Source organism: Molothrus aeneus, chromosome 3, assembly GCF_037042795.1.
Source record: "Molothrus aeneus isolate 106 chromosome 3, BPBGC_Maene_1.0, whole genome shotgun sequence".
Classification (NCBI taxonomy): domain Eukaryota; kingdom Metazoa; phylum Chordata; class Aves; order Passeriformes; family Icteridae; genus Molothrus; species Molothrus aeneus.
The window spans coordinates 97,403,172-98,556,604 of NC_089648.1; the positions used below are offsets into that span (position 1 = coordinate 97,403,172).

The 1,153,433-nt window shown below is 36.0% G+C and overlaps 5 protein-coding genes across 9 annotated transcripts; 2 read left to right on the forward strand and 3 right to left on the reverse strand.

Annotated features, from left to right (window-relative positions):
• The first annotated feature begins 95,350 nt into the window (after positions 1 to 95,350).
• On the forward strand, positions 95,351 to 818,853 carry EYS (eyes shut homolog). Its single transcript, XM_066547467.1, is given in 49 exon segments — positions 95,351 to 95,422; positions 117,263 to 118,120; positions 120,267 to 120,380; positions 162,788 to 162,981; positions 164,811 to 164,938; positions 169,785 to 169,899; positions 183,124 to 183,283; positions 195,939 to 196,043; positions 196,306 to 196,445; positions 203,037 to 203,203; positions 210,936 to 211,189; positions 222,273 to 222,377; positions 295,504 to 295,617; positions 297,866 to 297,988; positions 310,366 to 310,470; positions 326,297 to 326,419; positions 327,585 to 327,698; positions 328,864 to 328,977; positions 329,431 to 329,544; positions 344,854 to 345,051; positions 347,417 to 347,538; positions 374,310 to 374,431; positions 393,208 to 393,467; positions 400,999 to 401,095; positions 402,231 to 402,338; positions 402,906 to 403,051; positions 411,440 to 411,611; positions 412,135 to 412,213; positions 424,038 to 424,237; positions 480,981 to 481,105; positions 484,728 to 484,840; positions 488,106 to 488,358; positions 558,159 to 558,349; positions 560,085 to 560,176; positions 575,798 to 575,948; positions 605,399 to 605,511; positions 629,565 to 629,794; positions 674,362 to 674,526; positions 681,796 to 681,949; positions 713,127 to 713,235; positions 716,077 to 716,297; positions 767,419 to 767,591; positions 776,944 to 777,126; positions 782,227 to 782,393; positions 782,584 to 782,728; positions 789,148 to 789,322; positions 796,841 to 797,013; positions 806,981 to 807,142; positions 817,088 to 818,853. Coding segments are annotated over 48 exon segments (8,844 nt in total). The 5' UTR covers positions 95,351 to 95,422; positions 117,263 to 117,363; the 3' UTR covers positions 818,287 to 818,853.
• A 1,308-nt stretch (positions 818,854 to 820,161) lies between these two features.
• On the reverse strand, positions 820,162 to 871,959 carry PHF3 (PHD finger protein 3). 3 transcript variants are annotated; one of them, XM_066547463.1, is made up of 15 exons: positions 871,912 to 871,959; positions 851,391 to 851,552; positions 848,480 to 850,298; positions 837,603 to 837,927; positions 836,398 to 836,575; positions 834,724 to 834,874; positions 834,441 to 834,597; positions 833,298 to 833,414; positions 831,143 to 831,274; positions 830,590 to 830,722; positions 829,902 to 830,094; positions 828,155 to 828,302; positions 826,951 to 827,040; positions 825,590 to 825,785; positions 820,162 to 824,469 (listed from the first exon to the last, which is right to left on the reverse strand). In XM_066547463.1, the coding sequence occupies exons 2-15, from the start codon at positions 851,530 to 851,532 to the stop codon at positions 822,299 to 822,301; spliced, it is 5,952 nt and encodes a 1,983-aa protein (XP_066403560.1). In that variant the 5' UTR covers positions 851,533 to 851,552; positions 871,912 to 871,959; the 3' UTR covers positions 820,162 to 822,298. The 3 variants fall into 3 exon arrangements, with proteins under 3 accessions (XP_066403560.1, XP_066403563.1, XP_066403562.1); XM_066547466.1 differs by lacking the exon at positions 871,912 to 871,959 and adding an exon at positions 860,835 to 861,078; XM_066547465.1 differs by lacking the exon at positions 871,912 to 871,959 and adding an exon at positions 851,812 to 851,829.
• Positions 871,960 to 880,158: 8,199 nt separating this feature from the next.
• PTP4A1 (protein tyrosine phosphatase 4A1) lies at positions 880,159 to 886,813 on the reverse strand. The gene is made up of 5 exons (XM_066547468.1): positions 886,695 to 886,813; positions 885,029 to 885,121; positions 884,525 to 884,655; positions 882,845 to 882,919; positions 880,159 to 881,765 (listed from the first exon to the last, which is right to left on the reverse strand). The coding sequence occupies exons 1-5, from the start codon at positions 886,797 to 886,799 to the stop codon at positions 881,648 to 881,650; spliced, it is 522 nt and encodes a 173-aa protein (XP_066403565.1). The 5' UTR covers positions 886,800 to 886,813; the 3' UTR covers positions 880,159 to 881,647.
• On the reverse strand, positions 886,766 to 894,051 carry LOC136555006 (uncharacterized). The gene is made up of 2 exons (XM_066547469.1): positions 893,828 to 894,051; positions 886,766 to 887,244 (listed from the first exon to the last, which is right to left on the reverse strand). The coding sequence occupies exons 1-2, from the start codon at positions 893,864 to 893,866 to the stop codon at positions 887,149 to 887,151; spliced, it is 135 nt and encodes a 44-aa protein (XP_066403566.1). The 5' UTR covers positions 893,867 to 894,051; the 3' UTR covers positions 886,766 to 887,148.
• A 32,562-nt stretch (positions 894,052 to 926,613) lies between these two features.
• Positions 926,614 to 988,474, forward strand: LGSN (lengsin, lens protein with glutamine synthetase domain). Of its 3 annotated transcripts, XM_066545916.1 has the most exons (5): positions 965,945 to 965,974; positions 971,747 to 971,806; positions 972,884 to 973,880; positions 984,031 to 984,209; positions 985,825 to 988,474. In XM_066545916.1, the coding sequence occupies exons 1-5, from the start codon at positions 965,945 to 965,947 to the stop codon at positions 987,022 to 987,024; spliced, it is 2,466 nt and encodes an 821-aa protein (XP_066402013.1). In that variant the 3' UTR covers positions 987,025 to 988,474. The 3 variants fall into 3 exon arrangements, with proteins under 3 accessions (XP_066402012.1, XP_066402015.1, XP_066402013.1); XM_066545915.1 differs by lacking the exons at positions 965,945 to 965,974; positions 971,747 to 971,806 and adding an exon at positions 926,614 to 926,727; XM_066545918.1 differs by lacking the exon at positions 971,747 to 971,806 and having other exon boundaries at positions 965,862 to 965,974.
• Positions 988,475 to 1,153,433: the final 164,959 nt, after the last annotated feature.

Genomic DNA, 1,153,433 nt, shown 5'->3' on the forward strand with positions numbered 1-1,153,433 from the left:
GAGGAATAGGGGAATTCTAAAGGGGTGGTACAGTCTGGGATTGATCCAAGGAAGGATTGACAGGGATAGTTTGAGAACAAAAGGTGGGTTACAATGACAGGCAGGGAAGGTGCTGGAAAAAAGGCTGGGGGAATCAATGAAGGATGACTCGGCGTGGATACAACTTAGGGGCAAACCAACTTTAGGAGATACCTAGGGTGAGGAGGAACAGTGGACCATACCATTCAACAGCAACATAATAAAATAAACATGAACTGCAGCACTAGATGATGAACAAGAAAAGCTTTAGTACTCCAGCTATTACAAGGCTAAGCTTTGATTATTATGTGTAGCTTTAAGGCCTGAGGCTCTTCTCCTCCTTTGGAAGGGGAAGACAAGATACAGAACTCAAAAGTCTGTTGCAATTTCATGTTATTGTTTTCCTTCATATTTTCTTTTATAGCATTAGAATCAATGATAAGCCATTGTTTATCCCTGACATTTTGTTCATCCCTGACAAGCATTTCTTCTTATCAAAGTCATTTACTATGACCAAATAACTTATGATTTCACAATGGCTCTCAAAATATTACTACTAGTGGTTCTGAATATAAAAGACCACTTGCAGCTTCCTGATTAAAACCATTTTTGAGTTAAATCCTTGCAGCTACGCACAAGGTTTTTTTAATCCACATTGAACAAAATCAATTCTATTAAAAAAAAAAATCTTCATTGTGCATTAGAAAATGAGTCAGATTAGTTGTTTTTAACTTGTTCTAAAGAATGGAAGATAACTAGTTGCTATCAAAAACTCTGAAAAAAATCTTACTATATTCACAGGGGTATATTGGAAGAAAGATTGTACAGTGATTAAAAAATTGTTAATAAGTCAAAAAAATGTTTCAGTCTTTGTTTTCTGCAGGTTTATGAAAATTAAGAGAAAGATTCAGTTTTTCTTTCAGAGATAAAAATAATCAAGTGTTACTGTAATTTTAAAGTGTTATTAACATTCTTCTGTGTAACCTTTCTATGTACAGTTTGCAAGTTATGTATAATACTGAGGACTTAAAAGTTCTAACAGAGTCTAACCGGAAACTCCACTTATAGTTCTTTATATCCCACTTTATATTGAAATCTCATCATTCTTTAATGCAGGAATTAATGTAGCAAATTTCTTGATCTTTAATAGTTTGTTTTTCCCGGTGAAGTAGTTTTGTAGAAAAAAAACTGGCTTTTTTTATTTTTTCTTCCCCTGCCTACCCAAGTCCGGATGATAAAAGGTGGCATTGTTCTCTGTTTCTTAACATGTTTTCTTACTATGTTTGTCCCAAATTGATGGAAATCTCTTATCAGAGTCTGTTATGCTCTGCCAATCAATACCTTCAGTGAGGTGATGGGTAGCACAGGAAGTTGGACTCTGGACCTGGTTGTATCCTTCTTCTGTTAAATCCTTCCTACTTACTTTCCTCCTGGTGAGTTTATCCTGGCTAGGAGTGGGTGCCCACCAAATCTGCTCCATCACTCCCCTGCTCAGCTGGAAAGGGAAGGAAAAATTATAAAAGAAATCATAGATTGAGGTAAGGACATAGAAAGATCACTTAAGTTAATCTCATGGGCAAAATAGGCTTGCTTTGGGGAAAAATTAATTTAATTTGTTACAAATCAAACCAGAGTAAGATAATGAGAAATAAAATTTAAATCTTAAAACCCTTTCTCCCACCCGTCCTTCTTTCTCGGCTCACCCTCACCCCCAAATTCTCTACCCCTGCCCCTACAGAAGTGCAGCAGGATGGAGGTTATGGTCAGTTCATCCCATACATGTTATGTCTGAAATTCCTCACATTCATACCCTTCATGCTTTGGTTTGGAGTCTTCAGTGATCTGCAGGTAGATCTCTGCTCCACTGTGGCTGCACAGGAACAATCTGCATGCCCACAGGCTGCCAGGTAATCTCTGCTTCACATTCTGGAGCACATATTGCCCCTTCTTCTTCATTGCATTGGCCTTGGTGCCTGCAAGAGCCCTTGATTTCACATATTTGCTCTCCTCTCTCACTGCTGTTGTTTGTGCCACAGGGTTTGTTTTTTTTTTTTTTTTTCCCTATCTTAAATACATTAGCCCAGAGGTACTACTACTGTCTCCTCTGGGCTTGACCTTACCCAGTGGCAGGTCCACCTTGGAGCTGGCTGCCATTGGGTCTGCTGGACATGGAGGGAACTTCTTGCAGCCTCTCACAGAAGCCACTCCTGTGGTCTCCCCTCACTACCAAATCTTTACCACTCAAAACCAGTACATGTCTACAGTTCCTTGCTTTCTGTGGCTCCTCTGTACTGGTATGGGTTACTTTATGTGCTGTAGCCCCCTCAGGGGTGTCCCTGCTCTGGCATGGGTAATCCATTACTCCAGTCCTCTCAGAAGAATTTGTCCTCATAGCATGGAACTCCTTCCAAGACTGTGCATCCAGCTGTAAGCCCAGCAGCATCCTTTTTGTGTGTGTGTGTCCACTATATCTCTCTGCTTCCTCCTTCATTTTCTCCAAAACTCTGCCTCCTCACAGTTTTCCTCTGGTGTTCTCTTTGGTGCTTCTACCTGTGTCCCTCTCACAGCTTTCCTTGCTGTGTCTCCTCGCTTCTTTCAGCTTGTTTCTCCTTTCCTGTGTTCCCCCATATGAGTCCACATGAGTCTTCATATCTCCTCACAGCTTCCACCCTATCTTATTTACATCTGATGAGTGGTGCTATCTGCTCCCCTCACCAGCTGCAGCTGTGGTACACAGCAGATTTTCAACCACTGCAGAGCCAAGAGCTCATGTTCTTCTCCTCTCCCTCCTCCTAATCTGAGGGGCAAGAAATCATGGTCTCACTTCTGAGAAGGATTAACAGGCAGAAATGTGACAGGAAGGAGCACTGCTCCTGTCCATTCAAAACTCAGGAAGCACAGGAATATAGAGATGGAAAATGCTGAGATCCAAATGCAGCAATGTGTGAGAGCAGCACAGCCTGAGATTTCCCAGACCTGCATGACATCTTCCAATTATTATTGCTTATGAGAAAAAACAGATACAGATAAACAGATAGTACTTGATTTGATTTTATGAAAGGAAGAGTATGAAAATAGATGCCATTAAGATCATAAATCACATTATGTAGCAGATACACATAAAGAAGTTATACACACTGTGTAATGAAAACCATTTGTTAAAGCATGAAATGCTTATATTTTACAGAGAAATTGCAACACGTAATTTAAAATGCATGCTATAATGCATCTTTTTATAATATAATAGATCCACCATGTGGACAATTTTCGAGGAAAATATTGTCTTGGACTCAAAGTATGTTATATTAATAAGTGAGAGAAATATATCTCTTTCTATATTTTCATATAAAACCTGGCAATACCAGAAGTTAGAAAATTCATTAAATTTCAATGCTTAGCCTTAGCCTTCTTGCATCTATCATGACCTCACTCATGGGTCACCAGTTCATGTTTTGTTATGGCCATTAGAGCTGTTTGATCATGACTTGTTAATAATTGCACACTGTTACTTCTGCTTCATCTCATGTAGAAGATGTGCTACAGTTCTGCTGGGAGATAGTTTGCATTTTGGAGGAAAATAGTTTAATAGTTATTAAAACAATATAAATTGGTAAGGAAGATATATAAAGTGAAATACTGCTAAGTAACAGCTCTTTTATTTAACTTTACAGGGAAAAAAGAAATTAGACATTTTAGACTGTCTAGGTTTAATACATGCAAATGTGCCTTTGAAACAGAGGGCTTATATATGTTATTTCCTCAATTGGGTCTCCATATTGTCTAGGAAAGTGTTGTTTGGCCTGAAGCAAAGCCATGACAGAGATTATGTTAACAAAGAAAGGGATAGTCATGGCCAAGAGCTCAATCTCTTGCTTCTGTTTATTAACTTGTATTGATGTAGCAATAGAATTTATGGCCAAAAGCCCTGTTATGATAATTCACTCTGTCATTTTGCCTAATGCTGGCCTTTAGGCAGCAAGCAGCTAATTTTTTATTCATTCTTTTTACTACTAATCTATTACATATTTCTTAAAAAAGCATTCAGACCTGCAAAAAATTATCAAGTGAATTTTGATTCAGGTTTTTTTCCCATACTGGCAGTGCCATAAAGCCTCGACTGTTGAGTTCTTTATTCATAGAATCATAGAATAATAGATTTATGGAATCATGGAATCATAGCATAATGGAGTCATAGATAGGCTTGGGTTGGAAGGAACTTTAAAGACCTAGTTTCAGGACCTTGCAACTTGGTCATGTTAAACCACATGAGATTCCCGTGGGCCACTTCTTGAGCTTATACAGGTCCCTCTGGATGACATCCAGTTCTTTAGGTGTATCAATCACTTAATTCATTGTCATCTAAAAATTTGCTGAGAGTGCCCTCAATCCCTTCGTCCATGCCATTAATGAAGTTGTTAAATTACACTGGTCCCAATACAAACTCCTGAGGGAAACCACTTGTCACTCATCTTCATGGGGGTTCTGAGCTGTTGACCATTACCCTCTGGATGTGACCATTCAATCATTTTCTTATCCATGTAATGCTCCACCCATTGAATCCATCTCTCCAATTCACAAACAAGGACTTGCCCTTGGTTAAGTTGTGATGGTTGTCTTGAATCTCTTCTTTGTTTTCCATGTGCCTCAGCAGATTCCAGGAGGATCTGTTCCATGATCTTTCCATGCACGGAGGTGAGGCTGACAGGTCCATAGTTCCAAGGGTCTTCCTTTCTACAGTTTTCAAAGATGGGTACAATGTTTCCCTTTTTCCAGTAACTGTGTCTTCACCTGGCTGCCCTAACTTTTCAAATGTCATGAAGAGTGGCTTGGCAACTGCATCTACCAGTTCCCTCAGGACTCTGGGATTCGTCTCATCAGGTCCCACAGAGTTATGTATATTCAAGCTCTTCAGGTGGTGATGAACCTGATCTTCATTCACAAGAGAAGACCTTTGCTCCCTCAATCTCCATCCACTCGAGAGTTTAGGTAAGAAAGTTGGCCACATTGAAGCTAAAAAGACTGAGGCCAAAAAGTTGTTGAGTACCTCAGTCTTTTCCTCATCCATGGTTAGCAGTTTTCCAGCATTGTTTCATCAGGGCTACACCTTCTTTGACCTTTCTGTTCTGGTTAACATACCTGCAGAAGCTTGTTGTTTGCATCCCTTGCCAGGTTTAGTTCCAGCTTCTCACCTCCTCCTTACACAACTGAATTTCACTTCTATATTCCTCCCAGGTTACTTGTTCTACTGCCAGTGCATTTACTCTTGGGGATAGCTAGCTTTTTCACTCTATGGAAGACTTCCTTAAAGATTTGTCAGATCTATTCCACTCCCTTATCCCTGGAAGTCTCCCCAGGGACCCTATTGCCTATCTCCTAGAAGAGGTGGAAGTTTGGTTTCCTAAAGTTGAGGGGCCTAACTTTACACCTTAGTTGACTCATATTCCTCAGGATAGCAAACCCAACCAATGTATGATCACTGAAGCCCAAGCCGCCTCCAATCTCGATGTCCCCTCTTAGCTTTCTTCTATTGATCACCATCAGATCCACTATCACTCCTATCTGGCTCAAGAGTTATTGTTTTGGCTCTTATAATGTGTCTAATTTCAAGCTTTATTTTTGTCTAAATTAATTTTTCATACTTTGCTTTATACTTGTCTTGCTATTGCTCATATATTCTGCATTGAGAAATCTTCTCACAGATGCATCCTCCTCTATGTGTTTTTAGATAGGTTATGATTTTTTTGTCTTCTCTCCTGAATGCCCATGCAAACAGGGAGTGAAATCCAGATCTAGAACTCAGACATTTATACCCAGATATCTGTTATGTAGGTATCTGCATGTAGATTTGATAGATGTCTAAGTTTTTGTCACAGTCTGTAGAGGTTTAATCAACACAAATGCTCCTAATGAAGTCTTCATATAGGTGTGTCTATTTTAGAATGAACTAAAAGTCTCTCTGTGTGCATCAATTATATTGATCAAAGCCCCAGACCATTTGTACAATTATAAGTATTTCATGCTATTTTATACACCTTAAGGCATCTAAGATACCCATGCGGGAATGGCAGATGTTACACAAGACATGCAGGAGAGACACAACCACCTAGAGTGATACCTACAGGGCAATACACACAGATAATTCAGTCATTCCTAAAATACATACTGAATATAAAGTAAGCTTAATCATTTAGTTCACTTGTAGAAATCTTCATTACAGACACATCAATTGTACATGAATGTATCCAATGCAACCCAACTTGCAAGGGCTAAATCCAAACTTTTGTGAAAATGTATTTTAGTTCTTTTATCACTTTTGCAAATTGTTCTAAAACACATTCAGTTCTTAAAATTAATTTCTGACTGTGAAATTCTAACAGGGATCTTATCAATGCTGAGTACACATGTAACATCTCTTTTTTTTTCCTACTTAAAAATTCATACTTCTATGGAGGATCCCTTCATTCTTTAACTGTTGATGCTGCCTTGTGTAGTTGTTCTTCCATAATGATTTTTTTAAATCCTTTTCCAGAATAATGTATTTTCACTGTCTGTTTGACTACATTGAAATGAAAAGCATTTGCAGAAGATCAACTTGATATTTTTTCCCTGAAGTGTTGTGACACTCTTCTTCAGATACCAAAAGCAAGAATCTCCAAAAAACAAGGAATTAAAGCTAGTGTAGTGTTTAAAGTCTAAAGACACTCCTTCCAAGAGCTTTACTAGCTGGGATAATCTGCATAACGAATCCACGGAATCAGACTGTATCATTAGGTTGGAAGAGACCTTCAAATCATTGGGTCCAATCCATGCCCTAACACCTCAATTAAACCATGGCACCAAGTGCCACATCCAGTCTTTTTTTAAACACATCCAGGGATGGTGACTCCATCAACTCCCCGGGCAGACAATTACAATACTTTATCACTCTTTCCATTAAAAAAAATTTTCCTAATATCCAACCTATATTTTCCTTGGAGCAGGTTAAGTCTGTGTCCTCTGGTTCTGTCATTTGCTGCCTGGAGAAAGAGACCAGCCCCCACCAGACTACAGCCGCCTTTCAGGAGAGACTGATAAAGTCACCTCTGAGTCTCCTTTTCTCCAGGCTAAACACCCCCAGCTCCCTCAGTCATTCCTCACAGGGTTTGTGTTCCAAGCCCCTCACCAGCCTCATTGCCCTCCTCTGGACACGCTGAAGCATCCCAACATCCTTCCCAAACTGAGGGGACAGAACTGGACACAGCACTCAATGTGTGGCCTCACCAGTGCCAAGTACAGGGGAAGAATGACCTCCCTGCTCCTACTGGCCACACTATTCCTGATAGAGGCCAGGATGCCCTTGGCCTTCTTGGCCACCAGGGCACACTGCTGGCTCATGTTCAGTCAGCTGTCAGCAGTACCCCCAGGTCCCTTTCTGCCTGGGCACTGTCCAGCCACACCATACCCAGCCTATAATGCTGCAGGGGGCTATTGTGGCCAAAATGCAGGACTCAGCACTTGGATTTATTAAACTTCATCCTATTGGACTCTACCCATCCATCCAATCATTCCAAGTCTCTCTGCAGAGCCCTCCTACCTTCCAACAGATCAACACACGCTCCCAGCTTAGTGTCATCTGCAAATTTACTAATGAAAGACTCAATACCCTCATCCATGTCATCAATAAAAATATTGAACAGAACTGGCCCCAGCACAGACCCTCGAGGGATGCCACTGGTGATGACTGGCTGGCAGCTGGATGCAGCACCATTCACCAGCACTCTCTGGGCCTGGCCATGCAGCCAGTTCCTAACCCAGCAAAGAGTGCTCCTGTCCAAGTCACGGGCTTCCAGCTTTTCCAGGAGTGTGCTGTGGGAGACAGTGTCAAAGGCCTTGATGAAGTCCAGGTATACAACATCAACAGCCTTTCCTGCATCCACCAGGCATGTCACTTGGTCATAAAAGGAGACCAGGTTGATCAAACATAGCCTACACCCCCTAAACCCATGCTGGCTGTGTCTGATACTCTGGTAATCCTGTAAGTGCTGTGTGATGACATTCAATAAAAACTGTTCCATTAACTTACTGGGTACTGAGGTCAGGCTAACTGGTTTATAAGTGCCATGATCCCCCTTCCCATCCTTTTTATGAATGGGCATCACATTGGCCAGCTTTCAGTCATCTGGAATCTCACCAGTGAGCCAGGACTGCTGGTAAATGATGGAGAGTGGCTTTTCAAGCTCATCTGCCTGCTCCCTCATCACCCTGGGCTGGATCCCATCTGGTCCTATAGATTTATGAATATCCAAGTAGCTCAGCAGTTCTCTGACTGCCTCCTCTTGGATAACAGGGGGACCATTCTGCTCCCCGACACCATCTACCAGCCCAGGAGGACAGTTCTGAGGGCAAGCTGTCTTCCTATTAAAGACTGAGGCAAATAAGGTGTTAATGCACTTCCACCTTCTCCTCATCTGCAATTACTAAGTTCCCTCCTACATGCAGTAGAGAACAAATGTTTGTCTTACCCTTCCTTTTGCCGTTAATATATTTGTAAAACCATTTTTTAATGTTCTTTACAAAAGTTGCCAAATTGAGTTTGAATTGAGCTTTGGCCTCCCTATTTTTTTTTTCCTACATGCCTTAGGAACCCCCTTAAATACTTCCCGAGAGACCTGACCCTCCTTCCAAAGGTGATACATCCTCTTTTTATCCCTAAGTTCCTTCAAAACCTCATTGCCCATTCAAGCTGGATGCACATAGCATTTGACCAACTCTTTCTTTTAGAAACTTTCTTCAAAACATGTTTACCACTAGAGATTTTTGCACCAAAAATAAACCTATAAGAAGACTAAGAGAACATCACAGCCTCAAAGGAAGCAGAGACAGAGGTTTTGTTGCCCAGGGTTAAACAGGTTTATATACCCTAAAGGTAGTTAAATTCCTCCAGAAAATATTTCTACCACACAAGAACATGCTAACAGATTTTTTTTTTGAGCTTAAGGGTAAGTCCCACTGTTTCAGTAGACCTCAACAGAGGGGCAAGTTATTTATATGGGGAACAAGACAGTCAATAACATACGTCTGCAAAGCATCTTGAAAGAAATGAGGATAATTTAAAAATCAATATATTATCCAGCTTCCAATGAATAGAAATGTTCTTTTTTCATTGGTGCCTTTGTAGAACTCTTGCCATAAATAAAAATGTTATAAATGTAACATGCAAAAAACCCTTTCTGCTAATTAGTCTTTGCCTTTTGTTACAACTATTTTGTGTCAAAGTACAGCAGTCTAGAAAGACCATAAGACTATCAGCTACCTTGATGACTGGAGATGTATGTCCTTAGTAGAACATGAAACAAAAATTTCAGCTAGCATTACTGATCTTTAGTCTGGGTTGAGCAAATTCTGATGGCTTCAGTTTTGCTGTTTGAGGGTTAAAAATACCATAACAGACAAAAAAGAAAGGTAACTACTATATGTGCATAACTAATATGCAGCCTACAACTGTAAAGCAAATGCCTGCCTCTCCAACAGCACTGATTAGAAGCATATCAGGAGGGATGTGATGCTTCTGGTCAGTTGCCAGATTTTGAGAACTAGAATTCTCTCTGAATGTACCAAAGTATTTTTCAATAAGGTTTAAAAAAAAAAAAAAAAAGGACTTTATTCTAGCATAATTACATTTTAGGGGAAAAAAATATGATAGAGTACTTAAATTGCTGGTTCATTACATTTTAGCCTTTAACTGCAGGGGTTGTAGATCACCACTTTTCAGACAGTGCCAGTGAGGTTTTATGTATCACGTAATCCCATTTAAATTCTGCAGTGAGAAGCTAATTGAGACTTAGGTGATGTGTCATCCCTGTGCAGGCCATCTGCACAGGCTGAATTGCATTCGGAGTCAGCCTGTGAGAAACTACAGAGTACCCAATTGCTGCTTGTTGGGAAAATAAGTTACAAATTTATCTCCATCTAAAATAATGTGGTAAAATGAATTACAGGCAGTTATAAAATAGTCCAGGCTTCTGTACTTCTATATTGGCTGATCAGCTTTAGCTCAAAACCTGTTTTCACTCTCTCCAAAGAAGCTGTCATTTAGCTGATTTTTTGTTTCCTTTTTTTTTTTAATTCATGGCACTGTAAGTAACCCAACAACTGATCCAGAGTCCTTATCCTCTGCATTTTGTATAGACGGAAACATAAAGAAATGTTCCTTGAGGTTTTCAATGTATTACATAATAAACCCTCATCCTCCCAACCCTCTCTCACTCTCAAATATATTTTTCTAAAGCTACTATAGTCACAATAAGAGTGAAATAGCAAAGAAGCAAAGAAGGAGAGGGGAAATCAACTCACAAAAGTCACGTATGTGGAGCTCGGAAAGGCTTCTGGTTTAGGAAGAGCTTTGCTTTGATTGTTGCTTTTGAAGGTCATTTTAGTGTATTACCTTCACCTCACAGCAAAAGTGCAAGAGGATCAAGTAAGGGCTGATTGCTGAGAAGCTGTATAAGAATAACAAACTCTAAATTCTCTATATTGGCTGGAGATATTTTGTGTCCCACTAAGCTAAATGCCTGTGTGATAAAAAGGGAATGAGGGATGGAGAAGATAAGCCATCCTTTGAAAGCAAATACAGAGTTTTATAGAATTATAGAATGGACCAGGTTGGAAGGAGCCTTGAAGATTTTCTAGTTTCAACCCCACTGCCATGGGCAGGAACACCTTACATTAGACCATGTTGCTCAATGCCCCATCCAACCTGGCCATGGAGTTTAGCAGCTTCATCTTCATCTCTGTTTGTTACTGGACGTATAAAAGGGGTAGATTGTTGAACAATTCGAGTAGTTTTCACATTCCTTCTTTACAGATAATAATACTTCTTGAAAAGAAGAAACAAACAAATAAACAAACAAAACCACAAACCCAAAAACAAACAAAAACCCACCAAAAAACCCCCAAAACAAACAAACAAAAAAACCCCAAAAAACACACACACACACAAACCCCTAAAACCCAAAGAAACCAAATAAAAAAAATGAAACAAATGAAATAAACAACATGACAGCTTTTAACTTGCCCAAAAACTTTTTTTTATTTGGCTGTAGATATTGCATCTTTCTTAGCTCTGTAGAAAGGTGATTTCATTTGACTTACATGGGCAGTGAATCAGATAATTTTAAATAACAGTTCTAGAAACACTTCCATCAACAAAAGGCATATACAAATAGGGTTCAAATGTGTTTTTGATAGTGTAAAGGAATAGTGGGAAATAAACTGTGTGGAGGAAGGCTACAATAAACTTCTGCACTAAAATAAAGCAAATTTCATACTGAAAAATGAAACTTCCCTCTCTTAAATCTAGTTGATAATAGGCTAACAACTAGACTGGAGGGTCTCATCCATGGAGGAGAATGACAGTCTGAGGCACTGAGTATAGAATTCTCCTAAGGTTTGACATCAATAGTATCACATAAATATTTAGGAGCTGTAGACAAAAATACTTCTTTCTTGGCTTTCATTTTTCTTGTTCCTGAAATGAAAGGGTTTTTTCTTTTTTTTATGGAATACTTAATCAATAACTCCAATTTCTATAAACACACACACTGTCCCCCACTTCTGAGGAAACATTTTCAAGATGTATAATTCTTTTTCCTGTAAAAAAATAGTTAATCTGGTAAAATGCATGGAAGAGCTTCTTGAGGTTTTGAAGTCTTGAAGTTTAACAGAATTTATAGAGGAATACACCGGTGAGTTGTTCCTCATTATTCCAGATACACCCACAGAAAAAATGCAAATTACATTTGCTGCCAACAAATAGACTCTACTCAGCTGATGCTTTAAAAGAAAAAGGGAGAAATAAAGCTTCATTACAAACTAGACATTTATATTCAGTGCTTTCATAGTGATCAAAGCCAGACATGAAGATAATGAAGAATTGGCTCCAGAAAATGTGCATTAGAATCATGGCATGACCAAGTTTGCTTATTTAGATTTCTCTGTCATAGCCATTTCTGCTTCATCTGTCACTAAAACCACAACTTTTCAAGTTTTGTTTAGCAATGTATTCATGTTCCCTACTGAATATTAATAACCACAGCAAATATAATACTTCAGGGTCTGGGGTCTTTTTCTACCAGACTTTCTAAATTCAACTGAAATCTGAGCTCTCTTTTTCAGGAGCTATGTGTGCATATCTAAGAACATGCAGGCAGAAGAGACGGGAAGTGGCTTCCACTATCTAGAAGATACCTTAGAAAAAACATGCCAGTCTTGTGACAGTTATATGGATGTCTAAAATCATTATGTAGTACTAGTTCACTTAAATTTAAAATGAAAGGTTCATCAACCAGACATTTGTGTGCTGTGAATTTACAGAGATATATTCTAGAAAGTGAAATAAAAGATTTAGCTTATATTCTCTTCTTGTTGCAGAGGTGCATTTACTATTAAAATTAATGGGACCAATGTCTATATATAAAAGGACTCTTCATTTACAGGATCTGATATGAAAGCAGAAGAATTATGAACTATTGGAAGAAGGATCATGTTAAATGAGATACAAGCCTCATATAGTGTTGCAGTGTGATTTCCTGTTTCACCTATCCCAACCCCTCAGGTGTGCCAACCTTTCCCCTCTCCCTTTGCCCTCCTGCCTAAGAGCTGTCCATCAATCTTAACATTCCAGCAAGGGCATCGTGTGGTTGGCAGAAGTTCAAAAGATGCCCCTCGGGTCCGGGCTCATTGGCCTGTCCAAGTGTCTGTACCCCTTGAGCCTTCCCCTCCTCACACCTGGTTGGCCCTCACCTGTCCCTTCCCCTCCCCCTGTCCCCGGGGCTTAAAAGGAGACGAGACCATGCGGCTGGTTCTATTGGGAGCTGTTACCACGTTCAGAGGTCTGTCATCCTGAAATAAAACTCTGGATTAAGACTCTACGATAGAATCCTCACCTTTCTCTCCACCGTCGCCTGAACCTTTTCCACAAAAGGTAAACTGAGTTCCTACTTTGCCTGGATTTGTTCCGAGTGCCCAGCTGCAGCATCCAGCTGGCCAAAGGGATCTCTGAGGTGAAACACCACAGCTGCAGCCTTTGGCCCAGCAGCAAGGGCCAGACGGGGCCAGGCACATCCCACCTGGAAATATTGGGATTAATATTCCATAATATAGTTCCTACTGCATTTAAAAATATTAAAACTAGTTAGAGAAGAATTGAAGGAGCAACTTAACAAAATATCTTATGATTCTGAACTTTAAAAATCACAGACCATTGTTTTCATAAGTGCTTTTTTTAAATAGCAAAAATTAAAGTACAGATAGGAATAACATGTCAAGAAAAAATTTAAATAGTACATTTTGTATAATTGGTTGTATGAAAAAGCACATATAAAATTTCTTATCTGTTTGGGATTTTTTAGCGTTTTACTAACAAATTTGAAGTTAATGGAATAAAAAGAAATCTGATGTTGTTGTCTATAATGACATAATCTCTTTACAAATAAATATCCTTGAGACCGTATACTCTCTCCTCTGTCTTAAAAGCTAAATTAAAAACTCTATTTGTACTAGTGCATGAGCTGTATATTTGCTTTTCTAAGCTTTGAATATGCCTGAATTTTTTTGGACACTTTATCATATTTCAGCATTCTTTGCAGGTAGCTTAATACCATTGGCCAGAATAATAGTTCCAAGAGGCAAAACTGAAAAAAAGAGAAAATGAGGCAGAAATATACCTGTCCTTCCAAAACAGTGGGGTACTCTTTAAGGTTGAATCATTAATGGCAGTCACTCAAGTCTCCTCACAGCTGGAATGGTGTCCAAAGGTTTGATTTGAAAAGAGAGAATAATCTCCTAGATATCAGGGTCAGTCTTTTTAAGTGCTATATATATATAAAGAGTTCTATTACATTTTTACTCACACATTTTCAAGTTGTTATTCAAGCATATATTGCAAGAAATTGGATTGCTAAAATAGTACTCAATGAATGTTAATAATCACATTGTACAATTTATTGTATTTTACATCTTTCTTTCATCTAGTAAATAGAGCATTTGCATTTTTTCTTTTATTTTCTAAAAAACCAGGGTTTTTTATTTTCTTAACAGGTAAAATATAACTCTAACTGGAGTAAGTTCTATTACAAAAAAGACTGTAAACACATATGACACAGCTGTGTTTTATACTGTAGAACTAGAGGAAGTGCAAAACAACAATGAAGCCTCTCAGAAAATAATATTTTCTCTTCTCTTTTGAAATTACTGGAGCTGAACAGGTAATTGTCTGAATTCATCCCAAATGAAACTGAGCTTAGATGAAAGATTGTGACAAATGAATGTATATTTTAAGTTCAGCCTGCATTCATTCTATTGTGAACTTGCCCAATGACATTGGATAAGGTACAAAATCTTATCTGGATGTCACCTCCCAGCTCCGGAAGACTTTCAGTCCCTTCTCGTGCTAAAAGTTTAGAATAAAAGTAAAGAATAAGCTGGTTTTATTCATTACCTGGAACATATAACCACTTGTTCTTTCTCAAAAAGAAAGAGGAGCAGTTCCTAAAATTCCTACCTGATGAGGGCATTCTCCTAAATAAAAAGAGATTTGAAGACAGCATTTTCAAGTCTCTTAAACATGTTGTTAAAGTAAATACTTGAGAAAAATATCTGCTCTGTACAGATAAATAATCTAGCTACAGCACATTCTACAGTGCTAGAAAAAGTAAAAAAGGAAACAGTATTTTTCTGATGTCATGCCATAATATAAAATTGTTAAATTATCACTAATCAACAGAACAAATAATTATGATATGTAATACAAGTTGTCAGAAGGATAATTTTTTTTGTCCAAATAATTATAATATGTAATACAAGTTTTCAGAAAGATTTTTTTTTGTCTGAGAGTAGTTCAAATTTCAGTAAAAATTCTGGGAGCTGAAATGAGATTGGAGACAGTGGTTTCATATTTTAGAACTGAACTCCTGGCTCATCAGGGAAGATCTTGTAGATAGGATTAGTAGGAAAAATCTTATTTGGTAAAATATGTTGGACCTTAGGTGCAAAAAGGGCACAAACAGGTGACTGGTGTTTCTCATATAGGTAGTTTTGACTTCTAGCAGAGGAAACAGAAGGGGCATAGAGAACAAAAACATAAGTCTTCAGAGTTAAATTGATGGTATCCACACTTTTAGGTGTGCCTTTTATGCTCAGTGCTACACCTTAAAAATATTCTAAATCTATTTCAGGATAAAAGCTAGATATGCATCACCCCAGTGTGCAACCTTGTTTCCTTGGAAGGGAGGAAATAATAGTGTAGTTCAAACAATCCCCTGTTCTGGAGACTGAGACTGCCTAAGATTCAGTATCCTGCAGTTCAAACCTGTCACTTAACGCACCCAGGAGTCTAGGCCTAGGTTCTTTTTATTTTTAATATTCTTTCTTTTTGTGATATTATTTGGAAAATGTGCACTGGAATCCCACAGGGGAAGACAAACTATTCTGAGTGCTTGTAGATGGAATAGGAAAAGAGACTAAACCTACTTCCTTTCATTAGAAAAAAAGTTTTAAATTCTTTGATTGAAACACACCAAAGAAAAAGTATAAATCTCTTCCATTTAGAAAAGAACATATTTGCTAAAAGGCATCTGTAACTGAAAAAAAATCCAACCTGATAAAATTACTACAGGAATACAGTGTTCCTTTATTTTTCCAGCATTAAGCAAGGAGTTTTGGAAAAACAAATTAGCATATATTTTCATACCTTGACATAGAATTCTTGATCCCTTATTATCAAGGACTTAACTGCTTATTATTCAGAAGAAATAAGCCAATATGAATAAACCTATCCATGCTGTGGAGAAATGGTTCAGATATTTTACTAAAAAAAAATTAAGTCTACATATTTATTTTAATAACAATCTTAAAAATGTTATTAATTAATAGCTGTAGTACTCCACTTTCTAGAAAGCCACAAGATGACATCAGAGCGATCATCTACTTATCTTTGAGTAAGTAACACCAAAAGTTTCTTTTATTTTAACAAACCAAGCAATGGCACATCCTGTTATCTTTTTCTGAGGTAGCACATCCACATATGGCCACATATGTAAATTAAAATATCTTGGCCTATTAAACCAGAATCCGAACTGGATATTGGAAAATGTAAGCATAACTCTTATGTAAGGAACTAAATGTGGAGAAAACCTGCTTTAGGGAAAATCTATAAACTCCACATATTTTGAGATGAGATTTCTGACTCAATTTCTCTAGCTCTCTGTGGTGTAGCCAAGTAGAGATGTAAGAAATAACAACAATAAACCCAGTTCTGTGTCAATCTGTCTGGAAAATAAACAATTTCTTTCATGCTTACACTAGTACTACAAACTGAGATTGGAACAAAATGCCCTATGCTTCCATTTCTCTAAATTCTCAAAGTCTCTCTGCAGGAAATGGAAACAAAAGTAAAATTTAAATGATACAGGGGTTTTTATAAAAAACCCAACCCAAAGCAAATTGCAATCCAGGGATGAAAAATCATGCCCAGCAACAAAATATTCAATATTTTCTTACAGGCTTTACATAAAAAGGTGCAACTCTATTTACTGTAAGATAACTAAACTCATAGTTGTCAGATCTTCAACTTATTACTAAACAGAGTACAAAAATGCTAATCACTATGCCACATATATAAAATACTAGAGCACTATGATGTATATCTATTACACAATGTCTGAGTTATAGGCATGACAATATGGGATATGACAACATGAACCAAGGTTCCTTGAAGTGCTTATTTTATTTATTATACTTTGTATGTAAGTATGTATACTGAAGGACAGAGATGAGATGAGGTGAAGTAATATGTATATAGATAAAGAGCTGTCTGCTCTAAGTTACTACAAATGATAAATCTAAAGATTGTTCACTGATGTCTGTTTCTACTCTGCTTCCAATAATGTTTTCTTGAAATCTTGCCAGATTTAAGTTTTGGTAAAAGAGTGTTCTGAATTGCTTTCTATTGTTCATTATTTAACATTTTTATGTAGCTTCAAATATATGCATGTAGCAGTGGAGTGAGATAATATATAGTACTTGCCTGAAAGAGACCAGCTTTTACAAAGAATCAGAAAGAAATGATGCATAATAAAGTGAGAATAGAATTACTTATAGATAGTCCAGGTGTGGGGCACTGTGGTAGGCTAGGGACAGGCGTTCGGAAGATTTCGGGCTGTGACGGAAAATTACAGGAATCCTTCTGCCCCCCTCCCCATAGATAAGGATCACCCTTGGAATGTAGCCAAACGTGTAGCCCCCCTAACCTATGCATGCCAGTAACTTTCCACTCCATACTAACCCTAGAAAGTATAGCCAAACCCCTGTCTGACGTAGAGAAGCCCCTTAGTCCATAAATACCCTCGAGACCCCTCAATAAATGCCTTTAACCGTCCATCACATTGGTGTCAGCGTCCGTTATTGGCCCCGAGGGATCCCAAGGAGGGGATCGCCGTGCTGGACTCCGAAACCAGGTCATCGCGGCCTTCACAAGAAGGCAACATAGTGTTGCCGAAACCTGGGAACGGGAACGAGTCCGGGCGTCGGGAGTACTCCTGGCCAGGGGACAGCACTCAACGCCGGAACGGCTATAGCGAAGAAGGGGGACGCCCCGGGACCCGCGATTCGTATGGAAGCGATAGCGAATGTCGTAAGTTTGATACATATGCAATGGGGAATCAAATGTGAGCTCAAGAATTTTAACCTCGCTTTGACGAGACTCTTAGAGCTTGGGGTCGTTAATCGACCCATAGATATATTGCACTCTGAAGTGTGGCAGAAATGTACTGTCGCGCTAGCAGAGGACACAAAAGCCACAGGCAGCAGCAAAAGCCTGAAAGCGTGGGGGAAGGCAGAAGCTGCCCTACGCAAAGCATTACAAGAATGGGAGACGTGGAACGCTGCGCGTTCCTGTCTGTTAATCACGCCACAGCTGGGGGAGGGGGCGATGACGCGAACCCCTCCTGGTGGCGACCCGATTGAAAACGGGGAAACGCGGGGGCCGGGCGCATCCCATCCCTCCCCGAGCCCAGAGCCCCCGGAGCCCCCGGGGGACCCGCGGACCCCTTCGGGGGACCCGCCGGGGCCCAGACCACCTCTGGAGCCCCCCGGGGTGCCCGCGGACCCCTCGCCCATCCCTTCCCCGCCGATAGCCGACTTAGCGCAAGAAGCGGAGGGACTCGCACGGTCCTTTTGGGAGGGATTGGCGGCAGAAGCCCGAAATATCGAGAGGGCTGGCGCGCGGGCGAACAGCGGAGGGGATCCGCTGCCCTACCCGTTTGAATATGGCGCGGGTGGCCGGGAGGAGGGGTGGAGCCCGCCGGCCCGCGGCGGGAAGAACCCAGAAATGCGGCCAGCCGCTAACATGCATGCGCGGGAAACCAGCGCTAAGCCCATGCCCAGCCGGGAGCTGTGGATCCCAGCAGACGCGCATGTGTGGGGGTGCGGCAGAGGGCGGGCACTCACTCGGGAGCCGCGCTCACTGATGCCACCATATATGGGAGAGATCCTTCCCTGCGGGAGGCAGGGCGAGCCCAGGGGGCGGGAGCGGCACCGGCACCGCCCCCGAGGGGAGGAGTGGGGCTGAAGCCGAACAAAACGGCAGCAGAGACCGGAAGTTCATTGGCAGCCGACTTCTGACTCTGAAGGGAGCCACAGCTCCCCAGATCGCTCTGCGGAGCCCACCGAGTCCAGCAGCGACTCGGAAGCAGAGAAAACAGAATCAATGCGGTTTCGGACGAAACCAAATGAAACTTTTAACACAATCGAGAACCAGCCCCAATACGAACTCACCGGCTGCGGTAAAATCAAAATCGAATGCACGGGATGGGCGCCCGCAGCATCGGTGCATGCCTTCCTGGTGAGAACTACAGGACCCCAGGGGAACCAGCAAAGAACGTATACTCCCGTTAATTCCAAAGACGTTCAAACTATTTCAGAAAAAGGAATTAACTCAGGGGTGGTTTCCACTCTCGTAGACAGTCTTTTTAGCAATGATGATTTACTCCCTTTTGATATAGTGCAAATAAGCCGTATGCTTTCTGAGAGGGAGGGGACATGCGGGATTCAGCCCCCTCCCGCTACAGATGCGAGACGGCCCATCTATGCCAACCCACAGTGGGGCAGGAGACCTTCATACCCTATGCTCCCACAGGAGGCAGTCAGTATCACACCCCCGCCAGTGATACAATGGCAGAGCTATGCAGTACCACCAACCGTGCCCTCACACCCCCCATCATCACAAGCCAAGCAAGCGCTACAGGACCAGCAGGGGACGCCCCAAACCGGGACCCCTGGGTGGCCCTGGCCATGAAAATAGGAAAGGAACCCCCGAGGGTGTGGGGGACATGCCACCTCTATGGCAGTCGGGACCCCCACATCGTAGGACTTCAGTTTTGGCTAGACACGGGATCAGACTGCACGATTCTCCCCCAATCGCATTGGCCCAGACATTGGCAGTTTAAGGAAGTCCCTCCAGTGAACGGGGTGGGGGGACAAACCCGGGCGTGGAAAAGCACCCAGCTGGTGGCTATAACACTTCACACGAACAAGGGACCAGAACAGACAGTAGCAATTTACCCCTACATTTTGCAAAACTCTCCGCCACTAATAGGAAGGGACGTCCTTGCTATGCTAGGAGTCAAGATTACAAATTTATCATAAGGGCCAATGCTGTACACCCTCAGCTGCCAATCAAATTGACTTGGAAATCGTCAGATCCTATTTGGAGGGAGCAGTGGCCTTTGTCAGAGCCTCGAGTGGCAGCTTTGCTGGAACTGGTCAACCGCGAACTGCAAAAGGGTCACATAGAACCCTCCACCAGTCCGTGGAACACCCCTGTGTTTGTAATCCCCAAAAGGTCCGGAGAGGCTTATTATCTCATCCACGACCTGAGAGAAGTGAACAAGATGATTCGACCCATGGGCCCAGTCCAGACACTGCTACCCATGAATTCAGCTATCCCTGAGGGACAGCCGTGCGCAGTGCTGGACATCAAAGACTGTTTCTTCTCGATGCCCCTACATCCGGACGACAGAGAACGCTTTGCCTTTTCCATTGCGTTTCCAAACGGCAATCGGCCTAACCTCCGTTTCCAGTGGAGGGTGCTTCCACAGGGCCTAGTGGACAGTCCTGTTATCTGCCAGATCACCGTGGACAGAGCACTGATGCCAGTCCGACATTCCTACCCTGCTGCAACCATCATTCAATACATGGACGACATCCTAGTCGCTGCACCATCGACGAGCCAGGTGGACCACCTGGTGTCTACAATCACAGAAACCCTCCGGGCCAACGGCTTCGAGATCGCAAGCGCAAAGGTCAAGAGAGGACCCTGCGTGACCTTCCTGGGAGTAGGAATCACAAGTTCCTACGTGACTCCTCCCAAGGTAAAGATCAACCGGGATATCAAGACACTTCACGATGTGCAATGCCTGGTGGGATTGCACAGTGGGTCCTCAACGTCGTCCTGATCCCCCCCGAGGTCATGGACCCTTTATATGACCTCCTGAAGGGACAACACCCCTGGGAACCCAAGGAACTGACACCACAAGCGGCGAGCTCCCTCGATTTCATCGACCAGCAGATGTCCACTAGCACGCTAGCCAGGTGGAACCCGGCCATGCCCCTGGACTTATACGTTCACTTCACACCAAAGGGCGGAGTGGGAGCACTAGCACAAGGACCTTCCGAAAAATCCTGACCGATCCAATGGGTAGTCCTCGGGAGACCTGCTCGTGCATTCTCCCCAGGAATCGAATGCGTCGCCAACCTCATCAGGAAAGGCAGGAAACTCGCCTTGAGACACCTAGGAACTGAGCCAACGAGAATACACCTTCCCTTTCGCAAGCAACCGTCTGCGGAGTCACCCGCAATTTCAGAGCACCTAGCCCTTGCTCTCACCGGCTTCGGAGGAGAAATCTCCTACTCTGCAAAACCACCCTGGACTCGGCTGCTGACCATCGTCGAAATAGACATACCACTAAAGGTCAAGGACCGACCGCAGCCAGGACCAACGGTCTTCACGGACGCTTCCTCCACGACCTCTACTGCGACAGCAGTGTGGCAGGCAGGGGAACAATGGCATTGCATTAAAGCATGTGACCCCACACTGTCAGTGCAGCAACTGGAAGCGACAGCAGTGGTCTTAGCATGCGGACTTTTCAAAGATGAACACCTCAATATAGTAACGGACTCTATATTCATGGCGAGGCTTTGCCTAACCATGGCAGGACCAGGTGTGTCAACATCTACAGCAGCCCTAATGCTGGAAGAAGTGCTCTCCTCACGACAGGGCACCGTGTCCATCATTCACGCCAACAGCCACGACCCAATCAATGGTTACTTCCAGACAGGCAACGACAAGGCGGACGCCGCAGCAAAAGGCATATGGACGTTGCAGGAAGCTCGTCAGCTGCATGAATCACTCCATATCGGGGCCAAGGCCCTGGCGAAGAGATGCGGGATTTCTACAGCAGACGCAAGACATGTGGTGGCGACCTGTCCTTACTGCCAGAAGTCACCCCTGTGGACCAGTGGAGTTAACCCGAGAGGTCTCAAGCCTTCACAAATCTGGCAGTCAGACTTCACCCTGTGTCAACTGCTGAAGCCCCGAGCCTGGCTTGCTGTGACGGTGGACACTTTCAGCAGAATGATTGTGGCCACACAGCACCCCAAAACTAACTCTAAAGCCACAATTCAGCACTGGCTAACAGCCATGGCGTGGCTTGGCATCCCCAAGCAGATCAAAACCGACAACGGTTCTAATTTCACCTCCAAACCAGTACAAGAATTCGCCTTGAAATGGGGCATCACATTAGTACAGGGTATCCCGTACAACAGTACCGGGCAGGCTATAGTCGAGCAGGCAAATCAAACCCTGAAAACCAGGCTGGAGGTGTTGGCAAAAGCAGAGGGTTTTGCCAGTTCTATTCCCCCGGGAGATCAGGCATGCATACTAGCAACCGCCTTGCTAGCACTGAATCAATTTCCTAGGGGGGATGAAACAAACAGCCCTGTCCAGAAACACTGGGCCACCAAGGCGCTAGAGGAAGGCCCACAGGTTGCAATTAGAAAGAGCTAGGCGAATGGGAGCAGGGCTGGAGGTTGATGCTCACGGGACGAGGGTACGCGGCTGTCAAAAAGGACGGCGAAATTAGGTGGTGTCCGCTTAGGTCGATCAAGCCCGACCTTCACACTGGGCGGGACAAGACTGATGAGAATTGTGAGTTTCTATTTACAGGACATGCTTATGGGTCGTCCCCGGAATGCGTACGTTCCCCTTCCAGAGGAAAGTGACAGTCCACCGAGCCGCCGGACAGCGCCCGAGAGACCCGCACGGGCGAGACCCAAGCAACAACGGTGTTTCTGTGTGATTATGCTATTGGGGCTTGTTGCCAGAGGACAAGCCAGCCCAGACCACTACCCTCACCAGCCCTTCAGGTGGGTCATGCAACATCTTGATGGTGACAAGATGCTCAGAGACATCACCACGCCAAACGCCCCGTCCTTCGGGCTTCGCGTCACCGACCTGTTTCCGGAACAGCCAAAGGTAGACCCCTATTCCTCACACGCCACACACATGTACCTATCTTACTGGTGCCCAGCCTCAAACCCAGGAAAAAGTTATTGCAATCGCCCAGGGTGGGGATACTGTGGGCACTGGGGCTGCGAAACAATAGTTACAGACGCCAGGCCGTCAGGACCTGGGTGGGACCCACAAGAGCCCGACAGATTCCTACAGTTCACCTGGGCACCCGCAGGGTGCAAAACACCCGTCTTCCTTCAGGGAAGTTTCTATCGAAACCACCATAAAGTCCCCAAATTCCGGAAATGCACTCACTATAACATGACAGTCTTGCAACTGAATCATCCTAGCTGGGCCGTGGGCAAAACGTGGACAGTAGTCCTTCAAGGGTCAGGAAAGTGGGTGAATGTGCGAATTACCAGACTCCAACCGTCAGCACCCAGAGCAGTTGGGCCCAACAAAGTAATCAAAAGCACACAGAAAGGGAGAAACATGACCTACCCCAAACCCTTGCCCACAAGGGTCATCGACATCCTGACTGGCGATGAGGAAGCCTTCCAGATAGGCCACTCAGCCAGGTCGGACCCGGACCTAATCCTTCGCATGTTAGAAGCTACCTTTCTATCCCTGAATGAATCTAACCCTAACCTAACCGACTCCTGCTGGCTTTGTTACGATGTTAAACCCCCCTTTTACGAAGGAATCGCTTTAGATACCCCCTTCAGCTATTCCACAGCCGATGCCCCTCGCCAGTGCAGATGGGACACACCCTGCAAAGGAATTACCCTGAGTCAAGTCACAGGTCAGGGCAGATGCTTTGGCAATGCAACCCTAGCTAAGCGGAAAGGCGACGTCTGCACCGAAGTAGTTGAGCCCGACAGGAAGAATAATAAGTGGGTAGTCCCATCCGCATCTGGGATGTGGGTTTGCCAGAGATCTGGAGTGAGTCCCTGCGTGTCTCTTGCCAAATTCGATAACTCTAACGACTTTTGTGTTCAAGTTCTGATCATCCCTAGGATCCTGTACCACTCAGACGAAGATGTGTACCACCTTTTCGAAGAAAACAGCCGGCTCCACAAGAGAGAAATACTAACAGGTATAACTATCGCAATGCTGCTCGGCCTAGGAGCGGCTGGAACAGCAACAGGTGTCTCAGCCCTAGCAACTCAACACCAAGGACTGTCCCAGCTGCAGATGACCATCGATGAGGACCTGCAGAGGATCGAGAAATCCATTTCCTTTCTAGAAAAGTCAGTCTCCTCGCTCTCAGAAGTGGTCCTGCAGAACAGGCGAGGACTGGATCTCCTGTTCATGCAGCAAGGGGGCCTGTGTGCCGCCTTGAAAGAAGAATGTTGTTTCTACGCTGACCACACAGGAGTCGTTAGAGACTCCATGGCAGAACTCCGAAACAGACTGGCTCAGAGACAGAAAGACAGGGAAGCCCAACAGGGCTGGTTCGAATCCTGGTTCAATCGATCACCATGGCTAACCACCCTAATTTCTACCCTAATAGGTCCATTGGCAATGCTGCTTTTAGCTATTACCTTCGGGCCATGCCTGCTGAACAAGCTAGTCTCATTCGTTCAGGCCCGCCTAGAATGGGCTAACATCCTGTTCGTGGGACAGCAACAATTACTGTGAATTCAACAGAGAACACTGCCAGTCACGAGAGACTTGCCTGGCAGAAACTTACTCAGGTTTCCCAAGACCCTTTTCCCTAGTCAGATCTCAACCTCCTACCTCATTTCAGTGCCTATGTATAAGACTACCTCGTTCATTTGTGAAAGAGGGGGGGAAGTGTGGTAGGCTAGGGACAGGCGTTCGGAAGATTTCGGGCTGTGACAGAAAATTACAGGAATCCTTCTGCCCCCCTCCCCATAGATAAGGATCACCCTTGGAATGTAGCCAAACGTGTAGCCCCCCTAACCTATGCATGCCAGTAACTTTCCACTCCATACTAACCCTAGAAAGTATAGCCAAACCCCTGTCTGACGTAGAGAAGCCCCTTAGTCCATAAATACCCTCAAGACCCCTCAATAAACGCCTTTAACCGTCCACCACATTGGTGTCAGCGTCTGTTATTGGCCCCGAGGGATCCCAAGGAGGGGATCGACGTGCTGGACTCCGAAACCAGGTCATCGCGGCCTTCACAAGAAGGCAACAGGGCACTTAAAGAGAGAGTATGAAAGAAGTAATGTCTGTTGCAAATTGCAGGACTGACAATATGGGTTGCAATATGGATGGGCAGAGAGAATTTTTCTTCATATGATAATTGCATTGATAAACTTCTTGTTGATCTGTAAAAGCTGAGCCCCAGAACAAAAGAATGTTGGAGTTTTTTGTTGTTTTGGGTTTTTTTTCTGTTTTTTGTTTGTTTGTTTGGTTGGTTGGTTTTTTTTAAAATTTGAATTAATACAGGCTAATATATTCAGAAATGTGACTTAACCAGGATGGGAGATCATTGTAGTATATTTGTATATTATATGAGTATATTAGTTTGTAAACTATGTTGAACTGGGTGTTTCTGTCTTGTTGAAATATGCAGCATTTCTGTGGGAAGCTGAAACAATGGTTTTTCATTGCTTACAGTTGCTGTGTGGTCATCAGTGGTAGACCTGAGCACACTGGTCATTCGATGATTCCTGTGAGAGCCATGGTTTCCTTTGGTGTATAAACAAACTGCAGGTCTCATTGGCACTAGAGTGACTCAAGCCTCAGACAATTTGCACACCTCTATGGAAAAAAAAAGGCAAAATTTGCATATCACACTTAATTAGGACCCAGTGCAGGAGACAACCAAGGGTAGGACTATTCATGACAGAAAGTTGGGAAGCACCAAATCTATCTATCTATCTATCTATCTATCTATCTATCTATCTATCTATCTATCTATCTATCTATCTATCTATCTTTTTTTAAAATAAAGAGGTAGACTTCAGAAAAATGGTTATGCATGTGAGAATATTTAGATGTTAAATATCTCCCCATTTTACCCACAAGGCACAGTACTCAACCAAAAGAATTTAATGTTCCCTTAATATATCTATTAATTTGACATAGGTACTATAACTGTACATTGATAAAGATTTTTTTTGTAATTCTGTTGTATAAATAGCAATATATTTTACCAGTTTTCTGACCAAAAGTAAGTAGTATGTATACACAGACACACATGTAATTTACTATCTATTTTAGTGTCTATAGTGTCTATAACAGTAGAAATTGAATAATAGATATAGCACATGAATAATAGATATAGCACTGGCTGTGAGTTTCAGTACTGGAAAACTACAGTCTTCTATACTGCATTTGATATATTTGGCTGTGCTCATGGAGCTGAAACACATAAACCAAAATCAAGTTAAAGTTCTAGATCAGAAGATTTGTCTTATTCACAAACTGCTGATCATCTGCCGCTATATATTCAAAACTTGAAGTATCTGAATTATCTTGCTTATCCTGGGAGTTTGATGATACCTCTATGACTTTCATTTTTCACATTAATCTATGGCTAGTATAACTGTGCTGTAGTAGTTCTGAACTCCCCAAAGTTTCTAAATCAGAAATGATTCAGTTAATCAAAAGTTTTTGAATTATAGTAATTCATAATATGATACACATAGGAATTAATAGCGAAGCAATTTCCTAAGAGGACAACATACAGCTTGGAAAGCTATCTTGGTAAATTGAGCCAAATATATGATCATAGAACCATAGAGTGGTTTGGGTTGGAAGGGACCTTAGAAATCCTCTAGTTCCAACCCTTCTACTCTAGTTCCAGATTCTAGAAATCCTCTAGTTCCAACACTAGACCAGATTGCTCAGAGGTCCAGCCAACCTGGCCTTGAACACTTTTAGGGATGGGACATCACAACTTTTCTGAGAAACCTGTTCCAGTGTCTCACCATCCTCACAGTAAAGAATTTCTCCCCAATATCTAACCTCAATCTATTGTGTCTTAGTTTTAAGCCTTCCCCCCTGTCCTTACATACTTTGGTAAATAGTCTCTCTCCATCTTACAGGCTTTTTAAGGTACTATAAAGCTGCAATTAGGTTGCCACAAATCCTCTTTTCAAGATTGAACAATCCCAACTGTCTCAGCCTTTCCTCATTGGAGAAGTGCTCCATCCCTCCAGTAAGCTTGGTGGTTTTCCTCTGGATTTGCATCAGAGAATTTGATACAATTCTGGTTTTCCCTTATATGATTAAATTACATTTAAAGATGTTTAACATAGCTTTTCAGTTTAGTTTTTTTACATATTTTTACAAAGTACAATACTTTTAAAAGAGAACAATTCTGTTATACTGTGTTCCATTTCATCCTTTTCAATATTAATTTAGTGATACTTGAGATTTTTAATATTTCTCACAATGATCTTTCATCTAAAATAAACAATAGTAATTTTTTCAAAGCAGCACAATTTACATTTCGGCCATGATATCTAGCCATAATAGTAACAATAAGAATCAAAATGTTTTAGTGTGCTTTATTGTCATACCCTTTCCAACATATTTTTTAATGTCATATTTCTCACCATCCCACTACAATTATGTATGGCATCTTTAGAGTGGAAGCAAGAATGCAGTGATTAACTTAGATTCAGAAAAGCATTATGGGACCCATTGCTGGCAAAATTCTAAAGACCAGGATCTGAATTTCACCTAACAGTTACTTCAGGATCCTTCAGGCTTTGAAGTTCAAGACTGAAAACATAGATGCGTTTATCTTTCCTTTAGAAAGAAATTGAGAAATGTTTTTTATGGAATTTAGAAATTCCATAAAAAACAACAACAACAACAGCAACAACAACACAACAGCAAACATCTATCACCTAAAAAGAGCAAAACTTTATTCAAAGGTCTCCGATGCTGTGAATATTCTGAATAAAAACAAACTCAAAGAGACAAAGAGAATAGAAATGGTAAGTATTTATAAGCAGCTCTGCCCCTTCTTGTGCATATCATCATTAAGAATTTCTCTTTCCTAAGATTAATTTCAACTGCTCAGTGACTTTTTGAGTTCTAGTGACATTTGCATGATTTTCCCTTGGCCTGCTTGTGGCCTAGGAGGCCTTTATGTTTCTCAGTCTTCTCAGAAGTTTTTCAGACTCCACTTAAAATTCATCCCTCCACTGTCTCACTCTGACTCTTTCATGTTCTTTTTTTGCAGAGTCCTGTGGTCTCTGGGACATTGTCTAAGTATACCTGGTTGCTTTCAAGAAGTGAGTTCCCTTGGTCTTCACAGAGGTGATAAAGCCCTTCTAACACTTCTTATGACACATGCACTCTGAAAATCAGAAGGAAGAAAACAAAAGATACCAAGACACCACAGGTCACAAAGATTAAAACCACAAATTATTATAAAATAACTTCAGCCTCTCTGTGATTTATGTTTTGAACATGATGAACTAAAAGAGATTTCAAAAACCAGATGCACGCTTTTTAGAGAAATTACTCTAAAAATATTTCTTTTACATTTTAACATAGTCTTAAATGTTGTCATGTCATTTTTTTTTCATTTGTTTTTCTTGGTAACTTCCATTAATAATTTCCCCTAGTTCAAAAATATTTAGAATAATTTTCTTTAATGTTTTCCTGCACCCTTCTCTTGAAGCCTCTTCAAAGCTCTTCTTTCAAACTTTAAGATGAAAAAGGTGAATGTGCATGCAGTATTTTATGTTCAAATACCATATATTCCTTTAAATATTATATCCTGTAGTGGGAATTTTTTTGCTAGGAGGTCTTCAAAGCTATTTCACAATGTACACTGTATGGGATATTTTATTGGCTTTGACAAGTATTACATATGCCCAAAAAGGAACTGGGAAAAGTTTCAATCTAAACCAAAAAAACTCAGCTAGAAATTGGTGAGCAGCTTGGACTAGAATATAGGGAAATTTTCCAAAAAGTTAGAAAGTAGTTCCTTGGTGAAATGTTAACACATTTTGTTTTGATTATTCAAAAAGAAATTTTTCTCTATTCAAAACACTTTATTTAAAAAGAATCCAATATGTTTATACTGATTGTTTTTGGATGTTTTTCAAAAGGCATTAGTGCATTTAAGCCAAGATTACCTATATTGACTCCAAATTATTATTATTCTGTTGGTTTTTCTTTTTTCTTTTTTATTGACAATAACCCTACTCTTTATCTTAAACTTCCTAAATCTTGCTCAAAACCAATAGAGAAAAAACATCAGCAATGAAGTTTTAATTTGACTATGGGTAAACAATGAATAGTTTTTTTCCCCCAGAATTATTTTGGATCCAAAGAGAAAATATTATGGGGAAATTCAAAATAAGGAAATTCATAGGCTTCTCCTTGCTCTGACCAGTTTGTTTGGTGAGAGACTTTTTTGATTGTCAGTTTGTTTTTTAGTGTAGTTTTGTTTTGTTGGGGTTTTTGGGGGATAGTAGGTAGAGGGAATGCTTGGAACTACTATTGACATAATCAGAAATTCCCTTTGATGCTAATGGAGAAGTCTGTTAATGGGGTTATCTTCATGTTTAAAATACCTAAGGCTCCAGGAGATACAGTCTAAAACCCCAGTAGGACTGAATCAATGTTTAACCTTCAAAGCCATATTGATCAAATGGTCTTGTGTGATGTTTGGTTTAGACCTTTGAAATGGCAGTCCTTTCTGCTCTATTTGGAGAGCAAAGTTGCAGTGGCCTTATCTTTGAAGGAAAGTAGCTGGTTTGGTGAGTACTATCAACAGACTTTCCAATATTATGTAGTGGGAAATGTGTTTGCAAAATTCCTTGGAACAGAAGACCCTTAATTTAATATAAAAGTATTATTTCTGTGTATTTATATAAGCTGTGCAATGGACTAATATCCTGGAGCTCAGATGGACTACCAGAAAAACAGACACATTTGATAGAAGAATCATGGGTTTTGTTTTCAGAGACTATTTCTCTTATATTTGTTAATCTACAAACAGTCAGCTAACCACAGACATACATGAAGTTCAAAAAGATTTGTGAAGTAGAAAGAGACTTTATAGAAGAGCATGTTGACCAGATAAATACATGCATTTTGACTGGTATTTATATATGACAGTAAAGAATATACTGTTCATACTGCCTGTGTTCAGAAATACTGTTTCTGAGTTGTAATAGTATTTTTAAAGTTTTATCACAAAATAAAAGTATTTACAAAACTAAATTACTGAATGTGAAGCAAACCTGTGAAATGTAATAGTTCCAGGCCCCTGTGAATCTGGAATTTGCTGGAAAATTTTCCTCTTTCTATTTTTACAGTAATTAATGATCTTGAAATGCTAAAAAAACCTAAAATGTTTTCATTTTTATAAGTTGTCAGTTTAAAAAAAATTATTTCAGGAATCATATATGTATATGAGTTAAATATTTATCAGACTAAAATACAGTATTAATTTTATAAACTTTACATTTTTACATATTGAATAAGGGTTTAGGAAGATTAGTTACCTGCATTGAGAGCTTCCAGACAGATTATGTTTCAAATTTTTTTTTTAACATTAATATAAATTCTTTGTATCTGCTATCAAATTAATATATTTGAAGCAATGAAAGGATTCCTCTGATAAAGCAAATTGAAAACATTTGGAATCCATTCCTATTTCTTATCAGCAGCATGCTGTCTAGTCCCTCAAGCAGACAATCTCTAGTACAATACCATCTGATGCTGTCATTAAATCCTCAGCGTCAGGTTTCCGTAGCAACAGCAGAGCTCTCTCTGCTTCACTGTCTGCATGTGAAACCCAACCTGGAACAAAAACAGTTAATTATATGTTGTTTTTCTACGTTTATTTGACAGCTGAAATCAGAGAGCTTCTGTAGCTGGAAATAAGTGGTAAGTAGCTGTTAAAGTTTGTGATTATTAAATTGTGGGGCTGTATTGTAGTTGTTGATGTACACGCACACCAGATGGTGGCCTGCTGTATTCATCACCAGATTAGAAAGATAAAGTCTGGGCTATATGTAGGCCCACACACAGCTTAAGAGTTTATTTTGTAATGCATAATAGCTTTTAGTACTTATTTAAAATAGCAAATCTTGGAAAGCTTTACTATGATTTTGTTATAGATGTGACAGGATGAATATATTCCCAAGGTGTTTAAAGTTAGTTTTGATGTTACTCTGTTATCCCTCTCCAGGCCAATGATAGCAAACCATATACAGGTTATATCAAGTTTGCTTGGTTTAGGAGTTAGTGATCACAGAACAGACCACTATCCTTGACTAAAAATAAGCAATGATAATTAAAAACTGTGACTAGAAATAATGCATGGCTTTCTTACAAAAAAAAAAAGAAAAATGTTTCTGAAAGGAATTTAGAAATTGAATGTTTGTACTTATCAGCATATTCTAAATAAAAGCTTTCCTATGTTCACTAAAGCCAAAGAAAGTATCTTTTTCATTTCTAAGGCAGACAAATCTACTGAAAGCCATTAGAAGCCCAACCAACTAGCATGGAGAGTTCCCATATCAGAGGAGTTTTGGGTTTCGTTTTACTAATTATCTGTTCTTTCCCATTATATTTTTATAATATTGTTGCAATGTTGGATTTCAAAATATGCATGATTGTTTTATGGAATTTTACTTAGATACAGTATCCATTTTATGAAAGCAATATCAACTCAAAATGTAGTTGATACTTTTTTAAAAACATTGTCATAAATAGGCATGAACTGCTGTAGTTTTTGGTGAACAAAATTTGATCATGGTAAGTACAAAAGCTGTGGCATAGGTTGAATCAAACAGCTGCTACTGTGCCTATATTGCTCAAGTTAAACCAAGACATTGTGCCTTTATACTTCTGAAGATTTAAAGAAAAAAAGGCAACACAGGTATAGTACACATTTTTGTTTATGCACATATGAGAATATGTTTAGGTATATTTTATTTAGAAGGGACATATCTGAGATGAAGAGATACTGTAGCAAATATCAAGAACTTTCACGGAATTGATAATTTTAACTTTTTTGAGGCATCTCCAGACATAAATTATTTCTATATTTGTTTTTGTACTAAAATAATACCATTATGCATTAGACTAATCTTTATACAACTGTGAATGCCATTTAAAATAGAACTATAGTTTCATGTTTAATTTTTAAGTATTTTGCTAAATAATTCTGCTGACTAGTAAGAAGCCTTTGAGAAGTTTCACTAACAGACAATATTCATCCAGTTCAGGGTTAAACCTCTTTTCTGAAGAAATCAGGACCATCATGGTAATTTTCCAGGGGCCTTTTCCAATTAATTTAAGTGGTAGCTGACTTTTGCTATAGAATGACATGATACAAGAGAGAAGATAATCACATGAAAAGCACGTAAATAATTATTAATAATTTTGCCCACAGAAACACAGTTGAGTATTTGAGGCTAGATGGAAACATCTTTTTATCATTACTATACATCTTTTTATCATTACTATACTGCTTGGTCTGGATTGATCTTAATCTTGATTATTTAGTATTTTTTTTTTTTTTTAGATTATAAACAACTAGAAAAGAATTATGAGCAAATTTTAAGAAATTATGAATGCGTTTGCCAAAGTTGGGATAATTTCCTTCCTGTATGCACTTATGTTGCAGAAAATGTGTGGCTGTTTGCACACAGGTCCATCCATTTTTATGCATATTCTTAAATAATATCAGTGAGCTTTTGCAAGAATAGGGAAGAAATAGGCAGACTGTAATATTTACCTCTTTTAAAAATACATCGTCTTTGTGAAAATGCTGTGTAATGAATGTTAAAAATTACATAGTATGATATTCAACAAAAATAAACCTAGACATTTCATGTTCCCAAAACCATTTGGGAGAGCTGATTTTAATTTCTAGTGTCATATGTTGTCTTGATTTGTGGTTTCTGATTTTTTTTTTCATAAACATTTGGTATATAAAGAGAAGATCTAGAAGAAAATTAGATTTATTATAGAAGGAGCATGCTGACAGACACTGACTTTGATACATGCTGTAATATGAGGATTTCATGTCCATACTGCTGCATTTTATCTCCCTGTCCTGTCAGTCTTGCTTCCCTTTTCTTGTGCCAGTCAGGTTAATCACATTTGAACCCCAAATTCCAGAGGTTTATTTAGCTGTAGAGAGTTGATAGAGAAAGAAAAATAATGCCATTGGTTTCACAAACCAAAGTAATTTCTCTGGAAAACAAATTTATGATGAAATAAAATATAAAATAACAGCATTTCTATAGAGAGTTGCAAGCTTTTAGTCATTTTGTAAAATAACACATTTTTATGAAGTTAACAAATCAAATGGACAGATGATCAATGTCAAATCTACTGGAAAACTGCTTGTGCAAATGGAATGCCAGATTAGATAATAATCTGTCACTCAAAGTTCTGATGACCATGTGTATATTGCAAAGCATGCCTCAGACAAGAACTGTAGTAAAAGTCACCTTCATCCTAAAATGAATGTAGCATAAATTTTTTTGCTAAAATGCGAAAGATATTTAAGGTTTATAAAGATTTCCAAGGTACAGAATGAAGAAGCTGATATTAGCTATAAATATATCTTCAACATTGACTTTCTGGATTGGTCCAATCATTGGAACAATTATAAATGGTAATAAATATTTATTAAAAGAGACAAGGATTTTTTTTTTTGTGTGAACAATATTTATTGATCAAGGTTGTAAAATATCTTGGCATATTTTACATTGCCAAGACACTGCTGTGCTCATAGGACCCTTCTGAGCCCCCAAACTCTTACTAGTTTTCCTGCTTTTGTATGACTCCCAGGAGTGTGTTCTTTTGGAAATCTTCCTTTGGAAGATGCTAGCTGCTTTCATTTTATGTCTCAATACAACAGGACTTGAACAGGGTAATTACACTATGGAGCCTGAAAGCAGTGGTTGTGGAAAGCTGCTCACGCACGTAAGTGGCTGCAAGGTAGGAAATATAGGGCCCCTTTTTTCATTCATTAAATACCAGTTGCTCACAGACTGAGTGGATGCTTCTTGCATGTCTAGCAGCATACAGATGGATCGCTGCCACAGCATATCATCAATCCAAGGAAAAGGAATCAAGTGGGCACTATTAAAAAAAAATAGAAAAAGATATTAGGTGTGAAACAAGAGTTATGCATCTTGGCCTTCATCAGAAGGGGGAATTTAAGAGGCCTGGAAGATTTTAAAGTGACAAATTAAAGAAGTGATAATAGGTTCTTCAAAGATAGGCAGTAATTTTGAAACTGTGGAGCTGTTTCTCTTTTATAGTTAAGAAATTAATATGGCAGGAGTCTTCTGCTTTCTACAAGGTCTAAGCTTCTTCTTGAATTTTCTTCAGGAAGGTCTTAGCCTTTAATTTATGCAGTTATGCTTTTCTCTTCTTGCTCCCTGAAAAGAGCATATGTATTTTATGAAATTAGCTTCAACAAAATACCCAGAAAAACTCAAATCCTGGTATTTAAAAAATTTTACAAGGACGCAGAAAATTTAGCAAACACCTGAGCTACTTAGGTTAAAAGGCTACATTTCTTCTTTCATGAAATAGCATTTACCCTGCAAATTTTGAAGTAGAAATTACATACTCTGTCTTAAAATGGACAAAATTATGGCTTCCTGTAGCAGCAGCTCTCTGGCCACAGAGAGAAACAAACAACTTTCCCAGGCATCATTCTGGGAAAAGCTGTAAGACAACCAGAGAAAAGAATTATAAACAATTCTTATCTTAATTTGCTGCACCTGGCATTGTGAACATGTAGGATTTGTTATAGAGATGTGTTACCCAAAGGGTGGTTTCTTAATTAGCCAATGGTGATGGTGTTTTGATTGGAGGGCCAGTTAGGTCCACCTGTAGTGAACTAGGGTATAAAAGTATCGGTTTCTTAATAGAGATATTATCAGTCTTCTGTAAATGCATAGAGTCTGTGTAAAATATTGCCTGGTCCTAGCCTGTTGAGCTGACAGATTTCTCTTGGGGGAAAACAAAAATGTTACCATATGCATAAATAAGGAAATCTAAATAAAAGGTCAGTGATTTATTTCCTTCTAGTTTATACAAAATGATTTCTCCACTTCTTTTAGACCTGTATTAAGCCAGTTGGACAAATGCTCTTTTATTCTTATGTAACTACATATTTTACCAGGAAACTTAAATTTTTCTTTAATACAATGTTTGTGAAATGCTTAAATCAAGAAGTTGTTTTTTTTTTTGCAGATTGTCAATGAAATTCATTTTGGTACTTAGATATCTATCATTTGCAACATTCTATTGCCAAATAATACTGGACAGAAGTGTAAACTTGACATCAATGCTTGTACTACCAAATTATTACATATTTAATTTTTATATTTTTGCAGTATTATCTTTGAAAGTGCTTGTGATTGTTTTATAGCATGTCTAAATAAATGTGATCATCATATAAATGCCATAGAAAAAATGGGATACTTAAAAGTAAAAAAATCTTATTCAAAATTAGTTTTTTCAGTGTTGAATTTAAAAATAATTAGATGGCACCTTACTTAACAATAAATAGGTTGGAAGGGTGAGTATTCTCACTGGTAAGAGCAATGATATAATTTCATTTATGCTGAACATTAGAAAGGGAGTTGATGATAATGGCAAAAATCTTGAACATAACTGTATGTGACAGAATTTGTGAATGTAACTTTTCAAATTAAAGACTATAAGGTTGCCTTAAAATATATTTAATAGAAATATTTCACTATTTCACATATTTTAAATATTTTTCAAATAATATAGAACATTGTTATTAGTGGATAACATAGAAAGTGATATATTTCTATGAATATAAAGCTAGAATATGGAAAATTGGAAAAAAGAAATGGAAGCAATGGAGTTTCCAGTACTTGATGCCCACCACAGGACTGGACTTTTTTTTCTACAAAGCATGACTTTGGCAACTCTAAGTACACACCGAAATGTAAAGTAAAGCAACATTAACAGGAAATCAGCTAAGATTATCTGCTTTCCTAAAAAAACCACATTTGCACAAAGAGCAAGAATGGTTTCTGTGAGTGGAAAAAGGAAAGAATGAATTATATTTTCTTAATATCTTCAGAATTTTTTATATTTTTGACAATTTTAATATGAAAACATTACTTTAGCCCACTATGTAAGGTAATTTTCAGTGTAAACTGATAACAATTCAAAGAGGAAAATGTTTACATAGTTTCATACTTTAGAATTACTGCTCAGTCACAAAAAAGGAATATTCATAGGAGAAGTGCTACTAATAGAGCTTGTCAGATGAAAATAGAAATTAAATAGAGTTCTGAATGTCTCAACTCAAATTCTGTCTGGTCTTACTCTCAGCTCTTTAATGGGAAACATAAATTTGAGAGAAATATTTGTTTTTCAGATGAAAACAACAGTTGTTCAAAAGAAATTTGGGAGAGTGTGCTGGGAATTGTGTGCAAATGTCAGACATTCTGCCTTTTTGTGTCTCTGGTAGCATTGTTCAGCAAGCTTCAGTACAACACAGAAAGCTTTGAAATGGTTCTTGGCAACAAAAACAATCCATGTGGAAGACTTGGTATTCATATTATGCAGTTCAGGATTTTTTATTTTGGATTAACTCTAGTTTCTACCTGGAGATTGAATGCCTGTTAGCATTTGGATTTATTAGTTACACACTGGGAGTGCATGTTCTGGTTTAATTTCATTTGAAAGGAATCCTATTCATGTGCTATGTGATGTGATCTGAAGCCCTGTAAGGAGGAACAATTAGGATATTCACTTAAAAACCACATTCCTCATCCAACAGTAAAGACTATGTAGCACAGCTCCTCCTTTAGCTATAGTTTTAGCCCTGCACTTTCCCATTGCTTTATACACTACTGTGTTTGAAATCATGTTCAGAAAACCAAAATGAAGAGCTGAGCAGTCTTTCTACTGAGTAGTGCACCTTTCTGTTTGATCTACGTTCTTTTTGTAAAATTTCATTTGCAGAGCTGCAGAGAGATATTCTGGAGCCTATTAGTTGTTACCATGCTCCCTCTTTGCCATGAACTTGTGGCTAGTTAACAGCTATGGACATCAGAAGTCACATACTTGCCCTTGTTTTTACTACATCCTTCTCCCCCTGTATTTGCTGCAGCTTTGTCTATGGGGATACAGTTTTGGGAAAACTGTAAAAAAAAGAAAAAATAAAGGGGGCATGAAAATTAGGAAGTGTAAAAACACTACCAATTACCTTTGTAATTTTCCTCTTTTGTCATTTCATCCTTTTCAGTTGTGTCTATTCAATGCAGCGTTCTTGGGAAAGATTATGAAACATATAGGAATCAGGGGTCTGAAAATCTTTACAAATTTTGGGGACAATACTTTCTAGAAGTTTTCCTAGAAAAATATCTTTTTTTAAAGCAAAGAGCTTGTCATTGTATAGGAACATCAGCTTTTCCTTTTATGATGATCTCTATATTCATCAGATTAACTTCAACTTGTTATTTGTTGTCCATGAAAGGGACATTAAACTTGGTGTATACACAGATATTCACTGCTCTTCTCATGATCTCTCTGTGTCGCCAGTTTTACCCTATGTACACTTTAGGTGAAAACCTCATTGGACACTCCTGACATTTTGCAAGCTATAAAGTAGCTCTGATGCAATGTTATTGATCAGAATTTCTTTTCTGTCCTTGCTGCTTTACAGCACATTTTTTTCCCCCTTTAAAAATAAATTATTCATTGCTGGAAGAACAGTAGTTTTTTATACTCATGTACATGTGTGAAGACACCTTTAGGTTAACTAATATTTAAAAAGTGAATGTCCTTATCATTGTACAACTACATGGATGAATCACTTTCTGTTACAAATATGTCCATATTTTCCTCACTTGTCATCCAGGAAATAATTTATTCTCATCCATTGTCAGCTTTTGCATCTGTACAGGCTGAATCTATGTTGTGAAAATTAAATAGTGATTTATAATCTAAAGGAGAAAATTATTAGGACATTATGACCTTGTCAGAGTCTTGAATGGCTCTCTTGCTTTAAAATTAGATGATAATATTGCTATTTAGTCTGAGACAACTGATTTTTTTTGGAATTGGACTCTGAAACTCTTGAGTTGCTTATTGTGCCTCATTTACGCCAATAGTCTTAAAATATATGTTTAAAAAAGCTATAAAACTCTATAGTCTTCTTTTGCTCTTAAATGTCATCTCCCCTTCTATAACCACAAGTGCAATATAGCAACAATATAGTCTTGAACACACTGACTTTCATATAAAGTACTATGAATTGCATTTAAAAACCATTAGCTATTGTAAACATGAAAAACCTACCTGCTGCTTACCTAAAGGTTGTGATGTACAGAAAAAGCAGTCTTGCTTTCCATATTCCTGTGAGATGTGCATTTGTTATAAAAAAAGAAAGAAAGGATATTCCGTTTCCATTTTTGAAACAATACTTGAATGATTATTTAAATAATGGTGTATTTAGTCAAGTTCTTCTTCAATTCTTCGTTTCAGTTTCCTCATTTCAAGCTAATGTCAGGCTAACTCAGTTGTGAACCACCTCTATCAACTTTTGTAAATTTAGCCCATTGGCATTAATGCATTCTAATCAATCAGTACAGCAATGTGACTAAATTAGTTAAGTTATGCTCACTGACAAATACTACAGAGCCTAAAAGCCCATGACTACAACATAGAGGATGCTTTCTGTGCCATGAAATTTCTCTTAATTGCAGAACTTTTATCTTCTAGTTTGGCAAAAGACTAAGGTATATTATTCACGCTATGTTAGTAACTGGAATAATTTAATATATTCTTTATCTTGAGGAAATGTTGTCTCTTACACAAATTGCCAATATATTTCATTCAAACAAACAAAAAACTATTCTCCATCTACCTTTGTAACATAGTACAGGTAGCAGCCTTAATTGCAAGTGAGAGAAGAGGGTGAAAAGCAGCTACATGTTGGAAAATCTTTTTTAGAATTAAGACTGGTAGGATGAATTAAGCATCTTTAATTTTGATCTACTACACAATTTTCAACCCAATATCAAAGAAGAGGAATTTTTACCAAACATGTCAATTTGACCAAAGTTTAATTGGTCATCCCTACTCCCCTTCTTGTTTAGCTAACCTAAAAGACTTAATTTCTTGCCTCTTTGTTAATTTGCATAATAGAAGCCTTTATCACTTACTTGTCATCTGTGAATGATGGTTCTCTCTGTTGAAGGAAACAGAGGCCTGGTGGTTTTTTGTTTGTTTGTTTTTTTGTTTGTGTGGCTTTTGTGACTGATAATGTCCAAGAAGTCACCTCCCTTACGGCATTTGAATCAGACAGCAGAAGACAATTTTAAGATTAAGTGGGTGGGATTAATTTTTGGCCCTGTCAAATCCTTGCAGTAATCTTTATTGCAAGAAAAGATTATGTGCAATTTTCTTTTCTCATTGCAATGATTGCATGAAAATAAGAGTATGGAATTGATTAGATTACAATAATTGTCAAGAATAAGAATTAATCATAAGATTTAGTATGGAGTTGATCAAAGACTACCAAATCACTGTATAAACTTTACCAGTATTTTCTGAAACTGTCATTAATCTGCCCCTTTCTAAAAGCAGAGGCTGTGACTGATTAGCAGATGAAACTATACACTGTTGAAATGATTAAAATAACACTTTTGTCTATGTCCCACAACAAACCCCCAAAGTCATGATGTGCAACTGAAAGTGGTCAATGTTCTTAGCCTCCTGCCAAGAACAAATCAGTCTGACCAAGTGTTGGCCCACAGCTGGAGGGCTGCCTGAAGTAACAAAACAACCATGCCATACTAAGGTGCCTTGCACATTAATCAGAAACTGTGTGATACAAGGATTGCCCACAAAAAGTACTTTATTAAAGACACAAGGAAATCCTGTACTTAAGGCAGGACACTGAATTATTTTCTTTTATTGGATTTTATTTTATATAGAAAGTCCATTACACTGTGTTTTAAGCCATCTATATGCTGTGTTACTGGCAGCATCTCATGTTGAAACAAAAATTGATAAAATATGTCAGTGTTAATCTATTTCTGTGTCAGATGAAAATTGAACACAGTGAACTAATGGTGTTAGTGCAACCACTTGGTATAGTCTTCTTTTTTTGTTTTCTTGCTTTTATGAAATCTGGTTTGTTTTTTTTGTTGTGTACATATATCATGAGACTATTCAAAGAGGATATGTGTACTTCTGGACTTATAAGAATGGTAGTACTTGAGACCAAGGTGTAAACTGTTTATACCCATCACATCAGCAGGATGGGAATTATTTTGTATACTTGTGGAAACCATATTCTTACAGAGACTAATTTAGACCCTGTATTGTATAAAAGCTGCAGAACAAGGCTGTTTTTCAGCATCAGAAGGTCTGTTTTGTTTCTAACACTATTGCAGCTAAGGGTAAACCAATTGTGAGATTCAGTAATGAAAACCAGGACAGAGAGCAACTAAAGTCTGAGATCTTGTCACCAGTGTACCAGGACATAATTTGCCTGCCACTTTTAAGAACAGTCCTCTCAGTTGCTGTTAAACAGACATAAAGCATAGTTCTTACCTGTGTCAGACACAGTCTGAAACAGTAATCTACAGTATTCCCAAATTAAAAGAATTACAGAAATTTTGCTGTAGCAAAACACATTCGTTGCTATTTTTCTTGTTACCTTTGAATGTTGCTTTAAGCTTTTGGTGCTATAGTGCAGCAGTATTATGTAGACAGTTTTGCAGTGGATTTTCTGACATATCTATGTCAGACATATATCTATGTATATATGTACACTCATAGCCAATTCAAAAAACTTACAGAGCTACTAAAATAGTCAAGTATATATGTATATCACTCCTCTTCCTTTGCATTCAGAGGTATTTACACTGCTACAGAATTCAAGGTGAACAGAAACCTGGCTCTTTGGATTCCCTTTGAGCGATACCTTTTTTAAACCTTTGACCAATTCCCATCGCTTTCAACAAGAATGACAGTGGAAAGTTGCTTTTGCTCAAAAGCAGCAAGTCCTTTTTCTTCAGTTCTTGTATTTCTGACACTCTTACATGTGTTTATTATAAACACAAAGCTACTCATTTCTCTTTCTTACAGACCAGTGGCTTTGCCTGTTGTACCTGTTCCACTGGGACAAAGCCTATGCAGCATGATTCAGTCATACAAAACCAGCAGTTTGGAAAAACAGGTGATCTAAGAAAACATGGATGATGTGAGGAAAGGAAAACAACAAAAAGAACTCATTACATCAGAAATAATTAATCAAATGCACATGAGCACATGTTAACTTCCCAAATTGTAAAAACAGAAAAAAAAAAATTGATACGGAATTTAGTTTTTTCATATCTGCTAAAGAAGCATTGCTGTAAGAGGTTATTAGTATAGCCTGTAATTCCTTTTCAGTGAAATGCCTTTCCTATTCTATACAGAATACTATTTTCCTAATGAGGATTAAGGGAGTATATGTTTGAAAATTAATGTTCATCTCATTTCTAGTTTGATTGGAATCTTATATATATATATATATATATACATATGTGCATATATAAGCATATTTTTTGCTCTTTTTTGTTCATTTGGCTCTTGTTTTAGGATTAGGTTTTTATTTAGTATCAGACCTAAGTCCATCTATTACTAAATGCTTTAGATTTAATAACAGAATCATTTCTAAGTTTCTCTTTCAATCATATCATCCCAACTCTTGTAAGATTGTATGTTTCCTGTGAATTTAGCCAGGAGCCATCATGTCTCCTGGCTACCAGCTGAGTGTTAAAATATACAGTGGAAATAGAAGAATGGTTCTTTGTCAAGTATTATTCACAGCACCCTTGTGAAGGGCACTACAACTTAATATAGCATCTGTCCTTGGAAAAATCACTGAACCTACACAAAGAAGTTCAGTTAGAGATACTGGGTGTTCAGGACCAATTTTCAGATGGTCCAGACCAGTCAGCTTTTGCTTGGTTCAAGTAGTTCTATTTTAACTACGTTGAGATTTGAGTGCTGTTATTCCCTGCTGTCTACACTGGCACAGCTCTCTTCAAAAACTGCCCTAGATATGATTTTCAAGAAATGTTATATGCAATTTTATAGCACTAACTCTTCATGAGAGCCTGAATCACCTTGAAGACAGTGTCTGATGTCACTGCCTGCAGAGATCATTTTGTTCATTAGGGGAACTGTATCAGCTAGTTCCTGTGAGGCAGCACCCTGACATCTTTAAGCAGATAGATACCTAGACATGACACAAAGACTCCATGGGTAAAAAAAGAGACAAAGGCCAACATAGCTAATATTTCAAGGTGTTTTTGAATAAAAGTTTGAAATGGGCATTATATAGTGTATTAGAATTTTACTCTCCCTTGGTAAGTCCCGGCAATTGAATGTGTAAACTACTTTTCAAGTGAAGATGGAACAACTTTCTTTTGAAAAATAGATAAATCCTCAGATGATATGAAGTACTGAGCAGAACTATTGCTTAATACCATCCAGAATCAATATACTTTATCTGCTTTCTTTTACTTTAAAACTTAGAAAAACTGCAAGGATGAAAAAAGAAGAGTAACCATGATTACACTTTGAAGATAATGGGTCAGTTCTGAATATTATTAGGATTTCAGAATAAAAAGTCAGATTTAATGTTGTAGGGTAAGGTGTATGGTAGAAGGCAAGACAATAAGATTAATTCAAAATTGCACTATGTTAATCATTCTTGGGTTGTTTTTACTCTTATTATGTATTTGAGAAATGAGTAGATTAATTAGCTAGGTTTTATTCTTATTAGGTGCTTTGTCATGAGAACTCTGAAGAATTGCATAGCCAATAAATTATGTGAAATCACTTTAAAAGTTGTGCATTTTTCCTGGTTTTCCATATATTGTTTTGATGCAAATGTACCACTGCTTTCAACTGCAGAGAAGGCAAACAGCGCTCAGGCTAATAAAAAGTCTGACTGATACAATGATCCATAGCTCACAGAAACTATCATAAAGAAAAAAAATTAAATTCAGACACGCAAAAAGACGTGGATATATAGTGCAAAGATTTATACTGTTGTTTCCTTTTAAGAACAAAACTTGCATAAATTATTTTTATAAAAAGGGAAGCAGATGTTAGAAGAGCATATGCATCCAGACTGCAACTGCAGTAAATAATTTTTTTTTTATTAAATTGTATTCTAAAACTTTAAGGTGTTTGTTTTCACAAGCTCAATGCATGATGGAAAAACCTTCCACAGAGGTCTTTCACTAACCTCTATTGTCCTACTTTTTAAGTTGATTTCATGTTGGTCAGTTTGCATTCAACAGGCCAGACAGAAAGGAGATGCAGGAGATGGCCAGGTTGAGATAGACCTACCTCATTTTCATGTCACATGGTCTCAGGCAGGCTTGTGATACGCTACCATGGCAGAAAGTTGTTGTTATCACTTTATCAAGAGCTTCTGGTCACCAGCTTTCTTGATGTTATGGGGAGAACTGTGAAAAGAGAGTATCATAGGTCTCTATTCTGTCTTTGGAAGGCTCTTTTTAGCCATAATCACAAAAAGGATTTTATTTGCTGAAGCAATTTGATAGTCAGGCACTTTGCTCTCTCTATTTACAAAATGACAGAGTCCTGGATTTTTTTGAAAATCCTGGATTTTTCATTTGCAGAGATTGTCCTGCAGTGATAGAATGCGAAAACTTAGAGACCATGGACACAAAGGAAGCTCATTCAAAAAGCCAAAAACTGGAATGTCAAGCTGGAATGCTTAAATTAGCTGTGCATCTGTTAGACTACTAAGTTTTTTCTGTTGAAACACTGGGCTGTATTTACAGACTACAGTCTATCCTATTCTTGGACTGTCAGGTTCTATGGTGCTTGGAAATTTGAAGCAGAGAGAGTTGTTTAAGCTTTGCCAAAAAGCATGAAAAGTGTAAAGCTAAAAATATGTTGGATGTGATTATATTAAAGAGTGGAGCATATGTACAAATTGATATTTTTCTTTTATAAATAATAACTACATGATTATTATCTTCACATTCTTAAATCAAATGCTGACGTAATTTTGAGTAAAACTATTGATACAGCTGAAGCAGTCTTACTATACAAAATGAGCTGGTGGAAAAAAAATAGAGTTAATAAGTAGGATAGTTAAAATCAGAATGTGTTTCTTTGGAGCTTTATTTTGAGTGATCTTTCTGAATTTTAAATTGTATATATTTTTTATAAATGGTATAAATTTCTCTGTGTTAATATACAAAAACTTAATAATAGGCTTATTGTTAGCAATGCCATTTATTGACTTGTTTCTTCCTAATTCACACCCAGCAAAGTTTAATATTACAGAAATGAGAAAATATTTCTATGCTTACTCAGAAAAAATCTAAAGAAACTAAAAATAATTCCATGTTAATGAACTTGGAAATTTGATTTTAACTTGTAACAAAATTCTTTTAAATTTTATGGAATCCAAACAGTACACTTTTTTTTTTTTAAAGGAAAACCAGTTTGAGCTAAGAATTTCCAGTCCTATACTCTGCTTTTTCTTTTTTACATAAATATATTAGAAATATGGGGGTTTCTGCATTTTCACAGATCGGGTCATGAAATGCCACTTTCTTCAGAGCTCCATGACTGCTTCCTATGAACTGTGTTTAAGGTTCATTAATAAATATTCTGTCATGTTTAGATAACTAAAACTGATCTAAAATCTTTTTAAAGCAAGTATTCAAACTATAGAGTGAAATGGTACATAATGGCAAGAAGATTTTCATCAAAGATATTAAAAATGTGGTTAAAATATAGATCTCTTCAGTCAGCCCACTAGCTGAGAGCTACAAGATTGCAATCATAACAGAGTAATGAAAATGGATTTAGCTGATGCCATTTCTCATTTTCATTACCATCATTTTCATGAAAATGAATTAATATTGTACTATTTTGTACTCTCATGGCAATTTTTGTCACAAAATGGATTCATGCCAAGCCATCTTCTGTTCCTGTTAATCTTTGTCAAAAAGGAAGTGCATCAAATTTTTCATGTCCTATTGAGTTCACAGAAGTATGTAAAACTTTTACAACCCTGCAGGCTTCAAGACGTTTTTGGTGGTTGTGATAGTTTGACCCTAGGTAATGCTTACTAATGCACTAACAGAAAAGCACAGAAAGCACAAGAAAATGACAAAATATGAAGATTTTTTTTCTTGCTGTCATTTGTAGTGGGAACAGTCAAAAGTACACAAGTGTAATACCAGTGGACATTAGGGAATAGTTGAAAAGTGACATAGGTTAATATCTAGTTTTACCTATGCAAGCAAATGTAGGGATATATAGCCAAACCCTCATACCCATAGCATAGATAATTGTGTTAAACACTGACATTTTTAAAATAATAATAATGTATTGATAACAACCAAAATTAAAATCCAGTAGGTTTTCATTGTAATGAAATACAGGGTGTACTGGCAAAGACAGTACTTCAAGAAAAATACAATTATTAATGTATGTATAGAAAATTATTCATTGATGTGATAAATCATTACACTATTCTACTATAATTTTGAACTAGCATGTTAATTTATTTTTCTCTTAATAATGTAGTTATGTTCCATATTAGATATATAGATGACATATTTAGTAATGATTTTTTTACAAGATAGCTACATTGAAATTACATATCTTACAACCTGAATGTATTTTCACTTTGCAAATTATGTCCTGAAAGAAGAAAGAAAATAACATGGTAATTTAACTAGAGCAGTGGAAATGTATGAAACTCTTTGTCCATGTAAAGGAATGTCCTCATTCTTTTACTAAGACTGAACATGACCATTAAATAAAATGATGTACTGGGTATCCATAGCAAGTTGCTGAAACTGCCACAGGTGAAATGCTTTTACCAGAACCTGAATATGGAAAAAATCTGTTGAATTCTATAGACATTTAGCAGCCAAATTATTTTGAGAGACATAGTAGCTATTTTGTTCAGAAACAAAAATGCCCTTAAAAGTCATCTGAACGCTTTACTTTTTCCTATACCTTTATCCCTACTACAGTATCTTCTGGTAAATTAGTTTAAAAAGTTAAATTAGTTAAAAAAGATTAAAAAGTTAGATGGTAGCACAAGCAATAATCAGAAAAGGGAATTTTCCCTTTATCAGTAATTTTCTCAATTCATGTCTAATCAGCTGATGAACTAGAGTTCTAATAAGCTGATCAAACACATTATACTGATTAGAACTTCTCCTAAATACTAAGTTATAGATACTTAGTAAGTTTTCCATCTTCCTAATTTCTCCTTGAATGTTAGATATTAGATATTTTGATATTAGATTTTACTGAATATATAGAAAATTATACAAAAGACTTGTTAGGTCTCTAATTTTGCAAACTAAATCATAAAAATCAGCTGAAGTCACAAGACTGGCTAACCATAAGCCATTAACAGAGCAACTGTACAAAAAGACTAGTTCATATTCTTTCCCAGTAAAATGCAGTACTAAATCCGTGCAGGATTATCATTGTCCATAAGATCAAGAGGTAACTTCTCATCTGAAATACATGGAACACACTTTTAAAGTAGTGTATTTCAGACAGAGATAAATCTGGTAAAGCATTCTGTAGGGCTTTTCTTTTGAAAAGAAAAAAGATTTCTTTTTATAATAGAAACAAATATCTGTTTGTATTTTAATAAACAACTTTTTTAGATGGCATTAGATATATTTAATATAATATTTAATATGTTTAACGTATCACATTATAGGTCTACTTATGACTTTTTATTAGAATTGAATATGACTTAAATGAAAAATCCAGTAATATTAAGACATCTGATGTGTCACATAAAAAATCTAGGAAATAGCTGAAAAGCTTCCAAAGCCCCTGAGGAGAGAGGATGTTGTCACAGGCAAATAAGCTACAAATACCTTATTCACTGTATATTTGAGAGTGATCTCAATGTTTTCATAGACATTATGAAATTATTATCTATTTTTTCCAGTTAGTTGTGTGGCTTTCTTGTATAAAATACTGTATAGAAAAAGCAATGCAAAATCTTAATTTACCAAAGCTATATCTGAAGGGGGTTTATGTACAGAATACCTATTTGCATATTAGATAAATTATCAAATAGAAAGCTTTCACCTGGGTGTAAATGGGTTTTAATTAACAAACATTTGCAAAGTAGATGGAGATGCTAAGATTAGTCCTATCAACAGTCTGTTGTTTTAGACTTCTTTAAGGGTGAATGTATTTGTTTTTGTGCATAAGGTATTATTATCTATTTTAAAAATAAATGCATAAAATTGAAGCTATCAGCGTCTCAGCTAGATGCCAATGAATTACATAATCCACTTGTTAAAGCCAGATTGATTGAATAGAATCAGAATGTCTACCATAGATTTTAGCACTCAGTGTCTGTAGATGTTACTCATCTTTCAACTTTTGTTTCATTGAAGCTCCTGTGTATTTGCAACCTTCTTGATGTTCTTACCCTCTTGTCTAGCTCTTTCACCTTGACTTCATATCCCAAAATACTAAGGATCAACACAAATCACATTTGTAAAAGTGTGAGAAATGTCTTCTTTTCTGGAACTTGTGAAGCACATTCAGCAAAAAGGATCTGACCTTAGAGTCCACTGTAAAAAAATCCTTTCTTACAGCCTGTTCAAATTTCCTCTTTACTGTGTAATCTGAGTCAAAGGAAACAGACTGTGTCAGGTGATGAAAAGAACGGAGAAAACATTTCTGTGTCAACCTGAAAGGCATCTTCCAAATTTTTTTTGTCTTCCTTTTAAATGAGTAGATATTGTAGGTGAAAAGAGTTTTGTTCAAGTTAGGCCTTTGTTCATCTTCGTGGTTCGTTCAAATGATCCCTCAGTCACGAGCTTTTTGTGGAAATGCCTACCCGTCTGTTCACTTTTTTCCCTTTTGGCTGGTTTCTTGGGATTGTGGTTAATGACTGGAAGCTTCAAGACACTATCATGACACAAATACCAAGAAAAAATTTGGAATTGTGGACTTGTTCCATCAGACAGGATGACTGTAATATCTCAGAAAATATAAAGGGGCAAAATGTTGATTGTGTGACCACTGCTTAGGAATTGAAGTGTTACCATGGATGACAATTACAGTTGGTGCCACATCCATAAACTGGAAGAACAGAGGCATTTCATGCTCACTTATGCAAGGAGTGGCTGCCTCATTCTGTTTTGACCTGTCTAGGATCAGGTTGATTTGAAAAGAAGGTTCAGTGGTTGCTTCTATAACATTGAGGATATTCTTCTCTCAAGGACTAGAGAGGTGCAGCTGTTCTCAAGATAAATTGCTGTATGGAAAAGAATGATTCTATTTCAGATGGTAGAATTTACTTTTCATATGAGATGAATTGATTCTCTAGAAACTACATCTGTTAATGTATTGTATTCATAATGTCTGTTAATTAAAAAGCATTCCATACACATAAAAATAGAAATGGAAAAGAAGCCTAATGATATCTCATTTAGAGTAAAATATAGCTTTGTACATTTTTTTTCCTTTTCTCTTGCATATTGGAGTACCATTGTCCGTGGTCATCTGCTTAATTTCTTTTTCATTTTTTGCACACCCCTGGATTCTTAATAAGAAATTGTTATTTATTCATTACACAAATGCTTAGAAATGCAGGCTTAGTGTTTAATTGTCAATTAGCATAGTACAGAAGAAAACTGATGACAACTTTTCCTTTATTAATTTTTTCACGGATTTTAATTCATATAGTGACTGATTGGTAAGTTTTTTACTATAGTGGCTTTTATTTTCACAAAGATTTAACTTCTAAGCAGGTAAGAATGACTCTGATGTTACATGCTCAAGTGGGTGATTTTATTGTAAAGGATAATTGTTTCAAAAAAGATTCAATCACTTTCTTTGAAAATCAGCTGTTAGACTATTCAGTAATCTCTCATCTTCCTAAATTTAAATTCACTGAAGACTAAAAGCATAGGCATGTTTTGCTTATTAATACCATATTGATACTACTAAAGAGCCATTTATTTGTAAAATGTTAAACTCCCAGCTGTCAAATAAGGTTGTTTGCATTACACATGTGACTATTCAGTATAACATTCATGTGTTGTCAGAGCATAATATAAGAGATGGTTTTGTAGTAAAAGTGTCTGTATTAAAAAAAAAAAATAGGAATAGCTTCACATTCCAAGGCAGTGCTTGAAGAAAATATTCTATATTATGCACATTTTGATGCTATGTGCTGAAAAACTCCAAAATAAACACAAGATGCAGGGCTTTCCCCTTTAATAACCTTCACTGACATTCCTACTCTTTTCATGAAACAGTGTTACTATATCACATGAGAGAATGCAAATTATGATAGTTTTCAATCATCTGCAAAGCCAGGGTTTTACTAATTTTGAGTATGTCCAATGAGTAGTCCAAACAATTGCCTTTCTAACAGATTATTTTTAGATAAAAAAATCCAATATACACAAGTTTTTTATATTACTGATGCAAAACAACTGGTGATATTTTTAGAACTCAGATTTCAAAGAGCTTTTGCAAAGAAGGTCATCATCACTATGTTTTTTCCTGCAAATAGTGATGAAACTTGGAAACTGTCCATTTTTATGACACTGGAATAATATGATTCAAGGGCTTAAAAGTAGGTAAGACAATATGAAAGTAGACAATACACAAAATAAATCTAATGCCTACAGCGTATTAGAACTGACAGAGAAATAAACAGTCACTCTGCAAATAATCTAGGGACTTCTTAAAAAAGTTTAGCGCATAAAATGACATTTTCTACTGCTTCTGCATGGGTAAACAGATTTGCTGTAGACTTCCAATAGCATTTGCATTTATCTAAAGTACCCCCAACCAAAGCTTTAGCTGTTTCAGAAAAATTCTAAATTCTTATATTTCTTAACCATTGTCAGAAATATTGCATGTACAATTCCCTACCGTCTTTCATACTCATGTACATTTGAATTATCCAGTGTGAATATAATGTTCAGAAGTTTTCAGTATTTCTGATAAATAAGCAAATGTTAGTGTGTAATTTAATTGTTAATTTAATGCTAATGATTAGCAAGATGACATTAAAAAACTTGGGCAATTTAATGATGTTTTTACATTAATAGATATAGATAGAGTCACATGTTAAGTAGGGTAGTGGGTTTTTCGAGGGGACTGGTTTTGCCACTTGTTTTTGTTGGGGTTTAGTGGTTTGGTTTGAAGAAAATTTGCCTTCTAGTCTAAAAGATATAAACCAGAAAACAGTAGTAATAGTAGTAGTAGAATTATTACAATAATAATAAAAATAATACCAGCAGAAATAAGAATAATAATACCATGACTCGTGGACGACTGTGTTCTGCAAAATCAAATCCATTTGTTTCAACGTTTCCATATAATCAAACTATACCAATAACTTTGCCTGATGAGCTTTAATCATGATTACAGAATTTACTTCAGGTTATTGAAAGTAATTATGTAAGTGCACAAATGATTGTACCAATTTTTATTGCAAATGTATTACTCATAAAATATTTAATCCAATAAACCTGTTTGCTAAAATTATGGAACATACACTGTAATCATGGCAACATAATAAATACCTGATTAAGGTCTCATTATGAGCAAAGAATTTTTGACAAAAGTGAAGTTTGCTCTGAAATTATAGTGGTTGTGTTTTATTTTTCATTGCGTCTACCAAAGGTATAACCTTTCCATCCCTTTTATGGATCATAATCATTCTGTGCTGATGTAAAATATGAAATAATATTACCAGAGAGATTGCATACTATAGAAACTAGTGTTCATTTAAGTACAAAATCTGTAATATTTAAGTATCTTCAAATAATGGAATTTCTTGCATTTTTCAGTTCTTAATGTTTCATCTACAAATATAAACATTGTAATGAGGTCTATGGCCTACTAGACATTATTTGTACTCATAAATGAGATAAAGATCTTATTCAAATCTTTTATTTCTCGAAGGTGAGACCTCTTTGTGGGTATTCAGTGTCATTCCTAGCCTGATTTAAAACAATTTAAGATTTGTGGAAAAACAATGTGTAAGAAAAAAGGGTTCTACTCAAAATGAATACAAATACAAAAGCATTTATTGTCTGACACAATACAGTTTCACCTTTGAGTTGAGTTTTAGCCTTTCACGTTTTCTCCGTGCATATATGAGCCACAGCTCTGTAATATTCTTTCTTCCTTCATTTATTAGTATCCTTGATAATTAAGTTATAATAAACCTGTTAATGCAACCAAAATGTTATCTATGTAAGCCCTTAGAGGTAGGAACTTCTAATAGTATTAAAATTTCAAATAAGATATTTTATCAAAATTATTTTTTTATTGCAGGGTAATTCTTTTAAAAAACCAAACCTGTAATGTATTCCAAATAACAATATTAGAAAAAAAATCTGAAAAATAATTTATTCTTATTTTAATTTTCTATCTGTTAGAACTTGTTATAGAAAACACATATACTTGTTAGTAATCGTACCATAGAGATTTTGTACTTTTTTAATATGATGCAGGGAGGTACATATAAATTTATGGAAAACAAAGGGGATTTTTGACTGTCTTTTTTTAAAAAAGTAATGTGGGGAAATCATGGTTAACTATTGTATTAGAAAAGCACCACAAGTAGCATAGGCTTTTATATTTCTGTCCAAAGGAATTATATATGGTAGTTTTAAAGACACAACTAAATATTTTAGATTCAGTTCTCAAAGTCATGAGATATAATAGATACTGTCTTTGAGGAAATTAAAAATTATACATATGCTTATTATATATAATATAATAAACATATGTTGTAAAATGCTGTATTTATAAAAAAGAGGAGCTGGGCCCTCCAGTAATCTAATTAAGTTTCTCAGACAGCTTTTATAAGAGCTTTTATAACTAGAGGACTTTTATTTCTCCTGCAGTTTATGTCATCTGAGTCTGCTTCAGTCATGTTCTTTTTCCTTCTGAATAACTCATTTCTATACTTCTAAACTCAGACAGCTCTTCATTGTCTTTAGGCTCTGGATTCCCACTACTGGCCATATAGGTCCTGCTACCCTTTGTCAGTACTTTCTAAAAGTACTCAGTAGTTTGTACAGAGTTCTTTGTATGTAATGTATTTTTTTTTCCTCTTTGTTAGAGTTTCTCCTGTTCAAAGTAGTTTAGATGTACTTTCTGTATAAATATTTCTCCCAGTAGATGAAAATGCCACTTTACCCCTGCAAGGAGAGGTAAGTTGAGCATGTTCAATAGGTACCAAAGAACTATTTAAAAAAAAGGTCTTGGACAATAAAGTACTTTTTTGATCCCATACCATAGGAACATATTCCTTAACAATTTTCAGTACATAGGAATTAGTGACTTAGAGGACATGAAAAAATGCACAACTTCTAGATGAAATTGCAAATGTAACTGTATTTGTAAGTTTTTTTAAAAGATGTGTTTACAAGACTCTAGACTGACATGTATTTATATGCTATTATACGAGATACATAAGTAACATCATCTTTTAGGGTTATTAAAAATATTTGAATTAAAAAGTTACCATGTGGCATAAATGATGAATCTATTCCTGAGGAACCATGAGGAAACATCTTTTTTTTGGTCTAACTATATTTCAATAAACCCAAATCCCTTTTTAAAACAATTTTAAAGTATATTTCCTGATTCTTAACGAGAGACAAGTCTTAAATTACTTTTACTACAGTTCAAAAGTAACTTACTTGTTTAAAAGTGTGATAATTTAGCTTATTTATTCATTAATTAAGAACTATTTCTACAGTGACTAGAAAAATGAATTCTATTACATACTTCATAAGTTATGCTGATTCTCTGATAAAGTGGATATACCATAATTTCTAATAATTTAATATCTTAATATTCACAGATTTTTCATTTTTGTATTGATGGTCTGTTCAGTGTCCTATCAAAAACTCAAGTATTCTGTAAAACAATGATTGTTTTCTGACTGAACAGCAAAAATTAAATTCCTTTAGTGTACATACAACACTGAGGAAAAGACCAGTGGAAATCTGTATATTTTTATCCTTTACTTTTCACTTTTCATTACAAAATATAGAATATAAAACATATACTGTATCTGTTCCTTTTTTGCACACTTTTAAAAAAAAGTTTTAATTTCTATACTTGTGTACCTTTAACAAAAAACACATTCAGATTTTTTTCTTACTGATATAGTCACATAAGAGATTACTATATAAATCTGTGATTTTGCATACCCTAGTAGATTTCTGGCTTTGATTTGTACCCAGATTCGCTAAGCAATATTTGCTTATGGTACAGCAGTTAAATATATGTATCAAACATTTTATATTATGCTTCTAAGCAGAAGCAGAAAAAAATATACTTTTAAAGTGCAAAATCGCTATTGTTCTCCAAAATTTTTCCACAAATATCAGTTTTTCCTTAAAATCAGCATGGATATTAGAAAATTTTAAAGAAACTTTTAATTTGAAAGAATAAGATTCTGGTAATTTCCTGAAGATGCCATTCATCTGCTGCACAAAGACATTCAAATGGAAGAGAACTAATCTTCATGAGAAAGGTGTCAGGTGACAGCATTTATAGATAGAAAATTAAGCTATTTCTTGCAAATAACAGCACATGGTTTTTTGATGAAAAAGTCTTTAACATCTCTGCAACATAGTTCTTGATTTTCTGTTGGAAATTAGGGCAAGAACTGTGAGTATCAAGTAGCTTTCCACTGTGTATCAGGTGCTTTTCTTTCCTTTAACTGTTAAAACTAAATCCAGATGATGAAAACCAATCTAGAATAAAGAAATTTCTGTTCTAACGACTTCTACATTAACTTTACTGCTGTTATTGTTGCTATTAAGACTGATGAGTACACATTTTATACATAAATCTCAGAGGTTTCATGCTGTAAATGTACTCAAGTAAGTCTATAAGTTAGACCAGGTTCTTAGTATGCAATGATTGATTTTGTAAATAAAGATTTTAAGATAGTGTGAATGCTGTAGCAAGAGGTTTAACGAGGTTTGCCTTCTTAATTAACAAACTGCTACCCATTCACTTCAAGACTTTTTTTAAACAATTCCCAGGGTAGTTCAAATAGCTCTCTAATCTAAGAAATCAATATGGAGTTTAATAGAGACAACACCAATTGACTGAGGTATTAGATTCCTTAGTAGTTAGAAGACCAAGGCTTTTAGTTATAAGGCTTATTTTTAATCTAGTGCAACTTGTGTCCCTATAATCTAATGCAGTACACAAAGCATTATCCTCACAGGACATTTGTGATTTACCAGCCAAAACAATTTCCAAGCAGCAACTACATGAAAAACAGAAAAAGAAAAAGAACAGAGATTACAGTGAAAAACTTTGTATTCTATCTCTGTTTTTAAGGTCGTGCTCTATTCTCCAAGATCATAAAATGCTAAAAAATACCTTTTGCAACCCCATATTCAGCATGAAAATATAACTATAATCACGTCAGTGTGCATACACAAGTTGATAGGTTAATAATTATTCTTTCAAGTTAAATTCTTCTCATCTCCATCAAAGCACTCAGTCTCTCAGCTTTGTGGGTGAAAAAAGGTGGAGCTTTCTGGTTTTCATCTACATCTCTTTGGTTCTTTTCTCTGAGAAAAAATTAAAAAAAAATCAAAAATATGCACTCACATACAATACTGCCACAAATTAATTTGTAGATAAGAAATAGTGGGGCCAGACTTCTGTACAAATTAAGAAAATCAGTATGTTTCATCTATACCTGGGGACCAAATAGAGCTTGCAGGCATGTAAAAAACTGCTAAGGGATAGTGTCCCATTTCAGGGAAGAATTGCATTACTGTGTAATTGGGATTCTATTTTTCCTTCAGTCAGTAATTCTCTGTAGCACAGTTCATCGTAATTCTGGAGAGGAGAGGTGAGAAAGCCAGGAAAACCAGTGTGGAGCCCATAGCTTTTCCTGACTCGACCACCTGAACTTAAAACTAGAATGACAAACAGAGTAGAAATGCCTCTGGTTATGCAAAAAACTCCCAAAAGGAATATTTTCAAATAATGGAAGTCTTTTAACACCCACAATTAAATACCATCAGTTTCTGAAATCTGTAACTGCAGGTTTTCCTGCAGTAGCAGTGAAGAGATACAGTCTTTTTTTTCAGAAATTGTGGCCGCTAAATAACCAGGGATTACATAACATACTCTAATACAAAACAAGAAATGAACTTTTACCTGTATATATATACATGTAAATTTTAATTAGTTAATGCAATAATGGATTAACTTTTGTATTACACATGCACACATTCTATTTTTATATGTGAGCAAGCTCAGGAGAATAGGTAGTTTTCTTCATTTTCTTTCTCTGTTACTTAATTGGACTTTCAGATCAATTCCATCTTCAATTACCTCTCAAGGCATTAGGTTAGAGTTCACAACCTTTAACACCTGAAACAGATTAGAAATACCTCTTCTTTTTAGAGATTCAGTTTTAACAGAAGGTTATATCTACTTGAGTAAAACTCAAAGACTAAATTAAGACCAAGTAGGTAAAAGAATTGAGTTTAAGAAAATTTGCTCACCACAGGTTTTTTTTCCCCCAAAACCAGAATGAAGCTCAGAAGTTTCAGGCACATTTCTGCCTGCCAGCTACTTAAACTTTAAGAATTGAAGCGGCCGTTCATAACAGCTATGCTATGATCTCTGTTTCAGCAAGTTCATGACTGCAGAGAAGTGGGAATTAGGGGATTATTGTGAAGATGCGTTGCCATATGCTTCCTTTTTTTTTTTTTTTTTTTTTTAATGATCTTTCCTGGGTCTAGTTCTGCCCACTGCTGGAAATGATTCAACAGTTTTGTGTTCTTAACACTGATTAATAAATAACTGGTTATTTAAAAAAGACAGTCAAATATTAAAAATTCAATTTTAGCTAAATATCAGGGTTTTTTTTTATTGTTGCTAACTAAGCTATTTGCTGTCAAAGGAGGATTTTTTAACATAAAACCTTTATTACATAAATGTTTAAATAATTGTTCATAATTTCTGTAGCTATAATTACAGGCATTTTAATTTTTAATAAGGAAAAATAAATTTCAGATAGATTTGGATTAAAACTCTCAGACTTCATAACTAAAGGAAAGAATAGGTATTTTCTCTGAGGGACTGGAAATACATTCACCAGTTGCCAGTGCACCTTTTGTTTAGATTGGTCATAAATAAAATCTAAATTTATGGAGATTTACTAAAAGACTAAGAACTTTGTTTTAGTTTTGAAAGAAGAGATAATGCTTATTAGGTGGGAAAATTTTGTTAGAACAAAGATTAACATCTGTAGTAGCAAAGAAAATATATCTACCATGCTAGGGAAGCATTAAATAAAAGCAGGTTATTGTTGTATAGCTCTCTAAATTCAGCAGCATATCTCTGAACATTAAATTTCGAGGGACTTTTGTACTACATGAAGGAAATAAGTAGAATTACATTTATTTCCCATGTTCTTAACACTATGGTAAATATTTCTTTCAAGTAATCTTTGATATTTTTAAGTCAATGAAATGTGACTTCTAGAGCAGGACTGGCTAACTTTTCACACTAATTTCTGATAACTACTTCTTTATCATAGCCTGTTGTTCTATCAATTCCTGCTGAGAAATTGTGTATTGGCCAGACTGTTGTATGATGGATTGCTGGATTGTATGAGGAGACAGCCTGTAGAGCAAATGTACAGGCTGAATGCCCCACACTTTTAATCTATAAATAAAGTATTTGAAAAGCTGTTTAGCTGCATAAAGCTACTATGACATATGCAGCTTTGGGGACTTTCCCTTTAGCAAATGTCTCTTTCAAGTCTTTGTTTGCCTTCTAGGCGCATGCATCACAACTCTTCAAACTGTACTCACACTTTTTCCTGTCCTCTTTATCTTCACTTAGATTACTGGTGCAAGAGACTTGCTTTATTTTACTTTTTATTTATTTTGGATAGTATTCTTTTCATTCAAATTTTGAGAAGCAGGAAAGGAAAAGTCAGATCAGTTCTGATTATGTGATATCTTCACAACTTTTTATTTTAATCTTTTTTTTTTCCTATGGCAGTGCCTTTTTCTAAATATAGCTTCACTCTTCCATGAGTAATGTTTTCATTTCTTTTCTCTGTCTGAAATAGGGAAGAGCAGACCTATTTTAAGAGACATCCAATTTGCATTGGCTTAATTATGCCAGAGGATCTTTGTAGTAAGCCTGGTTTCATCTCCATCATATGTGCCTTAGCATTTTCATTATAGTGCAGAAAGCCACTTTCCAAATCCCAGGGACTTGAAGGCATTTCTGTGTAAGGAGCCTGGCATCTGGTTTTGAAAAAATGCCTGTAGACCAAACACTCATACTTAAAGGAAAAACTGCTTCCAGTATTGCTGATATCCTCACTGCAACAACTGACCGTAATCCTCACTGAGCACGAAGCCTCACTAAGTCAGTGATGATGGTACCTACTGCCTATTTCTCTTCTTCAGCAATAAAAAATTTATCTCAAATCTGGGACTGTCAATATTCTTTTAAAGTCAGACATTTACAAGAACAAACAAACAAACAAGCTAAACAAAGAACTACCACCTATTCCTGTGAATCCTGAGAAATTTGTCCTCCTGGAATATCTGAGATCTTACATTTTTGTACTTCTAGAAATTCTACAACATTATGTCTTCTCTAACCTAAAGAATTCAGCTTCAAAATTGCCTTCATCTCTTTATGAGTCTTATGTAATCTTAATTTTAGAACCCTTCTGGTTTCCAGAAATCCACAAGTATTGTAACATAATTGTTCAGAATCTTCTGGCTATATGTTCTGCTTTGCTAGGGCAGGTGTAATTTTAGACATCCAGGGTTCAAAATTCTTCTAAGAAATTATGTTTTACTATTTAGAGATTTTTCTTTCTCTGAACTTTAAAATGACTGGTTAACATATCCATGCTGTGCGTGATGTGAACCATTAACTACAAAAAACATTTAAAAACCTTTGATTAATAATTCAAAGTTTCTTCCTACTAAACTGAAGAATTTCAGGATGTGTTTTCAAAATGCACAACCCCTTTCTGACCTCCTTTCTGCTTTTAGAGGTCTCTCTGAAATACCAAGAGCACTGAGAGGAGCTGACAAGCAGAGAGACACGCTGCAACATCATAAGTACGCAGTACCTTATGAGCATATTCCATGGACATCCTAATGTAGATGTCCATCTTAGGTGCTTGCAAAGCATGCTGCAAATTGATGTGTAAACAATCAAATAATTTCTAGAAACCACAACTGCCATATACCTATTACTCTATAATGATTGCTAATTAATTACATTTTATTGTCCCAAAACTTTGAGTATAGAGAATTAGTTTTTGTCTTGACCAGATGTATTGGGTTTGCATGGCCAGGTTTTGGTAATTGGGGGCCTGCAGCAGTGGCTTCTAGAGCAGGGAAAGGGTGTGAGGGTTCCTTTGCCTAAGGAGAAAGGTTGGGCAAGAGACAATGTGCAATGAACTGACACCAATGACTATTCCTGTTCCCCTATGCTGCTTATGGGGAGGAGGTAGGGAATTCAGGGATGATGTTAAGCCCGGGAAGAAAGCAGTGGTGAGTGGAAGGTGTTTTATCAGATTTAGTTTTCTGTTTCTCATTATCCTACTTTGATTTTATTGTTAATAAATTCAATAATTTCCCCCCACATTTGGTCTAGTTTGCCTGTGGCAGTAATTGGTGAGTGGGCTCTCCCTGTCCTTACCTTGATCCATGAGCCTTTTGTTGCATTCTTTCCCCTGTGCACCTGAGGAGGACTGACAGAGCAGCTTTGGTAGGCACCTGGCACCCACTTGGGGTCAAGCCAGCATACTGGATTGCATAATTTTGTTAAGCAACTCCTTGATTTATAAAGAAAATAAAGAAGTAACCCAATCATATCAAAGCTTAATTAGCCTACCTTAAAAAGTATTCACTGTACTATTCACATTTCAATATATAGACTCTGACATCCACTTTAAGTCTATTTTGTCCTGCATCCAATACCAAAATTTGCGACCTTTCTCCTTGTCTTCCAGTATCCCTGGCTTCCTCAAAAATCTATGTACCTTGATTTATTACTAATTTACAATAAATAATTAATCTGGATTCCTGTTTTAAAAGCAAGAAATATTCTCACACACTGTTCAATAGCTTAAGCTCATTTAATGGCAAAGGTCTACCTTAGCATCATCAGCGGGATCAAGTGCCTCCTCAGCAAGTTTGCAGACAACACAAAGCTCTGTGGCATGTTGGAGGGAAGAGCCAATGTGAACCTCATGAAGGTCAATGAGGTCAAGTGTAAGGTTTTGCACATGGGTCAGGGCAACCCCAAGCACAAGTACAGGCTGGGCAGAGAATGGGCTGAGAGCAGCCCTGAGGAGAAAGACTTGAAAGGTTTTAAAGGATGACAAGATAAACATGACTCATCAATGAGTAATTGCAGTCCAGAAAGCAAATAATATTCTGGGCTGCATTAAAAAGAAGTGTGGCCAGTGGGTTAAAGCAGGTGAAATCTCCTCCTCTGCTCTCCTAAGAACTCACCTGGACTACTGAGTTAGCTCTGGAGTTTCAAACATAGGAGGATGTGGAAAAAGTCCAGATGAGGGCCAAAATGATGGTTAGAGGGCTAGAGCACATCTCCTGTGCAGACTGAGAGCTGGGGCTCTTCATCCTGGAGAAGAAAGGGCTCCAGCAAAATCTTATAGTGGCCTTCCAGTGCCTAAAGGGGCCCTAAATGAAAGCTGGATGGGGACTTTTTCCAGGGGCATGTAGTGATAGGACAAGGGGTATTGGCTTCAAACTGAAAGAATGTAGATTTCTATTAGGTATAAGGAAGAAATTGTTTATTATGAGGATGCTGAGGCACTGGAACAATTTACCTAGAAAAGTGCTGGATACTTCACCTCTGGAAGTGTTCCAGGAAATATTGGATGGATTCCTGAGCAAACTCATCTAATGGAAGGTGTCCCTGCCCATTGCAGTGGAGTGGGAACCAGATTATCTTAAAGGTTCCTTTTTACCTTCACCACTATGATTCTATGAGAGTCAGATGTTAGAATCCTGTATCTCAAATTTGGAAATGAATGCTTTTATACCTAAGGCTCTGACATGGACAAAAGCAACTGTGTGCTGGTGGTTTAACAAGCTATTGACCACCAGCTGAGCTACTGCAAATGTGCATATGCATTCTATTAGCACAGCCTAATTAGCTGAAAACCCCTGCCACTACAGTTAGTTCTGGGAAGTTTATAGGAAAGGTCTCATTATATTGCACTATTTGTAAAATGAGGTTTTTGTTTATAGACTGAACACCCACAGTTGTAGGCAGTGAATATAGAAAAAGTATCATTAATAAATATAAATGATAGAAGACTCATATTGTTTTCTTCTTTTCTTCTGAAATTTTCTTAAATTTCTCTGAGGCCATAATTGGGAGCTGTCTTGCAAAATGGGACATAATACTTACCATCAATGTTTTTAAGGCTGTATAATGAAATACTACGTAACAGGTTAATATGTTATTCATACTTATTCGGGTTTTTCTTCCTAAACTCAGCCTCTACATTTCATTGTTATTATTTAATTTCAAATGTTCACTGTTTCTTATTCATTTTTCCTTCCTAAACCAGCAAATATTTCCATATTGTTACTGGGACAAAGAAATTGTCCCAGTAAAACTCACCTTTTTTTGGATTTTAATGCTTGAATTTATCTTGTCTATAAAGAAGTCCTATTTATTATTTCACTTTGTATATATATATGTATATAGTTAGACATGACTTTAAATCTGTGGCTGGCTTAAAACAGAGGCATAGTTCTGTTGGATTACACTTTAAGGCAAGGCATTGCTTAACTCTTTTAATGAAACTTGAGGACTGGAAAAAAACTATCCATCTATACTTTTAAATAGTACTACAATTTTTAATTTTTTTTTTTCACCAAGCAAGATTTATTTGCCTTTTAGTAGCACAACACAGAAAGGACAAGGGCAAGCTCTTTCAAATCAGAGACATTGCCTTTTGGTTGGTTTGGTTTTTTCCTAATTAACCATGAAGATAATAGTTTTAGAATCTAAGAGCTTTAGATTTTTTTTACTGCCTTGGCAGCAATATGATAAACATTTCTGTACTTCTGGTAGATACTTTAATATGCACACACAGTACACGTAAAACAGTGTCATAAGACTGCTAGGTTAAGCACTGTAGGATTCAAGATCAGGAAGAGGATATGGCTTTCTACAGGCAGATTGAAGCAGCCTCACTGTCACAGGCACTGGTTCATGTGGAGGATTTTAACTACCCTGACATCCTCTGGGGAAGCCACACAGGAAAGCACAAACAGTCCAGGAGGTTCCTGGAGAGACTGATGACAATTTTCTGACAGTTAGTGGAGGATCTCACAAGGATTGGTGCGCTGCTTGACCTCATACAAACAAACAGGGAAGGCTGCCTTGGAGATGTGAATGTTGGGGGCAGGCTTGGCTGCAGTGACAGTGAGATTATGGAATTCAGTGTCAGGTGAGGAGGAGGCAGGGCAGCAAGAGAGAATGCAGCCATGGGCTACAAAAGAGTTAAATTTTTCCGCTTCAGAGATGTTCTTGGAAGAAACCCATTGGAACAGCTCTTGCAGGAACAAGAGGTCCAGGAGACTTGGTTGATATTCAAGAATCACTTTCACCAGGCTCAAGAATGATACATCCCAATAAGCAGAGAAATTAGGCAAAAGGGGTAAGATGAATAAAAACTCCTGTCATTACTGAAGCCTAAGCAGTAAATATGCAGGAGATGGACACAGGTTAGGCCATTTGGAATAGAGAGATCAGAATAAGTAAAAGTGAGACAAGGAGGGCTAAGGTCCATTTGTAATTATATCTGGTTGAGGATGTCGAGGACAACAAGAAATTCCTCTTCATATACATCAATAACCAAAGGAAAACTAAGGAACACCTGTAAGGAAACTCATTACTAAATAGAAGGAGGATCCTGGAAAAGAAGTTGCAGAAAAGGAAGAAGTACTAAACACCTTGCTTGCATTAGTCTTCACTGACAAGACCAGCCCTCAGAAATTTCTGACCCAGGAGACCAGGGTAAAGGAACATTAGAAGGAACACCACAGAACTCAACTTGATGAATCTCTTAAGAGGTCTTGTGTTCTTCTTTTTATGTACCCTGAGTTAGATGCAAGGGAGAAATACTGACAAGATATTATTAAATACATAATGTCAAAACAACAAAAGCTTTGCTGGCAAACTTCAGAAAATCAGAGAGCTTTGACAAAAGTTTAGAACAACATTCAATCAACATAAAGCTTTTCAGGAATTATTAACTTTATCCATTCAACTTAACATACCTCAAACTCATCTGATTTTAAGTTACTTGAAACTCTGAGAAAAACGATTTAGAAGAAAAATAGAGAGAAAGAAAAGATTTAAAAAATAACTATAGAACAAAAAATAACAACAAAAAGAACAACAGCTACCATCCTGATTCCAGTGGTGTTCAGCTGACCTAAAATCCAAGAAGCGGTAGGATCAAGACCTGTGTGTGCCTCGTGCTCTGGCCTAAGTACCCTTTGGCTTTCCTGGGCCCTGCCCCCAGATGGGACTTCCATTCAGTTGGCCACTCAAGATCTGGGTTAAGGGCTTCAGGGTCAGGGTGTGGAGCGTTGCCTCCCAGGGACTGGTGGCCACTGGGGGACAGATACAGGCTTTACAGGGGGTGGGCTGTGTAGAGCAGGGCATTTCCTCACCAGGGCAAGGCTCAACTTGCCTGTTTTCCACACACATGCAGCTGAAATGCCAGCAATCTCTTCCAATCTCTCACACCACACTTCTTGAGGGACAGCTGTTTTACATGCATTGTCCTTTTCTGAGTCTGCCTATGGAAAAATAATTTTCAGGAAACATCTTGTTTTTGATTGAGAAAGGGTAACAACTGACGTGTTTGTTGTTCTTTTCTTTTAAAAGCTGTTTTGCATGCCAGCATGAATTAATATTATCTTTTTATAGCTATAATGTCAAGTGTTATGGTTTTATCTACCAGTTCATGCTATTCAGCACTGTTCTTGGAAGAATAAGGATGTGGGAGCAAAAGGAAAAATTCATAACATTAAGAGAACAGATCTCATTTCAGGAGACTCAATTGTTCAATATCAGTGCCATAGAACATGATGTTTTCAAGCAAAAGATAAACACCTTGATATTCTATATGATATGTAAAAAAATGAGGTGATTTCAATCATCTTATATTCTTATCTGAGAAATGTACCATAAATTTAAAGCAGTTTACTAAGCAATAGGAAGATTACCTCAACATTTATTCAAAATAAAAATGTCCATTAACAAATGACTACATGTAAAATATGTAAATTGGAAAATAATTTATTTCCATAGTGTTTTAAAATATTCCAAATCATGGTTTCATTTTGATTGAAAAAAAGTAGGTGAGCAGTCACTGTCATACATTACTATTTTATACTGTTACAGGCAAGAAAAGAACTAAACTGAATCTTTTAAATACAATTATTAAAACAAAATATTTTGAGCAATTTATGTAGTTTACAGCATGTCAAGAAGCCATATTCTGGAGTACAAAAGAATTCAAGTATCTGTGCAGAGTTCATGTTAGGTGGTTCAGTACACCTGTCTTTCATAAACAACAGAACTCTCATTGCCCCAAATTCCAAGGATATAGGAAGAGACCACTGTCACCCACAAAAAGACACAAAAAATGAGACAGTTTTAATTAGAGTAGCTTGCAGCACTTGTAACAAAGTAGCTTGTCAAGTATTTTTAGATGACCCAGAAAAATGTCTCCTTCGGAATAAGAAAGATAACAATGTTGAATATAACATACTTTATAATTTTTTTTTCCTTTTCTGAGGAAAAAGTTGGGCTGTTTTTCTTCAGAAACTTCCATTTGTTGACCAACAGATGTAATGTTGTTGACTATACTGCAGACCTGGATATGTAACCTGTAAAAAGAATAAAACCACCAAATTAAGGATATATGAATATAAGATCTACCACAGCTATGACAGGAACTAGAAACATCTTCCTTAATTCCTTGTCAAGAAATAACACTACTTAATTATGTAGACATTTTTCCCAAGGGACTTTTTTCTAGTGAGGAATTTATTGTGCCTGAATTACAAGCCCATACAATAACACAATAATTTATTATCCAAACATTAAAAATACTGATGGTTTCTTTTGGAAAGTAGATTATTTTGAAATTATTGTAATATCCAAACCTTATTGGTGTTGTTTCCAAGATAAAGTGCCTTATAGTTTAGTCTTTTGTATTTTAAAGCTAAAATAAACACGCTTTCTAATGACATTTATAAATATTGCTATCATACAAAAAATGATGGCTTAAAGTATTTCAGTAAGACCAAAAAAATTATGCATTTAAAAATTTTCTTTATACTTGAGGTGGAATGAAGCAGAAGGATCTTCAAATACAGTTTACAGGAATGTATACATCCATAAAAAAAATTTTTACTCTTTTACTTATAAATTGCAGTGAATTAAATAAGATATTCTGAGAAAGCTTTTGCTTAGATTTTCAAAAGAGTAAAGTATTGGGCATCCTTTGTTAATTCAGTATCTGTAATTTGTTCAGTATCTTCAGATATTTCAGATTTTCTGTTCAGCTGAATATTATTTTTTCCTGGATTTTTTTTATTTATTCTGTGAAATAATTAATAATGAGAAAAACAAACAAACCCCACAAGAATTACCATGCATATTAGACTTTCTTCAGTACTTTCATTTTCTCTGGTTATTTGCAGAATCTCTTGCTATGCATAACTCAAGAAATATTAACAGCTTTATTTTAACACCACAAGTATCTTAGACAAGGAAATTTTTGCATTTTCTGCCTTTACAGTATATTTCAAGGTTTTTACTCACTTATGTAGCTGTTAGGAGTTAATTAAAAATTATAAAAGGATAATAGTAAATTATCTGGGTTTTTTTCCGTCAAATTCTATTTTCTTGGGTTTTTTTCAAATCAAAATAGAATATAAGATGATGGATAGAAAAAAAAAGGGGCATCTGTGTATCTGTGTTTCAGACAGACCACAACTCTTCTCTCATCAAAAACTTATTTATTTCAATATGTCTATATCTGGAACAATCTGCATATTATAATATTGTTGTTCATGAATTTATTGCTTTTAGCAATATTATTATTTCTATTAGCAATATTAGCAAATTATTCCAGCTATATATAGATTGCATAAATTCCAGGTCATTTTCATTATGAATCTGCTACGTGCTTTTTGCATCACTTTACAACTATATCACTTTACATTTACATTACCTTGAGGTCTTAAAGCAGGTTTTGTATGACTATCTTTACTTGTATTATGCAACCCTTATTGACTTTATGGCACAGAGATCTTTTTAGTCTAGTCTTTCAACAACTAGATTGACACCCATATGTACATTTTGAACTTAAGTTTGTCTATTTCACAGCATCCTTCTTCCCAGATGCTTGAAAGGTGATCTTGCACCTTTTCCTGATACTGTTCCTACCCATTACCTTTTTGCAAAAGGTTTTTTTCTGAAATTCAATCATAAACTTCTGCTTTATAATGATGGCCTTGCCCTGGCCATGGTTGTTGTACTAAATGACTTCTTCAGATTGTCCTTCAACCTAAATTATTTTATGATTCCATGGATTTGTCAAATAGTTAATTAAGAAGGAAGAAGAATATCTCTGCAAATTACTGAATATTTGACCTAATGTGCAAATTGTACTTACCAAGTAATAGAACATTAAAGTCTTGGCTAGACAAAGACCAAGGAAAATAGCATATCAAAGCCTTACAGAAATGAAAAAATATTAGGAAAAAGAAAAAAAAACCCCACAAACAAAGAACCAACAAGCAAACCAACCTAAAAAAACCCCAAAACAACCCCAATATCTAGCAACTAGTAAGATGAATGTGTTTTTACAATTGCCTGTAGTAATGTAAGACTTTGGTGCAGAATGTTTACTGATCAACAGACATTCCAGCCCTAAATATGTTCTAGAGCAAAGAGGAGAAGTTGAGCTGATGCACTGAATCTGAGGATCCTTGCATGAGAAATCCTATCCTATACCACATTGGCACCAGTGATCCTCCCTAGGAGGATTTCCTCCAACCCCTGGACTCTCAGATTCAAGCAGAGATCAGAACTCATGAATACCAACAGGACCCATCTAGGTGCATCTCCACGAATCCACTGGTGAGCCTTGAAAAGCCAGCATAGGCCCCACTCTTCATTCATCAGCAGGCTACTGAGATTACTACAAAGCAAATTCTTTAAGATACTAAAAGATCATTCACGCTTTTTTTCTGTCAAAATTTCATGCTGACAGAAGGAAAAAATATTTTTCCTTCAGAAATTTTGGGGCCAGCTCTAGTCTGGTAATTTAGACTGACTTAGATATTGCAGGACTATAGCAAACTCTTAGGCAGCATTTAGTATTTCTATGGCATTGACCACATGTCAGATGTTACCAAACAGAAATGTAAGCCCCTCTGAGTTCAGCTTTGAACTAAGTTGTTTCTCTCTAGCAGTAAAATGCACCTGCAGCCTAGTGAAAAACAATAAAGAATCTCAGCCATTTTTTTAATGTAAAAAATGAAAATATTTAATGGCTTAGGCATGCATTGTTGCATTTTCACCCATGCCTGTGCAGAATTTAGTTGTAAAAAATTGTTTTGTAGAATTCAGAGAGGAGGAAAGATTATCAAGAGCAAATAATTTGTACTATCTAGAACACATATCTTGAGGTCTGACTCTTAGCCATTCTCTCATTTTCTTACAGGCTTAGTAAATTATGTTCAATTTCTTTTTCAAAATCTATTAGTTACTGTCTTCTTTTCCAAAAAAGTGTTATCTCCTAAGTAAATCTTTTATATCATCAGAAAATTTTGGATTTCACTTTCTCAAATATATCCCTAACTATCAATATATAAGTGGTAGTAACTATTCTGCTGGCACAGACTTAAACTTTAAGGTCATAATTATTTTTGTTTTTAAAAACCTGTGTTTTATAGCATGTACATAAAATGCTAATCAATAATTTTGTTCTACGAAATAGAATATCAAGAAAACCTGGAAAGTGTTGATCTGAAGAAATTTTTTAATGGACTTTGATTATTTTGAAATATCATCTCAAGAATTTTGAATTTAAATTACAGTACAAAAAAAATCACCCAAAATCAAAAACCCCACTTTAAAACCCCGGAAATTGTGGCAAAGATTATTTCAGAAATGTTATCTCACTCTTTTCCCCCAAAGGAGATCATCATCGAAGCTGGTAACTGACAGATTGAAATCCTAACAGGATTGGATGTTCTGGGCTACAGCTCTCAAAAGCACTTCAGCAAGTAAAACATTTGATCTGTTTGGGCTACATTCTGTTCTGCTGCCTGAAGTTCTATTTTCAAGTGACTAAATGTGATTAGATATAACATATTTCAAACTTATTTTTTCAGAATCAGGCAATTAGAATTTTTTAACAGCAATTCTTTTTCATAAAATTTCTGATTAATGCTATGCATAAGCGGAGTTGGGTTCAAATACACATTTTACTTTTATAACATGTGTGACTTGTAACTATAGTTATGATAGAGTTTAAAACACAAGACAAGGAGGCTTGTTAAGTACTTGTAGTTCAGGTTATGTATAGAGTACACTAAATATCAGCTGTGCAGAATTAATTTGAAATGAATGATGAAATAGCTTATATTTCATTCTTCATTTAAATTAATAATTCAGCTGTTTATTTAGATAGAAGCATAATATATCTTTTCATTTCACTGATACTTTAGGCCCGTTTGTATCCTTTATGGTTTTTCTTACATTATATAGTCAAATTGGTTATATGTACTGAGAATAATATAATTCTAAAGTCTTCTCGTTAAATTGCATCCAAATAACTGAGTTCCTGTTTTGCCTTCACTTAAATTAACAGTTTTATATCTTTACTGACTATTATAATAAGGAACTTTTCAGGAAACTTGCAGATTTGGTCAAGTCAAAAATTACAGAATGTAAATGGTTACAGTGATACTTTTACACATATTTGCTTTGAGTAGGTTTTTGAGATTACATTTTAGCAATACTTGGATTATTCAGCTAATAGTATTTTAATTGGAAAGTAACATGAATCTGAAGTTGCATCTGCTAAAGAGTATATATTTCCACAAAGGTTAGCCATTTTTAGTAATGCTAGCTGGTTTTGCTAACAGACATAAATAGCAGCTATACAAAATAAGGCTGATGAGGTAAACAATTATTATCCTATTGTGTATTCTGGTGGATGTGATGGGCTAAGGTTCAATGAGGAACTCTTGGGGCTTAGCTTTCTAGTGACTGGTATTAGAGCATGGCCAGTTTCTAATGTAGCTGGATTTGGGGCTTGGGTTGGGGTTTGGTGAGAGTTATGTAATATATGTAGCAAATTGAAACAGAAACCTTGCAAACATCAGACCTTTTCTTAACATCTGAATCAGAAACTAATCAGATAAGATGACTCAATCACAAGTTGTAATATGGAGACAGTATTAGAGATGGTTGTAATGAACAGTGTTGTATTTTTGTAAATCTTTGAATTTGGAGAAATTAAAATGTTGTAAAAAGTGACTGATCCATGGACAGCAGATGAAATTCAATAGTTTTATTGCTTATTTTGCAGCTATCTCACCTCTCTTTCTTCTTTACAACGCCTTTACATAATGATCACTTTCTTACCTATGACTAAAAAGCTAATGTAAGAGTAAAAAATTAGTTCTCAACAGTTACTTGACATGAATTACAGCAATTGACAATTAAGAAATTATAATATGTTACACTTTTTAATTCATAAATCCAGGTGTTTGCTGCACTGTCTTAGCAAAGAGTTTGTGCACTGAGAACGTCCCTTAAACTATCTGGAGAGGTGTTGTATAGCTTTCATTAATAAGACTCTTTCTTTCTTTTCTTGTCCACAATTGTTCTCATTTTTTTGTCTTCGTAAGTAGTTGAACTGTAGAAGATTGCTCCTAAAAAGATTGAGAATTCATTTGCACCACACAATCAAAGTACAAGAGTAACACAGCATAATTAAAAAATTATTTGGTTTAGGGTTTTTCTTCAAGAAAAGAGAAGCCCTGAGACAGCAAGGTAGCTTTTCCAGCACACATTTAGAAACAATTCTCCAAAGGAGCTCCTGGGCTTCAGAACTAAAGCCTGTGTGATTACAGCGTTCACACCTCCCAGATATAAAATTGTTGGGTTTTCCTTTATATTGATTTTCCCCTTCTTTCTTCTTGTTGCTAACCCTATTTGTATTAGAGCACTGCTTAGACATATTTAATAACTAGTAGACATTTTTCTAATTTGTCATTCAAATGTTTCCACAGCCAACATATAATCTCTACTACTGTGTTGGTATTGATTTCTGGCTTAAACAGTATTTTTTTATTTGCTGATGCTTCTAACCTTGATATGTTTTTAAAGAGTTATCATACTCCTCTGTCTTTTTTGCTAGATTGTTTCTGATACAAAGAACTTCACTGCCTAGCTTCTAGCAAAATAGTAGTTCCTTGGCTAATGTAAATATTTATGGGAAGTCCACACATTTCATATCTACAGGAAGCTGCTTCTAACACTGGAATTCTGAGTCCCAGAAGTATATTAGAAATACTATGCTAGACTGAGCAAGCCATGTTTTTCCATTTCCTCTTCTAAGATTAGCTCTGTACTCACTTTATCATTGTCATTGCTTTTGTCAGCAGCTTTTGTAGTTTGATGCTATCAGTCTTGAGCATGAGGAAAGAGAATCATATTCAGCATTTTGGAATATAATGGAAGCTGAATCACTGGGGTATTTTATGGAGGAAGTTTTAGCTGAAGTACCTTGGAATTTATTTTGCATCCACTGATCCACAGTGATAGGTCATTATAATTCCATGATCAGTTTGTATATCAGACTTTTGTCCTCAGCTGCTTATAGTCAGTAAGCTTGTGGAAAAGTTGTATAGCTAGGAGACACCTCTAGTCAGCAGTTCATTCTGATGTAAATATCCAAAATAAAAGTTAGCACCTTCTTGAAGTGGATATTCATTTATTTATTTACAATAATGGTGGAGATCCGTCAGGACTAGCTTTACCTGGGAAGCTAATTTTTAGATAACTTAAGTGAAATGCAGTGAGAAAACATAATCTTGTATTTTTCTAAATGTAAACACTTGCATAATAGATATGTATTTTCCATCTACATAATACCTTTTAAATTTTCCAAATTTGAAAAAAGGTCTGGTTTCTCAATGTATGTATATACATATATCAAAGTATATAGAAAATGCAAGAATATCTTGAAAGAGACATCAAAAAATTGTTACTTTTCTGAGGTTTGTGCTTTCAAGAATTTATTTATTTTAAGAATACTCATAAAATTTATAAACTATCTGACATCTTCAAATCACTAAATCATGAGTAAAATTCTTAGTTTTCACTTTAGTTAATTGGTGCATTGAACATAAAAAGAATATTTCTCACAAATCTATAGAATAAAATGAATTTACTATATAAGAATGCTATATACTGCTGCCATAGATTAATGTGAATATACTACATATAAGTTCCTCTAAATAGCTAGCCAGCATTTTAAAATAAATTACATCACTATTCAAGAATTTTACTGACACTCAATGCTGAAAGGAAGAGTTGAAGTCTAGTGTGTCAGCATTTCTTTGAAGCCTGTTAGACAATTTCTTGGTTATTGTCACATTATCTAGAAACAACTGCAATCCTTATGACTTCGATAATGACTTAGACATTAACCTTTTACCCACAGAATATAAGCTATTTATGTTTCTATTGCATTTTAATATCAAGTTTAAGTTCCCTGACAGTACTTACCTTTCAGTCAGTGATGTAGATTTCTTGACTTAGCAGATTTCCTTCCCAAATACCTTGATGGTATCAGAAACAGTGTGGCCAGAGGACTAGGGTGTCCTAGTCTTTGTTGGCACTAGTGAGGCCACATCTCGAGTGCTGTGATCAGTTCTGGGCCCCTCACTGCAAGAAGGACATTGAGGTGCTGGAATGAGTCCGGAGAAGGGCAAAGAGGCTGGTGAAGATTCTGGAGAACAAGTCCTCTGAGGAGCAGCTGAGGGAGCTGGGGGTGTTTAGCCTGGAGAAAAGGAGGCTTGAGAGACCTTATCCCTCTACAACTCCTTGAAAGGAGGCAATAGCCAGGTAGGGGGTCGGTCTCTTCTCCCCGGCAAACAGTGACAGGACAAGAGGACACAGTCTTAAACTGCACCAGGAGAGGTTTAGGCTGGATATTCATTTGGAAGAATTTCTTCACAGAAGGGGTAATCAGACATGGAATGGACTGCCCAGGGAGGTGGTAGAGTCACTGTCCCTAGAGGTGTTATGGAAAGACTGGATGTGGCACTTAGTGCCATGGTATTATAGACATGAAGGTGTTCAGTCATGGATTGAATGGATGATCTCAGAGGTCTTTTCCAAACTAAATGATTCTCTGATTCACTGACTGTCTTTTAATAGATATTATAAATGATCAGTAATTTAGCCACTATTTTAATCTCTCTTTTCCTATTAAATTAATTTATATGTTATAAGTAGATTCTTACCTCTGGGACTCTAACTTATATTGCTCAATCCCATATCTGTTTTCTAGTCTGTACTAAACTACTGCTTTTTAAACATCTGTCACATGAATCTTAATTTTGTTTTCCATGACAGCTGGATACTTGCTACAACAAGAATTGACATAATAATTTTAGGTAAAAATGGGAATTAACTTTGTCATGTCATACTATTAAAAAGGACCGCACATATATAAAATGAAAAAACACAGAACTTTGATTACAACATTTTAAAATAAATGACAAAGCAATAATGTAACAAGAGAGTGTCTGGAGGTACATGACAGTGTAGTTCAAAGTTCCCATCTCTCTTTCTATGGAAAATATTACCTGAAACATTTCAGTTTTTCTTTTATTTATTTTATTTTACTCTATTCAATAGAGAACAGGTAGCTTGACAAGTACACTCTCAGTTTCATTATTTCAAATTCCTTTCTCCAAACCCAATTATTTAGGCAGACATATTGTTTTAATGATGTGGGCACACAGGGACTAAGACAAGCTCAAGTAATAGAATTTAATTTGTGAACTGATGAGGATATGAGAATTTGAATTTAAGCCTCCAGTGACTAAAGTGTGTATTTCTGGCACCCCCCATTAATCTTTATGTTGGATAGCAGTATATCATAATCAACATGTTCCTATGTGATACTGTGATCCAGGTAGTATTTGAAGTGCTGACCATTATATATATATATATATATATATATATATATATATATATATATATATATATATATATAAATATAAAAAATATATATTTCTGGAAAGATGAGAGTTTAAGTTCCTAGTTTCCTAGTTGCTGGAAAATTATTAATGTAATAAATGGATTTTTTTTACACTTGTATAAGGCTAAATATGTTCAGGTTTTTTTACTGGGACAAACATGCTTTGGGTAATTTTTATATGAAAAGTGGATAGAATAATTTCTTCTTTAATAAAGGATCAATTAGACATTGGATATGTTTTCTTCAGTAAAGATATCTGAATTTAGTTAAAGTAATTAATTCTTTTTGTGTCTTTCTCTAAACCTAGTAAGCCCTTTATAATTTGTTTGGTTTTATTTGGTTTTCCTGCTGAAATGAATTGAAAAACTATTATTAATTTGGATCTTTTTTCTTATTGGAGTAGTTGAATTCATTTAATTCATTTGTGATATATGTTTTCTTTCTTGCTTTTATATGTTTTTTTTTCTTCTACTTCCAGTCTTTCCTGAATTTTTTATGTGAAAAATGTAGTCATAAAAGAGTTAATGAAAACTTAAAAATGGAAAATCATTTCACTCTCTGTTCATATTTTTTGTATAAAATTATTCTGGTTTTTTTCTGTATTCTGACTTGACTTCCAAAGTCAATTCATTTTATGAATGCAATATTTATAAATATCAGCTTCATTTCTTGTTTTGAAGTATACTTATTTGATTTAGTTTTCTGTTTAATTGGCACCAGCTAATCACGTTGTAGACACTTCAAAATGTATCTATCTTTCTAGTTCTTTTAAATACCAATAGCTTTTATGTGATGTAAACATTTTACCCTTGGTTGTTAATTAAATACACTGAATTTGCATAGTATAGGCTGTTTATAGCATCATTTACCTATTTTACCAGCTTACTCACTGAAAATCTTAAATTATGTAAGAATTACATTTTGTGAGGAAATATAACACACTTTCTGGTTCCACACGTAACTGAAACCCATCTTGGAGAAAAACAAAGGGAAAATGTGGAAAAACATTCAATCTCCATAGGCAGAAACTTATTGTTGCATGTATTTATTCCAGTGCTTTTGAGAAGTGGAAAATACATGGCATGAAACACAGTAACATGCTATTAAAAATTTCCCAGAGGTCAATATCTTAATTCCTGCATGCTGTTATCTAGTTTAACAGAAGCTTCATCTTCCACATTGGCATGTCACCATTCAATGTTTATTAGCAGAATTTTCCATTGCATTTGAAGTCAGTCTATGAAGCATTACCATTTAAAATATTTGTATGGATGCAACTTTTTAGTTAATGGGCTGTATAGAGAGTATTCTAAATATACTCCACAGAGACTAAAAACTCACTTTATTCTGAAATATGCACATACCAGCAAAAGTGGAACCATCCTCACTGTACTGTATAAAACAGGCTTGATGTCATCTGGAAAGGAGGAAAATTGAATGTCATTCATCAACAAAGCTCAGCAGGGAGGCAGAAGCAGAAAACACTTTCCCCTTTTCTTAAACAAGTAACACTGTCATAGTGGAAAGATTTTAGTTTGGGCAGAAATTAATGAATGTGATTGCACTGATAGGTGTGTTAATTTAAATTATTGTTCTATCTAACTCTAATGGGTTTCAGAAAAGTTGAAAATAAAAAAATATTTTGTTGTGGAAGTAGAGTCCAGAGGCTAGGATTTTCTCTTCATGGACAAGGTTTATCAATCCTGATGGTGTGACAGTGGGTCAGGATAAGGAACTAATAGTTTATTGATTTTGCATTGTACAAATTCTATCTATTTTCTCAGATGTTTAAGGAGACATGTATAGGTCACTGATGGGAGCATAGGCTGATGTTATTAATCTTGTATAGAGTTGTGTGGTTGAGGTTTGTGTTTATGTGAGTTTATTAGTATTGTTTTTAAACTGCTGTGTTCTCTTTGTAAAGACTAAAGGTTGTAGCACTTCAGACATTGAGCTGTCATTTTGTAATGGCAAACAAATAGAAAAAAAGCTAGGAATTATCTTCAGATAATTCCTTGGGTGTTTTCTTTTCCTTTAGATAATTTTTAGTTGAAGATCGATTAAAAATTATCTAAGCCGTAACTACATTTGGTTAGTTCAATAATTCAGTTGATATGGGTATGAAAAATTAAAGATATAGTGTTTTATTTTATTGCATTGCATGGAGTTTGTGCTAGGAGTTATTTTTTCTATAGATGTATTTTGGAATTAGTTTACAGTATCAGTTAAGTTTCCACATAGACTAAGGAATGTTATGATACTGAAAAATACTAGTAATCTAAACAAACATATAGAGGTAATTCCAACTTGTCAAGCCATTATAAAAATATTAATATATCTATGTCACTTCCAATGACAAGATAAAAGCTTGATGTTCTCCAAAATGCTTCAGATTGCAGTAAAATGGAAGTTTTAATAAAAACAATGTTCCCTGAAATTTCTTTGACAATGAGCTTCTTTTTTTTTTTATGATTCATAATGAAATGAAAAAATACTTATTTCCCATAAGTGTGAACATACATTACATCATTAAAAAAAGCTTCAAATTAAATTAATCTTCTGTAGTGGGTTGACCTTGGCTGGATACCACATGCCTGACAAGGCCACTCTATCACTTCCCCTTCTTAGGTGGTCAAGGGAAAGAAAATAAAGTAGAAAACAACTTGTGCGTTGAGACAAGGCAGTTTAATAAAGCATAAGAGAAAGATGTTCTGCTACTTCCCAAAGAGCAGGGCTTCAGCATGAGTAGCAGTTCCTCTGGAAGGCAAAACTTATAAATAATGAATGCCCCCCTTTAATTCTCCTTTTCTTTGATTTTTAATGTCAGCAGACATCATATGGTGTGGAATACCCCTTTGGTCAGCTTGGGTCAGCTGTCCAAGTCCTGTCCTCTCCCAAGATCTTGCCCACTGACAGCCCACTGATGGTGATGGAATGATGGAGAGACAGCACTGATGCTGTGCCAGGGCTGCTCAGCTGTGCCCAGAACACCAACCAAAGGTGTGTTACCAGCACCTTTCTAGCCACCAGTGCAGAGCACTGCACTGTGAGGGCTGCTGGGGCAAAAATGAACTCCTTCTCAGCCAGACCCAATACATCTCCAAATTAAATTCTATTGGTAGTATTTGAGTATTTTAACTGAATACATAAAACTTTTTTTTTCAAGTCTGGCATATTAGACGCATAAGTTCTGAAAGACTCTTAATATTCACATTTATTTATTTATTTGTAAATTCGGTATTTTTAAATATATTTCCTTTCACATTGATTTAAGTTTTGGCTCCACTTGGGTGGTTATCATAGCTCAAACTTCAATATTCTACTTTTTTATTCAAGAAGTTGCCTATCTAATCTAAATAAAGAACATTTTATCCAATTCTTATAACTACTATTTTAGTGATGATAAAAATGTTAAATGAGCCTTCAAACATTTAATTCTTTAGTTGTACTTTACTACACATGTAGAATTCAGTACATTTTGGTTGGTTTTTTCTTTTCAAGATAAAACATAAAGATATTTGATGTCCTTATTTTTGCAAGTAATGAGCAATTAATTTCTGGTCACTCTTTAATTACTCTGTACTAAACCCATGTAATCTAAAGATCATTGATGTCCTCTAAACTTTTAGGAATCCAGCTAGTACATTGTTTTTAGAGGTGCCAATGATTTAAATTTTATAGAAGACAAAACCTAAACTTTACAGTGCAAAGAAGATACTAACACATTGGAAGGGATTAGGAAAACAGCAATTATGAATTTTGTATCCTTATTCATTTATCAATCTATACGATGGATTCTGCTTTATTATTTGAAAACAACATACCTCCTTATTTAGCAAGGTGTGATAAAAGATTAAAGTTATAAAATGTTATGCATCTGTACATAGTGCTGGCTACACAGAATATAATTGCAGTTAAATATACATATATGTAGCTGTAGAATGTAGTTGCTTTTGACAAAAACCCCCTAAGTCGCACGTCTAAGACATTAAAATAATATATCAATATAGACCTGAAAATTACAGCAGAAAATCATGGATTTTAAAATAACTTTCATTGGCACAAAAAGGGCAGATATTTTATTATTAATCATATCCTTTCCCATGAACATAGACTTTAATTACTTAATTCCCTAAGTTTCCATTTTAAGATGATTTTATGTTCTTCCTTTAAATGTATTGTGACAATAACAAGAGATAATTCACACAACTTGTTAGGATTCCCTTGTGTCATATTGTCTTACCATCACAAGCCTCATCGAAAGGTATTTTAATGAAAATTTATTGAAATATTAATTCCTTACTATATAGCCTACAGTTCAAAGTTACTTGTCTGGGAAGTATATTCCAGTGGAAAAAAAAATTCCAATAAACATTCTCCAGAGCACACTTCTTTTATACAATAGATATATTTTTCAACCATAAACTGGATACAGTAAAATAAATCTATGCTTCTCATCTTTGAAGTCATGTTTCATTGTAATCAAATAGAAAGAACTTCTAATATTTCTTTTCTAGGTATCATGTTTGGTTACATGAGAAAAAAAACCCCTTTAAAAAACCCTTCTTGTTTTTATAAAAGTAATGGGATTTCAGAACTACTGAGGCTATGAGACTCCTGACTTCTTCTAATTCATGCATTCTCCTAGCACTGTATTTTGGGTTTTGAAGCATCTTCAAACTGACTTGAAGAAGTCAGTCCAAACATATGTCAGTCTCTGAATTTTGTCATTTAAAAATATTTTATTCACTCCTCTTTGAAATTGTGATTATTCTGTAAATACTCTAAAAGTATATACAGTCATAATTTTATGTATTTGTTAACCTGCTCAGCTATGTTTCAGATAACCTTTGAAATTAAATTAAATTTAGTAAGACATTCAGACATTCTTAACCCTACTAGTTACAGGCATCTTTAATTTTCTTCCTGCAAAATTACTGCTTATCCTTTATATTATATATAAAATTAATATAAGTTATGTCTTTTAGACTAGAAGTACATACTTCCCATGCCACCAAAGGGAAGAATAGTTATGAATAGTTTCAGGCTGACTGTAATCTCTAACATTACAGTAGGCATCTCAGACCCACACAGCTGCTTGCTTACTAGCCCCAGGGTGATGGTGAAGAGGCTGGAAAGGGGAAGAGACTGGAAAGAGTAAAAGTGAGCAAATTCCTGGGTTAAAATGAAGGCAGTTTTATAGGGAAAGCAAAAGCAATGCACACAAGTGAAGCTAAGGAAGGGATTAATCACCACTTCCAGGTGGCAGGCAGGTGTTCAGTTGTCCCCACAGAAGCAGGGCTCCAGCGCTTCTAACAGTGAGTTAGGAAGACAAACATCATCAGTGCAAATATCTCCTTGTCACCATGATATTTTTCTGAAAAATCCCTCTGCCAGGATTTTTCTCCTGAGAAGCTGACAAGCCTCAGAAAAGAAATGTAAACAATATTATCTGATCACTTCTCCCTTTATTTTGCTGCTTTGGAATGTGGCAGGTGCATCTTTGATTGGTTCCATGTGAACTGTTTTTAGTTAATGACCAATCCCAGTCCAGCTGTGTCAGACTCTCTGATCAGTCACAGGTTTTTATTATTCATTCTTGTCTAGCTTTCTGATGTATCCTTTCTCTTTCTTTAGTATATAATTTCTTTTAATATAATATCATATCATAATATAATAAATCAGCCTTCTGAGAATCTGGAGTCAAATTCTCAACTCTCAGCTCATCCTGGGGACCCTCACAACACCACAACATCTCTTCTTCCTCTTTCTCCCCCTCTTGCCCCACCCCCACATGACATTTCTGTTCTTTCAGAAATTTGCACTTGTCTTAAAAGAGCTAATGTGAATACCAGACAGGAAATGGAGGTTTTCACTGAACGGCTGACACTTTCCTTTTAAAATACTTATTAATTCTAAGTGACAATTAGTTTCAAAAAATGCAGTTATCTATACAGAGAAGATCCAAACTTAATGGAAATAAAATGACTCCACCTGAAGCAAAAGGTTGAATTGGACCTGCTACAGGGTATTTTAGTTTAGGGATGGACAAAACTTACTTTACCTCTCTAAAACATCATTAGAGCTCATGGCAGTTGCACCGTCTTTCAAAACCTCCTGGCAGCTTGATTTTTTTTCCCTGAATCTTTAAATGATATATTATTGATTGATTTAGGTTGAGGACAGTTTAGCACATTACAATTGCTCTTAAGATATTTTTTAGTATTTTTAGTGTATCTGCAATGCAGTCCTGCATTGTATATTTTCCTTTCTCAGGCTATCCTTGTTCCTTGGTTCCTTGGTTGTTTTTTTGTTTTGATTTGGTTGATTTTTGGTTTGTGGCTTTTTTTTTTTTTTTTTTGGTTATTGTTTTTTTGTCATGGGTTTGGTACTGTGCATAGTTTCAAAGTTCATGGTCAATATGAAACTCAGAAAAGATTCACCTAGTTAATAGATTTTAAAATAGATTTTTGGATGAATATATAGAAAGAAATGCTACTGAACTATAAAGAACACAATAGGTTCAATAACTGCACATAGAAAACTGGCAAAATTTCTGCTTCCTTTTAGAATCTAATCTAAAGTTTTAATGTTGAAATTATTAGAAATCTTTCCCTAGTTTGGTGGATTGACATATTTCCCAGCGAATACTTAGCAAAATCTATATTTACAGGAAATACCAATTCAAACTGTCAAATACAAGAGACTGGTTAAGATTCCTTCAAAACTTCTTAAAAAAAATGATGCATTATTAATACCTGAATATGATAGAATTTTTATCTTTAAAAAGAAGTATAAACAAAGTGACCTAAAAGACCATGTTGAGAGCACTCTGTACATATCAGAATTTGAGGACTAAAGACAAGAACATACTGTTTACTCTTCTTATACCTCTGATACAGCTCCAGCATTACTGAGAAGTTGTATAAGATGTAATGATGGTTTCCCAATGGAACTTAAAGTGGGATAGCAATACTGAGAAATGTAAAACCAGGAGAAACCTTATCAAGCTGCATGCTGCTGCATGCTTCTTCTAATCTAAAAAAGATGTCAGCTCTATGCTGAGTTTCATCTTTTCAATAAACCTGTTGAGTTTTCTTCTGATGTGCTGTTAAGGCTGTCCCTTCAATTTTCTTTTTTTAAATTTTGCTTTATTATTTTTACAGTACATGTATATCTATTTCCAACATTAGATTTATCTTGCCTAATATTTATCTTCATGCCTATAAAACATCTATAATATCCCTTTCAGCTTTTATTTACCTAAGTTAAAACTAACAAACTAGCCTCTGTTTTCCATTCATGCTTCAATTTTCCATGTCCTTGATCACATCTGTGAATTCTATGTTAACTTTTCCTGACTTATTTCTTCATTCATGAGGAAAAATGCCAGCTGAGGTCTTGCACAATGACATTATTACTTATCCATTTCTTCTGGAAATGCTACTCTGCACATCCAAAACTTAGAAGTTTTATTTTTTTTCCTTCATATTGTGTAGTTGGCTCTTAAACATCCTATGACACACAAATCTAGCTATTTTGTCTTTTTCTTCTGACATTTTAAGAACCCCCAGTTTATAATAGAAATTCATAGTAACAAATTCTTACTAAATCCCAAAGTTACTTGGTGCAATAGAATTTATGAAACATAAGATACCTATGATAGAATTGAGAGAACAAACATCTGCAGTTAACCTACAGGACAAAATAAGACCTTAAAATATTAAGTGCTAATATTTTTTCTATCTTTTGTGGGATTTTGTGATAGATAGATACATACATACATACATACTTTTCTCCTTTCTTCATTCCAAGTTTTTGAAATACTTTGATATTAAAGAAAACAGGTTACCTCTGTAATTTGACCACTGAGAACCCTAGTGACAAAGGGTGAATCGCCATTGTAGGATTTCACAAAAAGTTTTAATTGCATCATTTCTTGGAATATAGAAATTGCTTCAGGGAGGAGGAGAAGAAGGATGGACAGGAGGGAATGCAGGAATGTCTTGGTTCCAATCCATTTTCTAGTCTCGATAAAAACGTTGGGAGCAGAATAATGGTTCACAGAAATTTAATCCCTTTAAAAATAGAAACCAGGGCCTAAAGTGTGAAGATATGGACTATGAAAATAAAATTTGAGGTCACTAAGCCATAAACCTAAGTAAAATTGAACAACACAGAGTTCATCATCCTAAAAGCCTTAATAAAACCTCCACAATGAGAAGGAACTACAGTCTTCAGGATTATGAATTTTTCAGCAAATATTTCAGATAGTGGATTAACCTGTTTGCCCATATCTTAAATAGCTTTTTATAAGATATTGGTTCTTTTTTTGTGTGTCTACTGTTACTATTTGTAACAATGTCTAAATGTAATCTGTAGGATAAAGCAAGTTTTTCACCCTTAGAAAAATAACAAATGTATTGACCTGTCTGCATTAAGGATTAATGGTGAGTATAGGGCCAGAGAATCCTTTGTGCTTCAGATAAACTAGAAATACAGTTAGCACTGCTATTGGAAGCCTATTATTGTGCAGTTCAGCCTATTTAAACATGGGGAAAAATTACTTGTCTTTGAGACTTGATTTATTCTGGCATAAAAAAACTTAATCTGGTTACTGGTGGGTTTTATTTTAACTTTTTTAATCAGGAGTCCCTGATCTGAATGACATTGTTGCTTAACTCCATTGCCATTATATTTGCCTTAACATCAACATTAGAACTACTGATAGAGATTACTTTTGTAACTCATTTCTTCTATCAGTTTGACTTATTCTATAAGCTGCCGTGTATTCTTATTTTTCACTTCTATCCACATTTTAAGTAGAAATTAGTAAAAAGTTCATTATCTGAGCATAAATAAAACAGTGTCAGAACATTTTGGGTATGTGGCTTTTTTTTTCCATTCTGTATTGGCTGATGTACAAGGAAAGCAGAAATTTTATGAAGTTCAGAGGACTAAGCTGTGAGATTTTTGGAGATGGAAAGATAAAGTCTTGTATTTCTGCTTCAGAAACTTTTGCTGTTGTCTAATGCCTACAAAGTTAATATATTTTCTTTTGGGAAGTAAGAATTTTAGACTTTGCAGACATCAGACACTAGAATTGCAATACACTCTTTCCAATTCAGTACTACCTGTGCTGAAGTAACAAATCTTACTCCCCTCATTAAAATCATACAGTATTCAATCACCTTAAAATATTTGAGCAGGAGTTGGAAAAAAAATGTGTTCAAAGGCTCTACATGAATCTATTCTACAGAAATCTTAGCTGAAAATTCCTGTTGTCTTCTGTCATTTATGCCTCCCCTTTTCTCCTACCAATAATTCCCTCTGATCTTCATCCAGGAGATATAATGATTTTGCTGTATCTTGTCAAGAACAAGCAAGCTGTTACAACAAAAGGAAGTTGAGGAAGCTGTCTCCACATGCTCAACTACCTTTCTAAATTCACCTTCAGGACAGTAAGGGAAGTAGGCAATCAACTGGTCAGTGATTCTTAAAACTAATGTGCAGTATTTTAAAATATCACAACTATCAAGTTACTACTGTATAACTCTGGATGATTGCCATGGTGCAATGCAATGTTAAAAGAAAAAAAAGTACATCTTAGCAATATCTACATGTGTAAAACATTCTGCAGAGTGGGAGATGGTGAACCTTTCAAGTAGATGCAAAACATTTCATAGAAATTTTTAATAGAATCTGGAACCCTGTCAGAAAAATCTTGTGAAAATGCAAAGATATTTATGTCAATATAGATTTTCTTCTTTTTGAAGGCATAAACTTCCACCATTACCAAGAAAGACAGGTTTGTTTTTACTCATCAAACTCCTAATCTGAATGCATAAAGAACCCCAAACGACAAAACAAACCAACCAACAAACAAAACTCCCAGAAAATAATCACATAGCAATGATAGTGGAATGATTGATACTACCTGGCAGACAATGTTAACACAGTTAAATGCTCCAACTAAATGCAGAAGAAGAAATTTGTCTATAAGTGTTCTGGGTTTCCAAGATTTTCCTTACCGCTTGTTATTTTGTGTCTCTGAATAACAGCACTGCCTCTACCACTTACCTATTTTTTGCATTGTGCATTTGAATACACATTGCAGAGGAAATAGCTTTTGAAGTTTCATAAATAATTCTCTTTGCAGTGACATTCTGCATCTTTCGCACCATAAAATAGATAAGCTTAGCTCGTTCTAAAACAGATTAAGTAAGGTAAGGGAAGGGAAGGCAAGGTAAGCTAAGGTATAGGATGTAAAGCTAAAAAGCTGAATTTTGACAAGGTTGCAGTCATAATACTATTTTAAAACACTGAAATGAAAAAAAAAAGTAATTGAAGTCTCAAACACTCCACATTTTATGTTTAGGAGGAAAAAATAAACAGACAATCTTATTGAAATTAAGTATTCTTAAAAGGCAAAGCCTAAATCTTGTATGTTTAAATACTGATTGAGGTAGAGGTTATTTCATACCTCTTTTAAACTCCTTCACTGATAAAGATGGGCTTCAAAATGATACTTTTTCTAAAGGTGTCACTGTATACATAGAAGCCATCTAGGAGGTTCATGTTATCCACCTTGCTGAAGAATGCATTGTTGTTAGACTCAAAAGATTCACAAGAGTCTAATTATCATTTCTCAAACTGTGGTCAGCAATAAGCAACTGTGTCATTTCCTGCCTTTCCCATAAAAAACATATAAAATCTGAATTGTAGCAAGCAATTGGTGCTGAAAGGTCAGTTAGGAACTATAAAAATTTGGAGTGCTGACAGCAATTTATTGATTGACAGACTCAGTTTTATAACCACTACGGACCTTGTCTTTAGTACCTAGACTAAGGAGCAGAAATTAACAGTAAATACATGAAAATACTAATCTATTTAGCTTTAACTAACACATCTTCTGTAAAAGAAAGGAAATCTATTAGGATAAGTAGATGACCATTCACATCCTAAAATAGATTCAAAGTACAAAGTCATAAAATCTACATGACACTTGCATCAAAGGTCTAGGTGACTTTTGTTGCATCTATAAAAAAAACAAAACAAAACCAAAATTAGCAACTGAGCCTATCTTTTCTACTAAAAGATAGAAAGTCTTTAAAATCTTAGCAATATATGTTCATTTTAAGTTTTCTAAACTTTATATTTTAACTGAGTAGTTAAATATACATAACCTTGGGACTTACACATTTCATAATTAAGGGAGTTTGAATATGATGTAAAGTCTGGAGATGCAGATGTCATAAGTGCGTTGTCAGTGAAGAAGCTAAAATACAAAAAAATTAAGCTTTAATATGTGCAACTATAAAAACATCTATCAAACAAGTGCACTTGACATGAGAGAACAATACCCTTCCTCAAAAACAAAGTGCTTGGGAAAATACGTATGTCAAAGGACTTTGAATAATTTCTCTATAGATAATCTTATAATTGAGCAGCATATATCAGCATCATCTACTTTTACTGTATACAGCAACTATATTTTCTCATTGTCATGAGTTCCAGGTTTTTTGTGCATTTCCATTATTCGTGGTCTAAGGATGAGAAGTAAGGAGTTCTTTGTAGGCACGCAATATCATAAAAAAAAGAGTTCACGTGTGAAATCCATTAAAAAAAAAAACAACAACAAAACCAATACCAAAAACAAATGAAAAAAACCACAGAAAAATTCTGTCAAAAAAATTAAAACTAAAACCAAAGCAACTAAAGAAATTTCTGATGTGGGAGGGTTTGTGTTAGCTTCAGCATGATAATGATCCCAGTACAGATTAAGCATATAGTCCTTTCATTCTGTTTAAATAGACAAGAAAGACAACAAGCCACATTTTTTTTCAGCAAAATTAGGTTTTCAAATGAATTATCTGAGTTTTATACTTCGTACAAGGAATATGTACAGATAAAAAATGTCCCAGGTTCTTTGTGGACACTTAGTTTGATTATTAGATTTGATGTATCTGGATGAAAAGACTGAGATTTTAATTTTAATAAAACAAAATTTAAAAATTCTAAAATTTAATTAAGAATAAATTTTTCACTATAGAGCTAGCTCTAGGCTCACTCCAAAGTATTTTTTACAGTTCTATGATACAACATGCAGGAGGCATATAAAAATGAGAGCGCTATTAACTCACAGCGAATACTCCCCTCAAAATCTTGGACTCAGAAAACCTTTTATTTGAAATCTCTCCCGATTTACTGGCCCTCAAATAGGATGACTAATGGAACAGATAAAGACAAAATATGTCCCAAAAGCCAAACTCTAAATTCCTTTTTCTCTACTTAAAATGTTAAAGGCCATAAATTTGGATTTTAGATCAGCATACTTAAAAATAAAAATACAATGTACAAGGCCAGAAGTGTTTGGAAACATTTAAATGAAATGTTTGCACTTCAGTGTTTAAAGTCATTGCAAAGACATTTTCATTTAAATTATTTAAGCAGAATGGGAATAAAGAAACTGAAGAGATTGCAAATGTTGGCAAGTTCTTTAAGTAGCTGAGATAGATGCTGACATCTCCTACAACTACTGGTAGATTGGTTTGATACAGGAGTGTTAATAACTCTGCTTTGATATCTTTGCACAAATTGAATACAGTTTTAAAATTTTGAATGTAAATTTCAAGCTGTGTGTTTACAGTCAAAGGCAATATGACTAAAATGTAAACTGTGCTTCAAAATACATAAATGAAAAAAAATCTTGCTTTTACTTTATTGGTTGTCTTGAAGCGCCATATATAAAATCCATCAAATACAAGTTCTCTTTTTTTCCTTTCGTTACTGATCATGATAAAACAAGACTTTCTCAAAGTTTTGAAGTTTTAATCCTATATCCAATGCTAGAAACCAAAAAATGTTCAACATTTCATTCTCTTGTGACTCACTTATTACTGCAATCTTTTAAACAGAGGTTTTTTGAAATATCTGTCCTGTGTGGGTGGCTTGCTCAGGAGCTACTCAGGCAAAATATGTCTGTGATTGTGTGAATTTTGATGGGCCATCAAAGATCTGCATCATCCTCAAACGATCCACATCTGCTTTGACAGGTTTGTTAAACCAATTAACATCAAGTTTCTACAAACTTTCAGTCTTCTGACTCTACTCCATGCAGTTTACTGTTGTATTCACATCAGAATTTGTGTTTTACTGTTACAAAAAGAATTTTTTTAAAAATAATTAACAAGAAAAAAAATTGAATACCTTTTTTTTTTCTATATTCTCCTGCCTTGTATCCATTCAGATAATTATATATATATATATAAAAATGGTAATTATTTATGCAGTTCTAATATACATTCTATTGGAAATAATGTTTAAAAACTAGGATTGACTGGTTTTTTTTTTTTAAAGAGGACTGTTGAGCATTCTATAGAGAATTCCAAGAGAACATTATACCCCTAGCCATCAATTAGTAGTTTTGAGAAATGTGGGAAGAAGTCAGGTGAAAACTTTCATTTTCCCCTGCAGAAAGGAAAATACAACATGCTTTTATCTAGATGATTCTTCCTTTGTTTGGCTGACAGTTTGAAATTATTTTATTTGTGAAAATCTTTCTCTTATATTCTTTGTGTGGTGTAAGCATATGTCACAATGTGCTTGGTCACATACAGAGGGTAGAAGCTGTGGTAATTTAACTGACTTTTGCCTTTTCAAGGCATTATCCTTATTTGAAAACTGATTTTATATGGCATAAAAAAAAACCACCAAGAACAATATAACTACATTACTATCAAAAATTTTGTATTTATAGAGTAATTTATATTTTTAGGTTCAAAAGCTGTTTTCTAATGCTGACATTAAATTTAACAGATTTTACTGGATTATAAAAAGTAAAAAGGCCTTTGATCCTTATTTTTTCTACATTGTTTTTGACCACATTCCCGGTCACTTGTCATTTTTTGAGGTGTTTACTTCATGCTCCAGCTATGCTTGCTTTCTTTGCTGATTCCTTGCTGAAGTGTTAATGTTTTACAGGTATTATTTTGCATTTGTTATCAGTAATTTCTGATGCTTCTCTTCTCACATTACATCTCCCTCAGCATCCTCAGGGATTAAATACTCCAATAATATAAACAAATTAACAATTGGTGAATCCAGTAAGAAATAAAAATCCCCTTCAGGTTCACTATAATGGAATCCTTTTACAACTTCAATGCCTTTCCCTTGAGAATGCTGGGATGTATGAGATACTGTCTTTTCCTTCCCCTAGTAACAAAAGCAGAGTATACTCTATAATTATGCAGATGAGAAAAAAGGTTTGTCTGGATCTTTAATTCATCGAATATTTACACAGTACAAGCAAGATCTTCAGCCTTATTGTCTTTCTTTACTGAACGTCACTTGCCATCTGCTGGCTGACTTGCAATTAAAGTGCTTTTGAATGAAATTTCATTTCTATTGTTTATCTTCCTAACTTTAGTGTAATGTAATTTTAAAAAAAATCAGCATATCTTGTCATTACCTGCTTCTTTATATGCATTTTGAGGAACCATGTGGACTTTGACTATTAAATGCAATAATAATTAAAGAAACAAGCAACGTTTCATGCATTCCAGATATTATCAACCTTGTCTTCTGATATTAAGAATTGTCATAAATTTAGTAGGTTTTGGATCTTCAAAACAAAACAAAACACAGTATATCAGAAATGAGGAAATGAAATTAAACAATATCTGTATGAACTGTGGAGGAAAATAGGAAGTTTATGAAGTTGTAATGGAGTCAATTAGTGTAAAAAATTGATTAAAGCAAAATAAAATATTGGAAAAAATTCAAATACTTGTTAAAAAAGAAGACATCTGACAGACAGCATGTAAGGAAATGGGAAACTAAATTGTCAAGTAAAAGAACATTTAAATGGAAACAATTAAATAAGGAGGAGTAGCCTATGGTTATTTGCATATTTGTAAAATTGTGGGTTCCTCTGTTGTTCTTTGACTAACCTATCCCTTATCATAGTGTGCAGGTATTTACCAGCTGTAATGGATTTGTTCACACAGTACCATTAAAATACATTAAAATACATTAAAATACATTAAAAGCCTGAGGTTATTTCACAGAAGAAGAGAAAAGTGGTTCTCTCATCATTTACAAAAGAGCAGGAGACTAAAGAGAAATCTCCTTGTCCTCATGCGTTTTTCTAAATTCCTTCTTACTGAGGTCGACAACCTGTATTCAATTGAAATCAAGGTGATTGAGGAGGACACAAAGTAGCACAATCTTAGTCCTTAAGGTGAATGCAGATACATCTTAAACTGGAGCTCAGGAAAGAAATGTTGGTCAGTTTAAGGCCAGTTGAATTCACTCATGAGATATTAAGTCTAAAATACTGTTAAACATAAAATTTTGTATTTACAAATACAAATAAACAGTAGAAAAGTAGGTTACAACACTCTGCAGTTTATGTACAGATTGATAATCTTTGCCATAGGATAATTAACAGCACATTACTGATGAATGAATATAACCAGTGACAGTATAATAAATTCAATGAATAGTACTTATTCTTCCTAACTGAATCTTTTAGCATAAGAAACTGTACATATAATTTGATAGTCAACCCTTTTACAAATGGTAGTGGGACAGGACCGAATGGTATAATTACAAATGAAGAATACAGAATTTGAGATTAAATTTATGACTTTTAAGAATTCATGCTTGTGAAAACAGTTCACTTTGTCATAAAAATGTAACTCCTACTTATTTTAGGGTACACAGAAATCTCCCAACAACAACTACAAAAAATTGATATATGTGCTTCTAACACATGACCAATCTATGACTCCCTGAAAGAGCTACAAATAAAGAAGGAGTGAAAGCCAAGTAAAGTTCAAATCTGCACATGTAATTGATCCTTTTTGATTAAATCAGATGAGGCAGAAACAGTATTTGGTTTTTGGTTTTTAATAGAAATGAAAATATAATTTTTTTTAGAGGACTCAATTGGCTAAGGACTGTTATCTTGCCCAAAAGAAACACAGGCAAATTGAGACTAGATTTGAAAATCTGTTAGTGATTGCTCTGCCATTAAATGATATATGTCTAAGTACTCACTAAGAAAGTAGACCTTTTATTTTAAATTACCTTCCTTGGAAAGGAAGGTAATTTGTACACCCATTTTGGATTACATGGGGGAACAAAGGCTGGTGGGTATAATTGCATATAAACATTTAAACATTTACTGAACCCCGTGAAATAGAGATTCATTCAAAACCCTAATTTATTTTCTGAGAGTTATCTGAGAATTATCTGTATAGCAGATCAGCTGCTCAAGGTCAACAACCCCAATAAACACACGAACACACAAAGACCAAGTTGAATAGTTGATAAGCTCCATAGAATAGTGAAATAGTAAAATAATATTGAACTACAGAGCTGCACAATGTTGTCAAGCAGTTCAAGCACAACTCCTGTGCTGGAGCAATGTGTAAGCAGCAGTGAAGCTTCCTTTGGCAGGGGGTTGTTAGACTGTCTGAGTACTTAGTCATGAAAAACAGCAAATTAGCAGGGACTGCTGAGGCTGATACAGCTTTGTTGCAGCAGGACTGAGCAGTACACCCACTCTGGCTGATATTTGGTGTCTGAAAACTATTCTTGCTTCTCTTTTTTCCATATTTCTCCAGGATGCATTGTTTCTAGCTATACAAAGATTTATACCTGGTTTCAGAGAAAGCTAAGGCATGTAAAATAGGATCAAAAAGTATGTTCTACTTTCCTAGAATTTTTTTATGTTGCATCCCTTGACTTTCATGACTGAAGTAATACTAATACTGATATAACTAATGCCTCCTTAATAGTAGCACATGACTGATGAATGTTGCTAATATGGGGAAACACAGTCATAAAGCTATTTCATATGTTTATTTTATATACTTTGCAGTTTTAAAATTATGCATAATTGCATCATTATAATATAAGATCTGTAACCTGTCAATGTTTAATTTCACTTTGATTTCTTCTAGAGTCTCCTAAGCACACATTTCCTAGAGTAGTGTATGTAAAAGAAATCTATTTTCTTTAAAAGTACCTTCAGTGTTTTTTCTGAATAGCTGAGGTTTGCAGCCTTTTTTGGCAGTTCAAACTATCAAGCACCATCATGATTATCTGGTACAAACTGTATTTCTCATAACACCTTGAAAAAATAGAAGAAAGCAATTTCAGAATGAGAAAATAAATTATTTATGATGTAGTAAGAACATTGATTGGCATGCTAAGCTGGGACCTTTTTTTTTTTTTAAATAGATCTGTGTTTTGACTGAAAGAATGGGGCTATTTATGTCAACAGGTAGTAGTGATTAACTCCCAGCATCTGTAAAGGTAAATTAAAACTATGATTTTTCATGAAGATTCTCCTGATTACTGTTTTAATAAGACAATTAAGTAATAGTAATAACTAAAAATAATAATAAAAAATAACTACTGCTCTTACATATCTCAACCCTTTATTAGCTGAAAATATTTTTTTCATTTCACCTCCTTGGAATGACAAAGGGTATTGTGGAAATTTATATATGACTAGAAAAAAAAATCAGCCTTTGGCAAATTCTTTTATCTTGAAAGATATATATGATTATATATATATATATATATATATATATGTATATGATTATAAGAATCATATTAGCTAAAACTATGTCATGAACTTAAAAGAGACAATTCTTCCCTACTCTTACCAAAATAAATGTGAAAATCCTTCAGTGTCTTATGGGTTAAGTCTCTCTTATTCTGGAAGGAGTTGTGCATTTCTATATGTTACTGAACCCAGTCCCCTGATAATGTTAGCAACCATATTGTAAATTGATTCACCTTTCTAATAAAATTAGCAATATATTTTTGTCCCACTTAGTCTACTGACTTACTACTCTCCACCATTGGCAGATTGAATGTTAAACATATCTGGTTTTCTCCTAAATTTATTTCTGCTGCATTTATATCAGTTTGTTCTTGTGCCAACTTTGCACTTTAGCTCTGTAATGTATTTATGAGAAATTAAAAACCTGAATAACCTTCATTTCACTAGGATGAGTAAGTAAATCTGGTTCATTATTTTGACTAAATTAAGCTATTTCTATGATAATTCCTTTTCTGCATCTGATTAAATCTGTTCAAAACAATGACCCATACTATATACAGCAAATATTGCCCATATTATATATTTAAGGAATATAAGATAGTTTCCTCATGTGATAAAACTGTAAAACAGGCCATTTAGAATCAGAATTCAGAGTACTGTTGACAAAGTCTGGAGCTTATTTCTTTCTGTTAATTGCATAGGCTTACTTTTCTTATAATAATGATGTTCAAAATGGAAACATAAAATTAGGTCATAACAATTCTTCCTAATATTTCAGGTGAAATTTCCCTTGTGTTTTGGCCCAGCTCCTCACCTATTGCAAGTGCATGGTCTGATCAGCCCTACAAAACTCAATGACTTTTTCATGTCTCCATTATACTGCTAGCTGCTGAATTAATGCAGGATTTTGTCCTCCTTTGCCATTTCCAACTCAGAATCTCCGTGCATAAAAACTTTCACTATGAGCAATCATGCACTTTATACTAATATAGTTCATTTTCCATTTCCATTTATGCTCCCTCAGAGTTAGTTCTTCCTGTTCTGATTCTTTCTATGAATGATGCTTTCCATATTTTGAGCTAGGGAAGTGTTATTAATACTTTGCTATATTTTTGTTCTTATTAGTGAGATCCCTAGGATAAGAACTTACTTTTATCCTGGTGGCTTCCTTTTGAATACTATTATTCTCAGTCTGGAGCAAAACTCCTTACAACTGTAGCCCTCATTCTCCAGCTTCAGAATACTTAGCTGTGTGGCTCTGTGTTGACTGCTTTGCATCACATCTCTACAGTTAAAAAAAAAATAACCAGTGCCTTACAACTTTTCTGGGAAAAGCAACATCAGAGGAATGAGCACATTGAGAAGTAGGGTGAGCGCTTAATTTTTGACAATAGTATAAGTCATTTATGTGAAATAGTTTCAACAATGCCATCTGATATGTATATGCAAGTTTATTCCTTGAATTTGGAATTTTTCTTTTTCTGTGAGCATGAATTGCCATGTTCCATATAGTAATTTATTTCTTAATCTCAATTTCATATAAATAGGATTAACTAAATGTCGTTCTTCATTAAATGTGATTTCTTGAGAAATAAGTGCAGACAAGGAATTTTTAAGGCTTCAATACAATCTCCCAAATACAGAGTAACTAAATTATGTTTCGTATGCTTTTTGCATCTGAGATATATAATTCATGAATTGTTCATACAAAGAATACACTATAACCCATTTGTTACTTTTATGACCTGATCCACACTAATCTCACTGCAAGAACAGTTAATCCAGTTACTTGTCTATTGAGGATTTTAAAATGCAAGAGCGTGTTGCGTCTTACTTAATTTAGGACATGGTAAAAGTTCTCATCCATATGAGAAAAGCTGCTGCTTTTATATTATTGACTCTGAGGATATTATATAATTGAAAGAGGTTTAAAAACCAGTGTCTCAATTATGGAGCAGTGCCAGTTTTCCTGAGCTGCATATAGTGTTCAGTGTGATAGTCTGTTAACTGGAACAATCTGTGAGTGACAGTTCTTCAGTAAGTGTAGGTTAAATTAATTTTCAAAAAGAAAAAAGAAAAGAAAATTCTTTCTTGCTGTTTCTGATTTAATTGTCCTATAGTTTTAATTTTACATTTTTAGTTTGAATGTGTTTTCCTTATAGTATTTCTTATTTACATCTCTTATAATAGGAAATATTTTAAGTTATATTAAAAATCTGAAGAATTATAAGAATTTGGCTTTAATTTTTAACTCCCAAAGTCCTATTATCAAGGAAATCTAGGCTGGTTTATTCATAAATGTACAGCCAGTATGTTTTTGGTAGAACTTTTAACAATGTGATATAATTTTGAGGGGTAGCAAAACTAGCTCCGAGAGCAGATTTTACATGCTCTATTCAATAGAGATCTTTTTTCTCTTTTTTCCCAGTAGATGCAGATTATTTTTTTTTTTGGAAGGGAGAGAACACAATATGTAACCACTTGCAAGAATGTTGCTTCCATGCAAAGATTAAGTGTATAATATGAATTCCAAATCCAAAGCAAGAGAGGAGAAAAATGTTTTAAAGAAAAAAAGAAAAGTGTTTTAAAGATTTGAAGATCAGACTTCTGAAGATTCAAGAAAGTGTTTTTTCTACTCTTGCTAATAGTACATCTCGGATAAAGTTCCTAGCACCCTTTTTCAGAATATCCTGGGCAATAATTGGCAAAATACTTCTGTAGACATTTTGATATTGTTTAGTAGTATATTTGCAATTCTGAACAGACCACAGACCTCACTTTTGAGGTTAAAAGTGCTACATTTTTTATTATATAGAACTGTAGCATAGAAGCATAACTAATCCCCCTTAGAGATGTTTTAGCAGTGGCAGCACAGGGACTTTTTTTTTTTTAGTGGAAATTGAAAACGTTCAGTTTCAATCTCTTCAAGGATCATATGGAGTCAACTCAAATCATGGAGTTGACCTGTCCCTCAATCACCTCCTGAGTAAATGTGAGATTTTCAAAGGGGATTACACTATGTAATTAATCCTGTGTCATCAATCCTATGTTATCCTAAATAAACCTGCTCCAGAATCCTCATTCTATAATAGGACCAACCTCAATAGGTTGACACATGCCTACAACCTAAGTAGTATCATCTGGGAAGTTAACAGCTGGCTCCAAGTTCTGGGTGTTGTGTTCCTTACAGCCTTAAACCATATTGCAACAGCCTTCTGATTTCTGAGATCAATACATTGGGAAAAGATGACACTTTAAATAGTGAAATACTCATCTCTTTGGGTGAAATGGACTAACTTTAAATCTAAAAATAATTTTCCTCTTATGGAATCCAGCTTTCTTGCTCTCCAAGAAAGCTTTTAGTGATTAAGAGGCTCTATATGCTAAAATGTGCAGTTATTTACTCCCGTGAAAACTTCTTCCTTTTCATAATTTCTGAGACTTAGCTTTGAATTTCTTACCAGCTATATATCCTTGTCCTTTCTATTGCAGGTGCTCCTCTTGAACACATTGTCCCATTTATAGAAGCTTTTCCAAAACTGAGCACTCTCCAATGATCTCAATCTAATCTACTACCTGGAAGGTTTTCATGCAGGATGTGAAGGTCTGGGCCAGACAAGTGGACAGTCTACTTTCCTGTCTTCAGTCACACTTTCTTTAACTGAAGACTATCTATCTGTTGTGCATCTCATTTTCAGATTTAAATTCAGAGTTGATTTCTTATGCAGTACAAAAACTTACATGCTTACTTATTTAGAATGGAGTTTAAAATGCAGTATATAAAGCCTGTAGAGAGTATAGAAGAAAATGAAATATTTATATTTTGTTATTTCTTCAGGAGATGCTCTATCTTTATTTCAGGCATATGAATTCCATGACTGTTACTAGGTATCTAAAGGTGTGGATTTTCTGATTGTATTTGTGCTTTGGTCAATAAAGAGCTTTATTTTCAAAGCTCTTTATATTGGGAGGCAAATGTTCTGACCCCCAAAAAACACTAGTTGATTGACACATTGATATTCTTCTTTCTGATGTTTTCCTGAGAGTTTTAATAGCTTCATTTGAAAATTTAAATAGCTCCATTTTAAACTGTACAGAAAACACAGAGGAGTATTATAAAATTAGTTTCATATATATATATATATATATATATATATATATTTCTATCTTTTTAGGAAGACTTTGAAGACTTAAAAAATTGCTTTCATAAATCAAGAAATTTCTTGAAAGCTGTGAGATGCAAAGTTTATCATTATTGTCTCAGGCTGGTCCTTGGCTGCATGTTTCTGAAACAAAAAGAGCCCTGTTAATGGGCAGTTTCCTAGGTATTTACTATTGGCTTCTACTAAAGTCAAGAAACAATTTACATAGATCTGCCCAAGGGCTGGTGAGTACTACTCTGCTCTGAATAAAATAACCTTATAGCCAATGAGGTGTAATAAAAATGAAGTTATCATTCATAATCCACCAGTGTTTTTATTTGATTATCACAATTGGCTTGTGATTGGTGTCATCTTTGTTCAGCTTTGCTTACTCCAAGATTTAAATCAGGTTGACATTCTTTGTTAAGAACACACAATTATTCATTATCATATTAAGGTCACTGCTCACATAAAAGGCAGAACACCTTGCTGACAAGATGATATCAAATATTTAAAATTATATATATCAAATATCTGATGTCTATGATATCTTTATCAAGAGTCAGTTTATAGTTAATCTGAAAAATATGATAATCTTGGCCTAATTATCAACTGAGTAAATTTTATTTTCTCAATACAAAGACTGATAGCAGATGCCAGAGAGTGATGATCATATCCCAGTTAATCAATTTTTTTGTGTACACTGTGGAAAAAGGACAACAACCTACAAATTTAGTGGGCCTGGTTACTATGACGTTGTCTTCCAAAGCCCATGAAATCCAATGTGGAAGGATCATCGTCAACAAACACTGAAGCTGGATTATTCCCTGGCACTTGCTTCCTGGATCACTTTTATGAATTAGCATAGAACAGGAAAACAGCTGGAGTGTTTTCAAGGAAAAAGTTCAAATCAACAGATGTGTTTCATGAAGGCAAACAAATAAAACTTAACTTCAAATATATAAGCAGAGCTAGGTAAATACATTTCATTTATATTGTGTAACTGTGATATTCAGACCATGGAATATATTTGATTTGCTTTTCTGATTAAAAACATGGATATTTAAACTCTTCCTAGTGCAGATTTACTTTGCAAAGTTTGTAAAGACATTATTAGTTTTAACAAAGCACACTGAATCATAGAGTCATAGCATGCTAAGGGTTGGATGGTCCTAAAAGACCACCTGGTCCCAGGAGCCCCTGCCATGGGCAAGGGACACCTACTGGATCAGGTTGCTGAAGGCCTTATCAGCCCAGCCTACAACACAGCCAGAGCTAGGGCATCCACAGCCTCCCTGGGGAGCATGTTCCAATATCTTACCAGCCTTACAGTAAAGAATTTTTCCCTAAAATCTAGCATAAATTTTCCCTCTTTCAATTTGTATCCATTACTCATTGTCCTATCACTGCAGTTTCTGACAAAGAGTCCCTCTCAAGCTTCCCTGTAGCCCCCTCTGGGAAGATTACTATCAGGTCTCCATACAACCTTCTCTTCTCCAGACTTAACAGCCCCAATCTTCTCAGTCTGTCTTCATAGGGAATGTGCTGTAGTCCTCTCAACTTCTTGGCCCTCCTGTCGACTTGTTCCAACAGTTCCATGTCCTTCTTTTGTAGGGGACACCAGAACTGTACACTGTATTCCAGGAGGGGTCTCACCTGGAGGGGAAGAGTGGACGGGGAGAATCACCTCCTTTGACCTGCTGGCCATGCTCCTTTTGACACAGCCCAGGATATGTTTGGCTTTCTAGGTACGCAGTGCTGGCTCATGTTGAGTTTTTCATCAGCCATCACATCCAAGTCTTTCTCTGATGGCTGCTTCCAACCACCTGTCTGCCCAACCCATGGGTGTGTTTGGGATTACCGTGACCCAGGTACAGGACCTTGCACTTCATTTTGTTGAACTTCATGAGGTTTGCATTGGTCCATCTCTCAAATATGTCAAAGTCCCTCTAGATGGCATCCCTTCCCTTCACCTTGTCAACTGCACCGCACAGCCTGGTATTGTCAGTGAACTTGTTGAGGGTGCCCTTGATCACACTGTCCATGTTGCCAACAAAGATGTTGGAGAGTATCAGCCCCATTAGTGACCCCCTGGACACCATTCACTACTGCTCTCTGTGCAGACAATGAGCTGTTGGCCACAACCCTTTTCATGCAACCATCCAGTGAATTCTTTACTCTTTGTCTTTATGGACAAAATGGTCCATCCATCCATGTCTTTCCAATTCAGCAACAAGGATGTTGAGGGGAACAGCGTCAAATGCTTTGCATAAATCCAGGTAGACAATGGGTGTTTCTCTGCCCTTATTCACCAATACTGTAGATCTTTCACAGAAGGGCATCAAATTTATCAGGCATGATTTCTTTGTAAAACCATGTTGGCTATTAACATTCACCTCTTTTTTTTCATGTGTCTCAGCATAAGCTTTCCAGGAAAATCTCCATGATCTTGCCTGGCACAGAGGTGAAATTGACTGGTCTGAATTCCCTGTCTTACACTTTTTCCTTTTTAAAGTAGAGCTCATGTTTCCCTTTTCCAGTCTTTGGAAACTTAACCTGACTGTCATGATTTTTCAAAAATTATGGATAATGGCTTAGCAACTTCATCTGCCAGCTCCCTCAGTACCCTCAGATAAATCTCAACAGGTACCAGAGGATGACATTGTCATTTCAAGACTGCTGATCAAATGTAGTAGGATAGGCTTTTCACAGAACTATAGATAATAGTATATTATAGTAAGTTTGATAAGTTTACTCCTAATACTTCAGTGAACATAAATGAGTCCTTGGTGTAAACAGACATATACTTATTGTACAGTGAAAAGCTGGATCTGGACAAGGGAAAATGATATAATTTCCTTTAAATGTTATAATTGACTAAGGTACACTATAAAATGACACAAAAATGCTCAGAATTTCATGTTCATTTTTTGCAGGCTTTGTTGATCACACTTCAGTGACAGTTTTGGTTATATGTCATGGACTGTTTAGGATCATACATTTTTCTGTAATCAAATTTCTCCTAGGGAAACTACTGTCCTTGAACAGCTGCTCTACCTGTCACACTGAGCAGAGAAAATGTCTATTTTGAGATGCAGAAGCAGCTGGTTTTCCTTAGTAGGTGCTAAAGTGAAAGTCAGTGTCTAAATAGCTTACACTAAGTTCTGGTCCCTAGTGTCATTCCTATTTAAACAATTCCTTTTCCAGTTACAATATTTTTCAAAGTCAGCATTATTAAAATATAAATTTCAAATATTTAATATGTTTTAACTATCCCTGTGGAAAAGTTGTAATTTTCACTGCTGGCTTTAGGGAATGTTCTATATAGACTTCTGGTTTTGTTGGGGTTTCACCCCAGCCAGCAACCAAGCCACATGCAGTCACTCTCCCCAGTCAATGGGATCAGAAGGTGAATCAGAAAGGTAAAAACTAGGAAACTGGTGGGTTGAGATAAAGTCAGTTTCATAGGGAAAACAAAAGTCTTGGACACAAGCAGAGCAAAACAGGGAATTCATTCAGCACTGCCCATGGGCAGGCAGGTGTTCGGCTGTCTCCAGGAGAGCAGGGCCCCATCACAGGTAACAGCTACATGAGAAGACTAACACCATCAGTCAAAATTACCACTTTCTTCCTTTTTCCCCCTCTTTACATACTGAGTTTGATGTCATGTGGTATGGAATATCCCTTCGGTCAGTTTGGGTCACCTGTCCTGGCCGTGTCTCCTCCCAAACTCCCATGCACCCCCAACTTCCTCATCAGGATGGCCCTATGAAAAGCAAAAAAGCCTTTGGCTTTGTGTAAGCTCTGCTCAATAGTAACAAAAATATCTCTCTATTATCAATCCTGTGTTCTGCATGGTTCTAAAACACAGAACCATGCTAGCCACTATGAAAACAATTTATTCTACCCCAGCCTAAATGAGCTGGAGAGGAATTCCTGTCAAATACTTTTATGAGGGAATGCCTTTTTACTTGCATAAAAAAAGAGAATCCCAAAGTAACAGTATGTTCCAGGCCTGTGTGTATGAGGCTTACCAGTCAAATAATTTGTTAGATAATATGATGTTGAAAAGAAAAATTTTCAAGCCTTTGTTCTTAGATCCAAACACTAAACGAAATCTGTTACAAGCTTGCAAAAGCAAATAACTAAAATTTTCTTACTATTATTATTATTCAAAGCAGAATCAAGGATTACAAGTTTATTCTCATATATGTAATACATGTTTAGATTGTTTCAAATTATTATTCGATGGCATGCATTCTTTAAAATTGTGGGGTTTTTTCTGAAGAAGCTAATAAAGAAAATAAAATTAGCATAGCCAAGTATTAGCAAATCAGAGAAATAATACCACTACTAATAAATTAACACTAATTCTTGTTCCAGTCTGGTTCAAGTAGTTTAAAGCTATGAAAAACCAAAGTTACTCACAGTTTTCCTCAATATTTATTTAATTAGATAACTTTTCATGACAATGTTGTTTATGAAAAAATGTATAAAAACTTCTAGATTCTGTCAGTTTATTTATGTTTGTTTCATTGTAAAGTTTATTCCTGCTCAGCCATGTGTAAAGAGCTCCCATCTTGATTGTCACCCTTGGCTGCCTGTTTGTCAGCTCCTCACAGAATCTCCCCATGCTTTCACTCACTCAGCTCCTTATGCATTGCATCTGATCCTGTGGCCTGTTGTGCAAGGCCCCTACACTGATCGTGTTGCAGGCCTTCTAAGGAGACATTTCTTTCATTCTGTAAGCTTGAAGGCACACAGTCTAGTGAACTTATGTTTCTTTTTGATCCTGTTTGAGAATTCTAGCCTGTAATTTCCCCCAAAATTTCTCCATCTCTATCATTAGAATATAAATGCCTTCATGGTAGGGACCATCTTACAAGTGCAGAAATGTCTTGTACACTGAGAACACAACTATAAGCAATGTTTTTGCTATAGAGTATGGATATGAACAGAATATGCAACATTTGGGGCATGCTGCATCTTTTCATTTTGAAGCAACTTATGATTACATTAGGCAACCAGTTACCCTGTAAAAATGAGAAATTTAGAAGTAGCCTCTAGAAAAAATATAACTTAACTGAATGACATTCACTGATAGACAGGAACTTCAGCTTAACATAGTAGGAAAAAGGAAGGTGGATTTGTCCAGAAACACAGGAAATCACTTAAAAAACAAACAACAAAAAAAAAGGTGCTGTGTCTCTCAAGTTTGAGCTTCTTTGTACATAATCAAGCCTGGGATAGAATTGTTACTTGCCATCCTGCTTTGACTAATTAGGCCATTTTCCTTTCCACATATAGACTTAAAGAACTCTCTTTTGATAGACAATCTCTTTTGTCTGCCAAAAATCCTTATCTTCTTGTTAGTTTGTTAAGAAAACTTTCAAGCACACCCTCTTTTTAACACTGGACTTTCAGGAGCTCCATGGTTATAGGAATCAGAAACCTTGTGCCTGAAAGATATTAAAAAGTTTGTTTAAAATCCTCTTTATTCAGTTTAGGTCCATAAACACAAGTATAAATGAACAGGTTTTAAAATCTGTGAAATTTTTGAGCAGCCACAAAGGTCTTATCATTGAGTCTGGATTACTCAAGAATTCAGAATTATGCTGAAATCATGGTACATTAAAACCTGTACTCTACTAACAGAAATAATTAAACTCCTGCAAAGATTTTTTGCTTGGATGGGAAAAGATTACAGAGTAATATAAATGATCTGACTTAAAAGGACCCACAAGGATCAATGAGTCCAACATTGAAATGAGGGGATTGAACACATGACCTTGACATTATAAGCAGACACATATTTTTAAGACAAGAAATTATAAAACCTCAGTTTTTTTTTCTTTTTAAATTTTTTGTAATAAGTTTTTGTATTTATCATACAGCAACATATATGAACCCTTCTGATAATTAGTATAATTGAATTTCCTTTTGCCATGCCTTATCACAATTGCTCTGCAAATAAGTATTTATTACCGCCCAGCCACTAGGAGCTTGTCTCAGGAGAGTTAACACCTTTTTTCAAGTTCATTAACTGTTCTCATGATCATCATCTGAAATGCTTGAATGATCAAATCTCATTTTCCCAAAGCCTATAACTTACCTCTGTAAGCCCATCTTTTACAGTGATCTCCTGTATGTGTGAGATATCATTAGCACTCCTTCAGACATTCATGAGAAAGTGAGTTCTGTAAAGATTATGCTTGCTACACCAGAAGTTTACTCAGTTAAAGCCTGGAATAGACAGTTTTGAAACAGAGCATAAATCTTTTTCTCTCTCTCTGTCTTTCTCTTTTTCCATTTAAGTGCTGAGCTGTTGACAGACCGAGACTGGTGCTACTAGATTTGTCAATGGGGAGACCTGACCAGCAAACACAGAGTCCTAAATATTGCACACTACAAAATGCATTTACCTGGGCAAGATTTTTCTTAAAGAACATCTTTTTCTTCCTATTAGTTTTATATGTATTTTACATCTAAGTTTACAGCTTTTTTCCTCTCCAGACAAAAATCTCCTATGTTGCAAATCTCCATGTTTACTTTGAGAGAGTTTTATTCACACAGGCTTTGCTTGCTTCCCTCTTTAGCAAATGTAGGAAAAACTAACACTGATATATTCCTGAAGAAATTTACTAGCTGTACACCAAGTTCCTAATTCTAGGAATTTCTCTCTAAGAACAGGAAGGATAGGGATTCTATATGGTAACAAATGCCTCTAAGTAGCTATTGTGATTGCTCTTACGCAGTGCCTGCTCCATGCCACAAATAAATTAATCAGAATTTTAAAATAGGTGGTAAGTTTATGTTTGACTATTTCAGTCAAGAAAGATGTATAGCAAAATAGAATATAATATACTGGCCTTTCCTGTGATAAAAATTACTGTCAAACCAATAAGTCTAAATAATTAGATGTTTAATTGAACTACCTTATGAGGAAATATGACTATTTTGAAGTACTTTATCCTGACAGTCAGCTAGTAGCAGATTTTGTGTAATATTCTTTTGTTTTTTCCTGTGATATTTTTGATGGTCCGTTGATTGCCAACTATGATTGTAAAATTATTTATGCAGAAAAATAGAAATTTCTGGGTTTTTTTTCCCCCTACTATCACTGAAGAATGTGCTGTCTACATTACTTTAGAAACTTAAACTTTTAGAAAAATCCATGGAATTTCAATACTAGGAAAAAATAAGATTGTATATGTGTCATCAAAATATGAACTGCCACAAATATTTCTACACTATTATTACTGTTATTAGTCAAGTTAAAACTTCTTTCTGGCATGACAATGCAGTATTACATCTGTTCAGTAAGCCTAAATGAAAAAGCTACAGGGTTATTTGAGTGCATTAAATGTTCAGTCTAAGATAATGAGCATCAGTTTAAGACTGTTTCCAAATGTAACATATGCCTACATATAATTCTACTATAAAGCTTTATTTTAGAGAAACTGCCTGGCTTAGTTAATGTGCTTCATAGATACCAAGCTCTATGCCTCATATTGGAATGAGACATAGGTCTTGAAATAGAAACAGGAAATAATAATATAAATAGAAAATAACACAAAACTGAATATAAGAATAGTATGTCTTTTTAAAAATACCTATTGCAAAAATTTGTTATAGAGCCACAAAAGACTTCTCACAAGCCTATTTATTTTTGAAATGGAGGGAGGATGAAAAAGACAACACGAAAAGGGAATATGTAATAATTTATACAGAAGTCAGCAAGATGTTATGTTTTAGATTTAGGACATTAATTTCTTTACTATGCTACTAAATTGAATTATTAAATTGGACTGTTTGGTTGGGGTTTTTTGTTTTGTTTTGGGGGTTTTTGGTTGTTTGGTTTGGTTGGCTGGTTTGCTTTGTGTGTCATTTGAATATTAAATAAACTTATATGTCTTTCAAAGTAAGGGTAGCTCATTTACTTCTGAAACAGTTACCTGTTTTCTAATGTGCAGAGATAGTGCGTTGTGGCAAGGCAAAGTACAGTAAGCTCTGGCAAAAATAAAATGAGAAGTCATGTGAATTGTTTCTCTACTCAAATATTCAAAAAGCAAAAAACTAAGGAAATTTCGTCATATAATGAAAAAAAATGGTTAAAATTCTAAACCAAAAAATTGATAAATGCATTAAGTGTTGCAAAGAAAAATGTAGAAGTACATAATTTCTCAATTAATTCAACTTCACACTGATTGTGTGGGGGTGAGATAATGGTTAGAACCCAAAGACAGTTTTGGGAATGAGCTGGCAGAAAACATATCCATGCATTGTACTGACAGAAATATGTAATGCTCTGTAATTAATAAAAAAAAAGTAAATTTTGGGTGGTTATTTCATTAAGAGATGAAAATAAAATATATAGAAAACAAAAAAGATTTTATTTTTTTCATATTCTTTTCTCCCCTTTTAAATGGAAAAGAAGACAAAGGGGCAAAAAATGCAAAAAAAACCAAAAATGAAACAACTATTTAAAAAGGAAAATACTATGAAATGGTATCTTTTAATATCCTTTTTTTTACATTTTTTTCCCAAGTTTTCCTCTTTTATGCAAAGAAACCTAGCAAGTTAACAAAATTTATTGAAGAAAATTCTCCTGCAAATGTCTAAAGAAATTGAATATTTTTGGGTCAACTCTGCTAATAAATCAGGTGTATTTATGGTGCTAATAATGACTTACCAGAATTTTTGGACTTCTTTTTTAAAAAGTCCACTTATTTCCATTTCACTCTGGAGTGTATCAGTACTGCTATAAATATTCTATTTGCAGTCAACCTATGAAAAAAAATTGAGGTGGCTCTGTAATAAATCAGGTGGTTTCTCTTGTTTCTCTTATCCCGTATATCTACATAATTTCACTATAAATATGAAAGAATTTAATTTAATGTACTTCTACTGCTTAAAGGATTAAAATAATTTTCTATTTCGACTACAAGTATGATCATGGAAAAAGGAACTATTTAAGAGGATTACTTGTGTGATGGGATTTATACTAAGATGCCAGTGTCAGGCCAGAGTTTCAGCCTTAATTCTGTCAGGTCTTGGTTTCACGGTTTTAAGAGTCAAACCATCAAGAGTTTTAAATGTGTCCCTTTGTAATGGCAAAGTGTTTCCACAAAGGAAGTTGAAAGGTACATCCCCAAGGCAAGGCCTAAGAATAGAGTAATATCAAATGTGCAACTCAAAAAACAGCTGGGGAAATTAGTAAATGGGGGAAAGTAGTAAGACGTAGTAAGGAAATTAGGAGGCTTTCAACCACTATATGGTGAGAATACTGAAATCTTTCAAGAATAATATGTCCCACATGAAAAAATATGAAGAAATAATATTGGGGGAGAGAAAAGGGGGATGACACCGAATGCCTGCAGGTAGATACATTTTTAATGACTTTCTAGAAAAGTCAGTAACTGTCTGACTCAGCTATAAATATTTTCTGCAACATTTTTTAATTTACAGACTGAGCTTAAGATAGATAGATATTTTTTGGCAATAGATATTTTTTCTTCATTTGTACAAGTCAATGGGCTAAAATCTCATTATATCATCATCTATAGCAATAATATGCCTCATAACTAAGGAGTAGAGATTAATAAAAGTAATGACACAGAGAAAACACATATTAAGTTAGAAAAACAAAAGAAAACACTTTTCTTACTGTGAGTGTGGTCAAATACTTGGGACACTTGCCCAGGGAGGCTGTGAAAATCTCCCCCATGTGTATGCATATTCAAAACGTGACTGTCCTGCTTGAGCAGGAGTTTTGAACAGAATGATCTCAGGGGGTCCTCAAAACCATTCTGAGATTCTGTGAAAGCCAAATATAGAATTGTAAATTCAAATTACATTTCTGTCATTAGAACTGGAAATTCTATTACCAACAACTTACAGCTGTAGGTTGACATAAGTATCACCTCCTTGACTGTAATACTTCAACTTTGATTTTTGATTCCCTCTCTTAGGTGTCATTTTTATAGCTGGTCTTTTCCACAGGAGCCAAGCCCAGGGGCTACAGATCTTAATTTGCAATGAAATAACTTATCTATTCTAGCACTTCAGTCTTCCAGATGACCTAGGAGCCAATAGAAATCCAGCTATCATTCCACAAAATAAAATTGGCTAAATATTCTCAGGAATATTCAGTACTAATTAAAAATCCAAGTTTCCTTCAGAATTTTTCTGTCTGTACTTACACATGACGCATGACAATAGACTATGCAAAGAAGAATTAATAAAATAATAGGCAACTCCTAGACTAGGTGTTCTGAAATGTGATATATTCTATATTTGAGAAATATATATGCTGGCGTTATTTGTATAATGCAGAAAATTGGCTTTATTTTATTTAAAATAACTTGCAAACCCAGTACTTTTTTGAGAGACCAAATAAGAAATATTGTTCAGATATGCAGTTTTTAAGAGACAGTGATGCTTAATTCTGATAAAAGACTATAAGAAGTGAAAACAATTTGGGAAAATTGAATTTCACAGATGGAAAAGTAGAGTAATGCTATTGAAAAATGCAAGATCATGAATTAAATCATACATAAACTAAAAGTAATTGCAAATGCCTCAAACGGATATTCAAATTTCCAAGAATAGCTCACGAATTGCAGTATAATGGAATTCAATAGACAAAATGTTTTAAACAGATCCTGCCTTTTGAATAAGAATGCTTATGCACAAAACAAGCTGACAAAATACCAGAAAACTTACAAGACACAGAAGTGAGAATAAAACATAATTAGATTGTAAATCCCAAATATGTGAGGTGAAGTTCCTGATGAGTTAGTCAATGCATATTATACTAATACCTTTTTCATTACATAATTGTAGAAAAGCAATTAATGTGACTTACATATATGTCATAGCTTCTAGAATGTTGATTAAACATTTTGAAAAACTTTGGATAACACTTGAACTACTGTAAATTGAATTAATTTTAGATATTATTTGCAGAATTGTTAATACAATATTCCAAATTTTATGGAATTTATGTTAAACATTGATTTTATGTTAAACTCTCTATGTTAAACATTGATTTTAAGTCTTCTTAAAAACTCTCTATGCTAAAGGCAACACCACGACTGATGCTATTACTAACTCCGGCTAAAAAACTTTGGGAAAAGAAATTCCACTCTTTTCATTACAAATGTTGTATAACATTTTTAATGCCAAAAAAAGCATTATAAAACTTAAAAACCCAGAAACTTTTCCCTTAGTACTTAAATTATACAGTTTAGATTAAATAGATTTTTTTACTCTTATCGAGAGGGGGACAATACATCATCTGGTTTCTTTTTGGATTTACAAACTTCTCAGCTTGACCAATCGATTTTATAAGTTTCTACTTCTGTTTCCCTCAGCTTCTGGAAGATTATGCAAATTTTAGTTTTTTCCCTGTGTTTTGTTGTTTTGTTTTTTTCAAGATATACAAAACTAAGTGTGGCTGGGCAGCAGAGAATAGAGTTATATGCATTTCCTGCCTCAACAGATGGATATAGATATCTCTATGGAAAGAGGAAAAGATGCTGCTTTGTTCAATGGCATTTCTGAGCTTTGAAGATGCTCTTACAATGCAGGTGGTGAGCAAGAACCTCAGTATCAAGGACTGCCAAGCATGAATAGAGCCAGGGAGGTCTTGAAAAGAGGAGGTTTCAGTGACTACAGAAAATACGGACTGATTTTTTTAGCTTATCTAGAGACAATAGTGTAGTTTTTCAATCCAAAATACCTCTGAAAATTGCTGGATCACAGAAAAGAGTACACCATTCAGTTACATGTGGGTATTAGTGTTGCTTCTTAAAAATACTTCTTGTCTGATTAAATCTTAACTTCTACATATCTTGTTCTAGCAATCCTAGAAATTCAAAACCATCTCACTCCTAAAAAAAAACCTGAAAAGGTGGTGTACCTATTTCAAAGCTGCAAGTGGATTGGGGTCAGGAGCCATTTATCAGTTTTTGGTTTCACAATTTATGGAAAAATTGTTTTCATCTTTGTCAGGTGTTCTGAGAGTTGTGGGGGGTTTTGTCTGTTTGTTTGTGTTTTGTTGTTTGTTTTGGTTTGGTTTGGTTTTGCTTGTTTGTTTTGTTGTTTTTGTTTTTGTAGTTTGGTTTGGTTTGGTTTGATTTCTACCCGTGAGCTCTGCTGAGTTTTGCCAAAGCCTACTGGGAAAATGAAGTGCTTTTAGCAGGAAGCATTGAACCACTTTCTGATGTGCTCTGAAAATTGCAGTCTGCATGCTTCCCTCAGAGTTAAAAGCCCTCCACCTTTTTCACGAATAATCAGGACAACAGCAAGGAATCTCTCACAGTTGTGTGAGAAATTAATTTTCTGAGATTATTATGAGATTCTGAGTAAAATTAATGTATTTTATTGATCCAAAATCTACTGTTGGAGCAGTGCTGCTCTAAGAAAACCTCCCTCAAATTTCAGATACCAATGAAAATAAATTTTGATGCATCAGTATCCTATTACCTCTGAGCCAAGAAGTATTTCAGCTTTGACTGCTAATGCAAGTGCAGTTGAATAAAATCATCACTTGAATGAAGGCAGTATGAGGTCCAAACCAGATCTTTCCAGGCAATTAAATACAAGCATAACCTCATCAGTTTCATAAAACTTTCTGTGCTGTATTGCTTTTCTGCAACTGAAACAGGTGACGATACTTGCTTCCTCCCAAGTAAAAAGTCTGAATACTCTTTCAGGAGCACTAAGACATTTATTGCAGCAAAATATAGCACATTGTGTTCATTATTTCTGATGAGAATCTGGAGAATTATGTTGATACAATTATTTTTTCCTATACACAGTTTGCTTTTTTCCCACCATCAGCTAAAATCCTCTTTTGAGGGTTATTGTAGAGTCTTGGTAACTCCCCAGAGACATTTTTGCTGATGTTTTAGGAGAATTGCATGTTCATTTCTGTATTATACTTGTTAGCTTTTTCATTTTGACATCAAGACTGAAATTCTCTTATACAAGCCACATGACACCTTCTTCAAAATTTAGATTAAAATTCTATTAATCTCACCTTGACTAATAGAAGGGTTGGCTTTAGGTTTTGCTTTGCTTTTCTCTGCCATATGTGAAAAAGATTTTCCCCATATACCTGCTGCAGCTTAACTCAGATGGCTAGAACTCAGGTTACTGTCAAGGCTTGCCTGATATTCATTGCTAATACTGATTTCCAAAGATCTAGAAGGATTGACTCATCTGCCTATTTACTCATATTTTTCAAAATACAATTGGTGAAAATTGTGAGCTTTCTGATTTTTCATTATCCCTGAAAAATAGTTGCCCCAATTCTTTATTTAGTGAATTCCTATAAGAGTTATGGTGGAGGTAACTAAAACCACAGAAAATTATCTATAACTCTAATACGAAGCATTAAGTACCTCTTTTTCTTTTTTCTTTTTTCAATTCTTTTAAGAATACAGCTAAGTTAAGTAAAAAGCCTTAGCTAAATTCTCTATAAGTAGTGACAATCCCTCCAAGTCACTGGAAGTGAAAAAGTAGTTGGAGGAGCGGTGATGATTTAATTCTTGCAAAGTACTAACTTGCAAAATCCTAGCAACAATAAACCAGTTATTCAATTTCTCTTGTTGCCTAGATATACTGTTGTATATTTAATTTAAAATATATTAAATTGTGGAATGACTTTATTAATTCTATCATTAAGCAGAAGCTTCTGTCAAATATATTAGTGTATTTCAAGAGGCCTATTAGGAACATAGATTGTAAATATTGTCATTTATAGTGAGTATGTATTCCTTGTGTTCACTCAGTGTTGGTCTTTACACTATTAGGTTTATGGCTGGATTTGATGATCTTAAAGGTCTTTTCCAACCTAAATGATTCTATGATTCTACAACTCTGTTTACACATGGTGTTAAGAATGGCCATTGTATCAGACAAGGCCATATGTAGATACATCACCTGGGCTTCGTAGGGATGCCCTTTTACACCTAAGTCTTCCCTGCCCTAGGGCTGAGTTTATCTCTTTCTATTCAAATTCATTATCATGCTGGGTTTAGAGGGTTTTTGGTGGTCTTGAGGTCCCTACTGGGTGTTTCTTTGGTCAACCATCCATGCCTACTTCTCAACCCACGGCCTCTGCTGTGCTCTTCTCCAGGAGCCAATACAAGGAATTTGTCCCAGAAAAGTGCTGGCCTGCCTCTGTATGGGCTCCTTCTCCAGGCACATCTGGTCCTTTCTCACAGCATGTTCTTGCCAGCAATCCCTGTTTGTCTCCATAGTTATTTGACTGTTGGTTTGGAGACATGCATGTTAGCCCCTTGTCTTCAGAGCTTCTACAGAGGACATGGTAAGGAGACTAGAGTAGCTCTCCTGCGATGGTAGGCTGATAAGGTTGGGGCTGTTCAGCCTGAAGAAGAGAGGGATGCATGGACACCTCATAATATCCTTCCAGTATCTGAAGGGGGCCTATAAGGAAAATAGAGAGGGGTCCTTCATCAGGAACTGTAGTGATATGACAAAGAGTAATGGATTCTAAGAGAAGAAGGTTTAGATTAGATGTTAGAAAGAAAGTCTGTACTTTGAGGGTGATGAGGCACTGGAACAGATTGTCAACAATTGTGGGTGCCTCAACCCTGGCAGGGTTCAATGCCAGGTTGGATGGGGCTTTGAGCAACCTGGTCAAGTGCAAGGTGTCTCTGCCCACAGCAGGGAGGTTGGAACTAGATGATCCTTAAGATGCCTTCCAATTAAAGGCATTCTTTCATTCTATGCCATCTAGGAGTCTCCAATTATCTTATTCTTCCTTTCTATCTAGCCTCAACTGAAGTTGGACACAATGGACTGTAATAGTCAAGACATCCTTAAATAATATGGCTCCTTAAGCATGAAAAAGTCAAGTTAATACTTTCTGTAACAGAGTATTGAATGGAATTCACTTAGCCTGTATTATCTGGAGTTGATAAAAATTAATTTTCCTTTCAAGATTTGTGTTATTTTTCAGGGATATTGGTCTTAATTCCTTTGCTCTAATTAAGGATCAATTATTTTGAATACAATAGAATTTAACTTCTTGAATACATTAAGAAACTAGTTCTCTTTTAGTTCACATTCAGTTCACAGATTTACCTATGTTTTCAAGCAGTATGGAGAGATAAGAGAGGACTTTAGCAGTGAAGCCAGGAAGCTGTGAAGCTACCTGATACCACTAAATTATATTCATGCTATTGTTCATTTAGGGGTTTTCCTGCTAACTAGCCTTACACATATGGATCAACCATCCATACTCACTGGGGTGTATCAGGTACATTCTTCAAGCATTTTTTTCAGCTTTGTTCCATTTGAAGATTCACTTATTTTGAGATTGCTGCCTTAAGTAGACTAAAGCGTGCTATGTGGTGGTAATTTTAAGTTAGCTTAAGAAGCGTATTTTTGATCATAACAAAAAGTTTACTGTAAATGCACCTCTGAAATACCTGCTGTAGGAACTCCAAAACCTCAAAGAAATGGAAACAAAGTGATAATCCAGTTTAAATATACATATTGCTTTTATAGACAAGAAAATGCAGTAAACTTTTCTATTGCATTTAGAACCCTTTTGCAGTTTTACTTTGCCCATCATAATTTTCATGCCTTCTCCTTGAAAATCCTGTTTTTACTTTAAAGATGAGTGTACATGCTTTACTGGCATGACTAAATACTTTCAAACTTTAAAAACCAAATGAAAGGCAGCATGATGATGGACATGAGAAATGTGTATCCTGTTCTATCTGTTTTGACTTCATTGTTTATACAACACTAGTCAGACAAACTGTTTGAAGGAATTTAAGTGAAGTAAATACTCCATACATATTTCAATGAATGTCAATGCTCTTTATCATAATCCTTGGTGGTCACTTCCAGGACCTTGTTCTGTGATTGGGCTATAACTAATAAAGGCTCAAGGTTTCTTGTCCATGGTTACGGACCTTGTGTTGTCAAATACAGCAGTGTTAAATGACAAAACATGTTTAAAACTACTTCTGCCTTCTCTCTTCTAATACAGCTGTAGTGCAATAAACTAAATATGACCTATATAAATTAGTATGTAGATTAAGAAATAGTAGAAAGGAATTTCACCTCAAGAACACAGTATTTTCCTTAACAATTTCCATTGTTAATATTTCTAGCTTTTGTTTTTATCCCTAGGCACCATAAGCACCATGAGTGAATACAACAAAGTTGTGAAATTCAGCAGAGTGATCAGTGGGACAAGAGAGAATGTAATTTTGAGTAGCATGGGATATTGTTTCTTTCTTCTCTAATTTGTACTGCAACCACTGAGGGTCAAAATGATCTAGTATGAAACCGTATCATAACTGAACAATAAGTTCATCATAAGAATGTTTGTTGGTTATGGAGAGTCTCTATTGGAATTTCTATTACTGCTGTCTTTTTAGAGATTTGTTGTTGATTTTAATGCTATTACTTGCTCTTGGAATATTTTTCCCCTCTAGTGTTTGCATATGAATCTCTTTTTGCATTAAACCTGTAAAGTTCTGTGATGCTTTTATTTAGTTTATTTAAATGAAATTTCAGATTGTAAGGTCTGCTTCTTGCTTTCCTTACCACACTCTTAGATATACCAGCTCCTTTTTATCTATTTTTAAGCCCTGACCAATTTTTAAATTTATTTCTAATACAGTATCCTTATATAATTTCTGTTTTTCCCCTGAGCACTTAATAGCATTGCCCAATTTTAAGCGTTCTTTTAACAAATTAACTCATTAATTGTTTATCTTTTAGAAACTGAGGACAACTGTTGACCTTTTTTCAATTTAATTCTTTCTGCAGGCATTTTGAATTCAAGTACATGATGGCCACTGCTAAAGAGACACAGTTAACTAGAATCACATCAAAAGTTGCTTTGCCTTTTGTGTTCTTCAACCTACTGCTCCATGAAACAGTAATAGATTCTACATAGAAATTTAATCTTTATTTAAACTGTGTCATGGTGTTTGTCTAATGTACATCGTAGCTGCAATCTCCCATTAGAGATAATTTTCTTTACTCACTCTTTGACCTCTGCAGGTCACACTTGTGGTCACATAGGGGCTTCATCATGGTCTTAGAAAGAAAACTACAATAAAGAAAACAGGTTAAAAGAGTGTGTATTTATAGATTTATTTAGGGGAAGTCATGCCACTTGAAACACTTTTTCTAGGATCTGTTTTTCTTCTATAATTTCTTCAACTGCTTTTCTGGGCAGATTTTTAGTCCTTATACTGTTTTGTTGGGCATGCAAAACTGTGAGTGAAGTAAATGAGAGCCATGTGGGGTATAACAGGCATTGGGGACTGGTTTTGATTGGGGGGGTTCTTGTGAAATGAGGCCACCAACTACCTTCTGCTCCTCACAGATGCTTCCTGAAGTCTCTAGGTGGGGAAACCCATCTGTGCAAAGCTGTCATCAAGCTGGAGGAACTCCTGGCCCTTTTCAGGCATACTTATGGAAGGCACTGGCAGCTCATAGGGGCTGGAGAGGTTTGTGCAAAGACATGACATGGGGGTACGGATATCCTCAGAGACTTCAGCCAAGAGACTTAATGTCCTAGGAGTGTAGAAACAAGTATCACAAATACTAAACCCAGGGCAGCAGAAAAAGTTGTGTTACATACTATACCAAAACTTCCTCCGTGTATCCTGGAAGAACTGGGACAGACTCCAGACATTTGAGTGTAGGCACAAAGATTGCTTATGTAGGGTGTTGCTTCCGTGATCATTTTTCTCACTATCAGAACTTCTAAACAGAATTTTAGGCTGGCTGGTAAACTGGTTTTGTCTCGATTGGAGTTTATTTTCTTCATAGGAGTCAGTATGGAGCTGTGCTTTTGATTTGTGATGAAAACAGTGTTGATAAACAGTGCCTATACAGAGCCAATGTCTTTTCTGCTCCTCACCTCACAATGAGGAGTCTGAGTGTACACAAGGAGTTGGGAGGGATCTCAGCTAGGACAGCTGACCCCAAGTGACCAAAGGGATATTCCATACCATTCCATACACAATGTAGGATGTTGTGCTCAGCAGATAAAGCTGGGGGAAAAAGGACAACAGGGGGCATATTTAGTGTTACAGTGTTAGTCTTCCCAAGTCACTGCTATGTGTGATGGTGCTCTGCTGTCCTGGAGATGGCTGGACACCTCCTTGCCTGTGAGAAGGTGTGAATTCCTTGCTTTGCTTTGCTTGTATGCACAGTCTCTGCTTTACCTACTACACTGTTTTTATCACAACTCACAAGTTTTCTCATTTTTACCCTTCTGACTCTGTCTCTCATCACAATAGGGGGAAATAAGCAGGCAGCTGTGTTGGGCTTAGTTGTCAGACAGAGTTAAACCATGGCAGCTAACAGTAAACTAGAGTAAAGTAGGATTCCCTGGCTTAATACTGTTATGCCTGCCATTAAAGACTAGCTACTAGAAACCCTGATAAGCAAGTTCAACCCTCTCTGCATCACTACTCTGTCTATATTTACAGTACAACTCTAAGGTAGAAATAACGGTTCTGTGTTTTGAGGTGTTGGCAAATTCACCATCTAGCCTGTTCAATATTGTTTAAACAAATGCCATATGTTTTAAATGTTGTCTAGTAAACAAGGAATCATTTGCAAGTAATTAGGATTGGCATAAATAATGCAGAATTTGCTAAGATTTATTAATTTTGTGATGAAAAATAAAAAGGTACAAAGGACCACTTGGTATATCATTTAGAATATTAGTGCATATTGCAAAGACAGAGAGTGGAAGTAAAATTTTGCAGGCATTGTAATTTATGGCTTTTCCTTTATTATATATACTTATTACATCATGCTTAAATTTGATGTTTTTAAATACACACCAGAAATAAAAAAAAAAAAAATCACAGTACTGGGGAGCAGAAAACATGGGTTGCCATGCAAGGGTGGAGTGCTGGGAAAGTAACATCAGTGACATCAGTGACAAGAGGTACCATCCCATAGCATCCATATGGGAAAGAGTGTGTCTGGGAAGGGTGCTCAGAGGCAGCCAACAGTCCAGTGTTACCCAGACACATAAACAGCAAGGAGACAGGCACTGAAGAGAGTAAGTCAAATATTTAGGGCAGAGTCAAGGCCCAAGTAATCAAGGTATAAGGCCAAGTACCTGCTCACTTGCAGCATAGCCCAGATGAGTATCAAAGATCAGAACTTGAGCCTAAATGCAACTCTTGAGGAAGGTAGGGGGGCACCCAGAAAGCATCCCCTGCCTCCCCAACAGCACCCTCTCAGTTACTTCATATCTCTTTGATCCAAGGTTGCAGTCCATCCTACCAAAGCTGCTCAAGCACAGGAAGGAATTTAACAAAGGGGTCATGTAACATGTGGGAAGGTGGAAAGAGGAGGTTCATTCCTGGCCAAAACATGGTGGCATGATATTATTAAACATTTCCTGGTTATTCTCTTTTTTGACAGATTTTCTTTTCCTGAGAAGTTGTTAAAGTCAAATATCATCTGTGGGTGTTTCTCCAATCTCACTTATAATGCACTGTATTTTTTGTTATTAGTATGTAATACCAGTTATTAATGGAAAGAACACATAAGCCTTAAAATGCTAGACAGGAATGCAGATCATTTGGGATTAATTTTTGTTGAAATTTTGTATAAATCTACCTGCTTTATTCTCCTCTAGTGCAAAATAGAGCATTGTGCTGCTTTTCACCCAGCCTTATATAAGTTTAAGAGTTAGATTTTCTTCCAGTATCTCTGTGTCAATACAAATCCCAGTCTTGAAATTTTCTTAGTCTTCATCAATTACATGGAGCCAGCTCGGCTTATAAATAGGAGGATTTTATCCTTGCCAAAAGCAGGTGTAAGGTATAACAGTTGTCATAATCCCTTTCAAATTTCATCACATGACATCATTTTATCTCATGAGATGGCATCAGCATTTTGCAGTTATTTAATTTCTTTGCTGATTTTCTATATTATAACTGTATTTCATACAGAGCTTTTTACTTTTTATATTCTTCACTCCATAATTTTGTTGCCTTCATGATTTTATTGCTAAAAATCAATCTCTTGTTATTTATTTTCTATATTCCTTCAGGGTTTTTTTCATTGCTTTTACAAGATGTTTTTATTTATTATTATTAGTTATAGGGCTCCCTTAATAATTTTTTATTGAAATATTTTTTGTTTTCTTATACATGAAGACTAATAATGATTTTGTGAAGATTAAAACCTGTTAAAATGCTACCAACCACTTATTTTTAAATAGTTCAGATTTATCCCATATAAATATTGTAATGAAGCACATTTTCATTACCAGTAAAAATGAAATTTGTATATGACACCAGAATGATGCATAATTACATGAATGAAGGACAAAATGTAAGTGGGCAAGAACTCTTCTGCATTAGACATGCAACAGCTTTCCTTTTGAAGTGTCTAAAAGGAAAAATAACCTTTTGTAAAGGCCTATTTTAGTAACACCTGAGAAAATCTCATTATGAAATAGGTATGAAAAGATGGGCTGCTGAATGTAGGATTTATAAATCTATGCAATAATACAGACCATAGACTTCTATACCTGATAACAGTAACAGATGTAATAGCAGTTATAATGAACATAATAGTTCAAGACTGCTACCTTAAAAGAAAAAAAAAAAGCTAAATTACCCTAACAACACATTTGATACCCCTTTCTGTAATGGTATCTTTGAACATCATGAGATTATGAAGATAATCGAGTGGTCTCCAAATAGAAAGATTATGAGTATTCAGCAGCAAGAATGGTAGTTTTGTTGCAGATCTGTGTCCTTTCTTTCTTTCTATGGGGAGTTAATTCCCAGGGGTTAAAATATAGAGGCAGAGAGAGGAAATTAATATTAACATACTTGCCTAACTTTGGAGCTATGTGGCTAGAGTACTGAAACCCTTTGAAAGCAAAATTTGGATTCAGTCATTAAATTAAAATGAAAACTATTCTGCGAGAAGGGTCAAAATATAGTTTGTACCCCTTCTGTGTTTAATATTTTAAACTCCAATCTCCAAGTTAGTTAGAGTCCACACATTTCTGATATCTTAAACAGTGCTGGCCACTCTGCTGCACAAAGGTCACTGGGACAGGTTCACATGTTCAGCATATTATTAATAGGACATAGCTACATTTTAGATGTTTTCATCCCAATTTAGGACTGAATATGACCCTTTAATGTTATCCTATAATTGCCATCAGATCATTAAGTTTTTAAAAATTCTTCAACTAAAGGTTTCAGTATCTTTACTTTGTCCTTTGAAAGTCCTTTGATCTTTCAGCCTAGTCCAGAGTATGGACCAAAGTACACTTGAAGATCTTTGGGGAAAGTGAGGACATTTGAGGAAATCATGCACTGTTGCATCATAATCCACATGTCCTTTTGTGATAAACCAGTGTAGTGTGTTGACCCTGGGTAGGTGCCAGGCACCCACCAAAAACATTCCATCACTTTCCTCCACACTGGACAGAGGAGAGAAAATATAATGAAGGGTTTGTGACTTGAGATAAAGACAGAGAATGATCACTTACCAGATACAGTCATGGACAAAACAGATTTGAATTAGAGATATTAATTGAATTTATTACTAAAAACTCAGAGCAGAATAATGAGAAATAAAATAAGACCTTAAAAATACCTTCCCCCCACCCCTCCATCTTCCCCAGCACTACCTCCTACCCCAGTGGCACAGGGAGAGAGGGAATGAGGATTATGGTCAGTTCACCACAGGTTGATTCTGCCGCTGCTCCAGAAGAGGAGTCCTTCCCCTGCTCCAGCAGGGGGAGTTTCCAAGGAAGACAGTTCCCCACAAATTTCTCTAATGTGAGTCCATCCAACAGGCAACAGTTCTCTAAAAAATGCTGCAGTGAGGGATACTTTTCCATTACTTTCCATCCTTCAGGAATAGGCTGCTGCAGCGTGAGTTCCTCCCAAGGTCTCAAGTTCTACCAGGAAACCTGCTCCAGCATGGATGTCCTGGATGTCCTACAAGTTCAGAGCCTCCTCTCAGGTATCCACCTACTCCAGTGTGGATCTCCTCCAAGGGCTGCAGGTGGATTTCTGCATCCCCATGGCCCTCCATGGGCTGCAGGGGCACAGCTGCCTCACCAGGGGCTGCACCAGGGGCAGCAGGGGAATCTCAGCTCTGGCACCTGAAGCACCTCCTGCCCCTCCTTCTGCACTGACCTTGGTGTCTGCAGAGCTGTTCCTCTCAGATATTCACACTCTGCTCTTCTCTGGCTTCGGTTGCAACAGCACAATAACCTTTTCTTCTTCTTCTTAAAACTTTTATCTCAAAGATCTTACCACCATTTCTGTGATTGGTCCAGTATTGACCAGCATCACTTCCATCTTGGAGCTGGCTGGCATTGGCTCTGCTGGACATTGAGAAAGCCACCCCTCTAACCATCCCCCTACCAAAACCAGGCCATGCAAACCCAATAAAACTACATGTGTGTAGGTGTAGAAAAATATGCATCCACATTATTTTTACACATGCTGTGCAAAAATGAAAGCAATGGGAACAAATTTCAAACTGCAAATGCTATTGTTTATTTACATTGAATGGCTCCTCTTGTAAGATAAGTTTTCTTTAAAATAACTTCCTCATTTGTAAATATCAGTTTAGCAGCCACTATCTTAAAGGGGAATATAAATATCTGAGAATGTCAGATAAGGATACTGAAGGGAAAAAAGACTAAAAGAGAGAAAAAGCTTTGTATTTAAGACAAATTAAGGTATTACTAATGTAAAGCTATTGAAAATTTCAAAGGTAATGAACATAATATTGGGTTTTCATCATTTTCATTATGACTCCAAGCAGAAGCTTCATAATCTTATTTTGGTTTTCTTTGTGTAATCACTCATCTCAATGCAATAAAAATTGCTAGATATATTCAAGGGATAGAAAAGGCTAGTCTATAAATTAAATAGTCCTGGAGGACTCTGTAATCTGTCATCTTTGACAGTAATGAGTAAAAGTCTCAAGCATATGATTAAGGACATTTCCTTTTCAAATATATTCTTTGAAAAGTAAGGATTTAATGAAGGGTTTTGTTAAATGTATAAGAACAGAAAAGAGTTGAGCAGTGATTGCATGCTTTCTTTAAAAAGCAAAAATTCTCAGGCCTACATCTTTGGAATATCTACTTTTATAATAAACTGTTAAATGATTATTAGAAAAATATTTATGGTTAAAGTTTATGACTAGAACTTAGATGTTCTTGTTTAGTTCCTTGTTTTGCTGCAGATGCCCTATCTTAACTTTATTACCATTAATTTTATCATCAGAGGGAGAGAACATGAAAAGTATGCCTTCAATTTCTTGTGTACACAAGTACAATGAAATGCACTAAATAAATATCAATTTTTAGCAGGAATAAAAATAGGAAAAAACTGTCTTTTTTTACAGTGTTGGAGTTCTGATTGGTTCATTTGACTTATTCCAGTTTCCCATTACTTGCTAGATGTTGCCCGTGATTTGTTGTACATTTTCTGTTTTGTAATGTGGTTTTAATATTCAACTGTATTTGGTATGAAAACAGAAATATTTTCCTCTGTTTGAATTCCTAGGGTGCCGTGGAAAATACACATGAACATTCAGGAGCAAGTGTTCTGAAGTTATCCTCAGTAATGCAGCATATGTGAAAGGAAACTTCCGTTGGTCAGGTGAAATGATGACTATGAAATCAGCATATTGCATGGTAGTGTGCTTTCTTCAACTTTGCATTGTCAATGGGCAGGGAAGATGTGAGAGACAAATGATTACTGAATGGAGAACAGAACCAAAACCTACTGTAATAAAATGGACACCAAGGGAAAATGTCTGTTCAGACTTTTACACTGAATGCTGGAATATGAATAAAAGTATTATTGGTGAAATCTCTGAAGAGCGTAATCTCAGTATCCCTCAGATATGCCCTTTACAGCTTCAATTAGGTGATAGTCTCTTCATCTCCTCTGAGCCGTCCTTTCAGTCTTACGGAATGAATCTGGTAAATGTCTCCAAGGAAGAATTTATTAACTGCCCTAAAGCTGGTTTTCTTCAAGAGCAGCTGATTTTTGTTTGCCAGATAAGAGGACTGCACCAAGTGGACCCTAACTGGCTTGATGTTGGAACTCACTACTTTGCAGAACTTCACAAGAGAGGTCCACCATTGTGCAACATGGGCCTTCGTCTGAACGTTACCGTGAAGCAGCAGCTCTGCCAACAGTCTCTGGGTGCACCACTGTGCTCTGGGCATGGAAAATGTCTAAGCCACGTTTGGGAGAAAACATATAATTGCCACTGTTTCTCACAGTATTCGGGAACATTCTGCCAGAAGTTTGATATATGCTCCACTAAACCTTGCCACAACAATGCCTCCTGCACTGAGAAATCAGAACTTTCAGGAGATTCTTATGAATGCACGTGTCCTCCAAAATTTTCAGGTATTTCTTTTCTCCTCTAGGGGTAAGCATTATATAGATCTTACACTTTACTTAACAGGTGATAAAACAATAGGAACAACACTAGCAAGACTTTTGTATCATTTGATTGCCCATGGCTGCTACCATACCTGCAAGATCTCTTTTACATGGTGTCACTTATGGGAGACTGTGCAGGCATTTGAAGACAGTTTGTAGTTGCAGACATTCATAAATACATTGTAGAGAAAAACAAAATAAGTTCTTATTGTGCTTCTTTCCTACTTAAGCATGAGACATAAATAAATGCTACTTGACTTACAGAAGTAACTGTTTTACTTTTTTTGTTCTGCAGTTCAGATTGTGAGACCAAACAACATAAATCATTTGGAGTAAGGTCCCCCGAAAATAGCTGGTTAATCAAACTGGTAGAAAAGAGTGATTTCGTTGAAATGAATAATGATTTCATTCAACCAGTCAGATCTCCCCTCCATTTTCATTTAAAGACCTTTCAGATTACATTACTGATTTTTTTTATATCAAAATTTAGTTTAACTGAAAGGTCAAACCTTAACTTAGAAGAACAAGAAAAATAAAATACTTAGCACTTTCTTCCAGATTGTTCTGTCCCCTAAAGTTGTTTTCAAAGGCAATTTGTTAAACATACTTTTATTATCAAATAAATATGTCACAAATGAAAAAACAAAAATCAAGTAATCCTCCTAGGAAATATTGCAGCACTTACCCAAAACTCATCAGAACAAACTGAATTTGGGTTTGGATTACCATACCAGAGAATACAACATAACTGGGTAAACTCTTATCTAACCATTACTTTTATTTCATGGAGGAAAAAAATGGATTAAGGAAATTATGGGGATGTTGTTCCTGCATTCAGACCAATAGAGTTTGGGTATGTTATAGAAAGTATCAGAAATATTCATTCTCATAAAAAAAGAATAATTGTAGCTCTTTTTGTACTTGTGGAGCAGAATTCCTGAAATGTTCCTCTGTTGACTGAATTTCTATGATCTCACAATAGTGATGCTATGCTATGAAGCACAGCAGATGGCTTAGGAATGAGTGAGGTTCATAGAATACACTTCATAGAAATGAAGCTTATGTTGCATAAAGATTGCTGTAATTTATTTTTAATTGCTTTTCAAAGTGCATAATAATTTGGTTACTAATGCATTTGCCAATGGAAGATTATGCAGGTATGAATAAGTCAATGTTGTGAGAAATTTTTTTTTATAATTATGAACAGTGTAATAAGATAGTGGAAAACATTGATGGTATGCAGTATGTTTTACATTTCCTTTATCGTTACTGGAGGCTGAGTAAAATGCTTTGAAAATAACAGTACCAAAAGCATCTGGTACTAATTGAACTCAAATTAATGAAAAAAATTTGGAAGAAATTCGTTAAAAGCAAACATCATGTTTAATGCTATCAACAAGCAATGCTTAAAATATTTTTTTTAGCCTATATGAGAAAATTTTAGGTAATGTCATCAGCTCACAATACTGGTCTCATAAATAAGCTGCAAACAAGAAGAATTAGGAGACTAAATCACCATATATTATGGGCAGGGCTACACAAGAGTAAAGGAGGAAAAAGTTCCTCCCATAACATAAAGTCTATTAGAAATTTGAACACTTTTTGAAGTGTGAATAATGTCATGGTAATAATTCAAGAGGCAAGCATAATTAAATGGTATTTAGACTTGCATGCTATCATAGCGTAAATGACTTATAACTGGAATTGTAATTCCCAGAAAGCTGCATATTATAAAATAATCTCACATATCCACTCCACATAAGGACATCTTTTGTTCTCAATGCTGAAAGAAACTGTAAGTTAGATTTATGTTAAAAAGAAATAAATACTACAGTTCTAGTAGCTCTTCGGCCTTTTAAGGTATATGTGAATTTGTCATTATATGTTAGATGAGGTTAAGCACAGTATGTGAGCATTAGATTAGTGTCTTTCTGCCTTTCCTTAGAAGTTCAGTAAGTTTGGTGCAAGCTAATGAACAATGTTGGCACAAATACCTTTCTATCCATTTGCCTATCTATATTGTAGCTATAAATTTGACATTTATAAAATGTTCACCAAACTCCCTAAATATTTACTAAACTCCAGTGTTCCTATTATTCCTTTGACACAGGTAAAAATTGCACAGAAATAGTTGGACAATGCCAGCCATCCACATGTTTCAATGGTAACTGCATCAATGTTACTCCAAACACTTTTCTTTGTGAGTGTGACAAGGACTTTACAGGTAGGAAACACCTTTTTTTCCTGTCTTAAAATAACAATTTTATCTGTTATGGTAATGGTATGAACTTTTGCTTTAATAAAACAGTTATTTTTGATGATTATTGCACAGATTGACATATCCTTAGATTTTGTAAAAATAGGCCTTGTAAAATATAAAAATCAGACTTCCAAATTACTCATGTACTGAAGTAAAAACATAAATGATAGAAGCTTTTCATAATCAGATGCCATCCACAAGTACCATTCTTCTATTGTCAGTATAACAGAGGAAGACTCTTAATCACTGACTCCCTGGTTCTCAAATACAGAGTTATCAAGATTCAGAACTCTTCCTGGATGGATGAATTTGAATACATTTGTATTCCTAATTTCATTATCCTCTTATAGGTACTAGAAATATAAGATGGAAATAATCTAAAGAGTAAATAATGTAATGATTAAGGGGTGCAACTTGATTAAAAAGGAAGAAGATAAGTGGTTTATTTACTATATATGGGACAAATAAGATGTTTTCATAAGAAAAGCTGAATGAAAAAATGTATCTAAAACCATCCTCTTGTAAACACTTTTTTGGGGGATTAGGATAGCAGTGAAAAACTGTTTATTCTTGTGCTTCACAACAGACGTTCACTGTATGGATGTGAGAAAAGTAGTAACACTCAGAAGAACATTCTTTAAGAAGAAGCTAAGTACAAAGCTAGCTCTTGAATATCCAAAGACAGTACATTTTTCAAAATGTATCTTTCTTGGAAGCATCACTTATCTTGTCAATTATAGAATATAAAGAAATCATTACATTGAAATGAAGAGTTAAAAAAAACCAAAAACAAACATAACGGAGTTAGAGGGATCAAAGAGCCAATCTTTATTTTCATAGTGAAAGACTGAAGATCCTTGTTGATATTTTAATTAAGTCTGTATAGAAATACATTTTTAAAAAATGGGATAGACCTGCTGAATTCTAAATTCCTAGTAAATCTGTTTGCTATTCTCCCTTTCTTCCCTTTCTTTCACAATGGAAGCATCATGGTCAGCATAATTCTGAGAAAACGCAAAAAAACCTCACTGTTTTAAAAAAAAAATCCATTAGTAAAGTTTTCTAGAACTGGTTTTCCAGCCCACCATGGTCGGTCCATATCTTTTTGGAACACTTACCTTTGTCCTTTCACACAAATTGTGTAGAAACATCACTTTTGAAATTTCCCCTACAAAAATCTTTTTTATCCTTGCAATTTTGGCATAGTGACGGATGGGAGAAATGAGACAGGAGGAACATCCCTCCAGATGCAGTAAATACATATCCATAATGATATGAAAATGGTTTAATATTCTGAACTACTGGAGGGCAAGATACACTGCAACCTACTTTCTAATAGCTGGTAAGGATTGAGAAGGAACAAAAGGAGTCTATGAGTGTAACTAACTGCCTTTTTATTCTCCACTTAGCCAAAAGAAAATGGAGAATCCTTTCTTGTTTCTAAGAATAAGTGTCTTAGGAGGAGAAGGACTTTAACAATTTTTTTGTGGTTCTGTAGTATAAATGCAAATGAACAGTGTGGAGCAGCAATTTTGAGCCTTCCTCTAGAACCACCCCCTACACTAAAAGAGATGCTTCTAGTCTGTAACAGGAAAGTGCCTCTGATGAGTGTGGCTGAAGACACCAGACCAAGGCTGCTGCCAAGACCACCTCAGCGTGTCGCCGTTGCCAGCCCTGCGCCCATTCCCTCAGCACAGCAGTACCCTGGGCAGCAGCGACGACCAGCAATGGTTGACCCCACAAAGCCATGCCTGCTTTGCAATAACCTTGGGCACTGGAGTAGCCAGTGCCCCCTAAAAAGGTAATTTGATGAATTTAGAAATGGCAGGGGAGGAGAACTGCAAGCACTCCCCGGGGGTCAACAACAACAAAAAAACTGAAAAGGGAGCGCCGGCCTGCCAGGCAAGCAGACACAAAAAGAGCGGGGCAAGGGAATAAGGGAACCAAAACAAACCAAACGCGTGGTAATGTTACTATTTCTGTAAGTGAGGCAGATGTTTCAAAGAACACGTTTGCTGGTCCATTGTTGAAAGTGAAACAAAGTAACCTTTGTTATGATTTAGGTAAACCTATGTTAACCACGTCTTCTGTCAATGAGCCTTACAGGTTGCAGCTGACAGAATCACTCCACCTGAAAGACACTGACTGGCATTTTGTCTCTGTCAATCCAGAACAGAAGGGTATTTGGCACCGAATTCTTTGGAAGTACATCGTCACTGGGGGCACCAAACACACACCACAAGAGATCGAAATTGCTCCAGCAATGACAACATCAGGTCCTGAGCAATTCGTTTTCGGGCTGCACTGTTTCCACCCACCCCTGTTTCTTCCCAAAGGACAAATAGTTGCACAAGCTAACCCTGTGCCGTTTTTACCTGAAGGCACCAAAAAACAAGGGCCCACAGTCACCTGGGTCCAAGTTATTGGGAAAGACAAACCCAAATTATGGTGTAATGTCAGTGGGGGTGGGGAGTCAAAACGCATTGAGATGCTTGTAGACACAGGTGCAGACTGCACAGTGATCCCAGTACAAGACTGGCCTGCACATTGGCCTTTGCAAAATGTTGCTGGTCACGTTCGAGGTGTAGGGGACCTGCAATTGGCAAGACAATCCATGAGCATCATACAAATCAAGGGACCAAACGGACAATTGGCAAATATCCGTCCATTTCTGTTAGATTATTTGGAACCTTTGTTAGGGAGAGATTTAATGGCCCAGTGGGGTGTCACAATTGATATTCCAGACTCTCCACAGCATTTTTGTACAGCGGCTATTGAACAACAGCGCTACACCCAAAAACTGAAGTGGAAAACAGACAGACCAGTTGAGGTGAAATAGTGGCCGCTCAGTAAACAAAAAATAAAGGCACTCGAGGACCTAGTGGAAGAGCAACTGAAAAAGGGTCACATTGTGGAGACCACATCCCCGTGGAACTCTCCAGTGTTTGTCATTCAGAAAGCTGACAAAAAGAGATGGCGGCTCCTCCACGACCTCCGACAAATTAATAATGTCATTGAAGATATGGGCTCTCCCCAGCCTGGTATGCCATCCCCAACAATGCTTCCCCAGGATTGGAAATTGGCTGTTATTGATACAAAAGATTGTTTTTTCCAAATTCCCCTACACCCTGACGATGCACTGCATTTTGCATTCTCAGTCCCCACCATCAACATGGAAGCCCCTATGAAAAGGTACCATTGGACAGTTCTCCCTCAGGGCCTTAAGGTCTCGCCAGCGATCTGCCAGTGGTATGTCTCTTCCCTGCTTTCCCCAGTGCGTGCAGCCGCAGAAAAGGCCATCATCTATCATTATATGGATGATACCCTTGTGTGTGCCCCCAATGATGATTTACTCACACATGCGCTTGACCTAATGATCAATGCATTGATTGTTGCAGGGTTCCAGCTCCAGGAAAAGAAAATTCAAAAGATGCCACCTTGGAAATATTTGGGCTTAGAAATTGGAAATAGGACCATTATTCCTCAAAAACTAGAAATCAGTCCAAAGATCAAGACCCTTGCAGATGTCCACAAGTTGTGTGGGTCTTTAAATTGGGTAAGGCCTTGGCTCAGTCTGACTAATGAAGACCTTGCCCCTCTTTTCAATTTATTGAAAGGGGGAGAGGATCTGGGTGCTCCTAGGTCTATTACCCCAGAGGCACGGAAAGCTCTAGAAAAGGTTCAGATTGCAATGTCCACAAGACAGGCCAGCTGATGCCGGCCTGACCTGCCATTCAAATTTATCATCTTAGGTAAGTTGCCACACCTCCATGGAATCATTTTCCAGTGGGAGGAAAAACAAACACCTAAGGCAAAGGAAACACCTAAAAAAGGCCAGGACCAGAAGGACCCTCTCTTGATTGCAGAATGGGTTTTCCTCAGTCACAAAAGGTCCAAGAGAATGACAAAGCCTCAAGAGCCGGTAGCAGAACTGATCCAGAAAGCAAGGACCCGGATCAGGGAGTTAGCAGGATGTGACTTTAAGTGCATTCACATTCCAATTGAGTTAAAATCGGGTCAAAATATTATACAAATATTGGAACAATTGTTTCAAGAAAATGAAGTGTTGCAGTTTGCTCTGGATTCCTACTCAGGACAAATTTCTGTCCACCGGCCTGCCCACAAAATGTTTGAACAAGATGTTCAATTTACTCTCAAATTGAGAAGTGCTCAAAGTAGGAGACCTTTAAATAAGGTTCTGACTGTCTTTACAGATGCGTCTGGGAGGTCCCACAAGTCTGTTATGACTTAGAAGGATCCTCAAACCCAGTAGTGGGAGACAGACATTGCTGAGGTGGAAGGTTCACCCCAGGTTGCTGAATTGGCTGCAGTTGTTAGAACTTTTGAAAGGTTCTCAGAACCATTCAATCTGATAACGGATTCTGCATATGTGGCAGGAGTAGTATCCAGGGCAGATCAAGCAATACTGCAAGAAGTGTCTAACATCTCACTTTTGGAATTGCTCTCAAAACTTGTAAAGTTAGTCACCCGCCGAGAGCAACCATTTTATGTGATGCACGTCAGGTCACACACCGACTTGCCAGGGTTTATCGCTGAAGGCAACAGAAGGGCAGATGCTCTTGCTGCACCTGCAGTGATGGCCACTCTCCCAAATGTTTTTGAACAGGCAAAAATCAGCCACCAGCTTCTCCAAGTCAAGACACTAACTAGTTTGCATGATCTGAAAAAAATATTAAATATACGTGTTAGTCTATATTGATGGGAAATAAATAAAATTATAATAAAGTAAAAATGCTCTGAAAGCATTTATTCAAAATAAGTAAATAAGTAAAGGTTGCTGAGTCGAAGTTGTTATGTTCACAAGGATAGAATGGGTCTATTAGACAAGCAGTGTAAATTCTCATTTCAATTATATATTTTTCTTTTTTATTAACTGATTCATTCATTCACTGAGCTCTCAAACTCTCTTTACTCTTTACTGAAGGAAGATTTTTAACATAACAGGAAACAGCTAGCATTAGGCTGTCAGTATTCTTATGATTGAATACTCCGATTCATACCAGAATTTGCATCTTTAGACTTATTAAGAAACATTTAAAGGAAGGGAATATGGGTAAAACAAAGATGAGGTGGGTGCAAAGAGGAAGGCTGGTAGTGTGTAAGCAGTTGCTGCTCAGTACTCTTGTCTGCCTGAGACCTGCACCAAATCACTGTAGTCTACCTATTCTTGTTATTAAATCTTTTCTTTACTCTCTTTCCATATAATCTCACTCTCTCCCCATCTATGTGTTCTAAGGTTCCAATGCCAGAACTGGAGAGAAAAAGTGCCTGAATTTGGTGTCTGCAATTTGAGTTAGACCACTGGTGGTAGTGGTCCTAATAACTCTGGTGCCAGCATTTGGAGTAAATGAGGGTCTCAGCATCAGCAAGCTGAAGGAAGACCACAGATTGTAGGGGTGTGTGTCTGAACATAGTCAATTTTGTGCCAGCAAAGGGCATCAGACTCTGGGCAATGGTGGCTCACATGCCTAGTGCCAATTGAGCAGGTGAGAGGTCCAGCATCAGCAAATGAAGAGGGGAGCAAGGGTGCCAGGGCCTGTGTGCACTGGCAGGAGCCACTTGGAAGATAAAATGTTTATATTTTCCTCTAAGCCAGTCTGAGTGTGTGTGCAGATCTGCATGTGCACATGTGTCTATACATGTGCAATTCATTAGCACCCTTCAAGCAGGACTGTCTGTTAAGTGGAGGCAGAGGATCTGGGCATCAATATGAGATGAGCTAAGGTCCCACACTGCTATTGAAAGGGTTCACAAAAATGTTGGTCTTTCTGAAACAGAGGATAAGGGACTGTGTATTTAAGGGGTTCACAAATGTGTCAATGCTTTTGAAATAAAGGGTAAGGGGCTGTGTATCTTTACTAGCAAACTTCCATCCTTATCAGTAAGAGAAGAGGACTAAAATTTGGCTGTTTGTACATATGTTTTATGTGAGTTCTGGGTGGGTGCTGGCAAAGGCAATGCCTTATCTGTGGGTAGTCTATGTAGCTGGCTGCATTAGTGTCCTCTGCCTATGCGCATCTCTGGCATACATGTTCATCTTGGCTGCTGGCTGAGCCTGCAAACAGGAAAGCAGCAGCTGCAGTCATTGGATGGATGGGACTCCCAGGTCTTTGGGTTCGCTGAGCTGGGATTTTGCAGCTGGGAAGGAAGTTCTCCAGGCTCCAGAGCAAGAGGATATCTCAACAATTTTGATGGATGTTATGGTTCTGTTCTGAAGATGTACAGAAAATTAATGTGACTCATTCATAAACTGCAGGAAATAACAATATCTTAGCTACTTCTGTAATGGTACTGCTCAGTCTGCTTACCCTAGCTAACACTAAGTGCATTAAGAGAAGGAGTTTTTCATCTGAATATGGTTTGTTGAATCTTTGTGGCATTTTGCTCCTTAGGTTTGGAAGATGGGACTGATTAAAAAACAACCCTTTGTGGAGCACCTGAGATTATTTGAGTTTTTTTCACACATTCCTGTAAGAGAGACTTGAATTTCCTGCCTTCCCCAATGGTCCAATTGACCTCTTTGCAGACAATAATGAGTTCCATCCTCACTTGGGGGACAGGAGATACTATGAGAATGAAGTGGCTTTGCTTGGAGCCACTATGCTAAAGCTTCTATCATCCAGGTGTTTTAGTTTAAAACAGTCTGTTTGCTTAATTGGTGAATTACACACAGACTCTTTTGAAAAAGGTCACTAATGGAAAGATACTTTTACACATATATAAAAGAAGAAGAAAATTTATTGTTTGCACAATTACTGTTTTAACAGCCTCATAGTTAAATTTGTCTAATACTAACACTCATTGCCCAAATTAATACCCAAAGGATTCTTAATAGTACCCCTAAAAACATTAGGTAAAAAGCTTTTCTACTGTCTACGTTTTACTTTGGTATTAAGCTCAGCTGTCCAGTGCATATATTGGTCAAATCCATCCATTTCCCTCAATAAGAGGGCACTACAATTGCAGCAAGACATCAGCATTTTTTGGCATTCATTGACAGGAGTTTTTCATTCAGACTGGAAGTTTCTCACCTATCAATCAAGGGATTATCTTAGTCTACTTGTATATGTTTTCACTTCAGTCCTAGATAAGTCTGCTACTAGTATTTAGTCTTCCAGACATGATGCAGATCAATTCATCTTAGCTAGTGACAAAGGTATACATGAAAGGATTTTGTCAAAACTGCACCAATGATGTGAATTAGGTTGTCTGACCTAAATCGATTTAAGTTTACTCTCCTGGCATGATTTCATTACACACTTCCGTAGTCTATATTTGAAAACTTCATATTAGTTTTGATAGCCTTTCCATCACAATCTTTTCTTCCCTTATATTAATGGATTTACTTTGAATTATAAGTAATTGTCATGTTTATTGAGTATATCAACTCAACAGTGTAATGACTGAATATTCCATAGCACCTTAAAACTGATGAGTATAATTACTCTGGGAAAACACCAGGTATGCATGATTCTTGTAGTTTACTTTTCTGCATATGAATAAATTTCTGAAATTTTTTTTTTCAGGGAAGGAATTTTTTCACAGCAAGATTATTAATATCATACTTTGCAATGAAATTATAACTGAATAACTTCTTTGGAATTAATTCTATTAAATTAATTTTATTTTTTAAAATAAGTTATTGTGCTATTTTAGTATGGAGAAGCAATGTAATTCTTGCCAATCTTAACTACATTAAATCATTAGAGTAATCACAAATGAATGAATTTTGTGAAGTTACAGCGTCTCGACTATATTGAGTTCTAATATTCTAACCCATGAGAGATTTAAGAATATAGGATTGTATTATCAAGCTGCAAATCAGACTGATAAACTTTCCCATCTCCTTACAGACAGAAAGTCTTGGCAGTTTTTGGGTATCTGTCCTTTCCTAGAGTTGTTCACTAGTTATTCTTAATTTTTTATTACATTAATTTTTTTATAGTTCTTTAACAAAAACAAAGTAATGCTTTTGCATGATCTTTCAAAAGACAGTGAGAAAAGATGTATTATATTTACAGATGCTGTCAGCTAATAAATACTGATAATACTGAACACAAGTAGAAATAATCTGTAGAAGATATTAAAGAGACTGAAACTCTGAGGTATGATGGTAGTGAAATACCCAAATAATTGTATCCCCCTGAGTTTCCTGTTTTTCTCCACACTCCTTCTGCCAGCTAAAAAAACACAAACATATTTCCACTTGATTAGTTATCTGCTAGTATTAAGCTTATCTGAAAAAACAGAACTCAGCAAGTGTAACTAGTTGTAAGAAAGAAAATAACAACTCCTTGCTGTTGGAGTTGTAATTAGTTCTTCTAACACATTTCTGGTGTTTTTTGATTGAATGAGGTATTCATCCTCTAATAAATAATGACATCTAATAACTCTTGTGAGAAGACACTTGGGACATGATACTGAGCAGCTCAAGGCTCTGAAGTAAAGTCCTGATGTGTGTTTCCTGTTCACAGGACACCAAATGCTTTAGTCTTGCTTAAGTAGGGATGCAGGACTTTATCATGGTGTTCTTAGGCCCTAAATGAGCAAAAGTCAGCCTGTTCAAAGATACTAGTCCATCATCATTAACAAACACTTTGAGCAGAATGGCTAAGCCTGTAAACCCATATTGTGGTTTCCCATGAAAAAAGTTGTCAGAAATATCATGTTTGAACTTGCAAGGCTCTGCAGATTCATCTCATTTAGCGCCAGTCTGTTTCTCAGCTAGATATCCAAAGAAATTAAATGTGACACTGATGTTATAAAAGGCACCAACATATAACTTGTTTTATAGACTTTGGTTCTTTGAGCTAAAGGAAGGAAGGAAGGAAGGAAGGAAGGAAGGAAGGAAGGAAGGAAGGAAGGAAGGAAGGAAGGAAGGAAGGAAGGAAGGAAGGAAGGAAGGAAGGAAGGAAGGAAGGGAAAAGAAAAGAAAGAAAAAGAAAGAAAGAAAGAAAGAAAGAAAGAAAGAAAGAAAGAAAGAAAGAAAGAAAGAAAGAAAGAAAGAAAGAAAGAAAGAAAGAAAGAAAGAAAGAAAGAAAGAAAGAAAGAAAGAAAGAAAGAAAGAAAGAAAGAAAGAAAGAAAGAAAGAAAGAAAGAAAGAAAGAAAGAAAGAAAGAAAGAAAGAAAGAAAGAAAGAAAGAAAGAAAGAAAGAAAGAAAGTTGGGAAGATTAGGCGATGTCTCAGAGGCCTCACTATGGCATCAAAGCTGATTGCAAGCTAATGGTACCCATCTGTTCATCAGATCATTACATTGTTCATTTTGTCATCCTGTAACAAGACTTGTATACAAGATTTGTATAATGAAGTACCTTTTGCAATCCTCGATGTTGCTGGGAAGAAGTCCTATTTCTAAAAAACACAGTTCCAGTTGTACAAGTGGCTGAAGAATCTCAGCACAAATATCAACTGGTGATGACTACAGTATCATAGTTTCATTAATTATGACTTTGCAGAGTTATACATCTGAACAGTTAATATCCCATCTTTAAATTTAATTTGCAAATTACTCCATAGCAAGTGCATTCAAGTATGCAAAAGGTCTATTTTTTAATGAAAGAAATAAAATAGATTTAGTATACATAATAAGGTCAGGCCCATTTACTCTTTTATATTTTAAATACTCTAAAAATCTCATGTTGTTTTTCTTGTGTCTTCTTTTACATTCCAATAATTTAGGCATCTTTTTCTTTTCCAACTTAGAAAATAAATCAGGTATGCTGAAAGAATTATTTCACTTGACATTGATGATGTACTTTGGACTAAAATACATATTTAAATTATATTTTTTGCATAAGTGATTTTAAATAGTTTCACTCATGAATTAAAAGAGATGCTTGTTGATAAAGGCCTTACTATATAAAATATTACTGTGAGTCCTCAAAAGCATGAATTAGAAGAATGTGGTTAATATCTTAACACTCTTTATGACTATACAACCAACAGTTATACAAAGGTTTTCTGGAAAACAGACCTTCCTGAAGAAACCTTACATTATGTTTACACTAAATTTAGACTTTGGAAAATACCAGGACCTGTGAAGTGCTAAAATACATAGCAGTATGTAAAAAGAGCACAAAACTGGTGGATATTTCAGACGTAGGCATAATTAACTTTTTTATTACTGTTATTAATCTGATCAGAATCAGATTCCATGTATGATAGAAAACAGGAAATCAACATTATTAAACCTTATAAAGCAAGAGGAGTGGGAATAATGGTGCTGCAGGTGATGCAACTACAGCTTTCAGTGCAGATGAATACAAAAAGCTGTCCAAAGGAGGGCCATGAGGATGGTAAGGAGCCTTTAGGGGAAGCAGGGTTGAGGTCACTTGGTCTGCTCAGCCTGGAGAAGAGGAGACTGAGGGGACACCTCATTGCAGTCTACAATTTCCTTATGAGTAAAAGAGGAGGGGAAGTATCTCTTCTCTCTTGTGCCCAGTGGCAGGTCTTGAGGAAGTGGCCTGAACCTGAGACAGGGGACATTTAGGTTGGATATCAGGAAAAGGTCCTTCACACAGAGGTTGGGTATTGGAAAAGGCTCCCTAGAGACATGGTCAAGCACCAAGCATAACAGAACTAAGAAATATTTGTACCTCACTCTCAGGTACATGGTGGGATTCCTGGGCTGTCCTTTGCAGGGTCAGGAATTGAACTCAGTGATCCAAATGGGTCCATCTCAGCATATTCTCTGATTATATTATTCTAAGAATCTCATTTGACCAGGATAAAAGGAAACACCATCTTTACAAAGAGTTTTCATATGTGCAAAAGAGGCTGTTATTTGATACCATTATTATTTAAGAGGATGTAAAATTAAAAAAAAAAAAAAAAAGAGGATAGGCTATCCAAAAGTAATCTAGACTCCATCCCCTTTTTTCAGGTTGCTTAGCCATATTTATCATCATATAGAGTGCCTAATTCAAGCTGCAGTTCAAGCCAGCTCCAACCCACCACTGTAAGTCATGGCTAAGCCCACATCAGGAGTAGGGCCACCTTGGGTGAACGGTACTTGAGAAAGGGCAAAATGCTGCACATGTATAGAGGAATAAAGTAAAAAAGTGGAGAACAGCTCAATTAATGTAAAGACCAGTAAAGGAAGGGGGAGGAGGTACTGCAGGCACCAGACCAGATATTCCCTTGCAGTTGATGGTGAAAGCTGTTGTGGAGCAGGTATTTCCCTGCAGGGTGTGTAGCAGTCTGGAGTGGAATAAAGTGAGGCCTAAGAAAGGGAAGAGGAAAGGTGTACTCAGAATGGCACTGAGTGCAGGTGTATTATTATTTTTGGTATATCAAGAAAAGACAATGACAGATGAAAAAACCCCAAGACACTTATATTTTTTTTTCTTTTTTGAGGAAGGTAAAATTAGCTACATGATTTTGAGTCTACTTATATAAAATATTATGTATATTTTAAACAGGCATTAAAAATGGGTAACAAGACCAATGAGTTAGAAAAGTACTAAATAAAGGTTTTTTTAAGGACAATAGAACAATATTTAGGTACGTAGTAATACGTTGTTGGATACCAGAGTGATCAGTCTGCTTATACAGTTGTGAAGCACAACACCTGCAGAATCAATTCTTTTTTATATGTACTGTATATATATGTACTGTAGACACTTCCAGACATGCTGTAAGTTATGGACAGCTCCATGAGCTTGTTACACAATTTTATATCGTTAATTGGCCAATTGTGTGCATCACACTCCAGTCAGATATGTTTATTTATTTTCAAAGCCTCTGCTTTGAACTGTCCAGTACCCCTCCCAAAGTCTTCTGCTTATTCAATTTTACATACCTGTCTAGTCTACAATAGCTAACAATGAAAAGCACTGATGTTTAAAAGCTTATCACTGCATATGTAACACTTTCTCAACTGATTATATTTAGCATCTGAGTCACTATTGAAATTTTTGCTATGTTTTCAACAGTGGTTTTTTTTTCAAATTTTAGCAAAATCATAATATGAAGTCAGTAGAGACATTAATTTTGATCTTGCTTGGTCTGCTCTAGAATTGTGTATCTCTCCACTGACAACAAAGATATCGCAGTAAGCAAGATAGTAATTTGCATGTTTCAGCTAAATGACTAAAATATGATGGAGAAATTCTGCAAGTTTCATTTCATTAGCACATAAAAGGGGATTAACCAAATGGTGTAAATAAATGGGGAAATAGGGAATGAGAAAATGTTTAGACATAGATGCTAGCTAATTGTTAATTTTAGTTTATTGTTTATTGTATTGTAAATTTAGTTTATTGTTTCAACATCTGCTAGGTGCTTCATGAAGGGGAATATCACCAATAGTATTTATTAATGAAGTAGACAGTTCTGTAAAAGAACTTTTGGGAAAGAATGCTGCTTCTCTTACAACTTTAAAACACACCAGTGTAATAATCTTATAATCTTTATTTAATTGTATATATATATATATATATATATATATATGAAATATTACAAGCAGTAGGAAGCAGCTAGAGCATTTCCATATGACCAGAAGCACACATGTATTTTCTTTTCTTAATAGACCTTTACAGATACATTATCCAGACTGTTTCATGTAACTCTAATCAGTGTAGAACTCAAAGCATTTAAAGCCAAGCTTTAATGATAACTTTTTGTATAATTTAAGAATATAGGATGAGACCACAAAAGAGGACATAGTGGAGGAGTGGCAAAAAAAGAAAAAAATAGGGAAAAGAGATTTGTTTCTCTAAAACTGAGTTGAGTGTTTGTGATACTTCACAGAAGATAGGCTCAGAAGGTGGTATCAGTTAATAAACGGAATAGAAATGAGGATTTAGAGAAAGACATTTTAAGTTTCCTGATTACTATTCAAAGAGAAAAAAAAATCCCTAAAAACAAAAGAAGAGATAAAATAATGAAAAATAAGAGGAATGGAAGTGGTTGAAATAAAACCAGAAATGCTCTTTGGAAACAGGCAAAAGTGAGTGTTCTCAATACTGCTTATGATTGGGAATCTAGGGTAGTCAATGAGGCTGATGAATGAAAGCTGATGAAATACGGCATTCTTTGTTGACCATAAACCACAGCAAATACCAAGCACAAAAGAGCTCTACCTCAGCACAATGCTGCCTGAAATGGGAGACATGCCAAAGGCTCCATTAAGTCCATAAAATATATCACTATTCATTTTTATGGAAGTGATTGGGTAGTGGGGTGATGGATGAATAGACAGGTAGGTAGATAATACAACAGAGATTGCTCATGGTTTAAAAGTCGTTATTCATATTTAGCAATCACAATTGTATTGGTGAAGACAAAGCATACAATGCAATATATTGGGTTAATATTGATGAAAAAATAGAGATGTAATATTTCTTTTTGTTTCTGCCTGTGCTGCCATTTCACTTACAGAGTTATAAATTACTCTTACTAAGAGGAAAAAATAAAACCCACAAGGTGATATGAAAGCTTAGAGAGCATACTGATATCTCACAAACTCTGACAAAGCAAATATTAAAAATAATAGTCATTCTAGAAAGAAGACAAATTCTGCAGGAAATAATGAAATTGACATAGGCAATAAAGTTACTGCCACTTTGAACAGGAGACTGTTTAAAATTCTCAGCATTAAGCAAGTGACAAATTTCTAAAAGAAAAAAGTTTGAAATCAAATCCCTAGTTTATGAGCAAAAATAAAAGTTTACTGTTACTCTTTTACAGTGGGTTGACAATAATAGCTTATGAAATTCAAACAGAGAAGGAAAAAACCAGAATAAGATAGAATACTGTGAAATTGAAAAAAAATAGAAGATATCACCCTTACATTAATTCTAGCTGCAACTCCAGTCATTGTTGTATGTCACTGTGCAAGCAAAAATATATATTCTTCAAAGATTTTATGACTGAAATAATGTCAACTGAATTCCAGGAAATCATAACTGAACCTCCTAAGTCACTCATCAGGACATCATAGGAGACAAGAATACAGCTCAGGTGTTGACACAAATTCCTGCTTATTCACTGGAAAACTGTACCTCACTGGAATTTTGTGTGCATAAATGAGTTGTGTGATAGACATCACATTGATGTATCATATCATATTATAATATGTAGGACATAGTGACAAAAAATAATCAGACTCAGATTTCATGAAAAGGAATTTATTGATTGGACCTACAGTAGCAAAAATGTTATGCACAACAATAGAAATCATAGTACCTTACTGCTTATGTTTTTGTAAAAATTTGTGTTACAATGTTCAACTATTCTATATCCCCAGAGTTTACTGCATCTTTTCAGAGGAAAATATATAAGCTTCACCTTGCGTAATATTAAGAACTTCTGGTGGAAACCCTGTAGCAATCAAATAACATATTTATCTATAAATGTTCCAAATATTGTGATTTATAGGTCTGTATCAGACACCCACATAAGAAGGTGATTGCACTTGGAAATTAACACCTACTGGTGAAGACTGGTTGTTAAGAAAGTGAGATGTGCAAACATGCATGAGAGATGATCAACAGTGACAACAACAATGGTTGCAACTTGAGTAAAGAAGTTAAAGCTGTAGTAATGAAATTTTCTAAGTTTACCAGTTAGAATGTTCCTTCAAGAAAAAGGAGAATTAGATACATTTTACAGGAAGAGTTGGGTGATCTGGAAGACTAAAGAAATAAATGTGTTAAATGTTATACTTGTAATGAGTTAAAAAAAAAAACAACAGAATCTCTTAAAACCACAAACTGTTTGAAAGACTGCCTGCCTTCAACCTTCACATCCCCAGTTAGCCAATCGTTGTTTTTGAGTATGAAGTCAACCAGAACATCTCATTGCCCATCTACAACTTGGGTCAGGAGGTTGCCATTAACACTCCTTAAGGACCTCTTGGATTGCTAAAGCCCTGCTAGACTGTTCCTTGAGCAGATATCAGTGTAGTTGAAGTTCCCTGGGAAGTCAAAGTCCTGTGAACACAAGACTGCTTCTGTCCTTCCAAAGAAGGCATCACCCACTTGTTCTTCCTGGTCTGCCAGTCTATAGCAGCCACACACTTGTCACTCTACTGCTCTGCTTTTTCATCCTCACACATAAGCTTTCAGTCAGCTTGTCATCCATATCCAGCTGGAGCTCCACATTTCTGCTTTTTAGTCACATAGAGAGCAACTTCTCATCCTTTTCTGTCCTGCTGATCCTGAAGAACCTGTTTCATTGAAGCATTAATGAAACAAGCCATCTAACCAAGTCTCTGTGATACCAACTAGATTATAGTCTTACAATAGCACAAAGACCTCCCGTTTCTCATGTTATTTTTGTGTGTGGAGGTACCTGAAATAAAACACGTTGGTATGCTAATTTCCAAAAACAATCTCTTTTTTTTCCATAATAGTGTTTTGTAGGCACTTCCTTACTTTCATGCAAATGCTGGAGGTAGTCTTGCTTAAGCCATGTTTATTGGTTTTGTGTTCCCTTTCTTTCACATCACTTCAGACTCTAGTCAACCTTGTCTGTCACTCCTTTACAGGCTGCTGGTAACCCTCTCTCTCCTCTGTTGGTTTCTAATTTAAAATCCAAATCAATCATCATTCTGGAAATAACAACTTTGTAACAACTTTGCCCTGACTGTTTAAAAGGATCCCATGTCTTCCAAAATGTAGCTTGTTTATTTTTATGAAAGTGAATATACAACACAGTATTTTCAAGAATTTATGGGGCTCTGCAGTTCAAGCCTTTTAGCTCATGTATTGCTTTTAAGTTCATGTATTCCTGTGGAGAAAATTTAATCTGTTTGTATCAATAGAAGGCTGTTACATTCCTGCATAAGTAGCAACTAAACAACCAGAAAATAATTACTCATTCTGGCTTCATTTATTTACTTTAGGATCACCAATGCAAATTTTTGCCAACAAGTAGCATTATATTTTCAGGATCATAGAATCATAAAATATTCTGAGTTGAAAGTTATCCATCAGGATCACCATGTCCAACTCTTGACCCTGCAGAGGACACACCAAGAATTACACCGTGTGTCTCAGAGCATTGTCCAAACACTGCTTGACTCCGTCAGGCTTGGTGCTCTGACCACTTCTTTGGGGAACCTATTCCAGTGCCCAACCACCCTCTGGGTGAGGAACCTTTCCTTGATGTTCAACCTACACCTGCCCTGGCACAACTTCGTTTCATTTCCTCAAGTCCTTCCACTGGTCACAAGAATGAAGAGATCAGTGCCTACCCCTCCACTTCCCCACATGAGGATGAATAATCACAATGAGGATGGATAATCACAATGAAGATCACAATGAGGTCTCCCCTGAGTCTCCTCCAGGCTGAACTATATGCTTTATATAGTATAATGTGCTCCTGCTAATACCATATAATATTTGCAATTCAGCTCACTCAATAGCAGTCTCAAGGCAGACTAAATGGAAAAATGAGATATGAAACAGAAGTGTTAATTGCAGCTAAAATGATTGGAAAGAAAGAAATACTGTAAAAGAAGACTAAATTATACAACTTAAGAAAACTGTAATAGAGTGCTGTAGAGGAAACCAAGAATTTTCTAAGAACTTGTTGATTCTTAAGAATAAATTAAGAATTATTTAAGAAGTTAATAATTTTTAATGAAGAAGCATAAAATGAATTTATGTCCCTAGGTAAAACATAAAATAAAGAAATGAATAATAACAGAAGGTTAGCATGGTAATATACTTGCTAAGGTAACCATAAGACGTAAAAGGCAATGGTGTCACTGCTGACTTGTCCGCAGCAGTAAAATCAATAAATTAGTATTTCCTGGCAGGAGAGTCTCTGTATCATATTCATAAGTTGCAATGAAGTAAGTTATACAGTTAAAGGCCTTTACACCAAATTACCTATCATCTATGTGAGATTAAACAGCTGAGCAGCAGATGATTACAAGGTAAATATTTTCTTAATGTAAACATGTGTTATTTCACTTGGCTTCATCCCCAGAAATTAATATTGTGCTGGCTGTCTTCACATAATAGGTCAAACTTAAAAAAAAAACTTTAAATCACATCATCGACATCCAAATGGAAATGGTAGTAGTTATATTTGCTTAGCTAAATTATTTGTAGCCTATATGTTACTACGCCTTTCCAGAAGAATATTTTTAAAATATATCTCTAAAATAAAAATGGAACTAGTGCACAAACACTTTGTTCCACAAAAAATTGGGACAGTTTTGTCTACACATCACTACCACCACAACTCCTATAAATCTGTAAGTCTTACTCATTCTTTCTCAGCTCTCCCTCACTCCAGAGCTCTGTAGTGCCAGATTTCCTTCAGAATAGTCTAAATCAGAATAGTCTAAACTGTTTCCTGTGTTTCCAGTCATGTTTTTACAGAGCCATTACTAATTAAATATGGGAAAATTCAGTTTTATGTCTTCTTTATAAAAAATTAATCTCGTTTTTTGAAGGCATCATAATTTGCAGCCACTGTAAATTATCATGCTATTTTCTAGCCAATTAGTAAAAGAAATGCCATAAAAATATTTTGAACTTTTCTCTGTAGTCTCTTTTTTCAATCAATTTTTTGCTTGAAGGCCTTAGAAAGATCAACGTAGGTTCTCTGACACAACACATTACTCTTAGCCTTTAGGTTTATACATTGGGGTGGTACTGTTGCCATTCCACTGCAGATTCATCTTCGGCATGTCCATGCAATGCTTCATTGGCCTTCTTTTCAGCCATGTATGTATATATTATCTGGTCAGTGAAAATAGGTTGCAGCAGTCTATTACCTGACACAGAGACACCTGGATAAGTGTATTTGTGAAAAAAACATCCATCTGTGTTGTATTTCTCAGTAGTCATAATTATATTCTGTCACTTTATATTAGCAAAATAATTTATACAGACTCATATGGAAAACACTGAGATGCTTATTATGATGACTGCAAGCTTCTTAACTTCCATACATTACATAAAACTGTTTTTGAAAAATGAGTAGAACATACTTGAATTCAAAATAATGAATGATGAGTTTTTAATGTTCAAAAACAGAGCTCAAATTCATCTCTTTGTTATCCATGTATATTTTATCAGTTATATTGTCAGCCTAGCTGAATTCTCACACAGATTTCTGTTATTCAGTAGCAATGCACAGATCTAAGTGACTTTTCAGCATCTTCTAGCTCTTCAGTACTGTGAAGATGGATGAGGTCCTTAATTTCCTCAATTTTGATGTGAAGACTTAATCACTTCTTGTTTTGATCAAAAGAGTTGATGATATATTGCATATATCCTAATATGTACATAATGATTGGCAAAGAACAGTCTATAACCCAGCAATTATATAAATTTTGATTTAACAGAAAGACTCTTATGTATGCTGACAAATAGAAATTCCTTTCTGCTGACAAATACAGATTCCTAAGTACAATGTACAGGTTTTACTATCAAACAAGTTATTTCATTGTAAATTTTATCCCTGAAAGACGTAAAGTATATGCTAAACAAGGATGCGTCTCACCCTTATTGAATTAAAAAATATATTTGTAAACTTGCCTGTATAATGGGTTTTTTCTGAAGCATTCAGGGAATCTGATAGCTGATAGTACTGAGTGGTTTGTATTGATGCATATTGTTTTAAAATTTCCTTTGTTGCAAAAATCATAGCATCTTTGATCAGGGTTATAGTTTAACCCCAGTAGGCAGGAAGGCCCTACCCAGCCTCACTCTCTCCCCACCAGTGAGAAGGGGGAGAGAATCAAATGGGTAAAGATGAGAAAACTCATGGGTTGAGATAAAAAACAATTTAATAGCTAAAGGTAAACCAGTCCACACATGAACAGCAAATTAAGGAAGACATTCACCACTTCCTGCGGGCAGGTTCAGCCATCACGAGGAAAGTAGGGCTCCATCTCATGTAATTGTTACTTGGGAAGACAAATATCATCATTCCATATATCCTCCTTTTCTTCCTTCTTTTCCCAGCCTTTTGTTGCTAAGCATGGTGCAATCTGGTGTGGAATATCACTTTGGTCTGTTGTGGTCACCTATCCTGGCCATGTTCCTTCCCACTTCCTTTTGCACCCCCAGCTTGAACATTGTTAGAGTGGGGCAAGGAGCAGAAAAGGCCCCTGATGCTGTGTGTAAGCACTGATCAGCAATAACTAAAACATGCCAGAACAGTTTTTATCACAAATCTAAAACACATCACCATACTACTATGAATAAAATTGGCTTGATCCCAGCCAAAACCAATAAAATCAGAAACTGAACAGAGTAGCTAGAAATTTATTAGGATCAGCACTGTCAAGCATAATTCTCCCAATAATATTTTTATCACTGGGAGAATTAGTATGGTCATTATCATGCCTGAGGAGTCATTTTTCTATTTGAAGAGGTGAACATTATCTTTCAAGTGAAAAAACGTTCTTTATATGAACTTTGTCAGAAGCACAGTCTTTCTGAGCCAGTAATGTCTCCTATATATCTGTATTTTGGTGGGAACACTGCAAGTTTCTGCTGAATTACTCTGTTGCAGCTGTTAAGTAGTTTTAATCATATCACAAAGGTGATACTGCTGCTATCTGCTTCTTGATGAGTAGCGTAAGTTTCATTTAGCGTTTTGTCAGAAATGATAGATGAATGATTTAATGGTCCTGAATTGTTTGCCTTGCACCAGGATTTAGGATTTCTTTCCATCAGTTGACAGAATTTGATCGTCTCCATTAAATTGTTGTGCAATAGCACCATCACAGGGATATATATAATTTGAAGCCACTGAAAGATGTTTGATGTGATACCATTTTGCATTTTGTTGACATTTATACTTTCCTTTATTAGCATTTTAAAACATTTTAGCATTTATGATAAGCAGCTTGTTTATTTGCCAGTTTTTACATTTTACTCTAGCTCTGTTTTACATTTATACTTTAAAAGTGTTCTGATTAAATTATTTTTGAAGAATTCAAACACATCTCACATTTGCCTTTGACAAAGCAAAGAGCATCCTCTGAGGTAGTGTATGCTGCCTGACTTCTATGCTGACTGAAAAAATAATCAATGAAATGAAATATTAAATTAATACCAGTGTTATCTACTTCATCCCTCTTCTCCACTGCTGGATACCCATAACATTCCATATAAGAAAAAAATACTTTCTTTTATTAGGCTGCAACAAGACAACCAGCATGTGATTTCTAGTCATTGTCCTTCACTTTTTTGGTAGCACATCCTAGCATGAAAGTATTTGCTAGTAGGTGCTAGTCTGTTAGGACCCCAAGAAGAATGGCACTCAGGCTCTGTAAAGCCTTATGCTAAATGATAATTTTAAATTATATCTATAACGGCTAGCAAAATTATAATGTTAGTAAAAAAATTAAAATAATATGCACAATCTTATCTGTATAGATTCTGGTAATTCCAAATTATGTAGTATTGAACAGTCCTCAAAACATCATGCAGACTGCCATGCTGACTCAGTCAATGGATTGGATTACTCTATTTTGGTCATTCATGCTATCACAGGATTTTCTTGGAGGGAAAATCATGAAATCTTTCTTGTGTTTGGAAGCTGCCATCACATTATTCCAAGATTTTCTTTTCTTTATATTGAACTCAAATTTATTCAAATTGTCTTTGTGAAACCTGCTCATTTAAATTTTGATGCTGCTTCTTCTTTTAAGCAGGAGTTCCTATAATGACTCCCTTTCTATTTTACATTGTTTTTTCAAGTGAACAAGTAATGTGAGACAGAACTAGGATACGTTTTATTCAACTATTTATGAAAAGCAACGCCAAATGGTATATTACAATAAATGTGATATAAATGTCATTAACATACTTGTTGTTTTCCATATACATAGACTGGTTTGACAAGATTTGTAGCTTACAACTTGTGTTGTCTATTTTTGCCATTTTATGGTATCTTTATTGTCTTCTAGGTATTTGCAAATAACTTGATTACTTGACATTTTCCATTTGATCTTTTTAAAAGCTAAACATTAAGAATAGCTTCCATTAATTTCTTATTCTCTGTTCTTCTGATTAATTGACTGAACCCTTTAATGTGTTATGATTGGTATTTAAACCATAATTGTCAGGCATCCTGTGACATGTAGAAACCTATAGGTTGATATGTGCACTCAAACTTCATGTTACATAGGTAATTCTGACACCTGCAACATCTACACTACCTCTCAATGATCTAGCTAGAAAACTGCTATGCCTAGACTATGTATGAAGGTATATTTTTTCCTTCTCAGCTGATTAAAGTACTACAGTAATGATGACCAGTGTTCTGAAACTCAGTAGTATACTATTTTTGTTTTCTGTCCCAGAGCTATGCTTATCTTGGTCCTTTCTTTAAATAAGAACTCAAGGTTTGCCATATCATGCCATCAACTTTGTGACCCTATACAGCTTTCTGACCTCCTTGTTTCTTTCCTCATAGTCAGTATATTACCCTTAATAGGAGTAAAATAACCACCTGCCTCTCTGTACCCTGTAGCTGGCCTACCAGTTCCTTAGGTACAAAAAGGATTTGTCAGTAATCATGTACTGTTTGTTTTCTTCCTCCAGTTTGGCAACCTAAAGCCTTCCAGTTAAGGTGGCCAAATACTTTAAACTCTACCTACAGCATTAGCATGTTACTTTTTCTACTTTTCTTCACTGCTTGACTTAATATAGTCAAGAACAAAAGGAAGAGTGAAGAAAATATATGGAAAATTTTGCGATCATAGTAAGAACCAATTGCATATTCCCATTTCAGTTTTCCTATCTGTGGCTTTTACTTATCTATTCAGGTGGTAGGTGCTAGATGGGAGAAACATTCAAGGCCAGGTTGGACAGGGCTCTGAACAACCTGATCTCATTTAAAGTGTCCCAGCTCTTTGCAGGGGTGGTTTGACAAGAGGACATTTAAAAGTCCCTTCCAACCCAGATCAGTCTATGATTTGATGGCCTCAAATTAGTATCTATGCCTAAAGAAAAAAAAGTAGAGGAGAATGCATTTCACAAGTTACAGAAAATATATATATTTTTATTTATAAGGAAAGTATTTTGATTTAAACTTTTTTTTTGAATGACAAAAAATTACTGATTCACTTTTTTGATTGTTAAGCTCTAAATGCATAGAACTAATTTCCAAATACTGTTTTTTCAGTTATTGCATAGATGATTATATGAGTATTCTTATCTAATTGTACTCTGCACATTTCACTGGATTACATCCTATTTTTCTGTAGTATTTTGAAACCCATCCACAGCAAAAGCTGTCCCCAACAAATTTCAATAATTTGTAATTACAGGCTCTCATTTTCCAGTGTGACCAACATAATTTTATGGATTTAGTTCAGTGATCACTTACAAAAAATTAAAAACCTCAAGTCAAACAGCATTCTGTAAATGAATACATATTTTGAAACACAAGAAATGAGTTTTGAATGTACTGAATTGCAACTCCAAGATAACCATGGATTTATTGGACAAGAGGAGCAAAAGGCTTAAGCATTTATGTAATTTTATGAATAAAACCAAAAATAGTCAAACCACATCTACTCACTGTGTACTCATGCTTTCAATGTAGTTTCTTTTTTCCTTTGTGATTCATTATTTTGCACAAATTAAACTGGATTTAATTATACACATTTATTAATCATTGTCCTTTTAAAACAATTGAATTCCTCACTGATGTGTCAAATCTACCAATAGTATTAGATCACTCTGTGTTTCTAAATAAAGATATCTCTGAATACATAGGTTTTAACAAGGCAAAATGTCATGACCTAAGATACATGCATTGTGCAGTAAGTTTTTGTGAAATTAATATGATCTTCCCCACAATAAGTGGGCATAGCTCTATTTTGATAAAATTAATTATGATTTCCCAAAACTGTTGTTTTTCATGGAGTGAATTCTTTCTGGCTGATGATATGCATGACTTTCCCTCATCATTTATAGCCTGTCAAACTTCTGGGGTAGTATAGAGAGCCTCCTATTTCTTGTAACTTCTCTGAGTTTGGGTATGTATCATGTGTGTATGTAGTGTGTCAAAAAATAAATAAGCTGATGTCCCTAGAGTTTTAATTAGAAGTGAATAAATATCATTTAACTCCATTATCTCAGTTACTTCACTGGAGACAGGCAGCAAACACATCAAACTGGGTAGACTTGAGCCTAAATATGTCAACTGTATGTTAGATAATTATAGAATATCAAAATAATTATAGAGTGTGGGTGCCTTGATGATTAGGTGGTATTTGTTCTGAGGGTATTTTATCACAATTTGGATAGATATAACTTATTTTCCAAAGTTCTGTCACCAATCTAGAAGCTTTCATGAGCTCTAGGGTGCAGTGCCTGCTTCCTTTCCGTACTCACAGTCTTCCCTGCTTAGATTTGTCACTGCCATGACCTGCATGTGAAAGACCTGATCATTTGCACCCTTAGGTGTTCCATGACTGCAAGTTGATGTAGAACACAGGCATGCACTCTTCACTTGATTTGTCCAAAAGAAATCTATTTCACTGCAGGAATAAAGAGCTTAATAAGTGTTCAGTACAAAAAGCTGCAGTTTCACAGTTTCTTACTGTTATTATTGCCCTTTAAAGCCAGCAGGTAGCCTTTACTCAATTAATTTCATAGAATATCACTTAGTAGGCATCATTTTATCAACACTTGACAACTAAAGCATGTTTTGCTTATATCAGTGGGTTTTTTGTTGCTATTGTTTTATAAAAAGAAAACATAACCAGAATTGTTCCTGAAACCACTTTTATTCAAAACACAGAAAGCCTTTATAACTGTGTTAAACTATTTTATAATACAGAAACTTCAGAGGGTGCCTATTAGCACAAGAATTCATACATGGAGTTCATACTACAGTTCATTCCTGTAGAGAAATTATATGCTGTATGGATTTTTTTTTTTAATTATGGAGATCATTGCAAATACAAAGGAGTTAGAAATGTAAAGCAAATGTCATACAATTCCTCTTGAGATTAATTTATTCTAAATATTTTCCTTTTCTTCAATGGATATCCTTGCAAAAGGCAAATTTATAATAGTTGTAAGGCAGTACATTGAGTAGACTGAAGAACTCTAGAGTCTGAAGAAAAAGAAATTATGGACATCTGTTGATTTAAATTATATTGTATGCTTGCAATTCTATTTGATACAGTCTAGGTTTCTTTTTGTAATTATGTTAGTGGGAAAAATTACTAAATAAAATTTTTTCCTATATTTGAACATTTCTTGTTGGTTTTATGAACTCACTCTAGAGAATAATTTCTTTGGTTTGCTGCTGGAAACTGTTATTTTTCTCTTACTTAAGCACTTACTGCTTATTGATCAAATTGTGGTAGTTTGTTTGAATTAAAAGCCAGATTGAACATGAGAAGTAATTTGAATTTCCTTTTGGCACTAAGTATGGCTACAAGAGCATATCAATCTATAGTCAAGAGAACCACATTCCTTCATCTCATTTTATTACTATGACTTATTTCTTCCCTCTGGCTTTACAGCTTTCTCCCAAGCTAATGGGTTCTCAGCTCTGAGATACCTGATAACTTGTCTTGTCATTAATCACTCTGAAGTTAACAGATAGTACACCTTTCAGCACTATCTTTTCTTTAACTTTGTCCATATAGTAATGAATCAAGGTCATGAAAATATAGAATTGTGCCTTTTGAAAGCAAAGTCACTTATCTTTTTATATCAGGCAGTCTGTCATAAAAAAATCTTTTTATATCCTTTCAAAAGAACAGAAGACTGGTTGAAGTTTATGTGTTCAAAAAGCTAATTGCATATACAACTAGAAAGACCAGCATTTCTGCAAATGAAAGGAACTACATTTATTTTTTCTAGAAATATATGATGTTAAGAAACATTATGTAATTAAAGACTGTAATACATTTGGGTCTTTTACCATGCTATTTCAATTTAGAATTGAATGCTTTGGCAATTAATATGTTGACAAATTATTGGTCTACGTATTCATGATTATACATTTTATTTCTGTACAGTAGTTTATGTCAGGAGCTCCAAATAAAGAATATTTGATAGTTTGCAAATGGCTTTTAACCCATGGTTCATTTGGAATCCATGCTGGACACTGATGGTCTTGCCTGCAAAACAGACAAAGTTCAAAGCAGGGCAGATAATGATCATTGATTGATTATTTAGTTTATGCTTCAAAAGAATTCCACTAGTTCTGAACAAGCCATTAATACAGATCTTTTATCACTCTTCAGGGAGAAAAAGACCCTAGAAATTTTGACACATTTCCAAGAATTCAGTTCTTGTTTTAATTTTTCTTCATAATGATTTATACACATAATAGGACAGTGTTCTGAGCATATAAATCCCTTGAAAGCCTTCCAGCACACTGATCATGATCACAAAAAAGCAACTGTAACTTTGAACCTTGAGCGCAAAACCCAAAACCTATCACATGTATTAACATTCTAAATGTTTCACGATGTTGTCTACCTAGTCAAAAGAATCACAATTTATTCAATGTTCATAAGTAGAAGCCCATAATCAATACCTGTAAATGCATAAATAGTTTTCACTGTTTTTATATTCGATTGTGGTACTGCATCAATAACTACAGCACTTTTGCACCTTTGCTTAAGAGAATCTCCTAAAATCAGCCTCTACACAAGTTCCCACACACCTCTCTTCTGAGAATAAGAGATTTAGAGAGATAAGGAGAACATTCTTTAAAAAACATCTTCCATGTGTTTATTTATAGAAATAATATTAATTGTAAATATATCTCATGTTTAGAGAAATGCAAGATCAGCAGTAGCTTCTTAATTTTTTGTAGCACTCAAAGTATTCAAATATTCAAATTTTTTAAATGACACTATGCAACAGGGCAGTCACAGGCCAGGCTGGAGAGCAGACTATAAGTGAGTCAGAGTTATCGACACCAGCAGCATCATTTTAAAATAATAAAATGAGTACTATGTAATAGTGGCACCCATCCACCAGGACACTTAAAAAATGTGGGTAACAAATAATTACTCTTGTTTTTCAATCTCAGTTAACATGCCCTTTTATCAAAAAATAAGACTAAAGATTATTTCTTCCAGAGTCAAAACTGTGCAGACATGGGGTAGAAGCCTTAACATGGCAGTGTAGGAAAGAGGAGAAAAAAGCAATATACAGCAGCTTATGAAAAAGACTACTGGAGAGGAGTAAGCATCAGATAGACATGAGTCAGTGGTGTTGGAGGGAACTTTCTAGGAGCTAGGATGACTGAACTGTTTGCCAAAAAATCAAACCCAGAAACAGGGCATCCAAGTGGAAAGGAGGGAAAGAATTGAAAGGGTAAAAGTGAAAAATCTCATGGGATGAGATAGAGACAGTTCAGTAGGAAAAGAAAAAAGCCATGCACACAGGAAAAGCAAAACAAGTAATTCATTCAATAGTGGCCATCAGGGGACAGATGTTCTGCTGTTTTGAGGAAAGCAGGGCTCCATTATATGTTAGTTACTTGGGACAAAAAATGCAGAAAGTTGAAATGTCCCTCCACTAGTGCCTTCTTCCCCTTACTTCTTCTTGCTGAGTACAGTGTCAGATGGTCTGGGATAACCCTTGGGTGGCTTGGGGTCAGCTGTCCCCTCCGTGTCCCCTCCCAACTTCTCATGCACATCCAGCCTCTTAACTGGTGCGGGATGGTAGCAGCTCTCAGGCCACAGAGAGAAACACACAACTTTCCCAGGCATTATCCTGGGGAAAAGCTGTGAGAAGATCAGAAAAAAGAACAAGAAACAATTACATAAGGGTGATTTCTTAATTGGCCAATGATGATGGTGTTTAGATTGAAGGACCAATTGGGTCGACCTGTATTGTAACTGTTGGTAAGTGCAATGGGTTTCTTAGTGTAATGAAGTGATAGATCAGCCTTCTGAGAATCATGAAGTCAATGCTAATTATTACGCCTTCAGGGACACCTATTTACAGCAGTGGGGCACTGTGTGAAGCATAGAATCATAAGAGACTAGAGAGATCATCTAGTTCCAACCCTCCTGCCATGAGCAGGGAAAACTCCCACTAGACCAGGTTGCTCAAAACCCCATCCAGCCTGGCTTTGAACACTTCCAGGAATGGGATAGCCACAATTTCTCTGCACAGCGTGAAAAGGCCTTGACACTTTGAGCACTGCTTAGCTATAACTATAACCCTCATGTGTTATCAACACTGTTTTTAGCACAATGCTTAACACATATATACAATTATGAAGAAAAATAACTCTATCCTATAAAAAGTAAGAATCAAAAATAAACAGAATATATTTATAAATGAGCAAAAAGCAAGGACATGAAGACAGAACAAATGACAAATTTGAAAATATGTCAGAATGATGCCCCCAGCTTTTTGGCTTATTGGATCATGTGGGCTTTGAGGATGGATGAAACTTTCAAGTCTTTATCTTGTAAATCAGTGTTCTGCATAAAATGAAAACTGAACATTTTTCCATAGCAGAATGAATAAAATCAAGAAGATACAGTTTTGGATAACAAGACAATAGGTTGATGGATAATCTGAAGTGCTTTCTAAAGAGGATAACATAAATTCTTCAGTGTATTTACACCAGATTGCCTTTTTGTCTTGCCAGGTAGAGGGTAAATACACTACTGATTAGCTGGCTGGCAGCTTCTTCCACCTGTGAGACACTGTAAGGCTTGTGTAGTGCAGTGAATATGTGATTTTTGCCCTTCAGGTTCTGTACTGGCCCAGCAGTGCAGACTCACCTTGATCTGAGCTAAGTTTCATAACTGCTGCCTCCCCTGCCCCAGCTACATCTCTGGAGATGGCCCCTGAGGAGGAGGGCACACTTCCATCCTTCAGTCTTTGCCAGGCAAACAATAACTCTTCATGCCTGAGGGATAAGGCTTCAGCTGGCAGTCTGGGAAAAGAAAGTAGTCTGTGATTAGAAAAATGTATTTAAAATAAAAATAATAATGTAAAATAAAAATAAACCAAACCAGCAACAACAACAAAATATACACACAAGTAAACTCTAGACTTGAGACATAGGAGGAAGAAATGCCTTCTATAAACATCACAGCTGTAATCCAGAAGTCTACATCATATGGACCTTTGAGTTCCCTATGCCATTTTGTTACTTTCTTTAGTTCTTTGTTTTATATACAAACTACTTTTATCACTTGATATCCCAGGTCATCCACAGCCTAAACACCAAGGAAAAGATAACATTAGTTGTAAAATAGCAAGTGAGACAATAAGCAGTATTTAGAAACTTTCCTTCTTTTTGGTTCCATTTTCAAGAGCAGTGTCTTTGGAGATGTAGCTCTAGTCCTGTGGCATGAGATAAAGTGATACTATCATGCAGCGCCTAAATAGCTCAAAAATTCATCTAGCTAATTTTTATGGTTCTCAGTTAATTTCCAAAAACTCATGCAATGAAAAATAGCATAGCAGCTCCAATAGATCTGGCCTGACAATACTACATGTTGAGTAAGGTTGAACTCACTAATTCAGATTGTATTTGGGTTTTTTCAGTCTGAATCATAGAGTTGCAGAATGGTTTGTGTTGGAAGGGACTTGAAAGATCATCTATTTCCAAGCCCTGTGCCATGTGCAGGGACACAGTCCTCTAGATGAGGTTTTTCAAAGCCCCATCCAACCTGGGGCTTTGAAAAAAATTCCAGGGATGGAGCATCATGACTATTCTGGGCAACCCATACCAGTGTCTCACCATCTTCCCAGTAAGGAATTTCATCCTAATATCTAATCGTAACCTCTAGTCTGAAATGTGAGTAGTTTTAAAATCAGATAATCAGCTATAAGCAAAGTACTTGGGAAGAAACGTCCATTCCCTAGTGCTACCAGATTTTTGCAGTTATTTTTCTAAATTCTTAAATATTTAATTCTGCTGTTTTTTAAAGGTTTTTGTGCCCAAAAAAAAAAAGAAAAAAAGAAGTTAAAAATTAAGACAGATGGCATTCATTTATACTGCTCACTCACATACTTTAAAAAATATTTTAATATATATTAGCTTATACTGACATTTTATACCTAGTGACAAAATGATCTAACAAGTACTTAACCTTTTCACTTGGAACTCTCTTCACCTGTCATACAAACTTCCTTTAAGAATTAAAGTGAAGTTCTTTGCATAATGACATGTCACCAGAAGTTTGTGCTTTGGGAAATATTTCTAGGCACAAAGTCACAAGACTGATAACACCACTATTGAGTATACCGATCTTTCTCTCCAGGGTAGTGATTAATTACCATTGATGGAGAAAGGATATTAGAATTCATTGCACAGATTTCTTTACTCTTCAGGGTTGGCACAGAAAGATGTTTAAAATCTCAAAATATAGGGTTTAGTACAAGATATTAAGTAATATAAATAAAAAACAAATAACCTTATTTAATGTTAGACTTGCAGTTCCACATCACATCTGGACTTACCATTAGCATTTACAAATTACTCAATATTTCTTGCAGTTTTATCTTTGAAATGTAACACTTCAGAGTCCTGGCTCAAAATCTTATCCTATGGCAGGGCCTATTAGCTCCTCTTTCTGCATAAAGGCAGATGTACCAATTTTGGCTGGGGTGGAGTTCATTTCATTCACAGTGGCTGGTATGTGGATTTGTTTTGGATTTGTGCTGGAAACAGTGCTGATAACACAGAGGGTTTTCTGTTTCTGCTGAGCGGGGCTTGCACAGCATCAAGTCCTTTTCTGCTTCAAACACCACCCTACCAGCAAGGAGGCTGGGAGTGCCCAAGGAAGTCGGGAAGGAAACAATGGGATATCCTACACTGGAACAGGTTTCCCAGAGAGATTACAGTCTTCCTTTTAAGTGACTTAGAAGACTAGGATAGATAAACCCATGACTAACCTGGTCTGACTTCATAATTCATTTTGCTTCAAGCACGAGGTTGGACTAAAGTCTTCCTAGTGCCCCTGTGCTTACACTCTATGTCTGTGGTGAAATTATCTTAAAATAAGTGTGAATAACAATATTACAAACCATTTTTAGTTTCTAGATAGAAATAAACCCAAAAGTTAAACACATGGCAAATCTGTGTCATTAAGAGCAATCTACAGTTGTTTAACATGAGATTTGTACAACGATGCTTTGCAATGTCTTCATTTTTCATGGAAATTATTAGTACAGAGGAAAAGAGATATGTTTGATTCTGGACTCTGGACAAAAGGACAAGATCCTTATCTTTATCTGTGAAAGGAACAAGAATCTTAACAACATCATGCATTTCAGAGCTGCTATATAAGTTCTCTAAACACTAGAAAACAAAGCCATATTTACTGATGTCTTATCCACTTATCCACTTTCTTGCTTAGTAAATATGGAAATAGTTAACTTATACTTTTGGAACACAGTTTAAAAGGCAGCACAGGAAACACTTGCAGATTTAGTTAATAATAGCAGACACTGAATATATAGTGGACCTTTTACATTTACAAATTATGGCATTTCACAGTGAGGACTTTAGAAAATGCAGCTTGTTCACTATAGTGAGCAGTGGTCCTGAAACCTTAGGGTCGTTGTGCTGCAGGATCTGTGATGCCACAGTGCACTCCAAGCAAGTCAACCTTTGTCCTCATATCAAAGATCACTTTCCCAAGACCAGACCTCACTTGGCTTGTCTTCCCACTCTAAATAGTATCTCAACTTCAAATTCCTCTTCGATACTTCAGAATGCCCTCAGATCCATACCTACCCAGAGGCAACATCCATAACAATGTACCCTTTCCTGACTGTTATCATAGCTGCAGTCTTCTGTTCCTTGATGTGAATGAGCACAAAGAAAGCAAGTAGCTCTAGCATCCATATGCAAGAAGGTAAGCAAAGAGCTTTCTAAAAATATTTAATAAAAATTTTTGAAGGAAGAAAATCTCCATGGCAGGCAATCACTTCAAAATTATGTGAGTACGGTGGTCACTATAATATTTTTAATAATTAATTAAAATACAAAGGACCATAGGGCTTACAGTCTATAATAGCATCATATGATTTATTTCAAGTTCTGGAAATTGATGGTTTCACACAATGTGTCTTCAAAGTAGCTGAATGTTTATTTGACATCCTACCATGGGTCAACAGAACACAACACATAATCCACTTAATTCATGAATTAAATTCAAACACTAGAAAACATCAGAGATTGCATGCAGTTCTTTTTTTTTCACTTTGAAAAGCTGATGACTATACACATTTCAAATTTAGTAAAACTCATTTACTTATTTTATGGAATTAGCAACAAAACAGAGTTTTACAAACAATATCACTATCTCCAGGAGGGATAAAGCCCAGTGTATAGAATCAATATTGCTTCAAACATATAAGTAAAATAATGTCTGTCTTCATTTAAAAGGAATTCCATGCTGTGTATCCATGATTTCTAGACTACTAACTAGACAAAAGCCAAATTTATCTTACAAGGAGATAATGACCACCAGTGAATTATGACAGAGTCACTATTTCAAAAGATTTTCAAATCTTAGAGAAATCTTTGAAGATTCCTTTGTTTTTTCTTGCTGATAGATTTAAAGCCCTTTATTTTAAAAAAATAAAACTTATTTGCCGCACTGTTCAAACTTCATATAAATAAAAGCAAAAACTTAGATAATTTAAATCTAGGGCATTTTTCAAAATGAATCAAAATTATAGATGCAGATAAAAATACCATATATGAAAATGGAAGCTTGCATAATCATTGCCCATTTTAATTTATTACTAAGTATATGTGTGAATGAAATCCCTAAATAGATAGGAATACCTCATATTTGTATTTGCTTTTCTTCCAAGATATGTGACCTTTTTCCAAACAGAAGCCAATCACTTCAAAATACATTACTTTGGCAGTAAAAGTGAGAGACTCAAGAAACCCATTTTTATCAAATAGCCTTCAGAGATTGCTAGAATGGGAATGCTTTTGAAGATGAATCTGTTGTAAAAGTCTATTATCTTATGAGCTTGAATCCATTTGTTTAGCAAACTTTGACTGACTGAATATTATGAAACATCAGATGTCTAGAGTTTAGTATCTAACCTGAAATACTCATTTAGTTTGCCATGTTTAGTTAGAAGAAAAGCAAGCATCCCTGATGAACAATCAGTCCTAGATATGTTTTTTTTGGATGGAATGAGGCATCTTTTAAAGGTGTCCAGTTTAAACTGTTGGTTCTAACAGGGGTTAGAGTGTACCTCTAGTTTTTAAATTTCTGAGTTAGGTCATGTGAGCTTGCTTTTTTATATATTACTGAGCAGAAATCTCCAAAATGGGGAGAGAAACACAGTCTTCTGTAGAATTTTCACTTACTGCTGAACGGGTCCTCTCATTAATCCAGCAAGTGTCTTCTACATTAATTTTTTTTTTTTTCACTTTCTGTCAGATTTGTGTTTGTTATATTGCTGCCATTATCTTGCTACACATCATTATGTGTCACTATGTATTGACATTTAAAGGCAGGATTTTGGAGAAAATGCTATAAATATAAAGCCATATCCCACACTTTATCCATTTGACCAGCCTGCATTTTAGACATTAACCCAATGGAACTCTTGAGACTTTTTGACAATTGATTTGTTTAAAATTTTGTAGCTAGGATAAAAAAAGTCAGCAGTATCAAAATACTCAAGATAAAACACCAACAGTTTATTTTCCTCACCAGCAACATACAGGTTATAAACTATTTTTATTTAAACATGTACCCTCCACATTTTTTTCTCTCCCTCCTAGGATACAAAAGGTATCAAAACAGGTCTATTGGTAATTACTCAGCCCATCCTACTACTGCTGTGATGTGCTTCTCTAATCCTGAGATTCAAGCCTTTTTTTTGGTCTCACTTTCTATATCACATGGTGTGTCCTGCTTCTCTTCAAAATATTCAATCCCTGTGCTGTCCCAGACTTCCCTTATTTAGCACACATCCCTGTACTCTGCAGTTGCCCAAGGGCACACCTTCCCAGAATATGTTCCTATAATTTACATTTCTTTTCAACCCTTACTTTGGTTATTGAATTTCAAGTGGCTATATCTCCTGAAGACCCATTTCCCAGGTCTTTAGTAGCTGTCTCAAGCCTACAGTCATGTTTCTGAATACTGTTAAGCAATTTAGTAGGAATTCATCTCAGCCAAAATCCTCTTTCACTGTAACAGAAGTATCTTGTCATTTAGACTTGTGATTTCTGAGGATAAAACAAAAGTAAATGTATATATCTTGAAGAGACTCCTTTGTCAAAGACTTGAAAAATCAATTATCTTTTGATAAGACTAATTCCCTATGTCAATTTTTTTCTTCTTGAGTAATTGTATACTGCTTCGACACTACTACAGATTATAAAAAGAAGATATATAATTTTTAACAATAATTAGCTGTGAAACTATGGAGACAAATGAATCACAGGCTTCAGTTATTCACATCTATCAAGCTGATTATGAAAAGAATTTTGTTAAGGGAATAAGAATTCATACAAATTAGTGAATTCCAAAGGTTCGAGCTGTTTGAGGAAATTAAAGGGTTTAAACAACTGTATATTCTCATCTGAAAATTTGAAAGTAGTGAAAGTTTTTCAATATTTTTAAATTCAGTATTTGCAGCTGTGTATAATATGCTATTGCTGTGAGCTGCATTTGTCCATAGCTGTATATTGTTTATTTAGAGGTGATACATGGCTTGGCACATGTTTATACAAGCTTTTTTTGTCTTCTCACACAGTTTTGACTGCAAACAAGAGAAAAGACCAAGCCACAAATCATATAATTTGTTATGGAGGAAAGTGTTTGGGTATTCTCATGAAACTACATGATTTTTCAGCCCATACATCTTTTTCCATCATTCAGCTCGTAACACTGAGGAGAGAAGAGAAAGTTAATCACCTGTCATCTGTTCTAAAAAGTATATTAGCAGAGAAATAAAAGAATACCAACTTTCTGGTGGCTGATTTATTTAATTCTCTTCTTCCTGGATTCACATAACTAACTGAACTGCCCACTGTCATTATGTAAATTATTGCATCTTTAATTTATTCTAGTGTCAGAGGAATTCTTGAAAATATTACTGCCAATAGGATGGATAATAGCAATTATCACCATCATTGTCAACAGCAAAAAAGCCTCCAACTAGTCTTAGAATTCTTAAAGGTTTACATTTATTATGACATAATCATGATTGCAGAATATTGATGTCTATAGTACAGACATTTACAGCCAAATTTTAAAAGCTTTTTATGGAACTTTCAATTGCAGGTCAGTTCCTTTATTTGTCTCTCAATAGGTATTAGCCTAAAGTTATGGTGTCCAAATATCTAAATTTTACTCTTCATCTGCTGACTTCCCCTCTTAAAGAAAGAAAGGAAGGAATTTGATAAATATGCCTAATGTATATGTTGATGTCATGTGTCTAGATCCATCCAACATGTTTTATAGGATTTTTTCTGATTTACACTAGATTATCAGAGGTTCCATTGAGATAAATCATAAATAATTACAATTATGACTGCCCAAAAATATGAGAGGCATGTAATTTTGCCTAACTGAATTAAGAATAATGCAACAAATATAATCTATATCACTTTGCCAAAGAAAAGTGTGGCAAGAAGGCACTCAGAATAAATTATTATGCAAAGTAAACGTGTTAGCACAGATTTAACTATAATTTTTTAAAAAATATCTGGTTGACTTGTGTATCCTACTTTCTAAAATTTTTATTTATTGACCTAGTTTAGTTTGGAATCACATATACTTTTCAATTTTAATGAAGAAAAAGGCTGTCCTGCTTAGCATATTTACTTGCTCTGTTTTCATTTAGGATTTTAATCAGAAGTGTGTTTCCCATTCATAGTTTTAGAAACCATGTTGAGAAACCTCATGCACAATGCAAGTCTATGAATCCCAGGTGATCTCATCTCTAAGAGGTGTAATTTCTCAGAATTCAAAAAAACTGAGCTTCTCACAGAAGTATGTGAGCCATCAGGAACAGTATAGACAAGGAGTATAGACAAGAACTTATCACTTGATGAGCAGTTGAGGAATTGAATTAATTCTTTCTGTAGAAAATTGCCTCAGAGAAAACACTACTGTTTAATCACTACATTTTTGAAACCACCTTTCCAAAAAATGTTTGGAAAGATATCATATCATTTTTACTGTAGTAAAACCCATGAAGTGAATTCATTGCTAATGGGCACACTCAGATATTCTTCTGTGTGGTGAACACCCTCAGCTGGCTGCAAAGAGAAAGACCATTTTAAATCTGGGCATTTAGTGATTGGGCAGCATTGGTGTTCTTGACAAAAGTCAAAACTATCAATCTGAACATTATAGCTCTTATCCTGATGCCTCTAGCAACATTTTGAACAACCCTTTCTGCAACAGACGGAGGCACTAGGAAGTGATTTTAAGTGAGGAATGGTATATGATCTCTTACACCTAGGGTGATGCCCTGCTCTTGCCCAGGGAATAACAGTCCTCCAGAAGCAAGGACAGCCTATGCACACTGCCTTAGCAGCAGCCAGGATGGCATCTGCTCAGGATCAGACCAGTTTTATTAGCTCACACTATCTTTGGAACAGTGTGGTTAGCCAAGATAAGAGGTAAAACTGAAAGTTTTTAAGGACTCTTGATGAGTTTTTCCAGCAGTACTATAATTTTTTCTCTAATAGGCTTCCCTCTGATGGAAGCTAATGTTCTTCTCATTCATTTACTTCTAAAATGTCCATTTTCATATATGCTGATTGGAGCTTTTCTATAAAGAACATCAGTGAACTTTGCTGTTTCCTTTTTGGTCTAAAATTAGGATTATAGCTCTTATAATCTTTCAGAGATTTTTACTCCATGAAAGACCTACTGAAACTTCATCTACATGAAAAACAAGGTATCATTCATCAGTTTTGATTAGAAATGCATATGAAGATGCAAATACTGTATTTAAAAGAATTTAAAGATTAATTATTTTAGCACAGTAATAGAAGTATTGATATATTTCAGGGTCCAGATATATAGGACAAGAACTTGTGATTCAATGATACTTTTAAATAGAAAAAAATAGAATCATTCTACAGAGAAAAATTTTAAAAACACTTTTCTGTGACCATATTCACAGGGGTTTTCAGGATGAGGGAAGAGACGAGAATGTTGACTCCATGATCAGAAGGCTTGATTTATTATTTTATAATATATATATAACATTATAACTATACTAAAAAGAAATAGGAAAGGAAAAGGTTTCCTCAGAAGCTAGCTAACTAAGAATAGAAAAAGAAAGAATGGTAACAAAAGCAGCTCTCTCGGACTCTGTCCAAGATAGGTCGGTCCTTGATTGGCCATTAATTATAAATATCGAAGATGGGCCAATCACAGGTGGACCTGTTGCATTCCACAGCAGCAGATAAGCATTGTTTACATTCTGTCTCTGAGGCCTCTTAGCTTCTCAGAAGGAAAAGTCCTAAAGAAAGGATTTTTAGTGAAAAGATGTCTGCGACACTTTTCAGTTTTACATTTAAAATGAAGGATATCTGATGAAGCTCATGAAGGTGAAAACAAGAAGTGGACTGGACTAAACTAATTTTAATAATTTTTTTAATGAAACTAAAAAGATCGGAATTATTTAATAGTAGAAATCTTTTCACAACTGAATAAATTGAAATCTGATGGTCATCAGATTAAAAGAGTTGTTTACTAATTAGTTGTTCATTTGCATAATACACATCAGTGGCATGTGTAAGGACATTGTGCAGGTTTCTATAATTCTAGATAGAAGCTGAACATATAAAAATAATAATGGTAGTTTTTAAAAATTAGATTTTTATACTTGTCTTCATACTCAGCCTTTATTCAGTCTACTGCCTATTGTGTATCATTGATTGCATCAAGTGGCAGTCACTTGCTTCAATTATACTGAAAATAAATCTCTCTTCCAAATAAATCTCTCTCCCACTACATACTTAATTTTTTATCTTAACCCTGAAATAGTATTGCTCTATTCTGAGACAAGTACAAATAATTGACAATAACATATGCTGTTTCCTGAACCAGTCTACTCTGCCTTTTGCATAACTGCTCTAGAAAATATTGACTTTTCATTAGAGGAACAACAAAATGAGAGCACTTATATCATAATAAAGTGTAGTATGCTACTATGATTCTTAACATATTTTACTGCTTGGAAAGAAAAATGTTTCCATAAATGTGAAGTCCAGAAATACTGCAATTGAAATAGAAACTACTTATTTTAATCAGTAAATGCAGATATTTATGTAAGTATCACTATGTGATATCTTAACAAATTGAGTGACGTTTATCAATGACATCAGGAATGTCCTTTGTCTTTAAATGGGTTATCACTATAACATGGCAGTGAAACCATAGAAAGGAAGGCTAGGTTGGATACAGTCAAATTGAACAAGGACAAGCTGGGGTTTGTGGTGGTGTTTGAAGGGGTCCCAGGACGAGGGAAGAGACCAGAATCTTGACTCCATGTTTCAGAAGGCTGATTTATTATTTTATGATATACATTATATTAAAAGAAAATGATTTATTAAAACTATACTAAAAGAATAGAAGAAAGGATTTCATCAGAAGGCTAGCAAGGAATAGAAAGGAATGATAATAAAACCTTGTGACTGACCAGAGAGTCCAATACAGCTGGACTGTGATTGGCCATTAATTAAAAACAATTGCATGAGACCAATCAAAGATGCACCTGTTGCATTCCACAGCAGCAGATAATTATTGTTTACCTTTCATTTCTGAGGCCTCTCAGCTTCTCAGGAGAAAAAATCCTAATAAAAGGATTTTTCATAAAATATGTCTGTGACAGGGGTTCTTCTGTCATTAGTTTTGTTTTGGTGAAAGGTTTTATTCTTTTCATGTGTAAAAACAACCGAGGATGCGGGAAATAAGGTTCAGTTCCTTAAACTAAAATTCATTAACATTTTGGTCTATCAGATAATCTTTGCTCATTTGTTCCTGCTTTTTAATCTTCCACAATTTTTATTTTATTGAAGTAAAGCAAACAGGAATTCATTATATTTAAGACAAAGGTGAACTGATCCTACTGATGATACTTTTAATTTCTTGGAAATTCCTCTTTAATCAGGGTATTCAATCAAGCTGACAACTATTTTTTTTCCACTCTGAAGTTTCAGGAATCAACCAACTGCCATTAGAACATGGTTTCTGCATTTATCTTCCTGAGAATTTGAATAAGCTTTGAGTAGCTGATCATTCATCAGCAAGTACTAATGGGACTTCAGTATTTTAAGCAAATGTCTCTTTTTGGATCTCACTGAGGGAAAAATTACTTCTGTTGAAATTGTTGGTAACAGAAATGCACAGCATCTAGGGCACATACTATGCCTATACCATGTTTTTATTGATATCAAAGTAAAATTGAAGGTTATATATCAAATCTGTGCAGTTAAGACAATTTGTCTTGCCTTTCTTTTTTTTTTTTCAATTTTAGTCTCAGGTCTTCAGAAGATGTACAAAAATTTCAAATATGCATACACTAGTTGGACTGATTTGTTGATCCTAGCTGCATTGTTTAAATATTGTCCTTTTTCTGGGGCTTGCATTAGACATCAGATTATAAAGATCTATTTTTGTCCTATTTCCCCTTTACCATGCTTCTAACCACAACATTCAAGAAGTCAGTAAGTGTTAACATGGATATGAATTTCAGTATTTATTTAAACATATTGCAACAAGAGCCACTGATAATGACAAAACGTGTACATTTTAGTAAAAGAATTCAGAAATAATTTCTGATTTTCACAACTTTTGAAAGGGTTTGTATACATCTTGATTCAAAGTAGATAAACAGATTTGCAAGTTTAGAGGACCAGTCATTCATCTTTTCTGACCAAAGCTTATTATATTACATATGTCTTCTTCTATGCAGTTGTCTTGTATGAAGTTAAAGAAGTATTTTTTGAAACACATTGATGTGAAGACAACAAATCTAGAATTCAATTCTTTCATGGCAGTCAGGTAAAGAGATCTCTGGTAAAAATGTGTGAGGTTTTTCTCACATCATATCATTCTGCTTCTCTTTTCAGTCATTTGCTTTTCTTACACTCTGAATTAATGGTCCCTTTAGTGCTTAATATTTCCCTATCCAAGAGCTGTACTCAAGTCACCTTTTAATCTTATTTAGCAAATAGATTGAGTGTGACATCAGGTTTGGGAATGATAGAATAAAAATCTCAAACCACTCATTCTTCAGAATTACATTTATTGACTTGATTTGTCAAACTCATCAGGAATGGGTGTTCAGGTGAAAGAAAGTTGCTCTTGTTTTTCACATAAGATGCTGAACACAGGAAATTATAAAGTAGATGAATATGAAAGATATAATTACTTTCAATGAGTAAGGAAAAATTCTAGCTCAAGACTGAATTCTTTGTAAAAAACATTGGTAGATGTGACTTGTGTTTTAGACCACAAGTTAATATCTTCATTTAAATTTAAATCCCTTCATCTAGTTAGATAATTGGCTACCAATTTCCGTTAAATGCACTGTTCTTTCTCAAAATAAAAAAAAAATGCTCACTTTGCAAGGAAATGCCAAGGACAAAAGAGTAATAAGCTAAATATCTTTTCCTTTCTTTTGCCATCCTTGAAACCTGCAGTTTTCCTTTATATAGTTCTCATGGAGTGATTGACAGTGTTTCTCTATCCACTCTCAGGCTTTTCTTTCTTCCTCTTCTAGCTACTTTAGTCTACTCTTAAAAGAATGTTGCACTATCACTTTTTTTTTTTTTTAGCAGAGTAATACTGTTTTCCTAGTTTGCTGTAGATAACCATAACATTACCAAAGGCATCTCTTTCATCTGGTTTTCCCCACTGGTCTTCATTGTTCCATCCTGTTTTGTTCCTTTAGTCTTTCTTTGTTCTAATAATCCCATTAAGAGCCATTTTTTAACAGGAGGCTAAGAAATGCTTGGTAATGGTGGCACAAAAAACCATGGAGGAGTGAATGGATTCAGGGGTAGAAACAATGGCAGGAAAACCTCATTATTCCATTCACCTAGTGAGATTTCACTTTCTGGCTTTCCTTTGGGTAGAGCAAATGGGGTCATTGTTTTGCTCATTTTCCTTCTTCTGATTGTTACTGTGGATGGGACAGGAGCACCCATTATTGTCAAATGCGGCTAATAATGGAGAAAAAATAAGGTGAGCCTTGATATATACCCTCATCTATGAGTACTGCTGGGGTACAGTGTTGCACTGAAGTAGAACAGGACAGCTAGACAGTAAATTGAATAATAAGAGAGAATTCACCAATCCCCCTCACGTCATGTTGCAAATATTGTCTTATATATATGCACTAATAGCAATTAATGACCTTTTTCTGAGGAATAGCCTCCTTAGCTTGCTCTATTAGCAAGCCCTAACATCTGGAATTTGCAATGTACTGTAATTTGGTTACTATGGTGATGAGAGATAGCAAAAATTTTTGAAAGATGCTTGAGTGTCCTCTGATGCTAAAGGCAAGTGAATAATCTGTCATAAAAGATAGATCCAATTCATTTTGCCTTATTGGAATAACTATTTCTACTGAACTGAATTAAAAAAGGAAATGTTTTGACCCTGTCATATCAGCAGTTCTGGTATATAATGGAGACAGAGTGTTATATTTCACTCCTCTGGTAAATGTTGCTCCACATATTTTCAGTTGCTTTAGATAGCTATTCTATTCATAATTCAATTATTGGAGGTTCATATACTTATCTATTAAGTGGTTTGTAATTAATTGGTTATGTTTATCCTGTAGTTTACTATTTGAGTAAAAGTATTTTGTTTACCATTTAGAAATTATACATCTTGTTGTAAAGTATAATTTATTCTTTTATGAATATCTATTTTTAAGTCAGTGGATTCAAATTACTAACAAAATATTGAATCAATACATATTACTGCTTCACAAGGAACTTATTACAAAGCTGCATTATTACTACAGCAAATTGCTAAAAATTTCTTCTGATGTAATTTGTAAGTATGTATTAGGGAGGTGGTTTGAATCAGAGCATCAAAGTAAAATGTATTCAAAAAGCACATTTGATACATAATTTTCCAGAAGTAAATGGAAATAAATTCTTAGATGCTATAATTCTGCTTTATCTTGGATGTCACAGGATTAAAAAGAGCTAATTGTCAAAAATACTTAGGCAGTTCATAAATGTTAAGATATGCAGAAAGATCAGGTAAATCCTGCCTAGGGTTACAAGAATTTAGGAGAACATGGGAAGCTACTGGACATAACATGAGAAACTGCTGAGTTCAACAAGTAACAGGATAAGTGGCTCACAAATGTTGCACAGACCACCATGAGCAAGCACTGAATTTCACAGACATTTAAGGGAGAATTTTGTGAGAGACATGGAAATTTCAAATGATTAAAGAAGGTGAGTTGGGGAAATTTTACAGATTCTTTTCTTGCAAGGCCAACAGAGACTGAGTAACGATCTTTCTTTACTACTTCTGTGTTAACGCCTCTCATAGTGGGGAGTGATAGATATTTGAACTAGACTAGCCAGAAACTAGAATGGCATCTAGATCTGGAACAACTCAAGCTCTGAGCCAGCAAATCAGCAAGAGGTTCAGGATCTGGATATGGAAATCAGACAGACTTAAAATCTATGCTGATTCTTGAGGCATCAACTAATGAGGCTTTATCTTTATAACATTTAGAAAATGAAGGGGTGTGTATGTTGATTGCTGAACTTCAATTCTAAGTAGTCAGAGATAAGGAAAAAGTTGGAGCCATCATTGGTGCTTATGCTCATTTGTCTGCTGTTCATGTTTATCTAAGGAAAAAGACACTGTTGATGATGATTCACATGGCCTGCAGATTTGTACTGTGTATATGTGTGTGATTGTGTGTTTGCTTACTGAAAGCACATTCAGGTTCAGTACTGGCTGGAACTGTAAACAAGAATGAGAAGAAACCTCCTCGTCTGGGAATCCACTGGATTCAGCTTCCATTAATAATAACTGCTGTGAGATGTTCAGTGACTATTCAGCATCTCATGGGACCACGGCTCCAGTCACATCCTTCCTTTGCTACAGATGGGATTAGTTGCTCCCAGAGATTCCTACCACATTAATTAACCAAAACAAACAAAGCATTTGGGACTGTGTTAAATTCTTTGCTTTTTAGATGGTGGATAGCTCACAGATGTCCCCGGCAGTAATTGGAGCTTCACAGTGTAAAAGAATTTAGAGAAACACAATAAAAGATTCTCAATCCCTCAACAACAACAACAACAACAACAACAACAGCAACAAAGAGAAATAACATGGAAACGCGACATATTAAAGAAGTAATGTCAAAGAGCATGCCAAGCATCACTCCAACACTCTGTATTTTTTTATGTTTATTTATTTTAGGTCCATTTTGTGAGGAATCTGGTGATCCTTGTGCCTCTCAGCCATGCCTGAATGGAGGTATATGCCAGTATAACCAGTCTGGATATGTTTGCAATTGCCCTTCAGGTTTTTTTGGTCACAACTGTGAAATTGGCATCAATGAATGTTCTTCAAGGCCATGTCAGAACAGAGGCACATGTATCAATTTGCCAAATGTAAGTATAAGTGTTAGAGATTCCTATTTGAACAGAGAATCATAGAATTGCAGCATTGCATCATAGAATGATTTGGGCTGGAAGGAACATTTAAATATGGTCTATTTCCAACATCTTTGCAGTGGGCAGAGACTTACTCTAGATCAGGATGCTGGAAGTTGCATCCAACCTGACCTGGAGCACTTCAAGGGATGGGGCATTTACAACTTTCCTCCCATCTCACTAATTTAGCAAAAATGATGATGTGTGGGGTGAGATCAGAGGTCTCACAGAAGTCAAGGTAAATGGTATCAGTTGCTCTTCCCTTACCCATCAATGCAGTTACTAGATCATTGAAAGACACCATTAATCAGACATAATTTACCTTTTGTGAAGACATATTGCCTGTTTCTAATCACCTTGCTGTCATCCAAATGCTTTGACATACCTTACAGGAGGATCTGTTCCATGAAAGTGTCAAAACAATTCCAATGTGAATTTTCAAACTAGCTTTGCATGCTTCATGAAGAAACATACCATTTTCTCAATGTGTCCTGTTTATAGTATTTTTATGATAAAAACTCCCAAACTCCCCGTTTCACATCAGTTGCATGGTGATCACTTAATGAACTACCCATGTTATTTTTGTTTCCTTCTCCCTAATAAAATTATCTGACACAAACATGAAGCATCATGTGACCTTTATTTTATTTTCTTGTTCTTGCTTTTCATGCAGCATAAATTTTTAAATTCTTTTTTTTCTTTCCCTTTTCTTTTCATAAAATAGAATAAATTCATGCAAAACTCATGGAGTTTTAATGCTAAAGTCATACCTGGTAGTATGTCAAAATAAACTGTTGATGTCCTTTCACTAGCATGTCTATTGCAAATAGAAGGGATTGTATAGAATCAAAACAGTGAAAGAAGAGTTCAAAAGCTTAGTTATCATATAGCAGTGATACATATTCATACAGAGAGAAAAAGAGACATCTAAATTACTAAATAAATGGATAGATTTCTGAGTTATGCTACCTGTCTAAATATTTTGTCTACTAGGTATACTAGCACAAACTATTTTGTGCAATAGGCAAACAATTGTAGTAGTTTATTTCACATGTATAGAAATGTCTCAGTGGGAGTTGAAGTTTCCTGATTATATCTTTAAGACCAGTTTTAAAGAAGGACCTAAGCACTTCCAATTTCATTAGAGGAACAAACCCCTTTACTTTTTCCTTTACTTTCAGACTTCAAAAGGCCTAAGAAGAGCATAGGAAAATATGGGTGTCTGTCAGCCCTAAGAAATATTTCGTTTTGTAAAATAACTTACTTTTCTTACTGTTCAAATTACAGATTGCAGGAACTGACAGTCTTTAACTGTTAAAGAGAAGCATAGACTGTGCTTTATATAGAAGGAAAAAATGGATATCCATAATTTTCTTTCCTCCTCTAGTTAGTGATGGTTTGGTTATTGATGTACTTTGTGTACTGTTAGTGTCTAATTGATGCAAACATTGCCTTGAAACAAAACCAGAAATGAGGAAAAAACCCCAAATTAGTTATAAAACTCCTTCTTGATTCAGTTATGAGAAGCTGTAATTTTGAAGCTGGTATATTTCCATCTAGCAAACTCAAGTATGGTATAATCTGTGCTGGAAGGCCTGTTCTTCTTGTCCTAAATTCATTTTGTAACCTGAGACTAGAACTATTGTGTCTTTGTAGACTGCTTTGTACAATGAAAAGTTGTCTTAGTTAGGGTCTCTCTAGTAATGGATGTAAACACCATAAACACTAAATTTTGTACTGCCTTGGGTACAACTAATAATTATTTCTAATTTCCCTTTCTTTTATAGGATGTGGCATGTATCTGTATGCCAATATTTACTGGCAAGTTCTGTGAGAGAATACAGAATCCATGTGAATTATTGCCTTGCCTAAATAATGGAACTTGTGTAGCTCAACAGCAAAACTATAACTGCCGGTAAGATTGGATATTCCTTTATTTCAATCCTTTGTTGGTTCACTTGATGATATCACACACATTGCAGAAAGAAAAGACATCATCATTTACAGAGAGCACAGAAAACTATAAACTTATGTTTTAAAAGTATATATATTTATCTTTTGTGCTTTACTCTGTTAGGCTTCTTGTTAACTCTGGGAGCAGTGCAAAAAGATTTAAAGCATTTAAGGGCTATAATTTTTTTCATTATTAATACTATTAAAAAATATATAAATTTTAAAATGCTGATGACAATTGAGGTAGTTATGCAACATGTGCCACTCCCTTTTAGGGTACATGAAGTTTATGTTGTTTCTGAAAAGATAAGGGAACCTATTTAATTTATAGTTCACAGACACACATTAGTAGACTTTAAATTGATCCTTCAAGCAGCATATGAAAAACTGTTTAATTCGGAAAGATCACACTAAAAATTATCCATTTGAAAATACCAGAATTTAATTTCATTTTAAAATAGATTTTTAGAATTTTTTTCTATGTCAGTAAGGAGTACAATTTATCCTGTTCCCCTTTGTTTGGCTTTTCTCTTGCTGCCTGAGTAAATTCTGATAAGCATTACTGAAGTAAACATTTTTCAAATTTTAAGATATTCATAAAAGCAGAAAATTGAAAGCTGTGATACAAAAAAGCCTGACAACATATTATGAATGAACTTAGAAACTTCATAAAAGTATAAAAGTATAGAACACAGAGTTACAGTGCATCAGCAGAGATTCAATTTAGAAGACTTAAAATAAAAATATAAGTAGAACTGTTTACACTTTTCCCAAAAAAGAAAATCCAAACAATTTCATTCTTATTCACTCCTAAATACAGATATACATGCAAACACACATATGCAAGCTCATATACAGTTAGATCTTCCCATATAGATATGTAAAGTACTGAACAGCGATCATTAATTTTCCAATTCTTTAAACTGGGATATAAGCTAACCATTTATTATTATATAGCCAGTCTTCCCACAATATGTGTATATTAGTATGAAATGTGTTGAAGTTTACATTTAAAAATATGCATAACATGAAAAATTAATATCCAGATGTACATTACCTTTATTAAGAGAAACCAAACCAAAAAAGAAGTCATAAAATATTATCCTGGCCCTGTTATTCATATTGAATATTTTATAATTCCACAAAGTATTTGTAGAAATGGTCTGTACCAGGAACCTCATTGTACCATAGGAATTGTTTAATAAAAATGTCTATGGGAAAACATTGTGGTTGACCTTTGATAATCTCATGTGAGAATAAGCATGGAAGTCATTATTTAGATCAATATAACAGAACATGAAAATGGGCAATTAAGAACCCATTTTACATTGTGGGGGTTATAAGCTCATTAACACTAAGAATGTTCTAAAAGGGGGACTGACAACCTAGAAAAGAACACTGTGAATAGTGTTCAATCCACATAGTCAACCCTAGCAATCAATTTGCCCACCAGATATTCTTGGTGAAGGAGGAGAACTCCAGAAAGTGACTCATATCTTCCACAGAGAAATATCCAGAACAGGTGACTTGACACATCTTACACAAGTTTGCAGTTTTCTTTGTCCAAAGATAGAGGGCTACAATACAATAACAGAATATTAGAACACAATAAACATACAATACTCTCAGAGACTCAGAACGGCCAAGATACCAGAAGTATTTTCTGGTCCAACCTTTCATGGGAAAGGGAATTTAGATGAGATTCTCTGTTACACTGTGCAATTGCTTGTTGAAAATCTCCAGTGTTCTGCCTTAGTTTTGCTATTCAGTCCCGAAAGGCTTCAATTATTGATTACAATAATTTTTATTATTATTTTTTAATAAATTAAAAATATTGTTCTCATTTTTTTGGGTGAAATTAAAATTAGTTTTAATTACCACTTAACCAGAAATAGTTAATAGAAGTATTTATGCCTCTGTACTAAAAAGGAGGCATTTAGGTGAGAGAAAGCATTATTAAGTAGTATGAATTGCATATTTTATGCAAGGAGATCACATCCAGTAGTTTTTTTTTGTGAGAGCTGCAATCTTGCCAGCGTGCTGAAATGCAAAGGAGGTGTTGACAGATAGAGAAGTCCAACAGTCAGCAGGCTTCACTGTTTTAAGAATTCAAAATTTTCTTTTTAAAACCATATTCTGCATTAGCTACTTGGCTAACAGAGTAGGCAGTGGTTAAACAGTTTCAGTTTTCTAAACTCACAGGCTTGGACACTTTCTGCTTGTGATTCATGTTTTAATTCACTTCACCCAAAGGAACTCTAACATTAATTACATTGCTTTATTTGAGGGATTTGTAGCTGCTCATCAACATTTTAAATGAAGATTTGATTCATTTTTGGTAATCATTGTCAAATACTGCATGTTATATCTCTGTCTAGCCACTCCACAGTAAACTGCATGTGTTTCATACTACATTTGGGGTAATACTACATGTCACACTGCAACATGATCCACTTCTATAGCATTTTAACATCATAAATAAATGTAATGGTGTTTAGGTCAGATGCACATACAAGTTAAAATAGTAGCAGAATTGAACTTTTTACTTCATTACTTTCTATTTTGCTTCCCCCTACGCTATGTTGTTCTCCTTATGCCCAAACTACATTCTTATATCCTACACAATCCCAGCTTCTTCTCAACATATCCTTCCTTCTTTGGAAAAGCAGTTGTTTTCCATTCTAAACATAAAATGAAACAGGAACAATTTAATTTTCCCCACTTCAGTTATGATGTATGAATATCTTGTATTCTAATTCCATCCTTTCAGTCTTGATATCACACACAACTTTGTGCTAAGAATCTAATAGTCACATATTTTCCTAAATGTCAAAATTTAAGGTGAATTCAAATAGGCAGTGAACAAGCATATCCATCAAAATAAACTATGATTGTTTGCTTTCTATCTTCTTCAATTATCCATGTACTTTATGATAATAAAAAGTCACAAAAAATGTGAAAGGGTGTTCTGAGAAAATATGTTCTATTGGTGCTGTCTTTAGAACTTTACTGTCAACTTTTTTTCCAGTTAGCTTACATTTCCCTTTCCTTACATTAGTATGTTTATTGCAAAACAACCAAAAAATCCCCAAAACCAGAAAAAATGAGCAAGTATAAAAATTAGAAGAAGCCACTCCTAAAATTGTCTTTCTAGATTATCTAGTTAATGAAATAATCATAGATTAAAGCAAAAAATCTAGGAACTCTCTCACTTCAGCTCATCGGTAAAAACAAATCAGTAAAACAAACATTGTAATTGAGTTGCTCTGACTTGGTTTTAGATGTTATTAAAAATTATAAGGAAATATACAAAATATTTTTATTATTATTTACATTCCTTCATATTTAATTTTTCTTACTAAAAACTCCTTTTAACTGCAATACATGTACTAGAACTATATTAAGAATAGAGTTTGCAAGAATTTTGAAGTGAAGTACTTGAAATAGCAGAAATATGATCACATGTAGCATCTTTTTTAAGAAGAAGGTGAGGATTATGTGGTTCATTGCAACTTTCTTAGAGTGTTCTTATGTGGTTGTGTCTATACCAGCCTCAAAGCATATATCCATTTACAGAAGGTTTTTCCATATTCATTTACCTCTGCCCACATGGTCCTATGCATGAATTCTGGTTGGTTTCCAGAGGTGTCTGATTAAATCCAAGCAGTTTAACACTTCACTAAGGTTAATACATTACTTAAGCCTCTGGACATACTTAATGTGTCTGTCCATTCCTTAGACTCAGAGCCACAGATAGACATCTTGAACTGATTTAGAAAGTCTGGCTAATTCAGTTGCTTTCTATTGAATGTTGCTGCCCAAGAAGTTCCTGTGGAAAATATATCTCTAACTTTAGTATATTGCATCATTGTGAGAAGCTCCATGAATTTTGAAACCAGGAATTGGATAGGTTTTTTTCTAAATGAAAAAACATAAGCAAGATGTCATATCTCTTAGGAGCAAGAACTTAGGAAAACCAGAAGCAATTCTGTATAATCTTCATAATTTCCAGCTTCTGGACTGAATAATTTGAAAAAAACTTCTTCTTAGAAAGAGCTAAAGAAATTTCCATCTATTACTTTTGGATTCTTTCACAAACACAAGTTTTCAGCTAACTGGCCATTTCCTTTGTCTTCTTAAATCTTTTTTTTCCATTATACCAGAAATGGCCTTTAGACAGGGGAGCATGCTGTGTCTGTAAGAACATAGTGAGAGTGTTTACAAGGATTATCTGTCAAGATATAAGCATTCAAATATTTTTCTACATTGTTCCATTATTATTATTATTATTAACTACTTTTATGCAAACACCTAAACAACTATGCATTGTTGTGTCTAGATTGTTATTTACATAATTAAGCATGTCATTATTTACTATTTATACCACTCTTTATTCATTAGCAATTATTGGTGTTTATTCCTCACTTATCACATTTTTATTTTTATATTAAAGCATCTCTCTGATGCTTAAATTGACCTTCCTCTCTAACTGTTTTCCAAAATCTTGTTACCTTGTCAACAGTTTATTAAATATTACCTCATTATATTTTTTTTTTCTGGAAGATTATATGAAAAATTGGTGTGAAAATATTTTAATCAATTAAAGAAATTATTTATTAAAAAGCAAAATTATTCAGAATCATGCAAGGGATTTTTAATTTCTTGAAAACATATTCTGTTTATTTTAAATAGCATAAGAGATTTGTTTTGTTGCTGCAAGAACATAATTTAATAGAATTATGGAACATAATTAAATACAATTAACTTTTAAAATGCAAGTTCTCTAAAATACACTGGTGTATTTGCAGCTGCATGCCAGGATTCACTGGGAAGAACTGTGAGGAAGTAATTGACTACTGCAGGCTGCTCAGCGTCAACTGTCTGAATGAAGGATTGTGTCTTAATGTAATTGGAGGATTCACTGTAAGTAATTTAATACATGTTAAACTAATTCAGTGTTCCAAAGTATAAAAGCTTCAGACAAGCAAACTTGAAATGCATTCATTACTCTAAGAGACAAGAGGCGCACAATATTATAGGTTTTATTTACTTTAATTGATAACACAAGGGCAATTCTCTTGGGTAATATGGATTTTTTTATTACTTTTTTACTGAGATCATGTTTAGTACTATATCAAGTAAGATAACTGAGGGGTACTTTTATAGTAAAAGGAATATATTACTAATTGTGGTCCAGTGTCATTTCATTTCCCACCAAGATGATAATCACAGCTGTGTTGCAGCCTTTAAAAATACATTGCTTGAATTAAGAGCATCTGTTGCCATCATTTTAACCAGAATCAAATTACTTGTCTACACATGAACAGGTTTAGAATGAATACTAGTTTAAAACTTTGATGATGAAACTGTAGTGTAGTGACATTCATTCCAACTGAGAGTTTGGGAAAAAAAATATCAGGTCGGCTTGTTTTAACTCTCTAAATTGCTCCTGAAAATGTTAAGCAAGGTGCAGAATCTGGCCCTTGTCCTTGTTAAACTCCGTATGGTTGGCGATTGCCTGGCCCTCTCATTTGTCAAGGTCTCTCTGTAGGGCCTCTCTGTCCTTGAGAGAGTTTAAAGCTCCTCCCAGTTTAGTGTCACCAGCAAACTTATATTGTATTCCTTCATGCTCTTTGTCCAAGTCATTTATAGAGATGCTGAAGAGCACTGGACTGGGGATGGAGCCCTGTGGAACCCCACTAGTGACAGGTCACCAGACTGGTGTCACGCCATTCAATATGACCCTTTATGCCTGACCTGTGAGCCAGTTGCCCACCCATCTTGTAACCTGGTTATTAGTATTTTGTCCAGGAGGGTCCTGTGACAGGCAGTATTGAAAGCATTGCTGAAAAGATTGCACTCACTCACTTTCCTAGATAAACTAAGTGGGTTTCCATTCATAGAAGGAAATAAGGTTTGACAGGCAGGAAGCTTGTGCTGGCTGTTACCTATGACTGAGACACTCCAGGTGCTTTTGGATACTTCTCAGAATAATATTTTCCATGGTTTTACAAGCACTGAAGATAGTCTGGCAGGCCTGTAGTTTCTGGGGTCTCCTTCTCCTGTGTATGCAGATGACCACAGAAAATGGTAGAGTAGTAAATAATACACAAATGTGGTAAGTATTTACAGGTGGACTGCACTACTTTAGGAAATTGTGTGTTCTATGAGAGGCAAATTCAATGCTGTATGCATAGAAAAAAGAATATGAATTATCCAGTACTGAGTGTTCCTGATAGTCCGTGACAAAGAAGGCAACTTTTAGCTCAAAGTGAATTTTAAAATGTGACACCACACAGTTGATGAAGACAGACAATCCCTGTAGTCAAAAATAAGCACTTGTATTTTCCAAAGTTGCCATGAACAGTGAAAACATAAATCCCCCCATTTTATTTGGGCTCTGAAGAAGATCAAAGATATGATATTCACCTTGTTGGTTTCTAAAGCACAAAAAGACAACACTGCAGCTTTGACTCAGTTTGAGAAATATGGTTGTCATTTGGACATATAATTTTAACAGGTGACAAACACAATTCTTGAACATGAACAGATCTTCCTCTCTCAAAAAGTACTGATATTAAAAATTCTATTACTTACTATTGATTTATCAATTATTGCAAGAAGTCTGCAATTGAATTTCTCCTGATTTGCAGCTGCAATGTTGCAACTGCTTGTAAGAATAAATATAGTAATTGTTAAAAGTTCTAAAGAAAATATAATATAGGACTTTTTTTTTATATCCATACCATAGGAAAATTTTTAATTAATGGACTGGTTTGTCAATTTTATAATAAATAACTCCACCTACTTAGAAGACAGGGGCCACTGTTTTAAGAAAAGAAATAAATTAAAACAGTTTGAGCATAAATCATACTTACACAATTACTGATGTGTGAACCAATTTCAGAGTTCAGCAGATTTTTATGCAATAAAACTACATAACTACATTATTTTGACAATACAATAACCTTCTTCTTAAAAATATTTTTAAACATCTGCCCACAGATACACTTTTCAATAGATTTTTCTGTTCTCATCACAGCTTTTCTTTTTCTTAAATGGATTTCATAAGTGAGAAGTCAGTGTTCTTGTTTTGCAGCTGATAGTATTTTCTCATTGCTTTTAATCTGATTGTCTTAAACAATTTATGGCTGTAGGTATCTGTTTTCCTTATCTTGACCTGAAGACAGGGAAAATATGAGCAATGCCCAAAAGGCAAGTGGTAGAGAAAAAAGAGCTGTTGTTTGTTTCATGCTAACCATACTGCTGCCAGATGCTAACCACCTCAGGGTATGGAGTGGCTTGAGTAGGGTTCACCCAGTGATTTAGAATGGCTCCAATAGAGCCTCTGGCACACAACTGGGCAGTGAAAGCTGATAAAGAGAGTACACAAACAAGAAATCACCTGTGGATGTAAAGCTTTCCTCTAGGTCCCAAGGGTGAATTGAGTACCTTACTATCTATTTATTCACAGCAAGTAGTTTAGATCATGGCAACAAGTATTATCCCTCCTTAAGATCCCCTGTTTCCTCCTGAATCATTAGTATTAAACTGAAACAAACCTCAAGACCAACCAAACAAAGTAAACATACTGAAAAAATATATTAAATTAATCCAGTGCAAATTTGGATGATAATGGAACTCTATTTTACTGGAGTTTACAAGCCTGGAAAGGAACACAGTTTTGAAAACATGGTAGTGAGTTGAGGTATGAAAATTGTCAAGTCTTTGGCATACTAGCTGTCTTTACTTTCCAGGGAGAAACCATTGAATTGCATTAAAATGACAGAATTTACAGGTCAGTTATGGTTACCTACAGAAGTGCATTTGATGCACAAGAAAGTGCAGCTCTACAGTGGTTGCTACACACTCTCCCATTGGTGATCTGCCATACACTTCCTGTGGAAGGGCAGGCAAATTAAAAATGCTTTCCATTTCTTGTAGTGTGCAAAAATACTCATTCATGATTTTTTTTTTCCCCTAACAGCTCCTTACTATGCTACTAGCAAGTATCTTTCAACTTATATGGTCTGCATACTGTATCCAAGTCTATTTTGTCAATATGCCTTTCTCCTATCATCCTGGCAAATTCTTGTAAGGCTGTGTGCTTACAGCCAGCAAAGAAATTGAGTAATGTAGACACAAAAACTGAAGCTGAAAGATGAAGAAGCAATGTTATTGTAAGGTCTACTTCCATTAGCCAGCACTACACTTGAGACAAGGTCTAAACAAATTATATATATTGCCTGAACAGCAGAGCTGTGTTGGCAAACAAATCCACACAGCATTAAAGAAAGAGAGAACAATCTCTGTTATCATTTTGGTTTCACCATTGGCCATTCAAAGAAAATGTTTGAAATTTCTCTGAGAAGCTGTACTGACACTTGCATGTGGAGTTTTGTGTTGGAAAAATTGCCAGTGGGTGTCCTGGTACCTTCAGAAAGAGCAACAGGAAATGCTTTTGATTTCTAAATAGTGTTCCTACAGTGCAGTGGAAGCAGATTGTGCTTTTAAGGAAGAGTGAAGCTAAGCAAAAAGGAGTAATGGTTTTAACTTCTACAAGTAATTTGCCTGGAGAACACTGATTAATGATAACAGATGCATTTCTGTCAATTCCCTTCAGAAAATTTTCCCCAGTCACCAGAATTTTGCTTTCTTATATGGATGTACATTTAATAATGTTTATCTAATAGTATGATTCACCATAAGAGGATACAAAAATTAATATAATAGAAAAGATTGGTATCTAAAATCTTACCCTGCAGATGGCTCTGTGGTTGTTCATGTTATACTCTTGATCTTTTTCTCACATCCATATAATGGAGCCATAGCTTTTATATTTGAAGCTTTATGGTGAATTTGAGATATTTCAACAACAAACTGCACTAAGAGGATATATGGTTGACAAAGTAAAATTATGACTATACATTAATAGTCAGTAACACCATGGGTCACACTGTTGTAGTTGACAATAAAAACCCCAGAAAATATGTTCTGCCCAAAGACTACCATGTTCTCTGGGTAAGCAGGAGACTGTATACTAACACAGAAAACAGTCTTTACTGAAGCTAATATGTTCCTTCTGAGGCAATGTAGGAAGGAGTATAGAGGAGGGAACATTTCTTTCTCCTGTGATTTTTTCCCCCATGTCAAGCTGATGTGTGGCCCTCATTCAGCAGAACCGGTACAGAAATTACACTCAGGCAGACAGAGGTCCAGGTTTCATCCCTTCCAGATGAGGTTTTTCTTTGTGGGTGCAGAATCAGGCTCATCAGCCAGCTGTCAGGCTGGGGATCAAATTGCTTCTTTGCAGAAGAGCAGTTCCAAGCCCCACAGACTTACCTGAAAAGCCTTTGTGGAAAGTCTGCTACTCAGGTCTTCTTAGTAAGCTCTTCCCTGAGAAGCCAATCTCAGCCCTAATGCTTTTTGATAATGCTTTATCCCTAAAGCCCAGCTGAATTTATAGCACAGAAACAAAGCACCTCTATGCAAAATCAGCAATAATCAGCAAAATGGAGCTATGTCATACTGCTTAGATCTCACAGCCCTAAGGCCTCTGTAGGCACACAGTTTGTGGTAATTGGGAGTGGGGCTGTGGCTGAGCCTCATCTCCAATGGGCTACAGCTGTGAGCAGCAGGTGAGCAGCACTGACAGCAATGAGACAGGGAGTGCCCGGGGGCACTGACCAACACCAAAGGGAACAGAGGGCACTCAGGTGCAATGCATGAACAATCAGAGGTATAAAAGGTTGGGCTAAAGAACAAAAGGAGCAGATGCTTGCAGTCTTCTGAGGTGATATGGTGTTGGTCTGGATGGGTGGATGCCTGAGGTCTTCTGATATGGTATGGTGTTACTCTATATGGGTAAATGCTTAAAACCTTCTGGAATTGTATAGTGCTATTCTGTGCATCATGGCTGCCTTGACTGTGGCATAAGTGGTGACAGGCCTCCAGCTTATTCTTAGAGAAGCTATTTGTATTTATTGCATGAGAGGAGAAATAATTTCTACATCACATATCCAGAACTAAAAGGCAGTAAAGATGAGAGAAAGCATTACCTTGTTTGAAAAAACTCAGTTCTTTAAGAAAAATGCGCTAGGGCTTTTTAAAGCCCTCTGCACTGCATCTATCACTGTTTGTTTTTTGAGTATAAAAAAGCTACAAGGAAACAAAAATTTAATGTATTGGGCATTTTATATATTAAAACAGTTGGTTAGCATGATAAACCATTATGAATATTTATAAGAGATCTGCAACCAATGCTAGAAGCAATGAAAATTGGCACTGCAAAGTCTACTGCTCTCAGATGGGATTTTTATACTTATGTACAACATATCAAATAGGTTATTGTCATTTTCCTTTTAAGAAAAATCTACAGTCTCTCCTACTGTTTCTCCTCATGGACCATATGAGAACATTATAATTTCATCTCTGTGAATCCATTTTGTCACCATCATTAATTCTATTGATGTCTCTCCTGTGTTTGTCCTTCCAGCTGAGTGTTCAAAACAGCAGTAGTTCAAAGTCAGATACTTCCATTAGGGGCTAGTTTTACACAAGTTAATTAGTCAATTTTCTTTCACACAGTAGCAGTAATTCTACAGAAGTGTTCACATAAATTTTAACATGTTCTAAACAGTTTTTTCCTTCTTTAGTGTTTAATTTGGACTTTATCAAAATTAATTTTCCTGCTTTTCTTATTCTATTGAAATACACACCATCAAAGCACCCCAGGTATATTTCATGTGTGCTGCTAATTATCTCTGAGCTGTATAGAAGTTAATAAACAGTAGAAATCTTCATGTAATAAACTAAATGTCCTTATTTTCAAGAGAAAATTTAAATGAAAAATATTTAAACTGTGATCATCTAATCATTTCATATATCTTTGTACAATGGATCTGAAGTTATATAGTAGAAGAGTATATAATTAAATATAAATGGACAGCAGAACATGCTAGATATAGCCAACAGAAATATTCTGGTTTATTTTTAAATGCAACCTCTGAGAAGTTAAAATCAAGCCTGTGCTCAAGTTCAAACCATTTTTCAAAGGCACAGAAATTCCCCAAATTTCTTCTTTGTGACTTCCCTATCTAATAAGGAGCTGGCCCCCTGAGATAAGGAAAATGTCTGTAGAAAGAGTCCATAAAATTTCACTCAGCCAACTCAGCACTATAGATTTCTGAAGCACATAACTTATAATCATTTTTTGCCTGTTTATTAATGCCAGTAAGATCAGACACACGTTCTCCATGTGGTGTATGAACTTTGTGGTGTCTTTGGCAGTTGTTTCTAACATTGTACAGTAAGTTTCTAGTTTGAGATTCTTAATGTTTATTTTTCATTGTTCAGTATTTGCCCTTTTGTCATCTACTACCAAAAACTCAAAAATGCACATTCTTAATTTCCCTTTTTAAGTTATAATTAAATACTAATAAAATTTCATTTTATAATGAAATCATATGTAAAGAGAGATGGCACTTTCTGAAACTACACAAAAGATAGATAACTTAATCTTCCCACCTTCCCTATGAGATGTACCTGGATAGAATTCTAGTTTCTGTTTTACCCATATATTCACTTGAGAAATGAAAGAATATATTTTTATTAAAATTATTTAATTCAAGTTATGAAATATTTCTGTGGAGACTTCTAATTGTTTTACCTAGAATCAGGGTTTCATATGAAGGAGCATGTCATAGCAGTAATCATAGTATCGTAGAATGGTTTGAGTTTGAACTGACCTTCAAAGGTCATTTACTCCAAATCCCCATCAATGAGCAGGGACATCTTTCACTACATCAGATCATTCAGAGTCCCATTCAACCTGGCCTTCAATATTTCCAGAGACGAGGCACCTACCACATCTCAGGCTAACTTATTCCAGCTCATTCCTCCTATCTAAACTGAATCTACCCTCTTTTACTTTACAAACATTATCCCTTATAGTTCTATATAACCTGCTAAAAGTTTGTCCCCCTCCTTCTTATAAGCCCTTGCTGTGTGAAAAGGGGAGATTTCCTCGACCCTTAGTGTGGGGAGATTACTTGGCCCTCAGTATTTAATTTGTCTGTCAGCACCCCAGGAAAGCCAAGACTCTTGTGTCCAGCCTGTCCGTCAATGCCCCATTATGGGAATCCTTCACTGAGCAGTCCTGCTAGATCAGAGAATGGCTTGATGACTCATTCAGGGGCACACACCAACAGCATGAGAGAGATCCTTTGGCAGATCTTCCCACCTTGTGATTCCCCCACTGGGTCTTCCACTGCACTGAATATGTTGCCTTTTGCTGTGACTGCCTGTGAAAGACTCACACCAAGAGTTCACAGAACAGCATTCTTCATTAATATAAAATTGTGATAGGTTAAGTTTCAAGCATTGTCAGTGGTAGTATTGGACTGCAAAAACATGTTCAAAGCAATACACAGAAAAGGTAAGATCCCCAGTAAAAACATTCAGCATGGAGAAAGTACAGTTCTTACCCAGTAAGCGACCCTATGGGGTGTGGTGCTGTTCACAGGGGTCCCTGGAAGAGGGAAGAGATGAGGATCTGACTCCATGTTTCAGAAGGCTAATTATTATTCAGAAGGCTTATTTTATGATATATATTATATTAAAGCTGTAGTAAAGAATAGAAGAAAGGATTTCATCAGAAGGCTTGCAAGCAAAGGAGAAACAATGGAATGATGGCAAAATCCTGTGACTGACCAAGACAGTCTGGACAGCTGGGCTTTGATTGGCCATTAATTAAAAACAATTGCATGAGACCAATCAAAGATCCACCTGTTGCATTCCACAGAAGCAGATAATTATAGTTTGCATTTTGTTCCAGAGTCCTCTCAGCTTCTCAGGAGAAAAATCCTAAGGAAAGGATTTTTCACAAAACATGTCTGTGACAATGAGGGAGAAGATAGGTTAAGCCCATCAACAGATCTCAGCAGTTATGGTAGAGTCTTCCCTAACTTTTTTCCCATTCTCTACTTACTTTTATACTATCTTGTTATGTTTAGGTGGACCTTGAGTAATTCTAGTCATACATACCTTTGTTACTGATTGGCGTAAAATTCTCTCACTTCACTTTTAAAGATAGAGTAAAAAAAATAGAGAGCACACACCTTGTGGGGTGGGGTCATATGCTGGAGGGGGATAACTTTGGGATGCAGGTGTGGATTAATCTTACAATTAGGCTGTAATGAACCAAGCTCATCTGAGGAATGTGATTTTCCCAGAGTTGTTGGCTCAGCAGCAGGATATCTCCCCTGGCTGACAGTTACTGTGCAGTTTCTCAGCTGCAAAGCGTCACCGAGTTCCCCTCCCTGCAAAGGTTTCAGCAGTACCTGGCTGTGGTGTCTCCACTCTGCTCCACCCTCCATTCCACCCCCCTTAGCAGGTGCCTATAGTTCCAGATCATGTGAACTGGGAATTATCATAGAAGAGGCTTTGAGCATGCCAACTGCATTCCACCCAGGACGTAACGATTGTGTTTTATCCTATAATTTCCATACCTAACTTCTGTTGGGATGTGGATATAACTTCTCAGTTTCCTCTAATTTTACAGACAGCCATCTCTCCACAGTCCTCCTTAATGAAAGGTCACAGGAAGATCTCCCCAGAATTATTTTTGCTTCATAACCCAAAGTCTCTCAGCCTGTCTTAGGAAAGCTGCTCCAGGCCTCTGTGGCCCATCTGGTGACCCACTCTACAGGTCAATGGTTTTTCAGGATCCCAGAGTTGGATGCAGCACTCCAGGTGGGATCTCATCAGAGCATAGTAGAGGAACAGAATCACCTCCCTTGACATGCTGGTCATGCTGCTTCTTATGCAGCCCAGGCTACAGCTGGCTTTCTGGGCTGCAAGCACACATTGCTAGCTCATGTCTGGCTTTTCATCCACCATCATCTCCAACCCTCTCTACTAAGATGTTGTCAATCCCTTTCCCCTCAGCCCAAGCTGGTACCAGGGGTGTCCCCAACCAATGTGCAGGACCTTGCATTTGGCCTTGTTGAACTTGTTGTGAGTTCCCATGGACCCACATCTCAAGCTTGTTCAGGACCCTGGATGATGTCCCATACTTCAGCTGTGTCACCTGCAATGCTCAGCTTAGTGTCCTCTGAAAATTTGACAGATATAGTAAGTTAGAACCAATTAATTTTCTGTTTTAAGGTTTAAAGTCACTTACGTGCCCTGGTGTATTGTAGGTTAATGATCAATATTATAAAGTTTTAAAATCTATCAGTTCAAATAAGGAAGTGAGTAAAACATTCTCCCCAAATAAATCCCCACTAAGCTACACTTTTGTTGGTTACGAGCTAAATTTCTATATATTTCTTGAAGTTATTTTTTCCAGTGTGAGTGACTTCTAGAATTTCAGTTAGGAACAAACTTTGAATACAAAAAATGAAAGCAGATTTTTTTAAAATTAAATTAAGGATTTTTTTTCTTCATTTAAACAATTTTCAGAGCTCCATCAATGCAGAAAAATAAAAAATACTATTTATTTTTAAGCATTTAGCCTAACAGCATGTTTGGAGTTCTTGAAGGCTTTTTGTCACAAACCAGTCACTCCAGTTCCTAATGTCAAAACTACCTATAGAAAAATTTGAAAATAGAAACACTTCTAAGGATGTACACATAACTCAGATTATATTTGTGGAATGGAAGGTAGCAGGGAGGGGTAGGCAAAGAAGAAAATCTGAACATAGGAATAAACCACATAACAGAATAATGTAAGTTAAATCAAAAATTGAAAGCACTCATACCCAGTTTAATGCCTAAATTTTGAGTTGAGTTGGAATTTTCTCCATGTACTTTAAAAGAGGCAAAGAAATCTAGCACATGAACATCATTTTGCAAGCTGTTTTGCCAGGCAATTGAAAACTGTGGAGGAAAAAAAGAAAGGTTATGGTACCAGTATACCATGGAGGTGATTTCAATTAAGCTTAAAAAAATTGCTTAATGTTTGTGGAAAGTGCTGGCTTAAGCATCCCTAAGACTTGTCCTTCAATTATCCTCAAAATGATTCAGGCATAGTCTGGAAATAGCCATTCAGATTCTGAATGATATCTTGACAGCAATACCTTTCACTGCAGGTGCAGAAAAGTCACTTTTCTAGAGGAAAAGAAAATGTAGTTTTCACAGCTACTGTCACAATTCCATCTCTGAGAACATATTTAAGTTATTGTTTATCCACTAGAAATAGGGTTAGACTTCAGTGAACTTATTTGAAATTCTTTCTTGCAGAATGGACTTAAGATGTGTAAAGAAAGGAAATACAATAAATAGTAATGTTTAGTGACTGGGTAGGTAAAAGGTTGAGTCTAGTCAAGGAGAATTTCCAAATGGATCCTCATGAAAAATACTCATAAAGGAGAAACTATCTTATAAATTTGTTTAGGTACAGTGGCAGAAAAAATGAGATCAAGGGAAATGAATGCCCACTGCTGATTGAGGTGGATGATATTCAGTAACTTTGCTTTGGTTTTCACTTACAATATGTGCCTTTAAATTTCCTAAGTCCAGTGCCAGGTGGCAAGATTTAGAGGAATGAAGTACCATTAGTTGAAGAGAAATGCCGAACCAGGACCATAGGCAATGAGGGTATTTATAAATGTTCAAAGGGCTTGACAAGTTACATCCATGGAAGATGAAGGAGTGGGCCAATGTAACCAAATTATGATAGAGTGTAGGTTGCTTCATATAATACTGGCTTGCATTAGTAAAAGCATAGAGAGCAGGTCAAGTTATGTCATCAGTCCCTTCTGCTCAGCTACCTGTGGAGTACTCTGAGGCGTAGAACTTCAATGTACAAAAAATAAGACTGAAAAAATTGTAACAAATGTAAGAGAGAGCCATCAACATTGTGAAAACTTTGCAGTATATGAGGAAAGGCTGAAGGTTCTGTCTTAAGCCTCGAAAACAGAGAGCTGAATGGGGACATAATTTTTTTCTTTAGCTCCTTATTGGGTGATCATAAACAAGATGAAGACATTTTTTTCTCAGAAGTACTGGTATGAGAGGCAACTGGCAGAAGTTGCAACAAAGGAAATTATGGCTAGGTAGTAAGAAGAAATTTTTCATAACTGTAGTGTGTGTGCACTTAAGTGCTGCAACAAGTTGCCCATAAAGGCTGTGGAATTGTCATCCTTGAAGATATTCAAACCTCAAGTAGAAAAGATCCTGAGCAACCAACTTGTATTTGAAGTTTGACCTGCTCTGATCAAGGAGTAGGACTCTATGACCTTCAAAGGCCTCTCTCAACCTAAATAATTCTGGAGTCCTATGAATGTAAAATATATTGACATAGAGGATAAATCATATTTCTATGGGTTTGCCTGGGATAAGCTTCGAGAACTCATTAATAAACACAGACAAACCCATAGATTCAGTTACCTAAAACATGCCATCTTGTTTTTACCTCTCATTACCTTTCACATAGCAGTGTCGTATTTAATCAAATATAACATCAAGGACAAGGACAGTACATAGCAGTGGAAAGTGTTCCTCGAGATGGAGGGGAAGACAATCAGGAAATGTCAGGGATGTGTATGGGCATTGTCACAACACAGTGATGCAGGAATAAAAATGCAGAAAATACAAAGGAATATACTGCTGGAGAACATTCTGTTCTTCCAGGCCTTGGAAGGTAAGTCACACTTATTCCATAGGCTATCATGCTCCTTTGGAGATGGCAATCTGCTTTAGTTATTTGCTGTTTCAATCATTGAATGCAGAGATTCACAGTAAGGGATTCCCATCAGTGCAGTTCCCTTAAAGCCTTCACTTGACCACCTAAGTAGTGTTCATTTTTACAAAGTATATATGTCAGGTAGGGAATCAGAGATCACTGTAAAGGGAATGTTTAAAAGACTGAGAGGTAGGGCCTGTTTTAAACTTTAAACAAACTTGAATGAATTAATTCACAAACAGCATATTTAATGCTAGTAGTTTTCAAGATTGTTAGACATTTTTAGTACCCCTATGTACTGTTACTCTGTAACATTTACATTCTAAATTCTCTGTGATCACACAATGCTGTGGAGTTGATGCTGAAGAATTAGTGCTGACAGCTGTGGTCCCTGTTGGTACTTAACAACAAAGGTCAAGGTAATCTCTCTCATGAGCTCTTTGATGAGAGAAGTCATTACTGAATTGAGCTTGTCTTCTGTCTCCATCCTTCTTCTATAGATTTGCAATATGGTTTGCAATATTTTATCTCCCCCCAAGCACTCTCCCACCCTTCAAAAAATGATGGTCTCCTCCTGGTACTACTCGCCTTTGGGTCTTTTTACAGTAATTTTTTTCTGTAGTCAGCAATATATTCTGCCTATTTTCTGTGCCTTAAGCTAATCTTGTTCTTTGGCAACTTTCTTTTTACTTGTATGAATCACTATAACACATCTATTTGTCTTTGGTGGTCACAAGTACACTTACTCATGTAAAATGTTTATATATTGTGAATCTGGTATACCATTCCAGTGTTCTGAAATACTCACATACTACTGTTGGCTATAGTCTTTTATTGCCCTTGGAATGGGATTCAAGGCAAGCTATATTGATTATATTTGATCAGAGCACTTGTATGACTTTCACAGGACTCTTTTGAGAAGCTAATATAAGCTTCAGATCTCCCCCTTTCCTCTGAATAAGCAATTTTAGTTTATTTTATTTAACAGGTAGAGTGTGCATGTATAAAAGAAATCCTGTAGTATGTTTTCTGATTACTGGTCTGTGACAATATTTGTCTTGCAAGCTTTGTTATCATTCACTATCCAATTTCTCCCTCATGTCTATACCTCTAAAATCCTTTTTGGACATTCAGTTCTTCTGTTCCTAATGGTATTTTTATCCCTTACAGACAGTAATTATCTCACCATTTCCCCCAACTCATGCATCCTTTTTTTTCCCCAGTTTTTCAACAGACATGGTAGATGAGTTTTGCCTCTCTTAACTGTTTTATCATCCGCAAGTACAGGCATGAGGAATAGTCTCAGCTGGGTTCTACCACACTGCATTCTACCACACTTTTACTCAGTAGTAAAATGCAAGACCCAAAGAAAATTCTACGAACGTTCACTTCGCATTTTCATTTTGGGTTTTCTGTGTTTGTTTTTTTTTGTTTGTTTGTTATGTGTTTGTTATGTCTAGTGCCTCTGTGCACCTGGATGGACAGGAGAATTTTGCCAATTTGCTGAAAATGCATGTTTAATTTACCCAAATAATTGTTCTGATGGAGCAACTTGCATTGATGTGAGTCAACTGAGAGAACAACCTTCGTTTCAGTGTTTGTGTCCTCGTGATTTTACAGGTAAGGCATATACAAATTATGTAGATACAAATAATTTGGTTTCATTTCCTTTTAAATACTCAAATGTATGTATGCTGTATTTAAAAAAAAAAGGATAAAGAAGTAAAGAAGTATTTGGAGAGTAATCACACCTCTCTGCATTTTCTGCCCTCTGCTGCGATGCCTATAAAATCTGAATGGAATTTACAGGTTACTTTTGAATCTTCCAATTAAGGTTGCAATAATAATATTCTTAGAATAAGCTTTAGCTTCAGTTTAAGAGACCAAGTGTATGTCTACATATAAAAGTTTTGCATGTGAGGTACATGTCTGATGTCTAATTATAGTTCCTGGATATCTAATTAATGAGAGAAATGGGATTCAGGAAGTTTGTTATTTTTTATCAGTCTGTATTTACTCAGATAACTTTATTCAGCTTTTGAGAGCTGAATTCCACCTTCTATTTAAATACCTTAGTGAACCACCAGTGATTTATGAAGTTTAATTTGGTGTGGGATTAACTAATTCATTTTACTTAACTAAAGGCTAGTCTTCGAGGTTCTCTGTATTGTCAGTAAGTCAGTTTTTTAGAGGGGATTATAACCACTGTGTCAGATATTTGTTAGTGATTGACACAATTTCTTCAGCAGTATTTCTCTTTTAATTAGATACAAGAGAAGCCAAAAAAGTAGCTTATATTAAACACACTGGTGTTTTGTTTTTTTTAAGAGGCAAAGAAAATAATTTCTGATTTTTTTCCTCCAGCCTTATCCTTTAAAAAGAAGCTCATTGAAGTTGGATTCTAAAATCCTTCACTAATCTTTGTCTAGAGAAGGAACTGAAAGAGAAGATTCAGATGTGATTCACTGTAGGTTTAGGTAATATTATGGAGAGAGACATTAACAACATTTACATCACTTTAAAGATAAGTGCCAGAAATATTAAGAGAACTTTAAAAATAACAATATGAAATATAGGAACAATGTTTATTACCGAAAGAATGAAAATTAATCTAAAGAACTGATGTCAATACACAGAGAAAACAGACTTTAAATCTACTACCATTAAAAAAGAAATAACAGTTGAATAACCCAGAGTTTATTTATCAACGTTTCTTTTCACTTCTCCATTATTCCCTTTAGGGTTTTAGTTTTTCAATCTATGCTTGACTTTTTAAAATTGGTGTGATGCCTATAATTATGAATTTGTGAATAAAAGTAATGTTTCACCACGATACTTCAAATCTTTTGAGATTTTTAAAGTTTCTAGTGTACAATATGATCATGAATCAAAAGTTCAACAGGTTACAATAAATGCCAATAAATATATGCAATTAATAGAATTAAACATTGACAAACGCTGAGTCATGGCTGAATTCAAGTGGAAACAACTTTGTTGTTCGAGGATATTCTATGAGGCCAAGATTCTATTTTTGTAAATTATTATTGGTAAGGGGTTCTATATATTGCAATTGATTTTTTTTCCACTTTTTCTGCTTTTTCATAGCCAGTAACTTCTTCAATCTTGATCCATAAAAAAAATTAATTTATACCTGTTTATTGTTTCATTTATGTATTTAGAAAGAGAAGGGAAATGTAGTAGCAATTTTGGTACATCTACTTGACTCTGAATTAAATAAGTTTCTGCAACCAGAAAAGCTATTGTAGTTTCACATCTATTGGTTCTTAATTGTGTTTTTAAATTATAAACACTACAGCTGCAGCTTTTGCATTAACATTGTAATCATATTTGGAACAAACATCTTAGGGAACACAAAATATGACATGATGTAATATTCTCAGCTGTGAAAAGTAGAATTTTGATTTAAAAAGTAATAAACCCACTTCAGTTTGGTTCCATACTCTTTAAAAAAACCTTGTAGAAACTTGATGTATACATATGAAATTTTAAACTATAGATTTTATTTCTGTTTATATTTTAAAAGAATTGAGTCATTTACTCAGAAAATAAATGTTAAGTTTAAATGCTCATAGAATAAAAGGTTATAATATATAGTTATTTTTGTTGAATAGGTGTCTTTACTTTGGTGTTTTCAATTTGCTTCTACTGTTAGTTTATTATTTTCATTTTATTTTTTCTCTTCTCTGAAAGTGGATAAAAACCTTTGACTCTACAACAGTGCTTGTAAGTAATATGTCTTAGGGCATTGAAACAATCCATATCAGCAATTTCTCAGGTCCTGCACAGTAGACTAATTGTCCTTGAATAAAATTCCTCTAATTTATTGCTCTTTCCTTGTGAGTAGAGCAATCATATTGGCAGGAATTGATTTGGCATGTTAGACACTTCATTTTCACTTCACATAAAAGTCCTTTAATTTAAATAATCTTACTACTGCTAAAATAATCTGAATCCCAAGAAAACTCGCCAACCAGAGTTTAAAGTACTACTTCAATTGCTTACTTTTTCCTTATCTTAAAACTTTTTATAACACTCATTAAGATTGTTCCTAGATTTATCCACAATTTTTTTTCTCTTCCATTGTTTTATTGAGACAGATCTTCTAATTTCTACAGGTATATGGGAAATATATATAAGCATGCTTTGATGAAGATTGCCCTATTGAACTGTGTTGGATACTTGAAACAATATTCTGTAGAAGATATCTCTGGTGCCAGAATAACTCATGTCCCAGAGAACGAGCTATGGGATATAAAAGTTCCTACGTCTTTCAAAGCCTTGATAAGGCAACATTTATTTTAATCCTTCTCTCTGGCCAATGCACCTTTTTAAATTTTTTTGTTCTCAAGGATACAGTGCTGACATATTTTAACCCTGGTGGGCAGTAAAGTATCGTACATCTGGTTGTTCACTCTTCCCCAGTGAGGTGTCGGAAAGAATCAGAAGCACAAAAGTAAGAAAAGTTGAGATAAAGATAAATCGTTAGGTCAAGCAGAAGCTGTTCTCATAGGGGAAGCAAAATAAGGAATTCATTCAATACTTACTGCTAGCAGGCAAGAGTTCTGCCATTTCTAGAATATTTGGGGAAGATCTCTATTTCATGTCAAAGTACAGTGGTAATCTCCTACGTCTTAAAACTCAAATAGATAAAAAGAGTAGTACTTTTTTCCCACAGCTCTAATCCCTATAGTAAAGGTGAGCAAATAAAGGAATTTTTGAATCATCATGGGAGGTAGCTATATCACAGGAGCATACTGGAATTACACATCAGTATCTGTCTCAGCAACAAATGCTGCCACTTTAAGCTTTGTTCATTGCACTTTATATGTTATTGTGATTGTCACTTCTGAAAGAGAAATGGTTAGGGCACATAGATCCCAAACATCAATGACCATGTAGTGAAATAATGGAATAAAAGAAGTCACTTGTTAAGGAGTGCTATAGGAATTCACTCAGAATACTTACATTCATAGTTGAATAAAAAGGGAACAGCTTGTTGCTTTTCAAAAGACAGTTTTTTATTAAAGAAGAAATTTCAGAGATAACTGACAGAAAGCAATATGAACAACCAAAGTACTTCTCATTCTAATCCTCTTCAGCAGATGCCCAGAAACCTTACCTGCTTTTTAAAATGCCTTTTAGGAGGTGTGTCCATATAGCATTAGTTAGGGTGAAAGGAATATTATTTTAGCTTGTCTGTTCCTTCAAATTTGCTCGCAATGCAGGTCTCTCCAAAAGCCAATAAAAGTCCAAGAAAAAACATGAGTTACACTGACTGTATACATCAGAAGGATAACATGTACTGAATTGGAAGGGACCCACAAAGATCACCATGCCCAAGTCCTGGCTCTGCACAGGACCACACCAAAATCACACCACATGCCTGAGAACATTTTAGAAATACTTCTTGAGTGCTGTCAGGCTTGGCACTGTAACCAGTTCCCTGGAGAGCATGTTGAACTGCCCAGCCACCCTTTGGGGGAAGAACCTTCTCCTGATATTCAATCTAAACCTTCCTCAACTCTATTTCATGTCATTTGCTTGAGTCCTGTCACTGGTCACCACAGAGAAGAAATTGGTACCTGCCCTTGTCTTCCCTGTGTGAGGATGCTGCAAATCACATGGAGGTCTCCCCTCAGTGTCTCCTGAACAGACCAAGTGATTTCAGCTCCTTTTCATAGGGTTTCCCTTCTAAGTCCTTTCACATTATTGTGGCCCTTCTTTGGATGCTCTCCAATAGCTTTGTATCCATCTCATATTGTGGCACCCAAAGCAAAAACTGCACCCAGGACTCAAGGTGATGCCTCACCAGAAAGTGTGTTGTAAGGACACTGATCTGTACTAAGAACTCTCACCTAAGATGATAGCAAGATGAATTAAATGAAAACACAACAGTTTCAGTCCATCCAGGGCATACAACAGTACTAATTGCAATGAAAGGATAGTGAAGTAAACAATGAAAAAATAAAAAGGACACATTATCCATACTGGCATAATATTTAAAATGAAGCAGATAAACTCCTGGACAATAAATGAGGGCTAGGGCTAATGTCTGATGTTGTAGCACACTTGTAATTACTCCAAGCAGACTCTGATCTACAGCAGTTCAAGTCAACACTTTTTTCTCAGGTCCTAATTTCCACACAAAATACTAAAGGTATTGAAATTTTGTGCTGGAAATGCTTCTAATATTTTGGCATGCAGCAATAGCATGAAAAGCCAAAAGACTATAAAAACATTCTACATAAAAATTCAAGGAGAAATATAATATCAGTATTTAAGTTCTGCCTGCTTTTAAAATGGAACAAAATGTTCCCAGTGCAGGCAGATATTTATGAGTATGTTCATATTTCCTAATAGTTTAGTTTCTGGAATAATTTGCTGTGCACAGTATATTTTGCCCATTTGAGTAAGTAGGAATTTTAATGGAATTTTTGTTCATTAAGAATAGCTATGGTTAACTTAAAGATGCTGTTGTATTTTTAAGAAACCTGGCTGTATCAAGGTCTGGATTTCTATTATTTCATATAATTAGTAAAGTTCTCAACTAAAAGACATGCTTTAAAATACACCCTTAAACTTGGCATATGGAATTTTTCAGAGAGCTACATCTGTTCATGAACTCCAAAAATTACTTTCACCCATCTTTATCAACCTTGTATTTTTTAAGAGAAGTACAAGCTGACTTGTACTTGACTTTCTGGGACTATTAGCCCAGAACTCAAACTAAAGAAGAAATTTACACAACTGACTGAATATTTTAAAAGTAGCAAAGTTTCGGGGACATAGCAGGAGTGTTTCCTGTTCACAATGTATTCCTGTGAAAGTGTGACCTCAAGTCCAGGTGCATGTTACACAGCCTACCATTTTATTCTCCTGCTTCCCCGTTCCTACCAACCTACCATGCCTCATTTTTCTAAGGCATACAACTCAAAGATTTACCTGTCAAGGAGTTAGAACTGTGCTGATTTCCTTTAGTTTGTCTGGCTCTTCTGGGTTTACAGCTATTGATGTCTATATTTTCCCTTTTTTATTCATTCAGAGTAAAAATTTAAAGGCTGTTTTTTTGGTTTTTTATTTTTCTTTGTGGATAGTTTGTAAGTCTCTTATTGAGAACATCACTGCATAATTCATTCATATTCCCAAATATATAAATCTGCCGTTAGTGACAAGGGAAACTGTAGCTTTCCCCAAACATTCAGAGAGGTAGCTGGATAGATAGTGAACATTGAAATAGCTATATATCACCCTGGAAAAACCATCACATCATCAATAGGAAACATGAGTGATGTAGGCCTTTTATGCAAAATCAGAAAAAAAGTCTTCTGAACAAGTTGAAGTGCTTAAAAAAGCTGATTTACTGTAATAACCATAGAGACATTATTTTCTGCTTCTCAGATGAACCTGTGTTTACTCAGCCCAGTACACAATTTCAGATATTGCCAAGGTACAAAAACTGTCAACAGCATTACAAATCACCTATCACACTAATGGGTTTAAAACATGACAAGGCAGGCAGTGTAGATATAATTATAGCATGTTTAAAATATATAATGCATTGGAAAGATAAATAATGCTATAATGTAGATGTAGTGACTGTTTTCATTTCAAAGCTGATCTCTGTAGCTCTATTTTAGTTCTTTAAAAGACATCAGACTTACATCTTTTAGCTTTGAATATCAAATATCCTCTTTAAAGTATGGATAACCAGGCAAATCCTATACTACTTCCTTTCTTTCAGACACAATGGTCAACATCATTAGCTGGCATAGCCTACTGTATCTCCACTGAAGTTGGAATAATGTTAATCTATGAACTAAATAATCTAGACTTTCTTATGCTATATTTCAACCTTTGTGCTCAATAGTTGTTCTTCCTATTAAAAAAAAAAAAACAAAAAAATGAAAAACAACCCAAGTACATTCTGTTGAAATATGATATACAATACCACTTTGCTAAAGACTTAAAGCATGACTTCAGCTGTGTTAGTGATGTATCTTATAATGTATATTTCTCTTGTCAAATAAACAGACTTCTTGGGCACTTCAAGAACTATCTTTTCTATTGGTCTTGTTTATTTGGGTTTTTTAACCTGAATCACATCAGAAACTTACATTCAGCAACAACTTATGTACTTTTGTTCTCACTCTGGGACTCTGAATTGCTCAAGTTTTCTTTCCCTGCAATATACTTGCCTCCATTTCTATTTACTGAGATATCTCACTTTGCACATGTGTTCCTTCAAAATATTTGACTTTAGATTTGTTTTCATGATGCCTTTCTCCTCAGCATTTGCCACCAATTTAGTATAAACTCTGTATAGGAGGTTTAATTTACATTTCAGATCAGAACAATTCAGATAAGGACATTAAATAATATTGAATTTACATCAGAGTACTGCATCTGGTCCTATAGTCCTCAGCACAGGAAGGACACAGAGCCAGTATGGAGGACTGGAACAATTCTCCTGTGAGGAAAGGCTAAGAGGGTTGGGGTTGTTCAGCTTGGAGAAAAGAATCTCTAAACACTTTATTAAGGCATTTCAATATGGCAGCTTACCAAAAACAAAACAAAAAAAAACTGGAGAGGAGCATTTTACAAGGGTCTGTAGCAATGAGAAGGGGTAATGGCTTTAAATTGAAAGACAATATATTTACACTACATATAAGGAAGGAATTTTTCAGAATGAAAGTTGTGAAATGGATGAGGTTGCCCAGAGATGTGATAGATGTCCTATCTCTGGAAGTATTCAAGGCCAAATCGGAGCAATCTGAGTTAAAGATGTCCCTGCTCATTGCAGGAGGCTTTGACTAAATGATCTTTAAAGGTCTCTTCCAACCCAATCTATTCTATTATCCCACGATGAATCTTTATGTCACCCACCCAAATTTGGACTGTTGCCTCAGTGCACTATTTATCTTTACTCCGGGCTCATAAACTATTATCTTATTCTCAATCCAGAGTCCTTGTATCTAAATATTTAGACCCAATTTGCCAAGGAATATTTTCCAAAACTTAAAAAAGCTCCACCTCCTCTCTGGAACCTAAGAGCGATGTCCAAGTGTCTTACAGAGAGCAGAGGGACCTGCAAGTATGGTGCTTTTTTATCCAGGCTAGGTAGGAATTCTCTTTCTGTAATCTGCCCTCTCTCAGTGGGTATCTCTGTGAATGACTGTTCTGTGTTATTTCATATTTCACTTAGGATGAGTGAAAAAGGATCAAGCTAGATGAAAATTCTGTGTTCCAGGTGTGAAAATTGTTTTGCATATTCTCCTAGTAACCTGTTGTAGTTTTTATATGAACCAGATTTTAATGAGACATATAAAGGGCACTTTGACCAACAACAAAACAAAGAAACAAACAAAACCTTCACAAAAGAATAAGCAAATCTTTGAAAGAAAGGTCTGCAAAAGACTTTGCCAAGAGATGAATCTTTATGGCCAGATTTCCATCTAAATCCTGAATGCAGCTAAGAGAAAGGACAGATAATCTATTAAATGGTCAAAAGTCTAATTACATGTTCCAGAATAATGAGTTCATTTAGGAGCCAAGGTTATTAAAATACGTCTCAAACAAATTTAAAGACATTCTGTAAAAAGCAACTCAGCTAAAGACTGTGCTTAACCAACAGCTGCAGAAGGACTTTCAGAAAGGACTATTCCTAAGTGCCCTTAAATGATTAGTTGCATTCTAAACCAGGAGAAGGTAAAATTTTAACTGCATATTTTTCATTTGACTGTATAATTCATGCAGTAGTAGACAACTGCACTAAGCCATAAGCTGATTGTGGTCAGTGAAAGTCTTTTCGATCTTTTCAAAAAGCTTTAAATTCAGCTCCATGTAAATAAATTATGATAGCTGGTAAATTTTGAGAATAAGCATAATAATGTTTACTTGAGCTGGAAAATGTTCCTATTATAGTTTGTATCCCCTTAGTCTATGAAGCTTGGACAGTACCTAATGAACCTAGGTGTTTTACTTTGGCTGCTTTACCTATTGGACATGTATGTCTTTATGTTGAAAAGGTTATGTTGCTTTCCCAAAAAAGGAAATAGTTTACTAGAACGTTGGCCCATGATACTGTGTAAATATGCCTAACCACTTACACCTAATCAAAATCTAATCAGTACATGATGAGTTCCAGTCTTGGAATTGTTATCTCCAACCCCAATAAATTCTTGTTTTTCATGAGATAATGGAAACTATCTCCTTTATATGTTAATTAGCAAAGCTGTGTCATTACAATATTCTTCGGTTTCCCTTATTCAATTTTTTTCTCTCAGAAGAATAACTCTTCTTCACAGGGATTTGTGAAACACCATCCTAAAATGAAATACAAAGGAATTTTAGTAGTAAAACAACAGAAAAAATATAATTAAACCTACAAATTTCAACAAAATAAATATTTTTAGATTATTTTTCAAATCCACTGTAGATAAATATGTTCCTTTTGATGCCAGCTGCATCTCCAGGATCCACTTGGGGTCATTTCTATTTGTCCACTTACACAATTTTTTTTCACTGGACTGCAGTTCTATTTTAGATCTTAATTTACATTTTATGGTGGGTCTAAAGTATATTAAATAAAATTTCTTTGTGCTTTTTGTTAGCCTTCAGACCAGTTTTGTCCAGCTAGAGGTCTTCATTCTTTAACTGGGCACTGGTGAGTTGCCTGTTGTTATGGGGTCTCCCATCTCTGATCACTGCAGTGTTCCTCACATCACATCCTGTGTCTCTATTCTTAAGGTCTCTTGTTATGGTACCAGCCCTCTATTTGTATACAGCACTGCATTAGGCTAGTAAATGCAATCATAGTTATAACATAGTTATATAGCTATAACTTGTTGTTTTTTTTTTTATTTAAAGCTATGGTTATTCCATGTAAAGATAAAAAAAATAAAGCAAATCAGAAGAAAAAAACTATTGTCAAAATTAGGCCAAGTAAAACATCACTGCAGAAAAGTCTGATGATCCTCAGTTCTTGCAAATTAAGTGCAAAGCTTATGGTCTATTGCTAGAAAAGGCAGAGTTGTTCTGCAGGGCTATGGGGAAAAATCCCCCAGCTTACTTTTAGAATTTATATTGAATTTGCCACCTTTCTTTCTTCTGGTCCCACAGTGCATTTAAAAGATTCCTCACTCTACTGATGTTTTTTCAACAATGTCACATTTTAGTCTTTTTAGAATTCTTTGGTGAATTTTACCTGAATTAGGTTATTTGTGGTTATGTATTTAAATATACATATACAATATAAGTATACAAGTTTATTATCAGGTATAGACATAAGTACACTAATTTATCTGTTTTGTAGCTGGCTGGTATGAACCCCAGAGCTATGCAGTTGTTTTAGCTAATCATGGATTCTAAGCTAACAAATACACAAATGAGAAGCAAGGTATATTCTTTTAGGGTTAGTGTGTTAATGCAATTAAATGTCTCATTCCACCATACACAGACAGTGGAAGTTGGAAGCTGCATAAAAGGAACATGGAGAAATTACATGTGTGTGTATGGATGGAGTTAGAAAAGCAAAAGATAAGATGGAAATTAAAAGAGCAAGAACCAAGGAGGAAAAGAAAGTTTCCTCTAAATATATTGGTAGTAAAAGAAAATTAAGGAAAATAATAAAAGAATTTAACTTTTAAGAACACATCCTTAGATAAATAATGTATAAGGTCGTTTACAAAAATAAACAGTGCAACAGTAGTTAATAAGTAGTCTTGAATCCAATTTTTTCCCTCCTCCTAATGTTGTAAAATTTCTTTATTTTCCCCTTTGTTCCTTGGGCCTACTGAACCTATTCCTGACAGAAGAATAACATGCTTAACTGTGCACAAAAATCTTGAGTTCTCTAAGTACTGCATTTCTCAATTACTCAGCCCTTACTCACTATGAAGTGATAATTAGGCATTAAAAGCTAAGTGGATTACTGTGGAGATCTCTCCTGATATCCATTTATCACTTAATCAGACTTTAATACCATAAATTATGCATTTCTCAGCAGTATTCAGATTCCAATAAATTCTATAACAGTTTGAATTTACTAGGTTTTCTTGACCTCATTGTGGCAGGGAAAAGTCATAAAGTTTGCTTAAAGGATACAGCCACTATAAGAATTTCAGATTTATAGCAAAATAATTCTTCAACCCTGTTGGGTTGCACTAATATTTATTCATAAGGGTTTCATGGACAAGACAATTCCATCCTCATGAATAAACATGAAAAAAATTGATCCAAAATACATATTGAGTTGAAGTTTTTTTCTCAGTTTTTTTTCCTCCTGATTTTGCCTTCCAAACCTCATTAAGAAAAACAAAACAAATGAAACCCCACAATTCCTACGAGATTGCAATTTCCTTAGCACATCCAGTTGCTTTTGGAATGAAAATATCTATTTATGTGTTAGCCTGCCTCTTTGCTGGCCACTATTACAGGAAAAGCGGCTTTGTAAAATATTCATCGTGATGAAATCTCCCAAGAAATGCAGATGCTTTGAGTTACCATTAGAGTCAATATGAACAGAGCAAATGAGAATCTTGAATATGGAAGGTCAGGTTGCCCATAGTTTTCCATGTAATATTACATATTATAATAATAATAAATAGCAGGAAATATCTAATTTCCGATTTTCCTATTGTCTCTATTATTACATATTATTGACAACATTTTTAACTCAGTAAACTTTATAATTATAATAAATTATAATCTTGGCTATTAAAATATAGATAGATGTTATTAGTGGATGATTTTTAACTGAGAACTGAAAGGATAGAGTAATAGTTAAAAATCCTTAAAAGCATTCTGGTCAACCTTTATGTATAAACATGAAACTGCACTTGTGGTTTAGCACCTGTTGCCCAAAATAGAGATTTTTGGCCAACAAATCACAACATATTCTTGTTTGAATTTACAGAAGTCCATGAGAAGCATTCTTTAGGTCGTAATTTGAGACTCATTCCAGCATAATAAAAGTGAATGAAATTGGCAGAAAATATTGAAGAAGAGACAGTATTTTCTTACCAAATTTTATCCTATTAAGTTGTGTTTTCCTGATGTCTCTAGCTTTAGATCAAAAGGATAGATATTAAAAATTTTAAAACAATTTCATTATTTGAAGTAACTTTATTCCCTTTTTTTTTGACATATGAAGAATTTCAAATAAAATACTAATTTCTGACTTGAAATTTTACAGGATATATTATCTGATTTAAGAAATTATCCACATTTCTTGTATATTCCTTCCAAACATTTTTCTCCTGTACAGCTCTTCTACGTTTTCTGCTTAAGCCATAAACTAACACTGATTACAAACAAGTTGGTGGTAAAAGCATCAGTAATTTACACTTATTGCATTTTCTGAAGTTTTCCTCTTCAAAATATCTCAAAACTCCTGAACCTTCTTCTACCTTTCGCAGCAGTAGAGATTTTTCCTCTTTTCCCTATTCTTTATCTTTTCTAAATTTGGAAATTGGCTCCTCTCCCCCTCTCCCCCCTCCCCACTCCAAATTCCTGCTGTAAAAATAGTAAATAAAAAAAATAATCAAGGAAAGCACACCAATAACAAGGAAAAAATCAAGAATGTATATACAGAATTCATGAAATTGTTTTCAATACCAAAAAGAACAAGAATAAAAAGTGAAAGTGCTTTGTTTTTGTCAAATCTAGGTGTCTTTCAAGTCTAATGGTAAACCTGATGGTCTTCCTTATTGATTCATATCACATTCCATGAGATCTACATCTCTTCAGTACATTTTTTTTAGAACTGTCCAGTTACAAGTTTAATTATTCTTCCTGCTGGGCTAAAAGCAGTTTTCAGCTAAATGAGAAAGTTGTTCAGTGAATCACACTAAAGGTTACCTCAAATAAATGTGATAAATTTTTCCTAGCCAAAACAGAGCTCAGAAAATGCATAGTGAAATATAAATAATAGGGCATTACCTCAATTTCAGCTAATTATTTCCAGGGAAAATCCCCCCTCTTCTGCTCTGTATCTCCTTCTGGATACATCCTAAATTGTTTCAAATGCTGAAAAAGTATTTTTGGTTTGACCTTTTGGAACACTGAAATCTATTTTTTATATGTATAAGTGGAGCAAAAAAAAAATTGTGCAAACATACACAAAATCTTTAACCAATATCTCAGAGATCTTACTTAAAGGAAGTTATTCTATCAATATTACTAATATGACTTACAGTGTTTCCTTAAGAAAGTGATATTAATTCCTAATAATTTCAGGACTTTTTTCTTATTTCAGGAGAATTCTGTGAGGTGCAAATTGACAGCTGTGGTTCCAATTCATGTGAAAATGGAGGAACATGTATTGCCTATGAAGATCATTTTAAGTGCACTTGCCCTATAGGTGAGCCATTGGTAATTTTTTCTAACAAAACAAATAAAATGTCATCCAAATATTTCTGTTAAGAAATAGCACCATAAAAATAGCACTGTATGTCAACAAATGCAGTGAACATTTTTTATGAAGAAAAACACTTTTTCTCTTTGTTCACAAAATAAAACTGCCAAATAACTCTACTAGAGTGGTGTTAACTGCTAACACCCTGAACAGACATAATGTCAATATTCTGAATGAACTGTGATTAAACATTCTCTTTGTGGTGCAGGTTTTGAAGGTGAAAGATGTGAACTCGATATTGATGCCTGCTTATTCAACAATATAAGCTGTGCCCCAGGAGCAGTGTGTATGGATAAATCTCATGGATTTAATTACACATGTTTATCACCATGTATTGGAAACACAGAGGTAGGATAAAGTGATATATTCCCCCCAGCATTTTTTTGGAAAATCAAACAACTTATTTTAATAGCAGTGAGCTGATGAAGCCTCATTTTGCACTGGTTTCCTAAACACAGTACTCAGTCTTGAAATATTCTCATGCTAATTTTCCTTTTCCTGTGAAACATATGCATTTAAAAGTGCATGATCTGACTAGTCTGGTCACTGTCCAACAAACCATGTAATGTCTGAGCTCTGCCTTTCTTGTTCTTTATAGGTTTTGTCACTGATGTCTCCTTCTGTCCCCTACTTGCTTCTGCTGTATTCTGAAACTTGAAGAACTTTAGGCAAAATCTCTTTGAATTCTTTCATATGTTTAAAAGTTACCAGATAGAGGGCTGATGGTACAGCAATGCACAGAAAGAATTATAGAAGTTTCATTTTCATTACAAACAAAAAATAACAAATTATATTCAACAACAAAAAGGCATGACTAATTACACTGCAATGGGAGATGAAAAGGCTGTTAGAAAAATCCAAATTTGCCCTGCAAGTTACTCTTCAATGCTCACATCATAGGGAAATGAAAACTACTTTTACACTTTCAAAGTTTTGTAGAAGAAATGTATTTGTTGTATCCTTCTCACAATCCTTTATGACCTTTTAAATTGCATTTGGGAAGGATTCATTCGTATTAGGGTGGACTGTGAGATTTCGGTATAGGTTAAACTTAAATACTGTTGCACTTTTTATTATGATAGCTATTTTAAAAGCTCTGTACATAATGCTATTTAGCCTTCCAAACCAGTACACAAACATGATAATAAGTGTTTTACAGGCTTTATCAATTCTTTTATTGAAATATATGCACCATAAAAATATACTATGATTAGTAAGTAACATATTTACAAAGAACAATCAATATTTATGTCACCCTCAAGTCCATGAGTGGATACTTATTAGTGAACATGAAATATAGCACTGAAAAACTCACCGGCTCAAAGGTTTATACTTAAATTGTTCAACATCTGGTAAATTTTAACATTTTTATGATTTAAAGTGTCATACTGAGTGCAAATATATTGGCAGGTACACGGCATAGCATCATAATGGTGCATTCATCATTATGGCTAGTCAGCATGGAAGTGATGGTGTGCCAAGGATGCTGACAGGAGCTAGTAAAACGTTTTACTGTAATATTCATTTAAAATCCCGCAGACATATTTAATTTATTCATACAAACATTTCAAAGACTATAATAAATGTCATATGGGAAAAAAGTAATTATATATATACATGTGAATATATGTATGTACCAATATACACTTACCATATGAGATGCTTGATTTGGGCATAATGTGAATAATTAGTAGATTTTCTAATGGGAAAAAGAATAGAAAATAAAATAATGGATTTATATACTTGAGTTTACCTGTTTTCTTAGCTTACACATCATTAAAATTATATAATTTCCTTCTTGGAAAAAACAAAAGGCTGTATTCAAACAAATATTTTAGTGCATTTCTGAAATAGTGTAAACAATAATTTGAAATTAAAGATTAGTATTAGTCAATAAATTTAATAATTCAGCATTTAATTCTTAATTTATTTTTTGTGGATAGAAAATAAGTATACATTTTTGCATCCTTTCATTTATTTACATATTCAGTGGTATCTCTGTTATGCTGAACTGTTTTAGCTCTGTATTCAGAAAAATAGATTGAAAAGCATGCTACTATTTGTAATATTTTCTTATTGAACAGAAAATAGATGTAATTAAGTGGGGCTCTTCTATCTCTGTATAAATAGATAATGATATTAATGCATTAGGGTTTGGTTTTTTCCTTCCCAGCCCAACAAGTAGTGCACTACTTGTTGTGTTGTGTTGTATTTAATTTCTTTTTTTTCAAACAAATATTAAAAAAATTGAGTTGAACAGATTAAGAGGGGATATCTTCCTTTAAAGTTTAAAATTGAATCTTAACTTTGTAATTAGGATAATGTAATTGATAACGCCTGCTTGTTCTGGACCAAGAATTATGAAAGAACTCTAAATAAATAAAAATTTTTTCATCTTTAAATTAGTGACTTCTATCAGGACCAAATTTAGCCATTTTGTGGTATAACACCTTTTCTTCTGTAATATACTCAGGTAGACATGAAGAGGAATTAAAAAAAAAAAATTCATTTTTTCCATTTGAATACTCAATGCATGCTACAAATTTTAGTGTTTTTTATTAACAGGATCTCATAGAGAATTGATAAGACCACTCATAATAACAAATAACTGTAGTGCAACATGATAAGCCTAAGTAACAGAATCATAGAACCGTAAAACAGCCCAGGTAGGAAGGAATCTCATAAGACCATCTAGTCCAACATTTCATGGAAAAGAAAGCCTTGGTTAGATTATAAATCACATTTTAAAAACCTCCAGTGATGGAGGCACCGCATCCCTGAATAGTTTTACATACCTGTTTATATATACAGGAAAGTCCACCTGTGACCCAAACAATCACAAATGAAGAGGCATCCTAAGAGGTTCTGGGCCCCTCACTTCATTAAAAATATTGAGGTGTCAGAGGGTGTCCAGAAAAAGGCAACAAAGCTGGTGAAGGGTCTGAAAATAAGTCTTATGTGAGGCAGCTCAGGGAAGTGAGGCTGTTTAGGCTGGAAAAAGAGTCTCAGGGGAGACCTTCTCACTCTTTACAACTACATGAAAGGAGGTTGTAGCCATGTGGGGGTCAGCTTCTTCTCCCAGGAAACCAGTGACAGGACAAGAGGACACAGCCTCAAGCTGTGCCAGAGGAGGTTAAGGCTGGATACCAGGGAGAATTTTTCCACAGAAAGGACTGTTAAACTTTGGGCTCCACCACCTCCCTCTGCCCAGGGAGGTGGTGGAGCCACCATCCCTGGAGGTGCTCAAAAAACAAGTGGATGTGAGACTTAATGTTACAGTTTAGCTGACATAGTGGTGTTTGATCAAGTTTCGGATTCAATGATCCTGAACATATTTTTCAGCCTTAATTCTATGATTCTGTGTGTGATTATTTTTAGTGAGTACAGCTACATCTTAAGAATTTTATTGCTTCCCTTAAAACACTTATTTTTCAAGATTCTGTCAACAATCTTAAAAAATCATTGTTTTCTTTAGCTCTTACTATGAAAAATTCTAAAGTGCAGCCATAAACTATGGGAACTGCAAGATATTGACCAATAGTTATTGTTTTTAAAAGGAAATAAGGAATAGGAATTAAAAACTACTTTACAATTATTTTTCATTCTCTTTTCAGTTTTAAGATGTAAACAGACTTGCTTAGCAGACATCAACTTGGTTTGTCAAAAATAATTCCCATATGAGTTAGGAACTAAACCAAATGTGAAAGTTCTTCTCAGAGTCTATCTACACCTTTATAATACTGAAATTTATGGAGCCCCATTTGCATATTTTACTTGAAAATTTTCTCTTTTTATGAGCCATGATCCCATGTTGCATTTGCAGTCAAGACCATAGTTCCAACTTTTTCAATGGAAATATGCATATGCTTAGTACATATTTAGTGTTTAGAGGAGCTGCCACTTCCATGTTTGTTCTGGTCCTTATATACAACTTTACAAAGTTTCCTCATCTGTAAAAGTAAGGCCGTTTCTGTTTTCAATATTTTTAAGACAAACATTTTATCTACTTGCTTAGCGTACCACCAGTCTAGGAAAGAATATAGGTCAGATTAAATAAAATTGCACATCTGGAAAAATTTGAATACTCAGGGACAATTGACTGTTCAATAATAAAACCTGAAGACTATAGTAAAATTGTACGCTTGGGGGAAAATACACATATGTGTCTGGTTATTTATCTATGTAAACTGCAGTTTCCTTCAAACTGAAGAGAATTCCATGAAATTTAAGATGAAAGAGGGATTGGAAATAATGATTACTGCCTTATTTTGAGCATTTGACAACATGTGATACTTAGAGAAGAGACGGACATACAGTTATATCCCTCAATTCCTGCAAAGGAAAGATAGGAGAAGAATAAAATCCTCTAAGGTCTAATTATATTTCCTAGCTGAAATAAAGTCTGCTGGTTGATTTTGGAAGAAAGTGATTCTTACTTTTTATCACAACTACATAAAAAGGCAGATTTTTGTTAAAGTACTTGCCGTAGACAGAAGTATGATGGTCAGACTGACAAGAATAGACCTGTTTATGGTCTGTTGAAACATAAGATTTGTATTTAAATACATTCCATAGCTTTCATTTCAATTTAAATCCTTAGATTACACTAACCCCTTAAAGGGTGGCACCTTTCTTCACAGTATAAAGTATCAAAATGACATAAGAATAAATTAAACATAACGTGGCAATATTGAAATATTTGTCTTAATTGCCTAAGATTTTTCTGGGTGATTTTCTTGAGTATGAGCTTCTTTGACCTATTTGAGCTTTGAGAAAATAGTAAGCATCAGGATAAAATCCAGCAAAAACATAAACACAAAAGTAAGAAAACACATAAAAAGAATAAATAATAACAATTCCCATACCATAGAAGGGGTTAAGTTGAATGCATTTACGTTGAAGTGCATTTTCCTTCAATATGTTGTTATAATGAATAAGTATCCCAGGGTAAATCTAAAATTCAGTACAGGGAGCATAACAAAAATCTCTCCATTTTAAGGTCAATTTAAAACTTAATCAAAGACAAATGAATATTTAAATATTTCTGCCAAGGACTGTTATTATTACAAATCTTAATGACATTTTAAAGAGATTCAGACTCAATCAAACTGAAGTACTAGTGCATTAAGTCATATTCTAGACACCATTTTCTTTAAAAACCAATTGATTAGAAGGAGGGGTCTTAATTGCTTTGGAATGAGTATGTAGTTATCTGTCTTCATACTGGCAAAATTTTCATGGAAATGGAAATGAAAATGAAGCCTAAAAAGTAAAATGAGGAAAGGAGCATTAATTCAGACTTATAATTTTCTGTAATTTTTGAAGAATACAGGAAATACTGATTTAGTAAGTAATATTAGCAATTAAAAGCAAAAAGGAAAAAAGCTGTTCCAGTCTAAATTTATCAATCTTTCAGTATCTGCAAATTGAAAATAAAGCAGCTTCTGATTTTCCCACAGCATAGATGTAATTTATAAACATATGAAGATTCAAGGACAGATTGAATCAGCATTATAATTAAAATGAAAGAAAAAAATCAGTATTTTCCTGATAGACATGTGTTAAGCTAAATTATACAACATAGGAACAATTGCTTTACTCTCTCAATGAAAAAAAACCAGTCTAGTTCATTATTGTCCCTCCTAAAACAAGCACATTTTAAGGGCAGTTGTAAAAATGTTACTGTTAAATTAAAACACAAATGCATTTTGGCGACTAAACAATAAATTGATATATTGATTTAATAACATTCAGTATTTTAGGTCCTTGGAGATGTATCTTTTTAGTATTACAACATAAAAAGAATAAATAACCGTATCTATTACCAATGGCTTATTCCATTAAACTCTTTGGGGGAAAAAAAAAATCCAATAGGTAAAGAAAAACTCTTTATATATGTGGCAGGTTGACCCAGGCTAGATGCCAGGTGCTCATTGAAACCATTCCATCAGTGCCCTCTGCAACTGAACAGGGGAGAGAAAATTGCTTATAAGTTGATATAAGGATAGGGACAGATCACTTAATGATTACTATCACATGCAGAAGAGATTTCACTTATGGAAAATAGTTGAATTTATTCCTAACAAAATCAGAGCAGGATAATTAGAAGGAAAACAAAAGCACCTTCCAGCCTTCTGTTCTCCTTCCTGGCTTTAATGTTATTCCCATTTTTTACCTCCTCCTCCCTGCAGCGGTGCAGGGATATGAGGAATGGGAGTTATGGTCAGTTCATCACACTTCAGCTTTGCCCCCACTTCCTCCTCAGGGAGAGGAGTCCTTCCCCTTCCACAGTAGGTTCCTTCCCATGGGAGACAGTCCTCCACAAACTTTTCCAGTGTGAGCCCTTCACAAGGGCTATAGTTCTTCCTGATCTGTTACAGTGTGGGTCTCTTCCACAGAATGCAATCCTTCAAGAACAGGCTGATCCATCATGTGTCTCCCATAGGGTTACAACCTTCTTTTGGGCATCTACCTGCTCTCATGTAGATCTCCTCCAAGGGCTGCAGGTGGATCTCTGCATCCCCATAGCCCTCCATGGGCTGCAGGGGCACAGCTGCCTCACCATGGGCTGCACCAGGGGCTGCAGGGGAATCTCAGCTCTGGCACCTGGAGCACCTCCTGCCCCTCCTTCTGCACTGACCTTGGTGTCTGCAGAGCTGTTCCTCTCATGTATTCTCTCTCTGCTCGCTCTTCTCTGGCTGCACTTCTGTGAAATAAGCGTTTTCCTTCTTCTTAATCTGTTACCCCAAGGCTCTACCACCATCATTGAGGGGCTTGACCTCGGCCAGCAGTATGTCCATCCTGGAGCTGGCTGGCATCTGTCAGGCATGGGAGCAGCTTCTGGCAGCTTTTCAGAGAAAACAGCTCAATAGCACTCCCTCCACTACCAGAACTTGACCATAAAACCCAACACAGCATATTTGTAATTCCTATCTTCAGGTATGTGAAAATGGAGGTAGTTGCTTCTACGATGAAGAAAATCAGAGATCTCACTGTATCTGTGCCCTTGGATGGACTGGAAACACATGCCTTGAGAATATTAATGACTGTGAGATAAACCAGTGCCAACATGGAGCCACATGTGAAGATGGAATTAATAAATACAGGTACTAAAATGTTGCTATCTGTGCAAGCCTTCATAAATTGTTTTATGCCATATGAAGATATTTTGACTTTCAGAAAGAATTACAAAAGGTGTTGTTGGTGCACTAATATAATTTTCATGTTAAAAAATGCCATGGAATACAAATTTCCATAAAGAATGCACATAAAGGTGCATTCGGTAAAACTGTGTATTCTGAAGCGTTGTAGGAAGGAATCACAAATATTCCTCTTTGCTGGTCAAAGAAGTTAAACCAGCTATGCAGAATCTCACATGAACAAATAATCTAATTTTTTTAAGTGGCAAACACTTTTTGAGCCTGGACTCTGTCACAAAGTGTCTTACAAAAATTTGAATGATAATTTATTATCATTTCAGTTATTAAAAGAAACATAAATTATGTGTTCTCCTTAGTGAACTGTAACATGCTGAAGTTATTTAAAATGAGATTTTATAAAATATGTTGAAAAAATAAATAGGAAAGGTTTTCTTCAACAAACAGAATTCAACTATCTGACTTGAATTATTTATTTTTCCTCTACAAAATCCAGAATAAATAAAACTTCTCCATAATATCTGTAAATGTATTTTGAAAGACATTATTCTATGCTGTGCCATGCTCTATTTAGAAGCACTGTAATTAGTATGCTTTAATGTTTCTACTTAGAAAAGATTGCAATTGTGCACAAGATAGAAATAGAAGCAATTAAATATGTCTTCAATTTCAGTTCTGTTTTCAAAGTATCTTTTGTAAAATTAACTGAAATCACTAAACAGGCACACAAATGGTGAAAAATGATTGATTCTCAGTATATCAGAGTTAAAGGAGTTTTTGTCAAAGAATCCTTACAAAGTAAACATCCTTCCTTTTTCCACTTTGCAGGCAACTCTTGTATCAAATTATACTGGACCATATATTGCACCTTATTTAACTGTTAAATCTGTGGCTTTCTTTTCTTTATCAGGAAAAGAATTCTGATAGAAGTACAAAGCTATGTTTATGTTACAAAATCCGCTAGCATTTACTGAGAAATTAGTAGTTCTGAAGACATCTGGTAATAAAGAACTTTTGATTTTACTTGTTAATCCAGACTCAGTTTACTCACAGCAAGCACTTAATTCTTACTTTTTCAGTCATTGAAAGACAAATTATATTGACGGATCAGTCTGTTTATCTAAGGAACGGAAAAATACACCATTAAGATCTGAATCTCAGACAGTCAGTTTTCTTAGCAGAGAACTTGACCCCAAAAAAACACAACTGGCTATTTTGTCACGACAAAGTGTAACATGTTTACTCTATAATATCTGCTCTGTTGAGAGAGCGTGGTTGCTTCTCAATGACAGTGAAGCATTTTTTAAAATACCTAAATTATGCCTGCCCTAAAAAGAATGATATTTGCCAAGTTATTGTTAGCAAATGAGACAAAACCAATTTCTCCTTTCCAATACATGATTAAAAAACAAAATACAAGAGAAAATGCTGCATGTAAGTGCCCACACCTTTTCTGAAGAGTTTAATTGCATTTCTGTCCTAAAATGAGTATATTTTTTAATCAAAGTATTTATCAGAAGCTGTATTTGATGCAAATTAGTTTCAGGAAGACATAAGAGAACTGTCAGCAGAATATATGGAGAATCAAATTTATAAGTGCCATTAAGAACTCTACAGAGATCCATTTTTATAACTATTACAGCCATTCAAAATCTCTCCTAATGAGTGCAGAAGATAAAGATATGCCAAAATTTTATATATATTAGATTTTATTTACATAAAATTACTATAAAACTCTAGACCTTTCTCCTAGTTAAGAAATCTTAAATTTTAGATTATTAAATTTTGGTCATAATGTATTTTTCTAGTGGTAGCTTGATATATAAAGCTTACACTAGGAAATCATAGAAAATACCCACCTTTGATTCAGGAGCATCCCCCTCCTGTAAGATCTTATTTTGCAAGCCATCATTTTTTTATTTTTCCAGATGGGAAATAAGCTGTCAACTGAAGGAAATGTTTCTAGCTTTTTGTCTCCTTACCATGGCATGTTCTTTTTCTTTTCCCATTTTGAAAAACTGTTCCAGACTGTAGTGTCACCTAGAGGTATATTTATCTATATGCAAAGTATTTCCTTTGAGTTCAGATTGGGGAATTGCTCTAAATGAAGGAGGGGGAGTTTTAAACTTTCATACAGTGTAATTCTCAGCAAGGCTGCATACTAAGATCCTCATAATTACAGTAAGTCTTAAGAGTTTTACTCCTTTGGTTTAGTGAGCCTTTTCTTACAACTAAAGTGGCCCCAATCACAGTGACACAAAACCTGTAATTAATTCAAATTAATTGTTGCACTGCCAGCTGGGTCTGTGCTGTTTGCGATACCATGAAGTAAGTCAATCAGCATGTGTTTAAAATGATAACTTCAAAGAATTGCTGCTCTTGCCACTGGGTTGATGGTGCAGCTGTCAATATGAATCTGGCAGATACCATGCAATAGAGTAATTGCATCCACATGCCAAAAGAATCTCTTGACCTTTGGTTACATATATGTGAGAGAAAAAACAACAGATAAGATTCATTACCTCAGTAAACAGAAAATGTTTCTAGATTACAAAGAAAAGAATAATAATTTTTCTCTTCTAAAGAACCTGCATTGTTTGATTGTGTTCTGCATAGGAGAAGAGAGAGAACTGATTTAATATGCCTCAATGAGAAGCAGTTAATGAATAATTAAAATGAGAGAGATCTTTGAGGAGTATAACCTCCTGTTTTGAAATCCAAGCAGAAATTTATTACTCTGATTTTCTCACCCTTGTAAATTTTTTCTTATCAATTTTGGACAACCAAGATCCTAACTGAAATAAGACAATAACAGTAGATACTTTACTATTGTCTATTCAGTGGAAAGGAACAACAGAGTGAAAACACCCAATTTAAAACTCGGTGTAGTTTCCATTACCTGTCCTGTTTCCCATTTCTTCAGTCCAGCGTGTTCAGATGAAGTGTTACATTTATCACAACCCAGAAAAGTCCAGCAAGAAGGACTGAGAATGTTGAAACTATATTGCAGTATTTACCACTGTTTAAAAAGTAATGATGAACTAATATATTTCAAAAATGTATTTTAGTCAATAACTATAGCTCTGACATCAACATTTCATTAGTTTTTATGCAGGAAAATGTCTCATTAAGAAATTAAGTTTGGTGTATGGTAAAACTTGAATTGCCAATACATTCTTCAGTGTTCAGTATTCAAATTTCAGTGCACACAATTAAATAATTAACTAATCTCCATAAAAAAGAGTAAAGTGATACATTGTAGAGTAAAATGCTTTAGAATATGAAACACTTTTTTGCATGATGCCAGCAAGATTGTGAAAAGTAAATATAATTTAGGTAATTGCTGAGAATCACAAAATTTAAAGTTCCTATTATTTTATTCATCCTTGACTTTTTCCATTTTTCTCCAGCTGGGTAAATGAAGCTGTTTGATTAGAATATTTTTTTAATCTAATTTTCTTTTTACAAGTTTATTCATACTATACTATATATACAATTTGACTGGAGGACCTAGTTGACAGTGCCATATAAAGTTAGTACTGTGATATACACAGTTTTCTGCAGCAATAATAGGCTTCTTCCACTAGAGAAAGAGGATAAATACTTTTCCTCACTTGTACAACTCCAGAAGATGGGTGAATATATGTCACAAATTCTTAGGGAATACCTATGCAATGAGTTATACAACAGCTTTTCTGTAGAGAATATAGATGCACATAAAAAGTCAAAGTGAAACTAAATAACCTTTTCAACCACTTATGTGTGTGCAGTTCACATTTCAATGGCAAAAAGGGATAATTAATACTGAATAATTGCAGCTAATACACTTGGACAAATACTAATAAACATATATATATATATATATATATATGTATATATATAAAAGAATGATAAATATTAAGAAAATAAAGTAGAGGGATTCCAGGCTTCAGTGCTCCTATATGCCTCTTGTATCAATACAGAAAATAGCAAGGTCATCTCCCAGCACAGGTTACCATAGACATGTCTTCAGTCTGGTCTTTCGCTTTTTGCAGTCATTTTAAAGATTCATTCAATGTACATGATTATTTACTCAATAACGCAAGTCACACTACATCTTTAGTGCAGGCAGCCTGTGGTGATAGCTTGACAGCTTCACTGCCTGGACAAACCAGCACCAGCCAATTTGCCCACATATCTGCTGTTTGAGACCTTTAGTGATAAAAAGTTGGTAGAAATGCATTGCATCTCTGCCATAACCATTCTCATTTTAGCAACACATTCCTTCCTAGACTAAATTCCATGCCTGTCTTAGCATCTCCACTAAACATTTATTTCACAAGTATATCAAATTACCTTGTGACATTAACAATGTTCAGGCTCTGGAGTAGTAACATACAATCATCTGCAGCATGATATATGTGGGAGCACAGTGATCCTCAAATGACTTGTGTTTGCTACTCACTACTAAAATCCATGTTTGCAGCAAAAGCACTGAGGTATTTGTTTTCTCTTTAAGTAACTCTTACCCTCAAAATCTTGCTGTGGATGAAAGGACATATGTGAAGCTAAGAAAGTATTGTTATTCCCATTAATAATAACACAAAACTTTTTTATATGCTGTTCTCTGGTGCCATGCTTCTGCTTTCACTCTTCTCCATTCTGTAAGGCTGACATTTTAGTTCCCCTTAAGAAAGAAGCTGGAGACGTGTCATTAGCATTTCCTGGTCTCTGCTGGGAGATCTCACACACACACACCCACACCCCCCAGACAGGCCATCCCAGAGCTGAAGCTGGAGCAGGAGAGGGAGGAGTTACTGACTCCTGCACAAGGAATGACACCCAGACAGACCATGGAGAGACTGAGCCTCTCTGCTGAGGTCATCCCTCTGATAAGGACAAAATGCAAGTTCCCTGAGCTAGAAATATACTTACAAATGGAAATTCTGGTATTGTATATATCTGTATACAATTTTTTTCTTTTATTTATCATAGAGAAATATTCATGCTTTAAAGCAAATAAGACTGAAAATCAATCCATGTCTCAAAACTTCTGATATCATGCTCAGTATTTTAGTACTGCTGAAGATAATAAAAAGAAATTGAATTGTAATAAAAATATAGTAGTAGTAGTAATAGTAGTAATGATAATAATAATGATAATAATAATAACAACAACAACACAGCACTTAAGTACACTGTTGTAGGAGATGACCTGTACTAAATTAAAAGACATCTAGGTATAATTTTGCTAGGAAAAACAAAGTGCATTTCATTCTTAGCTGTTATTGATTTCTTCAGACACCAAAGCACTGAAAAATATATTGACATCTGAAAAATTCATGACATCATTGCTTGTAGTATGGAATCAGAAGTATGAAACCTAAACGAGAAGATTCTACATCACATCTGTTTCTGTGTAGCTCTTCTGTGGTCTCTGAAGATAAGCTATACAACTAGTAATAGTCAGGAAAGGACAGAAAATTCTTCATCCTCAAGTTTTTCTTAAGGAGAGCTCTAAGTTAAATTTTCCGTTCAATGCTAATGATAATAGCCATATTTTCAAAGAATGATCGAATAGTTACATTTTTACAGTGCACACACTAATTGTTACCGTAAAAAAAAAAAGACAATAAAGTGATTAACTGCACCAGAAAGATTAATATGTCTGGTTGTTTACCATATTATTGGAGATAGATTCAGAAAATGTGCAACTAAAGGTAGCTAAAAGCACACCTGCTTTTAATGTTTATGCATAATGAAATTTTATGCAAGTCAAAATTTATATTTAGTTATAAATATAATTGTCTAACACCATCTGCAGCCAAGCCCAATGCAGTCACTCACTCACTCCTGCACCAGCAGGATGGAGAAGAGAATTGGAAGGGTAAAAGTTAGAAAACTCATGGGTTGAGAATAAGACAGTTTAATTGGAAATGCAAAAGCCATGCACACAAGCAAAGCAAAACAAGGAATGAATTCACTGCTTCCCATGGGCATGCAGGTGTTCAGCCATCTCTTGGAGGGTAGGGGCTCATCACACATAACATCTACTTCAGAAGACAAATGCCATGAGTCAAAATGTCCCTCACTTTTTCCTCCTTCCCTGTACTTGATATACTGAGCATGATGTCCCATGGTCAGGAATATCCCTTAGGTCAGTTTGTGTCACCTGTCCAGGCTATGTCTCCTCCCAACCTCCCATGCAGCCCCAACTTCCTCACCAGTGTGGAAGTGCAAAAAGTAGAAAAGGCCTTGGCTCTGTGTCAGCCCTGCTCAGCAATAATGAAAACATCTCTATATTAACAACTCTGTTTCCAGCATAAATCCAAAACAGTGTATTAAGTCCAAGAGAATATGAGTACTAGCCACTGTGAAGATTAACTCTACACCATCCAAAATCAGCACAGTAAAATTGGTATGATATTTTTGTGTACTGCATTCCCTTAAAAATGAGAAACAGAATCAACTTGTGTGAGAAGCTCTCAAGAGAAGGTAGAGATTTCTCATGTACTAAATGACTGAGGCTGGAAGACAGAATACAACAGATATTTATACTTGAGTCATTACTGCAGTAGCAATGGATCTGTAGAGCAAAAATGGTAGTGATGAAGGACTCATAACCACACTGAATGAGTAATGGAGGGCTTACTTCAAGCAAGCTCTATTTTGGTCCATGGACTAAAAGCCCATCAGCAGTTGGTGTCCATTAGCTGTACTCCAAGGCACACAGCTCCTGATTTAGTTTCCATATGTCTACCATAAAAAATGCAGGCACTGTAAACAAGGACAGAAGCAAAGAGCTACATGGGCATTCACTTGTGTTAAAAATAAAGGAGAAAATACTCTTTCTGCCAGATGGATCAGTAGAGAAAATTACTATAATCAAGGCTTCTTTAACTTGCTAGTTCTTTCCATCTTCTGGATGTATTATAGTAAAATTACCTCATGTGTGAGGACACCTCTGGACAGGGGAGGGGAGGGGAGACTCAATCTAAGAATATATTGCCAAGTACAAGGGATTTTCTAATTTTATGAGATGGGGGTCAGCTATGAGATAATTCAGATTTGTTTTCATTCATACAGAAAAAGAAAACAAAAAGGTAGAAAGGGTAGCCATGAAAAAGTCATCTCCAGCCTTACATGATTTAGACGTCTGTCTAAATTTTGGAAAAAAATACTCTGAAAAATTTCTATAAAAATATACTGAAAAATATCTATAGCATTTTATAGATACTTTTTCTTTTGTTAGACAGAAATTATAACTTTTGTTGCCAAGAATAAAGCACTTTTGTACTGATTTTATATCCAAATAGGTTGTAATATTTCTTATTCCTAGAGATACTGTAGCAGCTAACAATTTTTTTCATAAAAAACAATTAAAATGCATAATACTCATATTTATAAGAGTTTTATCTTTCAGTATTTTCATTTGAAGCTTAATATGAATATAGCTCCTAGTTTTTCCAATGTAAATAGCTAAGATTTTAATTTAATTATTGCTAGCAGTGCATGTGAAATGAAGTTACTTAGTGACTAATTAAAGGTAAGGAAAGAAGATGGAAAAAAAAATTGTGATTCATTTGTGGGTAATTTAAAGGCAGAGTATTGTTAATGTTATTAGTGATAATTGACCTATATATTCCAGGCTAGTGATTTAGCTGGATTTTTCCCCTCTCCTCTCCTCTCATTTCAATAACAGGTGCATATGTCCCCTTGGTTACACTGGCACATTTTGTGAACTTGATATAGACAACTGCATTGGAAACCAGTGCTCTCAATATGGATTCTGCCAGGACCACTTGCATAATTACAGCTGTTCCTGTGTGCCTGGATATGAAGGACTCTTCTGTGAAGTTGAAGTTAATGAATGCTCAAGTTCACCTTGCAAAAATGGAGCTACTTGTACAGATTTAAGTGGCCACTTTTCTTGTCATTGTGCTCCTGGGTTCACAGGTAAGTTTTGTTCTTTTGAAGTGCCTTGTATTATAGATGTGTTTGTCCCACTCTATGTAAGCAATGTTTATGTGACTGTTTAATTACAATTATATATAAATATTCATACATTTCTGATTGTATGTTTGACTAGAGCTTTAACTTAATTAGCATTGAAATTCTTATGTTGTCCCTCCTAACAGTTCCCCATCTGACCTTATCTCCACTAAATGCACAATTCTGAGTATTAGCTTTGATTCTGTTGGGAAAAAAAAATCAATGAAGTTCCAAAATACAATTTTAATTGCATTTTTTAAATTTCACAGTTATGCAGTCTTAGATGTTATGGCTTCGGTCATACACAGGCTGAAAACAACAAATGTTTTGGTACAGAACAGGAAAATGTGAGCTTGAGGAGGAATGAGATCAGCAGTACCATCTCTTTGCATGTACAGAATATAATCAGCTATATTTGACTGAGTTGTTCAGACTCCCCTTCTATAAACTGGAGGGAGATAGGGCATCTGTCTGTCCTGGCCATCTTTTTTAGGAAGAGGTGGGCTTTATATTTCTGCATTGCATTAGATAAGTCCTACACAATGTGATGCTATGATTTCTTTTTGTACTAATTTCTGTTTTGCATGAATAATAGTAATATTCAGACTAAATGTGGGAGACAGAAAATAATTTTGAATACAGTAATACCAAAGAGTTGCATTTCCAGCCTTTAGTCTATATAATCAAGAACAGGCAATTAATGCTCCAAATACTTCTCTATCGACAATCTGTGGTATCACTAACAAAGGCAAAAATAAATAGCATAGTATGGTGTCATTTGTACTAACTAGACATTAACTTACAGCTTCTTCTTTCAAGCTGCTGAAGGCTTTTGCTTTAGTCCAGAGAGTGTGTGTAGTACTAGATTTTTAAATCCTATTTAAACCACTGAATACTAAGTATTAATAATTTCAATACTATTTTTTTCATTATATGAAAAAATTCATTATATTCATTATATTTTCATTATATTATATTCTGGCTAGCTACATATGTCACAGACATCTTTTCAGTAAAATCCTTTCATTAGGATTTTTCCTGCTGAGAAGCTGAGAAGCTACAGCAACAAAATGTAAACAATGGTTATCTGCTGCTGTGGAATGCATCAGGTGGATTTTTGATTGGCCCATCTTGAATGTTTACAATTAATGGCCAACCACAGACCAGTTAGCTTGGACTCTCTGTCCGAGCCACAGATCTTTGTTATTCATTCCATTCTATTCTTAGCTAGCCTTCTGAGTGGAAACCTTTCCTTCTATTCTTTTTAATATAGTTATAATGCAATATATATATATCATAAAGCAATAAATCAAGCCTTCTGAACATGGATTTAACATTCTCATCTCTTCCCTCACCTGAAGACCCCTGTGACCACTGCCACATACATATACTTTTAACATTTAAGCACTAACACTTTTAATGTCAAATATGTTTATGTTCATTTATATATTTCATTTACATATATTCATTTACACGTTTATGTACATGATGTACACTTGCAGATTTTTGTCCTCAATTTTAGTTGATTATATAATCTCTTGGTCATTTTCTTGCACATTTAATAAAAGATGTTACTTCCTGTTCATGCTTATTTATTAATAATTGTGCAATAAACCAGAGAATTGTCCCTGAAGTGACTTAAATTCCATTATGATAGCAGAACTGTATGTCTGAACAGAAGTGAAGAACACAGTACTTGGCTCACCTGTGCAAAATCTGACACAATGTATTTCCATCTTGCTGCTTAAACTTCAAGCCTTATTTTGTACTTTGCTGGACTTCATGGGGAACTTCAACCACTCTGATATCTTCTACAGGGACAATACTGTGAAGTGTAAGATCTGCTTGGAAGAGGCCCATAGGATAAAACCCTTGAGGGAAGTGCCTAAGAAAATCTATCATAACTTCTAAGCTCAAGAGCTATTTGTCTCAAAGAGCGGACAAAAATACCAGGAGGCCTGTATGGATGATCAAAGAACTCCTGGCCAAATTCAACCAAAAAAAAAAGTATACTGACAGAGGGTGGAAACAGGGTCAGGTAACCTGGCAGGAAATAGAGATACACTATCTGAGCATGCAGCAATAAGATTAGGAATGTCAAAGATTGAGTTGAATATGACATGAAATGTGAAAGACATCAAAAAGGGTTTCTATGAGTATGTAGGTGACAAAGGGAAGTGAAAGGAAAATGTTGTCCCATTTTTTAATGAGACTGGACATGGAAAAGTTTGAGGTCATAAATACTGCCTTTGTCTCAGTCTGTACTGGAAAAATTGTCCTTCAAAAATCCACCATCCTGGAGACCAGAGAAAAGGTCTGAAGCAAGTAAGGTACACCCTTGATGGGTGAGACAGTTGTCAGGAAATACTTGGGCAAGCTGGATATATGTATGCCCATGGGCCCTGTTGGGATGCACCCACAAATCATAGCATCATAGAATTTTATAGTCATTAAAGTTAAAAGTCCAAATGTTAAGATAGCACCACCATGTTCACTGCTCAACCATATCCCCATGTGCCCATCCACACACCTTATGAACAGTTCCAGGTGTGGCAATTTCAGCTCTCCCTTGGGCAACCTCTTCCAATGCATGACCACCCTTTTAGTGAAGACTTTTTTTCCTAATATCTCTTCTTAACTTCCCCTGGGACAACTTGCATCCATTTCCTCTCATCCTGTCACTTGTAATTTGGTAAAAGAGACTGATGCCCACCTTGTTACAACCTCCTTTCAAGCAGCTGAAGAGGGTAATACAGTACCCCTTTATTCTTCTTTTCTCCAGCCCAACAACCCCAGCTCCCTCAGCTGCTCCTCATATAACTTGTGGTCCAGAGCCCTCATCAGTTTTGTTGCCTTTCTTTAAATATGTAATTCTGTGAGAGCTGGCATATGTCATTGCAAAGTCACTGTCATTTAACATTAATAGATCATATTGATTAGCAGAAGCACCCAAAGAATGGAGGAAAGAAAATGTCACTTTTCAAGAAGGGCAAAAATGAAGTCCTGGAAAACTTCAAGCAGCTCACCATTTCCTTGATCCTTATTAAGGAAATGGAGCAGTTAATCCTGGAAATCATGAACACAAGAAAATTATCTGAAGTAATCAGCATGGTTTCACGAAGGGTTAGTCATGCTTGACCAACTTGATAAACTTCCAAAGTGAAATGACTGACTTGTAGATGAGGGGTGAGCAGTGTGTATTGTCTGCCTTGACATTAACAAAGCTTTCTGTGTGATCTTCCACAAGATCCTCATGAAAAAGCTGATGAAGTATAGGCTGGATGAGAGTGAGGTGAACTGAAAACTGGAGGAGTGGCCAAGCCCAGAGGAAATGTTTGTTATGGAGTCAACCTTTCCAGAAGTAACCAGTGGTATCTTCCAGGAGTCAATGGAGGATCATGTCCTTTTAAACTTCTATGAGGAAAGGCTGAGGAAGCTGAAACTCTTCAGAATGAAGAAGAAAGGCTCAGAGAGGGATCATATCAATGTATGTAAATACCTCAAGGGAGGATGTACAGAAGATGGAGCCAGGCTCTTTTCAGTAGTGCTCAGAACCAGAGACAATGGGCACAAAGGGAAACACAGATGCTGCTAGTATTATTCCTGAACATCAGGAAATACTTTATTACTGTGAGGGCGACTGAGCACTGCCACAGATTGAGTCTCCATTCTTGGAAATATTCAAAAGCCATCTGTACATGGTTCCATGAAACTGGCTCAGGGTGTTCCAGCTTGAACAGGGGGATTGAACAAAATGACCTTCAGAGGTCATTTCCAACCTCAACCATTCTGTAACTGTTACTGTGAGGACTTGCTTATATAAATGACATAATTATATATTGCTGGAAAACTTTTTAAAAGAATCTTTATTTTATCATGCAGCGAGATATTATATAATGGCATTTCCATAGAAGCAAATCTAAAGAGAAATGTCACAGTATTACCCATTGGGTGTAAGTCATTATCACATGTACTGAATATATTTTCTAAACCACAAACAATTAATAAAAGGCTGTTTAAGCTTATAAAAATGTTATCACCACCCTGGCAATTACATTTTCATAATCTCTGAGGGTTTATGATCTTGGGATATTTTCCCGTACAAAACAGATTTTAAGTTCAGTCATAACTCCATGTTATGAATCAGTGATTTGTATCTCTGTGTACAACTAAAAACCCCACATTTATTCTTATCTTGTTTTTGCATGTTTGTTATTTCTCTGTAATTTAGCTTTTTAACAAATCCAGATGTACTCCATTTTTCTTCATAAATAGTAAATTCACTTTTAGATTAAATATCAAAGTACCCTCCTCTGCCTGTAAGAAAACTTCACACATTTCAAACTTGGAAGTTTGCAGTATGATTTTAAAATTAAATTAATAACTTTTCAATCTTTTTTTAACGTTTGGTCATGTGGTGGCCCTCTATATTGCCATCTTCTGGTTCAGTCGGTCTAATGTAGCATAAGGCTTCAGAGAAATTCCCAGTTCACATTCAGATTAATTCCTAGTCTGTCCTTTCTCACATATCTTTGTGTTAACTATATCTTGATACATCAATGTTCAGCATCAAATAATTCCAGCTTTCATGATTACTAGTATGTCTAATAAATAGCACTCTCTTTACTTCTGGTTTAAAGGAAGCCCTTCTTGGAATTATTTGGAAAAAATTCCCCCCCCCCCCAAAAATTTATCTAAACATGTCCTTCATTAAAACTCTTCTGTTTAGATGCCCAAAAAAATGTGAAGGCATTAACTCTAAACAGATAGGCAATGATGCCTCGCTGGTTTCTCTTGAGGGTTTGCATCTATATAATATTGATTGTGGAGTTAAGATTTGGGAAATCTCTTCATTCTGAATATATACTGTACTCCACATAACAAAATACAGTCTGTCATTGCTTCACCTGTGTGTAATTAATAAATAACAGTATTAAAACTCATTATTAATGTAGGCCTCACAGTGACTTTTTGAGTTTGACATTCATATATTCTACATTCTCTTGATCATTCTTCTTTCTGTCCAAGAAGAGAAACATGGCATGTGGGCTTTCTAAAATCATTCTATGACTTTAAATTTCTGGGCTTTGATTTTCTTTTTTATTTCACAAATACACAGGAGAAGTCCATGTGATATCTGCAGTCTGAAGAAATATTGTGTTTGTATTTTCAGTACATTATTAATTGGTTTTGCATTTGTTGGATGTTTTAAAATAATTTCCCCCTTCTGTAAAAGGTGTGGATGCTGCCATGTAAAACAAATCTTGAAGGAAAGTACTTGAAGTTATGTGAAAGCCAATCCTTTTTTACACAAGTTTAAGGCTGAATCCCTCATACAAATCAAGTCTAGAACAGGTGATGGACACCCTAACACATTATGAAGATTGAACCTGTTTACAGGGAGCAGCAAGATCAAGGCTGCTCCATGAGAGGAATCACAAACTAGAATCCAAGTTTACCCTCAGTGCAATGTTGCCATCACTAAGAAAAGAACAGTTCTGCAGCATCTACAGAGAGAAGTCAGAACCAGTGTCTGGTTACAGGGTCCCTGACAAGCCCCAGACAGCACAAGCAATGTATCAAATCCAGGATCCAGCTAGGAAAGCAAGTTAGAAGCAGTAGGAGACAGAACCAGAGACAAATCTGTAATATACATACAAGGGATCCATCAAAAAATAAAAAAAAACTAAAAAAACCCTTTCAAGATCACTCTTGAGACAGGGAGGGAAGCAGGATTGGAAATTAAAACATCTGCAGAGTAGTTCAGGGCAGATCAAAGTACCCACAGCTGAACTCATCAACAATGGGCAGGGTCTGTAGGAAGCACCTCGGTGGGGCTGCTGCAGACAATTTGGGTATGTTAGTGCTCTCAGGGCTCTGATAGCTGCTTTATAGGAATTGCCTGAAGTAGGGTCATCTGGAAAGCATGAAATCATTCATTTTGCTGACAAAGAAAGGCAATCAGGTTCATTTTTTTTCTCACATCCATTCTGCATTTGAAACACCTGCTTCAATTTCCATTCATACAGTTCATATCGTGATAGGACTAGACCATCCCAGAAGCACAGGTCGTATCTGCTCCCACAGTTCCACCCCATTCAAGGCTGGGCTGGGTTTCCAGCTCAGGGCGTTGGGTAGTACAACCTTTTCAGGGGCTCTGGCTGGCTTTTCTGCTACGGAAGATTGATTATTGCTGGCACAATGTGCCAGAGCAGACTGTCAAATGTACAGTGTAATCCCATGGACATAAATGAGCTGGGCTCAGGGCAGTTTACATTTGAAGAGTCACAGACTTTCTCTGAGTTAAAACTCTTTCATGGAAGCTAAGAGGATGGAGCGGTTTGACACATCATATAAATTTTCAATCTGTAATAGGCGTTCACAGAAAGGATTACTCTGTATGAGGTAAATAAAAATTAGATTTGTTTTGGATTTTTAACTATTACAATATTTTACACAGAAAAGACCTCAAAGTAAATTTAAAAATGAGCAAGTGTGTAGAACAACAAAGTTGAGAAAAGGAAATGTCTGACAAGTTCAGTAAAGCCTCACCTGGACCGTCTGTCTTTCTTTTTCATAACTGCATTTTCTGCAAAGTCAGCCAAAGCATTACTCAGTTTGATGCATCTCTTATCTAACAGAATAGCTTATATTGCTTAGCAAGCAACAAAATTTCACAATTCCTTATCAGGTACATGTCTGGAATGCTTTGCAATTATATACATTTTATAAAATGGTGGACAGTAAGACAGGGGTGTTGTGAAAACAATCCTCAAATACACTATTAGTATTTTGGCTACTTCTTGAATTTTAAAACACTTTTGTGTTTTGCTTTTTTTTTTTTTAATAGTACTTCATTAAGATTACATTAAACAAAATGTTAAATCATTTGCTTTTCATCTGATCTCAGAATAGAAAGATGAATTTTGTGTCTTTAATATCTCAAGTAAAGAGTTTTACTTAAAAAAAAATATTCTTACACATCCTTTCCTTCATTGTGGTCATTTTGTGTGCCTTTCCATGGTCAAACTTTATATTTCATTTTGCCTATAAAACAAAAGTTGGTATAAACAGTATTTAAAAGAAACTTCATATTTTGATCTTTTTGCATGTGTTTTGAGATTCTGACAGAAATGTTATAGTGGTGGTGGTGCTCAATAAGAGATACTTTAAATATAATGTGTATTACCTTAAGAAAAGAACCTCTCAAATTATTTCAGTTCTATTCTAACTTCTGAATGAATTTCGGATATTTATTCTAATCTCTCAATATTATATTAGAGAACAGTTTGAAATTGAAGCTATTTTGATATCAAAAAACCCCTCAATTTTGTGGATATTCTACAAAATCTTACAAAAATTTGATAAGTTCAGATAAAGTGCAAAGTTCATGTCTTCAAGTTAAGCAGAAAAAAGACATCCAAATTTTGAAAAGTTCAAACTTTCAATCTAGTGATCTTACGGAACTGCACTTCTGAATGTAAGGAATATTCAATGAGAGTTCATCCATTAGACTTATGAAACTTAATTTTTTTGTTGTCTTTCGTCTGTAGTTATATTTACCTGAGAACTTCAGAGTCCCTCCATTTGCTAAAATAGCATGATTGTTTTAAAGAGAGTAAGTGATATTAGTAGCACTGAGGATGATGAAACATCTTTGATAATTTTTTAGTATTCACTTTCTCAGCTCCCTATGTTCTTCTCAACACCTTTGTGCTCCTGCAGAATAACGTCTTATGTATCATTAATGTGCCAGTAGAAACTGTTGCTGTTAAAGATCAGGCAATGCAATTTGCAAGTGACAGATTTTCCTGTAATTATCTGTTATATATTTGAGAACACTGTAATTTTAAACAGCATAAAATATTCTATAGCATTAATAGAAATATAGTTGGCTCACAGTCATTTTTAACATTCTCTTTTTACTTCAGATTGGTAATATGATGCCTTTAAAATGTATAGGATCTCAGACCTAAAGCTATGATTTATTAAATAGCTAATTAAATATTATGTTTTACTAGTAATTATGTTTGGAATGTGTTGTATTAATTTTAACCTTAAAAGCATAAACCAAAAAAAAATTTTATATTAACATACTTTGATGCTGAAAGTAATTTGTAGCCAATTAACAATTTTTATCTGACTTTCAAAAAAGGTTCTTATCATACATTTCAAATGCGTAGTTGAGAGGAGCTGCATACTGAAAACAAAAAAGGCTTCTCTGTATCTGTCCAGCTTTTTTCATGTCTCAAATACTCAGAAAATATGGTCTCACAGTAGCTTCATAGATTCTTTGATTCTCTCTGAAATATGTTTAAATATTGCCCACATATTACCTTTGTACTCTGAGAAGATGAATTCCTAAATTCCCCCTTTCAAGTTATCTTAGATATCATCAGTATATCATGATGCTCTCATTCTATTATTTCCCCTCGAAACTGCATTTGCTTTAACCTTTAACAATTCAAGGAAGGTGAAAGAATCTGTTTCAAGTTTTTTCTAGTACATGTTTCAGCTTGCCCATGGCTTGTGGCCAGAAAATTTATTTCTGCAGGAAACTCTGTTTGTGGTATTTGTGCTACTCTCCACCTTCCTATCCAGAGGAACAGATGCCAATGCATTTTTATTTATCTCCCTCAAAAGAGATAAATAATAATCCCACCATAATCAGGGACCTGAACTGGAAAGAAAAAGGAATGCAAAATACCAGAATTAGATCAGCAAGGTTGCATATAGTGCCATTACCTTATCAGAACTTCAAAGAAAATTCTTTAAAAAATTGAAGAACTTAGAAATTAATTTATATGTTGGCCAGTCCTTCTGTAATGCTCACTGGTGCCATGACATATGTTAGAGAGCGTTCAGCAGCTGCTCTTAGCAGAAAGCTTTGTAGTTTACTGAGTTACCTGAACTCTGCCTGGATTTTGCTTTTTGTCCCCCTTTTCATACATATATCTTCAAATCTTATAGAAAATGCAGAGCATGTTTAGAGGCAGAAAAAAAACCTAGTAGGTGCCCTTTTATCACAAGCTTATGTGTGGAAGAGAATCTTGGTTCGTCATTTCTCGAAAGAAGACCATTTATACCTAGTAGATACAGATTTTGAGAGCCAAGAGTCCTGGTTCATATGTTCTATGAGAGGGCATGCAGGTGTGCTGCAGAGAAGAGACCAAATTATTTTCACCATGGAAAGAATTCAGAGGAATATCAGCATTTGGTTTCTTTTTATCTTCTGCTGTAAGATACACAGAAAGCCCAGCATGCTGTCCATACTGCTGACTTGTTATAATCACTGAACGTGATTCACCTCCATATTCCTATGGCTGGATATAGGGGGTAAACCCTGCCTGGACACCAGGCACCCACCAAATCCTCTCTGTCACTCCCCTCTGCAACTGGACAGGGGAGGGAAGATATAACAAAGGGTTCATGGGTTGAGACAAGGAGAGATCACTCACCAAATACCATCACAGGCAAAACAGACTAGAATTAGAGCTATTAATTGAATTTATAAAATCAGAGCAGGATAATGAGAAGTAAAATAAGACCTTTAAAATCACCTTCCCCCACCCATCCCTCCTGCCCACCTCTACCTCATCCCTGCCAACAACACAGAGAGACAGGGAATGGGGGTTATGGTCAGTTCATCATCTGTGGTTTCTCCTGCTGCTCAGGAAGAGGAGTCTTTTCCCTGCTCCATCATGGGATCCTTCCAACAGGAAATAGTTCTCCATGATTTTTTCCAACATGAGTCCATTGCACAGGAAATCGGTTCCACAAACTACTTCAACATGGGTCATTCTTCCATGGTGGGCAGTCCTTCAAGGACAGGCTGCTCCAGCGTGGTCCCCCACATGGCAACAAGTCATACCAGGAACCCTGCTCCTCCTCTGTCCACAGGTCTGCAGGTCCCTGCCAGGAACCTGTTCAAGCATGGACCTCTCACAGCTTCACAGCTTCCTTTCAGGCACCACCTGCTCTGGCATGGATCTCCTCCACGGGCTGCAGGGGCACAGCTGCCTCACCATGGGCTGCACCGCAGGCTGCAGGGGAATCTCAGCTCTTGTGCCCAGAGTACCTCCTGCCTCTCCTACGCTGACCCTGGTGTCTGCAGAGTTGTCCCCCTCACATATTCTCACTCAGCTGTTCTCTGGCTGCAGTTTCACCTGTGCAAGAACTTTTTTTCCTTCTTCTTAAATGTCTTATCATAGAGGTGTTACCACCATCTCTGATTGGCCCAGCCAGCTTTAGCCAGCAGCACGTCCATCTTGGATGTGGTTGGTGTTGGCTTTCTTGGACATGGAGGAAGCTTCTGGCACCTTCTCACAGAAGCCACCCCTGTGCTCCTCCTTCTACCAAAATCTGGCCACAAAAACCCAATACAATGGAAATAGCTTTTCCTGTTACACATCAAAGCAATCGCTTTTATAGATTACAAATCTACATTTCAATATACTTCCTAGATTTGCACTTAGTTATTTAATCCCCTTTTATCTGCATTTTGTCTCATTAAATGTTCTTTAGTGATTTGGTCTTACTCCTCCTTTGTCCAATATTACAGTACTGACCACTTGCTGTAGAACATAGGCTGAACTCTTCTATGACACATAAATGTCTGTAAATTAGTGTTGGTCTGATTTGCACAGTCAATGATACTTCACAATTCTGTTTCAAAGGTGTCAGAGAGCAAAATGAAAGAAAATTATTGACAAAACTGGACAAGAATTTCTTGAATGCTGTAGATTTGTATACGGAAAAAACAAAAGTGTTAGGATTATGTATAACCTCACTAAGAAAGCTTTCTATTTTCCTGATTGTAATGCTTCCAACTTTGCCTTTCAAAATGGACTGCCCTGTAACCAATGAAGCAGAAAAATTCATGACACACAGTGAATCTATCAGTAGTCCTGTGTACATGGTGTACCATGGCCAGTGGGGTCACCATGTAGACTGTGACAATCCCATTGACTTTTTCATTGCAAATGTATCTCTATGATTTCAACGTCAGCATAATTGTCCTTTTTTTATTTTTAATTGAAATTTTCAGGAGAAACATGTTCTGTTTGCATCAATGAGTGTGAAGACAGACCCTGTTGGAATGGAGGAACCCGTGAAGACAACATAAGTGGCTTCAAATGCAATTGCCCCTTTGGTAAGCATTTATCCCTTTTATATAATTCCTATGTTGGCACAATATGACACAGTACTTGCTACTCAACTGCTATAAAATCTTGTATAGTGCAAGCATTCTGCTTGCATTTTGAAATGTACAGAGTTAGTTTTTTAGACTAATAGAAAGATTTTTTTTTTCTAATTTGTCATAAGAAAATCTTATAAATTATAGATTACTTCGATAAAAAAGTACTTGCAGTACTGGAACATATTGGGAAAGAAATATGACAGAACTGAAGTTTTTAAATTATTTAGTATATATACGTATAGACGCCTTACAGCAATACATTCTTTCAAAAAATGTAGGGTTTAGGCAGCAAAATGTTGAAATTTAGCAAACATAAAAACCCTAATCTTTCAAATCTCATTCCACTAGCCAAATTACTAATTCCCAAAGGAACTGAACATTGCTCTAAAGTTTGTATGATCTGGTTGCCTGATCTTTGTGGTATCTCAAATGTCCTGAAGTATCCAAGGTATTGTATAAGGCTGGAAGATATGCTAGAGGATATAAGGGACATCCAAGATGCATCAGGCCAGGTAGCAAATGAACTAAGAACAACACAAAAAGACCAATCAAAATTAGGGAGAAAGATATATGATACTGAAAGTTTTGCTTTGCTAATTTTATATATATTGTTTAATTTGAGATTTTACATGTTATTTTGTGTTGACTAAGAAAACGTAGAAAAAGGTGGGTTAGAAACTCCGAACCTTAGAAATTGATTTGACCAAAGGAGCCTGGGGTACTGATTTTGCAACTTGTAAGTTCATTCATAAATATGGATGATAAATTACTGATAAATTCAAAAATGGGTTTTGTTTTTACATGTGCATTTATAAGCTCATTGTTTCTATGGAAAATAAGGTCAAGAAAACAAATTTTATATGGTTATGGACCAAGAAGTACATATGATACTGTGGTGTTTTGAAGATAAACTTATAGTGATCAGTAAAGCCTGGAAATGTCAGAGTACTGAAACACAGGTCTCCAATGAACCCTCTCAAAATGAACAACTTTTTAAAAGAGAACTTTAATGTATTTAATAATATAAGATCCTTAAATGCCTTAAGGTCGGTATCTGCTGAGTTGGGAATTGAAGACAATACTGAGTTATATCTTCAAAGATAAAGTAATGCTTTCAAGTTTGTTGCTTCACTGAGACAAAAGTAAGCCTGCCAGGTGTTTCACTGAATAAAGGCTGTAGCAAAACATTAACACAAACATTATCTCCTTTGTTCTTCTGAGATAGAGATTATCACATTCAACGCACCACTTTGCTATCATGTGTTTGACTCTTGTTGGTGTTCACCAAAACTTTTATCTATAGTGGATTTTACACAGAAGCATGCTGCACCTCTTTCTTTGCACAGATCTAAAAGGAGAACCCTTTCATACAGCAGAATGCATGTCAGTGACAGGAAACAAAATTGTTGCGGCACTGTATTAGTGATTGTCCATGTCTCTTTCTTCAAAGAAAAGCCAGTCACTTTGTAAAGGTTTCCTTACCCAATTAATTTCTGTAATAATTCCCAGTGTGCGTGAGATCTGGAAAATGAGTTTCATTCTAGTGACTCTAAAGAAATGCTGTATATAGCAGTGGTTCTTCATCATCATCAGTCAAATGATCAAAAAAACCTCATAGTGAACCAGGGGTCGTGTGTAGAAATGATCGGTTATTTCTGAAAAGAGTTAGGACTTGCTGTAATTTGCAGCTACATTATTAATATGATAGTAAACTGAATTGGAGAAGGGAAAAATTGTGTACTGATGTGAATACCTAACAATGAGCTAAAAAGAGGAGAATTTTAATCTAAATGTGATACATATTCTATTTGTGCCCTTGGCCAAATTAATTAATATCCCTGTTCATATTCTCTAGGTGAAAGTGCAGATAAACAAATGTAACCATTTCAAATATATTGCTGTGATTAAATAATATCTGTAAATTGCCTGAAATCACAAGAAGCGCTATTACTGGATGCTTTTACTGCTAGCTCAGTTCTAACAAGAGTGTCACTTCAAAAGATAACACAGCTGACTTGAGTTAATCTTTAAGTGAAAAAAGACAATTTTTCCCCCATACTCTCATTGACAGCCAGTGTGCTACTGGATTTCTGGAAAAAATAAGTTTTGCTTCTCAGAGGAATGGTAGTTGTTGGCTTTTTATCAACTAAATAATAGTGAGTAAATAAAAAATAAAAATATTTAATAAATCACATGTATTTAATAGCAATAGACAAGGGAACACAAAGAATTTGGATACTCCCTAATGATTAAGTTCTTGTAAATGAAAAAATTTGTATCTATAACTGTCTGACTAGACCAATAACATTTTTATTCATTAGCTGCTGTCTTTGCACTTTTCTGCTTTGCCTCTGTTGTCTAAAGCAGTATCTGCACCTTATTTTAAATGTATAATGATATCTTTTCAAATTTGAACTTTCGATATCAAATATGTTACAAAAAATGAACATAAAAATCTTTGTCTTCAGTGGAGGTTCTGTTTCTAATTTTATTTAGATTATTATTTTATGAGTAATAGTAACTGTTTTACCAGATACATCTTAAAATAAATTAGTTGGGCAAGAAATATGCCAACATTTCTGCCCTGTCAAAAGTGAGCAGCACTGTTTTTTACCTTTTACTAAATATTCAGGGGTAACCACAGTTAGAAGTTACATACATTAAAAGGGTAATCACAGTTAGTAGTTGTATACATTAAAATTCATTGAATAGTTTTTTCTTCAAATTATGACATAACAATATTGTTATTTATTTAAATATAAAAAAGCATAAGTCATCTTAAAGTACAATTTAGAAGGAAAGGATTAATTTCTTTTTAGTTTTTCTTTCATAAACATTAATGCTAAGCTAAGACAGATGTGGGGCTTTGCATTAGCAATGATTGCAGACAGTTTAATGATCTTGACATGGCTTCATAATGAAGAGATGCTGTATAATAGTAAACACAGAGTAAAGATATGTTTTGAAAGGAAAATAGAGATTTTTTTATCCTTTATCTTATAGAATTTCCATGCAAAGTGAATGTAAGACTAGCACTTTTTATTATAAAGATACATATTTTTCCAAAAGCTCATCTGGTTACCCATGGTATGCAGTGTTGCATCTGGAAAATGCATACCTGGCCCAGTGAGAACATGGATGATGCTCTCACATCATACACATGATACATGAAAATGTAAGGCTGAATTCTTCACCATACTGTGTGCTGTAGATAATTAGTTGTATCTGAAGACAGTAAGAAGATTAGCCTGATTAACAAACAAGGTTCATTAACTCAACAAGAATGTTATGGTAATACTTAGGCTGCTTCTGATAATAAGTAGGATCTTTCAGATCCTGTGTCTTTATAAAGTAGAATGATTAAGAAATGCACAGAAACTAGCATATTGCCATTGGGGGGAGTTAAGGAAATTAAATTGTCAGAGAAGATTCATAATCTGATAAAACTGCTTGCTTTTGATTGAGACTTGTGGTCCTCCAGTTTTATTTTATTTAGAGCTTAAAGTGGAAAAAACACACAGAATGTGCAAATTGACCTATGCTATATTAAGGCAATAATCAATCAAATATATTTATGTCTGTATTAACTTTCCAAGACAGTTTTTTCTTCTAGAGAGTTACCCAGATCTACCCCAAATGCTTCCGCAGCCTACACAGTCCATTAAAATGACCCAAAATTTGCAATTTTTTAAAGTTTTCGAATTTGCATATAGAGTTCATCCATCCTTGAGAAGCACAATTGTTTTTCTTTGTCAATAAATCAGAACTTTATATATTTAACAAATCTAAAAAAATGCATTTAATAGTATGACCTCATTTTATGAAAATATATCTTATGCTTTATTAATTACTTTCAAGTAGTTCAATTTCTTCATGTGTGGTCAATTTTAATACTCAAACTGTTATTTTTATATGACAAATCCCCTTTCAGCAGCTTTAAAAATAATCCGTTAAAATTCTCTGTAATACAGCTGGGACCTTTCTTAGAAATTATTCCAGTAGTCCATCCTGCTGTTGATAAGATATTGTCACTAAATAGGATGAAATGAGGTCATTTAATCATACAGATCATTAATTCACATAAATGTATCTCAGCTTTGCTGGAAACCTGAAATAACTAGAGTCAAATTTTAAAAGTAGATAACTAGATAAAATAATTTCCTTGTAAGCAATTTGGGTTGATGTTGAGGTTTTTGGTTTTGGGGTTTTTTAGGGGGGGAGGATTTTTTGTTGTTTTTGTTTGGTTAGTTTGGTTTTTTTTTTCCTTTTGGTTTAGTTTTTCTCATTTCCCTGTACAATATTCTAATTTTATTAACACAACATAGGAAGCCCATGCATCAAAAGGTATAGGTTACTTTCAGTAATGGACTCTTCAGGGTCTAGTTTTGCAGATTTTTGTGACAGAACATGATCTTTATTTTTGCACCTCAAGATAAGAGGGAGTAATATACAGATAGATCAAATAGAATGAGACAATATCTTCAGATAGTGCATGAAATCATTACCTAAGTCCTTTTCTCTCTTAGTAAAAGACATTCATGGCTTTCAGGTGTACATCTTTTGAAACTGTTTTTCAGGAAAGTAATTGTATAATTATATAGCTTGGGTGACGGGTTACTGCTATATACTGATGACCTTGTATAGGAGATTTTGCAGGCATTATTTCTGAACTTTAGGTAGGTCAGGTCAAGCGTAATATGTTTTTGCTTTGTTCCTCACTATCCTACTCTAGGTTTAATTTGCAATAAATTAGATCAATTTTCTCCAAGTTGAGTTTGTTTTTCCCATAATTCTCTCTAGCAAGTGATTTCACTGTCTTTATCTCAACCAATGAGGTATTTCATCTAATTTTCTCTCCCCGTACTGCTGACAAGAGGCAGTAAGAAAGCAGAGAGCTGGGTAGAGGTCTGGAAGCCATCCAAGGTGAATCCACCACACACCCAAAGCATCAATGCTGTAAATCAGCAGATTTAGGAAAAGGAAAGTAAAAATAGGAACCTTCATTATTTTAGCATCCTCTAGTCTCTCGTGCAACAAAGGATGAAGTTTGCAGGAAGAAAATTCTAAAATATTTAAATTCATTTATTCATTGATACAAATAACATAAGATAATTTTTATGAGATTCATGAAACTGTAACAATAAGTCCTATAAGCAGGATGGAAAGACCCTAAATACACCTTCTGCTCAGTACTGTGATAGAGCCAAGTGCTGCACTTATAGCAGCTCTGTCTGGAAGATGACACTGGAAAACCAAGGTATTCCAAGGAGTCTGAAACCTGTGTTCTAACCCAGCAAGGCATCTTGTGTTGTTAAATAGTATCATCTGATGTTTTTCATCATTTTTATTGGAAGAAACTCCAGCCTCTTTCCTTGGAGCAGAGAAAACCTCCAATCAGTACCAAACATACTGAGGAAAATGGTAGGCACTGTCTCTTGCCATCACTTGCTGTCCCCATGTGATCTTTATGATTAGAAACATAAGGACTGATCAGTATTGATTAATAGTATTCTGAATTCAGTGTAATAAAAGTGTAACCTAATACCATCTTCAGTGATGGAGGCAATGGCCAAGGAAATTTAAGTGATGATATGTATGCAGCTACTATTTGATACTTGATTTAATATGTGATGTTGGAACTAATATGGTGTTGGCTCAATATAGAGTGAATGTAATTCTCCACACAATCTATCAAAAAATTGAAGGGAAGATAACTGATGAGAAAGTCCTAAAGGACCTGTGCTGTGCTCCAACCTTTGTTAAGATTAATGTATCCAGTAAACTTTTAACCTATCAGTGAACCAGCGTGTTTAGCAAGGAAAAAATATCCATGGAGATTCTTAGATCAGCTCTTTTTCCAAGAAATGTACATTTTCAAAGCCATGGTTTCATTCCCTGTATGTTTTATTGCCTTGGAGTTTATTTGTACGTTCTTCTTCTTTCATGTTGCTCAGTCTTCAGATTGTTTTTATTAGTCCCTGATGGGTTTTTTCATTTTGGCTATTTATACTGCTTATTGAAACACTATTAATTCTTTGGGTTTGCTTTCAAATTTGTTTTATATTGCATCTTCAGATTGCTTTATGAAGATGTGCCACTTGTTACCCTTTCCATTCTGCTTCCATTGGTATTTCACCTTTTTTTTCTCTATGAAAACAAATATTTAGAAACTTGTATTTGTTGCAGGTATGCTCATAAAGACTAATTAAATTCCTGTTTCTTGCAGACAGGCTAGTTAGCAAGAATTTTTTCTTTTTTGTCACTGAGTACGTGTGTTGTTTTTCTGGTTAACCTGCTACTGGTTTATTTTACTTATTTTAAACTTCTTTTGTTTTTAAATTACTTTTATACATGAGTTCTGTTAGTTGAACTTTTCAGTCCACCTCTTTTATTCATATAGGTAAATATTTTAAGGTTTTCAAATTTGGTGAAATTGTTTTTACAGGTTTACTTCTTCTTTTAGTTCACTTGAAGCAAAATATTGTGTAGAGTGTAATGATAGCCTTTTATGGAGGGAATGATTCACTCTTTTAGTCACCTTTCCTTTTAGTCTTTCAGCTAGATGAGAGTAAGAGTAAACTGAAAATTTTCCTTTTTATGTGTTTCAGTGCACATGAATATGCCATTAGTCTTTTCCTTACATCTGTAAAGTTCTTAACCTAACACCTTATTCTGAAAAATTAAAATCATTGATGACTTCAGGAAGATTAATCTATTAAAATAACACAAAAAATAAGCATCAGCAGCTGAATAAAATTGTAGCAACAAAAAGATTTCTAACCCAGCTGTTTCCATGACAACCTCCCTTCTTAGGTTTCAAAAACATTTCTGCATTACTCATGTGCTACTCATCATGTTTGTTGTATGTTATTTAAATTGATAAATGTTTCCATGTATTCATGTATATATTGGATGAAACACGTGACAGAAAGTATTGTTCTATTTGTATTACAATAGTGTCATGATGCCTGATTTATATTAGGAGCACTTCTATGACATGCTTTCTTTATGATGTTTTCATTTTCAGTGTTAATATGATTCAGGAATTTCAATGGGTTTTGGTTTGTTTGTTTGTTTGTTTGAAGGGCAATCCTCATTGTTGCAAACAAAATAGGAAATAGTTGGATATACCACGGTTTACTTTCATTATTTTATAGTTGCATATAAAGCATTCATACAGATGAGATGAACATTTTGCTAGACATACCAGTCTTTTGTATCAGAGTTTAAACTGGGAGACCTTGCAATCAGAAAACTAAGTTTTAGCCAGCAGAAGATAGATGAGATGAGATGAGATGAGATGAGATGAATGCCAGCTGATGCGACTTACTCTGTGACTAAAGACACTGCAGTAAAAGTGGACAGAGGTCTCCTTAGCATTATTCTGATGACATTTTTCATCTTTACAAATTAATTTTGGAGGTTTTTTTAAATTTGCATAGTTTTCTTCCATATTTTTCTCATTATACCTTTAATATTCTTTAAAAAGTTCCTCTATTTTAATAAAGTGGAATGCTATGCTTTAATGCGCTGTCTGGACCTAAAAAGGACAAGTGGAAAACATGTATATATTATAACTAAATGTGAATCATCAAAAAAACCCAGGAAGGATGATATGTGTAACAGGATGATAAGGACAGGATTGCAGTCTGTACAAACAGTGAAAATTAGCTGTAATAAGGCACAATTAAAAAGTTCAATAAAATGAAACCTCACAAAAGCTACCACACAATTTTATTATGTTCAACATAATTGGCAGTCCTTTTTAGAGGATTACTCAGGACTGAAAATAGTGAAGCTGCTGCCCAAATTGAAGCACACAGTTTGAGACAAATGGCACCCTCTCTGCACATATTATGACTTCAGCAATTAAAAATAAAATTTTAAATGAATTAATAGCATTAATACTCCAGCCACCTTGTCTGGAGTAGTCTAGGCTGCCCACAATATTAATCTGTTGTTGCATCCAACCTCCATAGGCAGTCCTCAAATCAAGTACTCAGTCCAAACAGAACCAGAAAGTTCTGAGACCAGATTCACAGTTCACTTTAAAAACAATAAAGAAAAGCTGATGTAATTAGCAATAACATAAAGGGTCACCAATGGTCAATTTTGCATAACTGTTTCTTAATAAAGGAACACCTGCACAACTCAGTGGAGTTTACTACAGCATTATGTATCAAATGTAGGGACAGTTTTACCCATGATCCTAATTAAGATCAAATTTAATGATGATCTACATGGTTAAGTCAAGGTTCTTTTCCAAGGTTCATTGATTCTTCAATTTTTATTTTCTCTAATTCTAGAATATTATGTATTATGTCAAATACTCTTCTGTATGTCTTTTCTTACATATGGCCTGTACACTTGAGACAACCTGGTCATCTATGCACCTTGTGACTGGGTATGTTTTTTCTTTGGTGTAGATATTTTTATAAACCTAGTATCTGCACCTAGATCCTAGAATCATAGAATGTTCTGGATTGGAAGAGACCTTAAAGATCCTCTAGTTCCAGCACTCCTGCAGAGACACCTTCCACTGGACCAGATTTTTTAACTCAACCTGGCCTTGAACACTTCCAGGGATGAGGTACTCACAACTTCTCCGGAAAACCTCCTCCAGTGCCTCACCACCCTTACAGTAAAGAATTTTTCCCTAATATCCAAATTAAATCTGCCCTCTTTCAGTTTGAAACCATTGCCCCTTGTCTTTGTCACTATCTCCTCATAGAAAAAGTCCCTCTTTCATAAGCGCTCCTTTAAGTACTAGAATCCATCCCCATCTTGTCCTCTCACTACACACCCTCGTACCCCAAAGTCCTTTTCTGTCCTTTCTGTCCTGTTCTTGCAAACCTTGCCAAACCTCTGCCAAACTTTTGTCCAGCTTGTATTTGTGTTTGGGATTGCCCTGTCCCAGTCATGGAATCTTGCATTTTACAACTACTTCTCAAACCTGTCAAAGTCCCTCTGGACATCATCCCTACCCTGCAGCATCTCAACTGCACCACACAGATTGGTGTAGTCAGCAAAGCTGCCCGAGGTTGCACTAAATTCCATTGTCCTAGTGCCAAAAAAGATGTTAAACAATGCTGGTCCAAATATTGACCCCTGAGAAATGCCATTTGTCACTGATCTCAACTTTGACACTGAGCCATTGAATGCATCTTACTGACATTTTTTGTTAAATAAGTTCATTATAAACTTTCTTGGTTACATGTGTAGTTTCATCTTATGATACCTAGAAATTCAATTTACATATCAATGATAAAACCACATTTGGATAAAAAAACCTCATAATAATACCACTTAAAATATACATAATAATATCTCTCTAGATGCCTATTATTAATATATATTTATGACTGTTCATGTAAGTAATCAAAATTTCTTGTGGAAATTTATTTGATTAAACAAAAAAAATTATAGATGGATGGAAAAGGTTTGTATGCAATTTCTCAGGGAAATATTTCAATAGAAAGTTCTCTGACTTTTAATCCTTTCTATATGTGATGAATTTTTCTCATCAAGAAAATTTATGAAAGGTTTCTTTAGCTAAATTCCACATAAACTTACTTATTTACCTTGTGCATAATTTTCTTTTGTCTTCCTTATTTTTTTAGTTGAATGAGAAAGATATTCTTATTTGCCTGAATGTGGTTAAACCATGCTGTACTTTGTGGGAATACGTTATCACTCTTTATCATTTCTATGCCTTCTTTTAGTACCATGTATTTTACTTCTACATGTTAGTGCAGCCCTGCCAGATGTGTTTTACTTCTTTACTGTTCATGAATTGATATTGATATTGATATTGGTATTGATATTGATATTGATATTGATAAAAGGGCTGAGAAAAGACACTTATCCTTGTAGAAAAAGGATATCCTTGCAGACCAACTGAATGACAAATTTATTACTGATGATCACTGTCACACAATGAAGTAATAATCCATTGTGGTTAGCAGTGCAGAAGACCTGTATGAAGTTCTAGTCTGCCTTCATAACTAGGCATGGTTATTCTCTCCAGTCTATTTTGCATAAACTGTGGTTAGACAGGAAACTGAATATCTGGTTACTCTTTCTACTTACTACACAGGACTCGAGCCCAAAACCAATCTGTGAGTACTCCCTGAGAGGATTCAGCAGCTTTCTTCCTTAAGCTTGTAACTCAGACTGTGCCAACTGTGTCAGCTGGACTTTCAGAGTATGAAAAGCATGATTTGACAGCTGGATAGGGAGTCTGTACATCAACCAGGAGAGAAATAGAGCATAGTACAGATTGCACATAATTCCAAGAGAATTATTCAGCTTTGCTAACTGGGATTTAGTTAAACTTTAGTTGAACTTCTTGGTCAAATTCAAGTTTCCTTTTTTCAAGCAAGTTCATTTAGCTTCCTTTTCATGAAATTAACTTCCTTGTCATCCAAAAAAACCTTTACTTTTTAAAAAATTTCTATTGATTTTGGTTGGAATGGAGTTAATGTTCCTCATATCACCTCATATAATGCATTGTTTTGGATTTGTGACAAAATAAGTGTTGATATCATACTAATGTTTCTTGCTAAGTAGTGTTTGCACAGCAAGGACTTTTCTGTTTCTCACTGCCCTGCTGGCAAGTAGGCTGGGGATGCACAAGGAGTTGGGAGAGGCTATAGCTGGACTGCTGAGCCCAAACAATAACAGGGACATCCCATTCCGTATGACATCATTCTCAGCACATAAAAATGAGGGAAGAAGGATGTGAGGGATGTTTGTCTTCCTAAGTCACCGTTGGGCATGATGGAGCTCTGCTTTCCTAGAGATGGCTGAGCAACTGACTGCTGGTGTGAAGCAGTGAATAAATTCCTTGTTTTTCTTTGCTTGCATGCACAGCTTTTCTTTCCCTATTAAACTGTCTGTTTCCAAACCCATGAGTTTTTCTTACTTTTGTTCTTCCAATTCTCTCTCTCTCATCCCACTGCGGAGCACTGAGTGAGCAGCTGTGTTGGGTTCAACTGCCCACCAGCATTAACTAATCACATTGCCATATTTTTCCTCCTTGTTTTCATTCCATAAAATAAGATGCAATTATAGTCTAAAGATAATTAAAGGCATTAATATATCAAAATTTTAGTGAAATAGATTTGTTGCATATTCTGGTAGGCTTTGAGATAAATTTAGCTCTGCTATTGCAGAGCTGCAGTAGCATTCCAGTAGCACAACAAATAGTTAATCCCACCAGTAATTTTCTTTCTTCAGGTATATAGGAAATTATCAGTGAGTAATCCTTTTGTCCGCGCACCTACATCTTTCTAATCTTATTTTCTTTTTTCCTTTTTTACTTCAAATATACAGTCCTTCAACACAAATTATCTTCTCAAGCTGTATATCAACAACTTCTCTGATGTCAAGTTACAGGCAGTAGAATGGTGTGTTTGGGTGATTCTATACCACATGAGCTGTATAGAATGACAACTGCCTTCATCCTCTATGACTTGTTATCTTTGTTGAATTGCACTTTTCTGTCATATTACACTGCAAACCCATATCTAATTTGCCACCCATGGCCACCCACATACTATACTACAAGAGAGAGGCCATTTCTCTCTTGAAGTTTCTCCACTTTATGAGATTGAATACTCATTTCATTCCTGTGGACTTTTGCTGTAATAAAAGAATTCTAAGTATTCTTCAAAGTGCAAAGAGGATTACCTTTATCCACTGCTGTGGTAAATGTATATAGCCATAGCTATGAACTGAACACTGGGAGTTTAGCATCACTAGTTACACTTACCTTTTTCTTGAACCTTTTTTCTCCACTTATTCTAATGTAACTGAGTAAACTGAACACAGCATCATAAACTTATAGTTTTAGCATTGTTTTAATGCAGCACAGTTTGGGTTGGAAGGGATTGTAAAGATCATCTAGTTCAAAACCCCACTGCCACAGGCAGGGACACCTCTCATTAGACCAGCTTGCTCAACTCCTTATCAAGTCTGGAACTGAATACTCCCAGGGATGGGACATACCACAGCCTCTCTGAATAAACTGTTCCAGTTCTTTACCACTCTTGCAGTGGAGAATTTCCTCCCAATGTCTAATCTAAACCTGCCTGTTTCAGTTTAGAACCATTGCCCCTTGTCCTGTAACTATTTTCCTGTATAAAAAATCCTTCTCTGTCCTTTTAATAAGCCCCTTTATGGTACTGGAAGGTCACAATGATGTGTCCCCAGAGCCTTCTCCAGTCTGAACAACCCCAAGTGTTTCAGCCTGTCTTCATAGGAGAGGTGCTCTGATCATTTTCATGGCTGTTTTCTGGGCCCATTCTAACAAGTCTTTCCAGTCTTGAGCACCCCAGACTTGGATGCAGTAATGCAAGTGTGAGCCTCAAGAGGGAAGAGTAGTGGTGGAGAATACCCTTCCTTGGCCTACTGTCCATTCCTATTTTGAATCAGCTTTTGGGGTCTGTTACAGGGTTTATGGGCTTTTTTTATGGTTGGCCTTCTGGACTCTGAATGCACTCTCTTGTACAGATTTTCATCCACAAGGGTCCAAAGGAGGCCTAGATCAACTATATGATATAAATGTGTGCTGTAAATGGTAATGGTTGATAATGCAAATGACATTTGTGTAACATAGGCTGTTACTTATCCAAGTTTTCTTTTCCTCCCTCATATCTCTGAGTTAGTAGTTTTTGGTTTTTTTTGGTTTTTTGGGATTTCTTCAAGAACATATGTTGAAAAGGTGTATTTTAGGAATAGTTTTCCCTCTCCCCTTTTTTGCTTGGGACAGAGAAGTTATCACTGAGAGCTGAAGGACTGACAGTGGTAATTGCATATTTAGATATTGTCATTTCCTTATCATAGATTCAATTTTTCTACATTTGAGGTAACATGTTCAATTTTAGCCTCCTTAAGACAAAAATCTATTGGGAATTCTCCACTGTGATAGAAAAGGAGAGCTAATGACAGAGCTTTTCAGTCATTAGAAGCATCAGAACACAACTTTACCATCCGTGGAGTAGATAGAAATAAAACTTTTAGACCTGTGACTTTTTTGAATTTGAAATTATTCACTGAATTTAATGAGCTTTAGCATGCAAAAAGTTTCTTAAGTTTATTACATAAACTTAAATTCACAGAGTTTATTTTTAAAGGTATTAGGATAAATATAATAAACTGTTTAAATGCTTAAAGTACCATTTCTTAGTCTCCATTTTCTAATTTTAATTATATGACAAATTTATAACAAGGACAGAACTTTTTAACAAGTTAAAAATAATAGATTTTTGCATACATTTTAGCATATGAAATATTATCTGGCTTTAGAATGAGAAATTAATAGTCAAGAGTTTCAAGAAATAATGAGGCAATATTTCATTGAAAGTTTTATTAGAATTTAGAGAAAAAAATTGAAAAATCATACATTTCAGGAAGATTTATACCTGTTATAAAAGATAGGCTATCATTACTTGTATTAAGTTGAATACACCAGTTATCTTGCTGCCTTTTATAGAGGTAGATGATTTTGAGAGCATCTCAAGGAATATCAGCAAATGTGCCAATGATCTATAACGTCACTATCATTTATGAAAGTGTATTGATCAGATAATTGCACTTGCTAGCTGTGCATATGATGAATTAAATAATTATTTATCCTACTTAATGAAATCCTGAAAAATAATTAGTTACACTAAATGTCTTCTAATTATTCATTTCTACAAAAGAATTAATGTATTTCAGATCACCCAAAGAACAGTCATTACCAACCAAACCTGATTACTCAGTAAAATGCATGTGAGAGTCCTACTTTTAAGGTAGGAATCAAGTAAAAGTAGTGAAAAGAATAACAGTGAGTTTTAGATTTCTACTGATGTTTAGAGTTTTTTATTCTTTATATCTACAGTACTATGAGGTTTAGGAGATTTTCAAATTAGTATCACAAATGTCAAAAGGTCCAAACAGCTTTTCACTTCTATACTCTGAGACACTCAAAACCTATTTAAAAGTCTGCTTTTCTAAAGAATTGCACAAAAAGAATAGTCCACAGGAAATAATGTCGATCATAACTACTCTGCAATATGCGCTTACTTCCTACTTCCTGTCCTCCTTCCCCCCCCCAAAAAAAAACCCCAACAATCCCTAGTAATATTAGAAGGGAATTTCTTGCTGACAGAAGACCAAATAACACAGTCATGCTCCCAAGTCCTGGGATTTTTTTTTGTATTGTAGCTAGTTGCTTTTATTGAAATACTTTTTTTGGAAAAATACAGTGACTGTTCAGCAATTAGGTGTAGCTACCAAGTGGCATCTTACTAGAAATGCCTCAGAAAGACTAGTTGAAATCTTGACTCTGGTGAAACATTATGGATTTTACTGGTTATTTACAGTGAATCATGCATTTTTCAAGATTAATGTAGCTTTGAAAAAGAGAATACTTTATAAAGTGCTAGCTTTAGAATCACTGGAAAAATATCAGTGTGTTTAATGTCTTGGCTGTCAAGCTGTGTTCAGTTCATCTGTATTTTCCTGAGAAGCAAAAGAAGAAGAATGTTCTAATAGAAAAGATTGTTTTGGAAGAAAAATGCTATATAACCAAAACTAAAACAAACAAACAAACAAACAACAGCAACAAAAAAATGGTGTTGCCATGGCGCTTCATTTTATTTCTTTCATAACTTACTATCTCTGATTGTATTTCAATGCTAAATTAAAATGTTCATGTTTTGTGAGATACATGTTGCATCTTCTGAGTCTCACAGCAACATCTCACAGTCATCTGAAGTCAAACTTTCTCAACAAATTAGGCTGTTTTGCTGAAACGATTGAGTGTCAAAATTGAAATGCTAGCCCCAACAAAATGACAGCAGCAAATGAGAACTGTGTATTGTCAAAATGTGAGTGAGCAATTGGCTGGACAAACAGTGCAGAACAAGGGAGAGGTCTGAGGAAAGCAACAAGAATGTGAATAATACATGTGAAGCCTGGGGTATGGATCTGGCTGAAGTAGTGTTAAGTTTCCTCAAAAAACCACAGAGAGCTGAGCTAGAGAATGGATAGAAGTGTACAGCCATCAGCAGATAGAGGTAGCCAGGCTAAAGCATGCTAACACTGAAAATAAATTCAACTGGGAAAAGTGCTAGACCTAGGCAGCCAAAACAATTACTTTCCTCAAGAGGAGGAAAGAACATGAGAGGAAAGTAATAGTAAAAATAGAGTGCAAAATATTTTTATTTAAAATTTTAAGACTATGAGCCAGACAGTGTTGCGCTAAGGTTTCTCTGCAGTAAAGGGAAGGTAGCATGCTTGGTGGGTGACTACACTGACTAGATGCAGGTCAAAATTTCTGTGTATTAACAGGAAAGATAACTTATAATATTTGAAATCAGTCAAATCTTACATAGTTTGCATCTGCAGATAGAACTATTTCTATTTCCGTAGTCTTATTGCTTCAAAATACCCATTCCAATTCGCACTAAATGATCTGTCTCTTCATTCAGTTTTACTGATAGATGCTCTTTTTGTCTAAATGGCAGACAGAAGAGTCTGACAAGAAAAAGCTTTATTGTCGTTCACGTAACTGTTCTTCATATATATATATCTATCTAAATATATATCAATCGCACATAGTGTTTTTAATAAATATAGCTTATAAACTAAAAAAATATATTACAATAAATTATAACAGAGGTGCATGATCTGTGCAAAATAGAAATAAATAGAAATACGGTGAAGAAAACCATGAAATTCCTCCAAATATTTCTGGTTTTAGTTGTATATTTTGGTACCTATTCTTATTAAGATGACTTGAAAATCAATTTATTTCACATCTGCTTTATGGTGTCATGCATATTAACAGGTGGATCAAGCTGTTAACTAGCCATGATGAAAACGCTAAAATACCATACCGCTCCAGTATTTCCTTACAATTGGGTGATACACACATTTTTGAAAGGACAGTTTATGTATTCATAATGCTAAGAATATTAATCAAAATATATTTTATGCTATTAGGGAATGTTGTCCTTTTAGCTGAATTTCAATGATTACTTAATCACAGTGTATAATTGCCACAATGTTTAGTAGTCCATCACTCATGAATTATATTAATATTCACAGAAATCAACTGCTATTTGAAAATATGGAATGTAAATTAAAGAGTTGGTTGCCAGGCACACAGGGACTGTAGGATCAAGAGTCTGACCCTTATATATTAAGTTACCTCAATTTGAACATAATTATATTTGAACACAATTAAAGATATAAGGACATATGCATCAGAACAAAGAGATTAATTCCCAAAGAACATGCTGGCCTGGACATGGAGTGATATAGAAATGGTCTAAAATATAGTTATGTCCTAAAATGATATGCAAAACATTTCATAATGTTGCTTTATTACTTACTTTTTAACTAAGTGAATCCTCTTTACTGTCTTTAGGGTTTTTTTAAGTTTATAGTAACTTTTACAATTTAATTAATACTAAATTCTGATCATAGTGTTCAATAGAAATATTTGTAAAGTAATGTTAAAGCCTTAATTCCTGCCTCAGGAATTGAGGGTTAATATTATAAGAGAAGAAACTTTTCAAGAACCCCAATAAAATTCTCAGAGATATGAGAGATATTGAGGTGCAGAATAAAGCTAAATTATTTCCCCATCCACTTCAGTGAAAGTGAAAAACTGTAATTTAGATTTTAAAAAGTCATATGATATATATGATTAAATGGTGTTTTGAAAGAATCCTTGAGGCCACCACCATCACTTTAATAATATTTGTTGTACACAGAGACTGAGAACCACAGCCTTTTACCCTGCTGGAAGCATCACTGCTGTTTGTAGACAGGCTGACTACTGAGCAGTGTGGGTTTACATTCTTATGTGGCAGATTTGTTGGCAAAAGCCAACACGGATTTAACAAAGGTAAATTGAGTTTAACCAACCTGATTGCTTTCAGTGATGAAACAGTTTGTTCACTGGATTATAAGAGAGCTGTGAATTTACTTCTTTAACTTTAGTAAATCACTTTGGCACAGCCTCCCACAATATCCCTTCTGACAATTTGGTGAAGAAATGGACTGCAAAGATAGACCAATATTGGAGCAAAATGGCCTTTACTGTTAAGCACAAGGAGGATAGATAAAATTGAACTGGCACCCACTCATGACTGGGTTTGTTTAGGGCTCAATATTATTCAATATTTTTCTAGACTATATGGATGATATGACTGAATGCATCATCACCAAGTTTGTGCATGACAATAAACTGGGTGAAGTGATTTAGTTGGAAGGAAGAGCACCCCTAAAGACAGATTTTGACAGGCGTGAAAAGCTGGGTCAGCAAGATTCACAAAAGTTCAATAGGCCTGAATACAAAGTCCAGTAACTGGAATTATCCCGAAGAGCAGCATGAGCTGGGGTCCTTACCCCTGCAAGCAGATGGGAATATTTCTCTGCTGGGAAGGCACTGGGACCAGAGTGCGTCGCAAGCTGCACTTGAGTCTGTGGGAAATACTTCAGCATATGCTTCATTTGCTTTCCTACTTCAGAAATGGACATCCTGAGCCAGAAACCACATCCTGGACTGCAACATCTAGCAGATGGTGAGCAGATCAAGAGAGGTGATTTCTCAGCTCTCCTTATTAACTAAAACATTTATTTATATAAAACAAAATTCCAATCATTACACCTAGCCAAACAGTATGAAAAAATTTTTTTAAAAAATCTAAAACAAGGTATAATTTCTTACAGAATACCCTGTATGCCGTATTTTTAAAAATCAATTTTATTAAAGTTCATTGATTTTTTAATAGTGAGCATGTTAAAGACTGTACAAATGTTATACACTAATTCAATAATACAGATAAAAAATGGAGGAGGAGTACTGGGCATAAAGGATAAACATCATCAATGTGAATTATTATTTGGTGCATTCTACATCAAGCCATTTCCTAGAGAGGATCTGATAATCTGACAGTTCATTCTAGATAATGCATGTAAGTACACAAATTTCACGGAAATATGAATGAAGAAATCTATCCAATAAATAGGCTAATATAGTAACAATATTTTCCATTACATTAGCCAGGAAATACATCCTACATGGAAAGAAATGGTTGAATTGCACATTTTTCTCTTTAATCTTCCACCAGGAGAGACATTTTTCCCCCTTCCCTGTGCCTCCATCTTCCTTTTCCGTAGGGCTAATAAAGGAAGGACCCAACATAACTCCTCAATTGAAAAGGCAAAGCAAATTAGGTGCAATAGTTATGCTGATGTTGGTTTGTTTTTGTTTTTGTTTTTTTTTTCTTTTAATGATAAACAAAGGAAAACAGAAGGCAATGCTACAACTGACCTGGAAAAATATCAGGTACAGTGAGTTTTTATTCTATGTACAAGATCAGCTCTTATAGTGGTCTACCAGACAGGTCACATGTGTTATCACTATTTATACTGCAGTCTTTGCCCTAGGGCTCAGCAAGAAGGCATCGTGCACTAGGAATTCTCTGTACAAGTAAGTTCTGGTATAGCCAGGCCAGTATCTGCTCCCAGTTCCCTCTGCACAGTGCTTCTCATACCAACATCTCAACTTGTAGCATTGCCTAGACCATGAACAGGGACTTTTCAGCCCTCACAGGAAACAGAAAATCAGCCAAAGAACACAAATTGAACCAAACTTCTCTCCTAGTCACAAATGTGGAAAAACCTCCCAAAACATTTGCAACAAGGGATTTTTTGAGATCAGGCTTGGAAGGTGGGATGCATTTTGTGCATCTGTGTTTGGGTTTTTTTTTTGCATTGAATCTTGCACTCCTAAGCTTTTCTTTCCGTAGACTCTAGTCTTGGGAGTTGTAAAAAAAGCAAAATAGAAACCAGCGCATCCAAACTTGTGCACTATCATCAACAAAAGTAGAGTTTTATCATAATAATATATGGCTTCCTTAATCTTGCAAGACAAATAAAGATTTGTGCATAAACCTGTGAATGTTTGAGCTCTTGCTCCTAATTTCATTGGTAACTAACCAAGGCAATTCAGAGGAAAATCAGAATACATGAGCTCCTTCCTGAAAATTTCATTCTCAGGCAATATAAGTTTAAAATAATTTTTGTTTTGAGCTGGAGAAGGATACTTTGATCTTTCAAGTACTATGATGAAAAAAAAAAGTTATCAAGTACTTGACTGCGTCATGTTAACATCAATCTAGTAAATGTGTGAGATATTAATAACTTCAGTCTTTTTACATTATATAAAATAGGGCAGGATTTTTTAACATTAGGAGTTAAAAGATTTTCAGTTTTCCTTAATCAGATTCTGGGCAAGCATGTGTTTAAGCCAATGTGAATACAAGTATAAAGATCCATGGAATCCTTTTTATCTTACAGTGTACTAGAAACAAAGTTGTTTGTATTCCATATTCTCTCAAGAAGAAACAGATGTTTTAGCTGCTGCTGGATTTCCTTGAAATGGTAATGATAATAGTACAGACATCTTCAGTAAGATAAGGCTTTCATCCTGGTGGAATATTCCAAAGAACACCAGACCTCGTAGATAACATCAAAAGCTGGAAGCACATGGAGAGTCTCTCACATGGAGAGTCTCTAATAACAATCTTGTTAGTACCTATTATGGGTTCCTTAGCTAGAGATGGTATTAATTTAATTTATCTTGAGCTACCTTCCTCTGAAATAGTCATGGATAAATTACATAGCTGTGTAGTAAGCAGGGAAAAAAGAGATATTTTTAGAGAATGATTCATTTAATAATTTTTACATGTCTATTTTTTATTAAATCAATCCCAGTTGAAAACTTCATGAACAGCTTCTTCTCAGAAAATGTAGATGTCTGGAAGAAAATAATTTTATCTGCTTCTGTCTATCTGAACTTTCTCCTAAGGCATCCTGTGTGTTTGTGTGGGTGTGCTAGATATGAAATTATAATTCAGCTTGGACTGCCCTGGGTTTCCATTGCTCTGGAACAGGACTGCAAAGATAAGAGAGTGTGCAATTTAGCCAATTAATTCAGATATTGAGAATGTCTCAATCTCTGAGCCACTGAGAACATTTCAAAGAATATCCTTTGAGCTATAAGGACCCTTCCTTCATGAATAAAACCATAACTCTAACACCTCTGAATAGTGAAAAAGGAACAAGAAGTTATACAAATGCCTTTGGGTATGATTTTTAACTGTAAAGGAAATTTTGAATTGGAAAGGCTTTTTCATGATGAGAATACACAGAGAGGCTTAAAAACTTCTGGTATACCACTGGCAGTTACTCCCAGTACATGTTAATCTTTAGGATCATCTTAAGAAGATATTGAAGAATGAAAGCCTCCTGACAGCATCATGTAAATAACATAATTTGTTTTACATCACTGCCATGTGATGGAATTCATGTAACATTTGAAATAGCTGGCCTTTCTAAAATGATTATGGAGTCTTGCTTCTTCTATCTTCCTGTTATAAAACACACTTTTTCTCCCAGGGATTTGCCAAGTCTTATCTCTTTGAAATCAATTTTATAGAAACAAAAGCTACCAGACATGTAATGAAAACATTGCCAAAATTGGATTATTATTTTTGTAAATAGTTAATTATTCCTTCTGTAACTAGAGAACTGATACAACTTTATAAAATTGAGAAAAAGTAGGCTTTGTGCTGTATTTTCTGTTTCTACCAATAATTAAGGTTGTGGGAGGCCCTCAAGAGGTGATCTATGTCAGAATAACATTTAACTTGAAAGTTAAATCAATTTGCTGAGGGGATTTTCCAGTAAAGAGCTGAAAACCTTCAGTTTTGGCAGAGATGTCACAGCCTCTCTGAGAGGCCTGTTCCAGTAATTCAGAAACCCACATCTGACTTCCTCAGCAGGTTCATGGATGACCACAAATTGGGATAAAGAGCTGGTATATTGAAGAGGTTTTGCTAGTCGTGGTAGCTAATAAAGATGTAGAAATGAGACAATAGAGCCTCTGGAAGTTCAACAAAGACAACAAAGTTCAGCCACTGATAAAGGACCCCCAGCATCAGTGCTGAGGCTGATGAGCTGGGAAGAGGGCTGCAGAAAAGGTCCTCGGTGTGTGTCTTGAACCAATTAGCATGAGCCAGGACTGCTCTCTTGTGGTGATGAAGGCTAAACGCAGACAAGGCTGCTGTGGTAGGGGGACCTCAGCTGGTAAGTTCCCCCATGTGTGCACACTGGCTGCTCTGAAAGGGGATGAGGGAGAAAATCAAAAGGGAAAAAGTGAGTAAAGCTTGCTCTGTGCAGGCAAGGCAAAATAAGAAATGAGTTCACCATGTCCCATCACAGGCAGATGTTTATCTACTTCCAGGAAAGCAGGGCCTCAGCACAAATAAGTTGGGAAGACAAACACCATAAAAAACACCACAAGTGCTTTGGCCCCACTTCTACCTTCTTTTTCTGATTTTTTACTTCTGAGCACAATATAATGTGGCAGGAAATATCTCTTTGCTCTGTTGGGGTCAGCTGTGCTGACCGTGTCCTCTCCCAGCTTTGTGTGCACCTCCAGCCTCCTCTCTGAGCAGGCAGACTGGGAAGAAGAAAAGGTCTTGACACTGAAAGCACTGCTCAGCTGTGCCAGTATGTTAACACTGGCTTGGTGAGAAAATCAAAACAGCACCATAGGAGATGTTATGAATGGGATCACATCCATGGCAGGCAGAGCCAGCACAGCTGTATTAGTGAGATCATTGCCAGCTGGCTGAGGGGAGCTGTTACTGAACAGAGGAGGCCACAGCTGAAGTAATATGTCTCCTTCTGGGTCCCAGGGAAAGAAATATGTTCATAAAGGAAAGAAAATCCATCCAAAGATCAGAAAGGCAGTTAGACAGGTGAAATACATAACCTGAGAGGAGACAAGAGGCTTTGTTTGTTTAGCTCAGGGAAGAGAAGTCAAGCAGTCAAGGCTTTAATTCCAGTCCAATAGAGAAGGTGGAGCAGACTTTTCACTGACATGTACCACAGAAGGGCAGGGGCTGTTAGCCAGAAATTGTAGCAAAGCTTCCCCAGAGATTGCAGAATTGACATCCTTTGAGTTTCTCAAATACAACTTGACACAGTCCTAAGCACCTTTAGCTGCCTTTGAAGGTAAACCTGCTTTAAGCAGGAGGCTTATATTAGACAACCCCTCTCCTTCTAACTTAAATTACTTCACAATTCAACTGACTGGCTATTTCTTCTCCCTATTACCCACTAAACCAGTTTGGAAGAAAATCCATGATTTATTTCTGTCTCTGATCCTTTTGTCTTCTTAACTTTAAAGAGCTTCTTACCTGAATTATTTAGAATATGACTGTAAACACATGAGCTCAGAGCCTCTTGTGAAGCTTTCTGAACTGTTTCAGATGCTATTCCCATAATGGATCTGCTTCTTACAATTAGCACAAAACCCAGCCATTTCATGCAGTTTCTCAGACAGAGTTAACAAGCAGTTCCTTTGTATGTATTTAATGCAGAATTAATTTACGTGTACTGATATCTCTTCAGGGAACATGTTTATGTTAGTACTTTTCTGCTGTAGCATTTGAAGATACTATTTTTTAAAATGAGAAAAAAGAAAAGTTTTTTTAAGGTCCTTGAAAGGGAGCTAAGAAAATAAAAGAACACTCCTTGTCCTTTTATGTTTGAAGTGAAACCTTTGTGTAAGTAAATATGAGTCATTCGGATTTGCTACCTGCTGAGGTAAAGTACTTGTTTGCTGTAACACTGCAGATATAAATTTTTTGAAATACAATTTCTGTAAAATTGAGTTTCCATAAAGGTTTGAACTAGTGAGAGGAAGTGAATATGTTTTTTTCTGAGACACCTTCTAAATTATGACAAATAGTGATAGGATGAAGCCTTTATTGGATGGTACTTCAAGGGTATGAAGCTGTACTTCAGGGATACTGAGAAAGCGTAATGAAAAATCATTATGAATTTTAAAAGAGAATATGAATTTTCTTTTATATATCAAGAAGTCATTATGTACTATCCCTGTGTTCAAGTGTCTTTCCATGATTTCATTATTAACCTTAATTTCCAAGAACTTTATAACTCAGTCATTTTAAATCATATTAAAGATGCACCTTATATGTCAAAAAGCATGCATGTTAATTTTGTTTAAAAAACTTTGAATATACTTAGTCTAAATATATTGACATTATTGGCTGAGGGTCAGAAACCTAGAAACCTGAAAAGATACTGTTCTTCAAAGATCATGTGCTGAAGTGGTGATGTTAAGGTCAAATTTGAACAAAGCTTAATTTAAAATAATGGGTTGGACTTGCCTGTCAGCCAACTCAGTCTGTGGAATAACCAGTAGTTATAAAAACAACCTAGACAGAGAGACAGTGAGAAGAAAATGTCTGGGGAAAAAAAGTGAAATGTCAAGGCATGAAAATGCAGAGAAAGGTAGCTGTGAGCTCTGCAAGTATCCCAGAGACTGAAGTAAATTACGACTTCACTTAAAATGGTGCTGAGTAATTCAGATCACTGATTAAGTTTAAACTGGACTACCCATGAGCTGTATCATTATGTCTAGAAGCCTATTTTTGAAAATTAATCTATTTTTCACAATCATACTTGAAACCTTTTTATTTTTTTCTAAACACAACATGAAATTGGAAATTCCTATCATTGCCTCCATTTTCACATTTTGTGAGTTAATTGTGAGTTCCAGCATAGGGTCTCTCTTATGACTTCTCCAAAGTGAGTCCCCACCATGGGCTACAGTTCTTCATGAACTGCTCCAGCATAAGTCTGTTTCAGGGGGTGTAGTTTGTCAGGAACAGGCTGCTCCAGCATGGATCCCCCACAGGAGGACAGGGGGTCACACAGCTCCTGCCAGCAAACTCGGTCCTGAAGGGGTTCCCAGCCATTTTTGGACATTCAGCAGCTCCCATGTGGGATCCTCCATGGGCTGCAGGGACACAGCTGCTGCACCATGGGCCGCAGGGGAATCTCTGTTTTGACACCTGGAGCACCTTCTCCCCTTCACTGATCCTGGTATCTACAGAATTGTTGCTCTCACATACTCCTCTCTTCTGTTGCCATTGTGAAGCAGGTTTTGTGCACCCCTCTTAATCAGAGGCACTTTTCCCAGAGGCACTACCACCGCTGATGATGGGCTCAGCCTTGGCCAGGGGCTGATCCCTCTCGGAGCTGAATGTCATGGGCTCTGTTGGACGTGGAGTAAGCTTCTGGCACCTTCTCACAGAAGCCACCCCTGTAGCCCCCCTGCTACCAAAACCTGGTCATGCCCCAGTACATCAATGAAATTACATTTAAAAGCATGAAAATTCAATCACTCTTATGGCTTACAACCTTATTTCTTTTTCAATCACAACCAGTTTGTACCACTTTATTTGTCTACCAATACTGTTCTTTTAACGGAAATATGTTTTGTGATCCAAATGAATAGATAGATGCTCCTACCTCTTGTTTAAAAAAAATCCAAAACTTTTTATGTCCTGTTATAGTGAACAACATAACTTTTAATATATATATATGAGAAAAGATTTGTATATGTGATTCATCTATATGAAAAAAATGATGCCTTTAAGTACAAAAGGAAAAGGTACATATATATGTGATTTGTGTGACTCACAAGGCATCATATGAAGAGGAGAATTGTTTGTTAAATGAATGTGACTGAAGATTTGGTAATTAATAGATGATAAAGTGGTAAGAAGTGTATTGATTTAGGCTTCTTGAAAACCCCCCCATCTGTAGATGACCAGTTTCACCTGCCAGTACCAGATTAATCCATTCTGGATTTCACTAGGCAACTTTCATTTTTCTAAAATCTAACTACTGTAAGTGAATTTGAATTCCTCTGAATTTTTGTCTAAGCATCAACTAGGTATGCTTTTCAGATGTTAATATGCTGATTACCTCTTTATGCACTGTAAAATTCAATATCTTACCAAATTCTTGGAGGTAAATAAGTGTTTTAATTCATAAAGCTCCTGTTTTGTTTATTTGTCATAAAATACTCAACTTCTGGCTTTTCCAAGAAAAATAGACTTTTAGAAAAACTTCTGAAATTCATTTTACAGCTGTATTTTTCCATACAGTGCTACCATTTATATACTTCATAAATATGTTATTTTGTATCTGATAAACTTCACTGAGTTGTACTTTAAAACACTCAGCACATATTTGTTTTGCTGTATGTCAGAATAACTGCATATTGGGTGCTTCAACATCTCTTCTACAGTTTCCACTGGTTTTGCATTTCAGCATGGCATTTACTGTTGCCAGGTTTATCAACATATTCTGAAATGAAAATTTCACTTTCTAGTCAAAAGAATAAAGTGGTATCTTGTAATGTATGTTACATTGAAATATATTCCTATATTTATGAAAATGCATTTTATCATCTTTTTGCACCTGTCTGTTTTGATAAATTTTGCACAAATGATTATTTGTTCTTGTAATCAATTCCAAGGACAATGTAAATATTCATGAATTCATCATACCAATATTAATTTACTGGGATTTTATTCATGTAATAGGGACTCTCTGAAGCATCTATTATAATCTCACATACCTTTTCAATCTGACAGTGGTAAATTAAATTCAGGAAACACATGCTTTTTCCCTTCACAGAATTTAGAGAGTGATAATAAATTATTGCCATCAGTCACAGTAAGTGTAGAACCATATAGGAGAAAAGAATCCATACAGGAGGGAGTAACAAGTATATCCCTCTTTGATTAATCTTTTTAGTGTGTTCAGAATAAGTACATTAAAGGATCTGTGTGTACAGTTCTGCATGGTTGAGAATTCTGACAATCTTAGTATTATTTGTTTAATTTTAAATATGGTGTATGTACTCATTTATAATAAAGCTTGAAGTTGGATATTTAAGAAGAGTAACTGAATGGGAGGGAATGGCTGGGGAAGAAAAAGGGAGGGAAAGGGAAGAAGAGGGGAGAGGAAGAGGAAAGGAGGGAAGTAGAGGGGAGGGGAAAGGAGGGCAAGGGTAGGAAGGATTGTTCATCCTAAAGAAAGTCTGTACAAGTCTGTACAGAAAATGTTCCTTTGGAAACACTGTGTATATCTGTACTGCCTGTCCATGGCAGATTGTTATTATAATCTAGAGATGGATTAGTTTGCTAGAATTCTATTTTATTTCACTAGAGTTATTCTAAAAAACATGCCGATAGAAGGCTTAGTAAAATTGGCAGAAAACTCCAATATCTATGCTCTGAAGCAAATGGATATCCCACTTAAAAATTTCCCAAACCTTTTTTCTTACCAAAGTCACAGGGATATCAGGCTTATAAAATAAACATTGAACAAAGCCCAGTACAGACTCACAGAGTTCTCATTTTAAGTTTGTTTTTCAAGAATAGTGGCTTTATTTATTCTTACAAGGTGCCTATAACCAGTAACTGTACACAAAATTTAATGGTAGGCTCTTCTTTCCTTTGAAGTTGCTGTAATATTATCAGCATAATTTTTATTAAAAGTGTCGTAGACACAACAGGTGTCACTTTTCTTTATTGGCATCCAAGCACTGGAGAAATATCTCTCCATTGTCATTTGCACATTTTTTTAACGTTCAAAATCCAGAATTTTGGTGAAGGGGGTGCACAGACTTGTCATTACAAGATAATGAGTTGCTCAGCCAGCATTAGGCAATCAAATCAACAGTTTTTTTAGTGGCAACCAGAGTTCTACATGGCTGTTGTTTCAATCAGTATAGAGCTCCCAGTGGTCTTAATACATTTTCATTTTGTCCATGCATGACTGAACCCAGAAAGCATCTCTGTAAAAAATAAACCCAAAAGGGGGAAATAGAAAATGAAATAGGGATATGCATGAAATTAGGTAAAAGAAAGAAGTGCTGTGTGGTGATCTAACACTTTTTCTTCATTTGGCACAGTAGTATAGTACTGTTTCACAGACACACAGAGCCAAGGAGGCTTGGATTCATTTCCTAGATACTCTCCCTAGACCCAGAACAGAGATGGCTGGAGCTAATGAATGTGAGTGTGTGGGGGCTGGCTTGAGCTAAGCACAGCCTGCCTGCTCCCTGGAGTGCTAGAATGAAATGCAGTAGTACTCCTGTGCAAATGCTTCACTGTGCTGAAACATGAATTGCAAATATGTTATTGCATTTTTTAACATGTTCCTATATTCTTTATTCAGAGTTGTTTTGATTTCTATTTGGGTGTGCTGAAGAAAGCAAACACTGTGTATGCTTTAATCTGGCTGTATACAAGACTGGATATTAGTGCTGGATATTAGATTGCAGCAGGAGGGGATTGTCTGTGCTATGGCAGACCTATGAATCCACATATGTACCCATGTAAATTTAGACAAGATAAATGTATTAAGGCCATATGCAGATGCTACCTCACAGAATACCCCTTCCAGTAGAAAATAGTTAATAGAGCTTTTATTTCAACTGTCATTTGGCAGAAGAGCAGTAAGATGAAGGAATGTTTATTCTCATAGTTTCTATTCTGCATACAGATTATTTCTTAGGGTGGATATTTAGGGAATGTGTCTCCCCTGTTTTCCCTCTTCAAAAGGCATTCATTCCCAGGCACAGAATGGGGCAAGTGGCTCTGCCATCACATAGTGCCTTCAACTGACGTTTGGTTCAGCCATATGGTACCCAGTTGATATCTTAAAACTTACATAAAGGTAACCATAGTATTGCAGGCTTTTTCTAGTAGTGAGTTCGTTAATTTGTTTTTTACAGTCTCGAATATCTCAACCCGTAGGTCCTAAATGAAAGTACCATTATGTAACAGTCTTTGCTTTAAAAACTCAGTATATCAAACTAGGTCAGGACACATTCATAAATGCTGAATCCTGTAATGAGAAGTGCAGTCATTTTATGAGCAGCATCCATGAACCTATCAGTAATTTTCTTTACATTCCAATTGCAAACAATTATATTATCATCTCTCTAGGCTCCCTGTAGAGAACTGTTTCAAATCAGATTTGTGAGGGGTGTCAGAAGAGAACAATGTACATATAAAGATATTTTCCTTCTGTGTGTCTGGTGATAAGGAACCAAACTATATAGCTTGTCATTTGCTGGATATAATTAAGACATAGTTAGGAAACAGAAACTGAAAATGCACAACTAGAATAATTATTTCAATTTGACACATTCTGTAGTAGAAAAGTAGCATATAGTACCTCAGATGAAGTAGAAGTAGTTTCTCTCTGGTGCAAAGCATCTCTGAAAGGAATGTGACACATAGACTCAAAGTTTATAAACAAAGGCAAAAAGAATGAAGAAACTTCAACTGCTGCCAAATTTGAAATATGGTACATCTAGTGATTTATTGAGTGAATCACTGCACTCTATTTCTCAGTATTTACTGTAAAAAACCAAAGTCATCAGTGCTGTAAATTCATTCCTTTTGTCATTTTTATGTGTTTGTGTATTTGTTATTGGTTGCCAGTAGATGCAGAAATTAATGGCAAGAAATAAATTAATAAAAAAAATCAAATTGACAAAAACATTCTTGTATAATTTTTGTCATATTAGGCAGATATAAGTACCTCCAAAGACTCTTGTTCCTATCAGAAAGACTAAGCAAGATTTCAAACAAGTCCCTGCTTAACATTTCAGCTGCTTTAATGTTTAGACAGTAACATTGGGAAAGTGCACAGATAGGATATAGGTTTGATGGATGAGGACTGAAAAAATTCATCAATCAAAGAAAAATTACATCTTTTTTGATTTTGTTTAATAATAAATAGAGCAAAAAAAATGTTTTTTTTGTTTTGTTTGGTGTTTTTGTTTTTCTGTAATATCACTATTTACTAAAGCAACCATCCATTCATCCAGAAAAAAAGGACGCAAGGTTTCAGTTCCCTTCTCAGCCTACATCTCCCACTACTGAGAACAATGCCAAGCCTTACTTATTGGACTAGCATATGAGTTGGATAAGAGGTATAAACGCCTTCTGTATCAACCATACTCCTGCACAGTGAGGGATTCAGGGTTCACAAGTGTGAGAAAAGCATGCAAGAGAGTTTGTGCTAATTCTCAGCAGCCTAGTGCTGATGTGTTCCTGCTGAGACTATGTGTTCAGCTGTGTTCAGCTCTTGTTCAGAAGAATGTTTCTGTACTCCAATTGAAACAGGTCTGACCTAGAATAGGTATAATAAAAGCCGTGTGTGAACCATCAGACACAGGCTTATATTTTCAATTTTTATTTCACAAATATTGCATTTGTTGCTGCTCATTCCCAGCATGAAGCTGAGCAGAGGAATCTCGGAGTAACCCTGCTGTACAGCCTTGCTACTGCAAGCATCATCTCTTGTCAATTAAACATGTTTAAGTCAAGCTTAAGCATGTTTCATTGACAAAAGACATGATGCTTTCTCCCCATGAATGCTCTCTTACAAAACTATATAATGCATATACATGGTATATGCTTCCTATTAATGGAGCCCTCGTCCTTTGGGACTGAAGAGTCTTGTTCCTTTAACTTCAGCCCTCGTCGTGCTCATTCTGGTATGCATATCTCAGTTCAACACAGGAACTTTCATATCTGAAGGGAAATCACTTATTTCCTATTGACTCCTTGTCATAACTTGCTGTCTGGAACTCTGAGAGCTACAGATTGTTCAATTCCTGCTTACAGGGTAACAAACTGCTTTGAGCAGTGGGTTCTATTGTGTGACTGAGGAAGTTCAGATATTCAAAGACCCAACCTAGCAAAACTCAAGAATAACATAATGTTGTTGTTGTACCTGTGGGGAAAAAGCAAACCTAGCAAAACTCAAGAATAACATAATGTTGTTGTTGTACCTGTGGGGAAAAAGCAAACAAACAAACAAGCCACAACTGAAAAACACTCCCTTGAGACATAATGAATGAACATCATTTGAAGAAAACAGAGCACAGAGATAAATGGCATTCAGTCCACATGTGCAGGCTTACTTATGTGAAATTTATAACTGTGGTTATAACTGTGGTTATTGAGAGCTATGAAGATAATGAATACTGAAATTAATTAACTATGCTTAGTATAAAGTACACATATTTGTCACCATGAGCAAGAAGAACATAATTTGAGTAACCTTCAATGATGTCTTCTCAAATTATGTAAGTGCACATAATGGTGTGAGAGGGAGAAAAGGCCCATTGATTTGGTTTAAAACAATGCTGCTTCATTGGAACAGCATAATTTTTAAACTTTGATCCCAGAATGTATAATAAAATTTATCAGAAAAAGATATTGAAGACATAGGAATTGAAAGCTTGATGGAAAGATCTTTTTGTTGTTATATTTCATAAGGACTGTAGAGTTTATATGACCTTTTCAATTCTGGCATCACTAATACAGGATTATAAATGTCTCAATCATCTGTATCTCATAAAATTTCTGCCTTTGTTGTAAATTAAAATATATGTAAAGCAAATGAGAAAAGTGAGAGACAGTCCTAAAAATTTGAATGTATGGGTCTTCCCACTACTGTCTCTTCTTCAAACCTTATGTAGTCTCTTTTGTAAATTAGTTTCATAGCTTTTCTGATATATTGATTTTTGCAAGATGTACCTCATGACACTGTGGCACTCTTCCTCTCTTCCTCACCAAAAATAATAACACAGTGGGAGGAAAAACTTGCAGGAAACTGACACTACAGATAGCAACAATGTGTCAGTATAGCAACAAATTTAGTTTGATTGGACTTCCCATGCAGTCTGTATAGAAAATTATGTATCTAATTTTGTTTCAAAATGGCTTGTATTATACCATGCAATATTCAATGTAGCTTGAAATTATGTCCTTACCACTGCATCTTAGGTGGATGATTTGCTAGCTGATGTTGCTTAGAGCTAATGTCTGTGTTAGGTGATTTTTATTCCACCCTTCTCTATCTGCAGATATTAATATTGCGTGATTTATAATTTCACAGGGGATTTTTTGAGAAAAGGAGCATTTTCTCCATGAGCCTTTAATATTTCCCATGCATTAGAGAAAGATTGCACCTATAGGGATGTATATGCATGAATAGCAGATACAGATGTATTTTGCTCTGGAGTACCTCATGCTTATCAGCCCATCCGTAACCACTAACACACCAGTAACCACTAACACATTTGCTACTATGAAACAAATGCATTATAAAATTGATGCTCTTTCTCCCTCTCACTCTTTCTGTCTGTAATGTACATATTTTCAACTTTCTGTGTGTTTATTGATATGGAGTTTTCAGACCACTATAGTTCTCATATAAGTGCACAGAAAACAATTTAATACAGTAGTAAGAGCCTCCATTTTCAATATAAAAATGACTTGATACTCTAAACTGTTTTGAACTTGTTTTATCATATGTAATGGCTGACCTGATAGAAGAGGTGGTAATTTACACTGCATATTAATATGTTTTTATTAACCTCTTACACTGAAGTACACTGTGATATGTAGTATCTGGGATGCTTGTTGTAGATACAAACTAGTTAAGAGGCTAACCTGGAAGACTTCAGATGCCTTTAGGGAAGTGAGAACCTTTAGGCTTGGTCTTAAAATTGCTCCACCTTGAGTATTCAGTTAACATGTAAAACAGCTACTGCTTTTATTACAATTCCATTCTTATATTGCTTAAATTTCATTGTATCACTGGAATATAGGTGCCAAGTATGGCTGGGGAATTGGAACTGGATCTGATTTCACGTCCCTTCGCACCCAAACCTTTCTGTGATCCTGTAATACAAGGAAATGGCTCTAGGTTTAAATTCTGCAACAATCTTAAAGCAAGACTTAATCAAAATAGGTGCACATCAGCCACAACATAGGGTTTCAAAGAGATTGCATAACCTGAGAACCAAAGTGGACTACTTTTGTAGCCTTTTGGTTGGATGACTCACACCAGCAAGGTGTTTTTCATAGATTTCCTGAAAAACATGAGTTTTGTCAAAACCATTAGAGCTCTCTCTCTCTTAATAATTTTTTAATCATTAGGCTAAAAATCCATTCATTTTTGTCTCTATCTCCACATTTCCTTACTTAATTTTGTGTACTCTTTCTTCACTGAGGAAGAAAAAAAGTGAAATGAAGTGAAAGTTGCATCTTTCACAAGATATCTGATGACCTTGAGACTGAGACACTCTCCTGGTCATAGATTATGTCAGTGCAAATAACTTCAGCATCTGAAACTCTGTAAATTATGTTCTTTAATGTAATTGGCGATGATTCAAATTATAAAGCTATAAAGGAAGTGGAACATTTTCAGAGAGCAGCACAGACAGTGCTACACAATTTGGGGCTGACAACTGTGGTCAGTGCAAGGGACTGGTAGCAGAGGGCAATCCAGAGTGAGCAATGAACCAGGTCTGGAATTCTCTGACAAAGTTCAGCCAGAAGCAAACAGGGACAGTGGAAAGACTGCAGACAGGGCTGCAGAGTAGGCTGTGGGGTGAACCTACCTATGTTGTAGGGCTGAAGTCCATCCTAGAAACAGCACAGAGACGCCACTGACATGGTGTCTCCTATGGCATGACCACAACAAGGTACTGGGATTAAATGGGGTTCATGGAGCCATGTCAAAGCACAAGAGGAAGCAGCAAAGAGGATGAGCAGGGTCACAAAAATCTATTCACGCCCACAATGCTCTGCCAGTGAACCTCCTGTGTCTTACCACTTAAAACACTGAAAGATGAGTAGAGGTATTGATGAATCTCCTGTGTCTTACCACTTAAAACACTGAAAGATGAGTAGAGGTATTGATTCTTTAGAGACTCTACTCTTGAAGAGGGTAGAGGCAGATATTAGGGATGAAAGGGGTTCAAGGCATGGCCTTCTGAAGATACTTCTTATTATCCAGTTCCAGGTGATTTCCCATTTGGCATATGATTACTGCCTATTCACAGTACCAGTGTCATCCCAAATCCTGGTATGAGAACTCTCATATTTCACTTTGGGAGTTTAACATCGAGGGCATTTATCAGACTGTGTAACAGATGACTTTCTGAAGACACTTTAAGATGGAAAGCATGAGCATTTTGAAGATACACACAAATTGTCACACTGCATCAAGAACAGAATAAGGCAGTTGAAGTACCCCTTTTTCAGTTACCTTTCATTACAGTAGAGAACATGACTTTTAAAAGCTATGAACTCAATAATAAAATATTCTAAATTAAAATGGGGTGAAAAATATCTGTCTTCTGATTTTGTTTGACTTTTTAACTTCCAATAAGCCATACTCTATTAATAGAGCTCTTTTGCATTGAGTACTTATCACTTCAAGAGGAATGTGGTATCTTGCAAAATTTAGAATTATGACCATTTTCCTCCCCAAACATTTACTCCATTCTAAAATAATTGTAAGGCATTTTCCTAGTTTTAAATGGTAAAAAGAAAAAAAAAACCCAGAAAATAAGTAAGACTAAAGTTTCCATTCACTTAAAAAATACAGTGTCACTTTAATTGACTAAGAGTAAAATACTAGTGGCAACAACAAACTTCTCATTTAATTCTGCATACTTTGCAATTACTTTGAATTGTAAATACTGCACAATTTTTTTAAAGTTAAGCATATAAAGCATATTTTTAAATGCATAACTTATATTTCAAATGCATTAACTTACAAGAGTTACGTAACAGTCTTTGTGCCAGAATTCAGACTTATTTTCTTTTTAATTAGTAAGCTCATCTGACTGCATATAGATTATGAAGGAATTGAGTCATGAGCTAAAATGATAGATCATAAAATGTTTCTTAATTGCTACTGCCTCAAACTTAGAAATTTAGATTTTTCTTCAAATTCTATACTAACACAAATTTATTAAATACATATTGGATTTAGTTCTGTTTCATGCCTATGCAGTCAAGAAGAGATGTCTACCAAAGAGAAGGCTGTGGTCAGACAAAATGTCAGTGTTATGTGAAAAAGGACAAAGTCTGCTTGGGATTAAAACCTATGAAGTTTTTATAAATGTCAAATGCTCTTTTCTGTGTAATCTCTGTTTGCAATACTTCTTTGTCCCTTTGCTCTCACTGCTCAGTAGACGTTTTTTTCTTTTTAATATAAACCCATTATGTGGTTGTCATTATTAATCTTGCTTATGAGCTACCTCTATAATTAGCTTTTTTGGTCTTAGCAGAATATTTTATATAGTCAAGAATTTTTTGAGTGTGAGTAGAGTCATTAATAACACCCCTTGAGATTTTTGCCTATAAAGGTAATTTTTAGTAATTTTTAGTAACTTTCATTCTGTTTGCTCACATTATCTCACAGCATCTTTATATATTAAGATAAAGATATTTGGAACAGGGGCAAATATCTCATACTAAAAGTGATAAAATTACTGCAGTTCTGCCAAATATCAGTTAATACCCAAGGGGCTATATCAACCTTATACAGAAATGAGGGAAATTCTTCCAAGATTTATAACAGACTGCATTATCTATCTCTAAACTTTTTCATCTCCTGTGGTGCCAAATCTATATACTAGATTTCAGCTTGCTATATAATTTCCTGGAAAGTACCTTAAGTCTCTAAGCCGCTGTTCAATCATGACAGGGAGCTGAAATTGAGTACAATGACCTCTATTATTTTGATTGTTACTAAATGAAATGGAATTTAGCTTGCCTTCCTTTTGTTCTAAAGCAAGGGCTGTTTTCAGAAGGGTTTAGATCAAACCATAATTCATTTTAAAATAAGAAGAAAAGATTGTTCCACTGTATTGCAAACAATGATAAAGAAGAATGGTAAATTATATTACCTTTTACTTCTTATTCTATTCATATCATCATTAGACAAAAAACCAGATTGTTCAAGGTCAGCAGCAAGCTAGGTTGAACCCCTAGACCTCAATAACATTCTATTTTAAAAGTAATGCAAATATTCAATATTTTCAAAAATTCAATATATTTTCAATATACAACATTTGTAATTGAAAACTAAGAATAAATATATCTGAAGTTATATGTACTGATATATGAGGCTGACCTTCCTGTCACAGCAGCCTTTTCTTCTATTTTTTCCTACAGTGTCAAAACTCATTTAAAAGAAAGGACTGGATGGGGTTTGTTGTTTGTTTGTTTGTTTGTTTGTTTTTATTGTAGAAGCAATGTAGCTTCGTTCTTATACAGTTTAGCAATGTTGTCATAGAAAGAAAAATAAGAAGCAGGGGAGCAAAGAGAATTATTAAGGAACCTTGATCTCATTCGCTGGTAATCTCAGAACTTGTATAGGTGATGGTTAGAGTTGGGAGTCTGGGCTTATCTATAAGAACACATAATAAGCAAAAAAATATATATACAATTTAAAGTATTTATGATAATTAGTAAGCAGGATAATCTAAAGTACAGAAAGCTGCACATTTATGGCTTCATTATTCTAATTTTATTTTAAGTATTGTAGTTTACTTAAGTTATATCATTCACTTGTTCTGTCAAAAACTATGTAGCAGAGATGTAAAATGTCTTTTTTTACTCAATATTTTGAGGCTTCATGAAGGATATATTTTGTCATTTTTGTGTTTCTTCTTACAGGAATCTTTGGTAAGTTCCCCTGTTTTAAAGGCTTCAAGACTGAGCTTAATGGAAAAGATGTAAAAAAAAAAAAAAGCTTCATCATATTAAAAATATGTATAGTCTAGTTTCAGTCAGCAAAGGGTGTCTAGAATTTCATATGGGACTATATAATAATTTAGTCCTTGGAGTATGATTGAGTATGACTGAAATAAAAAGGTTCTCCATCTGCCAAATGTTCCTACTCCTTACCTGCACAACAATTTTAACCTGTCCCTGAGGAAAATTGAAAAAATAAACCCACATTAAAGAAAGAAAAGAGAAGAAAATAATTGACTGGCCATTTTAAAATTTGGCACCTGAAAATATTTTTTTATACTTTTAGGAGAGCTTTTGGTTTATTTATGAAGTCTCTGAATTTTAATTTTGGATTAATTTCATTACTCTATTATTTTCCTTTGTTACCTGTCTTAACTTATTCTTAGTACTTTGGGAGAAACACTAACATTAAACTTTGACACTCTTAAAAGAAGTACTGGAAAAAACCCTCACAATATAAACCTGGTATATCCGTTTGCTTTATTAGGTGCTTCAAATTCTTCAAAACAAATGATATTTCTCATTTCCTGTATTCCTATATTAATTCTTTTCTAGGGTGGGGAGACTAGTATTTGTGTAGTTATGGCCTAAACACTTGGGCAAACAGCAATTTTAAGAGAGCAGTCTATCACAGGGAAACTTCTCTTTCACCATGAATAATTCATAAGCAGATTAATCTCAAGGTGTTTAAAAAGGCAATTGTCAAATGCACTTATGCAATTTAGAAGCTACAGTTTTAACCAGGAAAATATATTTTAGAAATCTAACTTTAGGATAGAACTTTTTAATGTGTGATCTAATGCTCTATTTGGTCTCATTTTTTTGAAAGAAGCAATAACTCTTGCTATTGTTAAAAGTCTTTGTTCATCGGCTTCAAAACTAAGTTTAAAAGAATGGCAACTTCTTTTCCCTTATTCTCTATAATGAAGGAGGACAGGCTAAAAATATACGTCATATAAAAACTTAAATAATGCCAGTAGCCAGTGCTAAAGATGGAGTAAGCATGGCTAAAGGAAGTTATTTGCATTGTGCCTCCATTGCATAGCCATGTTGTAATGTAGTTCTCCAGTCTACTAGAAGTATGATTATTAGTCTGGACAAGATAGACAAACTAAAGCCTGTTTAGTATGGACATTCAGTTTCCCTTACACTTGAGACATTGTCAGGGCAGCACACTGTCTGCTCATTTTCAAAAGTCTGATGAAAAATTGGAGTGGACAGTGCTGAATGTGTAAAATTGATTAGGCAGTTTATAGATGACGATGTAAGGGTTCAGTTTATCAGGAAGAAATAATGGAGCATTGTGTCATAGCTTGTAAGTAAACTTCTCTGTTGTAGAAAACAGGCAGCAGTAGTTTCTTTAGTGATGAAGATGCAAGAAATTCCTCTGTATTCTCTATCTTCATATCTGTAAAGAGGGCTATATGTCTTCCTAGAAGGATCAAGTGAACTGTACTGCTCTTCTGTCCACAAAGAGACAGATAGGTTGAAGTCCCTTCTATCAATAAACTCTAATCATTGTATGCTTTATTTATTATTATCCTTATAAATTTACTAAAAAAAAAAAGAACAATAATCAAACTGTTCAGTGGACATAGGCAGTTTTATATGGGTAGTAAGTGGGTAAATGGAAGGTCTAAAAAATTTGTCTGCTATAATGCTAAAAAAGTTAAAAGGATAAAAAAGAAAAATTCTAAGCCTAAATAAATAATTTAAATTGTAAGAATTTCCTGGGATTTGTGTGGCAAGGTTTTTGTAGCAGGGGAGGCTACAAGGCTGGCATCTCTGAGAAGCTGCAGAAGCTTCTTCTCTGTCCATCAGAGCCAAAACCAGCTAGCTCCAAGTCAGATCTGCCGCTGGCCAAGGCTGAATCCATCAGTGAGAGGGGTAGTGCCTCCAGGAGAACAGATTTAACAAGAAGGAAAAGTTATTGTGCAGGGCCAATTGCAGCAAGAGAGAGGAGTGAGAATAAGTGAGAGGAACAGCTCTGCAGACACCAAGGTCAGTGCAGAGGGAGGGGCAGGAGGTGCCCCAGGTGCTGGAACAGAGAAGCCCCTGCAGCCCCTGGTGCAGCCCATGGTGAGACAGCTGTGCCCCTGCAGCCCCAGGGAACAGAGACCCACTGCAGCCTGTGGAGGGAGAGCAGAGCCCATGCTGGAGCAGGTGGATGTGCCCCAAGGAGGCTGTAACCCCACAGGAAATCTATGATTTATTCTCTCCTTGGAGTGAAAATCATGATAGGATATTTCTTTACTCTTGTGTAGCTGGTAAATGGCTAGCATAGATGAATTTTTATCAAAAATTTTATGTAGTTCAGAGTTCAATATCTGAGGTGTATAATTGATTATAAACAAATCACGAAACAATTTGGTTTGAAGAAATCTTTAGGGGATAATTTTCCCACTTCTGATCAAAAGAGAACTACATGCAAGTTGTTCAGAATTTTGTGCAGTAAATTTCTGAAAATCTCTAAGAATAGAACATCTCAAACTTCTCTGGGCAACCCTTTCTCTGTCATTGCCTTCTTAAAAAGTCCTTCCAAAGTACTATTTAAAGCTGTTAAACTAATTTAAATGAAGGCCTATCTACTTTTTAGGAGAACAGTTTTAATCACTTTTTTACTTGTTTCTGCTATTTCTTAAGGGGCAAAATTGTGGCATTACTTTCTAACTCATGTGGCAATATGGGTTAATATTGCTACAGCACTTCCATGTTTTTTTCCTAAATTAATACCTCTGTAAAGTATCTATAATAAAGCACTTTCTCCCTTCACAAGGGTGTTGTAAGGTTTAATGGAATAATAATGTGCAGAATTCAAAATCTTCAGATGATAGGTCACATATAAGTGCAAAGCATTACTTATTATTATTTCTGTCCCTCAGAGCATATTTAAAATGCAAAAACCGTCCACATGAGGATATTTAGATAATTTTTTACCAACACTGGTTTTCTGTTACTTTTACTAAGCTATGGGCTTTTACTATGGGCTTCATCTCACCTATATTTGTCTAGTTTTCTGGAGTTCATATTTCCCAAATCCATGGCTCATAAAAAGTTAGAAAAAATAAAATAAGTATATAAAATAAATATAAATAATATAATAAATAATATAAATAAAATAATAAATAATATAATTTTATATACTTATTTATATACTTATATAAATAAGTATATAAAATATACTTATTATAAATTTAGCACATGTAAGCAAAATAACTTGTTTAGGAGGTAGGAGAATTTCCATTCAATAAAAATTGAAAAATTATTAAATGCGTTGGGATTTATGCAGATAAAGGGTCTATGAAAACAAATTTATCTTTATTAATTTGATGTTTTGCCACCATAACAAAAGATCAGTGCCAGAACACAGGTTGTAGCCCTGTAAATATGATTATAGCCCCCATCAGGGGGTGCAGTGCAGGGGCTCAGCCTGGCCATGGCCTGAGCTGAATGTCTTTGACTTGACCCCAACCAGTGACTGCTGCCTCACCTGATCCAGTGTCAGCCTTGGGGCTGTTGTGTACACCACACACTTGTGTCCACCCTGGGTGGGGCTAGATCCATGTGAAAATAGACAGGCTTCTTCCACAGAACTTGATTATATTTTCTCAAGGTACATGTATAGGACATATTTTCCAGTTCAAAGTGTCTAAAAGCTGCACTTTAACCAGACAAAATATTGTGGCACAATCACTTGAAATTAGAAATATATATTACATAACTTAGAATAAAATATGAATACATGAGGCCACATTTGAGAGCAGAGTATTATGTTGTTTTTACAGAGGATTATGTAGGGCTGAAAGAGCCCAAACAGGTTCAGTTCTATTAGTTTTTCTTTTTGGGAGCGGTTCCTGAAATTAATTGCTCCAACAATTAAACCTGAGTATTGATTAGAGAGACTCTGCTGGAGACAGCCAGGCAACAAACCAAGAACCTGCAGGCACTGAATTCTAGACATCTGTAACCCTCTCCTGTTTCCCAAGGGCATGTCCTAGCCTCTGGAGGAACTGGAATGGGAAACTTGGCTGCCTCAGCTGACACTGAGAAAAAGATTTTAAGTAAAGAGAGTAGATGAGAATGAGGTGGATGAGAATATGAAGATTAGAACACCATGAAGATGAAAACATTTAATAGATATTTTGGGGTTTGTGCCACTGTTTCTCTTTAGGTGTTTATTAGGTGAAAAGAAAAGAAGCAAAAAGCATAGCAATTAAAAAACATCAGTAAAAACAATAAAGTTCATCAGAGTAACACTCAAAGGTGTGTGGACTTTGAAGGCTGCTAAAAGCCTTCAGTGTCTTTTCAGTTTCTATTCTGCCAAAAGCTTCATGCAATTTACTTCTGGAAGAAGACAGAAAGGATTCAGGAATATTCTGGAAGGCAAGTAGCTCAGAAAATAGCAGTGGTTTTACGTTAAAGTGTTCTGAGTCAGAAGAGTCAGATGGTATCCTGGTCCCAAGGCAGGCCATAGTCAGGGCAGGAGGAAAGGCATTTTTATTCACCTTGTTGTGACTCAGCTTGTAGGACATCAATTGTAAAAATGGGAACAGTTAAATTATATTGATTTGTTGTTTGGTTTTTTTTTTTTTCCCTTAATTACTTTTTATCTTGTCTTTATCTCTTCTCCTCATTGTGTTGTTTTTGAAATTCATATTGAATTTTATTTTTAAAAGAGTACTAAATTCTCTGCTACCTATTACTGAATGAATTAAGTACCTGGAACTAAATATAAAGCCATTATAAAGAAACATTTTGCTGTCAAAATGTCCTTATTATTGTTACACATTGTAGCTATTAAGAACACTGCTCTTGTGTAGATTGCTTTCACTGTCTCTCCAACCCTTGTCTCTCTAGCTCTTGTCAGACAATTTGTTAATTATCCTGTATGACTTACAGGGTGCTGTTGTCAAATACAACTGAAGAATTGGTACTTAAAACAATTCCATCTTTTAAAAATATTATTTGTTCCATTAAGAAATTTGCCTATTATCAAGCCCCAGTATTTCATTTCTGGAAAAGTTACTTACAAAATATTTTTATATTCAATCATACTCAACACACTTAATATATGCAAACTAATTCTAACTGTTAAGAAATATATACCAGTGTGCAGCAATGCATAATATTTATGATCAGATCTTGTAGAAGCACTAATCTCATGGGATTTATGTTCACTCTTCCTTTTTTTTTTCTTAGAGTTGCTTAAAGGAGTTTTTTGTAATTAAACAGTGAAAAGTATTTCCATCATTTTCATTATTTGTCATATCATCAAAGCAAAACAAGAGACATTTAGAAAATGGACCTTCTGAAGCAAAGAAAATTACAGAATATTATACAGACCAAAAAGGACATTTACACAGTTTAAGCACAAGCACATTTGAAGACTCATTCACATGTTCACAGCATGAACAAGTCATGATAACAAAGGCAGTTAATGATCCTTCCCTTTTTCTCAGAATTTATAGCTTAAATACATTTTTACAACAAACTTTTGAGCTCTTCTCCTGAATTGCCTGTTAACATTGCAATTAGAATAAAAGAAACTCATCAACTATTATCAAGTGTATGTGTCACAAAAACATATGTATTTTTACACATATTGTTGCATATATTTTGTACTAAAATGCTAAATTTCCAAACCCTCTGAGGTCTACTGTTGTCAAACTCTACACAAGAATTTCTGCTTTCTCTCTATCTGGGTTTCCTAAGGCTTTGTATAACAAAAAAGCCCAACCAAAACCAATAAAAATGCCACAACCTGCCCCCCTGCCCCGCCCCCCCCCAAAAAAAACCCAAACCAAATAGACAAAAAAAACCCCCAACCAAACAAAACAAAATCCACTCCAAAACAAAACCCCAAAAACAAACAAACAAAAAGCAAGACCACATAGCAAAAAAAAAAAAAAAAAAAAAAAAAAAAACAAACCCAAAACTCAAAACACACAACAAAGACACAAAGTTGGGGCTCTCAGCCTTGTCCTGTTTGTCCCTCCAAGCACTTCAGAAAGGCCTAAATAATTTCACATATTGCCACACAGCCCAGATTTATGCACTCCTTCAGTGAGATGCTGCCTTCATTTTTAGGTACAGGGGTGACAGGGATGGATGAGCATTTTACCAGTACTTTCTGTAGCCAACTGAGCCAGTCAAACTGGACTCATGATGAGAAAGAAACATTACTCTCATGGATGAAGGTCTTTAATTTGTACCTCGATCCTACCTACAGCTAAACTAAAAGGCTGACAAATTAGCACTGTAAGAAATAAATGGATTTTGCATGAAGAGAGAGAGGACTGTTCTCTATCTTTGTCATATCCTAATCACATATAAAACTGGGGGGGGTCCTTTATTTTTATGACAAAAACAACTGTAAGTCAGTATGAGCAAATGGATTTCTCGGCTTTAAACTTAAATCTTGTGCAGCTGGTTTTAGCTACCAATAATGTTTCCTATTGTGTTTTTTACATTCAGATTCAATGAATCTCAACTGAATTGACTTTATAACTGCACCCCACAGGTAGACTAAGTGTGCTTTGGGCTATTAAAGTGCCTGTTGCCCTGGAACTTTCTTGAAGTGGATATTAAGTCCAAAGAGCAGCTGGAAGACACACAGTGAAACTTACTTTGAAAAAAAAAAAGATAGCTGCTGCTTCTCAAAATTTCTGGCCATATTTACAGTAGAATGTGATTGGTAGAGCCAAGAATATGATGAAATTGTTCATAGTTCCCAAGTAGCCTTTCTCTTATTCTCTTGGCTATATATTAGAAAAACGTGTCTCAATTATAGGAGCCTCATCCTTTTCTGCAGAGATGAAACTCAGTTAAGATGCTCTCTGGACTTTCTGGAGGGTTTGCAGCTCTCTTGGCTTTCCATATCTATCAAATTATCTACTCTAAGCTACTACAGAAATATGTAATGAAAGGCATTTCAGTGTAATGCATTGCACACAAATATAGGAATAACTGTATCTGACCTGATAAAAATCAGAGGCAACTTCTACTTTGCCTGAAATTGCAGACATAGTGAGCTACATTCTGCTGCTCTTGTAAAAATATTACTGTATTTTCTGCAGCACCCCCTGAATTTCATGTGACATTTGAAATATTTATTTTAGGTGTAATGAAGCTTGTAAGATGTGAGTAAAAATGTAATCACTTTTTCTCTTTTTTAAATATTTTTTAAAAAAGCTTGTAGGGCTACTTTGTGAAGTCTTTTCCAGATAATGAATCTCACATGCTAATGCTTCAAATATTTCACTGGATGAGCAAACACTAATGCCTTTCAAAGTAAAGCCATAGATTTGTAAAGGTATTATCTGATACTTATTTTTGTATCTGATACCCTGTGGTATCTAACTACTGTCCTCTGATTTTGAAAAGTGGCTGTGATTCAACATTCTTTGGTAAGCAGTGAGAGCTTTGAATATGTATCTGTTTTTCTCTTATGAAGGAATGACTGTCACATTAATCTTTGGCAAAAAAAAGGAACCTCATTAAAAGAAATCAGTCTTGAGTGATTTAATATCATCCTAAGTTGATGTATATTTATGTGCTTGTGCCATTGCACAAGAGAAAATAATTTAGTTTTGATTTTGGTTTTGTGTTTGTTTGGACAAGATGCATTTAAATGACTCTTCATGTCAGTGATACAATTTCTAAAATTTTCATATTGACTTAGAAAATTTTTCTGCTTGTAATTCAATTCCTACTTTGCTGTAGTTTTAATGTTTGAAGACAATCTTACCAAATCAGATCTATGCTGTGTCTTAGTCTGTGCTGTCTCCCACAGAATAAACTTAGGGATAAATTCTGACCTAAAACAGATTTCAGTAAAGAAAATGTAACTAATAATCTGATGAAGGCATAATAATAAATTTCAGAAACTTACACTCTGTTTTTTAGATCTCAGTTGGCAAATAGTCAAGATGAGACCATTAGAATCTTTATCTGAATTTTGATGTGAGAAATACTGGCAGTTGGGTCTTCTCCATAAAGTTTATTAAAGCATTAAAACAAAAAGGCTAATTTCAAGAGAAATTTGCAGTGTATGATGACGAGGATTACTTCTTACTGTATGAGTGTTCAGAATGACGCATCTTGAAAAGTTGATTTTTTTTTTTACAACACTTTTGCAGCAAACCCAAGGGTAATTTGAAAGAAAAAACATTTAACACAAAAACATGGAGTTGTGATTATAAGAATTAATGTTTATTTCTACTAGATAGACTTTATATGGAACCATATTTAAGGAATGGTGAACCTTTAACATTTCTTTCAATTTCAGTCTAGACATTGGAATTAGATACTGAAATGCTCTCAACTTATGAGACTAATCACCATAAGAATTAGCTGGAAATTACCTGGTAAAGGTCTGTTTAAGTATTCTATTCAGGTTTGTAGAAGCCAAACATTTAATAGAAATATCTTTATTAAAAAACTTCTGTCTAACTGTGAAATTTTCCTGGAGTTCTATTCTTCTGGAATAGGAATGTTTCAAAGTCTGTGGTTTGAACTGAATTTCCAGGGGTTCCAGAAGCCCTAAAAAAGATCCCAAAGTCAGAAAGATCCGATGACCATGGAAAATTCCACCTCTCATCCAATTTCACTGATTATCCAGGTTCCTTTGCCCTTGCAGTTGAGTGGAAAGCTGTATCATCTAATAATTTTAACTGATTGGAATAGAAAAAAAAAAATATTTGAAAACATTCACAAAAGTGTATAGACATCATGAGCAGTTTTTTCCCAAATTTTTTTTTTCAGGTTTCTATTCCAAAGGTTCTAAAATTGATTTATCTTCCAAGACCATCTATAATCTAGTGTGACCTAACTCATCAGCTGTCAACCTGCTCCCTGCTTAAGCCTGCTGTCTGCCCTACCAGATGTTGCCTAGAGTTTGAGCTTCTTTTCCAGAGCACAAAAGTTTTGCACAGGCAAATTGCACCCTTTTTTTTTCCTAGCATATAAATGATATCTGTGGCTGTTATTGTGCCCTTAAATAAGTTTTCCTTCTGGCTAGAATCCTCAAGTGTATTTGGGAACCACTGATTTACATGTGAAGGAAAACAAATAAAAAGGGACTGAGAAAAAAATTGAGAAGGGTTTTTCCAAGTCACACAACAACTCAGAGGCAGTACCTGTGCAGGAATTAGCCTTGCTCTGTGGCCCCTCCTAGACTCGTGTGGCTGTGCTTTCAGTATTTCACCTTCTCGTATGAAACTCCAGATTCATAGCTCAGAATTTTTAATTCTGAACTAGAAATTGGAGGCAAAATTAGCTCATCTACAGATGTCAGGGAATGCACCAGAATATTACATCCAGTTTGGACTTTTCAGTGCTCCCTGATTTTCACAGCTAGCCCTAACTTGACAAGCCTTGTGGCTGTAACTATTGAAGTTGACAGCTGACATTTGTTCTCAGCATGAATGAGAAACAGCCTTTTTCTTGTGTCTTGTTGGCAAATTGTTCTCTTGATCTTTTTGTCCTTTTGGATGCCTTGAGCAAATTGAGATTACTCAGTACTTACTAGAAAAATCAAAATGAGTTAGTGCATAATAATTAAAAGGAACAAAAAAACCCCAAACCCTCAAACCTGCCACAGCAGTGATACAGTTAATGTTCTAGCTTAATGGGATTGATTAATTTTAATGAAAAAAAGTATGTTATCTCATCATCTTGTCATGACATTTGTTCTGTGTTTTAGTGTTTTATTTTGTTTAAAATTTTTCAGGTTCTTTTACTGATATCATTATAGCTATAGCCAATAGTTTCACATATATCAAAAAGCAATAAGGGTATTGTGTTTACTTTTACCGAACCCAAAATTTTCATTGTGGAAGCAGTTGTAAAAGTATCAATACCATTAATTTTTTACAATTAGCATAGATGGTAATTTTAAATAAAGCTACAAAATAAGATGATGTTAAAGAATATCAGTATTTTTATCCATTCTGGTATCCTTTGTTGCTTTCTCTTTCATCTTCTGGTCTGATACAAAATTACTTCCCTATGGATGCTTTGGCCTATATTCTTTTCTTAGCTAGACTGAATATTTTATTAAAATTATAAGATTGTATGTCAAAATTCAAAATTATTTTGCTTGAAGGAATTATTTTTAACTTAAATTTAAAACAAACTATTTCAGTGAATGCTGAAATACAGCTTGTTCAAGGTCAAGTATCTACAAGTAAAAATATTTTTCAAATATGTGGATTTCCCTAGAGACATAAGTTATTGTCTTCAATCTATATTGGTACAGTGTGGATAACAAATGGATTGAGAGCAGCCTTGCAGGGAAGGAATTGAGGCTAATCATGGATGAATAAATGGGAGTGTTGTAGAAACTTGCATCTCAGAAAGATAACTGTATCCTTTTTGGTAATGAGACATTAGAAAAGGTTGTCCAGGGAGCTGGCAGATGCCCCATCCCTGGAGACAGTCAAGGTCAGGTTGGACAGAGCCCTGAGCAATCTGACCTAGTTGAAAATAGCCCTGTTCATTGCAGAGATGTTGGAATTTATAGGTCTTTCCCAACTCAAACTATTCTATGATTCTATGACCCTAGATTGCATAACAAGAAGAGTGGTCCCCAGGCCAAAGCAGGTGATTCTGTCACCCTACTCTGCTCTTGTGAGACCCCACCTGGAATACTCTCCTGGAACATCACAGAATCATAGAATCAGTGTCATAGAATAAGCCAGGTTGGATGGGACCCATAAGGAGTACTCCCAGCTCTGGGGACCCCGACACAAGGCAGACAAAGACCTGGTAAAACAGGCTGGGAGCTGGCCAGGAGTATCATCGGGGGGATGAAATACCTCTCTTGTAAAGACAGGCTGAGACAGATAGCATTATTGAGACTGGAAGAAAAAAGGCTCCAGGGAAACCTTACTGGGCCCTTTCAATACTTAAAGAAGGTTTATAAAAAACGTACAGAGATATTTTTGTCATGGGCTTGTAGCAATATGACAAGTGAGAATTTTAAACTGAAAACTGCCAGTTTAGATGAGTTAAAAGGAAGAAATCTTTTATTGCAAAGATGGTGAGACATTAGAAAGGACTGGCCAGAGAAACTGAGGATGCCCCATCCCTATAAGTGCTCAAAACCAGGTTGGATGGGGCTTTGAGCAATCCAGTCTAGTGAAAGGTAACAGTGTTCACAGTAGAGGGCTTGGACTAGATGATCTTTTAAGGTCCTTTTCGAGCTAAATAATTCTATGATTCTATGATACTAGCAGTACTTAAGTAGTGTGTTAATAATTTATTGTTATCAATTATTAGATTTTTTTTTCTTCCATTCAACCTTTTTTTTTCTTATTCCAATTACATTTCAGTTTTTAATGTTTAGTGCTTAGACACAAATTTTCTACTGTCTGTACTAAACATATTTTATCTGTGGCACAATCTATTCCCTGTGTGAATTTATTCCCTGTAAAACTATGAAAAATAATTCAGGACATCATACACACTATGCAGAAGTAGAAATGACTCTACAAGCTTTTAAGTAATAGATAATCAAGTTCACTTTGTGTTGAATAACATTTTGAATGCAGAGACCTTGCCAAGGGGCACTCAAGCTTTGTAAGAGGAAAAAGGAAGGTCGTTCATAATAGTAATTGCTACATATCCTGGTATCTGTAGCAGCAAACAAGTTTTCAAGGCTCTGAATTCAGGACAAAGAGGTGAGAAATAAAGATTAAACCTTATTGAAATGAAAAACAAATCTGATGAAGACAAATTTAATGTTTCTAAAGAGTATTTATGTAAATAACGTGCAAAAATAGCAGAATATGAATGAAGGTAATTCTATTTGTCTTTACAAGATAAATTATCACAGGGACAGGTAACAGAATGAAGACCCCATAACCCAAGCAGAAACAGTCAGTAACCTGCTACACTACTTAGATACACAAAATTCCATGGATCTGGATTGCATCCATCCAAAGGTACTGACAGAGCTGCTGGGAGAGCTCACCAAGCCACTTTCAATCATTTACCAGCAGACCTAGCTAACCAGGAAGACCACAGATGACTGGAGATGAGAAAATGTGAGGCCAATCTACAAGAATGCCCAGAAGGAGGGAATTACAGGGAAATACAGGCCTGTCAGTCTGATCTTGGTGCTGGGAAAGGTTATGAAGCAGATTGTCTAGAGTGACATCAAATGGCTCTTGTAGGGGATTAGTCTTGGATGGATTGCATTTAGGAAAAATTTCATAACTGAAAGGGTAGTCAAGCATGGAGACAGGCTGCATAGGGAAGTGGTAGAATAACAATCTCTGGAAATGTTCAAAAAATGTCTAGATGTGGTACGTGGGGACATGTTTAATGGTGAAGATGGCAGTGTCAGGTTAATGGTTGGATTTGATCTTTGAGGTCCTTTCCAACCTTACCAATCCTATGATTTATAGGCAGATTATCAATTTTAAATTTTGGCATCTCTACTTTAGATGACCTTTAAAGTTGTAAAACAAAAATTTTCCTCTCCAAATCTTTGGTAGCAGACAGTTGAGGCACAAAAGATGTGTATCAGATACATTAAAAAAACCCCAAAACCAAAAACAAAACAGAACAAAACCAAAAAAAAAACCCCAAAACCCCAAAACTACCAACAAATCTAACAACTAAACAAACAACAATAACAAAAAACCACCAAAAACAAAAACAAAAACAAACAAACAAAAAACAACAAGAAAAGAAGAAGAAAAAGACAACAAATATTACAGGAATAGCCAAAGATATGTCTAGAATGACTCAAAATGTTAAATTTAGCTTCAAGTAGGAGTCTGGAAGTTGTGCACAAGGACACTTACATGAGAGCTATTTAAATGAGAATAAGCTTATCCAGAACAGATAATAAGCATAAGTCAAGTGGGAGTGATGATCTAGGAGTTTTGTTTCTGTCAAATATTCCTGATGATCTATTTTATTTATTGTATAAGAAAGTGGCGAAGAAGGAATGTTATACAGAGTTTTATGCCAGAAGGTATAATAAAAATATCTATTTCCACTTTCATATCAAAAGCTCTCATCTTCCTCCAACATCTTGATATTAATCAGTAAGATTTAACACCACAGTCCTCTGGTACAGTTGTAGGGGACTGTTTTTAGAAAGGAAATGTATAGATAAAACAGTCTTAAGCTCTTAAAAGGATGTAACATGTTAAAAGGAATATATTGATTTGGTGTCATTAAAAAAAAAAGCTAATGTAAAAGACAATTGACAAATTTTGACATCCCTGGCAATGTAGAGTAGAGAAAAATTTGTTCTCAAATACAAATCCAATGATCAACCTGACCACTAGCATGTATACAGGATTTTCTTGGTGGGTACAGCAATAAAGGATTTTGGTGCTCCCTGTTTCATGTTCTGTAAATAAATATATGCATATAAATTTCTGCCCATGTTTTGATGAGAGATGAGGAACAGGAGAGTATAGACAGCCTCTGGACGTCATCAGGAAATTAGTGGATTTGTCTGGATGGGTATTTCGATGACACCCTTCTTCCCTCGAGCTTGCAGAGCAATCTATATCAGCTAGGATGGCTGGCACCTCTTCCCAAAACAAAGTCTGTAGAAAACAGAATTATCACAGCAGCTCGCCTGTCTCACTAAGCAAACACTTAAACATTTCAGTAAAGGAGCAACAGGGCAGTCAGATAAGAAGATCCTTCTGAAAACAAGAATGGAGCTTGGTGACGGGTTTCACTGTTAAAATATCACTCAGATTTTTACATGGAGTTAAGATTATGTGGCAGGAAGATTTAGCCTTAGTTCTGTTGCTGTGTCTTCCTGAAGGCCTGGGTCACTCACATCCCAGCAGTAAAGCAGACTCTATTACTTCAAAAGACAGCGACTGCTATTTCTTACTTCTGTAACAAACCCACAGGAAAGACTCAGAAAACATCTTCTGTGATTCTTAGGGTGTCCTGTGCAGGGCTAGGAGTAGGAACTGATGATTCTCATGGGTTCCTTCCAACACTTCCTATTTTATGATTCTATGATTCTATGCCTATTCAAGGCTTTCCATCAAGCTAAAATTCTGAGAACATAAAGAAAATTTGATACTAGTTGATCATTTAAACCACTTATTCTGTGTCAATTATTTCTTTATTCTTTCTATAATTTCCTCACCCAGTTTATATTTAGCCTGAATCTGACTACAGAATACCTAATATTTTGGAATGAGTGAAAGTATGTACCCAGAGAATAAAATGGTAGGAATGGTCTCAAACAGTCTTTAACAAAGGCTGATTTTATACATTGAGAATAATGTCTTTCAATATCGTTTACATGGAAGAATGATATATAAATAGCTTTTGGTGGTACTCTGGATTGCATGGTTTCAATGAGTTTGGCATGGCTAGACTCCAGCAACCTGGACATTTGGTTTTTCTGCTTTAAATTTTTAAAAATATTATGAAGTGGGTTTCTACTGTAAATCTATGTAATGTAACCAAGAATGACTTACATTGCCTTGAGCACAGTACCCACAGATATATGGAAAATTCAGTAAACTTATGGAGTAATGGACTGTATATATTTTCTCTCTTTTCAAAGTAATCTAACTCTACTGAAATATTTCTATAAATGGGGTTTGTCTATCAGAATATGCTTTGAGAGAAGATTGATTCACAAATAATATCCTCAGCAGAACAGTTTTCACTGACTGGGGTGACAACTTCAATATTTTTCCTTAATATATTTTAAACCAGTGGCTCTGTAAAGAAAGACGTCCTGAGGTTCCCTTAGTCCTTGCTCCTGATTATGTTCAGTCTGCCCCTGCTTTGAAGCATTCAAAAAAACCAACCAGATGCTGGCTTCAAGGCACCAGCTGTTCTTCCTTGGGTTTATATTCAAGACTCCTGACACTGTGTCCAATAATATTGTGGGTCTTTTGTGATGACATGGGAGACTTTCTGCTCAGCTCTGTAGACAAAAGCAGTTTGTGCAGTGCTGAAGCATGAACAACTCCTGTGAAAAAGAGCCTAATTTAGAAATTATAGAAATGTGCTCTATTAGTTTCATAGTAAACAGGGTTCACTTTACAATTCAGATAAAAATGAAAATTCAGTCTTTATTGAATAAATATACATAAGAGATTTGATGTATCTCCTACTTTATGTGATGATATCATATGGTTTTTAGATTTCCTTACTTCTTTATTATAATAATTTGGGCAAGGTCAAACAAAAATATGTGCAAATAATCCATATTACTTTTCTTTATATATCCCAATTCCACAACTGTTATGGGTCTGACATTATTGATGTCCAGCCCAAACCTCCCTTCTTCCTCCCATACTTCCAGAGCAGATTCTCTTCATAGTCACAATCTTCAGTGACTATGAAGCATCTTGTGTGACTCATTTGAACCTTTTCAGCTTTCTTAGTATAATCCCTACCAATATAAAATCTTGTCCATCATACCAACAATCCTTAAAAAAAACCATCTTCCATATCTATGAGGAAGGATCCTTGCTGCCTCAGTCAGTATTGCATTAAGGTGGTCTTAAGAGACTACCCATAATATTTTCTTTATGCAAGTTTTTCCTCACTCTGTTCAGTTCACCTTCTAGTACGATGTAGAAAAGCAGGGGAGAAAGTTCAGATAGCCCTGTTTAGTCAGATTGGGCTGCTGAACACAGATGGTCTCAGCCCAAGCTATCACTTTTGGTGTGATCTGACCCCAACAGCTGGAATGGAACTGACTTAAACAGAAGAGTTTAGAGGAGGGCTGAATTTTTGCATAGTTCCTCTTTTATTTTCATCATTTTCCCCTTTATTACAGCAAAAGGAGGGGAAAAGAATATGGGGGTCCTGTCTTTTCTTTCCCCAACCTAACAGGTCTTGGTGACAATATGGTATGTTTTCTACTAGCCCTTTGTTATGATCAGTAAGGTAGAACTGATTTCTATCTTATACATATTTTCTTTATGTAGCAGCATACAGATCTGGACAATCTGCAGAGGCATAACCCGTACAGAGTGAGACTTATATTTCTCATTCAGAATTGTAGGTTGATATTAGTGAAATTCCAGATAATTTATACCAGTGTGAGTGAGCACAGACAGGTTTTTTCAGCCCATCATGTTTGAAGCCATCTCTCCCAGTTAGATGCTGACGTGTTAATGGCCATTGTAACTCATCTAGATGCATTGTGTAGGGAAAGTGTATCCAACAGGAGCAAAGACAGGTTCCCATCCTGAGACCTAGGCACAAATTGATGTCAGCAGGGCAGGGATAAAGGGTCACCACGCCAGTCTAAATTGCTGAGCATGACTAATAAATCTAACTTGCATAGTTTGTAATTTGTCAAATTAATTTACACCACAGCAAATACTTGTCATAATTTTGACAAAGGTGCAATTATATTGCTTCCTGACAGCAGCAGATTAGTTCCTGTTTACACCATGATGACCTTTACACCTGTTTACACCTTTGACAGCCCTTTGCCCCAGAAGAGCCCTCCTAAATTAGTGATGCTTCTCACACATGCTCATGGGATTTGTTCATGGCTGATCTCTGTTGTTAAATTCTATTCTGTTGCAGAGCCTACCCAGATGTTCAGAGACATTCAGCATTATACAAAAGCCCCCAGGTGACTTTAAATTCAGATCAGGTCTGTCACTCAAATGTAGATTTTTCCCATTCACATTGGTGGAAGACATATACACCTATTTTATAGTTTCTAGTTATAATAACAGCATCAAGATAAAATACATGTTGATAATTAGCGCAATGCTAAGAATTTGATTAATACAATGTAAAAACTTAAATGGAATTAGAATTAAAAACAAATCAAAAGACATCTGTTTGAAAAAGGCAGAAGAACCTTATCCAAAAAGATCCATTGACTTTCAGCAGTGAATTTTCTAGAATACTTATCTTTTATTAATTGATAATAATGTTTGGTTCTATTGCCCATTAAATAAATATTACTAGTCCTAAACATTAAAAGTTTGAAAGCCTTGTATCTTATGTGCTAAATAATTACAGTAGAGAAGTCATTAGTCATATGGTTTACATAATTAGTCACACAAATTTTTAAATGCAGCATACCAGAAACATTTAGTGTATTATAACACCTGATTTACTGTCAGATCAAGAAAATTCATAAATAGAGTTTCAGTGCATTTATTATATGTATTTGGCTTGAAGCAAATCTGACAGCCTGCATATCCATAGTGCAATCATCTATTATCTTTCCTCATACAAACAATTAAATAAAGACACATCCTCCTTGTACCCACTGAAGATAGTCATAGATTTTTCTTTTCATTGTTTTCTTTCCTTTTATCTTAAATGCACATACATTTTACTCCTACTTGGAACTGGAACAGCCTGCTTTGCAGTTAATTTGCTGGATATTTTTGATTTTCTAATATAAAACTCTTCACAAAATGCTTTCCACCCTTGATTAAGCACATTTAATATAGAAATAAAATTAAATGAGGAAAAAAGAATTCCTGGCAAAGTATTTAATTAACTGTTTTTACTGTCATCACACAATGGGGACCTAAATAGACTGGAATGTGAACAGGGAATACAGAACAATGCCTTAAAAGACAAAAGCTGTGATTATTCTAGATACTTACCTGCTACTGAGCTGTCAGGAGGAATTAAGATGAATTTCTGTTGATACCCATAGAGAAGAGACTAAAATACTTGAGCTACTGAAACTGAAGAAAATATTTGTTTAAACATAAAATATCTATAAGGTATATCAGATAAGAGCATTTAAATGCAACCACAAATAATGATCCTTCCAGCAAGTTTTATGAATAAAGAATAGACCAGTTCTTTCTATAACAAATCCTTTTATTCTGATGTCATTATTAATTGAATTGCTAACTTCCCTATATCTTATTTCATTTTCACTAGATTCTGCCGAATGAGTTAGGACGAGTTATCACAGAAATTGTCATAAATATGAAAATGTGTGGAAAATGTTAAAAGCTTAGCAGTTGTGGTTGGACAAGTCATCTTCTAACATTTAATTATGGAAATATCTGATAGTGAGACAGATGACTTTATGCACAGTTATAGCTATTTTAATATAATGTGGATAAATTTGAGAACAGTCCTTATTATCCAAAGCTTAACAAATACCTCACAATGAAGTACTGTGTCATCTTGCTGAGCTTTGGCTATCTGTTAGACTAGCAAGTGAAATCTTCACTATGGAGACCCTGGCTTGGGGAAGTTAAGGTGTGAGCCAAAGCCAATTTAAAACAAAAGAGAAAATCCTATTGGCTTCAGTGGGATCAAGTCCTTGGAGAGCAGCCTAAAGGACACCAATTCCAGCCAGTTTACCCACAGCATTCACTTCTGTCCAGGCTGGAGCTGCTGTTTTCCTGAAGAACCATCTAGCTGGCACTCACAAGCCAGTTGGCACTGGAATTGTCAGACAGGGTAATTTTGTCAGTTTTCTTGCACAGACAATAAAAAAAAATATTTCAAAAACCTGCTGGATTGCTTCCTTGTTTTATATGCTTCAGGTTAGAAACTCTTTTCAGTTATCTTAACTCTTCAGATGGTTGGACCTTACTGCTTTTTGTCTTTGTTTGATAGATTTCTTCTGGGCATCTCCAACTGCTTATTGCTCAGACACAATAAAAGACTAAAATGACTTATCAGCATAACTGGAAAGATCTATGCTAGTGACATGTAGTAAGAGACTGTTTATTTGTGGATATTCATGGAATCAGACTAAGATTAATATATCTGTCTTAAAATATGTTTTTATATCTTCATAAAATGTGTTACCAAATAGCAATAATCCTAATTTTATAGCTTTTCTGATACGATTGAGGACTCTCTTCCCTAAATCCAACATTACAATCCATCATGTGGTTCAACTATGATTCAGACTCTGTAATGCTTACATGCTGTAAAAGCTTTAAAAAATCTGTCCCTATAGAGAATTAATTCCTTGTTTAATAGCATATAGCCACAGCAATATATGACCTATGCTTCATTTTTCTCCAAATAAAAACCAATTGTTGTACATTATGCAGCTAGGTGTTTTACCTATTGATAAATACTGATTTTTGCTGGGCACTGTTTATATTGGTACTTGCGTAAAGCTGTAAGCCACCTCTAGTCCAGAATCTAGCTGCAAATGGCTAGGTATTGAATACTGCCCTTCTGAAGACTCTGACATGAAGAACAATATTTGAACTATTTCTCATTCATCTTCAGGTTACAGAAATTGCAAACTGCCTTTTCTTCCCCTGTTATGTTTATGCATCTTGCACAGATATTCAGCTGCAACATTTGCATCAGTGTTTAATGAGCTGCAGGGTAACCTACTGGCTTTCAGATTCTTCTTTTCTCTCTGAAGCCATTGTACTGCATTTCTCATTTCATTTCTCATTTGTAAAAAAAAAAGAACCAACACCGTCAAAACTATGAATAATGTAGGTTTGAAGTTGGATTGACTTTTCAAATCTTCTCAAGATATGAGAAATTAGGTTTGTTTTTTTGTGTGCCTGTTTCCATTTCTCTCTTTTTTCTGTCTTGTCTGTGTGAGTTCTAAGATACTAGTACTGCCATATTTGTGGGGGCCATCTGTACATACAGAACCATAGAATCATAGAATGACTTGGGTTAGAAGGAGTCTTAAAGACCATTTAATTTCAATCCCCTGTCATGGGCAGGGACACCTTCCACTAGACCAGGTTTCTCAATGCCCCATCCAACCTGGCCTTGAACTCTGCCAGGTATGGGGCATACACAACTTCTCTGGGCAAACTCTTCCAGTGCCCCAACACCCTTACAGTAATTTCTTACTATTTCTTACTAATATATCACTTTCATTTAGGGAAATTAATTTAAACATCTGAACAAACTGGAATTAGCATCGTGATTAACTACTAATGTGAGACAAATATTGTAAGAGAGAGAAAGCTTAAATATGCAAAAAACATAAAAATCTCTCATCAACAAGATTGTTTCTTTGGATGTGAAAACTGCATGGAAGAATTTTCAAAATACTTCCTCAGTTTTGGCAGTTATAAAAAAAACAACAGAAATACAAGTAATGGTGCAAAACTGAAAAAAAAAAGGAAGAGTGAATGGATTGTAGTCAATCCTTGAGTGATAATGTATTTTAAGTAGAACTTCGTGAAAAGTGTTTCAGATAATCATTCTAACACCAAAATACTAAATAAAAAGATCCAAAAATTAAGGCATGAAATGGCTAAATTCCAAAAGTAAGTATAGATATTTATGTTAAGTTCTAGACCAGTTCTTAATCACATTAAGAAAAATGCATATAGACTAGATGAGAGTAAATAGAGTCTAGCGCCAGTGTAGTTATTTCTGCAATCTAGCACTAAAGTTGTGTCAAATAACAGTTTAAAGAAGTAGTGTGGATCAATTTTCTCATATAATGAATTCTGTAATCATGTAAATTAGTGATAATGACAAGAATCAAAAATATCAGAACAATTTAATTACTGAATTGTAAAGCATGTTTTAACTTTAAATGAGTCTGCTGTAGCAAACTGCTTCAGCAATTATTTGACTTCATAAAGCATTCTGCAAGTGTTTCTATAAACAGAAAATAAAAAGGTAGAGGGATTTGAGGTTGAATCAGATTGGGTAAAATCCCAATAATCTAGATTTTCTGGTAATCTCAGAGAGAAGCTTGTTGGGTAAATTCTACAGATGTATACTGAAGAACTATAAGGCATGTACTAAAATGCTATAGCATTCTAAATTAATGCCACTAATAATGTTTGTATAAATCTTTTGATCTTTTTAATGCAGAGATGTAGAGGCCTCAAACACAGGCATCTCTCACCTCTTTTCAGTAATGTCAAATGACAGCAAATTACTACAATGCCTGTGCTATATCTTTATGCCCCACTTTGAACCAGAATGATTATTAGATTAGGAGAAATGGTGAATTGATTATGGTGTCCAACATGAGGATGGAGCAAACCCCACACAGTGTGAGCAAGGTTTGAACAACCAGCTCCTGCCCCAGACCACTCTGCTGCTAATCCTTTGTCTTGTTCTTATGCACAGTCTTACAGGACAACCTCCCTTTCAGTCTTTAAGGATCCATATATGGATTTCTGGCCCCATTTTTGAGTAACATGCTCTGTCTCTTTAGTAGAAATCTGAGGCACTGTGCTGCTGCCTCACAGAATCTGAGAAGCCTCATGAGCACCTTCCTGAGGGCACCAATATCTGCATTTCTAGTGTGCAACCAACACACTCACCCACTGACTGAACACAGCATACAAAGTCTCCCACTTTCAAATGTAATAAATCAGTTTCCTGTACTCTTCAGCATCTTCTGAAAGATCATTGGTGTAGACTATTCTTTGGTTTACCCTGGGAGTGGCCTGTGGGGGGAGTCATTTGGGTTATTTTAAACAAAAACAGATACTATTCAGCCACATCCCTCTTCGTCCATGTGACTTATTTTACAGCTGGTCTGGTGTTCTCTCTCCAGAAATGAAAAATTTGAGTTTAAGCTCACAATGGAGCCCTTATTTTGAAATATTTATGAGATTTTTTTTTATTCTGTTGCCTATGAATTTCTGCATAAAGGTGATTTCTATGCCTTGTCATTGGGCTCCAAGTCCAGTAGAATTTTTAATCACTCAAGTAACTCTAATTATATAAGTCCCTCCTCTAAAATCAATGCCATTCCTCACACACCTAAATTATACTCCTACTTAAGTGCTTTCTTGGATTCAGGCCTAAAATACTGTCATTAGAAAATGTGTCTCTTTATATTTCAGAGAAATGTAGCAATAAAGGTATATTTCTGTAAACCGTTCACATCTCAGATGCATGATCTTTTTATAAGGTCAGGTTGAGTCAATGGATCACATTAATAAAAATTATAAACAAACAAAGTATAATTCAATATGTCTATTGATTTCCTTTAAATAATTTGAGAAACCTGTTTTCATTAAAAATGTGGACATATTTAATTAATATTTGTTTCTACATTGTCCTTCATATTTCCATGAATTATGATTAATTATGATGTGAAATTTAAACTTGAAGAAAATTATACAGCTTACTGTTACTGCCACTTTTTTGAGTTCTAGCAAGAATTGCTGCTTGGCTGGAAGGCAGAACTACAAATTTACATCTTAGAAATAAACAGCGAAAAGTAAACAGAATCAGTAACAATCAAAAGCTATTCCGACTACTGGAATGGGCAAAAAGTATACATGATAAGAAGTTTGCTGCTAGAGGCTGTCTTTTTCATCTTTGCTTTGAATGCAATATTTTAAACTGTTCAGATTAGATTGACTGTGGAGCTTAAGATTGTCTTTGCAGGAAAAAATTCAGAAGACTCAAAGCCTTCCCAAATAATTTTAAAAATACCAACTGGAGCACTGGGTTAGAGGATTGCTATAATTGTCTCACTAGTACCTTCCCTTTCACATTTAACCTCTCTCTTCATACATTGACATCCTACATACAACATGTCATTTCTTTATACTTAAGCTCTTTGTAGGTATCTCTGAACTATGTTTTAAACCTTACCTGAAAGTGTGGCCTACTTTCTTAGTTTAAGCATTTGATTTTGGAACTGTTTGTTCAGACACTCATCTTACAAATCCATGGAATTTTATGACCTGTACATCTACATCAATAACTATTCTCTTCCAGCCTACTTCCAAGTGCAAATTCAGCTAATAACTATTTATTTTTTATTATTAAAATACATAATATCTTCAGACCAAGAAAAAACTTCTTCCATATCTGACTAAAAGATTTCTGCTGTGGAGAAGTTGTGCAGTCAAAATCACTTGTGTCTCAGTAAGCTAATTTTAATTTCAGTAAATCTTGAGACTCCATACTCGGGATGGCATTGAAGTGTTTTCCAGAATATTTTATGATTCTCAAGGTTAAAAAAAAAACAACAAAACAAACAAAAAATACAGGAAAATTCCCTGTCCATTACAGAGATGTTGGAACTAAGGTCCCTTGCAATACCGATCATTTATAATTCTATGGTGGTTTTGTGTCATCATGCCTTCTCTTAACTGTACTTGTGATGATGCCATAAATGCCAATTTTATTTGATATTGCTTATTTTCCTAAAAATAGTGATAGTTTCTTTCAATTATATCGTTGTCCTTCAATTTGTCTCTAAGTTGTCTCCAAATCTTGCTCTAATTGTTTTCTGGAAATACTGCCAAGGTAACAAATATCAATTTCTCTAGAGCCCCCTTATTGGGACAGTAAAATGTATGTCTCTTCCCTTCAAAGTCGTAAAGATTTTGTGTTATTCTAAATTTTATTATAATTAGTATTAATTATCAGGGATGACTAAGGTAATTAATTTCATAACCTTAAATGAGGATTCCATGTCTTCCTGGACTATAAAAGGTAGCAAATTGAATACTTGTAATTTAATTTTATATGTAAGGCTAAGGAAATAGTCAATATTTCATGATTACTGTATAAATAGAACTAATTCCTAAGTTAAAAGTAAAAATTGGTCTTGCCTCTTGAGTTTCACATTATTTTTAACAAATGCTTTACAAAGTATAGGGTAAAATAAGTTTGCATGCATTTAAGATCATTTTGTATCATGTCCATATCAAAAACATTTTCCTTTTCAGTATTTTATTATTTTCACTAAGTTATTATCATATTATTAATTTAATATTAATCTTAGTTTTAGGTCTTTGTAATTTAATTTAGATGAATTAAAAGTGATCTATTAGTCAATTCTAAAGTAATAGATTTTTAAGGTTATTACTTGCATTTGTAGTGTCACAAGTAATACTGTTTTGCTTATGCTCTCAAGACATGACACTATGTGGAAGAATGACCTTCAGTACTTCTAGTAAGTTGAGGTGGGCTCTGCTATAAACATCTGATGAGGAAAGATTATGCTGAGATTTTACCAGACTGACAACATCTTATCTTATAGCTGCACACATGCTTCTTGAAAGCAGGAAAGGCAATTTACCCTCCACTGTGACTATTTATTAGCATTTTAATTGTCTTGGACTACTTCTGTACAAGAAACCATTAAATCATTGAAGAAAACAAAGAATGTGCACAGTGGGTGAGAGCATCTGTGTTGATAATTTCTAAGTAAATAAATATTGCCTATTCAAACACAATTTTGAACACCTGTTCAAGAGCAATATAAGCTATTATTATATTCTTGGTCAGTTACTGTGTAAGCACTTGTTGATGGAATGGATTACTGAGAAGGACAAAACAGCAATTTCTAATCCCAACTACTCTCAAGTTTGTGGTAGGAATACTGAGAAATGGGCATCTAAATTTGATTCCCTAGAAATAAATTTTGTCTTTGAATAAAAAAATACAGCTTTTGAGAAAAAAAAAATGTTCCCTAAAAATTGTAGGGTCTCCTGTTTTGTTTCAGTAGGTGCAAAAACCCCTTCATAAAAAACCTGACAGTGTCACACATGGAGTGGCTTCATTCATAAAAGAGAAGCAAAAATATGCTTATTGATGTAAAATAGCAATTTGACCAAGTTTGATAGTAAAAACGACAGTGGTTTAACAAGATTAAATGGCAAAGGTATGCTGAATTATTTATTATATAGAAAATAAAGTCAGACTAATTTATCAGGGAGATATCCCCTTTGATTCAGAAAGGACACCCTTTAATTCTACAATTCTTCTCAAAGTGGAATTTGGGTGCAAATGATCCTCTACTAGTCTGAAACTTGTTCAATGTTTAAATCTAAAGGTTTATACGTGCACAATCTATCAATTATATCAGTTCAAATTTCAAATTTCAGTATGCAATAAATCACTTACTAAGGATCTGTTGCAGCAAGGAGTGTCTCAAACTTGTGGAATAACCTTGAGAGGTGCCCTTATTAAGGGGAACATCCTGCTGTGCAGTTGACTCATGCAAGAGAGCGCAAATGTTTATAGAGGAAGATAATTGCATAGCAACAATACCTTCACGCTGCCCACAGAAGTTAATTTCTATCACACTTGGCTTGAGCCAGATCTTGACCAGTGTTATTTTTGGGCAGCGAGAGGGGCCTCAGATTGGCTCTTGGCTATTGTGCTGTTATCTGTCTCCCTCACATACATTATGAGTGTGGTGCAATCATCACAATTGCTACTGGTGGTTATCACTTGAGCAGAGTTATGGGAAATAAAGGTCAGGTAGCAGGGCAGCGCTTCGTCACCCACAAGAAAAGGTTATTGAAATATATACATAACCTACTGAAAAGTAGGTTAAAGTACACCCTCTTTGAATAAAAAAAATAGGAATCAGAAAGATAAGCTTTATTCCTGAACCAATGCTCATGGAAATCAGCAAAAGGGATGTAGGGGTTTGGTTTAAGTCCTTGTAAAACAAAGCTCAATTCTTACATCCTGTTAGACTATGGAAGTACAAAGGAACTGAAGCAGATCTCAAGATCTCATACAGTGCTTTTCTACTTTATTTGTATAACACACTGACTCTTCTCACACTGCAGTTAAGAAGATCAGTGATAGGAAGTGAACATGAATATGGACAAAACCCTGTGCAAATGATTCAATAAATAAATGATCTGCTGGCAGATCTCTTGCGCTTCCTTTTGGATGGGACTAGTCAAGGTCTGACATGACCTCAGATTTTATTTGCTTTATGAGTGTTTCATTTATCTTAAAATACACCATAGTGATAATTCTCAAAATAATTTTTTTTAAAAGCATGTGGGTAATAAACACTAGGTCCTCGGTAGCTAATCCTTGCTTTTTTTTTCTGTGGTCTTAATGCTACATCTAACCATGTGAATTTACTTTATCAAAAATACTTCAATGAAATCTTCTCATTTTTCTGTCTTCAAGTTGAAAATTCCCAAAACACCTTAAGGTCATAAGGTGTCATAAAGGCCTGATTTCCTCTCACTGATAATTGCAGTTAAACAGTGATTTCCCCCGCTCAAAGTAGGTTGGGGAGAACTACCAAATTTTACTGAAAGTAACACCACAGATCACATATTTAGGTACTTCAATTTATTAACTGTATTGAAGATTTCTTCTGTGTCAGGTTCTTATATAAAAATTAAATACTTTTAATCTTTATCTGTAACACACACCATTTTATCTAATAAATCGTCTGCTGTTGCTCTACCTAAGATTTTAGCCAGCCTATTGACCTTTAAATTCTGCTGTCCTCCCTTCTCCCTGCAATTGATTTTTTTGTCACAGGTGCTAATTTTATGACAGTGTACTGGAAATATTTCTGAGGGAAATATAAAGAAAATGTTAACTCTTCCAAAGGAAGCATTTCTTTCACAGTCAGAAGCTTTCAGGAGTGAGAAAAGAGGTGGTGACTGATTCAAGGACTTCAGTAGCTCCTGACAGCTATGTGTTTCTGTGACTTACAGTGTTCTGAAATTAGCTGATTCCCACAATGTTTCCATGAAGAAATGCATACTGTCTTTCTAACGTCTGTTATGAGCTCCAACCTACTTTTAATTTTTAAATTGAAGCATATTATTAGTGTGATCATATTCAAACCTTGTGTAGGATATGGTCAGAAATCTTCAAGCAACTTATAGAAATCCATGTTCAGTTTGTTTAGGCCAAAACTGGTTACAATTCGAAGATCTTTTTGTCTGCATTATGGACTCTCTATATTTTTTTACAAATTCACTTAAAATGCTAAACTTAAAGTTAGTTGTAGGATGTGTGTGGACAACAATATGCGAAGTTTCATCCATCACATCCCAAATCTACATTAATATTCAAGACATTCTTTTCTCTCTGGTACTCTACCAGAGAGCTATTAATTTTTCTTTCCTTCTTAATTTACTATGTCATTCTTTCCCACTAGGTAGTTTAAATAATAAAATATAACATGTATTGGAAAATGAAATTAAATTTAACTTTCAAAGCAGGTCCCTCCAAAGGCTGAACAAGTCACATTGTTTAGGATTCCTGAGGGATATCATTGTACTTAAGTGCTTTTATTTTAGACAATGTTTGTTTGATGTTTTTACTAGCATTAGGGTCATTTTTTAAATGAAAAATTTCTAACTACCTAGCTAAGAAAACTCAGAAGTATTGGCTTTTCAAACTCCATTGCTTTCTGCCATATTCTCATCCTTACTGCAGAAACAAGAATCCTTGCGGACAATGTCAGGAAGTTACTTTGTTACCTGGCACAAGAGATATGAAACAATGGTAAATGGGGTCTTCATGCTGTGTAAATTTATCTTTAACAGACAGACGTCTTACCATTTTCTTCATTTTTGTAAATAAGGAAATTCAGGCTAGTATTTCACTAAAGAGAAGACAGTAGAAAAAAAAACTGACCAAATATGAATTATGCAAAGAGGTGAAATTTAGTATGAACTCTAGAAAAATGGAAAAGGACAGAAGAGTGATAAAGAAAATTCACAATTTAGAAGTAGCATGAAGCACAGTTTTTAATTGAAAGTCCTAGAAAAATATGTTTATTAATAAATTAATTACCTATAATGCCTGATGTTGACTAAACATCAAGCATTTATGAGAAAAAAGAAAATAGTCTTTGAGTAAGGAATTAATGGTTCTTTAAAGAAAATCACTGATGACAAAGGGCACATAATCAGATATTAGAAAATATATGCATAAACAGATATATTAGTATACCTGAAAGAGCAAGCTTAAAATTATTTTATTTAACAAACTCCAAGTTGGAAATGTGTAAGAATAATTGGATTGGAGAAAGGAAATGGAAATTTAAGTAAATGAGGGGAATATACTCTATTTTTTTAGATTACGGGGACAGAAATAATTGATTTCTAGTTATGTGGGTCTGTTTACGTACTTTATCTGTACAAGGTGAATTTCTGTAGTGGATAAATTTGCAAAGAAACATCTAAGTTCAGCTTAAAAACAGAATTTTTACACTTAGTAGAGATTAATTGAAAGTAATTCTAATAATTTATTTTATATCCAGTTCTCTTACACTACATGTAAATAAAAACTTTGGAGTTAAGTAGTTTTATTCAGTATACAGTGAAAAAAAGGCTTGAATTTCAGTTGCTATATATCATTAACTTGTGCTGGAGCATCACTGTCATGTAGTACAAATTTGAATGACTTTTTTTTTCCTCATCATAATTTCACACTGTAGTGCCAGAATGATAGACTCATAATGGGCTCCCTATAGACACATACAGAAATCATTTTGTCATGGTTATCTCACCTTGTAACAGCACCGAAAGCAGTTGGTCTCCATGGTCTTGCATTAAACTGTCACATCACTGTTAAAATCCTCTGTTTCAGGAAATGGTGACAGTACATCTTGAGTGCTGTGAAAAATAACGTCTTCATTGCCCATACTCAGTGGCTCTGTAAAATCAGATTGCTCATTTATTTATATGGGAGGAGAAAACATTTTTCAATAGTAAGTGATCATAGCAATTAAACATTTTCTTTGCTTGTTTAGCTTTCTCAAATTGATCATACCAACATTTTACAACTCCATGACTGAATTTTGAAGCAATTTTTTTTTATTGTACTTTAGCTTGCCCTGACTTTTAAGCCCTTTTAAATATACTCTAAACATGAATTTTTTACTCATGATTATTAAATTTCTCATTTTAAATACAGCTCAGGTACTCCCCTCATAGGACAATTACTTAATTTTTTAAAATTTTTTGGATATTCTTTTTTCAATGGCTTTTTTCCCCTCTTTTTTTTTTCTTGACCATAGTTGCACACCAGTTCACTGAAATCCTAGATGGAAGAGAAATTTTTTATCCTGCTTCTGTAAGAGAAAAAATTGCACTGATTCAAATTCTTTGGCTCTAAGGTCAAATCGGTTTTTTTTGTTTAATAAAACTACCATTTTAATTATGCAACTAGAAAGCAGCATCTTTCTGTACCAGAAAGGTATGATAATGAGCTGGACTAACTTTGAGTACTTAGCAAGCAAAATATATTTGATGTATTAATGACACATATAAGAGTGCTAAAGATAAGTGTATTATGAGAATGTTATAGAATATCTAGTATGCTCCTTTTTCATTGTAAGCAAAGCAACATTCTCTGTCAAGGAAAGCCAAATTTTTGGAGCCTATTCAAAATTACCTGTTTGGTGCCAATCAAGCCATGGTCATGGGCAACAATGCAAATGACTGTCCACAATGGATCTGGAAAATGGGATTTTCTTAAGAACAATCCAGATAAGAGCTCTTACTGTAGTTGGTTATCCCGCTTATAGCCACCCTTTCAGTGCTTTGTCTGCATTGGTTTGATTTTGTGGGAAGCTCAGGCAGAAGTACATGCTGCTTCATGCTGAGATGCTGCTCAAAGTTATCAGTCTTGAGCATTACCAAGCACAGTCCTCGTGCATACCCTGGCTTTTTTTTTCCTCCCTCACTCATCTCTCTGATCTTCAGGCTCCTGCCACACTTCCAGGATCTTTCTTCCAGTCAAGATCTTCAACTTCTTTCTCACCACCCCTTTTCTCTTCAACACCATGTCTTGTTTGCAGGAGCTACTGTTGTTCAGCACCAACTAACTCTCTCTGAAACTTTGGACTGCTCTCCCTTCTCCAGTTCTCTCAGTCTCAACATATGATTAAATGGATGATGCTCTCATGGCATCTTTACTGGATTCAAAGCATGCAATCTTTATTTGGTCAAGGTATTATCAAAGTTTACAATAAGGCCACACGATAAGATAAAAAGTTGCAGACTTTTGCTTGAGATGTTTACCTACACCCAAATCACCAATTATCTACTGTCTGCTAGCATTTATGATTTAAGCTTTTTTTTTTTTTTTCCCTCTGATAGTCACACTAAGGATTTCTATTTTGAGGAATGATTTCCCCATTTCAGGGATGTCAATCCAACCAGTTTCACTGGGATTCATACTCAGCAACTTTGTCTCTATAAATTATGGAAAATTAGGGAGCTTCCATTATTTCTTTACATGGTAGAATTTATGCAGAATTTGCCAGCAAGAGGCAAAAATTAACATTCAACTTAGTTCAATGCTAAATGCTATGATCTATTTATCATTTAGATTTAAGGTTAATCTTCAGCTTATTTGTAAACTTCTGTTTGGGTTTTTACTAGTGTAAAATTCTGTCCTTATTAATTTGCTCATAATGACAGCAAATTTAAATAGACTTAGGAATCTAAGGATATGTGAATTCATTAATGGACTGCTGAATTATTTAAAAGAAATTAACAATGCTCCATGTCCTCTGAGATACTTACCTGGGAGAAAATGACATCCATGTTGTGCATCTGCTGGGAAATGACAATGTCACAGTTTCTTGCATGAGAATTTTAGCCTCTTTGACAGAAATCCAAATGTACTATTATTATTTCTAATACCATGTTTCCATTCTATTTCTTTTACAATGAATTGATCAAGAATATTTATAGTGATGTCAGTTTAAAATCTGTTAGAAAAATAGAGTAAGATACATCTACTAAAAAAGTAAAACAACCCCAATGAGAAAGAAAAGCAGAAACCCACACGAAAGAATGACAAGTAAAAACATCTCCACAAATCCTTTTATATTGCCTCTAATGCATTTTTCACTAAGGCAAATTTTGACTGTAAAAAATGTGTTGTACTTTCTTACAACTGCTTCCACAAATTAATAATTTTTTCCTTATATTTACACTATAGATCTTGCTATTCTTCTTACCTGAGCTGTAAGTCCTGAAAATCACGAATGTAAGCAGAGATTCCTCAGGCCTTGAGATATAAATGAAACAATAGCTGTCCCGTGCTTCCTGTGGTGACAGCTATGTTTAACAAAATTCTTGGAATACAGCTCTTTGTCCTGTCATGGCAGCTTTTTATCTGTAGGAGGTATCCAGATACTGTTCCTTTGCCCTTGGTTTTGATGTGGCTTTGCAAATTTGTCTGCCCTAATGACATCCTCTCAAAAAGACAGATACTAATTGTAAAAGAAAAAAAAAAAGGGGGGGGGGGGGAAATGAGGAAAGTTTTTTTGTAGGAATGGAAGAAACCAAAACGCTTTTCATCGTTAAACAAATATTTCATGGAGCATTGGAAAATTAGAATAGATTGAAAGAAAACCTTGGGAGATCTCCTGCTGCAGCATAAGTAAAATCAGCAAGCTTCAGCTTGCACAGTTTATTATAAAATCATCCTGTCAGAGGACATGGTTTTCTATTCAGACCCACTGTATGTTTTGTGTGACTAGCATCTCCCACCTGCAAGTCTGTCTTAATTTTTCTCTGCAAGGACAAATCATACAGGTGTGTTGTTTTGTTTTGTTTTGTTTTTTGTTTTGTTTTGTTTTGTTTTTTTAAATAATGGAACACCTGTACTGTCTGCTATATGTTTGTTCTTAATTCCTATTGAAATTTGTTCAGCAGTCTTCAACTGGCTGTCAAGAAAGCTTTATCTCCTGTACAAATAATTCTGACACTTGTACAAGATAACTTTAATGTGGCTGTTCTCTCCTTATTCTGAAATTTTCTGTGGTTTTTTATGTTAGGTTCAGGCAACTGAAGGCTCAAAAAATAAAACTATTAGATGAAACCCTATTATAGATGCAGGGTGGTTTACAGAAGACAAGGTAACTAAATTATGGATATCCCCCTTCTCTTCTTCACCCCATAGAGACAGTAATGGCTTAACCTTGAATGGCCAGATGTAAAACAAATCATCTATATGCAGATTTAGAACACTGAAACATCTGGTAGATGAGATTCGTTCTTTAACTCTGCTAGATTAATCTAGGTCAGTGGAATTTCATAGAAGCATAACAGTTTGCTATATTGTATCTCTTGCATGACTTTATTATTTCTTTCTTAATACTTGAATGCACCTACTATGCATATACCCAAAAACCATATTAAAAGAGTGATTAACATTTTAATATGTGGAAAAGCCAGAATTAATGTTGCCAGTGTGATTTCCTGTACCATCTCTGTTCCTCTCTGTGTAAATGCATTATAATCTGAAGTTGAACAATTTGCTTACATTATGTTGTCTCTATACATGTACTCCAATATTCCTACATGTCAGTTAAATTCCAGAATACTGGGTGTGTCTTCTGCTTAGAAGATTATTTAAGATTTTAGATTAAGTGGTAATAACTCCTTTCTCTGCTTTTTGCTGGATTATGTGAGTTGAGGAGACTTTTTTATTAATAATAATATTGGATGCAGTGATAGTTCAATTATAAATGTAATCTTGATTTTTTGAGAATTTTTTTAGTCAAATTCAGGCTACTAATATGTGTTCTTAATACAAAGTTGGCATGTTATCTTATGAAAATTGTTGTGCAAGGAATTTTATATCCACTCCTTAATTTTAAATGCTATCACAATTCATATATGCAAATTTAACAAGCTCATGAGAATGATGAGTACTTCTATAACAACCTCTAATGAATGTATAGAATCTCTTTGTTGATAAGGTTTTCTACTATGTAATTTAAATTTGTTTGTGATAATGTCACTTTTTACCTGTGACACTTATTCTTTAACTTAAGTTGCTGTTCACATTTTTTGGCGATTTTTCTCATTGACAAAGTTAACAGAAACACTCCTATCTCCTTTCAGCCTATATATTGCTACACCAGACAAACTAGAATTTCTGAGTCCTCTGTTCTGTGACAGGCTTTCTATTTCTCTGGTCATTCTACCAGCCTGTTTTACAGGCTTTGGATTTTGTAATAGAACCATAGAAGAATTCAGTAGGAAAGGGACCTTAGAAGATCCCTTTTGATTAGACAGGGAGCCTAGGTAAGAGGTTCTAGCACCCTGTCCAATTGTCTCTTGCAAACCTCCAGTGACGGTGAACGTACCATGTCCCTTGGGAGGATGTTCCAGAAGGTTCTCACTGTAAGACATGTCTTCTTTACATCTTCTTGAAAAAGCAGTGCTTTTCTCTAACGAGACCCTTCCTTTTGCTTTGCCAATATGCATTTCAAATAGAAAATACTGTGACATTTGTCTGCCTAAAATTCAACCAGCTCTGGGGTCTGAGATGCTGTTTAACCTCAGAGAAGGTTTTTAATAAAGTAATGACCTTCCTTTGGAACAAAGACATAAAAAAATGTGATCTCAACAAGCAGAGTTCACACATCATTACCTGAGGTTTAGACAGTTCGGTTTCCCAATGCAACTTATTTTTCAATGCATAACCTGTGTGCAAGAGATTCACATATAATCTACTCTAGTAACTGGCTTAACTTGACATTTTAAGAGTTGATACTTTAAAGACTGCAACATAAAATATTTTTCAGTTTTATGCTTTCATCCTTGAAAAATATCTAGGAGTCTTACCGCTATGTAAAATTATGACTTTGAAGTAAAGTGTCTGCATTCAAACCCCTAGATGATCCTAGACCACATTTGTATTGGTAAAATTTAGTAGAAGCTAGTAGAGCCATACAAAAGCTAGACATATGTTGTTTCATTTTTACAAACACATGTATTATTAAAAATAAAACTTAATAGTAAATATTTCTTGCCAGTAGTGAGTAAGGATTAGATATAGTAGATTTAAGCATCCAGAGAGGATGTGTCCCACTTTTATGACATATTGATAATGCAGATTCCCTTTTCTTTCATTGAGGATGTCCTGCTAAGAATGAGAATGTGGAATTATAATTCTCATCTAACAAATATTAGAAACATATTTATTTAATATTTTTATTGAAACAAATTATTTTTTTAGATTTGACCTAGCGTTTCTAGAATTATTTATGACACACAGAAAATATTTTTCCTTATATGTGATTTATTCTTCAATATTAGGCTACAGGAAAGAAAATAACATTGAGGCTTTTACATAGAAGTATGTTTATGAGTCATAACTGCTTACATATTTTAAGATAATATCTACAACTCTATGCAAATTACTCTATTTTTGAAACAACTTCATATATGTAAAAGAGTCCTGAAAACAATGTTGCTTTCACATAATTAATTTGCAGTAAATCTTATTATTTTTCTTGACTGTTTATGTTTTGTCTAGCATTTACATTAGATAGGGAAACTATGACAGGTGCCAATGGAAATAAAGATCTCATCCTCACCTGAGGAGGAAGTCCAAATAAAGAGCTATAAAGCTTGAGAGCTGAAAATATTTACTGCAGTGTAAGTGTGTGTTGACAAAAAAAAATAATGAAATCATATCCTTAGTAAATAATTGTGATATCTTTTTCCAGTTCTGACCCCAGAAAATCTGAGTTATGAATTCCTTCCTTGCAATAATTGAAACAAGATAATTTAATACTTCTAATTCATCTTTCAGGTGTGCTTTGCCCTTGCATTTTCAGTGTAGAGAAAGTTGTGTAACAGCTGCATCATCTATTATATTCTCTGATGATAGCTATTTGCCACTCTGTGCAATAACAAAACATTTTTGGAGAACATAATTTGTTCACCTACTTTTTGTACTAATATAAAACCACTATTACTTATTATAAACTTCAACTTACTTTTGATTGATGTGATATGATAAAAAAAATACTGTACTATTCTGTGCGGTACTGTACTATTCTATACATGTCTATGTATATTATATAATTTTATATTATTTTTAAGGGGTGCTCTAGATTTTTACATGAAAGATTCCCATAAATGTTTTCTCAACTGTCTGAAAGGATTTATATATGGGACACACTTCTTTTCATTTGACTGCATGGAAATATTTATTCAGGAGTATATCAGGTTATTCAGGATATCCCTTATCATTGGCTGATGGAGAGAGGAGCTGGATGGGTGAAGGAATGGAATTTTTCTCCTGGTTCATAGAGCACTCTATTGGCTCTGCCAAAGTCATCTTATGAGATCAGAGGGTAGAGCACAATGGTTTGGAGCACTCATACAGAGAAATTTATTTTCATATTTTCAAATGTATGGAACTGATTAACTAGTATTATATCAAAAATGCGTAAATATTTGTATTTTAATTGACTAATTTCTTCTATTTTGTTGTTTACATTAATGTTGTTATATCACAAGTAATTAAGTAAGAGTACATGGATTATAATGTAACTAAAAGCATTCCTCAATTCATTCTTGATTTAAAAATACAAATGAAGCTTATTTTCCCTCATGTTCTTTCAGCCCATTACATGAGTTATTTAATGTTTGTGAAAGAATTGTCATTTTTTGGTATGCTGATCAGCAAGAAATAAACATCATCAAAGTATATTACATTATATTATATTATATTATATTATATTATATTATATTATATTATATTATATTATATTATATTATATTATATTATATTATATTATATTATATTATATTATATTATATTATATTATATTATACTATATTTTAATAATTCTACATCAGCAGAAACAATTTAAGAAAGATACAAACTGCATTTAAATTGTTTTCTGTTTGCAGGACATATTCAGTTAAAAATATGACAAGAAGAAATAAAATTCTATCTATATGCTTTCCTTTCAGCTCTTTCAGAGTGGATAATTCACACCATATGCACCAAATCCTATTAAAGACAGATTCTAGTTATGCCTTTAATTTTTTCTGTTCCAATCCATAAGTTCATAAAACAGCAATGAAGTAAACTAAGTAAATGAAAAACTTTATAAATTAGTTTCTACTACCTGCAGCTCTGTGTTTGCCCCTGTGATATTTCCACTTGCCTGCTAGTCCTGTTGTAAATCCCCAGAATGTCAGGTGCAGCTGCTGGGTATTTCCCCCGCTCCCAAGAAAGGGTGACCTGGTCACAGCTCATCACAGGGAGTTCTTGCAACATCACTGCCAGACCTGCTGAGAGCTGGGAGCTCTTGAGTCACTTCTCAGATTTCATACTGTTTCACATGGTAGGATCTAAATGTGGGCATTTTTCTGATCCTGAAGTGGGAGCAGTGGTTCCTAAAACATTTTAACACTATCAGCAAGACCTATAACAATTCTAAGTATTTATTTCTAAAATGACCTAATATGCTTCCCAGTAGCTCCTTTAAGAAGCTTTCTACCAGGTATTGTTTTCAAAAAATAATTTATGAATAGGCATAAAGGCTAAAAAAAAAAAAAATAACAGCTTGAAAAAGTATTTTCTTTCCATTTTTAAGGATGAGGGTGCTGTTCTCTGTCTTTCTGTACTTGTTAATTTTCTGTCTTTATAATGAAAACAAAAACCAACAAACTTATTAGGCCAGATTTCAGATAGTTAAGTTTCCAATCTCAATTAATTTTCATCTAGGTAGCTGGTTCTCAGTTACAGGTGTTAGAAGCTAACATTTTCAAAAGAACATAACTTCTAGAAAACAATTCTAGCTTGTTAAAACTTAAAAAAATAATCTGTAAGAGCTAAATCAAAGTAGGTTGTAAGCATACCTAACCATTTTTGTTCTCATAAAGGTCATAATGCTCTGAAACAGTGGCAGAAGGAATATTTCCTGCAGTTTTTTAATACACTCACATACATTTTAAGTGTATAAAGTACGAGCTCATTTCATTGGTGTCAGTAATTTTCTAACCTCCCCCTGCAAAGCTGCTTTGATATTGAATATCATCAAAACAAATTAAAATATATAGGTCTCGATTCACATTATATGCCCTTTAGAATAATTCTTCATTTTACTTCAGATTAAATCTTTCACCTTTAGTTGCTATTTATGAAAATACCAATTCATCTTGTCTTCGTGTAGCACATATAACTTAGGGGCAAGTGGGTATCTCTGCCCTGTTTCTCTACAATGAAAGCTAATTCAATATTTTTTTGCTTTGTAGATCAACTAAACAATTTCTATCCTTGTGTTCTTCTCCTGACAGGACCCCCTTGCAGGCCCCATTGCTGGCGCTGCAGCACTTGTGTCTCAAAGTACCTGTAAGAAATGAAAAAAAACTGAGACACTCTTTCTTTATGCAAGTTTAATTAGTCTTCAGATTTTTGTTTTAAGGATGTACACCTTCTGTCTTTTAGTAACAAACCCAACAGCCTTATGTACCATAACTGAGCTGCGCATTTTACGTGTCCTGAGGCCTGACTTGCACAGCACATCTTTGCTATGCCTCAGTATATTTGTACTCTGTATTTTGTTACTCTCCACATCAATAAGGACAACACAGTGGATAGAATATAATTGATATACTATTTCTCATATTAATGTGGCAAAATTAAAAAAAAATATATTGGGTGACCTGGTTTAGTGGAAAGTGTCCCTGCCCCTGGCAGAGGGCTTGGAACTAGTTAATCTTTAAGGTCAGTCCAACCCAAAATATTCTGGAATTATATCACAAAAATACTAAAATTACTTTAATACAAGAATAGCACTTGAAAATTGCTGCCCTGTTTTCTTACAGCTATGAGTATCTTGCATTCTGGAAGCATTCCCTACTTCATTTATTGCTTTATTCCATCAATAAAGATGTATTTGTAACATTGAATAAGAAATTAATAAAATTTAACTCTTTGTAAATAAAATATTGAAACTCTGACCTAAATTTTCCTTTTCCAGTGGAATATGGATCGTAAGATCTCTGGGTTTTAGTTAAAGAACACCATTTGAAATACATGTTTCATGCTAAAAGCATACATAATGACAAAGAAAATCAAAGCTTATCTTACTTCATTTGCAGGGTTTTCAGGTCAGTACTGTGAAACAGAAATGAATGAGTGTGATTCAGCTCCCTGCTTGAATGGTGCTGTTTGTCAGAATGATGTCAACAACTATGATTGCTTTTGCCCTGAAGGTAAGTTGTTCAAAATAATTTATTTTTATTATCTTCGACGATTTTCAAAACTGCCTGCAGTTTGCAAAACATCTTCTTGACAGGCATCAAATCATCATTAAAACTTCCTTTCTATGAAAGTCATTCATTCCTTTCCAAAGTCTTCTTGGCATCTTTGTCCACCAAGTCAATGTGCCTACCAAAACAACCATGATCATTAAGATTGGAGACAAATTAAGAATGGAGGCAGATATCCTCCTAAATTCTACCTTTTTTCAGACAGAACGTAATTATTTTAGCAAAGTTCAAAGCAGTGGAGAAAACATAAATGAGCAGTACATGAATTCCATGGAAAATATCATCAATAAGCTTAAAAAAGTATTTTTACCTTCATTAATAACATACATATTTCTCACTGATCATGGCAAACGACAATGGTCACAATGACTTTAATAGACCATCACTAAAAAAACCTATTAGAATTTTAACAGAGAAAAATAATATGATTTTCAGCACCTGTGGTCTGTTTCTTTAAAAATGCACTCTCCTCTTTGTTATCAGTACTGTATGAAAAAATAGCAATTGCAGTAAAAATTAGTCAAAGAAAGCTAAAATGTTTTAAAGCACCTAAAATTGCAGTTTTTTTCTGAAATGCTTTGACAAATGGGTTCCTTACAAATATTTTTAAATGCATTTTTAGTTAAAAATAAAGCCAAGGTTGTAAATTATAACCTGATACATTCTATGTTTCATTTTTTTTATTTTAATCTTCAAATTCTACTACTTTCTAAATATAGACTCATGATAGTTGATTTCATAGCTGACAATATTTCAGGCATTTATGTATTAATACAGGCATTCCAGTGGTGATAACTTCAAAAACTCATCACAAGAGATGAAATTGCCACAAATAATTCTCATAAGTACAGTCTCTGTCATTAGTTAGCTTAAATTAGAAGCCAAAACAGATATTGGAAGGTAGCTGGAAATTAACCTTGGAAAAGATCATTTTGCTGTTTAAACTGCCTGACCAGTGTATACAAAAATAAATCTTGCCATCCACATTGCTAATTTTGTGGCTTACATGTTACCTGTGAGACATGGGTCTGATTAAACTTTAAATGCAAATAAGAGCTGTTATTTTATACATTATTAATGAATTAAGGGTAATTCTAAAGTTTTATTACTTAAGGATCAGTGGAAATTGGTTCCATGGTCAGTTTGAGAAATTATAGGAATATAGCTTGCATTGAGGATACCGATAGCTTAGCATTAGTCATGGTCTTCCTGCAGCCATGGCCTGTGACAGCACTAATGGCACTCATTTTGTAGCATGACCATGAATTAGAATACATTTACAAGAGCATGAGAAGTCAGATATTGGGGAGGAGATTTTCTAGCAATTTCAACTACAATAAAACATTGTTGGACCTCTGAGTTTGCTAAAAGTCATTCTGACAGAAGAAACTGGGGTGGTTTAGTCTGGAGGAGAGGAGGCTCAGGGGAACCTCACTGCTCTCTACACCTGCCTGACAGGAGGTTTTATTGAGTGGGGGGATCAGTCTCTCCTGCCATATCTCTAGTGAAAGAATAAGAGGAAATGGCCCTAAACTGTGTCAGGGGAGGTTCAGATTAGATATTATTAGCTAAGAAAAAATCACTGCAAGAGTGGTTAGACACTAGAATAATTTCCCAGGGAGGCAGTGAAGTCACCATCTCTGGAAGAGAGAGAGAGGTGTCTGGATATGTCACTTGGGGAGATGGTTCAGGGGGACTTGGGGTGATGCTGGGTTGTCAGTTGGACTGGATGATCTGGAAAGCCTCTTGCAACCTTGATAATTCTGGGGTTCTGTAAAACAAACAAAGAAAAAAGTAGAAAAGCAACTATTTGAGAATTGATTTTAGGAGAGATTTTAAGAGTTGATTTTTATTTTGACAGCAGATATCCAAATCCCAGCTTCACTTCATCTGTAATGTTGTCAAAATCAGCAGATACATAATTCATAAGTTCTTAAGTCTTAATGAACATACTGAATCCTAAATTTGTGCTTTCATTTATTGACTCCTTTTAAAGTATATCTGACAGGAAAAAAATGCATTTTCCTATTAATGACAGTGGAGACAAAACTTTTAGAATGAGAATCCATAAGGATTCAAGATCATTTTTTACAAGAGTAAATTGAAAACAAGGGACCTAAAGACATTGCTTTAGAAAAATAAGACACTGATATAGCTGAATAATGCATAGCTCTTTGGTTTTATTTCCAAGGATTTGAAGGCCTGAACTGTGAAATCAACTTTGATGAGTGCACTTATGGTTTCTGTAAGAGCAATTCAACTTGTTTAGACCTGGTTGCAGACTACAGCTGTGCTTGCCCTCCAGGATTCACTGGTAAGATTTCTTTTAACTTGGAAAAGAAGTTAAATAGTTAAACTATTAATTTTCTTTCCTGAAATTAATTGTACTTTGTTCAGTGTTTTGGCATTAATAAAAATAAAATCAACTTAGGGTTCTGTGTGATTGATAATGTTTTAATTTCCCTCCTAATATGATAAAAAATGAAAGCAGTGTGTGTATGGAAAGAAAAACTGTATTTTGCATAGAAGAAAAGAATTGCTTAAAACCACCTAGTCTAAGAAACACAGGTGAACAGGTAGCACCAGCTATTTTTCTCAGATTTTATCACAGCCATACTTGATTGAGATGGTAACAAGAACACAATTTTAGAAAGATTACACTTTGTTCTCTTTAACAAAGGTGCCATCAGATCCTTATGATAAATTCTCGTAAGTTGCACAATTATTTGCATGTCTAAAAGGTTTGAGAAAATAGCTCTTGCATCCTGGAGAATCTTCAAGGCTCTATTTTCTGCCAGAAGCAGCTAACAGGAAATCAATAAAACTGTCTCCAAATATATGCCATCTAAAAAAACAATGTCAGGCACTGAACACTGACTTTCAGCTGCTGATTTCAGAGAGGCAAATGGAGCAGCATTATTTATAAGTAGTAACAGGAAAACAAGTAGTGGCAGTCTAAGAAATCATGCAATTAGTGGATCTTGTAATAAAAAGCCGAACAAGTTTGTCCAAAGAGCTCAAAATGAGTGGGGACCAGTGGAGAGGAGAGGAGAGGAAAAAAAATGAAAGAGCTCTATTAAGGAGAAATGAAAAGTTAAAGAAGTAAGTAGAACAGTGAAGGATGAGGAGGCAAAATTAATTTAGTTGTAGAGCATTTCAGGTCCTTAGTAACACCAGTGACATTTAGTTTAGAAATTCTTCATTCATATTTTGTCAATGGTTAAATGTAGGAAGACAGGACAAAAGGAATCTAAGACAATATACAGACATTTTAAATCTGTGGAAGTAATAGTAGTTGCAATTGCCACCAACTTCTGTGAGTTTTCATGCAAACATATTCTTATATTTTTCAGCATTACAAAACCAAGATGTGATATATTTTCTGCAACATCTTATTCTCCTTTTTACTTCAGTAACTGGCTTTGCTTTCATGAGTTTGCATACTATGTCTATTTTGCATCACTTTTGAAAATAACAGAGGTGATTACAAAGTATTTGTTACTATAGATAGAAGAAGTTTAGTGCAAAAATTTTAAAATAAGAAATTTTTAAGAATTTCTCCTGTACTGCTAGAATCCAAATGGAAAATGTCTAAATTTTCTGTAGTAGGTTGACAACAGTTAGTTTAAACTGGGTAATGTGGGGAAAGCTATTCATTTGAAAATACAGCAACACTATTTTGGGATGTGATGGAGTCCACATTATAGAGCCAGAACTACAAATTAATGTGTGAGTGTCACTAAGGAAACCTGGGACAGAGTATGTATTCCTTAGCAGGGACTCTTTATCCTATATTCTGGATATATATGCATCATACTGATGCAAACAGTTTGCCAGTAACATCCTTGTTCATTCCAAGACAAGCAGGATTCAGCATCTGTCAATAGTAAAACAGTTACAAGTGAGTTATAAGTAGATTTTATTGAATACCTTGAGACCTATATTGAAGTCATAGAAGTTCACATGACTGCATAATAGGCTAATTTGAAAAAAGCTCAATTTTCTCCTGCATTTCCTATGTGAGAGACTTTCCATCAAGAATGTTCTATTGATCTCACTTCATATTGTTGGGTTTTTTTGTGAGACAGGACAACTCCCACAAGAAAAAAAGTAAACCAGCCTACTGACTGGAATTAGGAGTAGGGATAAGGATCCTCCTGATTGCACTGAATATTTTTGTTTGTGCTCATGCTTTTTGTACAATTAATTCACAGTCAGTCACTGTGGATCTCATTAGTTCTGCTCTCTCCAAGCCTTCCAAAAACTGCTTAAACCTCTCTAGAATGAGTGAGCGATGCAAAATACTGAATATTTGGGCTTCCATCTTATACAAAAGGCAAAAATCAGCAAAAGAGTGTTCCATGTTCTTCTGAGTTTTAAGATTTATATAAATGGTACTCATAGATATTGCTATAGTAGCAGTGATACACTCAAAAGATATTTAAGGGCTAAAGGAAACATAGTGTACATATATATACAATTTTATCCACTTAATATTTAAACAATGTAGAAAATGCATAATTAATTTAGAAAAACATCATAAACAGAGCAGTTAGCTGATAACAATTAGCTCTGATGAAGGCATATGTTAAAAAGTTCAACAACAGATCTGCTAACATCCTGCCAATCACATTTTGTAGTCTTCTGATGAGACTTGCTCAAGCAAGTAACATTTGAAAAAGTCCACTAAGTGTATAAGACTGACTTTTACCTTTTATTTTCTTTTAAGCACACTTTTGTTTTCCTATCATATTAAAAGCAATTTCAGAAAAAGTTTACCTTTAGCATCTTAGTTGGTCAGGTACAAAATTGTCTTAGGCTGGTTGTTTGCCTCTTTTCCTGTTTATTATCTGTGTGAAGTGGCATCAATTCTGACTGGGATCACATGCCTCGTGCACGAAAGCTGTGATGGAAGGGCAGCATTGGACAGGAGGGCCTCCATGAATGGCCTTGGATGAATCCCCCTTGAACCAGGCTGTGGTGCTCCACAGGTGCTGGATCTTTGTCCTTCCCTGAGAACAGAGGTGGGGAGAGGCAGTGCAACATGTGCAACAGGGAGCAGGGCTGGATGGTGGAAACAACTCTCTCCTGCTGAGGAAAGACAGCAGGACAGGAACATCCAAATCATCTGAGGGTGGTAAGAACAGCAGGCAGCCCTTTTGCAGCTTCTGCTGCCAGCTGAATTGTTTGTTGCTGAAAGGGTGAGCACCAGAATTCTGGCAGCCTTTGGAGCTTGCTGCATAGAATTTTCTTTACTCTGTCCAAGATGGGCAGTTCCTGATAAGGACCAGGAAAATACTTTCTCTACAATAAAAGATTGAGTGCTCTCAAATGCCTTCCCATAGTAATCTGCATACACAGGATTACAGTAATTATCCCATAGTAAAGAGCTACTGGACAAATGGACAAATAGCAAAACTGCTACTTCCTTCCCTCACAGTGTTTTATTTGATTTTGCCAATTAGAGGGGTTTTGAGAACATCTGAAGTTGAGATAGGTAAAGGCAGTCCAAGTCTGTTAAACTGGCTAGCCTCAAAAATTAGAAAACATCTTGTTCAACACATACAAACCACTTGTTCAACACATAAAAGCACATACTTCAGATGGGTGAAGTAGGGAATTTTAATATTGAACAGTGGGACACCTTCAGTCCATTGGGTAGTAAGACACTTCAAATTAAAACATCAATGGGAGGGTGTTGAATTCATCAATGATAGAGAAGGAAGAGGCAGTTCTATGAGGTGCGACTGCTGACCATTTTCATTATTTGAGTGGATTTTCTCTGGTAATATAAGTAATTGGAACTAAAGAGCTCTGTAATTCAGTGGTTTTGGATGAGAAAGCATGGGTTTTTAATAAATTATGGGATTATATTGTTCCATCGTAAACATTTTTCCTTTTTTAATTGTTGGAAGAGATGAATTAAATTATTTATTTATTTAATAATTAATTAAAAGGATTTCAAAGCTATTCATGTATATGGATAAGCCCTATGATAGTAATATTACACCAGTGAATACTGGGTAGAAAAAAACTTGATTTCAAAGTGATTTTTATTTCATCATTTAGCACCGAATTTTGCAGTTGTAGTTTATATGCATGAGATTCTTAATCTGACTTCCTCACTTATATCAAGGTCCTTATGAATCCTCTATGTGTAAAATGATCCTTCCTCTAAGTTTTGCCCATGTCTCATTAATGTTTACCATTATAACAGGACAGTATGAATCAACCGTCAGAATCTACCATCAGTCACACATTGACTTAAATTTACACAAGAGACTAAAAAAATATGCAAGCCTTTTAATATGCTTTCTGAAGATCAAGTCTATATAGTTTCCTCTGTCACATCTCATACTATTGGGCTTTAGGAATCCTGTAGTAGATATTGTGGCTAAGCAAGTGGACCCTGCAACACCGAAAATTTGAAAACCAAAATTATACGAAGATGAGCAAGGTCTTGCAGCTCAGCTCAAGCCATCACAAGACATAAGATAATATCTTTCTCTGGGCTTTCAAAAATCTTTCCTGTGTATTCTTTTCCGGTGTCATTCTAAATTTTGTTTTCAGTAAGTCTGCAAAAGCTGATCTATTTTAGACACATTTTACTTGACATAAATGCTTTTAGTTACTTTCAGAACAACTGCACAGTACAAAATTATTGAGTCACTATGTTCTCTTTTTCTTGTTAATTATGAAAAGTACTTTCCCCAACAGTTCAAAGGAAAAAAGTGGCCTGAGAGATCTACCTCTACCCAAAAGGAAGGGTGGGGGTTGACCTGTCCTCCCAGACAGCTGGTGACAGACAAGAGGACACAGCTGCATCAGGGAAGGTTCAGGTTGGACATTGGGAAAAATTTCTTAATGGAAAGGGGTGTCAAGCATTGGAATGGGCTGACAGGGAAGTGGTGGAGTCAAGAACAATGGAGATATTCAGGTAATGACTGGACATGGCCCTTATTGCTATGGTTTAAGTTACACGATGGTGATTGGTCAAAGGCTAGACTCAATGATCTTGGAGGTCTATTCCAGCCTAATTGATCCCGTGATCTATGGATCTTCAGTCATCCTTAGAGTCAGCCACAGAAATTCAGTCCTGCCTGCATCTCGTGCATCAGATAATTGTTCCACATCAGTCAGCCCTTATGGCCATCACAGAAGCAGCCCAAAAGCCAGGTCTTTTCTGTGATGTCCCCTAATGACCGAGTTCATTTAAACAACATTCCTCTGTCTGAGCGTTAGTCAAAGCACTGAGATTTTTCAAACCAAAACAAAACCTGGAAGCTGACAACCAGAGAGAGGGATGGCTCCCCAGGCTCCTGGCCAGCAGAGCTCTGGCTCATAGCAGGCCATGGAGGAGTGAAGGGCTGACTTCCTTTCCCCTGCTCAGCTGGAGCAGCGCAGATGGGCTGCTGGTTGCCACAAACTGTAAATGGCAGGCTGCTGAGGGCAGGCTTCCCACAGTGGGGTGTGCAAACTTAACATGCTGGAAAATAAACAAAATTTATGCATACATGAAAATGTATTCACTATGTACTTCTGAGTCATTAGAGAATATTTATTGTCATGTCATGTGTAAGTGTACCTGCTTTGCTTGGAAGGAATTCAGGTTAGGACATTTGGGAAAAAAGAAATCAGTGGAGTGCAGAAAAATCTGTTTAAGTTTCATCATGCTGCAAATTTCATTACATAAAATTTTTGATAAAATAATACATAAAAGTTAATGAATTGCATGAAAGAAAAGCAAATCAGTTGGTTTTTTCCAGTCATTTTAAATATAAGCAAAGTTGCTCATTTTTTTAATGTGAAAAATCAAATGGAACATTCTCCGATAGTATTCCATCTGCAAATACTAAGCATGATTGGTTTAAATTAAGGGGTGAATAATAATAGTTGGGACCACATGACAAAAGATAACTTAATTCTTCAATCAAAACTTTAATTAGCTTGTATGGAATTTACTTTATCTTTGCTCTTCTGAAGGAAGATTATTATGAGATTTTTTTGGTATTCCAGTCTATCCCCATTAGTTCAGGTATAATGGTAGGGTTTTTTAGTAGTGATTCCAACTGTCATGCGTAACATAACGTATGTAGAACACCCGTTAATATCTTTCTGGGCATGACTATGTACTTAATTACTTTAATATAAATTGGAAAATAATAATTTTATAAGAATAGGCTTGATTTTCAATTTAAGACTGTTGTCAGTTGCAAGGAGGCTCTTATCAAATAAAAAATGGAAAAACAATCATTTCGAGAAAAGCTCATACAGAGAAGACACTGGAACATGTGGCTGAAATTTTTAGTCTTCCTGAGTTACTGTGGAAAATCAACCTAATTTTTCCTTAACTCCAACCTAATTTTTCCTATGTTAATGTCATTGATGACACCATACAATGAACAGTAATATGCCAGCAAAGTGAGGACCACTTTTACTTTTCACATCTAAGTGCACCTGAAAAATAACATATAGCTATCAAGACACAATTTCAATCAAAATTTTTGTTACAACTGCCTCAAGAAACCTCTTAGGAATTAATTTCCTGTAAAAACCTAAGCAATCAGTGAATGAACCCTGACATACAAAAATCAACCTCCAAGAAACTTCCCCAGTGCACATTTTTCATCCCTTACAGACATTTTGTAATTGAATTTGAGAAACAAAAGTGGCATCTTAGATAAGAATGGTTATATTTAGGGTGTGCTTAGTTTTTTCCTGGTATATACTTCCTCTTCTCAAAAAAATCCACCAAATCATTGATTTTGGAAAAGGCCTGTTGTTCAACACTTGCCTCTGCAATACCGCCTAGCATAATACTGGAGTTTTTGATACTAAATTGTATTTACCAGTATATACTGGGTTGCTGTTTTAGACAGTGAAACAATGGTTTTTTGCCATCCTTTGCTTTGATAGAGCCATACTATAAAGAGTATGACACTGACAGTTTTAGTATGACCACACTAAATAGAATCTTATTTGGTACCATCTTGTTGACTCATTTTTGTTCTTTACTCTTTGGCTTTCTTCTTTGTCATGATTTTATTTTATTTATTTTCTGTTGATACCCCATCTTTAGCAGTGTTCAGGATGAGTTTGGATGGGGCATTATGCAACTTGGTCTCATGGAAAGTGTCCCTGCCCGTGACAGTGGGTTGGCACTAGGTGATCTGTAAGGTCATTTCCAAAACAAACCACACCATGATTCTATGGATCTATCATCAACCTGGCCACTAGACAAGTCCTGAGGCCCTTGCTCCTAGCTTGGTACCTGGCCAGTGGCTAGCACTGCCAGTGCCACGTGTACTGGGCCTCAGGGATGCAGCGGTGATAGTGGGAACATTACACCACAACTTGACTCTCTTCACTTAAGTAGTGAGTTGACCAGAGATTACTGAGGAGCCTTGAGGCAGGAGGGGAAATGTGTTAAATGCAGAATAATGATTTTTAAAGCTGTTTACACAACTATCATAAAAAGATTTTTTTTTTCCCCTTAGCACATTAGTAGCCAGGCAAGAAATAGAATAGCATTGGCTGTTTGCTCTGGTAACAATGAGTAACACCTTGCTCCTAGTTTTCCTAGTGATTTCCAAAACCTCCAGTTACAGGACATATACATTTCATGTGAATGACAGTGATGCTACAGAGCCCGAGTGCCTTAGGGTGGGCTATTACTATCACAGAAATATACCTATCTCACTAAATTGTTGTGATGTTTTCCCAGGAAAGACACAGAGAGGGCTACAGGATGAATTTATATGTTCTGTAAGTCTTCTAACAATCCACAGATTGCTGGTTGTATGCTCTATATTAGGTCTGTGTACCAGAAGGAAGTTAATGTTGGCCATTAACCACCTTGTATTGAACCTAATTACTCTAGTTTTGATTAAAGCACACAATGAATCCAAAAGCATTCAATCCTGATTTGAATGAATGAAAAGAAGCCAGAATTTCACTGGCATTTTTTCTAGTAGTAATCACCATCAGATTTAGAAGTTTATATTAAATATTTTATTTAAATTTTTGTCTTCAACTTTGATCTATTGCATCTCATTGCCTTTTCTACACAAAATGAAAAAGCTCTTGCTACTCAAGTATTTTCTCTTTGTAAAGATACTTGCACACTGTAATCAAGTCACTTTTTGGTTTTGTTTCTTCTAAATGAAACAGATGGAGCTCTTTAAGTCTTTGCCAACAGCATGCTTTCTTCAGTCGTTGAATAAATTGTGTAGTTTTTCTTGCATCCTTCCCATTTATTTTTAAATATGGAACATTCTAATCAATGTTTTATACAGAGGTATTTTACACATCAATGTTCGCTTTTTGTTTTATTTAAATACGTCTGAGATTTTTTTTCTCGCAGCACTGCAATAGTGCTCATATGCTGAGGTCTTAGCAGTCCTTTTCAAATTGCTTTTGTTGTTTCCCCACATACAGCTCGGCAACAGCTCAGTAGCTATAATCTGCGTGTTTTTTTCTGTGCTTGTATCTGCAAACTACAAGTGACCAGAAGTGACCTGCAGTACATTTAAAAATGTACTGTTTAGCTAAACAAAAGTTATCCCAAGATTCCATTTGGTGCATAGGCTTGGTCCCCTGTGGAAAGGAGATATAGAAAAAGAAGTGAGAGTGGAAATGAAGTATCTGTTTAAAAGTCAGTGTTGAAATAGTAGACTAAGGACTTTTCACATTTGCCTACAGAAAAGGAGATTCGTGGAAGTATAAAATGCCTCATTTGCTTCATTATGGTTTTTTCATGAGAAAGATTTGAGGGGTGAACTCAGATTGAATGTGCCAAAAGCTGTACTGCTTTCTTGGAAGAGTAGGCCTTAGTACCTGTCACTCTGTAATTTCAACCATGTGCATTTATGGTGTGCAGGAAGAATGTGGTTTTCTCTTCCTGCTAGTGTTAGCACTTTTATCCTACTTCTCTTGTCTGCTGAAAGCCTGGTCTTACCTCTCTTTTATACCACTAATGTGGAAACATGTTTTGATGGAAAAATAGAGTAGAGACACAGATTTGGATAGGAGCCCTAGGAGCCCTTCCAAAATCAGAGCACAGTTATCACACACCAAGTAACTTAAGACCTTTACCATAAGACAAAGCAAGTTTCCAGACAATCCAACTCATTACACAAACAAAAGTCTTTGGACATCCTTCAGTGTGATAATCAGAATTTATACCCTGTAAATTATATAATCACAACACTACAATAATATACTAACTATAAACTGTTTCATTCTTATCCCAGCAGAAAACATATAATATACTATGTTGCTTTCTTGCCTATGTATCTTGTTAAAGAAATCCAATAATTCCTTATTTTCTTGGTGGAATCTTCCCAGTGTGATGTTTTACTAACCACTAAAAGGATTTCCTTATTGTCTAATTTTTCACTGCAGTTTAAATGCATTACTTCTCACCCTGTCTACTATGAACACAGCAAACTGATGAATTTTGTGAGAATACTGTCTTATTTTATGATTGCCATCACATTTCTATTCAAATTTTCCTTATTTAGGCTTTATAGGCCCATTTATTTTGTTCATCCTACAAGGTCATGCTTTTGAGCTGGTTTTCATTCCTAACATGCTCATATGGACTCTCAAAATTTTCTTACATGCACCTCACTGCACAATGCAAAGCACTCCAAAAAAGCTTTACTCAAGTAAAACTTCTAACTGGATATCTTCTTTTTTATGTATGCCAGCAAAGTATTTATTTTAAAACAAAATTCTGGTGTTTTTTCCTATTTGTGATTTTCTGTATCGTATCTTCTCTTCTGATTATATCAAACTCTCTCTTCAATTGATTGAAATTCTTGAAGATTTCTAATCCTGTTCTTCAATGTACCTTTTTGTGTTGCCATCACTGAGCTTACTTTGCTACCTGTCATCTAGGTTGTTGAAAAAAAAATAGTGGAATTGAATGGGCAGTGGATTTCTTTCAAAACCTCTGCAATTCATTTACCCAGTCTGGTAGCAAAACCACTGATAACTAATGCATGAATATGGCTTTCCATAAAGTTTTACTCATTTGATAATATGCTCTTATAGTTTCTGTGTAGACCCATTACTGGCATTTCACAAAAAATAGCAGTAGTGAACAAAAGGAGCATGACATTTGCTACTGGGTTTTGTTATCCACAAAATGTGTAAATTTAATGTAGAGGGAAATAAATTTGCTTATATAAGGCCCATTTTTTAATGAATTGTTTTTTATTTATAGGTTCTTGCAAGTAAACACTTTAAAGCTTTTCCCAATATTTCTTCCAGGATCAGGAATTTCACAAATGGATTTATAATTTCATGTCTTTGCCTTTTATTCTTTTTCTGAAGGCTGATTTTAGTGGGTCTTCAGGTACTTTACCTATTTTTCAAACGTTCACAAAGAAAACTATTGAGTTTTTGTCACTAGCACCCAAGGGTACAAGCTCATCAGACCAGCCTATCTGACTATTTAACTCCTCTGATAATTCTACAGCTTTTCTTCTCTATTCAACACTGAAGTTTTGCCCTTTAATCATAAGTATTAATTATGATACTGACCTGCTTTACAGCTGGTCTTTTTACTGATGATTGAGGCAGAAGAAGCATTGAACAATTTTGTGTGATTACCATTATCAGTAGCCGTCCTTCTTCACTGGATGGCAAACTGCATCTCTCCTCCATCTTCGATATGAAGTACATACAGCACAATTTCTTGTTACCCTGACCATGCCATAATAGCTACATGCTTTTGCTGGTCCAATTTCATGTCTGCATATTTCTGTTGTACTTTTTACTTTATCCATAGTAACTTGACATGCTTTTTTGTAAGTTGAGCTTTTTTCATGCTTTGAAAACCCGGAAGTGCCGTGTTGGTCCCCTAATATCCAATGTCTTTCTCCGACAAAAAGAAAGTTTGCCATTGTGTACTTATAGCAATCAGCAGCTCTCTTAATTGCCTTTTTAAGGTAAAATGTTCACTCTTTAGCAGGTTTCAAATCAGAACTTCTCTACATTCCATGCAGTTCTTCTGAATTCCTTTTTATTATGTTGCTCACCCTCCTCTCTCTCCTTTTCCATAGATTTTGACTGCTCTCAGCCAAGTTTTTCACATTTCTTTCCTTATAGTCAGAGAGTACTTTTCCCTTTAACTTTGAATCAAGTAACTTGCAGTTACCTTTTTCACTATGGCATGAAAAATTACCAATACTACACTCAAATATCTTTGAATTTTTGAATGATGATCCCTTTCAAAATTATGGGTTTGCAATTAAATACTCTATGGGTCCAAGTCCTGTGTTGTTAAGGATTCTTCTAGTTCTTTTAGCTATTTAAAAACAACAACAAAACAAAACAGCAACAGAAAAGCCCACAAGCTATAAAAAATTTAAGGTTCCTTTAAACTGATTCTACTGGATTTTTGATCTGTATTTAATCATTAAGTACAGCATATTGTATGTGGCTGTGCAGTATTTTCCACAAAATGTCAAAGTCTTACCTGGTTTCTATAATTATCCTTGTCTATGACCTTCTGCTACCATCCCCTTAAACCTTTTTCTTAATGTTGTGTTGTTTTTTTCTTCCTTTGTCTGTCTTCTCCTCACTTTTTCCACTTCCCATTTAGTTCGATTTTTGCATATGTTCTATTTTTACATGTTAGCTGAAAGTATGTCTTACAGTTAAGGAAGACAAAACTCCCTCTGCCATCCATGCATTTATTGTTGTAGTGAATCTATAGTTGTCCAAGCTTTGTTTGTCCAAGAGGGACCCCAGAAACCCCACAGGATCCTTTAATTCAGCTCCTTTGACTGAGGCCCCTGGGATTCATGACCTGTCTGGTATATCTGATTTGAGTGATACAAGGAACCTTCCATAATTTCTACACAGAACAAAAACAAAAGTTCTGCTTGTTCACATCAGTGATAGTTACAGCTTTCCTTCTCTATAATTGGCTTAACTTCTGGTATTCATGTCAGCTCTTAGTCCAAATATTTGTCCCATCTATTTTTGATCAATTTTTGATCAGAAAGGCCTCAGTATTATTTATAATAGCCTAGGTAGGGATTGCCCTAAATTAATGTAGTGCACAACAGAGAAACAGGAGGCTGGATTTTATTTGGTATGTCCAATGACTTTACTGTTTTCATAAGCCACCATTCCATTGCCTTCTAAATTTTCCCCTCTATGTATCTTCTGCATATTCGCGTATATTTTTATTGTTTCAGATTTGAATGAATCTGAATTACAGCTCAATTAAATCTTTTTAAAAGCAGAATAATTAAGAAATACCAGAGTGAACTTGTGGGTTTTTGTTTGGATCTGAGAAATGTCTTCATTCTTCTGGAAATATGAATGCAACCTCAAGAAATATTTTTTTTGGTAATGTTACTAAGGTTATTAAATCTTTAAAACAATTTTTTTCAAAGTAGCATATAGCTCTAGTAATTAAGGTATTGAGTTGTGTTGCTGGAATATACAAAGGGCATTTTTGCAAATGCTGTTCATATTTATTACTTTAAAATATTTAATTTCTTGACTACCAGCTATATCTATGAATATCTCTAGTTTTAAAACTGTCAAGCAGAAATAGTGTTTCCAACCTGGAAAAGTTAAACTATGCAGTTGTCACTTGCACTGTGAAGCAGCTTTTCTACTTTCCCAGCATGATTTATAGTTTTAATGTTTAATTTTCTTTTCTGTCAGACAAAAACTGTTCCACGGATATTGATGAATGTTCCTCCAAGCCCTGTAAAAATGGAGGACATTGCCATGATTTGATTGGTGAATTTTACTGTAGCTGTTTGCCAGGTAAGTCACATTTAGTTGAGAAATGTTCTGTGGTATTTAAAAAAGAAAAGGAGTTTTTTTCATAAGCACACAACTAAGCAGTAATTTATTATGCTTGAAAAGAGAGAAGGATGAACTGGTATTCTTTAAGCATATGCTACAATTGTTATGCAGGTGGTGTCAGCAGAATTTGTTTACAGAATATAACTTGTATTCTGGAAGTCTTGCCTTCCAAACTTATGAATAGAGTGCCTTTAAAATCAACCAACTCTGCCAGTTGCATGATTTTGTTTCCATCTTGTCTACTAGTAAAATTATTTTTAAAATTTCTGATTGAAAATGTGGACAAGCTACACAGTAGTTGTCATAAGGGTTGCTGCGGTGGGTTGACCCTGGCTGGGAGCTGGGTGCAGTCAGTTAATCACACATCATTTTTGTTGCTCCTTCTTCCTCAGAGGGAGGACTCCTCATGCTCTTCCCTTGCTCCAGTGTGGGCTGCCTCCCAAGGGAGAGAGTCCTCCAAGAACTTCTCTAATATGAGTTCCTTTCCATGGCCTGCAGTTCTTTACAAGCTACTCCAGCATGGTTCCCTTCCACTGAGTGCAGTCCTTCAGGACCTGCCTGCTCCAGTGTGGGTCCCCCACAGGGTCACAGCTCCTGCGAGAAAACCTCATCCAGCATGGGCTTCTCTCTCCATGAGGCCACAGACACTGCCAGAAGCTTTTTCTAGCTCAGGCTTACCACTGGAAGGATCCCAGCTTGCTTTGGACATCCACCTGTTTTGTCATGAGGTTGTCTGTGAGCTGCAGGTGGATCTCTGATCCACCATGGACCTCCATGGGCTGCAGGTGCACAGCTGCCTCACCACAGGCTGCAGGGGAATCTTGCTCTGGTGCCTGCACCACCTCCACCCTCCCTGGTACTGATTTTGGCATCTACAGAGCTGTTTCTCTTGCTATCATCACACTTTTTTCTATCTGGAGTTGCCCAGTTTGTTTTTTTTCCCCCTCACGTTGACTGCTATCCCAGAGGCATTACCACTGTCACTGATGGGCTCAGCCTTGGCCAGCAGCAGATCATCCAAGAGCTGGCTGGCATTGACCCCATCAGACCAGGGGGAAGTTTCTGGCAGCTTCTCAGAGAAGCCACCCCTGTACCTGCCCCCAATATAACATTGCTGTGCAAACCCAGTTCAGTTTCTTGCAGTGATGAGAGGCACCAGCAATATCTGAATTTGTCAAAAAAGAGTAGATCAACTTTTCTATCTTTATGTGACATACACATACATAATTTTACTCACAGAATCACAGAATCAGGGTGGAAAACCCCTCTGAGACCATAGAGTCCAACAAATAAACAGTATCTTACTGAGATGTGAACATATATGCTTCAGTGTGGCTTTTCATCATGGATTGGTGCTATGGGCAAGAATTTACACATTGAAATGTAGCCTCTTTTAATATAACAGCTAATTTAATATGTGACGCTTGCATAACATGACTAATTTTTTTATCCCCTGCTGTCTTTTTTGTGGGCTGACTGGTTGTCAGCCAATTGGAAAGTAGTGAGCAAAACATGAAGCAAAAGCACCGTTTCACTTGCAGTTTTTTAATACTCTTAAGTCAGTTACATTGCATTAAACCTTATTCTACAATGTCAAGTTAATGATGTAACGATAAAATGATCAAGCTTGTATTTAGACTGAAATATTTACTTAAAGTGGATAGGCAAAATAAGTGGTTTAACATTTTTATGTCCCTATAAGAGGACATATAGGTTTTTTAAATGTATACAAGCTATTTCAAGCCTTATGTACAAATACCTTGAAAGTTATTGATGTGTAGAATACAGGAACTCACAACCAGCACTGCCACTAAGTAATAGTATAAGGGCATGAATAGAATTTGAATGTATGTATAAATATTTGTGGATATTATTATATATAGAAGTATGTGTATCTGTGTATTATACATGTGCATACATATACATACTCATACTATCTTACAATAGACTTTTAAGATGCAGAAAATTAAAGGTTTATTGTTACTGCTATTATTATTATTATTATTATTATTATTATTATTATTATTATTATTATTATTATTATTATTATTTATTTTGGTTAATTTTTTAACGCTGAATTCTTATATGGTGCTGTAATAAGATAAATTTACTTTTTCAGTTGCAAAGACTGTGACTATATTTCATCATTCCTTCCACTGTGGATAAACCAAATGTCATATCTCATTTTGTCAGTGTAGCTTGCTCTGTGAAAACACAAACACAACAATAAGTATGAAAACATCTTCCTGTTATACTTAAAAAGTGAGATCATATGCATGAAATGAATACTGAAATGCTGTAAGAAGTACACATACGAAATATCAGACTAAAAATTTTCTATTACCATTTTGAACACTTGTTAGATACAGTCTTTGTGAAGAATTTACCCATCTGCAAAATGCAGGATGAAAAGCAATGGTTTAGACAGTATTTAGGACAGCAGAAAAGCAATATAGCACCTGAAGGACAGCACAAAGGAATTTCAGCTAATAAATTGGCTTTATCAGGAACTCAATTTAAATGGCTCTCTGCAAATGCATGCAGCATGGGGAATATACAGGAGGAGTTGAGATGGATGCATGCCTGCATGGCTATGATACTATTGGCATCACAGGGACACAACAGAATGACTCCTATGACTGAAGTGTTGCAATGGAAGGATAAAGGCTTTTTAGGAAGGGCAGACAAGGCAGATGAGGTGGCAGTGTTTGTACTCTATGCCAATGTCCAGCTGGAATGCATGGAGCTTTGCCTGGTGATGGATGAGGAGTCAACTAAGAGCTTATGAGTCAGGATTAAAGAAAAGACAGGGACAAGTGACATTTCACTGAGAGTCTGGTATAGGCTCTTCCACCAGGGAGTCCAAGTGATTGAGGCCCTCTGTAGAGAGAAGGGAGGAGCCCCACATTCACAGACCCTAGTCCTCATAGAGGACTTCAACCATTCTGGTTTTGTGTAGCCAGAATTTGGGAGCTGAGGAGCTACAGAGACAACAGATGAAAGACCTTAATCAGGATTACTTACTACTTAGTATAAAACTAATGAACTACTAGTAGATTACAGCATAATATAAAACAGCGCACTATATCAAGGGACTAACATTAAAGCTAGAGAAAGAAATACAATTACAAGTCGAATGTGACTTACTGAAATTACAATAATGTGCACAGTTTCCTTCACTTCATCCCTGGGGAGTAATGGTGAAGCATCCCTACTCGTGGGAGAAACTCCACATAGTTCCAGGAAAATGTACAGGTTTCTGCTTTGTGAAAGTCTGGAGTTGCTTTTATAGTCATAAAAGGGGGTATCAAAAGGTCAGTCAAAAATCTGATTTATTGTCCCAGATCTCACTTAAATATTAAGATATTCATTGGCAGCTGGGAGATGCCAGACCAGTGTTAACCCCACGGCACCAAAATAACTCACTACAAGGCAGCTTGTCCTACTGAGTTACCTGACTGGTTAACAACCTGATAAACGCTTGTGGAGAGTGAGAAGCCCTGCTACAGACTTGTGGAACTGCATCTGAATTACTGTATCTAAGTTTTGCATTCTCTGCTAAAAGAAGGACATTTCCTTACTGAGGCAAGTCTAGCAAGGGCCCGTGAAAATGGAGAACATGATATACAGAGAGACGCTGAAGTAATCGGACCTGCTCACCCTGAAGAAAAGGCTGAGAGAATTTATTGGAGTTTACTACTACCTCCTGGAAAGATACAGGGAGGACAGAACAAAGTTTTTCTTACAGCTCAAAATTGTCTCAGGACAAGAGTTAATGGACACAAGTCAGAATGCAGGAAAATTCAACATTAAGGCAAAAAAAACCCAAAACCAACAGCACTATGGAAGTAGTTAACGTCCATATGGAATATACTTTCTGAAAAGCTTGTGATATCCCCATCTATGGAATCACATTTGAAAACTGACAGGACAGTTCCCTTAGCTACCTGATCAAGCTGGGATTACTATGAATGAGTATTAGACTAGATGGCCTCAAGACATCATTTCCAACTCAAGTTTTCCTATGATTCTATTACTAAATAAGGGATCTTAGCCCAGTTTTACTTTATAAATATAATACTTTAAGGTGAATTTGAATTGAACTACCAGTACCTACACAAAGTCTTTAAGGCTGTAAGCATTTTGACCAGATCTAAAAAAGTTCTGCATATTCTTAATTATAAAGTTACATTTTATCAAGTTTGTGGCTGAAAAGAATAAAACTGTTTGTTTATGTGAAATGTTTTTCCAAAACCCGATTTTTTATGAGCATTCAAGAATTTATAAACTATCACTTTTTTCATTAATATTAATTTTTTATTCCACTAGAAAATGGATACCTATGTATATTGAATTTAGAAAAGGGGGGAAACAGAGTTAAAAACAAGGTCTATTTTATGACATTTTATGACAACAGTAATCTGTCATCTGGAAACCATGCCTTGAAATGGTCAAGTAGAGAAACACAGTTTGAGAAAGAAGTGAGTAACCTCTTTCTAAAATTTATAAGGTGTTTACGGGCAATATTTTTGTGATATTTAAAGAAATTTTAATTTACAAGATACTGGATTTTTTACAATATATTCAAAAAGGCATCAAAAGTGTTCAGTGGAATATAGCAAGTTCCTTATGGAAAAGTGAAGTCCTTTTAAGTTTATAGACGACAAGCATGAGGGAATCTTAGAAACATAAAAAAACTTTTAATAGTTGGGATTGCATTTCTCTATTTGTTACCACAGAATGGGATGTAACTAGAGGATTTATTTGGAAGTTTTGATAAAGGATTAGACAAGTTCACAACCAAAATATCTGTAAGTCAATACTAAAGAATCCTTTGACTTTTAAAACACTGCAATGTTTGAAGGTTTCAGAAGGAACAGACAACTAGAATTTGCTAAACTAATAATCTCTCCCTAAACAGTCTCCCTTTTTCTGCTCTCAGACAGTTGTAGGCAGGATGCACAATTTTTCTCTTTTAGAAAACATTACATCCACTACACAATTTCTTTCCCATCCCTATTTTTGCCTCAGTGATGTATATCCCTGCTATACATAACTTAATACATTTATTTTTTTAATGAGATTACTGGATGATTAGCATGATTGCTAAAGGAGACTGATTTTGAAGCAGAAAATCCTATCAGTTGATGGATTCGAACTAAAATCAATTTTTGTTCAACTTAATACACTGAATCAAAGGAGCAGTACTTCTGATTAAGAGTAAACATGCACACAGAGAAATTGTAAATCAAATTCTTCCTTTTTGGAAGGTATTGCTGTTATTAAAGTTTAGTGTACCATGAAATAAGACTTTACTTTCTTTCAAACCTTTCTGGCAACCCTTGTTATGAAGTAGACGCTTATACATGAAAGTTTTTATGCCAGGAAGAGACCTTAGAAAAACTATTGCATGCTGTGACTCAAAAAATAAAGTGAATCATCAAGATTACAAATGAAAAAAGTTTACAAAATCATTCAATTCTTCACATTGCTGCTGCACAATGATCCTTAACATAGAATTTGTAATGATATTTTTAGCTTTGATTTCAAAGTTGCTTGATCAGAAAGTGCAGCATTTTTCACATGAAGCTGTTGCTCTGCTTGCCAAAAAGACTGCCTGATGCATAGCTTAAAATTCCAATTCTCTATTTCTTGCTCCAAGTCACAATTCACTTATGCAATTTTAAATCATGTTTTTCTTCTACCTAACATCCTAATTTGTACTGGGATAGAATTCTTTCTGAACAAGTCCACCTAATCACCTGTAGAAAGGTTGTTCAGCAGACTGACACAGAAGATACTTTGAGCATTCATATAGCAAATAGTACAGAATTGCTTGTAGCAGTAGTTAGTGGGCTCAATATTATAGGGAAACCGAGGTCAATATATTTGTATTATGTTGTCTCTTTTGCAAAATCTTAATACTGAGACTTCTGTAGGCAGTCACATCCATGACATTTGTGTTGGCTCTTAATCCAGGATGAAGGCTGAGGCCATCTAAAGTCAGAGGTGTTGGAGGAGCAGAGGTTATGCAGATGGGTCTCCAGGACCTGACATTGTTACTGCCCCTTGCAAAAGCAGTGTCTGGAAACAGTGAGTGACAGGGAACATTATTAGGGGTCCTTCACAAGAGTTTTTACTTACATTTGTAGCTCATCCATAAACTAGTAGTTTTTTCTCTTATAGTTGTGAAATGTTAAATATATTTTAATACCCCAGTGAGTCTTCTGTGGTTTTAAGACTCTTAGTGTATTAAGATATTTCTCTAATAAAGATAATCTCAAGCATATCTAGTCATTTTTTACCACTGAAGGTAGGATTGTTTACTTAATTTTTTCGTGGAGCCCTTTACAGTATTAGTTAAACTTCAAGTGTTTTTTTACATTACGTGTAGCAATTTATTCATAAATTACCTAGCTGAAAAAGGCAGCAATTCTAAAGTTGACACAAGTTGGGAGCTTCCTTTTATAAAGAAAAAGAATTCCAAAGTATTTTACAGTATTTTCAACATTAGGAAGAAGAAAAAAACCATTGAAGGCCATTCTTTGCTTTTTCAATCTGGAAAAAAGCCCCTGATCTTATTATTATCCGAAGAGAAAGACTGGATAATACACAAGAAAATAAATGTTTAATGGGTATTTCCCCCAAAATAAGAATTGATTGGATCAATGTACAGGGTCTGGTTGAGATAGAAATAATCCTCTTCATAGAAGTTACAGTGCTGTGGTTTAGATTTGTGACCAAAGCCATGTTGCTAACTCAGGAAAGTTTTGGCTGTTGTTGAGCAGCGCTTGCACAGCATCATGGCCATCTCTGTTTCTCATTTTCCCCTGACAGTGAGTAGGCTGGAGTGGAAAAACACCTTGGAGTGTACAGAGCTGGGACAGCTGCCCCCAAAGGACCAAGGAGATATTCTATTCCATATGCAATTATATAGTCAGCCATAAAATCCTGGAAAGAGTTTTCTAAAGTAGCTGTTGCTAGAGACCATATGGCCATTGGCAGGAGGTGAAGAGTGCCTTTGTATTACTTGGTGTATTTTTTTTTTTTTGTAATCCACTAATTTGTCCTTATCATGACTCAGCAGTTTTCTATCATCTTCCTTTCCAATTCTCTATGTATATCAAATTTCAAGAGATACATACCATTTTCTACTTTCATGATTTTCTCTAGAAAAGCAAGAGAACAGTGCAGAAAAGTTTTAAGTTTCCTCATTTGTAATTATCATACTTTTGGATTAACTTGCCATGCATGTTTGAAGTTGTAATGCTAACTTTAATATACATGCAGACAAAAGTCTTTGAGATTTATGTAAATAAAAATGCTGCTGGAAAAGTGCATAATAGCTCATTCCTCTAGTGGACATGTAATTGCTCAGACATTGTGTATTCAAGCTGTGCACCATGATGTAATACTGACTGTGCATTCTGTAATGCACTGGCATCTATACCTTCTGTTTGTTCAAAATGCTCCCAGAAGCACAGTAAGATTTAAAATTTTAAACCTAATCTTTATTATCTGTTAGAAATTGGACGTAAATGTATTAGGAGAAAATAAAGCTCTGCAATTTCTACTTCAGTGAGATTTCATTATATTATTCTTATAGAAATAAGCATTTAGTGAGTTTTGCACTGAAAGACTCAAATATATAAAAGATTGGTAAATTAAGAAGATGTAAAACAAGATACAATGATTTTTTAAAAAATCTTGAAATAGATACACATTTTAATTACAGTTTTTAAATTAAAATAATTAAATGAAGAAGGAAGAAGAAAATTCACACAATGACACTGAAAATCATTCATTATACATCAACACATACTATGTATATATACTTGTCCCCAAGTGCAGGAGAACGAAAAGGTGGAATCCAAAAGTATCCTCCAAAAATAGGAAGGAAGAAAGGACAAATGAGAAGAGCAACAAACTTTGAAAATCTCATTAAAAAGTCTCTTATAAGATTTTGCTGTTAAGGCAGCCTGTGATGAAGAAAGAGAAAGCAATCATGGTGAAGGGACTACATGGAAAATTTCTAGATATTGTAAAAAGATACTTTATTATGTGCAATAGCTTCATAAAGAAAGATTCTTTTTTTAGAATTCCAATTTTCTACCTGTTTTCCAATTTTTCAGTATAGTGCTTCATGTCAGTGGTAAAAGAAATTTTCCTGCAATAGAACAAGAAAAAATTGTCAACTTCCTCTCCTTTTTAAAAAAATGTGCTGTCATTTATAAGGCTAAAAATACAGGGAAGAAAACTGATTAATAGCTCATTTGTAATGCCAATTCAATCCACCAACCCTAGCAGATGACTTAAAAATTTGACATTTTTCTAATAAAAACAACACTGTTTATTTCAAAGTGTCTAATAAGACATTGAGTTACTGCTACCAAAAGTAGACACAAAAGAGTGATGTCTTAAGGAACACTGTAATAACCCATTACAAATCCCCCAGGTCAGGAAATATCTCTGTGACAGCCTTTAGCTTGAGTCTATTCATTTCTAAAAGTACTGTAATGGCAGTAACAGGATGGAAAGGAATGATTATGATACTAACCAGTTATTTTAAAGACTTGTTAAAACCAACATAGCTGTATTTCAAAATTCACCAGTGTTACATTCTTTATAAAGGATTTAATTTGCCAATTGTGACCAATTTTAATTTTATGCTTCTTATTTTTCATATCTCTATATTTTTCTTTTTTTCTGATGCATTATTGGAATGTGTTCCCATGGTTAAGTGCCTCTTGGTTATAGAATGAGCCCATTCACTTCACTTTTAATAGGAAAATTAATAAGATTTACAATGATGTAATCTCTGGCTCTTCTCTACCTTTTTCCATTTCTGACATGAGAACTTAATGTGGAGAACTTAATGTGATAATCAAACTATTGTCTTTTTCTGATGTTAGTATGCTACGCCTACTAAACATAATTTTTTCTATGTTTAATTTATATGTTTAAAATTTGTTTATTCCAAAACTTCTTTTTCTGAAAAGTAGATAATTAATAGGTTATTTGTCCACCACATGTCTAAATACATTCAAATTTCTAATAAAGGTTTTCAAATTATGGTCTGCTATGTTGTTTGGCCACCTCTGATTAAAAAAAAAAAAAATTCCAAAAATGTATTTTTATAGCCAAAACTGAAACACTCTTTATTCTACTGCCATTTCTAAAGAAATATTAACAGTCTTTATTTTGGATATGCTTTATTCTTTTTCTTTGAAATTTCCACTCATTTAATTTTTTATCTACATTTTTGTTCTGTCTTCATGCTTTTCTACCCTTCTTTAAAATAACTTCCTTCTTTGACAACTCACTTTCCAAGTAATCTTCTGGTCCTACAGTGTACTGAAAAATAATTAGTATTTGTTCAGTTTTCATAATCTATGTCTCTACTTGCATAATAAGGAGTAAAAATATTATATAGACAATTCTCAACAAGTAAGAGAATTGTCTTACCAGACCTTCAGCAAAGTCCACTGCTGTTGCTTTATGTGGTTTAATCACGTTTTTTTTCCTTTACTTACCTGTTACTAAAATCAATCCCTTTTTTATCCCCCCAGGTTTCTAGTACCATATGGTGTTCTAATCAGATGAGAAATGAAGGATCATATTTGGATTTCATATTATCTTTAAAATTTACAAAAGAGAGACTAGAAAATATATGATTGATGACAGGGAATGTCTATGTACTCTGCCTCTGTCCAACAGATTGCTTATCAGCAAATTCTAAGGAGTAGTTCAACCCAAAAATTTTGCTTGCTACTGCCTGCCAATCTTAATTCTATGAATGACATGAATAGCAAGCCAATGTATGTCTGTTTTTATTTTCATATTTGTCTTCCTAAATTTTACTTAAAAATCTTTTACAGTCCTGAGCAAATACATACCTGAATTTGTGTGGCACTTGAAGTCATTCTCTTTTTAATAAAGTCATTGAACTTACTTTCTGTAACAAATTAGTTTAACTCTAAAATAAGAATATTGAACTGAAGAGCTCTTTATTTAATCCACTGTCATATTACGCAATGGGGGATCAGCTCGTCCTCTCATCTCCTTATTCTTGACACACAAAGTCTGAAAGCATGCAATACCTCCAGATGTAACTGAGGAAGAATAGCAACATTGCCCACTGCTTGGGCTGATTTTATTGGGAGCTTTGTATTTCACTGATCTTTTTTTCAGAGATGTTAAGCTGAAAATCTGTGTAATTCATAAGTTAGGTAATTCATATTAATGATTCCTATTGTTCTTTATACTTTTGTCATTGGTTTTGTTTGTTGGGTTTTTTTCCCTTCTGATCTGCTAGCAGCAATGCTTTTACCCCAATTCTAAGTGGCATAAACTATTTCAATTAAGCAATTTCTTACTCTCATTTTTCATTATCCATAAGAGAATTGTAAATACCACAGGATTTGCATATTAATTACAGGAAGATGTTATATAGGAAAGGGTAATAAATTACCCATGCCTAATAACAATCAAATTATGTTATATAATACGTATCACCTTCTCAACAGCTCTTGACATCATCTCAAAAGAATCAGCAAACATTGACAATTTCACAGTCCTCATGGGAAAATGAAAATTGATAAGAGATATTATTTCATAAATTTTTCATATTTTTTCCTACTCTTGCAGTTATTTTATTCTGCAAGAGTAAAGCATCATTAGTTGTTGTTTTAACGCATCATACCAAAAAATTATAAGATAGCCTGACACATTTCAAGACAGCAATCACAGTCAGAGTAAAAACTTATTCTGTGTTTTCTTAGTGTAAATAAGAGAGATTCTGAAGATGCCTGCTGTGATTACTGTGGTACAGTAATCAAACTTCTTCTGTAATAGCTGTAAGTCTTCCGGTGAATTAGTGTAAAATGTATAGAGTATGTCTCTGTTTTTCCTTAATCCTTTTTCTCTAGTTCTAATCTATCTTTTAGTGGAACTGAAAAAATATTCTTAGAGTATTGGAAGATGTATCTAGCCATTGTTGCCCTCTGCATAGGCTAAAGGGCTTTTTTTTTTAAGAAAAACACTGTAGAGCAACAGTTCTCTTACATCTTCTCATTTAAGTGTATGGCTTAAGATTCAGCTTGTCCAGAAAGCAGTAGAAATGGTCATTGAAGTCAAGTAGCTAAAAGAGACATGGTGCACTCACTAGCCCTCATTGGGAGAAAGAAATTCTAGATGGGGAAGAATGGAGAGAGAAAAAGTTACAGAAAGGTCAGATTTACTCCTTTTGAAAGAACCTTGATCAGAACTTCTGTTCTGCTGATTTGTGCTATATTCAAAAATAGATGAAGAACCTCTGAAAAGCAATGGTCTGAACAGATCAAGTGACCTCAGCCACGCCTCATAATGGCTTCTCTTCAAGACCCTTCACCATCTTTGTTCCCCTCATTGGACACTCTTAAATGTCTTTCTTATATTGTGTCACCCAAAACTGCACATGGAACTGGAGGTGAGCCTGCCCCAGCGCAGGACAGAGCGGGACAATCCCCTCCTTTTCCCAGCTGCCCATGCTGTGCCTGATGGGCAACAGTCCAACCCTCAGGACAGGGTTGGTTCTCCTGGCTGCCACAGCACTGCTGGCTCATGTTCTGTGAGTGCTGCTTCCAGTGCTGCTTCCAGTGCCTCATTCCCCATCTGTACATTCATCTAGGGTTTCTCTGACACAGATGCAGAACCCACCACTTTTCCTGGCTGAATTTCATGTGACTGGTGTTTGCCCAGTACCCTAATTTTTCTTTCTCTCTGCAGAGACTCTCTGCCTTTGAGGGAGTCAACAGTTCCTCCCAGTTTAGTATTATTGGCAGACTTAGTATTCCTTAAATTCCTGTGTCCAAGTAATTTATGAAGACGTTGAAGAGCACAGGGCCGAGGATGGAGCCCTGTGGAACTCCACCAGTGACAGGTCACCAGTCTGATGTCACCCCATTCACTATAACCTTTTGCATCCAACCCTTGAGCCAGTGGCTCACCCACCACATGATGTGTTTACCCAGCTGTGTGCTGGACATTTTGTCCAGAAGGACTCTGTGAGAAACAGTATCAAAAGCTTTGCAGAAAGCCAGAAATATTACATCAATTGACTTCCCTTGATCAACAGTAGGTTAACTTGTCCTAAAAGGAAATGATGTTTGATAAAGAGGACTTTCCCCTCATTAAGCCATGACCAATACTGTACTGTTTTTCAGGTGTTTTTCTATAACTCCCAGAATAATCTTCTTCATTATTTTATCAGTTGCAGAAGAACCTAGAGTGTTCAAATGAAAATGCATACTCTAAAATCTGTTTGTTTGGCTACAGCTTCAACTGTGGTATTTAGAAAGGATTCAGAGCAATTTCAGAGCTGTAGCTTGTGGTTAGGCCCAAGTTACAGAAAAGTAGAAAGGAGCAGAAGTGAAGTATAGAACTGTCAGGTCTAACTTGAGGTATTGCAAAAAAAATCTGAAGAAAATGGGAAGTTGAACTATTTAAAAGCATCGGAAGCAAACAAAAATCTGACAGTGCCTAGGTAACATGATCCACCATGGACCTCCATGGGCTGCAGGGGCACAGCTGCCTCACCATGGGCTACACCAGGGGCTGCAGGGGAATCTCAGCTCTGGGGCCTGGAGCACCTCCTGCCCCTCCTTCTGCACTGACCTTGGAATCTGCAGAGCTGATCCTCTCATTCTTACCCCGTTTTTCCCTGGCCAAAATAACCTCTGTGCAATTAGTTTTTTCCTCCTTAAATATGATCACAGAAGGATTACTGCCATTTGCTGATGGTTTTGGCCTTGGCCAGCCGGGGGTTTGTCCTGGAGGCAGCTGCCATTGGCTCTGTCAGACATGGGGGAAGCTTTTGGCAACTTCTCAGAGAAGCCAACCCTGTGAACCCCCACCCTGCTACCAAAACCTGGCCAAGCAAACCCAATTCACATGCCAAGGTGATGATTTTCCCTCCTTATTACTCCTTATTTTGTTCAACACAGCTATTATTAATTGCATATTTCTTAAATTTTTCACATTTTGTGTAATTCTTTCAGTAAGTGCAATTTTTATATTTGAAATTCCAGAGGACCCAAGCACAAGCAGAATTTCACTATGATAGGTGTTGAATGACAAACAACCACTCTATCCCAAAATCAAATGAATGAAATGGTTTTATATATACTTATTATCACATTCAGTACATATAAGGATAAATTGGCAAACCATTATGTATGAATCCTAATGACAATGAAAATATTGTCCAGGTTTTACATGAATTTATTAAATTCTGACATTTGTCTTTTTCTTTCTTCTTTCTTTTTCTTTCTTTCTTTCTTTCTTTCTTTCTTTCTTTCTTTCTTTCTTTCTTTCTTTCTTTCTTTCTTTCTTTCTTTCTTTCTTTCTTTCTTTCTTTCTTTCTTTCTTTCTTTCTTTCTTTTGTTTAAGCTTTTCTTAGATCTAATTTTAACAGGAACCATAAAACTTTTTCCCCAGAAGTACTATTTGTTCAATAAGAGTGAATGAATGCACATCAAATCCTGCTGGCTCTGACAATAACCCTTAATGTGAGGTTCCAGTTAATAGTTTCAGATGTACCTGCCATCCAGAATATAAGGAGCCATGTAGTGAAATTGCCATAAATCACTGTGTGGCTGGACTATGTCAGAATGGATCACAATTCAGTGATCTCCCTGGAGAATTTAAGTGTCACAGCCTGACTAGTAAAAATCACTTTTGTCATGAGGCATTTGGGTTTGTCAAAAAGAAATGTCTCAAGAAAGCAAATGTGGCATTTAAAAAAAATTAAATATTCTGTTGTGAAATTTTCATTATCTAAACTATGAAGTATCTTTTGTATATCTGTAAGAAAAAAAAGAAATCAAAATGTTGTCATTTCTTTTTGTAGGAAATGTTAAGTATTGTTAAGCAATCCGACTGAATCTGTTTTGAAGTGAAACCTTATACATAACCAGATGTATAATATTAAAATTGACCCCTGAAACCACTACCCTTTGTTCTTCAACTTAGTATAGTGACTTTTTAAAGTAGATCAGATTGCTCAAAGCCCAATAATCCATGCTGTAATACTTCAACAATTAATTCAAAACATAGAAATAAAAACACACATAGGTTAAGACCTTTATTTCAAATCTATAAAGTTATGAATAATAATTTTATTTCATCAAGGAAAAAATACCTGTTGGCTTTTCTATATTCATTATCTCTATTTTGATGAAAGTTAAACATGCAACAACTATAGCTATATCTGTGCATAGCTGATACCATCATTGATCAACATTTTCATTTTATTTCTTTATACTAATATTTTATATTAGGTTTATGTAGTATTTCATTATGCAGATGTTAAGAGCTATTTACAAAGGCAAAATGAGAGACTTAAATTTTTAATGGCACTCAACAAGAAGGAAAACTTCAGCTGTGCAAGAATGTTGCATGGCTGGTGTTTAGGATGGAATTGAAACACAGCTTAAAGTCACCTTTCTGCATCTACTGATTTAGAAACGAAAATGACTGCATGTGTAGGGCAGTTTTAATAAGCATTGCCTTGTATTTATGCCTCAAGGGGCTGTTCAACAAGCCAGAATTTGTAAAGTGCAGCATGTTCCAGTAATTTACCCTGATGGTCAGAAGCTGCTGTCTTCCCTCATGTAACAAGATGTTCTAAAGTTAAAAATTCTTCCAGATCAGAAGGTCTTCAGTCATGCCTTAAGAACACAGTTTCCATTTCCTCTAGTTTAAAGACTAGGTCCATGCAGTACTGAACTTATGAAATTTTGTAATTATTTATTATAGTCAACTGCACTTAATAAACACTATTAAAACTAGGTTATGTTTAGTTTTGAAAGCTATCAGAGCATACAGTAGGAATGCAGATTTATTTGAACATCTTTGACCAAAGAGTCTTCCTCTTTGTCTAAAAATTTGACTAACACAATGTCAGATATGAGGAACCTCAATGGTACACTGGAATCTGTCATGGCAATACCTACGCTGCTGAAGCATGGCATTTCTTTATAAATATATTTTTAAATTAAATGTGAAGTTCAGATCTTCAGCCAGACTTAGTATCTAAGTTTGTAAGACACTGGAATTCATTATGTTTAACTCACTTAACCAAATCTCTGGTTTAAGTCTTTAGTGGCTTTCCATGCTGCACTTGTTAAATTATAATAAATTGGTCTAGTCTGTTTTGATCTTTGTTGCACTAAAAATATTTAGAAAATTTTAAGTGCTCAGCTAATAGGAGACCAGAAAACTGTACTTCTTATGCTTTAGCTCACTAAGTTTTTATGACCAAACCAAAACGTCTAAAATTTGAAACTTTTTGTTTATATTCAGCATTTGGATACTAACTCCACACATATGGATTGATTTTTCAACTGCTTTATATCACATAGTTAAATATATTAATGTGGTTTGAAAAAGAATCAGTCTAACAAAGAATATTTTCTTGCAACTATTTATTGTGTATGTTCAAAAACAAAAGTTCTATCATCAATGAAAATTATTATTTCCTTGATGCCCATTGTATTTTGAAGGGTTTTTATTATAATTTGAAGTATAGCTTTATCATTGACTTTATAACTATGACTTTGTTCCGTTTAGAGTTGTTTGGTATATGAAACTGAAACTTTCAAGGAAATTTGAATATTTTACGCTATTCTAAATAAGATTTTAAAACATAGGAACAGTACACATTTAATTGGCCTGTCACTTGTCTGTTTTCTCAGATTAAATTTAATAAACTTCCTAAGTCTTCTGTTACTCTATTTTTCAACAGGTTTTACTGGTGAGTTGTGTGAAGCTAGTGTTGCTGCCTGCCTATCACAACCATGTGGGGTCTCCAGCATCTGTAAAGACACTGTGGGTGGCTATCTCTGTTTCTGTGCACCTGGCTTTATAGGTAAGTTCATACAAGTGCTGTTTAACATGTTTCAGTCAGTCCTAAACCAGAGAATAGAAGTTTGTTCAAAAGTAGCAACAGATAATTTAGCACTGTGCCTCTGATTCAGGCAGAAACAGCTTTTGTTTCCCGACACACAAAAGTACTTGGCTGAGTAAAAGTATTCAGCTGTAAAAATACTGACTACAAGGGACTATTTCCACTCCAATTACTCTTTATACTATTTTAGACACGGTGTCTGTCTTACACTGATGTGATTTAAACTCCCAGCCATATGCAAGTTGGCCTTAATTTAACTCCTTTGTTAATAGTAAGGCTGAACTAAGAGGGTCTCAACTCCAAATATACATCCAAGATCTTGGGCAGGTTTAACTACTCATGTTTGCATCTACCCTGCAGGCCATTGTCATTTACACTGACTAGATTAAAATTATTTTGGCTATGTCAGCATACTGACATAGTATTTTCAGACGCCAGTGTAAAAGAAAAAAAAATCTTTCTAGATACATATACAGATATTTTTGATCAACTATATGGTGAAATAATCAAGGGCAGTAGGAATTCCCTGAGTGGCAGATCAGCTGTGCTACCCAGATCCATCCTGTCTAACTCCACAGACGTTGAGAGGGCTCCAAAAGCAGGAATAAGATGACACTTATATCTCCCTCAAGGGAGGACACAGACAACCAGAGGAATTGAGTCCTCCTGTGTCAAGGAGGACAGAGACAACCAGAGGAATTGAGATCTTGAGAAGACTGCATATCTCTTAACTTGCTGTTCTGATCTTTAAAACAAAGCCACAAATTAATAAATTAATGAAAAAAAAATAGAGAAAGAGCATATTATTTTATTTTTTTTCCCTTGGAAACCATATTTACATTTGCAATGTTTTATGAAAACTCAAGGCTTTCTTGCCCTTAAAATATGAAAATATGCAAGTTTTTGATTACATCTGTAAGGACTCTATAAAATCTTTGTTCAACATTGTATTCATTTTGCTTTTGTCCTTTAATCAAAAAGAAATAAATTCCCCAAAGACAATTTATGGTTCATTGTTAAAAGCTCCCTGTACCTAAACTCAGTTATTTCATTTTGTTGTTGCTGCTTGTGCTGATGATTCACCAGTGGCGTGTTCTAATGAAATTAATCCTCCACTTGTTTCCAGGTCATAACTGTGAGATTGAAGTCGATGAGTGTCTTAGTGACCCTTGTCACAATGGAGCTACTTGTGTTGATCATCTGGATGCCTTCAGTTGCATCTGTCAGGATGGATTTGAAGGTAAAAAAAAATCCACAGCATGATAACTTTGTAAAACTACTCAGAGTTTTACACCATTTTTTTAAGCATCAGATGAAACGCATGTATTCACACATGGGTGTCATATGAAGTCATAAACATGTCAGTTAGAAAAAGCATATCTTGACTAAATTGCCCATTTTGTTTTCATGATAGCATGGAACTAGGTGTTTTCTGCTAACTGGTGTCTTGGCTGTTGAAAATGGGTCTGTGAGGTTCAGTGAATTCTGAAAATTGGGGATACTTTTTCTGCAAGCTTTTAAAATATTTCAAAGCTTTAATATCCTCGAATTGAGAAAAAATCCAACTGTGTGGTAAAGGTTTTGTCTTTGTCATATTTGTAGAATTTATATGAAAAATTTATTAGCTTTTATAAGTGGGTGCATTAATAGCTGCAGCTATCCTTTCAACTTGGATCAGGAATTTAAAGTGTATCCATTTTCTTTTTAAAGCTTCATTTTTTAAACATCATGGATATTTAATCATTAAAATACAAATCAATCCATAATTCAAATGTCCCAGTGCAAAATAGTAATTTCTACCACTCATCTATTCAGAAGAATTATCACTTGCATTTTTATTTCTTTAAATGCTTTTAACTTCCCAAATCATGCAATTGATGCAATTTTTCAATTATTCTTCAAATGATAAAGAATTTGGTTCACTGACAAATATTAGCAATGAAGTATTTTTATACTTTGAGTAGTTATGGGGGTTTTTTATAGTCTACATTGGAATAAATTTTCTTGTTTTCTATAACAGATTTCTTTTTCATAGTTTTTTGGGAGTACATCTTTTGCCTTATCATGAACATAAGAAGCATTTCCTCTAATACCACTGCAATGCTGTCTATTATACTTACTGTAATACGGTTTCTGTTCTTCTATATTTATATAATAAGAAAATTTTCTGCTTTAAGCCTTAGTTAACTGTTTGATTACTGTACTTTTAACATTTTTGAAAAATTAGTGAACAAATTAAGCATTCAGAAGATTAACATCTGTCATAAACACCCAGATCTGAATATTAAAAGGGTGTCAAATAGATTCTGATATGTGAGTTATATTCAGTTAAAATAAATGTTGGTCCTTACCTAAAGGTGACATGGAATAACTTCTTTCCCCTTTCCTTGATTCTATATTTATAGGTACAACTTGTGAAGCAAATATAAATGAATGTCAGTCTTCTCCATGTCTTCATAATGCATCATGTGCAGACCTTATTGGTGGCTATAAATGCGTCTGTCTACCTGGTTTTACTGGTGAGTTGTTTTTATAGCAAACCTTTTTTTTTTTTACACAGCCAGGTAGTGCACAAAGCATCCATTAAGACATTATTGACTAATTTGTTGTGTTTTATTGTCATTTCTCTTTATCTGCCCTGGTCCAATGTTTAATTTGCATTCCAACTAACAGGAACACTGACTGCATCTGTAAACCTCATAGCACAAGATAAATTAGTCTGCATTTAAAAAGGCCTTCAATGCTTGGACACATAAGGAAGACTAGTTACCATTTAGTAACTCAGAAATGAGTTGGTATGTATTTGTGGTTATAAAAACAAAATGGATATTGAAATTAGTAGTGTGGCTGTTTGTTTGGCTGATGTATGTTAGCTTATCTTCACAAGTTGCTAGAGATTTTTATGGTGCAACTTAATTAGAAATTGGCACCTGATTTTTTAGTAAGTGTTGAAAATTTTCATCTTTTCAAAGGTGCAAGATGTGAAACAGATATAGATGAGTGTGCTTCATTTCCCTGCAAGAATGGAGCCACCTGCATTGACCAGCCTGGTAATTATTTCTGCCAATGTGTGGCTCCGTTTAAAGGTAATGAACACCAAGGGAGAGGGGAAAGCAAACATAATTAACTTTATAAGGCATTTCTATCACTTGTTTAAATGCATTTCAGTGTTCCTACAACATTAATAGTCCTTCACTTCCCCAAACAAAGTTCTCAAAGTGACCAGCCATATATATGCCTTCAGCTGCAACTAAGGTGAAGGGATCATTATTTATACATCTGCTAGGTGTGTTTCTTTATTAAACAAAATTGATACTTTAAAATCAGTTTGTTAACAGAATAAAATTACTTACATAGGTAATAGGAGGTATGTACCCATTAAGCTGCCCTCACAAAGATTGGTTGATTTTCTACGCAGTTTTCTCTCTAATTCTATTGGCATTCGCTACATTATTTTATCATTTTTAGAAAGCAATTTATAGCTATCCTGGAATCCACAAACTGTGTGATTATTTCTTATGATGCTTTTAAAAGAAATACACTTAAATTGCAAAGTTATTGTGACAGTTTTCATATAAATTTTTCATATAAATAAAATTTTCAGCTAAATTTAAACTCTTACTGCTAAAATAATTTAAAGAAACAAATTGTGTGGTGTTCTTGAGCAAATATAGTTCAAGTGATAGTCTCAATTAAAAGCACCTATTGATTTGTAAATTAAATATAAACACATTTTTCCTCCAGCAGTTCAATATAATGATACTTACTTAGGATTCCAGAACAATCATTAAAAGACAATTATCCTGGTATGTTGAGACAGCAGGACTTTTCCCCTATAGGGAAGATGGTTGAATAAAATTCATTTTTCATGAGCTCATGAACAAGCACTCATGTTTGTTCTTATTATTTTAATTAATGGTCAAAATTTAGTTTGTCATTTTTGTTAGTTTTTATTTATGTTCTACTGAATAAAATCCAGTACAGTAAAAAGTAAATGAATACTGCATTATCAGAATTGCGTCTGTGCAGGAAGATGTAAAATAATTTTCAGTACATGGTTAGAAATACTGGTCTTTTGAGTACATCTTGCAAAAGGAACCGGATTTCCAGCAGATTTTGGTATTCATTTAGCTATTTAAGTAAGTAATTAAAAATTCAGAAAGTCAACCTTTCTGTAGTCATCCTTCAACAGACTAGCAGTGTCTCATATGCTTTATGGAAAAGGTAAGTCCTGCTGGCAGGACTCATAAAATGTAACTGAGATCCTCTGAGAACATTATAGGAGGAAGTAGTTAATGGCCTGCTGTGCCACTGAGACACTCACAAGTCTATAAGGCCAGATGGGATCCACCTGAGGGTACTGAGGAACTGCCAGAAGAGCTCAGCAAGACACTGTCCATCATTTGTCATCAGTTCTGGCTAACTGGGAAGGTCAAAAATGACTGGAGGTTGACCACTGTGATGCTTATTCTCAGGATGGGTTGGAAGGAGGGTTTGGGGAACTACACTTGTCAGCCTGGCCTTGGTATCTGGCAAGGTCATGGAACAGATTATCTTGAGTGTGATCACATGACACATACAGGACAACCAGGGGTTCAGGCCCAGACACGTGGGCTTAAGATAGACAGGTCCTGCTTGACCAACCTGATCTTTTTTAACCAGATGACCCACCTGGTGAGTGACATCAGGGCTGTGGATGTTTTCTACCTGTACCTCATCAAAGCCTTTGATACTGTCTCCAAGAGCATACTTGTGGAGAAGCTGGTAATCCATGGCTAAGACAGGGGCACTCTTCACTGGGTTAAAAACTGGCTGGATGGCCAGGCTCAGAGAATGGTGGTGTATGGAGTCACATCTGTGTGATGGCCAGTCACTAGTGGGGCTGCCCAGGACTCAATATTGGGTCCAGTCCTGTTTAGTATCTTTGTCAATGATCTTTGTGAAGGGCCCAAGGGCACCCTCAATCACTTTGCAGATGACACCAAATTGGGTGGGATTGTTGATCTGTTGGAAGTTAGAAAGGCTAACTTCCAGAGGGATCAGGACAAGCTGGTTCAGTATGCCAAGGTCAGTGTTATGAAGTTCAATAAGACAAAGTGAAGGGTCCTACACAGAAACCCTATTCATCCCTACAAGCTGTGGGCAGAGTGGCTGGAAAGCTGCCTAGCAGAAAAGAACCTGGGGTAGACAGAGTTTGAACATGTCTGCCCAGGTGGCTAAGAAGGGCAGGGAAATCCTGGCCTGTATCAGCGATAATGTGGTCAGCAGGACCAGGACAGGGATTGTCCCTCTGTACTTGGCACTGGCAGGGCCACACCTCAAATCCCATATCCAGTTCTGGGCCCCTCACTGCAAGAAAGGCATTGAGGGGCTGGAGTGTGTACACATGAGGGCAATAGAGCAGGTGAAGGTTCTGGAGTGTAAGTCTCACCAGGAGAAGGAAGATGGGGCTGCTTAGCTTGTAGAGGAGGAGGCTCAGGGATGATCATATCACTCTCTACAACTTCCTGAAAGGAGATTGTACCAAGGTGGCGGTTGACCTCTTCTCCCAAGCAGGCATCAACAGGACAAGAGATGAACCAGGGAAGGTTCAAGTATAATACCAGGAGAATTTCTTCACTGAAAGGGTGATTAAGCATTGGATAGGCTGTTCAGGGAAGTACCAATATTGCCATCCCAGGACGTGATCAAGAAAAGACTGGAAATGGCACTTGGTGCTGTGGTTTAATTGACAAGGTGATGATTGCTCAGAGGTTGGTCTCAATGACCTTGGAGGTCATTTAGGTCAAACCTAAATGATTCTATGACTCCATTCTATGATAATATTTTCGGTACTGCATGTCTGAGGCTGTTTACTTTTTTACAGCTTTAGTCAACACCTTCCAATATCAAATTCTTATACTGATTTTGTCTGGATTTATATGGGTATAAATAAAAGTATATTAGGTTTATATGAAAATGCTACCTCTGTCGCACACCATCTGTTTATTTAGTGTTAAACTGCTGTAAATGTATCCTTTAACAGATTCACAGTAAGCCAACATAATGTCTAGTTAAACTATGCTTTTTAATTGTCTGGATATATTCAGGGCATTTTAATGAACAGCTTTGTGTGCACTAATTACAGATTACAGATTCACTTAGTTAAGAAAGTACATGCATAATGTTAATGGCAAAAATTATATAGGAGCACCTGTTTTGGTTTTGAGTATTTTCACAGATTTTCTTGCTTCAGATATTCTTAGCGGAAAACAATAAATGCTGTATTATGAATGCTGTCATTTACCTGGAAAGCAATCTGAAGATATATTTCCATAGAATATTGCAATGATTTGATTGCCCCATCACAAAATCTGACTTGAAGGGCATGCACTATTATTAGGAACATAAATCAGGAACATGTACCAGTTGATCAGAAGATGTACAGCATATGCCCACTATATAGAACATGGAAATAAGGAATGATGATTCAGAGCATGATTTGGGCATTCAGGTGCATTCATACAAAAGATAGTCTGTCAGATTAAGCTAGAAATTGATTCTATATATAGAAACTGGTTTACATACATTTATCTTGCTTTTGGTTTTATTTCCTTGACTATTTTTATTTCTTTATTTTAACAAGGAGACTAAGGAAGATTATGACCAGAAAGCTTTGATTTTTTTCTTTTTTCTTCTCCTTCATCTCCTCATGATTTTTAAGCAAATTTTTGCTTTCTTCCCATTTCAAGTCTTCTGAGAGCAAGATACCTGCTATTCATTTTTTACATTTGGCAAACTTTATAATATCCTGAATTGATACTTTTATATTTTAAAAACTTTTATAAAAATTTTATATAAATATGAAAATTCATCAGAAATTTAATTAAGGTATTACTGTGTACTCATAGTTTCTTGTATTTCTCTTGGGAGGAGCAGTGGGTTTCTTTGTTTCATTTTTTCAAAGCACAGATTTGTCTACTTAGAAAAAAATGTTTTAACTCATTCCATTGGGTTGCATAGAATAATGGAAGTCATCAATGGCTTCTAAGAAAATTGATACTTGGGCAATGAAATATAGCTAAATTTTTCTTCAAATGTCTGTAGTCCAGGTTGTGAGACTTAACTGTAAAAGTCTGATATGTGAATAAAGTTCTACTTCTCCTGTGGGCACCAACTCTTTTTTTAGAAAATCCAACTTTCATAATGTGAATAGAGAGCACTGGAGAATTATATCTTCTGATGCTGCTGGTGTAACCCTAACAAAACTAATGCATTCCTCTCTACCAGTGTTCCCCTGAGAGTAGATTTCCTCCCATGCAGTGTAGATCATGGTCTTTCTATAAATTCTAGTATTTCATTGGAATTTTTGCCACTGAAATTACTACCTTTGACTTTCCAAATGTTCAGACTAACAGCTTGAAGGTACTAGCAGTCCACCTATGCGTAATTCAAGGGAAAACTGAATGAACCTATAAGACTTTCAGATATGAAATAACAACCTTGTCAACATCTAATGTTCTAATTACTAAGTATGATAGCTGAAGTATTTTCATCCTATTTCAGCCAAGTTCCTTATCCTTGTGGAGTTGAAAATTGATTTTCTGTTTTCCAAAATTATTAAGTTTTACCTGTAGTCCTGATATGGTGCAAAATAATGAACTTAATATCCCTGTACTTTTACATCATAATTCTTTTGACCTTGATTTGGAGAAGCTCAAGATTTGATTAACAGAAGAAAATCTATACCGTATTATGTTATTAATCTGGTAAGAGAAAGAGATTCCTGTGTAATACCACAGAAATCCTAAAAGTTACTGAGCCTCTCTGAGCCTGTGCCGTGACTAAGGTAAACAGAGAAAAAAATATAGCATCTAGGTCTGTATAATATGCTTTTGCCATTTGTAATAGCTATCTATGGCAGAAGTACTGTATGTGTTTGTGAATATGTTTTAATTAATCAAACATGACAATACACTTATAAAAGTCCAGCTCTTTGCTTCTGTTGGCTTTCAGTGGTGTACTGCCACTAAGCTGTTTAGCACAAGTCATTATCACACCTCATGCTTTAAAGCTGAAATGGCTGTGCTGCCACTTACATTCACTGCAGTGTGATGTTCTTTATATATAAGATTTATCCTTAATATGTCTGGTACAGTTGCTTCTGCTTGGTTGTAATATATTAGTACCTGAAAATACACATTTCATAAATGACTCCACTTCCACCTGTTTTGTATCATAAATGAGGTACAACAGTGATAGTTGTGTATATCAGAAATTCTGTATCAGTGGACATTTTGAAGTTCTTCAGAAACAGAGGAGAGAGAAGCTGTTGCATTTGCTGCTGACAAGCAACTGGAACTGGGAGAAGGAAGGAAGATAAACTTGATTTGGATGCTAGAAAAATAAAATATTTTAATATTCTTAATATTATTAAGAGTTTGATTCCATTAGACTGTCCTAGCTGAGAAGCTATTATACTAACTTTTCTACTATGATATTGATTCTAAAATTGAAGTCTTTCTATAAAAGCATCACAGTTATTAGAGAATTGGTGTTAAGTCCTTGGGCAGAGATCAGAAGGAGTGAGAAACATGATGAGGCTGTATCTCATTTAGGGGTCCTAACAACTTCACAGAAGGTAGAATGAAAGTTCCCATAGCTCTGTCAGAAAACACTGAGCTGTCCCATTAAAAATTCAAACATATCCAAAACCACTGCAATTAATAAAGCTATAGCTTTGTCTATATTCCTATCCATGCTGGTTTTTATTGGTGGTTTTAGTGTTTTGTAAGAACATTGAGGATACTCAAATATTCTTTTAACTGTCAAGTTCATAGTGATTTATGGAACCTCATTGTTCAGAGCTTTGAAATGCCAACATTTTTAAGGCACATCAATGAAGTTACTCACAACTATTAGACAACAGTCCTTGCTGAGAATGTAGCAGAGCAAGTTTGCCACTGTATCAGGCAAGCTGCTTTTCAGCATTCTTATCATGCACAAGGTGAATGATCTCACTACAGTTTCTAGACCAGCTCATTTTTACAGAAGATAAAGTAAGACTTAAAAGGCTGTTTTCTTCTTCTTTGGTATTATTGAACTCTAAGAGCAGATCTTGCAGTCCCACACCAGGACTGCAAATTTTCCCCATTTTCTACACCTGTATTTAAAGCAAAGGCGAAACTAACAGCATTTCTAACATAACAGCTCAGTTCAGTAACACATGGACTGAGCCAGTAATCTGCTCTTCCCAAAGAAAGCTCAGGAAGGAAGAAAGCATTAAAATTCTAGTTTCAATTAGAGACTGTATATTGAATATGTGATAGTCCTATGAGAGTTGGCATGATATTTTGTCTTTAAAAAAAAAGAGAAAAACCAGCAGTTGTTTAGTAGCTTGTTTTTAATAAATGGAGCAAAGATTTTTGTTGTTTGATCCAAATTATTTACATGACTCATTTCAAAAACTGCACTGTATGTATTTTGTCTGGTTCCTAATAGGTATGACCTTTTAAACCAAATATACGCAATTGTAGAGGAAAATTGAAATTCAGTTCTGAGGAAATGTCTACTTACTTCTTGCAGCCTTAATGACACGTCTCTAAATGTGTTCCAATTAAGATCAAAGCAAAAATGGTAATTGACCATCAAACATGTTGCAAAAGAAAGTAAACTAGTAAGAAAGGCAACTCAGCAGAAAAAAAAAGCTTAAGTCTATCAAAAAACAAGAGTAATAATGAAGATTTCATCACAGGACACTCTATTATGAGAACAGCTAATTACAAAACAGATAATAAGTAAGAAATGTAAGTGCTCATGAAGGCAAAAAGCTGGAGTAGAGATAATGGAGCAATTACTTTTCCAGTGTTCATAGGCCAAACCTCAGTCTTTCCTGTGCCAAGCCCTATGCAAACAGGCAGGTTTGCAAGACCTCTGGCTCTTTCTAGCATAACAGTGTGTTAGACCATAAACCACTATACTCTGTTCAACATCAAGTTTTATCTTGTTTTGCCACTCTCTTGACACTGAGCAGCCAAATAAAATTTTATTAGGGGGAAAAAATGAAACTGATGCATAGATATATGAAGGGCAGTCTGCATCACATAGGAGCTTTTTGAGGGAAGAGAAGCAGGGTGTCCATATTTGGGCTATATTACCAAAAAAACATGTATTGCCTTTGAACAATAAAGGATATGTAATGCCTGAATGGAAATCAGTATGAGCTGGGACTTGCTTTTGGCTCATTTATGAAGTCACTGCAGGATTTTGGATTTTTTTTCGGATATTTCTATTCCATTTTATATTGTTCCTAAAAGCTGCCATCTAAATGAATACTCTCATCTGCTTCTGTCTCCAAAATGAAACAATTCAGAGAGAAAGCCTTTTTCCTAGCCATTTCTAGTATCTATTTAGGGGCTTTTGGGTATGTTAGATATCCACAAGGGTCTGGCAGTTATGCCAAGGTTTGTAGGAGAGCTGTGGCCTTTCAGAATAGCCCTGAGAACACAAAGGCATCTCTAAAAACTGTCCTTGCTTAACTCTGTCCATACAGATTCAGCGAGATAAGTGCTGCAGTTTCAACTCTGTGTTTAGTTTGCACCTTGGGACACATCTTGATCCACAAGAAAAATTCTCTAAACCTTTACAGCCATGAGTAATCTAAGAATACTTCATGTGTAAATCCGGTCACCTACAGCCGATAAGGGGTTTGAATTTCATCATGCATTCTGTGAGAATGGTGTTCAAGATCTCTATTTGGAAAGCAGATTTAAGTTATGGAGATGATACAAGTTCAATTCATTGCAAATGGAAACCTGGCCCTTATTTTTCCAGAAAGTATGTGCAAACCACCATTTTTAAAGACTTAAAACATGGTTACCTTTTCCAGGGCTGCCCTGCAAATTATGAAGGAATTGCTGCTTCTCAAAGATCAGTTTACCAAATTTCAGAGGGGTTTTTTTGACTATTGATGCAAATGTTTTTAGCTTCATTTTTCTACATAGTGAGCCTATTTATGGCATAGGGTCATCTGCCAATACAAAAACTAAAAGGAATAAAATTATAATCTTGGTATCAGATGCTATTAATAATATCTGTCTAATCACTCAAATTATAAGAAAATGAAAGTGTGATCTTGGAACAAAGAAGAATTTGACCACCAGAACTAAAGGCAGCCATTATTGCAATTCATTATTGACATCCACAAGTCCTCAGCCATAAGGAAAACATAAGTTTGATACAAGTTTTCCACACCTAATATGAATTTCAGTTGAATGCTGTTGCAGATAAAATAAAGAATGAAAAGAAAAGCATTCCCATGTATTTCAGTATGAAATAGATTTTTATTAATGGTTTTCCGTTGTGGAATTCTTCTTTTGGTTTCTGAGAAAGAGTGAAGCATGTTTTTATACGAAATGTGAAATTCACAAATGTGGATACAGATATATCTTCATTGTTTATACCTTATAAACTTGCATATTTTGAAGAAAAAAACTGTTTCTAAATAATATATTCAATTTCTGCTTTCTTCTATTTTTACAGAAATTTATACAGGTATGGAGCAATAATATATACACCTCTGTGTGATCTTCCTTCTAAAATTTGTGATGTGGGTCTTTCTCATACTCTCTTTAAGCACTGTTGCATGCTCTGCATTATCATATATAATTAAGAAAATGTATTTTTACTTGAAAAGTGCTAAGTATTTTTTTCAAATATTCTTCCATTAAAAATAAAAAAGTATATGATTTTCAATTAGTATGGATTTCAGAGAAAATGTCTTTTCATTCTTTATACACAGAATCTCAAAGCAATTCCGTTAATGGAAAGTAGAATTTGGATTCCAAAGAAAAGAATGGATTTCCTATAAACTTGAAGTATAAGAAAACACTTGTTAAGTTTTTAAAATATTACAGTACTCAGCTTAATTTCAAGTAACATAAAAATATGCATGCTTCACCTATTTTTTCTATTTCCTACCCATTTTCAGGGTACTTTTGGGGGTTTTTTATTTACTTTTACTAGTCTTTAATCATCTCAGTTGTGGAAATGTTTTCTTATGTTGCAGATCAAGGCAAGCAGGCAGCTTTTAAAATAATGGCAAGCTTAGAGGTACATCTAAGCTTCTCAAAGTTTTGAACTTTTAGTAGAGACAATTTTATCTTTAACATTAAGACATTTAATATTTACAGTTGCAAGGAACTCGGATTTTAGATATCAAACTTCTTGCTCATTAGTGTTCCTGGGATTTTATGGAAAGTCTATGAAAGCCTTAGGGAGCAAGAGCTACTGAGCTGTGTAAAGGTGATGAAAACAAAACCACATATTTCCCTGAAGTGATCAAATAACTTTTGAATTAAAGTTTTTGTATCCACTCATTTCAAAAGAATAATCTTGGGAAAACCAGTAAGTTTCATATAGATTGGGGGCAGGGATTGGGGGGGTGGGCAGGAATGTCATTATGTAACTTTATAGCGCCTTTGAACACTGGGTTATTTCCCATAACTAAATCTATTTTTATTTTTATTGTAAAGAACTCAATTGTCTAATTTATCTTGGAAAAGAGTAGTGTTTAATTTCAGTGTTAGAAGAGTCTTTCAACTCTGTTGTTAAAAGATAAGTTTAAAAGGACTGAAACAATGCCATTGCAGTGATGTTATGATCACAAAACCACGGTGCTGGTGTTGCTACCTGCTTGCTAGTTCTTGAAAGTTTCTTGTCCTCATGAATGTGTGTTTAACACCATTGCCAGACTTTTGTTATAATTTAGGAAACTGCCATCCAAATGACACACTTGTTTTTCTGGTAGATGTTTTATTTTCACTATATTGTCATAATTTTACCATCAGTCTGAAATGAGATGCATTTTGCAGGCCATACTTTTACAGCAAAATGCTGAATTTGAAAAACTGTTGTCAGATTTCATTCCATAAAATGTTAGTAGAAAATGTTTTATTTATTAGAATATTTTCCTAAAAAATGACAACATTGAAGAGATGTCACTTTTGATTATAGGAAACTTCAATATTGCACATCAAAATATTTCATGTACACATTTATGCTGAGCAAATAAAACAAATAAATATCAATAGTTTCACATGAAGAAATAGAAATTTATATCAGGCAATTTATTTTCTATGTAATTTTTATAAATTAGGCTTTTGACTTTTAGCAAGAGCCTTAAAAGGACAGTCTATTTCAGCAAAATAAAATCTTTTTTCAGCATCCATTTATGGTATTTAGAAATTCTACCCTAGAAGTATTATAAGCAAATACAGTAGAAAAGGAAACTTATTATCAGCTGAATGAAATTTCTAAACATGTAATATGATTCTCACTTCTAAACAAAAAGAAGATAATATTTTCCAAATAAACTATTCATTTTTTGATATATAGTATGCTCATAGAGAACCATACTATATGCTATTAGTATATGCTTAAATGTAGATAAATACATATAATACTTACTGCAATATATTGTGCAACTGTAAAGGAAATTATCCTTCAGCTGGCTGTTTAATTTCATTATTTGTGCATATACTTTTTGAGGTTTGTTCAGGTTTATTCTAATAGAGAGGCCTTTAGTTGCCCATAAAAGACGATCTATTATTGCAATCAATAAAATGTAGCCAAGAATTAAACAAGCAAAAAGGTTAAATCCGTCTAAAGGAAATAAGCACAGTTGTGAAGATGACCTGAACTTATTAATTAATTAATAAACTTCTGTGATGAATTCTTTCACATTTCATCTGTTGGACAGTCTCTTTTTGTCATTTAACTGTTTAGTGAACATTACCTCTTTACTCTGAATTTAAAAATTCTGATATGTCAGGGAGAGAAGACAGTTTATGAACTGTTTTCCGGGCACAGCATTCCTTTCTCACAGACCCGCTGTTTCAGAAACTTTTCAGATCAAGTGAGAAGTTTCATGTTTAGAGCAAAATAGATGTATTGAAATTAATCAGCTACAGTAAAACATTTGTACAAAAATATTTGTACAGAAATTCTTTCACAAATATTTGGAAGTGAGAGAAAAAGGTGAAAACATAAAAACTGCTTTATGATTAAGCTATTTTTACTAAAAAATTTAACTTGCAACCTGTTTGCTCTTTGATTTATCCTTAATCATACTTCTTTTTTACAGCTCTGTAAAAAAATTCTGGTATGAGAGCAACAGCAGCAAGTGAACTTGTTTTTCAAGTGTGCAATCACCACTGCCTACTCCTATCCACCCTTAATTTTTGTGTGAATATGCATTTAAAAAAATAATTGTACATTAATTCATCCAATTTTATTTTATTGATTTCTTACTTGTTGTATTGATTAGCATTAATAAGTAATTTCTTAACAAAAATGTATTAAGATAATATCAACAGTTGTGATTCTCTGAGTAAGGGAATAGTCTTTTTACTTATTAATCTCAACACTGACAGTCAAAAATCAATTGATTCAGGGAAAAGAACTGAATGAAATGGAGAGTCTTATTATGTTATTATATTTTTGTTTTACCAGTCTTCCAGTTAGAATAGAAATAAAACCTTTGCCATTTCTGACAGTAGCAGACAAAAAGATTTTTCATGCAATGCTATGCACGAAAGCTGGGTGGGAGAAAAAGGATATTGACTATCTAATTAAAGAGTGGTGAATATTGTTTGAAACAAGGCACTAAAAAGATTATAATATTAATAGCAACTAACATCATTCCATGTGGCTTAACCTGATTTGGTAAACTTCTTTATGGCCATATTTTCATTTACCATTCTTTATAAATTTCAGGTTAATTTAATTTTTTTCACTCTATTTTAGTTAGAATGAAAGAAGCAATTTGTTTTCCCTAAATCCTTAAAAAGGGGGAAATATATTTTTTGTCAGGAAATAGTTTTGATGTAATTTCAAATCTCACTGAAATTCATACCCTTCTGGGGAGCTACCTTGAGATAGAGTCATGCTCCTATTTGCAGAACACCATGGGAGGAAGGAGGAGAGTGAGTTCCTTTCCATGCATCCTGGTTTAATTTCCATGCATCCTGATTTAGTTTCCATATGGCCAGGGGAAGGACCTGGTGAATAAGAATAGGCTACACAGGAGCAGTGTTACAAAATCAAAGGTGAATAAGTTTTTCTTAGGCTCCCTGAAGGGAGAAAGCCTGATATCCACATCAGCAGATGGGAAGAGAAGATCAGGGTAGGCAGAGGATACACTCAGGCATGGGGAAAAAGAGACTCTGCAGCTGTGAAGGCTGGAAGAGGATTCCTTCTGATTACTTGGATAAGGGGTTTTATCTGGAAGGCCAAGTAAGCTGTCTGAGTCTGACACATGCATCCTCATCACTACCACTGAAACAAAGCAAAGGTTGACAGATAACACACTTCTCTGAGGGAGAGTGGTACCAGGTGACCAGACCTGATCTTGGATAAGGTTTATTTCCATGTCAGAGATCTTAGTGTGGGGAAGATATTACCAGAGTTTGACTGATTACCAGAGCTTGCTTGCTTTTGCTGCTTGTCCATGACAGCACCAATGACAATTCCAGCAGATACCCAGAGCATATCAAAGGTGACTAGGGGACTCCAGCAGCAGGGGCAAAAACAGTGGGGGCCCAGATAAAGTTTTCCCAGCACTGCTGATAGGAAGATAAGCATCTGATTAATGTCACAGGCAAAACTTCATTGATACATCATTCAAGTAGATCAGGAAGAGTGGAATGGCAACCATTTAAAGAAATATTGTGGTGGATGTCTTCTACAGATAGCTTGATCAAGAAAAGTTTATGAAGTCATCTTTAAGAAATGGGACAAAAGACTTAGGAACATTAGTTCTCCTTGGGATATTACCACACTGACTTCTGCAGAAAAGACAACATGGAAAGACACAAATAATTGATAATATTGACAATTTTTTTAAGCAATTGCAGGGTGAGAAAACTGTACTCTGTATTTGTGAATAAGCAAGAGGAAGCTTAGGATGTAGAGGTAGGAAACTAATAGCAATAATGGCAATGAGATGATAGAGTTCATAATCTTGAGAGAAATGCAAAATTCAAGTACCACAATAATGATTCCAGACTTCAGTGAGCTGGTTTTCATTAGCTCAGAAATCTGTTTTGCATGCTCCCATTAGAGATTGCACTGAAGGGAAAAAGGATTTGTCTTGAGCCCACTGATTTATCTTAAAAGACCATTTCCTCAAAGCACAGTTCTTTCCAATGTGCAGGAACTCAAGCAAGTGTGGCTGAAAAACAGATAAATGGGTTCTTGAATGAGTGTAAAGAGAAAAGGAAGTGCACAGAAGGTAGATGCAAAGGTAAAGCTGCCTCTCCAGGTAAAGAAAATTAAGTACTGCATTACTGGATCATCTGTCAGTTCCATTTAGGATTGCGAGCCATGTGTAAGCTTATTTGTGTTATTCCACTTTAGGAATCAGCAGGGTTTTCACTCATGTCAAGCTGTTGTGATATAAATATGGAAACTTGAGGGCAAAATCTCAATGAGCCATATGGCTTCTTTTGCTGTGCAATTTTATGAATTCCAGATCTGAAAGTGCTGGCTGTCTTTAGCAGGATCATCCTGCATCAGAGAGATCATAAGCATAAAGACAGGGAACAACTTGTGTTGTTTTTTCCTCTTTTGTCAGCGTCAAAGGGTTGTTGGATTTTTTTTTAACCTCAGTTCTGTTCCTACTTGTTGTACTTGTTATTAAAAGCATTTAGAATTCAGCCCTTAAATGACCATCTTACAGTAAGCAGTCAGCTCACCTACAATCCTGCTGACATTTTGGACAGTCTTTGTTTCATTATTATGAAGGCTTCTGGCAGGAGCTGTGGCCTGTGGGGGGTCTGCACTGACACAGACAGAGGTGTCAGGGTCAAAGAGCTGTCAATGGACTAGCCACAGCTCCCATTCCCCATCCCCCTATGCTATTCATGGGTAAGGAGGAGGTAGAGGAGTCTGAAATGAAGGAGTGAGGTTGAGTCTGGGAAGAAAAGAGGGGTGGAGAAAGGTGGTTTTATCTTTGTGTTTGCTTTTTACAATCCTGTGCTATTTTTAATTGGCAGTTAATTCAATCAGTTTTCCTCAAGTTGTTTCTATTTTGTCCATGACACTGCCCATCACTGGATTAAGGTTACAGCCTGTCTGAGGAGCACAGAGGTTTTTGGGACAGGGAGAAACAGCTGCAGAAAGGAATGGCTGGACAACCATAGTGGAGGCAAGGGCACTGGTGAAGTGCAGAAGGCTCGGAGCACAGCAAACCCTTAGAAGCTCCACCAGAAAGCATGGGATAGACACAGCTTTAGTAGTTATGGAAAGGCTTCAAAGGGATTCAGAGGGGCTTGTGTACAGTTTGTTACAGCCCTGAGAGTCACTAAGCACTGTTGGAAAGTAAGCCTGAAAGAACAGACTTGCCTCCAGCAGCACTGACTGAAAATGCAGGCAGATTTACAAACCTAAACCCATTTGATAACAGTTGTCTCTGCCACCCTCATTTCCATTATCAGTATTGGAAAACATGAAACAGTTTTTAAGTTCTAACAAATTAAGGCTCGATTTATAGGACCTTTAAATCTCTTTTTATCTAATTATTGCAAATTAAAAATTTTGATAAGGGAATTTGTGACCCAAGATCCACAATCACACAGTTCCTTGGGTAGGCCAGATAAATGTACATAATCTGCTATACAAGAGTGTTAGTAAGGAAAGAGTACAATGAGACTGTGCAAGATTTTCTATTGTATGGAATTTTTATAAATAAAGGAGGCATTCACTCATGATTAAATAAGTACATATTTTCAGTAAAATAAATTGTGTTCAGTCATGGATGGTAAGCAGAACTATTATACAATATTACATATATTTAATTCATGTTCACTATTGTAGGTTAATGTATGAACAATTCACGTGACAGTTGTGATAACAGGTTATCAAGACAAAATAGCAGCAAGATTCAATCAAAATTCATTTATTGTTTTTAAACACATTCTAAAAAATTTCATTTTTGAGCTGTTCAAACCACAAGGGTTAAGAAAAAAGATGGAAGATATACCTATCTATTAAAACCTGTGAGATAGCTATTAGATTTTAAAATGTCTTGTATTATAAATTACTATTAATAATTATTAATTATTATTAATTATCAATATATAAATATTAATAGTAATATAAATATTACTATTATTAATTATTAATAATTATTATAATATTACTTATAAAGTAATATGAACAAAATATAAATTGTATTTTTTTTTAATGATACCAAGAAAATAGGTGTTTCTGCATAGTCATATACATATATGTACCTCTGAGACTCTCCTACTCGATTTTAACCAGAGTTATAAAGAAAATAAAGCTCATAATAGGTGGCAGTTGCAGGGATATATTCATTAGTTTAACACTGACAGCTTTGCCGTTTTCTTTTTCAGGTTTGAACTGTGAGTTTAGGCCTTGTGAGGCCAGCAATCCCTGTGAGAATGGAGCTGTGTGCATAGAAGAAATGAATTTGGACGTTTTTCCCCTTGGATTCCACTGCCAGTGTGTGAAGGGCTTTGCAGGTCCACGCTGTGAGATCAATGTCGATGAGTGCAGCTCTAACCCTTGCCTCCACGGATACTGCTATGACAGTCAGTTCAGTCTGGTTACTCACTTTAATGTAGGGTAGTCTTTCTCTTGAAGTGTCTGTAGCTGCTGAGCTGCTCTGGGGAGATCAGTGGATAATTTACTGAAATTTAGCTTGTCTGAGGCTTCACAGCCTGTACCAGAAGGATTATTTTTGTCAAAATGCCTCAACTCCCAGCACTGGGGTTTTGTGTTCAGGGGGTCGGAATTGTAGCTAATGAGAAATTTTAATGAGATTTGTGCTGTCTCCTTTGATACCTAAATTAACCAAAAACATTATATTGCGCATTTCATGAGAGAATGTTCAGGTGCTGAAAAAGAGCTCATGGAGCACTTAGGCATTATATGTCATAATTCTAATAAGTGAAAAAATTCTGTTTAATTTTAAACTAATGTAAAAGGATGTACCTGTTTACCTTCTGCATGTAACTGTGTAACTTACTCTTTCATTGCAAGATGTACTAAAAGGTTTTAAAAGCAACTTGATTACCCTACTATATTCTGTCTGTATTGGCAGGCCAAGTTTAGTATGGAGTACTTATGTGAAAGTTTTATAGGGCTCTTGATATCCAACTGACACTTTCTATACTTGTTAAAAAAAAAAAAAAAAAAACCTAAAAAAAATAGTAGTGATCTTCAGAGGATCTTAAAATGCTGACTGGAAAGCTGAAAAACATCTGAAGGTCATGTAGTCAACCCTGCACTAAGCTAGACTATTTAACAATGAGAGAACAGGTCAGTCAGGGATTTTTCTAGCTGAGCTTTGAAAGCCTTCAAAGAGGGACAGAAATTTCACAAACTCTTTGGGACAGCATATTCCACCAATTACCTACTCTGGCAATTCTCACACTCTTCCAGTCCCATCCAAATCTCCTGAGCTGCAACTTTTGGCCATTGCCTCATAATACCTTCTAGCACTACTAAGGGATTTCAGTTCTGTCACTTGTGCAAGTATCCTTCAAGCTATTGTTAAATAGCCCTCTCACTATGAACATTTCCTCAAAGGTCTAATACTAAGCAAGCCTGCTCAACTTTTCCTCATAGGGTCCACACTTTAAGCACTGAGTAACCATGTTTGTCTGCTTCTACATCTCTCTCTTTTTTCCTCACGCCCTTTTTCAAAAATAATAATGATTTAAGAACTTCCATGAAATGTATAATTTTTTAGAAAAATCTGCAGAAGACCTAATCAGCCTACTGGTTTCAGATGAGATCTTAAAGAACTGAGCCCAAATTACTAAATTCATCATTGTCTAAAACTCTTCTGGTTAAAATAAAAATATAAATCAGTTTCAATAAAATATCTTAAAAAGTCTGTCTTTCCTTATCTGGGAATAAGGTGAGTGACTTCATCTTCTATCTAGCAAAGACTATTTCCTATTACATTTACAGATGTTTTCTATGTGGTCTACATTGGTTTAGAGATATTTTTGAACTGTAATTCAGATAAGCTATATTAAAGTTCTTCATGCTGACAAAGTGCAAACTTTTAGGGGAACAGATTGTCCTTGTGTCCTCTGGCTTGGGTTTTGTCATGCGGACATTTGAGTTCCTCTACCCTATGTGCACTGGCTGCAGAAATCTGGAATCCTAAGGAAGTTGGGAAGCTTTTAGCATGTGAATAATGCTCCTGTGCTGAAGGACTAAAAGCATTTAATGAATACAGTAGCAGCTGTGTGTGCAGACACGATGGTAGAATAGATTCTGTGGTAAATCTCAGAGATAATGAAGAACCCAGGGACCACTTTGAGGTTAAAATAAATGCAGGCCTGCAAGAAATGTGATTTCTTCTGTCATGAACTCCGTATATGGATGGAGCACTCTAAAGATTCTTCACCATTTGGATTAATAATGATGAAAAAGAGACAGATTTCTTATGATTATCTTGTTATTCTTAACAAGAATCACAGAAAAGTTCAACTCAAGTATGTTTTCTCTTTATATAGCGGTATAATATGAGGCATTCCTTACAATAGCAATGACTACATTAAAAGCAGCCAATAAACCAAACATTGTTTACCTGCCATATCTTATTTTGATATAATTTTAAAGATAGAATGTTATGCATTTTGTGATTGTTTTGTGATAGAAAATTACTCATTACTTATAACATCACTTTTTAGCTCATTGATTTACAACTTCTGAATCAAAATATTTCCATTGTGTAAATATTTCAGTACATGAATCTGCTTCCATATTTAAAAGGTATTTTGAGATGACATTTTATTTATTCCAATTTTTTTAACATGTCCACACCATTTAAGTAAACCTGGTCTTAATCTTTTCCAGATACTATTTAACTGGAACTTAGTAAATTTACTACATTCAGTTGTTATGACTCTCAGTACTAAAGTTTGATCTCTGTTGCAGTTGTCGATGGCTTCTATTGTTTGTGCAACCCAGGATATGCAGGATTGAAATGTGACCAAGACATTGATGACTGCATAGTCAACGCTTGTGAACACAATTCTACATGTGTTGATCTACATCTGGTGAGTAGCAATTTAGCAATTTTTTTAATTATAATGATTTTTACGCTATCATTCTAAAACCTAAAGCAACATTTTTCTGAGTTCTAAATGTCCTCTTGATCCATACATCCACATATCAAGGGCTTTATAATCTTACTTTCCAGACACTGGTATTTTTGTTTATTTGTAATTTTATAGGCAGTGGGAAAGAGAAATGTTTTTATAATTTAAAAGCAGTTACTAGGTCAATGTGGTTATATAGGGAATTCAAAAGGCACAGAAAATTTTCTGCTAGGTGTATTTGTGACCTCATTTTAAGTGACAGGAATACTCATTTACACCAATTGCACTGGCTTCAAAGGGACTTAAAAAGTATCTTCCCCAAGAAAACTGATTTACTTCAAGTACTTCGGCATTTATTTTCAAAATTACACAGATATGTTTGTTTCAGAGATATGAAGTGTGTTAAAAATAACATGTCTTAGAAATAAAATCATTCTATCACCTGATTCCTCCATGAGAGGAAAGATGACAGAGATTCACATGGTGTAAACTTCAACACCAGAGGTGGCCCATGTTCTCTGTCACTCGTTCCAGGAATCTGTCAAGAAGCAATTTGTTTTCATTGTACTCAACAGAGACACTAAGATCATACAGCAAGAATATTTTCCTTAAGAAGCATTCAGGCTGTCAGAGAAATTACCAGTTAAAAAAAATCAAAAAAAGTGGAAGAAAGTTTAGCTTTTTTCTTTCTTATTCTAGTTTCTACCACCACATTTGTGAGAATACTAAACTGATAAATGTAGAATTCAAATTATATTATGAAGCTTAAATGTAGGTGACTGTATATGGAATGAACTAAACAACTAATCACCAGTCAAATATCACTGAGGAGATAGGCAGCACAATCCACAGTTCAGCTTCCCACTATTTGAATCTTCACTTTGGGTGACCTGAACAACCCTGTAGGTACCACTGACTGCTACACTATTGCTGAAAGTGTTTGCAATTCCAGGAACCCTGAAGTGTATGAGAGGTGTTGGTTTTGGGGGTTTTCCTTGCTTGGTTTCTTTGGTTGATTTGCTTTTTTTGTGGTTGGTTGTTTGTTTTTGCTTGCTTGCTTGTCTTAGTACATGCATAAAGAAACTGCATTTTTTTTCTGACAAATCCTGAGGGTAATCAGCAATTGTCACTATTTCCTAAACTTGAACCAAACTTATCTGTTTCAAAAGAATTTTCTCGAATTCTCTAATTTCCACAGATTTTTCTTACTGTACAATATTTTGGACGGGGCTTTTTAACATGTTTCAAGGACTAGTCAACACCTTGGACAAAATCCAGTGCTTGATATGGAGACCACAGTTTGTGGTGCTTTTGTTATTGTCTTCGGATACTATTGTAAATGCATATTTTTCTACCACTAGACTGCAGATAACACTTCAAGATCTCAAACTGGACACATATTGCCATCTTAAAGTCAGGCTAGAGAGCATTCCACAAAATAAATGTTATGCCTCCCATTCATGTGTTGTCTTATTCTGTAGGAGAGTGTGTTGCAAATGTTGACATTACAGGTATTATTCCTAACTGCAGCTGATCTTTTAATTGAGACTGACAAAATGGAGTTTTGTATGCAGTTTAAACAACATTCTTCCCAAAAAATAAGGGGCTGGAAATGGAGAAAAATACAGATTTTTAATAAAGTTAATCTATTTTACCCCTTGAGAATTTTGGCTATGCTTCACCAAATGAGTTGAAATATTGAGCCAGGAAAATTTAATCATTTGGGCAAAATTTAGCATGACAAAGGATAGTAGCTCACTGCAATTTCAAACACTGTTTTAATTTTTTCTTCACATGTCTTTCATCCATTGTTTTTCCTTGACTTATTTGTGTTTATTTTTGTTCTGTAGTTCCTATATATTTCTCACCTTGTTTGTCACAGGCCTATGCAATTTTGCTTTAAATGGAACCCAGCACAGCAAATCAGTGAGATCCATTCAAACTACTGTTTCTGAGAAAGCATGACATTCAAAACATCAATGTGGATACAGTTAGTATCTACAGAAAATAAATGCTGCAGAAACTTAACAGCAAGGTGTCATATTAAACTCTGTGTTTGATCCTTTTCAGGCTTTTTCAAAAGTTTTCACCTATGTTGTCAATATTACAGCAACCATTTATGTGAAAGGATTCATTTTGATGTTGGCTATTACACATTCAAAATTTTCAGTATTTTTTTTTCATTACAAGATTGTTCTTTGGCATTTTTAAGAACAGCAAAATTTCACTCTTAAACCCCCCCTCCCCCAGCCAGAATGGGTTTTGCTAATTAGAAAAGTAAGTTATTTTGAAAATAAATTGTTAATTTATGGTATTATTTTGCTATAGTAATAATAATTGATTTCTATTCAATATTTAAATTTCTCCTTCTCTATTCTTCTCCAGAGTATACTTACTTAAACTAACATTTATTATATACATTTTTGAAATAACTTTCATGTGGATCATCTTTTAAGTTGAATCTAGAAAGGGACCTAAAACACTTGTTCACTAAATGATTGCATTATTCAGTTACATGTCACTATATTATTTCACATACTATGTCCTTCTTATTGTATTCATGATCAAAGTGTACCAAAATTTTTCCAAATAATATTATCTGTTTATACATCAAGTTTCCTCAGTGATCAACAGGAAGAGGATTAATAAATTAACACATATTCATAAAAATGGAAGAGGACTTATCCCTTCTTTTTCAGCAGCTATAAAATAACAGATAATGGATTAACAATCCTCTAGAAAATTAATTTTTAACAACACAGGCTCTCTTTACCCTCTAAAAGGTAAAAAACTGGATGATAGGAAGTAAGTGAAGCATAATAAAGGAAGATTTAAAAACAGATGGAGATCTCAGGAGTTTCATAATTTCTGCATCAAATACCATTTTCTTTCAAAGTTATATTACAGCAGCCTTATTATACAAGTCAAAGACCAAAGATCTGAATGTGAGAAAGGACTGCAATATGTCCTCTAATTGCAACATATATTTCACAGACTTTACCTTGGCTTTTTGTGGGGGGGGGGGGGGGGGGGGGCGGGTGGCATTAAACAACTGGACTGTGGGATGAATCACAGAATAATTTACTTTGAAAAAGATCTTCAACTGTAAGCCTAACACTGCCAAGTTCATCTCTCAGCCATGTCCCCGAATTCCACATGTACACACCTGGTTAATAACTTGAGGCATGGTGACTGAATCTCTTCCCTAGGCAGCCTGTTCTAATGCTGGACACCATTGACATTTTTCCTAATATCCAGTCTAAACCTTCTCTGGTGGGAGATCAGGATAGGTGAAATACAGAGTTTAATCACACAACTACATCAGCATTAGGAGATTCTGATTTTCTACTGCATCTGAATATTCCAGTTCTCCAAGAGTTATATACCAGCAAGTTATTATATGACAGAACAAGCCACTGTCAGTGGCTTGTTCTGTCATAATATAGAGCATATTAGACCCTCTGGTGGCTTGGGAATAATTAATCAGCTACCCTTATAGAAGCTTCATTCTACAGTCAAGCAGCTCAAATACCTTTGATGCATTTTTTCAAGGTAAGGATGAATTACCATTGTCAGAATGACACTTGCAATATGTATCCTTCATTTTTGGTGTTGGTAATGTGTTATAATACAGAGCCTTGAAATTAGATAGCAATGTTATACTAGCAATGCCTCAGAAAGAGCAGGCACAAGAAATGACACTCCTGAGGGCTTGATCCAGCTGCCAGCTAAGGACCACACAGCCACTAACTCACCCTGTTCTTTCTATGGGATGGTGAAGACAATAGAAAAAGAGCAAACAGAAGAAAAATAGTGGGTTGAGATAGTTTAAAAAGCAAAGGAGAGAGGAGGAAAAAAGAATAAAACAAATGCTGTGATTCAAAGGCAATGGCTCAGAACTTCCATGTGATCACTGCTGCCCAGCCAGCATCTGAATAATGGCTACCTTATGGTAGAGTTTCACCAGAGTAATTTTCAAATTCCTCTTTAAAAAGTTAAAATAATTAAATCAAGGTATTGTTGGGGGACAAAAAGATATGTTGTCCCTAATGATTTATGTAAGATCAGATCGTGTATACAGTCTATATAACACAAAACATTATTTTGGGGTATTTGCATTTAAAAAAAAAAGAAAAGAAAATAGTATCTTAACAATAGCTCGGAATTTAGTTTTTGCTTGTGTTGTTCTGTATGTCAAATTATAATGCAAATCCTGTCACTTTATTGTATGTGGAGACTCATGCAGAAAATTATAATAGATGTTTCTTTTAGAGCTTTGTTTCTGGAAGCTAGTATTTCTCTGTACTTACCACATAGTAAAGTAAAGAAAATAAACTGTAGGTAAAGTTATAGTTATATGATAATGCTTGCACTGCAGTCCCATGTCCTTCTTGTCATTAACTCTCTATCCTTTTGAATTTAAAGGCAATTATTTCCCTTTCAATAATATTTAATGTTATGGAAATGAGCTTTCCAATAAAACAATGGACAATAATGCTAATTTGAACTGGAAGAAGAAATATTTTCTTGATTGGCTTCTGTTTTTAAACTGATAAGGGAGAAAAAAAAGTACATATAACAAAGTGAAATCATGTAATTCAGGTCTTTTAGGAACCTATGTTCTGGGTTGCATGGAAAGCTTGTGTGAAGGGTGGAGAGAGATTTTTTTTTTAATAACAAAAACAAATAGAGTTGACAGTTTAAATTTCAAGAACAAGTAGATTAGCTTATTGCATAAATTGTGAAAAAGATTTGGAAAGAGCTCTGGCATTGAGGAATAAAGTACATGGTAGCTAACTGTTAACAGCTTAAGTTACCCAAAAAGAAATTAGTCAGGTCTTTGGACTAACTTAAAACAATTTCTTAAATTGGTACACTACACTTAATTTCCTTGTAAAACTGAATTTTTTGTGCTTTATGCTAAACAGAGAAAAGAACAATAATGATCTCTAAAGCCTATAACTTATTTTAAAACATCGAGAAGCACTCAAAGTGCTTCAGGAGGATCATCTTCCTAGGTGATGAGAGCAGGTGATCTGACATTTGGAAGGAAATAAAAGGTCTGCAGATAGGTCTGCATCAATGAAGTTTCTAGATTTCTGTGGGAGTGGAAATTATCTAAGCTTTAAACAAAGCAAACAAGCACTGCCACAGAAGTTGGTCTGAAACCTCAACTTAACTAAAAGACCACTTACCATGAATGGCATCCAGTGTACATAACAAATGACAAGCTCTTAATGGTTCCCAGGCCAAATAAATAAATTCAAGCTGACTTCTCTGTGACTTAAAGTTATGCACTGACCTCATTGAGAGTACCCATGTGGTGAAACTGTGAATGCAGGACAAATAAGTTTCATATTGCCAATTATACACCCTAGAGAAGAGCTGTACAGCAGCTGTAATTCACCCAAAAACTAGCAACTGCAGCAGTTCTTCTGCTAAGTTTTGCTGCTGATACAACTCACTGTGTTGCCCTAAAGATTTGATTCTCTATCCCTGAAATATTTAATCTCCCATGTATATTTAGCTAAAAAAAAAAAAAAGGAACAGTCTCTTCATAGTCCTTCAATAAAAGGTTTTTTCAAGACTATTGAAATGCCTCCCTCCTCTTCCTTGTACTATAGTGAATATAACAGTAAAAAGACTGAAAACTTAGTCATTATTTGGTGTACTCCTTTATGTTCTAATAAGTCCAGTTGAGTCAGAGACATTGGACTACACAAAATTAACTATTGATTTACTAACTTAGGATAATGTCCTTGGTATTGATCTGTGGTATTATACATTACCTGGATAGAGTGATTATGATATTTATGCTTTACTCGTCTAATTGAAAGATGATTTTGGCAAACAAGTATCATATTTCCATTTATTTGTTTTATTTATGACATTATTTTAACATGTTTTAATTTCATATTTTTGAAAGAAGATGCAGATATATATAAAAATTTGCAACTTCAACCAACAATACCACTAAATACCACAGGAGTGAAAGCCTTCTATTATCTTTTTCATAAACTGAATTTTAAATACTCTACAGAATGAATAAAACTGTCACAGAGTGGAGGAAATGGAGATTAAGAGGAAGTTAAAGATTGGCTTTCCAATGAGACTTGTGAACAGAAGGCAAATCAATGTGGTAAAGATACAGGAAGGTAGTCCCAGATGGTGTGCTTTAAGTTTTGCCCACAGTGAGGAGGCTGGACACACAAAATCAGTGACAGCAGGGAAAGTGAAGAACTTCACAACATAAAGAAGAAGCTGGAGAATTGTGGCCTACTTGTGGAAAGCATAACCCTAAATTTGATTTGTGCACTCTATGGAGACTAATGCTACGCTTGAGGTGGGAAATTAAGGGTTTGTACCTTTGAAGGCATTAAAAGACTGGCAGTGGTATTACAGAGACTTGAAACTACAAAATGTCATTGATTCATAAGGAAGGGAATTCTGAAAAAGGACACTTACTGGCAGAGAATTATGTGATGGCATGTACTTAGCAGACTTAGAGAGCAAAAGGTCATGGAAAGGTACAGGTCCACAAGGGAATGATTCTGAAACAAGTTAAATGGTGAAATCCATAGGTGCTCAGCCACTCTCTGAAAGCTTCCCACGTATTTGTCCTTGCAACACAACACACAATAATTAACTGGAAGAATTAATTAAATATGAAATAAATTCTCCATATAGCAGCAAGGGTGTTTTCTTCTGCTTAAAATATATTAAATAGCTTTGCACCTGTTTACTTTTCTAGAGAAAATGTGAATGTTACTCCCACTCCATCAATTATGAATTACAGTATGGTATCTCTTCCACAACAAAATAAGTTCTGCAGGAGTAAAGAACAGTCTCTTATTTCTGTTTGTATTAAAAAAAAAGTGAAATAATTCGCATAAAACATGTACAACTGACAAGTTATGTATTAATGTTTTTCATCCAAAGAGTAGGAGGTCATTTTCTAGTTTAATTAGGTCTCTTTAGCTGCTCTTCAGGCTTGGGAAAATTATGTAGCACTTGGAAAAGAAAATAGCCCAGAGAAAGACTTGTTATCCCATTTCTTTTAGTTATTTTAGAGTTCTCCAATATGTCCTCCTTTAGATTTTAATATTCTGTTCCAAGGATTGAGACTAAAAAATTTTACTGTGAGTGTGATGAGTCACAGGAACAGGTTGCTCAGAGAAGCAATGGATGCCCCATCCCTGGAAACAAACTGATCTAGTGGAAGGTGACCCTAACCAGGGACCATATCTTGCAGTATTATTTGTTTGTTTGTTTGTTTGTTTGTTTGTTTGTTATCATTTGACCCCTTTCCTTTTTTGCTTATGACAATTGAAAAGAAGGAGCTGAAGAACGCCTGTGACAATTTACTAGGTCTTATACTACTAGGCACTGAGTTACTTGTTGTAAGAGTCAATTGCTCTTGTTTCTGTTGCTTAGCTAACCTTTTTCAGAGAAAAAAAAAAAGCTAAATTATATTAAAGGTATACCGTGTTTGTATAGAATCTGTTTTTTTGCATAACAAAATTCTGAAATATGCTGAGATGTTTCCAAAAGAAAGCAATTTTCAAGATTATTCTAATAGCTTATTCTTTTACAGGAGAATTGACTCTGAAAGCACTGGGAAAACATTTCATTCATTAAGTGAGCAATCATATAAATTGATTTCTGCAGGTCTGTTAGGAATTGTGAAAATGCAAGATTATGTCATATGTGGTTGGACTGAAATCAAAACTCTTGACCAAAATTTCCTTTCAAAATAATCATTTTAGACTTTGAATATTTCCTCATTACTCTTCCACAGTACTTCTCGTAAGGGCTATTGAAACCCTAAGTAGGGACACCCCTGCACATACACCTATCAGAACTACTGGTTAACCAGAAGCTTTCTGAAGCACTAATTACATATGCATTTTCTTCTTTGAGACATGATGCCAAGGCTCTCAAATAGTTAAGCATCTTCATCAACTTAGGATCTGTTGTAAAAAAAGAAAGCTTATTTAGGGTTCTCTAGTAATATTTTTAATAATTCATGAATCTTTTATGCTAAGGCAAAGACTTGATATATTGCATAAATGCTTTACTATGTTTGTTTCAGTACAGCTTTAATACCAGCCAGCACACCCTGGATGTCTCAATAAAATGTATTTCTATCCAGATTAATTCTGTTCTAATCAGACACTGTATTTCTCATATTTCAATCTAGTACTGGTTTTGAGCTTAATTTGTACAGAAATATGTTTCTTTTTATACGTAAAGCAGATTATTTTAAACAAAAGCTTCACCACATTAATGTAGACTCGCTTTCTTAACAAATGTCTATAATGTAGTCTGAAGTACAAATACCTCTGCAATTTCCCTGGGAAAATTTCTGAATTTCATGTTTGGTTTTCACTCATTCACACATGCTCAGTGGAACGAACCATTAAGTGTCTGGAGAACAAGAAAGACTGAGGTACAGAGGTGACGTGTAGTAATTCCTTGCATTCCACCTATGTTTTGTCCCCTTTTTTTTCCTTTTTTTTTTTTTCTAACTGAGGAAATTCCAATTATTGCCACAATTTTTGTTCAGGAATTGCTAGACCTTCTGTAGTGAGAATAATGAAAAAGCAAACAAACAACCAAACCCAAGAACAAACCAAGAAAGAAAATATAAGAGAATTTCATCAGAACTCCCCCTGAGGTGAAACTAAGAAGCAACAAAACATGAAAAGAATTTATGAATTTCATTATGTATTTTTATTTAATGAGTATGTGGAACAGGTTCACTGTCCTTGCAGCAGATGAGGGACTGGGAGTTATGCCAAAAAAGTGTCCAAACCAGCTGAGCCTGAAGCATTCAGCAGCACAACAGAGAACAGCAAGTGGCAGTATGGGGGGACTCCATGCTGGGGATGAAGGCCCCCATCTGCCAATGCTACCTGCTGTTTAAGTAGGATTGATGCTTTCCAAGGGCTTGGATTTGGGTTGCCGTGGTGAGACTAACTAGGCTTGTCCAGCCCTGGGATTTTCATCTCTTGCTGCTCTTCCATGTAGGTACTAATGATATGGCCAGAGCAGACCTGGAGCACACCATAGGTGACTCCAGGTCTCCAGAAGCATGATAAAGGTTGCTCCAATGTTTTTTCTCTACAATCCTGATAATGAGAGGAAGTGCCTGAGAGAGTATGGATAAATCCTGCTGGTCAACAACTGCTTACATAACTGGTATTGATAACAGAGTTTAATCTTTCAGGACCATGGGACTTTCCCACAGGACTGAGGCTAGGAAGATGTGGGATTGAGTTGTTTAAAAGGGACAGAAGTATCTTTCACAACAGATTGGCCAACCAAAATCAAGTGAAGAAGTGACAGACTCAGTTGTCAAGCAAAGGGTGCTAGTGATTTAGAGAGACCTTCTGATAAAGGTTAGGACTGTAGAGGGCCCACTTCTCTCAATGAACAAAAAAAAAGGAGGTGCCAAGGGGACAGAGTCATGAAGAAAACTATCACACTTTTTCTGAGAAATTAGTCTGACTGTGTGCCCATCTGAGGTGCCAATACATTAACCCCTGCAGTACCCCAGCAAGTAAAGAAGACAGAGCCAGACTTTTCTCAGTCCACAGTGGTCCTCAGTCAAATAGGCAAAGGCCACAAACTGAAATAATTCCGGGTCTATTAAAATGTAAAGAAAATTTTTTTTACTATAAAGGTAACTCTGAAATAGTTTGCCTCAAAGTGAGGTATCCATCCTTGAATTTATCAGAAACTCAACTGGATGAGGTTCTGAGCAGGCTGTTATAGTTGACCCTGCTGTAAACAGGGTAATGGAACAGGGGAACTGGACAATCTCTAGAGGTCCCTTCCAGTGTCTACTTATGTATGATTTTTCAGTTCAGAAACTTGATACATGTATCTCATCAAAACACCTACAGTTTAATAAATACCTTTCACAACAGTGATATAAATCTTTATGGGAATGGTTTACAGCTATAGAAAAAACCAAAAATAGAGTCCTAGAATTGCATTGCTGAAATATTTTACATTGAGAATTGATAGAAAGGTGGTTCACACTTGTTGCAATCACTTAGGTGGAGAAAATTATGTCATCAGAAAGTGGCACTAAAATATTTCCATTAGAAAATGCAGCAGTAGTTTATTTAACAACTGTTCAACTTGAGTGCAAATGAGGATATTCCTACAAGGATAGGAAGCTCAAGTGCTTTTGATACAATCTTAGAGTAAAACATTTGAGATTGACTTGTGTGAGGATAGAATCAGACTTTTAGTTACTAGTCACTAGATTATATGTGACTTAAGGTCACATTTCTATGTTTTTCTTACTTAAACAAAAAGTGTTCTGTAAATGGATCTGTAAATTTAGTTATGTAGGTACTTCACTGAAAGCGTGAAGTAGTCACAGTGGAGACATTCTGTGTAAACATAGTATGTGTTGGTCAGAGAACAAGGCATCATAAATCCAAACCCATTTCAGATTCCAAAACTTAAAAGGAAAAATTCTGTCTTTTTCACTCATATTTTATAGTATACCTGAATTAAGGGTATTACTGAATTAAGGATATTACCTGAATTAAGTGTAATACTACATTAGCAAGAAACATAGATAACCCCAGAGTGAAAAAATGAGTATTGAGAGCTGACTGCAAATTATATACTTGTTTGGAGGGAGAAGCTTGCTATTGTTTGGACTTTTGAAGAGCATTAGGTGGGCACATTTTCTGTTTCAGTTTCTTTCAAAGTGATTGGATTTGTGTACACTGAGACCACTGTATGACAAAGCACATTTAATTGAGGACCAATGAGAAATTCATGTCCAAAGCTTAGTCCTTGGGTAAACTAAAACACTAATGAGTCACAACCATAAGAACTGTGACAACGAGAAGCATATGAACACATGGTCGATTTTAAATTTTTTTGGCCAACAGATTCATAAAGGACAAGTCTTTTGAAACAGCAGTTTGTGATCTCAGTATGGACAACAGCTTGGAAATCTCTGGCTTTAAGTCTGCCCCTCATTAGTCAGCTGAGATACTCAAATTAAGTGTAAATGTACTGATTGCCTATAAATGTTGTCCATATGTTTGTCTGGTTTTGTGCCCACTGGAAAATCAGTGATCCATTTAACACAGCCAGACAAAATGTGCCAAGTGATTGAAAGAGTTTAACTCTTGCTGGTCTTTAACAGTGCATGTCATACCACTTCAATGAAACCCAGGTTTTGTGCTTTGAATAAATTCTGCATATTGTCCCAAGCCCTAAAAGATGTCAGAAACTCGATTTAGGCTGTTCTTACTGACAATCTGCCTGTTGGCAGAGGTATAGTATTGAACTGAACTGAACCATGAAGGAACCAGCTAGCTGTTAGCACTGCACTGACAGATACCATAGAAAGTACCATTTTCTCTGAGAGGTGAGTGCCTAGAGGCTTTAGGTAGTTTCACCATATGATAAACTTGACATATATCTTAGTGTAACATCTGTCTTGTTGCAGTTTAGTTAGAGATATGAAATACAAGCCTAGTAAAGAGTTATTAGTTCCTTAATTCTGAGTACTACAAAGATATTTTGTTTCTTGATACGTGTTCCTTGAGGTGCTGAGTAGTGTTCAAGAACCTTGCCCAAATGCAATCACTGAGATATAGAAACAATGAAGATAAAAGAAAAAGATCACAGGTGGAGGATTGCAAAAGTTTACAAACTGGTCTGGCTTCTTTCAGTTTATGAGTGCGTAAGCTATATCTGAAATGTCCTCCAAAACAAGTATCTGCACCTCACAGATTTTGTAGAACTATTTTAGAGTCCACAAAACTGTTAGAAATTTCTCATGCAAGATTAATATTATCAGATAATTTCTGATTTTAACGTTTGCAAACTCTAATAAAATATATGCATTATTTTTAAAAATAAGCTCAGAAATATCAAACTTCATCTTAAAATTAGCTTAGTCTGAAAATACAAATATAGTGTAAGAGACTGAGTTTCATTTATTGAGCTGATTTGGGGGTGGGGGAGTGGGGGATGGTGGATTTTTTTTGTTTAGGTTTTTGGGGTTTTTTTTTGTGTCTTTTGTTAGGAAAAACAATGTATTTTGTACAGCAGAGAAAAACATAATACACTTTCTGATTTACTCTGTTGCCACTTGCTGCTTAGTTATACATCTGAGATGACTGTCACTAAATGATTTCTGAATACGTCCAAAACTGAAAAGCATCTGCAAGCAAAAGTCCCAGTGCTATCAAGAACAAAAATGCACATTCTGCATGTGTATCCACATGGGAAAGACACAAAAGGCATATCAAAGAGTCTGGCATTTTCATTTTATTACCTAGGCAGCATTCCCAGTTTCCTCTGGCTGTGGACATATGCTTTTTAGTCAGGTTGTGATACTTGTTTCATGCTTGAGGAATGAACAATAATTGAGACAGTGTTTTTTACATGCTTTAAATATGTCAACTTTATTAGTAACTGTAATTATGAACAGTAGGCCAAGTACACCTTCTCACAGTACCTGCTGCCATGTAGAAACTCAGATCTTTCTCCTCAGCCTTCATTATGTACATCTGTAGCTTCCAAGTTCCCAGCTCTATATTACTTCTGTTGGTTTTGGCTGTGTTCCCAGTTTGTTTTCCTACCTTCCAGGCTCTCAGTTTTTCTCCACTAAACCTTTGTCAATAGAAAAATCTATACTATTTCTATTAGTAACTGTGTGCCTTTCATTAAGAGAGATTAAAAGAATCTTAGGTTTGTTCTATGTAATGCTGAATTGTAACTGACCAAAGGGAGAGAAAGGAACTGCACAAAAGAAGCAAGTTTTTCAAGTTTTTAGTGTGATTTTTAGCAATAAAAACATCCCTTTGAAAAAAAAAAAAAAGAAAAGAAAAGAAAAAAAGAAAAAAAAAAAAGACTGGGGAGAAATTGTAATACTAATCATGGCTTTCAGCATTAGAAGAATGAATCAAGAGGTGCACCAAGACCCCACCAATTTAGGTGGAGTTTCTGGAGTCTCCATCTCCACTCCCACCTACTTAGCATGATAGAAATTTAGACTAAATTTGGGTTTAGACAAAAAAAAAAACTCAAATAAATGCATATCAGGAAAAAAATATTCAGAAATTGATTTTAAAACTGGGTAATTAATACACAATAGTTGTTTGATATAAAACCAATTTTGATCCAGTTAAAGTGTCTTGAATGTCATGGATGCTAAGAAAATCCAGACTTTTACAGTCTTAGGCTTTTCTCCCCTGTCTTTACTGAATATATCTCCTCCTTACAATAGTTGTCTAAATTTTTAATTTTTTTGAATTGCCCCAATTATTTCATTGCTACTGTCAGATGTATAATTTTTTTCTTATGATGCTGTTGATTCTCAACCCCAAAATTTCCTTTAGTTTCTAAACTGTCAGATAAGCAGAACACATCAAACACAGCCTTTATTTAACAAGGGTATATCACAATGTCTTTGTTATCTCTTTTTGTCTCTAACATGTAGCTGAGAGGAAAATGCACTGCAGATTTAATTTCTATGTCAAGGTTTAACCCCAGAGAGCAATTAAGCACGAGAGAGCTGCTTGCTCACTCCACATCTTGGTGGGGCAGGGGAGAGAATTTGAGGGATAAAAGAATGAAAACTTGGGGGCTGAGAAAAGTTTAATGATTGAAGTTAAATCATTAAGAGAGAAAGAGATGTTAAATCCAACGAAGATAAGTGATGCAAATGAAACCAGTTGCTCAGCACCAACAAACTGATGCCCTGTGGCCTGCACTACTACCCAAGCAGTAGACCCCTGGCCAGTTTTTCACCATTTTTGTATGTTGTGCATGGCATCACAGCTGCCCTTTGGTCAATCAGGGTCAGCTGTGTCCTCTTACAGCCTTGTGCCTGCCAGCCTACTCAGTAGCAGGAGAGCATGAGAAGCTGAAAAGTTCTTGACTTAATGTCAGCTCTGCTCAGCAACAACTAAAATGCCATGCATGTTATTCTCATCCTGAATCCAAAACACAGCACTCTACCAGTTACTAGGAAGAAAATTAGCTATCTCATCCAAACTAAGACACTAAGGAAACATCATTCTCCAGAAATGTAAAAGTCACAGCAATGATTACCTGGTTACAGCTGAGAAATTGTATTTTGGGATGTCTCCAGGCCATGGTTAGAGTCATAGAATCAGCTATGGTAGAAACCTCCAACTTCAAGTCCAACTCTTAATCCAGCTGTGCCAAGTCCTCTACCATGACCCTCAGTGCCACATCTACACAACTTTTAAATACCTCCAGGGATGGTGACTCAGCTACTCCCCAGACAGCCTATTCCCCTGCTTGATAACCTTTTCCATGATTTTTTTTCCCCCTAAAATCCCATCAAAAGCTTCCCTTATGCTACCTGAGGCCATTTCCTCATTTCCTGTCACATGTAACTTAGGAGAAGACACCCATTCCCACATTGTTAACTGTGCTTTCAGGTAGTGCCAGGGGGTGATAAGGTCCCCCCTGAGTCTTTATGTCTTCAGTATAAACAACCAGTCCTCATGAGAATTTTGCTCCAGACCCTTCACCAGCTTCATTACTTAAGTACTTTTTATTATGCTGACATTTCTTTCTAATGGAATGGTCATTCCAAACATTTTCCTACCTTTTCCTTTTAACATAAAAGTCCCAGTTGGCTTCTCATCTTCATGCTTTAGATGGACGATTCATTATGAATTAAGGGTTTGTATTCTCAATAAGTACCATCCTGTTTGTCTTAGAAAATTGAAACCTCCTTCTTCATCTATTATTGAGTACAATTGTGGCAGCTAATCCAGAAGACTGCTTGTACTGTTTTTTTCCATATATATTAGTAAACAAATATTCTTTATTCCTGGTCAGAGTATGCATGCTTAATGAAATACCAAAACAGCAAGATGATCTGGTGCACTTCTTATCAATCACCTCATGATTTCTAGATGTACAGAATTTTAGAGAGCTCTGCTGTGTTTTCTTCAGCTGTATTACCTTTCCATCATGCACATATTATGTGAGTGAAAAAAGAGCAGGGACAATGCTTGAAATAATTTTTATTTTTAAAGTAACTTCTAATGTTCAGTTTTTTAAAGCAGTAATATTTTCTACATTTTCATACACTTTTCAGAAACAACCATTTAATCAGAGACAAATAACTTATTTACATTAGTATTTTAACAATTATACTACCATGCACTTCCTTCGTAAATCAACTGGTTCTAAGAAACTGGTTCAATTTTTTCCCACTAAGTTAACCTTGATATTACACTTTAAAAAATATTAGACTAAAGCTTTCTGTTAAAGTTAAGAAAAAGAAAAATAAAAAAAAAACCACCTATACCCAGAATAGTATTGATTTAATATCAAAAATTGAATTTTTTGCTGTCGCTTCAACTCAGGGCTTTATGGCCAAATCTTAGAGTTTTATGGGCTTATGGTCAAAGTGAAATAGTTGAACCTATAATTTAGTGAGATATATAAAAAGTAAAAAGAATTTTAAATGTTTATTTAGAAGACAGGTAAATCTTTGCTTTTTTGTATCTTAATATCTTTAATAAAATATTTTAAGAAAAGTTATGCTGTACATGCAGAAAGGTCCCCTCTGTCTCATTCTTTCTCTGATTCTGATGTCTGATTTCCCACCAGAAACTGATGCCTTGTGAAGGCTGACCTAGAACAGAGGCTAGATGGAGTTAAAAAATAAAGAAGATATTTATTAAAAGGCCTTAATGGATACACCTTGGGCAGCACAAGAGCCCAGCCAGGGCTACACCCAAGATGAACCCAAAATGGTCACAAAATGGAAGATTGGTCATGAGGTCTCACATTTTTATAAGTCTTGGTCTATTAGCATATTGGAGTTAATTGTTCAAGTATAGCTTTAGCCCATGAAGTCCCATCCCTCTTGTTCATCTTTCTTCAATCCACCATTTTTTATGCTCTTGGACCTGAAATTTGGATTGGTTGTCCTTGGTACCCAGCTAGAGAAGGAATTAATTTGTCTCCCTACTCTGTGACTCTTCAGAGAGCTTACCATCCCTTAATATGAAGCTCAGAATACACACTAAAGCAGCACAGAATCTGCAAAATATAAAAGCTAAAACTTAAGGCATTATTTCAAAACATTATTTTGAAACCATATAGTTACAAACAAGTGGAATGAGTTTCAACAAGCACTTTATACGAAAGTTTTGTAAAAAGAGGACACTGGCATTGGTTATTATGTTTGCAAATGGTGAAAAACGTTGAGGAATTCCTGAAAAATAAGTAATTTGTGAGAATAACATTTATTGGCAATGTATTCTTTGGATAACTTTTATTTGAGACTGCACTGGGAGAATTAATTTCCTTCTTTTTAGACCGCATTGAGGTGTAAATTACAGAATCACAGAACATGCTGAGTTGAAAGGGCTCCACAAGGACCATCAAGTCCAGCTCCTGGCATTGCAGAGCACTGTCCCAAAGAGTCACACCCTGTGCTCAAGAGCATTATCCAAACACTTCTTCAACTCTGTCAGACTTAGTGCTGTCTCTGCTTCCCTGGGGAGCCAGTTCCAGCCTCCCCACTGTCTGGGAAAAGAGTCTTTTTCTAATGTCCAACCCAAACCTTCCCTGACAGTACTTCAGGCCATTCCCTCAGGTCTTGTCACTGTCACCACAGAGAAGGGATCAGTGTCTGCCCCTCCTCTTCCCCTCATGAAGAAGTTGTAACTGTGATGATGTCTCCCTTCAGTCTCCTCTTCTCCAGGCTGAAAAACCAGGTGACCTCAGACACGCCTCGTGAGGCTTCCCCTCAAGGTCCTTCACCATCTTCCTTGCCCTCCTTTGGACGCTCTCTAATATTTAAATGCATGTATGTGTTTTGATTTTTCAGATATTAGCATTTTAATATTATTTCACATAGAATTGTTGTACCTCAGGACAAAAAAAAAAAAGAAATTACACTGTAGATGACAAAAGAAGAGTAGGGATCTTGCATATAAGTCTTGACAAACCATGGTCATATATTTATCTGCCTGAGATGGCTGGTAGAAAATACCCTGTGGTGATCTACATCCAGTTCTCACAGTGCTCTTGCAGTCCTTTTCTCTCAGCCTGCAGGAAACACATTTATCCACAGCATTCCTCAATTCTTACTTTAACCCATTAACAGAAGATGATCAAAATCAGATTTGATTAAGATCTAAAAAGGCTAATAAAGATTGTTTAGTCAGAGTTTACATCCCTTCATGCTCTTGCTGCTCTGAATCTTCAATTTCCTATCTGTCTTGCCTATCTTATTTTTTTAATACTTTCCCCTATTTAAATCTCTCTGATTCAGTTTATCCCTCCGGTATCTACCACTGTCTCCTCACATTTCCATTAAGTTTGCACTTCAAAATTGGGGTTTGTTTTTCAGTTTTCTTTGTTTTGTTTTGTTTTTTGTTTTTTTTTTAAATCCTGTTGGTTTATAATATCCTTCGGAATCATCCCCTTAGCTGCAATGGCTGCACAAATCCCACCCTTCATCCAGTTCCTGCCAGGACCTGGGTGGAATTCCATGAATAGAAGAACATGCTACATTTTTAGGGGTGCAGAGAAGGAGGGAGAAAGAGAGAAGAGAGAAGAGAGAGGGGAGAAAAAGAAAGAGAGGGTCAGTGTCTAATAATGACAAAATTGCAATCACACTAATAGGAAAAGAAAAATAATATATCACATTTGTATAAAAATGTCAGTCACAAATTAGCTTTTTGTGCGGCTTATTGATGAGTTGCTGATCCCATCAGTATGCTGCTGAAATCCAAAGCATGAAGAAAAGCTCTGACTTTGCACCACCATCATAAATTGTAATAGATTTAATAAATAAGGCTAGTGGGTACAGTGTTCGCAATACCATTAAAAAAGTGTGGGCTTCCTGATGTCTTGTAGGCAAGCACCTTCAATATCCAGAAATAGAACTTCATTAAAGTAATAAGAGGGAAACTCCAGGAAGACCAGAAAAATGCAAATTGCTAAAGATTGCCCTTAATAAGATCAAGCTCTCCCAGGGAGTGGAAATGAGACAGAAAAAGTTATAGCTAAGATTAAATATTTTTACAGCCTTACAAGATTAGAATAAAAGTCTTTCAATTTCTTACTATCAGAGAGAAAAAGTCTTTTTTTCTCTCACATGAAATATGAGCTAACAGGTAAAGAGTGGTTAACCTCTACCATACCAAATACAGATTGAACCATAAAATCCAAAGTAATAATTTCTTAAAGTATTACTTCCCTAAGCTCACAGTATAGTCAAATTACTGCACAAATGATTGATATTTTATTGCCTCATCCAAAATAATACTAAAATTAATTTTAACTCTGTATTAAGAAAATAGAGAAAGAGGAGAAAACACCTCTTAACATTTGAGTGTGAAGTATTAAGTTAGGATTTTATTCTAAGAATACTATTCCCTTTTATCCTATCTGTACAAATGTTTCATAATGGAAGTCTCTTCTTAACAGTCCTTTAGTATGCTGAAAAATCTATAATTAACCTGTAATTTTCAGGAAAAGGAGAGACACATTACTAAAATTTTGAGCTGGTGCTGTTAAAATCATGTTCTGATTTTCAAGACAAAGTACAACAAAGACATTCTAAAGCAGAGAGGGAAAACCTGAGACTGGTATAGTTTTAGAAAAATGAGGAGGGCTGGTAATGCTCTTATCCCTCAGTTTATCTAGTTTGTTTCTATTTTTACAGTTCCCTTTTCTCTCTCTCTCTCTTTTTCTTGTAGGAAACGGCATGTTTAAAATGGTGGCAACCCTTGAGAAAATATAATGCATCTCTTTTACTTCTTGTCCGACAACCTATTTCTAAATTTTTTAAGTGAAGTATAGTTTTAAGAAAAAACCTTAAAAGTCGACTCTCATTGATTTTTCAATTAAATAATTTGGATTTCAAAAGAGTGCTTGTACTTGACTTTTGGTGACTTATTTCTAAATTGTGTTATGCAACAACTAAATTAGACTGTTGGACACAATTTGTGCTTTTCCCAGAAAGTATTGATTCTTATAACAAGCCATTCTGAGATCATAAGTATTACAGAAATTCCCTTGCAATCAGAAGCTGCTATGAATTTTCCATTTGTGGATGCAGCTATCAGTAGGTAACACTGATAAACAGACTGATCCAAGTTTTTAGTGTATGAACCAAGAGCGCTGAGATTTAGTTTCCAATACAGAGAACATGTATCAAACATCTGAAACACTATTTTTCCATTTTATCTTGGAGTAAATTCTAGAAAACTGGGCTGTGTCTAGTGCCTCAGAATCTGGAGACACTGGAATTTCTGTTTTGAGAAACCCAACCTGTCTGGTTCCAGGTACCCAATGTCCTTCCAGGAGCTGTGACACTGGGCTCAGAATGGCAAAACTCTTGATAGAAAAGATGCTGAACTTTCTCACAAAAGAGAAAGTGCAAGTCTCACAAAGACATGCACATTACCTGGGCATTAGCAAATGTCTAGAAGTATGAGGTAAATACATGGGAAAGTTTTCACTACATTTTAAATTTCTCTGCTTACTGCTCTAATTTAAAAAGTAAAGATTGATGGCATATCTCTGAAAACAAGCACAGCCAAGCCACAAGAGTTGCAAATTCAGGTGAGTGGGGATACACGTTCTCATTCTTCCAAATTACTTTCCTGTAATGTATTATAACGAAATGTTCTATAAATTTAAAGTAGGGATGAGTGAAATTTCAAAAGAGGAGACTTGACATCAAATAATGTTTTGAATCTCTGGGTGCTTCTAAGGATATTTAGTTTGAAGTATTTTTGGAGCACTCTGTTTCTTCAACTTTCCCCTACTTTTGAGCCAGAGGTTGGCAAAAATGGCACTTTGTGGTGACTGAAGTGTACTGATGTGATACTGGTTGCACACTTAAGATCTGAATTTGAATGAGCTGGTATGTTAAGGGAGGAGATAGCTTTGTTTTATGGAAACCGGTAGTTGATCTTCTGCATTTTCTTACTTTATTTAAAAAGTTACGAGCTGCAACACCAGGTTTGTAATTCAAAAGCAAGATGTTATTTCTGTTGTTCAGTACTTGGACTGTTCCTTTGGAATATCACAGTTAATTCCCACAGCTCTCCTGTTACCTGAGATCTAACAGCAAACTGAAAGCTTTGGACAAGCTTTTAGGGGGGCCAAGTTCCTGTCAGTACTTTGGTTTAAGAGGAATGTGTTCATGACCTTTCTCTAGTCATTGAACAATTGAGCTAAACGTCAACCCAGATACATTGACCAAAGGCTGATACTCAAATGTCTGTCACTAGCTGGATTAGTTATTTGGTTTATTTTGCACAAACAACCTAAGGCTGTTGCTTTCCATTAGTTTTCCTGTACTGTTCAGCACCTGTCATGTTGATGATGATTTGATTGGCACATTTCCTAGTAAGCTCTCTAGGAGAGAAACAAAAGAAAGGTGTAAAGAGAATAAATGGCAGCAGTCAGGAAGCAAAGACAAAAAAAAGACTTATCACCTATTATTAATTAGGTCTCCAACTGACTTTGGTTTGTTGTCATAAAATTATTGATGGATACGACCAGTACCAAATCTTATTTTTTCCCTAAAATCCTTCATCTTTCCTTAGAAAAATCTTTCCTTATTCATATCAACAGCTTTTAAAACACTTCGACTGTAACATTTTTTTTATTAATGATAGTTCTTAAATACCTTTTATGGTTTTCTATGTCCATATTTCTTGTAGCATCTCATAAAATAACATTTTGAATTTACTAAAAGCATAAATTCACAGAGATTTGGATTTATTATTAAGTATTTTTCCTTTTTTTTCCTCCAAAAATAATCCATACATAATGTTTTACATTGTCTATACTCAAATGGAATATCTGTGTCAATACTAGTAAAAGCCATGTTGCATGTTTGCATGCCTCAGCATGTTATGGGTGAATCTCCACACAGAAAACCAACCCCAACAAGATTTACGCTGGACTTTGAGAACTGTCTATCTTGTTTGAGCAGTGATGGAAATAATTGATTAAATTTTAAATGTATAGGCCAGAATTTATTTGCATGTTAAATGTAACGTGAAATCTAAAATAATTTTAAGAGAGGCCAGTTACTAGCATTAGCTGTGGTTAAATTTGGAGAGAACAAAAGTTTCACGAAAATATACATTTACAAAAAGTGTCATTTTAAAATTATCAGTATCCAATACAGCAATAATTATGGTTTTTTTAACAAAGCACCATTCTATAAAATGGTTGTGTATAGAGACCTGCAGTGCAAATAATAAGTGTTCCCATTTAAGATAATTTTCTTTGTGGTTACAAATTACGGTGAAGTTCATTTAGAGTTATAAATACACAGCATGTCTAGATGCCAGCCATATTTTAAGCCAGAAGTTGCACTGAATGAAAATGCAAGATTCTCTTTTCTAATGGTGTGCTATTCAAATATGATGAAAATCTTACTTTTTTGCATAAACTTATTAAATGTTTTTAATATAAAAATAATTATTATAATGTAAAGCAAAAACTCATTACAACTTACTTAATTTTACCTGTACCAGCTGTTTTAAATATGCTTTCTTGTTCATTTAACTTATTCATTATTTAAAATCATAGAGAGATGAGCAAATTAAAAATGTTCCTTGTTTCTCCTGTAAGCCTTGCTTGAAATTTGAATTAAAGAAAACCTGGTTTTTCCTTTATATCAGATGTTATCTAATTTACAGTAACTTAGGTTACAAAAGATATAAGTGGTTTGGAAGAACAAATAAATATACTGGTCAGCATCTTTATGATATAACTGTATAGGAAAAGATATATAAATAAAAATTGAGAATTTAGAAGTCTTTAAAAATACCTAGCATTACCTAATGCTACCTCAACTTCTGCCGATAGCTAGTACTTAATATTAAGTTATTTACCCTACTATTTCACAATGTTAAGTGCTTAATACAAAACACCACATAGGCTTTGTAACTTACATAGCTAGAGTAAAATAAAGTCTTATTTTTTAATAAAGTAATAGATAAAAATACATCAGTTAGTGATTCTAATAATAAGATTCAGTAAAAAATTTTGGTGATTTTTAAATAGTAGTCTTATCAGAACCTATCACTTGCATTACTGTTTAGAAATTATATTTTTAATTGTAATTTTTCATTACTTCTGAATCCACGCTTCACACTTTTTCCCACCTTATTCTTTTGTATCACCTATTATAGTCGTTCTTCCAATTAACATCAGTATTAATAACCATATAGCAAACCTCATGACACTCAGCCCCAGAGGTGTTTCTTTGTTGTGAGTTAAACAATCTGATTATTACAGCGCTATTAACTAATATTAGAGCAAGCCATGTATGTCTTTTAGAGCAGCAACAACAGAGCTAATTGCAGATTTTCTTTGTGTCAGAAGTCAAATTTCCTTAATTTGTGGAGCAGCACGGTTAATACATTCACTCTTCCCACAACCTGTGAAGAAAAGGTAAATAATTCATTATCAGAAAAGTAGTGTATTTGCTGGGACTTCACTTGGCATAGGTCTGGTTTTAGCTCAGACTTCTACAGTAAAAATAAAAGTAAGTGTTAAACCAAATGAAGATGAACAGATACCTTGGTTTTCTTTTTGTTCTATTTTGTTTTTAAACAAGCTTGCTTATTTAGGAAATAAATGCAAATAGACTAGCACAATGAAAACAATGCCATAATGACAAATAGCAATCTAATTTTGTCAGTTAATATGTATGATTACATAAATAGTTAAATCAATAATAACTTAAAAGTAAAGCCCTTTACTACTACAACTCAGAAAAGACCCTTAAATTAAAAAAGGCTGCATAAATATGGTAAGGACCTCAATATGGTTTAGAGCAATTGCAAATATGATTTCACAGATGCTTACATTTTTATGTTCACATTTATTTCACAAGGTTAAATGAACTGCTGTTAGCACAAACAAAATGAAGTGTCATGAAGGTTTTCTGTAGGAAAAAAAGCCCTGATTCCGACAGACAAGAGTTTTGTGATGAGTTTTCCATAGAGGCTGGAGTACATCTCCAATTTTGTGTCAATGATGAGTAGTCATACAATAGGTTTATCTTGTTTGGCCTTAATGGATAAAGGGTTGCATCCCAAGAAATGGTCTGGCAGAATAATTTGGAACACAGAACAAATGGATGTTTCTATGTTTCCTTTTGTGTGTTTCTGTCTCCAGGTGAGGTATTTTTTGTTCTTTCTGTGAATTAAAACTTTAAAATCCTCCCAAAAATTCTCCAACTCCATGGGTATCTTTAAAAATTAAATTAATTCAGTTTTATTCTCTAGACATGGAAAACATATCTGGAGTATATTCTGTATGATAAAAATATCTATCAACCTAGATATACACAGGACAGGCTTGACTTGTTCATAATTTAGATCTTTGTTGTGTGTAATGAACATTTTTCATTGCAGTTTCTGTTTACCAGATGTTCAGCTGCCATTTCCTAGTGAAGTAACATTGACTAGGGCTTAAGAAAATGATTATTTCTTCATTTACAGTTTTGGGAAGGGGAAATATGCAATTGCTCTTAAATGGCGCTTTCTTACAGCACACTGTAAATTGCATTAAGACATGCTCACATGCATATGTGGTTCTAGATATGTGTGCAAGGGATCAGAAATTTTTTTACCCTAGCTGGTAAAATCCACTCTTCTTTAGCAAACGGTGGTACATATTGTACAAGGAATAACTATAGTGTTATTGTTGCATGTATTGTGTTCTTTAGAGGACAAACAAAAGACAACTTGCAGGAACTTAAAGGAGCCATTTATTTTAATCTGTCTCCAATGGATAGTAATACATAGTTACAGTAAATAAAGGGGAACAACATATAAAGAGGTATCAAATCCTATTCCTTCAGTCTCTTGCTTGATCCCCCATATGCTTTCTATTATGCAGCTTCTTGTCGTTTTATGTTGTTGGTGTGAGCTGTGCCCTGACTGCCATCCCAGCTCTCTCAGCCTTTTCTCATCTGAGAGATGTGTAACCTCTTAGAAATGTTACTGGCTGGACTCTTTGCAGTAGCTCCGTATCTCTCTTGTGCTGCGCAGGCACAACTGACACGGCACTTAAGGTGGGGCCTCACCAGGACTGAGTAGAGGGAAGGATCACCTCTCTCAACCTGCTGACAGCATTCCTCCCAATGCAGCCCAGGATGCTCTTGTTCTTTTTGGCCACCAGGGCATACTGCTGACTCTTGTCCAACTGGGTGTCCACCAGACCTCTCAGATCCTTCTCTGTAAAGACTTGTATCTGTAAAAAACCTTTTTATCTGCTTACATATTTTTTATTGTAACACTACACTTTCAACTACTGAACAACTACTGAGAGATGAAATATTGTGTAAGAATTTTTAGTTTTTTCTGCACATATGCATGATATACATAAATGTGAGTGAGGTTTTGTGCCTGATGTGACAATCCTCATGTAATGAGAAATCTGCAAAGAACAGAATTTCAGCATCTGATTGACAGATAATTTTAGTGGGACTAGAAAAAATATTGCTGCTTTCTAAACAAAACTGTTGGCAAGCCTCCTTTCACTTCTCATTTTGTAATCCATTTCTTGAAGATTTTTTTGGAAACAAGTTGTTATCTCACATTCCTAGTGAAAACCTAACCTGACAATAGAACAATTTTTAAGTGTTTGATGGTTACTCATGGGTATGGATTAGTAGTGCCCATTTTTTTCCCATTTGACACAGATAAATATGCAGAGAACTGAGATATTTGGGTATGGCTATTATCACAGATCACAGAATATTCTGAGTTGAAAGGGGCATACAACGATCATCAAATCCAACTCCAAAGCTAATATCCCATATGGGAATAGAACCTTGGTGTTATTAGCACCAAGGTTCTATTCCCTTATGGGAATCCATGTTGTAAACAACTGAGCTAATCTCGGGGTCAATATGTGATAGGAAACACCAGCCTGTGGACTAGTAATGTAAATTGTCTCAAATGTATGGTTTTTTCTTTCTTTAGCACAAGTCTCCTTTAGTCTCCTATCATAAAGTTATTAATATTGGAAAAACTCTAAGATCACCAAGTCCAACTGTCAATGTAGCACCGCCATGTTCACCACCAAACCATGTCCCCAAGTGCCACATCCACATGTTTTTTTGAACACTTACAAGATGGTAACTCAACCACTTCCCAAAGCACTCTGTTCCAAAGCTTGACTATTCTTTCAGTGAATAAATTTTTCCTAGTATACAACCTAAACCTCCCCTGGTGCAACTTCAGGCCATTTCTTCTTGTTTTGTCACTTCTTACCAGGGAGAAGAGACTGATCCCCATCTTGCTACAACCTCCTTTCAGATGGTAGTAGAGATGCATGAGGTCTCCCCTTAGCCTCCTTTCCTGCAGACCAAACAACCCCTGCTCCTTCATCCAGTCCCTCTAGGACTCATTTTCCAGACCCTTCACCAGCTTTGTTGTCCCTCTCTGGAATCAGTCTAGCACCTCAATATTCTTCATGTAGTGAGGGACCCAGAACTGGATACAGCACTCCAGGTGTGGCCTCACCACTGCTGAGTACAGAGTGACAATCCCTGTCCTGGTCCTGCTGGCCACACTATTGTTGATACAGGCCAGGATGCCTTCTTGGCCACCTGGGCACACTGGTAATGTTCAGTTGCTGTCAACCACCCCCCACAGGTCCTTTTCCATAGGGCAGCTTTCCAGTCACTCTTACCCCAGCCCATGGCACTGCCTGGGCCCAAGGGCAGGAACCAACACTTGGCCTTGTTGAACCTCACACTGTTGAACTGGTCTTGGCCCATTGATCCAACCTGTCCAGATCCCTCTGAAAAGCCTTCCTTATCCTTCAGCAGACCAACATTCCCACAAAACTTGGTTTTATCTGCCCATGTTCCATGCCCTATCTTAACACACAAAGATACTCTTTCATTGTATTTCCTGACTTTTAGAGTTTTTCTCAGTGAATTTAGAACATCCATGTCACGGAAATCATGCGTGTGTCCCAAACAAACATAGCAGCAATGTTCATCAACGTTAGCACAAAACAAGCAGAATGCAGCTTGAGAAAATATAAATCACAAATATACTACATACAAGTTGGTTGGTGCAAAAATTGATTTGAACAGATATGATAGAATATACATATAAATAACTTCATTTGAAGTACTGGTATCAGTGGAGCTGTTCCACACTCCAGGACAATCATACTGAGTGTAACTTTAAATTGTTATTTTCTTTCTTTTTTTGTTATCTTTGCTCCAATAAAATATTTCAGGCTTTTAATTGGTCAGGAGAGTGTGTAAGAGTATCATTACAGAAAGATCTGAGTCAACTGTTCAATCTGGACTCCTTTCAGAGTTCTGACCCTTAATTTATTATATTTTTTAAAGTATATTATTAAATAAATCCCCTTTGCTTTTTGTATGAAGATCATAGTCCATATATCTTTGAAACGTAATTGTCTCTGTTTCCAAATTTCAATAATAAAAAATCTAGTTATTTGCAGTCTCTAAACACCTGTAGATGCCACAATGCTCGTATATTACACATTTCACCCTCATGCTGTGGCAATTTATTTATGTACTCAGGTTTTAAAAAACTCCAAAAGTTGTTTTGCTGTCTGTTAATGTCTTCCAACAACTAGTAATAATACTTTTGTAATTGCATTAAAATACAAAGAGTAACAGATTGTTTATTTTACTAAATGTATTACAGAGATACCAGTGTGATTGCTTGCCTGGATGGGAAGGAAGATTTTGTGAAAAAGAATCAAATGAATGCAATTCAGAGCCTTGTAGGAACAATGGCACCTGCATGGACCTTTTCAACAGCTATCGGTAAGTGTTGCACTTCCTCACTATATGATTGTGTTCCAGGAAGGACAGGCTTCTGTATCCAGCCATTATTTTGTTTCCCAGATTGGGAAGGAAAAGTTATTACACAAATGGGCAAAGGACTTGTGTCATGGACATAGTGCTTCACTGTTCTTTCATGCGAAGCCAGCAGATATACTAAATGGTATATGTAAAATTAAAAATAAAAAAAGGAAAAGAAAAAAGTATTACTTAAAAAATATTTATTAACTAAGTTTGGAAATTAATTTTGTCAAAGAAAATATAGTTTCTCTTTCTGTCATATTTGCCGTATAAACAAAAGAGATGATTTAAAGAGTAAAAGCAGTGGTAGTGGGCAGTTGGATGAGGAGGTTGTATCATTGCTGCCACCTTGTGGCTTAAAATACCAACAAAAGAGTAATTTAACTAAAATTTATATCCCCTCAGACAAAGAATGAGGATGTGATGCTAACCCTATTTTTTTAATTTAAACCCTAATCTTTATTTCATGCATGCATTTATGGTTCAAAAATTATTTTATTTCAGTAGCATGAGGATTAAGATCCCATAAACAATCCAGTAATCAGTTTCTGCTCCATGAAGCCAGGGTTTGTCTATATTATGATGTCAATACTACAAGAGTCCTGTAAATTCTTAATGGACACTGATGAGGCTGCATATACAGCTGAGTGTAATAACTGTCCGTGGTACACAGTCTAGCTGTTGTACAGGGATTATATTCCTGGTAATACAGACAATAATCAGAAAGGAAACTAACCACAGCTGACAATGGAGAAATGATTTCCCAAATAGCTAATTATAACTAAGTCAAATAACATTGTGTGTATATATATATATATATATATATATTTAAGTATTTTTTGTTCAGAACTTAACCAAAATTATTTGTGATATCTTAGAGTTATATTTTTATGTGGTATAAAATTTCTTAGTTTGGTAAAATATTTTTATTCTAATAACAGAAAGTATAGCAATGTTAAGAAAACCTGTTAAAATCTCTTTAATTGCTATTTTTCCACTTTTTAAAGCCTGATGGAATTTAAAAAAAAATGTGAAATATTTTAACTGTTGTGGTTCTTATTTTTCTGATATTTTTAGTTCTTTGTAGTCTACCACCTTCAAGAACAATTCTAGGTGAATGGATCTTTTGCAGCCATGAATCCTTACCTGTCCTTTCATTTTCCCAATTTTTCCAGCCAGAAAGCATTATATGTATCGCGGAAGGTAACAGGGCTTCTTCTGATTTTACTCCTAGCTGGGTCAACTACTTAGGCACAAATCCAAGGACTTCCTATTTTTTATTGAGAATAAATATGCTCAAGAAGTACTTTTCTGGATTTTGCAAATACAGAACTGTTACAGAAAATATTGACAAGAAAATTGGTTCGAAGTGTAAGCACCAGGCATATTTTTTCTCAGAGCTATTTGTCCTAGTTGACATAACAGAACAGGAAAATTACACATACCATTGAATCATCATATAAAAGGGGCAGGTTACACCAAACAAAACGACATCCTCAAAGATACCTGGAGTTGAAAATGACTCTGAGACTTGGCAATACCAAGGACAATCAGTATAGCTCAATGTTTTATTTTTATACTATAAAGCAATTTCATTTCAATCATTAGAGCTGTCCTTGTTTGTATTCAGAGATGTTAAAAGATCATGATTACTCTTAATTTTAAAAGTGTGTTGTTTTTTTGTTTTTTCTTTTTGCCTTTACTAATACTTTTCTCTTAAAAGCTACAACAACAAGGCAAAGTGTTTCTGTTATGGAAGGTAAGCATTGGCAGTAACTGGTACCTGAACCTGAGGAAATCCAGTCATGCCTTTAAACTTAAATGTAGTTTTTAAAATAGGATAACTGGATTATAGTTGCCTAACAGAAAAGATCATCGCAGTTCTTGATTTGTGCCCAGGCATTGTTTTGGACAGGCATTAGTCTGGATCAAAGTCAGGCCAGCAAGTGATCTGAGAATACATCAGTGATAGGCAATGAAGTTTTCTTGCCTCTGGCCATGTTTTGGCACTGTTTATTTTCCTGCTGTAAGTTGAGCTGCTGACAGCAATACTCAGAATATTCTGAATTTCTCTGAAATTTGCCACACCATGACTGGTACTGGATACCCCTTACAACTTAAATTAATGTAAGGGATAATAAATTTAGCTTCCTTTTATGCCTTGATAATCTTCATTAGTTTACTTTTCCGTAAATATTTGCAAGTCCAGCTGAGAACATCAGTTACTTAAAAACTAAGTAATTTATTGTGCAACAGCTTAAAAATATTTTTTGTATACAAAGAAAGTTAATATAATGAAAAACGACACATTTTCCTACCAAATTCAAATGTGTGATAAAAAAATAATTATTCAAAACATAATTACTAATTTAAAACTTCACTTTGGAGTTGATTTTCTTTATCTGGGGCTATTCATTGTTAAATCTTGAAATGAAAACCATCTGGCAAAACTGAAGTATCAACAAATCTGTCACAAAAGTATCTTTCTTTATGGATTCCATCACAGAAAAGTAAATCACATCCCAATAGGAAAAAAAAGGAAAATAAGGCCTTCTCAGATGCATATTTTCATTTTTAAAAAATCAGATAAGAAAGATTCTGAACCAGTAGTCAAGCTTGAATTGTTGGATGTGAATAGCTTTTAATATGTCCCCTTTCACTTGACTTAATTTATGTTCAGATGATAAAATGAGAAATATCTTTTTTTCCTTCTCAGTTTTCAGTTTGGCTCATGACACATGGCAAATAAATTAATTTAGTAAAAATTCATACATATATTTCATGCATATATTTCCAGAGCCATGTGATTTTAATTCTCATGATAACATGAAATCTCAAACTATGTCTCTGAACATTTATGGACAGATTCATCTAGTATCAGCTGAATTCCTTATTTCTCCTCTATTGTATTGATAATTCTGAGGTTTAGCCCTAATTAAAGCTCCTGTGTCTCCTTTGCTGTTACCAACTTTTGAGTGAAAATCTTTTCAACTCTCTTGCTAAATAACAGGCAACATAATTTTATGAATGACCTGGAGTTTCTAATAATTTAGAATAGTTTGTAACTTGGCTATAATAATTATGATATTAGAACTTGGAGAATGAATCAAGTGTCTTTCCAAAGTACTCAGTTCTTTCTGTATATTCACATTAGAATCCACAAATTCATTTTGTCAATTCTTGTTGTTAAGTTTTTTATAAAGAATAAAATGGTGCCTTGCTGCTGTTTTTCTGTTTATGACATGCAAATATACTTCTCCAGACTAAACAGGAAATTAGACCTACCTAAGTATATTTTCTTATGTAATTTATCTATCTTTTGTGTTTTATGAAAGATTCAGTGTTTGCTTCAGTTGAGTACAGAAATGTTATCCTTGTCAGCACTTGAATCCATCCACTCAGACACCTTTTTATTATCTCAGTGTAAACTGAAGTCAATTCTTCATGCTATCTTATCCATTCTTGATATTTTATTTTTGCAATCAAGACCCCTTGCTATTTTGTTTGGTTTTTTGTTTGTTTGTTTTGATTTGGAAATAGACATTTTTCCTGCCCGTTCATTCTTATCCTTGATATTTTCCTTGTTGCATGTTTTCTTACATCCTGTTTGTGCAATAGGATGTAAGAAAACATGCAATAAGGAAAATACTACAGGCCTCCATTTACCCCTTCACAGTTATGGATATCATAAACCTGGCTGTATTATAAAATACTGAAAGCTCTCCTTCCCAATAAATTCTTCAAGGACAAAAGTTTGTAACTGCCAACGTCACCTTAAAATTTGAGGCTTAAGTTCCTTAAGCACTTCTGAGAAATTACTGCTAATGTGTGCAAAAACAATTGTCTGTATTTAAATTCTCTCCATTTAAACTCTTCTGTACTTTATCCTGTCCTGTAGGAGGCCATAGTTTTCCTATCTTCCTTTGGATTCCAGCTGAAAGAATAATTTGTGCTCATAGAAGAGGCTATTTTGCATGATTTCAGAACTCATCTCAAACTGTGCTAGTCTTCTTTAGCAATGCTTCTTCAATTAGTAACCATACCATGATCATCCTTCTTTGTCTTTACTTAGATAATGATTTATGCCAGCTGACAATTTGGATAACCATGCTGTCAACCAGAGTTAGACTTATCCTGCCTCCTTGTTACTTTCTCAGTACATTTCCAAGTACAACATCTTGCCCTATTGCTTCCCTCTTTACTACTTAACATTTTAAGCCACATCTTTTCAGAATAATAACATCGTTTTCCGTTAGTGTAACCTGTGCTAAGCTCTCAAAAAAAAATACCAGTTTTAAGTCATTAGGATTTATTCAGTCTCATGCATACTTAAATTACAATACTGTTACAGAAAATTAGCATACTGTTTTGCTTCTTTTTCCACTTCTGGAAAGAATTTATTTTGGGTTGTGGAAGCAGGTGATTCCTAAGTTTGGGATGTGTAAATATCTGAAAGATCTATAAGTAAAAGCATGCCTATTTACACAGTGCATTTTAAAGATATGTTCATCTCTAAATGAATGAGTTTTAAACTATCATGGAATTCTAAAGGAAGTCATGATATGATTATAATTTTAATGCTGTGTTCAGTGTGCCTTCTGTTTTTACTCACATTCCTTTGAACTACTGCTATACACTTCCTAAATTTTTTTGCCCCCAAAAGCAAGAAGCAGCTTTTCCCATAGATGGGTATCACCTTGTTATTCAATGATCCCAGATGCCAAATGCTTAAGTATCTTATTGCAAGCAGCAGCTCTTATGTGTCATTTCTTCAGGGTTCTTTGGCCAACTCCTCCTCTCTTGCTATAGAGACATTTACCAAAACATTTGTCTGTTGCACTTCTGACTTATCTTTCATTCAGATTTGTAGGGCTTTTCCCATCATCCTAGTGCCAAGTTATGTACATATTTCTTACTCGAAATCATCTTTAAAAGATTTATATGGACAATCAGGAAATTTACTAATGAATTCACTAAAGAAATGTGTGAAAGCATAAACAAGTGTTTCCTCTACAGATAGCAAGTGTTTTATAGCTCTTCTCTGGTAATACTGCTAACAACTCGAAATGTGTAGTGTGCTTCTTGTTATACTGCAGTGAAATGAGCTTTAGGGTTTCTATTGCCTTTAGCAAAAAAAGAAAATATTGCTGTGCCACCTCAGCATTATCTAACAGTCATTGACATTCTGCACTCCTTAGGGCATATTTTAGCCATAATTCAACAATCTTCTCAAAGAACAAGAACATTTTTGTTCAAAATCCCTATGAAACATTAAAATTTGAAACAAAACACAGTGAGTACCTGGAAAATATCTCTCCCCCTCCAAAATTAGCTTATCAACTTTTTCTTCCTGAACAGTAGCATTGTTCCACCTCGTATATTTAATCATTAGGTGATAGATTTTGAATAATTTTTAATGTATTTTGTTTACAAACACCCAGAGACACAAAATGATCATTCGATGAACTCACAGGTTAAATGGAGGTAGTTTAAACCAGCTTCTAAAATAATAAGGTACCTCAAGCAAAGCTTTGAGAGTATATGAAATGCACTATAAGTTACTCAAATTTATCATTGCTGTAGGGCAGTTAAACACTTCCATTGCAAATAATGTACTAATAATACATGAGCAGAGCTAAAAATAAAGCAGTTTGCACAGTAGTTTATGGGCTCTAGCTTGTGATGTGCTAAGCTTCCTGGGAACCCCTGGGGTCATCAGAGGACTACTGTGAAACTTTGAAGAGCTTCAGGGTGCCTGGTGCTCCCCAGAAGGGATAGCTACAGAAGGCTGTGACTGCTAACAAGCTGCAGCAGTGTCCCACAAGCTTTGTTGCCAACTTTCCTTGATTTATGGGGACTTGAAGCTCTTTGTTTCCAGCTGACTCCACATTAAGGACAGCCAAGCATGCTTTCAGCAAATGCTAGAAAAAGTGTATGTGACTGCCAAGCCCAGAGCACAGCCAACAGTGTAAAAGAGGCCAGAATTTCCACTGAGGACACTGTGTACTTAGGTAGTGAGGTGCTGCAGGGCACTGTCACTGACCATCCACAGGAGTAACTAGATCAGCCCAACAGAGACTTCAAACCAGTCTGAGCTCCTCAGGGAGGATGCAGTTCTGTAGGTCTGGAGCTGCAGAAATATCTGGAACCTCTTCTTGAGGCTGGGAATCAGAAGATAGTGTCTTGCCTTGTCCAGCATACAAGGGAGGAAGCCCTTGTATGCTGGAGGAGGATCTGTGTTGCCAAGTAAAGAAGCTTCAGGAGGCAGAGAGCGCTCTGTAAAGCTGAGATGTGGACAATATCATACTCTCCAAGACCCTACAATTCCAAGAACCTGAACTCCCTGACATAGTGAAGGAGAACCAGGAAGAGCCTTTGCATATGATTTTGGAAATGGAGGCTTCATTTACAATGAAGGCTAGGAGCTTGTAACCTTGACAGCAGGATGAGGGTTCCTGTCATATCTGAGCTCTGCCACTACAGAGTAGGCTCAGTGACGTAGTACCAGAGCATGAACTAGAAGCTCTGTCCAGTGAAGCATCTCAATCGGCTTAACCTGAGTCACAAGGCAGCACCAGAAGGAAGGATGAGTGATGGCAAACGCTGGGAGACTCTCAGCTGCAGGCTCCTGATAGGAGATATCCTGAGTCTTGAGGGTAATGGCTCAAGACCTTGTGAGGCCACTCTTGATTATCTCTAAAGAATCTTGGTGACAAGGTTTTTAAGGATCGGAAGGAAGGTTATGGAAATATGTCAGAGAATGGAATGGAAAAAGGAAGAAAAAAAGAAGGCTAGGAATGGAAAAAATTACTTACTTTCAAGAAAGGCAAGAAGGAGAATCTGGGCAACTGTGGACAAGTTAACCTTACCCCAGTCCCTGGAAAGATGATGGAGCAAATAACCCTTGAAATTGTTTCCATACACATGATGGAAAAGAAGGTGCTAAGGGCAATGTTTGCACAAAGGGGAAAGCTGTCCTGATGATAGCATTCAATGAGATGGCTGGCTTGACAGATAATGAGAGGACTGTTTCACTTGACCTTAGCAAGACTTCAGACACTACCATAACACCCTCATAGACAAAACATGATGAATTTCTGGACGCAAAGACCATATTCAACATAATTCATCCTCTCATCACATTATGTAGCAATGACACTAAAACTGAAATTCAATGGCTTGTCTTTTGTAGCTACAGTTCTGGTCAACAACAAAAATGCTGCCACCACATAGTAATCCTGGATGAGATGTTGTGGGATGTGATGATGTGTGAGATAGTGAGAATTAAAAATAGAATGGATAGAAATAAGATAGGCAATGCACAAAAAGAATGTCTGAAAAAAGTTTTCAAGACAGATTTCACTACCTCATTATTTCTAATCCTAATATTATAATGCTTCTGTTGCACATGATTCATAATAGACTCATTCCTGCTTGTTCTTTTGCCCTTCATTTAACTGCTCCCATAAAGAACATGCACGTTTTTAATTTCTGAAAACCTTAATAAAATAGGAATTTTAAACAAGCAAATAAACAAAAAATGCTGCTGACACTTTAAAAATGGCTCATTAGAAACAAATGGAAAAATACCATCTGTCTTTGTTAGCTACAGATTAGATATTTCATGCATCAGCAATGTCTAATACATGTACAAAGGAACAAAATTTTTCAAGGATTATGGGCATTGCTGCTGGCATTATATCCTTTTGAACCATGGAGAATCAGTAATAAACAGTTCCACATAAAAGGACAGGGTGTAGATCCCATTCTCATTACTATACAAACTGTACTTTTTCCTTTGACTTGAGAGGTCATTAGTAAAATCTATGCTTCACTTCTTGGAAGATTTTTCATTGGTTTCATAGGCATTGTTCCTTTTTCCTATGTTCTTAAAGCAATTCTAAAGTGGTCAAGGGTCAAAATTTTTGTAAATTAAATGTGTCAGTTTTAATGTCAAGCCATTACATGTATTTATTTTGTCTTGAAATGACTTCACAGCCAAAAGAATACCAAGGTTTCATCTTCAATTATGAGGCATTTTCTTTTGAAGTAGAGAATTATTTTCAGTGCATAAAAGTCACAATATCTTAAAAAATATTAGAATGGGATGGGAACTAAAAAATTGGTTTTGGAAAAGAGCATTATTTTATATTTAGAAAAAAAAATTTGAAAAATTATGAGTTGGATAAAACAGTTGCATTTTAGAAATAATTGCTTGAATATGGCAATATAATATGAAACACATGTACACGTGTAAAAATTATAAATTAAATAGTTCTAGTATAAGTAAACTATACAAAACACAATTAGAAAATCAACTTTGGCTTCCCCACCACTAACTTCTATAGGTAATAAAATTTTAGTTAATTGTCTTTTTGCATTTGTCTGGGATTTACACTGTGTGTGCTCTGTTAGATCAATAGAAGCATTATAGGAGTTTATTTAGACTGCAATTACAGATTGTACACTGTTAGAGGTCCTCTATAAACCAGTGCTCACTCTTCAGCAATAGCAAGCAGACTAATTCGGGACCAGTAACCATCATATTTTCTTCTACTAAATGCCAGTTTGGATATATGAAAAAAATCTATCAGAGTTATAGAAGTGAGCCTTTATCTTTGAAGGTCACAGGTGGAGAAAAGGGACTATGAATACAAAAAATCACAGCTCTCTATGAGCATCCATAAGCATTGTTATATGTAGGTCTCTTGGACTTGTTCATTCCCTGTCAGGAAGGGACAGTCATAAAATTTTCATAGGTTTGCCCTATTGAAATAACTCAGTGAGACACCCGTAGGAGAAAGTTGGATTGTTTATATAACAGTAGATATCAAAGGTAGATAAAGATATAACTGACTGTTGGAGACAAACTGAAAATAATATTTGTTGTTTGCTTTTATAGTTTATATCAAAACAATAATCTTTATAAGGACAAAGCTATTTTTTAAAATGCTATTTGCCAGGACACGACAAGTCAAATTTGGGTTTTTTAACAGAATCTGGAGTAGAAAAATATTTACCTCATGTGTTACTGCAGTATTCGAGCAGTGCAGATATATTTGTTTGTTTGCTTGTCTGTTTTTTATAACTTTGAGAAGTACTGCCTTGCTTGAAGAGGCTTAATTTTTTTCTTTTTATTTTTTTTTGTTACTATTTATATGCTTCGAAATTGTAGCACTCCTTGAAAAAATTTTTCAAGCGTTTGCTACCATAAATATTCTTTGGCTAAACTAATCAAGATCTGTGTTCAGTGATTTTTGGTAAATTTAGTCTTGAAAGATGAAATGTTATTGCCTCTGGTATTTTTTGAGGTTACAATCCTCTTGCACTGTTAGGTGAATGGTAAAAGGTTATAATTTGGCATATTAATGAAGGGCAGTTTGTGCAAATCCTTTTTTCTTTTCTTTCTCTTATTCTAATAACAAATATGAAAACAGAGACATCTCTGCTTCTTAATCTATTTATAAAGTATTTTCTAGACTGCCAGTATTAATTATGACACTCTCTAGCCTTTCCTAGTTTTATTTTCTACAGGCTCTTTTGAAAATCTGAGTTATAATGTTGAAGTTAGCATGACTGCTGCTGAGTGTTGAAAATGTTTCAATAGTTCTCTTCAAATATATAAGTATAGATACTATATGGTTAAGTGATGTCATGATGATCTAATATATTCTACCATAATAAATACTATATCTATCCTTGGTCATCAGTTTTTATAGGCATCTAATTGGTTCTAGGCATAAAGTATTCAATGTCTTCTATGTTTTGAATAAATCAAAAGAAAAAAGGGAAAAAAAGAGAAATAATATATTAGTCCATTTGTTCAAATAAATATTTTCTTATACTCTTGCTTCTTTTCTTGGATCAGATAGTGCTTTGTGTCAGACTGAGCCATAGAAATATTTTCTTCTATGATTCTCTTCCTTGGAACTTGACCCTAAGTAAACATCATTTAACAATTCTGAGCAATTTTCCGTAGATTATTGGAAGAAGTTGCTCCTCCCTCCTCCCCCAAACTGATAGAGATGTCTTGCTTAAATGACTTGCAGATTTAAAAAACTCCAATATGAAGGAGATAAACATTTCTTTGCTCATCCATTCAAATAATTATGCTAGGTCATTTGCACAGACTTTTGGATTGGTGTGCATTTTGTTCAATTTTTTCTCATGTCCAATTCTCCAAATGTCAAGGTAATCTATCTTCACAGTTAGATTTGTATTGTTCATGCTTCATAAAATTGCAGAGTTGGACCATGTTACCTAGCACTTCATGTTGCCATGCTAATTGTTGCTAATAAAGATTGCAATTGTAATCACCTTTATTTGCCCTTTTTTGATTGCCTGTGTTGGAAGGAACAGACCAGAAAGGCTCTCCTTTACTCCCCCTGAGCCAAAATCCCTTCCACTGTGAGCACTCTACCCAGAGAGTTCATTTTTTCTTTTCTGCAATCAGTGTAATCTCTGTATAAAGGGTGAAGAGCTTTGAGGTCAATTGACAGAACTACAGCTGCATTGCTAAACTTCCGAAATTTAACAAATGTTTCTCCTGGAGGAGCTGTTACCTGCAGTCAGGTGATAGCTCCTACTTTTTCAGTGCAGCAATTTTCTTCTTTTCAGATTTCTCAGGTCAAAGAGGACTTGTCTCAAAATCAATACTAAAATACTGTAAGAGTTACCTGTAACTCTCAGAGAATATCAGAGCAATAAAAACTGAGGAAAGGCATTGAGCTTCTTTCCATAACAACTAGGCTCTTTGCACAGCAATCTTGAGTAGAGGAAGAGATTTCCAAGGGAAAATAGTGCTAAGATACCAGTTTCCACAGGTGCAGCAATAAACCCAGTTGTCATCAAAGACCAGCATTAAATTAAGAGAGAGGAGCACAAGCAAACAGGCAACTGGGGAGAAGGAAGCCTTTTATTCAAAATCCTTGAAAGATGGAGTGTCATCCTGATAGCTGATTTATTCAACATCCGAATCTAACAGATTATCTTGCTGTAACTTGGAAGCCACATGACAACTGATTCCCTCTGATTCTTGAAAGAATGAAATAATACTCTTTTTTTCTCTACCAAAGTGAATCAGTACCACCCAAGATATTGCAGGCAGATCATTTACTTACTGTTTATAGTAGCATTGATTTACTGATGCTCACTTTTCACAAATTTAGGGTTTTCTCCTTGTCACATCTTTGTAGGGGTGCTGCCTGTTAAAAAGGCTGCAAATTACATATTTTCTCTCAGACTGTATGGTGAAATCTTGAATTACCTTGTTGCTGCTGTACTGATTGTTGTTCCAGTGATGAAAGGTACACAGGCAAAGAATGCAGCTCTTGGTGTTAGTGACCAGAGATGGTAAGACAAAAAGGCATTTATGTCCTTTTCCCTTTGCATTTTGTCAGGAACAAAAGGAAGTCTAATGTGGGTTTAGTTAATAGAGAATGTTACTCAAAGAGCAGTTTCACATGCCAAAATGCATAAACATTCTCTGTGGGGGTCTGCAGTAATTCAAGAAATTAATACTGCTACTCAGAAAATTGTTTGACACACAGGACACAAATTTAAACAGACCTTTCTTTCTCTTCATCCTGTGTTGTGTGATAACTTGCTAAACTACATTCCAAAATTATCATATTACTATGATATCCTTTTTGTACATCATGGTAAGTTTGGGACATGGAAGTTCCTAAATTTTAAGGGATGATTCAGTATTCAAAGACATTATTATAATTTATTTTAAAAAACTTGAAGATGGCAAACAGTTTTACTAACACCTTAGATAATAAACAAAACTATAAAGCAAGAGTAAAAAATGCACCCAAACATTGAAGGTAATTTTTTTTTATTTTAAAATTAATTTCTATAGCTTCTAAAATAGGAATTTAAGTAGGCAAGACTGATGGGAAGGAACTTCAACAATGGTTTTCCCCATGGTAATGGTATATGAAATAGACTGTTGATACCAAACATGTTTTATTTTCTGGTTCAGGGCCATATGACCCAAGTGATCCTCCCACATGACAGAAATAATCTTCAGTTTTGCTTATTATAGTTTTTACTTGTTTTATTGTCTTTCTTAATTAAAAGTATTCAAAGTATTCAGCACTTGTGCTTTTAAAGCACAAATACTCATTCAAATGAGACCGTTTGATTAGAGATTTTTAAATATTTTAATGTTTACTGGCTGAAACGGATAACAATGTAAATTTATCTGGTCTTGTAGACAGGATGAATTGCTGTTATTGGGATAAATAAGGAAAGAGTTTGATAGAAAAAGAAAATGAGTGTGTACCTCATCTCTGGGGTCCAGTAGTCTGAAAGTTGCATCCAGCCTGATATAAGATGTATCTTATATTCTGCTTCAGGAAAATGGAAAAAATAAAGCAACAGCATGAAAAAAAAAGAGTTGAAAGTATAAATACCCTTTGTAGCATGTTAAATTCTGTTTCCTGAAACATAAATGTGTGCATTGCAGCTCAAACAGAGCTTAAAGCAGAAGCTGAAATATAGCTTGCTGTCTCATAGAGCTGAATGTTACCTTGTGATTATGTGAACTCATAGCTTCAAATAGAGAATTAAGGAAGAAATATATGGAAAACAAACAAATACAACTTTCTCTATCTGTTCCTATAAAATATGTTTGTTTGGGGTTTTTTTGTAATGTAATGTTCCTGAATACACAGAATATCAGGAATAAATTTTAGTTACTGTTACCAAATGGAAGAACATGAGCAGAGAATTATGGGAGGAAAACATACAGAACAAATAGAGTATATCTTTAAAATTAAAAAAAAAGAGCAATAAAAGTCTGAAGCAATTGAAGAGCAATGATAAAATTAAAAAAAAGAGCAATAAAAGTCTGAAGCAATTGAACTGGAAGGGAATGAAAACATAAGCCTTTTGAAGGCTTTCTGTATGCATCAAACATGCAAAAGACACCCTTAGACAATATTAATAGAGTAACAGAAACTTAATCTTTTTATCTCTCTTCCCAACAATATACCTCACAATTAATTTTTCTCCAGTTTGGGGTCAATATCCATTTATGTCTGTTATTACCTGGTACCATTCCCCAAGTACTTAATTTATGTTTTCTTAGCCACCACTTCAGATTCAATTTGTAGACTGCAGGTGATGTATATAGTTCTCATAAGCCAGTATCTACATCTCAGTTAAATTAAAAATGGTATGTATGTGTATGACAAAGATAACAATGTTTTTCTTCCTCTAATTTTAGCTTCATGTCCTTATCCAAACAGCAGATAAAGGCAGGTGGACTTTCTTTAATGTATAATTTTTTCAATTTATGTTCATCTATCAATTTACTCTGTGATGGACAAATTGGTCATTGGTTACTTACTGATTAATCCTTTGGAGACAGCTACATCAGCCAGTTCCCTCAGGCCCCTGGGATGCGTCTCATGGAGTTCCATGCACTTAGGTATATTCAGATTCCTCAGACCTGACCTTCTCCCAGGATGGGAAGGACTTCAGTCCCTCAGTACCTGGCATGAGCTTCAGAGAGGTGGGATGTGAGATTAACAGTAAAAACTGAGGCAAAAAAAAATGTTGACTATCTCAGTCTTCTCTCTGTTGGTTGTCGCCTGTTCTCCTGTCTTATTTATTGCAGCGGTATGTTTTCTTTAACCTTACTTTTGTGGCAAACATACCTGTAAATCCTTTCTTATTCTTTGCAGCTCTTGCCAAATTAAGCTCTAAATGGGCCTTAGCTTTCCTAATACCACTACTACATATCCAGATGACATCCCATAATCTCATATGTCATCCCATATACCATAATAAGGGTATATATCCCTTATTCCTTGCCTCTGTATTTCCTTCTAGTACTTCAGTTTACCCAGGAGATACTTACTAAGGCATGCTAGTCTTCTGCCTTCTTTACCTGATTTCTTACATGGGGAAATCAAGAAGCATGCTCTAAAAAAAAAAGTCCTTAAAGATCTGCCAGCTTTGTTCAGATCCCTTTTCCCTGAAGGCAGTTTCCTAGGGGATCCCATGGACCCAAATACTGAAATTTAATCTAAACTGCTAATCAACTGAAAGTTTCCTTTCCTAAAATTCAGGGTCCTGACTACTCCACTGCTGCCCTATATCCTTCAAGATTGTTAATTCCATCAAAGCATAAGCACTGCAGCCCAAGTTAATGTTTTCTCTAATCAGTTAATCAGATTGATTGGTTACAAACATTTGATTGGTTACAAATGGAGAGCTCAAGGAATAAAGTACAGAATGAATTATGGTAATGATTGTAAAGGCAGGCTCAAATGAATTTAGGGGAGAGGAGGAGAGACATAGGTGAAAATTTGAGATCATCTCAGGGTGGCATATGACAGTAAAGAACTTACAGTATTTTAGTATTTAGGAGCACAAGAACTTCAGAGATAAACTCGTGACAGCTTTTTCAGGTTGAAGCTGGTGAAAGAGGTCTGGTAGCTCTCTGTGGAAAAAAGAACATAATAAACTTTCAGAGTATGAAAGAAAAAACATGCTTGTAGAAGGAAAGAAGAGATAGAAACACGAGTGTTTGAAGCCTTTGTAGTGACTGGAAGTGTATGTTCTTGGAGTTTTGTGGTGTGTGTTGGTGCCCTAAATTTCCAGCTGTGTGTGTATAGAAAGCAAGCTCTTATTTCTCTACTTCAGATGGTCCAATAGCCTCTAGACTACAAGGAATAAATTTGTCACTAAGCACTGTGGTTTCTCAGGCTCTTAGTTGATTTGATTGAATGCACCAAACAGCATAAATCTTACTGTAGAATGGCCCATTGTTGCATGCATTGTATGGCTAACAGACTGACCTAAACTTCACTGAATGTCTTGCCATTTCTCATCAAGAATCTGTCAAAGAGGCAGTTGAATGATGGGCACACTGTAGCTGAGGGTTCAGTTTAGGATTCCTGTTCCTTTGACTGAACCACTGAGGAAAAAGCAGTTCTGATTCTTCTTAAATATTGTAATTTTTTCTGTAAAACCTTTATCTGTGGCAAAGGTAAGTGCTCTGACTGATATTTTCTAGAATGCTTTCTACACAGAAGACTAAAAAAACCAGTTTCTTGTATTTTTATGCTATAAAGAAAGATATTTAAAGGAAAAAAATAGCTTCTTCTGAAATTTGTTCTACTCTGGAATATTCATGTATATGAATATTACTGTCACTGTTTATCACAGTAGATGCTGAGTTGGAAGAGATCAACAAAGATCATTGTGTCCTGCTCCTGCCCCTACACAGGACCATCCCCAAGAGTCAACCCCGTGCTTTTGTTAAGCTTTGGCATTTTCCAGAGCTTCTAGCTGAGCTAATTTGGAATAAACCCCCCAATATGATTTTCTAATTGACAGATGGCCACTTTAGAACTCTTAAGATTCAGGAGAGACTGCCTCTGCAGCTAGAATGTTGTTGGCCCACAGAAGCTCCTGAAAATATGTAAAATTGATAAAAAAGAGCAATAAAAAAGGAGGCAGACTCTTCTCAGGGGTATCCAGTGTCAGGAAAATATGCAGTGGGCAGAAGGCAAACTACCTGAAATTCCATATGAAGATAAAAAAAATGCTCCTTTTTTGTGATGTGAGGGTGGTCAGGTGCTGGAATAGATTTCCCAGAGAGGCTGTGGAGTCTCCATCTTTTAGATACTCAAAACCAGGCTGAACACAGACCTAAGAAAATTCTAGTTGTACCAATTTTGAGTAGGGGAGTCTGGATGAACCTCAGAAACTTTTTTTCCAAAATCAACAATTCAGGTATTCTTAAAACCTTTCCCTGTTTTTTAATTCCTCAATACCTTTAATGTAGGATATAAGACAGGTGACACCTATATTTCACTGGAATATGAGAAGTAGAAAGGGGATTTTCAAGCAGCTAAGAACCAAATTTAATACTTAACTCATCATATGGAGACAGAGGAACTTACTACTTTAACACTACTTCTCTGGATACAATTCATGACTAGATTTTGCAGTTTTTAATTCTGACTTTAATGTTAATACAGGTGGTAAAATATAAAACCATAAATATAATTTGTGTATATTCACTGCCCCCTCCTTTTGGTTGTTTTTCTATAGAAAGCTTTTCAATTTATAGAGAGATGTATGGAAAGTAAAGAGATAATACCTAGGAAAGCTGATTCATATGTGTTGGAGGAATTCTACACGTCACAATCTAAGCAGTTAATGGGGCTTATTAAAACTAATATTTTACACAAAACAGTCACGATTTGGTTTTCCAATATCAATGGGTGTATTTGGATTTGGTTATTGGAAAGAAAAATACTGATATTGGCAAGTTGGTAAAAAAATAGAAAGGAATTCAGCTTTGACTATCTTTATATGGACTCTTAAAAGCATATATCAGCCTTTTTTTCCCCCTGAGAATTCTAGAAATCATCTTGATTTTTGTAATGAAGTGAAAAAAAATTAGTCATTTTGAGAAAGTGCTTGGATTTTTTGCCTTTTGATCAGTTTGTTTCCAAGAATAACAGCTATAATAGCTTAATTTATAATTCAATTTTAATAGTCCTAACACCTCCTTACCTTTTTTTAAATAACAATTCTCATTAACACAAAATTTTGTCTTGATTCTTAAAACTGGGCCTCAGGATAGATGCTTCTATGTATTTTTTTTTTCTTCACATTTAATGAGGCTTCCAGTAACTCTTTTTAATAATCCAAAAAGGAGTACAAAAAGCTCTGTTATTAATTGTCTCCTTTGCATTAATATTGACTGTTGCACTCAGCTGGGAGCTGGCATGAAGCCAGGGTAGGACTGGCTAGTTGTGCAGTGTAGATAACTGCTGTGTTTCAGTGACCTAGTGTTCCCTGTAGTCATACAGAACAGTTTTGATAACTCAAAGGCAGTTATGAAACTCATTAGGGGGAAAAAGGTAATGAAATGTGTTTAATGTTTGCTCCTCTGCACCTCAGTTATATCCATAAAGCTGGACCAGGTCAGAACTGAACCATGTTCTCCTAATACAAAGTGAAAGGCTCTCCACTTAATGAGCTTTTTAAGCTAAAAATGGAGCATAGCCAAGTGCTACATACCAATTTGTAGTACTGCATCAGTAGTAATTTATTCACAACTTCATAAAAGAAGTCAACAAAAAAAAGAGCAGCTGCTAAACAATTAACATCTGTTGGGTCACTGTTCTCCTATGTTCACTATGAGACATTTGGAGATGCCTAATTTGTAAGAGTCTGATGCTTTTATATATTGACTACTTAAGAGAAAATTCAGTAAAGCACTAATTGGGCATGCAGTGTTATTCAGTGGATGTTGCTGCTAGATAATAAATGCATTCTGGCATGTGTATCAAAAGCAGGTATGTTTGTTATGCATAAGCAGAGAATAAAAAGAAATTGTTTTTAACCATATTTCCAAAAGTATGTCTTAAGTATTTTAAATTATGAGTTCTGAAATGTGATTTTTGTCAGTTATTTTAAGAATGTCTGAATGATTTTTTTATAGCAATGGGTATTAGTTTTTAACATGAGAAAAATACAGTAACCTGATTTTTAAATCCTTAATGCTAAAATACTCAGGCCTTTAAAAGTATAAATAAAATTCCTTTGTAATATCCATTTCTTTTTATGTGACATAGTGATTGTATCCCACAACTAAATAACACAGAACACAAAAAAATCTGAAAGAAAAGACTGGATTTTTTTAAGGGGTGAAATTTGCCTTTCATGTGTCAAGAAATACCTGTGCCTTACAGAACAGAACTACACAACAGATTCTCCATTAAACGACCTGTTTGTTATTTAAGAACAATTTTTCTTATCAAATTATAACGATGAAGATATATTTGAATGATTTAATACCTGAAATCAATATTGATCAAAGTAGACAAGATCTCGAATAGTTCATCTTTCATATTGTATCTTGTCCTGCCAAATATCTGCAACAAATAAAATTAAATTCAATTTTATTTACAGTGAAAGTAACAGGAATGTATGACTTTTAAAGTACATAGAGGCCTCTTTTATTGCAGCTAGTGAAGAAATTTGGCTCTGCAAGCTTTGAAACATTAGCAAATTGTTTCCTTTGAATTTACAGAACCACATCTTATGTATATTGTGAAAAACAAAAGATATTTATCTCATTCATGTAGATATGTTACTTACATTCAGATGTAATTTAGATTTTGGTTGAAGTTTTTTCTCCTGTATTATAATTACCAGATCTTCACAAAAGCATTCAAAAAAGAGAAAGAATACAATGAAATTAGGATCCCTCATGATTCCTACTTTCTTAAATGTACTGGATATGCTACCTGATGCATTTCACCCCAAACATTGGAGTACTTATTAGTTTCATACATACGAAAAAATGTCCTTTTAATCCTTAACATTTAGAAAATTTACTTTTCATGTTTGATAATTTGTGTTCTTGTTTCATCTTAAAAATGGTCTAAACATGATTCTATCTGCATTTCCTAAACCAGATGGTTCTCCAAGTGATACTGTGACTTAGAATAAGTCCTTTTGCTTTTATTTATTTATCCTCAGATAAATTCTGGGATAATAACCTGAATATAACTTTTATTCATAATGCATTCTGATACAATTTCCAGGAAAAGAAAAACTAGTCACAGTATTATTGATATTGTTTTAAATTTTTTGTTATTTTTAAAATAGAAAGGGTTGGAAGTGATTGGGCCAAGCTGTTAATTTTTATTCTGCCATGTCAATGCTCTTTTTCTTTTTTTTTTTTTTCACCCCTGCAGATGCACATGTATAGCAGGGTGGACAGGGCCAGATTGCAGTGAAGATATAAATGAATGTGAATCTGAACCATGCTTGAATGGAGCCACCTGTTTCGAATCTGTGAAGCCGGGGCAGTTTGTATGCATTTGTCCTCCATTTTATACTGGTGACTTCTGCCACCAGCGCTTCAGTCCCTGCGAGCTGCCTTACAATCCATGTATAAACAATTCAACCTGCTTGGCACAAGTAGATGGAAATCCAATGTGCATTTGCAGAACAGGTGAGAACTGGAATAGTTAATTTCTTCCATTTTCTGTTGTGCTCTGGAAAATTGCAAATATATATTGAATTTGTCACTATCTTTAGTGTAAGTGGCAAAGAATATGTTTCAAAGAACATAAAACCATTATGAATTGCAGCAGGTTTATCAGTTGTGTTAAAAGACTGGGAAGATAGCTGTCAGTTTACTTATTATTAATTTCTTATTTTACAATACTTATTAAATCTATGGTGGCTTAAATTCAGCACTCAGAATCAGTATTTCTCAGTCAATTGTTACAATGACATAGAGATAGACATGCACCTGGCCAGCAAAGACAAACTAAATTGACAAAACAGACAGGCAGATTTAGAAAAAATGTATGCAAATTGGTGGAAGTACAAAAATTGGAGCAAGTTGGAAATTGTTTCTTTTCCTGCTGAGCTGTCAGGAAGGCCTGGCACATCAGGGAAGTAATCTTCCCTTGCTTAATGGATATAGTGGGTTTCTCCCTGTATGCACAAGGAACCAAATCACAGCAGGTGCTGACAGCTTCCCTGGGCCATGGCTTAAAAGATACAATCGCACCCTCAATGTACAAGAACTGCTAAGGTGAAACAGAGCAACAGTTTAACTGTGCAGAACATTGCTATACACGTCCATGTAGGAATTGAAGAATAAATTAACTAATTAACAACTGTACTGAAAAGTTAGAAAAGTTAGCAAAGCGGGGGAGTACAATTACTGTGACTGGAATTGGAGCAGGATTTTGAAGTTTTCACTGTTATGCCTATAAACATAGGGGCCTCTTAGGGACAAAGGCTAGCAGATAACTGCAGTGTTACATGAAAATACTATTATTTGTCATTTATTAAGCGACAAAGATATGGATATAATATCTAGGAATGAGGAGCATATAAAACCTTAGGTTTTTTTACTATTACAGTAAATGTTACCGCAAGCTGCTGAGGAAAAAACCCAAACATCACTGGGGAGGTATGCAAGTTGCATGCTTCTTAGTGAAGCATCTTTAGAAAAGCTGGTTTTCAAAAATATAGGTAGATTACTTGATTTAGTAGTAAATGGCATGTGGATTAAACTTGCCAGTAGCTAACAGTCCAGTCATTAGAAAGGTTGAGTCTGGTATAACAGGAATCACAAAATGTAGCAGTGCTTACCAAATTTTAACTATCTGAGAACACCATATCATTGAACACTATATCTGAGATGGGTACAACAGGACCATAAATTATACCACTGCCAGTGGTACATATTTAGAAGAAAAAGAGGATTTGTGTTGGCTAGGTCAGAGAAGATAAAAGCTGATAGAGTATGAATTGGGCAGAGTAAAAGTTGATGTAAGATGTTAGCTTAGGACAGAATTACCACAGGAAATTGGTAGGAAGGTGATTAAGTCATGATTAGCTGTAGTATAAAACAAAGTTGCATCTTTGTTCCCGTATGTACATTGGGGAACTATAGCTGATTTTGCTATAAAGAGCTCTAAAATTCTATAAATACTGTTAATGTAAAACTTCCTCTTGAGCTGTTTGCCCTAGATACAGAGGTTTTCTTCCTTCAAAGAGATAGATTATAATATTTGTGTAACAAAACTGGGCTCTCATCTCATAGATCATGGAACAGTGTTAGACCATGACTTTAAGTCAAATTGTCCACAGAAGCAGGTTAAACAGTTTAAAAAGTTATGATCTCTACAATTGCACAATGGTATATTCAAGGTTGCAAAAATGTTGAAGGGAGGGCCATTATTGCAAAAGCTTAAGAATCACTGCTGTAGAACAAGTTTCCCAAGAGGTGTAGAGAAAACCCCTCTCAAATACTTTGCCAGTAATTGATAAGCAAGGGTTTGATCAAGACAATTGTGGGGACATAAGGGTTTGAGCTGTTAATCATATAGCCAGTACTGGATCTCCTTAAATAATACAGACTAAATGCAAAGAAAACAGAAGGAATGGAAAACTTAGGGCAAATAGCAGAATTTTTATTGCTTAATTTATCAACATGTCTTTCCAGTATTAGAAAACTCCATTCTTAGAATTAATCTTAATAATAGAACTGAAAATTTAGCGTAACAGAAAATCTAGGCAGAAGATGTAAGCAAGACTATATAATTTAAATAATGTTGAAATATTTGTAGATGAGTCTTGGTCACTATTCGTAAATTCCCCAAAAGGTCTACATGAGAAAGATCCAAAGAGCAATTCAACTGCATATATAAGTAAAATAGAAAGAGTCTAGGCATTAGACCATGTTCTTCTAGATAATGGCAAGCACAAAACTGTTAGTGCTTTAGAGGCAACCCAAAAGAGAGATAGGACATTTTGGTAAAAATAGTGATACTTGCTAAGAATTATGTTCCAAGAAAAAAAAAAAAAAGAAATGTATTCAGAATCAAGGAAAACTATGAGAAGGCATACAACTACTGAGTGCAAAATCAGCTCTCTGCTGGAGCTGATGAACAAGTTTGATTAATGATGAAATGGAGATAAAAGACAACAGTTTTAAGAAAGTGTGAAACCTGTGTAATTATAAGCGCATAAATATTGCAGAGAATAACAAGATAAAAAGTAATTTGCAACCATAAACTACAGGCCAGAAAATATCCAGTGTTTTCTAATAAGACTTTTTTAAACTGTGATTTATTCTTTTATGAGAACTATTAGTAGTTATTAGTATAGTAACTATATAGTAGCAAGGCAAGCTAGTAGGAAAGGCAGCTAGAGTTGTTGCTGACATAAAGAGAGGAAGAGAAGACCAAGATTGCTGAATTAAAGTGGTTCCTAGAATTCCTGCTTCTTAGAAGGTAGAAAATAATCTCTCATTAAAATTAGATGTAGAACTTCCTTCATTAGTCCAAGTAATACAAATAGGATAACCTCAGGATGTTCATGCATCCTCCTTATTACAATGGAAACAATTTTCCATAAACGTTCTCTGATAGAAAAATTACCAGAAAATGCTACATATTCTACATTAAGTATTGCATACATATAGAGAGAGTTCATATTAAAGCTTTACCTACTCTTTTCAGAAATATGGATTATTTGGACAGCCAGCATTTGTGTTAACTCAGTAACATCTTAATTAGTTATAAGGGAGTAATTAGTAGAAGGGAGATTGGACCAATATAATAATGTATGTATTATTGAAAGAAGTAAACTGGAAATGTCTGGATTGTGGATGTCCACAGTATTACATTAAGGACGTATTCTTTTCTAATGTACTTCATTTCACACAAAAGTAGACATATAAAGTGAAATGGCTAATGCTGTAGAAATGCTTATGTCGCTCTGCCAACTATTTAGGCAGCTTAGGAAAAATCTTTCAGGTTATAGGCAGGCTGAATTCTTGACCAGTTGCCTCATGTGGTTTTGCTGTAAAGTTGGGGGTTTTTGGGTTTGTTTGTTTGGTTTTTTGGGTTTTTTTTGGGTTTTTTGTGGTTTTTTGTTTGTTTGTTTTTGTTTTTGTTTTTTTTTTAATTTCATAGAAGCACACCATTTTAGAGAGGAGTAAAAAGAGCAGGGGGTAGCAACATTTGTCATTACAGCACACAAGTACACAAAAGCTTTGTCATCTTATTTATCTTCATTGCAGCTTTAAAAATAGAAAGCTAGAAACTGAGAAGTTGAAAAACTGGTTTATGCATGGGGCTTAAGGTTAAAGCCATCAGTTTTAGGGTGTAATGAAATTATGTGTATTGTTCCAGGGAAATCTATAAAAAGGACTCATCTCTAAGGAGAAACAATAGCAACAGTTTTTACTGGAATTATGCATTTTATTTTTTCTTTGTCGTTTCTAAAAGCAATACATTCTTTATGCTTCAAGGTAATTTTTGAAGTCCTTGTTTTAAACAGATTTTCCCTGGACTTTTTCACCTCTTTTATCAGTCTCCTGTCAATAGCTTTCCCATGACACCTACTCTTTGTTCTAGATGTTAGTGATCATTTTTATTTGGTCTATAGGACCTTATAGCTAGAAATTTGAACCAAGGCAAAATATTTTTCAGCCAATGCCTGAAACAAGGCTAAGTCAAAATTATCATAATGTAGAAAATTTATAATACCAAGCAGAAATAATAAACGGATGATGAAAAACAAGTTGTTCAAATTGGAGTTTGCCATTGTCAAATTTCTGAGTCCTTCAGTGCTAGTTTCTTTTTCAGACATACGCATACATCATTTACAGAGGGAAATAGCCTTTTTACAGTGCCTAATATTTTACACACCTCTGATTTTGATTCATGTACCTACTTATGGTATGCTGAACAACCTAAGTACCTGAACTAATGATTATGGGACTGCTATTATATCTCTGCTGTTTGCAAACATTGGTTCATAAATAGTTCATGGTAAGGAGAGAAACATCTATGGTACTGTTCTGATGAGTGAAACAGTAGAGAGATTAGGGCAAAAGAATCCCATTAGAATCCTGTTACCTGCAGAGGTCAATTTTGTAATATTTCTCTGCAATGGAATAAGGAGATGGAAATGACCATAACTGTGACAGCAGATATTTAGCTTCTATATTCTGCATATTCCATCACTTTGCAATCCCCAGAAGCCCCATAGATAGAGTTGACAAATGCAGGATCTCCTATATTTCAGAGAAACAGAAGTAAAATCAGCATCTGTCTCATCTTAAGTAACAGCTTTCCAGATGTTCCTATACCTCATATTATTAAAGTAACTTTCACGCCGCCTGAACAATTAAAAATAGAGAGAAATAAGATTTTATTTTGTAACACTGTAATAAGGAACTGTAATAATTTTCAGTTGTTTTTAATCTCTGTTAATTTCTGAAAGTATTGAATATTTTATGTTACTACAAAAATTAACCTTACTGAGATACTTCCTCAAATATATCTATACATATTCAATACGTTCACAAATGTTTTAAACTAATTGCAATAGATAGCATTATAAAGCTAAAATATATCTATATTTGTGAGTTATTTATAATGTTTCATTGGTTTACCTTCAGTGTGTCCTTTTCAGTAAAGTTCCATTTTCCCTGCCCATTGACAGCCTTCCACTCAGTAATCAAATTTAGTTCTAGAAATTTCAAACATTACAAATAAAAGAGAAATTACAGATGAGGAAGCTGACTACAAATAGTCCTATGAGTCCTAGTGTCTTATATTCACTAATGCCCTCCAATTTCTTAATTAAACCAGAGTTAGAGAAATGTGCTGTCAACTTTTCTGCTCTTACTCAGTGGCACTGAATGGCATGTATCAAACACCTACTGAATATTTGGTGTGTCAGTGACTTCTGCCTACTCACACAACCAGGCCTAGTACCTAACTTGGTGTGTGGTGTACTAGTTTATAGTTCTTTTATCTTTCTTTTTTCCTTAATCAAAATACAGGCAGGAATGGATGAAGGTTCAGGAGCATTAAGATGCAGATTACACGTGCCACAGATCAGATAAGAGAAGTATTTGGATGGTTCGCTCTGGTTCAGGCTCATTTGCACATAATAAACTAAACCATTCAGAATACAATTTTTTCTGTGCTGAGGGATATATTTCAAAACAATATATTGAGACAGATTTTTTTTTTTTTGCTATTATGACCATTCTTTTACAGTTTTTTGGGGGAGATTAGTGGGGTTTTTTTGCTGGTTTGTTTTGGACTTTTTTGTTTTGATTTGGTTTTGGTTTTATTGTTGGGTTTTAATTTTGTGAAACATACAAACAAACTAAACGAGGGTATCCTTTCATGCTCAAGAAATTTCTGAAAAAAAATAACATCATAACAGCATAAATTACTATAATTGAAAGGCTAGTTTGAGAAATGTTCCAGGCTTTATTTTCCCAGCTTTATAGTAACATTGCTGTGAAACCTTCAGCAAATATTAAGAGCTCATTTCAGTCAGGCCCAAAAGTTATTGAACAGAAATAATCCTGATAAGAAGAAAATAACAACTGCTTTGATGTGGGCTCATGTTTAGATCATATGCTGGAGTACCAGCAGAGATTTCTTTCTACAGCTTTCTTTGGAACTCTGACCAAGACACTTATTTCTTCCAGTCAAGATTTTCTCTAGATAAAAATAAGCCATACTATTCTAACAGTGGTCTTTCATGATTTCCTCACTTTCATTAAGTACTTGAAAACCACAAATACAAAACATAACAAAAAAAATTATTCTTATTCAGGTATCTAAAAAAGTAAAGTTGACAAGTTTTGCTTATTGTTTTAATTAAGAGTCCAGTAGAACCTTTGCCATATTTATAACAACATATACTGAATTTCAATAGCTAAATTTAAAGTTGTTTCAATTTAATTTTTCTATATCAGTGATGTTCAAAATCAGTTGGATGAACTCTATTTATGGTCTTTAGGCAACCTGCAATCAGCACTCGCATATAAGTCATACAATGCAAATAGTTTGCTCATTGCAATGGTTTCATTTCTCCATCAATTGAAAACAAATATATTCAATTTGTGAAATTCAACTGAGTAGCTATAGTTTCTCCACGGTCTGTATAGAATTTCACCACAAGTATACATTTAGGAGGACACCTATTTATGCAAATGTTATAAGATGCAGTATGCTGTCTAAGAGCAAAAATAGGGTTCATGTATCACTGAAAAGTATCTTATTTCATTTTAGTACATATTCTGGAACACTTAGACAGGCAAATGGAATGTATTATGCAAGTGACGTACTGTGCAGATAAGACCTTAGCCACATTTTGTCTTCATTTAAATATAAAACCCAGTTGGGTTTTTTTCACAGCTACTGACTGCTTTGAATAAATGTGGTCCTCTAACTTCCACTACTCTCTAATATATTAATTACTGACTTAGCTTTTAGTTTCTGATTTTGTCCCACACTCTCCAAGGAAGTTTTTCTGTCCTTTAAAATGGCTTGCATTTCCCCAGTATATTTATCCAGATGCTCTACCCAAATCTGTTCTCTCTGGTTCATTAAAGTATGTTGAGACTTCATATACTGTCTGGAAATCAACTAGCTGAAGCTGAGGAACAAAAAGAGTTGGAGAAAGTTCTTTCAGGGTTACTTCTACTTGTAGTTCTGATCTTAGGGTCAGTGAGCAGTAAGGGCTGGCTCCTTCAGAAGCAGCAGTCAGCCACAAGTCTGACAGTATGTGAATGAGGCACGGCAGGGCTGCACCAGTGGCTGTGTCCAGGAAAGCAGAGGGGGCCAGTCAAGGCTACAGGGGATGGGGCAGCTCCAAGGCCAAGCCAGGGAGCCTGTCTGTAGGCCAAAGTCAGCATACTGCACAGCTAGGCATTGGCCATGGCTGCAACACAGCTCAGTCAGATACCAGGGACAAAGAGCTGCAGGTTAAACACCCCAAAGAGAAGAGGTAGCCATTGCTGATGCTTCTCTCAGGCTTTTCTTAAACAGCTTTGAGTGCAGCTGAGGTTTTCTAGGCCAGCCACTTTCATTGTCTGAGTTAGTCCTGGGCTCAGATAGCCAAATGCCCACAAGAATCTGTTACCTTTTAATTTACATGAAGTAGTTGAGTTCATTCATTCACCATTAATAAAATCTGTGTTTCAGGATTTGAGGGCACTTACTGTGAAGTTAACAGTGATGAGTGCATCTCCCACCCATGCCAGAATGGAGGTCTCTGTGTGGATGGGGTCAACCGCTACAGGTCAGGAAAATTACTTGAATGACAGATATGATACATGGCTTTTTATCATCTAGCTTTTCCTTTTGTACTCTGAATGTCTAATGTTTGCTGACCTTCAGTGAAGGGGGGGCAGGGTTTGTAATGTGTTTGACAGTTACATTATAGTCTAAATCTTCTTGTGTGCAAAAAGTAATACATATACACCATAAGTATGATGCCAAGAATTTTTTGTAGGACTAATTAAAATCACAAGGATCCAATTTAAAAAAGCAGAGTTGTTGTTAGTCCACTTACAGTAGTACAAACAATATGAGTTGAAATCAATAGAAAAAACTTAATGAAGAATATAGTTATAGCTGTTATATAAGAAATCTTGCAATTCTGTCTCTTTGATTATCCTTAAAAAGTCTGTGTGCATCCTGTGATCAGTGATCTTGTTCTTCTTCGAGAACTGGCAGTCTTATTGCAGGTCACTGGCCTCTGGAAGTCTTTGTCAGGAGAACTATGATGTTCACAGTTGGTTTTTTCACATCTTCAGTCTCAAGCCTTCTTGGGGCCTCACTCACCAGCACCCTCAAGTCCTTCTCAGCAGGGCTACTCTCAATCTGCTCATCCCCCAGACTGTGTGGATATCAGGGTTGCTTTGACCCAGTTGCAGCTTGCACTTGGTCTCGTTAAATCTCATGTAATTCCTAAGGGCCCACCTCTCAAGGTTTGCTTCATCCCTCTGGATGTCATCCCATCCTTCAGGAGTGGAACACAAAAGGCTATTATTTGTAACACCATGGTAATCTCAGTGTCTCACACCCTCACTACGGATGCTATTCCAGAGCTGCAACTATAGCATGAGAGGCATCAGTCAGCTGGCTGCAGGGCAAGTGTCAAATAAGTGAAATGCAGCTCAGGCCAAGGCAAATTCTAAGTAAGCCCTTGCACAGTGGGGTCAGCACAAAGCCTGTGGCCTTTAGCAAATGGTAACAAAAGGCTTCAGACACTCTACTTGTTGGTGCTTGTTAAAGTACTGCCCTCTGCAATTACCAGTAAAAAGAAAACATGATTTTGGTACCATTTAATTAATACCTCTCAACATCTGCCATATTTTTCCTGAATTTTTGTAATGACCTAAAAAATAATATAGTGACATCCTTTTTGCTAGGTGCTCCTGCCAACATGGCTTTACTGGGACCCTATGTGAAGTGGAGATTAATGAATGCTTATCAAGACCGTGCAAGAACAATGGAACTTGCCTGGATCTTATAAACAGGTTAGTCACTACTAAATGACAAGTTTCCCTGATTTCTTTATGTTAATTATGGATTTGGATGGAACCTTCACCATAAATGAACTAGCCAAATGCTAGTGCTCACTTTTTTGATTCCTATGTGACCTTAAAGAAAGATAGAAGGGAAAATGTCTTCTGCACAACTTGTGCAGAACTTTTCCTCCTTACTTTTTTGTTTGTTTGTTTTTAATTTGGAAAAAGACTGAAATAGAAGAAAATTGATCTTGTTAGATTGGTACAAACCCTGTGTTTGCTCAACAGCACTTCACAAGTTATTCAGAGATTTGTGCCAGAAGATCAGTAGCCCTTAAGTCATTTCTTATATCTTCAGTTAAAATTACTGTGCCAAATTATTCTATTAATTTAACAAAAAGTAAATCACCCTCTTTGCTTCAGAAACGTGGAAATGAGAAAACTCTGTTCATTATTTTAATATGGATGAGGATTAGGGACACCAGCTTGGCATAAGGAGATTCATATGGCTTTAAAGTATTGCAATAGATCCCATTGTTACTTCCATTGACATACCTGATTTTTCTTTTTCTAAAGATTCATTTGTAACTGTGCACCTGGATACTATGGGTCTCTCTGTGAGATGGACGTAAATGAGTGTGAAACTTTGCCTTGTTTACATGGAGGAAGCTGCATCAACAGGCTTGGCGGCTATCGGTGTTTCTGTCTACCTGGATTTACAGGTATGATTATGGATTTACTCTTTCAGCCAAGAACCTTATTTCATAGGTTTTGCATTGTAGCAAGAAAAAAATTAATCTCCCTATTGGAGGATAAATCAATACTAACTTAAAAATAGTTTTATCTAATTCTCCTGAAGTAGCTCAAAATTATTGATATTAAGACTTGAATTATAATTTCTTTAATCACCCATACATTCAGTTGAAATGAGTTATTGTATAGTATAAAGAAAATTAATGTGTATTCTTTTTAATTCAGCCAGGAAAAAAACTATTACCATAGATACAGAGAAAATTTTGCAAACGAGAATATGCTACCTTGTCATTTGAATTTGTACAGAACTATAGAAACACCTTGACTTTTGACCCGTTTGATTGACACCGCTGCCTTTAGTGCTAATCTGCACATTTTTACAGAGTCATGAAAAAATATTTAATGGGTAGAGATGCAGTAAAATTTCCCTAAAATGATGTTGACTTTTATTTAAATGTTCAGTGTGCTGCTGAGCTAGCTCATACACAATGTTTTGATAGATCCATCTTAAGCAACATGAAAACACACGGGATCATATGACTGCAGAAATATTTACAGTTGTTTCCTCAAATTGAATAATTTCTGCATTTTTTATGCATAAAATTGTTTTTCCTATCTATCCCAGCCTGTGATGAATGCCACATAAAGTACAAGATAAAAAAGGATGCAATTTGCATGCACTGAACTGAGAGGAATGTAATTCTCCACAGAACAAAGAACAAGTACAGTAATGGGAATTTCTATATAGCTGTATATCCTTTTTCCATTCACCACAAATCTAAGTCCACATATCACTTGTGCACTGTTGTTCAAAATTATCCTTTAAATTTCAGCAAAAAATGGAAAAATCTATATAATTTTCCTGCCTAAATCTTTTAAAGCCTCCCCCTGCAATATATTCTTCAGATGGCCTGTGTTCTAAGTAGTACTTCTTGGATGTCACAGAAACTTCTGTTAATTAGGCAGCGGTGCTGCAGATGTAATTTCTAATAAATGTTAAAACAGTTGTATTAAACTTTATGTACATGTTTCTGTAAGAATTCCCTGTTATGTTTATAAAAGACAAGACATCTGCACATGAGCACTTAGGAGATTCTAATTTGAAAAGGAACAAGCAATCCACAGGTGTGCTTTTGTCTTGATTTTTCATTATTGACAAAGCAGTTTGACTTTAGTGTTTCCCTAACATATTTAGCCAAAAAGGATAAGATGTTGGGTTTTGTTCTGGGTTTTTTTGTAATTATTTTTTTCCAATTAGCTGTAATTTAGGAAGAACTTTTCTTTCAAAGACCAGCCCCCTTTAAAGACAGATGACAGCATGAATTGTTTCCAATGATCAGTTAAATTAAAAAAAATGTTTTAATATACTGACAACTTTAATCATCAACTATTAAAATATTATGACACCAAGCTGTGTGGCTCAGCTGATTTACTTGGAGGGAAGGAATGCCATCCAGAGGGCCCTTGCCACACTGGAGAGATGGACCTGTGAGAACCTCATGAAGCTCAACAACGCCAAGTGCAAGGTCTTGCATGTGGGTCTGAGCAATCCCAAACTGGAACTGTTGTTTGACAAGGAAGTCAGGTCAGCATGGCACTTGCAGCCCAGAGAGCCACCCATATTGTGGACTGCAGCAAAAACAATATGGCCAGCAGGTTGAGGGAGGTGATTTTCCCTCTCTGCTTTGCTCCTGTGAACACCCACCTGTGTCTAGCTCAGGTGTCCCAGCATAAGAACAACACAGACCCTTTGGAATAAGTCCAGAGGAGGGTCATAAAAAATGATGAGTGGATTGGAACACCTCTCCTGTGGAGACAGGCCAAAAAGTTTGGGCTGTTAAGCCTGGAGAAGAGAAGGGAACCTTATAGCAGCCTTAGAGTGTGTACAGGGGGGCTGTGAGAAACCTACAGAGGGACTGTTTAAATGTCACATAATGATAGAACAAATGGGAATGGTTATAAGCTAAAAGAGGAAACTGTGTCTGTCATGAGGCAATTCTTGGTCTCTTCCCACAGAACGTGCCTTGCAGCTCCTCCATCAACACTTTCTCACCTTCAGTCATTATTAAAAATAAGATTTCAGTGGCTAAAATAGAATGTGTGTTAAGTGAGCTATACGAATTCAAAATCCTTGTTCAAATGGCCAATTACTGGCTATCATCCAAAAGATGCCAAAAAATGACTAAGTACCATGAAGTCACTGATTTCAGTCATTTCTGCAGAGCAGTAATTATTCCTTAGCTTTAAATAGTTATTCTATTAAGCACAGATCTCTCTTTCTTATCTTCCCTATGAGTACAAACTGACATTTGGAAGTGACTGTGTACTTAAGTTATATGTTAAATGAAGTCAAAATCTTGGCTTAAATAACTCAGCTTGTATTTTATCTTTTATGTCAGTTTTGAGGCCCAGTCTTCCTTATCATCAGCCTCAGACCCTGCTGTTCATCTTATCTATGTGACAATGGAAAGTGCTCCACTTTTCATAAAATAGGTTCACCCAACAAAAAAGTCCCACAAAATCTAATCAGTTAAAAGGGAGAGAAGTTTACTTTGTCTTTTTGACCTTCCCAGATGCTTTTACAGCTTTGTACTGCCAGTCAGCTGTGGTAGTGATTGCATCTGTACTCCTCAAGCCTCGTGGCATTTCTTGCTATTCATATCCAGTGGAAGAAGAGTAACTACACTTCTAACTGAAGTAACCACTTATTTAGTCAGCTAGGAGGAATCTAATGGCATGCTCCTTGAGATATTAAAGCAAGAGACAGCTGACATATAAAGACATCAAAACTGACTGGCACACTGAGAACAAATTCAACATGCAGACTGATAAATCTTCATTTCTGTACTTAATGTAGAGTTTGCGGTGTCTGTCTTTTATTTTTAATATTAGAGTATACACATAAGTTTGGGGAACTTTAGAAAAACTTTAGGTTTGGTAAACGCACCATAAGAACGGCACAAATTTGCATTATGCATTTTTCTGAGAAGTGCTTTAATGTCTGTGCTGTATTCTGATTTGTGAGGAAAGGAGGGGACACTTTTGCTGGACTTGTTGAGCTTGAACACTATTTAGCAAAGATTTCATAGGCCAGAAAGAAGCTAGAACAGTAAGGTGTAATCTCATTGAGTATTTGGCTTGAAGTGACAAATCAGGATTGCTAGCTGTCTCTCCTGGGAGCCAAGGTCAGGATACAAACATTCTTTTTCCTCTGAAGTGACTTATGGCCTACTAAGCAGAGCCTTAAGACATACTTTAAACAGTTAAGTCTTCATCTGGTGGCAGCTTTGCTTCATTGCTGCTCCTCCTTGTTCATGGAAGAGAGTGTTGAAGAAGGTATGGCCAACAGGATGAATAGGAAACACCTGACTGAGCTCAGATGCAGAGAAGAAGCACACATGCAGTGAAAGGAGCAAGCATGGGCTTAGGAGGAATATTAAGTCATTGCCCAAGTGTGTAGAATTGAAATTAGGAAAGGAAAAGCTAAACTAGAGCTGAGAATAGAGAACATGTGCAGAGCTGTAGGAAAGCCTTTTATATACCTTTATTGGCCTTCCTTCTGCTCCCAAAATATATCTATTTTGGGAGCAAAAGGAAGGCCAAATAAAAAAATGGACCTATTTCTCAGTGGGGTGGGGGGCCTTGTGAGAAAAGGCATGGAAGAATCTGTGGAATGCAGTTTTCTTCTGCTTTTATGACTAAAGATCAGGCTTAAGCCTTCCAGTGTTCTAAGCCTTGTGGTAGAATTGAGGATATTCCTTTATTAACAGACCTCCTGATAGAATATGATCAATTCACCACAACCAACCTTTTACCAATCTAGTTGTCCACCCTTCCAGCCTATAAAGTCCTAGCTTGTGTACAGGAGTATTGTGGGAGACAGTGTCAAAGCCATGCTAAAATCATGATAAGTGGCATACACTCCTAGGAGCTCCAGAGCTGTTAGAGTTGTTCCCTAACTATTACTGCTAACTAGGAGAGTCTTTGTACTTTTCGTCCAATGTAACTTTGGAGGGATTTTTGAATGTATTAAACTATGTTACTGTGCATGCTTTAAAGGAGTCCCTATTTTGTAAGTTACCAAACTCTTGGATTGAAATCTCAATTTCCACACAAATTGCTCTGCTACAAATACTGAGACAAAGGAACATTTAAGCAGCTCTAATGTGAGAACACCACAAAGGAACACTACATATCATAATGCCAGTGTATTCTTCTGTGACTCCATGATATTTCTTTGAGCTTTGTGAAAGTTGTAAATGTAGTTAATATCTTTCATCTTAAATTATTGTAGTATTTAGAAAATAAAATATTTTAAATTATATAAGAATATTTCAATAACTATTTCTCATGCTGAATTTTGTTTTACTGTGGACTGAAAAATTCTTTACTGGTTTTAGCCAGGACAGGGTAAAATTTTGTAGTAGCTAGAAAGGGGTATGACGAAGGCTGGGATGCTATTCTATACCGCTTCAGGTCATTGTTGGGAGCAGGAGGAAAGAGAGTCTCTCTTCTGGGGAGAGGGGGTCCTTCCAGTCAAGAAAACCTGGTAGGGAAAACGTCCAGTATTTGTTTATTTTCATGGGCTTTCCATGTAAATTGTTTCCTTTTTTTATTGGTGTTGTTGTTGTTATTGTTAATTTCCTTATCTCATTGCTGTTTCCAGTAAATTTTTCTTGTCTCAACTCCTGCTCTTTGCCTTTTTTGCCTCCAGTTGGAGGGGGGCAGAGGAAGAGGAAGTGTGGTTCTACTGGCAGCACTGAACTGGGGAATATGGTTCCTAACCCACAACAACTGGGGGTAGAAAGAAAGAAACAAATTAATCAGATATAACTAGTAAGATAGAAACAAGCAATTATTCACTTAAGAACCTGTGGATGTTTCAATCACTCACAGCAATAAATACCTAAAGCAATGAATGCTGACAGATGGTTTCACTTTGCAGAACACAACATGCTATATGTTAAAACAGTTCCTATAAAGATGAGCTTCTTACTCCCAGAAAATATAGCCATGATAGCATCTTTTTGGATTATATGGGAGAGGTTGAATTTGACCAGATTTTTATTAAAAAGTGTAAGAAAATTACAAGGGTATAATAAAATACATTCTAGTATTCTAGAATGTATTCTATTCTACACTCTAGAAATTTTTCATATACCATCATCACATTCTTATTGCATTTTCATCTGCTTCCTTGTACCCATGTCATACTTCTGATCCTATGCATTTTGTCATTGACTAGGTTACTGGATCAAGCTGTAAAGGGAAAATTTCATTCTTGAATCAGAATAAATCAAGTTGGAAGGGTCCTTCTGAGGTCTCTAGTCCAATTGCTTGCTGAAATCAGTTTTAGCTATGGGGTCAGACCAGGATGCTCAAGTCTTTGTCCAGTTGGGTCTGGAAAACCTCCAAGCACAGAACAGTTCTCATATCTGATAGAATATTTAAACTCTAATGCGGATAATACATTGCTTTACTCATAGTAAATAGGATTTCTTGTGTACCAAGAAGAGAAAGAGAAGTTGAATTTTTAGCTGAACAGCAAACTTTGTCTTTTATTGTCATTTGACTCTGAAAAATGCGTAAAACTGCTTCTGTTTTAAATAAGACCATTAAATACAACATAAAACGGGCCTAATGGAGAAGAAAATCAGAACTACTACTATTACTACTACTAATGATAATAGTAATAATAATAATAGGTTTATAATTTTAATATTAGTGTATCCTGGAGGCATTCATGTTATAGAGTGATTTGGAATTAAATATGAATATTTTTTTTACACAAAGCTATGCTTACATTGCTTTAGAGTGGTGACAGAACATTTTTTTCTTTATGCCTTTAACACACAGTACAGCTCTTCAAATTTGCCTTATTTCAATTTTATTTTACATGTCATTTTATATCACAATGTTAAAATAATAAACAATGACTATACTGGATAAAACATATTTTTATCTGTAAGATATGTGAGTGTGCTTACATTAATATAGGAAATACAGGAAATTTATCCATATTATATTTAGTGCAACATACCAATACAATTCTTTTCTCCATATTGAACTGCATTAGTTCAAATGAGATATGCATTGTTTCTTAGAAATTCGTTTTTCACTTACAAGTTTTCATTTATCTTTCAGTTTTAAAAGTTTTCCTCAATTTTAACAAAGTCATTGATCACACTAAATCCTATGTTCTTAAAGTCAAAATTAAGAAATCACAGATATTGAATTGATATTTGCAGCTTGCCTGGCTATAGTGTAACAATGTGACACTGCCTCCTCTGGAAATATTGACAGCTATGTTAATTTTCTTATGATGTTTCCTATATTCAGACATTAATTAATAGACTTACTTGCATGGTTTCAGGTTTATCTTGTTCTATATCCCTTTTTGTAAGTTTATTCAACTGCCAGCTATATCTTAATTCTTGACTACTATATCTTTAGGTGTGGCTTGATTTCTTCATTTTGAATTTCAGTAAATACTTTTGCCTTGAGCAGGGGGATGCCCCAGCTGTGCACTGATCCAGCAGTGCAAAGGCTCAGCCTTGCCATGGCCTATCAAGTCGCTGGTTTAACCTCTGTGCTGGGGCCAGTGGCTGCTCTGTGCTAGGGTGTCTGGGCACCACTCCCAGGCTAATGCTGGCAGCCTGGGAGCAGCAAAAGTATAAAGGGAAATTCAAGCAGAGCCCAAGACTAGGGGAATAAGAAAGTATCAGTATCATATTCCTTCAAACAAAGAGAAGGAAGAAATCATGCTCCAGTCTAAAGTTCAAAAATCTAAATAACAGTACAAGCTACAGGTGATATTTTTATATTCTATCCCTCTGGTTCTTGTATTCACTTTTCAATTAAATGGGAAAATACAGTTCTCAAGAGCCATGCATATGTATCCAAGGTCCCTAATTGATATTTAATGAAAACAAAGGTTGTCAAAGTTTCAAACTGAGGAAATTAAGGTTTTTAATTGTTTTAATTATTTTGTTTCCTGTGGTCTAATCTTATCTTGTAAAGTTCTCTGTAGTGGAAATCAAACCTTGTCTAAACAAAGAAAAAGATACTTCAAAATAGGTGGCAACCTTTCAAATTTACTGCAGTCCAATCAGCACCAATTGAATTTGACTTGATATATGTGAAATAATTGCCTGAAATAAGTCTATTACTGACACAAAGTACAACAGAAATAGAAAATCTAAATCTCTGGTATTAGTCACTAAGTTATAATAAATCTTACTTAAGATGAAATCAACAAAAACAAGCTCAGTGACCTTTTCAGCCCTAGTTTTCCGTGCACAACTCATAGAAAGTTTTCTTAATAGATTATTTATTCATAACAGACTGAATGAGACAATGCTGAAATGATGTTGAAAGGATGTTATGCCTTTCACAAGATTAATGTCAATGTGACAAAATGAGTACTTGTTCTTTGCAGTCAGTTACTATTTTTAAGTATGTTTTTAGATTTGTAAGAAATTATTTAACAAATTATTTTCTTTCTGTAAGTGGAATATGCTCTGCAATATATTTTTTAGTATTTCTACTCATGTTTATTTGTTAATTTTAATTTTTTAGACTTATGCTATAGATTTTTTGTTAATATACATAATTGGCTTCATTATTGGTTATTCAAATGATAAACCTATTAATTGATCTTTTGATTCACATCTGTCTATCCTAAAATCTCATTAAATGGTCACAAGTAGTTGTCAATAGTCTTTTAATATTTGATACCAAAATTGACTTGAACAAGGGAACTACGTGCTGCTGAGCAATTCGAAAAGGAAATCTCACCTTTTCTCTTAGTTCTTTCTATTTTCAAAAAGATATAAAATTTTCAGTTACTGGCAAAAGACCAACTTTCTTTTTTTGTATCATGTGTAAATTAGTATAGCATGCTAATTTATTATTCTTTTCCATTTTTGAGTATGCTCTCAGCAATCAATTGCTTTTTTATCATGCATTTGTTTTTCTTTGACAGGTAGAAAATATTTAACTTTATTGCTGCATAAAATTCTGTGTTCTTCCTTTTTGTCTTTTCAAACTATTCAATTCTCATAATCTGGTATCTTTAATTTTTAATCTTCTCAAGCAGCACTAAAATATCAAATATCAATCAGATGTCATCACTTTATATTTGTCATTTTTCATTACGTATGTCAATATAACCATCCTTTTGGTATTTACACTATAGGAAATTCGAGATGGATATTTTTTATTGATTAATATCATGAACTATATGAACAATCTATGTAACTAAAAGAAATTATGTGGAAATGTTGATATTAATAAATATAGTGTTGGTTTGAGTTTAGAATTTAAAACTTAGTTGCATTTTCTGGATTTTTAAACAGGTGATAGGTGTGAAGTAAATATAGATGAATGTATGTCTTCTCCTTGCCTCAACAATGGAAGTTGCATTGATGGCATCAGTTCCTACAAGTGTCACTGTAAGAGAGGTTTCATCGGAACAATCTGTGAGATAAATGTTAATGAATGCTTGCCAAATCCTTGTCTTCACGGAAGGTGCCTATTCTTATTTAACTATTATTATCTCCATGATAATGTACCTAACTAACAATATTCAAGACTTAATGATATGGGATGTTTGATAAATATACTTTTAATAATGTTCTTCCATAAAGCAAGAGTACAAGCACACTTAAAGATGACAGATGTTGCCTGCTTAATCTAATGTAATATAGTGACATTATCTCAATTTCTCCTGCATTTTTGTTCATTACCACAACTAGTATTCAGTAAGTGGGGATTAATTAATGTTTAATATACTTAAGAAAAAATCTTTAGCTGTTACATGCCAGCAGTTGAAATGAGAAGATGTGTCCTAATGTGACAATCAAAATCCTTACAAAATGCCTCAGCACCCACAGTAGGCACATTTGAAATCCATTATAAAACTCTTGAAAAGTACCATGTATTACAGTAGGTTACATCAGACTACTATTTTGAAATGTATGGAATGATACTACTAGTGCTGTATATGGAACTAAATAAGTAAAGAGCTAAATAACACTCTTTTGTATTTCAGATGCATAGATCTCATTGATGGGTATCAATGCTCTTGTGAACCTGGATGGACCAGCTCAAGATGTGAGATAAATATTAATGTATGTTTTCAAAATGTTTTTTTAATTATAGGGGAAAGGGTAATATGTTGTTGAAACTCATTTTTATTTAGTTAACCTCTGAAGTCAGTACATCGAAAATGTATGACAGAAATTCAGTTGTTTAAAATCCATTCTGCAAAGTGCATTACTTTTTGCTTACATGACAGTGCATTAGAAAAGACCATTAAAAAAATGTCGAAAGAAGTTTAAAGGTGAAGTGTGAATGATAAATCTGGAAAGCCACAACAAGCTAAGGCAACATTACCTGAATATCATTTGTCCCTCAGTTTGGGATGAATAGTATAATTACCTAATTTGTGTATTTGAATCTCATTTGCTGTAGTTTAGCTGCACATTTGAATAGTAAACCTCAAGGTACAATGTTCTACACTGAAAGTTGCCATGGCTTGTCTTTAAATTTCAAAAACCATGAAATAATAGAATTCTATGGTATAAAACCATGGAGTACTAAATATACTGCCCACTTAATCCTCTGAAGGTCATTAATAGTTTTATGTTCTCATGGGGAATGGCTGTGGTCAAGAAGTGATCCATATATATAAGTCTGTGCTGTGGAGATTCCCATGGTCAGCAAATCAATTTGTAGAAAGTGACTATATCTGGCAGAAAAAATGAACAGACTTTTCAATACTAACTACCCTTTGCAGAAAGTATTGGATTGATTTAGACTTTTTGAAGTTTTCTGCCAAACGGAGTTTAATATGATCTTGGGATATGAACCTTTCAAATGCATTTGATCTCATGAGAAAATCTGGCGTGAGAAAGTTTGGCGTGGACCTTCCTTCAGGCTATGTGGGTTCTAATATTGCGCTACTGAATTGTCAAAAAACATTCCAAAATGTTACAAAAACTTCTTTTTAACTTATGTATTAATGCAGGGACTTTTCATAATTTTTATTTACAGCTTAAAGTACTAAATAACTAAAAATGTGTCATATTACATAAAGGAAGTATGGTCCATAATTTTTTTGTTGAAAATCCAAGTCTCACATGAGGTGTAATTCTAGCTGGTATATTAGATTCCAAACTCTTTTACAGAAAGTAAAAGCCAGAAAATAAGTAATCCAGCTCTAAAGAATGCCCAACATGATACAATAAGTTATGATATTGCAAATCTGAATGTTTATCAGCTGTTACAAATGCTAATACAGAATACCCTTGGGTAATATTTTCTCCTGAACATCCATGATTTACACTTTTCTCCATTTGAAGAGAACAAGAGATTAAATGTCCTGTAGACATCATAAAATTATATTCAAAAGATAATTATATTTCATAGCGAGATGTTTGAAAATGCATAGATAGAAACTCATAGGAAGAAACAATATACATATACCTTTAACAGATAAGTCTGTCAGAGTAGCAACTTCATTTTCTGATAGTCTTTCGATTTGCATGCAGTATGATTCCCAGATTATACTATGCTGCAAATGTCATATTTTAAACGTTCTATCATTGCATTCATCCTGCTCAGACATATATCATACCTATGCAACTCTTACAGTGATCAGCTAGGCTTTCTGACTATGTTGGGGTATGCATATCACAATAGTTGTAGTAGGCTTATGCTCTCTATTTGTTTTTTTCTAGAGTAGCTTCAGCCACTTCTTCATTTTATAAAATAATCATTATTTAATCTGATAAATATATATTTTTTTTTCTTTTGTAATTTGAAGGTACATTTCTTTGTATTAAGGGCTATGCAATTTCATTTGGTGCAGGAGCCAAGATTCTGTTTAGAAGGGGATCTACAGGAGTGGCTTTTGTGAGAACAGACAGACCAGGGACTGTACCATGGTGGAAACAACCCATTTTAGTCAGCTCCAACCAAGCAACTGCAGGGAAGAGTTGAGCCTCTCACTTAAGATGATGGCACCTTTGTAGAAACGTATTTAAGAAAGAGCAGAAAACACTGTTCAGCAGAAAAAGGAGGGAGGGGGGAAAGAATTGTGAGGAACAATCAGGCAGAGTCCGAGGTCATTGAAGAAGGAGAGGGCAGAGGAGCTCAAAATGCTGCAGCAGAGATTGTCAGAGCTGTAGCCCATGAAGGGAATCACGGTGGAGCAAGTATTTGCCAGTGGTTCATGGAGAGAACCATGCCAGAGGAGACATCTGCACTGCAGCCCACATAAGACCCCATGCTGCAATATGTGAATATGGCCTGAGAGTGTTGCAGCCCATGGAGTGCCCCAACAGGAGCAGGCTGTAGGCAAGAACTGTGATGCATGGAGAGAAGCCCATGCAGGAGCAGTTTCATCCTGCAGCACATAAAGAGGCCCCACACTGAAGCAGGGGAAAAGTGGGAGAAAAGGAGCTGCAGAGAGGAGCTGGTGTGAACTAAGATCCCTCTCTCCTTACCCCATCTAAACTTTTCTGGGTGAAACGAGGAAGTAGAACACTTTAAAACAGAGGAGTGAAGATGAGCCTGGGAAGAAGTGGAGTGTGGATTTATGTTTTCTTTCTGTTTCTCACTGGTCTGTTTGTAGTTGAACGTAAATTATTTTACCAATGTCAAGTCTGATTTGTTACAGTAAATGGTAAGTGATCTCTCTGTCCTTATCAATCTAGGAGCTTTGTCATCTTCTTTTCTTTCCTTGTCATGTAGGAGGAGGGAGAGTGAGAGAATGGCTGAGTGGTCATAACAAGGTCAGCAACTAAGATGATTCAAATAACCAGCTTAAAAATAATATTTATGTGTGTATATGTATTTCCCTAGGCATACTTGGATCTTCTTTCTTTACTTTTTTATCTTGAATTTTTTTCTTTTTTACCCTGGATTTTTTCATCCTTGCCTATGTGGCTGTAGAGTTTCAAGAAAATACACTTCAAAACTTTCTCTGATTGTCTAATACTTTTAGGTACAAAATAAGCACTATATATCTTTTTAGTTATAGCCTATAACTTTTGCATATCAATTGTGGAGTGTGTATATTGGAACTTCCCTATCTACTACAGTTTTCATTGCTTTTTCATTTATGGAATTCACTCAAAAACAAGTAACAGTAAAAATATATGCACTAAATGAATCAATTTCAATACACACAATTCCCTTTGACATTTGCATATTTTTGAAATTATAAAATGAATGTACATAATGGAAAATTGATCTTTCCTCTCTGATAAACATAGAATAATAATATGTGCAGTAATAGCAATTATGGTTAGTAATAGACATTGCTTCTTACTTTTTTTTGGCTTTTTGTTTCTTTGCTATGATGGATGAGACATGATTGACAGATGTGCTTCTTCCATGCTCAGTTAAGATGGCTCATCCTGTCAAAAAAGAAGCAAAAAAATGTTTTGAGTCTTTACACAGGAGAATATTCAGTTTGTTGTTATTTTGGCTTGTATCTGGTAGAAAGCTGTGATCAGACTACATCCTAGATTTGTTTTATCTGGTTTTACTGATCTTTTATCTCTATTTTCATAAAAGATAGAAACAAGTGTAAATCAGGAAAATCGGCTAATTTTCCATATTAAAAGCCCCACAGCTTATGCACATGCAGAGGCTACTTCAAGTAAATAAATATTTATTCATCAGGACCAGCCAGATTGCACAAAAGACATGGGCATGGCCAACATTGGTGGATGTACAAAGACCTCAGATAAGGTGGATGCTTTTCATGTCTCTCTGAGACTTTTTCACACTCCTGGGTATTTTTACCTATTGCTAACTAGTTTAAAAAGCATTTGGTAAAGTAAGTAATTTCTTGAAATAAGCTAAACTAAGATTAACTTCACAAAAAAAACCAAAAAAACATGGTTTATGCACAAGATACAGATAGGTAAATCTAAGAGTAAGAAGAAAGGGAGATACACACTTTATTCTGTAAAACACACTATCTGTAACTACAGACCCACAGGACAATTTCAGTGTGTGTAATACTTCAGAGACATCTGGCCATGACATAAGAAGTTTATTTTAAGTCAGAGAGACTGAATTAGAGTGTCTTTTAAACAGAAAGTAATAGGAAAAATAGATCATATAGATTGGTGAAACAAAAAAAATGGGTGAGACCTACAAAAATGTTGAAGAGGAGTTTCACCCCCAAAGTGCTAAACCCTATGAGGGCATTCAACTGACAGGCATTTTTATAATCTATGACATGAGAAAATCCTATCAACTGATATCATAGTATGATCTTGCATCACAGATACTCTAGCAACAGCGTATATCCTAAACCCCAGGAATATTAAATTATTATATTCAGTTTCAGGAAAATAAACTTTGTAATAGTGAGGCCCACAAGCATATTAACAGCTATTAAACAAATAATGTTAAAAGCCCAGGTAAAATGTGTGCTATAGCTGAAGAACACAAAGTGGTTCAAAACCCTGACTGGCTTAAGAAGGAAACTTTAGACTGTCACAAGGAAGAAAACGGCATTTTAATAAATGGAGAGTTTGCCTATATAGAAAAAATAGAAAAGTTTTCAAAACATATTAATTCAAATGTTGGCAGGAACTTCAAAAACCTAAATAAAAAATTTGAAAGTGTCTTTTAAAGAGCACTCTAACCTATAAAAATTTATTTAAACCTATCAAAGTCTGGAAGCAGAAAATTGGTGGGATTGCTTGATGGTGAAAGTGCAAAATGTGCACTCAAACAGGGTTTGAGAGAAGCTTAGTGAATTCTTGGTATTTGACAAATGCCAGAAGGACCTCACAGAATGGAAAGAGGGAAAAGGTGGCAGATAAGCTTCAGTGTAAAGTAATACTCTAGGGAGAAACAGCCTCATACAACTGAATTCAACCATCAGTTACAATTCAGGAAAGAAGATTTGGAACAATTATTGACAGTTCTCTGAAGTCATTGTCTCAATCTACAGTCACAGCAAAGCATAGCAAAAAAATCTTTCTGGGCATGATCAGGAAAAGTATGAGGAACAAGACAGGGGACATGATTTCCCTGCTACATAAAACCAGGTGGGCTCATACATTGGTTATTGTGCACAGTTTTGGACCTTGTACCTTAAGGAGAGTTAGAGAAGCTACAGAGAGTAACAAATATTATGTGAATTGCCTAGCCTACATATAAGGAGATATTTAAAGGCCTGAAATTGTTCCCTTTAAAGAGGGGAAATTGGAAGGAAATGTAATTAAGATTTAGAAAACTGCTGCAGAGGAAGATAAATAGAAAATCACTTCCCCAAATTCTGTAGTAAGGAACAGACACTTGGGGGAACATGATAAAAATAAACAGAGAAATATCTGGAGGAAACCAAACTACTTTCTTTCAGAGAAAGCAGAGAACACCTAGAACTTCCTGCCCCAAAGGCTAGGGAGTCAGATCATCTCTTAGTAGGTTAAGAAGAATTAGGCATGTCACAGACACCAGGTTCATAAGTGAATGATAAATGAATCAGTCAGGGAAATACAGTTTATCATGTCTGATTAGACAGTTCTGCTTGCTGAAGGGAGGAAGCATGGGATGTAGATTTTGCTAAAGTGGCTTTCCCTCCATCACTACTATAGACAGAATACTGGGGCAGACAGGGTGCTGGTCTGATCCAGTATGACCCTGCTTTCTATTATTGTCTCAAAATTAGATTTATTTTTATTATTTTTTTCTCTTCTCCTTGTGCTCATAACAAAAAAAAAAAAAAAACATTCAAGGCAAAAAAACCCCATTTGTATCATTTTGAACTCCTTTTGAATTACTTTGGATAAAACCAACTTTCTGAAAGGTGAACCCAAGTTTTCTCTGTTCAGTCCTCAAGATATTGTATATATATTCAATCTACCAAAACAAAAGTTAAAAAGTTTTGGGAAGTAAATAATTAAACAAAATGGATGGATGATTATATTAACTGCAAAAAATAGTGTAATAATTTTACTTAATAGAAAAATACAATTTATGTATAGTTTTGTTAAGCATCAAATAGAAATATATCTAGACCAGTCATCTAAAGGTCTCAATATAAATCTCATACTTTTCTATGGCATCAATATATTGAGATTTAACCCAATATATAGACACTGTAAAATTAGATTATTTTTTTAAAATCTGGATTAAGCATGCATTAAGACCATATGCATATTATATTCTGTATGTAAAAAACTTTGTTTTAAAACATTAATTAGCTTCTAAAGCATTTATTTACAACCTTTTTTACTCTCTCCATGCTTTATTTTTTTATTTCATTCTAAACCCTTAGCCACGTGGATCTTGCTTATTAAAAAACCTTCAATTTTGACCTGAGAATAGTGTTGTCCTATCATTAAGTGAATGGAAGCATGCCTCTTGAAAGCATCTTTCTTTGGTGGTGCAATATTTATCTTTAAATTCCTTTCTTATCCCTTTCTTTTCTCCCCTTACCACCCCCTGCAATCACCATAGTGGATTTGAATTAGTTCTCAAAAGAATTATTCCACTTTATAATTACCTTTTTGATACACAGTAAAACTTCACTTAAGTAAAAATAAGTCTACATTTTACAATTTTTTGCATTGAAGCTCTTTTATAGAAATAGATTTGAAAGATTAGTTAGAAATAATTTTGTATTTCTAATCAGCATTTCCAGGCAGAGTAATGGAAAATAGTCCTTTCTGCTGGAAAATTTAAAAAAAAATCCTAGCTTCCAAAATGCACTACTAGATTTTTTTTCTTTTAAGAAACAGTGTTGAACAGACATATTATTTTGAAAAATAGTAGATTTTTACTATTTTTATTAGTTTGCCAAAATGTGTTCCCTTAGAAATTTTTCAAGCTATGGATTGTGAATTTGGAAATAATATAATGAAATATGTAGAAAGTTGGGCTTTCTTAGACAGAATAACTTCACTTCCAAAGGCAGATGTCAGTATGGACCCACAGATTTGGACATGGAAGTAGTATGCCTTGAGCACAGTGCCTTTCTAGGTCACTTGTTAAGAGTCCAGATTTCAGAACAATTCCCTGCCAGAAGAACCAGTGAACTGTGCCATGCCAAGGTGGACTCTCTTAAGGGACAGTAATTTTCTTCCTAGTACAAACAAGATTTACTATACCATGACATTCAGAGAACAGGAAACACCGAGAAGAAATAATAAATTATTGCACTCTAATAAATGTAGTGGATCTTGTATGACATTGTTTGAACTAAGAATTCTTAATAAAATCCAGCCTTAAAAGAGCTGCATCACTAGATATCTCAGTAGTCTTTCACTTTTTTGCCTTGATTTTTAAATTGCCTTGCTATGCTAGAAAAATCAATAAGGACTTATATTTACTGTAAACATAGTTTAGTTAAAATAAATCCAGAAAAATCACCATTCTGTGCTCCTGTTAGAAGTATGTATTTTCCATTCACTTACATTTCCATGGAAATTAATACTTGTATTTAGCTTTTATTTGTCTGGAGTATGTTTTAGAGATGCCTCAAGCCTTTATTTTAAAACATAATGAGGTGGAAGATCAACATTTAGCAGTTTTATAGTGACTGATTATCAGTAGTCAAGTTGAACCTTTTCTCTTGCTGGATATATCTGGATTTGGGGAATTCTGGTGGTTATTTTTGTACTAACTATCTCTGGGAGTTAAATACTCAATTTATAATAGTTCTTGTGAAAATAACTGTGCACTGCCATTATCTCTCTCTCAATTTTTTTGTTGACTATGTAAACCTGAGAACACTCATAGAGCCATCAAGAATTCTGGAACTTCTTACAGCAAAGAACTCACATTGATTATTGTTTTTAATAGCTAGAAACAGATCTATAATCCATAAATTTGTCTAATAATTTTTAACCCTTATATACTATGTTTTCAGCATAATCATGTGAAAATTATGTATATGATGTAATAATTGTTTTGAAAAAAATTCTATCCTAAAAATTCTGTTAAGTGTTATTTTTTCTTAGATTTAACTTACTGTGAAGTGTTTTAGCTAGTACTTAAGTCATGTTATAGTTTACATTTTTTGACACACTTTGTAGTAAACAGATTCTAGAACTTGACACAATGTCTCAGTTTCCACTAACCATAAATAGAGAAATAATAATCTGTCTTGGTAAGTCATAGTGTTAGTCACAGTTCCGTCTCTGAACGCTTAAGGTTAGAATTAGCAATTTTTTCCAAAGCATTCCCATGAAAGTTCATATTGGTAGCTTGTCCATTATAATTTTTAAATCTTCTCCAAGTTCATTGCCTGTTAACAACATATAAACTCAAAGGATTCCATGTGAGGTCAAAGTAGAGAAAGTCCATGCTTCACAGAAAAAACCAACAAACTCAGAAAGGTACCCCTCCTTCTTTACTCCTAGGAGGTCAGATGTAAGAAAATTCAAAAGATATTTGGATGAGAATAAAGTGTGTCAGACTAGTGAAGAGTTGATAAAAACTCTATACAAATAATTACAATTGCATAATTTTTTATTTTATTAATAATTTATTTTCTTTGCATTGAAGCTTATGAAAGCCATCCCTGTTTTGAAAGATGAGCTGGGCAGGGGAGCATTGGTATGCTGGAAAGTGTTAGTACTGGGCATCCATTATGCATGTGAGGAAGGTTTGGCAATAAGCAGAGCACCTCAACTGAAGTCAATAAGTGTGGGGCATTTTGGGATATTTTGGTAACAGTGCAAGCAGCAAAACCCTTCAGAACAAGAAGATGAGAAGGTAGGGCCTTAGGAGCAGTTTTCTGTCCTGGTTTCCTTGTCTGTGTGTGGCTGTAGCCCTGGTTTGACTGAAGCTGTCCTTGAATGGAACAAACAAAACAGAAAGGGAAAAAGAAAAAAGGCAATGATGGCCACAGGAAAGCTAGGAATCACAGCTCCGTTTGGACAGGTTACTTGCTCTGATAAGATAGAAAAAAGAGTTTTACAGCTTATGAATACCCAGGTGTGGTGAGTTCCCTTTGTCTTGCTGCCACCCAGCCACTCCTGCACTCCTCCACCTAATCAAAAGAGAGAGAGGAAATAAAAAGAGAAGCTTGTGGGTCAAGATTAGGACTGGGAGATCGGTCATGGTCACCAATTATTGTCACTCAGCCTAGGAAAGAATAATTTAAATTACTGTTAATGAAAAACTAAAAGACTTTCTTTCCAACCTGCCAGAAATCATGTTTCTGCAGTCTCCTCTCAGGGGGCTGCAGCTCCTGCCAGGAGCATGGTCAAGCATGGGCTCTCCCACAGGCTGCAATCTCCTTCAGGGCACATCTACCTGCCGTGGTGTGACGGTCACACATGTGGCAGTGTGGATACTGCTCCTATGTGGTCCTTGGTGGGCTAGAAGAGGCCAAACTGTTTCCCAATGTTCTTCTTGAGGATCTTCCCAGGCTTATTTTTGGTTGGTTGGTTGGTTTTCTGGGTTTTGGGTGGTTTTTGTGTGTGTGTGGCTTTCTTTCTTTTTTTTTTTTTTTGTTCCTAAATATTTATTGCCAGCAAATTGTTGGTAGAAGTTGGACAAATTCTTAAGAGGTTTGCTGTCAGATCAAGATTTTGTCTCTGAAGCTTAAAAATTATGCATTTTTAAATTCCTATTCAAATTAAAGTTCCAAATTTAGTAAAGATTGAAAAGACCCCATGAAAATAAGAAGCTAAAAATTTAAATATAAATAAGTCAGTAATTGTGACACTCCTATATATCAACAAATTTGTGTTTTGGAAAAGCTAAAATGACCCATCTTTGTGAAAGTTATTTTTGTAGTTTTCATTTTTCTTAGTTATTCAGAGGCAATTTTCCTTATCTGATCACTTCCAAGCAAGGAAAGGTTAAAATTTGATATTATTAGGTTGGGAACTGGGCAGCTGAGGTGACCAAGAAAGTATTTTTCTCCTACTGTACTGAAGAAGAGAGGCAATGGGACTATAGGACTGTGAGTCCCTATTGTTTCTCTGATTTGGCAGCTGTCTGGTTAGGGGTCATAGTTAAGATTCAATCTCCTATTATATAAAGGAAGACAAAATGAAAATAGCATTGGTGTTTCAATGAAGTTGTCTTCAGATAATCAGGGTAGCTGGGAATGTTCTGCAGAGCCAGCTATTCTATGGTGCCAGCTGTAAAATCAGCCTCTGGTGGGATCCAAGATGGGCAAAACTTGGTAACAGTTGTCTTACAACTTCAGTTTGTCATCTAGTGTTCTTGTTCTTTGGACTAAAATCTACAGCATTTAGTGGTAGTGTGGTAGCTCATCAACTTTGGAATAAAGTTATTTGTGGCATTTTTAACATAGTTCTGCCTTTATGCTGACAGAATTTTCTTGCATGAGTTAAGAGCAGTGCAGACTATCGTGTCTCTAGTAATAGTGCACTCTGGTTTTTTGCAAGTCTAATGACAAACTTTTAACAGCAGCACATCAGAATGTACTGGAAAGTGATAGGTGTGATTTCTTTCCTACAAACTTTCTGACATTTATCTTATTGTAAAATTTTTAAAGAACAATACATTTTACAGGAGAAAATAAAAGGGTTTTGTGTTGTTCAAAACTTGGTACAACTGTGATAGTGTAATGAACCAAAGCTGTGAACTTTAGGCTGAGCTTTGAATTTATCCTTAGTTACTTTGATGATTTCAGTATTTTTTTGAATTTAACTTTTGAATCATAATTAAGTAAAAATTTGATCCATTAATTAGTGTAGATTTAATTTATTCTGCTAATGAGAATAAGTAAATTTCGGGTTTGTAGTTTGGTATACAAGTGAATACAAATTAGGAAGATTGGAAAAGTTAATGGAATAGAAAAAAAATCAGAGAGTTGGAACTGAAAATTGAGATTTTTTTTTAAACAAAATAGAACACTACTGTCTGCCAATAAGAAAAAAGCAATTAATATAGCAAAAAATTACTTCTAGAACCTAGACACAAATTTTGGCAGTCTGTAGGGTTATCTCCATCTTCCTGTGGGATATATAATTCAATTATCTTATGTAATGCTCACTAATAAATCATCCTATATATACCCAGCTGGAGAGCTTATAGGAAAATAAGTTGTTTTCTCACAATTCCCCATGGACATCTGCATTTACATTCTGTCAAAGCTACAGTATTACCTGCAGGAAATGTGAGTGCCCTTGGATATCCTTAAAGAATTAAACCTTCTAAAGTTACAGGAGTGTGAAAATAAATTTAAAATAGTGGATTTAGCCAGACTATTTGGGTTGCAGCTGCAAAATACAACTCCTTTGGGATATAGGTAAAACCTACATTTCTGCGATCAAGGGTAAACACATATTTCTTGCACTGTCTGTTGCACCAACTAAACTCTCTCGTAATTCTGGAGAAATATTAACTTGCTGCTAATTTGTGTGGTTTAATTTTGATGATTTTTACATTAGCCTTATCAGAGGAAATTGTTATTATGTGAACACATAAACATGTTTCTATTTGCAGTGTTAGGCATAAATTGATAATGAGAAAACATTTATCAGGAAATACTAATAAAGGGCTTGTGTGCATTCATTTATATAAGTAATTCTTTATTCTGTCCATAATTGCCTTTCTAATGTGTTTCTTTTACAGCAGTAGGCCCTAATGTAAAAATATTAGAAGGAATAATTGTAAGACTGTGGCTCAAAAACATGCTTTAAAATTTAATCCTGATTGGGATTGCATACTTTGGTTGTAAGACTGCTTATATAAAGCTATATTTGCATCTTCACAAGATTAATGAGTAGGAGCAAGTATAGTGAGTGTGAGCTGTAATCAAAGGATCTCTATATAGCAAAAAATTGTCTCAAATTAGAGACTTCTGTTTATCAGACAGTAAAAAAGTCCAATATTTTTTCTAATCTCCAGATTCAGTCTCTTGCACTTGTTGAGCTGAATGAGTAACTAATGTGTTTTAAAGGTGTGTAATCACTGTATTATTATTTCTCTTCTCAGGAATGTGAATCTGCTCCCTGCATTAATGGAGGTTCTTGTCAAGATGCCATCAATGCATTTGTTTGTGTTTGCCTGAGTGGCTACACTGGCAGGTTTTGTGAAGTGGATGTTGATGTTTGCAGAGAGTCCACACTGAACTCAGTTCTTTGTTACAATGGAGGTGTATGTGTTGATGGACCTGGAAGAACCTTTCATTGCAGGTTAGTATGAATACTGTCATATAACTGCTTAAATTAATACACATTGATTTGTAAATATTTCAGGGCAGTACTGATACCATGGGCACTATATGAACTCAAAGGGATTTAGTGCTCAATTTAGTGGTCAAAAATATTGTTATCTTAAACTATTCATTGCTTAACATCAGACTCTTATATCTGAAAAGTTATCTTCTAGTGCTTTTCAGAATCATGTGTGGAAATGTCTAACATAAAGTGACCCTAAAATATTTAAAATTATTATGTTATTTTTATGTTTGTACTCGTGTGTTTCAAACTCAAAGGGAAAATGAACTTGCATTCAAATTTAGATGACAGGTAATTTACATGCTCTGTGTGCACAGACATATCCAAAACAACGTCCTAAGATCCATCATCATTATTCTCCAGCTGTTAGACTTCTGCCTAAAAGCATGTAGTTTTATACCTTATATACTTGTAATATGGTTTTAAAATTAGGCTACTTTATAGACTGTTTATATTATTATGACAAATCTTAATATCTAAGTCCCTTTTCAATTACTACATTTGTAGAAATATTAAATACTTAGAACTTCTTTTATAAACATTCTTAAGAGAGAAAATAGATATCTACTCCTATAAATTTATATATTCTAGATCCCTCTGAGTACCTTACTCCAGTGAATCAACTGCAGCACTCAGCTTGGTGTCATAGGCAAACTGGCTGAGCATGCCCTTAATCCCACAATCTATGTCATTGATGAAGATATTAAATAGTGTTTTTGTCATGACAACTCAAAAAATATTATCATTTAGCTTAGACCTTCTAATATGTGCTAAAGTAATTCACACTCTCCTGATTCTGCAATGGGCTACTGCAGAATGGGCTACTGCTTCTGTTGGGACTCAGATGTCTCATAACCTGTTTTGCTCATTATTGTTTGATGGCCAGTTTGAAAATTCAATCCTGTGCATTCTCCTGTTTCTTCTTTCCTAGCTCATTTTCACTCTAGGCTCCTTTTTTCAAGCTTAAGTACTGCAGTACCCTTTCATCTTTCACAGATGAATCCTCTGAATTAAATTGCTTATATTTCTTTCCTCTTCTGCTTGGGATTTTACACCAAACATTGTAAGAATATTTACCTTGCACTTGCTTCTGAGCCCAGCATTGACCATCAGGAGGACTTCATGGAACCAGATTCAGGGAACTTGAAAGGAATTATAATCAGAATTTTTAGTGCTGCCAAGATTACGAAGGTTTTCATGAGTGTTGTAATAGTACAGTAAGGTAGGTTGATGTAAGATATGGTTGTGATCCCATAAAAAGAAATGACATATTTGATATAAGTCTCTTCTGATGGGGTCCAGGGAAAGCACTTTTTTCAGCTGATTTCCTCTCCTATATGATTTCCTTCCTCTTGATATGCTTTAGAAAACAGACATAATTCCCTTTCTTATCATTCATTAGGTGCTACAATTCCAAGTGCTATCTACAACTAGAAGTAAGAAACATAAAAAGATCATAAAGCCAAGTTTGCTACTGTGCTATGAATGTTACAATATGAACCCTACTCCTTTTGTACCCTTCCATTCACATGTTCTAAGCAGTCTGAACAATGCTCGTGTACAAACTGGAGGATAGGAGTTATATGGAGGATAGAAAAGTGGAATTGAGAAAAAAAAAGGAAGAGAGAAATATCTCCTACTCTCGCAAAACAACACAAACATTCAAATAAATAATGAGTCTTAATGCCTGTTACACACTGTGGAATGGGCAGCAAAAGGACTTTAATCCAGTATTGCTTAGAGTCTTCTTATTTTGGAGATATGTCTTAGGATGTTTCAATTTTGTAGGTAGTAGATCAAAAAATAGGAAGTAAAGAAAATGGTCCAGTAATGGGCGTGTCAGGCTGCCTTAACTGTAAGCACCACAGCCAGCTTCATCTATGATGTATGTGATATTTTAGTGCCATGAACACTTGAACTTTCCTTGAATTATGCGTGAATCAATTACATGAACAACCCCACAGTCTTCTTATGAAATTAATATGAAAAATACCCTTTGAGAGAGTTCTTGAATTGTGTGTTATCTGAAATATCTTTCTGTCTTCAAACCCCTGGTTTAAACATAAAACAATTCATTGGAAATGAGGGATGCTGGGAGTTGTAATTCAGTTCTATCCTGGGCAGATTGCCACTGAATCAGTGCTTCAGGAAACAGATTACCATCTGAAAGGATGCCCACCTACCTTCCTTTCTATTTCAGTCTTCTCAATTAAAAGTGCTGGCTGCCACAGCAATAAACACTATATGAATCAGCAAATTAATAATAAAGATAACATTGGGCTCAGGAGGCCTTTCAGAAGACAATTCAATCCAATATTCATATGACTGATATAATGAATAAATAATAGGAATTCCAAAGCCTTTTCATGGAATGTTCCAATTATTCTGGGAAAGAGAAACTGTTTACATAAAATACTCTGAAATTTTTCATTGTATTTAATCCACAGGTGGCTCATCTCCACTTTTGCATTTTTTGGTCCCCTACCATCCAGTTTGTTTAACTTGTGATTTCAAAATGTAAGCATAATAATGAGAAAAAAAAATTCTTCCTTCCCCTCTAATACTTGTATTGGCCTTTTTCGAATGTTCATTTCAAGTACTTCCTGCTGATTAGGTTCAGAAGTCATAGTGTCTTGGAAGGATTATATGTGTAGTGCTTTCAGCCTGATCAGGTGAAAATAAGGTCAACAATCCTATGTCAGGTCTTGCCCTAGATTATGTTCTTGAATATTATAGCTTCATTGTACTTTTTCAGCATTTTATGTTTGTAAATGTGGGTTTTTTAAGGGAAAAATGAGGAAACTTTTGATGTCATTCTTTCTTTTTCAATCTTTTCTTCCTAATTTATTATTATTGTTATAATTTAATGTATTCATTGTTTGTGGGGCTGAGAGATGTGTAGCACCACAAGTAAGTTTGACCCTATCTTTTGATTCACAAAGGAGGACTGGTGCTTTTTAAATCCATTTTTTGGATTATATTTGACAACATAATTTTTTTCAGAACTGAAGCTTTTTTGGCAGCATCTTTACAAGATTATTTTATACTCAAGACAGGTAAGTGTGAATATTTGATCGACAGAACTAATGACCAAAAAAATGCCAAGTTTTTTCTTCCTTCAGCTCATGAGATCTTAGAAAAAAGTCTAAAATAGGAATATGTTATTCTACATTTCCTCCAAATAAAGTGAAATTATTTTTAAACATTCATTATGATATCCACCTATCTATTCTTTTATTCTACTAATAAGGAAGCGGAGTTTAGATTTTAAAGCATCTTATTTCAGGTACCTATGTATTCTAATTTTCTTGATCTGTTTGAGCAAGGAGCAGCAGTCCTCATAATTAGCTAGGACCTCTACAGGGATCTAGGAAAGCGATTAAAATAATTCAAGCATGGAGAGGCTGTATGAGCAAAAAACTGGAATCTGGAAGACATATTATTCTGTGGCTGTGATATGCAGACAGCATATAAGATAAGAAATGGTAATGTAGAACGGTTTGTCTTAGAGCTTGTAGAAGACAAACAATATACTACTAGTATGAAGCAAACAGTTGTGGGGGGACCCTAGAAGCACAGTCTTGTAGGGCAACCTAGGCAACTGTATCAAAAAAATTTTTTTCAGAATCAAACTTGTTTAGGATTTGTTAAGTATTTTTAAGCAGAAATGTGATTTATCAGTACTGTACATTTAGTCTTTTACCCCAAAAGAAATAGAGCTATTCTTTGGAGTTGTTCATGTCAACTGTACCTCTAGGCAGTGTACAAAAAGTTCCCCTGTATCTCAAAAGGCTTAACATGGGGAACACTTACACAGCTGTGTGCCCCTATCAACTCAAAAAACTGACTTAATAGTAAAGTATTTATATCCTGGGTAAGAGAAAAAGCATGCTTCTGCTGGAAGATGGCTAATTGAAAAGCTTCATTTAATTTAGATGGTGAAAGACAGCTTGCAAGATCTGACCAAAGTGGCAGAATATACATATTACACAGCACTATGTGGTTGGGACTCATCCCCATACAGGCTACCAATTATTGGCATTGGTGCTTGGCACCAATCTAACTGTCACCATCAGTTTACCATCTTACTAGGAAACTTTCATACCTTCTCTTTGTGAGTTCCCACAGGCAGCTTCTTACAACACTGACTCCTTTTCTCTTCCTTCTGCACAGCCAGCTGACGCCTTCCTGTCCTTTATACAGCCACATAACCCTTACTCCTCACAGCCCAGCCAACAATCTCCAGCTCTTGATCAGCTAGCCTGATCTTTTATAACACCCATCCTTGCTGGACATAGCTGTGACCTATTAAGGGTAGGCCTGTTCCTACTCTTTGGTAATCAGTACAGTTGCAACTCCTCAGGGGTAAGATTGCCTTCAGCACTATCTCAATTCTCCTACAATCCATCCTCCCACACTATGCCTCTAAGCTCCTCAGCACGCTGAAATAAATGTAAGAAGCAAGTCATTTATTAATATGGAAGAAGCAACTTCCCTGGACCATTAGAATCTCTTAAAATTGGCAAGTTGTAAAACAATAGGTTCTCACATTTGTATGAGCTATGAATATATATGCAGCACACTCTGTTTTGTCTATGAGAACAGATGCCTCTCCATTTATATGTAGATAACAAGATGGATTTAGCTGATTTCATAATTGACTGCCTAGTTCTTGATACTTAGTGAAGCATGAATATTTTAGCTTTTGCATTGTGTGTATGTATTAGGTTACATGAAAACAAAATAAATTGTGTATGGATTCAATCAAAGAACCATATGACCCTGTATGCTATTTTCAGCAGTGGCCGTAAGGGGATTGGCAGGAAAAAAATGAAATGTGCACATATTATTTGTCCTCCAGTACTTTTTTATGTTCTTTCAAATGGGGGTTTTCCTGAGCATGTTTTGATTTGTTCAGTAAAAGTCAGTGGGTGTCTGCTAGCACCATTTTCCCTTGAGCATATACAAACATATAAAAAATATTCCCTTTTCCTCTGAGGAGGGGGCTTTGACTAGGCAATCTCCACAGATACCTGCCCATATCAGCTCTTCTGTGCCAATATGGTACAGCAAACAGACCCACAGGTCTCATCTGTTGCATGGAAAAATATCTCCCTTTTTTAAAATGATAACCACTGCTGCTGCCAGCTTTATCCCATATCTAGTGTGGAAAAGGAGAATGAAAAGATGATTCCAAGCCAAGCTTTCCTTGTTTTTGTGGGTCACTAACACATTGCTCTATGCTTCTTCCTTTCAAGGGTAAAGGTTTCTTGTGTTCCCAGTCCTTCCTCCCTCAGAAGCCATCACAAACTTTTAGTCATCCTTGTTGCCCTTTTCCAAGGCTCTTTAATTACTATTTTTCCTTTACTAACACAGCAGGACAAGAAGTACACACAGTATCCAGGCTGTGGGCCACCTGTGATGTATACAATGGCATGGTTTTTTCTCCTTCTCTATTCCTCCCATACCAACAGCAACTAACTTTTCACTGGTGCAGTGAGGAAAGGGAATATAGGTGTTTCAGTATTATTAGCTGGCTGATCACTAAAATGTAGTTCTCATAGAGAATAGTTAGGCAAATTTAGCATGCTATGCATGTCTATACTACTGTATTTATCATTATTTTACATATGTGTATATGTATATATATGTAAAAATGCATATAAATATGTGTATACATTAGTTTTCATTATATCACACTTTTATTTAATCTAATCTCATTCTTACCACCAGATAAATAAGGATGGGAAATTATGTTAATCATAATTAATAGTTATTTATCCATTTTATAATGACAAATGCTGGTGTCTTCATGTGAAAAATACTAGCTGTAACACTATCAAATGAAATAGTATAATAAAAATGCACATTGTGTCCTGTATTTTTCTTACTTACATGACAAGAATATAAGGGAAAAAACAACAAGTCCATCATAGTCTTTATTTGATAGCTGCTAATATAAAAAATTACTTTAAGAAACTGCATTTAATAACTATTAACATGCTCCTACGCTTTGAACCATAAACAGAACTGTAATCAAAAGAAGGTTAGCATGTAATTTAAAAAAAAATAGTTCTCTAAGTGAATTATTTTTTTAATTACTTTAGAGATATCTTTGAGAAGAATATTGAATTTATCGGTTGTTCTTTTTGTATGATGTTGCAAGAAGGGTAAAGGAATCTACCATAGTCATAAGGAGGCAACAGATCTGTTCTAGAGGGGTTGTGCCTGTATTAGCAAAATAACCAGAAGGTCAAGGATTTGGATGTAAACCTAACAAATAATGTATTGGAAGGTGCTTAATGTGTACAATATACCTGATGGAATACCTGTCTCCTAGAGCTTCTGGGCAAAGGTAGATGAATATTTTCATTCTGTCACTCAAGTGGATTATATGTTTTGATATTCAAACATATTGAACAATTTTAAATACCCACTGTGATATTTAGCTAATTAAATAAGGAAAGGGAAATATAGAAAATTGAAAATGACTAGAAGTTGTAAAAGTGGAGCATGAAGAACGGCAAGGCATTAAGACACATATGCCAAACATGACTATATGTATTTATTTATTTTAATAAATGCATGCTCTATCTTTTTTCATCTTTTACCAGTGATATTTACAATGGCAGCACCTAATCTAGTTAAAATTATCCACTCTCCTTATTGTTTTACTGTTCTAAAATTCAACATAAAGTGCAATCTGCTAGAGAATTATCATTGTCTACAAAAATGCAGACAGCAGTGTCTGGAAATGAGGCACTAAAATCTAGAAGGAATAAGAACACACCCAAAAGCAAAACACAAATCTAATACAAATCACCCATCTGTCCAGTCCCAGAATAAAACCGTTTTAGATCTTACATCTGAATAGTTATTGCCAATTTTTATGTTCTATTTTTTAAGCAAACCTTTTAAAAATTCATTGCCTTAAAAGACACAGGATGCCTCTACCCTATGTATGTAGTGGTTTGAGGTTTTGGCTTTGTTTTTATAGCTGTTTTGTGATTTTATGATATGGAAGCCAAATAAAAATAGCTAGTGGGAATCACATTCACATCCTCATTATACAAGGGACTGAGCAGGTGGGAATGTACCTGTAACAGAACATTTCATTTTTTTCTAGTTATATACAGAGAATATTTAATTCAAACTTACCCAAAACATGAATGCCTAAGTAAAATCCAAGACCTAGAAAAATATTTAAAATTTCACAGGGCTTTACAATATATTATGCTGCTCATTAATTCAGCATACCATGTGAAAGACTAAAGCATGTTACACAATGGTTCAAAGACCTGTCACTATTGATATTTTTGCTGTTAATCTTCAAAACTTTGTGACACTTGTGGCATTCTTTTTTTTTTTTATCTTTTTAAAATGTATATTCTAAGCACATGTACAAAAATGACAAATATACTGCTAAGAGTTAACTGACTGAGCATTTTATGGTGACTGTTTACAAAAGCAGCAACAAACCTATCAGAATTTACATCACTTAAAAATAAGATTACTGTACTTTGGTACATTATATTAACAAGTCGTATAACATGACAGTTGACAATGTTTAATATGTTATTGTTTAAAATCCCTTATTTACTGTTTTGCAAAGTTCAAACCTACTGGCATTTTGGAAACATAAGAAATTTACTACCTTGAGTAAATTGTTTCTTGAGTGACAGCCCTCAATTTGAAAAAAAAAAGGTTGTGCTTCATATAAGTCTTCTAACTCAGACTACAAGACAACAGTTTACAGTAGAATCCTTGAGGGTATTTTTTAATAATTAGGTAGATATGCTCACTTTTTACAAAAAAAATTGTTACAAGAAATGTAAAAAACAATGAAAAATATTACTCCTTATTTTAAGACCAAGATAAAAGTATTACCATTTCAACTTGTCTGTATAAAAAAGGCTTCTTCTAAACTTGTCCATTGACCTTGGTAGCACAAAAAATTTTAAAGCCTGTCTATTTCAGGTCATTGCTTAAAACAACAAAATTTCTGCAGATTTCATTTGATGGATTGAATGATTGATTTTGATTTTGCTTTTTAAAGCGCATTTATTGAAAAAGTTGCAGGGTAGCTTATGCCTATTTAATTTTACTGTAGTCTGCATTTAAAAAGGTGAGAAAATGAAGTAAGTTTGAAAAAAATTAGAGCATATTTTAATTTTTTTCTCTTAAAGAGCAAGCATTGTCTTTCAGATGTATAGATTGATGCTTGTAGAGATGGGCAAAGGCATAGACAAGGAAAAAAGAAAGAAAAAAAAGAGGGTATTATCAAGGTAAATTGGTCATTTTAAAGCCCATAATAATAATAAAAATACTTTTTCCATCTAAGTTCATCATTTAAAGTGGAAATTTCAGAATTAGTCTCCAGGGGAGCCATACAGATTTTTACAAGCACATGTATGTATGTATGGCATATGCTTTTTACAAGCATATGCCAGTATGCATGAATATTTTTAATTACTACCTTAGAATTTTACTCTATATTTATGAATAAATATAAATAAGTGCATCCAACTGAGTAGTAATACTGGAAGGATACTTTTTACCATAAAACTCTTTAGTAATTGCAAATACTATTTATATTTACTCAAATTTAAATACATATATATATATAAATAAATATATATAAGGCATTGTGTTCTATGCCTGAATTCAATACACATGTAATTCTATTAGAATTTCTCTTAAGTGTCATAAAATGTGTATATTAATGTAACTGGAATTACATATTCTTTATTACATATTATATATTCTTCATATATTCTTTCTTTTCATGGATTTACCTGAAATGCTTTTCTATTTCTTGAAGATTTCAGGCTGAAAAATCTCAATTTCATTTCTGTAGGACACAGCTAAAAATCAGTGTTCACCCTGTTTCTATTCATCTGCACTGGTGAATTAGGTGCTTTTCCTGGGAGCTCAACCCAGGGGAATAATAATTTCTCTTAAGAAAATAATGTAGTACATAGTACTAGGTATTACCAGCTACAGATTTATTTTTTTCTCCGTGTACACCTGAATTAGTTCATGCTGAAGTAACCATAACTTAGGAAGCACTAATGCTAGAAACAAGATGAATAACTTTTGTAAAATAATCTTCCTCAGGGTTTGTGAATTGAAGTAATAGTTTATTTTCATTGTTGATAAAATTTTCAATAACTTTTTGTTTAATATTGAAACATAGTTCTCTGTACTCATTATTTTGTTAGAGAATTAGGGGAGAGAAAATGGAACATAGGAACTGCCATTTAGTGTCAGACCTCAGCCTCACTTTGTTCTCTATCTGATCTTGTATTGATTTCAGAGGAATGCCTAAGGAATTCAGTAGAAAAATACTTTTCTCCCCAGCTCTTCATCTACCACCACAAATAGGTCTCACTTTAACTGGTTGGAGGCAGTGATTTCCCTGAAGCATAAGTTCAAGATCCTTCATAAAGGTTATTTTAAAACATTTTTGCATTCAATAATTTCAAAACATTTCTAAGATTTCCCTCACAAGTCTACCAATAAAAATTGTTCATCTGTTCATCTCTAATAGTGTTATGTAGGTTGTGAATATTGCTTTATATTTCTCCTTGTTTTGATTTCTTCCAGAACTCAGTTTATCCAAAGTGAGTATAAGTCATTCTGGATCGGTGTCCCCGAAACACTGTTTACTGCATGACTGCAGGTGCTCTGACTTCTTGTCTGTGAGCATTGCAGAACATGTTCTTCAGATACTAGGTACTTTGGTTCCTACTAAATATTCCTATTACTTTTCTCATTTTCTCATCAACAATCTTGTGATAACCTTACAGTAAGAAATTTAATTGCTGTTTTCTCTCAAATAATAAATAAAGAGAACAAAATGACTTCAGGAAACAGACTCAGCCATCTTTGCTTTCCAAGTAAATGTAGAGGACCAACAGTAAGTAATTGCAAAGCTAAAGTAAGGAGCATAAAACATAGTTCTTTACTGCCAGTGGTCTGTTGGAATGAAAATATTTATTTTTTATTCTAAATATTATACTGATTTGGAAAGGGTAATAAAAACTAAAAATAATAACATATGCAGAGGCCCAAAAAAGAGGGAAGAGACTGCGGTCATCAGCAATTCTTTGACTATGCTTGATTATTTTCTTCACCAGTAAACAGCAATAAACTATTTTTATTTCTTCCATTTATTTTGTGATGTTTGATCCAAGGTTCAGAAAAGGTTAAAAGTGCAATTGTAAGGTGCAAGCCAATTTTCTATCCCACTCTGTGACCATGGTCACAGGGGTTTTCAGGTGAAGGAAGAGACGAGAACGTTGACTCCATGTTCAGAAGGCTTGATTTATTATTTTATTTTATATATATATATATATATATATATATATATATATATATATATATATTACATTATGACTATACTAAAAAGAAAAAGAAGGACAGGTTTTCTCAGATGCTAACTAAGCTAAGAATAGAAAAAAAAAGGAATGATAACAAAAGCAGCTCTCTCGGACTCTGTCCGAGATGGCTCGGTCCTTAATTGGCCATTAATTATAAACATCCAAGATGGGCCAATCACAGGTGGACCTGTTGCATTCCACAGCAGCAGATAACCATTGTTTACATTCTGTCTCTGAGGCCTCTTAGCTTCTCAGAAAGAAAAATCCTAAAGAAAGGATTTTTAGTGAAAAGATGTCTGTGACACCACTCTTGCATGCTGGTAAAAAAATTTATTCTGCATTATGTTTTGTAAATCTCTCAACAGTTTCAAATATCTGCAGCTAGCTAGATTAAGAAATTAAGATGCACTCTAGGTACTACATTGGCAATGTGAGCAGTAAAGTTAGCTTAGAATAGTAAACTTTTAAAAAAACAGTATGCTATAAACCCATAATGCCTTAGTTGTATTGTTGTAATACATTGTCTGGAGAGGTTACAGGCACTGGGGACAAAATGAGAAGCATCTGTTTTTCACTCTAAGTCTTGCCACATTTGGCAAACAAAAAACAGTTTGAACTGAGAAATTAAATTTATAGCTTACTGGTAAGTAATCCCAACAATTTACAGGCTTGTTTCCTGAAATTCTTTTCAACAGGAAGGCTACCAGATGTGGTACATTAGGCACTGTTGAGAATTTTTCTGGTACAATGTGGTTGAATGACAAAAGAGAAATTAGATAGTCGGGAAAATCAGACAGTGGAAGAAATTCTGTGAATGCCAATATTTGGAACAAATATTGTTTTCACTTGTTTTGAAGAAATGCAAACTTTCCTTTTTTATTTAAAATCTTAATTAAATGGATAAACCGTCTCATACTGTGCATGTGCTGAAAGATGTGCCAGAGGTGAAGACCACATTGGATCAACAGAGATCTGTGGTTGGAACTCAGGAAAAGAAAAAGGAGAGTTTGTGACCTTTTGTGACCTTTAGTGACCTTTAGAAGTAGGGGCAGGCAACTCAGGAAAACTTACAAGGATGTGTACCTGGTTTAGTTAAAAGTGTCCCTGTCCATGGCAGTTGGAACTAAATGATCTTCAAGGTTCCCTTCCAACTCAAAATATTCTATGATTTTCTATGCTGTGAGGTTATGCTGGTAGAAAATTGGAAGAACCAAAGCTCAAGTAAAACTTAATCTTCCTAGTTGCATAAAAAAATATTTCTATAAATACATTAGCAACAAAAGGAAGGATGAGGAGAATCTTCATACATTATTGGACGCGGGGGGGAAACAGTGGAAATCGAGGCACACAAAGCTGAGGTACTTGATGCCTTCTTTGCCTTAGTCTTTAACAGTAACTGCAGTTGTTATGGGAACCAATTGCCTGGAGAAAAAGGACCTGGAGGTGCTGGTTGACGGCTGGCTGAACACAAGCCAGCAGTATGCCCAGGTGGCCCAGAAGGCCAGTGGCATCCTGAGTTGTATCAGAAGCAGCATGGCCAGCAGGACTGGGGAAGGGGCCATTGCCTCTGGTAAGGTTTGACCTTAAATTCTGTGTTCAGTTTTAGGCCCCTGATGATAAAAAAGACAGTGAAGTGCTGGAGCCTGTCCAAAGAAACTGGAAAAAGGGTCTAGTCAGTAAGTCCAATGAGGAGCAGCTGAGGAGCTCATAATTGTTAAATGCCCCTAATTAACTTTCTGTCCTTTATATGTTTGGAAATGGTTTCCAAGAAGTCTTGCCCATGACCTTTCCAGGGACAGAGATAAAGATAATTGGCCTATAGTGTGCAGTCTTCCATTCCACTTTTTCTTCTTAAAGGTAAACATAGTATTAATATTATTCCAGATAATAAATCACCCAAGGCCACTGACACCTTTAATTTCTATGTTGTTATAAGTACTAAAACAGCCATTCTATTTTCCTCACAAATTATCTTTGTTTTTCTTTACTTACTGTGGTCGGCTGACCACTGATAAAAGCACACTAGAGAAATATCTATTTTCATTGCTGATTCCTTCATTTGCACTGAAGCAGTTAGGAAACTTCAGGTACACACTTTTTAAAAATTGACAATCTTTATAAAACATGGTAGCAATAACCCTTACACACGAGCATATCAATTGTTCTCTTACAGCAGCTGCACAATTCAACTACCTTTGTCCTATTGGTTTGTGAACAGTGGATGAAGGCAATCCAGATGAGCATGGTAGCATGTCTCCTAATGGAAAAGTGTATTTCATCAGTTACTATTTTCTTTGGATTCATGGATAATACTGCCTATAAGATCCCATAAAAGAATCCATGTGTTATTCTGAAGAATAAGCAGCCACTGCTTATTTTCCTCATTTTTGAGTGGTTTTGTTTCCAGTTGTGAGTTTGGTTTTGCTGTTTGTTTTTGTTGATTTTGTTTGCTTGTTTGTTTGATTTGTCTCTGACACTTATTTGATGAAATGTTAAATAGATGTGTTTGCAAAGAGGCTGCTCCAAGGTATGTCTTCCAGAAGCACTTGTTTAGTCTTAGTGTCTCCTTCTTTTTCATCTTCTGAGTTTTCTCTAGGTTGCCTCCAACAGCTAGTATGCTTAACATTCTAGGTTGTAGAACCTAGAAATGGTTATTTTCCCACTCTATAAATCCAGCTGGATCGTCTCTAAATATTTTAATAGATGCTTTACTTGGACACAGTGGTAAAATCAGTAACATGAGCTTTGTCTTTTAGTTCAGTCACAAGCATAGGTATACAGACAGTGAATTGCTATCAGTAGGAGAGATCAAATAATAGCATCATACCACCTTAGTTAATTATCACTGTTGTAATTGTTATACAATCAAGTTGCGAAAAATGGAGTAGTCCGTATAATGTTTTAGTGGCCTCCAATTTGCATTGTCTTCCCTGAATTTATTCTTTAGAGCTGTGTGAATAGAGTAGAATATACCAAGCATATGTAGCTAAATTACCATTTGCTCCTGCTAACTCTCTTTTTCCTCTTTGGTTGATGTACAATACAGAAACAAAAGACCTAAAAGTAAAAATCAATGCTTCCTAATTTTGAGAGCTTTTTGGGCACTAATTTGTGTATGTCACTGACTGATACAGAACAATAGACACCTTCGGGGATAGGCTCTAAATAGCTTCCCAGATTGAGTTCTCAGTAATGAAGCTCCTGTTAAAGATGAAAATACACTGTTAAATCTGTCGTTGGGTATTATGCTGACAGTTCATTTGGTTTTGCTTCAATCTGTGGATACCTTTTGAAAAGCAATAACAGAATTAGCAGTGATTATACTATTTTTTCCCTTTGTTTTGGGGGAAATGCTGAGTGTTTCTACCTGAAAAAAAAACCAACCAGTTAATGACATAGGCAGACTTTGCAATTTCCTCATTGTGGCAGGTGTGCAAACTTAGAATCTGAAGTAAAAGGAAGACAAGCCCAGACCACTAATAAATGTGTGAAGGGATGCTACCAGTATGAGTCTTTTCAGAGAGCTGAAGCAGCATGTGTGGCACATATTGCTGAGATTATTCAGAAATTGAGAGCAAAGATGAATGCATGACCTGCTTTCAAATGAGAATGAATGAAGCTCCTGGTAGCTCAGCATGATGTTTTCCTTAGATTCAGAGCCAGCTGCTTCAAAACAATAAAGAAAATCCTCCCCAAGCTATATCCATCCTTCAAATAGAAGACCAACAATAGCTGGCAGGGAGTGGAGAAATTCTGCATTTGCTTTTGCTGTATTATTTCCAACATCTCCTTTTTTCATGATTCCTACAGTAAAATCCCATTATGAAAACTGACATCAGCAAGACTACATATATATTTGTATACGCATACATGCATATTTATGTACACTACTTTGTTACAAAAATACTGTTTATCTGGAGAAATAAATGAATTATCCACATTTCCAGTGCTAAATGTTGTATAAGCAGAGTTTAAGATATATGTTAAAATCATTATATTAAACCTTATCACTGGAAGTAAAAAAATAATGTGCCTTTACATGGAAAAAATAAATTTTGTTTCTGAAGCAAATGATGACTAATGACTTCTGTACATTGCTACAAATCTGTGGGCAGAAGACTTGATACACAAGAAATCTTCATGCTGTTCAGAAAATATATATAGTCTTCAATTCAGAGCTACTGAATTTTATTTTTGAAAATGTAGGCTATGAAGAAGTTGCATTAAAATACAACAGCATAAACTGAAGGTAGTGCAGATGTTAATGGTTCTTCAATGTCACTATTTACTGTCACTATTTATTCTATGTATAATAACTTTGAAATAGTGTGACATGGTGATTCTTCTCCTCTATTCCACTCTTGTGAGACCCCAGATGGAGTGCTGCATCCAGCTCTGGGGTCCCCAGCACAGGAGGGGCATCAACCTGTTGGACTGAGTCGAGAGGAGCCCACCAACAGAGGGATGAAAAACCCCTCCTATCAGGAAAGGCTTAGAGAGCTGAAATTGTTCAGCCTGGAAAGGAGAAGGTTTTGGAGTGAACTAATTGTGACCTTCCGGTACCTGAAGGGAGCCTACAAGAAAGCTGGAGAGGGACTTTTTACAAGAATGTGTAGTGGCAGAGCAAGGGGAAATGGATTTAAACTGAAAAGAGGGTAGATTTAAAGTAGATATTAGGGAAAAAATCTTTACTGTGAGAGTAATGAGACACTGAAACAGGTTGTCTAGAGACACTGTGGGTGCCTCATCCTCAGAAATGTTTAAGGCCAGGTTGGGTGGAGCTCTGAGCAATCTGGTCTAATGAAGGTGCCCCTGTCCATGGCAGGGCATTGCAAATCTTTGAGGCCCCTTCCAACCCAGGCCATTCTCTGATTCTATGATTCTATGATATATGCAGCATGAAAGAGGATGTTAAATGTTAAGTTTTTGACACCATTACCATTACCATTTAACATGACACACATTCAATATTTCATTTTTTAAATAGTATCAAACTTTATAAATTTCTGTTATAATTTTCATTCATCTTTGTTTACAGTTTGAATTGATGTTTCCCCCAAGCAAAGTAGATCCTTCTATTTCTTTCAGAAGTTCCTGTTAGTTTGACCTTGTATCCTTCACACAATATACTGAATAGCCAAAAGAAAAAAGCACCAATCAAGAGGACAAAGCCACTTCAATAGACTTCTTGAGGGCTTACAAGCACTGATCGATGATATTATTGTAAAAGGTATCAAAGACTGAATTTCAGCCAAAATAAGCATTATTGAATATTGGGTACTTCTCTGAAAGCATTTAGTATCTCCATGATTAGATCTATTCTGCACTCAAGAGTTTTCTCATGCATTACCCTCTCATTTACTATTTATACATTTTATTAACTTAGATTCTTTACACACTGAATTTTCTAGAGGCAGATCTTTGAGGTTATTAAGCATAGGCCACACTCTGAACCTTGTACTTGTTCACAAACATGAATTGAAAGTGAAAGCACAGAAATTAATAAAACTATGGGAAGTACAATATAGCACTCTGTTTAAAATGTAGCAGCATCAGTCTATTGAGACCTATGTGATGCACACAGACTTGCAAAACAAAAGCTTGCAATTAATCCAAACTTGTGAAAATAGTAAGAAAATGCTGCAGGAAAAAAATCTCACAGCCATGGTCTGAGTTTGGAAGCTAGCACAAATAAGGAAAAATATGTTGGGATGGTGCTAGTATTCCCACATAAATTATTACCATTCAGATCCATTTTTTTTGTGCTCACACAGGGAAGCATCCTGAGTCCTTTGGCAAACAAATCTTCTTTTAGGTGTGGCCTGCATCCTTTCACCTCCCTGACTCAGGAATAGTAGTTGATATATTGTCAAAGCTTCCACTCTTTCCTGCCTATCTCCTCCTTGCTTATTATCGTGGGGGTTAGAATGAAAGTCAGGGTGTGAATCACAGAATTGTACAGGTTGGAGGGGGTCACACAGGATCATCTGGTCCAATCTTACTGCTCAAGCAGTGTCATCCTAGAGCACATGGCACAGCATTGTTCGCAGATGGTTCTTGAATATCTCCAGAGAGAGACTTCACAACCTCTCTGGGTAATTTATTCCAATGCACAAAAAATTTATTCACTGCACAAAAAAGAGTTCATCCTAATTTTTTGTGTGGAGCTGCCCAGGTGCAGGACCCTGTATTTGCCTCTGTTGAGTTTCAGACAGTTCTGTGCCCATCTCTCCAACTTGTCAAGGTCCCTCTGAAGGTCTGCACAGCCCTCTGGGGTTTCAGCCACTCCTCCCAGCTTTGTGTCATTAGTGAACTTGCTGAGGAGGTCTCTGCTCCTTCATCCAAGTCACTGATGAATAAACTAAATATTACTGGACCTATTATTGAACTTTGGGGGACAAAAATTGTTCATTCTAGCTGAGCCTGAGTATACAGATAGTTATGGAGGAGAAGAGTGTTCCATCCAACCTCATAGACATCTGAAAGAAACATACTTTCATTTTGAAATTTTAAGCAAATTTTACAAGAAGGAAACATAAACTTCATAAAGAATTTTTCTCACTTTAGCCCCCTTTGCAATACAATGTAGAATCATTACAAAAAAAGACATGTTGAAAGGAATCTTAAAGATCATCTTATTCCAATGCCCCTAACTCCACCACAGGCAGCAATGTCTCCCACAAGACCAGGTTTTGCAGGGTCCTATCTGATCTAGCCTTGAACTCCTCCAGGAATGGGGCATCCACAACTTTTCTGGGTAACCTGTTCCAGATCTCACTATCCTCTGAGTAAAACATTACTTTCTAACATGTAAACTAAAACTCTGCCCTATCACTATCTACCCAGGTAAAAAAATCCCTCTCTCTTTTTTTTTTTATAAAGAAAGAAAATGTTACAAAGTTTACTGATGTTTAAATCACCTCTTTAAATCTTTGGTTTGGGTACAGAGCAGCTGGCATTTTGCTCTTTAGAGTATCAGCTATCTGTACCATTCTGTACAGATAATCTGGAAGAGTGTACTCTGTAAACATGGTCATATACATACATGATAAAGTTATCAAAGAAACCAACATCTTAATTTACACTGACCAGTTTTGGTATTAGAGGTTATTCTGACTTTAATGACATTTATTTGAATTAGCCTTCAATGTTAAGGAAGAAAAAATCTGCTGCATTTTCTTTCTTACAAAATCCTAATGTATTATGGCTGAAGAGACTGTGAGAAGATTATTGGATAATCATACCAATAAAGCCCTCTGCTGGAGGGATACCTGCTTGCAAAAGAAACTTTTCCTTCACCAGACTTACTGCCTTCTTGAATGACACTGATATCTTTGTACCCCTAGTTGTGTTGGTTGGAAATGTGATTTTTTTTTTCCCCCTCACTTTCATTCAATCTATGCTAGCAAAACATTTGGAGTTCAGCCTCAACCATTTTGTTTTTCTCCTCAGGAAGAAAGTTGGCCGTCTGGAAAAATGATAACTGAGCAAGAACATTTTTAAGAGCTAAGCTCACAATGCTGCCAAAGCAGCACCTGCAGCAGCAGCATATGTTGCACTGGGAATACTTGGGAGTTGCCTGAGCAGTTTTGCTTGCTGAGGGGAGGAGACACCTGGCTCTAACTGTCTGCAGTCTGCAGAGCTGGCACAGGCCTATTTTTTTTTTTAAGATATTGTGTTACTTCTCTTAAAAAGATATAGCTGCTCCATTGATATGTTTCACCTACCATTTTGAAATGTATTACAGTTTATTTTATACAATTATAGCATTATCCATGGGAAAAAATTCATAGGCATGGTAGACATGTGAATGACACTCTGAAGTACAAATTCTGTCATTATGTTAGACATGTGGCTGGCAGGATTTCAACAGATGGAATTAAATGATTAGCATAAGGAAATAGCAGTTTTTAACTACACAAGGTGGTGTAAAGAACAAGTCCTGCTGTGTTATTAGTCTTTGATGTTTATTCATTCACATTTAAGTAGTTCCCTTCTGTGTGAAGTAGCCATCAGTACAGTCAGAATGTTCCCGCTAGAATAGGCCTTGTTACTGCCACTATGGCATTTTCTGTGACATGGATCATCACTGGTAACACTATGAAACAATTTTTTCAAGAAAATGGAAGCAGCAAAAGAAACATACAAATACAGAAGTATTGCTGCAATTTTAACACTGCTGATTTCCATGTTTTCTTCAAAGTGTACGGTCAATTCTATTAAAAATTCATGTGAGATCATTTGTCCTATGTGGATTCATATGGAGTTTTGCCCAGCTGCATTTTATCTTGTCACAAGTTATTTCCACTTTTAAAGATTGTGCAGTTCAAATTATGTTTATTGTTATCCCCATCTTTTTATACCACTGTGCAGCTTTGCTTTCAGGACTCACAGCAACACTTAAGCTCTTCTCCCTTTTAATTTACATGGTGATCAGGTAAATCTGCAACCGCAAAACCAAGTACTGCCTCAGTATCCAGCAGTCACAGTAGTAGACAAATAACATCATCAAATGCTCAAGAAAATCTTTTTGCTGTTTCATTTTTAAAAAACAAGTCTATTCACTAAGAACTCTTTGGAGGATCATTCAGTTATTAATTTCTCAGGTCAAATAATCATCACAGTATTTCGTTCAAATATTTAATAAATCTCTTAGAAGAAAAGTGAACCCATAGGTTCTAAGCATAGATCTCTCACAGTAAGTATCTGCCTGTCCTTACCTCCTGTGTTGATGGTAATCCATATCCTGAGCTAAGGTTGTTTATGAATTATTTAAATAGATCTGTACTTGACCAAAGATTTACCTTTGATTGATAAAATCATTTATTTTCTCTGCAAATTAGCAGATGTGTGACATATTTCAAATAAGATAAAAATATACATTTGAACTATATTTGTGGAATTAAGATCACTGAATTTCCAAAAACTTTATTAATAAATAACAACATGTTCATTGTTATTTGGAGCAGTTTTGCTGAGAGCAGAAAATGAATAATAGTATCATTAACTGTGCATGTTCTTGATCAGTTTGAAAATGGTTCAATAAGTAGGTACATAATCATTACTTACCTTTAACTGGCTGCTGAAGGAGATTTTCTTCTTTGTCTTCTGGTAATTCATTTCATAGTAACACAGGGTGGTTTTCAACAGAAGAACTTGGTGTCAGCTGTTCTATTCATGGCCTCTCAAATGAACAGTTTTTTATTCTAGTTTCTTCCCAACTCCATGGAGTATTAGAGAAACACTAGAAAACAAAATATATTTGTAGAAGAGAGAAACAGAAAAAATATTTCCCATTTCTAAATACATATTTTTATGTGTTGATATATCTTTAAAATTAAATATTAAATATTTATTTTCATTATAAATTGCCCTAAGATACAGTATTGCCCTAAACCAAAAGTGAGGGATTATTTAGTGTCAACTAAGAGAACTCTATTTCTTATGTTTTGTTGACTAAAAAAGATCAGTGAGTTCAGTCCCAGCTCCTCTCCAGCTTAAGCTCTTATAAAAATCATTTGCCTCTGCAGAAATATAAAAGCCAAAGAAGCCATTAGCTATTAAGGATAACATTTACAGGTACAAAGAAACCTTTGAAACACTGGATTAAGCTGTAAGGCCAGAAAAGCTGTTGAAATACCTGGAGTATTTTTCCAGTGTTTTTATATTTACGAATATTGTGTTGAGGGGAATAGGATACTACAGGGCACCACTGAACAAATTATCCAAGTAGCAATGAGGAAAACTAATGTTTACCTTCATTCTTTTAGTTTCAATTTCTGAAAACAGGTGTCATGAAGAAGGGGACAGATGCAATTAATTTCATGTTCTATCTTTGAATAATTCTTTATTTCTCATTGACTAAATTACTCAGTTCATCCTTTTGCATTTCCTTGCTGACTACCTTCTTGTATCAGGTAAAAGTTTTTGAAAGAATAGCTTATTGTCTAATATTAAAAGGAAGAAATGCTGGCCCTAATATATCAAAAGCAGATATTCCTTGGAAGACTGAAATTAAAATGTTAAATTTAAGTTTAAAATGTTAAATTCATATTCAAAGCTAAATAAAGCACAAAATCAATATACTTTAATTTTACTTTATATTTCATGTTTATTTCACAAATCTAGTGATTGCTTTTATTATCTTCATATATTTGAAGACAAAATAATTTTGTTTAATCTGTATCTGCGATACAGTTGTACTTCTTCCAAATTTACATTTTTTAAATTACAGAATAAATAATATTTTTCTTCATAAATCTTTGAAATAGAATAATTCCTTGTTTGAAATTAATGTTGACTATTGTTAATGTAGGGTGATATTCCTGCAGTCAAACCATACTTCTAGGTCAAAACAGACATACATGTCACTGCCTACAACTGAATGACAACCCATCTTTTCAGTTAATTTGAGAAATAATGGAGAGATATTGGAGGGATATCTCCTTATAGTTTTTCTCCTGCATTACTGTAGAAATTATATTTGCTTGGTCTTCAGCAAAGTTGTATGTGAACAGTCTTTTTTCTTCTAATGAAGATCAAGTGAATAATTGTTCTGTTGTCTTTGCTGTAGATTTTCAGCACAGCTGTGTACTCTAAGCCCAAGGTTTTTCACAAAAAATATAAATGATACAAACATCTCCAGTGTTAAAAGCTTGCTTTATTTCCTCTATATAAGGATACCTTGGAAGTACCACCATAGTAGTTTATTCTGATTTATTTCTACTTTTTTCTTATCTTTTCTCTATTTTCTCTCCACAGTTTCTAAGTTGAAATCTTTTTTAGTCTCACATAAGTAGTACCATCACTTTCATTGTTAAGGCCATCTCATTAGATAACTTTGGAGTATCTTTCTCCCAGAATTGCTCATTATCTGTGGAATTTTTCAGTTCATTAACTCCTAACTGCCCATTTAAATACCTTTCCTGACCCTTAATTGAACTATGTTTCACCCTATCATCATTAAATCTCCCCCAGAATTGTGTGTGTGTTTCTGGTGGAAAGTGGGGACTGACTTGCAAGTGCTTACTTGTGATGTTTTATTGATGAAAACAGAAAGCTTAAAAGTATATTTAGAACTACAATCAAAATTTTATATCTGTTTCTGTAGAGATTAAATTATCTAGAAATATAAAAAAATCTATGTTTAATATTTGGAACATCTTCCCTACACAATTTGAAGTTTAAGTCTTATGAGATGCAGTTCTGGATATTACTTAACTCAGGCTTTCTTCATTAGCTAGTTTCTTAAAGTTCTTCCTTTAGCACAAATATGGTATAGTTGATCAAGATGTCAAGTACATATATTAGTACTCTAGACTCTAATAGACTCCAATTTGGTTTCTTTATTGAAGTCCAGGATGCAAAGAGTTAAAAAACACATATTAATATTTGCTATTTGAGCTTAAAACTTGTCACACAGGACTGCAAAACTAACTTTTCCATCTAAGAGAGAAAATACTTTGCTACACAGACCAACCAGTTCTTTAGAAATGTGTCATTTTTATGGTTCTAGTGTTACCTTTTTCTCAATTTAAATCCTATTTTTCATGTTTGGTTTCTTTGGCAAAATGTTCACCTCTTTGGGTGAGTTTTGGTGTGCTACTGCTGTTACCCACTGACTGACATGCCTCAGTGTCTTGAAAGATTATTTCATATATTGTAAGATTATTTCTGGATCATTGTATTCTTAATACAGAATGCCAGCATCAGCTTTAATAAATCCTGAAAAAAATGTATCTAGATAGTTTTATATTTGAGATACCTTATAAAAAGATAATCAAATGCCAGTTCTATTCCACAGATGGAAAGAAATATTATCGATAAAGACTATTTCTTTAGAAACAGTAATCGGCAATAGGCAGGTGTTTAGTCATGGAACTAGCTAATACCATACAGTGTGTAAAATCTGAGGACTGAAAAAAAGCAGTTAGCTGACCAGTTAGATTTATCTTTGACTGATTCTGACTGGCTTTATCTCACTCATTAGCAAAGTAAAAATTAGTATCATGTACTGGGTGCAAATTACTAAAGGCTGGTGGACACATTTTCAAGGATAGCTTTTCTGCTGTATATTTTAAATATCTCTATGCATCATAGTAAATTTAAATGAGAAAGCAGTCCATTGAAAATGAATTAATGCTTACTGGAGAAGAACGCTTTGTTGCATATTCTGCCTGCTAGTTCCAGCAGGCAGCTGAGCTTCATGTGGTGGCTCCCACTACCCTGGGTTGGGATGGCAAGAGAAACAGAAAGGCGGAATTGTGAAAACTTGTGGGTTGAGATAAAGACTGTTTAATGGGGAAAACAAAGCTGCACACAGAAACAAAGCAAACCAAGAAATTAATTATCCACTTCCTGTGGGCAAGTGGATATTCAGCCCTATCCAGGAAAGCAGGGATCCGTGACATGTAATGGGAAGACAAGCACCATCACTCCAAATATCCATCTCTTCCTCTTCCCAAAGCTGTCATTGCTAAGCATGATGCCAGACAGTACAGGATGTCCCTTTGGTCAGTTTGGGGCAGCAGTCCCAGCTATGTCCTCTGCAAACTACTTGTGCATCCTCAGCCTGTGTCCTGGTGGGGTGGTTGGAGAAACTGAAAACGCCCTGAGGCTATGCAAGCTGCTCAGCAATAATCCAAAACATAGCACCAAAACAGCCACTAGGAAGTAAATTAACAAAGCCAAACCAGCAGATATCTATACAAACTCCAGCAAAGTTTTAAACCTGACTTTATGCAGCCATTTTTACTGCATTTTTGACTTCCTAGAGTATTAATTCCTAGTTCTGAAAAGTCTCATATCTAAAAATAGATTACTTGAAGAAATTAATTAAATTTAGGTAGTTCCACCAAGCTTCTACATGCTGTCAAATGGAATAGGCAGGCTCTTGCTTTAAAATGTCTTTCCATTGTATCTTTATGTCATTTGTCTCACTAGACTGTCTTCAAAACGTAGTCACTTAAATCTAGTTAGTGCCTACTTTCTTGTAGTGGGTTGACTCTGGCTGGATGCCAGATACCCACCAAAGCCTCTCTATCACTCCCCTTCAAAAATGGACAGGGGAGAGAAAATAAAACCGAGGGTTCACAGGTTGAGATAAAGACAGGGAGAGATCACTCACCAAATACCCTCATGGGCAAACCAGACTCAAATTAGAGATATTAATTGAATTTATTGCCAACAAAATCAAAGCAGGATAATAAGAAGTAACATGAAACCTTAAAAACACCTTCTCAGCACCACTTCCTCCTTCTCAGCTCAGTCACCTTCCTCAGAGGTGCCAGGAGACTGGAATTGGGGTCATGGTCAGTTCATCACAGGTTGTTTCTGCTGATGACAGGGAGAGTTCTTCCCCTGCTCCAGTATTAGGTCCTTCCCATGGGACAGCTCTCCATGAACTTATCCAATGTGAGTCCATCTCATGGGCAGCAGTTCTCCACAAACTGATGCAATGGGGGTCACTCTTCTATGGGGTGCAATCCTTAAGGGACAGGCACCTCCAGTGTACGCTCCTCTTTTCTGCAGGTCCCTGCCAAGACCCTGTTCCAGCACGGGCTTCTCACAGGGTCACAGCCTCCTCTCAGGCATCCACCTGCTCTGGCATGGTGCTCCTCACCAGGCTGTGGGTGGATCTCTGCATCCCTGTGGTCCTCCATGGGCTGCAGGGGCACAGCTGCCTCACCATGGGCTGCACCGTGGGCTGCAGGGGAATCTCAGCTCTGGCACCTGGAGCATTTCCTTCCCCTCCTTCTGCACTGACCTTGGTGTCTGCAGAGCTGTTTTTCTCCCATGTTCTCACCCCACTCTTCTCTGGCCGCAATTACATCCGAGCAATAACTTCTTTTCTGTATTAAATATGTTCTCACAGAGGCATTACCATCATTTCTAATTGGCCAGCCTTGGCCAACAGCAGTCTTGTAGCTGCCTGGGATTGGCTCTTCCAGTCATGGAGGAAAATTCTGGAAGCTAATCCCAGAAGCCAACCCTGTAACTTCCATGGTTAGCAAAACCTGCCCATACAAACCAAATAAATTTCTATATAATTTTACATTTCGCACTGTAGCACCATCCATTTTTCTCTGTGTTTTTGAAGATACTTGCAACAAAAGTATTTGTCTTCACAAAAAAGTCCATGGGTCACCTCTGGTATCTATACATGCACAGAGACTTGGATCCTAGAGGCTTAACTTAATAACTTCATGTGCAGGTTCCTTGAAATCTTCACTTGAATATTTTGCAAAGGATAGAGATACACCGTCTCTACCTTTTTGTCAGGCTTGATAGAGCAGCACTTCATAATGTTCAGCTTATAAATTACTTAATGTAACTACAAGTTTACAGCCTAACAATTGCCATTAGTTTGTAATCATAAAATGGTCAAGTGAGCAGTAATTCTCAGAGCACCTTTATCCCATATCCTTATGATACATGAAATGCCTTTAGCAGGACTCATGCATTTTTATGGAGAGTAAATGAGAGTTGTGTCCCTATGTCTGACTCTAATGGAAATTCTCAGTCTCAGATGTCAACATAAATCTTTCTGAGAGCTGTATACTCCATTCAGAAACTCAGTAGCAGCTGTTTCTGTCTTCTTCTGAGGTTATGTATTTTTTACCTCTGTATTGTTGCACAACTGCCAGTAGTGTTTTATTATTTGTAATACATGTATATACGCACACAATTTAAAAAAGAAATTTTAGAAACTTCACTGAACTTCTCTGATCCTTTTTGTCCTCCTTTTTTCAGGATAAAAGCCAAATTCATTGATCTGACCATTTTTAATCATCCATGTCCATAGCAGATGTTCATAACAAAATACCTGTGTAGATCTACAGACAAAACAATATAGATGTTGTCAAAAATGCTAAGAAAATATTAGTCATTATTGCCTGTTTCTCTTGAGTATCAGTGATTAGTCTGTAAAGAATTGTGTTAAATAGAGCTCCATAAATTTACTAAACAGTACAAATTTATAATTTCAGGAAATATGTCACACACAAAATTTTTTGTACATAGCATTTTTTTTTCTTCAAAATGCTCACCTGATAATGTATATTTTGAAGAAATGAACCCTGAAATTTGTCATTGGAGAAGGAAGATATGTACTGGAATATAGTATGCAGTAAAAATATATATTAAGTGTAACCTTTTCTAGATATTTGAAAATATAATTCAAGTCTATCTGGTATTTTCGTGGAAGAGAGTCCCTTTGGAGAAAACACTGATTAAAAAATCTTGAGCATCTCTGTATACATTGTAAGTTAAAACAACAGTGTTAGACACAGAAATTCTTGTCATTAAGCACATTTTAAATGTACTTGTTCCTAACTTGGAACCTTTGACTTTTTAAATGGATTAACTTTAAAGATTTTTTTTAGAATAAAGTTACTCATTAGAATATTTTCAATGTGTACCTATACCCACATACAGATAATATGGCGCTATTTAAAAATGTAGAATTTTTTTTTCAAACCAAAATCTGCTACAGTGTATATTGTTTGCAGCAGATAAACATATTTTTTGTTTTCCCTTTCAGTTCTCCAAGTGCTTGTATTCACCTCCATTCCTTTATTGTTGAAATGTGAAGCATTAAAGATGCACCAACATAAAGTGCACTCAGTTGTCTTCCCCTTGCTGTGCTGCCAGGATTCTGATTTGCAAATTATCAGATACATCTTCTTTCTCGTCAGAATGTCTTTTACTTTATTATGTACTGCAGAACCATCTGTCACGCTGACAGTATTAATATGTGCTGTTTCTATTAGATAGTCTCCATTGTTTAAAGTGAGTGATTTTTCTGCTTAAACTAAATTTTTGTAGCAAGACTGGAGTGTGGAGATGTGTGATTTTGCTTCCATTATATTTTTCTTCTTGTTGCTTGTTGTTTACAATTCACATGACAAACATTTTAGCTTCACTCTGAACCGATGCCCTACTTTACTTTTGAAACATATATCATAAAAGCTGGAGTTGAGCTACATTTAAATGAACCACACAGGCCTACAGCAAAGCTCAGTGAAGAATTTGTTTTCCCCCTGCTATAATAATGTGCCACTTGAATTATCCCCACAGAAATGGTACATATTGCCTCAAGTAATACAGCTTAATCCTGCTTCTGTACAAGTCAGTGCTTACTTTTCCATTCACTTAGAAGGACATAGTCAACAAGCCTTACATTGTAAATGTGACTATAAAAAGCTTCCTATTTGAAGGTCTAATCTTTAGAGATAAATTTACTTATGTATAGTATAAGACCTTTATAGTAAGATAATCTTTTCTATCAGGATTATTTTACATATAGAAATAAATCAATGGTTTACTGCTAGCCTGCCCTTTCAGTTGCTATGGTTCTTACCTGTTTTTTTCTTTTCCTTTCCAACAGGCAGAACTCAGGCTTATTATATTCGTAAGGTTGATATTTTACTTGTATGAAATAGATAGCTAATAACTGCTACATTTTTTGAACAAGACACATTTTTGAAAATTAATTATTTTAAAATGTTTTTCAATATTTTACCTATTTTACCTACCTTGATTGACATAGTGTCACTGATTGTTTGGTTTGTTGGGGTTTTTTGTTTGGGTTTGTTTGTGAGACTTTTTGGATTTTTTTTTATTATAAGAGCTAAAGTAGTATTATTTTTTGTAGACTGAGGTTGTAATTTCTACTCTACAGAACACAGCGTTTTGTCTATAGTGGTTTCACAGAATCACAGGATGTCTTGTTTGAAAGGGACTTCTGGAGGTTATCTTTTCCAATGGCCCTGTCCCAAGAAGTGTCACGTACAACTGGTTGCCAGAACCAGAACAAACGTGTTTGGAATATCTCCATGGACAGAGACTCCACAACTTCTCTGGGTAAACTGTTTCGGTGTTCAATCACTCTCACGGTGAAAAAGTGTTTTCCAATGTTCAAGCAGAACCACCTGTGTACAGCTTGGGCCCATTGCCTCTGGTACTATCACTGGACAGTGCTGAAAAGAGACTGGGTCAGTCCTCTACATGCCCTCCATAAAGTTATTTGTAGACATTAATGAGATCTCCTTCTGAGTCTTCTCTTCTCCAGGCTGTACAGCTGCAGGTCTCTTAGGTTTTTCTCATAGGAGAGAGATGCTCTGGTGCTTTTATCATCTTTGTGGCCCTTTACTGCATTCTCTCCAGTAAGTCCATTTTTCTCTTACACTGGGGAGCCCAGAACAGCACTCAGAATTTGGCCTCAGCAGTGCTAAGCAGAGGGTAAGGATCATCTCCCTTGACATGCTGGCAAAGCTTCTCTTAATGCAGCCTGGGATGTCATTAATATTTTTTACCAAAAGAGCATCTTTTCTGGCTTATGTTTTCACAATTATGATTTTAAAAACAAAATAGGGTAGATTTTTGAAAATTTTCCACATATGAATAAAAGTAGGTTAAAAAGCAGGGGTTGTTTTTGCTCAAACAAGACTTTTTATTAAAAGGTTAAGGTAAATAACTGTGTCTTTAGAAAGAGAGTTAGATTTGTCATCTAAGTATTCTATAAGTTCAAAAGGATTTGGTTCTCTACACTGGAGTTGTTTTTGAATCTTTGGGCTCAGTGGCACTTGCCACTAGTCAGTGGAAAAGCTAGTCTCAAATAGTTAGTATACACACTCAAGCCAGTGGGAACAATCTGCTCCAGCACTGATGTGGAGGCAGTTTTATGTTTTCCATGGGAATTCAAATAGGCTCTGCACCTACATAGTGACCTGACTCCAGAGCAGTGAATCAAAAGCAGAGTTATTTCAATTTTATATATTATTCAAGTTCTTGACACTATTTTAAGTGGATGATTATATTGAGGGGGTTTAAACCTTTTTGCTTTGTTTGGGTTCTTTTTTAATTAAAATACACTATTTCTTCATGGTCTCTATGATGCTAAAATATTTACCAGTACCTATGTCCCAAATAAAGATGGCTGTGAGTTGTTAGTCCTTAGTTTTTTCATTCTGAAAAACAAGGGTCTTCCTTCTTTTGTTTTATTCTAGCCCCATCTGTAGACTGCAAGGAATACAGCTATGTAAAATGTACAAAAAGACCTCCAGATGTAGCATACTAATGGACTGTGAAATTTAACTTCTCAGCCAACTGACAATGGATGCCAGTGTATCCTGGAGAACATCCAAGACAGTGACCTTTCACAAAGCTCATACTGAGGTGTCTACCTGGTCAAACACCAAGAACATATGGAATAATACATATTCCCTCAACTGCATTACCATTACCTGCAACTGTTTCTGCAAAATTTAGTTTACGTCTGACTGATCCCATGTTACTAAAGTCTAAGCTCTGGCAACCATTTTACAAAAATGCATAGAGAAAAAACTCAGTTTCTACTCAGACTCTAAAATCCTGAGATAGCTGAGAGTTGTCTTTGTGCCTTTCTGGCCCACCATGAGGTTTTTTGCAGGTCCATGATTCATCATTCCTAGCAATTGAAACCTGTTGGAATATTGTATTTAGAAGGGAAAAAAAAATTGGAGAATAGGTGAATTTGGAAATAGGATGAAGTTTTAAAAAGAAAATAAAGGAGACTAGTTATCACAAATCTATGAATTATTTAGCTGTAACTTGAAATACTTTAGAAAAGACAAAGTAACTTATTTTGAGTTATATGTAAAAAAATGCAACTGTATGAAGAGAATGACAGATTATATATTTATATTTTATTATTTTCCCGTCTTCCTATTCTTTTTCTAGGAAAGAAAAAACATGTCATTTAAAACCAGTGAATAAATGTAAAAGCACTTGTGTTTGGTGAGACGGGCTGATAAAAGTCTGTCTGACAGAACACAATATACTGTGTTAGAAAATATATTTTGTAGAGCTCCACAGATTTATTTTCACATGATATTAACTACTTTATTGTTTCACTTTTATTTGTCTTTCCATGAAAAAGGCTCAGTTGTGGATTATGGGCTACCTGGCAAATGAGCTCTGCTATCTGTCTCTTCCTATCAGAATTTTCTACAGTGTTTTATTACTGCTATATTCTATTACTCGTATAGGCTGCCAAAGAATAAAACCAAACCTGTTTTTTAAACTCTATTTAAGAACAATATAATTGAAACTAATGGATAAAGTATGTATGATATTAGTCAGTTGATGAGTAATTATAGTTCTAATTTGGTCCATCCTAGCTGTATTTCACGTATCTTTCTGAACTGGTTGAGTGAGGTACAAAGAATGATATTTATGTTGCACAGGCAGGTGCAATTTAAAGTCAAATAGAGAAAAATCAATAAATTTCATTTTAAATCATTGCCTTTGGTGGAGTCAATCTGTTATGAGAAATTTTTTTAAATATTTCCACTGATTTTTTTAAATACTTTGTTGTGGGACTTAACAAAGAAGAAACAATCTGTTGTATCTTATCTATGAAGGTTTTTTTGATGATGATGCAACAGAACTAAATGCAATTACCATGTAGAAATCTTCTGGCATATAAAAGTGATGTCTGTTTAAGGAGAGTGAGATGGTGAGATGTTCACACTACACAGTGCTGTTGATAACAACATCAAGTATGTGCTTCCTGGAGGTGGTTCAGAGCAGCTGATTTGGTAACACTGGATTGCCCCCTTGATGCTTCGTAAAAAGGGAATGCAACCCCCCATTTGGCACATGTTCTTTCAATAAAAAATTCTAAAGGCATAAATCCTTTAAAAAAGAAGAAGAAAGGAAAATAGAAAAATACAGAGGCTGTGGACAAAAATACACAAACCAAAAGGGTGGCTTAAAAGTATACAAAAAAATAGTGACTGTGACTTAAAAGGGAAATTGAGAAAATTCCACTTTAAGGATATGAAAGCAAAATCTGTATTGGCCTGTAATGGATATTTTAGCCCTTCCAAGATTTTGATGTCAATTCTGTGAGAGTAGGTTAGTCATCAGTACAGACTAAAAACTGGGGTTTACTAGACTAAAAGGATACTTTTTGTCAAAATCAGAGAGGTGGCACATTAGAGCTCCAGTTACTCTAGTCAGTGACCTGCTTGTTTGAGGAAAACCCCACAGGATGATTCTTTGGTTATACACCTGCTTTGCAAAAGTAGAGCGTCAAAAAATAGACCCAGGCAGCCTTAGAACAGTCTTAAAAGCATTATTTGGTGTTCAAAAGCAAGTTCATCTATGAAGATTTACACGTCAGTTTGCAGTCAGACAGTTTCTCAGATCACACACTGAAAGGCAAACAATAGTACAGTGTAACATGATGTCTGGAAAGCAGTTGAGCATAAGGGCCACATTGACAAGTTTTCTTTTCCTACTTGTTCTCCCTTGACATCCCCGTCACATTACAACAGAAACTAAGGCTTCCATTATTTTACCCAGACATTAAATGTAAGCTATGATTCAGCAGTTTTAGGTCACTGCTGTTATCACAATCTTGTGCACCCAAACGCACTCAGAGAACTGTTCCTAGATTATGATAGATAATATGTGTACTATTTTTTCTAGAGGTTGGTTGGTAGGTTGTTTTTTTTTTTTAATTTAAGAACCTGAAATCCATATTGATTTTCCTTGAACAACACATATCTATGCTTAAGGGTCAGTCTTCTGGGAAATTATTTAAATGTTTAGGCACATTTCTTCAATAGCCCATTCGGTTTCAGGAAAATAATGTCTGGTTGAAAATGCAAGACAACTAAATGGAATATCCTATTGTCTTCTGTGAAGCATCATGCAGATGGCATGAAAATCCTGACAATAAAATATCAAGTTGGTTGCCAAATCCTAGACACAAGGTATGTCACATGAAATTCCTTTATTCTACTTTCTATTTAGAAATTAAGCATTCTTCAATGTTCTATTCAGTCAATTCCAAACCCAGTTCCTTTCTCATATTTTGGTCTTTAAATTAAAAAGGACATTAAGAAAGAGGATTACAGCATTAATTAAAACATCTGCACACTGAAACACAGTTATAGCAGAAGAATAATTAAAAATCAGACCACAGAAGTTTCCTGTTTGTTTGGGAGACTACTCATTCTTCCATAGAAGAGTTATCTTCCTGCTGGGAACAAGAAAAAAAGCATAATGAATATAAGAAACAGAATTCACAGAAAGAATACAGTTTAATGAAAGAATTACAGTTTAATGTAAAATCAGGGAAAAATGTTATCAAAGAAAAAATAATTTAGAACTTTTCTACTTCTGCTTAAATTGTGTTATTTTTACTATTCTTGCCATAAGTTTTTATATAAGACCATTGTAAATAAGCATCCATAAGAATAGTTTTTTTATATCATATACACATTTTTCCACACCTGCTCTACATCAACATTCCTAGTGACTAATATTATGTGACATCTTGTGATGCTTAGTAGTATTCCATAACTCTCTATTTCCAAATTATTTAATGGGTGCAGTGCTTTTAAGTGAAGTCCTACTTCTATCGAGCTATAATAAGTGCTTTTATAATGTGAGTGCTTCAAATGTGAGTGAATTTCAATTACAGACTAGCTCAGGATCACATCTCATTCCATTACTGATGTTCTATGTTTGAACCCAGACCCCCAGAGATTAAGCACGGGTGCTATGAACAGATTATGTCATCTTTCCATCTGAAGTGTTTCTCATAAGATGCTGAGCACAGCCTTTCAACAATCCCCTCCACCCCCCTCCCCAACACAACTTATTTGAAGTCCTGTGCTGTGGTAAAACTCCTGCATTAACTTAAGAGTGAGGCTGCCACAAACTTCACTTTGTAAAACCTATTGTCATTCATACGGTGTTTCTTAGGCAGATTTCTCTGGAGAAAAAGCCTTTTTGTGCTTTGATAGACTAGGCAGTAATAACAGAAACTCTTCCAGTACCTGCAAGAGAGCTGGAGAGGGACTTTTTACAAAGGCATGTAGTGACAGGACAGACTTGTAGTGACTCTTTCTAAACTGAAAGAATGTAGGTTTAGGTTAGGTATTAGAAAGAAATGATTCACTGTGAGGGCAATGAGACACTGGAACAGGTTGCCCAGAGAAGCTGTACATGTGTGGATGTCTCATCTCTGGAAGAGTTCAAGGCCAAATTGGATGGTATCCTGAGTTACCTAGTCTAGGGGGTGGTATTCCTGCCCACAGTGGGGGTGTTGGGACCAGATGATCTTGAGGGTCCCCTTTATTCCAAACCTGCTGCTATTGAGTTAGGGATGGCTGCTAGAAAGTGGCATTTAAATCCATGCTCAGAAGGAAGAAGAGCAAACTTTATTAGAACATCACACATTTTTTATAGGCAAGATCATTCACCCAGAACTTGACTGGTTCTTACTAACACCTGTCATGCCATTGGTTCATTAGGAACAACATCATCTTTCCATAATATCACGTGTAACACGTTCCACATGTTCACAAACACCAGCTGCAGAGACTTAGGAATTGTTTTAATTCCTTCTCTGAGCATTCCCACTGCTTTCCTAGGACAATGCCTGGGAAAGCTACCTGTTTCTCTCTCTCTGACTAAAGTGTCTCATCCACACAAACCAGTCTCTGAAATCTGGCATATTACTCTAGGAATAACATCCTACCTCTTGGCAAAGACCAGCCATTTGAGTACAAGAAAAAATTAGTTTGCTGTATTAATGACATTGGGTTTGGTACTGAAAGTGGCAAGAACCTCTTACAGATGATGTATCTTTTTGTGTGAAATGGAGACAGTTGTTGTGTTTATATCCAGAATCAAGCACATACATTTAAATTTCCATGTCCCTCTGTTAAGGTCTAAACTACATACATCCAGCCAGCTGTAGTCAATGAAATACAGTGCAGTCACTGCAGCTGGAAAGGCAAGTCAGCCCTCCCTGGAGACCTGGAGATCAAGTGTCCAGTTCAGGCTCTGTTGCCTCAGCATTCATAGAAATGCCATTGCCAATGCCCTAGGGTACCCAAAACTTTCACAACAGCCTAACAGACCTCTGGAAGGTCTGGTAGCAGTCTGGGTCTTCAGCCTCTAAAGCAGTGGGTCATTGACTCATATCCCTCAGGACATGAGTCCCTACATATGTCAACTGAATGTCTCTCTGAGCTGGTTCACTCATTGTGCTGGTTAGGTGTTTATCAGATATTATGGGATATAAGAAAGGACATACATTATATTTTGATTTATGTAGATTGCAATTTTGAAATATCTTTTCATTGAATGATTTACTATGCTTTAATTCATAAAATTAAGTTGTCTCAAAGTACACAAATAAGATTAATTTGGATGAAACTAAACCAGAAGACGAGTTCCAAAACCACAGCTCTGAATGCAATGGTTTTGCCCATAGGACTAGGTAATGACTAATTTAAAGTTTAAAAAAATGAAGAAAATAATGAAATATGTACAGTCAGAATGTGAGATCCTCAGAATCAAATGGTTTGATCTTCAATTCTTCTCCTATCAGATCACGTCTTGCCAACAGTTTGAGTCTTAGGTACCTAAGCATATTTGTTTGCTAAATTTAGATCTTAGCTTTATATATTAATACTAAGTATACACTACCTACTGGATTAAGCATACTTCAATTTGTGAAGGCAGAGAAGACATCTTAGAGATAAAAATTTGATATCATCTGTTTTGAGAGAAAAAGTTAACAGCTTTAAGAGCTATAGACTCTGTATGCTATAATCGATACTCTGACCTATACTGAACCTCATAAAAAAGTTGTTGCTTCTTTCTCAGTACAGTAATAAGGCTGTGCTTTTAAAAAAAAGTTAATTACTAGTGTCCATATACCTTCTGTTACTAGGTACCCTTGTTTAACACTGATTTAAAGCTGTATCAGAGAGGCAAACTGCGTTCTTGATTAGTATTGATTGTTGGTGTAGTGTTGACCCAAACAGATTGTCACAGAGGAATTAAGGTTGGTGTGGCTTCAAGAACAGAACCACACTCCTCAGTAACACAAAAGATTAATTTACTTTGTGGGATGAGTATAGCAACTGTACAGCAGTTCCTATTCTACAGCACACACACACACACACACACAGAGATTCATACTCACCAAGGCTCCAGATCCTCTGGTGTGGCTGTGTCCAGCACCATGGACCTGGAGTAGCAGGACAGTCATTCCTGGCTGGTACCAGTCCTGGCTGGCAATCTGGCCTTTCCCTGCAGCTCTCTATTTCAGGCTCAACCATCACTGCAGCATTGTTTGTTTGCAAACATGTTTTCAGTACTCATTGCTTTTTAATTTCAGTGGTTATGACAGCGGCCTTGCTGGTCAAGTCATCCTGGATAAATCTTCACAAGTTTCTCCCCTCCTAAGCCAATAAGCCATCATTTCCTAGTCATTGAGTCCAACCACACAGCCAGTACTGCCAAGTTCCCTATTAAACCAACTCCCTAAGTACCACATCTGCTTGTCTTTAAATATGTTCAGGGACAGAGACTCAGCCACTTCCTTGGGCAGCCTGTTCTAATGCTTGACCAGCCTTTCAGTGAAGAAATTTTTACTAATATTCAATTTAAAACTCCCCTGTACACCTTGATTCCTCTTTTCTCACTGATTCTTCCTTGAGAAGAAACCAACACCCACAAACTGTAGTGGAGAATGATTCATTATTTCATACGATGAATGCAATAATTTTACATTGGTATTTTAAATGCAAAATGAAAATAAAATGCTTGGAAAACACTACTTACCATTTTTTTTCAGATAATGAAATAGATTTTATCTATTAATACATTATTCTTAAATTTTTATATATTTCTTTCAATAAATTATATGTGGAACATTTCTCTGTTATGCTAACCTTTTCCAGTTTCTGTGTAAATATATACAGAGTATATGCGTGCATGTATATATATATATATATGTATGTGTTTGTATAGAAAGGAATATACCCCTATGTTTACATATATAGCCACATATGATTTTCTTAGTAACATTTTCTAGTCATTCAGTCATTCCCTCTGAATATTGATGAGAGGTACTTGCTGTATAGCAGAATTGAATATATAATGAAAATAGAAGCAAAACTAAGTTTTATCATATTTTGATAGCTCCTCAGCAGTCTATCATCATCACCACCTCTATTGCTAGTCACAGTCATGAGTGATCAAAATGTTCCTTCCCTGAACACCCACAAAAGTATCCACGAGGTCAGAGGAAATAAATGGAATTATTTTCTATACCCAGGTTAGGTGGCAAACAGTTTAATATTGAAAATAGAACTATATGGCCTCTTTGAATACTTAAACACTAATCTATTTGCCTGTTACTTCTATTAGCACTGCAAAACAAGTAAATTAGGCTTAACCCTTGCTCAGGAGAGGATATAGTCTTGAATGATGATTGTCTTCCTTTGGGATTCTTCATTACTAGCAGAATAAAACATCTGAGCAGAGCAGAATACATTATTAGCTGATCAGAACAGTCTATGAGTAATCAAGTTAAAACAAAATGCATAATAATTTATATAATTTCTAAAACATAATATATGGTATTTTTTTCTTCTTTGAGATGGAAGAAAAATGTTTAAGTGTACATTATTCTACAAGTGATAAAGAAAACCAGCTGAAAGAAAAAGGAACTTTCTAACAGATGTAGTTGTCTATAACTGTGAGGCTTGATCAGGTTCTTGAAGTAGTGATCCTTCTGGTTGCTGAATGCAGAACAGTGGACCCAGCATAAAATATTTTAAAAAAATGAGGCTTTATGTACACAGTTTGTTTAAACAGAAATTGATAGGCTTAATAAATAAATTGTTGGAGGCAGTTTCGTGATCTGCTTTGGGTTTGGATTTTTTTTCACAAATCTAAACAACTAATGGCTGCAATCCTTCTGAGCTTTGAATATATTAGTCTGCAGGGCTTACAGAGAAGGTTGGATAGAAAGGAAAAGAGTTCAATGTTAATGTAATTAGGGATTATGAATCATGTTGAAATTAATTTTTTAACCTATTGCAACATAGATCTAGATATACTCAACTCCTTGTATGACAATTATTTATTTAATATCTTTAATAGGTCAAAATATTATTAAGGAGTGCTAAAATTACTTTTTTCCTTGGGCATCCATATTTCATGCTTGGATTACAGTTCTGGCTGTTTACCTTTTCTTATACACGTGTTCACTATTTCTTCAGGTCCAAATAATAGTTTGTTTCCTCACCCAGTCTTTCTTTTTTAAGAAAAGAAACCTGGAAACAGCTTCCCTGACAAAGAACTACTTGTAACACTTACTACTTTGCAAATTTTATTTATTACCAAGATTTAATGTGATACGGAGGTTATAGAAATACAAGTGTTAGTGAATTACTAAATTAAACCATATCTCCTTTTTCTTTTTTGAACCCTTATATATCTATTTACATTATAATACTACTCTCATTACTATTTTCTTCATTTACGTACAGTCATGACTCTTGCATATTATAACCCTGAAATAATAATTTCTGATAAATGCAAAATACATATGTTTCAATCTTCCATCTGAAAAAGAAGACTACAGAATATTTATTTTTTGCTAAGCCTAGCCTTATAGAAAACTTGAGTGCCACATCAAGCGTTTTGTTTTCCCAGAAAAAAAAAAAAAAGTTGAATTATGAGATTATAGTTAATACCCTGAGCAATTTCCCAGAACTTTTATTATATAGATTTGCACACTGTGCTTTCTAGCAAATCTCTAAACACACTTGAAATAAATGGCCTGAAACCAAAAGGTCTGTCAGTTGTAACCAGATTTTGAAACATCTGCAACTTTATAATTGACAACTACTAGATTTAACACAACTGTCTATGGAATTTTTTTTTTTTTTGGTCATAAAACCACAGCAGTGTCTCCTGTTTGTGTATGCAAAGGTGCTTGAGACTGATATCTCTGCTGATTTACATCTCAGCTGCATTTTACCTGGTCTTTTTAGACAACTGCTGCTTGGTTTTCTGCAACTTCTTCATTCAGAAGCAAATGGAAACCCAGCATTCAATTTAAATCAAAGCATCTGGTCACAGCAATAATACATTGCTTAAACATGCACATGCACTTTGCAAGTTGCAGACATTTACATGCATAAATCAAGTGCCTGCCCTAGAAAGAAGTTTCATGAATTTAGAAGATTTAATGTCTGGATATGTCCAGGTATTAAAATTTTTGAGGCGCTTTCTTAATCATTTCTGGAGAACCTGCATAGAATGATAACTTGTAATTCATTCAGAAGTCAACACTCAGAGCAGGAAATAAACTCTTTCAAATGCACTTCTTCTGACACATAGTGCTAAAATTGTAACAGACATCTGCAAACGTTAGCATTTGTAATAGCAAATCAGTTTCCTTGTATAGAGTCAGTTTAAATATGCACACAGGTGTTTATATGGATGTAAGTGCGTATATGTATTTAAAAATGAAAGAGAATTAATAATGTATACAAAGAGATATAGTTTCCGCTTATGTTTTTGTTTGGTGTTTTTTTTTAAAGGAAGTGATTGCTCTTGAAAGATTTCATCACTTTCCTGTTTTAGAATGTTTACCTGAAAAAGCCTATATACCTGCAGGGACTTATTCTACCTTAAAAGCCTATGTGTGCACACACATAAGAATAAGACTTGATTTCCTCAAAGAGAGAAGGAACACTGAAAAACATGAACTTCCACCTTTTAAAATTTATTTTCCATTTCTGTCTTCAACAGATCAACATTTATTAATGACAGTAGAATTCTACTGTAGCAAGAAATTTATTTTATCCCCATGTTATATATACATGAATTTTTGTTGATTGCTTTTTAGATATAGCAATGTAGAATGACACCTGCATTTAGAAAAATGAATGTTGGGTCTTTTTCTACTGAGACATTGAACTTAGAAGAGCCAAAAATGTAAAACAGTGATTGCAGAGATATTTTTCAAGCCAAATTTCCAGTTTCTGTTTTTACTTCAATCAAAAAATCTTAATATGTATGTATACTCTCTGTTTAAACTTGTGAAAGACCTAAGCTATTATCAAAACTTGATTAACAGGTATACAAATACAATCAAGAGTTAAGGCAGTTAGAGATATTTCTTCTTCAGGTTAGGAGAGTGCAAACTATCACTCAGGTTAACCACATTACACTTAATGAAGATATATGGAAAATTTGAGGTGTGATGAATAGAGTCTAAACAAAAGAGGAGTCACTGTGTGCCCAGGGTACTCATTGAACAGTTCTCTACAAGACATGTGAACTGCCCTGTGTTCAAAAGGGCAGAACGCCCAAGGAAACTTTTGTTGCTGCTATTTTCTACTATTGACATAGATGGATCATTTCCTGCTGCCACTGAAAGCATTCTTTAAATATTAATTTGGGTTCATAAGGCTCTATGCAACTTTTATAAATCATTACTGCAGAGCACTAGTCAAAAATGCCATCTGTGGAATGTTTTTAAGAAGGACACCTGAAAACAAGAGGAATGGTTTGATTTTTTCCTGTTAATTAGTATGAGAAAAGCAGTTGTAAAAATCTGGAATTATTACATATCTTAATAAACATACTCAGTTATGACTTAGTTCAGTGTTTATTGTGCTATTACCTATATATGTAAAAAAAGAAAATTTGAAAAAAATTTGAAAAAAATGCAGAAGTTCATTTATACAACAATGTCCCCTCTTCTAATGTTGGTTAATCCTTTGTATTGCTGCTGAATATTCTGTAAGGCACTGTTATGAAATAAAATATAAATCATCTTACACCAACATCAGACTTAATCAATTACTAATTATTACTTCTGATTATTCTGTGTTTATGTCAGATCAGATTAGGAAGTCACTACAGATTCACTGAAAAAATTAAGCTAGAGCTACATTACATTATGTAGAATTACACCCTAAATTTAGATTGTTCTAATTTGGCAACTTGTTTACGCTACTTTCAAAAAGGCGACCATATGGAATGCTTCAGAAATTTTTATGGGGATAAAACCTCAGTTCTTTCTCACTTGTACTTGGCATGACCTTGAGTATCTCACTTCTCTTTGACTGTGCTCCCATTCCTCTGGCTTCATCTATTTATATGGCTAGCATTTTCTCTTATCATGTGTACAGACTCACAGATTGTGAACTGACTATTTTGATGTTACATTCATACAAATTATAATAACAGCAACAGCAATAAATCTATCAGTAGTGTGATTCTGAGTCTATAGGAAAAAAAAGTAACACTTCAATAGTGGTTTCTTTGCCAGAGAGAAATCAGATGGAAATAAAGTGTTTGTTAAGTCCTGTAAATATATGTATCCTTTTAAGAATTGAACAGGGTCAAAGGAGACATAATATGCATAAAAGCTGAACTAGTATTTTTTTTATGGCTTGGCACATTGTATCTGAAATTATTCTCTTCTGTGAAAGTCACTGTTCTAGAATCCCTGCAGTATTTCATTTCTGTTTGAGAGTTGTAGGGCAACAGCAGCAAAGTCATTTTCTTTTTAAGGCTTTAGTTCACATTCAGCCAAAGAAGTTAAATTAATGTTTTTCTTGTTGTCAGCAAGAGGCAGAAAGAGAAACATATTATTTATGGCTCCTATCTAGTGAGCAGTTACTGACTTCAAAAGAACGAGCAGATCAGTTCAGTTGTGCAAGGTCCCAGCATTCTGAATTGTCTGGAGTAAGAGAACAGTAGTGTAAGGCAGGCATAAACATTGTAAAGGTTGGAGCAATTTGGGCCTTTCTATATGTCTCAGCATAGTGTCAGAGTCAGAGAAAACAATAAAATATGTGTCTGGGGCCTATTTTACACAACTGAAAAATGTACTAAAGAAGGTTTGGGGAGACTGAAGTTTGGTGTGGGGTTTAGATGGCAAAAAAGGGTCTGAGTTCAGAGCTGGACATATGGTTTTCAGTAATTTGATTCACTGACATAAGGAGGAAGAAGCACGTTAGTGTTCTCTTCTGGCAAAACATGTCCCCAAAATGATTATGTTTGTGGTAATACCAGAGGAAACTACAGAATGTGAACTTTGCTCAGTCTCTACTCACCTAGCTCAGCTTCAGCACAGAGTGAGGAAAAGGCAGGACATTTCTGGTTGACATCTGGTCAAAACTCCTCTGGGGATGCACCAGAGCATGGACTCAATACATTTGTGCTCCACCTCCAGTGCTGCTTTGGGAAGGTGTTTGCTCTTTCATCAACCCCTTCTTGTGCAAGCACATGGCATTAACTCTCCACGTGGTACATCCAGGTAGTGCTTCCAGGTACAGGAGAAGGGCAGAAAGGGAATTTTTTTGGCAAGTTTGTGTAGGGATTTTCCCCTCTCATGAGAACAGCTTTTAGGGTGGACATTCCATTTTCACGCATTTTGTAGATTATTTTTTTTATTTAGATATCATTTATCCCAGATAACTTTTTACTTGCCTTTTTTATTTTTTTTTTTATTCTTGTATTCCTCCCAAATTTTTTGTGGGAGATATTTATACTTATTTTATTTTTTGTCTTCTTTTTGTGCTTTTTTTTTCAGAGATGAGGTTGGGGGCCAGGCTGACTCATTTGTTTTGGTTTTTTTTTCTGTTTCATCCACCATGAAACCCATGGGGTTTTTTTTTCTGTTTCCTTCCCCTGCAGAGTTCCAACACTGCTGAGGCAGGTTATCCCTTGCACTGGATCCATGACATGGATCCAAGCTGTGGTTATCCACCCCTTCTGGCAGCTTCCAGGGCCTTCCACGGCTAATGGCTTCTCCAAACCTCTACCTGATAGGCGGGATCCTGCTTCTTAGCTCTTCCCTGGTAGGTCAGCTGGTGGGGAAGGGGAGGGTGCCCCTCTTTTCCAAGTCTTTTCCCCACTCCCTCCCCAGTTTTTATAGTGGACAGACACACATTAAACTTGCTACTCATAAAATAAATTTTATTACAAGACCATGACATGTTTAAAGAACATTTTCCTGAATGTTATCAGGGAATTCTAAGTCACCCCTATGTTATTCTCTCTTCTGTGAACTCACGATATTCCTGAGAATGAAGGAAGGTGGCTTCCTTCCTGAGAAGGAAGGTGATTTCACCTTCATGAGCACTGCAGACCAAGGACATGGCTGAGGCAAGAGACTGAGGCCTGAAGAAGTTATAAAATAAATAAAAGCAGTGTTGGGTGACTTCTTAACAGATATTTATGATAGCTCTGTGAGCACCAGGAAAGAATGAATAAAGGTACAGAGTATCAGTTAAATCAAATCTTTGGATGCAAATGTTGATTGTTGTTCCTGAGTACTTAATCATGAGTTCTTAACTTCCAATATCACTTTCTGCAGAGATGGTATTACAGTAGCTTCAAGCTTGTCAACTCATCAGATAAAGTCAGGTATAGCAGTGCATTTTGGACTGTGGATTGAGCTGTGGAGTGCAATGGAAGTGACTGAAGGCACAGGAACTTTCCTGTGGGCATCATTTCATTGTCTAGAAGGGTTTCCAATCAGTGTTGGGTGAGAAAAAGAGCACAAAATATGTAGTGAAGCCATGAACTAGTTTTATCATTCTGGTGCCCTGAATTGTCTAGTTCATACCGAAAAACATATTAGCAAATGCAATTAGAGTTGTTGTATAATTTCCTTTTTTTTTCTTTTTAATAGCTGGCCTTTTATTTGGTGTTATGCTCACACTCCCAATGTTTCTTCAATAAAGGCTGACATTTAAAGTCTTTCTTATGCAAAATATGGTGTAGGCTGTGACAAGCGATGAGGATGCTGATGACTTCTCCGTGAGGAAGAACACAATGCTGCTGGCAGGGGCTTCTTTCTTCTCATTGTTTGGGTCCACTTGGGTTTCTTTGATGCAGCCCCTCACACACAAAAGCCTGTGATTTGTCTGGCAGTCACTTGGAGAGTATGACACTGTCCTCAGAGAGCATCCCCAGAGCTGGAGCTGGAATGGGGGAAGCAGCAGTCACTGAGAACAGCATAGATGCTCCAACAAAGCAAATCCAGTTCAGACCCAAACAAGTGAGACAAATCTTGAGGCTTTGCAGTGCCAGGTCAATATAGGGCCTGTATTCTACTGTTAAAGGCACAAAACACATTAATTGCAGGACAGTAGGTGTTGTGTAATCGTAATTTTCCTTCTCAATCTGAGACACACAGAGGGTGGCAACTATGGTATGGGACCTCTGGGAAAGCTAAGCACTTCTGGAAATGTAGCAGAAAGCCTGATGGAATACATTAGACTGCTGAAATGGCTCCTTGGTATCTCCATGCAGCTGACTGGATCCCACCCGTAACATTATATCTAGCAACCAAACACTAGGAAACAAAAATAAGCACAAGGCACTACAATCCACAGATGGCAAGAATTAAACCTTTAGTCAGTATGAATGTTCTAAACAGAGTTTAACAAGTAGAAAGCACAAAGTTGAGCAGATAAGGCAGGTATCAAGGTTGGAGATGCACTTAGGCAGACAAGGATTTGAAAAGAACCTCCAACTTAGTCCAAGATAGGAAAATAGTTGCATTGTAATAGGAGTGCTTCAAGTAGACAGGAGAACATAAATGTCAATGGTAGTGAAAAGGGATGGATTAAGATAGATAATACATTATTTCCACGAAAAATGTTACAAATACAGTTTATAACTGAACACTATGTAACACTATCTTTACGATTGTGCTCATTCCATCCGTTTCAGGGTGAGAGAATGGGAATGGGAAAAGAAATCCAATTCTTAGCTTTAATCAGGAGCTAGGCATGATCTGTTTTCAGCAGCATTGGTAATTTAGCACAGATAGTCATTAATATTTCTAAGATACTAGACAATGTAAGACGCAAATTTTTCCTTCTCCTATGTAATAGGTATGCTTGCCCTGAAGGAAAATATCCTGTGCTAAGAAAAAAGACAGATTTGAAAATCTGGGGGGAAAAGTGACATGTTTTGTTTCATCTACACTAGAAATTGCAAGTAACAGTTTTAATACATGTTCGTGTTTATCCTTAATATCTGTTTTAGCTTCCTGCTTTTACCAAGAGCTTTACTGTCTGTGCATGTGTTATGGAAGGTATACATTATTTACAAAGTCTAGAGACTTTTTGTTTCTATGCAGGATCTTGCAATTATACAGTATAAGATGAAAATCAACTAAGGTTCTAGTTATCATGTGGACCTCTTAGTTAAAAATCACCTCTTACTTCATCCCCATTAACACCTGTACAATCTTTCTAAAAAGCAACATGCAGTATTGTTCTACAGGATTCTTTGACAGTCATCTGGAATAAGGAATAAATAACACAGGCAATAGAATGCGTGCACTAAGATGGTTTTTCCCAGTTCTTTCTTCTCCCACTAATATCTTTTATTGTGTTTTTAGCTCTCCAAGAACTATTATAGCTTTGTCCATTGTTTCACAAAGATGCTCTGACTTTTTCTGTGGAAATGCTGTTTTTAAGAGTTTTAACCACATTGAAGGCAGTCAAATGTGTCCCCTGATAAAAAAAAACTGACTTGACAGTGTTCTCTACTACTATCAAATGAAGCTATATGCTCTCCTAAAATATCTGCACCACAGAAATCACTGTGTATACTAGTAATGTGGACAGATTGCAATGTTTTCTCATCATGCTTTTGGGAAATCTAAAGGAACAGGTTTCATTTTAAATGAGTTTTTCCTGGTCATTAAAGGCATTTTTTTATATATCACAGTTTGTTCTTGCTGTGGTAGTTCACCAGCCTTCCCCCCTGACCACCACTATGGGAAAACTTTTAGTTTAGTGTTTCTCACATCAGCCAAAGAAACAGTAGCAGTTTTTTATTAGTCATGATCGTGAACTGGTAAGGCTGCCTTATGAGGAAAGGCTAAGAGAATGGAGTGTGGCCAGTTTTGAGAAAAGAAGGCTTAGGTGAGAGGCTTACAGGGCCTTATTACCATGCTCCAGTATCCAAAGAGGGGCTACAAAGAATGTGGAGATTCTTTTTTCATGGAATCACATGGAAAAGATGAGAGGTCATGAGTACAAGTTGCTCCTGAGGAGATTCTTGTTGGACACACGAGGACAATTTTTTGCAATGAAAACAATCAGCCATCAGAATAATCTTGACAGGGAAGTGATGGATTGGACAATATTGGATACTTTTAAGATTCAACTGGACAGGGAGCTGAGGCATCTTGTCTAAAGAGTGTTTTGCCAAGAAATCTTGGATCAGGTGATCCTTGAAGTTGTTTCCAACCTGCTATTCTGTGAAGTCACATTTTTTTCCAGGTGACATTATTGCTTCACTTTTGTAAGTTAGTCTGTGTTAGGAAGGGATTAGTTTTTGACAGTTTTTCCAAATTTCGTAGTGCTTAATGCTAGAAGCACCTAGCAGAGCCCATAGGTGTAGAAAGCACTACAAATATGAGAAAGACCTGAGGGGAAAAAAGGTTCAATTAAATTTTAAGTTCTTTTGACTCTACTAGTATGTCATATTAAAACTTCAGTGTCTCAACTGGATAAGAGACATGCTTTGTATGTAAAGTCAAAAATTTACTGTAGATCTAATTGGAATCATAAATCTTGCCAAAAATGTAATATGAATCCAGTTACAGAAGCACTAAAACTTACCATGTCAGTTATCCAAATACTGAATTTCAATCATGATAATAATAGTTTAATGCTTGAAACTTACAAACTCTATACTTCCATTTGTTTCATTCAGGGAGAAGGAGTTATGGTGCATTGTCATCCTGAATCCTTTGCCAAGGGAATGCAGTGGGGGCTTCTTCTTTCTTGTACTTGAGGGGCTAATACTAGGGAACATTTTTAAGCATTTTCTAACATGCCCTGTACCTTGCTTCTTTTGCTTTTCTGTGTTACAGCTGAATTTTTTAATGAAAGTGTGTTTTATTTATGTTGGAAGCTTGTTTTTATTACTTTATCTTTTATTATCCTAAAGACATTTTCACACAGTTTCAAATGTATCATCTCAACTGTTATCCAGTATTTTGTTCTACAATAGTCCATAATTTATTCTATGCACAAAAAAAGTGTCACTGGAATAGTACTTGTTATCACTGTCTGAGTTATATTGGAATTATTATAAAAAGAGACATATCAGCATACCATTTTACAATGAAAATCAAAACTCAAACAAATTAGATATGAGTCTACTAGACCTAAAAAAGCTAAAACAAAGCTCCAGGCAAGAACACATGTCCAGACAAATCAGGCTTGATAAGCTCCAGTCTACAGCCTTGAAGTGTAAGAACAAACCCTGTGGTTTCTTGTTCAGCAATACCATATTTACTGAACTAAAGGACTACAAAAGTGAGACACAGGAAGAACTGTGTTGATATTATTTGTAAAAACTGAGAATATATGCTGAAATGGAATTTATTACACTTCACTTTGTTTTTTAACATTTCACAGCCAAAACGATTAACACTAATAATCAGCTGAGACAGCCCCTGTGAAATGATCCCTGGGGATTCTAGCAATAAACTATGGGGAGTAGGGAGGTTGGTCTTGACAAGAAATAGCAGGCTGCTAATGAGGTGCTCACAATTCTGCACTATGAGTGTTTTATCTGTATTATCAGAGTTGGGAAGGGCAGAGGTCTTAAATAATACCTAAAAAATTAAACTAAAGTGGTACAGAACATTTACAACAGAAGAATTAACTGTGTTTAACAGCTCCCTTCTGTTCTCCTGTAGTATTTTGTGAGCTCTTTACTGATTTTGTAAACTCTATTAATTAAAATCTTTCATTTTAATGCGAATGGTTCTCAACACAGTCATGTGCACTCTGTCACACACACAGGAGCTAATTTAAACCAAGAATATTGGACAAGTAAATGGAGAATAGGAAAATAGTGTCTGATATTAATCTGGTGTTTTTGTATCCTGGATTTTGAATGAGTGCCTGGATAGCAGAGAGGTATGTCAAGACTGATAGTATGGGAGTTTACATCAGCTAAGGACCTGTCTTAACTTATTCCTTTATGTATAAGGATTATTAGTAAAAAGCTTAGAGAGATTATATTTGAGAAAGGATTGACCAGATATTAGCTTTCCTCTGTATGAAATCTCACTGCAAATATGGATCATTTTAGCAAACAGCTGAATGGTGGCTTTTCATCAGTTCTACGAGGACACAAGCACACACACACACACACACACACACACATTCCTGCTCCTCCTTTAATTCTGCCCACACTACTGGTGTGTGAAAAAATGCACAGTTTCCAACTGGGTAGGTTAATAAAATAAAGAAAGAAGTGTCTTAGCTCTAATATATTTTCATCAAGGCTTAGCCATTCTGGTTATTTTACTGTATTCATTGTAGCCTGATATTCCACAGATTAACCTTTCCTTTAACGTTGTCACACCCCACCAACTGTGATTTAGCAAGTACATAATTTATCACTTAATAAGAACGTCCATGTTAAGCACAGTGGGAGCTTTTACTGGCAGTAAAATCTGCTTTTCTCATAGGGAAAATAAAGACTGAATCCAAGTGGACTGAGAAAGTTTAACGTCTCTTGTAATGAGAATGACCTTAGAAAGAATGGAACTTTTTATTAGCAAATGTTTAGTATCTGTTGTGATTGTCCCAAAATATTCTTTGAAAATAAAGATTCTAATTTGACATACATTAATGAATTTAATTAATTAAAGTGTCAACAATTTCCAGGGTAACACTGTGTGTTGAGATTATTTAAAAAGTAGTTTTATATAGTCTACATTGCACTTATATTATTATAGCCAGGAATAAAGCTCTTAAAACTGTCCTTTGATTCCATGGTCTTTTTCTTTTTTTTTTCTGTAGACATAATTAGTTCTCTGTTCTATTAACTCTTTTACAAGTTAAGAAGAAAGATTTAGAAAGTTGAAAAAAAGAAAGATGAAAAGTTGCAAATCTTCCAACTCCAATCCTTTTTAAACAATCTGAATCTGTTTTGGGGTTTTACATGCAACATTCCTCCTGCATGCAGAAAGATGCCTTGCAGTAGAGTATATCCAGTTCAATATGCTGATAGGGTCACCTTTCCAAGGGGATAAAGAATAAATTTTTTCTGTTTCCTTCATTCCTTACAAAGTAAGGAATCATGTATCAGTTCATTCTTTCTTACATTTACCCCTGTGAGTATAAATCATAGGTAATTATACATTTATAATTATATATCAAATGTCTGATATCTTTAAACCAATGAGACGCTCTTGTAAACCTATGATAAGATCTCATGTTAGTGAAAATATGAGCCTGTTAAAAGTTAACATATGGATAAGGTTCCAACCTTGTGGTTTGTAGCTCCTGTTCTAAAAGAAGTTCTCCAAAAGAATGGCACTATGAATTACACTTTTAAAATTCATTTTACCTTTACAAAGATATCCAGTATAAACTAATGATGAATATGGAGAGGTTCCTGACTATCAGAACCAGAATGTTTACAAGATCTGAACTTGGGATTCTTGGACTATATAGGATACTGCTCTTTTCAAATTAATTTTTCACTAATAACAATAACTATTTTCATACCACTATAAATTACATTAATAATGGAATGATTTCTCCCATAATCTAAGAAAGACAACAGAAAGAAAAAAGATATATCTTGTTATTTCAGATTATAGATCTGTAGTGGGGACTCTGATTCTGAAATGATAAGAACAGAACTTTAGATGAATAAGTGGGATACCCTTTAAAACAAAATATATACTCAAGCGTCCTAATACTATTTTTTTCTTTTTGATTTCTACTGAATATTCTTTAGATTAGAAAAAACATTTCCTGACCACCATGGAGAGCTATAATGTATTTTTACTTCATTCTATGGGAAATTTTTCTTCAGAGTAAATAAACTTGCTTCATTCTAGACAGCACATCCAAGGAGAATACAGAGGAGGAAAAGGTAATAAAAAAGGCAATATGATATGCTATACTTGTAGCCTGGGGAAAGCTTCATTGTCAGTGTTCTAAAATTAACAATCACAGCATCACCTTTGGGAAGGGTTTTAGAGATAATAATCTGAGAAAAGCTCTCAGGAGATTTGTGTAAATTCCTTAGTGGCTGCTTTCTCAAGTTCTCTCCATAGAAACATGCTTCATCAGGAGAAGAAAACTTCAGTAGTATTAGTGATAAGGCAGCTGACTCATATTGCTTTGAACTCAGAGCCATTTTTCTTAGGAAGACAATTAGTTTAACCCATTAGTGAAACCACAGTACCAAAAAGATTCATGCTGATCCAACATAGGATCCCAGAAATCACTGAGTTCACACACATGTGCACACAGAAGTCAATGTTCTTTTTTCTCTTCTCAATTTTTCAGACTCCAAGAGCAGTAGAGCACATATTTATTTATGTATGTATTTATTTAACATCATACACATTGATTGGGTTGTCTGCTGCTTCATCAGCAGCATCCACACTCTTCAGACTAGATGGATGATCACACAGCAGATAATCTACTTTCACGTGATACCTTCCTTTTTTCAGTGTTTCTTAAGGAATTCCTGCATCTGGGTGTAATATGATAAAAACCCAAAATCTGTAGCCAGTAAAACCTGCCAGTGACTACCAAGCTAAACTCATTTATATGACCTGTCCAGCATTTTTTGTGTTCATTGAAGGCCATGGTAAAGCTCACTATGAAAGTTGTTTAAAATGCATGATGCAAAGCTTGGAATAGTGGAAGGTTTGAAAAAAAAGATTTCTCAGTTGAAGTGATTTGCCTATAAAAGTTAATTCTAAAGCAATGAAGAGCTTGGCCATTATTAGATAATTACAAAAACTTCCTCTCTGACTATTCTATCAGCTTCAAAGTAACACGCCCATAGCTATTAATCTCACTTTTAATGAAACAAATACAGCAAAAGTTTCAGTAACCTGACAGATGAAATGAGAATGCTATAACAGATTCTACTGCCAATAGATTTTTAAATGAACAAGTTCAATGGTATAGTAATAAACTGTGATATTGTGAGAAATAAAAGAAAAAACAAACCAAAATAACTCGTGAGAATTATATTTTATAATTCTGCTTTAAGGTTTTTTATTGATTTTTCAGTTTTTACAGAATATGTCTTAAGTACAGATCAGTTAATGAGTAAATTCATGTTATATTAGTGTTTTCTGAGATAGGTTCCTTACCAAGGTTCTGGCAAACCCTGAAGAGGCCTTGTCTTAATTGTCATAAACAGAATTAATTCTTGAGGTAGGAAAATAAATTGAGAATTTCTCTACTTACGTAGAAATCATTGAAAAACACAGAACCTTATAGTGGCTTAAACTTGGCTAGTTACCAGGTGCCACCCAGCTGCTCTTTCACTCCTTCTCAGTAGGATGGGGAGAGAAAATAAGGTGGAGAAACTCCAAGGTCTAAATAAACACAGTAGTTACAGGCTAAAAGTCTTGACTTGGGGAAAATTTAATTTATTGCCAATTTCAAATAGACTAGGATGGTCAGGAGAAAAAAAAAACCAAACCAAAAATAAACCATCTTTGCTCCAATTTCCATCAATCTCTTTTGTAAAGGCTTAAGTTCACTCCTTTTTCCCAACTCCTGTATTTCTTTCTCCTTTCCCCAGGTGGTTTAGGGATAATGAGGAATGTGTTGTTGTGGTCATTCATTGTGTAACCTGATGAGAGTACTGCACATATATATGAATATATATTCATTTATGAGGCAAAATTTTTTTATGTGTGTATTGAGCTAATATAGACAGGCAGATGTGTAAGATAAGAAAAAACAACACACATAAATTAGAGCAACTAATTTGAAAGAAATAAAAAGATCTGAACATTCAAAATTTTATGAACATCACATTGTAACTTTCAAATCAGACATTTCATTTTTCAAACTAATGTTGATAGGGCCAGGATTTTGGTTTGTTCTTGTATATCTTGAGAGAAAAAATCACTTAAATAAAATGATGTTTGGTTTTTTATATTTTTTTCTGTGAATAACCCTACTTAAAAGGGCAAAAATGATGCATTGGCTTCCAGTAAATTGAAATTTACTATCCAAAAGGTTAGCTGTTAGAGAGTAAAGTATAATAAAGACTGAATTTTTTATTTATCACTCTAGAAAAATTCCCCCCTGCCAAAAATTTAAAGCTTTAAGAAATCATATTATAATGGTAGATATATTTAAAATTAATCAGTGCTCTTACTCATTTTTTCTTTAAAATTAGAAAGGTTCTGCAGAAGTTACAGTGCTAATACTTCTCATGAAGGTCGTGCCTCAGTAGTGCTAAGGGTCACGTATTTCACAGGAAATGTCTCTAATAATTCTGAAGCTGGTTAAATTATCTGGTTTTCCTTGCTCTTCCTTTTTTCCTTTCCAAGCTGGCATATGAACATCGATTAAATTAATTATAAGGTCCATGTTTGATCGATTTTTCACTTCTTTAATTTAGACAGTAAAACTTTCTATCACATTTGAAGTTAAGAATTATGATTGAGATAATAGACGTGTGATTCCACTGGAAGTTAAAAAGGAAAAAGTTGCTTTGCAAATGTCAAGGCACCTTGTGATCCAAGATGATTAAAACTAAACTGTTTGCTATATGAATCCCAAGGTGCTGCTATATCTCAGTGTCCATGACATTTAGCCAGTGACTTTTCATAGCTTGTTAATAATGTATAGCAATCCAGTGTAAATTTGCAGTGACAAATCTGGCCTGTTACAGTAGAGCAGTTAACTAGATTTATTTTGGACAGAAAATGCAGATTTAGAAAAAAAAATCATGACTAATGTCAAAAGAGATTGCACATTTACAACACAATTTTAGCTAAGGCATTTGTTCAGGAGATGTGCTTTTCACATTCATCTATTATTCTGCCCAGCATCCTAATTATCTAACCTGGAGGTATTAGCAAAACATTAACAAAGTCATCAAGGTTAACACTCACAAAGAAAAACTGATGTCTCCAAAAAATTTCATAGTGTGGACTGGTCCACAAAATTTATTGATTTTACCAGGTTGACTGAGTCACATAAGCAGGTAAAGGTTACAGCATAAACATTCTCTTCTAAGTACAATTGCTGTTAATCATTGCTCCAGATAAACCTAATAAACTTCTGTGTTGTAGAAACCATGTTTTTTCTGAACCTCATATCTCACTGATGCACAAATTATTCATAAGCTGTAAAAGGTCACAAGGCAGATGAAGAAAGAGAGGGAGAGAGAAGGAAAAGGGTACAGGTTTAAAAAATGGACTCAAATGATGAGATACAAAACAGACTCAAAGAGCAGTGAGTTACAAGAGGATATAAATCAATGTTGTAGAGAAAAATGTGGCTGATGTTTGGATTTTTTTAGATTTTCTCTGAGGCTGAAAGTATACTAACAAAGAAAAAAAATTACTGTGACTGTAGTAAGAATTGTCATAGATCAAAATCCTTCATTTAATTCTCTCTTTTCAGTCTTTTGTTCAGCCGTTGCTTTGGCATATGCTCAAATTAAGATAATTACTCCTGATAATGATTGATATAAAGGCACAACATAAAAGGGATTATATTTGCACCACAGTATGTCAGCATCTTATATGAGAAAAAAAAATCTGCGGGGAATGACAGAAAAGAGAAAAATCTTTGTCAACATCCCTATAACTGGTCATAAATAAATTGTGAATACATTATTCTTACAGCAAATGAGCACCATTTTTTGCTGCCTTTCAGAACAAAACTATTGATCTTATGTTGATCCTCCTGTAAGTTTAAAAGCTCAGACTTCCCAGTGCACTAGCTTACTTTGTTAGGTAAGCCCTCGGAGATATTTGCTGATAAACCTAGATATGTATTTACTTATAAAGACATACATTGTTTTCTATTAGATGGTAATCAACATACAAGATTTGCAGTGATCATACCTTCATATGAAAGCTATCTAAAAGCCTCTGGGGTTTTTTTGTAGAATGTTCATATCCCAAACAACACATAGAAATATGTTCCAAAGTGTTTCAGATATGTTTACTGCTATTTATAGAAACAAGAACTGTATTTCATACCTACTTAAACTTTCTAATATCATTTGTATTTAAATTCTGCTGTTTCTGTCCCTTCTAATGTTCTAGAAGAAATGACAAAAAGGAAGTAAGAATGTGGAAAGGCAGAACAAAAACACTTTTCTTTTTTTTTTTTTAGAGGATGTGGTGGTTTGACAGGAAATGTGTTTTTTGGGATGCTGTGTTTTTGGCCAATGGATATTCAGACTTTAATATTGGCATTTAACCTGGCCATTGGGACATGGACACGCCTCTGAGAACACGGGGTTAAAAGCAGAGCTCTCTCCTGGGAGGGTCTTCTTGGGTTTCCGGCGGGAAAGAGTTCGGGTCTCTGCCCCGGCCCAGCTGCTGGCTGGGCAGGGGGAGGGGAAAAGCCATGAGGCCGAGAGAGGTAGGCCTGAGCCCGGGGGTGGAAGGGTGGAAGAGAGAGAGAGAGAGACACCGGGAGCCATCGGGCAGCCCCCCCTGAGAGACACAGAGAGAGAGAGAGAGAGAGAGCCGCTGCCTGGGACTGTAACCTTGAGACTGGATAAACATGGGCCTGCGCCGGCAGCACGGCTGGGACGGAGAAGAGGGGGGGCGTTCAGCCGGCCGCTTGTAGGAGCTTTTAACCCCTTTTCAGAGAATGAGAACTTTACAGATCATTGACCTCTCCTGGAAGATAGAGTGGAAGATGAGGAAAGAAATGTGCAAGTGTGAGAGAGGTCTGGGCGAGTGAGAAGTAGTGGAAGAATAGAGAAGAATCCTAGTGGGAAGAGATGATGGAGTGGCTTTTGCTGGACTCTTTTTGTATAGCCATGGACAGACCCATGTTCCTTGTGATACAGAGACTGCATTCTAGGGGGAGGCAATGGCCACAGAACCAAGAAGGTTCAGTGTTGATGCCCCTCGGCCCCAGGGGGTGAAAAAATATAGGGGGGACAGGTGTCCCAAAGGAGAGATTGTGGGGACAGGTGTCCCAAAGGAGAGACTGTGCCTTTTTTGGATCGGGACAGAACATCCTTAAAAGACAACCCTAGAAGCAGCTCTGGTCCGTGTTCAGTGGTGAGAGCACTGGACATGAAAAGGAAGAGGTCACGATGGCAGATGTACTCCGGGCGGTGCCACGAGTGACACAGAAACACACGAGGCTTCGACTGTGTTTCCAGGGGAAGCCCATGGTACAAGAAGGACTCCTCTCCTCTTGATGAACTGAGGATTGATTGTCTAAAAGGTGCTGCTGGACCGAGAGTTGGTGATTTGAGGAATAAATGTATTGTGTTGGAAATTTGGTGGGGGGAGGAGGAAATGCATTTATGAAGTTTTCATTTTCCCTGTGTGTGTGTGTTCCTTTTTATCTGTAGTTGTAGAGGAGTTAATAAAGTTCTGGTTCTCTTTTCCCTAAGTAAGAGCCTGCTTTGCTTATTCCTGGTCACATCTCACAGCAGAAACCAGGGAGAGGGTATCTTCATGGGGGCACTGGCATTGTGCCAGTGTCAAACCATGACAGAGGAGTAGATATGAAGGAAGGTGGGAGTGAATAAAAGGCTAAGAAATAATTGGAGTGCTTGTCAAATCCTAAGACAAGTTAACATCATTAAAACTCTTAATTAAGTGTAAAGTTTATTGCAATTTTGGGAAATTTGTGAAAGCTGCTGATACTAAGCTGTTGTTTTAGCTTACTTTTAGTTGCTTCATAATTGCTCAGAATAATTTAGTTAATAGCATGGCTGTCTTTGCAGTGATGAAGCATTTTTTATATCACATCATGCTTTTTAAACAGAGGTAAACTGAATACTGTGATATTTCAGTTTTTACCAAAAAAAAATATAACACATCAGTATGCTAAATGCTTCCAAAGTATTAGAATAGTAGTATTCTACTAATATTAGAATACTTTAGTATTCTAAAGTATTCTGTAAGTTGAATGCTTGTCTGACATTGGAAAAATGGCATCTTGTATATATTGATATATGTAAGACTTAATATACTGGATATCTAGGTGCTTTCATGGGTTTAAGCCTTTCATCTAAATTTCAATTTGAAAGCAAAGTCCTATTTGCAAAACTTTTCTATTTCTGGTGGTGCCACAATCACTTTATATGGTATTATAAATTTAATAAATATTTGGAAAGCTTGCTGTACAAAATAGGTTATTTTGCCAAACATTTATATGTACACACACATATATAAATATATATACTTTTCTACCTCAGTGAGAGTATGTAGTTTATATCTCATAGTTATATAGTTTATATCTCTGAAGTTTCAAGGCTTTGTAGAGCCTTGAGTGTCTGAAGTCTCAAGCTTTTCTGAGTAGGAAATTTCACAGAGTTCATCCAGGCTTTAACCTGCAATATCTAGCTGATTCCATACTATTGATTCTCCATGGGAGTTATAGCAACCTGCTCCACTAATCATTCTGGCTCCAAATAGTTATGACCACAGGAGATCAGTAAAGACTGTTCTAGTCTTTTCTGGTGTCTACTACTCAGCAAGGATACACACCACATATAAAAATGTGCCCCACTGAAGCACCAACAGGAGACTTCTTAAAAAGACCTTTTTTCAATGTTTGACTTTTACAGACTAAAATATCAAGCTCACACACATTAGATACACATAGATGTAGTTGTTCTGTCTAGATATTTTACATAATTGTACATTTTTTTCCCAGTTTATTCTGTAAATGATTTTTTATTGTTAAGATAAAATACATATAATAGCACCAAAGCATAAAGTTAAAGTTAAATTTAATTTAAACTGGCATAGTATCCCCTGTGTCTAGTTTACTTTTTCCCCTTGTAAAATATTGTCTCCATCCTTTTCATATCTGGGAAAATTTTCTCCCTTCAATTTGTTTTTTTTTTTTTGATCTTTTAATTTTCTTTTTCATTAATATGCTCTGTAGACAGTCTAAAAACAAAGGTATATGAAGAAAACTATTTAAGATTTCCATGAGCAGAATCATCCTCTGCATTTCTTATTCCACCAAGCATAGGAGAGTGCTAGGGTGATTAATGTTGGGCATGTGAAGTTGTGTTCTAACTACTGGGCTTTGACATTTACATATAGGATCAAAGGACCAAACTGTATCTTCGCAGTGAATTTTTTTAAATGTTTTTCAACCAAAAAACAGGTGGGCTTATGGCACACTCACTAAGGAGCATTTTTCATGCTTTTTGTCTCATATATTATGACTAGATATTTGAAAAATAATAGTGTGTGTTTCAGTTTATTTTCCAAGCAGTATGCCATAGCTGTCATCTGTAGTTAATGTAGACTTTGACAAATGTGTGCTGTTGTTATTTTCTTGGTAGATTCCAAATTGTCATTACCCAGAGTGTATTCCATATGAAATGAAACAAACATAGTCTAATAGTCACAGCAAAAGTAAACCAAAGTATAATTCCTGATACATAGTGTAATAATCCTTCAGGAGGTGTCTCACACATGTGTTTCATGGTCCATCCTCCTCTTTTGCTTCACAATCTGGAAAGCTAAGATAGGCACTGCAGGTACCTCATTCTAATTATAAATGTTGAATTCACTCAATGTAGCACCTTGAGGAGTAGGTGACATGGCTACTTGGATTTACTCAAAGGTGCTTTGCTAATGTACTCATCTCCCTCTTAAGTGAGACATAAACCTTTATGCTTTTCAGTAGACCCAAGACAACATACAAGGTGTGCATGACCCAGTTACTAAAAGGAGTTTTTGAAAACATTGTCTCATGTGAAATATATCCATGTACAACACATCTCAAAAGAGTAAGTTTTATTAATACCATTATGGGACCCTGTTTTTTAAAACATATTTGCATATATCCATAAAACTGTGTGTGTATATACACAAAGACATGTTTTAATAATGAGATTAGAAGGATTTTTGCACTTCATTAAACATCTTGTAAGTCTTGTAAACTATATGTTGAAATCATATGGAACTACTTTGATATCAGTTATCACATAGAATTTACAACCGCAAAAATACAGAAGAGTTTTTTTTTATGAAAACAAATATTTTATACCTACAATAATAATTAAAGCTTGGGTCCTGAAGATTAGCTTTTATGCTGTAATTTATATTTGATAGTACAAAGTTGTCAGCAGGCAGTTTTTCAAATATAGGCTGCAGTTACTTAGCTAAATTATTTTAGTAGACAATCTTCCAAGAGTACATAAAGAAAGGTTTGTATTCACCTTGATAGAACCAGTGCACTCTAATTGGGACTGTTATGCTTGATTATGGTCCACATGTGAAATTTTTGGACGGGTTTTGCCATCATAAATCCCTTACAAGATCAGCATGTATCACAACATGAAGCTTGGAAGTGTTACAGTAAAATACCTTGAAACAGAAAGTAATATATGATGTCTTATTAATGCACATATTTTAGACATATTGTTTCCACACAAGGTCTATTTTATATGATGTTTATGCATAGTATAACTCTTTGAAATGTTGTTTTCTTCAGGTGTCTTGCTGGATTTTCTGGACAATTTTGTGAAATAGAAGTTAATGAGTGTAATTCATCACCTTGTCTACATGGCTCAACCTGTGCTGATCATATCAATGGATACACTTGTAAATGTCAACAAGGTAACTGCCATATGACAGAGCAATCTTAAACAATGATAGTTTTGAATTATCAGTGTTACTAGTGAGAAAATTGGTAAACCATATCATGCTGTTTTGTTATATATGAACTATAAGCTGCAAAAATGCTATCTCTTTGGCAAGATTTTTGAATGAAATCTAAAGAGAATTAACTACTCCAGTAACCATATGAGAAAGCCTTCAAATTAAGGCCAGCTCACTGAGGGAGTCTGAAGTATTATCTAGACCCAGGTTTATTGTTTATGATCTTTACTAATGTAACTTACTGACTAAGTTGTCAAATAGTCACTGCTTAACAGCAAAATAATTTCACTACCTATAGAATGAGATTGACTGAGAAGAAATTCTGAAGACTTTAACTAAGATTTTCATTATTATCTTTAGTGTTGGTGTTGTAAGGCATACCTTATTGGTATTACAATACAAGATTACAAGTTTATTCTGCTGGCTGGGATTAAGAGAAATTTTTTTAAATATTATAAAGAGAATGAAAAAAAGGCACTTGCTTAAAAAGTGGGAACTGTTTCCTAATTCTGACGGAGATCAACTAAAACAGGTCTAGTGGTTTATGAAAATATAAGAGATTTAGTATTCATCAAAATATTTTACAAATATTTATCAAAATTTTATAAAAGCAAAGGTCACAGTCAGTCTGCATTGTCATGCAACCACAAATTTAATCTGTTCAGGACTACTTACAATCTCCTGTCATGTCTGCTAATAAAAAGCCATTTCTCAACATAAGTAGGATTTCTAATCCATATACATAAGTAGGATCTTGCTCCATAAATTACTCTTAAATTAAGAAATATTTAAGTACCTGGCTCCTGAAACTCTAATTTTTCAGTTTAAATCTACTTACTATTTTACTCACTTCCACTGCTGAATGATTTCTGTGATAGTACTGGAACGAGTTTTCTTACTGGTTATTTTAGAGATAATTTAGATATATTCTGGATGATTAATATTCTGTTAACCCATGCTATCTCCATATATCTGATCTAGTTACTTTGTGCCAAAATATGTTCACATTTTTGGTTTCAATTTACAAGCAAAAGCATGTTAGCAAACTCTCCTGAAGTTAAGTGACCATATATATCTTACACTTCTCTAGAGTCTTTCTACTCATTCTTGTTCTACATTTAAAAGAAAGCACATAGCAAATTGAATATTAATATATTTTGCTTTTTTTTTCATTCTGAATAATAATGCAGCTTACAAAACTATATGTAAGAGATCTTATTTAAAAAAGTATGGAAGATACTGAAGCAAATACATGCATGTGTATAATGAGATTTAATGAGGCAGTTTATTAATTTATTTAATTGATAATAAGGAATTATTTTCTGAAATAAAAGACAAATCTAAGTATCTTTGGCTTACTAAAGGCTAATTATGAGTAGGACTACTTTGATTACAGCTTAGTATTTTTTAACAACTTCTTTTAATGTCAAAGAGATACTTGATAATTCAGAAAAACACTATAGTTCTGATGTATGAACCAATGAGTGATTTTTTTAAATTTTTTTATGCAGAATTCGTGATAATAAAGATCTTTCTGATCTTAAAAAATCAGAGTCATGGCCTAACCTCAGTACTACATATCCACCTGGTACTGCATATGGCTATATACCCCTCCACCAATATTAATGACTTAAAAACTTAAAGATATATTTTTTTAATCATTAAAGTGCTTCACACAGAATACATTGCCAAGTCCACTTTTTCCTTATTTTTAAAGCTTATTAAAATGATACATCAAAGATATTTTAATCTAGACATTTAAAAATTGCTCAGTAGCTAAGAACTGAGATTGCTGTCTCTGTGCAACATGGAAACTCTTGGTATAAGTAGGAGAAAGTTCTTGGGGCTTTGGAACTCACTCCTACAGCTAACATGTTTTAAATACCTCCCAACCCAAGCATGACTGACTTTCTTTTATATTCCTTTTAATAATACCATGTGCTAGTAGGGGTGAAAGATCTGTAAATCACTCTTCCATTAGGTAAAAACACAGAATAAAAAACACATGCATTAAGTATATACATAATTTTTACATATCTTGAGGAGGTTTTTTAATTAATATGGTATTTTTCAGTGTTATTTAAGTCTCTAAAATGGCTGAAGAGATGAGAAGGCTACAGCTCTGAAAAGAGTTGAATTTGGAGAGGCAGGGGAACCTTTGAGAGGAGAAACTTTTTTCAAAGTTGCACATCTGAAGAAAGGGATTAGGAAAAAAAAATCATCCAGAGAGAAAAAGTAGAAATACCTAGGGAAAAAAAATGGCATTTTTTGCAGGCTTTGACTGTTCACATATAATAGATCTTATATTTCTCTTCTTAGCTTCACCTATAGAAATATGAAGCTGGGATTGGGGATTTTTTGGTCTATAAAGGCAACAATGGGAGACAACTGGGCAGATAGTCTGATAGACCCCTCAACAGATTCCTTGTTGTAATTTAATGAAATGGAAAAGGGATGGTACCAAGACTGAAATAGGAACAAGGCAGATGATTGCAGCCTTCCAAAAACCTCCAGAGAACAAAGTGAAGCATGTGGTGACAGCATGTGATACCAGGAAAGGGAATGGATTTAGCTCTGACAAATGCCTTTTGTAATGGATCATGAATTTTGTCAACTATTGTCCCAGCAGCAGTCCATACCCTTGGAATAATAGATGCACGTTCAGGTTCTGTGCCTGCAGCTTCAGGCTGTTCAGGTGCAGAAGCAGCATGGAGAGATGTAAACTGTGTTCTAACAGCACCTCAGACAGCTCAAAAGCAACAACAGCAGCTGTTGGAATTAATAGCAGGCTCATGGTTAAGTCTTTAACTGGGCAGGCTGCTCTTCTACCAGGGCAACTAAAGCAAGACTGGAATGTAACAGGTGAATCCATTTGATGCATACTCTGAGGCAAAGTCTGAACAGTGGCAACTAGATTTGCAGCAGCCAAGGACTGCTAGGGAGCTTGTGGGATTGTTGGGGTTTTTTTTAGCTTGTTTAGCAATAGTAAAATGGAGAAAAATCAAATCTGTAATGCGCAGTGGGAATATCATGGCAGAAAGTCGGTGCTCTTCATTAACTAGCCATATTTTCCAGAGTTCTGGGTTTGTATTTACCAAGCAAATGGACTGATTCCATTTCAACATAGCCTACAAGGAGCAAGTTTGAGACAGGCTTAAATTACATGACCTAAAACACAGTTTCAAGATGAGAATTTAGCCTCTAATTTATGGTGCACTTACTAATAAAGAAGATTTTAGTAAGAAATGTATATCAATAAAATATCCAGTAATCTGACTAATGAACTGTGAGAAGACAGAATCTCATAGAGTTCAAACATAAAGTATTTGCTCAGAAAATGTCCTCCTCATTGATCTGGTACAATAATCTCAGAGTTTCTCTTTTTAACTTTTTTTCCTTTACTTTTTTCTACTCTGAGAAACCACAGCCCAAAAATTTCATATTCTTCCCATAATATATATCTCCATATATGTGAAAATGGATGATAGTTACCCATAACTTTGTTCCATTGACACTCAGTAAATGGATGTAGATTTTAATGAGTTTCTTTGGGGTTTGCTTTGCTTTTTTTTTCTGACAGGATGGGAAGGCCTCCATTGTGAGTTGGATGTTGATGAGTGCATATCCAACCCCTGCATACATGGTATCTAGCCCAGCTTTGGTTATTCCTGTTTTTGCAAGCCAGGATTTGTGGTGAGATGCTGAAATTCTTTCTTATCTTTCCTTTTACCTGGCTGTTCAACACTGCACAGAAAATACTTTTTAAGCTTGCTCAGAATTGTTGATATACTTCTTGAACTAAACAGAATTAGAGAAGTGACTTATGCTTTGTTCAAGGAATTCACCAGGAATTTCTCCCTGTCCCAGTGACTCTTTGTCTACAATTTTGTAAAGTCTGTATTTACCATAAGGGCTTGGTAGGTAAATATGGATCTGAACAATGCAAATAATCTGACTAAATTTACTGACAAACTATCCTGAGAAGTAAAAAACTATCTCATAAAAATTAATAGCATTTTTGAAAGGTGGATTTTACAGAGTAGTATAGGTAACATTGATACTTCCCACAGAGCCTGGTAACTGCTGCCTTTTCGTCTTCTAAAGCAGATTGGCTTTCAAAACAATGTCAAGTAGTGATGAAGGATACATCAATTGAAGGCCATAGTCTTTTTATACAGAAAACAGTTTGATCCTTACGTTACAATAATCTCATTTTTTCCTTAAATATTCATGCTTATCTTACATGAACAATAGTAATGGAGAAGATCAGGTTCACAATTTTTTGTACCATTTATGTCTCACCAAAAACACCCCAAAAAATTTCTGAATACCAAATAAAACCACCAGAGAGAAAGATTAAAATCTGTTTAGAGAAATTATTTTTTCAATTAGTGCAAAATTTATTGGTACAAGTCAGTGTTGTGTGACACTGTAGAGACCAGAAGTACAAATAAACCCAAAAATGGGTTAGAAGGAGGATAGATTAATTGTTATTCAAATTACTCTTCTGAATGTTATCCTGGCCCAGGGAGTCTTTGATTTACTTATTGTCAAAAGTTAGAATGGTATATTTGGTGAGTTACCAGATGCTAGCTCTGCTTGTTTTCTTCCTGTTTTCTTCCCAAAGTATTCATTAACAGCTCACTGATGATGGAGCTAGATAGATATTTGACCCATGGGGGCACTTTTTCTATTAGTACATAGCTTGAGTATTAATTGTACATTATGTTGCAGAGCAGAAGGAAAAGTAGCAAGCCTTTGAAGAATCTGAAATTTAAGACGCATCATCTTTGCTTTTTATTCCATTATTCATCTTTCCATCTTCAGTGCCTCCAATTCCACTATGTTTTGGGAAGGAATATAAAAGTAAGAAAACACGGTGGGGGAACCACCACAGAAACATTTTTAAGATACCTATCTTCAGTGTCAAGGATAAGAAGTTATGGTCTAAACACCTCAAGAGGTATATTTGTTAGGTCCCAATGGGTTCTGATTCCTAAGCATGAGTAGGTATGGAGTGGAAACAGTAAAACTCACAGAGAAATAAGTATTCAAAGAACTCCAGTTACAGTTTGTATGTAAATCTTCTGTAGTCTGTGTCTGTACTGTTACCCAAAGTATGGATCATAAAGCATAGATTGTGAAATCTCTCATAAATTTTCAGAAGAAAAGCATAGTCAGTGGTATATGAAATAAGAGTTTACTTTTTAAGTGGAACCATCTATAGATATATACCTACTTTAAAATACAAATCTGCACAAGCTAAATGATTCCATCCCCCTGCATGGAAACTGTTAAAGCATTTATAGGCACTTTCAGTGCTATCAAATTTATCTATGGCTACTTAATGTACCCTTCATGCACACTGGAGGTTATCCACATCTGCTTTGTTTCTATGAGTCATAAAATCGTAATCAAATGCTCTTTGCCATTAAATGTAGTAGTCATAAAAATGTACTAATCTGTCACAGGAAAGTCAGAATGAAACATAAGTTCTATAGGATTAAGAACGATTATGAGCCTGCTCAAACTGATCATTTGTTCTATGTGTGGAATTAGAAAAGAGCAAGAAGGAAATGCATGGGAACTGACATATTAATTGGCCTGTTTTTCCTTTGTGCTTTGGAATACCGATGCAGTGAGTGATTTTATAAGATGCCATGATAGCTTGTCTGCTTGCCAAAACAAATTAAGAAGTTGATTGAAGCAAACATGAATGTATCAAAATTACTCAAAACCCATCAGTTTAACCTCTTCTGTTTTAAAACCCGAATAATTTATACTACTCGTAAAAAAAGTAATTTCAGTTCTCATGCCTGCATTTCTTCCTCTCTCTCTCTGTCCCTCCTATTGTTTCTTAATATCATAAATTAATGTTATAGAGTTGACAGAGACCTCATAAAATATAAGTTGTCCCAAGTTCTGTGTAAATAGTTAGCTATGTAGATATGAAAGACTTTTTAAGTATTTGTCTGAAGGAAAGTGTGTAATGAATACATGCTTTTTGAGCTCTAGAGAAGGCTTGGATTTTTTAACATGTGCCCCAATTGCAGGAGAAGATTCAGTTAGAAATAATATCCTGATGATATGTTGTAAGAGATGTATGTCTTCAGGGATGAAATGTACATATTTTAAATAGTTATCAAATATGTAGTATCCTTCTAGGATAGCTGTTAGCTGTCTCCCTTCACGTAGTCTATTAGTTCATTGCAACAGAAGTGAAAATAAAATGAATCCAGGTCTGACTTCAGAATATATTTATTTCACACTTCAAGAATGTATTTAATTCACATAATTATTCCTTGCCTTTTTTACAGACCACTGAATATGATCATTTTTGCTTTATTACTAGGGAGGATATTTCAGACTTCCCATGAATTGTTACTCTTGATGAAGAAATAGGAAATGAATGCCTGGTCCAATTTGAGACTGCCACTATATTTTTTTCTTTTCTAAGTGCTATCTGTTAATGCAAGGTATTAACAGGGAGCTGTGTGCAGATTTGGTGACAACAGACAACAAACAATGGACTGCAGTGTACAAAAGGAAAGAACATTAGCTTGCAAGTCAGAGCAAGTCATAGATTTTTAGTCAGCTAAGTCCTCTGTAAAAAGTATTTTTCAAACCTAGGTTCTACATGAAGATCATTATTTTAACCAGTTTTTAATACTGGTAACAATATTGTCTTTGATATTATGCAATTACAAGTCTGTAGAGAAATTATTTTCTTGATAATCAGAGTCAAAATGTTACTCAGTTAAAATTTAAAATATGCAACTATACTATTCTATTAGTTAAGGAATATTTTCCACATGGTATTTCCTTTTGAAAGTATAAACAGGTTAATATAAGCAAAAAATATTTTCGAATCAAAAGAAAGCAATAATTGTAACTAACATCACTATGAAATGTAAATTGTCTTCAAAAAAATGTCCTTTTTTTGAAAACTCTCTTTCAGGGACGAAGCTGTGAGCTTAATTACAATGATTGTCTTATACAGTCCTGCTCCACTGGGTTTCTTTGTGTTGATGGAATAAACAATATCACCTGTTTACCTACCGTGCCCCAAAGCAAGAAAATTCTCAGTGAAGTGGCTGAAGTGTTTCCTGCTGAAATTTTAGACAATGACCTTCCATCAGCACTGGCTGTGTCTATGGAACTTTGGTCTAAACATGTCTCTCCTGATTTACATGCAGGAGAAGTGTCCCAAGGTGAGTAGAAAGAGCTTCTGAACAATGCATATATCAAACTTCTTTCCTTATTAATGCTTCTAAAATGGTAAGAATATTGGAGATGTATTAATTTTAATTATTAAGATTTTTTTTATTTCATGTATTCCCTTCTATTTTTCTTGTATTTACTGCAACATCCTTTCTTAATTGCATTTATATGTAACTGCAAAATTACTCTTTTCTCTCAAAAGAATTTTTCCCACCATCTTTCACATCCAATAAGGAGAACTCCACTTTCATTTACCTGGGTTTTCAGTTTTCCAGAGTGTACAATTTCATATGCTTCATATTGTTCAGTAATCTGTGATTCTAATGCCAATCTTCCCTTCTTCCTTGGCTAGTCAGCAGGAGAGAAAGATAATTTGCCTTACTCCATGGGGACTTTGATTCTTTTTTCCTAGTTCACATGTTTTCTGAGTGCTTCTTTTTCTGTGCATCTAGGTGTTTTTAGACTAAAATACATATTGGACAAGCCTCTCAAAGTCTCTGCCATTCTTATTGTTTGTAGTGATGTTTTTGGGATGCCATAATTTGCCTATCCTGTTATATTAAAACATTCACAAAAAAGTCAAAAGTAACAGAAGTGCAACATTTTTTTATGAAGATTATATCTACATTGTGGCCTTTTCATTTTACTAAAAATAGTATTACACAGGCATTCTCTTTACAGATAGTTTCAGAATTTTTTGCTTATATACATCTTCAAAGTGATTACTTGTATAAAAAATAAGCTGAGTCCTGTTTTGTTGGGGTTTTTTTTTGGGGGGGGTTGTTTGGTTTTAGGTTTTGTTTTGTTTTTTTTAAATTTTGTTTTGTTTTTTATTTGGGTAAATGAGTTATAGAGAATGTTGGGTTTTGGTTTACATAATTCTCTTGGGATCGACTGATTGAGTGATTGATTGACTGAACTGCTTGTTCTGCCTTTTTCTTCACAAGAATCACATACTCATCTTCCATTTTTTGATTGATATTGTCTGACTATTTTTCTTCAAAGACTGTCTCCTAATAATCATCATTTTCATCACTTATGTTCTTTAAAGAGACAAACATAAACTTGACAAAATGATTAGGTGATGTTAAACAGCTGACCACAGAGGAAATTCAACTAATACTGGAGACAAAACTGCATGATCCAGACATGGAGATCTGTCATTCATGAAATCAGGGTACTTTCTGAAACATTCAGCTGAGTAGTGTATCTCAACAATGACTTTTCACTGACATAGTTAACAGTAGTTCTGAGTTCAAAACACATCTATTTGTAAACGTAAGTGAGACTCTTAAAATATTTTTAAAACAATCTGATCAAGTGCTCTTATGTATATCTTCTTCCTACAAAACCTTCAGGTATAAAGTTACTGATGGATACTGAAAAGTTGTCATTGTTTGAAACCCCTAATGATGAGATATCCTACTTGGTTTTATTGTCACAAGTCACATCTGTGCAAACAGAAATTTGTAAAATTTTAATGACAAACCATTTATTTTTACATACCTGTTATCCTGCTTCAAGTTCTGCCTTATACAAGTATATTAGCTATACTGTACTGAAACAAATGACTGCTGTGCCTAATAAAGAACTCATGAGTACACCCTGTTACCTGGACTGCACAGAACATCTGCAGTGGAGTAGGCTCTGGCCTTTATCAGCTGGTGTTCTGTCAAGTTCCTCATTTCTATTCAGAGAACCTTTTTGAGGTGGTGGGGTGTTTTTATACAAAGATAAAAGTGTCTGTCAAAGTTTCCAGGTGCTTGGAAGAGATTTATTGTCACCAGGCAGCAGCTGATATGGCACCTGCAGCTGTACCTGACACAGATGGCTATTCCTCACCTTCTGCCACACAGGCTACTCGAGCAGTAGAGGAGCAGGTTGGAGGCTGCTACAATGCTGACAGGAAATCAGCAACACAAGTTTCACCTCACTACAATAATCTTTTCAGGATTTCAGGTGTTTCTTTTATCATACTTACATATACACTCAGGAGGTATTTCCACCTCTTGAGTATATAGTTATAGCATTATAGTATAGGTTATAGTATATGAATATATAGTATATAAGTATAATCAACATTTTTAATGTAAAATGGGTACAGAGAAAAGTGTATATCTCTTGAGGTAACTTTTTTTGTATGTAGTACAATTACATCGTTTCACAGTGAGACAAATGATGGCTGCATTTTTTAAAAGCAGCACTACTTTTAGAACATTGCAACATTTCAGAAATAAATTCAGGGAATTAAAAAGACACAGGAAAACCTAAAAATTCTGGAATTAAATATTAGGGAATTTTGATTCATTTGGTCTACATTTTTATATTATACTTTTATAAAACAGAATGAATACCCATAAAGCCAAGGAGAGGTTTTTTTGCTTTTCATTCTTTGCTTGAGGGCTTGTGTTGGAAAAAATGACTTTATATTATTGATTTAAAACACTTAGGGGGGAAAAAGTATTTCCAGACTAGGAAAGATATGTATAAAGGTGCCAAAAGACAAATAAACCATTTTTGTTGGGTATAGAATACAGTTATTTTCCTGTGAATGCTTGTCTAAATAGATTTCATTCTCAGTACACAAACATAAATACACAGATCAAATTCATGCTGCCAGAACTGCCTCCTGATACTGTGCCTGTAGTCAAGAGGTCAAGTTGTCTGAGCATACCACTATGGATTTCCAACTGATCATATGACCTAAAAGGAATTTTATTTACATTTTTTGTTGATGTTGTTGTTGTTGTTTTGAGGAGTTTTGTTAGTTTGATTGGGTTTTATAGTGGAAAAAATAGAAAAGGAACAATAATGCATCCCCAAAAGTAATAGCTGCCCTTATGTTGATGCATAAGCAAATCTACGTCTTTTTTAGTGGAAGAAATGAGATTATTAAAAAGCTAAGTGAGAAATTATTAAATTATTAATGAGATTATTAAAAAGCTAAGTGAGAAATGCTCTTGGATGAGTAAAATCTTTCATACACAATCCATAGTAGAAGAAATGTGTCGAGGTGTTAAACCTGTTGTACTTGTCTATAATTACAGATTTTGTGTATTTGTTAATAACCTTTATTACTAAAACTTGAGAAAAAATACTGATGACCCACCTGGATAAATTGCAGTCTCTGAAAAATGGGAACTACATACTTTTCATATATTTTAGAATAGCTATTCTCATATGACAATCAGTAAATACATTACAGCAAGTTCTAAGATATCTTAGAGTAGCAGGGATCTCTAGTAAAGGGCTGTGAGAGATGAGATATATCTTGCAGAAAAATATATTTTTGATCTGGTCTCCAGGTGTGCTTTTCAACTGCCATGATATTGCTTGCAGCAAATAATGTTTTGTAAATACATTTATTCTTAGGAAGAAAATATTTATTGTTATAGAAATGCTTTCATGTGACCAGAGGGGATGACCTATGTTCTTAACCATATGTCTGTTAGCACTCTGTGAAATTCTGCATGACTTTTTCACTTTCCCATGCTCTGCCACCAAGTAATTGCCCAATAAGCAACCTTTAACACAAATTGAATGCAGGGAGCTTTTCTTTCTTTCTTTCTTTCTTTCTTTCTTTCTTTCTTTCTTTCTTTCTTTCTTTCTTTCTTTCTTTCTTTCTTTCTTTCTTTCTTTCTTTCTTTCTTTCTTTCTTTCTTTCTTTCTTTCTTTCTTTCTTTCTTTCTTTCTTTCTTTCTTTCTTTCTTTCTTTCTTTCTTTCTTTCTTTCTTTCTTTCTTTCTTTCTTTCTTTCTTTCTTTCTTTCTTTCTTTCTTTCTTTCTTTCTTTCTTTCTTTCTTTCTTTCTTTCTTTCTTTCTTTCTTTCTTTCTTTCTTTCTTTCTTTTCTTTTCTTTTCTTTTCTTTTCTTTTCTTTTCTTTTCTTTTCTTTTCTTTTCTTTTCTTTTCTTTTCTTTTCTTTTCTTTTCTTTTCTTTTCTTTTCTTTTCTTTTCTTTTCTTTTCTTTTCTTTCTCTCTCTCTCTCTGCTAGGGCAGTCAAGCATTGAAACAAGTCCAGAGAGATTGCAGTTTCCATCCTTGGAGATATTTAGAATTGAACTGGACAATTTCCTGAGAAACCTGTTGTAGCTGACCCTACTGTGAGCGGGTGAGGTTAAATTAGATAAACTTCAGTGGTCCCTTCAAACCTCAGTTATCCTGAGATTCTGTGGTACCATGTAATGGTTAGGACAGAATTGCCTTTCAGACATTGTTTCTAAAGACTCTTAGAATTTACTTCTATGCAAGTAACTAGTTAGTCACCAAGAGTGGGATTCATCATACCTACAGCTATCTATTCATTAATCTGTGTAAACTGTATCACTGTAATAAATGAAGAAAAATTGCACCATCTGCTTTAGATGTCTGTTCTGGGATAGGATGCAAACTTTTCTCCTTTTCTTAATATGTACTATTCTGCTTCTTTGTACTTTTGTTTTTGGCAAAGAAATTGAATATTGCCTTGAATATTCTGTTTGTGTAATGTATGTGGATCGTAGAGCTCACAAAGACATTTGAAAGACAAAACCCAGCAGAACCAGACATGAATGTTAACAACACATATGCTATTACACAGCAGCTAACTGGATTTGCTTCCATTAATTATGGAGAAAAACTTTCATTAAACAAATACATTACTGAAGTGGATTTTCATTCCACTATTGAGTCACCTACTTTCACTGCCTGTGTTCAATATTTCATTATTTCCTTTAAGACTTTCCTTTCCTTAAGACTGCCTAAAATATGAAATATGTTCTGAACATATCACTAATAGTCAAATTGGTACATTACTACAAAGCTCTTCCTGTTCAGTATTATTTTGTTTAAAATCTTGCTCTGCAAAAATTCCAGTTTTGATTACATTATTGGTTAAACACCCCTAGCATAAAGCAAATTTCAGGGTTTTGGATTTTACATACTGCTTTACTTTATAATGTAATGCTTTTTCAGCTTTCTCCTTAATCAAGTTCTATTCAATTACAGCAGGGTACACTGGGTTTCTGAAAAATGTTGAAACTACACGATGCCTTTGCCTCCTAATCTGTCTTTATCATATTGACTTGTTTATGTTATATTCACTGGATTTGTCATCACTCCCATTATTCCTTTAAGCTTTGTCTTTCATCAGTTCGGCCAGACATATTACTATTCATTCCATTGTAATTTCCCTGTTCTCAGTATCTGTAATCATATGCTGTTTTTAAACACGTTATTATATCTGCCACATCAAGAAGGTAATTACTTTTGACATAGTGAAGTTACTTTCTATGTAGGTTAGCATGGAATTTCATGCAAAGTGAGTGCTTTGAACACTGATCTATTATTTGCACTTTATTTGTGACTGCTAGAAGCTTGAACTTGATAACTTTCCAGACCTCTTTCACAAGCAGTCATTTTCCCTAGAGCTCTGATAAAGACCTAGAAGAATAATCACAAGCCTGGCCTACTTCTGGTTTTACTTAAGTGCAACCTGCTGCTCTGCAGGCAAAAAAATCTTGATAGTCTGCAACTTTTAAGTGTATTTTTTACTCTGATTGCTTTGTGCTCAGACTTCTAAGCAAGCCAGGTAAATAGTAAAATCTGTTGAAATTCTATGTAAATGGCTGTCACAACAAGAAAAAAATTAACAAGTTTAATTAAGAAATTAAACTTTCATTTCGAAACTATACATAATTTGACATTTTCTAGATTTCTGTATTAAAATAAATTTAAATTACCTTTTGAGCTGACAAATACCTTCTGCTTTCTAATCATCAAAAGTGTTCTAGTAATATGTAAATGTCTTCTAGACTATGCATTGTCCATCTGCTCAGAGACTCATTGTGCTCAATATTCCCAGCTACTTTAAAGCAAAAGAAATCATGATATTGTGAATAAAACTCTTGGCATACCTGCCAATGACAGCAGATGTTGAGTTTCAGGTATGAAGTAATTTGAGAACAGTATTTATGCCACTCAGTATCTCCTGTCATTTGGAGTTTCAAAGCCAGTGAGATCTATGAGCATCATCTACTCTGGGAACAGGGAAATATTCAAAAGCATCTTCTGTGTTTGAAAAATATTACCCTAAGAAACTTCCTGCAGGCATAGTTAACTTCCATATGATTGGAAACATACAAACAAACAAACAAAAACAAACACAAAACAACAAAAAATACATTTACTAGTACAAGTATTTCGGGGTTAGGGAAGTTTTTTTTCCTGTAACTCAAAAGATTTTCCTTGATTTTTTGAATACTATCAGCATTCTATGTTAAGATTGATTTATATTGTAGATTTTTGGACCAACCAAACTATATAACGTGGGCTAACATTCATCAGCATAGAAAGTGTATTATTTTGAAAATCTTAAAATGTCTTTTGTGTAGCAGGTTCTGAGGAGTCTGAATCAATTAGAATTGCTTTTCTTTGAAGAATAGCAAATAAAAGATATGAGGTGTTCCATGTAGCTCACACTTCGCATTTACATTTCGGAGCAGTTATTGAATTAATTATGCTTTGCTCTTAAACCTTATTTTGAATATATTGAAAATAAATCATAATTATCAACTTCTGCAGTTTAAAAACAGAAGGGATTTTAGAGTCATGAGAACCTCCAAGTCTTTCTCTTATTTATATGGAAAATCTATTATTTGGTATAATATGAAAAGTATCCGAAACGCACAGATTGTTCCTCAGAGGAACTATTACATTTCCTGGAGTTAAATAATCCTTAGGGATGATTTAGCAGCATTCTAAGTGTAAACACTGTCAGTTCAGCTTTTTCCTCATCTTATTTGAGGAAGTGGAGAGGTTCCTGTATGACTCCCTTGAGGAAGTAGGTGCTCACTGGCAGTGGTAAGTTCTGATAGTGACTGGGATCTGAACCAGAGAGAGAGCACAACAGGAGGGTTGCACTATTGGGTTCTAGTGCAAGGTCTCTAGTTCTGTAACTGAAAAACATTGTTCAAAATCTTAGCAAAGTTGACCCCTGTAGTGAAGTTTAAATAATGTGAATTCCTGCAGAAAAAAAAAAAAAAGGAAAATAATTATTTTCCTTCAGTTGGGATCTCAGCTTACATGGATATTAGTAAAATAATAAATAATAAAATAATATTAGGAACTGTTGGCTAACCTTTAACTATAAGTCTCGGTTTTGTTCTCAGATCAGTCATACGTGTACAGATGTCAAGAGGTTAATGTGCTGTGGAAAATAAAAGAAGGGAAAAAACCAAATCTTCCAAAATGCTGTTACATGTGTTTGCAATGAAGCAAGTTGTGGGATGGGGAGGGTAAAAAGGAAAAATTGTATGACGTAGATGGATGAGAACATTGTAGGGTCAGGACAAGACAAAATAAATGTATACACAATGAGATAATGAGATTGGATATTCAGGGTGACACATTTAGGAACAAGACTTGAAATAATACATATTATTGGCCTGAAGAAAGATAAAGTGCCTGTACTCTTCCTCAGCTTCTGTCAATGTATAAGCCTTAAAAATTTCCATATTTACTCTGGTAGAAGCAAGAAGTAATACCTTCTCACGAGTAAAGCAGTATCCCTACTACAGTGTGTCATGTTGCCTCACCATTTTACCTTCTCATTATCTCAAATTTTAACAGCCTTGTAGAGTTGTGAGCAGCAGTGGCTTCTGGACCTCAAACCTTTGACCAGAGGGTTTGTGTTATTTCAGGTAGCCAGTAAATCTTTATGTGCAGTTATGGAAAACATAAAATGACTTCATAAGCCAAACCTACTTTTTCTTTTGATGTCACATGGGTCAACATGTCACAAAGATTAAACTGATTACTCAATACTCTTGAGATAATTGTGCCTGATTAACAGTAATCTGCCCTGTGACTTGGCTTGGCCTCCCAGCAATTTTTCATATATAGCTTTTCTTTTTTTCTTCTTCTTGAAAAGAAAGACACAAACATATTTTTCACTATTAGTGAGTACAGAATGTGGAGCTGGAACAATTTTTCTCAAATCTTTGTACTCTTAGCTCTTCTTCAGAAATTAGAGATGCCTTAAATACCTTTAAATGACTGTTCCTAACACTGTCCATTTATGTATAGCTAAGCAGTTGCTAAGTGCTTGTTTGCAGAAGAGAAAGGCTATGCCTATTCTGCATATCTAAATAGATCAAGAATATACCAAATGAAAAATTTTTAAATGTTCTTATGGAAAAGGCTGCTCTCCATTTAAAGTTTGTATCTTACAGCTTTTCAGTCACTATTTTCTATTTTGTGGACTAAAGAAAAAAAAAATGATTTAGCCTATCTTGGCATGATTTATTGTAAACGTTCTTTTTTTTTCTTCCAAGCTGGGCAGGTGCAAGGTTGTTAATCCTTACTTAGATCATGATTTGCTTTTTAGCAAACTGTCATATATTCAAATACCAAAGAAATGCTGCAGTTTAAAGTGTCACAAACACTAAATCATATGGCAGTTCAGTCATTGTGTGTATCATAAGCAGGTTTTACACTATTAACTCTAAAAGTATAATTTGAGAATGACCTTTTAGAACTATTTGCTGTCCAGAATTTATTTAGTATCACAATAATTAAGTCAGGAAAGTTTGCAGGGGATAAAATATACTGAAGGTAGTCACTTTAAAAATATTAGTTCCTATCCAGTCTTTCAGGATATAAGCAGGACTGAAAGAATAATTTTCCTTACACAGAACAGCAATTCTGTTCCAGTGCTGTGCTTCTATCATAGGTAACACTGTGTCTTTAAATCCTGGAGCAAATTTCTCACCCATGGTACAACACGATTATCCAGCTGAATGCTGGACATTTGGTCCAGAAGGATACAGTGAGGGACAGTATGAAAAGCTTTGCTGAAGTCCAAAAAGATTACACCTAATGGCTTCCCTAGATAACTAGGTGAATCACCCCGTCGGAGAAGGAAATCAAGTTTGATAAGCAGGACTCTCTGTTCATGAGGCCCTGCTGGCTGTGACTGATGACTGTGTTGTCCTCCATGTGTTTTTCAATACTCCCCAGAATTGTATTTTCCATGATTTTAGTGGGCATTGAAGTGAGACTGACAGGCCTGTAGTTTCCAGGGTCCTCCTTGAAAACCAGGACAACATTTTCTAGTTTCCAGTTGGAAACTCTGGATTCCAAAGACCACTTGAAAAACATCAATTTTAATGAATTATTTTGAATATATTTATCTTTGTAAATATTAGTAAAAATAATAGTTATTTTTATTGGTGACCAGAAGTTAATTGCTTTTATACTTTAAATAGAAGCACTATGAGGGAAGTGGAATTTTAAACAAAGGTAGAATTACTAGTAGAATGGAAGTAAAAATAGGGGTTTTTTTTTTATACACCTCAATATAAAAAAGAAAGATATCTAAACATTCTTTTAAGAATTAACCTCAGCATGACTGTCAGTATCTATGTTTGATTTGAGGGGTAAGAACTAGGCAGTATACATTCTTTTCTCTGTTGAAGAGAGAAGAAAACTCTGATACTGGGCAATCTGCTACACGTTTCTTATTCTGAAGGGCATTTTTCAAATTTCATATTATGTAATGCTCTAGTATTTCCTCTGAAATTTAACTTTAGCACCAGGTGTTTCAGTTATTCTGATGTTTGTGGTTTCTGTGGCTTCTGCAAACCCTTTTCATATAAGTAGATTATGTTTCAGACCTTTAGAAATACCATGACTTCCAAATCTGAAAGACCATCAGCCTCCAAAAATATAGAACTCTTCCAAGATGCATTGCATTTGATCAGCCCACCTATTTCTCCATGAGTACTTATAATAATTGGAAGAGGGAGAATCAGTACCTGTTTAGACACCCAACTGCAGCTTTTAGCTGTGTCTGTATGACATCTGGTAAACAAGCTTCACATGCTGACTAGATTTATGTGAATGTGGTTACAACACAGGTTCTTTTAGGCCAAAAAATATTTATTTTGTATTGAATTTATTTTAGCTCTTAGAAATTAAAAATTTTGAATTTCAAAATTAAAGAATATAAACTAAGAATTTAATTATCAGGATTAGAAATAGATTTCATTTACTCTACTTATTTCTTGATTTGTCTATATCAGAAGGCAGTAAGGGAAAAGAAGTGAAGGGATTTAATTTTTTTTCCCTACAATTCATTGAAGCAGATAGGTCTATTATTATATTTATTTCTTAAGTTGATTCTTCTATCTATGTTGTTTTTTTTTCCTCTAGTAGTCGTTTGCCTTTTATATTCTGCCTTTTTCCTTAACCTCAAATGTAGAAAGGAAATAGAGTATCAGTGATGCTCTGGTGCTAAGTTATAATCCTGACCACCTCTAAAATTGTGAACCATTAAATCTTACAGCTTTTATTTAAGACTACTGGACAGCCATCACATTGAAAGATAGGTTCCTGTTCAAGACTGAAAAATAGAGCCAAGTTCTGTAATACTGACTCATCCAAAATTCCTTAGTTATGGGAGATTTTTTTCACTGTAACCTTACTGGATTTTTCTTCCGCATTAAATAGACTTTCTCAAGATTGAGTAAAGAACTGTTAAACTCTGTTATTTATCTCCTATTCACTTAAAGATACTAGCTTCAGGAATTGTATAAAACAATATGTGAGGACAAGGATTTAGCAAAATTTCAGAAATTACATTCCTATATGGTCAATAGTCCAGGCAATGAACCTCTGTAGCTCACATAAATAAAAATAGAAGAATTGCTTGGTTAGAAATTCAGCCTTCAAAATTTTGTTTAAGATTTAGATTGTTAACAGCATTTTATATGTATTAGAATTGCCAGCTCCTGGTTAAGGAATAAAACCCACCTGAATCCTCCAACCACAGTATGCAGTGAAAGTTATACCTAATTGAGTATGGAGCACTTCGGTATAAATTCACTGTATTTTACTTGAGCTGCTTCTACAGGCAAAGTGTATTATCTATTCTTAGATAATCAGAGATAATCAAAGATTATCTATTCTTAGATAATCAGTTGGATAATTTGTTTCAGTTATTCTTCCATGAGCTAGTATGGCTGATCAGGAATTGGCACTACTGGCATAGAAACTGTGCATTGAATTTTGGTTTAGAATGAGACACAATGTTCTTTATGTCTGCTTTGTCACCTTTGGGTTTATGTTTGTCTGCCTACTCCAGCCTACATCCCCAAATTACTGCTGGGGTCACAGGAGAGGTCTTTGAGACCACGGGAAAGAAATGGCTGCAGACACCCTTCTGGTTTAAAGCCATGTCCTTTCTGTTCCTATTCTCTTCAAAAGCACACTAACATGTCTGACACAGCAGTACAGTGAAGCACTTGAACAAACACATTGTTTGGACATCTTGGGACTCATAGAAATTCCTGGGTTTGCAAAAAATGAAATGCTGTTGCTTTCCATCTTTTGAGATGGAATTTGTGCTTTGGGGCATCTTAACACATTTATGAATTTTGAAGTATTAGAAAACATTGCAAATGCCAGCCTCCCAACTTCTGAAAAGAGTTCTTTTTATCTTTTCAGTTTTTATAATTATGGTTGCAGTATCTTCTATATACAGTATACAGTATCTTCTATCTTCTTTTTTTTTTCTGGATTTTAAAGATCTTTCTTTTTTTGGTTCTTAAATCATTGAGTCTCTAATTTGTGCTGTGTAACCATGTAAAATGAGTGTTGGAAATGCACAGAAAATAAATGTAAAGGGCCATGTCTTTAGTGCAGCAACAGCTCTGGTCCTTTGTATGTTTTCTTAAGATAGCTAGAACCTCCTTTCTTTACCATATTATGAAATATTTCAGACATCTAAAAAATACTGGCTACAATATACATTTCTAAATTTGTGTCAGTAACTGATAGGTTGAACCTACTTCATCATTACTAATATGAGAGTCAGTAAGGGCTCAGAAATGAGAAAAATATGTACATATTATAATCCGCTCTTTCTCAACTGTAAATAATGTTGCACTTAAGTCTCTTAAATTTTAGAATTATATTTCTTTGTAACCAGTTGACTTCACTAAAATATTTACTTAGATTTGAACATAAATGGTACAACTGTGTGCATAAGTGAGACTTCCATTGAATAGTTGAATAAAATATTTATCAAGGTACAAGTAAAACAACGAGTACTTATTTTAATTGTTCTGATTATTTATAATATACTTTTAAACTTGTCAGTTCCCATCTAGTAAATAAATAATACTCCAAGAGTGACTTTTTTTCCCTGGGAGTCTCCCATATAGTAAGCATAAAAAGTTTATTGGTGTATCCACATAAGGCTGGTATTGCACTCATTAATTTTGGATATTTTTAATTTTATATTTAGGTTTCTTGTTTTGGTTGTCTGTGCCTGTTTTGTTCTGGAACATATCCATAACACCAAATATAAGCAATGTTCACTTGAGCTCCAATGTTAATAATAAGATACTGCTTCAATGCCATTAGCAGAATTCTCATCTGAAAGGCATGGCTTTTTGTTTTTTACTCCTCAGTGTTATAAGACTGCCTATAAATATCTATAAATATCCATGTTTCTGTAGGTATACATTTCATAGGACAACAAATTCTGTGTACAGTCCTACAAGTATTTGCTGATGGGTGTAATGCTTGTGGTCATGAACTTGATTTTACTGTATGCAAGTGGCAGAATCTAAGCCTCAGCTAGCTGTATATGTTTTGTTACACCAATTTTAAAATCTTTGTAGGCTTTATAAGTTTTTCTTTCTAAAAATGTAGATACTTTCTTTGTGTATATTATATATCACTCTTATATACATTTTTCTTCAGGGCTTTAGTGTAGTTAACTAAAAATTGCCTTTATAAAATGTATTTTTTTTAATTAGGAAAAAGGAGCAAATGAAGTTTCAGTGAGTTATCATTAGATAAGGTTATTTCAAGTGATTTTTACTGAAGCACCTTCTTTACTACCTAAAAGTCATTACTCTTATTGCTATAGCAACTGTTGAAAGTATCATGCCCTGTTTGCAGGGTAAGCAAGTGTGGGTCATACAAATGATACAGATATTCTCAGACTTAATTTGTAAAAGCTGTTTAAATAACCACTTCACTGAACTCCAGCACGATAAACATTGTTCTGTATGTTTTAGAGCTATTAAAGCTTAATCCACTACAGTTGTAATGAATGGTTAATCATTGCTCTTTACTAATTTCAAATGAAAACATCTCAATACCAGCATTTACTGCAGTAAAATAACTTTAGTTTTACTAATAAAACATTAATGATGAGATTGCAAAGCATCCACCCATAATCAACATGCTCATTATATGACTTCTGAATATTTTTTTCTAAACCTTTGCTTCTAGATAATGCCTTACATTAAAAACTACTTTGGCTTTCTAGTACTACAGGCTACTACTATTTATGCAGCTTTCACTTATCAATCAGTTAAAATGCCTTTATGATGCAAGTGTGATACAGGCTCGATTAGGTTATTACTGGTAACTAACCAAGATTTGTGTTAGGAAAAAACACAGTAAGAGTGACAAGAAAAGCAATAGCAATTCCTCAAGTACTGAAGTGTTTGGCTAATGCATAGGGTAATCTCTGGGAGTGTAATTTTCTGGGTGTAGTACAGTATTGGCCTATAAAATGTAAGCAACTGCTTACGCAGGTGCATTTCATCTGTGGAAATGAAGCAAAGAAATGACTCATCCTTCTAAGCAGTGGGAGGTAAGGTCAACATGTTTTTGTTTCCCTGGAGATGACAGATGATGAGGTGAGATTTGATTTCATAATTGAAAGTCCCAGCAGGCTCAAAAGAAAAACAGTGCAGTGTTTCAAGGGGAAAAAATATTCTAATGTACTTTAATAGTTGTCAATTTTTGATTCGTTTAAATTCAGATGCATAACCGTAAGGTTCAAACTTAAATATAAATAAATACTAACTAAACTTTTAAATAGCATTTTCCATTTGGGAACAGGTGGTAACTTTATATTTACAATCATTATAATATGTGTATTTCATAAATGTTATTTTTAAGGTCAGATTTTGTAAGAAATTATGCTTCTGTTCTATCTGTAAAGGACATTGATTTCTGCTGGTGTAACAAACTGCATAGAGTTCTACTCATCAACACAGAAAGTTGCTGTGTGGGTACAGCCATTCCCACTGCCTTAGTCTGCAGTACGGCCTTTAAAGGTCTTAAAACTAGCTGATTCTTAAATGCTTCATCAGAACTCTACTTTTTTTTTTCCACCTTCAGAACCCAGTCAGAATTTTGGAGACTGTGAAATAAAACTTTTGAAATTAGATGGAGAAAAACAAGGAGTTACATTGAGTGTCTTTTCAGAATAAACTGCCTTTGAATACTGTGGGACTTTCCCTATTCCTTTTGATTTTAGTATCTTTACATTTTACTTGAAATTAGATTAACAGGCTTTTCTTAGGCAGATAACGCATGTTTCTAAATGTAAAATTAAAATCAAGTGAACAAACCTCCTACAATGTAGTAATCAAATAGAAACTTTCCTGCGCTTTCTCAGAAAGTTACAGTAGTATTTAAATTAATTAATCACATTGGCTTTTATTTTATTCATGAGCAAAATTATTTTTAATTAGAATATTAAACGCCATTTAATTAAACTCCAAATATACAACCTGAGTCTACAACTGAATGAAACATCTGATCTTACAGATCACTGCAAGTGACACCTACCACATATTCTAAAATTGCTGTGTCTAGAGACAGGACTCATCAGTAATTAATTTTCTTGCATGTTAACGTTTGGTCTCCTAATATTTGCATTATAAAGACAAAAAAAAGTTTATAGGCCCATCAAGAAAATACTTATTAGAATCTTAAACTCTGTTTTTGGCAAGACAATAGTTTCCATATGTTACAGTAGTTAAAAATGATATTGTAGTCCTGGAGTTCTTTGTGAAATTTGGGTGAGATTTTTGCATTATTCTTTGAAAAAAATTTCTCTAGATTGTTATCAAACACATATATATCTCTTTCCTGGATGGTCCTAAAGTTTTCTTTGCTTTTTTCTGAACAAGGATTTATGTGTCAGTTAGCAAAACCTATTGGCAATGTCATGATGTCCTGGTATCAAACTAGAAATTCTGCTTTTCCCACTTAAATTTATACAAAATAATTGCACATATTGTTGATACAGGGTTTTTAAGGTTCTTACTTCTTGTATTAGAATGGTCTAGTTATTCTGTGAGTTCTTGGTTTATTCATTTGGCTCTTTTGCCTTTCATGACCCTGACTTTATATTGACTCTCTGAGTACACCAATCACAATGCTAGGTTATTCTTTTCGGACAATGTATGAAACAGAAAGAGAAGAGAAATTGCCCTTGAAAATGCGATAGTAGGTTGTTAATGAAGCTGATTATAAAAACACTACATAGCCAAACTATAATTCATTCTGAACTTTTTTTTACTTTTGAGTTTGCTTAAGAAAAGGAAGAATGTCCTGATGAGAAGTGTTGAGGGATCCACTCAGTGCCAGCAGCTCGGTGGGCAGCTGCAGCAGCGGCCACAGGTTGAGCTCTGGGACAACGAGCCTGAGGTGACAGGTCAGGAGCCTCTGACCCTTTGCCCAGCAAAGGGCCTGGGGACCTGTGGCCTGGCCAGGGGAACAGAGACTCAGAGACACTACAGGAACAAGGGTTCCAGACTTTCCTGTGCTTGGACAGTAGGAGGATAAAAGTCAGGGAGGTCCTTTGTTTGGGGCTCCTCCTCAGAGGGACCAGCTCAAGCTCGTTGTCTTGTTATTTAGTTACTGGACCAAGATTAAATTATTTTAAGGATTGGTTCATCTGAGACTCTGCTGTGGGAACCTGGATTTGAGCCAGCTCAGAAGCCTGGTGTGGCTGTGGGAGAGTGGGGGTGCAGCTGCCAAGGGGCCTCAGTCCCGGCTCAGGTGTGTGACTGTGACTGACAGAGCGGCTCCTGGAGGGATGGGCAGTTTCCTTAACAAGAGCATCTGTAACTTTTGTTTTTCCTAGGCAAGATATCAGCCCTCATTACTGAATTTTTTTCTAATCCTTCATGCTTCAACACTTAAATTTAACAGAAAAAAAAAAATCAAATAGTAGCAATGTATAGATTTTCTTAATTGCTGACTATGATCTAAGCACAAATGCATAGTTTAAAAGTACTGTATCAGAATTTTATTAGAGAGTTCCAATTAACAAAACCTTGTCTTTTTTTCCTGAATTCTTACTGAGTCTGAAAATGTTTGCAAACAAGTGTGTACAATATCTGAGCTGAAAAGTGCAAAGTTAGCCAGGGGTTCTGCAACGGTGGTACCAATTCCTTGAGAGTTGAAGTTGTCATCAGAATAACTTTCTATTTTGCATACTTTCTGTTTTTTAATGCAGAAAAAAAAATGGTTTAAGAAAACTTAAGTGTAATATAAGGCATATTTATTGAATAATATAAGAAAGGCACTTAACTATGAAATTAAAGTAAAACACAGACATCTTTCAAGTATTTGCAAAACAAAGGATTTAATGAGAGAGAGTTTTGTTGTTTTTTTTGGTTTTTTGTTGGTTTTTTTTTGCCAGGATCCATAATTTATTTGTTAGGTTCCTTATGACTTTCTTCTGCTCAGTATGATCAAAGTGCAGTCTCCAAATTAGCTAAAGTCTGCTTGATGTTTTATTGTTTATAAGGCACACCGACTGTGATGCCTCATGGTGTTGATTTAATCTCCTGTCACTTCACTTAGCAGATATCAAGTATCACAGACAGTCAAGGTATAAATTTGCACTTAAAAAGAATACAAGCATTTAGGAACTCCTATGCAGTGCAATGTGCTGGAATATGCCAGGGAAGGAAGGAGAATAGAGCCTCATCAGCTAAGGCTTTTCTGGCCATGCTTATCTCATTCACATTTGCATTTAAAATATATTTACGATTTGTGGTAACAGCTCTGGAAGCAGAAATGGAAATCAGTAGTCTGTTCTGACTGTTCTATTCACAGAACTAGAAAATTGGGTGCCCTCCTCTCTGAATATTTAGTGCTCTTTTTTTACAGATCTAAAGCAGCCATGATGGAGATTATCTGTCATTATGAAGTACTTAGAAATGGACTCCAAAAAGTGCTCCACAAAACTAGTATGTCTAAGTATTGTCTAAATTAAGAAAATTAAACATGATAAATTCTGAAACTGTTAGTCTGAACAAAAATATAAGGCATATCAAAAAGGCTTTGAAGAACAACCAGCACAATGTGTCTTATCTATTAACACATTTTTCCTCTGTATTTCAAGAGCAGGGTGTCAGTGAGCAAGGTTGATTAAAAAAATTGAGAAGCCAGGGACATTACAGAAAAACTTTACATCTTTTTGCACTTTATTCTCTCTTCACTTACAAGAAACTGAGGAAACATTTAGGTTGGATTCCTTCTTTGCATGTGAGTGTTAAAAAAAATCCATTTTTGGAAGATAGATTATATGAGTGATAGTTGAATAAACAGAGAAAATGAGCATTAGAAATTTTTAATATCTTCAATGACAAGTCAGTTTCAGGCAAGAGACTAAGTGTGATGACAGAAAAGGTTTTAGGATACCTCCAAGAAGCTACAAGCCATAAGACTGATGTCCTCCTGAGTATCAAGTAAGGTAATAGAAAAAATACTTAAGAATAGAATTGGTGAACGCACAGCTAAATATTGCCTAGTTAGGAACAATCAACATGTCTGGTTTGGGGGTTTTTTTTAAGAGAAATTCTACCCTAAAACTTCTTGGCAGATTTGGAAGAGTTAGCTACTGTGTGAATAATGGATTGATGGAAGCTTTCTAAATTTTCAGAAGTCTGCTGCTAAGTCCCATAAAACAGATTTTTAAGGAGAGGGAACAGCTAGAGGGTAGGAAACAGTAAAACAGTAAATGTTTATTGTAGCTGAAGATCAGTTGTGAAACTCTATAAGCCAGTAAGATTTTTAATGCCTTGAAAATGGAATAATCAGTGGAATAAAAAACCAGTTCACTGAGAAAACCAAGTTGATCAGTTGAAGAACTGATTAACTAGATTAGTAGAAAGAGTCATAGGATACTGTGGGATTGTACTATGAAATGGCATAATGAAGTTGAACAAATGTTTGTAATGGTGCACAGGTACAGAAGAAGGATTAAAAAATCCTGGCTCATTTTACAGTGACAGACTAAGGAACAGTTTTTGGAGTCCATGCCTGATATTTATATAAAGTGTCAACTCAGCATGGAGTAATCATTTAAAAAAACCCAAATCAAGTGTTAGAAACTATTAAGAAAATTAATTGAATTTATAGTATCAAAGATATAGTATAAGTGTTTTTATCTTCCTTGAAGTTTCTGTCTGCCCATCTCTGTTTACAGAGATGGAATAGAATATTGACTGATCAGAGAAGATCAAATTTATTAGTGTAAAAGGCATCAAAGCTGTATCAGAGCTGAAAAATAGTAGGAGACTAGCAGAGAGATTTGTATGTTTGGTCTGTTCTTGCCTTTCTATAAACATTCATTTAAAGGACTTCTGGAGAATGAAAACTCCTGAAATCAAACAGTTGTCACACTTCTTGTGATAAAATTTGGAGTTTCATCCTCATTTTGACAAAACTCTTGGTTTTCATAAATCAGCGTTAAACAAAAAATAAAAACCAACCATTTTGGGCTTGTCCAAGTGCAATTCAGTAGTTGATTTATTTTACCTTGACATGCTAACATAGTCTGTCCCTTTTACAGTAACATTAGTAGTTTTATAGTTTTGCTTCTGCTTTAAAGAAGACTTGTTTGAAAGCCTGTTACTCACTTCCTTTAAGATCCTTGCAACACTGCTGTGAACAATTGATTATATAATACTCTCCCCTACCTTTATTTTTTTTTCCATTAGTAGTTCAAAGAAGGCATAAAATCAGTTGAAGTCTATTCCTAGAGATAACTTCTGAAATTGGGATTTTCACATGGCAGGGCATATGGCTTTATTGTTTCACAAGTTGACTTCTTCTCTCCCACAGCCCCTGGAGTAGAGGTTTCCAGGCAAGAGATAATTCTTGCAAAAACTTGGAACAAGTGTTCCAGGAGTCTTGCTCTTAACCAATACAATGATTAAGAAACTGAAAAGTGTGTCATGAAGCCTGGGACTTATTTTATTTTCCTTTTCTAAAAATTTGATCTTGTTAGAGAAACAGAGCTTAAAATTTTGGCTTCCTTGTGACAGCAAGAATGTAGTACTTGTCCCAAGTCTTGACAGCTGTTGAGATACAGTTAATGTCAAAAAAAGCTCATATTCTCATTCTCTGCAGAAAATCCTGCAGAGTAGGTTTGCCTAGTGGAAAGGGAATACAGAGAATTAACTAAGGCAGGGTGAACGAAACAATTACACCACATAGAAAATTTTTATATGTTTGGTCAGTTAAGTCACAAATTTAATATGCCAATTAGGCTTTTTTTTAAAAAATAAGGAACAAGGTAAAATCATCAGTGTCAGATTTGAAAGTTAGCTATGTAGCTATTCTGGTTTCAGTATTTGTTCTGAAATTGTCCTTGACAGCTGAGGTGAGTAAACCTTGTTATATAAATCATTATGAGCATTTTGAACTCCCTCAGGGTGGTTACAGAACTGTAGATGAAAAGGGCTTATTCAGTCAAACACAAACCTGTTCTTCAAGGTTTGAGGATTTCTACTGAAATCACTTTGGAAAATGAAAAGCAAATGTAGCTCTTAAAAACAGCCAACAAACTATCCACACCTAACAAAAAAGACTCTAGTGTTCCTACTCTTCCAGGATTTTTTTGGTCTATTTTGTATTTGAAAAGTTACTGCTTTCCTGTTTGTCTTTTATGTTTATTTCATAAGGTAGCTGTGCTTGTCACAGAATCATAGATTCACAGAATCATTAGGGCTGGAAGGGATCCCTGCAGATCATACAGCCCAATCCCACTGCCAAGGCAGGGTCACCTGGAACAGGTGACAAAGGAACACATGCAGGTGGATTTTGATTGTCTCCACAGAGGGAAATTCCATGACCTCTATGGGCAGCCTGTTCCAGTGCTGTGCCACCCTCAGTGAGAAGAAGTCCTTACTCATGCTGAGGTGGAACTTCTTGTGTTTTAATTTGTGGCTGTTGCTCCTCATTCTGTCACTGGGCACCACAAAAAGTCTGGCACCATCCTCTTGGCATCTGCCTTTGAGATATTTATATGCTTTAGTGACATCCTCTCTCAGGCTTCTCTTCCCTAGACTCAGTCACCAGACTGTAGTGCCAACTCTAATCTTTCTTTGTAAACTTCTAAAGAGCATTACTCTTTGAAATATTTAGTGTTGTGTGACTTGACAAGGGAGTTGACTGTGTATTCTGTGCTACAGCAATTTCACATCTCTCATAGGATAGGTGAGAAGTATCCATATAATCTAATCATCAACAGGCAGCAGAAGTAGATTTTGATAGTTTAAGGTTAATAAGTGGGCTAAAATGCAACTAATGGCTAATTAGCTGTATGCGTGAGCAATTGAAACCCAGACATCTTTAAAATAATTTGTCTGTTTCGCTCCTTAAATAAGTGTCAACCTGAAAATGCTCAGAATGTAAATAATTCCAGGCCCACACAGTAACAGAGGATTACTAAATCTCTCATAGGGAGAAGATAGCAGTAGTTCATGATATTGGCTTCATGTATGCTGGGGAAAAGTGTAGTAAACCCTAATCATCCCTGTGCTATATTTCTTGATGTTCCAATAAAGTTTGTTGCCTACCAGAAAGGTAAAAAAAAAATCTGAATTTGTCTCAAACGTAATGTTACATTGAAATTCTAATTTAAGTGAAACCACAGAAATGTAGAATCATTTTGTTTATAAAAGACCCCTAACATCATGGATCATTTTGCTCAACATAGAAATCCTGGTTTAGGCTTTGAAAATACAGCATCTTTATATGGCAGTGAATACCCACTGTATAAACCTACATTTTAAGAAGAAATTATTTTTTGCTGGGAGTTGTTGTAAGCTTCTTATGAAGCTCTGTGCTTGCAATACTTCTTTACTCTATATTTGTCATATCATTAATGTTTCATGAATGCCCAAATTCTTAGTAATTTTTTTTTTTTTCACAGGGTTGACTTTTGTTAGTCTTTATTTGTGGAACTCCTCCTTCCTTGCAGTGTTTCTGCTCATTAGTAGTGAAGTAGAAGGGCAAAAGCTTATGGACGTTTCCTCTTTGCTGTTGGGAGTCATCCCTCTAAGTATAAACTATGAACAAAGAAGATGAAGCCTCTGTCATCACTAAGTTAATCTCTACATTAAAGAACCTGTCTTTGAGCACAGTAAACTTTGGTTAAACTCTTTTTGAAGGTAGAGAGGGAAAGGAGACAAACTGAATGTCAGGGAAATAGGATAAATGTTCACTGACTTAAATGAAAAAAGCTATTCATGTAAGCAATCACTAGGGAAAATACTCCAAAATATAGAAATTTAAGTACTCTTGGGATCTTGCAGAGTGAAAAATATGAGAAATTAGATAGTGTTTTGACTTATAACAAGCTATGAGTTGAGCCAATATATTTTCTCAAGTGGATGTTCTCAGTGGTATTTTGGAAGTCAAGGAGAAGTATTGAGTGCTTTATCTGCTCACTGACTTATTAATTAGATTGAGTGAATGAGTGGGTTTTGGGGGCAGATAGGATGGAGGTAAAGAAAGGTATGGTGCCAGGAAAAGGTATGGTGCAAGAAAGGTATGGTGCAAGAAAGGAATGATAGTCTGGGCTTTTTAGACCGCCCCCCTTCCTCACTTATTTATTCAGTGTTTCTATCCCTTGTCTCTGTCTCTCTCTCTGAATCTGTCTTCTGCTACAACTTTCTGATCAAAAGTTAATCAATTTATTCTCAGTATAGAGTATCTTAAAATCATGTAATTTCTGATACTGATGAACCTATACCCCTGTTGCAAATAAACAAGTGGTCCTCCTTCAAGAGTCAGCTGAATTGGCTTTCATTTTGAAGTACATTTTAGCATCAGGATGTGCCATTCTTTTTTTTGTGCAATAATGCTTCAAAGTGTAACTCTTTGTAAAGTACCATATAAAACTGAGATTGAAATTTATTGTCAACAACTTTAAAAAAGTCAACAAAACCCTAAAAAACCCTACACAGCAGTTTATTTCAGAGCTATGAAACATTGATATTTATCCTGTAACCTTCAGATCCAGCGGAAAGCACTTTCATATCTTATTTTTTATTATCCATTGGCTTTAGAAAAATTCAGTAAATATTATATACCAAAGAATATTTGTATAAATATTCAGATTCTGTTTGTATGTTTGCATATAAAGGATGAACTACCATTTGTCCAAACATCTAAACAATGAAAAAATCCACTCATATTCTTAGCATTTGAAAAAACCCCACAGCTATTGCACTTGAATAGGCCATTAACAATTGAATTAATTTTTAAATAATTTTTTGAGAATGCTACTTGTGTAGTTTTCAATTTAACAGAGACAACAGGATTGCATGAAAATGTTCAGCCAATCAGTTGCCAATACCTACTTTATGCTGCCCAGTAAGTTTAGATTTAGATTTTTTGTTTTACATTTCTATTGCTTTCATATTTCCAGAGAGGTTTAGTTATTCATATTTCAGACTTACTCACTGAAATGAGAAAGTATTAGGATTATGTCAATGTTAAGTGACAGTAAATTATATTTTTTGGCAAACACAGTAAAATTCTATAAAAAGAACATGGAGTTGCAAGGGCTTTTTTATTGTTTGTGATTTTTTAACTTGACCTAATTTCCAGGTAGCATCTATCTTTTAATAGAAAACAACACAGAGAACCCTTTAATATATACTGTTTTCATTTTTTTGTTATTTTTTCACAAGGGTAGAGGGAAACAAACCTCCCTTCTAATAGCTCAAGTATCACATTCTGTGAATGCTCTCTTTTCTTCGTTGCTTAAAGCAGAAATTGTGATTGCCAGCAGTACCATTCTTTTTTCCCATTTCACAATACAAGAATGAATTAGAAATGGAATACTCAAGCAACTCTAGTTCTTACTATTCTTTCAATCTATATGAGATGATATTCATCACCCTAGTAGAGCTCAATATCTTTACAATCTAAATAGGCCTCAACTAAAATGTAATAATTTATGGCATCTGATATGAAAAGGATTTTGAAACCTACATAAATTTGCTAGTATGCCTGTGTAATAATGCTTCATAGATCCAAAATTCTGAAACTTAATTTGTTCTTTACTTTAGTTATTGCCTTTAAAAAAGGAGGGGGCTGGAAGGAGATGACTATTTCCAATGGTATTAGCTAAGGAATACAAGTAGAAATGTATTTAGGAGAACTTTCCAAACTTCTTAAAATCAGTTTCATATAATGCATTTAACAACTCTGTAAATCAGAGTGATAGATTGCAGTTCATCATTATTTTTCTCAAATTACGTACTACCATATTTTTAAAAATATATTTTAAAGCTTAACATGTTGGAGAATAGCCATGCTACTGCTTGGGTCCTGGAAGAGGTGAAGGAAGTTTGAAGAATCTGTGGCTTTGATTACCTCTGGAAAGTTAGATGTGGTTCCATGCAGGCAGAGGACATAATGTTATATACTGTCCTGAATGTTTTGTAGCCATCAGCTACCTTCTCTTTTCTACAACAGAGAAGAACATTCATAAAGAAAGATGTGTCATGGTGATACTGAACAACATCTGAAAAACTACAGTTGCAGTGGCCCAATCAACAATTTTCTGGTTGCAAATAAACACAGTAGAAATGGAATTAATGTACACAAATTGTTTAAATTTCTTATGCCTCTTTCCTGTGGCAGAGGAGATCATTACTCTGACTGCAAGTAGAGAATATTAATTCAGGATTTGACTAGTGTACTAAAGAGGCGCCCTTCTCAGAGGATAAGCTCTCTAAGTATCTGTGGGATATTATGCAGAAGACTGGCATAGGCTATATTAAAAGAGGTTGCTAAGCTCTGCTGATTTTGTGAGGTGATATTATTACATGTAGTTGGAGTGAAAACATGGTTTTAACAACTGTTGTTACAGCTTAAAAGACAGAATAATTTTGTGTTATAAATAGTGTGGTAGGTCTGCTTAATATTTGAGTTCTAGGTGGTTTTACATGTCCAGGAATGTCTCAAAAGTGAGAATTCCAGAAATCATGGAATCAGAGAATATGCTGAGATGGAAGGGACCCATCAGGATCATCAAGTCCAGCTCCTGGCCCTGTGCACGACACCCAAGAATCACACCATGTGCCTGAGAGTTGTCCAAACACTTCTTGAACACTGTCAGGCTTGTTGCTGTGACCAGTTCTCTGGGAAGCCTGTTCCAGTGCCCAGCCACCCTCTGGGTGAAAAACCTTTTCCTGATATCCAGTCCAAACGTCCCCTGACTCAGCTTCATGCTGTTTCCTTGACTCTTGTCACTGGTCACAAGAGTAAAGAGATGGTACCAGCCCCTCTGCTTCTGCTCATGAAGGTGTTGAAGAGAACAATGAGGTGTCCCCTCAGGCTCCTCTTCTCTAGGCTGAACAAACCGAGTGACCTTCTTCTTTGATAAAGGGATACAATTGTGAGGAGCAAACTTATAACCATATAAGTAATGCTAAAACTTAAACTTGAGGAGATTTTGCTATAAACACTGAAATTACAGAGAAAGGCAGGGCTGTGTAAATGAAGCTGGCTGTGTTTTACACAGAGGTAGCTAGATTAGTCAGGAGGGAGTTTGAATACAAGGCTGTGCAGAAGTCAAAAGAAGCACACACTTAGAAGAAGTAGTGCTGCCACTCCACTTAGTGTGCTGGTGTATGTAAAGTAGAAACAGCGAAATTAAATTATTGTTAAAGCCTGTAACAGGAAAACACGCTGGGCTGCAGCTCTGCTGAGAAGAACCTGGATGTCTGCAAGCTGACTGTGAGCCAGCAGTGTGCTGCTGGTGGTGGTATGTGTCCCATGTTCTTGTGCTGTCACTCTCATGTCCATCTTCCTGAAAATTCTGATGGTGTCATTATGGTGGGTACTCTTGGGGAGAAAATTCCAATGGCATTCTTATCACCTCATTTCCCACCCTCCCACTCACCCCTTCTTCAACCTAGCAGTTGTATTTTTTGTTTTGCATTAGAGAACAACAATGTGTATATTGCATATGTAAATATATGTGCACAACAAAATGCACATACACAGCTTAACCAGTTAGTGAGCAGCACCTGTCCATGACCAGAGCATGTTCTAGTCAATGCTAACAGCATCATCAGCATGAACAATCCATAAGGAGTGTGAGCAGTTCCTAATGAAAACAGCATGGCTATTGTGGTAAAGCTTATGCAACGGAAAGGATGCCCAAGGAGTGATGCTCATCTGAGCATGTGTTAAGTCTACATTCTTGGAGGTAAAATTTTCAAATATGTACCTAATATACTGGTCTTTGTCCATCACTGTGCAGATTCCAAGTATTTCTTCAGTAATTTCTTTTTTCCTTTCACCCTTTGGAATTGTGGCTTTTCTGTGCAGTCGTGGTTATATGACAGCATTTCATCTTAAAGAGTGCACAGGTTCTATTTCGAGAAAATTACTGGAACAAAAGTGCAGTATTGCTTGTGAAGAAAGTAGCTGCAGTTTCTTAATTGCACAAGTGAGAAAAACTGATTTATTGTGATTTTTTTTATCTGTACCACTTTCAATGCACTTTATAATCTTTACATTTCAAGTGCATTAAAAAAAATTACAAAATGAGTATACTGTATGGGCTCAGGACAATTAAAAAGCATTGCTCAATCGTTTAGATTTAACACTGAACCTAAAGTTCATTTCTCATCTTCCCAAAGACAATTTTTAATATCTGCCATAGCAAGTCCTATCCTGGGAGAATAGAACAGCAGATATTGACTAGAAATATTTTTAAATGTAGAAATTAAAACAAACTAGTGCATTTCCTACTAGTTTTCCTTGATTAGCAGATATAGATTTCAAATGATGCCCTATTTTTTTTTCTGTTGGAAAATGGTGAATGCATTATTAACATTTTTCATGTCACCCATAGCTTTCTAGACCTTTCTCCTACTATTCTTCCATTCTTCCTACTCCATTTAGTAAGAAGGGGTTCATCCTTCTATGTTGTTTTCCCAGTTCTATACTGCCAATCTATGAGATGCTGGACCAGACCACTGAGTATTCACAGTAGTGGGACATCACCAGTACATGAGCCTAATGAGACCTTTCTGTTTCTTTGTCTTGTTGTTCTGTAAGTCAATATTGCAAAAGCCTTCTACATTATTTTCAGTTCATTTGATGTAATAGGCATCAGCTCAGGAACTTAAGCCATTGCTAAAACTGAAGGGGTAAAGGTACCTCTATGGGTTGAGAGAGTTATTTTAGCTTTTAGTGTGAAGGCTGAAGAGTCATAGTGGGCATCTGATCTTAGAATAAAGTGGAAGTTCATAGTTATTTTTTTCACAGTGACTTTTACTGCACTTTATAAATTATAATTCACTGTAGAAATATATTTAGTAACTGTTTTATGACAGGTTTTACTGGTTTATGACAATGTTTATGATCAAATTTCTCCTTAATCATAATTCCTATTATAAATCTAGGTAAATTATATGTGTGCACATGTGTAGAAAATGATTTTTCTTTTCTTGCCTCCAGAAGGACACAGAAGTAGGCATTATGCAATTTATCAACCTCTCTTTGTCAGGATCAGGTTCTTCTCAGTCAAGACTCCCAATCCTTTGCTCTCATGATCAGACCATTATTTTCAGTGACTCTCTTTATCATTTCCAGGTCTTCATTAGAGGCAGGATAGACATGAGATTCTTTATTTTGAGCAATACAATGTCCCAGGAAAAGTGAGATTTAAATCTAAGCTCTCAGAATTCAAAGACAGGCATAATCAGTATTGATGCAAGTATTTGCATACAGTTTGTTTAAAAGCAGCCTTTAAATTGGATGAGAGATTTCAATTAGGGCAACTGACTTCTTGCTCTGAAAAACAAAACTAGAGAGAATGTTTTTGCCTCCTTCCCCTCTTCCACATCCACACAGATCAAAGTTCCAAGAGAAAAGTGTTCAAACCAGAACACAAGTGAAGCTGCAGGAGGTAATGATAGCATTTCTAGCTTCTTTGAAAAAGAGAGAAATACAGTTAGTGTTGAACAATGTCTAGCCACTGGAAGATACTAAAGCAGGAACATACTAAATCACAGCCCTGTTGTGTTTTATGTATGTCCTCCAGTCATGAATCAGATGTTGGATCATCCCTAGAAGCGTTTCAATGTTGGCTTTTCCAAAATGGTCCAGTTTCAGTACCGCTCTTCTTCAAGTTGATGAGAAATTTGTATTGGGTTTCTTTTTGTACCAGAGATTTGGCACTGAGAACTTTAACAGTTCATGGCTAGTCCTCATCTCACTGCAGAAAAGTAATGATTCCAGGATTCCTCTTCATCTACTCTCTTGGGTTTAGTCAGTTTTGCATTCACAGTTTAGAACACATCAGTAAGATCTGAGTCTTCAGACTCAGCCAAAGTTGGCTACTCTCTTTCTAGCTCTGGGTGATAACTTCAAGCTTCTGAAGTCATTCTCAGCTCACAAAGACTGAAATTGCTTTCATAAACTCAGAAATATATGAAAAGTGGGTAGCAGCTACAGTATCTATAGCACTGCTGTTCTTAAAAAGAACAAAATAACTACCAAGTACATTGAGGAAGACACTGACCCCTTTCTTCAGGAAGCAATCTGACAGATAGAGTTGACATTCAGCAGCAGTAAATCAAAAGTACCTGTACATTCTGGTTATCTTACCAATTACATTTCATCAGTTTTCAGAACATTTTTTGATGCCTGACACCTCATGGGCTTTGTGGAAAGAACTTAAGTGCAAACATGGACCTTTGTTCAAGGATTAGATCCAGTAAAAAATTTAATATCAGTAAAACAGCATCATCACTGTATAAACACATAGAATGTAAATCTATTTTATATGCAAGAAGCACAGGAGGGAAAATTTCATAAGTGTGATGTAGCAGGAGACAATGGTGATCAGAGAGAAATTGAAAAAAAAGAACAGAAGTCTGACATTTCATTAGAAGAGGGAAAGGGAAGGCAAAGTTTGATCAATAGAAATGTTTTTAAAAGATGTGTTGGTAAAAGAGAGGAGCAGTCAATCACAGTAAAAGGTAAAGATAGAGCTATAAGCAATGTACATAACTTACAGTTTTGGTGATGTGTGGCATATAGACAGCTTTATACCCTCCTGTGACAATAAAATGTGTTTCTCTCTTTGTTTTAGGAGAGGAAAGCACTCTTGGAATGTGGTAGTTATTAATAAATGTGTTGGCCATTACTTTTTAGACTTCTAATGCACACTGTAGTAAAAAAAAAACCCAAAAAACAAAAACCAAAAAAACAACACATACACTATTCTTAAGCTCTCTGTAATGGCTTTTGTTATTTGGAAATTCTGAAAATAGTGACCTATCAACTGAAGGCTTTCTGTTCAAATGATATGATCCCAGTAGCAGGTTACATGAGAAATGGCACCATGCTCACAATCTGTCATTGCAGGTTCCTGCAGTTTCCTGGTGTCTGAATGTCAGTAGCTTTTCTGTTCTACCACAGCTGCAAAATCTTTTCAGGCAGCTGCAATCAGCAACGTAAAAGCTGTATCAGAATTTTCAAGAACAATTCCTGTTAAACTGTTTATCAGTCACATTCTTGGGGTGGGGGATAGGTATGGAACAAAACCGCACCTACATGAGATGTAAAATTGCCACAGAAACTGGTGTTTGCAATTCAAATTTGCAGGAAGAGTAAAGAAAATGTGCTCCAATGCTATGAATAAGAAAGTTATAAATATAGTTTGGAACAAGAGAGTGCTCATTTTAAGGGAGATGACTGGCAAACTGGGACTTCTTCAAAGAAGTAGTCCTAGTAAAAGTCTCATCAGTACAGCCATATACAGCTAGGTGCTTCTGTGCTCTCACAGGAACTTACACTTCGCTAATATTTAATTATAAAATTCAAGAAAATATTAAATAGGGAGTAGGTAAATGGTTCTCCAGTATCTGATCACAGCAGGTTGTATTGGGCTTTAAAACCAGAACCTTTTCTGTCAGTTACTCCAAATTCTATTTTGAATTTGTTTTGCTAAGAATTTTTTTTCTCTACAGATTAAAACAATTATATTTTAATCTGTTAGAAATATCTCAGTTAAGGTTTAAATGCTGAATGAAAAATGAATCACAGTGATTTTCCAGTGTTCTGTCTCAGGTCACTGCTTCATGACTCAGACAAAATGAGACAGGAAATGAATTTTGCACTGATCCTCCTCAGTGCCTATTGTGATTCTTCCGTTAATTGGCTTGGGGCACTCATAAAGCATTTATCTGCAAGGAGAATTTGGTTTCTGTGCCAGAAACCAGAAAGGTAAGCATTAAACAGTGTCATGTCAAATGATTAGATTATTGCATCTTTATGTGAATCTGGTCCTTTGAAAGAACCCAGAAGATTAGTAAAAGGAATCTAAGCAACAAAATAATTTCTAAGGCATGCATCTGTACAACTCTGAGAAGCTTGTCAGGATATATGAAATGTGTATCTTGATGCATAATAGAAAGTAATCATTGATATAAAGTTTTAAATAGGATAGTGACAGTCACAGAATTTCCTTCAGTCATTAGATGCTACCCATGTGTGGAAAATGACTGGATAAAATTTTGCATAGACTAAATGTATGAACCTCTGCAGATCTATATCTATAGATATTTGACAGGAAACTCCAGTGAAATCACTGCAGTCTGGTGAAACAGGAAATTGTGCTGGTTTGGATTCTTCTGTACTGTTCTGGCAAAAAGTACTCAATTCTCTGTAAAACAGAATGGATTCCTCTGTCTCTTACTGAAGAATTAAATCCTGTCCTTATCAAAGCAACACAAAATTTTAAGCAGTTTAAGGTTTGATAATTCAGGGTACTGAGGTTCTAGTATCTTGTGTCCTTTGCTCTTGCTCTTGCTTTATGTGGTGTTACCTGAGTCACTCTGGAGAGTCCACACAGCTGTGGACATGGGACTAAGATCTCTGTATGCTAATTTTAACATCTCTAACTTGTCTCTGACTAATTTGAAGTTTCATTATAAGATACACTGAATCCAAGGCAGTGTTCTACATCTGGCAGGATTGCTTAAAAATAAGCTATTTCACATTGAAATAGGTGTCTTAGGTATCTTTTTTCTTTCAACCTACCATGAGTTTCTGAATATTAAAATTTTCTGTTTCATGTGTTATCCTTCTGAGATTCATACATACAGAGAAAAATTTATTTTCTTAAGATGATTATAAATATTATTTTGGGAAAAACTAAATACACAGGGTGTTATCAGAAGAGAGCAAACAGAGTGAACAAGCTGTATATTAAATGTAACAACAAAATGCTAATCAGAACTCTCACAAAAGGAAAAGAGGAAAAGATATCATCTTATACTTTGCTGAAGCTCAGAGTAAAGTTACTGCATAAATACAGAAGAAAAAAAAGGCTTTCACGAACCAGAAAAAATCAGACCAAGATGGGGCTGTCACAAGATAAAGAAAATTCTTTGCATGTATTGGAAGCCTTTACATACCTCTTCTCAGACCTTGAGCCTAAGAGAATTTCAGCTGAACATCCAAGGAAGATCTTCATACTAAATCTGACTCATTTTTTAAAGCTTCTATTCAATATTCTCTATAAGAAGTGTCTTTTGGCAATCCTTATACTCTTGTACCTTCATCTTGTATGCTTAAGGTTTATTTTGTGGTTATTTTGTTCAGCCAGGAAATTTGAATGTATCCATTAACTTTATCCGTGTACTTGTATGATTTGAGATAGATAGATAGACAGATAGATAGATAGATATAGATACATAAACAGTTTCTTAGTTTTGGACAGAATAAGCAAATTTGTACTGAGAAACACACTTGATTGTGTAGTTTTAGTTCTATAAGCAAAACAGTAAGTTACTAAGATGATCAAAATAGTCTTTGGAGTTAATATGGAATTTCTGAATTTCAGAATAGTACTGTCAATCAAATCCCTAAAACATGGTAAATAAAAATTGGAAAAAATAATTCAGAAGTCACCATTAATTAATCTTTTCCAATTTTTAAAGTTTTCATTTTCATTGAGAGTTCACTGAGAATGTCTTAACAGAAAACTGTCCTGAGACAGAGATAGCAAAACCAATATACTGACTGCTTTTTCATTGAACCCAGTGATAGAATGAAGATCTCTTAAAGGATGCATAGCAATTTCTGCCAGAGGATTCCAAGATAGAGAACAAATGCTTCCGAACTGCCACTTGCCCTAGAAAGTTTGTCTTTGACACTCTCTTACCATTGTGTTTTTAATCTTTTCAGCTGACTTCCTTCTTGTTCCAGACATACATTAGTTTTCTTACTTGTTTTCTTATCTTCTTACTTTTTTTCCCCGTCACTGGTCTCATTTTCCTTTTATATTAATGGGGAGACATTTTATCTACACTTCTTTGGCAGCAGTCTTTCATTTTTGCACACCTCATTCTTTTATCTTAATTAGCTGTGGCTTAGTTTTTTTGGTTGTCTACCAATTCTTCCTTCATGTTCATCCCTATCTACAGGTACATGAAATCAGAAAATGGCACTAAGAATTCCCTGCTTTTGTTTGTTCAATCTTCTTTTTTAAGACTAGGCTCCTTCTGTTATCATTAAAACATGCTGATGGTTCAAAAACATCCCTTATTGTAACCCTCTGTGTCTGTACCTTCTAGCTCTCAATCAGAAAAATGTCTACCAATGATAAGTAACAATATTTTTGAGCAATATATGTATGTTTGTCCTTTGCCCCAGTACTTGGGGCAAGGGACAAACAAGAGGAAAAAAATACAAAGCCCTTCTTTTCCCTCAATACATAATTCAGTCCTGAAATGACTGTAATTAAAAAAGTCATTGAACTTGCTTTTATGTTTACTTGTTTATATGCTCTCACGTACATTACTGGCACACTTTTAATGAATTGGTCTCTGATGTTTTATAATCAACACTATTTTGTTTATAGGCATCAGAACTCCATTTTATTTGCAAGGTCTTTTATCAAACAGATTTCTCATCAAATTGCATCCTCAAGTTCTACCATACTAAAGATAATAGAATTGTAAAGATGTAATTTAAAGTCTATTTTGGGAATAGTCAGCTTCCATAGAAGTTGCCCAAGGAAATGCTTGACCTGCAGAAACTTTATTACTAGTGATTTTGTTCTTTTTCTTGATTAGGTATGAAGTTGACTTTCAGATTCTGATCTCTTTCCACCAAGGAAATAATTTTCTTATGAACTTTTGAACACTCATGTACCACTAGTCACAGAATTTACAAGATAATTTAGCCATCTCTTTTTGAAATATACCTGCCCTGTCTCAGTTTTTTTTTTTTCCTTTTTTAATCAACCTTAATAAAATGGCAAGTACAACTTGTATGATGCTTTAGGCAGGACTAGAATAATAATATACACTATGAAATAAGAAAAAAACCTAAGTGCTGCCACTGATTTTCAGCATTCTGAAAAAGCTTTTTTCTTTTTGCTGGTAAAAACACTTGGAAATACTAAATGCAGTCAATATGAGTGGATCTGGTGTGCTGCTTCTCCATCTCCTCATACTAGTATCTTAGCAAACACACTTGCTCAACTCAGAATTTTTAAGAGGCAATTTTGTAAATGCACAACAAAATAATACATTCTTCTAAATGGCAATGCTTTGAGCAAATGATTTATCTTAATAATAATAATAATAATAATAATAATAATAATAATAATAATAATAATAATAATAATAATGTGCTGTAGATTTTGTTAAAATCTTGAACTTATACTGTTCTGGAGTCTTTATTTCTTCTATTACATTTAAGTCACTCTGTTACAATGGGTTAAGATGATCTTTAACCCAAATATTTAATGTAATTCCATAGTACTCAAGTCCACATACAGGTTTCAGACGACCACAAACTACTGCTAGAGAACTTGCATATGTGGTATAAAATTTCCATGAGGTTCTAAATAGCTTTAAATATTTCTTATCTGCATTTAGTTGACTGTGTTTTGAGGATGAGCACAGAACTGGGAGAGAAGCAACCAACAACCCATTACTGCAGTCACTCCCTCAGTGTGACTGGGGCCAGAGCTGTTCTAAGGGCCACAAGTGCCTGCTGGGGTGACAGGTGTTGCAAAGCTCTTTTGAGTTTAATGCTGCCAATGGACTGAGAAAAGGGGGAGAAAGCCAAAAGGGATTTGGATTTTCCCACTAACTGCTTCCTGGAAGTGTACAATAATCTTAACAAAATTTCCATTTCACGATTCAGTGTTTTGGATTTTTTTTTCTATAGAAGTAAACCATGGTGAATATCTGATTTGCAAGACTCTGAACTACGTCTTGCAATTCCAGAGGTAGAGTTGTTGATCCCCATCATGTGGACTTCAGTCACTAGGTGACTGAAAGGAATTTCAGTTCTGTCTCTGCAAGATAAGAAGTTACACAGTCTTAGATTTTGTCCTGCTATTCAGTGTTTTGGGGAGGTTCTTATGTATATATGGTCTACTTATGTATAGAACCAGGAGACAAACATTTGAGTTCCAATATTCCTATGAAATTATCAAATGATGCTGTTATCATTGAACAGGTGTTACAAAAAGGTCTGTAAAGATTCCATCTAGACTCTAGATCATCAGTGGAAAACACATGTTTTCAAATTCATACTTACAAACCAAACGCAAGTTTTCAAAGACAATTTTGGATCTTAGTGCTCTCACCCTGGAGAAAGAATAAGGGTGGTTCTGTTCCTTCCTTAAACAATTTCTAGTTTCTAAAGAATTTGCTGCAGTTTCCTTCTAGTGTAACTTATACCTTTGTTTTATTTTCTTTCTGATAATTACTGAATGTGTTTTGTATGTGCTACTAACTTTGGTCTGTATATGCTTGTTCTGAATTGTCTCAATCTTGAAATATTGAAAAAAGTAGAGGAGAGAAAGTAGCAAGCTTTTTTTTTTCCCTTACTATATTTCCCACAAAAATATTTTTGTTTTTGCAGTTGAATAAGAGACATATCTCAGTTCACTTTGCATTGGGATGAGGAAGTTGAGACAGAAATACAGGTGTTGCTGAAGGAATACGTAGAGGTATACATGGGGGAAGACCTCTAATATTTCTTGCTTCTAAGCAAGGCCTGAAAATTTTTTAATGCACAGTCTAGCAAAGAGTTCACTGAACTAAAAGTCAAGCACAGGACTTGGTTTCTGTGTAAACTTGGATTAGATGTTTCTTTATCCTCTGTGGCCATGTGGCTTTAGGGGATTATTCCCTGAAAAGTGCTGCAGAGTCAAAAATGTTACTTTGTTTGTTTCACTACAGTCTTACTATAATGTGGCTTTAATGTAAATACTTCAAATAACTGACTCTAAAATAAAAAAGGAATTAATTAAAATTACTTTGAAATAATTTTTTAATTAAAAAAAATATTGTTTATTTTAAATCGAAGGCATCTGTTATACCTAGATATTTCTTGTTAAATAGAGAATTCATAGATGTGCTTCATTGCCTCTACAATGTGAAATATATTTTCATGAAAATACTTGTTTGAAATTCCTTGATTTGAATTTATTTCTAGCACACAGATATAAAATAATAATAATAAATATAATAATCAGTAAAAAAAACCCTCAAACTAACAAAAGGTCAGTGAATAGTCCATGTCCAAATGAGGGATATGATAATGGGAAGGGCCCAGAGGGGAAGACATATGAGGCAGGCATTAATATCTTCTCTCTGGTGACCAGTGACAGGATCCGAGGGAGTGGCCTGGAGTCATGTCAGGAGAGGTTTGGATTGGATATTAGAAAAAGGTTTTTCACCCAGAGGGTGGTTGGGCACTGGAACAGACTCCCAGGGAAGTGGTCACAGCACCAAACCTGACAGAGTTCAAAAAGTATTTGGACAACACAGTCAGGCTCATGGTGGGATTCTTGGACTGTCCTGTGCAGGGACAGGATTTGGACTTCAATTATCCTTGTGGGTTCCTTTCAACTCAGGATGCTCTGTGATTCTATGATTTTGATTTTACTGGTTTGAATTTACCACCTGACTACTTTAATTTAACTTAAAAAAAAAAAGAAAAGAATTCTTATGTTTCTCAAATGGCTTCACATGTTCCCATCAGCTGCTAGTATAGTTTTGTCATCTATGTGCATATTATGAGTACTGTTAAATCATTTTGTGCACAGGTATGCCAGGCAGTTCAATAAAATCCTGCTTTTATTACAAAAAAAAATTAAAAATAAAAATCAACCTGTTTAGATTCCCAAAAGGAGGCTAAAGGGATGGCAAGTGATTATGTTGTGCCAAGAAATGTTCAACCAAGTGCAGGTACCTAATTATGGTGCTGTACCTCTCTGTGTTTGTGACACAGGCATTTGTCCTGTGTCATCAATTCTAGACTGACTGCAATGAAACATCCTTCATTATGCTGCATCTAATGTAGCACAATCATAGCTTTAATATCCCTACCAGTGTAATGGCTGCACAGAGTTTAATTCTTGATAGCTTTCCCTAAATGTGAACAGGAGACAAATGCCTGGTGAGTGGTTATATATCATTTAGTCATCTCCCTGCGGAAAACAGTCGTTTGAGCTAGATTTAAAATTAGAGAAGTCACAGACTTGGGCACTTATTGAGTTTCCTCTTTACCCATAATGGAGAAGAATAATGAGTTTCAGTACAAATTGCAAAGGCTAAAAATACCGCTTTGTGCCATGAAAATTGTGTTGTTATATATCACCTCCCCCTTTCACTGACACTTTCAATCAGCTTGTCAGCTTTTACTGGTAGATAATTTGATGAAAGCTTTGCACTGAGTAAGGCTTTTGGCGCAATCGTATACAGCAAAAATACTGCTTGTGTCAGGACCAAGTAATAATGCCAAACATGTTTTCATACCTATGAAAAGTTACTTTCATATGTAAAAACCTTTCTTCCATGAAACACCAGAATCCATGAGAATAGTGTTAGCAGTAGGAACTAATGGCACCCTTTATAGCTGGTCTAAAGATGTTACAGTAGCCAGCTGGTAAATTTGATGACAGTTGACAAATTTCTGATACATTATGATACCTGTGGACTCCTGGCAACCTATTTAAAGCTTCATTTCTCATGCTTGCTGTTAACCATCAATAAAAACTCCAAAGCTATATATAGATGTTTGTCCATGCTAACTTTTCTCCCTCCTTCTTCCCTTCAGGAAAAAGGAGGCCTGGCAGTTAAGACATTTTATATTAAAAAGCTTTGTCTATGTTCTAATTCTTTTACTTTTTTCTTCTTGAGATGATAAATGCCTGTGATTTTCATGACATTTACAATTCAAAGAACATATTATTAAAAGGTATGGGCAGAAATAACTGATAAGGAGAATATGAAATGCACAGGAGCTTTTCCTTATAATGACAGGATCTCAATTTCAAAATAGCTGTTTCTGAGGCTGATATTATTGGATGCCCACAGGAGCTTCCTATACTTTGTTTACTGGGCATGATATGCCACCTGGGGAGTGCAATACAGCTGTAGAGTCCACCTCAACTGCAGGATTTGAGCAGCTGAGAATTAAAGTAATGAAAAAATTAATGTGGCAGATACTTGAGTAATTTGAGAAAAGTGTTCTTTTAGCTCCTTCCATTCTCCCCAGTCCTCTTTCATTTTAGATACTGCTCATATTTGCTCATAAGGAATAGAAAGCTCATTTATTGCTGTGTTAAATAATTTAATATTATTAACCATTTTTTTCCTTCACAGAATTACAAATTTACCTTTACCCCACAAGAATATAAATTACACATTATATTTTCCAGGGGAAAATACTACCTGTGAACATATTTTCTTTATTTTTAATTTTGTTATACCTGTAGCACAGCAAACCTACCGGAGGAATTGTTAATTAGCTCTTGATTATTTTGTAGTTCAGTGTTATAACTTCACTCTCTCTTCAGCTGCAGTTTATATGGAGAAGAAACTTAAAAGACAGACATTAAAGTTCATTTGATGGTCAATTCTGTGTTCTAGCTATTTATAAGGGGTAAAAATTTTAAATCATTACTAATTCAGAAAATTTCTCATGATCCTGAATGGTAATCAACAGATTCATTAATAAGATGATGTAGGATTCACTCAATTTTAATTCTTTTCACTAAGCCCTGATTAATATGCATTACTTTAATTCTAGGCTTGTCTTTAAGCACTTTTTATGCATTAGCTGCATATTTTTAATGTTTGCATAAATTTATTTTAGCCAGAAACCCCCTCCTACTAACAAACATGAATAATCCTACTTTTACTGGTTTTTCATGCATATTCAATATCTAAGTTGAGAAAATTACACTCATGGTATTTTCTTTTTATATAATTTACAAAAAAAAATTTAAAAGTTTGAAAGGTTTTTTTATTTGTTTGTTTTTTAATAAAAAATATAATTGCGTGGTTCAATAATTGATAACTTTTATCCTAGACATTTTTAACAACCCATGCAGAAATTAGATTTACATAAAGATGTATTAGAAGAAGAGAAAAACTATGCAATACAGTCTATTCCACAAGAATTGTGCAGGTAATAAGTATAAATTCATGGTGTCTGGCAGCACAGACTTTTTATTTGATTCATTTAAAAAAATTCTGCTCTGGGTCTCATGAGTTGTATTGGTGGCTGGGGTAGGGGTGTGATTGAATATACTCTTAGATGTGTCATGCTTTATAGGGAAAAGAAGAGTAGATGAACGGATCCTCATATAAATGATGATATCTGAGGACTGTCAAGTGAAATCCTACAGTGTACAAGCCAATAAGTCAGTTGCCTTAGTAAGATTCTCAGAAAAGACAATATCAATCAGTTTTCAGTGAAAATATCTATAGTTTTTGCCTTGTTTCTGTTTTCAGTTCCTGCTTCTGATGTGTTGACTTCATAAAAGTAATTTTAGCATGTGTCCATTTCTCCATCTGTGGCATGTGTGCCTAATATATTAGATCTTGCCAGCAAAGGGCTTTGAGATCTGGTAATAGGAACATACAATACAGTAACTTGCTATTGCATAACTCTTTATCAAAGGAAAGTGCTTGGAAGGAAAGCACTACCTATAAAAAACCTTTCTGATCTTCTTTTATATCTTTTAAATCTTCTTCTGATATTCTTGTAAGTACTGTTCCAAAGGAGATGTAGAGGAAATCAGTATTTCTTGTACTGATGGCTGTGATACATGTGATACCTGGTTCCATTATTGAAGTCACTGTGCTGGGTTCGAAACAGAATAGAATCATAGAATCATTAATAGACAGTCTGGTTTGGAAGTACTCTTTATAGGTCCAACCTCCTTGCAATGAGCAAGGACACCTTCCACTAGATCAGGATACTTAGAGCTCCATTCAACCTGATTTTGAGTGTTTCCAGTGACGGAAACATGGTACAGTGTTTCACCACTGTCCTTGTAAAACAGTTTCTTCATTGCATCTAGTCTGAGTCTTCCCTCTTTTAGTTTTAAACCATTATCTCTTGTCCAAATACTACAAAAAGTTTGTCCCTATTTTTCTTAGAAGCCCCCTTTAAGTATTGAAAAGCCTCAGCAAAATCTCCCCAGAACTTTGTTTACTCCAGGCAGAGAACAGAGACATTTTTCTGTCTCTAACCTTCAGGATGTCCAGAAGTTATCAGAAAAAATCATATTCTTAATGATTCTTGCTTTGTGGGAGCTTATATCGGATACAGCGCAAGAGGACTGAAGTAAATCAGTTTGTGTTCTTAATTCCTTTGGGTTTTTCATAGGTAAATAGTTATTTTCTCCCACCTTTGAGAGATGGAAAACATGGAACCCCTTTGTCGTAAGGAGAGAAGAAAGGAACACCACAGAATGCCTCTTAGACATTGGGTTTGGTAAGGGGACAGAAAAAAGAAAACATTGTGCACATACACAGATGCATTGTTGACTGAGATGCATCTCTCCTGCTGTGATGAGCAAGCATTACTGAGCTCAGGAGTCCACAGCTCTGGGCTCTAGCCAGCAGCTTGGAACAAACACAAAACTGTTGCATCTCGGGTCCTCTGCATCCACGTAAAAATGTTTCCCTCTCATCGTTGAATTTATTATAGGTTACCTCTCTAATCACTAGGATGGCAAGGGGTGTATGTGGTGTTTTCATAGACAGATTTTAGCATAGCCCATCAATCAAATCACTGTGGAATACTGTTGTGATGCACCTTTCCAGTAGTTTCTGCTACTGTTTTCCTGACAGTTGTCCATGGCACGTGCTGAGGCTCATAGTACTCTCATTTTCCTAGTGTTCTTTTGAACAAGGTTCCAAAATTTGACCTCTGCACTGCACTCTTGGTCAGGGCAAGGCTTTGAGTATGCCTTGTTGCCTTCTGTATATCTGTGAGGAGATTTCACATAAGTACTTTATAATGAGGATATTCGAGCCAAATTTGAAACAAAGTAAGAGAAGGAGAAATTAAGTTTTCTATGCATATGAGTACTAAATTGAGCTACACGTGCATTCCAAACCTGATAATGCTGCACATAATATTATATCTTAAAGAAACCCAAGCCTTTTGTTTGGAAATAAGGCTGAAAATTATGTATCCACTTTTCTGTTATTATTTTCCAGATAATAATTAATTAATAACTTAGAACTTAAAATTAATAACTATTCAGATCATTTAATAAACTTTCACAATTAATGAAACTGATTCCGAATGAAATTATTCCTGGTCTGTTATAAAAGCATTAGAAGATTTTCAGGCTCCAAGAGAAGCAATGTGTACTAGGGTGCTTTACATTGTGATACCACCAGCCAGGTATTATTTGGGAATGATACATATTCAGCATGTTAATCCCAAAACATTCAGAGCTGTACTGCTGTAAAGAGAGTATTAGTTATGTATCCAATAGGTTTTGTAATAGCAAAGTGAAAAATCATGCCTTTGTATTCAAAACAACCAACAAAACGTACTCCCAAAGTCTGACTTTTTAGGTAAAATCAGTTTGTTGTTATACTAGAGGCACTTATGTGCATGTGTCAGCTCTGGATAAACCCTGTGATATGTTATAGTGGAGATATATGTATATATGTGTGTGTGTGGGTATATATTCTATAGAAAGAATTAATATAGACAGAATTAGAAAACATGGCACTGTTGGAAAAATGCTTACAAATGACTGTAGAGTTAATAAATCTGTTTTGAGATTAATGAAATTTAATGTATATTGTTTCCACAATCTGAAAGTATGTGTGTAGCATTCACTTGCATATTTTGCATTCAAAATTTTATTATTTTATTTTAGTCTTGATAAAATAGCAAAGGTTTAAAACTAAATTATATTAAATCTTAAGATTTTAGGTTAGACACTTAAATTAGAGAGTACACTCTATTTAAATGCAATTTACAAGTAAATTTACCTCCATGTCCTCTTCAGGTGTCCTGTTAGTATCAGAAAAACTGATACCAGAATTGCCATGTTTTGCTTATAAATTCCAACAGCTGAATTCCAATAGCTTTACATTATTGTGTTGCATTTTATTAACTATTTTCTTAATGCTAAACCATGCTTACTCTTCATTCTTCACTCTTTTTATTTATGTCCATTTATTACATTTGATTGCATCAGTTGTCTTTTGTAACCTGATTACTATATGAATTCTGATCCTTTATGCAACAATTTGTTTCTCTGCTGATGCTTATTTCATCTCCAGATTAAGTTAGCTGTTAAAAGACCATTTTGCATTACAAAGGATTTGATCTTATTTATTTATTCACAGAAACTTAACTTTTAAAAATGTAAATAGATTTTAAATGTAAATAGGTTTTGAGATGCATTCAGCTATGTCTTACCTTGCCTATAAGATCTTCCTTTTTAAACTAGAGAGTAAAAACAAACAAAAAAAAAAAAAAAAAAAAAACCCAAAAAAAAAAACAACCAAAAAAACCCAACAAAAAAAAATCTTTTCAAATCTTTTCTCAAGAATTTTTACAAATTATTTCTGTATTTTTTCTTGAAAAAAGCATCACCCATGCTGGTTTGTTAAATTTTCCCACCACAATCAAAAAGGAAATTATGTTCTTATTGCAGATTTTCATACCCTTAACATAAGCCCTACTAAGATTTCTCTAATATACTCTTGGTTTTTTACAATGTTTTCTATAATCCATTAGTGAGTTGCAATGACTGGTCAGGCAGAATAGATTCTCCCAGCAGTCAGCCTTTGTCACCTTGCAAAAGCAAGGGAAGCAAATGATCTGGCCTTGTGCCATAAATAAAATGTAAAAAAGTGGGATGCTGAGGTTAACATCAGTTCAGTTCATCTTCGTCGTCAAGAGTGACCTGAGTTTTCCAAGGCAGGCATGCCTAACCTGGTGTGGGTGTGTAAAGGGTATGCTTCTGGGGATACAAACCTTTTTTGATGTTACAGTGATGGCAGGGGCTTCCTTAAGCATACAACATTCCCTCTGAACAACACGTTCCTCTTTTCAGAGTTATTCCAGTTGAAAGTTAGATGAAGAATGCTGAAACTACCTGTGTTTAACTGCTCCTCAGGGTTTGCTGAATTTAAGAAAGATGTAAAATGTAGTGCCTCTCATGTGATTGCTATAATTTCTTCCCTCAAGGATACAATCATAGGATTTATGAGAGTCTGTAATGTCTCCTGCCTCATTGTCTCCTGAGCTGTGATACAGCTACAGTCAAGCAAAAAGCTCCTGAACCGGTCAGGCTTAGGGAAGAGAAAAAACATTTAGCGGGGAAAAATAGGAATAGAAAATTCTGTGGTAAAATTTTGCAGACTCAACCTGGAAAAATCTGTCATTTTGCAAGACTTACAGATGGTGAGTAAATCTATAAGCTTGGTGAGAAATCCAGGGGCTGGATAAAAGAGTCACTGGATTCCTAAGCAGGTCTTTGGGATTTTTACAGTTTGTTGTCATCAGGACACAGTTGCAAAGGGTGGGGAGGGGCCAGACTAGATAGAGCTGTGATTTGTGAGTTTCTGTAAACCATGGAAAGATGGGAATGCAATAATTCAAGCATTTAGCTGAGGGAATGGGTTTATATATGTTGAGGTTTTGAATGTTTAAGTAGAAGAAAATAATTGCTAAGAGTCAGACTAGAAGTAGAGATTCCATAATGAAATATTTAATAATAAAAGATAAATTATAACTCTGATCTCCACAGAAATTTGTTTTGTTGTTTGTTGATTGGTTGTAGGGATTTTTATATAAGAAATGAAAAAAATCCCAAAAAACTTTGAAACAGGATACACCGTAAAAGAGGACACATTTTCTCCTCTTCCTAAATCCCTCTCCAATATATTTTGGCTTCTTTAGTTGCTTGCTTTAGTTCCAGCTGCAACTGGATGTCTTCCAGCATCAAACATAAGCGTATACAACTCAATCAACTGACATGACACAGGTTTGGTTTTTTTTTTCCTATAACCTGTGCAGTTTCTTAAGTGAGAAACTTAAAAAGTGAGATAGGCATTTTGCAGACACGGGGAAACATGGTCCATTTCCCCACACAGCTGGCAGAAAATGTGTCAGCACATACAAGAGATCAGCAAACTTAGGACAAGAAAGGGAAAGTGAGATTTCCAAGAAAGATGGTGTTACAAGCAGCCCCAAAGGTGAGGGTAATAAAGGCTGTTAATAGATCCCTTGGGGCAGATTAGAGGGAAAGGACACTGAATGATTGTGTTTGTAAGTAAATATATATATATATATGTGTGTGTGTGTGTGTGTGTGTGTGTGTGTGTGTGTGTGTGTGTGTGTGTGAAGGGTTTATTTTAGAACAGTTTGGTTGCAATAGAAATCAGGTATGTAGCCATTTTGGTTATTATTAGCTATACTAAGATAGCAACATAAACACATAAAAATAGCACTTAAGAAAATGTATGAAAGGAAAAAAGAGAAAGAAAGGATTAGAGTAGAAAAATACCACCACCCATGGATTTGTGATAAGACTTGATTGTTGAAAAGTGATGGTCACAGTCTTGTCAATGTGAAGGTTGTGGTCTTCATCTGTGGAGGGTAGGGGAAGCCCATGAAATATGGAATTCAAGGGGTTAATATACACTCAGGCTCAGTGGGAACACCCAGATACCACCCTTGAGGGAAGGAGCTTCAAGTCCTCTGGTAGAAGGCTTCAGAAATGAGTCTGGGGGTGTTTTGGGGGTCTTTTATGGGTTATGACATCTTCTAAGACATGACAGCTGCCTCTCATTTCAGCTCGGGTGAGCCAGTTATGTCCCATTAGAAGGGATGAACAATGTCAGGGCTACATGCAAATGTGAATGTTCTGTGTGAATGTGACCTTCCCCAAGGAGGGGAATGGGGTGTGAGGGAGAACAGGTGGCATGATAAAAGGCACTATCCCGCCCACCTCACAGGATCTGCTGCTTATCTGCCTCAAAGCCTGGCTTGTCGCCTTTGTTGGTGGGAGTTGACCCCTCTGGGGTCATGACAGAGGGGTCAACACCCACCAACTGCTGCTACACACCCAAAAATTCACCTCCTCATCTTAGGGAGTGCAAACCTGGCCTCAGAAAAGCACCCTGCTGCCTCCACAAATAGAGTCAGAAGTCATTAAACATCAACATTTCAGTCTCTCACAGAACAGTATGTTTTTTCAGTTCCTCACTCTGTGTCTTGGTCATGAAAATAACCTGACATTTGGCAACATGGCTTTAAAGCATGCTGTTGTCAGGAAAAAGGTCCTACTCAGCTGGACAATCACACTAAAGTAAAATGGATTTTTTTTTTCTCCTCCTGTGGATGTGCACATCATTCTTTGCAAAAATTATTCAGGTTCAACAAAAAAATACGGGCATATCAATGACAGAATTTGATTTCCTCATCTTTCTTCACTGCAAAAACTATGTTTTTCCTCACAATTTACGGTGCTCATAATGACCATGTTTAAAGTTTTACTTAAGTTCCACAAGAAAATCATCTTTGTCTAATACAAACAAAGGTTGTGTACATGTGAGGATAGTTTTGCAACATATTCTTTTTTCAGGTCATTAATATTGTGGGAGATAGCCCAGCTGATTTTTTATTCCTTGCTCAACTGCAAAATTATGATTTATTTTTCTAGTTTTTCTGATACATGCAGATGAGTGTCTATCAAAAGATTGGTATTCAAAATGCAATGTGATGAATAAAGGAAAGCTGCTGCTATTACAATTATAATCAACACAACCTGTTGCTTCTAAGTATTTCAATTTACTGACTAATATGATTATTGAAACATCATGGTTTAAGCAATCGAGGAGAATTTAGATTTAATTTTATCCCCACCAGTAGAGCTTGGATAGGAAAATACTACAGTTTGCAACTATGAGACCTCTCCACTTTCATGTTTCTTATGGCACCTGAGTTGTGTAAACAGCCTACTGGCAGCAGTGCTTTATTGTTGTTTTCAACACTATATCATGATGGAGTTCTACGAGCTTGCTATAACACTTTTTCAATCAACCTTCCAATTCACCTCCTGAAGCAATATATTCTATAACACTGATATTAATTAGTTATATCAGGGGTCTTTTGCCTGCATGCTTTCTACAAACTTATTCAGTGTTGTAAAGGACAATTTGCCTTGTAAAACTGAAAAGAAAAAAAGGGGCCAGAAAACAGCGTTAGCCAAAGTGAGAAGGGGCGTGCAAGCCTATGGGATGTGGATTGCATTGTAATTTATCAGTTGTGGGGTTTTTCCAGCCATGCATTCTTTGAGTACCCCTTTTTACATGTGGACAAATTGTTGTGTCTGTCTCTATAGCAAAGTCCTGCTTCAGCTTACGTAACACTGAGAATGGAACACTCCTCAACTAATGCCACCTTTATGAATTTAATTTTCTTCTCTGGCTATGTTCATCTTGGGTTGTAGTTTCATCTCTTTGATGCTGTTTTGCATACAGTCTTCCATGAAGTTACATTTATTTACCCCTGAATATTTATCACATATTTACTAAGGCTGACAGTTGTTCACTAAGACAGAACAAGTTCGTGCCTGAATGAAATGAAATTTCTGATCCACATGACCCATGAGGAAACCAGGACAGTTGACTGAATATTAGTTCTGTATGCCATTCCTGTCTAATTGTGAGTAGCTGTGGTTCATGAAGCTTTTCTTTAAGCTGAAGAATTTTTTTGGATTTAATGGCACCTAGTTTTTTAGTTCCATATGTTTGATTTAGTTCTATGTATTTATGCAAATAGTAGTCAACTAATACTTAACTACTACTGTAGTCTAACAACTAAATTAGATTGATTGAACAGATTTATTCCTGAATTTATTCCTGAATGTCAGAGATCTAGTAAGACAAGATAATGAGGCTATGATATCTTAGAACACTGCTGACATTCTTCAATGTAAATGGAAAATTCTGAACACATTCTGGGTTAGATTGTATGAAAATATGATAGACCTGGCTTGGGTGTGTTACTTAGGAAAACACCCAGGGGGGAACATTGATAGCCTCAGATGTCAATTATTACAAATGCTGAATTTAATGGTACATCATCACTGAGATTAACTAAGTATAGAAATGAAAGACTCCCAAGTAGGATTCAGCCTTTCTGTATTATGTGTCTATCTCAAGAATGTCTGATTACAAAGGTTCAGAAATAGGGGGTTGAAAATGGAAACTGGAAAATTTTCTACCATAAATATCAGGTTGGATTTGAATGTCCCAGAAATTAAATATCTTCTCTTTATTTTCTGTTTCCCAGATCTAAGTATTCTTACAAGACCCCAGTATGATTTGCAATTTTAGCTGAAAGTCATAAGTAGAGACAATGATTCAGTGCACTGTGTAGCTCTAAAACACCAGTGACATTCTTGGTACTATAGTTATGATGCACTGTGCATAGCAAATCCATTTGCATGAGAGTGTAGACCTCCTATACTGAGATTTAATCTGTTTTCCATTTCAACTCTGAGAATTACTAGAGAATATCTAGGAAGGGTGGCAGCTCTCAATTCCCATAGATATCTCTTCACTGAGATGCTTGTGGTTTTCATTTCATTTCATATTCTAAAAATCTATTTTTAGGGTAGCCTTGTGTATATCAACAGAGATCACATATTGCACCATCAACATTTAATCAAGGCATTCCAAATAGAAAATAGGATTCTGCTTAAAGGATATTCAGTTTTGTATTTAATTATACTTAAGGTCTAAACTAAGTGGCCTCTGCTATTTTTCATAGGATGTCTAGGAATAAAAGGAAAGAATTTGTAGACTGCCATTCATGGTCTGAGATTCAGTTCAATTTTGAAAAGTAAATGAGGGTACTGCTAACAGTTTCAAGTGACTGAAATGTGGTAGGTACTGATTTGTGGGAATTAGAAAAATAGAAAATTCTACAGACACTGAAGAGTTTGATTTGTAGCTTTGGAAGAAGTTTAGATTGATGTAAAAATACAATTCACATATATTAAATATAAAAATCATAAACTTATGTTTCTATACTTGTAAGTAAAAATATGCCTTAAGTAAGTGAGAGACTGTATTGATAAGATGGTGAAGGGTTTATAAGGTAAGCCTGTGGTTGAATAAAATAAAGGTTTATAATGTCAGGCTGTGTTTGTATAAAGTTAAGAGTTTAGAAGTTATAATAGAAGCATATGTGAAGCCCTGAGACAGAAGCCCATTAGATAAACGTATCCACAGTGCAGCAAAATTAAGAAAAGGTGATAAGTCAAAAAAGCAAAATAAACCTTGAGGCGACTTTCTATTGAGTAAGAAAGTTATATATTTCCTTGTAACAAAGGAACTTTTGACTACTCTTGAGCTATGGCCAACTGCTTGCTCCTCTAAAATCTCACAGCCTCTGAGACTGATGTTTATCTGAGAAATAAATCGTTCTTAGCCCAACCATGGTCCCACCCCTTCATTATTAGCAGCAACAATGATACTGATTATAGTGAGAATTTAGAATGTCTGTAGTTTCATTTAGGCAGTTACATCTTGAACTGGAGCCTATCCCTAATATATTTCTTATCTATTTTGAAAATGCTCTCAGAGCTTGTGAAATCTCTGTCAAGTGAGGTGACCTCAAGGCCCAGTGGACACTGCCATTTTAAAGAGTGTTTCACCACATTTCCAACAAATGTAATAGCCAAAAGTAGAACCTCCACCAAGTGCAATGCCTTGAAAAACCATGGCAACTACAGCACAACTAACAGTTCTTTCAGAACTATTAATAGATACCTGATATGCTGATCTGTTAACTAAGAACTGTTATTTTTGTGCTAACTACACATTTAAAAATTATGCAGGGAAATATCACCTTTTTAAAAATACATTTGGTGTATTTTAGAGTGAATTTTGAAAGTAGTGGGTAGAGATAAACTGACAGGTGTACGTTTAGTTACTGACATGCAACTTACATGTATAATTGTATTAGAGTTTGCTATGAATCAATCTCATTTATCGCATGAAATAGAACTTGCACCCCTTAGACAACTGGCAATGAGTAAAAAGGGGTCATGGCCTTGTAAGCCTTCCTTCTCCTGTTGATCTAGCAGATCCAGCCAATCTGTTCCTGCTGTTCTGGCCAGGTGCCACCTCCATGAATCCAAAGTTTACCAGTGTCCTTTATAACAATTCCTTGCCTTTTTTGACATGGTCTGTAATGTTCTAATATGTGATTTAACTGTGATGTTTTAAAATGACATGTGGTAGCTATTGTACATTTTGTTTTATTTTCTGCTAAGTCTTCCAATACAATTTTCCTTAACACTTGGTACAACCTAAGAAGTGACAGAATTATTAGCTAATGTTTGTCACCTTCTTAAGCTCAGGTATTATATTGGACTTAATACATGTATAAAAAGCTTCTGAATAGCGATTCACTCCATTAAATGCCTCTCAAATTGCCATAAAAAGCTTGCCTGCTCATCTCAATTTGAAGCAGAAAGTATTCACTGCTATAATAGATTTTCTGTGATCTACAACGACAGGTTTATAGGTTTTAAGCATCAAAAGGCTTTTTCTAGTTCTGCATTATAGGTATAATCACTTTAAGACCACTAAAACAGTTAAATTGCTGAACCTCTCATATGTGGAAGTGTATTACAGCTCAGTGATATCATGTTAAATGAGGAACCAAAGGTAGAGTGAACTCCAGGGAGATAATAAAAACTAAGTGCATTATTTGGAATTAGTACATAGAAACTAATTCTGAATTTCTCTTTGCAGTCCCATCAATAGTTTTAGTAAACAGCCACAAGGAATTTCTCACAATCTGTATGTGCCCATTAATGGAAAACAGTTTTGCTGTAAGAGTATTAAACAGAAAAGAAATGTGTTGCAGCATATCTACCAGAATCTTATTCATGCACTAATGAAATGTGGGGTATATGGGTATGTGTCAGAATAACTAGAAAACCTAAACCTATGCTTACTCTTTTATGGCTTCCTTTACTTTCATACTATTCTCCACTGACAGTTAGATCAAATGACATTACCTTAGATTTACTCATCCACTGTAGTCAGGTGGAAAAAAAAAGATAATAAAACACTCTCTTGCTTATTCTGCAGTGTATTACACTCTTGTGTCTGATTTTAATCCCTTTGAAGAATCTTTAGTCTTGCAAGTTACTGAGTTTTGCCTTGGTGTCTAAGAGAAAGAAGTGTGTTATTTAAACTCCTGTCCTTTATCATTAGATAACCTGTCTACCTGATGGGAGTATTAGCTTGCTGAGGAAATTCTGTTAAAGAAGGTTATAGCTCTAGGTTTTAAAATAATTTCCCTCTTCTCATGATTGTGGTGCCATATTCTCATTCCTTTTTAATGATCTTTCTTGAAAACACAGCAATCTGAATCTTGGACAGTAGCTTAAAAGTAAAAGTTGAAAGGGAATATTAAAAATTGTGAGAGAACAATGCAATTTTAGAAACAGTAGTCTTCTGTAAACAAAGCGAAAATAAAGTTAGGATTTACCTACAGGTACCAGAGTACCATGGTAGGTTTATCACCCATGCTGGCTCTGAATAATGATAAAACAGAAGGAAGACTTTACGATAAACATTGGCTCTGAGTTGGCTACACTTGATTACAGAAATGAACCTCAAAAAAAAGTGGTCACTTTGCACCATGATTGCTTTTTTTTAACCTTTATATTTTGAGCTTCCATTGTACTGATGATGCGAACTTAGTTTAGAAGGAGTTTAGTTTTCTTTAAAGAAAATCCCACCACATGTTCAGTCAAGTTCATACCTTTAAATGTAAGCACAATTGCATCACACCTGACAAAGCCAACAGCAGCTACAAGGTTATTCTGTCATGAAATGATCTACAGCTACTTCAGGCAAGAGAATACTTTACCAGCACATTAGCTGCATCATCTGGAACACAGGAGGCAGTGGAGCATCTTTGCAGTTACTCCAAGTGAAAAGAAGTTATTCCAAGTGAATTTATTGTATTTTTTGCTGAAAACAATTTTTTTTTTGTTTTTCCAAAACTCTGAAGTAGTTCACGTCACAAGAAAAGTTGTATCTATGCTAATGATGAAGTGCTAGGTCAGGAAAAAGTTTCAGTTCACAGTATTCTTGATTCAGCTCTTAAAGGGCATACTGCTGTTCATGGAGAGCAGCTACAGATATTGCTTAAGTACTGTCTACCACACCCATTAAATTCTGCAGTAGACAAGTTCAGGACTCTTTCATGCTGAGGAGAGCAAAGGCTACCCAAATATCTGCCACATAGACCAGGCACAGAGTATCCCAGCCATTCATACTGAAGGTGAGTTCACATCTTGGTTTAAGTTTAACAATGATGCAGGTCTTGTCTATAGTTCTCTGCAGCTCTCCAAGTCTGGAACTTGCAATGGCCTTTGGTCCACACAGTGCAGATAACAGAGTTTTGGCCTAGGGCATATTTTACACACCAATGTCTGAAATGTGCTGGAAAAGCAAACAGAAGCATTTACACTACCATGGTTAAGAGACACCATTCTGAAAAAGTCTCCCCAGCAGCCATGTCCCAAAGTTAGTTACTTCTTGAATGAGCAAATGAAAATGCTCCAAAAATATTCGAAGTCATATAGGAAGCTGGACATAAAATCTGCTCAACAGATTTACCTGGGGGTTGCTTGTTTGCCAATAGAGATTGAGAAGAAGAAATAAAGTGAATATAACACTATCACTAATCTAAACAGATAAATTCAAACTTTTCATCACTAAAAGATGCACAGACAAAACTTGCATAGTGTGTAAATGAACATGTCAAGAAATTTCAACTACATCTTTGTGTTAACAGGAAAATCTCTACAGCTTGCTGTAGGTATTTATTATTTTCCCATAAATCTGATCCTGGTTGCCAAGCAACCACAGCCATTTCGTTACATGTATTCAATATGAACTACTACTGCTTTTCTTTTTTCTTGTCTTAAAATTATTTGTGAGAAAATTCATCAGCTTCAATGTAGTTCATCATCATGGTTCTTCTTAGCATTACAGATAATCCATATTGAACAATCTGTGTGAAAGAAGTCCTAAGAGCAAGAGAAGGCATAAATGAAAGGCTTCTATGACAAAATTGAATGTTGTTAAAGTATTATGTGTATGAAATTTTTGAGACACTTTCTGTCAGGAAGTAAGCAATAGATGAGGATAGAGAAAAATTCAATAAAGTTAGTTTGGTATGTAACCCTTCCCCTTTACAGGATGTAAAATACATAAAGTCAACACTAAACTGTTATTGAAGGCTGCTACTTTTGATAGTAGAAAAGTAGATATGTTAACTTGCACAAACTAATGAGGCACTGGTAAATCGAACAGTGTTTTTATTTAGATTAGGTTTCTACTAGAAATCATATCTGAGATCAAAACACAGCTAAAAGTTGGAACTTGTCATACTCAAACCTCTGAGGAGTTCTTGTGACTGATTTGATAAATCTGAAAGAAAATTTGCAACACTGAACCCAGTGTAGTTAAAACATGAAATATGTGGCTTCTTGGAATCTGCTAGCTTGGAATCAACCTTAAAACAGCTTTTCCTTAATAATCTATAGATGAAACTGAACATATAATAAAATATTTTCCAGGAGTGAAGCAACCTTTGTTGTTACCTTGGCATTATTAGCAATTTTAAAATGTATATTTAAAATGTATATATTTATTAGAGTGAAATTTCTTGACAGACTCCATTAGATTCGGATGAGTGAAAAGTAAACAGTCTCTTAGGGCTTTGAAAAAATTGTTCATTCAATTTCCTAAAATTTTAAGGACTTTCTCAGCAGAAGAAAGGGTGCAAGGAACTTGGCCTTAAGAGATTATTTTTCATAGAATATGAAATTATAATATTACTGGTTCATTAATATCAGAGGCTTCTGTTTGGAATCACCAGTGGATAAAATTTTACCATATATTATTACTTTCTGGGTTAACATAGAAACTAGGACTAGAAACAATTCAGTGATGAGTAAAATCCTGATGTGGTATCCCTTCTGGCCTTCAGCTGAGCAGAAAAAACAGAATTTTCTCTAATCAAAATTCAACTACACAATTTAGTACTTCAGGTGAGTTTTAAATAAACAGCAAAGAATGGTGGGAGGGAATCAGTAATATAAAATCTGGAGGAATGTATTGAATGAATATATGAGACAAACTGAGCATTGCATTCTTATTTCAGTGTCCAGAAAAGCAGTAGTACAACTTACTTTATTTAATCTAGAAAGCTGTACTAGTACTTGATTCTTAAGTTCATTACATTTGAGGTCATCTCATGTTTCTTGAATTTGAAGCTTTATTCTCTGAGAGATCAGGTGATTTGGAGGAACTGTGAGGGAAGATGAAGGTCAGTATTTCATTCAATTGAGCTTCTCTTGTTCTGCATGAGTGAATAGATACTTCTCAGAACCCTGCAGTTGTATGTTTTTTATCAGTTTTAGGGCCAACATTGCCCCAGGCAGCTCCTTTTTTTACTCTCCCTGGCTTTCAAGGACATTTAAGGTAACTATTAATCAAATTGGAAAAGTCAGCTTTGCTGACAAAATTTGGAAGAGATACTGTTCATCTTACACTCGATCATTTAAGAGATCATTAAGAGACCACAGTCCTTAGCAAGATTTTAGACATCATCATGACTTACCTTGGAGATTAATGATGTTATCCATATGGGCTCTAGGTAGTCAGTGCAGCCCAGTAAATATGCTGTCTGCCCTGACCTGGCAACTCAGGGGCTTAGACTCGCTCTGGCCTGACCTGGGTGTCGCTGGTTCAACTCCTGTGCTGGGGCCAGTTGGTGGCTGCTGCCTCCCCTGCTCCAGCTTCAGCTCCAGCCCCGTGGTGGCCCCACTGGGGAAGGAGTGACGCCCCCACCTCCACTGCTGCCTGACAATGCACAGCCCTTTGTGTGCATGGGGCTGGTGTGGGGCTGCAGGCCGCTGTAAGGCTGGAGCTGGCAGTCTGGGAGAAGGAAAAGGGCTGCCACAGGAAAACATTTAGAAAGAACCCAAAGCAGTGACCAAGCTTGAGGACAAAGAAATGTGACAGTTTTTCTGGTGAAGACCTGAGGATGTTGACAGCTGACTATGACCCCCTGCAACCTCTCACCCCCATCACTCCTGAGGAAGACTGAAGTGTCAACCATAGGATCCAGCAGGACATAGGGAGGATGAGCATAACAGCTCAGAAAAAGGACAGATAACAGGAAGACTTTATTACATAACAATTTTAATGTTAATACAGCATTTCCATATGAATTACACAGCATATGGTATGAGACCTTTAAAACACTATGTCTAGTCCCCATGTTAAGTGCTGTTTTCTCTTTTGCCTATGGCAGGATCTGGTGTCTGACACTAGACTGTCTCTATGCAGAGAAATAGATGTTTTTAGGATGTTATTCATCTCAAGAAATGCATCTAAAATTATTCAGGTAAATCATGTTAGAGAAGTTCCTCTCTCCTCATCCACCATAAAGTAAATCTGAGTCATCCTGTGTCTCCCTTCTCTCAGATAAGTGCCCTCATCTAAGGCTACAAAATCTATACTTTCCTCCTCCCTTACATTTCTCATGAATTTTGCCAGTCCGAAGGACAAAATACCCTGTGGGCTAGCTTTCTATCTAGTAGCTGGAACATTTGCTAATACATAGAGGACAGAGATATTGAGTCCCAGACCTAGAAAAAAAATTAACCTGGGTCTCCTGCTGGCTGAACAGTATAATAATTGCTTTGTAGCACAAAAGATGAACAGTGCCACTACTACCACCTTTGTGGAACTGCTGTAAAAGAGAATAATGATCCCTGTTTAGTTCTTTGAAAGGCCAATTGTGCATGTCAACACCCAGGATAAAATTCTGGCCTTCAGCATCAAGGTGGACAGATCTGTATGCAATCCTTAATCCAATACCTGGCAGCTGAGGAGGGCTTAGCATCCCAGCTACAGCCTTCCCTGGTTACTATTATCTAGTGTTGGATAGGTTCCTGCTTCATTTTCAGAAGGAGATTTTTGGTTTGGTTTATTGCTTTTATTGCTTCAAGATGCTTAATGTCACAATTACTGCATATTTCTTGGTCCTATTTTGAGGGGCAGAAGGACAAAATGTAGGGATTTGGTCATGATCACTCTAGAGGAGATTCTGTTTAATCAATAATTCCCTGAATTATATAAGGAAACAAAAGGATATTCTTTATTTAGCAAACTGAATTTTTAGATAGGTATTTTTACAGTAGTTTTGATTATTTTAAGCATTGTATACCTGATTTTTTTTTTTTGTCAGACTAAGTAAGAGGTCTATGCCACTAAAGCCATGTTATTTTTTTCTTTTTGCCTTTCTAGGCATAATGCAAATGATATAAATGACCATTGCCTTTCACATACTTCATTTGTAAATATACCTCCTCTTCTTGATTCTTACAAATGTTTTCTCAGCCTGCATCCAAAAATGATTTCTTTTATAACATAGATTTTCTTAATATTAAAGATGACCTAAATCCCATTCTTCTCTGTATAGGGGGTTCAGTTGTAGTCAATATCCTGAGGTTACAATTCTGAGGTTTCTAATTAGGTGACAGCCTTATTCACTAGGCCATAGTAAGAAGTCTTGCACATCTCCCTCCTTTTCTCTGTCCCAGTGGATTTTGCATTCACTTCTGCTGAATGGCATTATTGAGACATGTATATGTGACATGCCTAAGGAAGATGGGAGCTGCAGGTTAAACTTTTCCAAGCAGAGGGGTTTTGTAATATGTATGTCTCTGCCTTGCTTGTAAATGTTTGTGAGTTGTCATGGATTCAATATGCCTGCTACATGTAAGAGAAGTGCTTTTAATTCCTTCAGGGGGCTTAGCATTGTGCTCCTAAGGGATGAGAAGCCTGCTTTGTACTTTAAATAAGGGAGACAATTCTAAGTCCTCAGAGAAAACTCAGTGTGCTGTTTTAGAGCTGTGTTAACACATTTCCTGTACAGAAGCTGATTTTCATTAAACTTAACTGACAAAAGTCAAGTTATAAATATCAGGTCATTTTTGGTACTCTCCTTAGAAAGTTGATAAAATTTGAAACTATGCTGAACGAAAAGGTTCATAATGGAGCTCATGGAAGCATAAGGCATGGAGTTTTCTTCATGAGAATAAAGGTTTTAATACTAGAAATTGGTAATACTGAGATTTTACTTTCATGTAAAACATTGAATTTGAACATTTGAAAGACATAAGATGAATTTTTGATGTTTTGATTCACAAAGCAACAATTAATTTAAAAGTATTAAATTGAAAAAAAATAATTTAGGAGTGGGCTATAAAAGACACAAGCTAGATGTTTAATTTTTCTTTATAACTGTAGGAGAGTATTTCAAAAGGTTTTCCAATATTGTAATAATAAATATCTTTCTCCAATATTTATTTATAGTATTAGATATAAAGAAATTTCCTTCATAGTCATTATTAGCTAGCTTGAAATTTCAAGGTAACCAAATTGACTACAAATTTCCCATCCTATAAAGAAACAAAGGACCTTTACAAAACCATCAATGAAGACACAATGAATGGCATCACCAATTAGAATCAATATTTCTCTAACACTCTAAACACCATCCTAAGTAATACATGCATTGTGTACCACCATACAATAGATTACACTTGAAATTTCTTTGTGCTGAGCTAATATCAATTTTCAAGACAAAGCTTTTGTATTTCAGGGTCTTTCTGGTTTTCATTAGTATCTGTTCCTCTCCAAAGTGTGCACAGCACCTGCTCCTGTTATTATAAAACGTATTGCAACTATTTTGTTACTTTGGGCATATTAGAAATTGAAAACAATTAATCTTAAATACTATAGTGCTTGTCTTTAATAAAGAGATTTCCACATGAATATTTTTGGTGAAAATCATATACAAATAGCTATCAGATGCAGCTATTCTTAGTTTTTACATTTTATGTGTCTGAAATTACTTGTTTCAATTGTCTGCATTTAATGTGCCTAACTTTACTAATTAATCTAACTAAGATTTGTAAGAAAATTTTAAATACAGTTAGATGAATGAAATGTCATTGTATCCAAAATGATAATAAACATTTTTTTTCCAAATTTTATTTGGTGTAAATAAGGGGGTTTTCATTTGTTATCAATATCTGCTGTCAATTCCCATCAAACTTTCAAAAGAAATTAAATTTGGATGCTCTAGCTCCCGAATAATCTATTTTTGAAGGGTTTTGGCTTTTTTTTTATCAAAACAGAATTCAGTGTTTGCCAAGTGTCTCAGACATCTTTTTATGAAAATCCTTTCTTAGGATTTTTTCTTCCTGAGAAGCTGAGAGGCTCCAGGAACAAAATGTAAGCAATGGTTATCTGCTGCTGTGGAATGTGACAGGTGGGTCTGTGGGTCTCGTGTGGATGTTTGGATTTAGTGACCAGTCACAGCAGAACTGGCTCTCTCTCTCTGTCCAAGCCAGCTGCCTTTGTTATCATTCTTTTCTATTCTATTCTTAGCTTAGCTAGCCTTCTGAGATGAAACCTTTCCTTCTATTTCCTACTTATAATGTAATATATATAAAATAAAATAATAAATCAAGCCTTCTGAAACATGGAGTCAGATCTACATCTCTTCCCTTATCCTGAAAACCCCTGTGAACACTGTCACAGCCAAGAAATTCCCAGTGATTCTTGCTATGTGTTATTTAAGTATAAGTGGGTATAAGTAGTTTGATTTTCCTGAGTAATCTTTACTTGGAAGATAGGGGACAATACTGTTTTTCTTAAATTGCATTTTATATAGACCATGTAAACCATGGGCTTACCAGAGGTGAATTTTAAATTTCTGAGAAAGTTAACAAATACATTTAGATGAAAGTACTTGGCATATTGTCAGATTATGCAGAAGACCAAATAGCAGAAAAGCAATAGCTAAGAATTTTGCAAAGGCTTGACTGCGAAATTAGATTATTTCCAGCTCCTATACAAATTATTTTTTTGTACCTTGGTCCTTCCGCAGATATTTCTGTCTTGATTGTTTACATTTCATGGATATTGGAGATGTCTAAAGCAAATTAGTTGGTGTTTTACATTCACCTCATTTACAAAGTTTTTTTATTTGTTAGAATATAAATATGGAGACCGGTTTTAGAGCTATGCACAAGATGTAAAAATATACTGGATTTACTCCTACTTCATATAATTTCAACATAATAAAATAGTCATAATCAGAAAATTATATAAAAGTTATGAAACATAAATTTTAAAAAGCGATTCCTCGGTACCCAGATTCTCGTTATCTAATTTTTATCTTTAAAAGATGAAGGCATATTAGGAAATACATGACCCAAAGTTATAGAGATCTGGTCCTTTCAAACTCACAACACTAAAGGGACCTTTCTAAAGCAGACCACAGTTTAAGTGGTGCTGCTATTGCAGGCACAGAGATTTATAGAACTAAACAAAAATTCCTGCTCTCTGCTAGGGCAAGACAATTTCCATATAGACATAAGTAATTTCCCAAGTGACCAAGATAGGATGGTGATCTAGAATATTTTACCAGTGGCAGCTTTGCAGTTTTCTTTCCGTTTTTTAGAAAACTTTCCTTCTGTCCATTTAGAAAGTTTTTTTGGCTTTGAGTGAAATGGGAATTCCTCTCTATTGACTGAACAGGATGACAATGTGGTCTAAATCCACACACTAGAACAGAGGAAGAGAATTAGTCTGATTAATAGCAACAGAGTCTTGCTATACCTCTGGTAAAAGTCAGGGCTAAATCTAAGCAGAGAAATAGGTCGTCTTTCACATTTTAAATTAATTTGTGCTTTACAATGAAATATGTTTGGGAAAACCTAGTGAACATGCCTCTGTGCGATCACATTTAAAAAGGAACAAACCCCAGGAAAAACACTCTGGCTTCCACCCTTTGCACAGGTAACTGGATGCTGGCGGGGCCAGGCCATGTGGGGCCGGGCCAGGCCATGTGGGGCTGGGCTGGGCCCTGCTCTGCTGCAGCGCTGGCCAGACCGCGCTCGCTCCTGCGCACAGCCAGCTCGGCTCAACCCACCGAGTTCCAGACATGGCCAGCGGGCCAGGCCAGCTCCACTCAGCTTTGGGTGGAGCCAAGCCAGGCTCCACTCTGGCAGCGAGCCCCCGAACCGTTCTGCTGGTGCCATGGAACAATCATGCGGCTGAGAACAGAGGCAGCCCTGCAGCCCCGCGGCTGCAATTGAACTGGCAGGGGCTGGAAAACAGCCATGCAGCCACAGTGGCTGCTGCTGCTGCCCAGCAGAGATCACATAACCATCCACAGGCCCAGGCAAGATAGTAACTCTCTCTATACACAGATGAAACTTGAAGACGTTCTTTCACAAGTGAGAGAAAAAGGGAAGGATGCACACAAGTAAAGAAAAAAACCATGGAGACACCAAGGTCAGTGAAGAAGGAGTCAAATCCCAGATGGGAGAAGAATGAGGCAATATCTTAGTCTTGGCTGAAATTCTCTTGTAAGGCTATGGTGAATATATAATTGATACATCAGACTTCGGGTTTTTTCCCTGTAATTCATGGAATGCTCTGGGGGCATGTAGCATTCTAACCAAGCTATGAGCAGTGGCACCCATGTTGAAGCCAGCAGATGTTGAAGTAGCTGTGATCCAGTGAGAAGCTTGAACAGAAAGATGTGAGAGAAATGAGAAACTTTGCCCCAGGGATGAAACAAGAAAACCTCTGTTCCCAGAGATAAAAGGAGTTTTTATTTTCTATACTAGTTAGTTGTGGGAAAACTCCAAAATTGAGGGAGGGACTTCACAATTGCAGATTTCTGGGCAGCTGCTATTAATGAAAATTAAAACCACAAGAGAACTGTTTCTTGTGGAAAAGTCTTCATGGCATGGCAGGAGAGACTCCTCTCCCTAAGTGGACTGAAGAAAGATTATTTTTGTGGAGGGATAGAATGTAAGAGAATAGTGCAGAAGGTAGTCTCACACCTGAGGAGTTGCAGCTGTACAAATCACCAAAGATTAGGAACAGGCCTGCCCTTAATAGGCCACAGCTGTGTCCAACGATGATGAGTGCTATAAAAGAGTGGGCTAGCTGCAGTTTGTTGGCTGTACTGTGAAGAAGGAGTTAGTGATGTGAGGAGCTGCCTATGAGAAGTCAAGAAGATATGGAACTTTTGCAATAAGAGAGCAACATATTTTAAAAGCGGTGAACTGACTGAAAACACCAAATTTTTCTTTTTATTTTGTCAGTGGAAAAAAGAAAGAAAGGTGCGGGAGAGGAGAAGTGCTCTGAAGGTTTATTCTGATTTCTTATTAATTTTCTTCTAGTTCTGTTAATAAAGTTTTCTTTATGCCCTCTAAAGGTTTGGCCTGCTTTGCTCTCCCCCTAATCCTTATCTCGCAGCAGAAAATAAGTAAATGATTCTAGTGGGTGCGCTGGCGTTTGGCCAGTGCTACACCCACCACATTAACTGGTGCGTTGACTGGGAAACGAAGATTGGTGAACCAATCTTCACTACACTTAATTGGTGTTTCTGCCTGGTTTAACTGAAACTGCTACACAATATACCCCTAGTTTGTTAACTAGTGTACAACCCAGGGGGAGTTTTATCTTCTACCACCATTTATCTTCTACCTCCTTTTATATTCCACCACCATTTTCTTTGCTCCATATGTGTCTTTGAATGTATTCTAAATTTGATCAATGTTTCCAGCTTTTGATGTTGTCATCTCAATTTCTGGGCACACAGGAAAACTCCATGTATAGTATACAGCTTCTTAACACAGTTGAATATTATGTGTTTTGCATGACTTCTTCAGAAGCAGAAAATCTTGGTTTTGCCACGTTAATTGTCTGTGTCATCTTGATAACAGACATCTTCACCTATTTGCTTTTTTTTTTTTCATCACAGATAAAGGTGCATGGGTAACTCATTTGTTTTGCAGCCCTGATTGCTATGTAGGCAGCATTTTTAAGTCATCTAGCTTTCAGTCATGTCCCCTCATTTAGGTTTGCAGTCAGTTTTGTGTTTAACTTGATCTTAGGATAAAAAGTGGGGATCTTTTCATGAATTCTCATTTAAGAAGTCTCTATCTCAACCATGGTGTAGTTACTTCAGGGTCCAGTCTGCACTTAACCAAAGATACTAGTCAAGCTTTATACAAACCCAGATATTTGCTATGAAGCAACAGGAATTTTTCATTATCACAAACAAATTCCATGCATGTAATTATTTTGGAAGGTGATGCATCTGCACACCTAATTTTCTTGTCATGATTCATACAGAATCTGTGCTATAGAAAATTTGTGTGAAGGCCTTCTTTTATACAGTAAGTTCTTCTACATAGGGGAAATTATTCTACAGTGCTTACATTAAGACACCAAATGTAAGGTTGAATTTTTCAGCATATAAATTACTTCAAATGCATATCTTGAAATAAATTACCTAAGCAGCACTATTATTCTAAACCTTCTCCATCCTTTAGACTGTCAGTTCCTATATTAAAAAGATACCAAAAAAGAATTTTGCGTGTGTATGTTTCAAGGGACTAAATCACATTCAAAACAGAAAGGGGGAACAGCCAGTATTGTATGTTATATCTACAATTTATAAAGCATCTCTTGGAAGTTTTGAGTTTGGGTTTCTCTACAAGGTTATGTGTCATAAATTATATTTACTAAATTTTCTGATCCTGTTTTCAATCAAAGTTTTTTTCGTGTGATCTTCAAAACATTCACTGATTTTTGTGTTGGAATATTGGGGTGGTATGTTTTTAATGTTTCACTTCTTACTTGTATTCTTTAATATTCATGGCACATTTGTTTCCATAGTTCTCATACACATTAGCAGATCCTAGACCGCTAGGGTTCAGAAAGTGAAATAGATGCATAAGACATGTTATTTTCTATCTTTTGCCTTCTTTATTGGACATCATTGAAGAAGTTAATACTGTCAATGATTCACGTTTTTAACATTCGCTGAGTGTTTTTTTGTTGATGCTTTGTGTGCATGCAGATCTTCATTAGAAGTTAAATAAAAAACCATTGCATTAGAATAAGAATGCATTAGAAGACTGCAGGCTTCTAATACATTATTTAAGATGAAGGAAGCAGAAATAATGCTCACTAGACTCTTAATTGGGGCTTTGGTATTTCTTTCATAGGACAGCTGCATATTTGCACTGTGTAACTGGGGGAAAGGAAAGCAGGGGTATACAGAAGTACTGAACACAGCACTGTATGCAAGATATTAGTCACAACTTCACCAGAAGGATGAATTAAGTATTATTTCAGAGCACCATAGCTTTGCTGTCAGGGTCATGAGTGTCATCCCAGTTTGTAAAAGACAGCTTGATATGGTAATACTGTTCATATCTGAAAATACAACTTCAGTTGGGAATGTTTTCAGGCTTCATGTGTCCAAGATAAGGACATTGTGCAGCTGATATTAACCTGCCCATTTGCCACTAGCCTGAGAGATGTCATACATAGGTGTGACCAAAACAATGCGTCCTGAAGACAGAAATATGCCCTTGACCAATTTAACTGCAACTCACCAGGCAGTTAGGAGCTTATGCAAAATCACAACTGTGGTAAATACAACAGCAGTTACTTACAAATGCAGAACAGATAAAATTTCGTTGTCAATTTAGTGAGGCATGTGCACAATTAATAGGTAAAACTAATTACCATAAATTACAAGGAACAAGCACAGCTAGTTCACAAACCTTAGATTGCCATCTTGCTACAGTAGGTCATCAGTGACATCACTGACAGAGGTGGTTTTCACGATAAACATGACTTGAATCTAAGGCCTTCACAAGCATTTATATAATAACCTTCAAAAGAAGAAGCACACTCCTGAAAATACTTGTCAGCAAATCACCTGAATTTCACTTCTCCCATAGCCACATAATCTTAAGCGAATTCAAGCTGAATTGCTAAATCAAAATGTTGGCTATCTGCATATTTGGATCTGGAGGAAGAACAAATTATTCACAGAGAGTTCCATTATACTCCTGCTAGATACCGTGCATACATCCTCAACTAAATGCACAGAATAGACAATGTTATTGTGTGTGTCACTTTAAAGCAATACCCATGGTTGGATAGTCCATGCACCTTCCTAATGGTGATTTTTTGACTGCACTAGAAAAACAGAATACCATGAAACAAATTTTTAAAAATATATTTATTCTACCAGTGGATTTGGCCAGATATAAATATTGTCTTTTTCTGAATTTCACAATGGTTTATTTGCTTATTTTCCAATCAGGGAATAATCTTGCTTGCATTATGGACTTTGTATTGGGGGTAAGGGATGATTACTGTTTTTTTTTTTTTTTATCTTAGGCTTAAAAAGTTCTGCTTTAACTGTGCAGCTCTCACAATACATTGCAAGATCTTTATTATCTTGCTATTTACATGAATTTATATTTTGAATAATAGGAAGATAACTCCCTTTGGGATAGGGAGTTATGAAGTGTACTATAAAGGATATCTTAAATTCACATTATGAACTCTTCTTGCTTTGACCATTAATATTGTTGTGATCTTTAAAACAGTTATTATATGCTAAAAATAGTTCAGTTCTGTTTGTTCAAAGTCTAGCTGTAAGAGACTGAAAAACAGCATGTTGGTTTATGAGTAAAGGGCAAAAAACTTGGTTTCCTTTGGATAGAACTGCTTTTCTCCCAGTGGTGGCTCTAATGCTTTCTAGCCATGGGGGTTATCAACATGTAGGCAGTGGCAGTGGGCTTGGTGCTGGCTGTGTTCCAGATGCCAGTGCTTTGTAAGAAAGAGCAGCAGGGGGAAAGATTTTAGCAAGACTTGTGAAGTTCTGCTGAGAGCAAGCCAAATTATCCCCGAGGTAAGAGCTGCTCCTGATTTCTGCAGTAATGCTAGCTGATCCTCTTTGTGTCTCTTCTAGTACATTTAAAAAATAAAAAAAAAAAAAAAGTCTTTAGCTGAAGCAGAACCACACGCTGCTGATGTTTTTCCTGATTTTTTTATATATATATATATATATGTATGTATGTATGTTTTATGCCTTCAGTGAGAGAATTTCTTCTATTCCCTTCTGACTGCCATGAACATAAACACCTCTTTCCATTATCTATATATCTGTATGTTGATGAGCTAGCCCACATGGCAAAAATCCCCTCTGGGACTAGCAGGCAGCAGTCAAGCAAGTATCAGTTAACTCGCTAAGCTATTACTGCAATTAATAGATAGAGGCAGTAGATTTGAATTTAAAATCTACACTTCACCAGGAAACAGAATCCTGCTTTAGAAACTATTAATAATTTTCTGACCATAACAAAACAATTTCCTGCACTAATTGCATTCCAGGTCCCTACTATAATTCAAATGGATTCCTGCTAGAAGACTGCCTCCCTTTTCCCTGAGTTCAAGGAGGATATTTCCAGTTCTTTGCAGTCAGCATTTTTATTTTAAAAAATCTGAAAAATTAATTGTGTAAGAAAATATTATATGTATAGTTTTCTTGTTGCTTCTAACTGTAACTCCTGAAGAGAATGAGGAAAAAACTGAAAATTAATAGAAAGTGCAGCGTACTTCATGGAGTCCCCTTCATGGAGTGAGTAGCAAAGGTGAGTACAGACCTCACTCAAAAACATTATAGACTGGCTGTTGGACATGTAGGAGTTAAGAATCAAAACTTGGAGCAACAGACATGATTGACACATGTGTGAGGAAAGGAGAGGTGTGTAATAACTTCAGGGAAATAGAAGGAGCTCCCTGAGATTTAGGTATGATGTTCCATACCTTTAGGGCACCTGAATTCTACATATGTGTTTCTGCGTGTGTGTGTGTATATTTAGGCTAGTAGTGAAGATACTGTGAAGTAATACGAGCTCTAAACAGTAATGTTTTTCTTTCAGAAGAATTTCAAAGGCTACTGAAATCCCTGGCTATGTGTAAGCTTGAAAAAGCAACAGTGAAGGGTGTTTATTCATAGCTTGTTTTTCTTTGCTTGAAAGCTACTTGTGGGCTGCACTGGCAACCGTTCTGGATGTTAACCACATTTTATTGTTGTCTAACACGCCACATTAGAGAACATTTCAACTTTGAGAGAAAAACATAACTATAATTCCCTGCTAGTCATGCAGCACAGACTTCTGTGACAGAATAAAACATGGATTCACTGTAATTGTGGGTTTGTTGTGTGGAACCAAAGGTGAAGCACATTGCAGTGAAATAGCTTTGCAACTGTAAATAGAAATAATGGTTGGAGAACATTGTTCTGCTCTGCCTTTAAGGTGTTTCAGCTGAAAAGACTAAATGAAGTGTATGGAAGTAAATGAGACTAATTTGAAAATAAACAAAAGCCTTTTAAATGGTGGTTACAAATATGAAGTAGATTATTGTATTTAAGGGAGTAAAGAGTAAAACTCATGGATTATTTTGCTGTGGCTGTCTTTCAGGACTTGGTGGGAAGATTGACCTTATTTTAGATGCAAAAGAGAGTGATTGAAATGACTCATTAAAAATGAAACTTCAAAGAAATTAGATTTTTTGAGAGAAAACAGGTGTAAGGAAAATGAAAGCTGAGGTGCTTTAAGCACATTGAGAGTGAAAAAAACCAAACCCCACTCCTACATGCATGGGTTACCTGAAACAGAAATTTCTAAAAGTGGTAACAAAAAAAAAATCATCATATGACTAATATTATCCATTAACCCTGTTTTTATATTCTATGAAATTAAAAAAAAAATAATAGGGAGATTAGTTCTTTGTAGTTAGGACAACAAGTATGTTTCTTCAGTGGTAAGATACCTGTTTCAATTTAAGTATATTTTCTCTTATCCCTCTGTCATTAATATCTACAAAGAGCCTGACTGGAGGCTCAATAACCTCCTTGTAAGACTTCCTGCTCAGCAGCAGGACTGAAGGTCCCCCATGCCTTCCTCCCACACTGAGAGCTCTGCAGTCACTCTTGGTGCATTGGGCTACCCTTGCAGTGTTATCGGTGCCCATAGGGAAGAGTAACAAGGGTTAAACATCTGTGAGCTGGGCAAGCCTGCTGGGGCCTGTGTAGAATCCCAGATCCTTGCTCTGACAGTGAAGCTGACAGACAAGCCTCTGAGGACATCAGGTTGGTTTGGTGTAAGGCCCCAGAGCTCACTCAATGAGTCTTTTAAAAGGATTTAACGTTATTTTTTGCAGTTTGAGTTAGATGCAAGGGAGACACTGACAGGATATTCTCAAGAGGGCAAACAAATAAAAACTTTACTGTCAAACTTCAGAAAATCTGGGAACTTTTTAATGTTAGAGCAGCATTAAATCAACATGAAGCGTTTCACAAAGCATTAATTTAGTAAACTCTAAGCCCATTCCACTTAGCAAACTCCAACCCATCTGACTTTAAGTTACTCAAACTTTGAGAAGAAGGAATTAGCAGAAAGACAGAAGAGATTTAGAAAAGAACAAATACAGGTACCACTTCTGGTTCCAGTGGTGTTCACCTGAGAGAAATTCCAAGAGGATGTAGGGTCAAGACCTGTGTGTGCCTTGTGCTCTGGCTTACATACCCATTAGCTTTCCTGGGCCCTTCCCTTAGGAGGGACTTCTGGTCATTTTGCCACTTGGGAGCTGGGTTAGGGCTCCAGGGTTGGAGTGTGGAGCATTGCCTCCCACATGCCAGGGTTTGGCCCCACAGCTGCAATCCAGCCCCTGGGGGTGCAGGGTGTGTGGAGCAGGGCAGCACCTTGCCAGGGCAAGACCTGACCTGCCCTTTTCTCCACACATGTGCCTGAAATGTTTCAAGCCAGCAACTTCCACCAGCTCTGGGCTGAGCTGCCTCTGAGGGTCTCTTGAAGAACCTTGTTGCCTTCAGCAATTCACTGAGCAATTCACCATGTCTGCTGGTCCATCACATGTTTCCAGATTTCCAGCCTCTCCTGTCTCAACAGCCCACCCATCCCTACCTGTGGGATCATGGCCTCTGGCCCTTTCTGTGTCTGGCTCAGCTTCTTCTCCACACGTGCTTGTGCAGTATTCTGCCTGATGGTGGCAGCTGCCTTCTCTGTCTCTACAACTCTGTCACCAGACAACACAGAGCTGCTCTCAGAGCCCACAGAGGGAGCTCATCACAAGCAGCAGCGAGAAGTGAGAGGGAACTGTGCAGACAATGGCACAGCCATCCATCAGTGTGGCCATTGGAGGGGCAGGGCCCTGGGTCCTGCCAGCCAGGCTCACAGGAGGTGCTGGCAGGGCTGGATGCCCAGTGTGGTGGGCCAGGAGCACACCCTGGCTGAGGAAGCCATGGCAGTTTGTATGGAGGAAGCTGACAAGGTGTCCCAGGGGAGGCACAGCTCCTTGAATGCTGTTTATATAAACCTGGGACTTGGACATCCACTGGAAGTCATCAGCTGGGCTCGAGAGGTCTGCAAACAGCCCTGTGAAACAGTCCTTGCTCTGAATTTCTTGTTTTGCTTTTCTGTTTTGTTTTTTCTTTCGTCATTATCTGATTTTAAACAAACAGAAGTGGTTTTTATGACGACGGTTTTTTATGCTATTAAGAAATGTGTTCCTTCTTAATAAAAAGAAATAAAATTTCAAATAGAAAATTAATTGCTATGATTTTTTTCATGACAGGTCCTTTCCATAGGCAATAATGCCCTCTATTTGAATGTAGTAAGATAGTTCTAAAAGAATAGAATAACAAAAGATGCGAAATATATGTCCATGAAAAATGGAAGACCAAGAGCTTGAATGGGAGGATTTTGTTCCCAGGTGTAACATAACAAAAAGAATTGCAGAAGAAAGAAGAAGAGCATTATTTTAATCCTCTTTGTGCCTGAGTCCATGCAAACTGCAGGGGCTACATTATACATAGAAATACATGGAGGCAAAAGCTCGATTACCAGGAGTGCATGCTTGTGAACATCTAAAAAGGTTTTATTATCTCTCTCTACTCATCTTTATAAACAAGGACTTACAATTGTGTAGCTCTCAAAAATTTTTAAATTTGCAGGCCTCCATTCTGAAGCTGATGCAGCTGATACTCACTGGAATAGAGAAAACCAGTGGCAAGAGTTAATGAAGCTTGCCTGTCAGCTGGGTTCAGACCTGCCTGTGTATCTGCTTACTATTACAGCTGAATCTCAAATTTTTTAACATTCAGACATTTACCATTCATATGAAGTCTAGTAAACACAAAGCCACAGAGAGCTGGATGTGCGCGGGGGAGCAAGCTAAAGCTGAGAGGATTTTATAGACCAAAGGGCTTGTCTGTTTCTTAGGAAAGCAAGTGTTAGGCATTCCTAGGGAAAAATAAGATATGGTTTCAATTTTTCTTTTTTTTTTGTTCTAAAGGCTTGGGGGATGAGTCCTCTCCATTAGGACAAAAAGCAATCTAGGATGCCAACTCCAGAGGTCAAATGAAAAAACTGCATCTAAGTGCAGTAGAAGGATTATAAGCAAAGCTTATGTTCTATAAAAAGAAATTGTGTACTTTTACAAACAATGTGAGAATCTTAATAAGTAAAACCACACCAGCAGTTAATGTTAATAGCTGTTGTGGGAAGGTATGTAGCCTGTTTGTTATTGAAGTAGTATTTTTATGGATTTTACAGAAACCTGGAGCCTGCTAAATATTCTTCAGTGCTTTCTCTCATTAATTCTTTCCATATTTGTGGACTAGAGCAATTGGAGCAATTTTACTGCAGATGATTTGTTTAAGAAGTTTTCAGTTTAGCAGCATGAATGTATTTCCCAGAAGAAGCCAAACTGGCCTCAAATCCATTGAGTAAGCATGGAGTGTATTGTCTTTCAAGGCTTCATCACGTGCTGCCATATGAAGATAAAAATAAATGGATGTTGGTCAGAATAAAGTCACAAGTTTTGTCTGTAGTGCTCTGTGCACTTGCTACAATTACATGGAGAAAGCTAAAGGTAGATGCCACTAGCTTGTGCTTGTTTGGTCTTCCCTGAATTTTAGTAGATAATTCAGTCTGACTTCAGTTATCAGAGTTAAATTACAGTTTCAGGAATCGTTGAATAAACTCTTCCCACAACAACCTTTATTTTTCCTTTCTCCGCATGATTACAGATTTTACTCTTCTGTGAGATCTGGGGTCTCAAATGTCTTGTGTTAGCAAATCTCTGAAGAGCTAACATAGTTTTGACCTTTCTCACGTGTCAGCTTTATTATTCACTGAACAATGTGGGAGAGAAAAACAACCCAACAATAAAAACAACCCACCTCCAAAATATTTGGAAGGTAGCAGAAGGATTTAGGACTGCAGGAAGGGGAGGTTGTGTACAACTTTGCTGTCTTTTAGCCAAGCTGATCTCCTAAATGGATCAAGAAAAAGAGATGGTTAGATATCAGACTTTCAGGAATGTGGGGATAACTGAGTGGTTCCTTGGGATAAGCAAAATCTATTCAGGGGAAATTCAGGGCAAGCAGAATGAGAGAAAGATTTAGAGCTCAGTGGCTTGCTCAGGAAGGAAAACAAACAAGGGTTAGCGATTGGCAATAATTCTTGAAAGCCTTTTATTTGAGAAATTGCCCTGTCTATAAAATGTAAAAAGCTTTCTGTGCCTTTCTTTTTAATTTAATTTTCTGAAATTTATACCTACAGGCTTATAGTTCAAAAAAGAGCTTTTAAGGATTAAATACACTTAAAATTGTAAAATCTCTTTTATTGCAGCACTGGTTATTGATTGGTATTGCTTGGAATTTTTGGTCTATGTTATTCTATGTTGTATGTATGCATATGTTGATGATTCTTATATAGTACTGAGAATTTCTTAAGAGCTTAGTTTGAGATTTGACCAGTGTGACTCGGACTTTGTAAATAAGTTTATGCAAAGTCATGAAAGGATAAAATTCAGCATACCCTTACAGTGAAACATGAAAGTTCAGCATCAACAGTTTTTGTTTTATCCCACTATCATTTTTGTTCAGAATTTAATCATATATAGTGAGGCATTTGGTATTGGAGTTGTTGTCACAAGAGATTAAAATTTTACCTGTTTTGGAAAATAAAGAGAGATCTGTGACCTTCAAAGATATGCTAAACCCCTGTAGAGTTGATTGAGTGAAATTTGACCAAAGGGAAATGGAATCATTCACTAATGTGTTGTGTATTGTATGCAGGTTGATAGTGTTGCACCAATATTTTTCACAAGATGGCTGAATTGTTAATATTTCTTTAAATTTTTATCAGTCTCGTGAAGCTGATCAAACAAATAATTGTGTGCTGTGAGACTAAAGCATATATACCTGCTTCTACAAAAATTAAAATACTTAACTCCTTATGTTACAAGTATGGAAGAGAACCCATATTTTTTAGTCTTTACAAGCAGACAAATGTAGTGATCTCAATTTTAATACTGGCAAATGAAAAAAACAAAGTGCAAGACTGCAGCTGTGTATGAATAGGTACCTATGTGCATGTCTCTTCCCTTGTAATCACACCATAAGGGAGAGAAAAAGAAGGGGAAAAAATGGGGGAAAGTGAGCAATGAAAGGAGAGGAGAGAGGGAAGGGAAGGGAAGGGAAGGGAAGGGAAGGGAAGGGAAGGGAAGGGAAGGGAAGGGAAGGGAAGGGAAGGGAAGGGAAGGGAAGGGAAGGGAAGGGAAGGGAAGGGAAGGGAAGGGAAGGGAAGGGAGCAGAAAAAGTAGAGGAAAGGAGCAGGGAAAGGGAAGATGAGAAGAAAGAAGGGGACAGGAAGAAATAAAAAATACAAAGAAGCCCCTTTTAAGTGTCACCTAGTGGGCTTGAACCCATGTATTCACATACCTTTTCTATTTAAAAAAGAGTTGCATCTGCCCTTGCCAGGTATTGCATAGGGTGCTGAATGCTATGAGGTTTATAGATAAATGAGACAAGATGGATGTAAACCCAAGGGAAATTTTCATCTTTCACCATAGCACCAGAAAAGATTTGATATATTAAGATGCCAACTTCATAATTAGGATGTAGAATGTCTTCCTCCCTTTAGATACTGCGTAGTTTTTGTGGAGACTCCAAACCCATTTGTTCTTGCATCTAAGTTTGATGAAAACACCTGACTTTGAAGCAAATGTCGAGCCAAAGCTGCTAGATACGTACCAATTCTTTCATCTTTGTAGCCTAGTCTTTCAGGGATTGATCTATATGCTTGCTTAATATAATTTGACAAAAACCTTTATGCCTAATTATATAAACTCTCAGTGTTAACCTTTGACAGAAGAAAACCAATATCATTTTTCAGATTCATTTATGAATCCTTGAAAGATATAAACAATTATGCTGTATCTTTGCTACCACTACCAGAATAAGAAAGCAGTGTATGAAGAAGAAAAATGTCTTTGTATTCTTACATGTCTCAAAATTCTATTCACAGATTTTAGTTATGCTCGCTACTATGGCGATTCTTACCTGGAATTTCAAGGCTTACATTTGAACATGCAAAATTTCATCCACCTGGAATTTAGGACCTATGATCCTCATGGACTTCTTCTAAATATTGAACAGAGCCCAGAAATAATACAACCTTTTTTAATTCGACTTTTCATCAATAATGGTACCTTGCAGGTAAGGCATCAAAATCTCCCACTGAAGGAAAAGTAAATAAAAGTTGAATCTGTAAAAATGTTAATATTTTTAAATTTTCTTACTGTAGAAGATAGTAAATAAAGCTATGGAGACTCTTGACATCTTCAGTATTTTAAAGAAGATAATTGTTAAACTTGCTTTCTGTTTTGTCCAATTTTTGGCTAATAGAGTCAATATGACTCACAAGAGTATACATCAAAACACAAAACCAAAAAATGTAGCTTTTATCTTTACATGCTGTACAAATTAGGCTTTTTATATATACTTAGGTTTTTTATTAGGTTTTTTATTTGTATTTTATACCTAAACTAACTGAAATTTCTCACATGGAACTTTATTAAAATTGTCATAAGGAAGGCCTATGGCATAGGTGTAGACATAGAAATTGAATGAATTGTTATAGAAAAATTTATCATGTTAGGGAATAGAGTGTATCTTTTTTACCATGTATCTATGAGTAGAAATCTTTGAATCCATCCATTATTTAAATCTCAGTTCCACAGGATCAGGAAAAAAAATTATTTGTGGACAGACTAACAAGGAATATATTTGTTTATTAACTTTAAAGAGTAAAGTGTTTATTGTGGTATATCTTTACCTTCCACAAATTATTCCATCTTTTCTGAGGAAGAGGTAATATTAGAGCTTTATTAAGCGATAGGCAGATACTAAAGAGGCTATAAAAAGATAATAAAAGAAAAGTTACTTTTCTCATTACTAATCTCCCAATTTTCTGCTAAAAGTTTCCCAAAGTACCTGTAATATATTCTTTTGTAAGAACTGTGAAATATCTGTTAGAAACAGCATTTTGTATTATATTCACCTTCATGTTTTAAGACAATGACCATACTAAACAGATATATAAACTGAAGATGAATAGAAAATAAGAAAATTACCTTTTACTTTATTTTGTTATATTGTGATTTTTTTGTCTTTTATTATATTGTGACTTTGTCCAGAAAAAAAAAGCTGAGAGTAGTCACGGGGAGGAAGTTATCCAACATTTAGAAAATGGTGATGGCTTTAAGTTCATCTTACTTGTATTCATGGTAAAATAATGATGCAGAAAAATATTTTTCTAACATATCATAAGCACCATAAAATATGAAGGTATTTTAATTGACACAAATCTATTCAGAGATCCCAGTGTGCCATGTTAAACTAATTGAATTCACTTAATCATTCACAAAGCTGGTCAATTAAATGTGGATTTAAAGCCCAATGAACAAATGGTTCTAAGCTCACAATCAAGCTACAATTACAAGTAGACAAACCATGAAATCAAGTGCTTGTTCACATTAGTATAGGAAATTAAATGGTGCTCCAAAATGCTCAAGCCTGCACGCTACATTACATGTTTGGAAGTGTAAGGAAGCCATAAAATGTTAAGTAAAATTCACCCATGGCCAGTGTTAATTTCAGATGGGTTGCAGATGGTTGACTTCTTTGCAAATCAGACCCATAATATCTGATTGTACAATACACAAAGATTAAAGCATTTTCATGCAGATTAGGAAGCATATATGTGTACGTTTTTCTGGTACAATAGGCTTCCTTATCCAGAACTTTCAATGAAACATTTATTTTCCTTGATACACATGACATCCTTCAGGATTTTTTTGAAACCATTTATCATTTTAAAATTCAAGTTTCAATGCCTGAAACTGTTTAATTATTAGAAATAATGTAATTAAAACCTTTTCTCACTCTGTAGTACCAGTATTTATGTGATGACACAGCAGAAGTCAAAAACATCTCTACCACTGCTAGAGTGGACGATGGATACTGGTACAGTGTGCAAATTAGGTAAGTTTACTGTTTTCTGTTTTTATCAAAGATCACATAGTTGGGACCATTAGCAAATCCCACAGATATTATATCTGATTAACTATGATACCTGAACAGGTACTGTAAAATTATATTATGGTAGTCTGAGCCACAACACATCCTTGGAAAGAATGTTTAAATCTGCAGTTGGACAGTGCTCATCACATCCCTGATGTGCTTAGTGGAAATAAATTTATTCTTATTGAAGTAATTTACTGTAGCAAACATTCAGTCAGGGAAGATGCTGCACAGTAAATCCAAGCTACTCAGTCCAGGAAATAGTTGAATTTCCAACAATGAGAGTGTGATTTATAGAAAAATCTTGGAAAATAAATAGATAGGCAGAAGCAGCACCATGACTTTCATTGCTGTCACTGACTTGCAGCTCGTAATAGGATACATTATTCCTGTAAAAGTAACAATACATGCAACTGAAGGAGAATAAAATGAAAAGAAAATGAGGTAGGAAAATGAGGTTGGTAGTAGGCTTTCCATGGTGTTTGTACATAGATGTATCTAATGACCAAATATCTGTGCTCATAGAATCCACAGCCTTGGAAGTGAAAGTTTTGGGTTGACTTTATAAGAAAGTTAGGCACCTAGTGTGCTCTCTGGGTGCCTAGTTCCTATTAAGTAGCTTAAAATAGGTAAAATCCAGCCATCTTGTCCAGCAAGAAGAAAGCAAGCTAGCTGTCTGTTTGTCTCTCAGGAGTAAGTTAGTCCTTAAAATGTTTGTGGAGGAGTGCAGAAGGAATACAAACCTTTCACTGGAATAGGCCTTTTATAGCTATATCTGTCCAAACATTGTAAAATGAAGAATTTTTGCAGGGCAAAACTGTCTCCCGTTCCTTCCATGGGAAATATTGTGCAGTGTGTATCCATTATACTGTACCCGCTGCCTCAGATGTGGCAGTGAGTACTCGGTGAGGAGAACCAAAGTTTTTTTCTGCATTTCGGTTACCATTGCTATCATAATTTTTTTCCAGCAAGTTAAACCAGACTCATGGCTAGGACTGCTCAGTAACATACACAAATTAATGCAAGGAGCAAAAGCCAGTAATCCACTGTGGTTGTGCTTATCACCCAAAAAGGAGCAGCATAAACCAAGCCATACTAATGGAAGCTAAAGCAAGTGTAAACTCCTCTGTGACCAGGAAGAAATAGAACACAATATCTCAATGACACTGATAAAAGTGGGATTCTCTAAAATCTAGTAACATACGGAGTTCTGTTTATTTCCTGTTTATGACTCCCTCTCCATACCAAAATAGAGAAATTAAATTGGAAAATAGTTTTTAGAGAAGAGCTATAAAGATGATAAAATCATTAAGCAGCTTCTATATGAATAGAGACTAAATACTCAAGTACTCTGCAAGCCCATTAAATACAAGTAAGAGAGGATCCCAAAGAAGACAAATCCCAAGTGACAGAGAAAGGGGATAAGTGGAGACATAAAATTTCTAGTTACTAAGATAGTTGAAATCCATTATAATTCAATTGTTATTCCTTTGTTATTCATTTTAAGAAAGATTTAAGATCCTGAAAATAGCAAAAGTAGGAACACTTGAACCCTCAGTAATGTGGATCTCCCTACAATGCCTTTTTCCTGGCACTGTAGCATTCAAACTGTGATGTCACTGTCATCCCTCAGAGATCCACTAATTACCATGATGGGAATACACTTATTCTATGCATTTTCATCCTACTCCATCAAGCAGAAAAACGCTTGAGTCTCTAAATCAGCCCATGATGATAGCCCATGACAAAAGAAAACCAACCTAATTTCTTTATTTTGATTTTCCTTTTGAGCATAAAAAAGAAAGGAACTTTCTTTCATTTGCAGGAAATTATTTCAGGACAGCTCAGGAAATGGGCCACACTTATTTCTCCTGCTGAAAAAGAAGGCATGCATACCATTTATGAGACTCAGGCTAGTTACAGAGCAATTAATAATTAATCATTCTACTCACTTTAGAAGAGTGGAAATAGTTCTGGAAATAGTTGTTTTAGGATGACATTCTGCAGATGACACCAAGTTGTGGTGCGAGCATTGGTTCACTGGAGGGCAAGAAAGTTCTGCAGAAGGATCTGGGCAGACTGAATCAATGGGTCAAGGCCAATTGTGTGAGGCTTATGAGAAGTCGCTGAGGGAGCCAGAGCTGTTTGGCTGGGAGAACAAGAGGCTGAAAGGAGACCTTATGGCCCCCCTACAACTCCCTGAAAGGAGTCTATAGTGAGCTGGGAGTCAGACTCTTCCCCCGACTAACAAAAAATCAGACAAGAGGCAATGGCCTTAAGTTGCACCAGAGGATGTTTAGGTTGGAATTTGGAAAAATAATCTTCACAAAAAGGGTTATAAAACACTGAAAGAGGCTGTATAGGGAAGTGGCTGAATCACCATCACTGGAGATATATATAAAACATGTAGACATGGCAGTTAGAGCTAGGGTTTAGTGTTGGATGGACTTGACATTGCTGGTTTAACAGTGGAGCTTGATGGCTTTAAAGATGTTTTCCAACCTAAACAACTCTGTGATTCTATGATTCTAAGATTCAAAATATTAGTAATGTAGATGTCAGAAAGATTTGGAGTTGCTTCTCATTGTCATCTCATGCATTTTCATATGTGCTTGAATTAATTATAAAGTATATATCCTGTATACGTATGCTTTACATTTTTTCCTATCTTGACAATTAAATATATATTGTTGACAGTTAAGTTTGATAGAGTCAGGCTTGAAATATGAGTTAATTGTTTTATAAAGTAAACATTTCATTTAATCAACTGTAGTGTAATACAGCATAAGAAAACTTAAAATAACTTTGGTGAAAATTTTCTGTAACTCATTCAGCAACTTTCTAGAGGCTTGCAAATATTTAATCTTCGCAGAACTGATTTTCAGTGAGATAAATATGTTAAGTTTTGAACAATGGTATCTGGGAAACCGGTGAAGTTAAATGGGAATGTAGGAGATACTGCATATTGTAACATAGCGGGTATGCACACAAGATTTTCTTTGTTGTGCATATGTTAAGCATCATGAACAGATATTGTGGATAATACAATAAATTTTTTTTTGAAAGAAAATGCTAATTTTAATTATTTAATGTTATCTTAATTTTTTGGAGCTCTTTTGATGTAGTCCTGTGATGGAAAGGATTTTGTCTTTTCAATTAAGGAAAAGCAGTGCATTTCAGCTACTGAAGATAAGCCATCTTCAAAGAGCGTGACGCCTCTACAATATCATATTAAATGAAAGTAGACTTAAAAGTAGTGACTGCTGTTAAATACAAGTTTAAGTACAGTGAAAATTAGATAGTGATAGTATCTTCCTTTTCTCCTTACAAGAGAATATTTTACTGCTTCCTTTATCCCACAGAAATAATTCCTCACAAAAATAAAATAAATGACACACTATCTAATGTTTGCAAAAAATGTGCATATTGCTGTCAAACAATGTCCTTTATCCATATCTCATGGTTCATCATGATATTCATGCTGAAAGAAAAGTAGCAGCATTGCTGAAGTACATTTTTCCTGATGATGGAATATTGAGACTACAAAAACTGTAATAATTTAATAAATTTGATACAATGTAAGGACTGTATTTGCTTCAAAATCTGGGATATTGTGGATAATTTGGGTTGGAATGTAACTTTTTGCATCAGATTAGTCTAATTTGTGGCATTGGCTGCTAAAACAAACATAGCCAAGGTTTGCCTCAGAGCAGTGCCTGAAAGTTCCATTTCATGTGTAAACTACTGTGGTTGTGTACTAAGCCTGTTAATGAAACTTCATTGCAGCTGTTTCACTCACATTTCTGACTGTTGTTTTGGTTTTCTTAAGAGTGTTACCAGGGAAGTGAGTGAGCTACAGTGAAAAATGGATATGGGCAATATCCCAAAGGGATTGGATCACTGCAGGATGTTGTGAAGAGAAGAAAATGTTAGACTCAAGCGCTGGAAGGTTTACATGTTTGGTTTGTAGTGAAGATACAGTTTTCTTACTGGCAATGCAGGGGATGTTCAACCACAATCTTCTCATTCCAGCCTTCATAAAACTGCCTACATTAACTTCTTTAAGCTTTTTCTTCCTCAATCTTTGTCATCAAAACAAGTTGATAAAACAATATGTATTGCAGAAACAAACCAAACTGCAGCAGCAATATTAGAAATTTTCCTTTTCTTGCCCCAGTATTCTTCATTTCAGTACAGATACAAATAGTTTCCTCAATTATGTAAAAAAGTATTTTTATATAATTGAGGTCTCAGATTATATTTGTCCATTGCTTTAGGAAATTTGTCTATTTATAAATTTATTATGCAATAGATGTCATGAATGCAACTTCATTCTTTAATATGAGTCTATCGTGTTTGAATTTTTTTTTAATTGTCTGAGATCATAAGGATTATAATCTGGTGTTGTGCTCCATTGGAAACTGACTGTAAAATCTGGCAATTGCTTTTCAAATAGTGTTTTATTCCTCTACTTTAACTTCTATTGTTTTTAATTTGAGTTTTTGCACTAGTAACCTATAGGACTTTTAGTGATTGATTGTCTTGCTTTTGAGATGTAAAAGTTTTCTGATTCCTTTAGTCAGAAAAAGATCTTTATAATCATGCCAAAATGCAACATATGCTCATTCAGGAGCTTTTATATTGCTTGGTTTTGACAGCTTTTTATGAGGGTCTGAGATAATCCATATGGTGCAAAGTATTCTGTATTTATTATCCTTCACAACATGCTAAAAACATCATATTTTCCCTAGGGCTTTTAGGCAGGTGAGATAAGCATATGATAGATAAAGTGGGTAGCAAATCCTGCAGATGCTTCTCTGTTTTGCTTTTTTTTTGGTTCCTTTTATTTCACTTTTGTTATAAATTCCTATTTTTATTTTATCACAAAGGTGCAGAATTTGACCTTTATTTTTAGCATGACAGCAAAGGGTGAAGAAGTCACTCATCTGTTGTTTCATGTACCATGTAAATGTCATATACTTATTGAAAATATCCTTAATGGTCCATATCCTCAAGAAGCAGTGTAAATCAAAAGATATTATTACCAATTGCTGCTGTTTAGTTAGAGAGCTGTATTCAATATTTATGAAATGCAGTGAGAAATATATTCTTGATATAAAATAGCTTCAGGGTCTTTTAATTTTCTTCTCGTCTCCCAGGAAAGCTGTCAATGGACTTGCATCGGCTGCAAGAAGTTTAAGTACTTGGATCCATCAGTATTTAGCCTGTTTTGTATTTGTTACCAATACAAAAGATTTAGGAAGTTGCTGGACCTCTAAACTGGCCATTGACAGGGTCCTCACAAACATACTTCTTAGCCATGGTTGTGGTGGTCTTTTTTTTCAGTCCCTCCTAAAGTGCCTAGTGTAAAACTAGGGGTGAATGTGCTGACTTATCTAATAATTTCTAATTTTTGTATGATCTGAAACTTTTCCCAGATCAGTGGAGCTTACTTGGAAAAAGTACAGGTTTTTTTACTTAGTTCAATTTATTTATGATGTATTAACACTGGTAAGAAAATGACATTTGTATTTTGTTAAGTTCACTGTATTTTAAATCCTAAGTAGGTTATATCTACTACTTAATGTCCAATATACATTGCAGAGATGCCAAGTCACTGAAAACAAACGGGTTTGAGAATACAGTTTAGAAATGCAGGCATTTCCATTTAATAGGGAATGAAAATAATTAAAACATTGGAAATATCAATACTGATGTCAAGACCTGGATTTGTAAAGTGGAAAATAGGAATGAGTTGATCATGAAGTGTGAAGAAAATTTGAAGGATTCTTTTTTTCATTTTGGTTTGGGGATTTTGGACAAAGATAAAGAAATTTAACGTTGAATAGATATGGTAACTATCACACAGATGAGCAGGAAAAATGAACAATATCCCCAAAAAGGGTATTATTAAATACTTGTGAAAGGAAAAAGATACTAACTTTTAACAGCATAGGTTGACTATTGGCACAAGTAGCTCAAAAGTTGGACAATTTCTGGGGCTGAAGATTTCTGTTACACGATGACACTATTACCGCCTGCTAGCAGAGCATAACAGTGCCACAGAAATGGACATGCTGGATTGAAGCAACAGAATCAAAGGAGATTCTGATTTATGAACTGTGAAACTGAAGCCAAATAATTATCAGAAAACACTAAATAGAGGAAAAGTTCTGAAATCTTTCTAGTCAGAACACATGTGTTTTCCAGTTCATTCTGCTAATGTGCACAGTACATTTAGAGAGAGTTAATTTGATTTTAGTCCTTTCACAGATTAGTAGAGGAGGAACTAAGCCAATAATATTCCCTCTTGTGACTAATTTTTTTTTATTATTATTTTTTACTTTATCTCATAAATACTTTATAACTTAAACCTTCTTTAATGTATCTTTCTATTTGGGAGCTGGGGTTGCTCAGCTGGAATAAAAGGAGGTTCAGGAGACACCATGTTGCTCTCTATAAATACCTGAAAGGAGGTTGTAGCCAAGTGGAGGTCAGTACCTTCTCCCAGGTAACAAGATGAGAGGAAATGGCCTCAAGTTGCACGAGGGGAAGTTTAGGTTGGATATTAGGAAAGATTTCTTCACAGTATTGGTTGTTAAGCATTGGAAAAGGCTGCCCAAAGTGTGACCTTCACTGGAAGTATTTTTTTTAAATTTAGAGGTTGCAGTTAGGGGCATGGTTTAGTGATGAACTTTGCAATACTAGGTTAATGGTTTGACTGGTGACCTTAGAGGTCTTTTCCAACCTTAATTATTGTATTATTCTGTGATAGTTCTCCCTTTTTAATGACCTAAAACACTGTGGAAATAATGACTCTGTAGATGCTAGAGAGCAGCAACAGCATCTCACTATAAAACACAGATATGAAAACTGATCCGTACATAGGTTGATCCATACATAGGTTGAATAGGAGAATGCATTTATTATATCTGCTGCTGAACAATTATTAAGGAAAGAGACCATCCATGAATTTATACTTACCCAGTTTCCTCTGTGCATAAGCATAGATTTCTGTAGCTTAAGATCATTTTTGTGCACAAATACCAGAAATAAGTTTCAAGTACAGTGTATCTCTGCAATCATGTTCTATTAATCCTAGGTATTTTTAAAATACCACTTAGGCTGAACTAATTTTTTTAAGAAAACATCTTAAGCTTCAATAGTAGAACTACTGTACCACAACAACACAAATGGTTCCACTGTTGTTTGAAGTGTCTTTATTGTGAAAAAGTATATTTTTATTTTAGATTCAGAAATTATTTGTTTGGTTTTTTTTTCATTACTAGAAATTGCCTTTCTTTGTCTATCTTTATCACAAAAAGCAAACAACTTGCCTCTCTTACTGACTGCTGCATATCACCAAGTGCCATATCTGTTAGAGATATTGTCTAAACAATTTATGCATTTGCTGGAGGCTTTTCCTCAGGACATGTCTTTAGCTGGTTGTCTGTTTAAGAGTATTTAAATCCTGTTCTATCCCATGTGATCCATACAATAGTTCTTAACTCTATTGTTCACATTATTAATTTCACAGAATATTCAAAATTTTCTTACCAGAATAATTCAAATTGCTATTTTTTAAAATAAAGTAATAATATTATCAGCTGAGTTTTTAAACACATTATAAATATTTTTTTCTTATAAAAAGTAATTGAATGTACCAGTATCCTATTTCTGAATGGATTTTGTTTTTAGGAAAAGCAGACATAATATATATAGTGCACACAATCTAGTATTTCCTTTTATACACTTAAATGCACTGAGGACTTTGATTTTGTAATCAAAGTGATTTTAAGAACTCTGGTTTTCACGTATGATATCAATATATTTTATACAATTTGTGCATATTAATAAGGAGTAAATATACTAGCTATCATAAAAGATGCTTAGTGGAGAAAAAACAATGTAGGTTTTAAAAAATATTTATAGAACTTCTTTTCTTTCTATGGCTGAAAGTATATCATGATTTAAACATAGCAGCATAAAGTAAGATAAGCTACCGTTTTTATCTAAGTTAAAATTTCTAAAATTTCTTGGGTTTAAATTTTCAGGCCAGAAGGGAACATTATTTGACCACCAAGAGACCACTAGTTTGACCACTTCTATATCTTAAATGATCAATATTTTGTTTGAAGTCTATGAAAAACATAAACTTCATTTAAATCAAGCCCTTCTATTAAATATTTTCCTAAGATACACTTTACTGTGGTCACCTCTTCCTAAACCCACAGCATTGGGCAGTTTATGTATACAGATCATTCTGTCTGGCAAACCCCAGCCAGTACTTCAGTAAAAAGCTGAAAATAAAAGGTGGATAAAGATTCCCTTCTTACCCCTGCTAACCCTATGTCTCAGGTATTGAGGTAATGCTCAGGACTGAGCCAGCAGTGCAGACATATAAGAGGTGTAATTCACTCTCGCCTCAAAGATCTTTTTTGCTATATACCCTTTCACCGCTCTGTTATTTGAGACATGTCCAGAAAATGGAGAAATGAAAATAATTAGATGGTTCTGTAGTGGGAGAAAAATGCTGATAGGCACCGCACATTGCATCCAGAAACCTGAAGACATGCATTTTTTTTAAAGTCATTGTACTGCAGCAGATATGAGACAGCATGAGTATTTGAAAGATGATGCAAGCAATCCTTTTCTCCTCTGAATAGAGCAGGATATGCAAAAAGGACGACAGGCAGTGTAGCAGCCTTGTTTACTGAGACAGTGCTGTGTGAATTCTGTGCACTGAAACTCCTACACAGCAAGAAGGAAGCTGGCTTACTACTTTATCCCACATGAATCCCTTTCAGTCAGGGTTATCTGGAGGCAGGGAGACTGCACCTCTTCTGGAAGCAAATAAGCTTTTTTTTCCCTGAAGGGCAGGATGGAGCTTGCAGAGAGTCTGCGGCAACAGTGTAGACAGAAAATCCTGAAAAAGAGAAGACGAAGGACAGACAAAAGAAGGAGATTTTGTTTAGGACCAATTATATCTAGTAGAAAATTTATTTCAAGTTAGAGAATAAATTTGCTTTCAAGGATTTTATTTAATCATACTTATTGCTACATTTGCATTATTAAAAAACATAATCTTTTAAGAATCTAGTTATCTTATGTGCTAAATAAAGTTTATCCTTAAAGAGGGGGCTCATGACTTTTTGCGTAAGTTACTCCAACAAAAGGGAGACAATTCAGAATGCCTGAATGTTAAAGGGACACTTTTGACCTCAAAAGTCTTGGTTGTTTTTTCCATGTTTAAACCACTTTATTCTTCGTCTTTCTTTGTTTGGCTGCTGGCCCATGTTTCCAGGGCTCATATAGGGTCCTTTGCCTAAGGTGCCATTCAAACCACACCTGTAACTATATAAAGTGCCAGTCAGATTATCCAGGCTCCACCATATCTACTGTATATGGTGGAGCCCACAGCCCTCCACTAACTTCAGAGTTTCTTTAAAATGTTAGCTTGAAGTTTGTCTTCTTAAAATTATCAATTTGTTTCAGAAACAATTTCTGCCAGCAAACAATCATGGGGTTATACTGCTGATGCTACAGGATGATACTCCTTTTGAACTGTGTAGGAAAGATCTTGGTCCTGCATTGCCAGACATGGCAGAATACCTTTTGCTGTTCTAAAGTCACTACAGCAATTACTTTATTCATTCAGCAAGAGCTAAGATTCCACAGAGAAAGGAACAGTGGAAATGCATAAAACCTAGAAATTATGTCAGAGAAACTGGGCATTAATATTTTTTGTATCTTACATTTAGTTTCCATAAATTAAGAATAGTGAAAGTAGACTTTCTGCTTATATAGCTGTCTGAGTACAGGAAAAAAAACCCTACCTTGCACTGATCAAGTCTTCTACTAAAAAAAATGTTTAAAACTTATGGGACTTTTTTCAGCTAGGTAATTTTATTTTATTTTGCATCAATGGAATGTTAAAAAAATTCCTAATTGAAATCAAAACTCATTATGAAATGGAAATTTAAGATGTTGCACGTATTTTTTAATTTTCCAGACTGGATATTTTTCACAAACTTCTAATGAATCAACAGAGAATAAGCAACTGCCTTTTTCTTGTAATATCTTGAACGCAATGGATTTAATTATACTAAATTGATCCTAATAACAGTTAATAGTGATTTAATACCACCAATTAGTTTGATACAAACTGCTGTTTTACAGCCTCTTTAAAATAAAAGCTTACTTAGTCATGCTACATCTTGTGTATAAATCACATTCTACATATTCTCAGAACTCTACCTTAAAGCAGAAATTCATTAAAATTTAGAATCATGCAAATGACAAATCTGTCGTGTATTGTGAAATTTTCTTCTTCAGGTTGTTTAATTTTAAAAAATGCTAGAAATGTTTCTGTCATAGCTACTTTATTTTGCTTTGGATGTCAAAAGAGATCATTAGTGTCACTTATAAGAATTAAAATTTTCTGCATTATCTTCTGAAGCATCTTATTGGAGGGGCAGAAACATGAAACCAGTAAAATAGGACTCTAATAACAGGCCAATAGCAATACATCAGGCTTTGTTCTGTATTATTTTCTATGGAACATCAGAGGGTACTTATGGATACCAAAAGTGGGTTCAGTGTTCTGTGGCTGCTTTGGCCACATGTCATAAGCATAGAACCTGTATTAAGGAGAGCACACATAGGGTATAGAGATCAGAAATAACATTGGCCAGCAGAGCTGACGTAAATATTAATTCCCACAATGTAACCATTTTTTTATTATAAACAGTCTGTAAGATTCACTTACAATTACAGTGTTCCAAGTCTAAATCCAACTCTAAACTTCCTGCTCTCTGAATACTTAAATACAGTACTCTCAATTGAGCCAAAGTTTTCCCTAAGTGATATATCTGCCTCAACTTTAAATAAGTGCATACAGTTTTCTAAGTTTAATTTCTGTAATTAGTATCTATGGTTGGTATGATGTGAGCAGCAAGAAACCAGAAGCAGGAAACTGCAAAGACAGAAAGGGCCAGAGGCATAGATAGTTGTTTTTTCTTTAGCTATAGCTAAAGTAGTAAATTACACTAAAATCTGAAGGCTGGTCTCCGGACTGAGACCAACTGGCAAGTCTGAGATCATGTCTATAAAAAAATTTATGGTAAAAAAGTTTGGTAAGGAGAGTTTGAAATGATTCCTGAATTGCACTAACCAATGAATTTTGTAAGTTTCAGAATTGAAATCACACAATGTGTAACTTCCATAGTAACTGTAACAGAAACAGTGATGACTTTGTAAAAATATGGATGATTCCATGTCAGGATTTGAACTCAAGTTCTGGACTTTAGCATAGTAGTATAAATGTAATTTCTGTGAAAAGAAAAGGGGTTACTATATTTATTTTTTTCTGAGAAACAAAGTTCATTTCCTTCCTTTCTTGTATTTTTAGAGAAATTTGCATCATTAGTTTCATTGTTCTTATTTGTTTAGTTAAATGACAGTTAAATGTAAGACCAGACCAAGAAATCAGCTTCAGGCTCAGGAAATATGCTATCAGAGAAATGAGAATAAATAGATGTTGACTAAGGGGTTTATTTACAATTTGGAAATGTGTGTTACCTGGTGTCTCAGTAGGGCAAAGTCAGCACAACAGATGAGAGCATTGTTAAATTATGCATTTTACTGCAGAGTGAAAATGTAATGACGGTGAGTGAAATGGTACATATTCTATCTAGATAAATCTACTGCAGGTTAAGAGATTCTGCCCTATTCTGTAACTGTTATTAGTATGGAATTTCTGGGGTTTTCTTTGCTGAAGGAAGATGTCTTAGGATTGTAGAATTGTAGGGTATTTTGGGCCAAAAAGGGCTTCAGGAAATCTTTAGCCCAACCTCCTGCTCAAAGCAGTGCCAGCCAAGGTCAGAACAGGTTGCTCACTGCTTTATTCAGTCAGATTTTGTAAACCTCCAACACTGAAACCTGCAAAATTTTCTGAGTAGAGGGGTCCAGATGATCAATTCCTAAAGTTGTCTCAAACACCTTTGAAAAGCTGTAAAGATTTCAAAACCAGTGCTAGTAAAAATTGATCCAGCCTTTTAAATGTGCCTTAAGAAAAAGTTTCTCTTGATTGTAGTGACAGTAGGTTTATTGTTTTATCAAAATTTTACAAAAATAAATATTCTACTGCAAGGAACAGTTTGTGTACAAAACCAGAAAATGTAAACCTCCACTACTGAGTGAAAAACAAATTGTCTTTTTTTAAGCTAATAAATCTATAAATAATAACTAAATACAATTAAAGTGAAATATGTTCTCAGCTTTAATTTAAAAAATTGTCTTCAATACAATTGGGGAATTAGGGATTGTTTCATGATATATTATAATAAAATTATTCTGGTGGTTCACGATTCATGTTCGGTATAGATGTTTTAAATATCTTGTTGCTTTTGTATAAAAAAAGTGAATGCTAATATTACAACCTAAACAATTCAATGTTATTAGTGAATTATTTATTGTTGTTTAGCATGGCCACATTCAAGTGAAATTTCTTGACACAAGTGAAAGTTTCAATCTTGTTTCTAGAACAAGTGATTTCCTTTTTCCATCAGAAAAAACAGGTAAAAGAGTTTTTATTCCTAGCAAGGCTGCACAGCATGACTGACAAAGTACTTTTTCTGAACATCCCCCTTTCCCTCCTCCGCTTCTACCCTTTGTTTTGTTACTTTTTTACCATTTTATGATAATCCTAAAAATGTCTTTTAATCATCACTAAAAAATGTCAGAAGGTAAAGATATTATGTAAAAGGACTTGGATTTCATACAGACATTGCCATGTTTAGGGACTGTTATATCAATAGTTATCAAATTATTGTCTGACCTTTCCCTCGTTCCAACCTGTGAGGCATTGAGCAATGGGTTTCGTACTGTTTAGACAGAATTCATCTTCAGGTTATAATTAATAGGCCAGTATTTAATCACTACATTTGTGTGATTAAAAATGAGGAAACTGTGAACTATTACTGCTGGCTTGGACTGAGGCACAATTACTGGTAGCTTACCCAGCAAAAGTGCTTGAGAGTTGCTGTATGCATTTCCACATTTATAATTATGTGAAAAGCCCTGTCGTCTTACTTGACCTTTAAAGCACCCAATGTGCTGATTGTCGAAAAAGTATTTTAAAAGCCTGATGGAAATTTCATAGAGTGCATATGTGACCCAGTGATTGTATCATTAGCAAATGCTAAACAATGGTTTAAAGTCATTATTCTAATTTGGCCAGACCCTGCTAGATTCAATCAAACACAATCAGAGGTGCATGGCTGACATTCTAACAAGCTTAGGGCAAAGGCAGCTCATGCTTTGAATTGCATTAACTTGTTTTCTGAAACCAAATGCTGAGAATTATTTTCAAAATATTCTTTTAATATATGCACACAAAATACTTTCACATATCAATCATATAAGCTATTAAGGACAAGCTAAAAAATATGTCTAAAGCTAATGTGGAAATAACAACATCAATATAGTGTTTGTGTGATAGAAGTACATACATGGTCATATAACTAGTTACAGTGTAAACATCTGAAAACATGTAGAAGAAATAGTAATTAAGAGAAAAACAGAAGTTGTTTGAGCAGCTGTACTTCACTTAGCACATCTGTCAAATAGTTAAAAAGAAAAGCCTGGCAGTTCCTCCCTGACCCTCTTCCATTCCATCTTAAGAATTGCGCTGCATTAAAACAAGTCTGACTTTAAATATTTCTGAAATATTGCTATCTTTTTATTATGTTTTTATTCATAATTACAATATCATTTTATCAGGAAGAGAAGTAATTTTAGATATTTGCAAAATCATATTTTTTTTTGTTTGAAGTCTCACTGCCACTTGTTTCTGTAGAATGACATACATGCTGGGTTCAAACAGCAGTAAAAATTTCTTGACCATTGCAAATAGAGCTACAGAGAATGATTGTGGCAGTTACACACATTATCAGCAAACTCCCTTTGTAAGTCATTAATGAAAATGGTGTGTTACAGAACCTTGTTTGTGTTCTTAGACATACAGCCACTGTATAATATCCAAAAAACATGGTAGGAAAAACATTTCTTTCCTTGATTCTAGATACATTTGGCTCCTTTTTTGCATTCATGTTAGCTATTATCAAGTTCAAAAAAATTTGAGGGGAGAACAAAAAATCCCCTGAAACAATCCATTAAGACACTACTTTTCAGTCCACAGAATCAAAACCCCAATTTATTTATCTTTTTCGTTCTTGATTTTAGCAATGAACCAAAATTTTTTATTCTTCACCTGAAGTTATTTGCCATAGGATGGACAGGCCATGTTACATACACAAATAATTATAGGCCTTTCTGTAAATATGTATCACCATGTTTGCATATTGTTCTGAAAGTATCTCAGAACAGAACTACATGGAAAACATAGAGAACTGTTTGCAAATGTCACTAATGTTAGCTCCCCAATATGTCTGTTAAAGACACATAGAAGACTTCATGAAATTATATGTGAGAATCCATATATTACCATATGACAGAATATAATTAAGAAAGCTTTTATTGCTCTTTTTTGTAAGAAATTTCAAATTTTGTTTTGCATTGTCAGACATAAACTGAATTAATACAATACCTACTGCATCCTACCCAAATTGCTTTTATAGAGCTGTGAGTTGTTGGTTTGTGATTTTGGTGGATTTTGGTTTGGTTTTTTTAGGGGGTTTTTGTATTTGCTATTTTCACATAGATTTTTTGTGGCACCCATATTACAAAGCACTTGGATAGCTTTAAATATATAGCTGATAGAACTCTGATTTGTTTCACGTAGAGAGAGAAGGATAGGCTAAAAGAAATTCCCCCATGAGAGACTGGTTTAGTTCTGATATTTTCTTACTGTGCTTTCTTACATGAAGATAAAATGATTGCTGCCAGCTGGTTATTGGAATGCAAATAACCTTTACATCATTTAAAAGAATTGAAAGAAACCAAATTGTTTGCTTGGTACCTTCTGTTTGTTGTTGCCAATTTATGCATGTTGTTAATGGCAGCATTTTTATGAGGGTATGTGAGTGAGGGAGGGAAATGGGAATGTATATATTAATGTCAGGGCCTAATATTACTGACTTCAGCTTTAGGAATGATGCTTTTGAAGATAAGTAATACAGATTATTATAGTACCTCTGCACTTTCTAAAATGCAGCTTGTTTGAAATTGCTTTTGTGATTTGTGTGTGTGTGATGAGAAAGAGGGATATTTAAAATATTTCAGTTCAATTGATGTATTTTTTGCAAATTATGAAGCCTTCTTGTTATTATTCAAATTTTTCTGACTCTTTTTATTCAGTCATTTATGTGCTTTGGCTTTTTTTAGCAATTAAACTGCCCAGATTTACAATATGGCTTCATTTTAATAGAATTTCAAACCCCAAAGACAAGGCAACTTAGAGCTTGTTAAACAGCTTCTTTTACATTTATAGTTCTATAATACAAAACATCTATTTATTTGGTTTTCTTTCCTTGTTGGCTTAGTAACAGCTTAATTAATTTGTCAGATAGTAATGTAAACAATATATGGTGGTAAAATGTGCCTATTTCTGAATTTGTGTAGGCAAGGCATGGTACCATGTGAAGCAGAAATGTCAATCCTGAAGTTATCTTCAAATACAAGTGTAACTAGAAATTTCTGGTCCAGTTCTTATTGGCTTGAAACAGGATCCATATTTGTTGGTGGTTTGCCTCATCCTTATGCAGCAAAACAGGTATTTATTTTTATTTATTTTTATTTAAAATTTGAATTATTATGTTGAATATGATACAACTGAAGAGATTTAAACCATGCAAAAAATAAAAATTACAACTTTTTGAGAGTCACATACATATAAGGAATGAATTTGGTCCCTTGTAGAGTATTGCCCATGTTTGGGACTTTGGTGAATGTTTGTCTTGAGTAGGCAGAATGAAGGAACACATATGATCAAATTTAGAGGAGGTACCTGTTACATCAGGTACTAGTTCTATGAGGATGTGAAAAGTATAACCATGTGATGGTTTCCAAAACAGAGAAGAAATGGACCAGGCAAGAGAAAGCTAACCCATGAAAGAAACTGCTTTAAGGAATGAGAGATAGCACAGGAGCTTGAATTTGTGGGGGTCTGCATGCAGCTCAGGTAACCATGTATGCAGGGATAAGCAGTAATGTGCAGTGGGGCTTGTACAGAGGTAGGGAAGAAGAATACCCACAGAGTCATGCAGAGTTGGAGACAAGCAGATCATTACTAAGTTGTTCTTATGGAGGATTTTGGGGTAGAGTAGTCACAATAACAGTACACTTCACTTAAGTGATTTCCATTTTTTTTTTTTTCACAGCAGGATTAGTGTAGTTAGCAATTTCTATTCCAGTTTATGACACTCAAACTCTTCTAACTTGTGCTAACAGAGATCAAAGCCCCAGGCCCTCTAACTCATTTGAGACTGGCACCACAGACCCAGGGCACACTTAGGCCAGCTTCCAGCATCGTGGCCCCTGTGCAGCACAGCTCCCAGTGCAGCTGGTTCAGCCTTTTACATCTTGTCAGGTGTCTAAGTATGGAGTGCACCTCAGCATCTAAGGGGCTATGTTAGAGTTATGTACAAATTTTTTAATTAAATTTTTGACATAAGGTGCCAGTGACCTCAGTATTTACATAGCTCCAAGTTGGTCTCTGACTTTGCTTATCCAATGCCAACTCGTGCTGCTACCTGGACTATTTAACTCTCTTGTCTCATTCTCAAATATGCTTCCAGAATGTAAAACTGTTCATCCTTACATAATAAAGAGTATCTTTGAGTGCTTGTGTTTTCCATGTTGTGAAATAAATTAAAATGTTAGCAGTGAGATGGTGCACTGCAAGTCTCATTTATCCAAATAGGCATCTTTGGATTGATGTCACCCCATAACTGGAGCAAAGTTAGACTGAAGGGGTTTTGTTTCTCCCGTGCACTGCAAAAATTGGACATATGTACTCCAGTTTTCATTTTTTAAGCCATATTGAGGGTAAGCATCACCCTGTGCAATTGATTTAACCTTTTTATTTCTGTTCCATTCTTCAGTAATTGAAGGTCATTTTATCATGAGGCAAATAGAGTCATTTCAAGCACCAGCATGTTTTTGATACTACTACTGTAGTCTAGCATTTCTAGATTGCTTTCACCTTATAATAAATTGTACAGTAATCAATGATGTGACAAGACTGTTGAAATCCAACTTAAAAGTTCTTGTGAAAAAGTGCTTTTTAGGTTGTAAAGTATTTCACAAAAAGTGTACTTCTAAGTAGCTCATACTGACATTAAAAGAACACATCAAGTAGTATTCATAGTTATACAACTTTTCCCTTAATTCAAATGTTTATTCACAAACTATACCTTCATCTGGAATATTTTATCCTCAGTTGTATATAGAATTTTATTTATTACAAAAATGTATCCATACCAATGAGATATATAAAAATTATATTTTCAATGTTTAAATGACGTTTCTTCTAAGAAATTTTTGGAGGATACCTCAAAGAATTTATAACAAAGGATTAGAAAAGTTCAATTCATGTAGTATATTTTGGAGCAGATAAACAAGCAATTTTTTTGAGGGATATAGTAATAATGTGTATATGAGAATGAATTTTGAGATGAAAAATAGCTCTTTACTAGCTAAAGGCCAGATAAAGTCCAGAAAAATAAATTTACATTAAGGAAGTTCAAATAGAAATTAAACACAATGGCTTAAATGGCTAAAAATTTTGCCTGCATATGTTGGATTGTCATATCAACATGGGCTTTCCTTCTTTGAGAATGTTGCAGTTCAATTCTATTCTTAGTGCAGGATTAATAGGTGAGATGTTGTGGTTCATGATTGTTATCTAAATTAGGTAATAGATGTGGGACATGTAAAAGTGCTCAAGCTGGTGATACTTAACCTCTTTTAGTACTTGAAAGCATATGTTCCTATAACTTCCCCAAAAAGGCAAAAATATATCCTCCACTCTCAGTTGCCTCTCTAGTTTTCCACTGAGCTTTCTTGCAGCTTTCTTTCTGTTTGAGGTTACCTCAGCCTTTATTTCACTTAATTTTCTTTGCATATTTGTGATTTTTGTATTTACTTTGATCTTAGTATCGAATTTTTCTTATTTTTTATGTTTTTCTAGCTTCAGGGAAGTTCAATTTTCCTTGGCTTCCCTGTCAAAGTCTGTAGGGTCCAAGACAAATATAGTCTATAAAGGCTAGGTTTTTTCTCTTTTGTCAGGGGATGGAGAACTGCCTGTCCAAGTACTCTTTATGTGGGCTTTTCAACCCCAGCAGTAGGAAACCACTCCAGATAGTTTCTTTTCCATCACTTTAGACCCAGGCAGTCAGGCTTCTATTGTAAAATGTTCCTCATCCCTGAAACAGTGTAGGGCTGTTTCTGACCTTCATCCTGCAGTTTGCTTCAAGGGAGATTCTGCTCTAGCTGAGACTCAGCTTTTTCTGATAAGTGCTCTGATCACTCTTGGAGTCAGGTTTGATAATGACCCTTGTGATATCTGCAGTATTCACCTAATAATACATTATCTTGTTTTAGCTCCTTCTCTCGTAGGACTAGTTCACTCTGCTGTTCGCTCTGGCTCTCCTACCTGCCAATATTGTGGAAGTTTCAGAGAACAGTGACTTCAGACCCCAGACTTCTTCAGTTTCTGACTAATAGGAACTTTTGGCTGTCAGTACCAGAAACTGTTGACATGGGAGTCGCATATTATTGGAATTGGCTCATGTTAAATGATTCATTTCTAGGATAGATTCCTCTACCTTTCATTTTGATTGAAGTTTGAGATGACCTAAAAGCCCTCAGGGTAAAATATTGTCTCCTCTGATGATTTCCTATACATTTTCCTAATCAGCTCTGAAATGTCCATGCATTCTTCCCACATATTTCTTCTTGTTTTCTGTATGCTTATTATTTGGTATTCCTTAGAGTCAGAGTGCACTTAGCACTCTGTAAGGCAAGGTACAACAATTCTACTGATTTCTCTCATTTCTGCCACAGTCTCTTCAGGACATCAGAGCCTTACCCTCAAGCAGTGATGCATTTAAAAGAATATCCGTGATATCTGGGAAAGCAATGTCATAATACTCAATAGATTTCTTCAGTATTCAGAAAATCTCAGACCTCCCAGATCTCAGTCCTAGTGCCTGTGATTGATGGTGAGAAACACTAGAGCAAGATAAAGTTATGGACTACTTAAGTAAACCAGACATAAAGTACCACGAATTCAGAGAGACATTTATAAGCATGTACCCCTGCCTGATGTTATCACTAGGCCACTTTCCATTCCCTCTGAAAGCTTAGAGCAATCTGAGGAAGCCCCTGATGACAGTAGAAAAAGACAAATAAGATGTTATATTCATCTTAAAAAAGGAAGATGGGTAACCATGAGCCTTTCAGGTCAATGGCACAACTATATTCCTGGTACCAATATAGAAACAAATGAAGGACAAGCACATCCTTCGGAACAACCATGGATTTACCAAAGGGAGACTCTGCCTGACCAGTATTGCTTATATTCCTTGGTTCTGTGGGCAAGGGGAGGGCAGTAGATAATCCTTACTTCATGTCCCAGACAGCTTCACTCCCAACACTGTCTCCTACCTCTAAGTGGCACAGGAGGATGGGAAATGGGGGTAATAGTCAGACCATAACAGTTTGTCTCTGCCACCTCTTCCTCCTACACATCTACAATTCTCTTAGCTATCCACAGGCCAAAGATGGAAAAAGTATTTGGCTCAGTATGAATTCTGGAGGATCTGAAGGTGTGGGTAGAAATCAAGGTAACAGATACATGCATGGAAACACCTTAAATAAATTCATCCAAGTTCAAGTACTGCAATCTGTCTCATGCACAGCAAGAAATTGGTTTTATGACTCTGTAAACTGTCCTTTGCATAGTTTAGTGGAGTCATCTGACAGTCTAGGAAGCCATTGCTAAGCAGTCAGAATGAAAGCTAAACTCTAAATAGCTGACTGGCAGATATCTTGTCCTGTTGCCTCACTACAGTGAATAAAATCCTCTTCAGTTCTGTGCCAGCTTAGATTATTACTTATTTTTGTATTCTATCCTATTTCTTTGATAAAGAATATGATGGGAGTAGCTCAGACTTGCCACAGGTAAATGGCAAAATAATTTGAACAGTTTAATAGCATCATCTTTTTAAAATATTGGGGTTTTAAACCTATTTATGATCACTGTTTTTTTAAGACATAAAAATAAAAAGAAAGGAAGAGAAACCAAATTGCACACAGAAAAAAACCCTTTCTGATCAGAAATTGAGAAGAGGTATTGTTTCTGAAATCTCAAGACATGTTTCAGAATAATTATTTTCATGCTAGTTTTAGTATTGTTAATTGTTTACAATAGCTTTTTCTCTGCAGAGAAGACTGGTACACTCAAAGGGAAATTAAATATTGTTTTCAAATATCTACAGCAGTAGCAATTGATTGCAGTAATACTGTTATTTCTGCTGCTATAATTGTTCCAGTAATTTATATTTCTAGACTTAATAGTATTTTAGTATTGAGAATGTGAAATGTCATTATATCTTCATATTCCTTTTCAACTCAAGCCATTCTCTATAATTAAACCTTTCAAGTATTAAAACAGGGAAGTTTTAGAAGGAAAGGAAGCTTCTGTACCAGGAGAGCAATCTTCTAAATAAAAATAAATGATTAAGGGGAAGGTGTGCAAATACATATGTGTGCATCAATATGTTACCAATGGAGAAATGGCAACAGATAATTGAGTGATATGCTCAGGATCATAGATCATAGTGTGTTAACGTTGAAGGTGAGGTGGAAATCATTACATATGTAAAGACTTAGACACAGTAGTCTAGCAGGCTTATACTTCAAATACAAATGTGGAAAATACACTATGCATATGTAAGAACATTATCTTGTTTTTATTTTATCATATTGTTTTTCTGTGAAAAAGAGATAATGTGATATCACAATCATATGTACTGCCCAGTTTTAAGATATTCTCAGGTATATACATATGTAGATAAAAATGTTTCAAACATTTCAATAACCAACTGCTAAAACATGCAAAATAACTTTCTTTCTCTTTTAATAATTCACCCACAGAATTCAGTGGCATTGATGAAGAAATGGACAATATGAAACAGGTGTTACAAAATACAGAATCAGACCCTTAATTTAGAATGATCCAAAAGCAATTTGCTCTATGTTACAGCTGCTGTGCTTCCATAGACTAACACAACAGCAACCCCTCTGTAACTGTCTAGTTAGAAACAGTTTATGATCCATTTCCCGTGCCAGAGCATTGCAAAGCAGTGGGAGAATTTAGTACAATCTGTGCACAGTGCTTTAGATTTGATTATCTGGCATTCACCTTATCTGATAAATCTTGGGCTCTGACAGCAGCTTTCATACTATAATTTATAATAACATAATATGTACATGATTATTTAGCATCCTGCTACAGCAATCATTGGATGTGAGCAAATTACAGTAGTCCTGACCCAATTAATACTCCCTGGGCTGCAGTGTTCAGCCTGAGAAGATTCTGGGGAAGCCAACAAAGGAAAGAACATCCAATCTGTCACAGGATTGCAAGGCATGCTAGACTGTTCCATGGCTGAAACTGTTTGCTATAGTGGTGTAAGCAAGAATGGGGAGTTTGAAACCTGAGAGGGGCAGTTCTTGAATGTCCATACATTTCCTGTTGTTCCACAGCATATCTGAAATTTCCATATTTAACTATTAAAAATAATATGTTTTTTAAATATTTTTTTAGGCAGAGTGGTTATAGGTTTTTGGGTTTTTATTCATTAGATCATGAATCTGCCTAGGAATTATCCAAAGAATATTTCATATTTTATATAATTTAAAGAATCAGCTGATCCATCAGTTTAAGATCTAGCTCATGATAGACTAAGTGGAAGCCACTTGCCAAGCATTAGTCTTCCCTCTAGATATAGTGAAATATAGGTGTTTAGTTTGTAGTAGCTATTGAATAGAGTTTAAGGTTCTGCTGTGGTACAGAAAATGAAAATTAACATTGTTGACTCTTTTATCCAGAATCTCATTGTGCTTTTAGTGCTACATTTCTGAAACTGTGAGTTGTTCCTATTTGCATGAATTCCAGAATCTTTATTTTTCAAAAAATGGGATGAAATTTTTTTGTCCTTATATTTATGCCTCTCCCTTTTAACTTGACTTTCCCTACACACATTATACATCTTCTAAGTCTGCTCTGTTGTCAGACTTTTTTGTGATTTACAATATTCAGAAAGGCTCTTTCAGGGTGTTTGTTGATTTGAAATGCATTTTGCATCCTGAGGAGAATCTGACTTCTTTTTGAATCTTGGCATGACAGCCTTAGATCCTGACATGTATTTACTTTCTAATGTCCTACTGAGGATAGATATGCTTTGACTCTGTCTTTGCATCACCTGAATGCTTATCTTAATTAAGAGCACCACTTACTGTTACTCAAGATATTGTAAATATTTATGCACTTTTATATACTAAATAAATATTTGTCACATCATGTCCTGTCTCTTGACTGGAGAGATGTTTTGCCTGTTCTGAATAGTTTGTTTTGATCAGCATGTGTTTTTGCATCAGTACTTCTTACATTGTTAGATAATTTGTGAATGTGTTTAACAGCATAAGACTCAGTGGGCAATATTTGTTGCATGTAACCAGTGTAAAAACTCAACTTGTATTGGTAATTTTTTGTCTTTTCTTTTATTCAGTCTGTTGACCACCCACCTAAGAAACCCCCATTCCTGTATGTCCCACAATTACTAATTTTCTTGAAGAACTTTTGTTTGGGAACAATGTCAAAATGTCTTTGGAAATTAAGTTGGCGCAGTTTTTGGGTGACCCTCTTATATAAGACCAGTGATGTACTCAAGGGATATGAATAATTGGGGAAGCATAATTTTCTTAAACAAAATTTTAGATTCTTTATGTGATATTTTTTCCCATGTTTTTGCTACTTGCATTCTTCAATACAACACTCAGGAATTTTCTTCTGAATATAGATTTGCTGGGTTTTAGTTTGCCTCAATCATTTTGGCCTTTCATAGTCCCTTTTGAAATGCCAGTGTCATATTTGCCACTTTTCTATATATTGTTACCAAACATAATTTAATTAAAAAGTTATATAACATTTTTGCACAATTCCAGGCTTCCTAGCTTTCACATATTATAAAGTTTTGATGAACATAGAACAACTTCCCCAAGAAGATGATAGTCTCTGTCCCTGGAGGTTTTCAATATGTGATTGGAGAGGGTGTTAGATAATCTTATCTAAACTCCCTTTTACATGAAAGGTTGAACCAGATATCTTGTGAGATCCCTTCCAGCCAAGGATTTTTTATGATTTTATGGCTTAAATACTTTTTTCAGCCAAAATTAAAATATAACCCAGAACATTTTAAAATAGGCATAATAGTAGATTTAATTTACCAGATATTACCCTTTTAAACCTTTACCTATATTTTGGCTGGAAAAGTGTTTACTAATAGTCTTCTTTATTCTGTCACTTTGACAATCAATCTCTCTTTTTTGCTTTATTTTTTTGTAAGTCATGCTTGATTTTTTTTCTACTTGATCATATGCAGTTACTGAACTCAATAGTAGTGTTCTTCTGTAACATGCAAGCAGTTTACCCGTTGAGCTTTCTAATTTTTTATGTCCTTAATAACCTTTTCCTAATGCAGCTAAACATTCTGGTGGCTTTTCAGTGTGATTTCCTCCCAGGAGAACACAGAGGTTGAGTATATTATAGTCAGGGTTTTTTAATGTTTTGGGGTTTTTTTAGTTATTATATTTTGAAATATTGAAACATATTATTTGCCTAGAGTTTTATCTCTCATAGTTTCTCTAATGGCTCCAAGAAGCCATTATTTACAACACATAAAAATGTAGTCCCTTCAGCATATTTTGTCATGATTTCTTACCAGGCTGCTTGGAGTAATTAAACTCTGTTATTACTGTCTTTTCTGCCCTACCCCTTCTAACCTGTTATAGTATTTAACAAACACTATCATCACCTTGGTGATATATAATATAGCTCTAATATAATATTTCTCATTTTGCATGAAATTTTAGTGCAAAATGATTTGTGCAAGTTTGTATATATTTGTTTGACTACTTTTATTATCTTGCCTTTTTCTGGCGCGGCCTACACTTTCTAGATTTTTACTCTTGCATCATAACTTCCCACTATTTATATTTCTACCATCAAGATTCTTATCATATTCTTGCTGTTTTACTGCTTTTTCCCCTTTTTAGAACCCAGGTATTTTTCCATAGGCAGTTACTTTTCTTCTGAAAATATATAATGATTCAGTGGTTTGGCAGAGAAGAGATGTTTTTATACAAATGTTCATATTACAATTTCTGTAATGTATTTAGTTCTGTCATGTATATGTTGAATATGATTTTTTTGTTTTAAAAAAGGTTTTTGCAGGTAAAGAGAAAAATGTCATGGAATTACACTAGCAAATCAGCTTTATTCTAACTTCAATGTAGTGTAATTATGTCTTCTATATCATGGTAATAGACAGTCTTGCCTAATCCATCAATTGAAAACTAGATAGATTTAAGACTTCAGATATTTTGCTGAAAGTATCCAATGCTGCCCTGTAGGATTCTTTGTTACTAGTGTGCCAGTAGCCTTTACCCTCTAGAAAGGTGTTCTTGTTAGGTCTTCAAGCCTAAACAATACAGAGAAGTGACACCATCAAGGGAAAGCTAAAACATTCTTGTAGTAGGGGATTGCTGGCTTGTGTTATTCTTTTCAAGTCCATCTGTGTTGAAAAGGCTGCAGACGATGATTTTGGACACTGCAGCATTTGAGATATTAACTTATAGGAAAGAGGCATGCACAGGGAGCATTGTAGTGAAGAGTGACATATTTTAATAGTTTTTTTTTCTAATTAGGTTATTCAGTATGCTAATAGTCATTTTATGGATTTGTTAATACTTTTTCTTATATCTGGGTGTGTTCATGTAAGTGTTTTGGATAATTCATTACTGATTTATCTACTTGAAAAAAGTTTGAATGCTTGCTGAAGATCATTTTTAGAACTGTGTGATTCTTAAACAAGAACAGCTTTACAGATCACAGAAATCTTGAATTTTGCTAGTTATTATAAAATCTAAACCTAGACTATTAATCTAAATGTACAATAAATGTTTCTAGTATGTCTAATATATTCCAAATTTATAATATTAAAAATATAGAATGGAAGACATAAAAGTAAGTATAAAGATTTTCAATACTATTTCCTGAATGCTTCTTGATAACTCTATATTGAAAAGTTATGTTAATTTGGGTGATTTTATTAGTTATAGGTTTCATTTCATATTTTATTAGGAAGATATTAAGATGAGTATTTTTGAAGTTTATAATATCAGACTTATTGATTGTAAAAATGTATATTTCTCCAGCTGTATGCCGTGATATTTTTACTGCTTCTATTTTAAATTTCACCAGAGTTGGTTTAGCAAAGTTAGAATTTCACTTATGCACTATACACACATGTATTTACATATGCATGCATTTAATGTTATATTATTATATAATACCAATACTGATATTATATTAAAAAAATGTGTAGTAAACTTTTCAATAAAGTCTCCTAACACCATAACAAAACAAATTCAAATGAGAAAGCAAGAAATATCTCTCACTGTGTTAAGTCCACAGACCAGAAACTATTGCGGATGAGAAATCAAGGGTTTTTTTCTCACTGATTATCTTCTGCATCAAATTAAAGGGGACACTTAAGGTTATAAATATTGAATCACTTTGACAAGGCTGTGCTTCAAAAAAGTGCAAAAATCCTATTAATATCAACATCTCTACATTAAAAAAAAGGCATTTGCATTCCACATATATAATATATCAGCAGTCCACAATATAAACTGACTACTATAACCAAGATTAAAAATGTAATTCACTCTCATTAGATAATGCTAAAATGCCAAGATCATTATACTTATTACAGACCTGCAAATCACTCAAACTGGTGATATTATAGCTACACTAAATTTTTGCAGAAAAGAAGCCACTGAACTTTAAGAAGTTCATGGCCCAGGGCCATCTCTGCAATGGGCTTTGGCTGAGAGCAGCCACACTGGATCAGAACATTAAGAGCAATGAGTTTGTGCTCCAAAACTCTCAGCAGAATCACTATGCTGAGCCAAATAGTTTATTTCTGTTTCTTGTTTGCATGAGATTTTGATACGCATGGCTTTAACTGTGTCCTCTAGAAGGTCTTTTATGCAGCTAGAAATAACCAAAGCTCTGTGTGCATGGGAAAATCAAACTCCCAAAGATTCTTAGTCTGAAGGAAAAAAAAAAAAATCTTTGCAAATCTTTTGCATCATCATCTTTAATGATGATGGTTGTGCCACTCTCACAGAAATCCCCTCAGAATTTGGCTTTATGGGAGTATTTTTCTCAAAAGCATTTTAATTATTTCATAATTTCAGTGCCTGAACTCAGACTTGTGTGTACTAAATGCTTGAAGCTAACCATGCAGCAACCTCAGCAAATTAAAAGACTGATACCAAGGCATCACTGAAAATTTCTCGGTCTTGTTCTCTTGAGATAATTTCTAGAAAACATATGGGGTAGAGGGATGTAAACAAACTCTGTATTTGGAGAATTTAAAAAGAGATTTGAATTCAGATTTCTGTTTAGTATGGAAGAAATATTTCTTTTTTTTTTTTACTAGTATTTGCTATAGAGGGAAATAAGAATTTGGGAAACAGAAGATAAATTAAAGGAAAATAGTATGATATAATTCAATTTCTAAAGACAACTGGTGGGCATGTTCAGATAAATAGATATACTGTAAAAAAAATCTGTTTGATAAAAAGTGCATGTCATGTATTCCTTGTGATACCAGAAGTTTTTTCTATTCCAGTACCTTTAGGGAGTCTGTTCAAGCTCTTCCTCTCAGTCAAAATTTAAAACACAAGAATGTCTGCAACCACTTAAAATGTACTGCACTGAGATGAAATGCTCAACAATAAACAAATACCAGAGCATTCTGCCCCACGAGCTTTTTTAACTTGAAGGAACCTTCTCCTGGGAAATGAGAGAGAGCTGCTTTTCCTCTCCCCTGGTAATGATGTGAGTGGGTAAGGAATAACATTAGGGTCCTGGCCATGCCCCCCACAGCTATTGCAAAAATCAACCCTGTCCTGGCCAAAACTAGGACACCATAAAACCAGCCTTCAGGAGTGGAAGGTCCCTAAGACCAGAGGGAAACTCTGGAGCAAGGAATACTTAACACTGCCAGAGTCATCATCCCTGGAGGTGTTTAAAAACAGACTGGATGTGGCACTTAATGCCATGGTTTAATTCATAAGGTGATGTTAGGTCATAGGTTGGACTTGATGTCAAAAGTCTGTTCCAACCTAGTTAATTCTGTAATTCTGTGGGAAGGATTGGTTATGGATCCCTTAAACACACTGGTCATATGTAAGCCTCTGAGGTTTCATGGGTTGCACCCAGGAGTGCTGAGAAAACTGTCTGATGCCATTGTGAGGTCACTGCTAATTATCTTTGAATGGTCATGGCAAAACCTTAGGAGAGGTTCCTGAAAGCTGGAAAAGAACAAATATCATCATATTTGAGAAGGGCAAGAAGGAAGATCTGCAAAACTATAGGTTAGACAACCTCACCTCAGTCACTGGGAAGGTGATGCAGCAAATCCTCCTGGGAACAATTTCCAAACACATGGAGGTCAAGAAAGTAACTAGAAGTTATTGACATGGATTTAAAAGAGGAAATTGTACTTGACCAGCCCCACGGTGTCTAGTGTTAGGTAACTAGCTTGGTAGACAAGGGAGAACAGTGATGCTGTCTACAACTTCAGTAAAATTTTTGACACTGTCTCCTATGACATCATCATGGGAAAAACTGACAAAGAACAGGTGTATATGGAAGTCCTCAGTGAGGTGGCTTTAAAAAAGTCTGAATGAACTGGCCTGGAGTGCTGTGATCAGTGATGCAAAGTCTGGTTGGAGGTCAGTAACTAGTGAGGTGCCCCAGTATTTACTGGTGGGTTAAATACTGTTCAACATCTTCATTAGTGACCTGGATGACAGAACAGAATGCATCCTCAGCAAGATTCTAAAGTTGATTCAAAACTGGAAGGTGGCTAATTCTCCAGAGAGCTGTGCTGCCATCCAGAAGAACCTCAACAGACTGGAGAAATGGGCTGACAGAAATCTCTTGAACTTCAAAAATGGGTATTGCAAAATCCTGCAACTGAGGAATTATAATCCCATGTGTAAGCACATTGTGGTGTCAGCTGACTGGAGCACAGCTTGGCAAAGGAGAATCTTGGATTTCTGGTGGGCAGCAAGCTGTCTGTGAGCCAGTTAAGCATCCTCACAGTGCATGAGTGGGGATTCATCCTCTCTATTCAGTACTGGTGAGCTTGTATATGAATTAATGGGACCCATTCTGTACCTGTCCAGTAAAAGAAACAACTGGACTTACTGCAGCATCTCATGTAGAGAGAAATATTATCAAGGTTTTGGAACATCTCTCATATAGGAAAAGACTGAAAGAACTGTAACAGTTCTTTTGGGTTTTTAAAGCCTTCCTGTCATATTATCCCACTTCTGCTCATCAACTCTCACAGGGGCCCTATGCAAAAGTACCCTAACTTTATCAGAAAAAAGATGCTGTTTCAGTGATATGCAAAAATATGATTTGATGATATACAAAGCTATTATTCTGTTTCTGTGGAGATTATTTCCTTATTTTGAAGAACATTTTAAAAAGGGATAGCATTGTTTTGAATTTGCATGCAAATTGCTTTTATGAATTTGAATGTTCAAATCCAGGTGATCATTTGTCTTTGAATGATATTGGCAAGCATGCAGGATCAGTTTTTGTCTTTAATCTTTGAGGACTTTAATTTTCCCATAGCTGCCAGGTTGATCAGATGTTAAGGTCTTCAGTTTTTGGTTGATGTTGCCACTTCATTTTTCCACAGTTCCTGCACATTACCACAGGTTCCTGGCGATAGCTACAGCCCATTTTTGTTGGCAAGACATCTCCTTGATACCTTATCTTGATGTGTGCACTGATATGGCAGTTGTCCTGAGATAAAACTCTCAGTGTCTTTTTGATGCTTTCTCTCTTTGACAGCTGTGGTTCCCTTAGTTACATTAACCATTTGTCTCTTCTTCCTATTCAGTGTGCAAAATCCGGGGCAGTTACAGACATTTGGGATGACTTTTTCTGCTGATCATGTTCAGCCTTTTTTATCCAATAGCTTCTCATGTTCCCAAATTTCCTGATTTTCCTGGAAATGTGGTAGTGTGTATGTGCAAGATCTTCTCAGGAAGCATGTCAGGTACTTCACCTTTGCTTGCCTATCATTCATATCCAGTCTGGAAGCTCTTTTTAAAAAGATGATTGTTACCTTGAAATTGGCAGCAGGCAGCATTATGGGGTGGACAGCATGTTCAAGCAGGCTGCTACACAGGATCTGTAGTGTTTGATGGAGCTATGCCTTTACATTGATGTCTTAAAAGTTGATGCAATTCAAAATGAATATACCTTTGAGAGTTGTGGGTATAGGTTTATGACCTCATGTTATGCAAACAACAAAAAGAAATAATTGCTGTTTTTCTGGAAGAAATGGATCTCAACAGATGGCATGATCTGTGAGGTTGGCATTTCATTAATTTCTCTGTGTGACTCTTTGAGATCCTTTTTAAAAGTTTCAGAAGGCCTGGTTGATGTAAATAAGAAGTAAGGCTTGAACAGGTAGCAAACAACTTTCATGAGCCCTTAGAGGATGTGTTTGGTATCAGTCCATTCCAGCAAAGCTTAAAGCTTAAACTACAGTGAAGTGACTTAATGCAGCAATGCTCTTCAGTGCTTGATCCCAGACATCTGTCATCTGAACACTTTGAGCTCCTTCCAGACACTGACTTCAATATTGCACTGTTTCCAAGCAGAGTCCCAACACCTGGGCAGAAAGGCTGTAATCATCCATTGAATAAGTGTACTCTGGGATCTTATGTAACAAGCTTGATGGCAGACTATCTGCTGGTACTGAAAATGTATACAGACACTTTCCTTAAAAAAGGGTTTCACACATAAATTTTGTGTGGCTTATCGGTCTTGTTTACCCCTTCCTTTCAGTCTCTTTTTCAAGGTAGAATTATATCTAAGGGTCATGAATATTGGCTGCTACACTCCCTATAGCTAATGAAGAAGAACAAAGAGCTAGAATTTACCTCTTGGAAAAGGTAGCTGTGTTGACCGTGTACCAGCAGACAGCAGGTCATGGCCTCTAATCATCCTTTGTATTTCTTGAGGTGATACAACCTGCTGGTGTAAACCTAAAGGGTGTGTGCAAGAGCAATTAATTCCATGTAGTTTAGGCAGGACCCTTTCAGCTTCAGGAGAAACCAGACATTTGACAAGTCAGAGATATATTTGCCAGCATATACGTATTAGTCAGGCAACTAATGCAGTGATTACACAAAGTAATCACAATAATCAACAGTTTCAACCAACAGTTGCCTAGATTTGTCACCCACTCTTTTAATTCTGTATTTGTAACTGTAGGTTCATTTCTTGAAGGCTGGTTCTTTATGCAATTGACAAGACTGCACAAATATTGCCTTGAGTTTCTTTATGCATTCTCCACAACAGACAGCTAAAATCAAGAGCTGATCGTCCTTAACTATCAATTTACTCATCTGTTAACTTGGTTTTTCGATAATGGTAAATTTTGAGGCATCATCTGTTGCAATCTAACCACAATACTCAATCTATATGAGAAAAAAAGCATGCTATGCAAAATTCTTATCACATTTTAATAGATAAAAACTGATCTGAATATTCATCTGTTCCTATTTTATGTATGTGTGATTTTCTCAAACTTCTTTGAGCAGTAGAGAGGTTTATGCCACAAACATGAAGCTTTGGGTGTATAACTTCATCCCATTAAAATGCAAATCCATGAGTTTCTCTTCAGAAAAAAAAAAGACAATTTGCTGCTAAATCCCATTGAAAATTACTTTTACCAATTAAACTTCTGTGCTTTGGATGGGAAGTGAAGCAAATTGTTGCCATTTCTGATAAATACAAACTCAGTTACCAAAAACATCCATGTTGCTATGAGGTACACTAAGGTAGTTTATTTAATTTTCCATAACCATGTAGTGCCTCCTGAATTGTTAACAATTAAAAAAAATCTTTGCTCTCACAGCAGGTTTTTTTTTTTACAGTATTCTGATACAGTATCTTGGATTTTTATTTCTTACCTCTCTCACCATTTTTGCTAGCATTTGTATGACTTTGCATCTCTCTAACCTCTTTAGTGGCAATTGTATTTTTATGCAATGACTCACAGTAAGCATTGCATTAACTCCATTATAATTTATCTGTGAAACTTTATGTGATAAATGCAATGTGTCAATATGTATTAATTCTCCCAACTGGATCTGACTGGGATGCAGCTAATTTTCTTCACAGCAGCTTGTAGGTGCTGTGTTACATACTGGTGACCCAAGCAGTGTTGCCAATATAGGGAAGATTTGGCTGTTGCTGAACACTGTTTACACAGCATCGATTCCTTCTGTTCCTTGCTCTTACCCCTCAGTAAATAGGCAGGGTGTGGTCAAGAGCCTAGGAAGAGACACAGCTGAGAGAGCTGATCCTGGGTGACCAAAAGGATATCCCATACCATGTATCATCACACTCAGTGATAAAATGGGAAGAGGTTTTTCCAAAGTAGCTGTTGCTCAGGGAATGGCTGGGCCCCTGCCTGCTGGTGGTGATTGCTTTTGCACCGTTTTTTTTCTTCATTTGCTAAACTGTCTTAATGACATCTCACCAGTTTCCTCACTTTTTCCCTTCTCTCTATCATCCTGATGGGGGGTGGGAACAAGAGAGTGGAGGGATCTTATATTCCAGATGGGCTCTACCCACTATATCCCCTCAACTGCACTGCCACCTCAGAGGGACGCCTGTGGCTAATTTGTGTCGTGCTCACAAAGAATCATACACAGTATTTTCTCTTATACTTCTGTTAGGTGTCATTGATAATTTGTAGGCCTGACTACTCAGTGTGCTAAAGGTATTTCCAGAAGTGAGAGCCCTGTCTGACTAGCTGGTAAAGAAGCATTCCTTCTGCAAGGAACTAACAACCTCTTTATAAAGAATTACTAGGACAGCCAGAAGAAAGTCCTCTTTTCATATTTTGTATGACAATAGTCATATGAGGTTATATAACTTTCCTAATCATTGAGTGAAATGAATGTTGAAATCTAGGGTTTTCTTTTGGAATCTTAACACAGGGATGCATAAATACCCTCACAGTTGGTAGTCTCTTGATCTGACCTAAATTGCAGGAAGCTATCTGGCTATGTTATGCATGGTTTTGTTTAACCAAAGACAGAAGTCTTCAAAATAAGTAACATCCCAAGTTTTGGTAGAATAGTATAGAAACTAGAACATTTAGCATCTTCATAACAAAAGCTTAGAATGAAGTCAGACAAAGTGGAAGAAAAATGACTAGACAAGCATCACCTACCCACCATGATCTTGCAGGTGGGTTTTTAGTTTCTCACTTCCTTTGTGAAATTTAGTGAATTTGCATCTTCTTTGATCCTATTTTCTTCTTCATTATCTCTGAGCCCAGATTCTCTGCTCTTTTTCTCCTAAGAGTAGTTTCAATTTCTCTGCTGAAGCTGCTAGTTTCCTGTGATGCCTATTGTCTTCCATCTGGGTTGTGACCCAGAAACTTTTTATACTTTTTAATCAGAGCCCACTCTTTGGCTCATTATGGAAACCAATCTTATTTTATCCTTCTAACATTGTATTTTTTATGCTTAAGGGACCATTATGCTAATTTTAAATAGCAGCAAATGAAATATGCAGCCTATTACAAAATCACACTGATACACAACTGTCTAGCAAAACCCTGACCCTGGAAGTTTTAGCACTGTTTTTCCAGTGTTAAGAAGACAAAGGGTTTTGGTGAAAGCTGCAGTATTTGTAACTTGGTCCTGTTTCTCATTTGTAGTCTGTCACTCTTCTTTCCTCCATGTGTTTGAAACTTGTGTAAGGTCCAGCTCAGTTTGAGTTTTTGACAAGTTTTGTTTAATCTTTATGCTTTCTACTTCCAACATATATTGTATTCTTTATGCTTTCTACTTCCAATGTATATTGTATTCTTTATGCTTTCTGCTTCCAATATATATTATATTCTTTGCTGTTTCCTTGTGTGTGAGTTTCTGTGTATTCATTATTCCCAGTATATAATTCACCTCTTCCAGCAGGTGATTTCCAGACACTCATGCAACTTTAATTAAGGAAATTTCACACCTTCCATCTTTGATTTTTTCAGTTCTTCATCTGATCTCTTTAATTTTGTGGTTTTTCCTTCCAAAAAAGAAAACCATCACTGAAGATTTAGTTTTGTTTGTCTAGACTCTGTTTAAATTATGGTGATTCCTGTTTGCTCTTTCCAGAGTTAATCTGAGTGATTAGTGTTTCTGTAGTGTCCTTGACATTTATCAATCTACAGTGTAAGGTTTGTGGGGTGGTTTTTTTTAGGCTGAGAGTTTAGTTTATGAATAAAAAGACATAAAACTTTTTGTTGAGGAATAGAGACTACCAAATTCAAAAGCATTTGGTTTCCTGTTATGCATGCTAAATTAGTCTCACAGCTATGTGATTTTGCCTAGAACCTACTCTAATAATAACAGCAATCTCTCTCTGCATTCATTCTCAGTACAGGATCTCCCATTCTCATTGATCTTCTATGTAGCAGTTTCCATTATTTCAGTAACAATAAATTGACTTTGTGTTCCTTGACAGCTTTGACATTTTGCTGTGTTGTTTCATTCCTTTTCCCAATAGCAAACAATGTAGCAGAGGCAGATTTTACAGAAAACTGCAGTAAATGGAGGCCATTCCTAATCCCTGGCAAATAAGCCTTTCAGTGCTGTTTGCTTAATGGCTTCACTCTAAACTAAGCATCTGAATGTAGCTATTGGGCATGCAGGGAACATCTCAGCCTGAGCAGTGGTCAAACAACACATTTGCCAAGCCAGCAGGAAATGCACTCTGCTCTGAAGGTAGAGGCTGACAAAGCTGCTGTAATATAAAGAGTCATTATTAAGAGAAGAACATGATGATCACATTGTAAATTTGTGATTCTTGGTGTGCAACATAAAAAAAAGAGCAGAACAAAGGAACTGGCAGCTGTTCTACATTGGAAATGCAACTATTATTTTGTGCTTTTTCACCTAAATGAAATGAGATTTGGAAATGAAAGAATAGAGTAGGAGGAAGAATCATTTAATGAAATGGAACTGTGGGGAACATTAGCACAAAATCTTTAATTTCCAATTTTATCATTATTAAGGGTAATTTTTTGAAAGCAAAAATGAGTAAAGATAAGTTACTCTGTTGATGCCTGTCTCTCTCTTCCATGGTTTAAAAAAATCTCTCTTTACCTGGATTTTACTTTACTGTGTTTGTGATTACAAATTTCTGAGAACCATATATAGAAATACAGCAAGCCATTTTCTCTGTGGATAATAGTAACAGAAAAAAGTTATATGTGATTGTGTCACATCTCATTATACTGATTCTTAAACCAGGTTACAGAATACTGCTTTACAGACAATTGTTTACAGCATGGGCTGAATAGTATGGGAAGAAAATAAGAGAGGTAAAATTAAAACAAAGGACATATATAGAATGTATTTAAAAAGTAACACAAGTTAATTATAAGATTAAATGCCAATGTAAACCTGAAATAATAGGAATATCCTGACTATTCACATAAGCTAATGATCTTTGGCATTAGTGAGCCCGGAGGTAAGCCAGATCTGAAAAATAATGCTATTGATTTTGTCTTACAATCAGTTTGTGAAAATAAAAATTATTTTTCCATTCTAGAACCTACTGTCCATCCGGTATGTCCATACAGCAGAGTACTTTGGAATCCTTTAATGGGTTTGGAAGAGAGGGATTTTGATTATCCAGATGTTTAAAGAGATTCCTGGTTTGTAGCATAATTGAGTGTATGAATGCAAACCCCTGTGCCACTGTGTGTGTGCATGCACATCTGCATGTGTGTGTGTATTCGTATATGAAAGTTTATTCATTATGGCTGCTGAAATTCTAATAGCCAAATCATCACATGGAAAGTCTACTAGCATGAATGAAGAAATATCTGAGATCATCAGGCATCCTGTGATTTGTACAGTTTTACAGGAAAGAGTATGTAGATTTCTTACAGTAAAGAACCAGGAGGTCCTGGTGGAGAGCAAAATGGACATGAGCCAGCAGTGTGCCTTTGCAGCAAAGGAGGCTAATGGTATCCTGGACTGCATTAGGAGAAGCACTGCTGGCATGTGCTCCTGCTGGCAGGTTGAGGGAGGGGATCTCTATCCTGTGCTCAGCCCTGCTGAGGCCACATCTGGAGTGCTGTGTCCAGTTCTGGGCTCCTCAATACGAGAGACGTGGAGCTCCCGGAGAGAGACCAGCACATGGCCACAAAGTTGGTTGGGGAACTGGAACATCTCTCCTGTTAGGAAAGGCTGAGAGAGCCAGGACTGTTCAGCCCGGCGAAAGCTCTGGAGGAAAACTCACAAATGTTCTACAAACATCTGAAGAAAGGTTGCAAAAAGGGCAAAGGCAGATTCTTTTCAGCAGTGCCGAGACAGAACCAGAGGCAATGGGCACAAGATGAAGCACAGGCAGTGTCATCTGAGTATTGGAGGAAAACTCACAAATGTTCTACAAACATCTGAAGAAAGGTTGCAAAAAGGGCAAAGGCAGATTCTTTTCAGCAGTGCCAAGAGACAGAACCAGAGGCAATGGGCACAAGATGAAGCACAGGCAGTGTCATCTGAGTATCAGAACTTTTCCACTGTGAGGGTATCTGAGCACTGGCACAAGTTGCTCTGATTGGTATGGGAGTTTCCATTCATGGAGATATTCAAAACCTGTCTGGACTTGATCCCAAGCAATTGGCTCTAGGTGGCACTTCTTCAGTAGGGGGTTGAATGAAGCAACCTACCAGAGGTGCCTTCCAACCTCAGCGATGGTGTGATCTGTTACTGTTCTTTTTCCTAGTATCCTGTATTGGTTGCTACTATGGAGATGTAGGATACAGGTTCAGTGTCTGCTGAAGATGGTTCTTTACCCTCACCTAATATGTCTGTTTCTAAGTGAATCATAGGAGAAGAAATATCAATTATTTCACATGGTCAGATGCACTTTGATGTGGCAGTAGAAGCCTCATTGGCTGCAGAATAGTGGAAAGGAGGGTTCTGAGTACTCTGAGTACTAGATCTTCATACAGTTACTAATGACACTTGTAATCTTTCTGAAGACTGAATAGAAAATTAAATAATTTTATCTTAATAGCATGCATATTGCATGAACATGGGGGTTTTTTTAATCTCATTCAAAGGGGTTTTAATAGCATTGACTTTTTTTGACTTTTGGAAAGTTTTTTTCAGTAAGAAGGAATATACTTGAATGAAGGAATGCAAATGCATTGAATCTCTGGAAAGGGCAAGTGACTGACCTTGAGGTGTTTGTCCTGCATAACAGCCTGAGGTATGTTGATAGTAAAAATGAAAGAGGTGAGATTTCATCTTGAGAAGAGTAAAACAGGTGAGCATTGAGGCTTAGAGCAATCTTAGGGAGGGAGAGGAGGGAAGTCACTTCCAGAATCTGTGTTGGAAGCAAGTAAAGGAGCAGTTTAGAATTTGCCATGCCTGCTTTATTATTTTAATATGTGTTTTCTTTTTTATAAGTGAAGAACTTAGTTTAAACTTCCAGGTTTTAGAACATTTGATTTCTCCTCTAGATCATATAGTACATAATGTAGCTATATGTGAACTTGATCTTTTTTATTTACTATGGTTTTCCTGGGGACTATAAATTCCAAATATTTGTAAATGCTTTAGGCAAGGAGTCAAAGAGCATGAAGCTCAGGCTAAGTATGAGGATTTTAGAATTAGGTGTGTCTTTAAGTCAAGGTAGGGAAAAATATATTTAGAGCTAGAGCAAAAGGAAATGCTCCACAAAAATCAACACCAGTCTTTGGCAGTGAGTAGGTAGTACAATTCAAAGTTCCACGTAAACACATATTGTCATAGGTCTCTCAGGACTGCATCTCTCAAAAAAGAAATTCAAGATAAACCAAAGAATTAGGTAACCAAATCCAACTGCTTACTGAAAGTTTTTATTTCCTCAGAGATATAAACCACCAGATTATATGTCCACTTCTCAGCTGTGCCAAGTTAAACTGCCATTAATCTAAATCTATGTTAATATGATGAATTATAGATACCCTTTCACGTTCTGCTATGTTTGTCATAAGGGCAGTAATGCCTAACTGAAAGACAGAGCAGACAAAAAAGAGTGGTAACCTGTCAGTTGTTTCATTAAAAATTAACAAAATTTTAATTTTTTTTTTATTATTGTTAGAGTTTATTTGGTTTAGAACACTACAATTCATATTATTTTACTATAGTAAGATAATTAAATGCATTTTGGAAGTCTGTGGATTTATCATCTTCTTGGCACATCATGGTAAATGTTTTTATGTGATCTGTCTACTGCAGATACACCTCTGGTCACATAAATACATGTGTCTAACACCATGGTAACCTTGGAATGCCCACATGCTCCTAAAATCTTTGTTATGTGTCTGGCAGCTCTCCTTGTTACCATGTTCCTAACCCTGTAAACCCCTACTTCTTACCTGGTCCTGATATATGCCTCGTTGGAATCTCTGGAGTATTCTGGGGAAGTGAAGGCATTTGTTGAAAGGTATAGTGTGCCAGCTGATAGATATATTCCTTACCTAGTGTGTGAGGAATACTGTTATCTTGCAACACCTCTTAAGAAATTGTGCTAAGAAAAAAATGTATTTAAGATGTACAAAACCAGACAAACCAGTTGTATATGTTTCTAAAAGGTGTACTGGCATGATAAAAGAAAAGCACAGACCACGAAGAAATTTTTCTCTTCTCACTCTTCTTCAGAAGAGAGTCTTCAATTTTCTTAGGAGTCTGACAAAATTAGGCCCTTCTGAATATCATATACCATATATATACATTAAAGAAAAGCCTATTTTATCAGAACATTTTCATTTTTATGGGCATATTTTCATTTTGAAGACACCCTGGCTTTTTAGATAAGGTGTTATCTCTTCTACTCAGACAGATGTACTTCTTGTTAGAACTCTTCCCTTTTTCATAACTCAACATCTATAATTCACCAAGTGTTTCACACTGAATCTCACTTTAGAAATAGAATATCCTAACTGAAAATGACCCATGAGAATCACCAAATCCATCAGCATATAAACACATATGCTCGATGCAAACATCTCTTGGGTTAAATGTTTGTAGATTTGAGTAATTGGCTATTGATTGAACAAGAACCAGAACTAGAGAACTGAATGACATGGACTGAGAACTAGTTCATGGTGATGAGCTCAGAACACCTCTCCCTAAGTGCTGGAGTACTGTAATTTGTTAGCATGGTGTTCAGCATATGTGACTTCAGTGTCACTCTGCAAAGGTGAAATGCAGGGAGATGAACTGATTTCCACAGTTTGATAGAGTCTGCACTATCCAAGAAAGGTAAGTCCATTTTCCAAATTTCACTCTACATTTTCTAGTCCTCTCAGGCCAATATATTTTCCAGCTTTCTTAGGGACAAGGTGTTGTAGCACATTAACCAGAGAGAATTGAGAAAAGATAAATTACAGTAGTTGAATTTATTAAGAATTGCAATAACAGATGGAGTATGCAAAAGATGCACTATGGTTATAAGCATAAACACTGAAATTGTTTACAAAAGGGACAGATATTGCTAGCCACAAAGTTTAGGAATATTCTTCCTCCCATCAGAGTTTTCATATCCCTTCTGAAATGCAGCATTGAACTTGTTACAGTGAAAGCCAAGAGCAAGTTTAAAAGATAAGGATCTTGGCCAAGGATGAACTTTCATAAAAACGGTAAGGGAATTTTTCAGTACTCTTGAATCTTTCAGACTTACTGATTTTAATTAATCCTTCGTGGTTTAATGAACCATTCTGAGCTGGAACTCTCAGGATCATGGAGAATTTACAGTGAAGCTCTTATGCCCAAGATTTAGACTGCCAGTCAATTTAGATGAAGAAATGGTGCAAGAGGAATGAGATGTCAGCTGTGTGGTGAGCTGGTTGCCCCTGAGTCTGGGACCAGGCATTTGACCAGTCTGGTTTCCACTGTGAAGCACAGCAGTGCAGGAGATGGTTTGCCAATTCAGACCCAATGAGAGAGGATAGACTCAGTTACCTGCTGTACAGCACATGAGGCTGGAAGAACTATTCACTTGCTGGTTTCCCATAGCAGAACTGTCAGGGTTGCTACTTCTATAACCCCTGATTTCAGTGGCTAGAACAAATGAGACATGAAGAACAGAAATGTATACCTCTACTACACTAAGCAGTTTAGGGATTTATTTTCTCCCCTTCTTCTGCTATATTATTATCCTTTACCATTCTTGTTTTATTAAATTCTAGTGATAGGATTCGATATCCATGGCAGATACACTAAAAGCAGATTTGGGGTAATAACGGTAAATTCTTTAAAAGATTCTGTAGAGATAGATGAAAAAAATCTGAATTTCACTTACCACTTGACCTCCTTTTTTGTTGCGCTAGTATAACTTAATTAAAATTATTTTGGGATGCTTGGCTCAGAATCACAATATGAGTGTAAAATCATCTATTATATTTAAATATGAAGTGAATGAAACTTCAGTGTTATGTATAGGTTGATGGGGTATTTCATTTCATAGTCAGTACGAGTCAGGATGAAGAAGATCCTTTGTGTTTCACCCAATTTATTGATATGATAGCATGTAGGCAATTTTACCAGGTCATATTCCCATTTTGCCTTCCCATTACTACATTAGCACTAGGACATAAGCTGAAGCAATATTCCTTCTCCCATATTTTAAGTGTTTTCTTTTATTATTCTTGTTTGAGAGCTAATACTACTTTTCATTTTCCTACACACTTTGAAATGTCATTAAACTCTTTGGCATATACTCCGTTATCTAACAATAAAAATGCTTGTGATTTAAAATTTGAACTGAGTATGGAAAGTGTTATTAAAAGTAAATATTAGGAAGTGAAGTAATGAACAGTATAGATACATCAAAGACACACACTCCCTTGCCACTGTCTACTTCAGCAGGAGTTCTCAAAGTGAGGTACATTTTCTCTCATTAGGGGCTACAAATAAACCAGACAAGCCTTGTCCATTTTTCTTGAACTACCAGAGTAGTCTATTGAACTACCAGAGTAAAAACAAATTAGGTTTAAGTTTTATTAATTGATTTTTTAAAAATTAAGACAGAAAGAAACATTTTTCAGAAAGGTGATGTCTGAGTCACTAATGTTGGTTTTTAACAAAGTCTTGAAAACTTTTGGGCTTGAACAAAGTACATGTCCCATATATAGCATGTTGCCTTGAATGGAGGCAAGTTTCAGTGTTCAGTAAGTGAAATATAAACGCAGAATGCTGTCTTATTGGAATAAGCCCATTCTGATTGTTTTACTGCTAATTTGATAGTCTGCATATTTCTGTTTTTTGCTGTATGTAATTCAGTACCTAAGAGAGGAAAATGGGTTTTAAAATGACATCTCTAAAGAACAAATTCCAAATTATTCTTTAGGGGGAAGCATTGCCACCCCAACCACCCATGGAAATGGAACTTAGACATGGGGTTTTTTGTTTGGTTTGGTTTGGTTTGGTTTGATTTTTTTAAATATTTCTTTTGATTTTCGTATTTTTCTTTAGTGGGATTGATATTGAAGTTCAGTTGTAGATGGCTTCAAGCAGGTTATAACTGAGATGGTTAGCCAAATTTTCATGGCAAATTTAAAGAAAATACAGAAGTGAGATTATGGCTTGCATAATTTCAGAGTTCATTATGACTGTTTCATATGATTCTAATCGCTAGCAGAAAACAAAATTGTAGAAGCTGTTATCTAAGTTGAGGTGCTTTTTGAGTTATCAATTTCCAAATGGTTCACCATGGTTTTAGTAAATACAAGTTAAAATTTTATTAGTATATTCAAAACTGTTCACCTGGGTTATTTTATTTAAGTTTGAAATATTGCATTTAAAATGTTTTGTAGTCTATTGAAGAGAGTTCTACTAATCAGACTCCAAAATCAGACATATTTCAGGAATCACAAAGATGTGAAAGACTCCAAAATAGTGTATTCTGGTACACTGTAATATCTATAGTGAGAATATTTAAGGTACATAACATTTATCCTGACTGGAGACAAATGAGGAAAGATTGTGCTATCTTTGTTTTCTTTCTAGTTAATCATACTTTTCAAATAAATGCTCAGATCATAAGACAAAAATTCATTTTATTATTTATGAATCTGTAGTGAATTGACAGCAGGTAAGTTCATTTCATTAGGAACTCATTCTAGGTTAATTCTATCTAGCAGCAGCTTAATTTGGGCTCGTCAGTAAGGGATGTTAATAAATTATTTGGCATATATGTGTGAACTTTTCCTACAAGGTAAGTATCAGTACTCATTTTTGTCAAGTATAAAGGGCGTTTAAAGAGCATGGTTACTATATGTCAAACATATCTGAATAGATTGTGAATAGCGAATTTTATTAAACTAAATTTCTGGTGTTGCTGTGGCCCTGACATTTTCAGGCAATTTAAGTGTTACAGTTTGTCAGCATATTAATGCATTTTTGCAAACTGAAGGGAACTCAACTACATGTGAAGTCTACATTTTAATATTCTGCTAAACACAAAAGGTATCTGTTCTCAAAAGTAGAAGAATAAAAGCTGCTTATTTTTGATTATATATATCGATAGCTCTTATTCCTATATACCTCTAAGATATTGATTTTTTGTAGAGATAGCATAGCAGAACAAATGCAAGTAATTGTTTGACCAAAATGTTTATAATGTAGTTATAGGTAAAAACAAAGAAGTAATAATTTTAAGATTGATTTACAGGAGTGCATTACCTTCAAAATGTGCACATATATCAATGTGAGAGAAATTATTAGGCGGCCAGCCAGTAGTGAGGGGAAGGAAACGAGGTTGTTAAAATATTCACACAATAGAGTGTTTGAGGAAATATGCAGCTAAATGTTGATTTCCAAAATAATTTGCTCTTCAGTGTGCAAAATGGACCACAGGTTGACATAGTGAATTTTCCCTATACCAGCATCTTGGATGAACTTAGCTAGGCACAGTAGCTATCATAAAATCGTATGGTATCTGCTCTTTGCATTTATTGATTTCTTTTGCTTTCTATTTTGTTTGTTCATTTTTACAATCCTGAGAAAGAGGACTTTTGTTAAAACACATGCATCGTATGACTGAGACAGTCATATGAAGCTCAGGGAGAAAAAAAGGAGGACAGCTTTAACAAGCTGATTTATGCAGCCAATATTAAAACACTGTTCAATTGTTTGTTGGGGGCGAGGAATGTTACAGGTTATAATAAATTATAAGTTGTAATAAATTAATAATATTTTATATAATATATAAAATAATAATATAACATAATTTTAATATAATATTATAATAAAATATAATAAAATAAATACCTTGATCAAAATGTCTGTAGTTTCCAGTTCAGAATCCTCTAACCATTTCTGTCTGTGTTCATAATAAATTTATAACAGATCCTTCATCCTGTTAAATTGAAAATTATTTTACTTACTACTTATAAAAGGCTGGGAAAAAAAATAACAAGCATCTCTTATAAAAATTAAAACGTGAAGCTTAGTAGGGTAAGACATCTTTGAATATTACCTGGTATATTTTATTATAATGATGGCAGCAAAAGCAGGCTGCTGAGTGTATGTCCATCTTGGCAGTCCATCACACTTATTTCCATGCCAGAGTGGCTGGAAAAGGAGGAATAGAGTGTTCTATTGTCTGTAATCCATATGAATAACCTCTGTCAGACCTTGTGAAATATCAAATAGTATTGTTTTCTTAATGTACAAAGTTAACTTGGAGCAGAGTGTTCATATCCAGTTCTTGAATAAGGTTTTCTTTTTTCTTTTTAAGATCCAGGAAGCTTTATTGTAATCCTCTGTGTTTATTCCACAGAGAAACCATCTTCCCTTTGCCACATTTGAACTGTGCTGACTTTAAATGCCATCTTATAGATGGTTACATAACTCTCCATATTTTTGCAGTGTAATAACATATCTTTTTTAAATTCTTAAATTCCTGTAAGCCTTTGCTGCTAAGGAAATAAACAATAAACTATTAGTGAACTCTTTGAGCCCTCCCATGGGTTGGAAGGCCAGTTCATTCTGTTTATAGTGTATGGCATGGCATGCTGTGTTATGTTCCAGAGTCGTTGAGCAGTGCAGAGAAAAGCAATTCTCCTTGCTTCAACTGTATTGTATTTGTGCAGCCTATCTGTCTGTGGGTAGGGAGACAGCTCTTCTTCCCTTTAATATGATTGATTTTTAACCCCATTTACACTTGTACCATCCCCAACATGCTATGGCAGAGTTCCACAATTTAATTTTGAGTTGTATGAAAAGCAAACCCCTTACCTTGCTTTCATCTTTGCACTAATTTATGTAGTTTCATGTCCTTTTGATTCTGTATTTTGAGAAACTGAAAGCTCTTTATGCATCTGCATACTGCTCTGTTCTGTCTCTCATTGACAGTGAGTTTTCCGGACTGAAGATCCCTGGTCTGTACCGTTCCTCTGTTCAGAAACTCTCATATGTATAATCATCCTTACATGCCTTATAATTTTGTATATCGTGACACTTTTACACATTGTGAAATCCTTTTCTCAGGATTTTGGTTCTGCTATCCTGAGTAGTTCAGAAAACATTGAGCCACTCAAATACATTGAAGACCACAGACCCTCATACAGACTTGTAGAGAGAATTTCTAGGGACTCTCCATATTGAGAAACCTCACCATTTGCTCACAATTTTTCTGCTTCTGTTTTAACCATTCTTCTAATTTATTGAAGGCCTTCCTTGTTATCCCAGGGAGACTGAGTTACTTTAAAATCTTTTAACACAGAAACTTGTTAAATTCCTTTGGAAATCAAAGACTATGTGCCAAGGCATCCTTTTTCTCATAGTGAGTGTTCCTCCTGTGAGTTACAATTTCTCTTTTCAGACACGCTCTCAACTATTCCCCCATACATTACATTCATTTACATATATGTTAATTCTGTTCTTCAGTGTAATTCATAATCACTGTCTTGATGGAATTGGGACTTACTGATCTCTAGTTTGAGGTATGTCCTTGCATGCCCTAGTCTTGTCCCCATTTTCAAAATCATACAAAGCAAAATCCCAAGCCCCCCTTCCCCTTGCCCTAAAAATACACGTCTACTATTCCCATGGTTTGGATTCCATTTTAAGTGATGACTGCAGTAAATTCCCATAAGAATCCCAGGCAAACATAACATCTTTCTCCTTTTTTTTGCCACTGTTCACTTTTTGAGGTTTTTTAAAAACTTTTTCTAGAAGTAATTCAATTTAAGACAGATCTCTGATGTACCCAGACTAAAAAGGGGTTCAGTCACAGGAACCTCCTAGAACTACTCTTTATTAAATTTTGATTTGGTGAGTCATTTACATTTCCTGCTAGAGCCTTGTCTCTTTGAACATTCCCTTTACACTTAGCTGGTCTATTATCCCTAAAGCCTTTCTGGCAGGCTTAATGCTCCTGTTGGGCTTTAAAAAGCATTTAATGGTTTCCATTATGCTTTCAGCAAACTGTTCCTCAAAATATTTTTTTTTTCTTTCTGCAACTATCTAAACCTGACTTCATTGTTAAAAATGGGTCCTTGGCAGTGCATAACAACTTACTGTTCTCTGTGTTTTCAGTGCCCCTGCAGTGATTCCCATTTTTAGTAGGTCCTTAGGCATCTTTGAAACATGATTAAGGGTACTAGAAATCTTTTAAGCAGGGAAGTAATACACTTAACAAATTTCAAATCTTCCCTGTTTACCATTCCCCATGACTTGTACTCCTTCATAGAAAAGTAAACACCTTGATCATAATGTCAACAAGAAAAAGAACTGTATGCATTTTTTCCTTTGTAGGTTTCTGGACCTGTCTACAATTTCACTGGCTGTATAAAAGTCGTAGAAATCAATAACGCCGGACCTTTCAGCTTCTCTAATGCTGTGGGAAGAAGTAATGTTGACAATTGCAGGTAAACTGCCCTCTATGCCTTTTCAAATCTAAGGAATTGTTTGTGTTGATTTTGCTTTCTTCCTTACACAGGGTGACCATTTTAGATGATTTCAACAATGGTTACAGAAAAAAAAAAAGAACAAAAATCCCTAGAGAGACAGATACCTTGCTTTCTTTTATGCTTTTAAAGCATTTTCTTAATGGAAGATTTTATTTTTTTTTTCAGAGTAGTTCAATTAAACTTGACAGCTTATTTGGAGTGAGTTGTCACACCCTGAATGCTGAAACAGTGTACAAAGAAAGATGATCTGCAGGAAAATACAGGACTGGGAAGTGGGGAGATATGGTGGTTGTGTCTTACTTGTGACTTTGAGATTTCCATTAATCTTGTCACAAATATGGATGAGCTAGTTCCAACATTTACTCTACAAGAGATTGTGAAAAATGCTGGAATGCATTGTTTCTGAATACATTTAAAAACCTCAGTTGATTTCAGTTTTGCATATTTACATTGCTGTTGGTCATGCATTGATTGAAATAAAAGCTATACAGGGGCAGTGGTGTACATTAGGATTCTGTTCTGGAGTATGATAGTTTTGAACATGGCAAAGTGGAAAGCCACAGAAAACAGAGGTGAATTGCATTTGTAGATAATGAAGTCTTTCGGGAGAGAATATCATTTCAGTCATAGGATGTACATGTCCTAGATTCCTGGAGGATATTATATATGGCTTTTAACATATGACTTTTTTCCCTAGAATTTATAGAATAGGTCAACTAATGTTCATGTGCTTGCTTAACCACTATCCTCGAAAGCTGGTGTTAACCCACTAGATCATTAGTTAAAGATCCATGAGATCTGAACCCTGCACTCACCTCCACTACTAACCCCTTAATGAGCACACATCCCACTCAAAGTTACAAAAGTACAACAGTAAACCCACTGTCTAATGAATTATCTGCCCCAAGTCCCAGGCATCTAAGCTTTTGCCAGTAAAACTTACTCTGAACACAAAATTCAATTTGTTATCCTCGCAGAGACCTGCAACCATTTTTATTTACAACAGAAGCTGAGTGTCATCTTCTTGTCCAAGCTTGATGAAGAAATAAATCTTCACACCCTTCAAGTTCCCCACAGCATTTTGTTTGGAATATGTTCTCTAAGTACATTTAGCAAATGGTCGTGGGTCTAAATCCTGCACGAAAAAGAAAACACTGGCCACTGTTGTGATAAACCCCCAAATAACAAAGAGACAATGTCTCCTCTCTTGTCTTTCTGTACAGTGTTTCATCAGAAATTTTCCTAGTCAGAACTATGGTGTCCTTCCAAATGAGGGCATGTACTCTTGTGTGTGACAATATGCCTCTGTGCAAAACAGAAATTCATAAGGTTGAAAGCAAGTGAGGATGCTATTTCATGTCTTTCATTCAGGTATTAACTTTTAAGAATCACAGTGATAAAAATATCATAAACCATCTCTGCTGTCTCCTCTGGTTACTAGATTAGGAATTTTTTCTCTATTTTGCATATGCATTAGAGCTTTGATGTCCTAAATCATAGGCAAGAGGTGGTTCTGTTTTTTAAACTACAAGGTAAAAACAGGATAACTTAAAAATCAGGACTGTTACTGTCTTTTCTACTTTCTTTCATTCTCATTAAAAATACTCTCATTGATACAAGTGCTTACACCCTTGAGCTTTTTGACACTATTCTTTTTTACAGTTTTTCCTTCTAAACACTTTATATAACCATTCTATTAAGTGTCAATAGCCTTCAACAAGCAAAAAAAAGAAATGAGAACAGCTTTGTCCAGTCTGTGTACATAACATGGACAGGGATATAGACCTGAAAGAGGTGGCTTGTAAAAAACATAGCTTTGTTCCTTTTAAATTTTTTTTATTATAGAATGCTGTGTTATCTGTTATAATCTATAGAACTATGTACCAAGATTCATTGAATTTTGTATTGATTCTGATACTCCCCTTCATAGTTAATTAGCATACAAATATGGCTTATATTGTATAATACAGACATTAAAGATTGTTTTATTTGAATCAGAACTCAGAGATTACAGTCTAGGACTGTTTCTTGCAAATACTTATTGTGTATATGTTACTGATTAGGTGAGTAAAATGACATGACTGTATAGATGAACTGTGGATATTATCTTGTACATAAAAGGTTGTTGAAAGAATGATGAGCCTTCTCAATGTTCTAAGCAACATGTTCCTTTTACCTCCCTGCTTCTTCAGAAGGCTGCAGATGAGTCCAACAGTGTCCAGCCCCATGCAGTCCACACAGACCTGGCACCATCCTGGTCCAAATCACAGTTATTCCTGTCTGGGAAAAGCTGAATTTCAAGAATGGAACTTAGTACTTATTGTACTTAGTCTGCTGAAATTCAGATTAATTTCAACAGATAATTGAAATTTTTCTGAATTTCCCTTGGTGGGGAGGGAAAGCCATAGAAATTGACTGCTTGGAAGCCTGGCAGACATTTTCTTTACTCATTCCTGCCCTGTGACACACAAATTTCATAGCTGCTCACACCTGGCAGCTAACATCATGGTTTGCTTTTCACTTTGGGTATAACCCACACATCTTGACATCATCAGCCTTTAAGGTAGTCTGCTTCCCTAAAAGCACCTATGAAGCTCAGCGGTCAGTCCCCTTTTGCAAGACATGCTTCTGGGGAAGATGGATTTGTTTTGAAAAGCAAGGAGAAAGTGATTGAAGGAAGTTGTTTAAATAGGGCAATAATGGATTATATACTTTGCAAATACGAGTAGCAGTGACTACTAAATTACGTGGTGTAACTTATATTTTATTTTCAGAATTTGCATGGTTCTGCAGATGCAGTATTGCTACAGTTGGAGCTGCCTAACAGCAGCAGAGAACTCTGCAGTGTGTCAGACAAAGCAATCCAATTTCTTATGCAAGAACATCCCCGTACTAGTCACTCAGAGGCACTATTTCTGTTCTTACTGTGGTAGTTTTTCTTTAATTGACCTTCTACTTATCATCACCTATTTGTAGATTTATAATACTTTTGAATGCCCTACTTTTACATATTTAGCATGCTCTAGTGGCATTCAGTTGTCCTGCTGGGTTTTGTCCTTGTTGGTGCTCCAGCTGCATGGATTGCTTCATTATTGTGGTCATGCTGACACTTAAAATGTATGGGTTTGTGAGTAAATTTTAAGCTTATGATTTTTTCATAGGATTGAAATTTACTCAAATGTGTTTTGCCATTTTCTAACTGGATCTATTTTTATTTTAAAATACCAAAAGGATGATCTAATACATGCAAGGAATATAAAGAGCTTTCCAAAATGGATTTTAGAGATAGTTCATATACCTTCTCAAAACTATTGAAATCACTACATCAAGACAAGACAGAACCTTTCACAGGAAAAAAACTGCCCCATAACATTAGTTTCATTGGCATATATATCTGACTATCCACAGTCTAAAATGCTATATTTATGGCAAGAATATTATTTATTCTTTTAAAATTCTTATATTTTAATGTGAACATCATATACCACAAGGGAGAGAGGATTATTTAACTTGGTAGAACTAAATTGGAAATGAGGGCATCATGGAAATTACCTTTTATGTCATTTTGGAAATAGGTGTTAAATTTTGCTTAAATTCAAGAAGATTATTGATACAGGCAGCACCAGGCAATTGGATATGATTAAAGACCAAATATTTGCAATAATCCTTATAATTCTGGAAAATGCAAGATTTCTGTGCATGCTCAGAAGCACTGAGATTTCAGATACGTGGCTTTAACCCAGTTAATCTGGCCCAGATCCTTCTGCTATTTAGGTGCATCATTTTTTAAGCATTGTGTTTATAAGTGCACTATTACATGATACCACAGGGACAGAGAGCAGGTAGGAGGGATGCACTGCCCTGAGGCTCATCAGAACTTTCTGCCATTCAGTGTAACCAAGGTGAAACCGAAATGGCAGAATAATGGTGTAGGCATGAGGAGTTTGACTGTCTGAGAGCAGACTGGTAGCCATGAAGTACTCTGACCTATGCAGCTTTGGTTTTCAAGAGAGGCTATACTGGAATTGTATCAATTAGTAAAGGTAATCCTCCGATCAGTAGTTTCCTAGAATTATGCTAGACTATATAGTTATGTAAATCTTGTCAAAGTTTATGTTATGATTCTCTTTAAATTATACCTGTCTCAGAGTTATGAATATATAGGTAATTTTGAAAAAGATTATAGAACAACCAATAGTAGTAGTAAAGGGACAATTGAAAAGAAAGCATCTCTGATAACATTTTTTTAAGAAATGAAATCTCTGGTTTTTTTCTTCTTCTGAAGGAAGATACTTGTGATGTCTTAATGCAATATAAAGCTTCTTCAAGTGTTTCAGAAAATGTTACTGGAATAGATTTGCAGGATAAATGACTATCACTTCCAGACAGAGTTCAGATGACAGATATAAATGAAGCTTTGAGTCCCAGTATTAAAAGCTGGTGTTTACTGCAGTTCATTTCTGTTTTAGTGTCTGGGAACTATGACTGCTATATATTACTGTAAGTGTTTACTGTAACAGTTTACTGCATCTACTAAATTCAAAGGCTCCAAACACACACACAGAAAATATATACATAAACATATGCATATACATATACATATACATATATACCTGTACCTATCCAAGCCCTGCTTTTTATTTAGAAAAAAAAGAATCTTACCTATGAAACAGAAAAATATTGTTTACTGCTTTCCTAAGAGAATTCTTACTGATGGATGCAAATGTACAGTAGTGAATTGGACTCTCAGAGAGGAGCTAATAAGCTAAGTTTTTCATTACTGCCCATTGGACAGAACTGTGGTAGATTTTTTAAAATATTTTGCTTTCTTATTCATTTATCTTAATATGTGTTTCCAGGCTGAAGCTGAGCTTTATTTCAGCAAAAACTCTGATTGTTATTGCATTTTCAAAAGAGGCTCTTGAAAGTGCATTACCCAAGGTCCATTCTATCAAGAGGACTCATGGGTTTCCTGATATATGGCAATTTTCTCAGGAGCTATGCAATACACTTTGGAGAGCTCTACATGTTTTCAGTAAGCCCTCCGTTCCACTTTCCCCTCACTCATGCACTTTCCAACAAGCTCCAAATCCCTTTCCTCAGGTGTGACTACTCCCTTTTCCATTCTGTAGTTTTCTGTGATATTTTACAGAAATCCCCACAGACCACAACACCTTTGTGAATTCTGTCTCCTGTGCAATTTCTCAGCATTTTTTCCACTGTGGAACTTCCTGTTTTTCGGTATATTATAGAACATCACAACTCAGAGCATCTGACACCAGGCATCTGAAGGTGTTTGACTTCTGTCTTTGGAAAGAACTGCATACTTTAAAAAGGGGAAAGTTCATCTGCTGAAAGTTATTTTTCAGTCAGTTGTGAAAGTCCTACTGTTACCTGTTACCATTCCACTTTCCAAGGAAAGTGTTTATGCTGGAACAGCCTGTATGTTAGAGCACATCCTAAGAGTCCATAGAAGACTCAAGTCAGCTTGAAGAATTTCTTCATATGAATCCACCTGAACTGAAAAATTTAATGTCAATCAAACATACAAGCTAGCTCAAAATCAAAAGAGAAATCACAGAGTTTCAAGCTTAAGGTCTTCTGTCCACTTACATCTTAGGTTATTAATAAATGCAAGATCCTATAAAAGGCATTGAGCTTCTGTTATATGTGAGAGACAACCAGATAAATTCTTACATCCCAGCATCTCACTTACATTACCTGAGTTTTTATCTTCTCCTCAAGAATTTTAAGTTATGCGCTTAATTCTGAAACACCAAAAAAAAAGGACAAGGAAGAATATGCAGTGCCCATCAACATTATAAAAGAAAATTTTTAAATGAAGAATACTGACAATACTTAGTTTTATTTAGTCAAGAGGTTTTATGACTTTTCTCTGGTTAACATGGAGATTGGACTAAATGTTTCTGAAATACAGAACTGAAGTTAAAGCTTCAGAAATATTCATTTGTATTCACCACATGCATGATGCTTGATATTACGTTAATAACATTTCTGCACAATTCTAACATGGAGAATGATAACAAGAATTTGATCTTTTTTATGCATTTATTTTGTTACGTTTTCCCTCTCTCATCTATTGCTTTTGCTCTCTGGTAACTTTTTTATGTTTGCCTCTTACTTCTTTTCCAGGGCCTGGGTTGCTTTCATCTCTTTACTTGATTTGCCCTTCTTGATTTCCTTCATCTTTTGCATTTGTTTGCAATATTTTCTTTTCCTTTGTGAGTTTTGCTGCTCTGTACAATTTCCTTTCTGCTCTCTGCACATATATGAATTCTATTCTTCTGTTACCTTTTCTTCTTCTTCTGGCATTCCTGTTTAGATAATGACTTTTATTGTGACAGACTTTGGTGTTAAAAAAAAAAGAAAACAAAAAAAAGGAAGGAAAAAGAAGTGATATATGTAGTCTTTGCTACTGTTATAAATACTCAAAATCACTGTAAAATGTTATAGAAACCCTTTATCTCAATCTTTTGAAGTGTTCTGTGAAAATTGTTTCCGATGGATGTTAGATAAATCCATGTGTCAAATGTATGGAGGTGAGATAATGTGTGTTCATAAACATCACATTTCTCTGCTTGTTTCTGGAAAAGATTGTCAGTCATCAGCATACCACAAAATTACTATTAATGTTCTAGGAAACATTAATTTCCTAATGTTTTAGGAAAGCTCTCTATTTTTAGATTAATAATAGTACTTGATGATGGCTATCTTGACCTTAATTAATTATCCCTCTGTAGCTTTATGCATATGCCTTATACCAAGAGAAAATTGTTTCTTAATTTCGTCAACAGAATTCAGTGGCAGTTACTGTCCATTAGTGTGTGTCTGTAATGACCAGTATTAATGAGATTGTGATTTCTGCTGGAATTGCCAGGTACTTGCATGGAAACAAATAAGACAAGTATTAAAGGATACCATGCATTTTTTCCTTTCACTTTTATCAAGGAGGCATTTGCAAGTATATATGTCAATGTATGCATACAATGCCTGAGACAGTGTGTTACTAAAAATAAATAATATCTCAGTTAAATATTTTGGAAAACACTCTGACACAGCTGTGAAAAAGGAAATATTTTTGTTAACAAGACTCACAGTTGGTTTTTTTAATGAAATTGTCTTTCTGCTACTGCTCATGTGTACTTCATTATTTTATAAGGTATTGATTTAATGTCCTAAAAAAAAGGCTCCACTGATGGAGTGCTTTTGCACTTCAGTCACACCTTTGAATCTATTTTTGTTCATTTATATAATAATTAATGTCTCCAGTTATAGGTGATTCTTACTCTAGACTACCAAATTTACTAATGGAATTTATAAAGCTTCCTTCACCTCAAATGCTAAACCATTGCATATAAACTGGTGACTTCGTGAGAAATCACACATTCACAGAAACACAGGATGGGTGAGGCTGAGAGGGACCACAGTGGATCACTGTTAGTAGCATAGAACCAAATTTGTTCACAGTACTGCATCCAGCTCTGGGCTGCTCAACATAAGAACAGCATGGACCCATTTGAGCAAATCCAGAGGAGGCCACTACATTGATCAGAGAGCTGGATCACCTCTCCTATGCAGACAGGTTGAGAGAGTTGGGAGTGTTTAGCCTGGAGAAGGAAGGCCTTGGGAAGACCTAATTGGAGCCTCCAGTACTTGAATGGTCCTTTCAAGAAGGCTGGGGAGGGACTTTTTCTTAGGGCATGTAGAGATAAGAAGGACTGGCTTTAAACTGAAGATTTAAATTAAGTATTAGAAAAAAATTCTTTTCTGTGAGAGTGGTGAGGCACTAGAACTGGTTGCCCAGAGAAGCCGTGGATGCCCCATCTGTGGAATTTTTCAAGGCCAGGTTTAATAAGACTTTGTGCTGCTTGGTCTAGTGGGAGGGTCTGGCCAATGGCAGTGGAGAGCTGGAACTAACTGGTCCTTAAGATACCCTCCAACCCAAATCCTTCTATGACTCCAATTCTAACTATTTTAGGATGGAAAAATATGAGTTATAGACTTCTGTTACAGCGAGAGTCTTTGTCTGCTATGGCCTGTTTACATTGAGTAGTGGATCCAAAGCCCCACCAAGTGTGCTTGGTGTATAAAGTTGTTGTATCCGTCCGAAGCACATTCCCAGATCATAGAAGTGAGAGAGATGGCCAGTCAGATGTCTGTTCACTTGGTCATCACAAGTTCTTACATAGGAAGTAAGAGAGTTAAGGATGTGACAGAGCTCAGTGGACCAGCATGGGGAAATTCTGGGAGGCATTGCAGTCCAAAGGACAGCACAGTGAATGGATCCTCCATACCTGGAGCTTCCTCACTGTCAGGACTGATCAGAATTAGAAGACTGCTGAGATAGTTTAAAAGCCTTATGGCAATCTTTCAGCCTTTCTTACCTGTGGATTATGTGGTTATTTAATGATCGGAAAGGTGTAGATAGCAGCTGTCTATTTTTAGCTGCAGTAAAGGAGAATGTTTTTACATCAAGGATCATAGTTCCAGAAACACTACAAATTGCTACAACATTTGGGTTGTTCTAGGTTATCAACAGTGTTCATTTCCTTTTGCCAAATTGTTTTAAATATTTATACTTCCCTGAAAATTCTGTCATCCAAAAAAGCACTGTGCTTGAACATGATTAGCTTTTGAAATATAAAAGCATAGAAAAGCACAAGAAAATATATTTTAAAGATTTATGATCTTTAAATATATATTTTATATATTTTTCATTAATTAATGTAACTTCTTCATTTTAAGTTTCAGCACAGCTTCCCCCTAAAACAAAATAATATCATTAATGTGAAAATAGAAGGTATTTCCAAGAATTAAAACAAGGATTTTAATTGTTGGTTGAGAACAGGTTGAGAACATACCAGCTTTCCCATAAAACTTGTGCAGATTCACAGAAGCTAAATATAAAGCCCTTTTTCAAAGTTCTTAAAATTTTGCTACATGTTTTTCACAGTATTAATAATATCATGCATCATAGCCATTGAAATAGTCTTTGAAAACTTTATCTAATTCTTGAGAAAAGTTATGTTAGTGACACAACACATAAAGTGGTAGGGTTCAGTAGCTTCCTGAAATAATTACTTGGGCTTCTAGCCAGGCAGGTATGTGAATAATAAAATCATTTTCTTCTACTTTCTTTGAATAGAAAAAAAAATGTGTTCTGTCCATTTAAAACTTGGTTTTAAAGATGGGTGCAGGTATAGTTTGACAAAATTTGGCTTTAATATTCCCCTCTATATCTAGTCCTGCATGTATTATAAGCAGTGGTTAAGAAAGGCTAAGAATATAAGATGATGAATTGTCTAAAAACAATCAAATGGAAAAAGAAATTATCTTGCATGCTTTCTCTATTGAATTACAGTCACAATTCACTTTAGTGCTAGCATTTGCTGTCATTCCAATTACAGAAACCTGGAAATGGAGGAATGTTTTGTTATATACTCAGAAATAATTAAACTTTGGAGCAGGTTTCCATGACTTCCGAGTTATGTGCAGAAAGTGCCTCATAAAGGAGCTGCAGTTGCTCCTGGTATTATACCAGGTTGCATTGTGAAGAGAGGCATATTAGAGAGAATCAGTGAGAATGAAAGTCACACTGAAAGAAATAATTTGCCTACTGCAAACTTGAATTGGTATAATACTTTCTCTTTGACTTTTAAATTTTGTACAGAAGTAATAAGAAATCTTCAGAGTTACTTTCAACTGCTAACAGCTAGAATGACGAGAGAAAAGTTTGGAAGTTCAGTTTTAATTCTGTCTGGCAGCATTCTGCTGGTATCCATTCTACGTCCTTCACTGTCCTAGTGAATAGAACATGGACTCTGTGACTTATAAAGTATTTGTGGCTTTGGAAAAATCTCATTTAACAAAGCTAAAAGTGAAACAATCATCATTATATAATCTTGTGTGAATTTGTAGAAAATAAAATCCATCACAAATAATATTCCTCTATTTTGTGTATTTTCCATAATTAAAAAGACTGAACTTCTCTTTGGCAGAGCACTTTTTATAACAATGGTTTGTTTCAAGGCAAAAAATTATCAAGAATCAAAATTTTTAAAGCAGGTTTTTTTTTAAAGATGTCTCATATTCTATAAATCACAATTTTATATATTAATATGCAATTAACTTAATAAAAGGTATTTAAAATAAAGCTCATCTAAAATTTCTCAAACATTGCAGATTTAGTTTAAAAGCCTGAAAAAAGGCAATATAAGTAACTTTTTTGAAAGTAATTTTGTACAAAACTTCGTATCTGAATTACTTTAAGCAGGCCAAACCGCAAAGGGAGAGCGATGTCCTGAAGAGTTACTTTTAGTTAATTAGACAAGCAACTCAATGTAAGCTTCTGGATCAAAATGATAAATGTGATTTCTGTGTGTGTGAGCAAGAAAGGAGGAAAACAATTTCCTCTCTGTGTACACTATTGATTGTGATATTGTTTGTACTGTATTTCATTGTGTCCTGATGTGCAATGCAGCAGAACCTAGAAACCATAAAAGATGAAAGATATAATTCAAAACCCCTCAAATAAATTGGTGATATTTTTTAATAAAAAGGGAAGCAGAAAGATACTTGAGTAAATCAGTGTGTCAGATTTTTGCTGAAGGATGACTGTGTGGATTATGGTGTATACAATGGTATCATCCTTCTTTAATGAAGAGAAGCACAGGATGCACAGTAGGTTTCTTTAGCTCTGCAGAGACCAGCATGTAAGAACCAATGGCTGAAATTTGTAACTGAAGGTCTGTATTGATAATAACCCCCCAAAATAGCTGTGGGTATAAATGATGATAATTGGTGCAAACTACCAATTGAAGTGGTGGCTTCTTCCTGTCGCTTTGTTAAGATTATAATTCATGTCTTTCTAGAAAGGGTTCTCTAAGCAGCCATACCTTACTACCGTTAAAAATGCAGGAAGTGCTAAGACCTGAGAACAGAAGAGATTGAACTCCAATGTAATTTGCATTAAAAAAAAAGTGATTATGTGCAGAAAGGAATTAAAGAATGAATAAGCAGTGAAGAAGAAATGCAAAACACATGATGAGACATGGCTGCATATCTGATATGTGCTGCTGAGTCATAAATTGTCTTACATTCATATTATCAAGAAATCTCTGCATCTCAGCTGCCCCCACTCCTAGGTTCTATAACATAAAATATTAAATAAATTGAAGTAATATGTAATTATTTCTTTACAAATATGATTATTTCTTATTGCAATAAATTCTTACCTAAGTGACTTGGTGAATCAGGTAGTATATGTATTGGCTGATTAATACATGAGGAAGTTATTACCTACAGTGAATAAATAGGTTTCTCTGGGGTGATACTAAGCAAAATTTTATTTTCTGTGCAGGACAGGGATTGTTTGTTTAAGGTTGTAATATTAAGTAATGCAAGACTAGAAAGATATATCATCCTTCAAAGGACCTTGGTTGTAAAGTTAAGAAAACATTCTTATCTCCACAACCACTGGATTGCAGCAGAAAAACAAATATATTAACCCGTAAAAGAAACGTGAATTTCCCTCCAAAACTCATATAAATATTTTGCAATTGCCTAATTTCTCAAGACCTAAATTGATTATAAATAGTTTATATATTTTTTTCTGAATCTGTAACCTGTGCGACTGTTTAATCATGTCCTGTCTGACTCTTGCTCTGCAGTGCTGTAGATAAGCAGTGCATCAGTGCCCCCTGCAGCCATGAAGCGCTAGCAGAACAGTTAAAAAACCCCCAACGCTATTGATTGCTGTTCAAATACCTATTCGGAAAAAGAACAGCTTTAAATCCTGTCGTATCCTTTCCTTTTTTCTCGTTCCTTCTTTAAAAGTGAAATTGCAGCTCTTGACTAAAGAAATTCTTCAGAAATGTAGCCTAAAACTCAAGACAGACCTTGATATATTTGTGAGAAGGAAAAGTATACACTCGTGTATGAAAAGCAGAAATCAGAAGCATAAGAAATTGAGAATATATGTGTAAACTTTAAAATTAATAGTTATAAAAAAGAAAGAAACTCTGACTCTCAGAAGGCCAAGCTCTGTGATGTGTAGAATGTACAGAGAATAGAGAAATGCTGCTTCATCTGTGCTAAACTGTAGGTATTTTTACATTTTCATGTATATTTTTGAAAATTTGCTCAAAATTACATATTGAATGTAACGATAAGTTTGGGATTTGTTTCCTCTCATTCAGCTCCTACCCACATACTTCTAAAGTCATTGGCAAATTTCTAGACACAGTATTAGTTATGGGTATACAGATTTCTTTTGAAACTCTGAAGTTTCAATAAAGCAATGGTTGGCAATAGCAGGAATCTAAGGTAATTTATCTAGGTATGGGTAGAAGGAAGGTTTCCAGCTCATAAAATCATGAGCTGTTAAAATTGCCAACAGTGCCAAAAAGAAGACATGAACATAAATAAAATCAATTTTAAGAAAACAACTTTCTCTATGCAGTGAATTAATTTTTTTAGATACATGTGCTTTTGACCTGTTTTCTGAAGCCAGATTTCTCCATTTTCCCTTTCTATACCCATGCTAAAATTAAGAGATAGATAGGAGATGATGCTGCACTGCTAGAACCCATACAAGGTCCTACTTAACAAAAAAAAAGTGACTTGGCATTTCTTTACTGCCAAAAAAATCCTTATTTAAATAGCAAGATATAATGTGAAATTTTTACATCTGTAAGGATGAAGGCTGGAAGCCAAATTACATTAGTCAATTGAAAATGCATTAATTTCTTAGAACTAACTGTCTAACATAGTTCACTGATGTTATAAAATTGAGTTAGTATGGTATGGAAATGATAGGAAACGATTAAATCTCTTCTGAGCACTATAAACACAAGTGTGACATCAGTAACTGGCTTCCAGAATTTATCAATTATAAAATCCATTTCATAAACCAGAAGATATAAAGTATTCTTGACTGAATTAAAGTATATGAAAAAAATTTGGCAACATTCAGAGCTCTTAAGTGGTGAGATAGTTCTGATTGCAAGTGAGATTAGTTTTATTTGCAATAAATAATTTTCCCCTCATAATAACTTGCTAATATAAACAGACTAAGGTAAACTCTCTAATTTGGGAATATGGCCCTGCAGCCTTTGACAGATTTTTATCAAGTTGGATTAATTGAATAAAATTACTATTTTTTTACCTTAAAAGGTATATTTGTACCTCCTAAGCCCTCCTAAGCCCTTTGCAAATGGCAAAGCACAGTCCACTTGCCTTGGTGCATTTTATTTTCATAATTTAAATGTATAGCTTAGATACTTAAGTCTTGATTACCGAATGAGTTGTCTAAATTTTTCACAAGGAAACAAGTCGTTTTTTATTTAATTAAGAAAGTAAGCAAAACATACATCTTACATCTTTTGACTGCTTGATTGCATTCATAAGGTTGTTTTGTTGATACGATAATGAGCATTTGGCTGATATTAAATCTGACCTGCTTTGATACAATGACCCTCTTAAATCAATAATAGCTGCTCTTCATGATTTAGTTACTCAAGAAAGAATAATATAGCTCAGTTTGAAGGTAAAAATGGGAAGTATTCTCTGCCACTGAGAATAATTTCCCAGATTTTCCTCAGGTTTCTTTTTTACTCTTGTTTTGAGACTTGTTTTGTAGTTGGAAAGAACAATTAGTTTTACAAGTGGTGTTGGCTAATGCCAAGTCACAGCCAGGTACCCAACTCATCAATGACCTAGTAGTTGGGTTCAGGTAGTGCTTAAGATAAACAAAAGCTGTTAGGATCAATGGATGCAAAATATCTAAAATTTCCAGTATTACTCTGGAACAGCATGATCACCTGATAATTTCAATATAACATAGTTTTAGTTCATTATGTTTTCTACCTCGCTGTGATCTTGCCCTCTTACAACCTTTGGGTTGATAAGAAGATGGGAGGGCGTGAATAATCCATTTATAACATTTTTCTGTCAAACGATCCACATCAATGTAACTCAACTCCTTAACTATTCCTTAATTATTCATAATCTTAATCAAAAGTGAATAGTTTAATGCAGAGCAGTGGCACGTTCTTCTGCAGCACTTGATCTTATTTCCTGTGCAGTTTTGAATATTGCTCACCTGTTGGAAGGAAAGACAAAAATTTGCTGAAAAGGCATCTGGAGCTTCTTATTTCTTGTTTGTGGACTGTTATTTTTTCTTCCTGTTCTTCACACTAAAAATAAAACTTCTCAGTCTTGATAATGTTGCCTGTTACTATCTCTCCATGTTTTAAGATTTTCCTATGTTAAAGTCACATTCTGTTACATGTGTAAAATAGCAGCAGTCCCTTCATGGCAAACTTAAGTTGCTTAAAATGTTAGAAAGATTACTTTAGATTGTGAAAAGGTAAGGTAAGCTCCATTCCCTGCTGTAAAGGCATATGATTTATGGGAAATGCTTTTGAGAAGTGTTTTCAATACATAAAAGTGGTTTGAGGTGTTTTTCAGCTGTATAATCAAAACACAAATGATTTTAAGTGTGACACAGTGAGCAGAAGTAGGAAATTTTCCTCACTCATCACAGTTGTTTTATTTAGTACCATTTCTAGTCGATGGAGAAAGTTGGTTACTTTTCTTAGAATGTGATGAGCTGGAGATACCTCTCTGCATATAGATTGTCTGTGGGGAGAACCATGGTGGTCATCTCAGTCAAGTTTCAAATCTCTTAGGCAGATAATGTTTGACAAAGTGAATTCTGTCCTAGAATTTTATTTGCAGATGAAATTTCTTCAAATATTTAGGAGGAAAAAGACTATATTAGGTGGCATTTTGATGCCTTGGAGAATTAGGAATTGAAAAGAGATTGAACATGAAGTCATAAGTATCAAACTTCTTAATTACTTTGTTGTTGATGGTTTTCCTTTGTGCTCTCAACATCATAGTTGCTGTATTTGTTCACTGTCATGTAAAGTCAGTGTTTGTTACAAAAACACATTTAGGGCAAAACTCAAATAGTTTTCCAATTGCATAAAAGATAAATATTACTTATACCAGCATTTAACAGTCTTCCTTTGGAAAATCCTACTAGTAAGAACATAACATTTTTTAGTGTACCCTTACAGTCGTTTTAAGAAGGGCAAGTCATTTACCAGCTTTGCATCTTAGCATAATTTAAGAGGCTGATCTCACACTGTGAGATTTCTGCACAGAGAGACTATTGGTGATTAGAGGCCATCTGGGGCAACCATAAAATGGTAAAGTTTTAAATTCCCAGTGATGTAAGGTAGGAGATCAACTAAACTTCCACCTTGAACTCACAGAGGGTGGACTTCGGGTGCCTCTTCAGTACTCTATTTCAGAAAGTCCCTTAGAAAACAGTATTTATAATAAAGTGGTCCTCTTTGATAACAAAGAGGAGGTTATCCTTATGTGCCAAGAGATGAGCTAGTGGGGAAGAAGGGTGGCCTGGCTGAACAGAGAGCTTTCACAGGAACTTAGAACAAAAAGACCATTTAAGACCTTTGGAAGAAGGGGTAGGCAACTCACAAAGAGTACAAGGATATCATTAGGTCATGTAGAGAGAAAATTAGAGAGGCAAAAACTCTGATAGAATTCAATCTGGCCACTGCTGTGAAAGGTAATAAAAAGTGTTTTCATAAATACATTAGCAGCAAAAGAAAAAAGAAGTCTCCATTTCCTTGGAGGGGAACACTGTCACCTAGAAAGAGGAAAAGTCTGAGGTACTTAACTCCTTCTTTACCTCAGTCTTTAACAGAAAGACCAGTTATCCTCAGGGCAAACAGCTGCCTGAGCTGGTAGGGGCAGAATAGACCCCCTGTAGTCCAGGAGGAAGTAATTATGACCTGCTGAGCCACTTAGACACTCTGAAGACTGATGGGCCAGATGGGATTCATCCAAGGGCACTGAGAGTGGTGACAGAAGAGCTCACCAGTCATTCTCATCATTTATCATCAGTTTTGGCTAAAAGTTGAGGTCCCAGATGACTTGAGGCTGGCCAGGAAAGAAGGAAAACCTCCTGGCTGGAAGAAAGATCCTGGAAGTGGGGGAAGATACTGACGATAAGAGAGCTGCCTGGAGATGAATACCAGGGGATGCACAGAGACCATGGCTGGCAGCAGTCAAGATCAATTACTACAGACAGCAGCTCAATGTGAGTCAACATGACTTTTCACTCAAGCTTCCCAAACCACGAGCAACCTCCCTGCTAGAAGTGAAAGTGGAAACCCAGTGAACATAACAGGGCAAAGGGGAACTGAGGGCACGTGGGAGTGTATGAGAAACAACTAGGGTTACAGCTCTATTCTCATCAGTTCTTAAATAAACCTTTATATCCAGTTTAACTATGGGCTGTTGTTTACTGTCTCACCTGTCATGCATTTTACTGATTGTAAAATCATTTCTTCCTCACAGAAAAAATTACATGAAGTCTATTATTTTAGTTCCTTATTTTGTAAAATACCTTGTAAAATTCTATTTAGGGTGTCTCAAGTACTGTATTTTTTCATTCTCTCATTTAATATTACAGAGATTTTTTTGACCTGTCATATTTACAACACTCTTTCTTATGCATTCAATGAGAATGCAGTAATATTTTAATTAAATGCCAAATTACTGATGAATAAATGATGTTTGTGTTTATGCATGTCAGCCATTCTCCAGCATTAAGATATAATTAGAAATGAAGTCTGGAAGAAAGACTAGATGATACATAACAGTACTCTGCATTTTTAACTCTTTCTGTACTAATAATTTCTATGTATCCTTCTCTTCTTGCTTTCAGGACAACTTGTATGTTAATTTTTATAGTGTGTGAAACAGAATGCTTTTTTAAAATCCTATTTCTCTCCAGTAACAGAGTCCTTAATAGAAAAATGGTTTCTATAAAGGAATCTTAATTAACATTTATAAAATGTCATGGTTTAACCCCAGCCAGGAACTAACCCCCACTCAGCCACTTGCTCAGCACTCCATGGTGGGAAGGGGGAGAAAATCAAAAGCTATGAGTAAGAAAACTTGTGGAGATAAAGACAGTTCAATAGGTAAAGTTAAGCCATGGACAAGCAAAGCAAAACCAGGAATTCAGTCATCACTTCCCACAGGCAGGTGGAGGCTCAGGCATCTCCAGGAAAGCACTGCTCCATCATTTGCAACATTGACTTGGGAAGACAAATGCCATCACTCCAAATGTTCCTTCTTCTTCAGCCAGCTTTACATGCTGATTGTGACACAGCACAATCAGCTGATTGTGATGGGGTGTCCCTTTGGGCAGTTGGGATCAGGCCATGTGCCCTTTCAACTCCTTGTACACTCCCAGCCTGCTCATTGGTGTGGTGGGGTGAGGAGCAGGAAAGGCCTTGACTGTGTGCAAACACTGTGTGACACCAACTAAAACATCTCTATATTACCAACACTGTTCTCAGTAGGAGTCCGAAACACAGACCCACAGTTGCTACTGTAACTCTATTCCAGTGAAAACCACAAATGTAAATCTTTCCTACTTTTATTAAGCTGGTAAGAACTATTTTCAGCACATGGGGAAGCTTATCCTAAAAGAAATAAGGCAGTTCATCTGTAAAAATAATTTAAAGGCGTAAACTATTCTTATGTGAGACCTCTAAAAGCAAAGCATATACTCTCAAAACTGCACTTTATCTCTAATGCAATCAGGGTACATTGATTTTCCAGCCTGCCATTCATTTCTGGAAGCATCTTGATTGTGTTAAGAGTCTTCCTCACACTTGTTAGGATCTGAGAATGCCTCTATTTTACAGGAGTGTCTCAGAGAGGACAATATCTCCTAAATATTCCCAGAAGAAGTTGAGACGAGACTGTAAAAGACAGGTCCACTATTGGTACATCCCTTCTTTCTGTTTTTATTCCTCAGATCAGTGATAAGAGCACTCTTCTGGTTTATCAGATTCTTGACTTCAGTTCTATCCTTAGCTTGGTGGAATTATAAACACCTTCCAGAAGTGCTGTAAGAACTCCCCAAAGCAGTCTGTTTGTCTGTTCTGTTCTGCATGTAATAAGCATTGACTGGGTTGAACGGATAAAGGAAAAGTGTTCACATATGGTTCCCCATCCCTTGGGCTAGAATATTTACCTGAGTACAGATTTGTATTTTTCCACTGTGTTAATTGTTTTTTAAGTATGTGTCTTGAAGCATTTAAGGATTTTTTCTTGTCAATGCAGGGTACTACCCATCTGGAGAATATTCATTGTGAGCAAAGAACAAAGTTTGGCTAATATAGCCCCAAAAATTACAATGCAGAAGTCTTGCCTGAATGAATTATTGCTTAGGAAATCAACTGCATATTCAGGATCTAGAGGTGCTCCTCCTTAATCCCTCACAGACACATAGGTCTGTGAGGTATATAGGTATCTATAGGTAGATCATAGGTATATAGGTATCTATAGGTAGATCATGCATTTTGGAGTCTAAATTATAGATGGCATCAATGAGGTGATGAACTGCTTGAACTTAGATAAAATCTTTGGTAAACAGTAGTGACTCCATTCTGGAATTGTGATTTTTGAGATAGCTGTCATAGCATCTCTGTTACAGGAACTCAATTTATCCAGCCATTTAGGACTGGAACAGAATGCTTATATTCTAATTTTACAGAGCCTTTTCAGAAGGAAAAGTACAGTGTCATATTAAAAAAACAAAATAACATTTTTCTTCTGCTGAAAGAATCTTCAAAGAGAGAATGGACATATTTATTTCCTTTCAAAACCACCAGTTCCAAGAAACAAAAGAAGTTGCAGAAATCAACAAAAAGATGCAGTTCTTAGGCCTCTCAAGTGCTCTTTTTCCAAACAGCAGCTAAGATGAAACTGGTAAGAGGTTTTCCAACTGTGATTATTGACTAAATGTAAAAGATAAAGCTGAAGTTCACACAAATTTGAGATTTGTTGTAACTTCAGAAAGAGTAAGATTTGCACACTGCTCCACTCAGTGCTCAGTAGTTTGACTTCTTAGCTTTTTTTTTTTGAGTTAATGTTTGGATCATTGGCACACATAATCTTTTATGCTTAAGTAAAGATCAGTGTGAAGAACTGAAAGATTTAATGCTCCCTTATTTCTTCAAGCAAGCCAAGTAAAAACATGACTGAATTTGGTACAGAAATTCAGTTTTAGCAAAACCATTGTTTTAACAATTGTCCTAAACGTAGGGACTAAGGGTGTTTTGCAAGTATCATCTAAGGAACGCTCACTTCAATGTCTTGTTTAGAAAGTTTTTTTTTCTATTAAAATTTCAACATATTGTTGCTATAATAACTTATTTATCCATTGGAAAGTTCATGGAATCTATATACTTTGGAGGAAACAACAGGAGTATGGTTCAGTACATGTATTTCCTTTTCCTCTGTCTGCTTTCATCTGTCTGTAACTGACATTTCTTCCCATATCTAGCCCCACTATGTATCTTGAAGTTTAAATTTTTCCTTCATATTTGTAAAAAGAGCTTTCATCAGCTTCATTATATCTGTTAATTTCATTCTCACATCCTTGACTGCATTGTATATTAAATATATTTTTTGCATTGCTAAGAGTTTGCACCATTAAATGAGATTCTGTGTGTGCAAAAGCAGTTGCAAATAATGATGTTATTCTAGTTGTGAATTTTTAATGGAAAGCTGCAACAACATTATCACTGAGTTCTGCTACCAAATGTTGTGGCTTGTAGGAGGAGGAAGCTGGGCTCACATTCTGGAACATACACCGAAAATTTAATTTTTTAAGAGATATGCCTATTCAGAAAACTGACCCCCAGCACTTCCAACTAAAACAAAAATTGTCATGAGTGAGGAAATCAGATTCACATATAAACTGCAGAGTATAAACAATCCATATCTGGTAAGCTCTTGAATTGTTTTCCCAATTACTGTGTTGAGTGATGTAAATGGTGTCTCCAGGAGGGTAAGTGCACAGATACACTGCTCTGTGGATTCATTGAAATCAGTGAGATGCCATTTAAAGTACTCTGCTTGACATGGTTGTGAACAGTGAAATAAACAGCCTGTAAAAGGCTTTATAAATTCCTGCCAAATTACATTCAAGGTACTAGGTATTTATTCTTGTTTAAACCAACATTTCCATGAAGTGCAGTTGTTTTCAGTTTCATAAACTTTGAAATTATACCATGCATGCTGATGCTCTTGAAAAATCCTTCTTTTGGCTCCAAATTCTAAAATGTTCACTTAAAATAATATTCTGTCACAACCTAAGAAAAATGGCAGATGTACACTGAAGAAAACTGCAAAAGCAGTTGCTTCCCAGCACAAACTACTTTATTGACAAGATAAAAATACAAACTGCCTTATCCCACTCATATCAGATAAGGCTAAATCCATTACTCCAGTAATAAAATGTTAAGTGCATAAGTAACAGAAGATATAGGCAGTGGAGATGTTATCATATCATGGGGAGTCCCGTGCCATTGCTTGTCTCATCAACCTGCTTCATGGGAAATGTCAGAGTGCTTCTGTAGACACATCTGCCATCAGCCTGATAATGAATTGCTTGGGGGAAAAGTCTCCTCTCTTTGCAGGTCTCAGTTTGAAGTCCATTATATAAAAAGACCTGGGGAAAAAAAAAAAAAAAAAGCTCTCTTAAATTTAGGTGGAATTTCTTGCATTTCAGTTTGTGTCCATTGCTGTGTGTCTTGGCCACCAGCAAGAAGCATCTGCTTCCATTCTTTCCCCTTCCCTTCTCCCTCAGGTACTTTTACAAATCGACCAGAATCCCCAGAGCCTTCCTTTCTTCAGGCTGAACAACTCTCCTAGCCCTGGTGCAGGGGCTAAACTGGCAGCACACAGCTCAGCCCTGTCGAGGCTGAGCCCCTCACTGCCAGGTCAGCGCAGAGCAGGGCATCCCAGAGGTTTTGTTAGCTTTTGAGGCTGCAGTGCCTCTAACTTCACACACTGATAGTTTCAGGCTCTTACTGGATAAAGGCGAGTGTATGGGAGAGGAAAGCGCAGCTGGTCTGGGTATGTGTGCTTTCAGTTTAATAACATAATGTTGAACATGACCTCTAAGTACTATATTCCTGCCATTCAGTTCATCATACATCTCATGAGTGGCAACAATGTAATATAAAATAAACAAGACTTTAAATTGCGCTAATGTCTATGTTTAGACAAGCATTTCAAGTTTACATGCACTCAGCTATGAAGCACAAGCTTGCAGGCCTTTAAAATACAGCTTTCTGAGGTCATTGTAAGATTAAAAACAATGTGTTGTGTTGATGCTTGCAGCAAGTTAGAAGGTCTTCATGTGCATTATTGACCTGAGAAGCTGTGACAGGCTGGGAAATTGAAAAGAATAAAAACAAATATAAAATTGTGGCCTTGTTGCAGAGTAACAGTGAATCAAGTTTTGCTTGATATATTTTTGTTACACTTTGTCAAAACTTTCAACACCTCAATTACTGTTTTACTTTAAATGCTTCCCAGCTCTTTATTCAAATAGTGTTTTAGTTAAAATTCATTGAGCCGAGGTCATTGCTTATTCACAGCAGCAGCCTGAACGGCTTGTGAGCACAGCTGCAGATGTTTGCCCCACTAACCAGCCCCAGCAAACCCTTCCCTGCTTTTGTGGTAAGGCAGGGAACTGCGGGGTGCCTGGAAGCAGTGCTGGCACCAACACAGTCAGGCACCATCTAGAAGCAAAACATCCAGAACAACACTGCAAAGGCTGACATCCTGTGAAAAATTAGCAAATGAACCGGGGAGAAATCAGCCTACCAAGTAGCTTTCCTTTCTCCTCTGCAGATTAGAATGTCAACCAAAAAATGGAGCAAGGCTGCATTACTTGTGCTCATAAAATTTCATTTAAAGCGCACTGCTGTGATTCTGTTTTAGAAAAAAATAGTAGCTTCCCATCAGAAAGGGGATGTGAAACTTCCACAGCTGGAAATCAGTGCTTTCAGCAGAGACAAGAATGCACTTGCCAGTCAGACAGCTCTCCCTCTTGTTCAGCATTTTACCCCTGACAGTAGCTGTGACCAGGTTAGGAGGAGTAAATTTTGTAGTGGTCAAATAGGATTATCTGTCATTAGAAAAATGGTCTCTCTAATAGCTAGTAGTAAGAGCTTAGTTTATACTGTGTTAATTCCCCAGGTTTTATGTAGTTTTTGTGGACTATTTTTTTTCAGCTGTAACGGAAAAATCAACAAATACCAGTAACTGCTCCCAATAAATTTCTCCTGTAAATGTCTAAATCTTTATGTAAACCTGCTATTAGTTCAGAGTTTCTACAACATTTAGGTTATGCTTGGGGACAAAATCAAGATTTTTGGTTTATTTACTTTTAATCAGAGATTGTAACCCTGCAGGTGACTAAGTATTTCTAATTTGCTGTGTTAGCAAATAGAAGATTTGTTGTGCTTGCTGATAGAAGATAACACCTGTTAATGCACCCTTAATGCTGCTCTGAATGGAATAGCCTACATGAAGCTCAACAGAGTCAATTCCCTTAGGAGAAAAGTATTGTTATAAATCCAGCAATTATGTTGTTTTCATTGTATTTGTATAAATGGAAATGTTATTATACAATTCATCTAAATGGAAATAAACAGTAAGTCAATTAATTTCTAAAAGTTTCAAGCCTTTTATTAGCAAGTGTCCTGCATCAAAAATATTTTAAGGATTTATTTTTAGCCACCTTGATGCCTGCCATATTTTTGGATGCTTTTCTCTCATATAAAGTAGATAGCTGCCTTGAAATCCTCATTGCTAAGCACCACAGTGTGTGTATTTTGGCTGTTCTGTGTTTTGGATGCATCCCTGCTTAAGTATCCCATTCTAATGTTTTCCTTGTTATTACGGCTCTGCACATCTTCTCTTTACTGTCACATAAGCCCTGCGTCCTTTTTGTTCATTCCCAGGCTCCACTCCTTTCTCTATTACTGTGCCTTTCTTTGGGTCCCCTTAGATATTTACTTTGCCCTGAATTATTTATCTCCTTCCTCTGTCCACCTCCTTTTCTTTTCCAGCTGCCTGTGGGCATGTATCCTATTTTTTTTGCCGTATTGATAATTTAGAGAAGCAGATTTTTAATAGCGACATTAACAGACAACTTACTTACCTGGGATGTGTTATGTTGGGCAGAGTTTTTTTCAGAATATTATGAAGTTTGTTGGTGCTTTCTAAAATATGTCTTAAAAAAAGTAAATTATTTAAAATCAGTTTTCATGTAAATGGGATATGTAAAAAATTTGAAAGCTAGACTTAAGAAAAAGCTAAACAGATACATGGAATGGTGAATGCATTGTCACACTGAATGCATCCCCACCTACCTATCTTGTTTCTGCAGTTGCAATCTACTGGTGCGTCATCACTTTCCAATGCTTCTTTTTAAGACATACTCACAACTCTAGAACATGGTGAAGCAAAATTTTTAGCTGATACAAGAGTAGGTGCCAAAGAGAAAGGAAAGAGCACAGCAGGAGCCAATATATGGGCTTCTTTCAAACAGAGTTGACAAACAGGTGATACTAAACCAAAAAAGTTGCTTTTTCTTTACCTTTCTCCTTTCTCCCCAATATTTCTGTGAATTATAAGATACTGTGTTTCTGTACTACAGCTTTTTCCCTTTCTGCTACACATGCTTCATCTTCTTGTATGGAATCTCTTATATAACTGCATTATGAGTTTTGGTAACTTCAAGCAATGAGTTATTTAATAAGTGAAGCTAGTGTTTATTTTTTAACTGTTGTTGACATCCACCAAAAATGATTTTTGAGAGCCCATAAAACTGTGCTTCTTGCATGAAGGCTATTCCTTGCTCCCTGACAGGAAAAAAGTACCTTCACTGTGTTTTTGCTAGTTTTTTGGATGGGGACTAGATTTGGGAACTCCGTATGTATTCATATTTTCTTAAGTATAGTCTGAATTTCTATTTAAAAACAACAAACTAATATAAATTGAAGCTCAAGTGCAGTAACAAAAATTAGATCTCACGGGTTTTTTTTTGTTTTGATGTGTTGTCTCTCTCCTTTCAGAATCTCTGTACCCACACCTCTATCAACAGCACTCCCTGTGGTTTCTTCTGATGCGCCTCACTTGCCTGACCCTGGTGTGGCCTCTCAGATTTCCCCTGCATTGCCATCTGTGTGCCAGGAAGGACTGTGCCATAATGGAGGGACTTGTCACCCTCTCTCTCTGCCTACTGGGGCCACCTCATTCCAGTGTGACTGCCCACTGCACTTCACTGGGCGATACTGTGAAAAAGGTAACAGTGATTAATTTTGTCCCTGTTAGTTATGAAATGAAAGTCTTATTCTGCTTTGGATATGAAAAGGGGGAAGAGGTATTGATTGTCATATTTCTCTGCTTTCATCCCAGTTTCTTTTAGTTAACTGAGGAGCAAATTCATTGAGGTAACTAGAATAATACTTATTTGCAGTGTAAATTAGGTGATATGAGTCAGGCACACTCCTAAGGGTTGCAATTTGAGTTAATGAAAAAAACATAGCATTATTTGTGCAAAATTGTAGTGCACAGTTTTAATGTATGTTTTTCACTGTATTATTTCTGGGACAGAAGTAAGCTGTCTTCCTCAAAAGATTATGTTTTCCATTTCTACAGACGGTTTTTTCCATCAATGTGTAAGATCCTTTGTTGAAAAAGGCTTTTCTTTCTCTCTGTGACTCATTTATACTTATACTACTGTTGCTCATAGAGCACAGATCAATCAAATGAACATAATTGGAATTTGAATAAGAAAATAATTCTTTTAGTAATTTCGGTTTCTTTGTAAAATGAATCAAGGCTATAAGGCAAACTGATCAATATTTCTGTTTTGTAATTGTAATTGTTTTTCATTATTGCTTTTCAGAAGGTTCTTTTTTAAAGCACATTTCATAGCTGGCTTCAAAAACTGTTTTAGCTTTTATGGTACTGTGGTTTATGAAATGCAGTAGATAATTCTCATAAAGGGCATTACTGGTGTACAGGAAAAGAACTAAAAAAATGCCTAGAATATGGTTATATAACTGTATCATCCTCCTAATGAACTTCCCACAGTATGAAGTAAAAGCAACTAGAGTTAAGAATGCCTTTGCCAGACTGCTAGTGTATGTGAGCTAGCATCACATTGTATTACTGTCTAAAAATAGGTCATTGCACTCCCTATATGTGAAAGCAGTCACTGACTGTCAGCTCAAAACAAAAAAAAAATTGTCATGTTGCTAAGATATCAGAGACTATTTTACCATGTAGCCTTTTCAAGTTTATAATAGATCATATATTTGCAAATTTCCACTGTTAAAATTGAGTGCCATATTTTCTACATATTTAGTCTCTGGGTGTACTCTTTGCACTTGCTTACAATACATTGCAGATGTGGAAACTGCAACATGAAATAATGAAACTAAAAAAGGGTGTTCCATAAAACATGAAATAGTTAGTCCTTCAATGAAGTATTTTCAACATTTCAATAAAATTTTTTATTTATTCACATACATTTCATTTGCCAGAATTTCTTTCTGTGTTCCAAAGAATGCAATTGGCATCCTTTTTATCAGCATCATCTGTGCTGTTTTGGATGAGGGCACTTTCTGATTTTTTGCAAGGGTTATGCTAGGAGTAGGGAATGTTCAATTTAAGCAGGAGTTTGACTGACATCCTGTGATAATAGGCCATATCAGTATGTGTGCATAACCACTTTGTGGGACTCCACACCACTGGTTCCTTACACCACTGTCTGATTGCTGCTTTCTTCTGACCTTCCAGCTGATCTATCAGTCCCCAAGGGTCTTCTATTGATGCCTGGAGAGGCTGACCTAGAACAGAGGCTGGACAGAGTTAAAGAATAAAGTAGATATTTATTAAAAGCCCTTAAAGGATACACCTTGGGCAGCACAAGAGCCTGACCAGGGCTACACTCAAGATGGACCCAAAATGGTCACAAAATGGACAACCGGTCACGAGGTTTCACACTTTTATAAGTTTTGGTCCATTAGCATATTGGAGTTAATTGTCCAATTACAGCCTGAGGTTATGAAATGCCATCCTCTCGGTTTGCTCTCATCAATTCACCTTTATGCTTTTTGGGCCTGAAGCTGCAATGGTGTCCTTGGTTCTCAGGCTGGAAAAGGATTGTTTTGTCTAACTACCCTGTGAAGAGAACTTGCTAACACTTTATATGAAGTTCAGAGTTAACCATCAAGGCAGCACAGGATCTGAAAAATATGAAAGTTAAAACTTAAGGCATCACTATGGTTTCATGTTTTTGATGATAACTGACACGATCTGTGTTTGAATGATATTATCTGGACAGAGTACTTCCATGTGCCATAGACTTTAGGCATAGTATCTTCTGTTTCATTTATTGAAAAAAGTATTTTATGCTGCTCCTTCAAAAATACAGTGTTCATAGTAATTTTCTCCTTTGAAGCTTAGCCAGTGCAGGTCAGCAGAATTCATACATTGGAAAGAGTTGACTGCAAACTACACTTCTAAGAAAAGTTGTCTTCCAAGGAAGTTTATCTTAGTTGTGTAAATGAAGGGGGACTTCTCTCTTTCTTTCTGTGATTTTGTTTCAAAAATCATGTGTGAAAATATGACTGAATTATGACTACCCCAAGATCAAATTAAAAGCATAGGACTCTTGGACTTAGTTGCAGTTGTAATGGAATCTCTGATGGTTAGGACTGACTCTACATAAAGTACATCAGTAACCATTCCGTTCAATAAAACAGAATAGAAGCTTTAAAGAAACCCTGAAACAAGCAGCTCCATAACCTCAGCTGTACAACCATATAATCCTTTTAATGGTCAAACACCCTGTTTCCACAATGTATCTATTTTTTTTCCTAAAAGTGGAAGAGATGCCTTTTGCTTTCCTGCACCTTACATGATGTTGAGATAATAACAGAGATTAATATTTCCACATAGGTTGTCTAATAATCCTAGCACTGGAAGAATAACTTTTTTTTTTTTTTGTGTGGAGATGAATTAAGTTCTCTTTTCACAGAGCTCTGCTTTTACCCTCTAAAACCCCCTTTTCAATACAGGGAACAGCCTCCTCCTTTTTGCTAGTGCTGCTGGGTGAGCCTGGGCTGCTGTATCTGACATGTTCACTGGCTGGGAGCTCACTGGGGCAGCTGCATCCCAGAGCTCATGCTGTCACATTGCATCTTTAGAGAGATCAGAATTTGAGTTGATGGATCCTTTATTTAATAGCTGAAAAGTAACTACAGCTTAGAGTGATCTTATTTAATCCTAAATTTTCAATGAGATTGATAATTTAGTCTAATGAAACCAGAATTCGACCAACTGAGCTATGATTATAAACTTTTGATATTCAGAGACCTGTTCATCAAGAAATCTAGAGAGAGCTCATAATTACAGGAGACAAGAGAATCAGCAATAATTTTATAATTATTTACCATAGACCTCCCAATGGAGAAAGTAAATTGTCATGTATGCAATACAGAAACTTTATGACAATCAAGGAATTTTTCTCTTGACTCCTTAATGATTTCTGTTTATCTTAATGTGATCTGTTATAACATGCTATTATGTATACCTATACATTTCAGCAATATATTTTCATTAATCATCTTTGTGATCTGCCTTTTACATACCCTTAACAAAATTTCAGCAAGAAAACTCATCGTACCCTTACCTTTATTAACAGTGCACATGGTTTTAAAGCCACAGGGTTTTACATACAAACCCTCCGTGGGTATCTTAGCTTCACTAGAATGGGTGAATTTGTTGACTAAATGGCTATGGTAGATACATTTCGTTGGTTGCTAACTATTTTTATTACAGTGTATAAGAGCACCTTCTAGAGGGAGAGCAAGTGAATGTCATTATCAGTTATCTGTTTTAACTTAATGATTGTTATTAAATGCAATTTCTTGGCTTTATTCATTTGTTCCTTGACTAGTAAGCTCTAGCAGGTTGTTCTGCCTTTACAAAAAATACATTCAATTCATATTTTTCCCTATGGATATATTAGACCATAGCAGTTTATCTAGATACACTGTGTACTTACTGTAAGCAGATACCTCTGAATTATCTCTAAATGACAGTTTTGGAAAATGGAACTCTATCTCCATTTTTCTAATGAAATAGAAAAGTATACATACAAATCAGTGTATTTGCCAAATTCAATTTGAAGTTATCAACACTGGTTATATACCCAAGGCCAAAGTGAGGATCTAGTGTAGAGCATAGAAGGGCAAACATCTGAGGCCTCTGTTCCCTTTAATACTGCTTTCAGTATTTCTGCTTTTCTATTTTTTTAATTCCAAATTACCAAAGTTAATTGGAAATTAGAAGTTAGTACGAGATGAATTTTAGATCTTTATTAAAATGCGGCATAGAAAATATGTTTGTCACATAAACTTAATCAGTGGTGAGTGCTACATGACTGCTGTTATCCAATAGCAAGGGAGGATTTTATCGATGGGGTATGAAAGGTAGATAGTGTACTCTGCACTGCCCATTCTTCTTTTTCCTTTCTGTATAAATTAGCTTTTTTACTTTAACTTTAAATGTATCATTCTTTCCTTATTAGCTAAGCTGTGTTATCTGCTTCATTGTGTAATTCCCTCACGAGTAGAAAAAGCTGCTATGGCTCTGCTTTAGCATGAAAGCAGATGGTGGTGCATTACTGGAAAGTTCATAGCAATAGTTGGGAATATCACTGTCTTGCATGTGTGAAGATGGTATATCCTTGACTGTTAATTATAAGATTAACATTTTTAAGTCTCCAAAATTTTTAGTATTCCGTGAAAGTTTTATAAATTGTTCAATAAAAAGTGTATTTAAATGTCATGTGTTAAAACCAGAAAATCTGTTGAATTTGATATGTTGCCTGTGTATATTTTGTACATTACTTAAAGGTCAACTCCTTGGGCAAAGCTGCAAAAATAGCAGTAAAATGGAAGGCTGTTGCAGGCACTTAGGTTGGAACAGTCACACTAAAGACTTTGCTGCATTTGTTCCCCAGCATACACTTGTTGAATTCCTGATTTGTTGAGAAATATTTGATAATATCACCCTGAACATTTGAAGTTTCTTTTACAGATGCTTTTCTAGATTTCGTTCCTAATTTAACATTCCTAGCTTGTGTCATTGACTACCATAATTCATCTCAGACAAGTATGGGGAGTTTTGTCTTTATGTCTTTGGCTTTGAAAAGAAATGTAGTTGGTCCAATTTCTTTGATTTCAGCCATATTTAGAACAATCTCATATCTCCAGTAGAACTATTTATCTCCTTAATAACATTTATACCGTATATTTATAATTTAAAACAAGTCTGTGACATTTTTCATCAAAAAGAAAAGTAAGCCAGTGAAAATTACATAAAAAGGTTGAGGAAAGACACTTGCACTTTCATCTCCACATTCAGGTTTCAGTTTGAGGCATCCAGAAAGAAAAAATGGGATGTGGTTACCCCAAAACCTCTGTTTTTCCAGGGCTCAAGTGTTCTTTCATTCATTTTGTCCTCCTTCAAAATAATTCATACCTGGTAAGACTCTGTGAGCAGGAAAAAAATAATGTTTAGAGATTTCTATAAATTCCCAGACTCATTAATTTGATGTCATTAACCTCAGTTTATGTCTAGGCTTGTGAGATACCTATTGATATCCCACTATTGGTATTTGTGTATGTAAACCTTTCAAATGAATTCTCTAGTTTTTGGACTAGATTTAAAATAATGTAGTAAGATTTCCCTTCAGACTTTTTTTTTAGGAAGTGGGGTTGAAAATCAAGAACACAGTAGGTTCGTTAAGAAAAGTCAAGGATTTAGCCAGTAGTTAACTTTGTATGCTGGATTTTATACACTAGTTGAGATTATAGCAATTTTCATAGGAAATAGTTAGCCATTCCCACAGTCTGTTCCATTCAATATAGTTCAACAGAAAATTTATTTGGGTAGCAATGCAAAAAGGAATTATATAAATTAATTTTCTTCTCTGCACTTTCACTTGAGGATATAATTTTGCACTTTGATATCAGACAATGCAAACCTTGTGAAGAGTAACTTGTCAACACTTTATAATACCCTGTTTCTGTGATTTTAGTAATCATATTAGCTTCACAGTCACCTGGACTGAGCTTATGGCCCTTGCTTTTTTCCTTCCTAGTTCACAAAATTATGGAGACTTTTTCAAGGTATCTGAAATATCTTTAATCCAATGACATCTTGTTCTATCATTTTTATTTTTATGTGAGTTAATTTGGTGAAGTGTTTTTGAAATCAAAGATAAACAGGATTTTGACGGAAAAGAAACAGTTCACAAGGAAGAGGTGAAGGAATTTTACACTAATCCTTCTTATGTCCTCTTGGACATTTTTGTAGAATTTTGTCACTTCAGAAACAAGTGTCAGTGTGAGCTTTCACACAACTTAATATTTCATTTTCATCTAATTTAGATATTATGTCCCAGATTCAGTGAAGCATGTAAGCTTTACATTTATTTAGTTTTAAGAGTGTAAGGAACTTCTGTGATTCATGGAATTTATGTTCAGGATGCAGGTATTCTACTATGTCAGACCCTGATTTAGGATCCCTCCATTCTGTTACTTGTTTGGTCATTCATATAAGCTTATTACTTAAAATCAACCTTCATCTCAAATCCCTCCAGAGAACTTAATGAATTTTCAAAGGGATGTGACAGTTTTCTATGATTGTTAAGACTAAATATGTGATTAAACCTTAATTATACCTAGGGGGAGGATGATCAGAAAGGGTTTTTTGAGATGTAGAAAGAGCTCTCCAAAGCACCAACAAAGTCTTAAAAACTGCTGTCCCAGTGTCTGTAAAGTTATTTATGATTGCAGCTGTCATATACCCACAACCAAGGAGCTCCACAACAGCTGTAGAGTCTACTGCTATAGCATATAATATAGAGTTCTGTGCTATACTGTAGAGCTATAGGGTTCCCTTATTTAGCAGAGATGTAATATATATTTCACAAGTCTGTTCTGTGAAATAGATTATGGAGCCTGTTGGGCATAAGTTGTTTTGAGAGATTATGATGAAAAAAGTTAATAATTATAGAAAATTCTTATAGAGTTGTCGCTTTGCTATTACATCCTCTATCTGTTATTGACATCCCTTCACAGTCAGTCATGAGCCATTTAAAATAAGAAGTATTGGGTTTAAGTTTTGGTTTAAAGTTGCTTATTTTTATAGGTATTTTATTAAAAATGAAATAGCTGTAGCATTTTGCTATAAGGATTTTCATTTCTGGAAAAAACAATCTATAAAAGCAGTAGAAAAATCTATGTCTCCTCATCACATAGAGCAGACCTGTGAAATTTTACCATTTCTAGCATTTGGCTCTTGAATCACTGTTTCTTTAATGTGGGAGGATGAATGTTTTCTTGTCATAATAATTTTTATGAGAATTGTAACAATTTGATAGCAAACTCTATTCTGGGCAACAGATAGCAGAAAATGAAATAATGGTGAGTTTACAATTTGCAGGGAACAAGCTTTCTCCCCTTCATTTTCCACTTGAAAATGTCAATATAAAGTTGGTTGTTTTCTAATCTTGCTAGGTGTTAGGCTGCAATGTCCCAATCCTTTGGGTAATTTTTCATTCAAAGGTAGTCATTGTCATGTATTTGACAAATACTTGCTTTTTTTCCTTGCTTTACTTCTCCATTTATGGCATTTTCTGGGAAAAACTTCTTTCAGTAACTCCTGAATTGAAGCCATTTGTTCTGTTGTGCTAACTTGCTGATAATCAAGTCATCTGCAAAAATCCTGTGTCTCCCCTGGCAGTTTGGCAATGCTTATTTTCTGAGCTTGACTCATTTGAGTTCTTCCCCAGGAGATACTGTGTAATAAAGCAAGTGACGTATTAAATAATGTTTTTGAGCTTTATTATGTAAGAAAGAGACATAGAAGAGTGTGTGTGCTTCAACATCACAGTTAATTTAATAGTTAGTTAGAAATCATCTGTGGTACTGAGTTAGGATAACAGTATGCTTTACTACCTTGACATTTTGATTTCAAGAATGCTGTGATTGAAAACAGAGGGATTTTCATTCCTTCACATAGGGTGTAAGCTGTGGTTCTGCTCCCAGAGCACTCAGGAACTTTCAGTTAGCTGAGAGAATGGAGTGAACATCAGGATTCTCTAGGGACCTCAGTAAAGTGTCCTGCTCAGAACCATGTCACCTGGCCCATCCTTTCATGCTACCTCCCAAGGCCAGTAGCCACTTTGGAAGGATGCTGGCTACTTACATAATGTGACTAAAGAGAAAATGGCTTTGCTGTTTCCTGGCCTAAGCATAAATTTCTGACTCAAGCATGAATCCCCATATTATTTCTAATTAAGAGTGCCTGATATGTTCTTTTCATGCATCTGCATGGAACACTGCTGCCTGCATAAAATCTTAAACTGCTGATCTTTAAAGAGGAGGAAAATTTATAACATAGGTATTAGGAAGTTACCATTGTGAGGCTCCTCAAGCCTCCAACCTCCTTCTGAGGAAGCCACTTCTTATATGTAAAATAAAATCTTGGTTTTCTTTCTACCATTGTACTTTCTTTATATTTTTGTAATGACAGTTTGTGGTGATAAAATAGGCAAGTAATTATACAGCAAAAACATGTTAGTGATTTAGCATTTTAGTTACCCAGGAAATCTAGGATTCAGAAGGTGAATTTCCTTGTAACATGATATACTTATATACTTAAATACTATGGATGTAAATCAGTTCTGTGCAGAACATGGTTCAAAACTTGTCAGCATGTAGAGTCTCCCTGTGTTTTAGTGGAATTACGGAAAATAGTGAATACATCATCAAACAGAGCAAAGGATTGATACATTGCCCAAACAGATACTCTGTTAGATTCGTAGTTCAAACAATGACTTCCAGAAATGAAAAAATTTTCCTTTGTGACTTGTATTTCTCTGTATTAAGAATTTTCTTATATAAATAGATTTTTTAGCCCTATACAAGACAAAAATAAAACTACAGTATTATAAGTAAATAGTAAAAGACACTTGTATATAGAATACTATAGAAAATACGCAAATATGAAAAAATAAACTCAAGAAAAGAAAAAGACAAGGGCCCTATTAGCTTCTACCAACCAAAATGGAAAACTACAGAATCATCTGACAGCCAAAGCTGTTTTCCATCATGTGGCATTATTCTTAATATTATCTTATGGAAATTGTAAATTAATGGCTTTTTCTTTTTTCTCATATGTACAGTAGGCTTCAGCAACTGGTGAATGTCAGCAAAATAAAGAGCAAAACTCAATCAAATATTTATATGAGTAAAATGTGTACAGCCACAAGCTTTTTAAGTCCCTTTTAGAGTTTGACAGTAGAAGCCCAGACCCTGTTGTACATCCATGTCTTCACGTGTATTTTCTTGCATGAAAGGGAGAATGCTACTGAGTTTTGGGTTTTATGCGTCACAGTTGCAAAATTTAAAAGTTTTATCTCTGTAGGTTATTCTGAGGTATAAATTATGGAGTTGTTGTTGTAATAGGAAAAAAAACACGTAAGATGGGAGTGTTCTTACTAAATATATATGTACTTCATCAAATCTCTAGCTAAAAGCATTGTAGAATCACTACACAGCCTTCTCTGTTTAGAGATTCTTATACAGGAGTTTTACAGAAACTCCTATTAAATTAATTCTTCCCTTGATATAAAAGCATTTTAACCACTCATAAAAAATATTAATATAGAGGAAAGGTGCAGAAAATCAAGAATTTCCATGCATTAAAAAATAGAGTATGAAGGTACCTTTCATTCTTTGTTCTTTGAGATCCAGCAGACTGCATAACTTTCCTCCTTTAAAGTTGAATTCAGAGAGACTCAAGAGCAGAATTGAGAATATGAAATTAATTTCTGGATGATCAGAACCAGTCTTCCATTTTTTGACATTTCTGGAGACCAACCGGAGTGCCATTGAGAATAAGAGAAAGAATGTCAGCCTGGATTTAAAGCCTGAACATTCCCATGAATAATCCAGCCACTGATGCGTGTGGGTCTAAAATTTATCCAGAGATGCTGGGAGGCAAAAGATTTAAAAGAAACACTAACAATAAATTTTATCAGAACTGAACATTTTGATCCAAAATATTGGCTCAAAATGTGTCTGTTTTAAGGGGTATCCTGGGGTTTTGTTTGTTTGTTTGTTTTGCTTTGTTTAGGATTTTAGATCCGTTAAAAAGGTTATTAAGCCTTTGGTCCCAGTTAGATATGCTAAAATGTTGATAACATTTAAGAAAATGAGAGTGGAACAGGATAAAGGAATTACTACTGTGCACTTAACAGCAGGCAGGAGAGATTTGTGAGGTTGTGTGATAGGGCAGCTGAACAATGAAAATATTTTTTAAATACAAATCTAGAAAAGGAAAATAAAATGAGCAGTTATAAAGAAAAGTAGTCATTGGCATTGTACTTAATCCAGCTGAAGTTCTCTTAAAAGGATAAAGAAAAAATTCTTGGTCACAGGAATGCTAATAAAAGCTCAGAACTCTCTGAGGAAGAAAATTACTGTTTTATATTTGCCTTTTCCACAAACTCTTTCAGCTTGCAGTGTTAATCATCCTGTCTCAGAGCAGGGAATGCCTGCCACTTTGTAGTTGCTGAAAGGAGATTTCAAATGGAGCTTTACCAACCCCTGCACCTGTTTGCATTTTCTGTTGCCTGTGAAAAATACACCACATGTTTGCTGTGTTTCCAGATCCACAACATTCTTCATTCTTTCTTCTGGCTCCAGTGGCAGAACTTTGAAATCCTACTGCTTTGTTACAGTTTCAGAAGCAGTAGATTAATACTTTCCTATTATATTGCTGTAGCTTATTTTTCACATGAACAACTTGCCAAAAACATACAGGACTCTGTGAGTAGTGATGAAGCTTACTTGTAATAATCAATAAGGCCTAGTCACTCTCCATGACATTAAGGTTTTTATAAGTTCTGGCAATATCTTCATTTATCTATGCCAAGATTTTTTGCTCATAGCATGGCTATTTTAATTTTCTGCTCTAAAGGGTGTTCCCCTAACAAAAAGTGTCTTTCCCTTAAATATTTGATTCATGAGTCTTTTAGAAAGTAATAATCAATATCTGTCTACTAAAAACAAAAAGTGAAGGAGAAAAATGCCAAAAGCATCTATAAGAGTACTGGGAAATGTCATTAAAAGTAGATTCTTTTTTGAAACCAGAAATGTTTCTTACTGACTCTGACCAATGCTGTTTCTTCTTTTCTTCCTTACTGTTATGTTGCAGAACACATAATACTATTTGATATCCTTTTTTATTTTCTGGCTTTGTTCTTCCAAATAGCAATAAACTATTTATATGCTATTGTGTATATTTATAGAAAACACAAGAATTTCTATATTTCAACTTCATTACTGTTTTGTATCTTTTCCTGCCACCATTTTTTGTTTGTTTATTCTCCCTCATTTTTGTTGTAGCTTTTACAGACTTTTTGACTTGCCAACCTCCCCAGGGCAGTGTGAGCAGAAATAAAAGAAGCTGACTCAGCATCTCCTTTTTTTTCGAGCCCCAGTATAAAGAAAGGGACATTTTTATCGTCTTCTATTTGACCATTTCTTTGTCACAGAGTTACAGAACCTTTAGGGCTTGAAGGAACCTCTGGAGATCATCCAGTCCAACTTTCCTGCCAAAGCAAGGTCACCTAGAGCAGGGAACACAGAAACATGCTCAGGTGGGTTTTGAATGTTGCCAGAGAGGGAGATTACATGACCTCCCTGGACAGCCTGTTCCAGTACTCTGACACTCTCAGTGTAAAGTTCTTCCTCATGTTGAGATGAAACTTCCTGTGTTTTAGTTTATGATCATTTCTTTTCATCCTATCCCTGGGCACCACCATAAAGAGCCTGGCACCATCCTGCTGACACCTGCATTTGAGATATTTATATGTGTTTATGGGATCCCCTCTCAGTCTTTTCTCCTCTGGACTAAACAGGCCCAGCTCTTGAAATCTCTCTTCATAAGAGAGATGCTTCAGACCCCAAATGATCTCTGTGACCTCTGCTGGACCCTTTCCAGTAGCTCCTGGTCTTTCTTGTACTGAGAAGCCCAGAAGCAGACACAGTAGTCCAGGTACTAAAGCTGAGTCACTCTTTCTTTTGTGATTCTTCCATTCAGGTAGAAGTCTCCTTCCTGGTGTGTGGCCACTGTTACAAACTTGAATCACTCTTTTTCTAATCAGTTACATGGAAAACATTTCTGATTTCCAGTCCAGACCAGTTTAAGTTACTAGTAAAAAATAAAGTTAATTTTAGAGATGCAGCAAAGCATACGTGAGCAGGTCGTGTACCAGCTGCCACACTGCTTTCAGAGCCAGTCTGGGCCATGCAGCACCCACCTAGAGCAGCATTTCTCTGAACTAACCTGCTCATTTTGCATGAGTCAGCAGGAGATGCAATCTGTGATAAGAGTGTTCACCGTGGTTGTGGCTACAGGTGTTTGTAGTGGTCCCTGTGGTGGGGAGGGCAGGTCAGTAGAATTGTTGTGTACCCCATTTAGCAGGGAATGTAGGTGAGACTAGAAGTGAAAGTGAGATTCTTTGCTACTGATGTGTTACTGAATGCTTAGTGGATAAAATGCTTTTACTTTAAATACTCCTTCAATATTCTTCTTGGTTTTGTGTGCTATTGACACTTTTTTTTTCTCTGTGATTATCTATAATTGATAATGAAAGTAACTTTGAAAATGAGTAGTTTGTTTAGTACTTACTAAACAAAACCTGAATTCAGGTAACTCTTAGTAGTATTTCTTGGTACAAATCTGGGTGCAATTTCAGAACTAGTAATATTTAGTCAAAGTCCTACTCAGACTTTTTTCTTAAAAGTCTTTTTATGTTTCCCTATCATCATCACTGAATGAAGACTGAACTATGGAGTTTCTTTCTTTATTTGTGGAAAGAATGAATGGGTTTGGACAACATGTGTAGAAAAAAAACTGGGGTGTTTTTGGAAAAAGTGAGTTTTCCAGTTAACACTTCACTATGTAGTGTTGTGAGATCCTATTTACTTCGTTTTCTAATCCTGGGATTTCTGGATCATGCAAAGCATTGGCTTATAAAAGCCAATATACTATCATAGCAAGCAAGGGGTTCAATTTAATTAGCAGCCATTGTGATCTTCAAATTTTCTTTTTTTAATGGGAAAAATTGTGCAGGGGAAGGAAAAAATTCCATGAAAATTTGGGATTGAAATTTTGTTGACAGCTACATCACCTAAAGAGACAATGCTAGGAAATAATTGGAGAATTTGAATAAAAAGCTGAATATGGTCACTGCTTTCACATTATTTCAGGAAGTATATCCAAATACTTGTGTTACAATTTGACACTAGCAATTCCTGTGCTTTATTCATTCTCTCTTTGAGCATAAAACCTATGGCCGATACTTTTTGTTGTTCTGATGGTTCCATAAGCCATTCCCTGGAAATCTGCAGGAGCTTGTTGCTTATTTTCCTTGTTTTTGTGACCACTCAACCATCACACTTATGATACAGCAGAGAATAGAATCCACCACCCAACTTAAGTTGATGCTCTCTGTACATGTCACATCAGAGCTACAATAAGGATAAAGGAAAGGGGGAAAGGATTTAAGAAGGAAGAGTACGTATATTCTGAGATGAACTGAATCACTCAGAGACCACAAAAATAGTTTTCTTTGGCTATACATAGTGGATTATAAAGCTGAATCAAAGGTAGCAAAGAAAAATACCCTCATGAAATTGGATTATATGAGAAAGAGTTTGCCTTGAAAGAGATAAATGTTGGAGATAGATGATGTCCTGTAGCACTGCAGAATTAGCTTCCTGAAGCAAACTGTTCAATTGTTTGATATTAATAGTAGAAGGGGTACTTGCAGTGACAATGTTCAGTGTAAGGGAAGAAATAACAAAGCCAAATATTCTGAAAGAAAGGCAAAATGAACTGTCACAAATCAAAGAATGCCACTGTTTCTCAGTCAACAGAGTGTATTTGAGGAAAGAAAGAAAAAACAGATAAAGAAGTGAAAAGAGCATCCTTGCCTCTATCTCCAAGTAAACCTAAAGTAATTTCATAGGGCAAAAACCTATCCGTGGGAGCAGTTTAGGCAGACTATGTCAGGACATTAGAAGCAGCTCAATGCATGCTCTGTCATAACTGATTTTCCAGTTGTGGATGTATTTTATTTTCTATTGTAGTCTGAAAAATACAGTGCATGACACAGAAATTTTTCTTTTAAATAGCATAGGAGACTAAAAATCAAGTTCACCTGTATTCTTGAATTAGCCTCAGACTCATTCTAAGACCTTGGAATTCTGTTCCCTCACTGCAATTCTTCCTGCATTTTCTTCTGTAGTTTTGTTTGGTTGGTTTTTTGGGGGGTTTTTTGTGGGATCATGATGATGTGATTCTGCTTGTTAATTAATAATTCACTTGTCCATTCTTTATCTAGATGGATTTTCAAATTTCTAGGGTTGTCTCAAGGAGGTCCTTATTTACATCCTTTCCTTTGAAAGCTAATACAATATCATAAAGAGCAGGAAGCTCAATGACTTAACAGGTGCTGTAATCTGTCAAATAAAACATACTTGACACCAAACACATTTCACAAAGGTTAATTCTAAACCATTTTTTTTCTGCAAATAATTAGCAGATCACCCAGAGGGAGTCAGTGTTCTTGTAGTCCAAACCAACTGTCCGTGACCATCAGCACAGACACACTCATTCTGACAGTGCCTGTCAATAGAAACATTAGATTGTGGATACAGGTACTTCTGATCAACAGTTTTAAATCCACTGCCCAGTACCTAAGACCAGCCACAGAGGATCTGATTCATTATGTAGTTTCACAGAACACAAGCTTTTAGTTTTGTTTCTCTGGAATTCTCTGGAGCAGTCACATGTATGTCATCAGTGACTTTTTTTCCTTCTTTGTTTTCCCAGAAGAAAATTTCTTTCCTCAAGAATTTTAAAATTTAATGTACTAATGGGAAAAAGTAACTTTAGGATTCATTTGCACTGAACAGTTTTTAAATATAAATTTTCCTTTATTATCACTCTCCATATATCTCAAGTATCCATAATTCATTCTTGGCAACAAATCCTTTTTGTTATTAATAGAAAATATGCCTGTCTAGTAATTACATAAATTCACTTTCTTTCAGTTTCAATGGAATCAATTGCACAAATAATTTTTTAAACCTTTATCTTAGTGCATCCTTCCTTGGTGATTGGCTTACACAAGACAGATCATCTTACAAGTTGGATACACAGCATATATTCAACATGTTAAGAAACCTATAGAACCTGATATGTAATTTCTCTGGAGAGAAATCTAAATTCAGACTTTATCTGGTTTGGTACAGATTTCAGATTCTTACAAAGAAAGAAAATCCAGATCTCATACTATAAGTGTTATTTAACTTGCTAAAATATATGTCTGGTTTATGATACTTTTAAAACTTTACTTATAATAACTTTTTCATATCATATTCCAGATTATGTTTCCTCATTAGCCTTTTGAATCATACTTTGACCAGATGCTGCATGATTGCTCCATTCTATGCATCTCCTTATGATCAGTGACAGATGGTCATGCTCTGACTTTATCTGAAAAATCACTTGTCTTGAAGCAGTGTGTGAAGAAATCATAAATAATGTGATTTTATTAGCATAGGAATTCACACATTTGGCAGAATTACTACCATCTGTGTGCATTAGTGCAGCATCATGCCTTGTAGATCAGATCTGATTCATGCCCTGCCAAGTTTGAATAGAAATTGAATTTCTCAGTATTTTTCTGCATAAGATCATGCAGACAGGCCTCTGTATGTCCATCCAATTGCTGGTACCAGTTGCTGAATACCAGAAATATGCTATTGTCAACATTTTCCTATATGACTTCATGCCAGAGGACTCTGATTATGATAGTATATAAATAAATACAGTAATTTGATTATATGATAAATTCTCCATGTGGATGAGGAGAGATTTTGCCTGGAAGATGACCACCCCAAACCAGATCATATTTCCTTTGACTCACACATCAGGTCTACAGAAAACTATGTAGAAAACTTTAGCAGACATACTCTCCTCATACCATCAGTGGAAAATCAAAGGCTCCATATGATAACATATATTTTAAAGACTTGGACATAGCTTTAATGTGTACATATTTAGGCTCTGATTATTTCTTAAAATATGGATGCCACGCAGGATTCAAATAGTTGCTCCCTAGAGTTCAAATCCATTCAGCTCCCCTCCTCAGCATTCTGCTATTCCACTCAAATGTCAGATCAATCACAAAACAAAGCAGCTCTATAAATAGACAATCTTTTACAAACATCACAAACAGGTTCACTTGTGTCCATTAAAAAGCCATAGGACATGCAGTATGAGGGATACTTTTTCATGTTATTTACAGAGATATCTCAGTATGTTTCTGATTCCGGTGAGGTTTTGGTACCTTCCATTGTAGAGAGTTTATTAAAACTGAAATAGAGCAATTAAGCATTAAATTTGGTCAAAGATTGTTTGGCTGTTACCAACTTCACTCTTTGTGAATTTGTTTTTGTCAAACAAATTTCTCCCATTCTTTCTTAAAGTAAAATTATTGGTAGTTTTGATTTAAAAGGCAAAGTATCTAAACCTATTAAAGATCCAGTCACTACTAGGAACTTAATTTAATATTTTCAACTTATGGAAATGTCTTAAATGAGTGACAACATGATCCCTCATAGACCTAACACTAAAAGTCACTTGCAGTTTGGCTAGAAAATAGATTTCTAAGCTGTGATTGCACTTTTCTTGTCATTTATCTTTACACAAAATTGCCATCTAAGTTGTTGACAGTTGTTATAACGGAAATACATTCTAATGCAAAGTCAAAAAATTTCCTAATTTTTTTTCTCTCTGTGTTGCAAGAGCTGGTAACAGCTCTCACATATTCTGTTTTTTTCTAGTCACTGGCTTCAAAACCTGATATGATCCAGATATTTGCCAGTACTTTCTGCAGATGTCTCAAAAAGGAATGAAAGGCGAAGCTGTCTGAACTCAATCCAATAAGATCATTTCCATCTGAATGAAAACTTGCTATTGAGTAGTCTGTCACTTCAGTCTCTTAGCCACCACTCTCTAGTACCACTGGAGTATGTGTTCAATTTGAATATTGATACAACAGCTGCAAGCATCTGTTTATATTTCATGAAAGCTGATGTCATTAGATCTTCAAAAGGTTGAGATAATATTTCTCTGGGGTTTTTTTTCTTAGCATTGAGTACAACAATTTTGTGGTGTCTCTTTCATGAAAAAAAGTTCAAATAAATCTTCATACAAGATATACACACTATGTTTGAGTCATTAGGGGAATATACAAACAGGCAACACATTTTGAAGCCTCTAATATGAGGTGATTAATTTCTTTTTTTCTAATGCATGGTCCAGAAATTATGAGAAAGTTATCTACTATATAATTGAAGTTATGCAGATATTAGAGCAGTAATTTACAGAACTTGCTTTTGACTTATGTATCAGTCCTAGATGAAGTACTGTTTAATAGGGTAATTTTTGCTACAGGAGACTGTTCAGTATTATGTATACAAATTAAACACTTGATGAAGAATTTGCTATATTAAATATGCAAATTAAACTTCAGGAAGACATGTAACTGAATTAGCATTGAAAAGCCCTTGGTATTCTGTGACTTACTTGGAGATTGCTTCAGAGAAAAGCCATGAAAACTTCTGCCCAAGAGAACAAAAGTCCTTAGCTAAAGTTTGATGAGAAAACTATTAGCAATAGTCACCAAACTAGGGTAAAGTGAAACAGTAAACTTATTCTGCTTTGGTACTATTGATTATGGCCTCCTGGAATGCTTCATTATCAGCCAACTATGCATTGCTTATAAATGCATTAGAGTTTTGGGACAAATCAGTCATTGTTAAAATTGGCACTTTAGTCCCTAAAGACAGGCAGTGTGCAGAGCCTAGATGTGTGTGGTCCCTCAGTAACATCCCTCTTGTACTTCTACTACTTTCCAGATAATTTTTTTACAGACTATAAAGTATCTTATTGATTGAGTTCTGAAAGTTGTAAATGTGATTTATGAGTTATATTTGATTAAAAGTGTGGCTGCTCTAGGGAACACAGGGATTTCTTCCCCCTGGTCTAATACTAAGTAAATCACTTAAAACCATTACCTCAGAGAGTATGCCCTTTAAAAAGACTAGTAAAAATGGAAAGTTGCACTGGAAAACCATATAGGAGAGTTTTATTTTAACCAGAGTGTCAGGCAAAAAAGATGCATGAGGATGGGATAACTAAAACACTGCAAACATTACTCACTAGCAGGTAAAGTAATGCAGTTTTTCCAGCAGTTTTGTAAGTACAGCAGTTTGAAGATAAAGTTAAACTTGACAGCAGGGTAAGTAGCTAAGTTGTCACTACTGCCACTGTCCTTTTAATTATACTTTTATTTGATGTGCAGTGCTATGTATCCTGACAGGAAGGAAACTTTATCTTCTAAAAAAAGAGCAAAATGGGAGAAGACTAGCTTTTAACCTGACAGCACATTTTCCTGGCTTTTTAGAAGTAAGTATTTGTCTTTCAGATTGTTTACATATGAAAGAAGAGATCTTTACAGGCTTTGGAGTTGCACTGCTTTTAAGTTAGAACCAAGGGAACATAGAGTGAAGATATGTGATGTGTGTTGGTGTCTCTTCTACTAATTAAGATGAGGTGTTTTGTGAGCAGCCACATGACTTATCTCTTGTGGCTGTTATCCAGTGAGACTACAGTCTGTAAGTTTAAAAGAACAATGTCTCTCTCTTTATCTTCAGCTCTAAAATTGGCTAGAAGACTGTGCTTGCTCTTCCAATTGATCAAACTAACCTTGCAATGTACTGCAACTTCTTTCCTACATTAATCATTTTCCTAATAAGACTCATTTAGCAAGAAGAATATTTCAAGTCTTTGTATTTCAAGGTGTGAAGGATTCAGGAAACAAATAATAAATGAGGGTTGAAAAAGCATATTGAAAAAATGATTGGATCACTTTTCCCCAGTATGCATTAATTTTCATCTTTTTAATATAACAATTATATTAGTTGCATCTTTCTTTGACACAAGATGTCAATAGCTGTACTGATGTAGCAAACAGTTACAGAAACCATTTGATGAAATTTTTAAGCATGTAACAAATTATTGCTGAACCTTTCAGCATACATTCCTCTACAGTCTCCCCATGAACATCCTGTCCTCAAATCACTGACAGCTTTACATACTTCTTAGTTCAAACAATGCAAAAATTAAGTGCTTCCTTCTTTTGGATCAAACATGTAATTTGTCATAGCAATACTTAGCCTGAACTGCTGGGTGGATAATATTTAGTCAAACACTAGTGTGAAGTTGCAGACAATACTTTCTTACATTGCTTAGATCCATGGACTTTCTAATATGCCAAAATGTACCATAAAAGAATTGCATCACTCTTAAACATGCTCTTTTGTTTTCCTCACAAAGCTTTGCATTTGAAGTAGGCTCTTGTGCAATGTTGCACTGAGCTTTCTCAACAGAGTCCAGAAAATAGCAACAATAATATTTTAAAACACTTCAGTTCTAATTAGTTCATCTATAAAACCTGTGCTTCCTTATGATAGGTAGAAACCTGTGGTAACACAATACCACAAAATACAAGCCATGGTAACTCAATTTTAGGCATGACTATATATAATATATATATAAATATTGACCATATGCAGTTACTCAATCTAGCCCCTCTTTGCAAAGGTGTAATTGTGAAAGTGAGCTCTAGAGGGAGGGTGATTTTCTTCTCTTCTTAGTTTAAACCTACCAGCAGCTTTAACTAATGTTGTCAAATTTCTCAGAGTAGTTTCAAAGAAGCAGTGAGGTCCCACAGATTTAGTTTCTCAGGCTTGAATATCTTCTGCTTTTCTGATATTTAGGATTGTATTTGTGATATTAAGCTAAGTCTTCACTAATGCAAACAGAAACCTGTAAGCCTGCTACCTTAATTAAAAAAAGACTTAACCGAAACTCTGGAGGGGCCTTCAATTTGATTCATGACTAAGTAGCTTAATTTTGATAGTTTAGGGAAGGGGTTGCAGCTACAGGCACTGATTATTTTTTCTCATAGTCTCGTGATAATTAGAATTAGTGATGTATTTTACATTGGCTATCTTTATCAGATTTCAAGAGAACGGCTTGAGTTTTATTAAAAACTCAAATGGCTTAAACCAATAAAATTCAATGGCTTGGAGTTTTATAACAATAGCATGAGTCTTCCAATGTTTTCTACTCCTCCAATATATGAAAAATATGCTCCTCACTGAGTGATAGCTTGCATATATTTTACTCCTACTGCTCATGCAGTGCCAAAAGACAGGTTTCAATTAATTAAGAATGTACATTGTGTTTTTGTGTATCCATCCTACCTCTGCATAGGTACATAGGTAATTTATTCACCATACTGCATTCCAAGCCATCTATAGTCAGTTAGGTGCCTGTCAGGCCCCTGTCCTACCTGCTAGTAGAAATACTCAGTAATTGATCTCATCAATTAGGCCCTTCCTATTTCACTGCATCACCAAAACTGCAGTCTCAGTAGTTCTGGAGCCTCTGTAAACTTAGTGGTTCTGACTCACGCAGCACTGTGCAGAGCCAGTTTTCTGAATGGATCAGTGCCCATCCAAAAGGGACAGCAAATAGTACAGTTCTTTCCTTCTCTTCCTCATTCTTTGTTGTGCAGACATTGCAAATCTGGGAAGTAATACAATTTTAAAATCCTTAAAACTGAGGAGTTTTCTGAAGTAACTGTCCTAATATACTCTTGCATGTTTGCTTGCTTAACTGCTTGGATACCTTTGTCATTGCTTGCCACTGGCAGAAAGGATTCACTTGTGTTTGTACCCTAGAAGTGTACAAAAGAAGTGGAAATATTTTTTATAAGACTATTAAGACACTAAAGGAATTTAGGAAATATGAAGGTGCTCAGTCTTAAATCACCACAGGGTTATTTTTCATGAACATTGTAACTCAAGAAAGTGTGAGTAAAGTTATTTATTTACCCGTCTGTCTATACATACTCTTTTCAAATCTGAAAACACAGAAACTGTAAATGTTCTTTAGCTGTAACAGTGCAGGACACTGAACACTTCTCCGGAAGATGTTAGACTTTGATTGCTAAGATTTAGACCAGCATCTTCTGTCATTGAAACTGTGCTTCTGCTGAACAGCCTGAGGGAAGGCAGTTGTGAGACAACTGCACAGAAAACTATAGAAACAGAATGTGATGGAGGTCCAAATCAAGACTTAAAAACCAGGCTCAAACACTGAAAATATTGATATGATTCTAAATTATTATTCCTTAAGTAAAAATAATTCATTTGACAATATTAAATACAGCATGTGTCTATGCAGTCCATTAAAGCTACAGTCAAGCTTGTACCATGGAGAGAGCTGAGTGTGAATCTGGTTTTGCCCAGAAAGCAGAACATTCGTAGTGATGCCACGCTGATCATGGACTTTGCTGAAAACACACTTTGCAAGGAACTTAATTATGTTAGAATTTGATACAATCAGTGGAGTATAAGCAATCACTTTATAATTGTCGGTAGGTCCTTTTCTAGTAGCCTTTCCTTGGGAGCACCATAAACAACAAGTAAATTGGGATATAAAAGCATCTGAGACTGAACTGACATGTGGAGACCAAATGGATACAGACACAGGGACACTGCTAGTGCAGATCTGTCCTTACCACTAACGAGGGACCAGCCTCCCTGCCCATGGTGGTGGAGATGGGACAGCCTGAGAAAGGAGCCAGGCAGATCAGAATAAGTGCTCCTCACAGAAAGCTCTGGCCCCTTGGCAGCAGTACTGGTGGTGGTGGTGGTGTCTGGGCAATAAAGTTTGGAAAGGAGGTGTGATAGGTCAGGGTAGCATTCCCAGCCAGCCAGAGTCCCAAAGATCTTTGTCCCTCAGTGACCAGAGCAGAGCTTCTCTCAGTCACAGAAACAGAGAGGGAATACCTGGCTCTGACTGAGCCAAGTTCCCGAGGCAGATGGTGGCAGGCAGCTGCTCCCCGCCTCTCACTCTGGAGGATTCTGCACAAGAATTAAGCTGCTTTTAGCACTGAGCGACAGGATGGGGTTTTTGAGAGTCAACAGGATTTAACCTGTCCAATGGAGAGTTAAACTCAAAGCTAAAACCAAGAACTGAGTTGTAATTGTTATCCAGACAGTAGTGTGTTATGTTTGAGCCCATTCGGCCATTGCTGAAGGTGTAGCTTTCCTGACTGCCCTGATGTGCAGGACTGACGGCTCTTCATCAGTGTAAACACTTGAGCTGGAACACTGCTTCTCCACTAAATTAGGAAGGTTATTCTTATTTAAGAGGATTATTTGGAAATTGTCTATTGTTTCATGACGCTGAAATGGTAAACTCATATGTGAGTCTTAACTGTCCTATTTCGTTGGATTTTGTTTAGCCCAGGTCTGCATATATTTCACACTGGAATTATTTGGATTCCTTTAACACTAAAAATAATAAACCAGGAAATTTTATAATGAGCCCTCATTTCATTGAGGCTGCAACATCAGCCTAAGGCAAAAACAACAGAACTTTTTCATTATTACTTTAATGTAACAGTCAATAGAAGCAAAGATGCAGTGAAACAAGAATTTTTTTTGTCTTCAGATACACTTTAAAGACTTGAGATGTACAGACGGATTAAAAGATAAAGAAAGGTGTGAACATATTTGAGGTTCATGTAAGGCACAACTCTTACATTTCAGATAAAAATTGAAGTTTTTAATTTATAGCAAAAAGCAAAAAGGGATAATCTCCAAGTGCTTTATCACTACTTTATATAACAAGATTCATAAGTGTCACCTTACTTTTAAAATCACTTTTCCCAATTGCATTTCCCTTTACTTTTGTTGTCACTCTAGCCCAGGCTGCCAAATACAGCAGGTTTAGATTATCCCATGGTGATGCAGCTGCTGCTGGGAAATTTTGACTTATTGTCAGAGCCAATCTTCACTTAATAGTGAAGCCCAAACAAAACTGAAGTCTTTCAACCCCTGTGGATCACTGCTCTCTTTCCAGTGGTTGTGCCATTTTTCACTCATGGGCGTAGGTCATTTTTCATAAAGTTTCTGTGACATTTCACCTTACAAATATGCCAAAGTTAGCTAGCTGTGCATGACTTCATAAAGGAATCCATTGTCTCACCAGCATTTCTAAATTGCTTTCAGGTAAGAAGAACACAGCCTATAGTATTGCATGTTTGAAGAAAATTTTCACTCTGTCTGCACAGGTACATTTTAGAGTATGTTCTGAACAGTTGGAAATAGATGGTTAAAGAATAAAATACAGGTCCATCCCTAATGAAGGGATCTCTAGTGTAAGATGTGGATATATCAGGTTCTACCATGCAGATGAAAGATTTGCTGATTCTTACAAAATTGTAGTGACTTTTAGGACTCAGGGCCATCAAATGAACCTTGGCAAGCAATTTTTTCACTTGAACTCTTTGGGGAATATGATACAGTAATATTTTTAAATGTGCTATCACTAAATTCCCCATTTTTATGATGCAAAACTTGGTGCACTTTTGCTTTGGTCACTTTGTGGATAATTTTTTTGACAGAGTTTCTATTAAAAGAACTTATTGCAGAACCCCAGCCTTAGATTTCCACTCAAGGAGGAAACTGCCTCATCTCCCAGTAAATGATGTACCATGAAATATGTTGTAACTGATTTTGTGATGTGCCTTCTGTTGCCATCACTTAATCATAGAAACTTTGCAGAAAATAAACTTCCCAACTGCTGTTAATATGTAGAAAAGTCTTTTACTTGAACAAGAAAAAAATACTACCATGCAGAGTGCATTCAAAACCTGCTGACTGTCATAAGGCACCTCAGTGTTTGTCATCACTTGCATATATTTCATATATAAATTGCCATATTGTTTTCATTATTTATGTATCCAGCCTATGATTTACCCATGAACACTTACAAAGTGATAAAGTGATATATATGAAATATCCATGAAATATGTCCTTTAAAAGAATGACAGAACGACAGAACCAGTTGCTTTCTTTTGCTTTTCCATACTGTTCTATTCTATTTCCACTTGTTTTCAGTCTTCTGTATCATCATTTCTGCCTTAGAATGCAATTTTTATTTATTTGGTGGGGTAAAGTGCATTTTATTTATTACAGTGATGAACACTTTGAATTTACCAACACATTTTCTACTGCTTGTGTACTTAGGTACTAGGTTCCATTTCAGGGAATCTATCAATAATTTGAAAAGAGTACTGATCAAAAATATATACTCTTCTTCAGGAACAAATGCAGGTTTTGTTCTGTTGATGGGAACCTATCTATTTGTAGCCAGTTAATTTTGCTGACACAATGCAGCCCAATATAACTGTCACACAAGTTGACCAAACATCTAGGTCAAAAAGAGATGAAAAATTAAAAAGAAAATCTATTAGGAGTTTTAAGTGTACCTTCAATAGCTTTTGGCAGTGTCTGCAAGCCAAACAGCTAATTCCAGTCCTAACTACTACTTCTCTGGCACAGTCATATATTTATATGACAGAAATCTGGGCTTTACTGTTAATAGTAAAATTGGTGTACTTAGTGGATTTCTTTAAAAATTGAGAGAAAATAAATTGTGATGATCTTTAAGAAACAGATCATTCTTAAAATTTATTTATCCTTTGCAATGGCAGGCTGTTTTTTCAGGACTGAAGTTTCATGTAGCAAAACTATGAGTTTCCTGCTTCTTTGTGAGTGAGCAGAACACTTTTAACAGGTGCACCATCAATACTAGCATCCTAGTCAATTATTGACAGTAACATTTAAAGCATTTATCTCTAGCACATGGCAAATCTGCCTACAAGCTAACCGATGGATTTAAAATTATTCATAGTACAACTTGTTATGGTGTGATACTGACACTGAATCATAAATTAGATAACACCACAATTTTTTTATTTATTTTTATGAAGTTCATTGAAAGCTCAGTGATGTCCCTATTGCCATGTTTTACATGGTTGTTTGGTGTGCATAAGCAGCTTGAGATTGGGCAGCTCCTGGTGCTGTGAGTGTGTGGCAACAAGAGCCCTACCTCCCTGAAGCATGAATGTATGGTATTGTCCATGCTGCTTCCCAGCTGCCTCATGTACAACATGGAAATGTCAGTTGTCTGGACATTCCTCGACAATTCTTGACCCAGGTGATGAATACTGAACTACATGGAGCCTTAAACATCCCTTCCAACCCCAGCCATTTTATGATTCTAAGTGTGGATGACGATTATTACTTCTGAGGAATAAAAGCCAATTGAGTCTAGCCAGACTTAATCTGTAAATTTTAATTCCCTTGTTTCTCTGTGAATCACTACAGCTAAATCCTAGCATTCTAGAAACATGTTTTGGACATGAGTCAGATTTTACATGGTAAAAATTTTCAGTTTTTTTTCATTTAACAAAGTGTTGAACAACTGAAACTGTATTTTTAGTAAATGTGAAATAATGCCCCACTGATATCATGATACAATATCTATCACACGTTTATGTGTAAGTAGAAGTAAGAAAATAGAATCAGTCTGGTACAAAATTTATTATACAAAATGTTAGCGGTCAATTTGCGTCAATACTCAATGTCATACCTGTAGAGGTTGAACTTCAACATCAGCTGTCCCTTAACGATGACAGAAACTTTCTCACACAAAGTGATGCTACTAACATTTCTTTGTAAAACACAGAATCCTGGGAAAAAAAGTGTTGCAATTTATTCCTGTTATTTTACGTGACAGTACACTCACATAAATATAGTACCCTTTTGATTATCTCAAATATAACCAATGCAAACCTCATCATATTTGAGTGTTTGGTGGGGTTTTTTGTATGAAAAATTCTGATCAGGATCATTCCAAAATACCTTATGCATGAACCCTTAAAAAACTAAATTTAGCAATGATAGCCATTGGATTGTAATAATATAAAATATAATATAATGCAGAAAAAGCATAAATTAAGTAAGAACAGGATACAAAGACCATAGAAGCTTCTGCTGATTGTTTGTTAGGGGTTATTATCATTATTCTTATTTGGGGCTAATGAAGTTATCAAGGGCACCTAGTTCTTTAGAAGTCCATGGTTTCCACATGCCTGCCCAAGGCAATATTTATTCAATGGTTTGTATAAAATTTTAAATCTCAAAAATTTTCTTTTTGCTAAAAGACTGAATGCTTATTTAGCTTTTGGAAGCATGAAATTGAATGCATGAAGTAAATGACATATATTTAGACATTTTTCAGACTTGCTACACTGTAAGTCTACTGTCTAATTTTTCTCTTAATTTATCCTAATTTAGGATATTATTGTAATCCATGGTGATAAAAGTTGATTCTGCAATGCTCTCATTTGTATGATTTAAATTAACATGTTTTACTGTGCGCTGAAATGTACTAAAAGGAATCACATTCATATGATTAGATCTTATTTGAGGGCACAGTAATGAGCAATTGAAGAACAGTAACATTTTAAGCTACTACATCTTATTCATAAATGAACATGAATATAATATCAGCATTTCCACTTCTTCTAAAATTGTAGCTCATTTGGAAAAAGATTTTCCTTCTGTCAATTAAAAATTATTAAATTCTTAATCTCTCTATGTATGTCGTCTGATATTCTTTTTTCAGATGAGTTAGTTAAACTTCAATTCTTTCATTAGATGGTAATGTTATTGAGAAGAATAAAAATGCAATGAATTGGGGCATGAATTAAATTTCATTTACAGATAGAGTGATGAAGAGTAGACATGTCTGGATGAATATGAGGGTTTTGGCCAGGAATTTTTCCCATGACATCAGAATGCATAGTCTGTGAAGAAATAACTCAGGCTCCAGGGCTTTTTTGAGCTCTGACTGTAAATTTATGCTGGTAGAAACTAGTTTCATAGCAGATGATACTGTCTTTTATTTCTTTTGACATTAGAAATGGTAGTTTGTTAACTTTTGCTATGACTATATACTTTTTAGTCATCAAGACTTTTTTTAATTTGCAGTTGGCAACAGTGGAATTTTTTGCTTTCTCTCATTATCCTCAGCAAATGTGCTGAAAGTTATAATAGGTTTCTTGAGTTTTCAGATTCTGAAGATAAATGTGAAGTTTTTCAGGAAAAAAAAAATCAGTTCTGGAGCTAATGTCTTGTCTGCTAAAAAGTGTCCAAAGAACTATTTCATGGAATCCATATCTTCCCACAGGTTTGAGTTGTTTTGCTGTTTCAAAGGCACTGTGTTCAGAAAGGAAAGGAACCCTTATCCTAACTGAAATTATTTGAGATCCTTCTGCTTGTATTCTTCATGTAGTGCAATTAAGCAGTGGGACTTTTTATTTGTAGGAAATTGTAGATACTAGAACTTATGTCATGGTGTGAATGACATGACACCTGAGTAATAGCACCAAAGGGACAAGGGGTAGATTCTGTGTAAATTGTTCATTTTCATTAAATGCTGTGATTATGTTATTTTTCTTTTGTATGTGGAATTTTTGTCTTGCTTTGTTTGGTTAGTTTTGTTGATGTGAGAGTAGGTTCTCTGGTGAATGTGGCTTTTTGCTGATAATTCTTATATATGTGATTCACAGAGGTGATGGGTGGAATGTGCTGGGTTTGCATAGCCAGAAGGGGAGTTACAGGTGAGGCTTCTGTGAGAAGCTGCCAGAAGCTTCCTCCATGTCCAGCAGAGCCAATGTCACCTAGCCAAAACAGAGGTGCTGTTGGCAAAGGCTGGCCAATTATAAATTATGGTAGTGCTTCTGTGATAACATATTTAAGAAGGAAAAAAAGGTTATTGCTCAGATGTAATTGTGGCCAGATGAGAGTGGGGTGAGAATATGTGAGAGGAACAGCTCTGCAGACACCACGGTCAGTGCAGAAGGAGGGGTAGGAGGTGCTCCAGGTGCCAGAGCTGAGATTCCCCTGCAGCCCCTGGTGAGGCAGCTGTGCCCCTGCAGCCCTTGGAGGGCCATGGGGATGCAGAGATCCACCTGCAGCCCTTGGAGGAGCCCCACACTGGAGCAGGTGGATGCCTGAGAGGAGGCTATGACACCATGGGAGGCCTGTGCTGGAGCAGGCTCCTGGCAGGGACCTGTGGACCCATGGAGAGAGGAGCCCATGCTGGAGCAGGTTTCCTAGTGGGACTTGTGACCCCATGGGTACCCACACTGGAGCAGCCTGTGCTTGAAGGGCTGCACCCCATGGAAGAGTGACCCATGTGGCAGAAGTTTGTAGAAGACTGTTGGCTGTGGGAGGGACCCTATATTGGAACAGGGGAAAGATTCCTCTCCCTGAGCAGTGAGTGGCAGGAACACCTTGTGATGAACTGACCATAACCTCCATTCCCTGTTTCTCTGTACCACTGTAGGGGGAGGAGTTAGAGCTGGGAAGTTATTTTTAAAGTCTTATTTTACGTCTGATTATCCTGCTTTGATTTTTTTTTTTTTTGGTAATATTCTATGAGTATCTCTAATTAGAGCCTGTTTTGCCCATGCCAGTATTTGGTTACTGACCTCTCTCTGTTGTTATCTCCACTCACGAACCCTCTGTTCCATTTTCTCTCCCCTGAACAGCTGCAGAGGGGAGTGATAGAGAGTCTTTGGTGGATGTCTGGCATCCAGCCAGGGTCGACTCCTTACAAGTAGGTTCAAAGAGCAACATGTATAAATTCATGAGATAAAGGTTTCTTAGAAGACATTAAATGCAAAGACAAAACCTTTGTCTCATGAAGTCCACTAGTTGTAAACCACTGAAGGCTGGCAGAATACTTTTCAGAAGAATGACTGTGTACTTGCCATGTTTCTGTCTTCTCTGTGACATCCACTCAGCCTCTTCATAAAAAGAATCCTAAGTTAGGCTGTGGCTGCACAACTTCTTTTGACACCAAGATTTCAGCTCAACTCATATGCAAGTTTCACCTCTGTTATAACTTGGCTATTTCTAGCCACAAAATTTAAGATCCCTCCTTCATAATTCTCCATTTGGAAATCCCATTTCTGATGTTTCTCTTAGCAGAACTTTAATCTATGACCTTCAGTGGCTGGTTCCCACCCCTCCAAGGAAAGCAGAAGGATTTCTTCTCTAACTGAAGAGAAAAAAATTATTAACTTAGTTTGTTGATCAGGACTTTGGGTTTTTGTCACCTTGACACATAAACATAGGCAAAAAAGGATCAACAGGTTTTGGCTCCAGATAACTCCTTATGTAAGTATGAGAATTTAATTGAAGACCAGACAGTAAATTTTTACAGCAGTAGTTTCAGTTTAGTCACCACACTTTCTGTTTCATGGCAGAGTTGTATGTCATAGTAGCAGATAAATTAATGTATTGCCAAAGGAGGCCACACAGTTCTTAATATATATGAAAACTTCCCATAGATTAAAAGGCAATTATGTCAGCTTGTAAGACTTAGGTGGTTGGGTAAGGTGCTCGTCTATGTTCATGTTATCATTTTCTCCCTTGTTTCTCTTCTACAGTTTTAAACAAGTCTAACAAAGCCAACTTGGTCTCTTATCAAGACCACTACTGTGTGCTCTTAGCAATGCCAGCATGATTTTAAAATTAATTTTATATTTGGATAACATTTTGAAAGTGTTCACTTATTTCACACAATTTGTTCTTCATAATCATTATGAAACTACTTTCAAAACATTTGCTGCTCAGAAACAAAGCAACATGCACTATATAATGAGGTTTTAAACATTTATTGTTTATTTGCATGCTGTGCAATAAAGAAAAAGAAAATAAGTTTTCATTCTTTTGGTCCAACATCTGAAAAGAGAATAAGTTTATTTTTGTGATATTTTATATTATTAAAAATGGTTGCTCATTCGTAGTCACTATCATACTTTGCTTTACAGACTTTATTTTGGATTTATCCTACTGAGTCTGACATAAGTAAGCACAGTAGAAAAACAAGCCAAATGGCAAATTTCAAATTTTATAAGCATGCATTAAAATATACATGAATTTAAATCAGTCTAAACAAGACTGCTCACTCTCTACTAGACATTAGATAATAAAGGTGAAGAGCATTTTACAAAATGACAGATGTTAGTTATTTTGTGCCTTATATCCAAGTTATAAAATAGAAGTGCCATACTAATGACATGTGGTTTTTTCCCACTTGTTTTTTTACTTTGTGGGAGGCTATTTGACTTGAGGAAAGTGTGTAGGAGTACTTTTTTATCAAATAAGTGCTTTCATTCATCTTTCTGTTGTAAAAATCTGGAAGTAATAGCTGACAGTCCAAAGCTAATTAAAGTGATTTAGCAGATAAATTAGATTAAAGCTGTTTTGGATCATTTACCTGCAGTTCACCCACTGTGGTACTTTTTAGTAGGTTTGTTACAAAATGAATGTAAAATCCAGAAAAACAATTGCATTTTCCAATATGAAATCCATCAGCACTGAGACTGTTAGGGAGAAAATATCTGAGGTGTGACTACATGTAAAACAGAGATTCAAAGATGAAAATTCAAACAGCACTAAAATGCAAAATGTACTTTTTTTTAATAATTAGATAACACAAATTGAAAGGGCAGATGTTCCTTATGCTGGGACATGCTCTTCTGAGCATATTTTGATTTTATTACCTTTCAGCGTGTCTTGGGATTGTGTTTATTCCAAAAGAATAATCAGCACTGCTACTGTTCTAAGCTGCACCTGAGCTATGCCGAATGATAGTTCATTTAAACCTTGTTCCTTCCTCTCATCCCAATTTTTCAACTATGATTAGAAAAATAAGTAGTTTCCTACATTACTATTTATAGCCTAGCAGATATTAGTAAGGAAGATGGGGAATGTGTATTTAAAAGTAGCAGTAAATATGATTGCAGTATTGTTTTATTCTCTGCTTTCATGTAGGTTTTTTTTCATGTACCAGAGAACCATGATATTGTGTGACATTAGTGGCAGAGCTGTGACATTGTGAGGTTATTTTGTAATTGCTTATTAGATTGGGGAAAAAAAATACAGAAAATGGATATTACAGTAGTGCAGATAGTTCTCAAGATGAAACTTAACTGTAGTCCTGCCAATGACTTTAAATAAGATTTCCCATCCTAAGGATCCATGTCCTATCAGAAAGGAATTGTTAGTAACTGCTTTGTATTATAAGAGCAGAGCCTGGGAGAGGCTCCTCTCTGCACAGCTCAGGTCCATAGTTCTTGGAGGTAAAGAATTAAAAGTGTTACTTGGACTATGCTCGTGAACCAAGAATTGACTATTGTAAATTCTTGGTGCAACTTCTAGCTATTCTTTGCTTGCACCAGTGATGCATTTAAAATGGTCTGGTTTATTTTTTTTTAATAATGGCTCCCAGAAATATTATCTGCCTCCTTTATTTCTCCTTTTCAATACCTCACGTTGCATTTTGCCAGGCCTGTCATTCTCAACGACTTTTTAGATTTTGTTGGAGGAAAAAAAACAGTTGGTATACAAAGAGGACTGTCAAGAGAGTGATCTCAATTAGTTCTAATCTAGAAATTCTTGTTTTAAATTCTGTTACCTCAGACATTTCAGATGTTTTTAGAAATTCTTGCATTTACCAATTAATGAAGATTTTGAAAGTTTGCTGTTCAGCCTTATTACTGTAGGCAGATGTATATTTTCCAGATATTATTTTCAGTATCCAAGGCTGAGCAAGGAGCTTCACCTCCTCTTCAGAATTAATGATAGTTGGTTTCTATAAAATGACAACAACCTGCATTGCAATGCATTCTAGAGGGCCTGAAAGTATTTTTCCTGGAACACTGTTGTGGTTTAAGGAGCCCAGGAGGCAGCTCAATCCAGTAGAGCTGTTCCCTCCCTCCCTGCCAGTGGGATGGGGAAGAGAAATGGAAGTAGAGTGAGGAACACTGCTTTCATCACAAAACCAAAATATAGCACCACACAGCTATGCTTCTATCACAGCTAAAAACAGTGCAGTCATGCCATCGAAATTTACTGTGGAACATCTGAGATTTAAAATTGAAAAAATAACTTAATAAGTAACAACAAGAAGAAAAGTACTGAACTTAATTAAGTAGCTCTTGACATTATAATTAATGCTGCAAAAGACTGGCCTATTCAACAATTAATTCTGTTCCAGATTATTGGTTAATTTTAGCTACACAAAAGGAAATTTACTCTTTTTATATTTTGATAGTATGCTCCAATGTCTTAGGTAATGGAAATAAGTTAGTGTAAAATGGTAGATAAATTGCTATTTAAAAGGTATCAGCCATAGGCCAGTGACAAATGGAACAAAGTAAAAAACAGCTATCTGTAAAAGATTGGTTATTTTGCTATCAGTACTTGAGGTTTATTTTGCGAGGTGCCAGTTATACTGTATTACATACTTAGAAGTATTTGAGTTTCAAACCTTTTCTTCTAAAAAACTCCTGCTGCAGTATAGACATCAGTGCTTTTGAGTTAAAAAAATTGCTAACCAGCTTTCTTGCATATAATGTCCTTTGTCAGCAGCTCTAAGGTCAGAAACAGAAATATACCAGCTGAGAACCCAGAAGGGTTTTTAACTTTCCAGTAGTGAGGGCAGCAGACTTTCTAGCTCCAGCACCATGGGATTTCTGGTATCACACAATCCTGATGAACATCTTGCTTCACATATTTCTATCTGCCTTAGTAGGCAGCTGACAGAAAGACTATCAAAGCTAAATTTGAAATTTATATCAAACCTGAGGTGAAGTATTAATCTCTCAGTCTTGGAATGGGTGAGAATATATGTTCTGGACTCATCATGGATGCAAGAGAAGACAATCAGAAGTGTTTACTTTGAAAAGGAAGGCATTACTTTCATTTGTTTCCTTATTCTAATACATCAAGGATATTCTTGAGAAGCTGCTATGTGGAAAGATGTCCTAATCAAATAACTTATAGCTATGAACTTTTAAAGCATTTCTGTCTAAATATGGAAAGTAAATGAATATATTTCATATAAATTCTTATGGTTGGTTCCATTCTCTCTTAAATATTTATACTAAAATATTCCATTCTCTTTTTAATATTGGAATGTACTGGATGGATTTATGCCTGTATTTCCTATCTAAACTTTTGGCCTGAAAATCTCCATTTTTAAGACAAGAATGAAAAAAAAATGTAGATTATTTTATTTCTCCTGGTTGATGGAAGCAGCATATATAAAAATATGCAGTGTGAAAAATAATAAATAAAGCAGAAAAAAAAATTTACAAGTAAAAAAGTTATTACTTTCACACTGTGTTACATGGATAGTTTTTAAACTTTGCTGAAGAAATACATTCTTCAACTGTGGGGAAAAAATTTAGGAGTTTGGGTTTTTCCTTCTAATTTCCATTTGGAACAATAAAACCAAAATTAGATGGTTGCTGGGACCTAGTACTTTGAGACTATTACCATCAAAAACTCACCAAGATTTTCGCAAGCTTGAGACAGGTGGTTCTACAGGAATAAGAAATAATATCCAATGAATTTCTTGCAGAAATTCATTAGTCTCTGGAGCAAGTAGACCATAATCTGTAAACTTCTGGATGATCTGATGGGTGTCCAGAAGTGCAGTGTTTCCTTCCTCAGACCTGGAGACCCGGGCATTTGCAGATTTCTGGATACTAATTAAGGACTTTGACCTAGTGGACAGCACAGACTCCAAATTCTTCCTGTTCTGTGTTGGGTTATTGGGGAAACAGGTGGACATCCCAGTGCAGGTCACTTTTTAGAACAGGTGTGAGGGATGAAAGCCTGTCTGAGGACTTTTTAAAAGTCATGTTTTAAATGTAATTGTCATTTCTTCCTTTTTTTGTTAGTCAGTTGTCCTTCTAGCTAGGGAGCATGATTCCTTCACATGATGTAAATCAGTACTTAAGCATCTCTTATCTGAAACATGCTTCTGTCCTGTGAGTTCAGCTGTTATATTTACCAGCAGCAAACTGTGCTGGTGCACATTATTATGATAGGCTTTTTTCTCAGAACATCCACAGACATTTGTACTAATGTGAGGAAGAGCATTTTGGCTAAGCAGCAGAAGGGGTCATCCATTTTTCAAATGTATACTTAGTTTACTTTGGCCTCACTTCCAAAATATGCAGAATTTCCTAAATCTAATAAAAGAATGATTATCTATCTCCCATCCTTTTCATTATCAAGTTGCAGAGAAGACTGTCCTGAGTTTATATTACATTAAAATCTTAAATTTTAAGTTCACTCTCTGTTCCACAAAGAGTTAAGTTTCAGCTTTGCAGTGCTGGACTTTTTTGCAATTGCTACTCAACTGTTCAACAGACAGTTTTCTATCTCATAACAGAAAACTACCAAAATTATCACTTTTTCTCCCTAAAAATAAAGCAAAAGTCATCCCTCTACACAAGAATATCATTGATATCAATGAAAGAAATAGTCAGTTTGAAAATCCATGACAGAACACAACACACTATTTTAAAATAGATATTTATTTGAAAATAAGATACCACAAGATGAATTCCTTAGTTCAACAATTAATAAAACAACAGGAAAAAAAATCAAGCAATTCTTAATTGTACCTTTGTGTTTTTCATAATGAAGCTAGGTATACTTGAGATCTACTGCTGCCTCATACCTTGCTTAAGAAATTCTCTTTTACATGGTGTTGAGGAACAAGGATTACTTTAGTCCATGAAAAATGTTTCTGTATTTGTATTGTTGCCTGTAAGACATGATTATTCACCTCCTGGGGTCCTTTCCTTATAGGAATATCCAGTACACAAGAAATTGTTTCTTAACTATTGGCAAATGCTGGAAAATAACTTGTAATTTGCTTTCCATCATTTGTGTCATGTCAATCAGTGTGTTTTCCAAACTATATTCTAGTGTTGTAGCTTGGACACCAGGACTTGAATTGCTATCAAGCAGAAGTCTTGTTTATCTTGAAATTAATGTATTTTAAATCTGCAGTAAGCCATGGAGAAAAGGAAATATTTTTTGTGCAGATACTTTTCTGTAGGATAAAATTATCTCTGTCCTTTCACTGACCACCTTGCTATTAATTTAAGTTCAACAACCTGCTGGAGTAGATCTACCTACACCAATGAAAAGAGGGCAAAAGTAGTGCTAAAATCTAATTCTGTACATGCTAAAATTTAATTCTGTACAGTTAAACAAAAGGAAGATTTTGGCATGTGAAGAAATCAGTAGGCATGTGATATTCTGCACCAAGTGGAAAAAGAGTACCAGAAGTGATTTTGAAAAAAGATGTTTCAGTCTGGAGCAACCATTTTTCAGATTCCCAAGTACAGCTAGAGTTGAAGGGCTGTTTTGCTGCTCTTTCAGATAGAGCCCCAACATACAAAAGAAATCTTTGCCTAAAATTATCCTGCATGGAACACAAACCACTAACTCCCTGTATAGACAAAAGTAAGATCTGCTCTCTAAGGAAAAAAAGGCTGCAAAAAGATCTGTTCAAGACTGGTGGCTTTCTTCACAGGCCTTTTATTACCTTCGGAAATCAATTTGAGCATGCATTTTTGGTCAAGAAGAATGGAAAGGGGGGGGAAAAAAGGCATTGGGAATGCTTTGTTTAGAGCCATGCTGTAGGCTTCTTTTGTCTCCAAATGGAGCTTGCTCTGTTCCTCAGGAAAGCGTCTGCCCCTTCCTCCTCGGGAAGGATTGCGCTGACCCAAGAAGCAGCAGCTATGGGAAGGCAGTTAGGGTCTTGTCTCCTGTTTAGTCACTTCTGCTTTAATAAAATCATACAATCAGCAAATGGTTTGGGTTGAAGAGTTGTGTATAAGCCATCTGGTTGAACTCCCCATAAAAAAAGCAGTAATGTTTTTAAGTAGAACAGGTTGCTCAAAGCCCGGTCTAAAAATCCATGCCAGAGTTGGCACAAACAAGGCAATGTACAGATATATTGAAGAGGTTCTCTCCTTGTTTCACCTACACTCACAGTAAAAGTTTGCTAATGCTCTCACATCAAATCAATGGAAGAAAAGCAAGCAGATGAACTGAAAGCTTTAATTCTGAAAATCCATCTCATCGGGAACTTCTACCAGTTATGTTTTGGAAGCGGGAGAATGAGGATTCTACAGTTAAAGACTATAGCCAAGAGAAAACCTAAGATGTCAGAGTATTACAACTTGGCTGAATAAGGCTGTTAAAAAATTAGGAATTATGGAAGTCAATTCCTTTTCAATTGTCCACCTGATTGTTTTAATCCAGATAAGTTTGCTTTCTTGATTGTAATATTCTTTAGGAATTTCATGTGACTGAACTGGTTTGTGTGCCCACAATGCTGAGCCCAACTAAAATATGTTGAAATTAGTGCTGTTGGGATTAAGCAAACATAAATATCTGTAAATGAACATGCTTCCCCAATTGCTGTCTTGTAAATGCCAAGAAAACAATCAAAGTTACTACAATTCCAATTTGTTATTATTGTTTCATTGTTCTTAAATATTAACACAGTAAATATATTAAAAATCAAAATTAGAAAATACTTTTCTAAGACCAACAGTGCATCTGTTGCAGTGTAAATGTTTAAAGTGATCATTATATGTAAGTGTTACTTCTAGCTTTATAATTCCTAACTAATGTAACAGTGATAAATGGTAGGAAATAAAGGAAAGGAATAGGCAAGCTGTCTATATAGATAATTCTCCATTTTTTATACTTTGCATTTTAGGCTAAAAATAAAAAAAAAATTGCATTAGCAAAACTGGGGATTTTGAAAACTACCGGTTTTTGAACCCTCAAAGGAAAGGGCAAACAGAGGAAAATACATGGTTTTCTAATCCATACTCTGATACTAATTTAATTTTTTAATGAATTTAACCCTTAAGTATCCTTTTATGCCTGTTTTTGTTGGTTTTTTCCCACCAAGCCCTTGAGTTAGCTACATGATTCCCAAAGGAAGCCATAGCAAGATGTTAATATAATTAAGAGATGGAGGAAAAATTGCTTTCACATTCCCATTTTTTTTGCACCCTGAACCTGTGAAAACAAGCTCAGATTAAAAGTCTGATTAGATTTACACAATTCTTTAAACTATGTACCTCTATAGCTAAATAATAATAGGAAAGTCCTATTAAAATCTCCCAGGAAAGTAATAAAAACCTGTTGCATACACAATGTAGCAATACAGAAACTATGCTATTTACATGAGCACATTAAATTTAGTGTTCTTGAAACTGCAGCTTGCATTTCACTTTTAATATTGATCATCTAATATCTAGTGGCAACCATATGACAAATTAGTCTGCAATGTTATCCAGATGGAAGATTCCTCTTCAACTGACTAAGTATGACACACACTGAAAAAAATCTGAATATTTTTCCAAATTAAACCTTTATAGCCAATTACTCTTCAAGTATTTCTAAGATCCTTTGGGATAGGAATGTTTGTTTATGTGTTCAAGCACCATTGCAGAGAATAAAATTAAACTTAGATGGCAGAGATAAAATTAAAGTGGCTGAAAACACATTGATACCCCATAAAATAAAATGAAAAAGGCCTTGGAATTTTGATAAGCATAAGAATTATAACATACAAATAAAATATGTACACATTTAGCTGAGACTCACTGCAAACCAATAGAAAATTATTTGACCCACTTTTGACCCATTTGACCCACTCATTTTTGGAACCAAAAAGTGCTCATTACAATGATGATCTCTAGTACATCAACTTGTTATGAAAAGTATGAGTTTTCAAAAATATTATGACAGCTGCCTCTTTCCCACTGAAAACCAATACTTTATTTCATTTTCTTCTTTTACCAGTTCATTAGATGTAAATCAAAACTGTGAAAGCTCATGTTCAAGTAGATCTTCTGTGATATTTTACAGAAAAAATATATTATTGAGGGACCTTCAAAAGATTTTTACAAGTCTTGCTTCATTAAATTTTGCCATAATATGTGTCACAGCGACCTTCAAAGCAACCAGCATTTCAGCACCAAATATAGCAGTGCAATATGACAGCTCCAGTTTAAATTATGGTTTCATATTAAGAGTCTGTCTTAGATTTTTTTCCCATAATTGGGAAAGATAGAAGTATTTAAATTAAGATATAAAGGGCATTCATTTCCCTCCTAGATGGGGTGCTTTTTAAAAATAGATAAAACTCTGGTGTTTTTGCAGGAAGATCATATTTCCTGTCAAATATATTCAGCTTGAAAAAATATTAGATAATAGCTTCCCAATTTCCTCCATGTCAAATTCAGGAAAAGAGAAGCACTTATGCATCATTTTGAATGCAGGTGGTAAAACACATCTGATTAGGTACAAGTATCAATTAAGAACATTCTTTCCGCTTCAAAATCCAATGCACTTAGGAGAAAAGTAATAAATTTTGGAGATGAAACTAATCAAACAGAAAAAGACAAATCACTGTGTTGTTTTCAAAACTATGAAAAAACAGGCAGTAAGAGGCTAATTCTGTTTGTGGATTTGGGCTAACAATAACTAGATTGTTTGGGATTTTTTTCAACACAAAACATCTTCACTACTTTTTATCTTTATGCCGAGGTGTCATTTCTATTTTCACAAAATCTTGAGTTAAATATGAATTAATATTTTTTTTTTATTTTTCATGTCAGTGTGTTGTACTTGCTGACACATCTGGACTTTACATGTCTGTGCAACATCCAGAAAAATTTACAGAACTTAATAATTACACAGCACATCTCACCTGGACATTTATAATGTTTCTTGCCCATTAACTGAATAAAATTCTTCTTATTCTGAGACAGGTAATTTTCATCCTTTCACACAGACACAGTAGTTGACTAAATTCTCTTCTTCTGTAAATGAATGCAGTTATAACTTTGCTGATGTAAAACGACTGAGGTTTTTGTATATTAAAATCAATTGGACTGAGGGTATAGGGAAAAAAAAAATATTCCTCCTTCCTAAAATGTGAGATTGGAAGAGGAATATTGTGAGCTATAAAATAGGAATATGAAAATATTTATTTCTTTGTTTTGTTTCTTTGTTTATGTCTTTGTTTTGTGCTTTTTTACAAAGCATGTTAACATCAAACTGATTTACTATGATCTTGTTTTTTCAGACATGCAGCTAACTCTTCAAATTCTTTGTACTTAAGGAATGCTAAAATTATCAACATTTTTTTTCTTGCAATAAATCTAATAACATATTTTCATTGAGTTGATCTGCTTATTGAAATACAGCCATCAAAGGAGATGGGTAACTCTAGGCACTAGGTGATGACAATTGCTGTATGCTTCAGATATCTAGGGAATCATTAATTTCCTTTATGTTAAATGGTCTACATCTCTCTTAGTTTCTGTCATGCAGTCTTAGTAGTGATACACAGAGCAGAACAAGTCACACAAAAATCACAAGCCAGATCAAGTCAGGAGGGCATCTAGCTCAATATCCCATCTCAGAGAAAAAACAGTCACTCTTTAAAATGGATATATTAAACAGGACAACAGAGATTTCTCCCCAAGTGCATTACTTCAGCTTCCACCAATCAACGAGACTAAGGTTTCCTGACCTGTGGTTCCATTGTATTTGCTAGTCTGGTGGATTAGTTTCCCTTGTTCTTGTATTGCTCTTAATTTTTCATTATTTTTATATACTTTTGACCTACATAATATCTTTTGGCAATAAATTACCCCAAACATTCTGCAAAAAGTTAGTAAGAATTTCCTTTTGTTTTGCAAGCCTGTGACCTGATAGTAACAATAATTGAGTAATTGAATTCCCTTACCTGCTGTGTTCCAAGACATGGAGCTGTCATTTCTTACTCACATTTTCCTCTGCATGTTGAATAGGCCTGTTCTGTTTCTCCATCTGGAAGCAATGCCATCCCTTTGATCATCCCTATTTCTGTTCTGTGTTTCATTGTACCTTTGCAAATGCATGCTTGCTGAATATCTTCTGCTTTATTTTCCTAATTTTTTTAAGTCTTTTCTTCTATTACTGTTCTACTTGTATGGCAGTTTCTTTCAATGAAAATGAATTGATGTCCTGCTCTAAGGATTGCTTATATGACCCATTGCCCTTAGTAGTGATACACAGAACATTTCTCTTGAGTCTTCACAATTAAATGTACTGTCTTTCTGCCATTCAAAGGCCCTAGCAGTCTGCAAAGTAAGAGATTAAGTCAGTGATCTGATTTCAGACCTCCCAGTTGGCAGTGGAGAGCATTATCAAAAAGGCACCAGGCTGGCCTGATAGAGGAACACTTGTGCATTTTATTTTGTAAGGATTTTGTGCTTTGTTATGTTCAAGTTCAGTTACAGCAGGCAGGAGGCTTTTGTGCATTGAGACAAATGAATGAAAGCAGCATGGGTAAGATTTATTTTGTTTCATATTTTATTGTCTTGAAACAGCTGAACTCAGCTAATCAATTATTTCATAGGAAATGGTTACTGTATTTCTGTACTGGTGTAGGTGCGTGTGATGCTTTATGAAACACCCAAGTCAGATTTCATGTGTACCAGAGATAATCCCTAGGAATTTTCTGAATCATATTTCATTCACTTTGATTTTCTTCACACCATGAACATAAGATAAAAGAATGCATTACTCTAAGGTGGTTAAATTTGGTTGCCTGGGATATTCTGTGAGCATGACATGGATAGAACAGATCATGCATTCATCAGACCCTTGATATTGATTCTTAACTGACTTTCTGCCTGCTGGGAACACCTCCATTCTTGATAATATGGAAAAGGTTTGCTGCACTGCTTGTAAAAGTTTTTATCACCTGTGCTTCTATCACATTCTCTGACTGATGGAAAAGAAGAACAAGCACAGAATCTGTCCATAGATTTCAGAGGATGTTTACCATTGTAATTGAAAGATATAAAAAGCAAATTCAGACTTTAATCCCCTGACTAAATATTCTGGTATCCTGTTCAGTTCACGTCTTTAACATTTCAACTCAAAACTACTGTACCAATTTGGTTTTGCCTAAAGAAAATCCTTCTGCAGGGTGTCTATCTCTGATGCATAAGCAACAAGAATGAGAATTATTCATCTGCCTTCAGATATTGCTGCATACATGTTTGCACCTCAACTATTGACTCTCAAGTCCTTTTATAGCAAATAGAGAAATAGGCCAGTTTAAGTCATGATTGGGTGAGGATAATCACATCCTAGGGTTACCTATTTACTTCAATTATTAAAGAGGACCAGGGACATTTGATGAAGTTTTCTACTTTGTAGATTGTAGACAAGCTTAGTCAGATGCTGGGTCAGATTTTCCTACCAGAAGGTGAATGCATTTCTTCTCTTTCTTGGATTTTGTGATGTTAAAAGTCTTTCTTGGTTCTCATTTGAATTTATTTAGTGATGGTTGGTGCAGTTGATGTCTCTTAATGTCTTCAGGACTGAAAAATATATTTTAAAAATAATTCAACAGAATTTAATCAAATTCAAGCTAAGCCAGTCTTGTAATAAAAACTGAAGAATGCAAAGGGAAAATTAGAGGTAGGAGTGGAAACAGATTGATTCCATTTTAGTAGCAGTAGAAACCTATATCCTTCCCCTTACTCCTCTTTATTTTCTGTCTAAGACAAAATCAGGTAGGGACATAATAGAAAATTACTGGTGTTTCTCAAATTTTTCTTGTTGTACTGTGTTATTGTCAAAATTTTCATAAATAATATCCCAGCTAATCTATTTATTTCAGTAGAAAATTTGAGTCTTCCATTAAATTGTTAAAGTAGAATTCTTAGTAATATGTGCTTGTCAGGTAATTCAAACCCAACTATGTGGTCTCTCTTACAAACTTTTTCCCTGGATTTATTTGTAATCTTTTTTATCCTAAAAATATGAGAAAGTTTCTATTTCTTCCTGCATCCTAGTTAATTATTTTGAGAACAATTGGGTTGCATGTGCTCACTTGGAGACCATTGCCTCAGTGGTAGAGAGTCCTTGTGATCAGAGACAGAGTTGACATTCTCAGATAGTGGACCCAGGGTGGAATTAGATTCTTCTTGTTAGCCTGTCCTGTGAAATATATTAAATACTAAATTATTTATTGCCAGCAATCATCTTAAAATATGAAGAACTGTAAATATTTCTAGGAAGCAGTACTAAAATACTGTCATGGTGTGGTAGAGAATTAGCTTATTGTAGTTCAGCAGATGCCCTTCTTTGGATCTGATGTGTGCAGCCATGGTCAGTGCTTCATGGGACTTTAATTTCTGCTAATTAAGAGTTTACTGGAATGAGGGAAGTGGAAAAATTTTGTCCCGACTGGCAGCTTTGCTCATAGTGTTTTCACTGTGTACTGTATCACAAACATAGGTTTTAGGTTCTTAATACACAGACTCAATCTGTTTTCTCCCACTTAGACCATTCATCCAAGCAGAAGACTAATCCCTGTGCTCTCAATGACCTCTTTACTGATGTTGTAGACTTGCAACAGATTGCAGCTGTTGTACAGCTTTAGGGCAGAAAATGATTGTTAAGGATCGGCGGGCTAATAGCCTGTGCACCACAGGGAAGAGGATGTGCTCTGCATCTTGGCATTTCTGGATGGCTTTTTTTTTGCTAGATATGCATTTGTTTCTGATGCAGTTGCTGTATTTGCTGTGTCTCTTCTGCTGATTTCTGAGAGGACTTCACAGCACTGGTGATGGAAGCCTAGGCTGCTCTGGGCACAGCATTGCAGATGTAGACAGGACTGTTGAAATATAATCTTTTCTCAGTAGTTTTTCCTATACATCAGTGCAAAGACTTCTTTGGATGCAAGGTGCTGGACTCCCTGGAAAGTTTTAAATCTTTAGGGGAGATCCCTCCTTTGAAGGGAGCTATCCTTCCTAAAGGAGTAATGAGATTGTCCTTCCTTTCAAGATAGCCCAGATATACCATGATCTCTCCCCCTCCTCATTCTTCTCCCCCTTCCCTTCACCTAGCTGAAAGAAAGTTCACAGACCAATTTTAACTTAGAATATAAATTGTGGACAGTTACTCTCCAAATTGACTAGTTGGGATTTTTTAAACTACCTAATAAAAGACATTTTAACAGCTTTGTTGCTCAGTGTACCACTACATTGTGAGTACTGAACTACACTGAGATTTCTAAAGGCACTGCACTTCAAGAATAATAAAGGTTGAGTGCACAGAGCCTCCCTGTGAAGGATAACAGAATCACCAATTTTTTGAGGTTGGAAGGGACCATCATCTTGAGACCATCAAGTCCAAACCCCTGCTCAAGCAGAGCAGGATCACCTAGAACAGGTTTCTCACAACCCTGCCCAGTCTGGTTTTGAAAATCTCCAGGAACTGAGACCTGACAAACCTGTCTGGGTAACCTAGGCCAATGTTTGACCACCCTCACAGTGAAACAGAGTTTCCATGTGTTCAGGTGTAATTTCTTGGGTTTTGGTTTGTTCCCGTTGCTATCAAGTGCAATGCTGAGAGAAGTTTGGCTCCCTTTTTGTCATCCCCATGTATTTACAGACAGATGTTAAGATCCACCTGAGCTGTTTCTTCTGCAGCCTTAGGAGTCCTGGCTCTCTCAGCCTTCCCTCATGTGAAAGAGAACCCAGCCCTTAATCCTGTTTGTGGCCCTGCACTACACTGCTGACCTCCTAGTACTGTTTCTCTTGAAAGTATGAATTTAATTAGTCAAAAACCCCTCATAATCATGTAGATCTGCTTCTGATTTGCAATGCCACTGACCTTTTTTCATCTCATATCTTTTTCCACTTTCTCCAACAATCCTGACTTTTTCAGACCTATGATTTAGAAACATGACTAGTCATTGCTGTTTTTCTATTGCTGTCAGGGTGTGGTGTTTTTTAATGACTGTCCTTCTGCATATGCTTATTTAGCTAGGCCTTTCCTTTTGTCCTTTTTTCTTAAGTCAAATAAAAACAGCAGAGGATAAACAGTGGTCAGATTCACAAACAAACAAAAAATTAATAAAGTGAATATAATTTTTTTTTAAGTGTTAGTCATGCCCATGTGTAATCATCATTCACAGATCCATTGTATAGTTTTAGTTCATTAAACTAAAAATTTCTTTGCAAAAATATGATCTGAACTCAAAATATTTTTTTTTATGCTTATTCCTAATTCATATCACTGGTGATCAGTCTGGGAAATCTTCAAGGTATTTTGCTTAAATAGGTTTCTTAAGGCATTGGGAAGACATTCTGCCTAACCTCAATTAGTTTTAGCTTATTTTTTCTTGCATTCATGATACTATTATCATGTCTAAAGGGTAAAAAAAATCCCAAAAGCCATAATGACTAAAGTAATGAATGCAATAAACATTGTAAATGTTAAGCCTTCACACTTAAAAATTTTCTCTTAAAAATTATTCATTTCCAGACTAGTGTAGTGGAAAAATGCATATTCTGCCCAATGGCATTCTCTTTATAATTTCAAACCCCACAAATGTAAGTATTCTGAAAATGAAGAAAAACTAGGTTTCCCATCTAGAAATAAAAATTAAAAGTACTTCACACAGATGTCAAAGGACAAAAGTTGTGTACTGACACATCTGTAAAGAAGAAAATTTATGACAGTCTTTTTAACTTGCATCTTCTAGCATTAGTCCCTCCTATAATGGTCTTTTCACTTCTGGTAATAGGCAGATGCTAGAACTTTTTCATTTTCTGTGTATTTGATTTGAACGTTTGAAATTAAAGAAATTTATATGCATGCTCAGCAAATAATATAGTCGATGATGCTATTCACAGGTATAAAAAAATGGATCTCTCTAAAGTGCTTGAATTTTATTACTTTATTTTGTAATAAATTAATAAAATTAGCTTTTTGTTGTTCATTTCAGACATAGCACTGTTTTTTCCATCCTTCACTGGAAATTCTTATTTGGAGCTACCTTCTCTGACATCTGTATCTGATACCAGGACTGCATCTGGGCAGGAAACAAGCAATCTGACGACTCTGTACTTGACAGTGAAAACAACTGCTCTAAATGGCACAATTCTTTACAGTGAGTACCAAAGATACTTGAAGCTAAGTATCAGTTTTAGCTCCTTCAGGTCCTTATTAACTTTAGTGTACATCAGCTGGCATTTCCTCTTCAACAGCAAAATGAGTCATTAAAATGCAGTAGAAGCCTTTTGGTATTCTAATGCATGCTGCATTATAAAATTTGAACCATTGTTCCTTGTGTTCCTCTGGAAAGTTCTTTAATTTATGACTCATTGAGCAAAACATAACTTACAGGAGAAAATGCTGCTTCCTGACAAGAAAGAACAGAGTAAGCATATGACTTTAGTTGTAAGTTTTACAGCTTTGAAATACAAATGTTGAAGAAGTTTTGAACAACTTATAGAGAAACAACTTCTCTGTAGTTGGATTGAGTCTCGCTTTTTATAATTGTGATCTTGGTTCCAAATTCTTGATTTATAGAACTATCTTAGGTTCTGCAGTTTTGCCATATTTTGAAGTACTTACTGTGATTTCACACTTCAGAGAATTCCTTTGTGATCCCCCGAGAGTATACGTGCAGACTTGGATATATGCCTGTTAATACTACATAAAAAAGTTGCTTCTTGCCTGCATATTTCATTCCTCAATATATGGCATAAACTTCTGAGACAGAAGTACACTTTTCACTAGTCAGCAAGAAAAGATAGACTTCTCTGCCAGTTGAGTATTTCATTATATATTTTATCTTGCAATTTCTTGCAAATGGAAAACATGGAAAGTGAGGTGATTTCTTCCCAAGAAGAGCTAGAAAGATATGATTATTTGATAGATTTACTCCACAAAGACAAAATCATTAGGAGCATTTTCAGTTCACTGCAACTTCCTAGAGTTACTCTACACAAGAAATGTTATTGATCTAGCATAAATAATTCTGATTAAATTGTTTTGCATTTATATTAATCTGGTAGTAGTATATGTACATAGTTCAGTGAATTCATCTGAACTATGTACATATTTATAAGACAGGGTTAAAAGTAATATAAGCTTTGTGGCATTATTTAATTATGCCTTTTGTTATTATCTGTACTGGATTTTTTTTAGATGTGAAACACTCTAGCCCCAAACTGAAAATTAATGTTTACTTCTTTTCAAATAAGTATTTTAAGTCCTTGTATTTTATATCTGGGCTGTTACTGCAGCTGCCTAAGCTACAGTACTGCAAAATTTGCCAAGAATCATGGATAAGTGGTGATGTGGCAGTTCTTTATATCGAAATGTTTTATACTTGTTAGTTATTTCAATCTCAAGAGGAGTTATTTGCCCTTGAAGAAAAATTCAATGAAGGTTATTGGAAGTATTTTGAATATATTTGACATTTAGTGATTTTGTTTGCTTCATCACTGCAGATTAATTTGGCTCCAGCCAAAGTTAATCTTGCTATCTACACATAAGCCCTGAGTAAGCATCTCTGTAAACCAAAAATCTCAAAGAACTCCAAACTAAAAAGAAAAAAAGAGGAAGATTCTCTCTGCTATACTCAGGAGGAACTCAGGAGGAAGTGGTGTTTTTTCAGCCTGGAGAAGAGAAGGCTCTGGAGACACCACATTCCAGTCTTTAAGTATTAAATGGGTGCTTATAATTCGAAATATGGGGCTAAACTTCTTAGTTGCCTGTTGCAATAGGACATGGGGTAATGTCTTTAAACCAAAAATCACTAAATGAGTGTAAATGTAGACTAGATATAAAGATTTTTTTACAATGAGGGGAGTGAGGTACTGGAATAGACTGCCTAGAGATGTGGCCGATTCCTCATCCCTGGAATCATCCAAGTCAGGTTTCAGAAGACTCTGAGCAACCTGCTCAGGTAGAAGATGTCCCTGCTCATTGCAAGGGGTGAGCTAGATGACCAATTCATATGACTCTATGCATTTTCTTTTCTAGGTAATGTACTTATTTTGCATCTAACCTAATTAGATATTTAAACCTAATATAACTTGTTCAGCTATTAGTTCATACTGTCTATGGAAAATTGTTAACATGGTATTTTTCAGGTGTTTGCAGATATTTTGTTTTAGCCGTATTTGAGGACTTCATGTTCTTTAGAATATAAATGTTTCCACTTTCTAGAATGATAGAATGACATTACTGGAGAACCCTGACATTTTTTGCTTTCCTGTTATCCATATCTGAGACTTCCATGGGCAGTGTCACAGCTCACTTTTTGTCCCTCCAAAAAGGAGTCAGTGCGGATCAGGATTAGTGGTACGAGTTCAGTTCTCACCCTAAAACTGAGCTGGGGTAGCTCTAGGAACTCAGGATAATTTTTGTATATTTTCTCAGGGTGAAAAATCACCTTTTCTTCACAAGTTCTCAGTACCATGTCATACTTGCATTTTCATTCCTTGTGTTACCCCTAAAATGGAATTTTAACTGATTTGCATTATTCCGCTCTTTTAGTGACCAGTGGGGTTTCTATTAAGGTTAGATTTCTGTTAAGCTAAATAAATAGATAAGTAAATAAGGAAAACTTTGGATCTCTGCCTGGCTGTGGAACACAGACACAGAAAGTAATGGATGACTTATCAGAGTTCTTGTAGAATTCTTGTAGAATTCTGATAAGTCATCCATTACTTTCTGTGTCTTATTATCAGAATTCTGTGTTAAGCATTAGATAGATCTTTGCTTTTCAGTTCCACTTTAACAATCTCTGTCCCTCCTTCTATAACACCAATTACTTTTCCTTGGTTTTACTCTTTCTTTTTTTGTTCTGTGTCTCCCTGATAATTAGATTACTTTCCAAATATTACAAATGTTTCTTATAATGGTTCAGATCAATATTCTTATTTGGTTTTACATTAATGTAAAATAAAAAAATTATATAAATGCATAAATAAAAATCTTTCCAGTGTTTTATGAATGAACTCCATGTACGTATACAGATAATTGAGAATTTTTAAATTATTTCTGTACACTTTTCTGTCAAATAAATATCCTTTGTGAGTTCCCTCATATGCTTTCTCTGTATTTCCTTCATCCCCATTTTTTCTCCCTACTCTGTCTTTCATTTTCACTTCTAACTACTACAAAAGAGAAGCTGCTGCTGTCAGCTCTTCTGCTTTTAATAGTAATACAACTCCTGCCTTTACTCTGTTTTTTTGAAGCTGTGTGACCATCAAACATCCAAGGAATGAACCATCAGCAGAAAGCCAACTTGAGGCTATTGCACTTACTAGGTACAAGAACCACACACTTTTAAGGGTTAATGTTCCAAACATTATCAGATTCTGTTAATTTATGCATGTTAGCAATGGTTTAATAATTGTGGTTACAATTAGCTTCACACATTCATAAAGCAAAAACCTTTCTATTTGTCAAAATAACTTTTTAAAATAGAAAAATCATTACAGTGATCTGCTTCTTTCAGATGTACTTTACTAGAAAATTGTTACACATTTTTGATTAGTTTTTTTAAATTAATCCAACTTCACATTGCACATTTTACAAACACACCTGTTTTTACCAGGTGGTGGTGAGGTTACATCTGTTTTTCTGGTAGATAATTAGTAGACATTTAATTACAGGGAGAACTCTCAGACACAATGCTACTAATACACAAATGAATTTGAATCAGAAAGTATGCATAAGAAGACTATTTAAGTCAAAATCATAAGGATAATATAAAAGGATTGAAACTTGCATCTGTCATTGCCTAGTACATTAGCCAGTGAAGAGCAAAAAAGATCTGTGCCTTCTTCACTTTTTCATGTCAACATGCCTTTAAATAAAAAGAACAGAACACTGAAATATCAATGCAATAATTTAATACCTCTTAGCACTTAGTGCAATTATATATATGCAAATATATATAAGACAAAGAAAATAAATATAGAGAATACAGCAAATAAGCTTGCTTATGGGCTGACCAATAGGCAGAAGATGAGAACCACTACATGTGCTAGGCATGCCACTTTAGTAAATCATACCATACCATTGTTAAAAAAAATCCTATTTGATGCCTTATTTACCAAAAATTTTATCAATGATTAGTTGAAATTAACAAGTACTAAGGACCTGTAGAGGCTTCCAAAAATAGATTTTCTGTTAAAAAAAAAAGGGGAAAGAGATATGTCATAGAAGTCTATGTATGATATATAGAAAATTACTATACATACATCTGTCTTAATACAAAGAAAAATTCATTTACATTCTTAATAATGAAATTTTCCCTAATTATTTCAGTATGTATTCAATAAATACATACATTAAAGAGTGTTAACAGTAAATGGACTAAAAATCCCTGGAATTTTTTGTTGTTATGTTATGTTTAAATTGTTGTTAGAATGTGACAATTACATTTGTGCCAATAAAGATTAGCCATCATTTGAGAAGATTTATTTGTTGACTACAGAATGCATTCATAAAATTTCTATTCTATTCTTTAATTATTTTATTTGTTAGCATGATTAAATTTCATCAACATGTCAAAGCAAATTGTGATATTTAGCCACAAAACAAAATAAATTGCTAGCAATCATAAAAACCTGATACAGTTGTAAAGTTTTACTTCATCATTTTCACTTTTAAGAGAGTCAGCATAATGCTGCTCACAATCCCTTCAAGGGTAGGTTGTTTAGCTTCTGCTATATATGGTAGCCTATAACTTCTGACAATTGGATTTCAGATATCACAGCCCATGTTTATAGCATTCCTTAAGGACAACAGCTCCCTTTTCATAAGCTGGGCTCATAAATTATTTCCTTTTTTCTTAGAAGCTCTGTTCCCCAGATCTTCCCATATTGCCCTTACCCTTAAGAAACTAGAGGCCATTCAGACATTTCAGTTGCAGTCTCTTTGTCTCTTATTTCAGCTCTCATTTTCATGTAAAGCATTTCACAGTATCCTTCCTGTGTCAAAATTTATTTTCTATCTTAATAAAGTTAATCCCATATTTTAATGGGACTTCAAATCTCTGTTTTAGATAGGCAATCATTTAAGCTCAATGGCCATTTGCTTGTTGACATACTGATGTACAAAAATAACCTTCCAGCTCACTGTTTTCTGTGAAAGGATGATTGCTGAGATTCTTTTGCTGGAACCCTCACACAACCTCTGCTGAGGTCAAGATGATTTACCCCTAATATCCAACAAGGTTTTGAACTCAGGTATTTCCTGATCTCTGTCTCTTCCCAGAACCTGTCTGTTTTGCTTATGACTCAGGCTTTTCCTATGAAGGTAACTTCCATCATATGCACTAGGTAGTATATGCTCTTTCACATTGACAGAACAAAATTCTCTGACTCCTCATGTTCACTGTAGAAAGATTTAAAGGACTGTCCTTTCAAAGGATTTCATACCACCTAGCAAATAATGTGAAGAATGCTGTTAGTCACCTGTAAGTGTGACTTGAAAGTGCTCCCTAGACTGAAGTTCAAGCAGCAACACTCACTGAAGTTTCAAGAAGTAATGCTGCCTTTGAGAGAGCTGTCCCAGATTTTTTACTTTACTGGTAATAATGAGGAGTTTTTTCCAAGTTTTTACTAGTGGGCAATGTGAATAGACAGAGTCACTGGGAGAAGGAAAACAAGCTGTTCATCTGTAACTTCACTTTTTCAACACCTGGTATATACATGCACATATACATCCACTTCATTCTCTCTGAATCAATGTGACTTACAGATCTGCTTACTGGTAGAAATTGGAAATGCCAGGAATGGCATGTACAGGGAGGGGAGAAGACTAGGAACCAGGTAGTACAATATATGCATATATCAGTTATATGATGTTTAAAAAGCAGTGCAATAGTGCAATATATTTTGAAAGAGAATTATCAGACTATTGTAAAAGGAAATTGTAAAAGCCAAAGGCATGAAATCCAGTCAAATTAAAATAGCTTTGGAGTTAATTAGGTATTCAGAATACAAAATATGTCTAAGCATAAAAGGCTTCAGTAGGTCATCAGGATTTGTAACAGACTGAAGAAATGCAATGTTGCCTAGAAAGCTTCTCTCAAGGAGGGAGTTTACATTGTGAAATGTTTCTGCTAGGAACTATACAAAAGGAAATGATCAGGCAGTTGCAAGCACTGTTGTCTCTCTCTGATCTAAAAGATCATTTTTTGCTCTTTGTTTTGTCCTCCAAAATAAAGTTGATTTTTTTTTTTTTTACAAATTATTATGTTTTTAAAGTCTCAATAATGCCCTCATTCTTTTTACCTTTCTGAATAAAAATAATAAAGGATGTTCTGTCCTGTGGCCCTCTGCAGCAGCTCCAGGCCTGGGAGCTCCTACCCAGCAGATGAAACCCAGCCCTGATTCCAGCCCTTCTGACCCACTCTGGGGGACTCCTGCTCATGATTCATGGGCAGAGTCACTCAAGGCTCACACATCCAAACCCAGGCACTCCACAGCTGAGGGTCCCCCAAATGCTAGCATGAGATTTCTCCCTGTCCAACACCCATGCCAGCACCCAGAGCCTCCTATTCAGAGGCAGTGGTACATCAAACAATATATGCAGTATTTTCAGTTTCTTGACCCAGTTAGTGAGTCTTTTTTACTTCAGTTAAACATAGTAGAATACAGTGAAATAAACAGATTAACATTTTAACTATTTGTCTTAAAGGTGAATAAAAATTGTAAACAGGAACTGTCATACATTTTATAAAAAGTAAGTACAGTTAAATTCAAAGGGCAAATTCACCCAATAGCATTTGAAACTGTAGGTGTCAGTCCTTTTTTTTTAGAAGAGCCTTGTATCATTCATCACTTAAATATTTTGCTGTCATTTTTACAATGTATAACATACTATTTAGTGGAAGTGAACTTAAGCATATTTTTCATTCTTATTTTTAAGAGTTCAAGTAACAGTATGTTTGATGTTTTGTAAATAATTTTTCTTCTCCTCAAGTCTGAAATACATCATGAATTGGGAAGAGCTGTCATCTTATAATTTTTGTTTTCTATAATTTATTTGAAAAGCTGAATGAATGTGAATTTCTTTTTTTATTGTCACCTTCATTGTCTTAATGATACTGCTGGATATAGAGAGAAGTTCAGTTAATGTAAGATCTCTGTAAGATTGATGTCACTGCAGTGGTATTAAATTTTGTCTTTTAGTTATTTTCTTTTACTTTTAACTGTTATCAGCTAAATACAGACATTTACAGTCTGATTTTTTTCCTCACAGTCACTCAAGAAGAGTTCTGTATATGTACAGAAGGGTCCCCAAGGTCACATAGGCATCATGTCTGATGGTGTTCCAGATGTGTGATTTAGTTCTGTGAGGTCCTACACTTTCAGAAGTGTGACTGTCTCCATTTTTGTTTTCAAAGCTGGTGAAAGAAATTTTGGAGAGCAGTTTCTTCACTTGTATCTTGTGGAGGGAAGACCAACAGTTCGATTAGGCTGTGGAAACTCTCAGAACATTCTGACTGTATCCCTGAACCAATCTGTCAGCAAGGGGATGCTCGTCCCTATCACAGTAAGGTAAGAACTGGGTTACACTAAAAGAGTTTTAGCCATCTATATTGAGCAATAAAATTTAATTTCATTCTTTTTTTTTTGACAATAAAAGGGCAAGTCAAATTGGAAAGCAAATTTGGAAACCTTTTTCATAAAGTTGAAAATATAATTCAATTTTGATTCTCCTTGATTGAAAATACATTTTAGTTCACACAGATTACTTCAGTCCTTTGGAGAACTTATGAATCATTCAAAGTCTTCAAAGTCCAGATACATTTACAGATACAGATTATTTCAGTCATAATTTTTGAAATTACAGATGGGGGTCTCATATTTTATGCTTATTAATTAACACGTTGAATAAATTATATTTGTCATCACATTTTAGTGCTAAATATAAGACTAATCTATTGTTTAAGATAAATTAAAAATGGGCATGCTAACAACATCTTACATTACAGGGTGTACTTGGAGATTTTAAAAGCTTTATTCAAACAACTACAATTCTAAAAGTTGTCATATCAACATTTACCACTGTACTATCAGGGTTATACAAGTGGCTAATCACTGCTGTCATTTTTCATCTTGTACAAATGATAGTTCTCAAAATGGTTCATTTATCATTTTGAGATGGATATTGGTTTCATGCTTTGGTAATGAATTAACTCTTTTCCAGTCATGGAATTTCATATGTGCAAGCTAGGTAGGAAGTAAAACAGAAATAATATAGGGGTTTTTGTTATATTTATATTAGTAAGGTTAAATAATGGTAACGTATTCAATCTTTACTTCAGAAATGCTTAGAAATAATTCTGACCCATATACAATATCATATTACTGTGATTAAGATAATATTTTTTTACATCATTTAAGTATTATTAAGTATTAATTGCTGCACCTGAACTGTAAACATTTGTGCTGTGAGGGAATGTAATGCACAAATTATGAAATTAAAGGAAGCCTTAGTTAGGACTATTTTTTGCTGTAAGAGGATGGTATGTGAAGGAGACTGCTGCAAAAGTTACCATGAAATATGCATGTTGGGCTTCTCAAAACTGCCTTTTACTATGAAAAAAGAAAAATCAAAGCAAAATCTGAATGTTTTTGTGTTTTTTTCTGAGCTGTTTCTCTATGATGTAACTGTTGATCAATTCTGAAATGACAGAGGTCTGTTGATCTCACTATATAGAGTAGATTGATAAGGGGAGAAGAGAATGTTCAGCATACCAGCCTATTTTCTTAGATTGTATGCTTAACCCATCTGCTGTACCACTTCTTTTAGAAACAAATTTGTTAGAATATAAATCCTTTTTTCAATACACAGAAAGCTAATAGGAGCTGCCATTTAAGAAACTGTTTCATTTCTATCTTCTATTTCTTTTCATCCACAGGTCTTCACATTACTTTTTTTCTACATTTAAAACAGGGATTTTTTCCTTTTATGCTTAGCATTAACATCTAGTATTAATGGAACAAAGTCACAGAGCATACATTCAAATCTTATTAGCTGGCAGTGTATTTATTTTAGGATTTTTGTACAGATTGTAAAAGCACATAAAATTTACAAAGAAAAGCATATCACTTCCCCTCCTTTTGATCTAGCAGATTTTTTTCTCTCCGAAAATACTCGATAGAGTTATACAGCTCAATACAAATAAATTATTATAAGTTTGTTTTTTAATCCCAGAGGCTTCTCTTGTATGAGACATTGGTCAGATAACTGTCTGCACTGCCTCAGCTGTGGTAGCATTGTCTTTGCTTCATACATTTAAACCATTAAAATGCCATACGGATTTCAAAGCCTAATAATATTGTAGCAACAAATGCAGCTAAACGAAAATTTAAAAATTGATTCTAGGTATAGAGTTCAAGTTCACACTGAAAATTTTATTTCCTGCTTTTTCTACCTTAATATTAATACCTCTGTATTTATGGTCTCATTCTTCTTGTTGTTACACTAAAAAATACTATCAGTTCAATTTACACATTTCCTTTGTTTACTAGAATTTTATACTGCTATCTTTGAAACAGTGGCATACTAAATAACTTGCAAGGTGTGATTGTAGACTGTGACTTGTAGGGATTTACATGAATTTGAGTTTATGGGCTTGGCCTTCAAAATGACTTGTGATTATTCTTGTGAGTCCTTCTAAAATGTAGAGAGAGCAGTATATCCTTCACCAAGCAGCAATAAAATTGTAATCCTTCAGCAATCATCCTTAACCTCTGTCAAAGGAAAAAACAAAATTGACAAGGCAGTTGTAGCCTCCCAAGCTCTTGTATCATAAGATATAAAATATGAATCCATGACAAACTGTTGATTTGTGTTCTCAGAGGCTGTTGGAGATAGATAATTCTATCTGTATGCTTTACCTGCAAAATTCTGTGGTTTTTTTTCCCTATAATGCAGGAAAAGAGTCAAAGAGTAGAATAAATGATGACTTTTTGTTACTGTTTCCAAGCTCTCCAAAAGGGGAACAAAACATTTGCTATATTGGATTTTGAATTGGTTTGGAAGATCATATTTGATTGTTATTCTGGTTTTGGATGCTACTATGACTGCAGTGGTTAAACACTACAAATAACACATCCAATATCTATAGAAAGAGACTCTCCTTTTCAAACTTATTTTTTTTAATCCACATGTGCAAGAAATGAATACATTCCCATAGTTTAGAGCTATTGCTTTCTTTTAACTGTATGATTAGTTTCCTTAGAAATGGCCATTTTCTCAAACCTGATGAAGATTAAATGAGTTTTAAATGTTCAGTCATTGTCTTTATGATACTTGTGAAATGGCAGCTTTATAGAAGAAAGTCAATAAAGCTCTGATTGCTTACTTTTTTTGCCTTGCCTAAAGAAAATAGAAACCTGTTTCAATGCAGTTTCATGTGTTTCTATTTCTGTTTATTTTAGGATGATTTGATTACTGGTTTGAAAATGTGCATTCATTTGAGTGTAATTTTTTATGATATCATGATTGAGAATGTATTGGGTTTTTCAGTTAAAGCTGTGAGCACATACTTGAAATGTAGTTTGGATTGGTTTATGGATTTGTTCTTTAAAGTTATTCAAAGAACATTAATCCAAACACATTTCATTCCATGAGTAGGTTCTGAAATGCATTTGCCTGATGTAAAATTCGCTCTACTTTGTGGTTAAAGTGCTATTACTGTCATGGGGGCAAATGATGTTTCTTCAATTCAGTGGTTGAAAAAAGGTAAATTTAACAAAGAGATTGAAATACTCAGGTCATCAGGATTTTGATTTATCTAGATAGTAAGGTGGATTGTCACTTTTAGAATATGAGTACTGATATTTTTTAGACATCTTAGATTCTTGTCTCTAAATGATATTTTTGTCTGTTCTGCACAGTGATGTGACACAGCGGGTCCTTTTCCATTTAGGAGATTCCAAGGAAGCACTAATTAAAATCTTCCCTCTATGTGACAACATCACTCTTCAGTCTTATGTACCTGCAGAACTTTCAGAATTTTACTCTGGAATTTAATGAACATAGTGCCCATCCCCACAGAGCTATATCATGTTATTATGTACATTTACATTTCATGTATCTTCCAAGTGAACATATTGAAAGCAGTTGTTTCCAGCTTTCTGTCACACTTTAATCAGTAGTATGGATGTGAGCATTTACTCATGGCTGAGAAGGACACCTTTAGCTGTCCTTAAAAGGGTTTATTTGTTAAATTCATTATCCAGTTAATTTGGCCAACTATCACCTAAACCATGCAGTGGTACAGAAGCTGCTGAAGTTTATTATTTGGTCTTCCAGCTTCAAAAGCAGATGGCACATTCTGAACTGCGAAAGTCCTCAGCATGTTTTTGTACCTCCACACGGAAACTTTGGCAAGGTGTAATGTATTAAGTACTAGTTACATTATTATATTACCAGTGCCCATGATTTTTCCACTTCTACTTCCACCCTTTCCACAGAAGAAGAAATTCGTTGCTTGAACTATTCTCCAAAGCTTTTTCATGCATGTGCATTCTGAAAATGTGTTTCTAAAAAAATATGTAAATCACAATCTATATGATATGTTGTCTCATTTTCAGTCATGGTGTTTACCTATTCCATTTCTTTATTTCAGAGATATATGGGTTTTCATATTAGTGCATATTTTTATTGTTATTTACAGGTGTTGGGTATCCTGCATAGTGTGAAAGTATTACTTAAAATTACATTAAATCAAGAAAACAAAAAAAAAACCCAAACTCAATTATCTGATGTCTTGCTATTGCTTCCAATATTACCAGTTACCTAGAAATACAGGATATTTTTTGATGATTTGGAAACATCTGAGCAGCAGGTTTTATATCTCAGCAAGTATATAGTGTAGCCTAGATTTCATACATGCCATACTGATTTCCAACATGATTAATTATGTTATGAATGAAAAATGGAAAGGTGATTTGGTAAATGACAACTACATGCAATATCGCTGTCATCTTACCACACCTCATATTTTCAAAATTATTTGACGATTAACAGTGAAAGCAGTCTGAGATAGATTTAAGAATTTTAATTTTATTTTATGAATTTATAAAATTGTTAAGGAAAAAACATTTAGATGTGGTTTTAAAAAGAAATATTTTACATACTCTCTATCTTAATTTTGAATTTTAAGTCAGCATGTAGATGAATTGTACCCCTGTTGTGTTGCATAGAACTGGAAATGCTGTAGGATATTAATTATATTTCATCAATTTTGAAGAAAAATTTTTATTACTTCTAGAAGGACATATATACAACTGAATGCATTTATGTTTGCTGCATTTTCTATAGCAATTGAAAATTTCATAAAATCATCATATTTGCCACTATAAACTAGGAATGCTTTTGCCCTGTACACCAATGTAGTGTTTGTTCTCTGAAAGCCTTAATCCCAGTTTCATTAATCCAGCTGTTACAGTTTTACACAAGTAATCACTACATCTATTTCATTTTAAAAATAGTCCCATAAGAGATACATTAAATCAAGCTAATGAATACAAATTCTTGTATATATAATTAAAATTTAAAACAAAAATTTGGAACATTGGAATCAGCTGGTGAAATAATGCCATGTGGCATGTTATCTGGAATAACTCAAATAAGAAAGTGGATTGTCACAAAGAATATAGAGAAGGTTACCTTTTGTGTTCATTTCAATTTCAGCTTTTGTGTATGAACAGAACATTCAGTGTGTTTAGAAACATAAGCCACTCTCTGAAACTTTTTTTTCTTCCTTCATTCATCAGCAGTATGCAATATTTCATCAGTGATCTGTCAAAGCCAACAAACCAACTGCTATGGCTGTTCAAGCTCATTAGCTACTGACTTGAAGAACAGATGTTTGAATTCCTGTACCCTTCATGCTCTGAGTTTATGCTAGATTTTCTTGCATTAACTGCCCTTAGAGGAATGACCCAAGAACACAGAAGGACAGAGTCAAGTGATTCTTTAGCTGGAAAGGCCCTCTGGAGGTCCTTCCAACATTCCTGCTCAAGCCGGCTGTCCTGGTTTCACCAGGGGTAGAGTTTTCTTCTCAGTACCTGGTATAGTGCTGTGTTTTGCATTCAATATGAGGGTTAGGTCAATAACTCATTAATGCTATGGTTGCTGCTAATTCATGTTTACAATAAGTCAAGGGCCTGTCTTTATGTCTCATACTCTGTCTGTAAGGAGGTACACAAAAAAATCATTAACTGGCTTTGGGAGGTTTATTGCAAAGTGGCTCACCACAGGCCAGTTGCAGTAAATGATGTCATAATATTTTCAACTTCCAATTCATATTGTGTCATTTTACATTTATCTCAGATGAAAAGGCTATGTCACAAAATAAGTGATAGCTGCTGTGTTTTCTTATGGACTAATTACAGAGTTGCATTAAATGTCGTTTGAGCTCCTACAAGGATGTGCATTCCAAAAGCTAAAACTACTGACCAAAACCAATGCATTAAAGAAGGTTTGAGGTTCTCTTGCTAGGTGTGAGTCTTCTTCAGTCTTTTTCAAAGTTATTCATATCTATATAAATGTTAGAGTGTGAAACTGTAATGTAGAGTGCGAACTGTATTAGCAGTTCAATAATGCAGAGTAGCATCAGGCATCCAGAGATCCATACTGAACTGAGCTCTGAGTCACAGCTGGAGTGCTATGACTACCTGCAACCATAGAAGCAACAGGGAAAAGCAATGTATATTTACCATATTTCAAAGATAAAGCTTTGAAAAAATATGAGGCTGTTGATTACTTACATTATTTAAGAAAAATGCTGATGAGTCATATTTATTCTATCTAACTTCACCTACTTTCAAGTAAGGCATTAATCTAAAGGAGTTTGTATAAGTACATGGATTTATGGCAAAATTTAAAAATTAATGCAATACTCAGACATTTATTGCTCACTAGCAATTTTTGACACTCAACTGAAAACTGACAGCTTGTATCTAGGTTGCTTCCCTGAGTGGTCAGTGTTAAATGATAAACAAGCTGAAAAAGTAGAAAAATTGGTTTGCAAAATACTCTTTATTTGTTTCTCACAATTTTTTATCCCATTGATAAACCCTTTTTTCTGTTACAATTACTGCAGCTTCAAACATAAATAAAACTCAAGATTTTGTTGTTGTTAAATCTTAATGATAAAATAAATATATTTTGTAAATGTCTCTAGTATCAGAGAAAATAATACTGGAAAGTATTATTTGGAAAGTCCTGTTAGCAGGGCACACCCTCCAATCTGTTGAACACAGAATTTGAAAAATTAAATTTTGTTGGAAATCTTATGTATTTAAATTTTATGCTAAATCAGGCATTCTGTTAAATCAAATTCTGTTTAGGGAAAATGCTGACTTTAGCATAGATGCATCAAACAGATGCTCCAATCATAAATTTAAAATTGACATTGTGAATTCCTGTTTACACTTCAATATCCTGAAAAAAATAAGAAAGCATAATTTAATCTCTATTCCTGAAGGTACCAGAATTTAAACTTTTTAATTGATAGAATAAGAGATGATAGAGATGAGTATATTTCCTATAGGAAAAATGATAGATTTTATTTTTAACCATATTATCTGTTTTAAGAATGTAACATATTTCATTTGAATTACCAATGTTGCTAAAGGGTATTTGTATTTATTAGTGAGTTCAACTTAACATAATAAAGCAAAATCAAGCAGCAAAGAAAAAATGCACTAACACTGACAGTATTTTATTTTGGATTGTGTTTGCCATTGTAGGATAAATTAACTCATCCTAAAAGATGCTGATAGGCATAACTCCCTCACAGCTATGCAGAATAATCCATCATTCACCACAAAGACTTGAATATTTAACTTTCCATTAATCTGCAAGAAATACAAAAAAAAGTTTTATGATGCAGAGCAAAACAATTTCATCGTTCCGAAAAAAATTCTGTCATGTCAGTGGTCATTTTTACATTTTACATACAACTTTATATTTTATGTACTGACTGTCCCAGTGAGAGTGCCTGTATAGACTAGAGGTAAAATGGAAAGGTTTTTTTGATCTTTCTTGTGTTTAAGGTGCATTCCTGCCCAACTATTATGTTGTTCTCCCACCATTCTCCCTCTCTAATGTAGAGGACCAGACTTGAAAATAATAATGAAGGTTGATATTATTGGGTTGGAGCAATGTTTTTATTATGTCCATTTTTTCCTAGGATAAGCCAAACACTTCAGTAATACCCCTCATACTCATACTCTGAATTTCATTGATTCCAGTGATTGTTTTTAAAAAAGTCCACTTCAACCCAGTGGTTCAAGACAGTATATTTACTTTGCATTTTTTCCTACAGAAGTGATAAAATGAAAAAAGCTAATGAAGAAAACCTTGTCATATCAATTTTAACATTTTTAAACAGAATCTGATGTTTAATGACCATGGTAATCTCCAATGTATGTTGATTATTTCATTGTTAAGCTATTACAGATATGTTGGTAATTAGATATGTGAATAGATTGTTAGGTTTTCATGCTATAACTTTCAAAAGCATGACTAAAGTATTATATAATTCAGAAAATTATAAAACCTCAATGTTCATCAGACCCTTTTATCAAACATGACAAAATAATAGCTAGTGTAATTTTCAGAATAACCAGAAAAATTCATTTTCCAAAGGAAGTTGTAAGATTAATAATCACATTAAGAAAACAGTTTCAGTGTGCTGTTGACAATTGCAGTAATTATTTATTACTTTCTTAGTGAGTGATGCTGTTAACAACAGTTATTTCTCTATGAGATTTTACTGAATCTCTATGCCATAATTTATCAGGTCTTCTAAAGACAGTGAGTTGTGAATTCACCAGAATTAAAGTATACCTTATAAAGCATAATGGATGCACATTTATTTGTCTTCTACTTTTAGATTTGGCTACGTGTTATAATTTTAAAATTCCAATATCCAAAGAATCTCTGATTTTCTGCAAGAAAAATAGGAAGAATAAAGTTCTAATAGTCTGTATAACCCAATTTCCATTTTCTGGATACATCTGCTTTGAAAATTATATTATTTGCCCTTCAGTATTGTTGCAGATAAATCATATGTAAGAGATTTTTTATTATACAATGGAATTTCTAAACTGCATTTAACCTAAATTTCCAAAATTTGCTAAGTTCTTTACAACCCTCCCTTTCTGTATTAAAGGAGACACTGCTTTAATGGTGCAGACTGGTAGACAGTCTTGTTTCTTCTGTGTGCTGAACAAGCATTGCATTCCAGGAACTTCTGATGTGATTGCTTACTCACTGCGGTTTCTCTACATAGACAGTGATATCATACGATTCACTTTTCCTTCTTCTTGGGCCTGAGTCAGGCTGGGTGAGAAAGCAAAGATTTCGAAATATTTGGCTGCTCCCACTGCTCCAGGGAGGAAGTGGGATGCATGGCCCTTCTGATCTGCTTGGAAGGAATAACAGTTATGTCACATACAGACTAGTATGAAGGGATTTCAGTACTGCTGAAGGGACACCAGGCATAATGCGTGAAACGGTGCAGATATCTTTGACATGAAGGAAAAAAAAGGAGTCACTGGATTACAGAAGGAATAATGAAATTATAAAATTCAATGTAATATGATATATTGTTAAATATTTTTATCATTTCAATATTTTATTTTTTTTATTTCTAATATATATAAATTCTCTAAAATTCACCATCTATGTCTGGTCACCCAATGATTTACACAGAGGATTTTTCAGACAGCAGTTTACTTTCTGTGGGTTTGGCACAGCACATGGAGCAATAGCATTGGAGTATAGAGCCAAATACCTTTTGAAGGCGCTGTGTTGCCTTCTTCCTAAGTGAGGTGATAGTTTACACTGTTGTATTTGAGAGTTCTGAAGAGCTGAACAACAAAATAAAACTGTGAAGAGCAAGCAGTTTTTTAATTCTCTTCCTCCAATCTGTTGTTCTGTATGTGGAAGATCAATACAGAAATAAAATTGGTTCAGTGTGCTTGTAACAATTGGCAATTCTCTTCAGGTTTGCCTTAGCTGAGAGCAATAGGAAGTACTATTTGCTCTGTCGGTATTGAAAATCAGTAGAAAATAAAAACCAGAAGTCAGCCAGCCTGTGTATGAATGTCCCAAAAAGCAGTGGTAGAGGGAAGGGCAAGAAAATGTATCTATTTCTCAACAAGCCAGTTTGGCTCCCTTTGATTCATCTCATGAGCACCAATAAGCACAGAGGAGTCAGAAGGCAGAGCTCCACAAACAATGAAACAGGCAGCGAAGTCGTGCAGTCCAGACTGCTGTGGGATTATGCTGAATTTTCTCCTGTTTGCTGAGAAGAGAGCAGTTCTTCTTGGTCTAGGTGACCAGCTCCTAGCTCAGTAGCAAATTTTCAATATGCTTTCAAAAAGTTTGGTTACTCTTAGCTTGTTGCTTAGTTCGTACAACTCCAAAGTGGGAATACTATTTACCTATCTCCAAAACATATTCAAAAGACTAAATTTTCTGAGGCAAAGAATTTTAAAAATGTGACATTGAGCTTCTGATACATGATCTGTATTTTTCACTATACTCAGTCCATCTCTGTGACCAGAAATTTTCACAAGACATCAGGTGTCCTGGAGATTGCTCTTTCATATATTTCATTGGATAACCTTTTTCATGGGGGCTTAGGGAAAGAAGAAATAGAGATGGTTATTATTTAATTGTAATAGCTATAATCTTATTTTTTTTCTAAACTCTTCCTTTCTAAATAAATTTCAGGTAGATTTTTAATATATAGTTTTCACATAGGCAGAGAAGAAAGAACAAAACAGGACATCAGACAGCTCTTTGTTTAAAGAATAGCCAGTTTAGGCCTAGTTCTGCATACCAGCAGTAAGAAAATTTGGTGCTGGAAATTGAGTCACTTGATTAAAGAGAATATTCAGTAAAATTCACGCGCACATTTATTAAATAGTCCTCCTTGATAGTTGTGAAAGAGAGAGAGGAAAAAAGAGAGATGTCAACCTCATCTTTCTGAGAGAGAGCGAGAAACATCCACTGCATCTTTCTGAGAGTCTGCAAGAAACTCATTTGTGGAACACATCACAGGAAGGAAATTATTTCTCTTCCTTTAACTGAAGTGCCCCGATTCCATAGGGAATTTATATTTTGGTATCAATAATTCAGGTGGGAGAAGTTATTTTATTTATCTCTCCACCACTTTGATTGCCACTATCATCAGTTTGTTCTTTGAAGTACACATTAACCTGGATTTTTCTTAGACTGTAAAGTGTCTGGGAAACTTTCTTCTCTGCTTGCTCACCATTTTGTACCACTTACCTCCTGTCCCTTGCTCTTTACCTTTGTTGATCTATTTTCTGTGGAGTTAGTGATGCTGCTGTTACATCTGTGGTCAGCTTTATCCAAAGATGCTTTGTCATTTTTTGACCATTACTTGATTATTAATATTTGAGCAAAGTGCTACAGAGGTTATAGAAAGGAGATGTACAGAGTGTAGCTGCCCAGGCACTGGCAGTGGGGGCTGCAGGAGGTGGGTATTTCCTGAAAGAACTGGGACCCACAGAGATCCCACACTCGACGAGGGGGAGAGTGTGAGAGGCAAGGAGCAGCAGAGAGGAGCTCTTACGGACTGGGCTGTACTCCCCATCCTCCTCCTGCCCTGTTTTTGTGGGGGAGATACAGAAGTTGGGAATGGAACTAAGTTGAGCCTGGAAAAAAGGAGGTTGGGAGCAGGGGGTTAATTTTTCTCTTTGTTTCTTACCATCCAAACCTATTTAATGGCCAATAAATTTAATAAATTTTCCCCATGTTGTCTCAGGATCTCTCACTGGTCAGAGTGACCCCAAGAAAAGTTAGAAGGTCTCTTTTCCCAGCCCAGCGTTCGAAGAAGGACTCAGAGCTCTTCTATTTTTCCTTATCTATAAAATATTTCCTCCTGTCCAGCTGAGGTCCACTCAGCAGCACAGAGGCACTCTGCCTGCCCCAGGGGCTGTGTTATGTCTTTATACTAAAAACTACATATCCAATGTTTAGAATTACTTTCCAATACCTATCACCTATGTTAGACAGTGAGCTTCTACTCTAAACCAATCTAAAAGTGCCAACATCACAGCAGAAGATGAAGGCCAAGACGAAGAAGGAGAAAGGCTGGACATGCCCAGATCCCTCCATCTTGCCCCCTGAACATCCATTCTAAAAGCCCCCAAATCTACTTTTTCACCCCGTGATAAATTCACTATCATTCTTCTTAAACTGTCGTGGCCTGCAGATCTTCACATAAGGCTGGTAACTTGCTCCATGGGTCATAATCAAAACCACAGGCATCCTGGGCTCTGTGCCAGGGTCTCTGAGCCCCCTGGAAGGGGTCTTGGCTGCTCAGGACAGCCAGAGGGATGTCCTGGGTTCTGACATCATGTGAGTCCTGTGATGATAATTGGTAAGTGATCTCCCTGTCTTTATCTTGGCCCAGGAATTTCATCATTGTGCTTCTCCACACTCACTGTCATGTTGAGAGGGAGGGGAGAGAGAGCAGCTGGGTGAGCAGCTGGCAGCTGATTGAGGTCAACTTACCACAGAAGGAACAGGGAAGGGATACTGAACGTGATTTTCCTGCATTCCTTCCATGTGTAATTGTGCAGGCAAATTTTGTAACAGATATGTGACCTCTTCTGTTTATTTCAATTATAAGTAGTGCTGTCTTGTGTTGGATAAGGCTGTATTTTGTTGTTCAACACAATGTAAATATGAGTATATTGGAGAATGCTTGTAGTCACATTGTGTTTGCATACAGTGAACATAGAAGAGTAATTATTGTCTCACACTCCTAGTGCTATGGCCTTTCCAGAGGTGTGAAAAATATCTGCTGCATTAGAGAGTATTTCCAGATAAAGTAACTGTCTCACAGATTTTTTGTGCTTTGATATAAAATAGCAAAACGTTATGTAATGCCAGATCTGCTTTTGAGCTCACACTTAAAATGAACTATATTAAACAGACATGTAACTGTTAGAGGTTTGGAGTACATAAAAAAAAATATTATTCCAGTTGTGGACTGCCTTTTCTGGAGGCTTTGCTCAAGTGCAGTATCACATGTTTGCTGTACATTTCCCTGTTTGGGCAAATGGTGTTTATGTGGCACCAGCTCACACCTGTGCCTTGGGATATGTGTCTCTGTGGCCTTTCTTCTGCAGCTTCCATGCAATTTGCAGCACCGCTCTGCTGTTTGTTAGCAACAGTGGATGTGACTTCTACTGCACTGAGGGGTTTTAGTGAGAACACCAGGAGCTAGGCATCTATACATTGTCACAGAAATTGTTTCATCCCCCCTACGGTTTGTATTGTCTTGTCGGAGCTGCCAGCACCTAGCAGACCAATAGCAATGAAAGATGTGAATGTGAGAGCTACAGTGCAGCATGCTGTGTTGCTACTAAATTACTCAGCAGCCGTTCAAAACACCTTCAGAAAATGCATTTTCTCTTGATTTGAATACATTTTATGTAAATCTGACATGTGGTTTGGCCCCTGGGTTTTGTTCCCAACACTGTCAGAAACAATCTTCTACAACCTCTTTTGTTCATCCATCTGGAAAATAACAGGATTATGCTTGCCTGCCTTCTGGGGCAGGTGTAAGTTTTGCTCAACAGAAAATGTTGTGAAAAACACAAAACTAAACAGCAGTCTGTGCCTGACACAAGCCAAGGTACGTTCTGAGCAGTTTTTTCTTTGGCTGAAGAGTACTGATCCTCAACCAGCCAAAGAGGGAGGTATTGATTATTCAGATTGAGTTTTTCCTTCACTTTTAACAGAAAAGAACACATTGATTTATTTTAATGGATTTATTTCAATCAAATACTTAAACCTGTAATCTTTCAAGATTTCTTAATCTATTTCATGGAGGTAGTGAATCTGGAACTTTTCTCTTATTGCTTTTTTAAAAGACATTTCTTCAGTTCTTATGTGAGGAAGCAGGCACACAAGCAGTTTTACTGGAAATTTAAGGTGGGGATATATCAGGAAAAATGGGTCAAGTTAACATATGAGTGGAGTTTGCTGATTGCTTGATGCAGAAAATAATCTCAGCAGCAGCCTGTGCCAAATGTACATCCATATTTTTCAATTTTAGAACTCAGTGTGGTGATACTGAGGTTGATGTGGTATTGTTGGTCTTGCTAAGTACTCCAGGGACTATGAATACTTTCTAAAGCCCATATATTTTCACCTGTTTCCTTTTAAACACTTTAACCTTCAAATTTAACCAGAAAGTTTTTGGGGTTCATTTTTGGGGTTTTCTTTCTTTCCTTCTTTCTTTCTTTCTTTTCTATTTTTTCCAGAACAAAACCCCCATATCTAATAATTGTGAAAGTCTCTATTTAATGATAAAGAAACCCTGTCAGTATGACCATTTCCTTTGTCTCAAATAAAAATTTCAAAGAGTCTCAAAATGCTAAAAAATAATCCTATAGTATTAAGGTATTCACACCTTCCAATACAAGAACATTCATTCATATTGAATAGTAAATGGCTCTCTATCATTGCATATATTACATTTCACATAAGGTATTTTCAGACAATATACATCTACAATGTTTTATTTTCTTGTGAGTTTTACACTGGTCAGCATCTTACAGCTTTTGGAATTAATATCTCTTATTAAAGCCCTCTTTGTTCAGGAAAATAATGTCAGTCTTACTAAGCAGGCAATTAAACAGAAGAGTGATTAACTCGGTTTGATTAGTTGTGAACTGCTGTAGAAGTTCTGCTTATCTGATGAAAAAATTATCTTTTGAGGGATTTGGTAATTTTTTTTTTAGTCAGGTCAGATCACTAGTTACACTCCCTGAACAATTTCTTCAATTGGGCACCGTTCTTTTTGGTAGCAACACAAGGTAGTTTCATATTGACTAACACTGCCCCTTATTAACAGTAGATTAAATATTAAATATTTTACCACTCAAGCAACTATGGCAGTTGGATCCAAAGAGAGGCCTAGATCTTGGAAATTCCTCTCATTCTTACTCTGAGGAGTTAATGCAAAGAGAAACATTATTCAATGTATCCAACACTGTCATAATTAGTTCATATCATTGCTTTGTGATTTAAAGTAATTACACAATTTGTCCATACAATTTTATCATAGCTGATTATGTTTTCTGACAGTTTGGCAGCAAGGTTGTGAGATTTTTTGGTAGCTTTTATCTCCTTGGTCATGGAGTATTATAGTAGTGAATGCTGAACATGCATTTCTGCTCTCATTTAGAATTCTTGCTATGATATTTTGTGTTTTTTCCTTTTGTACTTTTTCTTTTTAAACTACTAAAAATCTGCTGCCATTTTTCTGAGTTATGAGCAGGAAGACAGTACACAAAAGGTTGAGTACTGAGACAACCAAAGGGCCAAAACATTTACAGCTACATTGAGTGGGAAATGAAGTGGCGCAGAATTGTTCAGTTTAAATTCAAGATGATCTGCAAGAAGCTAGTATATATCTCATCTCACCTTACACAAGTTCTTGAACTAAACATGGAACAATATTTTGTGACCTGCAAGTTTTACAGCATAGTACTCCTGCATCTTCAAATGATGAAATAAATTACTTTGCCTAGTAAGTGGGAAAACTTTATGTACATATTCTATAATTTTAAACTATCATTGCATACCTTTAAACAAAAAGTGGACAAAAATTCAAATATTTTATTCTTCCAAACTGCATATTGAGTTGTTGAAATATTTTTCATGTCAGTAGCTGAGACTATCCCTGCTCATTTTAATCCCAGATAGCTGAAGATGGTTTTCTATGGGCTCCAAAGAACATGTCCTATAAAAAAGCAGTGCCTTAAATCATTACCACGGTTAGAAGATTCCAAAATGCTCACTTGATCAAAGATGAGAATTCAATACTTTGCTTAATAAGTTTTTCCTCTTTCCTTTTCAGTTTTCCCTCTAGAAATAATAAGGCTCTCTTTTTATGTCAGTGTGGTTTGTATCTGATTCAAGCCAAATAAGGTTTGTTCCTTCCCTACCTGCCCAAACTATTGTATCAATATTCAGCAGACAATAGAGGACAAACACAGAACTTCGTTTGCTCCCTCAACCCTTCCTGAATAAGAAAGAATGATAAAAGGAAGACAGGGAAAATAAAAGAAATAAGTACTTGCAAAGTAGATTATCCATAACTGATTCCCCACACAATATATTCTGCTTATCTAATTATGTGCAGCACATATTATAGTTGAATCACCAGCAGGTATCCTGCCTTTCATATGTCAGGCACAGGTGTATGGGTTTTTTTTTCTTTCCTGACCAAACAGTAGCCTATTTTGGTTGGGGGTTTTGTTTGTTTACTTGCTTGCTTGGTTTGGATTTTTGTTTGTTTGCTTGGTTTTGGGGTTTTGAGTTTTTTTATTTTTGTTTGGGTTTTATTTGGTTTTTGGTTTTGTTTTTATTTTTTGTTTTGGTTTTGTGTTTTTGTTTTGGTTTTGTTTTGTAATTTGGAAAAACAGTGCAGTAGTTGTTTAATGAAAACAGTGGTAGAATTAGCTGCCCTAATCCTGCTCACCCTATCTTCTTGCCAGCTGTCTTCCTCTGGCACACAAATGAGAGGCAGATGCATAGCAGGCAAAGTTTTCCAGGTTCATCATTAAGCAAATCACTTAATATTGACTGAAAACAGGCAACTATTTGACTGCTGCAATTTAATAAGTGTGATGGGTATGTTCTTTAAAATCAATTTCTGTTTAGATTAATTCATCCTAATTTCTAGCAACTTCACATGAGATCAATAAAAGAATGACAATCACAGAACCTGCACTCATTACCTTACATATTTGGCATTCTTCAGACAACATCTTGGGCATGTCTGTTCATCTCCTTCAGGTCTTTCCCTGTGATACAAGATTTAGAGAGATCTTTTTATTTTAAAATTCATTATTGATCACAGGGTTCTGAGGTACATCGATGAAGACTAAAATAATTTCTAAAAATAACTTATGTTGGATAGGTAAAGCTCTTTCCTAAAATACACTGCCATTCAGATAGAACACTCCTTTCAAGGCCCTCCTAACACCCTCATATCAAGATCAGCTCAGTGGGCAGGAAATTTGTTGGTGAGCATTGCATTGTATATCTGGCAGTCAGTTACCCATGGCATCCCTTAGTGCTCAGTGTGAGCCAGAGAAATAATGAAGTTTCTCACTGGGTCCTTCAGAGGAAAAGAATCTTCCAGCATGACCTCCTACAGTTTGCCTCAGAGGCATGTCTGAAGTACAGCCCATGAATGCTCTTCTGAACACATTAGAAATGGTTTTGCTATACACAAGTTTCATAAATTTTTCCCTTTTTCCTTTTCTATTTAAATTTGAAGGACAAGTTTGTTCTCCAGACCTTGCAAATATCTGATCTATAGGCTGGGATATGTTGATATATTTAGTTTGATCACTTTTTAATAAGCTTGGTTTGTTCTTGGTATTTTGATGTTTGAAGATTTAAAGAGTGATTTGAAATGAAAGACAACTCTCTTTATTTCATTCTAAAGCAAGATTTCTTGTTTTACAATCTATTTGATGGAACTCAACTACTGTTCAGTATTGAATCCACTGAACCAAAAGACACCTATGATGTTGCCATCCATTTTGCTAGAGTCCAATACTCTTTTACCTATTGCAGTAAAAAACAAACACACAAACAAACCCCATAAAATAACCTTTGGTAAGGGAATGCTGTGAAGGGTTCAGCTATTATCATGAATACAAACATACAGAAGACAGCAAGAGGCAATGGCCAGGACCTGGAACACAGGAAGTTCCACCTGACATGGGGAAGAGCATCTTTGCTGTAAGGATTGGATTGGATTGCTGAGCACTGGAACAGAGTGCCCAGGGAGACTGTGGGCATTTTCTCCTTCTATGGAGATACTCAAAAGGTATTCAGATGCAAACACAAGAATCGTGCTCTAGGGGATCCTGCTGCAGCAGGGAGGTTGGAACAACCTCCAGTGGGCCCTTCTAACCCTGCTCATTCAGCAATTCCGTGTGAAGTGTGAAAATCAGTGTATAACTTTGGCTTTATGGAGGCCCATAATAGAAGAGTGTCTGCTCTTAACACCCTGTTAGGACTCTTAGAGTACCTAAAAATTTTCTGTCCAGGCTCATTCAGGCCACTTCAGCAATTTGTTTATTTTTACTGTTGATTGCAGAGGCTGCCAAACACTCTCAGGTGGTGAATTGCAACATTACATATAAGCTGGTAGGGAGCAGGAGAGTCTATGAGCCAGGCCTGGATCACACACTATGGAGTTCCCTACCTTTCAGGATAATAAACACTAACTCTCCCAGTCTGCAGGGATTCCCACTCTGCAAATACTGATATAAAATGCTTTTCATTAGGGCTAACAATATAAAGAAGAGACGATAACTGGTAACTGGTAAACCCTGGTTGTGCATGATTTCATTTGTTGCTAATTAGAGACAGCTTAATCTAAAGTTAATTTTTGTCAGTTAGAAATGTTAATTCTGATAAATTGATACATTTTTCAGTGCTTGAATCTTGACCTAAAGTATCTACATGGTTAATACAACCATGCATCTCTCTGAAATGAAATAGTTAATCACAGGGTAGTTTTGTAGTGAAATAATTTCTAATATTTCCAAATGAAATATGTGTGTAGCTGCATTTATAATATATAAGTGGAAAATTGGACATCAAAATCAAGAAATAAAGAATCTCATCTGTAAGCAAAACCTGATTTTACATACACATCAACAGGCATTGTGGCCCTTTTTTACACTTCCACAATTTCCTTAATGACTTACATTCATAAAATTTAATCTTGTTGAAAAGCCTATGTAAAATTTGGACTATCCATGAAGAAATGTTGCCCATTTCACATCATAGAAGGTTGCTTTTTTTCCATGAACACCTCATACTTTTTGCTTCTACAATCTGATGAAAGTAATCTATCTTGTTTAAAAAAAAACAAAAAAACTTCCTAAAAGATGGTCTGTGAATACGCATTTACATCTACAAACTAAATGTATTATATTTACCTCACTTTTCTTTTCTGCAGTTTATATTTACGAATCTTGTGCAGCATTCATTTTCCAAATAATACATTTCAGCTCAAATATATCACTAAACAAAGTGAACAAAAAAAGTAGGAGAGACGTTTCTAATACACTAGGAAATATACATCTGGCTATTTAGGTAGGTTCTGCTGAAGCACATCCAAATGACATCATAAATTATATTATGCCTTTTGATATTCAAATAGGCAATAAGCATCCTGTACATTCATGTATGTTTAAGATTGCAGCTAAAATGTGTATAAACATACCGTCATAAAGCAGTCTCTTTTTTCTTTAAAAATAGTTGGTTATAGCTTAGCAAAATGTTCTTAGCTGTTCATGTTGGATGCTTTGATTTAGATGGGTTCAAGTACAAAATGCACATGAAATTATTATGAGAATCTTAATTTCTTTGATGGACAATTTTGTTCTGATGGGGGAAAACACAGCACATGTGTTATCAAAAGCAGACTGCAACAAAACACTTAATGAGTCTGGTCCAGATAAGGATGAGTACAGAACTTTAATCAGTTTAGATGACAACAGTAAGCTTTAAATTCTGTATTTATGAATGTATTCTGTAATCAGAAGTCTGCTCTGTTCTGTTCCTTTGTGTGTTCAAAGCAATAAGTATCTGTCAAAAACCAATTTTTTTTATAATGTAATGAAGTGGTTACATTGTGTGGCCATTAGGCTTCACAAATCAATAAATCTGAAGTCTGGCAAGTGGGAGTGTAATTTAATGTTTCTGCCTTGTATTATTGACTTCAGGTGAGTTGTTCATTCTTTGTGAAAGCAGATTTGTAAGATGACCAGCACTTTGGCAATGATGCCTCTCATTTCTCCAAAAATCAGTTATTCTTACCTGTACTGAAGAGGGCCTGAAGGAATTATGATGGCAAGGCCTTACTTTCTTTCTTACTGATGGCGGCAAAGGGGGAGACACAAAGTTGGTGAAGCTTGGAAGTGAAGAGATAACTCTCTTAAGTGGTGTTATGGCTTAATATGAAAGATCAGTTATTCATTTCCAGTTTTAACTGGGTTACAAATGGTGCATTACCCTTCTCTTCAGTTTCCATAGCCCTTTGCTTGTGACAGCATAAGTAATGCTTAACACAATTAATATGTTAGTGCTAATTCTCATCATAAATAGAAAACTTTTATTTGGCAATAATATGTTTGTACCTTCTATTCTTAAGCAATACAGTGGAGAACTAAATGTCCTCTTTTAAGAAGTTACCTTTAGCTATGTATGCCCTGACTCACTTTCTCTTGCCATATTTATAGTGGATCTTAATGTGGTTCAACTGAATTAGGCATTCATAGACCATTTTGGAAGAGCTGAGCAGAGGATATAGTTGTTTCAGCAGTTGTGGCTGAATTATAAGCGAGATTAAGTGTCTGCCTATTTCTTTTTTTCCTACTGGGATGCTTCTGAGAATGTCACCAGAAGGGACCAAGAACAGGCTGTTTGAATATCACTATGAGAAGCTGGCACATAAATTTTGCCTAAGTCATAATTAGAGAAATGTGGCAATAGCTCCAAGGTCAAAAGGCTTAAGGTTACGAAGGATTAAAAGACATAAATCTTAAAGAGTCTGAAAGCAAAATACTTTTTTCTTTTTCCAATTGATACTTATATATGTAAAATTGAAATACAGCAGGATGTCTCTTGGTCCTGAGTATTAATACCAGCCACTACCTCAGGATTTGCACTAGTTGGTAATAGAAGGTCATTATTCTCCAGTCTACCCAGGATTTCCTGTACTAGTGTATAAATTGTTCCTTCTCTTGATGTTCAAATTGAAGAGTCACTTTCTCATTAACCACATTGCTTAACCTATTTTTCTCTTAGTTTTCCCATGTAGAGGGGAGGTAACAGTTCATTTTGGACCATTAGAGTATGCAAAAGAAAATTAATTAGTGCTGCCTGGTAGAAGTAATATATGTTACTGATCATTGTATTTCTTCTGTCTGTAATAGGTAAGAAAAGATCCTCAATAGGAGATCATTGTAGTATTGCAATTATCTGTACAGGACTGCATTGATAGAGCTTTATTCACATGTCAAGTGGCTTCCTAATTTTCATTCATAGGCTCAGATTTATGTAAGACAATAGATGGAAGACTGTATCTGAAGACGGTTAAACATAATAATGAATTCCTATGCTCCAGTGCACTACCAAGCTGTTGCTAGCACCAGAAGAGTCTCTCTGCTCTGGGACTGATAGCCCTCCTCGGGGAAGGGGAGACGTAATTTGAAGACTGCCTACTATGTCTCTCTTCAAACATTTTTTTAATTTTTTTTTGTGGCATTTTCTTGGTGAGGTGTTAGGATAATTGAACTCTCAGCATTTGTATGATTTTACCTTTTTTTCTTGATGTCTTGAGGGGAACTTACCCCCTCAAAACATAGTGGTTTAGATATGTTATTTTCCTTTATTCTTCTCTTTAGTTCTGGTTTAACCATTCTAAAAAGCACAACTTATGCATACATAAGTTGTGTATGCATAAGAAAAATTCTTAAATGTTAGTTGTTGTCAGAAATATGTGTATATGTGTATTTACTTCAAACTTTGTATCTCATATCCACTTCACATGAGACCATTGCTTCTATATGTACATAAACTGTTCTCTTATTTCTTTTTCTTTTTCACCTGTTCATATCCATGAGTTTCAGTTACCTGGCAGATAGCTAAATGGCATAAAAATAGTTTTAAGATGTGATACCAAAGCAACAATGTAGACAGGTTTTGAAATTTGAAGTTTTACCAAGAGCTTCTTCCATATTTTTCCAGGCTTACAACAGTGTTTATTTGTTCACCAGGAGGAAATACTGAATATTCCTTATATGAAGTTATACTCTGCTTCTACTGATATTAATGTTTTCTTAAACAAAAACACAATCCAAACACACAATCCTTTTCAGTGAGTTCAAAATCACTCTACCTACAAGTTATCTTGTACTGAAAGAGAAAGAAATGCTTGATAGTAGTGAGAGTGGTTTGATAGTGGTTACATTTTGCTTGAGACTAAAAGACCTCTGAGCTGGTACTTTTTTAGGGTACTTTTAATTAGCATTCATATGTTCCATGCAATCAAATTTTATTTATCATTTAGCAGAAGTCTTCCAACTTCTTCCAGTCTTCATCGGTGTCATATTGCATCATTGCACTTGAAGACTATTTTGGCTTTTTCAAAATTAATTTCCTAGTATCACCTATTACCCCTAGACAATTTTTCCCATTTCTCAGGAACAAAGGCATATTACTTTTGAGATAATAGGTCAGCTTAGCCATTTTGTTTGTTGAAATTATTTCATCTCCATTTAAGGGAAGAACTGTCCAAAGCTTATTATCTAATGACTCTTCATAAAAAGGGTTTTTCTATTTTCACACCAGCATATTCTTTCAGTGAAGATTATAGTTGAATTTTCATGTCTTACATATTTTATATGAGCTGTTGCATAAGCTTTAGCTGGGGGCTTTTTACTGAAAAACGAAGGCCAACTTTCTTTTCTGACATTACATAATTTTTAATAAAATTGCTTGAATACAATTACATCTATATTAAAAATCAGTGAATTAGAGAAGCTAGATTACATAGTAAGAATGAGCTGTGCAAAAGACCACAAGCACCTTCCCTAAGGAGTGTTCATCTCTGTAGCACCAAAGAATAGAAGAGTAGAAGCCTTTCTCTTTGATATAATGTAGACGCAAAGAGAAGGTAAAGGTAACCATAACAAAAATTAAACAGCCTTGTTCAGGTGCAGCAAATACGCAGTTGGTACATGAACCTGAGGCAATGCAGTCAGAAGCAGGAGAAAGCAACTGTATTCAGTCTTGAAGTGGATTACTGGGTTTAGAAACACAGGGTATTTATCAGCAGTGAAATCTCAACGAATTCACCTAACAGACAAAAAAGCCCAGAATATGCGCTATGAAGCCTTAATATCCAACAGACATAAACACAAGTACAGTATACATGCTGTATTCTTCTATATACAAACTTGTTGTCCTGAAACTCAAATTAGAACACAAGGTTTTGTAGGACTTGGTGCGTTCTGCCAGGATCAATTGTGTAACAATCTATTCTTCCAATACTGTCATGATCATGAACAGCAATTATGACTATGGTAATGATTATAATAAAAGTTCAATTTTGTTGTAACTTCCAAACTCTGCCTAAATGTTAGTGCTAATTATTTCAGTATCTTTATGTTATTCCCATTCTTGCATGTGTGAAATGGAGGTGCCACAGTCTATCAGTTGGCTGTCACAGCACAGTGATTTATTGTGCTTACACCAGTGAAGTCCCCATGAAGTCAATGGGATTTCAAAGATATGATTAAAATCAGAATTTATACTTTCCTTTAAAGATCCTTTCTGGGAACACATATCTTTAAAGTCATGATTCATAAAATATATATGTTGAAGAAAAGCATTCCATTGAAATAAATGATCCTTGGGTGTATGCTGCCTGTAGTATGCTTGGCAATATATGCATTAGAAAGAGTCCCATTAGCCAGTCTACTAAAGGATCATAAACTTGACAGTTGGACTAGCAGAGCTGGAGTAAATGAAGCATAAACCAAGCTAAGTAGAATGTAACATAAACAGTATCTGTTTCACCTAATGTAGGTATTACCATTTTCAGCTACTAATATGCTTATACAAAAACATTGGGTTTGGGGTTTTTTTTAGATTCTGTACAATGTATGCAAAAAACCTGTATGCCAATATTAAGCAAAGAAATTGCATCTTCTGTGCAAAGTAAGTAGTATTTGGGAAGGTAAAGGGTATTTGTTTTCCTTATTTTCTTCAATTCTACTAGTACCCCCATAGCAAAAAGAGAAAGAGATTCTTTTTTATAAGCACACACAGTGAGTGACAAAACAAGGGGAAATGGCTTCAATCTGAAAGAGGGCAGGTGTAGATTAGATACAAGGTAAAAATTCTTCACTATGACTGTGGTGAGGCACTGGAGGAGGATGCCCAGACAATTCATGGATGCCCCATCTGTAGAAGTGTTCAAGGCCAGGTTGAAGGGGGTTTTGAGCAACCTGATCTACTGGAAGGGCCATGGCAGTGAGATTGGATTTAGATGATCTGTAAGGTCACTTCCAACCCAACTCATTCTATGAATCTATGAATCTATGATTGTATGATAAAAAATATTGTTGACTTCCTCAGATCGGAAGGGCCCCCTAAGGATTATTGATTCCAGCTCCCTGCTCCTTACAAAACTACTTAAAATTAAACTATACACTTAAGAGCATCATCCAGATGCTCCTTGAACTCTGGCACTTTGGTGCCGTGACCACTCTCCTGGGGAACCTGTTCCAGTGACTGACCACCCTCTCAGTGAAGTAACTTTTCCTAATGTTCTATCTGAATTTCCCTTGATGCAGCTCAGCTCATTCCATTTTCTCATGTCCTATTGCTGGTCACCAGTGAGAGAGCAGGATCTCCCCGGTGATTGTTTCCCTTGATTGTTTTCAAGGGAAACAATGTAATCATTGTTTCCCTTGAAAATGAGGTCACTCTTCAGCTTTCTTTTCTCCGAGATGAACAAACCAAGTGACCTCAGACACTCCTTTTAAGTCTTGCCATCGAGGCCTTTCATCATCTTAGTCAATCTCCTTTGAGCACTGTAATACTTTGCAGCCTTCTTTTACTGAGACCCCTCAAAACTGCATGCAGTACTTGAGATGTGTCTGTTCCACTACAGTGTAGAGTGAGACAATCACTTCCCTCAGCTGGCTCACGATGCTGTGCCTAATGCACCCCAAGTTGTCCCCTTTGGCTGCCAGTGTACACTGGTGGCTCATATTTGACTTGCCATGAACTCAAAACCTCAGATTTCTCTCAAACAGAGTGGTTCTCCAGCCTCTCATCCCCCAGTTTGTATACATAGCCACAATTGCAGGTGAAGACTCTGGAACTTGCTCTTGTTAAATTTCATATGGTTGGTGCTTGCCCAGCTCTCTGGTCTATCTCAATCTCTCTATAAAGCCTCTCTGCCCCTGAAGGAGTCCACAGCTCCTTCTAGTTTGGTGTCATCAGCAAATTCACTTTAATGTGTATTTAATTTCTGTGTTCAAATCTTTTATAAAAATGTTGAAGAACACTGGCCTTAAAACTGAGCCCTGAGGAACCCACTGGCAACTGGCTGCCAGCCTGATGCAAACCCATTTAATACCTCTCTGAGCCAACTGCTCAGCCAATGTGTTATGGATTTCTCTGTGGTCTGTACATTTTATCCAGAAGGATACTCTGGGAAATAGTACTGAAAACTTTGCTATAATCCAAATGTACCACATCTACTCTCTTTTCTTGGTGGCTGACCTAGTACTAAAAGGAGACTAAATTGGTTAAGCAAAACTTTTTCCTCATGAACCCATGCTATCTGTGGCCAGTGAGGGTGTTGTCTTTCAGATGCTTTACAATCATTCCCAGAACAAGCTCCTCCCTAATTCTATCAGTCACTGAAGTGAGACTGATAGGCCTGTAATTTACAGGACCTTCCTTCTTTCCCTACTTGAAAACTGGAACAATATTTGCCAGCTTCCAGTCAGCTGGGGCTTCTCTAGACTCCCAAGATCATTGACAACTAATGAAGAGAGATCCTGTGATGATACTGGCCATATCTTTCAGTACTCTGGGATGAGTCCCATCAGGGCCCAGAGATTTATGTACATACACCTGCAGCAGCAAATTTCAAAAAATTTCAGGGTCAGCTGGAGTTTATAATGTATTCCCAAAGTTCACACACCTCTTTTTGTCTGTGGTTTGTTTTATTTTTCCTAAAGAAATGGCCATCAAGGGACTCCTGCAAGACACTTCAGGAGTCAAAGTAATTTGAGGTTTTCCATCTACCTTGTTTTCATTTACTCTTCTCCTTGGTCTCCTTTTCTCTTTCCCTCTCTGAACACTTTTACTATTTGGTCACTTTGCAGCAACTAGAAAACCTGAAAATTGATGTTGAATTGCTGGGGGTTATGAAATATGTTTCATTGATTTCAAATAAAATGTCAGACATAAAATGCAGCATTCATTTTTATAATTGTCACTTCTGAGGGTTGCAACTGAAGTTGGTAAGAAATACCAAAATTTAACCTTACTGAAATAGAAGATGATAAAGAGACATGACAACATTTCCATGGAAGAAATACACTAAAGTTAATTTTTGGGAAGTGAAGGTATGGTTTTTAAAGCAATTGGCTTTTTAGAAATATATTTTTAAGGGGATAAAAGGTAGTAAGTGCAAGAATTTTGAAAAAGTGTGAAGAGATTATTAAAACTGCAAGGCACAATACATATTTTCACGCTTGTGAATTGAATATGCTCAGTCAAAAGTAAAATCACCATTCTTGAAAAATCACCTGTAATACTTGACAGTTGGTTAGTTGTTCCCTTGACAACTGCTCTGGTAAATCAAGGGTGTAAATGAAGCTGCTATTTCAGTGTTTTGCAGGACTCTTTTATTTTATGTCTTTAATATCAATACTTTTTTAGTAAAGGGATTTTTGTGGGGATTTTTTTCCTATGTTTAACTGTTAAGCTGGGCTATCATTTTTCAGATTGTAGGGAGAAAAATAGCAAATAGTTCTAATTGTAGTCCTCCAATTGTGGCATTATAAAATGGACAGTAGTGTAGCTAATTTCTAATAATTTTTCAGAAGACCAGAAACCCTGCACTGATAGCAGTGTGAGGTCTTTGTTCAGAAACAGTTTTAATGTGATTATTTAGCTTGGATAAAAACAAAAGTTCTCTTTATAATGCCTGGAGTTATTCATACCTGCTGATATGACATTTTATTTTTGCTATACTTCTCCTTAATCTGTTAGAAATATCGCTGCATCTTCAGCATTATATAGAAAATATAATTGCTATAAACTAAACTTTCTTAAGTATGTTTACATAACCATGAATGCACCATTTTTACTTGATTACATTGCATAGTTATACTGCATAAAAACAGTTAAAAGTCTTCCAGAAGTTCCAGTCTCTGGACCTATTCTCATCCGTATTGTCAAATATGTAATCAGTTTAAGACACTTTACTATGTTTCCCTTGATATAACTGGAAGCTGAAGCAATCATGCTATCAATTAGAGCTCAAGTCAGTCTTTCCAATTATTAGAAGAGACATTAGTAGGGATTTTGCATTCATGCTTTCTACTGTGCTCCTTTAGTGCCACCTGGTGACTAGCTATACAGGGAAAAAAGTATGATTTTATTTCCAACTGGAGAAATCTATGATAATTTAAGCTAAAACATTTACTTGAGCAAGATCATACCAGATTTAGAGGTGCCCCAATATTGGGTATCTTAAGAGGATTTATTTGACTACCAGTTCCAGACCTAAAGTAATCCAATGGTCCTGAGTGTGTGAGGTACACATTGCACTTTGTTAGAAATCCAGTGTTCATGCATATAATTAATCAACATGCAACTATTAATGACACAGTCTATAACCACTTTTTTGCACCTGTTGAGTCTCATGAGTCTTTTGCAAAAAAATAGTAAATTTTTTGTGATTCTTGTTCTTTATATAAAATCCACAGTAACTATGAAAAAGAATCATGATTTTCTAAGCCTAGAGCAAATAGGAAGGCTGAACATCTTCTCATTTCAAATTTGTGGAAATAAATATTTGAATTCATCAGGCCTATATCTTAGCATCTCCAGGAGCAGGCTGGACTTCACATGGCTCTAGACCTGTTAAGATTACTGTGCATAACCTTACCCATATGTCCTCCACATATACACATTTCCTATAACTACTTCTCACACACCCAATTCTTTACTTCTCTGTGAATCCTTTTTATATGGTTATGAGTGTGATATGAATGAATCACAATTCTGCTGCCTGACAAAATCATACTGCAAGAGGAACCGTGTTGCATTCTCTCCTGTCACTGTCTCTGGAGGGAAAAATATGCTGGCTTTAAGTGCAGCCAGAATGTGCCACTGAGATGCAAGGCAGATGGACTGAAATGCCTTCAGCATCGAAACGAGTGAAAAAGCACCACTGAACTAAAAATATTTCAAAATTTAAAGATGTCAGTGATTAGCCACTTTCATCTCAGGTGTTCTTAATGTGAGGTCAGTATCTCATAATATGAGGTTAATTAGAAAAATAAAGAAAAAATGTCAAGAGAATAGATCATCAGTTTCATTTTCTCTTTTCTAATGGATTTCAATCTTCTGTGAGGTGTGTGAAATAATACAACTGCATTTATTCAATTGCAAGATTAAGACAGATTTAAACATAGATTATAAGAAAACTATAACCAGGTTATAGAGCAACATTGATGGTATTTTAGTTCAAGTAATTTCTGTGACACAATATTTCAAGTCCCTTCTTTTTTCCACCATTGCTTTAAAAAACAAATATTATTATATTTTGCATGTGTCTATGTTGCAGCACTTTCTGGAATTAAATTCTATAATAAAGACTGAGACAGCATTTGTGGTCCAATTGCCATTTTTTCATATTTTTATAATATTCTAAGAAATCTGTCTTTTGGACTGTAATTTTCATTCTGTGTCTCTTTCTAAAAGCTATTCTAGGCATATTTAAGTAATCTAGCAAATTCAAACAGTTCTAATTCTGTGTAACATAAGCATGAAAAATATCCATTTTTGTTCACATTTCAAATGACAGGTTTTCCTTCCTATGACAAGACAGAGAAAAATTCCAAGTATTAATTCATTGGAAATCTTTACACAGAAAGAAGAAAATGCTGAAGAAAACAGTGGTAGCATGCATTGAGTGCATTCCAAACCTGCACTCCAGAATACAGGGCAGCAGGTTTCTGCTTGTAGCCCCTGCTTTTATTCTCACAACTCAGTCACAAATCTATTGGCAGACATCAAACAAATCTGTTCTGCTCCTTGAGATTTCATTGCTGCATATTAAAAAAAAAAGGAAAACACCTCTATGTCCTTTATGAACTTATGATCTAATGATCAAAATCACTGTATAATAAGCTGTTGTTTATGGATACTGAGAGGTTTTTTTTGGATTTTCTTTTTTTTTTCCCTCATATATTTATTTAAAGATAGAATGGATTACCAGGTATGCCTGAGTAGGGATGACTGTGTTATTATATAAATGAATTTATGATACTTGGGCTTGTCTAAATAAAGATTCCTAAAGTAAAGAACTTGTCAGTATTAAACAGTCTTTAAGGCTTATTTTAGTTGCACCTATGTTTAATCTTCCACTTTTTTCCTACAGTAAAGAACCAAAACAATATAAATTATGTGTAGAAAACAGTGAGGATGTGTGTAACCAGGCATTTGCAATGGAAGTTTACTATGCTGAATGGATGGCTAATTACTTGAAGATGGTCACACTGACACAGACCTCAATGTTCTTTTATTTTTCATTAGATGAGCATTCCTATTAATTAATTTTGCCACTTCACTTAAACTTTTGTTCTTTTTGGGCTGGACAATTGTAACATATGGTATAAGAGGTTATTTAGAAAAAGAAACATGCAGACTTCAGAAATCTTTCTGAAAAGAAGGGACAAGGCAGGGGCAGAGGGTGGGCTTTGATATGAGTGTATTAGGTCTCTACTACAGTATCCATTCAGAGTAGAAAGCATCAAGGAAAGGCTATGAGTTTTTTTCCCCCAAGAGAGAATCTTAAATGACCTGATTTTCTATTATCTGAGAAAATTATCTTTATACACTGACTTACTGAGACAATTCACAGCAACTGAAATATGAGCAGGAATAATAAATCAAATTCAAAGAATATTTTATATTTCAAGAATTGGTTGGAAAACAGAACAGTGGAGGCATTTTCTCAAAAATTTTCCTTATTTAAAGTATCTAAAGGGAAATCACCAACTATCTGTCAACATCTCCATTGTTTATTAAGGAGAAACTTCTGTTTATTGAATTCATTATTTATAATGAAATTGTGCAAATCAGATGGTCTTCAAAACAGCAGGCACTCTTTCTAGCTCCATTATTTAAAATCAAAATATTATGCTAACTTTAGACTTTTCAAGAAGGAGTGCAATTGAAAAATACCTTAACAACAGGACTCTTTTTAGCCTAAAATTATAAATAAAAATGAGTATTTTTCAAACTCATTTAAATAGTGTAGGGGTCTAGATCACATTTCAGAGGGTGATAATAGAAAATGCCATTCAAATATCCCAGATTTTTAAAGAAAGATTCAAAAATAAGAAATGTGTTGCATACTTAAGAGGTAGAAATAATTTAGCACATTTCAACCCCATGCATTGGAGTACAGTGAAAAGTCAATGAATTAGTATTGACTGATTTAGCTGTGAACCAGCAGTGATATAACCAGTGGAAAGGTGGGATTTATTAATATGTAAGCATCAGCTGCTGATGTGGATGTTCTGGCTGTAAGGTGAGTGAGTAAATGCACTGGTTTTGCACTACTCACTCAGAAATCACTGCAGTGAATTTCTAAATATTCATTGGAGCCTATACTATACAATACTATATCCATTTATGTCAATACAATGTTCCCAGCAACTTCAGAGGTGAAAACTGAGATTTCAAAATTAATTAGAGAGAGAAGGATGAAATAGTAAGACTTTAGAAACAGAAGCAGAGGCACAAAGCTTAAGGCATAACCTGGAATAAATCACCAGGTGGTGATATATAAAAAGGTATCATTTGAGACTATGGTACATCTTGATGTGTTTTCTCCAGGAGTAAATTTGTCCTTATCAATGCTGAAGTAATTTCTATGATTAGCAATGCTTCTAATGTACAGATCATAATGGGCTTTAAAATATTTTAACTCTTTCATATGTATATTGCATAACATAAAAATTCATCTATCCCAACAAAAAACAATTTCTGAGATTCCTATTATTGTCCTTTACCATTTATTCAGCTAAAAGAAATGGAAAATTTGGTAGTCCATATAAATATGTCAATTTTTTTAGAAACTTTTTTAAAGTTCGTTGTGTAGCATTTGTGAAATATTACATAAAAATGTAACATTGTTAGAAACTGTACCCCAGAAACCTAATTATGGTGATTTGGCTGAAATTCTCCATGTTTTATTGAATTTTCAGTAGTATTTACTACACAAATTCCCTTAATCTTACAATCTTCTTTATCTCTGAGGCTCAGTACCAGAGTTTGCACTAACACAGTTTCCAAGTAGTGATAACTGCCTCGCAGTGTAATTTTTCTGCTCAGAGGTATGCAGCCTTTCATTTCTTATTCCATTTATGTTCCCTCTGTAGGTCAGGAAAAAGAAATTTCAACCCAGGCTGTTCAGCATCATTCAATGTTGATGTCACTTGTCCAACAATCAGAGGATACTAGGGAGATTGTATGTCAACCACAGTTAGCACTTAAAATTTATCAATACTCACTTAAATATTTAAAGATTTTTTCTTCTTTTCTCTGTATGTATTTCAAACACTAGTCAAGAATAGCAAGAAAGGAAACAGAAGAGGGATGTTAGTTGATGAAACTTGCATCTTTTGTCTCCTGGGTAATTCAATAACTATGAAACTGATATTAGTAGTGTCCAAAGATTTTCATACTTTATGGAAGTATGAACATCTCTTTCACTTTATCTTTGCCATGTGAGGTTTGAATACTCCGTGACCAACAGTATAAGCAGCAATGGGATCTCCTGTTTCCTTACAGCTACATGTTGCCTGTGGGCAGTCCTGAAGGTTACTGCATGATTGAAGTGGCTGCAGATGGAAACCCCCCTGTACAGCACAGACTTTCCTTCTCACATCGAGCATCTCAGGTGAGTCTGCAAAACATCAAAAAATAGCTATTTGCTTTGAACATTTCTTCAGCATATGCACTACAGTTATTTTCAAAGGAGAAAAAGTTTATTCTAACTTCTTCTAAAGGAGGAAATAATATAATTCCTCTTCAGATATCATTATATGAACTTACTTTCTTTCTAATAGGTGTTTCTGCATCCAGCAACCACAACATATCCATTAATTTCTTCTTTTATTCTACTCTAAAGCCTCTATGCCTGCTGCACAAAGTCCATAAAAGGACATGGATGCTATGAGAGTTTAGAAAAAGTATATTAGCAGTGTCATTTACCTAAGGCCAAGGGGTTATAAGAAACAATTCAGATATTATTAAGCAGTAATTCTAGTTACTTTTTAGTTGCAAGCTACACTGTCTAGTGGAGGACAGTTATGAATCATCAGTGATTTAATTTGGTTTCAGTATTTTTGCTAGGACTTAGCTCCTGAATAGTATTGTGAAAATATCTGTCTCCATTTTGAAACTGGTATCAGAAGACTCATTCTGAATGGACAAGAGGCCAGCTTTCCCAAATCTTGAATTTTTCAGTTATTCTTTGTCTTCATTTTATTGCCTTTTTTATGCATTCTCTCATCACAAGATTATTTCTGCATGAAACATTTTTCAACATTTTTAGACAAGAATTTGAACTGTGATTGACATCTTGCTTTATAAGTTTGTTCACTAGAAGACAGGTCAGTTATCTTTAGAGATGCTAATCTTGATGTGCATCTCACAGTATGCACTGCTGGTTTGTAACAGAATTTTTTCCCTTGTGTGGTATGAAGTATGAATGTCAAATCTTTATTACTAACTGTTACACTTTACAGATCTGCTCTAATCTCCCAGAACCTCTATTTACAAAGTACACAATCAAAGAAAGAATAAAAAGACATTTCTTATCTCTAAGAGGTCTAATGAATATCTTCCCATTATTGCCCAAGATAATCCTTTTCACTACTCAGGCTAAAAGTGAAGAAGGATATTTTCAAATTAGTATTTGAAAAGTTAAACATAAGTATTCCATAAGTTATTGATATAATGCTATATTAAACCTTTTATGTTATTAATAAGACTTTCAGGAATTCTTTCTTTGTGCCTCCTTAAAATATATTCTGGTTAAGTCAGTTAAATTCAGAACAGGACCTTTATAGAAAGAATGTGTATTATGGTGTAGTAACATGAGCTTGAAAATCAAATACATTATGATAAAATCCAGTGGTGCTAGAAACTGAGCAAAGCCTACTGAAGTTGTTCTGTGATACACTGGATCTGTCCCCATGGTTAGTGCTTTTGTAAAATAAGCCAAATAATAAAGGAGATTGCTTTGCCAGTGGAGTGTTAAAAACAGTGCTCTTAATCACAGATACTTTGTCATGCAGTCCAATGCTTTGCTTAATTCTTGAAAGAGATTCACAAGCAGAGAGAAAATGTTTGCAAACACTACTTACAAATCTTGTCTATCACTGCGGTGTTTCATAGCTTTGTTTGAAAGGGGATAAAGTCAAGTGATCTGAAATTAATCCAACAAGTGCAGCACCAGTGTCTTTGAATTCCTTTGGTATGAAAAATCTGATTTAATTTTATCCATGCTCTAAAGGAAGTAGGTGTTTTTCTTTTTCACTTCAGAATGAAAGACGCTGAGTAGAAGAATATCTGGCAGTATTCACATTCATTCTATCACAAAATTTCACTTGAAATTGTCAGCAACATAGCTCCAGGACTGACAAAAGTAATACTGAAAACAACAAAGCAAAAATCATATGGATGTGTGAATTCCAGATAAATCAATGGGATGTTTTCCTCCTGTTTCTATTTCTTTACAGGTGTCTGAATATGATAGCGAACAGCCTCTTCACTATAAGTTACCCCCTCACATGTTTTACATATGCTGTGATAATTTCTGATTCCATTGGTGTATTCTTTCTTGACTTGAGGGGGCTAGGTGTCACCCTCTTTCTGGACTAATGGTATAGTACAAATAAATGCATCGTTGTGTGATGCAAGTTTAGTTTTCTTTCAATTCCTAAGAATTGGCAGGCACTTAGCAAATGAACTCAGGAATGATGTAGTCCCATATCAGAATTCCAGAAAGTCAGGAATTAGCTTGAGGAGTGGAATTCAGAGTGTTAAATGAGCCACAGATCATTTATATGTGATGATTAAAGGCTTGAATCCTAGGTCAGGCAACAGAGGAATTACCGTAGTGAGCACTAATATGATTTGGTCAGACCTTGTGTGAAAAAGTTGTGATTGTTTCTTTGCACCATTATAAGGATGTTCTAGGCTTTTGGAAATTTGAAAATTTCCTTTTTTTTGCCCCTTGGGCTTCAGTATAGCAGTCTGTTTTCTGTCACTCATTAAAAAACTAAAATATTTTTTCTGTATTCCCCTTATCTTGAGATCACATAGGTCCCAGGTCCTAAAGGAAATGTCTTCAAGTCGACAGCTTCTCCTGTGTTCCTGCACCAAACTTCAGCCATGAATGTTCAACTCATCATATAGGATGAGGGTATCTATGTAAAAAACTTACCATGTTCACTGTCATTGAGGCTGAGAATTCCAAATTGGGTTTTGTGGAAAGTATGTTTTCTTATATATTTGAAAATATGAAAACAAATTAAACCATCCTTTTGGTAAGGATTATTCAAAAACAAAAAAAAAAGAACATTTTTTAAAATAATCACTTCAGAAAGCATCAGAGTTTTTGCTTATCTTCAAGTAATGATTATTTCCTTTATCAGTATCTATTGTTCTTTCATTGTTTACAATAACATCACAAATCATATTTTTTCTGACAAGTCTCTTTTTGTTTCTGCAGATCAACTTTGGATCAATCTTCCTTGGAAAGGTTCCTGTTCATGAGGAGGTTCATCGATGTGCTGGGCAGATATATGGCTTTAAAGGATGCATTAGGGATTTTCAAGTCAACCACAAAGAGTTGTTCATCATAGATGAGGCTCTTGAAGGAAGGAATGTTGAGAACTGCAATGTTCCAATATGTGATTATCATCCATGTCACAATGGGGGGACCTGCACTAGGTAAGAGGCATTTATTTACCCATTTTATCATTCATTCTTGATGAAAAATTACTATAATTTTCTCTGTAATGAAATAATCACCAATCTTTTGTCCTGATAATTTCAAATAGAAAACGTGGCATCTTCATGCCAGCCAGAGTGATGTTACACTTTATTTGCTTGCATGAAAAGTGATATAAAATATAATGACATTGTCCACACAGGATATACATTTTGTTGAAGGCAGAGTTCCTTTGCAACCAACCAGATCAGTACTGCTACAAAACTAAATCTGAACCTTTCTATAGACAGTTTGGACAGAAGGCACATAAGAGGTCATTCTTTTTCCTAACAACTCCATATCTTAGTTGTGTACCCTCACACATTTTCATGGTGTGTTCCTGCATGCAAATGTTCATCATCATGCTATGGAAACACTAACAAGTGACTTTCTTGTTGACCTTCAGCATACGTGAAAAGATACTGCCAAAAAACCTTTGAAAGCTAAGGTGCATTATGCTGAAAGAGGAAATGGAGTCAGAAAGAGACATGAGTGAAAAGAACAGAGGATAATGGTTCAGTTGAATGATGGTTCAGTAGGAGCACAGTAACTTTTTAAGCCATAGCAACTTGATCATTATCTAAGGAACTCAGCATTTAGAAACACATTTCTGTTTAGAAATTATCGAATTTATGAAGTAGCTGCCAAATTATTAAAAAATTGTACTTCACTTCAAGGCAAATGCTGAACAGAACAATTTAAAGATCTTTTTGATGTTCTAGGCCACTGTGTGTTTCTTTGATTGAGGAGATCTTGAACAAATTTTTGAGGGACTTCTCTGCCTCTTGATTGATATGAACACACAAAAAATATGAAACAGGTCTTTGATCTCTAAGTCTTGTTTGACTAGAGCACAAATGAAAGCAAGGCAGTTTTATGAGAACACACAATTTGCCTACCAGTCTGATGAAACTGAGTGTGTACTTTGGAGTAATGAATCTGGTTTTTCTCTGTTGGTTTTTACTGTATCTCTGCCATTCTACTGCTTGACCTGTCAGCTGCCATTATGGAATACTGTTTCATTTGAATTTGTGTCCTGAATAATTCATGGGATTGGATTTATTTCCTGCTTTTCTGTTTTCCAGCTGCTGGCCTGAGCCCTTTTCAGAAATGTTTTTGTTTTGAAATAGGTCACTTCTCTTCTGCCCAGAGGTGTCATGGAAGACTGGGCATGTGCAAACCAGGGATAAGGGGCTGTTCAGTAGCACAGTTTTCATGATTTTCTAAAACAACCAACTGATTTTCAGGGATCACCTTCTCCAAACCCAAGAATTATTCAATCTAATAAGCAGGAAATCAACTGTCAGCAAGGCTGAACAGATTAATTAGATGCTTCTGACAAAACTCAAACATTAAAAAGAAGTATACAAGAGATAGAAACATGTCCAGGTGATCTGGACAGAGTACAGAGAAAAAATCCAGCTCCACAGATATGGAGCTGGAAAGCCAAAGCCCTTCTGGATAATGACCTGGCTGGGATGGGCAGAGCAAAACCAAAAGCCTCTACAAGGATATCAGCAGCAAAAGGAAGACCTCGGAAAATGTAGGCTTGCTGCTGAATGGGGAAAAATCCTCGTGACAAAGGATTCAGGAAAGACTGAGGTGCCTTCTTTGCCGTAGTCTTTATGGATAACTGGGCTCCAGGAATCCTATTCCCCTCCTGTAGGACAAAGTCTGAAGAAAGGAAGATTTACACTTGGTGGATGATAATCAGATTAGAGAGTTTTTAAATCAACTGGACATATATCCGTGGGAGGTGATGGGAGTCACACGTGAGAGTGATGAGGGAACTATCTGGTGTCATAGCAAGATTTTTGCCAGGTGTTTCAATTACACTGCTTAATGGCAAAAAGAAAAAAAACTGATATTTTTCATTGCATTTGATTCTTCAGGTGCTTGGCACCTAGTTAGTGGGTTTGCTTCTAAAAGACCACGAAGTATTACATAGCAAATATCTCTGTCATATTTTTTTAAGGAAGACTGGAGTTTGTCAACTCATATTGCTGAGTATAGAGAGGTGTGTTTCTAAGAAACATTTTTTACAGTGGTTCTGAAAAGATATTTACTTGCCTTTTCTCACCATTAGAGAAAAAAATACTGCTGTAGTGTTCAACCCATTAATTACAATGATTATGCAAAAGAAATTTATTTGCACAGGGAAAATATTCTTTGTCATTTTAGTAGAAGAAGACAGGGATTAGAATGTACCTAGTTTTCAGACACAAAATTTCAGGGTGCAGCTGACCCCTAGTTCTGGTCATTGGTTGTATCAGGTGTTCCCCTGGCATTTGTCAGGGCAAGACTTTGCACCAGGCAGGGCATCAGGACAGACCCAGCCTTTGGACTTTGGGGATATCTCTGGGTATAGTGACACGCTGAGGCAGGACTGGGACATCAGTCCACTGGTAGGGGATCAGGATCAAGCTCAGAAAGGTGAACAAGGGCCAGACACAGCCCTAAATTGTCTAGGCGGGGCAATGGTGACAGAAAAACAGAGCTTCAGCATGTGTAATAGTGACTTGGGATGGCAGACAATGTAACTCCAAATGTGCCTCATTTCCTCTTTCTTACCCCCTGTTTGATACCCTGAGCATGATGCCATATGGTCTGGGACATCACTTGGGTCAGTTGGGGTAAACTGTGTCTCCTTCCAACTCTTTCTGCTGCCCCAGCCTCTGCACTGGTGTGGTGGGGTGAGGAGCAGAAAGGCCTTGATTGTGCTATGAATCCAATGTTCAGCACAAATGTAAAACACAGCTCCCCACCAGTACAATATTAACGCTATCCCAGCCAAAGCCTGCACAATAGACCAAAATCCATTGGTTTCAAAAGTGCTTAAACATATGTTTCATCAGATGAATGTTTCAATAGAAATCTAAATTTTTAATTCTTTACATAGTCATTATGTATTAGATTAAAAACCAAAACAGTCTAAGTCCTCTACTCCTTTAAAAAACACTTTTCCAAGTTCCCTAGCTCTTTTACAGCACTTTAACTTTATGCTAAGGTAGAATTACAGAATAATTTCAGAGGGGAGAAAAATGGCAACTATTCTGTAAATTTAAGGGTTTTATGCCACATAATTCTGTGGCATACAAAGCTCATTGGATTTGGATGTGTTTGAAATGGGCATGGAAAGATTAACCTAGGAAGCTCAATATTCTGTGTGGCCCCTTGATCATATGAACCAGATGTTGCAAACCAAGCTTAGTGTTAATTAAGAAGACACATCTGTGTGTGGGAAATAAACTCACAAAATTTCCTCACCAATGATTTGACAATTATGTCAGCTACTACACTAGTAGCAATTGATTAATGCATTTGTTTTAAATTTTATAAAGATTCAAAAATGTAAACATACACAAGCTTAGCTTTTATAGTGTAGAATGCAATCTCAAAGTTAATTGCTCCCACAAACAATCATGTTTGCAGTGTCTCAAACTATTCTCACAGTGATTATTCGTACTGTTGTTATTCCCCATGTATTGATGCAGCAGATGGGTCCATTAATGTTAATCAATTAACCAAGACTGAAAAATCAAACTCAATTAGCAATAAATTTCAATAGAGAGACACTTATCTTCAGATTTCAGCTGCCATGTATGCTGTAATCAACAAAATATATGAGGAATTTAAATTTTCAATTTTAATCTCCTAATAATGTAAGAGATACCTTCCTAGATATGTTGGTCTCATTTGAATAGTACCTTTTTATCTATAAATAGACAAATACATATTCTAAAGCATACTTCAGAAATTGTCTGTTTTCTGCATTCTGGGAAATCATGCAATTCCTCTTTAGCCTCTAAGAACAGATCACTAAATGAAAATTTTCATCCAAACTCTTTTCTAAAGTTCATCTGATAACCTTTTGAATGTCTTAAAAAAAAAAATGGAGAATGAATTGAGGATTAGGTTAGCTTGTAAGAACAAGATAATTTTATGGTTGAACTTGGTTAAGTGATAGACGATCTTATGATGTAGATGCTGAGGATACCAGATGAAGTGATTTAACAAATTTTGTGGTGTCCTTTTAGTATATATCCTGAATATTAATTTAAAGTAGAAATGTGAATTTTTAGGAGAAAAAAGAAAGACCTTAAACTGTAGACCTTGGAGACACTAAAATGTTCTTTGCAAACTTTTTACATCTCCTTTTTCATTTCAAAGGCTAGTCCTGGTGATCCTTTTCCAGCCATGTGCCAAAAATGCATTTATGCTTGCTTATGCCCATAAGCCAAAACTGTGTGTTATGGTAGGTTTCAGCTGAAAGTATTAATCTAAAGATAGGCTTGTATGCCTTTATTAATTATTTTCTCACATTTTTAGCACAGAGCTGCAGTCTGCTTCCAGCTTGAAAAATCTGGTTTGTGTGTTTTTTGACCTAAAGATAGAATTGTTACCCTAGAATATTCAGGTTCCTTCAAACTAAGGAACACTGAAGCGTTTCTCCAAAACTAGCAAGAGTATGGCAGGTCAAATTTTTAGAATTGCTCATGGATTTTCTCTCACTGCTTTAGTTGTAGGTGTTTTTGGGTAAGAAAGGTACCAGCTAGTCATAAATAAAGGAATTTATCATATATCAATAAGCTTTTTATAGATGTGTTTTGTAGACTAAGAGACTCAGGCCAATATATTAGCTAGAACATCCGTTTTTTGGGGTTTTTACCAATCTAAATCCTAGTTAACACCCATTTTAAGTTCAAAATTAGTACTTTAAGTTCCACCATATTCAGGTTTTGCAAAAAGATAAACCAAAGGGATTAAAATTCATCTTAGCTGATCTTCAAATGAAGAAAATTTCCAGATGGGAGTTGTTTACCCTTATAACTTTTCAGAAATTTCAACAAATGCAGTTATACATGCTGATCTGTATGAAGAAGATAAACTACTGCCTTTTCAAGGGGTGATTTTTAGGCAGATCTCTCAATACCAAAGATGTCCACATTTTACAACTCCAGAAGTGGATGTTGGGATGATGATAATGGTGATGATGATGATGATGATTCATGCTTACACATACCATTATTTAGGACGACTAGTTGGGAGACTTGATTTTTTGGGGTCCTGCTTTTTTTATGAGATTAGATATTATAGTGGGAGAGTGGTACTTAAGAGATTCACATTTGGAAATCTGCTACTTTTTCTATTACTTCAAATTTGATTTTGGAAAATAAAATAATTAATTTAAATCTATTTCCAAGCTGTTTCCTTTTTCTGGAAGAGAGATTATTCATCCTTTTTGGTTTCTCATGATCTTTGGAAAAATTAATGCCATTCTTATCAAGAAATAAAAGTTTTGAGGAGGCTGAAAGATAATTCCATAATGACCAAAAATCCAGTTGGATGTGTGTTTGTTGCATTTTATTCTCACAAGAAAGTCAAGTCAAAAAGAAAAATTTCATTTCTAGTTTTCCTAACATTAAGTGTAAAGAGGTAGAGAATTCACTTACCTAGATTGATCTTTCTGGTAGAAGGAATTAATTTGGGTTAAGTCCCATATAAAAACTCTGCACATTGTTTTTCTGGATAAAATCTTAATTTCTCCTACATTAGTTTTCGTTAAATAAGAACAGAAAACTAAAATTTAATGCCTTCTAGCCCTTGAAGATTAAACAGTAAATTTTTCTAATCTACAGTTTTGTTAGGATATCTGTTTCAAGACTGAATTAATTGAACCAGATGTGTCTCACTCTTTGCATCAGAAATAGATTCCCATTTTATCATATTTAATTTCTTGGACATTGTATTCCTCAGATTATAGTAGCATGGAGGAACGATTTGACAAAGAAATCAAAGCCATATTCCATTAAGCTGACAGCATTAAGTGATGATGTTTTAGATTTTAAACAAAACATCTATAAGACCTCAGGAAAGTTTATGATGATAATGTATGGGAACACAGCAAAATATAAAATCATAAATTTTGTTGGATATACTAGTATTGAACTGTTATTCTTTTCAAATAAGCATTTTTAAAATATAGAACTTCTTTACTAGTGATTAAAATGAGGTACTCTCTTCAGAATTTGTTTGCTTCTGAACATAATTTTATCTTAGAAATATTGTTGTAAAAACAAATTCTGACAATTGAAAAATAATCGAAACAAGCAAGTTAGAAAAAGTGATATTCAAACCATAAAGCATTCTGCTTCTAATTTAGGTGATATTGTAGTGATTCTCTTAAAAATGTTTGTGGGAAAATCAATTTTTTATGTTCTCAGATCCACAGATTTAGTATCGGATTAGTGTGAAAAGTGGCACACTGAAAACAGTGCATGTAAGAAAATCAAGGATCAAAAATATAAAGGGCTTCAAATTCCTGACTCTTTAGATAATGTGCAGGCTGTGCACAAAATTTTTTACACATCATGTTATATATAATCTCTATTGAATTTTACTTAAATCAGAGAAGCTGCCATTGCTTAAATTTTACTGGGGGTATTGAAATACCAGTAAATGCCATTATTATACCAGTCATCTTGGAATGTTTTGACCGAATGCCTAGAAATTCTATGTAGCATTATTTCTGCGAATTACAGCAGAACCAAATCAGCATTTCTGATAGCTTTAATTCCAGAAATGGTACCTAGTTTGAAGTTTTAAAATACAACATAGCAGCAAAATTAATGGAATACTTTTCCAAGGCAAATGAGATGTTTAAGCATGAGTAGAAATACTCAAAACACTATTCATACAAATTTCTCCAATTGGAGAAGTAGTGTGCAGATTCTTATCAAGAATTTCACTTCACTGTTAATACTGACAAATAATAGAGCTCAGACTGTTTGCTATAAGGTATATCACGTAATATATGTATGAAAACTGACTAGTGTGTCATATTCATTGAACTAATGGTTTTCCAAAATTCCACATAGGTAATCCTTTCAGTATAAGTTTTTCTGCGGACCCAAGCTCAGAGAGAGGTGGTGAACAGTTACACCCATGTGTCAGTCAGTCACTAGTGAGGTCTCCCAACTCAGTGCTGGGCCCAGTCCTGTTTAATATCTGTATTGATGATCTGGATGAGGGGATGGTGTGCACCCTCAGTAAATTCACAGACAGCTTCAAGCTGGGTGGGAGTGTTGATCTGCTGAAGTCAGGAAGGCTTTGCAGAGGCACCTGGACAGGCTGGATCCATGGGCCAAGGCCAATTTTGTGAGGTTCAATAACACAAGAGTCAGGTCCAACACTTGGGTCCCAACAACCCCATGCAGAGCTCCAGGCTTGGAACAGAATGGCTGGAAAACTGCCCAGAAGAAAAGCCCTGGGCATGCTGGTTGACAGCAGCTGAACATGAGCCAGGGTGTGCCCAGGTGGCCCAGAAGGCCAATGGCATCCTGGCCTGTACCAACAATCGTGTGGCCAGCAGGACCAGGGCAGTGATTGTCCCCCTGTACTCAGCACTGGTGAGGCCACACCTCGAATCCTGTGTGCAGTTTTGAGCCCTCTTATAAGAAAGACACTCCGAGGTGCTGGAGTGTGTCCAGAGAAGGGCAGTGGACATGGCATTCCAGCCTGGAGAAAATTAGTCTCAGTGGGGACCTTATTACTCTGTACAACAACCTGAAAGTAGGTTGCAACAAGGTGAGTGTTTCCCTCTTCTCCCAATTAATAAGTGACAGAACTAGAGGAAATGGCCTCAGGTTGCAGCAGGGGAGATTTAGGTTGGATATTTGGGGAAAAAATTTACCAAAAAGTTTATATATTGGAACACACTGCCCAGGAAAGTGGTCAAACCACCAGATAATCTGCAGTATCTGTAATACATGTCAGAACATTTCTTCCTTTGCTGCTGACCTAACATGCACACCTACTTACTAGCTATAGATTTCTACACTTCAAATACTGAAAATTACAGACAGAGAACCACTAGTGTAGTTAATGGAGGTTGAATGGGTTAGAACTTCATTGTTCTGAAACCTTGCTTGGGAGGTTATCATTGAAATAAAACAGTGAGGCTTATCAGAGGTCACAGAACAGAACAGGTTTTGATTATGCTTTAGAGAAGCTTTCTTTGCCTTTGGTACCTTGTTAGCTTCGAGGAACATGCGTAGTATTCAAATAGAATTTGAGAAGTCTGGATATGAAGTATCATCTTGATAAAGAAGGTTATCATGACACCAGATTTGGTTTTGTACTTTATTTCTTTCTCAGAAAGCACTTATTTAAGTTTGCCTTTTAGAAATATAAAAAAATGTTTTATTTTGTTTGTTTGTTGTTTTGGTTTTTTTTAATAGAAGACCATGGTTTTTGGATTTAATAAAACTAGCCAACTTTGTGATCATCTGAAAAGATAAATATGCATATCTGTACCATGATAGTCACGAGAATTTCATGCTCCATGTGTATACATATAATGAATTTAGATTAGGTGTCTTTTAAGTAGCCAAACCTAGCTAAAAGACAGCTTTTAGGAAGCAGAAAGACAGAAATAGAGGAGACATTCTGCCAAAAGATCCTTAAGTATCCAGCTGACTATTCAAAGGCAAAGGTAACCAGTACTTCAATTTTTTCTCAGAGCCCATTGGAATGAGGTGCTTATACTGTCTTCCTCACAACTGGCTCCAGTTATATTAGGTCTTGCATGTTGTGAAGAAGGGACCTTTTATTTTTTTTTTTTTTACTAGAGTATACTAGAGGAAATGTATTGTACTTGAATATCTGTGTATAGGCTTTGCCCCGGGAGGTCCCGGTTGTCCTTGATGGGCTGCAGCTGCGATGTCCTTAATTGGGCTGCAGCTGTGACCAATGAAGATAACTGGGATAAAAAGGGGGCAGGTGAGCCAGTCAGGGAAAGCCTTGGAGGAGCCCTGAACTGAGAGAGAACAGCATGCAGAAGAAGGAGTCTGTGTTGTGAAGATCTGCAGCCATGAGAATACGCCAAGGAGGTATGGACTTTAGAAATCTGACAACAACAATATGGGACTCCAGAAATAGAACAACAACACTAGAGAAAACTTATAGAAGTTCTGTATTACTCTGAAGTGAAGGGGAACATAGAAGATCAATATGTTATTTTATTCTCAAAACATCCAGAGACTTAAGAATTACCTGATGTCTTGCTAGAAAATTAGTACGTTGCTCTTCAGGAAAGACTGTCTTGGATAAAAAATATGTATGAAACAACCACTTTTGAAGGCTGGTTTTCTGAAATCTCTGTCCTTGGAAATATGAAGGGAAAATGACCCTAGAACCACAAAAAACCTTTTGCTGTTTACCAGGACCTCTCTCAGGTTACTTCACAGTAGAAGTCAGAACAAGACCTGGGTCATTAGTTCCCTCCATAATTAGTGGAGATGCCTAGCATTGTTGTGGAACAATACAAATTGCTACACCACTGCTCCCTGAAACCTGATTTCATTACCATGATGATAATATGGGATATATATTTCATATATATGATGTCATAGTCATATGAGTTTTTGGACATCCTACTCATGTCTGTACATGAAGCCCAAATATGTTAACATGTAGAGTACTTTAGTGAATACTTTACTTTGCTGTGTACCTAAAAGAATATGTTTGTGCTAGCAGGTTTTCACACTCATGAATAGGTTGTAATACTAAATGAGATCAGGTTCTAAAAAATTCCATTGGGAGCAGGCACTTCAAGAATGCTGCAAGGTGAAAATTACAGATGGAAACCAGTTACTCAGAGGCAGAAGTTCTGTTTTAAATAGTTATTGAAACTGCCAGTCGTAAGGGTTCCACTGGCAAGCTGGCCCAGTCCAATGGCTGGGGTGTGATGGTGAGTCTTTGCTCTGGAGAGACAGCAGACACCTTCTTTACTGATCTAGTAGTGGGTGTCTGCACTGGTCAGATCAAAACTGCTGCCCTGTGACCTTCTGAGCATCTGGCCAAGTAAAACCAGCTGCTGGGAATTGAGGAGGAGCTTGGCAGCAAGGCTTGCTTTGCTGGCTGGAACATTCAGGAACCCTCATGTGCACTAAGTGTGGATGAGTCACCTCTGTTCTGGTTCAGCACTCATCATCAACTTAGACCACGATTATCACTGATCACTTCAATGACTGTTATTTACATTGGAGTTCTCTTTCTACGTTTCCCAGCAAATTTTCTTGGGATTGCAGAGGGATGTGTAAGCCTTCAGTTTCAGAAGCTCTGGTCATGACATCACTTTTCTGTTTCCAAACAGCCTTTAAAGCTACTAATAGATAGTGAAGTTTCATTATTGAGTCACCATGTCATGAGCTTGCTGTAATCATGAGGAATTTGTGAAGTGTGTAATAAATATCTGTGTGGAAACACAGATAGAAACACATGTGGATATGTATGCAATAAAACAAATTATAAGCTGACTATAACTGTGCTATATATGTATTGTTCCATTCTCCAAAATCATCCTGTCTTCATTATACTTTTGGGTTTTACAGTGTATTTTTGGTGAGGGCAATTTTGGTGAGGGCAAAAATTGCTAAGGGCAATTTTTAAAATTTCATATCTCACCCCAATTGCAAAGACAAGGACACTGAGAGAACAGGTAAAATCCCAAAAAGTCATGAACTGGAGTACATTGGGAGTGAAATCTATCAATTAAATATAAAAGAACAGCATTTCTTCAAAATGCATGAGTGCTGTCCTGTAAATAACATACTTTTTTTCTATATTTCTCAGTGACAGTCTTAGCAATTAGAATCATAGAATAATTGAGGTTGGAAAAGACCTCCAAGATCATCTAGTCCAACCTTTGACCAATCTCCACCTTGCCAACTAGATCATAGGACTAAGTGCCATCTCCAGTTGTTTCCTGAGCACTGATAGCCTTGAACCTCTCCTGACATAGCTTTAGGCCACCTCCTCTTGTCCTGTCACTTGCTACCTGCAAGGTGAGCCCAACCCCAACCTGACTGCAGCCTCCTCTCAGGGAGTTGGAGGGAGGAATAAGGTCTCCCTGAGACTCCATTTCTCCAGGATAAGCAACCCCAGCTACCACAGCTGCTCTTCCTATGATTTACTCTCTAGACCAATTCTTCAGCAGCTCAGTTGTCCTTCTCTGGACACACTCCAGCACCTCAATGTCCTTCTTGTATTGAGGGAGGGCCCAGAACTGAACACAGCACTCAAGGTGCAGCTTCACCAGTGCCAAGTACAGGGGGACAATCATTGTCCTGGTCCTGCTGGCCACACTGTTGCTGATGCAGGCCAGGATGCCTTTGGCCTTTTTGGCCACCTGGCCACACTGCTGGCTCCTATTTACAGCTTTAATTAATTTTTTTTACTTCTGGATTATTCATATCATGAGGTCTGGAAAAGACCAAGGAAAATACACAGAAATAAGCTAGAGAATGGTGTATCATCAATAACAGAGATTTTCAATCTAAACAAATTTTTCACAGCAAGGGCTTTTGAGTTACAAATGGTTAGCATTTTGAGTTCAAGTCTTAAAATAAAACATGAAGACTATTATCTGTAGCCTGAATAATATCCATTAATTATTCTGTTTTGCAGTAGAACATAATATGTTAGCATGATTGTATTTCAGTTGTCAGATATGCCCAATAATTCATTCATTTTTCCATTCTGTAAACTATTTCCAGAAATATTGCATAATATTTCTAGGTTGGAGCCTAAGCATGGTAGTTCATTAACCCAGACTTAAGCACTTTCCTGGATACCTTCAGGGATTAATTATGGACATCATATCTTACCAAAATATTCAGAGATTGATTTAAATCCCAAAATTCACACTAAGCTCATTTTCATCATGTTTCCATTTTGTGCAAGCCAGATTTTTTTTTTTGCATTCATTAGCATTCAGGATATCGTTACATGGATCAGAGTCACTACCTGGAAAAAAATACTAATGTAGTGGAGAGAACAAACTGTTTAGAAAAACCTAGGGTAAATTGAACTGAAAATCATTTGCAGTTAAGAACCATTAACAAATAAATTGTGTTTTGTAAAGGGGATTACCTTTTTTAAACTCTTTTTAGCTTTTTCTCAAGTAGATTTCATGGAGAAATTAAAGTGAAAATTTGCCAAATGGTTGAAATCTCCCACTCTGCTCCTTCAGGCACACAGTCCATAAGACGGTTTTACTCCAAATTTTATGATACATTTAGAGCTGTTAATTTAATGAATTCCTTTTTCCTCTCAGATCATGCCTAATACAAATGTATTCTCCTATTATCCAAAAAATGGTATTAAAAAACAACAACAACAACAATAACAACAAATCCTCCCTGGTGATTAATACCAAACCTGTAAATTAGTCAGAAGGTCTAAATGCCCCCACTCCCTACCTTGGAGAATGCACAGAAAAAGAGCTCTAAACCATTTCCTTTTCCTGATGCTTTCTCTAGTTTTCTGATTCAGGCAGTACAATTCTTATACCCTCATCTTCCCCAGGGTGAAATTTGCCTACCTAAGATTCACTTAAACCGTGAAGCACAGCTGAAGTGGGACACAGGACACAGTTAACAGCTCGTTGCTTTGTCACTGTTTCAGGGACGATAGAGCAAGAATGCAATATATAAACATGCAGTAAGTTAAAAGTAGCCACTCATATTTAAAATCCTGCTGCAGTCTTTGAGTATCATTGCTGTTTCCCTGCTTTAAAGAACAATGAGGTAGACAAACTGTTTCACAGATACCTATTTAATTGTTAGGCATTAAAATTCTTGGAGTGGACAAACATTTTTAACATTGAAATGTTACTTTAGTATGAATGCTTAAACTGCAATAAAAAGACAAAGCAATCAGGAGCATATTTTGTTAGCTTTACAAGTGTTGAAACTCAGCATCCAGATTTATTAAGTGGTAGTTATGCCAGCTCAAAATTCAAGGCTGAATTCTAACATTGGTTTCCAGCTTCAGCAAATGCTGAGTCCTGCTGTGTTTCACTTAGTAGCAAGGACGAGTGAATTCCATCTGTAGGAGAGCATGTTTTACAAAGAAGCTACAGCAAGGCAAGAGTCAATACTGAGATGGAGCAGGATTCAATATCTGGACACTTTATTTATGGATAGTGCTTGTTCATGTTCAATCAGGTTTTTAAAGCTAGGGCAATGATTTAAGAGCAGATATAGAGTTATAACACTCAGTTTTAAAATGAGAGGATGTTTGTTTTGTACTTTGATAGTAAAATGCTGTGATTTAATATGAACAAGATGGCATTTGTGGTTAGGAACTAATCTTGCTAGATGCAGAATATGTAAAAAATGGTAATTGAAATGAACATATCTTTTTGGTTTTTTTAATCTGCCTACTCATTTAGTTAAACCATCAATTTTTTTCATGGGTAAATATTTCGGTAGTAGCAAAACCAGTTGGGTATTATTATATCTTTATAATATGTATATAGGAGAAAATATATTTATAAGGTATATTCATAGGCAAATTGGTATACATGCTTATATATTGATGTTGTTTATCAGTATGTTTTTGCCCATATTTTTGGGTGGGCTTTTTTTAGTATGAATTGGGCAGTTCCTAATTCCTGGATGTTTAAATTGGCAAGCATTTTCTGTAAGCTAGACTTGATAATATGTGTTTTTAGTAACTTGGGCAATATATATATATTTCTCATATCCTTGACAATGATTGCATATGTATTCTACCAAGTTATGCTGCAAAGCCAGGTACATGTGCAATTAGCTTTCCTTAGACCAGAACACTGCAACCTGAGCCACAAACCCAAAAAACAGAGTATCACAAGAATGCTCCAACTTACAAAAATCAAATTGAAAACAAAATGAGAAACATTGGGTTTGTGTCAAATCTCATCTTTATGCTCTGGAGACATTTGATTATACAATTATACACTGTCCAAGGGCCTGCCTATGCAAAATAACACTTTTCTCCAGAAAAAAAGAAAAAAAAAAAGGCAAAAAAAAACTGAAAAAACCCAAAAAAATAAATAAACAAAGTCTTAAGTAAATGGGTGCTTCATAAACTGCTTTTCTTTGCCAGGAAAACCCTACAAACCTTGGCTGTGAAAAATCCTTATTACCATATTTTGTTCTGCTGCCTCTTGAGTAAAACACTGCTCTGTGTCTCTAGGCTGGTTTTAGGCTTTCACCAGGCTGTGAGAGAGAAGAGCTGTGGGCTGCTGCCACCTACAGCTCGAGTGTCACTGGCTCCCTGCCGGAGAAATGGACCCAGCACTAAAGCCCCTCTAGACAAAAAGCAGTAGATCACAGACCTGAGCTGAAGGAAGACACTGCAGAGCTGGTAGTAATTGGGTTTAGCCAGCTCTTTATGACATTTAAATAAAACTGGGGGTACAGAGAAAGAAAATCCCCCAGTAGCATATTCAAGAAATTTGCTTCTCATAAAAGCATCTTTCTACTGGCAGTAGCTTGCAGAAATAAATTTCATAGAGAGGAGAAAAAAACTCAGCTTCTGACAAACCTTGTGTCAGTTAACATTTGAAATGCTCTGAGATTTACCAAAAAGAAAGAAAAAAAAAAAAGAAAGAAAGATTATACTCTCTTGGGGTATATTTAGTCACCGTGATATGTGTGTTGCAAATATTTTAAGATGCTTAGAATGTTGTTCCCTATAACTTCCATCCCTCCTCCCCTTGCATTTATGTATCTCCAGCTGTTAAAAAGAAAAACAAAAAAAATCATACTCTAGATTAAGACCTCAGGAGAGAAGGAATAATAGTGCCCAGTGGTGTGCCATTTTCTGTGACTGCTCCAACACTTATTGTTCTGAGCTTTATTGCAGTATTATTTCAATAAGGAAAATATAGGGTTTCTTCCATCTAAACATTATTCTGTTCTGCTTAGCCTAGTAAGTATTGGCATGACAAGATCTGTGTGTATGGGAAAGATGGGAAATTGCTGCTTGTTTCCATTCAAGTATATCCTCTTTTTTCACTACTACTGTGGTATCTGAGGGTTTTTTCCCTGTGCTCTCCTGATTTCCTTTCACTTTCTATGCAACAATGAAGAATGCTCTGTGTGGACCAATCAGGCTGCTTCACTCCCATAAAGGATTTCTTATGCAGATAGTCCCAGTGAGATGTAGCAAATTATGTACTTTAGGAGAAATGCTGTGTTCATGGAAGTATTCTTTCATGGTGAGGTGTGTAAGCACATAGGCAAGAGCCTGCACAGCACTGCTACTTTATTTTCATTTGCAGTGCAGAAAACAGACTCTTTAATCTTGCGTTTATAATATTGAAATTAAGCTTGAGACCTAGTTTTCATTTCTGAAAGCAGAATGGGCATAACAATAAACTGCAGGAATACATTATGTTATTTAAAAAATAAAATCAACGTATTCCAGCTATGCTTCATCCTCCAGCCTGCTTTTTGTTTGAGCTAACTTATGCCTGCAATCAGCATTTCTTGAGAAAAATTATCTTCCTTTTAACAGAAATTATGCACTGATATCTGAGTCACAGAGGATGATATTCTTTCAGGCAGCATCTCCAATTATCTTTCTTGACAGAGGATGTTAAGAGCATATTCCTCTCTGTCTAAATACTCTATTAGTTAATAATTAGTAATTGTACAATTCTGTGTTTACATATAAAGGAGATTAATCTGATGCAGGATTGGGATGTAACATTGCCAGTTGAAAAAGGAGAAAAATGGAATTTTGTTCTGGTTTTACATCTGAGATTACACCATTTGAGAGTACTGAGATTTCCTTGCCTTATGTGGAGTTACTCTGATTTATACCACTGAAATGAAAATCTAATCAAGCACCACAGCTGGAAACATTCAACAGTTTTTGTTCACACAGAATAACTTTGGATTGTATTGATCTGTATTATAGAACTGAAGAGAAAACAACAGGAGAGAAATCTGAAAAACAGTGTCTCAATTAGAACCTAGTAAAAGTTCTTAAGGCATTTTGTGCATTGCCATACTTGTCTTGATCACCCTCAGAAATCAATGAAGAACCTGCAGTCAGAATCATAGATAAAAATGTCTTGAACTTTTAAAGTGGTTTCTGGGGATAGAAGGTAAAGAGTTGGGGTAGAGGGGGAACTACTAAAACCACTGCTGTCCTGTTGATTAAAAATTTGTCCAAATTTAATTATTCCTTTCAGAGTATAGCCAGCTAGAAGATAAGAGAAAGGGTGGTACAACAAGAGAAGGAAAAAAGGGCAAACAAGTAAAAATTGACAGCTAGATTAATTCTCTGTAGGACAGAAATTGCTGTGGTGCCACCATCTTCCTGCAATCACTATGCGTGTCATACCAGTGGATGTCAACTTAGTGAAACCAGGAAAAAGAGAAATCCACTTGCCTCCCACTTCTGGAACAAAGAAAAGGGCAAAACCTGTTGTACCTCTAGTGATGGCAGTCATAGTTAAATGTAAGTGTTGCTGAGAAGTCTGAGAATTCATCCTTTGGAAAAAAGAAGTCTTTTCACCATGAGATGACACTGCGACCCTTACCATAGAGTGGCTAAGGGACCCATGCAGGCCTGATGAATAAGAGCAGGGATAGGCGGTAAGCTGTAAACTAATATCAAGCTGCTTCTGTAACATCTGTCTTTCAATATTTTAGGCATTAACATGTATTTAATGTAGCTGAAGTACAATGCTTTGATGTGCTCCTTAGAGCCCCCTCTTAGCTGAATACATACTAGCTCATGCTTAAGAAATCCAGCAATTTTGTGCTCCAGCTTAAAATGGCTTCTGAATTAATGCAGTGCAAGGAGGACAATTGCAAATAAACATTCCCAGGCCTTCCTATTTAAGAATGAACACATAGAGGACTACAAAATTGGCCTGGTTTCCCAATCTGACTTAATAATTTAATAATGATGATTTAATCAATATTATGTCCCAGAGCCACATCAATATGTACAAGAATCCAGCACCTCAAGGATATGTTACCAAGAGGAGACTTACTTGATTCAATTATTTATAATGATAGTGTGTCAATAATCCTGATTTTTTTAATGAATTATTAATATTTTTCTCTCTTCACTATCTTCCTGCTTTCTGGAAGGAGTTAATTATTACAAAGCTTTCAGCTATTACAGATCTTTAGCACAGAGAGTTGATATAATGATAGCATTCCTGAAGTGTTACAACACTCTTCCTAGAAGAATTTTCCAATTAAAGTATTTAAATATAGGAAGTTAATTTCCTTCCCACTCTGCTTACTTGGGTAAAGAAATATATATTAACAAATTAAATATTTTTGTTTGGCTCAGTTTTATCCTACAGAAGCAACAGTGAGGGTTTTTTCTTTCACCTGAGAACATTTTACCTTTTCCTACAAGCAGTCACCATAGCTACTGGCAAATAGCATTATGTTTGCCTGATTTTCTCTGGTTTGACTACAGTTCTTTTTCAAGGAAAAAAAATAATGTGGCTTGATGGTTTTCAGAGAACAGAAATCTTATGTAATAACCAATTAGTTCTGTCTGAAAAGTCAGAGTCTCTGAAAAAGGGAGGGCTCTCCTTTACTCTAAAGAGAATGTCACTGTGAACCTTTGCATCTGGTTTTAGACACCTGAATGCTTCAAAGATTTTCTCCTATTAAGTGCTTTCATCTATGTTTGACTCAGCTGGAAACAAATTTGCCACAGTACAATATTAATAATTATTCGGATGTCAACATTCGCAATTTTTTCTGTCTCCACCTATTTTCTCAATTTACACAAAATTTAAGTTGTCTCAGACAGTAATTCAGATTGCTTGCTTTCAACAGCTTCCTAGCTCCAAGTGGTGTGCAAAATTAGCTGGTACTTTCATTTTGACTTATGGATTTTCCTAAATGAATAAGTACAACAATCTGTTCATGTTCAGAATTACGTAGTATAAGAAGCTAGATGCAGGTTATACTGACAGTTCTTTTTCTACCTTCACATTTTGACAGGTATTCTTCACAGAGGAAAGCTGCTTAATTGATGTGGTTTAAATTGGGATAAAAGTATTTATTTATTTATCAATGGTGTATAATTATTGATTTATTAATGACGAGTGAAAATAAGTGAAGTAAGAATTTAGGATCAGTATCAGCAATGCCACTGATGAACCACAATATCAGACACTGCAGAATGTTAATAAACACCTAAAAATTTCCATGAAACTTTCTGTAAGTTATTTATACACACCCACACACAGGGTGTGCACACCCAGTCCCTCACAGGCGGAGTGGATTTTGCAAACACTGAGAAGTGTGGGTCTGCCACATCCAGATCTTCCTGTGGAGATATGGATGCTGAGCATGTCAGGACAAGGGGAAATGTCCATAATCCTCAGTAGAGTATGTTTAGATTAGATATTAAGAAAAAATTCTTTACTGTGAAGAGTGATGAGGCCCTGAAACAGAGAACTTGTGGATGTCCCACCCCTGAAAGTCTTCAAGGCCAGGCTGGATGGAGCTCTGAGCAACCTGGGCTAGCGAAAGGTCACTTTAAGGTCCAACCCACGTCATTCTATGATTCTAAATCCTTCTCTGGAAGTACTTTTCTGCCTATTTGACTTTTGAACATAGGTGAATTATTGGCTTGGTCTAGCTGTGTAACTTCCACAGAATTCACAGATTTCACAGAATCACAAGGTTGGAAGAGACATTCAAGATCATCAAGCCCTAACACCTCAACTAAACCATAGCACCGAGTGCCACATCCAGACTTTTTTGAAACACATCCAGGGATGGTGACCCCATCACCTCCCTGGGAAGGCCATTCCAGAATTTTATCACCCTTTCTGTAGAAAAGTTTTTCCTAATATCCAACCTATATTTCCCTTGATGCAGCTTGAGACTGTGCCCTCTGGTTCTGTCAGTACTGCTTGGTGAAAGAGCCCAACCCCCGCCTGACTACAACCACCCTTCAGGAAGCTGTAGAGAATGATAACAGCCTGCTTAAGTCAAAAAAAAGAGAATTCTCACCCTTTTTGATGGTGTAGTGAAGGAATCAATGTCTTGGCAGGTCATATGCACCATATAAAACATCAGAAGCAAGGCATCTTGGTAATATTTGATTTAGTTTTGAAGTACTATCTTGCTAATTGGCCAACTATTAAAAAAAAAACCAACAAAAGAAGAATTGCACTTTACAATCAATAGAGGAGCTGCAAAAATTGTTTATGGGCATTAAAATGAGTATGTACAGGATCAAGTTTTATGAAGAAATCTGCTCATCAGAGCCCATTGTTTAAAAATAACTTTGAAGGACATTTCTAAAAAGAACTGTAGCATCACATATAGCGTAATGGTGCAATAAACTACCACAAGAAGGACCAGAGAAACATAGTCTGACATATCAAATTATGTATGTATAGCTGCAGAAAGCATGCAGAAAATGATAATTTAACATTTCTAAGACAAACTGTAGCCAAATACACTTGCATAAACATTACTATTTAAGGTATCTGTCATATTTGTTTTCCCAATTAGATACACACATAGAGTTCAAAAAGAAAGGTGTCACATAAACTTGCCCTTGTCTGGTATAAATTTCCAGTTCTAGATGAACTCATTCAAAGCTCTGACAGATAATGCTGGCAGTGCCTGTTCAAGCTGTCTGTTCCACTTCTGTGTTGGATGAAGGAATATATGCCTGCATCTCATCACCCAGTTTGGCATTTTAGTGCGAGCCAGGTGGATTTGTATTAAGGTAGTGAGCTGTGAAGAGAAGCAACTGAACCATGGTTACCCATTCTGTCCTACAGATTGTCCTGAGGTGGTGCTGCCTCCAATAAGGGATGGTACTTACACCGAGGGTTTGAGACTCCTGGCCAATTTGACTGATAATGAAGTACATGAAAGCCAGAGACTGGAGAAGCAGAACAGTAATTTACCTTCCCTTGTAGTTGTTGGGGTTTTTTGCTAGATTTAGCAGAGTTTTTTGTTAAGGCTTTTTTTTATTATTACTTTTTGTTTATCTATAGCATATCCCGTAAAATATTTTCAGTCCTTTTAACTGTTCCAACATGAATTTGTGTTTTCTGACACTTTTGCAGCAAGAAGGTATTGACAGGTAATATTTGCAGTCAGTGAAACTCACTCATGTATCTCTGTCTTTCCTGAGATGGAGCAGTGTCACTCTTCTCTCGAGGCAGCTGGTATAGCCAAGGGTTTAACCTTCTGATGATGCATCACATTTCATTCTTCTTTCAGACATAGCTTAATACAATTCAGCATTGCATTTAAAAGCTGAAGTTTTGTGTCTGCTAAGAAATATTGCATCTGGCTTGCTGGTTTTCCTCCTTTCTGACAATAACTTTTAATTATTTTCATGTAAAATGTGAAGAAGGGTGTCATATGAGTATGGTCTGGTATTCTTTCATATAATGTGAAAGATGGAGAGTAATAGATATGAAATTAAATACTGTTCTAATCTACATATTTGTGGTGCTCCACTCCCGAGAGGAAGGGAGCATTCAAGATTTGTGAATGCCCATAGTTGAAAAGGAACAACAAATGCCAGAGGGCCAAAAAAAAAAAGACCTTACAAAGTTTTATAAGTAAATTATGGATCATGGAAAGTATATAAGTATAAGTAAATTTCCATCATGGAAATTGGAATAAGTTAGTCCCTTATCTTCTAGTAGTAATAGAAATAAAAGATTTTTTTTAAAGGGGGAGGACAGAGACAGAGTAAAGGATATCACTGGTCCTGGGTCCAGCATCAATCTGGCCAACAAGGTGTCCACAGTCCAGGGGGTGCCACCAGGGCTTTTTATAGATAACTTTTCCCTTACCCTGAGGCTACACTTCTCACATTCCATGCAACCGAGTTATTATGCATTCATTCTTCTACACCCAGCAGGAATGCTATTGACTAGACCAGGTTGCTCAGAGCCCCATTCAACCTGGCCTTAATCACTTCCAGGGATGGGGTATCCACAGTCTCACTGGACAACCTATTTCAGTGCTTCACCATCCTCTGAGTAAGGAATCTCTTTCTAACATCTAATCTAAACCTGTCCTCTTTCAGTTTAGAAATATTGCCCCTTGTCCTTGTCACTATTTGCCCAGATAAAACAACCCTTTCCCTCCTTTTCATAGGTGCCCTTAATGTCCAGAAAGGCCACAGTGAGGCGTCCCCAAAGTCTTTTCTTCTCCAGGCTGAACAATGTCAACTCTCTCAGCCGGTCTTTGTAGGGGAAGTATTCTCCTCTTGTTGTCTTTGTGGCCTCCTCTGGATCCACTCTAACAGGTCATGTCTTTCTTGTGTTGAGGACTGTAGACCTGGATGCAGTAATCCTTAGGGCAGAGGGGAGGAGACTCCCCTGCCTGGACCTGCTGGCCACTCCTCTTTTGATGCAGCCCAGGATGCCATTGATGCCACTTCTGAGCTGTGACCACACACTGTTGGCTCATGTCCAGCTTTTCATCCGTGAGAACCCCCAAGTCCTTCTCCACTGATCTGTTCACATGCAGCTCTTCTTCCAGGCTGTACTCATGTCTGGAATCACCCCAACCCAGGTGCAGCACCTTGTACTTGGCCTTGTTGAACTTCATGAGGTTCCCAGTTCTCACTGTGTCACTGATAAAGACACTGAAGAGCACCAGTCCCAAGCAGAGCCCTGAGGGACACCGCTCCTCACCAGCCTCCACCTGGACACAGAGCCACTGACCACAGCTCCAGTGTGGTCATCCAGGTTATCCATAGAATCTGGTTGCCTCTATCTAGCTAGTCCCTACCTTCTAAACAGTTCATGAATTAAATCAATTCCTCTCCAATTTAGAGATAAGGATGATCTCAAAGACCTTACAGAAGTCTAGATAGATGTCATCTGTTAGCCTTCCCTTGACAACTGTTGCTATCACTCTGCCATGGAAGGCCACCCAATTGGTCAGGCACTATTTGCCCTTCGTAAAGGCATCCTGGCCACCTTGGGTCACATCTTTGTCTTTTCTGTGCCAAGATTATTCTAAATATTCTTTGAAACTATGGATAAAATAGATATAATGTTAAATAATTTCTACCATTGTTTTGAAACATTAATGAGATTTTTTTTAATATAGTCATCAAGGATTCATGGCACAGCATATAGTATGCATTTATAAATATGTAGAACAAGGTCAAACTTTAGCTTGGGACCCAAGGCTAATAAAACAGAAAAGAAATAATAAAGTAAAAATAAAGTTGGACATTCAGGTTTTAACTGGCACATCTAAGTTTATAGAAAGAAGTGCCATACCCTTTCTGTAGAAGAAGCAATATGATAAGAATAGTAATTTTTTGGCAGTTGCAGCTATGCAGTAAATGTCTTCCTGAGCTTCTTGTGGAGAATATTTTTCCTTTAGAAGCCCAGAGGGAAAGACATATCATATAGCAGAAATATGTCAAGGAGGAATTATCTGGAAACTATTAGAAAGACCAAGCTGCAGTGTTTGAAGAAGAGCAATGTTACAGAAATAATACTTTTTCAAGCATGTTGCAAAATATTAAAAGCTGAAAAAGTTTTTAAAAACTTAGAAGCTAATTAGTGAGAGGTAAGATAGATGTGGGTTGTTGTCATATGCATTTGCATAAAAATAATTGGAAGTCATGTTACCAGCTGCAACATTTAAAAGAACATAGTGCTAAAACATGAAGGTTGAATCAGCTTCTCTGGGGCTGATGGGAGAAGATGCTGAAATATGACAAGCCAGCATAACAGATAAAAAAGAATGGTCTAAGACAAATTATGATTAATTTGTGTAAAACATAAACTGAAGCCCTTGGGAAACTGAAATATTTTGTTTCCTTCATAATTTAGAAACACTCTGAATATACTTCCTAAGACTAGACAAGGCATTAAGAGTTGGAGGTACCTATACTACTCACTCTAACCTTGACTTTACCAACTGCAGCAAAACAGGTTTCAAAATTTAGAACTGGTAAATGAAATGTTACAAGGAGTATTGCCATCAATATTTGATTTTCACCAGCCAAGGTCAGTGATCAGTTCTAGCAAAATCTTTCTAGACTGTTCAGTCTGGGAAGTCACTAGGTCAAGTAAAGTCAAAATATTCCTTTATCTTGGCTGAATGTAGCCAAATGTTAACCCCAGGCTGCAAACACATTTTTATTTTGTAGATGCCAGTTTATTAGTCCCTGCATAATGTAGTTGCATTCTTGAGGCTAAATTTTCTTCACAGCAACTTGCTTGAAATGTCTGTGGAACTACTAACAGACCATAGGAAAAACGAATTTTGATTGATGCAGTTTTCTGAATCAACTGGCTACTGCAAAAAGAAATCAATGTTATTAATTCACAATCTTCCAGTGCCCCAGAGGATTGTGTTGTAGGAGAGTAGCAGGATTAGAGTCAGAAATGGTCTGGAGAGGGTTATATAGTGGAGCCTTTGTATTCCTCTCAAAGGACCTGGAGCCTGTGGAAACAATTTCACATCATTACGTGCACCACTGATAGGTGTAGCATTTTACCTTGTGTTCTGCTTGTTAATTACAGATGAGAACTGCCAGTTTTGAGGGAGTATTTGATGGTGAGAAGAACATAATAATGCATATTCCACTTGAGAAATCCTAACCAGGGGTTGTAATTCTTGACAGCTCTTGGTAGAGAAAAAGGGCTGGTTTTTATCAATTGCTAATTTGTCTTGAAAGTGTAAGTGTTTTGGCAAGCTGGGAATCAACTAATAACAGAAAGTTATTGCTTGACTCTCAGTCCTGCAGATTGAAGTTTTTTACACTCTGCTGATCACTGCTTATTTATTTTTCTTTATTTTTCATTGGCTTTATTATCTCAGAGAAGGCCTGAGCCTGATACAGTGAAAATCAGATTAGAAACAGTTCACTTAATCTGATTCAGTTTTCATTAAAATCCTTTAAATAATACATTAGTACACATCACATCTGACATACCTGAAGGTGTGACACTGATCCTGTTCTGACCTGCTCAACTTATGTGCACACTTGGTAATTCCATCATGCTTTAACTCAATGTAAATTGGACTTCTGCTGCAACAATCATAAATGTTCTTAATGCCTTCTTGAGTTTTTATGTAGCCTTCATGCTACCAGTTTTGCTCTAAATGGTTTCTGCCTCAAGGATGATTATAAAATCATTCCTAACAGCTTCCTCACAATTTATTTTTTACATTAGAAAAATAAATTTTCTTCAATTCAGGTCTATATACTTTGCTTCCAAGGAAGCCTCTGAAATATGTGGAAAAAATTAGACACTGCATTTTTAAAGCTGCATTTATAAATGTGTTTACCTAAACAGACATTGTGGTTTGCAATACTATGTCTGTGAAGGATCTTAATGAGCTCCAAATCACCTAAAAAGGGGAAGCAGAGGAACAGAAAAACAATTTTCTTTTAGAATTAAAAGTTATAGTACATTATGAGAGGTGCAGGTATTCCGTGGGCATGTTGTGTTTTGCAGGGAAACTGTCAAAACTCTTAAGCTATGTGATGCTGGTTTAGTGCTCAAATATGAAACCTCTTCAGAAGACCCAAGTGGCAAAGAATCATCATTGTTGATTCAGCAAGGAACACTCATCTCCTTAAATCAGTTCTAGTTAAATATCTTTGTCTGATGCTAAGTGACATGGCAATTTTCTTTTGAATGAGAACTTGGGCATGAGTCTTAGTTGCCTTAGTCGCAAAACTTTTAGAAATTTGCTATAGATTTGCTAGATTTAAAAATACTTTTGGCAGATTTATACATGAGTAACCTACTGTCTGAAAAACAAGAGAGATTGTTGTAGTTCTGCTTGCACACCCAAATAAATTATCATTTCCTGTCCAAATATTCAGCCCTCATTTGGCCACTATTGTTTTCCTTCCTAAAAAAATCCACCCTTCAATGGTAAAGAAACGGATCCTTAAGGAAATTTTTCAATTTGATTTATTATCTTCAAGAATTGTGCTTTGGTGTTCAATAACTTAAGTCATGGTGAGCTTCACACATTAGTAAGGCACTCAGTCACTTTATTATACAGATTACAGTCAAAATACAGTGTATGACCAAATTTGTATCCCCATCTCAAGTTCTTAGAAGTGACTTTTTTGTTTGTTTATTCAGTTGGGGTTTTTGTTGGTTTTTGCTGGGTTTTTTCTAAATTAAACACACTAATTAAAGGAGTTTAAATGGAACTTTTGAGAAGTGTCATTTGTTGTATTGGAGCATTTTTTCCAAATGCTGCAAAACCTCTTAGTCAGATAGAAGTTGCTGAAATCTTCCCTCTTGAATGTGTTTGAAGAGTTACTTCTCTTTAGAGGTAGTAGTAAAAGCTTTCCTTTTTTTGGGGTTTTTTTTTGGTTTTTTCTTTTTTGTAACTGCCTGTGATCATCTTCCTTTGAGCATCAGCTGAGGGAAATAACTTTTTTTTCAAATACACAAATAATTTCTTTACCATCATCAGCTGTGTTTAGTGATTCTGAATTCCTGGCAGCCTTTTGCAGAAAAGGTATTCTTTATCTCTCCAGAGGAGAGCAAAACTTCATCCAGATAGATATAAGATATAACAACCATTTCAAAAGAGGAAAATTTCACAGAGAATTCTCTGTAAAAACTTCTACAGATTTCAGCCTTCACTGAAAAACTAGATTTTCAGATAGAAAAATTAAATAATGCCAGTTTGTACTGCATAAAATTAATGAAAATTAATCTTAATTAGAAGCCATTTAGAAAAAAACATGAATGTGGGTTTGTGTGTTTACTTATTTCAACAGAAATATCTTTTCAATTTGTTGAATTCAGCAAAAATTGCATCAACAAGAAATTCCCTCTGCGAAAATAGAGGGAAAGGGAAATAGAGAAGAGCAAGATCTGTTCATTGGAAAGATTATGGAAACTTCAGGAAGGGACAGAGAACATAGGTCCATATCCACATGCATGAAAACAGAGATGCTTGAAGCCATTTGATTCTGTTATAATTAGAACAGTTTTGTCTATATTGTAGGAAAGTTTTATCAACATTTCTGAAAACATAAATGGTTAATCACAGTATTAAGGGTCAGAATATGTTGAGGAAAAATGCTACAATAAATAAATACAGGTTAAATTCTTCTTTGGATATGAAAAGATTTTCATACCCTCATTAGATAGACAGATACCCTCATTAGCCTGATGGGAGCTTCAAACTTATGTTCTTTAGTATTAAAGATTACGTGTAAGACCTGTTATTAATGGATGCACACACTTGGAGTGAAAATTATTCTTCTGGTCTTGTTACTTTTTGACAGAATGATCATCAAGCTCTATAGTTTAACTTTACAGTCTACAGGTTAATTGAGATTTTATGTGGTGGCCAAAAGAGAACATTTCAATATAGTCGTGGTTTTTACACATAATGAATTTGCTAAATAATACAAATTTGCAACAAAGATTTATCATCTCTGATCCTGGATTATTCAATAGATTATTTAATGCCTGTTACAGTATATACTGAAGAAACTGAAATTCAATAAGTCACTGCATGATCTTTAAGCAGAGCCTTCTGTTCTGTTTTTCTTTTCCCTATTCCTCCACTCCTAAACAAAGCAATCCCTGTGGGGGAAGAGTATTCAGGAGAACAAGCTGGGATGTAAACTGTGAGCTACTGAAAATGGTTCATTGTCTGTAGCACCGTGACAGAATGGAAGATATGAGGAGATAAAAATATAAAGATCCACATAAATAGCAAGTTCTTTGCTTTACACATTTGCATTAGTATTGCTTCCTTCTTAACCTTTATTCTGTTTGCAGGTTTCCTGCTTCCTTTAGTAGAGAAACATTTTTAAGGGATTCCCTCTTGTGAAATAGCAAGGATTATATTATTCTTTTTTTAAATAGTTGTAACTTTTTGCATCTCTTGTATAAACAACCAAGCAGCTAAGTGTGCACAATTAGCCTTAAAGGGAACCATGGCAAGTACAATATGACAGCTTCAAAATGTTTTTCAGAGGGTAATGTCATTACATTCTTTAATGTCCTCTGTACTATACCCAATATTCTGGCAACCCTTTTAGGCAAGGTTTAGGTGGTACAGCTTTATGTAGGATTTTGTTGTTTGGGAGTTTTTAGGGAAGAGATCCACTTTTAATCAGATTGTACTGGTCAACCCATAAGTCTTCTGAGAACCTTGTGCATGATGGCATTTTGAAATCCTAATTATAGAAACTCAAATATATTGGAGAGGAGGCAACAGTACAATTGGAAAAGAAAAATCTTGTATTGGAATAGGTACTTGCCATTTTCTTATATTTAAATATGGAGTATGATTTTAACTGAAATATTCGACACAAAGTGTTGAGATGACACAGTCATTTGTGCACCTATGAACACCACTGAGCTTGGTACCCACCTTCTTTGCACTGAGCCACATATTGACTCTGCATTTCACCCCCTTTGAAAGGCAATTGTGAACATCTCAGTTTTGACTTGGATTAATAAATAGTGCAATGGACAGCTGGCTTAGGCATTGCACTGTTTAATGGAAAGCACAAGCAAAAGAATGAAGGAATTTCTTCCACCTTCATTCCACATTAGAATCATTCAGTCTGTCTGTACCATATCTCTGTGAACCTTTACACTATAGATTTGTTCTCTTACTTTTTGCTGCCATCTAGTGCATTTTATAGCTTATAGTCGAGCTAAACTGGAAATGCTTGTAAAAGGGGACACACTATTCAAAGTGTTGAGATTTATCATTAAAAATGGAGAAAAAATAGCGTGTATTTATTTTTTTTCTCACTGTAAAGACTTTCTCTCTGCGTAAAATAGCTCTTTCTATATGCTGGATAATCTCCTGGGCATTTTTCGGTTTTTTTGACCCTGCATAATTTGCCTCATCTAAAAGATTCCTTTCAATACTTTGCAGCTTAGATTAATCAGTGATCTGTGCAATCTTTCAGGTGTTAGGTATACATTTATGAATATTCTTTTAATCTTCCTGTAGAATACAAAATAATATAACTTGAACTATTTGATAAGCATAAAACGCTGGGGAAATGGAACATTCTGAAATTACAAGCATTCAGTTCAATAGCTGGGTGTTACAGATTCTGAAAAACATATCTTGCTTGGCATTTGTTTGCAAGACACAGCAAGTCTGAAAATTTGATTATGAATGCCAGTTCACCAACTGACAAGTGAGCATTTTCAGCACTGAAAATGCTCAAAATGCAGCGAATATCCTTCACTGTCCATTTGGCCTGATCTAATGTTATTTCACCTGTGTAAGCAACTTCCATTTGACTGACTGCTGTAATTATTAATAGCTAAAATCTTTCTTGAAATTAAAGTGATTGTCTGTCAGGTTGCCAGCGTTCTTGATTTTTCCTTATAGCTATCTTAATAAAGAGACAAATGAGCAATAAAATACACCCTGAAATTATAGTTTGCTTTGTATTACATTATTAGCTAAGGTACTCCTGGTACACATTGTCCAGGGAGGTTTGGAGTCTCCATCCCTGGAGATTTCACAAAAATCTTCCGGACATGGTCCTGGGGAAATGGCTGTAGGTGACTCTGAGCAGAGGGGCTGGACTGGCCTCTGAAGGTTCCTTCCAACCTCAACCATTCTCAGATTCTCTAATCTTTGAACAATAAAATCTGCTTCTGGTACAGTATTGGTTCCCCTACTTTTTAAGGAATCTGAATAGGACAGCTGCTTTTGTTAGGTGTATTATTCTGTTTTAGTAGCAGTCTAGTAATTTTAAACATTTGATAATGGCTGGTACTTCTATTAAAGGATTTCATAAAGATGCCTTTTTCATACTTAAAAAAAATTTGGAGATAAGCTTAGTATGGCTTAATCACAAATGTCTGTGGATATTTCAGAAAAGTAACAAGTGTGGCGCAGAGGAAAATAGGATTAAGGTAATTGATTTTAATCTTGTTTGCTTGGTATTGCTAAGCAAAAGGATTGCACTGTTTTAGGGTCCCCCTTTTGACAGAAATGCATTTTACCTTTAAGACAATGCCTGACTACTCCAGGAGTTAAGAGGAAAGGGTATTCCTTTCTGGTAAACTGTGTGAACACTGAGGTCAGCAATATCTTCCAGCTGACTGAAAACAGACTCCTAGTCTTGCAGAGAGTCTCTAATTTCTACCAACACAGCTTTTGTCATCTAAGGGTGTCCAAAGGACAATAAAACTACATATGACATTAGCACCATCCCTAAATATTTCCTTTGATTTTACAAGGTCTGAAATAGCATTCAGTAAGACAAACGTAGTGGTTACTCCAGCTTTTTCTGGATGTTTGCAAATGAAGTAAAGAAATTTGAGAAGTGGGGCAACAGGAAGTCCTTTATTCTTTAACAGCTTCTTATAATGCATTACAGATTGGCAGGAAAAACATAATACTAGTATGCTGCAAAATGATGCTTCTTTGCATGAAGATCAGAGAAGAAGGGTGAAGCAGCATAGTGTAGAAGGGAACATCTAAGACACTAAGATGAAGAAAAAATGGACAGTTTAAAATACAAACATCTCATGCATTATTAAATAGCCTATGATTCTGGTGTTACATTATGCCTCTGCTATTTTAGGAATTGCATAAAAAGCTGTGCAGTATTATTTCAATAAAGCTTTTATGTAACTGTATAAAATTGCAGAATATTACTGCAAATGTGCAGAGTCTTCTTGCAGTGAAGTACATTAAGATAATGCCAAACCAAGGGCATCATAATATATGTAATAAATTCTATACAGTAGTTTTGCCTTACCGTATTAGCATAAGAGCATTATTTTATTTAGATGACCACAGAGTTTACATTACAGACAGTTGCCAGAATCATAAATGTTGTAAATTGTCATAACATGATCCTGAAACTTGACTGATGAAGACTCTCAATTGTGCTGTCTTGTTCTTAGGCCTACTGCTGTGGATACCAAAGTCAGAAGCAGTCAGTTGCACTTTAATACCAAATTGCAAAAGTACAAAGCATTTGTAACATGCTGGGCAGACTTTCAGCTGCTAAATTCATTCATTCCACATTTGTATCTACAATGAAATTACCAGACTTTAACTTTTCAATCATTTGAGCACCAGGAATTAATGTTGCAGGTCATGGTCTAGAGGTACAAAGCCTTTTGGGATGTGGAAGAGATGAAAAAAAATGCTCAGCAGTATGAACTCTATTAAGGAATCTGTGGGTGAGGTACGTCACTCCTGCCTGCACACAGATTTGAGGAGTGGGATATGAATCTCTGCATCTTTCCATACTACAGAGAAAAAAGCACATGAATTGTAAAAGCTAACAAGCTATTGACATATTCAGGCTTTCTGTTTATGTCACTGAGAGCCACATAATTCAGCAACTGCTCAAACAGAGCCATTACTGTGGTGTTCAGACATTATATTGCCCAATGTGAATACTTCTGTGTGTTAAATATCTGTTATAACAGGACCCAATCCTCAATGGTTTCACAAGGCACTGCCTGAGTGATTATTAACCTATAATGCCAACACATTTTCATGGACACATCACTTCAGATTCAGGGGGGAAGGGCCACGTTTTTGTTGGTTTTTTTTTTTTTTAATCTGGAAAAGGAGAAAGAAAATGAAGGTATAAAGACAATATTTAGCAATTTTAAGAGGCTGTTACAAGGTGGATTTGCTATTATGGCACATACCATCTCACAGTTGTCTCAGAAGGAATTAAGTGGGCATGGAACCAATAGTCTTCATGTTGACTCAACAGAAAAACTGGAGTGAAGTAGATAGAAGTGTGACATTTCCATACAAACTGCAATGATTTTAGTTGACTTTACAGTCTTTCACATATAATTTTATGTCAGTTTTGAGAATCTGAAAACAGACTTGGTAAACCAATTTCTTCCAGCAGCATTTTTACTTTGAATTTACCCAACTAAGACTTTTGAAAGATGAACTCTGGTATCCTTTCAGGGGGTGACCATTTTTATTCCACTGGCTGGGTGGTCAATCTTTATTTGCAAGTTATTTTTATAGAGGTTTTGCTATCATCTGCATTCAGGAATTATGGCATTTTTCAAACAACTACCCTTGTGGGTTTCTTTTTTTAAATGACTGACAGCTATTCAAAAAGCAGTGGCTGAGAACCTTTTCCTAAGATGTTACAACCAGTATATCATCATGTATAACCTTATGTTAATCTGCTTGGGTTTTTGATAAGCTTGCATGTCTGCTTGTAATAGTGATACCTGTCGACTACTTATTGTCCTTTTTGTCCTTTCTGATCTGACCTAGATATCAGCAGTGGCTTGAAGTTAAAAGTCTCAGACTATTGGGGAGTTGCATTCAATTTTTTTGTAAGCACAACTATCTTGTTCTATGTAAGATTATTTTTGTAAAAAGATTTCTCCTAATAACTCCAGTTATTCTTTTAAGGGAAAAAAATATGTTTCTGCTGAAACAAGAGTTTATTGTAGCAAAACAAGCAGACACATCAAAGCTAGAAAAGCTTGTGCATGAACTTCAATGAAGGGAATACTATTTTAAGGAAAAGTTTTCCGGGAATGTGGGAACATACTTAGAACTCAGGCAGGCTTATAGAGAATGTTCTGAAGCCATTATCACACCATTGGTGTTTGGCTAGTTTGGCTGGCATTAAGGTCATTTCAGCAAGCTAATGAAAGAAAGTCACACATCCATTTGCATGAAAATAATAAGTTTCCCTTACAAAACTTTAGGAATAAACTACAATATTACTGGTTTTGCTTCTGAAAGCTTGCATTTGTGAGCCTGGTTTTGAACACAAATGCAAAAGTAATCATAGTAATTTTCTTAATTCAGAATAAAAAGGGTCATTTTTCATTCAGCAATTTTCAGCTTTTCATTCCAAACAGAAATCTTTCCCTGTTGAAAGACAATAAAATAGTGTTTCTCTCCAGCCAGTGCACTAAGATTCTGAAACTAAGGCCAAGAAGTAAATGTTGCTAAATGGAAGAAGAAATATTTGTTCATTCCACAGAATCACTAGTGTTGGATGGTCTGTGAGCAAACAAAAGTTGTTAAAATTGAATTGTTTTTAAATATTCAGTAAGGGCTCATCTGGATCATAGTTCCACAGTGCTTCATGCTGATCTTCTTAATGCACCCAGAAAAACAAAATTATACTGGTTTCATGGCTGAAGAGCCTTAGCATTGAGAAAAACCCTGTCTTCCCTTAGGTGAAAAATTATTCAGATTCAAAGTTGTGTTTAGCCTCTAACCTGAATTCCTTTACTACCAAAAATTTTCATATGGGGTTTTCTTAACTCAAGTTGGCAGCGATAGCAGAGGGATCTCATCAGGTTGCTCTGCAGGTGGCATGTTGTAGTGAAGCTATTGCTGTCTTAAGTATTCTCTTTTGTGAAAACATCTGAGAGATTTGCCCAAGGTCTGAAAATCTGGGCAAGAGCAAGTATTTTTTCCCATACAGCTTGTAGCACATTCTAATCCTACTTCATCTTCAGCATCAATACAGCAGGACTTATCAGAAAGTGAACATTAATGAGCCTCAGAAACATTTATTCAGAAGGCAGATGACCAGCAGTCATCCAGTTTTTGGCAGCTTCATTCTTTGGTTTCTTACCAGTTTTCAAACGTAATTTTCATTTGTAACTTCCCACCAGAAGGAATGACACATATCACAGTCATCAGAACAAGAGACTCTTCTGCCTATAGAAAATTTTTAACACTGAATGTATTGCTACTGACTCTTTGAGACTAGACAGCAAAAATTCTGTGTAAAATGTTAGCAATTTTGTCTGCCTTGGCAGCTCTATTAGCTGATTTCTAGGAAAAAAATGACATGATAGATGAAAATGTACATATACAAAATTCCAGGTGAATGTCATGTTTTCTTATCATCATTTTCAAGCTTAACTGAAAATAATGTCTTCCTTAATATTCCAGAAATGGCCAATGGCCCTTTACAATTAGGCTATGTTTGTAACCTCATCATCTCTGCACAACATCTGTTTGAGATAAATTGCTTTAATCTGCCTTGAATGGAAACACTATCAGAAACAGACATAATATTATTTTATTCACTATTTACTTCAAAGCATCTTAGATTATACTTAGCAGATTTGTAAAACAGGCAGGGCATGACATAATATGCACGACTTAATTTTCACTGCTTTTACTATACAGAAAATGGCCTTTTCTTAACTTTATTTAATTCATTATTGGGTCACTGGGCCATGAGTTGGTGACCATGATCTCCCCTCACTGGAATTACCATCTAATCAATCAGATTAATTCAGCACAGTTCCTGAGTTGACTTTCCTTGTACCCCTAAATTCCACATTCTTTGTGTCCATTATGAGTGATAAATTCTTCTCCCCCAATCTTGTTAACCTCTCCCTAGGTCTGAGATAGTACCCAGACAATAGTACCTTTATCTTATCTCAAGTTCCCGTTGTGGTGTTTTAACTTACAGTCCAAGTTCCAGGTTTCCAGAGAGGCCTATTCAAGGGGGCTTCGGTGATCACAGCTTTCCTTGGCATCCACCCACTCTGGCATGAGCACTTTTTCCATGGGCTCTGAGTGGATCTCTGCATCCCCATGGTCTTCATGGATTACAGGGGGACAGTTTGTTTCACCATGGTCCTCACCATGGCTTGCAGAGGAATCTCAGCTCCAATGCTTGGAGCACCTCCTCCCCTTCTTTTTCCACTGACCTTGGTGCCACCATGTTGTTTTCTCTCACGTGTCCTCATTTCCTCCTCTTCTCTGACTGGAAGAAAAACTGCTGCCTGTAGGTACCATTGCCAACAAGTTTCACCAATTCAAAGATTCTTGCAGGATCCCACAGCAGCAAGAGTTTGATCTCATCTAGGTTCCATGTTGGGGATAATAAATATGATAAATAAATGTTTATGGAAAATTATTAAAAAGTAAATCATACTGAGAAGTGTTTTACAGTATACAGCAGCTACCCTTCAGAAAAGGTTCTGGAGCTTTATAGGTTCTAATATTCTCTGAAACAATTTCTGAATAATCAATTAAATGGACCATCTCTGTGCTCAGTAACAATTATGAAAGTAAAGAGCAAATCCTTAGAATGTAAGGGGGGGAAATGTCATGATGCAGAAATATTAATTGATAAGGCTCCATTACTTCTCTTTAATTTTGTTATTTTATTCTCAAAAAGACTAGTGATGAGGTTAAAATAAAAGAAGAGAGAAGGATGATGGAAGAAATGGAATTTTTCCAGATTACTTTCAAGTTTTCTGGTGTGGAAAAGGGATGTTTGAAGAGTGACAGGTCTACAACATCAGGAGAGACATAAAACAAACAGACATTAATTATTTGCCTTCTAATGGGAAAACTTGTGTACATCATGTAAAAAAAGGAGATAAACATTCAAAGAGAGCAGAGGTAGATGAGAAGAAATATTTCATACATAAGCAGTGGAATAATGCAACACAATGTAGATGTTGACATAGGTTTGTAAAGTGATCAGACATATTCACATAGGAATATCTGTTAAGGACTGTGAAACACATCTGTCTCAAGAAGTCATTTGCTGCAGGTCATGGGATGATGAATGTCGCATAATGTTGCATTAAAACTTTCCTTTCTTGTGAGATGTCCACTTTCAGAGACAGGATAATTGTATCCCTTAATAGCATGCAGCCTTCCTTCCTTGTGGTCCTTTTTTGTTCCTGGATTTCAAGGACTACACCAGGAAAAGCAAAAACGTCTCCACAGATTTCCAGCCCAGGGGAGCTGCTCAGACCCCCTCAGTTGCACTTCTGTATTCGTAGGACTTATTCACAGCTCTGTGGGAATGCTCTTGACATTTGTACAGATTCTAGGGAAGTGGGTTTTCTGGTTTTCTGCATTTACCATGGGCAAAGAGTCTGCTGTGGACCAGCAGGAACACATTCAAAGTTGAGTATGAAAACCTTTAGGGATAGGCATCATTTCTACTTTCTATTTCTTGATTAAATGTGTTGCAGCCTGGTTGTCACACAAATCTTGACCTGCTAGTGAACTCACTCTGACAAATGTCTGTTGTTATCAAAACACAAAAGAATTGCTGGGAGTTAATGTCCCTTGCAAAGTCCAGATTTTCCAGTCTTTGGGCCAGATCATTTGTCCTTGAGTATCTAGCCAAATGCAAACTTCTGTAGAGTGCCTGTATTGCAGTTCTTGACCCTGCAGCTCCCAGACACATTTGGAATTTGTCACTTGCTCAACGGGGTGGGTTCACCCCAGCTGAGTTACTCACTCACCACCAAAGTGATGGGGTAAATGGAAAGACAAAAACAAGAAAACTGGTGTGTTGAAATAAAGATGGTTTAATAAATTAAGAGAAACAAAGGACAAAACCAAATTATGCAGAAGCAATCATTTACCCCCTGCAGACCAATGCCCAGCCAGTCTCCAAGCAGCAGCTACTTAGGAAAGATGAGCCCCCAGGTTTCACTGCTGAGCACAGACCCTTAGATTATGGGACCAGTTCAGGTCAGCTGTCCTGACTGAGTCCCTTCCCACCTTCTTGCTCACTCCCAGCCTGCTCAGAGTGAGAAAACATAAAACCTTATGCTGTGCAATTGCTGCTTGCAGTAGATAAACATTGACACCTTAACACAGTTTCAGTTTCAAATCCGCAATACAGGACCACACCTTCTGCTTTGCAGAAAATTAACTCTTTCCAATACAGCTAGCTGGAATAAATGTTGAGAGCCTGATGCTCTGTTACACCTCCTTTCACCTCTTTTATCTTTGCTGCTCATAATAACGCAAAATTGGAAACATTACCAGTGTAGTAAAAGAGAAAAATGGTATGTGCTTCTACTACCCTGTACTGTATCAGGGGAGAAGACATAGCCTGGTGTCACTGTGCTTGGCCACAGGTCAGTTCTTTGAAGCAAAAATATTCCATTTCAGGAATTCATGTCACGTAAGCTAAAAGAGAGTATAGCTTTGCCTGCCTGAAGGAAGGGTTCTGAGTTTCTCCAGTGAATTGGCAAGACATGTCAAAAATTACTCAGATAGATCACCAGTTCTTTTTCACATCTCATAAAGCAAAGCATGTGTGATACTGCCTCATCAGCCACAACTCATGCTGGGAGATCACTGGTTTTCATTGACAGGTCAGAGCACAGCTGTGCATCCTGAGAGCCTCTGTGAACATTGAGTGTTAATTTCTTCTAGGACAATAGGAAAGGATTTTTTTTTTTTTTTGGCATCAGATTGGCTGCAATAAATTGTGTTAGGGGGCTTTCTCACAGGGTCTCTGATGTGCATTCACAACGCTCTGCTCTTGCACTATGAGAGGTGGTAAAGATGTGCTGAGGTTACACTCTTGTCTTCAGACAAGGCTGCATTTCCTGGCAGGCAGGAGAGCACAGTAACTGCAGAGCAAAGTATTCATTGAAATTATGATGAATGAGGGATGAAGGTTGTTAATAACTTGGGTAGTAAGGGGATGATGCCTTTTTTCCAGGATACTTAACCTTCATAAAATAGGACATAATACTATTTCAGGCACTGCTTGCAACTGTTTAAGAATGAGAGTGCACATTCGTGGCCATCCCCTGGCAGGTGGTGACGTAGGAGGAAGGAGTGATTAATGTACTTTTTGTGATCCTGTGTGATTTATGCTCGTGATTCATAGATGAATTCATGGTTCTAGTGCTCTTTGCATCTTACTGAATCACACTTCCATAGCTATATATATAAAAATATTTGATAAATAGCAAATAGAGTGCTACAGGATCTTCAAAAAATATGGTTTTCTTCTCTTCCCTAAAATTTGAGATTTATGGAGTCCTGTGTTAAATGGATTAGCTTGCCTGTTTGTGGCATAGCTGCACCACTGTGGAGATAAAGGTGACCCTTAGATAAAGTGGAAAAATATACCAATATCTTTCTTGCTGTTGCATATATTATATACTTTTTAAAGCCATGTCAACCATTTTTTATGTATCTTTCACTTATAACTTCTATTTGTACAGCTTCAAGTATTCTTTGTTTAGTAAATTCTCTCCATGTCTATTTTATTTCTGATTTTAGCATTTAATACAGATAATTCCATTGTGCATGAGCTAGTCTTTAATAGTAATAGTGTAATGAATACCATATATAGGTAGTGTGCTGTACAGTACTGCTTTTAGCAATAAAAAACTTATCCTTCCTTAAAACATCTGAAGCTGCATGGTTTTCTCTCTGCACAAGTGATGCTGCCATAGCTACCACCTGTGGAGCTGAACAATTACAGCAGCAGAAAATCTTACCATAGAAACACAAGAGCTATGAATCACTCCATTCCTCCAGCACTGCAATTTCCAGTCTCACAGAAAGTGCTGGAACACAGGAAGCACATAAATGATACCTTGGCACAAACACTGCTTTAGATAATACTAGAAGACATAGAATTATATTACACACAGAAAATACGCTTAAGGGGAGGTAGCCATATGAGTTACAGGAATTTCTGCCAGAAATTATTTTGTGCACTGTAAAATCTTGGAGGACTCAAGCCAACAACTGCAACACAAACTGTTCTTACTCTGCTTTCTCCACAATTATCATGCAGATTCAATCCCAATGGAAATATTCTCTGTTCAGCTGCATTAGCAGAAACCTCTGCCAGAGATCCCCATGCCACAAACATCACTGTGAGATAATTTTTACTTCAGCTTAACAAATGAAAATATGATGGATATTAACATATTTTAAAATGGTTCAGTTACTCTTCAACACCTTTAAAAATAAATAATAGTGTAGGTACAATTGGAAAGTGAGATTTTAAAGGAATTTGCTCGTCATATAATAGAAGACAGTAGTTAACTCCAGTGTTGATCTTAGGTTTGAAATCGTTCAGCAGAAAATAATAAACACTAATGAGTTTATATAATCTACTGTGGTTTATATCAGTTCTAGTCAAAGATCTAAAGAGCTTATCTCATAGATGATACAATGTCAAACTGACCTATTTATTTTAGTGGTTATGATATTCCACTACTACATTGATGACATATAAAATGTTCTAAGTGAATGTTAGTGAAGTTAGGATTTTACACATTTAATTTAAAACATTTTAAAAGGAAGCAAATTAAAAACTATATTGTCTTTGATGACAGTATTTCATTTACTGCTTTTCTACCACTGAATGACCATCAGTTTAGTACAGAAGCTATATAGGCAGAGTAAACAGTTCAATGGTAGCTGTGCCTCAGTAGGACTTCCCAACTTCTAGCACCCTTTTCTTCAATATCTAATACACAACAAAATTTAATTATCAACTCTGCAGACAAATCTCATATTTCTTATTTTGATTTTGGAGTCATTTAATTTGTATCACATCCTGATTTGTCACACAACAGTGTATTTTTTAATATTAACTTTTCAGAATAACAAGAATGGCCTTGAGTAAAGCAAGAACTTTTTTTCTTTTTGCAAAATGAAGAAACACATGCGCCAAAAAATTCAGCTCTTTTACTAGCTTCTGTAGTTCCTAAGTGGTTTCATCGAGATCCTATCATTGTCTGCATTAAAGCATGTGCTAAGATAGTGATCCTCATGGAACCAGTCAGCTGGTTCAGACAAGCTGAACATTCACACTGTGGTCCAACCCCTCCACACATTAAATATTGTGTTGGAAACTCAGTTACAGGTGGGAGTTTCAAGACAAACATTCTTTGATGTGAAAGTTATTCAGATGTGGTAGGACCTTGACTGCAGGGAACTACCTTCCAATTCTGAATGTCTTAAAAAGGCTGTAGAAAACCTCTGCACATCGGAAAATGGAATCAGTTAACAAAGAAAATATTTTCATTTTTGAGTTGAGTAATTCATTTGTATAGCACAGATGACACTTGTATTTTTAAATTTTACACTTGTAAAATAAGAATGCTACAAAACCTGAGATTCTATCAAGTTTTCAGGATTCTTGAGAAATTTATGGTACAGGTCTGAATTAACTTTTGGACTGCAGGCCCTGCTTTAGGTTAGCCTTTAAGTATCCAAGTGTCTTGGAAACTTTCTGGGAGCATTTTTCACCTTCTCTTTAGAAATTAGGAATGTTGAAGCCAGCAGTGGAAGCATGAAAGTGTCTGTTGTTCTGAACCAGAAATAATCAGTATAACAAGAATAATTGGTATAATCTGCCCCTACCTTTGAAGAGGCATGTAACAGATACTGGGAGAACTGAGGTTTAGCTGGTACTCTGGGTTTACTTTTTGTCAATAAATCCTTAATATTAAAGCAAAGTCCTGAAGTAGAGAACGGAATTCCAGTTCACCTTCTCTCAATTGAGAATTTAAATTAAATTTCTAATTTTAATTATGCCTATTCGTGTTACAGTGTATGAAAAGCTGTGATTTTCAAGATCACCTGTTTTCAGTAGTGCTGTCATAATTTGGTCAAGTGAACCTGAAAGCCTGGGAAAACTCCAAGCACCTACTCTAATTGCTAAATCATTCTGCAACCACAAACAGATTGTTTCTTTCACAGCCTAACTGAGGTGTTAGTTGCCCTTATTAGCTGTAATGTGCATTTCACCTACAGGAGCATTGATATCAATGCCTAGGAAGGAATGGAAGGAAGGAATTCCTTCATTAATATTTCAGCCAATATGGCTTTGCAATGTATTTGTTAGAAATTGACTAAAGGAAGTAAACACGAAGGGTTAAAATTAATTCTTTCCTCTTGCTGCATTAGAGCTCTGTCTTCTTTTTTAAAATCCTTTCTTTTCTTGTATTTTTTTTAAATAGGGCATTCTTACTTCCTTTATGTGGTAACTTCAAAACAAACGTGACCACAAGGCATCACAGTTCATTCTGTGCTTGTTTCTATGGATACATTGCGGACATCCTTATAGAGTAAAATAAAGAGATTTTGGTTGCAGAAAAGGCACAACTATGGTAGTTTTCATGAAGATAGAATCAGTAACAATATCTATACATGCTAGTAAACTGAAAAAAGCACTATTTTCCTAGAAGACTTAGCAGCCAGAATGAAACATTCCACATGTGTTCACTGCAGGTGGTAGCAGTGCTAATTAGAATAAAGTCAAATATGTCTAATTCCACTTCCATGATCTCTTCATTTTGATATGTAGACACAGACACATTCAAACTTTATGGCAAAAATATGGATACACTTTTCAAATCACCATTCCTTGCTACTGAATCAGAAGTGTTTTTGTCAGAAGAGTACAGCATGTATTAGAGGTTGAAGCACCACTCACTCCACCCAGCAGTGAAGAGCAGTATCTGTAAAATATTCAGACACTAGAATGAGACAGTGCAATATCAGATTGTTACCAGCAATTGCTCCAGTACTTTCATTTTACATCGACAGACATCATACTGATGCAAACTGGAAAATGAAAAGTTTTCAGAAGGTTTAAAGAAACTCCTTTATCTTCAAAAGTTAATATTGTCACAGGCACTGCCCTGGTGAATCCTAGTTATAGATGCTCTATATCCAGAAAATAACATGAAATCTTTTGTCTGCTTTATTGACAAAACTACTCTAAAATCCTCTATGATTAAATGCAGATCATTACATATGCTTTCTTGATTCAGGTTATTTTAGTTATTGATTTATAAGTTCAAGTGTCTCATTTAAAAGAACTGCTCATTTCCATTCTCCAAAAATTTGCAAGGTTAGATAGACAATAGAGCCAGACTGACAGAATAACTTTTTGTTATTCTTCTGCATAAATGTAAAGAAATGTGTCAACATCATATCAAGAGAAACTGAGTTGTTTCTCTGAAGGGAATCTGGAAGTGAATAACAGTACTGCTAATGATGTCATGATGCAACTGTTTCCCTCTATTGTATATTCTCTTGTCATTTACTTTTTCAAGATAATGATTTAGCTTTTGCTGCAAATAAGTCAGATGACCTGACTCATTTGACCTCTTGAGTACAAGCTAGAGAGAGACTAATCTCATAGCACTTAAAGATAGGTCTGTTTGAGAAAATGGTACCCAAATGGCCTTTGTAACATTTATAAAGATCAGCTGCGAATCAGACTTCCTCAGTTGCACTTTGGATCAGTTTCACAGTGTCACCAACTGCGCTAATTCTCAGCAATGGGACAACTGTAACAGTTACAGTTCTTGCGCATTTGAAAAATGCCAATGCTCAGTTTTATAGTATTTGATTTTTACAGTTTTTAGGGCATTTTATATCCTTCATAAGTCATAGCCATCATCCAGGAATGTGTGAAATTCAGAGCTGAGGCAGCAATCAAAGTAAAAGGTCAACCTACAAGATGGAACAACCCAAGCTATTGATAGAAAGCATATTGTAACAAAATTGAAAGCACACGGTGATGGCTAACTTTTCACTTCAGACAATATTTTGTAGTTCTAGTACTCAGTACTTCTTTTGTCCTTCTCATGTTCAATTAGTTGTGTAAGCTTAAGCAATTACTCTCTGTAAAAGCTTTGTGCACTCTCCTACACATTACCTTTCATTTTAGTAGGAGGAAACTGACAGAGCGATCAAGGTTTGGTCCTTCATACACACTTGCTTCTCTAGCTGCTTTTTTCTTTCAATTTTCCCGACCTACCTTTGATGTCATTGAAATAAATACCTTAGATTGAATTTATTGTAGAAATTTGGTTAGAGCCATGGACAAATGGACTCTATGAAGTTGTCCTTAACCTCCTACACTTTTATTAAGGTATAAACAAAAGTCCTATGATGCAGGAATTTCTTGCTCCTTTTGAGAGCTGGTGGTACTCCAGAGAAAGGATGAAAAAGAAAACAGTGTTGAGGCTTTCTTTTCCTCTTTTATTCCCAACACCAGAAGAAAATATCTGAACTACCCAGGGAAGAAAGTGAATCTCAAAGAGATAAGAGAGACAGACAGGGGAAAGATACCCAGGAGCTTTAAGAGATGGGTTTTTTTGGGAACTAAAGAAAAATACTATACTATTTTTGTGGGAAGTCTTTATACTACACTCAGCACAGGTTACAATGCCTGATGCACTGGTTGCAGGCCAATTTTTACTAGTCTTGTTCTAAGTAACACAAAGGTCTAGGGTGTTTAGGTTTTTTTTGTTCTCTGGATTTCAGCATCACATATTCCATGCTTACAGTGTAATTAGATAGATCTGCAGTAATGAAACACCACTGTTGGGCTGAGATAAGATTTAACTCTAGACTTTATGTATCAGTATATGTGAGGTGATTCCTGAAAACCAATGTTCTTCAAACATGACCTACCAATTCAGCCACATCGTGTGACTGATGATGTGCTAGTCTGAAGGTTGTAAAAAGCTATTTGGGAAATGTCCAGAGTCTTATTTAAAACTCTAGGACTTATCTGTATTAGAGTTAAAGCCCTGGACAGTCTAAGAAACTACAGATTGAAAAGGCACAGAGATTTCAATTACCTTCTGAGGGAAAGAAATCATCTTGGTCATTGGCAAGGAAACTTAAATTATCTAGTTTGCACCATCCAAAGAATTTTGGCTAATCTACCATCTTTTGTAAGCAATAAATCTGTAGAATATAGGGCAAATGCAATTGCTTGTGTCATTCATGTATCACCTTAATCTTCATAATATAATATAATAAGGTCTAGATAATAGAAATAGAAGTTAATGGAAATTAACTCAGCCTAAAACATTTCTAGGATTTCATGTCTTAGAGGCTGTAGTTTGGTATGCTGTATAGATAGTAATCAATTTCATTTGAGGTTGAAAAAAGGAGGTTTTTAAAAAAATGTTATATATAATAAATATTTTGAAAAAAAATTTTTTCTGTTGGCAAATGACTTTTAGTTTTAGCTCAAATACTCTTTCAAAAAACATGTAGAAGTCCAGGCAGGGTTCTGCAGTGCTATTTTTACTGATTAGATCAGTGGTGTATTTCTAATATGTTAACTACCATGATATGTACAAGTATATTTTTTAATATACATTAGTAAATGTTATTAGAGAATCAAATTTTCTGTGATGCATAGTCAGAAGAAAGAAGAGGTTACATTTCACTGGCCACTGGGCAAACACAGATGCTAGTCTGCAAATGCCTACTGGTTTGAAGCATGATTTATGTAGAGGAATATTATCTTCCCCTTCCTTAACTTAAAGACTCGGGAGGGAAAAAAAAGCTCCCAAAGCCCATAGGTAGACAATTAATAGAACTTAAATATTAAAAACTATGTAAAAGATTTACAGGCAAAGTGGAGGGATACAACTTTCTCATTGAGGCTAGAATATTGTGAAAATATGACTCATAGTCATTCCCTGCCATGGAAAAGCACAATCCATGGGGACTTGCTCTTTCAAGGTTGTGGCTCTTGATCCGCCTCGTGGCTCTGTTAGCTGTTCAGAGAAAAAGCCAAGCACATGCCCAGTTTTGTGTTTTCATTGAGAAATGAAAAAGCAATGTACAAATGTTCTTTTGGCACTCACTAAGAAAAATAAGTTGAAGATTTAATGTGGAAAGATGAACCATCAAAAGAAGTTTCTATTCAGGTTTTCCTCTATGAAATTTATTCCTTCAGAATTTCTCTCCTGTGGTGTTTTTAGGATAGTTAGAAAAGGGAATATCCAAAGTGAATGGTAAAGGTTTTGTCAGTTCAAAGCAGCTGTGATTTACCTGGTCACTTGCAATGTTAACTTTTCACAGAGACTTTTGTAATTGCTGTTTTCTTTCATAGCTTAGAATATATTATATATGTTCATAAACATAAATTCTTATCTGTAAATATTACACTGTGTTATGTGCATATGGAAAAAATATCTCCATTTTGTTGAGCTAGAAACAGAAATCTCAGAGACTGGGTTGAAACTAGGACATGAGGAGGTACCTAGGATTGAAGAGAAGGCTCTAAATTTGAATTACTAGGGGATATAAGGAATTAGTTGAACAGGGAATATCACCATAGGAAGGTGATGATGCCCTGCAAATTCAAAGCTTAACTTACCCTTTTATGTCAGCTCTTAAGAGATTTGTGTATTCCAGCCTTGTACATAGACCAGGCTTAAAAGAAAGTGCTGATGATCAAGCCCTTGTGATTCAGAATGTTTTTAAAACAGAAAAGGTAACGGGTGCTAAATAAACATGAAAGAGGTGCTGAGCCACTGATTATTAAAGTTGCAAATTGGTAGAATTTCTGACAACATCATCAAGAATTGGTTATGGAAGCTTCTTTCTGTAAGTTGAATTCAGAATGGAATAGTTTTCATCTGTGGAAGTTCAAAATAATAAATACATAAATAAAAAACCTCTTTTAGAAACAGGAAAAGAAATTAGTAAGAAACTAATAAAGAGAGAAAAACATAATGACCACCTAGATTTGCACCATATTTTTTTCCTCTTTCCAAGGTAGACAGTTCTGGATTTAGAATACAGCCATCATAGTTCAAAGTTATGTTGTGTGTTTAAAGTAAATGCTGTTATTTTACAAACTATTAAAGATTTTGTCCTACAATTTTGTTACCCGTCTCCTCATGATTACTCTAGGAAACTACAGCCGGTCTGTAATGAGGCTGAAATCTTGGAAAATACTGTCATGTAGTTCTGCTACTTATAAATTCATCTAAAATTGAAGTAATTAGTGGTTTTGTGCTTAAAGATTGTTTTAAATTTCTAGTAGAAATTAATAATAGTATACAATGCAAGTTTAGTGGAAGCAGTGCAACAAACAGTATGGTGCAGGCCAATGTTCAGTGTCACTGCTTTGGGTATGGTATTCCCAAGTCCTACTGCAAATAGTAGATATATTGAAGCAAAGGCTGTTTAGAGCCCTAGGGACTACTGAGAGCAATTGGAAATCTTCTGTTATAAGAAATTATGATAGATTTTTGAAGGACAAACAGAATTTAGTCTGCATATGATTTCAATAAGATGTGGAGATCTGCCTTCAACCTTATGCTGCTGAAAATATTTATATGTTGCCCTGCATGCGTTTCATATAGTCCAAAATTTTTATTGTCAAAATCATAGCCTTTCAGCGTCAAAAAAAGTAATTTTTATAAATACATTTTCATATGTCAACATCTATTGACTATTTTTCGCATAAACACAAGGAAGGACAAAATGTAGATTTAACTGAAAAGACTGAGACTGGGGAAAGGAGTAATGTCAGAACTAATTATAGCCCTTGCACTGGATCCAGCCTGACAGATCATTATTTCTCTTCCTAGATGTGGCCAGGGAATGGATTTCTGTTCAGATAGATTGGTTTTTTTACCAGCCATTACTTGCTGTACTTTTTCTGAGGGATCCTTAACCATCTGTCATTAAGTGTAACATATCTAGAAGTGCTTGATACGACAATTGTGCATCTTCTTGTGACAGGAATGGTCATAACTGACATGTTACCAGGCAGAACTTTTCATGCATCATACATTTTAATGGATATGTATCCTTCATGGAATGGTTATGGAATCCTGCATGTTGACTGAGTGGAAAATGGAGTCTAAAGAGTGCTTATAAAAGACCCCAGAAGAGGCTTCATGATCCTGAAAAGTTAGTGCTGTGTTAGTAAGTTCAATTAGTACACTGCAAAATAAATTAAAACCGTCCTAAACTCCTGAAAATAATGGCATTTTTGAAGGTCTGAAATAGATAATCTGCCAATAAGCAAGACTTTCTCTTCCTTCATTATTTCCATAAATCAAATTCTGTCCTTCCTAAATCACAGCTAAATCAAACTGCAGGAAACTTTCTACAGTTTAGGTATTGTTTAAAGAGTGTGTTCTCGCTCAAGGAAATGCATATGCTTAATGGTAAGATAGAGCACATGCTCATTTCTGTCAGACTGGGATGGATAAACCTTTATTTGGGTCCTACAAATTAATTTGCTGCTAGAGTTCAATCAGTTTGTACACAATGGTCTTTTTTTCCTGTGTTGACAAAAGGCAAGCAAAGTGTTGGAAGCTTTTTGTCTCTCGTGTTCTCCTTTTGAAGTGGGATTGTAATCTTTCCACTCCAATATTTGAATCTAAATCAAATAATTCAGAAGCATCATTTAAAAGTGAGGGCCTATTTAGTCTGTGATAGAACCAGTATAACTCTAAGTCTGCCCCAAAGAAAATTTTAAGCACAATAGTTCCTCCATGAGTGCACCCAACCAATCTCAAAACATTTTCCCCTATGAGTTTTCTAAACCAACTTAATTCACAAGTGATTTAGTCTTGGTTTAAAGAGAGCCTTCATATAAAGAAAAGCAGTTTAGAAAATTGTGCTGGGTTGAGTGTGGCTGGGCATCAGGTGCCCACCAGAGCTGCTCTATCCTCCTTAGCTGAACAAAGGAATGAAAAAAATATAATGAAAGGCTCAAGCGTCAGGCTGTCATGGGCAAAACAGGCTTAACTTGGGGAAAAAAATAATTTATTGCCAATCTAATCAGAGAAGGGCAAAGAGAAAATAAAACCAAATCTTAAATCACCTTCCCTTCACCCCTCCTTTTTTTCTGGCATCAACTTCCTTCCCAAATTCTCTACCTCCACCTGCACAGTGGCACAGGGGAGTGGGAAATGTGGGTTGCAGTCATTTCATCACAAGTCTCATTTCATCACAAGTCTCTGCTGCTCTCTCCTCCTCAATGAGAGGGCTCCTCATTCTTCTCCTGCTCCAGTGTGGGATTTCTCCTACAGGAAACAGCCCTTCATGAACTTCTTCAGTATGGGAAGGCCTATGGGCTGCAGTACTTCAGAACTGCTCCAGTGTGTGTCCCAGGGCACAGGGACACAAGTCCAGGCAGCAAACCTGTTTCAGCATGGCTCCTCTCTCCATGGGGCCATGGCCCTGCCAGGATCCTGCTCCAGCACAGGCTGCTGCCAGGGCTTTTTTTCTACTTCTTAACAACATTATCCCGGAGGCATTGCAATGGTTGCTGATGGACTTGGCCTTGGCCAGTGGCAGGTCCATCTCACAGCCACCTGGTATTGGCCCTATCGGACATGGGGGAAGCTTCTGGCAGCTTCCCACCCCTGTAGGTCCCCTGCCACTACCAATACCCAATCACACAAACCCAGTACAAAAATCCTCTGAGTGAAAGGCAAAGCAAATTAAAGTAAACTGACAGAACTTGTAGAATAATGCTTCCCAACAGAGGAAAAAATGATTCAAAACAGTAAAGATAACAAAAGCATTCAGAGCTAGACAAGATACCATAATTGAGGAAACCTGAGTGAAAAGTACTAAAGCAGCATGAAAGCTGAATTGATTTTGGGAGCTGTATAATAGAAGAAAAGATTGGCAGATATATTATATACTGAAAAACCCCTGCTGTGCACAAGGAAGAAACACCTCCTTTATATATTGTCCTTTGATATTTTTAAGATTATTGATGAGATAAGGTTATCCTTCTGGCTGCAGAGAGCTTCCGTGGATTTGTCTATTACACAAAGCTTTCAAAGGGAGATTGTAATTGCCTTTACATTATGCTGGTGTTTTCTGAAAAGCAATTTAATGAATCTTTGCATGAAGCATAATTCAACTTAAAGCTTAAACTGAAAATGTATGATGGTCCTTTCATTTTCCAGTAATTTAAAACAAATGAGTGCTACAAAAACAGAATAGTAACAACTTGAAAATAAACTGAAGTACATCTACTACTTATTGACTGAAGGAGCTGTTCCCTCCAACTTCCATAGCTTTGTTACAGATAATATAATGAAGGCACTAAAAGAATCTATGTCATTAAATATTGAACCCATTGTGACACACAGTACAACCACAGAATCATAGAATGCTTTGTGTTAGAAGGGACCTTAAAATCATTATTAATGGGTGTTGAGTGTGCTTCCTTTCAGGGAAGCCCTCTTGCATAAAACTACATAAAGGGCATTTGCTCTCATTGTACTCCCACTTTAGAAATGGAAAAATCACAGGGATATGGAAAATTATACTCTGCTTTGGGCAAACAAAACACTCTCAATAGAGTACAGATGATGTCTGTGACACACTGTGAAGAGGGATTATAAACTTTCCTTTCAAAAACAGAATTGGTTTAAGTCAAAAGCAGGGTTTTAACAGCTGGTTAAATACAGCTGTGACTGGATCACTAATGTAACACAATTCAGTCTCCTCTGTATTGTGCAATATTTTAAAAAAATAAATTACCATGATCTGGGTTGGTATCCCAAAGCTGTCAATATTATAGAAAACTTTGATGTCATTAAATCAGATCACTGATGTAACATTGATTCAAGGAGAGAAATTGTATTACTGAATTACCAATATCATGTCATATCATGCAAATATTTCTTGGTAACTTTCTTTCCAATCTAATATCTAAACCAAAGATCAAAATAATATTTTAATATGGGAAATGGTAATTCAAAATACGTCCCTTACCATTTCAGAGGACTTTAAGAATGTCAGGGAATAGTTCATTTTCCCTACACTTTTTTTCCCCTCCACTTTTTTTCCCTGTATCATAATCCTGGAGGCATAAGGTGATGGTGCTCTAGAAACACTCTTGTCTCTTTCACACCTTTTCATCACTATTTCTATATTTTCTCCCATTTGCTTTCACTGTTTGTGTCTTTCTTCCTTCATATGATTCTGAATAGTTAGGGGTTGTTTGGGGTTTTTTTCTCTATTTACTCCTGGGGCTCATCAGTGCTCTCATGTAAAATCTGGAGGGGTTTTTTGTGTGTAACTTATACCATGGCTGCATGATTTTCTTTTGATGGCTTATAAATCTGCATCCACATTAGTAGGTAATGTAGCTCAACGGTCATGGATTTTCAGGTCAAATCAATTAGTGCTGAGGACCCAACATTCCCATTATTCATGTTTCAAGAAGCTTTGACTCACACTTGACCTGGTCTGGGTCTGAATGCTGAGTCCATACAGTTGAAGCAACCTGACCTGTAAGACAATGTTCTGGTGCAGGTTCATCCAAAAGAAATTAGTTCATGTACTCTAGAGACACAATGTGGAACAGGGCATTTCAACAGGGGACAAACAGGAGATTTTCTGCAAAACCATGCTCTGGATCTGAACTCAAACACTAATACAGTCATATAACACATTTCCACAGAACACTCCAAATTTGTTTCTTGTTCTGCAGCTTCAAAATTCTGGTATTTTCCTTGTTTTTCACTTTCTTCAGCTCATGTATGTAATTACCCTGTAAGTTTTTCTTGGAGTCATTCACAGGTGTATAACATAGACAAAAGATATTACTGTTCTGATTTTCTGCCCTTTTTCATTTGTTTCTTGCATTTATAAAGGGTAGCAGGCCATCATGAAATTGTGAAATCTGCCTGGGAGAAGTTCTTGGCCATTTGAGCATTATGTGTTTCTTGCATCTGAGATTAACTCAGTAGAATATGGGAGATCTTGTCCCTCTCTTAACCTAGTACAGTTACAGCGTGCTTTGAAAAATAATAAGTTATTTGGGGCTTTGTATACTAATTTTTGTGAAATGGATGTGATTATTTTCTTTCTCTGTGGCTAGCTGTTATACTTTCAAGTTTTATATTATTTTGTAGAACTTTTTAAAAACTGTTTTCTTTGCCTTATCAGGAATCACTCTTCTTTTTTATTAGACTCTTACAGCACCAATGGTGAAATGTCATAACATTGCTCATTTTGTAAACCATAAACTATTCACCGTTTGTTATGAAACCTATTATTTTTAATCTTCTGCACAATAGCAAAAGTAAGACTATAAAAAGTAATGGCCAATGTTTGCATATACAGGTCCTTAAAAGAATGTATGAAATTTTTTTCTTTTAGGGTGAGGACTAAATTCTGCGTCTTATGGCAGTCAGTGGTGATGATCCACCTTTTCTTCCATAAAAAAACTGAATACATTTGATAACTAAAAATCATCACCCACAGTTGTAGATTTCCAGGAATAATTCAGTTTATTAATGCTTTTTTAATTAGCTGAACTGCGTAATGTTGATATTAAAACCCGTGAAAGCAGGATTCTCAGTACTGCACAAATGAAAGCAATCCAGTAGCTCATTTAGATTCCTCTCGTGCTGTCTGCAGCAGATCCATAAATAGAATAGGCTACACACAGAAATTTATTATTGCAGCTGATAGCAATTTTCTTTTGCAAAGGTGTCTGGAGGCATTATTCACGAGGTTCATTCTGGTAGACTCTCAAGCTGAGATCCTCACTCCCCAGCTCTGCGGGTGGTCAGTTTAGGAACACACTAATCAACTGCTCTGAGCAAGGACTGTCACAAGACTTACTTATTTCCTTCTTTTAAAAAATACAGGACGTCTTTCAGATCCAGATTATTTTCTTAAACCTGATTGTGTGGCTATTATAAGCAGATAATGAATTTTTAGATATCACACGTATTTGAAATTTTATCAGTGCTCATCCTAATGATTACGCTATTATTGGAAAACCACAATGAGTGTGATTTGATACAACATGCACCATGTCTTCTGCATTTATACCCAAGGGCACGTGTGACCTTTTCAAGTAAAAGGCAGATATGTTTCTCTTCAATACTGAGGATGTACATGAATACTGAGCAACCACATTAATTGACCTATCTAGCTGTCATCTATTTTTAGCCATAATATAAGGGGAAAATCAAATAAGACCTTTTGAGAAATTATATTTATAATAAGTCATAGATGGGAATGTCTTGCACTCTTTTGTTTTCCTATCTGCTTTGGTTCTCCTGCCATATTTGTCATTGTGCTATCTTTGTGTACTATAAAAAAAATTGGTACAACCAGAATATGTACATTTCTAAACGTCGGTTTTGTCTGGTTACAACTTATTTTTATCCTTGCCTATTCTAATATTCTTTCTAAGACTGAGAACATAAGTTATATGATAGCAGAGATGTTCTGTTTATTCTGTTTCAAGTTCAACATAATCCCTACTGCAAGTGTTCATATTTCAGGATTTTCTGCATCCTCCTGTATACATACAAACTGTATGTAGTATCTGAATATACAAATGATGTTTCCATTTGCAAAATAAACTAGTAACTTTCATTTTTTGTTCTCACATGCTTTCATTTTTTTAGACATAATAGAAGACCGTAGCAGTTATTTTGATTATGCTATGAAAGATGCAGCACTAACAATTAGTGAGACATTAGAAAAGTCACAAATCTCACCAGCAAAATAAAGAAAAATTAAAATTTAAAATTAAACCCAAAAGAAGATGTTATTTCAAGTCCTAGTAAGGCATTTTGACATGTCTAATGCCAGGAACACTAGTAAAAGCAGAGATCTATTACAACCATAAGTCAGATGTCAGAGATTTTCTCTATGTGTAAATCCTATTCTGCTTGTTTTAAATGCATCTTGGTGCTTACACTTTTTGTTTGTTGTAATTTAAATTTATCAGTGATGAAGAAAATTGGTATTGTGAATGCCCTAAACTCTACACTGGAAAACTCTGCCAGTTTGCAACTTGTGACGAAAATCCATGTGGAAATGGTGCTACATGTTTTCCAAAGTCCAAGAGAGATGCTGTTTGCTTGTGTCCATATGGAAGGTCTGGCATCCTCTGCAGTGATGGTAAGAAACATTTTCTTCATGCATTGGTCATAGTTTCTATCATTCATAGAAGCTGTGGTAAGAAACATGTCAAAGGTTTTGAAGGTAAAACACTGAAAGTCACAACCTCCCCACCTAAAAATACAGCCCAAAACCCAGTCACACACAAAGAATGGATAAACTGATCACCCTTCCCATGTGTGGTTTCATTAAAGTTCCAGCCAGAGAAAGGTAGACAGAGGGATCAAAGAAACTGAGAGTTTTTACTCAGAGAAGCTGGGAAATACCAGGTAGCATTTGAAGTTTTAATAAATCACCTGGAGAAAAACTGAGATTCAAGTGAGAGCTCCTTTGGAGAAATTGATTTCTCCTGTAGTTTGATTTTTCATCTGCTTACAGAAGTATTACTTTGTACATTTTGCATATTAAAGTAGTGTAAAAGTAATACTTTCTGAATTGCAAAAATACCACCATATAGAATTATTTGATTAATTGTTCAGGTCAAAAAGAAGGACAATTTAAAATTTACTAAGTGCTTTGCTGTGAAACAGGAGACAGGATGAAGTGAAAATAAAGCAAAGGAAATAGGTCATTTTGACTAACATTGTCAAAGGAAGGACTTTTATTCCTTGAGCATTGATTATAATGATTGTTCTAGGTCAGGAATTCCTGTGTGTGAAAATCCAAGGAATTCTTTCCCCTAACAGCGAATGCAGCAAGAAGAAATGATTGAAAAACCTACATATAGAAAATAATCATTGGTTCTGAGCTTATTTAGTGGTGCACATGAAGTGCCTTTTCAAATAAATATTAAACAATTATCAGGTTGGTGTATATCATATACATATTTAAGACTTATTTAAAATTTTTATTTCCAAAATTTTCAGTAGATGAACATTTATGTTTTATCTGCTTTCATCTAACCATGATACTTGATAGCAAATAGTAGAAGTGAATATATGAAACATGTATGATAATTTCTTGGTAACCTTTCCTAATTTACAGTAGAAATACACTGGGACTTCATTTGCTGCATCTCTAGTCATCCAAGCTGCATTTCTTTGTTCCTTCTCAATTCCACTGCATCCTTTTTAAAATGAGGCTCCAGAGCTGATTCAAGGTGCTATATTCAAGGTCTGATAATGCCACTGTTTTATACAGTGCTGTCTGACATTTTTCTATCTTACTCTCTGCCCTTGCTTAACCCATCTCTGTTTTCTTTGTTTCCCATTCTGTTTTCTTTTATGAGTACACTGACATATTCAGGAAAGTGCTTATTAAAATTTCCAACACCTCTTCCTTGGAAAGCTGATGGTGAGGTCAGAGCCCACTGTTCTGTATTTAAGGCTAGGACTGTTCTGTAATCTGCCCCAATTTGCATCTGTCAACACTGAGTATCATCTAATGTTTTTTCCTTGTAGCTGTTCAATGAGGCTCTTCTGCAGATCTTTGTATTTAATTGTCTCTAAACTGAGAGACCACATAAAAATTGAGATCCTAAATTGAGAGAAACTACAGAAATTCATTAGTTTGATTGGTCTACAAAACTGGAGTCTTTGGAAGCACAGAAAGAGTTAATTTTAATAAGTAGAAAGGTAAAACTCACTGGAACATCACTATAAACAAGCAAAATGGGAAAGAATGTTCAGCTTTGCAGGACATAAATCTAAGGTAATCAGCTGACAACATAAAAATCTATAATTGAAATATGAAAAATTATTTTATTGAACCATATCTTAACAATTTAGAAGGAAAAGAAATAACCTGAACACAGACAGAAGTCTTAAAATGAGTTGCAAGAGGCCCCTTTATCCCATTTTCTTAAAGAGAGAAAGAGAGCCACACAGCAGTGGAATCTGGATGTATCCTTATGGATAGCCCCAGCAGCATTAAAGCCATGCTTCTGGGAGATACTTAAAGATAATGATAGATTGCCTAATTAAAATGATAGAACAATTTAAATTATTTTAGAAGCAGAAGGCAAACTTAATTGTTTACTATGACAAAATGTGTGTCCCAGATAATAAATTTAATAGAAAGAAATGATCCATAAAAAATTAAAACATAGAAGCACAGATTTTAAATTAATCATCTTTTGTTTAAGATACACAATAATATTGTCTCAACTATTCAGATTACAACCTAATGCTTGATACTTTATGTCTGAAACACTGAAGAAAAGCTGTTTATCAAAATGTTTGTCAAATAATAGTTGGTTTTCATCAACACAGAACAAGTGAGATGTCACAGTGATTATTTGAAAAAATGAATATAACTAATGTACCAAATAGAATTGCAATTTCATGCCAGCTTGGCTGCTTCTAACAATAGAGATTATTTGCAAAAGACACAGTAAGGATAAATAAAGATGTGGACAGAGCCATAAATGAGCCCACAGATACAGATCTTCCCCCTATCAGAGCTCCAATTGCCATCTGCTAAGGGTTGGAAGTCATGCTAAGAACAACAGCAATTATGTACAGTGTGGTGGTGTTTGAGGGTTGCCAGGATGAGGGAAAAGATGAGAATCTTGACTCCATGTTTCAGAAGACTGATTTATTATTTTATGATATTATTATATTAAAAGAAAATCATATACTAAAACTATACAAAAAAAAAGAAAAAGGAAACATCAGAAGGCTAGAAAGGAATTCATAATAAAATCTTGTGACCAATCAGAGTCTGGCACAGCTGGACTGGGATTGGTCATTAAGTAAAAACAATTCACATGAGACCAATCAAAGATGCACCTGTTGGTAAACCATCTCCAGACCACATTCCACAGCCATCAGATAGTTATTGTTTACATTTCTTTTCTGAGGCTTCTCAGCTTCTCAGGAGAAAAATCCTAGTGAAAGGATTTTCATAAAACATGTCGGTGACAGTAAGGAAAAGTTATAATAAAACTATTGTCACTATTAAATGGAAAAAAAACCCAAAAATAGAAAAAAACTAAGAAAAACCAAATTGTGACAAGCTAATGTGCATCATTTTATGTGAAATGCATAACACTCAAAAAGTGAAGAAAATTATAGGACAATTGTAAATATGACAAATGAGGCAAAAATGTAAGGACAGATAGTAATTTCTGTTAGACAAATGTATATAAATATGGAAAAATACACAAGGTCTGGGACTAACAAGGACTTTTCTTACATTTCTGAATCAGATGGAGCATACTGCTGTCTAAGCAGGCTGGTGACAATGGCTCTGAGTTTATTTGTTATGCTATGCTTGTTTCAGACATCAATGAAAGCTTCCAAAAGCATGTCCATTTTTCCAAACATACATAACAAGATGCATTATCTCTCACTACACATTTTTCTTGCTTTTATCATTAGATGACCATGTTATTTTGACTGCAAGTTGACCATTATACATTGAAATGTCTCTCAGGAACCTACACAGCTACAGCGTAATGCACCAAAGGAAGGGGGAATGTTAGTATAAAACAGAAGAGTGTACAGGCCATGTTGATCAGGTGGAGGACATGGCCAGACAAGCATTCTGATCTATTTACACGTGCCTGGCCCTCATTGTCTCTGTATCCCTCTATTTTCCTCACTCATTCCTCCCCAAATCACCTAATTTTCTCTTTTAGACCCCCATAAATCCTGTGCTATTCCAAAATGCTCTTCACCTACATCTCATAATGTGTCCCATACCCCACGATAGTTACACCCCTCTGTCCAAAAGCTGACCCACTATTGACTCATCATGGGGAGTGTCACACCTTGCCACTAGGGCTGGGGTATCCTGACAGCTCTGGGAGGGATCTGGACAAGATGTTCCTTCCTCTGAATCCTTATTTTGGGTCCTGTCTGCTGTTGTGGTCTGTGCTCTGGGATTATGGAGACCTGTGATGGGCTGGTGTCTCCTGGGGCAGGGATGGGCTTGACTGTTGATTTGCAGAGTTAAATGCCTCTGTTAAATGCCTCCAACTTGGCTGGGGGGTTGGGGTGAAGGGAAGGAGAGGAAAACACCATCGATACCCAACATTTTGGAAAAGACACTATAAGACTATAGAGCCTATGTCCACATGGGCAGATTGACTAATTCCCCCAAGTGACTTTGCTTTTTTAAACTGCAGATAAAGGGATCTATATAATTTGAGTCCAGTTATTGAGCTCTGGCTTCTCAGTAGATTCGTGTGAAAGCAGCCAGCATTCAAGCCCTTAGTTTGACAAATTTCCTTTCACATTTAAATTAGCAAAAAGTTGCTTGCATTTTGTTTTTTGCACACTATATATCTCCTCCAGTGTTTAGTATCACAGACTTGATTAGAGTTGTTAAACTGCTACCGTCCCTGTAATCAGCCTTTATTTCTATTTGTCTATTTTTTTTTACACTTCTATCTAATCACAGAATGGAAGCATTTCCTGGTTTGTACAGGAGATTGATAAAGTCTGTAAAATATAAGATCACAACATTTGAAATATCTGAGTGTAAGAAATTTTGATATATAAGATGCAGAATTCCTAAATAGTAAATATCAGTGTATCATTGTACTGAGGGATGGTAATGGCCTTCTAAATGCAAGTGAAGCAGGAATGGTTCATTCACCAGGACTGGAAATGTACACCTGGTGTTGTTGGTAATATGATGTTGCACAAGAAATGGGGCTCTTTTGGGGAGATGTTGGTCATAACATGAAGCCTTTTGTTGAGCCGAGAATCAAGAGCAACCACTTTGTAAGTACAAATGCAGATTTAAAGGGAGAAGGATTTCAAAGGCATGGGCATTGCTAAAATGAGTAATTGTGTCATTTGCAGTGTTTTAGACCAAACTTCAGTGGTTTAGTTTCACATATGTTCACATATGTGACAACATGAAGCTGAGTCCTAACTGTGACACTGTATTTAGCAAACACACCCTGGAAAGGGTCATTCACTGCAATCTGGAAGGTTCTTCCTTGAAACATTTCCGAGCAACCCTTATAGTAATGTTTCACAGCCCCAAGAATTCCAGCAGGTTTTCTGTGGGATGTATTCCCCCATGTATAAAATTAATTTCTAAGTGTTAAAGTGGGAATAGTCACTTTCTTCAAGTTCTGTAGAGTGAAAATCAGCCTGCAAGCGAATTGTTTCTGTGCAGCTATGTTTGGCACTCAATGTCACCTTCAGAGTTGTTTGGGTCTGCAGACTGAGTTGTGCAGTTTGGTGGTAGCAGATGCCTAAAGGGAATTTCCTCAGCTAAAAAATCTGCAGGGTTGCTCTTCTTACTGTTTAAGAGAATTTATTTTCTCAGTTATTTTGTTTTCACTGGGCCCTAATTTCCCCCACACCTCCAATGTGATGAATGTCATAAAAACTGTAAAACACACATACAGGCACACTCATACACTATTAATGTCACTGCTGTACTAGCAGTTTTTCACAATCATAGTTTCATCTCTGAGCAGTGAAGTCACTTTTATTATTTCAAATTTCAGTTCCCAGAGTAAAACTGATGACTCCATAATTACTGATGCCACAAGACAGACAAAAGGATTCCATAAGTCCTGGAAGCGGGGAGGGAAAGTCATACACCTGAATGAGCCATGAAGTGGATCACTAACTCTTGATACAACAGTCTTACAGACATCAGGAGTATTTTACTACCACCTTGAACCGTCAGCTGGCACTGCACCACCCTGCAGCTCTAGCACCCCTTATCTTTTCCTCCTTGGACATCCCAGAGTTTCCAGTGAGCAAAGTGGGTTTGCGTGGCAAGGTTCCCCTGCAGCCCAGGGCTGAGACCATGGTGAGGCAGCTGTCCCCATCCAGGCCATGGAGCCCACAGTGGAGAAGATATCCACCTGCAGGCCATGGAGGATCCCAGGCTGTGACCCCATGGGAAGCCTGTACCATAGCAGGGTCTGGCAGGACCTGTGGGCCCATGAAGAGAAGAGCCCACACTGGAGCAGTTCGATACCCTGTAGGAAACCCATGCTGTGAAGAACTGTAGCCCATAGAAAGGACTCATGTTGGAAAAGCTCATGGAGGACTGTCTCCCATAGGAGGGACCCCATACTGGAATGGGGAAAGAGTATGAATAGTTCTTTCTCTGAGGGGGGGGGAATGGCAGTAGCCTCATCCACAACCCATGTGCCCCATCACCTTGTGCCAGTTGGGGGGGGGGGGGGTAGAGAATTCAGAAGTGAAGTTGAGCCTCTTTGTTAAGATTTTTTTCAAAGTATAGTTGATTTTTTCTATCTCCCATTTTTCGTGCTCAGCTCTGATGAGATATACAATATTAGGGAAGTAAGAAGTCAACCACATCGATACATTTATATAATGGGATAATTTGTCATTATTTGTTTGTGAGTCAATGGGACATATCATTCATTATTACTTGCTCAATGCTGGGAATGCAGAAAAGCAGAATGATGAATGACATAGAACTGACAGGGAGACACAGGACAAGATCAAGGACAAAAAGTTGATAAAAGACTTCAGTACTCTGTCAGAGCAATGTGTATTTTAGTCACAGTGTTTACTTGGAGTGTGTGAGCAAGGCTCATAATCAAAGTTGTTGGGACACATCTCTGCTCTTTACCACTTCAGACTGTACACTACAAGAGCAAGAGTAGAAATCAGTTTGGATGATGTCCAGACTGGAAAAGAAAAATAACCCAGTGAAGATAGCTGTGCCCTCTGCTAATTCAACCAGCCTCAAACATTTTACAAATACTGTTTAGAAGGACTGTGTTCCAAGGAAAAGATTATGTAGTTTTCTGCAGTCTTGGCTCCATAGCTTTATAATGAAAAGGTAGAGAATTATAAGAAAGGTGGAGCTGTTTTGTTTCACATGATTTTGCCAATCACTGTGTTTTTCATACAGGATTATTACTTTTTCTTTCAATTTTTAAGTTAAATATATGTACAACTGTGGTAAACTAGTCTGCATTAAAGTCAAATTAATGAAGGTCATTGTATGAAGTGAATCTCAAACACTGATCCACATTTACTGATGACCTTTCACTTTTTTATGTGATTTGATAAAGATGTTTTGACAAACAATACTTGGTGTAGACAAGAAACATGATTAAAAATGTGCTATAAAATCTATAAGTGGCAGTTCAGAGACAGACAAAATATGGAATAGCTGTCAAGCTAGATAGATTGAGTTAGCCAGAAATATAAGCTTTTGAGTCGTTACTAATTAACATTTCTAAATACATTTTACTCTCCAGAGACCAGCATAGGGAGGACTATTCGCAAACATGTGCCTACCTGCTAAGGATAGGGTGGTTAATTAGATACTGCATCTGACTTCTACCAGGTGTGAGAAACTTCTTCAGCACAGTGGAGAAAACTGTGAATACGTAAATCAAAATAGTGCGTCACAGTTTCCATTAAAAATGCCCACGGGACTCTTACTGCCTTAAAAAGTACTATCCACTTCAGGACTACATGCCTGATGGAGGTATAGCTCCATATGGTCTTCATGCAATCCTTCCCCATCTTCCTTGTAAGCCCTCTTTGTGTTCTGGGAGGCTGCTACAAGTCTCCCCAGAGCTGCTCCTCTCCAGGCTGAACAGCCCCAGCTCTCTCAGACTCTTCCATGTCTTCACAGGAAAGGTGTTAGAGCCCTGTGATTGACTTAGTGGCCTCCTCTGGACTTGTTCCAACAGGTCTGTGGCTTCCTTGCATTGAAGAAGGCCTTTTGTCAATCTTTAATCCAGCTTTATATGGAATACTGGAAGGAGCAAGTAGAAAGGCAAGAAAATAACTCCCCACTTAGAATGCTCCTAGGAAACAGCTGACACAAAGGCGTACCTCATCCTGGGCATAAAGAATTATCCCCTGTTGGGAATAACTTATCAGGAATAGACTCTTCAGTGATGTCTGCCAGTAAACCAAATTACCTGGCTCTGCGAAGGTACATGAGAGAATTTGCTTTTCCCATTTTAAATAGAAGCAGGAAAAAACAATAAACACAAAGGACTTCTTTATTTTAAAATCTTCTCATCTCTTAAACATTTTGTGGTTTATTAAATAAACATAAAGACACCCCAAAAAAGGGGGAAAAAAGAAAGGAAAAAAGAAAGGAATAATACTTTGCATCAAAGGAGCAGTCTGTGTGTCATATTTTTCTGAATTAGCAAAAATACAGAATTTGAGACTCCTTCATGTTCAAGTAATCTAAGGGAATATGAGTGGATTAAAACTAACACGAGATTTAAATATGGGGGAGTTGTGTTGTGCCTCCAATTCAGTCCATGACTCACAGAGGTCTGAAGCTTGAGGTTGTGTTCAGACTCATTTCCAGTATCCTGCTAATTAGGACAAAACCACTGTTTCATATTTTCTGGCTCCCATCTAAGATCAAGAGCAAGGCATAATGTGCCACATGTATGGAGTAGTGCTCAATAAATGGGACAGTACACTCTGTACTGCTGCAAATTCCAAGTCTGTGCTAGAAAAGGTTTTCCATGCCTGTGTCTGCATCTTTTCTCAGATGCAGGTATCAAGGAAATTCCTGCCACATCATTGCCAATATGGCAGCTTTCCCAGGCTGCAAATTTAGAAACAGATTCCACACTCTGGAGGTGTGGCTTTTCACAATTACATGACATTTTCACAATTACATGGTATTGTTTCTCCCTCCCTGTAAGCATTTAGGTGCTTAGATGAACTTAGGCTAATATAGATTTACCTGGGGAGTATTATAATCCTTGACTAGCATTTCCCCATGTGGTTTGTGCATGGTGCAGATTTGTATTCCTTCCTCCCCCCATCCCCCACACTGCCTTCATTAATAAAGCTGTGTCCAGTCACGTTTGGGGTGCAGGTTGGTTGGAGGTAACTGCTCGAATCTTTTAAATCTAGTCCCAGACCCAGTCTTTCAGGATTAAGCTGTCATTCCTCTTTCTCCTGTTTTTACTGAACCATGTTGTCAATACAAGCACTATGTGATCTCTGAGCATCAGCTCCAGGAACTGACTACAGCAGTCTGGCTACTGGCTGCCAGCCCTAGGAACCATGTGGGTACTCAGCACCAGCACTCTGTTTTCTGTACAGACAGGTATAGACTTGATTTTATTTGCAATTCATGTGGGTCCTGTTCACTGTGCTGCAAATTCATACTTTTATGATGCTTCTTTTTCTTATTTCTTCTACCTGTGAAGAATTATCATTCCATAACCTTGTCAGCACATTCTTGTACTCACTTTCACTCAAATTCCTGTTAGACATGGCATTTCCTGTAACAGGAAAATTTCTTTCAGTATTTTCTTTTGTCTGTCTGAGTCTTGATTAAATATTACTGTTCTTTGTAGTAATGTTACCTAGAATCCAGGAGATGGCAGTAGTTGCCAAAAATTCATTTTTTAAAATAAGTCTGTTGGACCTTTTGCCCTAACACTGAATTTACTCTTTTTTTAATACAGCTATTAATATTACTCAGCCAAGTTTCAGCGGCACAGATGTCTTTGGATATACCTCATTCCTAGCTTATTCTAAAATCCCAAATATCACCTTCTACTATGAATTTCGCTTGAAATTTCAGTTGGCAAACCACCAGTCAGCTTTACAAGATAACCTGATTTTTTTCACTGGACAGAAGGGCCAAGGTAGGCTTTATTTGTATCACTTATCTTGTAAGGACAAGCTGTCAAATTCTTATTGAACAAGTAGGATAAAAAATATGCACAGGTTTCTCTTGATTCTATTTAAGATAAAATGTCATTAGTGGGAAAATAATCTCTTCAAAACTGTACTGTTTTGTAAAGACAGAGAAATCTAACAGGCTGTAGAAATGTTTCTTTTTATTAAGGAGAAATATAATTGCTTCCAGTAATTGAAGTCAACAATTACTCTGAGGTAATGTATTTCTGAACAAAATTGATGGTAACCTGAAGGCCAAGGTTCCCTTTTTTCAGTTGTTAACAAAAATTTCATTATTGATCATTGAACTCTGTGTTATTCACATAAAATAGGAGACCCTAAACCCTGAGATCTCTCAATGCAAGTTAACCCAAGCTAGCCACAAGTAATTTGAGCTAAAGTCTGTGTCGCAAAGCATTCAATTTGGTCTGATTAACACAGCTGAGAAGCAAGTTATTTAAATCTACTTAGAGTATCTGTACTAAGATTTTATCAATACGTAAAGTATCTCTCCACAGCACCCCTTTGTGGCAGCCTGCATGGTGTCAGCATGGCATGGGTAACAATACCTGTGCTCTGTCCATCTCAGCATTACTCCAAACAAAAGCCATAATACTAATGAAAGTTGAGAAAAAGTTTATATAATTTGATGCAGACATAAACCACTCATAGATACTTCATAAGAAGGAAAATTTATTTTTATCTTAATAATTTCTGCAATTGGAGCATGACCTACTTTTGGGTTTGGAGCTGTCCTATGGAATTGTTGAAGCCGAAAAGGGAGGTTGGATGATGTGTCTTATGTCTAAACCTATCACAGCAGGAGAGTGATTTAAGTGTGATAGAATTCTCTACTACTTTAGTAGGTATTTTACCATATCTGAAACATCACACGAGTTTTGCAGATATGGCCCTTGACCTACAGGAACCCTACACTTATGCTGAACAGTGTCAGAAAATTAATGTTTCAGAAGGATGAAGTAGGGGACAAATTATTATTTGTTGTTTTAACATACTGAGGTCCCAAAATGCATTATTAAAAATCAGTTTTGGGGAGGCATTATGCAGTTACATATATATCTAAGAAAGCAATTGCAGTATATCATGTCAGTAGGATACAGGAGATACCTCATGTGCTATGTTAATACATTTGATGTTTTCTTAGGTTTTTCTTTCTACTAAATTTCTTTATTTAAACTCCTATACCCTCTGAGGCTTCTTCCCCTTTCTCCTTGTGGCAGACTTGCAGGAGTCAGACTGTTATTGTATTGCAATGCAAACGAAAACTTGTTAGTGTAGAACAGCTCAGCAGTTTATCTATGATATAATTAAATCTGCTACTTTTCATTTGCAAACATCCTGTCAAATTTAGCTAGTGCAGCTCAGCAGCACTTTAGTGTGCTATGAGACCCTGGTACTTAATTTATCAGTTTGATTACCCAAATTAGCCTACACAGATTGGTATTAACCACTCTGAATGGATTTAAACTCAAAACTTAGCTCTGCTTCTATCTGTGTGGAAATCAGAATTTGCTAAGTTTTTTCCCAAACTTCAGCAAGAGACTGATTGATCAAACCTGGTTGATCCTGCTAACTGAACTCCATTCCCATCATTTTAACTACATCCAGGTAGAGCTCTCATCCTGCCACATTTTAATCCTGTGACAGTCACCATTCACTCGCAGGCAGCTTTTTCTGTCACTAGCTGTTATTAATTTTTGTGGATGGATGAAATATTGTCTTTCTTTTTTGTGTAGCTGAGCAGAAATGGTGCACGGAGTAGTAATTACCTAAAACCTTTCCATCTAATCATTCAGAAAACAGCATTCAAAAGCCAATGTCTGCACCATTAAATTTTTATAAGAAGCTCTGTTGTAATATGAACACAAAGAAATCATTAGAACGTTCTTTTCAACAACAAGAATGAACCACCACATTCAAACATGTTTCTGAAGCCTTGGGAACTGAATTTCTAACACCTGTTTGAAACATTTCCAATTGTAGGAAATGTAACCAAACAAAAATCATACCAATTAATTCATTGTCTTTATTCAGGATGGAGAAAATGCAAATGCGATATGTAGAACACCAATGGTATGAAATAATCTGATTCTTTTTTGTTACAATCAAAGGAGAACTCCAAAAAAATTGCTTAAGTATAAAAGATACATTGCACTAAAATTTGTCTCAAAAAAGCCTGCCTGCAGGGTGTACCCTGAACTGTCAGAAGTCATTGTGGAATGTAGGTCTTGGAATCATATTTGACTGAACTGAGTTTTTAAAAAAAGTTTTACTGGTGTCATTTTTATTAATGAGAATACTAGCATTCTGGGCTTGTTATGCAGTTGCCAGGCAGAAACCTGGCTTTTTATTACTTTGCATATGATTTGTGTGTGTGAGCACTGTGGTACAGCAGTCAGGCATTGCTGCATCCCCATGTCGAACAACAGGTGGGCAGCAGCACACCTGCCAAGGGCAAGGCCCAAGAAACACAGAACAATGAGGTGATGGTAAAATGTTGTTGATAATTTGTGATTTTCTCCTTAGTTTTAATGGTTGGGTAGACTGAGCACCCCACATTTTAACAACAAAAGCAGTTTCTTACCAAAGAAGATGCTCTTGTTTTAACAATTTCCAGAGTGTTGAGCAATAGCGCTGTCAACAGGAGAAGCATAAGGGTTTTCACAGCTAGTGATCTTCCACTAAGGAAGCACTTTTTAATACTTAATTTGAAATTTTCCCCTTTCTCCATTTCATCCAATTTCTTGTAGTCAACATTCTCTTGCAGCACCCTATCTGATTCCCCTCCAATGTTGACTCTGCCCAAACCACAGGCATCAATTTCATAGCTAACCTCTTGTGAGTTACTATAAAATTCTGTCCCAATACATAGCTAAAGTTTAAAGCTGTCTCATTTATGCAAACTATTAACATTATTTTATTCTACCCCAGCCCTGACAGAGTTCAAGGCCAGGGATAAGACCTTGAGCAACTCAATCTAGTCAATGGTATCTCTGCCCATGGCAGTGGGTGTTGGGACTAGATAATCTTTAGGGTTCCTTCCAACCTCTCAACAGTCTATGATTCTATGACTATCTTCACTATCCAGTCAGTTTTGTAGAGTACTGACACTGCTACATTGCCTGTCTTTAACACACTTTAATTCTGAAAAGCATTTTAAAAAATCAAAAAGCCTTTTAAATAACAGTTTGTCTTTAATATGTTTCCCCTAGTTTTGCTGGTCAAATGACATAAGTACATTGTAGACACTGCTGAAAACAGAAACATTAGTAAAGGTTTTTTTAAAAGAATTGCTATTTTCAGTTTGGAAGTCCTTCACTGGTAATGTGCCAGTGTAACTGAAAGCAATGGGATTTCATTCAGTTTATGAATAAATCATGAACCAATCATTGTAATAAAAAATGAATAGTGTTTGTGTTCTATACAACTGAATGTAGCTGCACACTTTCTACAGAGGCAGTGGATTTATATCCTTTGGAATAAGGATTTACTTTTCTTTTTTCTATAGATTCCTATTGCATCAGAATAGTAACTCTATAGAAAAAACAAACTTCTGTATAGAAAAAGCACAGTACACCCCAGATTCATTTCCAGCATATGAGATAAGGGGAATATGGCAGTTTTGGCTGTGAAGCAGCTGTGTGCAGAGCTTTAGTGGGAGGTCAATATAAGTAGCATTTTTCCTGGGGAAAAGACTACTTTATCTTCTGCAAATGAAGAAAATTTCCCATGCATTTGAGACAGGGGCATCAAAACACACATTTTAAATGGCAGCCACCATGTGACACTGGAGGAGCAAATAGGGAGACCTTCCCTGAAACAAATACCTTATGAAAACAGAAGAAAATATCAACTAAAATACCATGTATGGGCATGAAATTGAACACTGAATTGCTTGAATTCACAGGAGAGTTGTAAAAAGAAATGGATGGCTTTGAATTTCAGTTTGGGTCATCCTAAGGCACAAGTGAGAACATTCTTCATTTTCACCATTGTTTGTATCCTGATTCTTTTACCATAAACAAAGAAAGGTTGGGGTTGATAAAAAAAACAAGTTGATCAGGTTTTCTCTAAACAATGGTGGTTCCTCCCTTGCCTGCATGAGGAGAGAGACTGAATGCTTTTTAAAGATGACAGTGTAAAAATGTGTTTATTTTGCATGACCAGGTCCAGAAATTGAACTCTTACTCATGGGCTTTATGTCAGACTTAAATTCCTTCAAATGACATTTTACACTGTAGTTACTAAAAGCACAAACAACACTTATAGCATGCAGGCCGAAATGTAAAGAAATTAAATTATTTACTGCAAACTGGAAAATCAATCCATTCTAACCTGAAAGTTAAGAAGGCTTAAAGAATTAAAGCACTTGGCTGACCAAGGAAATTCCATCAATGAACATCCTAGAGCCGCCTCAATCAGGGACAGGTGCAATAAATCTCCAGGTGCTGTTGAGTCAAGGGCAGCTGAAGGAGCTTGATAGAAGCTGCAAAAGCTTCTTCAGAGCCATGTCCCTGTTACTACCCTTGCCTCAGAGCAGCAGGTGTCCTCTGGTTTTGAGGCTCTTGAAGTACCTATAATGAAAGCTGAAAGCATCCTGGAACAGGACGAAGTCAGGGCCTATTCTCACCTGCAATTTGAAATTTCAACTTTTTTTTTTTTTTTTTTTTTTTAAGATTTTGGAGGAAGTTGAAATTTATTTATGTTCCAGGGGGAAGGAACAGCAATGACTGCTTAATCCACCGGGGTTGAAGGGTCGACAGGTTTTGTAGATATCACTCACTTAACTGTAGTATGAAAAAAATCTTCTGTCAAAAATCCTATAAATGTTTAAAATCTCTGCAGTTTCTATTTTAAATACAAAATAATACTAGAAAGAGTATTACAAGTTAAACAGAGAATATTAGAAATATATAGTAAACTCATAAGCTTCCTGGCTATTATTTTGCTAAATTGCTAATTTTTCAGTGGATTTGGAGTATATTTTACACACTGATGTTCACTAAATCTTGGAATAAGTAGTTATCCTTCTTTTGTTTTTTCAGGTCTGAATGGAGATGATTTCTTGGAGCTAGGCCTCCGTAATGGGAGAGTGGTATATAGCTACAATCTAGGCTCTGGCACAGCAACAATCACTAGCAAACCACTCGATCTGACGCTCAATATTCATGTCATCCATCTTGGCAGAAATCTCCAGAAAGGCTGGCTGAAGGTAAAAAAGAAGGATATCCTGAAGATAGCCTTTAGATGAAAGTGTTCTCTGTGTTTTTTCACATTTTACATGGAAAATGTAATTATTATTTTTGTGCTTCCTTGTAAAGCTGGGAGGATTTTCTTCACTAGAAGTTCCTAAATAAAGGCAAACCCCTTTTTTGTAACAAGTATTAATGTTTCATTGAAAGGTGGATGATCAGAAGAATAAAACTGTCACTTCTCCTGGAAGGCTGGTTGGACTCAATGTCTTCAGTCAGTTTTATTTAGGAGGCTATCGTGAGTATACTCCAGAGCTCCTACCAAAGGGACCCAGATTTAAGAATGGCTTTCAAGGTAAAGATTGCACAATTTTCAATTCATTTTATTGCATGCATCAGATTGTTTATCTTTCTTTCATAGGCAATCTCTGCCTTATCAGGAAACAAACTAGAATCTCCTTGGCTGAATTTCCTGTGGCTTTTTCATTATTTCACTCTGAGAACTAAGAAACTAAGATCACTAAGATGATGCAAAAAGAGGCATTGCTAAATAATTTTAATACTTTCCATTTCTGCTAAAATGGAAGTTTTCCACTGTAGTGTTTGCCATGTAACCTCTTCTTATGTGTCCCTGTTCTACAGCATCACTTCAAAATGACTTCCTTTCTCTGAAGTAGTTTAGATTCTGCTTCCACTGTGACTCGCAGTGCTAGTTTGGGTAATAGATTGCACACTGAAAACTTCTTTCTGAAAGACATCAGATTTTTTTTCCTGGCATTATGACCTAGGTCTCGGGGCAGGACTTAGCTAATTCCTCTTGCAAATATTTATCAAGCAGATAATAATTTTTACCTCAAAACTGATAGTGAAGTTTTATTAATCTGTTTTCAACTCTTACCAGATCAGCAATGAAGCAAAGGACTTGTTCATTACACTTTATTTTTGTTCTTTATTTCCAAGGAAACAATGTTCTTGATATTTACAAGGTAAAATTTCAATTAATTTTAAGCACTGGAAAGCCTTTCAAACGAAAAGAAAACATTTTGCAACAGTAAAACAGAGTGTGGGTTCTGAGTTATGAAACTGAGGGTATGTTATGAAAGTCAAGCATAGCAATAAAACTCACTTTAATGCACTAAAACACTGCATTTCCATTAAGCCCATGTACCTGCTTTATTTCCAGCCATTACTTCACGTTTTTTTTCTTACACTGACATTTCCTCAAATTCAATTTCATATTGTCATTTCTTAGTCAACTTCTCAGCCAGAATGTCATATGAATTAACATCTCCTCTGTCTCTGACTTTTCAGGAAGCATGGATTGTATGGTTATACCTTTCATGGCCTCTAAGCAGCTTGCAAATTGGCATATCATAAAACATAATGTCAGTGCGACTGTTTTCAGAGGGTCAATATCTGTGAAGTACTTTGGGCATTTTTATAGATGTGCTAATGTTAGGGGTGGCTAACAGGAATATCTAGTGCTTTACTTAAGCACAAATATTTTGAGTTTTCCAGATTCCTCATGTTACAAATGTATTGTAAGGATCAAATTTCTACAGATGCAATATTTTCAATATTTTTTTAGAAACCACAAATTTCATGGACTGTTAGTTACCATACTATTTATTGATTTTTTCATGCTCTTTAAAAAGAAGTATTACTGCAAAATTTTGGGAAACATGTAGCACATAAACAGTTTTCTCTATGTACCTAGCATTTATAGTATTGAGACTATTATTTTTGCTAATTAATTCCATGCTCCTGTTCCCAGCAGCAGCTTGTCTCTGTTCTCCAATGCACAGTGGCTTTCAAGGAATCTACACTTTCCTATGATCAATTTCCTCCAATGTTTTCTTACGTAGTCAGCATCTCATTTATTCTTCTAGCTCAGAAATCTCCCCAGTTTCAGTTCTCAGGATCTTCAGGATAAAAAATAAACCTCCATAGGTTTTTTTTTCCAGAGTGGGAACTGCAATACCACTATGAGAGAAGAAAATTTTGAATTATTTTACTTCAGCCAAATTGCAGCTGTAGGGATCTCACAGAAGCTCTGGAAGTGCCAGCCAAGATAAATTTATCTAGGACATAGTTGATTAAACCACTCAGACTTTTGGAACCCTGCTGCTGACTCCTTTTAAAGACATGATTTATTAAAACCATTTTGCTTCTAATTCTAAGGAATGTACCTCTTTTGTAAGAGATCACTACTGGATGAAGAAACATTGAGACCAGCCTCACTGCTGCAGACTAAATGTCCCCAGTGTCAGTGTGCAATAATTTAGGATTTTTACTCTGCACAATTACAGTTTCAGACTATTTCTACCATGACCTGCATGCCTTTAGCACTTGTACAAGACATTTCCACAGAGGAGGAGGAAACTGAACGCAATTTTTTTTTAATAAATTGTCATTTAATAATCAAAAGTTGTGGAATTTTTAATTTAGGAAATCAGCACCTAGAGATTCTTTTGAAAGGCTGAAGGATGTTTGATGGTACTGTAAGCAATTTGCAAACTTTCATTCAGTTCCTATGAGAAGCTGAAAACTGGTAGAGCTCAGATGAAGCAACCAAGTTCACGTGGACTCTGAGGTTCTTTGCACTTTATCTGAATTTGAGGTTCCTTAGGGGCTTATTGGAGCTTTTTGTAAATGGGATTGTTTACTTTAGTGCTCAGCTTTTTTTCTATTTCCTATAACAGGGTAACTAAGGGACTTTGAGAGTTTTCTGAGTACACTGCAGATGCTCTAAAAAGTCAAATGTGAGGTTTAGGTAGCTGAAAGTCTTGTGGCCAAAGAGACTCAGCCTGGTCATTAATGGACCATCTGAAAAGGGAGTGTGAAACCAACTGACTCATGTTCAAAGGTCTGCACAACTCAGTACTATGACTCATCTACACAAAATGAGACAGAAAATTATTTGGGAAAAGCTAGAAGTTACAGCTGAATTTCCAGCCCTTCCATCTCTGAAAGAGGCAGAGAGAAATCTGGTGTCAGGGACAAAAGAGGGAGAATTCTGATGTTTCATGCTCTGTGCTACCATGACTGCAGGATTCAGTCTCTAGCCATCAATCCAGCTGATGGAGAGCCATGGCTTGCATCAAGAAATAAGTGAGGAGCAGAGAAAGAGAAGCAACTGATTGTTCCTGTGGTCCTGTTCCTAAGCAGGATGAAGCATGGCTATCGAAGTTATCGTTGTTTGACAGCAAATATTATTAAAAGGAGTAAATAGGCTAAAGAAACTCTTACCACAAAACTGAACTGTTGAAGAACCTCTTTCATGCTGAAAGAGCCATCTCTTCACATAAATGATTTTGCAAAGTAAATAAAATTGCAGGTACTGCAATTACTTTTTAAAAATAGAGTAAGCCCAGAACACAGTTGAGTTCCAAACAGATACAAATATAACCTTTCAGTCAAAGTTTAAACGCGTAATAGGCTAGAATATCTTACAAGACTGCTGAGGTTAAGACTACTTATCTTTATGTTCCTGCACCACTGATGTCACAGAAGGAAAGTGAGTTCTGAACTGGCTTTTAGTCAGTGCTGTATGATTCATACAGGTACCTCTGGGTGTTTGTATCACAGCTCTGAGAAGACCTGAGTAGTCACTGTCAGGGCCATTCTTTAGACCAGCACTCACAAACAGCAAAGAAAGACAGGGGAAAAGAAAAGCATTTAAGGATAGGTAGGATTTAAGAAATCTGTAAATTCAGTACTGCATTCAGATACAAATATTTATCAGTATATTTATTTGTCAGTTCTCTTGCTGCATTTTAGTACATATTGAAAATGCCTGCTTTGTGTACTTTTTAGTCAAATTAGCAACAAGTGCTTAGAAGTGAGCAAGGGATCCTAGCAAGAAGTTATAGGAAAAATTTTTTGTGTGATAAGGGTATATCAGAAAAAATTTTTAAAAAAGTAAAGGTGAGCAGTGAAGTAATATATTTTATGAAAATCCCTCAAGTTTACTTAATGGCTCTTTAGTGGTTTATGAGCTCTGCTTGACTGGGGGTGAAAGCTATAAAATAAATTGATGCTAAAAAAGGTCAGTAATAGAAAGGCCTAGGTGTGGTCTAAGAAGCCACAATTCAAAAGATTACAAAAAAAGGGTAGTATACCATCTGTGAGTGTACAGTCTTGGTGTCTGATTTCTGTTTACTTGCATAAAACTGATGTTCAAAATCACGCCAAGTTTAACTCACAAAGTCAGGAACTTCGAGTTCCTCTTACAAACTTGGCTGTGTCAGGAAACCTCTCCATTATTCAGAATAGTTGGCAGTCTCTCATTAAAAGGGGCCCAGAACTGGCAGAGCTAAGGAAATTCAGGTCAGAAACAAGGCACATTCATCAGCTGATCCCTCTGCAGAAGTTTGTGTAGTGCTTGCTACAACAGGCTCAAATTGCTGCTCTGACTCATTAAATAAAAGGTTCAGTTTAACTTAGCTGGGCCAAAACACTCTTGTACCTATTACATGCTTTGTTTACCAGTGCTCGAGAACTGTTCCTAACCTAGATGGCACAGTTAAACTGTGGCTGGTGCACTCAAGCTAGTCATCAACACAAATGCCAGTTTATTTTCCATGATGACCTGAAAGTCCTTGAGGACTCACTGTGCTTTCCATTGTTTACGCAGAGCTCTGGGCTGCTTTTTCTTAGCACTCCAGCAAGACCCAGGAGAACAGAGCATGCTTTATCTGCTACTGATAAAGTGATGAAACATTAGTTAGGATTTACCAAGCATAAGGTGGCCTAAAAAAAAAACCCTGTAAAAAGCAAAGAGGCAATAATACAAAGATTGCAAATAATCATCAAACTAGGTTATTTTTAAATTACATATTAAGAGTTTATGAATAAACAGTTATGTGTCAATATAGACAGAGCTACAAAATGTGTGAAATATGGAAATAGCCTAAGAAAGCTACTTTCACTATCATGAAACTGTGGTTAAAATAGTTATCTTGCTTGTAGATATTACTTATATTTTGTTTTAAAAAATTACATAACTGTAAAAAACCACATTGTATATTCATTGGGTCTTTCAGATGCAAGTCTATTTCTTTTGTGATTTCAGTGAATCATGCAAAAACTCATGTTAAGTGATGCTTTTAAAATCAGTGTAATGATTACTTGCCATCTCCATATCATAACCTTTCCCTGCTTCTAATATTAAGCAGAGAGCCTCTGAAATGCCCTGCTGAATTCCAGCTATTCTTGTGATTTCAGGCACTGTAGGAATTCACTCCGTCTCAGCTAAATTTTATAAATCATGTTTAGAAAGCTCTGGGCATTTTCAGATACATTTATGTACTAGTTTAACTAATGTGGTTTAAAACCTGATTTTTAGTTTGAAATTGTACATATATTTATGTATAGATCCAGATGACATTTCAAAAATGTTTAAGGCTACCTTTAAATGTGACTGTACATCACTTGGATGCTGGGGTACATTTTGAAAGGTCATTTAGGATTTGATAAATATATATATATATTATATTATATAATTATATGGCATCATCTTTGGTTTTGCTGTATAGAAATAAGCACATGGAGTCATAAACATGATCCAGAAATACTGGTGACTTCAGCCTGACCCATAAGGCTGCCTATCCTGTGACACCACCAGGCAGAGCAAAGTGTCTCCAAAGAGGCAGTCCCTGGAAAGCTCACAGGCTGCGCAGGAGCTGCTGGGAAGGAGCAAGTAGGGAACACCTCTGCTTCACTCAGAAGCTTTAGCTCCTCCTTTCACTTGGGATATCAATGGATTATGACATTAAAAGAAAATCAGAGCATAGATCCAGGCACTGGCACTCGATCATCTTTACAAAACATTTTTACAAATAAATTATTACAATATTCCCTAACAAATATTTATGACAATTATTGTTTTCCTAAACAATTCTTTACTGTGTTCAGGGATTTAGAATAATCTTTGGATCATTTCCCAGTGGCAGTCTGCATGCAGCTGCACTCTTCTGGAAAGTAATAAAAGTTTGATAATAAAATTGTGACCATGCCAGGTCACTTGGCCACAGGACCAAGCAACAGACCCAGAAGTATTTACCTTACTAGTATATGTTAATTTTTAAAATTATTTTCTGAGATTAAGGGCCTAAAGAAGCAGTCTACCTCAACCTAAAAATGTCTTGTGTGACGTGATCTGCATGTACCAAGGACTGAAGCATTCACTTGAGAAGGGAAGAATTTGAGTCATTACCTGAAAGGGTCCTTTTCAGCCTATGGAAATTCAAGTCCACATTCCTTATTTGCATTATATTATTTGATGACATTTGGATTCTATTATATTTTATATTAAGTAGGTTTCTTGCTGTCCTTCTCTTTTTTTTTTTCCTCGGGTTTTTGGGGCTTTGGTTGGTTGGTTGGCTGTCCTTTTGGTGCTTTATATTTTTTTGGGATTTGTGACTGTTTTTATCTGATATAGAAACATTCCTGTAAGAGCATGAGTAAACTCAAATTTAGTGTAAACACAAAATTGCATCTAGTCACTGACTTTATATACTGTCTATTCCTTAAGAAAATATTTCCTTTGTTTTACCCACCATTAAATGAAGGACTTCTGATCATCTACTCATTTGCCTGAACAGAAAGTAGCTGGCCTACCTTTATCTTCTGTAGATGGTATGGTCACCTATTCACTGAAGATATTCTGGAGGAACCCACTCACTGAGGGTTGACACTGCCCTCTTGTTCAGTTTGTTTTGCCTTTCACTATCTGTTTTAAACTTAATTTCTTTCTTTCTTTCTACTTTTGAGGTTGCATTTTTGATGTTCAAGTTCGCACCAGCCTTAATGAAGGATTTAAATCACCAGGAACTCCAGAAGGACACCCCAATTCTGGTCGCAGTGTTGGACAATGTAAAGATTCCCCATGCAGTTTAATAAAATGCAGAAATGGTGGCAAGTGCATAGAAAGTGGCTCTACCGTTTAGTAAGTAAATATATATATATTTATATATATGTTTTTAGGCACAGCATAGACTGTCCCTAGACTAATAACTGTGGTAATTTATTGTGTTCATAACAGAATGAGGAAGGAAGGAAGGAAGGAAGGAAGGAAGGAAGGAAGGAAGGAAGGAAGGAAGGAAGGAAGGAAGGAAGGAAGGAAGGAAGGAAGGAAGGAAGGAAGGAAGGAAGGAAGGAAGGAAGGAAGGAAGGAAGGAAGGAAGCTGATGAAAGTTCATTCAGTTAGACAAACACATTAATATTAAAATAATGTTAGGACCATTTCTGGGGAATATTTTTAACAAATTCCATGGGCTGGTTCTGCTCCATTAAGTCACTGGCATCCAGACTTACTGGGAAATGCATGGGAAGAATTAGATGTGTGACCTTTTTTTAAAATTAAGTGAACAGCGTGAATAGCAGAGAAAAAGTAATAAAGAGGAGAGCTTGACTGTGTTAATGTCCAAATGTGACTGATGGGGCAAAAATAGGTGATGTCTGTTTTCTGGGAATTATATTTTTCATTAAAAAACCCATTGTGGAATAAACCACCAACTGTCCAACATTAGAAAGTTCTGAACCAGTTTAAATCTGTAGGAGCTCCAAACATTGTTCAAAGTCTGTCAGCTCATCTCTAAGCTGCTCACCTGGCTGATCTATGGGATGAGAGGGAGTAGCCAGGAGAGGTTGCCCAAAATATGAATCTATGGTCTTTCATGCCTTGTCTCTCAGTGTAGATGGAGCTGAGTGCCCAGGCTGTATGCACTGAGGGAGGAAGCTCATTTGCAGTTCCAAATTGCTGTTGAGTGTCAACACTTCCATTGTAATAAATTTTGTTTTCACTTTGTAACGCAGCTGTAAAACCTTTGCTGATGAGGATTTTTTTATTTTAAGAGTATCTGCCAAGATTAATTATGCTTGCTTCCCCTTATGTGCTTTCACATGTGCTCATTTATTTCCACAGATTTGCATAAATTTTTTAAAAAGGGAAAAGTGCTGATTTAAAGCTTGTTAAGATACTCACTGGAAACATTGCAGACAGCAAGACAGATTTGAATGAGAAAAAAGGCTTTGCACTGTGGAGCCTCTGTATGATGCTTCTTAAAACAACAAAAACCTGTCCTTCTGTGTGCTATGAAGAAAAACATTTGCATATCTGTCAAACCAAAAACAATCTACTAACTCTGGATTGGAGAGAGAATTATATGGTAATTGGTTTTGCTGCCTGTGACACAAATCTTCACCTGTAAGAAAATTCGTACAAAAAACCTGCTTCTAAAGCTAGTAAACTGTACTCATATTTGGAAAACTGACCCCAAGATTAACACACAGATTGGTCCCCATTCCCCTTTTAAGTCTTTTTATAATCTTCTAAATACAGTAATGAAGGAAATGCTTTAAAAAATATAATTTGGAATTGTTTTCTGATTGTTGCACTGCTGCATGTCACAACTGTTGCACTTTGCAGCATCCTCCCAGAGCTGTTAAACCCTTGACATTTGATCTTTCTGAGGAGCAAGAAAGGATAATGGTCGTCTTTCCCCTTATGAGCATATTAGAGACAATACAAAACCAAAACTGCAAGACAAAAAAAGCATAAATGTGGGCCGAAACATCCCACTCCCATCCACCCACCTAAATCCTTGCTTCAGCAATTTACTCAGCTGTGCTAAGTCACCTTCTTGTCCATAAGATGAACCACCACCAGCAGCATCTAAAGCACATTTGGAAAGCAGGTGGCAGGCTAGAATGGCAGCTGGTGACAGGAAAACATAGCAAGCTTGGTATTATAGACAAAGTTCTTTTTCATCATTACAGTATTCCAGATTAGTTTAGGGATTATTCTAAAATTTCTGGGGCACTGGGGGAAGGGGGGAGGAAGGACGGAAGGAGGGTGTAATTTGGTTTTTCTGGTGGTTTGTTTGTTTGCATTTAATTCATAGTGACCTACTACTGAATTCTATTCCTGTCCCCATATCTCAGGACAGCTAGTGTCGCAGACATCTTTTCATTAAAAATCCTTCTTTAGGATTTTTCCTTCTGAGAAGCTGAGAGGCCTCAGAAACAAAATGTAATCAATGGTTATCTGCTGCTGTGGAATGCAGCAGGTGGATCCATGATTGGTCTCGTGTGGATGTTTGGATTTAGTGACCAGTCACGGCAGAGCTGGCTCTCTCTCTCTGTCTGAGCCACAGACCTTTGTTTTCATTCTTTTCCATTCTATTCTTAGCTTAGCTAGCCTTCTGAGATGAAACTTTTCCTTCTATTCTTTATAGTATAGTTTTAATGTAATATATATATACAATAAAATAATAAATCAAGCCTTCTGAACATGGAGTCAACATTCTCGTCTCTTCCCTCACCTGGAAACCCCTGTGAACACTGTCACACAGCTAGGTCTACACACACCAAGTATATGTGCATGCATGTACCAGTAATGGCCACCTTTTCCTCTCACAGAAAAAGTGAAGCATTGCCAGACATGGATGTAGCTTACATCTAATTTCTGTCAAAGTGCAGTAGCTGTCAATGTTGTCTCAATATATTTTCTCAGAGGGAACTTCTTTCTATTTTCAAATCATCCATGTTCCTTTGAAGAGCAGAGTCCTTGAGGGAACTGGATTTGTGTTCAAATATTTTCTCTGCTGAAATGAGATCTCTCCAGAGGTTTTGGTTGCTGTTTTGAGCTATTTTTATGTCTTTCTTTCACCACCCTGCCAGAAAGTGTGCAGTGCTGTTAAGCTGTAGATTCAGTTGCTATAGGGATAATGCTTTGATTTAAATAGAAGCAGAAATATGCAGCATTAATCTTTACATTCTGGTCAGCAACAGAGCACAACTGCTGTGTTTTAAAAAAACAAAGGGGAATTACTTGAATAATAAAATGAAGAATATAATTTTCAAGGGACAATAATATCCCCTATTATTTTATTTGTGATGCAAAATTATGGAAAATAGAAAATTTAATGTAGCAAGATTGTCTGCTAGGTGTTATGGCTACTTCTTGTGAAGTAAGAAAAAAAAATGTATCTTGTGTGCTATTTGAACAGAACATCATACAAAATGGAGAGGATTCAATCTGCTGAATGTGAGCATGCAGTGTCACTTTAGACACCCCTGGGTATATGTTTGGCCGTCAGCTGTGGCTTCAGAATTTGGGACTTGAATAAGTTTTCTGTCATATCTCCAAGCCTCATGTGGATTTCTCAGTATTCTATAGCTTTCAAAAAGAACAGCCACTCAGGTTTCAGAAATTAAATCATACCCCATATATGTGAGGTGGCCCACAAAAGGAGCTTCTGTAGTCTTGTTATTAGGCCAGATTCAATTAAAATAAATTTGCAGTGCAAGAACAGAATCAATATGGAACACAAGGACATAACTTTCATACTCTTTAAGGAAAAAGACATTTCTCTGTTTAATAATCATGGTTTAAAACAATACAAGGTTCTGTTTTGGGGGGTGAATTTGCTATCTAAAATTTTTCATCCAATTTGCCTTATTTAATAGGATACTTTTGCAGCATTCCATGGTCCTCTTTGTTTAAATACAGCTGATTCTCTTCCAATCTTGTCTTCTTTAGGCTCCCTCCTTACCTTCCAGCCTGAAGATAGACTGTTTTTTGTTAATGCTCTGGTTCTCCACTGTGTGAATTTGAAACCACTCTTATTTAGAAATTTCCTTCCTTGCTCAGACTCTTTCCACTACAAAACAAATTCAAGAACTGTATCAAGAAATCTCCAGTGGATTGGGCAGCTTGGTGGGGCTAATACATGCCAATATGGATTTCAGATGTCCTGCACTATCTGACATACTTAAATGATGTTGAGATATGTTTCAGTTCCTCCTGCAGACGTGTTTGGAGGTCACACAAGATACCCTAGGGAGTTTCAGATGTCACTAAACATCTGCCTAATCTCAGCTGATCTAAGTAATTTGACAAATTAATTAAGTTTCTGATCTCCATTGAGTATATGCCCATCTTGCATATAGAATCCTAAATTCAGGTGTCAGAATGTGCAGACCTGGACACCTCCTTTTCTGCTATAAAGTTACTTGTTTGATTTGACATCGCATTTGCATAGCTATGGGAAATTCCATATTTGTTAGCATTGAGAATGACATTTTAAATTGCATATTTTCCATATTTAATAGAGGAATGTTTTTTGTTTCATTTTGGAGCTAAGTAATCATTTCAATTCTTTACTAATCCTTTAGGATCTTTAGTTATTTCACTATAAAGTTCAAGAAAGTTTGATCAGGATTTTGTGTAGTAACACACAGACACACTTCTTACATATTTTATGTGTAAGATTACTTTTCATTACTTTTTTTTATTGTTGCCTGAATTTTGATTAAAAATTTTGGGTTTTGGTTCATAATCAACAGTGACATACACTTGTCATCCTTGTTTATGTAAAAACTGTGTTATTTGTTTGAGAGCTAATTTTGGCTTTGGTAAGGAACTTTGAACCTGAATAAACCATTCTATGAATACTGCATGACACTTTTAAGCATTTTACAAGAAGGAAAAAAGAAAATGCCATTAAATTAATTAATCCTTGAGCTTTCTAAATACAAACATTTCAGAACTTGAAGTGGTATTTGAATTTCCAAAATTTAAAGTGAGTTTGTTTTGCTTCCTGAACTGACTGACTTTGCCCCGTACTTACTCTGAAATGCATTCTATTAATATTCCTTGGCAAAACCAGGTGATTCAAGATTATACAGTTTGTTTTGACACATAATCATTGACATTTTGACACAAAATCAAAGTTGTACTTGAAAGCCTTTCTATCCTTTTCCACCTGAAAATATGCTTTAGAAAACAAGAAAAAAGAAAAAAGACATTTTGGCAGTTCCTCTTGAGATACTGGTATCTCTAGTATAGAAGAGATATTTACAGAATTTAATCTATGTTTTTCAAAAAGCCTGAAAATAGGAAAGTATCTTGCAGTGACATTGTCTCCTAAGACACATAAACTTAGAGTGTCTCCAGGTGAGGTAAATGTGTAGGATCCTATTAGAGTCAGTGGAGATCCAGGCCTTTCCAGTTGTCTAAAGACTGGCATTCTAATGGCACAGGTCCTGGGATACTTTTCTGGTCTTCATAGGAGCACAGAAATGGAGCATTCCAGAGAAGAACAAGTCTTCTACAGCTCTTCTGCTGGCTCACACATCTCTCAGACCCACCATGGATCAGAAGGCAAATATCATTTATCTGTGTTGAGGCCACTGAATGCAGGACTTTATCATTAGGGCCATGCATGAGCTGGTTTGTGGGATGGATCGTGCCCCAGTTCCCATGACTGTTCCTGCTCCATCACCACTGATTGATTAGTAGCTGAGCTCAGGCAGTTCCTGGATGATCCCATTGCTTATACTTGAGCATTCTGTCAGACCTCTGTCAGAAACTTGTCTCCCTGGCTAACAGCTGCCTCTCTCAAATACTTCTAGGGCAAGTGGAAACCAGCTGGGCACCTGATGTAACATCAAATTAACTGCCTTGATCTTAGAGTGAATCTCATCTCTTATACCTAAAGAAATACAAGAAACATCTGGATGATGCTCTTAGTCATACAATTTACTTTTAGGTAGCTCTGCAAGGAGCAGGGAGTTGGACTCAAAGATCCCTATGAGTCCCTTCCAGCTTGAGGTATTTTGTTATTCTGAATAGGTCTTTAAATCCCTGAGTCAAGTCACTAGTGCAAGCTATTGGGCTCTCCTGGTCTGGAAAGACAAGCAACCAAATTCAGGAAGACATAGAGAAAACTAGACCAGCATGGCAGGCTGTATGATGGAAAATTTCTAAAACACTTGCTCTTCTTTCATCTCTGTAAAGATTAGGAAATTTTGTATCAAACTTCTCAACAGCAGTTCAGCTTGCTTAGGTGTGTTAAATAGGCTTCATTTGGTGATAAATCATTGCTACTGTAGGCCAGGAAACAGGTTCAGCTCTGTGCAAATGATTTTAAATTAATTTAAATATCTGACTTCTGTTACATCATAAGAGACAAGAATTAAAAGAAACTTAAAGACATAAGCAGACATAAGCCAGGGAAAGGGGAAGAAGCCTCATGTACAATGCCCAAGAGCAGCAGCATCAGCTCCAGCAGCCTCCCTCATGGCACCAGGAAGGGGCACTGCTGTTTGCACTCAGGGAGTTAAATCACATCCCCTTCTCAGCAGCTTTCATGCATCAAAGCATAACATTTATAGCTGGGACAGAAAGCATTCTGATGCTGACTTTGATGAATTGAGGTGCTTTTGCTTTTGCAAGGTCCTGTCCTCTTTTCCCCTTCATTCCAAATGTCTGTTTATTGCTCTGAAGGGTTTGTTGGCAGTGCTTTGTTTACATGTTGTCTGATCTGAAGGTTTGGTGAAACAGCAGTTTCACAAGCTCCTCATTATGTTTTATGCAGAAACAGTGGGCTGATTAATGGAGGATGTGCAAGTCAGTTAGTGCAAAGAAAAATTCCAGAGTTTGCACAAAGCAAAAAACCAAACAAACATGGACCAATCAAAACCCAATCAAAGTATGAGTTTTCATTCTTAGCATTGAGAGAGAAAACTTCCAGTGAAAAAAATCCATAAATGTTTTTATTCAGGGGAATAATTTTTTAATCATAAAGAGATACAAAATACTAGAATAAAAATAGGTCTAATATATGTAATTTTAACTCTTTAGTAAGGAGGCCATTTTAAACATCAATCCCAAGTGTATTCTGTATTTAACAATTTCTATAGAATTCATACTAATTTTAAATTTATAGGTTATTGTGACTTTTTTGGGTTTGTTCCACAGCCTGGATGAAAGAAAGGCATAAAGTGTAGCAGACAATAACAAGTTCAATGATTCAGTCAGTTTAGAAAGTTTATTTTTGGTATAGGATTGCAATCATAGATATATGAAACCCAGATTGCCAACTCTTTCATGGCCATACCCAATATCCTCTTTTTCGTCAAGTGCTTCAACAAACCTACATTTGATATGCCAGTTATAAGAATTTAGAAAATTACCAATGACTAAGTGAAAGGCAGTTGCTGACAGACTCAAATTTTAGTAGCTAGTATTTGTCACTGTTAGCAATTCTCTTATGCTGGTTTTATTTTTATGACTTTTTTTTGCTGCTTACCTTTCCCTTTTAATGCCCACTTTAACTCCTCCTGGTTTATGAAGCCAAGGCCTTTTGGAATTATTTGTAGAGCAAAACAAACATATGAAAGCTACAAGCCTTTTTTTTTTAATAAGATGCTAATATTGTAATGTTACTATTCAAAATAAAATATTTCCTATTATGTACATTTTTCTTTTATAATAAAATTAACATATCAAATAGTTAAATGAGAAACTTGGTTACTACCCTTTTCTTGTTAACCATTTTGAATCAGGTTATTGAATATAGGTATCCAAACTTGAAAATCTCTTGATTAGATTGCTACTGACATGTTGATTTCTTTTGATAATACTGTTGCATTCTTTCCCTTAATTTACCCTCTGCAGCTGTGACTGCCTCACTGGATGGAAAGGTGCATTTTGCACAGAAACTGTGTCAGTGTGTGATCCTGAGCATGATCCTCCACATCTGTGTCAGCAAGGCAGTACCTGCGTGCCACTGCCTGGAGGCTACACGTGTCACTGTCCTCTTGGAACAACTGGTACCTACTGTGAACAAGGTATGTCAAATGCACAGTACATTGTACACACAGATATGTGATGTAAAACCACAGCATTTTGCAATATATCAGTTAAATGTAACATAAAGACACAAACAAAATAGATTTAAGAAAGTGATGTTCCTTTCTGTTGGAAAAAGTAATTTAAAGCAATGAATTATTAGATATTGTTTACTTGCTTTGCTTATTTTTAATGCCATTTTTTCCTTCATTTTTTTCAAATCAATCAACCAAATTCACAAGCGTGATTTGTCAGGCACCAAGGGGACAGGAAGTATTGCAGAGCAATGTTATGGTACTTAGTTCAATTCCCAAGCTCATCATAATGAAGTAGGATGGGAAATACACTTGAGATCACAGTAGAGGGAAGCATCTGGGACCTTATCCAATTTCTACTGATCCTAATGGTGAAGTTCCTGTTGACTTCACAGTCTGTTGGGTAGGGGTGCACTGATAATGATGACAAGAGATGCAAACATCACTGTAAAAATCCACAAATGATTATTCTCCCAGGCTTTTTTTCAACATGCCACCCTCAAAATATGTCCTCAGTTTGCAGGTTTTGCATTTCTTACCCTCATGTAAAGGAATCCTTTATCTGTTTTCTTCTCTGAGAGATTGTGCAAATATTCAACAATGTGGACACACAGGTGTTGCAAGCTCAGGGACTTTTCCTGAAAGTGCCTGAAGTGACTCTGTGTGTAAGGAGGTACAGTCCACACCCTCTATTCCACAGCTCTTAGATTCATGTTAATTTTGTACAAGCTTATGTTTTTCTGTTGAGAAGCTTCTGTAAAACTTTTGGAGAACTCCAGTTACTGTTAAATAGCTGCCTTCCCAAACTGCCTGTCAAGGTCCAGCTCTCTTGTTGTGTGAGTTTGAAGCACAAAACTGACAAGCTGAACTGCATTTGACCTGATTTGCAGTCCTCCTCACCCTGTAGATGGATAGTTCTTAAATCCCATTACACGTGGAACTGGTAGGCCCAAATGAAAAAGAATATAGCTTCTGGAAAGTTACTGTTGAATTCCTTATTCTACGTAAGAACATGCTTGCTTTATTGCCTCTGCTGCAACAGCTGTTCGAAGCTCTTTATATGAACTTTTCAATTTTGAATTCTCATTTCAAGTGAGGTTTTCAAAAGTAATGGCATCTGGATTCAGGACACTGATCATCAGGATATGTGCTATACACAAAGCAGGTAATTAATCAGGTAAACAGTCCTGTGTTCTGGTTCCAGAATTCATTTGGGTCTTCTTATGATGGCCACATTATCAGTACAGAACTTATATTGGAGCAAGAGAAAATTGTATTTCTTACAGATTGTCTTTCTTGCAGTAATTCTTCACCTGATAAACACATTAGAGGGCTCCTCTCTGTTTTATTTAAAAGCTTTCCTTTTATGAATAGGTACTGTGGATCCTGACCAAACTCTGTGCCCTGTATTTCACCTTACTCTGTGGCAGAATAATGAATTATCATGAGATTTTTCAAAGAGCAGTTTGCACTTTTAGTGGATAGCAAATTGCTAAAAAACAGCTGCTTATCAAGATTGAATATCTCATCTCTGGATTAATGGTGGTTATTGGAGCCAAAAGAAAAAGAGACAGAGAGCAATGAACAGCCCAAGGGACTGGGAGAAACAAAGGGTAATTAAAGGATGAAGACTAATGAATGTACCAGAAGGAAGGAAAAAAGTGTGAGAAGAAGACAAATAGATTTATGAGGCAAGAAAAGCATAGAGTAGAATTACAAAGGGTAAGAACAAACAGGGGTTTGCCAGATAATAGCAACTGGTAAAGACAGCACAACAGCATGGATTGCACAGGAACAGGTCAGGTGAAGCAAGAAAATAGGGCAATAGGGGTAGAACCACAATAATAAACAAGAGCAGTCTGAACACAACTATTAAGGGTACTCAGGCTAAATCATCAACAAACAAGCATTAACTTGTTTGGCAAACACTAAAAATGTTTGAGGTTCTTTATTAACTATGTATATGAGAGAGGAGAGATGAAAGCATATGAGCAGATGAGGAGACGCCCTTCTTCACTGTGATGGTCTTGCTTAGAGCATCAACTCAAGCCACCAAGGATGCAATGGCTGTCAGCACAGAGATAGGGTGCATTATGGTTAAGCTTTAGATGTCAGAGCTCCACTAGCAAGTGTTCAGTGGTTGGAAAACAAAGTTAGAACAAGACTAAGCCCAGGGAGAGAAAGTTCTGTTAAAGAACACAGTTTTCATGGCACTTACGGCCCGAGAGTCACAGGACTCACTTGAATATCTCACAGTGACCATTGCCAATAGGTAAATTGAGCAATACTCTCAGGAGGTTGCAGAAAGATCTGTATTATTTCATGTGTTTTAGAGGAAACAGAAGAAATAAACCCACTTGACAAAGAGAAGGTAGCAACTTCAATTACTCTTAATTTCCTATTGGCTGGGCGCAACAAATTCATATTCAGGAAGTAGTGCAGTGAGATTTTGTAGGCTGAAATGCTGAGAGCAAATATTTCACTGTATATTTCAACCTGACAAAGTAAGTACCAGGACTTGCTTTTCTCAGAGAAAGATCAAGAGGTTCAGCAGGTAGACAGTACCCTGGTGACTGACAAATAGGAAGATGCCTGTGAAATTTAAGACCAGTTTTGGGAAGGCAAGCATCCATAATGAGCACTAGGAAAGAAGGACAGGGCTGTAAATTAGATCAGAATGGGCCCAAGAAATAAAGCCTTGTCATGCAAGGCAGAGTAATACATTTGTTCAACAACTTAAAACTCCACTTCTTGGGTGCACTGTGCTGTCCAAACCCATTAACACTCATAAAACAAGAGTGTTAGCTTTAGAAAGGTAACACTGATTTAAACAAACAAAAATGTAATTAATTTACACCTCCAGAAACAAAAGTGATTTTAATGAAATGGGAAGAAAATAGAAGATTCATGGAGGAGTCTATTTTGCTTGGTGTTAACATTGCCACTTGGACTCAAACCGCTTCCAAGACTCTTTGTGACACATGAAGCAGCAAATCATGTTCCACTGGTTTGAAAAGGTCACAGCTGTGACAGCAACGCAGCAAAGTCAGCCCGGCTCCTGAGGTGCAAAAATGGCATCCAAATATTGCCATGATCTGGCCCAGCATTAATTCTTAGTTAGCACTCCCATAACCACAAGGATTGGCAATATGGGGAAGTAGTTTATCTAGGGTTTTTTTTTTTTAATTGTTATGTTTTCCATGACACCAAAACATGATGTTAATAAAATCTTTGGGTCATTTGACTTAAAGTTTGCAACTAAAGCACCAGACAATTATAACTTTTCTTCTGATCAAGAAGATTCAGCCTGCAGCAGCATGATAATTTAGTTATTTCAAGAAGACACAATATTCAAAATTAACAAGAGTTTCCAGTTATTTGTCTGGGGAGTCCCCTGCATGGCTTTGCATGCCAAATTCCAGCTTATTCCATTTGTGCCAATGAATACCTTTGTAATTAGATCTCTCAAAGGGCTTCTGAAGAGGGAGAAGTCTCTAAGGACCTGTTTTTTCAGTTCCCCTGCAAGTGTATAGTAGACTTGTTGGTTTCACTGTGATTATTACTGTGAGAAACAGTGGCCAAGATCAAATGTCAAGGATGATTCTTCCTGAGAAAGAAGAAACAGTGTAAAACCCTTTTACAGCAGGTAGCTTAATTATACAGCACATTGTTACATATGTGAACACAATATCTTTTTTCACAAATAGTAATTAAGAAGATATATGAACATTAAAATTACAGGCATTATCCTTAATTACAGTCTGCATTTATATTTTAATCTCTGCTGAATTCTATTTTAGCAGCTTATTCCTCTCATAAGAACTGTGTGCCTGTGTGAGGCCAGTAATCCTGTCTCCAGCAGTGGCCAACAATGGAGATTTAGAGAGAAAATTGACACACCAACTACATGCAATATCTCCCTGAAGCACTCTTTTAGAATCTAAACATTTATTGCTTACCTCTTTTTTTTCTTGCCATTTATCTTAATGGATTAAATCAAGTCTTTAATCTTGTCATAAGCAGCATCACCAAAGGCTATGAAAAACTTGAACAAAAATAAATGTTAGGTCAATAAAGTTCCTCTGACATTCCATTACACATTGAGATATATTTACACATAAGATAGAGTTTCTATAGCTCCTGAGTATATTTATTTCCCAGATAATTTTTTAGAGGAATTAAGAAGACCTACAATTTCAGATTAGTTAATTGTGAGATAACAGAGACTGATAATGTTCTTATTTAAGGGGACAGCAGTGCAATATTTGAAAGATTCTATAGATGGCACTATTGGAGAACACTTGCCGGTGGTGAAAATAAACAGGGTTTTCATCACAGTATTTCTATGAATTTTAAATTATTCAGCAATTTTCTTTAGCAGGAATAGTTTGTGCCACATACGTTCATAAAATCTATTGTGATAATTTTTCTTGACTTCGAGGCATGATAACAGAATGCTACTGTCTTTTTCACAAAGAAACAAGTTAATAAACAGACTTCTTCAACTGTATATTAGTCTCTGAATTCCATAGCTACTAATATTGCCTGTCAACATACAATGCTTGAAGAACTGAAAGAAAATGTAAAGAGTTTTCATTGTTCTGGCCTTGGTTTAAAGAGATACTTGTCAAGCAATAAAGCCATTTCCTTGATGAACAAAGGGCAAGCAACTTCCTTGGGCCATGTTTATTCAGCTCAAGTCAATTTCCTACATATTATTTTGATGTCAAGTTCCATTATTCTGATATAAAAGTATAGCAAATTTTTGAAACAACCTGATAAACTAACAGAACAAAAACTCTTTACTTTTGAAATAATTTTTACTATAAGTATTTTTTACTTTCTACACAGTATAGAATGTTACTTGACTTATTTTGACTACTATTGTAAGCTAAATTAATTCATAGTGAGGTTTAGCTCAACTTGTACATGACAAGACACCTTATATACACAGTCATGTACACTTATGTTGGGTTTACCTGACAATGCAGTTGGACTTGCACAGTCTCATAGTTTCATAGTTACCATTAGGACACTTTTGTTTCTATGTTTAACCACAAGGGCAATTTTCTACTGAGTCAAAGTGACTATTGTCACTATTGTCACTATTGTCTTTGGGTCATTTAAGCAATGCCAATCCCATCAAGCTTTGTGTCCAGCGACATTTTTTAAAAATTTGTGGCAACATGAGAAAATGTTTAAGTAGTAGCCACAGCATTCATGTTGCATAAGGATAAAATGTGTTGTCTAAATTTTACCTGAAAGGTAGTTTTACCCAAAGGCCATCTAAGCCTTCAGGTTTATCATTAACAGCCCAGTAAACTTTATATTCATGGCAGGCACAAGGGAACGTGCATTTCTAATATTTATCTGCATAATTTAAAATGTCAAGTAGAACAAAATTAGTTACCTACTCAAATACATCATATAGAAACCCAAGTGGAAGTCATGTATGATAAAATGAAGGAGATGGTAATACCCTCCACACCAAGTCAGCCATGTCATCATGGGATGTGGTGTCCCAATAAAAATTCAATCATCTACTTACCATTCCCTCCACTCACCCAACTGAGCAAGAACAAGATCCAGCCAGCTAACTTGCACTTAGAAGGATGACTCTGAAATAACTTAGACTTCCCCTATGAGCATGAACGATATGCTGAAAATGTCCTTGCCACCTTACTTTGTGAAAATGTTCAGAGGTAGGTAGGTAGGTAGGTAGGTAGGTAGGTAATGGTAGGAACTAGTTTTAAAGCAAAGCACCTAAAGTGTCTAAATGTGAGTTCAATATATAAGTTCCTATTATGAGTTTAAAGCTCTGAGAGTGTTTCTCAGCCCACAGGGATGGGCTGGTGTTGAGTCTCAAAGACAGCTTTGTTGAGAAGCCCCAGCAGGAGTTTCCTCCTGCATTGCTTCAGGAGCAGCTTTAAATACCCCATGATCCTGCGCTGAATTACAGTGTAGCAGCATCAAGATCCACTTCATCTGGACCCCGACTCACAGACTGATTTGCAAGCTGGACCTTAACACCTACCTCACCACTGTGGAACTGATGTTTCACTTGCCCTAGCTCAGCTATCAGGCATGGAGAGGCTTGATCAGGCTTTCCCAAGTGAGAAAATGAGTCAGACATGGCTTTTTCTATGTCTTTTGTTATTAGATCCTCAGTCCTTTGAGCAGTGACTCACATTTCCTCTGTCACTGGAGATATTCAAGAACTGTCTGGACACAAACCCTGTGCCATGGGCTCTGGGATGACCCTGCTTGGGCAGGGAGGCTGGACCAGGTGATCCACTGTGGTCCCTTCCAGCCATGCTGTGATTCTGTGTAGCATTATCAGATACTAGTGTTCAGCTTAGAAAACAAAGCCATTAATCAGATACAGAGGTACTTGTGTAAATGCCTGCTGTAGTCACAATGCATCCCACGGTGCTAAGCATTCTAGTGAGTAACGCAGTAGTTACACAGCAAAGATCCTACTCATTTAGCTTATAGGATCAGCAAAGGCATCCATTTACCTCATTTGTTTTAGCAAGGAGTTTCTCAGGAATAAGCATATGTGACACAGGTGTTGTCTTGTGCAAGTTTAGCTGAGCTTCTTATTTTCTTATTTTAGGTGAAAAACAAAGTTTGCTGCCAAGAAAACAGCATTAGAGTACCTCAGCCTCTGATGTGTTAGTTTTGTATATGCCTGCCATAAAAGAAAATTGAAAAGCTTGAATTGTCATATTCTTCACGTTAAAAGCTTGTCTGTCTATAGAAGCAATTTTGCAAAAATGAAATTTCATCCTGCTCACCTCTGTGCACTGTGGTAGAGTCAATGCATTCTGTTTTGGGATATGTGTGCACGTATGGGTTCCAAGCACCTGTCAAGGCAGATTTTTTCCATGCATATAATCAGTACTTGCAGGATCTACAGGACATTTAAAAGAAAATTATAAGTTATTCTAGTACTTCCTATAGTTACTCCTGCTGCATTGTGGCAAAATATGTTACTTTCTGACACTTGTAAGATACATTTATCGGGAATAAGCATACGTTTTATAGATAATGAAAATAAAATATTTGCATCTTAGAAGTTCCAGAATGAAGTATATTAAATAGAGTATCGTATTTGATATCTATAAATCAGAATAATACCTTCCTTACTAAAGAATTCTGACATCTGTTGCTGAAGCTGTGGGTCTTATTTTTTAATACTCTATCTGAAATATGAAACCATGGACTTAATTCTTTCTCTGACTGATACTATAAAATCATCTTTTATCCTTGTCCTCTTTCTCTGCTTCAAGGCTTTTTATCACAGCAATCTTCCTTTCATATCCCTCCCAATGACAAGCAATGTAGCATTTCAATCCTGCTGATTTTGCTCTCACACTAGTCATTGTCCAGGCTTCCTCCATAAGCAGCAAAGTCATTGATAAAGTGACACTGCATCTGCCATAGACACTTTCAGATACCTCATTACACACTTTGCCTAAGGCGACCTTTCAAGCAGCAGCACATTTTCACATACGATTGACCACTGTGGCACAGTTCCTCCACATGTAAGTCTCACTGTGCAAAATTCTGCTAAGAGGAGACTGACTTACAAATTATGCATGAAAAAAAAAGTCTATGTACAAAGTGAATTATTATTATTGATTGTTTTTTAAATATGAAGACATCAATACAGGGATTTTAACTACTAATGGAGAGCCTTGACTTACCTACTGAAAAAAAAATCCATATGGAATAAAAAGTATTACTCTGTCTTTTGTACCTGATAGTGTTAATAAGTTTTAGTGATGTAAAGTACAGCACCAAATCTGTTTAGCAATCTTTATTACTATTTATCATCGAGGGTGATTGCTATTCTAAATACTTCTGTTTCTGTGAACTCTTAAGTATAGATGCCAGGAACTTCATGCTTTAGACATTATGTAATATATTACTACAGGCACTTCCTAGCCTTGAGAGCATGCATAACAGCTATTGTGATACTTAGGATGGGAGTGGTTTGAGAAAATATATATAGATTGAAAAATAGCCCATCAAAAGCCTGATTCAGATCATTTAAGCATTAAATAAATCCATTATAACTGATATTCCAGTGATTACAACTTACTTTTAGACTTACTGAGATTTTGTGCCATCAAATCCATGTACCTTCCTCAGAAATATTATCTGTAATCTACCAGGGGGAATTAATAAAAAGGTCAGCTGTGCAGTTACTGCCCATTCAAGAGGCATCCTCAGGTCAGGTTATGCTGATAACAGGTGAGAGATCTGGATCCTCTCCAGTGATGCACCTGCCTGCTGGACACTGTCCACCAGGGACACTTTGAACCCTATTCTGAAGGAGGTGGTGTGACAAATAGACAAATGACAAGAGCTTGCATCATGCTGGCTGTATTCCAGCCTAATAACTGAGGCCCATCTGTGGTAGGCAGAGCAAGGTGCAGCTGGGTGGTGAGTGGGCTCACCAGCAGATGCTGGGCAGAAAACCTGAGTGTGAAAGATAGCAAAAGGTATCTCAGAATGTACTTCAAGGACACCCTGAAGGTATATGTGACTGAGAGCAAGTTACCATAAAACAATGAAATTGGGAGCACCAAAATGAGGAAAGACTTTGGTCTCTTAGAAGGGAAACAGCACAGCTTCAGCTGGGAAATGCAGAAGTGAGAAGGCAACGCTTACACCTCAGGCATTTAACACTGCTCTTTAACTAAACAGTAAAAACAGTTTTACACACACAGGTCTAAATACGCCCTGCATATCTAAGTAGCTTGATTATTCCAGTGAACCCACAAATACAGTAAACTAACAACTACCTTATCTACATGAAACTATTACTAACATGATCTTGAATTAGCTAATAACTAACATTATTAGAGAGATTATTTACAAGAGCATGTATTTACAGGACAAGGGGGAATGCCTTCAAGCTGAAAGAGAGTAGGTTGAAATTAGGTATTAAGAAAAAAATGTTTGAGACTGGTGAAGCATGGGAACAGGCTGCCCAGAGAAGTTGTGGATGCCCCATGTCTGAAAGTGCCCAAGACCAGGCTGGATGGAGCCCTGAGCAAGCTGACTCAGTGGAAGATGTCCCTGGCCATAGCAGGGGAGTTGGACCTAGGTGATCTTTAAGGTCCCTTCCAAGCCAACCCATTCTGAGATTCTTTGATTCTATGATAATTATATCTCAAATATGCAATGTTACAGCGGGGAAAACTGGAAATTTTTTCAAGTCACATAAACATTATAGAAAAGTATAATAATTTATCAGTTGGCTGAAGGCAACTGAACCAGCCTGATTTTGTAGTGGTATATGAACAACCAGCGCTGAGGGAAGAGGTAAGACAGAATGATAAGTTGTGTATAGCTCAAAAGTGTACATTGCATCCTAACTGTAATTGTGTGAGTGTTCTCTTTCACTCTAAGATAGGATGATTTGAATTATCAAACATCTCAGTATGATTATCCTAAAAACAAGTTTCAGGAACAATCAATGAATACTTCCCACTTAAAAGGTACATTCTTATGAGACACAAAGCAGCTCATTACAAATCCTCCACTAGGATTTTCATCTGTATGGTGAGAAAAGAAATGTTTATTTTGACTCCTGCAACAGTATTTTGCATTTCAATTTTTAAACAATGTGAAATTTACACTTATACTTATTTAAAAATGAATGCTAACAAGCTCACATTTATTTTGCATTAGAACTGCAGCCTTGATTGTTGAGGAAAATAAGGAACCCAGAAGACAATGGCATTGATTTGCTATTATATAAGTTTTATTTTGTATCTAGGTTATTTTTATTCTGTGAAAATGGAAGAATGGGAAGTATTATGTACAGCATTTAAAAACCATACAAAATAACTGGTTCCATAATAATGCAGTCCTCTCAAAATATCTTTCAGAAGACATTTCCTCTTGCATTTTTCAGATATTTCCATTAGTGATGCATCCTTCAGAAATAATGAATCATCATGGATGTCATTTGCACCCTTTTATATCCGGCACAAGACCCATATTAAACTGCAGTTCCAGCCTCTCTCTCCAGATGGGATCCTGTTCTACACTGCACAGCATTTGGGTTCTCAGTCAGGTAAGGGGATTCCAGCTTGCTGCTATCACACAGCCAGGTACTTTTGTGCAAAAGAAAGGGAGTGCATTGGGGTGATTCAGGCATTCAGTCTCTGTAGCTCGCTGCCCATGGCGGCTGGGTTTTATCACAGAATCATAGAATGTTAGGGCATTGGAAGGGACCCTAAACATCATCTAGTCCCAAGTCTCCTGCCATGGGCAAGGACACTTTCCACTAGACCAGGTTGCTCAAGGCTTTGTCCAACCTGGCCTTGAACACTGCCAGGCATGGGGCATTAACAAGCCCACTGGGCAACCTGTTCCAGTGTCCAAGCACCCTCACAGTAAAATATGTCTTTCTAATACCTAACCTAAATTTTCTCTTTCAAATTTTCATTACTCATTGTGCTGTAGTTCCTGACAAAGTCCCTCTCTGGCTTCCTTGATTCCCTGCAGATGCTGGCAGGTTGCTGTGAGGTCCCCACACAGCCTTCTTTTCTCCAGGCTGAACAGCCCCAACGTTCTCAGCCTGTCTTTGTAGGGGAGTTTATCCAGTCCTCTTATCAATATTATGGCCTTCCTCTGGACTATCTCAAATAATTCCATGTCCTTCTTGTGCTGGGGACAGAACTGTATGCAGAACTGTATTTTACAGTTGATTTGAACTGTAAATAATCAAGTTCATAAGAAAAAAACATTCAAAACCAAAGTTTAAGATAGTCCAAAGCCAAAAAGTACTTAGTGAACTTATTTAATGGTTCAGGAAAGCACTTCCCCCTGAAAGTGACCTCAGCCAGCTTTTTAGAAGCTAGACTAAGATTCTCACTTTAGGGAGCTGGACCAGTGTTTTAAATGACCAAAACCAAAGCAATATGAAAACTCATCAAACAAGTTAAGTGAAAGTGAACAGAGCAAATGAGGCTTCTCAGAAGTGTAGCTTTTTATTATATAATGTTGAAAAGTGTGCTGGTGCAGCGTGTAAAACATGCAAATTCTGCATTTCCCAGATATGCAGAGTGACAAATAAATCTAAATAAAATATTTATGGAAGTATTTTAAATTTTACTAAGTTATCATTCCTAAAACTTTGTGTCATGAAAACATAATTTGATAGTGTAAGTACATTCTAAAATTTAGTCTTTAAGGTGTACATTTTTGTAATTACTTTATTACCATACTCAATTGCATTTAAATGTTGATTGCAGGTTTTTAAACAGAAGGATTATGTCATCCATAACATCATCTTAGAGCAGATTCTTCTCTTGTATTGAGCAGTAGTTTATGCAAAAATGATGCTTTATATGACAAAACAAGTTAATTATTGATCATATGTTTTTACATTCCTTTGTTCAAAGTCTAAAGCTCTAAGATACTTCAATAAACAGCCACAAATTCATATAAACACATATATGCCAAATGTACCGGCACTTTACTGTTCACACAGATGTTTCAACAGGTTGATAATGCATCATACACTGCTGACACCTCCTGTTTGCCTTATTCTAATTGCAACCACATAGAGAGAAGAAGCTTCAAAGAAAAATATATGGAGCATCTGTAATAAAAATACATGTATTACCAAAGAGCTCTGTATTCTACAATGAATCTTTTATAGTTCTATCACTTACAGGCCAAATTCTGAGAATTGTTCTCTCCCGTATAAACTAAAGCATTACGTGGGCCATGACAAATAGGAGAAGAAAAGGATCTTTCTCAGAAAGAATAGTCAGAGGTCATGGAAGCAGCTGGCATCTAGTGAAATTAAATACCTTTTGGAAGCATCAACGAGAGTGCTAAGTATGTTTAAGTTGGGTCAGGAGTGGTGTAGCCTGAACATGCCCTCATTCTCTTGCCATTCCTGAGTGTTTAGTTTAAACAGGAAAGAATATTTTCTTTCAATCATTTTCTAGAATCATAGCAATTCAATTTCAAAATAAAATTCCTAAAATTCCTCTTATACAGAGAGATTTATTTACATTTCTTATTTCTACTGTCCTCTAGTTTTGAAAGACTCAGGAAAAGCTAATCACCTGGCTTTTTATTTTTGCCTTCACATAATCCTGTCAAATCCAGGCCAGAATTAGATTGAAAGACCTAGAAGTATTCTTAGCTGTCAGCAGATGAGATACAGCTTTCTGTTGAAGATTAGTTTAGAAAGAACTCAAATAAAGTTTCTTCTTTAGACAGTTATGTAAGAGTTAATAAATTAATCGCTGAAATCACAGGATTTTATTTCTAAAATTCCTTTTTAATAGGAAATAATTCAAAATTTTTTCCCTCACTAGGCAATGCTTTTTATTTTTTTAAAGAAATGAGCTAACTATACAGCTAATTTAGCAATGATACTGAGTAGCACAGTTATGTATCAGCTTGGTTTGTCACCCACATAAACACTACACTGGGACTTTTCCTTCAGGGACATGTACCATCGAATAATCCTCCCATCATTAAAAATAAAATCACATCTTTAGTAGGTGAAGAAAAAAACACAAGACATCTGTTGAAACATTTTCCTCCAGCTTTCTTCTTTCCAAAGAACATAAGAGAACTTTCTAGAAAGGGCAAGTCTCCTTAGTCTCCTTACTTTGACGTTGATCTACTGGTCCCAGCTTCTATTCCTCTAAAAATATCACTATTCCAGTACACAGATTTAAACACCTCAGAAACTGGCACAAAATGGAAAACATCCTGTGAATCTGTTAGCCTAATTTCCTGTAATTGCCAGTCATCCATTTTGTTGCTTTGTCAGCTATTTCTGAATGTGCATCCTGACTTTAAGTATAGTACTATGGATTTCTGCAGGCCCTAAGAAAATAATTTCCAAATTCTGACAAAATTTATGTGGCTGGCAATATTAATAACAAGTTAGGGATAAAACCCAACCCAACAAGTGAGTTGACTTCAGAAACTTGAAGACAAGGGAACTTTTTTCCTCCCTTTTGACTACTTGCTCTATGCACTGCATCTGGGCAAGGACTCTGCAAACACTATGGAACTCATGTGGAGTCCAGTACACTGTTTGTAGAAGGCCAGCTCACTTCACATTTTCTCAAAGGCAGTGTATTCTATTTTTACCAATGAAAGCATGAACTAATGATTACACAGCCTGTAATTCAGACAGGGCTTGCTGGATGCCCATCAAATGCTTGAACAAGGTATATAAATCAGTCCATTTACACAGCAGCCACTCTATATGTTTGGAGGCCTTGGCACTCTGGGTGAAAGTCAATTTAAAAGCAGCTGTGCTTTTTTGTTGAGTCACAGTATTACTGAAGCTTTACCTTAGTTATCAAAAGTGGAATATGCCATAGACTGCCTGCATTATTCCAGAGTTCAGGCCAGGGTGATGGAAAGGTTTGCTCCCCAAAGAGATGAGAACGAACAGTCATGCTAGGTGACTAAGAATGAAGTCAGGTCAATAAACAGAATGGGATGACTCATGCTAAATTTAACACTCAACATTTGCAACAGCAGTTCTCTGTCTCTCTTTAGCCAGATTATGTCACCTACCTGGTCTGAAAAACCTAAAAACTTTAACTCCTGGTATTTAAGGCATTTCAGTTTATAAATCTGTAACATGAAAATAAGAGAATGCCAGTACAAGTATGTGATGTCTGCACGATTTTCTAAAACATTGCTTATGATGAAAACTGAATAATGGAACTGGACTAAAATCTTTTGGAAATATTCAGAACTTTTAAATACCTAAAAGGCAGGGGTATTATTTTCTTAATCAGAAAGAAACTGATCATCCACTCACTTTTAAAACAAGAATTTGAGTGGTTAAGTCTTTTTCTCTTCGCAGCCATATTTTCTTAGCTGACAGGGACATAATTTCTGCTTTGTTACTAGTTTTGGAATCATTTGTATGGACTAAATCAGCAGTGTAGGAAGCAGAACTAGCAGCCAGCTGTGTAGCTGTGTGACAGAACAGACATCCCCACTGTCTTGAAATCTGTTGCATATGAAGTGTTATTGTTACCCATTTGACACTGGCAAGCAAACCAAAAATGTTTGGCAAATTGAGGCTGCTCAAGGAAGGTGGCTCCTTCCAGCTGCCAAAATGTGCCAGGGTGACAGTGATGACTAAAGGAAGCACAGTACATTTCTTCACAAAGAAGAAACACATTTTGGAAAGATGAGGCTGAATAGTCTAATCTACAAATAGATAAGTGCCCACCCCTTGTAGACACATGGGCATCACTGTCTGCAAGGTTGCTCTGGATCCCAGCTATGCTCTTCCTGCTATGGGATGGTGCTCCAAACTGAAGCTGAACTCTACCTATTGACACACTGATTTTTTTTTACTTGGTTTGAGAAATATACAGGCTTGACTTGACATCAGTTTTCAGTCTTGCATGAGCTAGAACTCCACACATGGAGCAGAATCAATTATAATAATCCATGAAAGCATATCCAGGTAACTCCTTTAAATGCGTGTTAGGGGCACTGGCTATGGTCACCCCTAGGTGAAAGATCAAGTTACAACAGCTGCAACAAGCTCCTTTACCTGGTCAGCCAGCTGGTACCTAACTGCATGCACACACTCAGACAAGGGCAAAGACAAGGTTAACAAACTTAAAGGAAGGCAGCTTCAATCACGTTGACATATTACCAGCTAGCAATTAATAGCAGAAGCTGCAGAGGGTGGGCAAAAGGCTCATCTCTTCTCTGTTCTTTGTTCCCTCATTAACCCCACTATAGCCCTTTCTTTTCTTCCCTTTTCTCTCCTTGGCCTTGGGCCTTACTCTGGCTAGTGGAAATGCTCAGGAGGCATGTGAAGGACAACTGCTGGTCAGTTAGGTTTCCTCTCAGGTGGACACCAGAGTGCATCACCTTCCTTGGCCACAGATTGTAGCCATTCAGCTGGGGGCTGATAGGGCTATTTCAACCCCTTCTAGACAAGAAAAGTTCTGCTCCTGGAAGAATATGTAAGGGGTGACAGTGTACGAGATTGTGGTTCAGGTCCATGGAAAATCATACAGGAGAGCAGGATGAGAGGAAAACTGTGAAGAACAAGAATGAAAGCAATGTGAACTCAGCTCAGCAAGGCAGGAAGGAGCAGTGAGCAGATAGCTCTTGGAGCTGTGATGGTTACAGGATGCATCATGCCAATACAAGGCAGTAGTACTGCTCGAGACACAGGCACTTCATTATGGTGGCTAACAAGGTCAGTTTGGAATGAAGATGAGCACATAGCAGAACCTAGAGTAAAAGGTTTCATTAACTGGGATTGATTCCCATCAATGTTACTGCTTATGAGGATAAAAGCCTCAAATGTTCACCCTGCCACCGAGATGGTGCCAGTGATCAATAACAACTTCTGAAAAAAATGGTGGAAGGAGAGTGGAGGAAGTGCTACCCCGTACCACAGTGATAGAAACGGGCACTCTGGGCTTGAGCTAGAGGACAGAAGGGTGAGGTAAAACCAACAGAAGGCACAGGCTGCAAACATACACCCAGAGGTGCTGTCTCAGAGCTCCGAAACAACTAAAGGAACCAAGACTGTAGATATTCAGTAACCAGGAAACCACAGTGTAGGGCTCCTGGGACGCTTAAGCTGCAAGAAGCTGCTGAAACACTGAGCTCATCAAAGCTTCTGTCTTCAGCTTAGCATAGAGGCTCTTGCTCAGTAACACAGGATGAGACAAAAGACAAGCAACACATGCTTAAAGGAATCTAGATCTTCAGTAGTTCCAGGACTAATCAGTGACTTTGAACACACAGGGAGCATTCAGAGACACTTGCATCTGTGTATCACTGAGACTATGGTAATAGCAGCAAAAAAGTGAACGCCACTGAGTACAAGATTACATCCACTACTACAAAGGTCACTTAAAAGTATGTTCTGGAAGTTCCTTTGGCCATGCAAACTAGTGGGAAATCCTTCTTAATTTTCAGTGGACCATAGGAAAAACCTCAGGTACTCTTTTAACAGGTTAAGAAAGGCCTTGCTTTACATACACACCCCAGAGCACAAGGATAGACTGAAGTCACTGTGGGGAAGACACCTTGAAACAGAAATGTTAAAAATACCATCCGGATGCTGCTCCAGCTCAGCATGAGCTGATTTGTCAGCTGAGACGCTGACACTGTGTTCAGCCCTCCTAGGAAATACATCTGTATCAGGCATATTCGGTAGTGTCAGCAGTAAATGCAGAGATCTTTGCCCAACACAGCTGTGTAAATTGAAAATTACATTTTTTATTTCGGTGCTTCTGGCCTGAATAGGACATCTCCAAAGAGAGTGCAATTTTCCTAGAATGCATTTCCAACTGTACCAAGTTTAGACAAATTATGATGTACATGAGTTTCCTATGGTAACATAGAAGCATGGAGAGTTGATACTGCTTGAGCATGATCTTAGAATGGGGGTATACAGACATATCTGCATCTCCAGATAAAGACTGAACATGAAAAGGCATTGTTACCATTTGGAAGCATTTAAAATTTGACTGTGAGACTGCAACCAATTTGTTGAAGAGACTTACATACATTTTTATAGTAGTAGCAAGCTGAAAAATTTTGTGATCCACTCAGAATTCATCATAAGAAGTCATATAAGAAGATAGTACTACAGATAATCCAGATCTCACAGTAGCACTTGGAGGTACTTTTAGGAGACTTTTCATTATCTCCCAGTAAAGAGGAACTGACTGCTCAAGACACAGGGCTGACCAGCCTTCTGGGAATTCTGACATCCCGTACAGGAACAGGTGAGATTTATACACATAAGAAAAATGTGAAAATAAAGTTATGAAGAAAAATTCACCCCTGCTTTGGAGTTCTGGCTTCTAATATGAAATACAGACAATCCACTCTGCGGCAGAGCAGCTTTGATCTTCAGTCACTTGGTGAAAACCCTGAACTAGGAGTTGCAGGTAGAAGTGCTGTTTTATCTCCAGAACAGGTTCTTCCTTAAGGCAATACCTGCTACAAATTCCCTTCCCTTGAGAAGAAGGGAATTAGCATTTAGGCTATTAAAAAAAAAAAAATCACTGTTTTACTGAAACAGGGAGTATTACAGGGGCAAGAAGGTGCATCAGAAGAGAACTAAATGTTGTTAATAATTTTGTTCAATGCCCAGGGTCATGACATGTTGCAGTTTCAAGGCCCAACTAAGCTACAACAGCCTACTTAGAAAAAAGATTCAGCCTTACTGACACAGGTTGCCTTATAGCTCCTTGCATCCAACAGGTTGGGCAAAGACTTGCATGCAGAACAAAAGAACAGCTGTGAGTGCCTGTCTCAGGAGTCTGTTTTTTTAATGACACCACTGATGGAGATTAATAGCCCATATTAAATGAGCTGCTAATCTAAAAAAACAGAAGCAAAGTTGTGTATCCTATGTGTAAATTGTATTTTCAAGAAAGCAGGGACCAGCTGTACAGTCTAGTGCTGGAAAAACTAAGAATGTCATCTCCTTCATGCTTAACCAAAGTCAACCTCCTCAGAAAGGTCTCTGGCCACAGGTTAAATGAGGCAGGTCTGAGCTATGATCAAATTGAAATAGTAAAAACTGTAGTGCTTCTTGGTCTCTTACACAGAGACCGAGAAGAGAAAATCAGTGGCAAGAATGCCATTTGTTTAAACTGGTGATACAACTCCTATGAAGACATCGGCCTCCGCAGGCTCCAGCTGTGCAATCTGGCCCTCAGAGACAGGGCAGATGGAGATCCCTTGTTGAAAATATTACTGGTTGCTAAATTGAAAAGCATCAAAGACAAGGCCATCATTTCCCTTCACTTTCAGAGGAAGTTTCTTGGACAGTGAACACACAGCACTTTGCACAACAGTTCTAAGATGTTTTCAGCCAGTTGTCCCTAATAGTACCTCTGATATGATAAACTTCATGGAGAAATACTGACTGCACCCTAGGATCAACTTTCAGATTCTAAAATTTATCTCAACACTCTGTTGTTCTTGCCAACAACTAAAATGGAAAGTCATTTGTGAAAAGATAGGCTCTAACCAGAGGAGTAAGAAAGGCCTCAAGGAGAGGTGAAATTGGAAGTGTAATTTTTTTGTTCAAAAGTAGCAGAAGAAGTTACTCCAGTTTGAAGTGAAGCTTCGAATTTGTGCCAGAATAGAGTATTCAGCAATAACCTCTTTACACTGTAGACAGCAGATTCAGTAACACAGATTTCTTCTTGCAATAAGATTAAATAAGATTCCAAAACGGATTATTGTCAAATGTGCAAAGCCACCAAAACTCTCCCCTGCAGGCCAGGAAGTCTTGGAGAACTGCCAGTTTCTCTGGGTCTTGGTTACAGGTCAGATGCAACAGCAACCCTGGTCAGATGTTTTCCTCCTTCCTAGACAGCAAAATATGAGTACTTGTGTCCTTACACAAGTCTGCATGTCCAGGAAGGAGAGGGGATCGAAGGCTGCCAAAGAGGTAGCTCAGAAGCTTTTCCTCATGCTCCTTTCCCACCTTAGGATTGAGGGCCTGATAAAAGACATAGACAAGCAAGTTATGTACACTGCTGAAACAAAGCAAGATGAGTGCATTCAAAATATGCACTGAAAAATCAAGCACACAAAGCCACATCACTAAGCAGGAGAGATCTCAAGTGAAGGAAATTATATTAATTTTCTGGAAAAAAAGAAACAAGGAAGGTCCTGGAAAAGAACACTAAATACAGGGAAGTAAACCAGATTATCACAACTGGAACTAGCAAGCTAAAAGGGAGTGCTCTGCTATCACCAGAGTTGAAAGAAGGAAGAGCTTTTTTCTTGTTCTTCCCATGGGTATCTGGAGCAGGGAAGGTGAGGCATGATGTGCTCTACAGCCACTAATACAACTAAAACATCTCTAGCCTGCCTAAATGGCAACCTGAACATCTCCTGCATAGGGAGGTATAATTTCGGCAACTTTCACAAGCCTCCAGTAAATTAAGCCATTCAATTTCACAACAGGCAATGTAATCCAAGGATTAGAAATACTCAAAAATTAAACACACATGAAAGCAAACTTCATCATTCTGATAGGTCCACCCTTAGGAATGTTTAATCTTTAAGGAAACTGGACTGGTAACTATTAGGAAAGCTTGCATTCAAATTTAACAAACATATTTACCAGTTTAATGGATAACAACCTGATGCCTATTATTTCCAAAAGTAAGATATAAAAGTTAAATTGCACAGGCAAACCTCAAAAAATTTGAGAACAAAACTTTAATTTGCAGACTTTTCTACTGTTCTCTTCTGCTTCTCTGTCACCTTCCCCTATTAGGCTCTACTGCTGCCCTTACAAACTTCTCCATCTCCCATTTCCTAACCTTTCCCAGTTTTCCTTTTTCATGCTTGGAAGTACAGTTTGAAGTGCTACTCTCTCTCCTTTTACACTGCCTATAAGGCCAGAAACACTGATAGTACAAGAAGAGAGAACTCCCTTCTAATACTTCCTGTCACAAAGGCCTCTAGAAGAACAATGCAATAAAAAGCATATCTGTTCCTACAGTTGTCAGATTATTAAACCTAAAGCATCCCTGTTGTGAAAAGGAGCCTTCAGGGAAAGCAGAGTATGTCTGGTGCAGACAAAACTGTTCATTAAACTGACAAATCCATCAAGCCTTTATTCAACATACTGAAGTTGAGAGTATTTCTGCCTTTGTAACTTGAGCAAAACCTTTTTCTTTTCGATGGGAACACTGATTCACACTTCCTAGATGCCAAAGTGATCCTGTTTTCTCCTATCTCAGTTATCTAGTCTTTGCACAAAACCAGAGCCTTCCAGAAGGCTGGGCTTTTTACTTTGAGGCAAACATGAGCTCGGTTTCCAATAATGAGAAAGAAAAAAAAAAAGGCTAAAAGCAGCTCATCAGGGAACATTTCCCTTTGTGTGATTTAGATATAATGATGGTACAAGGAAACGCAGGCATGAAAGCATCAGAATCATTAATATGTTTTTCTTTGGTACATCCCTCTAAAACTTAAAAATATTTTATACTGTTTTTTTATACAGGTGATTTTCTATGTATATCATTAGTAAATGGATATACACAGTTACGCTACAACCTTGGAGACAGAACAGTCATCCTACAGACCCTTCAGAAGGTCCACACAAATGGAAATACATGGCACTTACTTAATGCAGGAAGAGTTGGTAATGAAGGCTACCTGGACCTGGATGGTATCAACGTTACTCAAAAAGCCAGTCCTGGAATGAATGCACTAGACACACACTCAGATTTTTTTGTTGGAGGGGTATCCTCCTTAAACCTTGTTAATCCAATGGCAATAGAAAATGAGCCCACAGGTTTCACTGGTTGTATTCGAGAAATGGTTATAAACAACAGGGAACTGAATCTTACCGTGACTGACCCCAAGGGTGGAGCCAACATTGGTGACTGTGATGGAACAGATTGTGGTTACACTATGTGCAAAAATAATGGAACGTGTCAAGTTGTAAACTCAGGCTTTTCTTGTTCTTGCCCAAAAGACTGGACAGGGACCAAGTGTGAACAATCCATTCACTGTTCACAAAACATGTGTGGGTCTCATGCACTTTGTATTCCTCAACCTTCTTCATTTTCATATACCTGTGCATGTGCACTAGGCTGGACAGGTAAGTACTGCGATAACAAAATCAAATTTTATATAGCAAAGTTTGTTGGTAACTCCTACATTAAATACACAGATCCTTTTTATGGAAAAAGAGACCTCCAGTACAGCCGCCTTTCTTTAAATTTTACTACCAATCAAACTGAAGGCTTAATAGTGTGGATGGGAAAAAGTGAAGATGAAGATAATGACTTCCTTGCCATTGGTCTTGCCAATGGAACTTTAAAAGTTGTAATTAATCTTGGAGAAAGAATCTCTGTTCCTCTAATGCACAGAAAGTATTTTACCTGTTCTGATGGAAGATGGCATTTCACTACTGTAGTTCAAAACCAAACTTGTGTTAAGGTTTATCTTGATGAGGAACTAATCCTTTTTGAAGATATTGACCCACAAAGAAAATACACTGCTTTAAACTACGGTGGCATTTGTTACTTTGGTGGGTTTGAAATTGGCAGGAAAGTCAATATAGTCACTACAGGGCTTTTCCAGAAGGAATTCATTGGTAAGATTAAAGATGTTGTGCTCTTCCAAGATTCTAAAAAGATTCAGCTAATGAAAGCAGAAGGATACAACATTCATGATGGAAATTCTGGAAATTAATTGAAAAAACTGTCCGAGACTCTATTAAAAAGGTAAAATTCCTTTTCCTCCTGTTTATTGTGTTAGCTGGCAATGTATGACTCAGCAACCAACACAGGATAGCATTTAAAAAATAATAAGGGACAAATTTATGTGGAGTATTAATAACATATACATATAAAATATGATCAATTGTTTTCCTCATAGATTTATATATACTCTTTAGCATTTACCTTAAAATAATGGGAAAGTCTGAGGGGTTTTTTTCTTTATTGTGTTGGAAATAGTTTTGTAAACAAAGAGGTAGGGATTAGCTTGTAAAGCCAACCATCATTCAAGTGTTGTTTGTTGCTTTATGAGAACAGAAAACTGTTACCTGTTTCTCCAACTCTTGAATATTATTAAAATGTTTATTTTGTAATGTTAAGATCCAGTCTAAAAACTGAAATTGGTGGAGGAAGAAACAGTGTGCTTGAGGCAAAACCCTCATTTATTGTAATGAGAATTTTAAAAAAATGCAACAGCTATAATTACTTGTTAAGCTCAAAAAGACTCTAATTAGGTAATAAAGTTGTTCTCACTCCCCTATCTGTGTCCATCCTGTATGTATTATATGTAAGAGGGTAGAAGTCAAGACTCTCTTAAGTCTGCTAAAATATTACTCCTAAAGAATGATTTAAAGAGCAAAAACATACATAATTTTAGAGAGAGAAAACAGGCCTCCTGGTTTTCTCCAGCAGAGGTCTCCCCTATTTGACTACATGAAAACCTTTGGCTTTAATGATCTATAACTGCAATGTGGCAGTCTGTCTACAAGTAACTTTTATTCTTAAGACTTTAAAAAGTCCAAGAACTGTTTTACTTTACCTATACCTTTCTGGTTTATATGCCCTTAAATGACATTTCAATAATTTATGAGTACAGAGGTTTTGGCCATAGTGAACCAAATTTCTGCAAATATATTTTTCATTAATTGATAATCTCAAAAGTGAATAGAGCTGTTCATACATAAATACAAAAAAATCAATTCCTTCTCATAAAGCTGTCTTATATTCTGCTTTAGGGAGCAACAAAAAATTTAAAATTTTATCTATCTTAATGTGCTCATACCAATAATATACGATGGCATCTACATTTCTCATTTGACTGCTGGCTTACTAAATTAGTAAAATTATTAAATAAAAATAAATAGTGATTGATTTGTATCTTTTCCGTTTTCACTTTACTATTGCTAAAAAGCACATAACAAACCATTACCTCCTTGCATGGAAATTCTCTGAATGCAAGTCTTCAGCATATACCTGTCAGAAACAAGTCACTCTTTTGGGGTGGAGAGGGAAGTGAGGATGGGGTGTATGTTGTAGGGCAAAGGCCATAAGCACCTAAACCTGGGTGACACACACTTGCTTCCACATCACCATACTTAACCTGTAGCAATGAAAGCACTGTCAGGTCAGTTACAGGCGACTTAAAGATAACTGAGGTGCATGGGAGCTACCCCAAGATGTTTCATTAGGCATTTGCGAACATCTTTGTGAGGTTCATTCTATTTTCTTCAGCTGCTCTGAGCCCTCAAGTGATCAGCCTGATGCAACAGAGCTTCTGCAACTCTTCCGAAAAGGCAGCTCATGAAGCCCACCTGACATTTGAGCTGTCCCAGATTCTTCTCTTTCAGTTTCATCTAGGTAGAGGCTTTTATGGCCACGTGATGCTGGAGAAGGGAGCATATTTAAGGTTTATCCTGTTCTCTCTGGGGCTTCTGGTGTACTGCCAGTTCCTCAGCAGTCCACACTGCCTTGTGTGATCTGAGCAGTGATTTGGTGTAAAACAAGGAACAAGTAATCAGAGCACTTCCAGCAAACACAAATGTTGGAAGGAGAGTGACTGAAGGCAATGGAAAAGTAAAATCCTTTATTCTTGTAGTAGCAGGATTTATTCCCATTACACTAATGCACATCCTTGGAATAAATCCTGGAGACTTTTGCTGTTTGTTAACTTAAACACTAAACAAAACTCTCCCTCAAGAGCTGTTTTACTGTGGCTCTCTTCAGGTTTTACATACACAAGGCAGGTGGCAAAGCACTCAGCAAACTTGAAAAATGTTTACATATTCTTTTAAACAAATTATTTCTGGTAGTTCTGGCAGAAAGCATTCCCATCCCTTCCATACAGGCAGTTGCAATTTTCACTGCTTCCAGTTTATTTTCAGAGCAGAGATGGATGCACATGTGAGAGGCAGATCACCAGTGACCTTGGAGTAGACTACTTTTGAATGGATCAAAAGAAAATCTTCATATGTAGAGCTGTCAATTTAAAACTTACTCCAAAAATGAGAACAATGCTTTGGTGCATTTCTGTGCCTACAGAACTCAGTGCAAACATTTAAACAACAAAACACATGTATATTACTACCAGATATATTCAATAGCACTACTGCTTTACAGACCATGGAATTAATTTGGAAAAGACTAGTTTTATTTTAAAGATGTTTGAATGTCGCTTTTAGCTACTGAGGATTTTTTTAAATTAGTCTTGTCAACGATGAGCTGAAAAAACATCACTTAATAAAAGTCTACCACCTCCTTTATTCAGCGCAATATTTTAAATTTTAGCCAATTTGACCATGAAGTTACTTGCAAGGTATCAAAGTAAAAAATTACCTTAAAATATATTTATAATTAAAACTAACAATTACGATATTGTTAAACTGGGAAGACTTTTCTGGAAAGAAGAGTCTTTTCTACAGCAAAGTGCAAAATGCTCTGTCAGCAGCATAGTAAGGTTGTGTACTCAAAGTGGAAAAACAAAACACTGAAAACCAGAACAATAAACCTCAGTTTTTCTTTATATGGTGGAATATTTTTGTTGTTTCTGACAGACTCAATAGGAGGCCCAGTGTATTTTAAAAAGTATAAGAGTAGGTGATTTTGTTTTCACATTTGCATGTTGTTTGGCACTGCTGGATGGTAGTCCACAAAATACCAAGTTACCAGAAGTCCCACGGGTACAAACACTTTTGCCCTTCTCCACCCTCTTTGTTCTCCAAAACTCAAAACAAACCGAGCTATAAAGTGTACAACAAATGTGGCATTCTGTGACTCAGCCTTCTGTATTCATTTAGCCTACAGTTTCACAGCTATGAAATCAAACACACACAGTATGTGAGAAAGTTTTATCATTTTAGAATCAAAATATCCCTTAAAATATTTACATTTTACAGTAAAAAGGATAGCAAAACACAAAGTAATGTACAAGCTTAGGTATTCAAGTTTTTGAAGCAGGGAAAATGGTGGGAGAAATGAATTTACTACTACAAATAATTTTCAAGAATTTAGGTTAGAAATGCTTTCTTATTAAAACAAGTGCAGTTTAAAGCAGTAACATTCGAGCAGCTCAGCCTTCCAATTTCTGGTCACAAACTGCTTCAGATGCTTAGGAAAAACTTGAAATATAATATAACCAAATATACTTGAGGTTTTTTTGTACTACTGAATAATTTAAAAGAAAACCCAAACTCTTCACACCACTGAACATATTACATTTTGTTGTAACATGTGGATTCTGAGGCTTTGCTGCAGTCTTTAAAAACAGTGCAATTTAAAAACAAGGGTATTGTATGAAAACGACCTTTAAAATTATCAGGGCATCTTAAAACAGAAGAGAGCACAAATTACCAAAGGCAGCAACTATATTGCAGACTTGACTAAAGCCAACTTCCTCAGCTAAGAAAATTCCTAAGCCTTTATTGCATATTAATAAAAAGAAATCTTTAAAATTTTGAATATACAGCAATGTAAAATTTTTAAAATATTAAACTCCTACTTCTAGCGATAGTTGGTATAATGAAAAAAAGGATGAGTATTGGTACATTGAGCGGTACCAAAACACAGACTTGTTTCTGCAAAACACCAACACAGAATAAAAAACGATGGCACAATCCTAGCAGGCTCTCTTTTTTTTTGTCATACAAAGTTTTACAACATTACTCTAACAGTTTATTTAAATAGGATTTTAAAAGACTGCCTGCATCTTTTTACCTTTTGCTTTTAGTTCTGTCACTGTGGTCCCTATGTCTCTCTCTGTTCTTTTCACTTTCTCGTTCTCTATGTTTGTCTTTGCTTTTCTCCCTCTCCTTATCTTTTTCATGAGCCTGTTCATCACTTTTAGGCTTCTCTGTCTTTTTTTCTGGATTTCTAGTCTCTCTGGGGCTTTTTCCATCAGCAGCTCTATCACTGTGTGGGGATCGTGCTCTTTCTTTGTCTCTCTGTCCTTCCTCTCTACTCTTCCGCTCTCTCTCTTTTTCCTGGTTTCTGTCTCTGCGCCTGTTTCTCTCAGAATCTTGCTCCCAGTATTTTTCATTGCTCCATTCTTTTTCATGTCTGTCTTTTTTTTGGTGATGGGTTTCACTGTAAGGTCTTTGTCGATCATTTTTTCCTCTACTGAATCCTCTCTCTAAATGCTGTTCTTCTCTGCCCCAAGGATCGCTGTGGCGTCTTTCTGGTCTCCTACTGTCTTTACTCTGAAAAAAATTTTCTGGTCCCAAAAATCTTGATTGTTTGTGAGCCACTGGTAGCCCTTGTGCAATGGGTCCGGCATACTGTGGCTGACCTGATAAATGAGCTACTGGTGGCCATGGCATCATTGGATTTTGAGGAAAACCAAAGCCAGGAGGAGGAAGAAGCGGAGGTGGTAAATGAGGAGGAAATCCAAACATAGGGTTGTTTTGTGGAGGGAAGTTATGAGGTGCAGGAGCCTGAAACTGAAATCCAGGTGGATTAGATTTAGAATGCTGAAAATTCTGCTGTGGAGGTCCAACAGATGAGAAGCTGCCACTTGCAATAGGGCTTGGGACTTTGGAAATAAATTCAGAACGAGAAGAGTTTTCAGTTTCAAAATGAGATGAAGTTGCGGCTGGTCCTCTTCTAAATGAGTTTACTGTTTCAATGTTTTGCATCAATCCATCTTCCTGTGAGTGTTTGGTATCTTCTGCTTGTGATGCAACTGTGTTATCTGCCTTAGCTGCAGCTGAACTGAACGGTGTCTCATTGGTTTGTGCCTCACTTTGATACAGGTTTAAGCCCCCTTCTCCAGAAAGTTGTTTATTCTCTGGTTCTCCTTGATCATTTCCTGAAGCATTTTGTCGGTCTTCATTTCTGCTAACATCTCCATCCTTGTTTTCTGAAATATTAGTCTGCTGGCTTCGTCCAGCTGCCTGTCGTGGGTCTCTTTTAAGATTAATAAATGGTGGTGATTTAGAGGTATTAGCAGTAGTACCTTCAGCAGAGCCTACATTAACATTGTTCTCACTGGGCTTTTTTCCTGAATTTGATGAGGAAGAAAAGCTGGAATTTGTGCTCCTTCTAACTTCCTGTGCAACACTATCTTTGTCTGGTATCTGTCGCTTTGGGTCATTTTCTTTACTTTCTTCAGTTTCCTTATTCTGTGCCTGAGCAGACAAATTTGCTAAAAATGCTTCTGTGGAGACATCTGGAGGTTTTCCCTTAAGAGTCAGCCCTATCAAAGAACCAGTACTTCTTGCAGAACTTGAGGTCCCTACAGCTGCTGCATCCACAGTTGCAGCAGCATTAGTGGATTCTTGAGGATCATCCAAACCAGTCTTTGCTTCACCAGCTTCAGCAGTTACATCAGCAACATCCATGGTTTCTTCTTTCAAGGCTGCCTGTTCATTTAATAATGGTATGTCTTCACTAGGACCTGCTTCTGACTTGCTGTGCTCATACACCTGCCCTGTCGTGCCCAACAGGCTTTGAAGAATATCATCAACTGGCAAGGGTTTATTTGCTAGCTCCAGAGTTGAAGGCTGATTTTCCCATCCAACCAGGACTCCAGGAAGAAACCTGAGAGGCTTTGGTGGTTCATGTTTGGTACTTTCCACCAACGGCTCAATAACTGCTGGAGCATCGTCTGTATTAGACTGCTGTGGTTTATTTCTCTGCTTGTGTAGCACAGTTGTGAAGGAATTAAAAAAATTATTTTCCTCTTCTTCTTCTAGTGCCAAATCATGATGTGAGACTTCATGTTTGCTTGGCTTGATTTTCTTCTCTGGTGGCAAGCTACTCAAGGTACTTTCAGCAGCTTCATCTGCAAAACTACTGGTTACACTTGAAACAGCAGTAATCTGCCTCTTCATCTTCTGGCGAATTATCAATCCCAGTAATAAATTTGGTCGATGTATTTCAATCCCTGTACAAAATTGCAACAGCAATTTATCATCTCTTTGTATTTTGGATAAGGCAATAATTTTAACAAAAATAACCCCCATATACTTAAAATATACTATCAAAGTATTAATCTTATGGCATTTGAATTTGTTCTGCTTGTCATGTTAAACATTAACAATACTTAAAATCATAAAAATATGTATTTCCAGTATTAAAAGTATGACTTCAAGCACTGCAACTTAAGATTGGTTCAAGCACACTATAACTTCCAAACAGAGAATATGAGACAGATAGGATATCGAATCTCATCAGAATCAGCACGGAAGTTAAACATCAGTCTAACTCAGCTACAACATGGTAGCAGTGGTAGCAAAGTATAATAGGGAAAAAAAAAGTAAACAGAACACTTGCAAACAAAAAGTCTCCTCATCAATTTGTATTAGACATACTTCTTCCAAGATTTACCAGGAGCAACTTCAGAAATGTTTCCCTTATGGCATACTATTACCCATCTCCTCACCATCTATTTTGTTCCATATAATGGCAAAAAAAAAGAGTTCTAGCTCATTCTATCTTCATTTTGGCCCTGCCTATCTCAAAAAGAAAGATTATCCACTAATTTTTATAACTAAGATAAACTGATGTATGTAACTCAGGTGTACACAGATCAAGTGAGTGCCATTTCAAGACCTTTTCTTCCTTGCCCATCTATGTTTTAAACTTTCAATGTATTTTTTTGTAAGGAACTTTGGAATACTTGAGAAAAAAGATAAAAACAATTAAAATAATGAAAAATACTATTTTAAATTGAGAGTATCAATTTGGAACTTATGCCTTCTACCACAGTCTACTTGTGTGACTCAGTTTACTGATATTGAAACCTACAAAGCCTCCTGTGTTAGAGAAAGAAGGTAGCAGACATAAAACAAGGTTGTTAAACACTAATATTTTCATCTTTGAAGTATCACAATAATCTAGCAAGGGGAAATAATTATCTTTTCAAGGAAACTATTATAATAATACTATAGAAAACTCATTTCATATTTGAATAAAATAGCATTTTAAAATTTCATTTCCTCTTATTGCCAACTTCTTCAGGTAGCGTTATGATAATAAAATTCCAAATTCCAAGCTGTACTTACCAGGCCCATCAAAAGGCACAAGGTGATGAGGGACTTTATCTGAGGAACCTAAAGGGATGAGGTACAAATCTTTCACTTGCTTCATGTTATTGGCCGCTACACCATAACGTTTTCTACTGCTGAAATAGGCGAACAGCAATGCATAGGAGATCTGATCTTCTTCGGTTACCGGGGTAAAGCGAACCACGCAGATCTCCTGTTCACAGAATGAGAGGGAAAAAGATGGTCAAGAATATTTTTCTGTGAAATGTTGTTTTTTTTATTGACTGCTCTTTATTTAAAAGAAAGGTGCTGAGGAGAAAAAGCTATGCCAAAATGGCAGAGAACAGAAGAGACAGAAGGAGCAGAAACAGGGCCAAAATAATTCAGAGCTAGATAAAACAAGTAGAAAGCACTTAGTATGAAAAAATTAATTGAAGTACATGACAAAAGAGCCAATATTTTAACAGACAGCTAAATAACAAGTTTCAGGGAAGCTTGCCAGCTTCCAATTAATTACTCCACTCTCTACCCTTAACATTACTAGAAAGCTGTGTTTTGTAGTCTGTTGTGTCCAAGATGTCCATTAATAATAGTGGAAGATGAGTATTCAGATCCCAGAATTATGCCCAAAGCCCAGCTCAGGAGCTGATGCTGTCTGAACAGACTGGAAGATTGGACAGAAGAGCCTCTGCAAAACTGAGATGGCACCTAAGCAGGCTGAAATAACAGGCTAAACTTTGTCAATGTCAGCAAAGGCAAAATGCAAAATCTTGCACTTTGAGCTGAAGTAACCCTATGCACCAGAACTGGCTGGGGGACTGACTGGCTGGAAAACAGCTTGGCATAAAATGATGTGGGGATCCTGGTGGACAAGCCCAGTATGAACTGGTGATGCATCCATACCAAGAAGGCCTACTGCAATCCGGGTGTCAGAATCACAGCAGTCAGCACACCAAGGGAAATGGCTATTTCTTTCTATCCAGCAATTGTGAGACACCACCTGGAAAGGACTTTCAAGTTTTGGGCTCCCCAGCATAAGGACAACTGGAACACAGTGGGACAAGTCCAGCAAAGAGCCACTGAGATGGTTTTGCACAATGTAACACTACTGAAAAAATTGAGATGTGGAGTGGTATCCTAACATTTCTGATGAGTTACTGCGAAAAACAAAGACAGGTATTCTCAAACAGCAGATGACAGTTTAAGGTTAGGTAGGAAAAAAAAAGCCAGCAGCTGCCACCCATCCCATTCAACATAACCATGAGATATTCCTAACGTTCACATATTTTGCAAATGTTTCAAAGAGAAATAAACTAAGTATCTTTAGGATGACTAAGATGCATTTTAAACAGTAAGTCTTTACTAGGTAAAATTCTTACCTTGGTCCCTGAAGCTTTGATTTTTTCTACATAATCCCAGACAGTGTGGGGAGATATCCTGCCACCTACTTGAATACTATCAGGTAAATCCTATGAGAAAGGACAACAGAAACGTGAATCCAAATAAATCTTGTGCTATGTCCTTCATCCAGTATCTGTTTCATTAAATTCAAAACATACTTAGTTCTTTTATTTCTTAAGTTGTAATTTAAAAATATCAGTAGAAGTTACAACGGAAGAACAAAATTAAATTTTGGACATTTTAGATTTTCAGTATGAAGTTACCAATACGTAATAAATTAGTTATCATTCAATAATGTTCATCTAAACCTTGCAAAATTTATCCTTTCTGGTAACATTAATGGCAAACATAACTGTACTGTGCTCTGGGAACACTCAAGCTATCCATCACATCACACCACAATGAGAGCTCCCCATCTATGTTCATAATAAATTTTCAAAATGTTCATCATGAGGGGAAAATATAACCTACATGTGCATGTATATAAATATGTAAATTCTTGGATACTACTGAGTTCACTGTTCCCAAGCAAAATAAACAGACTTTCAGAAAAATAATTCTTTTGGAATAAAATAGAAGAGCTTTGAAAAGTGTATGATACTCATATAACAATCCTTTAGTATTAAGGATTACTGCATGGCCTGCACTTCCCTGAAGATCTACAGCAAAGTAAAGACCATCTTATTAACAGAAGACCTAAGTTCTTTTAATTAGAAGGTTGATGCATCCTGTGCAGCTCTCAAGAAGGAAAATTGTGCCTTATGAGCTCTCTGATCTTTATTTTGTGACACAAAGACAACTATTATAAGCAGTTACATGCTTTTCCAGTCTTTCAGACACAGAAGAGAATGTTACATGAACTTTTTTTTCAGGGACAATTGAGTCACAATGCAAAGTTAGGACCAGAACTGCCACCAGATGGGCAAAAAAAAACCAACAAAAAAACTCCATTACGCAAGTTTTTGTTATAGATGGGAAGATGAACAAGAGGTTCATGTAATGAATAATGCTTGACTTACAAATACAGACCTTAATCAATGTCCTCCCACTAATACTTCATTCAGTAAAATAATCATGCCTCACTGTCTTCCATCATTATACTAATTATAGCCTACAAGGTAAGTAAGCTGGTAAAATTAATAAATGAATTGTTCATTCATTCTTTTCAATAAATATAATTACCTCTGTTAAATACTCAAAGGAGCCAGAAACTGGATAAGCCTTAATAACAAATTTTGCTACTGAAGGCATATTGATAAAGCCCTTCCAGATGAAATTCAGGCGTGCCAGAAACAGACTTTCACATTCCACAGTACCAGGCGTTTCTGACCTAAAATAAAGGACAAACGAAAAACCCACTCAGTTTACAACATGATACATCATGCAAGACAGGGTAAATCCTAATTTTTCTTTATCACAGAAATGTAGTATTATAAAGAATTTTCTTTTTCAGTTAAGCATACTGAAGGGTTAAAGAAAAAAGACAGGCAGACAACCACATTTCTTATCTTCCACTGGAGTAGCTCTATGATACAGGAATAGTCAGATGAGCAGCACATCAATTCCCTAGTCAATATTTTTAAAAACAGAGAAGTTGTTTATTCTGAGAATTATCTATAATTCTCTATACTGAAGAGGACACAAACGCACACAGGTGCTGCAGAGCCAGAGAGATGTTCCCCTGCCACAGGTAAAAGATGAAAACACACTGCCTGCTGGCCTATACTGCTTTCCTAACTCCTACATTTTGTGCCACCAGTGTCTGTCCACCACCTGCATGCCTGTGTCACCCTACTCTCTCTTTGTACCACAAGCTGGCTCCTCATGTCTTCTCATCTATGCACCACTTCCACACTTTCTGTGAGTGCCTCCTCCTAATTCCACCTGTAAAAAACTGTTTTTCCTGCCTTTGAAAAAAAGCCTCAGTTTTGTCAACAAAGCAGCTGAAAAAATTAATGGGAAGACTTAAATAATTTCACAGGAGAGTGTTTCTCAACCTGAGAGTTTCCTTATGAAAAAGACTACACATTTCAACATTTCCCAACGTGTTGCTATCAAAATATTCTCGGCATGCTATTAACAGTTTTAAGCTGCCCATCAGTACCACATGTTGTGCTGTTGCAGTAACACTGCAACTATGTTTATTTCTGTTGACACTGGAAATTACCTTGAACTTGCTGTAAGCTATTCAAAAACCAAAGTTCACTATCCTTGGTAAAAGATCACACTGTCCTGATAAAGGCAAAATTTCAGTATGAACTCTGGTTAATTCTAAATAATTGGGAGTGGATGTTTTTCTCGAAAAGCCTCCCTCACACGAAAAAGAAACAGCCTCATAAACTGCAATTTCCTTTTTAGTGAGTAGCAGAGTGTGGAAGAAAATGAAGAGAGAGCTGACAGCAAATACAGCAAAACATCAAACAAGCTGCTGTTATGCTGTTACCTGCCAGTTCTAGAAAAGCACTACTTCGCAATTTCAAACTAGCCTGAATTATCAGTGTAAATGCTCTGTTTAGAGCAGTATCAAACTCCCCAAATTTATATAAATACTTATACAAAGACACGCTTATTTAAATGCAGCACAATATGTACACTATGTGTCTTAACAGCAAAAGACAATATGAAATTAATATACTGATTTTTTGTAATATGAACTCTTTTTAAACCTTGCTGCACCAGAAAATATTGGCTTTTTGGGAAAAGTAAACTATGTGGTAATTAGAAGTTTGAAATCACAATATATGTACTATTATGTATATAAATGAACGGCATTTACTCCAGCAGAGAACTCCATTCTAAAACTGTGTACGACTTCAAGTACCCAAATGGATTAATGAAACACCATTAATAAAGTAGCTTTAGACATAATAGCTTAACAAGATTAATAATGTCTTTCATTTAAAAATACTGTTTCTACAGCTTGTATTACTTTGGGAGAGGTGTGAATGACTTTGATGAGTCTTGCTTATCATCTTCCAGTAATTCTGAAGCTAAAATACTTGATGTGGAGGAGAGTGCGTCTGCAATGCTCTCTGCTTCATTGTCGGACTGCTTCCGTGCAACCCCGACAGACACCTTCACCTTCTTCCCTGACACATCATCAGTAGGTGGTGCCATTCGGCCTGCAGGAAAGAAAGCACAAGGGGTTTCATTTTTTATTAGAGAAACAAAAAGAGGACCTCCTCTGAACTTCCTCTGAACACAAGGAAGACACACCAAAAATACTACATATTGCCACTGAAGTGGGATAGGATACATATTTACACATATTTTACCCTGCATAAATTATTACATTGTATATGTTTACACAGTACTAAACATAATTTTTGGCACTGCGATGGCATAGGATAAAGAAATGAGGAATCAACAGTAGTATGTACATCCACCATAGGGTTGCACTCTCTGAAGCTGTTTTTTTAAAAGAAGACTAGTTTATGCCAATAGACTACCGTTTTAATAGTCTCTTTTGTAAATGATGAAGCAAAACATTCCTGCCACAACTGTCAGCAAACTAAGTAAAAACCCACATTTATTTAAATTCTTGAGGTATATTGAGATTTATGACTGAAAATTATAGAAGTGCCATCTATTTATTTTCATGTTCTTTCCCAAATTACCTATGCAGATTTTGCAGTTAAGATCAAAGAGATGATTTTTATGTTGACTTGTAGTGTCCGGAGATGCAGATTCATTTATTTCTTTATCCTTTTCAGCTTCTTCTGACTTCTCAAACAACTTCGTATTAGGTTCCTTAGAAAAGTCAAACACATTTCAGTTAGGCTTTTTTAATCCCTCTGTTAATATTCCTAATATTGTTTAAAAGTTTTATGGCATTTTCCTCCCTTCAGACATAAAGCTCTTCCTTCAGCTGTATAGCGAAAAATTCTATCAAAAAATCTTCAAATTCATTACAATAACTAATTCTCAAATATATTAAGGTACCATTTAGAATATTTTCTAATTTCTAGTACTGCCAGAATTCATTGTACAGTCACAGACACAACATTGAAGGAAAGAAACCAACAAAATCACCAGGCCAAGAAATCAGTAAAGATAAAAGAAAAACTATCAGATAATTATAAACTTGAACAACAGAATCATAAACAAAACACCTCACAACCATATTGCCTATGTACTAAACACACTGTAGTGCCATGCTTTCTTTCCTACCTGAATTTCCATTACTTCCTCTTGTTCTTTCATTGGTGTCTCACTTTCAATTTCTATTTCTCCTTTGTGAGTAATTTTTGTAATAGGTCTTCTTTCAACCTCCCTCTGCTCTTTCTCAATCATTTCAATTGTCTGTGAAAACAAGTAGTTATGTGTAATTACTCCCATACAGTAAAATTTGGAAATTCAAAAATGTAAGAGATAAGGGTATTGCAATTAGGGAACCCTCTAGGAAGAAAAGTAATGCATTCTTATTTTGCAAGTGTCAAGTAGTTTCATAAAGGAAACATGGAAGCAGCCTGTCTAACTTCTCCTACAGTGTAACAGCAAGGACTTACCAGGCATGCATTTAAATAAGTTATAAAGCAAACCTTCAACACTGAATTAAAATACTGGTAATTCTGATTTCCCAAGAGCTAAAGAAAGAAATACATCCATTATTTTCCCATGACAATAGCGACAATGTAGGATATAAATATATGCCAATTTGTATCATTTTTCAACATTTTGTTTTTAGTACATAAACCTAATGCTTCATCTCAAGAAAAAACTTAAAGGTATTTTTTAAAATAATGGAGATGCTAATTCCAATAGCACTTCTGCTTTGCTTTCTTGCAATAAAATAAAATATAAACCATTATTTCTAATATTGCCTCTTAAAGCACATTTCCATTTCTTACACCAGGACGAGGTTGTGTTGGCTGTGCCAAATATTCCCAAGCCTAATTTACTAAGGGAACAAGCAGTCTATGATTGCTTTATCTGTCTGAAAAATACCAACAATACTTATGAACATCCTGGTGATATTGAAAAAAAAAATTATTAAGTAGCAGTCTCAATGCCTTGCTAAATAGTAACATGAAAAATACAGTCAAGTGGTACATCGCTATTTATTTTACATGTTTCTAAAAATTTTGAAGCATTTCTCTGGAATAATTAGGACCCTTCAGCAATTTTTTGAGCAGCATACTCTTTTTTGGGAAGATATTTCTCATAGCAGTGGAATTTTATTTTGCATGGTCTGTTTTTAGAATTTCTCTGATGTTTATAAAAAAAAATGTAAAAAAGTTTCACTACAAAAGATGGGCTTTGGATAGCTACAGAATACACAAACTTTTCATTCTTTCTAGTCCCTTGAAACAAGATAATCAGCAAGTGTTTTTCCACAGAAAGTAGCAAAAAGTTATCATGATTCATAAACAAATCTAGCCACAACGTGCAATGACAAGGAAAAAACACAGGAATTACTACTATTGCAAAGCACACTGCATCCCACTCCACTAAATTAGTTATTACCAAACATTAATTCCGAGCACACAGATTAATTTACACTACCCAAACAATGTGCTTTTAGATTTTATGATATGGAATATAAATACCAAAGATCCTGTCAACATAAATCCAGACTTTGTAAATTAGAAAATTTTTAATGGCCATTTCTAAGCAGCTGCAGTTATCATCAGACTAAATGCCCAATAAATGGAGCAATGTCTAACAAAAAGGAATTTTTTATAAAAACACAGAACCTCTTATTCCTGTTTCTCCTTCTAAACTCTCAGCACAGTACACAGAGTGACGCTCTGCTTTGAGAAGTCATGCCTAAACTAACCTAGTAAACTTCCTACACTTGGGTTTCTTTTGCTGTCTGTTTTTTTTTGTTGTTGTTGTTCGTTGTCCCTTTAGGCTGCTTTTCCAACTGGCAGATCAGGTTTTCAGCTCTGGATTTACTTCTTGGGGACTAATTTGTAACACTTCAGCAGTAAGTTAGAAACAACACCAGTTTGCTCCAGTTTGGTTTGTCCAGTATCTGTTTCTCCCCGTTTAAAAAACTCTTGTTTGTAAAGCTCCAGCAACAACTTTAAATTCTTGTGGAAAATAAGGACAAAGAAGCCTTCTTTGAGACAGAAAGAAAAGCCAGCAGCAACAAAGTTGCAAGGCAAAGGAAAGTGCATGGTTGCCTCCCCTCAGAAACTGACTACACTCCTTTTACTTCTGTCCTGACAACATCTTTGGGTTTTGAGTACTTAATGAATTACAGAGATCCTCCTGCTTGGTTGCAACATCCATTCTGTTCTTTCGGCATACACTTAACCTGCAAACAGAAGTTACACATGCTTAGGCTGTCAAATAAACAACGTAAGTTGACAAATCTCACATGTCTGTTTTCTCTCTGTCTCCAAGCAGCCAGCTCTTTGGAAGCCAATTCTTCTGGGCTCATTTTTATTAGATGATCTGGAGTAACCTCTCCTTTCAGTACTTTCTTAAATAGTATCTAGAAGAAAGAAGAAAAGTAACTGTTGCTATCAAGACAAAAATAGCTCACAGCAGGAAATAAATCAGAGAAGTAACATACAACATGCTCTGTACAGCTAAATGGACTGGGTTTGTAATTATCTCCACTCCAGGAAGCAGTACTAGATCTTATAACATAAAAAGCTTAATTCCAGAGCTCCATTTATTCTACATAACAATGTATCTACACATACCCTTAATGATTAAACATATAATTAGCTGCTGTTTCAAAAGAGAAAGACTTTATGCCCACTGCAGCAGTAACTCAGACATTTCACAGTTTTTGTTTTTAAAGGTGCAAATCCTCTGCATTACACAACAAAGAGAAGATGCCATCAAAGAGGATATCTATGCTTCTTGCCTAAATTAAGTCCTAGGGTAAAAAAAAGACAACCAACTACTTTAGCAGTATGAGCAAACAGAAGTTTACTGTTATATGAAAGTTAAGATAGAAGTTCTTACAATTGGCTCACTGTAACAGCAAAAAAACTATAAACAAAGTGACTTGATCAGAATAACTGATAAAGAACAAAAGACAGAAGCTGAGGAGGAATGATGTTAAATAATGGGCTCACAGAAAGCAGAATAGAGAGTGAAGACCAAGCTTGAGAAATCTGGGTGTGAAAAAGCACAGGAAGGAGATCTTGAACAGAAAAAGAGTAGGTGTAGTAAACAGCAAAGAATTATGGGGGGGACAGAAATATCTAAATAACATATCAGTGGTAAAGAGAAACACAAACTTGGCCAACTATATCTACTACAGCTTGAAACCAAACAAAAAACTGTACACTAGGAGCAAGGAGTTGGAGAATTGATGATGGGGAAGAACACAGAGGACACTCAGTGCCCAGGAACAAACAACATCAAAAAAACCAAGGAAACCCAAAAAAAACCCAAACCAGTTAAACTGCAGGAGGATTGATAATGTTTCTAGATTGAAGATTGTTCCTTAAATCTACAGCAAATCAAGGACTTCTGCAAAGGATAACAGACAAATCACACATACATTATTTTTAGGATCTTTCAGATTGAACATTAAACTTCTGTATTTGTTCTTATACTTTGCGTCAGTGTCTCGAAAAAAAGAATATAACTCTCTTTCAATCCTTGTGGCAACTTTTGCTGCTCGCTCCTCAGGAATCTTTAAACTGGAGTCTGTCAATCTATAAGAGGACACAATAGCAAAAATTACAAAATGCATCCAAATAATTAACAGTTTTTCCTTTGCCCTCCAAAGGAAAATATTTATAAATACAAATAAATAATTTCATTTCTTGATATATCTTTACCTTTTCATAAGAATTTCCTTAAGAGACTGCTTAACGCTTTGTCTTATCTGATCAGCAGATGGCTTGGAAGCTGGCACAGCTGGCAGGTGTGTTGCACTACTGGATCCCTTCTCATTTTTCTTTTTCTTAATTTCTTGTTTCTCATGCACACCTACCAAAACACAGTTAAAAACTGTAAAATAATCAAGTAGGTTTATTTAGAAATTTTTGCTGCTGATGGAATTATTTTAATGAAATTTTATTTTTAAACTGCTAAGAATTGATCCTCAAGAAGAAGGACTAGACCCCCAGGATGGATGGTTTGTGTTTGGTTGGGGTTTTTTTCTTCTTTGGTTTGGATTTTATGTTACTTAGATTAACCCAGAACAAAAACTTCCTTAGCAGAAACAGGGGGTTTGCCCTTTGATTTGCAGTATTTTCATCTGCACCAAATTAAGATGACCAGTGCTCATTAGCTTGATCTTAAGTATGATTTTTGACTCTAAATTTTTGTAACAGCATAGATTCATTTTTCAATGAACAAACTAAGAAATAATATACTATGAAGCATATATAAGCATAATAAGCTTTACTTTAAAATACCATTTTACATTAAACTTAGCATTTCTGCATCTGTTAGCCATCAAAATTATTTCAACTATAATAATCTCATCTTCTGATTCAAGTAACATTCAAGGTCATTGTAAGGTTTGTGTCATAAATAATTCAAATAACAGATAAAACCATTATTTGAATTATTAAAGAAACCTCATTAAAGAAAAATTACTAATTTTCAGAGAGTCAACTGAATGCTCATTTGTGTCAGCATGTGAACATGTCACAAATTTTGAGCAGCACCCTTCAATTTAGGGAAGAAATGGGAACTGAGTAAAATTAATTTTTTCATTTTATAGTCAGAAAAAAAAAGAATATATTGAAGATTGATAAAGATTTCTAGAATGCACCAGCACTGGCAAAAGACCAGAAGAGCTAAGTTATGTATTTTTAGACAAAAATTCAAAGCTTGAGTTTCAGAGTAAAAGACACAGTTCTCACACAAAATCTCACTAGCTTTGCTGCTGATATTTCAGTCCCAAATAACAACAACTTCACATTATAATGACCTTAGAAGAAAAATGCTTCCTGGAAGGGAGCTAGGGAGAGGAGAAAGGTTGCTGGAGGGTAAATATGTCCCGTCAACCTTTCAAATGAAGTTTAGATGAAAATCTAATGACTCAGCAAGTAATATAATGTCCCCTCTGAAATGAGTTGACAAGATTGTGAAGTTGTTAAGTATTATCAAAAGACATCAGTAAGTCAAAATATAATTTATACAACAATTAAACCAGTTCTATGCATATAAAGCATTTCATAGTATTTTATGAAAGAGTATTTTAAAGTGTCATACAATATAAAATAAATTTTAATAGAGATGTCTGTGTACTTTTTCTCACACTTTTGATCATGTGAGTATCCTCTACTATTGAAACAGAAACATACATCTATCTAGGACACATCTACCTACTAAATAAAACTGAAAAAAATTGAGAAATAAAGATCATAAATGTTACGGAAACAAACAGCTCTTCCACTATGGAACATGATTTGAAAAACTGATGCTATGAAGAAAGGTATCATCCTTCACTGTACACTGATGTGAACTGCAGCATGGAGGACATTCCCAAGCCTTGGTACCTGATTTTGTGGACCTTTCCATTGTACTAAGAGATTCTTTACTTATTTTTTCATTTTTATCTTCAGGGGACCGCCGAGGAATTGCAGTAGTTTGTGATCCCTTCCGAGTAGGAACATGCTGCCCTTTTTTAGTATCTGAGTCTCTGGACTCTGGTAGATTCTTCCCATCCCCAGATTCCTGAAAGAAACATTTACACATGTTAGCATCTACTGAATGCTACAATCAACCTCTACATAATTACCACGTGTTTTTCCCATTTTTTCCTTTTTACACTGTACAATGTATCCCCTGGATGTATGTGTCACCATATAATTTTCTAAAGAATTACTGAACAATATCCCAAATTACTGCCAAGCATTGCTTAACAATCTCCTTTAAATATTGGCTCAAGATACAACACAGACAATTTGCATTTAAGCTCTGTGTTGACAACCACTAAGTTTGCAGTTATTTTAAAAAGTCAGGGATACCGATGAACATCCCTTAAGCAGTTTTAGCCACAAAGGTCAGGGATGTTTAGAAAGCATATGTAAATTAAAATTAAAAAGAACAGTTTACATTCCAGAATTTCAATACTACTACTCAGAAATAAGACAGGCTTACTGATGATTATGTTATCATGAATATGACATTATATACTAACAAACTGAAGAATTGTCTCAATAATCTTTGTAAATTATCCTTTGGTTACTAAAATTAGACAAAAAGTAGAAAACCTCCAATCAAAGCACTAGGCATTCCTTTCTATATACAATCTGAAATAAAACCAATCAAAAACTAAAATACTGTTGCTATATTGTTTCCTGTTGTTTTTCTGCAGCTCATAACACATAGCAAATTGACAAATGTCCTATTAGAAATCTGAAAGAAAAATGCACTAGGTTCTTCACCATTTCTTTGTACATCTGTATATATAGGTTTATATACACATACAGGAGTAGGACTTGAATGATCTTTATGTGTCCCTTCCAACTCAGGATGTTCTATATGCATATGACATTAACTTATCCCTGCTCAATATAAAAAAGTTTAGCAATACCCTCTTGAAAGAGTCAAGTCACCTAGAAGATGAAGTAACTTTGCAAATAATTTAAATTAGATTCACAAAGATGTCTGAAACATGGTCTATTAATTGGCAACGGCACAGGCAGAAACCTTCTAACCTCAGAAATTAAGAGAACTTAAAACATTAAATAAGACTCACCCGTCTGAAGATTTTGACTTTGTGCTTCCCAGTGTCCTCCGTTTGCTTTGTTTTTTCAGTTGCTGTATTTAGATTACAAGTAGGTATTTGCTTTGACACCCCCAGTTTTTCACACTCAATTGCTTTTTCTTCTTTATGCTCAAGTTTCACTTGAGTATCTGGTACATTTTGATCAAAGCACTCCATTTTTTTGTCTTCTTCAGCACAGCATTTCACACACACATACTCTTTATCTTCTTCACCCATCTGCTGTGCTTGAGAAAGGCTCAGCCCAACACAATCACCATGAAACCAATCATCACATCTACCACAACCTACCATAAACCTGAAAACAAAGTAAGATAAAAGTCAGTGAAAACTGTGAAAGACAACTATGACAGAAGATACAGCACATTCAGCAGGATATATCATAATTGCTTTGATCTGTGCATCTCAATTATTTATTCTTACCTAGTAAGTGATTTTCTTTGGTGCTTTACATCCATCTCCAGCCTTACGACATGGTATGGTCTTCCCAAGAGGTTTTTTTTTTTCCTTTTGCTTTTTACAACAGTCCAAGAGACTATCAAACCTCACTGTGTTTGTGTAACTTGCTTCCAAATCCTACCAAGCTTCTTTTCAGATTACTATCAATGTTCTTATGAATGTTAAAAAACAAAACCAAAAATCCAGCAATTCTCAGAAACAGTAAATTTGTTTGAAAATACTTGAAAATTTTCTTGCAAGATATTATCCTTGCTTTCCTACAAATATGATTGTCATCATTCATCACAAACACATCAGCAGCTGCAATCGTCCACAGCAGTTTGAGGTCTTTAAATGTTCTGACAAACACAAGGGGTATATCAACCTATTCTAAATTAGTTGGTATCTTACATCTCATTCCTTAGACTATTATTACTAAATTATTTCTAGAAAGCTGCTTTTCATTCTCTTTACTGGTGAATATGGGGTCAGGAATTTGGCTTCCAAAACCACCAGTCTAGCTTGCAGTGACTGTTTTTGTTTAAACGTGGTACACACTTTTACGCTACTCTGCCATTTTATTCAGAGCTAAGTTATTTAAAGAATGCTTCTAATACCAAAATGACTATCTTTTAATGGACACCCTTCAACTCACTTAACTGCATTATTTTAAAAGCAGAATCAACTTTAATACAGATTGTACTTTCACTGTAAAGATCATCTGGTCTAAAATAAAAGCATGATTTCTATTTTGTGGAAGCATTTTGAAAACTTCATCAGGTATAATGAACACCTAATTACACTGATAGGTACAATTTCCAGTTCAAGAATTTGGGAATGATGTGGAATTCCAAAGTTTCACAGGCTAAAAACCAATTACTTCAGGAGACTTATGTGGTAGGAATTATTTTTTACAAATAATGAACCTAGCACCAAGGAACAGCTTTCAAATGATGCAGGAAGATCTCTTGTGATGTCCATTTCCATTCTCTTTCCCTTTTCATATTTTTTGAAGGGTTGGGGGTGGGGGGGGCAGGGATTGCTTGTTGGTTTTCATGTGTGTTTTTGTTTGTTTGGGGTTTTTTGTTCAATTTTTATGTCTTCTTTTCGTTTTATACTTATATAAACTATATTCAAGATATGTACTTTAACAAATAGTCCAGATGAAGAAAATCCAGAAAGACTGTAAGTCTATTAAAGAAAGTAGAAGTTCTTTGGTAACACTAAAAAATTATTTACTGAATTCCTAGGTTTTGAATTTCACAGAAGACAGACCTGACTTAAAAGTAATTAATGAAAACCTGATCATTTCAGCAAGATATTTAAGAGCTAAATACGCTGACCTGCAAACCCTATTTCTTTAACCTAATACCTTACAGATCTCTTCCATAAGGTGATTCTAAGCAAAATTATACCTAACTTAGGTATGTCCCCACTCAGGCTATCTGCTATCTGCTGACTTACCTACTTGGTGGAACCCTATAAACATTACATGATGTGCTTAGAGCAACTCTCATTCTCCAGAACGGTAAATCAATGTTCCAGGTGGCTTGATGCAGGTATGGTATTCAAAAATTACTGTTACCTCAGAGATGAAAGCTCTTATTAACAGCAGACTTTTGAAACAAAAGAAGAAATAACTGTATGTTCTGTCCCTCCCTACTCAAAATATGTCAGGATTACATTCTGCTGAAGAAAATATTTTGATACAAAATGAGTCTGAGAAGTTTTAGAGGTCCATCAGATTGAGAAAAAGCCTATGATGATGTTTGCTAGATTTGAATAAACTGGTTTTTAAAATAGTTTGGGATGAAAAATATTTTCTCCTTTTGAATTTTCTTTTTCTGAGCTGCAAGTACATTAATAGTATTACTTGTCACTAGCAAACAGCATCTGCCCATTTACTTCATAATTTTAATTAGAAAGGCAGAGGTTCCTTCATGTTTTGTCAGTATCTCAATCTTTTCAGATTCATGTTCCAGCAAATTGCAAAAACGAGAAAGGTAATGTTAGGGCACAATTACTTCTGATGGTCTCAGCAGAGTTATACTACAGCATTTATAAACACAACAGAAACACAAGAAAGAAGCAACAGGACTGCTACACAAAGCTCACTGCTCCTTTCTGAGAGCCTGGAGCCAAACATGCACAGGCAGGAAATATAAGGCGAGTCCCTATTTCATAACTGCAAAGGTCCACAGTGGGTGCTTTACACAGAACACATCTTGTACCCCTGCAATAAAATACTAGTAAAGCTCTGGGAACAATGGAACTGGTTACAAAAATTCCCCATGTGAGATTTTCTGCAAAAGCTGAAATAAATTCCAACCACACAACCAAAGCATCATGCTTAAAGGGTGTTTTGGTGTCCTAAGGAATTAATGCCTGTGGTTCAAAAATAAAAGGAAACCAAGAATACACCATCGTGAAACCACAACTGCTATTAAGTGAATTTTTATTAAAATATATGTAATTTTTCCTCAGTTTGTAAATTCATGCATCGGAGACTAATTTGTTATATGAGGAAGATGGATTGCAGCATCTAGTAACCAAAACAAACTTTTGATTTGTATTTAGAAAATGGATATTTGCTGAAGAGATTAAACTAAAATGCACAAGATGCTGCACACCTTCAACTTTAAATTGACAGCACATGGAATTTTTCAGCTTAGCTCACACATATTAAGGGGGTAATAGAGATGGTGTGCAAGTAAGGCACCAGGATAGGTATCCAGTATTAAATCTTTATTTTCCGGTCTATCAAATAAATAATGAAAATTTTAAAAGTCAACCCTACAATGAATTCCACTCAGAAAAGATCATTCTTCACTAATACTACACACCAGGAGAGAGGTCATTCAAGCAAACTACTGAAGATGGAAGATTCATTTGGCTTCATTCCAGTCTTCACAACAAGGTTTCAGTTACACTGTATTTTAACACACACAACAAAACTTTAAAATTCAGGATTCAGAAACCAAGACTACAAAAAGAATCAGGATATATCCATGATGTCTGTTCTATACAACACAATGTACTGTTTACAATTGTTTTGCTTAAACCTAGTTATACAAAATGGTAATAAAAACACTGGCGCTGCCTACCTAAAAAAATTCACTATTTCTACTAATCGGGGCTTTTTTCCCACACTAGTCAAATGCAATACTGTAACTTTTGAGGCTGGGAGAGAACATACTGATTTTGATACCAGTAATGTAGGTAATCCTTTTTACCATAAGGCCACTTTTACATCTCTGCCTGTTTCCCTCATCTGCACACAAAGCTATGATTTGTAGCAATTATAATGTTCAATCTAAATAGGGGAGTCAAGAAAAACTGAAGCCTGGTTTGAAGGCTCAAGGATGTCCTTTAGTACAGCTGTTAATTTTGACTGAAGCAGTTCTGGTATCTTGGACTAGTAAAACATCAAAGTTTCTGACTGCAGATTGCTTCAAATCTGAAGTGCAGGACTTTTACCCATGTTGTAAGGCTGGATTGGAAGATGTAAAGCTGAAAGAGAAAGAAAAGTTTATTTTAAAATATTAAATCATGCCACATTCAATGAGAGACTTGCTTTCATTGGACTTTAACATAAAAAATTTTTTTTGAAAGAAAAAAAATTTTAAAAGCTGACAAGTGACAGCACACAGTACTATAGCTCACTGGGACTTCTGCATAGAGTATGCTACAGTTTCATCCCTTTAAAGAATCCCCTTGGTAGTCCACATGTCAGCATGAAAAGAGACACCTTAAAATCAGAAAGTAAGCGATGAAACATAAAAAGAGACAGAATAATTAATGCAAACCTGCCACAACCTCTCTTATGATCCAAATACTTCCTTTGGTGAGTTATTTGTAATAAATTAAATTCATTTCTTAGATGAAAAAATCAGGACAATTTATTTTCTAAATATATGGACCATGTTTTAAAATTACCTTCATATTCAAGTTATGTAACAGTAGCAAGTTTCCAGAGAAAATCATTACTGTAAAATGGGCAGAAACCACCTTACTCATAAAACAGCTTTTCATCGTAAAGCTATACTTGAGTGAAGCAAAATAAAAATCAGGAGCTGTCAAGAGCTATTTATCAGTGTGGGACAGCATTACAAAATCAGCATTTTAAGATTAATTAATAATGCATTGTCACAGAAAATCATTTAGTTTCAAAACAATTGCTTCTCTTTAATCCTTCATGCTTGTGGCACATAGCAATTGGGAAAAATACCACAAAAGGACTCAAATCTTAACAAAAAAAAACTCAAAAAACCCAAACCGAACTATTTAAAAGAACACCCTAACCCCAAACTCCCCTAAGAGGAGTAAACCCACTGTTCACTTTTTAAGGACTTCAGCAAGTCCTTGAAGCAAGTCCCCCATCTGCACTTTGTCCCTTAATGTCACTGTTCACCAATCTTCTACAGATCTGTTGTAAACTTGCATTAACATTTCAACTGTTTCTCTGCTGCAGTCCAGCCAATGTTAAAGCAGGGACAAGACATTCATGGCATGGCAGCTTTAGCAGAATGTATGTTCCACATCAGTGAAGTAGCATGGTTTGATACAAAGCTCAAATGAAATATGGTCTGTCAAAAAAAAAAAAAATCTGCACTACCTTGTAAGAGACATGAGCAGTTCCACTTGCTTCCTTTTTGACAAAGTCTAACACAAGTGACATGATTTTTCAAGTTCTGAGCTTCTAGAAAAAAACCCATAAACCTATCTCAATCATTAGCAGCAGATCTCCTTACATGGAATTTGCAGCATACGAAAAAGACAATGCAAACTTATTGCCTAAGTACTAAATTTCAATTACCCATCTTTTATGCCAGATGTTTCTCCTCTTTCTTAAAGGCATAGTTTTCTTTGCTATTTATATTACAGGAACCCCCTCCAAATAGGAAGCAGCAGGAAGATAAAGAACCCTATGCTTTTTGAATTAAAGATGAATTCATGAAACATGCCAAACAGCAAAGCCAAAACCACTAAATTTCCTCAAAACCCTGAAAATAAAAGAGTATGTTTCTTAATATTAATTACAAACCTGCACTAAAAATTATGCATATATAAAGAAACATATGTACATATTATATATAATCATTAAGGGAAGCTCCATTACCAGTGGATTCTACACACATTGCATGTTGCAGGATAAGCGTAATATGCTTTATAAAGTGCATTAATAAGCACCTTGTATTTATGCTCATCTTTCATAAAAATATTTTAGACAACTTATGGTATTCATTTCCTTGATTCCTTAATGCCACTGGTATTAATAATAATCTTGCCAATACTGCAGCATAGTAACATAATCCATATAAAATCTACAAATACAATTATGTAACCATAAATAATCACAGTGGAGGCCTTCCTTTTGTTAATTATACATTACAATGTTGTTTTGTTTATACTGTCATTCAGGTTTTCTACAGCTGTGGGTGGAAAAGCACGATAACTTTTAATGTTGCAAGGCTTTTCACAGAGGAAGAAAGCAGTAACAGAGGCAGAAAATTTAAAAGCATCATCCATTACTGTAAACTGATGACATCTTGCATAATCTGCTGCTTAACACACTCATACCACCTAATGGACGTTTACTAGAACTCAGGCACCATTATTATTCTAATTACTGTTCCTTGTGAAGAATGTTCTCACAACAAATTGTTTGTTGTATATGATGCACTCACGCCAGGCATCAACACCCTAAAAAAATACGCATTTGTAATTTAAAGATGGCTATAAGTTTGGAGCCTCAAGCTCCTTTCTCAACCACTCTCTTTTGTATTGGCTATACAAATTGTATAATAACCTGGATCCACTATAATTTACTCACATTTAGCACTATTTTTAAAATAAAAATCTCCTAATAATTTTTGGTATGGGTAAAACTGGTTTGCAGTTTGCATCCATCAGCCAAAGTACTTTTTTGTACTAGAGTTCTAAAGGAACATTTTAGCAATTATGTATAAGCAAGTAATCAAGTATACTGTACCTTTGCTCAATCAACTTCAGCACTTTCTAATTAATTACCTTTTACAACATTACTAACTTTTCCTCCATATAAAAGCATAATTGAAATGTGGGGGGAAGGAATATCCTAAGTAAAATCTATTCCTGTATCACTTAAACTGGCCTCAGACCTCACAGAAAAATTATGTCTGACCACTCAAACTGGATTATCAAAGCCCAAGCAGCAACAAAACAAAACCAGAAAAAAAAACAAACCACAAAACAACAGCAGAAGAGAATCCTCAAACTCCCACAGACTATTAAAAAAATCTTACTTGGAATCGTTGAAATCAAAACAAAGTCACCAAATTAAAGTTACAAACTTGCTCTGTAATGTTTTCTAGAACATCTGCTTAGAAACAGAGCATCCCAAGTTGTATTGAATTATTAATCCAAAATTGATCAAATTTCTTGTTAAAGAAGATAAGTTACAAACAAGGGAGACAATCTGAAAAATGTGTGTTAGATTTTGTCTACTTGTACAAGCAAGGAACCAGTTCAGACCTCCAGCTGCAGAGAATTTGAACATCTACAGTGAAAAGCAGAGAAATTTTACATTAGCAGATTTCTCAATGTCTGCAGAGCTACCATCTTGCACTATGCTGAGAAATTATGTATTATTTTTAAAATTCAACTATCTTTAACGACCTTTAATCTGTCGTTAAAAAGTAACTATTGTTTGTGATAGAGCTTAGTATTTTCAGCATCATTAAGAATTTGAGTAGTAACTTCAATCTAAAATTTTTCAATGTGATATGCATATCCATAGACACACACTTTTCATCTATAGGCAAATGAAAATTTTTGCATATGATTTATGTTATTAGCTGATTAGAAAACATCTGATAGCAATATGGGAACACACTGGCAACGTCAAACATGTTGAAAACACTATGAGCAACAACAACTCAAACCCTGAAAATATGAAAAAATTTACTTTCAGATGTGCTGAAAATTACAAAAAGTCATCTGACTTGTGCAGAAACACAAGGCTTAGTTTTCATATGAAAGAACAATTCTTTTTAGTTACATAGCAAAGATACATCACAATACATCAAGCAAACAGGCTGAGAGAGTTCTAAAGCCAAACACTGGCAACCCATTCTCTGAGTAATGAAAAAATAGATATAAAACAGCTATGACGGTTACAGCTCATAAACGTCAAGACAAATGGAAGAGAGAGCATGAAGTCATTGTTCAAAGCTCAGGTGCCAAACAATGATGATCTATTAACAGAAAGCAAGCAAACATTGTCTCTTACAAATCAAGATGTTCTAACTTGTAAACTTTTTTGATCATGCACACATCATGTTCATAAAACAGAATTCCTCCTTTCCCAAACCCACTGTATCTGCACCACAAGGTAAGCATACTTTGACTTTGCATGTGGCCAGCAAATTACTGCATGTGTTCCTAAAGATATAAATTTACTCTATTTGCCACGTGCTGATCTGAAATAAAACAACATTGAAGTACCATCCTTCTACTCCTGTTCTAACAGGCAGAGTAAAATTACTCTGGGTCTGTGTAAGGCCTATGTATGCATCGCCCTTTGGGAATTCTGTACACAAAGAAAGCTGATGCCACCATTTCAACACATTACCTTCAACCTGAATCAATTCTCCAAGCTTGGTATTACAATAACAACAACTGGCTTTACATTTATTAGAGAAAATACACAACGATTCTAGTGACTACTACTCTGCATACTGAATTTTAAATGTTACTTTACAATGACATCCCGAAAAGCTCTTGGCAAATTACTTCCCAATTTGGGGCTGCAACTTCAGTTTAACTTCTTTTCCTATAAGCAATTTCAACCACAGCATTGAATAAAAGTCCCAAAATTCAAATTACCATAGAGCTATAAACAAAAATGTTGTTTCAGACCTTAGCTCTGCCTTTGAGATTTATTGAACATACAGCCATTTGACAGCATTTGTGTCTTACACTTTCTCATTTTCTCTTATACAATGAGAAAAAAAGGGTAAGAGTGACCAGCAAGGTGGTTTCAAAAGGGAAACAAAAATTCCTTGAAAAGTAGTCCAAACAGCAAATTAAAATCCCCTTTTCATTACAGTAAACATTGATAGTTTTGATGGGTTTCCAAGAGACAGAATTCAAGTTTATCATCATATGCTTCTTCTCTTTTGCACTGTACTAGAAGTATTTTCTTTTTCTTGCTCTAATAATTAAATTAGGACAAAATGCCAAGGCACAGGAGATAAAAATTTTGCTTCCTCTGGTATCTTAATAATAGCAAGTGAATCTGCAAGGTTTAAGTTATTTGTAGCACAAAACTACGAAGTTAAGTAATCTGAAAAAAATAAAACTTTATTACTTAGACTAGTAATAACAAAAAGTCATGCACTGACAGTCTTAAATTTTCTGTTATTAGGCATGAAGCTCAATAGTGCAAGTTTCCCTATTCCACTACTGTGTCTCTCTCTCTTTTTGTTTTATATGCAAAAATTCTGTGTTTATGTGCTAAAAATCTTTCTATGTTTAGCAAATCTGATTATCTTCTGCCAAAAGTGCTGGTTGTGTCCACAGTTTTGCTAGGCAGACATAAAAAGTAACACAATTCCAACAAAAACCCCTAAAACGCTGAAGACTAACATTACAAAACTGATGATACCCATAATTACCATCTGTGGCAACTCATGGGCTGTCTCATTCCAACCTCAGCTGGTGATTCAAACACTTTATTATTATTCTGGCAGCACTAAGAACTGGCAATGCAAAATTGGGTTTGTTGAACTCAATCCTATATTGATGTGTATTCCTTTATCTTCTGTAATGCTACTTTGACTTTATAAACTAAAATAAGTAGATTTAACTGAGTCACTGCCACATCTCACACTGGTTAGATCCATTTAGCAATAAAAATTAAGACTTTCTGAACTCTAACAAGACATTGGAAAAAAACCAAACCACAGTGTTTTTTTGGCAAAAATAAAAAGAATATAGCACAAGTCAAAGCTGCATTCTTAACAGCTATCAAGTATTTGAAATTCCAAATATCATATTTTGCTTTAAAAATATCTACAGAAGAATTTTTTTAATCCAGAAAGCAACCTTTTGGGATGTAAACAATTTACTGAAATACAGGCTACTCATACAGTTTTACTGTCATGGTAATGCCTAAGATGACAAAAACTAAGGAAATGCAACCTGCTTAAAATTAAACACTCTAACAAAGACACAGATAATACGAGTCTTAAAAAGAATTAAAAAAAAAAATAAAACCCCGTGGAACTAAATTTGAGCACCCCTTCAACCAGGTAATCCTCAGCCACCAGGCAGAGCAAACCTCTTATTAATTCTTTTAGTAGGCCACAATGATGCAGTTACTGTAGCTGTGCAGTAAATGAATTTTCCTGTATTTGTTTTTCAAATATGATACAATGAGTCAATAAAGCTCAGAAGGGCTTCTTAGATACACACAAATGGCAAAAAAACTCCTCAGGTGCCAAAGGTAGTTGTTCCATATTTCACTCTGATGTATGGAGTTCTAAAGTACAATGACTAAAAATTACTATTAAAACTTTCTCTCACATAAGCTAATCACAAATATCTTCAATTTGACATTAAAAAACCAAAAACTAGGCTAGCAGGTAAAACAGCAACAGAAAATACTTCAACATTAAAACACAGTACGTGTAATAAAGGAATTCTCATTCTTGGACTAATAGATCATTAATGAAACTCAATGGTCTTTTTCAGCTCACTTACTGTGCAGAACAAGTTTTGCCACAGAGGGCTATTATCAACTTCAGATGCAACCTCATTATTAAGCTTAAAGGCAATTTCACATATGCCCATGTGGAAGTTTTGTGGGGTTTTTCCATATTCTTCTTTCTCTCCTCCCTAGTAATTACTTAATTACAGTCACATGAAACCTCAGGGCACTGATTACAAAAAGTGAAAAAAAAAAATCTCGATATCTCTACTATTAGGATTGGACCTATACTAGATAAAAGTCACATGCAAACAATTATTTGATTTTTTTGGTTTATGGTGATCCTTCCATTTCAGAGGCTTCTGGAAAGAAGGAAATGACAACCTGGAACACAAATATCCAATTTTTTTTCTGTGAAAAAAGTCAAGCTTAAAGTGCATAATTAAACAGCATAGAAGAATTATACAGTCATCAAAATATGTACTCATATAATAAAACATTTGTATTCAAACTTTTGGGCCAAACTAGTTTCTAATGCTAGTTTAAATGATCAAAAAAAGTGTATGAGTGCAAAGGAAATTAACTGACTGTATGACATACAGACTTGTACTACCAGACTAGGGCTTTGTTTTGGCATGAGCAGCGTAAAACATTTGGTGGAAGGAAAAAAATTACCTTCCAAGACCAGTAATAAATTCCTAAAACACATTGCCACACACACCTGTTGCCATGTGGCTTTTTGCAAAAGCCACATTGTTTGCTGGGCACCCAAATATGTTTGCTTTCACTAGCAGAGGTATGTTCCAAGCCTTCCTTTTTAACAGTTGAAATGTTATCTGGAATGAACAAAGGAGGTTCATCAAGTGAAAGACTTTTGCTACTTCTTCTCTGGCGAGGTTGGAGATTTCTATCATTTCTTTTTGACCTGTTTTTTTCCTTATCATCCTCCTTCAGATGTTCTACAACAGAGGGATCTTTAGTCTCTGCCTCTTCCTTGGTAGAGTTATTAGCTTTTAGCCCAGTTGCAAGTTGGTGTTTGCTGGCTTGCTTCTGACCAGGATGTGAAACATGACCTGACAATGAATGCACAGAGTGGTGGGTATCTTTAGAACAGCTTTGATGAGTAGGAGATTTCTCACTTGCTTTTTGAACTGATAACTTCTGGGCTTGCCCAGAAGCCTGGACTCGGGGTATTTTCTTTAGCTTTGTGTTGGTCTGTTTTTTTACAGTCACTCCTGAAATGCCACTCTTTGCTTTCAAACCCAGATCAGATTGTTTCTTTCTAATTTTAACTGGGTTACTTGGATGCTGATGACTCTCTTGCTCATCAGCATTTCGCTTCAGACTTGCTGAAGAGGAACTGTGAAGGCCTGAAACAGCAACACCAGCTCTCGTTCTTGACCGAGTCGTTTCTTGTTGCACTGAACCTGATTTCTGCCGAGTACCTGCACTCAGATTTTGTTTATTCTGTGCTATGGATTTACTATGCCGGGGCCTAATGTTCTTTTCACATTTTGTTGAAATACCAATTTGTCTCTCATCATCCTGAAATTTTGATGCCTCTGGGCCTTCTACTTTAGTACTGTCGATCTGCTGCTGTACATTTTGGCTTGACTGGTCAACAACAGCGCTTTCTAAAATGCTATTTCCTGGGTCAGCTGAAGTAAACTCTTTGCTTTTCAAGTCTTTATTATCACAGTCTGTACTGTCCAATAGTTTCTCAGATGGAGTTTCAGTTTTCTCCATTCCCTTGTCATCACCTCCAGCTTCTGTTACACATTCCTTTACTGACAATGCATTTTCATCAAGAACTTCCACGCTGCGGGAACCTGAACTGCAATCAACCCCCTCTTTCACAGAGCTGGACGAATTTGAAAAGGTCTCACAAATTCCATCTGTATTCAAGCAAGCACTGGATGAATCATTATTGTTTCCAGTTATTTCAATTTGATTATGTTCTTCTGCTTTCTTCTCTGATTCCTCTGCTTTATTATCAGTCTTTTCTTCTGAAGGATTTTCCAAGCCCATTGAATCAATCACATCAGTTGTTTCATTTTTAACAGGAATCATTTCAGTATCTGCAGATACTGAACAAACTGACTCAGCACTCCCAGAGTCAGTGTTCATTGCAACCTCTACTATTTCCTTTGTTTCCCCAGGAGAAGGAGAACAGGGTTCTGTTAAATTAGCACAACTTAACTCTTGGGGTGTTTCTTCAACTTTTGTCTGCTCAGGGGTTTCAGACTTTATTTCTTTCACATCTTCAGGACCAGGCAGACATTTTTTATTATTTTGGGATGCTGTTACTGCTGCTGCTGCTCCTTCCAACTGTCCTGATCGTCTTGTACTACGCCTAACCTCTCTAGGCTGCTCCATTTTCAAGCGTGCTGCAACATCTGTCTCTTTAACTGGACTTCTCTCTTGTTTCTGTCCATTTTTTGGAGCAGATCCACTTTTTACGGATGATTTCTTGGTATTAAGAGGAGGAGCAACATTCGAACGCTTGGCTAGCGTGCTCTGCCGCAGACTCCGTACTGGTTCTAGGAAGGGAAGAAGAAAATCTCTTAGCTATTCTGCTTCCTTCTTTTTGCAAATACAAGATTTGCTGAGAACAAAAGTGACTTACCTCAATTTAGCTTTCTGGATACAAAGAGGACTTAAAACTTAGTTATTTACTAAACTTAAAAACCTCCCCAAAACTAAACGACTCACATTTCAATTTTACATGGACATAGTTTGGATGTAAAATCCCCTAATTCTAAAAGCCATGGAATTTCTAATTAGTATATACAAAACACAAGCGATGATAGACAATCCAAACTAACTCTACTTTTCTACCTCAAACAAAAATTGCACAAGCCATATTGTGATTAGAAATATAACTGAAGTTTAAAAATCTTTTAGAGAACAGTCTACAAATCTGAGATCCAGTCACATTCTCAGCTGACAACAACTTTTATATTTTCTAAACAAGTAACTATTCCAGTGGCTCTCTAAACAGCATAATCACCTGCTTTGTACCACAAGCTCTTATTTAAATTCTAATTGCCATATTAAATAATTTTATCTTTTTAACTCAACCTGCTCTAGAGGGAATAAGCAGAGCAGTAAATAACTCCAGTTCAACAAGTTAGAAATCCCGTAACTATAATAAATTAGCTAACGGAAAGAATTAAAATATTTTAATAAAATATTAAGTATCTTGAGATATTTGGATTAAAGACTTTCTGACTGCAATTACTATAACCTAATTAAAAGTAAAAAGAGAATATGCAAATAAAAATAGAATCAAAACTTTACCTGGAAATAAGAGACATGCTGACCTAATATTCCAATGCTGTTTTGCAACTCCATCATGCTTTTGTTAGTGAAGAACGACATTATTAACCTTATGTACATGAAAGGATCAAAATCTCAAAAATTAGTTTAATGACCATAAAGAAGACACTAAATATTTATTAAATAGAAATTCTAATTGACTCATACCCTATGGATGCCAGCTTCTAGCTGCAATGTATGAAAAAGGAAGTTTCTATATTGGAATTCACACAACCAAGTTAAATTTATAAATGTTAGGGTGGGATTTTAAAGATTTGATTTACTTCAAATGTGCAAACACAATCTATAATCACCTTGTGCCATTAAACGTGGTGATTTCCTCGGTGATGTGACTGATGCTTCTTCAGCACGGCTTCTCAAATTCCTATTAGGTAAAGCAAGCTCATCATCATCAATGGTGTCATTACCACTCTCTTTAACTCCTTCTTCATCCATAGTATCATCAAGACCAGTAACTGGAAAAAACAAACAAACAAGAAAGAGCCTAAAACTTAAAATGATCAAAAAGTGTTGCAGCTATAATGCTGAGCAAGACAGGGCAAGAGACATTAAAAAAATAAATAAACTGGCCATCTAAAATCAAACAAAAGAGAAAAAAAATGAAGAAATAAAGGACAGAAAATTCCCATGTGAGGCAGTTTCAGTGTAGAAGAAGCTATCACCCACAGCTTAAAACTTCTGTAGATAGTCCTCATAGCTTTTTTGTGGACTCACATTTTTATTGGGTTTTTTTGCCACAGGAAGGTCCCCAGTCTTAGAGGATCAGCTGCCCCTCACTGTCCCTTCCCACCTAAGAGAAAGTGAAGAAAGGTAAACAGCAGAAAGAGCTGATCCAGAAGTGTGGAGTGTAAAAATCACAGTTTTCTGACAGGATACCATTTTAAAACTCTCAGCCCCACCCATATCACATATCTGTGCCTGTAATGTCTTTTTGGTAGAGCTTTAAGTGCAGCAAGCACTTAACCTCCCAGGAGAGACCGGGAACATTGTCACTGGTGAACTCCTATCCTCCACTAACCCGAGAAAGGTCCCAGAGGTTGCTCTTGAAAACAGGTTTCCTAAGAGGCAGTCAGGTCACTACACCAGCCATTCTCCTCACTTGCTCTAAATTTGGTTCTTGCAGTGGTAGCCTCTCCTAGTTAAAGATCCTATGTATGATTAATGAATCCTGGTCCCCATGAGATGCAAAATTTGTGAGATCAAGCCAAACACCCAAGTGACTTTACAAAACACACAGGAAGGTCTAACAAATATAACAGTGACTCCCAACAATCAAGTATGCCTGTTTTTCACTACTAAGACACAAACCTTGAAGCATTTTTAAGATAAACTCACATGACACATATAAGATATCTAAAAATTTCTAAATATTGCTCACTTAAAACTATATAAATTAACACATCAATCAGAAAAGTAAAAAAGCAAGAAGTTAAATTAAAAATTGTTAGAATTTTTAGATCATCTCAGAAAATCTGTCAACTCCTGGTCCTTCTCAAGTTTGGTATAACTGCAATTTTAAAAAAACAATGAAAAAACAAAGTAACCAAGCAACATGTTAGAATTTCTAATATTACAAATTTTTTTATCAGCCTCTTAAGGAAGGCTGATCATGGCACCAGGTAATCAGCATTCTGAACCTCTGTAATCAGATGGGTACCAGGAGCTGAAAACTAGGGAGTTTCTTAGGCTAACAATTTATGGTCATTTATTTTATTTTAACCAATATTTTTAGTTACTGCATTGTACACATCAGTTACAAGGAAAAGTGTTTGTGGAAATTACTGTCCACTTCCACTCTCCAATCCACAGAGACACCTTTTTATCTGTGTGTGTTTACAAACATACAGATATCACATGCAAGGTGCATGAGGCTGATAAATTTGGTCTTACTCCACTCAACAGTGTTCCTTAATCCCTTATTTGCTATAAGCTACATACTGGACACACTAGCAAAAAGATAACATTGTAACTGCCCTATCAGACATTTTCCCAGTAAATATCTAATGCTAGCTATCATCTAAGATGGAAACCTGAATGAGAAGGACCCTCACTCTAACTCCAGCTGCCCATTCTCATGCTCTCAAAGATTATATCCTCCCAGCAGCTCTGCACTTTGGTACTTGTTTTCATAGTGCTCCTGCAACACACAAAACTGGCTTTTGGGAACAGACTGTGACAAAAGAGACTCCTTTCACATCCACTTCTGTTCTTTCTGTGAGAACTAAATTACTAAACTATTGAAGACAGCATGAAAAATAAAAACTACTAGGACAGCTTCTGAAACAACTCTGAGCATATTAAAGGGCTGACATTAGTCTTGGGCTTTACAACGTTCTTGCTCAAGGGAATTTCTACACCCTCCCTTCTTAATAACAAGAGACACATTCAGCCCATTATTGACAGACAGGGTGAAATATTAAAGTATTTTCATACTTACAAGACTCTGTGCTGTAGCTTTAATTTTACAGAGGAATTGAAGCACAGAATCTTGCTAATTTCAAACCACCTGAGCTACAACTCAGCTAGTAAAGACAGTCTCATGAGGCCCCTGATGAGGAGCATTCCACATAGACCCTGCTGGGAAAAGAAAAATGACAGAGAACAGCAATAGATACAAAGAAGACTAGAAAAGTAAATTATGAAGGAGAAGTGGAGGTAAAGAAACAACCCCTAAGAAAGGTAAACAACAAAAGCAAAATCAGAAAAACAAAAAAGCAGAGATGATCTTAGTAACAAATATCTAAATAGTATCTCAGCATCAAGTATAGAAAATAAAAAAAATAGGAAAAACTAAAAAAGAAATAAAGAACTTATCTGAATAGAAGAGTTGTACACCAGTGTACAACTGAACAGATTGCAAATAAGAAAAGTACAAGTCACATTCAACATATTTAGTCACATTCAGCATAATTATACTGGAAAAGGCACCACTGACCTTCACCTTACTATTTTGAGTTTCTCCATTACTTGCAAAGTATCTAAACTTCTAAACTGCTGGGCTGTAATACTGACTCACTTTTATATATGTTATACCATAATAAAACAACATTCAGTAAAAACAGTCTACTTGCAAATTTAAAGTAATGTTTTCCCTATGCTAAAACAAAAGCATGACCATTTTTTAATTTTTTAGCAATGTAAAACTTAAGAAAACAAGCCTTACTTTCTGGTAAAAGAGGAGGTAAGGAGAAGGAAAAACCCCTAAATACATCATCAAAAACTATGATGTTTATAAATCTTTATGTTTATTAACATAAGACTTTCTTTCATTATTTTCAGCCACAATTAAGACAGAAATACTCAGTTTCTTGACACACTGACCAAGGTAAATATCAAGCATACAAATAAATTTCTTCTCTGTAGATTTCTTTTGCTTAGGAAGGCACACCAAATAGAAGATCACTGTTGCTCCTGCTTTGCACTGCTCTGCACTATGTCCAGCTGAATCACACTAATGGCAGGAATGTGCAAATCCACAGCAGATTCCATATAAACATCACAGATTATATGGAAATGGTTGAAAATTGTAAAATTTCTGCATTACATGGGAATAACAACACAGAGATGTAACATAATTCTTCAATGAAAAGAACAGTTACAGTCTAAAGCAGTAACTAACACATCTAGGTAAGCCTTCAGAAGAGCTAAAAAACTCCAGTGAAACAACAAAACATATAAAGATACTGATATCTTGTCAGTAAGTCTCAAGTTCGTAAACGAGGATGGTATACTTTCTATGAGAAACCTTTTCACTATCGACATTTGTGATGCATATGTTCAAGAAACAAGATTAAAAATACTTTCTGTTAAAAGAAGATATATTTTTCAAGAGAAATTATGTGACTGATGATGTAACTTACATAAGGAAACATCAAATTCCAACTGTTTTACAAAAGTTTGCCTGTAATCTATTGAAATGGGAATTTGCCTGCAAGTACTTTGAGCTGACTGTCCAGTGCAAGAAAAGAATCACAGTAACATGAAATATTAACTGAACACTTGCTCCCACTCTCCATTAATGTCTATGTTGTTAAGAGGTAATTTTACAGTCTTTAGAATAAAGATATATGAAAATCAACTAGGATAAATAAACTTAATACAGCATGTATCTTGACAGAGGACTGCATGCCTGTTTTATTAAAAAGATGGAGTTACATCCCAAGCTTACTGAATAGCGGTTCTTTAGAGACACAAGCCTGTTACATTGGAAATAAAGAGCAGAAAAACAAATTTCAACAAAGTAAAAACACCACATCAAACCAAGCACTTTAATGTAAATTAATTAATTTTATTAAGAGTCTTCATGTATTTACAAATCAGAGAGCTAATCTAAATTGCTTTGCAAATCTTAGTACAGATCCAACCTCTCTCCACCCATGAAACTGATCCAAAGGCATACTAAATACTTCAGAAGGACCTACACTGGGGAATATAGGTAGTTTGCCACCCACAAACAGAAAAAGGCACAAAATAAATATTCTCCAGATTCTCAATACCAATACAATAAATTTAAATTTTATACAGAAAAGTTACTACCTTGGTCATAAAACACTGTGTAGCTGTTCATATGGACAGCTTGGAAGAAAGAAGGCATAAAGAGGTAAGAAAACTGAGAGAAATAACTGTAAACCAGATTTTGGAATCTCAAAGTTACATTCAAAATTACTTCAAATGTAGGAGGAAAAATACATGTATATTTGGCTTTAGTGAAAAGAGCCCAAAATGCCTAACACAGCCAGACATCACACCAGCTAAAGAAAAGAGTATTTGTAGTCAGAAAAATTGGTTTGGCTTCGAAGACTCAGTAGCTAATAATGATTTTAGCAGAGGTAATGCTGCTTTTAACAATACTCATGAAAACAAAGGCTAAAACTAGAAAAAACAGACTGCACTTTAGGGAAACACTTTCCCAGCAAGAATCCAGAGGGACAGGAAAAAAAGGGCAATTAAAAACATGTCCCTAACACATTCTGTGATTCTTACAGCAGCAGTCTTTATCATTTATGGTAAGTACCTGATTTGATAAACATACCCATAAACTAAATTAGTTAAAAGCTTGATTTTAATATGAAATCTAGAAATGTCTCCAGATTATATGCAATTAAAATTCCATTCCCTGTATTATAAATATAACAAATCAAACTACCCCAGTAAATGACATCCTGAAAAACTACACAGTTTGTGATACCAATTCAATTTACCTAGAATTACCAATTTATTATGAATGCTAAGTTATTTAGCTCACTGGCATGCAACCAGTATGACCTGCTATGTTCACAGGTGGATAAGCTTCTAACATGTCTTCCAGCAAGAACAAAACAAAACAGAAAACTTATCACTAGGGCACCATTCAAAGTTGAAATAAGTGTGCTGCTCTTAAAATAATTCTGTAATATTCTAAACTTCAGAGTTTCCACTTCTTATCAATGAATTGCTCAATAAGGTAAAGAAATCAACACCAAAAGCATGCTTCCACACCCACTCACACCACTCAAACATTTAAGATGGCCAAGAGCTGTTCTACACAATATAATTTTCTACATTGCTCATGCACAGCTTGTAAGAACAACCACCCAAGCAAACCAACAAAAAGAAGCAGAGAGGCACCTAAAACATGATTTGGGACACTTCTGATTGCTTCAAGAATTTGGATTTCATTTATTTTTCAAAAGTTTCATTTTGTCCAATTCTGTCCTTTAACTGACAAGGAGAGCAGTTATATCAATTTCTACTATTGACACAATGTCTTCCTGCTGATACCTACTTCAGGACAGGAAGAGCCCTCCATAATTGCTAAGCTCCTATGAGCTGCAGTGAATAAGACATGGATAGTTTGTACCTTGACTCTCAGAGGTAGTAGAACTTCTTAACTGTGCTGTAAGACCAATATTCTTCTCAGTCTAGCTCCATAAACCAGCAACCTAACTACATCTTTATAGTTTAGCAGTCACCCTTCACTAACACATTCTAAAAGGATTTCAGCATAATTTGACCTCTACCCTATTCACCTTGTGAGAGTCATAGAGTTATATCTACCTCTGCTCAAAGCTATAACCAGGATCACTCGCAAAGAATCTTGTTCCTTCTCTAAATATGTAATTATTCAATCAAAGCTGAAAAATAACCTTATATTATTACTCTAACCCCATTCTGTTACTCAGTGGCAATTATAGAGCAAGCTCAGCAAGTTTGGTCTGTTCTGTCTTTGGTTTCTGCTGGTCTTTGTCTGACCAACTTTGTTTGTCATCTAACTAAAGAAACTATCTCAATCTAGCACAATCTAGATTCAGGCCAAGAGATAAACATGAGACTGCTCTATTGGTATTGATATAGTTCTGCCTATCAACACATAGGCAACAAACATTCATTGTCACAGTCCTTCTATTTGTCATATACTAGTACTGCTGACTGAGACCCTTGGTACAAAAAGGCATGGACCTGGTGAAGCGTGTCCAGAGGAGGCCACAAAAATGACTGGAGGCTGGAACACCTGTCCTTTGAAGAAAGGCTGGCAGAGTTGGGGTTGTTTGCCTGGAGAATACGTGGACACCTCATTGCAGCCTTTTAATACTTAGAAGGGGCTTATAAGAACAGACTTTTTAGCATGGTCTGTAGTGACAGGACAAGGGTAATGGTTTTAAACTAAAAGAGAGTAGCTTCAGATTGGATGTAAGGGAGAACTTTTTTATTATGAGGGTGGTGAAACACTGAAAGAGGTTGCCCAGAAAAGCAGTGGATCCCCATGCCTGGGAACCTTCAAAGTCAGGTTGAACTGGGCTATGAGCAACCTGATCTAGTTGAACACAGACATTGCAGAGGGGCTGAACTAGACAACCTTTAGAGGTCCCTTGCAAACCACATCATTCTATGACCCTATGCTACTATTCACCCCGAGAGATGTAGTTATAATTCAACATACAAAATGTGTTTTCTGGATACATGTCTCTGTATTTCTTATAGGCATGCACTTGAACTGTCTAAAGGACGTACAATCAACTGCTACCAGTATCCATCACATACAGTCAGCTAAGAGGTAACTCACCAAAACCAGAGCTTAGTATTAACAAAAAGCTTAGTTCTTGGGAATGATGAACAATATAAACCCTAAAGCTGAGCAAAACATACGGATGAGTAACAACTTTGGATCAGGCCAGTAAAAACTACCAACAAAAACTGATGCCCATGCAGCAGTAAGAAAAAGAGCAGGAAGTAAACCCACACTCAAAACCAATTTAAGAGCAAGAGAGAAGAGTTTTTGCTTTTGAAAACAAAAATACATGATCTCCAAAATAAAGCAGAGAAAATGTCACAATCTTGAGAAAGTAGGCATGTGGGTAAGAAGTAGGCCTGAATCAAGCCCTGCTCATATACTCATATGTCCACATAAGAAATTTCACTTACACAGCTGGGTTAAAGGTATATAAAGATAGTATTTTGTTTGTGCCTAGGTTTTCTACTCCTGAACTCAGCTCAAATCTGCTTTCAAAGAAGAATTAGGGAGCCATGCCTTCTGCTCCTCCATTTTATCTAGAAGACCTGATTACTATTTTAGCTACAACACCTGTCCTCAGTTTAACTATTACTACCTTTATCTCTCCTGATTGCTCACAGCAGTCAAGTAAGCCGTAGCATGAAATATGCACCACTTTAAAACTTCTACAAAACAGAATTCTACAATACAAGAAGCATCAAATATGATAAATCTGTCTTTTGCTGGTCCTGTGAATTAATTTCCATGAGCACTTTGTTCCTTTTCTTAAACTGTTTAATAGTCTAGGCATGGGTTATGCAAAATATAGAATATATTAAAGCAAGTTTTGTCAGGAGAGTTATGCTTTTTTACTTTTTAGACAAATTGAACTTGGCGTACAGATGAGCTTCCACCTAAACTGGGAAAAATAGCTTTTGCATGGCTTAATTCATACAGAGGGTACTACCACCTTGAATAACCACCTTCTTACCAGCAGACTACATCAGCAGTGTTAGATCACCAACAGTGTCAGAAAAATCAAATAAATCACAACTATGAACTTTCAAAATATGAACTTTCAAGGAAAAAAGACAAGCAAAGAAACCATACTTCGAACTGATACTCGTTATTCTTAACTAAAAAATTTTAAGCACATACTGAAGTCCCACCATGTCAGAGTAAGGACAGTTCTTATCAAGACCTACAAAGAACAAGCAACAACAAGAACATTTCATGTTCTTTTGGATACCTACATTAATGCTAAATTACACATTTTAATTTCTTTACTCAAATGTGGTTCTACTGGCACTTTCAGATTGAAAAACAAAACATTAAAGCCATAAATCAAATCAGCTTTGAATCCCTTAGTCTTCTGACAGCCTGAAAAAGCAGCCCCCAAATAAATGCATTCACTCAACTATTTTTAAGGACCTGAAGATTAATTTTGATTATTTAAGTAGTAATAGTACTAATTATTGCACTACTGATCACTTTCAGGACAAATACATGCCAGGAAGCACCTGAAAGTTTGTCCATACCTTCCAAAATATCCAGCTGTACCCTATGAGTTAATTCAAGAATTTTAAATGCAGTACAGGTTTGCTGGAGGATGCACAGGATGCAATATAACAAACTAATTTGCAAGTGAGGGGGAATTTGGTTTAGTTATGTACATTATATGGCCTTATGCATTTTAAAAGGGATACGATTTTTGTTTGGCAGGCTACCGAGAAAAATGTGTAGGAATTCAGACTATTGCAAGAGTATACCAAAGCGTTAAGGATGGCCTCAAAAATGTTCTTCTGAAGTAGGAAAAAAATGCCAAATATCTTGTTTTGGCTTGATAGCTCACTTTTTCATTACCTTAAACAGTATAATCTTTGATTTACAGTTTTCCATTATGTAATACCACGTAATTTAGTGACGGTGAAAATTTAGTCTGTTAGTAACAGTAAAATATACATAAGGAAATTATGAAGATTTTCAGAAGCAGTTATAAAACTTACTCAAAGAAATTAAATATTGAGATAATAATGTAACTGCAATAATCTACAACACTTCTAGCAATGAAGCTAAAAAATTTTGTTTTTTAAACTTCCAGTCAAATAAAGAACACTACTAAGAACAGAGTATATTTTTGTCTGTAGCATCAAATTCAGTGTAATTTTTCCAATTCTTCATAAAAATTAATCATTTTAGGGATTGGATCACCCCTTTTTTTTTAATTTTCTAAAATTACTCAATAAATTCTAAGATTATTTTTATTTAAAACTTTGGTCTAAATTGTTCCCAAATCAGGTATTCCAAACAGTAAAAAATAATTTTATGATCATTCCAGGGTCTTGAAGCCAACCAGAAGCACCCAGAATCCAGAAACAGCTCAGTACCAGAAGGCCTGGCATTAACAGAGCAACCCTGAGGTAAGTAATTTGTACAACTCTCCTGCACCTACTGCTACTCCAGAAATATGGTATTTTTTGAGCCAACCAGTGACTTCAGTGATCAGGCTCACCACCTACACTAAACAAATCTTGACTCTCGTTGGAAGTGCTATTTCTGATCCACATAAGGAGCTTTCCTCGATTGTTACACTACAAAATTAACAATTCCTGCACATAGTTTACATGCCAGGCATGTATGAAGTGCATTGAAAAAGGGCAGCAAGGTGACAGAAATACCAACTTCTTATTTCTAAGTTATGAAAAAGGGTTGGTACTAGAGTGAAACTGTATTTTAAATTGTAATCTTAGAAAATTGTAAGATTTACCTGTAGAACAAGGCATCTGGAAATTGGGGTCATTGCTATCCAAAACAGGCAAACAGAACTGGGCACTTGCAGATCCTAGCATAGGATCCTTATCGCTGAGCATGTTCTTCAGCGAATCCTCTAAGACATTTTGACTTGTACTAAAATCCTCACAGACTTCATTCTCCAGGTTGGATTCTAGAAATAGGGCATCATCTAATTGTTCAGTAGGAATTAAATGGTTAAATGTATCAACTACATCCATGAAGACTCCTGTGTGTCTTTCAGCCCTATAGAAAGACAAGAAAAATACCATAAGAAAATAAGCTACAAATTGTAAAACACCGAAGACACCAGCACATTTTTTGGCTCTTGTGTTTTATAAAGAATGCTTAAGGTATTTAAGAATTATAAAAACAAATAAAAAACTGCTTATGGCTTAGTATGGCCCACTAAAAATCACAACTAAAAATCAATTCCCTAATTATTTTTAAAAGAAATTCCATGCTAATCTCCTCTATCAGCATCTGAATGTTGACACTTCTACAGAGTGTGAATAACAAAGGTAACTAAACAGCTTCTTTTTAAAATGTTTAAATCTTAACCAGCCGAATCGGATAGGACACCAGAGGAGGAGGATATCAAGAACAAGTGAACCTGGAGATAGCAGCACTGTGAGCATGACTTTCTTCATTTTAAACGTACAAATGTGAGGTCAGGTTCCACTAACATCAATGGAGCTGAGAAGGTTCCAGAGCCTGCCATACTATTAATATGGTGTACTACTGAGAAGAACTGTATTTCTGTTCAAAGAGCAACTACCAGATACTTCATAGCAAGATAGTATTTTTAAACAGCAAGGTTTTATTTCTATTATTTTCCATCCATCAATACAGTCAATAAAATTACATCAATTTTATACGAAAAATCTGATTTCAATCAGGTACATGAGAATTCTGAGCTGGCATCAAAAGGAGGAGCCTTTTGAAACTTCAATTTTGAAGAAGTTTAGATGAATGTCTAGAAGTCTACATAAGGAATTGTATACAAAGATGGCAACTGCATTTTACAAGGAATTCTTTATTTTCTAGATCTTCTTTGCAATGCAGCAGAAGTGGAAGTACTGAAGCAAAGACTTAACTATTAAGTATGTATAACTAAACATGGAAACTAAGAATGGAAAAAAAGTCAGCAAAATACTTTGGAAATTTTGCTTTAGCATATCCTCAAAGTGGAGAAAGATAACCATAATAAATATGAGCAGACAGGTAAGGAAAATGGAGCAGTGCAGTACTGCCTGGCTTAATTTGGCAAACAGGATAGTCTGAAAGGCCAGTTTTTGGCACACAAGGCTGTTAAAGCTTTTGGAAACAGCAAAAGGACACAAGTAAGTATCCTGTTCCTTCTTTCATCATCCTCTCCCACGTGAGATAATTATTTTTTTAGAATGAACACACTAATTAAAGGAAAATGACAAGTGAGAATTGGAGTTTGCAGTGCTTGAATTACTTTCTAGATGGTTATTCCAGCAACCTGCCACTAAATAAATCCAGTACTTACACTTAATAGAACATTAAGTATGCTTCCTTAGACACATTAATGGGGCATTTCTGTTTTAGCAATCAACTGGGAATATCCTAGCCAGAGACACGTAAGGGCTCTGCTACAATTTCAACCCTATTTGCGCATTTTGTTTCACAAATTTACAGAAACTACAGGTTTAACACGAATGGTGTTTCCTTTTGTTTGGGTGGGGTTTCTTAGGTTTTTTTTTTGTTTGTGGGGTTTTGGGTTGTTGGGGTTTTATTTTCAAACATGCCAGTCTTTCTTCCTTCTCCCATAGGGCAGCTCAGAAGAAAGTGATGGTCAGGTATAGAACTGTGTCTCTGCAGAGCATGTTATCTTTCCAATTTCTACACACAATTTCTACACAACAAAGCAGTCTAATACACGAGGTCCTACTGACCAAGCAGCCAGAGTGACGTTTAGCAAAATTAGAAATCACGTGCATTTAGTAAAGAGATAACAGACTTCAGCAGCAAGTTGTAATTTGAAAGCACTCTCACCAAAAAAAATGGACTTCTTTTGTCAAGCAATGCAGTGCATCTGCATATACACCACACAAACCAGCATCTAAAACAGCAAACATGGTTTCTGAAGTTCCAAATCTGGCAACAAATGAAGAAGCAAACTAATGGAGTAAGTACTATGCTGCACTGTATAATCTATTTTTATTATTATGCCAAGTAGTTACAACAATCTGATACAATAGGATAACCTACAAGAGATGTAATGGCTCCAAGTAAGAAAATAATTACAAATGCCCCAATACAGTACTTTAAAGTACCTTCCTGTAATGACAGATTTTTTCATATTAGCATTACATGAGCAAAAGAGTAACAGCCACAGGATAAAATTATGGTGAACCCTGACATTAGCAAGGGTCAGTTATTGACACTGCAATTACACTGCAATAGAATACCTACATATTGTGAGAATGCAAGAAACCTTTTGCTTCCAACATTAAAAAATGGCATTGGCTTTCAAGACACAATAACATATCCCAAGCTTTTTTTCTGGATAGGAGAACATTTATATATTTGTTACTCAAATATTATGGTTCCCAAAGCAGTGATGACCACTTCATAAAAAGCAATGTTAAGAAGCAAAGCTCTTGCTACAAAAATCCCTGACAGAAATTAACCTGTCTTCAGTGATGTGATGAAGAAAAAGATAACTTCAGTTTTTTAAGACTACCATGCAGCCATTCAGAAACACTAAAAGCACTGAGAAGTAACTGTCAAAGCAACTATACATGCAGTGGCCACAAAGACCTTCAATGAGACCTAAGTAGCTAGCAGAGAAAATTCAAGAGGAATTTTACTGAAAGCTTTATTCCTGGAGCATGAGCCTGTGATCAAGTATTAAGTTCTACCCAAATTTTGCATCAAAAAGTCAGGGGGCTTGCCTAAAAATACTACTAGCACAAAATCTAATATTAAAGAACTTGTTCTACCATTTTTAAAATACAAAGTTTATGCCAGCAAAATCAAAATTTTGCTTTGCCTAGTTCAAAAAACCATTCTGCAATTATTTACATAATTGGTACACTACCAAGCTATTTTAAAGTTATTTCTAACATTACTAGATTACCTATCATAAGAAGTGTAAAATCTGTGGGACTGAGGATGAGAGATAAACTTCTTTTGCTAGACAGCTGTTAAAAACAGTCGCTGCAAGAAAAAAAAAACATCTTCCCCTGCACAATGCCTTCAGTGTATGAATTTTGAATTTGAAACACTTTGAACATCAGGAAAAATAGCCAGAGGTAGAGGTAAAATCACAGCTAAGATTTTCATGCTGACTTATTTCCAAAGATAATCCTAACCCCTCAAAGGAAGAATGCGTTACTGCACTGGAACACAGCTGTGCCCTCCCCTTGAACCCTGGCGGCCGGTGCCTCGGCAAGGCTCCCAGCAGACCGAGCGACTCCCAGCGCACGGCAATTCACAAGGGCTTGCCCGCTGCGGAAAATCAGAAGCAACAGAATATGAAAAGTATTATGCACACAGAACCAGTGAAGAGTGTTCATAAATGAGGCAAAGGAGCAAGTCCCAGTCAGGCTCAGTTAAAACTCCCACCCACTGGCTCCTGGAGCATCAGAGCACAGCAACATACATGAGGAGTCTGGGTAAGAGAAGAGCTCACCATCAAGGAAAGCTTGAAGTATGGCCAGCATTCTCCTTAGTTCAGTAAATACATTTCTCTTACACCTTCGAAAATTCTTTGCTTCTGTCAGCCCCCCACCGCAAAACCAGAAGCAACAATTACAGAAGTAACATTGCAACAATTACAAAGTAACTCACCAACCAATCCCTGTCATTAAGTGATCCAACACTATAAACCCTGCTGGAAAGGACAACAGTCAAATATGACTTCTAGAATTTTCCCCACATTATGTTTACCATAAAATTTCTTCACACTCTCAACACTGTTTCCTTTTACAGTCTAATTCTTTCAGTTTAAAAGAAATAATTTCTTCCACTGCTGAATTAGTTTATTAAGCCAGGTGTGCCATAATATTGCCTCAAATCCCAACAAATCTGGTATGAAATAAACACGCTGTAGAATCTGCCACAGCAGATTTTTATCTTCTCCCCCTTTACCATATTTTCATTACATCTTTAACAGTTCTACATGAATTTTTAAAATTCAAAGTTAAATAGTCAGAATGATCACTTGCTAAGAAAAGAAACTGAGATCTCAAACAAGCATATCCTTCCAAACTAATCTTAGAAGGGAAGGAAGACTAGAAACTGGACAAGAGATATTGCACATCTTTAAGGTTTTTCATTGCTTAGTTTGTCTATGAAAGAGGCAAAGAATTACTTCAGTTCCTGTTATATTATTTTCTTAATCACAACAGAGAAAAATAATTTAGTGGAGATCTCCAACTGCATCCACATGTTTCTATCATCTTATCTAAAACCCACCTCAGGTGATCACAATTTGTATTTACCACTAAGCATTCCTTGTGTTTTTCACATGACCAGGTAGGTCATGTTTAACCAACCTGGTCACCTTTTATGACCAGGTAACCCACCTAGTGGATGCAGGGAAGGCTGTAGATGTTGTTTGTTTGGATTTTAGCAAGGCCTTTGACACTGTCTCCCACAGCACACTCCTAGACAAGCTGGCAGCCCGTGGCTTGGACAGGAGCACTCTTTGCTGGGTTAGGAACTGGCTGGACGGCCGGGCCCAGAGAGTGGTGGTGAATGGTGCCGCATCCAGCTGGGGCCAGTCACCAGGGGTGTCCCTCAGGGGTCTGTGCTGGGGCCAGTTCTGTTTAATATTTTTATTGATGACATGGATGAGGGTTTAGAGTCTTTCATTAGCAAATTTGCAGATGACACTAAGCTGGGAGCGTGTGTGGATCTGTTAGAAGGACGTAGGGCTTTGCAGAGGGACTTGGAACGGTTGGATGGATGGGCAGAATCCAATGGGATGAAGTTCAATAAGTCCAAGTGCCGAGTCCTGCACTTTGGCCACAATAACCCCCTGCAACGTTATAGGCTGAGGACGGTGTGGCTGGACAGTGCCCAGGCAGAAAGGGACCTGGGGGTGCTGGTTGACAGTCGGCTGAACATGAGCCAGCAGTGTGCCCAGGTGGCCAAGAAGGCCAAGGGCATCCTGGCCTCTATCAGGAATAGTGTGGCCAGCAGGAGCAGGGAGGTCATTCTTCCCCTGTACTTGGCACTGGTGAGGCCACACATTGAGTGCTGTGTCCAGTTCTGGCCCCTCAGTTTGGGAGGGACATTGAGATGCTTGAGCATTGTCCAAAGGAGAGCAATGAGGCTGGTGAGGGGCTTGGAACACAAGCTGTACGAAGAATGACTGAGGGAGCTGGGGTTGTTCAGCCTGGAGAAAAGGACACTCAGAGGTGACCTTATCACTCTCTTCAGCTTCCTGAAGGGTGACTGTGGTGAGCTGGGGCTCGGTCTCTTTCTCCGGGCAACAACAACAGAACAAGAGGACACAGTCTCAAGCTGCGCCAAGGGAGATACAGGCTAGAAATAAGGAGGAAGTTTTTCACAGAAAGAGTGGTCAAATACTGGAATCATCTACCCAGGGAGGTGGTGGAGTCACCATCCCTCGATGTGTTTAAAAAAAGACTGGATGTGGCACTTGGTGCCATGATCTAGTTGAGGTGTTAGAACATGGGTTGGACTCGATGATCTTAAAGGTCTCTTCCAACCTAGAAATTCTGTGATTCTCTGATTCTGTGACAGGCTAAGCATACTCTTGACTGCATTTTAAACTAAGTCTACCTTAAAAAGTAGCATGTTAAATTTAATTTTCCAACTACATATTTGGATATATGTTAGATACATTTGTCTTGATATTTTATTTTTTTCTTTATTTTCCTTTACATTCATTTTGTTCATTTTTTTACAGTATTCACACATCATTTATTTTACAAAGCAAATGTTAGGCTTCACAGTAATTACTCTCTTTCCTTCCCTCTCTGGCCAGGGGGTGAATTTAATATATCTGTTTACCTTTTAAACTTGACTTTCATATTTTAGCTTATATTTTAAAGTTAGCAATATAAAAGAGAAGCTTCTGTATGTTTAATAATTGTCAAACTAAAAATAAATCTGGTTTATTAAAGTTCTCAAAAGTTGGACTTAAAAAAAAAAACCCATTTCTACAAAGAAATATTGCCAAAAAAAGAATTGCCTGAATTGGGGACAAGGATAGGCAAAAACATGAGGGAACCTAATGAAGGAAAAAAAAAAAAAAAAACTCAAAAAAAAAACCTCACACTGCTTATTTAGGATATTCAGAATCCTAGATGTTGAATAGCCTATCTACTTTATTGACCTGCCTGAATAAGTGAGTCTGAAACTGCTGAAGATAGCACAGCAATACTACAATTCCTTCCATTTCACCGAAGTACGTTTCTGAATAGTGTCTGTCACTTCCAATTTGCTGAATCTGTCTAGTGCTTTTAAAAGTTTTGTACATCTAGTTATTGACTGGACTATTGGGAGACATTGCAACGTTCAAGATACAACATTTGGTCTCTGGACCTTGTGCTTATGCACACCCAATGACCAACAGCAAGCACTAGTGATGATAACTCTAACAGACTCCATTAAAAAGATCCATATTATATTTATTTCTTCAAGCAGTAAACTCTGGAAGGAGACTAAATGAAAGGAACAAACTATTTGGACAACTATCACCTTAGACATCAAAACAAATGGGAAAAGCTGATTCAGCATTGTTACAGAAGAATTAGAAAGTAACAATAACTGACAAAAACTTTTCATCAAAAGAGGAGAACTGCATCTTAATTGGCATGCAATTAGGTAAGAACACAAGCACCTTGAAAAAAAAAAAAAACAAACAAACAACTCCTTGCTCACACTGTATGGCATCTACTGAACCCAAAAGGGACACTCAAGGTATGAAATGTCTAACTTTGCTCACTGGAGCTGTGATGTCAGACCACTCCATGGGCTCACTGATACCTTGACACTTAAAACCCATCTACCAACCAATGTTACTTCAAAGCCCTGATGCACGTTTTACTACCATCCTCCTCCTTCCTCCTACACAAACTTTTAAGTTTAAGCTCCCAAGTATCTAATGGAAAATTAAGGCTAAGTAGCCATGTATCCATGTTGCCATGCTTTAAGCACCAGAAGCTGCATGCATTCTGTTCATAGATATTACAGCATCAAAAGCCAGAACAGAGACCCACATCTTCTGTAGCTAGAGATTTTACCCAATGGGGTTCACAGTCCAAACACATCATGGGATTAAAGAGAAAAATCAATATCAGGCGGTGCATCAGAGGCAGCGTCAGTAAGAAGATATCAACTTGACAACTTTTTGGTGATTTTACCAATCTCACTTAGCAATGTGCTTTCTACTCTGGTTCATTTTGGCTCAAATCCCATCACCTGGGGCAGTCTTCAAGAATTAAATTAACTCACAAAATATTTTTGACAGAACAAGCAATGTGATCTATGAGCATATGAATGGCCATCTAGCCACAAAAACATGTTTGGAAAGGGTTAAAAGAAGCTTTCAGCATCCTTTGTCAAAAAAACAAAAGGATGCTGACACTTATAGAATAACACTTGTATAACACTTGTATAGAATATGGTTTACTGAGGTTTAATCTTTAAGCATCATCAAATTTGACCTTCCTCATTCACTTATCTCCGAAAAAACAGGACACTGGCAAAAACCTGCCTAACAGGAACATGTATGCAAATAGGCTGATTTGAATCATCGATACTGCTGTAAAGGAGGGCCAGGTACACTTTGCTGACAAATTTATACACTGAAACATCGACCCATTAGGTATCCATATGCCACCTGTTCCCTTAGGTAAACCCCCTACTTATTATTTATTAATTTAATTCCTCATTTAAAATTTAAGATCTAGCTTTTAGTGCCATCAAAACAAAGCCCTGCTAAAGACTAAAAAACACGAAATGTAAATCTGAGCATTTCGTTAATTGTTAAGAAGCTCTTCTATACTATATTTGTGTTTACCTCACTCTGAAGTCTTCAGACATCAACTGACACAAACCCCTTGCTACTAAAATCTCAACAATAATAATGACCTCCCAAAATCTATCTAAAATCTAAAGTTATGTGCTGCTCCCCTCAATGACAGAGCAGGTATCTTACTACTTGCTATCATGGTATTTAAGAGAGCAGACAGCTCAAGATACTTACTTTGTTAAACCTTCTCTATTCATAACTCATTCACCAGCCATAACTGTACATCAGTGTACAGTGAACAGAAAGGAAAAGTAAATTTAAAAAAAAAATTATTTAGAAGACAAAGAAATACAGAATGAATAGAGAAACCTTTTCTTAATCACAAAATATGAAATTGTATCACTGAAAATCATCTTAGCAATTATGTTTAAAAAAAATTCCTCTCTCACCCTTACTTTATAGCTCAAAGAGGCACAAAGTGCTGCATTAAAACTTCTGTTATGTCAAAAAACACCTTCACAGTGTGAAATGTGGAGTATGTAAATGAAAAATGCAATTTTTTTACATTGTGAAACATTAGGTACTCTGTTTTCCCTTGCTGGACTGTCCCACCAATGAATACACCTGAATACCACAGAAATTAGGCATAATCAAAGACCATTTGAGTCTCTCCATTGCTGTATATAACTTTGGAATTTCTAAGTTCACTACCCAGAGGCATTTCACTGAAAGTAAAAAGATGAGGAGAGATTGTATTTCCACCATTACTGCTATTCTTTTGAACTCTTCCACCCTCAGGTTTCTCAATACTTGTTTCAAGTATTTTCAGCTGGAACACAATAAAAAATGTTAAACTGTGCAGCAGGTTACACTGATTATTTGTCAGTCACTGGAGAGAATATTTTCATTTGTAGTACCTTTTGCATTTGTCAGTGTCTCTCTCATAAAGATTTATTTGGAAACATCTATTAGAATTACAGTTTGTTTGTTGGGATTTTTATTAGCAACAGTTAAAAGCTTAATAGCTAACCCTTGTGAAGTTTTTCATAGAAATATGCCATCCATCATGTAGCTATATTGACACCACCCAGGAGAATGTGACAAGCTGTCTGAATCTTTCACCTTCTGCTTCTATAAAATGAACTCTCATACCCCAATTCAGTGAACTTTATCATCGCTACTTCATAGCATTACCTTTCAAAAATATGCCCTTACCATAAAAAAAGCTTCTAATATAATATGGCTCTCTCCTTAAAGCTTGTATTTAACAATATTCAGGTTGATTAGGAAAAATTAATGGCAAAAATTAAAATAACTAAAGAAATTCATCAGCTCAACTCTGAGCACAACACAAGTGGTAGAGGTAAGCCTCTTTTTAAGACAGCGGTTGCAGAAATACAGTACATTAGCATTTTCAGAGTTTCTGTTTTCCATAAAGCACCTTACCACTGTGTTGAATTAAATCTAGCCAACATGGTTTGTAGTTAGGTGCCCTTTCATTTTGCAAATGTAAAAGGCATACAAAAACTGAATGATTGAGTAACAGGCAACAATAGCTGAAAAAAAAAATAGGTGCTCAGAACTCCATATTTATATGCATAATTTTTAAAGCCAACTATAGAAATTAAAAGTAGAAGCTGCTTGTTATGGAAAAAGAAGAGCTTTATTGCAGGACACACACTAACTGTAAACAGAAGTGGAATTACTCCAAGAAATGTAAAAACCCACGTTTTCAAGGCTCCCTTACATTGTGTCCCAAACCACAACAGATTAATTTATTAAGCAAAACAAACCATGAATTAGTGGTTATAAAGAGATGCCATATGTTTACCATCCTTACGTTTAATCCTAAAATATTTCCACTGTTTAGTGATGCTAATATTCATTTTGATAAAAGCAAATGCATAAAAATTGCATAATGAATTAACAACTACATGAAAGACACCACAACTACAATTTGCATGGCGTAGCTCCTGTCACCCCCCATTCCTGTCTTTCCTTACTGGTTTTTACGCTTCACTCCATTGGCTATTTTTACTAATTTAAACTATGCCGCAGACTGCTCTTCATCCAAACGCACCCTGCACGGCTCTAACAGGTCTCCCTTGTGCACACCACACAGAATGAACACTCGCAATCACATGAACGATGCCTCTTCTAAAGCCTGAGAGTTATTACGTGCATCCCAGTAGCAAGCAATAAACGCACTGTCCCAGAAACAGCACCTCATCCCAGATAAGGATCTGGAAATACCACCAGGCCACTGAATCCCACAGCACTGCTGATGACTACATTTTCTCCCGCACTTCCTACATTGGGTACTATACACAGGAGTTGAACACAGAAATTGTTGGTGATGCTAAGTTTAAAACACGGGAGGAGGCGCCCGGAACAGGTCAGACCAAGAGCAAGAAGAGCAGGGTCTAAATTGGTGATTGTTTCTCTCTTTGGTATGGGACAACAAGGCATCGGTGGCTCAAGGGGTGAGAAGAGGCAAACGTAGAAGGATCGAAACGCAGCAGCTGCAGGGCAGGGAAGGCGCTGTGGGAGAGCTCTCGGCAGCAACACGACTCCGGGCAAGGAGCCTGCGGCAGGGTCCCGCACGGACACGGGGCGGGAGCGGCCGCCGCAGGCAGCGAGGCCGGGGCCAGAGCGCCATGTCAGGTGGCCGGACCCGGCCGGCCCGGGGCCCGCGGGTGGCAGCCTCCGCAACAACCGCGCCGGGGCCGCGGGGCCGCACCCGGGCAGAGCGAGGCGGCCGGGGAGCACCCCCGGGGAGCGCCCCCGGGGCCCGCGGCCGGACCGCAGGTCGCCTGCGCACAGGAGCCAGCGGCGCCGCCGCCTCCGCGCACAGCCCGTGCCGCGGCCCCGCGGTGGAAGCAGCCGCGTCCCGCCGGGCCGCCCCTCGCCACCCGGCCGGGCCTGGCCGGCATAGGCCGCGGCTCTGCCGCCGCAGGCCCGGCCCAGTTCTGCCCGGCCCGGGGAAGGCTGGGGGGCGCCGCGCAGCGCAGCGGGGTCCTCCACCCCCGCTCCTGCCCCCTCTGCCTGCCCCGTCGCTGCCGCAATAACTCACCCGCTCCGCCGCCCAGCGCTGCCCCGCGGCCGCGGGGGAAGGGACGCGGCGGCCGCGCCAAAGGGAGGGAGGGCGGAGCGCGCAGCTCCGCGGGGGCGCGCGCGCGGGCTGCCCCCTCCCAGGTGGTCGCGCCCGGCTCGGCCCGGCCCGGTGGTGGCCGCGTGCCCGCTGCCCCGCCGGTGCGCGCCCCCGCGGCGTCCGGCGCGCCGGGCCCGGCCGCTCACGTGACGGCGCTGCTGGAGGGAAGGAATGGGGGACGGGCGGGGGCGCGCGCGCTGCGCAGGCGCCGGGCGGGAGGGGTCGGGGGCGGGGCAGAGCCGCGGGACCCCGGGCCAGGCTGGGACTGAGGTGTGGCGGTGGCCCCGGCCCGGACGGGCTCCTCAGCGGAACCGGCCCTCGCGGCGGAGCCGGGCGTGTCCTGGGTACCCTCACTGGCGTCGGGGGCCGCAGTACCCAAGGCGCCCGGTGGCAGCCGCGGGCCCGGCCTTGGGCCTGACGGGCCTGCCCGGGCCCGGGGCAGGGCGGATGGAGGGCGGCCGGCCGGCTCCGCGGGTTTTCCCGTAAGACCCTGGCTGAGGACACGCATGGCGTGACTAGTGCATGTGTAATGATGTGGCCTTTTGTCTTTGGGGAGCAGCTGCCACCCCCCTGCTCGGTGCAGCCCGCATTATACAACCTGTTTGTTAATCTGTCCTGTGCGCCGTCGGCCCCGGGCGGATTCCTGCAGCTCCCGATGTGCCAAGCTCTTCGGTTCCTACACGTTGGACAGAAAAATCTCCGCAGTCGGTCGGTCCTGGGCAGACATGTCTCATGCTGCCTGTTGGTGCAGGCGCGTTTTCACCTTCTCTTTTCCCGGTAACAGTTTGTGTACGCGCCTTGCAGGACCTGTGGCGCACATCCGCACGAATCGACACCTAAGGGGACTGTCGCGGTGTGCGTTGTCGGGACATCAGAACCTGGAGTAATTTGGTCTCCACATGATGTTACTAAAGAGCAGGACTTTCTTTGTTAATTTGTGTTACAGCATTAGCCGAATGCAGCATACGTTACGCTGCTTTCAGTTGTGATGGCTGGCATGAAGTGCAGTGCAGGCTGGTTCTAGCATATGCCAAGTTTCAGCACCTCTAAAAGAGAAACTTGATTTTTAATATTTCTAAAAATCGAATTTGGAATTACCTTATATATTACTATATTAACGCTGCCTTTACATATTCCTAGTATTTTGTAATTAAATACAAACATGATGTAAGGACAAAAAAATTGTGTTTCCTTCAGTTTCCTTTTTTTCAGTTCTGTTTTGAGTTTTTGAGATTGTATTCTCTAGGGCTTTCTGTGGTGCTATGAAGGCTGAAATACATTGAATGCATCTCTTGCTGCCATGACACTAAGAAAGGAAGCATTAAACTGAAGGCATGGTAACACAGCAATATTTACAGGCAATACACAAGGTATTTGCAACAGAACAGTTTTGGAGTGGAGCAGTTTTTAACCTATGCAGCATTGTTTTTCTCCCTGCCCTTCCAAAGCTACTTATGCACTTTACCACAAGTTGGTTTTCTCCAGTTTTCTTCCTGTACTTCCTCTGTTTCAGAAGGACTCTTTTCTTTCCAAAACAAGCATCTTTTAAAAAAAACCCTGAATTCTTACGATGGTGCAGAACTGAGCTACTGGGTTGGTTGCACGAACTTCTTCAAAGACTTTTTAGGCACAGAACTTTCAACAAGGTGCTAACCCTCTAAAATACTGTTGATATTATACAAAGAAATGAAATTACTTTCTGAAGCAAAATTCAGTTAAGTAGAATTTGCATTGCACAAATTTTCCAGCATTCAGCCCTTTTGATTTCATTTCTTTTGACACAAGCAGCAGGCAAAGCATTGCTGGTAATCTGATCATTGTTCATTGCTCTATTCAGTTTTTTCTTTACACTGTCAAAAGTCACAGAACTCCAGTGACCCATCTCAGTTTAACAGAGTATGTGCACTTTTCTTTTGCCATGGCCATACTGTGTAGCTCCATTTATGTAATGAACTTGACCATCTAAAGCACCTGTGTTGCAGTTCAGCATAAAAAAAAAGAGCACCCCAATAGCAAATTTTGTAGGTATTACAGAGGCCTTTGTGTACAGTGACACACCAGGTGTACACAATTACAGCTGTGCCATTCTTCCCTAGCAATATTTTATCATGTAATCCCTTTATACATGAGCTATTTGGTAGTAGGCCAGATCTTCCGAGTTGTTTCCATTGAAAAGTTACCTATTTATTTTAAGTCTTCTAGTGCCCTGAACACAAGAAAAAGCAGCAGAAGGCAGTTTCCTTGCTTATAGTTCCAGGCCTCTATTTAGCCACAACTCTTCCCAAGAGGTTTGTGAATTATATTCCTTATAGTTTTTTGGTCTAAATGGAATTTTTGAAAATATACTCTGTGCAGTCAGATTATGATCAAACTGGTCATAAACATGGCTTGCTTTTTACTGTTAATTATGCTTTGGTTGTCAAAATGTGGAAAAGAGTTAGATTGCTCCATGTGCTTATCTGGATAAAGAATGTATTGGGTATGGTGGTGCCCTGCTGTAGGGCAGTATTTGCTACTGTCAAAAAGCTGAGATATGTTACAGCAGTAGGCCATTAAATATTCAAACAGTGTCTCACAGGAACATCTTTCTTTTGTCTGCAAGATACTTGATTTAAATGATTTTAAAACCCAAGTGCTGCATTTATTTTGTGAATTGCATAACTGAAAATGTTATACAAAGCAGAGTTAGACTTCTGAAATAAATTGATATGTGCTACACCACCAGTTACATTTATCTGCTGAATTTACAATATTGAACAAGCTCTTTTTTTTTTCTGGTTACTGTTTTCTGAAAGTATCAGAAATACTACATTGGGACCCCTTAATAATTAGATAGCTGCTTTTCATAGCTTACTGCCATGATTTTTTCCAGGAAGAGCAGCAGACACTCTGCTCACAATACCTGGGATTTGCCAATATCACTTGTTCAGGAGGCTCCATAGTTAGCTCGTTTGAAGTTGATTTTAAGTTACTGTGAATTATATCTTTAGCAAAATTTAAAACTGTTAGTTCCTCTGATCTTTTCTATTTCTTGTGTAAGAAGAATTGACTTTTTCAAATGCAGAACAATAACAACCAATAATCTAAAATTTTCTAATCATATAAAGGAAACCCACATATTTTGGTTAAGAATATCTGATTTGACACTATTTTTTCTTTAATTTCCTACCTCCTCCTTGCTTTAGTTAGTATAGGAACAGTAACATGTATGCACTTTTCACCAAATTTATGACATCATTCTCTTTCCCCACAAAAAGACTCACTAGTAGCTGACAGTTGTTGGATCAAACAGAAATTACGTGTCCTACTCTAGAAAGTAGCAGAAAAACATTCAATTCCACAGGTGAAAGGGACTGAGGCTTTTAAAATTACCCATACAGCTAGGTGGACAAAGGCAAGGTTCTGAAGACAAAGGATGTTTAGCCATTGACTTTATGACTAAGGGTAGGTTTTTGTAGAGAGGTAAAAGGTGTAGAAGCTACAAGCTGTTAAGAATTACCCAATGCAATACACAGATTCAAGACTGAAAAAAGACATTTTATCCCAGAAAGTAAGACAGAGATGCAGTTATATGCAGAGATTGGTGTAAAACAGAAAAAAATGCTTTAATGAACTTTTTTAGTGCTAGAGGAAAACAAACTTTGATAGACAGCACAAAATATGCCTTTGAGACTTATGTCCCAAACTAATTTGGGTGGGTATCTATGGAACTGCTGCTGGTTATGAATTCTCTGAATACCTGAGATTTCACTCCAGTACTATTTACCTTAATTTTTAGCTTCTATGAAGGCAATTGTTTGGTAGCCTGTGTCCAGTTCCCCAGTACATGAAAATATTGACAAACTGGAAGGAACCATGGTAGAAGGTCACTGAGATTATTAGAGGCTTGGAGCATAGACCGTATTGTGCTTCTTCACCCTCCTGATGAGACTGAGGAGGCAAATTTCCTCTGTCAGTTACCTGGCAGATGAATGTAGAGAGGAAGAGACAGAGTGTCTTGGAGGTCACAGTGAAAAAATGTGAGAAACAGGGGAATTGCATCTGGGGAGATTCTAAATAGTTCCCAAGGGAAGAGTTTTCAGCTGAGCGACAGATATTGGGAAGAAGCTGTTATCTCTATCCTTGAACATATTAAAAACTAGATTCGATAGGCTCCTAAATAACCTGATCTAATTGTGAAGTTATCCCTGCTTTGAGCATGGGGTTGGACTAGATCACCTTCTAATGTTTTGTCCAATCTAAATTACTCTATATTCTTAATAGCACAATTAGAGGATTTCCTTTAAAAATATCCTAATGCTTCAACCCAATAATATATGATAATTCTCTCAAACTCCCTTCCTGGACTTGGCTCAGAACTGCTTCCAAGGCAAAGGGCTTGGAATAGAACTTATTGAGACCCAACTTCAAAGTAGTATAAATACTCTGGTAGTGCTGAAAGACAATTGAGACAGGCATATAAACATCGAGTGCTGTTGAACAGTACCTAATTTTTTTCCAGTGAAGAAAACCAGGTAGCAATGAAGGAAATCCAGAAAGGAGTTTCGATGAGAAGTAGACAAGCGAAATAGAAATGACCAAGAATTTCTAGACAGGGAAAACAGGAACAAAATAAGGTCAAGAACTTGGGAGGTAAAGACTCTGTGTTTGAAATAAACCTTATGCAGCAAAAGGCTAACTCAAGATCAGGCAACTGAAAGAAGTATGAGGAGAGGTAAAAAGGGGTGTGATTTAACACAAATATGGGAAAGTTTGCATGCTCTCCATCAGAAGGATAACCTTAACAACACAAAGTGATTGGATATTATAAAATTGTCTCACTGATTAGATTAATATAGGAAACAGCCAGCGTCTGCCTAGAAAAAGGTCTGCCCATTAGCAAAATTCTGTCTATTGAATAAAGACACAGTGCAGAAACACTCCATGTAGGGTGGCCTGAGGCAGCATCTGAGAGCATCAGGGGTATAAAGTTCCTGCCAGGTACCCATCCTCCACAGCATCCTGCAAGGAACTCCCACTTTGAAGGCAGGGAGAAGAATCCTGCTGTACAAAACCAGGGAGGGAAGAGTAGGGCAGCCCATCCCTGGGACAGACAGGGGACGTGTTACTCTGGAAAACCTTGTGCATCAAGTGTAAAGAGATGAGTGTACTTGCAGTATGAGGGAACTCCATGGTTTTGCACATCTGCTATGGCCCTCTTGTCTTTATGTGCTTTTACTATGATGAACTGAAACTTGTCACAGTTGAATTGAAATTTTAAATGCAACTTCTGGGTTTGCATGCCCTACCTAAAGACACACAGATTTACTGGGGAATTGAAGAAGGCAAACTAAGATATGTGTAGCTTTCTACTAGCACTGTGGACATGCGTAACAATGCTGAGCAGCACTGTCCTGTTCAGATTGTATCAAACTATACTCCTATGAATGGGGAAGAAGAGTTCATCACCTGCAACTCTTGCTCCTCCAGAGTCCAAAGGTAATTCAAGCTCTGTCCTATTCAGAACAAGCATCAGTGGAACTTAATGATAAAGCATGTGCAAATTTATAAAAAGGATAAAAATCAGCTACTGCCATTACTCCACCAATAAAGTGAGATTCAGACTCCAGTCCAATAGAAAATACCCATTCTGTACATCTAGGTTTTCCTACAGACGCAGGTTACATGTAGTATTGAGACTGAATGTCTTCTCCTTTGTGAGTATTTCTGCCTTGAGCATTCCTATGTATCTAAACACTGGTATCTGATTTTCTTCAGAGTTCTCATTTGAATCAGAAACTGAAGCAGGCAACTTGATCTTCTGGCACTGTCCCTATCATTTCTTGTCAGATCACTATTTAAACACTATTACCTCACAAAGAGGCTTTCAACTGATAGGGAACTTGTGTTGTTATTGAGATAATTATCAATGCATTAAGACAGTATGTATCAAAATTAACAGCAGTCATGCAGGTGACCATCAAGACAAAAATAATGCCACTTGCTGTGGTTACACATAGCATAAACTCATATCAGTAAGATTAAATTGAGTTATAATTGTCAATGGTTATTACACATTAAGAGCAGAGTATGTGGAAAGAAATACTTTACCTGACTTTGAACTATTGCACTTAAAGAAGTTAGGTGAAATTTATTTAATCTGCCTGTACATACCAATGCTAAAAGCTGAATTTGCCATCCCATGTTCCCTTTACAGAATATGCTCTCATTTTTAGAGAGCTCTTCAGCTAACCTATTTTAGGTATCTCTTAACATAGGAGAGCTGAGACATACCTAACAGCAAAATTCCTTTCACTAAAAAATCTGTATTTCTTAAGTCCCTCCTAGCTATTAATAAACCCATCAAATTTCAGCCTGATTTTAAGAGCTGAATTCAATTTGTGAAGCATAATTGATTTTTTCTTTACAGTGGGATTACACAAATACATACAAAAGGTAATAATAATCTTCTTGGGACAATACTATCTCTGGTTTGATAACTTTCCCGATACTGACAGAAAATACTTGCTTAACAAAGACACAGCAAAAGCCCAGCAAATCTAAGATACTGTTTTGAGTGCTCTCAGTAATTATTTAAATAATGTTGCACATATTAAAAAAAAAAGGAAAAACAGTATTATTAATGCTTCAGTCAAGCACTCAGAAGCTTAAAAACAATTAAGGTAAGATCATATATGAACCCCTAGTCTGGCCCTCTCAAATACATTTATTTAATTACAGAAGATTTCTTCCCCCATCCCATTTGTAAGGATAAAGAATGCTCACATAAATGAGCAGAGCCTTACTACTTTTCTTACTGCCAAAGACCTTAAGTCTAACCTTGGATTCAGCCTCAATACCAAATTACTCATTTTCTCATTGCTTGTTCTGCAATAAAGCTGATGGGTCTGATCACTTCAGAAATTACTGCTTATCTCCAGAACTGCCCCACTAATTTAAGGACTGGAATGGATTTTTATACACTGAGAACTGAAGACAGGGAGATTAGAAGTATTAATTACTTTTGAGTACAGTCTGAAGTGGCTCAGGACTGTTGAGAAAGAGTTCCACATAATTTCATGTATATTTAAGTATAAGTGTTTACAGACTTAAGTGGAAACTGACTGCTCAGCACTTTTAAGAATCAGAGTCAAGAAAATCACATTCAATTTTATACCTAATTTTGGATAATCAGTAACAAAGTACCTTGTTTGACTACCTTTCCTCCAAATTTTTAAGGGACCATATGACAGAACAATATAGGGAATTAATCAGTTTTCTGCTGCACTAATTGCAAACTCTCACCCCATTTCCCATGAACATTTCTGCTACATGCTAAGGAATGATGTAAACACTGCCACCATTTATGTGTCACATTACATAAGCCATTAAGTCCACAGCACAAACCAGTCTAGCAGATGACAGGAATGTACTACAACATACCTCTTGATGGGGCAAAGCAGTTACACATTGAAAGCATCCAAAATTAAGTGTTACATTAAAGCCTGTTTTCCATGCCCATCTTGGCAACAGAAACATTGATGACTTTGGATGTCATTCCATAACATTTCTTCAGTCAAATGAAGCTGTATTCTATTAAACAAAATACCTTTTAAACCACGTTCAGCTTCCACAGGAAAGATGATCCAAAGTTTATTTTACTGCTTTAAAGATTGTGCTATATTATATTATTTTAGGCATTTTAAAATCATACAGTGTTCTTTATAATGAGGCCGTAACTTCTCCAAAAGCAATCCTTCAGAAATCTCATTGACTGCTACTATGATCCCACCTCACTGTTTAGAAAGGAAGAGATATATTAACCAAAGTTTAACTCTAAGCAGATGTGAGCATTGATCACCTCAGCTGCCTACTAAGAGCACCTTCTAGTACTTGTCAGGAAGTTTAGTCACCACTTTGGAAACTCAAATAACAGGTCTTTGCTCACGCATTTTTTGGAACATCTTGTTTGTACATAGCTTCAGTCTTGACAATGAAGCATTCTATCACATTATTTTTACTTGAATTCTAATGGTATTGATTCAAGTGTTCTCTAAGCTTTACTGGTGCATATCCTCTTCTGTTTTACTGCAAAAACAGCTTCAAGAACACTAAGTAAGTAAGCTGCTTTAGTACTGGGGACAGCAAGTCCCAAATAAGCTACATGAAAAAATACTGTACTTTCTACCATTAATTTTTATCCACATTTATTTATGAGTAAAACAAACAGCAAACATTACAGCAAAGGGGACATTCAGGCCCAGATTTAAAAAAAAAGAAAACAGATGCCTGACTAGATTCTGAGCTTAGGCACCTCCAGATTGCTGACAGTACACAAAAGTAAGTGAAAGTGATGAGCATTTCAGCAAACTTCGTAAGTGCATTTCAGTCTTTATTTAGATGTTTTAAGCTCTCGCACTAGATTTTACAAGCTGGTGAACACTGGCAAAAGTATTTCTCCCACAGAACTATAACCACACATTCCCAAGACAGTATAAATATATGGTTGAACTAACATTAATACACATCACCATTTTATCAATTACATAATAAAACAAATTATCAAGTATCCAAATATTAAGTTACGCAGCTTGAAAGGCATACAAAATATTACAGAGGTCTGCCCAAGTCATAGCAGAAACTCAAGGAGGAAAAATGAAAAGAAAAGAAAAAGATCACACTTTCAACAAAGCAATAGTTGGTAAACAACTCTCAATAGGTACAGTAAAAGAAAACTACAAGATTTTTCAGAAATTTTCTGATTAAGAATTTTTAGCTACAATAACAAAGCATTTCTACGTTTTAAAAAAATATTTACTAAAGTAAAGGGCATATTCTATACTTCCTGCACAAGACAAAGGCAACATTTTACTAGAAATATTAAATAGCCCCTCCCAACCTTTTCAGGCCCTCTGTTAAGTTGCACATGAAGTGCCAACATTAATTTTACTGTAAGGCTTTTTGTCTGGAGACATTAAAGACTTGTGTGCTTCTGTACAATTTAAAAGATCTTCTACATGAATAACCAGAGTAATGACTTGTAATATGGAGAGGTTCAGGTAACAGAAAAGTACAGATGCAGGGGTAAAAAGTTGCTGTAATTCATAGTATTAAAAAGACAGACTGTGCAAATCTTGATAATTCTAGTGCGATTGTGGGAGACAAAACATACCGTGAGCAGGCAAGACTACTTTAGAGGCCATATTCTTCAATATTGAAATGACTGTAGAAAAAAAGATAGTAAGGTCCAGATAAGCTGGTAGTTCTCACATCATCAGAACTATGCCCATTGTAAGGAAAAACATGTAGCTGATATGCTGGGTATTTTGGCACCTAATCTCTCTACAGATAGATTTATTTTAGTACCCCAATTTATAGTAGTTGAAACTAGGTCAGTAAGACTCAATGGCATGATTAAAGGATATTTGATCTGATAATTAATGAACAAGGAGACAGCTCAGAAACAGGGTACAGCAAAAACATTTACTGGGTCTCCAAATAGACAGATATTTATCTAAACATAGAAGTTGCATTTCTACTGAGCCTTTAGCCTAATAAATACTCCTAAGGAAGCTTCCTTTACTACTAAAAAATACCAGACTGATGTCTTTGGCATGCAGTCTGCTTAATTCCTGTTTCCATCCTTTATTTCCAAAGAAGTACTATAGGCTGTTGAGCTTTACTGAATACAACAATTATTCCGGTGACCGTTGGAGTCTTTAAAGCGCAGACGCATCTTGGGGCGGTATTTCTCCAAGTACAGAAGTTGCTTGCTGTTGAAAGCTCCACGCCGCTTCCTAGATGGAAAGAAAAGAGATTTGAAACAGAACATTAATCTACTGCCCAGTGAAATAATATCACCAACCAGAGAAAAATATTTTTAGGTCACTTAAAAAAAGCCACCTTTAAGTCAAGGCTGTAACCGAAGTAGGGATAATTGGAAGTTAAGTGCCAGGAAAGAGGGTGGTAGCTTCCTTTCATAAATACCTCACTGGACCACATGCACAAAGGAGTACATAACATTTTAGACAGTGTTCTAGCTTATGATAAGCAAAAGCCAGAGATTTTACATTAAGATCTTTGGAAGAAACTTCAAAAGGAAGCTATAGAGAAGATGCAAGATTGTCTTCTTGAGAGCTGAAGTCATGCATTCTCTTAAAACAATTATGAAGAATATGGCAATAGTAAGAAGGTACATAAACATTTAAAGTCCCCATAATAAAGATGCTGAACAGAAATTAAGCTTCCTTTGTTTTCTCAAACTGTATGTATGTGAAAAAAAGGTACATGTTGGCTGACTGGAGTATGTACCTTGCTACCTATTCCTCCTTTCATATACAACCAGTACAAGCTAAATTTAATTCTTCGAAGGCCTGGCAATTATGCAAGAAGTGTTTTGTTATTGTTTATAATGGATGCAGCTTTTTTTAAATATAGCTGAAACCTGAGAATTTAAAATATTGAGACTAAAACTCTCTCCTCTGACTTACATACATTGATTAAAAAAATCCAAGGACATATTTGCCTTCAGAAGACCACCAAAAAAGACAAAGGTATTCTGCCTTTCATATGTAAAATAAATAAAGAGAACTCTGCAAATTTAACTGAAGGTTAGGGGATTTGTTAATGGTTGTTCTGTTTTTTTTTAAACCTCCTCAAGTAATTATGTATGGATTTTGGTTTCAGCAGAAAAATATCCATTCCATAGATCCAAATCCTACAACACTGATTGTATGCACTACAATCTCAGATGTACTAAATTAAAAACCTTACCAAAAAAAAAAGGCATCAAAGGTAATTCAGAATTTCCTTCAGGGCCAAGGATGTATCAACATACTGAATCTTGGGAACAGCTACATGTTAGTGTCACACTTACTGTCTTATGAACTGCACTGCATCTTCATACTTCATTCCACATTCTATCAGTGCAAGAGCAACTAAGACTGGAGCTCTGGTTAAAAAAAAAAAAATCAGTTTAGCTTTTGTCAAAGCATACTCAGAAAAACAATTTGCTCTGTTTTCTGCATATCTGATGTTTCTTCACTGGGAAAGCAGAAAAGGCAGAAGGCATTCCTACATTTACTGAGACATATCACCTGATTTTGAGTTAGCCATTCTCATTAAATAGGGGTTTAAATTAACTCTGGTCAACCTTAGCTTCGTTTATCTGATTTTAGGTACATGAGATGACAACAGAAGCAAAATGCAAGTAATCTTTAACCATTTGTTTCAAATCAATTGATTCTGAGGAAGAGTTGCATTTGGGTTTTTATTCTCCAAAATGAATCACCATTAGAAGCAGTCAGGATGCCAAAACAAAAGTCAGAAGAGAGGTCGAGTTCAGTAAGAAGTGACAAATCCTACACTAGTGTCACAAGTTTTGGGAACAGACGCAATCCACAGGCTACTACACTCCCCTGAGGATTTACTTGTTTGCCATGGTGTTCCTCCTTTGACAGAATCAATTTTCAGTTACAAAAGCTTGACTTAAATCAAACTCAAATACATTAGCAATTTATGACTCAAAAAAACCCCACCAAAAACCACAAGACAAAACCTCACGCCACACACTAGCAACAGACTAGTGCATATAGTAGTAACTTTAAGTGGTTTTGTATGTTCAGGGATTTAAAAGGAAACTTACATGACAGAAAGCTAGGACTGTCTTCAACTAATTAACTACCCCATTTTGAGGAAAAACCAACCTCTATCATTCTAAGCAGCTGAAGAAGACTTGTTTTGGTAACATTCCTCTACAAAGTTCACTACAGTGAATTTTGTTATGTGAAGCCATAATGCAGTGGATAAGCCAGGTTTAGGGAAAACAAGACCAGAAACCTCCATTTTATATTGGACATGCTGTAATCCATAGCTAGAATATAGCAACTTCTTTTGGAACAGATCTAGTTCCCAAGCAGTTTAGAACAGCAGTAAAACCATTATTATTTTCTCACAACTTTTGGAAGTCTATTCAAGATAGTGGCAGCAGACAGAAGGAACAGGACTAAGAGGAGAATATTTAGCAATATCCCTAAAACTTTTCATATCACTTAGAAATGAGACAAACAGCTTTGGGACTTTAGAAAACACTTTTCATCCCCCAGATAGGTTGTGGACGAAAGCTGGTCTTGATGTGCCAGAACCACCCACTTGTTTGTGGTTAACAGTTACAATGCCCTTGGTTCAAGGAGACTGGCAATACTGCTGAAATGGAGATGGAGAGAAAGCAGACAAGTCACAAAACCCCAAATCTATTAGGGAAAAACAGACAAAAAAATCTCAACGGGGCACTCATCAACATCAACTCGGTTGATGAATACACTTGTTAACTTAATTCTGTAGACTTTGTGAGAGCTCTGAAGCATCATCTCTTGACCTAAAGATCTTCAATAAATACATACAAGTTTCCTGCCATCTTAACTCCTTTTAAGCATGAGGTCATTCCAATACTGGATCCGTGCCTATTTTACATTTGCCTCAAGTAAACTTTTGCACTAGATCTTAACAAGTCTGGCAAGGGATGACAAATTCAACAAATCTTTAAAACTTCACCCACCTTCCAAGACCAGCAACACAGTGCACAGCAATACAACAACCAGGTTCTTCACGAAATTTGACTTTAAGGAGGTTTAGCCAATCATCAACAATCTGGTTGGATGGTGGAGCACCGTCATCAAAGGGCCAGTCCTAGAACACAGGGTGACAAACACATAAAGACAGAATTCTTGTAAGCTGTATGCACAGGCAAAAAAAAGGAGGGGACACAATGGACGAAGAGCTGATAGCTGAGGAAACCACTTAAACCTACAATTTTCTAATAGTCTAACTACAGCAATATTACAAATAGATTCCTCTCACTCAGTTTTCATTGATCACATGATTTAGCTCAAAACTGAACTTTTTTTCCTGACAAGAAAAGATGTCTCCACATCTTTTTCCTCCATCAGTTGCTGAGTGAATACACTCATAAAGTGGTGTCAAATAATCTTTTTTTTTGGGGAAGGGGGTAGAGTGAACAGCAAAATGTGTTGGTTCCAAACTCTGCTTCTACACTACTTACCAAAACCTGAATGCCTTCTTTTTCCACCGGAGCAGTGTCATAAGTAGCTTCACACACTCTCACCACTGTGGTAACACCATATTTCTTAAGTTCCTAAGGAGTGAAAAAAATGCTGTAAGAGTAAACCAGCTTCACTTAACCATTTAATTTTCTTAATAAACTAACTTAGTAACTCATTCCAAAATTCCCAGTAGCAAAACTCATGCAAATGCTTGCCATCCTGCAAAGACACAGATAGCTGAAATGACTAAAAACTTGTGTGCTAACACCACATACTTTAGGCTTTTCTGCAAACATAGTCTTGTGTGCAGACTAAGTTTGGTTATGTTGAATCAGACTTTTTTCTTTTAAAATCAGATCCTGATAAACGTTGATTAGTCCAAGTAGTCCATCTCCAAATGATCATTCATCTTAAAGGAACATGAAGCTTCCTGGTTTGCAAAGCTACATACTTCACTAAAAGCATTCTGAGCAAAGTTCATATCTTCCTCCTCTCTCTCTGCTTAAAACAACAGGTTTGTTAGACCACTTACTCTTAAGAGTTAAAAGCACAGGACAATAAATTATTCCAGTTCCTGAACTGTCATGACAAAATTTAGGTTTCCATTTTGCTATTACCCTACATTAAAATTAAAAAAAAAAAAAAAAAAGCAATCCCTCTTCGTTCTCCCTGCAACAAATATCATTCAGACTGCAACTGCCAGGGTAATGACTGAAGCACAGCCTAAGCAGACCTGATCTACTTTTGAGAATATAAAGGCAAGCAAATGTTATCTCACTCTGCTTCCGGTAAATAATCCTGCACCAAATACAGAATTGAGGTGTAGTACGCCTAAAATCTTGCTAAGGAGGGACTTAGCAAACTTGGACCTTCCCATGAAGTAGCTCTGCAAGCAATTTATTAGCATACACACACACTTTATACAACCACGCACTTTATAGTTCCAACATGCTAAATACGTGGTTTAGTTGATGAATTCAGTACTAGCAATATATGCCAAGCCACTGGCTTCAGTCAGTAGCATGCACCAAAGCACTTGAAGTAGCTTCAGCAGCTCTGAGTGCAGACTAAGCCTATTGCCACAAATTTCACTCTCGAAGATGCTATGACACAGAGGATCCTCTTAAGCTACACTAAAACCACAATCTGCTAATAGTGAAGGAAGCTAGGCAGTCAAAGCATATTGCAATCCTGTTACTAGCTCCTAAGGTTCTGACCCACACTATGTATCACTATGCAGGAAGTGCAATGAAATGTTACCCCACTTCAGCCCGATCTCAATGTGAGCTCCTACCACTAAGAGTTGTTTGTATTGCTCTGTACATAACTCTGCTAGGTAATTCCTGTTTTCAGACCTAAACAATGTCCTTAATGTACTATGCACTAGACAGTATAATTATTAGTTCACTTTCAGAATTACATTTGTGAAGGCCAAAGTATATGTGATTTGTCTGCAGATTTGCAGATATCTACAGATTTGTCTACAGATCTTCAAAGCAAAGCACCAGTATTTGAAAGGAAAAATCAATATACAGTCTCAGTACCTCCTCATATGGCTTTTACAGTAGCTATTAGCTAGTAAATATATATTTATTTATATATAAATATAGCATGCTGTTCAGGGATTAAAAAAATACATCAGTAAGAATTCTGTACTGGCCTTACCTCTATAAATTTGTTTAAGGTTGCATTGGTTGGATTATGTGTGATCAGGAATCTCATGTTCTTGTAGGTGATTTCCACAGGAGCTGGGCGGTTCATTCGGGCCATATTGATTTAGTTTAACATGCAACAAGATTATGAAAGGATTAAAAAAAATTCTAATACAGAAGTGATGTAGAGAAACTGAAGTCTACTTCACTATACTCCACGTGAAATTCTCAGTGCTTGGAAGTATGATGTTGGGAGTAATGGGAAATGAAATGAACCTCCTAACAAGAAGCAGCAATTCTTCAATCCAGTAATACTGAGGCAAAAGAAAGGCAGTGCACTGAGGTTTACCCCATCCAGGTCTGAATTCTGTTGGTAAATGCTCTGCCGATTTCAATTCAACACTTCTTATCCTGGTCAACCACTCTTAGGGGGGCTTCTTGGTGGAGTAGTAATGGATTTCTACAGTTCACTTGTCTGCATAGAGGTCGTGCTGTGCCTGGCAGTAGTCTCCACTGCCCTTCAGAAACTCCATAAATGTGTGACCAAGAACACCACAGAACTGCTGTAAAGAGAGGGGGGGGGAAAGCATAATGAGTACAGGTGAAACAAGGTTTTAAGACATCAAGCTTTAACAAATGAAAAAATAAAACCACAACAACTAAGCTTTATTAATAAACCTTATTTCACAAGGTTTATTTTTTATTCCAAGGATTAGGTTTGTGCAAGAATCCTGTTACCTTTTTTAGCATGGATTACAGAATAAAAAATTTGTATTAAAAAATTAGGAATCTAGAAAGCAAATACATTTACTTATTACAAAGTTTCCATGTAGGGTTTTTGCAACACCAAATCCTGCAATGTATTAAAATACCAATTTCAGAACTGCTAAACACAGCAACAAGTTTCAGGAACCCCAGTATTTAAAAAAAGAATAGTTCTTCCAGGATACCTATACAACTGCCTGCTCCACTTTGAATTGAGAGACATCACAACATCTACGAAAGTTACAGTACCTTAAGTTACAGAAAAAAATGGGTATAAACCCACCTGACTCAAACAGTAGGCCTTGAAAGCAAATGCAGTCTTTGTGGCCTAACAATAAAATGTGGGCTTTTTGACACACACATATTTCTAACTAAGGAACATTTCACATACTAAAGGCTAAAGACCAATGGCAACCTTCATATGCCTCAACAGTTTTTTTACACCATGACTTCATTAATATACACAGAAAGCAGTGATGCTGTAGCTAAAAACATACACAGGCAAGCTTCTTGAACAGGTCATTCCTGTCCACTCGCATGCTGCTCAGCTATGGTTGAATTTATATATATAATTACTGGAAGAAGCAACCAGGAATTAAGATAGCAAATGAACTGCTCCAAGTCTTGTATTTATTTGCAGATGTTGCAAATGAACCACCCATATGTGCTTTTTATACCTGTAAAATCCTTACAGCAGATAGATGAGTTAAGTTTTGTGCCCAGTTACTCTACCAGTACTACTGCTTATACCTGCCTAGGGCACAGGAGGGAAGAGGGGAGTTCTGTTTTCCAAAATAGAGGTACAAGTTGAACCCCACGTCCACTAAATATACTTAGGTATTAGAGAGAAACACAATCACTCCTACAAATATTTAGCAGAAGAAGTTATTTATGTTGATCAGTCAACCTATTTTCATGTTTTCAGACAGCTTCCTGGTAAGAGTTTTAACGTGTGTGTTAAGTCACAGGCATGACTTGTAAAACACAAACAAAACAAAGAAGCACACAATAAAACCCCAACCTGCTGCTAACAAACATGAGAATGAAGTTAATAGAAAGAAACTAAGATGACAATTTCACATCCACTTTGCTGCCACTTCAGAGACACTACCATCACCTGGTAGGGATGCAGACTACAGGATTAAGTTTGCCAGCTTCTTGTAAAAAAAGCTACTTCAGTATTTACCTTTAACAACTTGACAGAGAGCAAGAACTCTAAACATAATAGGTGTGGAAAAGGAGTAAGAAGGATCCTCTTAAGTCAAAGGTCAACAGAGTAACAGGAACCAGAAGAATTCAGACTTGGAGGAACTCCAAGAATTATCATCTGACTCACCAGCGATGCATGCCCTAGCAAGGTGGCAGGAGTGCATTTAAAAGCCTCCTAGGACCAGATCTAGGGAACAGCTAAAATAGCAACTGAAAAAAAGAACTGAAGGTAACTTATTTAAAGTCACTTTCAATTAGTTTAAGAAGCAGAATGACAGAAAGGGACAGGACAGCTTTAAGCAGATATAGCCGCACAAGGTCTTGTGCTGCTTTTTGCACTGCACTGGCAGATCTCCTGTCGATCTCTTCTTAAGACTGCTAAGAAGAATCATAGACAGACCCTTGCTCTGCTAAAGGATGAGGGAGTGAAGGCTGTCAGAAACACAAATGCATGCAAGTGAGCTTGAGGACACAGAATGGAGTCATTAGGGTAAAAACCTTTCAATCGGCAAAATGGAGCTTATGGGGAGAAAAGAACACTTAACATGTCACCCTGCCAGGGCAGGTAGGAAGAAAGAAGTAACCAGGTTTCATCCAGTCCTCAAGGCAGGTTATCCTTAGTCTGCAACTAGGAGTACCCAAGATACCAGACAAACCAGTAAACACAGAAAAGGGGAGGCAGAAAATTATTAGTTAAGTAAAAAATCCTTCTTTTTAATGCAGATTGCTAATGACATTTTAGAAACAAAGTGCACAGTTCAAATTCTTATACAAAGCAGAAGCAAGTAGATTATGCAACATTACATTTGAGTTCCGTGTGTTATTAACCCTTACAAAGGAATTAATTTTGTTAATTCCTGACTTAACAGTCAGCATAAGACACATCGCAACCTTAGTAATTCACATATCTAAGGACCTAACCAAGCATGTACTTAAGCCTCGCTGTTTGCCTTGGCAACTACTGCTACCACACGGCAGAGGACCAAAGCTCAGTTTCCTTTGATGTGAATGCCATCACTTCTCACCAATCTAGCAGGAAAGGTTCACAGACAGACCAACCTTTAGGCAGAAACACATTGTACTATCCCAAGACAGCTTTGCCAACCTAGTTTCATTCTGTTCTGGGAGTCAAATGAAAATTAAAGATGAGTAGTACATGGGCACGCTGTTTCTGTTATGCAGTTAAGCCAGAGTACAAGGCTTCACCCAGCTACAGCAAAAAGACCTGGAAGATAAGAAATCAGCTACAAAAATAATCTTGCAGTAATTATGATGACCTCGGGCTTTTAGGGAACTCAAATGATGTAATAAGCTTTTAAAAGGCCTAGAAATACAGCTTTAAAATTACTATATTGTCTCATACAGTTTTGGTAGTAAGCGATCAAAACAGTCAAGACAGTGCATGAAAGCAAAAAGCTGCATAAGTGAAATTCAGACATGTAATGTTGAAGGCAGAAGGCTCTTTAACAGAGTAACACCAACTCATTGTTTGTACCATCAAGTTGTGTATGCTGAACCAGCAGGTTCTTTTCAATTTACATATACATTTTCCTTGAGGAAATTTAATACTGAGGGATTTTGGAAAAAGTAGCAGTTTCCATCCCAACAGAAAGCCCAACATTTAGACTTTGTTAGAGCCACCAAAATAAACTTGGAAAACAAAACTAGGGTTAATATGCCAGGACCCCCTACTGAGAGAAGGTAATTTGTCAATTATAGCTGCATTAATTATGATTGTATGATCCACTACAACTCAAGTTACAAGTTACAGAATAAACTGTTCGAGCAGAAGGAAGGCATCTGAAAAAGGAAGGCTTTAATTCATGCCCTTCTCGAGGACAGATCTGTCATCAGTGACAAGCAGATTCACATGGCTGTTTATTTGGGGCTTGAAACAATCACTCATGTCTGACAAAAATGGTTTACAAAAGTAATCTATTTGTTCATTACTGATATGGGGAAAGCAGAGAGATGCAAGGTTATCCCACGCTGTTGACACTGGTTCACAACTCAGTAGTGTCCTGAAAAGCATGCAAACAAAAGCACTTCTTAACACAGTTAAATGACACTTTTACCTTCAGAAGATGTGCAAGATTGTTCACGGTTACTTAATCCACCTGCTCACAGTCTGAAAACACTTATACCCAGAACCAACTATGTGGTCTCACAATCTCTTAAGTCAAGACCTTACACACACTCACCTACTAAACCACAGGACTAACACTATAAAACTAAAATAAACTAGGTTTCACAACAATTTGAGAACACCTGTGAGGAAGTCCAGTGTTCTAACTTACTACCCAATAAAAAAATACTGAATGACAAATACCTCCAACTTCTTACTATTCAAGGCCTCAGTAGCAACTGCCAAAGCAGACAGGGAAGAGGGGCAAGGTAAGGGGTACAAACTGCAAAGCCATTACACAAGGTAGAGACACACCTTCATAAGGTACTCTTGACAAGATGCACCTCCTATCTACTGAGCACATAAATGCCTGTCCTTATGCTATCCAGTGATAACACTGTCCATTTTAGGCCATGGAAAGTGACCCATTGCCTATGAAAATACATTCATATCTCACCAATGGGAAGGGATAATCCAAAGGTTTATCATAAATTTGCTGTGACATGCTCTGTGCCGGAAGCATATTCTTGCGGTTCAAGAAGGGGGAAGAAAAAATTATCTCAAAACTTCCTGTATAACAAGTCATTGCAACTTTTAGAGATGATGAAACCAAGGCCATGTGATTTGGTTCAAAGTTCTTCTGTTTGGACCACAAAAACAACATGCAAAGAAGCCTTAACAGATATTGGAAAAAATTAGACATCACAGAAACTAATCCATCCTGTTGTCTAGCACTTCCTCCTGAGTTTCTAAAAGGAAGGAATCTCCAAATGACTTAACACTGTCACTTCAATAGCAAACTACATAAATCCTGTCAAAAACTGATTCCATTGTGTTTTAAGCAATAACATGAGAAATATAGCACATACAGCAATAAATGCATGTATTTCATCAAGTTTAATTAAGTAATGAATGCCTAGCAATAAGTGCAACTGAGAAGAAAGTAATAAGGACTTCCATTTAACACAGAATTTTTTCTTGTCTTTATCCAATAGAGTGAGTTTTAATTTTTTTGAAGAAGGTGACAATCTGTTGTTTATGGTTCAGCAATATCCTTATCAGGGTCTTCTGGTTAACGTTTAAAACAAGTGATTGCCTACAGTCAGCCTACACGCTGGGACACATCCGGCATTCTTATGTGGCATGGATTTTGTCAGAACAGGAAAGTTCCACTTAATAGAAGTTATTAGATAAGATTTACTTCTATTTATTTACTGTCTTACTGACACATTTAGTTTCAGTAAAACAATGACATCCTGTTGCCTTGGCTCTTGTTATATCTATCACATATTTTTATTTCGCATTCTCACATTTCCTTTCACGGCTGTGCAATTAAAAACAGCACCTCTGTATTACCTCTTCCCCTTGAAACGACTCTGTTAAGACAATTTCAAAACCCTTTGCTATTCCATCAATGGAATAATATGAGCTGACATTTAGGTGTAATCTTCAGGTTTCCTGATTTGGCAGTTTTATGAGATTATAGAGACGGGGTTCATACTTCTGAGTCACTGCTTTCGAAAGACTCAGCAGATGCAGGTAGACATACTGGAAAGCTCTCTCCAGGAGAAATAAGAAACACCAGATTACAGGACCTTCATGCCACCCAAACTGTACAATTGTCAGCTCATAATACTTGCAATGTGCATGGCTGGCCAACAGTGAGCAAACAATCCTGCTTCTATTGTCGTAGACGACTTGATTTTGTTCTTTGTCTTTCTTGCTTCCCTGCTTTTGGAGGGCATAGTACCACCAGCAAGCCGTGCCTTGTTTGATTTTTTTCTGCCTAAATACACACTGTGCCCTGTAGTCACAGATGTTACGCAGCACAGGCACCGAGATTACTAGGTGACTTTAAAAAGGAAAACAAGCCAAAAAGCGGCAAGCGAAATCTTCCAAAGCTGAACTGCGATCCACCTCCAGAAGGAAATGCCTTCCTTGAAAATACAGATGGCAAGGTCTTGAAAGCAGTTTCGGTCAAAATTAAGGTAGTTGACTGTATTCGTAAGCTTTTGAGGCTTGTTACAGAAACATCCGCTTCAACACGTACTTAATGACTCGTCTGCGGACTTTTCCTGCCGAACAATGCCGGCTGCACACCCGAGTTCGGGCATACCCCACCTCTACTGCATAGAGCTCATTTTGGAAAGGACTCACGTCCTCGCTCGCAGCCGGCTCTGACTCCCCGCCCGAGTACGGCTGAGACAAAGCAGCCGCCCAGCCGCCTTCGCCCCGGCCGCAGCCGCGCACGTGGGGCCGCGGCAGGGGACGAGCGCCAGCCAAGCCTGGCAGCCAGCCGCCCACGGGCAAGCCCCGGCTTGTCCGGACAGCCCCGGGCTACGGCCGCCCAGCAGCCGTGACATGCCAGGCTCCCGGCCGGTCCGCCCCAACCTCTCCTCGGTGCGGAGACACTGTCCCGGCCGTGACAGCGCCCCACGGGCCAGGCCGGGCCGTCGCCCCGACTGCGGCGGTCACGGGTTCGCATCACGCCTCGATCAGGCTTCCCGACGCGGAGCCATCTTGTCCCCCGGAGCCGCCGCCCGGCTCGGCTTCCCCCCGGCAGGGGGCTCCCGGCGCGGCTCAGGGCGCGGAGGCGCTGCCCTTCCCGGCGGGCGGCCCGCCTGGACCGACCGGCGGACTCCGCCGCACGGAGCCCGGCGGGGAGAAGGCCGGACCGGCGGGCGGGGCAAGCGGCAGCCCAGCTCACAAAGCGGCTTTGTGCCCGGGCCGGGCCGCCCAGGAGCCACGGAGAGGTCGCCACCTCCTCCTTTCTCGGTGGAGAAGGGAAGAGGGGCGCCAGCAGGCGGGGGCAGGAGAGGGGCGCCGGCGGGGAGGGAGGCCGAGCCGTGCCGCAGCCGGGCGGGCTCGGCTCCCCAGCGGCCCGCCCGACGGGAGCCGCAGCCCGGTGTTTCGAAGCCGCCCGCAGTCGGCGCGGCCTGGGCGACAGAACAAAGAGACAACATGGAGGAGATGGGGGAGAGGCGCGGAAGCCGGGAGGCCAGCGGGGCGAGGGACCAGGGCGGGGGGCGCGGGCGAGCGGCACTCACAGGAATATGGTTACTCATTGAAGACTGTAGCCTGATCATACAGCCGGGGTGCGGGCGCCACCGCCGGGGGCAGGAGGAGCAGAACCAGGAGGAGGAAGAGGAGGAGGCGCTGGAGGCCGCGGAGCTGCCGGCGGGGGTTCGGCGGCGGCGCGGGGAAGGACCATACAGCGGCTGCGGCGGGCGGGCGGCTCTGCGGGCGGCGCCGGGCGGACGCGGCTGCACCAGGAGCGACACTCGGCGCCGCCTCCCGCACGAGCGCCCCGGCCCCGCCCCTCGCGCGCGTCACTGACGAGCGTCGCGCCCACCCAATCAACGGCGCCATCAGCGCGTCTGGGGCGGGCGCGAGGCCGCGGGGGGCGGGGCGGAGGCGGGGCGGGCGGGCGCGAGAGGCGGAGGCGGCCGGCGGGAACCGGTTGGTGAATGGGGCCGGCACGGGGAGCGCTCCTCGGGGCCGCGCCGGGACACCCCGCGCGCCCCGCCCCGCCCGCTCGCGCCGGTGGCTTCGCCGGGAGCGCCTGGCGCGAGCCCCGGCTCCTGCGGGCCACAGAGTTCCAGAGCCTTCCCCGCGCCGCGGTGCGGGCCGGGCCGGCCGGCTGGCGCCCCGCAGCCCTGTGCCCGCCGTGGCGGTGCGGGGCGGGGCGAGGCGAGGCGGGAGAGCCGCTCCCGCGCGAGTCGTAGGACGCGGGGTGGCGTGGCGCAGCGCCGGCCCCGCGTGGGGTTAATCCGTCGGCCCCTTAGCCCTCGGGCTGCAAAACCGCTCTGGCGAGTTTAATACCGACAGGAAGCTCTTAGAGCGTTCTGCCCGCAGATTACCCGGTGTCTCTTGAGTCGAGGTGAAAACAGCGATTCTGGTGCTGCAGACGGGAGCGCAGCCCAGTAGGCCAGCGGCGGTGTGAGAAACAACAGCGCTCGCTCGGCCTCGTGCTCCCTCTCGCTCCTGGGAAAGCGGCTCCCGGGGGTTCCCCAAAGGCAGACTCGGACTGGCGGGGTGCAGCCGGCGGCGGGAAGCGCTGCTGCTATCGCTGCCGCGCCTCGGGGATAGCGGCGTGGCCGGCAGTCCCTGGCTGGACACCGGCAGCCCGGGAAACACCTCCATGTGGGTCACTGCCAGCTTTGTGAAATAACAGCCTATTTTTAGCTTGGGTTCGTCTGAAAACGTTCTAGTTGTATTTAACTAGTTAAGTCTTTCTTCTGCGTGATCTTTTATTGCTGCTTTACAGATTACAAGAGGTTGCAGAAGTTGGTTTTTTATATTAAAAATAAACAGCCCCAATCTGAGTCTCCTCAAGTTACTATTGCCTTGTACAAAGGCATGGCTGGTTTGTGATTCTGCCCAAATGTCCTGGGTTTGTAGAACCTGCATAAGCCAGGAGGTTTTGTCCAGAGGAGGTTTTCACGGTATCTGACACGTGAGCGATGTGCTATTCACAGCATGTTTATGCCATCTTTCACTGCACCTGGCTTCGGGAGGCCATGAGCTAATCTAACCAGGAGCCATGTCTCTGCTAGGATAATGTACTTAGCTTCTCCGGGCTATAAATAGATCTGGGCTGTATTTATTTACATTGTGTCAGTATTTACTGGCTTAGAGCACGTGTCTGATGAACTCACAGCTGCTTCCACTTCTCCACATAAAACTTCTTGAAAATGTGCTCAGAATGCTATAAAATAAGATCCCAAGGTGAATGGGTGCTTGAAATATTGTTTACTTTAGGATAGGAAGGTTTTGGGAATAAAGAAATAAAGTCAACATAAATTCTACCATTAGTAAAGTTTCAGGAATTTGCTATGAATCACAGAGTCAGTGATTAAAAAGCTCTTTACCTGATTTAATCCATGCTGTTTGGTTTTTGTGTTTGGGTTTTTTCTCCAACAATGCAAGGTTTTGTTTACTGCTTCATTGCACAATAAACAGATCAGGATTTTAAAATCAAGTTACTTTCTGCTGCAACATCCTTTGAGTGCTCTAACACAGTAGTTTACACTGAAAATAAGTCTGGCAGTTTCTCTGAAATTACATACACAAAGAAGAAAGGATTTAGCTCTGAAAACTTCTGATATAAAAGGATTTTTTCTTCTTGAGTAAAGAATGCCTAGATCATTTTAACAATATATTAATATTTTTTATTAGATTGACCCTATCTGGTCCCCCTAGTTGTGATTGATTATGTCATAGTAGTTTGTCACTTACTATGCAGTTCCTGAATTTTGTGATCTGAAATGGCAAGAGATACTTGGAGACTGCAATAGTCTCCTATTTCATATAATACAGGGCAGAATCAGAGGTATGTGTGTAGGAGAGAGACAAGTGGATAGTTACAAGGTGCCAGTTAATGAACTGATGAGACAAAACGGGTTGAGGGAACAGAAGGAGATGACACTCCAAGGGAACTTTAAATATAAGAAAGAAATAAATGCTTGAAAAGAGAAATCTGTGGGGTATAATCAGAAGAGGCTGATGCTATCAGTATGAGAAACAAAGATGTGATCATGACCCTCTTGTGGTATTAGGAAGATTAATGCAAGTTTTATGATAAGAGGCTATAATAGGAAAAAGCTTAAATTACATTTCTGAAGCAGTGGCAATGAAAAACAAAATGTGGGTATGAACTGAATGTCCTTACCTTGTTGACTATTCTTGAGAGTTTTTGAAAGTTTTAATAGGCAGTTGTGCAGTAAAGCAGTCAATTTAAAGAATACCAAAGTTTCAGAAATCCAAATATACCTTATGATTACTTTATTTTCTCCTAAGAATAGTGAAAATAGTGAAAAAAAATCCCTATTCACATTCTTTATGTAAAAGTGTAAATGTTTTATATGCTTTGCTAGCCATTTTTGTAAAGGGGAATCTTAATATAATTTGGGCAAAGTTTTTTACTTCTGGTCATCTTCGTCAACCTTTCTGTACTTATAAAAGTTCCATTATATTATTTTTTTAGTCAGAGGGACCAGAACAGGAAGTAGTTTTCAACGTGCAGTCACACCAAGACCATGTATTGCTTTGAAGTGGTTTTAATTCATTGCTACTATTTATGTTGTTTTTTGAGAATGCTACTTCTATGGGATTCATGGAAGTTAAACTTTAAAACATTACTGTTATATTTTAAATATATATCTTTATATAACAACTTATAAAAATATTGCTCAAGGACTAAATAAAATTACTGGTTATTAATACCCTTGTCTTTTGGAGACAGCTTTTTCAGTCCCTCTAAAAATCAGTCAGTTGTTCCTAATGTTTGTCTGGGTCTTCTGTAACATAACATTGGGGCAAAAACCCACAGACAATTTTTTACTGGAAAGAAATGTGAGAATCTGAATTTATTCAGTTGGACATAGTTTCACTGTGCCTATATGGATTAATCCTATTTTAAATTTTAGTATAATTGGGGATTTTATATAGTTCTTGATGTCATGTCTATTACTTGTCAGTATGTATAGAATTAATGTATACACTTAAGGTTCTACTGGTTAGATCTTTGATCTGCTGATATTTACTGTAGCCTTTTGTGTAGAGGTTTCTGAAGGTAGTGCTAATGCCTATGTCATGCCAATCTGTAAAAAATGTGAAGTGAGTTGACTATCACTGGGTTAGACTGTCATCTAATAGAAAACTCATACATGACTAAGCAGATTAAAACAAAGTATAATTAAAGAAAAAGAATGTAAGTAATGCAAATCAATGTAGTTCTAGGGAAAACAGCTAGTGTTTTCCAAGAAAGCTGACTTAATGCTTTGATAAGATTACAAGATTGGCATAAAAAGTAACTGCATAGCTGTAGCACTAAATGTTCATGTTTTCAAACAGTTTTACAATAGGAGTGTAATCAAAGATCAGTCTAAAAAACAAGTATGACTGATGAAAAGACTGATGAATAGCTAGTAGCAACGATACCAGCATAGTTCTTCAGAGTAATCTAAGCTGTTTAGTAACTTATTCACTCAAAAATGCAGTTTAGTACTGGCATTTGCAAAGTCATACACCTAGAACAAGGAACACAAGCAAGATTTATATGTTTTCAAGAATACTTTTGTTACTCTTAAAGGAGTATAGGGATGATAATGGACAAGTCAATATGAACTCCCAGGGCAGTGCTTTGGTAATGATAAGAATGATCATTCTGTTATCCTTAGATATCTAACGTGAAATTGTGAGGAATAGAGGGATTTCTTTTTTTTAATAGCATCAATACTAATGAATTACCATGTGCAAATCTTACAGACCTTATTTGATTTTCTGATATACATAAAATCCCAACCAATGCATCTGGAGCCTGTGTGTGGCATTTTTCATGTGCCCTGTTACCTACTTCTTTGTTCATATTTACTGCTCCACCTCTTAGCCCTTTTTTGCCTCCCTCTTCAGATTAGCTTCAGTACTGTGGGGTCTCTTGGATTCTGTGATCTTCTGGTGAACAGGATAATGCAGTGGAAGGGACTGCAGGGCAGTGTCAATTTGTGTTTGAGTGGTAGGTCCACAGCCATGTCACAGAAGAGAAAGTGATATGTTTTTGAGAATGCAAATTTGCAGAAAATATTCAAAGACTGGAAACAGTGAGGCATATAGAGAACTCTTCCTGTTTAACTCAAAAAATAGATGGAGTGATATCTCACAAGGTGAAACTATCGGCCTCTAAAGGTTTCTTGATTTGAAGAGTAAGGTGGATTGGTTTGTAAATGTATGACAAATTCACTTGGTCTGAAGTTACTGAAGATACAAGTTACTGGCTTCAGTACAGGAATTATTGGGTGAAATCTCATATGCTGTGATGCACGGGAGATCATAAACTGTAAAATACAGATTTTTACATCTTGAAGTGCAAATTTAGCAGCGAAAGAAGATTTGTAGTAAACAATGCTTTAGTTCAGGTTTTTTTAGTTAGTTCAAACTCTTTATGGTAATTTTATCTCAATGGAGCTGGAGAATTTCTTATATTGTCTTAACTGGAAATTCTGCTTTTAATGTTTCTAAAGTTTAATAACATTAATAATTTAACTGAGTGCTTCTTTTTAATTTCCCACTGATTATAATTCTGTTGTGTGTATAAAACCCCCCAAAATCCTGAGTTTCTTGCTGTTGTCTGTTCTTACTATATCAGCTTCATTTCTGCATCTTGATCTCATTTATTCTCCCTTCTGGCATGTTTTCCTTTTTATTTTTTGATGGATGTCTGTGGGGGCGGCCGGTCAGGGGTCTGATGGCTCGACTGGGATGCAGCAACCTTCCCAGAGAGAGATCTCACAAGAGACAGCTTTCTAGGAGTCTTAGACATTGCTTCAGCCACAGGGTAACTCAGCAAGGGGCAGGAAGCTCAGCTCTTAGCAGTGATTTCAGCTCTGCCTTGCAAGGTGTACCCTGGCCAACACAGGGACAAGGAGACAGGAGCACCATGTGGTTGTTCTGTAGAGGTGGCCTTTATTCCAGCTCCCTGCAAAGGATGCCAGTGACAGCAGCTCCCTTCTGAACAGGGCAGAAACTGGGGGTTTTATGGGGAAAAGTGGGGGTGGTACAAAGGGGGAAAAACCAGTCGGTCCCAACAAATCTGCATGGGATTCCAAATCATGCTGGGAACTCACCATGACCACGGAGGATTTCTAAATCCATGAGAGTTTGAGAAGATCTTTTTAGACCCCATTCAAGGGATATCTCTCTCCAAAGGAGAGGACTGGCATGCCCATCTGTCTCCATAGATGTCCTCAGTCAAAATCTTTTTTCAAGCTTCTTCCTTTTCTTTGGTTCTTTGAAAAGTCTCATGATTATTAAACATAAGTTAATTTCTCTCCTATGTCCCCAGTTTCGGTCAATAGCACCACAAATGTGGTTCTGTTTCCATGTCTCAAGCACACATGGAGCTCTCTACTGCTGGCAAATAGCACCTAAGGAGCACTGGGGGCACTGACCTGTGCTAGAGGGGAACCTTTCTGCTGTGGAAATTTCTGTGCTGATGTGCTAGAAGAGGGATACAGGATTTTTACCAGGAAATCTATTTGTGATGCTCTTCCACACTATCAAAACTGAAAGACTTTGCAGTGGATTCTTCATATTTGTTCAGCATCCTTGGCTTTTTATCTTTATAAAAAAATACTCTGAATTCATTATGGGGATTTAACACAGACCTTTTCACTGTTTATAGAAATGAGCACTTCATATACGAAGCTGGGTATGCTAAAGGTTTCTGGTTTCATGATCTTGGGCTAGATCTTGTCTATATGCTTTTGTGATAATGACAATTATTTTCCATTTTCAGCTCCAAAGCTGGTTTCTGTATTTTGAAGAGAAGGTCATTTTAATTTCTTTCTGGAACCCCAGTTAAATGCATTGGCCCTGGACTGGTCAGAGGAATTAGAACACTACTACTGAGACTTCACAAATGCAACCAATGTGAAGCCCTTTTTCAGTTGTCTTTTGGAAACATTTGTTGAATTTCTCATATTGCTTCTGTCTGTTCAATAAAAGAATTGTCTCCATAATACCCAGTTTGTATTAAAACTGTGAAGATGTGGTAAAGAAGGATTTTTCATGACTGAAGAAATGATGATCTTTTATAGGCATGTGCTGTAATAGTCACTTGGTAAGTTTAACATTCATTATTGGCCCTTAGGCAACATGTAATCTGAGTAGATAGTACTTAAATATTACAGGAGTAATTATAAAGATGAATAATTTCAGAAAATATTTGCACAATATTGCTTACAGGTAAGTTTTCTGTTGTTAGGCTCTTTTACAACATATCTGCTAGTTTATTCCTATTGAAGTAAAAGCCTCTACACTAGGAAAACGGGACATTTTTGGTTTAATTAGGTTTTCTCCTTTTTGGAAGAGTCCAATGGCTTGACATTCTGGATATACCACAGCATTTATCTCAGGAAGCTGTTTGAGCTGACAGCCAGGGAATATTTTCTCAAGTATGTTAGTGGCAAAATGTAGCCCTGCCACAGGTATGAGAAACAGGGCCTTAGGTGCTAATAGTGCTTTCCATATTTACTATTACTTTTTAGGAAATTTTGGTGTAAGGATCCTATACAGCTGCTGTTAAAATACTTCATTTATTTGTGTTACAGTTTTTCAACAATGCTACGCATGAAAACTGCTAAGCTGATACTCTTAATAGTAATATAAAATATGTTCATGGCAATTACAAGAGCATACAGCAATTATAAGGACTGGTAATTTTTCCTTTTTAAAAAGTTTCTTTGGATAAGTGTGAAAATTCATTTATATTTTTTTTTCTAAAATATAAACCACAAATTTTATTGCCTTGCATTATTAGTGCTGCAACCAGAAATAAACTGCAATCTCTTTGCTCAGTCTGTTCAGATTACTTCAGCTATCAGTCACTTACTGCCTGTTCAGCATCCTCTTCACACTGCTCCTGATTTTTTCCCCTCTGTTGCTAGGGAGGAATGCTCATTGATTTTTCTGTGGGTTTTGTTGTTGTTGTTGTTTTGTGCAGCAAAATAACAATTTATTGAGACAGGAAAATTTTGCACATCCACTCATATAACTCACTATATTCTTTTGTTAGCTGATATGCTCTCACAAGACTGTCACTAGACTCAAAGTTTATCTTATCGTTTACTGTTGGAATCCCATTATTGTTAAAAATCATTGCCTTTCATTTTATTTATGAGAATTGAATTAAAATTGAAAAATAGAAGCTAAAGTTGGTAATGGAAGCTCAATTGCTCAAATATGACCTTATACTATTAAATGACAAAATTATTATACAAGAAGGAAAATTAGAACATGTAAAAGAAAATATATTTTTTTGGTATCTATACATGTCCTTTTGTTGTTTCTTTGATTAGTAGTAGCCTCTGCAGCTATTCCCTATCTGTGTTTAAATGTTCCCATTTTAGAACATTTCTCTTTTGTATAGTATTATAATTGTCAGTGTATTAGAAGAGAGATATACCTGTGTTCAATTTAACAGGAAAAGCAAATCACTTGGAAACCAAAATATGTGTATTCTTATGATCTAAAGATCACAAACAAGGGAGATTAACTAGTATTAATCTAAAGAAAGGAAATTTCATGTGTATAAAAATCAAGATGGAAGCTGGAAGCTGTAAGGAAAAGATAAGTAATTTTCCACATGTCCTAAGAAAATATAGTGGCTTTTGTATTTGGATTTAAACAAGAAAGCATCTGAGAACTGTCAGCCTCCATGATCTAGTGCTGGAATTCTTTTGGATCCCTAATTTCTTTTGCCTTTTGCTCGAGTAAACTGGTTCAGCAGATCAAAAATATGCTAACTCTTTGTCATAAAAAAAAAAGACTTTTGTTTTGTCTTAGAGCAGGTACACTGTGTCAGGCTATCAATAAACATGTACTTTTTGTGACATAGATGACATTCCAATGGTACTCCTGGTCTCGGGCTATTTTGCTTCCAATCTGCCAGATGAACTCTGCACCAGCCTTTCTATGTGTGTGATTATGTTGTTTTTTTTCCCAGGGCTTGCACAGCCAGAATATTACTTTGGTCAGCAGACTGTTGGTCAAAATAATACATACCAAACTAATGGTAGAGAGCTGTACCCCACTGAAAATGTAACTGAATACACTGTAGTTTGCTTGTGCAAATTTCTTTATGCAGAACTGCCTCTTTTGTGCCCCTAGTGCCCTTTTTAAATTTTTCAAACTGGTATTCTTGAACCTGCCATCAAGCCCAAAACTGTATATTCCTGTCTAATATTCCTGCAGTTCACATACTCACATGTACTCTCAGAACTACCAGCTGTAGGCATATGCATTTCAGCAATAATCCTCCTCTCTGAAACTCTTACTTCGACATGTTTCTGATGCCACATGGATAATTTCTTTTAATAATGAGAGTTAGCATCTCCACACCAAGAAAAGTGGGTCACATTTGTTTCTACATCTGCTTAGATACAACATTCTGGAGCCTCTGCAACTATTCCCTATCTGTGTTTAAATGTTCTCATTGTAGGATTGCACAATTCCTGCTTCCACCAGTGTATACTTGGGGGATAAAGTAACAATTCAAACAGTTTCCATGACTGCCCATTTTGTCATGAAAATATTATGGTGGTAATTTCACATTTTGGCTCTGTCCAAAAGACATGGAATGTCACATGGATGTCTGCATCATAAAATAAACAGAATGGGAAGCATGTTTAATGTGTCTGTGATGCAAGTGGGGAATAGTCAGAGCTCTAGGGGTCAGAAGTACCTCAGGTGTATGTGGTGGCAAGCTAAAATAACCACTGTCCTTAGAGCCATAAAGGAGAAATAATCTGATTGCTTTGTTCCTAGGGACACACACCACTCAGAAGGGCACTATGTAAACTGGGAAATATCATCATAACCATTGGGGTAAGCAAGTGCACCATTGTGTATTCAGGATGTACTTGGTTTATGGAAGTGTAGATAATCGGTGATAATTTGGTTTAAGGTTGCCTGAGTAGATGTGAAAATACTTTGTCCTGTGACACACCCCACTGTGGATAATTGTATGTAGTGAAACTCATGTCCTTGAGGCTGGCCTTTGGAAGGGAGGAAAAAGGAGTAGACAGATATGGAACTAAGTCCTTAGTCTCACTAAACAGGCCTTAACAAGTATTTCAGATTAAAAATATTTGCAATGATAGAAAAAAGTGAAGAAGCTTCAAGATGCCAGTAGAGTGAATATTTTCTGCACATTCTTTGTCACATATGGAAACATTTCAAATATCAAAAGAAACTTGATGCAGAGGCCTTCTAGTTACTAGAAGAAAATTCTTAGGATGCAAACAAGATTAATGTAAAACTGATATTTTTTTCTGCAGTACTTTAGGATAACTAAGGATGCTTAGAAGCAGACTCTCAAATTTTCACTACATAAAATATATTTTAAAAGAAACCAGACCCCAAAATTTACTGACATATTTCTTGTAGCTTGTAATTTTATTAGAAATGCCTGCATTTAAATAAACTCCACTGCTGAAAACATAATAAAATTTCAATATATAATTCAAGAGCTAATTTTACTTAGTCATTTTCAAGCAAGCAAGAAGCAGTCTGGAGACATTTTCGAATGTCTAAGCAATGAGCTTTACAGACACTATTCCTAAAGATTAACACTACAAACTTTGGAGACAGCCTCTGGAAACAAGCTCATTATGCTGCTCAGTGGATGCTCTACTGCCTTTTTTGTAAGGTTCAGAAGGCAACTCTCATCCATACATCCTCTCATCCTGTTAGTGATCCACTAAGCCTCGACTTGAACAGAAGCTTTCAGAACCAAGCACTGCTTGTACAAGATAAGGGCTACCAATTTCTCTCCAAATTGAATAAAATACATTGCAAGGTAATGCAGGAACCTTGACTTTTTTTCTTAAGGTACTATTAGGAATAAAACTGATCATAAACACTGTTCATATTTTGGGGCTTTTTTCCAATACTATTTCCCAATTTCTGTGAAATTTCACCATCCTTATTTAGGGAAGAAAAATATCCTCTTTAGTCTTCTTTCAGTAAATAGCCTGAAGTATTTAGTCAGATTTTACTCTGCTTTATTCAGGCACAATCTAACATATTATATTAATTTTGAAAAAAAAACCTGACATCTCTGATCAAGCAAAAAGTATATTTTACCTTTGGAAGTTGCCCTTTAGTTTAAAAGATTACTTTTCAAAATTATCTATATTATTTTAGAGCAAAAGTCATGCTTTCTGAGGGAATAGTTGCTTGGGGATGCTCAGCTTTAGACAGTTCCAGCATATGGGAATTCACACCCTTAATTACACATCACAGATTCCTGTTCAAAACATGAGAAGGACTAGGAAACTAAAAATGGAATCAGTAGGAGTCAGCATGGCTCACTGAAAAATACAGCAGACAAAAACCATAGTGGAGAGAAATAAAACTTGAATTAGCTTGGCCAGCTCTTAGAGGATGAAGCAGTCTTTCTTTAGCCAGGCTGCAGTCAAAAAGAGGGAAAAAAATAGGTAAACATGGGGATAAAATCTTGAATATAAACACAAAATTAATTTTTTTTTTAAAAAAGATATTTTTAAAAGATACCATGGTCTCTAAGAAAACATTTTTAAAAATACTGAATAGTTAGACAAAAAAGGAAGACATACCAATACAGCCTGCAGGTAAAAAAATTCTCAGCAAAGTAAATGACTGCTCCTGTCACTTCATAAACACTTTTCAGCCTAACACTATGAGGATAACAGTGCTTTAATAAAATTAATTTTTAAAGTTATCTATTTATCCATCATAGTAATGGAAAAAGGGGTCCTAAAGTTCCTGCTTAGAATTTTCTTGTTCACATGCTGCTTTACTCGAATCCATTCATTCTCTAGAAACTAAAGCAGCATGCATTCTTCACTTATACAATTATGAATTATCTTAACTGCTTTTGTGTACTGCTTTCTCTACTTGAAGTACAAATTCTGTATTTTTAAGGATTTTCACTTTCTTTATGTTTGGTAACCCTTCCTTCTGCTTTATGTCTGCTGGCATTATAGGTACCAGCAATATTGTTTTATTTATCTTCTTTGCCCCAAAGACTGCATATTTATTTTATATTTATTGCTGTCATCTTAAGCCTGTGTCTTGTGCACCCAGATATCTCAGTCTTCTTTGGAACATTCTTCAAGGATTACAGACTTCAGCCTCAGAAAATGTATTACTGTATTTGCCCCTGCTGAATTATCAGGACTGCAGTTTTACATTTAGTCTTAGGGATCAAGAAGTTGGTCTTCTCCCTCATGCTCTATGTTTCTCCTATACTGCTTTTACAAAATTCCCCTGACCTGACCTGTCCTTTCCAGTTTACATATTTGTATCCTTATGGTCTCTCTTCTGTCATATAATTATTAGGAAAAAATGATGTAAAATGTCTTCAAAGTAACTGTCATTGCCTTAAGAGACTGATTTACAGGGAAACTCATTAATTTCCATAATGTAAGTTACAATGCAAATCAGGAAACCAAATTATAAAATGTCCTAATCAGAAGTAAATTTATTAATTGGTATTTACACAGATTCAGACATTTAACTAAAGCTACATAAAAGTAATTTCACTTCAAGTGGAAAAACAGACTAACTAGTGTTGGGCTGCACCTCGTGTAGAAACCTACCGTAGTAGAAGACATCCAGCTTCCTTTTGCTACCATGAGTTAGGTGTCAAGTCTAAGAGAGTTGTCTAGGCTTTTCCTGTAATTCAGAGAGCAAGAGAAGTCCTTCTAGAGCCTGATAAATCCTGTTCTGGCATAAGTCCTAAAGACGGGATAAATTGCTTTTCAGCAGTATTTATCATGACTGTAGAAAAAGAATGAGCAATTGAAGTAAGCCCCTGTATTTCAAACTGGTCACATGAGGTAACCTGAATCTTACCACTCTAGAGTGGCATGAATTCTCCTTACCAATGGCTCTAATGTATCACCTATCCAAAAAAAGTACCCCATCAGTGTCTAAAACCATGCTGTGTCCAGCTCAGTTCTGAGCAGTATATGTTGTACACTCTGACTGATGTTTTAAGTTGTCCTATGTAATAGGTTAATTTTTTTGTTATCCTTTCCTTGAGAAGATTTAGAAACCACAAAGAACAGAATCCACTATAAATTAATTTCATTTTTTGCAACACTAAAAGGTTTTTTTGACCTAAAATGATTTATGTACTTCTAATGAATGAAAAAAAACCAAACCAAAACAAAACAAAGGGCCTCACATGGTTTCCAAATACAATTATGTCCCTGTGTTGGCCTAAAACTGCAGGATCAGCACACTTGATAGGAGTCAAGACCTTAAGTTTAATCCTCTCATGCTTCTTCTGGGATCTGAGACTGCATCTCTCAGAAGACTCCCTTAATTCTCAGACTGCGCCGTGTCTTCAGTACATAATGAGTGACTAGAGCTTCTCCAACAAGATGTAAAAATCTTTGCTGAAATACTCATGCCAAACTGTTAGGGAATTGTCTACCTTTCTACTCTTTTGGTCTTTGGCTCACTGATTGATTATGTTTTATAATCATAAAGGAGCAGTATCATCAGTAGTCCAGTACACCAACTGCCCCATCACAAATTCTGCTCTGAATTCTAGTAGCCAGTCTTCTTATCCTGAGTAGGAAGTTGCAACAGTTTGTTTATGGATAATGGTTTAAACAGAAGTCTCAAACATTGCAGGAAAAGTGCATTAATAACTAGTAATTTATTTCTAATATCTGGATTTAAAAGGGCGAGGAGGTCTAATATATTTCAAACATATTTTAAACAATCTGGCATAATATAAGACTGAACACTAAAAGGCTAGCAATCAAATGAATATCAATTTAGAAGGGACAAAACCCTCAACTGTAGGGTTAATGAAGTTCTGTGCTGTGAATTTACTTGACTTGAACTATAGACATAATGTTAGTTAATGTGAAACAAAAAGGAATTTGTATTCTGTTTACTGCCTTCTGTTGGAGGCGTTCAGCCAGATTGTATCTTTTTTTTCCTCTGCGTATCTAAAAGATTCAATAGCACAGTCCTTAAACATGCTTTTAAAAGTATGATTTCAACCATAGACAGTGTTGAAATGAAAGAATTCAGGTATGATTTTGGACAAAGACTGTACATTTGTCAGGCCTTTTAACGTGAAATACAGACCTTAGGAAGCACCATTTTCCACACATTTTTATGCCTGTAATAAATTATGTTTGTTGATTATCAAAGTCTGGCATCGCCCTGTAATTTGGGAGGGAAGTCCTGTAATCCAAAATTAAGTTTACTTTATGTAAGTAAACAGATTTTCTGCTCACTGGACTAGGTATGTGATAATTTCAGATCTTTGTATTAAGGCCTTTGTAAATTAAAAAATTGTACAATTTTTTAAAAGTCTAAATTGACTATTAATAGTTAAATAATTGTTTTTATTCACTTTTTGTCAAAGTTTTTCTTCTGAACTAAAGAGTGTAAAGGAAGACTTTGCTAATGCCCAGCTTCCTGTTGGTAGCAGTTAGTCATCTGGTTAAAAAACAGAGGCATGCATTATAAATGCCTTGGTTTTCAGTAAATATTTCCCTAACTTATAAAGGCTAAAACATATCTTTTAAAATACATTTACTAATTTAGTTAAATATTACTAATATAGTATCTGCAATACTGTTGTTTATGCATGTCAGTATGGCTTATTTTTTCAAATGGTAAGACAGTGATTCACTTTGGTTGATGAATCCAGTGAATTGCAGATTCTTTTTCTGAGGAAATTTTGCCAAGTCATCTTGCAGTTACACTTTTAGTAAACTCTAAACAGAGTAATACTTTGCATTTGTCTGCTTCTTTTTCTTTTTTTTTTCTCTTGACCTATCCTCCAATTTTTTCAAGCATCCAAACTCTGATTTTGCCTTTCAATCTGCTTATATACTCTCCAAAGCCTAATATAAAGTATAACTTTAATAAATTACTTTTTTATTTGATAATTTACTTATTCACATTACTGAGTAGAATCTGGTACAAAGAAAATATTTGTGGTTCTATACTCAATCATCTCTCCCTTTGGACAATGAACTATTAATTTTAATTTAAAAATAAATTGTTGAAATGGTTTCCCAAATGTTTTTGTGCCCATTTTCCTTTAGTTTCATCAAGATGTTTTTATGTGATTGCTTTTAATAAAGTCTTATGGAAGTATCAAAAAAATTTTTGTAAGTTACTATGTATGATCTTTGCTTGGTTTAGAAGGAGATTAGATTGGATTAAAGCCAGAGATTCTCTAAAAAACTTTTAGGCTATCTCTTAAAGGCATTCATATTGTTTGCTTGTTTATTGCAGTATTTTTCTGAGAATTGCAGTTGGCTGACTGGTTTGTAAATTCCTAATTACCTCTAATCCTCCCTTTTAATATTTAGATATTCTTTCTGGAACCTTATTAGAATTCTTAGAATTCTTTCTGGAACGTTATTTACCACCTACAACTAGCGTGTCAATTAGGAAATTCTCCAGAAAATAGGAAATATATATATATATGAGTCTGAAGGCAGATACTAAATCTAAGACATTCCCTCCTTTAGCAGAATGTTAGCATCAAGGCAGTTATGCAGGAGCCATCATGTAATTGCAGTGTAGAAGAAAAGGAATAAATACAGCTCCAGCCTACTCTCGTGGAAGCACTGATGGCTGTGGATCATGAAGGGGCAGGAGTGCCTGTCTGGCATGTTGTCTGGCATAACACACAACATTTCTGGACAGGATGGATTTCAGACATGTCACTATCCTAGGATGTTTTATGGTCTGGGCAGCAGGGTATCACATTGTGTTGTCGTTCTTAGTCACTTACATACTGCTATGTACTATATGTGTCCTGTGGTTGCCAAACCCTCAGTTTGAAAGCTGCTCCTGGGACCAGCTGTTTGAATATTTTTATTGAGTCTCTTTTCAGATCTTCTTTAAATAGAGGATGCAGTGCGGTTTTAGGCTAAGGATGTCCACTTGAAAATACCAGGGACAGGGAGGGCACAGGAGCAAACTATTGGAAAAACAGGTGCTGTTGAGTCTTAAGAGCAGACTTGGTTGAACTTCTGGAGAAAGAGCTGTCTGACTAGAGGCTTACTGGATTTTTGCAAGGTCAATAGCATCTCTGTGAAAAAAATAAAAGCAAAGGAGTACATGTGTAGGGCAGTACATGTTTCCCCCCTTGCAAGAGGAAATTTACCACTTTAAAAGTTCCCAATGCTCTGAATACACTGACTGGCATAAGTTCAGCATTTCTCTATTGGGATTTTTAATATCATTGCTTCCTATACAAATTGCTCTTTGTCCCACAAGTCTTGGCCAGACAAAGTCCAGTTTGACAACACCCTTCCTCAGGCAGCCCAGACGACATGGGCTGTGTGCCAGTGCCTGTGACTGGTAGGTCCTCTTTGTACTCCTGCTGCCACTGGGGCCATTGGGTACCTCCTAATTGCTGGAGTGACAAAATGTACTCCTTTGCCTTCATCCCACCAAACATTCACTTCCTGTCTCTGTGCCAGTCAGAAATGTTGCCTGAAGAATCATGAAGGAGTGGTAGTATGGAGAATAAATAAGGAAAATTATTTTTAATTTGAACTGCTCTATGATCAGCTTGTATTAATGGCCACCAATTTAATGACACAAAATCCTGCAGGAGAGGGAAAGGACATAGTTCATTTATAAAGCACACAGGACACTGAAGTGCTTTGACTCTGGTCATTGCAGCAGTACAAACAGCAATTAGACCCCAGGAAAAAAGTAGGTTGTTTCCAACTGCTGGCTCCTTTCATGTTGTTTGCAACCTGTTTTTGCACAACGCACCACAGCTATTTATAAACTGCAAGTGGGAGCTGAGAATAGGAAGAGCTTTGTGTTTATGGGATGACAGTGTCAGGAGAGCAATACTTCAGCTAAATTGGGATGGCCTCTACAGACTCCTGTTTCTATGATTGTAATGCTGCTGGTATTTTGGGGATTGAAGTCTCACAGACACAGGCTCAGCTTCATGTAATTTATGTCTTCTTAAATATAAAAATAAACAAAGTTATGTTGAAAAGCTGTGAAGCTATGCTTTTTTTTTTTTTTTGCCAAAATGAGTGGAGCTTTTTACCTCTATGAAATTAGTTGATAGGCCATTTACCAGAGAGAGCCAGAAGGCAGTTGTTACAATACTGAGTTATTTTAAGAAGGGGGGAGAGACATGGGTGAGATGGTTGGATTCATTAAGAGAAAAAAAAACAGGTCTTCCAAAAAACTTGCACTGGTAGAAAATTCTGTGCAGTTCTAGCAGGTCTGCATGTGCTTGCAAACGACCACTTCAGATATTATTTTTCTGTTTCTCCTTTCTTTTGTTGTAGGTTAAAAAAGACACTGCACAAAGGAGTGGAGAACCTAAATTTTCCAGTCTTATTTGCTCTTTGCAAAGGGAGATACCATTCCAAAAGTTCATAGAAGAAAATTCTTAGAAAAATCTTCTCTAGCCTATTTGCCACTGAGAGCTATGATGTTTGGCTTGGAGCAATTTGGCCTGGAATTATTTCCTGGCAAATACTGACTTGAAAGAAGAAGAAGAAGAAGAAAGCTGTTTTCATGTGTTTTGGATGAACTGGGACAAAATGCTGTAGAAATAGTTGACAGAAGCAGATTGACTTAGCACCAGTTTGAGCTCCTACCAAACTATTAGATTCTATTACTACAACAGACAACTGCAACCCACTTTTGCTGAAAAGATGTTTCAGAACAGTATTTAAAAGATATAATTTTATGCTTTCTACAGAAAAAGCTTTTTGATTCAGTGAAAACTCTTCACATTTGGCAAGACACTTTCTCTCATTTGAACATAGCAACAAAATAACATTACAACCTGTTTTATTCCCTTCTTAAAATTATGGAAAAAGGTGTTTGCAGTTTTGATTTGCAAACTTTTTGAACTGGAATTAAAATCAATGCATTACTGCTCAGTTCATGATTAAAATACCTTTTAAACCTATGTTTATACTGATTTAACACAAGTGTCTTCAGAAGCAATAAGGAGTGAGTCAGCACCAGACTAATTACTGTTTTTAACTCTTCTGTGGTTATGACTGGGAAAATGTAGATGTTAAGAAGTGAAAATGTTAAGAAAATTATAGTTTCTCAATTTCTGTAAAATGCCATTTAAGATTAATGCAACTTGTGCAGTACTTTTAAAATGTAAAAAAAGTCCCTATTAATAATTGACAATCACCTTTGGTCACTGTCTAGTAATTTGGAGACCTGAGATGAGAAAGGCAAAGAGAGATTCAATTCAGCTGTGCAGATTGCCAAGAGAAATAATGGAAAAGTAGCATAAAAACATGAAGTTAAAAAAAAAATGGGTAAACTTCCTTTTTGATATCCATGGGGATTAAGTAAACTTGTACTCTCATATAACTACAAAATAAGCTAATGATGTTGCTATCTGCTAATTGCAAGTAAATTATACCAATTAACAAATATTGATATTCATGAAGAGCTGGTTTTGTTATAATATATATTTAAATAAATATATTTTTAATATTACTAATATTGCATTAATAGAGGAATAGGCTAGATTAACTAGTAATTTAGCAAACTTCCTTATTGAGAATTTTTAATCCATGAGATTGTACTAGAAGAAACAACTGTTTATGAATGTAAAAATGCCGTGTTGAAACTAACCTTTCTTCTTTGGTAGAAGGAAATCGAGTCACTTATTTAACATTCTAAAGCTACAAAAGCAGAGAGTATTCTAAAAGCTCAGCAATTTTTTGCATGTATTTATATTCTTTACCTGCTTAAATGCTAATATAGGTGAGCAATCTGTAGCAAAGACCTCCTTAACCTTTGTTAGTGGCTGGAAAAGCCTAGAATCCTACTATAACTCCTCTTTCAACCCAATGTCCATAATCAAATGAAAGTCTTGGTACTGGCCTTTGGGACGGTGACGTGCTGACAGCTTGTGAACTTGCCCAAGTTAGCTTGAAATTATCTTTCACATACCAGTGCTTGTACATGTTTTGTATTCCTCTTCCTTACTCCTAAGTAAGGTCTTCATGCCCCTAGGTAAGGCTGAATCATTTGTATGCTGAGGGAGAAGAAAATACTGGTCTATTTTAAGACCAGCATAATTTTAATAAATCATTGAGTAACTGAAAGAGTAGACTATCCATGCTACATCCCTGAATTAATTTTGAAAACTCAAGGGAAACTTTGTGCAGTGGAGGTTTTCTCCTGAAGTCAGAGCTTAGTGAGACAGGGCCTTGGAAATTCAGTCAGTAGGATGTAAATAGAAAACTATTATTAAAAAAAAAGGAGAAGAATGGGACAGAAACCTCTTAGGGAGTCTGTTTCTGAAGTTCATGTTAGAGGTACATGCTACAAGTATTTGTTATGCCATGACCTGAGGTGGTCCAGTGCTGTTTACATTCGTTATCACTTACATGCCTTCTGTTAGTCCTGTACTGTATTAAGGGACCTTCTCATTAACTGAAGTCGTAAGATGGCAGCTATTTAGAGTTGCAAACATTTTTACGCTTACTTGATGGAATCATGATCATTATCTCATTTAGACATCGAGTATAAAAATTTAAAGGAGGAACAGTTTTTGGATATTATTCTGACAAAATGGAACCGTTTGTATCTCTGGAGGAAGGTTTGGAAGAGTACAGGCACGTTAGATGTGATCAAGTCAGCAACAGCACATTTGGCTGGTTGGTATTTACAGGGAATTTATGGAGAACAATGCTGATGGCATGGTCCTGTTACCTTTCAATGTATTTTTAAAGCTCCTTTTGTCTTTTGGGAATTCTGATGAAGCATTTAGGAGACAAAATAGAACATTATTGTTTAGATGTTTGAAACGTGTGATGAAAACTCTCTTCTAACTGCAATGCAATTGGTTTCTATGTATTTTGTGGGAAAGTTTAAAACACTGGCATTATTGATGTAACATGGAAACCACAATGCAGTGCACAGTCGAATTTTAACTTCTTGCAAGTTTAGTGTGTCACATTTAAAAGCTGGTCTTTTGTTGTGGTGTTTTATTTGTTCCCTAGAAGATTACTACATCTAATTAATGCACATACACATATATTTGTATGCTATCATAACACCCATAATTTTTGTGATCATCATTATGGATAAATTTGTATTGGGAAAGTAAATCTCTTGAAAAAGCCCATCACTTTTGTTGTGAAAAAGTTCCAGCAAATAAAACAAGTTCGGTCTGTATCTTGCTCATAATGCATTGCTTAGAATAGTTTCTTTGTACACAGGACTCTGTTTCTGTCTGGGATTTTGGGATATTTCTAATGTACAGGATTCATCAAAAGTTTTATCTTCTCTTCATGTGTTTGATCTTTACATTTGCTAAAATATGGATAGTATTCCAGGCTTAACTTTCATGTATTACACCAAAGGTTGCAGTTATTCTTTTATATGATTTTCTCTGCATGCTTTTAGTTTGTCTCTAATTTAACACTGAGATAAAGGACTTTTGCTTTGTAAAAGTGATTTGCTATGGTGAACTTCTCAATTTTCTATTTTAATCTTTCTTGATCTGGATTTATAGTGACCTCTCTTAGAGAAATTATTTTGTCTAACCTGTTTTTTTCATTAGGATTTAAATGATTGTTTCAGCTTGATCCCTGAGTGGGTTTTTTTTTATTTTGTTTGTTTGTTTGTTGGGGGTTTTTTTGTGTGTAGGTTTCCTCTTCAGGATTATTTCTGTTTTTTGTTGTGTTGCTGTTTTCTTGGTGACCTATTTGCCGTCATTATATTGAGACACAATCTTTTTGGCTATGCCTTTTTTAAAAGGCTGTTTCTAGAAATCTGCCTGCTTGAACAGCATACAAAAAAACCCCAACAATTCTTCTTCTGACAATGTGCAGAATTTGCCAGGACATCTATTACTTTTGGTGTTTTTCTGTGTTGGCTTTAGCTCTGGTATTGAAATGAATCTATAGTTTTCTATCAACTCTAAGATATTCAATACTGCAGTTTCTAGTGTATTCCAATTCTAGTTGAAGCATCAAGCTATGACTTTCCTTGAACACTGTTTTTGTAAATCTGACACTTTCTTATGGGGTAAAGCTATTTCTTTATTAATTGAGAGCCCTTGTATTGACAAAATAAAGTTGAAAATACATTCCTGCTACTTCCATTCACATTCCTGCTAACTCCATTCACATCTCTGGATTTAACATCAAGAACATACTTATATGGCTGATTTTAGCTGGCAACAGTTAAAAATGCTATAAAGTCTGAGGCTATGTAGCACAGACAAAAATTTCTAACCTTCAAAGTCAAGTGATGCTAAAACAAGTTGGGCAATAAAAATGTCCTTTAGAGGTAAAATGGCAAGAAATGATAAATCGTTATGTGTTCTGCTGTCCATTTATGTGATTTCATAGCCTGTAGTGAGAGTGAATCCTTTCTCCATTAGTGTATTGATAATTCATTTTTCCTGATGGTCAGCAACTGAAAGATTAGGTTGCAGAACAGTAAGGGACATTATCTCTACAATGTCTCTAGCTTACACAGGAGTTGCAAACATGCAAGGCAGGTCATACAGTCAGAAAAACTGTAAATGCAAAATATTCTCAGTAGTGATTAATAACAATTACAAAGAAAACCAAATTTTGGCACTCAGAAATAAGTCTTTTTCTATCCAGGGCCTGTAGAACTTGACATTAACTGCAGACTTATAGTGCTGCAAAAGCAAAATCTACAGTTCTAAAGACTACAGGCATATGCACAAAGATAAAAATGTGAGTAAGGTTGAGAAACCAAGCACTAAAAAGTTTGTAAGTGCCAAAATGAAAAATGCATCTACAGTCTTTATTTGGCATCGCAATGCTTATGTATTATGACACAGAAGCACATATTTAAAATATTACCTAATTCATTACAGCTGACAGTGCATACTATTGAAATTCTTCTGTGAATCATTGCCTTTCTCACAGATTTTTCTATGAGATGTATCACTTGCATCTGGAAGCATCACAAAATGCATTGATTTATTACTTTATGCCATGTGAAACGATGGAATATTTTATCCTTATCTGATGTGAAGGAAGCTGAAGTATGGAGAGGTTAAGGTCAAAGGGGTCCATTAATTTCATGTATCTAACCAAGAAGACTGAGGCCTCATTTTTCAAATAAGGTAGTATTTTTAGTAAGCCATATGTCTAGAGCAGAGGTTCCTCTAACAACTGTTACAGTGTGAGTGCTTAATACTTAAAAAAACAGATTATATGGTTGCAGTTTTCACTTCTTGTCCCAGGCACAACAGCTGAGACAGCCAGGAAAAAAAAATCTAAATGTGTGTGTGTTAAATCATTCACTTTGTGAATATGATGTAGGAACAGGTTACTCATCACTACAAGTCTTGTATAGCTTAAATGTGTTCAGTGAGTATGGAATTTCTGAGGATTTTGACTTCTGTTTCACAGGTCTCTCTGGCTGTGTGTCAGCGGCACTTTAAAGTTTATAATGCAGCCATTTAAGATGGTGTTTCACAGGGACAATGACAAGTTCAGCCTTTAAATGTCCATATCTTGCTCAAGTTCAAAACCATGTCATAAAGTAAGGAAAAGAGGAAGACAGAAAGAGTGAGATGGGGCTAAAATACTGGCAAGAAAAGACCTCAGATTTTTTTTTTTTATTATGTAGAAAACAATCTGGATTTCCTTATTTCCTTCTTGCAAATAACCAAAGTATTATTGCTAATTTTTTTCTAAAAGCTTTCAGACTCAGCCAGATTTTTAGTATGGAAACTGTCATCCTAAACAACTGGTGTTGTTTAAGCACATTTTAACTGGCAAGCTAAAATTATCTGATCCAACTTCTCCTGAAAGTATTGGCTATGGTTATCTCAGACACTTCCTCTCCCTGTAATTCTAGGGCTTTGTTCTGCCTCAAATTACATCAGTACAAGTCCAAAATACTTTTATTTCTGCAAAAGAACATCAGTGCAAAAGTGATAGCAAATAATAAAAATAATGCCAAATAAAAAAATTTTATCATTTCTGAAAACAAGAGATCTGAATTAACCCATGAAGAATGAGGATCACAAAATATCTCTGTTCTCCATTGCATTTGTTTCCTATTCCTTTTAATTAATTTCTTAGAGAAGTTGCAAAATAAGATTCGTGTTACTGAAGCGGTTGCACTGTTGCAAGAGAGGAGTGGTAGCGTTCACATTATTTCTCTACATTATAACAAAAACTACTTTCGTTAAAATGAAAAAATGTTCAAATACCCAGTTTACTATGGCTGAAATACTTCTCAGATGTGTTGATTTTCAGGAATCTTCAGCAAAATTTAATAGCATGATTAATCACTGGTAGGGCTTTTAAATTATTACTAGTGATCCCACTTGAGTTCTTGAAATTTAAAGAGTTGTTTCAACAGAATTTCATTGGGAAAAAAAATCTACTTTATTATCTTTTCACTCTGCATGAAAATGAAAGTGATCTCAAAAGCTATCAGCAAATGGGATTGTTTTCTATATCATCTCAATAATTGCCTTTCCAGGAGAGTTACTAATACAGTAGGTGCTGCAGTTCATCTTTATTAGCTGGGGCAAGGCTGGGAAATCCACTTCTGTTACACTCCCTGAAGTGTTATTTAATAACCAATGTGTTTCACATGTCAGCTCTGCTGCTTCTCTTGGGATTCTTCCATCAGGAGAATGCATGTTCTGTCTGTGCTATACTGGCATTTTCTAAAGCCATCCTCCAATTTGCTTGCCCAAAACCCACAGACGATTGAGAAAAACAACACAGGAAGTTTTTCAAACTACTCCATGAGTAGCTTCAAATAAACTGTTCTTTCTTCATCATAAGTTAGGGTAAGGTGAAAATGCCAGTTCAACCAACTGTTCCATAAAAATCTGTTTTACTGCCCAGGAGAAGAAGTACTGCTGCTGTGTAGCAATCATGAATGAGGCAAAGCTTGGCTGGGAAGAGGGGCTTTCTTCTCTGGATTTCCAAACTCAGTGGTATTCTGGTTCCTTTCTGAATTACACACTGCTAATTTCTCAATCTCCCTTAAATAACTGTCTGACATATGGTTATTCTAAACATGCTGTCAAAGGCTTTAAAATAGAAGATACAGCATTTAGAAAAAATTTGTTTTTTCCACAAAAAGATATGATTGTCTGCCTCCAAATTTACTTTGGGAATTCATTTCAAGGATCATGTGTTCATAATGCTTTGGCATAAAAAATTAAGTGCCCTTCAAATATGCTATGATTTAAGAAATATCTTGGGTTTAAATAGATGGCTTTATTTACAAGTGCACTATCCTCTGTCATGTCACATTGGAAATACTGGAACTGAATCCATAACTGTGCAGGACAAATTCTGCTGAAAGTACATGGAATTTACCCTCTGCAATAGCAAAACTGTTTCAAATTTGGTAAAATATTGATATCTTCTTGATATTCATACATTTGTCTTCTTTAAAAAAAAAAAGATAATGCACTGCCATATGACCTGTGCAGAAAAAGAAGACTCCAAAGCATTAATTTACTAGTAGAAATTAAAACCACACTATTTTATTGGAACAAATGCAGAAATTATTCATCAACCAGCTGCTTTTTGGAAAGTAAAAGTTCAGTCATTTGGGGCCTTTATGTGTTTTTATGACAGATTTGCATTTTATATTAATAGTCTTGTTTTTGAAATTATAATATATATCCACAGATAGGCATACATGCCTATCCTTCCATATGGATATATATCCATTCATTATGTACATATATCCAGATGCTTTGATACATATTCTGAAATGCAAAGCATTGTTTTGTGAACTACATAAACTAAATTAAATACTGTATGATTCTTTGTCATAAATTTTTAAAACTGTATGCCACTATTCAACTTTAAAAAGTCCTTCCTTGCACCATTAGAGTACTTTGTTTCTTAAACATGAATAAAAACCATAAAGAAATAGTATAAGTTAAATTCATATTTTTCTTAAAGAGGAAAAACAAAGAAAGCTAAAAGACAAGGTTCTGAAGACATCACTGGGAAAGAGAACAGGAGGAAGAAAAGAAGAGAAATGAGAAATTTTAGTCCTGTAAGGCATTGAGTAAAAATAAAGATCTGGGCTAGGTTAAAAGAAAAAAAAAAAAAAAAAAAAGAGAGGAAGTTAAAATCATCTGTCCTGAACTCATTCTGTCAGTCAGAGGTAGGAAATACCACCTTCAGAAATCTGAATGCACTTTTTCCATTCACTTGTCAATCACAGAATTTCAGTACACTGATTCCTAAGCCTTATTTACACCATTGTAGGAATTACTGAGTAGGATTAGAGAAATAGGAGACTTATTTGGGAATACAATTTCAGGAGGAAGTTAAATGAGATAAAAAATAGAATGAGAAAAATGGAAAAGATAAACTAAATAGAGCAAAATAAGAAAACTAAAAGAAGGGAAAGAGAATCTTGCAGTAAAGTGTTTTCTATATTAACACAGATTGTCATGTTTGCTGTTTTCCTGGAACAAATTTTTGTCCAAAATGATGAGTTGATGCCCATGAGTAACAAGTGCTGGATGCTCTAATTCTTCTTTAGATAATGAAAGTGATCTTGATACCTGGGAGTCAGGCTGATTGACTCATAGTCATGGCATGACTTGCTTGACCTACCTTGCTCCTAGTTGGGAGCATTAAAGTGAGCAACAGACAAACATTTTCAAGCTTGAATGCTCACTTAAGTCCTGAAACTAAAATTAAATCTGAAATAAATAACCAGGATCTGTCTACATTGGTGGAGTTAACACTTCTGAGCAGCTTCCTTCAAAGAAGGTACTTCTTTTACTGTGTGCATGGTTTCTGAGAATTTACACTTGAAAATGTTGGCTTAATTCCTCAGAATATTTCTGTGCCATCTGTAAATTTTCCACCCTCTTATTTTGCATTGTCCATCTGTTTAGACCAAGCATCTTCTCATAGGTCCTGAACACAGTGTGTTATCCTAGAAAGTGAGGCAAGCAACTACTTATGTGTTGGACTCAGAGCCCTGCAATTTTTAAGGCATGGATTTCCCCACAGTCCCTGCAAGGTGGGCAGATTATGGTTCTCTCCATCATCTGAGGCAGTAATGTCTGATACCAAAAGGTGTTTAATGTAAAAATCTTTCACTCAGGTAGAGGCAACTTCTTCAGCTTTGCAGAGACATAATCCTGCAATTCATGTACCGTGTGAATTTCTGCCACTGACCTGCTTCTGCCACCTTGCAGGGACTGGATAAATGGATAACACTGCAAAGCTTTCACCTACACTGAAAATAATATCCTGCAGGATTGCCAAACCAGGCATCTTTTCAGCTATCTTTTCTTAGGGGACCAATTTAGAGGATGCTTTTAAAACATTTCCAATGAATGATACAAAGACTTTTGCAGCATGTGGTAGTAGATATTTTAACTCCCGCATAAAAGCAATGTTGGGGTTTCTCCCACTTATGTGGGAGGCAAAAAAAAAAATCTAATATATCACGATCTGCAGCAGTTTTCCCCCTTTCTGTGAGACCACCTTAATCAACAGAATATGGGTTAGGGTTAGAAGAGAAAAAGACACATTGAAACAGTTTCAGGTTGTCAAATAATTATTTATTTGTTGAAAAAGAAAAGACAACAGAGCAGTTTTAAACTGGGTTATAAGGGAGTCAGGCTTAGATTTCAGGTTTTTTTTATATTTTATCAGTTTATTTTATATTTTATATTTTGCATTTTGAAAAATAAGATTTTGAGCTTGGAAAAATGGAACAAACCAGTAAAATCAGTTTATGGAGAATAAAAGCTACAATTTAAAAAAAATCTATTTCAAAAATCCCATTAGGCAGATACTAAGCATTAATAGATACTGATGTATCAAAACAGAGAAAGAATCCCTTCAAACTTTAGCCTAAGGACAATTCTTCTTGAGGATAATTTACATAGTGACTTTTGGCATTTTTGTCAAGATTAAATGGCAACAGGATAAGCCAAATCTGTTACTACAATCAAGAAAGAAAAGAGTTTCAGGTTCTACCACTCATCTTTCATTTTCCATAGATGTTTTTTACATCATACCTCTTCTGACAAACATGAAAAAAAATTATTATCAAAATTTGTGTGTGCATTACACCATGGTCAGGATATATGTGGACTAGGAGAACTCTTTCTGTATCAACTCTAGAGTGCATTTCCCTTGTATTTAGACATCTGCTTTGTGGCTGTAAATGAAAAGAAATAAATATTTACTAAAATTGTGCAGAAATACCCAACACTATAGCACTATAATCAGCAAAGAAGGTGTAGAATCATAGAATGGTTGGGCTTAGAGGGGACCTTGAAAAGTCATCTAGTTCCAACTCTTCTTCAGTGAGCAGGGAGATCTTTAACCGGATTAGGTTGCTCAGAGCTGCATCCATATTTAGCTTTGTCAAAGGTGTGTGGATGGAGGGATGCCAAGCTTTTGGGAAAACTCCACAGGTTCCAGCTCCAGTTAAAGGGATGAAAGGGGGTGCCTCTTCAGGAGGAAGCATTCCCATTTCTCCTGCACTCCCAGTGCAGCATTCTTTCCTTGGCTTCATACCACAGCCACTGTGAGGGAGCAAAGCAGATAGTTCTTCCTGAAGCTTTCTGTAGTGACCCAGATCAAGGCAAACATAAACACAATCAAAACGAAGTTTTGAAGGGTCCTTGTGGGTAACAGCAAGAAGAATAATCAGAACTTGAGAACTGGCTGAATGGCAGGTCCCTGAGGGTTGTAATGAGTGGCACAGGGTCTAGTGGGATGTAATTCTTTGCCAAATGTGTAAAAATGTGCTCTAGGATAACCCTTCTTGAGCAGGGAGGCTGGACCAGATGATCCACTGTGGTTCCTTCTGACCTGATCCATTCTGTGATTTTGGATTCATTCTAAAATCAGCTATTGTTTAAGATGGGTAAATAAGATTTTAAAAGCAACATTTTGCAAACTACATGACTTAGAATTTGCCTACATACTGAATTGTATGAGATTTTGGACTGTACAATAAACACCACACACAAAGAAACATAGAAATGTAAGTTAAGGTGCAGCACAGGTACAGCAAAAACTGGCTAATAAAACCTCAATGCCTTGATTTCTACGTGTACTCTCACAACTGTATAGTCATAGTGAGCTTACAAGCCAGAATGGCATGAAAGAAAGAGGAGATTTAATCACATTCTTTTGAAAATGGGAGTTATTTCACTCAGCACTTAAACTATTTGCAGCCAAGTGCAGATGAATTTACTTTATCATTAAATATGAATGTTGCTAGGTGCCTAAACAAAAGATTTCAGATATCACTGTTGTCAGGACTTTCAAGAACAGGAGTTTACTCTTACTATAAAAAGTAAAATGCAATCTGATCTGTTTAAATGGAAATACCTGAACATTTTTCCATGGCATGTTACCTCTGGAAAATGGAAAATTTATGTGAGCTAAACAGCAAATAATTGCTCCAGATATGCTGAATTTCACCTTACATAATCTGTACATTGTTAATCTTCAGGAAGCATTAACCCAGCCAACATTAACTCTCTTGTGCTAAGCATAAATAACACCAAAGAACTAGAGCAGTTATGAATATGTCAATTTTTAAATGTGTGAAAAAATTCTACTGCATAAAATGAAATATGAATTCAATAAATACCTAATTTTAGCATAAGTTAAGGATATTTAATGCTGTTACTTGAACGAAGTAATAAAAAAATACCAATTGGTCACATTAAAAATGTTGTTTACACTGTAAAATAGAAGGATATTAGTAAAATAAACATTGCTAAATTGTGATTTAGAGACACATGCAAAGAAAGATGACATCTAGAACAAAACAGTGATACTGGGCCAGATATTAAGATCCTTCAACTTAGATTTTTCATATTTAGATGCATATAGACATGCCTATGGCCCATGATTATCAATGGAAATCTAATCAACACAGTTGGAGTCAGAAGAACAATTTAGTTCACCTCAGAGCAGACATTAAGGCTATGACCTTACTAGCAAATAAAACAGTTCCACAGCTTAGATACCTGTAGTAGTTAAATTTAGGAATTTAGGTGTTTGATGTCATAGTACAGTCACATCCTTTTTCTCCTCAACTTTGTGGGAAATTTATGGAGAAAACCACTTGTGAGAACTTAGAGAAAATTATTTAAACACCCCTGATTTCAGTCAACCCTAGATTTTCACCCACTCGTACCCACATAAAAGCACAAATGTTTGTCTAAGTGGTCTGGCAAGGATCATCTGTGGTTTACAGCAATGGGAAAGGATACAGTTGTCGATTCCTCACTATTTCTCTTGTTTTCTTACTTACTGGTGATATCAAATGACTTTTTGGACTGCTGCTCAATATCATTTCTAAATCAAACATTATTTCAGGGTGATACTTCTGTTTCAGAATTTAATTTCTCTTTTCATAATTCTTAGAAAAGGGGTTGCTCATTGTATGTTTCCTCATTTGAGGTATCTTCAGGCTTACAGTCTGCCTTGCTTGTAGAATAACAGGAATGATATACACAATAAGATGCTATCTTCATTGCCATTCTTCTGTTATCAGACCACAGACCTTCTGATCTTGGCAAAACCACATTCCTCAGTCGTTCTCAGTTTGGTTGTTGTCAGTTTTGTCCTTTGCCATCAACACAATACATTCTTTTAGCTCTTGTTTTGTTGTTTCTTATGGAACCATAGAATAGTTTGAGTTTGAAGGAACCTTTCAAGGCTATCTAGTCCAGCCCCCCAAAAAGACATTTTCAACTAGGTCAGGTTGCTCAGAGCCTTGTCCAATCTGCCCTTGAACACTTCCAGAGATGGGGAAGTATTCAAGAGCAGATTGGATGGGGCTCTGAACACTGTGTTGCCCACCTCTCTGAGCAGCACAGTTTGTTAGTCAGAGAAAAACTCTCAAGTTGGTGTATTAAAATAGATATAAAAGCAAAAGCTCTTTCTCAGATTATACTTTTCATGAAGTGGTAATAAAAATTAATCTTGTGTTCATTAACACAAGGCAGTCTGTGTTTTCTTTCAGGTGGAATTTGAATATGAATTTATAAAACAGGTTTGAGAACATAGGGTTTATTTGATTTTAGACATAGATATAAGTTCAATGATAAGAACAGTTATACTTTATTGTGCAGAGCCAGACTATCTGGTAGAGCAGATTAGGTCCCATTCAATATGTACTTGCAAGGTCAGATCATGAATGCTCACTGCTTGCATTGGAAAAATCATGTATTATGATTTTGTGCTAGTTTATCTTGTGCATTTTGTGTGATCATTCTTGTTTTGTGTCTAACTCTGTCCCAGTCAAAACCAACACACTAATCTTTTATTCACTTTCCACAAATCTGTGATATCCAGCACTTCTCTCATATGCTTTTTGCTGCAGAGCTCAGCTGCTGCCCCAAGAGGCAGCTGCCCTGGAAGCTGAGTCTGCCAGATGTAGTGACTGCTTCTGTCTGACTTCCCACCTGGGCTGGAGTGAGAGCATAAACACTGCACTGGAAGGACTTTTGCAGGTAAGTACTGATGTGTGCCCAGCCTCTGAATCACTTCTGAGCTCAGTGGGCCACTTAGAGCATGGAAATTGTGCAGTCCAGATCTACTGGCTGGCTGGGGCATGCTAACTTCATCACCACCTGTCTAGGTCCCATCTTCATTCCACTCAATTTCTAAATTTTTAAAGAGAAAAATCGGTGTTATTTATGCTGTAATGACTGTGAGTTGATGCAGAAGTTTTAAATGAGGATAGTGACATTCCCATGTATCACATGCTAAGGAAGAAAGAGTGACTGCTAGAAATTTTTTACCTGAGTCTCTGTTAGGTATTGGAAAATTGGTTTAATTTCCTGACATGCTCTGCTGTGAACTCAGGATTGTCTTTCTCCTTGGTATCCTGGAGTACCTAAGGCCATGGTGAACCCTAGCACAGCAAGGGAGGAAAGTGGCCTGGTAAGAGTATGGAAACACCCTTTTGCTTAATGCAAGAAAAGACTAGATTCATTTGCCTAATAGTGTACCAAAACATGATACTGCAAGGACAGGCAAGCACCCAGGCAAGAAATAGTATCATCTGGAATATGGCGTCACTGGAAGAGCAAAGTTTTGCAAAGTGTATTGCTATGATTGGTAATACATAGTATTGCCAATACTATTGGTATTTTTTCTTTCAGCTTCTTTCAGTTGAAAGAAGGTGAAAGAAAAAATTTCTTTCAGCTAGATGTCCTTCTGCAAGGAGGGGGTTATTATTCCCTGGAGATTAACTGATTCTGCTTAGGGAGAAAAATTTGCAGAGATGATAGGATAGGTCAAGTGACAGTTTGTTTGAACAAGCTTGGTGCCTGCACATGAAGGAAAGACTGTGTTCAGTCTGTGAAATCAGTCATTGAGTGGCTGTAATGTGACAGGGACATTAATATATGTGATAGGTGTGGTCTTTGTACAGACAGGCCACAGTTCCAGAGACAAAATGGGACCTGGGGTAGGATTCTGGGCAGGACTTCACAATGGTCACTTCATAATTATATCTCTTGAGGCAGAATGGATTTTAAATCCAACCCATAAGATGTCCCTGTTTGCAGAACACCCAGAGCCCAGTTGTGTGTCCATAAAATGGAAAAAAGTAAGAAGTTAAAGCACATGCAGATTGAAAGCCTTACATACTCATGGAGGAGAAACAAGAGTACTGCTCACCTGGGCTAGCTGCAGAGCTCCCTATTGATACTGAAGTTAATTTTCCTTGGTTTCAGCTGTAGCAAATAGTCTTACGTGTTAGAGGAAACAATGTCACCACCCCCAGAAAGGATGAAGGCACAGATGAAGGCACACTCAGAAACAACGTCACCATCCCCAGAAAGGATGAAGGTATTTTCATATAATCTGGAAGACTTGATTGGATTTGCTGCCAACCTTTAAAATGCCCTTTTGTTCCTGACGTCATGAGATGTCCATGGTGGTCCTTCAAAGAAAGTGTGAGGCAAACAGCTTAAGTCAGTAACAGCTTCAAACATTCATTTAATCCTCGTCTGTACTCAGGGTGTCAGACTTAAGAGCACTGAGTTAGTAGCCTGAATACAGCTTTAATATCTCACAGGGGATGCAGATAAAAGGCCTCAGCTGAAGTGTATTATTCCTTTAGACTGGCCCTGTATCTCAGAGCTTATGCTATTCAGCTCTCAGACAACTGCTGTGGTTTGCCTGACCCAGTAGTCCCTAGGCAAAGAACTTGTTTAGAGGAAGATGTTTCAGGTGAGGTATCAGCATCTGAAAGACACCAACGTGCAGTTATATCTTGCTGTATTTACTATCTACTCAGGATGTAAGGTTACATTTATCAGAATGCATTATTAGCAGTTTATCAAAATATTTGGTGTAGACCTGTTTTGCCAGTGAAAGTCTAATGTCTAATAAGCTCTGACATTTCCAACAGGTTGTGATTGCAAAAAACTCAGTGTTAAAAACTTGACAGTAAAAAAATGGGAGGCAAGATGGTTACCTTACTCCTTTTCTGAGGGACTGGTTTCAAAGAGTTTGCATAAGCAATTATTACATGGCAAAGACAATAAAGTGTAGCCAAAGTACAAGCAGAAACACCTCCATGGTATATACAAGATTAAATGGTTTATTTGTGTGCCTCTCAAGGCATAGAAGACACAGCAGGATAGAAATATAAAATTGATGGACAAGCTTATTTCAGACCAATGGGGAAGGGTCAAGACAGAAGTTTCATGGAAAGTGATGTCTTCATATTCTTAGAGAGAATAAGAAATAAGATTAAAATATGTTATTTCCTATTTTATAGATGCATCAGCCTACTAAAAATTTTCATAGCAAAATTAACACCTTTTGCAGATGCACTTCAGTTCTAAGTAACAAGTAATAGCAAAACTAGAAAAAACAACTGAATTAAGAAAATGTGTTCAGAACATTTAGTGGTATGCTGGTCTTGCAACTTTGTGCAAAGTAAGCAGTTATCTCCTGAAAGGGCAGAAATGGATAGCTGGAGTGAAAACCTTTTACAATATTTCAGCTAAATAAATCCATTATTTCGAGTACAGAAGAAGTGTTAAGTGGCATTTGAGTCAATCTAAACCTCAGAAATCTGTCAACGTGCAAACACTACAAATGAAAACATTATTTTGTCTCATTTATTTGTTTGCTTTGTTGTGAGAAAGCTGTAATTTCAAAAGATTAATTTGTAGTCTGTCTGATTGTGTAGCAGGCTATTGAATTTAAGTATCATTAGCTTAGAATTTGCCCTGTGGAACTGGTGAATACAGTCATTTATAGACAATTAGCTGCTTGCTGCTGTCTTTCAAATGCTGATTACCATGAAATCTAACCCCCATACCATGTCTGTGCAAGCAGTTCCTGCCATCCTCCCACTGCTGCCTATTCTTCTGGACCTCAGATTTCATAGACCCATTTCAGCAGTAAGTAAAAAAATTGACATTGATGCTAAACTTAGAGCAATTTGGTGCCTGAATTACAACAATGCTGTGCAATAAGCACAAAGTGGCAGAAAGAATCCCAGTCACGTCTCAGACTATCTGGAATTTAACAAGTATCAAGAGATCGTCTCTTCCCAATATATTTAGCAATAAAAACTTGCTAAACTATTATTAAACAGCCTTATTTGTTCTATTCTCATGGAATCTTGTAGGTGTTGATTTGTCAGTGTTGAAACCATCTAAATTTGATCAATCTCAAATCCCTTCAGTGTCTGTATCTGGTTTATCTTCTGTGATATCTGAACAGCTAGTAATGGTTTCTGCAGAGCAAAATACACCTCAGAATCCACATGTCCTGCAATCTGCCTGTCTTCCAAGCAAGACTATTTAACAACATTGAAGAAAAACAGTTATATTCCACAAAATAATTATTACCATACTTTCTCACAATAGTCAAGGAGAAAGCACACTCTAATGAAAACCACGCAGAAAAACAAAAATGGGCTACACAGCCCCTTTTATGGAAAAAATAAATTGTTGATTATTAGCAAGAAGTCTCAGTAGTACTGTCTTTTCTGAACTAGTTATGTGGCCTCACCTTGAATACTGTGTGCAGTTTTGGTTGCTGCAATATAAGAAAGTTGTTAAATTATTGGAGAGTCACCATCCAAAGGTGGTGACCACTGACAGGACCCAAGGGAATGGCCTGAAGTTGTGTCAGGAAAGATTTAAGTCAGATCCTAGAAAAAGGTTCTTCACCCAGGGGGTGGTTGGGCACTGGAGCAGGTTCCCCAGGGCTGTGGTCACAGCACCAGCCTGACAGAGTCCAAGAAGTGTTTGGACAATGCTCTGAGGCACAAGGTGTGAGTCTTGGGGATGGTGCTCTGCAGGGCCAGGAGTTGGACTCAATGATCCTTGTGGGTCTCTTCTATCTCATTCTGTGATTCTATGATTGGTTTTCAATAGTTTCTAAGTCCTTCACTATGTTTAGGAGGCATCCAATAAACTAAGCATTAGTAATAAAGCTGTGAAAGAATCTCTGCTTCTTTTTCCTTTTCCTGCCTACCCTATCACCTTCCCTTAGCTATTCAACAGCACAATGCCTTCTTATCTATTAGGAAATCACATACTAAAAGAATAGGCAAAACTCCAGTTCAGCCTCATCACTCAAAGTAATAAAGTCTACTACCATGGGCTCCATTCATATTCCCTCCACTAATACCTATCTTGTCACTTGCTATGTTCTAGATTGGAGCTCTTCCATGGAAAGGAGAAATGATCTGAAATTTTCATTCCCTACACTACGTAAAATTAGACAAGGGCCCCAGTCCTGAAAACTGGTTAGGTGCAGGTAATCATCCTGAATAATATCAATAATTTTTGGAAAATTACTCTTCTGTTACATTACTGAGGGTTTACAGAAGCTCATCCTAAGATCTTGCATACAAGACTGCCAGTGCCAACCTTACACACAAAGCTGTCAGTGCAGGCCTTGTGATGTACTCCAATCCATGTGTCCTGCTAATGAAGAGGGCTGAACTGTACTGAACTAATGGGCTTTTCACTCAGAGTTTTATTTGTGAGCATGGTTTTTGGGTGGAATCATCTCATTTCTGGGAATCAGACCGACCCCATCATACGAATCAGCCATCAAATCAGCCAGACAAAAGCTTCTACTCAGTGCCAGAATTGAGACATCAAACCAGTATTTTCATCACTAGCTTGCAACCACTATCCAATCACTATCTAGCCACTAATATAAAGTCCAACTATGACTTTAAAAAAAATTTCTCATTTTAGAATATGAGTGAAGTTCATGCTTCCAACAAAAAAAGACTTGAATTCTTGTGTTGAAGAAGAACTTTGTTAGATCTGTCTAGCTTACTGATGTGTCTCTGACAGTGCCTACTAGTAGATATTTTGAGAAAGACAAGGACATAATTAATTTTTCCTAAGTTTCACCAGTCTGAAGCTTTGGGAGTTTCAGAACAGAGATCTTGCATTAATTCATCCATTAATTTTGTCTAATTTCTTTTTGAGCCTATATATTTCTGGCATCCATAATGTCCTGTAGCAATGAGTATTACAGTTTTATTATGTGTTGCATGAAAAGATACTTCCTTTTGCTCTGAACCAGTTGCCTGGTAATTTCATTGTGTTCCACCTTGTCTTCATGGTATGGGAAACAATAAATAGCTATTCCCTATTCACCCTCTCTATGCCTTTAACAGTTTCTGTATGCGTCTCTCTAATTTCATAATTTTTTCTTTCACAATTATCTCAAATTTCTCCATTTTTTCCCATAAATCTTAGTTTATTTAATTCCAAGTCTCAAATTATAGTTATTTTTTGATTTTACTGTATCTCTTTGGGGTATGATCACAGAACCTTGTTTCCATTTGATTCTTTACTGGTTTCATAATAGTTCTTGATATTCTATCTTTTGCTTTGATCATTTTTTAACATTGAAAATATGTTTTCAGAGAACTTTACACAATATCTACTTCCAGGATCACCTTCCTCATGGTCATTTGAGGTCTAGTATTTATAAATTTAAGTTTGTAACCTTATGGTTTGTTCTCCTTCACAATGATAGGTATGGATTTGCTTTCATGAATGATGAATTTTATTTGCCCCTCTATCATGTATATATGGGAGCAAATAAGACCATTTTGAAAATTGTCCTTGTTATTTCCAGTGCTGATTCTTGTAATTTTGTTCCATTTGGAGATTTTTTCCTCACTTTTTATTTCTTAACCAGATCATTTAAGAATATATTTAATATCATATGTCTAAACACAGATACCTGAGGGATGCTTCTGGCACCTTCCTTCTCTATGAAAAACCTGCCATTTCTTTCTAGTATTAGTTGCTTGTTCTTTGACCAGTAACCGTGAGAGGAACCTTCCTTCTTCTCCTGACACTGAACTTTTTTAAAAGAGCCTTTGTGACAGAATCTCTTGAAAAGCTTCTTGAAAAATCTAATTCATTGAGGAGATTAAATACTGATTCATTAAGATCATTATTGTTCATGATAATAGAAGTAATTTATAGTTCTAGATAAGGGGTAGAATTCAGCCACTTCTGAAAAGTCCTGACTTGAAACCAGCCAGACTCTAATCTGTCATGGAGAAAAGCTTAAGGAAGTAGCAGAAAGCTGGTTTTTGAGTATCTCTAAGTAATGTATTCAGCTGATTGCTTGTCTGTGGTTCAGTGGGCTAAGCAACCCTGTAGGTGATTAACATGGGAGGATGAAAGATGGGAAATGTATTTTTTAAAATCATTATACAGATAGGAAACGTCTAGAGATTTACAGTAATTACCAATTTTGAGAACTTGGATATCACTGTAACCAGAGCTAAATGTCAGTATGTGCATCACTGCAACTGTCTTGGTTATTAACAGAAGTTTCCTAAGATTGATCAGCTTCATAGAAAGCTACCCTAAAAAAGGGCTCTTTAAACTTATGGGAAGCTAGGCTGATTGAGATTCTGATTAACGCCTTCACATTTTCTTGGGCACCAGAACTACAGTTTCTGTGTTTTATATCCTTGGCTCCACAAGATACTGTGTTTACCCAACAGAGATACTTTTTATTCCTGTAGGCCTCTCTTGATCTCTTATTGCTCTTTACCTTATGGGGTAGACATACTGGTGCACATGGATAAAAGTAGCCCATTTGGGATCATGGGATAACAGACAAGGAGAGATGACACAAAATGTGAACGTATGTTTTCTGCACATTAACTGCAGGAAATGGGTACCAAGTGTGTCTTGGCTTCACTGTGCAAAAACAGCATGCTTGATTCACACTGGGAAAAATTTTGGAGACCTGTAAGTATTCACATATATTGTTCTCTCAGAAAAGCATCCAGAATTCCAGAAGTTTTTACAGTGGAATATTTTCTAACCCAGTTACATGCACAAGCATCTCAGCAGTCAGTCTGCAATAGTTTGAATCTAAAACTGAGTAACTTTTGCCCTTGTACTTGTTACTGATATTTTTAGAGTATGCAAGCTGACTTTAGGGATACCTGGATTCTTAAATATCATCTGACATCCATGACTGTGCTGGCCTGGACTCTGTAGAGCTATGCCTTTGACCTCCTTATATTTATTTCTGGGACCAGTAAATCCCAAGATTTAAACTACACTTTATCCTTCCCCTGCCAAAAGTAACTATAATAGAGCCTAAGGTATCAAAGAGTCCAAAAGCCTTAATTTGCCTGGAATTTTCCTCCTGCTGTGAGAAGCAGTGCTATAAGCTCCCTGCCCTTCAGGCAGGTATAGATGCTATGGACAGCTGAGACCCACTTAGCCTGTGGATGATTTGTGGGAATAAGGCCAACACATATAGGAGCACAAGAACAGAAAGTAAGTAAAGGTCCCAACAAAAATAGTCAGAATTTTTCCATCTCAGATTTCAGGGAAGGTATAATTATTAAATATTTTATTCATATTCTTTATAATAATTGTTATTTTTTCAGTTATTGCAGAGGTGATGCTACAGTATGTCTACAAGATGTGCAAATCCCAGGAAAGGATAATTTCTATCTGCTCTGATGCAGTCTGCTTTCAGCCCGCTGTGGACAGTGGTATGAGCAACAAATTATTCTGCTCATTCCTTTTCTGGAAATAAAGCATTTGGAGAATGAAAACCATTCCACCAGGCTGTAAAGACTGAAGACAATAGAGATCTTGACCCCATGAGTAATAATTAGATTGTGCACTGGCAGAAGAGTGACCAGAATTTTGAAGTGTTTCTATGATGACTGTTGATAGTGGAGCATCATAGATAATACATGTAAAACATATATTATGTTTTAATAATGTTTTAATGTATTATGTTTTCCTCTGGAAAAGTGTCAGTGCTTAGAGCTCTGGTTGCTCTCTTGTTTGCGCAGAAGAGTGTTTATGCCTACTTTGTCACATTCCCTCATGCATTAGTGTTTTGTGGCCAGATCACTATGTTCTTCTGTGTACAATGACAACTAGAGCAAGAATGATGGCAAGTACTCTTTTTATCAAGTTAGTCCATTGTTTGGTGCTCAAGGTACAATCCAAAATTATTTGGGCTTGAATTTCCTCAACTGAAGGATGATGCTGAGGTTGCATTTCTACCTTGCTAAAAGAAATGTGGCAAGGTAGAAAGAAATGTGAACATCAAATTGATGTTCATGCATAAAATTTGAAGGATAGATTTGTGTCCTCAGTTTTCATTTGTTTTGAATATAAGCCTCACTGCCTAGTTTTTTTTAAAATGTGGCTTTTAAAACAAGTAATCCCTGGGTAAGTCTTAGCTTTGTTCTCTGGGGACAGATGAACTCAACTACTGGTTTAAGAAAGGAATCAAATCTCCAAAAAAGAGACCAGACTGCCTTTTATTTTTTAAAAAAATGGTTCCTTTTGGCTGACTTTAGAAAATTTCTTTTTAGCATACATTGGGGTTGGGAGTGATTTCATTTTCTCTAGTTCTACCTTTTTCTATAGGATATTTACAAATTAAGGGTATATAGCAGACCAGATATTTACTGTGATGATCAGATAATTTAGGCAGGACACTTATGTTTATCTTCTGTAAATGTTAAAGGTTTGTGACTAATATAAATTTCCTCTCCCAGATTTTCAGATGTGTAGAATTTGAGAGTATCTCAGAGATATCTGTGTTCCCAGTTCATCTCAGAAGAGCAGAGTATCTCCTGTAAAATTCACATTCCTTGGCTGCTTCTCTTCAGAAAAAGCAGAACCTGTATACATTTTCCATTACTGCAAAACACTACCTTAGCCAGTCAGCAGTGGGGACATTGAGTAATGCCAGATCAGATCCTAGGGCAATAAAGACTTTTTTTTTTGTTTTAAATGCAGTGACAGGAATTCTTATTACTAGAAATTTTTTTTGATGGAAAAGAAATAAAACAAAAATTATGCAAGTTGAATTTTCTACTGAATAGAAACAGTGTTCCAGAAATATCACTGGAAATAAACATCCAGAGGAGGTTTCTGACAACTAGGTATGATTCTCAACTGAAGAATCAAAACAAAAAGATGCAGGTTCATTTGGCTGCCTTTTGTTAACATACAATTTGACTTCCTTTGTCTTTTCTTTTCCATTTTCCCCCACAACTTACTGTATTTGATATACTGTATTTATTATAGTGCCTTGTGCTATGTTTAAAGAACTTCTGCTGAGGTAAAAGATTGTTTTCTATTTTATACTTGCACAGCCCCAGCAGCATAGACCTTAGCTGAAACATCTATAAGGGATAGATAATGATAGTTTAATACATGGCAAGATAAGAAATTATGTCCGGTGTTGATAGATGTAGTACTAAGATATAGAATAGTCATTTAGAAGGCTTTCAAGATAGATGAAATGTAATATCAGATAAAACTTTCTACTGTCAAACAAGTAAGATTTTTTTGATAACACTGATACTGGTATAGCCCTGGGACTGATTTTTTCACTTGTAAGAAAACTGCAATAGAATGACTTGTAATAAGTGTTGCTGCTGCTTCATGGTGAGACATGTCAGGGCATGAATTGACTTTAATGGCTCTGATCAGCCTTCCCTGGGACCCTCACCCTTCTCCCAGGGACCCCTGCCCTTTATTTCTCCTGAGCCTGAACTGTGGAGCAGGTGTGCCTGTCTCCTGTAGGTGTCCGGGATGGACCCTGATGCTCCTGCCTGAGCACCCTGGGTGGCCCCTGGGCCTGGTCCATCTCGTGCTGTGGCTGTTGAGGGTCCCTGCTCCCACAGGGCTGTGTCTACTCATGGGGTGCTCCCTGTGCTGGGGCCATCCCGGGCTCCCAACTGACCTCTCTGCATTGGCTGTGTCCCAATGCATCTGACCACAGGTTTCAGGTCTCTCTGTAGCTGGAACTGGTAATTTCAAGGACAAATTTTTTCCAGAATTGAAAAAAAAAAAAAAAAAGGCAAAATAAAAAATAGCCCTGCAGAGATTATAGTCTTTTCATAGTTAAAAAGAAAAAAAACCCCAAGAGTGGGCATGTTTTATTCACACAATGCTTAAATGCCACTTTTTACTGACTAATTCTTTGCTTTGCATAATCTAATACTATCATGTTGAAACATTAGATTAAAAAAAAAAAAGATATGTCCACCTGAAAGGAAAAAAGTAGTTAAAAAAGTGTAATAAAATGAGTCAAGCAGTGTTCTGCAGAGCTCAGTGTATGCTGTCCAGGGATGTGGCTATGGCAGAAGCATTTATAAAAGCAGTTCAGTATCCAGGTCTGGATGATGAGGAAAGCTGCTCTAAAGTAATTTCTTTGACCACCAGAAACAGTGGTGTTTCTTCAGCACTGTTTTGCTTTTCTCTAAGCCGTTTCTGCGTCAGTAACTCTGGCTGCTTTGTTCTGCCATAAACCCTGGAGTGCACTGTGCCTGATGGGGTCATGTGTGTGCAGGGGATTTAGAAAATGATACCCCAACTTTGCACCACCATTTAAATCCTGGAAGGAAAGTTCCTTGTGCCATATACTGTCACAGACCATGACTATGACCACATGTGGTCCCATTTGCTTTAATAAAACACGAAAAAAATATTTAGAAAACTCTCAGGTATGGGAGACGATTGTTTAGCAAAAAAAAAAGAAAAGTTTTCTTTCCTGACCTCAGGAAGGTACTCAAAACACATTCCAATACAAATCTTTTGCCTGCAGAAAGCTCAGATTCTTTGGATGAGGAACTTAAATTATGTGAAAGGCATCAATCAGGCTGTGGGAAAATGTCTCTTTTGAACCTGTCTCAGCTGAAGCCATTAATGGCCCCAAATGTGCTATTTAATTCTCTATTTAATTCTCTATGACTTGGCTGCCAAAACACCTGTGCATTCAATTTCTAATATAATTTCAAACAAGACTGACAAAATAGTCCATGACAGAGGTGATACCAGCCCAAACATCTTTGCCTGAAGTCAACTGGGGATTGCTCACAGGTTTCACCAACAGCCTCCTACAGACTGACTGACAGACAGACAGACAGACGACCAGCCTGGGACTGGCAATGTTTTCAACCATATAACAAAAGATCACTACTGTCTAATTTATTATATTTGTAATGCTACCTTTTCACTGTCATGTACTTTGTGACCTAAATTACAATATGTATGTTTGAGGTGTGGTGTAATATTGTGGAATACAAATGTACTTTCCTGTGATCCCTAGCAAATTAGGTGGTGACGAGTATTCAGATTCTCACTAACAGCAGTTCTGAATTTACAGCTTAACAGATGTGTCAAGCAGAAAAATAAGCTACATCAAAGTAGAACATTAAACAACCGTTATCTTGCAATTTGATTTAAGTAAATTTTAACTGCCAATTGCTCATCCTCCAGATTTCTCAGTGTCCCATTTCTGGTGAAATGTATGAACATGACTCCTAATTTAAGATGGCTAGTTGGGGAACGATTATTTTTACCTCCTTTTTCCTTATGTGTATATAAATACTTGATACGTATAAATACATACCAGATGCTTTTACATACAAAACTAGAATATTTGATTGTCTTTATTGTGTTCCACTTGTGTTTATAAAGAATAAAATATCAGGACAGATATAAAATCTTCCACACGTTTCACCAATGAAAATTTAATCTGATTTATCGCCTGCAGAAGGATTTGGATAGACTGGGTTGATGTACCAAGATGAACAGTATGAGGTGCAATAAGACCAAGTACTGGGTCCTGCACTTGTGTCAAAACAACCCCAAGCATCACTGCAGGCTGGGGGCAGAGTGGCTGGAAAGCTGCCCAGCAGAAAACCCCTGGAATGCTGATCAACAGCAGCTGAACATGAGCCAGGGTGTGCCCAGGTGGCCAAAAAGGCCAATGGCATCCTGGCCTGTATCAATAACAGAGTGGCCAGCAGGTCCAGTGAAGAGACTGTCCCTCTGTTCTTGGCACCAGCACTGATGAGGTCACACCAAAAGTGCTGTGTCCAATTCTGGGCTTCTCACTGAAAGAAAGACAGAGGGGGTGGAGCGAGCCCAGAGAAAAGAAAAGGAGCACAAGTCCTGTGAGAAGCAGCTGAGGGAGTTTGGGTTGTTTAGCCTGGCGGAGAGGAGGCTCAGGGAAGACCTTTCTGTTCTCTACAACTGCCTGAAAGGAGGTCGTAGCCAGGTGGGGGGTCAGCCTCTTCTGCCAGGCAGCCAGCAATAGGACAAGAGAAAACGGACCCAAGCTCTGCCAGGGGAATTCAGGTTGGCCATCAGGAAGAATTTTTTCATTGAGGGTTGTCTTAGGTTACAATGTCAGATGTACCCAAAGGTAAATATTCTATCACCATCTCCATAAGCTGTTAAAACCAGGTGGGGCATTGTTCCCTATCTCCTGCTTAACTCGTCCTTGGTAACTCTGGGGGATATCTTCTATCAATGGGCCGGCTGTTAAAACCAGGTGGAGCAGTGTTCTTTATCTCTTCCATGACCCATCCTCCCTCCAGGGAGATATCTTCTGTTAATGGGCCATTGATTGTCACTGCATGGCTGATGAAAATTACATCACCCAGTTGTGAGATGTTCTGCCTAGGGGAAGGAGCCAAGCATTTCTACCTGGATATAATCTGAGATTTAGAACACCACAGCAGCCTTATCCAGTGAATTCCCAGAGTACAAGAGCCTCAAAACCACCACTGGACCTGTAGAGGAAGATCAAACCCTTCTACAGGATCACTGCTTCAACAGAACTATATCTGTCACTCTTGGAGGACTGCAGCCACCATTTAATCAGACTGCTACCAACACCCTGACCAACAGGGTGTCAGGTTATACTCTGTCAGTGTTTCTATATTATTGCATTTATTTTAATTTCCCTATTAAATTGTATTTCTGACTTGGGATCTCCCACTGGTTTGCTTTCAAACTACTACAAGGGTGACCACAAATGTTGGAACAGGCTGCCCAAGGAGGTGGACACTATCCCATGGGGTGCTCAAGAAATACCTGGGCAAGGCACTTAGTGCTATGGTTGAGTTGAAAAGGTGGTGTTTGCTCAAAGGTCTGACTTGATGATCATGGTGGTCTTTTCCAACTTTAATGATTCTATAGCTTTAAGATTCTGATTCTATGATTTCTTAAAAATTCTTCCTTTAAGTCAGATGGCACTCCTGCAAGATGCCAGTCACCCTCCTGCCAAGGTCAGCAACCTACACAAATAAAGCCTCAAAAGATAAGCTACAAAATTCTAATCAATCAACAGAGCAGACAATTTTTTTCTAAGTTTCTTTTCCTTGTAGTCTAATTGAGAATCGATTGGTGTTTTAGACTTTTTTACAGTGGACAGAAAAGACCACTCTTGATTTGTTGCCACATCATACTGTTGCTAAATATCTTAGATGGGTGGTTTTTACTTTGCCACTACAGTGGACCCATCACTGAGGAGTCAAGCTCTGGCAATTTTACATTGTGCCTGTTATGTGAGCCAGAGTTGCTTTTTACCTCTGAAGAAAAGTTAGAGTTTCCTAAGATCTAAAAACTATTTTCAGCAAGATGGACACAAGGCACAGCTTGGTCATCTGCACTACACTTTGTTTAGAGGCTGAAACTTTGTCATGGACTTATTACAGGCAGGAACATCACCTTGGAATTTCCCAGCCCTGAGTTGCATTTGAAGAAATACTTGCCATTGTTCAGCAGCTAGGGAATTAGAGCACTTGCCCAAGAAATGCAAGACCTTGGCCATCACCTTTGTTCTGGGAGATGATGAACCCACATCTTCCTTGTCTCAGAGTCTGGGGAAGCACCAAGCTGGCAGATAATAGTGTAGATGAAGTTGGATCAATGCCAAAAAGAATGCAAAAAATTCATAGACCTAGGAAGACAAAAAGATATGTGAAATGAGAAAATGTGTATTCCCAATACTGTCTGTGCTTTTTATCCCATGTCCCTTAAGTGGGTATTGTAGAACTCGGATCAGGGACTGGGAAAGCACTGCTGCAGATGTGTGGGCCCTCGTGTTTGCCCTCCCAGGCTACTGCACTCTGTAAGGCACCAAATGTGGACAAACTTGATATACACAAGGCCTGAGGGTCCTGTTTGTGTCCAGCAGCTGTAATATTTCTTGCAGGTGAGGGAAACTAAGTAGCATGAGTCACTTCTGGTCCAGGCACATTCAGCCCCAAAATCCAGATTATAGATGGGTGGGATCGATTTTGGCCACCCTGACTCTGGTGAGCTTGAATTTGTCCATGAACTGTTGTATTTCACAAACTATGCATCATAGTGCTGGTCTTCATTGAACCCCATTGGGAAAATGTTGTGAAAACAGATGTTAATAATGCAGTTTATTACAGATACTGGTCTATTAAATTGAAGGACATTAAGTAGTGAAATAAATTAATAAGAAAAACAGACAATTCCAGGCATTTTCTTGCGGAGAAATCTAATTTGTTCTCAGCCACAAGCTCAGTAGGAGTGAAATAGGATCCATTTACCACAGTTTAAAATGTAAAAGCACTCACTTGATCACATTGTATGAACTCTGTGTTCCAACACTATGTTCAAAAATAAATATTGCAGAGATGTATGAGAAATACAAACTAGCTTTTTCCCTGTGGGAATATTCAACACCTTTTTGTGTAAAGAACCAGCTTTATCACCTCAGAAAATTCTTCTAAAGCTAGTCACAGCTGTACTGATGTTGTGTTTGTCCTCATTAGCAAGCTGAGATGATCCTCCTTAGCATTCAGAACCAACTCCAACACTTCTGTGAATAGGTAATAACGAAGAGAAGATGTGAGAAAGAAGCTTTCCATCCTTTAAGAGATAGTTCAGATATGAAGAGATTAATAGCTGTCACTGGGGAATCTGAACCAAGAATCAGTCTTAAAAGCTTTCCCAGGTGATAATGGCACAAAAAATATAAAAATAAAACAATCTTGGAATCCATAACTGTAATTTTTTTTTTTTAGATTTGGGTTTTTTGTTTGTCAAAAATAAGTGAGCTTTGTGCAACTGCGTGTGCTGAGGTAATTCTACCTATATGGTGATTTTTTTGAATCCTCCTTAATAACTAGAAAGTTCTGTCTGATTTCTACTACTCTGACAAAGTGGTAAACATTTCAAAAATAATTAAGCCCCAAGACTTATGCAAATAAATTAACAGTTAGAGGAGAGGAAGTCTGTTAATTAAAGTCTGCAACAGGAATGTATACTCTATTAGAATGTGCATGAAAAGGGAGCCTGAAGCCTGGAATGAAAAACTTCATTTGGGCAGCACAGTTTGTGAAAAGCAGTGTTTCCTGTGCCTTGTCTGGCCAAAGTCGAGTTCAAGGCACAGATTTATAAGGAAAACAGGCTTTTTCAGCTTCAATGTTCAGGAATATAATTTTTTTACTTAGTAAATAATTTATTCCTGAGTGACTCTGCTTTTGACTGGGTTGGGGAGTAGAAATTCAGTAACACTATGAGAAAGGCCAAGGCATTTCTGAGCCAGTCTAAATCAGAAAGTCTGAGCAGTCATGTAAAAATGAATTTATCATGTGATTTATAGTCCATCAACTAAATCAAATAGGTTTTGATAATATGTATCCATTATAGTATGTCTTGTTCCAGTCTCTCTTTGTGTTGTTTTTAGATAGCTGTTATCTTAACATAAAATATATTAATCCTAATTATCTAGTTTAAAACTTTTCACTCTCCGTGATGCATCATTTACAATGAAAGACTCCATTGCTCTGCCTTCAGGTTCTTAACAACTCTGATTGAGGAAAAGCCTTTTCCTGATTGCTAGATCAGAATCTCTGCTAACTGCGCAAGTATGTGTGAGAGTGCAAGGACACTGCATAGATGTGCATATAAATTTAGGCTTCATGAAGAAAAATCTATTAAACTATGGAGCTATTTACAAGTGCTTTTGTCCAAGGGCGTTGACGTCAGTGAAGCTGAACCACAAGATTGATCAAAGAGTAGTTTATGACTGTGTCAGTATTGCAAATGTACAACTGAATCCAGAAATTTTTTTCTACTTTCTCTGTTTTTCTACTGTGCACAGTAAATCAAATTTTCTAAATGTTTCCAGCAAGCAAATGGTATCCTCAGTAGCTACCATTTAAGCTTGAGAATTTTTGCAGTGGGATTTCCTAAAAGGCTTCACAGAAAAAAAGGTTCATTGTTTGAAGCCAAATTCAACTTTTCATTAAGACTGATCAAAATAGTTTATACAGATTTTCATAAGCTTTTTGCTCACAGTGTGTATTATTTGGCTTAGTGATCACAGCTGAAAAGCATGATTTTAATAAAGAAGTTGAATAAGCAGATTAAAGCAAGTCACAGGGCCTGCCTCATTCCAATAGCAAACAAGTAAACTACATTAATTAAGGCAAGATAGGTAATATATATAGTATGTGTGTTATCATTGTTTGGTTTGCTTATTCCTTTGCAGTAATATTTTAAATAGCCAGCATATCACAGATAAAAAAAATACTGTTTATTAAGCAGCTGATCTCCTTGATACATTTTTTACAATTTTTTCTGATTAAGTAAGACAAGCTGTTGCTTTAAACTAATTCTAATCAACATCCCTCAAACACCCAGGAATCAATAATTTGTTTACAAGACCCTATCAGGAATGACTGAGCTAATAACTTTGGGTACACCACTTGTGCAAGGACAAATCCATGCTCCTGTTAGTTAGCCTTTGCTAACTACAGATTGATTTTATTGACTCAAGTAGTCAGCATTAGGGGAAAGAAGTGGTAGGAAAGAGACTGGTAATACCAGTGTCGCAGGTGATGTGTGCAGTGAGGCACATAAGCACAGGGTTGAACGGGTTCCCAGGCTTGGAGCTGGGAGGGAATTTTGCTCAGGGTGTAGTGGCCACAGACTGCAAAGGATTTTGGAGGTTTTCTGGCTTTGCTAAAATTGTGCACATGTATTTACACAATCACATTCCTGCAAGAGCTGAAAGGAAGGTGCTTGGTGACCTTGGCTGCTCTTTGTCCTGCTGCTGTGGCCCCCAGGATGCTGCTCTTTCTGGGCCGCCTTTGCTAATTGGAAACCTCCAACATGTGAAAGATGGGAGAGCATTAGTTGTGGGCACATGATTACTGGCAACTTTGATACTAATCAGCCAGCAATCACACTTTCCAAACAAACACCAGTGCCAGACTGCTGGGGAAGGGACAGTCAATCTCACTGGGCAATTTCTATGTAAAGGAACTCTACTACTTTTCTTGTAGCATTTTAAGCTTCAGGGTATTTCTCTAATGAAGGATTTAAAAACATGTGACCCTTGGCCAGAGATCTGGTTCTGTCACTAATGCTGCAGCTCACAATGTTTGAGAGACCGTGCCCCATCATTGGAAGAGTTCAAAGCCAGGCTGGATGGAGCTTTGAGTAACCTGGTCCAGTGGAAGTTGTCCATGCCCATGGCAGGGGACATGGAACTACCTGACCCTTAGGGTCTCTTCTTATCCAAACTATTTTGTGATTCCATGATTTTGTGACCTAGAGTTCTCAAAGTCTTCAGGTGGAGCAAACACCAAGTAAAGTAAGTTCTATTAAATTGGATCTCGTCATTACAACAACATTTATACAGAGACAGTGTTGCATTATAGCACATTAATTATTATTTATTTTCTTAAAGTGTTTTTGCAGATGAATGACTAATCTCAGAATCCCGCGGGCCGCAGGGGATGCAGGTATCCATGGTTACCTGCGTTGCCTAGCGACACCTCCTGACGCTGCTGAGCCAGCCCTGCTCTCCTCGGCGCAGCCCCATCCAGCTGCCACCCCAGGCCAACTCCCCTGACATCAGAGAAGTTACTCTGTGGTCCAGGTTAGAATTAGAGTTGGTGGTTTTATATAAAAAAAAAAAAAAAGAGGGAGGGGACCGATGAAAGACGCAGGTCTCTCTAAGAGCAATAAAAATCCAGTTGTGGCTCCAGGCAGGATCTGAGTCAGTGTGTTGATCTAAATCCTCAGCTGTGCTGTAAGACACAACTTTGCACAAAAGTTCATTTAGGGCAGAATTTAAGGGTATTGATTCATTTCTCAGCCAGACACAGACCAAGTGCTAATAAACTAGGTTTTGGCTCCTTTACTGGGTGAAATGAAGCATAGCTTCATTAAAAAAAAAAAAAAGGCAATATTTATGTCATTTCAGAAACAGAAGATGCATTTATCTTATAAATGAGATTTTAAAATACACTTATAAAAAGGCTATGAGTCAGATTCTCCTAATTATGTCAATTTAAACTGAGTTAATTGCAAATTTAGAACAATAAATTTTACTGGACCTGGTTATGAAGGTCTTCTCAAATGCTGGTGGTTTATGCATGCCATGACTCACCAGCATCCAGTCATGGTATACAGAGGACTGCAGTTGATGTCACAGCCTTGGACTCTGCTTTTCAGAGCATTTTCTCAGAAGAATGACTTGCAAGTACTTTTCACCTGAGTACTCAGGATGGTATTTGTGGTCTAGCTGAATTGCTTACACAAACAAGAGAACAAATTGCTTATGTAAGTCAGGCACTTCTGGTGCAGTCTTGTCTGTAAGTAGGGATGCCCTTGTCTTCCTCCTCGGCTTCCCCTGCTGCAGCACTCAACTGCCTTGCTGTAGAAACTTACCAAAGAAGATCTTTTCTGAGCCTACAGTCCTGAGTTTGCCCTTCCAAGCAGTGTTCTGCTGAACAAGAGCTCCTTTAGGAGGTTGCTTTCTGGACTATTGATCTGGTTTTGGCCTCTGGTACATCCAGGGGTGCAGTCTAATGAATGTGCTTTTGCAGTAAATCCTTGAAAGCGCTATTGTTTTCTGATTAATTCTTGCTCATGACTTCCTTGAGGTTAGTGCTATGGGAGGTGTCTCTTACTCTAAATCTTCCAGAGTAATAAACTCAGTCATCTGTAGTGCTAGATCATTAACCTTGTCCCTGGTTTGGGCTGGATCAGCTCAGACTCCTCCCAGCAGTTCTTGGGCACTACTTGGGAGTTAGTACAGAACAGACACTATTCCCTCCAGGCAGTTTGAAAGCTTTGGAGACAAAGAGTGGTCACTAGTGCTGACATTCTGGATATTTTGGTCTAGCCAGTTTCAGTATAAAAAAGTTCTGGGCATGTTTAATCTTCTGTAAAGTAGTGTAGTGCTTTAACTGGTTTATTACACTGTTTACTTGCTTCCTCTTGAGCAGGCTCAGCCTGATCACATTTGCAGAGATATAAACAAGTACAGGATTCTCATTGTGCTACATTTACTGTGATCCACTCAGAAAAACAGAAACCTGCAAGAAATGAATTTAGAGTGCAGATGGTAGTGATTAGGATGCAGGTGTTTTTCAACCAATGTCTGTCATGGGAAATAAGAAAGTTTCAGCATGTTTTCCCATTTTTATGGAGATTCTAGGCTAGAAGGTACCACATGGATTCACTGAATGATGTTCATCTGTGTTTATCTGTCAATTCTTGTGTTGCAATTGGATTGTTAGCAGTAGGGGGTTTGTGAAGCACATAGCAATTAGGGTTATAATTCAAGACTCCTAATAAGATCTATGGTTTATTGGGTAAGGATAGAAATGGCCTTAGCAAAGCAAGGGACTGATGTTGCCAAGTATGATGCTGATGTCCTTGCACAATTAGAAAAGAAGGGACTTTTTGCTCACTTTGAATGTTCTCCAGAATCTTTGTAGTAAGTGCATTTCTCCTTTATTTCTATGCCTTTTTTAGAGTGTATTGAAATTTTCATTGGTATTTTTTTTATTTTGCATTGTAGTTACAACTCAGGACTAAGATCAAATTACACCCTTCCTTTCTTTTAATCTGTATATCCTCTCTCTTATGCTTATCATTAAAGTTGTATCTTTCCTTGTATAGAAAGCTACAACTTTCTCTTTCATCTTCTTCCTTGTAAAACACTTCTTGGCTGAATATAATTTGTTCTTCTGTGTTAATTTAGGCTAATAATTCCCCTTGCCTCATTTGCAGCCCACAGAGTGATGCAACTTCCCCTTGTTTTGTTCCCAGATAAGTATTGCCACAGTTCTTTAATAAAATGATGTAGGACTCTGTTTACAAAAGAGTGCTTCTGTGGTATCTTACTGCTTTCACAGGAAGCTTAACAGCTTGCAGAACAGTAAGTGGCAAATGTTTAATGCAACATTATGCCAACTTGAGGACAAACTGTTCCTCTCAGGAATGTTTTCAGGCTTAAATGAGAGGAAAATCCCCCTTACAGAATGTGAATTCTTGGAGGCGGCGGGGAGTGACTGCCACTTCTTTGCCTTGCCAGCAGCTCTAATTCTCAAGCACCTTCCAAGGCTTTTTTAGATCAGCTGTAGTGTACTCCCAGCAGCAAGTAGTGAAAAAGCTGTGACTGGCTTTGCTGAGGAGCAAAGATTCCTCTTTCATGGAGGAGTCAATAAGTCTTCCAGTCTTCTCAGACAGAAAACATTGGTTTTTGCCCACAGATGCTGGAAAGGTACTGAGGGGGGAGACATGAGGCCATGGCAAAGCTATTAATATGAGTAAGCAAAGACTGACAGTGTATTTGCAAAAACTGTGAGACAGAACAATTCCAACTTAAACAGTGATGAGTCAGGCTGAAATATGTGGAAATTTGGGCTTGGATGCGAGTCATCCCTTAAGAAGATTAGTGGATATTACTGAACTAACAGTAGTTTGACTAAAGAGAGAAAGGAGCCCTCTACAATCTCCTGAAAGGTGGTTGTAGTCAGGTGGGAGTTGGTGTCTGTCCAGGCAGCAACTGACAGAATGAGAGGACACAGTCTCAAGCTGCACCAAGGGGAATATAGGCTGGATATTAGGAAAAAGTTTTTAACAAAAGAGAGATAAATTACTGGAATTTTCTGTCCAGGGAGGTGGTGGAGTCACCATCCCTGGATGTGTTTACAAAAAGACTGGTGCCATGGTTTAGTTGAGGTCTTAGGGCATGGCTTGGACTCGATAATCTTGAAGGTCTCTTCCAACCTAGTGATTCTGTGATTCTATGATTTCACAGAATTATATTGGAAAAGACCTCCAAGATCATGGTGTCCAATCTTTGACCGATCACCACATTGTCAACCAGGCTGCGGCACTAAGTACCACATCCAGTAGTTTTGTGAACAACTCCAGGGATGGTGCCTCCACCACCTCCCTGGGCAGCCCATTCCATTGTTTAACAACTCCTTCTGTGAAACAATTCCTCCTCATGTCCAGTCTGAACCTCCCCTGGTGGAACATGAGGCCATTTCCTCTTATCCTGTCACTGGCTGCCTGAGAGAAGAGACCAACCCCCACCTGGCTGCAGGGAGTGGTAGAGAGCTGTACGGTCACCCCTGAGCCTCCTCTTCTCCAGGTTAAACACTCCCAGCTCCTTCAGCTGCCTCTCATGGGACTCACTCTTTAGATGCTTCACCAGCTCTGTTGCCCTCTTCTGGACTCGCTCCAGGTGTGGCCTCAGCAGTGCTGAGTTCAGAGGGACAATCTGCCCTGGTCTTCCTGGCCACACTCTTGCTGGTACAGGCCAGGGTGTCATTGACCTTCTTGGGCACTTGGGCACACACTGGCCCATGTTCAGCTGCTGTCAACCAGCACCCCCAGGTCCTTTCCCACTGGGCCCCATTCCAGCCACTCTGCCCCCAGTCTGTAGTGCTGCCTGGGGGTTTTCTAGTCAAAGTGTAGGACCTGGCACTTGGTCTTATTGAACCTCATAACACTGGACTCAGCCCATCTATCCAGCTTGCCCAGATTTTAATACATTTTAACAGATTTTAATGTTCTCTATGTTAATCCTCTAAAGCAGTAAAACCAGCAATTTGTCTCTGCTCATCATCACTATTCTTAATCTCTGGACCTCAACTTCACGTCAAAATATTCTGGTGGCTTTCTTTGGCTCCTGGGTCCTGGATTCTTTGAAGGGGGGGAATTGTGTGGCCATTATCTGTAAGTAATCCAGGACTTTCAAGTGGGTGCCTGGGCCAAGGGATTTCCGATGGGTGATGTGCTGAAATCCAAAGTCATAGAAAATGTGTTGTATGCTTTCTCCTTTATAGCCAGTCTTTAGGGTAAGGCACAACTTTGGATGCTCTAAAGATGACAGGGTGCTCAACTGATGCTGTGAATTTACCATGGGTAAGGTTCATCGATTTGCAACTCATGTCTCTTAAAGGCCCAACTGTGCCTGAAGACTTTGTGAAGTGTGAATGAATTTCAGACTGGGATGTCCCACTCCTCCACCTCAGAAATATGGTCTAATAAGGGGAAAGAGAGGAATAGAATTAAAACCTCATCAGATGAAATCTGTGTTCTTATAAAAAAACCACCATTCTTCACTATAGGAAAGGATGTTTCCAGTAAATAATGAAAAATGTTATTTGTCCAGGAAGCTTCCTAAGAGACAAAGGAGAATAACAGCTTCTAGATCACAAGGCTCCTGAAGATATAGTTAGAATTCATTATGTAGCAAACCTTTATGTTCATAATAAAGGGAACTGTCATGTTTCAGTGTTTTTCATTTAAAAAATGATTTTTCAATTGACCTACCAGATTTTGCAGAACTGGTGTTTGTAATGAAAAGCTATTAAAAAAAAATTCTTCCTTCATCTGTGTGCATAGGCTTCAGCTATGTCTGATCAAGGGGGAAGAAGCATTTTCTGTGAGGACCCACAGCCAAGGCAGGGCTGCTGGTGTGGAGAGGGATCACATTCTGCACCAGGTGCCCAGGTTGCCTTCAGGTGGAGGTAGGGGGGAGCTGAGGTGTTCCCAGGTTTCACCTGGCTAAAGATTTAGATAGGGTCAGCATGTGCTTTCAGACCTGCTCACTGGAACATGTCCCACAGCTTAATCAGCCAGAAAGCACCACTTGGTGACTTGGCCATGACCTGCAAACTTGGTAGGCAAATTACCTTTGCAAGCCACCAGCAGCAGCAAATTTGCTGAAGAAGGTGTATTGACCAGAGATAGGCCAAGAAGACTAATTTACATGACAATAAAAACATTTAAAAACAGACATTTCAGTGTTCCAAAATTTTTACCTTCTCATAGAACTAAATATAATTGGGGGTGAGGGAGGGGAGGGGTGTTTCCATAAGAAAGAACTACTTTTCTGCACTAATTTTATCTTCTATCTTCAAAATTGACAGGCAAAATTGTTAGGCAGGTGAATTTCAGAGGGCCAAATAAGAAGAAGTTCTAGGTTTTTTCAAAAATTATTTTAGTTATTCAAGCACATAGAAGCAAAGTGCTTCTATGAATTCCTTTGGGGAAGAAAGAACTGACTAGAAAATCCTCTTTGCATGAAAATCCTTTTTCCATAAAACTTGGCTTGGGGCTGTGGAGTTAGGCAAGGTTTTGAGGAATTTTTTGAAAAGTCTGAAATATACTTTAAATCATGTGGACATTCTTTACATGGAAATCCTGTTTTAGTAGAGAAAAGGGAAAGAGCATGAATGATGAAATGTTTGCTTTGTAGATAAGAGGATGTACTGATCAATGTAAACAAAACACTATATTGTGATGTATGGTCCATTTTTCATGGGGATTTCAAGCAGAAATAATTGGGACTTTTTTAAGGTGATTAAGTTATGCATGTATTGAGGAAAAGGAAACATTATAAGGAGGATACATGATGCAGTCTGTACTTCCCCTTACATAATTGATAGCAGTCAGTCTGTATTTATAAAAAGTAGACTGTACTAGAAAATGAAAAAGCTGGATTCAAGGCCTTGATTATGAGCAAACAAAGATTAAAGGGGTAATAGTTTTGATTGCAGTGCTAGACCTCTGTAAATTAATAACCGTCTGAAGCTTCATTAGGCACAAAAATGACGGAAGCATTTTTGTTTAGTTGTTTTGTTCACTAAAAGCTAACAATATGATTTATTCTGATAGATATTTAATTTCTAAAAATTCTTCTTTCTTTATGGCAATTTTGCAATGGCTGCAACAACTTGTGCAACAAAATGAGGACAAATATGTTAGTAAAATAATTTTTTTTTCATTTTGTGTCTTCTGTAAGCAGTATCTCATTCCTGAATGCTAGATTCACTTACACATGACATTAAAACTCCAAATTAGGACTGCAGGAAATAGCAATTGTCTGCAGGCAGCAAAGTTCAGTAAGTTTTTGTGCTCTGCTGATTTTTCCTCAGTTTATTAGAAAGAGTTGAAGTTCACCTCCTGGCACACAATTATTTCCCATATAAAATTATCATAAGCATGTGCATTACACAGTAATGTTTTTCATGACAGTCTACTGCAATCTCACATATACCTTTATGATCACGGAAAAAGAATTAATTTGTGGTATAGTATTATGACAGATAGCTAACAGATGTTTTGTTGCTCTTCAAACATAAAAATAATTACATGAATGCAAAAAAACTGGTGGTATTTTGATTAATTCTCAAATAATAAAAAACCTGCTTCTATGCATATGTTTATTTTCATAATAATAAAAATGAGAGCCATAATAAAAAGAAAATAACCCTGTAACTGCACCATAAAAAGAGAATGTTTTTCTCAAGAAATGTTTCCACAAAGCAACAGAGATTGTCTGAAAGAGTCATAGTCAGTGCACAGCAGTGGATTTGATAAAGATGAGCAAAAGCAATTATTATTGCCATTTCTTGAACAGATTAGTTAGAGGTGCCTTTTGTTAGCAGTAGATTCCCTGTCCTATAAACGAATACAGCAATTAGATAGTATAGACAATCAATATCAAACCACGTCTGATAAAATCTCTGATTTTAGTGGAGAAAAAGGTATTTCAGTAGCTTTTGGAAAGGAAGATGCCATAAGAATCTGCAGTACTGCCTTTCAAATTTTGCTGTTGCAGCTATGTATTAGCTCCAGGCACAGGATATCTGGTGCAAGCCATAACAAAGTCTCAGGGCTGTACATTGAAAAATTGGATTTCCTAAATATTTGTAAAAGAGTTTCATACAAAAGCCCATCAGCCAAAAGTTTGTAACATAGTAACACTTCATAAGTCTCAAATATTTCCCATGTTCCGTATGGTAGCATTGAATCTCCTTGATTGATTAAATAGCTTCACAGGTTAATGACATCTAAGAAAGCTTTGTTTTTCATCACAAACCTGGACTATTTGGTTCTTTTACGTTCTCAGTTTAGGCTTAGTTATGAGACTGAAAAGAGAGGCTAAAATGAAGAACATCTCTCTGAATGCAGCCAAACACACACTGCAGCAAACCCAGAAGCACAGGCTGAAGGTTTGGACACACAAAAATAGAAGTAGCCATGACAGCTGAATCACAAAGTTCTATGAAGTGCAAACCTGAGGTCTGGATTGTATCATCCATAGGCTAGAGCAGAATGATTTAATTCCTCAGGACAATGCAAAAAATTTTACAGTTTTTTTGATCAGTGATGTGTTGGAAAAGATGCTTTTAAGCAGGCATTAAACATAAATATCAGCAAATATCAGATTTTCTTCCTTTGCCAAGAAAAAAAGAAAAAAAGCTTGTATTTTCAATACTTGGAGGCATGGGCTGTCAGGGACAGAAACATAGTATTCTTCAGGGAGGTCATTCCACCTCTGAATGTTCATTTTAACTGTAAAGAATGGAGCTGATACAGGCTAAGTAAGCAAAACTGCAGTTGCTTCTCTTAAATTTCATATGGAAATTAAAGTACACTGAGAAGAGATTTTTGTTTCATTTGTTCTCTGCTGTCATGCCATCGCCTGGTAAGATTTTCACATAATGCAGGCTGACACTTGGAAGCAGAATTAGTAGGAGGATTGATTTTGTTCCCTTGAAGAATATATTTGCTTTACAGTGAAATACTGAGTGCTTCAGGTGTGAGCTCAACCTCATCAATTTTCAACCTCAAACTTTTATGTTTAAAATTATGGGGATTTTATGTTGAATGTTACTTTTATGTCGTGTGATAACTGCAGCTCAGCTGCTTGTATCACTTATTTTTGCAATTTTCAGTGCAAATGCAACATCCCACATGAAAAATTATCATATTTAATTGTTTACTAGAAACAGCTTTTGTCTGGAAACAGACCAACCAACATATTGAAACTTTTCTCATGTCATTGTGTATTGTTCAAGCCTGGGATGCGCAAAAAAGTGCCTCTGTTAGCCACCTGCAAATCTGTGGTAAAAGGCACTCAAAATTCACCTAACTTTGATGTTATCTGTTCATAAAAACTCGCATGTAATAAAAACCAAACCTGCAAAAAATATAGTTGAGGATGAAAGATCAAGCTGCAGAGAAGCTAGGGAGCATCACAACCAAGAGTTGCCCCTGAGACCTTCATCTAACTACCATGGGAATTAATTTTCTGCATTAAATCTTAAAGGCAAAAAAGAAGGGGGAAGAATAGGATATGATTACTTAATTAAAGACTGTATTGAAATACAATTGCACAAGGAACAGAATAAAGGTTGACAGGAAATAATTTATCTGACATTTCCTATCTTCCAGTGTCAGACCTCAGTTCTTCAGCCTACATTCCCCCATGGATGGTTACACACCAGCTGCAGTGCCATAGTTGTATGGCTGAAATAGTAAATGATAGCAAAAGAACTTCCAACCTATGCGATATTATAGTCACATTTTAGTTTTGTAGTTGGTTACTTTATTGATTTGAAAAGGTGACTGAAAGCTTTTGTTTGACTGAAATCTTCTGTTACATGACAGTTTAAGAACCTTGGTCAGATTAGAACCCTCTTGTTTATCAGATTGCTAATATCAAAGCTTGATGTAGGTGACCTTTGGACAATAAGGGTCTGTTATTTTTTGTGGGACTATTAGTCCACGTGCTAATGCTTAAATGCCCTGATGAAGGAGAAAGAGTAACAAAGAGTGGTTCCTCTATGGAATAAATTTGTGCTCTGTGTGGCACTTCTTGATTGAAGGTGGATAGCTGTGGCCACCTTCCAAAGCATGGGTGGAGAGATTTGCTCATTTTAGCACATTTTTAATTTCACCTCCTCATGGAGCTGGGAGGTCCTTGAGCCTGCTGCATGGTTGTGCAAGGAAGGTTGGTGCTGCTCTGGTGCTGAAAGCAGGCTGTTCTTTGGGGTGCAGTGGGATCTGCTTCTCATTCCTAGGCGTGTAAAATGCCATGGCCTGTAGGATATGGTTCAGCTCCCTTTCTCCACAATTCAGTGATGACCTACATTAACATATTTGTGTGTTAGTTGTTTTAATATTGCCAAATGTCAAAGATTTGGTGGAAAGTTGCTGCCATAAGAACTTCTAAGAAGATATGCAATAGTGTTTTGTAAGAGTTGTGGAGCCACAATCAGCAGCTGTATCTCACTGATGAAACAATCACAGAGGGGTAACTGAAATAGCTAAGAAAATTTATCAGAAAAAGAACACCTTGGAACTACAGCTATTTCTCTAAGTTCTCTCAAGATGCTCTGGTGTGGTCATATGAAAATGACTCCTCAGCTCTCCATATGGACAATGAGTCATTCTAATGTCAAATGCCCAAAGCCTGAGGAAATTGCAGGTTTGTTGTTGCTGAGTCATAGTGGCATGTACATCTTGCTAGCTTCAGCTGGCATACAGGAAAGAGTGATATATACCACTTACTTCTCAAATCTTTTCTTGTCTCAGCCTGTTGGGGGGATTGTGGTCTGCTTCAGAGAGGTTGTAGAGAATAATGTTAGGAGTGTCCTCAGATGATGCGTATTTCCTGTTTGCTTCTTGAGCTACTAATTAAATGGAATGCTAAGCGAAGTGTAAATGAGTATTATATAGAATGGGTCATTAATGACCTTTTACACTAGTCTGGCATTTCTATCAAAAGATCATTTTCCCTGCTGCAATAGTGGGAAGAGATGCAGCAGGGTGAGAGCTCTGTCTGTCTATTGCACATGTGTGAGCAGCACCACTTGCTCTGCACCACTGAAGACACCACTGAAAACATCCTCCATTCCCATTATACAACACCAATTTTAATTTGTTTATACCTTTCTGAAGCACTGAGTTTAAGTCAAAATGTTTCATATCTTTCCTGTGCTTCTGGCTGAATTCCAGAATATTTCAGTCAAATAATTCAGCTCCTTCAATAAATGAGCCTAGGAAAAAGTGCTACTTTGCTTGTGTTAATACTTTGATGTCTATTCTGTAAAGTTCTCCAGCCCTACTCTGCAGGTATCTTAAATTTGTCAGGGAGATGGCTCTCATGTCAAAAATAAGCCTTCCTGGAGTGCCTCCATGATAGGTTAGCAAAAGCCCTGTATGTTCTCAATTTCCTGAATTGGGATGAACCTGGCCAAACAGCATGCAAAAGGCAATTTTATTTTGATACAAAGGCTCATCCCAGGCCTCTGGTGATGGTAAAGGACCTAGAAACAGGGCAGTGGGCAGGACTTTTAGACTTGCTAATGTGGGGAAGGAGTTATGCTTGTGTCTCCACAGGTCACCACATTAAATTTGTTTGCATCATCCTGATTGGCAAAGGCACTGCGAGTGTCTTACCCCCTACGCTGGACAGCACAAATGTATGGATCACCCTTGCAAATGCTACACACACTGATACTATGTGCACCTCTGTGGCATCCCCTGGGGATTCCTTTCACACGTGGTTCATAGGGGTACCCATTGGTGAGGAGTGTTTTGGTAAGCTCTACAATGTGAAACTGCCTGGCCCCAAGTATATTGCAGCCCAGGTGGTGGTGCCAGGACACCTGGTGAAAGAGCACAGGAGGGGATGAGACATGGTACAAAGATCTGAGAAGAATGCACAGCTTTCCAGCTTTGCTCTCGCAGCCACAAGAACTAGATAGACTGGGGACTTTGCAGTGTCCCATTGCATGCTTTGCTTTTACATTGAGGATATATTTGATGTTCATATAAACAGTGTTAACTTTGTTGTCTCTGCTAAAGGTATTTTCAGCAGTGCTTCCTTGTGGTGTAATCGAACTTTGGAAAGTTGACTGACATCTGGTATCAGTGCTATTGCTCTCCCCTTGGACTTGTTCTTAATGTGTAGGGAGTGTATCTGGAAAGGTATGCCAGGCAAAGCTGTTGCACTATTGGCCAACTGACCTCGTTTCATCCAAATCAGACAGCTCTAACAGCTGCAGCTCAGCACTGGGTCAGGTGCAGCACATGGGTTCTCAGAGAGAAGTGCGATCCACCGGTGACTTTCTGGAACACTGCAGAGTGCATCTCTGGCAGCTTGATACCAGCAACTAGTACTGCTCATGCTTTCTCTTCTTTAAACAAGCTCAACTGTGGCTTGCAGAGGAAGCTAATGCCACTAGTGCCGCTCTTTCAGCAATGCTGATTGACGTTAAATCAGTGCAACATGCAACGCTGCAAAACAAGGCAGCCATTGAATTCTTACTGCTGGCTCATGGCCATGGGTGCAAAGATTTTGATGGCATGTGCTGCATGAACTTAAGTGACCATCCAAAGTCCTTTCATAAGAGTATCAGTAATCTTAAGCAACTCACTAAACTGCTGCTGCAACACGATGAAGGTGATTGGTGGGGGGAGTCTTCATGGCTCGACAGCCTCAGCTTTGAGGCATGGCTTAAACACTTAGTAATGTATAGCACAGTTATCCTTGGTGTGTTCTTAATGATTGTGATATATACCCTGTGTATTGTATCTCGTGTGCAGCAAATAATCAATAGCAGTCTTAATAAGATAATGGCTTTACTGGCGCAGAGTTTTAGCTGTGCAACACATAAACAAAAATGGGGGAATTGTTACCGATAGGTAAGGCTCTATTAAAGGAAGGCCTTGTAACATGGCTCCAGCCTGTTACTTCGGCTATGGGAGAATGACTGAGCTGGAATAGGGTTAGAGAGACATGAGAGATGTGAGAGACCTGCTGTGTGACAGCCACATGTCCACATCGTGGTGTATGGTGATTGACTGACTTGGGCCTGTTGTGTTAGCTGGTGATATCCAGCTAACTGCTTAAAAAGGCCAGGTTTTTTGCAATAAAGAGCACAACTTTGTACCTCCCTGGGGTCCCTATGTTGCCCATTACCGCAACACCTTCCTTCCTGCCTGTGAAAATCCTCCCAATTTTTTTTGAGGTCGTAATGATTATGTCAATTAGAATTCATACAGGTTCAGGAAAGTTGTGAGCAAGCTGTAGATTTAAGCTTTTTAGATATCTTCTGCAAAAACTTTGCAAGCTTCATTGTTATTTTAAGCCGTTGCTTTACCCTTGGCTGATCAGGTGTAACACATGTACTTTTCTCACAGAATAAATGTGCTTCTGTCACTGACTTTGGGTGAACTCAGAAAATCTTTCCATGTCTTGGAACACTTTTAACCCTATCCTGGCTTTCTATGCCTAGAAGGGGAACCAACATAGAGTAGTACTCATCGGAGAAAAAGAAAGAATTGCACAGCACTTCTGTCCATGCAGTTTGCCTTGGAGTCTTCACTGCAATGCAGGTCAGGCTCCTCTTTGCTGTTTTTGTAATGACTTTTGCCTTGGGCTCCTACATCTAGAGTTCTTATGCTCAACCTGCTATATGGATCACTGGAAAAAAATTGTCTTCTAAATTACACCAAATCAGTAGCAAAGAAGTGGGGATTTGGCACCTTCTCATTTAAGAAGATAGGGAATCTTTCCTCATTATTTCTCTGGATTATATTTGTAAGATCAGGAACTTCTTGAAGATGAAAGTATCTAGGAAAAGTATTCATTCATCATTAGAAATATCTACAGGGTAAAGGGAGTTATTTATGAGTGGAAATTTGAACCATTGGGCTGGATATGGGAAAGAAAACTTGCCTATGGCACTGCAAGTAATTTGCTTAGAGAAGACATGTTAGGTCTGGCCTGATAAGGCAGCAAGGAAAATCAGTCAGTAATTACATCTACACTATGTCTTTATTTAACAATCTATGCCAATTTTGTTTTGCTTATTACAAAAAGCTTACAGAGATTCAAAATGCACTAAGTGATGACCTCTGGATTATGACACAGAGGGGCAAGTCCCTCACTGCTCTTATCAGAGTATCGGGAAATGATCTGGCAACTGAATTCTTTCAAAGAGCCATGGCAGAGCTCATAGGAGCCCCACATTTGATAGCCTTTTATGTGCCACACCATCTCCTCCTCACCCACATGGGACTGTTGGATTAAATGCAAATCAGTACATAAATACTGCCAAGAGCAGCTCTTGAATCCTCAGGCTGATTGGAACTGCCTCAGTCATGCTCTTGTGTCTAATAGCTTGTGCCTTCCAAAATGGGTTTGACATATTTAAACCACTTTTGTTAGAAATGATTCTGAGCCCTGAATGCCTCCTGGCACATGAGCATGTACAAAACACAGTCCATTATGGGCAAGGAGGGATGATGGAGCACAAGTGCACTACTAGAGAACCTCCCAAACTGATTTTGGGTATGTCTTCAATCCATTCATCCATCGTGCACATGGAAGTTTCCATACCATTGTTGGGATACCTGTTATAGTTTAAATCATCCTTATTTAAAAGATTAAAAGAACAGTAAGGACAATATATAAATCTATTTGTATAGCCTTGACTAGTGGTCTTTCAGTGGTTAGGGTAGAAACACTAAATGTGTGTATTAGGAGGCATCAGAGGCAGCACACTCAGCTTTACTTTGTCCAGTTCCTACCTCCAGTAGTTAATGAGTATTTCATTCAGTGACTCAGTCTTAAGAACGTTTGCTTGAAGCACTGGGACAAATGCTAAATGACATTTGTGAGATCCACTTCAATTACCTGGCTCAAGTAAATGTGCAAAATTGCAGCAAAAAGGAACACTCACTATATTCTGTACTGCAGCATGTGCTGCTGCATGTATTGACTGCTTTTAGCTGGCATGGTTGGTTTTTTATAGCCAAGCCTCTTTTTTACACCTGCAGATACAGTCCCAGTAACATAAACTGTGGAACCAGCCTCTGATTCTTTCCTCTGCCTTCTAGGTATGGAGTGTATTATTACCCCAATAAGTGTGTAAGAAATACACTGGTTTGTGGGAGCAAATCTGTTTTCTAGGACTACCATGCTCTATTGAAAACATATCCAGATTATTTGTAACTTGTATAAATGCCATGCATTTGTCACCTATTCAGTACCATTCTCCAATTGACCTATTTTATCCGCTCTTTAAACAATCTTACAAACAGTAGGAACTTAGAAAGGAACTTCTAAAAGTAGTTTTCAGCAAGATTTTGCTGCACATCTTTGAAAACACTGTGATACCAATGTATTCTTTTAGAGCAATAGAAAATGCATACTCAATTACTTTGCAATATTTTCCAACTTTTATCACTGTTATTTGAGACAAGATCTTGGTTTTGTTTTTTAATAAATAGATCAGTCATCCTTAATTTATCTCTGAAGCAGCAATATGTGCAAGAAAACAGTGTGTGTGCATCCTGTAATCAGTCCAGGCTTACGTACATACTGTACTATACATAGATTTAATAATAATAAAATATGATAATTATACATATACAGTAATATATGATAGACTTAATAATAATGTCATGGCTAGGTATCTAGGGCCTTCCATATTTTAGCATTCTTTTTACTTTAATCATCTACCCAAAGTCATAACTTTGAATTGTCATTGGTTTTTTGAGTTGACATAAACAGAGTGGAGGGATATTCATCACAGGCTGTTTGGGTCACCTGTCTCTGTGAACCTCAGTAAATGGCACAAGTTCACACTAGGGTGAAATTTAGTATCAGAGGATCATCAGCAATAAGATCAGCGAGGTATGTGGATGAAAATTTCAAATAACATCTATTTGCCTTTATAAATTTGATTCTTGCTACTCAGGCCATGACAAAGAGGTTACTTAAACTGATTTAATGAGTTTCTAGTATGTTACCCTAGAGATGGAACAAGGAAAGAGAAAGTCACTTCTCTTTAGAGGTCCTAAAATATTTAGGCAGTTCACACCCAACTGTTTCTATCTGATGGACTGTATGTAACTTTCCAAATTTGGTAAAACTAAACATTGAGTTTTAAAGTTAAGCTATTAGAAGGATTCTTCTCAAGACCAGGAGCCCTAGTGTCATGAGTCTTGTAAGAATTTCTTTCGAATGAGATTTTCAACTGTGATGGCAAGATAACAGCATGATAACAGGACTAGAGCCACCTGGAACACAGTTACAAAGGGTTGAAATACATCAAAGAGAAAACATTCAGCAGAAATATGTTTAAGAATATATAAAGGGTTTGTTTTTTATTTATTTTCCTTAAAAGACAGTAAACATTCTTACTTATTTGTTTTGGGACACCACCTAAAGACACTGGCTATCCATGCCTAAGTCCATGCCTAGCCTGACACAGAGATCATTTGAGAACAGGCTGATCTTAATTGAATTTGATGTTGGTTGCTCTCAACACTTACCCTCTCCTTCATTCCATTTCTAATAGCACTAACTTCATTTTAACGCAAGGACACCCACACTATGAAATAGTGATGAATGTTGCAAAGTGGAATTGGCAATTCTCAACTATTTTTAGAAATTCCTCCATTGATAAGTGAAGAATGAAAAGGTCCTGCAAATTATCATAACCCAGTTAAATAAGTTGAATCATGAAGAGGTTTTCACTATTGTTTTTCAGGGAACAAAACCTGTTTAGAGATGAAAAGTGAATTGTGGGCTTCTTAATAAGCCTATTACAGAGCAAGGTTTAGGGGTAAATCCATCGGTATTCCTGCTTTCCTGCTAGCTATTCCTTGCACCTTTTCTTCCACAAAGAAGATTTCTTTTACACAAAATTTGAGTACTCTTTCTTGTCTAAATAATGTCAGATGTTCCTCTGAGTTGCAATTCAAGCATGAGCTTTATCAAGGTATTTTGTACTTGAATTAACATAATTTCAGAATTAATGTTTTTAAGCTTTTTTACATAAACAATAAATCTGTGAGGATGGTGCCACCTAATGTAAGTAGAGAACATGGCAGCTACTTTTTGTTGCTGTTAAATTACCAGCAAGGATTGAAATATTAGGAATTTAGTACTCCCTTCTGTTTCCATTCACACTAGCTTGCTTTCAAGGCTTCCTTGAAAACATGATAGAAATGCGTATTTTAAATGAAAGTAGAGATTCTTAATTTTACCCCACTGTATCTACTCTATGCTAATTTAAAACCTGACTGGCAGAAAAGGTGGCTAGAAAACAGCCTCAATTTAAAGTATATAATTTTTACCAGGACAGAGATTAAAGCTGTTTCTCCCTCTGTCTGGAAGAATCTTTCACTAGTTATAGAGATTTAAGCTTATACTTCTTCTCTTTATCTGACCCAATGATTTTTTAATCAGCTTACATCAAGCAGAGCAATTTTAACAAGGAGGACTAAGCATCTTTGTCATCTATTCATTTAGCAACAGTACTTGTATAGAATAGAATAGAATAGAATAGAATAGAATAGAATAGAATAGAATAGAATAGAATAGAATAGAATAGAATAGAATAGAATAGAATGGTTCTAGCTGGAAGTGATGTACAGTGCAACTGTACAGTCCAATTCCTTCAGGACTGACCAAAAGTTGCAGCATATTATCAAGGACATTGCCCAAATGCCTCTTAAGCACTGACAGTCTAGGGACATGAAACACCCCTCTAGGAAGCCTGTTCAGTGCTTGATTCCCTCTTGGCAAAGAAATCCTTCCTACTTTTGAGTTTGAACCTCACATTTTTGAATATATATCAAATACAGATTTGAATCACTAAGCATTTGAACATAGTTATTAAGGGTGTCAGTAAGGGGGGCAGAATTACATATCTAAATCCATCCAGGCATAAGTTGATTTCAAACCATATCTATAAGTTGATTTCAAACCATATCTATTGTACCCTAGATAACTGCACTTTATTGAATGAAAAAGGAGTATATGCTCTACGTGTGAACACAAATAATCTACTAAGGAAAAAGGAATATGAATACAAGTAAGCCAGAATGTTCTATGCCTGCAGAGGGCATAAAGGAGAATTTACTTTCAGAGAGGACAGAGTTACTGAGGAAATCAAAATAAGGAATAGTGGAACTGTGGTGTCATAGCATAAATACATTAAAACATCTAGGTAATTAGGCTAATACATCTTGTGTCAAGTTTTAATCATCAGAAGTGCCAAAGTTTAAATTGAGCATAACACCCAGTGCAGAATTCCTCTTCAGCTATAGAATGCTAAAAATTATTGCATCAATAATTTTTAAAGATAACTTCCTCTAGACTTGTTTTAAAATTCCGGGTGTTACCTGAGAAAGACCCTAAAGTTAGTGGATATAAAGAGTTTTTTACAACCAGGTATATTATGTGGGCAAATATGCATTTTTTGTTGTTTGATTTCTTAGATTTTGCCAATTTATAACTGCAAATTAAGGTAGCAGATGCTATTAATTTATCATTATTTATCTCATAAATATGTACTTTTTGGACATATAATTGGAAAATTGGGATTGTAGTATGAATGGCATTGAATATTGTTAGTATACTCAGAGTGCATACTAAACATCATCATTTTCACATAGTGCTTTCAGTGATTTGCATAATTGTGTACTAAGAAACCACTGATGGTTCCTCAGGAAAAATACTTGACAAATCATCTGCCGTGCAGGCTAGGTTTGCACACTGCAGAGAGGCTGGGTCAGTCTGATTGTGTTGTACTTGAGGGATGTTTTTCCCTTTACTTTTTCTTTCTAATGAGATTTTCAACTGTGATGGCAAGTTAACAGCATGGAAATAGGACTACAGCCACCTGAAACACTGTTACAAAGGGTTGAAATATGTCCAAGAGAAAAACATTTAGCAGAAATATGTTCAAGAATATATGAAAGGTTTCTTTTTAATTTTTATTTCCCTTAAGAGACAGTAAACATTCTTACTTATTTCCATTTGTTTGGTGAGACCACCTAAAGACACTGGATATCCATGCCTAAGTGCACGCCTTGCCATGGAGCACCTCTCACTGTAGTGCTAATACACTTTAATGGCAGCTGGCCGTCTGCTTTAAAGTGGAACAATTTGGAAGCTGTGTGGAAGCACATCTGAACTCTCACCTTAAGTCTAAGTAAAAGGCCAGGTCTATTAAGTGACATTTTTTTCCTCTTTTTCCAGCAAGCAGGGGTAATCCTGGAAAAATTGAAGTGATTGAGGTGTGTGATGGACATTGTGCTGTGTTTACCTGGAGGGCATGCAAGACATGTGAACAAAGGCCATAAGATGCCATGAATTTTCTCCAACCTTCTGCTAAAATGGGGTTGGTAGGTGTAATGTCAAAAGGCTCTTGTGATTTATTAAAAAAATATGGATATTGATCTAGTACCAATATACAACTGTGATGGACAAAAACTCTGTAACAGTTTAAAGTTAGAAAGTGTATGTTTATTGCGATACCGGGCAGTGTGTGGGATAGCTCCCAAACACACACCACCATTTACTGGTGACTACAGAGTCCTTTTATCTATGCAAGTATTGAATACCCAAAATACAAATGCATATTCATAACTTTGGTACATCCCATTCCCTGCTTCATGTGGTAATTAGTTCAAAAGCTATTAAGCATGCACAGTTTGTTTCTTGAAATGGGTTGGTGGTCCCTTTCATTGGGAAGGGTCTCAAAATGAGGAAGTAAGTGAAGTTTTCCTCATTCTGACCTTTCTACCTTCTCAATGCAAATATGACAAATGAACCCTTGGTAGAACTCCTACTCCCTGTCTTCAATTGGTTTCAGAACAGAGGAGGCCTACAATTGTCTTATGTTCCTAAAAGTTATTTATCAGTTTCTATATTCTTCATTATAAACCCAGCTAACCAAACATTGTGTTGACAATCAATCAGTTATTAGTTAACTACTAACTCTTAACTTCATCTAGGCCTACCCATTTATTTTAATTAACTCAAATAAATCTTATCTCTAACTAAAACCTTAGCTCCTCTAAAATCTCTAAATTCCTTAAAGTTTATGTCTCACTTGAAGGCTGACTGTATATGGAAAAAGAAATCTGTGGAGCGTGGTGGCAAGTAACAAGAGTCAACAAGAGTCACGTGATGAAGCACCGGTCACGGTCCATGCTGACAACTAATGGTAACCATCAAACCTTCTTCCAGCATGGATTCATGGCCTCCCTCGTGTGGTTCCAGATTAAATCATGAAGATTTTACACAGAGTGCAAAGATCTGTAGCTACAGAACCTCAGCCAGTGACACTGCTGTGTTGCTGTGTCAAGTAACGTCTGTTACATGTGCCAGGAATTTGCTTTGTATATTAAGGCGGAAAATCCCAGCTGCCACAGATGGTGTCAGGGCTTCTGTTATGCAGTTTCTGCTCTGCAGCTTCTTGCAATTCACCTCAGGGAGCATGTCATAGTGAGACAGAATTACAGGGGTAGCTGTAAAACTGCAGCAATGGTACTAATGCTCACATGATGTGTTTTGCAGGATTAGAATGACAAGCACTACCTGGATATACTGCAATCCATATTAATTGCTAATTACAGTCTGCAGGGGCAGGTGCAGCCACAAGGCTCACTGGAAGGAGTGTCCTGTGCCCTGCTTGCTGGAGCACCTCTCCAGACCTCCTCACAGGTCACACTTCCCCACGGGGTGATGAGCTCTGAGTAGGGCCACGCTGCAAGGCAGCCTTCCCACGTGGTACTGTGCTGGAAGAGGCATGTAGAGGAAATAGGACACAATTCTCTAACAGGGCTCTATGGCTGCTCCCCCAGTCCAGCAGCTGCACTGTGGCAAAGCATGACTGCCGGGGAAGTGGGTGTGTATTGCCACCAGAGAGGTGAAGGAGAAGGAAGGTGTACTGGGTAGAACTCAGGGCACAGGAATTCTTCTTCTTCTAGTCATGGTCTTGTTTTGGTTCCAATTCAGTGTGGCACCATTTGTGCCTACCTTTTGAAAATGTAGGAAGAGAAAACCATATGAGGAAAATTTAGGAGGACCTAGGAGAAATATAGCTACAGTAATTGAGATGGCAATACAAATCTAAGCCCTAACAATCTGTTTTACTAGATGGCAATATGGAATTTAATTAGATGAACTATTTTGTAAATCTTGATGCTGAATAATATATCAGCTGTAAAAAAAATGCAAAGCAAAAGGCCTGTGAATAGAAGCTACAGTGTTGTTTAGTAATGATGGCAAGGCACAGGGTTAGAGGTAAAAGAAGAAATGTATCCTGTTGGGTGAAGGAACACATTAGGTTAGAATTACTTGAAGGCATTTCGATGTTCCAATTCTGTATTTAGCTTTGTAATACTAGCCTTTAGATATTAGCCCAGAATTTAATAAGTTTATGATGACGTGGGAGAGACTTAGTGAACACCTCCTTTTGCCAGCCTTGGAGCTGGAGAGTTCAAGAGTCTTTTTTATAAAAAACTCCTGCAATAAGTCTGCCAAAACACATTGTAACCTGTATATCCGTACAGTACTGTATACTGTATCCATACTGTAACCTGTGTATCCATACAGTACTGTTGGCACCAGTCTGGAAATCTCCACATTATAAGAATGCTAAACAGCTTTAAAAGTCTCTTTATTCTGAAGGTTTCTGAAATGGGAGAAAACATTTTTTAGCAACTGAATGTAACCTGCACTAGTTAGGAGAAAAAATATTTTCCTGGTGGATGCTCCAAAGTCTGATTCTTCGCTGTTTAAAGGGATGTTAATTCATATATAGAAATTTTCCCCCCTTGGAGAACCAAATTAAATAGGAGGAGAGTACAAGCAGTGAAAATTTTAACTTTTTTTTTTTTTCTTTTGAAAATACATTAAAAACCCCCACCCTTTTGTAAGTAGCTGGAATCAGAAATAGTTTTAAGCCACTATGACGCTGAAGCCTGTCTGAAGGCTCCCATCAACTCACCAGCAGATCGTTCCCCTGAGCTGGCAGTTGTTTACCACAGTAGCTGTCACCAGAGAAGCTGGTTCTCTTTTTTTAGCTGCTGAAGAGCTACTAATGGGATAATTAACAGTTTGCACATTCTCATTAGCACTTATTCATCATAGACAGTGCATACAAAGTATCTGTAGTTAAAATATTAAGTAACCACTTTGGTGACATTTGTTCCGTATTATAGTTCTGTAGTGTCTAATTTTTATATTGGTATTTGATAAACTGCGGTTGAAGCCCTGTATATTTAAATTAAACAATTATGCAAACTCATGCTATCAGTTCTACATTCTAAAATAAAGGGATTATTTTGTGTAAATCTTTGTTTCTCCTCCAGAAAACACCTTTTTGAGCTGTTCTTCTCAGACTCCCTTTCCTGTGATGCCACAAAGAATATATATGAACATGAAAATATTAGTCTGCACCATACATGCCCTTGAGAAATTTCGTTTACTTTTAATTATGTTAAAAACTGTTTTGTAGCCAGTACAGCTGGAAAAAGAACATTTTTAGCACATTTATGCTAATGCCAAATTGAAGCCATCTCAAGGCCTCTCACACCTACCTGAAGGGTTTAAGGACTGGAGAAGGTTCCTCTCTAATGAACTGGAAAAGGAGGAGGGGATGAAAGATGGGACAAGCATTTTAAAACAAGATTAAGAGGCAGGTCTGCTCCAGCCCATCTCATCTGTCTGCCAGAAAACAAGGGGTGGATGAGCATGCCATGGCTGTTTCTCACAGCTGTGTCCTGATCAAGCAGTAAATATTGCTCCCTACTTTTTCGCCCTTTCTTATTGTGGCCAATACTAAACTGGGTTTTCAGGAATTTGGAATTCACTACTTATAATGTCTCTTATGCACAATTCAATGATAAATGTAAAATAAACATGATTCCATTAACTTTATTTTCCCTTTTCTCTATTGTCAGAATACTTCTCCCTCAGAGGACGCCTTCCTCTGTAGGTTTTTTTTGGGGGGTTTCTTTGTTTTGGAAAGACTGCAGAGGTTTGTTTTAGGAAGAAAACTCCCATGTCCATTTGAAAGCAGGTTTTTACAAAAGCTTAGTTACAGAAACTGCCTTTCTGAATGTATTTATAAAAGCCATTTTTAAATAATCCCCCAGATTTTTTCTCATGAGATACAGTGATTTGTCTTGATTTATCTTATTTCCCAAAGGTGGGAAGATGGTGAGTGTAACTGACCAAACAATGCTCTTTGTAGTAATCTGTGTGTTGTGGTAGATCTGAAATAAGCTTCCATGAGTTTCTGGATCTGATTCTCAGATTCTCCAATCAGCACAGTTTTTCTGAAACCAGCAGCATCTTGCAGGCAGATCTTGGCAGAGAACCCCCTCCGTCTCCTCTTTCATTCTATCCACAAAGCAAAACAAAACAACTCTTTTTTTAAGAGGACTTAATAAATACTTGAGATGGAAATAGTTGATTCTTTCAACACGAATGAAAGGATTGTTTCTTTCTAATGATGTTCAGAAGATTGGTGCCTCAACTACACTGATTAAAGCAGAGGTTTCTCTTTCTTGTCTTTAGGATCTGTTTAGCAGAACAGAGTAGAACAGGATGTGAAGTGTGCCAGAGATGTTTTGTACTTGCAAGAATGTAATGAAGTTAATTAAAAATATGTATAAATTAATCACATGTACAATCACATAATAATTTATTCTGGATAACATCTGTGGTAGTTATCAGGCTTGATCAGCCACTTAAATCAGAACTTACCTCAGTTTATTCAAGGCGTTTACACTCAAATTCTGAATACCTCCAAGGATGGATATTCCACAGCCTATCTGGGCAACCTGTGCAAGTGTTTGACCACTGTTGTTGCGAAGAATATTTTTATTGCTCTGAAAAATGAGATTTTTAACCTGAAGTGTGTCTTTTTTAAATTAAGAACTGATGTCGTTCCTGCTTACATTCAAAATGGTAAAAATGGGAAGCCAGAAGAATTGTTTCTGTCTGGCCTCTGCCTCTCAGACAATTTGGTGTGAGTAGTCCTGTTTAGAAGTGTCCTTTTGACATTGCTCATCTTAGCAGGCTCACGAGCAATTCTGCTGTGGCAGCCTGTAGGTCTATGACAGCTGTACATTGCCTAGAAAAGGAACAGTGCAATTGTGCCTACTGTTGTATGATGGCAGTCTGAGGCATTTTTGAAAGAATTATTCTGAAAGCAAAATGCTGACTTCCATGCTATCTGTCTTGTAGGAGCCTGGTCCTATTCAATCGTCTGGGTGTTGATTTTTTTTTAATGTCTGGCTGACAAAATGTCAAGACATAAATAAGCCTATTTCTTGAATAGTAGTGAACTTCCAGTTGTTGCCTGCTCTGGTCTGTGACAAGTGGGGCAGTTCAGAATGGGCAGTTACAGAAATTGAATAGATGGAGTCACATATGTAGGATCTCTGGCCTACAAGAAAAAGAATGATTTTCAGAATCCCAGTTTAGGACTTGGGCATTTATATTTATGCATTGGACTGGTGATGCCCAAGATTTTTGTGAATTATAACTCCTAGTGCATAGTCGTTATTTTGGGTTAAAAACTTTTTTTTTTTTGAGTATTAAAAGAATGCCAAATCTGAGTTTTCACATAATTAAATCTGAACATCATGTTTACTTGAATTTATTGAGTGATTGGTTATTAGGTTGGGCTCCTGTAAGCACAACAATGGCCATCCTTTAATTTTATGTCATCCAAAGGAATTTGAATGAATGAAACGTCAGTTAAAAACAGTCCTTTGAATACATATTAAACCTGAAAAATAAAAAGAAAAAACAGAAAGACAAGTTTAACTATCTAATCTTGAAATATTTTTAGATATCTAATGCAAAAAAGACCCCTCTCCGATTCTAATACAACCAGATGCATCACTATTAATTTACAACATGCAAGCCAGAATAACTGGCTGGTGCTGCATGTTTTCTTACAGTGTTCTGTGCCTTTCAAATCCCTGTTCATGTGCCTCAAAAACATACTGCTGTTGTAATGCCCAGTATAGGTTTTACCTCTAAGGAGCCTAACAATAGCTTCTATTCCAGAACAGAAATGGCTTGTTACGGGACAAAAGCCTTTTGTGAGGGGAAAAGTTGAGCAAACCAGTTTTATGCTCAGTTGTCTTTGTTTCCAGGCAGGCAGCTTAATAATGCATGTTTGTCAGTTTAGTACTTCTGTGCTGTTCCAGAGAGCAGTGCTCTTGGCCATGAGTCATTGGGGTTGCTCTCCATGGTTCATCATCTGCGTGGCCTTCTGGGAAAAGAACTTAACAGCAATTCTGTTTGAACTAACCTTCATTGTGTCTGTGCCTATAAATATGGGATATCTTTCTACCAGACTCTTACTAGGCCATTTCTAATGGTGACCAGAACTAGAATGAAGTGGACATGAACAAAAAAGAAGATCTTAGTCAGCAGGTAAGAGATTGATCATAAATGATTTCCAAGCAGATATACTGATATAAAATACTTCTTGCATCTACTTCAAGGTTTCAAGTGAGTGTGTTGCTCCTTGTGAATTATGTGCAAGGCTCTTCATGCATGTATGTTGAGCATGGTCTGATTCTGAAGGAAATGGAGGTCAAAGACAGGCTTCTTGTTTAAACTGAAAACACTCCATTTGCTTTAGGAAGCAAGTCCAAGAGATTTTGACTTCCTATTCATTTCATTTATAGCTTTATCAAAAGTAACAGAAATAGATGTCTGAAATCTGATCCTATTAATATTATTGGAGAAACATATTGGCTTTGACTTCATTAACCTAAATGAAAGCACTACAATCTGTGGATCGAGATCTGACCTGGGTAAGAAAGTGACACTCTTGAGTCAGGCTACTGACCCAAATGGAAATGCTTAGTTTCTATATAATTGCATTTTAAAGCAGATTCTAGTCCTGAATTCATACTTCTGTGGTCCCAAACCACTGTGAAGGAAAGATCATTATTCATTTTGAGCTTATTCATTTTGAGACTCTGCCTTATTTAGAGATTTTTTTAACACAATGCAGGTAACATAGTCAAGGGAAAGTAATTACAAATAATCTTGTTACAAGGACAACTCTGTTGCTTTTAAGCAGCAAGATAATCAACGACCTTGAGAATCTTTTCTGATAATTGTGTATGTAGTATGAAGGCTTTGAATGGGTGTAACAGACAATGGCAGATGTTAGATGTGAAAATAAGTAGCACAATATTGTTAGTTAACTTCACTCCATTAATTTTCACATGAAGGATATTAATAATCTTGAGAATATTTAAAAGTTTCAAAGAAGGAAGGAGATTCCTTCTGCTTCTCACATTGCCACACATCTCCCTTGACCTATGGCAAGTTTGTGCTTCAGCTTCTCAAACTGCATAATAATGAGATGTACCTAACATTTATGCCACTTTCACATCCTTCACAACAAGGTTTTTGTAGCTGTAAATCACTCTCAAAGAGCCACTTTATCAAACAAGGTCACTGAGGGAGAAATTAGTCACAGCAATATCTTGACAAAGTATGTGATCCTCATGTTTGTGGCTTACAAACAATCAGTGTTTGTTTATCGTCGCACACACGCCTTGTTTTAGCACTGCACCCAAGAGCCAAACCCCCTCTCTGTGCTTGGAGATACTCCCTGGAAATATCTGTGTTGTCCTCAGTACAACTCCGTGCCCAGATTCTGTCCTGGTTCAAATCTTTGTAGCTCCAGTGACTCCAGGGAAGCTTCATTAATTCTCAGCAGTAGATAATTTGTTCTTGCGTCCTCTGCTCCTTTGCTGCCTGGTTGTTGGGGAAGCAGCAGGGCAATGCTTTCCTCCTGCCAGGGAAAGGGGCAGGGAAATCACTTGGACACAGAACTACTTGCTTTATGGGTACTGTTGAGTGCAAAACCTCCTGCTGACTTGGCTTCAAGTATTTGAAATTCATTACTACACAAAAAGATTAAATAAACTTGATGTACCAAACTGGGAGAACTGTAAAGGGTAACCTCACGACAGCCAGAGTGGGACAGAAAAAGTTCCTCAGCATTTGGAATATGACAGTATTTGAAAACACTAAAAAACTGGCTTTTGACTTAGAACCAGAAAAAATTTCAAACAATGAGAATAATGTCCCATGTCAGCATGACCTGAACAACATTTTTACATTTTTTTAGACTGGAAACATTTAATTTCAGTTTTTCAGCAGTGTTTTATGTGATAAAAAAAATATAACCTAAGTGAAGAAATTAACTTTTCATATATAAGAAAATTCATCCAACCAAACCTTATATATTTTTTACTTTTGTTTTAGTTTCCCAAGTTCTTCTACTTCTTAGGCTTACCAGATTTTGACATTTAGATGTTATTTGCAAAAATAATCTTTCATTCTTGAAAAATCTATAGCACTGAGTCAAAAAGATCATCACAAGTTGACATCTTAACAATCAGTTAACGATATGAAATAAAAAATGAGAAATGTGACTTAGTTCCTATTGTCTTTTGTTGAATGCTTGCATCACTTTTTTAGGTAGTCAGTAGCAGGAACATTGGGTTATTTTATTGATTAGGTATACTAAAGCTCCTGCTAGAGTTGCACCTTGCCTCTTACATCTTTTCCTTTGATAGAAATCCTTCTGTAGCTCTTCATCTAGAGTTACTCAGAGCTCCTTTTAAACTAACTTTGTTTCTCTCTTTTTTCCCCTCCTTTCAAATGCTTTATGGAGAGTTTATCTTTTTCATTTCCATGTCTCTTTTTGTCAATATGTTTTTGAGAGAGGTTTATAAAATACAATAGTGCTTGCAGTCTTGCCTGAAGTCATGACACTGATGCCTACACAAACAAAAAGTAGGAGAAAAATGGAAGGCTCCCTCTGCAGCATCTGAATTTGCCACATAGAACACTACAGGTATATTTTCAGTCACCTATAATAACATTTTAAGGCAAAAGTTCAAGAATTGCCCTGGATTTTCACCTGTTTCATGCACCACAAAACTCAGTATTTGTTATTTCTCCCAAAGGCAACACTTTACATTTCCAATGCTCTCAGCTCGGCAGGTTTACAGTTGAACTGCCTTTTGGCAGTGCTGTATTTCATGATGCAGTTAATGCTTCACTTCAGGACTGTACAAAGCCCTGAATGAACACAAACTGATTAAGAAAAATTGTTTTAGATTTATATTTTCTGTGTTACCACAAGATATAGAATGTCCCTCAGATGTAGAATCCTGGTCACATGCCAGAAGCGTCATTTAATCTGGTTAAGTAGAGCGAGCAATTTCATCTGCTGAAATAGTTGTCTGCTGTTACTGTCCTCTGTTCTCTTCTCTTCCTGCCTGCATGGTGCCTTAACATGCAGCTGCAAAGCTTAAGTGTAGTCCTTATCTGTTGATAGTCAGAGACATCCAGACTCTTGTGTACTCAGAGCAACACAGCTGGCACAAAGTGAAGACGAGTAAAACTGTCATTTCATGAGTTAAAACTGTCTTATTATGAGTTGAGATTATCTATAAAGGGAAATGAAGTGTGATCCAGCCTACTGTTCCTGCCTCTTGTAGGACTTGCACTGGTCCTCCTCTACCTGAAGCCTTACCAGGTGCAAACTCCAGTGCAGAGGGAATCGATGTATCAGCACAAATTTCAGCACTAGCACAAGTAGACCTAACAGAAATCAGAGCTTGGGCAAGTACCAATAAATATCAATGAAAAATAACATCAGATAAAACTTTAGAACCTAAATCTCAGATCTGTCACACAATGTGGCTCACACTGTTTGTATTTTGGAGCTGATTCTTCTGGCAGGAATATTTGAATTGCTGCCCAAGTGTTCACTTGCTAAGACAGAGAAGCAAATTTCAGAACTGCCAAGACCTCTGGCTTACGGTGCAAGCAAATTTTTGAAAATCAGCAAACAAAAATTAATTCATGCTGAAACAAATGTTGGGTAAAAGAACTTTAAAGTAGCTTATTTCCTAGCGCTGTTGATGCAGAGCAACAAAGTGTGGGAGCACTCAGAAAGGAAATTAAAAGTAGTCAGAATATTTGCTATATTAATGCTATGACTGTTTTACTTTCCTCTCAGCACAGTACGACATATGGTCCAATTAAATTAAGTAATGATTTATAGCTAGCTCATTGTATCTCTTTTAAGGCACTATTTCACTTAATCATCCCTGTCTTATGTAGAAAAAAAATCCTTTCAAGAAATAAAAAGTTAAACAGACAATTCATAAGTCCTATTCCTGGGTGGTCTCCTCTCTGTACGCATGTACCAAGCCTTTTCTGATGGTAAACACCACATAAACTACTAAACAAATAAGTCTAAATCTGTGTTCTATCTCACGTATTTGACTGTCTTTAATATGAAGAGATGCTGTAGTAGTACCTTGCAACAAATATAGAAATGTTTATTTCACTGCAGAAAATACTGTGAATGAAATGAAGTGAAATGAAATGAAATGAAATGAAATGAAATGAAATTAAATTAAATTAAAATGAAAAATGACATTTTCTAAATGAAAGTCCATAATGTCTGAGTTTATTTAGAAATTAAGAGTCATTTCCCTGCAAAAATGCGCAATGTGCTGAGAACCTAAAGTAATTAATAGGTTGTTCTCTGTATAATTGTAAGAGATTTCTTTATTTGAAATTAAAAATGATCACTGTTTTTGTTTAAGAGTAATGAGTATAGTATTTCTTTTGGGTCTAAAATCAAACTGCAGTACCATATCCTAGTTCTTCATGGAGAATAAACCTTTGCAAACTGCTATAGACAGATCAGTTATTAGCGGTCTGTTGCAAAACAAAATTTCCATTTACAAAATTACAAGTGATCAGTCCTGCTCATGTCTATTCAGAAGGAATTTGTTTTGGTAAGGATTATAGTGTGGGAATAGTATCTTGTGTTCATGAAATCCTTTAGAATGGCTAGTTATATGAATAAGTACTTTTCTGACATTTTGCTTTTGACATCTATACAATCCTTTTCCTGACTTCAGTAGAGGTGTTATAAAAAAGGATGAGCTCAACTTTCCTTCAGTCATTTTGCCAAATATTTTTAGAGATCTACAATATGGATAACAGGCAAAAATTTTGTCTATTTAAAAATTTTTCAATAGCTATCAGCATACATTATAAAGCAGAAATGCATAAGGTATTATGATTATGTTACTGGTTTTGAGTTACTCAAAGGAAACAAAAGAATTCTGAAAACACCATAAATTGTAAATCAAGATATTTTGATGATGGCAGCCTCTGCCACAGAAGATATTAATGCAAATATTTGTCATAAATTAATGATAATAAAATTTTTTTGAATGACTATAGCTTTCATAGCTGGAACTCTTGTCTACTTTCTCTCAAAAATAATGTTACACGTTTAGAAATTAAATATGATGAATGTTTTATTTTAAGACCTGTGTTTTTCCATTTGGCAGACTCTAGTTCCTCCACCACTACTGTTTCTCCCCCAGCCTCATTCCCTTTTTGTATTACTAAGGAAAGTATTAAAATTATAATTCTGAATTACAATCTGGTTTTGTCCACTTTTCTTTTCAAAAAAGTTTCTTTTTTATTGTGTTTCTATTCCATAATGTACAGAGCTGTAAGAATTAGGTCTATTCTGCATGGGTGAATGTGAAGGGGTATCAGCAAACACCCAGAATATTTTTATGGGATGTTATAGGGTGTGTTATGGGAATAAACCAAAGCCCTTGGATGAAGAAAAGGGTTCATTAAACACGGAGTGCTAAAACTGGGGTAGGAAAGGACTTCTGATGTGAATGCACCAGTGACTGTGTTTCATTGCAAGTAAGCACCACAGGCATGTCCCTGCCAGGATATGTGCATGGGAGTCAGGGGTTTATCCTCCCCACAGAGCTGCTGGCCAGCTGCCTGCCACTCCAACAGCAGGGTCCCAGTGAGCTCCAAAGTAGCTGTACATACAGCCTGTCATGGTAAACTGGGAGAGGTGGGAGAGAGGGAGGAAACATTCCTGTGAGCTCTTCTTTAGGAGAGAAGCCGTGAACCTCTTTTGATTACAAAATGATGGAAAATAGTATGGTGAGAAAATAGTAAAGAAGGGGAGTTCTTAATGAACTTAATGTAGGCCATGCTCCTTCATTCCATATGCACACTGGATGCTTCTGCCTTTCCTTCTATGTGTTTTTGTCTTCCAAAAGAAATCACTTTTGCCTTACCTAGACTGGCATTCACTTTGCTTTTGTGCAGATCCCTTCTTCTGGAAATCCAGAAATTGGAGAGAGTGCAGATTATTCCTTTGTGGAAAAGGTAAAGAATGGTCTCATTCAGAGGATATCCCTGGATTTCCCAGTGTTTTTACAGGTGCTAATTCCAGCCCAATCCAAGCAAGCCAAGTAGTGTTCATATCTCTTAAAGACTTAATTCAGTAGGTATTCATTAGTAATATAATGGTTTGTGATTGGATATGCAGTGATTTTGGTTAAACTAAGTTAGGGAGTCTTTTTTAAGACATTGTGAGATGAAGAATTCAATCACTATTGTGACAATTAATCACTCACAATATTGAAATCTGTGCTATTTTTTTTAATTTGAAAGTGTCTGGTTTTGATTTCCTGTCCCTTTCCCTGTCACCATCAAATTAATCACACTTGAGATAAGATCAGGACACTTAGCAGAGATGGTGACCCGGACACGTGATATATCTGGGGATAATGCAAGCACATCACTTTTTGTAGCTCCTTTTTCCACTTTTTCCACAGGTTTACATCCATTTTAAAATCTGCTCCCACCACTACAATATAAGCTATATCAGTGTCATATATAAAGGTAAACATCGGGTTCTTTCCTATTTAAACATCCAAATATGAGTTTTTCCTTTTGAACACTGTTCTGAAAGTTCAGTTATTTGTCCAAATTATGTCCTGAAATTAATTTAAAAGATGCTTATTTTCAGGTTTCAATCCTCACACTCATAAGAATTGCCAGTGTTCTGGTTTCAGGGCAATAAATTTCCTTTATAAATACAAATACTTTTAATATGACCAGGAATATACTTAATTGTAAGTACTAAAATACATTTTTTCAACTTTGAAGGACATATTTGGTAAATGATGTCACACAACGTAGTATGTCTCCTATTATAATCTACTAAATCTTCCTAAGAGCAGTATTATGAAGGTGTTCTCTCCAATTTTGTTGTAAAACATAAGAAAAAGAATTCTGTGTTATATTTTAAAGGTCAAAAAAAGTGTTCATTTTGAGACTTCCATCATTGAGAAGTAGTGGAAGTACTACAGGGTGAATGCAGCAGGTGGTAGTGCTCCATTGCCATGTTTGTGTCATTCATGCATGTTGTTTGGTTGTATATTTTATTGCTGGTTACAGAACACATCTGAAAGTGACAATGATGAAGTTGATGGCAACAATATATGTGGTTTCAGAAAGAAAAAGGGAATCAAAGGTCCTACAAAGTATGTTCCTCCTCGAGAAAATGAGAAGATGGAGCTCTCCTGCACCTCAAAAATCCCAGATCCTTGTCCACTTAAAGGAACCACTGGTTGCTCAGAGCTGCCATCAGAGCAGTCTCTCCAAAACCCCAGTATCTTTCCTGCAGCACAAAAGGACAGAGGAGGTCATGACAATTCCAACTCTGGCAGCGATGGTAAAGAAGACAGGTGTGGAGAAACACAAGAAACCCAGGAATATGCTGATACTGGGAAAAGAATATTAGGAAAAATGCATGAGGAAACAGATACAGCAGCTCAGATGAAGCTGCCCACAAGTGTGCAGCCTGTGAGGGGTGCAGAGAAAGGTGGCTGCATGGAGGCAGCACAGAGGGAGAAGCACAGTGAGCAGGCAGGGGGTAAGCCAGAAGAACGGGGTGGGATGGAAGAAAACATTGTCAAGTTTCACGTGACAAAGATGGGCTCCCTGGGAAGTGCCACATCCATGCCAGGGAGCCGAACTGCAGAGGCCTTCAAGGGGGCACCTGGCATTTCTAAACGAAGTCTACAAGAGTTGAAAAACCTGCTGAGTGAAGGTCATCTGCCTTCTCATGGGCCCAGTTTCTGTGGCAAGGCAGGCAGCACTTTTGCTCAGAAAAATTTGAAACCCCAGGAGAAAGCAGCTGACAAGCAGGGCCGGCCCTTTGAGACTTTTAGTCCCCATTTTGGAGAGGAAAAGCAAAAGTATCTCAGCTTCCACAAGGAGGGAATGGGGCAGCAGAACAAAACTGTCCTGGTCCTCAGCTCTGCCGGCTCTGATCAGCAGCAACCAGTGGGAAGCAATGTGGATCACCTTATTCTGGGACTTCCAGCAGCTCCTACGCCTGCAGACAGCACAGCTCCTGAGGTGCAGTTTGACTCCTCCCCAGGCCTCGATGGTAAGGATACTTAAACATCACCTGCTCTCCCCTTAAAGAAAATGCTCCTGTAGTTTTGTGGTGTTTTGCTAAGCTGCAAATTTAAGTTGGAGCTAGTGCATGAGATATATGACACCTGTGGTTTCTCTGTGATCAGGATGGATTGGATATTGTGCTCTACATCTATGCTGCTTTTTCTATTTTTTTTTTTTTTTTAAGCAAGGTATTTATAAAGCCCAACTGCCTGCCAAAACTTTCACGCACTAGCGGTCATGTCTTTTTCACTAAAACTAAAATATTTCCTCATTTAAACTGAGTGAAGGCAGCATTTCCCAAAATTCTGCTACATACTGCAAAGCTCTGATGGCATCTGCACTTCCTAAAGTTTATTTTTTTAAAAAACATTTCCAGCAGTAGAAATTGTTCCAATGTAGGAATGGTGTTTTCAATTATTTGTCTTGTGAGAGGACTGGAACGCAAAAACATCTCTTGCAAATTATAGGGGAAGAAAAGCAAATGAGGCAGAGAAAACTTCCACTTATTTTCATGCTGTTCAGTAAGTCCATTTTGGAAGTGTTTGTAGAGACAATTAATTGCTACTAATAGGCTGTGATTTCTTTGTAAAAGCTTCTGGGCTAGATGGATCAACAAACTGAAAACTATTATTAGCTGTGATAATGTAATGGGTTTGAACAGTTTGTTGTTCTGTTTCCAGGAAGCACAAAAACATCAGTTTGTCAGTTGTATGAATATGAGATTAATACCTTTCCATGAGCATCAGTAGAAGATCACATTATCAGCTTTCCAGGACAGATATCTTGCCTTTTGACTTATCTTGCTAATACAAGAAATATGAATCTCTGCATTGATAAAATACTTTATCCATCATTAACTATATAAGAAAATATAATAATAGCAATGAAATATTTATAATAGTATTAATTTATCCTGCTTTTTTCAAGTCTCCTGACAGATGGATAGAAATCCTACTATAGATATTCTGAAAACAGACAATTTGAACATGTCAATTGTTATCAGCTGCAGCAGGATTTCTTGGCAGACATTTTGTATTACCCAGTTTGAACAAGTCTGAAAAAGAAATCCATGAACAGTATTAGTGTTTACTCAAGGCACTGCACGACAAATACAAAGCTGTGAAAAGATACTTCACACTTGAACCACTTTCTATTCATGTCTATTAGAATAGAAAGTTTAGAGGATTATTTCTCAGCCTGTGATTGATGCTGTTCCTTTTTCAGACTACATTGTTTTTCACATTGTTAAAGGCTGGCAAAATCCATTATCAAAATTTTAACAATACTGTGTTCTCATTGTCTGCAAAACCAGCAAGTATATTTAAAAACATAGGACTAATTATTCTTTGTCATAACACCACTTACAAGGTAGAGGGAACTGAAGAGATTAGTTGTAGATTCCACAGGGAAATTTCAACCCGGTTGTAACCACTCAACTTGAAGTAGCTAATCCAAGCTTATTACCTAGTCAGAAAAGAGAGGCATTTTGTCTTCAGAGAGGTACTAGAGGTGGATGAAAAACTGGTCTCTGAAGGTGGGTGTATATTTCCACTCAGTGGGGAAGAAGCCCCGTGATGATTAATTTGAGTCATTTGTCTAACTCTGAGATGCCTAAAGCTGCCTGGGATTAACCCTGCCCTGAGTGACTGGTGGTAGTGATGGCTGCAAGAGACCTACAGGTGAGAAGTAACTTTGAGGGGAGCTGGGAGAAAACTGTTTGGTCTCACCAGAAAAGTATTCAATATCAAAGATTTTTGGAATCTCATGAGGTTTGGATTCCATTTGGCTTTGATTAAACAAGTGGTAGGCCTCACAGTGCATTTCAACTAGTTAATGGAATGCACAGAAATAGTTTCTACTTAATAAGAACTGTATGTGTTCAAAATTTAATTTTCATTGAACACATTCAGTAACTTAACTGAAGAAAAGAAAGTTCTAGATAAATTTCTGCACTGTTTAATGAGCCTTTGCATAAACGTAGCCTTTGCGTATTTCATTGTTGCCTGTGGTAATTTATTGATTGATAAGATCAAATCCTAAATATTTTCATTTTTTTGGACTAAAACATTATGTTAATATTTCAGTTACCAAAGTGCCCGAATTATTGGATCTAAAGATATCTTGACTCTGAGTAGATCTGAAATACAATCTCCAATCATTTGCAAGTTTTCAAATATTTGAACTCACTCAAATCAGAAGACTTCATCCCAAATGTTTGGAAAAATTACAAGAAGTTATATTTCAGATCTACTCACTGTTGAGATATGGCCAAAACAGGAATATACTTTATTGTTATAAAAGTACAGAATTAAGGGACAATCTCTAGAGATCAGCAGTAGAAAGGTTAAAACACGTAGCTGGGCATCAGTGATTCAGAGTACATCAGAGGATTTATACAAAGGCATGTTAGTTACATGGCTAACATCTCTCTAAAATGATAAATTAATATATTTTTTCCAAAATTCTGATCTGAATTTTTTCCATTTCTTGTCATATCTTTTGTAAAAAAAAGTACTTGAGCATGGGAAGAAATAAAGGGAAAGAAGCAGACATGTAAGATACTTAGGTTAGTAAGAAAAATGTTACTTGAACAATGTCAGAGAAACTGGAGCTGAAGCTAAAGCTAAAACTCAATCTAAAGCTAGAAAGGAAGAAAGAAAGGTAGAAACTAACACATGCAGCTAATTAGGTGAATATACTGCCAGCACTAACCTGAATTTAGGAATTTTATTTGCTGAAGTGTCTATATCTGATAATGACATGAATTTCTGCAAGTTGGTATGTAGTCATCAATTACCAGGTGCTTCTTAAGCTGTTCAATGCCTGCATTCTTGGGAGACAAAGAGGGATGGTTCCAAACAGTGAAGGATGAGAATAATAGTAAAAGATGCAAGTAGTATTAAATAACCATTCATGGTATGTACATGCACACAGGATGAATTCATGCATGTGCTATATGTATAGTGTCTATAGCACATAGGGCAGGTGTGTTCTGACCTCTCTGAACTGAAATCTTACCACGTGCTGCTCTGTATGCTGCTACATTAGAATATTAATTCTACAGCGGCCAGAGAGGAGGCCAGAGGAAATAACTTTATTCAAGCAATATGAAGCACCCAAGGATCATGATATCCCAGACTCTTGGTGTATCATCTCCTCTGACACAGGGGGATGTGGGCTCCCAGAGCCAGGGACTGAGGGTGGCCTCAGCAGCTGCAGGCACTCTGGGCAGAAGGACCAGCTGAGGCTGGTGACATCACACAGGCTGAGGAGAAATTGCTCTTCTGGACCTTACAAAACTACATCACCCCCAGGTAGCTGTAGCTGAGCAAAGCACTGGAATAAATCTCTCATCTGAGGCTTCAAATTTGCTTTGTGTGTCTTGGTAGGTAGCCAGGATAAAAAATGTTTTAAAATCTACTCAGTTCAGACTGCAGAGCTGGGCATCCAGGACAGCTCCCAAAGCAGGTCCTCTCAACAGGACTCATATTCTTGAGTATATGTCAATAGCCATGTAAATATGACCAACATGAGGCCAAGAACTGCTTGAGAGGAAACGGAAGAAAGAAAATATGTTTCAGCTATGGCTGCAGGCACCAATAGCTACCTAGAGACTGTTGAAATTTCAAGTGCACAAGAAAGTCTGAATGCTTCAAGAATCACATGCTGACCCCAAACACTAAGTTCCTTTGTTAACTTGGCTTTTTAAAGAAAAACATTTCAAGAAGATACTAGCAGGCTGTATTTCATACTTAGAAGTGGATTTCATCAATCCTACTAGAAATCTTGTTTTCTATTACAATATTAACCTCATATTCTTACTCTTGACTTGTTCAAAGCTCTTATTTTTAATAATGAGGCACTAACAAACAATGCTACCTAATATTTAGGGACAGAATTATGAATCCTTCAGCAAAGAAATAGCCTAGGCTTTTCTCTTTTGACATGCAAAAATTTGCTCACACTGTCTTTACCAAATTTCAACTCCCCATGTGGTTTCACTGTCCTCTGTGCTCACCTGGAGGAGACATGTCTGCCCCCACTGACTCTGCTCAGCAAAACCAGTCAGTCACAAGGAAAGAGAAATGGGGACTCTTTGGGAGCTGCAGGTGGACAATCAGGGAATATAAGTGGTCCCTTCATAGTCACTGGCTCTGCTGTAATTCCTGCAGTATAACAATGTCTTACTTTGGGACTTAGGACTGTCTTTTTCACTTGGTACCCTTTTCCACTTTGTATGTGACACAATCTGTGCCATTCTTGCAGTTCTCCTAAAGTAAAGAACCAAAGATAAACTGTTCCTTCATGTTCTTTCCTCATGCCTTTTCTGTGGCTCCACACAATTTTTCTCTCTTTTTCTACATTTTGAACAGAGTTGGAACATAGCAGGGCTGAAGCTCAGCTCCTTTCTAAACCCTCTTGCCCTTATTTTCTGTTGAAAAAATTTTTTTTTTTCTTTTTCTTTCCTTTTCTTTACAAACTAAGCTGTATACAACTGACCATTTCTTTTTTACCTAACAAACTCTAAGAACAAACCAAAACAACCAAAAACTCTTTAGTACTCTATCTTCCATACTAATAGATGAAATCATCCTCCTCTATGACTCTGCATGATTTCCCATCTTTCCTCTTAATCTATATGAAAGAAAAATGCTCAGACAGGACTTCCATCCAGTCTTTCTGATCTATTTTGTCCTCTTTCAGCTGAGATCCAACTCATCTGTCTCTTGTATTTGTTGTAAGCTAGTCATGGCATGACTGTGTGAGAAAGAGGTGTATTCTGGCAGTAATTCTTCCCACCCACTGGACATGCTTGCTTGCTTTACAGTAATAGTTAAAGGTTGCAAAAATTGTTAGATTGGACCTAATGTAAGGGAAATGCATTCTTTGCTTGTTATGGCTGCTAGCTGCCTCTTCTTCTACAACTTATTAATGAAAAGTTTAGTCCTTACCTTCAATACTGTACAAAGTCTCTTCCCTAATTAACCTTGTTTCCCATTGAGCATAGTGCTCTCTCTCATCCTAGAAGTGTTCAAGGCCAGATTGGATTTGAACAACCTGGTCTAGTGGAAGGTGTCCTTGCCCATGGAACAGACCCCAGAACTAGATGATCTCTAAGGTTTCTTTCAACCCAAACTGTTCTATGATTATCCTGATTTTTTTTAATTAGGACAAATATTTTTAGACCAGTAGGGACTTTCCAGTTTGCAACAGTGTACGCCTTGGTTCACACAACTTTGCTCAATGATTCCTTCATAAATCCAAATTTTCTTTTTGATTTTGAAGAAAGATAGGCCAGTGTAGTTTAATCTTAGAATTATCAGTTAGGTAATTACATTGGGTATTTCATAACTTAAATTTCTTTCAGACACCTGCACATTTTGTTTTCAAATCCTCTAAATTTTGTAGACAACTGTGATGATTTTCTCATTCATTGCAGATATTATATAAAATATTCCGGGATGTGGAAAAATATAGGTTATTTATTTCATCTCTCACTTATTGAAAGATAAAAATGTACTTTGCATTTGACTCTTGAAGATGTATCTTCTCTGAGAAGCTGTGTCATGTTGTTTTCATACAGTTTAGAAAGAATAATTCATGGCTGATTGAAGCTATATGGCAGTCTCTAAATTAGCCAGAGAACTCAAGAAAAAGCCTAGCTTCTCCATGCCAGTAAAAAAAGCCTGGTCATGCCAGTAAAAAGCCTGCTTTGCAATTAAGTTTAAAAAATAAAGCAAAACCAGCAAGTATAGAACAAAGAAATAAATGGAAAAAAATGGACTTAAAAAGTTCACTGTCAAACAGATCAGGGAAATGTTTTTACTGTCTCGTATCCTTTGAGAGTTTCTAGTAGGCTTGCATATTTATTCCCCTGTTAAGAGACTCAAAGATGACTTAAAATACAAGGTAGGAAACAACTTTTTATGTGCTTTACTGCAGAAATCAAATCATTGAGCGGTTTTGGCGAAACATTTTTTTAGGTGAGAAAGAAATGGAAATTGCGTACTTTTTTCAACCTAAGATGCTTCTCATCACTGTTTACATCAATAGAGCATTTGAATGCAACTAATGTCTACTTACCATGTCAAAAAAACAGATGGGAATAGAAAAGTAGCAATACGAATTATATCAGCTGTAGGAAAAGCTGTCATATAAGGTTTGAGAAATAAAGGTGGTTAATGTTTGAAGGCAAAAGTGAGAACAGTAAACAACATGCTGTGAAAACAAGTAAACTGGCTGTTCCTAACTATACAAACCAGACCACTGTAAGGAAGAGCGGACATTTAAACTGGTTCTGACAGTAATTTCCAAAGGATTTAGAGGAGTGTGTGTGATTATCCTGTGGGGCTCATTTCTAGTGAGTACCATCAACATAAGGTGTCTGTTTTTGTAAAGTGGTCAAACAAAGATCTGCAGAGCACCCTGTGTTAGATTTCTAACATAGGAGCCTCTTCTAGAACTAAGAAACTGTTCACTTGAGTTGTGGTGTGCTTTAACACCCTTGAACAAGTTGAAAATGAGAGATTGATCTGCGGCATGCACTTTCTTCTGTTTTGGCACTTCTCTGTTGCTGAGAAGGGAAAGCTGATGTCAGTTATTTGCCCTAGCTGCTCTTAGCAATCTGGATTATTGAAATATTAATAATATAAGAATGACACCCTAATAATGATAATAATAATAGTATTTGTAATATTTTTTAATTTTGTGCTATTAATATGTTTTAAATATGTGAACATAGTTCATATTTGTAGATATTTTGTACTAATTACAATAGAAACATGAATATTACCAATTGTTTCTCAGTGGTAACTTAAATGGGAAATGCAGACAGAACCATAGACAAACAAACATTTGGCTATTTCCTGTGTCCTCCCAAACTGATGTAGATATTTAATGATTTGCCTAAAGAAAGATGGCCAGTTTGGATTTTTTATTTGATTTTTAAAATGAAAATATGAGCAAAAATTTAAGCATCTCATTGAACTGTTTCTTTAACAAATTTTCTGAAACAAAAAGGAAGATGCCCTTATTTGTAGGCAGAAACCTAGAGAAAAAATTACACTTGCAAATAGAATCCTCCCTTAGAAGAATATAAAAATTTTAGACTGTGATTCTAAATCAGCTAGGCCTGTCAAATATGTATTAGCTACTTTACCTCTGGTAGCTAATGCTCCAGATGGTGACTATATGAACTGAGTAAAGACAGAGTATTGAGTTCCCTACTATACTATTTGTTAGAATCATGGATGTAGTTTGACAGTGATTTATTTAGCAGCTACCCAGAAAATATATTTTGGGTTCTATGCAGTGGAAAAGTGAGCAGTTACTAGTTATTCACTAATTATTACTTAAGCAACAAATCCCCTCACATATTTCCAAAATCAACCAGAGGTGACATTTTTATCTGTCTTACAATTTACAGAAACATTATTTCAATGAGAAAGCTAATCTGAAAATGGTGTAAAAGATGAACTCTAAAAAGTGTGTGAAGGCTGCATGACTGTTTCTGTTGATTCTAAAAGATTTTGGAAAAAGCTCTTGTAGATGATTAAGTGTCTTTTGATTAGCAGGGTGTCTACACGGGTATATAGATTAATTCTAGACTAATACTAGACCAATATATACAATTTATTATCATAATTTAAAAATATCTTTGATTGTAAAAGTCTAACTGGAGAAGACAAATTCTTTCTCCTTTAGTTATTAATTTTTTTCTTTCTTAGTGTTCTTTAGAAAAATTGTATATTTATAAATTTTCTGTTAATGTTTGTTCACATATGGAATTATGTATTTATTTAAATAACTTTAGCTCCAAGACACACATATATAAAATTTGGAAAATTATCTGCCATTGGCAGATGTTTAAATTCAGTATATTTGTAGCTGTACTTTTAAAATGAATTTATACATCAGTAATATGACATAACACTTGTGTTTTTCTTAGATACTGATTAAAAGAATCTATATCTCTCAGGAATATTGTTTTAAAGAATTAATTGGAGCAGAATTAAAGTTGCTTTTTTTCATAATTTATATATTTTTACCTGAAAAATATTTGTTCAGTAGATGAAAATTTAACAGACAACATTTCAGGATATTTTAAGAAATACTTGCAAAATTTACATTAAAAGTTGACTGATGTCAAGAGTTGTCAGCCAATCCTTACTTTGAACAATACAAAGACATAAAAATCTCAGTGTGACAGGTGGTTGACAGGAAATGTTTACCATCTTTGCCAAGGAAATTAAACATATAAAATAAGGCCTCAAGCCTACTTTTACAACTGCTTTAAAGGTAAAAGCCTCAGGTTTCTGTCCCTGGAATAAAAAAAAAACTTCTCTTGATATAAACTTTAAGACGATTTTCAGAATCTTTTAAAGTTCTGTTAAACTATTAAACAGCCACAGTTTATACCTCTTAATAAACATCTAAATATTGGTCATGTTCCTAAAAAAGTTTAATCTGGTAAATGCCTGTAAACCCATATGTTGTAAAACAACATGACTGAAGGATGACTGAAGTGGTATTCAAATAATTTGGTGGCATAGGCAGGGCAAGGCCAGTCCTCCCTGCTTGTGTTTTGGCAGCACCTGCAACAGAGTGAGTGTTACACAAAACTATTAAATAGGACTTCCTTATTTAATGCTCATCTTTTAAAGGGCATATTGCCCCAGTGCTCATAGAAGACATTGGGGATGAAAAAGTTATTTCCATAAGGAATTTAGAGCTGAAACAGGCCAAAGAGAAAGATGTCGTGAAGAGAAGTGAATGTGACAAAATTATTTTCTTTCTGCTCAATTTTTACTCTGTTCTCCTACTGACTTAAAATTTGTTCTGTGCTTTCAGCTGCCATTCCTCAGGAAGCACTGTTATTAACTTTTTCTTACTTGACTGACCTAAAGTATCCTTCTTGCCATCTAAGCTGGAGGATGCTCCAGTAATACTCAAAGATTCTGAGAAGTCTGTGACTACAGATGAATTTGTGGCCTTCTCAGGGAATAATCTGACGGCCTTGCGCTGGGCCATCTGCTGAGCCTTATTAAAGCCTTGCAACTGGCAGTCCTGCGCCCCAAAGGAGAGGTCAAAAAGCTGTGTTTGTGCCTGCTGGCTCCTGCTAGAGGAGATCTGCTCTAGTTTGGGTACTTTTCTACTGGAGAGATTGGGATGGATCCACCAACCTTAAAAGAGCATCAGCATGAAGCTTTAAACCTCCACTTGAACGGTGGTGGCATTGAATGCTTGCTGTTGGTGATCTTTCACTGTGGATTTGAAACTTCTGCATAAATTCATCTGCGCACATCCTCAGAATGGAACACTTTTCTCCCAGAAATGTGAAAAGAAATATATTTTCCCCAATTTTTTGCCTGTTAATATATAATTTTACTCTTGGTTGTTTTAGTTTATTGTATCAAGTGGAAGTTGATGCCTTATATAGTTTAACTTGAATAAAAACAATGCATAGATACTTCAAAGAAAAGCAGGCTGAGAGATTGAGGTTGGAGAAAAGGAAGTTTCTGTGCCTATCTCTCTGCACTGTTATAGAAGCTGTACTCAGGTGTTATTGCCTTCATGTCAAGAAGTTTATAGTGCCCTACAGCTTCTGCAATACAGTTGATGACTCCATAACAGCAAATGTATAAATGCCTAAACTTCCCTTAAAAGTCACTGCCTGTGCTGGAGAAGAAAGTAATCCTCCTCAAGAGGCCTTGAGAAAGGTTTAGTAGAAGACAAGTGCCTTTTTATTATGTTTCCGTATCAACACACTTTAAGAAGTCATTGAAGAAACAGCACCTGTATTCTGTCAGTTTTCAGTGGGAAATAGGTATCCAGTTACTGCTTTTGCTCCTAAAACCCCTCAACAAACCTCATAAATTCCTGGTTTTACCATGTGTTCTCTTCTTAACTTGAAAAAGAGTTTAAACTACAGACCATTCCAAAAAATAAGGTATTTTATACAGGATGTCAGGGAAAAATACTTGTGTTTATCTGCAAAACTCTATCATGATCCATGTCTTTTTGTCATTTCTGTTTTTACACCCCATGCCACAATTTCCTACTGTTGCACTTTTTAGGAGAGCCTTATTCCAGCATTCATCATTTTGTTTGACGTGAACACTCCTCTTCACTTCTAGCATTCAACAGAGCCCCTGACATAAACGGCCTCGGAAACCCAACTCTCCTTTACCTGTTCTCTCATATTGAATTTATTAAGCAGCAGATGGCCAGGGACAACGTGCAGTTTGTCAGATTTGAATCGATAGACCTCCATGGTGTGTCAAGATCAAAGAATGTTCCTTCTCGTTTTTTTCAAGTAAGTTTTTAGTTTCTAGTTGTATCTTTATGTGTTTTCATGCCCCCATCCTTAAATTATATATTTTTTCATACTGCAGGCAGCAACTCCAACTTAGAGCAAATTATCTGTTCCCTACCCTTGCTCATGTTCCCAAAGGATCTAGACTCCTTTCATCACTACAATAATTTATTCCTCCTTTCCTCCAAATAGTAATCTAATTAGATAAGGCTAATAATTTCAGTTCTTTGAAGTTCTAATTATCTCTTCCCTCAGAAATATCTTTTCAGATTTAACATGTTATAAAAATTTTAGTTTGCCAAACATTTCTAAATTGAAAAAAAGAAAGGAGTAAACACTGAAAGAAATAAAATGACTGAAAATACAATAATTTTAGTTATGAAAATTGTCATAATTATCAATAAGATAGGAAAATATCATTGAGTTGCACAATGATTTAACAGCAATATTTGCCATAGTAATGATTCAGGAAATAAAAATCCAATCAGGAAGCAGGATAAATTAGGTAGCAGTGTTCAAGGAGGGAGAGGTACTACTATGGGGTAGTCACCTTTGATGCCTTTTTCAGTACCAAAGGGACAGCTTAGACATCTTGGAGCAGGGATCATCAGAGTTTGGTTATGGGTGTCACACATTGATACTGTTGACTGCCACCTGCTTAAAAGAAGACAGACTTCATTCATTCATTCATTCATTCATTCATTCATTCATTCATTCATTCATTCATTCATTCAATCATATTAAGAGAAGCCACCATACGCAGTTTCCATATGAAAATGCAAAATTGGCTATTTTCTGCTCTGAGATTTCTCCTTTCTGGGTTTGTTCTGTCTCCTCTGCTCACACAAATAGCAATTTTTTCCCTTAGAAGAATAAAGGTAAGATGTAAATATGAGACAAATTTCACTTGATAGAACTTGGCCTAATTGCAGCTTTCATCAGAAAAATGTTTGATCGTAAGGGAAGTTGTAAAGGTGCTTGATCAAAGGTAGATGATCCTTCCTTGGGGTCTTATCTGCATTTAATTTTCATCAGTTGACACTTTCTGTTCAAATGGAGAAGAAAGTATAATTATGAATTTTTGTCACCTGTAAGTGTTGTCTGCATTTTGCCCCAAACTTTTTAAGTCTAGAAAGTGAGATTTTTCTGTTAAATATTGCATCTGAAAAACAGTATTTAAAGAGAAGTTACAGCCTGAAATGAATTCATATGAGTCTTGTGTGGTCACTTGGGTCTACTTAAAAAAATACTAGTAAAATAGACTAACTATAGATAAAAGTCTGACTTGCAAAGTATGCATCTAACTGGTGATACCCATAATTATATAAACACCATGCAAGAAAAGTGTTGAACAATTTTTTTGTCCTTTATGGAAATTTTAAAAATGATCATTGATGGCACAGTTTTCATAACAATCTTGCAGAAAGTTGTCTGCTTTATAAAGACACAGCAACTGGCTCTTACCCTTCACATCAGTGATCACTGCATTTTAGTGTTCTTTTATGAAAATATCATTGTTCTACCCGAGAATCTGAATTTTATGTCTTTTACATCCATAAAAATACCGTTGAGCTGTTTTCTGGTTTGGTAATATGTCATTCTGCTCTGTGTTTAGGAGAAAGCAATTCATGGTATTGCCATGCCCAGAAGTTACCTTGAACTGACGCTGAATCCTAAAGATAATGAATTAGAGTACATAAATGCAACCAATTTCAATTGTGACATAATTCTGAACCCTGATTTATCGACATTTCGAATACTACCCTGGACTGAGCAGACTGCAAGAGTGATATGTGATTCCTTCACCGTGCTGGGCACCCCACTAATGACCTCCCCAAGGCACATTGCCAAGAAACAGCTGAGCCAGCTTCAGGACAATGGTTTTTCTTTGCACTCTGCATTCACTTATGAATTTTGTATTTATGGCATTACTGAGGTTGTAAATTCAAAGACAATATCCTTTCCTGCAGCCACGATACTAAATAACCATGACCAGACTTTCATTCAGGAGCTCATTGAAGGAATGTATTATGCTGGTGCCAACATTGAAAGCTTTTCTTCTTCCAGTGGGCCTGGGCAAATGGAGATCACTTTTCATCCAGCATTTGGCCTAGATGCAGCTGACAGTGCCTTCACATTCAGAACAGGCCTTAAAGAGGTGGCTAAGAAGTATAACTACGTGGCTAGCTTTTTCTCAGAATCAGGATTCTACAATTCGGGGGCTCTATCACACAGCCTGTGGGATCTGAATGGCCAGAAGAATTTGTTTTCTGCCGGTTATGGAGTTGAGGAGCTCTCAGAGCTTGGAATAAACTGGTTGTCAGGTCTCTTGGCACACACAGCAGCTATCAGCTGCCTGATGGCTCCTACCACCAGCTGCCGCAAGTCTTATTCCAAATACAGTAAAGAATCAAAAGAGACTGTAAATGCAAAGTGGGCATATAATGATAACAGCTGTGCCTTTAATGTCAAATGCCATGGTGGAAAAGGCACTTACATGGAGAATAAATTAAGTTCTGCTGCAGCAAACCCATACCTGGTCCTTGCTGCTACTATTGCTGCAGGTCTAGATGGAGTAAAGAGAGGACTCAGGTATGATGATATGCTTGAGGAGGAAGATCACACTGCTGATCTGAAACACTCCTCTATCCCTCTGAAACTAGAAGATGCTCTGGTTGCACTCGAGAAAGATACGTGCATTACGGAAGCATTAGGCGAAACTTTTATCCGATACTTTGTTGCCATGAAACATTATGAGTTAGAAACTGAAGAAATGGATAGTGAAAGGAATAAATGCCTGGGATATTTTATTTAGAAGGAGCACTCTTCTGTAGTGGTGCTGTGTAAATGCATACAGTGAATGGCTCAGATTCTTGAAATTAGTTTTAAATATATTTAAAAACTTTTTAATGCTTTGGGATTTCCCCCCCTCCTTTGTATAGTACATGTTAATTACACTTAATTGTCCATATACAATCATGCAGCACAAAGCTGATATATTAATGAAGTGACATTAACAAGCTTTTAAGAAACAGGTGGAGTTTTTTTTGGCAGACCTGCTGGTGAAAAGAAGAAAAGAGAACGTGAAATGGAGAAGAGCAACTATTCAACTGTAACAGGACCATATAACATGCAGAAAAATGGGAGTGATGAGGACAGTGATGAGGAGTGGGGTTTAGAACTGGGGAAGGCGGGGAATTTTGTGTTCAGTATGGTTATGGGATTTGTTCCAGCCTATTCAGTAACTGATGGGTTGCTAAACCAAAAGAATATGAGTTTGATTTAAAACATAAGCTAGAACAATGAACATTGTAGAGAGAGGGGCAAAGGACTGAGGCTGTAGGACCTGAGAGGCAGGAATCAGTATCTTAATGGATATAAATAAAAAAGATAGGATGGATTATATAGTAATCTATACATCATGAATTCTGCTGCTGAATGTAGTTTTCAAGAATTATAGTTAATAAAAATATTAAAAGAAATCAAATGGTGACTTGAAGAGGGAATAGTAATAGTAAGTCAGCAGTGTCAGGCCACTGTGCAATAAAAAATGAGTTGGTTTTATATCTGTTTTGATGGTTAATGGGTTAATTCAGATTAAAATGGCAAATGAGGAAAAAAAAAGTCAAAAAAGCCAGAGAATTTAGAGCTTAAACTGTACTTTTTAGGAAACTTGATTTTATCAAGCATGCAGAAAACAACTGAGGAGAGGAGCAGAAAGAGTAAGTTGAAATAAGAAAGAAACATTTAAGATGCAAATTCAGAGATTGAAAATTCGTGGTTAAAATAGAGGGACAAAAGACCCAATCCTAAAATTAGAAATGGCAGCTGGTGTAAAGAAAAATACTTTTTAGGAATAGCAGGAGGTGAGGTTTAGATTTGCTCTTTGTTCTTGTTACTGCTGTCATCCTTTATTATTAAAGATAACTTTTGTTTCTTACACCACCTCTGCATTAACAATGATTTCTGGTGTTCTTTTTCTTGTCACAATATTTTGATCTATGTGTAGGAATTTGTCAGTGAAAGTTTGGTCATCAGTGGAGTAAAAACAAGATTCAGTCAATGCCTCTGTCAACTTGCAGAATTAGGAAGGTGTGAACAGGAATGTGTAACTTGCCTACTGATGGACCTTCCATTCTTCCTCTACAAAGTATTGTACTTGAAATGTAGCACCTGGTATGCTAAAGCTTTTTGTGTGATTCCAAAGAACTCGTTTTATACTCAGGTAGCAAGAAGAAATAAATAACCTAAAGAAACACGATGAATTCCCATGTCTGTGATTGGTGTGTGGATTTGATTCTCCCTCTTACTCTCATGATACATTTTTGAATGCCCAATTTTCAGGCATATAGGGGAATATTTTTCTTTGCTAGAGGTTAATTTGCATTGGGCATATATTTGCATAGCCTTGCATTTAAGCAGAATTTCCCATTCTGAAAAAAAATCTGCTGCTGCCCAAGCACTTCTTCGGGGGCTCTGGAAATTTGACTTCTCTCTTCTCTTTCTGGTTACTTACCATTTTCACAAACTCTTGGCAGAAGACACACATAAAAATTATTTACTTGCTCAGAGAGCTTACTTAGCATACTTAATATTTAGTCTCAGTAGTCACACAGATTAATAGTTATTCGTTGGTGTGGGTTTATAAGACATTTTCTCATTTGTCTTGGATTTATAATTTATATGCCACTGTATACCTTCACTTAAAAAATATATACAACTGAATTTAATAAACATGAAGTTTATGATATATACTACATATATTATCCATATATTTTCTTATCACAACATTGAAAAAATAATATCATAACTAAACCTCTTGCTGTATGTCCAACTACCTGACTAGATTGACAGAAAGCCATTATTTATAAACCAAAAAACCTCAGGTGTCTAATGTTCTGATGTTCTACAAGTTATAAGCAGTTATAATGAGATAAGGTAAACCAGTAAAATAAACCTACAGGTATTTTCTAAGTAGTGACTCATACTCCTTGATGACTCATACTCTGAAAAGACATTGATATATGATTAAATGAAAACATTTCATGTTTCTGGCAAATGAATGATATTTTTTTTAAACTACAAAGTTCACAGATGGAGTCTGAAGCTAGTGGGTCCCAAATTTTGGTCAATATTGTTCAATACCTTTTCCTAAATATATGCTATGTAATCAAAATAGAGTAACTCCAATTCTGTCAGAAAGCACAAAAACATTTATTTCAACTTATTTCAAATGAATTTTAAATTTGCATGTATCCCCAACTAAGTTTTCATGCATATTCCTTAGAAAGACAACAAGAAAAAGTTAATTACTTCACTCTGCTCAGCTGAAGTTAATTATTATTGAGTGTTGTATCATTAACATTTGATCTTCAAGTGTTGCCTGAAAGTACACTTCACTCTTCTACAGGTCTGAGGTCAATGTCTAGAACATTATTAGTTAGATAATAGAAATAAGTGTAGTGTTATAAAATAAAAAAAAACCCGGCATCCGTAATCTTGCATATGCTCTTGATGATTTTTCATAGGATTTCATAAAATCATAGAACCGTAGAATGGTTTGAGTTAAAAGGAGTCTTAATAGTCATCTAGTTACAAGCCCCTTGCATTGGGCAGAGACACTTTCCTCTAGAACAGGTTTTCTTGGAGCCTCACTCAGTGTGGAGTTGAACACTTCCAGAGTGGGGCCTCAAGGGAGAAATATGTACTTGAATAAGAGTAAATGCAGGATACTACACTGAGACAAGGATGTGAGGAGCCTCAGTTTGTGCTTGTTCAGGGAGGAATCTGGCTGTGTTCCTTTCACCAGCTCAGCATTGCATAGAAGAGGCAGATCAGGAAATATTAACAAGGCTATAGCTTGCAAGAACAAAAACCTGATCATTTTGCTCAATTAAATTCTTCTCAGTATTTGGTAATAAGGTGACACACTTCAAAGACTTGCAGATTTATTGGAGAAAATCTGGGCACCAAAGTAAATGAATACATCTAGGTAGGACCTATTTACTAGGAATAACTGAATTGTGTAGCTCAGAAAGTGGAGACAGAATACAGGTTTTGCTAATGGTTTTCAGGCATGTAGAGGATGTAGCTAAGGAGCAGAATACTATCTTTTCTTCCTATATGTTACAGTTAAAACATAGCAGCAGGTTTTCATAAAGGAAAATTTAGATTAGATGATCTGGAATACGTCAGAGTGTTAGAGAGAATGAAACTGGAGCCAGGTAGATGACCATGGAAAGTGGCAGTGTTTTGATGAGGGACTCCACAGTGTAATTTATGATGCACTAAGATAGTCTATACTGATGCATGGTATGTTCACAGTGTTTACAGCTGTAATAGGATGGCTCGTTTTCATCGTTTGCTGGGTCCCATGTTGCTGTGAGATCATTGAACAGACTGCTACGCTATATATTTTAGGAGATTAAAAATTATTTTTAATCATTATTTTTAATAATGATGCTTTTAAAATAATAATAGCTTTATCATCATTTTTATTTTTTATCATTTACTTTTTCACAATATTTTTAATGAGAGAAATCTATCCATGGTGAGTGTATGGAAGAAAATATACCAGAAGAAACAGAGTAGCAAAGCAGTCAGAAAAAGTGGTGTACAGCTACAGTTAGACATATAATGTAATGGAACACTAGGGACACAGTGAAAATGTAGTGAAACTCTATAATATCATTGCTCAGGAAAATTTTATGTTGAATGTATGCAATGAGAAATGGAGGTACCTCATACCCCTGGTACACATCATAACTTGATCTCTTTTGTGATGTAGGATCCAAAAAATAATACAAAAGCTACAAACCCCTTCATACAGTAGCTCATTTTCTATTTGGAAATGCCATGCTTCTAACCAGGCTTCATGTTTCATGAGATATGAAAAGAGAATTGAATTTGTTAGCTAACATGTCTCCAGCAAGTCAAGGTGATCATGTCATGCACCCAAGTATATATTCAAATTTTATTCTTTCAGGCTCCAGCCAGAGGGCAGCAGTGCACTGTGCAGTGTTCCTCTGGGATCTCAAGCTGTCATGCTCTGCTGAAAAACACCCATTAAAATGCACCCATATGTTTTATATATGTGCTTACAATATTTTTTTAAATAGCGTGGCAGCTGAAAGCTAATGCGTATCTTTTACATTGGTTTAGCTAAGCTTACTTATCTGTTGAATTTGCATGGCCTTTTCAGTAAAGCACCATAGATCCAAAATATTGTTTTCATTCTTGATAATAACACAGTCCAGTGAAAGGCTTGTATCTATATTCATGTGTGTATGTGTGTGATCTTTAGGTGTATCATCCTTAACAGCATTGCAACAAAAGTACAAACCATTTAATGGCAATATTCCATTTTTGTAATGTAATGTAGGCCATTAGTAGAATTTATTTCATGTTTCCATCTTACTTAAATACTTTGGGAGATCTACTTGCTTATAGAGACTTCCATTTTACCTATACTGTTGTGTCATTTTTTCCCCATCTGCAGGAAGAAAATCATAAATGCATAGTCAATAAACACACCCTAGAAATACCTATTCCAACCACCTTTCTATTTCTGAGCAGAAACATAACTTTACCCAGAGTTTGATTTATTGAAATTTAGATGCACATTCTAGATATCTTTCAGCATGTGGGATAGCCATTTTTAAGTGGTTCTGACTAAATAGATCCATATGGCTTTGCTCTGCAAGTCTGCTACCACAACTCACATTTTTCAATATGGAATTTCTTCACAAAGTTGTAGTATTTAAGTCTTAGCAATCCTTTTCCTCCAACCTTTTCTTTGCAACATCTTCATGACTTTTTGATTTAGTTTGTTTGGCTCTTTTTAACTAAAGAGCTCAATTATGTTCAAAATTCTTCAAATTCATTCTCAAAATAAAAATTGATACTGCAATGTTGTTGCAGAGCATTAATTTAGCTCTGAAACTCTGCTGTTTTAACACCTTTGAATACACTGTCTGTGGAAAACGCACCAATGCAGTCCCAGGATTTGGCAGTAAAGGAAGTAAAGAGGAGAGGAGCTATTTGCAAGAAACTCCACTAAAAGTGTTAGTGTTGAGCAATGGGAGAAAGATGTGAAGAGGACTGAGCAAGTGAGAGTGCTTTGTGCAAGCTCTAATTCACTTGAGAAAAAAAGACCAGCTCTTGGATGAAGAATGACTGGTTGAAAGTTAGAAATCACTTGCATGAGTTTGCAAATACAGATCAATTTTTTTTTTGATTGAAGGTATACAATCACGTTTGTTCAATTTAATCTGTAATTTTGGAGTGCCTTTTGATTTCTTTGCTGACACTGAGCTCTCATCATAACAATGTCCACAAATAGAGCTTTCTACCATCTCACACTGACTATGATGTTCCATCCTGGTAATGTTATGTCCTTGTTTTTTTATTCTTTTTGTAGTTGTTGTTGTTGTTTCATTTTGGGTTTCTTGTTTTGCTGCCACCATTTACAGAATTGCAGCTACTACTGACACTGTTTTGTGTCTCTTCCATACACGCTCTATATGAATTTTATGTAGAATACTAAATTGAATTCAAGTCTATTGTGCTCAAACTCCCCCCAGAGAATTTTAGGAGTTAGGAGCTTAGCTCCCATGCACCTCTGGTTGTTTATTGAAACAGATAGAAATTGCCACAGGGCAAAAAAATAAATTACATTATTTTCTATACTATATAGTTTAATTCTCAAAATTAGGGCTGAGGACAATGCTACTGAAATCTGATTTCTTAGATATTGTACAACAGTGTACTGGGTCTGGTTGGGATGGAGTAGATTCCCTTCAAAGGAGCCCACAGCAAAGGTGCTGTGTTCTGGATTTGTGAGTAAAACAGTGTTGGTAACACATCAGTGTTTTAGCTACTGCTGAGCAGGGCTTACACAGCAGCAAAGTTTTCTCTGTTTCTCACTCTGCATTGCCAGCAAATAGGTTGGGGTCGCCCAGAAATTGGGAGGGGACAGAGCTGCAACAGCTGACCCAAACTGAAAAAGGTGATATCATTTATATACAATATAATGTGCTCAGCAATAAATCTGGGGAAATTCTTTCAAAGCAGCCGTGGCTTGGAAACTGGTTGCACACTGATCTGCTTGTGGGAGGTGGATTGTCTTTATGTCACTTGGGTTTTTTTTCTCTTTGTTCCTTCACGTGTTAAATTGTCTTTACTCACAAGTTCTTCTGTTTGCTCTTCCATTTCTCTCCACCACCCTGATGGGAGGGTGGGTGAGTGAGCAGCTGTGGGGGTGCTTGGCTGCTGACTGCAGTCAACCTGCCACAAACTGTTACTTGAAAATTTGTGCCCCTGGCCTAAGATAAACCTAGGTGAAAACACTGTACAAGCTAAAAATTAAAAATTTTGGAGCTTTTGGAAATAGGAGTAATTGATGTGTAGTATTTTTGATACTAGGATTTTTGTGGAAAAGGTGAACAAGTCATGTTTTGTGACACCTCATTAGTGTCTGGATTAGAAGCAAATATGCTTTAATCCAGATCTCTGTTCTGAAAGCTTTTTTTTAATATTTAAATATTTCATTGGCTGCAGATACTTTAGCACATGGTAGCCTCAGTGGGTTGTTGAAGTTCAGCCTATGCTCCAGCAGGACTCAGTGAGGACATCATTAGAGGGTCACAGCAGAGTTGCACAGTGAAATCATCTGTGCCCCCTGTAAATCAGAGCATTTCACACTGGAGCTACAGTCACAGTGCATGATATTGGAAGTGAGTAAGAAGAACCTCCCAATGAAGCTACAGCATAAGGTTCTGTATATTGTACAGCAAATCAATATAAATTTACAACAGAATTACATGCTAAGCATCTCTGGAATATGTGCTAAATCATGGAGATTCACTATAAGGTTCACCTTTAAGCTCCCATGTAATATACAATAAATCACTAAGTTACAGCAAGGCCCAGCAAGCATCTTGCTTTATTTGGGCTATTATTATTACTGCTGTAGTGATGTGGGGGTATCTGTCACTGACAGGTAGAGTTAAGGAAAATGGTAAATCAGTTTGACTTTGAGGATGCACATGGAATGTGGCCACCTACTACTGCATCAAATTTGTGCTTCCTTTGGGATGCTCACAATTCTGCTTAAATGCAGTAGCTTTGCAACACACAGGGACATACTAGGAAAAGAATTTTAAACATCAGAGGGCAGTGAGGTGGCGTCTTTAGCACAGGCCTATTCTGCACATTGCTCCACCACTGCTGACCTGCTGATCTTGCTCGACAGTGAGGATGAACTAATCCCAGGGTTCTGTTGGTTGCCTTAACAGCATGTGCATTTATTAAATAAATAGTTGAAAGTAAATTTCAGTTCTCCTTTGGGGATACTTCACTAGATACTGGGAAAACAACATTCACAGGAATCTCTGTGAAACATCACTTTAAAACTTACTTTAGTTTTGTTTTGAGGAATAGCTTCAGATCAGTCACATTTTCTTGTGACTAATATTTTCTGATATTTTCATGGAAAAATTAGGGCAGTGCTCTTAAGGATATATGCATATAGAATTGTTTACATTCTAATTTTGGTGTGCTGAAAATTCACATTTTCATGCAGAACATGAAACATTCATGCAGATATACAGGCATCAATAAAACCAGAAGAATGAGAAAAAAAAGCTGATGCTGATTGTGGAAAAGCAAAAGAAGACAGAGATCATATGGCTGCTTCAGGCAAAAGGCTTCATCCTTCATCCAATATATACTTGGCACATGACCCATCAACAAAGAAGTGGTTGTGAAGGATGCCTCTAGAGGCCGTTCCCAAGTGAAAGTTATTTTGGAGACCGCTAACAAAGCTGCTTTGTAAACTACTAATGTATCACAGTTAGTATGTTGATGTAGCTTCCCCACTCAGAGCATGTTTTTGACCTTGAAGTACACATGACCAACAGTGTCAAATAATGTCATTGCACTGAGACATCAAATATTAGTTAAAGAAGCCACATAGACACCAGTGGTTACTCAGTTAGTTGTTGACTTCTCTGGAGTTGCTGTACATTTAAGTGATGAGTTAATCTGACATTTTAAAGAGAGCCTGGTTCCAAGCACTCTGAGCTCTGGAACTGTCACTGCATGCTATGGGACTGATGTGTGATTTCTCCTAACTCATCAAAGAGCCATAAAGGACTGGTACTACAATGGCATCCAGCAGATAGCAGCTTTCCATCTGCTCGGCTGCTGCTTTAGCTCAGTACTGCTGGATCTGAGAAGCCTGAAGGTCCTTGCTCTGTCCCCTGGGTGTTACAGTTTAAATGCTGCTGTCATCCCCTTGCCTCTGTGCTTGACTACAGACACCAAAATGTAACCTATCATTTGGATCAGAGCTCAGCCAACATCACTTTTAGTATCCTATACATTGTTTATTGCTTTCTTTTGAAGGAATAAAAGGGATTAATATATTTCTAAAATCTAGAAACTGTACAGGCCATTTCTCAGAGCCCCTGGATAGCCTTTGCCATGGCAAGAGTTTTGGATGGCAGCAACATCTCTATGCTGTCATTTTGCTTGTTGTAACATTAAAACCAAATGCTCAGTGCTGATTCCAGAAGGATCTGTGTGGAATGACAAGGGAGATGCCAATGTCATCTGGTATAATTTTCATTAATTTTTGAGATGCCACAGAATATCAGTGGGTCACTTTTGTGGGTCTGGGTTACTTGCTCAGAGTAAAATACATGGTTGAAAAGTCTGCACTACCCACCCTGCTGCTTTGATGAACAGAAATGGATGTTACTACCACCTGTTCTCCTGATAGCAGGGGGACAGATATTTCCACTGATCCTGTCAGAACCAGCCATGCAGCTCATACTGCTTGTGTGAGATGCACTCTCCATTTATGTACTGCATTATGCACCTTCACAAATGACAGCTTGCAAAACAAAATCTGTTTTGTCTTGTTGAAACCAGTTGATTAATCACACAGTGTCTTCCTTGCATTTTACCTGCTATTTGTAACCACAAATCTTGGAAAAAGACAGGTGTCAATCATTGTTCTCTGACAGCAGAGAATGTACCTCTCTGGGTGCACTGTGTGAGCTGGAAATCTGTTGCTTCATAAAATCATGATCTTAAGGAAATTACAGTGAAAGAGGTATTGAAAGATGTCAAAGATGATCCCAAAAGCAATTTTTTCTAACATTTTCTCATTTTCCACACATTCTCAGTGTGGCACTTCCTGCTGATCAAAGACTAGACACTAAATTTGTTTGTGTGAGCACCAGCATCTGAATGCTATGTCTCAAAAGCTCTTTATACACAGAAACACAGAGAAGTAATGGTACATGGAGGGCAAGCCAAATAATACCTTGCTCCGTATCCTCCAAGGACTATCCAGGATCCATCAGCTCATCACGAGTGGATCTTCACCACCCCAGAGGAGCAGAGAGCCCTGTGGCACGTGGGAACACAAATTAAGGGCTCAGAGGAAGGGACACTCCACCTGGGCCCCTCTCAGGACTGTTCCAGGAGTCTGTAAGAGATGCACATGTGTGTTCTGTGTCTGCTCAGCCTCTCTTGGGCCACTGGATCCAGCACAGTGCAGTTTCCCCACACATCATAAGCATAATTTGTTTTAAAAGTGGGGTTAGACAGATTTTTCTTACAGAGCCATAGACAGGATAAATGCCCATAAACTCAGAGCAAAATAAATGGAAGTCCATATAGCTTGTTTCTGTCACATCACATCTTTTTTAAAAGTCAAGAAATATGTAGATTTAAATTTGCAAATTTAAATTTGACCAGGAAACTCCAAACAGCACATATCCAAGTGGACAGTCAAATATTAGCACCAGCTTAATTTTGTCTATCTAGATGACTATCCCAGCAGTTCTGTGCAAACTGCCACCATATCAATCCAGCAGCTTTCAGGAAGCACACGCTTCCCGAAGCAACAAAACGTTTCCCAAAAGATCCAATGAAATTTGTTTCTTAGGTGAGAGATCTAATGGAAATACAGTTGGGTAATGTGCTGGTTTTACTGACCAGATTTCTGCTTCTGAGGGAGCAGACTCACATATTTGATGGAATTCACACTTGTGTCCAGCTTAGTTTTCTGGTGGCTACTTCAAGAGTCATGAACATGGAAGAGGCTTTTATTTTAAAGATTCTCGAGTAATTGCAAAAAAAATTAGTCTCGGGTTTAACTCTGCAGTGTTTCTTGTTGACTTGCAAAACTTAAAGTACTGCTGATACCTTTTATTTAGTAAGACCAAATTATTAGAGTGAGACTGTGTGGAACAGAACCATAAAAATATTTTTTCCTACAATGGTGTTACAAGTGGAGATGGGAACATGCAGAAATGGATTATTAAGCAGCATAGTACTAAGCCTAAAAAAATAGTAAAATGTAATTTCCACCTACTAAGACAGGAAAGAACTTCAAGAATATTTTTATTCTCAATAATTTCCTTCTGATTTGCTGGACCTTGGTCTTGTAAAGAAGAAAAATAAAAGGTATTTTCTTAGTCTTCTGTCTCTGGATTGCTGCATCTAAAACATGCTTTTTTTTTCTCCCATACAAGAATAGAACTTTTTAATATTTATATATTCTCTAATACCAATCAAAATCAGTGCTATTAATTATCACAATTATAACTAATTATTCTGTTACAGATTATGTAAAATAAAAGGTTTTAAAATATCCTCTTTTCATCACTCTTGTGTGTCATTTCTGCTGTTAAGAGCTGTTCTGCCAGCTAAGTGCATAATAACTGACATTTTTTATCTTTGTTCAAGATTTTTTCTGAGTTACTGCATAGCTCTTCCTCTACAGCATGCAGAGATATCTTTTATTTCTGACTGACACAAATATTTTGTTTTAATAAAACCACATTTCTTTCACCTGTCATAGTGTACATACCATCTATGTGTATTTAATTCTAAAACCAGTTCAACTGACACTGTGATTAAGAAAAAAAAAGTAGTATTATTACAGAAAACAAATCTCACCTCCAGTGAGATACATGGATTCTTACTTATATTAGTGCAAAGACCCCAAATAATCACAACATTCTGGTCCTTGAGATGTTTTAACCTTATTGAACTCTTGTCTGTTGCCTTGTAAGATTTTAAATTTTTAAAGATAGAAGTGGAAAAATCCCACTCACTCTGCTTTTTCAAAATCAATACATCATTTTGATGAGTAAAGAATAACAATGAAAGGAACTATTAGCTTTAAGAAGATTTATTCCAGCTCATCTGACATTTTAGACATGATTCCTGACATAGTAAGCTACAGTCTCAGCTCTGCGTATCAGACCTCAAACTGTGATAATGCAAGGGTAATATTTCTTCAGAGCCTTTTCTTTCAAACTCCTCTCTGGAATGCCTTAATTTTGCATAACACTAGCCCAAGGACTGGGAAGACTCCTTAGTGGATGGACTCTTGCCCTTGTTTTACTTATCCTCATTTCCTATCAGTTTAAATCCACCAACATGAGTACAGCTTCTCTGTACTTACACCATGGTGATGACAGAGTTTAACTCAACAGTTCAGCCCTTAATTTGATCCTCATGTGTGATCTACTTAGTTGTTTTCTTCCACACAACAACCTGAAGATATACAATAAGAGTAGTCTACTGCAAGTAATGGTTCTAAGCGAGAACAGACTTTGGGACATGCACCCATCTTTTATGTTCTTGCACCCTTGAGGGGAAGCCTGGGGTCTTCAAAACCAGCACTGAACAAATATCATCTGAAGTCTAAGAAAGTGTTACTGACACAGTGATGTTGTCAGAGGTGTGATGAAAGTGTGCGTGCTAAGCAGAGTAGATTACATTTTTCCCAATAAGAGATAATATGAATATAAGCCATGACTCATTTATATGTTTGTGTTTACAAGAATTAACAGGACAAGAGTTTGTGGTCCCAGACCACAGAATCCCATCCAGAATGGGAAAAGAGAATTCCCATCCAGAATGGGAAAAGAGTGTAACATGTTTTGGATCCTTACTGGCAGTGGATGCCCAGGTTTCCATCCCTTCACACAAACTAAGGTGAAGCACAATGAAAGGAAGCTGGTGTGCATCATTTTGATGGTAATGGTTTAGAACTGAAGATGGGTCAATTTTGATTAGACATAAGGAAGAAGTTTTTTACAATGAAAGTGGTGCAACATTGGAACATGTTGCCAAGAGAAGCTGTAGGTGTCCTGTCCCTAGAAAAATTCAAAGTCATGTTAGGCAGGGCTCTGAGAAACCTGACCTAGTTGAAGATGTCACTGTTCATTGAGGGGGGTTGGGCTAGATGACCTTTAAAGGCCTCTTCCCACCCAAACCAGTCTGTGATCAGCATTCATCCCAGTAAAGGACAACACAGGGTGTGGCCTAGGTCCTGGCAGCCAGAAGACCTCTTGCAATTAGCAGTTTAGACATATCCTGAAGATCACATCTGTGCCTGAGGCACACTGACTGCTGTTCCTCCACTAGCATAACCATCTGTCTTAGAGAGAGGGTGGAATCAGGTTTGCTAGTTTTTCCATATATATTGCAACTCAGAAGTGTGCCAATACAATATATCAACTTCCACAAGAATACTGAGCCTTAAAAAGAGAGTTTCTTTCCTTTTTTCCCCTTTCTCACTGCTGAGCTGTTCCCTGTTCAATGCAAGGGATTCAGTCCCTACCATGCACTCATCCCCTTCATTTAGCATATTTTAGACAGGGGCCACTTGCCCTGTCTCCCTTTGGCAGGCTGTTCTTGCTGATTTGTTGTTACTGCCCTCTTGGGATGGCCCAGGCTCCAAACATGAATTTCATCTTCCCCAGCTGGGCTCTGACTAGGTGAAAGAGGAAGGGCTTATATCTTCAGCTGTGCCTTAGATATATTGCCAGTGTCTAAATTCTACATATTGCCTCGCTGGCTGCAGCACTTGTGAGCATGTAACTGATTTCCCCTGTTTGCCTGGGCACTCTGTACTGCTCTGCATGACTCATTACTTGTGTTGTGGGACTGCCTGCAGCAGTAGTCTACAAATCAGGAATTACAACTGGAAGCAGAGTGAGAGTAAGAGATATAAGGGGGTGTTGTAAGAAATGCAGTTAGTTTTTACTGTATTTGCAGTTGCGTGCCTGGAGGGAAGCGAGAAGAGAAGTTGCAGTAACAAATAATTTGGGAGTGAAGCCCATGGACTCTAGTAATGACTGAATCCTAATAGGCAAAGTGCAATAGAGATAGCACTTGCAGGCAGGAATATATGGGTTACAATCTATGTAGCTATTTATACAATTTTAAAAGGTAGGGGTGAAATGAAATCCCTTCAGCAATATAATGAATAGTCATATAAAGGTCCAAGAAATAAATGTTGAAAATGCTTCATCCAAAGACCAGAAGCATTTCACCTCCCTGGGAGTTTTCTAGTGAGTATTTTCAAAATGTGCAAATAAAATGAGCCTATATCTTCCTGTTAATATTTTACACATCATAGCTTGAACCTCTGTTTGGGAGACTGATACATTGCAGTTACATAGCAGTGTTTCAGTATATCAGATAAATGCCTAAGCAGTATCTGTGTGCTGTGCACAGCTACTTCATGCTGCCAACAAAAGGACTCGGGATTTGTAGAGGCTGTTACGCTTATTTTATTTTCCTAATCAAGAAGAAATAATCTGAGGGGTTAATTTCTCATTTTTAAAGGGTTCTCATGGTGCAGTTACAATTCAATTAAGTGGCAGTCTATGTAGAATAAATTACTGTTATATTTAGACATTTCAGTTTTTCTGCAAAACCTCACCAAGGGACAAAAAAGTCTTAGGAATTTTGAAAATTTTTTATCCAAGCACATTAAGGTGTCCAGTTGTACAATTCTTCCTCATGTGGTAGAGTTTTGACTGTGAAATCATGGAATTGCAAAATGGTGATAATATTCCTATTTTCATTCCAGCTTTTAATTTAGCTAATTGCATATGTAATATCAGCTGTGTAAATGGGTGTATACTTTTTGATTTAGGAAACAAGCTAAATCAACAAGATCTGAATGCATATAAAATATTAGCATGCATTCAGATAAATATTACTATTTATTAAAAAATCACTGTATCTTAGAATTGATATGATTTCAGTGGATCACCATCTTGCACCAAAAACCCCAGAAATGTTTCAGCCCCAGCATAATAATATCTTAATTGTAGTACATTCTTTTCTGAGCATCCCCTCCTCCCAAGACAGTGCTGTGCTCTCGCCAGACTTCCTCTGGCATTTTCCTCAGCTTCAGGCAAAAACAGTAATTAGTGATAAGACTTGAGTGTTGTACAGCTAAGCACTAAACAAGACTGCCTCTTCTCATCTCTGCCAGTTGCTTGCTCTCTGATCTTCAGCAATTATTCAGACTGGTTGTAGGTAAAATTACATGTTAGGAAAATTATGATATGTACATCTACTGTTTAAAAATAGATTAACTCAATTAAAATCTGTGCTTCCATGGGACTCTCAAGATCTTTGGTCTAAACAAAGGTCTTCTAAAGCTAATTAAGGACATTAAGGTAAAATTTTCTTTACAGGAATCATTATCTCTACTAGAAGACCTTTCGAAGTGTCTATACTTTGAAAAATGCTAGGAAAAACATTTTTAAAAGTATTGATTTACAGGTAGGTTCATGCTAGAATCTTTTTGTGTTATAGTGATACTAGCTGCAGGTTCTCAGGGGAGGAGAAGGAGAATCTTTGTTAGAAATCCGTGCTAAAAATAATGATATATATTCTCAATAAATAAAACTTGTCTATTTTTATAAAGCTGTGTCAGTTCGTCCAAAAAAATAACTGCATCAACTAAAAAAGTCACAACACTTAGCAGTACAGTTTTCTATATTTCTTATTGTAAATCTGAATGTAAACACAATTATGCTGAGGAAAGAAAGATTTTTGCCAGTTCATTTTAGTTGGTTGGAATGAAGGTGGATATGTTACATGTCCACGTGTTATATGGATATGGACATGATACATTGCCTTAAGATGTGTTTAACTTAGGATTGTCTCTTCTTACAAAATATATTTTTCTAATCTAACTAAGCCAATGATCTTTTATTCCCTTTCACTTCTCTTTTACTTTCCTGACATTGTTCTGATTTATTTAGATTTATGTAATTTTTATTGCAGTTGTGCTTCTGAGACTTTTACAACACTGGTTCCTTTGCTGAAATTGCAATATATAAAGATATATCTAGATTGAAAGAGTTTCTGTGCAAAGTTAAAGGAAGTTAGTTAAAATGTTTCAACAGATCAATGCTCTGGCAATGAAGAAAGTTTCAAATGTAGAGGGATTTACTGATCAAAAGGAAAAGACAAACATTGTTCAGAGTTAAACTGGAGTCCTTGGAAGAGAAAGACACATTTCTCACTCCAGTAAGCAAGTTGGCAGCTACATTCAGCACAAGCATAAATTTCCCGTAGGCCTTAAAAAACAGCTCATATGGCAGACATCTCATCAGTTCATTTGGGAGACACTAAATACACATAAATTTGTGCAATGTGTGATGATAATGAAAAAAAGCAATTGAGCTTTCACACCCTTCAGCCTGGCAAATACCTTGTTAAGAAATGAGTGAGCATACTTGCTCAGTGACATATAGAGGGGACCTCCCACAGAATCTCATTGAGCTCCTCGTGATTTTGTGAGTAGACCTCACAATTCGTTTCAACCCCATCCTCAAACTGAATGAAAAAGATGATTCTTATCTGGTGGTTGTAAGGGATCCCCTTAAAAGTTTTTCTTCCCCACCTCATGCAAGGCCTTTGGGCATCCACTGAGTCCACAGCAAGGGCTGTGCTGTATTCCCAGCTTGGCAGCCCCCATGCAGGTCTTCCTCCTTGCACAAGGGTTTGCAGGAAAGAGTAGGTGGAAGCCTGGGCTGGATTTACAGCTACATTTCAAGAGGGAACACTGTTATTAGCTAATAGATGTGTAAACATTTTCATCTTGTATTGTCTTTCATTTTCTCTAAATAGATATAATATATAAAAATTAAGACAAAAATGTCATAATTAATTGCCTTAAGAGAAGTTTAAAAGATATTACTTATTATATTGGTGCTATAGTCTTTATGATTTTTATGTAAGACTGTGTATAGAGGAGATAAGCAGTATCTTTGTAAACAAGTATTCATAACCATAAACTCATAATGCAAGAAAAAAGAGGGGAAAAAAGAGGAAAATAATACTATTTTTGGTGAAGACCTAGTTTGTTCCATAACATAAAATTTCTTGTTTAACTCCAGAGAAGAACTTGTGTGACTTTTTCTTTAGTCCAATAATATCGGTTGCCTAATAAAATATTATTTCTCTCTGTAACTCCACCTCCAAGTTTTTGTGCAAACAGAAGTATTATAAAATAATACAGCTAGTTTTGCTGTTGCATGCATCAATTTATAGATGGCACAGCTACACTAAAAGTGGAAAGAGAAGGTGTTTGTGTTGCATTCAAATGTCCAGCAAAAGCACTAAGCAGCTTTTGCACAGCAAGCAGGATCTCCTTTCCATCCACTAGATAGAGCTAGGGCACTTTGAGTGCATGGCACACCTGTGGCTTCTGCCTGGAGGGCTGCTGCTCCCCTGCACTGCTCTGGAAATGCAAACAAACACATTCACTGACCTGGGTAGGTTTCTCTGTTGGAAAGCTCATTTTATATCACGTGTTGAATGACATGTTGGGGGTGGTGAAATAAAAAGTGGTATTTTCCTTCTTTTATCCTTTTAATTTTTTTTGTTTGGAGGATACAGGATTTATGTAGGTTACCTTTCTTCATATTACTAGAGGTATTACAGCATCAAATCTTATATCAGACATACTTTTCTGCATTACCTGAAAAAAATAACTAGAAAAAGAGGTAATTTAACCATTGGAAACCACACATTTTGAAATTTTATGTCTCTCATTTTTAGACCTTATTGCCTTGTCAGTAAGCAAATATTTTTCAAAAATGTGAAATGAAGCATTATATTCTGAGATTTTGTGGGGTTTGGTGTTTCAGGTTTGTTTGCTTTTTTTTGGTTTTTTTTTTTGTTTGTTTGTTTTCTGTCAGTTTTCTTCTTTTCCTTAGGGAAGAATAGCATAAGATTGAATTGGGATCAAAAAAGCCCCACAGATATGGAATCCAAAATTTGCAGCTTCTCTAATGATGCAACCAGAGCTAGGGAAATACATTTTCATTGATTTTTTTATACCATCTTAAGAAGTTGGATTTTTTTCAAGTACCATTTGCCATTACATTTAACTGAATTAAATAGAATGGTCCAAACTGCTCTATTTTGAAATTGTACTTGTCTCACATTCGAAAAGTGCTTTCCCAAAAGTTGCTACACTTGCAAAGGCAAACGCTGGCACAATAAAATTGCAATTAAGTAATCCATCTCTCTCAGAGAGGGCTGAGGCTGCAGGAGGCAGATTGAGGTGAGGCCCTGCCTGCAGTCAGCTGGCCTCTTCTCTGGCTCCAAATTAGAAAGCTTTCAACAGGGCCATGAGAGCAACTAGAGACAGAACAAAAAGCGGATGTTTGAGGGAAAATAATCAGTAGAATGTTTGGGAAAATGGAATATTCCTTTTACTATATTTATTGGAGTATTTTTCCCCCTCCTTTGAGTTTATTGCTTGTGTTTTACAGAAAAACTGCATTCAAATGCCTGAGTGGGGAAGGATGGAAAGGGTAGGCATGTAAGGGTGAGGGAGCTACACCCTTTATGTGTGGGTAAGAAGAGGGAGGGAAAAATGGATAGATGAGAAACTTCAGAAAAACAATACTGAGTTATTAAGAAGTCCAGGTTACCTCTGCAGAATCCCATCATTCTGTATTTGAAATTTTTTCTTCCTTGTCTTTTGACCAGGTTACTTTGGTTATCTTTCTTGCTCCAGGGATGATGCTTCTGTAAACAAACTTGACAGGACTTTAAAGCAGGAGTTACAGCACACTGAGTGCAAAATGTTGAGGATGACAAAAGCAGATTCCAAATTAGGATGGATTTCCATTCTTTTCAATCTCTTCAGCGAAAAAGAGGAATGAACAATTCACATTTCCCATGGTAGGTACTGCACACTGTACACCAGTTTTGGTGATCATAAAAGAAAAACTATATTCGACTGCTATGCAGTAGAATTGTGCTCTCTTGCCAATAAAAGGAGAGAGCTGTGTTGTTCCTTAAAAACACAAATGTTCTCCAGGTGTTTTCAAGGACAGTCTCACTCCTTGCATGCGGTTAACTTGGAGATAGAGCAAGATAATGACAAATTGCCACTAAAGTTTTTATTCTCAGGTCAGTGCTTTTAATATTGAAATTTTTGCCAGAATCACACTAATGAGTGTGCAAGAGGAGTTGAATCTCAAAGGTGTTTTCGTTCCTCATGATATCACATCTATGCCTTCAATCCAGGGAATTTATGTACCATTTTATCAGTGTCTTTATTCACTAAAGTACTCCCACAGACCCCAGCACAGGAATGGAACTAATGTTAGCATTATATAAATGCTAACATTAGTTATATAATCTTTTTCCCCCTATTTGCCAGCACAAATTCCCTTTACAGGTTTTTAGCAAAATCCTTCTCTTGAAAAAAACCTGTGTACAAACACATACACACATATTAACTTCTGACACATCACAGAAATTGCTTGAACCAAAAAGCACAGTATTTAATAGGGCGAAGTGTTCAACCTTTAGGTTGGCAGGCAGAACAGTGATGCAGAGTCTCTGCCTAAGGAAATTTACATCAGGTCTTCTGCTAACACATATATTTCTCATTTGAGAGGAGCAATAATTTCCCATGTTAATTTACTGACATAATGTCCCCTTCTAGGAGACAATGCGTACTTATCTGTGTTTTGGTTCTCAGTATTTCATGAACATATTAACTGCAGACTGAACTGCTACTGCCACGATCAAATACAGTCATTCCCCTCCTCGATGGCTGAGATAGAGATGCTCTTTTCAGTGAATGTGCTTGGTATTTATTTGTATCAATTTCATCCATCTTTTTCACAGGCTTAGTCCACAACCTGATGGTATCTATCCTCAGGTGAGATTGCTGAACATACAAACTTTTTCTTCTAGTCCCAATTTCTCCACGTTTAGCCAGACTTTGCTCATAGTTCTAAATAAGAAAAGTGGGTCCTATAGCCTGTCAGGCTTTCCATTATATAGACACACTGGAAATTTGTCTTCTATTTTCTTTCATAAGCATTCCAATATGCCTTCAGACATTTTTTCATATTTTCCCAGTTTTCTGATTTGGGGATCAGTAAAATCACAGTTTATTAAATTGTGTGACTCAGAGGACATTCTAGTGCACCTGTGGAGGAAGGCAGCAATGGAAAGCTTATTAATATGACATAGAACATATTTATTTTGCCAAGGTGTCTTCTCAAGCTGAGTAATATTTTTTCACCTCCATGTTTCTTCTCCTGTTTGGTACTACTTTCCTTTAGGTTTAAATTAATTTTGAATTATCTTAAAAGTCCAACTGTATGGGAATCAGTAACTCCCAGAATTCAGACTGAGCTGTTCTGAGTAACTTCTTTTCCCCATTAAACTAATTCTGCTGGACATTAACTTCACTGAAATTGAGGCATGTGGCTGGACTCTGTCTGTCTTGGTCCTTCCTGTGTGAAGATCCTTCCTGTATCAATAATCTCATTTTACTTTAAATGTACAAAGTATCCATCTAACTCTAACATAGTTGTCCTGGCTCCTAGTCCTTCTTGATTTTCATGTATCTGACCTGTTCTGAATGTGCTGACTTTAGGTCCAGCATTAAGTCAATTGCACTCTAGTGTACTTGTTTTCTCTCCATTCACAATTAAGAGATCTCACAAGATCTAGCTTAAATTCAGACATCCATACTGTAGACAGCTTCATTTGAAAAGATTAATCCTGCTAGTCTAATCTACCTGCATATTTTATGTCTTATCTATGTGACAAGAATAATGCTGTTACACTCAGTTCCTGAAACCAATATGCAAAAACTCTGTCAGTACTATTTCAGCTCCAGCAAACTCTGTTTAGCACTTGTTCATTACTGAATCATCCAGTGCACATGTAAGATACCATAGCTTTCCTTATGAAGCCAAATGTATTCAGACTGGAGAGCTAATATTTGGATCAATAATGGCAATTCAAATAAAAAGTGTGTTTATTTTTAGATTATACATGTCCTATTCAATTATCCTCTACTGAGTGTTGCTGGAAAAATTTCAGACAAGACATTAACAAGACAATAAGCCTCAAAATCACCCTGTTTTCCAAATACTCAAATTTTCAGCTAGAAAATGCACTCCAGGGCACTTCTCTTCATTAGCCTTTGTCCAGAAACTTATTCTTAATATTTATAACAATTTGCAGCATCATAAAACTGCTTAATCTTCATTAACATGCACTTTGGTTTGCTTATGTGTCTCTTTTCTGTGGCAGCTCATGAAAAATAAATATATCTTGGCTTTTTCAGGAAATGAAAAACTTATTGTGTAGAAAAAATGCAAAAGAAGTTTTTGTCTTCCACCACACCTTCTTTTGATTTTTTTTTAATATTTCACATGTTGATAAACACAAATTTAAAGATCTATATTTACTTTTAGATGTTTAGAACATGAAGCAAACTGCCAAAACATAATATGGAATTCAATCTTTTTTTTTTTACTTTAAAACAAAACCCAGCAGAGGTATCCAAGTAGCCCCTCTATGTGTGAAACACCATTAGCACTTCCCTAATTAAAGTCATGGTGCTCATAACACCACTGTAGTACAGGTTTTGAACTCCCAGTTAAAATTATCAGAGTTTGTTCCCAGTGTGTTTCACCTCTGTTTTTTCTTATGTGCTTGGGGGAAAAGTAGTCCAGTTAACCCTGTCATTCCAGAATAGCTGAGTATGTCTTTATGAATCCCTATAAAAATGCAGCTTCATCCATGAGGTGTGAGTGCAATGGTTCCTCTCACACATATGAAATATTCATTACAACTTTTGAAGGTCTTATTTTTCTAAGGTGACTGAAAGGTACACACCATAGAGATAACATGTTTTATTTGTTCTGTCAAGATTAATTTCAATTTTTTAACTCAAACAAGGGAACTTTTACAGCTTGGCATTCTGTTGTGCCTGGGTGACACAAGGATGAGGAAAGTAAATGATGCAGAGGGCCAGCTGAGGGCAATGTCTGCTATGAATTATGCTTTTCAAGTGTTGGAATATCATTGCCATAAAATGGACAGTAAATTAACTGTCCACATTTATTAAGACAAAGAGAAAGTGCTTTGGAATTGACATCTTCCAAAGGTGCAATGCTCTGCTCCCAAAAATGGAAGCACAAAGTAGCTCAGGACTGCGGAACTTGCTGAAAATCCTCCTGTGGCCTGTGCATAAGAAGAAAGTGCACACAACTTATTCTTCTAAAATGCCATGAAAGTATTATTTTCTTTTCACATTCCCTGTGAGCCAACAATAGCTGTTGCTATAAATTATGAACCAAAAGCCTTAAAAGAACTCACTTTGGTCACTGGCTGGAGTGCAAATAGGAAAGATTCAGCAAGATTAATTTCCACTTTTTCTTCTGACCAAGACTATTTCTCTTTCCATGTGTATATTTTATACTTTTTATTCCTGAGTAATTCTGGAGCACCAGTTTCCAGATATACACTTTCCTGAATAAGACACATTGCATAACAAGGTAGCAGTATTAATCCCACTTATAACTTATTAAAGTAAAATTTGATTTTAAAATAATTTCTGTTGTATTAAAATCAAGATTAATAGCTATATTTTTGTAGGTTTTTTTTTCCATTATGTATTTTTCTTTTATTTGATGCATTGATAATTCTAGGGAGGAGTGGATTTTGTTGACTTTTTTTACAGCTCAAACATGAGCTAGACAAACATCTTGAAGCATTTTGCATGCATATGGCTATGTATAGCATATATGAATTTCCTTAGTTTCCTTTTCAATTTCTTGTAACCATTTCTCTGCAGACCTTTCAAGCAATTTAAATGTTTTGGAGAAGAAATTGATATGTTTGATTTAAATAATTGATTCTATGATTTATTAAATTGCAGAAGAGATTCAATTATTTATTATTATATACTACTATTTCTGTTGATACGGAAATATAATCAGTGAAAGGTTAATCAAAATGATAATGAATTTTGATTAAGCCATACCTCCTGCTGGCTTCAAGAAAAGGCATTTGCACAATTCTTTATTTTTTCTGATGAACACATTTTTATCTGAGAAAAGTAAGAAAATAGTTCTTTGAAAATCTTCTGAAACAGCTTCTAAAACTCTAATTTAAAAAATCTTTATTGAATATCCTGGTGATATCCTGATGCCATATTCTAATTTGATGGGATCATCAGTATGTGTCATGAACATTACATATTTCATAAATTCCAGTTTGATTTTTGAAAAAATGTCACTGAAGTTGAGATTTTGGAAGAAGTAAAAGAATATATGAAAGAAATGTAGCTTGCTCAAGAAACAGAAATACAAAAGAGACATTTTTAACTACAGAACCTTTAGGGAAGAAAAAGAATGCCATCATGAGAGACTTTACTATGATTTGAAAGAGGAAATGAGGTTTCTTTTTCCGGTGTTTAAAAATTATACTTGTGAACTCTGAGAAGATATTCAGTTGGTTTTTCTTCTGTTAGTTATCACTGAAAGCTGGGTTCAAACTCTCCTCGTAGAAGTACAGTAGATAAGAAATGTAACAAATTTCTTAAAAAATTGATCTTGATAAACACTTAAAGCAACTATGTAGCATAGATGTCTGCAATGACAGGAACTGAATGAGAAAGTTAAGGAGAAGTCTTTTCACCCCGTGCTCCTTAAGAAGCAGATGCATGTGTCAGTGACACTAAAAAAATAAAAATGCAACATTTCAGCCTGTTGCAAACTTCTTTTCTTAACAAGATCTGTCCTAATTTCAGCTGTTTTAGCATATTCATCAACAACTCTTTTCAAAGGCAGCTGTTTTTACAACACAACCCCTCTGTCTTCCCAGACCTATTTTTTTATACAGCACATACTGTTCAGTTCTTATGCAGATCATGACAGAGGATAAAACATTTATTCTACTTGTTCATATTATTTGTCACAATATCACAGGAGCTGTATGACATGGATGATAAAATAGTCTACATAGTTCAGAGCAGAGCCAATTGGAAAAGCAGCCTTGGTTCCAGTTGATCTGCTTGGCTGGGACTTCAGAGTGGACTTTTCCCAGCCTGCTCTCCATGGTGTGTTTCTGCTGTGCACTTCTGCCAGCATGACTCACATTAGCTTTCCAGTCAGCCAGCTCAGCCAGCTCATTCTGCTAAAAACTAATGCAGAAAAATATTTCTTTCAGTAGGGCCAGTAGGATGTATGCCTGATTGCATAAAGCCTTGTATAGATACAAGGAAAAGACTGAGAACTTGTGGACAAGAGTAAGGTGAGATTAACTTGGCTTAAACTAGTTTAAGCTTTCTGCAGAACAGCCAACTGGTCTTAAAGGGACAAATTTTTTAGGAATAGTACTTCATTTTTATTCTGACACTTTATTTTCACCTTTTTGTTGCTACAAAGGTGCTGAATTAATTTGCACGATTTTGGTACTGAATTTCCCAGAGAGCCTGCAGACATGCCACAGATAATACTGCCCATGGTTCCAATGGCAGTTTATTCAGCTTTCTGCCAGTGGCAGCTATATCCAGATTCATCAGCAGTTGTCATGCACATATAAAGAATAATAATAAATTTGGCCTTGAAATTTGAATCTCAGATGTAGGGGGTGAAACAATGAATATCTCTCATGTGTATGAATACATCAGCAATTCTACAATTCTCATTCTGTAGGAGGTACTATGCAGAATCCAGATGTCAAAATCCAATGAAACTTGTCATTTACCTTAGCCATTAGCCAGAAGTACAATTGCTTCCAGAAGTCCCTTTACAAGAGAATTTTGTCCAGTTGTGCATTTTCCAATTGTTTGGTTTTACAAATCAAAGTATAATGAAACACCCAACTCTTTTCACATCTGAATGTCAGCAGAATACCAAACGTTTTGATCTTGCTCTAATATTAACTAATTAATGATAGTATTTTCAATTGTAAGGAAGGATTGTGTTTATAAGTGAGATTTTTCAGCACATCAGGCCATGAACAGGTCTTTTATCTAGGGCTGAAGTGCTGCAGAACTGGTAAGAAAAAAAATTAATTACAGATACATTTTTCCCTATGAATGACTGTCAAAACCAGTATGTGTTCAAAATAAAAGCAAATATTCTTAGTAATTACTTAGTAGAAATGTTGGATGTTACTGCTTAAAAAGCTCCTCCAGTTTGAATGTTTATTTTGCATTTATTGAAGACTAAATTTATGAAAGATGTTTTAAGAGACAAGGTATAATTATTCACCAACAACTGAATGTCCCCACAATCTTTATTTAGTATCTGGGATGTCATTTGTTTCTGTGTTCTGAAGCACTGGAAAACTTTGTTCACATGAAATTTTGTTGTATTAGGGATGATTCAGGGCAGAAGTTTTCCATGTGAATTTTGATCCTTTTTAGTTTTTTTCTAAAATTTGGTTATCTTTCTCAGCTTTTTGATTCTTCTGTCTGATAAATATTCAGAAAATTCTTCATGAACATTTGATTTCTGAGTGAGCAACATGGTTCAGATTTTTCTTCTCACTAATGTCTCTGTTGGGCTGACTCTGTGCCCTGTTGCAGGAATCTGTTTTTCCTAGGGAAAGCTGAAGATTTTGCTGTAAATACCCTCTCTACAGCTGAACCTCTCTGCTCTACATGGTGGTTACCATTGCATCTCCACATAGCACTGGATAACCAAGCTTGCCAGTTGGAAATCACAATCAGCAAAAGTACTGATATTCAAAACTAACAAGAGAAACCCATTCTGTGCTTGCAGAAGCCAGAATGGTCACAAACCTTTTAGCTCCTTTGTAAATCAACAGTGAATACAAGGTGGAAATTGTGCTATTTCAATAACCTGAAAAAATAATGACTACTAAACATAAGGAGTCTTGCTGTTTGCAAAACCTACTGTATAATTTTCTCAATTTGCTCTCCCTAGTAATGGAGTTATAAGTTCTGTTTTCTAGAGCATAAAATCCTCCATATTCCACTATATTTACCCTTGCCACTACTGGACCATTTCAGCTAAGAACTTTTGTTTATTTATGGACACAAGCATGGTCCTGTATCCTCCTCAGTGGGTCTCCGGCCTCTGAATGAGTGTAGAGATAGATCATATGTGCCATGGGGAAAAACTACTCACCTGTAGTAAGTGGTTTAAATCAAATAAGGATTAAAGGTTTGCTGATTTATTGATGACAGAGTTAACTGGCAGTCGGTGAACTGCCTATCAATGAACTGTACATTCAGGATCAATATTGGTGACACAACAGATAAACAAAAGTCCCAGATGCTTGAAATGAAACCAGCCCATTTCCAAACTTCCTTCTGTAGGTAATGCCCCTTTGTATTTCCATGTGCTCTCACACTGTCTGACAGCACAGACAACCTCCCTCCCCTCTGTGTGGCTGCAGGTCCCTGTGTGGTGCTAGGGACAGGTGACCCAGGTGTCCCTGGCCAAGCAGGGCTGTCCCCACTCCCTCTCACTGGGGTCTCTGCCAGCTGCAGGGGCTCCTGCACCCCACAGGGACCTGCTGAGCCCAGGCCAGGGATGGGGATGTCCTGGGGGGAGGGCAGTGCCGTCAGGGTTTTTCAGCTCCAAGGCCTCTACTAACACCTTATAGAAGTTTCCATTTCTGTCACACTACTGCTCAGAGAGTTGCAGTAACCTGTCTCTGATTATGTAGTTGCTGTTCAATGTGATGAGTGGCTGTCCTGGGGTTCCTCCATAGCATTATCAGTTTGAAGGACCCCTCTCTCAGAGGGGTTGGGCTGTCCCCTCACACACCCTGTGCCACTCTCCCGGCCTGCTCTTGGCGTACTTGTCAAGGTGTTGGTAGTAGGGGGGGCTGGTTAATGGCCTCCCTGACCTTCCTCCCCAAGGAGTTTTTCATCTCACTTTCTCACGCTGTCAAGGAGGAGGAGTGTTTTAGCCACTTGTATATCCAACAACATATTAGATGCATTTATTTATGACATCCATGGCCATTTATAACTTCTATGTTTTTAGCTGCTTTAAAAAAATTCTTTTCTATTTTGCAAAAAACAAATATATCTGCAGTTCACATTGTGGGGAAAAATACTGATGTCCACTTCCCTGGACGGGCTAATTGGCTCATCATTCATTAACACTTGAAAAGCTATATGACACAGTATAAAGGTATCATGCATGAATATCATGCACACACACATAGAGAATGTATTTTTATATAGGTGGCTTACAAAATTTTTCATTTAAGAGGTGAGGCCTTGATATTCTTCCCTTGTGCCTTTACACTTGAGCCTGTAACTTGATATATATTTAATTTTCTGCGGACTTGGATTTCCTTGTGCAGTGTGTTTTATGAATGCTGATTCCAAGAAGCAATTAATAGAGATGATACTCCTATGAAAAAATATTAGGGTTTGAGGTAAACTGCAAAAAGCAAACAGTTGGTGCTGAAGGAACACTCAGCTGGTCTGAGAAACAGCAAGGAGATAAACTGATGTTTGTGTGTTTTGGGGCAGGTATATAAAAGAAAAAGGAAGAACAGAGGTTTTTATGTTCTGCATGTCTAACTTTGCTACCAGTTGGACATGAGACACTTTCTTTTCTCTACATTTTAAATTACATTTTCCTATTATCCATTGCTATAACCTCCACATTTGAATGTGTTGGAGAGATTAAACACTTGAGTACAAATTGGCACACATCCTGAATATGCTTGTGCAAAATGGAAATCAGTATGTATGCTTTTTCCCGTAAAATCTTCAAGCAATTTAAAAACTTTTGGTGGGGGGATCTTTGTTATTAATTCAGTCTGAAACTTCAGCTAAATTTAACTAATTGCTAAATTGCTAAATTAAAAGTGTTTTGTGCAAGGTGTGTTAAAATTCATGCATATGATCCTTCTGATTGGTATTTTAACCCTGATTTACATTTTACATTTTAATAGACCATAATTAATACTTCTCAGAATTTTTTGGAGGACTGAGATGTGATTAGAAAAGTCTTTTGATTGACACAGTAAAATTGAGTCGGGAAAAAGAAACTATACTAAAGAAAACTGATTATTTATTAGTTACCTTATGGAAAGGAAATCTTAGCAGGATTTCCATGACATTTACTTCCAGTAGATGCACCATATCTGAGTGTTTCCCCTGGATAAAGGACACATTCACAAGTTATCCAGGGGCTGAAAAAGTTTCTTCTAGTTGTAGGAACTTGTAAGTCTTCTCAAATTTAGAAAGACTCATCCTTGCTCTTTAAGCTATGACCTTATCTACTTGCCAGTCTTTCCCAAATCCCCATTGAGTCCTGCTGTGTCCTTTAACATCTGGATCACTCATTCCAGAGATCTGAGAAAGCTTGGAGTGCCACTGTGAAAATAAAAAGCTCCTTTTTCTTAGCTGATAGCAGAAGGCAGTGAAAAAGTCCTTGTAGTCTAGGGAAATAAATCAAAGTGCTTCACCTGGAAAAAAAGAGCTTTAATTTAGCTGCAGCACTTAGCACATTTTATCATTTATTTTCCTTAACTCCTTTATAAAACACATGTTCTATTTTAATTTAAAAAGGTAGATTGTCATTACCAGCCAGAACATTTGTCTTTGCAGGCTTCCTTTGAGTTCACTGAGAAAAAGCATTTGAGTACAAAATGCAATTTTGTTTCACACATCTGGCAGTGGCCTCATTTTCCAACTGACAGTAAAAGTCATATGGTCCCATTAGCACCAGTAAATAAAAAGTGGCCCTATATTCCTCTGGAGACATAGACTGCTGCCATAGAAGGACCCCAATGCAAACAGCAAGTACTTTTCCACCAGCTGAAAATGTATTACAAGAAATAAAAAGGCCATTATGTTCTAAGGACATTAAAGCAGGTGCAACTTACCAAAGCCAAGCACCTAACTGCACTATCTGTGCTACTGTGACATTTTCAAAGCAAATACAAGAGCAAATATTGCATGGATCCATTGATATGTGAATGCACGTGTCTAGGAATTTGTGGTGTCATTTTGACCTTGCACAGAAAGTCAACATGACCCAGGCATTTCAGTTCCAGAGAAATTCCCACTGAAATCCTGTCTAATCAGACCTGCAGAATGAGGTGAAAGAAGCAGACCAAGGAAGTTAATGGTATTTGTCTCATTGTAACCCTGAAAACTCACTACATAGCCATCTGAAGAAACTCCAGGGTTTTATTTTAACAGAGTCTTTATAGCTGATGCAGTTCCTACATATGACAGATTTTCAGACATAATTTTTGTGTGGGATAATAATAATAAAAAATTAATAAATCCTAAATAATTAGTAATAACAACCATAACAAACAATAACGAAAAATTAGAGCTATTCAGAAACATTTCTAATCAGACAAAAAATGTTCCTCCTTTTTACGCAGACAGGGTGAGGGTTTTTCAGAGTGCCTTGCAGGCTGCATCTTCTCTCTTCTCCCAGGAATGCTGTGCTCACAGGAGGTATTAGAAGAACACTGATAAAATCACTGCTTTCTAGCATTACAAAAGCAGCTGGTGTCCCATGTAGTGGAGCTGTAGAAGCTAGTGTGCCTGTGCTGGGATTCAAGAACCCTCTCTTTTCTGTTCTGCCCCTTTCTTGCTCTGCTTTTGCCTACCGGCATATTTAGTATCTGATAACAATATATTCTAAAAAAAATGGTGTGCAAAACCACTACTTGATAATATTTATTTTATCTTAAAAATACCTTTCTCCTAGTAACAGGTAAAGCCCAAACCCAGTTTTTAGGATTGGAAATATCCCAATTTTGTGCTGATTGAGTTGAAATACAGAAATGTACCTAAGTATACTGATTATAAAACACAGGTAGGGAGTGACCAAAAAGCCCTTTATTTTTGTCTCTATTAACAAAAACTAATGAACATCTGTACCAAGTAACAGCCTTTAAAATTAAAAGAAGTTTAAAGAAAGGATGCATTAGGAAAAGTATATAAAAAGTGTTTCCTGTAGGAGCAGGTATTATAAACAGATGTTTGCACTAAAATATGAATGCATAAATTGCAGAAGAAGATAAACTGAAGAGCAAGATGGATTCTAGGATATAACTTAGTGCAGACTGTATACAGCTATGATGCCTATGAAAATCCAATAAATCTTCTAAGTCAGCCACCTGAAGAACTCTCAAATAAAGTACTTTTGCCTATGCAGCAACTACCAGGTGAGGCCTGGAATTACTTTCCTCTTTTTCCTTGCTTCTTTTCAGCCAGTGGATAAAAGCAGATTGCGCCCTCTACAATACTGGAGAGAGCAGGGCTGTACTAACTGCTGAAAAGTGCTCTGCTTGGTTAAAAATTCATTCCTTATGGAAATGAAATATTTTCAATGGAATAATAATAGGTACAAATGTGTCCCAGGCTATTTGATCTGTCACAAAGAAAGGTTTTAAACTTGAAAAAATTCAACTTTGTGACGTCTGAAAGTCAGTCAGGGTTACACAGGATCAATTTATAGCAAGAGCCATGAGAGGTTTTTGATGATATTGATGTGAAGTAGAGCACACAGACAAAAGAGAAAACAACACTTTTTTCCTAATGATAGCACTGGGCTTTGAAATTAGGCACAGCAGGTAGAGAGAGATCCCATACAGATTTCAAAAAAGGATCCATGTCCTGGTACTAACTCACTTCAAATTGCCAGGGAGTTGAAAAATCACTCTGTTCAACATTAACTTGAGCTAACAAAGACAAAGCTACCAGGCAGCACAACTATTAATGCCGAGCTGCTGTGCAGCATTTAACAGACCTAAAACACACAAACATCAGTAACCAGCCCTCTGCATTTTCATCTAGTTGCTGTCAGTACAAAGACACTTCTGTTTTGCTGATATGCATCCATAGAGCAGGGCTCTCATAAAAATGAGAACTCTTATTGAAATTATCTTTTTTAAAAATTAGCAGACTTTAATTTCTAACTTAAATTATAAGGAAAATGGAGAAATAAGCTTAAATAAACCCCTCTAAAGTTATGATGATGTGTTAGGCCTTCCATGCTTCTAGTGCTGTTTTAGCTGAAAACCGGTTTTGTACCTTGCAAAAGACTAACAGGGAGATGGCAGATCATAATGCCTTTAATTGTGTTTAATTTTCATTGGAAAAGTTACATCTTTCTTCATGCTCAAATCCTTTTTAAAAATAGTATGATAAATTCTCTTTAGTTTTATATGAGAAAATTTCACTGAAGCAGGCAGTTCTCTAGCAAGACAGAACTGTTTATGGAGATGGACAAGGATAATGAAAAAGAAGATCATGCACATAAATCATTGTCATTAGGGATTAAAAAGGATGTGTAATGACCTGTGCAGGTATTAGAAAAGCAAGCTGATACTGTGTGAGTCAAGCTGGTTGATCCTTGCAGACAAAAATATTCAAGTTTAGAAAAATATTAGTTGTCAATGAGACTTAAGGCACAGAAATTCTAATTTAAGTCTGAAAGGTAAACATATAGGACTTAAAGCTTAACAACAAATTTTAAGTATTTGTGAGAAGAAAATGAAGATTTATGAACTGTGTAAAGGGCTCTTTCAAGTTTGATTGGCCAGAAATGAAAGGAGCAGAAGGATGACAGGAGAAATTGGATTGGTATTTATTCGTGATGGTTTCTTGTCCAAAACATGCGAATATAAGGAAACAAAAGCAGTTATGCTAAGTGGAAAATTCCATGTAAGAACATGGAAATAACTGTTCTTTCTGGTGGCATACTGCAGGAGAAGGAGCTCAGAAGTTTCACTCTGCTGTTTTTACATAGTTCAAGACAAACACCTGGAAATGTCAAGTGGTGGTATTAGACCAAAAATAATGGAAAGAAAAACTGGAGATATAGTTAGGTCTCTGTCAAAAAATGTAGCATCGTTTGAAGTTTCAGCTTAGCTAGAGGACAGCAGATCAGTCAGCCTGTGGAGAAAAACCTTTCTGGTAAAGGTGTTCCCAAAAAATTTTCACCATCTCCTTTATCTGCTTCACTGCCTGAGGTTGTTCAAGAGCTCACTTACCCAGGCCACTGGGAAAGGTTCCAGTTTTCTGAAAAATCAGAAAATCAGAAATTTGTTCCTCAAGTAATTTAAAATGTTGACAGGCTGTGAACAGTTGAACCTAATTTTTTGTTTCACTGCAAAACAGCATGTAAGTAATGTCAGCAAAGGTCATTTGCTGGAATTAAGTCAGTTAAATGCCTTAAATGTTTTTTAATCTTTATTCTTAATGTCATGTGCTGACATGATAATGCTATAAAATGTCAGTGTGGGTTTTGTTAAATATGTTGTAGAGAAAACCTGCCACCCATTCACACATGGTCTGAAATCAACTATCCACTCTACAACAATCAGTCTATGGGAAATATTAAATTTGCAGATGGTGTGTGCTTTTACATTATGCTCATTGGACTACGTTGGAATTCAAAGGTGTTTGAAATCTGGGACCACTTCTTGTTTTGATTTTTTTTTTACCCTGGTTTTCCTTTCATAGGTCATTTTGGCAGAATAATTTGTTTGTTTCTACAGATTAATGCACTATTTTCTGTATACAAATACATCTTGGGAAACAAGTATTCAGCATGTTTGCTAGGCTAAGATGAAAGAGAATGTTAGGATTGTGCTCTGAGAGGAAGAACTCTTATTTCCATGTATCTGTACCATGCCTAATATTATGATGGTCTCTTGTTGTGGGAAGATGACTAGGGGTGAAATTATAGAAAACTGGGCAGTTATACTCACTTTCTAGCAGAAGTTATAACAGTACAGATGTTATATGGTGAAATGCAGTTGCTGCTTCCTGGATGGAATGGAGTTGGTGTGCACAAAGTCTATTCCACCATGATTCCTCACCCAACACAGCCTGCAACTTTAGGCAGCTGCTGAGAGGGATGGGATGGAGGATGGAGCAGAGAGGAAACACCACAGCCAGACTCTGTTCTAATGCTTGCAGAGGAGAACTTGATGTTTCCAAGTAGCCAACAAACCACAAAGTACCCATCAGCTAAGGGAGATAGGGAACATCCAGCTGCTGAACCAGCAACCATGGTGAAATTGCTCCTCTCAGGTGAACTTTGTTCATTTTAATCTAATTTTAGATACTAACACACAGCTCCATCCCAAAGCTATCCACTTGCAAGGTATGACCACCCCTCCCTGAGCATGCATTCCATATTTTCTTGACTATATCTTATGTTTGAAGTGAGAGAGTTTTACAACAATCAGTAACAAAGGTATGTAAGACCAGAGTCACTCAGTTTCCACCTATGTGTAAAGAAACAGTATAAAAGTAATATAGAAATGGGGAGAAGTTAAGGAAAACTCCATCATACTTCTGGGTTTGGTTGACAGCTTGAAGCTGATTTCTACCCTGCCTCAGCCATCTCTCACAACCTAACAGGGACACCTATTGAATAAGAACCTAACTCTATGCATCCTAAATGATTAGGGTGCATAGAGTTAGCTAACTCATTGGTGATTAGAGCTTATCTGTATTTTGTGTTAAATTAGTTTTTGCAGTCAGTCACTGTCAATGGCAAAACTGTCAGTTTTCTGTTATCAGTAACATGTATTATTCCTTAAAGTGATTAGCCTGACTCCTTCGAAGGTTCTAGCTGTTACAGGAGTGCATAACGTACTCAGCAAAAGTGGGGACATCTAGGAGAGTTGTCACTCTTTCTAAATTGGTTTTCTAATTTGTCTTTCTAAATTGTCTTTCTAAATCCAAAATGTTGCTGCATATCCTCAAACAAGTTCATCAAACTGCCCTCTGAAGCAGCAGACCCTACAAGGGAGGAGTCCCTGAAACAGGCTGTAAGAGTTTCATATCTAATGGAGGAATTCTGAAAACACATGTTACTAAAAATAAATGAATACTTTTATTCCTAGTATTTTCAGATTTACCTTTTCTTAATTTTTCCTACTATAAAGCCTGGGAAACCTGTAACTAAAGAGAAAAATAGACTTCACATTCATTCTTTTTTTTTTAATGAAAAAATTTCAAACAATGTAAGTTTAAGTAGTTTTCATATTTTTCTAACTTATGTTCTATACATCTATTACTTAGAAGTAATAAAAGAGTGTGAGACAAAGTACAAAACCAAGCATTTAAAATTACATGCTTCAAAGCAAATGAAGTGTGGAATGGCCTAAATTGATTTTTCTCTTGAGTAATTAAAAGGAGAAACATTTAAAATTAAATCAAGACTTCTAGTTTTCCTCTACAGTACTTCTTTTGCTCTCATTTTCTGATGAATTACATTATTTAGGATTTCACCTTTTTCACTCTGAGCAGAAGTGTACATAGTGCAGACAAGGTCACATAAGGTTAGGCCATATGTAAGATTTACTAAAAAATCCTCAGATCTGAATCCAAATCCAGACTTTAGGTTGAACAGTAAAAAGCAGAAGAGCCATGAGAAAGTCCCTATTCAGATTCCCTGTGTGACCTTGGGAAGGCCATTTTAACGAGTTCCTTACTTGTTTAATATAAAGATATTACTTCCATTTTTCATTGGGATGTACATACAAGATCAGTTTTGTTTCTTTTTTGAGACTGTAGTCATGGCAGCTTAATAAGGATTTATTGTCAAAACAAGTAGGTCAGTACTGCCTCTGAACCCAGTGCAGAACCCTGCTTCCTGAGGCTTTCTATCCCTTGCTTACTTAAATTCCTGTTAATTTTGACTTGAACATCATTATTAAAACTTCCTATTCCTATGAATTTTAAATTAAAGTAGGTATTTTTTCCAGGGTAAAAAAACAGTTACTTTTGACATGGCCAGGTGGAGAACCATATATGTAAACATAATGTAAATAAACCCCAGCTGCCTTTCACTTTAAGGCCAACTCCTTTCACCTTTTCAAAGGGAAGAGGGTTGCAAGTATATTTGTCATGTCCTGCAGAGCTCTGCATGCAGTCATCCAGTTTCTCAAATAATATTCAAATTAGTTTCAAGCCTAGCAATTACATTTTCCCCAAAATTAAAGTAATGACATTTTAATCTTAATTTTGCTTTCCCATCTATGTGCTTCATGCTGTATCCTTCACATTAGACTTTGGGATGTGAGAAATTATGTAAGTCTGGAGTTATCATTGAGGAAATGTACTTTGCAGCATCACACAGCTCAATTTAGATTACGAGAATGAAAATACTGCTTGTCAGAAATGAAGAGAGGAATCTAGTTTTAAGAGTTAACACACTAAATGAAAATTGTATGCAGTATGGACAAGTAATTTTGAAACATCTGTAAAGATGTTTTAAATGCAATCAGCAATTCCCACATGCTCTCCTTGCATACAGGGAATGTGTTATCAGATTTTTCATGTAAGTCCTGACTTGTTGCTGGACTCACAGAAAGTGGTACTGTCAGAAGTGCCAAGCTTTCAGCAGGCCCTATTAGTTTCAGTGGGAACTTCTGAACAAATAATCTTCTGAAAAGCAGGTCAGTGAGACTTCACTTCTGTGTGTGGTCTGCTTGGAACCTCTGCCTCAGTTCAGTAACTTTTTGTGGGATTTTGGAGCTAGGACACAAGGTCCAAGACCTTTATTCAGAATACATATCTATATATAAGTGTCAGAACTAGACCTTTGTAACCCTGCTTTGATAATCTTGACCTCTGGATTTGTTCAGCTTCTGAAGGAACAAGATGAATAAGTCACTGAATTCTTTTATATTCTGTCACATCTGATGTGACCTCTGGAGTTATTTCATGACACATAAAACTAGTGTCCTCCTCCAGTCCAAATGTCAAGGAGGAATTATTTCCCCAACATTTTTTTTAATAGGGGGCTCTTTCCTTATCATATTCCTGATAATTTGAATATTATACATTTACAGAGTAAAAAAAAATCATTAGCTAAAATGTGTCATAACATTGCAACAGTAAGAGAAGTAGCAGAACCAAAGCCAGAAGTCCTGCCAAGTCCCTTTGAAAGGTTACATTTATAGATGTCTTTACCTCAGATTTTTTTTCCAATGTCTCTGTTTTAATTGCAGTTTGATGAAACTTTTAACTTAACTCTATCATACATATAGATCTAAATAACTATAATAGTCTCCATTAAATAAAAATATTTACTGAATTTGGCCCTTATACTGATGGTAATGCTTGTCAAAACCAACAGACAAGAAAAAAAAAATCACTTAATAAAAGTAGCACAAAATAAGCAAACAGAAAGAATAACATCTGGTCATACTGACACTGAAAGAGACAAGAAAAATTATCTAATCAGTTATCTGAATAATCCTGTGAAGAAAAGAAATAAATATGAATTTTGGCCAGATTAAAATAGAAGAGGCAGTTAATAGTGGTGAACAACAGCTCTTCCAGCACATACTCTTTTAGAGGTTTGCAAGACATACCACTTTGTCTCAACTGATGGCACCAAAATTGGTCCAAGGATTAGAAGATGTAATGTAACTTATTACTATTTCCACAATGAAAGAAATCACAATTGTCTTACTGAAATTTTAAAGGCAGACTTTTATTTGATATTCATTAATTGTTCCCCAAGATTCTCAGACTTTTAGATGTCACTAAAATGTATCAAATACATTATGTATCAAAATTTGCAAGAATTTGCAATTGGAAAGTCATTCATCACTATAGCCCAGGATGAAGGTTCCTCTCAATCAATCTGCTAAATATATTTCCTTGTCATGTGCCGACTTCATCCAGAAACAAACAACAGTAACTAGGAGAACAGGCAGCAAATGGTGATGGCAGAGGGTATTTCTAGGAAGTGATTTGGAAAAGTACTGGTCTGGGAACCTGATCTATCCTAAACCTGTTCTGTCCTGTTCATATCACATTGGGAAGAGGAAGTCTAGGGAAATGTTGCATTGTAATGATCTATCTATCTAAAAACAGGGTGTGAAGTGAGAGAAGAAAGTATACTGGTAATTTGTAATTATTCAGGGTAATGAGATCAGGGCAGGTTGTGAAGAATTACAAGGGCCTTTATGAAATATTATGATTAGGTAGTCAAATAAGAGGTGGAAATCACTTTTATGCAGTATGATGCATTGGTAGAAATGTGCTGTTAGCATTTTGGATGGACGTTTGAGGTTCTGTCCTGTAGTTTCTGGAAAAAAACCAGATCATTCCTGCTATAGGAATAAATTTATTTATTTCTCCATCCCATCCTGCCCATTTTGATCCCCTCATCCTGATAAAAGACACATTAAGAGATTCAGAGAAAGCTGATGGGAATGATGAAAAGTAGGAAACAGTTTCTGAGTGAAGCAGAACTCACTTGCTGAGCTGATGTAGAGGGGACATGAGAGAGATCAGCAGAATTATGGGAGACACAGAGAGCAGGGTTAGAAGCTGTTCATTTTCTCTGTCAGTAGAAGAGCCAGGGCATTGCAGAGAGTATTGCTTCCAGGGAAATTCTTTCCAGAGGATTTTGAGGAAGTGGATTCACAGGATACTTTAAAGTTCTTGGAAGAGAGATCAGATGAGGAGAACCAAATGGCAATCCAACATCAGTCTCGTGACCCCTCTCAGGATAAAACAGGCAAAGGCTGAGTGGGAGATACAAAAAGCATGTGCTCTGTTTTTCCTTTCCCTAGACTTGTGTTCAATGCTACAGCTGAGAATAGGATCATGGTAGGTCATTTTTCTCATCCAGTACAGTCATTGATGTAATGTTGTAAATCTTATTGCTTATATGCAAGCATGATTTCTAATCAGAGGCGCACAAAATGGAAGTGATAGGTGAATGTGGTCAGGTTTTCTTTATTCTCTGAGACTAATAGTCTGTTTATTTAAATTTCAGAGAAATTTTTGAAAAAATTCCATTTAAATTTAAACAGAAATTGATTATTTAAGGTCTTGCTCAAGCACCTGAAATGTAAAGCATTTTAAGAGGAAGTGAATTTTCACATCTTTGAATACCAAAATCCGCAGATGTTTCCAAATGGTGCACAGAAAAAAAGAATTTGAACCTGTAAACTATCACTCAGACCAAACCACAACCTCATAAATATTCTGCAAAATACTTTCTTTGACTGTTTGATTTTAATTCAGCTCTGGATATTTCTGATTAATAAATAAACAGATATATTTGTACACCAAATATTATGCATATAAAGATACTATTACCACATATAGTACAAGTAAACAAAAATTGAGAGTCTGCAGCTGCAAAATGTTTAATTCATTAGGTTCCTTGGATTATTTTAAAGAGGAACTGTGATCTCTTAAAGAATGTAAAATTACTTCTTGCAGTAAATTACTGAAAGTCCTCAATTCAACACCTGAGGTATTATTTTTGGGGCATAAAAATGCAAAGCAAAACATAAAGTCAGACACCTGAAGAATATTCCTTTATTTTCTTGCTGCCTGGAACATCTGTCTCCTACCATAAGCAGAATTAGCTGCCCTCTGTTTCCATAGCACAGCATTTAAAAAGAAGTCAGTAAACAAAACACTACTTGAAAACTTTAGAAATAATTTTGCCATATGCTGTCCGATTACAACACCTCTTTTGTTGTTCTCAACTCAGTTAATTCACTGAGCAAGACTTTATTGGCAAGCTACCAGATCACTAGCAATTTCTTTTGTTTAGAGATATTTATAATTTCAATTATTTACATGCATTACACTTCAACTGCCAGAGGTATTTAGACTTTTAAATGGGGCCCAGAAGGATTATTTTGATAACACTCAGATGATTAGCTGAACAAAGGCTCTTTTTTCCCCTTAATTGGTTGCAGGCAGAGAGTGTAATAAAGTTCCTTTATGAGCTTGTCACTGAATTGGGTACAAATGATGTAGCAATATTACATAAATTAGCTGGAACTAAAATCCCCCAACACAGAAGTTTTCTTTTTCTTTCTCTTCTTAATAGAATGTCTTAGTAACATACTCCACCTAGGCATAGAGACAAAGACCATTAAAAAACAAACCTCTTAGGAAGCTGTGAAGAGCACAGAGTGAATCTAGTAGATGACAGCTCTGCGACTTTGTTGTCTCCTGGTATAAGTTCACATCTATTTAATTATTTGTTTTATATACATCCACTGCACATCTCAGAGAATAAACCTTCATTGGTGGTTTGGCAACTCAAATATGATTATTGTGCTCTAGATGACAAATCCACATGACATGCAAGAATGACTTGTGTGGTCCTGTCCATGGCCAGAGTAACTCTGGCAATAGAATGAAATTTTTGGCCCCAAATTTATTTTTCTATGAAAGGTGAAGAAACGGTAACAACTGACTGAAGTGCTTTCTAAGTGTTTGAGCATCTTCAGCCTCTTTCATCTCTTCAAAATTATGAAAACCTAATTAGTTCTAAAATAAATTTACATCTACGGAGGGATGGGAATGTAGTTTTAACAACATGCTCTCAGACAAACCAGCATGCAGAATGTTGCAGGTATGATCCCCCTCATGTGCAGATTTTATGCTTGCAGTCTTCAAATTAGCTGGTCAGGTTAATGGGTGGTTTTGACATAAGTGTCTTTCCTTCCTTATGTTATATAATTTCATATAATTTCATTGTTTCCTCAGAACTCTCCCATCTTTTTGTATCCATTTCTGATTTTGTGCTTGGGTGGCAAGATCTTTCAGGTAAATAGGCCTCTAAAAAATACACAGTGACTAACAGAAAGGGGCTGTGATTGCTGTAGTAAAGATGATTAACAGAAAGAGGTGATTGAGGTGTTACTGTATTTTGGGCGGAGTGTGGAATAGCCAGCTGCTGCTGACTACTAGTACAGTAAAAAAAGCATTCAAGGAACTAAAGGATCAGGTCAAGTTTTCTCTGTTTTTGCTGAAAGATCAGATGCTTAGTGGTAAAGTTCTCATGGAGGCACAGAAAAATATAATTCAGCTAATGCAGAGACTCTGGAAGCTTCAGGTCTCCAGAAGGAGTCCCTGTCTGCCAGAGTGAAGGGGTCAGAAACCTCTGCTGCAGCCCTGCAGGGGCACCCAGTCCCTCCCCAAATCTCCTGTGAACCCCTTACCCCGGTGGCAAGGATTTGACTCAGGGTAGCACTGAATGCCAATGGCCCTCACTGCCTGGCTGCTACTTGATGCAAAAATCTGCTGTCTTTTTACTGGTGAATACTAACAGCAGTGAATAAATACAGTGTTTAGAGATGGTGAATCTGCTGCAAAAATGGTCATCATGGAGGCAATATTAATTAAATATGAAAAGGAAATTGAGAAAAAAGCAGATTTTCCTACAACATCATGAATTTCACCACCTCACAGAAAAGACTGGCTTAATAGAAAGGATGTAATAAAAAATACACCTTTAAAAATGAAGGAAATTGTTTCATTTTCATTTTTTCTCAGATTTGTAGCATAATGTTCTAAATATACTAAAGGATCCAAGGGAAAATTAAAAAACCAATGAGATTTTATTTGAGGATACAAAGCAAGGCTTCATGGAAATGTAAAGTTTTTTGCAGTCGTAATAATCAGTTACACTTATCTGATGTGATATGCTATAAAATAGAAATGGTGTACCTAGTGATATTTGTGAGGTTTGTACAGCAAAGTTGAGCACTGCAATATTCCTAATGTTCTCATGCAACCAGGACACATTTCCTTCTTTCTTTTCAACATGCATAATGCAAACGCTATTTCTCTGTTTTTTATGCAATTTTCTTGCCAAGACTGATAGACTGTAGTATTTTCAGATTCAGTATCAAAATCCTCTGCTGTATTTATTTCCCATTTGCTCCTGTTCATTAAGGATATAGTTGATCTTGTTGAAAACTGAAAGAAATGCCATTTCAGTCAGAGCCTCATGAATAATGTTCTGGGTTTACACAACAGTAACTCAGTTAGCTCTTTGAAAAGCAGAGATTAATAATCATGAGAACCTGGAAGTTTTCTGACAGTTAATTGGTGCTTTAGCACTGCATAAAACAATAATAGAAATGAATAGAAACAAAGGAGAATCACAGAATCACAGCATCACAACATATGCTGAGTTGAAAGGGATCCACAAGAATCACTGAGTCCAACTCTCACCTCTGCACAGCACCATCCTCAAGAATCCCACCATGTACCTGAGAGCATTGTCCAAACCCTTCCTGAACTCTGTCAGGCTGGTGCTGTGACCACTGCCCTGGGGAGCTGTTCCAGTGCCCAGCCACCCTCTGGGTGAAAAACCTTTTTGTGATATCCAACCTAAACCTCCACAGCTTCAGGCCACTCCCTCAGGTCCTGTCACTGGTCACCACGGAGAAGAGATCCGTGTCTGCCCCTCCTCTTCCTCTCAGGAGGAAGTTGTAACTGTGATGAGGCTTCCCTATCTCATTCCCCGGTCTGTCTGTACATCCAGGCTTGCCCCATCCCAGGTGCAGAATCTGGCATTTTCCCTTGGTGAATTTCATATGGTTGATGTTTTCCCAGTCCTCCAGCTTGTCTAGGTCCTTTGCAGGGCCTCCCTGTCTGTAAGGGAGTCAACAGCTTCTCCCAGTTTTGTGTTGCCTGTGACCTCACCTAGTATCTCTTCAGGTCCTGCATGCATGATGTGATGTTGAAGAGCACTGAGATGTTTTGAAATGGAATGTACTATTTCATCCGTTGCAGCTGAGTTTTAAATGAATATTTGAGTAAATGAAAAAAGATAAAGAAGTCGGCCAAATTGTGCTTAGCGTGCTCTTGCATGAGATCAGGATGCAAACCCTGCAGGCACTCTGAGGTCTTGGTTTCTTGTTCCTCACACAACCCTCGTGTCTCAGAAAAGCAACAGGGCAAGGACACAGAGCAGATCCTCCCCAGCTCACCTCTGGCATCTAAAGCCAGGAGATTACTCACAGTTGTAATATCCTAGTTAGAAAGATTCTTTTATTACTGGCAATAATTTGAGTGAACTTTGATCCTTCCCTGAGGATCAGGGTCATGCTCTGTGAAGATGCAATGGGGACATAACATCCTTGTTTATAACAATGAGGCCAAAGCAGAAGAGCAATATTAATGCATTAAAATAATGTTTTGAGCAGGCCTGAAAGTCCAGCTTCTGTTTCCTGAGACTCATTGTATCACTGAGTACAGTGAATTGTTTTCTAGAGAAACTTAAGTTATCAAAATGGTGATTTTCAAATCTGGTGCCAATATTTCTGCAACTTTTAGATAGATTTCAGAGTTTTTGCCCAAAGATAACTTCATTTTAGTTTCTGTTGATCAGAAAAGAACATTTATTCAAGTCCTAATTTTATACAAAAAAATACTTTTATCCAAAACCAGACTCCTTTAAAATAGTAAAAGAACACATCATAAAATATCTGATCATCTAATATTTCATATCCATAATCTAATCTCTAAATAAACATATTCCACTCACATTTCTATTGACCAAGTCAAAATATGAGTGACTTAATATGAATTTAGAGAGTGAATTAAGCAGCTTGCAAGTACATTAGTGTTGCTTAGCCCTTGAGTACATAACCCATGTGTCAGTTTGAGGGAGGAAATACAAACTCATGTTTTTTATGGTTATTATATTTCCTTGTTCGTCCTTCTACTAAAACTACACAAACAAATTCTCAATTTGATACATTCCAGTTTTAGAGCATTAATTAAAAGTGGCAGAGGGTGATGCCCGTATCTGTGATCATCGTCACAATTTAAATTGAATCAATAAATCAACACATTCAAATGCTCAAAACATCAATTAATACAGCAGATAATCAAGTCAAATGACTGTGTAACTCTTGCACTGGAAAATTTGAAAAAGAAAGTCTCTTAGCACTCATTTTAATAGTTAACCAGTGTAGTTAGTTGACCTATTCAGAGAGGAAAGAACTGGTTTCATTTTATATTTTTATGCTTGCTTTGAGGACAGAACATGCAACAGTATCTTGGTTCATCTTCACAATTCCTTATATTTAGCTATCTTTTCCCCTTATTTCTAATAGAATAGAGATTCACCATGAGATGTCTGGAATTTGGAGAGCATGCAATACTATCCAAATTAATAGCAGCTTTATCATCTTGTGTTCCTTTAGATTCCCTCATAGGGAAGGACACAGAGTTTAAGACATTACAGCCGCTACAGGAAAGACAACAGGACTTCTAGAGAAGGTTCTTGCTTTCTCAAACCACATAGTGTTGATTTCTTTGAGATATTAATAAACTGCGGTCAAAAACATAGATCCATGCATTTAGAACAGACACTGTGTCCCAGTATTTTCAGAATGAGCAGTTTTGGCGTCCTAATTAATTATAGAAGTTAAATAATTTTGGATTTTTAATGAACTGAAAGCTCTTCCAGCTGTAATCTATATAGGTGTTTTTCCAGGAAGACAAATACCAATTGCCATTGAGATGCATGCCTCAAAGTTTGATTATGGTTTTTTTTTTATTTTGCAAGACTTAATTTAATAATTACCCACCTTCTTAAAAACAAAAATCTAAACAAAGAAATCTAACAAGTGTGTGTCCTTCATTACTCTTTCTTCCATAAAATAATTTTTCTATCATAAATAAGGGAAGTAATAGAAAAAACTTTCAATCTAGAAAAAAATCAGAAGGTGATATTACATTTTGTTACAGTAAATTACATTAATAATTAAAAGCTTCATTTCCCCCCCAAGAGCTCAGAACTAGATCCTGCCCATCATAGACGTTACATGTTTTCTGACCCACTTACATACAAAAATATGTAAAATTGCTTCATTTACTGAGGAATTAATCCTTACTTCCCATCACTGAGAGACATATTAAAGAGGGGTTTCTTTTAAATAAACTGGAAGGGATCTGCTATCTTCATATTTAGTCTACAACTCTTTTTAAGATGTGCTTAACTGCAGAAAATTATCTTCCCTATATCTCTGTAGACATTGGAAAGAATAAAAAAAGTCCTTAAAACACAAGGAGTACAAGTACATTAGGATTGAATAGTAAGATACAGAACCCAAACAAACTCATTGAGAGAAATTTCAATTAGAAATCATAAACTTGGAGATAGAACAACCTATTTAACAGGCAGAAGTGAAGTTGATAAGTTTTATACATCCCATGTACTGTGGGATTTTTCAAGCTTACTATTTGGTGAAAAGCATTTGCATTTGGGTAAAGGAATTTACATTCCCATGTTGAGTGTTCAAATAAAGATATTAAATTACTGTATACACGTACAGTGGTTAAGAGAATTGATTTTGTTACAAATGCTCTCGTGGAAGTTCTTAGAAAGAATGTCAAGTGTCTTTGTGAAAAATTAGGCGTTATCTCTGATCTGACCCAAGACTCCTAGCACTCATTTCACAGTTGAGAAGAATTGCACATCCCATGTAAGCAGTGGAGGACAGAAAGGTTTGTCAGTAATGTGTTCCCTGAGCAGTCAGGAAGAGAATTCCAACTTTCTACCACTCCTTTACTTTATCGAGTTGTGAGTAATCTTGGATTTCAGGCTTGGGAAATTTCTGGTCTCCATTTCAATGAATCACTTTAATCCATAGGTCAGGGTATTCTGCCTAAAACCATTCAATTTACACATGTAATTGTATCATCTGTTGTTTCTTCTGTCCCACTCACAGAGAGTTGCTCTGTGAATAAGTAGGGCTTGGGGTTTTTCTCCTAATATAATCCCTAATGGTGCATGGTTACAAAAGAATTCTTCCTTTTCAGGAAATATTGACTTAATCTTCTGCATGCTGGAACTGTAAAAGCACTCCTACTAGTTTTAGTCAAACATGATTAGAAAATATGATTAGAAAAAAAAAGTTTCCTCAGCTATACAAATGTATTGGAGCAAAAAATAATAATTTTTCCTCAGGGTTATTAGTCACTTCTGAACATTTGATCACATATCTTTGTATAATAACAATAATCTATGCTCTCAACTCAACAGCTTTCAATATTTTAACACAGAGAAAGAATGCATGGTTCTATTCACAGCTGAATGCTATGTCTATAAATTGTTTAAGTCGGAATTGCTATGAGCATTAGAGTAACAAAACACTAAATCCTATTTGGACATTGCAGCAATTTAGATTAGTATTCTTCTGATAATATTTCACACATTCCATAGCCATCTATATGCTAATGTTTCCAACAAATTATCAAATGTTATTCTACACAACCTTCTTTCCATAAATGACCTGTCATATTCGTAATGGCATCTGCATTTGGTGACAGTTTTTATTTTATCAAGCAAAAACTGCAGGTCCATAAAGAAACTAATTATATAGTTTCACGGTTGATAATATGATTTCTAGTTTTATAACTAGTAATAGGCAAACCAATTCAGTACAAAAAATTATCTCTAAACTCAAGGGATTTTCAGAGAGCTGGACCAGTTTTATAGTGATAGAAAAGATTTCATAGTTGTTACTCTAAGGCATCACTTTTTGAACTTTTCTGACCATTCCAAATAAAGTTTGTTCATACATCCCAGGGTTTTGTCCAGTATTTCTATTTCACACCACATTTACTCTCTAAGCTTCTACAGCAAACCCCCCAAGATAACTAGAACTAGAGATGCTCTCTTCTAGCCGCAGAACAAAGACAAGTAGTTCAAGACTCCCAAAATGAATCCAATAATTACATCACATCTAACAAAAAAATCAAAAGGACTGCCCTGGTCTGGGGAGGAGCAGGAAGCAATACCGTAATTATGGAGTAAGCATGAGCTGTAAGGTTCTCCTGGATTCTTTGTATCACTCAGATTCAGTTCAAACTCAACAGCCCAAGGCCAAGTTGCTCCTTTCTCAAAGGTGTAATGATACTTTCAGACAAGTTAACACGATTAACATAATTTGGCACCCACATCTTTTTTCTTCTGGGTATTATCAATGTCTGATTAAAGCAATAAAAACTGTCATCTTCAGAAGAAAACATTTTTATTCAGCTCAAAATTTATAGGATATGAACATATAGATATATATATGCATATTTTCTCTTAATTCTTAATTGATAAATTTTGACAGATTAAATAATCTAATTCTGTTTCTGGAAAAGATGGAGTTGTTTGACAATGCTGCTTCTTTCCAAGGATTTCCACAGATTCATGATGAACCTTCAGCCTTTCTATCCTTCCCAACTTTACTATTGAGCCTCAGAGCCTCCTTGGTAGAATAATCTTTATCAGCTGTATCCTGGAGAATTCCCTTGTTAGGAGTTCTTCCTCGTCTGTCACTAAGATATTGAAATATCAGTGTCAATCCTCTTTCTTTATTATTTGTGTCATTTCCTATTGACTTTTTTACTATAGCACTCTCTGGACATAAGAACTTCCAAAATACTGTGATAAACCTGGATTGATTTCTGTCTGCTAAGGATTGAGGTTTGCTTATTCAGGACAGAAAAAAGCCAAAAACATGAGGGTAGGTAAATTTCAAGTAGTAGTATTTGCTTACTGTATTCTGAGACAGCCTTATGCAACTGGGTAAGATAATATTGTATTAAAATCAACATATGGAAAGTATTTGGAAGTGATGCCTTAGATTTCCTACACGCTTCTCAACAACTCAATATGCAAATAATTCACTTTGAGTTCTCCTGAATTTGGGAACTCTTAGTTCTGTAGCAATCCTGAGTAGCTTAACAGATTACAGATCCAGATTTCCTGAATATTCCTCTTTCTAAGGGTTCACACAATCTAAGCCTGCCTTTGTAATTTTATCCTTACATCTTCTGTTCTCTGCTGAGATACCAAGATCCAGGATCACTTTTATGTGAGTGGCTGATAATTGATTTTGTTGCTTAAATATTGGGGTAGCACATAAATAGTACTTCTTGGTAGGAATTTGTCACTTAACTACACAATCATTTTTATTTCAAATAAAAAAAAAAGTATTTAAATGGTTAATTCTTTATTTCAGCTGCAGCATATAAAAAAATCAAGCACAATATGACCTCCTCAGGTCATCCAGCTGTTACAACTGCAAATGCAAGCATTGTGTTACACAGATCCAGAAGACTTTTGGAATCAAAGTAGATACTAAGTTTTAATCACAAGCAGTGACCATTCTGTTCCCCAGCTAAGGAAGGTTCAATCACTAGACCAGGCTAAACCTATTCCATGGAAAGTTTGTACACTTTGAAAATTTGGAATCACCCTACTGATTTTGGGGCTAATCCTCATGCTAAATTACACTCTGATTTTTAGTTTTGTGCAGTTGCAGCCTCTTTGATTATTATCTCATAGCTTAGAGGCCCTTAGGCTCTTTCTTTGTTATTTACTATTTATTATGAAATTGATGGATGAAACTTGTATGTCCATCTACCTAAGAAATAAAAGAAGTTATTGGTCTAATCTTACTCATTAACTAGGTATGATACTTCAGCAGTGCACAGTGCATATTCTAGAGTATTTGGAACAAACACCAAGAAAATGAACTTCATTGCAGTAATTCACAAATGTGTTCTCCTTCCTTTCCTAAGACAAATACATCTAAAATTTATCAATAATTTTGAGATTCAGAGGCTTACTCTGAGCTTTTTTATGCAAGCTCAGTTGTTTCTTTTACCTTGGGGAATTGTTTGAGCAAAACTATTCACACCTTGCACTACTTCATTTTATGTCCTGCTCCTCTCCAAAAGGAACTGCCAAAACCCATTTCTACAGTAAAAATAGCATTCTAGATTTAATTCTCTTGAATGCAATTATAGGGTAGGTATCCAGTAAAATTAAACCACCAAAATAAGAACCTGTGGGTACAAAATTATGTTTTTGAAAAATCTGTTCTAAGTTTAAATATAAGGGGGTTTTTTTGTTTGTTTTGGGTTGGTTTGTTTTTTTTTTTTGCATAGTAATCCATATACTTAGAACATTTTCATCCCTAATTAATTCAAAAAGTAAATGGTGGACCTGAGAAAAAAGCCCAAACACAGCAAAATAAAAAGAATAGATCTCTTATAATCTAATCAGGAAGCAAGTTAGTCAAACAACAGTGCAAAGGTGAGTGCATCTACATGAGCTAAAATGAGATAAAAATATTTCAGATCCAACTTAAAAATGCAGTCACATGTAATACAATTGTTTGATGGATTATTTAAATGAAGAGAGGAAAGAAACAGAGACTAAAGGATAAAACAATGGGGAAGAAGCAGAGTGTGAAGTAAAGGAACCATCAGACATAGGAAAAACTCTACAAATCCCCTGAAACAGAAAAACAATTACAGATAAAGATGTAACAAGTGACAAAAGGACAGAATGTAATGTACTTGGAACTGAATAGAAATGTAATGTGACATACAGAATGATGGAAATCCTCTGCTTTGTATTCCTTTCTTTTGAATGGTGCACAGAATTAATTTTCCTTTTTTGAGATAAGGTTTTGAATGTTCTACCTGTATTTACTGTCTGGCTTTCCTAATAATGATTATAGTTTTACTTCAAGACTCTTCAATTCACGCTAACATCAAACACTTCCTCAGTTCTCATAGATTTTTTTCAGGATTCAAAGATTTTTTTCAGGATCTTGGAAATTTGCATCTGATTACAATTGAGTTATCCCAATATCTTGTCTTCTACAACAGACACTTGGCATTTTGGTGGAGTAAAATTAAAGCACAGGGCCAGCCTCTGATTTCTGTTTTCTCTGATTTTCTGTCTCTGATTCTGATCTCCAAGTCTAGGGATTCTGGAGTCAAAGGTTCCATCTACACATTTTTTGTTTAATAGCAATTGACAAAATAATTTTATCCCTTCATTAGTAACATCTTGTAGCATTGAATTTCATAATAAAGGCAATTGGTATAAAAACCAATTTTTTTTTATATTGTAAATTTCCCTCTCTCCTTTAAATCTTGCATTATGGTTAGTGAAAATATTTCCCTGGTAATTTATCCATGAACTTAATGGTATTATATTCCTTTACAATATTGGCTCCTGTTTGTCGTGTTTCCAAGCTGAATGGCCCTAGACCATTTTGTCTAGGTGTTTGTCTGGTTTAGAGAAAAGTAGTCTGAGGTCTGATCTGATTGTTCTCTATGGCTTCCTAGGGAGGGGATGTGGAGAGGGAGGTGCTCATCTCTTCTCCCTGGTGTCCAGTGTCAGGTTACATGGGAATGGTTCAAAGCTGCACTGGAGAGGTTTAGACTAGATCTTAGGAACTATTTCTGTATCAACAGGAATGTCTTACAAGAGGTAATCAATGCCTCAAGCCTGTTAATGTTTAAGAGATGTGTAAACAGTGCTTGTAATAATGTATTTTACCTTCTGGTCATCCACGGAGTGGCCAGGCAGTTGGACTCAATGATGATTGCAGGTCTCTTCCAACTTTAATATTCTATTCTATTCTATTCTATTCTATTCTATTCTATTCTATTCTATTCTATTCTATTCTATTCTATTCTCCCTGACCTTACCAAGCCCTTACACTAAGTGTCTCTTTTTTACTGAACTTCACACAAAAGTGGATTTGCTTCTCCATCCATCAGTTTATTACATCTGATAACTCTCCTGGTTCACATTTTGCATTCACTTCTTTCATCACTTATTCCAGGATATTTGTTCTTTTGTGATATCTGCTCTTTGTACTCTTCCATCGTCTTACTCTTCCAACATCCACATCTCCATTTCATATTACTGTCTAGTTTCGTTCGATCTCCAAATGCTCTGGCATGGATCAAATGTTAATACATTTCAGGCAATGACATCACATTAAAGACTTTTCAAAATTTCAAGGAGTATCCCAAAGCAGCAGTCTTTGAAAAATTCCTGTGTACCATCCTTCAAGTTCACTTCCTTCAAACTTTCAACCCAGACCAGGCATAGAGCTACCAACAGGCTTGGAAGACTGGTGGTATGCATGCCATTCCCCTGGCAGAGGAATGATTTTGTTAAAATTCCACCTATATTGTTAGAGATGGAAATTTATTCTAGGAATTAGAGATAACTATAATCTGATCAAAATTCACATTATGCTCAGAAAGGCCCATTTCAGAAAAGCAGCATATGTAAAACCAAGGAACTACTTATATCCATTTCCATCCAAAATATATGCAGCCTGTGCTGAACTGAGGCCAAACAAAGGCTGAACTGAGGCAAACTGAGGCTTTAAGATCCTCAAAAATGCTACATAAAGCAAATATACACACATCCCCAAATGAGTGCTTAAGTTCTTTTCCCTACCCTCTGGCTTGCGAGAAAATTATGATACAGTTCTTTTTTCTCAATACCAGCACTTGAAAATGTTCTTCAGGTGAACTTTCAATAGCTGAGTTTATTCCTGAGACTCAGTAGTTAAAAATATGTTCAACAAGGCCAGTCAGACCTTGTGTATATTTTTTCATCTTTCCTTGAGAGAAGTAGATAAACTACAGTATTCTTCTTAGACATAACCAAGAAAAAATCTGTTTAAAAATTTATTGAATATGACACCCAAAATTTTATACCCCTTTTATGATGTGACCTCACAGTCATGAAAAATGCTGTGTGTTATATATTGAATAAACAACATTTTATATAGCTGGTGACTTTCCTCTACATCAGCCAAAAGTCAGGAAAGAGGGAGCACATCGGGAATTTGGCCGAAAAAATCTCAAATAAATAAGAAGACCTTTGAAATTCTACCATTAGGCTTCAGAAACCTCTCAACCATCAGAATAATGTTAGTTCTTCTGAAAAGAAAATAAAGGAAAGATATTCTTGTTATGATGATTTCTTGCTGAAAACCTTGTCTGAAGTACCAGAGTCATTCAGGGAAAATGCACAGCATAGAAATTATAAATAGCTAGATTATAAAAGAAATCAGAGCATTCAAAGTCAACACAACTGTCTCCTGTAGATGACAGTAATTAAATTTCTTTTATCTGGTAGAAGAAGTGCTGCCAGCTTCATATAATGAACTCAACATCACCTCAAGGCTGTTAAATCTTAGCACTTTTACAGTCATGCATCAAAGCTGAAATTAGAGATCTCATGTATTTTATGATTGGAAATGAACACTGTGCATACATGATTGGACATCAGAGGAGCCCTATTTCTAGGGCAGCTCACTGAAAGAAAACATTCTTAAAAGAAAATTTACTTGATGTATTAGTAATTTTAAATTAAGTCACAGCAAAATAACTTTACAAAAGTGTGTATTGAAGAAATGACTACAAGAAGTTGAGACAAAAACAAATAGTCTCAAAACTTTTAGGAGTGGGATTAAAAATTTCACTTCCTTGCTTCCCTAGGCATTATCAACCGACTCAGAATTATGTAGTCCCTGTGACTGCCACGCTTGTGGTAAGAGGCATGGAAAATGTTTGCCTGCCATCTAACTGGGACTCCCATGACTTCCATGCTTTCAAAGCTCATTTCCTCAACAGAAAATCCTGAGACACTCCACTGAAATAGTTCAATTTCTATATCTTTTAAGGAGGAATATCTGGGATCTCAGATTTAGAGGCAACACCATGGATCAGGCTGTCCTATAGCTTTTTGCTCAGTAAACTGATGTTTGCAAGCAGCTCCCCATGTGGGACAATGGGAAACAACCAATTGTTGTGGCCCCAGCAAACCTCTCACAAAATGACAGACTTAGCACTGCAGTTCATATAAACTCCAGTGCTCATTTGTGCTTACCCTTAGCCTCCCTTCCTGAACCTCCAAATGATATCATTAAGAGTGTTTGCATTTACTGCAAGCAGTCAAAGAGACTACTCATTAGAAATATTCCTTCTTTTACTCTAACCCATATAACTTCTTTCTTTTGGTTTCACCTTTGTCAGTTCTGCTCAGATGCTTTGTTGGTAAGGCAGTGGAGAGCCTTATTGTCCAGTTATGGAAAATAATGGGCAGTTGTGGACAGTTTGTTGTGTGCTCTTCTGTGTATGTATATGTTGGGCAATAGTTATACATGCAGTCAGCATCCAGAAATTATTCCTCATCCCTGGTGAGCGGGTTTATTTCACACATATTAAGTGATGAAACAGTCTCTTCTTTGCCTCATTAAATCTGTATTTTCATGCTCCATCAGCTTCTTTCCTAGTTTTTAAAATGTAGATTTAACTTCTTTGAGGCAAGGACTTTCTTTTTATTGTTTGTACATCTAGTTCAATAGCATTAGCATCACTGGTTACACTGAGAGTGAGATCCCAGAGCATTCCAATTGCATGCTATGTTTTGATTTAACGTTTTATTAAAAAAACACAAATGTAATTTGTTTTGTATGAGTAATTCACAGCTCTGTTGACCAACTTTCTGGTTACAAGATGGGAAAGATTCTTCTAACATGATTGATACTCCCTGAAAGTTTATTCCCCACCCTTTTTGTGCTAAACATTGCTTTTTGGAGGTTTGTTTTTCTTGTTTGTTTCTAAAGTATAATGTGATTAACATCATATCAACTATATTTAAATGTCTTTGCCATTAGGATATCAAAATAAAACAGATTTCTCTATACTTTAAACACTTTCCTGAGGAACAATGCCTCTGCAATGACCCTGATAATTAAAATACTTCTCTAACCTTTATTTTCTCACATACTTTTATTTTTAAGTATTCTATACTCCACACTATATTCCACAAAAAGCAAGGATGTGACTCAATTTTGCAGCTTTTTCTGTCACATATGAGAAAGAAAGAAAGAGTATACAGTATATTAAGGCAAATAGATTCTAATACATACATAGAAAAGCATAACTTTTCTGTATTCAGACTGCAGGAAATAGTTATTTTTTCAGAATTAGAACAACAAATAATGAGATAAACCAAACTGTGTTTTCCAGATAAGTGAAGAACCCATGCTAATGCACAGCAGAAAATAAAATGTGTAACACAATGATTACAGAATCTTCTGGTTTTTGTTGTTACCCTTACTTTGCATCTGCAACTCATGCATTTATTCTTTTGGACTCTGGCTCTGGGTTTATCAAGAATGTGTCTTAGTTTTTGTAGCAGTCAGGTGTGGGATGTTTGCCTAACAGACCTAAGCATGGTTCAACTAACAAACTCCCTCTCTTCAGTTTTACTCTCTTAATAGAAATATTTTTAATTTTTTAAATGTGCCACTCTAGCACATAAATTTGCAGTGATGCTTTTGTTGCATTTGTTTGAGTTGTTGAGACTAGACAGGAATGATGCAAACAAAGATCAACTAGGTTTAGTCACTGGTCCTTCAGTGATCTGACAATGGAAGAAATTTGGTCTCAAAAATAAAATGTTCCAGGCTGTGTGTTGATTACAATGAAAAATCTGCAGTAATAGAGACAAGAGACAAGTCTTAGAATCTTTCATTTTCCTTTTAAGTATGCAGGATTTTGTGGGTTTTTTTTTTCATTAATCTCCCTCTTAAACTCAGAGTTCTTTTCTCCTCATTGATTTTAAAGACTTCTAATTTGATAAATTTTAACAAGTTACATTTTTGGAATGCGTGTATGCTCTGACACACATGGAGAGACTTCTTTGACATCAGTGACAGTGCTAAACATGACCTACTGACAAGTTTTCTATCTTTAAGCATTTGTAACAACAATCACTATTTAAAGTAAAATTTAAAATGAAAAAAATTAGGCTGATCACTTGTCTATCACACTAGTTACTTCACTGTAGTTATATTATTTTTCCTCCCTTTATATATATTACTCTGTCATGTAGTACTGTCTCTTGGAGTTTTCTTGTTTTCTTTTTCTCTACCTACAATTTATTATTATAGCTACCAAAGGAAGTTCAAAAAGTTGCTATAATTACTATTTTCCTTTTGAGTTGGATAACCCTACTGAGATATTAATTTTACTCATTAACATGATGCACATTTCCTAGCAATAATTTGTGTTTCCCAGACAGGCATCAACTAAGATTTCACTATAAGTCTTTTCAACAAGATTAAACATTCAGTGCTCCTTTTTTCACAGTGAGAAGCAGACAAGCAGATCTTTTTTTTTTTTCTTTACAGAAACTGGGTGATTCATGTACACTTGCATAAGTCTATTGACATCTAGCCTAGTTAGGTTTTGCCACCTTTGCCTTAAGGGAAGGCTACCACTCCCTGCATTATAAATCTGTCATTCTGGCAAGAAGCTTTCCAGTGATGGATCCTAAGTGTCCAGAGGGGACCTGGGGTAGATCTTGTGTTTCAAACATTGATGGTTTCCCACAATGAAGTCTATGACTGAAAGGTTCATGCTGTTTCTTTCTCCAAAGCCTACAAAAACATGCCCTCAATCTTCTATTAAACAGAATTATTTCAGCAGTTTCTTAAAAGGATCTGTAGGCAGTTATTTTATGTGTCCTACAATTCCTGGGCAACTTTACAGAAGAGAAAGCATGAAGAATTTTCTCAACACTCCACCAATATCAGGCAAAGAGCTGTGTTCTCGTAGGCCTTCTGATGCAATCAAATATAAACAGTCAGAGAATCACAGAATGGTTTGGGTTAGATGGGACCTTTAAACATCTCCCTTTCTCTTTTCAGCCACAGTCCTGCCTGAGCATGTGGCCTGTCCTTTATAGGGTCTCACAGACTCAAAGGAGAAGGAAGCATTGCTATTTCCACCTTGCAGTCTGTAACCTCCTGCTCTGTGCTGAAGGGCAGGGTGACCACAGAGCCACAGGCTCCAGTGCTATGGCCTTTGGAGGTACATGGCTCTCTCTTCACTGTTCCTTTAATTTTAGTGAATGTGTGTGACTATTTCCCTTGTTATAAATACCAGTGGGATACTCAAGGCAGTAATCAAGAGAGATTAGGAAGAAGAAGGTGAGTAACAAATTTCCTCTGAAATGAGGTGCTGCCAGGTGGTTGCTCTGGGCAGCACACATACTGCTGAGCTGCAGACACCTCAAATAAACATTGTGTTTACACATTGCATCACACCTGAAAGGGAGAACTTTTACCAGTTTGCACTTTTCATGGTTTGGCCATAGCATTTTCTAAAAGTGCTTGCCCACCCCCCATACCCCCAAGACTTGGAGTATCTCTTGCTAGATATTTACACCTGACTACTTTGCTGTAGATCAAGTGTAAAATTATGTGACATTACTGAGTTGCTCAACACATTAGGAGGCAATCTCTGTACAGCTGCAGCAGATTTAACTGATGTTAATTAGATGCAGTGTTAACCTAATGGTAAAATTCTGTCCTTGGAACCCATAAAACTTTTGAGTTTTCAGGGAAAGTTTCTGTTGTGTGAAACACAGTGGGAATTGCAGGTTTGAAAAAAAATCCATAGAGTTCTTGATATTTTTATCCCTCAATCTAACATAGGCACATATCATGCAAATTGTTTGCACTCTGTGAATGCGAATCAACTTCTTTCATAAAGCAAAGGAAATAAGTCCATTTCCCATTAAAGCCAAGAAAAGAGATCATGGGTAACAAGCTGCAGATCCCTAAGGATGAAGGCTGAATTTTCATACGACAGCCAAACAGACTGGCTCATCTCTTTGCAAGCCCCAGTCAGCTGTGGTGCCAGCTGGGCTCTGTTACCCTCACTGGTGTGTGTGTCATGAATGGCAGCACACAGAGGCTGAGCATGGACACATCAACACCATGCTGCTTCCTAACACAAATGATGTTCATTTTTAACAGAAGCCTAAGCACACAAAGTAATTTCCCAGCTCTATTTCTTTGTTAGTTTGTTTCTACAGAGAGGACTTAAAACATGTCTCTTTTCTACCATTAAAACCTTTATTTTCTTGAACAATTAAACAAATTTTCAGTCTTGTCATTAAGCTTGGACTTGTTTTTACTTCAAGTGAATTCTGTGTAGTGCCACAAAAAATTAAATATTAACTCATGTTCGGCGAACTGATACACAAAAGCATCACTAAATAAATACAAAAAAGTAAATAAATAAACCATACTGTCCAACACATAGAAGAGTTTATAAAGTAAATATTTAAAATAGCCAACAGGCACCAGTGAAAGCTCCAGTCTGAGGAAGGATTTGTCTGTATGGTTCACTAGTCTTACCTAAGGGTTTTTTTTGGTTTTTTTTTTTTCTTTTCACAAAAAGAGTTAAACAATTTCAACTAAAAAAATTCACTTTTTGTTTCTTACCCAGCTGCCCAGAAATTCCTTCTATTTCAGAAAGTAGGTGGGTGAAAGATTACATTTGAGTTCCTTGTCACTATACCACTTTTCTCTTTGGTTTTTTATTTTTTTTCCTTTTTGCAGGGACAATGGATCAGTATACTTTGCCTAATAAATAAATATTAAGCAAAAAAAATTAGCTAATATTAATTTATTTGCAAAATAGTAGCTAATTAATATTAGGCCAAAATTCATGTTCTGTGATGTCTGTTTTCCACATCTTTTAAAATGAGTGTTAACAAAGTATTTTACAAATATAGCACACTGATCTCACATACTTTACAACATTTCAATACCCATCCCTGGACACATATGTGATCTTGTTAGAAAAAATGCAGAAACATACAGGTTGGTGGGACTAAATTAAATAGGAAAGAATTACTCTTAAATAGAGTTTATCAATTGAATTCACAAATAAATAGCCTGTGAAGAAGGGGCTGAATTTACATTTCTAGGTGAATTTGCATTTTGAATTAAGGACGTGACTTATTTGGTTACTCAGCACAGGTATTTCCCATGACACCAGGTGCATATCTTGCTGATCTTCTGTAGTTTGTTCATCATCTTGCACAGGTGTAGTAACAAGCACTCATCTGCATGCTCAAGTAAACCAGTCTCCATAGTTATGTTTGTGTCTTGCACAGGGACAACACAGGATGGGTTTATCTTTAAGCTTCCACTGAGCAGCTGCTTGGAATGAATAGAAAAAATCTTCATTATTTCATTAATGTACAGCTTATCTCACAAATCCTGGTCTACTGTATTTTCCTACTGTAACATGCCAGATAAATATTTTCCAAGAGAACTCTCAGAATCATGTGTCCAGTCAGCTTTTGCTGCAAAGTCTAATTAAACTCAAAATTAGAGGTTTCAGTGAGTTAAACACATTCTGAATTAATAGCACTTCTGAGCTGAGGCTGTCAGAAGTGCTATTAATAAAAAATAAAACCAAGCTTGACAAACTTTGGGAGTACAAATGACTGTGTGGGGTACTCTGTTACCTTCCAATGAAAACTGTCATTATTATAATGACAGCTTAAAGTATAAACAAAATGAGTGTTGCATTAGCTGAATCTTTACAGAGCTATGTACAGTGAATTCAATAAACATTAAAAATCCCTTTTAATATACATTTTTCAAAACAGAGTTCTTAGAAGTGTAATACCTGATGAGAATAGTTTAAAAAATGTCAAGCTTTTACCATATCAGAGATTCTAGACAGGCTAGCACATTGCTTTCACTTACTGTCTTTTATTTTTCTTTATTTATGACACAAGTGTTTTTGAGCTATTAGTTTAGTATTTTACTATTTGGTTTTTGTAGTTCTCATTAAGGCATGTCTTGACTTCAAAGAGTATTTCTGTTTAATCAAAACCAAGCTAGTGCCATGTCAGGTAGCATGCATTCTTGTAAGGAATGGGTTCCAGTCACTGATCATTCTTTCAGTTTCATACATTAAATCATCTCTTTCAAGTGTCACTAGTACAAATAATCTCTCCAAAGGCTTCTAAGGATTTCCTTTAATCTCTGTTTGTATTTTTTCTTTCCCTTTTATGGCTGGTGTACCCTCACACACCCTTTTCACTCATTTTACTAAGCCACAAAAATTTTAATACACATGTTACTGACACACAAAACATTAGTTGATTTTTCATACTGATTAAGCCATAGCCCTGGAGTTCACTCTACAATAAAGTGACAGAAAGAAATTCAACAAACGTGCATTTGGAACATGGATTGGACTACTCAGAATATACAGTACCAGTAAGTATCAGTGGTGGTGTAACACTTATAATTCAAATTGCTCCACACAAAATTAAAGAGAATTCCAGACATAAAAATTACTTTTCAAGGGAAATCCTGACATAGTGGCTAAAGCTTTCAGAACTTTATGGTTGTATTTCCCATCATAAGTTCAAGACTTTTCTATTGTCTGCACCATGAAAACTTGTGCATCTCTGATTCCAACAGCTTTAAAGAATCCAGCATTATGTTCTAGTGATATTTGGCAATAACAAAAGAAAAAAAAAAAAGAAGAATTTTAGTGATCTTGAGTCTCCACCAAATTCTAGTAACTTTTTTGGATATGAAAATAAGGATTATATTCAGAATGCTTAATGCTTTATTGTCTATTAGAAAATATTTTAAAGGATAACTATAGACAATCACATTTAAAATTAATCATCTTGTTTGACATTAATAGAAAACTCATAAACAGAAAAAATATCCAACAAAAAAGAAATACAACCTATAGGTTTTTGTGAAAATAAACTCAGAAAGGTTATAACAGCATAATATTTATTATTTTTTTAAATCTCATTTGCTATTAAGCTTGTGCTTAGACAAAGCATCGCAAATCAGAATGCTCTTAATGACATCCAGAAAACAATGAGATCATACCTAATGATACAAACTTAAATTCATAGATATTTTTGGCAATTAGCTTAAAATGTTGTATAGCTAAATGAAAAGAGAACAGCAAAATCTTGTATGCATGTATAACTCTCACAATGCTCAGTCTGTTTGGTCTCAAATTTTATCTTTGCTGTCCTAGCCTTGAATTTACATTAGTTTCCTTCAAAGATGGGAAAGTCTCAGAAAGATATACGACACAGACTTATCATTTTATCACAGGACAAAATGCTGGGCTATCTTTTCTGCTTATTAAGTAATGGTTCTTTCCAGGTAAGCACAGGAACTAGAAATAGTTATTGATTTTGCTTGTGTTTTCTTACAGGAAATTAAAGGCTTTATCTAAAGTACATAAATCTCAGGTGGATAAGATAATTAATGTATCCTGAGCACACTTTAGAAATGCATGAATACTAAGATAAAGAGGTCAAATCTGTTTGAAAAACTAGCCAAATTTATACATTTTAGTGTCCTGCTGGCAGCTATAAAAACCTGGCATATTAGAGATACATATAAGTATTTTTTAAGCTATACAAGTTAAATAAGGTGCATCTGTTCCAGAAAAGGTTGCAATTTGTACATATATCAGTAAAATTAATTAATATCTTCATGCATTCAGTCACAAAGTTATCAGATGTCATAAAACAAAGATGATATTAACATACAGGAATTGTTTCAGTAATAATGTACTTTACAATTCAGCCATCACAAATTGGTTTGGGTTGCAGAACCACTCTTTAACTCATTGGTAGGGAGTGAAACATGGTAGGATTAGTTTAGGTGTTACTAAACCTGAAAAGAATAACAACTTACCAAGACCTTAAATCTGTAGGAATGGTGAAACTTCACTTTTTCCTGGAAATGATTTTCAGTTGCCATGCTTGATCAAAACTTTTATTTACCCTAGTTGCCCCTTCTATAAATTAAGTCCATTCTTATTTTTATCCTTCCACATTGACTAGAGAGATAATTGATCACAGCTTGCTTCATTGTATTACCTTATGCAACTGTAGAGAGTTCTATCTCCATCCATTTTTTTAAGAGATCAAACAGTCCTGCTCCATAGGTTGTAGTTTGTGAGGTTTTAGTAATTGTTACTGCTCTCATCTAACTCTCCTGTTGTTTGACAATGTCTGATTTGAAATCTGGCTTTCATGATTAATGCAGAAAAGAAATATGACAGAATGGCAAAGCACATTTTTACACAAGACTCTCTGAAGCTAAAGTATTCATTGAGGTAAACTACCATTTCAGGTTACAGGCCATGCACAGACAAGGTGATCATTTTATAATATTTTGGTGTTGTGAATTTATTCTGTTTCTGAAGAGTGCTAATGTCCAGAACAGCTTGCTTTACAGGGGAAGCCAAGCATTGCATTTTTTTTTTTTTAAGAATGAGCATGGTTTTTTTTAAATGTAAGCCATGCGTCATCTGTAATCAAAATATTTTGATTACTTTCAACCTCAACACTACAATGGAAATTATTCAGCTGAAGGACTATAATTGTATAAAACTGGAGTTTCTGAATTAAATTTTGCATATGAAAGTCTGATGATTTATGTCTGCATAATATCTATATTATCTTTCATCTTATAGATTTGTAATATTTTTCCCTGTTTGTAAGGAAATAAATTTAAAAAGATCTCATTCAAAGAAATCTTTCAGATAAGTGTTTTAGCACAAGACTTAGTTAGATGCCCAGCTTTGCAATTTGTAGATTCTGAGTGCAAACAAAACTTAGCAAAGAGCTAGACCTATTAAAACATTAGTGATTGCATGTCAGTATTTTCTTTTTCTTCCTTCAGCTATAATCCGACATTTCTTACTTTGTAATATGTGCTTGCTTTACTTTTTTTGTGGGGGAAAAAACCTATAAACATATGTAGCAAGCATATTCAACACAAGAGAAATGGAATAGTTTTCTCTTAATATTCACTTTAATACTAACATGATTATGCTTTTTCTTTTTTAAAAATTTTTTATCTTTAGCAACTCACATCTGAACTCTAAATGGAGATCGGTTACTTGCATGTGCAACAGCCCAATGGTGTACTGATATCAGGCATCTACCCATTAAGAATTTTATTCTTAAAATTCTGAGATATTTTTCACAAAATTCTTGGACAGACTGAGCTGCATTCTTATGAACAACATCTTGACATATTATTGTCAGATGATCAATTTAAACATCAAGCAGTCTTTCAATCTACACAGTGCATGTATTATTGCAAAAGTGTCAGTTTGTTTCCTGGGCTAGGTGCTCTGAAGTGTTGTCTCCTTTCACGTCAAAGGTCAGTTTGAAATTTCTTTCATTTTCTGCCAAAAAAATCTATGAACATTTCATAAAGTTGTGATCTTGTTTCTATCTTCCCTTCTCAGATCAACAGAAAATGGTATTTGTAATGCCACCTGAGAGACATCAATCTATACTCATGGCAGATATATCATCTGTGAAACTAGTTCAAGAAAACTGTCAGGTCTCATTGGGAAAATTAAGCTTTCTATTAGGGGAATGAATCATATCTGACAAATACTGAATGATAGGTTGGAAGAAGTTATTGTTCGTGAACTGCATTCAAGTGCCTTCTCCCTTCACAATTATAGTAGTCAGTTCCTATCACTTCTTTAATTTTTATATATATATTTCCTCATAAAAATCTGTTGCACCATTCTACAGATTTAGGACATACCATAAAACAATTACTTAAGATATTACTATTATTCAGGTAAGTGGAGACTAAATTATAATTCTCAAACTTTCATTTAGTAGAAACAAAGTCTTATAAATTACCATTTTTCTAATTAGGTTCTACTGTTTTTCTTCTGTCATACTTATGAGAAAATGCTTCTTATGGCAGAGGTGGCTTACCTTTCACAGACTGAGATGCAGGGAATGAGAATGTGCAATATCAGACAGACATAGGTTTTAAAATAGAATCACTGAATTTAGTACTCAAATGCTTTTGCATAGATTAGTAAAGAATTGTGATCTTTGTGTGTGAGCCCCAAGACTGCCTAAAGGCCTCTCTTGACATGCCTGGAAAAGGCATTTTTGTAATTTCAAAAATGGTTTTACACCTGATAACTATGTGACTGCATTCATACTCATGCAGGGCATTTATTTAAACTCTTACACTACACAGCATGCTGCTGCAAATAGCTGACTCTGAATCTGCTATAAAAATATACTGTTAATTACATCTTGATTTCAAGAAATGGTGGCTTCTACTGACTGTGACTTTGATTCTTCTGCTCTTTTACAGCTAAAGGAGAGCATTGCCTATCCTGTTGTACTGCAGATCTACTAGTGAAAATGAGGTAAATCAGCCCCTGTACTCTTAAGAAGAAGATTTATTCTAGTCTAGTTAAAAAAAGACAAACCAAAAACACCCAGATCCAGAGTGTGAGAAAAAAAATAGGATCTTGGAGCTAAATGACAGACTGGTGAAAGAGGTAATGATGATGAGCTGCAAGGTACCCAGTGTAGCTGGGAGCAGAAGTGCCTGGAGTGACAGTCACTTCAGAACTGATTGGTCAAAGTGTTAAAATTAATTACTGCAAAAAGACTCCTTTTGCCAAAGCATAAGATTAGAAGAGTAACCTCTGAAGTGTTAGGCCTAAATTTCTAAAGCATTCTTACTGCAAGAATATCTTGATGGCTCAGAGTCATACTTAGTGATCACTTTCAAACAGATAAATTCTGCTCCCATATACAGACATAGCAGTAACATGGTGAAGCTATCTCTGAGAATCAAAGACATGTTAAATTACATTTGACAATCTCATTAGCTGTCTGCAGGACATGCATTTACATTCCAAATATCTGAAACGTTGTAAACAGATAAAGCTCTCTTAATAATTATGCTGTCAAAGAAGCATTTGTTCCATTACAGAAGTGGAGAATTTACAGCAAAAATCCTCTAATACATTTATTCTGGCATAGTAGTAAATCAAGGATGTGAACAACATATAAATATTTAAGAATAATAGAATTATGAACAGATATCTTAGTAAACAGATATATATATATATATATATACACATATGTACATAGTATACATATAGTCAGAGAGCAAGATGATTATAGGATATCCAAAAAAGTATGCTAAAACCAACTTTATTTAAAAAATGTTACAAGCAATAATGATGATTGTTTTCACAGTTTAATACTGTCCTTCTGTATTTGCCCAAAATCACAATCTTAATCTATTTGTTTGCATAGTGATTTTTCACCACCGCATCTTAGCTCACTGAGTTAGTAGCTAACAATTAATCATTTTCTCCATCTTTCCAACTGATGCACATCCCCCAGTTTCATTTAGTAATAGAGTCAGATGATTACCCAACTACTTGGCCAATTCCCTCCTCAGAAGGACAGGGGGCAGATAATAAGATGAAAAACTCATGGGCTGAGAAAGACAGGGAGATCACTTACCAGTGAGCATTATGGGCAAAACAAGCTTGACTTGGGGAAAGCTAGCTCAATCTACTCGCAAGGACAAAATATATAAACAGAGACAAACAAAGACAAAAATTAAAATACACCCTTTCTGATCCCCCCCACCCTCTTGCCCAGGAGGAAGTTTACTCCCTCACTTCTGACTCCTTTACGTCCCATGGCAAGCAGCACAGGGAATGGGGAACAGGGCTTGTGGATAAACCACAACAGCTCCTCTGTGCTGCTCCTTCCTCCTCACGTTGCCCCTGCTCTGCTCTAGGTCCTTCACACTGTGGGCTGTGGGCCATGGGCTGCTGTGGCCTGAGTCCTCTTCACAGGCTGCAGGGCAACCTCTGCACATGCACCTGAAGCACCTCCTCCCCTCCCTCTACTCTCACACTTTTTAACCTCACTCCCCTCTGCCAGGAAGTGTTTTTCCATCACTTATAAATGCGTTTCTATAGGTTTGAGGTCCTTACCTTACCCAGGGAGCTCAGCTCTGTCCTGTGGCAGAGCCCATTGAAATGGGTTGGATATATCTTCATGTGAACAACACAAACCTCTGCACATTTCCACTGCAAGTTACAGATTTGGCCCAATGGGAAGAATTTCTGACAGATGAGACCATGGCATGAGTGCAGACCATGCTGGATCTCTGTGTTAGAAGGAGATCTCACTGAAGAGTGAGGAAACACGTTTTCTCCACTGGATTCACAAAACTTGTTGGTAGAAGAGAGAGAACAGCAACATCTCTAAACGTGTTTTCTAGTCCAGTCAGGCTTTTGAGTTATCTGGCTAGGCTTTTTCTTTTTTGTCACTTCCTTCATTAGGCATCCTATACCCTCCTAATATTGGAAGTAAAGTGAAACATTAAAAACCTCAGCTGTTTAATACAAAGCACTGGCAGCTATCCTGCATCTGGGTCTTCTGAAAGATGGTGGATGGTATCCATGCCAGCTATTCAGTTCAACTTTTTTTTATATATAAACATAAATACCTATAAGATAATTTGATGGATACATGTACAGCCAGATATTGTCCCTAGCAGAAATATATTCATACACAACTTCCAAATTGAGTTAAGTGAGTCTGGAGAGATTATACAGGAAAGAGAATAGCTATAAAAATCCTTAAGATTGTTAAGAGCAGATATTAAAAAGTCTGGACTGCTTTTAGCGGTATTAAAAAAATCTTTCAAAGTATAGGATGATTTTTAATATCCATAAAATGCACCCAAGACTTAGGTTCAGTTATCAGCTTTGAAGATGTAATTAGATTCAGAAGAGGTTATGGTTTTGCTATGTCCAGAAATGTCTAAACATAGAAAGAATATATTGCTATCTGAGCAAGTAGAATGTTTAATTAAAAATTCTTTTTTACTGCTAATATGAAATTCTTTTTCTTAAAATTTTTCCAAGGGAAGTCACAAAACAGTTTTCACAAAAGAAACTTCAACAAATAAATCAGGAGCTGTTTAACAAGTACCACCTTTTGCAGGGCACTTCAACCAACAGTGGCGCGGCAGTCTCAAATTTACAGTGGTCTAAAAAGAGATCTAGTAAGGTTTTGTTATGTGCAAGTGATATAATTCAGTCCCAGAGATTCATTTTTATAGCAGGTCAAGCGGTCCCATTCCCTCTCTTCTACACAGTAGTTCAATGGATAAAGCAGTCACTGGGAGGTAAAGAACTGCTTTTATTTCTGAGGAGAAATAAAGCTCCAGCCTCTTGACTTGAGGCACGTATTATAAATACATGCTAGGAGTAAAAGAGCTGCACTTATTCCTGATGCAGCGATTCACCACTGGCCAAGAAATGCACATGGAAGGCAGGAGGAACTCCATGCCTGACTCAGTCAATATTTCTGTCTAATATTTTGGCCTGTGTGATTAGATATAATGCTATTAGGCATATATTTGAGACAGAGGTTTGGCCTTTTCAAGAAAGCAAACAGACTGCCTCATTTACTTCACTTGGTCTCTTTCTGGCCAAAACATTCTTCAGGTTTTGATGTAAAGTACTGAATGGGATGGACAAGCCTAAGACAGTGACAGAGGCTGGAATTTTGATGTGAACCTTAACATTTCAGAGCTTTGTCTGTACATGTGGTTGCTGGGAATTAAGGTGAGCTCCCTCAGGCTCTGATAGCAGAATTTGTACCCAGGTCGAGTTCCAACCTCCTGCAATGGACTCACAAGAATTGAAAGTGGATATAATTTTAAGATGGTTAAAATGAAGCATATGTAATGTATCTTGATAATAAAAAGTGTTTTTAAATGACTGACATTGGAAATACTGGAAATTAAGTCTCAGTATCACAGATGACTGTCTTGTTTAACGGATGCTTCAAATTATGGGAATCCATTGCTATCAGCAAAAAGTAGAACATACATAAAAAGGCTGTAAAATCACTCATTTTCTACTCACTTTTTGTATCTTTTTCAGCAGCCTGAGTAAGAGCAGGAAACTTGCAGAAGGAACTCACTCTGGTTTAAGCCACTACCCACATTGTAAGTCTTCCAATCTTTGATCTGAAACCTAACACCTCTGATTCATCTGTTTAAATGGTCTATACCCATCCAGCCAGCAGGTGCTGTTAGTTTAGCCCTCTCAAAAGTGACTTGTTGTGATTTGGAGAATAATCTCCAAATTTGAATTAATGGGAAAAATAAAAAATTGAAAGATACCACCACTGGAAGGTTCCTTTATACCCCCCAAAAGGAACCTCTTAGAACTTTGTAACTGACTTCCAAAAGTTTTGGGAAAGTTCCACAAAAATAAAAGAAAAGCAAAATTTTCACAGTACTCAAAACGGAAGGAAAGTATTTCCATGCTAGTTGTAAACTGTGTTGACATGACATTAAGTCTGAGCTGAGCTGGGGGTTTGATTAATTAACATTCAAAGTAAGATAATGAAATAAACACTGATTAACAGGATAATAAGGAAATATAAGTATTATACTGAAGAAACCCTTCCAATTATTTATAAGCTGGCTGAGAACAAATAATAGGGTTGCTGAATGTATCTTACTCTTCTGCAAGGCAGGTAGAAATATCTACCTTGATGTGTACTTCATATGGAGAATGGGCCTAGAAGAATGGGTTCTTGGCTAATTTACCCTTTTTTTTTTTTCCTGACAGTAGACTGGAAGAATGGATTTGAGATACTTAACAAGCTTGAGGCAAAACTGCTTTTGGATACAAAGGAAGAAACATTTTGAGGAAATGTCAAGTGAGTGTATTTCATATTGAGATTAGAGTGATTTCTGCTGTAATACTGTGGTATCTACAGTGCAGGAAGGATGTTGAAATTGGAGCAGGTTGAGGGAGGAGCCTTGAGAACGATGAAGGGATGGAAACACATGGCTACCACTGTGATATATAGCTCAAACAGTTTGTCTAATAAAGGACAAGTCGGTGGGGGTGACCCAAGCATAATCGATAAATAATTTCCTGTGAATAGAAATCTATTAGCAGAGAACTAGCAAAGAGGGAAAGTAATTGTCTGTAGTAAGCATCCAGCTAATGGATTCTCCACCTCTGGAGAATATTCATAAATCTATACTGGATATTTTATTAAACAATATGCTTAAGCTAAAACAGGAATTAATTCAAGGGTTTCTCTAGAATGTGTTTTGTTGGAGAACAGATTAGATGATAGCAGCCTGTAACAGAATCCAATAATTTTTGTATTTTTCCATTGACTAGATAAAGTCATAAAATCAGTGAAATTCTATTAAGGTGCTAAGTCATTTCTCAAATAACCACCAAAATACTGTTTCTTTGATTTTTTTCTTCTTATTGTGGGAAATAATTGTGTAAGAGTATTGCTAATAAAAAAAAGTAAATTTGACACTTATTTTGTTCTTGTCATCTGCAACAGATGACAACGTATTGGTGAATGATTAGTAATATTTTACTGGCAGCAGTAACAGTAGTAAGAAAAGCACAGATCAGAATCACAGCAAAGTTTTAGTCTATATAAGGAAATCACAGGGTTGTGGTTGATTATGAGCTACGCAGCATTTTTTTTTCTTTTAACAGGTGTCGTTATCATTTTAGCAAATTAAAATACAAATTAATTGTATTTCAGAAAGTGTCTCTTACAAAGGTGTCTAGAATCATAAAATCATAAATGATAGAAAGGTTTGAATTGAAAATAAATGTTATTTACAGAAGATATAGAGAAAAATGCTAAAGCAGAAGAGATAGATCAAGAAGGCATCTGCAGGGATGAATATAATTTTTTAAATTTTTACAAAGAAAGTAAGATTAAAGAATTTTATTTTAAAAAATATTTTAAATGTTGTAGTATCACATCTTTTAATAACATCAGAAGGGTTTACCATCATCATTGTGCCATGTGGAGTGACTGACACTTCTAGCTGTCAGCTGTTTTTCCCCATTTTGCTTTCCAGAACCTCTTCCTTTATCATTGAAAGGCATTGGTTTGTGCCCACTGTATACATGGCTGTGAAGGGTATGCACTGCTATTCTGGCTGTAGTCTGTGTTTCAGCCTTCTTCTCTGTCTAGGTAGGACTTCACTCAAGGACTTGGACAGTATTCTATTTTTTCAGATACTTGTATTCATGGAGCAATTAACTGATGTGAATGAAGCTTTCATGTGAATGAAAGACTCTTTGCCTATGTGCAAAGAGTCAATCCATGCAGATTTGATCATAGATACATTTTATGTACCTTAATTGCAGATATGTATGGTTTAAACTCAAATCTCATTGGTAGTGTGAGCATGCAGATTATGGTTTCTGTACTGTCTTTTTTTCTCTTTATTGTAGCTATTGGATGTATGGTTTTGTGCTTTCCTTCATCAGTAATAAATAATATCTAAGGGTTCATTTGAAGGAGTGGATGTCTTCAGTATTGTGTGCAGGAAGTAAATGTAAGAAATGAACCTTGATTCTGGATCAAATTCTTATAACAAATCAATACTTTTGAACACAAAGATATTAATTTATTTTCAAATCACAGGATATTTATAAAGACACACTATTTTTAGGTTTCTATGATAGATGCTACAGTATAAAAATGATTAATTTTATTAATATGCATTATTTAAAATAATTTTTTTTTGTCTTTTGTTGATGTAAATTTTGATATTTGGGTGGGTGGATTTAACATCACATTTTGTCTCTATAGGAAATATTATGTGTTTCAGTCATTAATGCATATATTATACCTACTTTTTAGTTTGAAAGTACTTAAGTAAAAATCTTCATAACTTCTCTTCTACATCTGTTTATTAAGAGAAAGATGATACTCATGTGTGCTGGATTGTGCTCAAGTAAATCCTCACTTTATGGATAAGCTGGCAATGCATCCTGGACAGGGTACAAAAGTGCTGAAGTCCATTTTACACCTTTGCCGTTCTTCCTTGGAAATTGGGAGAGGCACTTTATTGGCAGCAATACTACGAAGAGAGAGCAATCACTGTACAGTGCATTAAAATGCAGAAAAGGGGTTGTATTGCACTACCAGGCTGTAGTCCCAGCACCTCAGAAGACTGTTAAGTAGCTAAGTCTCTCCTCAGTGTCATCCTAAGTTTCAGAAGCCTAACATACACCAAAGGACTCCTGGAAAGATTATTGACCAGAGAGAGAAAAACTAAGACAATATAATGCTATTTACCAAGCTAAAATACCTCTCTTGAGTAAGATTATTTTTACAGAAAAATTGGCTGAGAGACTGAGGAGCCTCTTTCTTTCTGTGGTCAGAGACTTTAGAATTAACTCAGAGAAATATTCTTTAAAATATTAAGTAATAATGACAGGAGACTTCTCAAACAGTTTTGTCCAAAATTTGGAATTACTTTTGCTATATATCGCTCCTTCCTAGTATGGAGATCCAAAGAAAGAAGGAAGAAGGGGTAGTGGAGGGAAAAGAGAAAATATGAGACATTTATGCAGCTTACATTTCATACTGTGGGTGCAAGGAGTAGCAGGAGGAGCTGAGGACTGGTGCTAGTTACTCTTCCATGGGGCTGCATGCTCCTGGAAAAAGGACAATTGTCTCAAGGTTCTCCCTTATGTCAGCTGGCTCAGATCTGAAAGGCAGGCAGCCTTTGAGGAAGAGATACTGCTCTCTCAAATGGAAAATGTTGAAAAATGCTGGAGCAAGGAGGATTCTTTTGGAAGACTTTGATTTTTTCCTACTGGGAAATTCTTTGATAATTTTACATGAAGTAATGATTTTTGAGATACAGTTAGTCACTCTGGTTTGCATAAAGTACTGAAACCATGCTCTAATGATATGTTGTAGTATTCATTTTTAAAAATGAAATGTAATCTCTTAGCAAGTCACATTGCTTAACACAAATCAGACTGTAAACATTTACAGTGTTAGGTTTTATTCCCCAATCAGACTGAATAACAATATTAAAGCAAATTGAATTAGACTAGATGCATTTCCATAAAATGGTTGTCACAATTAAAATTTCCAATTAACTTTCCTCATTTTTCTGTAGCACTTCTTGGAAGTATGTCAAATAATTGAATATTTTCAGTTCCAAATCCTTAACTCTGTGGCACTTTTCCGTAGTTTTTTCTTCTGTTTGAAATAACAATTTGAAATTTTAACAACTGGAGTGGAACAGAGCATGGCTTACAACAAAACTGGAATGAGGAATTAATAGACAATCTGCTTTTTCATTGAAGATACTGGTGAACTTCATATTTTGTAGCTCCTAGTTCATGAATAATCATGAATGGATTATTATTTTTTTTTAAATGTGATACAGTTACACTTTCACAGTCTACCTGTACAACTGGTTTAGGGAAACAGAATTCAATCCAGTTAATTAAATTAAAAACCAAAATTTTCCCAGAAGTGTTTCAAATTAGATATATATAGGTATATGAATAGGACATGTATTAAAAATATCTTGAGGTTATACAAGGGGAAAAAGGAAAAAGTAGAACACACCAGTGTGAAGAAAAAGATTACGCATTATTTTGTACATTGAGTCTGATCTCTTTAATACATTAGTTAGAGAAACAAAGAAATATGGAATTAGAAAACAGAAGATAAAACTGCAAAATAGGAAAATAGAAGGATTACAATGTAAGTGTTTATCTTCACAGCATCTGTGAAAATCTTTTTTGTATTTTGTTACACATTTATATATTGCAGTGGCATTTGATGTGCTCAAAACATTCATTTCATGGTGCTATCCAGTCTGGGTACAGTAAATATCCTACCACATAAACAAAAGCGTGATAAAGCATTTAAAGGCAGAACTATTACATAGAAACAGCTGCTCTTCCTTCTGGTGATAAAATTATAAAACAGTTCTGCTGCTTTCCTCTGTTACCATTGTGCTAACATTTGTCTTTCCACGTTTGGTACATGACTTGAAAATGAACAAAAACTTGGTGCAACTTCCTGGTAATGCATGTTGACAACTCCACTTAATTTCATGTGTACCTGGATGCACTGGAACATGGTGGTAACTGACACTTTTTCCTTAAAAAAAGTGTAGGGGGGAAGTGAACTGAAAATTATATAGTAGAAAAATGGAATTACCTACTCATAATTTTTAGCATACTGTGGTTGTACAGTATAGTAATACATATCATATAAAATTTTTCTCATTTATTTATTCCTCCAGACTTTAGTTAACAAATTTTATACCCATTTCAGTAGGCTAAAGATCCCAAATAAATTTGAAATTTTGGGCCTTAATGTTTTTTACTTACCTATCAGGGCTGCAAGTGAGATACCAAAAGCATCAGTTCTCAGTATAATGATCCAAAATCTGTCTTCATCAAACCTAACAGCAAGATATAGCTCTCTGATGAAAGTATTTGACATAGAATTTAGTCAAATATATTAAAATACAGCTTCATTTTTCATACCATGATCTTTCCATGTATGCCAAGACAGTTAGAAAGACTTATGAAACACAAGCAGTATATCCAGTCCTGGAGCTTCATGTACAACTGAAGTATGTTGGCTTTTTCTAGTGCATAACTGGTACTCTTCCCAAGAAAATGTGTTGGAGTTGTTGAGACACTTTTATCTTTCACTTAACCTATAAAATTTTATAAACCTAATAAAATAATAACAACAATTTATGTTTGCAATTGGATAAGTTTAAAAATAGTCTTTAACAAAGATAGCATGTTGGTCTTTGTTGGAGTCAAGGTAGGAAAACAAAGACATAATTCTTACACCTTTCCTTATTGCACACATATTTTTGATACATGTATATTTTTTATTTGTGAAGAAGAAAGAGACAAATAAAACCAAACCAAAACAAAGCCACTTTTAAATTGATTGACTTTTGCTCTTGAAGAGCTGGAAATATGTTTTCTTTTGAAATTGTTTCCCATGTGTTATCTTACAAAGTGCAGTACTTCCTTCCAAGATCCAAAACCTCTGCTGAATTTAGTAAATAAAAGCAATATCAAGAGTTAGACCTATTTTCCTGCTCAGGTAAATTTTATTCTGCAAAAAACGCAATTCCCGAGTCCATCTGCTCTGATTTTGACTTTCCAGAATATTTCAGTTCGCTGTCAACAGATGCAAGTTGGGAGGCAGCCTGGGCTTTGGTCTATCAGATATTCTCAGTAGCAACATTCCCCTGTTTCTAAGAGAACTATGAGTGAGCTGTTTGTTGACACTCTACAGAAAAGCTTTATCTGGACATATGGAAAGAATATTCCCAAGTATAATTTGGTTATAATTATTCCACCTCACTGCTTCCTTGCTTCAGTATGCCTTACATTTCCCTTCCTCACTTCATAGCACAGATCCAGAACAACATCAGAAAAAAACTGGAAAAGAAAAAGTAAAAAAGGTTCATTGATTTTGGAGTTATTTAAAAGATTGTGCCCAGAATTTAAACTTAATCGGAAAATGGTGGTGTCTGTAAAAAGGACTTCAGTGACAAACATGCAAATGCTATCTATGAAGCAGCAATTTTTATTACTTGTTAATACACTAGGGGGTTTTTTTTCTTTCTTTTTTTTTCTTTATTAATGATTGTTTACTGTTATAAACTGAGTAGCTCAACTAATAGGTAATAGTTTCTCATGAGTCAGATAGCAATTATAAGGTTATTGGAGTTGCATTAAGAAAAAAGAATTACAATTACCTTGGCTAATACAATTATTTTTTTCTAGAGATTGCAGATGTACTCAGCAATCGACACCATAAAACAGCCCTTTTCTAATGCCAGAGAACCTTCTTACCTAAAGAACTACAAGTAAATGTATATCATTTAAGTATTCATGAAGACCCCTTTGTCTGCCTGCTGCCTCTCAGACTCCTTAATAGAAACAATGATGAACATGAGGGTAACAGATCTCTGTAATTCTTTCTTGTCAAGTCCTCATCATATAAGCCTTTACAAAATAACAAAAGCATATGTATGCACCTTAATTTTGGGGTTTTTTTTCATACTTAATCCATGAAAGCCCAAGAAGGCAAAGTTATATTGGATATCCACACTAGGATTAAATTGAATGTAAATGCTTCAGTGATGTTTGCTTAGGATTTTGTTAATTCATGAAAATCTGATTAGTAAGAGTTTAATATTTTCAGTACAAATTTGATTAAATATCACACTTTTTCATTAAATAAAAAACATTATGGAGGGAAACACTGACATGTATGATTTAAATTAACTTTCTTAAGGCATAAAGGTCCTTCAAGTGGGCCCCAGACTGACCACTTGACTGTTTCTTGTGGCAGTGTTAATGAAATGAAAAAGTAAATATTTTCCAGAAATGAATCAATGTTTTGTATAAAAAAATCTAGTCTGTGAACAGAATCAGAATGCATTTTCTTGTTCTCTATGTTCACTGTGATTGCTACAGTAGGTTTTACTCTGGGTAAGATCCTACAGCTGCATTACAACCTATCAAACATTTTTCAAGATACTTAATTTTTGATTTACAGATTTGATGTCTGTGTCATCTTCTGTAGTCTACTTGATAAAAAGTTTAGCATGCTTCTTCAATACTGACAGTACCTTCAGGTGCTTTAGAAATTGAATCTGTGTTCAGCATGATGCTGTAAAACAGGTGGTAATAGCAACTGAGAATAACTACAATGATGCATAGAAAAGATTCATTTGTTGTTAGAGGATGAACTGATAAAAAAGATCAGTATTAGCCTGGTTTTTCTCTCGAGAGATTTGTTAGGATTTGTTTGCAAAAAACTATGAAAGTAAAAAGCTTCTGCAATGTCTTTTGTAAAGTCTCTGTTAGTAGTACCTGAGGCTAACCTTACCAGGTTCACTTTTGTATGCCATGGGGTTTTACCCTAGTGTAAAAATACAGACCCAGTTTTACCTACAAAGGCAAAAGGACAGTCAGTGCTTTTTATTTTTTTGTTCCATAAGGCATGAGTATGGTTAAAAATCTTGGGAATTAAGAGGAGGGAGGTGGAATATAAGTGGTGAGAAAACTGGAAAGTAATTCAGTTTGCTTTATAAACCTCCTCCCCAACCCCAAGAAGCAATATTAGAGCATTACTTGTACTTTCTTACTCTGAGCAGAAATGAAAAGGAAAGCAACTTTCATGAGCATTCCCCCTATCTGAATTGAGATGTAATTTGGCTACTTCGGGTGAGTTTGTTGCTTTGGATTTCTACATTCCCTCTGGAGACTGCTCACATTTAAGCATTAGAGGAGGGGAGAATCCCATCTTGAAAAATTTACCTTGGTGTTAAAGTTATCGATGTAAAAGTCCTTCATCTTCTCGCTGCACTTCAGGCTTGCCTGCCCTTGGTTTAAGTTCAGGGCACTTTGACGATTGACAGCACCTCAGACAGACTACAAAGGTTTGCCCCCAAGCTGATCCCTAGCCAAGTGCTGTGCTATGCAGTTCAGACATGCTTCCAGTTTCTGCCATATCTCTGGCTTGTCACTGTGTTTTAACCACACTTGTGTGTCAAAACAATTCCCTAACTTAGGTCAACTATCTCAAGGCAATTTTCAGAAACTTCATCTACATCAAAACAAGCGCTGTGTGAAATGCAGGCAAAAGGTCTCTGGAGCTCATGGATGAGTATGTCTTATAGGCAGATGAAACCTGACATTTCAGACTACATGTGTGGCTGTATTATGATAAAGTGTTAAAATATTTTATATGGATAATTAGAGGTGCATCTCTTAGAACATCTGATTGTTCTAGGATCACAACTCCTGTCTGGCATCTGTGTTATGGGCGTAAATGTACTCTCTTCTACTAAAGATGCTTATAATGTAAGTAGGGTGTTAGGTATCCTTTGCAAGTCATTGTTTCATTGTCTTGATTGCAGCCTTTCTATCTACCAGCTGTTTTGGGGACTTTTACTGGAGGTGTCATCATAATTACCTGCAAAGGAAGATACCAAAAATCTTACCTCAAAATGTCAGTGTCATCAGGGATTGTTCATTACAAGAATGGGGAAGACAGCCATAAATATTTTTGCATTTATTGGACTGTCTAGATGTATTTAAAAAAAAAAAAAATCCTCAGCCTTGATGACAATGACAAAATATCAGTGATGGTCATTGCTCCGTATTTTAGAATAAATTGAATTACTAAAAGAAAAAAATGTTAATCAGCTGTGGTTAATAATCTACTTCTTTCTCCATGTATTTCCTGTGAGGCACAGAAAACAGCTTATGTCATTGATCCAGAGGGATTTGGGCTATAATTTATTGATGAGTGGAAGTATCTTAATATTTCTCATATTAAGATATATTTACAGGTTCATATTTTATGGTTGTTATTAATATACTGCAAATAAAAATTTGGACACTGGAAAATGAAACATATCTGATTTCTGAAGTGCTTGTAAGGCAACAGAAGCATAGATCCAGCTGCAAAAATTTGTCATTTGCACAGATTTATCCTGTAAAGAATAACAGAAACTCATGTTGCATATGACAAAACAAATGAGATAAGGAAGAAAGCAAGCCCTGTGCTTCACATGGACAGGGGCAGCAGTCCTACCCAAAATATGTCCTTATTCTAACCCAGAAGCATCCCTTAGCTGAATCCTTGTAATTCTTCATGCAAGCATGGTGGGACATGACTTTGTTAAAAAATCTGAAGATGATTTCATGGACCTGAAAGCAAGGCCATTTTTTTCCAGCTGCATTGAGTGATCTAACAAATAATGCTGCCTTTCAGTTTGCTCTTGATGTACAGTCAAATGTAATTCTTTAGGATACACATTGTGAGCATTACAAATGATTGCAGCAGATCCTCATGTCATGCAAATCAGGTTGACAGTTGTGGCACAGCACCATTTTATCCTATCTGTTGTCATGGCCACAAAACTTTTTAAAACAGGCAACTAATTTTTCTTTTGCCTCCTGCAATAATCTACAGCTTCTGTGGTTACAAATTAATTATATTCCCTTTTTTCTTTCACTATAAAGTCTGTGCTACACATTTAAATACCCTGTGGTCGTTTTATAACATCTTATTTAACTTTGAATTTCCTCATTCTTATTGATGTTCGTGTTTTATTTATTCACTTGAGTTCAATATTCTCAGTAAGGTGCTGGATCTTCAAAAGAAGTCTTCAGTCAGAGCAGAGTTCAATCAAATCACATTTCTGCAAGTTGTCTTCCCAGGTTAAAATTAAAACATTTTACTTATCATCTGTGAACGTGGAATGGAAACAGAATGATTATGGAACTCCTTATGGAAGTTGAAAGCAGAAAGCTGATGAGTTTTCAATTAATATTGTTCCTTTAAAATTGTGATAATTTACAGCTCCCTGCTAACCAGGTACCTAAATTAATTTTCACTTCACTTTTCTGCATTTCACATATACTTCAGAACACCCCCAACAGAAAGCTCAAGTGAGACACTACTGGGAGGCTGCTAAGGGATCATATTACCCTTTGTCTGGTAAAGCTGACAGATGAAGTGTTCCACTTTTTTTCTGTGAATCCTCAAGGATTTATTTAGAAGATTATGATCTCTTACTTTACTGCATATGTAGTTTCAATGCTACATATGGAAATGTAAGAACACTGTGAATGTAAGAAGTTTTAGCACATCTGTGCTGCATAGCTGCTAAATTCATCAGTGACTCCAGGTCACAGCCTGTGACAGCTCACATCCTTGTTAGTGAAATCTCACTAAAACTGGCACCTGCTCCTGGTCTAGTTTAATTTTCAAGGGTTAGCAGAGGTGAGACTCTGAACTCAAGAAGTGAGTGGACAGGATGCTGGATAATATCATCTAGAGTCCCTTTCCCATGAAAGGGTGGGCCAGATGATCTTTGAGGTCCTTTCCAAACTGAGCTATATGGTGATTCTATTATGAACTCTGGAAATGACCTGATTGAATGCTGTTTTAAGGGTACTTGCTCCCACAGGCAATTATTTGAGTGAGTGCAATGGGTGGAATGTTTCACTTGTCATAGTTTTATAGGTGAAGCATTTTATCTAACAATGTTTGCTGCATGCAAACATGTCTTCCTGGTGCAAGAAAAGCTTAGAAAACTGGAAGAGAGAAAACCACAGTGGCTGTAGGACTGATGTGCAGAATGAGAGAAGAGACTGAAAGAGTTGAGTTTGTGCTACTTAAGAATAGAAAGAGGGGGAATCTAATTGCTGTCTGCAAGTACATAGCAATTTTAGAGATGGCAGATTCTTCCTGGAAAGGGGCAGAGAATAGATTGCTGTGACAAGGGAAATTCTGATTTAATTTCAGAAGAGCACTTTTCACACTGAGTGAGGTTGCTCAGAGAGTCTGTGAAATTTTCACCCTGGAATATATTCAGCACTGGACTGAGAGCCCTTGGCAACCTGATGTACCTTTGAAGTTTGTTTTGAGCATTGGTTTCAGTGTCAGAAGCTCTTTCCAACCTAAAGTATTCTAGAGTTCCATGAGTTTCTGGGTGTGAATGATCAGGTAATAAGTGTTTAATGTGTACTTTCAATATTTTCTGGTCTGGGAAAACTTGCTAAGTGGTCACAGCCCTGCATGGAGAAGAGTGCCATTCTAAATGAGAGCAACTTGGATGCAGAAACACTATTTCTGTTCTAGATTATTCTGTTATGACAGATAATTTTGACTTTTTCCAACATCATGCAGGTGTAAACAGATAATCAAGCAAATGCAGGCTGATGCCCATGATCAGGCATCACTATTGAAGTTAATAGAAATTAACTGGATACAAAGTTCTTGTTTAAAGAGCTCATTAAGTTCCAAATTTCTTTACCTGAAGATAATGATTGCAAAGGGAAAATTAATCAACATCCTGATTGATTACATTCCCCAGAATATTTTGACAGTTTTACAGACCAACTTTTATAGTTTCTAGACTTTCAACAGTGTATATATTTAATTTTGGGTATTTTGAACTTATTTACTACTACTACTACTACTACTACTACTACTGATAATAATAATAATAATAATAATAATAATAATAATAATTTTCAGAATTCAGAAAACATATAGGAAGCCTCAAAACTGGAAAAAATACAAGCACAGAAAATAATCCCATTTTCTGTTTAGGTTTTTTGCAAGGGGATTGTGCTGCTTTTGGCGTGAATACCAAGGGACTGTTGTTAGTGAAATTTATTGTTCTCTGATGGGCACTCTCAAGACAGTAAAGGGAATAGCTTCTATTTTGAAATCAATGTTTGCAATTTTCTGCTTCTCCTTCAAATACAAAGAACACAGTCTTTTAATTCACAAACCCAATTAACAGATATTTCTTCAATGTTGTTCATTCACTTGTACTTGCAAATAGCACTTTATTTTTGTTTGTTAGATTAATTTAAATAAGAGCAGCTGTTTAATTTGAAGATTTTAAGTGTAGGTTGTCTTTCTTAGGATAAAAGAAGAGCTTTAAAAAGTGTCTTGACAAAATACTTTCCATAAATCTTTCTGCTGATGACAGGCCATTCATTAGAATTGCACTAATTTTCAGATACATTTTTTGAGGCAGATCCTTGGAGAACATAAAATAGTTTGAATGGATCTGTATAAATTTACAGTAATTGACAAATTGGTCTATGATGAAGCAGAGTATTTACAGAACACAGCTAAAAATAGAATGCACTTTTAACAACTTTTCCAATGACCAATGCCCTTAATAATGTTATTTTTGCATTTCAGCTTTTCTAAAAAAAATCAGCCAAAAACCAAAACTGCACACCCTCATTATTTGAATCTTTGGCTTAACAGAGATAAAACTAGAAATCTATTGTCTTCCCTAGACAACAATGCATTTGTTTTTAAGACAATAATGGAGCAAGGCAACTAAGTAATTTACTGGACTAGAAGGTGTTTAGAATAGCTGAAGAAGTCTTAGTTGTTCAGACACAGTCAGCATATTTCAATACTTCCCAAATCTATGAGACTTATCTGTTTTGTTGTCAAAGATTTCTATATTTCTAAGGTCATGCCAAAACTTTATTGGTGTTGCCATGACCTATTTCTAAGGTCATGCCAACACCAATAAAGTTTTCATGGGCAGTGAGGTACATGAAATTATTTATTGAGAGGTGTATATATACAAATATGTTTACATACATGTATATATTCACACATATATATATATATATAGATAGTCTTAAATAAAGAGGTGGGTAAAATATCTTGCATTACAGAAGGACATATATTTAAAGACAATTTCCTTAGAACTTTCCCTAGAATAGGACCTTCAATGATTTCTACGTCTGCTGTTGCCTGAGCAGCTGACCTGATCAGATTGTTTGCTTTGCTGAAGGATGAAGGTCTCATCCTTCTTTCTGCCTTACATCTCATCTCTCTCACCCTTCCCATAAGAGAGGAGGAAGATTTATGAGCAGGATCTATTAGTTTTCATTATACCAAGGTGGTAAAGCAGTTGATGGCGTCTAGTAGAATTACTTATTTAAGATGCATGTTTGTTCTTGACTTTAGCCACTTATCTCTACTTAGGAGTGTCCTGACCTTTTGAAAAAATTTTGGTATAGATGGTCAGACAGATCTAGGAGAAATAACTGGAAGTCAGTCCTTACCATCCCAATCCAGTGTTACATTTGGCACTACATTATTCTGCTGAATAGTGATTGAAAGGACGGGGATAAGTTTGAGCCCTTCCTTTTTGGGACCATTATAAACTGAAGGAACACAGTGGGTTGGGATTGAAACCCTGTCTTAATTAAATCCAACAACAAAACACTCCCTCAAGCTGAGGTACTGCTAGCTCTGCTTAGTGACAGAGCAAAACATGCAGGTCTGGATTTAACACCCTGTCAGTCTCAGCACTCCGCTCTGGACTTTGCCAGGCAGAATCTCACCTCCTGGCATTTTGTAGTGCAGAAGCAAATGCTTAGGCTTAGAAAGGAAAACCATAACCAGAGGTGAAATAGGGCCAGTAAATGCTGATATTACCTCCTGGCTCTCAGAGCATGAAATAGAAAATGGAATGAGGAGGTCTGAGAGCAAGGGGGCTTCAGACTGTCCATAAAGCTATTGCTAAATTCCTGTTTGGAGCGCTCCATGTAATGACACAGCAGAGTAATGTAAATGTTGGTGCTAAGGTGCTAAATGTAAGTTTGTTGAAAAGTCTGCAGTTCCACCAGAATCACTGAAGCTGTTCACATGCTTTTCAGCATACTGCTTTAGTCCTTGATGTCACAGTTATCAGAATGGCTACTGACTTTTAAGTGTTATTCCCTATAATTCTCAACACTGGAGGCTATTTGGTAGTAAGCAAGGAGGAATTCCATGCAGTGCTGGTTTTTCCATGCTGAGTTCTTGCTCTAGTTTTATACCTCCATTGAAAGGATTTATAGGTGAAAGAATTGTTTGTTTACATTTCTTACAGCACTATATTTTACAAAATTCTAGTTAATTCTCGGTTTTATAAAGCAAGAATCTTTGCAAAGAAGACTAATAATTAACAAAGAGGATCACAACATAAAATCTAATACAGGCTAACATTTCTCTTGAACCCTGGGGACAGAATATTTCCCTTTATTCCTTTTCACTTGACACACTGTAGAACCACCTTGGATATAGTTGTGTCAGGACCAAGGCTCAATGACTTGATATATGTTACAACATTGGTTGTTTCACTTCCTGCTTGTCATGGACAAATGATTTCTGTAATGGTCTCTCCACCTCAAGATGAGATACTTTTTGGGACACTGCACAAGGGAAATGCAGCTAAGGGTCAAACCCTGGAATAACTGAATATAACTCTGATCTGGAAGCGGTAAAACATTAAAAAACATTTTTCTCCTAAAGCATATAAGGATTGTTGTGGACTGCCTATCTTGGTAAAGCAGGAAGTGTTATATTTTTACATACTTATGTTTAAAATTCAAAGACTTAAAAAGGCTTGTTATTACAGGTAACTTAATTGTTCTAAATTCTAGATACCGTAAAATTTTAATCATCCCATAGTTAATGTGAACTTGAAAAAATATTAAAATTTTCTGTTTGATTTACCATCATTGTTATTGGTGATAATAATTTTATTTTGTTTTTCCTGGAACTTTAAAGGCTACGATGGACAATCACAGGCATAAAAGTTGCTCCTCCATTTTCAAGAATAAAGTGAATTCACTGATGATCATTAGTTATCATTATCTTCAGTACCTACCAGTGCAGCAAAAGCTGAATTTCAGCATGAGTAAAGAATGATAGATCTTCTCCATTAAAGACAATCTAGAAAAGAAAGACTTTCTCAGTCTCTTTCTTGTTCCAGGGAGACAAGAGTCTGTGCAAACCTTGTAATAAATATAAATCACCTCTTTTGCAGTGCTGCTTCATCTGTGCCATCCAAGGCCTCTGCCATTGCAGGGAAGCTGCAGTCAGGGAATCTTTTCTTTCTCATCCCTGCAGAGTAATTACTTTGGGAGGCAACACAAGCACACTGTAGACATGCTATTTGGGACTTACAGTCTTTCTGCCACAGGTAGATTTATAAACTGATAGAGACTCCCCTGTAAGGTCTTAAGGGTCATAAATCCTGTGTAAATTCTTCAATCAGTTACAATCACATTACTGGAAACAGAATTTAGCTGCTGATCTGGTACTCTGTGCTACATGTTTGAGAAGTGCAACGCAAACCTGTCTGGGAAATATCTTTGCACCCCTTTAGTCCAGGTGTGTTTCATGATGTTCTATAGTGAAAAAGCCAGGGTGTCTGTTGAACCTATAGCAGCTTCTAGGATGCCTTGGACCTTATGTGAAGCTGCCATCTTAGAGGGTGTGACTTGATCCAGTTTTGTTATCTCATCTCTGTCATTTGCTTATGTAAGGGGTCTCACTCACCACACCAAAATACTACCCCCAGCCACTGCTCTGGCTGACACAGCTCCTTTCAGCCCTGCAGCTCTTGAACCCAGCATTTAGGAGCAAAGACAAAGCAGAAGACACCAGTATCTGTATTTGATTGTGTCAAATACGAAAAAAGTCTTGTAATTCTTGGTGGTAATAGTGATTGAAAGAATCTATCTGGAAGTAAATTTATGCATTAGCATCCTTTTGTTTTTACAGTAAAAAAATAATTATTAACCTATTCAACTAACTGCAGTTGCCAGCAAATTTGGGAGGTGACAAAACCCCTACAATCTAGTGAGATACAGGGGGGAAAGTGAGGTAAGGGATAAGGAAACCAGACAGAATTATTCTGAAAACATATATAGAGAGAGTATTCCTATATATAACAATATAGCTTCTAGAAGACAAGCTTGCAATTCATGCAAATATGTAATTCCAAATGGGTAACCAAAAGGTAATGGTACTTCAGCAGGGGCTGAAGGTAACAGAGCACTTAGAGGCTGTGTAGTTTGTGCTGCAAGGATGTGCATTTGATGGTATATATGCTGTCCAGGACTTGTAGGTGGTCAGACTTTGATGATGAAGAAGAGAAAGAAGAGTTCTTGCCCTGACATAGAGAAAGAACATATTTTAGAGGCAGGACATGTTCTTGCAAAATGTGAGACTGTACTTACCCCAGACTTGAGTAGAACATGAAGGCCAGATGTTTAGTTGCTGTAAATATAAGTTCAGAATTTTAACAGAGTAATACTCATTTACTGTGGCTGTCCTTTTGATAAAGGAAAGCAGTGCCAGCAGCAGGAAGAAACCAAAGGAACTGATTTTTCCATTCCAGAGCAAAGCTATATATCTGACAAGTATTTGTTGACTCTCATGCTGTCTCACAGGTAAAGAATGTGGGTGAGGGCAAACCCCCAGAGAAGCAAGTGTTCTCTGACAGAGCTTCCTCAGTCCCCAGCTTCTTCACCAGCCACGACGTGGTTGCTCCCATATCCTGTCAGCTCCTCCAGATGTGTGAGGCAGTGGGAACAACCACAAACTCATGGCTAGAGCTCAAAGAGTAAACTTGTTGCTATTAGCTTTCTAACCAGGGTAGCTCAGTCCAAGCTAGAAGATGACTGGCCTACTGCTCACACAGGCTTAGCAAGAATTATTCCCAGCTGCAAGGTCACTTCAGTGTTTTATATTCCACATTGCCATTGTTCTGCTCTTGACCCATTCTTCCTAACACATTCCCTTCCCTGCTGGAAAATTACAAGAAGCAGCAGCAGAGAACACCTTTTTTAATAAGTAGAGAAGGTTCTTATAAAAAGTTTCATAGCCTGTTCCTTATAAAAAGGTAAAAAAGAAGAATATTTCCATAAAAGAAAATGAACAAAAAACCTTTCAGAGTTTCATTTGTTCATGCTATATGAGCTTTCCTCACTCTCTAAAATACTGAAAATAAGTCTGCACTAACTCTGCTCTCCTGGATTTGTAAACGTGGATATTGGTGCTTTTTGGCTTGGCTATAAAAGAATAGTAAAAACAACCTATCAATTCTATAAATCTTGATAAGTATTCTCTAACAGAATCTATTTTAAATGTTATGAAACAGACACAAATACTTTGTTTTCAGTTCAAAGGCATGTCTTTAATTCATCTATAAATCTTAAATTTGCTTTCTCCAATTCCTTGTTAACTTCCCTTCTTTCTCTAGAGCTGGTCTGATTTTTGGCATCAAAAGATTCAAGCTTCAAAGAGTCAGAGGGCCAGATTGTTTTATATACACACAGCTGTCCCTAAGGTCAGTTTCATCTTTTAGGCTTCCACCTTCTACTACAAAGCACAGATACTCAGAGGCAATAATCTAATCTCCATTTTACATAATGCATTACTGATAAGCCTGAAAATTGGATATTTGTGTTTTATGCACTAATCTCTTGATCACAGCGCAGTGCAATGCTTGAGATAAAAAAAATTATGGAACACAAGAACAGAGCTGCCCAGGAGGAAAAAAAAGGGCAAACAGTTCTGCAAAAGAGAAAAAAGTGATGAGTAAGCTGAAGATCACCCTTCAATCACCAACAAAGAGAAATTCTCCTCATATGAAAACAGCATAGTTAATTCATCAACCACCCCCAGAATTTGGAGACGGTTATGAAACATGCAAAGAGCCCAGAAAGGACAAAGTGACTTCTCAGGACTGCAAAATAAGTATATAAATAGAGAGAAGACATAGCATTTTTTTAAAAAAGAGAGTATGAAAGAAGGGAAATGTTACAGAGCTACTTAATATATGTTGAGAACAAGAATCTGACTGCTTGTAATGAGATAGCAAGAGAAGATATTCATAAGTAACTTGGAAGGATGAAAAAATGAGCCAAATATCACACTTCCCAAAAACTATCAAAAAAAGTGTGACTGTTTTTTTTAACTTATTTAATGTCCTATAGAAATTTTTAACTATCTAACACTTGCATAATGTATTTAAAAAAAAAAAAGGAAACATTATCAGAATTAGATTGCAATGGGAAACTCTGGAGACTTGGAGCTTTCTCCATGAACAGTATCACAAAGCAGAATACCTGCCAAGTTTCTCATTACTGAGAATGAATCACTGAGAATGAAGATAATTGCTTTCCTAGTTCCTTTTGTCCCTCTTACCTAAGGAAGAAAGTTTTTAATTTCCTGGTTTTCAAGTCCCAGCTCCATAATGATCCACCTTCAAATATAGACAGAATCTGACAGTGAGGTCCTTGGGATCCCAGGATCTTGGCAGGCAGATCAGTCAGGACACTGAGGAACTAATTTCCAGCAGAGCAGGGCTTCTCAGCATCACATTAAGCAGCAGCTGGACAGTGAACCAGCCAAAACCCTTCCTGGCAGAGAAAAAAGCTCCTCAGACCACTGCTGGCACTGTCTCTTTCTCACAGAACACTTTGGTGTTGATGGACTGACATATTCTGTGAAAAAGCCACTATACCAGAAGATTTTCTGGCAATGCAAATTCCCAGTCAATATTCTGAGTGGCATAAACATGGCTTTAAACAGGTGTGATCAACAATGTTCCTCATAAAAACACTTGGAAGGATAAAAGAAACAAATGAGAGTAATACTTTGTACGAGAAAACAAGTGAAATATGCTTTTCCCAAATATCAAGAGCACAACAAATAGCTGGGAAAAAACAGGCAAAAGATTTGTTAGAATGATTGGCTGTGCACTGTGCTACCAATAACATTTGAAAAGGGACAAACTAATATTAGATTATAAAATGATCTCTGGGAAATGTAGGGAGATTCTTACAAACATTGCTGATCTCCTGTTAAAGGAGAAAAAAATTATAATAGGGACAAGAACTACACATGACCCAATACTTCACTACCCTATTTCCATTCTAATTCTCTGTTTGCAGTAGTTGATTTTGGTATCAAAAACCCAGAGCACAATAGAAGAATTGTGGCTGATATTTTATTATGATGAATTTTCACTGAAAGAACATCATCCTTTTAAGAACTTTTTTTCTTTTTTTTCAAGGTACTTGCCTGCTTTGAGTGACTCCTTTGTAACTAAAATGTAGTAAATGAAAAATATTTAACTTCATAATTCACATTCAGGCAAAAAAAGTCTCAATCACTTTAAATTGAAGAAATAGACACACTAAAAAAAATTTTAAAGAACATTAAATTAACAAACTCTTCTCTATTATATTTCATTTGAGAGGAACAAATTAAAAATAGCTTGGAAAATATTTTTTTAGGCAACAGATAATTTGCTTCTTATTTGCATTCACCACATGTTTTAGAATAACCAAACCACGTAGAACGTGATGATTTGCATGATTTTGTGGAGTTTCCAGACCTTTGCATGTCACTAACCCTTTTTTTTTTTTTTGCACAGTCCTCTACTTAACTGACATGGTCTCCCACATCAGCAAAACTACTTACAGGAATGTAACTGAGAAATAATTTATGAGGTCAAATGGAATCAAAATTAATCTGGCTAAATTAGAAACATTTTGAATTTCTTCCTATGAGGAATTTAGAGCTTTGGGTCTTTCTTGGGTATCCATATGATTATTTTTCAATTCTTAAATCTTTTGACATTGTTTAAAATTGTTTTGTTACCACTGCATAGTGTGCTATGATTTCAAATAAAAATTGGAATATTCTGTTTCAGTAAAAGTCCAGATTTATTTGTTAGCAGATCAAAAAAAAGTAACTGAAACATGGTTTTATAATACCAGCAACAAAATATTGTGAGTTTGAGTGCTAAAACACAAGAGTTGTTTAATTCAGTCAAAAGAGACACAGAGTATTCAACACCAAACAAAGATGGGTGTCTAATTCCTCATTAGGTTTTTCTTCAAGGTAAAATGCATAGTGCCTCTATTATAGGAAATAAACTAGATATTAAGAAAAACAATGAAAATGTGCAGTATCTGTTCAGTTCTAAAATTTACATCATCAGCCCATAGACAAGTTACTTAAATGAACTTTGAAGTGTCTTTCTTAAGAAGGATTTCACTTAGAAAATATGGCAAAGTTCTATTGTTCCAGAAAGTAATGAAAGATGATCTGAAGAGACAAAAAAGTAAAACACAGTGTAAATTAATTTTTTGTGTTACAGTCTAAAATATATTTCATCAGTCAAAGCAGTTCTAGCAGATGGATATAACCATAAAACATGGCAAATTTGTGTTATTAAACAATTAGATAATTGTCTTGCCATTTTTCCCCTGACAGAGAAGAAGTCATAAAAATACAAGATTCTCATTATAAAAGACAGTAAGATTGTAATATTAAAAATACACTCACCCTTGGCATTCCAGACAATCTGCCCTTCTCTGGACTTTATCTCTGCTTCTTTCCCTAGGATCTCAGGACATTAGTGACAGTTTGTCTCAAAGAATTGTTAACCTTTATGCCCTGTGTTAGGAATTGGAATAACAGAGAGACCTGGGACCTGAGTTATCTGTTTACCTACTTCAATTCCAGACATGCTACACAGTAGAAAATTTGTTTTCCTCCCCTCAGACTGGAGGTGGTAAAAGCACCCTATCTTACCAATAGGGTTGCAGTTTCTGCTCTGTGGGATGTCACACAATTGAAAGTCTCTCAGCCTTGTTTTTGTTTTGCCCAAGAGTAGACTGCACCTGAATTAGCCTGGGCTGATGATCCAAGCACAATGAGGACACAGCTCTGTGACATGCCCAAGGACTGGTGCAATGCAGGGACAGTGTCCTGCACCACAGATAGTGGGGTTTGTTGCCATTAGTGTTTTACAGATTTCCAACCTTTCTTTGGTTTTGCCTGTGCCCCATGCCATGGACAGACAGTGTGTGGCCCAGAACTGTCCCACACTAAGCACAAGGCACTTGCTGGGAGAGAAGGCACCTCACTCCTGCATGGCATGGCTCAGAGAATAGGGAGGTCACCAATGAAAAGCCGAATATTGAGCTGCCACTGTCACAATACAAACACTACATAATAAATGCAAATGAATTTAAGGGATACTTCACCTCTGCAGCCTTTCTCTAGTCAGGACTCAGTACAGTGAAAAAGAAACGAAGATGTGTACAGAAAAATTATGTTCAGCCTTTGAGTTCAGGCTCCGATTTGGAAAGAGGAATTTTAGGTCCATCACACATTATATACAACAGCTCTGGTAATAAAAATTTCTTGGGGCAATGGCATTAACTGTCCAGGAGCATCTTAAGTGAACTTCAGTGCCCTTTAATCTCTCTTGATCTCTTAATCTTGCTTGGTAGAATACCATATAAAATCATACTTCTTTTCGATATGAAGTTTACAAAAGCTTTGCATTGTACTGTATTTGGACAATTTATTTGAGCCACCCCAACAGGGAAACAGTCTTTTCAAATGTTAATATATAATAGATTGGCATTCAGATTTAATTTTTTTTCAAGCTCCAAGGTGAAGTATATATATCTTACAATGCAATTGGTTTACTTATTTCCACATTTGATCCACTGTCTGCTCACAGTAAGCAGAAGGCAGGAATAAGTCTCGATTTACCAAAGGGTAAGGAAGAAGAATATCAGATCCAAAGGTTGAAGAGCCAGGTCCTGGCTTGCTTCAAGCTCAAACTAATCATTGACTTGAGCAGGTATTCAATCAATTATACAGAAAATAAAAGTGGTTGGATTACAATCTTAGATACTAAATAAAAATGCATTTTTAAAATGCATTTTTAAAGCATTGTTGACCCTGGAACAGTACTTTAGTACAAGAAATGGAGCTATTGTCTCTTTCCCAGTGGAGCTGTCATCTCATTGATATTGAGTTCTGTTTCCCAGCCGCAGACAGAGTAGGACTGACAAAATTCAAGTCTCATTGAATTTTCAAGTCCCATTAGAAAATAGTAAGACTCAGAAAACCCCAAAGCCAATTTAACCTAAAACCTATAGGTAAAAAAGCATTAAATGCTTTCCTTGAATCTTGAAATAAAGAAATGACATTTACTCATTAATATTTTAAATTAGCCCCCTCTCCCTGCTAAAGAAATCCCTGGGGTCGCTCAGTGATGAATCTTGCAAGATAATGCTGTATGATAAATAATTCAGATCGCTGCTCTTCTCCCAACTTCTCTTCTTAAGAGATATAACTTTAAGTTTGCAATATGACATATCTGAAAACATGAACCAAAGTCAGGGAAGAATATAAAACTTGAACCTGGCTGGTTTTATGCTTCCTGTTTTATTCAGCTTTGTAAATCCATCATATGAAAATTGCATTATTTTTTGGTTAATTTTACATGAACAAGTGGCAATGAAAATATATATTCAATTAATTGTGAGAGTATGATTTTAATTTAAGGTACAATTTTTTCAGAGGATTAACTGGGAATGGAAGTGCAACATGGTTTCAAGTAAAAATAGCACAATTTCAATTCTAAGGAAATGGAAAGAGGAAAGATAAATGTGGTGGTGTTTATTTGCTTTAAACTTTTCTATTCATTTGCTTATAATGTAGACACCAGAACTCAGCAAACCTAACCAAAGATGTGAAATGAAAGAACACAATGGGTTCTTTCTTAAAGACTTTTTATTAATCAGAAAAGCCAATATAGGCAAATTAAAATTCCTGCTCAATACAAACTTCAATCAAAATGTGAGCATTCCGTTAAAAAAATTAATGAAACTGTCAACATAAACAAAACAGAAATAGTCTTTTTCTTTCTTCTTTCTTAGATCCTAGGGGTATAACAATGCATTTCTCTTTACCTTTCAGCAATCCACAGACAGTAGTTAGCAGCCTTTGCTGGTAATTTTCTCAATGTGTATTATCAGTACAGCATGAACATTTTTCATTTCACCTTTAGAATGCTTGCTTTTTTTTTTTTATTAAAAGACATTTTGGTAAATATAATTGCAGAAATGATACATGAGTAAGACCTATTATGCTTTTTATAGCTCCTTATTCTTCCAATGTTACTCAAAAAGTGCAGTATGTTTTCATTGGACTCATTCTCTTGTGTACAATGCATTAAGTTGGATTTTTTCAGTACAATTCTGAAATGGATTGAGAAACAGAATTTACACCTTTTTTTCTCCGAGACTAAATGAGGAGGAACTGAGGTGTGTGCACTCAACGCAAAACAGGTCTTTGAAGTACCACTGGAATTGTTGTGACTACAGCCCCAATTCTCATTGCAGATCTTCATTTTCCCTAATCCAGAGGGAGGGGTGGGTGTGTGTATTAGCATTTTGGTTTGGATCAGAGCAGCACCCAGACCCATCTGGCATGTGTCAGCATACTGATGAATGTGGGTCAGGATCAGGCCTGGCACAGGGCCCATGGCCCCAGCATGTGCCTTCCACCACAGAGGAGCTCAAGTCTTCTAGCAACTGCTCATGTGGCCAACTTCACCCAATTTCATCTTGGGTATTCCTCAACCAATAAAGAGGTTTTGTGTTACTGGAGAAAGCAGCAGTGAACCTTTTAGAGTCAAAGCATGACTGGGTTGTATGGTCCCTGACCCCATGGATAGAACCTTTTCTCGTGTCAAGGCATTGTTCCGGAGCAGAATGGACACAAAAATATTTCTTATTGAAGGGTTAAATTATTCGGCAGGCATCCATCACTTAACTAGCACAAAATGATAGTTTGGCAAACAAGTGTTTGGAATCTTTCACTTAGTTTTCAAATCTAAATTGGATCACACCACAATCAATTCTCCTTCTCAGTAAAGGAAGAGCAGAGAGAGATTTTGATGAGATTACAATTATGATCTTGCATAAAAACTAAAGCCTTGTCTCCTGTTTGCAGTTTCATGAACCAGAGCCATGAATTAATTGAACTATACTTGCACATCTGCAATTAATTTTTATTACTGGGAGAACCAAAACCAGATTCATGTTCTAAACTTAGAATCTGGGGGAAACAGTGTCCTAATAATATACCACTAATCCTTTTTAATGAAGGTTGAGAGGTTCAAGGCCTTGTTTTCAGGGCTAATACCAAGATTGAAGTAACACATTATAATTAAATTTTAAATTCCTACTGGAGAATGAGGAGTTATTATTTTCACAGTGTCATCCTTATTGTTATGAAACAAAGGTAGAAGAAAATATTTTATTAGTAAAACAATATATACTGAGATTAATGAGTCATTTGAAAGCTCATAAAATTAGTTGCTATAAACCAGATTAAATTTAATGTAGATTGTGTGTTTCCCATTTTTATAGTTATCTGACTTACATTTTCTTTTCTTCTTTTATATTCCTCTAAGGTAACGTTTTTGCAAGGCTCTGAGTTAAAAGCTCTTCTGCACTCATTTTTATTATCTTTCTCTATTAAGAACTGACAGATGCCTTAATAAGGAATGGACAGCTGGTTTATATACAAAAAGGCACAATCAATTTTGCCTACAGTTTAAAAGTACATAAAACAGCTTTAGCCTGCTAATGAGTTTTAATAATTTTGTATCTTGAGCATCATACTATTTGAAATATTGATAGTTAAATGTGCATTTTGTTAGTGAAATCTTTCCCTTGAATCATTAAAACAAGCAACTTGTACATTTTGTAAAAACTTTTCTCACAAAAACTTTTCTGATTTGGAGAGCTGTTTTGCTTTGGCTTGGGTTCCTAGGTTTTACATATATTTTAAAAGTTATCTTAGCTTTCAAAATATAATTATTCAGTATTGATTTTTCTGAATAACAATATTTTTTTTCAATTCCGTCACCATGTAGCAGTTGTTAGCCATTTTCCATTCTAATGTTGCCTTTGATTCCCAGAGATGCACACAAAAAGGACACAAAAGGTAAAAATAGCCGTTGAAATACATGGAGATCATACTGGGAAAATATTATATTTTTTTGTTTGTTCCTTTGTTCTTTTTTTTTTATTTAATGAAAATGTGATGACATGAATAAGAAAATCTCTAAGTAAATCAAACTGAGGGATGTAGATTGGGTACTACATCTAAAAGAATTTTTATTCTCTATGTTGAAAGCTCTTCTATAGTGAACTCAGTTTCCAAGGTTTTATATTACAGACAAAATGAGTGAGTCTGGCACCATCAGAGAGAAACAGATCCAGACTATATCTTGGCAGTATGTCACATATATGGTTGCAACAGGGGTTAGAGGTAGACAAGTTGGCACTGGACAGAAATTGTTGTGAGCTGGTGGCCACTTCCTTTTGGCAGAGAAATTTCATGTTGTCTCAGTAGCCTGAGTTTTTGCTTGAAGGCTGAAAGAACTAATATACCCATCATGGGTATCACTGCTAAACAAATTAAAGGAAATGCAGATTGCCTCAGCATCCATAGTTGGTACTAAGCAGAAACAAGTACAGAAGTGGTCTTTAACCACATTATCCCAGCTGTATGAAAAGCTGGTGTTCAGACCATCTGTATTTCCTGACCATAACCATTCCTTAATCCACTGGCAGAGACAAGCTGAGATGAATGCCCACTCCTCTTTCAGTGCCATGAGTACAGCAAGAAATTTGGTTGCAGTCCTTAGCTGTCACTCAGCTGTTTCTACCCTTAGTGTCCCTGTCTTTCCATATTGTCCATACCTTTTCCTTCTACACACCTCAATGTCCATATACATGTCAACCCTGTGTTGCAGTGGGTTAAGTAACACTTCCCTTTTCTTTAGGAACTTCTTCCCCTTACTACCTCTTCCCCTCTTTACAGGGATCTTCTCAAAGCACATTCTCTCATCTAGGGACATCCAGCATTTGGGTCTCTACTTACTTTAGTTATGGCAGCGTGACAAACAGCACAAGAGAATTTTGTTAGATCTAGCCATCACAGCTTTAAAGTCCTTTCAAAAAGAAATAATTTCTAATTTTTATACTGTTTATTTCCACTGGGTTTGAGATACAACACTTTCAAAATTATTTGGAAATGGATGAAATTGGTTAATTTAATTTCAAAATAAAGGATAAAATAAGTTTGCTATACTAAGAAAATGAAATTTCATTATTAGGCCACTTCTTAGAAGCAAACAGGATAAGTAGATAATGATTCTTCTAGTTCTTCATTAGCCAGGAAACTAATGACTCCCAAATCACTAAAATTACTGTCAAATGACAGAATGTCACCTTTAGTATCACCATAAATTAAATTTTCTCTTCATTATCGCCTGTTTACTGTTCTAAGTCCAGTTAGCTAGAGTGGAATATTTACATAACATTTCTACCTCTCTTACTGTTCCAGATAAGGTCATAATTACACTTCAGATATAAATCTCCAATCATTCTTATAGATCAGGCTTTGCTTTACACAATATCAGAGCAAGCAAATTTGACTTCTCTGAAATGAAACTGAGCCACATCGACAGCACACTTAATGAATTCCAGCCAACAGGCCTTCAATCAATAGGGCCAAAATATTTTTAGAAAGAGTCTCCCTAAAATACACACATTAAGGATGTCTGGTCACACCATTTTGCTTTGCAAGACCATTTCTGCTGTAGTGCATTGAGTGTTAGTGTGGCTGTAGGTGAGTTCAAGCTAAATAAAAAGCTGTGGCCTGGGGCATGGGTGTGAGCATGCTGAGGAATATGTTGAAGGAGAAATTTGGACCTATGCTTAAGAGGATTCAAGCAGCTGGGCTAAGTATGAATGTGACTATGTTTATTCAGTCAAAATCTGCCCCTACTTATCTCAGCATGTGGGCAGAACATTTTCATTCCCAAGCTCTTCTTAGCTGTTCTTGACAGGAAAGGCTATCTTCTTCCTTCCCAGGCTAATACCTAAACAGCTTACCTAAACATGTAAATTGGAAAGTCCCTGAGAATGTCTTTGCTGATACAGAACACAGCATGGCAATCGCTACTTGAAAGACAGAAATCATCACTGTAAACTACATACAGATACAAGAATTGCATTTATATTTTACATTAAGTAAAATTAGGTAGCACATTCAATATATATAGAATATGAAAAAAAGATGCTTTTTAAAACCACTGGTTTAGGACAGCCACACCAAGGTATCTGTCTGTGCAGGAACATAGCTTTAACTTGCAAAACAATAAAAAATGAGTGCATCCTACATAAGCAAGACAATGGGGGACATGAAAGTCTAAGGAAATAAGTTTGTAGGGAAATGAAAGACTGAAGTTCCTTAGGCAAAGAAGTAAAGTGATTCAGGGAGAGAAAACAGTGCTGAATACCTAAGATTAGCTACACAGTTCTGGATGCAAAAAAACAATGGCTTTGTGACATGCTATAGTTTTCTCTGTCTTCTGGGTTAGCCCCTTCTAGTTCCACAAGCAATAAGCTACCATCATTTCTTGCTCACAAATGACCACCTTATCAACTATCCTTCAGCTAATATTCTCTCAAATAACAGCCAACTTTTCTTCCAGAAAGTGTTGGACTCTATGTTTTCAGCCTGTATTTTGTTTGGAAAGATGTTCATTTTTCTCATGCCTGAATGAGGGTTTGTGCTTCAGCCAACTTTTTTGCTTTTTCATCAGCAACATTCAGACAGTATATTGCCTGAATATGTATTATTCCTCCACAGAGATCTTGCCTTACTTCAAAGAAAACAGCAGAAGTGCCTTTTGTTGACACTAGGGGTAGTAATAGTTGACATTGATGGTTAACTTTGATGAATTGTTAAATTTCACAAACTTCATTATTATCTTGTAATTACTACATATCTTCATTAATTATAAATGATCATGTAATTCTCTGGTGCTAGTTATGAAAACAGACACAACTGAGCTATAAACAACAGTTTAATTCTCATTGGCTTAAAAAGTTTTAAATATACCCAATGGGGCAGGAAGGCAGGGGAATCAGGACTTGACTTTTAGAAATAGATGTTTCAAAATATATTTTTTACTACTGACACATGTCCATGATTATCAAGAAACTTAAGTAGTCCTGTTTTGAAAAACCCCCTTTAGCATCTAACAGAATACATTTACCCAAATCTTTAGGTTGTTCCACTAACTACATCCTGTATAAAAAATTTTAGATGTAAATTTCAGTGAGAGAAAAAAAAAATTTCTAATAAATCATCAATTGTACCTTATCACCCCAGACAAAAATCAGGAGTAGACACATGTAATATTTTCCTCTTTTCTTCCATTGTCTTAAAATTTCTTATAATTAGGATTTTGGAGGTAAAGTTTCTTTGTGCCAGGTACACTTGGGCACTGAATGTGTGATTTGACGAGGTGTGATCAAATTATTGATCAGACAGTAATTATTGATCAGTTACTGATCAAACAGTAATTTATCAGCTAGCATGCCAGTTAACATGTGCTAGCTGATAAATTACTGTTTGATATCCATCAAGTAACAGCTCCTTGGGAGGAGCTTCTAGGCTGTGTATCCATTATAACTAAAACCATCTCTGGGTAGTTCCAAACCTTGTAGAATAAGTTTGAAGAATCTATTACTTTCTTGGCCAGCTATGCAAAGCTTCTTATGTGATGCTAATTCAGAGTATCAGGGAGCTTATTTTTTGGAGGTACCCAACTCTTTCCTGAGTTGGATACCTCCAAAAAATAAACTGGGCATTGAACTGGGCCAATGAACTGCCCTTCAGTTGTACTTGTCTGACTGGTTTGTTAGTCTTTTCCTTCTACTCTGCATGGAACACTTTGTTCTTGATGTCCAGTGCAAAGTTCCACTTGCTGCCGCAGGAAATTAAGTTTTTTATCTCTGTACCATAGCTAAGACTCTTATGCTGAAGCCAAAAGTAATCCACTGGATATAGTTTAGAACAGTTATACATTGAAAATGTGAATTATAAAGTTGATTTGAATGATGTTTAATGAATTTCTAAATGTATGTTATGTTAAATACTGCAGTGAATGTGTGAGTTAATTTTATAGCTGACCTTTAATAAATAGAAGAAAGAATAGATTTGTCATCAGTGGGATGAAAACTTTCATTGACTACTGAAGTAGCAACTAAAAATGAGCTTCTGATTTTATTGAAACACATCTGTTTGCTTTGGGTCTGACAACAGTTAAAAATTATGAAAAACAGCTGCCTGCTGAGAAATGGGTGAAAGCCATCCTTTTTCACAACTAGATCACCATATTTTTTCTAACACCAACAAACTGAGGAAACTTCATTATACAACTTCTTTAATCTGCAAGAAATGCAACCTCTGAATCCAGCTTAATAAAAGCCTATTAACACAAAATGTCATATTGCATTATGCAATCAATGTGGGAAGGTATTAACATAGGGACACCTTCTAGAGATTCTTGCAGAAGCCGTAAGCAAAATATCTGCATCTAATTGGCTACTCAAATAGAATTTTAAAAAGATTCAATTTGCTTTTAAAATTAACACTGTTAGATGAAAGAACATTGAAGAGGCTGCAAGCATGTCAATAACGCAAGGTAAAGCAATATAGCTAGAGGATATCTTCAATTACATTTTCTTTATGACATACCAGAGAATTTATCTACTATAAATTACAAAATATCAACCCTCTGTGTGCCAGCTAAAAATAATATGAGTCTTCTAAGAGAAGGAGAAAAGCCAGTTTTCCAGAATTTACAATCCTGGCAAATAAATGTTAAGTACTGGATAATCATGATGTTTAGAGACAAGACTATCAATAGTACACAGGTATTCCACAATAAATAGAGTTTCATAGCAAATGGTGTGTCTGAGTTTCAGTGACAATTTTACAGAACCATTTTTATTGGTTTAGTTTTGAACAGGCTGAGTCTTTGTAGCTTCATTTACATAATCAACCTGTGGTGGCAAGGTTACACAACATAAGAATATTAATTTTTTTGCTCTAGTTGTTTAAGTGAGAGGATAGTGACTTGCAGGATTAAGCATTCTCCCTTTCATTTCTAGCTTTCCTGAGAAACAAGGCAGTATCTTCTGGTGGTAATTGCCTTGTTTGTAAATTCAAAGAAGGAGATACTGCTGCAGAGATCTCTACAGGGCCCCTATCTGCCTGGTAAAGGTGGAACAAATTTGCATTGTGGAAATTATAGACTATTGTAAAGGGCATGTGAAAATAAGGGCTGAAGTGACTTTAGACCATAAGAGGTACTTGAGCAAGATAAGACTAATAGGAGTGAGTCTTGAGATATAGAAAACAGCTGGATGCAACAGGAATGTGTTTAAGTCCTCAAAGCAAATTGAGTACTCAGCTTTTATTCCCACAGGCATCTGAAGATCTAGGCAAAACTGACTTCTCTACAAATCAGAAAACAATGGGTAAGTACATTTTCTTTCTTTCAATCTGCATTTTGCTAAGATTAGGAGATTAGCTGTGCACTGAGAAATGGAGTGCTCAGCTACTGACATGATAGAAGCACTACTCTCTGCTGGTTTACCTATAGTATGCCCATCAGTGGGCCTATCATTGTGTGTTAGAGCAGGTACTCCCTGGTTTGTAGGTATAGTTATGGTTTAATTTGGTTTCTCTTCTGTGTTCACAAACTGTCTGCAATAGTGCCTTGATGCTGGACTGGATAAAATATTCTAGCATGCTCCTCATGTAAACTGGGCCTTTCGAGGTTTAAAGGAGATTTCTTTTTCTGAGGAACTCCAGTGTGGCATTCAGCCAATGAAGGCTTCAATGAACCCTGAACTTACACTGAAAAAATGACTTGTCTTTTCTTTGGCTGTTTTGAATGTTTCTCAGCCTGAATTTCAAGTGAGAGGATACTTAGGTATCCTTGATGCAGGGAGACAGAGTTTCAATGACTTTGAAGGGCAAAGAGGTGAGGGAATCACAGCCCCATAATTTTTCTGTCACACATTATGATGCACATCATTCCCTCAAAAAAGTGGAGCATTAGGTACAAGCACTGTGATGACAGGTCCATGTAGAGGTCTGACTTTATTGATAGCAGCTGATTGCTTTACAGAACTCAGAGATCAATGACCGACCACTTACTTTCAGTTCTTTTCACCTCAGTTTCTTCATAGTCATCTTGTCTGATCTAATCTTTTGATCTCTTTGCACAGCTAAATGTTTTGTGCCTTTTATTTATATCTAATCCAGAGATGACTTTGAACATCAGTAGAGAAAACATCACACTCTGGATAACGGAATGGAAAATTCGTTTCTCAGAACTTTACAGAGAAAGGGTCTGAAGAGATTTCTCATTTACTTTTTAGAGCTGTGAACTCAGTCAGAATAAAAGCTTCAGTGAACTTCTAAAACGTTTGAGGCTACTATTTTAAACTATTATCACTGGTATCAATGAGAATGATTGGGAGATGGGCTGTTTAAAAAAAAGAATTGCCAAAGTATTTTATAATCAGTGTATTTTCATAATAAAAAAATTATAGACAATATGAATATTTTTATCAATGTCTATTAACTACATTGTAACTTACTAAGAACATTTTTTTATTCTATTTAATGGATACTATTAAATGTTTTTTGCAATTATACATGTTGATTCTTCTCAGCAGATTAATCCAAGTTGTGTTTCACATTTATACTAATGATTTAACTTAATATAAAAAGTCTTGGCCATACATACAATGTGCTATTTATTGCTCAATTATATTCCACATTACTTTTAGTATGCTCTTATTAAGACATGATTGCAAATTTTTGGCTTTCTGATTGCATATGGATGTATGTTTAATAGAAAAAATGCTAGCAATATTAAAATAATGGTTAAATTGTTACTGATTTTCATAGCATAGGACTTAGTTTGCCTTATATGCAATATTCCATTTAGTTCGCTTAATTACAATACCATATGTAATGTTTAGTAAGAAATATTTTAATTTCAACATCAAATTGAAACCCCTATTGCCACTAACACTTGGGAGAAAAAATGAAATGCAAATAGTCTTAGAGAAACATCAAATAGACAAAATCCTCTACTAGTGGCTATTTTAGAAAAGGAAGGTTTGTAATTATGTTTCCAATCATCTCTATGACTCCTTAAGACTATTTTCAAGGCTTTCTTGTTTTTATGCAAGAAAATAATCTTTAATTAAATATTTTATTATATTTTTTCTTTTCTAATTTTTTTTTACTTAGCAGTTAGAAAAATTTAATTCCCAAATATGTCTGGCTGAATGTCTGCAATATTTGATAGGCATAGATATCTATCTTTGAACCAAGTGGTTCTCCCTTGCAGTTTTAGGAATATGTAAAAGGTGTTAAGAGGCATTCACGTAAGAAGTTACTTTGGAAGGTCTTAAGTCTTCATTATCTGCCAGTTTGTCCAGAGTTTTGTTATCAAAAAGAGAGAAGAGACACTTTGGACATATTCCATTATCCTTTTTAATGTCAGGCTAATATTAGAAACAGAAATGCATTTGCCAAATGTCTTTCAAGTTGCATTTATCTGCCTTTCCCTCTTTTCCTAGGAAGCATTTTTACAACAGTAAAAACTATTTTTTTCCTTCAATAGTCACTCTTAACAGCAGAAAAAGGGTGTAGAAAGAGATTATAAGAAGGACAATGAGCTGAAAAACTCCAGTGCATTTTCTCTAAAGGCTTTTTCCATCTGATTTTACTAGCCACAAGAAGCAGCTAAAGAGATGGGAATTCTCTCTTTATCCTTGAAGCAGGACCAGTGTTAATACATGGTTCCACAGTCTGGTAGATCTGAGAGTGAAAATATTTTCATCTAAGATATAACCTGTATTTCTGTTAACCAAATTTCATTCTATTGATTTTAGAAACATAATTGTGTGCCTCTTAATGACTGTGTTATAAGAATAACATCCCTGTGTGTTTTTAGGCTTTTTTCTTTACCTTTCACTTAAGAAAATACATGGCTGTTTCATTTATGGCTGAACTATGTGAGTGGGACTGCTAACCTTGGTGGTCAATGATTGCCATGATGTGCAATATGTGTACATCGTAAAACATTTGCATTTCTGAGTTTGCTATCTGTTTGCTTAACTACTTTGTCATCCTCACTATACTTATTATCATAACTTACATGGAGTTCTTGCCCACACAATATTTTAGGTAATGTTATACTCTGAAGAACTTAAATCATTAACCTGTGATCATAACAGAACTACATACTCATAACTTCTGCTCTTGTTGCTCCATGGAAGACACCTTTCACATTTTAATTTGTCTGCAAAATTCCGCTCTCCTTGTGAAAATACCTCTCTTTTATTTTCTGAAGGCTTCCCTGGGCATCTTTGGTTTCCTGAAATTTTTTTCTGTTCCCACTACTGAGGTATTCTGAGGACAAAATTTCTCTACTGCTGGAAACATGTGTTTTCTTTAGTCATAACTAATGGCTGATGCTTACCAGGAAAAGTGTTGTTTCTAAGATCATTAATCATTCCAAAAGGTGAGCCTGCAGAGGAAATTCAATTCACTGTTATTTGCACAGGTTGTGAGAATCAGCACTCAGGGTATAGTCATCAGCAGTCAGATCAGACAGTCTTGATGCTCATGACAGTGGCATTTAATAGCTCTCCAACAAGCTCTGAATCTCATCTGGACACCTGATGGATGTAGGAATCCACTTAGAGCAGTGTGACAAAAAGTATACTAAGGAGTGATGGTGAGATGACACCTCTTGTGTTGATGGGGGAAGTGAATTGAAAACATTCAAACTTGCTCCAGTCCTGCATTTATTCTGCCATGAAATTGTCTAAACTTCAGAATTAAATTGTATAATCAGCTGATCCTAGAGTAAAAATCCTGCTGTCACTGCCAAACCTTACTGTCAGGTCACCAAAGGTGGAGGGACAACTTTATATTCCTGTTCCATGTGTTAGCTGAAAAAGATCAAGCTTGCTTTTAATTTCATTCTCTGAAATAAAATTTGTTGCCAGAACAACAATCTTTGTTCTATGGCTAAGACAGTTTAAATGGACCTTATTGAAATAGTGCCAAGAATTTTTCATAAGGGGAAAACATATGAAATGACAACCCCCGTTCTTACAGAGATGGACAAGTTGATGGTTCTGAGGGATCATTACTTTATCTCATATAAACAGAAGGAGCTCTCTAAGGATTAAGAAACCTCAAAGCCTCTGAGAGCTCAATTGAAATGAGAGTAAGTACTTTGTCACCTAAATTTCTGACACAGTAAGTGATAGCTAGAGTGAACTGATGGGCTGTGAACACAAGTGTTCCATAGCCCTGCAGCTGACTGTGGATTGTTTACTAAGTAAAAATTTAAATTCTGAGATTTAGTTTCAAGAATTCAGTTGGTTCCAGTCAGAAAGCTAATCTATCCAAAATTCACACCAGGGGTGGAACTGCCATTAGGAGAACCACATTGTATTTTAAGAGCACCATTAGACTTTATGCAATTTTGATTGAAATGTTATCACAGATCATCTGTTTTCTTGCCATCCAGACATTATGCATAGCTTCAATTTATGCTGAAGAGTGTAAAGAGCTTTCCTAGATGTTCATATCTCATAAGCTATTAAAGATTAATATAAGTAATATTTTTTCTCAAGCAATTTCCTGAAAACTGTCACATAGAACTGGTCTTTATATTTCCAGGCCATTGCATCAGAGTGTTCAAAACATTTGTGATGAAAACATCTTTGAAATTATTAAACATTGCCAGAAGTATTAGTGATAATTCAACTTGCTCTACAATGCTTTGTCACTGTCCTGGGGTGACTTTATGATGCTGGTATCCCCATTCATCTGGTTAGCTCAGAAATAAGTTTTGCTTGTTTAAGACTTGTTCTGAGAGGGAAGGGGGAGAAAAAGCACGGAGTTTGTTATCAGAAACTGCACTTGCTCCCTCACATCCTTCTCCTGGACTGTGCTGTCTGCAGCCTGGACAGACAGTGGGACATAGCTCTCCATTGCTTTTAGTTAGTTTTTAGCTAGCTGAGGCAGAGCAGTTCCCTGGATTGTGGTGTTTTGTTTTTTTTTTCTTGGACTGTTTGAACCTGCTCTGGACTGAACACCCAGAGGAGCACTGGCAGCTCACACCTGTGGCCCATGGGGCCAGGCCTGGGCTGGGGCATTTCCAGCACCGGAGAGACTGATAACAGACTGGGTGAGCTGAGCTACAGCCCACCAAGGGGACTTCCTGAGTTTGTCATCTCTTCAGAGCAGCAAGAGGTTTTATTGCTTAATATTTTATTGCTTAATATTGTTCAATTTTTTTGTGCTGGTGAATGCTTTGCCTGTTAAATAAACAGGTTTTTTCCACCTTTCTCCAAGGAAATATTTTCCTGAAGCAGTTGGAGGAGGGGGTGCTTGAATGTGCTTTCTAGAAGAACACTTTTAGAGGTTTTTCCTCCCAAATTTGCCCTAAACATGGACAGTCACTTAGAAAAATCATTGTAATTTCACAGGAAATTATCAAATTATTTTGTAAATACATTTGTTTTTTTTTTTCAAATTCTCTCTATAAAAACTAAAAAAAGTCAATCATAAAATACCAGATGATTGCAAAAATTGACTCTGCTTCTTATGTGTGTGTTTAAGTCTACTTAGTAGTTTTTCAAAAATAGAATCCACTTTCAATTTGCTTAAACTTGTTGGAAAATAGGAAGACATGAACAGATGTGTAAGGGCTGTGCTAAATGTATTTGATCTTGCATCACTATAGATAGACAATGGGTAGATGACTGAATTCTGTTGCTTGTAATACACATTTCTATAAAATAATCACTTTACTGCGTCAGAAATAGAATATGTATAGTGAAAATACATAGTTGAAACATATGGGGATATACATTATCTACAGATGAAGCCATTATAAAAATATCATAGCACAGATAAATCTTTCAGAAGTTTTTCTACATATCTAAATGTTTATATACTTAACAAAAAAGTTATACCTTGGAAGTACAGTACATTAGCTGTATGTGAAATGCAAGCTGCTCATAGTCTAAATATAGCATGGGTTCTTATAGACAATGAAAATTATTACAAAAATTGCCTCTAAATTAAAGCACTCTATAATAGTGCTACTTCCAATGATGCTTTTTCTTCCTTTTCATTTAAATTCAGACAACTAAGAGTAGAAATCAGACAGTTCTGGAAGTAAAAGCTTAGGAAGATTGAAAAATAAGTGATTGTGCTCTCTCTAACCACTCATAACCCAAGGCCAGCTACATACGATGCCAAAATGCACTCATGATAAAATCACATTATCATAATGTGATCTCTGCTTTTATTTTTATGCTCTTTAATCATTTTTTGAATAGCTGGTAATGAGGATGCACACATTTTAATTATGATTTCAAATTTGTTTCCCATTAAGATGAACCAAGGAACCATTTCTTTCAAGGCCTTAGCTAGGCTATAGTGAAAAAGCTGAATCATTCTATGCTTATTTTATATATTACAGATTATTTTTTTTTCTAGTACCATAAGGATCAGAAGTGTAAATTATTTCCCATCAATCTTGAACTTGCATGAATAATTCTCCTGGCCAGATGAATCAGATTTAGCTCATCTGTTCCTGTGGGACAAACACATGACTTAATACACAAAAGAAGTTAATACTCAAAATTTCAGTTGGGGAACACCTGCCTCACTTTTGTAAGAAAATAACAACTAGAGCATTTTGCAGAAGTCTCAAAACTAGACCAAATAATTGTACTATTGCTGTAATTAGACATTTAAGCTCTTTTGATAGAGTGGAGGACACGTAGGCTTTGGTTGCTGTTGTAAAGATTATTGTAATATTTAGTCCACATTTATTTAATGTTTCTTCCTGTATAAATATGTTAATTTAGATCACGTTACCTGTGTTGCTTTTCTGGCACTGCCATTCTTAAATTCATTAAGACAAAGTGAAACATATTCCATTGAACAGAATGAGGAAGCTTCTTTTTCTTCCTTCATGACAAACAGAATATCCCAGAGCTTGAAACACATAGCCTTGGACCATTTTTAACAAAATGCAAACTATTTGTGACAGATTACAGAAAAGGCTCTACAACTGAGCTTTTAAATTAAAAAAAGAAATCCAATTTATGATGGTACTTATTGCTAGACCTGAGGAGGAACTGTGAGAACAAGGCTAATAAAAAGTTTTTAATTCCAGCTTTTCATCTCAGATGAAGATGTTAAATTCCCTTCCCAGAGCTTCCACCTCAGAAGGATCCTTTCTGAAGGATCTCAAAGCCTTTTGAGAAAAAAATGCTGCTATTCCTCAGCTGACTTTAAGAAGACAGAATCATCATCACACAACCTTTATGCCAGATTACACAGTTGCTAAACTAGGACAACTTTGAAGAACATTTAGTTTGAGTGGATGTATGTCACTGACATGTTTTATGAAAAATCCCTTTGCTAGGATTTTTCCTCCTGAGAAGCTGAGAGGCCTCAGGAACAAAATGTAAACAATAGTTATCTGCTGCTGTGGAATGCAACAGGTGGATCTGTGATTGCCCCATGTTGGTTGTTTCTAATTAATGGCCAATCACAGTCCAGCTGTCTCAGACTGTCTCGGTCAGTCACAAGATTTTATTATCATTCCATTCCACTTCTTCCTTTCAAGACTTCTGATGAAATCCTTTCTTCTATTCTTCTAGTATAGTTTTAATATAATATATATCATAAAATAATAAATCAAGCCTTCTGAAACATGAGTCAGATCCTCATCTCTTCCCTCTTCCTGGGACCCCTGTGAACACCACCACAGATGTACTACAGCAATCTAAACCTAGGAAGAAGAAAAATTACCCAAAATATCAGGTTTTGTTCAGATGTTGTTAATTTTCTGTTATGGTTTTACTCACTTCCATGGTCTTAATATCTTCTGCAAAATTTTAATAAGAAAATTATATAGAGACATATATTCTCAATTGGCTTTGATCTCAGTGTGTTCTGCAAGATTGCCTCAATTTGTGATTAAAGACCCTGAAAGCAAGTGCATGTGTGAAATCACCAGGTTTTTAACATATGGTAATTCACAATACCTTATGTGTCCTCTCTGGGGAGCACTGAAATAGAGGGAATTCAGAGGCTGGAAGAAATAGCAGAGTCAGACAATGAGCAGGACATCTCTTCAGAGCATCACATTGCCCAGGACAAGAGAGTCACAATTAAGAAAATATCCACTATGCTTTCTGGATTGGTAGAATTGTAATTTTTTTATTAAGTTTTGTAACTTTTCCTGTCTTCCAAAATGACACAATGAATGTATGACTTCTTTCTGCTTATCCCTAAGTGGTTGCTGTAGCTCTGCAGCAGAGGGAGGTCCCGAGATTAACAGGAAACAGTAGGTTTAAACATGCAAACAGTCATTTAAATTCACATATCACTTCCATCCATATAACAAATAACTGTAATAACATGTATTCCATATATTTTGCTAGGTTTTACTTTCCTGATTGCATTTGTATGTTTAACTTGTCAAAGTACTGCAGAAGTCAGTTTGCATGTGAATTTGAGTCAATTTAAGATTAAATTTACATGGAAGTGAAGCTTAAACTGCTGGAATTTGGTCGAGTTTGAGAGGAAGCTGTGAGCCCCGGAGTCACAATTCATGGACAGGACAGGATCAGGATAATGCTGTAAGATCCTGTGGATCTTGTTCAATGGTGAGCATGGACAAAAAGCACTTAAGCTGCAATATATCTAGCTCTGTGAGTGATGTCAAAATCAGACCTCAAAATAGAAGGAATTTCTAATGTAAATGGAAGCAGAACTTCAGCAATGTCAAACCATCAGTGCTTATGTGGATGAAGAGCCTGCCAAATCAGGCAGCAGCTGAAAAAGTCACTTAAAGGATATTTTGTGGACATAGCATCAAAAATGGGAATTAGTCTGATGTCAGGGCTTATTTTTAACATAAAAAAAAAAATTTCTCCTGTCTGTAGAGTTGGTATAGCACAACTCCCCCAAACCAAAGCCAAGTTTTTTTCACCTTTGATCAAGACAATCTGAGTGGCTTACCTCTTCCAATATGGAAGATGAAACTAAGGATATTCAATCTGGGAAACAAAAAAAAAACTCTAAAACCCACTCTATAAAAATGGTATTAGATCACTGCTTTATTTTTAGGTCTAAGACCCACAGCAGAAGTGTTTTTATTTTACCTGTCAGTGTACAATAGGACAACATCTGTAGAGAGTAAACCATAAGCAGTAAGCTGTAGAAACTTTTCAGGCTGTTCAGTTTGAAAGACCACAAAGAAACTTGAATGCAATATAACCTGTTTTCCAAAGTATTGAACATTTCATAAAAGGATGACTTCTCTTAAGGAAAAAGGATTACAAAAGCAATGAGGTGCTGTTGCAAAAATCCATACAATATACCTGTGAAAGTACAGCTCATTATGGAGTGTGACAGATAATTCTTCAGTAAAAAGGTGCTGCTGTATAGACTGTAAAGATATATGGATTGTATAGACCAAATTTAATATGAGATGAATCCTTCCAACAAATAAAGTCTGTGCTTTTCTCTTTCTTCCATGAAAAGTTCTGTAACAAAGAGGTTATAATTTAAGGGGTTTGCATGGGTGTGGTTTTAAATGCTGAACTTTGTACATTACATGCAACATTTAAATCCCTCCTCATCCTGATTGCTTGAAGAAAACATCTACCTCTCTGTCTCAGCAAATAATTTAAGTTATGTTTATTTAAATTATGTTTATTTAAAAGTACACTATGTAATCTCCATATTTGAGAGGAATTTATGAAAGAATGAGAAAAGTGATGTAAGAGGAAATTTCAGACTAACAGAAATAGAGAACAATAAGTGCATGGCTCGTATTATGAAATATACAAACACAGTCACTTTTTTCTATTTTTTAAATTATTTATTCTTGATATATATATATATATATATATATACTCTATATACTCAGAACTTAGGCTTGAACCATAAACTACAGTTTATATAAACTAGGCTGAAGTTTAAATGCTCAATTTTACTGAAACTTGTCAACTAAATATTTTAAAGTGCATTCTATTTAGTGTAGTACACTTAGGAAGCTAAAGAATTTATACAGGATTAATGAGCTCCATTAACTATAACTAAATTAGCTGCAGCTATTTCAGTGGTAAATATAATACCAAACCCAATTTTAGTTTGCTATTGGAAAGAAGATATTGAGTTTCTTGTGAAATAGAACTCATAAAAAAGTAGCTCAATAGAACATTTGGCCAGGTTCTCACATAAACAAATAGAAAACTCTAACAAAAGTAATGAAATTATGTTTTATGAATCTTCTGGAATAAGCAGAAAAACAAACAGAGGTTAATCAGTCTAGAAATTCCATTAGTAGATTTCTACAGTTTGGAGGCTTCAGGTTTTTCTTACATTCCAGTTACAGGAAGAAAACTACTTTTGTGGCTTTCTGCAAGTCTAATCTACCTAATATATAAATGTCTCTATATCAGTTTCATCAATCATTGTGCAACACAAAATAATAGCATTTAAAATATAAAACACCATGCTGCAAAAACTTTTTCCTTGGAAAGTGAAACAATTTCTTGAAATATTTCTCCTGGATTCGAGATCATAAATTAACCAGACATGTACTCATGCTGACTGCTGGTTAATCATAAAGTTCATTCTCTAGGTTTTGGCAATTATACTTCACTCTGTAGTGCAAAGAGGCAGTTCCTTCTGGAGAGTTACAGACATCTAGGAGAACATCTGTTTAACTGTGAATGCACATAAACTGAAGTGTAAAGATTATATTAAATAAATATCATTAATCTGAAATATAAATGATAAGAAAATATAGGAAAACTGTCATTTATTAATTTTCATTTTACCTGCCACGACAAAAGTAACACTCTCAAGAACATTTGTGAAAGTACATAAAAGAACAGGTGAAAATTTCATTTTCCAGAAATGTATATATAGAATACTCACTTTTCAATCTCTCTGAAAAAAAATAATGAGAACAACTGTCAGATTTACCCAGGGAATGATACCTTTTTTCTCTCTCTTTGTTTTCTGTTTTCAACTTACACCCAATTTCCCAGTCCTCTCCCCTGTGGTCACTTCACACACCAGAGCCCTACTGACATTCAGTACACAGAATGAATAACAGAGGCTGATATGGACTGATGAAGTCCCATTCCCCACCCACCCTGCCAGTCACAGGGCAGGTAGAAAGCAGAAAAGTCAGGAATGAAGGAGTGGAGTTGAGCCTGGGAGGTAGTAAGGGGTGCAGTGAAGGTGTTTTTCTGTTTCTTACCATCCTGCTTTGGTTTGGTTTGGCAATAAGCTATGCAAATTTCCCCCAGCTGAGTCTGCTTTTCCCTTGACAGTAATGGGTAGGTGATCTCCCTGTCTTTATCTTGACCCACAGGCTTTTTCATCTTGTATTTTCCCCTTGTTCTGTTGAGGAGAAGAAGTGAGGGAGCAGCTGGGTGGGCATCTGACAGCTAACCAAGCTTAACCTAGCACTAAAACAAAGGTGAATTCTCAGGTAAAGAAGGTGCAGAGGTGCAAAAGAATGGGTGCAAGTGGATCTGCTAACAGGGAAAAGGTTCCCAGACAGCCAAAGAGCACATCAGGGCAAAATGCCAATGGTCCTAATGATATAGCCAATGCAAATGTAATGGGAGACATCTGCATTTATGTTTGAGGCTGACTGGAAGAAAAAAATTGAAAGTGGTGTTGCTGTTGGGACCACTTTCCAATTAAGTGTTAAACCAACACTTAAGGCGGGGCCCTTTTTTCTGACCATCTGTGTTCCCAGTTTCCCCATTAGCTGCATCTTGGAAACTTGTGTGGTTCCCCCAGCCTTATTGCTCCCCTGAACTCCACTATCCTCCTCAGAAGGATCTTAGATTCCTTCTAACCTCTCTGTTCTCATCTTCCTTCATGAGTTTTTCTCCTACAGCAAAATTTCTTATCTGCTCCAGAGATACTATACTCCAGATTCAGCTATTTTGATCTCATACCTTGAGGCAGAGAGGGTTAATTCAATTTTGAATTGCTGCTGCCAACCTTTAATTTCTTAGAAGTGTGGTACATCAGCTCATTCTGGGATTCCTTAAAACAGTGTTGTACTTTTAAAGCTTATTGAACTTGCAGAAAATATTAAAAGGATGAAATAACCAGTGCTCTATAATTAACTGCTGCAGAGCAGCTTTGTCCATGTTTCCTGGTAAAATGTGACTATGCTATTGCAAAAAATACAATTGCTGGAGTTGTATGGTTTAAATCAGCCAATCATTAGCATAAACATCTGCATTATCCTACAAATGCAATTTTTCAATTTGTCATGTGAGATATTCTATAGTTCCTTCTCAATCCTCTGAATGAGTTATGCCATTCTGCAGAATCATAAGAGCTCAGATGTGCCTTGGCATCCTCCTCTCTTACTAGGCATCATCCTGCACATACCAATGTTGGTAATGCAGGAAACAGATTTTTACCATGTGCAGAACTGATGCAGTCTTGAATTCACAAGTCTATTACAGGAAAATAATCTGGGTTATAGAGTCAACTTGTGCTTTAGATGATGCAAAACTACTACAGTGTACTATTTATGGCTTTGTGCCTGTGGTATTCTATTTCAAGACAGCAGAGAAATATTCCCATTAATTCCCCCTAAGGGCAATGTACACAAAGGAAAAATTAAAATGAAAGAGTGAACTGTCATTTTTGACCCTGAAAAGTTGTGTGTGAGTAATAGTTTTGGAAGGCAGATGGAGTGTTGGTTTCTTACATATGGAGGGATTTGCCCTTTTTGAGGGACCAGTGATACTGGTGAGACCCTATTTTTCTGATGGGCTCATGGAGTTATGATTTTAACAAAATCAAGATGTATAAGCATGAGTACATTGTGTACCAAACACGATGAATTAATAGAGATAATAATTAGAGGAATGACTAATATTAATTTTTATGTCCCTATCAAGCTTAAGTGTTGAGAACATTTTCTTACTCATTCTGATCCACTAAACAGGATTTAAAGCCCAGCTGCCGCCATTAGTTTTGGACAATTCCAACCCATCAAAAGTGTTTTTGCATTCATAACTGGGGAACAAATCAATCAAATCAATGGAAAAAAAGGGAAAAATAAGAAAAGTAAAAGTTTTCTGATATCATTGTTTTTGATTATCATATGTCAATCAACAAAAACATAATTCTCATTAGTGTACATAAAAAATGACAGACAGTGTAGCAGAAAGTAGATTCTTCTCCAGAGGTGCCAGTACACTACTCTCAGACTGTATCTTGCATGTAGGTGCTACTGAAATATATCTTCTGGAGTTAGAAATCATAAAGAAAAAAATATAAACCCATATATTAATGTGCTATAGCACATGTTAATAAAAAGCATGTTCATGGCTCATTTTTGCTTTTAATTTGTGTCATAAATATCTTTTGACTTAATATAATTCTTTTCTTCTGCAGGGATCTTAATCACTCTGTATCTCTTGTACTAATCACTGTTCTGACAGAGGGGAGAGGGAATTAAACTAGTTTTAAGAAATTTCCTGCCTTATTAATTTTACCAATGGAAGAGCATTCCCTCTGTCAGATTCTCCTCTGTTAATACCCTCTTCTCTTCACCAGTCTAAGCCTGAAGATTCTCACTTAATAATTCTTGATTTCAAAGTTTTGCTGAGAGTTTTGGGGTCCCAGACAGCTGGCCTAGGGCAGCTTTGGTAGTGTGAGTGGTTACTTCCCCTCATGCCCAACACCTCGTTCTCTGCCTCCCTTATATTCATCCTGGCTCCTTCACTCTCAGCTGGGGAAATCTCAGAGGAAAGGTGGTTTAGATCCTAACTTCTACCAGGGGGGTAAGCAATGAAATCTTTGCACAAGACAACAGCCCCAGGCTTCAGCTGATCTCCTTCTGCAGGCAGACACAACCTGCCTTTGGCTGAGCTCTGTCAGCAGCCAGGCTGCCTCCTCAGCTATTCCTGTTCCTTGTCGGAGCCTTCTCCAGTGGGCATTGACTTCAGTGGCACTGGTGTGACACTGAAACTTATCTCAAACCTGGGAAAGGATCAGCAAAATATGCACCTTGAATAGAAGGTGAGTTACATTTTAGACTGATTTTCCTAAAACAGTCCTTGCCTCATTCACAGGGAGAGGCTGCTGCTTTTGTCTCCTGGACCAGGTGGTGGTGATGGTTTCCTCAGATGGCCTCTTTCAGATTCTTGTTATAAGTCATGTTGAAGTTTTTTCACATAAATTCTAAAGAAACTAAGCAAATGTTATTGCCTTAGTTTTTAAAAGCATTGCATTTCCCCACAGCAAACAGTGTGAATAATTTTTCAAAACAGTTTGAGATTTACTCAAATAAGAGCTTTAATTTAGAGAGATTGCTTCAGGCACAGGGAATTAATATAATCACTTTTTAGTCCTTTAAGTTACACCTTCACTGAAAGCTATCAGTTTTACAAGGCTGAAGAGATTGTGCTATTGTCAGATTAAATTAACTCTACATTTAAATTCACAACAGTCTCTGATGAAAAAAAAAGAAAAAAAGATCCTTAGCAAGGATATATTAAAAAAGCCCCAAGATTACAATTGTCTGGAAATTGCAAAACTCACATTCTTAAACTTGTACTTTAACAAAACAATTGAAAGAAAAACCCTACCCACATTTATTTTTGTAGGTATTTCTTTGGGATTATCAAGTAAAAGTAGTCTTGGAATTGGAATAATTTTAGAAGCAATTCAGGTGTATCACTTTGCTGCACAAGTATTTGCTTTTGTTTCCTACTCAAAAGGACGCTAGGAAAATAAGAAAATAACTTCTTTTTGAGTTGAGGATCATAAGGCCATGTAACAAATGATGCTCCTAGCATCTCACAGCAGTAGCTAAGATAGACTATCATCTTCCTCACTTAATTTTCTCTGATGGTTCAGGACAGTGCTTTGGCAAAGTGCTGTTGCCAGCATTGAATGATAATATCCTTCATCATTTGAGAGGGAAATAACAACAAAAATGGTACAAGTTAGAAGGTTTTGGAAGACAGATACATAGTTTTTAACCTGCAACATGCTTGAGAGAGATCAGAAATCTGGTTTCTTAGAATTCACTGCCAGGTTGGAACAGAGTAAGAAGGACTTGTATCCTGAGTTATCTCTTAGCATGTAACTGAAAGATGAAGTTTTAAATTGCTTTCTATCACTATAATATAATGTAAAATATAGAGTGGAAGAAAAGCTGTCAAACCCCCCAAACCTGTCCCAAAGATTAATTATTTTGTCTGAAAAGTACAATGAAAGTTTTTAAAAAATCTCTCTTTATTCCTAAAACAGTTGAAAGACATTAATGGGAGAGGCAGACCCAAGGAAAATATCAGGTTACTAGTAGGGCTGTTGCTGTAGGTGGCTTACCTTGGAGGCTTTGAGACTGTCTTAAAAAAATATAGACTGACTGTGGGCTTAAATCATATTCCTGTGTTATGATCTGGTTATTGAAATTGTTAGAGAGCTGCCTCTGCCAAAATTAAGGTGCAAAGGAGACCATATGCCAAAGTCAATAATATGGATTTTATTTAAGATTAAATGTGAAGGAGAGAGAGAGAGAAATAGGAAACTGTGGAGGGAGAGAAAGAGAGTAACAGAGAGACAGATTAAGTAGAAAATATTACCACTCCATGGGTCCGGCAGCCTCCTGTTGGTCCTCTTCTGGTCTTCTTGGTGGTGAGGTCCCCCAAAACAGAGTTTAATGAATTAATACACATTTGGTCTGGATGGGAGTGCCCAGGTACCTCCCCTGGAGGGGACAAGTTCCACAGTCCCTTGCAGCAGACTCTGGATCCATTGCATCACTTTGTGTCACGTGCAGGGCTGGTGCAAGGCCTCAGGAATCAGTTGGGCGTTGGGGGCACTTTGGGGGTCTTTGATGGTTTATGAGACTTCTCAGTGGCCTCTCAGGTGAATGTCCCACATGTGTGTGGCCTTCCAGGGTGTGGGGTTTTACAACTGAGCCAGTTTGTGTAAGGGAGGATGGCTGTTCACTGCCTCTGACCAGAGGTTACACCACACACCCAAAACTCTCCTCCCCCCTTTTGACTGGGGGGGTGTGTGCAAACCTGGCCTCAGCAGATGAGCCTGTGGCCTTTGGCTTCCCCACCACAAACCCAGACAGAGCTGATTTTCAGGACAGCTGCTGGGTTTGGCTTTCCTGGTAGATACATTCTTCTTCCTCAACCTTGTTTGCTTCTCCCTAGACCTTAAATTGGCCTGACTCACAGTTCTAAGTTCCTGTCAGGAGGCATATTCAGGGAGAGGTGGGCTTCAGTGGCTGCAGCTCTCTACAGTTTTGCCATAATGGGCAAAAAGTGCTTCATAACAATGTTTAAACCATTAACCATAACATTGCTGTCTCTCATACACTGAGCCTGGAGAGACCTGGTAACTCCCCATGACTTTGTTCCTTGCATCCATTTTGTCACTACTATAGCCATAAATAATTAAAAAATGCCATTGGAAGCAGGATGACAGTGGTGGAGTAGGACGCCTAAATTGAAGTAACATGCTGGAGCTGGAACATTAAAAAATGGGCAAAACAAGGGGGCTGGACTTTCCAGAACTGTGGAGAAGGTAGGTAACTAGCAGGGACTGGATATAGCCTCTGTTGCAGAGAGTTGCTGCAGTTTCCTACAGGTATCCAAGAAATGTTAGTCATCAAAAAAGATCTAGATAAGACAAAGAAAAATGAAAAACAGTCAAAGAATTCCCTTGACAATTTCATTAGGTAAGGGAGGACAGAACAACATAATGATTTTTCTGGATCATGCTCTGGGTTAACCCTGAGCAGATGGCAGGTGCCCACCAAAGCCATCCACATCACTTTCCTCCCCACAAGGACAGGAGAGAGAAATTACAACTAAAATTTTGTGGGTCAAGATGAGGGCAGAGAGAGATCACTCACCAGTTACCATCATGGGAAAACAGGCTCCATTTGGGGAAATTACTATAGTTTATTACCAATCAAATCAGAGTAGGGTGAAGAGAAAATAAAACCTAAATTTGAAACCACCATCATCTCTACCACTCCTTCTTCCTGGGTTCAACTTCATTTCTGCATTTTCTACCTCATTCCCCTGGCAACACAGAGAGATGGGGAATGGGGGTTGTAGTCAGTTCATCACACATTGTCTCTGCTAATCCTTTCTTCTCAGGGAAAGACTACTCACACTCCCTGTTCCAGAATGGGGTTCCTCCAATGGAACAAAGTCATCATGAACTTCTTCAAGGTATGTCTTTTCCACAGGATGAAGTTTTTCATGAACTGCTCCCAAGTGCTCCCTTGCATGGGGTCTAGTCTTCTATGAACAGGCGACTCCAGCATGGGGTCACAAATCCTGCCAGCAAACCTGCTCCTGCATGGGTTCCTCTCTCTCCATGGATCTTCAGGTCCTGCCAGGAGCCTGCTCCAGCACAGGCCTCCCATCAGGTCACAGCCTCCTTTAGGCATCCTCCTGCTCCAGCATAGGGTCATCCCCAGGCTGCAGGTGGGTGTCTGAACCCCCACGGCCCTCCATGGGCTGCAGGGGCACAGCTGCCTCACCAGGGGCTGCACCAGGGGCTGCAGGGGAATCTCAGCTCTGGCACCTGGAGCACCTCCTGCCCCTCTCTCTGCACTGACCTTGGTGTCTGCAGAGCTGTTCCTCTCACATATTCTCACTCCTCTCTCTGGCTGCTTTTTTCCCACATGTTCCCCCTTGTGAAATATGTTGTCCCGAGGGGTGTCAATGTTACCACAATTTCTGATTGTCTTGGCCTTGATGAGTGGCAGGTCCACCTCAGAGCCAGGTGACATTGGCTCTGTCATACATTAGAAAATGTCACCTTCTCAGAGAGGCCATTCTTGTAGCCCCACAGCCACCAAAACATGGCCAGGCAAACCCAATACAATGGGAAAAAGGGTAGAAGTGTTTTCTGACTGAATGGACCAGAAAAACTTCAGAGCAAGGAATACTATTGTCAAGCTGCAGACATCTAAGGGACGATGAAAGATCAAGGCTTTTGCTTGAGAATGCAAATGTTTTCTTAGTATGAGATAATAAGATGTTGTGTGTAGGTGTGAAAGAAAACTTTAGTGGGAGTCTTTGAGTTACTGCCAAGAGAGGGTTACACACTGTGTTCCTTCCACAGGCACTTGCTGTGTTTGGTGCACCTGCCATGCTGTTAAATAAACACTCCGATTCTAGAGTCCACAATGCCCACAATTACAGCAAAATACAAGAGTGCTGCTCAACTGTAAGCAGATTTGCTAAGATCTGGCTAAACCAAGAAAAGTTTTGGAGGGTGTGCTCTGAGCATTAACCAGGCAGTTCTTGAAGAAAACTTTATTATTCCAAGCCACATTTTTCAAAGGGAGAAAGGAAGATGCTTCCTTCTGATAATAAAATTTAATATTTTGAGGAGAGAGTAGTGTTGTGTTATAATTCTTTCTTTTGCAATCATTGCTTCAAATTCTATTTTCTCTTTTTCACGTGTAATGATAAAACTGAGAATTTTAAAATTATGACATATAAGTCAAATTGTAGTTAGTAGATTTGCCAGCAAGATGAGTTCCATGTTTAGAAAAGCAAAAATAAAGAGATAGAGGTAGGTTTAAAATATTTTAAGTCTCTTTTGACTGTTAAAGCCCTTATCTGTTTGGTTGGTTTTTTTTTTTTTTGCAATCCTACTTGTAGTACTTGAACATTGATAGATTATTAATCTCCTTGTGGGATAAACTTCAGGCTCAGGATTTAGAGAGTTTAAATATATGACTTCTAGGCCAATGGATATCCAATGCCTCTTTTTTATTGTTTCTTTTTCATTAAAGGTGTGAAACAGTGTAAGTGCTCAGGAAATTTATCCAAATTGTAAACCTAATAAGTTTTGCACCAATTGCAATTCCTTTTCTTCTACTGTTAACATTTATTTACAATGCATATTGCTAATCCTGATAAAACCCTTCTTTCCATTCTTGGATGCTGGTAAAACAGGGTTGCAGATAGGATTGTTAAAGGAGTTTTGCTTTTAACAGATCCCAGTAAGAAAAAGTAAAAAGATACAAAGTATTAAAACTTCTAGGTTTTAATGGGAGAACCATGTGAGCTAAGTGAGAGCTTAGTTCTCTTGAAACATCAAGCTTTTTCTGTTTCTGTAGAACTCTAGAAAGGTATGTACTGTTCTGATTTTTGTAACTCATTTTCTATTAGCTGTGTAGTATGACATTTTACTGCTTAAAGGTAACACCAAATCATCTCCAAAAATCAACTGCAGTGAAAAGGAATATTTCCTTTTTTTTTTTTCCAATTTTGATGCTTTACAGGTTGCATTATAGGCAAAATTACTGGTGATTTCTCCAGTTTGCAGAAACAACTATCAACATTACTTTTAAAATAAGCTAATGTGAACTAATATGAATAGTTTTTCTTTTTAGGGAAACGGTTGCAGAAACAGCACAGTGCAGGACAAGGCTAAACTGTTGCTCCATATAATCCCATGGAATGTAATATATATAGCAAGGTGTTGTTTCACTGAGTATCAGTAAAGCAAAGTACCTAAAATGCCAGTTCCTTGCTCCTTGTCCACATCATGGGCTTCAGACTCAAGTATACAAGTATACTACTAAAAAAAAAAACCCAAAAAAAACAAAACAAAAACCAACCAACCAAACAAACAAACAAAAAAACTAAAAAAAAACCCAATTTGACTTCAGAATTTACGGAATCACAGAATCACAGAATTTCTAGGTTGGAAGAGAGGAAGAGACCTTCAAGACCATCAAGTCCAACCCATGTTCTAACACCTCAACTAGATCATGGCACCAAGTGCCACATCCAGTCTGTTTTTTAAACACATCGAGGGATGGTGACTCCACCACCTCCCTGGGTAGATGATTCCAGTATTTGACCACTCTTTCTGTGAAAAACTTCCTCCTTAATTCTAGCCTGTATCTCCCTTGGCGCAGCTTGAGACTGTGTCCTCTTGTTCTGTTGTTGTTGCCCGGAGAAAGAGACCGAGCCCCAGCTCACCACAGTCACCCTTCAGGAAGCTGAAGAGAGTGATAAGGTCACCTCTGAGTGTCCTTTTCTCCAGGCTGAACAACCCCAGCTCCCTCAGTCGTTCTTCATTTAAAAAATTTAAAAGCACTTCTGCTTTTAGCTCAGTCAACTGAGTTGAGCTACTTGTCTCTGGGCTATGACCATAATTCTTTCCTCTGGCAAATTATATTCAAACTTCAAGCGTGTTGTTCACATAATAAGTTCCCATTCTGAAAGCAAAGACCTTATTTAAGCAAGGAGCACTTGCTAATATTAATATAAATATCTGTCAAACTTCATCTTTGTTCCCTTTAATTGCCTGAATTATCAAATTTTACAGATAATTCACTTCCTATGCATTCCTCACAGTTCCCTTATTGGTTTTGATGTTTTATTTATATTTCTTACTCCTCAATTCTGTATTTAATTGTGTCTAGCTTTCATAGGTATCTCTTTGTGATACAGTAGGTTGCAATGATATGTTGATACAGTATGGTTTTTTGTTAATCTGTGACACTTCAAGAAAAAGAATTGCAAGATTATTTAATTTACAAGTTATCTCCTTGCACATGCTATTTACTTCTGATGACACCTATTACACACCTCATAATGCAACAAACTTCATTTGGTTCAATGCGAAGTCCAACACTGAAAAGAGAATAATGTTGGCTTTTGGTTTTAATTACAATTAATATCAAAATCAAAACCATTACAACCTGGAAGAAAGTTCTTGGAGTGTTGTAGTCCAGTTTCCATTTTCAGTTTACCTATGGTTATTTTTCTTCCTGAATTTGAGCTTGAAAATGACTTCTAGGTACAGGATTTCTCAGATTCATAAGAAATTGTCTAAATTTAAAAATAAATTATTAAATATTTCATTAAAAATAAAAATAATTATTAAACAAAATCCTTTGCTTCTTCAATGTTCTCTTTTATTTGTTTGGATTTTTTTAAATTTTCTGGTTAAAGATGTTTGCAGTCAGTACACTTCATTTTATTCCTTTTAAAATGTCTTTTTAAGGAGTATGCTATGCATTGGAAAATTATTAACTTGCCTCTGAATGGTTGTGCTCATATATTATATATGAATGCCTATTAAATTCTGGAGTATGCTTTTAGCCTTACACTATTCAAACTGCAAATAAAAAGGAGTGGAAATGGCTGGTAGTTCACTTTACAGTTTATCCCATGGCAGCAACTTGAGCCCACTCTGCTGAAAGGCTCAGTCTTCAAAATCTGCTTTTGATGTGGAAGACACCCCATGGCAGAAGCAAAGTGAGAACTCCAGTTTTCTTCAGTGTGAATCTAGTCTTAGTCTCCACAGGAATCCGCAGGGATGCTGACCTCCAAGAGGTGAGGTACCCACCAAGGAAAAGCAAGGACAATCTCAACTCTCATCTCTGCGGCCATGACTAAGAGAACGTCAGTACAGAGGCATTAAAACTTGTGGGTTTGGATACAGTTTCTGAAAAATCTCACTATGTAGCAGTGATGTGTGAAATAGGAAAAGCCTCCCTTTGGAAAACACCATCTTCCATCATATCCTTATCCATTAAATTTAATTTTTCTTTAAAAATGTGATTTAAGTTAAATCATGAATGTAAGACTCATCCTCAGCTGAGCAGGGTACTGAAGATTTTGACAGGTGCTGCACAGCTAAAAGGAGGATCTCCCTCAGAGATGAAAAAAATATCACCTTAAAAAATATCCACTTCTGTTCAATGACACAATTTAAGGTTGGTGAGTAGGGTGAACATGCCCTGAGTGTGCAAACAATGACAATGTATGTGAGCATGAAATAATTCTACCAACTGATGACCAAGTGAAGTTAAATCAATGAAAATATTTCAGATATCTGTGCTGATGACTGTTTTCCTGATTTTTTTTCATACCCACATAGTTTCTCTTTTTACAAAGCATATATTCTTGTTAAACTACTATAGCATTAATTTATATTTTCTTTTTCCTAGGGAACTTAAATCATGCATAAGGGTGGAAAAAGTCAATGTATTAAGAACAGGAAAATGGACAATAAACGGTAACATTTTCTTCACTGCAGATCATAAAACTCTTTTAATATCTTTTTTTTATATTTGATCCAAAAAAGACTGTTTCTCATCTGCTTTGTTTTCATATTGTATTTGAAGTATTCTATGCTAATGAAAACCCTTTTCCAAAAGCTTTTAATTACCTCATATGTCAGTAGACAAAAAGTTATTTTCACTTGGTTGTCAGAGAAGACCTGATAAATGTTGTATTTATGGACATTTCAGAAATAAGTAATCTGACAATTTAAAGACACTACTAATGTGAAGGTATAATTTAATTCCTTAAAAATTGTTGAATTGATTTTATAATACAGAGATTGCAGGCTGTTTATTAATTGGAATAATACCTATCTATATTTTATCTCGTTTCAAGATTAGATCTAAGGATTACTAAGTGAATTCCAGGATTTTTAGTTGTTTATTTCATTATATTTTTTTATTCAATGGAAAGATTCACTTTTTGGATGTGAGATTTTTTACATCCTCCTAGGACAAGTGTTCTGCAGAAGTTAACAGAGATGTCATTTTTTAAACAATCTGTAGTTTTTAAAGGACAATTCAATATTGTTCCAAATTTTTAAAGGAAGTTCCCCTATTTGTTTTTAAAACCAAATTTCAGAAACTTTTTGAGATCATCTTTTGCAAAGTTTTGAAGCTGTAATAGCAAAAATTTTCCCAAAATCATGACCTGAAGAGTCTTCCTACCACCAAAGCAGATGCCAACATGCAAATGCAAGATGCTTATGGGGTTACTGTTGTCCAAAATCTTGCTTTGATTGATTTAGTGCCATTTACTAAAGGCTAGCCAAGAATTTCAACTTCTTTTAAAGGGATGCTAATGGTATTTCCCTGAGCTGAACCTGTCATTATCTTTGCAGATATTTTTAAATTTAAAATTTCCACAAAAAACAATTAATCTTCACCAATTTACTCAAAAACATTTATAATGTCAGAGAAATGAGACACAGTCCTTCGGGCAGAGCTTAGTAGAATATTGGCATTACAAACCTTATGGAAAATGCAATCACATAAGCTCCTGAGAAGCAGGAATGCAATTCTAGGTCCAAACCCCTTTCTACTGCTCTGACATTAGATGACAACAAGCTGGTCTAGAGACAGACAATTTGAACTGGGATAAAACACAGGCCAAGAGAAGAGATTGCCAACCCAACAAGTAGAGGAGAAGGCAGAAAAAGAAATGCCAGCTGTTACAAGATATGTCTGGGGAAAGGATTTTCTGGCACACGGAGCAAGAGGAAATCAGCTTGCAGCAGGGGCAGAGAATTATTCTGCTTAACAGGCAGTCTGCAAAATTTCAATGTTTTTAACAAGTGGTTCTAACTAGCTGGTTGCAGCACAGGTCAGGATCTTTTCATACAGTATAAGGGCCACAGATTTTTAAGGACAATGTAAATCGCCCAGTGTAAGATGCTGCATAATCCAGGCTGCAGAATTCAGTGATTCCTGTGGTACTGGTGACACTTGTATTATGGCACATTTTAAAGGATTACAATGGATATTAACTTAAATTTTTCAAATGACGGCTTGGAAAATGGTAGAACACTACAAAGGTTTTTTCTTATATACTTACCTATCTCTTCTTCTATAAAGCATTTGTCTTGTCTAAATATATCTAAATTTGGACTCCAGATTTTGGTTCTTAAAATGTCTCTTTTTTTCTAGGCTGGGAAGCCTTTTTAGGAGAAAATCTTCTCACTTAGGTATTCATTAGCCATGATAAAATTTATACTTGAAATTCTCTTGAATATGTTCAATAGATAGAAAAGCTGTAACTCTACACAAGAAAGATTTTTCTACACCTTGCATACTGCTGAATTAGTTTTTGTCAAAATACTTTTAAATGCAATTTTTTATTTTTATTTCTGATTTTACTGTCAGACATTTTATACTTTCCCCTATACTACTTGCGAAACTGACAAACAAAGCATGACTAGAATGAAGTCCATGAATCTCTCCAAGGTTGTTAACCGCAGTTAATTCAGGTTGTGCTATCATAAAATCTTTGCTTTTAAATTTATCCTGGTTTCTTTTTGTTTTCTTTCTGTCTAGGTGCTTTGAATAGATCAAGTTTTTAACTCTCTTATAGTATCAATGCATTCACAATTTCCTTCTGTTGTTTAAGAACTTTTCATATCCTGGCAATTTGAAGTCCCCTTAAGCTCTGGCAGTTGGTGTTTGGTTCTATACTGTCAAATCATTATTTATCTTTAGCATTTGGACTTTGGCACATTTTGCAATAATGGGTGAAACAATTAAAATACAAACCAAAACACGTCTGTAAAATGTGACACGATCCTTCTTGGTTATTTTGGTTATCTTGCTTTGCTTTTTAGTGTGTCTCATCCACAGCCTCCCACTTGTATTTAGCTGTTGATTCCAATAATCTGAACCATAAAAATACTTTCATCAAACTTGTCTTAATGAGGTATGAAGGGCTATCATTTGTTACCTGGAGACACAGTAGTGGTAGGAAGAAGAAGGCCTGCAGGGAAGTGTGCCTCAAAAGAAGAGGGGTATTAGACTTCCCCTTCCTTTGGATTTCAAGCTGTACCTGCTGCTGTAGCATCTTAGCCCTCTGTGAAATGGATTGTGCCCAAGGGAAAAAAAAAAGAGCCCAAACAAAACTAAAAGCAAGACGAAAACCCCAGGAGCTTTAAAACATTTTGATTCAACTTCAGAAAAAAATGTTGGAGGATATGTCTTCAAGGTGCAAAATAGGGGGGCACACATAAGTACAAAATGGGAGAGGTGGGAGAGGTGGGGACTTATGACCCAGAGTTTCTAGTTCTCCTTGGGCACAGTGTAGAAAAGGTCCACCAAGGAAGTCTTTCACTGTGCAGAGAAATAGTTTCCATCCTTCACATGATGGCAAATAATAATTGCATCAGTTTATATTTAGTTTTGATACAACAGGACGTAGTTGTGGTGGAAGAGAAATACTGGAAACTTTTATATTGTATTAGCAAGTCCTTCTTTAGAGATGGACTAGAGATGGACTTTAGAGACCCTTTTTTAGTCCTACTAGGTTTGACATATCACAATCACTTATGTTGTATAATCTGACATACTGACATAATGAGAACTGATATGTCACCTTAATCATAGACTTAGTCTGAAAAATGTAAAGTGGATCATAATATCAGAGCTAAGATTACTGTGGCTTTCAGTGACATGCCCTTTCCCATTAAGACTGTAGTCAAGCTGTGCTAAACATACATGTGTGTGAATATGGTCAGTCATATCGCATGCTTTTATAATTAAAACTACATCACATAATTTTATGAAAATATTTTGCAGAGTTTAGAAGTAAAGCAGACAAGTAGTAAGGAATGCAGAAAGGCATACAGAAATTTTTATAAGTACTTAATTGTAGTTATAATAATAGATTACAATAGATTTGCAATAGCTTTTTAAAACCATTTTAGGGGTTTCTGTAGCAAAAATACAATATTATATTAAATTTAAAAAATTTATTAAAATGACTGACAAGTCATTTTAAATCTATCAAGATCAACCATTCATTCCCAAAGACTCCAAGGTAATGTACAATCTTTGGTTTATTTGCCTACACAGAACATTATTGTCATTCATTGTGGAGAGCACAGACATGCTTACAGTGAGTGCACATCTATTTATAGAATGCATTTGTCATTGTTCCATTGTGCTGTGCTGTTATCAATATGGTAGAAATACAGCAAATTATTACAATTAATATTGCAATTATGTTGCAGCTATGACATTTGAAATGAACACAAATTTTGAAAAGCATTTTATTCATCCCTTTTGCTGAAAGCTTTTAAAAATCTTTGCTGTCAGCTTGTGACCTTGCAGACCATGACTGACTCCCTGAGAAATAAAAGGTGCACATTTTCCCTGTCATACTGCTGAGACCTTTCAACTCCTATTACTGTCAGGAAAAGGCAAAGCCTTTTGGTATTTTCTATGTAATAAGTCCTACAAGAAGGCCTCTGTAATTTAAGTTGTGCATTGTAAACCTAGGAAAACTCCTTACTGGGTAAGAGATGTATGATTGTATCCCTGGGATCAATTTTCTGACTGTTTTTCTTTTTGCCGTTTTCAATTTACTATGAATTTATGCATAACTAAACTTTACTTTACTCCAGCTAGCAATAATTGTAACTGTTCTGTGCATGTTTCAAGTTTTTTTTTTAAACTGAAAGCTGGACTAGGCATTGTAATTTAGCTGCTTATCCTTCAATAACTGGGGACTATTGAGGAATTTATTTGCTAAACAATTTGCAGAAAAAAAAAAATTCCCTTTCAGACTGACACCATAAAGAATGCAAGGTTATTATAAAGCTTTAAACATTTGAATCCATTGTGGCCACCCATCCCTCTGGGGAAAGAAGCACCTAAGATTCATAAGAGGGATGACACTGGAGGGTCCACAAACACTCAGAAGGTTTTATTAGTAAATTACACACTTGGCATAGAAATTGGGATAGGAGTTCCTGACCTACTGTCTAAGCCCACAGCAGTGAGTTCTGGATAAAAGTGTGGGGTGAAATGAAGAGAGAAATTAGAGACGTGAATCAAAGAAAGAATGGGAGAAAGAAAAAGGTAAAGAAAGAGAAAAAGAGAAAGAAAAATACACCACCAGTCCTAGTTCCAGCACTAGGCATCAATCCAGCTGCATTGCCAAGGAGATGCCTTGAGGAGAACCACCCAGGCTTGGGGAGGTATCTTTCTATATACAAGTTTCTCCACCCTAAAGTTTGTCATTTTCTATGTAAATTAGTTTCTCCACCCCAAAGTTTGTCATTTTCTATGTAAATTAGTTATCATACATAGTTTGTTCTTTCAGGCCTTTCAGGAAATGGCTTTGGTGGGGACCTTTGGTTATAGTGTGTGTAATCCCACACCTTATAACCCATTCCCATTTCTTAGCCTCATTCCTGCTTTTGCACTGTACTGTGCTGAGGTTCTCTATCATAGAAAACTGCTGCCCTGCCTCCACCTGGCCTCCCTTCTGCAGCCAAATCTTGCTTCTCATGACATGTTAATACCAACAATTCTTGTCTGTTATTTCTAACAGTCCTTGTTTGACTCCACAGCCATCTGCTTATTGGTTTGAGACATACACACTATCCCCCCATGTCTTCTGGGATTCAAGAGCTCAAAGGGTCTCACTTTGAACTGCTGATTGTAGGATTGCAAGAGAGTGGGCTTTAGTTAGAGAAATTTTCTATCCTGGTCACCATTCAAGACTTTTTTGAAGGTTCAATAGTAAATATTCTATTCCACTTAGCTTGCTATTTAGAAAAGAAAAATAAGTTTCCAGGGCTGTTCATTAAAAAACAAGTGCTCATTAGACACTTGTTGGATCCTGGATACAATGTTTCTGGTAATTGCCGGAGGGGCTTGCTCCAGGTGCTTTTTCCTCACTGTTGAGACCTAATGAGGGTTTCTTAGATGATAATGTGGCCCTGGGAGCAGGGGCATGCACCAAAAAAATTCACCCTGTGACTAAAGCCAACTTCTCTGGGCCTCTACACCCATGAAATTTAAAATATAAGCTCACAGTCCTCAGGTAAAAAAAAAAACCAACAAAAAAAAAAAACCCACAAAAAACCAACACATTTTCAGAAGAAAGCCCTTTTTAAAAAAAAAAAAAATATTTCAAAATTTAGTAAAACCATGCAGCAAGTAAAATTGCTATTTTCAGCCATTAGAAATTCTGGAACTATTGCAGAAAGAGGGAAGCTAAGACAACACTTTCAACTGGCCTGCATGACTCTTTCCCTGTGTCAAATTAATGCTGGAGAACCAGAGACACATGGCTTTGTCAGAAAGATTCATTTGCAGAACAATCATGCCAGGGATTTGATCATATAGCTTTTCTGTTTCTCAATGAATTTTTTATATTCTTAATTTTAAATTTGTTTTGAGCATCAGAGTGCCACTTAAAATATTACAGGAAATAAGAAAAAAAACTATATACATTGGGGAGATGTATTTCATTATCTGTTGCATGATCCTGTAAAATATAATTGAGGTGCTTTTAAAAGTGGAGTGCAACAAGCTTAATCTTGCCTATTTCTTTCACTTTAACGTTGGAAGAAATAAATATATAGTACATTATTGGAAGGAAAAAATAAAACGCATTTGGAAAAAATCCACATTAATTTTGATTTCCTTTGCAGAATAACTTAATTTCACAGATTTCCAGCAACTCTGAAAGTGCTTGATCAGTACAAAACCAAGCAAATTTAATTGATGATTTCAATTTCAAAGTACCTTTGATTAACTGAAGTCAGTACATAGGGAGGCAAACTACTTTTCACTAATGACTCTTTTATCGTTTCTATTACAAAATGCCTTTAATTGACAGCACATATTTTCCAAACACTCTGTATTATTAGATTAGAACTCTCAACGTTGTTCACATCTGGGTACATGAGCAAAAATAATTAAGTTTAATAATAATTGAAAAAACACAGCAATCCATCATACAACTACTGTAGCACGAGCAATGAAATCTGAATGGATGCCAAATTAAAAAATGAATCCATAAAAATATGCCAATTACTTTAAACATAATAAAATTTCAGCTTCTGTTCAAATGGCTATGAACCATAATGCTCTCATTCAATATCATTGGGGTCTATTGATTTCAAGTTCACCTAAATACATATTTAAGGTGACTAGTGTTGCACATTAGCTTTAGAAATCACAAAGAACACTGTAGTCCTGTCTGAAACAAATCTTCAGGACTCTTCAATTTAAAGTTCCTCCATTTTGTCTGCTATTGCCTCAGCTTTATCACAGTGTTTGGTATGAGCTGAACTATTTTTCCAAACTCATTGTTCATATACTGGCTGCTTCCTAAGGCAAGCACAGTGCAATCTTTTTTGCTTAGACACTGCTTTTTGCATTCTTCTCATCTTTAGAAGGCTTTAGAAACACGTTTGAAGAGGAAATGGGGAGCTCTGAACATGCAGAATATTTGTGTGTGTCCTGTGAAAGCTATTGTTCAACAAACAAACATCTCCCTTATCCACAGCTAAAATGGATCATTATTGTAACAACCGATAAAGGCATCGCATAAATGTTATTTCAGCAGAGGAGATGCATGCATCAATGTCATGTTTGTTTCTTCTTTTCCCATATGGTAGAAGATAACATGCCCTGGTAGGCATGCTTTCATAAAAGGCTCATTATGGCCTGTTTGTGAGATCACTGATAATTCATATATGAAGAGACCTCAGGGGGCCTCCTGTACATCCTCCTCTCAAAGCAGGATCAACCAAGGAGTCAGGCTAATTTGCTTAGAGTGTTTTGCAGTTGGGTCTTGAAAGCCTCTGAGAGTGGAAACTCAATAACAACAGTGTGTAGCCTGCTCCTCCTCTATTGTGCTTTCCTCATGGGGAGAAGTTCTTTTTCTGTGACCAGCCAAAATCTCTGATTTAAAGTTATGTCTGCTGTCTCTCAGCTTTCCACACACACTAAGAACAGTCTAGAAATGTCTTCTTTATAATCCTGTAGAGCTGGCTGGGCTGCTGTTAAATCCTTCTGAAGTCAAACTTTCACCAGGCTGAATAAGCCAAGCTCTGTCAGTCATTCTTCACAGGACAGCTGTTCCGGGCACTGAGCTCTTGGTGCCTTCTGCTAAACCAGCTCTGGTTTATCAGTGTCTTTCCCATGCTGGAGGACACAAAACTGTGAATAATCCCTTCATCCAGCTGACCATGATCTTGTTAGCACACCTTCAAACATTCAAACATTGTTGGCAGCTCAGCTCACTCTCTACCAGGACCCCCAGGGCCTTTCCCACAGAGCTGGTCCCCAGCTGTTCAGCTATTCATGGATTCTTACTAGGATCTTCTCCTTCCCACGTGCAGAATTTGGCATTTACCTTCACTGACTGACATAAGCTAAACCTAGACCCATTGTTTCAACCCCTCTAGATCCCTCTGAATTATTTAAATAAATGAATTTCCCTATCCAGGTAATTTCTTAAGCTAAACTAGTTGCACAGCAGACCCCCTGTGGTTGCTACTGCGGGTTGACCTTGTCTGGACATCAGGAACCCACCAGGAAGCTCTATGACTCCACCTTCTCAGCTGGATAGAGAAGAGAAAATAAAACAGGAAATAGCTTGAAGGTTGAGGTAAGGCTGTTAACTAAAGCAAAAGGTTGCACATGCACAAGCAAAGAAAAATCCAGAAATTTTAGCCTCTACTTCTCATCAGCAAATGATGGCCAGCTACATCTCAAGAAGCAGGGCTTCAGCATGTGTTACAGTTGCTCTGGAAGGCAAACATTGTAAATAAAGAATGCCCCCCCTTTCTCCTCCTTTCTTTATCTTTTTTATCTGAGCAGCTGTCATGTGGTGTGGAATACCCCTATGGTCAGTTTGGGTCAGCTGTATTAATTGTGTCACATCCCAAGATCTTGCCCACTGACAGCCCACTGATGGTGATGGAATGATGGAGAGACAGCACTGATGCAGTGCCCAGAACACCAACCAAAGGTGTGTTACCAGCACCTTTCTAGCCACCAATGCAGAGCACTGCACTGTGAGGGCTGCTGGGGCAAAAACAAACTCCTTCTGAGACGGACCAAATACAGTGAGATTCTGCTCCCACAAATTTTTAGGTTCAATTACACAAATTAAGGCAACAGAAAAGAGTGAGAAAAGTGGGATATCTAAGTAAGGATGAAAGTTATCTTCTGTAATTACAGTACTATAATAGCTGTGGCTAGATTAAAAATTTATTTGCGTTCCCTCTACAGTCAATGGGCTGATACAGACATTTCCTGAGTATGATTAACATGCCTCACTAATCTCTTTCAGGAGGTTTTTCATTCAGCCAGTTTTCCACAATGGCAGCAGGGAAAACAAAAATACCAGTTTATCTGGGATGACCATGTTTTTAAGTGGCCTGTATGAGAGAGAATTCATGTCACATTAACTTTTCAAGGCTGCCACAGGATTTCTTGGAAGGCAGTGGAGTGGCCAGGAGGAAGGATGGCTGTCTGACCAGGTACTGTAGATGGCACCACTTATATACAAGAACAGAAATCTGCAGTTTCTTGGTAAATATCTTTGTCAGCAGAAACCAAGATGCTCCCAGGCTGTAAGACTTGGCACAGAAAGCATGCTGAAGGTCAAATAAATTTTGGATGCACAGGTCATGAGAGCATGATGAGATGCAGACAATGGAGCATCAATCATCATGCTGAAGACCAGAATCTGGGTCAAATCCAATTATCTGCAGTGGGTAAGAGGGCTGCAAGCTCTGAGAAGCTTGGAGAACCTTTATTGTCTTGGAGTTTCAGGATAAGCAGACACATTTTCTGTCCAGTTCAAACATAACAGACAGATAAGGAGTAGATCCCTGTAGTACCTTGAGATATCCATCTTGCTAGACAGCAAAATCTATATGGAATAGTCACATGCTGACCAACAAATACCAAAACCAGAGACAAATTTTATTGATGTCAGAAAAACATGAACAACAACAAACAGGACAGGACAAAGAAAACTACAATTTTTGATGGAAAGTGGGGCAGAGTGTATGTGCTTCCTCTGTAAAAGATTGTACTTGAGCATAATAGTGAACGATTTTTTTTCAAAGTAAAATAAGCTGTTATTACTGATATTTATCTTTTTCTGCTAGCAGTGGTAAATTTTGCCAGGATGAAATCTTTTGTCGTTCACAAAATTATTTCTTGATAAAAATTTCATGTTGCATACTGAGGAACTCCACTTGCAGAATCAAACATAATTAATACAAAGAATAAAATTATATCTTGCTGGTACTAATTATGATCTATGGCAGCAGACTTGTTTGTTTGGGGGTTTTTTTTCAGCTGTAATTGTATCATCACATTGTAAAAAAGTTGCTGTCGTTTCAGTACAACAGATTCTCAGCTAAAAGAACTAAACAGTCTTGTTTAGTCATAATGATAGTTATAGCTGTTTCTTCTTCTGTACTAGAGAAACTTAGGATAGTAATAAATTAGGATGGTTAAGTGCTGAGGAAATAGAGCTTACAATTTAAGTGGGAAGCTTCCCCTTTGCAGGTTTAGTTAAAGACTGGATACTAGTCATTTTTGTGGCAAAAGCATTAACTGGACAGAAGAACAAAATAATGACATTCTGCACTGTCTCAAGTACATTCAGTTCACAACATTTAGAGTAAATTCAAAGCAATTGTATTCTCAGTTTGTATGAGAGCAAGACCTCAGGGACACAAATTTTTGATGGTGATACAGAAATCTTGAAGGACAGAGTATACAAAAGGCTGTGCATCCTTCCCTGTAGTCTGCAGTTAAGGGAGGCAAGCTGGAACCTTTATTATGTAGCATGATCACATGGCTGGAATCTTGCACAAGGCTTCAGGAAGAATAAAACCCAACTATGCTGATCCAAGCCAGCTGCAGATTGCAAAAAGGAGATTCATGTTAAAGAAATACATCAAATACATCTTTCTTTTTCTCCTTCTTTTATTCAGAAGCTTTCTAAAAGTAATTTAGTAAACCTCTGAACTATGACAAATTGCAAGAAGCCTTTTGAAATCACCCCTCAAGAACTTCAGGCACAGGTCCTCAGATAGATTTAGGTGTCCAGTTCCTCTATCAATTGGTGGGAAATAGGGACCAAAATAAAGGCTACAGTCCTAAACAGATTTGTATATCTGAGCCACAAGTACTTGCACTCACCAAAGAAGGTCAGCAAAGCTTTGTCATATTAAGAAGGATTACAGTTCTGCAGTTATGCAGTTGCAGACAGTCCATCTGCTATTGTGCTTTAATAAAAATATACTGAAAGCCTTTGTAGTGACTTCAGATTATGAAAATATTAACAACAATTATATTCCGTGGTTTGAATCTTATTGTTACATTTGACATCTCTCAAGGATAATTTCCCTGAAATAGACTTTTGCAGCTCCAATCTTCCCCAAATCAGAATTAATTATTTGCACTTATTCTAAAATGTTGACAACTAACTGAAAACAGTATGTGTGAGACAATCTATACATAGAAAGGAAATAAATCTGAAAATACTGAAAAGGAAGAGAAAAATAAGGATGCATAAAGTACTTCAGTGATGCAGGGTTACACTTTAAAATGAAATGTAGGTTGACATATTTAAGGCTGTTCTGAGGCAAGGTTCTGTGAAATTAATTATATTTTAAGTGCTCAAACTAGCAAAATTTCTTTTCATATGCATGTTTTACAATTCAAACTTAGGGTTTCGTTGAGTCAAATAATTACTACAGCATTACCACAGTCAAAGCAGAATGTAGCTAATTAAGGTGCTTAGGATCCACTGCAAATTGGTTTTTTTAAGTCTTACCTTTCCTTTTGAAAAGTAAATTAGTAATTCCATCTCTTTATTTTCAAAGAAAATTCTGAAGATATAACCAAGCACAGTCAACTCATACAAAGCACAAAGTGATTGAAAGCAAAGAGTAATTCTCCAGCCTATGAACTTCCTCATATAGGTTCATGGGCTGTAAATGACAAACTCAATTGCAAGAAAAGAAGGAGATCCAACTCGCATTGCTGACATTGTCTTTATTGTGGTTTAACCAGCCAGCAACTCAATCTCATGCTGCTGCCCTCTCACTCCCCCACCAGCAGGATAAGGGAGAGAATCTGAAGGCAAAAATTGGAAAATCATGGGTTGAGATAAAGACAGTTTCATAGGTAAAGCAAAAGTCAAGCACACAAGCAGAGCAAAACAGGGAATTAATTCATCACTGCCCATGGGCAGGCAGGTCCTCAGCCATCCTCAAAAAATAAGAGCTCCCTGATGTGTCATGGTTATGTGGGAAGATATAAGTCTGACTGTCCCCACCTTGCTCCTTCTTCCCCCCATTTATATACTAAGCATGATGTCATATGGTATGGAAAATCCCTTTGGTCAGTTAGGGTCAGCTCCCAGCTGAATCTCTTCCCAAAATCAGCACAGTCTTAGATCTTTTGCTTTGAAAGTCATCCTGGCACAGACTTGTAGTAAGTGCTAAACAAAGAATTCTGAACACCCACACAGAAATTTACTCTGGTTTTCCTTTTTTTCCCCCCAAGGAAGTATTTAGGAAAATGGGTTGTTAGAAAGCAACCCCCCAAGTTTCATCTCAGAAAATCAGTCTTGTTGTATTTGTCTTTATGCAAATTACTGGAAAACTCAGGCAATACAATCCTCAAGTTTGAATAGAAGACAGAACAGTAACACTTCATTCTTGTGAAACCACTATTCAATTTTGTTTTTTACAAAAGAATGCAGATCATTGCTTTCATAAGATACTCAAAACTGAATACTGCCCCAGGCTTCTCTGACCTGCATGAAAAAGAATTGCCAAGTACAGAACTACCATTATCACATTCTGGAGCATCTGGCCTGAAATATTCATCTGAAATGTCAAAGCTGCTTCAGTTTAAAATACATGGCAAAAAAGTACAAACGAGTGCAGTTCCATTTCTCACTCTTCTTGTTGTCACTAACGCTATCTGAAGCCAACTGTGAGATAGGAAGAGGAAGAAGATGCTTTATCCTTGTCACTTTATTCTGCCCATGTTCATTTGATTGTTATGGCATCATTTTTTCAGTGACTGCCAAAGACTTGTAACCAAAAAGAATCAATTTGGTCATTCAAATAAGTAATTTTGGAAGCAGTCAGCAAAAAAATCCAGTTATAGTTTGACATCTGCTCAATTCCTGCTGTCAGTGCAGTGGCACAAGAAAGGTCTCAATGATAAACTAAACTAAAAAAAAATGCTGATTCTTACAGAAACATCCCAAAACCACTGAAATCTGAAGGATTGAGAGAAATTGGGAATTGCATGTTCTCAGACTGTTTAGGTTTGGGGATAAGAAAGACCTGCCCAAACCAGCAAAAAAACCACTGCCCCCCAAAAAAAAACCCAAACCCCCCCCCAAACAACAACAAAACAGATAAACAAAGAAGCAAAGGCTCAAAAAACCCAACCAAAACCAGAGAATTTCAGTGCTGCAAAACAAGTTAGTTTTGTTTCTCATATTTCTATAAACTAGAGCCTCAAATGAAGTGATCATTTTTACCTCTTGGTCATCAGCTTCTGGATGCAACTCAAGAACAGCCAGACATGATAGGTCAAATGGAATGAAGCTTGACCTATTGATGGGATGTCATAATGCTACTTAACCAAAACATCTCTCTGCTTCTCCCTTCTGTTTACTCTCCTCATGTTGGGTGCCTGTCAGCACAATCGGTCAGGACTGGGTAATACAGGACATAGACTCTCAAGACACTTACAGAATGCTGATCATAATCTTTATTAAAAGACCCCATTCTGTTTGCTACAGGTGGACTTGATTGGTCCTTTAATTAAAACACCATCACCATTGGCTAATTAAGAAACCACCCTTTGGTAAACAAATCTCCATAACACCTTCCTCATGTTCACAAACACCAGGTGCAGCAGGTGAAGATTAGAATTGTTTCTCACTGTTTTCTCTGATCTTCTCACAGTCTTTCCCAGAATGATGACAGGAAAGTTGTCTGTTTCTCTCTGTGGCCAGAGAGCTGCCGCCACAGGTGTCTTTTCTTTTAGTCAAATATCTCTATCTTCACAACCTTTCCCTTTAAACTGAATAGATAACACTTGTAAACAAAAATGATAAGCTGTGTTTTGCATCACATGAATTCTCAGTGTTTGACTCTCCTGATTCTGTTGTTAGCTCCAAAGAATTGGCACTAAACACAATCTCATTACAGGTTCTGGTGAGTTAAGGAATCAAGATCATCACTCTGGTTGAACCAGATATTTTCACTGTAGGCATCCAGCTACTAGACTTGTACACAAAAATTCTTAGTGTTTCTCTGAGTCACTATATTTCAAGAATTTCTCATCTGATGTTGTAGCCTTCATGTTTAGTTCTTAAAACATTACTTGGTTGCAAGCAACAGCCAAATAGCACCATTCTGCACCCCCTGCACTCCCTTTTTCACCAGCAGGAAGAAATAAACATTTCTTTCTGTCTTCAGAGTTAGATCTAGAGACATGTTATGAACATTTTTGTTGTACACTTGTGTTTATCTAAGGTGATTTCAATGATAAGAGCTTCTGTTCAGTGGGAAACAGTTCCAGGTGAGCTACATTTCCTTCATCACATCTTTACTAATTCTATAAAGCATCAGGGATCCATACTTAATTTCTGCAGCTGTTAGGGTTTCTTTTTTAGTTTTATAAAATATAGACAATTTCTAGTATGATCTGCTTGCAAATTCACAAAGAATTGTTCTTTGGGGCCCATAAAGAATATATTTAAGTGTATTTCAGCCAGAAAATTTATTTTATGTGGTTTTTATTCTTTGAAAATTCTCACTGTAGGCTCAGAGTTCTTTTTATTCTTTACCTTATATTTTTGTTTTAAAAATGTAAATATACTCACATTGTAGTTTTGTGTCTTGAATTCTGTTTAGTTAGACATTTTTACTCAACTTTTGTTTTGGTAAGAATTCCTTCTTTTCAGGGGCAAAAATGTTCAAAAATAAAGATATTGAAAAAAAAATCCTGGAAAATTCAATTCCAGACCACTGATTTATATTTTTATATAATTGTTCTTTTACACAGATTCCAGAAAATAAATCAAGAAGGAAATATAAAAAGCTCCTAACAGCAGCAAAACCAAAAACCCATCAAAACCTAGAAAGCTGACAGTCTAGCAACCACTGTACTGTTTACCACAACTTGAGTATTTCCATAAGTTTCTTGAGACAGTCATGCTGGTCAAAAAGATGCCAGGAACCACATTAGCATATTAAAACCACAGATAATCACCTGCTTATGACTGGGACACTGACAATTTTGCTGCTACAGAAATATTCTGGTAATCAGCAGTCTGCTGGCATGTGGGATCCAAAGCATCCTGTGCTGTGCAGTACAGATCCTGTAACTTTCAATTAAACAAATTATTTTGATCCTTGAACAACTGTACTTACTTATCAGAGATTTCCAAGATTTATGAAGGAATTTTCATGCAGACTTCAGATCTCTCTGTTTTAAAAGAGGGTCAATTTTCTGTTGACATGTCCTTGTATTGGTCCATGTATTTCTTCTTTGTATAGAACAAGATGTTATAAGGCAGAGCAGCATTTCCTGAACTTTGGCAGCTCTGATTTCATAGAAGACTTATGATGATTTTGTACAACTAGACATGTAGTATTGAAAATATTGATTTTTGAATTTTAATTTATCTCCCTCCTCTCTTTAGTGGCTTCAAGACCTCTAGAGCTCAGAATTGTTGCCTTATATGATTGTTATAGAAAACCCTGTCAGGGTAGCATATTTCATTCATCATTGTCAGACTCAGTCTTCCTAGCAGAAAACAGAAAATGCTTTAACTGCTTATTGTTGTTGCTTGAAGGCCATTAGAAAAAAAAGAAATCAAAATAAAACACAATTTTGCAAGAACTATTGTCCTTATTTAGAAAGTCACAAGACATCATGTATCCCCATATTAGGACTTGTACAGAGTAGATTTAAATTTATTCTGAATGAAATCACTTTGTGATTTTCCCTTTAAGTTTTCCACTGGTTCTATTTCTAATAAAATCAACCATGCTTCACACAATGTCATCTCAAAAACTCAGTGCTGCTTACAGCTTCATTATATAAGGTTTTGGAACTTTTAAGCATTTTCTGTGCAGTTGCATTTGTACTGGCATCTAACCCTTCTGAAACATCATCTGAAGCCAGGTGGGATCTCCAAGACCACCTCTGGGACAGCTCAAAACACCTCAATTTACAGAATTGACTTTGTGCCCTTATGAAAAGAGGTTGCTACACATTTATTTGTAAGTTTCTACCACTTCACTGGGTATTTTGTTATAATCAGTGAAAATGTAGTCAATGCCCTCAGGGAATTCAAAATCCCAATTTAAGAGATATCCAAGACTTGGTTAACCCAATTCCACTGCTATATGGCTATAACAATGGTGCCTTCCCTACCTAAGAGTATCTGAATTGATTTTTTTAATATACAGCTGAATATTGTCCTTAATCAATAAAAAAGCAAAATGCAATTGTGTGGCACTGGAAGCTGCATTTCTGGAGGCTGAAACAGGATGTGCTTCTCCTGCATGTGTTACAGAGACTAAAAGCAGTCTCTAACTCTCATCATAGTACTTTCTCTGGGGTGTAAATCAGTAAATATTTGGTGTTCAGCTTAAGCTGAAAAGGGATAATAGCCTGAAAATAGTAACATTTTTACTGCAGCTCCCTTGTATGTAGTACAAGAACAAAAGAAGGTGCCCATACATCTGGTTGCACAGAAAGCACAGGACAAAAGTACATGAGAATACATTAAAATGATATCACTCTAATCACAGTTTCTTCTGACATTCTAATTGCTTTTCTGCATGTAATCAGCATCTAACTTGCTGTGTTTTTGCCAGGTGTCTCAGCCTTTCCAGAGCTGCAGCACCCCCAGCAATGGCCATGAACACCTGCCACTTTCACACTCTGGAGAGAAAGTATTGAGGATGCTGCGGGGCCTCAAATGGGAAGAGTGATTTTGTAACTCCAAGCCAAACAGCTGTGTTACCCCAGCACTGCCATTTAGTCAGCATTTATCTTATTTTCCTACATGAAAGCAATGCTTAGTATCTAAATAGAATTCTTCATTTCCAAAGAGTTAAACAAACCTTAGGTAATTAATCCATACAGCATCCTGCAAAGGATGCTCCCTTTTCAAATGCAAGGCTATATAGGTCCATGTAAACCAAAGTATAAAGTAAACAGAAGTGGAGATCTCTGTTGAGCTCTGATGACTGGATCACTGACAACAGCAACAGTTGTATCTCTCTTCTTTTATACATCTTTTCCAAGGTTTGAAAATAAGATGTTTTTTGAATGTTATTTTAAGAAATATTTAGGCTAAAAGATGGATATAAGGTAAAATTATGAAAGTTAATAAAATATGAAATTAGTAACTTTTTTTTTAATCACCTTGTAATAAAATATAGTCATGTGTTTTTTTCTTCAAAAGCAAAGTTTTAGAGGTTTTAAAAATATCTAATAATAAATTTTCTCAAATATGCTTGCTGCTTCCACAAATCACTAATTTAAATAGCTCAGTAGAACAGCTCATTGTGGTGTGTGGCCTGCTGCACTACTCTCCCTAAGTTAAGGTCCATCTTAAAGCATCATGAATCTTATGCAATGACACAAGACGAACCTTTATTCTGAATTTTCAAGAATCTGCTTGACAAGGCAGCTGTCTAACAGCTGTAGGAAAGAAAGAATTACAGATGAAGGATGTCCCCTGCCTTCTGCTTCTCCCAGGAATTCACTACACTTTTAAGCATTTTGTGCTTAAACACCATTCCCTAAAAGCTGTTTGAGAGATTTTCTGAAACTTCAGAAGTTTTTCTGTTTTTGTTAGGAAAAGGTGGAGTCACTTATTTGGGTTGGTATTCACCTGCCTGTGCAGACAAACCCACCCCCTCTTCTGTGCGTACAGGAGGTGGAACTGCGCATGGTGCTGAAAATTATCTTTTGAAGAATTAAGATTTAACACACACAAATCTCTCATGATACTTACTTTACACAGAAAATCGTAGCAAAGCAACAAGATTAGATTTTCTGATTATTTATATCAGATGGCATCTGCAGTGGCTGAGGTACTGTTTGAGAAACAAATGGCTCAGGACATATGGCATTAAGTGACTTTTGGCAAACCTATAGAGCAAGGCATATGGCATATGATAACCTTGAAGGAAGAAGTGTCTCCTTGTATCTTGTTAAATCATATGATAAATTGATCTCTGAAGCTATTTCTTGACAGAAACTTGCAAAACTCTGTTGTTTAGATAGTATAAGTTGGAGGAGTTTTGTGCTTATTTTACTACCCAAATGTGATTGCTAATTATGTCTAACTGGAAAATAGAGAAACTATTTTTTGTGTGTGTGAACTGGTTATATGGACATGAATATGAACAGCCACCTTGTCAGCTATTGCTTTGTTTTATATAATCCCATCAGATGAGGGTACCAGAACATTTCACACACCTTAAGTAAATCTCACAGAAATGTTACAAAAAGTTTGTTAAAAGTTTGAACAAAAATATTTTGTTTTTAGGTAAGTGCCCTCAGTATCAAAATAATAAATTAATTTAAGCAAGAAAATGCTATCTTTTCTCCTAGACTTTTGTTTAAATATTATGCTAACATCATTTTCTGGCACTTATAAAAATTATGTACAAATTGTATATAAAATACAGGTAATTCCTATGTATAGGTTGCTGAACTGAAATAATTTCATATCATATAATCATTAATCAGGATTACAATTTTAACAAAAGAGAACTAGGAGTATTCAGACCACAAAGATTTTATGCTACACAGTCTTGCTGCAAATTCCATAGAAAATTAGTTATCAAAATTGTAAATAAATATCTTTTCCTAATCAATTTTTTTCACTCAGAAAGACAGATTTTCCAAGGCAAAGACATTACTTTGAAGTACAGTGATAAAACAAAAGGGTGTTTAATGCCAGTTTCAAGCCACATGTAGTAAGGCTGTTAATTTTATGATGGAATATCCAGTTTTCATTACCAACAGAACTTGAATAAAAATTGAACCCTATTTTCCCTGAAAGAAAAATAAATTAGGGATATAGACTTGACTTTCTCAAGTTTAAAGATGATTTTTTTGTAGGATTGGGATGAACATGCAGCACCTTGAAGCATATAAACCTAAAACTATCCAGAAATCATGTTGTTTTATTTCCTTAGTCTGCATCAGAATAATTTCATGGTCTGTCTAAGATTGGCACTGGAACTGGTTTTGTAGTCTAGAGTGACTATTTACATGGCCAGAATAGCCAGTTTGGAGGTAAGCATATTTCTAAATCAGTTTTGTACTCAAAAACTTTTCTGATGAAAGTCTTTGTGCAATTACAGCTGACAGGATTTTTTTTAGAAGAGGTTGGACTCATTTCAACATGCTGAATAGCACTTCCAAATATCAAGGCTGTGCCCACCAGTAGATCCAGCCAACTGGAATACACTGTTTATAGAGAAGTTTTCTGCAGCCCACAGGATGTCTGGAGCTGGTTATAGGAAAACTGAGCACCTGAACTGATAAATATTTTGGAAATTTCAGTTGCCTTCACAGTGAATTTTTTCCTTACAACCAAGCCCATCTAAAATTAATTAATTTACTGGTTTTGGCTGGAGCGTTGTCTTCATAGTGGCTGGTATGAGGCTGTGATTTGGGTCTGTGCAGGAAGCAGTGTGGATAACGCAGTGATGTTTTAGTTATTACTGAGCAGTGTTTATACAGGGCCAAGGATTTTCCTACTCCTCACCCCATCCCACCCATGAGAAGACTGGGAGTGCACAAGGAATTGGGAGGGGACACAGTCAGGACAACTAATCCCAACTGACCAAAAGGACATCCCAAACCATATGGCAATAAAACTAGAGGAGAGGTTGGAGAGGAAGCCACTGCCTGGGGACTGGCTTTGCATTGGTTGGCTGGCAGTGAACAATTCTCTTAATTTCATCACTTCTCTCTCTTGGGTTTTGTTTCTCTGTCTTCGTTATTTTCCTTTTCATGACTTAATATTGTTTTCTTTAGTTATTTCACTTCAATTATTGTGCTCTTCTTATCTCAACCCATGAGTTTTCTGATTTTTACCCTTCAAATTCTCTTCCCCATCACACAGAGGGATGGGAGAGTTAGCAAGCAGCTGTGGGGAGCTTAGTTGCCAGTTGGAGCTAAACCATAACTGTCATATAATCTAACCATTCATTTAAACTTTTCTTTTACTCAGTATATAAAAAGGAAAACCCTACAGGCTTTTTTTTTTTGTAAGGTAGATACCACAGTCAAACTTTAAAAACCTACTTGAAAATTTGGACTAGACACAAAACCTGTAGATGGAAAAAACTATGTCAAATGAATCTCATAAAGTATCATCTATTCATCATCTATTTCATCAAAGAAAAATTTTCTATAGCTTCAAAAGCTAAATCTGCCTTTGACCTTCAGGGCTAATAGAACATATCTGATCCCATGTCCACAGAGCCAAAAAGAGCAGTGTGTGTACCTTTAATAAGCTCTTGGACTGGGGACTGGGGCTGTGATGTGGGGCCTGTAAGCTGCTGTAAAAATACAGAACACCCTCAGACTCTATGGAAGCTAATGAGGGGCAGGGTTCATCCTTACCTTTCTGGTCAGAAGATGAAAGCAGCATTTCTGCTCAAAGACCTTCCTAGCTAATTATGCTGTGCATTTCCATGAACAAAGTATTGACCTCCCTACATCACTAGGAATTGTGTCTTCAATTTTAATAGAAACCAAATTACACTGTAAGCATCTAACTGACCACATTAATGCACATATAACCTGGGAGATAATAGGAATAAATCATCAGATAATTTTGATCCTATTTAGACTATTTAAAGACAAGTTCAGGCTGTAGAACATGTATAGGTATTCCTGCAATGAATATATAATAAATGGATTTAATAAAAATTAAAATTAAACAATCATAAATTCAAATTTATTTTCATTAGATTAATATAAGTTTCAATTATTCATTAAATGTAATTAAAAAAATAAACTATACTCTTCAAACTCCAATTGTATCTTCTTACACCGATGATTTTATAATTACAAAGGAGAATGATTCCAACAGAAAGGAAATTGTTTGCAAAAAGGTGTTAAAATTGATTTTTGTTAGGATAGCACACCAAATACATTTTAATAAAGCAGTCAGGCTGGGATTGGACACAAGATCTGTAACAGGCACATTTATAGACTAGGTCCCATCTTCCAAAAATAAACCACTTGTGTCGATTTTAATTATGAACTGACATCATTAAAAAGAAATGACCCTACACAATCTTGATGCAGAACATGCATACTTCATATGAAATTTCATATTACGGCTAATGCATTGCAAATAATTACCTTATTCAAGTGCTTAAACAGACTTTTTTATACTTCATAAAGAAAATTAAACATCATCATGTAGACCCAAGCTTTTATAGAAGGAATTCTGCCTCCTCTTCTCAATTCTTCCATCAGGCTCATGCCTGTTTAATGGAAATTACTTGCAGATCTTACGTGGACATGATATTTATATAAATAGAATTTGTATATTAAAGTGATTCACTTTTTCATTTCTGTTGCAAATCTACCTACCCTCTCATATCCTTCGCTGATCACACTTTAGTTGATGTGTTGATGATCCTGACTGTTGGTTGCACCTGAAAACCCTGCACCACCAATAGCTGGGTCCACCCAGAGCACACAGAAAGACCAAGGAGCAAAATATATCTTCTTCTTTGAATTCACAGGATTCTGAGCTGCTATTTTTTCCAGACTGTTCCCAAAATGGCCTGGCAGGATGCTAAATCATGATGCTGGAGAGCCACAGGACAGGATGGCTGAACAGCAGCACTGGCAGTGTGCTGCCTGTCCTCTGCCCCACAGCCCCGGGTTTGGGGAGTAGCACTGGGAGAGAGATTGCTGCTGCCACCACCACTTCGCCTCTGCATTCCTGAAATCTCCCTCTGTGTACACATTTTCATCATAACAAAGCTTCACCAAGTCACCTGGGCAGGGAGGAGGAACTCATGCAGCTTCTTTGTACTGTTGATAGTTTGTTCACATTCTGCTTATTTATCTTTTTTTAATGATGCACCCAGCATTACATAAACAGGGTATGCTAACTTCCTAATTATATAATGTTGAGTACTAATTGATACAGTAAATTATTTGTAATGCCTGCAATGTCTCTGGCCTTTGCAGTTATGACATCTGCTAATACACACAGGACTCTATCTACAGCCTGGAATGTGAAATCACAGTACAGCCTTATTTAAAAAATGGTTTTCTGTGTGTAACCTCAAGAATGGGCTGTAAAGCAGGGCAGACAGAGATCTTTTAAGTAAATAGATTTGGAAGCAGCAAGGCAACTCAATGTAGTTTTCCCCTGACACAAGTTAAAATCATATTTTTAGTAATTCTTAAAAATAAAGCTTTCAAGTATGTATACTTTTTAAAACAAAAAAATCACTCAGCATAAAATGATTTTTAAACCATTTTGAAATAAAATGAGCCCCTAATTGTTTTATGTCTGTTACTTACCCTCTGCTTTTCTCTGCAGTCATTCTACTGCAACTCACTTAAAATCCAGAATAAAGGTAACTATTCTTCTAGACTGTTAGTGTGAATTTCACTGGGTTTAATATACATTTATAGCTATTAGAACTGGAATTCTACGCAAAATATATTTATTACTTTCCTATTTTAGCTTTATCGAAGGAATAACTTTCATCACTTGATAAGATGTCTGACATTTTGAAAGGTAAGAGCTATGTTCTCTCATAAATAACATCTTTAGGTCAAGACAATGCTATTCAGATCAAGTCAAAGCAAAGGATTGGATAAAAAAAAATCACCTCAATTCAAGGGCAAAAAAGAAACAGTTGACTGGAAAAATATTTCCATAGCTTGTGTTAGCAAAAGAATCTTCTAGGGAAGATTTTTCTGTGCTGGTGGGGATCAAATCGCCTGTCAGGTTTCTGAAGGGACACATCAATCAGATTTGACACATTGCTGATTGCTCCATTAAATCACCATGGTGGTCCTGATTTGTCTCATCAGGTCAGATGAATTTTCTTTTGAGGAGGCTTGAAATGGTAAACCATTTTTCAAATTTCTTGATTGAAGACTCTTCTTGTCTAATGGATCATAAAACTCTCTCCAAATAACAACCTATTTTAGAACATACACTTCTGTTATGTATGCTGAATTAGCAGATATATTTGTTTTTTCTTCTTTCCTTTTTTTTCTTTTCCCATTTTTTCTTTTCTTTTTTCTTTTTTTTTCTTTAGTGCTTTTTCTTTTTTTTCTCTCTTTTTTCTTTTCTGTTTCTCTTTTCTGCTTCTCTACCTTCACTTTCCATTTTCATCTTTCCCCTTCTCTTTTCCATCTCATCTCTCATTTCTCGCATATTTTCCTCTATTAAAACTACATAGGATATTCAAAAACATAAGTACATTTCCTAAAGTTGTCTATTAAATTTAGGTCAGAGAAAAAGAAAGAAAAAGAATCAGATAACTCTGGAGAACAATAAAGCTTTGAGAATGCAGAGGTTTCCTCTGACAAAGTACCTCTGAGACATGTATTATATAATTTCATTATGTTCCTGGGTTTTCTATTAACATTTTTCACGTGCACCCAGAGCTTTGGATGTATGAATATTTAAACAATCTAAAGAAATGAATAAATTAAGTGATCAAAAGTTTAAATATTCCTCCCTTGACTTTTGCCACAGATAGGGATGTGGTAGTCTCAAATCCATATTTGAACAGATTATGCTCATACTTGCTGTGGCAGTGGGAAGATGACTTTTTGTTGGCATGACCTTGGCACCCCTTAGATGGAAACTTGAGGACAAACCTGTGACCCATCACCTGCCTGATTTGAAATTCTCTGGAAATAAACCTGCTGTTGACATTTCAACATGGGTGCTTTCCTCTTCAGTCAGCATAAAGAAACATTACAGCACATAACACTTCCTGGTTGCCTACATTTAATCTATACAATCTCTATTTCAACACCTCCAAGAGCTATTTAACTTAAAATCCCAGTCTCTGTTAAAAGCAACTTATATTTCTACCTGCAGTGATTCGCTTTGAGACAGTTCAATTAAAATCGGAAGACCACAAAAATAAACAAGTAAATAAATAAATAGATAAAGGTTAAAAAAATTTGGAGGCTCTACAAGCTGGCTCATGTGTCTTTTTAATCAATGGCCTTTCTGGGGGGCTATCCTTCCATACAATGTGAGTAAACCATTCCTGATCAATCAGGAGCCAGTGCAAACAATCATTATGGATACGGATCTGGGACATTGACACAAGACTCATTTAAGGGGTAAGTAAAGGGGTTAATTATGCAGCAAAGCAGCCTGTCAGTCAGCATTTTCCCTGATGTGCTTTTGCCCAAGATAATAACTGGCACTGTGGGTTTCTCATCTGCATCTACTTCCTTCCACCACAGAGTAGCATAAAAAAGATATATTCCCCAGAAAGGATATGCACAGGAGAAGCAGAGGGACACTGTGTAGACTGCTCTGAAAAAGGAAGGTAACTTTCTCCCTAGCATCTTGCCATCTGCCTATCACAGCAGGAGGCCCATACATTATCTAGGTATGCCTGATGGTATAGCAACCAGCCAGATCGATTTCTCTATAAATATGCTCTGTACTGCTCTTGGTGGGACTGTGTAGGCACACAGTTTGTGGTAATTGGGAGTGGGGCTGTGGCTGAGCCTCACCCCCAATGGGCTACAGCTGTGAGCAGCATTGACAGCAATGAGCCATGGAGTGCCCAGGGGCACTGACCAACCACCAAAGGGAACAGAGGGCACTCAGGTGCAATGCATCAGCATGAGGGGTATAAAATTTGGGCTAAAGAACATGAAGGATAGATGCCTGAAGCCTTTTATGTGATATGTGGTTACTTTGTATGGGCAGATGCCTGAAGCCTTCTGATGTGGTGTGGTATGGTGTTACTCTGTACAGGTTGAAGCCTTCTGAAATTGTATGGTGATACTCTGTATATTGTGGCTGTCTCTGTTGTGACAGGACTGGCCTTGAACCCAGCTTGTTTTTGCAGCATAGCTAGGATGTGCCAAGCCTCAGATGCACAGACTGGAAGGCAAAGCAAGTCAAAGGTCCCTAAGACATTTATTGTGTACCCACCTTGTGAGAAATGAATGCGCCAAAAGTGGGGATTCAATTAGGAAGCTGGTACACACAGAGGCTAAAGACAGATCTCTTAATTGGATGATTAAGCATGGAGCAACAAGAGCTGCTTTTCCCCAGGAGGTTTATGTTTCAACAAATACATCACTTTGCATAAGGGAAAGCATTGCTACAGCTCACCTCTGGTGGAATAGCTTTCCATTATGATAATGGTTATGTCCCATTGCAACTGGCTTATGGAATTAAATAGAAAGCTGAAAAATATACAGACCATTACTGGCAATGGCACAACAGCTGCTGTCTGACTGCTTTTGACTGAATCTCTAGTTTAGCACAATCTTACAAAATTTAATTGGGTGTATTTGAGGAAGACTACTCTGCTTATGGAGTGTTAAGAGTGGATCATAGCACCTGACAACTCTGGTTGCAGACTCTTAATTTTTGCTTCAGCAGAAGTGGATTGACTAATTATTAAATCTATGTCTGATCCATGGAAGAAATTATCAAATATTTGGAAAAGGTAATAAGTTTTCTTCTCAGAGTGAAAAATCAGAGAACACAGCAGGGCCATCACATCCTAATGATGGATACCTGTCAGGGTAATTAATAACAAATGTACGTCCTTGTATCTGCTAAAAATTAGTGAAGGTGTTGTATCAGACCTTGTATAAAAAGTGCTAAGTATAGAGAATGCCAACAAATGCGCAACAGCTTTTGTGCCAATGCAATTTTGAGAAGTATCAACTCTGTTTCCTGTGTGCCTGACACATATGCTTACAAGAAACCAGCTCTTTACAAAATTGACTGAGCTCTATTGAAGTCTTAATTCTAGTTTTTAGGTAGAATAGCCTTGAGGTTCAATTCAATATAACGCATCTGAGAATCCCCAAAAGACAGAACCCTGGCCTTTGCTTCATCAAAGAGCTAGCCCGAGATGAGGAAACAAAGAAAGAGTTACATGTGGTGTTTAGTCAGCATTTTCATCTCCTTATCCAAGGCAATGTTTGTTCGCTCTTGGTCCAGCTTTCTGGTTGTGACCTGCAGCCCTATCCCCATGAGAAAAGAAAACCAAACCATCCCAATAAGGAGCATATCTGCGCATAGCCTCGCCCTATTTTTGTTCAAAACATTGTAAGAGTGAGCACATTCATGAATTCAGTTTCAATAAACAACTCCCTGAACTTTTAAATAAAGCATGCAAAGGTGGTATTATCAAAAAGATGGTTAAAGACTCTAAGTCTCTAAAAACTAGAGATTTAGAACTGTTGGTAAGTATTGCAAATACTTCTGTTATAAATCACTGAGATATGGATGTGTGGTCCTACATTTTCCTTGTAACATAGGGATTCTTGACACTTTATTCTAAGCATGTGCAGGTTTGTGCACTTCTGTTTTTATCTCTGGCTTTCATATTTATAAGATGTGTTTGCATTTTGAATGATCTGATTTTTCACTTGATGTTGTTTAGTATTCACTTTGATTTTGACACTTTTGCTATGTCATTTGAGTTATACACACTCCAAGGACTTAAGCCATCACTTTGGTATTTTAAATGTTTAAATATTATGTGAAATATTTCCTTGAAGAAACAGTAGCTGTATTTCAATTTGACTTTTCAGCTGTAGCTGCCAGTGTATATCAACCCTGTAAAGAGTACAAAATATGGGCAAGTCCGAATGGGAAAAAGTAATTTGTTTGAAACTAAATCGAGTGGAAAAGAAAGAAAACACTTAAAGTGTTAGTTATTACAAAAGTATAAATTGAGAAAAGTGGTTTTTACACTTGAAATTAGAACTTCCAATTATGGTACACAGTAATTTCACAGCTTTCATCTTCTAAAGGACAGCACTTTAATTACTTTGTGTTTTCAGGCTTCATCTCATAGACACAATGTAATAATTACACCATATTCCTACACAGAATATTATGTACACTATCTCCTCTTAAAGAACTATTATTAACAGGAAGCTTCAAATAGTGATGCTCCTGTAGACTAGACCAATTTGGCTGGTATGTCACACAGAGAAATTCTTTGCTTTAACTTTGTGTTAACATTCTCTCTTATGTCCCTGTGTAATCCTGTGATATCTCCTAGCTATTTGCTTTTCCAGCCTTGTCCACTCAGCTCACCTTTTCACCCAGTTAAGTCTCCCTCTTCTTCTCCTTTCCCCAGTCCTCTGTCACATACACATTTATCCTATTAGTAATCATCACAAAAATCATGTGAATTTATGAGCCTTCAGTGAAATTTGGTGGAACTTGGTTGGGTGATTCATTTTATTAAAAGAAAGACAAGTGAAAACAGACAAATGGGCAGTGTAATTACAGAGGCCTGTTTGTTCGGGAAATTAAGATACAAGGCTCATAATTTTAAAGACTACAGCAAGATGAGTTTTGAAGGTATATAAATGATATCTCAGTGCAGACCATTTCCTATTCTCTTTGGTGAAAGATCTTCAGTACAAGAAAAGAAGAATGCTGACAAGACACAAATACTCTTTTAAAGAGATTGCTGATAGCAGGTACACCACTTCTCCTGCATCAGCTGATACAATAGGAGCTATGCCTCAGGGTACTAATTCATTTATTTATTAAACCTTAGCAGTTTATCTATCACAACTGATTCGATACTTTATGAACAATATAAATAGGAAAGATACTTTCTGACATTTCTGTTTATTGTTCAGTTCCAGGCAATAAAAGCTGGGTTAAGGAAAAATAAAATATTGTTTTGTTCATGGAAACTTTTTTATATTTCTATGGTGGATAGATAGAAAGAATCAATTTGCTTTCATAATTTTAATTTAACAAAGATACTGGAAATTGAAAGTTGAAGATTTCACAGTTTTCACTGCTGATGGCTGCAGTTGGAAATCCTCCTAACCCTGAAAAACCCTCTCAGAAGTCAATCTCTCTTAGCAAGAATGCTGTGTCTTTGGAACTTGGAGATAAGTTTTGACACAAAATAAGATAAATATTGTCACAAACACATTAAGAAGCTTTTAATTTTTAACACAGCAGTGTCATGGTACACTAGTTGTTTTAAAGCTAATGAAAGATCTCAATTATGGACATAATGTGCAGTTAAGAGCTCAATATATGCATGTGATGGACTGCCATATTTCTAAATGCACTGCTAATCTAAAATTTCTAAATAACTACCATAGTGGTACCGTTCTAACTACTTGGATTAAAACCCTGACAAACAGTGTCAGAAAAGATCACTAATTCTTCCCTTTCTTACAGTGTGCCACATGGGACATCACAAGCAGCTTGCCTCCAGGGTAGATTTATAGGTGGTTGTGGTTAATCCTATCCTGCTCACCTCTCTTCTAGAAAACATGCCTGCTCCACCTGCCTACAGCTGAGTATTTAATATTTTCTTTGTCAGCTTCTCAAGCAAACCTCAGCAGTGCACCCTCAGCTAGTCTGAAAATGACACCAAAGCAGTAGGAGTGAATGACTTGCCAGAGGGTCAACCTACCATGCAGAGGGACCTTGAAAAACTGGAGGAAAAGACGTACAGTAACCTCATCAATTTCAGCAGAGGAAAGTGCAACATCCTGAACCTCAGAAGGAACAATCCCATGAGGACCAACCAGTTGAGAAGCAGCTTGTCAGAAAAGAGCCTGGGCATACTGGTGAACACTAGGTTGAACATGAGTCAGCAGTTCACCCTTGCTGGAAAAAAGGCAAAGAGTATCCTCAGGTGCAGTAAACAAAAAAAAATTCCAGTGGGTGAGCCAGGTGTTTCTTCCCCTTTGCTTAGCACTGGTGAGACCACTCCTGGAGAGCTGTGCCCAGTTCCAGGCTCCCTGTACAAAAGAGACATGAACATTCTGGAGAGAATTCATTGAGAGGCCACCAGGATGACTAAGGGACAGGAGCACCTCTCATATGAGGGAAGTCTGAAAGACCTGGAATTGTTCAGTGTAGAAAATAGAAGGCTTGGGGTGACCTTATACTGATAAGGTATGTAAATACCTGAAGAACAGAGCCAGGCTCTTTTCAGTGATGACTGGTGACAGGACTAGAGACAATGGACGCAGACTGAAACACAGGAGGTTCTGATTTCACTGGGAGGGTGGCAGAGCACTGGCACAGGTTGCCCAGGGAGGTTGTGGAGTCTCCATGCTTGGAGACATCCAAAAGCCATTTTGTCAAAATCGTGGGCAACTGGCTCAGATTGCCCTGATTGTGTAGAAGGGTTGGAAGAGATGATCTCCAGAGAAGCCAACCTGTACCACTCCAACCTCCACCATTCTAACCTCAACCATTCTTTGGTTCAGTGATTCTGGGAAACCTTAAAAATAATTCCACTTGTCTGTGGAATCTTTGCATAAACAGAGAAATGAAATCTAAGTCCTTTAGAAAGCATGAATTTTTGTTTTTCCATTTTTCTCCTCTTTACTCAAATTCTTGTGAGGATCACAAAAGGTCAGAGATAGGAGTCTCAGTAAACGTGTACAAATGGTCACCTTATTTATGAACCGTGAAGAGGGCTGCATTTCCCAAAAAACAGCAGATGCTGATAATATTTTTTCACTAAGTTGTTATAAGTCTGCCTTTTTTGTTCCTAAGTCTTTTGTGACTGAGCAGATTAAAGACAAACTGAAAGAATATTTATATGTAAATGCCATTATTTTGTCTTAATTTTAAAAAAATGTGTACTTTGGCTCTAAGAATCAAACTTTGTAATTTCTAGAGTTGGAAAAATATATGCAGCAGCTTTTCTTTCATGCCAACAGAAGGCAGATTTAATTAGATATTTTCCTTATTCTGTTTATGCAAACCACTAGCGACCCCTAAAATTTCTTTATGTCATAGATTATTTTTGTTTCCTCTTCTTTTCTTCTTCCTCAAGGTAAACAGGATTTTCATTTGGTTATATTTTATTTTTCTGAATATTAAATTTTGATGTGAGGTTTCCTCATTTTACTTTCATAAACCTCCAAACACCCTGCAGTTTCATTTTGCTTTCTTTGTATTTCTCATTTTTCTTTTCCACAGTACAGTTATCTCTGTTAATTGGCTATTGTTGTTCACTTTCAAGTTCTGCCTCTGTGGTTTAATTGCTGGACTGAGTGGAGAGCAACTAACAGAATTTATGCAGTGTCCAGACTTTTGACCCTGAGCAGAGACTTACTATGCAAATATTTCCCTTGAATTTTTGTACACATAAACTTTAACCTGATTTAATTTACTCAGCTATTGCTTGAAAAGTGGTGAATAAAAAAAATTAAATAAATACGTATGATTATAAAACACTGTCTTGAACACCACATACTGTTTCCTGAAGCATAGAATTGAGTAGGAATGGCAAATATTGGATTGATCCAATTTTTGCCATTCCCAGCGTGATCAGAGGAAATCTCAGCTAGCTATTTAAAGATTAAGTGGGAGATTTAGGTGAAAATATGATTTAAATGAGAGTACAACAAGCAAGCTCAGGAGAAGAAAGCATAATAGTGCAGTTTAAATCTTATGTGGGTAACAAGAACATACATCTCAGTTCTCCTAAGTACACTTTCACCTAAGCTTTAGAAAAGGCAGCATCTGGGAGAGCAATATAGAAATCTAGTTCTTGGCCTTGTTAGATTAAATCCTGACAAAGAGAGCAATTTTTTCTGTTGCAAGTTGTTATACTTACAGGTGGAGGGTTTTCTAATGCATATTTTTCTGCCATCTTCTCTGCAGATAAGATAAACTGATGGATCCACCCTTGGCCAGCAGCAGTTGTATCAGGGGGGTTTTTGGCATCTCACAAAACACACCCCTGTAGCCCAGCCTGCCCTGCCCCAACACCCCCAAAACCAAACAGCAAAATACTTGCCATGCAAAACAACACAAAACTTTAACCAGCTTATTCTCTTCCTGAATTTTGCTATTTTTTTCTCTTTCATACTACTTCACTTTTCTCCCTAAAATCCTACTTTGGCATTTCATGTTGAAAAAAAAGCTGCTTATACTGCTTTTTCTACAAAAGTTAATTCTTAAGAGACAGAGAGAGGCTGGTGAGTGTAAACAAGCAATTATTAATGAATAAATTAAATGTTTTCTTAAGTTTAAGTTGAATGTAAAGAAAATCTGTTTTTATACTGTGTAGCATTCTGATGAAACTATAAAGTTAACAACCTGAAAATAAACTATGAAAGCCAACAGATATTATCTATGAAAGAACCATCTGAGTAACTGACAGACTGACAACATCAATTGTCTCATGCCTCATAAATAAATAGACACAGACATGCATTATAGCAGCTATTAACGTAAGAATTACTTTTTCAGAGAAAATTAAATACTGATTGTTTTTTCTAGATATTTATTAGAAGAATGTAGGTAAATGTACAGCTACTTTCATGTTATTATGATTAACAGACCAAAACATTTTCCAGCTAAATAAAATGAAAGTATTGTCTGACCCCTAGTGAATCTTACCAACTTCTTACACAGTCCCATTAAAATCTTTACATCTCTCTTGGAACTCTGAAGGCCTTTTAAACATCCCTACTCATCCTCTGTGACACAGATATTTGAGTCCACTATGCAACTGGACCACCAGTATCCCATCCAGAAGAGAATTTCTTCACCTGATTTAATGGCTCAAGTCTTTAGTGCAGTGAATAAAGTTTTTACTTTCATCAAAATAAGTGAGAAAAACACATGCAAATCACATTTGTGCAATCCAAGTTTGATGAAGGATTAACTGTCAACCAGTCCTTGAATTCTGTAGCTACTGATATAGAAGACATACATATTTTCACTGCACATTTGCCCAGAGGTCAGTGCTAGTATCTGATGGTTTCATTCATAAATGGTGAAAATGTCATAAAATTTGTTAGACAGAATTCAAATGCTATTTAGTTTATCTCTACTCATGCTGATATTCTACAAGAGCCATTTGTAACTTACTCTTTAATAACACATTTTTAATACAGCACCAATCAACAGACTTGAAATATGTATTTCATAGATTCATTCTGCATCATTTGTATTATACATACCTCATGAAATCTCCCAGAAAAACTATAACCACATTTTAACATTGGACTGCAAATCTAGGATACTGAGCTGGTTCAAAATCTAGATCAAATGTTTGTGTAATAAGCTGACAAGCTTATGAAAAAAAATTAACATTAATTCATTAAAAAGTCTGTGTGCTTGCCCTTACTTGCTGTCAAACTTTTTGTGCTCCCTTTCCATGAAATCAAGTAATCACAGGACTTCCTCACTGGCAATTACAAATTTGAATGGCAAGCAGCAATATTTCAAATCTTCTTGTCATCCATACCTATTCCAAATGACATTCTATGTGCTACAGGTATTTCAGGGTAAAGGTGTTTCAGAATTGGAGACAGACTTTAGCCTTATGAAAAAGTAAGAGTTATCGAAATGATAACTTCATAGCCCTCCATAAAATCATATATGAGGTATTTGGGAAAGCTCTCCTTTCTCAACCTGTGGTATTATCCACTCAGAAAAGAAGTGATGCATAGAGTGCTTGTGATGTCATCTGCCATATGTATTTTGATATTTTACAACTGCTTTTTTTTTAAGAGACTTTGAAAAATAACCTGACTTACTGGACAATTTTAATAACAAAAATTAAATAACATACTCATTTTCTTACACTGAAACAATGGATGTTATATTGCTGTCAATAAAAGTACACACTGTGCACTGTATCTAAGTTATGTCAATTCCATGGAACTGATTATGTATTCAAACCACTGAGAAATCTGCACATCTCTCTGGAATGAAACAGAGTTAATCTTTTTACTGCCAAGGGAAAGTTTGGAAATGTATTAAAAAAAAAATCTTGCACAAATAGGGCACCTTTCCCAACTGAATTTCTATGAATTTGTGCATGCATTAGATATCTCATGTATCTCTTTAAGAAACTGTAAGAATTTACATGTTCTCTATCCCCTCCTAAAAGTACAACAACTGGTATCAATTAAGGCTGTTGCCAGCTGTTCTGGAAAAATGTGCCAAAATTTATTCTTGCGAACTCCTGCCATGCCTCCTGTTCCATCTTGCTCTGCACATAAAAGCTTAGATAGGGATTTGGCAGAAATCTTTGCAGCATTAATTCATCCTGTTGAATAAAAAAAAAAAAAAAAATTAAAAATGGCTGCACATCAAAGGCCAAAGGGAATCTGGATACTGAGAAAATGGCTGAATCATCAGCACCCAAATCTATCCCAGAACTTAAAAATAAAGCTTCATTTTTTCCTGCCAGATCTGTGAACACACGAAGTAGACAGCAACTTAACTATACAGGCATGTACAAGCTACAAACTTATATTAATAACTGAAAGCTGAATGCATTAAAAATTTACCCAAATGAAAGTTACCCCAATGAAAGTTTGGAGAAAGATGCTAATGTCACTGTTAATAGCACTGTTAATGGTAATGATAAGGTGTAATTCTTCTGACCTATCCAGCACTCTTAGGACAGAAGAGAACACAACCTGTTCTCCAGATACCTTAACCTGTTGTCTCAAGGCTCTGAAATTCTTCTTGTTTGTCTGCAGCCTTCTTGTTGGGTCTTTGTTGGTAACCCCGTGGGAAACCAGCAGCTGATAATAATCAATGGGCCATACCACGCTGGGAAGTTTCTTGGTGATGTCTCTTACCTGGGCCCCAGGGAGGCCACAAACTTCCCTATGGATTGGGCCTGGTCAATAACTTCTGCAATGAACAGGGACATCAACTAGATCAGATGTCTTGGAACTCCATCCAGCCTGATCTGGAATGTTTTCTACCACATCTGCTGGAAACCTGTTCTAGTGTTTTACCACCTCCATTGTAAAAAGGCTTCTTTCTTCCTTTTGTCTAATCAAAATGTATCCTTGTCCTATTGCAACAGGCTCTGCTAAAAAGTTCTTCCCCATTTTTCATACAGGTCCCCTTAAAGTATCGAAAGGCTGCATCTTTGAATAAGAACAAGAAGTAGCAGACACATGAAGAAAAAGGACATTGGATTGCTCCAGTTTGGTTATGGTGAGACCAAATGAGAAGATTCTGCTGAGCAAAATACACAAAGCACACTGACAGTTTCTGCCACCTCAGACAGTAATTGCTCTCCCATTGCCTATTCATTACAGGCAATGGGAGAAAAAGTTAATTCCCTTTAAAAATCACAGTAAAAAAAACAAAAAAAACCAAAAAAACCAAAAACAAACAATAAAACCCCCAACTTTTTAGCAGAATTAAGATTTACCAATAAAATCATAAACTGCCTCATTTTTGTAGTCTCACTAGAATTATCTACACTTGTATTTTGATTGTGGACTTTCCTAGCATTTTCTCCTACATCCCAGCCACTCATAACACCCAATCCCTACAGTGCCAGCCACCCCAAACAAAAGTGTAACTACCCTTATAATTTTTTCATGAAGGGTCCAGCTTCTGGCTCTGGCTTTTATTTTTTTCTAACAGAGAAAGTTGCTCTCTGGCAACTATCTTTTGCTACAAGTTTTTCAGAGACCTTTTGATTGACTGACAAACCACAGAGCTTTCCACAGAAGGGAAGAAGCAGCAAAGTGAAAGGTGAGAGTGTTTTAAAGTTACCAGTGCCTCAGCAGATCCAAGGTTTCCCATGCATCTTCAAAGCACAGCCAGAGCTGTATTACTAACCAGGGCTGATTGCTGACATCAATAGTTTCCAAAACTTCTGTGTTCTTTGAGGATAAACACAAGAAGAGCTCCATGCCAGAGATATAAGGATTTTCTAGAGCTGCTCTCCTTAGCAGGACTGGGGTGAAGGAAACTATAGATAATTTGAGAGCACTTTCAAAAGATACTACCTTTTTTTTTCAGCCTACAGGTCTCTTTCATCACAGCAATGGGCTTTTATCTTGTTCTCCATCGTCTGACTTTGCAAAACCCTGGTACAATGAAAACAGCCTTCTACAGGATACGAAGTGTTAGCTAGTCCTTGAACAAATGAAACTATTCCCTAAGAGTTCTATTTACATCTTTGTTCATGTAATGCTTTGTCAGTCTTCTTTTTCAACTTTGTTACCTCTTGTCATCTATGTAAAATCACTTAGTAGCATGAACCTTCTTTTTTGAACTTAGCCTCTTGGTTTATGTATTTGTCATCATCTTAAAGCCATAAACATTGTTTTCATTAGTAAATATGCAAGAGTGCTGAGAGTGCTGCTGTAATACAGCTTTGTTTATTCTTTCCTTTTTGTGGAATATCATCTATAAATGTTAGTCAGTTTTTGCAGAAAGACTGTGTACATCTCTTCAGGGTAGTAAAAGTTCCAAAATGACCATGTTTTCTGTTTGTTTTACAGGCTTGTTTGGAAACTTATCAAGCAAGTGTTTTAATTATTTATAAAACAGCCTAGTAAGAAAATAAATTCTGTTTTACCAAATCTGTTAATGTTTACCAAATATGTTTATGTATGCATGTTGTCTTTTCCCTCAATAGCCAAAATTCTTTTTTAATTTTAAAACTTTAAGTATTGCTTCCTTCTAATTAAGGTCCAAAGGGAGAATCCCTTGCTGTTAATAGGTAATATTTCAATCTGAGATTAAAAAAAATATTCTTTTCTTTCACAGCTTCTTCTGTTCTCAATAAATAATACTTAATACCATTTATAGAGAGGTACTAATTTATCTGATGAATTTGAAAGTATGTGATATATAAGCAACGTATATACCTAAGCAATCTTAACTCTGTGTGAACAGAAGTACAGAATTTACTGATATTAGAAGACTCATAGCATGTGCAATGATGTTGGAAAAACCTCATGGTAACATTAGAAGTAGGAGGAGAGCAAAGGTTAAATTCTTAATAAAGAGAGGAATGCAGAGAATTGCAATATTAAGCTCCATAAAGTCTCTACTCTATTAAATAATTACAGTTTATTCTGTGTCCTGAGTTGGCATATCACTCATGCTGGGGCAACCAGGAGGGCTGAGGGAGAAAATAAAACAAAAATAATTCCAAAGTCCTCAACAGTTGTTCTGACAAATTTGGTCTGGAATCCAGCATTGAAAATAGCACAAAAGTTTTCTGTACTGAAAGAACCCAAATTCTGAAACCACAAAAGCTAATTTTTGCAAAGTAAAGCACATTTCATCTACTACTACCAGCAGAGGATACACTTAATCAAAAGAAGTGGTGAAGCTGGAAGTGACAACCAAAAAAAGCAAAGGCAAATGACAATTTTTCATAACTGAATGACCATCCATAACATGCTGAGTATATAGGTGAGAGACATTTAACAATAAATTTAACATCCAGAGAAGATATTGTCATAGTGTACCATGATATATTTAAAGGAATTGGAGAATCTGAGCATATTTGCATAGAAATAAATGTTGTATTATGTATATGTATTTGCAGTAAAATAAATTCTGCTGCAGTTGGAATACCTAAAATGCAGTTGCTAAGCTGCATGAGTAGTTTCACTATAATCAACAGAAAAGTTAGGGCAACAAGCTATGGATTAAAGTATGTTTGTAGTGTTTGAAAGTATCAAAATTTTGTCCTCAGCCAGTAAAAAAGAGGACAAGTTGATATCTCTAGGAATGCATCAACACTTCAATTGGATCAGAAAAAAGCAAAGAAAAAAAGAAAGACCCAGTATGTTTAACACCAGAAGGTTAAATGGCACCATGGCTATTACCATGGCTCAGAACTGACACCAGAAGATTTGCAACGTCAATTAAAAATCAAGCAACTTGTTACAATTTCAGAGAAGAAACATGGGGTTCTTCTCTGAAATTAGCTAGGTACATCTCCTTTTAGGTACATCTAAATCTCCAGGAGGACATTATCAGTTTTCTAGATTAACATTTGAGATTAAATGTGTCATGAAGTACTGTAGAAAGAGAGTTATGAGGCACATGGTGATATTTCCGGAGAAGATATAATTGCTGATTATATGATTATTGCTTCAACTGGTGGAGCATAGCATGATAGTACCCCAAGAGCAGCAATGCTGAAAACAAGAGAGGAAAATAATTAATATTACAGAGATACAGTGGAAAGAAATAGAGATAAAATACTTACTGGACCCTGTATTACTTCAAAATGACTAAAAACCCAAAAGCTATTATGATATACTGATGAATTCCAGTAAGAAAAATAAGAGGTCTTTACAGAGAAAGTATGTGTGATACATAACACACATCTTAATAATTAAGGAAATACTGGAGTATATTTTTCAATCATGCAGTTCAATTTTTTGCCACATTGAGGTCTCTTCCACAAGTCTTTGCAACAGAAAATACTATGTTCTTTTATGTGTTTATGTCATATTTACCTTTTGAGTATTTTACAAATTTTAAGATATCTGGATACAGACAAGCACTAATTCTTGGTTCCAAAATCTAGAAAAGACCAATTGCTCGTGGATTGTTCTTGTTCTTCTCCACTGCCTTATTTGACACTTTCTAATGTCTTGTATGAAAAAGAATAGAACTATCACTCATCCCACAGGCCCAGACAAAATGTGATACTGAAGCAGATTATTCCAGAAAAATGCAAAAGGCACTTAATTCCCTCTTTAAATTTGAGTCTGAGTGAAAAACACCTTCAGGAAATGCCTATTTCTCTCTATAAGAAGAACCTAGGGTAATTACCTTAGATGACAGCTGGGTATTTAGCAGAGATAAATCACACAGAAAAATGTGAAGATTTTCCTTTTCAGGATATACATACAACAGGGACAAAGCCAGTATTTTATGGGGTTCTCTTTCACTATAGAGAAATTCCAAGATGTCTCGACATTGTATTGCCATTCTTTTCCTATGTAAACTCTTGCTTAATTCTGTTTTCCTTCTAGGCATGACTCTGATATTATATAAATTTCCTGCATTGTATTAATATGGTTTTTCTATTAATCTGTGACAAAGCATGAAATCTAATATTTTCCCCATGACAAACACATGAAAATTTATCAGCCTAGCCTGTGGTCTGTACAGTGAACTATTTATAAGCTATCTCTTTTAAAAGCAAAGGAAGCTAAAATAAATTAATAAATATGCAGAACTTTTCTCCCTATGGTAGTTTTATTAATAATTTTTCTGGAATGTAAGTTTTACATTATTCACAAAACATTCTCAAGCTGCAACCACAGCCTTTTTCATGGTACTGAATGTTATTAGTATTCAGCTTGGTAGTAAGCAGGCAACTAATTCTGAATGAAAATTCAAGAATAAAAGGAAAATATCCTCTTTGATCATTTTAAGTAGCATATATTTAAGATGGGATTCTTTTGCAGCCTCCAGACAGTCCCCAGTTGTCACAGGAACTCACGACATTCCTTGTGACTACCAGTTCTTGCAGCACTTTTTCATACTGTTAGTATCTTCTGTTGCATAGGTCACTGCAAGTACTGAAAAAAGACAAAATTTCCCAAATTGCATGGTTGGCAACCAAGTATTTAAGGATCTGGGCTTTTTGAACAAGGACATCTCTTCAGAGGATTATTCAAGCACATTTTCCAGCTTTTTTCCCCCCTTTTCTGGGGGATGGGTTTTTTGTTGTTGTTTCTTTCTTTGTGTTTTTTTTGCAGTCACCATCCACATGCTGATCATCTTAGATCTGGTTTTCAACATTTTCATCAACTTTTCTCTTTCACAGTTCTTTCAACAGTCTTAGTCAACCTTGTTTTATCTTCTCACCTGAAGGAAGCAGGGAGATTGTAAAAAACATTATTTAGAAATATGAGGGATGCAGGAAAACTAAGTGCATGTTTATACCTAGGATGTGGCTGTATTAAGCTCTCCACATTGTGATCATAAAAGTAATAGAGGGTAATTAATCTGGTATTGGACAGCTAAAATTAAGACATATCACTTGCAATTATGACTCTCACCTTTGTTGCCTATGTCACATTCAGTGTCTGTCCCCAAGGCTCTGCAGCAATGAGCGCCAAAGTGCCTGTGTCCTCTAAAAACCCAGCTTTTTGTCTATATTCTTCATTGTATTCACAAGTTTTCAAAATCATGATATTTTGCATATATACATAGTTTGCATGTGTAACACTCAGTTGAGGCACGTGATTTGAAGTTCTTTAATCTAATTTTCTGGCTGGGTTGAGCTCAATTTCTAACTCAAGGCCCAAGATCGTCCTAGCAGCTTAGGCAATGACTGAAAAAGAAACTTCACAGCATTTCTCATGTTTTCCTAGACTTCAGAATTTAATAGACAATAAAGACAGAATAGGAAACTCAGATTTCAAAGGAAAAATGTCTAGAATTTTAAACAGCTTTTAAACATTTCTACATTATTAATTTTTTTCCTTTCAGAAATAGGATTTTAAAAATGCCTTCTGAAATGCATTAGAACACTCCTCATTCATCCTGAATAATGCATATGTACATGCATAAATCAAATATACTTTTGATAAAGTGTCTAAAATTTATTGCAAACAAAAGCCAGATAGATCGATAGGTAGGTTGATAGATGGGTGCTGTTTTTAGGATAAAAAATAGCATAGCTTTTTATAAATATACCAAAATGCTATGCAATATACTCATCCAAGATTAAAAAATTACCATGATAATTATTCTTTGGGGACTCTTATGATGACCTACACTAAGAAAAATGTATAAAGTTATACTGAACCATATCATCAGCTAATATCACTCCTCACTCATCAGTGCTTCATATCTCAGAGGAGATTCTCTGAATCTGTCCAGCAGGCAAATTTTCATTAAAAGGGGTTGTTCGATTGCAATGCTTCACTCCCTGTATTGCCCACTTTCTGCGAGACTTTGCCCTCACCATCTTCATATTTTGATGTATTCCTGTACTTTGTAAATTTTAAGGAAAAGAAAACAGTGTTTCAAAGTTTTGAATACAAAGGTCTTCAAGAATAAGTCCTGTTGCAAAGGACCATAATTAGGCAGTAGTGGGATGTTACTTTTTTTCCTAGGCGTAAACTTGCTGAGAAGGAAGAAGGAAATGTTGCAGCAAATTTAGTATTCATTGAGCTCTCATTCTTTGCACCTCTTGCATGTACACACACACACAGAGCTACTGCCCAGTGCTAAATCTCTCTACCTAACAGAAACTGCAACACTGCTCAGCAACCAGGGTTATTTCATAATTCCTCTTCCCTTCTCTAACAACGCTGCACAACAAGTCCATGCTAAAATTATGCAACCTCTGCTGGGAACACTTCCCTGGCTAAGGGGCAAACCTGATAAAAGAATAAAGATTTATCTCCCTCCAATGATGATGACCTTGTATTCAACCCTAGGTTTTATTTTAAGAAAAAAAAATCTTTATGTATTGAGGTAATTCTGAGTAGTGTCTTATAATAAATTTCTTCCATTTTAAATCAAAGCTAGGGTCAATGTTATTTTGGTACACAGAGTCACTAACAACACATACAAACACTGAACTCATCAAATAACCAAATTATTTCATAGGAATTCAATATCCCCACAGCTTGCCAAATGCCTTTTTAGAAATGCTCAGACTCACAGACTAGAACTTAAAAAATTCAGATAAGAAAGTAAAATCAATCACAAGAACCCACATTAAAGACAGGGCCTGGAATTTATGGTGCTGAAGCTAAGAAAGTTACTGAAGAGTTGATCTTTCCAGACCTGCTAAATAGTAAGTGGATTAAATGAATTTATAAATCCTGTGAAAGTATGAAAGATTTTGCATAAAGTACAGAAAAATTCAAAACTTGCGTTTCTAAAGACGGAGAAAATTCTTGACATGAAATTTATCCCAAGAAGAAAAATGTAACTCTGCAATGTCATTCAAGATGCCTTCTACTCCTGCCTGAAAAGGGGGCAGCTTCCAGGGCATTTAAGGAGATCCCCAGTCCCCCTGGGGAAGGTGGAAATGAGATGCAGACAGACTACTCACAGCTGGGCATGTCAGGAGGTTGAGAGGCAATGACCAAAAATTCAAAAGGGAGATTCTGACATAAGGACAAAATTATGACCATGATTAAACACTAGAGCAAGTTTCCCAGATGGTTTTGCAGCCTCTGCTCTTGGAGATTTTCAAGACCTGAACAATTTAGTCTCTATTATTTTTTGACCCTGCTGTGAGGAAAAGTTTGGATGAAAGACCTCATGAGGTATGTTCCAGCATGAATTATTCTATAATATTATGATTTTGTTGAGGTCAAAATGTCATTATAGCAGAAAACTTTTCAAAATTCACTCATTTTTATGTACTCACTCCATCTAAAGTGGAGAAAAAATATATACTACAGAAAAACTCAACCAAAGAAACAAACAAATAAACCCCCACAAAACTGTATTTTAAATACCACTCCAACATTGTACAAAAAAGAATACTCTGGCTGAACTGAGAAACGTGTTGGATAATTTGTATCCACACAACACAAATTTTAATATATATTTATGAAGATCTCTGTATATATATACACACATAAATCTTTTCTCATGCAATAAGATTGTTTTCCCTCTTTTCACTCATTTTCCCTATTCATTTCACATAGCCAAGATCTTGAATTGTATGTTCATTTCCAAAAATTATAATCACATGTAAGAATAAGAATTTATGGCAAGTCTTACTATACAAGCCAAGTACTTTAATTCATTTGGGCTTTACTGTTAACTGCCTTTTTTTTAAATAAAATATGCACAGCGTATGTAATGATGCTTGGGCTGAAGGATGAAAAGGAATAAAATATGGCCATTATATTTGAAATAATTTTGATGTGTAAAGTGAAGAAAATATTATGAGTCAAGAGCTGCACAGGATTAGAGGGAGATCGCTTGGTAAAAAAAGATGTAAAGAGAGGCCAGTTAAACTAAGCAATATTTGCAGTTTGCCTCTAGCCTAAAATATGGATTAAACTAAAACTGCAAATTGAAAAGAAATATGGAACAAAGAGAAAGAAGGGAAACACTGATGATGTGAGTGATGTGAGCTGTTAAATGTTAAGAAGCAAGATAATAGTCATGCTAGGACTTGAATCTCCCAGCACAATGCTGCGGTCACCAGCATACTATGATTTCATAAGAACAGACCAAAGCACATAAACTTTCAGCAGTGTTGAGGAGTCTGCCTGCATAATGAAGAGCCTAAGATCACATTCCATAATCTTTCTTAAGACACCCTGTTTACCCAAAGGCACATTTGGCCAAAACTAATTAGAGTACTCAATTTCCCTGGAAAGTAGGTGTCTATCACCAGCTTCCACAAATAATGAACAGTGAACTATCAAAGTGAATAGTTGGTAAATATCTCACCAGATGAAGTGTATTCGCATGCTAGTGGGCAGACTCCAGTAAAGAGTTGAAATAACAAGCCAATCTGCAGAAATCTATATAGACACATGAAAAATTTTAAGATCCAAATCCTTCATGATCAAACAAATTATCCACTGAAAATATAGTCCTCATTCTAGCTATGATAATCTGCATCTTAGTGGAAAGCCTGGCTGTTAAAGGAACACAAATGATACCATTGGTTGGACTTGTAGGAAACCTGCACCTACAGTTTTTATAACTGGGCCACTTACCATTCAGTTTTACCTTATGAATACACACAGAAAGCAGTGGAAGCTCTAAGTACTGCATTTGAATTGCAACTATCTGAATGAATTTACAGCATATTTCAGAATTATTTTTGAAAATCCCTTAAAGGAATCAGGATATCAGAATAAAAATCATGGAAAGATTCAGGTTAGAAGGGGCCTTCAGGGACCGTCCAGTCCAACCCCTCTGCAATGGACAGGGACATCTTTTACTAAACCAGATTACTGTAAGCCCCATCCATCCTGGTGTTTTACACTTTAAGGGACGGGGCATCCACAGCTTCTCTGGGCAATACGTTCCTGTGCCTCACCACTCATTGTAAAAATGCCTTCCTCGTGTCCAATCTAATCCTACTCTCCTTCAGACAAAAACTGTTGGCCTTGTCCTGCCACTGCAGGCCTTGCTAAAAAGTCTCCATCTTTCTTCTGTACATAAGCCTTCTTTATGTGCAGAAAGCCTGCAACAATGTCTCCCCAGCCTTCCCTTCTCTAGGCTGAACAACCCAAACTCTCAGCCTTTCATCCTGGAAGGGCAGTTCTGGCCCTTGTGGTCCATGTCTCCACCTGCTCTAACAGGCCCAGGTGTTTCTTGCGTTGGTGGACCTCAGAGGTGGATGCAATGCTCCAGCTGGGATCTCACAAGGCCAGAGCAGAGGGGCAGAATCCCCTCCCTCCCCTTGCTGCCCACATTGCTTTGGTTCCAGCCCAGGATATGTTTGGCTTTCTGGGCTGCAAGTCGACATTTACATGTCATGTTCAGCCTCTCATCCACCAGCACCCCCAAAGGAAGGGCTGCTCTGGATCTGCTCATTCCCCAGCCTGGATTGATACCAGAAGCTGTCCTGACCCAGGTGCACAACCCTGCATCTGCTCTCATTAAACCTCGTGAAACTGCCATGGGCCCAACTCTCAAACCTAACAGGGTCCCTCCAGATGGTGTCTTGTACCTCAAGCAAATCAAACACACAACTCAGCTGGGTATCATCTTTAAACTCGTTGAGAGCACATTCATTCCTCTGTCCTTGTCACTGATGAACTATATTAATACTATATTAAATATAATAGAGTATCAATATAAAAATTAATTAATATTAATTAATATTAATTAATATAATTAATGCAATAACATTGTGTCATATATAAAAATAATTATATATTAATATTAATTGTATTTATTATATAAAAATAATATATATTTATATATATAGTATATTAATATAATACTATATTAGTCCCAGTACAGACCCTTGAGGGGCTCCACTAATTAATGATTCCTTTTTGGACTTTGAGACATGGAATTTAGCCAGAGAAAACTAAACCTCAAATATATTTTAAATCCTACTTGATTTTCCAATTGGATTTTTAGTTAATCTATTTTACCGCTAGCGGATATTTACTAATTTGACATTTTCTTTATTTTAAAAATTCTGTTGAAACCTGAACTGTCATGTCTTGAAAAGCCTGCTTTACCTGTAAGCAAAATATATCAAAACTGTCACGTTCCACACTGTACAGTTTGATAATATATTCAATAATGAGAGCAATCAGCTTGAAAAAAATCAAAAATATAAACAGGAAGGTATACTAGCTTTCATTTGAAAAAGAAGTAAATCTGAGTGTCTTTCAGACTCTTATGAATACAAGTCACTCATGGAAGAGCTCTCTGTGAGCAAGAAAAGGAGCATCATTAAGTACAAAAAGAGGTAAGTGGATAAGATAGATAAATTGAGAATCAGAGATGGACAAAGATTTTAACAAAAGAACAGAGAGTGAGGAAACATTCACTGGAATAGACAACCTAAAATGGAAGAGAAAAAAAAGACATGAACAGTGATGGCTCAGTTCATTCTTGATGCACTGGTGCTGTGCTGGAAAAATCATACTGGTGTCAGGGGTTATCAAACTGCAAAACAAAGTAACTCTGGACAAACCTCAGTTGGAAAAAATAAAAAAAAAAAGAAAAAACAACAGAGTGAAAAGAACATAATACCAAAGGTGAAGCAGGTATAAGCACTGAAGGGAGGAGTAATGAACAGAAATCCCAACTTCTCTGCCCTCTGCCCAGCCAGCACTGCCCTAAGGCTGAAGTGCTGCAGTGAGGGCAGGAGGGTCCAGGGAAGAGGAAGAGCAAATACTCTGTACTGGGAGAAATACTGAAGATTGAAAGTGCACTGAAGTATTCTCAAAAGCAGATAGTAAAAAAAGAACAATAGAAAGCTTTCATAAACAAATACTGCTGGCAGACAAACACACTCTCTGGGTTGCATATTTGTTTTTTAAGAATAAATGTAAAATATAATAGTTAATATGCTGTATTTTATTGACTTACTTAGTTGCTAAATAAACTGAATTGCATAAGCTTTCTTTTCCCAAACCAAGAGAGTGAAGTTTTCATAGTAACATCAAAATAGGAGAGCTCTTTATCTTCTACTTTGTGGACATCTATACCTTTGCTCACTAATTCAGGACACCTTTGAAGTCAATGAAAAAGCAATTGAATGAAAATCACCTTCCTTGTTTTAGAATTATGTATTATACATGGTGACGTGCCCTGGAAACAATATTTTACAAACTCTTTACCTTGTGTTTTTTTCTCATTGATGTGGCATATTTATTGCACAGAGAGTAACTGCATTTTGTTGACATTTAAAGTAACTTTTACCAGTAGCCACTGTTTTGAACATGTAATGAGATATTTATATGGAACACTGTCTCATTAAGGGAATTATGTGGAAAGAGATTAGAAGAGTGAAGAGTCAAGTAAAACATTGTGACTTACATAAAACCTAATTTTTCTTTAATAGGACGAGAAAACCCATACAGATTTAACATTAGTAGGACTGATATTATCCAAATTCCTTCATATTTGTTCCTATTTCATTCCATTTAAAGCACTAGGCCATCTACAAGATCTTAACTGTCTCAGTTTCTGGGGCTTATCTTTCAGTTGAAAGATAGGAAATTCACATGATTTAATTACTTAACTGTAAAGAAGCAAGGTTCCAGGGCACCAAAGAGCAGTCATATGCTTAGACTTAAGCACCTGCTTAAATTGTCCCTCTATATGACAAGTCACCTAAAAGTGGTGATGCTATTTTGATACCTTGTAAGGACACTAAGGAAGACTTTGTTATATAAAATAACCTTGCAGAAAGTTATTTATATACAAGCTAATTTTATTCAAAGTACTTTGAAGGACAGACAAAAACTGCTGAATTACAAAACAGCAGACTTTTATCAACTATGAAAAAGTGTGACAGAAGAGTTCAGGGACTTTGGTCATCCCCATAGAACTTCTTTGCAACTTTTCTAATTCAATCATATTTTCTAAAAATGGTGGTCAGGTGTATATTCTAACTGCAGATGATGCAAAAGAGTATTTCCTGGGATGTTTCTCTTTTCTTATTTTTAATAATTTTTTTTTGGGGGGGGAGGTACAGGAACTTGGAATTGGGACATAGGCTCTGCTCAGAATATAGAAGGATTTTGATCTACTGAGGATTGTATGATTTAGATATCAATGCCCTGGCTAACCTAGGAACATTTCGTTTTCCTTATGCTCTATCTAGGTGGAGAAATGTCAAACTTAAGTTCTCCTTTTTTGTTCAAGAAGAGTAAGAATTTTTTAAACCTGAAGACTAATAAGCCCAACTATAAATGATGGCCACAAATTTTAAGGAAATGGGAATTTGCTTGATGACTTTAATTAAGATTCAATTCTTATTGAAAATAAAATTCTGCAACAAGGTATTTCAAGATGAACTTCTTTATTGGGAAAGTAATATTGCTTGCCTTCTTTCCCCATCAAGGAACAAGTTCAGCACTGCTAATAAACTGATCCTCTTCCTCATGATTTTAGAGATGCTACATGCATTAGAAGAATAACAGCTGCCCAACAGATGATTTGGTTTAAGATTCCATTTTCTATTAAATCTTGTGCATCATATTAAAAGTTTAAAATTTGTTCACATTTAAATGGTTTTTCGTTATTTTGGTTAATCTGCATTTTATATAAACTAGACTCAAACTCACGCTCCAAATGAGGGAGGAAAATATTCCCCATAAACTTTTAGCCTACAGACATATAATTTTTTTTGTTTTTAAAGAAAAGAGTTCTTAGAAGTCTTTCTACATCCATCTTGTTAATCTCCTATTTTCTGTGCATGCAATGGCAGTCAATAGAATTCTATATGATATTTTCATTTGTGCCTGCTCTACTTTTTTCTGCAAATACAGGAACAGTAAAATGGAAGTAGTATAATGGCTTATTATCATGGCTGTTCTCAATCTTCCCTGAAAAACAGCTTTCCACACACTTTTTTATGTCATGAGAATCATTGAAGTAAGTCAACATTTCTATAATGTATAACCAGTCAGAATAATAGTATACAATATACATAGAGCTAGAGGGAAGCGTACAGCCCATTTCAATCTCTGTTCTCAAAGTCATATGCATTGTTCACTAATTAGAAGATGATTCACCTTAATAATATTTATATTTCACATTACTTGAGTATTCAGTGTCTTGAAATGCAGAATCATCTTCTCTGAAGCATAGCCAAAAATGTAACTATAATTCCTCATTTATGTATTTGTCTTCAAGGATCTATGCACTTTGATTATATGAATGCCAATTCAAGTGCCATTATCTGTTTAGTTAAGGACAGGAGAATATGAGCTCTTAAAATCACCATACAATCTGTTTATCCCATTCAATAAGATACAATAAGAGAGAAGAGGTTATGCTTGAAATCTTAGCATGGTGAAATAAATAACTGATTACCAAAGCATTATTTTACTTAGATATTGAATATATACACATCTGAAGTTTTTAATTGAAAAGAAACAGTTTTGGACAGTGCCTCACTGGTACTTTTCAGACAACAACTGAAATTGGCCTTGAAACACAGTTTTAAAAAAGCATTGAGCATATTTTTTAGCATGTGAACATCCACAGCAAAGTGCCACCTTCACAATGTAAAAAAGAAACCTAGGGCCACTGCCTTTAAATTGAAGGCCACTAGCTAATCAACCCACATTCACACATTGTGTAATTGAGTTTCCAACATTCAGACATAGGTCCTTACAGAAATGCTTTATTTACAGAGGTGTCATCAATAAGGAAATCTAGACACAGGATTAAAGCCTCCAAATTAGAAGTGTCACTTAGGACTTTTAACCTACTATTTTTACAGCCTCTGTCCACAAGCTCTCCTTGTCTCCTTCTGTAATCAGCATCAGAACTATTCACTTGCTGCCTGCTAAGCTTTTATCTCCATGAAGTGAAGGTGACAATCTCTCCTGCAAGGTCCTCCTGGCAGCGCTCCCACGATGCTTGCTGCACTGTTTTGATCCCATTCCATATGTCCACAATTTAAGCAGCACTACAGCTGCCTGTCTGAATTGTGTCACATCCCACTGCCAGTCACAATCCTGTGGTACCTGAGCTCCAAAGTAATCTTCTATTTCAATTTTCACATTAAAGAGCATGCTGCCTGGAACTTGATGATTACAGGTTTTTGAGGACAGGATCAAACAGAGGAAGATGCTAGCAGGGAGTCAAGAGTAATAACATTATTCTGCAGACATAGCCAGTTTTTTCTTCTGCTTTGAATGAATTCAGTCACCTACAGCAGCACGGATGTAAATACGGCCTTGAAGTTCCATATTGCTGCAGATATATTTGAATAAATTTCTTATGTGTCATTGCACCCTGGAAAGCAATTTATGAGAGAGCTGGTTTCATCATTAGCTAATTGTGGCTCTGGATTATTAAGTGCAGGGACTGAAAAGTTTGGAATATCTTGGTGATATATGGATAGGTACATATATGATAATTGGCTTGAGCAATAAAGCTATCGGTTTTTCTGCCTGCTGATTAACAACTATGAACACTTAAGGACAATTCAATTTCATAAACAGATACTAACTCCTCTTTTCTCCTCTGAAATCTGTCAGATGCTCTTAGCTCACATTACATCACCATTTTAGCAAAATTACTGATGTTTAATACCATAAATGATAGTTCTTTGTCAGTGAAATGATCTGTCATGTCATAATCCAAGCTAGTGAAGTTCCATATTCATTTACAAGTCTATTTCCTATTCAGAGAGAAAAATGCTGCTTAGAAGAATCACAACTGCCCCTCAAAAATTTTAATAGAAAGATATTTGATAAATAAATAGAGTATACATTAAAATGTTATATTTCTTCTGGCAACAACTGACATGTATATCTATCAATGTTTTTAAAATCTAACATAGTAAAGATTCTCCACTGCCTGCTCTGGTATGGGCTGAAATATTTTCCATCCCTTTCCTTTTCAGTCAAAGAAGGAGAAAAACACAGGAAGAATCATAAATTACTGGGGCAAATTATTGTATCACAATTAAGGACCTGATTCTGGCATTCTTCCTAATATGTTCTCCTCTTCTTTACTTCATCCATCGCTAGTACCACCACAATGGTACTCTGGTGGACTAAGAATATGATTACCAATTATTTTCAAGAACATTGAATGGTGGGAGACTGGTGTATTTCATTTGGGAATCTTTTGCATTACATGTATCTATATCAATCAATGTATCTACACAGAGCTGGAACATGTATGGTGTAACTATGGAAAGTAACCAACGTGTCAAAAGTGTCTTAAAGAGTGGGGAGAAATATCTGAAGAATAGTAGGAGAAAGGTGTCTAGGTCTGAGATATGTAATGTCTAGGTCTGAGATCTGTAATGTGACTCTGTTGAGATCCAGATACTGTAACTACATAAATTAACACCTCAGTATTACGGCTGTCATCCAAAACTAGATGGAATTCTGTTACTGGTGGGTTTTGATGTAAAGTATCATTTTAGCCATAATATACAAGAGATTAAAAAGTCAAAATCACAGAAGAGAAAAAAAACTTGACAATTTTTTTCAGCATCGTTGATTACTGTAGCTTTGCCATGTACCCTACATTCAAATAAATCTTCTTTAAGTTATTTAACACAGTTACAAATATGTGAAACTTGAAAGCTTATTTGGCCAAATACTTCATCCCTTCCATTTTAACAGCACCTATACATTCTGTCTAACTATGTTTGTACACAGTGTCATAGAAGTGCTGTTTATAGAGATTATTTCAAAATTAATTCTAAAAAAAAATCCAAATTAGATATTGATAAATTGAATTTAAGGAAAAAGGAGAAGATGTGAGTTTCTGAGAGCTGAGGCTTTGAAATACTCAGTATCAGTACGGTCAAAATATTCAAAAAAGAGGATGCTAGAAACACAGAGCAAGCAAATAATGGTAAATAATATTTTATGAATGAACCCACCACAATATGAAAATTTATATATTAGCAGTTAAATTCCCTGACTATCCATGCATCTATTCATCTACATTCATGGTGAATTAAATATACTAAAATGTGTCAAGAAATTTGATTA

Excerpts from the sequence above, each read along its gene's own strand:
- PTP4A1 (XM_066547468.1), bottom strand. The coding sequence starts at position 886,799 with ATGGCCCGAATGAACCGCCCAGCTCCTGTGGAAATCACCTACAAGAAC. Across the intron at positions 884,656-885,028 it reads AAGAAGGCATTCAGGTTTTG|GACTGGCCCTTTGATGACGG; the intron begins GTAAGTAGTGTA and ends CCTGTGTTCTAG. Across the intron at positions 881,766-882,844 it reads GCAGTGCAGTTCATAAGACA|GAAGCGGCGTGGAGCTTTCA; the intron begins GTAAGTGTGACA and ends CTTTCCATCTAG.
- LGSN (XM_066545915.1), top strand. The coding sequence starts at position 926,614 with ATGCTGATTACCATGAAATCTAACCCCCATACCATGTCTGTGCAAGCA. Across the intron at positions 926,728-972,883 it reads TTCATAGACCCATTTCAGCA|AACACATCTGAAAGTGACAA; the intron begins GTAAGTAAAAAA and ends TGCTGGTTACAG. Across the intron at positions 984,210-985,824 it reads TTCCTTCTCGTTTTTTTCAA|GAGAAAGCAATTCATGGTAT; the intron begins GTAAGTTTTTAG and ends CTCTGTGTTTAG.
- LOC136555006 (XM_066547469.1), bottom strand. The coding sequence starts at position 893,866 with ATGATCAGGCTACAGTCTTCAATGAGTAACCATATTCCT. Across the intron at positions 887,245-893,827 it reads CAATGAGTAACCATATTCCT|CAGTTCTGTGGTGTTCTTGG; the intron begins GTGAGTGCCGCT and ends CTCTCTTTACAG.
- PHF3 (XM_066547466.1), bottom strand. The coding sequence starts at position 861,078 with ATGGATGTAGTTGATACATTTAACCATTTAATTCCTACTGAACAATTA. Across the intron at positions 831,275-833,297 it reads GACAGAGAGAAAACAGACAT|ACAATTGAAATGATTGAGAA; the intron begins GTGAGATTTGTC and ends TTGTTTTCACAG. Across the intron at positions 824,470-825,589 it reads TGTGCCTTTTGATGGGCCTG|GGATTGAAATACATCGACCA; the intron begins GTAAGTACAGCT and ends AATTTTGTACAG.